This window comes from Scyliorhinus torazame, chromosome 17 (genome assembly GCF_047496885.1).
Source record: "Scyliorhinus torazame isolate Kashiwa2021f chromosome 17, sScyTor2.1, whole genome shotgun sequence".
In the NCBI taxonomy this organism is placed as follows: Eukaryota; Metazoa; Chordata; class Chondrichthyes; order Carcharhiniformes; family Scyliorhinidae; genus Scyliorhinus; species Scyliorhinus torazame.
In genome coordinates, this window is record NC_092723.1 from 30702463 (window position 1) to 31855895 (window position 1153433).

General features: G+C 46.9%; 1 protein-coding gene across 3 annotated transcripts; it reads right to left on the reverse strand.

The window, feature by feature from the left end:
• Positions 1 to 137358: 137358 nt before the first annotated feature.
• On the reverse strand, positions 137359 to 720345 carry LOC140393814 (plexin-A2-like). Of its 3 annotated transcripts, XM_072480282.1 has the most exons (33): positions 720162 to 720345; positions 660303 to 660399; positions 654644 to 655866; positions 650720 to 650902; positions 493257 to 493391; positions 382124 to 382224; positions 364625 to 364748; positions 362894 to 363047; positions 353051 to 353147; positions 348163 to 348277; positions 337901 to 338101; positions 326826 to 326922; positions 321838 to 322028; positions 287485 to 287636; positions 276422 to 276539; positions 274117 to 274253; positions 261218 to 261385; positions 251529 to 251622; positions 247964 to 248203; positions 241144 to 241287; positions 238547 to 238781; positions 236112 to 236254; positions 230553 to 230821; positions 193672 to 193738; positions 192437 to 192583; positions 189591 to 189750; positions 186240 to 186343; positions 173775 to 173874; positions 172691 to 172881; positions 171510 to 171679; positions 152978 to 153190; positions 150564 to 150714; positions 137359 to 142746 (listed from the first exon to the last, which is right to left on the reverse strand). In XM_072480282.1, exons 3-33 carry the CDS (start codon positions 655811 to 655813, stop codon positions 142651 to 142653), a joined length of 5667 nt encoding a protein of 1888 aa, XP_072336383.1. In that variant the 5' UTR covers positions 655814 to 655866; positions 660303 to 660399; positions 720162 to 720345; the 3' UTR covers positions 137359 to 142650. The 3 variants fall into 3 exon arrangements, with proteins under 3 accessions (XP_072336383.1, XP_072336385.1, XP_072336386.1); XM_072480284.1 differs by lacking the exon at positions 660303 to 660399; XM_072480285.1 differs by lacking the exon at positions 493257 to 493391.
• Between the last annotated feature and the right edge of the window lie 433088 nt (positions 720346 to 1153433).

The following is a 1153433-nucleotide window of genomic DNA, read 5'->3' on the forward strand; positions in this document are numbered from 1 at the left end:
AAAACCCAATGATGTTGCCGATTGCAATTCTGCAGGACACCAGGAACCCAACCCCAGGGATATATTCCTATGTATGTTACTCCATTATTTGGTAACTGGGTGCCAGAAAGTCTAGCTTTACCTGTGCAACCCAAAGCAATTGATCCATATAAATAGGATCGGTTTTCTCCTGATGGGCGATTGACAGAGCAGGTCTAGACATGTCTTGGCCATTTAACTGTGTTCAGTGTATTTGAACTTGGCCACGTTCGAGTTCTCATAAGGCCTGCCTGTGATTCTGACTGTGATTTGATTTAAAATGTCCAATTCTTAATTTAAAGTGTCCGATTTTATTGGGCCTAAAATACAGGCCGCTGTCCATTTTACCACAATGTAATACCAGAACAAAAGAGTTATACCTATTAAGAAATATGGAAGAGAGTATTTTCCCTACATAACAGGAGCCAGAGGTGAGCTGATAAAGGTTTTCAAAATTAGACCACAATTTGATAGGGTAGATGTGGAGAAGATGCTTCCACTTGCAGACAAAACCAGTGCTAGGGGCTATAAAGATCCGAATAAATCCAAATGAGAATTCAGGACTTCTTCATCTGGAGAGTGGTTGAAGTGTGAAAGTCACTACCACAGGGAGTGTTAAGGCAAATAGCTTGGCTGCATTCAAGGGTAAGCTAGGTGAACACACAAGGGAGAAAGGAATAGAAGAATATGTTGATAGGGTTCGATGAAGAGAGAGGAAGGAAGCTCATTAGGAGTGCAAACTGTGTCCTGGACCTGCTGGGGCAAGTGGCCTGATTTTGTGCTGAAAACGCTGCAATATTCTACAATAGAAAACTAATTATTTATTAGTGAATCCGATCAGATATATTTACAACATCTTAACAGTATGAGATAACACACAAAAAGGTTGGCGATAAAAATGCCAAAACATCTGAAGGTAAATTGTCTGAAGCAGTTTGCTTTATTGTCTATTGCTGGATCTAAAGGCCAAAGCTCCCTTATTCGAATAATAAGCCATGTCTTCAAGCTACAGTTTTATAACTAAATATAATGCTGCCATTTTAAGAGACTTTTATGGCTTTTATTACTTTGGTGATGCAGTTACTTCTGAAATGGAGCCTCAAGGAATCATTGTCTCGAATTAAAACTTTTCATTTTATCCTATCATGCACATCAAAACCCATCAACAGTTAAGCTTGCAGCCAATCAGACTCTGTGCAGGTGTGTGTCGGCTTTGGGGTCAAATTCAGCTCCAGGGTTTTTCTTCTGTTTCTGACAGGCTTTTAGTTTGCCCTGATATACATTTGCATGTATAAAACTTTCTGAGATCTACACTATTTTACTTCATATCCGATTTAGATTTATAGCACTCTTTAATCATCCAGCAACAAAGCTGGAGAAAGCAAAAGATCTTGCTCAATTTCTTGTGTATTTTGACAGCTATACGGTTGATAGACCACCTCATTACTGAAGTCTAAGGCTCAGAATAGGAACTCTATGATGAGGATAAGCAACCACTAAGTAATTGTGATAATTTACCTGAGTAGTTACAAGACATTCCCTTAGTAAATTACATCCAACTTGACGACTGCAATACAATCATGTCTTTCATAACTTCAGCAGATCAAACCCAGGCCAAAATGCTGTACCTACCATGAATTCAGCAGTTAATTCCACTAGGATTCTTTCTTTGTTTAACATGCCCAACATGTCAACGGCTATGAATCCTACGGCAAGTAACTCACCTCCTGACCCCCCACTCCCCCCCCCACCTCAAAGCCTGTCCACCATCTACCAGGCACAAGTCAAGAGTGTGATGGAATACTCACCACTTGCCTGGGTGAGTGCAGCTCCAGCAACACTCAAGAAACTCAACGCCATCCAGGACAAGGCAGCCCGCTTGATTGCTACCCTTTCCACAAGCATTCAATCCCTTCACCACTGATTGTGTGTGCCATCTACAAGATGCACTGCAGGAACTCACCATGGTTTCTTAGGTAGAACCTTCCAAACCCACAACCACCACTATCTAGGTGGACAAGAGCAGCAAATACCTGGGAACAGCACCACCTGGAGGGTCACTCATCACCCAACTTGGAAATATATCGCCGTTCCTTCACTGTCACCGGGGCATCATCCTAGAACCCGCTCCCTAACAGCAGTGTAGGAACTGCAGCAATTCAAGAAGGCACACCACCACCTTCTGAAGGGCAACTAAGATGGGCAATAAATGCTGGCCCAACCAGCAACGCTCACATCCCGTAAATGATTTTTTAAAAAAAAATGAAATTTTACCTGCAGCTTATAATCGTGCTATTGTCTTGACCTCTACTGAACAGAAATAGCAGTAGTATATTTAATTCCGGGCTGGGCTAAGCTCAGTTGATCGGACAGCTGGTTTGTGATGTGGAGCGACACCAACAGCGTGGGTTCATTTCCCGTACCAGCTGAGGTTATTCATGAAGGCCCCGCCTTCTCAAACTTGCCCCTAGCCTGAGGTGTGGTTACCCTTAGGTTGAATCACCACCAGTCTGCTCGCTCTTAAAAGGGCAGAGCAGCCGATAGTCCTTAAGGACTGTGGCAACTTCCATTTAATTGAACATTGCCAATTTTTATGGGGATGTGTACAAAGTGTGCCTGGATAAGGACAACACAATCTCAGTCTCAGCACCTATAAATAGCATAATTCTCTGGTTAGATGCTTCTAAAGTGACATTTCACTTACCACCTGCTTTTCATTAAGGTTATCAACAGGAACATTTCACTTGCTTTGCACTGGAATTGTGCTGCGCTATTGATCCAAAGCTAAAAGCTTCAGAAATGATCTGCAGTCAATAGACAGTAGAACATTACAGCGCAGTACAGGCCCTTTGGCCCTCGATGTTGCGCCGACCTGTAAACCAATCTAAAGCCCATCTACACTATTCCATTATCATCCATATGTTTATCCAATGACCATTTAAATGCCCTTAATATTGGCGAGTCCACTACTGTTGCAGGCAGGGCATTCCACGCCCTTACTACTCTCTGAGTAAAGAACCTAACTCTGACATCTGTCCGATACCTATCTTCCCTCAATTTAAAGCTATGTCCCCTCATACTAGCCATCACCATCCAAGGAAAAAGGCTCTCACTGTCCACCCTATCTAATCCTCTGATCATCTTGTATGCCTCTATTAAGTCACCTCTTAACCTTCTTCTCTCGAACGAAAACAGCCTCAAGTCCCTCAGCCTTTCCTCATAACATCTTCCCTCCAAACCAGGCAACATCCTGGTAAATCTCCTCTGCACCCTTTCCAATGCTTCCACATTCTTCCTGTCGTGTTCTTCACCCTGGGGTAACACGGATTGCAACACGATGCAGTTAAATGATCAAGCATACACCAAACTTGAACTTCAGTTACGAAGCACACAGCTGCCTGTGGGTTGACTCTCTACTACTCTAAGTAAACTAACATTAACTACCTAGACCAGGCTAGCTCTGATTCCCGTGTAGAAGGTGTTGAATGATGTGTACACCCTGACTGTCACTACAGTTGTCACCAGTGGAAAGAGGCAGAGTGCTGATGCCTCGTGTGCCTCACAGTTGGAAGCCCCCCTCTGGTTCTCGGTCTGGTGATTGGTCGTGTTCTATTCTGTATGTTGATTGGCTCACCTGGGTGTCTGTCACTGCCTGCTTCTACCTCATGATGTGCATGGGTGCACACCATGACACTTCCTTTAATGCGACGACCAGAACTGCACGCAATACTCCAAATGCGGCCGCACCAGAGTTTTGTACAGCTGTAGCTGTTTCTTGGACAAGCTCCACATTTCAATTGTGCCCATCCCCTGCAGTTTCCTTCCCCATCGTATGCATCCTAAGTCTTGCCTAATCACATCATAATTGCCTTTCCCCAGCTATAACTCTTGCCCTGCGGTATATACCTATCCCTTTCCATCGCTAAAGTAAACGTAACCAAATTGTGGTCACTATCACCAAAGTGCTCACCTACCTCCAAATCTAACACCTGGCCTGGTTCATTACCCAGTACCAAATCCAATGTGGCCTCGCCTCTTGTTGGCCTATCTACATACTGTGTCAGGAAACCCTCCTGCACACATTGGACAAAAACTGACCCATCTAAAGTACTCGAACTATAGCGTTTCCAGTCAATATTTGGAAAGTTAAAGTCCCCCATAACAACTACCCTGTTACTTTCGCTCCTATCCAGAATCATCTTTGCAATCCTTTCCTCTACATCTCTGGAACTTTTCGGAGGCCTATAGAAAACTCCCAACAGGGTGACCTCTCCTTTCCTGTTTCTAACCTCAGCCCATACTACCTCAATAGACGAGTCCTCATCAAATGTCCTTTCTGTCACCGTAATACTGTCCTTGACTAACAATACCACACCTACCCCTCTTTTATCACCTTCCCTGAGCTTACTGGAACATCTAAACCCCGGAACCTGCAACAACCATTCCTGTCCCTGCTCTATCCATGTCTTCGAAATGGCCACGACATCGAATTCCCAGGTACCAATCCATGCTGCAAGTTCACCCACCTTATTCCGGATGCTCCTGGCGTTGAAGTGAGTAAGAATTGTGCTGGTCAGTTGGAATCATATACTTAGGTACATGAACAGAGCTCTAATCTTGACCAGTAAACTTTGAATCTTCTGAACTTTGAAGAGAAATGCTCACTTTCCCAAAGCATTTTTTAAAATTTGAAGATTATCAAATACCCGCTGTTGTATAAGGGTGTAGCACAGAATGGATTAATGTGGAACTGGGTACAGTATGTCCACATGAACACATGACTTGATTGTTCTGGGCAGTCTTGTACTTGACAGAGATGTGTGTAGAGGCAAGCCTGGAGGCAGCTCCTAGCTTATACTGTATATATGTACATAGATGCCAGTAGTTAATAAGCACTTACTGTTAAACTATACTAGACTCAGAAATCTGCACGAAACCTAGCAAACTAAACATAACGCCTTACAATATGGTGGCAGTGGAGGGTGGACCCTGAAATCCTGAAAGTGTGAAAAAGTTAAAAAATGGCATTCTAACAAAGAACAAAGAACAGTACAGCACAGGAACAGGCCCTTTGGCCATCCAAGCCAGCACCAGTCATGATACCAATTGTAGGAATTTACCGTGCGGTTTAAGTGTAGTCTCGTATACACTTCAAAACTCAGTCGACTTTAAGTTACACTTCTCGGATGCAAAATAAGAATCTTTTATTGTGTGTATTGATTATTATTGAGAGACTGAAATCTTCTTGTGGTTACAAATCAAGTATTCTCAATAAGCCCTGCCAGCAGAAGACTTAGAGATATAATTGGCATAATGGTTTACAAACATTTTTAACTTTCAAAATACAGTAATGGTTTCTTTGCTCAAAGCAAAACAGCTCACGCAGGCTTTAAGAGTTAGAATGGAAATATGAAAATACGAAATAAGGATAGCGAGTAGTTAGGTAAAAGGTACAGAGTGATCCAGGATGGAAAATGGCTGCCCGGACCTCTATCTTTAAGGAACATATTATCAGTCTGACTCCATCTGTCCCTACCCCTGCAATGTGCTGATTGGCTTGGATGGGTCTTAAATGCATTTGGTTGGATGGTCAGTTGTCAATCATCAATAAGCAACATTTCTGAAGACATGTTGCTTTTTAGATGCTTGTCCTGTGTTGGAATGTGATATATTCTTTCGATCAATTCTAGCTTTCATTGCTTTTACTGCTGACTGCATTATTATCTGTATTCTGAACAATGGTGGGTTCATGTAGTCATGGTGACCTTAATCAGATTGTGGTACGGCTGTATACTGTTGCATACTGTTCATTAGAACAATGGACAGTTTATAATGTCAATTTAACTTCTCAGTAAAATGTTGCATAAGCTTTAGCTAGCTTTTAGATGGTTCAAATTCTGTGCTTTGCCACTGCAAATCCTGCAAGCTGTGTGTTTTTGTAATCTAAGGTTATGCTTGAAGTTTTATGATGAAATCCATTTTAAAATAGATTTTAAACTGGGTTTTAGTATTTACATTAAAATGGCTAAATTAATGACCATTTTGCCTATCAGAAATAGCCAGTTCCCTTCACCAACCTTTGCCAAAACCCTCAGCAGTTCCTTGTGCCTTATCCCTCTATACCCATCTTATCCATGTGTTTGTCAAGATGCCTTTTGAACCTGATGAAAAGCACCAGAAACGAAGACAAAGAAGGAGATCACCAGAAAAAAATCTCCAAAGCAGGATTGGAAGCAGAAAGCAGAAATAAAATTCTGCACTTCAACAGACGATTCCATTGAATTCCGCACAAGTCCAGCTTCAGTAGAGAGAGCACAGAGCCAGAAGGTCTAGTGGAGGTGAGCTAAAAGTTCTTGGCAAGGGCGACTTTTAAAAAGATTTTAAGTCAGCAGAAGTCAGAATTTCCATTTTAAACAGCTGTGGTTTCCAAGTCGGCACCTGACCCTGTGGCAGCTAAGTTCATTCCAAAGAAAAAAAATGAAACTAAATAACGAATATTCAGCATTTAAAAGACCCATCAAATGTCTGAAATTGACAGTTTCACGGACATGTAGGGGAAACCCAATAAAGGTTGATCCAGGGAGTCGCTGCTAAATATTTAAAACACACAAATTGCAATTAGCATTACTGTGGGATCCTGCCAAAACCAACAAGTATGGGAAATCTCGTTCAGGAAAAGCATTGAGCAGCACCATCTTAGATTTCTTCACAGCATTTAAATCTTTAAACTCTTTTAATATTAAATTATCATGCATCAAAAATCTACCTTTCCAGACCAGTTTGGACTCATACATGGGGCAAACGTAATGCAGAATTGGGCATCCTGGTGAAGAACATTTTTTAATTATTGGAGTATATTAAGACTAAGTCGGAAATGAGAAGACATCTGGATTAATGTGTTTTTATACTTGTCGAGTGAACATGCAGATGAAGTAATCATAATGTGATGAATCTTCAACCAGCTTTGATGAAATATTAAAAAGCCTTTGACAAATGCTTATAACCTTCAAGTTGTAGAGCTGTCAATTTCTAGCTGAACAGTTCAAAATCATTCATTAACAGGGGGATTGAGCTTAAGAGCTGCGGGATTTTGCTGCAGCTTCATAAAACCCTGGTTAAACCACACTTGGAATATTGTGCCCAGTTCTGGTTGCCTCATTACAGGGAGGATGTGGATGCTTTGGAGAGGGTGCAGACGAGATTTACCAGGCTGCTGCTTGGACTGGAGGGCATGTTTTATGAAGAAATGGTGAGGGAGCTAGGGCTTTTCTCACTGGAGCGAAGAAGGAAGAGAGGTGGCTTGATAGAGGTGTACAAGGTGATGGAGGCATGGATAGAGTGGATAGCCAGAGAAATTTCCCCAGAGCGGAAATGGCTGCCATGAGGGGACATAATTCTAAGGTGATTGGAGGAAGGTATAGGGGAAATGTCAGAGGTTGGTTCTTTACACAGAGAGTGGTGAATGCGTGGAATGCACTGCCAGCGGAGGTGGTGGAGTCAGAGACATTAGGGCCATTAAGCGACTCTTGGGCAGGCACGTGGACAGCAGTAAATTGAAGGGGTGTGGGTTAGGTTCAGCTTAGATTAGGATAAGTGGTGGGCACTACATCGTGGGACGAAGGGCCTGTACTGTTCTATGTTCTATGTAGTGTAAATATGATGGGTAAACAGGAATGCATTGTAAATATATTGGATAAAGTCTTGGGGGAGGCACTGTATAAGGGTCTGGCACAGAAAGCGTTAAGGTGGGACTGGGTAAAGTATTGTCCATGGTGTGATGTAAAGAAACACATGACATAATTCTTGAGGGCTGACTTGTACTGTACAGAGATGTGTGTTGAGGCAAGCATGGAGACAGCAACCTTATACTGTTTCTGTTTATAATTACAAGTAGTTAATAAAAACTCATTGTTAAACTATACAATACTTAGAACCACTTAATGAGACCGGTCAAACAACACACAACATCTTACAACATCCACTATGCCCTAATATAATAATAATCTTTATTGTCACAAGTAGACTTACATTGCAATGAAGTTACCGTGAAAAGCCCCTCGTCGCCTGTTCGGGTACACAGAGGGAGAATTGAGAATGTCCAAATTACCTAACCGCACGTCTTTTGGGACTAATGGGAGGAAACCGGAGCACCTGGAGAAAACTCACGGAGACACAGGGAGAATGTGCAGACTCCACACAGACAGTGACCCAAGCCGGGAATCAAACCTGGGACCCTGATGCTGTGAAGCCACAGTGCTAACCACTGTGCTACCATGCTGCAAAGGCCCTTAATTACCCTTTCTGAATACTTTTCAAACCTAGCTTATCATGCTAGAATTAAACTCCCATGTAATGTCAAACCAGAATGATATGTTATGACCAGGTGAGGAGAAACGGAATGACTTGCCTCTTTTCCAACTCTTCAGATAGTAATAACAAGAGGTTTAAATTTAAAAGGATGTGATATTGCCAATTCAGTGTCTATTTTAAAAAACATTTAAAATAAATTTAGAGTACCCAATTCATTTTTTTCCAATTAATGGGCAATTTTGCGTGGCCAATCCACCTACCCTGCACATCTTTGGGTTGTGGGGGCGAAACCCACACAAACATGGGGAGAACGTGCAAACTCCACACGGACAATGACCCAGAACCGGGATCGAACCTGGGACCTCGGCGTCATGAGGCAATAGGGCTAACCCACTGCGCCACCATGCTGCCCAATTCAGTGTCTTTTACAATGTGCACCTTTTGTAAGAAATAAGTCAGACAGATTTTTTTGAGTAAACACATAAGGATTTAGTCTTGTTGCTAAAACCCAAAGTATTAAAAACATATTAAAATGTACAAATACGTCCGACTTCCAATCATGCCGAAAAATACACCCACACTCAAACTCCCAAGCATGCAGAAATACAAATTGCTGAATGGAGAATCATATAACCCCCCAGAATGCCTGACTATAAACACAGAGAGGGAGAAGGGGGAGTAGAATTAATATAAATATGTTGCGTAAACAGGAATGCATTGTAAATACATTGGATAAAGGCTTGGGGGATGCATTGTACAAGGGTCCGTCACAGAAAGCCATATACAAATATAGCTAACTTCCAATAATGGCCCAAAACACAACTCCCACTCAAACACTCAAGCATTCAGAAATAGAAATTACACAATGGGGGAAGCATGTTCTTATCAGATTTAAAGTCAAGAGTGAGAGTCGTCAGTAATTGAGTGGCACTGCTGGTCAGATGCCTTCATGGCGATCCCTAATGTTTGGCAATGGAGGTAGAGCCCTGAATTCAGGTATTCTCCTGCAGACAGTGGTTGTATGTTGCAATCTTCCTATGCAGTTCTCTGCAACAGGTAGGCTTTGGGTTGGTTTCAAGCAGCAAGCAAGAAGAGCTCAAAATCTTTTTTTGAGGGGGGGGTGGTTTCAGAGAGTGTGGGGGGCGTGGACAAGGCAGTTACCTCGGAGGTAGCCCACCCTCAATCTGTCTGTTCAAGTTCAAATGCAGCAAGAGCTGGGCCACACAATCTCCCCCTGTTCCTCCCCCTACTTCCCTCTGTCACTCCCCCCTCTCTGGTTTGATCACAGCAGCTCACAGAAACTAATCGTGAATTCCAGGAAACTGTTGAACCCACATTTGGGGCCTACCTTTAGCCCTTTTTAGCCGAGGTGACTAATTATTAATGGTCCAGCCGTTAATTCCTGCTGCCGTTAATTCTTGATGAAATGTTACGGAACTGTCCACACCTGCACAGTGCTTTCATTTTGTCTGATTGCGATCTTCATACACCTGTCTCCAAGAGGTGGAATGTAACTTCACCAATCAGGACAAATTAGCAGCTTCGGGGAAATCACCTTTTTTAAAGAAAAATGACACAATATGTGAAAAACAGTCAGTGAATTAATGTTCCATACAGCACATCTTCATAATGGGTGAGATGTTCTCCTTCAGTGAGTCACAGGCTGCTGTATTCGCAACTCCTGACTTTGGAGCTATCACATTACTTTGCACGACAAAGTTGGCAGAATGTCACGCGGCCAACCTAAACCTTAGCTACTGTGAACCCACATTGGAAAATTGGATGGCCTCAGAATTTGATTTTCTGTTGACTTAAATGAACATCGTATACAACAAAAGACCCAAATTTCTAATAAATGCTAACAGTTTGCAAAGAGCCCTGAATGTGATAATATGCATAAAGCAATTCTGTACATAATGTTATGCACGGCCTCTGACCACAAGGTGGCACTGTAAACCCACCATGTGAACCTGTGGCTGGGGAGTTGGGAGTAGGTCCTGTTGGAGGGTAGACATATTTTGCAGTAGCTCTACAATAGTTTATTAGTGCTATTACTTTATTATTTTATTTATTTTAGTTATCTTTATCACGCAGTTGTTTCATAATAAATTATTTAAACTAAATGTTGTGTAGTTCATCATTCACTTTGGCCAGTCTACAGAACATGACACTACCAACAGCATAAAGTTAGACAATTAAGGCTCACTTGCTATGTTCCCATTATACTGCTGCTTTAATATGATCAATTACAACCATTCATATATATCCACCAACTGTGGTCATAAATTGCTCGAGGCCATCAAGATTTGCTTCAAAATGAATTTCACTGCATTTTGACTCTGATCAGATAGAAAGATAGATAGGCACACGAGACCAAGATCAAACAGCCACCTCTTTTCCTGCAGCACAGTAGTACTGTTACTTTCTGACTGATGTTTGATCTTGAAAAAACACATTTGAGACAGACTGGAACTTGATGTCAACTTTCCACATTTGTTACTGCCAAGTAGCGTGTATTCATAAAAGACTCGATGCTGAGTTTGTAGTGGCACTCCAGACAGCTCGGGAGATCATTAATAGCGGTGGTTAGATGACATCTAACCATGTTGACTCTAACATTAGAGTGACGAGTCCTGCTTGTTATCTGCAAGTTACTTGATTTTTTTTTAAATGTAAGAAAGCAGTACAGGGGTAGTGTCTCAGAACTGGCAACCTCAGGATTGAGGCCATGCCGGATTTCAAATTGGGTAGTTCAGGCCATGGGTCATTCAGATCAAGCTGGGTTGTGTGAAGTTAAGGGTCGCTCAGAGTGTGCGAGTAGTCTGACGTACAAGTGGCAAAGGGGATAACTAGCAGAATGCTAGGGGGGGGGCGATTCTCCAAAATGGAGACAAAGTGTTCGCGCCGTCGTGAACGCCGTCACGTTTCACGACGGCGAAGAAACGGGCACGTGGACGACCGATTCTGTTCCCCAGAGGGGGCCAGCACAGCGCTGGAGCGGTTCACGTCACTCCAGCCTCCCTTCCCGGCGCCAAACTGCGCATGCGTGGGGGACTTCTTCAGCGCGCCGGCCCCGACGCAACATGGCATGGGGATTCAGGGGCCGGCCGCGCAACAAAATAGGCCCGGGGGGGGGGGGGGGGAGAGAGAGGCCATCCCGCTGATCGGTGGGCCCTGATCACGGGCCAGACCCCACCTGGTGATGAATTTTCAGAAATTTTGGCTGGTGGCAGGGCAGATTTCTAAGGTGGTCAAGAAAGTGAATGGGACATCTGACTTTGTAATTGATGGCACTGAACAGAAAAAAGCATAGACATTTTTCACAAATCACTGATTAGGCTTCAACTGAAGTATAGTGTACAATTCTGGGACTCACACCTTAGCAGGCACTGTAGAAGGACCACAGGAGGTTTGCCAGAATGATGCCAGGAATGAAGGTCTTAGGTGGAGCAATTGGAGAAGCTGGAATTGTTCTCTTTAAAGCCAGGGAATAATGAGGAGCTTTGATAAAGTGATCAGAAAAAAATAAAAAGATATGCATTGCTACCGCACTTTTCATGACTATGGGACATCTAAAAGTGCTTTATCGCCAATTAGGTACTTTTGTGTTGTAGTCACTGTTGTAACGTAGGAGAAGTAGCAGCCAATTTGTGCACAGCAAGATTGAAGAATAAATATTAGCCAAGATACTAAGGATAACTCTTATTCTTGTCACAGACAGGAGAGGGGAGCAATTTAAACTGCCCTGATTTCCCCATCCTCTACCCATTCATAAAAAGAAGAGTGTTTTTAAAATTCTGATTTCTCCCTTTCTAAATATATTTTCCCCAACTCTTAAATTTGGAAATGTTCCAATCCTCTATTAATAACTTGTACAGTAAACTCAAGGTAAGGTGAAAGTAAAAGGTTTGGTTCATTTTCACATGCACACACACATACATGCACATACGCACATACATGCACACACACATACATACATGCACATACGCACATAAAAGGGGGTTCGCACCATCCACTCTTTTATACTCTCGCACAATAAATGGGGGATTAGGGAAAAGATGGAGTGCATGACCACACTAAAATACAAGTCTGGCTTTTCTATGTGTCCAGAATCAAAAGTCAACTGGAATGTTCTTCCGACAGGCAGTTGGCTGGTTGTAGAATGCTCCGTCTTCCCAGAGTGAGATTCCCATAACAGGAGAACGCGTGTAGTGAGTTAGTCGGGAGGCACAGGTTCCGAGGTTCCAGAAGTTGGCAGGTTTGATGAGGGTCAGAGTTCTTTCTGCTGTCACTAGTTTGATGGTAGGCGGCACAGGCTGTTGCCTGGGGTTCTAAGGTTGACGGTCAAACAGCAACTGCTGGAATTCAGTTCAACTGGATGATGAGAATGCAGCTTGGGAGATACTGCTTGATACTGGAGACAGGTGGTATCTTCCCATGGCTGGAATCTTGAGGTGTTTAATTGGAGTCAGGATTCCTTTGTTCTCTGAGACATTGGTTTCGGGTTGGTAAACAGGCTCTCTCTTGTTGAGAGGATTGTGTCAGAATTGCTAATGCTTAAACCATGAGCGCCATTCTGGGAGATTATGACCTGCGATGACCTTGTTCAAACGTAGCAGGAGCAGACTCAGTCCCTGTTGCCGTTGTTACTTTTGAAACTGCTGCAAGTCATCAGGTGATCGGCTGAATCATTTTGTCTGCTCGGCCATTGCGCATTTTGAAAAAGCACAAAAAATACCTTTATAAAATAGCCCAGCTGATGATTTATTATGTTTTATTCAATTTTCATGTATTGACCATGACACTCTCCTTCACAATAATGCCATGGGACCTTTTACACCACTTGAGGGCAGGTGGGCCCTCGGTTTAAAGTCTCATCCATATGGTTCCACCTCCAGCAGTGCAGCACTTGATCTTCGTTCTGAAGTCTTGGACCGAGACTTGAATTTGGAATCTTGTGACTCAGAGATGAGAGTGCCAGCAACTGAGCCATGACTGATAGGCATGATGTGGAGATGCCAATGTTGGACTGGGGTGGGCACAGTAAGAAGTCTTACAACACCAGGTTAAAGTCCAACAGGTTTATTTGGAATCACGAGCTTTCGGAGCACAGCTCCTTCCTCAGGTGAGTGAAGAGATAGGCAAAGAGGCTAATGGTCCTTTCTCTGTATTGTAAGATTATATGAACTAGGTTTAAAGGACACAGTAAGAAGTCTTACAACACCAGGTTAAAGTCCAACAGGTTTGTTTTGAATCACTAGCTTTCGGAGCGTAGCTCCTTCATCGGGTGACTTCTTACTGTGCCCACCCCAGTCCAACATCAGCATCCCCCATCATAGATATATATGTTATATATGTTATGGGGGAGTCTCTGGTGAGGGGCTCTGTTATGGGAGGGTCGCTGGTGGGAAGGCTCTGCTATGCAGGGGTGGGGGCTCTGCTGGCGAGTCAGGTCCTGTGGTGGGGAGGGTAAGAATTGCATTGCTGGGGGGTGGGGGTGGGGGGGGGGGTGGTAGGGTGCGGACCTCACTATCGGCCACCCACTCACAATGGCGGCCTGATAGAGGCATTACGGCTCAATCCCTTGCAATCCTTGTGATGCATAAAGTTTTATGGCAAGGGATAATGAATTAACACTGGCGCCGCTTCCAACGCGAGCGCAAATCAGAGACGATTCATCTCCGGCGGGAGAACATAGTCTACCAAAAGGAGAATTTAGTCCATTATGTGTCTCTTTGTACTCTTTAGTTTGAGAAAGCAAATAAACAAATGGTCACCCCATAATGGGGCACTTTCATGTTATTTAAAAGAAAAACAAACACTGCAGTCAATAAATTATTTAATTAAAATGTCGGTGCCTTGGATGATGTTGCACTCTAACCCCGTGGACCCCACTGGTCATGGAACACCTCAAGCTTACCAGGAAACACCATGTGCTCGCTCTGTCTGGGGGCACAATGGAGACAGTTAGGCAGTTGAGCGAAATTAACCCCCTCAACCACTCACTGTCTGGACATGTTAGTGGTCCATTCTGACCAAGCGCAGGAGTAGGATGACAAGGAGGTCTTCGATCATCCAGCATCTCTCCATACTGGCCAAAGATCAGGGACATGAGACTGAGTATCTCTTTATACCCTTTAGCGATCATTCTTGCGAACCTCCACTGACCGCCCTCCAAGGCCAGCACTTCCTTCCTTCGATAGGGGGCCCAAGATTGCTCACAATATTCCAAATGGGTCTCACCAGAGCCTTATACAGCCTCAGTATTACATCCCTGCTCTTGTATTCTAGCCCTCTTGAAATGAATGCTAAAATTGCATTTGCCTTCCTAACTGCCAACTGAAACTGTATATTAACATAATACTGAACTAGGACTCCTAAGTCCCCTTGTGCTTCAGATTTCTGAAGCCTTTCCCCGGAAATTAGTCTTTGCCTCTATTCTTCCTACAAAGTGCATAACCTCACACTTTTTCACATTGTATTCCATCTGCCACTTCTTTGCCCACTCTCCTAGCCTGTCCAAGTCCTTCTGTAGCCCTCCGCCCCACTTCCTCAACACTACCTGTTCCTCTACGTACCTTTGTACCATCTGCAAACTTAGCAACAATGCCCTCAGTCCCTTCTTCCAGATCGTTAATATATATTTATATATATATATATATATATATAGTGAACAGTTGTGGCCCCAACACTGACCCCTATAGAACACCACTAGTCACTGGCTGCCATCCTGAAAAAATACCCTATATCCTCACTCTCTGCCTTCTGTTAGTCAGACAATCCTATATCTATGTCAGTACTTTGCCCCGAACACCAAGGGCTCTTATATTATTTTGCGGCCTTCTTTACGGCACCTGGTCAAAGGCATTCTGGAAATCCACTGGCACTCCTTTGTCTAACTTCCTTGTTACTTCCTCAAAGAATTCGAAGTGATTTGTCAGGCATGCCCTCCCCTTGATGAAGCCGTGCTGATTGATATGCCATCAATGAACACATGACGAGTGGTGAACGTAACTGAGGCTTTAATACACTAACAGAAAGCCTCCTGGATGCTGATCCCGAACTGGATCAGAGGCGGGGACCAGCCAACTTTATACATGAGACCTAGGGGAGGAGCCACAGGCGGAGCCAGCAGGGACAAGCCCAGGCATGTAACAATACAATACAGTGGTTTACCACATTCACCCCCGTTAAAAAAAGAGTCCAGCGGGGGTGAAGTGGGCTTAAAGATCAAGTCTGCCGGGGGCCTTGACTTTCCGCCGTGATTGCCTCAGTCCCGGCTGTGGTGTGGGCACCTGTGTCGAGACCTGCACATCCAGGAGCGTGTTGTCCTCTTCTTCACCCAGTTGTTGAGACGGTGGGGGCGGTGGGGGGGGTGTATGGGCGGGGTTAATGGTGATGGTCGCTGGTGGGCCTGCGGGTGCCAGTTCTTGAGGTAGGTGGGTAGAGGTGGGGGAAGACAGTGTAGGGTCAGGGGTGGTGGTGATGGTCGCTGGGGAATCTGCAGGTGCCAAATCCCGAAGGGAGACTGTGTCCTGTCCCCCATCCTGATGTGCCACGTAGGCATATTGTGGATTGGCATGGAGGAGCAGGACCTTCTCGATGAGGGAATCTGATTTATGACTCGTTGCATGCTTCCGGAGGAGGACGAGCCCTGGAACTGTCAGCCAGGATGGGAGCAAGACCCCGGAGGTGGACTTCCTGGGGAAGGCAAACATACGCTCGTGAGGAGTCTCGTTGGTGGCAGTGCATAGGAGCAACCCGATGGAGTGGAGCGCATCGGAGAGGACCTCCTGTCAGCGTGAGACTGGGAGACTTCTAGACCATAGGGCCAGGACGACGGCCTTCCAGACCGTCACGTTCTCCCTCTCCACCTGTCCGTTGCCCCGGGGGCTTGTAGCCAGTTAAAATAGCTAACTCCCGATTTGAATGGCCAATCCCCGATTTAAAATGGCGAACGGAAAAGGCTGATGGGAAAATCAGCCAACAGGACTAAAAACAAGCAGTTGCAGGTAAAACTGTGTATTCGCCTCTGGGGAGGCCAGACAGAATCGATACCTGCAGCCATCAGCATAACAAAACACCAGCCATCTGAATACTAATTAGCAATCCCCGGGAACAATGTGCAACTAATTAGACACACAAAGCCAACCCAGATTTTTCGGCGCCAGCAGGAGCCTACACAAAGAGAGGTGAACGACCACCCCAAAACCGCCCATCGATCAAGGAATCGCTCCAGCATTGGAGAATATCGAACCAAGTGATTGGGACGAAGTCCAATCACTTGGAACCAGGTACAGGGTCCGCCCCGAAAGGCGGGAAGCCCCTGGGGACTATAAGAATAGAGTCCAAGTTCAAATCGACCCTTCTCCTCTCTCCACCCTTCTTCACCCTGCTGCAACCCCTGCTGCCTTCTGCTGACCTTCTGCAACAACCGCTCTAATCGTAAGTCTTACTTCAACGCTCGCTACGAGACAGGCGCTCCTAGCTGTCGAACTGTACCAGCTTCGAATCCCACAGGCTCAGAACCCAAACGAAAGGCCATTCGTTTCCCTGACCTGGTGGGCCATTTCCAAGTTAAGTATTGGCCTGTTAGTTGTAGGAGGTAGCTTAGAAGTAGAATTTATGTATGAGTATTGATTACTGTGTTAATAAATGTGCATTGATTTAACTCTTACTAAGCGGTGTGTTGGATTATTGATCATTACTCGGACTTGAACCACGTGGCGGTATCAGAAAGATACCTGGCAACCCAAGAGCAAAGGTGATAAAACAGAGCAATTAAACTAAGGCTAAAGTTAGCAGCAACATTTTGGCGACATCCTGACGGGACCCGATCTAGAAGTGGAAAACCACTCCGGGAGAACCCAAGAATTTGAATTAGAAATCTAATTGGAAACAGAAAACCACAAGTGTTCAAGCAGTTCTGATCAATAGTCATAATTCGAAAGTGTGTGTATGCATGCGTAACTAACAGGGATATAAGGTAAAACTGATCGATTTTTGTTGCATCAAAACTGTCGGAAGTTTGTATATCGGAAAGTAGCGAAAGCTGTACCCGTATTTACAACACCGCCTTAGCCCCCTGTTCCAAATTTAGAAGAAGCAGTCGGATAGGAAAGATGGCAATGCAGGCAATGCAGCACCTCATGAACCCTGAGGAATTTGCGGTCGCAGCGACCAGCAGCAGTAGAGTGGGACAGTGTCTCATTTGGGAGGAAGAAATCCAGAAATATCTCAAAGGGAAATGATGGCCCCTTTGGAATGATTTCTGTGATAATGAGGAATCAGATCCCGGGAGTATAGGACATACTTGGTGGGAGAACCTGAGCGAGATCCACAAAAAGAGCTCAGCGAAAGCTCGCAAGCCGATGGCAATCGTGTCCTGTTTGGCACAATTGTGAGGCACAGAGGAGGTCGTTAAGACACTCCGCAAAGAAGTTGAGGGCATACATCGGATGAGTAAGGTCGATGTAAGCGAAGTAGAAAAAGAGAATTTAGAATTGAGGAGGAAATTGGTAGCAAAAGATGGAGAGGTGGCTGACGCCAAACGGGCTCACCAGTCTTGTCTGGCGCATTTAAGCAGCTTCCAGTCTCAATATGAAAAGGCCTATCAGGACACGCAGCGTGCAGTCCTGGTACGAGAGGAGACAGAAAAACAGGTAGAGACATTACAGAAACAGTGTAGTGATCTCAAGGCAGCATTAAGAGCATTCCATGCTGCCACCACAGAACAAAGACAAAGCACCTTAGATCACGCAAAGTGCCGGAAGCAGATTGCAGAGCTGCAATCACTGCTTTCTGTTCAGAAAGGTTTTCAGGAAACCTTTGGGGAAAAGGTAGATCAGGAAGACGGCCCTGATTGGGAAGAGTTACACGAAACAGCGCAGAGATATGTTCAGGGAACATGTGCGCAGGGAAAGCCACAAAAGAGAAAAGCACCCCAACCCCCCACACAGCAGATAGTTCACGCTCCAATGAACCCTGTATCCACCCTCCGCACAGCCACACCGGACGATGCAGAATATCTATATTCCACCCCCTTAACAGTGACCCAATTACGGGACGCGTGCGAGAAGATCACACCGTTCCTCCCCACCTCAGACCCCCACCAGTTCTTTGCCACAGTTAGATGTCAGGCGAACATGTACGGCCTGGATGAGCGAGAGCATGTAAAGCTCATGGTTTTAAGTTTAGATCCGTCAGTAGCAGCAGCCCTTCCCGACCCACAGAATGTAGGAGGAGGCACCCTTGCAGAAATGCATACCGCGATTCTGGATGCGATCGGGTATAACCGGGGTGACCCCGTAGATGGCCTCAATAAGTGCAGGCAGGAAAAGACAGAACACCCCACAGCGTTTGCTGGACGCCTGTGGATTCATTTCACAGCAGTTTTCGGAAATTTAGAACGCGCCCATTTGTCCCAAGACGGTATGGCCAAATGGACCCGCACCCTTATCTCCCATGCCACAGAGGCAGGACAAAAAGCCTGTACGAATTATGACCCCGCAGAGGAAGCCCACAATGAGAAATGGGTTTTAAAAAGATTGTCCCGCACCTGGGAGCAGTCTGTACAAAGCAAACCCCTCAGTTAAAAATCCTGAAGAACAGCAGGCAGAAGCAGACAAACCCGCAGTTAGGGAACCCGAGGAAGAGCAGGCAGACATGCATCCAGTTAAAACGCACCAGAACCCCGCATGGGTAAACGAAGGAAGCAACAGCACCCCCCCCAGAAACAACCGGAATGTTATAATTGTAGACAATTAGGACATTACGCACGAGAATGTCAAGCCCCCCTGAAACTGCAACGGAATCAGCCCACAAATGCCCCCCGAACCAGCGAAGACACCAACAGCCCCAGCACCCCACCCAGGGAACCATACCCAAGGGAACAATGCACCAGAGAGCCTGCTCCACCTTATGTGCCCCAGGGGTCATGTTACAACTGTGGGCAGCCAAGACACTTCGTCCGAGATTGCAGGAGACCCCCACCAGCTAGACTAGCCCCCAGATATGAAAGAGAACACCACCCACAGCAGCTACACGGTCCCAGCTGTCCAATGCAAACTGTGAGCGCTTACACACCACTTCTCATGGCAGCATTACCTCAGCAAGGCCACTTCATTTTTGTTTCACTCCTCCTTCCTTTCTTCTTCGGTCACACTGCACTCCCTCCATATGCTAGTTACACCCCAGTCCAAATGTGATTTACGATGTCCCGTATTCTGATGGAACCTGCAGAATGTTTTATGTTGTTTGTACGCTTGTTAAATGTTGTATGTCCGACAGTAGAATTTTTCTCACTGCCACTCGCCTATTCAGCTGATATCTCTGAGGACTTGCCTTCAGAGACTAACCATTGCCAGACGCCAATTCACCTGAAACCTCTGAGGACTTGCCCACAGAGACTCACTGTTGCCAGACACTTGTTCAGAGGAACTAGCTTTTCGGCTGACACTTGTTCGGGTACCAGACGCCCGCTCGTAACTGCCCTTCCGGAGCACCCGGAGGAAACCCATGCACACACTGGGAGGATGTGCAGACTCCGCACAGACAGTGACCCAAGCCGGAATCGAACCTGGGACTGTGAAGCAATTGTGCTATCCACAATGCTACCGTGCTGCCCTTAAGAACAAATTAATCTACACTATATCATTCAACCCTAATCCATGTCCCTATCCAATAGCTGCTTGAAGTTCCCTAATGTTTCCGACTCAACTACTTCCACAGGCAGTGCATTCCATGCCCCCACTCCTCTCTGGGTAAAGAACCTACCTCTGACATCCCCCCTATATCTTCTACCATTCACCTTAAATTTATGTCCCCTTGTAATGGTTTGTTCCACCCTGGGAAAAAGTTTCTGACTGTCTACTATATCTATTCCCCTGATCATCTTATAAACCTCTATCAAGTCGCCCCTCATCCTTCTCCGTTATAATGAGAAAAGGCCTGGCCCCTTCAACCTTTCCTCAGAAGACCTACCCTCCATTCCAGGCAACATCCTGGTCAATCTCCTTTGCACCTTTTCCAAAGCTTCCACATCCTTCCTAAAATGAGGCGACCTGAACTGCACACTACTCCAAATGTGGCCTTACCAGGGTTTTGTACAGCTGCATCATCACCTCACGGCTCTTAAATTCAATCCCTCTGTTAATGAACGCGAGCACACCATAGGCCTTCTTCACAGCTCTATCCACTTGAGTGGCAACTTTCAAAGATGTATGTACATAGACCCCAAGATCTCTCTGCTCCTCCACATTGGCAAGAACCCTACCGTTAAACCTGTATTCCGCATTCATATTTGTCCTTCCAAAATGGACCTCACACTTTTCAGGGTTAAACTCCATCTGCCACTTCTCAGCCCAGCTCTGCATTCTATCTATGTCTCTTTGCAGCCGACAACAGCCCTCCTCACTAGCCACAACTCCACCAATCTTCGTGTCGTCTGCAAACTTACTGACCCACCCTTCAACTCCCTCATCCAAGTCATTAATGAAAATCACAAACAGCAGAGGACCCAGAACTGATCCCTGCGGTACGCCACTGGTAACAATACAATACAATACAGTGGTTTACCACACTGACTCAGTCCTATTTTACCATGCGCTTCAAAGTACTCCGCAATCTCATCTTTAATAATGGATTCTAAAATCTTAACAATGACCGAAGTCAGGCTAACAGGCCTATAATTTCCCATCTTCTGCCTCCCTCCCTTCTTAAACAGAGGTGTTACATTAACCATTTTCAAGTCCTCTGGGACCCTCCCGGCTCCAGTGATTCCTCCACAATCTCCTCAACTATCTCCTTTAGAACCCTGAGGTGTAGTCCATCCAGTCCAGGTGATTTATCCACCTTCAGACCTTTCAGCTTCTCCAGCATCTTCTCCTTAGTGATAGTCACTACGCTCACCTCTGCCCCAACTCTCTTGAAGTTCTGGTACGCCACTGGTGTCTTCCACAGTGAAGAGTGATGCAAAGTACCTATTCAGTTCCCCTGCCGTGCCTTTGTTCCCCATTACTACTTCTCCAGCCTAATTTTCAAGTGGGCCAATGCCCATTCTTGCCTCTCTCTTACCTTTTATATATCGACTAAACATCTTGCAATCTTCTTTTATATTACTAGCTAGTACACTCATATTTCATCTTCTCTCCCTTATTGCTTTTTTAGTTGTCCTCTGCTTGCTTTTAAAGGCTTCCCAATCCTTTGGCTTCCCACAAATCCTCACTACATTGTATGCTTTTTTCTTTTGTTTTTATGCTGACTTCCCTCATCAGAAATGGATGCCTTGTCCTCCCCTCAGCATGTTTCCTCCACCTGGGATGAACTTCTGTTGTGCCTGCCAAATAACCTCCAAAAACTTCTCCCATTGCTGTTGCACCATCTTCCCTGCTCGACTCCCCTTCCAATCAACTCTGGCCGGCTCGTCCCTCGTGTTTTTTGTAGTTACCTTTATTCAATTCTCTTTTTAAAAAAAATAAATTTTGAGTGCCCAATTCATTTTTTCCAATTAAGAGGCAATTTAGCATGGCCAATCCACTTAACTTGTACATTTTTGGGTTGTGGGGGTGAAACCCACGTAAACACGGGGAGAATGTGCAAACTCCACACGGACAGTGACCCAGAGCCGGGATCGAACCTGGGACCTCGGCGCCGTGAGGCAACAAGACTAACCCACTGCGCTACCGTGCTGCCCAACCTTTATTCAATTCTAATATTGTTACATCTGATTCCAGCTTCTCCCTCTCAAATTGCAGGGTAAGTTCTATCATATTGTGGTCACTGCCCCCTAAGGGTTCCTTTACCTTAAGTTCCCTAATCAAGTCTGCCTCATTACACATCACCAAATCCAGAATTGCCTGTTCAGTAGTGGGATCTACCACAAACTGCTCCAAAAGAACATCTCATAGACATTCCACAATTCCTTTTCTTGGGATCCGCTACCAACCTGATTTTCCCAGTCCACCTGTATATTGAAGTCTCCCATGATTATTGTAATATTGCCTTTCTTACCTGCCTTTTCTATCTTCTGATTTATTGTCTGTCCCACATCCTGACTACTGCTAGGGGGCCTGTACATAACTCCCATCAGGGTCTTCTTTCCTTTGCGATTCCTCAACACTATCCACTCAGATTTAACGCCTTCCACAGCGTCTATGCGCCTAATTGCCTAAACTTCCACTCTTACCTTAACTCGCGGCACTCAGAGAAAAATGGCACTCCATGCAAGACCTGAACAAGTTTGTTTGTATAGCCTCAGCTTCCCCTGTTTAATCCCCTGCTTAAAGAAGGCCTGAACCAGTTTACTAACTGCCCTAATTTACTCCCCAGGTAGTCCCACTGTGGGGCACTGTTTTTACCTTCTTCAAATCCAAAGGATTTTCAAATCTCCACCAACAATTTGTAATCTCGTAACTTTACCAGCAATTTGTGTTTGATTTAAAAATAATTAAAAAACGACTGAGGTAAATTAAGATTAAGGTTAATTCTCCAACACTCCCACTCTTACCTTAACTCCAAGCACTCAGAGCAAATTGGTACTCCATCCCCGATATAGTGCAAAGATGCAGTGCTCCCCATCACCCCCTGCCTACCACCCCCACCCCCCCCCCCCCCAATGTGGCAGCATAGGTCTCACAGCAAGTCAGCACACAATCCTCCCACACCCCAGATGGTTCCCTCTCCTCAGGTATCTTTTTATCAAAAATGCCTTAGTCACCTTGACCCTACTTGGAATATTCTCCCCAAACTCTTCCTGAATCCCAAACCACAATTCTTTGGCCAAACTTCAAATAACCTTTTCCAAAGCTCCTGTGCAGATTTGGGATCTATCTCTTTTATTCTCACAGATCTCCTTTGGAATGCTTTCCTATTTTATTTGGCGAGTGCAGTTAGGTTTCTGTTCAATGGTAGGGGGTATCAACATTATGGGGGTTACCAGTGACCAGAAATGTAACTGGATCAGCCATGTAAGTACTGTGGCTACAAGAACCGCTCAGCAGCCCTCAGCGAGTAACTCACCGCCTGATGGTCCAAAGCCTGTGCACAATCCACAAGTGTTATGACGATGGAGAACACAACCATGGAATTATGCATAGAAATATTAGACTGTAGAACGACCTGAGTTTTATATCTGGTTTAGCACACTGGGCTAAATCGCTGGCTTTTAAAGCAGACCAAGGCAGGCCAGCAGCACGGTTCAATTCCCATACCAGCCTCCCCGAACAGGTGCCGGAATGTGACGACTAGGGACTTTTCACAGTAACTTCATTTGAAGCCTACTTGTGCCAATAAGCGATTTTCATTTTTTTTTTCATTTCAAATGGACACAAATCCCCAAACTGGCTCAGAATGTACAGTTAGCCACTGACAGAAATGGCCACAAGTGTTTTCGTTCGGGAAAATGGAACCCCTCCCTAAGTTTCCAGACAAGGGACTTCTAAAAGAATCCACAGACCGATTAGCATCCCTGGAAAAAGCAATCTCGAAAACCCTGGGAGTAATTGCCTAGGCCGACGAGCATTTTCTGGTTTCCTCTTGAAATATACAAAGAAGACAGTTAGAAGCTAGTTGAGAGAGCTTCCCAGGGCGCGTATCCTTGTGCACCTGAGTGCATGTACGTACATGTACGTGTGCACGTATGCATGTACGTGTGTGCTGTGAGGAAAAGCAGCTGGACATTTTCCTCACTGAAGATGTACTGGAAGTGGTGCTCCTGCAGAAAGGAAACAACCATCTTTTGCAAGAGTATCTGAAACCCTCTTTCTGGCTGTAGAAGTAAACCAGTCAGCAAAAAGGAATCACAGCTGGAAAAAAGAACTGGAATACCTCTAACAAATCACAGAACACCTGAACCATATAATCGACCACTCTCCTGTAGAAGTCACCTGTACTGGAATCAATTTGTAATGGCCGCAACACGTCACCATCTACTCCTCACAACACAAGGATTGTTCCGTATAACATTTTATTTATATTTACTTACTGTTAGACTCCTAGGGTGGAATTCTCCGACTCCCCGCCGGGTCGGCAAATCGCTGGTGGGCCGCGGGAATCGCGCCACGCCGCCCCGATGCCGGGATGCGATTCTACGCTGGCGTGCACTGGGACGGCATGGTCGGTGCGGCACCGGTCGGGGTATGCGGCAACTCTCCGGCCCGGGCCGGCATGGGCCGGCCCGCCAATTCTCCGGCCCGGATGGGCCGAGCAGCTGTCACCAAAAAGCCGAGTCCCACCAGCGCCGTTCTAACATCCTCTGAGCCGGCGGGACCTCGGCGATGAAGGGTCCAGGGACGGCCTGTGGCGGGGGAGGGGGGGTCCGACCCCAGGGGATGCCTCCGTAGTGGCCTGGCCTGCGATCGGGGCCCACCATTCAGCGGGTTGGCCTCTCTGCCCCACGGCCTCCTTCCCTCCACGCCGGCTCCTGTAGCCCTGCGCCATTTGGCGTCGGGGCCAGCGCGGGGAAGGCCACCGCACATGCGCTAGTTGGTGCCGGGCCAACTGCGCATGCGCGGACCCCGTGCTACCTCACTGTGGGCCGCAGAATGGGGTCCCGGAACGTGCGCCGACGCCGGAGTAAAACACTCCCGTTTTTACGCCGGCGTCGGCACTTAGCCGCCCGATGGGAGAATCCCGCCCCTAATCTGTATGAATATAGATGCACATGTTTTACATCTTCTTACCTTTTTAGTAGTTAACATATTCACCCCATCGACTTCCGGTTGCGGTGAGGATGAGCTAGCCGCACGTTTCGGCGGCTCCAGCTCCGACGGACCTTCGGGCTCTTTTAAGAGCCCCAACGGGGATTTTTTCGGCCGAGTAACCCGGTGTGGGGTGTGTGGGAAGGGACTAGTCCCCCCCGAACGACGGAAGAAAAAACCGGCGGCGGCGGCTGCAGCCCGAAGAATCTTCGACTATAAGGTCAGAGGGAGAGGAAAACAAAATGGCGGCGGAGAAATCGCAGGCGACATGGGGGCCTGAGCAGGACGAGGTCGTGAGACGGTGCGTGGACCTGCTGAAGAAGGAGGTACTGACCCCGATGCTACAGGCAATTGAGGGGCTTAAGGAGACTTTAAAGACCCAGGAGACTGAGCTCCGCGTGGTGGAGCAGAAGGTGTCAGGTATTGAGGACGAGGTCCTGGGCCTGGCGGTTCAGACTCAGACGCACGAGGCACTTCATAAAAAGTGTGCTGAAAGGATCGAGGCCCTTGAAAACGGAGCGCGAAGGAAGAACCTTAGGATACTAGGTCTCCCTGAGAGTGTGGAAGGAGTGGACTGTGGAGCGTACGCAAGTAAGATGCTGAGCTCACTGATGGGTGCTGAGGCCCCTGCGGGCCCCATGGAGGTGGAGTGGGCAGGTCGGATCCCGACGAGAAGACCAAAAGCGGGAGAACCACCGAGGGCGATAATCGTGCGATTCTACCGCCTTAAGGACAGAGAAGAGGTCCTGAGATGGGCTAAAAAGGTGCGGAGTAGCAGATGGGAGAATGCGGTGGTACGGATATACCAGGATTGGAGTGCGGAGGTGGCGAGAAAGAGGGCGAGCTTCAACCGAGCCAAAGAGGTTTTGCACAAAAAGGTGAAGTTTGGGATGCTGCAGCCGGCAAGACTATGGGTCACGTATCAGGAGAGACACTATTACTTTGAGACGGCGGAGGAAACATGGACCTTTATTAAAGAAGAGAAACTGGACTGGAACTGAGGGACTGATGCTGCAGGGAATTGTTATTGTTATTGTTTTTGTTAATGTTATGGTGAAAGTTAATCGAGAAGTAAACAGGGAAGGGGGGAGACACTGGGAAAATGTGGGCGCCGGTGAGGGGGGAAAGACGGGACATAGACGGAGAATGGCGAGGACGTTCAATGAGGCCAGGGAAGGGGGGACTCTACCCCCGACGATGTTGGAGGCGACGATATCGCCAATTTTGAAGAGGGACAAAGATCCGTTGCAGTGCGGGTCCTATAGACCTATTTCACTATTGAACGTGGACGCCAAGTTGCTGGCAAAGGTACTGGCATCGAGGATAGAGGACTGTGTCCCGGGGGTGGTGCACGAAGACCAGACAGGGTTCGTAAAAGGGAGACAACTGAATGTTAACGTGCGACGACTATTAGGGGTGATAATGATGCCCCCAGTGGAGGGGGAGGCAGAGATAGTGGCGGCAATGGACGCAGAGAAGGCATTTGATAGGGTGGAGTGGGAGTATTTATGGGAAGTGTTAAGGAGGTTTGGGTTTGGGAACGGGTTTATTCGCTGGGTTAGACTTCTTTATGGGGCACCAACGGCAAGCGTAGTTACAGGTCGACATAGATCGGAGTATTTCCGATTATATAGGGGAACAAGACAGGGATGCCCGCTGTCTCCATTGTTGTTTGCGTTGGCAATTGAACCTCTGGCCATGGCGTTGAGAGACTCCAGGAAATGGAGAGGGGTGATTAGAGGGGGAGAAGAACATCGAGTCTCGTTATACGCGGATGACCTATTGTTATACGTGTCAGACCCAGCGGGGGGGATGATAGAGGTTATGCGAATTTTGAGGAGGTTCGGGGAATTCTCGGGGTATAGGCTAAACATGGGGAAGAGTGAATTATTTGTGATACATCCAGGGGACCAGAGTAGAGAGATAGAAGGCTTACCGCTAAGGAAAGTGGAAAGAAACTTCCGATATCTGGGGATTCAGATCGCTAGGAGCTGGGGAACCTTGCACAGACTTAATTTGACACGGCTGGTAGAACAAATGGAGGACTTCAAGAGGTGGGACATGCAGCCTTTATCGCTGGCGGGCAGGGTGCAAGCAATTAAGATGATGGTCCTCCCGAGGTTCTTATTTGTATTTCAATGTCTCCCTATATTAATCACCAGGACCTTTTTTAATAAAATAGATAGGAGCATCACGAGCTTTGTGTGGGCAGGGAAAGTTCCGAGAGTAAGGAGGGGGTTCCTTCAGTGTAGTAGGGATAGAGGAGGACTGGCACTACCGAACTTGGGAGATTATCATTGGGCCGCCAATGTGGCAATGATACGTAGATGGATGATGGAGGGCGAGGGAGCGGCGTGGAAAAGACTCGAGAGAAAGTCCTGTAAAGGGACGAGTTTAGAGGCGCTGGTGACGGCACCGCTACCGCTCTCACCTAAAAAGTATACCACGAACCCGGTGGTGGCGGCAACACTGAACATATGGGGACAGTGGAGGCGACAGAGAGGGGTGCGGGGAGCCCTGGTGGGGTCCCCTATCAGGAAAAACCATAGGTTCGCCCCAGGAAGAATGGATGGAGGATTTCAGAGCTGGTACCAGTTGGGAATTAGGAAGGTGGGAGATTTATTCATAGATGGGACTTTTGCGAGCTTGGGAGCATTGGAGGAAAAGTATAAGTTACCCCGGGGAAATTTCTTGAGATATATGCAGGTGAGGGCGTTTACTAGACAACAGGTGAGGGAATTTCCGTTGCTCCCGACACAGGGGATACAGGACAGGGTGCTTTCAGGGGTGTGGGTCGGAGAGGGCAAGGTGTCAGAGATTTACATAGAGATGAGGGAAGAGGGGGAGGAGTCGGTGGGAGAACTAAAGGGAAAGTGGGAAGAAGAATTAGGGGAGGACATAGAAGAGGGTATGTGGGCTGATGCCCTAAGCAGGGTAAATTCCTCTTCCTCATGCGCCAGGCTTAGCCTGATTCAATTTAAGGTGCTACATAGAGCACACATAACGGGAGCAAGATTGAGCAGGTTCTTTGGAGTGGAGAACAGATGTGGGAGGTGTGGCGGGAGCCCGGCAAACCACGCACATATGTTTTGGGCGTGCCCGGCACTGGAAGGATATTGGAAGGGAGTGACGGGAGTGATCTCGCAGGTGGTGAATGCCCGGGTCAAACCAAGCTGGGGGTTAGCTCTATTTGGAGTTGCGGAAGAGCCGGGAGTGCAGGAGGCGAAAGAGGCCGATGTCGTGGCCTTTGCGTCCCTAGTAGCCCGGCGCAGGATCCTACTTATGTGGAAGGAGGCGAAACCCCCCGGACTGGAGGCCTGGGTAAATGATATGGCAGGGTTTATTAAACTGGAGCAGATAAAGTTTGCCCTGAGAGGATCGGCTCAAGGGTTCACCAGGCGGTGGCAGCCATTTCTCGACTACCTAAGGGAACGTTAGAGGGAAGACAGATGACCAGCAGCAGCAACCCAGGGGGAAGGGGGGGGGGAAGGGGGGAGGGGTTTAGTTTAGTATAGGTCAATAGATAATGGGGTTTTGTTACTTGTGTATTGTTAAAAATTTCTATTTTGTTATCGTTCCGTTTGTTTTGTAAGAGGGAAAAATGTTGTTTCGAAAAAATTTTCAATAAAATATATTTAAAAAAAAAACATATTTACCCCATCTTAAATCAAGAAAGTCTGTTTAAATGAGTTCCTTTTTAATCATAAATATTGGGTCTGAAAAGGGTAACCAAGGGAAAGGGGACCTTTTTAGATTAAACCTTAATGTTATCAGCAGAGTGAATCATAGAATCATAGAATTTACAGTGCTGAAGGAGGCCGTTCGGCCCATCGAGTCTGCACCGGCCCCCAGAAAGAGAACCCTGCTCAAGCTCACGCCTCCACCCTATCCCGGTAACCCAGTAACCCCACTTAACCTTTTTGGCCACTAAGTGCAATTTAGCATGGCCAATCCACCTAACCCGCACATCTTTGGACTGTGGGAGGAAACCGGAGTACACAGAGGAAACCCACGCAGACACGGGGAGAACGTTAAGACTCTGCGCCGACAGTGACCCAAGCCGGGAATCGAACCTTGGACCCTGGAGCTGTGAAGCAACTGTGTTAACCACTGTGCTACTATACAGGTTAAATAAAGGCTTGGAGCCAGTCATCTGTTCTCACCTGGATTTGTAACAATTTCGGGCTATCCCAACCAGATGGTGACAAATCGAGGGGTCTCGCCCAATGTTTGGGGAACCTCAACTGGGGCTGGTCCTAAGACAAGGCACAAGTCAGGAGTATTATGGAATACTCTCCACCTACCTGGATGAATGCAGCCACAACAACACTCAAGAAGCTTGACATTTTGCAAGACAAAGCAAATCACTTGATTGGCATTCCTTCTACAACATTCACCCCCTCTGCCACTGATGCACAATAGCAGCCATGTGTACCATCTACAAGATGCACTGCAGGAACTCACCAAGGTCCCTTAGACAGCACTTTCCAAACCCATGACTGCTACCATCTAGAAAGGCAAGGACAGCAGACACATGGGAACAGCACCACCTGGATGTTCCCCTCAAAGGCAGTCACTAGCTTGACTTGGAAATATATCGCCATTCCTTCACTGATGCTGGTTCGGAATCCTGGAATTCCTTCCTTAACACCACAGGGATTGCTGCAATTCAAGAAGACAGCTCACCGCCACCTTCTCAACGGCAATTAGTGGTTATCAATGAATGCTGGCCTAACCAGCAAAGCCCACATCCCTTGAATGAATAAAGATAAATATCAACACTATATAAATCCCTTTCCAAGGGCTGGTGCAGACTCGATGGGCCAAAGTACCTCCTTCTGCACTGTAAAATCTATGATTCTATGAAATGCAAGTTGCTTTTGTACAAACCATTTTTACAGCGTCTTTGAAAGTGATCTCCTAATTTATGCAGAAATGCTGGTAGTTTTGTCAAGGCCCAACAGCAGCTAATTTAAGGTTGCCCAAAAGACCTCGGGAACAATCCTCACTCCCTTCAATCCTGTTCTTGCCATGTTTTTATTGAATTAGTTCTCGAACATGTGCATGTGCGTGCATTAGTTAAGGACCGGATCAGAGTTCTTCGTGATCCAACATTTGTCGACACCCATAGCCTCTGCTCTAGTATTATAAATACGGGGAATGTCCGGGAGGCAGCCAACTCTGCTGATGAGTTAGCGTGTTCAGAAGAAGGGAGAGAACTGGAGGGAAATTGAAAACAAAAATTGCACAAGATATTTCTGCTGAATATGAAGCAATTTATATGAATAAACAAAGGGTTCAAATTCAGTTATGAGAGCATCGCGGCTACCGTTAAGTCACCCTCTAGTTTCACACCATATGAATCCCAAACAGAACTCTTCATGAACAATATCAACACAGAAAAGCCATCAAACCTGGAGGTCGGTGTGGAAAATGTTAATAAGAAATGGTGTGTGTGTTTTGCGCTTCCTTCACACTCTCCTGTGAATTACTCGATTCTCTCGTCCCTGTCACCACTTTGCTTTGGCAGGTGTGAAATATTAATTGCATCACTGGAGAGTAGCTGACTCTGTCATGTCTGACCACAGCCACACTCCTTGGTAAATATAATTATGTGGGTTCTGTCCTTTAATCAGCACTCACGAGCTGATTAATTAGAAACAGAGGGTTCCTCTTTGCAAAGGTATTTCGCTAATTGCGAGAGAAAAAAGGAAGGAATTCATCATGTTTTTTGTTTTCGTTCCACCCCATCTCTTGCAGACATACAATCGCATCATGATGCATGTCCCAGCTGACAGCAGCAGATGCTCATAAAAGGGAGATGAAGTGATTCACTCAGGCTTCAAATGCAAAGTTTCAGCAACTTTTGAAGCCAGGCATTTTGAAGTTTTAATGGAATTATTAACAGTTTCCTTTGATTTGATTAATTCAAATTTTGTTTCAACATTCCTCATTTCCCCATCCTCACCTTGCTTCCAGGTTAATAATGCATTAAAATTGAATTTGGCTGCTCAATAAAGGGAATGGTGATGCTACATATTTTTAGAGCACTCTGTACTTGCTGAGAACTTAACCCAATCATTGTGTACCTTATTTAAAGGTACCAGCCTGTTCAAAGTAAATACATGTATTGAAAAAAGTGCGAAACAACAGCCCTGTTAGCTGCTTTTCTCGAAAAGGTTTTAACTCCCAATGCTATGCTGACTGAATCAAAGAATTTATAGAATGAGTGGAAGAAGCTGGAGAAGCGACAATTCAGACATAAATGCCGAGATGAAATATCACCGAATCATTTTGATTCCATGGTGGACTGGGAGTAAGGTACTGGGAACCAATACCATGGGACGCAATAGGTTCCAAGCCAGATGAAGCCGAAGCCGAATTGAGAGACTTTATCGGCAGCACGGTAACACAGTGGTTAGCTCTATTGCTTCACAGCGCCAGAGTCCCAGGTTCGATTCCCGGCCTGGGACACTGTCATGTGGAGTCTGCGCGTTCTCCATGTGTCTGTGTGGGTTTCCTCCGGGCGTTCCGGTTTCCTCCACAAGTCCTGAAAGACATGCTTGTTAGGTGAATTGGACATTCTGAATTCTCCCTCAGTGTACCCGAACAGGCGCCGGAGTGTGGTGACTCGGGGATTTTCACCGTAACTTCATTGCAATGTTAATGTAAGCCTACTTATAACCTTATAATAATCTTTATTGTCACATGTAGGCTTATATTAACACCACAATGAAGTTGCTGAGAAAAGCTCTTAGTCGCCACATTCCGGCGCCTGTTCGGGTACACAGAGGGAGAATTCAGAATGTCCAAATTACCTAACAGCACATCTTTCGGGACTTGTGGGAGGAAATCGAGCACCCGGAGGAAACCCACGCAGACAAGGGGAGAACGTGCAGACTCCACACAGTGAGCCAAGCCGGGAATCTAACCTGGGACCATGGATCTGTGAAGCAACAGTGCTGCGATTGTGCTACCGTGCTGTCCTGTGACACTAATAAAGATTATTATATTGACTTGTTCAGCCTCACAGGTCTCCTCTCAACCCAGTGTCCCAGCTATCCCCTATTTATATGTTTGAAGACAATTAATACCCATCATCGGTTTCTCTTAACGTTAACAATGTGAGTGACAAGACTTTAACATTAGAAACCATCAGCGGGATTCTCCCTTCCGGGGATTAAGTCCCCACACCGGCGGGAGAACCGGCGCCAACCACTCCGGCATCAACAGCCCCTTAAAGTGCTGAATTCTCTGCACATCTGGTGGTTAGGTGGACAGCGTAGGGCTTGGCGCCACGCCAGCTGGCACCGAAGGGACTACGCGAGTTCGGCATTGCGTCAAAGGGCCGTCGTCATCGCGTGCATGCGCGGAACCGCCGGCGTGGTTCCACGCATGCGCAGACCGGCTGGCGTATTTTGCCGCATGCGCAGGGGGTTCTCTTCTCCGCGCCGGCCACGGCGGAGCCCTACAAGTACTTTATCCAACCAGGTCAGGAAAGACCAGGTGAACACATTTACTTGAGGCCTACTGTGTGCAACATGCCACCTTCTCACTCTGCCTTGTTCAGCTAATACCAGCACGACATACTTCACACTGACTTAGCTTACAGAAATAACCTTCCCTGTCTTCCCTGTCTATTTCCCCACTGTTCCCTCTCCCCATAGCATTATGCAAAGCCATGTCTGTCCCTCATAGTCACCTCCATCAAATGCTTTCCACCCATCGAATGAAGAAGTGCCATTTTACTCATACATCCCTCCTTCCATCTTTTTAGAAGTGAGGAGACAACACCAGTGAGAGGGAGAGAGACAGACAACATCTTCCAAACATCTGACAAGTGAAGAGGACGTAGCACTTGAGATCAGTGGATATTCTGCATCCATGGCACTGGAGATGGGTGCTTCCAGCTAACAAATGACACAGTTAAAGCAGAAGCCACACAAAGGTCACACTGCACTCGGTTCTGTTGGCTTGGTGTTGACAGCAAGCCTCTGATTCTTTTGCCAATCATCTTAAATCTGTGCTGGGATTTACTTCAGGAGTCATCCTGATTGGCCAGTGTAACTTTGGCAGAAGACCAAACATGTCCCAGAAGGAAGAGTTGCAGGAGAGTTATCTTTGGCCAATATTAAACCTCCACCCAACTTTATGAAAAAGAAGATTGTCTGGTCATTATAACTTTACTCATTTGTGGGATCTTGCTCTGTGCAAACTCACTGCCGCGTTTCCTATATTATAACAGTAACTATGCTTGAAAAGTCCTTCATTTTGGCACTGGGTTGTCCCAACGTCATGAAAGACGTGAGGTAAACACAAGTCTTTCTTCTGTCAGTCCATTTTTCACAATTTGCTCATGTGTCGTGGGCCTTGGCACATGTGAAGGAACGAAACGTCCACTGCAAGAAATCTCAGTTTTCATGGTGGGCATTTTGGTGAAGAAAAAAAATGAAAATCGCTTATTGTCACAAGTAGACTTCAAATGAAGTTACTGTGAAAAGCCCCTAGTCGCCACATTCCGGTGCCTGTTCGGGGAGGCTGGTACGGGAATTGAACCGTGCTGCTGGCCAGCCTTGGTCTGCTTTAAAAGCCAGCGATTTAGCCCAGTGTGCTAAACCAGCCCCTTCATTTACATTGTGTACATTTACATGTTCTCTAATACTGCCCGCCAGCTAAAAAACAACAAATAAAACAAAACCCTGTCAACCTATGGAAAAATATGATAAATAACACAATGGAAAAAATGCTGGAAATACAAAACAAGTATGTCGGCACGTGATTCCAAATAAAAACCTGGCTTTTTCTCCCAGATGTTGATTGACCTGCTTTGTGTCGCCAATACTTACTATTTTTCTTTCTGATTTACGGATGATATATGTCTAAGGAATGAAGAGACATCCTTCAAAGAAGTGACAGCCCATCAGTTTCCTCAGTTGACAGTGGATGGTATTGATGTAATACTGATGGACATAAAGGTAGAGCCTGGATCTATTGCTTGATGTGCACAACAGTCTTCACTGGATTACAAAAATACAGAGGGTAATAAAAAATAACATTCAAATACAGACCGTTTTAATTCTCTCATTGCCCCTTCAATGCACCTGTGCAATCACCATTAAAGTTATGTAAATGCCCCTTCAATGCACCTGTGCAATCACCATTAAAGTTATGTAAAAGAAAAGTTAACTCGGAGAATACTTTTTCCATTACACAGGAATAATCCAACCGAGGTTTTAAATCAAAACAACATCTTTCATTGGTAAAATGAATTCCAAAGGTAGCTTTTGTAAAAGATATCCAATTTGATTGTCACCATAAATGACAGACAAATCCCCATGTACACATTTCAGGTTGCAATTATTTTGAAAGGCAGATTTTTGTTTCTTATATTGCCTGCAATAAGGCTGCAACAGTGACTCCTCTATCAAGTGATAGCTTTTCTGACACATGCAGTATTTTCGACAGACCTCGGGGAGATTTTCAACTGCTAATCTCACGCTGATCTTCAGGCTTCGAGAAAATGACTCTTCAGATATTACTGTATTAATGCAATACTTGCTGATAGCATTAACTGCTATATGGAAGTTTAGACTACCTTGTGACTGAAGAATGGGTTGTATGTATGCCATATGTTTTGGCTGCAGTTTATTCACATGCCAATACATTCTGATAATTTTGGGGAAGGAACCAGCACATCCACATTAACACACCGTATGCCCATCGCTAGCGCACATCCTCCCAAACTAACCCTAATAAATAGTCACCAGTCTCACCTTGGTTAGCAGTGCAAGTTAGTTGCTTGGCATCAAACAAGCAAGTACATCCAGGTAGGCAATGGGGAAATTTCCTACATTTGGTGCAATAGGAGTTGCTTCTCTTGAGTTTTCAATTGAGGCATATTGTTGGGATGGAGAGAAGAGTATGGGTGTGAAATTGGGCTTGATAGACCTGAACAAATCAATCCACAACTATGCTGTCAGTAGTTGACATTGGTGTGGGGTTTCCCCTGCAGCCAAATATGTGTTCAGCTATACAAGGTTAAGAGATAATGAGCACAATCTACCCGAATGGGAACAGAGTCCCGTAGCATGCGTGCGATTAGCCAGATGTTTCCCAGCGCTCAGAGTGCCAAAAACACCACACTATCGAATGGCCATTCAGGTAGATTGGGGGCCTCAGCAGGGAATGCGTGGCCAAGGCAATAGTCCCATTTCCTGCACTGAGGAGTTCCACTCATTGGAACACCTCAGTGCAGGATGAGATTGGGGCACCATTTAAATATGGAGTCTCAATCTCACAACGCCGTGATGCGACTCCCGAACCCACCCCCCCCACAAGCCCCAACTCACCGATAAGGGGGTCCTCAGGCCTCCCCCCCCCCCATCCCCCTGCAAGCGCATAGGGCACCCCCGGGCCTGATCAGCAGCATGGGAAAAATGCCGGCCTGGGCTGGCACCAGGTTGCAACTGCCAGGGTGCCAGGCTGGCAGTGCCAAGGTTCATGGGTGGCACCAGCAGTGCTAGGGTGCCATCCTGCCCAGAGGGCAAGCACCTGGTGGCCTCCAATCACCTGAGAGACCCCCATGAGTGCCATTCCATCTGGTCCCCGTTTGTGGAGACCAGCACTGAATAGCGCTTGCCCAGATCTCCAAGGAGGGGGGGTGGTTAGATACCACACCTTGAATAAAATGTGGGAGCAATATTAGAGTGAGACGAGCTATCTCATTATAATTTGCAGAATTGCTAAAAAGTGATGCCACCCACAATGGGCAGGATTCACATTGCGACATCTAACACGATCCCATGAGGCATGGTGAGCTGGGTAGATCGCGGAACAGCGATCACCCGGCATATGCCTGTTGAGTTGCACCACGCTGCCTGTCGAACGTAACGCGGCTGGTAGATCCCGTCCGACATTCACTAAAACATTGCGCAATTCACCCATCGGGAGTCTAAGTGCCGACGTCGGAGTGAAAACCGGTGACGTCGGGCCTTGGTGCCGCGTAAAAGCGCGCTGCGTAAATGACGCAGCCGGCGCCGCATAACTGACGTCACCCGCGCATGCACGGGTTGGCCAGCACCAACCCGCGCATGCGTGGTTGCCGTACTCCCCAAGGCCGCCTCGCAAGAAGATGTCGGATGGATCTTGCAGGGCGGCGGAGGAAAGGAGGCCCTCCTTCAGAGAGGCCGGCCCGCCGATCGGTGGCCGCCGATCGTGGGCCAGACCCCATTTGAGGCCCCACCCGGTGCAGGAACCCCCCTCCACCCCCCCAGCATTCCTGCGCTGTTCCAGCCTGCAGTGACCAGGTGTCGACGGCGCTGATGGGAACCCGTCGTATTGGGCAGGCCGCTCGGCCCATCCGGGCCAGAGAATCGCCGCTCGCCCGTTGCAAACGGCGAGCGCCGATTCTCCCAGCAGCCAGCCGTGATTCTCGCCGCGTCGGTTTGGGGCGGGTGGGGAATCGCGTGTGGGCGTCGGGACGACGTGGTGGGACACGCGCGGCGCCCCGGCGATTTTCTCACCCGGCGTGGGTAGGGGGGAGAATTCCGCCCATTGAGTTCCAAAATTACACTGCTGGCATAAAGTCCATGCTACACTCTGATTCATATCATTATCTGCCCCATTCTGCCACTCAGTCCATGCCGATGGTATCAAGACACCATCCAGCATGACTCAACCCGTAAGGTTTTTCTGGAGTTCTTGGAGCATTTAGAAAACCCCCCCCAAAAAATGGGTGCAAATGAAGCAATTTCTCACTCCTCTATGTTCAAATAGAAGTTATCCACCATGAATACAGATAAAGTGATGGCTACAGAACCAACAGAACTCAAGTTAATGAGTATTCCAGTTTTACTTCAAAATAGAGAGTGAGAGATTTGTATTATGCAGGTTGTACAGTGAGACATATCAGAGCTGGCTGTCATTGTACTCACATAATCCCCCCAAAAACATTTATCTTAATATACACTGGTTGTCCCAAAGTTGCAATAATCTTTCCTTACCTCCTAATTTTAGATTTCAGCTTCCTGCGAAACTGAATGTTTATTGATGACACTATTTTTCTACAACAAGACATGTTCTATGTACGCCTGCGCATTGATTACTCATACCCCTGAATCCTCTGGATTTCAGCTCAACATTAAAACAGAGAAGTAAATAATACATATGAAGTTTTCCATCGAGTGTTATAATGTTGAGAATATCAGTGTGACATTTTGTCATCGCCAGAGAATAGTTCCATCTGAAATATAAGTATTAATAAAAGGTAAGTTAAAGCCCTGACGCATGGATCTGACCGAGAACTCTGATCTAAAATCTACTTTACAGGACCTTCCTCATTAAAAAAAAAGAGAAAGCTATTCCTTCTTTTTATTTTCATGTTTTTTTATCTCTTTTTCTTTTTAGTCAAGGCCTGGATCTGAGGTGCCAAGTGCATTGCTTGCTGAGGCACAGGCATTGCAATTAGGTACCAGAAACTGTGTGTGGCTCTCTCTCTAATTACCTCATTAACACACCACATCACTATAGGATTTCTTCAAAATGAACATATGGGACTTGGTAAATGTTTGGACCACTTACATTTTCAAGAGCGAGTACTCCTTCCTTTCATCAGATTTTGTATACACGAATGAGCATCTAAGTCCAGGGGGGCGATTCTCCAAAATGGAGACAAAGTATTCACGCCGTCGTGAACGCCTTCGCGTTTCACCACGGCACGAAACGGGCACGGGGACGACCGATTCTGTCCCCCACAGGGGGCCAGCACGGCGCTGGAGCGGTTCACGCCTCTCCATCCTCCCTTCCCGGCGCCAAATGGGCACTGCGCCAACCCGCACATGCACAGTTGGGCTGCGCCAACCTGCGCATGCGCGGGGGATTTCCTCAGCGCGCCGGCCCCGACGCAACATGGCGCGGGGATTCAGAGACCGGCCGCGCAACAAAGTAGGCCCGGGATGGGAGAGGCCGGCCCGCTGATCGGTGGGCCCCGATCGCGGGCCAGACCCCGGTGAAGGAGCGCTTTTTCCTGCCCCACAGGCCGCCCCCCGACCCTTTGCGCAGAGTTCCCTCCGGCAGCGACCAGGGGTGAACGGCGCCGGTGGGACTCTGTTGTATCCGCGCGGCTGCTTGGCCCATCCGGGCCAGAGAATTGGCGGCCGGCGCCGCGTCAAACGCGCCAGCGCAAATGGCGATGATTCTGCGCACCTCGGAGAATCGCGCGCCGGCGTCGGGGCGTTGTGGTGCGGTTGCGGTGATTCTCCGGTCCGGCTCGGGACTCGGAGAATCGCCCCCCAGAGGTTTGGTTAGATATTTATGATGGCAGCCTATAAAGCATCAATGAAACTAACCAATTAGATATACTACAGTGAGTGCACTCATTTTTTCCCATTTTCTCCAATATAGGTCAATAGCCCTCTGCACGCCCCACCCTTGCTGATGAGCTTTCTTCATCCCACCACTGCAGCCCCAATGCCTTCGCCCCATCCCTCTCACGACAGTCCCAGTGCCTTTCCCACCATCCCAGTGCAAACCCCACTCCTCCAGAGCGCGATCCATGCAGCAGGGCCCCACCCCCACTACCCTCCTCTCCCCAGTGCCCTGCTCTTGGATTGGTCTCTGAGACCCCCAACTCCTCAATCCCCTTTCATGGCAGGATCCCCATTATATCACTGTTGGGGGCGGGGCCAACCTCTCCAGAAAATCTCACCAGCGCATATCATGTTTTTTGGCTCTTCTGCGAATTTGTGCCCCCATTGCTATTTACGCTTACAGCAAATGGGGTGCAAAGCCCCTCTAGTTTATCTCCTGGTTGAAGAGACAAAAGCTGGGATTTTTCGGGCTTGCCGCGGTGGGATCTATTGCGTGGGATGCAGCAGACCAGTCAAAAATCCTTTGACATTTGGTGGGATTGAAAGATTCTGATGATTGCCAGGGCCGGAAAATCCCAATCTAAGACTTGTGGACATAGCCGAAAAAGTAGAGTCAGGACTTTCAAGAGTGAAGCTTGCTGGGAAATGCATTCACATTGCAAGGAGTTGCAGAAGCTTGCACTCACACTGCAAATAACAATTGCTGCTTCAGTCAATTGTTCAATTAAATCTGAGATTGGCAAATTTTTAATTTACCAGAATTGTTAACATAGAAAATAGGAGCAGGAGTCAGACATTCAGCCCATCAAGCCTGCTCTGACATTCATTATGATTATGGCTGATCATCCAACTCGGTAACATATTCCCATTTTCCCCCACATATCGCTTGATCCCTTTAGCCCTGAGAACACTATCTAACTCCTTGAAAACATAAACAGTGGGAGTCTCCATTTGGGAGACTATGGGCGGGATTCATCGTTGCCCGATGCCGATATTGTAATCGGCGATCGGACGGAAAATCCCTTCCGATGCCAAAATAGGGGGTGGCGCCGGTTTCACGCTGGTTTTTTATCCTCCTTCGCCTCGAAATGGCGTCATCGCGTCGCACGCAGCACACCATTGGATTGCGTTAGCATTTCACCTGAAGGCCCTTCCCGGTGCTCTGCCCATGATGGGCCGAGTTCCCGACCGCTCAGTTGACGTGTAGTCTGAGCGGTCGGGAACCCAGCGTGGTGCTGCGTACTGCGTCCAGTGCCGCCACAATTGACCAGAAACCATGCTGCTGGATGGGGGGCGTGGCCAGGGGGGTAGTATCTGGCAGGTCGAGTCCGCGTACGGCTGACAGTATGTTTTGCGGCGCGACTAGTGCAGGTCGTCGCCATGCGCATGCGCGGCCATGGATCTGGCCATTCCCCAGCCATTTTTGTCGTGGGAGCCAGGAGTTGTACCCAGTGCGGCTGCTGGCCCCTCACCGGTCGCAGGATCGGTAAGGGTTCAGCGCCAATTTTGGCATCGTAAAACGTCACAGTTCCCACATCCGCATCGGCACTTAGCCTCCAAATCCATGAATCCAGCCCTATGTTCTCCCACATTAGCTGAATTGTACCAGTTTTACGATCCCTGACACCCCCCCCCCCCCACCCCCACCTCCCACCACCACACAGCAGCCCCCCATTCCCGAATTGTCTGGATGCCCTGCCTACCCCCAAGTACAGGGGTGACCCGACCCATCCCCTCCAGGGAACCCTGTAATAGGGGACCCCCCCTTTAATAAGGGGACCCGTATTTATAGTGACACTTTGTTTCCCATCTGCCAACACGTTTTCTATACATCTCAATACACTGCCTCAATCCCATTCACTTTAATTTTATATGCTAATCGCTTATGTGGGACTTTGTTGAAAGCCTTCTGAAAGTCCAAATAAACTACAGCCACTGGATCCCCCTCATAAGCTCTTTTAGTTGATTTGTTATGTAGTAGGTGTAACATAAGCGGCTTCCTTGTGGTGCACTTGTCAAAGGAAGGTTCAGACGTGGAGATAACAACACGTTTATTAAACTATTTACACGTCTATTACTCGGGTTCAACACTACTGCTAATCCTACTATAGCTTCTCAGACTGACTAACCAGTTGCTGCAATCCACGTGGTGGGTGTAATATTGAATCAACCCTGTGTCTGTACTCACTGACTGTCTCCACTAGAAAGAGGCAAATCATGTGTGTGGTGTCTTTATATATGGGTTGGTGTAATGCCCCGCTGTGGTCGTGCCACCTCCTTGTGTATCGTGAATGTCCATTGGTCACGTCCTATCTAACTGATCTATTGGTTGAGTGTGTGTGTGTGTGTGTGATGTTTCTGGTGCTCCCTCTAGAGTCGAGCTAGCCTACATGCATTTACATTGATGCACATCACCACATTAGTTACATCCTCAAAGTGTTCCAGTAGTTTTGTCAAACATGATTTCCCTTTCGTAGGTCCATGCTGACTCTGTAGGATCCTGCCATTGTTTTCCAAGTTCTCTGCTGGTAAATGGACTCTAGCATTTTCCCAACTACCGATGGCTTACTGATCTATAATTCCCTGTTTTCGCTCTCCCTCCCTTTTTAAATAGTGGGGTTGCATTAGTTACCCTCAAATCTGCAGGAATTGTTCCAGAGGTCTGGAATATGACCACCAAAGCATCCATTAATTCCAGAGCCACTTCCTTAGGTACTCTGGGATGTAGATTATCAGGCCATGGTGATTCATTGACCTCGAATCCCATCAATTTCCCCAACACCATTTCCCTACTAATACTGTTTTCCTTCAGTTCCTCCCTCTCACTAAACTCTGTGTTCCCACACATTTTTGGTATATTATTTGTGTCCTCCTTTGTAAAGACAGAACCAAAGTATGCACTTAGTTGGTCAGCCATTTCTTTGTTCCACATTATAAATTCCGCTGTTCCTGACTGAAAGGGACCTACATTTGTCTTCACCAATCTTTTTCTCTTCATATATCTACAGAAGATTTTACAGTTTTTATGCTCCCACAAGCTTACTCTCATACTCTATTTTACCCTTCTTAATCAATCCCTTTGACCTCCTTTGCTGAATTCTAACAACTCCCAATTTTCAAGATGCTGTTTTTTGCGGCCAATATGCACATCACTTCCTTGGATCTAATACTATTTCCAATTTCCGTTGTAAGCCACGGTTTATCCACCTTTCCCATCTTATGTTTGCACCAGGCAGAAATGAACAATTGTTGCAGTTCACCCACACTTTGAATGTTTGCCATTGCCTAGCCACCGTCATCCCTTTAAGTGACATTGCCCAATCCACCATAGCTAACTCATGCCTCATACCATCGAAGTCTCCTTTATTCAGATTCAGGACCCGAAGGCCAGGATCAATTACGTCACTCTCCATCTTGATGAAGAACTCCATCATATTATGGTTGCTCATTCCCTGGGGCTTCGCACAAGTAGACTGCCATTTATTCCTTTCTCATTACACAATACCCAGTATGGGATGGCCTGTTATCCAGTTGGTTATCAATGTATTGGTCCAGAAAGCCACCTCATATATGCTCCAGGAGTCCCTCCTCTATGGTATTCTTACTAATTTAATTTTCTCAATTTATATGAAAATTAAAGTCATCCATAAATACAGGTGCTTTTTTATCTCGTGTCTCCAGTTTCCTGATGTGGAGATGCCGGCGTTGGACTGGGGTGAGCACGGCAAGAGTCTTACAACTACAGGTTATAGTCCAACAGGTTTGTTTCAAATCACTAGCTTTCGGAGCACTGCTCCTTCCTCAGGTGAATGAAGAGGTATGTTCCAGAAACATATATATAGACAAAGTCAAAGATGCAAGACAATGCTTTGAATGCGAGCATTTGCAGGTAATTAACTCTTTACAGATCCAGAGTTAGGGGTAACCCCAGGTTAAAGAGGTGTGAATTGTCTCAAGCCAAGACAGTTGGTAGGATTTCGCAAGCCCAGGCCAGATGGTGGGGGATGAATGTAATGTGACATGAATCCAAGGTCCCAGTTGAGGCCGTATTCATGTGTGCAGAACTTGGCTATAAGCTTCTGCTCGGCGATTTTGCGCTGTCGCGCGTCCTGAAGGCCACCTTGGTGAACGCTTACCCGGAGAACAGAGGCTGAGTGCCCTTGACTGCCGAAGTGTTCCCCGACTGGAAGGGAACATTCCTGCCTGGCGATTGTCGCGCTATGTCCGTTCATCCGTTGTCGCGGCGTCTGCATGGTCTCACCAATGTACCACGCTTCGGGACATCCAATTTCCTGTTTAATGCCATTCCCAACATCACGACTACAGTTTGAAGGTCTATACACCACTCACACTAATGTTTTTTGCCCCTTGGTGTTTCTCAGCTCAACCCATAGAGATTCCACATTGTCGGAATAAATATCCTTCCTCACTATTATGTTAATTTTCTCTTTAATCAGCAATGAAAGCCCACCACCTTTTCTTTTTTGCCGAACTTCCTAAATACTGAGAATGCTCCTGGATGTCCAATTTCCACCGCCTGTCACCCTGCAGCCATATCTCCATAATCACGACTATGTCACACCCATACATCTATTTGTGTGATTAATTCATCCACTTCATTGCAAATATTTTGTGCATTAAGGCACAAAGCCTTAAGATTTGTCTTTTTAATATTCCTTATCTCATTCCCATTATTTTTCATTGTGACCCTGTATTATTCTGGCCCTTGATTTCTTTGCCTATCACTTTTTGTATTCCCCTTTCTGTCTTTTATTCTTGGCATGTTTCCCCTTCTCTGACTCCTTGGACAGGTTCCCATCTTCCTGCCATTTTAGTTTTAACTCTCCCCAACCACACTCGCAAATAGGGCATCTGTCCTGGTCTTGCCCATGTGCAACCTATCCAGTTTGTGTTGGTCGCACCTCCCCATGAACCATTTTCAGTGTCCTAGGAAACTGAAATCCCCCGCACCATCTCTTCAGCCATGTATTCATCTGGTATATCCTGATATTTTTGCCCTGACGAGCATGTGGCATTGGTAGTAATTCTGAGATCACTACCTTTGAGGTCCTACTTTTCAACTTACTTCGTAATTCCCAATGTTCTGATTTTAGGATCTCATCCCTTTTTTTTACCATTGTTGTTTGTACCAATGTGTACTACGACCACTGGCTGTTCATTCTCCATCTCCACCCGCCACCCCCAGAATGTCCTGTAGCCGCTCTGAGGCATCCTTGACCTTAGCACCAGGGAGGCAACATACCATCCTGGAGTCTTGTTTGCGCACACAGAAATGCCAATTGAATCCCCGATAACTATTGAATTCCACACTTTTTACCTCTTCCCTGTGCAGCAGAGCCAATCGTGCTGCATAAATTTGGCTTTTGCTGCTTTCCCCTGAGAGGCCATTCCCTTCAACAATATATAAAGTGGTATATCGGTGTTGCAGAGGAGTGGCACAGCAAATTCCTACACTCGCTGCCTAGTCCTCTTACTCTATCAGGTGGTCACTGATTCTCTTTCTGCCTGTGGAGTCTTAGCCTGTGTTGTGATCACCTCTCCATGTGTGCTATCCACGATACTCTCCACCTCATCGATCTCCACAGTGTCCCCAGCCACTGCTCCAACTCTGAAACCCGAGCTTCCAGAAGCTGCAGCTGGAGACACTTCCAGCACACATGCTGGCCCCAAGTACTGGAAAGGTTCCTGGCTTCCCACATACAGCAGCAAGAGCACACCATGGCTTTGAGTTCTCCTACCATGACTTATCCCTTTAAATTAAACTTTCTGAAAATGCTTAAAGCCAAATATCAATTACTTTCAGGACATTCTTCGCTGCTCCTCGTTACTACAGAATATAGTCCTTACAAAACATAGATGTTACACACTATAAGCAATAAAAGTAGGAAATATTTATGTGACTGCACTCATCCAATCAGCTGCTTCCACTTTCCCCACATCACTTTTGAATCCTTGTCACCTCAGGAGCTTCAAACTCCAAATTAGCACGCTGATCTCTGTCTTGTCCTTACTTGCGCTCTTTTATCTTCCCGGCTCCATTCTCAGTCGCGCTCTTTCCCATACTCTTTTATCTTCCCGGCTCCACTCTCAGTCGCGCTCTTTCCCATACTCTTTTATGTTTCCGGCTCCACTGACAGTCTCACTCTTTTATTCTCACGGTTTCACACTGTTAAAGTTCATGGGGCAAAGGCAGCGATATGGAGTTGTCACAGATCAATCATGATCTCATTGAATGGGGGAATCGGCAGGAGGGGTTAACTGATGGACATAATGCCTGATTGATGGCCAATGAGCAGTCACTATCAAGATCTACGTAAACTGGATATTGCAAAGTCTGCTTAATCTTGAGATCCCTGTAAGAGCGGAGATTTGTCTTGGGAAGGACTGTGTAGCAGGCTTGCAGACACTGGGATGAAGCCAAAACTCCACTTCAAAGAGACATTGCTTCAGAGGCTCAGGGTTGCAGCCAGGTGGAATTGTCATCCACGGACAAAGGGAAAAAGAGTCAGAAATGGAGAGGCCGACCATAGTGCCCACCCATTGGGGTTGTCACTGCGACTAGGGGATTTTCACAGTAACTTCATTGCAGTGTAAGGACAAGACAGAGATCAGCGTGCTAATTTGGAGTTTGAAGCTCCTGAGGTGACAAGTAAGCCTACTTGTGACAATAATAAAGATTATTATTATTAGCATTCTCCTTTCACTAAAGTTATCATTCTTCCTTTTTGTATATATTCTCTTCCTTAAATATTCTTTTTATATACATTATCAACTATAATTGCCACATTATTCCTATAATCAGTATTCAATATTCAGCGATATTGTTGTCTTAACACAATACTTGTAGTCATTCATTCCCGTTCCATCTAAAGTACTGTTCTGGACCTATGTGAAATTATTTACACAATGTTGCAATTGTTTTGGAATGAGAGTTTTTCTAACTTTCATTCCCAAAATTTTCAAAAGAGAATCCAAGTAATAGTGTAGCATTTACATTTTTTTAAGACTATATTAACTAATAAATAGCTGGCCATGAATGAGCGTGAATTTCAAATTTCAGTGCATCTCCTTAATATTTAGGTTAAGTAAAGGTGGTTCATTGCATCAAATCCAATTTTCCACTTACCATTAATGAATCTCTTCAATTCTATAAGCCTATGATAAACTCATGGTACATTTAATAAATTTTATGCAATCATTCTAATTTATAACCACCCTTGGTCATAGCACTACAGAGCAGCACTTACAGAATACCAAGCTAGCAGGAATCTCTACATGGTCTGGCCACATAAAAGCAGATATTATTGCGCACATCTAGAGGAGCTCCAGACTGATTTGAACACGGGATCAGACTGATCCTTCTTATTTATTTTTTCATCCAGGGTTCAAATTAAGGCAACCAGTTGTAAATGAGGAGCTGGTGGCGGAGTGATAATCATACTGGATTAGTAACCCTGAGGCCCAGACTAGTGCTCCAGGGGATAGTGGGTTCAAATCCCACTAGGCCAGTTGGTGGAACTCAAATCCAGTTAATAAATCTGGAATTGAAAGCTAGTCTCGGTAATGATGATTGTTTGTTGCAAAAATCTGGGAAGGAAATCTGCCATCTTTACCTGGTCTGGCCTACATGCAACTACAGACGCATAGCAATATGGCCGACTCTTAATTGCCTTCTGAAATTACTCACCAAGGGCAATTAGGGCATCAGTGCTGGCCTGGCTAGTGACACCCATATACCATGAAAAAACTACAAAAAATGGAGAGTTTTTATAAAAAAACATTATCCAAAATGGGAACTTCGAATGCAACTTTTCAAATGAACTGCTTATGCATTGAAAAATAAATTATTCCAGAGTAGAAACGCTCAAATGAATGGATAGCACATTGAATTAGAGTCCTACTATTTAGTTAGTACTGGGACAAGTGATTATTGTTGCTCAGGTCCTTAGGCGCTTTTGCGAACTTGAGGCATTCAGGCAGCAAACAGGACAACGCATGAGAAGAATAGAAAGTCGCATGATATGTCAGAGAATGGCTCACCCCAATAAATCACCTGTCCTTCTAATATTCATAATTACATATACCTGCTGCTGCGTTTGCTCAGTGCTCTTTAAACTGATTAGAATTTGCACTTTTCTCATGAATACTGAGCACAGGATTCAATAACTTCAGCTTCAAAATAGAAAGATGACGTTCTGCATGAGTCAAAGCAAAATGTAATTTCTGTTGATAAAATATCTGATGATATATTGAGGCTGGAACTATACGTTATTTTCTTCATTTTCATCAAGAAAGTTCAGTAACAACTGATCAATTTCCCAGCCTCGCTGAAAAGGCAATTTAATACGATGCTCCATATTCACCTGCTTCAGTGAATCTTTTAAAAATAGTCTCCATATACTGCAGCAAATGCCAAAATGATCAACTCCTTTTTTTGTGAGTCTTTAATTGTTTTTTATTGCTTTTTTCTCAAATCTTACCAGCAAAAACCATTGGAAAAATATATTCAGTGTTTGCCAAATAAATGGAACAGTAATAGCGTGCTCTGTAATACTTGACAGCAGAGATTACGACATATTTACAGGCATAGTAGAGAAGTTACTGTCATTACAATGCCATGGGATAGAAAGGACAGGAGGTGTTGAGATGGAGTACCTGAATATTTGTGCTGTTATGTGATGACTGAGTATAAGTGGGCGGCACGGTAGCACCCAGTGCTGAGCAATGTTGCTTTAGGGGCTGGTTTAGCACAGGGCTAAATCGCTGGCTTTTAAAGCAGACCAAGGCAGGCCAGCAGCAGGTTCAATTCCCGTACCGGCCTCCCCGAACAGGCGCTGGAATGTGGCGACTAGGGGCTTTTCACAGTAACTTCATTTGAAGCCTACTTGTGACAATAAGCGATTTTCATTTCACAGCACCAGAGACCCGGGTTTGAATCCCGGTTTGGATCTCTGTCTGTGCGGAATCTGCATGTTCTCCCCGTAACTGCATGGGTTTCCTCCGGGTGCTCTGGTTTCCTCCCGCAAAAGTCCAGAAAGATGTGCTTGTTTGGTGAATTGGACATTCTGAATTCTCCCTTGAGTGTACCCAAATAGACGCCATAGTGTGGCAACTAGGGTTTTTTCGCAGTAACTTCATTGCAGTGTTAATGTAAGCCTACTTGTGATTTTAATAATGATTATTATTATTAGAAAAGCCAACATCACAGTGGAAGCTTTAGGAAAGACAGTGCCAAGTTGTACAAATTATCTCCCTCCTGACAATGGGAGCTGTTAAATCCTTAAGGATGATAGCAGAAAAAGAGTGGCGGGGGAATCTTTTATTCCTAAGGTAAACAAGTACCTTTCTTAACTAATTATAAGACTAAGAAATTGGGATGCGCATTATCATTTATCTGGCACAAAATGGCCATTTAAAACTCCAGCATGATAGACAGGAAATATACACCGCGTGGAAGCTATGAGTGCAATGTCTGCCATATCGACACAGGCAATGGAATCAACATCCAGGTCTAATGCCGAAAGCAAGTGTTAGTCTTGATTAACTCACAACTCACCTAAGCCTGTCCGCTGTCTACAAGGCACAAGTCAGGAGTGTGATGGAATACTCTTTGTTTGGTTGGGTCCAGCTCCAACAACATTCAAGAAGCTCAACAGCATCCAGGACAAAACAGCCCCCACTTGTAAGACACCCCATCCACCACCTTAAGCATTCACTCCCTCCATTACCAATATACATTGGCAGCAGCATATATTATCTACAAGATGCACTGCAGGAACTTACCAAGGCTCCTTAGGCAGTAACCCCCAAACCCGCAACATATACGACCTAGAAGGAGAGATGCATGGCACATCTTTGCATAAAAGTTCCCCTCCAAGCCACACACCATCTTGACTTGGAGCTTTATTTCTTTTCCTTCACTGTCATTGGGTCAAAATTCTGGATCTCCCTCCCTAACAGCACTGTGGATGTACCTATGCTGAGGACACAGCAGCGGTTCAAGAGGGCAGCTCACCATCATCTTTTCAAGGGAAATATTAGGGATGGGCAATAAATGCTGGTATAGCCACCGAAGCCCTCCTGCCGTGAATGAGTACGTTTTAAAAAGTCTTCATTAAAGGAACATCTGTCAATCCACATAAAGTAGCATTTTAATATAGGAATGCTCCTCTCAATCCCATATTGAAAGTTTGCCGGTCATTGCCAGCCAACACGCATACCCAGGATCACCGTTTTTATCCCGTTTTATCCCGTTTGCTTGAACAAACCCTCTCCAGTACAATACTGACTCAGTGCTTTACACAAGGTGGATATTTTGACTGCCATTTCCAAATGTTCAGACTTTTTCCCATGAGCAACATCTCATTCAGCATCAGCATTATTAGTTCTTGAATTGTCTTAATAATCAGCACAGCCAAAAGAGGCTTCTTGCTATGTCTTATATTCCACCCAAGATTATTGCGATGTTTACTCATTCAACCCACCAATACCTTGCACACCAAAAACATATGAAGTATAATGATTAAGGGGTATCGGGAGGGGACCCTATAAGTCTAGGGCCTATAAGTTGATGGAGAAAACAAACGTGAATTTGCCCAAAAGGTCATAATTGGAGGAGCACAGAGATCTCAGAGGGTTGGAGGGTTGGAGGAGGCTACAGAGATATTGACGAGTAAGGTCATGGGAGTGTTTTGTAAACAAGGGTGAGATTTTACAGCACTTCCTGCCGGCGGTATCTTCCAATCCCACCAAACGTAACCCCCCACGATGGGCCATGCAAGATATCGCAGACATTGGTGAGACCGGAAGATCCCACTTCTGAGCCACATCCGCCACTGGAAAACATCCATCAGGGGTGCCAGAAAGTCTCAGCCTGCGACTTGGGGACAGAACCTAAAAATTAGAGCCGGATCCTTGAAGTTTGAAGCTAGGAAACACATTCACATTGCGAAAGATAGTTGAAGTGTGGAGGCTGTTTGGGCAGAAGGACTGTCACTGTGCTCCGGCACTTTGTTAAAGTTATTTAAAAAACGATTAAAGAGAAAAAAAATGTTCTCCAGTCCTAATCCCAACATAGATTCCCCATGAACCCTCATGCCCCACACCACCCTCTGCCACTCTACCCATGCCGCAATGGCTCCTCCTACCTCATATGCCAACTCTTCCCCCTGCACACCCACATGGCCCCTCATACCCTCTGCCACATTATGCCCCTCTGCTCATCCCCAATGGCCTCTCATACCCCCATGCCAACCCATGCTCCTCACTCATCTCAAAAGGTCTTTTGCAGCCTTCATGCCAACTTAGTGGTGGCTCATGCCAACCCATTTCCCCTTTGCACTTACCCCCTCCATGTCAACTCACTTAGAATCCACCATGTGCAAATCTTGGCAACCAAGCTGGCACAAAATAAAGTTATATGTATTTTGATGACATCCTCATTTGAAGAACATTCTCCTTGGTGATAAAAAGTCAACATGCTGAAATTCTCTCAAATAATCTCTTCTGAAAATAAATAGTGCACTTAATAACTTAATCACTTATAAAAAGTCATGCAGCACAAATCCTATAATGATAACTCAGGCTTATGGTAACTGATAGAGTGAAATAGCAGGCATTGATTTCTTTAAAACACCACACATTTTTAAAAAAATTAACACCCAGGCGACTTAAAAAGCCATGACAGCTTTAACAGTCCCAATGAGCTTTGACTGTTGCAATGAGCTTTTGACTGTTGCAATGATTTTCGACTGCTCTTTGACAGCTTGGCAGTTCCAATGAGCTTAAGCACTTTCGACATGCAATCATGTCTAATTTTAACAATCACATTGGGTGCTTTCCTTTTCCAAAGGGAGTTTCACCTCTCCCAAAGATGTCCATGCACCATATCCAAAGGTGTATCTTTCCATTCCAAAGCTGCTGATTTAAATGGACACCTCCTTCCATGAACTATGGACGAGCAATTACTAACCCACTCCCATTCTCCCCAGGTGAAAATGGTGGAGGCTAGGTTCAGGGGAAGAGACTTCTGGAATGGGGTCTCTGCTGGCATTTATGCACAGACATGAGGGGCATGAAAATTCAGGCCTGAATATTAGCTCCAAAAAATCAGTGGATTGGATTGGATTCACGACAGAGGTAGAAATGCAAATAAATCTACATCAGAAACTCAACCTATTTCAAACTCAACCAATTCCACTTTCAAGGAGCTAAGATAAGAGGTGAGTGATCAATCCACTCCTGGGAAGTGGAATGGCTATTTAAATATTAGAACAAGGCTACTTGCCTCCATTTTAACATTTAAATTTTTTAAAAATTCACTTCAGTTGATTTCCCCACACCGCACGGAAACCAGGCAGTAGCAGGGAGGTATGGGGATGAGAGGGAATGGTGGGAAATCCATGAGATAAGTGCTTTTACAGCACTGTTTGTGGGCCAGGAGGAGCTGGAGTGTTTCCTCCGGGCCCAACCAGCTACGTTGTAAATCTTCCCCTTCTGCACAATCTGTCTTCTACCCCAGATTTCAGCTGCCCCCAGAATTTGCTAGCTGTCACCCACCACCATTAGATTCTCCAATGACCAACATCTGTCCCCGATGCCAAGCACTATTGGACCCCCATGGCCACCTTCTGCTCTGTCGACCTCCATTAACTCCCCAGCTCTCATTGCTTCCTCCCACCCCATGGTTAGGCCACACTATGACCAGGAACTCTCCCAGCCCTGCACACTCTCTCTCACTCCTCCACTATATATGTCGGCCTACATCATTAGTATATCTCTGGGTATTGTGTTTGAGTTGTCCTATGGTTCATCCATATCTGCACATCCGCATTCTTGCACTACCAACACCACTAAATGCTAGGGAAATCATATTCTAAAACATTTTACATTCTAGTCATTAATTTGTTACGTTCATTATCATCTTTTTGCATTAATGGACAAAGAGAGAAGACTGCACGCATCAGAATAATGGAACAATTATAAATATTCATAGCACTCTATTAGTAAGCTGTTAAATATTTATAGTTTAATACATCAAGGGTCATGAAATCTATCCATGCACTGCGTCTTGGCACAGTCTGTATCTGCCACAACTGCTTCAGTTCCTTTTTATGAGTTTGTTATAATAAATAACATGCTGAAAATAATTTCTTCACAGTACATATTGGAGCAATCTAACTTGCAATAATTTTTAATAAAACATTCTCTTCCTGTCAGCTGAAACTATTATAACAGTTCCTGCAAAATTATTTCATTGCACTTGTTTCCAGGTCCCCTTGCTTTTCTGAGGGTACTGACTCCCTTGGGAATACAGTTCTTCAGGCTGTGGCAGTCCTCCAAAATCATGTCCCAGTTGCCACTATTCATAGGAATGCATTATCCTCAAACAATGTCCACATGCTTGGATTGTTGCAGTGCGGCTCACTGGAATGTGATCAGGAAGGGGAGACATGGCTGATTTTCCCCTTTCTCAATCCAGGGTCAGTGACACCAAATGTTGCTGCCTCGTTGCCATTTTAACCGAGATGTCAACATAAACCAGGGATTGAACTTGGCACCCACCAGCTAAATTCTACAATGGTGCACTTTATCTTTATTTAAAAAAGAAAATAATTTTTCCTGTCACATGATGCAACACAGCCAGGCATAACTGGGCGGATCTGTGGGCTCTCAAACACAAGTCAAATTTCAGCTTATACTTGATTGCTTTGTGGGCACTGGCCTCTGCCTTGGGAATATTGAGCCTTTAACTTCATTCTTCCAACCTCATGACACTTTCTATTGATTTGAGTGCTGCAGCTTTTGCAGATACTTTGTTCCCCTAGTTTTCTTCTTCTTCCCCTACTTCTGGGACCTTCTCTGCTCTGTTGCTCCAAGCTGCACCCACTCCATTCCACACCCCTCAACCTTTGCACCCAAGAATGTGCAACAGAGGGTAAACATATCACTGTGTTGCCCACAATGTGTTTGGAGAACTCAGTGAATTATATGTCGAATAACAGTCAGTCTAAGGTGATGCAAGGCACTGCTGGATTTTGAACAATTGAGACGAACATCGTGGGCAAAATTATGCAGATTAATAGAGAGCAGCTTATTAACAGCACGCAACCCCACTCCCCAGACCCTGGGCTTTGGAGCTTGAGCGACAGTTGGCTTCACTGATGTGCATCCGTAAGGCTGAGCTCCATATGGACAGCAGGTTTCGAGAGGTGGTCACCTCTTCGCTTAAAGGTATGCATGTGAATAGGGAATGGGTGACCACAAACAGTCAATGAGGACCAGGCAGGTAGTGCAAGCATCCAGAGTGGCATCTTGCTCTCTAACCGGTTTTCAACTTTGAATACTGATGGTTCCGCTGGGGACTGCAGACAAAGCCAAGACCACCACTCCACAGGTGGCTCAATTGCCCAATGGAACAGTAAAAAGATTAGGAAAAAAATAGTGAGAGGGGATTCTCTATTTACGAGGAATCAGCCGGTGTTTTTGCAGCCACAGACATGATTCCATGATTGCTTCCCTTGTGTCAGGGGTAAGAATGTCACTTAAATAAGCAAGACAGTCTAAAAACATGAGACTGTGACCTTCCTCCTCCATCTTAAATCCATTTATTAAAACATCCCATACATGTATTGCCTCAAGGCAAACCCACCCACCCCCCACCTCTCCCTCTCCCATGCCAGGCCCCCTTATTTTGTTCTGGAAATTGCTCCATGTTGCTGCAATCTCACACAGCTACAGTTTATAACCTAATGCATTTCTCCCTCTCTTTAGTTCTAATGAAGTGCCAAACAGACCTGAAACATGGCGCAGGATTCTCCGTCCCCCCGGCAGGTCGGAGAATCGCCGGGTGGCGGCATAAACACGCCCGGCCGCCCCACGATACTCTCCAGCTCCCCAAAAATTGCGGTGTTGTGAATCGCGCTGCCCGCCTCGGAGGATTTCGAGGACTGGCGCGACACAACGGGCCCCGGGTCCGCCCGAATTCTCCGGGCCGGAGGGGCCAAAGTCCTGCCGACGTGACCATGGATCACGCCTGCATAAATCGAACCACCTATTTAACGGCGTCAACCAGTCGTGATGGTTGACGCCGCCAGCGCGGAGGTAGGGGTCGGCGTGGGGCGGCTGCCGGAGAAGTGACGGCACGGCCGCAGGTGGTGGTGGGGGGGGGGGGGGGGGGGGAGGGGTCGCATGAGCCGTTGGAGTGTGCGTGCCGGGGGGGGGGGGGGGGGGGAGGGGGGGAAGAGTGGCTGGGGGGGGGGGAGGGAGAGAACAGGGGAGGGGCTGGGGGGAAGGTAGTGACTGGGGGGCTGTAGCTGGGGGGAGGGGCTGGGGGGAAGGGAAGGGGGTGGTTGGGGAGGGTGCGTGCCGGGGAGGGGAGGGTGTGTGCCGGGGAGGAGAGGGGGGGGTGGTTGGGGAGGGTGTGTGCCGAGGAGGAGGGGGGCGGAGGGGTTGGGGAGGGTGCGTGCCGGGGAGGGGACATGGGGGGTTGGGGAGGGTGCATGCCGGGCAGGGGAGGGGGGGGGGGTTGGGGAGGGTGCGTGCAGGGGAGGAGAGTGGGGGTGTTGGGGAGGGTGCGTGCTGGGGAGGGGAGGAGTGGGGGTGGGTTGGGGAGGGTGCGTGCTGGGGAGGAGAGTGAGGGGGCGTTGGGGAGGGTGTGTGCCGGGGAGGAGAGGGGGGGACCAGCGAGGGCGAGTGATGGCGAGGGTGCGTGCCGGGGAGGAGTAGGGCGGGGTGGTTGGGGAGGGCGGGTGATGGAGATGAGGGGGGGGGTGGTTGGGGAGGGTGCATGCCGAGGAGGAGGTGGGGGTTGGGGCGGGTGCGTGCCGGGGAGGGGGAGGGGGGCTGTTTGGGCAATGTTGATATGTCGTCTATCCCCCCCACCCCCCACAGGCCGTTATGTTTGGTCATCACCCAGCGATCTTGGCCACCGGGGCGGGAGCCGCACTTCTACATGTTGCCCTGGGGAGCTGGAGCAGGAGCGTGCCAGGGAGGCGGCGGAGGCTGCCGCAGAGGAACGTGCCGCAGGGAGGCAGGTGACAGTCGCCCAGGCTGGAGGGCAGCCCGCACGACAGGACAAGGAGGAGGTGGTGGTGGTGCCGTGGCGACAGAGATGCCCGATGAGGCCCCATGTGTACCGGCCCCGCTCGTCGTACCATAACCTCACGGACCGGGCATGCAGGAGGAGACTCCGGGTGAGCCAGGAAACTGTGGCACACATCCGCCACCTGATGGCACACCTGGCACCGCGTGGCACCGGGGGAGGCGTGGGGAGAGGGGGCGTCTTTAGTGCAGTGACGCCGCGCGCCGTCAGTGACGGGTGATGCCGTCGCGAATGGCGTCACGCCGCTACTAGCCCATTCTGGGCTGGAGAATTTGCGACGTTTATGGCACCGGGTTCGGGCCATCGCGCCGATTCACAGAGAATCCCGCCCATGAACTATGTTTCTCTCTCCCTACAGATGCTGCCAGACTGGCTGAATTTTTCCAGCAACCTCTGTCCTTGTACAAGAACGTCACTGACCAGCACAGAAAACTCTGTGAGGGAGGGGGAACAGCCATGGATTGTGGTCCATAGCGGCACCAACAAAAAAAGTGGAAATATGGATGAGTTTCTGCAGGTAGATTTTAGGGATTCTAGGCATGACGCAAGCAAAGGAGGAATCTCCAGCTTGCTTTGAGTGACAAGCATGGGTGAGTAGAGAAATAGGGAGGTTAGAACAGATGAAAGCATGCCTGGAAAGATGGTGCAGGAGCGAGGGCTTTAGATTATTAGAACACTGGTGGGACCTATGCAGACCGGACTGTTTGTACCAAAGCTGGGAATCAATGTTCTGTGGGATGGTTTGCTTGCGCTATTGGAGATATTCCAACTTTCTTGATCGGCAAAGGGAGCCAAGATGTAACATTTGAAAGGATGAAAAGATGCACACAAAATTGGAAGAGACAGATAGCACGAGGGAAGAACCAGTGAGGAATTTGATGGGTCAGAGTAAGAGAGAATGCAAAAGTTAGATTTACAGTGCATGTACATAAATGCACAAAGTATGGTGCACAAGGTTGTTGAGTTGCAGGTGCGCATACCCATATGCAAATATGATGTTGTGGCAATAATGCAGACAAAAAATAATGGCAGGGCTGGGTACTAAATATTTCAGGAAAGGAGGCAGGGTGGCAGTATTGATAAAGGAGAAGATTGGAGTGCTGGAGAGAGAAGATATTCTGGGGAGTGGGGGAGTGGGGCTGGGGTGTCAATGACAGAATCTATTTGGTTGGAGTTAAGAAACAAAATAGAATATAGAACATAGAACATACAGTGCAGAAGGAGGTCATTCGGCCCATCGAGTCTGCACCGACCCACTTAAGCCCTCACTTCCACCCTATCCCCAGAACCCAATAACCCCTCCTAGACTTTTTGATCACTAAGGGCAATTTATCATGGCAAATCCACCTAACCTGCACGTCTTGGACTGTGGGAGGAAACCGGAGCACCCGGAGGATACCCACGCAGACACGGGGAGAATGTGCAGACTCCGCACAGACAGTGACCCAGCGGGGAATCGAACCTGGCACCATGGCGCTGTGAAGCCACAGTGCTACCCCACTTGTGCTACCGTGCTGCCCTTAGGTGTCATTACATCACTGAGTGAATTCTGTTGCCCATCAACTAGTGGGAAAGATATTGAGGAGCAAGTATACAAGGAAATTACAGATTACAGAACCGCACACAAAAACAATAATGATTATATAGGACTTCAATCATCATAATACAAACTGGGATAGAATAGTGTCCAGTGCAGAGAGGGAGAAGTGTTTCTGAAGTGTTCTCAGGATAATTTTCTAGATTAGTATGTTTCTGACCCAATGAGAAAGGAAATATTACTAGATCTGGTTATGGGTAAGTGGTGAGTTGAGTGGACCAAGTGTCAGTGGGGGAACCTTTATAGGACAGTCATCGCAGTATCGTAACTTTTAGGTTAGCTAAGGAAAAGGACAAGGAGCAATCCAGAGTAACAGAGGACCAGTTTCAGTGGGGTGAGAATAATTGATCTGCTCCAGGTAAATTTGAATCACAAATTGGCATGCAAAAGTGATTTGATTTGATTTGATTTATTATTATCACATGTATTAGTATACAGTGAAAAGTATTGTTTCTTGCTGTACAAACAATGCATACCGTACATAAGGAAGGATGGAGAGACTGCAGACTGTAATGTTACAGTTCTAGCAAGGTGTAGAGAAAGGATCAACTTAATACGAGGTAGGTCCATTCAAAAATCTGATGGCAGTAGGGAAGAAGCTGTTCTTGAGTCGGTTGGTACGTGACCTCAAACTTTGGTATCTTTTTCCTGACGGAAGGAGATGGAAGAGAATATGTCCGGGGTGAGTAGGGTCCTTAATTATGCTGCTGCCTTTCTGAGGCAGGGAGAATTATGGATAGGGTCAATGGATGGGAGGCTGGTGTGCGTGATGGACTGGGCTACATTCACGACCTTTTGCAGTTTCCTGCGGTCTTGTATGGGAATAATGGAAAGACTTGAAAGACTTGATAGTATGGGTACAATTGAAGTATGTTCCTACAAGGGGGAATGGTCTGGCAAACAAAGCCAGAACTCTCTGGAACAAGAGATAGAGAGTAAGATGAAGCTGAAACAACTTCATACAATAAGGGTGAAGACCTGGCTGTTTGAGTGTTGATGCAACAACACCATGTCTGTTTGACACCTGTTTTGACAGGGAAGGGGTCTGTGATGGAGCGATTGCATGCTAATGTTATTTACACATTGCCACGTAGGAGACAGGTGATGTTTGTGAACTTAGGGCATCCCTATCACTGCAACACCTTCCAAAGGTTCATTGACTTAAAGGCTTTTCATAACAGCAACAAATGCCACCAGAGTTCACTGCAAGATGTAAACTACCCAACCTAACAGCACCCAAAATGATTCCTTTCCATTTCTGTTTATTGTGACAGTGTACACCAACCACATGATTTAATCAGTGTTAACACTGGGATTTTTATTCCTAACACAAAAGGAACATCATAGTTTTACTCAGCTTTTGTACACAAGTGGGTTCAGGAGCTTTGAACAGATTGTTTCCATCAGCCAATCTTAGAGCAACTTGAAACAGATCATCATGCATTGGAGAGATGACAGTTTTAAAACATCCCTGGTTGGGTGTGCTGCACATTTACTCGCAGAACAGCTGGAAATTGAGTAAAAATCTGCAACACCAAAGAAAAGACATATTGTAATTATTTAATTTGCAGCGCAGCAGAAGCTGCAAATCAGCGGGATACTGAGTCGCTTACGGTGTGGATCTGGGTGCAATGAAGCTGCTAAGCAAAATGAGTATGTGCCCCATTGTTGAGTCACATCACCAGTCTACAGCACAATGCATTACATTGTGACCTGTACATGTGTGGCCAATGTTGCCAGCAGTGGGGATAGGGGGGGTTTAGAAGAGACGTGAAGGAAACACAAAAGCATCGACTGCTCAAACACTCTACATTGTGTCCACTTATAATCCACCTAGAGAAACTGAGGATTGTTATCGTATTCATTTAGTTGCAAATCTTTTGTTACATGACCCTGTTCACACCTATTAGGCTACTTGTGATGACACTAATACAAGTGCTCCCAACTACAATTCCATTCCTAATGCAGTCAGAACCTTTTCCTGATTCTGGACACGTAAAAGTGGAGTATTAGAGACTCCAGTGTCTGCCAATTTAAGGGCTTCAGGCATTTCAACTCTGCCAGTGAAATTAAACTAGGTTGTCTCCAAGCATCAGCTGCACAAGCAGTCTTTGTTTACATTTAAAAAATAGCTCCGCAATATTGTAAAGTCTGCTGCATAAAATCCAAATACAACTCGGGCATTCAAAATATGTATGCAAAATGCATGCAACTGAAAACTTTTCCCTTTGTCTAAAAAACCCCAGCTACACTTAAGATTCTGGTCGATGTGATGAGTGCATCCATCCCTCTTTTTATTTCAGGTTAGAACACAAAAGGATTTGCTGGAAGGATTGGCAAAAGAATTCAACAAGGCAACTGCATGAATCAATCAAAATCATCATGTAATTGCTTTCCTTTCACGAGATTGCTGAAGGCACCAATCTATAATCAAGCCATCAAAGACATTGTATAGGAAGATATAAACTAAATTGTTTTATAGGCGCACTTTCCTGACGAACACAAGGACAGTGACAAGAGATAGCTATTTCAGCTGATATTACAATTATGCCCCATCATTTGGATTTATATGGACCAGATAATATTAATGCAGTTGATCACCTCAATCAAATCCATAAGTTGTGCTATTCTAATCTCCCATCAGTCCTTTCTGGATGAAGGCTTTAGTAACAATATTTGGTTTCCTTAGCCACGGGTTTTTAATCGAGGAACCAAGCTATGCAAGCAGACAATGCCTTCAAATGTCTTTTTGGAATGAAGGTCCACTATTCTGTTTATAGAGGAGTATGTATTGAAGGCTGAGGAGAAATTCAACATTTCTTTCTCCTGTTTCTTGGGGGTGAAGAATGGAAAGGGATTACATTTTGGCTTGAATTCTTTTGTGGGATCTGGAAGTCGCAGGAAAGGCCATCATTAGTTGCCCTTACTAATTGCCTTCGAACTGAGTGGCAATTTAAGAGTCAACTACATTGCTGTGAATCTGAAATCACATGTAGACCAGACCAGGTAAGGATGGTAAATTTCTTTCCTTGAAGGACATTAGAGAACCAGATGGGTTTTTATGACAATTGACAATGGCCGTCTTCGGACTTTTAATTCCAAATTTTTACTGAATTCAAATTTCACTATCTGTTGTGGCAGGATTTGAACCCAGGACCCCAGAGCATTACTCTGGGTGTCTAGATTACTAGTCCAGTGACAATACCACTACGCCACCACTTGTCATCTTGTGCATCTGATACCGTGGAAATGGATGTGCCATAAAACTGGAATACTGAGCATTAGTTGTATGTGCAAATCAGGATCAAATTACCAGTTATAGGTCTCTGATTGAAATGTGCCTACAAATTCCAAAGAGTACAGAAGTTGGCATTCTTCTCCTCGGAGCAGGGAAGGTTAAGGGGATATTTAATAATGGTGTTCAAAATTATGTAGAGTTTTGATAGAGTAGGAAAGGAGAAAATGTTGCCAATGACAGGAGGGCCAGGAACCGGAGAAGATTTAAGATGTTTGGCAAAAGAACCAGAGTAAAGATAGGAGATTATTTTGACTGGAGTAGTGTGTGGCGTCTGGTCACCACACTATAGGAAGGATGTGATTGCACTAGAGAGGGTGCAGAGGAGATTCACCAGGATGTTGCCTGGGCTGGAGCGTTTCAGTTATGAGGAGAGGCTAGTTAGGCTGGGGTTGTTTTCCTTCGAGCACAGAAGACTGAGGGGAGACCTGTTCCAGGTGTAGAAAATTGTGAAAGACATCGATAGGGGAGATAGGAAGACACTTTTCCCCTTAGTAGAGGGATCAATAACCAGGGGGCATAAATTTAAGGCAATGGGCAGGGGATTTACAGGGGATTTGGGGAAAAAGCTTTTCAGCCAGAGGGAGGCCGGAATCTGGAACTCGCTCTCTAAATGGGTGGTAGAGGCAGGAACGCTCACAACATTTATGAAGCACTTAGATGAGCACTTGAAATGCCATAGCAAACAAAGATATGTACCATGTACTGGAAAATGGGATGAGAGAAGTGATGCACAATCAATACTCTTGAGACCACGAGGAGTCATATCGATTCAGCTTTAATCAGATAGAACTGTACCCAGCAGCGATGTTACAGAAGTGAAGGCTGCTGGGATGGCACCGGTTCTTATACCCCGCCTCTCAGGGCGGAACTATGTACATTACCCAATGGTAGACCCCACGGTCTAGCCAATGGTCATTCACCACTCAGGTACTGCAATACCTGGTATTACCACAAGTAGATAGGTGCTTGATGGCCGGCACAGACAGGATGGGCTGAAGGGCCTCTTTCTTGGCTGTATGACTCTATGACACTGCTAGTGCTGACGACTCGGAATGAAAACAAAGAAGAAAAACTCACACTTAAATGGAGCTTTCCGTGATCACTAGACCTCTCAAAACATATTACAACCAATGATGTATTTTGAAATGTAGTCACTGTTGTAATGTAGAAAATGTGGCAGACACTTTTCGCTCAGAGAAAAACTCCCACAAACAGCAATGTGATAAATGATTTTTTGTGATGTTGATCGAGGGATAAATATTGGCGAGGACTACAGGGAAAACTCCCTTCATATTCTTCAAAATACTGCCAGGGCAGCACGGTAGCACACTTGCTTCACAGCTCCAGGGTCCCAGGTTCGATTCCCGGCGTGGGTCACTGTCTGTGTGGAATCTGCACGTTCCCTGTGTCTGTATGAATTTCCACCGGGTGCTCCGGTTTCCTCCCACAGTCCAAAAATGTGCAGGTTAGGTGGATTGACCATGATAAATTGCCCTTAATGTCCAAAAAGGTTGGGTGGGGTTACTGGGTTACGGGGATCGGGTGGAGGTGTGGGCTTGGTTAGGGTGCTCTTTCCAAGGGCTGGTGCAGACTCCATGGGTCGAATGGCCTCCTTCTGCATTGTAAATTGTATGATTCTATATACCCACCTGAGCGGGCAGCTGAGGCCTTGGATTATCTGAAAGCTGGCACCCTCGACAATGTTCCCAACGTGCTGTGCTCAGATTAACAGCCTTGATGTTTGTGCTAAATTCTTGAAACTGAAGCCTTGTGATTCAAAGATGAATATGCCACCAACTGAGCCATGGTTACCTAAAACAATGGTGGAAGCAGATTCAATCGTGACCGTCCAAAGGGAATTGGATATATACCTGAGAAGGGAAAAATTTCAGGGTTTTGCAGAGAGAACAGGAGAGTCAGACTAATTGGATAGATTTTTCAAAGAGTTGGTTTCTCAAGGGCAATTAGGGATGGGCCATGAAAGAATAGAAAACAACCAATGGGCCAAATGGTCTCCTTCTGTGCCTGTATGCAAATATATCGTTTCATCCCTGTATTTTGGGCTACTTCACATTACACTGTAGATTATAGAACATAGAACAGTACAGCACAGTACAGCACAGTACAGGACTTCGGCCCACGATGTTGTGCCGACCATTTATCCTAATCTAAGATCAACCTAACCTACACCCCTTCAATTTACCACTGTTCATGTGCCTGTCCAAGAGTCGTTTAAATGTCCCTGATGACTCTGACTCCACCACCTCCGCTGGCAGTGCATTCCACGCACACACCACTCTTGGTGTAAAAAACCTACCTCTGACATCTCTCCTATACCTTCCTCCAATCACCTTAAAATTATGTCCCCTCGTGACAGCCATTTCTGCCCTGGGGAAAAGTCTCTGGCGATCTATTCTATCCATGTCTCTTATCACCTTGTATACCTCCATCAAGTCACCTTTCTTTCTTCTTTGCCCCAGTGAGAAAACCCCAGCTCCCTCAATCTTTCTTCATAGGACATGCCCTCCAGTCCAGGCAGCATCCTGGTAAATCTCCTCTGCACTATCTCCAAAGCATCCACATCCTTCCTATAATGAGGCAACCAGAACTGTACACAATATTCCAAGTGTGGTCTAACCAGGGTTTTATAAAGGTGCAGCAAAACCTCGCGGCTCTTAAGCTCAATCCACCTGTTAATGAAAGCCAACACACCATACGCCTTCTTAACAACCCTATCAACCTCGATGGCACCTTTGAGGGATCTATGTACATAGAACATGGACCCCAAGATTCCTCTGGTCCTCCACACTTCCAAGAATCCTGTCTTTAACTCTGTATTCAGCACTCAAATTCGACATTCCAAAATTAATCACTTCACATTTATCTAGGTTGAACTCCATCTGACACTTCTCAGCCCAGCTCTGCATTCTGTCAATGTCCTGTTGTAACCTGCAACAGCCCTCGACACTATCTACAACTAATTAACCTTCGTGTCATCGGCAAACTTACTAACCCACCCTTCTACTTCCTCTTCCAAGTCATTTATGAAAACCACAAAGAGCAGATCCCAACGGGACACCATTGGTCACTGACCTCCAGGTGGAATACTTTCCATCCACTACCACTCACTGTCTTCTTTCAGCCAGCCAATTCTGTATCCAGACGGCCAAATTTCCCTGTATCCCATACCCCCTGAAATTCTGAATGAGCCTACCATGGGGAACTTTGTCAAATGCCTTATTGAAATCCATATACACCACATCCACTGCCCAACCTTCATCAATGTGTCTCCTCACATCCTCAAAGAATTCAATGCGGCTTGTGACGCATGACCTGCCCCTCAAAAAGCCATGCTGACTATGTTTAATCAAACTATGTCTTTCTAAATAATCATGAATCCTATCTTTCAGAATTCTTTCCAGTATTTTGCTCACCACAGGCAAAAAACTGACTGGTCTGTAATTCGCAGTGATTTCCCTATTCCCTTTCTTGAACAGGGAACAACATTCGCCTCCCTCCAATCATCCGGTACTACTCCAGTGGAGAGTGAGGACGCAAAAATCATCGCCAATGACGCAGCAATCTCCTCCCTTATTTCATCCTCCCTAAGATTATCCTTAGAAGGCTCTGCTAAAGCTGATGAAAACAGATTGTGCATTTGAATTAATTGTGATGTATCTCTTTCTCAATAAGTCTATCAAGACAGGACTGATTGTTCAGTTCTCCACAAATGTACGGGCTATTCCTTAACCAGTGAGCAATAAATACCTCCACAAATGAGAGTGCCTTGACAAGCCATGAGTAATGGTGATTACCATCCTCACAAATAGAGATAGTTATCAGAATTCATTGCCAGCCGTGCCATCATCCATTTCTAACATTTGGACTATGTTGTCAAGTGAAAAACAAACATCCATGCAATACATTTATGAGCCCTAGAACAAGAATATTTCTGGTGATGTTAGTTTATCGCACTCGTGCTGGTAGAATTTTTATTTCTCCTGTAATTTATACATATCAATCTGTTTATAACACATAGGACTATCTTGATTTTGTATGGAAATAAACCTTCACTCTTATTTCCTGTGCTTTGCACAATAATGACATTACATGTGAGAGTACCTTTAAGAAATGAGTGTTTAAGAAATGTACCTTTAAGAAATGAGTGTTTATCAGTGATGTCAGAGTGTGGGTGGAGCTGGGCTGTCTGTCAGCTTTTTACTTTTGTTTTAGGCTGTTTGCTGCAGGGTGTGCTTTAGTTTCGTTTTTCAGAGCTGGATAGCTGCAGTCACAGCCAGAAGGGTATTAGTCTCTCTCTCTCTGTAATCTAAAAACGGTAAAGCGATCCTTTGGTGATTTAAAACTAATAACTGCTCTCAGTAGTGAATTTAACCTGATGTGCTTCTGTTTAAAGGTTTTTTGTTGAAGTATTCTGGATGTTAAAAGGACAGCTTATGGATTACTTAGTGTTATATTCTTTGGGGGTTGTATTTGAATTAATGGTTGCCAAGATGTACACTGGTTGTTTTAAAAAGGTTAACTTGAGTTAATAGAATAAACATTGTTTTGCTTTAAAAAATACTTTTCCATTTCTGCTGTACCACTCCTGTAGAGTGGGCCATGTGCTCCCCATACCACAATCTATTAAAAGTTGTGGGTGACTTCCGGGTGCGGCTATGCAGAGCTAGGTCGCATATTCGGCAGCTCCTGCTTGGAACGGACTTTTGGGCTCTGTTACAGGGCCCCCACGGCATTTGTTTGACATTTCCCGGTGTGGGAAGAAGGCTGCAATATTCCCCCGACAGTGTCCCCCAGGAAGGGTATGTCTCTGGGTTGCCAGACACGACAGAAACAGTAAAAGATTTGGCTGCAACTGCAGGATAAACAGGGCCTCTTCCAGCATGCAGGCAGGGGAAGGGCAAGCTTAAAGCTGCAAGCTGACCTGAGGGCCTGTATCAAAGGTGAATTCTAGCAGCAGAGGGAACAATTGTGAAAAGACCTCATCAAGGCTACTGAAGGGACTTCCGGTTGCGGTGATGCCTAGCTAGCCGCACGCTTCGGCGGCTCCAGCTCCGACGGACCTTCGGGCTCTTTTAAGAGCCCCAACGGGGAATTTTTCAACGACGCAACCCGGTGTGGGGTGTGTGAGAAGGGAGTCCCCCCCAAACGAAGGAGGAAAAAACCGGCGGCGGCGGCTGCAGTGCGAGGAATCGTCGACCAAATGGTCAGAAAGAGAGAAGTACAAGATGGCGGCGGAGAAAGCGCAGGCGACATGGGGGCCTGAGCAGGATGAAATTGTGAGACGGTGCGTGGAGCTGCTGAAGAGGGAGGTGCTGACCCCGTTGCTACAGGCAATTGAGGGGCTCAAGGAGACATTAAAGACCCAGGAGACAGAGCTCCGCGTGGTGGAGCAGAAGGTGACAGATATTGAGGACGAGATCCTGGGCCTGGCGGTTAAGACACAGACGCACGAGGCACTTCATAAAAAATTGACTGAAAGGATCGAAGCCCTAGAAAATGGAGCGCGAAGGAAGAACCTTCGGATACTGGGTCTCCCTGAGGGTGTAGAAGGAGTGGACTGTGGAGCGTACGCAAGTACGATGCTGAGCTCACTGATGGGTGCTGAGGCCCCTACGGGCCCCTTGGAGGTTGGGTGGGCAAATCGGATTCCGGCGAGAAGACCAAAAGCGGGAGAACCACCCAGGGCGATAATCGTGCGATTTTACCGCCTTAAGGATAGAGAAGAGGTCCTGAGATGGGCTAAAAAGGTGCGGAGTAGCAGATGGGAGAATGCCGTGGTACGGGTATACCAGGATTGGAGTGTGGAGGTGGCGAGAAGGAGGGCGAGCTTCAACCGAGCCAAAGAGGTGTTGCATAAAAGGAAGGTGAAGTTCGGGATGCTGCAGCCGGCAAGACTATGGGTCACGTATCAGGAGAGACACCATTATTTCGAGACGGCGGAGGAAGCATGGACCTTCATCAAAGAAGAGAAATTGGATCGGAACTGAGGGACTGATGCTGCAGGAAATGTTATTGTTAATGTTATGGTTGAAGTTAATTGAGAAGTAAATTGGGAAGGGGGGAGACATTGGGGAAATGTGGACGCCGGTGAGGGGGGAAAGACGGGACATAGTTGGAAAATGGGGAAGGGGAGGGGGAGGGGAAAGGGAGCTGCGCCATAAGAGGCGGGTCAGGAAAAGGGATGTTCCCGCGCCAGAAAGAATAAGGCGGGAAGACAGGCGCAAGGCGGATGGGAGTTCCCCACACGGGGGGGTCGAGGAGTGAGCAGGAGTAGCCGGAGTCAGTTGAAGTCAGCTGACTTACGGAAGTAATATGGGGGGAGCAATCATGCTAGAAAGAGATCTAGCAGGGAGGGGGGGAGGGAGGGGGAGGGGGGGACAACTGGGTTGCTGCTGCGGAAATCCAAAAGGAAATGGCTAAAGAGTGGGTGGACGGGGATGGTGTGCGACGCTGGGGGAGCGAGCGGGAGCGCGGAGGCGGGATATGGGACTGGCCTAGAGAAGGTAATGGCTAGTCGACACGGGAGGGGGGCAGGTAGCCCCCTAGTGAGGCTGATCACGTGGAACGTGAGAGGCCTGAACGGACCGATAAAAAGGGCCCGAGTGCTCGCGCATTTGAAAGGACTAAGGGCAGACGTGGTTATGCTCCAAGAGACGCACCTAAAGGTGGCGGACCAAGTTAGGCTAAGGAAAGGATAGGTGGGACAGGTGTTCCACTCAGGACTGGACGCAAAGAATAGAGGGGTGGCCATTTTGGTGGGGAAACGGGTAGCATTTGAAGCAAAGAACATCGTAGCAGATAGCGGAGGTAGATATGTAATGGTGAGTGGCAGGCTGGAGGGAATGGAGGTCGTGTTGGTCAATGTGTATGCCCCAAACTGGGACGATGCGGGATTTATGAGACGGATGCTGGGGCGTATACCGGACCTGGAGGTAGGAAACTTGATTTTAGGAGGGGACTTTAATACGGTGCTGGACCCGGGGCTAGATAGATCCAGCTCAAGGACCGGAAGAAGGCCGGCAGCGGCCAAGGTACTTAAGGGGTTTATGGACCAAATGGGGGGAGTGGATCCATGGCGATTTCTTAGACCTAGGGCTAGGGAGTATTCCTTCTTCTCCCATGTCCATAAAGTGTACTCCCGGATAGATTTTTTTGTTTTGGGAAGGTCGTTGATCTCTAGGGTGGAAGAAGCTGAGTACTCAGCCATAGCGGTTTCGGATCATGCCCCACATTGGGTGGACCTGGAATTAGGAGAGGAAAGGGGGCAGAGAACACTCTGGCGATTAGATGTGGGACTGATGGCGGATGAGGGAGTGTGTGCAAGAGTGCGGGGGTGTATTGAGAGATACCTGGAGGTCAATGACGACGGCGAGGTCCCTGTGGGAGTGGTATGGGAAGCACTAAAAGCGGTGGTCAGAGGAGAGCTGATCTCCATTGGGGCCCACAAAAGGAAAACAGAGGCCAAGGAAAGGGAAAGATTACTGGGGGAGATTTTAAGGGTGGATAGGGAATTTGCAGAGACCCCGGAGGAGGAATTGTACAGGGAGAGGAGACGACTCCAGACGGAATTTGACCTTCTGACCACCAGAAAGGCGGAGGTACTGTGGAGGAAGGCACAGGGGAGGAGGTATGAATATGGGGAAAAGGCTAGTCGCCTGTTGGCTCATCAATTGCGAAAGAGGGCAGCAGCGAGGGAGATAGGAGGAATTAGAGACGAAAGGGGAGACACGGTGCGAAGGGCAGGAAAGATAAATGAGGTGTTCAAGACCTTCTATGAGGAACTGTATAGGTCTCAACCCCCAGAGGGAGAGGAGGGGATATGGCAGTTCCCGGACCAATTGAGGTTCCCAAAAGTGGAGGAGCGGGGGGTGGTAGGCCTGGGGGCACCGATTGGGGTGGACGAGGTTATTAAGGGACTGGGAAGCATGCAAGCAGGGAAGGCCCCAGGACCAGACGGGTTCCCGGTGGAGTATTACAGAAAATATGTGGACTTGTTGGCCCCGTTGATGGTGAGGACGTTCAATGAGGCCAGGAAAGGGGGGACTCTACCCCCGACGATGTCGGAGGCGACGATATCGTTAATTTTGAAGAGGGATAAAGATCTGTTGCAGTGCGGGTCCTATAGACCCATTTCATTATTGAACGTGGACGCCAAATTGTTGGCAAAGGTACTGGCATCGAGGATAGAGGACTGTGTCCCGGGGGTGGTGCACGAAGACCAGACAGGGTTCGTAAAAGGGAGACAACTGAATGTTAACGTGCGACGACTATTAGGGGTGATAATGATGCCCCCAGTGGAGGGGGAGGCAGAGATAGTGGCGGCAATGGACGCAGAGAAGGCATTTGATAGGGTGGAGTGGGAGTATTTATGGGAAGTGTTAAGGAGGTTTGGGTTTGGGAACGGGTTTATTAGCTGGGTTAGACTTCTTTATGGGGCTCCAACGGCAAGCGTAGTTACAGGTCGACATAGATCGGGGTATTTCCGACTATATAGGGGAACAAGACAGGGATGCCCGCTGTCTCCATTGTTGTTCGCGTTGGCAATTGAACCTCTGGCCATGGCGTTGAGAGACTCCAGGAAATGGAGAGGGGTGATTAGAGGGGGAGAAGAACACCGAGTCTCGTTATACGCGGATGACCTATTGTTATACGTGTCGGACCCAGCGGGGGGGATGATAGAGGTTATGCGAATTTTGAGGGGGTTCGGGGATTTCTCGGGGTATAGGCTAAACATGGGGAAGAGTGAATTATTTGTGATACATCCAGGGGACCAGAGTAGACAGATAGAAGGCTTGCCTCTAAGGAAGGTGGAAAGAAACTTCCGATACCTGGGGATTCAGATCGCTAGGAGCTGGGGATCCTTGCACAGATTTAATCTGACACGGTTGGTAGAACAAATGGAGGAGGACTTCAAGAGGTGGGACATGCAGCCTCTATCGCTGGCGGGCAGGGTGCAAGCAATTAAGATGATGGTCCTCCCGAGGTTCTTATTTGTATTTCAATGTCTCCCTATACTAATCACCAAGACCTTTTTTAATAAAATAGACAGGAGCATCGCGAGCTTCGTGTGGGCAGGGAGGGTTCCGAGAGTAAGGAGGGGGTTCCTTCAGCGTAGTAGGGACAGAGGAGGATTGGCACTACCGAACTTGGGCGATTACTATTGGGCCGCCAATGTGGCAATGATACGTAAATGGATGATGGAGGGTGAGGGAGCGGCGTGGGAAAGACTGGAGAGAAAGTCCTGTAAAGGGACGAGTTTAGGGGCGCTGGTGACGGCGCCGCTACCGATCTCACCGAAAAAGTTTACCACGAACCCGGTGGTGGCGGCAACATTGAATATCTGGGGACAGTGGAGGTGACAGAGAGGGGTGCGGGGAGCCCTGGTGGGGTCCCCAATCAGGAACAACCATAGGTTCGCCCCAGGAAGAATGGATGGAGGATTTCATAGCTGGTACCAGTTGGGAATTAGGAGGGTGGGAGATTTATTTATAGGTGGGACTTTTGTGAGCTTGGGAGCATTGGAGGAAAAGTATAAGTTGCCCCGGGGAAATTTCTTGAGATATATGCAGGTGAGGGCGTTTACTAGACAACAGGTGAGGGAATTTCCGTTGCTCCCGACACAGGGGATACAGGACAGGGTGCTTTCAGGGGTGTGGGTCGGAGAGGGCAAGGTGTCAGAGATTTACCGAGAGATGAGGGAAGAGGGGGAGGAGTCGGTGGGCGAACTAAAAGGAAAGTGGGAAGAAGAACTAGGGGAGGAGATAGAGGAGGGTATGTGGGCTGATGCCCTAAGCAGGGTAAATTCCTCTTCCTCATGCGCCAGGCTTAGCCTGATTCAATTTAAGGTGCTACATAGAGCACACATAATGGGAGCAAGATTGAGCAGGTTCTTTGGAGTGGAGGACAAATGTGGGAGGTGTGGGGGAGCCCGGCAAACCACACACATATGTTTTGGGCGTGCCCGGCACTGGAAGGGTATTGGAAGGGAGTGACGGGAGTGATTTCGCGGGTGGTGAAGGCCCGGGTCAAACCAGGCTGGGGGTTAGCTCTATTTGGAGTTGCGGAAGAGCCGGGAGTGCAGGAGGTGAAAGAGGCCGACGTTGTGGCCTTTGCGTCCCTAGTAGCCCGGCGCAGGATCCTACTCATGTGCAAGGAGGCGAAACCCCCCGGACTGGAGGCCTGGGTAAATGATATGGCGGGGTTCATTAAACTGGAGCAGATAAAGTTTGCCCTGAGAGGATCGGCTCAAGGGTTCACCAGGCGGTGGCAGCCATTTCTCGACTACCTAGGGGAACGTTAGAGGGAAGACAGATGACCAGCAGCAGCAACCCAGGGGGAAGGGAGGGGGGGAGGGGGGGGGGGGTTAGTTTAGTTTAGGTCAAAGATAAAGGGGTTTTGTTACTTGTGTATTGTTAAAAATGTCTGTATTGTTATTGTTGCGTTTGCTTTGTAAGAGGGGAAAAATTGTTGTTTGGGAAAAAAATTTCAATAAAACATATTTAAAAGTTGTGGGTCAGGTGAACTCCATGATACACTTTGGGGTTCTCTAAACCCTCGCCCATAACAAATAGGAGGTTTGAGGGGGATAAAAGTCTCTCTATTGGATTGGCTTAGTGAACTTAAAGACAGTGAGGGGTGAGCATATTGTGGTTGCTTTTCAGGTGTGGTATTTTAGTTTAAGTAGGGAGTTGTGGACAATAGCTCTTTCAGATGCTCAGATGTTTTTGGGAGTGGAGACGGTCACACACAGGACCTTACGGACAGAGACTAAAAGCAGACTGTTAGATTTGGCAAAAACATTGCAGTTAACATTACCTGACAAAATGCGAAAAGGTGAGGTAATTATGGCGTTGGCTTATCATTGAAAGTTGCCTGAGATACAGTTTGACACATTGGAAATGGCAAAATTTCAGTTACAAATTTAAAAAATGGAACATGAGAAAGAATTAAAGCAGCTTGAATACGAAAGAGATAGGGAGGAAAAAGAAAGAGAAAGGGAGATACAGATCAGGAAAAGAGATAAAGGGAGAGAGTTTGAACTTCAGAAAATGGCCATAAAACATGACAGTCAGTTAAAATTGGCAGGCGTAAAGGGAAACGTACAGTTGGAGGATAGTGAGGAGGATAGTGAGAAAGAGCAGCACAGTCGAAGGCTTGATGGGGATCTATTTAAATATGTCCAAGCATTGCCAAGGTTTGATGAGAAGGAAGTAGAAGCCTTTTTCATTTCATTTGAAAAGGTAGCTAAACAAATGAAATGGCCACAGGACATGTGGGTATTACTGATTCAAACAAAGCTAGTAGGTAGGGCTAGTGAAGTGTTTCCATCACTATCAGAGGAGATATCTGAGTCGTATGAGGAGATGCAAAAATCCATCTTAGGTGCATATGAACTAGTGCCTGAAGCCTAAAGACAAAGGTTTAGAAATGTAAGGAAAGAATTTGGTCAAACATACATGGAGTTTGAAAGGCTCAAACAGAGTAATTTTGATAGGTGGATAAGGGCTTTGAAAATAGACCAAGAGTATGAAGCTCTCAGAGAAATTATACTTTTGGAGGAGTATAAAAATTCAATTCCTGATGTAGTGAGAACTCATGTGGAAGAGCAGAGGTTTAAACTGCGAGATTAGCAGCAGAAATGGCAGATGATTATGAATTAGTTCATAAATCAAAGCTTGGTTTCCAACATCAGTTTCAGCCTGTGAGGGATAGAAACTGGGGACATGAGAAATACTCAAGTGGTGAAGGTAAAGGTGATCTGATGGGAGATAATAAGATGAGTGTACCTCAGATTTAAAAAGAAATCCAGGAGGGTGGAAAAGAAATGAAAAGTTTCAAATGTTTTCACTGTAATAAACTAGGCCATGTAAAGTCACAGTGTTGGTGGTTGAAGAAAAGCACTGGGAAGGCTGATGTGGTAAAACAGGATAAGACAGTGGGGTTTGTTAAAGTGGTGAAGGAAAACCCAAGTAAAGCGAAGGAGGGGCAAAAGATTGTACAGCCTGATCAAGAGGTGATTGATAAGAAGGTGCCAGATGCCTTTAAAGAATTTACTTGTGTGGGTAAAGTTTACTCATGTGTATCAGGAGGAGTAGGTAAAGAAGTCACAATTTTAAGAGATACGGGAGCTAGTCAATCTTTAATGGTAAAAGATGAGGAGTTCTGTAGTTTGGGAAGAATGTTGCCAGAAAAGGTGGTAATATGTGGAATTCCTGGTGAGAGGAGTAGTGTTCCATTATATAAGGTAAGGTTGGAAAGTCCAGTGAATAGTGGTGAAGTGGTAGTAGGAATAATAGAGAAACTATCTTGTCCAGGAATACAGTTTATCTTGGGGAATGATATAGCCGGATCGCAGGTGGGAGTGATGCCTACTGTGGTTGATTAGCCAGTGGAAAATCAGACAACTGAAGTGTTGAAGGACGAGTATCCTGGGATTTTTCCAGATTGTGTAGTAACAAGGTCGCAAAGTCACAAGGTAAGACAAGAGGAGAAATCAAAGAGTGAAGATAAAGTTGAAGTGCAATTATCAGAAACGATTTTTGATCAGATGGTTGAAAAAGAACAAGAACAGGTTGAGGATGAGGCGGATATTTTTAGTTCAGGAAAATTGGCGGAGTTACAACAGAAAGATGTAGAAATAAAACGGATGCATCAGAAAGCATATACGGAAGAGGAATCTGAGTGTATACCAGAGTGTTATTGCCGTAAAAGTAATGTCTTGATGAGAAAATGGAAACCTTTACATATGCAGGCGGATGAAAAGTGGGCAGAAGTTCATCAAGTGGTATTGCCGGTAGGGTATAGAAAGGAGGTGTTGCGAGTTGCACATGAGGTACCAGTGGGAGGTCATTTGGGAATAAGGAAAACTCACTCATCACATGTCAAGTGATAGGGAAACCTCAAGCAGTGATAAAACTAGCACCCTTAATACCCATTCCAGCATTTGAGGAACCTTTTACAAGGGTCCTAATTGATTGCGTAGGACCGCTTCCTAAAACAAAAAGTGGGAATCAATATCTTTTGACTATAATGGATGTGTCTACTAGGTTTCCAGAGGCCATTCCAGTACGTAATATTACAGCTAAAAAGATTGTGGAGGAGTTACTTCAATTCTTTACTAGATATGGACTACCCACAGAAATACAATCGGATCAAGGATCAAATTATACCTCGAGGTTATTCAAAGAAAGTTATGGATAGCTTAGGAATAAAACAATTTAAATCAACTGCGTACCATCCAGAATCGCAGGGAGCGTCAGAAAGGTGGCATCAGACATTAAAGACAATGTTGAGGGCTTATTATCAAGATTATCCAGAGGATTGGGATAAAGGAATTCCATTCGTACTGTTTGCAATTAGGGATGCACCTAATGAGTCAACCAAATTCAGTCCTTTTGAATTAATTTTTGGTCATGAGGTAAGAGGACCACTTAAATTGATTAAGGAAAAATTGGTGAGTGAGAAATCGGAAATTACTTTATTGGATTACGTGTCAAATTTTAGGGAACGATTAAATAGAGCAGGTGAATTGGCTAGACAACATTTGAAAGTTGCACAAAATGTGATGAAACGGGTCGCGGACAAGAAATCCAAAGTTCGTAGTTTTGCCAATGGAAATAAAGTTTTTGTGTTGTTACCAGTGGTAGGTGAGCCTTTAAAAGCTAGGTTTTGTGGACCTTATCAGATTGAAAGGAAATTAAGTGAGGTGAATTATGTGGTAAAAACACCAGATAGAAGGAAGATCACCGAGTGTGTCATGTGAATATGTTTAAAAGGCACTTTGAAAGGGAAGGAGAGAAAAAGGAGGAGATTTTAATGATTCTAACTCAAAGTGACGAACCAAATCCAGATGACTGTGAATTTGATATACCTCAAATTAAATTGGAAAACAAGGATGTTCTTAAAAATTGGGATACATTGTTGAGTTACCTTCCAGAGGAAAAACAAACTGACCTGAAAGAGTTATTGATATCACATGGGCAAGTTTGTAGAGATAAATTGGGAAGTACTAACATGGCTATACATGATGTAGATGTGGGAAATTCTGTTCCTATCAAACAACATCCATATAGACTTAATCCTTTAAAATTGGCACATATTAACAAAGAGATTGAGAGTATGCTTAAAAATGGCATAATTGAAGTGGGTTGCAGCCAATGGAGCTCACCCATAGTGATGGTGCCTAAACCAGACGGTACCCAACAGTTGTGTGGGGACTATAGAAAGGTTAATGCAGTTACAAGAACGGACTCTTACCCTATCCCACGTTTGGAGGATTGGATTGAGAAAGTGGGACAATCAGCTTTTATTTCCAAACTGGATTTACTTAAAGGTTACTGGCAGGTACGTTTATCCGAAAGGGCGAAGGAAATTTTAGCTTTTGTGACTCCAGATGGTATATACCAATTCAATGTTATGCCATTTGGCATGAAATCGCCCCAGCCACATTTCAATGGTTAACGAACAAAGTTGTTTCAGGATTACCCAATTGTGCGGTATACATCGCCGATCTGGTAATTTTCAGCCAGACATGGAAAGAACATTTAAAACATCTGATGGAGTTATTCGATCGACTTCAGGAGGCGGGTTTGGTGATAAACCTAGCCAAAAGTGAATTTGGAACAGCCCAAATCACTTTCCTTGAGGAGTTTCCGATACCCTCAAGACAAAGGGAAATAATGTGATTTCTTGGCATGAATGGATTTGATCGAACAGTGGTGGAAAGCTTTTGTCGCGTGGTTGCTCCACTGATGGACATGCTGAAGAAACATTGAAAATTTCAGTGGACAGTGGACTTTCAACAGGCATTTGACTGCCTGAAAGCTGTGATAACCAATGCTCCAGTGTTGGAGAATTACAAGGGTCTCTGATCAGATTGAACTAAAGTATCTGACTTTAAAGAGAAATGCTGAGGCGTAAAGAAATGGATGGATCATGCAGAGACCTTCTTGTTCAAAGAGACTGTCAATCAAGACTGACTCCAGTTGGAGGAAGAAGAAAAAAAAAAGAAATGGTCTATATTATTATACCTGTTCACGTGTGTTGTTTTTTTTTAAACAAAAAAGTATATTTACTGTGTACATTTCTTAAAGGATAGTAAAAAGGTGAAAAATAAAACCATCTTGAAGTTGATGGTTACATTTTTTTTCTTGGGGGGAGGTGTCATGTGAGAGTACCTTTAAGAAATGCGTGTTTAAGAAATGTACCTTTAAGAAATGGGTGTTTATCAGTGATGTCAGAGTGTGGGTGGAGCTGGGCTGTCTGTCAGCTTTTTACTTTCAAGAAAGGCTGTTTGCTGCAAGATGTGTTTTAGTTTTGTTTTTCAGAGCTGGATAGCTGCAGTCACAGCCAGAAGGTGTATTAGTCTCTCTCTCTGTAATCTAAAAACTGTAAATCGATCCTTTGGTGATTTCAAACTAATAACTGCTCTCAGTAGTGAATTTAACCTGATGTGCTTCGGTTTAAAGGATTTTTAAAAAGTCTTCTGGATGTTAAAAGGACAGCTTACGGATTACTTAGTGTTGTATTCTTTGGGGGTTGTATTTGAATTAATGCTTGCTAAGATGCTCACTGTTTGTTTTAAAAAGGTTAACTTGGGTTCATAGAATAAATATTGTTTTGCTTTAAAAAATACTTTTCCATTTCTGCTGTGCCACACCCATTGTGGGTCAGGTGAACTCCATGATACACTTTGGGGTTCTCTAAACCCTGGCCCATAACAGAAGTGCTTGAAGATACGATTAGGTGCAGAGTAAAAAACTCATCAATGTGCCTCTGCTCCAACCTCACAAAAGAAACATCGGACCAATACACTAACTGCGTTATGCTGACAACATTGGTCAGGCATAAACTGGCACCAACACAGTTAAAGAATGAGACAGGTTACTTTGTAATGAGAGAGCCTCATTAATATATACTGTACAAGTATATGTTGTGCAAGTATATATATATATATATATATATATTTGTCTAGTGCCACTTATCTATGTAAAAGCCATCAGACACCAAAGATAATTCATAGCATGAAGTGCTTTGAGACATTTCGGTGAAGTAATAAAGTAATACATTAATGTAAATACTTTCTCTGTGTGTCAGGTAGCCTCTATCTGATATAAAAAGACAAGACTTCTTTATTTTTCTCCATTACATGTGAAGAATCCATTTGCTGCTTATATGGATACATTGTGCACTAACTCACTCAGTGATTAAGGCTTTGCATTTGTTAAATAGATGATACTCAATTGTGCATTCACTGAATGCGGAATATAATCTCACATCTGAACTGTGTGATGCCTGTCATGATAAATTCAATGTCTTACCATAAAAGTCTTCAGATAATATCACAACCGTAACATAAAATGCAATGCAAATAGGTCATTTTATTATTGTATTGTGTTAACTGTATTTCAATCTGGTTTGATGTGAAGGCAGGAGTTTACCTTTTTATACAAAGGGGCTTTTAGTTCTTTGTAGAAGATTTCCACTCATTCCTTGAAAATCCTCTGAAAAACAATTAAAGTTTGAAATTATGGACAAGTACGGCACATTTTTGTTGTTAACTTGTTGGATGGCTGGTTTACACATCTAGTTTCTGGATCTTTTGAAGACTCTAAGTGTTAGACTCTAAATATTAGAGAACAAGAGAAAGGAACGTGTGCTGAATGTATACAAGACACTAGTTAGCCCTCAGTTGAGTATTGTGTTCAGTTATGGGTGCCACACTATAGGAAGGATGAGAATGCATTGGAGACAGAGTGCAGAAGAAGCTTACCAGAATGATTCCGGGGATGAGAAACTTCAGTTATGAGAATAGATTGGAGTAATTGGGACTGTTCTCCTTGGAGAGGAGAAGATTTGATGGAGACGTTCAAAATTATGATGGAGCTGGACCAAGTAGAGAGGGGAAAACTCCTGCTTGTAAAAGGGTAAAAAAAAAGGAGGGCACAGATTTAAAGTGATTTGCAAAAAAAGCAAATGTGATGTCAGAAAATACTTGCCCACAGCGAGTGGTTCGGGTTTGGAATGCACTGCCTGGCAGTGTGATGGAGACAAGTTCAATCGAGGTTTGCAATACAGCATTAGATGATTACTTGAATAGAAACAATGTGCAGGGTTACGGGGGAAAGGCAAGGAAATGGCACAAAGTCATGATGCTTGGTGGAAGAGCCGGTGCAGACATGATGGACCAAATCGCCTTCTTCCACACCATTATCAATTGTGTGATTATTGGAATGTATGTAAATCTACTGCTGAGCAACACACTGTACTTTGCACTTTGCCAAATTCTGTGATTTAAAAACAAAATTAAGTTGAGGTTTAGAAATCAAGACTAGTTGCATGAAAAACTTGCAAAATGGCAGCTTCATTAGCACTGCTGTCTCACGGTGCCTAGGTCTAAGGTTCGATCCCAGCCCTGGGTCACTGTTCGTGTGGAGTTTGCACATTATCCCCGTGTTTGCGTGGGTTTCGCCCCCACAATCCAAAGATGTACAGAGTAGGTGGATTGGCCACGATAAATTGCCCCTTAATTGGAAAAAATGAATTGGGCACTCTAAATATTTTTTTTTAAATGACAGCTTCAAAGCATTATCTTTGAACTTAAGTATAAAATTAGTTTCACTTTAATTGTTTGAATAAATTATGTAAAGGAGAACCATTGGTCGACAATAATATACTGAACATTCTATTCATGATTGGAACAGTTAGTGCTACATTGGATCAGGCGTAACCATAGCAAGACACATTGTTGGTTGTGATTGTTAAAATGTGAGTGACATGTCAGACCTCGAAATAGATCTATAAGCAAACTGATGAAACATTTTTACCTGATTTCTGGCTGCGATTCTCCTAGATTTTCATACACACAGCAAACATTTAACTGAGTTCCTGTTGCATCCCCGTGACAATTCCAGTGCAATGAATACTTATACTTCAGAACTGATGTGTAAAATGTTCAGGCACGTTTTGAATCTGGAGTAGTCAAGCACTGTCATAAATCTTCATATGGCTCTTTGCCACTGTGATTCTGGCTTAATCTTGAAATAAATTCACAAGGAGGCAGGAGACCTCATAGCGCAGCAGTGCCACCAGCTGTGACTGTTACCCGGTTCACCTTTAACATTGTACTTTGGGGGCAGCACGGTAGCATTGTGGATAGCACAATTGCTTCACAGCTCCAGGGTCCCAGGTTCGATTCCGGCTTGGGTCACTGTCTGTGCGGAGTCTGCACATCCTCCCCATGTGTGCGTGGGTTTCCTCCGGGTGCTCCGGTTTCCTCCCACAGTCCAAAGATGTGCAGGTTAGGTGGATTGGCTATGATAAATTGCCCTTAGTGTCCAAAATTGTCCTTAGTGTCCAAAATTGCCCTTAGTGTTGGGTGGGGTTACTGGGTTATGGGGATAGGGTGGCGGTGTGGACCTTGCGTAGGGTGCTCTTTCCAAGAGCCGGTGCAGACTCGATGGGCCGAATGGCCTCCTTCTGCACTGTAAATTCTATGAAATTCTATGAAATACTTTGCTTCTAAACTCAATCTTAGGTTTTTTTCATTTGAACTGAATTCTACTTCCCAAAAATCTAAAAACCTTGCTCGAACCCGTGCTTTTATTTTACTCTTCATTAAGGTTTTGTTTTTTCCAATTCATTCAATTGGCCCTTTGGCTCTCTGGCTGAGAGTGAGCAAGTATCTGATCTACGCTTTGTGTTTTGCCAGTATTGATCTGTAGGGAGGTCGGGTAGCTCAGTGGGCTGGACGGCTGCTTCGTAATGCAGAGATGCTAACATCGTGGGTGAAATTCCAGTACCGGCTGAAGTTACTATGAAGGCCTCGCCTTCTCAATTTTGTCCCTTGTCTGAGGTGTGGTGACCCTCAGATTAAATCACTACCAGTCAGGTCTCTCTCAAAAGCGCGAGCAGCCTATGGTCCTCGGGGACTATGGCGACTTTTCATTTAATTGATCCATAACTTGGTGTTAGAAGGCATTTGGTAGCAGGCCTCATGTGTCCTCTCCTTGGAAAGCGTATTGTCCCCACAACCCAACTGAGATCAGAGTATTAGCATGCCGGGGGGGAGGGGGGGGGCGGTGGTAGGGTCATGGAACAGCAATGGCAGGGGTTTTGGGGGGTTAATTGGGAGGCACAACAGAAATTCATCCCAAGGAGGAGGAAACATGCTAAGGGGAGGGCAAGGCATCCATGGCTGATGAGGGAAGTCAAGGACAGCATTAAAGCAAAATAAAAATAATGCAAAGTGGCGAGGATTAGTGGGAAACCAGAGGATTGGGCAGCCTTCAAAAGCGAGCAGAGGACAACTAAAAAAGCAATAAGGGGGAGAAGATGAACTATGAGTACAAGCTAGCTCGTAATATAAAGGAAGATAGGAAGAGTTTTTCAATATATAAAAGGTAAGAGAGAGGCAAAAATAGGCATTGGGTCACTGGAAAATGTGGCTGGAGAAGTAATAATAGGAAACAACAAAATGGCAGAGGAACTGAATAGTTGTTTTACATCAGTCTTCATGGTGGAAGACACCACTGGGATGCCAGCGCTCCAGGAGAATCAGGGGGCAGAGGTGAGTGCAGTGACCATCACCAACGAGAAGGTTCTGAGGAAACTGAAAGGTCTGAAGGTGGATAAATTACCTGGAACGGATGAACTACACCCCAGGGTCCTAAAAGAGATAGCTGAGGAGATTGTGGAGGCATTGGTGGTGACCTTCCAGGAATCACTGGAGGCTGGAAGGGTCCCAGAGGACTAGAAAGTGGTTAATGTAACACCGCTGTTTAAGAAGGGAGGGAGGCAGAAGACAGGAAATTATAAGCCAGTTAGCCTGACTTCGGTCATTGGTAAGGTTTTAGAGTCCATTATTAAAGATGAAATCGCGGAGTACTTGGAAGTGCATGATAAATTAGGACTGAGTCTGTACGGCTTTGTCAAGGGGAGGTCATGTCTGACAAATCTGTTAGAGTTCTTTGAGGAAGTAACAAGGAAGTTAGACAAAGGAGAACCAGTGGACGTGATTTATTTAGATTTCCAGAAGGCCTTTGACAAGGTGCTGCATAGGAGACTGTTAAATAAGTTAAGAGCTCATGGTGTTCAGGGTACGATCCTCACATGGATCGAGGATTGGCTGAGTGGCAGAAGGCAGAGAGTGGGGATAAAGGGGTCTTATTCACGATGGCAGCCGGTGTCTAGTGGTGTGCCTCAGGGGTCGATGCTGGGACCACAACTTTTCACAATATAATTAATGATCCGTAAGAAGGAACTGAAGGCACTTGTTGCTAAGTTTTCAGATGATACAAAGATCTGTAGAGGGTCAGGTAGTATTGAGGAAGCAGGCAGGCTGCAGAAGGACTTGGCCAGGCTGGGAGAGTGGGCAAAGAAGTGACAGAAGTGGAATACAATGTGGAAAAGTGTGAGGTTATGCACTTTAGAAGGAGAATCTAGATTTAAGAAATCAGAAGCACAAAGGAACTTGGGAGTCCTTGTTCACGATTCTCTTAAGGTTAACGTGTAGGTTCAGTCGACAGTTAGGAAGGCAAATACAATGTTAGCATTCATGTTGAGGGGGCTACAATACAAGACCAGGGATGTACTTCTGAGGCTATATAAGGCTCTGGTCAGACCCTATTTGGAGTATTGTGAGGAGTTTTGGGCCCCATATTAAGGAAGGATGTACTGGCCTTGGAAAGGGTCCAGAGAAGGTTCACAAGAATGATCCCTGTAATGAAGAACGTATCGTATGAGGAACGGTTGAGGACTCTGGGTCTGTACTCATTGGAGTTTTGAAGGATGAGGGGGGATCTTATTCAAACTACAGGATACTGCGAGGCCTGGATACAGTGGTCGTGGAGAGGATGTTTCCACTTGTAGGAAAAACTAGAACCAGAGGGCGCAATCTCAGACTAAAGGGCTGATCCTTTAAAACAGAGATGAGGAGGAATTTCTTCAGCCAGAGGGAGGTGAATCTGTGGAACTCGTTGCTGCAGAAGGCTGTGGAGGCCGAATCACTGAGTGTCTTTGTGACAGAGATAGATAGATTCTTGATTAATAAGGGGATCAGAGGTTATGGGGAGAAGGCAGGACAATGGGGATGAGAAAATATCAGCCATGATTGAATGGCGGAGCAGACTCGATGGGCCAAGCGGCCTAATTCTGCTCCTATGACTTATGGTCTTAAGTGAGCGCGGGAGCAGTTGCGTTTTCGCGAGCTCCGGCGCTGCTCGTCTTTTAATCCATCATTTCATCCTGATGCACATTTCATGCTTGTTTTTTTTCCTGGGCGACAGGGCTTGCGAAATGTCCCTGGAAATTCCCGATTGGTCTTTTTGTGATAAAGAGCCAAGACAAAATGTTAAAATTCACGTTTATTCTTGACAGTCGGAGTGGCCTGCAGTGGGGCCCAGCTGGTAGTGACACAGTTGCTGCTGCGTGGACACTTTCCTGAGCAGGACTGTATGCATTGGACGATGGCTGCCTTTAAAGATATTACTTTGGCTGAGAATTTTGGCTTTGGGATACAAGTCACTCGTGCTTATTTCTTGGGATTTCAGGGAACCTTTCGAAGAGCGATGGAGACACATGAGAACAGCATCCAAAAGAGCACTGACCCTGGTTAGGGACCGTCATAGTGATGTTGAAATCCTGCTGCATGGTGTGTTGCTATCCTGATGGGTTCGGAGGATATGGATCGGTTGGGATGTCTTCCTGCCTTGTCCCAGGCAAGAGGTGGGAGATAAATTCCCGATTCGGTTCGTAAATTGCCTGGTTATCTTGATTTTGAGGATATGCGTATCAGAATCGATGGAGCACAATGGAACCGGTGTGTGAAGCTAGTAGGGCCCATAGATCACTGGTTCTATATTGTCCTATTTTCAATGCTCGTCATGGGGATTTGGAGGTGGTCGAACAGGTCGAGTCATTCTCCCCAGCCGGGGTCTAGGTTGTGGACCACCTGGCATCGGAGAAACGGCATGGTAGAAATAATAGTGTTGCATGCTTCGATTGATGGAATCCCAGAGATATCCTTTTTTAAAAAAATATGTTTTTATTGAGAATTTTTCAACAATATTTTCCACCTTACAATCAAACCCTCCCGCCCTCGTAACAAAGAAAAGAAAGAGAACTCGCGTGGCAAGGCATGAACATGGCAAGTCAATAAGATACAGAACTTTGTACATTAGATTCTTCCCGTACATGTCAGTTTCCAGATCATTCATGTGTTTTCTTGCTCAAATGCCCCCCAGAGAAACCCCCCCTTCCCCCCCACTCCCTCCCCTCCTCCCCCCTCCCCCCCCCCCCCACCACGAACGATGTTTCCCCCCCCGGGTTGCTGCTGCTGTCCGACCTTCATCTAACGCTTCGCGAGATGATCTAGGAACGGTTGCCACCGCCTGTAGAACCCCTGCGCAGACCCTCTCAAGGCAAACTTTATCCTTTCCAACTTGATAAACCCAGCCATATCATTTATCCAGGCCTCCACGCTGGGGGGCTTTGCCTCCTTCCACATTAGCAAGATCCTTCGCCGGGCTACTAGGGACGCAAAGGCCAGAATGCCGGCCTCTTTCGCCTCCTGCACTCCCGGCTCGTCCACTACTCCAAATAGTGCTAGCCTCCAGCTTGGCTTGACCCAGACTTTCACCACCTTAGATATTGTTCCCGCCACTCCCCTCCAGAAGCCCTCCAGTGCCGGGCATGACCAAAACATATGGACATGGTTCGCCGGACTTCCTGAGCACCTCCCACATCTATCCTCCACCCCAAAGAACCTACTCAGCCTCGCCCCCGTCATATGCGCTCTATGAACCACCTTAAATTGTATCAGGCTAAGCCTGGCACACAGGGAAGAGGAATTAACCCTACTTAGGGCATCAGCCCATAGACCCTCCTCAATCTCCTCCCCCAACTCCTCCTCCCTTTTACCCTTCAGCTCCTCTACCAAAGCCTCCTCCCTCTTCTTTCATCTTCTGGTATATCGCCGACACCTTGCCCTCTCCGACCCATATGCCCGAAATCACCCTATCTTGAATCCCCTGTGCCGGAAGTAGCGGAAATTTCCTCACCTGCCGCCTCACAAACGCCCTCACTTGCATGTACCTGAAAGCGTTTCCCGGGGGTAGCCCAAACATCTCCTCCAGCGCAAACGTCCCGTCAATGAACAGGTCCCCCATTCTTCTGATCCCTGCCCGATGCCAGCTCTGAAACCCCCCGCCCATCCTTCCTGGGACAAACCGATGGTTGTCTCTGATTGGGGACACCAAGGCTCCCGTCGCACCCCTGTGCCGTCTCCACTGCCCCCAGATCTTTAGCATTGCCGCCACCACCGGGCTCGTGGTGTACCTTGTCGGCGAGAGCGGCAGCGGTGCCGTCACCAGCGCCCCCAAGCTCGTTCCCTTGCAGGACGCCATCTCCAACCTCTTCCACGCTACCCCCTCGCCCTCCATCACCCACTTACGGATCATTGCCACGTTGGCCGCCCAATAGTAACCAGTCAAATTCAGCAACGCCAACCCTCCTCTATCTCTGCTATGCTCCAAGAACCCCCTCCTTACCCGCGGGGTCTTGCTCGCCCACACAAATCCCATAATGCTCCTGCATACCCTCTTAAAGAAGGCCTTAGTAATCACAATTGGGAGGCATTGGAATACAAAAAGAAATCTCGGGAGGACCACCATTTTAACCGACTGTACCCTACCCGCCAACGAGAGTGGCAACATGTCCCACCTTTTAAAATCCTCCTCCATCTGTTCCACCAACCGCATCAAATTAAGTTTTTGCAGTGCCCCCCAGCTCCTAGCTACCTGAATCCCCAAGTATCGAAAGCTCCTTTCCGCCCTCCTCAATGGTAGGTCGTCTATCCCTCTTCCCTGGTCCCCCGGATGGATCACAAAGAGCTCACTCTTTCCCACATTGAGCTTATAGCCCGAAAAATCTCCAAACTCCCGTAGGATCTGCATTACCTCCACCATCCCCTCCACTGGATCCGTCACATACAGCAACAGGTCGTCTGCGTACAGCGACACTCGATGTTCCTCTCCCCCTCGAACTACCCCCTTCCATTTCCCCGACTCCCTTAACGCCATGGCCAAAAGTTCAATTGCTAATGCAAACAGCAGAGGGGACAGGGGGGCACCCCTGCCTCGTCCCGCGATACAGCCGGAAATACTTTGACCTCCGCCGGTTCGTGACCACACTCGCCACCGGGGCTTTATACAGGAGCTTAACCCAACTAATAAACCCTCCCCCAAACCCAAACCTCCTCAACACTTCCCAGAGATACTCCCACTCTATCCGATCAAAGGCCTTCTCTACGTCCATGGCTGTCACTGTCTCCACTTCTCCCTCCACCGATGGCATCATTATCACATTTAGACGCCTTCGCACACTGGTGTTTAGCTGCCTACCCTTTATGAATCCCGTCTGGTCCTCGTGAATCACCTCCGGGACACAGTCCTCAATCCTCATGGCCAACATTTTTGCCAGCAACTTAGCATCTACATTAAGGAGCGAGATCGGTCTATACGACCCACATTGAAGTGGGTCCTTATCCTGCTTCAAGATCAAAGAGATCGTCGACTCCGACATTGTCGGGGGCAGGGTCCCCCCTTCCTTGCTTCATTGAAGGTCCTTACCAGCAACGGGGCTAACAGGTCTACATACTTCCTATAAAACTCCACCGGGAACCCATCCGGCCCCGGGGCCTTCCCTGCCTGCATGCTCCCCAGTCCTTTAACAAGCTCCTCCTCCCCAATTGGTGCCCCCAAACCAGCCACCTCCTGCTTCTCCACCCTTGGGAACCTCAATTGGTCCAAGAATCGCCACATCCCCTCTTCTCCCCCTGGGGGCTGGGACCTATACAGTTCCTCGTAAAAGGCCTTAAAAGCCTCATTCACTTTCCCCGCACTCCGCACCGTAGTTCCCCTGCCATCTTTGACTCCGCCTATTTCCCTCGCTGCCATCCTCTTACGGAGCTGATGTGCCAGCATCCGGCTCACCTTCTCCCCATATTCATATATCGCCCCCTGTGCCTTCCTCCACTGTGCCTCTGCCTTCCCTGTGGTCAACAGGTCGAACTCCGTCTGGAGACGTTGTCTCTCCCTGAGTAGTCCCTCATCAGGAGCCTCTGCATAGCTCCTGTCCACCCTTAAAATCTCCCCCACTAACCTCTCCCTTTCCCTGCCCTCTCTCTTCACCCTATGAGCCCTGATGGAGATTATCTCTCCCCTGACCACCGCCTTCAGCGCCTCCCATACTACTCCCACCTGCACCTCCCTGTTGTCGTTGGCCTCCAGATACCTTTCAATACACCCCCGCACCCTCCCGCACGCTTCCTCGTCTGCCAGCAGTCCCACATCCAACCTCCACAACGGGCATTGGCCCCTCTCCTCCCCCAGCTCTAACTCCACCCAATGCGGGGCATGGTCTGAAATGGCTATGGCCGAATACTCCGTTCGCTCCACTTTCGGGATCAATGCCCTGCCCAGAACAAAAAAATCTATCCGGGAGTAGGCCTTATGTACGTGGGAGAAAAAAGAAAATTCTCTGGTCAAAGGCCTGGCAAATCTCCACGGATCTACTCCCCCATCTGGTCCATAAACCCCCTAAGCACCTTGGCCGCAGCCGGCCTCTTCCCCGTACTAGATCTGGAACGATCTAATGCTGGGTCCAGCACCGTGTTAAAATCCCCACCCATTATCAAGCTCCCTACCTCCAGGTCTGGAATACTCCCCAACATCCGTTTCATGAATCCAGCATCGTCCCAGTTCGGGGCATATACATTCACCAGTACCAGCTCCGTCCCCTGCAACCTACCACTCACCATCACGTATCGGCCTCCCTTATCCGCTACTATGTTCTTGGCCTCAAACGACACCCGCTTTCCCACCAGTATTGCCACCCCTCGATTCTTCGCATCCAGCACCGAATGGAACACCTATCCCACCCATCCCTTCCTTAACCTGACCTGGTCTGCCACCTTCAGATGTGTCTCCTGAAGCATGGCCACGTAAGACTTCAGTCCCTTTAGGTGCGCGAACACTCGGGCCCTCTTAACCGGCCCATTTAGGCCTCTCGCATTCCACGTGATCAGCCGGATTGGGGGGTTACCCATCGCCCCCCCCCTTCTTCTGCTGACCCCGGCTTTCCCCGCCTTCCCGTTGATCTCCCCGTGTGGGAGTCTCTCCTCCTCCTTGCCTTCCTCCATCTTCTCCCATGCTTTCCTGAACCAGCCCCACCCCCTGTGGCGCAGCTCCTGTTGCAGCCATTATCCCAGCTACCTCATCCCCGAGTCTCACCTCCCTCCAGCACCGACGCCCACAGTCCCCATCATCATCATCTCGTCTACAGAAAAGAAAAAAAGGGAAATTTTAGGAATTTGAACCAGGACTCTACCCACATCCCCATCCATCATCCCACCCATGAATTATTCTTTACCCATATTTACAACCCCATATACAACCAACATCTCCCCCCACAACCACATCCCCTCAGTTCGAGTCCAGCTTTTACGTCTGAATAAAGGTCCAAGCCTCTTCTGGCGTTTCAAAATAATGGTGTCGGTCCTGATAAGTGACCCACAGTCGCGCAGGCTGCAGCATGCCAAACCTGACTCTTTTTTTCTGCCGCACCGCCTTGGCCCGATTGAAGCCAGCTCTCCTCCTTGCCACCTCCGCGCTCCAATCCTGGTAAACTCGGATCACCGCGTTCTCCCATCTACTGCTCCGCACCTTCTTGGCCCATCTCAGCGCACTTTCTTTGTCCGCGAAGCGATGGAACCTTGCCACTATCGCCCTTGGCGGTTCATCAGCCTTGGGTCTCCTCGCCAGGACCCGGTGAGCCCCTTCCAGCTCCAGGGGGGTCGGAGAGGCCTCCGCTCCAATCAGCGAATGGAGCATCGTGCTCACATACGCCCCGGCATCAGCTCCCTCCACTCCTTCGGGAAGACCCAGAATCCGGAGGTTCTTCCTCCTCGACCTGTTCTCCAGGACCTCAATTCTCTCGGCCCACCTCCTGTGCACCGCCTAGTGCGCCTCCATTTTTACCACCAGGCCCAGGATCTCGTCCTCGTTGTCATTCATTTTATCTTTCACCTCACGAAGCTCCACCACCTGGGCCTTCTGGGTCTCCTTCAGACCCTCGATCGCCAACAGCTTTGGCGCCAGCACTTCCTTTTTCAGCTCCTCCACACAGCGCTTAAGGAACTCCTGCTGGTCCGGCCCCCATGCTGCTCGCTCTCCGCTCTCCGCCATCTTGCTTTTTCGCCCTCGATTTTGCCGCTGCTCCAGAGCCTCTTTTTTCGCCGCTCCACCGCTGATCTCGGCCATATACCGTAAGGGGGTACCTTACTGCACCTTCCCACACGGGATCAATTCAAAAAAGTTCCGTTGGGGCTCCTCTGGAGAGCCCGAAAGTCCGTTGTCGCGGGAGCTGCCGAAACGTGCGGCTTAGCTCCACATCGCCGCAACCGGAAGTCTCCCAGAGATATCCTGGAGAGTGCTCGCTGATCCTGTCTTATCCTTTGCATTCTCTTTGCATAGAAGACATCTTTATCCTGCAATCTACCCTGTGGTTCTTCAAGAATCCCTATCATTACTCCCCATTGATCATTTCATTCACTTTTATATTGGTGTCTTTTTTCATGTAGGGGTGTGCAAAATGTGTGTGATGGCCTGTGTCATCTAGGATCCGGCAGCGGGCAATGACAAATCTTTGGGGGCAGCGGAAATGGAGGAGGAGTTTCCATAATCCCTCGTGGTTGACAGTATTGAAGGCCTTTATGAGGTCAAAGGAGTTCATGGAGAAGGATTGGTGCTGTTCCTTGCATTTCTCTTGTAGTTGCCACATGCTGAAGATCATGCCCATTGTGCTCCTAGGTGGGTGGAATCCACATTGGCACTCTGAGAGGATCTCTTCAACCAGAGCTCTGTGGCTCCCTATTTAAATCTCTCCAATGTGACTTATTCCCCAGTGAAAGCGCCTGAAATAGTCCCAGCCAAAGTCACAAATGGTATTCTCTCTGACTAGGATTATGGAACCATTACACCTCTTCATTCTCCTTGACCTCTCTAAGGCTTTTGACACGATCGCTACACGAATGCTACTCCTCTATTGCCCATTTCTTTCACCACCTCACCAGTCGTAGCCAGACTGTCTCCATCAAAGATATCTCTTTATTTCTCTGAACTATTAACTCTGGCGTGCATGACTCGCTAGCTGGGGCACACTGCCACCTACGCTAGCGCAGGCCTCAATCTCGCTGATACCTGAGAAAGATAAAGACCCAGAGGAATGTGGGTCATACAGACCCATCTCACTGCTGAACGCAGATGCCAAAATATTGGCCAAAATCCTAGCCAAAAGGCTAGAAGACTGCGTACCAGAGGTGGTCGCAGAGGACCAGACGGGCTTTGTCAAAGGTAGACAGCTAACCTCGAACATCAGGTGCCTGCTAAACGTGATAATTACCCCATCTTGGGAGAGAATACCCATCACTCTTGGGAGTGATCGTCTCCCAAAACACAGAAAAGGGCTTCAACAGGGTCGAATGGAAATACCTTATAGAGGTACTTGAGCGGTTCAGGCATGGAACAGGGTTCACCTCCTGGGTAAAGCTCCTATACAACGCTCCCATGGCGAGTGTATGGACCAACAACACCAACTCCCAATACTTCCAGCTGCACAGGCGCACCACACAAGGGTGCCCACTGTCCCCGCTGCTGTTCGCTCTAGTGATCGAGCCATTAGCAATTGCTCTCAGAGCAGCAAAAAGCTGGAGGGGGATCCGAAGGGAAGGCAGAGAGCACAGAGTCTCACTCTATGCAGATGACCTGCTCCTCTACATTTCGGACCCACAAAGCAGCATGGACGGAATCATCGCGCTCCTGAAAAAGTTTGCCGCCTTCTCAGGTTACAAACTCAACATGAGCAAAAGCAAGATCTTGCTGGTCCATCCACACGTAGGGGGGCAGCACTAATGGGTCTGCCGTTTAAACAAGCCCGACACAAATTCCACTTCCTGGGGATCCAAACAGCCCATGACTGGAAAGGGATCCACAAATGGAACTTCACCAGTCTGACCGAGGAAGTAAAAGAGGACCTGCAAAGATGGAACACACTCCCACTCTCCCTCGTGGGGAGAGCCCAGATGATCAAAATGAACGTACTGCCCAGATATCTCTTCCTACTCAAATCCATCCCGATCTACATCCCGAAAGCCTTTTTCAAAGCACTAGTCAACCAGTCATGGCGTTCGTATGGGGGCGGGGGGGGTGGGGATTGCTAGGATACAAAGAAGGTCCTTCAAAAAACAAAATCCAGAGGGGGGCTAGCCCTCCCAAACCTACAATTCTACCACTGGGCGGCGACGGCCGAGCGAATAAGGGGATGGATCAAGGAGCCAGAAGCTGAATGGGTGCACACGGAGGAGGCCTCCTGCAAGGGGACCTCCCTCCCGGCCCTCGCCACGGTGGCACTCCCATCCCCACCCAAAAAGCACTCCAGCAGCCCAGTGGTGATAGCCACCCTCTGGTCCTGGAGCCAAGTACGGCAGCAATTTGGCCTGACCAAAATGTCGGACAAAGCTCCTATCTGCAACAACCATAGGTTCACACCAGCACTGACTGACGCCACCTTCAAATAGTGGGGACAGGACAGAAGGACACTGACAGTTAGGGACCTATATACGGACGGCTGGATCGCAACACTGGAGGAACTGACGGAGAAATTCCAGCTAGCCAGGGGGAACGAGCTAAGGTACCTGCAACTCAAATACATCCTACGAAACGAGACAAGGGCGTACCCACAACCGCCACGTCAGACATTACTGGAAGAGTTACTGGACGCAAGCATCCTAGCTAAAGGGAACTGTAGCGACATGAATGAGCGACTGGTAGAAAGGGCCAACATCGTATTGGACGCAACAAGAAAGAAATGGGAGGAAGACCTGGGGATTGAACTAGGGTGGGGACTCTGGAGCGAAGCACTGCATAGGGTCAACTCCACCTCCACGTGTGCACGGCTAAACCTGACGCAACTAAAAGTGGTACATGGAGCCCACTTAACAAGAACCCGTATGAGTAGGTTCTTCCCGGAGGTGGAGGATGGTTGTGAACGGTGCCAAGGAGGCCCGGCCAACCACGCTCACATTTTCTGGTCTTGGCCCAGACTTGCGGGGTACTGGACAGCCTTCTTTGAGGCAATGTCCAAAGTGGTGGGGATGAGGGTGGAGCCATGCCCGAAAGTGGCGGTCTTCGAGGTTTCGAAACAGCCAGATCTATTCCTGGGGAGGGCGGACGCCCTTGCCTTTGCCTCCCTGATCGCCCGCCGTAAAATCCTGTGCGGCTGGCGGTCAGCAGCACCACCCAAAGCGGCAGACTGGCTGTACGACCTCTCAGAATCTTTCCAAATGGAGAAAATCAAATTTGCCACCCGGGGGTCAGGCGATGGCTTCCACAGAACATGGGAGCCATTCACTCAATTGTTCCGGGACCTGTTTGTGGCCAACGAACAAGCAGAAGAATAGTCAGGTAGCCAAGAATCAGGGGAAAGTAGCCAAGGCGTGAGAGGGAGGGATAGACTGGGGGGGGGGGGGGGGGCAGCTAAACCTAAGAGTAAATAAAGGTGAAAGGAAGGGGGAAGGGGGGCAGAAGGGGGTGGGAGCGGGGGGGGGGGTGGGGAAAGAGGGAGGAGACAGGGAACAATAGAGGGGAACCAGAGAGAGGGGGGAGGGGGGGAGCAAGGGAATGATAGCCAGAAGGGAAGCAAGGGAAACAATAACAAACAATAACAAACTTGGCAAACACAGGAACAGAGAGCAAGGAAAATATGGGCGAAAGACGGAACGAACAGCCGAAGCAGAGGTGAACCCGAGACGACAACGGCAGCGAAAACCGTCCAGGAGAAACAAGTAACAACACCAACACCTGATCCATTTTCGTATTGCCCTCTCTGTGTTGGACATAACCAATGTAATTGTTTGTCCGGCACCCAAATGTACATGTACCTCCCCAGTTCTCCTCCTCACCCCACCCACCCCCCCACTCCCCGCCCACAAACAGGTGTCTACTTATGTGTTAAAAATAATATTGCTAACTGTACAGAGTTGCTGTTGTTGAGCAAATGCACAATATCCAACCAGTTTTTTTTTCTTTAGTTTTCTTCTCTTCTATATATATATATATTTTATTCTGCGTACATAACTGTAAATATACTTTGTTCAAAAACCCAATAAAAAACAGTTATTAAAACAAAACTCCCGTGTATTCACTCCAGATCCTGGACAACCCAGGTGAAACATCATGAGAGACCCACTCGGACTGAGTTAAACTTGCTGCCACCTTATGGAATACATACTACTGTCAATGAATAAATTCTTTGCTCGTACATTGGTTTCATAACGATTTGGTACCTGCTTGCAAAACTAAAAGAAAAGAAAAGTAAGCAGTAAGAAAAGAAAAGAAAGCAGTATATAGATGAGAAATGTTAAAGAGGAATTGCCATTCGGTTGTTCAACCTATTTATATCATAGAATCATAGAATCCCTACAGCGCAGAAGGCGGCCATTTGGCCCATCGAGTCTGCATCTACCCTCCGAAAGAGGTCTCTACCTAGGACCACACCCCTGCCTTACCCCCGTAACCCCATATAACCTTTGGACACTAAGAGGCAATTTAGCGTAGCCAATTCACCTAACCTGCACATCTTTGGACTCATTGAACTAAGGCATGAAAAATGCATGTAGTGTGGTTTGGAGCTTGGGTGTAAAATGCAATATATATGTAAAATACTCTGAGCAAAAACATCAGTGCTTTTTGTTTATTTTTACCTCCGGTTGAAAAATGTGAAGGACAATTCAATAGGAAGTCGATCCTTATTCAATTTCTCTCCAATTAAAATGCCTTGCGACAATAAATGTACAAACACCAAACTCCTCGGTTTAAATGTTATTGAAAAATCAATGCAGACATGAATCATTTATTGGTAATCAGCACAGCGTTAATACAAATTCCAAGCTGGTACAAGGCATTGCTGGAAAGGTGCATAATTACACTTGTATTTAAATGGATGAATCACGAGCTTCAAAGACCAATTCTTACCACTCTAATACCATCCAAATTTGAAATTCCCCATTAGCAAAAGAGAAGATATTTTAAGCCACTCACAGATTGAGTCAAATGAAAATAGGATTTACATCTTTAGAAGTGGGATGTTATATGTTGGTTGGATAGCTCCAGTTAACATGCAAATTAAAAATAATATAGCACCGTGACTGATGTCTGTGTCACCTACAATATGAGATAATTGTTTACTGTTCCTTTGATGGTTTAATCACAGATAACTGCCCTGCCCTGCATACTACTGAAGAACATGGACTAGGAAGGTCTAAAGCTTAATCTGTGCTCTATTAACCAATGTAATTTTTTTCTTTCCTGTATTTGTCACGGCTCTACTAAAGTTGGCAAGTGCAACACTTAACCTGAAGGTTAAGCACAGTGAATGGAGTTCTAGCCATGGTTTCACTGGTGCAGCGACAGCACCAAGTGTTTCATATTGAGAAATTGTATTGGAATAATAGTTCCCATGTTATGGCAATTGCATTGTGAGCAGTAAATAGGGAAACTCAGCTAAAAACATCCCAGGTACAAGCCCCCAAAATAGGATCAGGACCAGAAGCTGATATGATTCAAATTAACACAAATAGAGCTGAGGAACATGATTTGAGTTTGATTGTAGCACTTGAGTTCACATTGAGGCCAAGATATTCTAGTTTTCAACATATACACTGTGAGGAAAATAAAGGTAGTTTTAAATGATTATAGTTGTATTGGTAAACATAAATAACGTATGATTTTAAGTGGGTTTAATTCAATGTTTCTCTGCCAGGAAGGGTAAAACCTATGATTTGATTCATGCTGGACAAAGGTATGTATGGGGATTGGTTTCAATTCCAAATGATATTCTATTGTGCTTAGAGAGGGCCACGGCATGAAGAGTAAATAAACCAGCAGTGGTTGTTAGCAACTGGGGCCTTGTAAGGTGGAGAAACTTTTCATTTTTAGTTTAGCAAATTTGATTGCCATTGGAGATAGGTAATGAGAGAGAAGGCAACTCTCACCGCTCTGCTAGTAGCAGTTGGCTTTAGAAGGCTAAAGAGGAAACATCTCTCTCAGCCTTGCTAGAGGAAAAGCCATACAGTGGAGTAATGATTAAGAAAACAGATGCCGGAAATCAAAAGTACAGCTAACTATGGAAACTAAAAATATGAACAGTAATTCCAAGAAGTCTGGAGTTTACGGAATAGGAGAGACTGGGAACCAGACAGATCACTGTTCGGTAAAGTCACAAAAAGTTCAAAAGGCATTGGATTGTGAGAGGCCAGAAAGGCATCTGCTGTAGTGCTGAGGTTTGTGAGAAATTACTACAGTTTGGGAGATTATTTTAAATAATTGTGGAAATCAGTAGCTGAACCTAGGGGTTTGTAAAAACCTTGAGGACAAAGGACATCTAAAGGCGAGGTGTAAAACCTGAAAGTAAAACTTTGATAAAGGCAACAGAGGGAAAACATAATTGAAAAGATTTAAAATAAGATTTGAAAGTGTGACTTTCAAAAGCGGAATTTGAAATTACTCGTGTGCAAGCCGGGGTTCAGTGAGACAAGGTTGCTCAGGGTAGAAGAATTATCTGGGGGAAGTTTGCGCAGAAATCCTCAGATGTTCACTCATGTTCAGGAAGGGGTGTGTCTTACCACAATCATCTTGTGTGCTTAAAATAATAATAATCTTTATCAGTGTCACAAGTAGGCTTACATTAACACTGCAATGAAGCCACTGTGAAAATCCCTTCGTCGCCACATCACTGCCCCTGTTCGGGTACACTGAGGGAGAATACAGAATGTCCAATTCAAGCACACCTTTTGGGACTTATGGGAGGAAACCGGAGCACCCGGAGGAAACCCACGCAGACACGGAGAGAACGTGCAGACTCCGCACAGTCAGTGACCCAAGCCGGGAATAGAACCTGGGTCCCTGGAGCTGTGAAGCAACAGTGCTAACCATTGTGCTACCATGCCGCAAAGGGACTTTGTGTGTCAGTGAGACCACCGGAGATTAAAATGTGCCTTGCAATCCTCATTAATCTTAAAATCTGTGCGTAATTGTTAAGATAAAGGAGGAGGGGGTACAGGAGAATTGTATCATAAACCAATGTTTTCATACTCAATAAATTTGTTTTTTTCTTGTTGTTAAAACTAATCAGTGGTCCTGTGACTCTGCTCCTCCACGCTTTATTGGAATAAAGGAAAGGTTATGAACATTTGAGTCAAGGTTCTATTCTGGGCTCTTCCCATCCAGTTATAACATAAACCATGATCATAACAGCCACAGGTGTGTAAAAAGTATTGGCTATCACGAATCTCAGTAAAAGCAATGAACAAAATGCTGGATTCATTTACATTCTGATTGCCTGCGCTGCATCTCACAAAACTTTGCCTTGCGAGGTAGCCATGACATGGTGCAGGCAGGAGACGATAGGCAGCAGCAATCAGTGAAAGAAGACAATCCTAAGCACTAGAGAGATGTCTGGCCTGAACAAAGAACTAATGACGCAGCAAGAGTCACAGTGTTTAACAATCATCAAAACACGTCTTTGTCAAATCAAGCAGTGCCTTCATAGACTTCGGCCATATAGCAGAACTGTGAATAGCAGAACTACTTCAATCTGCCTCATACCAAGAAAATGGACACCTTACAATAGGACTAATCACAACTTATGTTACCTTTTATAGATAATGATGTAGATTTATGCAGCAATCTGCTTCTCTTTAGCGAAATTGTCTTGTATGTGCCTTCCACAACCTAACTGTTGGTTCCTTCTGAGAATGCTCCCAGTGGGAGCATGAAGCAGACTGGGACTTGTGCAGGAGTCAATCGCTGTGAAGTTACAAATTCTTTTTGGAGCCCTGCATTATCTGATTTCTTAATGTAATGAATGCAGGGAAGAAGATTGATGTAGATTGGAGTTCATGGTCTCTAGAGCCGTAATCATAGCATTTGTTTAAGAAGCAATGGTTGAGATGAGGACCTGAGCCATGGGAATATACTGGAGAGGTCCCTGGAGTAGCCATGCTCTCTGTACCATTACACAGGTGCAGACTGTGGATCACTCAGTGAATATTCCTATAAATTGGCCGAGTGATTGACAGTGAAGAAGAAAGCTGTAAACTGCACAGAGCATATCAATAGACAGATTGGGTGAGCAGAAAAGTGGCCAATGGAATTCAATCCAAAAAAGTGTAAGGCAAGGTGAGGGGATACACAATAAGCAGTAAGGTACTAAGAACTGCAGAGGAACAGGGGATCTTGGAGTACACATTCACTGATCCCTGAAGGCAGCACGGTAGCATTGTGGTTAACACAATTGCTTCACAGCTCCAGGGTCCCAGGTTCGATTCCCGGCTTGGGTCACTGTCTGTGCGGAGTCTGCATGTTATCCCCGTGTGTGCGTGGGTTTCCTCCGGGTGCTCCGGTTTCCTCCCACAGTCCAAAGATGTGCGGGTTAGGTGGATTGGCCATGCTAAATTGTCCTTAGTGTCCAAAATTGCCCTTAGTGTTGGGTGGGGTTAGTGGGTAATGGGGGATGGGGTGGAGGTGTGGGCTTGGGTAGGGTGCTCTTTCCAAGGGCCGGTGCAGACTCGATGGGCCAAACAAAGGGCCTCCTTCTGCATTGTAAATTCTATGAATGAGGTAGTTAAGACACATAGGCTGCGGGATTCTCCGTCGGAGGGATCCTCCGCTTCACCGGCCACGCACCCACGTCCGCTGGTTTCCTGGCGAATCCCGTCGCCAGCGAGGGCGGGCCGCGCCGGAAATGGGGCTGGTGGGATGGAGAATCCCACCCAGGATGTGTACTTTATTAGCCAAGGCAGGTAAAAGCAGAGACGTTATGCTAGAACTGTATGAAACACAAGTTAATCCATTGTTGAATACTGCTTACATTTCTGGTCACCACATCACAGGAAGGATGTCATTGCACTAGAGAGACAGGAAAGGTTGGAGAGGTTATTTCCAGTATTGAGAATTTAAGCTTAGAAGATTTTGGATGGCTGAGGTTGTTTTTTTTGGAACATCAGGGTGCGGAGGAGAGATTTAATTGAGGTGTATAAAATTATGAATGGTCTGGATAGAGTGGATAGGAAGGAAATATTTCCCTTTGGAGAGAGGTAAAAAAGTTTGTGGGGGAGGAGGGAGGGGTTGTGGAACCATAGGTTTAAGGTTAATGATGGAAGGATTGCAGAGAATTTGAGGACAAATTATTTAACTGGGAGGGTAGTGAGCATATGAACCCACTGCCTGAAACGGCGGTAGAGGCCGAAACCCTATTTATACTTAAGAACGCATTGAATGTACACTTGAAGTGCTAAACCTATAGGAGTCCAAGCAAGAGCAGGAAAGTGAAATTCAGCTAACTTTTTCTTTAACTGTCACTGGCATGTGGGTTAAATGATCTCCTTTGGACTGTAGATTTCTATGATTCTAACATAGAGACAGCTTTGGCATGCTCCAAAATGATTATGTGAACTGCTGGTGCCAAGCTCCTTTAACTGCATTTGTAGCCAGTTCAAATCTGTGGGCTCAGTATCGGTGGGAGCTCTCACGCTGACCCACTGGCCAGAATGCGCTTTCCCCAATTTCATCTCTACCTATCCTCTTCCCACATGTTCTGTGTTCCCTCCCAGAACCCACCAATGACCCCCCGGGAAGTATATATCTGTAAACAATGCAAATTGCCGTGGCGAGCTTGGCTGAAGCTGAATATTAGCTCTGCCACATCCTTCTCTCACCCACAAGAGCAAACAAGCAAAATAGTTTAGAATGTTGGATGCAAAATAACATTTGGGAAATAAGCTGTCTCAAGGACACATTGATTTCTTCCACATTTGGTAGGAACTTGACTATTTTGTTGAACATCCCAAGGAATCTTTGGTGCTCAGTTATGGTCTTGGGTTGTGGAAATGCTCTGTTTTTTTGTGGACCAACCATGGATCCATTGGCTTTATGACCTGTCCCCAGGTGAGGTTTCCCCATTCCGGGTGGGATAGTCCACAATTGTGTAGCCATCTGGGGTGGCCACTTCCAACTAGGTACAGAGAAACTCGCAAAGCCTAGCGGGTAAAATTGACAAGCCAAGATTCAGGCAGGCTCAGAGCCTGAAATGCATGTTTGTAAGCAAGAAGTCCAGATGGTATCGAAACTCCGTCCAATTAGCATTTTAATGGGGCCGATTAGCATTTGATGGCACATCTTCACCGAGACAAAGGACTGATACTCGAGCAACCGGGATAGTCCCAGACATTTTGGCGCCACTCCCTGTTCAAGGGAAACGCAAACAACGGTGTCAGTGACCACTTGGGACACGCCCAGCCATCCAGATCCCCGCCCACTTATTGGCTAGGAATCGAACGGAGTGATCAGGGATCACCCAATTAGTAGGGTCCAAACCGGACGACCGCCCAAAAGAGCGTGAAAAACCCCAAGTATAAGAAGACACGTTTGCCATATGTTCGCGCTCCCTTGGACCTGGTATCCCGGTCACGGCCATCTCCAAGTGCAGCAACACCAGAAGTACAAGTTCAACGCTCGCTACCAGACGGCTTAGCCTAGCTGAGCAGCAGTTACTCCTTCGGACCCGAGAAGATCCAGAAACGAACAGCGGCCACTGTTTTCTGACCTAAGACAAAGTTAAGTACAGGTTGTCTTAGTAGATCATAGATTATCATAGATTATCATAGAATTTACGGTGCAGAAGGAGGCCATTCGGCCCATCGAGTCTGCACCGGCTCTTAGAAAGAGCATCCTACCCAAGGTCAATACCTCCACCCTATCCCCATAACCCAGTAACCCCACCCAACACTAAGGGCAATTTTTGGACACTAACCTGCACATCTTTGGGTTGTGGGAGGAAACCGGAGCACCCGGAGGAAACCCACGCACACACGGGGAGGATGGGCAGACTCCGCACAGAAAGTGACTATCTACAATGCTACCGTGCTGCCCATTAGGTGTAGATAGGTGTAGTTAACTAGTAGTGTTTATGTTGCATGACTAATTGTGTGTAAATAAAGTACCCTTGACCTTGAACTAACTAACTGGTGTTTGACTCTTTGATCAATAGCCGGATGAAACTTGTGGTGATATCATTTGATACCTGGCGACTCTAAGCATTAGGACATAGATAACGTAGAAAGGGCAAATGCACTGATTGCCATAATTGGAACAGAGCCACAGTGTGATGAATGGTTACTGTACAACTGTACCCTTGTCATCATGTAAGGTGATGTCCCCTTTAAGACCGGGCTTGGAACCCTGAGTGACTCCGCTCCAGCTCCGCCCACCTGGGAGCCGTATACAAGGGGCCGCCTTGTGGGCGGCACCCAGTTAGCACCCGGCTCGGCACCAGGCTAGTTCTTAGCTTATTAAAGCCTTCCTTACCGTTTTACTTTCTAAGCGTCGTTATTGAGGGTACAACAATTTAATAAACTAAACTACATCAGGATGGACGCAGGCCTAAAACCAGAGAAGCTCAACCTGGAAGCACGGACACCGGAGGCAAAATAAATTTTTAAATACTGGCTCCGATGTTTCGAGGCCTACCTGGACTCCTCAGATACTCCCATCCTGGGGCCATGCAAGCTGCACCTACTCCACGCCTGGGGGAGTCACAGAATCTCCGCCACACTCAAAAAGGCGACTACTTATGAAGAGGCGGTCGAGTTACTTCGCAAGCGGTTCGTCAAACCCATCAACGAGGTACACGCCAGGCACCTGCTCTCTACCTGCCGGCAGCGCTCGGGGGAATTGCTAGATGAATTTGTTGAAAAACTGACCGCGCTTGCCAGGGACTGTGGACTGTGACCATCAGGATGTCACAGGGGAAACCCATATGAACCTGCACATCAGAGACGCGTTCGTGTCCGGCATCCGCTCGACCTACATCCGGCAGCGGCGACTCGAAAATGGGGCAAAAGACCTCCAGGACATGCTAACACTCGCCTCCTCGCTGGAGGTGGCCCGACATAATTTGGGTACGTGCCCCACGGACTCTGCGAGCCCCCCGCGGACTTCCTCAGACTCAGCCACGTTACGGGCCTGCGCCGCGCAGCGACCCGCTCATCCTGGGGGCACACCGTGCTACTTCTGTGGGCAGGGCCAACATCCACACCCATGTTGACCAGCCCGCTCCGCGATCTGCAGCGACTGCGGAAAGAAGGGGCGTTTTGCGAGGGTCTGCCTGGTCAGGTCTAGGGGCCAGAAAAACAAAGAACAGCCGTAAAATCAAGCTCTCAGGCCCGCAGGCCTCGCAATGCGGCTGCGCACCGACCCGACACGCCCCCTTCTGACGCGTCATCCGCCTTGTGCGAACCATGGGAGCGGCCACCTTGTCGGCGGCCATCTTCTCGACCCGACACGTGTGACCGACGGCAGCGGCCATTTTACGAGTCCAACGTGGCTGAGGACTCGGGCGACCCGCGAGTGGAAACAATCACCCTCGACCAAACTCGGCCAAAACATCTGCAGAACTCGATGATGAAGGTCCAAGTCAACGGCGCGACACTTCATGCCTCTTCGACTCCGGGAGCACAGAGAGCGTTATTCATCCAGAAACGGTAAGGCGCTGCTCCTTGTGCATCCATCCCACGTCCCAAATCATAGCCCTCGCATCCGGGTCCCACTCGGTACAAATCAAGGGGTACTGTATCGCGTATCTCACGATCCAGGACGCCAAATACACCCGTTTCAAACTTTATATCCTCTCCCACCTCTGCGCCCCCCCTGCTGCTCGGACTGGATTCCCAGTGCAGCCACCGAAGCTTGTCCCTGAAGTTCGGCGGACCCTTGCCCCCCCCTCACGGTATGCAGCCTTGCGACACTGAAAGTCGCACCCCCTTCGCTATTCGCGAACCTCACTCCCGACTGTAAGCCCGTCGCCACCAGGAGCCAGCGGTACAGTGCCCAAGACATGACTTTTATCAAGTCAGAGGTCCAGCGTTTACTGGGAGAGGGGGTCATCGAGGCTAGCAACCACCCTTGAAGTGCACAAGTGGTGGTAGTCCGGTCCGTGGATAAGAAACGGATGGTCGTGGATTATAGCCAGACCATAAACCGCTTCACGCAGCTTGCATAGCAGAAATGGAAAATCGGATCGCCCAATACTGAGTATTTTCCACGGTCGACCTCAAATCCGCCTACCACCAGCTTCCCATCCGACCAAAGGACCGCCCTGGTCTGTGCTCCGTGGTGGCAGCATGGAGTGCTCTTAACGCTGCTTTTAGATCGCTGCACTGCCTTTGCAATTTCTCTACCTGTTTCTCTGTCTCTTCTCTTACCAGGACTGCACGTTGCGTGTCCTGATAGGCCTTATCGTATTGCGTTTGGAAGCTGCTCAGATGCGCTGGACAAGATTGGTGTGCCCACTTGGTATCGTCCACCTCTCTGTCCTTTGCTGCCAACTTCCTTCTCAATTCTACATTCTCTCTGTCGATCTCACTAACATCAAACTTGCTCATTTGATGTCTCTCTTCTATCTCTTTGCGGAGCGTCCGAATGACCTCCTCTGTGCCTCGCAATTGTGCCAGCCAGGACACGATTGCCATCGGCTTGCGAGCTTTCCCTCAGCTCTTCTTATGGATTTCGCTCAGGTTCTCCCACCAAGGTTTAGCACACTGGGCTAAATCACTGGCTTTTAAAGCAGACCAAGGCAGGCCAGCAGCACGGTTCGATTCCCGTACCAGACCAGCCTCCCCGAACAGGTGCTGGAATGTGGATACTAGGGGCTTTTCACAGTAACTTCATTGAAGCCTACTCGTGACAATAAGCGATTTTCATTTTTCATTTCATTTCAAGTATGTCCTATACTCCCGGGACCTGTTTCCTCATTTGAACAAAAGTCACTCCAAAGGGGCCATCCCTTCCCTTTGAGGTACCTTCTAATCTCAACTTCCCAAACGGGACACTGACCTACTCTGCTGCTGGTCGCTGCGAACACGAATTCTTGAGGGTTCATGAGGCGTTCCATTGCCTTCATTGCCATTTTTCCTATCTGAATGCTCTCTTTTAAAATTTGGAACGGGGGGGTGTACTAAGGCAGTGCTGTAAACACGGGTACGGCGTTCGCTATTTTCCGGAATACAAACTCCCGACAGTTTTTCGCAACAAAATCTATCAGTTTTACCTTATAGCCCTGTTAGTTACGCATGCATCAACACGCTTCCGAATTATGAGGATTGATCAGAACTGCTTGAACACTTGTGAATGTTTCTGTTCCCAATTGGATTCTCAATTCAAATTTTGGGTTCTCTCGGAGTGGTTAGGCCACTTCTAAGTTGAGTCCCGTCAGATGCCGCCACTAAATATTGCTCGTTGTGTCTTTACTTAATTTGCTCTGTTTTATAACCTTTGCTCTAGAGTCGCCAGGTATCTTTATGATACCACCATGAGGTTCAAGTGCTGATCAATAACTCAATACACCAGTTTGTAAGTTTCAAATCAAAACACATTTATTAGACACGGTCAATCACTACTCATGTATAAAACTCTACTTACTAGACTATCTCTAACACTAAGAGGCTTATACATAGCTTTGGAACTGGCCCACCAGGTCAGGGGAACAAATGGGCTTTTGTTCGATTCTGAGTCCGCAGGCTTCAAAGCTGGTATAGACTGGTAGCTAGGAGCGCCTATCTCATAGCGTGCGTTGACTGGAGACTTACTTGGTTGTTGCAGCTACTAGGCAGGTCACGGTCAAGGGTTGTTTCGAGCTGCTGAGAGGCCCTGCCAAGAAGGACAATTTGAACTTGGGGACTCTATTTTATAGTCCCCAGGAGCTCGCGCCATTCGGGGCGGACCCCGTACCTGGTTCCAAGTGATTGGACTAAGTTCTGATCACTTGGATCGATTTCTCCAATACTGGAGCTGTTCCCTGATCACTGGGCGGTTCCTAAGTGTCCGTTGGCCTTCCTTTGTCTTGGCTCCTGCTGGCACCGAGGAGTCTGGCTTGGCCTTGTTTATCTTAACTGTTTCCAATTGTTCCCGGGGATCGCCCATCAGTATGTAGATGGTTGTTAGTTTCAGTGCTGTCTGGATTCCTGCAAGTTCTGATATACAGGAAACTTTGCACCTGCTTGTTTTTCCTGCGTTGGCTGAATTTCCCTGCATTCTTAGCAGATCTCCATTTTAAAGTCGGGAAGTGGCCAACCCAGGTGGCTACAGCAGGCAGACCAGTAGCGTTCTTCTCCCGGACCGTCACCGCCTCCGAGATTCGACACTCTGCAGTTGAGAAGCCATTGTGGAGGCTGTACGGCAGTGGAGGCACTACCTAGCCGGTAGGAGGTTCACCCTCGTCACCGACCAACGGTCGGTCGCCTTTATGTTCGATAATGCGCAATGGGGCAAAATAAAAAACGCTAACATTTTGAGGTGGAGGACTCTCCACCTACACGTTCGATATCAAGTATCGTCCAGGGGAGCTCAACGAGGCCCCAGATGCCCTGTCCCCAGGCATGTGCACCAACGCGCAGGAGGACCGCCTGCAAGCCATCCACAATGACCTCTGCCACCCGGGGGTTACCCGGCTCATCCACTTTATCAAGTCCCGCTACCTACCTTACTCAACCAAGGAGGTCAAGGCCACGACCAGGGCCTGCCAGATCGGTTCGTAGTGCAAACCGCACTTCTACCGGCCAGACAAGGCTTGGCTCGTGAAGGCCTCGGGCCCCTTTGAGCGACTAGGCATGTACTTCAATGGGCCCCAACCGTCCACCAACCGCAATGACTATTTCCTCACCGTTATAGATGAGTTCTCCCGCTTCCCATTCGCCATTCCCTGCCCCGACATGACCTCTGCCACCGTGATAAAGGTACTGCACAGCATCTTCACCCTGTTCGGTTTCCCCGCTTATATCCACAGCGACCGGGGTACATCGTTCATGAGCGATGAACTGCGTCAGTATCTGCTCAGCAAAGGCATCGCCTCGAGCGGAACGACCAGTTATAACCCGCGGGGAAATGGGCAGGTGGAGAGGGAGAACGCGACAGTGTGGAAGGCTGTCCTTTTGACCCTACGGTCGAGAAGTCTCCCAACTACCCGCTGGCAGGAGGTCCTGCCCGACGCCCTACACTCCATTAGGTCGCTCCTCTGCATGGCCACGAATGAGACCCCTCACTACCGATTGTTTGTCTTCCCCAGGAAGTCTACCTCTGAGGTCTCGCTTCCACCTTGGCTGACAGCCCTGGGACCTGTTCTTCTCCGGAGGCACACGAGGAGCCATAAAACGGACCCCCTGGTCGAGAAGGTCCGATTATTACACGCAAACCCCAGTTACGCCTACGTCGAGTACCCTGACGGCAGGCAAGATACGGTTTCCCGCCGGGATCTGGCACCCGCTGGTTCCCCCACTACAGACACCCCTACCCTTGCAGCTCCCCTGCAGGACCCAGCACCCACTACAACACACCCCCTCCCGGCCCCACTCCCCGTTGGTGGGCACCTACCGTGCGCGCCCCCTAGGGACCCCCCTCTACACACCCCGCCAGCGCCGGCAATGCTACCCCCCGCCCCACCTATTCCCCCTGTGCCCCGATCCACTACCCCGACCAAGGCTCCGACCACCGTGCTCCCGGACGTACCCTCAACTAAGACGTCCGTGTCCACCACACCACCACCCGAACTGAGGAGGTCGATAAGGATGATCAGGCCACCGAGACAGATGGACTTATGATGGCACTTCACCCCCGCCGGACTTTTTTAAAAACAGTGGGTGAATGTGATGAACGGTTACTGTACTACTGTCCCCTTGTCATCATGTAACGTGATGTCCCCTTTAAGACCGGGCTTGGAACCCTGGGGGACTCCGCCTCCGGCTCCACCCACCTGGGAGCCGTATATAAGGGGCCACCTTGTGGGCGGCACCCAGTTAGCACCCGTCTCGGCACCAGGCTAGTTCTTAGCTTATTAAAGCCTTCTTTACCGTTTTACTGTCTAAGCGTCGTTATTGAGGGTACAACACACAGAAAGGACAGAGAAAAGAGTATAGGAAAGAAAAGGCAACAGTTATTGGCGACATCTGACAGGATTCGACCCAGAAGTGACCGTGTCACTCCGAGAGAACCCACAAAAGCATTTGAATTAGAATCCAAATTGGCAAAGTAAAAGAAACCACAAGCGAAACCAGTATCGATCAAACCTCCAGAAATCGGAAGTGTGTAATTTGCACGCGTACTAACAAAGGGATATAACGTAAACTCGATAGATTTTGCTGCGTGAAACTTTCAGGAGCTGGGTAAACCGGAAAATAGCTTGAGCCGTACCCGTGTTTGCACCACCGCTTTATTTCCCCTTGTCCCAAATTTCCGGGAGACAGAAGTAATTGTAGGGATGGCAATGAAGGCAGTGGAACGCCTTATGCATCCACAAGAGCCCGAGGTCGCAGCGACCAATAGATCAGAACAGTGTCCCGTATGGGAAGAAGAGATTAGGAAGTACCTAAAGGGGAAAGGATGGCCCCTATGGTCGGAGTTTTGCGCAAATGAAGGAACAGGTCCTGGCAGCAGAGGACAGACTTGGTGGGACAGCCTGACCGAGATTCATAAGAGGAGTTTGACTAAGGTTCGTAAGCCAATGGCAATCGAGTCCTGTCTGGCACAATTGCGAGGCACAGAGGAGGTCGTGAGGACGCTCCGTAAGCAGCTTGAGGAGAAGTAGAGAGGGAGATATTAGTGAAAGCGAGAGATTAAATGTGCAGCTCCGGGAGCAGTTAGTGGTGAAGGACAAGGAAATGGATGATGTCAAGAGGGCACATCAATCCTGTCTCGCCCACCTTAGCAGATTCCAAATCCAGTATGATAAGGCCTACCAGGACACACAACGTTCTGTACTGGTAAGAGAAGAGACAGAGAATCAGGTACAACAGTTAAGGAAACAGTGCGATGATCTAAAGGCACCCTCCGAGCACTCCACAGTTCCACCACGGAACAGAGGCAGAGTTTGGTGGATCATGCCAAGTGCAGGCAGCAAATTGCAAAGCTGCATTCCCTGCTATCTGTTCAAAATGGGTTTAGAGACACCTTTGGCCCACAGCTAGACCAGGAAGACGGCCCCGATTGGCAGGAACTCAGTGAAACGGCCCAACGGTATGTAAGTGAGACCGAGAATCAAAATAGAGCCCCCCAGGCCCCAAAAAGAAAAGCACCCGCACCACCGAATGCACAGGCAGCACCCAACCCAATACACCCCATTACCATGCAGCACAGGGTCACCACGGAAGACCCACTTGATTTTGTGTACACCACCCCATAAACTATCACCCAGTTGAGAGATGCCCGCGAGAAGACAGAGGCTTTCCACCCCACATCAGACCCACATCACTTTTTCGAGTTAGTGAAACAACAGACCCTCACGTACGGTTTAAACGAGCCGGAAGAGGTAAAACTCATAGTAATGAGCCTGGGCCCGTCAGTTAGTTTAGCCCTTCCCGACCCACAAAATGTAGGAGGAGGTAGCCTCCAAGAAATGAAAATGGCCATTTTAGACGCCATAGGATATAATAGAGGAGACCCGGTAGAAGGACTCAACCGGTGCAGGCAGAAGGAGGGAGAGCATCCAACAGCGTTTGCTGGATGCCTCTGGATCCATTTTACTGCTGTATTTGTTGAGTTAGCCCGCGCCCATTAATCAGTAGACAATATGGCCAAATGGACCCGTACGTTAGTATCCCTAACCACAGAGGCAGGACAGAAGGCATGTGCCAGTCACGACCCCTCAGACCCAGCACACAATGAAGTGTGGGTTCTAAAACGCTTGTCCAGAGCTTGGGAACAGTCTGAACAGAAAAAGACAGAGCAGGAGCGAGTAGACACCACAATGAATCCAGTAAGAGCACACCAAGACTCCGCATGGGTAAATGAAGGCAGAGGTACAGCGCCGCACCCCAAGACACAAGAAAGTTACAATTGTGGACACGAGGGTCATTATGCCCGAGAATGCAATGTCCCCCCCGAAGCAGCAAAGAAATCAGCACCCAAACGCCCCCCCAGAAACAATACCAGACCCATCCACAGTATTAGCACCCGACCAGATAATTCGGCCATGAATGGCACCTATTGACGGTGTTCGGGCTCCCCAACTTGGGTCTGCGATACCCTTTGGGATAAGTCCGGAAGACCAGTAGTTGCAGGCACAGTCCGGGGACACCCCGTAGAGTTCCTTTGGGACACAGGAGGGTCCCGAACCACGTTAAACTCCTCCACCATGTACCAGAAAGAGATATGGTCCACTACGGACATCATGACCTGGCTTTACAGGTCATCTCCAGCAGGCACACATCACAGCCCCTGTGGACGTACAGCTCGGGAATATTAGAACAAAACACTTGGTTATTTTAGTAGATTTACCCCAGGCAGCAGAACACATCCTAGGCATAGATTTCATGAGTACGCACAATCTTTCATTCAACCCAGTCAACCGATGCATGTGGAAAATGGCTAGAGCAGTGCGAGCCCCCGCCACGCTCACAGTAGGAGATTATGCCCATAGAATCAGCTCAGTAGGAGAGTACTTGTTTGATCCACAAACCATTACCACAGACAAAGCGGGTAGAGAGGTCTTGAAAAGACATAAAGCAGCATTTGCCCAGCACAAGCATGACTGCGGCAAAAATCCCAGGAGTAGTAAACATTACAGGTCCGGATCCCAAGCCCCAGAAACAGTCCGGCTTCCCTCAGCCCTGGATCCACACTCCCCATACACGATAGAGGTAGCGATCACCGACCGAACCCTTTCGGCCTTATTCCTGCAGGAAAGGCACGATCATCTAGGACCCGTAGCCTATGCCTCGCGAGACTAAGATCCAGTGGAACAAGGATTTTCAGCCTGCGAAAGACACCTGTTAGCAGTTTTCTGGGCGGTACAGTACTTCTCGTACATAACCGAACCAGTAACCATTTTGACCGAGCACACCCCGACACAGCTTTTATTGGACGGCAGACTAAAGGACGGCACAGTAAGCCAAATTCGAGCAGCGCGATGGCTCTACTCCTACAGGGACCCGACATCACTGTAAAACGGACAAAAACGCACACGTTTCTGGCCGATAATTTTCACTACGCAGGAACCCCACATGAATGCGAGATCGTAGCCCCCACACACAGTACAAGCCTCTTTGTCCCCAAGTCGGTACCAAGAAAGACAGGTATCGGACAACAGACGACCCAGCCCACAGACAAAGCACTGAGAATTATGTAGATGGCTCCTCCACAGTCCTTGATGGAAAAAGGATAACAGGATGTGGGATTTATGTAGAGGACGCGCAGGGACGCGCTTTAGAAGAGATAGTTTTAAAATTGCCTGGACACTTAGGTTCGCGGGCAGCCGAGTTAGCAGCCATTGCTTACATTGTCCAGCACCCCAATTCGTTCCCGACCCCAGCATACATATAATCAGACAGTTTGTACGTCTGAAACAGCCGAACAGAATTCCTACCCCTGTGGGAATCGAGAGGATTTATTTCCTCCAACGGAAAACCTCTACCCTCAGCCCCACTGCTCAAACATATCCTTCAGACAGCTAAAGGCAGGAAATATGGCATCATTAAAGTAAGAAGTCACCATCGTTCCTCCCCACTCGGTAAAGTGAAAACTGACCCCCTGGCGAAGGCAAGCTCACGACATGGCCACTTTTGGCAACCCCCCTGAGAGTGCCCCAGTACACGCAGTTCAGGTCTCACAGACCAACATCCAAGACTTAGCCCAGGCACAAAAAGAAGACGAGGCATTAACGGAAATTTTAAAAGGAAACTTCCCAGCTCCCTACGAAAAGTTTAGGAATTCTTCGACGGTCCATGAGGGAATCGTTTTAAAAGATGGAATTTATGTAGTCCCCACCCAGGACAGGAATGAGATAATTTGTAAGTTTCATGATGGACATGGTCATCAAGGGATTGAATCCACCCTTTCCCACCTCAGACCCCTCTGCTGGTGGCCTGATTTGAAAACCGACGTATCCCATCACGTCGAGAACTGTTTAATTTGTGCACAAAACAACACGGACAGATATGCGAAAAAAGCCCAGCTACGCCCTGTAAATGGCCCGTGGACAAACCTTCAATTGGATTATATTGGTCCCCTCCCCCCCTGAAAAATGGATACAAATATGTGTTAGTGGTAATCGACACATTTACGAAATGGGTCGAAGCGTTCCCCTCGAGAACTAATACAGCCAAGGCCACGGCAAAGCTCTTCACAGAGCAAATTTTTACGAGATGGGGACGCCCCCGTAGTATTGGGTCGGACCAAGGTTCTCACTTTACGGGCAGGGTCATGAGAAATCTTATGACGATATTTGGGATTAAGCAAAAGTTCCACATTGCCTATCACCCGCAGTCCAGCGGCATAGTGGAGCGCATGAATCGGACACTAAAGGCCACACTTAGAAACATAGTACAGCAGCACAACATGACTTGGGACACAGTGCTCCCATTCGCACTGATGTTTATTAGGAACACAGTGTCGAGCTCAACAGGATATACCCCCCATACCCTCATGAACGTACGACCAATGAAAGGTACCGAATACTTATTCGGACTTGATTTGGCCAGCCCTGCAGTCACCGCCCTGACCCATGAGAAAGCAGTCCAGCACATGGTAGAAAATATTAAAGCAGCACAGTTCACTGCAGCTGTTCGACTAGGCGCTAAACGAAAGCAGAGTAAGGCCTGCTTTGATAAAACAGTACACCCGACAGAGTATATAGTCGGACAGCAAGTAATGATCACCTTATACAACCCCAGCTCATTCCTCTCCCCTAAATTTGCAGGACCCTATTCAATCTCAGGCAAAGTAAGCCCCGCAGTTTATAAAATCACATGTCCGAACGGAAAATCAGGATAGTTCCATGTAAATCAACTTAAGGTTTATGGAACGCAGTGCAGCCACTCGCACCACCTCTCATTGGCGATGGCAGACAATGAGGACCCGCCCACTGACAACCCAGTTTCCCCCACCCCCAGCAGCAGCAGCACGTCCACAGGCACGACCTTGACCACGCCGCCAGAATCAAATTTCACCCTGATGCTTGATTCGGCTGCTAGCGACAGCGACAGCACAACTGAAGCCCCTCAGAGACCCGAACAAAGCTCCCACGCACCAGCCCCAGTCACTACAGGCCCAGAGACCCCGACCACGATACGCTCAGCCGCTTTGAGACGATTTATTTGCCTACACCGGAACCTGACCCGCCACCCGATGATAGCGACGGCCCCCTTGCGACCTCCCTATGGAACATGAAACACTGGCACCATGATAATTCCTGTCGTCTGACACGGAATGACGAAATGGACCCACATCGGCACACGCCGCGTTAGCACGCAAACTCCATGAGCGCGTTTGGCACCCGGGAGACGGTGACAACTCCGAGTCTGACTCCCACCATGGTAACCCCTTTGAAAATCTTTTTGGAATGGAACCTTGAAGTGTCCAGATGATGAGAGTCAGGAACCGGTTGAGATTTACGGTGTCCGATACTCTGATGGAACCTGCCCGCTTTGATGTTTAGTCTGTTTTTAAATGTTGTTCATTCTCTCTTGTACGATTTTGGGTGTCATCCTCACGGACGCTTTCTTGATACAGTCACAACTACTCTTCTAACGCCACATGGCAGTTAGAGAAACAAGTTTGTTGGAGCCCATATATTTACAAACTCTTACCGCTCTTGGATGGTCACAACATTTTCCCTCTCCGGCAACCCTTCGGTTGCTAACCCCCACGTACTATTTACAAGTCAGAAATACTTGGTTGGAAAAACAAGTTTGCAGAGGACGGAGAAATTGTCCGCCCGCTCAGCCCATCGACCACAGGCTGCGAGAGTGCTCGCACTGTGGCACAGATTTTTCTTTGGATGTCTTGTCTCTGCAAATGGTTGTTTAAAAACAAAAATGAGGGAGTCACATGTGGTGATGATTCTAATGGGAAATTGACGTTAAGGAGACACAGACAGGCAAACGAGGTGTTAAGCGGCAAGATAATGACAGACACTATGCTTGCTCCCCTCGGAAGATACGAAGATTCTCAAAGACGAAGGAAAGCTTGAATAAGATGAAGATGACCCTGATGATCGGCGTCATGATCGGCGCTGGAACAGTACAGTTACGCGCGTTACCTACCTCCACCTCCCTCACCACACAAGCCCCGAACACGACTACCCAACACAACAACCCCAGCTCGGACACTATACCACATATAGACCCAGCCACTGATACCCCCACATGGTGTGAGAATTTTGTTAAATGGTATTCCCTGTCATACACAATGGAAGCCTTACTAGTGATAGCCATATTGTGCAGTGTCATTCAGACAATCAGATGGCGGAAATGGAGGAGGAGAGCCTCCCGCCCTCCAGTATACACCTTTAGAGCCCCTTTCCTCGGACTCCAGCAAACCCCACACTCTTTCTGAACCTTTCTCTTTCATAAATTCCGCGATTGTTGTTTTTGTTAATAAAGTTATTTTTCTGTGTGTGAATGTTAGTGATAAGAAGAAATGTGGTGCTGCTATCGAATTTTTGGGTTGTCAGATAAGTTCTTTGATTGTTAAGTAGCAGCATGAGTGTAGTCTAGTTAGAGGCAGTTAGAGGTTCCCTTTTTATTGAATGTTAAATGGCCACATAGGAATTTTTTTAGATATGTGTTGTTTTAAGGAAATTTAGGAAAATGTTTTTGACCCATAGGACAGAGTAGAGTAGAACCTGACCTTGGTTAAGGGTACCCGGCATTTCAGAGAACAAAGAAGTCCCAGTATTGTGATCCTTCACGCTTCGCATTGGGAATCAAGAGGATGGAGTGTAGCCATCTGGGATGGCCACTAGGTACAGAGAAACGCGCAAAGCCTAGCGGGTAAAATGGACAAGCCAAGACTCAGGCAGGCTCAGAGCCTGAAATGCATATTTGTAAGCAAGAAGTCCAGACGGTATCGAAACTCTGTCCAATTAGCATTTTAATGGGGCCGATTAGCATTTGATGGCACATCTTCACCGAGACAAAGGACTGGTACTCGAGCAACCGGGATCGTCCCAGACATTTCAGCGCCACTCCTTGTTCAAGGGAAACGCAAACAACGGTGTCAGTGACCACTTGGGACATGCCCAGCCATCCAGATCCCCACCCACTTATTGGTTAGGAATCGAACGGAGTGATCAGGGATCAATTAGCAGGGTCCAAACCGGACAACTGCCCAAAAGAGCGCGAAAATCCCCAAGTATAAGAAGACGAGTTCGCCATATGTTCACGCTCCCTTGGCCCTGGTACCCCGGTCACGGCCATCTCCAAGTGCAGCAACACCAGAAGTACAAGTTCAACGCTCGCTACCAGACGGATGAGCCTAGCTGAGCAGCAGTTACTCCTTCGGACCCAAAAAGATCCAGAATCGAACAGCGGCCACTGTTTTCTGACCTAAGCCGGGTGCCCGAAGTTAAGTACAGGTTGTCTTAGTAGATAGGTGTAGTTAACAAGTAGTGTTTATGTTGCATGATTAATTGTGTGTAAATAAAGTACCCTTGACCTTGAATTAACTAACTGGTGTTTGGCTCTTTGATCGATAGCCGGTTGAAACTTGTGGTGGTATCATTTGATACCTGGCGACTCTAAGCATTAGGACATAGATAACATAGAAAGAAGGGCAAATTCACTGATTGCCATAATTGGAACAAAGCCACAGAAAGGACAGAGAAAAGAGTATAGGAAAGAAAAGGCAATAATTGTTATGCTCCCAGGTGAGAAGGGATGAACAGGCTCCACTTCTTTATTCAACCCCATCAGTTGGTTGCAAGAGAGTTAATTTAACAAGGGTCACGTGCCTCATGGATATCTGTTCCCAATCCACATGCATTTATGTTTTAAAAGGAACCAGTTTAACCAGTCTTTCTTGAGTTTATTGTTTAAAAAAACACAAGGGGAAAAAGCAACACAGATAGAGATTAGCAATAAGAGGTGAGTCTAAATAAAAGTTTAAAATATAAATCAGTCTTTTGCTTGACTCGAGGAGTTGATGGTGAAACAATACAACCATTCAGTTGGATGATTCCAGTAGCATTGACTTTGATAGTTGAGCAGTTGGTTTGGAGATTATTAGTTCTGCAGGTGAGCTGAAAGTAGCTGTCCCATTCCCTTTTCGATGGTGGCTTTGCTGACTTATTACAATCAGCGAGAAAGGGACTTTTTTACCTGCAAAGGTAGGGATGCCCAGTGGATGTACTTCAGCTATGACCTTCACAGCAGACACTAGCACGGAGAAATAGAACACCAGACTAACACAGAGACCAGGGAGACCAGTTGGCTTTTAATCGCTTTTCTTGTGTATTCCTGCAAGGAAAAACAAACAAACAAACATGTCCTTCACCCAGAAACTGCTTTCTTTCAACTCCTATCATGCCCACTGTCTGGGATATAACGCACACGAGATGACTTCAGCTGAGATGGTAATCAACATCCATTATCTCTGCAACCACAGGAGATTACAGTTCAGGCTCGTCTCTTGAAGTGTTTCTGTCTGAAGTTCATTGATACTATCCAGGTGCAACATCCCGTAGTCTCTCTTGAGACCATGGGCATTGCAATCTACGGGCCTGCATGATCGACATGTTGCGCTCAAACGGGGTCGTGATGAGGCCGGTAGATGGCGGGAGAGGTCTCCCCTGGGCTCCCCGATAGCCGTTATGTCTCACGAGATCTAACCAGATCTCACGATCTGGATCCCCCACAAAATGGGCAGAACCAGTCCCACAGAGTGAAATTGGTTTAGAAACTGACTTACCTCTGCTGTCGCTGGATCAAATGGCCACCGGGCATCAACAATCCTCGCCTCGAAGATCCCGGCTGGGCACCATTCAGTGCTGATCCCACAAACCAGGACCAAGGGGACCAGTACATGGGGGAGTCTCACAGGCAATCGGAGGCTCCCAGGCGGTTGGCCTCCGGTCTGGGTGGCATCCTGGCACTGCTGGTGCCACTCAGGCACTTAGACACCACCAGACTGGCACTGTGACACGATGACAGTTCCAACTGGGTGCCAGCCTGGAATTGCCATAGTGCCTTGAAGGCACTGCCAGGGTTACAAGCTGGCAGTGCCAAAGTGCTAAGCTGGTAGTGTCCACACCGGGGGTGCCCTGCCAGTATGTCGTGGGGTCCGGGAGCCCTAAGAACCCCTGACAGGTGAGTTGGGGCATGGGGGGGGGGGGGGGGGGGTGCATCGGGTCGTTGTGGGATCGGTGCGCCATTTAAAATGGGTATCCCGATCCCTTCCTGCACTTGGGAGCTCCGCTCGTCGGAGCTCCTCTGCGGAAAATGCGGCGAAGTGTAGCCTCGGAGCGACCTTTCCCAGCGAGGCAATAAAACAAGACAGAATGCTGATACATAGCGGGCTCGTTCCCAACGCTTAATCCCACCCAGAATGACACTCATTTTATTTACATTGAAATTCCAACAAGTGAATTCCATGAGAGCCTCATTCGGGCTCCGTTCCGGGCCGATTGCGAATCAGCCGACTCGCTCCGCCTGGTGCAATCTGGATTTTGCCCTTGCTGGACGTCACCCAGTTCAGAATATTTAAATGAGTCCTGGGGGTACTGCCAGGGTGCCAAAGGCTCTGCTCAGGTGCCAGGATGGTGCTCTAGATCGGGGAGAGATCAGGGCTGCCGTTCAAAATAGCGCCCCGATCTATGAGAAAGTGTCGGTGAATAGCATGGTGTATCTCGGCACTGCAGCCGGCAGGAAACATCCCGCCAAACGTGCCTGAAAGCGGACATTGTTTTATGTCTGCTGAATTGCGCCCTTGGTCATTGGTTTTGTGAACTCACGTTTTCTATTTGAAGTCCTGAACTCTCAGGGACTGCTCTGACTTTGCAATCATATTCTTCATGTTTGCCGCCATGTATAAGTATGTCATCCATATGGCATATCACTCCTTCCATAACACAAAAAACAGCGGAGGCCCCATGCGGACCATTGGGGTAATGAGTATCGCCAACGTGACATTTTGTTGACCACACACAGGGTTGCCCGATTCCACAGGTTTTCCTCCTGGCATGACTTACCTGCCAATTGCACATAACATTGATCGAGTGCTGTCCGCCCCCTCTGCATCCAATCATAGCATACATCGTTTTATTTTAACCATTTGCCATTGATGACAGTTCTATTAATATATGATTGATTAAGCATTTTCTAAAAATGCCATTTTTGGCACGTATTAAATAATCTTATTCATACCGTCATGGTTAGTGAACAAGCGCCGATTTCAATCTTATAGCCCACTGAGATGAAGGAGGGCCACTCTTGCGGCCCACTCACTAGGTTGCCTATCACTGCTCTGGAGCGCGAGACATTGTTCTCTGGAAAACTTCAGCTATTCCAAACAGCAATGTTTTGAAACAATACTGACCAAGTTGACTTGTAAACATGGCCAGCAGTCTGGATCCTTTGTCCAGAGGCAACTGCCAAAGTCCACCGACCTCATCCAATTTGGGAAATAAAGTGTGCTTGGCTCGTTTGGCAAGGCTTTCATTCACCGAGGCGATCAGATGGACCTCCCGTTGCACTGATTTCTTTAAGGGAGTGAAATCCACGTAAATGTCCTTCTAATCTGTATGTATGAAGATGTATTTGTTTTGCCATTTCTCCTTCCCATTTTATGAATTAATAAACTTACTCAAGAAAGCTTGGGTAAATTGGCTCTTTTTTTAAACAAAGCTTTGAGTCTGGAAAAGATATCCAAGGGAAAAGGAACCTTGTTAGATTAAACCTTTGTTGCTACCAGCAGAGGACGGGTTGAATAAAAACACAGAGCCAGTCATCCCTCCTCACCCAGGTTTGTAACAATTTGGGGGTAGCCCACTTGAGGCGCCTCACCCAAATCAACACCTTTGGGGGAACGTATAGAATAGAATCCCTACAATGCAGAAGGAAGCCATTCGGCCCATCATCTTTCATTAACCTCCAAAAGAGCACTCTACCAAGGCTCACCTCCCCACCCTATCCCTGTAACCCCACTCGTTGATCAAGGCCAATCCACCTAACCTGCAAATCTTTGGATGGTGGGAGGAAACCCGAGCACCTGGAGGAAACCCATGTAGACACGGGGAGAACATGCAAACTTCACAGACAAGGCTGGAATGAAACCCAGGTTCCTGGCACTGTGAGGCAGCAGTGCTAACCACTGTGTCACCCTGCTGTCCCTCACTCTTCTAAACTCCAGTCTAAACAAGTCCAGACTGTCGAATCTTTCCTCATAAGACAACCCACTCTGTTCAAGCATTAATCTAGTTGAATCCCATCTAACATGCCTCCACGAAGCATTTACATCCTTCCTTAAATAGGGAGACCAAAACTGCACCGACTATTCGAGATGATATTTCACCGATGCCCTGTATAAGTGAAGCATAACATCTTTAGTTTCATGCAGCTGGGCCCTTCCAAGGAAAGGAAATGAAGGAAGGCATCAAGAAGGGGTAGAGCCAAGGTAAGGGAAAGACACAAATGAGGCAGGTTTTGAGAAGGCGGTTTTTCACAGAATTGTTACAGTGTAGAAGGCGGCCATTCGGTTCACCGTGTCTCCCTGGGTCTCAGAATAAGCTGATCCCTTAGTGCCATTGTCCTACCTTCTTCCAAAACATCGCAATTTACACTTTTCAGATAACTGTAATTCCCTTCGGAATGCCTCGATTGAATCTGCTTCCGGCACACACTCAGGCAGTGCATTCCAGACCTTAACCATCGGCTGGACCTCACCTGGAGCTGGTCATAACACTTGTGAGCCGCGAATATTACTTGCCACTTGTTAGCCCAGGCCTGGATATTGCTCAGGTCTTGCTACATTTGGACATGGACTGCTTCAGTATCTGAGACATCGTAAATGGTGCTCAACACTGCAATTAGCAGCAAACATCCCCAGTTTTGACCTTACGATGGAAAGAAGGTTATTGATGAAGCAACTGAAGATGGTTAAGCCTAGGAAGCTACCCTGAGGAACCTCTACAGTGATATCCTGGAACTGAGATGACTGACCTTCGACAAGCACAACCATCTTCCTTTGAGCCAGGTATGACTCCAAACAATGGAGAATTTCCCTCTGATTCCCATTGATTTCAGTTTTGCTAGGGCTCCTTGATGCCACACTGGGTCAACTGTGGTCTTGATATCCAGGGCCGTCACACTCACCTCTTCAGGTGAGTTGAGTTCTTCTCCAGTGAGTTGATGAATTTTCCATCACCATTCAGGGTTGAATGTGACAGGTCTGCAGAACGTAGATCTGATCAGTTGGTTGTGATATCGCTTAGTTCTATTACTTGCTGCTTATCATACAGGAAGTCCTAAGTTGTAGCTTCACCAGGTTGACACCTCATTTTTAGGTATGTTTGGTGCTGCTCCTGGCATGCACTCTTCACTCAACCAGGTTTGATCGTCTGGGTTGGTAGAATGGTAGAGTGCGGTCTGTGCAGGGCCTTGAGGTTCTGTAACTACATTTCCCCGACAGCCCATAGAGATAGTTGAGGAACGAATCAATGCTTTCGCCTGATCTTTGCTTTCTTTTATTTGATTTAACCCTCTCCATTTTTTAATTCTGATGGCCACTGAAATAAAAGTCAAAAGCTTGCAGGACTTCTTCATAAGAAGTTGAAGTCTCGATAACCGCTGCCTTGCAATCACATCATCAGTGATGGATCCTACAACATAGTGTACTGCAACTGGCCTTTTTGATCTTTTTTGTGTAATCCTGAAGCTTCTGTACCCGAAAATCCTTTTATCCCGTTGTCCCAGTTCTGGTCCCATTGCGTGTGTTCTGCACTCTGAAATGGTTCTGGGAGTGATAGTGTTGATCCACATTTCTGCTGAACCCTGGAATTGTTTGCTGCTTCCTTGCTACCTCGACCCAGTCTCCCGCACTGTGCCTCAGCTTGTTTCTGTTGCTCCTGCGATGATCTGATATCTTGGTGAGACTTAGTTGTTTTTCTTCTTACTTCCTTCAAGAATCTCTTTTTCACATTAGCCTTGTATCTTCTTTTTAAGGTTTGATGGGTCTTTTACTCGCTGCCACCATGCTCCATTTTATGGTCTGGGTTTAGGGGGTTATCTATTCTTCCAAAGCATGCTGCTCCAAACTGTAGTTTCTTAAAACTTTTACCATTACTCTTAATTTGCAGCACGCATTTACACTAGTGGACCTCTACCCAAGGTTGGAGATCCTCCTCCTTCCAGATCTCCCATACTGCTCTGACATCATTATTACATCAGTATCATGTATGCTTCTGATGTTAACGTTTACCACTCAGATATTCCAATATGTTACATTTCATTCTGTGTCTATGTGCGACAGAGTGATTAAGGAGCAAGAGATTGAAAAGCAAACAATGAAACTAACCATAACCCGAGAAAGACCTTTGCACCAATGGGGGACAAGGCCTCAGGCAGTTCTGCAGGCAATATGGTATTTAGAAAACCTGATCTAATACTCCTTTCAACAGTTTGAACCTGTGCAGATCCAGATTAAAAATTCTTGGTGACCTGAATATCAAGAATACTCAGGGCCCTTGTACAATCTGCACAAGCAGCCCACCTCACCCCAGCCCCAATCCATTAAAACGCAAAGCTGCAGTAAAGTGCATTATAATATAGCAAATCAGGGTGGCATGGTGGCACAGTGGTTAGCACTGCTGCCTCACGGCACCGAGGACCCGGGTTCGATCCCGGCCCCGGGTCACTGTCCACGTAGACTTTGCACATTCTCCCCGTGTCTGCTTGTGTCTCACCCCCACAACCCAAAAAGATGTGCAGCAGATGTGAATTGGCCATGCTAAATTGCCCCTTAATTGGAAAAAAACCCGAATATTCTAAATTTATTTAAAAAAAATAAAATATAGCAGATCATATTGCAATAAAGCAAAATATTCTGGCAATTGTGTATGTTTTTTTCCCGTTATGGGTGGTGATTTAGGATGACACCAACCTGTGGGTTCCTGTCAGTTTATACATTAATCTATCCATGAATCTGAGCTCCCATGTCCTAATTTTTACTTTCAGTTGTAATTTGTAGATTTACTTTTTGCAGACGGGAATCAACTCTCAGTCATCTTCTTTCAAAACTGAAAAGTCCAGATTTTCCAAGGAGGAAATTCCATGATGAAATACTCATTTACTGCGGGCGGAATTTGCCGAGCAACCTGTTTAGCAGCGGAGGAGGCGGTCCGCCAGCGGGATTTTCTGGATCCGCCGTTGTCAATGCAATTTCTTGTTGATTACACCCCTCGTCACCAGGAAACCCGTGCGCCTTCGGTGGGACCCGAATATCGCGCCGACGTGAACAGCCGCACAATTCCGCCTACGTACGTCTCTCGGGAAGGGGCTTGAGGAGAAAATGGACTGTCTTGATTGGGAATTTCCTTATCACCCAGTCTCAATACTGAGGATCAGTAGTGTGGCTGTCCCTTGCTTCTGAATCAATTGAAGCACAAAGAAATGATCACTAACTTCTGAATAAGTAGGATAAACTCACAACTTTGTTTTAAAAGGACAAAGCCCGACATCAACGAGGATTCTGACTTTTCTTCAGCTTGACCATATTTTTGCAATGCGCAATAACATTTTGCTTTCATTCTTAAAGGACTTACCTAAAAATGGCCTGAAAGAAGTGTTATGCACACATTAGGAGACTCTGAAGATGAATATAAAATCAATTTGCAAGCCTGAAATGTGCACAATATAACAGCACATTGCAAGTATAAATGTTTATTTCTTGTCCAGTAGAAGCCCAGCATGAGAGCATTTATCATCCAATACTGCATTTCCAGCTATAAGATACCTATAAAACCATACTAATGCTTATTGATATACAATGAAACTATATTTAGGTTTTAACAAATGCCTCCAGGACATAATTAACCTTTGTTTAAGACTGCACTACTATATTCCTCTGTACCTGAAATCAATACTAATTTCTTCTTGTGCGCTCATCTGTGAGTGAAGAGCACACGAGGATGAAAAAGGTGACAAAAGTATATTTTGTATATGTGGTGAACCACTCTAATTGGAGATGTAAGGTAGGACCTGCACTACAGGTTCGCCGGTAGCTCCTGCCGGCTGGCTCCGCCATCGGAGAACTGTATAAATATGCATGACCTCCAGTGCCCTGCCATTTCGCCAGCTGCAGCAGGAGGCCACGCACCTGATTGTAATAAAGCCACAGTTGTACCCAACTTTAGTCTTTGTGCAATTGATGGTGCATCAATTTATTACAGTCAGAGTTTCCACAGAATGGATATCCGAATTAAGCCCAATCGCCTGCAGCTGGATCCGCACCCGCCCGATGCCAGGAAAGACTTTACTCACTGGCTAGCATGTTTTGAGGCTTACATCAACGCAGCGGACTCCGCGCCAACGGAGGCTCAGAAGATAAACGTCCTGTACTCCAGACTGAGCTCCAGCGTGTTCCCGTTGATCCAAGACGCCACGACTTACACAAAAACACTGGAACTCCTCAAAGAACACTACGCGCAGAAGGCGAACACGCTCTTCGCCAGGCATGTACTTGCCACCCGCTCGCAACTACCTGGTGAGTCCATCGAAGACTTCTGGCGGGCCCTAATGCCACTCGTCCGGGACAGTGACTGTCAGGCCGTCACGGCCGCCGAACACGCGAATCTCCTCATGCGCGATGCCTTCGTGACGGGGATTACGTCGGACCGCATCCGAAAACGATTGCTGGAAGGGGCCACGCTCGAACTGGCGGAGACGGTCTCCATGACGGTCGCATCCTGTAACGTACAATCGTACCTCTCCCGCCGCGCTGCCCACCCTTCTACCCCTTCCTACCCCTCATGGACCCCGCCGACTACCTCCTCAGCCGGGATCCCCGCCTTCGCAACACGCCTGCGCCGCATGCCGATCCCTGGGGGTCCCCGCTGCTACTTCTGCGGTCAGCAGAAGCACCCCCGCCAACACTGCCCGGCCCACACTAAAGCCTGTAAAGCCTGCAGTAAAAAGGGCCACTTTGCGGCTGTGTGCCAGGCCCGCGCAGTCACAGCGGTCGTGCCTGCTATTGTCCCCTCCCCCATGCCAGACACACAATGGGAGCCGCCATCTTCTCCTCCCGGGTCCATGTGCGACCAATGGGCGCCGCCAGCTTGTCCCTCTTCGGCCACGTGCACCCCATGGGTGCCGCCATCTTGTCCCGACCCCGCAATATGCGCACCATGGGCGCCGCCATCTTGTCCCGACCCCGCAATGTGAGCACCATGGGCGCCGCCATCTTGTTCCCCACAGGGTCCCCGGACATCCCGACATCGGAACTGCACACACTCGCCACCCAAAGCATCCGATGGCTACCCGCAGCTCGCTTCGATGACGCTGGACCAATCTCGCCCGCACAACCTGGCCACCGCGTCGACGACGATTAAAATCAACGGCCACGCAACCACTTACCTGCTGGACTCCGGGAGCACCGAAAGCTTCGTTCACCTAGATACGGTAAGGCGCTGCTCCCTCGCGGTCCACCCTGCCAATCAAAGGATCTCCCTAGCATCCGGATCCCACTCCGTCCCGACCCAAGGCTTTTGTACAGTCACCCTCATGGTCCAGGGCGTAGAATTTAGTAACATCCGCCTAGATGTCCTTCCTAATCTCTGCGCTGCACTCCTGTTGGGCCTGGGCTTCCAGTGCAACCTCCAGAGCCTCACCCTCAAATTCGGCGGGCCCTTAACCCCCCTTACCATTTGCGGCCTCGCGACCCTCGAGGTCGATCCCCCCTCCCTTTTTGCCAATCTAACTGCGGACTGCAAGCCCGTTGCCATTAGGAGCAGACGGTACAGCACCCAGGACAAGACCTTCATTAGGTCCGAAGTCCAGCGGCTGCTTAAGGAGGGTATTATCGAGGCCAGCAACAGCCCCTGGAGAGCCAAGTGGTAGTGGTTAAAACTGGGGAGAAACACAGGATGGTCGTGGACTACAGCCAGACCATCAATCGGTACACGCAGCTCGACGCGTACCCCCTCCCATGCATATCTGATAAGGACAATCAGATTGCGCAGTACCGGGTCTTCTCAACAATTGACCTGAAATCCGCCTACCACCAGCTCCCCATCTGGAAGTCGGACCGGCCATACACTGCCTTCGAGGCAGACGGTCGCCTCTACCACTTCCTTAGGGTCCCTTTCGGTGTCACAAATGGGGTCTCGGTCTTCCAAAGAGAGATGGACCGAATGGTCGATCAGTACGGTTTGCGGGCCACCTTTCCGTACTTAGATAATGTCACCATCTGCGGCCATGACCAGCAGGACCACGATGCCAACCTCGATAAATTCCTCCGCACTGCCACTCTTCTCAACCTGACCTACAACAAAGAGAAGTGTGTGTTCAGCACGACCCGGTTATCCATTCTCGGCTATATAGTCCAAAACGGACTTCTTGGGCCCGACCCCGACCGCATGCGCCTCCTCATGGAACTTCCCCTCCCCCACTGCCCCAAGGCCCTCAAACGCTGCTTGGGGTTCTTTTTCCACTATGCTCAGTGAGTCCCAAACTATGCGGACAAGGCCTGCCCACTCATCCAGTCCACCCAATTCCCCCTCGCGGCCGAGGCTCAACACGCCTTCGCCCGCATCAGAGCAGACATCGCCAAGACCGGGATGCGCACAGTGGACGAGTCACTGCCTTTCCAAGTAGAAAGCGATGCTTCAGACGTCGCCCTTACCGCCACTCTAAACCAGGCAGGCAGACCCGTGGCATTCTTTTCCCGCACCCTTCATGCCTCTGAAATTCAACGCTCATCCGTCGAAAAGGAGGCCCAAGCTATCTAAAAAGCCGAGAATCGAGCTCTCCACCTATAATTACTAGATCTTGTATTGTCCCGGTAAACTCAACGAGCCCCCAGACGCCCTCTCCCGAGGTACATGTGCCAGCGCACAAGTGGACCAACTCCGGGCCCTACACGACAGACTTTGTCACCCAGGGGTCACTCGATTGTACCATCTGGTCAAAGCTCACAATCTTCCCTACTCCGTCGAGGAAATAAGGACAGTCATCAGGGACTGCCAGATCTGTGCGGAGTGCAAGCCACACTTCTACCGGCCAGACTGTGCGCGCCTGGTGAAGGTTTCCCGGCCCTTTGAACGCCTCAGCGTGGATTTCAAAGGGCCCCTCCACTCCACCGACCGTAACACGTACATTCTCAGTGTGGTCGATGAGTACTCCAGATTCCCCTTCGCCATCCCATGCCCCGATATGATGTCTGCCACCGTCATCGAGGCCCTCAGTACCATCTTCGCTCTGTTCGGTTTCCCCGCCTACATCCACAGTGACAGGGGATCCTCATTCATGAGCGATGAGCTGCGTCAGTTCCTGCTCAGCAGGGGTATAGCCTCCAGCAGGACGACCAGCTACAAACCCCGAGGAAACGGGAAAGTAGAACGGGAGAATGGGATGGTTTGGAGGGCCGTCCAGCTGGCCCTACGGTCCAGGAACCTCCCAGCTTCTCGCTGGCAGGAAGTCCTCCCTGACGCTCTACACTCCATCCAGTCACTATTGTGCACCGCCACTAATAACACACCCCATGAACGTGTTTTTACATTCCCCAGGAAGTCCACATCCGGGGTGTCGCTCCTGACTTGGCTCGCTGCTCCAGGACTGGTCCTTCCCCGTAGGCATGTCCGACTCCACAAGGCGGACCCCATGGTGGACAGGGTTCACCTGCTCCACGCCAACCCTCAATATGCCTACGTTGAGTTCCCCGACGGCCGCCGAGATACTGTCTCACTCAGGGACCTGGCACCGTCAGGTTCCACCCCAACACACACACCCACCAATGCGCCCCCCCACACCTCCCACCGCGCCGCCAATATTGACCCCACCAGAGCACCCCCCCCTCCCCTTTTCTGCACAAGAGGATGAAGAGGACTTCTGCATGCTCCCGGAGTTCCCCGTTGACTGGCCAGCATAAGCACCGCCACCATCGGTGCCACCTCCACCACTGCCAACACCGACTTCGCCGCCACCGTTACGCCGCTCCCAACGAAACACCAAAGCACCAGACCGGCTGAACCTTTGATGGACTCCGGACCGTCCACATGAACTTTTCTTTCCCTACCACTATACATAATTGCACTAATTGTATATAGTTTCACGTCACTCCCGCCGGACTCATTTTTAACAGGGGGTGAATGTGTGGTGAACCACTGAAATAGGAGATGTAAGGTAGGACCTGCACTGCAGGTTCGCCGGTAGCTCCCGCCGGCTGGCTCCGCCCCACGGAGAACTGTATAAATATGCATGACCTCCAGTGCCCTGCCATTTCACCAGCTGCAGCAGGAGGCCACACATCTGACTGTAATAAAGCCATAGTTGTACCCAACTTTAGTCTTTGTGCAATTGATCGTGCATCAGTATATAAATAGATCTTATGGTAATAAAAATGTAATTCAAATTAAACTTCCTGATAGTCCAACTCTCAGTGTCAAACACAACCATTTTTCAGGTAACTCAAAGGCAGAGGTTTGGGGGCTGAGCATTTTATAAGTGCAGAGGACTGAAGCGTTGCCTGTTTGATATATTCAATATTATCATCCCATTCTCTCCCTTGTCCTCATTCAAAGCAGTTCCTTATGCTAGGATACAGTTCTGTTGGTGGCAGCAGACTTTTGCCATATCTTCTAAGTGAGGTTTGACAGTAATTACTGTCTGCTCAGCATGGGATCAATTACATCACAGAGACCAAAGATTGAACCTAGCACCTCCCTGCATGAATCAGTACATAGAGCAGGGCATTCACCCACAATGCCAGTGCAGGAAACCCCTCTCTATGCAAATGAAAACAAAATCTGGAAATCAAATCTAAACCACACCTGAAAAGCTCACATGTTTACACATTTTATCCATTTTTCTTTTTGTTGAGCTAACAGAATATTACAAAGCATTTCCAGCACAGAAACAGACCATTTGGACAGGCAGGCCCATCCTGGAGCTCAGGCCCCACAAGATACCTTCCACTACTATTGTCTAATCTCATCAACATATTCTTCTATTTCTCACCTCTTCATGTGCTGATCTAACATTCTCTTGAAAGCGTACTCGCTCTTGGCCTCAACTCCTCTCTGTGTGAGTGAGTTGCACAATCTAACCACTCCCTGGGTAAAGATGCTTCGCCTGAATTCCCCGTTGGATCTTACTTTCAGGACTCAAAGGAAAACTGCCATTTAAGTTTAAAGAGCTTAATAATTGTAATTTCTGATAAACTGTACTTTAAGATTAGAAATCATTTCAAGAGAGCGGAATGCCAATTATCAGCACACACTCTATTATCTTGAAATCACAAGGGGGTTTCTGCCTATAATAGGGCATTCTGTAACTGAGGGTATAATGTAGATTGAAGATGCCTCACATATGAAGGTGAATTACAGCAGTCTTCATAACCATGAAAGACTCATAACTCACTGCACTGTAGAGATCAGCAAATTATGACTTTCTCCCACTCAAGTGAAAGAAATGTCCGGACCACCTTGTTACTGATGAGCCCACTCGGCATCTTCCACAGGAACATGACTCCTAGTCAAACCTGCAACGACCCTAGCCATAAATTCTGGAAATTGTACTTGATGCTGACCATTAAGCATAATTTCAGGCGTGTAAATTGTAATTGTATTTCCACACGTGAGATATCAAACCTGTTGATATTGAAATTACAAGGCGCAGAAAAAGAGAAAGCTACTGAGCCAGAATAAATGTCTTAGAAGTTTGAAGAAAATTGCATTTTTGAAATGTGTGTTTATAGGTGTACAGAACTATTAATACAGCCCTGGGATAGGAAATCCACAAAATAATGTACAACGCATATTTCATTAATACATTCACCATATTGAATATTATCAGGTTAGAGTAAAATTAACATTTCTTAGGGGCATCATAACAGAACATTAAATCTGCTTACTTGTCTTCCAATACAAGTATCATCTTCCCGTAACAGCCTCCCCGAACAGGCGCCGGAATGTGGCGACTAGGGGCTTTTCACAGTAACTTCATTTGAAGCCTACTTGTGACAATAAGCGATTTTCATTTTGATTTTCATTTTCATCTCTGCATCATATTAAATCCTCAATCCTTAAGAATGGTCCGACAGACAAAGATGACCAGAAACACAAAACAAAATAAAAAATTAAACAACATCTATCTAAAGATAGCAATTTATTGGTTCCTACTTAATTACTTGAAGATACTTGGATTTGTCATTGAGCAAAGCACCATCGGCAGGTCCCCGGTGTATTGGTGCAGCATGTTGTTATCAGGAGTACCTGTTATCCAAGGAAACACATTGTCTGAGCTCATTAACAGTGAAGCAGATGTATGCAGAAGCAAATGACTACAGACGGTGGCATAACTGAAAGCGCAGGGTGACGTCAAAAGCAACTATTTAAAATTTTACATTTGTGTAACTGGCTCAGGTATAAAACTTCCTGTCACTCACTTACTTCATGAGCACTTCCGATTTGAATTCCGGTTTGTGCACAAATTATCGCCATACACAAAATATTTGAAAATTTGGTTCAGAACATTCCTTTCTTGCTTGTACATATGGATGTTTTGTCACAATACATCGTTTCATTTCTTGTGCTGTTTGAAAAATATTCTAAAATGGAATGTTCACATAAAGGGTGACTTGCGGTGCTTTTGATGAAGTGGGTTGAAGAAATTATAATTTCAAGTCAGTAAAAGCAAAACCGCACACTCAGAGATTTCAATTTGTATGAACATCACTCCCTCCCTCCCCCCCCCCACCCCCCATGTGAGTCTGAACTGGTCTATTTGCAGCCTTGGCCTCCTAGTTGACCCGCAGCCGATCATCCGACTCCATAACCTCGCCCATCATAAGGACTGTTGATTCCCACCTCTGTAGATAACCATAGGGGAGATGGTGGCATAGTGGTACTGCCGTTGGACTAATAATTCAGATGGCCCAGGCTAACAGTCTAAGGCCATGGGTTCAAATCCCACCATAGCAGCTGGTGATGTTTTCATAAAATTGAACTATAAAATCAAGTCCCAGTTTTGGTGACCATGAAACTATCATTAATTGTTGTGAAAACCCATTTGGTTCACTAATATCCTTGAGGGAAAGAAATCTGCCGGCCTCAGTCAGGCCGACATGTGACTCCAGACCCACAGCAATGTGGTTGATTATTCACTGCCCTCTGAAATGGCCAGACAAACCATTCAATGCAAGGGTAGTTAGGGATGGACATCAAATGAAGACACAGCCAGTGACACCCACATCCCATGAAAGAATAAAGAAAAATCTCCACCTCTGCCTCAGCTTATTTTATTTTAATTCTTTCACGGTAGGTGCGAGGATCGTTGGCAAAGGCAACATTGGTGGCTCATTCCTGAATTTGCTCGAGAAGGTAGTGATGGGCTGCTGAAACCCTTATCCATGTCATTGTTACTTCCAGACTCGATGATTCCAGTGCTCTCATGTCCACCTTGCACTCTCTGTAAACTTAAATTCATCCAATACTCTGCCCCCATGTCCCAACTCGCACTGAGTCCCATCGTCCCTTTGTCTGCTGACTAATTGGCTCCTGAACCTGCAACCTATTGGATTTCAAATTACCAACCTGGTCTTCAACTTCCTCTCTGGCCTCCCCACCCCTTATGTCTGTAACCAGTTCCAGCCCTATAGCCCTCTGATTTACCTACACTCTTCAAATTCTGGCACATCCCGATTTTCATCACTCCACCATTGGCAGCCAAGCCTCGTTTCTAAGCTTTGGACCTCCCTCTCTAAATCGCTCTGCCCTCCTTAAAGAAGCCCCTTAACACCTAGATCCTGTTTTTGGTCACCTGCTGTCTTATCTCATGTGGTTTGTTTCATAATGCTCGTGAAACAACCTTGTGATGTTTTGCTATTTTAAAGGTACTGTATAATTGTATGCTATTATTGAACAGTTATCCAATATTTCATTAGTGGTGATAGTCAAATAATAACAATAATCTTTATTATTGTCACAAGTATGCTTACATTAACAGTGCAATGAAGTTACTGTGAAAATCCCCTAGTCGCCACACTCCTACGCCTGGAGTGCTGGAATTTAAAATGGATCCAGTTGCATAGGTCTCCACCGGTTACTTTATTAACAATTCCACTGATGAGACTGCTTTCTGTGTCCCTACTGCCGCCTCCATCCCCTCCGCCTTGCACCCCATATGATATCAGGGTTAAAAATGCTGACATAAAAAAATAAGTGATCAGAGATCCCTCCAGATCTGTCTCCTTTGCACAAATGATACAGGTGAGTAATTCACCTCTTGAATCTTCAAAGCATGCCCATCATCTCAAAGGTACAAGTTGAAAGTCTGGTGGAATAATTTTCTCTTACCTGGATAAGTGCAGCTCCTGGAACACTCAAGAAGCTTGATATCATGGAGCACAAAGTAGTCCACTTAACAAGAACCCTATCTACCATCTTAAACATTCATCCCCTCCAATAGTGGCACACCAGAGCAGCATGGTGCATCATATGCAAGGTGCACTGCAGCAACTTACCAAGCTTCCTTCAACAGTCTTCCAAACCCGTGATCCAGCATCTTCAACATTCACTCTGTTTACCATCGATGCACAGTGGCAGAAGCGTGAATCATCCAGCATGCACTGCAGCAACTCACCAAGGCTCCTTTGACTGCACCTTCCAAACCCGTGATTCTACCATCTAGAAAGACAAGGGCAGTTGATGCAGGAGGACACCACCACCAGCAAGTTCCCCTTCAAGTCACGCACCATCCTGACTTGGAAAAATCTCACTGTTCCTTCAGTGTTGCTGGGTCAAAATTCTGGAACTTCCTTCCTAAATGCATTGTGGATGTACCAATCCAACATGAACCACAGCTATCGTCATCATCTTCTCAAGAGCAATAGAGATGGACAATGAATGTTGGCCTTTCCAGCCATGCTTACATCCAAATAACAGCAAAAATTTAAAAAATGGTATATAATATCTGTGGTACCGTGGCCCTTTTAAGGGGTCGAGATTCACTGATCATGTGACCGGCTCGAGGCCAATCATGCAGGAGAGCGCGAACCCCTGCCTGTGGGGAGTTTGTGCATGGCCCTGGGCATGTGGACCAGGGAGCTCAAGAGTAAAGACCTGTTGTATAGTGTTCTGTCCCAGCTACTTAACTGCCTTTCATCAATAAACCCCTTTGTTTCCTTTTGAAGCCTCCAGTGAATGTCTGATTTCTTCCTGCAGTGGGGCCCACTGTATCAGGTTGCAAATACAAATACTGTTAATGAAATGGCCACTACAAAATGTGTGTGTTGTTTTGAGAACATCTCTGATCTTTGATGGAGTGGCCTTCAATCTGGATGGAGATTTCGGGTCTCCTGCAGAGCAGACACTCAGGGAGCATCTGGAATGGGATTTGTATCTACAACCTTTTGATTCAGGGGGAGAATGCTGCCAACTGACCCACTGCTGACACACGAAAACCAAGGGGAATTCCAGATGGAGCAGTCTTCCTCTTCCCCATTTACTCTGTATTTATGTTGCTTGTTGTTGGAAGAAATACTGAGACTAACTAAATTGGTTTCCATGATTGTGTGGCTTGGCCATATCAGTGTGAGGGAGTAGCCAATGCTGACACCAATGAAAGGCTGGAGGAGGTAACGTTTTCAGCCCACAAATACAGAGGTACTGAGGGAACGCATCTTTCCCTTGCCCCAGGGTGCATGTATTGTTGTGGAATCAGTTATCTGAAGCTCTTAGAGGAGCCAAGGAGGGTGGCCATTAAGTGACTTATGTAACCTCTTAAGAACAGGAGCTGCCGATGCACTTAACTATTAGAACTGCCGTTCCCCTCGAGAGCCAGAGTGCTGACAGTGCTGTTATCTGACAGAGTCTTTACAGTTCCAGGCAATATCTCTGGCTCGAGCAAACGGGGGGATGTGACACAAGTAAACACTTAGACACAATTCCCAGTACAGAAGCAGCAAGGCAACAGTAGATTTTGCATTTGTTCAATCAGCGTTTTCGCATTGTACAAGGTGCAATTGACAGGACCTACATTTTGTGTGTCCGTGGACATGTAGTGAAATATTCGGGAATAGAAAGATCTTACCTATGAACTTTCGAAATGATGTAAACAAATGAAAATCAAGCACTGAATGAAAGATCTGCAAATTCACATAACTCACTCATTCTGAGCCAATTATGTCTGATAAGAATTTTTAACGAGTGTTAGCTAAGATGAGCATGAGGTCAGGTGTAATGCCTGGATCTGATATGTCTCTCTTGTGGGGACCATGAATTGCATTCAATTTGAATTGGTTTTTGGAGCAGGCAAGGAGCTGGATTAGGGGTCTGCCCTGTCCACACTCTGAGCTCTGCCTTTGTAACTCTGATAAAGTAATTTTAAAAATATCTGTAAGGGTTTGGAAGGGGCTGGGGGTGATCTGTGCACCTGTTATAACACTGCCTATTCGCCACTAATCTCCAAAATCCAATCTGAATGAGCTACAATCAAGCACACACTAGGTCAAGGGGGATTATCGAGGAAATGTTTGGGCTGTCTGGGCAAAGATTTGATGTTTATATTGACCTGGGAATGGTTTTGCAGTACACTGTTGACAGAGCTGGCAAATTAATTGTGGTCCGTTCACAAAATCCCCCTCGCTACAGGCATCATAGTGGCTTTCTTTATGAGTGGAGCTCCACTAGACAGATGAAGTGCAGGATATATGTGATCAGTCAGTAAGTGAACTGCCACTACTGCAGCTGGGACTAATATGTTAGGCCCTCATTGATGGCTTTCTCAATGCAGAGCAGCAGGAGCATCTCCAACAGGCCAGCCTTACAATTACTGGAATTTGGCAATTAACTTGTCTTGACTGGCTGGCCAGCTCCCAGTGCAGATGAATATTCCCCTGTATGGATGTTGACACTGAACATGTAATCAGAAAATGAAACACACTCTGCAAGGGTTCAGGGAACTAATTAGTGTCCATTGTAAGTGTATCTCTAATATGTGCAATGCGCTGAACCTCTATGCGATTAGTTTTTGCAGCAGACGAACTACCATATTTACTATGCTAAAAATTACTTCTGAATACACGTCTAATGGAAGGGGCAAATGTGAGGTGATCCGTGCATGATCTTGGGATTCTGGTGTGACATGACCTCCCCATCTGATTCTGGAGCTAAATGCCCAGGACATGTGCCTGAATGTTTGGTGTTGCTTGTACAGGGACTGCTTTCAGGAACAATTTGTGACACAGAGACTGGACAGGACGGAGCATGAAGAATGAGATGGCTGTTTCTGTTCTGCTAATAATGGTACTGATCGGGTCCACAGCCCTATGGCAGCATGGTACAGTGCTCTAGCACAGGAGCGGAATCCTTGACTTAATGCTGTTGACAAACTGCCGCCAAGCTCACTGAAGACTGCTGCTGCAGTGTCCTAGATTTTGTCCCTCAGCACCTTGAAAGCAGCAAGTACATCATCCATGAGAGATGCATTTCTGCTCGATTTACCCACATGGGAAAGGTATCACCTACAGGCAGGCAATGTGACAGAACGCAGCCACCTTCTGAAGGTTTTAACTGAATCATTTGTGACAGCTCAGATCTGAACTGAGGAGGATTTTATGTAACTTTCCAAAATACTTTCGAAATAAATGTTGAGCGATTGAAGGGAAATAGAGACTGCATCCCTGTCCAAAAAAAGAGCAACAAAGCATAAAATTAAAGATCAATCACTTTTACCAGATTCTTTGGTTTTAAATGTGCAAGGCCTGAGTTAATGAATGTGCAGTGTGGTTCTGTGTCAGGGGGCGGGCTCCTTGCTCTCAGTTCAGCCGAGGCCCTTGAGGGACCCGTCTTAGGAGCTGTTGTTCATGTTGCTGCAGGGGCAGACTGACCCTGGTTACTTTCTGCCAATAAGGGCCTATTGTGGGTGTGACTATCCATGTGGTATGATTGCGAGGCAGTATGAGTACAGGGTGGGATGTCTTTTGGTACAGTGGGGAGTATTCCTACCACCTAGCCAGAAGTTCCACGTTCAACTCCCACCCCAGGACTTAATGGCCATTGGAAAATGTGTTCACAATGTGGCCACGCAGATTGATTATCAACCTGTACATCTTCCAATATAACGTTATGGCAGGTAGTAAGAGCAGGAAGGTCTCATGATCATCCACGCGTGATACAGAGCAGTACCCCATAAGCCATAACCTCTGGCGAAGGGCTAGCAACTGGTACAGGAAAAACTAGCTGCTGAACAAGATAGAGACATATACATCATCTTCCTCCTGGATCACTGGACATAGGACAGTCTGCAACTCTAAAATGGGAGGAAATATAGACCAAGTTACTAATGCTGGACCCGAGCTCCAGTTAGTCACAGTAATAAACAGTTGCAATGCAGCCGAGAGCACTGGCCAGCTTGGTGAAGTCCTGATCTGTATTTCTGTGCTGTTCACAAAAAAAGCATACAGACATATAAATTAGGAAAAGGAGTCGGCCATTCGGCCCTTGTGTCTGCTCCACCATTCAAGAAGTTATGGCTGATCTGATTGGACTTCAACTCCACAATCCACCTACCCCTGGAGCCCACGACAAGAGATATTCTCCCCCCCCCCTCCCCCCTCATTGTTTGGCACCAGTCATAGCTTCTACTCCAGAAGGGTGATGTCCATTAATTCCTTTGTTGTTGGTGCAGTGTGCGGGATAGAAAGTGAGAGAAGCCTGTGTTTAGCACAGGGCTAAATCGCTGGCTTTGAAAGCAGACCAAGGCAGGCCAGCAGCACGGTTCAATTCCCGTAACAGCCTCCCCGAACAGGCGCCGGAATGTGGCGACAAGGGGCTTTTCACAGTAACTTCATTTGAAGCCTACTTGTGACAATATGCGATTTTCATTTCATTTCATTTTGAGTGTTACTCAATACTTGCCCTATCATCTGAAGTAGGATAGTAATTTTTCTAAATTTGAATTGGGGGGGTGGTATCCAAGAATGTGGATCATGCTCCAGTCTGGTTCCTGCAACATCCATAGAATCTCCACAGTGGAGAAGGAGGCCATTCGGCCCATCGACTCTGCACTGACGCCTAGAAAGTGTATCTTTCCCTAGCCCATACCCTGAACCTATCCCTGTAACCCCACCTAACCTTTTTGGTCACGAAGGGGCAATTTAGCATGGCCAATCCACCTAACATGCACATCTTTGGACTGTGGGAGGAAAATGGAGCACCCGGAGGAAACCCACACAGAAACAGAAAGTGGAAACTCCACACAGTCACCCAAGGTCGGAATTGAACCTGGTTCTCTGGTGCTGTGAGGCAGCAGTGCTATCGAGGATTTGTTCAGTGGAGGGTTTCGGGATGGGTATGGAGCATCTACACTGCAGCCATAAAGCGCAAATTCTGTATAAATTAAAATCTCTAAAACCATTAGATGGAGGAGCAGAAGTGGGCCATTCAGCCTATTACATCTGCTCCGCCATTCAATGCGACCATGATAATCCTCAACTCCATTTTCAGCCTTATCCCATAACTCTCGATTCGCTCTTCCATTAAAAATCTCTCCGTCTCAGCCTTGAACATACTTAACAACCCAACTTCTACAGTTCTCTGCGGCAAAGAATTCAACAGATTCACTACCCTTGCAGAGAAAAAGCTCCTCCTCATCTCGGTCTTAAATGGGAGACCCCTTACTCTGAGATTATGCCCTCTGGTTCTAGACTCACCCACCAGAGTAAACAACCTCTCAGCATCTACCCTGTCAATCCCCCTGAGAATCCTATATGGCTCAGTAAGGTTGCTTCTCATTCTTCTAAACTCCAATGAGTACAGGCCCAGCTTACTCAAGCTCGCCTCATAAGCAAATCCCTCCACACTCAGGATCAACGCAGTGAACCTTCTCTGGACTGCCTCCAATGCCAGTATATTTTTTCTTAGATAAGGGTGGATAGCTGTTCATAGTATTCTAGATAAAGTCTAACTAATGTCTTGTATAGTTTCAGCAAGAATTCTCTATTCTTATACTTCATTCCCTTTTGAAATAAAGACCAACATTCCACTTGCCTTCCCTATTACCTGCTGAACCCATATGCTAGCTTTTCATAATTTATGCATGGGTCCGGCCCCCAATCCCTCGGTGTTGCAGCTTTCTGCAGTCTTTCTCCATTTAAGTAATATCGAGCCCATTTATTCTTCCTACCAAATTGCATAACTTCACGTTTTTCTTGTTATCTTCCATCTGCCAAGTTTTTGCCCATTCACTCAACCAGCCTATAATCTCTCTGCAGACTCTTTTGTGTCATCCTTACCACTTGTCTTCCTACCTAATTTTGTGTCATCCGCAAACTTGGCAAAAGTACATTCACTTCCCTCGTCCAAGTCATTAACATATATTGTAAATAATTGTGGCCCCAGCACTGATCCATGTGGTCCCAGGTTCGATCACTGGCTTGGGTCACTGTCTGTGCAGAGCCTGCATGTTTTCCCCATGTCTGCGTGCATTTCCTCTGGGTGCGCCAGTTTCCTCCCATAAGTCCCGAAGGACGTGCTGTTAGGTGAATTGGACATTCTGAATTCTCCGTCTGTGTACCCAAACAGGCGCCAGAATGTGAAGACTAGGGGCTTTTCACAGTAACTTCATTGCAGTGTTAATGTAAGCCCACTTGTGACAATAAAGATTATTATAAGATTATCTTAAATTGTTTACACAATTTGAAAGTATGAAAATGCTTTTCGTTTTTGTAAAACGTTCGTACATTTCTCATTAGTCAAAAACACTTATATTAAACCTGAACAGAGCAGAGAAACACACCTCGGTGTTTCTCAGGGCACGAACTACTGGGATTAAACAGATTAACAATTAGACGCATATAACAATTTCCTGACTATCGATTTAATCCTTTAATCTGGAGTTGTCTTAAATTATTGTCATTGTGGGCTACAGAAGAAAATCATAGAGACTTATGAAGTTTCAACCCACAATTATCTTAATGTTCCAAAGGGCAGCACGTTGGCACAGTAGTTAGCACGGCTACCTCACGGCGCCGAGGTCGCAGGTTCGATCCCGGCCCCGGGTCACTGTCCGTGTGGAGTTTGTACATTCTCCCCGTGTTTGTGTGGGTTTCACCCCCACAACCCAAAGATGTGCAGGGTAGGTGGATTGGCTATGCTAAATTGCCCCTTAATTGGAAAAAATGAATTGGGCACTCTAAATTTATTTAAATTAAAAAAAAAAAAAATCTTAATGTTCCAATTTAGTATCGATTCACGAGTTCAAACAGGAATAATTGATCAATCAGAAATATAAATGCAGATAGGACTGAAATGTTTGATCTGTGATGACCAAATTACAGGGGTTTGTAGATGGGAGGGGGTGTCGCATATATATCTCACAAATCCACGTCCTGATAATCTGATTGAATCTTTTGCAACTATGGCAACTATGTTTGCAAGTCTTTTGCCTGTCCCACTTTATTATACTTGCTTTTGTTCATCTACCTCTGTCCTCCTTTTGTATTTCTGCTTCAAAACACCCATTAAATGAAATACTTTAATATTGGAGGAGTGTTAAAATAAAGACTTGCATTTATATCGCGTTTCTCATTACTGTTAGATTCCCCACTTTACAGTCAAAGTGCTTTTGAAGTCTAGTCAATGTAGGAATTTGTAAACTGCAGACAATATGTGCACAGTAAACTCCTCCAAAAGCAGTGAGATAATGACCAGATAATATGTTTTTGTGATCTTGATCGTAGGATTATTAGCCAGGACATGGAAAGGACTGATTGTATTAATATAGCGCCTTTCATGGCTAGCAGACACCTCACAGCCAATGAAATACAATGAGGATACGTCTCCTGCTCTTTTCTGAAACACTGCTTTTTACATCCGCCAAGGCGGCTTTGGTTTGACGTCGCATCTGAAAGACACTCCCAAGAGTGCGGCACACCTTCAATAGCCTTGATTTTTGTGCTCAAGAGCTGGAGTGGGTCTTGAAACCAGAACTTTGTTCCCACTGCCTCCAGATTTGTCTGGACAGAATTGAAGTAGAAAGTGAAGTCGTAAATATCGGCCTGATCAAATACAACATCACTTTTGGTGGGTAATAAAGCAACAAACAATAAACTAATGGCATCTGAATCAGGTTTTGTTCCAATTACCTGAAAGGAGATGTGAATAGTTTGAGTAATTCATTCATCCTTCTCTGTTGCTTACTATCAAAGTTGGCCATTTTGTTTTATGTGACAATTAAAAGATGCTCCACCACATTTATAAAAAAAACAAGTCAATGAAACTCACTGCAAAATATAGTCCAAGGTGTTGATTTATGGTAAAATATAGCTTTTTGTATATGAGAAACGATAATCAAGATTTTAAGAAGGCACCATTTATTGAAGGTGGATTCACCATGTTTAAAAAAAAATCACAACTGGTCACACTTATGAAAGGTCCTATTTGAAAAATATCACATCCCAAAAATGTCCAATCTGTGATTTCTAAAGTCTGTCAGTTTGTTGTATAGATACATTGCAACTTCACTATTCTTATTATTCTAACTTTCCAAGGGCAGTGCTTTGTGGTAGTACATGTCAGGTCACTCTGACTGCTAATAGTCGCCCAAAATGTCAGACTATGAAATGAACTTAGGAACTGTTAAAATAAAACAGGGAATCTTTCAATGGCGAGGAATTCGAAAACTTTTTTGTAAAAATGGTACAAATTTAAAAGCTCATATTTTGCAGGCTATGTAGGGTATAATAAAGAAATTTCAAATTGAGATGCTAAACAGATGCATTGTGCATTATTGAGTGGTCTTTATTGGTTGCCAATGTGGAAGCACATATGTGGTTATTGTGCTAGCTGCAAAATGTACACCTATACTCCAGAATAAGTCAGTCACCTTCAGGTCAACAGAATATCAAACAGAGAAGGAAATAATAGCGTTTTTCAAACCGTTTTTTCCCTGGGACCCACTTTAGCCAACCGGCCGATCTTCGGGACCCGCGCCGGCTGACCTTCGTGATCCATGCCACTTTCGCTTGGCCAGTCTAGCGTGAGTCAAGAGAGTGTTTGGGTAAGTTTTCTTGCAAGGGAAGGAAATCATCTAGTTTTCCTGTTCTTAATCACTATCCAGTAGTCCCTGGTGCATTGAATGTGTTTCATGCTGAGTGAGGATAGAATCAGACATGGCTGTGATGGCCTTCCAATTTCACAGTCCAGGTTTACACATGAAGATTAGTTACTCATGAGAGATACTGGAGGGCCACCAATAATTGTGAACCTGCATTCATCGTGGGACACTGCCTCGAGGAAAAAAAATAAGCAAAGGAAGATGTCTGAGGAGAGGAGAACAAAGAGGAGATATTACCGGGCGAGAGACATGTGGTTCCTGTAAATAAACAGCCATAAAACTGAAGATAGATATTAAAATCTTGATTTAAAATTGGTTTAAATGCAATTCAATTACTCAATGCACGTTTATTCAACTTCAAAGTACAATATTAGAAACAAGTTAATCAATATTGATGAATGCTGACAACACTAAAATTGCTCCACAGACAACTGACAAGCTCCCTATTCTGGACCTGTGCACACGCATACACACCACAGGTGTAAGAAACTTGTTACTGAATGAGTACAAGCTGCATCGCGAGCATTGCGCTGACCCACACTAACAGAAATGGCCAAGACAGTTTGAGAGAGCTTGTCATCTGAAAACCAGCTATTTCTGATATTACTTATGCCAACAAAAGAGGTGTCAAAAAGGAATAAGAACTGTCACTTCATGTAAGCAACTCGAATTTTCACTGTCTGTAACTTGGATAAACATTTTGCAGGGATTCATTTTTTTAAAAAAAGTCATATCTATTTGATCAGGGGAATCTCAAATCATATCCAATCGCATTGCCCCAATGCCTGATTGGGTCGTCTCCACATTTATTTTTAATTCTAATCTAGATTGACGAAATTTACAAGTTTTGTTTCAACATATATTTACCTCTAAATTCTCCAGGTGTGTTTTTGAGTGATTATAAAGTTTGTCCAGGTTGATTTAATGTTTCTACTTGAGCTAAAGAGAGATCTCCCAGAGTATTCTTACTACTCCCTGAACCTGGGTTTGTGCTCTGACAATCTGACTCTCACATCTTCTGAGCTTGGCGTTGAGCTCTCTGATAGTCTCCTTCTGATTCACGAAAGTCTCATTCTGCTGCAGGATGGTCTCTCAGAGATTAAGTATGATCCCCTTGATGCCATTCACCAGACAATCGTTCTGAGTCAGGGAAGAGCACATGGGGTCCATGGCCAGGGGACGGAAGCACTGGGCGAACTCTTGGGTCACAGCTTTGGCCAAGATGAAGGAGAGGGCGGGACATGGTTTTTGAAGTGGAGCCGCCGTCGGGAAAGGGGTGGTGGTGGTGGGGGAGGGGGAAACTGCGAGGTTCACTGGAGCGACATTTTAAAATGCCCCCATACTATTATTAGTTTCATTGGCGACATAGCTCAGATGCCACGATGTTGAGCTGCAATCAGTTTCAAAAATTCTTGGGGGCTTCAAACTCTCCCATTATTGTGACTACAAGGAGACACTTAGAAACCTCCATCACACTGTTACCTTTTCTGCCAGATAATAATTCGCGTTGCTCATCCCTTTCCTCCGTCAAATAATTGCTCCCTCTAGAGGACCAAATTGATATTTTCCCTGTAGGCATCTGGATGTTGCCATTGGGAAACTTTGCGTTCGCGGCTGATGGGTGCAGCAAGAACCACCCTATCTTTCCGGGAACGCCGTGACCCTTCAGACACACACCCGCAGGTCACGACCCACACTTTGAAAAACCCCCAAATAATATATTCGGTAATGTTTTATCAAGTTACCTTTATTTATCTACAACAACAGTACAAAGTGATTCTGGCTTGCAAAATAGGAGTGATTCGTATTTACAATAGGTACACAATATAACAAACAGGACCAATTTTAAATAGTTGACTGTTTTTTTCTCTCACATATCTCTCTTTTCGTTTTGAGCTGACAAGACAATGAACTCTCTCCTTTGTGTAACACAGAACTCCAGTGTTTCATTGTGAGATAGGCAAAGGGTCAGAAATGGAGGTCAGACATTAAAGGTGAGGGATACTCTGAATACACAGATGCTGGAGATAACTCAGAAGATAAATCATTGATGAAACCAGTTAAAATCTATTGATGCCAGCTTTGTACAGCTCTATGTTCTCTCTTAATAATAAAGCTTGTCTGAAGTTGTCTTAGCTGCACTAATAAGGAAACACACGGATACAAAATGGTATGCTTTGCATCCATTTTCCTTGTGTAAACCTGCATTTAATCACTCACTTTTGTTTTGTTTTTATAAATTTTGTGTACCCAATTAATTTTTTCCAATTAAGGGACAATTTAGTGTGGCCAATCCACCTAACCTGCACATCTTTGGGTTGTGGGGGCGAAACCCACGCAAACACAGGGAGAATGTGCAAACTTCACATGCACAGAGCCGGGATCAAACCTGGGACCTCGGCGCCATGAGGCAGCAATGCTAACCACTGTGCCACCATGCTGCCCGTTAATTACTCACTTTTATCACTATACTGTCTTTTTTTTAAAAAAAAACTTTGTCAATCTTTTGAAAAGTGCTGTCTGGAATTGTCCTGCAAGAATTTGTTTTACGTTTTTCTTTACGTTACTTTTTAGAAACCTCTTCAATACTGTGTGTTCTGGGTTATCTAACAATGTCTGAATATCTGCAAGATGGAGATACGTTATATTTACTTGCTCTGTATTTATGTTAACATTGCAGTGTCCTGTTTCAAATTATCGGAATGTCAATTTCACATCAATTTCTGACACACTGAACCAACAAACTTGGGATATCATGTACTTGAGTGAATTTTCTTCGCTGTGCATCCTAAAGAATTTAAAATATTGTCTGAAGTTACAGAAATGTCAATAACCAATTTGTGATGAAGGATTCTAGAACAAATGCGTTTAAGGTATTATTGAATAGTAATCATGGATGAATGGTAGCTCAGTAGGTGGTAACTGAGAAGCAGCCTGACTGATTGCCCTTAATTGCAAGCTACTGTATCCAGGCTTCTCGATTATTGCTTAAATGAGGGCTATGATTAAACATTTCAGAATTTAACCAGAAACCAGTGTACAGTTGAGTGCACCTACTCAACATGCTAATGTGATACATTCAAATTTGTGACAAGGTCTTGACATTCACAGATTGTTATCAAGCTCCAAATTTCTAACCAAGCAATGATTTAGCTGTCCTGTTACTTGCAGATCTGATTCTATTCACCTCTTTAATCCACCCAATCAACTGCACGGGTATGGATTCCATTGTACATTTTATTTCGTTACATATTTCAACACAAGTTTTGCCAGTGCCTTACTTGGTAGATGCACTCGCAGGTGTGTTACTGAATAGAACACCCCAGACAGGTCCATGCTCCCGAATCAGCTAGGCATTGGCAGGATGATGTTGTGTTATTATGCTCGGTATCAGTTTCTATGGATTAACCCTCCATTCTTGGTCACTGTCTGGTGGATCATTGCTGGAAAGTTGGACGGTGGTTCAGAGTTGGATGACCCCACAATCAACAGACTACCCAAAAATCACAAGACTACCAACACCAAGGGTCTGCCTGTCAGCATTGAGCAACGCCATTAACACTGAAGTAGTAAATGCAGAAAAATGTGTTACAAAAGAAAGGAACTGAGACAATATGGTGCGAGAGTCACTGGTTCTGCAGCTGTGGGACAATTATGCTACTGTACTCAGTTCGGAACATGTTCAAGTTTTAGCAGAAGTGGAACAGGATTTCCTATTAATACTTTCAGGAGTGGCCAGTTGGTTTCTTACTTTGTGCTCAAAAATAGTTAGAACTGTTGTTATTCCCCTCCAAAGGTAGATGGTAGCACCAGAAGCACCATGATTTATTCTGCCAGCTAATAAGTGTAAGATAGACTTTGTGCAGCCCAATTTTAACTGTGCCGCAAGTGAATATATATATTATATATATATATATATATATAGAGAGAGAGTTAAAATCTTGCCTGTGATATTCATTCAAATGTCCATCATCAAACTTCCCTTTATTTTTGTTTCATCGTGTAATAGAATAAAAAGTAGCAAGGATGGAGCTAAGGTTGAATGGTTGAGGTGTTCGGAGAGGCAGATATAGCTGACTGGGCACGCCGCAGCGAAGTCAGTGATATCTTCATTGCGGATTTGTTTTTGCATCAGACTCAAGATGGCAATGGGAATTTAAGTGTGAAATTAGCAAACTTGTATCCAAAATTGGCTGATCTTGAAGTGACTGCGGTGGCCGGGAAAAGCGGGGGGTCCCTGTAAGCCATCTGATTGTTCACCAACCCAAAATTCCCCACTCAGGCTGCACACCCTCTCAACATTTCGAGCATGGCTGCCCAAAAGACTTTAAAGGGCTGCACATTTAAATTACACACATACTGTGTAAACAAAAAAAAAGGCTCGACACCTCCCTGGTTCCACTGCTGAAAGACAAACTATTCAGTGAAGGTAGTGTCCTTTATTCTTTGCATGAAGATATTGTCCTCATAACATGAACCGCACCCTGCAGTGCTGAATGGCACATAAAGGAATAGCATCTACATGTCTGCTTAATGACTCCTCAGCCTCATTTACAACCCCCCCCCCCCCCACTAAGAGCTGCATTATGTTGGGTTATGACTAATAACATGACAAACAAATGAAAAGAACAATTTTCCAAATGAAATTGTTGCATGTTATATGGGATCAAGTGCCGTCAATCCTCAAGACATTGACGCTCAATTTTTTTTGTTTTTGTTACTGATCCACGCTTTCGAAACATCAGGTTGAACCGTATCAAAACACCATTAACATCTTCTCACAAATGTGCAAATAACACTATCCACTTCTTTGTATAAGAATCGAATTACGAGAGAAACAAGCACAACAGCAATAAAAAGCAGTTGTGGGTTTTTGATCCCACACTGAGGTATGATCAATATTTACAACATCTATACACTTTGTGGCACTAGGACATGCACTTTTAAAACCTTTGGTTTATTCAATGCGAAATTGAAAAGACGACTGGTTGGGGAGAATTTTTCGGCAAACTGCTGTAGATATTTGATGTCAAGAGACAGTATCCATTTTGCAGATAGAGAATGAAATGTTTTTAAAATAAAGTCTTTGGTAGCAAAGCATTCATGATGCTTGCTTCGCACCATGTGTTGAAAGTCCAGGCCTTCCCTCTGAATAATAAATAGCCTGTGCCAGAACATCTGGCTGGGTACGTTTCCACTGTACTCACTCACATCTAAGCGGAAAGCAAAGCATCTCACATCTGAGGTACAAGCCCACTTTGCTTCCTAGCTGGAACTTCCTGCTAGGCTGACCAATAAGTGATGCTCAGACTGAATGGACTTAAGTACAGACATGTTTGTCTACTTTTCCAACTAAATAGGGAGATAAAGGCAGTAAGTGAGCAAGGCGAGATGGAAAGAAGACAATAGGAAAAGAACTAAAAAGGTTCATTGTATTCCCTTTGGAGAACTACTTTAATTCTCCTCAGATGACTTGTGGCAACTCTACAAACTCAAAGCATATTTCGTGCGACGACTTCCAAATATCATCAATAGTGCCACAAATCCACCAACGTGCACACGTAGAAACCAAGACAACAACACTGATACTCGGCAAACAGCATTGTTATCTTTCAAGCAGGCTTTAAATGATCAAGCGGGAGCAAGAGATGGCAATGTTTTGTGGTATGACACTCTCACTGAAGGCTACACAGCTGCTCACATAGATTGTCAGCTGTTTCACGTTCACCTTTTTCCACCTGATTCACTTTTTACTGATGCAGATTTCGACAACCGACCAACTTTAGATGGAGGATATTGCCTCTAGAACTGGGGTTTGACCAATACCTCCGTTAGCTCCTTCCTTGTGATTTGATGAAAGGACAAAAAAAAAAAAAGTGAATCCCCCGCTGAGGTGAGAAATTTCTCCAAATTCCTTTTCTTTATTTCACACCACAGTTTGGTAGAAAAACCCATTAAACATGTAATGCCTTGTAACAGTGAAATTAAGCACTGTGGTCGGGATCACGAAAATGACATGATTGTGATTTACAGGATTATTGAACAACGTGCGAAGGTGACAGATTTTCCTGTACAATTTCTTTGAGTCTTCAATGAGCCACAATGTTACATTCAGGAAGTTAGAATAAAGGAGAAAGCCCTGTATAAACCTTACATTGACCCTTACCGACTGCTTTTACAAGATGAAGTAGTTTGACTAAATAGCAGCACTGACGGAATTTGGATTTGTAAAAAATAAAAGGAAAATGTGTTCTTAAAAAATGACAAACCCATTGGGATGATTGTTTGTTCCCCCCCCCCCCCCCACCACCACCACCACACACACACACACACAAAGATGTGCATTCATGGTTTCTGTCTCGATGTAAAGTTCACGAATGCCCTTTAATACATTATGATACAGGGATGGCACGGATTTCAGAAAGGCAAAATTCTGGAGCCCAAAGAATACGTTTCAATTTGTGAAGTCTGCTGCTCTTCCTGGGGTGCGCTGGCCTCGAACCAATCCCATCTTGCTGGACGGGGCTTTGGTCATTCAACTGTGCGTGATGCTGCTCTGGTTGAAATTGACTCCTTCTGGTGGGTGGGGGCGGGCAAGGTAGAATTCTGCGGTATGGTGCTGACTTCGCATATCCTCTCTTGCTCGTGGCCACATAAGTTGCCTGTAATGCTCATTCGCATAAGGTCCTGTTCAAATTAGCAGTAACCTCACCACGAATATAGCTGTAGCTCCCAAAGGTCGTCCTTTGTAAACATAAACCATTGTACTCCAGGTTATCGCAGCCCTGGTTGCTAGTCGACTAAAGGTAGTGCACTGAAACACAGCCGTACTCACAGAAAAACAAAACAAAGAGGTATCCGACACCTTTCAAACAAAAAATGGCCATGCCAGCCACTTGATATTGTGCAACTTTGGACATAGCATTTAACCACATGATCCATGCTTTGCTCTCCCCCTCTGACGGCTTCTCTTTCTCCAATGAGTTCAATGTTCAGCCACAAGGTCCTGAAAATATAGCTCTCAACTCTCCAGTGACATGGCGACAATCAGTTGCTCTACTTTATATGCCAGCCGTTGCCTCCGCGCTTGTTCATCTTGCTCCAAAGCAGCAGTTATCTAATAAAAAGGAAAGAGAAAAGTGAGACTACAATACAGTCAAAACAGCATTTAATCAAAAGATACTTCATCAGTGGTAAACCTAGAAATTGACAGTTCAGCTCAAATCAGCATTGCAGAGACTGCAAACATGATTCGAGTGCATATTGGGTTTAACATTTCTCTCCAAAGCTGAGTGGCTATGGTTTAATGCCAGGAGAATTTGGTGCTTCTTCTCTTGGGTTGGCAGCTGGCACTGTGCATGAGGGAATGGTGACTCAGATATGCTGATGGATCAATCATGCAGTCCGGTGCTGTTGCCCGAGGCAGATGTTTCAAGAACCATGATTGGATTGGATTGGATTTGTTTATTGTCACGCATACTGAGGTACAGTGAAAAGTATTTTTCTGCGAGCAGCTCAACAGATCATTAAATACATGGGAAAAAAAGGGAATAAAAGAAAATACGCATTAGGGCAACACAACATATACAATGTAACTACATAAGCACTGGCATCGGATGAAGCATACAGGGTGTAGTGTTAATGAGGTCAGTCCATAAGAGGGTCATTTAGGAGTCTGGTGACAGTGGGGAAGAAGCTGTTTTTGAGTCTGTTTGTGCGTCTTCTCAGACTTCTGTATCTCCTGCCCGATGGAAGAAGTTGGAAGAGTAAGCCGGGTGGGAGGGATCTTTGATTATGCTGCCCACTTTCCCCAGGCAGTGGGAGGTGTAGATGGAGTCAATGGATGGGAGGCAGGTTGGTGTGATGGACTGGGCGGTGTTCACGACTCTCTGAAGTTTCTTGCGGTCCTGGGCCGAGCAGTTGCCATACCAGGCTGTGATGCAGCCAGACAGGATGCTTTCTATGGTGCATCTGTAAAGGTTGGTAAGGGTTAATGTGGACATGCTGAATTTCCTTAGTTTCCTGAGGACGTATAGGCACTGTTGTGCTTTCTTGGTGGTGGCGTCGACGTGGGTGGACCAGGACAGATTTTTGGACATGTGAACCCCTAGGAATTTGAAACTGCTAACCATCTCCACCTCGGCCCCGATGATGCTGACAGGGGTGTGTACAGTACTTTGCTTCCTGAAGTCAATGACCAGCTCTTTAGTTTTGCTGGCATTGAGGGAGAGATTGTTGTCGCTACACCACTCCACTAGGTTCTCTATCTCCCGCCTGTATTCTGACACGTCGTTATTCGAGATCCGACCCACTATGGTCGTATCGTCAGCAAACTTGTAGATGGAGTTGGCACCAAGTTTTGCCACGCAGTCGTGTGTGTACAGGGAGTAGAGTAGGGGGCTAAGTACGCAGCCTTGGGGGCCCCGGTGTTGAGGACTATTGTGGAGGAGGTGTTGTTGTTCATTCTTACTGATTGTGGTCTGTTGGTCAGAAAACCCAGGATCCAGTTGCAGTCCTAGGTTTTGGAGCTTTGATATGAGTTTAGCTGGGAAGCCAGGTAAGTGAGGAAAAGCAAAACAATGGAAGTTCAGAGCAACTTCAGGAACTTTTCATTATCCTTCAAGGAGGTTCCTGCATTCTGGCAGGTCCATTAAATTCCATTCCTCAACATTTCTCAATTTGTGACAATATTGTTCCAATTTATAGAAATACACATAAGTGACAACATAAACAGCTTGTTCAACCCAACCAATCTAGGTTAGCATCTACCCTAAATTCCAGCGAATGTACCTTTTTTAAAAAAATAAATGTTTTTACTCTCCATTTTCACATTTTCCTTCAAAATTTACACCCCACCCACAAACAGTAAAAGGTAACAAATACAAAATCAATCCCCTTAACAATACCAACAATCCCATTCTCCCACCACCCCAAACAACGGCCCACCTGTCAATATATGCATCCAATAAAACCCTCCCACGGTGGCAACAAAAAAACAAAGGAGAAAAAGAAAAAGGAGTCTGGGACCGCCCATGGTCACCAGTGACCTATAGAGTCCACTCCCCCTCCCTCCCCCTACACTCAACGCCTTCCAACCTCTGAAAGAGTACCGTACATGATACCCAAGAGTTGTACCCCCCCACCCCCCCCCCTCCTCCCCACACACACAGTCTCCAGCTCCTCCCGTCCACTGCCTCTTGTAAAACTCCTCCTCCCAACCTCGGTTCCTTCCCCCCAACTTTCCACTCCAACTAGGCCACTCGGACCCTGTTCTGCCAGGCTCCGATGGCCACAGCCCCTCCCCCACCTCACTCCAGTTCACTGGCCGGCTTAAACCGGCCAGCGTGGAGACCCCCGCCCGGGTCCCTTTCCCCCTTGCCCGGCCCCGGGAAAGCTCAGAAATCCCCTTTTAGCACACAAACCCCGCATATCCACCTACACCCCAAAGAGCCCTCATTTCGAGTGAAAGTCCCATCACTTCCCTTGTCCAAATATATACAACATTGGCTCCTTCAGCCCATACACCCGCACTCAGTGAAACAAAAAAGAATAAAATACAGTCATGAGGTTACATCGGCACATGGCCATTTCTCAATTTCTCAGTTCTGCCACAGTCCTTCTGCCTTCGCAAACTCCTCCACTGCTCCAAAATAAAAGTCCTGAGCTTGTAAGTCACCCTCAGCTTCGCTGGATATACAATGCCGCACTGCACCTTGCTAATGTACAGTGCCCTCTTCACCCGGTTGAAGGCAGCCCGCCTCCTTGCCAGCTCCACCGTAAAGTCCTGGTATACACGTATACCAGCTCCAGCCCATTGCACCACCCGCTTCTGCTTGGCCCAGCTCAGGACCTTCTCCTTCACACTGTACCTACGGAAGCACAGAGTCACTACCCTTGGCAGCTCACTCGCCTTTGGTACAGGCCTCCACGACCGATGAGCCCGATCCAGTTCATATCGGGAGGGATCGTCCCCCTCCCCCAATAGTTTCGCCAGCATCGCGGCAAAATACTCAGTCGGCCTCGGTCCTTCAACTCCTTCGGGCAGCCCCACAATCCTCAAATTCTGTCACCTGGATCTGTTTTCCAGGTCTTCCATTTTTTCTCGCAGATCCTTGTTAATGTCCATCACCTTCCGCATCTCCTTCCCCATCGAGGCAAGTTGATCACCGTGCTGCAATATCGTCTCCTCCACTTCCTTCAGCTCCTCCCCTTGCTCTCGCACCTCCGCCACTGTGCTCGCCACCGCCTTCGTCACCGGGGAAATCGCCTCCTCCACCAACACACTCAAAACCTCTCACATCTCCTTCCTCATTGTCTCCATGTATTTTGTAAACTGCCTTTCAAATTCCGCAGCCATCACCTTAGTTATTTCTTCAGCCGTAAGCAATGCGGCCTCCCCTGGTGCTCCAGCCTCCATTTTCCTTGGTGGCCCCGCGGTGACCTTTCCACTCCCTGACGGACCTTCAGCTGTTTTCCTTACGGACGTTCTTTTGCTCACCCTCGACATTTTTCTTCACTGTGCCTTCACTCTGCCGCCTCTGTGCCTTCTCCCTGCTTTTGCTGCCTCCCTGGACCCTGGGACCGGGCTTAAAGCCCCGAAAATGCTGTTCCCGAACGGGAGCCCTCCATTGTGCGGCCGCCTCCTGCCCGCCGTCACCGGAAGTCCTCAAGCGAATGTACCTAATCACATTTACACAAACTGCTCCATATGCCTTCATTTCCGATTAAAAGGACAAATGATAGAAATTGCAAATTAGAAACAAAGTACTCAAAATATACCTTATCCTGAAATGACAAAAGAAACCTGACAAGTCCCAAGGTGTTGACGTTCACCTGAAAAGGTGTCTATATCTCAAGTGCTGGAGATGTTGGCTCTGAAGACCAGACACTGACATGATCCAGTCACTTATCCCATCCTCATGCTTTGCTTTCTTTTGAAATGTTTCAAACGCTTATCCATTTCCCATCTAAACCACCATGGACTTTGCTTCTGCATTCTTGAGCGGGCATTTAACACCTTAACAGTCTCTGGGTGAGAACATTTCTCGCTGTTCTTTTGATGATAAGTTTATACCCTTTACATACTGACTTTGCTTTTCCCTTCATTACCTCTCATTATTTTGAATACCTCCATCAGATCTCGTCTTAACTTTCTCTGTACTCTAGTCTCTCCTGAAAAATACAAATTCCAGATTGCTGATTTTATCCAAGTAAATTTTCTCTGTATTCACTCCACAGGCTTCAGGTCATCCCTAAAGTTAGGTCCCCAAATTAACATCTAACATGTAGGGAGCATGTGGGGTCCTGGCCAATATTGGGGAAAGAGAGGGGATGAATGTGTGGTGCTTTGCTATGGTAGCAGGATGAACACTAGGCAGAGGGAAGCAAAAGATGTGCTTCACTGTGGGCATCACATTGTACGAATAACATTTGATCACGTGAATCTGGAAACAAAAAGTGAGAGGACTAAGGGAATCCCTGTCACTGAGAAGGGCAAGGGTCAGGAATGGAAGAATGAAGAAAAGGAGAGGACATTTCAGAATCTCTGGTGTGGAAAATGATCACTCTCAGAACTAGAGATCCAGGTACATTGATCAATAAAATGTCACGGACAAGAACAGGAAATAATCAAAAAGGCTAATGGAATGCTGGCCTTTGTTTATAGAATATAAGGGGGTAGAAATCATGCTTCAACTACACAAAGCCCTGGTCAGGCCGCACCTCGTGTATTCTGAGCAGTTCTGAGCAGGGCGATCACCTTAGAAGGATGTACTGGCCGTGCAAGAGATATTTAACAAACTAGGTTTATATTTCCAGAATTTCTAAGGTTAAGGGGTGATTTGATTGAAGTTTTCAATATATTAAGAGGAACAGATAGGTATAAGAAATTTCTGTCTAGCAAAATTATAACATCTCAAGAAATGCATTGAATATTTTAAACATCTTATGAATAAAGCTTCCACAACAGCTTGCTGCCTGAAAAATACAAGACAGGCCTGTTATCACCAAGGCCAGAGAAACCTGGTTATCGAAGGGAAGCTGATGAGGCTCTTCAATGAAAAACTGTTCAAGTCAAAAAGCAAGATTGAGAGTGACCTCTCCGGTCTCTTCAACGAGTGTAAAAGTCCACATCATGTGACTGCTGAAGCCAATCTGGCACGACTGTTTGAAAACCAGCTGTCCCAACCAGCAAAATAGCTGAATAGTAATTTAGCCTGTTATCGCTGCCAAGCACATATCTCCAGCACATGAATTTCTGATAAGGTTGGATCTCATGGTGGATACCTAAACCAAATGTCGAAGTAAATGGTTAAAAACAGGCTCTCGAGGAGAAGAGAAATTGCTTGAGAGGAAAGAGCTTGATGTATTGTAGGCTTAGAAGCACAGAGTAAGCATAGGTTGGGGGGAGAAGTGTTCCCAGAGCCTTAATTAGAAGACCACCTTCCTAAGCAAGACAGAATACTTTGCCCAGAATAATATACTCACCGAGACAATGATGGTCTGAACACATTCCAAATGAATGTTATCCCATCAGATTCCTGTGCAGCAGGCTTCAGATGAAGTAAAATATAATTTTGCTCTATTTGGAGCAAATTATACTCAAATGCTTAATATGCAACTAAAGAATTGTCATTGCAAAGCCAACGCTCCAGATAACGAGCATAAAATGTTGAGATTGGTGGTAATTTGTAATAATGAGAATTTTCTACATTGCTACCTGTTTGCGGTGAAATTACAGTTTTAGTTAGTGGATAGCATATTAAATGATGTTCATTAACACTTCTAATGAAGTACCGCAAGAACTATAATTTATTTGGGCAGAGAAATGATTTTATCTTTCTGCTGGCTTCTTAACCAGTGCAAATTTAAGGCCCAAGGAAGCTTCATGAGAATGACTTAAGAAATGATTCAGGGGCAAGATACTCTAATCCCGCGCCCCAATTGAGAAGATCCTTGTATTTAAATGATTTGCAGCAGTAAACCACATCAACTTTAAGGAAAATCCCTGCTTTATCAAATGCATTTGATAACGTGCTCTCCAATCATGGTAATTAATGACTGCTAAAGTTCAACCCAGCTTCAGTGTAACGTCAGACACTTTCCAACTTGGTCCGAAGGTGCTTTGAGTGTAAGTAAAGATGACGGGCGCTATTCTCCCCCCCCACCCCCACGTCGGAAACAGGCGGCGCGCGATTCGCACCGGGCCGCTCGGAGAACCGGCGAGTGGCGGTTCTCCGGCCCAGATGGGCCGAGCGGCCGCTACGACACGACAGGTTCCCGCCGGCGCCATCCACCCCTGGTCGCTGCCGGCGGGAATTCTGCGGGAACGCTGGGGGAGCGGCCTGTTTGGGGGGGGGGGGGGGGGGAGGGAGAAAAAGAGTAGGGGGGCTCCTTCACTGGGATGGCCTCCGATGGGGTCTGGCGCGCGATCGGGGCACACCGATCGGCAGGCCGGCCTCTCTCTCTCTCTCTCCCCCCACCCCACCCCGGGCCTACCTCCTTCCGTGTGCGGCCTCTTAACACCGGCTCCGTGTTGGTGAGGGGCCGGCTTACGTAAGGCGTTCTCCGCGCATGCCCAGGATGGTGCGGCCCAACTACGCATGCACAGGATTGGGCTGCCCCAACTGCGCATGCGCAGGTTGGCGCGGTGCCGCTGGAGTGGCATGAACCGCTCCAGCGCCGTGCTGGCCCCCTGTGGGGGCCAGAATAGGTCGTGTCCAGGCCCTGTTTGCGCCGTCATGAAACACGACAGCGTTCACGACGGCGCGAACACTTGGCCTCGATATCGGAGAATCGCCCATAACATATGATATTTTGGAAAGTTGGGAAAATTGACTTGAAAATTAGCTGCAATGTTATAATGCAGCCTTTTAAGTGGAGAAAAAGTCAACTATTTTGACATTTCCATGGAATGGATCAGATTTTCAATTGTTAATCAGGAATGAAACAATTCCATACATAAAAAAATTGACTAAAGGCAGGGGGCGGAATTCTCCCCCCTCCACGCCAGGTGGGAGAATCGCTGGGGCGCCGTGCGTGTCCCGCCATGCCACCTCGACACCCGCACGCGATTCTCCCACACCCCCCAAACCGGCGCGGTGAGAATCATGGCTGGCCGCTGGGAGAATCGCTGCTCGCTTGCCCGGATGGCCTGCCCAATACGACGGGTTCCCGCCGGCGGCGTCCACACCTGCTCGCTGCCGGAGGGAACAGCGTGGGAATGCTGGGGGGGGGGATTCCTGCACCGGGGGTGGCCTCAAATGGGGTCTGGCCCGCGATCTGTGCCCACCGATCGGCAGGCCGGCCTCTCTGAAGGAGGACCTCCTTTCCTCTGATGCCCCGCAAGATTCATCCGACATCTTCTTGCAGGGCGGCCTCGGGGAGGGCGGCAACCGCGCCTGCGCGGGTGATGTCATTTACGTGGCACTGTCGCGTCATTTATGCGGTGCCACTTTTACGCGGCGCCAAGGCCTGGTGCGCGTAAATGACGCGACACCACTCCTAGCCCCGCGGGGGCGGGAGAATATGGGGCTGGGAGCGGGCTCCGACGCCGGAGTGAAACACTCCGGTTTTCACTCCTGTGTTGGCACTTCGACTCCCGATGGGAGAATTGCGCCCAGGATTTTCCAGTCCCCCCACCTTGGCAGTGGAGAAGATTTGCCATCGGGTCAATGGATTTTGGCTGGAAAATTCCACCCAAAGTGTACTTTAAAAAGCAAAGATGCTTCTGTGGTAAAGTCTGCAAAAGCATTCAAAACTCAGAAAGTTCAGTATTTAGGATGAGCGTTGGCGGGGAAAATGACAGGGTCGATGATACAATTAATGGCATCAATGTACATTGACAATTGGAGGAACCATTAAACTTACACGAGGCCAGACCTCCTCACGCCAGTAGTGTGGCCAGAGTACAGTAGCAGTATTGTGTGCACTAACCTCTTCACTGTATTTAATAACGTAAGAGTAGATTTCGTTCAATGCACTCAGCATGTTAAATTCATTCACATGCAAACGGGACTGTTCCGCCAGGTAAGCGTTCATATCCTGGTCACTAATTGCAGACATTTTAGCAATATCAGCGTAGTACCTTTAAAACAAAAGATATGTGTTTCACCAGCAGCCTATTTGCACAATATAAGCAATAACATCCAGAATTAATTACCTGGCTCCCAATGTACATTCTCCGCATGGAAGGACAGCAGGTAAATGGCCAAAAGAATTGGGTGAAAATCAACTTTACTTTGATGCAGGGACAGACAAGTCAATATCTACTAATTACATGCCGATAATGGAATTTGAAGCCAAATTCTACCATGCGATTAGCAGCATCAAGTTCATTCCCATTTGTAGGACACACTGTAAAAAAAAAAACTTGGAAGTACCTGTACTGACAGTGAAATGTTGGTCTCCTACCCAAAGCCAATAAGAGATCTATTGCTGCACTGGAAAGGTTTTATTATATACAAATGTGATCACACACAGATAATACCTGGACTACCGACAGCCCAGAATCAAAAAATCAACTGCGGGCAAACAGGCCATTGACATAAACCCCATTAGAATTATATTTTACGGCATGCACACTGACGAATAGTGTAAGAGAAATCAGGCAGGGACTGCCTGCGGCCACATTTGCATGCAAATGGGGAAAAAAATATTGTGCAGTCGCAGACTGCAACTGTGATTAATGACAACAATGAAAACTGCCCCCAGACATCTGGAATGCCCTGCACTGTACGAGTGAAATCACACTGTCAGCAGATTTCAGAGCTCTGCCTTCCAGTTATTTGAATGGGGAATACAGAGCTACTTTCATTCATTAATTAATCCCCATTTCTGAATCTTTCACGTTCCTTACTCACTTTGAAATGTGGATTAATTGATCACAGGCGACCCACAGTTTACGAAGCTAATGCGCGTGATGAACGCGCGAGACACATTTAGGGCAAACCAAGACAAACGAGGAAGCAATTCATTCTTGAAGCAAGAAGCCCACCTACATGCACTTTCCCACTCAGGAAGGAAGCGGTTTGCAGCATTCCCGTGTATATCCTCGCCATTTAGGAACAAAGGAATGTGAATTTACAGTGACGGAAACATTGACAAAAGCAAACATTAACCAGCCCAAATCTACCGAAATGGTAATTCTGTGGCAATTGACCTCAACCTGCTTAGTCATTCACGTGGACCCCAAGGAACTAAAAATGAAACTTTGTCAAATGTGTCCTTTTCTAGAAAGTTATTAGTCCACCAGAAATGAAGAGAGCAACAATATCCCACTTCTCATCTTTCATTCTCACTCCACAGTATAAATATTTCCACTTTCTCTGTCTGTTAGCTTTGACAAAGGGTTATCTGGACTCGAAACGTTAGCTCTTTTCTCTCCCTACAGATGCTGCCAGACCTGCTGAGATTTTCCAGCATTTTCTCTTTCGTAACAATATCCAACTGTTGAGTCACGGAAATAAATAAGCCGGACTCATTTTATGCTTGAATTCGTATACATTTAAACGTTAATAAAAACAGAAAGTTCTGGAAATAGCAGAAGAATGAGACACCGCCGACTTAAAACGCTAATTCTGTTTTTCTCTCTCCACAGATGCTGTCTGATCTGCTGCCTATTCTCAGCACTTTCTATTTTTCATTTCCCAGCACTTTCTATTTTTATTTCCAATTGCTAGCATCCGCAGTATTTTACTTTTACATTTCCCAGAGATTGAATGCTGTAAAGTTGGACTGAAATCAGAAGCGATTACAATGGAGCACAATGCTGTAATAAGGTTAAAATAAAGAAGTTTGCAGTTTCACGCAATTACTGAATGGGGCATTCACATTAAAAATGTTTGATTTCCCATTCTATTAAATGACAGCAATATTGGCGTGCAAATGCATCGGGGCCTCAAGACACTACACCACAATGTGATGAGCAAAATGATAGTTTTGCAGCACATGTTGACCTAAAGTCAACTTAATTTAAACAGTTAAACCTGGTTACTGCAAACTCCCAGGGACTGTCAAAGCACTTTGTTTAAAAAAAATTGAATTAGTGGTTCATCACAGAGAGTTCTGAAACTGTTCTAATAAATATAATGGAACTTCAATAGGATCAGTCAAAACCATTTGCTCTAGTGGAAAGCTTGCAGCAATGGGGTTTAATGGCAGTGCTCCATTTCCTGCTGCAGTGAACAAAGCACGTCAGTTTCAATCTGTTAATGGCACCTAGCTAACGAACATGTTCCATTAAGCAGCACTCAATTCACATGTTATCAGTTATATCTCATGCCATGCTCTCTATTCATAAATGAAGCCTGATCAATACTGACCCAGGGTCGATGCCAGTATATACTAACCTCTCAACCCAGCTCTTATAGTTGGGGATATCCTTGGCATATAACAATTTGTTCGATGGAGAGTCCTTGCCGAGTCGGTGCTCAGATGTTGAGCAGGAGTCCATGAATGTCTGTGCCACCACGGATAGGCATGCGTCTGTAATACTGCTCTTGTGAATGTCAAAGACAAATTGCGGATTCTTAATCACATTGACCCAAAATCGTAATGGTAAACTGCAAAAGAGAAAAGGAACACTTGGGTTTGAGTGCAATCGCAGGATAATCACATCATTGAAACTGGGTCACGTGTCACTGTGTCAGCTGACAACATTCAAACACAGTAGCTGAATTCCGATCATATGTTTTTAATGCTGGCTGACCTTTCATAATGTTGCACAAGTTAACGATAAGTACCGCATTTGGACAAAACTGAGTTTATAACTGGAGTGGTGCACAGCACTGGGGTGAGGGGATGAGATAAAGGAATAGAGCAGCATATGGGAATTAGGGATAAGCAGCAAAGGCAGAAAACTATTTGTTGGGTTGGAGGCGGGTGGGTGGCTCTGGGAAGATAATCTCCCACTGCTGGGGCCAGAACATGATCTCGGTGAGAGTAGGCTTCAGTTAACATTTCTCTCTGCCAGATCGACAACTGGGGACACAGTGAGAGGGACAGGGGGGACCGGGGAGGGGGTGAATTACCAACAACAGGCTTCAAATTTAAATGAGCTCAATTGTTTAATTACAAAATTCCACATTTAGTTTCAACCACATAACAAGACTCTTCTCATGTCAACATTTAACAAACAAATAATCTGTACATCAACACCCCACTTGCATTTATTGGCTGATTCTAACATTGGGAAAATTGGTGAATGAAACACAAACTGGAGGAAAGAGGATAAGTGGAATGAAGTGTTGCCGGGATTTTGGGATGGAACCCTCTAGGGCAGGGTCACGATAAATGGAAGAGCAGCTGCAAATAACAAGGGAAAAAAGCAGTGAGTTTGTATGTGGGTAAAGGTGGAAACTGGCAAAAAATGCGAGTGCATTGGGAAACTGCCTCCAGCTTTGGTAAACTCATGTTTAACTCGCATCATTACGCTGGTTTCACACAACCTCCTTTTGCACAGGCAGCTTGCCTACTAACATACAACAGCTGCTCAGTTGGAATCTTACTTTGACACATATTTAAGCTTAATACAGCATCCAAAGCATCTTTTGTGTTATCATAGAATCATGGAATTTACAGTGCGGAAGGCGGCCATTTGGCTCATCGAGTCTGCATCGGCCCTTAGAAAGAGCACCCCATCCAAGCCCACCCTTCCACCCTATCCCCAAAACCCAGTAACCCCACCTAACCTTTTGGACACCAAGGGGCAATTCAACATGGCCAATCTACCTAACCTGCGCATCTTTGGACTGTGGGAGGAAACCCACGCAGACACGGGGAGAAAGTGCAAACTCCACACATACAGTCACCCGAGGCTGGAATTGAACCCGGGTCCCTGGAGCTGTGAGGCAGCAGTGGTAACCACGGTGCCACTGTGCTAGTTAGGACATTAAAGCGTATCCTGCATTGAATGCAATAGTGCAAGTACTTCTGGCTGTTGAATTCCTATAGTCTATCTTCAGTCACGCAGCAGCAGACGCAGGAAGGGACACCTGTCACTGGCGTCTCACAGGCTCCCGCAGTGTCCCAAGGAATGTATCACCAAAGCAAGTCACAACTTGCGTGTGTCGGAAATCCATCGCCATAGTCTGTCTTCCCTTGTTTCCAAACTATATTTTGGATTGGCTGGGATTGCCCGGCTGCTGCTAGGCAATTAATACCCAACATGGAAGGAATATGATAATATGGTGGCTGTGTTGAAATACCACTGACAAGATGCACTGAACTTTTGCGATATCAAAACCCTTTTGGGTTCTCATCAGGACTGAAGTATTGAACAACTGGAACTGCATATTTACCCTCCTCAGCTGCAATAACCCAACGTTGCAGAAATGATAGGAAAGGAGTAATTAGAAAAATAGAAAAAAAAACATAGCTTTAATTAGTTTTATTATCTGCTTCTTCCACATTTGTCGTGAAAGTAAGATCAATATTGGGATTGACCACTTGATTTATTTAAAATGGATTGTCAAGGCAGCCTGCTAATCATAACACAGATCTGAGAAGGAAACACACGTGTCAGGAAGTGGATGAATAAGAGGTGATAATATTCATAATCCCATGACCAACAAGAGCATTACTTGCAACAATTAAACGCAACAAGCATTGTATTAGACACAACATTTTGGAAAAAAAAGTGTATCGCTCTTAGGGTTAAAGCTACTTGACTTTACAGGAGAAGAACTGCCATGGAGCTTACTTTTTAAAGTACTCCCCATTTTAAATGAATAAATATTAGTCTCAGCAGAATTCTGATTGAATTTTTAAGGGTAAGTATTCATTTTTTTTAAGATCAGCAGAAGTGGAGTGTCCATTTCCTCAAAGCCTGAGCATCACCAACAAGGTACAAGTCAGGAGTGCGATGGAATACTCTCCATTTGCCTGGATGAGTGCAGGTCCAACAACACTCAAGAAGCTCGACACCATCCAGAATAAAGTAGCCTGCTTCCTGGCACCCCCTTCACCGTCCCCTCCACCACCGATGCACTGGGGCAACAGTGTGCACCACCTACAAGACGAACTGCGGCAACTCATCAAGGCTCATTCAGCAGCATCCTCCAAAACCGTGACATCTACCACCTAGAAGGGCAAGGGTAAAAGCCGCTTGGCGACAGCACCACCTGTACGTTTCCCTTCCTCCCAAGTCACACACACACCATCTTGACTTGGAACTATAATCGCCGTTCCTTCACTGTTGCTGGGTCAGAAATCTGGAACTCCCTTTTCAACAGCACTGTGGGTGTACCTACACCACATGGCCTGCAGCAGTTCAAGAAGGCAGCTCAACATCACCTTCTCAAGGGCAATTAGTGATGGGCAATAAACGCTGGCCTAGCCAGTGACTGCCATGAACTAATAAATAAAATGTCTAGTTGCGTTTGCTCTGGTACCACAGAAAAGCTTAAAAATCGAAGCTGCGGGCTGAGAAATGTATTATCCCTTCCCCCACCATTATGCAGCAGTTTTCTTTGCCACCCCAATTCCCCCAAATAGGCATTGGACTCAAGTTGCAGTGTGTTTTAAGTGCTGATATCTCACACATTAACCATTGTTCAGATGACACCCTGACAGCTGACAAACTATTAACTCAAGGCAAGGTGAGTGGCCGTAAGACACACAATGAATCACATTCTCATCTGACAATCACAATCCATGGTATATTGCTAGACAGTCATCAACACTGGCAATTATGGTTGACTTTTCCTTCACTCACACAAAAATGCCGAGGCCAACTGTAATAGCCTGATTGGAGATTGGGTAACTGCTCAGATTGGGCACCGAATCCGTGAGTCATTGAATAAACTTGTCATGGAGGGAGACAGGCTTTTATATCTATTTTAACGTTTTCTCTTGTAGCATCAATTAACAAGATAAATTAGAACCAATGCTCTTCCAGTAGGGTTACAATATAGTAAAATTGCTATTCTTAATGCACTACCTTCGGATAAACTAAATCATTGCTTAATGTATTTGGGGACGTTTTATTAGGCAGCATAACAAAAGAATAGAGGCAGCAGCTTCTCTGTCTATGCTTTGACACCGCTTTCTGGCTAATCACCATTCTACAACCCACCACCTCCACTTTTAACTCCAAACTGTGTAAATCTCAGCCACCTGAAACCCATTCTTCTTGAATTCCTACTCACCAGTATCCCACCCCTGTTGACACACATTGGCTGCCTTTTGCTTCACAGAAGCATAGAATGCCTATAGAGCAGAAGGAGGCCATGCCACAGAATCCCAACAATGCAGAAGACCCTCCGAAAGAGCAGTCTACCTGGGCCCATTGCCATGCCCTATCCCTGTAACCCCACCTAACCTGGACATATTTTGGACACTAAGAAACAATTTAGCATTCGGCCAATCCACCTCACCTGCGCCTGGACTGTGGGAGGAAACCAGAGCACCAGGAGGAAACACATGCAGACATGAGGAGTATGTGCAAACTCCACACAGACAGTCACCCAAGGTAGGAATCAAACCCGGGTCCCTGGTGCTGTGAGGCAGCAGTGCTAACCACTGTGCCACCCTCCAGTTCATGAATTCCAGAGTCATGAATGCCTATTAATATTACAGGAGTCATCAACTATTTACATGACTATTTGGACTGTGGGAGGAAACGGGGCATATTACTTAAAATGCACGCCAGGATCTCAATGGACCTTCAAAGGAATTGCCTAAGAAGTTTAAATTTCCAATAGGCAATTCGCCTACTCCCCAGGGCCCTCCACAAATGTCTCTGGCTCCAAGCTAGAGTCGGGGACTTTGGCCAGGTCTACAGTCCCTCCATAGTTATCCAGGAAATATTAAGACAGATTAAAACCGTGTCTTATACCTGTGAAACTGCGCAACTGATCTCCCAAACCCCGACCTCCTCAGCTGCTCCACTGACTCGATCTCATAAATCCCCATGACTCGCCCCTCATTATGACCCCCCACTCAACCTGACCCAACTACCCACTCGCCAACCTACCCATTCACTCACTCAGCCATTCATCCATTCACTAATAGTCCAAGATTGAACCTTTAAATTTACCATATGGCAGGTGTGCAAAAAAGGGGGTGCATCCTGTCTTACCCCGAATCTACTTCACTCTGACAGATTTTTCTGACGGATGCTGTACTGCACATTCTTGTAAAATCTGGGATTGGAGGACCCCAAATTAAATTCACAGCACCACAGAATTTGGGGAATTTACAAGCACAGCGAAAATCCCTTCATCATTGCTGCTGCTCCGCAAATCTGGGCCACATTTCCTTTATAAACCTTCTCAAAACCCATCTTTTTGACCAATTCTCTGACCATCTTTCCTCACTCTTCCATGTTGTCTCTGCCTTTATACATTTCACTTATATGCTTTTGCCTTCACATCCCCAAAATACTTTTGGGATGTTCCCTCCATCAATGTTGCATTTCCACAAGGTGCTATACAAATTCAAGTTGCGACTGTTGTAAAAGGACAAACACCTCATTAAGCGGATTAATTCCTCATGGTGGCTTAAAATGTAGGAAAAATTGAAGAGATTTTAACAGGCACCACAGCAAAGTCAAGGTCTTCCCTGCTGCCCTGCTGCCCAGAATGCACTGGTTTAACAAGTGGTGGAATTCTAGCCCAACTCTACCTCTTCAAACAAAGGACAAGGATCCTAGGTAACAATAAGAGATTTCCACTGGCAGAGGCAATATGCAACTTTTTTGCTGCTGGTATTCCATGGAGGCCTCTCAGACTGATTGAGGTACAGTCAATTGATGATCACTTAATGCAGTAACAGTCTGAGAAGATCAGACTGTTAGGAAAGGATGGGACTTAATTAAAGCAATATGTGACATTATCACTTCTTACCTCCTTACTGCATGAATAGAATGGCAATGAATTGGGTTTGAAAATTTACCTTTCATAGAATTCCTACAGTGTAGAAGGAGGTCATTCGACCCATTAAGTCTGCACCGACCGTCTGAAAGAGCACCCTACCGAGGCCCAATCTCCCAACCCAACCCCATCTAACCTGTACACTAAGGAGCAATTTAACATGACCAATCCATCCAACCTGCACTTCTTTGGACTGTGGGAGGAAACCGGAGTTCCCGGAGGAAACCCACGTAGGCACGGGGAGAATGTGCAAACTCCACACAGTCACCGGAGGCCAGAATTGAACCCGGGGCTCTGGTTATGTGAGGCAGCAGTGCTAACCACCGTGCTACCCCGTGAAGTTGCCGTGAAAGCAATTTCTTATGTTAACAAATGTGATCTTATCAGTTGATGCACGATCAATTACACTCAAGACGAAGTGATTTCATAACTGAAGGCTTTAATCGACTAGAACTTGTTCCCCAGCAGCTTTGGTACAGAAAGTGAAGGCTGCTGGGACGGCACCGGTTCTTATACTCCGCCTGTCAGGGCGGAGCTACGTATCAACAGCCAATGGTAAACTCCTAGGTTTAACCAATGGTCATCAGCCTCTTAGGTACCGCAATACCTGATAATACCACATCAGTTTAACAGTAGCCCCCAAAAGAAAACCATTTCCGAAGATATCTTTCTTTGACTGCATTAAAAAAATACAAAATATTACAAGAACCATTAAAACTGCTGCTTCTCAAAAGCAAAACATTCATAGAATCATAGAAGTTTACAGCATGGAAACAGGCCCTTCGGCCCAACCAGTCCATGCCGCCCAGTTTTTACCATTAAGCTAGTCCCAGTTGCCCGCACTTGGCCCATAACCCTCTATACCCATCTTACCCATGTAACTATCAAAATGTTTTTTTAAAAGACACAATTGTACCCGCCTCTACTACTACCTCTGGCAGCCCATTCCAGACACTCACTACCCTCTGAGTGAAGAAATTGCCCCTCTGTGCCCTTCTGAATCTCTCCCCTCTCACCTTAAACCTATGCCCTCTAGTTTTAGACTCCCCTACCTTTGGGAAAAGATGTTGACTATCTACCTTATCTATGCCCCTCATTATTTTATAGACCTCTATAAGATCACCCCTAAGCCTCCTACGCTCCAAGGAAAAAAGTCCCAGTCTATCCAGCCTCTCCTTATAACTCAAACCATCAAGTCCCGGCAACATCCTAGTAAATCTTTTCTGCACTCTTTCCAGTTTAGTAATATCCTTCCTATAATAGGGCGACCAGAACTGCACACAGTATTCCAAGTGTGGCCGTACCAATGTCTTGTACAACTTCTGACCAATGAAACCAAGCATGCCGAATGCCTTCTTCACCACCCTGTCCACCTGTGACTCCACCTTCAAGGAGCTATGAACCTGTACTCCTAGATCTCTTTGTTCTATAACTCTCCCCAACGCCATACCATTAACTGAGTAGGTCCTGGCCTGATTCGATCTGCCAAAATGCATCACCTCACATTTATCTAAATTAAACTCCATCTGCCATTCGTCGGCCCACTGGCGTAATTGATCAAGATCCCGTTGCAATCCTTGATAACCTTCTTCCCTATCCACTGTGCCACCAATCTTGGTGTCATCTGCAAACTTACTAACCATGCCTCCTAAATTCTCATCCAAATCATTAATATAAATCACAAATAACAGTGGACCCAGCACCGATCCCTGAGGCACACCACTGGTCACAGGTCTCCAGTTTGAAAAACAACCCTCTACAACCACCCTCTGTCTTCTGTCGTCCAGCCAATTTTGAATCCAATTGGCAACCTCACCCTGGATCCCGTGAGCTTTAACCTTCTGCAACAACCTACCATGCGGTACCTTGTCAAAGGCTTTGCTCAAGTCCATGTAGACAACGTCTACTGCACTGCCCTAATCTACCTTCTTGGTCACCCCCTCAAAAAACTCAATCAAATTTGTGAGACATGATTTTCCACGCACAAAGCCATGCTGACTGCCCCGAATCAGTCCTTGCCTCTCTAAATGCTTGTAGATCCTGTCTCTCAGAATACCTTCTAGCAACTTACCTACTACAGACGTTAGGCTCACCGGTCTGTAGTTCCCAGGCTTTTCCCTGCTGCCCTTCTTAAACAAGGGCACAACATTCGCCACTCTCCAATCTTCAGGCACCTCACCTGTGGCTGCCGATGATTCAAATATCTCTGTTAGGGGACCCGCAATTTCCTCCCTAGCCTCCCACAACACCCTGGGATACATTTCATCAGGTCCCGGGGATTTATCTACCTTGATGCGCTTTAAGACTTCCAGCACCTCCTCCTCTGTAATATGCACACTTCTCAAGACATCACTATTTATTTCCCTTAGTTTCCTAACATCCATGCCTTTCTCCACCGTGAATACCGATGAGAAATATTCATTCAGGATCTCACCCAACTCTTGTGGCTCTGCACACAGATGTCCTTGTTGATCCTTAAGAGGCCCTACTCTGTCCCTAGTTACTCTTCTCCCCTTTATGTATTTGTAGAATCTCTTTGGATTCTCCCTTGCATTATTTGCCAAAGCAATTTCCTGTCCCCTTTTTGCCCTCCTGATTTCCCTCTTAACTCTATTTCGACAATCTCTATACTCTTCAAGGGATCCACTTGATCCCAGTTGCTTATGTACGTCATATGCCTCCTTCTTCTTTTTGACCAGAGTCTCAATATCTCGAGTCATCCAGGGTTCCCTACTTCTACCAGCCTTACCCTTCACTCTAAAGGGAATGTGCTTACCCTGCACTCTGGTTAACACATTTTTAAAAGCCTCCCATTCACCAGCCGTCCCTTTGCCTGCCAACAGTCTCCCCCAATCTACCTCTGCAAGTTCCTGTCTGATACCATCAAAATTGGCCTTGCCCCAATTAAGAATTTTAACTCTTGGGCCAGACCTATCATTCTCCATAGCTATCTTAAAACTAATCATCACAGTGGAAACAAGGCCAAAACTCTGACCACTTCATTTTCCCCTCATAACAGAGCCATCTCTTTTTGGGGAAAAAAACCCAGAAGATCACTTCCATTCCAGCTTTTGCCATCACATGACCTCAATATATGATTCAGTTGGATGAATCATATCATGGGCAGCCACTGGTGAAGCAATGCTAGGCAGCACCTGGGTTCAAATCTCCAGCCACACAGTACGAGATTAGTTAGCCGTGTAATAAAATAAGCAGAGTGAACGCCAATATATTGCTCTTTTATTTCAAGTGTCTCCACAATCTCTAGGCACACCTGCCTTTAAATAAAACTGCTACTTCCTGAGGACATCTCACAGGAAAGAACATTTCTGATCACCTTGATGTCTTTGTCTTGTCATAACTTTCAAGATTACACTCCTATCTTCAGAAGAAAGATGCTCAATGCTCATTAGCATTTAAAGCAGGCATGAATTACTCCTCCATTCTACCTAGCTGTCAAGTTCACCGAATAAAATTTATGTCTACCCAGACAAAAGCAGCAATGAAGCACTTTAAGTATTTTTCTTTTAACTACAATGCTATTTTTTCTAGTACCAATATTCTCTCTTCACCTCCCCCACCCTCCCCTGCAGCTATTTTTGCAAGGAGCAAAGATCGAGACCATCCATTCAGCTGCTTCTTTATAATCACTGCATCTGCTTGCCCGCCAAGCCAAAGACTCCCTCTGCCCTCGCCCTGAACTCACATATTTCTGTAGTTTCTCTCCCATCATTTCACATCCTGTCTAATTTCATCTTGCCCATGAGATTCACCTCCTGCTCTTCCAATCCTATTCCCAGTAAACTACTGATCATGGAATTCCTCAGCCCAGCGTTCATGCTAGCTGTCGGTGACCTATCCTGATGTACAATCTCCTGCTCCTTCAAGACAGCCACCATCACTTTCTATTCCTCAAAAAAAAAAATTAACTTTGTCTTTGCAAACTACCGTCCATCTCCAACTCCCTAAATCCTCAAATGTGACAGCTTTGACAAAGAATCATCAGACTCGAAACATTAGCTCCCTTCTCTCTCCACAGATGCTGTCAGACCTGCTGAGATCGTCCAGCATTTTCTGTTTTTGTCCTTGAATGTGTTACTGTCTTCAAAACCTGTGCCATCTGTTCCACAGCTCAATGTCTCAACCTCTCCAATCAGCTTCCCATCCCTGCCCCAACTCTGAAACAACCCGAATCAAAGTCAGAAATGACATCCTGTGATGCAGTATGCCTCCTCATCCTTCTTGACCCACCTGCAGACACGGACACATTTGAGCACAACATTCTCCTCCAGCCTCGAGCTGAGCAGCTCCGTCCTGGCCTGGTTCTGCTGTTAACTATCCCGCCATACCCAGAGAAATTCATGCAGTGGCTATGCTTCTTGCTTTGGTAAGGTTTGTATTCCTCAAGGGTCTTTGGTCGCCTCCACACCCACCCCCCCCCCCCCAACTCTTGTCCACATGCCATCTCTTGATGACATCATCCAAAAATAGATCAGATTTCATAAACATGCTGCGAATACCAAGTTTTTCTTCATCACCACCTTTCCTCACCCCTCCATGGAGATGGTGTCGTCAGGCTGCTGGCCCTACCTCCTGTTTTGGATGAGACAAAATTTCCTTCAACTAAATATTGGGAGGACCAAAGCCATTGTTTTTGGTCCCCTCCACAGATTTTGCTCCTGGGCTATTCATTCCATCCTGCCTCCCCATGGCCAGAATCTCAAGCTGAACACAACCGTTCACAACCTTGTCAACCTAGATGACCCGGAGCTGAAAGCCCAACACCATATCCATTTCACTACAACGAATGCACTTTCCACCTCTGTAAGGGTTTGGCACATACATAGTTAATGTGGGACTGAGTATAATAATAATCTGTATTGTCACAAGTAGACTTACATTAACACTGCAATGAAATTACTGTGAAAACCCCTAGTCACCACATTCCGGGGCCTGTTCGGAGGGTGATTCAGAATGTCCAAATTACCCAACAGCACGTCTATCGGGACTTGTGGGAGGAAACCGGAGCACCCGGAGGAAACTCACGCAGACAACAATGCTAACCGCTGTGCTACCCTGGGGCCCGTACAGTACCATCCACAGTGATGTAAAAAGGCACATGACCCAGACCCAGGAGTCAGTGTGGCATTGAGCAGAGACATGCAAAGAGCTAACTATGGCGATAGCTCCTTGCTGTACACGTGTAAATAGTTCGATTTGCTAATAATAACTTTTAGCTAACCTACTGAACGCACTATTTTGTAACCAACACCCTCCCTACTCTATATAACATGGCCTGTCTCTGATCTTGACACAACCCATCTGTAGCTGAAACCTTTATCCATTTGTTACCTCCAACCTTGATTATTACAGCACTCTCTTAGACCGGCCCATGCTCCAAACTCCTTAAATGTTTTACTGTGTTCAAGCCACTACAGAAATGCATTTACTTGTTGTTTTACCTGGAATAATAATTTGTAGTGTATTCATTATCAGTACTCTTCAAACCATTCTGATGTTGTTATTTAGAAGCAAATCATATAGTCGGAGTGGATGAATAAAAGGGTTTGTGATTATGATTGTGGTTTGGTTAGCTTGTGGGCAGAAGGGGAGAAGTTTCAAATGTTGCACATTTTAAAAATTGATACTGGGATTTTGGCCGCGATTCTCGCGCCGGGCTGGAGAATCGCTACAACAGCACCACATCGACCGCGCGCGATTCTCCGAGGTGCGGAGAATCGGCACCATTTGCGCCGGCACGTTTGGCGCGGTGCGGGCTGCCGATTCTCCCGCTCGGATGGGCTGTCCAGCTGCGCGGAAACGGCAGAGTCCCGCCGGCGCCGTTCACTCCTGGTCGCTGCCAGCGGGAACTCTGCAAGGGTCGGGCTGGGGGGGGGGGGGGGGGTACGTCCCCGGGGGGGGGCTTCCGATAGGGTCTGGCCCACGATCGGGGCCCACCAATCGGCGGGCCGGCCTCTAGCCCCCGGGCCTACTTTGTTGCGTGGCCGGCCCCTGAACCCCCACGTCATGTTGCGTCGGGGCCGGTGCGCTGAAGAAGTCCCCTGCGAATGCGCGGTTTGGCGCGGCACCCATTTGCCGTCGGGAAGGGAGGCTGGAGCAGCGTGAACTGCTCCAGCGCCGTGCTGGCCCCCTGTGGGGGCCAGAATCGGTTGTCCCCGTGCCCGTTGTCCAGAAACGCGACGGTGTTCTCGACGGCTCGAACACTTATTCGCCATTTTGGAGAATCGCGGCCACTATATTTGGGTTTTTCATGTTGTTTTTAAAAACAATTACTACTTAAAACACAGAATCAGGAACAATAGAAAATAGTTTACAAATCAAAGCATAAAATCAGGACATGGCTCAAACACCATCTGCGTGAAGTGAGTGAACAAACTTAAAAGTTGTAGGTTCCTTTTTTTTTTCCTTTAAAAAATGTTTTTCCAATTAAGGGGAAATTTAGCGTGGCCAATCGACCGACCCTGCACATCTTTTTGTGTTGTGGGGGTAAAACCCACGCAGGCACGGTGAGAATGTGCAAACTCCACATGGACACTAACCCGGGGCCGGGATCGAACCCGGGTCCTCGGCGCCATGAGGCAGCAGTGCTAACCACTGCGCCACCCTAGGTTGTGTGTTTCTAACGGAAACACTGAGAACATACATGTTCAGAATTCCAAAGTAAGTGACCTCCATTGACAGAGATTTACAATAGACTTGTTAATCTTCACATTTCACATCAGTGGTATTGCAAAATTACATCTGAAAATACACTCATTTTAAAAGCTAAATTCATTGTAAAATGTAGTTTAAAGAACAAAGACTTGATTTGGATATGGTTGTGACGTTTTAAGGTTTGATTTACACGTGTTTCACCCTCCTCACCTGCCCCACACAAACATCTCCAGCTTGACTGACAGGGAAAATAGTGGAGGTCAATATTGCATGCACGGTTAGAAAATAAGTGGTCTTTGTGACAGGCATGCTGGGTGAAGTTAAAATCCAAGATGCTGCATTTCTGAAAATGTTCTCATCTATAAACCAGAGTGACAACGGAGGTTTAAAAGCACAGATACTGAAATTAAGATGGAAGTCTGAGGAAGTAGCTTCAATCTGTTCCACTTCACTGTAAATATAGCTTTTGCATATACATGTATGATACGTGCATAAAGAAAAGGAGCAGTTTCGAGGGAGAATTCCAGCGATTAGGGCTGAACAGCTGAAGGCATGATCATCAATCCTCGAGTGAAGGGAAGTGGGGATGCACAAGACACCAGAACTGGATGAACGCAGAGGTCGTGGGAGGTTTAACAATGCAGGAATAGCAGAGATAGGGAGGGGCAAGGTCATGAATGGATCTGAACAAAGGGTGAGTCCATTTTAAGGGTCTGGCACATAAAGGGTTAAAGTGTGACTAAATACAGTAAGGTAAAGGTAAAATCACCACAGTCCCAGATGACCATAGGGTGCTTTCCCCTTTGAGAACTGACTGGTGATGATTTAACCTTAGGATCACTGCACCTCAGGCGACGGGCAAGATTAAGAAGGCGGGCCTTTATGAATAACCTCAGCCGGTTCGGGCGATACTGAATACAGTGTCGCCCACACAGAGAACACAGTCCAAAGATGTGCAAGTTAGGTGGATTGGCCATGCTAAATTACCCCTTAAAGTCTGAGAAGGTAAGGTGGGGTTACTGGGTTACGGGGATAAGGTGGGGACGTGGGCCTAGGTATGGTGTTCTTCAGAGGATCAGTGCAGACTCTATGGGCCAACTGGCCTCATTCTGCACTGTCGTGACTCGATGACTCGCACCTAAAGTTGAGTAACGTGTTGGACAGGGCAGTGTGTAGAAGCAAGCATGGAGACAGCTGCTAGCTTGGACTTTTAGTGTACCTATGTATATAATTTCTAGTAGTTAATAAATACTTACTGTTGAACTACTCAAGACCATCAATACTATATTAAGATCTACCAAACTACGCACAACACCATACATTATTGTAACGACTCAAAACCTCATAGAAGAAAATTAAATCCTGGAAAATTGTAGGAAAAATCAAATCAGCATTCTGACCTGAAGAAAAGCTCAAAAAGCAAATGCACCAAAGGAAATCACCAGTGGAAAAAAAGTCAGGATTCGATACTTCCAAGATCAGAGAACATTGCGCTACTCTAACCAGTCGATTTAAATGTAAAGATCGCCCTTACTGTAGGAGCCCGCCAAAATTGGAAAGTGTGGAAAAGCCCTTTGTACATAACAGCACAGAGGAGCCTTCTTGGATTTTCAGAAACATCTTAAAGCTGAACCTGCGATTTAAACATTTTAGCGGTGGATCAGAAATCCATTCCCCTAGATCATTTTGGACATATCCAAGATCCAGATCAATTTCAAAATTGTGGAATTTGGAAAAAGTGATTCCTTAGATGCACGATTGCTTCAAGTCTGGCTAAAAGGTCAGAAGCTGAACAAGAAAACATTGCTTTACTAGGTAAATCCAATGGCCATCAATATAAATAGCAGGACGAGGAATCAACTATGTCAGCACTGTGGAGCAAAGCGCCCTAATAAGCACAATTAACGTCCAGCAATTTAACCCCAATGCTTTCAACGTTACTGAATAGGACACTTGGGAAGCTGTGAATAGCCATAACGTCAAAACGGACAGAAAGTCTCAAGCAGATTCACGCATGAGGCAGCAGACCAGGATGGCACACAACCATGCTGCTTAAAGTGAGGTCAAAGATCCTTGATTTTAGTTCTGGAGTGCGGACATATCGGTTAATGGCCATCTCACAAACTTTAAGTTGGAGACTGGAGTCAGTGTTACGATCTTGTCGCACAAGAACCGTGGGGGAAAGGTCTCTGGCTATGAGCAACAATACACCACTTTGTGGGTCAGGAGGAATCCGGCTCCCGATCACAGGCTCAGCGGTGAACAAATCTTCGAGTTGATGTTCGTCGGCCGTAACCAGTCTTTTTCTCCTGAGCAGAGACCTCGGTGTAGCCTTGGATCTCCCCAAATTGACAGAAGGTGTCAAAACAAACAATGTTGTAAACTAGATAAAATTGCAAGTTCCAGAGAGCGCCAGTAAGAAAGATCCGCTCGACTGGATTTGACAGTGTCCACATTTGTGACAAGTGCGGGGAGCCCCTCATTGATCAGACCAGCCAACCACTCAGATGGTTACCATGGCACTGAGTAAATGACAGTCAAGAGTGGAACCAGCAATGAGAAGAGCCTCAACCTCCAGCTCTGATGCCAGCTGGAGATGAAGTGGGACAATTAGGGTTGGTATTAAAATATATATACATTAACAGCCTTAGAGTAGACTCAGGGAGCATGGTGGGATACTTGACATTCTGCAACTGTTCACAGCCTGTGAAAACAATAAAGGGAATTCAATTCCAGACAGGGTGGAAGGGCTCAAGCTGAAAGACGTGAAAGCCCAAATGTGGCTCTGATTGGGCAAGGGCATAGGCCGGGATCAGTCTTGCAATGGAGATTCAAGGGCAATTGAGGTGTGAATGAGCGGTAGCCGCCAGAGAAGGTGTGGGACTGGCTGCTTCCAGGTCTGTGAGGCCAATTGGTCAGGGGAGGTACTGATGCTATCGGGCTGCGACACCAATCTGACACTCTGTCTCCCATCCCTCGCAGCTAACCGATACTGATATCAGTATTGAGCCAGTAGAGCTAGCTAAACAACTTATTACATCGCTGGAGGAGCACAGACTCCAGTAGCAACGCATGGTGGCACCCAGGGAAGACCCAGCGGCAGAAGATCAGGGGGCCACAGAGCAGTCTCAGAGGCCGCACCACCCATGCAGGGGTCACAAAGGTGCAGGAGATCGAGGGTGTGTCGTACCCAAATGTCCTTCATGGAGCTATCGGACACAAGTGCCGTAGAAGACTCTACTTCACCAGGGGGACTGTGTGGTACCTGTGCCACATCGTTGCCACCTTGGCGTAGCGGTGAACATCCGCTCCCTGTGGCTGTAAAGGTCAGGGCAGCCCGAAGTTTGTACGGGGTTGTTCCAGGGCTTCAAAGGTAACATCTATGGCATTTTGCAGGTATCCGGCTAGAGTCCATCCGTGAGGTCACCGATGCACTCTGTGCAAGAACTTTAGACTTTATCCATTTCAACCTGAACCTGACCCAGCAAGTCAAGAGGGCTAGTGCTTTGGCAACATAGCCGATCTGCTAGAGGTGGAGGGGCAATTGACTGCCCCATGTCGCACTTTGAGTCCCATGGCTTCAGGGTATGCCCTAATGAACAGGAAGAGGTTCCACCAAATCAATGGGAAACAGGTGTGCGACAACCAGGTGCGATTCATGCAGGGTGGAGTGCACTTACCCTGGCTGATGGGAGTAGGTCATTAATCTTTTTTCTGTATTGCACGCACGTCCTCTTGGTCAGGCTGCTGGCACTGACCAGTGCTCCCACCGTCCGAGTGGCATTTGTCTGCTGGCACTGACCAGTGCTGTCACTGTCCCCAGGTGGGATTTGTCAACTTGCGGGGTCGGGGCCTCCTGCCAGCCCGAGGGTATATTGTAACCTGCTTCTCCGCCGCAGCATCCAGCATACGGGTGAAAGCCTCTTCCCTAAATCGAGGAACTGGTTTCCTCGCTGCCAGCCTCCTGGCATGAATAAAAGCAAGTGCAGTGGAGCCGTTTGACAGCAGCGTCGCCTTCATTAAGGAGCTCAGATGGCCCATTGGGCGGGTGAGTCAGACTCTTGGTGCCTCAGGTGTGGCATTTTCCACGTGGGGGAAAAGAAAATTCTTCTAATTGCCTGTAAATTGCGGTAGACCGAGCCACCAGGGCCGGTGAGAACTGCACTGATTTTCTCGGCGAGAGTAACACTCTGCCATTTATTCAGAAAGTGCTGCCATGGACTCTGGATCACCCGTGATTTCTTATTAAAGTTCACTAAGTTTTTTCCCTTTTTCAGTTAGACTGTCAGGAATCTGGGGCGAGATTCTCCGACCCACCGCCGGGTCGGAGAATCGCCGGGGGCTGGCGTGAATCCCGCCCCCGACGGTTGCCGAATTCTCTGGCACCGGATATTCGGCGGGGGCGGGAATCGCGCCGGTTGGCGCCCCCCCCCCCCGCGATTCTCCGGCCCGGATGGGCCAAAGTCCCGCTGCTAGAATGCCTGTCCCGCCAGCATAGATTAAACCACCTACCTTACCGGCAGGACAAGGCGGCGCGGGCAGGCTCCGGGGTCCTGGGGGGGGGGGGATCTGGCCCCGGGGGGTGCCCCCCCGGTGGCCTGGCCCGCGATCGGGGCCCACCGATCCGTGGGCGGGCCTGTGCTGTGGGGGCACTCTTTTCCTTCACCACGGTCTCCACCATGGCGGAAGCGGAAGAGACTCCCTCCACGGCGCATGTGCGGGGATGCCGTGAGCGGCCGCTAACGCTCCCACGCATGCGCCGCCCGGAGATGTCATTTCCGCGCCAGCTGGCGGGGCACCAAAGACCTTTTCCACCAGCTGGCGGGGCGGAAATTAGTCCGGCGCGGGCCTAGCCCCTTAAGGTTGGGGCTCGGCCCCCCCAAGATGCGGAGGATTCCGCACCTTTGGGGCGGTGCGATACCCGACTGATTTGCGCCGTTTTGGGCACCGATCTGCGGACATTGCGCCGATACCGGAGAATGTCGCCCCAGTTCTCCAGTTTACTCTTTGCGCCCATGGAAATAGTTCAGGGATGAGAAACGTCAGTTAAGAGGATAGATTGGAGAAGCTGGGACTGTTGTTGGAGAGCTGAAGGCTAAGAAGAGATTTGATAGAGGTGTTCAAAATCATGAGGGGACCGGACAGGGTTGATCGGGAGAAACTGCTCCAGTTTGCAAAGGGATCAAAGACAAGAGGCCACAGATTTAAACTGATTTGCAAAAGCAGTAAACGCGATACAAGAAAAAAACCTTTTCACAAGAGTGGTTGGGGTCTGGAATGCACTGCCTGGCAGTGTGGTGGAGGCAGCTTCAAACTGTTGCAGGCACGATGGTTCACCGTAACAATTGAGTGATTCTATGAAACAAACCATTTCTGGCTCACTTCACTTACAAGCTAAATCACTGAACCACTCTGAAACCAACAATCTTTCCCTCCTGTCTGCAGGACGCAAGTGAGCAGACTACAGGCAAGTAAATAGAGACTCTCTAATTTCTGTGGAGGGTTATTCGGAATGTCAACCACAACTTTGGCAGACTTTCTGCAGAAGCTCCAGGAAAAGGCTTAAAATTTGTGTTGCTGAAGATCTACCACTGCTGTTGGAGTGGATGATCGGGACTTCTGCCCCCTGCTAAAATTCTGCAATGCATATGCAATAGAGCAAGTTCTCAGGCTGCGACCAAGCTTGCCGCTGCATTTTTGTGGAAGAGGAACGCGATGGGACTTGCTCTCCTCCTGTTGAAGGAAATATGGAGAGAAGACAAAATTGTGCAAACATTTGGAAAAAGATATAGGGGTGATATTGTGATTATAGACAACCTGTACCACAGAGGCCAAAGGTCAAGGATAGGCACCATCTGGCCCAATACAGCCAGCGATATAAGTGGAGCTATTTTAAAAACTGCGCTGCCTCACTCTGGCTGTAAAAATGTTTGCATTGTGGAATCTCCCCATAATTCACTTTAGGTGCCTGAACAGCATTTTACTCACTGTGTGCTCAACCATAAACGCACTTGTAGGGTGGTGTCTAGTCTTGCCTAAAGATCTGCCCAACCCGCTACCTTGAAAGCGCCTCAAAAGGTCAAAGTACACTACTGCCATTGTTGCCCTCCCATGTCCCATCGCAATAAAAACGGATTCCGGAACAGTTGGCTCCTGACACATAACCCCCAAGTCCCATTCCATCAGCAGCACCCCCCCAGTGCATCATGTACAGTTTAAAAAGGATAAACTCTGCTCATTCAATTCAAGGTCTGCGGCTGCTGCCCAGGGCCTGCATTACTGGTCCCAGCGAGTGTTACCATGATTAGATGAAGCAGCCAATCGCATCACTTACCAGTTACTTTTCCAGGTGTGCCTAACATCTGTGTCATGGATGACATGTCGGTCAGCCTGCTCATCCAGGAAATCGAACATGTACTTAATGGCAAGTGGTAAGGCACTACCACGGTGTACTGTGCTGAACAGTGTCTCAAACAGGTCGTCTACGAACTTCTGCAGTGTGCCCTGTGAAGAAAACAGGAGTGAAGAAGTATGCACTTAATTGTTAAGTTGTTCTCTTAGAACAATCTGATATATTATTAGCATGTAACAACCAGAACTTAATTTATATAGCACCTTTAGTTTAATGAAACTTGCCAAGGACTTCACAGGAGAACCATCAAGCAGAATTTGACACTGAATCACATGACAATGTGATGGGATAATTGGGCAAAAATGTAGTCAAATGGTTGGCCTGAAAGGAGAAGCTTAATAATATAATAATCGCTTATTGTCACAAGTAGGCTTCAATGAAGTTACTGTGAAAAGCCCCTAGTCGCCATATTCTGGCGGCTGTTCGGGGGGGCCGGTACGGGAATTGAACCCGCACTGCTGGCCTTGTTCTGCATTACAAGCCAGCTGTTTAGCCCACTGTGCTAACCAGCCCCTTAAAGGAAGACAGGGAGGTAGAGGGAGTCCTTTATGGAGGGAAATCAGGCAGCTGAAGCGACGGCCGCCAAAGCTAATGTCTTTCTATAATAAGACTTGAAAAAATGATGTTTATTGTGCAATGGTCTACATGGTGGACCTTCCATCTTAAAATTGGCACGATGCCTGCAATCATCTTGAGTTTCTGGATAGTGATAAACTTGCAGATCCCACCATAGTATAATAGGCAAAATAGAAACTACAACCGAGCTGAACAATGAATATCTGAAGATGTAGCGAGAATAAATGTAATTGACCATTTTAAATCCAACGCTGCTCCCCCCCCCCCCGCCCCCCCCCCCGCCCCCCCTTCAAAGCGTGCACATCGATGGGATCCTGCTGGCCTGAAGGACTGGAAAAGTCCAGCCTTAACCTGTGAAGTTAACATGTTGAACAGCATCTAAACTTTAAATGCCTTAGCCAGGCTTATTTTGCCCCAGTTGAGTTCGGGGTGTGCGCACCTGATGCATAATTTTGAACCTCTTCCCCACAACCACCCCAACTGTGTCCATGAGAACTGCCGTTAATCCAGGCATTTCTTTCTCGTACCTTTGTTGCTAACAGTCTTGTCAGGTAGATTTCAGATACCATCTTGCTGCCACGGTCACCCTCCTTCTGGTCGCCATGATCATGGTTCTTTACCAGATGCCACACTTTAACACCACTCTCTAAATCTGGAGTAATCATTGGGGCCCGAGAACGGAGGCTGTCAGGACTTCCAGTGTAGCGTAAAGTGGAGTCTGGAATGAAAGAAAGACAGAAGTTTTCCAATTCAAATCAAATAACCATTGTAAAAATAGAAACATGTAGCAATGAACCTCAAAGATAAAAGCTTGGCATCCTACCATTTTGTAACAGTGTGAAATTAGCAACAAATTAAAACCACGTGGGAGCATATTGTCCCACACAAGTTCAACTTGAGCTTACTTACTGCAGAGTACAAAGATTAATACAGTTTGTTCCTCTGAGCAGAGAAGTCACAATTTACTCCCCAATTATTCTCTCTCATGTTCTAAAGGTGCTGAATGGTAGTTGTAGAGGTAACCATTACATTGTTACATCCTTGCTTCCTGTACTGTACAATACATGATTCTGAGCTTGAAACACCAATCATTCTTTTCTCGTTTGCAATATAAACTATGTTCTAGCTCTTGAAAGAAAGTCATTCTTTATATTTCCAGATGATCAAGATTTATTGTAATAATGGTAGGGATATACAGGAAAGGCTGGAACAAACAGGTTTATATATCTGGGTCCCCGGTGTGCAAAAGGCTTAAATTCAACAGGAGTCAAAGAGACTTGTTGCAAACTCTTGATTCTTCAATTTGCTTTGCATACCTCATGAGTGGGAAGTTACGCTGATAACGAGTGGATTGTCCAGAGCCACAATCCCAAAAGGAACCAAAAAAACCATTATGCTGCTACAGTGAACAAAGGCCACGTCACGGTCAGTCACTGATGATACGGAGTGCACTGGGGAGAGTGGCTGCAAAAGCGTAGTTAGTCATTCCTTTGGATTTTATAACTAGCACCAATTATAGTTCATGCCAGTACCTCCAGAATAAACAAATATAATTTAGTGAACTCAATTATGTTACAAGAAGCTCAGAAACTTGCTAGGATCTTAACTTACCATAGCGGCTAATGGATGTCCGACACATATTGGTTGTGGTTGGAACATTGTAAGAAGATGTCTGTTTAGGAACCAGAGCAACAACGGAACGATCGGACACCTGCAGAGGAATTTAATACCATATTTAATAACAAGGTGGTCAAAACAAAGTGTCTCGGTGTCCACAAAATTTGCCTTCACAACAGTCAAATGCATATTCTCTGTGTCCGCCTAAACGTAGGTAGGCCCTGAATATTGGAGCAGTTGAATTTTTCAATCCATAATTCGCTCCTTCGGACATGGGAGTAATTTTATACCACCCCTACAAAAGTGCATTTCAAATTACTTTCCTAAATCCCAACATGAATAACCAAAATCAAACAATTGCAAAATCATAAAATGTACTTTAGCAGTATGAAAACAAATACAAGGACCATCTGTTTCAAAATGCCATGTTCACCTCGCGTTTACATACAAACATACTTAAAAGTTATTTTGCTTGGTTTTCACTAAAGATTTTCATTTGGACATGAGGGCAAATATCACTGAGCCAGAGGTCTAGCTGGAAGTGCTGATTGCAATACTTTCTTTTGATATTTAGGATGTGCAATTGGAATACATTCTAACCTCATTTGCTTGCTAAATGAGAACCAGAATATGGATAAACTTAAAATCGGACAGGGTGGCAGTGGTGCAGTGGTTAACATTGCTGCCTACTGCACTGAGGACCCGGGTTCACTGTCTGTGCGGAGTTTGCACATTCGCCCCATATCTACATGGGTCTCATCCCCACAACCCAAAGATGTGCAGGTTAGGTGGACTGGCCACGCTAAATTGCCCCTTAATTGGAAAAAAATAATTGAGTACTCTAAATTTATTTTTAAAAACTCAAAATCGGATTTGGGTGAGTCACACACTGGGTGAAATTCTCCGCCTCTTGCAGCCGGTAGCAGAGCTCCCGGTGAGGCTGAGAGTCCAGTGGTAGTGAATAAAACAGGATCGGCTGTCAAATTCCGAGCTGACCACTTCAAAAATTACTCAAGCGTGAAGGGAGGTGATTGGAATGCACTGAATTCTGTATGTGTGGTCCAAGACCTGTCCAGTAAAACTTGATGTTTATACACATTGCAGTTAGAGCTACTCAAACGTGTAGGGAGATGAATGGACCAAAGCTGACAGCTGGGAGCGTGTGGAAGCTGTCAGTCACAGCCTTGTAAAATCAATATCAAAGAGAAATGAATGAATGGCTTGCAGCTCAAAGATCTGGGGGGGGGGGGGGGGGGGGGGGGCGTTAAATCTAGCTGACTGGTTTTCTCCTTCCAGGAATTGGCAGGTGCTGCTTCCTCTATCTGAGCCAGCAGGGTATTGCCCAGGTGAGTGTTAATGTTCTACTGCCTCCATCTAGACTGCTCTCTAGCTTCCTGACAGGGGTCTCACTTCTGGGGGCTTACTGACAGGGGTCTTTCTTCTGGGAGGTCTCTTTACTTAGGAGATCTCTGGGGAGGGAGGGTGGTTCTCTTTATTTAGGGGACTCCGAGGAGGGTCTCTTTGGGGGTCACTTTATTTCGGAGATCTCTGGGGGTCCCTTTATCTAGGGAGTCTCGGAGGGACCTCTTTATTTAGGGGGTCTCCGTGGGGGGGTGGGGGGGGGGGGGAGAAGATCCATTTATTTAGAGGGTCTCTCGGGAGGGGGTCCTTTCTTTAGGGGGTCTCTGGGGAGGGGGTCCATTTATTTAGGCGTCTCTGCTGGGGGTACCAGGTCACCCCTGTACTGGAGGGGGATGGGGTGGCCCTGAAAATCTGGGTGTGTCACTGAATTTCACACAGAACATGGTGGGCCGGTGGGGTAGACAGCCGCAGGACCTCACTATCAGGTCGCTCGCTCCAAGGGAATCCCTTGCAACAAATGCAATTCAGATCCAGCGGGAGAACGTAGGGCTGGATTCTCCGATTTCGAGGCTATGACCGGAGACCCGTCTGGTTTTATGATGAAAAAAATGGGTGGGGCTAACAGCGAGCCAAGTAAAACCTCCAGCGTTCCCGATATAAACACCGGGAGAATTGCCAGGTCCATGGCTGCGCATGTGCACGGCGGCGACCTATACAGCGGTCGCGTCTTATAACATGGCGCCGGCCATGCGCGGACTTGGCCTGCCAGATAGTGACCCCCTGGACCCCCTCCTCGCCACACCTGGACCACCCCCAACCTCCCCGCCGCCCGTGGCGGTGCTGGACACAGTCTGCAGCCGCCATGCAAGGTTCACAAATAATAAAAGGATAAGTGTTCCACGCCGTCGGGAGCTCGGTCCATTGGGGGCGGAGCATCCAGGGAGGCCCTTTCCAATGACGTGCCAACGCTCTTGCAACTGCGTGTGGCGTGCGTTGACGCCGTTTTTGTGGGGGCGGAGCATCCGAAAAGTGGTGCTACCACCCGATTCGAGTGTAAAAACGATTTTGCCATCGGCAAGCAGAGAATCCCGCCCATAGTCTCTCAAACAGAGAATTTTGCCCACTGTCTCTAACAATGATGGGCCACCTAGGTAGTAAATGGGCCACACGAGTGGCACTCCTTCATCTTGGTGGGCGGCAAGTTTAAAATCAGGCTTGTTCACCAACCATGCACCATGAATATTATCAAATCCATTTAATACACGCTGAATGTTTCACGAGTGATGGATGCTTAACGATTTATATATTAATAGAACTATCAACTTCAAATGGTAAAACAGAAGAAATATTTGCATTTTGGACACAGAGGGAATGCGCTGCTTTCACAGTCAATGTTGTGAGCAATTAGTACACACTTCACTTCATTTGCCCTCGCTTTGTGTGCACATCACTTCAGTCATACTGATAGGAAAGAAGCTACGCGATGGAAACCAGAGGAATGTGGTAACCCTGCACGTGGATAGTGGTCAACATAATGTCTTCTGGGCCACACTCAGAACCCAGAACGTGTGTCTCCCAGGCCGCAAGTTGCCCACCACTGAATAACCATACATGGCTGGTGTAGAAAATAATAGATATCCACTGCCACATCAGAGGAATGATGAGGAGGCATTTTTGGCTTGTTCTATGAATATAGCATACATTCTTAAGCATATGGGGAGCATTGTCATGCTCTGTTCAATCTAAAGAGTGTCAAATGCAAATAAAGATTAGGAAAATTAGAAGAAAATCGAGAATCAGAATCGGGTAACAGAACAATACATTGGAAGACTGCAGACTGCAAGATGCCGCACATCGTTAAGCTCCATGTTTGAAGATTACAGGTCAAGTGTAAGCTGACATGGATCTTTTGACAAACATACAGCAGTAATGCTTTAATGAAAATTTATTTGGACAAATCAGTTTTGTTTGGGCAGGCAAAAATGCTGGAGCAAGCTCTGCATAATTATTGTCAGAACAATATCATGCAGTCACAGGCAAATACTATGGGCGCGATTTAACTGAAATGAAACGGAGTCCTGTGGCGAGCGCGATTAGCCGGTTGTTTCCTTGCGCTGGCAGTGTCGAGTACGACCCCGCTATTAAATGGGACTTTGCTTCATTTCTGGGTCTCGGCGAGTAACGTCCCGCTGAGGTTGCACTGAGTCCCGTTTCCTGCACTAATGAGCTCCGTTCGCCAGTGCAGGGAGTAATCGGGGAAGCATTTGTAAATGTTGCCCGATCTCTAAACACCCCCCCCCCCCCCCCTCCCCACTGTGGCTTCGGAACCTCCCAACGTCCCAACTCATCAATAAGGGGGTCGAGTCCCCCGCACCACACCTCATAAGAGCAGAGTCCCCCATGGGCCCAATCCCCGATACGGGCATGATGCCACCTGGACACGGGCATGATGACACCTGGGCACTGCCAGCCTGTAACATGCCACCTGGGTCTCTCGCAAAATTTACCCATGTCCCGAGGTCGATAGATGGCGCCCCATAGTTCAAGGTGAATAAATCAGTTAGATTTTGTTCTTGTTTGGAAAAAATGATTGCAAATTTTTTATCCCCCCCCAAAGATAGCCCTTAAAGATAAATGAGATTTTAAGTTTACTGAGCTTTGTAATTAATAGGATGAAGGACATGTGGAGATTGGTGCTGTCTGGCAGTGAGCTGTCTGCAATGGAAGGAAATCCATTGAAATATCCATCAACTCATTAAAGGAACATTCCTTCCTGCTGTGCTAGCTCACTAAAAAGTGAAAAATACTTGGCAATAACCAACTCCGAATCTGAACCAATTTTAGAAATGTCAAAAATACATATTTAGGGTAATACAAGTAAAGGAGCTCATTCATCAATATTTGTCACTGTTGCTTTACATGCATTTCCCACTGACACAAATCAGAAGTGGCTGAAACAGAACGGAGTAAAGATTCTGGCTTTCAACGTATACATTATGCCAGAATCCTTATATCGCATATTGGAATTAATCACATAATGAGCACATTCCCCATTTTACAAGAGTTGAAAAAGACTCTAGTTTAAATTGTTAATTTATTCTCAGAATTTGAACATCACAGAAAAGGGTAGTATACATTGCAAAGGGATGGTGGACTTTCATCTTCGGCAGTTTTAATGCAACCACATTACTCACCAGGCTGCTTCAGGGACTGCGCACAGAATTGGAGTCATATATTGACCAGACTGGGTAAGGACATCAAGTCTCCTCCTCTAAGGGACATGAAGGAACCAACTAGGTCTCTTATGAAAATGTCCCTGCTTTCATAGTCACTTTTACCATCCTTTATTATTCAACGGAAATGGCATTTTCAAACGGCCATGGTAAAACTTGAACTCATGTTCTCTGGATTACAAGTTTAACAGAGTAAAATGCCCCAGCACAGAAGTTGACATCACGCTTATGGGTGATGTTGCTGAGGAGCAGATTGTAGATGAGAAATATGCTTTGGCTAAGAACAGATCCTTGGGAAGCTCCAGAGGTTGTCGTGCAGGTCTAGGGTGAGAAGCCATTGCAGGAGATAATTGCAGCTTCTGTGAATCCACAAGTTAGCACGAGCAAATTCTTTTTTTGTTTTTTTAATTTAGAATACCCAATTCATTTTTCCAATTAAGGGGCAATTTAGCGTGACCAATCCACCTAACCTGAACATCTTTGGGTTGTGGGGGTGAAACCCAGGCAGACACGGGGAGAATGTGCAAACTCCACACGGACAGTGACCCAGAGCCGGGATCGAACCTGGGACCTCAGTGCTGTGAGGCAGCAGTGTTAACTACTGCGCCACCGTGCAGCACATGAGCAAAGGCATACTCATGAATGCATCATCCTTGGTGTTGATTGCAGACTGGGAGGGGAGACTGGGGAAAATGAGATGGAGGGAGTGAACAATGTAGTGGCAGACAGATGTCAAGGACAATCAGAGCAGAGAGCTATGTGCAGTAGGGATGGTGGAAGATTCCAGTGCGAGGCTAGTATGGAAGCAGCAAGCAATTCTATTGGACACAGGGCAAGGAACATGGCAGCCGGCATTACAAAGAAAAGTTATATCTAACTCCATGGATGGTGGCTCTGCTTGGGGGGGGGGGGGGGGGGGGTAATGCAATAGCGACAGAACGGAAGCTGACCAAAAATCCCAAGGACTGATTTATAAATTGCAATATGGAACACAGTCATAATGTTTAGTTACTAACCTTCTCTGTCCTTTTAAGGTCACTGCTGAGGTAATATCTTTAGGGAGGTGGCCCAAAATAAATGGGCCTCGAGATCAATTAGAGGCTAATTACAGTTCCTATCAGAAGGTTTTCTAGATTGGCAGCTGCCTTGGCTTCACTCCTGAGGGAGGAGCCAGGTTATTGTTTTTCACAGCAGAAACTGTAATCCAACAGAAAACTTGCACACTAGCCTGCACTGCACCAATCAGGAATTATGCGCAACAGACTGCTGGCAAAAATAAATGTAAGCAAATACAAATAATGTTCAACTGTCCCCACTTTATACAGCCACACAATAGCACTGATTCTTGAAGGGGAAGTCCCAGCACATGCTGCACTCACTTTTGCAGAGATAGAACACTCTGGCCGGGATTCTCAGGCCAAGCTTGCCCGGCGACTGAAGAATCTCGCCCGAGGTCAAAGGACTTTTCTATTATTCGCGTCTCACCCGTGGTGATTTTGCGGAGGGCGGGGAAGAATTCAGCCCTAAAACTTTAAATTACCAGAATACCACAACTATGCCCTGAAGGACGATGCGATTAACCACAAAGCACTTCCCCAAAGAAATATCAAAGAGTGAGAATTGGCCTGGTCCACGAATGGATGCAAAGCCACACCTTATTTTCCCAATATTTAATGCAGTTGGTAACAATTTTCCATAGATAATATGATAATAGACATGCGGCAAGAATTTAACAGGCGATGGGAGAAACGGCCATGGTTGACACATACGGCATCATTCAACTAAAAGGGAACACGGCACGATTCAACTAAAATGAAACAAGGTCCCATAGTGAGTGCATTTAGCCACATGTTTTCCGGTGCTCGCAGCAGCGAGTAACATGGCTATACAACGGCACTCACGTTATATAAGGGGCCTCAGTGGGAAACATGCAGCTGAGGGCGCGGTTTCTTCACCAAGGAGATCCTCTCACTAGAACTCTTCAGTGTAGTAAGAAGTCTTACAACACCAGGTTAAAGTCCAACAGGTTTGTTTGGAATCACTAGCTTTCGGAGCGCAGCTCCTTCCTCAGGTGAATGAAGAGGTACATAAAAACATAAGAACATAAGAACTAGGAACAGGAGTAGGCCATCTGGCCCTTCGAGCCTGCTCCGCCATTTAATGAGATCATGGCTGATCTTTGTGGACTCAGCTCCACTCTCCGGCCCGTACACCATATCCCCGAATCCCTTTATTCTTTAGAAAGGTATCTATCTTTTTCTTAAAAATGTTTAAAGAAGGAGCCTCAACTGCTTCACTGGGCAAGGCATTCCAGAGATTCACAACCCTTTGGGTGAAGAAGTTCCTCCTAAACTCGGTCCTAAATCTACTTCCCCTTATTTAGAGGCTATGCCCCCTAGTTCTGCTTTCCCCGACCAGTGGAATCAACATGCCCGCATCTATTCCCTTCATAATTTTATGTTTCAATAAGATCCCCCCCGCATCCTTCTAAACTCCAATGAGTACAGTCCCAGTCTACTCAACCTCTCGTCATAATCTAATCCCCTCAACTCTGGGATCAACCTAGTGAATCTCCTCTGCACTCCCTCCAGTGCCAATATGTCCTTTCTCAGGTAAGGAGACCAAAACTGAACACAATACTCCAGATGTGGCCTCACCAACACCCTATACAATTGCAGCATAACCTCCCTAGTCTTGAACTCCATCCCTCTAGCAATGAAAGACAAAACTCGATTAGCCTTCTTAATCACCTGTTGCACCTGCACACCAACTTTTTGCGACTCGTGCACCAGCACACCCAGGTCCCTCTGCACAGCAGCATGCTTTAACATCTTACCGTTTAAATAATAATCTATTCTGGTGTTATTCCTCCCAAAATGGATAGCCTCACACTTGGCAACATTGAATTCCATCTGCCAGACCCTAGCCCATTCACCTAACCTATCCAAATCCTTCTGCAGACTTCTGGTATCCTCTGCACTTTTTGATTTACCACTTATCTTAGTGTCGTCTGCAAACTTGGACACATTGCACTTGGTCCCCAACTCCAAATCATCTATGTAAATTGTGAACAACTGCGGGCCCAACACTGATCCTTGAGGGACCCCACTAGTTACAGGTTGCCAACCAGAGAAACACCCATTTATCCCCACTCTCTGCTTTCTGTTAGTTAACCAATCCTCTACCCATGCTACCACTTTACCCTCAATGCCATGCATCTTTAGTTTATGCAGCAACCTTTTGTGTGGCACCTTGTCAAAAGCTTTCTGGAAATCCAGATATACCACATCCATTGGTTCCCCGTTATCTACTGCACTGGTAACGTCCTCAAAAAATTCTACCAAATTAGTCAGACACGACCTACCCTTTGTGAACCCAGGCTGCATCTGCCCAATGGGACAATTTCCCTCCAGGTGCCCCGCTATTTCCTCTTTAATGATAGATTCCAGCATTTTCCCTACAACCGAAGTTAAGCTTACCGGCCTATAATTACCCGCTTTCTGCCAACCTCCTTTTTTAAACAGTGGTGTCACGTTTGCTACTTTCCAATCCTCTGGGACCACCCCAGAGTCTAGTGAATTTTGATAAACTATCACTAGTGCGTTTACCATTTCCCTAGCCATCTCTTTTAACACTCTGGGATGCATCCCATCAGGGCCAGGAGACTTGTCTACCTTTAGCCCCATTAGCTTGCCCAATACTGCCTCCTTAGTGATTATAATCATCTCAAGGTCCTCACCTATCATAGCCTCATTTCCATCAGTCACTGGCATGTTATTTGTGTCTTCCACTGTGAAGACTGACCCAAAAAACCTGTTCAGCTCCTCAGCCATTTCCCCGTCTCCAATTATTAAATCTCCCTTCTCATCTTCCAAAGGACCAATATTTACCTTAGCCACTCTTTTTTGTCTTATATATTTGTTGAAGCTTTTACTATCTGCTTTTATGTTCTGAGCCAGTTTACTTTCATAGTCTACCTTATTCTTCTTTATAGCTTTTTTAGTAGTTTGCTGTTGTCCCCTAAAGACTTCCCAGTCCTCTAGTCTCCCACTAATTTTTGCCACTTTGTATGTGTTTTCCTTCAATTTGATACTCTCCCTCACCTCCTTAGGTATCCACGGTCGATTTTTCACCTTTCTACCGTCTTTCTTTTTTGTCGGTATGAACCTTTTCTGAACACTGTGAAAGATCGCTCGGAAGGTTCTCCACTGTTCCTCAACTGCTTCACCATGAAGTCTTTGCTCCCAGTCAACTTTAGCTAGTTCTTCTCTCATCCCATTGTAATCGTCTTTGTTTAAGCACAAAACACTAGTGTTTGATTTTACCTTGTCATCCTCCAACTGTATTTTAAATTCCACCATATTGTGGTCGCTCCTTCCAAGAGGATCCCGAACTATGAGATCATTAATCAATCCTGCCTCATTACACAGGACCAGATCTAGGACCGCTTGTTCCCTTGTAGGTTCCATTACATACTGTTCCAGGAAATTATCCTGGACACATTCTATAAACTCCTCCTCAAGGCAGCCTTTACCAACCTGGTTAAACCAATCGATATGCAGATTAAAATCTCCCATGATAACCGCTGTACCATTTCTACATGCATCCGTTATTTCTTTGCTTATTGCCTGCCCTACCATCCTGTTACTATTTGGTGGCCTATAGACTACTCCTATCAGTGACCTTTTCGCCTTACTATTCCTGATTTCCACCCAAATTGATTCAACCTTGTCCTCCATAGCACCAATATCATCCCTTACTATTGCCCGGATGCCATCCTTAAACAACAAAGCTACACCACCGCCCTTACCGTCCATTCTATCCTTTCGTATAGTTTGATACCCTTGGATATTTAACTCCCAGTCATGACCATCTTTTAACCATGTTTCAGTAATGACCACTAAATCATAGTCATTCACGATGATTTGCGCCATCAACTCATTCACCTTATTCCGTATACTACGAGCATTCAGGTAAAGTACACTTATGCTGTTTTTTATGTCTTTGTTATGAATCAAAACACCTTGATCAGTAACTTTTCGCAAATTATTTTTCCTCTTACCCTTTCTCCTAATTTTCCTCATCTTTGAACCCATATTTCTACATAATAACCTGTCACGTAACCTGCTGCCTTGCTCTCCATTAACCATTATACTGTCCACAGCTTTACCCTTCCCTTCCCCCCAACTTGCTAGTTTAAAGTCCTTGTGACTTTGTAGATTCCAGAATCATATATATAGACAAAGTCAAAGATGCAAGACGATGCTTTGAATGCGAGTCTTTGCAGGTAATTAAGTCTTTACACATCCAGAGAGAGGGGTAATCCCAGGCTAAAGAGGTGTGAATTGTCTCAAGCCAGGACTGTTGGTAGGATTTCACAAACCCAGGCCAGATGGTGGTGGTGGTGGTGGTGGTTGTGGTGGGGGGGGGGGGGGGGTGAATGTGTAGTGAGAGAATCGCCGAGGCACCCAAAGTGACCCCACAACCAGGATGCCAGGTTGGCAATGACAGGGTGCCCAGGTGGACCAGCAGTATCAGGGTACCACCTTGCCCAAAAGGCATGCACCTGGGGGCCTCCGATCCATCTGGCCCCCATTTGTGGGGACCAGTGCTGAACGATGCTTGCCCGAGGTGAAGGGAATAGATCCCAATGCTTCGGGTACCTCGGGAATCTGCACATTAAAGTGAAACTAGCTGCCTCGGTCTAATATGCAGATTTGCTAAAAAGTGACCCTGCCCACAATGGGCGGGATTTGTATTGCGACGACTCGCGGGATCGTGTTAGAACTCGTGAGGCGTCGCGAGCTGGGTAGATCTCGGGAGTGGGGTCTCCCGGCTTTTATCGGCCATGCTGCGCCGCAGCGAACGGCCTTTCGGGTGCAGCGTGGGCATTGGATCGCGGCAAAGTCCACGAGGAAAGGAGCAAGAAGTGAAAATTAACAAGAAAATTGTTGCAGTCACAACCAGAAAATAAAACATGAGGCAAGACAGTTAACCAGGATTTTGTGTGCTTACTGCAAAGGGTATTGCAGACGGAAAATTCCTGACCTTGTTGTGTCTTCAAGTGTTATTTTCCAAATATTTAATGCAGCTTATAACAATTTTCCAGATCTAATGTGATAATAGACATGGATTATTTCAGAAGCTAAAACTTTTTCCAGTCTTCAAGAAATCAAGAAACCACAAACTGGATTTTTAAAAAGGTAACAGCACTTTCTATTATTGAAGGCGGCATCCAATAAATAACCTCCTCAACGTAACTAAACCTCCAGCTAGTGGGGATGAGCTGCTCAAACATGTCTTAGATACCATTTTGATTTGCACCATCAATATGTAATTGACTTTAAATGTATATTTTTCTGCCGTACAGCTGTATAATTCTATGTTTATCTGTGTCACTAGATTGAAAAAAAATATTTTCCTCACCAATTTTATTTTTTAGCAGCATAAACTATTAGCTTTGACATAATAAATGTAAAACGTTCCAGGTGAAATATTCTGATTGACTATTATAATGAATAATGTGTACAAAGAAGCCAGCACATCTATTATTTCTTTATTAATCCTGTTCTCTGAGGAAATAGAAAATGCTAATCCCATTCTATTCACTGACATGATTTGGGGCTGCTGCTGTCAAAGGCAAAGGGTTTAATTTTCTGTCAGTCCCCGTCAGCTTTTCGCTAATTTGAATTTGCTTCAAATCTCCTCTTCATTATCTGCCACCATTCAAAGCACATAATGACTGACAACTCATCAGCTCCTTATTTGACATTAACCTCTTCAGTACCAATTCCCACCCCACGTGCTTATTAATCTCGGTCTTATTTATACTTACAATGTTACCATATCTGAAATGGTGAACATTGCATAATGGTTTTCAACTTTCCATTGCATTGCAGACTCTACATGCTTAACAATTTGACAGCTGTCAGTTCTATAAGATTGGCACACTAGATTCTTCAGTCAATAACCTCCATTCTTCAAGTTTTCCTTATAATTTGGTAAAATAGAGTTCCTGAGACAAAGTAATTGCTTTATCACTGGTTCAGGAAATGAACTTCCTGCTTGGTGCTGTATCGAGCTGGAAAGCATTTCATATTGGGCCCTTGTCATTCAACTCAGCACTTGTTCCCCACTCTCCTCACATGACCAAGCATTTCTCAACCATAAACTCTGTTCTGCATGTCCAAGATGCATGCTTAACCAGATTGACTACCATGTGTTAATGCAGAACTGCTATATAATTTATCTTCTTTCCATCAAGCCACTGAGCTGTGGACAAGCAGCTCTCCTACAAAGTATAATGGAAAATTGGGCCTCGGCAAAGCTAGTAGCAACTCTCTGGTGGGCGATGAAGGGGCCGATTGGAAAAGTAGGGTGCAGGACAGGCAATGTGGTCAAGGGTAAAATGTCAGATGGATGGAGAGGTGGCTGAGGGAAAGCAAAGCATAACTTGGAGGTGGTATCATTGGGTGGGATGGGGTCTTGGTGGTGATTGGGGGATGGGGCCTGTAGTAGCAGAGATGATTTGGATTGTGGCACCCAGTAGCTGCCTGCATTCTTTGAATGCAGAGTGTGGACTATTCCTCAGATAAGATGCGAGGACATCTGAGCCAAGTCTAACATTATCGGCAGATATGTTGTTGCTGATCTCTCCAGATATTTCAACATTTCAAATAAAGGAAGCAACTATAATTTTGGTGGCAGGGCTATAAAAGTTATATTAAAAGTTGATTGTGCAAAATCTATTATGTTTGCTCTAAACCTTGATAAGGGCGAGGTGAGGTCAGAGTTTCAAAACCTTCTACTCGCGTTCCCTCTGGTGCTGAGTGACTCAGTTGTCAGATTGCTGTGTCTGCATTACCTGATAGTGCACCAAAGTGTTCAAGCGCTTCCAGTCATTTTCAATCTTTGTGGTGATATCTTCATCTTGAAGAACAACTCGAGCCATTCGTCCTTGACGCCATTCTGCACAGATATACTGCAGATTAGTACCTATCTACCACCATCTCTACGACAGAAATGCCAGTGGATTCATTTTTTAAAATTTGGATTTAAATAAAACGCTATCGAAATAATGAATTTTTCATTAAGTGGTGACAATGAAATTCATGTGAAACAACAGATATTGAAAGTTCAATTATAAAACCCTACTGCCGGCACCCACTTACTGTTGCACAAAAGCCCATAAAACTGCAGGAATAGTGGTGTTTCTTTTGGCATCATTAAAACAAAATTCTGATTCATCAGCTCCGTAATCAACACAGACATGGAGGCAATATGAAGATAGGAGAACATTTAGTGGCAGTGATCATAATATAATTAAATTTAAGCTCTGAATGAAGAGAGAAATGCATTAAAGCCCAAATTGTTGAACTGGAAAGCAGCAACCTTTGAAAAAGATACTTGTCCTTTCCGATTGGCAGGCAGTGACTAGTGGTGTACCGCAGGGATGTATGCTAGGACCCTAACTGTTCACATTATATATTAATGATTTGGACAAGGGAACTAATTATAGTAATTCCAAATTTGCAGATGATAGAAAGTTGGATGGGAGGGTGAGCTGTGAGGTGGATGCAAAGTTACTCCAGCGGGATCTGGACAGGCTGAGTGAGTGGACATATGCATGGTAAACGCAGTATAACATGAATAAATGTGAGCTTATCCACTTTGGTAGCAAAAATAGGAAGGCAGAATATGATTTGAATGGTGTAAATTGAGAGAGGTGGATACTCAATGAGACCTTGATGAACCTCGTGCATCAGTTGCTGAAAGTAAGCGTGGAGGTTCAGCAGGCAGAAAAGGTGGCAAATTGTATGTTAGCCTTCAGAGCGAAAGGATTTGAGAGTATAGGAACAGGGATGTTTTACTACAATTGTATAGGGCATTGGCGAGGCCATACCTGGAGTCTTTTGTGCGGTTTTGGTGTCCTTATCTAAGGAAGGATGTTCTTGCTATGGAGGGAGTGCAGCAAAGGCTGATTCCTGGGACGGCAGAACTGACATATGGGGGGAGACTAATCGGTTAGTATTATATTCATTGGAGTTTAGACGAGTGAGGGGGGATCTCACAGAAACTTATAAAATTCTAACAGGATCAGACAGGGTAGATACAGAAAGAATGTTCCCGATGGTGGCAGAGTCCAGAACTAGGGGTCATAGTTTGAGGATAAGGACTGAGGTGATGAGAAATTTCTTCATCCAGAGATGGTGAATCTGTGGAATTCACTACCACAAAAAGTAGCTAAGGCCAAAACACTGTGTAATTTCAAGGAGGAATTAGATATAGCTCTTGGGCTAAAGGGATCAAGGGAAATGGTGGGAAGGCAGGATCAGGGTATTGAACTTGATCAGCCATGATGATAATGAATGTCAGAGCAGCTCGAATGGCCGCCTCCTGCTTCTATTTTCTATGTATGTTTTTCTATGTATTCTATGTATTTCCTGAATTAACTGGAAGGAAACGTTGGTAGGTGAAAAACAGGCCAGAAACAGAAAGTACTTAGGTAGAAGACAGATAGAATGAAAAGTTGCATTGGTGCCTCGAATGTTTTCAGGACATTATGACACACTTTACGACCAATTACTTTCAAGGTGTAGCCACTGCTGTCATACTGACACTGTAGTTTGCACACAACATGGCCCCACAAACAACAATGCGAGGACTGGCCAGACAAAAAAAAAAGATTGTGGGGTTTAAGAAGAATATGAAAAAGCGTGACACACCAAGTCCTCCCCCATGATGATAAAGGAAATCTTACATATTTTCAAAAAGCTTTTGTCTTTTAAAAAAAAATGTTGGCTTATTTTTATTTTACCTTCCGTCTTAAATCAACCATAATAATCTATTTTGCTATACGATAATTTAAATTTAAAAAATCGATTCAAGGCTTCTAACTTGAAATGGGTGTTTATCAATGATGTCAGAGTGTGGGTGGAGCTGGGCTGTCTGTCAGCTTTTTACTTTCATTTTAGGCTGTTTGCTGCAGGGTGTGTTTTAGTTTCGTTTTCAGTGTTGGAGCTGAAGCCAGACAAAGCAGGTGTACTGTTGATCTCTCTGCCATGAAAAGACTATCTCTTGATCATTTGGTGAATTCAGAATTATAAATGTTTTCAGTAGTGAATGTAAACCTGATGTGCTTCTGTTAATAGGTGTTTTTTTTGTCTTCTGGATGTTGTTTGGGAAGTTATTAAGGATTACTTAGTGTTGTATTTTTTGGAGATTGTATTTGAATTAATGGTTGCTAAGATGTTCACTGTATGGTTTAAAAAGATTAACTTGAGTTCATTTTGTTTTTTAAAAAAGTTTCCATTTCTGCTCTACGACACCTGTAGAGTGGGCCGTGTACTCCCCATACCACAATCTATTAAAGGTAGTGGGTCAGGTGAACTCCATGATACACTTTGGGGTTCCCTAAACCCTGGCCCATAAAGAGTAAAGAGTGAACAAGAGGCATGGATTTCGCATATGTATCTGAAAGGGGAGGTACAAACAAATCTTTCCACGCAAAGGGGTTATTAGAGTGTTGACGTGATTGCAAATAATTAATGATTTGGGTTAGAATAACTATGGGCTGCAATTTGCAGCAATTCCCACCGGCAGTGGCCTCCCACTGCAGGTTTCCCATTGGCGCAGCCAGCAACAACGTAAAATGTCATTGACATCGGTGGGACTGGAAGATACTGCCAATGACAAGCCACATCCGCTGCTGAAAAACATGGCCGGGGAGAGGAGGAGAGGGGTGGGGGGGGGAAATCATAGTATTTACAGTGCAGAAGGAGGCAATTCAGCCCATCGAGTCTGCACTGGCCCTTAGTAACAGTATTCTACTTAAGCCCACACTGCCACCCTATCCACATAACCCAGTAACCACACTCAACCTTTTGTTTGGACACTAAGGGCCAACCCATCTAATCTGCACATCTTTGGACTGTGGGAAGAAACCGGAGCACCTGGAGGAAACCCACGCAGATACGGGGAGAACGTACAGACTCTGCACGGACAGTGACCCAAGCCAGGCATCGAACTTGGGATCCTGGAGCTCTGAAGCAACAGTGCTAACCACTGTGCTGCCCTATCCCACCCAATCAACACATTTTACGATTAAGGAAGAACAAGATGTGGCTCTGATCTGGATCTAGCACTGGCACAGGTATGAAGGGTGCAAAAGCTTTTTTCAGCATTTAAAATGATAATGATTTGACGTAATGCATACCCAGGTCCATATCAACTGCTCGTGGCCGCTGGGAATAAGGTACGTTTTTATAGCTGGAGTCAAGGATTTTCTCTTTAACTTGCGTGATTGTATCACAGTTCAGCACCTTCACTGGAATCTCAGGACTGTTCTCATTCTCCGGGTTCACACAGTTCAGAATCTATATAGATAAAAAAAAACACAGCTATGTTTAAGATAAAGATGAGCTTGGTATATCCAACCGAAAAGACTAAACAGATGCATGGATCCAAGGACAGATTCTACACTCTCCTACACCTCTAAATTTTCAGCACTTCTACCAAATCTCCTCTCAATCTTCGCTTAGCTAAGAAGGACAGATCAACCCTGGAACCATTCTTGTAAATCTTGTCTGCGCCCTCCCCAAAGCCTTTACATCCTTCTTGTGGTACACAGCATTGGAAACAATCCTCCAGCTGAGGCTGAACCAGTGTTTTATTAAGGTTCATCATAATATCCTTGCTTTTGTATTCTATGACTCCATCTATAAAGCCCAAGGTCTTGTCTTCTTCTTTGAACCACTTTCTCTGCCTTGTGGCCTTCAATCTTGAGTGCACAGGTTGCTCTGTTACTGCACCCCCTTTAGAATTGTGCACTTGATTTTATATCTCCTCGATCTTCCCACCAAAATGCGCACTTCTTTGCGTTAAATTTCATCTGCCGCTTGTCTGCCTGTCCCACCAGCCTGTTAATGTCCTCCTGAAGACTATTACCATCCTCCTCACAGTTCAAAATACTTCAACGTTTATAAAAATTTGAAATTGTGCACATGGCACATTCAATTTAAGGTCACTGATATATACAAAGAAAATCACCTCAAAATGCCATTGTGTTCCTTCCCCCCCATCTGAAATACAATCAATTATTCACTACTACTCTCTGTTTCCTGCCACTCCGTTAACTTTTGCAACCATTTTCTGCCGCTGGCCCCTTTTATTCCACTAGTTTCATCTTTGCCAGCAAGCCTATTGTGTGGCACTTTATCAAACACCTTTTTGAAATCCACATATACCACATCAACCAAGTTACCCTCATCACCCCTCCTCTACCTCATCAAAAAAACTCCATCAAGTTAGTTAAACCAATTTACCATTAACAAATCCATGCTGGCTTTCTTTAATCAATCCAGGCTTGTCAAGCGATTGTTAATTTTGTCCCAGTTTATCCAAAAGCGTTCCCACTGTAGAGGTTAAATTGATGGCCTGCAATTTCTGGCTTTATCATTTTATTCTTTTTTGAGAAAGTGTTAAAATTCCTGTCCTCTGGCACTTCTCCCCGATACACGGAGGATTGGAAGAATATGGCCAATACTTTCGCAGTTTGCACCCTTACTCCCTTCAGTATCTGGTCCTGCTAACTTAGCAAGCTTAAGTACAGGCAGTCTTCACAGTTCCTCCTCTTAATCAATTTTCAGCCCAGCTAGTGTTTCAACTACCCCCTCTTTCTCCTCAACTTCAGAAAGTTCTTCTTCCTTTGTAAAGACAGATGCAAACTACTCACTTACAAATTCAACCATGTCATCTGTGTCCACGTGTAAACCTGCTTTCTGATCCCTGCTCAGCTTCAGCCCTTCCTTTGTTAGCTTTTTTATTTGTCAATGAGTCACTTAACTAGGAAGTGGTGCATTTCCCCAGGATCAAGAACACCTGGGGGAGGGGGCACATGGATGGTGTGGGTGGGAGGAGGTGGAGGAAGCCCTGCTTGCTGAGAACTGCCAGACAATCAGAGGCCGAGGATCACCCGGGCACAGATCTGTAAAGATTTAATCACCTGCTAATGCTCGTATTCCAAGCATTGTCTGGTATCTTTGAATCTGTCTATATATATGTTTCTGGAACATACCTCTTCATTCACCTGAGGAAGGAGCAGCGCTCCGAAAGCTAGTGACATCGAAACAAACCTGTTGAACTTTAACCTGGTGTTGTAAGACTTCTTACTGTGCGCACCCCAGTCCAACGCCGGCATCTCCACATTATGTCCAAGGTGGTGGACGCCCGGGTCAAGCCAAGCTGGGGATTGGCATTATTTGAGGTATCAGACGAGCCGGGAGTGCAAGAGGCGAAAGAGGCCGGTATTCTGGCCTTTGCGTCCCTGGTAGCCGGCGGAGGATTTTGCTGCTATGGAAAGATGCGAAGCCCCCTAGTGTGGAAGCTTGGATCAATGACATGGCAGGGTTCATCAAGCTGGAGAGGATAAAGTTTGCCTTGCGAGGGTCTGTGCAAGGGTTCCTCAGGCGGTGGCAACTGTTCCTAAACTATCTCGCGGAGCGCTAGGAGGAGGTCAGCAGCGGCAGCAGCCCAAGGGCGGGGGGGTTCTGTTGGGGTGGCGTTTGGGTGAAGGTGTGTTTTTAAATGTTATATGAGGGGTTACTGTTTATGGGGGAAATCCAATGTATAATTTTGGATTGTTGTGTTCTTGTTTCTTTCTTTATGCTGGGGGCGGGGGGGGTTGTTGAAAAATTGTCCAAAAATATATATATTTTTTAAAGAATTCTCCAATGTGATTATCTAGGTAGATGCACATTTGCAATCCCTGTTTGCACATATTCCAGATCCACTGTACTGGGCACTGTGCTGAAATGAACTGCCAATCATCGCGAGTTTCAGAGCGAAAGCCTATATAAAGTCTGTGGGCATGTGCAAGTGTAATGAATAGTGGACAGCATTTGTTCAGCGTTGGCAACAAAATTGGGGCCTGACGTTCATTTAATGTGATTCATCAAAAAGTCTTTATATGTTAATGTAAATGAACATTTTGCTTCAAACACCAGTTTCGTAGTACACACATGCAATTTTAGTGCTCAACTGGAGCTTGACAGCTGAACTCACGAGAGTCTTGTATTCAGTTTGTTGTCGGATCAATTTATCCTCACTCAATGAGTAGCGTGCTTCGCCTGTGATTGCGTCAATTGGTCCCTTCTCCATCTGCTGTTTAATGGCGCAGTACAACATGAAGAGAGGCTCTCCTGCACACTCCTGAAAAATTGAATAGAACAATTTCCTTTGGATTCATCTTGTACCACAACGATTTAACACTTTAAAACGTCTATTCCCAATCTACAAGTGATTTTAAATGGCAGAAATGGCAATAGTCTTCTTTGTCTCAGGGACATGCAAATAATTTTGCAGCACTTTTGTCATAGCCGATAGACAAGAGTGTTGCCAGCTATTGAAATGTCAAGACTTGGGAGTGACAAACTGGTCTGTTCTCAACCAACAAAGTAAGTCCCCAGCACTATCAGAACATGATAGAAGAGATTCTCAGTGTGGTAAGTAACTACTTGACATGTTATCTTGAGCTTCATTGTGTGCATTTCCTTTTTAGCCAAGATGGAATCAATGTCAAAAGGTGCCTAATGGTGGCAACGGGAAATTGATGAAAAATCTGTGGAAAAGCTAGACAATAAACACACAAGGAGGATCATGACTTGTGCAAAAAGGTGGAAAGGTGATAAGCCAATACAACACTAACATGAACCTCACCTGCTGAGTTCTTACTGTTTCTACATGACACTATCTGATTTTAAACAAATCTGAACTGATTACTACTAAAAAGTCATTTTCTCAAACTAAGCATTAACTGCAAAAATGTGCAACATTAAACAAAATCTTGGACCTAAAGAGAAGATTCATTCTGAACATCCTGAATTTCATTAGCGACTCTCAATAAGGGCAATGATTTTTTTCTTTTTAAATCACTTTTTAAAATGTTTCCAATTAAGGAGCAATTTAGCATGGCCAATCTACCTCCCCCGCACATCTTTTGGGTTGTGGGCGAGACCCACATAGACACGGGGAGAATGTGCAAATTCCACACGGACAGTGACCCGGGGCCAGGATCGAACCCGGATCCTCGGCACCATGAGGCAACAGTGCTAACATTTACACCACCATGTCTCCCGAGGACAAGGATTTTAAAGCATTTTCCACTAGAAGTACATTTTTTGTTGTATTTTCAAGTTAAAAATGAACTTAAATATATCAAAGCAACATTTTAACAAGAATTGTGTGACAACGGTATTTTAAAACATTGACAAGTTTCCATAGGGATCATCAGAACTTACCTTCAGAAATTTATGGAGGAGGAACGCAAACCAATTTGTCAACATTTTCTCAGCCACAGATTCAGTCCTGAGAACAAAAAGGCAAGTGGAACGTTCAAGGAATTTACAACATGATTGTGTTTCCTGATTTCAGGTTAAAATTAATAAGTTCTCATTAAATCCCATTGATTAAGATCTAATAAACTCTATTGAATGCAACATTGTGAACTGTTTATTTGACAGAATTGATTTGAAAATGCACAAATTAAGGATGGGGAGGAAATTAGAAAATAAATCTGATGAATATTCTCATGAAGAAATCTCCTAAAGCCAAACAGCCTGATTCTTACAATGCTGTTTGCCTGCCTGTACCAAAAACAAGCTGTGCATTGTTCAGCCTAATTTAAGAAACAATATTTTAATAAATACCAGTCTCGTCTTTTCTGTAAACAGCAATAAAAAATGTGGTCTGACCATAGGAAAACGGCTATAAAAATAAATATATAATTCACCCAAAAATAAACAACAGGATCAAGAAAAGTACAACCAGTGAAAAACAGGAAACAAATGTCAATGCTGGAAACAAAAAATTGGTTGCAATTTGTGAGTTAATATATATTGATATCTTGTGCTGTGAACAATCTCGAGAGATAGTTCAAATACAATAGCAATGTCTTCTTTCATTCACTTCAAACAGGCAGAAATGTCCAAAATATGATTGAAATCAAAAAGTGAAACTGCCGTGAAACGAATGGCTATGAAGTGACAGTCGAGTAGGAGTGAGTTGCATGATTGGGGCAGCGGTGGTGCACATAATAGTCCATCTAATTATACACTGATCTAACTCGAGTGGCTTGCAACCCATATCAATAGTTGGCTGGAATGGGAAGAGAACAAATTTAGCAGCAGCTACTCCTGCAAGGACAGAGACAAATGCTGCAGTCATATTGCATAGTAATAGCTATTCTCACAGCAGTATTCTGCTCAAAAGACTCGTGTTTGGGAAGCAAAGAAAAGTTCAATGCTTCCATCTTCCATTGTTGGTGAAGGACAGGGTTTGGCTTCTCCTTCTCCTGACAACCATCAACTTAAGAAGCACCAATTACAACTCACCGATTCGTTCAAGTAACCAATCTTCATATTTATGAACCTGGACAGCTAAGTTAATGACAACCTGTTCAGACACAGGGGCCATCACAGTTTGAGCCAAATATTCTCCTAACCCAATATGTACACGTCACAGAATCCCTGAATTGTGGCCAGCTATGTGCAACTTGTCATTTTCCTCTCAGTGGTCAACCATACAGCCACAACTGCCAACAAAGACCAGCTAAATGAACACAGATTGTTGATTGAACCCAGGACTTTCATGGTTTGTGTGATTATTTTCCAGCCATTATCCATTGTGTTACAAGCATTGGACTCTGTAAGATGGTCATGTTTTAAACTGGCTTCTTTAAATCAAGATGAAATGGAATCACTTGGAGAGAGGAATGCCTGTGAGATTTGCCTGGAGGGAAGTCTATGTGGCCTTATTGTTACAAAGACAAAAACTCAAATTGAAACTTACAAAGTTTCAGGTGCAGGTCAGGTGCAAGTTTGGACACCTTGACACGAAGGACAAGGCAGCAGGACTTGCTGCTGTCCAGGCCCTCAGGCTCAGATTTTCCGACCTCTCCCGTCGGTGATATCTTTTGGTCCCACTGAAGTGAACGGACATTTGAATGCACCTCTGCGCTGGGGCTAGAGGATCCCAGCCCTGGAGAGTCAGTCAGAGCTAGAGATTTGGGGAAAGATGACCTACAAGAGGTGCTGCTATGACGAACAGGAAAAAAGGACAGATTTTGGATTAACCACCAGGTAGAGTGCTGGTGAGGATGGATTACCAGGTCTATGAAACAAAGCTGGTGAAGAGTTAAAGACCACGTGATCACCAGGAGCTACCTTGCTACGGGAGCATTTTCAATTACGCTCATCAGGGTGAGTGACAGGAAGATTCACCCCAGTGGAGCATGGAGACAAAATCCTGTTAAAGATGGGAGGAGCTTGGGGCTTTAAGCAGAAGACTACATTTCCACTGAGTGTGCCATGTAATGTATAAACTTGGGGCTGGATTCTCCAGCCTCCGATAGCGAAATCGCATTTGGCGATCGGCCGGAGAATCCACGTTAGGGCCGAAATTGGGGGTGGCGCCACTTTTGTGATGTTCCGCCCCCTCCAAAATGGCATACGCCAAATGGATGGCCGCAGGACGTTACCTGAGGCCCCCCCCACCCCCTGATACTCTGCCCCCGACTAGCCGAGTTCCCAATGGTGTGGGTTTCTCATGCTATTTTATTTCGGAAACTCGATGTGGCAGCTGTGGCCTGAGTCCAGCGCCGTCACAGTTGGGGGAGAGCCAATCCGCCATGCGCGGTCACGGATCTGCCAATTCTCCAGCCGTGTCGGTGGTGAGAGCTGGCATCTCTATGCTGCTCGCCTGCTAGCCCCCCACCAGTCGGAGGATCGGTGACCATTTTGCGTCTATATTTCGGTTGTAAAACACCACCGTTCCCACGCCAGCGTCAGGAGATAGGGGGCGATTCTCCGATCGCGGGACTAAGTGTCCGTGCGACCGTGAACGGCGTCGCGTTTCACAATGGCGCGAAACGGCCCCCGCCACGACCGATTCAGGGACAGAAAAGGGACCAGCAGCGACGCCGCGAGAAACGCAGTGGGCGTGGTGCCAGAGCAGCTGCGCCATCGCGCGACGCCAGGATGACGCTGCGCCGGGTCATAGGAAATGCGCGATCGGCACACAGGCACCAAGGTCTGGAGATGGCTGAGCCCCGCCGTGCTGCTCCCCGCTTCCGGGACAGCGACCTAGAGACACTGCTAGACGCAGTAGAGGACCGCAGGGCAATCCTTTTCCCCAGACGTGGCCATCGGCAGCCGTGCAGCACCGTGAGGCGGGGATGGCGCGAGGTTGGCATGGCGGTTAGCGCTTGTGGGGCACATACCCCGCTCGGGAGACCAGTGCAGGAAAAAACTGCACGACCTCACGAGGGCAGCAAGGGAAAGCACCCCGAGACTTCCCCTGGGCAACGCCCCACCCTGTTTCCCCCCCCCTGCCCACGCTTGCCCCACGTTGCACCCGAGTCACATGTGGGAACCCCCCCCCTGTGGGCAGGTACCATGGTGTGGGTCCGAGTGTCCCTGCCTAGTGATAATGGTGCTAACATGTGTGCGTCCTGCTGATGACGGCCTAACCCGGAGTTTCCTCCCAACCCCCTGCTCCCAAGGCAAGACTGCTCACAACTACAGGCAGCTTTCAGGAACCGGAGGGGGATCACCTGAGCTGCAGCCCCTTACCGTCTACGAGTAGAGGGCTCTGGACGTGCTGGGGGAGCCGCCAGCCGGGAGGTAGCGCCATGCCAGCTTGGGGCGCGCAGCACCAAGTGAGAATCCCCTGTCTGCATACAATCCCTCAGCCCATCATTACCACGACCCCCCTCGCGCTCCCACCCCCCCTCGCGCTCCCACCCCTCCTCGCGCTCCCACCCCTCCTCGCGCTCCATCCCCCCCTCGCGCTCCATCCCCCCCTCGCGCTCCATCCCCCCCTCGCGCTCCATCCCCCCCTCGCGCTCCACCCCCCCTCGCGCTCCACCCCCCCCTCGCGCTCCACCCCCCCCTCGCGCTCCACCCCCCCCTCGCGCTCCACCCCCCCTCGCGCTCCACCTCCCCTCGCGCTCCACCTCCACTCGCGCTCCACCTCCACTCGCGCTCCACCTCCACTCGCGCTCCACCTCCACTCGCGCTCCACCTCCACTCGCGCTCCACCTCCACTCGCGCTCCACCTCCACTCGCGCTCCACCTCCACTCGCGCTCCACCTCCACTCGCGCTCCACCTCCACTCGCGCTCCACCCCCCACCGCCTGACACTGCACCAGCCCCACAGTCCACACCCTCACACCCCACCTCCTGATACTGCACCACCCCCACAGTCCACACCCTCACACCCCACCGCCTGACTCTGCACCACTCCCACAGTCCACACCCTCACACTCCACCGCCTCACACTGCACCACCCCCATAGTCCACACCTTCACACAGCCCCCTCCACCCCCTCACAAACGACCCCGCGTATCTAACGATACGTGCCTTATTGTGTTCTCCAGGGCCAGAAGAGCGCCCTCGTGGAACTGCTCAGTCACCCCGCCGCCGTCCAGCTCCAACCTCTTCCGGCCACAGGGACGCACGGGACAGAGGGGAAGGATCGCGGGCAGGAGGGCCCTCTTCTGAGGCCGGGCCACCGAAGGGCGACGCACAGAGGACAGACAGAGACATCAGGACGGACAGTCATGACACAGATGACAGTGAGACGGACTAGGAGGGTACAGCAAGCCAGGACAGTGACAGGACAGCCCCTCAGGACAGTGACGCACAGAGGACGTGGCGACAGGGCCGTGGACTAAATGCACCGGGCTCATGTTCGAGCCAGGATACCCCAGACCTGGGGACAGACGAGGACCTAGCAGCTGCGTCACCGCAGTCACCCACCACTTCAACCATCACAGATACACTCACCTCGGTTGGGCAAGTAAGTGATGAGGCTTCTGGGTCACTGACTGGTGCGCACCACACAGCCGCTCCGGTACAGCAGGTGGAGGTAGGAGCAGCCGAGGGGCTGGACGGTCGGAGGGCAGCCCAGGCCCAGCACCTAGCTGCCGCCCAGACGATTCCCGGGTTCCTGGGCTTGCCGAGCCCACCCACGGACCCGATGCATTTGCTACCCCAGGGACAAGGCAACGGGATGACGGTTGTCTTCCGGCAACTGCAGACGCAGTTGGAGGAGTCCATCTGCGTCCACGAGCAGGGAGTGGTGCCAGTCATGGCTGCCACCCAGGCCGACACTGCACGAGTGGCGTCCGCGATGGAGGCAATGGGGGCAACGGTTTCGGTCATGGGTCAGGTACTTCAAGGCGTGGGGCTTAGTGTGCACGCGTCGTCCGTGGCCCAGGACAGGGCTGCCCTCTCACAGGCAACCATGTCCCAGAGCCAGCTGGACATTGCGCTGTGCTCCGGGGTCTGGCCCAGTCCCAGCAGGCCATGGCCCAGTCCCAGCAGGCCATGGTCCAGTCTCTGCAGGCCATGGCCCAGTCTCTGCAGGCCATGGCCCAGTCTCTGCAGGCCATGGCCCAGTCTCTGCAGGCCATGGCCCAGTCTCAGCAGGCCATGGCCCAGTCTCTGCAGGCCATGGCCCAGTCTCTGCAGGCCATGGCCCAGTCTCTGCAGGCCATGGCCCAGTCTCTGCAGGCCATGGCCCAGTCTCAGCAGGCCATGGCTCAGTCTCAGCAGGCCATGGCTCAGTCTCAGCAGGCCATGGCTCAGTCTCAGCAGGCCATCGCTGAGAGCATCGGCGACCTTGCCCATGTGATGGATGGCGTCGCACAATCCCAGCGGAAGGGAGCACAGTCCCTGACAGGGATGTCGCACTCCCTGAGCTCCATCGCTGGGAACGTTCAGACCCTGGTCGATTCCAAGGTGGGCCTCCAGGAATGGCAGCACCAGGTGTCGGTGGTGCAATGGCGCTTGTCTCCGCACGCACCACCGTCCCATAGAGAAGCCTGGGGGCCACCTGGCTCCCCGAGGGAGGTGGTGGTTCCGGTGCCCATCCCGGTTACACTAGCAAGGGAGGGACCGGAACACTCGAACCTCCCCCTCCCCCCCCCCCCCCGTTCTGTCCCTGGTGCATCTGGTGGGCAGCGGGCAGAGCAGGCTGGCACCACGCCACCAAGCACGCCCGCTGAGCAGCCCTGCCCATCCAGGCCAGACCGCCCCAGGAAACGCACGCCGCCGGGGAGCCACGTCGAAGGGCAGTATTCTCAGCCGTCCACCTTCACGCCTGCCGTACTGTCTGGGGAACACCTGGATGTAGTGGTCGGGCCGGTAAGGCCAAAAGGTTAGCCACGTAGTAAGTTGGCACAGGTGCAGGGCACAGATTAGTTATAGGGGCTAGGGCACCTGTTTTTCAATGTCACTATTTAATTTGTTACACCAAACCTAGATGCGTCTGTCCTATGTCCGGTGCCTGAGGGGGTCGTAAGGGGGACCGGGTGACGATGGTGTTCAAAGTTCATTACAACAGTGATGCTGCGTGTGCCCCCCCCCCCCCCGCCCCAAGCACGCCATCGTCCTCAGCACACCAACGCCCGCAGCCCCACATGGACATGTGATGGGAGTGTCCGTGACGCATAAAGGAAACACCGAGGTGGAGGGTTCAGATATGGCCATGAGTCAGACATTCTGGAGCGAACCGGAGCTCACAGCTCATCGCAGAGCGGGTTATCATCCAGCATGGCGCTGTTCACACCCGCTGACGGAAGTAGATGTGTTACTAGATTCACGATGTGTCGCAGGTGTAGGGTGCTGTGAGAATGGTGCTGTGGGTCATAGGGTTGTGCGATGGTGCAGGAGGTGGGGGGGGGCGGCGGGGTGCCTATGTGCGTGTTCCATGGTGCAAGTGCCCTGCACAACGATGCCCTCCCCCTAGTGTGTGAAATGTGCGGTGATCAATGCCTTGCGTGCTCGCTGTCCCAGCCGGTGGCGTTGTGCGGCCTCCCGGCCATGTCCCACACCCTGGTGTATGTGCTCCACTGCCCTCCCATCCTCCCCCTCCTCCTCCTCAGAGGCGTCGCCCTTATCGGGCTCACCTGGTGCATCCTCCTCCATGACATCGTCCCTTTGTTGGGCAATGTTGTGCAAAAAGCAGTGTGCGACAAAGATTCTTCCGACCCTGTCGGGGTCGTACTGCAGAGCCCCTCCAGAGCAGTCCAGGCACCGGAAACTCATTTTGAGGAGGCTGAAGCACCTCTGTACAGCACCCCTGGTTGCAGCATGGGCCTCATTATAGCGGGTCCCCGTGTTGATCTGTGGCTTCCGTATAGGTATCATCAGCACGGTCGCAATGGATGACCCCTGTCGCCCAGCAACCAGCCCCTCATCCGGGGGGGGGGGGGGGGGGGGGTGACTCTCGAAAATAGCGGGAATGAATGACTGCGCCAGTATGAAGGTGTCATGCATGCTGCCCGGGTATTGGGCGCACACGTGCATTATTTTCATTCGATGGTCGCAGACCACCTGGACATTCATAGAATAGTTCCCCTTCCTGTTCAGGAAAACGTCCGTTTTCCGAGGGTGCACACAGGTTGACGTGCACCCCATCAGGGGCTGTTTAGCACAGGGCTAAATCGCTGGCTTTGAAAGCAGACCAAGGCAGGCCAGCAGCACGGTTCGATTCCCAGCACGGTTCGTGCCCCAGCAGGATCTGAGTCGTCGACCTCTTCCTGCCCGACGACGTGGAGGTCATCGTCTCCGTCCATGTCCTCTTGGACTTGTCGGGCATGAGGGCCTGCAGCAGGAGCGCCTGGCACGTGACCCTCTGCAGCCAGTCCCTCTGCTGCATCTGCCTCTGCAGCAGCTTCACTGAGCCGCCTGGGTCGCCCGCGCCAAATGGCTATCTGCAGGGCAGCCGCTGTCGCCACGGCGGCAAACATTGGTGGCTGTTGTGCAAACATCACAAACTAGAAGGGGGGAGGGTTTGGGAGGGAGAGGCAACGACATTTGTAAGTAGGGCGCTTTGGCACGTAGGCAGCCATGGCCCTTTGGATGCACGGGTGCCCTGGCTGCCTGGTTACGGTTCATTCACGCAAGCACCAGTACACCTGCCCACAGTATCCGTCTCCCGCCCAGTTCACCCTGTCCCTCCTCATTGCAGTGCCAGCTGCCTCAGGCCATCGCCATGGCCTCAACTTGGAAGCGTGTCTTCGCCACCTTCCTGCCATGGCACTCCAGCTGGAGTGTCAGTCCTGCGGGTACCCTTGAAGCCCCCCCCCCCCCCGACAGAATGGTGGCATCATTTGCCCCACCCCCTTCCCCTTTCTCATTTCCCCCACCCCCCTCCCCTTCCCTCTACTCCTTGCCCAACCCCCCCTTCTCATTCCCCCACCCCCTCCCCTTCCCTCTACTCCTTCCCCCAACCCCCCCCCCTACTCCTTCCCCCATCCCCTCCTCCTTTCCCCACCCCTTCCCCCTTATCATTCCCCCAACCCCTCCCCCAACCCCTACTCCTTCCCCCAACCCCTCCTCCTGTCAGGAATAAACGAATGACTAGGGTAAGAGTAGGGCCAGTCAAGGACAGTAGTGGGAAGTTGTGCTTGGAGTCCGAGGAGATAGGAGAGGTGCTAAATGAATATTTTTTGTCAGTATTCACACAGGAAAAAGACAATGTTGTCGAGGAGAATACTGAGATTCAGGCTACTAGACTAGAAGGGCTTGAGGTTCATAAGGAGGAGGTGTTAGCAATTCTGGAAAGTGTGAAAATAGATAAGTCCCCTGGGCTGGATGGCATTTATCCTAGGATTCTCTGGGAAGCTAGGGAGGAGATTGCTGAGCCTTTGGCTTTGATCTTTAAGTCATCTTTGTCTACAGGAATAGTGCCAGAAGACTGGAGGATAGCAAATGTTGTCCCCTTGTTCAAGAAGGGAAGTAGAGACAACCCCGGTAACTATAGACCAGTGAGCCTTACTTCTGTTGTGGGCAAAATCTTGGAAAGGTTTATAAGAGATAGGATGTATAATCATCTGGAAAGGAATAATTTGATTAGAGATAGTCAACACGGTTTTGTGAAGGGTAGGTTGTGCCTCACAAACCTTATTGAGTTCTTTGAGAAAGTGACCAAACAGGTGGATGAGGGTAAAGCAGTTGATGTGGTGTATATGGATTTCAGTAAAGCGTTTGATAAGGTTCCCCACGGTAGGCTACTACAGAAAATACGGAGGCTTGGGATTCAGGGTGATTTAGCAGTTTGGATCAGAAATTGGCTAGCTGGAAGAAGACAAAGGGTGGTGGTTGATGGGAAATGTTCAGACTGGAGTCCAGTTTCTAGTGGTGTACCACAAGGATCTGTTTTGGAGCCACTGCTGTTTGTCATTTTTATAAATGACCTGGAGGAGGGCATAGAAGGATGGGTGAGTAAATTTGCACATGACACTAAAGTCAGTGGAGTTGTGGACAGTGCGGAAGGATGTTACAAGTTACAGAGGGACATAGATAAGCTGCAGTCCTGCGCTTAGAGGTGGCAAATGGAGTTTAATGCAGAAAAGTGTGAGGTGATTCATTTTGGAAGGAATAACAGGAAGACAGAGTACTGGGCTAATGGTAAGATTCTTGGCAGTGTGGATGAGCAGAGAGATCTCTGTGTCCATGTACATAGATCCCTGAAAGTTGCCACCCAGGTTGAGAGGGTTGTTAAGAAGGCGTACGGTGTGTTAGTTTTTATTGGTAGAGGGATTGAGTTTCGGAGCCATGAGGTCATGTTGCAGCTGTACAAAACTCAGGTGCGGCCGCATTTGGAGTATTGCGTGCAATTCTGGTCGCCACATTATAGGAAGGATGTGGAAGCATTGGAAAGGGTGCAGAGGAGAGTTACCAGAATGTTGCCTGGTATGGAGGGAAGATCTTTTGAGGAAAGGCTGAGGGACTTGAGGCTGTTTTCGTTGGAGAGAAGGTTAAGAGGTGACTTAATTGAGGCATACAAGATGATCAGAGGATTGGATAGGGTGGACCGTGAGATCTTCCTCCGATGGTGATGTTTAGCACGAGGGGAGCTTTAAATTGAGGGGAGATAGATAGAAGACAGATGTCAGAGGTAGGCTCTTTACTCAGAGAGTAGTAAGGGCATGGAATGCCCTGCCTGCAACAGTAGTGGATTCGCCAACACTAAGGGCATTCAAATGGTCATTGGATAGACATATGGACGATAAGGGAATAGTGTAGATGGGCTTTAGAGTGGTTTCACAGGTCGGCGCAACATCGAGGGCCGAAGGGCCTGTACTGCGCTGTAATGTTCTATGTTCCTTCCCCTTCTCATTCCCCCATTCCCTCCCCCCTCCTCCTTCCCCCAACTCCTTCCCACACCCCATCCTCCTTAGCCCTGTCCTTACCCCTCCCCTAACCACCCCCCCCCCCCATGGGGAATCGCGGCATACGCATCAGAAACCCCTCCCCTCCCCACCCCCTCTCCCACCCCCCACCCGCCATCACCAGCACGACTTGCTGACAAATTTATTTGGGAGGGGTGAACAGTGACGGCGTGACCTAGGGTCACGCTGTTGGGACTTCGGCCCATTCGGGCCGCAGATTAGCGGGGGGCTGGGAGAATTCCATCTATTGCTTGCTCGGGCGATTCTCCGGCATGCGCGGCGCCAACCTCGATGACGCCATTCTTGCCGGTTGGGAGAATGGCAGAATGGCATCGGACTGGCGCCACGGGAAAAAGTGGCGTGTGCAGCGATTCTCCCAAATGGCGCAGCATGGGAGAATCGCCCCGATAGTCTTCAAATGGGAGAATCCCGCCCATGGTATGGAGCTTTTGGTCATGTTAGAAGTTTAGAAGTTCAGGGGGAATGCCTTTTCTGTAGCTTAGTGTATTAGTTGCCTACTGAGGAATGTTTACTTCTGTGTATTTGTTACCATAAAAGTCTTAAAATCTGACTTCTTGACACCGATCCTTTTGAGTTGGTCACTGGGAAATCCATATTCTTTTTACAAGTTATCAGTCTCTACAGAGTAACAAATGTGGGGCTCAACATCACATTTTTCTATCGACGGTTTTGTGACACAACCAAATGTATTTAGATGCAACTATAAATGATGCAACTCACCCCACACCGAGGATGCCACGTGCATTATATTTTAATGCAATAAAATGTATATTGCCAGTCCAATTCAATGCCCAACCACAAATAAGAATGTGGTGAGCTGTGCTTTTGCTCAGTTGGCAACACTCTCATCTCTCAATCAGAAGGATGGAAGTTAAATTTCCACTCCAGAGACCCGAGAACAAAAATCTAGGCTGATAGTAACTGAGGGAGTGCTGCACTTTCAAGAGGTCCTATCCTGGGCCTAATGTGCTCATTCAGTTCGACAAAATATCCCACAGCACTGTTTTGAGAAGAGCAGGGGAGTTATCTCTGGTGTCCTGGCTAATATTTATCCTCAATCACATCTTTAAAACAATCAAACAGTTTGGTCATTATGACATTGCTCTTTTTGGAAGCTTGTGGTGCACTAAATTGGCTGCCATGTTTGCCACAGTATGACATTGACTGCATTTCAAAAGAACTTCATGGGCTGTAATGGTTTTGGGATGCCCTGTAGTTGTGAAACGCACAACATAAATGCAATTTTTTTTTTGAGCTGAAATCCCTTGGCTATTAGCTGTTGAACTCGATGTCAATAAGGTGGTTTTAGTTACTTCCAATAGGGGCGAATGTATGCATTAGAGAAGGTGGCAATGAGTCGTCAAATCACATGATTCCACAGGAATTGAAGGGGGCTGGACATGCGGTGGCAGCAAGTAACATTCTTAATTTAAACAAACCCAGTTCCAAACAGTAGCAAAAGTCGCAATGACAAAAGGTACATTATCTCAATTTTTCAAGCACTCAAAGGAGGTTTCAGCTCCAGCTCTCATCTAAAAAAACTAAAATCTTAATATCATATGTTGTGAAATATAAAAATGCTCCATAGTTCCGGAGATCATGGTTATTCAATTTATTGTTGCAGATTGTTTTGCAGAGCTCAAATCCGGGACAATAGGCAGTAGGTGCTCTGAGGATTAAATGCAAGAACTGCTTTGCACATATTTTGCCAGTCCCCTCGCTGTAGTTTAATGCCATTCTCCTTATATTATACCTTTTGTTGAAAACATTCCCCAAAAAACAGGATCTATGGCTGCAAGTAATAGATGGCAGAAGTGATGAAATGGTTTTGCAAGTAGTAGGGGCTGGTAATGGTGCCCCTTGACCTGAATATATACAATATGTGGGGAGATAATGATGCATAGTGTTAAAACTGTCACCTCTGGTTATTAACATCTGCAGGATATTCTGCAGACTGAAACTCCATTAAGATGTTAATCTCTGAAAACATCATTCTATTTCTGTGCGGAAGGTGTAGGTTTTCCCTTTTTAGAAATTCAAATATGCAAATGACTCATCCACAGGAAAAGATAGAATATGAGCAATATAAGGCTGTCACTTCATCACTTGACCTTATGGCAACATAGTCGGCAGATTCAGGTGTAGAAAATCACACCGTAATGCCTTGAATTTAACTTGAAGCTGAAACAGCCACTTACAATCAGGGAAAGCAAAATGCTGATTGAGAAAAAAAAAATTCGAGTCCTTCCAAGTTGTCGGCTCAAATACATTTAAATTGATTTTTATTCTCCAATTAATAATAGTTAACCAGTTGCTCTCACTTCAACGAACATCTTTCGAAGGAATATTAGCAGTGAAGACAAAGCTACTTAAAAATCTTAATCTTAATAATACTCCAGCCAGGTCTAATTCCTTTTTTGTTTTAGACTAACAGTCACGATTGGCTTGGTCTATGGTTAACACTGAAGGAAGAACAAAAGTTTTAAAACTACCATTTGGCATTTGTGATCATTGAATTAATCACACATTGAAATGCCATGCAAAAAAAAACCTTCTTCGGATGGATACAGAAAATTGATGGATATGCCTCAAAATGTCATACGTGTAAGAAACACATTTCAGATTTGATTTCATAATATTCTCTTTTCCGAAAAGTACCAGTTCAGCCCTTGATAATAAATCACTTTGCATCAGATGATTATGGGTTCAAGCCACAACCTAGAACATGAGCGCGTGTACTGTTCTTGTACTTCTGCGCTGCACAGAAAGAGTGCTACACTGTCAGAACTGTGGCTGTCGTGTTATTCACCCTGGGTAATACAGACTGCAAAATGATGCAGTTAAATGATCAAGCATACATACACCAAACGTAGGCGTTGGTTCAATTAGATTTATTGAACTGCAATTACGAAGCCGCAGCTGCCTGTGGCTTGACTCTCTACGACTCTAAGTAAACTAACATTAACTATCTAGACCAGGCTAGCTCTGATCCACGTGTAGAAGGTGTTGAATGATTTGTACACCCTGACTGTCACTACAGTTGTCACCAGTGGAAAGAGGCAGAGTGCTGATGCCTCGTGTGCCTCACAGTTGGAAGCCCCCCTCTGGTGCTCGGTCTGGTGATAGGTCGTGTTCTATTCTGTATGTTGATTGGATCACCTGGGTGTATGTCACTGCCTGCTTTTACCTCATGATGTGCATGGGTGAACATTATGACATCCCGCTTTAAAAAAAAAAATTGTCGGCTGCTTAGAGCATATACAACATATTTACAAAAGTAACTATATACAGCAATTGGTGAGTGAATGGATATGTACATGTAAGGTGTCTAGCGTGCAGAAACATAACAGTATATACACAAAGGAACTATTTATAAGTCCAGTCGTTGGGGCTGTCATCGGATTCTTGTGGACCGCCTGAGAGGTGGAGATGATGGTGTCTTGACAGGTTGGCATGCAGCCAGATTGGTGGCCTCGTGGAGCGAGGTGTCTGGATAACGACATCTGGGAGCGTGAGATCTGGTGGTGGGCAGGCAAGTTTGCGTAGTGCCCATCTGTTGCGCTGGACAATAGATCCATCAGCCATGCGAACCACAAACGACCTGGGAGCAGCCTGTCGAACAACAGCTGGAGCCGATCAGCCTCCACCAGGTAACTTGACCCGAACAGTGGCCTTTGGAGAGCGCACGGGCAGATCAGTAGCATGAGCATCATATGTCAGCTTTTGCCGGGTTCTGATCTGCTGCATCTTTTGCAGCACTGGAAGGTGATCCAGGTCAGGTACATGAATGGCCGGAACAGTCGTCCGCAGGTTACGATTCATAAGGAGCTGTGCCGGAGACATACCGTTGGACAGAGGGGTTGCCCTGTATGCCAGAAGAGCAAGATTAAGGTCCGAAGCTGAGTCCGCAGCCTTACAGAGCATTTGCTTCACCACATGGACCCCTTTTTCGATCTTCCCATTAGATTGCGGGTAATGCGGGCTCGAGGTGATGTGCTGGAAGTGGTATTGCTTTGTGAAGTTGGACCATTCTTGACTATAGAAACAGGGACCGTTGTCGCTCATAACCGTGAGCGGAATTCCATGCCTGGCAAATACCTCGTTGCAGGCCTTTATGACAGTCCTGGATGTTAGGTCAGACAGTTTCACTACCTCGGGGTAACTGGAGAAGTAATCAATTATCAGGACGTAGTCACGCCCGTTGGCATGAAAAGGTCAACTCCGAACATGGAGAGGTCACGATCTCGTGCTGCTGGAGCATTTCTTTGGGCTGAGCAGGCTGGAAGCGCTGGCAGGTCTCGCAATTGAGGGCCATGTTTGATATATCCTCATTGATGCCGGGCCAATAGACAGCCTGACGGGCCCTGCGCCTGCACTTCTCAATACCGAGGTGTCCCTCGTGTATCTGTGTGAGCACCAAGCTCTGGAGGGAATGACGATGGGATCCAATTTCAGGAGGATCCCCTCGACAACAGTTAGGTCATCCTTTACATTATAGTATTGGGGGCATTGCCCTTTCTGCCAGCCATTCGTGAGGTGATGTATGACCCGCTGCAGAAGAGGGTCCTTGGCGGTCTCTTCTCGAATGATGATGAGTTGTTCGTCGGATGTCGGGAGGGTGCTGGCACACAGTTGCATCTGTGCCTCAATGTCGTGTATGAAGTCTACCTGCTCACATGGCGAGGTGATGGCACGCGACAGGGCATCAGCGATGATTAGCTCCTTTCCAGTTGTGTAAACCAGTTCAAAATCATACCTGCGGAGTCGAAGGAGAATGCGTTGGAGCCTGCGCGTCATGTCATTTAAGTCCTTGTATCTAATGTGCACTAGGGGTCTGTGGTCCGTCTCTACTGTAAAGGTCGGGAGACCATAGACATAATCGTGGAATTTCACGATGCCAGTGAGCAGGCCCAGGCATTCTTTCTCTATTTGAGCATATTGTTGCTCAGTGGGGGTCATGGCCCTTGACGCGTAGGCTACTGGGGCCCAGGACGAGGTGTCGTCCTTCTGGAGGAGCACCGCCCAATGCCACCTTGGCTGGCATCTGTGGAGATTTTAGTCTCCCTCGCTGGGTCAAAGAAAGCTAGAACAGGAGCGGTTCTGCTTGATGTGCGGGTAGCCACTGGAAAGTGGTGGATTTCTTCACCAAGTGCCTGAGGGCCGTGGTGTGTGACATGAGGTTGGGAATGAACTACCCCCAAAAATTTACCATCCCCAGGAAGCGGAGAACTGCCTTCTTGTTCTCTGGGGTCTTCATTGCGTTGATGGCCTGGACTTTGTCCGAGTCTGGTTGCACGCCCTGCTGGGAGATCTGATCACCCAGAAACTTAATTGACGACATGCCAAAGGAGCATTTGGTTTTATTGAATTTCAGGCCGTTGGCATGTATACGCCTGAAGACTTGTTGCAGACTTGAAATATGTTCCTCCGGGGTTGTGGACCATATGATGACGTCGTCAACATAAACCCGCACACAGTCAATGCCCTCTAGCATTTGCTCCATTATTCGATGAAAGATTTTGGAGGTCGAAACAATACCAAACGGCATGCGGTTGTAGCAATATCTGCCGAAGGGTGTATTAAACGTGCAGAGCTTCCTGCTGGACTCGTCCAGTTGTATCTGCCAGAAGCCACGCGATGCATCCAGCTTTGTAAAGAATTTGGCATGTGCCATCTCACATGTCAGCTCCTCCCGCTTCGGGATCGGGTAGTGTTCCCTCATAATGTTGAGGTTCACATCCTTGGGATCGATACAAATGCGCAGTTCTCCAGAGGGCTTCTTGACACAGACCACCGAGCTGACCCAGTCAGTTGGTTCAGTCACCTTGGATATTATTCCTTGATTTTGGAGCTCCTGCAGCTGCGCCTTTAGACGGTCTTTTAGGGGCGCCGGCACCCGGCGTGGCACATGGATGACAGGCGTGGCATCAGGCCTGAGCAGAATTATATAGTGGTAGGGCAGCGTACCCATCCCACTAAACATATCCGGGTATTCCAATAGTAGATTGGCCAGAGCACCGGTGTCCAGCTTGAACCGTATGCTACAATCGTTGACTTGTACTGTGGCATGCCACGCGTCCGCATAATCCACATTGAGGATGGGTGTGTGTGTTGCGGAATGCGAGGAGGCCTTGTCATGCATGGCGATGATGCCCACTCGATATGGGAACTTTGGGCAGTCGTCATCTGGATCCGTGACGGGGTCAGGTTCCAAATAAGGCAGCCCTTGCTGCACACTTCGAACGCACCTGTGTTGGAACTGGGATCACTGACCTCCTATCGGAGGCGCAGACCTGCACAAAGCCGTATAATGGCCAAGCTTCTTGCAGTTGAGACATCGCCTGCCTCTTGCAGGGCATTGCCGCTTTAAATGTGCGGGTGCAGCAGTTGGGGCACGTCATCACTTCGACGTCGTGACACTTGGTGCACATGCGCAGTGCGGTCAGCCGCCGCTCGCACCTGCGCAGTGTAGTTTTCGGCCGCTTCGTTCTCCCGACCGTGGTGCGCATGCGTGGGACTCCTGGAATAGCGCGCAAAATGGCCTCCTTCATCGATGCTCAGGCGCCGCATTTGAGCGATGGCCTGTACACATACAGCTTCGTGGGAGGCAAGTTGGTCCTGCTCTGCCGACTTAAGGCGGGAATAGCGACTTTTCGTCTGTTCGTGGACTTTGCATGTCTCGATGGCCACTGGCAGGGTCATATTTTTTACTTTTAGGAGCTGCTCCCGCAGGGCGTCGGAGTGAATGCCAAACACGATCTGATCCCTGATGAGGGACTCAGCGGTGTCACCGTAGTTGCAGGATTGCGAAGATGAGTGAGTAAAGACTTGAAAGGCTCATCGTTACCCTGAAGGCGCTGCTGGAAGACATAACGCTGGAAGCTTTCGTTCGTCTCGACGTCGCAGTGACTGTCGAATTTGGCTAAGACGGTCTGGAACTTGGTCTTGTCCTCACCGTCGGCAAAAGAGAGCGAATTGAAGATTTGGATGGCCTGGTCCCCCACAGTCGACAGTAGCAGCACGATTTTTCCGGCATCGGACGCGCTTTCGAGGCCCGAGTCCTCCAGGTATAGACTGAATTTCTGCTTGAAGACCCGCCAGTTGGCGCCAAGGTTCCCGGAGATCCGGAGCTGTGGAGGTGCCTGGGTCTTTTCCACGCCGCTGGAAGGCAGTTGCTGGTCGTCAGTGAATTTTCGAAGGTAAATTACTTAGAAGCAGTAGCCACTCCTAGTATCATGTTGTGTTATTCACCCTGGGGTAACATGGACTGCAACACGATGCAGTTAAATGATCAAGCATACACCAAACGTAGGCGTTGGTTCAATTAGATTTATTGAACTACAGTTACGAAGCACGCGGCTGCCTGTGGGTTGACTCTCTACTACTCTAAGTAAACTAACATTAACTATCTAGACCAGGCTAGCTCTGGTCCACGTGTAGAAGGTGTTGAATGATTTGTGCACCCTGACTGTCACTACAGTTGTCACCAGTGGCAGAGTGCTGATGCCTCGTGTGTTTTATAGTTGGAAGCCCCCCTCTGGTGTTCTGTCTGGTGATTGGTCGTGTTCTGTATGTTGATTGGCTCACCTAGGTGTATGTCACTGCCTGCTTTTACCTCATGATGTGCATGGGTGAATATTATGACAGTGGCTTTGCGCACAAGACACCTTAATCTGAATTCACCTCTGCCTACTCAGGTGGATACAAAAGATCCTCCCAGAAGCACAAAATGAAAGAGTTTTCCAGGTTTTCTGGCCAATGACCGTTCTTAAATTAATATTACTAAAAAAAAACAGCTCAAGTGGCCATTTTTTCTCAGTACTTTAGCGGGATCTTATGTGCCAATTAGCTGCTGTCTTTGAATCCAGAAGAATACTGACTGCGCTTTAAGATCATTTAATTGACAGCAGAATTTGGAAGATACTCAGGATATAAATTTCTGCAAAGCCTTTGACAAGGTAGACTGATAAAGAAGATAAAAGCACGTGGGATCCAGGCTAAGCTGACAATTTGGATTCAAAATTGGCTGAGTGATAGGAGTCAGAGGGTGGTGGTAGGAGGAGGTTTGTGTGACTGGAGGCTGGTGTCTACAGGGATCAGTGCTGGGTCCCTTATCATTGGTGATATACATAAACAATATAGATGAGAGTGTGGAGGCGGGGGGCGGAAATGATACAAAGATTGGCCTGGTGGATGACAGTGAAGGTCTTGGGTTACAGGAGGATATAGATGGATTGACCAGATGGGGCGATCAGTGGCAGATGGGCTTTAACTCTGAAAAGTGAGAGGTGAAGCACTTTGGAAGGAGTAACATGACAAGGGAATGCTCAATGAAAGGCAGGACATTAAGAAGCTCAGAGGAACAGAGGGATCGTGGGGTGTATGTCCACAGATGCCTGAAGGCAGCAGGACAGGTTAACAGAGTAGTTAGGCATATGGGACACTTGCCTTTAACAGTCATGGCATAGGTTATAAGAGCAGGGAGGCTATGTTGAGGCTGTACAAAACTTTGGTGATGCCACAGTTGGAGTACTATGCTGAGTTCTGGTCACCACACTACAGGAAGGATGCAATTGTACTAGAAGTGGGTACAGAGGAGACTCACCAGGATGTTGCCTGGGATGGAACATTTGAGCGATGAAAAGAGGCTTGATGAGCTCGGGTTTTCTTCTTTGGAGCAGAGAAGGCCAAGAGGGAACCTGATTGAGGGGTATAGGATTAGGAGGGGCATGGACAGGGTGGACAGAAAGCAGCTGCTCCCCTTAGTTGAAGGGTCAATTACAAGGGGGCATCATTTTAAGGTGAAAGGCAGGAGGTTTAGAGAATATTTGAGGAAAAATTCCTTCACCCAGAGGGTGGTGGGAATCTTGAAATGCCATAACATTCAAGGCTATGGGAAGTGGGATTGCTGTAGGTTAGAGTAGTCTTTTGATGGTGCAGTCTCGATGGGCCGAAGAGCCTCTTCTGTACTGTGAGATTCCAGGATATGGTGTGGTACTATAGCAGGGCAATTTTTTTCTAATCCCCTTGCAGGTATTACATGCCATTTTAAGGGGCAAAGTCCAGTCGGGATGATGGATATTATTTTCACATACACATTCAAGGTCACTCCATGACTGAACATAGTGCCAGGAGCTGCATTTCATCAGCTCTGTTTTGGGTATCTGTGATTTCAGTCTTGGATGCCAGAATTACTTGTAAAGCACCACTCAGAATGACATGATAGAAACTACAAATCTTTACAATATTGCTAGTGGCATAATGCGAAGCTTGTGAAGATTTCACATTGGTTTCTCCTATTCAAGCAAGGAATCGTTTTCAATTTTAACCTCATGGTAAAATGATCTATCCCGCAACAGAGAAGTGGAACAATCAATTGAAGGACTTCAGCTATTCAACCTAACATTATAAAAGCATGTCTATTATTGCTTCGGTTACCAAATTAAATTCAATACTTGTTGCACTGTGCATGCTCTCGTTCGATTCAGAACACCTTTATCATTAAGTATGCATGAATGTGTGTGCGCGCGCATTGAGTGTGCACGTGCAAACAAATGTGTGTACATGCACGAGTGTGCACGTGTGTAGGACGGTGATGGTGAAGGGACAGGAAAACAATTAAACACTTCACTGATGTAATTCGGGTTGCAATAAAACAACCTTTCACCTTCTTGTCAGATGCACACTTTCTTAATGCTCTTTCCAAGGTATAGATTTGCAATTTTAAGTTAGCACTCTCGGAACGGAGCCTCTCAACAGATATTCATTACTGTATTCACCAGAGAACAATTTGAGAGGAATGAACATTGCATTGGTTTCTGGTCATCGGGAGGATCCACCTTAGGATGCTCAGTGCTGGTCAATCATTCAGATGAGCTATGTCACTTGGATTATACATGGTGGGAGAGAATGGTGTAATTTCATATGGAAAACATTTGAACCAGTGGCAAGCCCAGTTTACTAGCACATGGCGACAGTGACACTGTTGGGTGTTTGTGGGGGACAGGTCCAGTGGCTGCCAGGGAACAGTATCCTGGCAAAGGTGCAAGAAAGGACAGAATAAGGAGAAGAAAGAGATTGCAACCCAGGCGGGATTCTCAGTTCCCTGGCAGTAGGATTCTCTCCTCTCACCATTTGTCAATGGGATTTTCTATTGAAGCCACCCTACAGCAGCAGGAAACCCATGGGCGGTGCCAGCAGGAAAAGGAAATCCCAACGGTTGAAGAATTCGGCCCCCATTTCTGTAACACAAATTACAGAACCCTTCACTTCATATCACTTTTTCAGTTTTGACCTGATCAGCACAGGAATGTGGACTCATCCTGTCTTTGAGGTATGAGCAGCATAGTGGCACAATGGTTAGCACTGCTCTCTCATAACACCAGGGACCTGGGTTCAATTCAGGCCTTGGGTGACTGTGCGGAGTTTGCACTTGCTCCCCGGTCTGCATAGGTGCTCCGGTTTCTTCGCACAGTCCAAAGATGTACAGGTTAGGTGGACTGGGCATAGATAGAATCATAGAATTTACAGTTCAGAAGGAGGCCATTCAGCCCATCGAATCTACACTGGTCCTTAGAAAGAGCACCCTACCTAAGCCCACGCCTCCATCCTATCCCCATAAACCCAGTAACCCAACCAAATCTCTTTTGGACACTAAGGGGCAATTTAGCATGGCCAATCCACCTAACCTGCACGTCTTTCAACTGTGGGAGGAAACCCACGCAGTCAGGGGGAGAAAGTGCAAACTCCACACAGATAGTCACCCAAGGCCAGAATTGAACCCGGGACCCTGGATCTGTGAGGCAGCAGTGCTAACCACTGTGCCACCGGGCATGATAAATTGTCCTTAAGGGCAGGATTTACCGAGCAACCCGACGCACGTGTTTATCGACAGCGGAGGCGGCCCGCCAGCAGGATCTGTTGGTCCCGCTGTTGTCAAGGGGATTTCCCATTGACTGCACCCCTTGTTGCTGGAAATCTGTGCGTTGTCTGTGGGACCAAAATATCCCGCCAGCATAACAGCTGGTAAATTCTGCCCTTGTCGAAAAGGTTAGGTGACGTTACTTGGATATGCTGATAGGGTGGGGGCATCGGCCTCTTTGGGAGGGTCAGTGCAGACTAGATGGGCCAAATGGCCTCCTTCTGCACTGTGCTGATTGTATGATGATTTAATTAGTCCCAAATCCCTAAACTCACCACCACCACAATCACGAGTCTAGCAAATAGTTTCTTTTCAAGTAAATGTTCAGTTCCCTTTTACAAGTTATTGAAGGCAGACTGGGACTTAGGCACAACGCAGGAATGAAATATCCAGCTAGTTGAAATATAGGGCTGCCAGAATAATACAATAATAATAATCTTTATTGTCACAAGTAGGCTTACATTAATAATACAATGAAGTTACTGTGAAAAGCCCCTAGTCGCTACACTCCGGCGCCTGTTCGGGTACACAGAGAGAATTCACCTAACAACACGTCTTTCAGAACTTGTGGGAGGAAACCAGAGCACCCGGAGGAAACCCACGTAGACACTGGGAGAACGTGCAGTCTCCGCACAGTCAATGGCGGACGCAAGCCGGGAATTGAACCTGGGTCCCTGGCGCCGGGAAGCAACAGTGGCTGCCAGGGAACAGTATGCTGGCAAAGGTGCAAGAAAGGACAGAATAAGGAGAAGAAAGAGATTGCAAACAGCAAAAGGAGACAAAACCCAGGCGGGATTCCCAGTTCCCTGGCAGTGGGATTCACTACTCCCACCATTTGTCAAAACTTAATAAGAACAATGAACAGATAATGAGTTAACAAAACATTACATTTGAAGTAACACATTCAAGTCTTTCTCAAGTGATACCATATTTACTGTGACTACACTTGTATTTTGCATGCCACAGAAGCTTATATTACTGTGAAAGAATACGGCCTACACGTACAGTAGGTTTCATGCTGACATTACAGTATCTACAGCAGTATTCTTCGTATCCTTCTGTTTTTGTTCAACTGGAGTCAAAACATATTAGTGGAACTAAACTGTCCATTGTTATTTTAGTCTACCCCTCATTTGTTAAAATAAAACGTCTCCTCCAGGCCACAGGCAATCTTTTCCAGATGCTTCAAAATATTTTAAAAGCCAATTCACACACAAATGTCACTGCGTCTGCATGGGGCCATCTTCCTCAGTTATTTGGAATGTGATTTTCAGATGTTCTCTATTTAATTTCTGGATAAGATTTCCTCCTTAACATCCCAACAGGGAGTAATTGATATTTTTCTGACTCTATCAAGGTCCCAGAGACCCAAAACCCAACAACGAGGCAATTTCCTTTCAATAAAATGCAAACACTGGTCAAAACTTCATCTCAAATTATTGAGATCCGTATTTTAGTTGCAAAGAGGCCAAACTGTTTCTGGAAAGATAGAGTAGATAATATCCATTTTATGTAGGACAAAGAGGGAGGAATTTACAGATGTGTCCATTTAGCGCACTCTTTGAAGAAAAACTGTTGCAATCACGGAGCAAAATTGCATCTGTAGATTCTGAAGGTGGAATCTGATAAGTGCTTTCTCTCCTGTGAACAATTCCCAACATTCTTGTTGATTATCAGCAGTACCTAATGCTCTTTATCAGATCACATCAGTGCCCAAGGATAGCTTGCAGTTTAACACTACTGTTAGGGAAGATTTAACGGTAGGGTAGTTACATTAGATTTGATCTGTGTTGCATTGGTGTAGTATGTTTCTCTGCCTATTCTCAAACTGAAGGATTTGGTGCACGTACATGAAAGCTGGTTCATTTTCAGGATGTTACTAGAATCATAGAATTTACAGTGCAGGAGGCCGCCATTCGGCCCATCGAATCTGCACTGGCCCTTGGAAAGAGCACCCAACTTAAGCCCTACTTCATTGGTCCATCAAAGGCAGGGGGAAGGGAAAGTGGAGTTAATGGCATGCAACACCACCCTCATTGCTGACTTCACAGTGAACAAACTCTCAAACGTTGATTGCTAGCTGGTGATTTTTTTTAAAAAATCATTCATGGGATGTGGGCATCGCTGACTGGGCCAGCATTTGTTGCCCATAACTGCCCTTTAATGAAGTGGCTTTCTGGGCCATTCAGAGGGCATTTAAGAGTCAACCACATTGCTGTGGGTTGGGAGTCACATGTAGGTCAGACCTAAGGGACATTATAGTGAACAGATGGGTTTTTTACAACCAACAACAATGGTTTAATGGCTATTGGACTTTTAATTCCAGATTGTTTTTATGGATTGCAAATTTCACCATCTGCCGTGGCAGGATTCAAACACTGGCCCCCAGAGCATTAGCCCGAGTCTCGAGATTACTAGTCCAGTAACAATATCACCTATGCCACCGCCTCCCCAGATCCCTGATAGAAGTTGCCCGTACATAGATATACAAGGGCAGTCTCATGTAAAACACGCACTTGGGTGAGAGCAATCATCTTTCACAAACCCTAATTTTAACCTGGTGTCGGGGTTGGATTGTGGGATTGGAGAGGAAAGTGAGTGGTGTCCATTTGACTCCTACCACAGCATGAAACCTGGGAGATTTTATTTCCCAGACTCACTTGAATATCATGACACTGACTCCCACTTATGGGGTTATGGATGCACCGCCAGGGAGGAGACGACACCATCCAGGACAAAGCAGTTCAACACCATCCAGGACAAAACAGCCCGCTTGATTACTCCCCCTTCCACAAACATCTAACCCTCCAACACCAACGAAGAGTAGAGGCCGTGTGTACCATCTACAAGATGCACTGTAGTAACCCACCAAGGTTCCTTCGACTGCACCTTCCAAACCCACAACCACTACCATCTAGAAGGACAGGAGCGGCAGATACCTGGGAACCCCACCACCTGGAGTTCCCCTCCAAGTCACTCACTCACAAGTGACTTGGAATAATATCGCCGTTCCTTCACTGTCGCTGGGGCAACACCCTGGAACTCCCCCCACCCCCACCCCCCAACAGCACAGTGGGTGTACCAACACGTCAAGGACTGCAGCAGTTCAAGGTGGCAACTCACCACCACCTTCTGAAGGGCAGCGAGGGATGGGCAATAAATGCTGGCCTAACCAGCAACACCCACCCCCCGCAAATGAATTTAAAAAAAAAAAGAAAATTAACAGAGGATCAGACCCCTCACTGGCAGTAACGGTGCTTGAAGATAGAAATCTCTGGGGCCAGGGTTCCACCTGTCACTAACTTTAGTTGACAGGCCCGAGGCTGAGCAGCTTTCAGTTGGCCCAGTTACAAATTGGGTGTGACTCAATTTAAATTGGGCCCCCTAGTTCTTCACAGGTGGATTGCCTTTTGATGACCAATTTCTGGAGATTTCTTTGTAGGGATTGGGGATGTTGAAGTATGGCACAGATACAGCACTAGCCAGCGTGTGTGTGTGTGTGGGTGTGTGGGTGTGTGTGTGGGTGGGTGTGTGGGTGGGTGTGTGGGTGGGTGGTGATGCAGGGTGCTGTTGAGGGTGTTAAAATGCCCTCTGGAACAGGCAATGCCAAAGAAAGAAAGACGACTGGAAAAATAAAATTTTGAATAAGCCAAAAGGAAATCAGAGACGACCTTATGCACTTTCAACTGTTTTCTCAAACAAAAGTAGGTATCAGCTCAAGGAATGACTGCTTGACTGGCTTCTGGTTTGCAAAATTCTACACATCTTAGGTTCACATATTCATAAAGCTTGGTTTGTCTCCACATGCAATTAAATGAACAAATGTGAGCAGTGTGTGTTGTTACAAATCTAGCCAGTGTTCCATATAGGATAACACACTGAACCCTTAAATTCCTCAAAAAGGACTGTTCAAATTAATGGACAACAGTACATTCATAATGGAACCTACTGCGTCTAGTTTTGTTATGATTCGGCAACTTCGGAAGCCAGAATAGCAACCAAGATTGTGACAAAATAATTTCCTTTTCCTGGGCAAACTATTGCTCCAAAAAGAAACCCATTAATTTCAGGTGACTAACATGCCACATTTTTAGCAAAACGGCAAATCCACTGCTCAGTGGTCAGTCACTATGACAGCAGCTAATAGGTTAAGGCTCCTTATACGCGAACAAATCAAGCACGTAACAAATTGGGCAGCTGAAATGCAGTGCGCACTGCATCTGTGGGCAGCAAGGTAGTACAGTGGTTAGCACTACGGCTTCACAGCGCCCAGGGCCCCAGGTTCGATTCCTGACTTGGGTCACTGTCTGCGTGGAGTCTGCACGTTCTCCCCGCGTTTCCTCTGGGTGCTCCGGTTTCCTCCCACAAGTCCCGAAAGACTTGCTATTAGGTAATTTGGACAGTCTGAATTCTCCCTCTGTGTACCCGAACAGGAGCCGGAATGTGGCAACTCGGGGCTTTTCACAGTAACTTCATTACAGTGTTAATGTAAGCTGACTTGTGACAATAAAGATTATTATCATCGACGGCGGCACATTGGTACAGTGGTTAGCATTGCCGTCTCACAGCTCCAGGGACCCAGGTTCGATTCTGACCTCGGGTGATTGTGTGAAGTTTGTACATCCTCCCCGTGTCTGCATGAGTTTCCTCCGGTTTTCTCCCAGTGTCCAAAGATGTGTAGGTTAGGTGGATTGACCATAGAGTTATGGGAATAGAGTGGGGATTTGGGCCTAGGTAGTGGAGTGATATGCATTAACAAGTGCATGTGTAAATATGTATAGCCTCCGACCAATAGGTGTCAGGCAAATAATAGCACATGACACTGTAGCAGGGGAGGGAGGGGGGGGGATCTTTAGGAGAAACCATCGTGGTCAGTCAGGTGTGTATTAGTTCCAGTTTTAGAACAGTAGTTTCCGACCCACAGTTTATTATACTATAATAAAATTAACTAGTCTTGAACTAGATGTTCTTTACCATGCTGACTCAGCAACTGTCTCTGTACAAGAACATAATGGGTCGGTGCTCTTTCTTTTTAAAAAAAATTTTGAGTACCCAATTCATTTTTTCCAATTAAGGGGCAATTTAGCGTGTCCAATCCACCTACCCTGCACATCTTTGTGTTGTTGGGGCGAAACCCACACAAATGGGACCTCGGTGCTGTGAGACTGTAGTGCTAACCACTGTGCCGCCGTGCTGCCCAGGGTGCTCTTTCAAAGGGTCGGTGTAGACTCTAGGCTGAATGGCCTCCTTCTGCACTGCAGGGATTCTATTCCAAATCAGAATTCTGACAATATTTAGAAAGAAAAGCTACACATTTATTGTTCACGATATCACTAGAGCTCTTTGATTTTACTGTAGCTTTGAGACACTTTAAGAGTATCTAACATTATACACTTGCCCTGTGGTAAACAAAACAATAGTTCCCTAAAATGTAGCCTCACCATAATGAGAGGAATGACAAAGAATGCAGAATTTTAAATCACAAACATATTTTTCTAGGAAGCAGCTCAAGTCAATAGTTTTAAAATACACACAAACCTGTTTTCCATCAATTTTAACCATAAATCTAACCATAAGCATTTTGAAAATGTGAACTTCACACAATACAAGGAACTAAATATGAAAAAACATGATAAACCAGTCTGAGCTCTGGAATATCACAAATAAGAACATGAAAAAAACAAAAATATTCTTTTTTAACCCCACCCAAGTAAATAATGAAAAACAAAGATGGATTCAGCGTCTGAGTTTCATCAGTATCTGGTGGTTGAATGTTCTTGCAAAGTAAAGGGCATGTTGTGTTTTATAAATTGGATTGTGGTTGAGGCTCACATTGTATCCCAGCCCCCTCCAAAGGCCGCAGACAAGCTAAGTGACATAAGCTCATCTGAATCACGGCAATCTGTGCAGACTAATGTTAGTCCACAGCAACTGAAGGTCTCCCTGCTGATCTGAATCTGCAAGAACAAACGAGGCTCAAATCAAAACCTACTTGCGCATGCGATGGACCAATTGTAACTGTACAGATTCCAAATTAAAACTGATCGTTTTACTTTCTCTGCTGACTGAAACTGCCCCACAGTTGGCCCCAATTAAAGGGAATAATCTAAACTGCTCAACGAGAAATTAGGTTCGACTTGAAGACAAGGAGCAAAACATGGGATTGCTGTGTCAACTGGAATAGGCAGAAAAGCGATCACAAACTGCAGCCCTCCTCTTGCAATGCTGAGCATGCTTACATATGGCAAGATAATGATAATCTTTATTGTCACAAGTAGGATTACATCAACACTGCAATGAAGTTACTGTGAAAAGCCCCTGGTCGCCACACTTCGGTGCCTGTTCGGGTACACGGAGGGAGAATTCAGAACGTCCAATTCACCTAATAAGCATTTCTCTCAGGACTTGTGGGAGGAAACCGGAGCACCCAGAGGAAACCCACGCAGACACGGGGAGAACGTGCTACTCCTGTCAATGATGGTGACAATTGCATGTTGGCAGCTGAAATAAAGAGGTTTTAAATTTGAGATGACATCTTCTTAAAAAAAAAAAATAACGTCGGCCCTCCCAGTATCTCAGGAACATGGCACCAAGCAGGAAAGGCCAGGTGCAATCCCAGCTACAGCAGCTAAGAGGGAATTGTGCAAGTGCAACCAGGTTTTGAAAGGAAGAGAGTATCTTGGCGGCTTTGGTCAGATTGCTATGCAGCGGAAAATGTGTCCAGCAGATGCTGGAGTGGCTACGAGGCACTGTCAACATATTATTGCTGCTTAAACTGCTATGGGGAAAGAAGACTTGGCCCAAGGTACTGGAAGAGTAACCAGCAGCAGAAGAGGGGAGGCATTTGGGGAAAGAATAGCCAAGAAAATCGGCTAATTTGATATAGCTGGAAAGTATTTTATTTCTTATTTTATGGAAAGAATCTGTTGTATTCCCTCTGGCCTAAGGAAAACAGACATGTTGAAATGAATTAGAATTGAATGTTTCAGTAACTCAGCAACAAATATTATATTATTCTACCTACAAGTCCTCTCAGGTGACATACTAATTCATGCTTTAGTCATTCTCGATCACTGCTATTCCCTTGGTAAACGCAGGAAAACTGACACTGCAAAGAAGGAAAATCAAAGCTTTACCAAACCTACAGTATTGCCACTCTGCAGCAACAGCAGAAAGAGTGAGGGGATGGGTACATGAACCCGGCACAGATTGGGTACAAATGGAGGAGGCCTCATGTAAAGCAACGACCCTCCGGGCCCTGGCTACAGCAGCACTCCCATCCCCCTCAACAAGATACACAACAAGCCCAGTGGTGGCGGCCAAGCGGAGAACGTGGACCCAGCTGAGACAACGCTTCAGGATAACTAAAATGTCCCCATGGCACCCATCTGCGTAATCATAGTTTCCCCCCAGCCATGCTAGATACCACCTTCAAAAGATAGAGGCGGGGTGGGGGCACATTGACGGCCGAGGACTTCTACGTAGGGCACAGACTGGCGACACTAGATGAACTGACGAGGAAGTGGAGGCTAGCAAAAGGACAGGAAATGAGACCTCCAAATAAACACTTAACCCACAAAGAGGCAGTAGGGTACCCTGGGGCCCCAGAAACCACACTACTAGAGGAGCTGATCGGCACAAGCAGCAAGAAGGGGGGGTATGTGGGAAAATATACGGACAGTTACTGGTCAGAGCTCAAACACCACTGGACGAGACAGACACAAATGGGAGGATGAACTGCGGACAGATGCAGAGTGGGGACTCTGGAGCAAAGCACTGAGCAGGACTAACTCCACCTCCTCCTTCGCAAGGCTAAGCCTAATGCAGCTCAAGGTGGTGCGCAGAGCGCACCTGACCAGAACCCGAATGAGCAGGTTCTTCCCAGAGGTGGAGGACAAATGTGAGCGGTGCCAGAGGGCCCGGCCAACCACACCCACATGTTCTGGGCTTGGCTCAAACTTCCTGAGTTCTGGACAGCCTTCTCCAAGGCAATGTCCAATGTGTGGGGGTGAGGGTGAAGCCATGCCCAATAGTGTCAATCTGCGGAGTATCGGAGCAGCCAAAACTACACATGACGAAGGGGGCTAACGCCCTTGCTTTCGCTTCCATAAAGCACGCTGGAGAATCCTGCTCAACTGGCGATCGGCAGCACCACCCACAGCTGCAGATATGCTCGCTGACCTTTTGGAATTGATCCACCTGGAGAAGATTAAGTACGCCACCCGAGGGCCGGAGGAAGGCTTCCTGGATACTTGGGGGCAGTTTATCGGCCTGTTCCAAAACCTGTTCAAGGCCAGCAAGGCTGAGGAGTAAGTTAAGAATAGAAAACCAAGATAGATGAGGAACTAAAAAGACAAGCTAGATGAGGACTGCGCAACCCAGGGGTGGGGTGGAGATAGAAGGAAGGTGGGGAAACCACAGAAGAGGAGAAGTGGACGGAGGGGGCACCCCCCCCCCCTTTCCCTGAAAATAAAAGCAAAACACAGCTGAAGCCAAAGGGAGGGGGGCAAGGAGGAACTATAAACTGATCCAGAGGGCGACAAAATGTATATAGGGTCAATTAAACAAAAGACAAAATTAACCTCTCTGTACAATGAAGAAAAATTAACACGGGTAAGAAAAATGTGATGTATATATACAATTACTTCTAAATATGAGAAATGCCAATAAAAAGATGTTTTTAAAAAATATCTAACAATATCCTAAATCATTTTTACTTTTGTCAGTGATTTATATGTCAAACGAAGGATCAAATAGGGCTTAGGGAGCCTCTATCCTGTGTTGAACTGATGGAAAGTTATTCCACCTTAGATCAATCTAGAATTGAGTTGATCACAATTGATAATATTTAGTGGCCCTCAGCTATGAAATTGGTTTGAAATGGGTCAGCTGATAACTCTCGCAGTGTAGGCTCACTGAATGTTGCTCTTTTGGGGAGTTCTGTGGCAATTTATTGAGCTACTGAGCAGAGTGTTCAATGTTGGATGGGAACTGACATGGAAAAACCACCAGCCCCACTGAACACAAGAAATTTCTTCATCCAAGTCATACTGCGGAACCACGCTCCTTAGTACAGGAAATCTACATTTAAATTAAAAATCCACAAATTATGAATAAATGGCAAACTGCAATTTTGGCAATATTGCAGCTGCTTTTCAGGTGAAGTGTTAAATAAAGGCTCCAGGCTGCCCATTCAGGTAAACAGAGAAGATCTCACGGCACCATTCGAAGAATAGAGGGGAATTTTCCCATGATCCTGGCCAGCATTTATATTGAGGAATGTTTCAGGCATGCGCAAGGGTTTGTAATACTAATAAAATTAGAATGGAAAACATTTGTGTTAAAACTGACAGCATAAGCATTTTATAATCCTCATGCTGCAGACAAGGAATCTACATGAAGCAGAGCATTATAAACATTCTATAACTGTGAGCAGTCGACGAGTCCGGCGCTTCACTGTTCAAATCCTTTTATCCAGTTTCCTGCAGTGTGAGATCTTAATATAAAACTTCCCTCTTTTTATTGTTTACAGAGATTCTCACGTGGCAACGAGCTAGAAATTGCATACACAGAAAGGACTTCCATTTATACTGCACCTCGGGATATCCCAAAGCACTTCGCAGTCAATAAAAGACTTTTGAAGTGTAGTCACTGTTGTAACGTTGGGAAATCTAGCAGCCAACTCACACATACAAAGCAACGCCCCATAAAAAACACTGTAAAAATGACTCGGTCTTCTGTTTAGTGGTTGTGTAAGGGATAAGGTGTTGGCCAGGACAACCGGAGAATTTCTCCACTCGTCTACGAATAATGCCTTGGGATCTTTTACGTCGACCCAGGGCAGATGAGGCGTTAAGATTCCCTTTATTTGACGGGCACCACGGAGAGTATGGTACTCCCTCAGTCCTACGCAGGTACCAACTTGGATTGCATGCTGAAGTCTCAGGAGTGTGACTTGAATCTTTGACTTCAAGGTGAGTGTACCATAGCACCGAGCTTAAGGTCAACATGATGCGTGTTTTTGGCGCAGTATTTTTCAACAACATATTATTTTTCTTCTTCTGTTTGCTCAAGGAAATCCAATACCAAAGAAAATGTATAATTTTTATGTAGGTTTTACACAATTTTATTTTAACCACGTGGATCACAGCGCTCTCACAGCGGCCTCCCACTGACTCATTAGCCCTCGGGCAACTTCATTTTTGCAATTAATTGGGAACTCCATTTAAACACCTCCCCAGCACTTATACCAGATCCAATCAAGGAGGGGATGGCTGAGAGGAAGCCATGACCAGATGGGTCAGTGGGACAGTGGTCAGCACTGCTGCCTCACAGCGACAAGGCCCCGGGTTCATTTCCGGTCTTGAGTGACTGTCTGTGTGGAGTTTGCACTTTCTCCCGGTGTCTGCATGGGTTTCATCTGGGTGCTCTGGTTTCCTTCCATATGGTCTTCTCCAGTATCTACTCTGCTCCTCACTCCCCGCTCCCACTCGAGTCCCACGCAAGGCACATTGTCTGACCTGGCAGAATCCCCGCCTGCACTCTACACATCTGTCCCTTTGCAGGACAAACGAGCATAACAGGTGTGAGCGGGCACAGCCTGCCGGAGTCATGCTTGCACTCAGATGCCTCACACCCTTTTGGAAGAGAGTCCTTGAGCTGGCCGGGAGGAACAAGACTGTACCTGTGCAGAGGGCCAGGTGGGGTCTGCAGACAAAAATGAGAACCCTCAGGACACACAGTCATTGTCCAAGCCTCACGAGTCAACACTGTTCCATCATTTATCCCCAATATGTATCAATTTCATCCCCCTTGCCTTGCAGGGCAATCAGCCGACCAGCCTGGACCATCCTTCCACCCTTGGGAGACCATGGACACGAGCAGCTCAGAGGGAGATTTCTCGGACATCAGCATTGAAGAGGCTTCACATCTGTCACCCACACCCACCATTAGCACAGATATTCACAACACAGTGGGATTAACTAGCAAGCAGGCTTCTAGGTCACTCAATGATGAGCACCTCACAAATGAAGATCTACAGCAGGCAGAGGACGGAACGTCCCTGGGAACCAGAACTCAGAGGGGTGCCGGAGCCCAGGACTTTGCCGAGTCCCTGGCCGATGATGTGCCCAAGGGTCCGGGTATCCCAGAGCTGCTGAAACTACAAAGGCAGAGTCGTGAGCATCAAGACGCGAAGGCAGCATTTCGCCTCAGAGTGCAAGGCTGACTGGAGGAGTCACATCGTCTTCTGTCCGAGGACATGATGCCATCAGTCCTACACAATGAGGCCAACACTGCGAGAGTGGTGTCCACAGTGGAGAGCAGGTGGTGCACTGCATGGTGGGGGACGTCCACTCCATGCCTCACCTCAAAAGGTGCAAGGCTTCAACTGCATGGTGTAGGTGCTGATGGGAATCCACAAGTGTCTGTGCCAGAGGACGGCAGGGCTTCTGGATCTCACCCCAGCTGCCCCTATATTCCGTGGAGCAGCACAGGGGCCGTCGGGCACCCGAAGAGAAAGGTCAGCAGGAGCCTCTGGGGCCCTCCACCCAGGGGACACTATGGGGTGTCCAGGCCTTCCGACACTCCCCTCCCTGTGAGCAACACACCTCTTTCTAGCCCAGCAAACCAAGGAAGGTAGCACTACAAAACCCGTGCCCATCGGAAGTAGTCCTGGACTCTCGAGCTCCAGGTTCCCCAGGGGATGTACATTTGGCGCATCATCTAGGTGAGTGTAAGAATGACAGCGCTATGTCTCTGCCATACCGATAGCTCAGTAAAGACGTGTTGCTGCTGGCACAGATCCCCTTATCCCCTACCATCAACACTCAAGCTTCCAATTTCTGACACCCTTCTCCCAATGACGAGGAGGCCAGGGGCTGACAAAAGTGTAGAAATGTTGTCCACTACGGATGTTAGTTGAAGGAAAACACCAGGACCTCAGATCTCGGAGGAGGCTGGAGCAGTTGAGGGGTTATCCAGCATCTCAAGACCCCATGTTAAGCCTGTTCATTGACAGGATGCATTTAGCTACCTGTCAGGCAGGAGTCAGACATATCACTGAGGAAGGTGCGGAGCATCGCTCAGTCCTCAATGCAAGTCATCATCATGCGCCACAGCGTCCAGCCTATGGCTTTAGTGCCCTGCCCATGAGCTTGGGCACCATCACGAGAACCTATTGCTGGCACCACAGTACTAATGAGATGTCACACCCCACAGTGGGAGAGCTCTGTGCTCCCTAGCCTTGGTCGTCCTCCAACAGAGAGGCTATGGGCACATCCATAGCTCAACGACCCACGCAGGCCCTGGCCGTGGCCTCTGAGGTCTTTCCTCCTCCAAGGGTTTCCCCTCGCCACCCTTCTCCGCATCGGAGGAGGTGTCGCTTCCCCATCTCCTCCTAGTCCAGTTGGTCTTCCCTCTGCAGTGTCAAGTTGTGGAGAGTGCAGCAAACCACTATTATATGAGACACTGTTTGGGGATTGTACTCGAGGGCACACCCCGACCGGCCCAGGCACCGGAACCACATCTTCAACAGTCCTACTGCCTGCTTGAGCAGCACGTACGTTGATGCATGGCCTTGTAGCATGTATCCGCAGATGTTTCTAGCCTCCACACATCTCCTGAGTGGGTATCGCCTTATCCCCGAGGAGCCATCCCTCCAGATGCTGTTCTCCCTCAAAAATGTCCACTCCAACATGTAACTCTCATCCCCGGGAAACGGGCACACAACGGCATTGTGTACATCGCAGGGTCAGAAACGAGTTGGACGTTGAGGGAGTGGTATCCCTTGCGGTTTGTGAATTATGCTGCATAACGCCATGGAGACCGCAGGGCCACGTGGGTGAATTTGTTTACACCATATACCATGGGCAAAGCCCATGACCCTGGTGTCCTGATCCTGGTCCAAATTTCTATACATGTGGCCCTTGCATAAAAGGCAAGTGCTACCTCACTTATGCATCTGTTTGAGCTGCCCTGAAACGTGTTGCATGCATAGAAGTTCAGAGCAGCGGTAACTTTAAGAGCCATGGCCATGGGTGTCCTCCCATTCCAAGTGGGCTCAAACTCGCCCCCATATTCCTGAAAAACACATCACCCTTCGAGCTTGTAAGGGCAAGAGGAGTAAATATGCTTCTGAAGTTGAAGCACCAGGTTTGACATACTGCAGTTTAAGTGATATTCAGACTACGTTACTGGACACTGTTAAAATCATGGGGCGGAATTCTCCGACCCCCCCTCCGCAGCGCGGGGAATCGGTGCCGGTCGGGGTATGCGGCGACTCTCTGGCCCCGGGCCGAGCGGCCGTCGTCAAAAGGCCGAGTCCCGCAGGCACCATTCTAACATCCTCTGAGCCGGCGGGACCTCAGCCTTGAAGAGTCCGTGACGGCCTGTGAGGGGGGGGGGGGTCCGACCTGGGGGGGGGGGGGGGGGGCCTCCGTAGTGGGCCTGCCACGCGATCGGGGGGCCCACCAAATCGGCGGACCGGCCTCTGTGCCCCCCGGCCTCCTTTCCTCCGCGCCGGCTCCTGGAGCCCTACGCCATCTAGCGTTGGGGTCGCCGCGGGGAAGAGGGCCACTGCGCATGCGCTAGTTGGCGCCATCCCAACTGCGCATGTGCAGACCCCGCGGCGCCGAGTTCAGGCCGGGATCGGCAGCTGGGGTGGCAGAGGCTGCTCCAGTGCCGTCCTCACCCCCTGTGGGCGGCAGAATTGGGTCCTGGAACGGGCGCCGACGACGGAGTAAAACACACCCGTTTTTACTCCGACATTGGCACTTAGCCGCCCGTTGGGAGCATCCTGCCCATGGTATTTTAGGCACGGAATGTACAATAGTCAACTTGATCTATTAAACACTATTCCTTGTAACCAGAAGAGTGACACGCTTCTGCGGTGTGTCAAATATATGCCCTGCCCAAAGAAGGAAAGGGCGGCTGTAGTGTTTATCAGTCTATTGTACGAGTAGAATACTCACACATCTTCAATTATTTCAATTTGATTCACCAAACTACCATACAAGTTACAATCACTTGCACTTTAATTGGCCAGCAAAGTCCTTTACAGTATGTAGCACAGATAATGCACAGTTGAAGGCGCATCAAAGAATACATGACATGACATTATTTGTTGCAGAAGTCAATGGATAACTATGATGTATTGCGGTTACAGGAAATTATTTACTCACATAAAGCACATAAAAGTTTGATAATCACGGAGATAGAATAGCAGCCGTCATGAATCAAACTGACATTTTTCCTTGCATCTACATAGATTAATGTAGCATATCAGAGAATTAGCAAATTTACTACCGTCTCCAGATTTAATGATATCTATCCTTGACAGAAAGTGGCGCCAATAGGCCTATTGCCCTTTTGCGATGAAGTTGTACAGTTATTTCTTGTTTTGATGGCTAATGTTGATTATGCAGTTGTACTTTAATATCTTGTCAAATCATGAACTCCACTTCTTGAGCTAAATAACACATCGCGTTTGTCAGTTATTAGTCATTAGGTTTTCTGGACATTTGATTCAAATCGAGAAATTTAGTGATGCGTCAATATTTTGATGTTTACGAACAAGAATATATTAAAATTGCAATTCATTTAAAATAAATTGTTTCTCTATTTTTATCCCTTTTGCAACCTTAGAAACAACCCCATAATCTGCTCGAGCTATACTGAAGTTAAGCGGCTCAATCTGTTTTTGCCCTTTGAACACAGGGGGCGCGATTCTCCAACCCCCGGCAGAGTGTCCACGCCGCGGTAAACGCCGTCGCTTTTTACGACGGCGTGAACGGGCTGCTCCCACGACTAATTCTGGCCCCTACAGGGGGCCAGCATGGCGCTGGAGCGGTTTGTGCTGCTCCAGCTGCAGATCCCGGCGCGAACTGTGCGGCGCAGGATCCGGCAATGCGCAGTTGCGTTGGTGCCAACAAGGACATGCGCAGTGACGCCGGCGCCAACGCATGCATGCACAGTGTCTTCAACACGCCAGCCCGACGCAACAATGCACAGGACTACAGGGGCTGGCGCATAAGAAAGGAGGCCCCCAGCCATAGAGGCCGTCTCGCCGATCAGTGGGCCCTGATCACGGGTCAGGCCACATCGGAAGGGCCCCCCCAGGTTGGGCCCCCCCCCCTCCGGGTTGGCCCCCCCCACCCGGGTTAGGCCCCCCCCCCCCACCCCCCAGGCCGCCACTCGACCCTTCAACGCAGAGGTCCCGCCGGCTCAGAGCAGGTTAGAACGCCGCCGGCGGGACTCGGTTCTTTTCATACGGCCGCTCGACCCATCCGGGCTGGAGAATCGGCGGGCTGGCCACGCACAGCAGCCCGCGGCGCGCCAACCACGCCGGCACCAATTCTCCGCAATCGCGTGCTGGCGCCGGAACGGCATGGCCCAGTCGCGGGGATTCTCCGGTCCGGCCCAGGGCTGGGAGAATCCCGCCCAGGGTGCCTTAATGTTTAGTGACGAAAACAAGGACGGATTTAATTCACTGAAACCAAGTAGGTAGGATTGGAATGACAAGAAGCCCTTGCAACTAGGAAAGCAAACATATGCTTTGGTAATCCAATTTATAGTTGGGAATTTACAACAAAAAAAAAAATAAGTATGTATTGATTACATGAGGATTTGATTTTTGAAGCTAATGCAATATTTCCATTTTTGTTGAATTTTATCTTGCCCATTTTCTACACTCTAATTTTTTAGGTAGTCAGATGAGCAAGCTTGCATGTCTCACGCACTTAAAGACACTTCTGTTTAAAGGTTAATCAAGAGCAGTGCGTGTTACTAGATACTTACAATGTGTCAAAGTGCTTCTTACCCTCAAGCTGAGATACTGGCTGTCCAATTAATAGCTGTAAGAACTCATTTTGTGTCATGCAGCTTTTGAATTTGAGCTTAGAGACACAGGGGAATGAGTTTCTCTATCATTGTGTTAGCTGGCATAATACTGTCATTTACTTAACAACCTAACCATGGGACTTTTCTCTCTTTTCTCTCACCTGCGAAGCAACAGCTTGGGATGGTTCTTGCTCTCAAGGTTTTTCTCAATAAGATCAGAGAGTAGCCGCTTTAGAACATCCGTGGCATATTCTAGCTTGCCTTGCAGTGCCGTCATGATTAGGGATGCCACATTTCCACGGTCCCGCATCGAAAAGCTCCGCTGTAATTCCAGTGTTCGAATGAAAGTCAACAAGAAAACCTTGTTGTTAATGAGTTGCCCGAAGAGCTTCAGTGCTTTCTCCACATTCTGCTGCCCATTTCCTGGCACCTGGGACGCAATGGTTAAAGGAGCATAATTAGTGCCTTTTCACCCAATAACATTTCATTGCTACACCCATTCACGCTACCATCAGTCTCCAGAAACATTAATAATGCATTGTGTACATCAGACCATTTTCAGTCTTTGTCATATCTTTATACATACAAATTACTTTTGTTCCAATTTTAGAATCAATGGGGAACGATATTGTCTCCAGCTGTCTCCAGGTAGACAGTGGATATTCAGGGTCCAGTCTATATTGAGCGCTATATCACTATGATACTGATGAAATACACAGCCAGATTGAGCAGCCTGCTGCTACATTCAGGCCTCCACAACATTGTGGTTAGCCACAGTTAGCAGGCAGGTAGTACCATGGATGGGGTGGCCCATCAAGTGGTGAGTAAGCTTGTTCATCCTGCTCCACACAAAGTAATAATCGGCTCTGTCCAGTCATTCCTGTAAATTATATTAAAAGATCCTGATGTACTTAGAACCATAGAATCCGTATAGTGCAGAAGGTGGCCATTCAGCCCATCAAGTCTGCACCAACCCTCTGAAAGAGCACTCTACCTAGTACACTCCCCCCACTCTATCCCTATAACCCCACCTAACCTGAACATCTTTAGACACTGTGGGGCAGTACTTTAGCATGGCCAATCCATCTAACCTGCACATCTTTGGACTGTGAGGGGAAACTGGAAGAAACCAGATTCAAACAGGGCCACAGTGAAAAATGTTGGGAGCGGGGCAAGTAATGTTAAAAAGACAAGCTTAAAGACTTTGTGCCTCAGCGCACGGAACATTTGTAATAAAGCGGATGAACTAAATTGTGCAGATATAAACGGGTATGGCATAATCGGAATCAAGGAGACATGGCTGCAGGGTGACCAGGGATGGGAATTGAACAACCAGGGGTATTCAATATTTAGGAAGGACAGATTAACAGGAAAAGGCAGTGGAGTTGCACTGCTGGTTATAGAGGAAATTAACGCAATAGTGAGAAAGGATATTAGCTCCGACAATGTGGAATCTGTAATGAACGAGCTGAGAAACACCAAGGGGCAAAAAACATTAGTGGGCATCGTATACAGACCCCCAAACTGAAGTGGTGATGTTGGGAATGGCATTAAACAGGAAATTAGAGAGGAATGTGATAAAGGAACATCTGGAATTATGGGTGACTTTAATCTGCATATAGATTGGGCAAATCAATTAAGTCACAATACTGTAGAGGGGGAATTCTTGGAGTGTATACGGGATGGTTTTCTGGACTATTGTGTTTGAGGAACCAACTAGAGAACAGCCCTGGACTGGATATTGTGTAATGAGAGTGAAATCATTGGCAATCTAGTTGTGCGAGACCCTTTGGGATGAGCGACCATAATCAGATTAAGATGTAGAATGAAGTAGTTGATTCCAAGACGAGGGTGCTGAATCTTAATAGAGGAAACTACAATGATATGGGGCGTCATTCTCCAACCCCCCCCCCCCCCCCCCCGCCGGGTTGGAGAATCGGCGGGGGCTGCCGTGAATCCCGCCCCCGCCGGTTGCCGAAGTCTCCGGTACCGGACATTCGGCGGGGGCGGGAAACGGGCCGCGCCGGTTGGCGGGCCCCCCTGCTCGATTCTCCGGCCCGGATGGGCCGAAGTCCCGCCGATAAATTGCCTGTCCCGCCGGCGTGGATTAAACCACCTTTTGAACGGCGGGACAAGGCGGCGTGGGCGGGCTCCGGGGTCCTGGGGGGGGCGCGGGGCGATCTGGCCCCGGGGGGGGTGCCCCCACGGTGGCCTGGCCCGCGATCGGGGCCCACCGATCCGCGGGCGGGCCTGTGCCGTGGGGGCACTCTTTCCCTTCCGCCTCCGCCATGGTCTCCACCATGGCGGAGGCAGAAGAGACTCCCTCCACTGCGCATGCGTGGGAAACTGTCAGCGGCCGCTGACGCTCCCGCGCATGCGCCGCCCCGAGATGTCATTTCTGCGCCAGCTGGCGGGGCAACAAAGGCCGTTTCTGCCAGCTGGCGGGGCGGAAATTCCTCCGGCGTCGGCCTAGCCCCTCAATGTTGGGGCTCGGCCCCCAAAGATGCGGAGCATTCCGCACCTTTGGGGCGGCGCGATGCCCGTCTGATTGGCGCCGTTTTGGGCGCCAGTCGGCGGACATCGCGCCGTTTCGGGAGAATTCCGCCCCTGAGGCATGACTTGGCTATGATCAATAGGGAAACATTACTTAAAGGGATGAGAGTGGATACAATAAAGCAGGAAAGGTGGCCAATCCATGGCTTACAAGGTAAATTAGAGATAGTATTCGATCCATGGAAGAAGCATACAAATTGGCCAAGAAAAACTGGTCTGAGGATTGGGAGCAGTTTAGAATTCAGCAACGACGGACCAAGGGATTAATTAAGAAGGGGAAAATAGAGTTCATGAGTAAGCTTGCAAGTAACAGAAAAAAAAACTGACTGTAAAAGTTTCTATAGGCACGTGAAGAGAAAAAGATTGGTGAAGACAGGAACAGGGAAATTTATAATGGGGGACAAAGAATTGACTGAGCAAGTAAATTCATACTTTGGTTCTGTCTTCACAAATGAGGACACAAATAAGTTACCAGAAATGTTGGGGCAAACAGGGTTTAGTGAGAGGGAGGAACTGGAGATAAATATTAATAGAGAAATGGTGTTGGCAAAATTGATGGGATTGAAGGCTGATAAATCCCCAGGGCTTGATAATCTACATCCCAGACTACTTAAGGAAGTGGCTCTAGAAATAGTGGATGCATTGGCGGTCATCTTCCAGGGTTCTGTAGACTCAGTAACAGTTTCTACAGTTTAGAGGATAGCCAATGTAACTCCTCTATTTAAAAAGGCGGTAGAGAGAAAACAGGGGAATATGGACCAGCAAGCCTGATTTTATAGCAGAGCACTAAGAAAACAGTGGCAGAATTGCACAGTCAGCATGCATTTATTAAGGGAAAATCATACTTGACAAATCTATTCGAATTCTTCGAGCATGTAACTAGTAGTGTTACTAATTATATCTACTGGAATTCATCGAGTACATAACTAGTAGGGTTGATGATGAGGAGCCAGTGGATGTAGTTTATTTGGACTTTTAGAGGTTTTTTGACAAAATCCCGCTCAAGAGATCAGCGTGTAAAATTAAAGCGCATGTGATTAGGGGTAGTGTTTTGAGATGGATAGAAAACTGGTTGGCAGACAGTAAACAGAGTAGGAATTAACAGGTCTTTTTCAATTTGGTAGTCAGTGACTAGTGGGGTATCGCAGGGATTGGTGCTGGGACCCTAGCTATTCACAATATACATTAATGACTTAGGTGAGGGAACAAAATATCTCCAAATTTGCAAATGACACCAAGTTGGGTGGGAGGGTGAGCTGTGAGGAGGATGCAGAGATCCTTCTATGTGATTTGGCCAAGTTGAGTGAATGGGCAAATGAATGGCAGATGCAGTATAATTTGGATAAATGCGAGGTTCCCATTCTGGTAGCAAAAACGGGAAGACAGACTTTTATCTGAATGGCCATAAATTAGGAGAGAGGGATATACAACGAGATCTAGGTGTCCTCATACACCAGTCGCTGAAGGTAAGCATGGAGTACAGAAGGCTTTTGATATGCTAGCCTTCATTGTGAGAGGATTTAAGGGACAGGAGCAGGGATGTCTCGCTGCAATTATACAGGGCCATGGTCAGGCCACACTTGGAATATTGTGTACAGTTTTGGTCTCCTTATCCAAGGAAGGATGTTCTTGCTTTATAAAGGGAGTGGAGCGAAGGGTTTACCAGACTGATTCCTAGGATGGCAGGACAGACATATGGGGAGAGATTGATTCAGTTAGGATTGTATTTGCTGGAGTTCAGAATAATAAGGGGGTATCTTGTAGAAACTTAGAAAATTCTAACGGAAATAGACAGGGTAGATGCAAAAAAGATGATCCCAATGGTGGGGGTGTCCAGAAGCTGGGGTCACAGTCTGAGAATATGAGGTAGATTTTAGGACAGAGATGAGGAGAAATTTCTTCACCCAGAGAGTGGTGAGTCTGTGGAATTTGTCACCACAGGAAGTAGTTGAGGTCAAAACAAAACATGTTTTCAAAAAGCACTACGGGTGAAGGGGATCAAAGAATAAGAGAGGGGGGGGGGGAAAAGGTGGGATTAAGCTATTGAGTAGGTTGATCAGCCATGATCATAATGAATGTCGGAGCAGGCTCAAAGGCAAAATGGTCCCCTCCTGCTCCCATTTGCTATGGGGGCGATTCTCCGATATTGAGGCCAAGTGTTTGCGCCGTCGTGAACGTCGTCACGTTTCACGACGGCGCAAACAGGGCCTGGACACGACCTATTCTCCAGCACAGCGCTGGAGTGGTTCACGCCGCTCCAGCGTCCTTACGCGGCGCCAAATGGGCGCCGCGCCAACCCGCGCATGCGCAGTTGTGGCAGCCCAATCCTGCGCATGCGCAGTTGGGCCGTGCGATACTGCGCATGAGCGGGGAACGTCTTACACACGGCGGCCCCTCACCAACATGGAGCCAGTGTTCTGGGGCCGCGCGCGGAAGGAGGTAGGCCCGGGTGTGTGTGTGGTGGTGGTGGGGGGTGGGGGGGGAGAGGACGGCCTACCGATCGGTGGATCCCGATCAGGGGCCAGACCCCATCCACCCCACAAGCCGCCCCCGCCCCCCGCCCCCCGCCCCCCTCCCCCCCCCCCCCCCCCCCCTCCCCCCCCAGCGTTCCCGCAGAGTTCCCACCGGCAGCGATCAGGGGTGGACAGCGCCAGCGGGAACCTCCTGTGTCGTAGCAGCCGCTCGGCCCATCCAGCCGGAGAATCACCGCTCGCCAGTTCTCCGAGCGGCCTGGTGCGAATCGCGCGGCGCTGGTTTCCGGGGGGTGGGAGAATCGCGTGCGGGGGTCGGGGCGGCGGGGTCGGGCAGTGTGGTGCGATTCACGCGGCGCCCCGGCGATTCTCCCACCCGGCGTGGGAGGGGTGGGGGAGAATAGCGCCCTATGTTTCTATGTAAACCCACAGAGATATGGGGAAGTGCAAACTCCACACAGACAGTCACCCAAGGCTTAAATTGATCCCGGATCCCTGGCGCTGAGGCATCATTGCTAGCCACTGCACCACTGTGTGTATCCTACTTTATTTAAGCTTAGAGAAAGACTCCAATAAAGCTGGTCAGAGAGCAGAACCACAAGTGGTACAACACGAATATTTAACACCACTCCCATCCTCTTTTTGTGGCAGAGCTGGGTTATCACCAGCCATAACATATTTGAAGTTTGGCCATACCTCCAACTCGCGTAGGACAGGATGATCCTCAATTCCAGGGAACAAAACTCGCATTGCGTATGTCCTGTAGTCTAGATAGGGAATGCCAGCTCGATCCAAGTCACTGGTTAACTCATTAATATCTGTCTGAAGTTCTGCAAAAGCTATCAAACAAAACAGAGCAATGGTTTACACGATTTCCCCACTATTGCTTCAATATAAATAGCTGTTGAAAAAGTCAAGAACAGTTATGGAAAATTTCCTAGATGGAACAATGAAAACATTTTTAATGAAGCAGAAAATACCTCACTTGAGAGAATACACACTGAGGGCTGGATTTCCCATCCTCCTTGCCATGAGCTTTTCGGTAGCGCGCTATTCGCTAGCAGCGAGAATGCACACGGTTGAGGTGAATGTACCTCATTATAGGCAAAGTACAGCCTTTAGGATAGAAACCCACAATACAGCCTCTAAAACCAACAAGCCAAATCCAAAATACAGTAATAAAATTTAACAAATGGATACAAATGGCGACCTCTTAGTATTTTGGACTTGGACACAATCAAGACTGACACCCTGGAAATATAAGCGATAGCATCTCAACATTATATTTCCAATTCAGTAACTTTCCACTGACACAATGGAGTCTTGTCAGCAGTGATTGCTTGCCCAATATGGTGCATTTTGCAATAAGAAGCCAATCTTTGGCTATTCCGCTGATGATCGGGGCAAGCCTCACTCTAGCTGCAAACGTTATTTGTAAATCCAGCAGTAGATGTCGCACTTTTATTCTTATCGCTCACTAGTGTACCCTACTGCTCGCGAGATAAGGCTGACATCTTAGTTGCACAGCTAGATTTATTTGTGGCTTAGCTACATGTTCATTGGTGCATCGACTCTTGAGGTGCTTTTATCTAATTCTTTTGCACTGTAAAACTTTTATTGTCAACTCCGTTTCTCCATAAGTCTCTTGCTTCCAGTCTTTGAAGTGCAATGCTAAGATCCTGCAGCTTTCCTCGATTTGGAGGAAAGTGATCAGTTCTTCGAAGAGGACAGAAAGGCTGATCTTTCATGTGTATGTATGTTCCATAGAAGTGTGCGTTCTCAACTCTGTGTGGGGGTGGGAAGAATGGATAAGGGTCAGCATTTATTGGCTACCACTAGTTTCCCTTCTTGCATCAAATTACAACAAAGAACCCCCCCCACAATTAACTTCAGTACAACGGGTAGCTCATCACCACTTTCTTGAGGAAACTAGGGATGGCAAATAAATGCCAACCATGCCAGCAAAGGTTACAGATACCAGTGTGCGCTACCCAGGAAATACTGATGTTTCTGAGAATAACTGAGGCTCGGGTATTGTGATTGATCAGCAAGAACTAAAGTCCCAAATTAAATCTGAACTTGGGTTATTTTGTGAAGTAACCTCTAGATGTCATATTTTCACATTTTGAACATTGAGGAGTGTACCAAAGTTGCTGATTCTCTTAACATAAGGACATTAGTGTTTAGCTGTAATTTAGGGCCTAGTCTTCTACGATATCCCATTTTCAGCAAGTAAATTCCCTTTGAAGAAAACTACTTTTACAGTGCTGGTATTAAACGAATAATGCATCATTCGCAGTCCCAAGGCAAAGCAATTTTCCTTTCTCAGATTGGAATCTGAGCTGAACAGCTGCTACACAGTACACTCTTGCCCACAAAGAAGTATCAAAGTTAAACTACTAGCATCTTAATAGTTGGTATCAGACTGTGCAACTTTAGCTATCCCCTTTGAAATTACTCAAAAATGATGGTGTGTTGGTTGAAGTCTGTCCCCCTTCAGGAATTCAACCCTATTTAGAATGTTTTCAACATTTGCCACACATTTTGACTTCATGCAACTCCACTACCAAATATCTGATCCTCGAAAGGTTACTGGATAGGCACATGGAGCACACCAGAATGACAGGGGGTGGGATAGCTTGATCTTGGTTTCGGACAATGCTCGGCACAACCTGGAGGGCCGAAGGGCCTGTTCTGTGCTGTAGTGTTCAATGTTCTAAATGTCTGCACAAAAAAAAGCACTTTTAGCAGGAAGATATTTCACATTATTGGGTGCTTATGGTACAATCGAAAACATCTACTGGCTCTGTGCTGGAAGAGAGCATATTAGAGAACTGGTGATAAATGATTATAGTTCCACCTCCTGACACTCCCCTTAACTGCCACTTCCTGCAAGGAGTGTGGCAGAATTTACCCTTCGAATTGGCAATCTAAATATAGCTTCCCTCCTTCAGTCCCTTGGAATCAGTTTAACAAATTATAAGTATGTACAAGTGTCACTTCAAGTAGAAAATTCAACATTTAAGATCTCCAAAAGGGAATCCCTAAACTCCAGCCACTCTAGATACCAGCCCAAACCAATTTAGTAAACATATTGTTTGTTGTCAATAAAACCTTAGCCTGGTGTTTACCTTCTTTGCATTCCAAAGCGACACGTGATTCGAGGTTATCCATTTGCATCTGCAGGCGTTTCAGGGTCAGATCATTCTCCCTTGATTTCCGTTTGTAGGCGATCAGGACAATGATAACGATGACGAGCAGGAGACCGCCGCCTGCTGCGATACTGATGATGGCTGGGAGGGTGAGCAGGCTGTCAGATATGACATGGACCATACCAGGGGAGAACTGCAGTCCACCCACCTGGACCTGTTTAACAAGGCAAAATGCACGTCAAGAAACAAATGAAAGGTAATTTTTAACAGAAGTTAATGGGAAAGAAGATACAACTGAGTGTAAAAAGGCACGGCAAATTCAATAATCTCCTTCATGAAAATGTACCCGGTTGAGGAGTTTTTTTTGAATGTTTTGTCAGGGCAGTGATTTCTTGTGATGGGCTGAGGAACACTTTTCTACTTTGGTATTCAATGATGTGGAGATGCCGGCGTTGGACTGGGGTGAGCACAGTACGAAGTCTTACAACACCAGGTTAAAGTCCAACAGGTTTGTTTCGATGTCACGTGACATCGAAACAAACCTGTTGGACTTTAACCTGGTGTTGGTATTCAATGACAGCATCAAACAGTTCCTGTACATATACTGGCCAGGGGAAAGAGTGCAACCCTCTCTATTCTGTTTCAACAATGTATGCCAGCATTAGCCTCAGAAAAGAAAAAGTGCGAAGAGTGCAACTCATTTCTCCCTTTCCCAAACCTCCAATTATAATTTTTTTAATTGAAGGCACACGCAATTAGAGAATGGGGTGTGATCTTCATAACCCGAGAGGGGAGACCTTGATGAGCTCATTCTATTTTAAGAGAACATTAGGCTTCACAATAGGGAATTGGGGCAGCACGATGGCTAGCACTGCCGCCTCATAGTGCCAGGGACCGGGTTCAATTCCAGCCTTGGGTGACTGTCTGTGTGGAGTTTGCACTTTCCCCCCCTGTCTGCGTGGGTTTCCTCCGGGTGCTCTGGTTTCCTCCCACAGTCCAAAGATGTGCAGGTTAGGTGGATTGGCCATGATCAATGTGCCGGGTTACAGGGATAGGGCAGGGGAGTGGGCCTATGTAGGGTGCTCTTTCCAAGTGTCGCTGTGGACTCGATGGGCTGAATGTCCTCCTTCTGCACTGTAGGGATTCTATAATATTTCCAAACTTTGATTTTTCCCTTCAAATAATAGAAATTGCTTATGCAACTTTTTAAGATGGGTTAAAATGTGCTAATTTTTCTGATTTATAAGTCAACTGGCCAGAGAATTTGATGATCATATTGGAAATTGACAGATGATTTTTCTGCCATGTATACAGATTTCTGAGAAGAAAACAAAAATAAATTGCCAATGCATACAGAAAATCTTTAGCAAAAAAGGCTGCATAAAATTACCCACGTAGGTACTAAAGTGGGAAACTTTTAAGGATTTCAAAAAGAAAATATAAATTCTTGGCATTTGAAATTATTTCTAGCTATTAAGATTAATAAACAACGCAGAAAGATCTCAAAGGGAAGAAAGGGCAGACAGGCTGGCTGGCTGAAGTGTTTTCCCTGCCCAGAAGGCATCTTGTATTTGGCCCTTGTAAGACAGGAGCCCAGATGTTCATCAAGACGGGCTCTCCAGTTTCGCCCCCATATTCAGCATTTACCATCTTCATGGGGGTGGAGGGTTGTGGAGTGAGGCTGAGGTTCGCTAATACATGACTCACGGTGGCAACCGGCCAATTGAATGACTAGCTTCCTCCATTAAAGTGGAATTTTGGTAGACCAGAAGTGTGAAATCTGGAGTGTACAGATTAGGCCAGGTAAGTGGTTGTCTGAACTTGGTGGCTTCTTTCGGATAGCTAGGGCACTCCTTTGGGAGAGCCAATTCGCCATTTTGGATTGGTAAAAGTGAAAACCATGATGCATTTTTTATGTACAAACTCATTGGAATTATCCAACACTCACACAACTATCTAGCTGTCATTGTAGTGTCAAAGCTGTCAAGGAAGTGTCCAAGGATACAATGTGAGTTGGCATGCAAGGAATAAAGGCGAATAATGGGTGGGCACACGAGTTGGCACTAAGCTGGCTTAAGGCATATGAAGGGCTATGGGAGTTGGGTAGAGGGACTGCCGCTGTGCTTAAATAAATGTGTTGATATAGGGGATATGAGAACTATGTGGTTTGGCATTGGCTGGGATGGGTGAGGCATAGGAAGTGTTTGGGGGTGGGGCGTGGGAGTGGGGGAAGAGAGACATTTTTAAAGGTCGGGTTTGCCGATTGAAAATCTCCTGACTCTGCATACCTGACCGGGGGATGGAAGTCTGGGGCCCCTGTGAAAGTGAAGCCCAGTAATGCAATTCACTGTTCAGACCAAAATCTGCTGACTCATTTTACAGTTGAAATAAGCAGGTATGGAATCCAAGTTCACCATCTGGCTGCATCGTCCCTGTATATAACATTATGTTTGCTCTAAGGCTTTCACTTTCTTGTTGAAGGGGAGTTAGTTATGATTTTCAGCATGTTTAGGTAAGGTACAGAATTTGACTGGAAACCAAAAGACCATTATTGCGTATGACCTCCAATTACTCACCAGGACTCGAAGCTGTCCACTTAAATTTGGAGGCTCACAGAGTAACTGTGTTTCAGAAACGGTGACAGCACACGGTGTGTCACCGATCAATACAGTATAGTTCAGCTTTGCACCACCAGCAGCAGGAGGCAACAGGTTCCGGCCCTGTCAAAAGACAACAAAAAGCTTGATATTCTGTCTTTGAACAAAAAAGACTCACAATCAAGTCTAATTTAAATCAGAATACAGACAAGTATTTTATCAGAAGTGTTAGAAGTTTATTGCCAAAATAAATAGTCTTGGTTGAAGTTAAGCTTTCATACACAGTCACGAAGAAGGTCTTTCTCTTTTAAAATATGAATGGACACTTGGATAATGATTGATTGGGCATATTCAACATGGATTTATGATTGGGAAATCATATTTGATAAATCTGTTGGAAGCTTTTCGTGCAGTTGTTACCAACAGAATTGATAAAGGAGAATTGGTTGACATAGATTCTCAGAAAGCTTTTGATAAAGCCCCCAACAGGAGGTTGGTCAGCAAAATTCAAGCACATAGGATAGGAAGTAATTCACTGGCATGGATTAAGGATTGGCCAACGGGCAGAAAACACATGAGTATGAATAAAGGGGTCACACTCACATTGGCAGGCCATGACTACAATTGAATACTGCAAGGGTCAGCACTTGGGCCCAACTGTTCACAATATTTATCCATGATTTGGATGTGAGGGCCAAATGTAATATTACCAAGTTTGCAGAGGCCACAAACTAGGTGCGAATGTGTGTTGTGGGAAAGATGCAAAGTGGCTTCAAAAGGATTTGGGCAGACTTATTGAATGGGTAAGTTGGAATATCCATTTTGGTAGGAGAAACTGAGGTACAGGGTATTTTTTTTAAATGCTAAAAGAATAGAAAATGTAGATGTACAAAGGGGCCTGGGTGTCCTCATCAATACATCACTGAGTGCGAACTTGCAGGTGCATCAATTAGGAATGTAAATGGTATATTAGCCTTCATCACAAAAGGATTTGAGTGCAGGAATAGCATAGCAAAGTCCTGCATCAATTGTAAAGAACCCTGGTTAGACCACACCAAGAGTATGGTGTGCAATTTTGGTCTCCTTACCTCAGAAAGGACATTATTGCCAGAGAGGGGGGTGCAATGAAGGTTCACCCGACTTGTTTCCAGGACGGCAGGACTGTCCTATGAAAAGAGATTGGGGAAACTGGGCCTATATTCTCTAGAGTTTTGAAGAATGGAGGGGCGATCTCATTAAAACCTACAAATACTTAAACGGGACGACAGGGTATATGCACGTAAGAATTTGCCCTTCATTGGAGAGTCGAGAACTAGGGGACAATTTCAAATTAAGGGGGACGCCACTTAGGACCGAGATGAGGAGAATATCTTTTACTCAGGCGGTTGTGAATATTTGGAAATCTCTACCACAAAGGGCCGTGGAAGTTCAGTCATTGAACATGTTTAAAATAGAGATTGACAGATTTCTAACTACCAATGAGATAAAGGGATATGGGGGTGAGTCTGGGAAACAGGCATTGAAGTGGATGATCAGCCATGATGGTGTTGAAAGGTGGAGCAGGTTCGATAGGCTGAGTGGTCTACTTCTTTTCATGGTTAGCACACGTTAATTACTTTGCAAAACCTTTAAATAAACCTAATTTTATTCAAAATATAAATGGTTTCACTTTTATAAAACTATACTGCTCAAATGCTATTAACCTCTTGAATATTGAACGAGAATTACAGTTTCAAGTCATAAAATATAACTCAGTATGGAAAAGCCTTTCGTACTTTAAGATAAATCAACTCTTTTGTAAGTAAGATTTGACCTCCCATAGCTAATTATTAAAATGCAATAGTTTGTCAGTTTACAGGACAACATCCACATAATTACTCTATACTTAACTTAATACTACATTTTAATCAACGTAGCATTTCTCTACCTTGTAGTCCATGGATAGATTCCAGTTAATTGCGGTCATCTCTTTGGCTTAATCATAATTGGACCAATGATCAACCATTAAATTAATGTCAATGATACAAATCGGTTAATGATACAAAAGTAGTGTAAAAGTATATTTTAACATGCCTCTATCAAAAGGTTAGAAATATGATTCTAAACTAAGTTTGCTGCTATAGCCTGCAACCCTCTTTGACCTAGTTCTATGTTCCCTGTGAGCACTGGTTCGAGAATCTGCTGCTACCCTATTCATGAGCACAACTCATTGCCGGGCCACGGACAAGGATTACTTCTCACTTTATCCAACAGCTATAAGATTATGGAATGAAATTGTGCAACATTTCATACAAGGGCAAACTTTACAAAAAAACATTTTATGATAACTACTTTTCGATATCATCATTCTGTAATACTGAAGAAATTACATTTCATTACTCAGAGTATTCAAATATCATGTGGTGAGGTCCGCTGAAAGTTACAGAAAGATTACACCATAAAACATTATTGTTGCCACATTGCTATGCACCTTTTCAGTTCAGAACATGAAGACATCTTAAAAATCCAATCACTTCAATTTTAAGTTCTACAAAGCCCGAAGTGTGTGCAATGATTTAAATAAAACCGTAAATAAAATGTCTCTCCAGTTAGTTAAGTGGATACTTAAAAATAGACAGTGAGACACCTTGAAACTGGTAAGGCTCAGGTTCGAGTCTTTGGCAGCGCCAAGGAAGTTGATTCCATTTTGTAAATTAGGAAAGCAACAATATTAGGAAGTACCAATAAAATGACATTTGAAAAAAATCAAAGACTTTGTACAAACACATTTCTGCACACTATGTACCTGAATGCGATTTTCTCCAGAGCCAGCCAGCCTCAGGGAATGAGGGGAGGGGGCACAGTGAATGGGCTGGGGGTTAGGAAGGGCCATTATTTTTCAGCATTACGTTTGGCTGGTATAGCTATCATTTTTTCCAAAATCTCTCTTTCCTGACCTTTAACACTACTCCATTGTTCAATAATTGCTGCTCGGTTATTAGCCAAGAACGGAGGAGAATTGGAGCCAAAATTTACTGTCAACATCATGAAACTGGACAAGGTTAAATAGCATAGATTATAAGGTTAGATTAATCATCGAGTTTCATTAGATTATTTTGCTGATTTAAGGGGAAATTTCAGGGACCTGCGTCTTCTCGACAGTTTGACCTGTCGTTATTCACCTCCCTCGGAGGATTAATTAAATTGGGTAGCGATACTAATACACGGGTCTCATTTAAGAATCTTGCAATATAAGGAGTTTCTTTTAAATGCTCGATACTCATGCCGGATACTTAAGAGCTACCAGCCTTGAGCATTAGAAACAATTCAGTTAATCTTAGGACTTGCGAGTGAAGCTTGATGCTCCAATGCTGTTCAAAACAGTGCAAAGAACACCAGAGAATATTGGAAAGCTCAACATCACTCCAAAATGTTTCGTTCTTGCTCTACATTTTCATATCTGCTAAAGGATGATGGAATAAATTCTGCGACCCCCATGGATCTGGAGACAGGAACACAACATTTACTGACCTGCATTCACTATGAGAGAGACTGCATATTGGAAGCATGGATCACTGAATGTGCCAATCTCCGTTCTCTCGCTTTTGTTTTCTTATGTATTACATACTATGGCAACAAGCCAGAGCTTTCAATTTCACCCCAGGGTTTGAAGTGGTTGTGAACCACTAATAAGTTGTTTTTGTTTTATATCATGCAGAACGGTGGCACGGTGGTCAGCACTGCTGCCTCACAGCGCCAGGGTCCCATGTTCAATTCCAGCCTTGGGAGACTGTGTGGAGTTTGCACATCCTCCCAGTGTCTGCGCCAGTTTCCACCGGGTGCTCCGGTTTCCTATCACAAGTTCAAAGATGCGCAGTTTAGGTGGGGTTGCGGGGATAGGATGGGGGAGTGAGCTTAGGTGGGGTGATCTTTTGGAGGTTCGATGCAGACTAGATAGGCCGAATGGCCTCCTTCTGCGCTGTAGCGGTTCTATTCTATGTTTATGAATTCGGAGATGCTAAATTGACACAGATATAGCCCAATCTGTAGATTGGCCATAACCATTATTGAAGCCGATTTGTTAGATTTTAAAATATGGCATGTTTAGATCAGTGAACAGTTAAACATTAAAATTAAGTGCTCACACAGCATTTTCCATATACTCCAACAAGCCATAAATAAGGTGCAAAATGATCACTTGAATTCTGCCCAGGTATAGATTATTTTCAAGAATAACCAAGCAATGGGAAATTGGCCAAAAGGCAGGTTCCAGCATAATGCTTTATATCTGTCTTGCCAAGATTATGAAAGGATTAAAGGCACTGTGCACAAAAGTGTCGGCCTCAGCTCAGTCGACAGCACATCCACTTCTGTGGGTTCAGGATGCACCTCCAGGACTGGAGCACTCAACCTCGGCTGACACGCCAAGGCAGTACTGAGGGAATGCTGCAGCCTTGAAGGATGGGGCTCTAAACGAAGGCTCCGACTGTCCTCTCAGGCGTACATCAAAACATTCCACCTGCACTAGCTGAAGGGCGGGTGACTTCTTCCCAGGTCTTGGCCAAAATTGATCCCTTATCCAAGTCTTTTGCAGAGCAGGTGAGATGGAATACAAAGAGGAATTTTGTTTCGCAGCTGTGTGAGATTTGTTGCGGTCATGAAAAATCCTAATTTTAAATTAATTCTAACACAAGTTGTATTGATGCAGCACCTTTAATGTAAACATCCTAATGTGCAGCACAGGAGCCTCAGAAAATAAAATTATACCAAGCCACACAAGGAGATATTGGTTAGGTGACAAGGCTTGGTCACAGAAGCAGGTGTTAAAGAGAATCTTAAAGGGGCAATGCCAGTGAAAGAGAAATGGGGAGGCATCGGGAGGGGATTCCACCATTGTTGGGGCGGTTAAAACTAGGGGAACGCAGGTATCTGGGAGGCTTGAAAGACAGGAGAAAATGACAGAGATCGGGAGGGATGAGGACACGGTGGGATTTGATTTCAAGGACAAGATTTTTTACAATCAAGACGTCATTGGACCAGGAGCCGACGTAGGTCAGAGAATACAGGGGATGACAATAAATAATTCAAAGCGTGGAGAGCAATTTAATGCACCTCGCTCTCAGGTTCCTGATGCTTCAAAAGTAGTTTGTTGTCATGCTGCAAGAATGAAATATTAAATTATTAAATCTCTCCAAATATTGCTTTTAAGAGGGAGTTGCAGATCTATTTGGATTCTTTGGCTTTGAATCTCCTGAGAAAAACAAATGAAAATAAGAAACAGATGCTGGCAGGTTTGCCTGTGGCCACAAAAGAAAAACATTTCATTTTCAAAACTGCCCAACCAATCCAGCCTCCGTGTTGTTTGGAACCACTGGAACACGGTTTAAACAGCGGGAACCATTGAGGTGCCTCTTCATGATACTTTTAGGCCTGCCACACGATAACATCCATTTGCCTCAGTTAATTTATCTTAATATCAACGGTAAAAATAAACACTAGAACCTTCAAGCCATCAATTACAATTACAGTTAGGAAATATCACCACTGGAGTTAAAAGGTTGTAAAATGCTTTTAATAAACAAACCCTTAATATGTTTTAATCAAATATTTTCAATTAGTGTTCCCTTCCTTTTTGCAAAAGGGTGGGGGTTCCCCCCCCCCCCACCCACTGACTCATGAAAATTAAATGTTTTGAAAATAGCCTACAGTGCAGGACACGAGCCCCATTCAGTCCCTCACCCCTGTGCCAGTGCTGTCATTTCAACTGGGGCTATCTACTTTAATCCAATTTCCCTGCCTTATTCATTCGAGACATATTAATCCAAATCCCCTTTACATAATGTTATGATCTCTTTCTTGAATAGATTTAGTAAAGCATTGCATGTTCTAATAATTTGGGTTAAAAAAATCCCACAATCCTGAATTAATTCTCTTTTTTTTTTGAATTTGCCAAATAATATTTTTCACAATTTGTCCAGTCTCTTGCTCTTTTGAGCGAACTAATCAGGTTTAAGTCCTCTCTCATTGCATATTAATTAGACCATTTCCATGCCAACATTTTAATTTTTGACTTTTTTTCTTACAATATTTATCTATTTTGAAAGGTTATGGTTATTTCCTTCCAAAAATTCCTCATTGCTTTGGGTCTCCCCTCCACGAGCTAGTTTGACAAAAACTGTACTTTTTAACACCCAACATAATCATGTGTGACGGGGCACAAAGAACCTCCACATATACAAATGCAGCTTTGCAAATTTTGGATAAAATAGTTTGTAGTTTGGATCTATTATTAGGTATAGTAGCATAGTTATGTTACTGGACCAGTGACTAGAGGCCAGAGCGAATAGTCTGAAATTAAGTGGCATTTTGAATGCAGTCTTTAAGAAAGAAAACTGGCAATGAAACTCAGGAAAAGTGATCATGGAACCATTAGATTGTTCTAAACACTGTTCAGCAAAAAGAACCCTGCTGTCTTTACCCGACCCAGCTTATAAGCGACTTGAGTTCCAAATAATCACGGTGGACTCTCAGCTGCACACTTAAAGTTGTCCAGCAAACCAGTCGGTTGTATGAAGCCGCTAGTGGCAGTTCATGACAACCTACTGCCTTCTCAGGGCAACGAAGGATGGGTAATAAAGCGCTGGCCTGGACAGCAACATTGACATCTACGGGGGGGGGGGGTTACAGAAATGTCTAGATCAACCCATCATCATCAACGCCTGTCATTTGACCGCTGCAGCACCAATGAAAATCATGATCTGAAAATGTCAGCGGAGGGGTTTATAATACAGCACTCCAACTTACGGATCTTAGCACATACTTTCAGTATAATGGGGGAGCCCGGCTTCTGTTCCAGCATGCCTGTTGGACTCAGAGGTTCAAAGGTCGGGTTGGGGTAGAAAATGAAATTTGTATTATTGTAGATAAGCAGCGTCTGCACGTTGTCAAAGACAAAACCAAACTCATCTGGCCGCTCTACAGTATCTACCCCAGGTCGGTACTCGTGCGTAAGAGCTGGGGCACGGCATGTCATGGTGGTTGAATTCTGTGCTTCACACACCTGGTGGCAGAAGGGAAAGAAAAAACAAGTTTTAACTTTTAAAATGCTTTCAAAATCCAGAATATTTTATTTTATAACCTGGACTTTGCATAAATGTGGAAGTCTGATTGAGACTTACGGGAAATGCGCAGAAATGCTGCAAAAAATGCTGACACTTCATGCTTCTGGAATCATTTGCTAGCTCTTAGAAATATAGACCTGCACAAGCTTTATTCAGAGAGAATGTAATACTGAAAGTGTATTGAAACTAACAGTTAATAATTAACAGTACAGCAACAATTATGAAGTGTCACTACAAACCAGAGGATCAAGTGTCTTGGAGGGGGTCGCCTCTGCGGGCACCTCCTGCAAGTTTTCGTGCAGTACAAGGGTGTAAATGGCCACATCCAGAAGGAGTCACAATTACAGAGAAGATACAGCCCATTAAACTGTGAATCGGGGTAGGATTTTAAACACCCGCTATGGCCAGGATTGGTTGTGGACAGGTGCTCAAGCAGCGTCACCGGCTGACATGTGGGGTTTTCTGGTCCATCTGCCTCAGGGCCATTTTGCCAGAAGGGGGGAGGGGATAACCAGTGGCTTGTACTTGTTAGGTGAGTTAACAGCCACTGAAGGAGGCCCACAAGGATTTTCCAGTTGTCCTCCAGGGTAGCCAGCGGCCGGCATTCTAGACAGGCTTAAAGGCCCTCTCTGTACAGTGGTGGCCATATTGAAGAGAGATTTTGAAGACATTGGAATGGGGCTCCTCCATTTTGACATTCCCTCGCCCTCACTGACCTCCCATGACATTCTGCTGAAGCTTCTGAGCTGAAAGGCCTCCGATTGGCCCTCCAGCTTTGAGAGCCCACCTTCCATCTTTAATTAGACGGTGAGCTGGCTCTCTGGCCATTTATTGGGAAAATCACAATGAGTGACCATTTCCCTTACAGTGCGAGCTTCAGAACATCAGATGACCCTGACAGTGGGGTTCAGAAGCTCACAAGGAAAATTATTTCCCTGGTGTCCAAATAATGACCAATACTTTGTGCACAATGACACCTTAGAGGGAATTACAGGGTGGAATCTTGTGGAGGTGATGGGGTCTCAGCCGGAGAACTGTGAAACCCCACGTTGCTTCTTTTCAGGAAGGCCAGCCACAGCTTATGACACTCAGGCACTTGCTAGGCCAGCAGCAGGCCTTGGTCTGGGGTTAAGGACCCTGGAGACAGAAGTTCCAAGAGCTGCCAGCCAATCAGAGATTGCTTTCGACCATCTACCACCTGAGGCCTTGGATCAAGGAGGGAGACTTAGGCCACAGATGAATGATGGAGGGAAGGGGGGTCACGGGAAGGGTTTGCTTGTTATATTCCCTACATGGTGACCCCTGCCTGCCGCTGGCCTAATACGAATGGAGGCTATATGAGGCCCTTAAGAAGGTATTAATTTCCTACTTAGGGGCCTCAACTGGTGACAGGGTGGGAAGGTCGACCATGGGCCTTCCCACCCAGACTTACTCAGGGTGGAGGGATGCACACTCCCACTCGATTGATTGCTCCTCTGCCACCAAACCGAGGGGTGGGGGGGGGGGGGGGGAAACATAGTGGTTCCCATAATGATCGTGTTTTATTATTAAACCATAGGAACGAAACTGTCCCACAAATTACGTGAGCTTAAGGGTACTCTTTGGAACAACTCATGTTCCCTCTGGTCTTTTCAAACATTGCAGTGATACCTTTCTTTTATATATTAAAGAAAATCAATATCCTTACAGACTACAGGGATGTACCAGAGTATAGTTTGATGTACAGTAAGCTTTATTTTTCATTTCACTTTTCCTCCAGGGACAGTTAATTTGAACTAAATTTCCGAGCATGAATACACTCCACAAATGAGCTCCTGTGAGCTGAAGCAAAACTGAACATTCCAGATATTGAATTGAAATTCCATACGGTCAATTCACCCGAGTCAAGCAGACTCCCATGAGTTTTTCCCCAGTGAGGAAATGGCTAATTTACGTAATTAAAGAATGACCACAGATGAAATACAAAATTAAATCTATATAGATTTCTCTTTCTCTTGTTCTCCTTGTTTTGTTTCTCTTCGTGCTGACAAAGGCTCTTTTGTCTAAAGTTAATCTTCCATTAAACACCATTAAGGAGATTCAGAAATTCCATTAACCCTCTCTGTGTGACTTTAAAAGTGAAGAATTTTGCACAAATGCATTAACTTTTTTTGCATTACCACACGTTTGCACTGTATCATCCTGAAATTGTAGTTCATTGTTTTTGTTTTACTGGATTTAAAGATTATTGTGGCATAGAATATTTAAAATGCCGTTTCTGAATCCTTCTCTACATTTGTTTTATTCATAAGTGAAAATAATGATGATTTCATAAATCCACAATGCCTCATTATAAATTTATTGGAATAGGCAAAATGTTTAATATATATATATAATTATATATTACACAGTGTAATATAAAATATATTATATTGCTGGTTGTTTAGGCAAACACATGCTGTAGAGGTTCTAAATTGTTATTTTTTTGTTGAATATTGTACTTCTTCGCAATTGACTAATTTGGATTCTCACTCCCCATCCCAAATAGATAACAGCCGGGATTTTCAGTTTCCAGCCGCTGCGATAGGGAATCCTGATCGGGCGGAGAATGGAGCGTTATACGAAAAACCGCCATGTTCTACCCCCAGCGACCCATTGTACCCACATACTTTACCTTCTCCCTGACGTCTCAAAGTGGCTGCGGCATTTAAACCCACCTGCTTCAGGGCAGAGGGTGTCTTTAAAAGGCTTCATTGCCTCCAACGTGCCACCATGCACTGAAGAACCCAAGGAGCTGGTAGAGCCGGCACCTCTCTCACCAGGTTTGAGTCGGAAGATCGTGTGAGAAATGTGGAGCTCCCGGCTAGGGCAAGAAGAGTGGAATGGCATTGTGTTTGTGATTACCACTCTGTTATACCGTCAATTCACTGTGAGACCGTGAGAACGAGCAAACATTAGGCTTTAATATCCATGAACTTGCCTGCCAGAGTCGGCTGTACAAATGAGTGTCATCCACAGGTGGCCGGACTATATATGGCCCCGGTGAGGGCGGAGCCACAGGCGGAGCCCACCGGGGTTCCAGTACAGTACCTGGAAGTAGCCTGTATCATCACTTCCAGGTCATGGGTCACATCATTATACAGACAGTACTGACAGCTCATGCATTAGGTGAAATACATTCACCACACACTTCTCGGAACTTCTGCCTCAAATGTTCTTGTTCTACCCATGGAACACACAAATGTGTAATAGAAGAACTGCAATTGACACCAATCCAAGACTTACGTTAAGTGATTCTCGGCTGTTGTGCTTCACACGAATTCTGGGTTCCTGGATTATATCCAAGTTCGTTCCAAACACAGTTAGAGAAGTATTGCCACTGAAGCAAAAAAGAACAGAAGAATTTTGTATTCAAATACACTGAATATATTTGACTGTTAATAAATATTGTTTCCAATACATAATTTAGTTTTCAGAACTTCATACTAAATGTCATCAAAATAAAACAGGAATGTTTATTTGTTGTCTTCAAATCTTCATTAAAAAAAACCAATTTGTCATTTGACAGAAACGGATGCAAATCACATTAAAGGACATCATTCTCCCACTTGCACAGAACAAAAGCTGTTGCAGCCCTTCATTCTGTGTTGGCTAAAACCTCAATCGGAAGATAGTTGCTCCAACTAAAAGACTAGGATCTTTAAAATTATTTGTTTTCGTCCTTGGAATAATCTATGTTGTCAACACTGGAGAGTTCAGCAACATTGTATTCGGTTTGTCAATATTTTAAACTAAAGTAATCTTTATTGTCACAAGTAGGCTTACAGTAACACTGCAATGAATTTACTGTGAAAAGCACCTAGTCGCCACACTCCGTCACCTGTTCGGGTACACTGAGGGAGAATTCTGAATGTCCAAATTACCCAATAGCACATATTTCGGGACTTGTGGGAGGGAACCGGAGCACCCGGAGGAAATCCACACAGACAAAGCTCCAGAGTCCCAGGTTCCATTCCCAGCTTGGGTCACTGTCTGTGTGGAGTCTGCACGTTCTCCCCCGTGCTGCCCAAGGTCTGCCTTTTTGAGGTCTGCCTTAGATATTCTCTCAGACCCAGTGATCCTGACCACCCTCTTTAGTTGAAATGCCTGCACTGCCCAAAACGTAAATATACCAAAGCATAACCCAGAGTTATTACAAAAGGATCCTCTTATGATTTGATACTGCGTCTTACACACACTTGACTAATCTTTCTGAAGGTGGCTGAACCAAGATAGTGAGAAAGGCCAGATAGGAATAATTAAGTTGCTTAAATTTATAGAAGGAAGTGACGCAAATGGAATCATGGGCGGACATGTCAGAGATGGGTGAGCGCATAATATTGCACCAGGGGCCAGGATGGCGGTACCACCCCTTCATCAAGGTATGTTCCAGAGGCGGTATTAAAGATGGAAGGGCTATCCATCGTCATGGTAGCAGGTAGTCAATTAAAGTTAGTTAAGGTCAATTATCACTGGGCAACTGTAATTTTCCAATCAGCCTGCTGGCCCTACTCCCCGCAGTGAGGCAGTCTTCAACAATGGTGACCAAATCGCTGTGGCCATTTAAAAAATTCCAATATTTTTAAAATACAACCTTCACACCCCCCCCCCCCCCCCCCCCCACCCCCGCCCAACCTGCAAAGACAGCTTTCAGCTCATTTTGTGCCTCCTGGCCTTCCAGCTTAGAGTTCAGTTGCCAAATTTATTTGGGCAGCAAATGGGCCCTGTGGCCAATCATTGGTCAATTTGGGAAAAATCATTGCCTGGTGATTGATCTCCATGCGAGTGTGTGTGTGTGTGTGTGGGGGGTGGGGGGGTGGGAGGAGGAGGAGGAGGAGGAGTCAAGACCTCCATTTGACCCCAACGTCATGCATGGATGGGACCCAAAATGGAAAATCGTGCCCCAAATTTCACTTTAATTGGACAGCACCCCCAGCCCCACCTTGAGAAGAAAGTAATGTGAATGTAACTGCCCCTTGCCGGGGACTCAACCTTTCCTGGCCAGCTTTCCGGTTTTGCAAATTCCTCTTCACTCGGTTTTCTAGTTTGCTGCCAGCATACAAATGTCGCCCAGATTTGCAGGGAAAATTTTATTCCCTAAAACGCGTATGCCTTTGTAGTAAAGTCTTCAGTTTAAATTGAATGTGCCATTGGTGTAACAGGTCTTTCTGCCTAGATATTGCATGATAAATTATTAAGTAGTCTGAGGCACAAATATTACAAAAAAGCACAGCCTAATGAAATCCTCTTCCAAATATTGCAATGCTGATTGTGGCAGAATTTCCTTTCTTGGCAGACTGTTCATTATTTATTAGGAATCACCTGCTCTGTCAAAATGTTAATTAGATGCAAAGAGCTGAATTTCTCACATTACGGACCATGAGAAACGAAAAACAGACCCATGGAGTTTACAGACAGTAATGAAGAAACAGCTGCAGATTTAAAGAGAAGTTTGTTCCTCCAAAAAAACACAGCACCTCAGCAATTTCTTGGAAACTATTCTGCAAGTCAAACATCCCTAGGAATACTTGTCAAATGTCTTTGTTTTATGCTGTACGTTGAAGAGCTCGAAAACCATAATCACAGCAGTTTTTGTTTTAAAAAAGCAGTTTTAATGTGGCATTGCTAAATAAGTGCCGATCGTTTGAGAGGTGATAACAATTTGCACCACATCAAATTTTGACTGTAATGGGCAATGTTACACCGGTAATGCAGCACTGCTGGTTTTATGCTTCAGCATCTGTTCTGCTATTTGGAGTGCTTCCTCCTTGTGCTATTCTGCACAGAGCAATTATACTTTCTTCAGGAGTATGGATATGCAATTGCAGCATGTGGCAGGACCACGGAGTGATATTTTCGCATGTGCAATATTTCCTTTCTCAGTGTCATGAAATATCACCGATAGAAACTGTGAAAATAACATCAACATATGTTGAATAAAGAGCTTAATTTAGACGTCGGCAAGGTACACCCAAGAACCTTGGATCACGAGTGATATTGTAGGCCTCGTCAAAAAGAAAAAGGAGGCATTTGTCAGGGCTAAAAGGCTGGGAACAGACGAAGCCTGTGTGGCATATAAGGAAAGTAGGAAGGAACTTAAGCAAGGAGTCAGGAGGGCTAGAAGGGGTCATGAAAAGTCATTGGCAAATAGGGTTAAGGAAAATCCCAAGGCTTTTTACACGTACATAAAAAGCAAGAGGGTAGCCAGGGAAAGGGTTGGCCCACTGAAGGATAGGCAAGGGAATCTATGTGTGGAGCCAGAGGAAATGGGCGAGGTACTAAATGAATACTTTGCATCAGTATTCACCAAAGAGAAGGAATTGGTAGATGTTGAGTCTGGAGAAGGGGGTGTAGATAGCCTGGGTCACATTGTGATCCAAAAAGACGAGGTGTTGGGTGTCTTAAAAAATATTAAGGTAGATAAGTCCCCAGGGCCTGATGGGATCTACCCCAGAATACTGAAGGAGGCTGGAGAGGAAATTGCTGAGGCCTTGACAGAAATCTTTGGATCCTCGCTGTCTTCAGGGGATGTCCCGGAGGACTGGAGAATAGCCAATGTTGTTCCTCTGTTTAAGAAGGGTAGCAAGGATAATCCCGGGAACTACAGGCCGGTGAGCCTTACTTCAGTGGTAGGGAAATTACTGGAGAGAATTCTTCGAGACAGGATCTACTCCCATTTGGAAGCAAATGGACGTATTAGTGAGAGGCAGCACGGTTTTGTGAAGGGGAGGTCGTGTCTCACTAACTTGATAGAGTTTTTCGAGGAGGTCACTAAGATGATTGATGCAGGTAGGGCAGTAGATGTTGTCTATATGGACTTCAGTAAGGCCTTTGACAAGGTCCCTCATGGTAGACTAGTACAAAAGGTGAAGTCACACGGGATCAGGGGTGAACTGGCAAGGTGGATACAGAACTGGCTAGGCCATAGAAGGCAGAGGGTAGCAATGGAGGGATGCTTTTCTAATTGGAGGGCTGTGACCAGTGGTGTTCCACAGGGATCAGTGTTGGGACCTTTGCTGTTTGTAGTATATATAAATGATTTGGAGGAAAATGTAACTGGTCTGATTAGTAAGTTTGCAGACGACACAAAGGTTGGTGGAATTGCGGATAGCGATGAGGACTGTCAGAGGATACAGCAGGATTTAGATTGTCTGGAGACTTGGGCGGAGAGATGGCAGATGGAGTTTAATCCGGACAAATGTGAGGTAATGCATTTTGGAAGGGCTAATGCAGGTAGGGAATATACAGTGAATGGTAGAACCCTCAAGAGAATTGAAAGTCAAAGAGATCTAGGAGTACAGGTCCACAGGTCATTGAAAGGGGCAACACAGGTGGAGAAGGTAGTCAAGAAGGCATACGGCATGCTTGCCTTCATTGGCCGGGGCATTGAGTATAAGAATTGGCAAGTCATGTTGCAGCTGTATAGAACCTTAGTTAGGCCACACTTGGAGTATAGTGTTCAATTCTGGTCGCCACACTACCAGAAGGATGTGAAGGCTTCAGAGAGGGTGCAGAAGAGATTTACCAGAATGTTGCCTGGTATGGAGGGCATAAGCTATGAGGAGCGATTGAATAAACTCGGTTTGTTCTCACTGGAACGAAGGAGGTTGAGGGGCGACCTGATAGAGGTATACAAAATTATGAGGGGCATAGACAGAGTGGATAGTCAGAGGCTTTTCCCCAGGGTAGAGGGGTCAATTACTAGGGGGCATAGGTTTAAGGTGAGAGGGGCAAGGTTTAGAGTAGATGTACGAGGCAAGTTTTTTACGCAGAGGGTAGTGGGTGCCTGGAACTCACTACCGGAGGAGGTAGTGGAAGCAGGGACGATAGGGACATTTAAGGGGCATCTTGACAAATATATGAATAGGATGGGAATAGAAGGATACGGACCCAGGAAGTGTAGAAGATTGTAGTTTAGTCGGGCAGTATGGTTGGCACGGGCTTGGAGGGCCGAAGGGCCTGTTCCTGTGCTGTACATTTCTTTGTTCTTTGTTCTTTGAACTACACAGAAATCCAAAATGGAAGCATTCAAGAAGAACATTTTCAAACCAAAATTATCAGTGGAAATTCAACGGGATAGCAAAATGCATTATGTGCCTCAATAAATCCCAAGCATAAAAATAATGCTGACACAAAGGTCTGGCAGATCAAGAAGTAAAATCAACTTCAGCACCATGCCACTATGACCTAGGTTAGTGCTCACTTTACAGCCTGAGCTTACGATATTTGCCTACATTTCTCTCCTGAAAGAGTCATCTACCTTTGATTTATCGCAGGTGGCATGTTTCCACCATAACGTACTGGAACCAAGGATATACTGAAGTCTAGTCGTTGTCACTTTCGAGTACTGTGCTCCCTTGCAGCATTCTCCAAATACTGATGTGAAAATCCACAGATCTGCATCATTTGCAGGATGCACCTGGATAATCTGTGGCAACATCAACACAACACAAGGGAAAAGCCCTTCAGGAGAAAGGTGTTCAAGTTTGGTTCACAATGGGTCTCAACTCTTCCATTCTGTTGGGGCAACAAATAAACAGCTGCAAAATCTCCACACTTCCAGCACCAAATGCCTGTTGGCAGAGTCATCTTGCTAAAACTTCCCCCAAGTCCTGAAGACAATTCAGGCATCCAGCAAGGCATCATTCCCATTTACAAGATAGACGCCATTACGTATGGACAAATCTCTCAAGTGTTGAGAATAGTAATAAGCTTGAATCACCACACGTAGCACAGAGGCAGTAGCGGAGAGCAATTTTTCTTTTTAGGATTCATCTGGCCCTCTCTTCTTGATTCTCTTGAACCCAGGCATAAAATCTCCTCCATTTGAGTCTGATTACCCACCGAACAGGTCAAGCCACAAAAATTAAATTGAAGTGGGGATGGTGTGTGGTAACGTCACTGGACTAGTATCCAGAGGCCTAGACTAAGGATGTGATTTTTCCCTCCCACTGTTGGGATCTTCCTGTCAAACACATTGCAGTATTATCTGCTGCAGCTTTCTATTTTTGTTGTTTTGGCATTTAAAAAAATGACCCAGTAGTTTTGTTTTTCTGGCATTGGAGTGGTGAACTTCTTTCTAAGCATATTGTAGCCTGATAGGTATTCGCAAAGACGCCAGAAAAGTAAAGACACCAGCAATGCCTGATGGTTAAAAATGTAAACTCTGTATCAGCATAAACAGCGGGAGTCTGCAGTGAGAACAGGATGTGCCGTCAGGGAGTGAGAAAAGGAACTGGTAGGACATTGGTTGTTGTTACGCCTTGGGCAGATCGTAATTAAACACAGACCTCAGTGTGTCATACTCCTGCGATGAAACACGACCCTTGAATGAGGCACAACTCTTACACATTCGTGACCAGACATTGATTGATTGATTAGTGCTGTCCTGAGAGTATCTGACTGGAAGCACGAGATCAGTGCCAACGACATCAGTGTAAAAAGGAAAAACAAAGAGACTTCTGAAGCGATAGCCTGCAGGAATATCCATCACAAGAAGCCGTGCTTTGGGTCTGGTAACCAGAGAGGACATCGGGATGCACCAAGAGGGAGTCTGATCACCGCGTTTCTTAATGGGTGGTATTTTGGTCCAAGAGTGTGTTTTAACAGCTTTGTAGAACAGAGTTTTGATACTGTGTGTAACAGAGCTTTTGATATTGTGTGTAATGGAGTTTTGATACAGTGCATGATAGAACCTCATTTGTAGTAGTGATAAGCATTGGGATTTTTGTATTTTGTTTATAAAGAAGTGATGTGATTCAAAGTTAAAATTGTTGTGTCTACCAATCCCCTGGAGCAAGGATTTCAGTCAACAATATGAAGGGTGAAGAAATGAGAAAGAATCTTTCACTTGGAGCGGAGAATTTAAGAAGCTGTTTCTACTGTCTCAAAATATTTGAGTAATGATATTCTGCATTAATAACGACATCAGTAAAGTTTTTCTTATTGTCTTTTAATTGCTTTCTAATTAATGCACTGACAATTTGTTCGGATTTTGCAGGCATCGGCAAAGCAACAGAACTCACTGTTGGCCACGAAGGAAGCTCCCACAAAGCTGTAGCAATCTCTGGGGCAAAGCTTCCCCCTTTCCAGACAGTAGCTTAAAGTTGAGGGGCATGTAACAGCAGTCCTGTCAACAAGCAGGGTTGCAGCCAATTGCATTCGCACAGATAAGGAAACCAGGAATTAAAAAACACAGAATTATTCTACTTAAAAATTTCAGATATTCAGCTAGCACCGGCCGGCGGAGGCCCTTCGGCGCCAGTTGGCGTGCGCCAAGCCCCTTCCACGCCTGCCCATGCGGCGCAAACCACTTCACCGCCGGCCTAGCCCCTGAAGGTGCGGAGGATTCCGCACCTTCGGGGCAGCCCGACGCCGGAGTGGTTCACGCCACTCCTTCACGCCGGAGTTGCCCGCCCCGCCGGTTTTCGAAGAATCCCGCCCATGATATTCGCTTCTCAGGGCTAGTTGGTGGCTCACAATTATTAAGTTAGCATGGCATTAAAAACCCTGTTGCAGCTCGGTCAACAAGGTGCAATCTTTTCAAGGGTTTTTACAGTGAGATTAACATTGCAGAAGTGGCTATTCTTCTCAGTTCAAGATTTTCCAATGATTGTAGTCAGGGATTCTTCAATGGTGCACCTTCTGGAGAAGCACAGAGTCACCACAACATCTTCTGAGTTCCAGGGTATTCCGTACATGACAATGAACATGAACAGTTTTGCTGTTCTTAATGTAGTAGGATCTTGGCTTATAGATTTTGAAAAAGTTGACGAGTCTTTTATGGTCCCAAAGGATTGCAATATGATGCACCGTTAATTACCACAAGACGAGAATGGTGGAACAATCGAGGCTTTATTGAACAAGATGTTGTGCCTCCTGTAGCTGGAACCAGAATGGCTGCAGCATCGGAGAGCACACAGATTTATACGCCGCCTGCTGGGCGGAGCCAGCAGGCAGGGATTTACTATTTTACCCTTAATATACGGACAGTGCCGTAATACATATAATATGCCACTAGTGGTGACTACCACATTCACCCTCTGTTTAAAAAAAAAGAAGAGAGTCCGGCGGGGGTGGTGGAAAACATTACAAGTTAAGTCTGTCGGGGGCCTTGACCCTCCTCTGCGATCGCCTCAGTCATGGTGGTGATGTGGACGCCGACTTGGTCATCTGCGACTCAGGGAGCTTATTGTCCTTGCCTTCGTCACCCCTGAGTGGATCCAGTGGGAGGACAGATCCTGCTGGGATGGGGGCTGCGGTGAGGTTCGTTGGGAGGGAGGATGAGTGGCGCAGGGGTGAATGAGGCAACTGGGGGGGAGGGGGGGGGGGGCGATCCAGCGGGTGCCAGGTCCCAGAGGGAGACTGTGTCCTGACGCCCGTTGGGGTGTGCCACGTAGGCGTACTGCGGGTTTGCATGTAAGAGGTGGACCTTTTCAACCTAGGGGTCCGACTTATGGGTCCGCACATGCTTCCGGAGGAGGACGGGTCCAGGAACTGTCAGCCATGTTGGGAGCGAGACCCCGGAGGTGGACTTCCTGGGGAAGGCAAACACATGTACGTGAGGGGCCTCGTTAGTCACGGTGCAGAGGAGCGATCGGATGGAGTGGAGCGCGTCGGAGAGGACCTCCTGCCAGCGGGAGACCGGGAGATTTGTAGACCGCAGGGCCAGCAGGATGGCCTTCCAGACTGTCCCGTTCTCACTCTCCACCTGCCCGTTTCCCCGGGGGTTGCAGCTGGTCGTCCTGCTCGAGGCAATGCCCTTGTTGAGCAGGAACTGACGCAGCTCATCGCTCATGAAAGAGGATCCCCTATCGCTGTGGTCACGTTCAGAAAGTACGTATTGCAGTCGGAGGGGGGGGGCCTTTGAAGTCCATGCTGAGACGTTCAAAGGGGCAGGAGGCCTTCACCATAATATGCCACTAGTGGTGACTACCACACAATACAAGTAGGTCGTGAAATGTACATGTTGCCTATATGTCCAGTGTGCTGTACACGAGTATATCCTAGTCATTAGCATCTCCGCCAGTGTTTGGGATTTACGTACTAGCTGCTGCTTAAAAAGTCAGTTATGTGAAGTGTTTGTCACCCTGTGATAGATCAGTGCTTTAAATTAGCGATGCAATCAAAATCTTGATAAACTTGCAGTGAAAGGATGTGCGAAGAGGTGAAACATTGCACAGTAATTCTTATAGCTGTACATGATGCTTCTCCGGCATATCCCAGAGGAAAGCACTCTGTGGAAGTGAAAATCATATCGCAGAAAAGTCCTGCTGCTGCCACTTCCTACTGATTAGTCACGTTTTTGTGTGGCAAATTAAAGAAAACAAAAATAGCTTCACCGCACTTATTAATAAAAGTATATAAAACAGCATAATAGTTTTATACATAAAATGCATTTAAGAAATAGAACAATCACCATTGTTTGTCTGACTAACCTTAACTAGTACTATGTTAAATCCAAGCCATTTATAAACACGTTCTAGCTTCTTTGCTTTGAGTACTATTGTTTTACTTTGACATATATACCAGGTTCATATATTTAAGAAAAATGGACAGCTGCTTGAAGTTCTATATGTGGCAGCTGAAAGGAAATACCTCATGTTTTCAAAGCCTGCATTCAGGTTTCTACTCTACTTTGGTGTGAAATTGTTCTAGCTCCACTTTTACATTAAACTTGTGCAGGTTTATACCAGATATTAAGTCTCGACCTGACTGATGGGAAACAAAGAGAGTCCCTCCTCTGGAAGTCTCATTCTGCTTCACTCTGAGGTTAAGTCAGACCGATTCAGGCTGCACTGACAGTGTAACAATACTGTTGATACAAAGCAAAAATATTTTGTACTGACGATACAATTGTTTCAATTCACCCAGAGTAATACTATAGTTTTGAGCATCAATGCCATATGAAGTTTGGATGATAAAAGATCTAGTACCTGGCAATGCTCCACTCTGGTTCAATCCGTAGGACAGTGGGATCGTCAATAAATTCAAACTGCAGGCTATCCTCCATCTGAGCTCGATCGACACTCACCAAAACACGCACAATGCCAGTACCATGAAGGGATGGAGCAGAAACGCAAACAACCTCCGATCCAGACCTCCTTTGAAGAAAAAGGTGGAAAAAAGTTAATTAAAAAAAAGCAATGCAGTGTGTCTTTGGCGGCAGCCCTGCAAAAACAAAATGTGGCCATGATTTTTTTCAATACAGCTCCTCAAGTCTGACAGTGTTAACTATGCCAAGTAACCACACTGAGTATTACATACAGATTTTCTTTCACTATTGATAACCTGCATATTCTAACAGTCTCCGTCACTGTAATATTCCTATACTTTTAAGAGTTGAAAGTGGTGTTTTTTTGCTATTATTTTAGGACTGAGTTGTGCTTAACGTTTGATTGATGAATTAATACGATGCACATATATTGCAGTTCTGAATTAGGACAGCCTAAATCTGTACATATCCACAAATTTGCAACTAAAACATTTACATTTCAGAGTAACTTAATTTAAAAGGTAGCATTATTGTATTATGTATCGATTCTGAAATCCAACACTTAAGGCTAAATCTGTCTGCATGATTTCATCAATCTTAGCAGCTACAAATGCTAGAAGGAATTCTTGTGTAGCACATCTGCCATTAACAGTGGGCAATGGTCATGTTTTCACCCCTGCTTGTTAGTCTGTTTGTCTGGAAACAATATATCTCAGAAACGAATGGATGGTTTTCAACAAAACATAGCAGATAGGGTATGGCCCGAGGAAGAACTGATTCTTTTTGGCGAAGGTGTGGATTTGGATCCTGGAATTTTTAAAGGCTCGGTTAAGACTGAAAAGATAGGAACATCACAGCAGGAGAAGGTCATTCAGCCTCTTCGGGCCTGCTCCATCATTAAAATAGATCTTAGCTAATCATCTACCTTAATGCCATTTTCCTGCACTGAGCCCATATCGTAGAAATCATAGAATTTACAGTGCAGAAGGCCATTCGGCCCATTGTGTCTGCACCAGCCCCTGGAAAGAGAGCTCTACCTACCTCCACCTATCCCCGTAACCTCGCCTAACCATTTTTTTTGAACACCAAGGGTAATTTGGCATGGCTAATCCACCTAACCTGAACATCTTTGGACCATGGGAGGAAATTGGAGCACCCGGAGGAAACCCACGCAGACACGGGGAGAACGTGCAGACTCTGCATAGACTCAAGCTGGGAATAGAACCTGGGACCCTGGAGCTCTGAAGCAACAGTGCAACCACTGTGCTACCGTGCCACCCAATCCTTTGATGTTAACAGTATTCAGAAACCTATCGATCTCGGAGTTGCACATACTCACTGATTGGGCTTCCACAAACCTCTTGAGGTAGAGAATTCCAAAAAAATTCACCACCCAGAGTAAAGAAATTCCTCCTCATATCACGGCCTCCTGGGCTCGTGCACGGTCACTTCCAGCGCCACTTGGACGAGGCAGGAGTCGCAGTACAAGTAAAATTAAATGTTTTTTTAAAATACATGAGATTCTTGGTTGAGCCCAATAAACTGCAGTCATCAGGTTTGTAACTTTAACACAAGTAACCTTTTATTATGTACAGTATTATAATTAAATAGGGGGAAAAATACAACTGACTATCTAATACCCTTTCATAACTACAGCCCCTTTACTTACACACACATACAAAAAATTGGTTGAGAGAAAATATTAATAAAAATACAAGGATAAAGGATCTTTGATGCACTGGGAAGACTTTCTGACCGTTAGGCCTTCAGCTGGGTATTTGTAATGATCTTCACTGCAGACTCACGAAGACAGCAGGCAACCGACAGCAGAGAGGGAGAAAACTTAGCTTCTCTTTTTTCGAGGGTCTCGAGCCTTCTGGCAAGATTGTCTACTTTTTCTGGAGATTCAGGATCATTTAAAGATTACAGCAAGGATGTGCCAACCACTCACTGGTTTTAGAACAATAAAACAGTTCTTTACTTCTCCAGCGAGAGAGAGACTGTTTTGCCTCCTCATCTTCCCTCAGACTCTCCATAATGATGGGTGAAGCTATGAACCACACTCCTGCTAAATCATTCCCCAAAAGTAAGCCTACTCCATCTACTGGTAACTTCTTAACCTCACTGACAACTACTGGACCTGGGAATAACTCACTGCAGTTACACTTTATAAAATGAAACTGGGATATTATCTCCATTTACCTTATTCACCAACACAACACCGTAGCTTTCATTGAACTCTCCGGAAGGAAATCCAAATCCCTCTCTAGTAAGAAAACCTTTCATAGCACTTGTATCCCTTCAAATAGTTATGGATTTGGCTACATCATTTAAGACTGTAGTTTAGGAGGAACTTCTTCACCCAAAGGGTTGTGAATCTATGGAATACCTTGCCCGGTGAAGCAGTTGAGGCTCCTTCATTAAATGCTTTTAAGATAAAGATAGATAGTTAAGTGTTATGGTGTTTGGGCCGGAAAGTGGAGCCTAGTCCACAAAAGATCAGCCATGATTTCATTGAATGGAGGAGCAGGCTCGAGGGGTCAGATGACCTACTCCTGCTCCTAGTTCTTATTATCTCCCATCTACCTCATTTTCCACTCCTGCTCCCACAGTAGTGTTTACCTCAGTTCTCAAAGCTCTAGCTAGAGCTACAGTCTGCCCTGTAGCATTCAGAAATTTTGTTCCCTTTTCAGAATACTCCGTATGAACACCAACAAGTCCCATGGGCTTTCCTCGCAACTTCCAACAGGCTGAACGAATGTGTCCCACTTTACTGCAAACGGTGACACCTCAGCCTTCATGTCTCACCTCCACCCTTCCTGGTCTGAGGAGATCATCTCTGAGCATTCCCAGCTATCCATTCCACACCTTGGCTTCCCACCTTCCTATCACTCTCCCACTTCCTATCCTTTTCAAAATTATGGGGGTGAAGGAGCAAAGGTTTATATTTATGGATCAGCTCATAATCATCAGCCATTATCGCTGCTCGTCTCGTGGCCATAACCCTTTGGTCTTCAAATTGGGTTCTTGTCACAGAAGGTGATGAATTCTTAAATTCTTCTTATAAAATTGATTTCTCTCGGAGCTTCAGAAGTAGATTCAACTCCCAATGCTTGTACCCACCTATTTAAATTGTTCTGCTAAACCCTTTCAGGTCCCGGCTGTTTCCTTAATTTCCAAAACTTTCACCTATATGTCTCTGGAACCACGGGCGGTATGGTAGCACAGTGGTTAGCACTGTTGCTTCACAGTGCCAGGGTCCCAAGCTCGATTCCCAACTTGGGTCACCGTCTGTGCGGAGTCTGCACATTCTCCGTGTCTGTGTGGGCTTTCTCCGGGTGCTCCGGTTTCCACCCACAAGTCCCGAAAGATGTGCTGTTAGGTAATTTGGACATTTTGAATTCTCCCTCAGTGTACCCAAACAGGCACTTGAATTAGCCCCCACCCTTCATCCCCCGTTAATGGGGATGCTTCCCCTCAGGCCACAACCCTTCGCACCCAGGTTGGCGCTGCCAGGGTGCTGCTCTATCCTGTCCCAGACTAGCCAGGGGCCTCCAATGGCCTCATATACCCCCCACTGTGATCATCAAGCCTGGTCTCCGCTTGTGGGGACCAGTACTAATTAGCGCCCGGATAAGGCCTCACCGGTGTGGCCAGTGACCCCTGGGAGCCGAGAGAGCGCAGCCTCAATCCGATCGCGCATATTTAAATGAGCTATATGGATTATCTGGATCACGCCTAGCGGGGTCGGGTGACTTGCGAGCAGTTTCACACCTGTGCGAACCCCAATTTGTGCCTCTCCCACGATACCTCCGCCGCAACGAGATTGGCACCAGATGCAACGCAGTAGGAAAATCGCGGTCCTAATATAGGTTTGGAAATTTCATTATGGTTCATTGATTGTACATTTGTGCCAATCGTACAAGTGAACTTCTCTTCCCATATATTTAACCAAACTCTGAGAGATAGTGTCCAGTCTTTTATTCTCAATCAGCTACGTTATTTTATATTGTTTTCTTGAATCTCCCTGGGAATCGCTCATGGTGTTGGAGACTGCAGCATGTACATTGCTACCTTGGCTTGTCCCTTTAATGATACTGTTCAAGTTGTCTCGGGGGTGGGGGGGGGGCGGTGAGAATTTCAAATAATTACGGTAGCTTGTAGGTTGCTAAAGTCAATTTTGTGTCAATAAATCGCTTGAAACTTTCAGACTGTGGGTATTAAGAACCCAAGATGAAATATTGACATTCACCCTCTCTTTTAATGTTCATAAGAAAAACATTTCCCACTGCTTATAAATTGGACAGTTGCTTACATTCGCTTAAGTGCCACCGAATGAGATCAGTGGTGCATACTGATTGATGAGAATTGCAATTATTACATTCAACAAAAGCAGACCACAGCCATGAGCACCGTAAAGGGAATCATTAATGTAATGCAGCATCACAGTGATAGTTCTATTATGTTCCAAGGCTAGTACAGTGGTGCTGGGGTTTTCCACTGTAGCATATGAGAAAGAACATTTATATATTTGGAATGCACGGAACATACTCCAGCAGAAGAGCTAAGGTACCCTGCCAGCCTCAGGTGATCCATATGCAGCATTAGTCGGATGGGATATATAATAGACTGTATTCTGTGCTGGTAACACCCGTCCGAGCGATTCCGACTTCTCCAGTAATTAGCTATTCAGATTATTATTAGCCTGTCAGGACTATTTTCATGTAATTCTATTCTGTTCAACTCCATTCATCAGAGGAGATTGAAAATAGAAAGCTGTAATTAGTGTGGATCTCATTAAACTCTTCCAGCCTGTGGCACTCAGCCAGAAATCAAACCACATTATTTCTAATGGAATACAGATCGGTTCTATATTAAGAGCTTATTGACTAACATACTGTTCTGTGCCTGTGTACAGACTGAATCTTTCCTCAATATGCTGCTTTGGTCAATAGCTTCATAGTGTACACACAGTATTTCTTGTTCTGAATCAGCATTGGCCAAGGTAGACTGCATCTTGCAAACAAGTAAAACTCCCCTCACTTACTCTCTTCCACATTCAGGTTGCTTTTTTAATTGCTAAGCAATAAACACATCAGGTCCTGAATATCCTTGTAAGTTGGCTGGACGGCTAGTTCGTGATGTGGATGACAACAGCGCGGGTTCAATTCCCGTACCAGCTGAGTTTGAGGCCCTGCCTTCTCAACCTTGTGTCTTGCCTGAGGTGTGGCGACCCTCAGGTTAAATCATCACCAGTCTTCTCTCAAAGGGCTCCTCTGGACTGTGGTGACTTTTACATTTACATTCTTGTTAGTCATTTAAATCCTCAACTTTCTCAACATTTTCCACCCGCAAAATCGTTTTTTTTTTGCCATTTTCCATTGCTTGAAGTCCAAAGAGGGTGAGAATTTTTAAAACTATTTTTCTTTTATCTTTGTAATTGTGTACCGGCATATCGTACATGTAGAATTCCTGCAATCCCCAAAATGTAAATTTGTAGTAACGATGTCCAAAAAAGCGAGACCTTATTCCGATCAGCCATGATTTTATTGAATTGAGGAGCATCCTTCAGGGGCCGAATGGCTCCTAATTCATGTGCTTAATGGTCATCGTGCACTGAACTAACATTGGAACTCTTTCAAAGACAGCAGAGCTTTCAACCCAAGCACTGGCAAAGCTACAACCCTAACTGGGAATCAGGTAAAGGTTAAAATCGAATCACTGAGTTTAAATGACATCATGATCAACACAAGCTCTCCTCTAATGATATTTGATAGCACCAGAATAACATGGTTTGGTTACAGCCTTTTAACTTTCAAGTGCCCAATTTCAGTGTGTTGTTGCTGAAATATAGCTGCAATGCTGAAAGCTACCAAATTGAATATCTGAAAGCAATTTGTGTTTCAATACAATTAACAATAATGTGTCCAAACACAGCATGGATTTTACTTCACAGCAGTGCCAGAAATGTCTTAAAAATCCTGTGCCCATTGACATGCCTGCTGATGCAGCCATTCATAAAGCTTCAGCGCAGAACAGTATAGGCATGTTCGCCACCGAGAGCATGTTCCCCACCGGTCCCATGTTCAATAGCAATCGGGAGCTAAAATAAAAAGGTGCCTCACTTGCAATGTCATTGGCCAGCTTCACCAAGTCTGCCAAGTTCAGTGACTTCCACCTGCTCTTTCAGACACAGGATGGAAGATCAATTCCCTGTAGCTGGTGGGGATCTTTTGAACTTAGAACAAAGAAACAGCAGTTCCAAGATCAAGCAGCCCTGCCGACTGTAAGAAGTCATATGAAGATAAAGTCTTCCATACAAAATGGTGAAAATATGGTCCTCACCCGAAAAGATCAAAGCATTGGCTCTTTGAAGCCAGCAATCAGATGCACTCTGGACTCCCACTGGATTTTCTTCAAGGCAGCATACTTTATCTCAAATTTACAGGAAGATGCACCAGCTATTAAATGGTCAACTTGGAATACAATTTGTATTGAATTATACCGACAGGGGACTGGATTGAAATCAGCCTAACTCATTTTATTTCGGCTGTTGAACAGACAACAAATGGCCATTGGAGGAGCTTTTGTCCGTCTGTCTGCATTGGATCTGAATTTTGGACCCAGAAATAAACGGGCATTGTTGAAATTTATTACATTTAAAACTTAGAAATTAAAATATATTTAACTTCATGCAAAGCTTGTGTTTTGCCGAAATGCTTGTAGTACAGTGCTAAACTCTGATTGACAAGTTAAATTGACAATAGAACAAGAAGAACAATAGAATATTACAGCGCAGTACAGGCCCTTCGGCCCTCGATGTTGCGCCGACCTGTGAAACCAATCTAAAGCCCATCGACACTATTCCATTTTTGATAATCCTGTTCAAATTTTAACTCCATCGCATATATGCTTTGTGTGTTATTTCACACGAAAGGACAGCTAAGTCTGCTACAATGACACAAATTGTGGAGGCTAAAAGGATTAAATATGAACAAAACATGTGGGAACCACGGAGGACAGGCAGCATCTATGGAGAGTGAAATAGAGTGAATGGACACGATTGAACGGCCTTGTTGCCCTCGGCTCGGTGACTCAACAAGGCCGTTAAATCCCACTAGAGGCCTCTTGCGAGATTTGCGACGCTCAAAATGCATCGAATGAGATCTCGTGAGACGTCGTTATCTGGATCCCACTGGGCGAGATCCAGATTTACATATTTAAGTGAGCCGTTAGGTTCATTTAAATATGCAGATGCCTGATTCTCCCGAGGCCAGGAACTAATGCCTGCGCCGGAGAGATCTCACCATGACGCCGTTTAGCACTGGCCTAGGTAGTGCCAGAATGGCACCTTGTCACTGCCCAGATGGTACTGCCGAGGTGCCCAGGGTGGCACTGCCAAGGACCTAGTCCTGCGGGGTATCATGCCCATGAAAGATGGGGATAAAGGGTGGGGGGGTGAAGGGCAGGTATGGAAGGAACCTCTGGAAGGTTGGGGGGGGGGGGTGTGAAGCTAATGATCCTGAAAAGGTGGGGGGTTGCCCTTAGCGACCCCATAGCAGGTTGTCCTCAGCGCTGGAAGGGGGTTTGGGGTAATTGTGGTGTGTGTGGGGGGAAGGGGGGGGGCATTGCCCGTGAGTGGGGTATGTGGAGGTGGCCCAATCTCGGGTTGCTGATCTCACCAGCGAGATCAGCTTCCCATTGCTAAAAAGATTTCTTAGTGTGGGCTACACTGGGAGAAATCCCCTCAGCCCAAACATGCAGGTTAATACCAGTGTGGATCTCACTGAAAAAGCCAACGAGAAACTCCCGCCAAACTCACCAAAACGACACTTAGAAATGTTTTCGTTAAATCGAGCTAATGTATCATGACGATAACTTTTGGTAGATGATGTGGTGATATACATCACTGTAAGTACACAAAGGGTTAATGTACATACACTACACCTAGTTAGACACTAGAGGGAACATCAGAGACATGACACACAGACAGTCAACCAATAGGTCAGTAAGATAGGACACGACCAATGGGCAGTCACGATACACAGAGGTGACACTACCACAGGAGGGCATTACACCAACCCATATAAAAGGACACATCACACATGCTCAGTCTCGTTCCAGTGGAGACACTCAGTGAGTACAGACACAGGGTTGATTGAACATCACTCCCACCACGTGGATTGTAGCAGTCTGGTTAGGCAGTCTGAGTATCTATAGCAGGATTAACAGTAGCGTCGAATCCAAGTAGGAGAATTGTTAACAGTAATAACGTGTTAAAGTTATCTCCAAGTCTGAACCTTTCTTTGTCAGAGTGCACATCAGGGAAGCAGCTTATGCTACATGGGACTGGAGAATGGCACCACCCACTGAGATGTATGTAGGCACATGGGGCGGGATTCTCCCAGCCCTGGGCCGGGCCGGAGATCGGCGGCTGGCCTCTCTAGCTGGGGGCTTCCTTTCCTACGCGCTGGGCCCTGTAGCCCTGCGCCATGTTGCGTCGGGGTCGGCGCGTTGAAGGAGGCCACTGCGCATGCACTCATTGGCACCGGCACCACTGCACATGCACGGATCCCGCAGCGTGCGCCGTGCTGGCCTCCTGTAGGGGCTAGAATTAGTCTTGGCAGCGGCCCGTTCATGCAGTCGTAAAACGCAATGGAGTTTACGACAGCGTGGACACTCTGCCGCGGGATTAGAGAATCCCGCCCATGATCAGAGAACAGTCAGGAATAACACTAAGTTGCTAGGCTGCATGGTGGGAGGAACACCATGCACCATTCTTGGAACTTTAATTGGCCAAAGGCTACCAATAAAGGTGTTTGTGTTTAAACACAAAAGCCTCAAGATCTCATCAACGAGCCACCATCACCCATATTGAGTACATAACATGACTTGATACCAGAATGGGATACCGGCTGCTGATCGTTGGTGATCAACAGCGATAAGATGTCAACTAAATTAAGGAACACAGAATGGTACCGAAGGTATGGAACACTGAAGCCTAAATAGAGAGACACGCACCTAAGAAGAGATATTGCCAGAGCCCAAGTAATGTGGAATCAGAAAACATAGAGGGTTATGAGATAGGCGAGCAACAGAGAGACCACAGCAAGACACCTGGTCAGAATCCGCAAGGGTGAGCTGAATACAGAAAAGTACCTGTGCTTACATGTTAGACCAGGTGGAGGTCCCGGGAGGCTTAGTGGCTTGAAGAAACTGAAAGACAGGCACAGCAAAACTGTGAAGAAAGAAAGCTGGTAGAAAAGAAAAATCCCTGTAAAACCGACCAACTGAGTCAAAAGTTTAAAAATGAAACAGAGTAAAAAAAGCGAAACTAATCCTGGGCAGCAGGAAGCTAGATTTTTAGTTAAAAAAACGAAGGAGAGTTGCTGCAAAGTTCAAAAACCAGAGCACACAGAGAATGGTGCTACAGCTTTAAGCGTGGGAAAAAGGTAGTCCCGAACAGACAAACAAAATGGCTCGTTTGAAAAAATAAACAAGCCCTGCAAATGGCTGAAAAGAAAATAGCAGAGATTGCTGAAATGGCCTCCCTTTAGAAAAAGTATAAGTTTAAAAAAAGTTCAAAAAGAGCAGCCACATTCTGGCCAAAACACCAAAAGTGCAGAAAAACAGAGACACTGCCGGCAGCTCCAGATAGCTGCGTGAAAAATAAACAGTGACAGTCTTAAAGTGGCAATGCACTCAGCGGTAATATCTTTAAAGTGGAAACACACTTCAAAGTAGCAACCCAAAGAAGAAATGAACGGCTATGGTCATGAGGGAAGACCCTGGATAGAGGGCAACGCTCAAAAAAAGATCCATAGACAACTGAGTCTCCATGAGGAAGGCAACAAAAGACCCCACAAAGAGGGCAACGAAAGACCCCACAAGGGAAGAAGTATGTCGAAGAAACAAAGCAGTGCAGTTCTTATAAAACTGAAATAGAACAACTGAATTTGGAACTGTCAAGTCTCAACAAGGAAACAGAAGAAACCATTCACAGCCTTCAAAAGGAAGTTGCAGAAGGGAAGCTTGACAATGAGAAATTAACTGAAGAGGTAAAAAAAATATTGAAATTGGCAGGAGAATCAGCAATTCAGACACACAGAGAGAACCTGAGATGACGTGCCAGAACAAGATTGCTGAAATGGTCACTATAATGGAAAAGCACAAGCTTTTATGTGATAAAATGTTCAACGAAAAAGATGCCGATTTGAAATTCAGGAAATTCACTGTCAGGGCACCCGCCTAGGTGGTCTTCCTAGAGGTGGTCAATTAAATGGACGGTGAGGGGATGTTCCCGAGGCCGCAGGTCCAATTGGAAGGCCTGTAGCCTTAGAAAGATGTTAGTTCCCATAGCAGAAATGGGCATTGCCCCTGCATGAGGGGAAACATAAATCTCCATTTGAAAAAGTATTCAATTTGATAAAAAGAATAATAGCCCCAACTTCTAGGTCTTCTATGTGGAGTGGAATGGCATGGCTGGCAGCCGCTGTTGTGACCTGCTGATCGCTGCTTCTCTGGTGCTGTGTTCCGGGAAGGGAAATAAAAAAGTGCCACAGTCTTAAGGGGCCCCTTTTCCTTGGCCAGCCACTAGCAATGTCCCTCCAAGCACCAGCCAGGTTTGGACATCAAACCGGTCCACCACTGGGAAGATCGTGATAACCTCATAAATGGCCACGTTAGTTTTGCACCTGCCACTGCTGGACATGTAAAGTCTGCCAGTGGTGACCTGCCTCTGGAAGATGCTGCTGGGTGGGTAAACTCTGCCAGTGGTGACCTGCCTCTGGAAGATGCTGCTGGGTGGGTAAACTCTGCCAGTGGTGACCTGCCTCTGGAAGATGCTGCTGGGCGGGTAAACTCTGCCAGTGGTGACCTGCCTCTGGAAGATTACCCAATGCTGATATTTCTGACTTCCCTCCCAGTCCTGCCTTTAAGTCCGCCCGTGTTTCAACAGGAAAGAATGTGTTCAATTTTTTAGAACATCGTTTGCTCCGTTACCTTAAGCATATACTCCGGGTTATACCTGAATGCAGGGCCTCTCTGCATTGTTGCCTGAACATACAAAGGAACAGAAGTAGGTCATTCAGCCACTTGAGCTCGTTAGCCATTCAATTTGAGCATGTTTTATCTATGCCTCAACCTGATTTATCCATCTTTGCTCCATATTCCTCAATAACCTCAGCTAACAAAAATCAATCAATCTGACTCTTGAAAACCTCAACCGACCCACTATCCATAGACTTTTTTTTTTTAATTTAGAGTACCCAATTACTTTTTTTTTTCTAATTAAGGGGCAATTTAGCATGGCCAATCCACCTAACCTGCACATCTTTGGGTTGTGGGGGTGAAACCCATGCAGATACAGGGAGAATGTGCGAACTCCTCACACACAGTGACCCAGGGCCGGGATTCAAACCCAGGTCCTCAGTGCCACAGTCCCAGTGCTAACCACTGCACCACATGCCACCCCTCTATCCACAGACATTTGAGGACAATTCCAAATGTATTCTATCGAACGCGTGATCAAGCATTTCCTTATTTCATTTCTGAATGGCCTGGCTCCAATTTTAAGATTATGTCCCCTTTTACTTAAGCTCCCTATACAAGGAAAAAGCTTTCCTACTGTACCTTATCAAATACTTTTTATTATTTTAAACATCTCAATTTGATTATCCATCAATTTACTATTACTGGAGGGAATACAAACAGAATTTGTGCTCCATACAACTGAAGCATAGCTTTCTCTCTTTTCATTCCAGCCCTTTGGAGACGAAGGCCAACATTCCATTAGACGTTTTGATTGATTTTTGTAACCTGGCCACTGGCTTTTAGTGATTTGTGTACGTGGGCACCCAAATATCTTGCTCCCCCACAGATCTTAGTTCCTTACCATTTAGCAAATACTCTCATTTATCTTTTTTGATGCCAAATTGGATGACCTGACAATTCCTCTATTAGCTCCTTTTGCCATAGTTTAGCCCACTCACTTAATTGATCCATATGTTTCTTTGTGACTTCCTGCTTGCATCTATTCGCACAAGGCCTTCTTATCTGTCATTGGTTTGAATCCAATGCAGGCTTGAAAGGTTAATGCTTCCTTTATTTTTGCTAATTGAGGGCAGCACGGTGGTGTAGTGGTTAGCACTGCTGCATCATGGCGCTCAGGTCCCAGGTTCGGTCCCAGCCCTGGGTCACTGTCCATGTGGAGTATGCACATTCTCCCCGTGTTTGCGTGGGTTTCGCCCCCGCAACCCAAAGATGTGCAGGGTAGGTGGATTGGCCACGCTAAAATTGCCCCTTAATTGGAAAAATGAATTGGGGACTCTAAATTTTTAAAAAATAAAATAAAAACTTTTGCTCATTGCATATGTTTACATGATCAGTATAGCTGGGATATGTCTGGAAGTACCGACAGCTCCATTTTATATGATCCTAAGTTGATACAAATTATTCGAACGCATCATCATCTGGCTGCCATTGGTTGCAATAACAGAGTATTGGGCAAATTTTGTCCCTTTTAATTTATGACATTTGAAATTGCTATTTATGCGATGCATCAATTTAGTATTTTCCTACAGCCGATGATAAATTATAGCAGGAGATACTTGCCCTAATGATATCAACCATGCCAATTATTTTCAGTACAAAACAGATCTGGAATAGGCATAATAAAAAATAATGAATAACGGTAAAGTTCACACCTTATGATTGCGACTCAGTTCACTCAATAAATTAAATGCCTCCGCTAAGAGCGAAAGGACAGTTCCAACTCAATGCTGAATGATCTTCTAGCTTCTAGAATGTTGGGCATCGCATTTGCTTTTTTTTCCCCCTCACCTGTAAAACTCACAGGTTTGATTCCCAAACAGTACATTGACACTGCTGCCGGCTCCAAGATATTTTCCCGTAATCGTTACCATCGTCCCCCCAGACTCAGGACCTCGACTCGGGTTCAGTTCCTCCAGAGAAGGCTTCTGTCGAAAGGAAACGAGGAAACAAAGACATCATTTAAAGAGAAATAGAGACAAAGGGCTGATTAAAAAATAAAATTACTTCTCCAGTTTGTTCTGACTGATGCTATGAAAGAATTTTTTTTGCATGATGTATCGTTCTTATGATAGCATAGCCAAAGATCCTTGACTTACATTTATTTAACTCCCCTTCTTCTCCCTTCCCAAGGGCGCGCTGTAGAATCTACATATCTCTGAAGGCTGTCATCTTTGAAGGTTTGAAAAGAATACCTTCAATGACTGCCCCCCTTTTCATTCATTTAACTTTTACCGCCAGCACTATCAGCTTGAATTATACAGTTGGTTTTGCAATGCAGTATTTCAGAGACCACCTGAAAGGCGTTTGGAACTGCATTAACTTTTGGAATAACAAAAGGCAATAAACAAATTACCATAAATGCCTTGGGCAGTGGAGCCCATTCTTCAAATAAGTGAGCTTAGCCCCCCCCCCCCCCCCCCCCCCCCCCCCCCGCTGAATGGCTAACCAACAAAAATAAATAATAGCTTCTGATACATGTTGAGAAAAGGTGATTTTTAAAGGAATCTATTCACTTTGCTTTCGCTCTCACAACATGGTTCCAGATCTGGTGTACATTACCAAAGGCAGCCTGAATAATATTAGCTCAAACAGTGTCAGTCAAATTTGCTTCACGAGAATAGAATCAATCCCTCATTGTGATGCTAATCAAATAATCAGAATATTCTTTGATGGTTGGTGAAACACATTTTGTATGAAGGAAATAGAAAACTTGTGAAAATGTTTGGGGCACTGCGGTAAAAGAAGTTGGGAAAACGGGAGTCCAGCCTGTTTTTTGACAAATGTTAAGAGTATAAAATGCAAACAAATTACTTATTTAAAGCATCAAAAATTGTAATGATAATCTTTTTTTAATAAAAACTGAATTTAGGTGAGACAATTTGGTTATTTAGTAATTTGGTATTGTCCAAAAGTGATAGATTTCAGCTTTCACAGAAATTTCTGAAGGCAATATTCGGAAAAGAATGCCTTCAATGATCCTCAGGGAAATCAATATTGCGGTACATAGAGACATTGATGCATGTGCATACCCGCGCAGTGTGTTTATACATACCATACACCATTATATCTGCCAGCAATGAACTGCAGTACCTTAAATAAATTCAGTGAAACCTTCAGCTTTCAGACCAAATCATACAAATCTTTGTGCTGCAGGTACCCCAATACACAAATTGAAGTTCTCTTATTTTGAAAGGTTCGGTATTTTCCATGAAATTGTGCGCACGAGAACTTTATTAGGGCAAAATATTCCCAGCTCACTTGATCTACAAAATTCCCAGTGTTCATGGAAACTCAACTATTTCATGATGCTCAGAGAATCTTTGGAGTCATTTGAACAAACCATGGGTGCACTTCCCTTGAAGTTGGGATGACGAGAACATGAGACAAATAAATTAAGTAATTAGAGATGGGAAATGCAGGAGTGTAAACAAACAAGAATAATGCAGAGAAATAACAGACAGGTAGATAGAGAATAGGTAAGGATAGGGAGATACTAGCACACAGAGTCAAACAAGTGCCCCACGGAAGTACAGAAGACAAAGGCAACAACAGTAAAGACCGAGAGGGAAAGGAAGATATTGTCCTTGTTCGTGGCTGGGATTTTCCGCTGTCGCCGAAAGCGAATGGAGCTTTGCTGGAACACCAATGTTCAGAGTCCGAATTGGGTACTACAATTGTGTGATCGGAAAGTCAGAAATTAAGAACATTTTGAGTATATTAAATTCTTATGCCAGTTGGGAACATCAATAAAAAGTTGTAACTATGTCTCTTTTTCTCAGTGATTATGGTTAGATTTGATCCTGACTATTATGCGAGTAGAGTAACTGAAATGGAAATGTAACAGACAACTAAGAAACCTAGGTAGAAGGATTAAAGCCGGTCACTGAAGGAGAGAAGATAAATCAGGAAGCACTTATTAGGTAACGCCACATCATGGGGCGATTATAAGATAGAAGTGAATTCTAAAATATAAAGTAGATTGTACAAAAGTGACAAAAAAATCTTAATTTTTTTTTATACCCTGGGATGGATTTTGTGGCAGAATGACATTTCTCAGCTGGTCACTGAGCAACTCATTCTCAGATTAACTCACCACAAAGGTATACTGCTGTGAAGACTCGGTCATAAATTCAGGTTTACACTCCCCGACACAGAGCTGCACGGGACCAGATTCTTTGTGAGGCCTCGCCTCCCCCATTTCACACACAATTCTGGCAAAGAAAGCATGAAAGTAAGAACACAGAATTAGAACATATGTCACCTTCCAGCACTTATATGCGCATCTGCCGTTAAATGGCTGCGTTCTAATTTTACGCTGACATTTTCTACTGAAATAAATGAATGCTCCTTGGCAGAGAGCGGGACAGATTAAGCTGCTGTCACACTCCTGCACAACTAACAAATTGTCCCCTACAGCAAAGTAGCACATGGCGAATTTCAATTATACGGGGTAAAAAGAAAACATGAAAATATAATACTAAGATTAACTCCGGAAGAAAGAGAATGCCGTACAAAGCCATTTATTACAATTAACCATCACTTTGGCTCTCATTTTGTAATATTCCATCATTCCACACAACAAAGTAATGGCAGATTAGATGAGCAAACTGAACAACAGTAAAAGAGAACTCCATGTCTTTCACAACCACTCTAAAAGCAATTTTCCAGAACAAAATGCAAACATCATTGGGTGCAGATTTTTTTTAAAAAGTGTGATTCTAAGACAATTTTTTGTTAAAATGTTACTGCCTCTTTTAAGCTAGCACAGTAATTCCAGAATGATTAGCATTCAACCCCAGACAAAATGTAATACAAAGGAAAGAATAATATGCTTTAACAGCACACAATTTGTCAAAAATATAAGTGTTTTTAAATTAATGAAATAGAATTAATGATGTACAGACATTTCTTAATTTTCTCACTTTAGGTAGAACTAGATGCTGATGAATGACATAATATTTGCATGAATCAATATTAGCAATGATTCTTTATTGTCACAACATTGCTCCTTCCTCGTAAAATCCCACAAACATATTTTCAAGGGGTGATGCACTAAATTGGAACGGCCTTAAGCACGCAACTCGTTAACATGGAAATTAATCACCGCCGATGTGGCTTTGCACGAGCCATTGGTGCCATTTCTACTGCCATTAAGCAGCTAAATCAGATAACGTCTCCCCCCCCCCCCCACACCCCCACCTCCATTACAGAGCTGAGCTTTGACAACTGAAGAGGGTTTAATCTCTGCAAGCAATGACTTTGCTGATTTTAGTGCATAATTAATATTAAAAATAGAAAGCAGTCATTTAGCAACATCCCATTGTGGTATTTCTCCAAGTTTAAATCAGCTCCAACTAAAATTGACAAAACTGCAAGTTGTTGGCAGAGAAGGTCCTTTCTTTTGGAAAAACCAATGAAGCACATGAATGGTCCCTCCCTCTTGTTGTTGAGGTGAGGGGACCATTCAGACCATCTGCACAAAAAAGTTGATTATTAGAAGTGAAAGTTAGCCAAAAGAAACTTCAAAGATATGGATATATTCAGCAGGTCTGGCAGCATCTGTGGAGAGGGGAACAATGTTAATGATTCTCAGGCCTGAGATCCTTCAACAGAACTTAAATCAGAATCAATTCTGATGAAAGGTCGGTGACCTGAAGCGCCAGCTCTATTTCACTTTCCACAGATGCTGCTCGACCTGCTGAGTATTTCTAGCATTTTGTGTTTTCTTTTTATTTAGACTTCTGGCATCTGCATTATTTCACTTCAGTTTAACAGGATTTAAAGTAGTGGGTCTTACTGCAATTATACAGGACCTTGGCGAGACCACACCTGGAGTATTGCGTGCAGTTTTGGTCTCCTGACCTGAGAAAGGATATATTTGCCATTGAGGAGTGCAGCAGAGGTTCACTAGGCTGATGCTGGGGTTAGTGGGTCTGTCTCACGAGGAAAGATTGGTTTGACTGGACCCGAATTCACTAGATTTTAGAAGGATGAGAGGAGATCTGATGCAAATGTATATAATTTGAACAGGGCTGGACGGACTTTATGCATGGAGTATGTTTTTCCTTGTTGGGGAATCGAGAACCAGGGGACACAGTCAGAGGATCCGGAGTAGACAATGTGGGACTGAGTTGAGGAAAGGTTTCTTCACTCGAAGGGAAGTGAACCTATGGAATTCTTTACTTCAGAACGCTGTGGAGGCCAAGTTAGTGAATGTATTCAAGAGAGAGATGGATCATTTTTTTTTAGCTTTCAATAGGATCACGAGTTATGTGAAGAAAGCGGGAATATGGCATTGAGATTGAAGATCAGCCATGATCATATTAAATGGCGGAGTAGACCCAAAGGGCTGAATTGCCTACTTCTGGTTTCTATGATACTGGGCGAGATTTCCCAGCCATCCACAAGCCAATGTTGGGTTTGGGACTTCATGGTGATATCCTTGCTTTAAGTATCTGTGCAAATATTCTAAAATGTCCCCCGTGAATCTGCACAGGTCTTAGTGTTTTAATTCTGGCCCAATTGTGAAACCTACCATTAGTGCTACACTCCATACTGCCTCCTGAATCAATGTCCTCTTTTTGCCATTTCTTGTTCGTTCTATGTTTTGTTCATGTTATGTTTCAAACCAGCACATTCAACATCCGCATGGACTTGATGGGCCAACTGACTTTGTGCTATGCCATAATAACTCACCCCCACGGCAGTTAGGAGTACTGTTAATTGTTTTCAGGTGAAGTTTCCGCCCCTTTCTCTAGTGAGTCCAGAGAGCAGCTGACCAATCAGATGACGGGCGGTTCTGTAACCCCAACACACCGAGATGCCCAGGCTAGTCAGGAGTTAAGAATCCTGGCAAGGAAGGCAAGAGGGACGGTTTCAAGAGGCTCGGGGCAGAAGGTTAAATGGGGAATTACCTGGGAGAGGGAGGAGGCAGCTGCCTACAATTAGCCCAGAAAGCTGCTAAAGGAGATTTCCCACTTTGCCGAACAGTAGCCTCCACAGCTAAAAGTACCGAGCCTCCCAAAGACATGGGTCTCCCTCCACCAGTGGTAAATTACCATGGCTAGTGGTGGATTAGGCTCTTAAGTGGCTAGAAATTGGTTACTTGATCTCAATAAGTTGGCCAAAGGCAGGAACGACACCTCTCCTGCCACACCCCCTACCATGTACAATTTCAAAAAGTCGTGGAGCGGGTAGGTATCGGGAAGACCGCCTGTTGGATTTACTGTGCGTCCAATCATCCCTTTAAACACGCCGCCCTATGGATCTGTCAACAACTAAGATGGTGACACCCTGAAGGATAACAGCAATATCCATGAAGAGAGGCACCTACTGGTTGGATGGATGAAATGGCAATACTGGCAAACCTGGATGGTTTCTCTTCAACCTTAGCTCTGCTTGTCCATCAAAAAATGACTCTGTTACTTCAAATAGTAGTAGAATTAAGGGCAAACATGCATTAATCACAGCGAATGTTAAACTTATCCAGCAGAATTTTGCAGGAGCTATCAGACTGTATATATTGCACCAAGTGTTGGCAGACCAATCTGGTTCATTTCATTTATTACACAGCTTGAATGCTTCAGACAAAGGTCTGGCCAAGGACCAGCGCATTTCTAAAGGTCAATGTGTAAATGCACCAATTGAGTGTTCAGTCTGGCTGCTTCGTGACAGCTTTAATTTTGAACAATGGAGTCATAAATCTTGCAGGATAATTTACTTCAGCACATGAAATATTGGGAGAAAATTCAGATAAACGGGAGAGGAGAGTGAATCTATTGCTTTAAAAGATATATATTTCCTAACTAACAAGTTTTGAAGAACAGATTCTGAATTAACAAAGGTGTACAGAACATGGAATTTGAGACTATAAGAAGATATTGTGTGTGCACTGTTCAACAGAATTATAAACTGGCTTCTAAACACCACATTTCCAATTTCACCGTGCACCTCAAGAGTTCAAATCATCGCCAATAACCCTACGCTCAATTGAAAAATTAATTATAGAGCTAGAAGTCATACTGGCAAATGCTTAAAATGTTATGGATGATCTTTTGTCCTCTAACTTAACAAAGGATATATTTTAACCTGTAGGTTAAAATAATGAGCTGGGGAATATCGCATATGTACTTTTAAATGTTTCACTGACAACAGCAATTTCGAGCCAATAATGTTCATATTGATTTTGAAATCTTATCTCAGAATTCAAAGCGTTAATCGCTGGTTTTCATGAATACAAATGTTCAATTGGTTAAAATTTATTGAGATTAGTTCCCAAAGGACTAAGCAGGAAACTGGTCTAAAGATGGAAGTCTAAATAAATCACTTCCCTCATATAGAAATTATTTTTTTATGAGGGAGTTAACTCTTACAGAGCTCAATTTATTTTAAACATGTTAAATGTTCGATTTTTGGCACTTGTCTGTAAGATAGCTTATTAATACCCACATGTTTAACAGTCCAAGGCCAGAGAGTATTCACTGCAACTGGAGAAGAAACTGTGAGTATAGATCTCTTTCACCCTCTCTACATGTGATTCTTTTACATCTGTGGCATTCTAATAGACAGGAAAGTGTAACAGTCCACAGGGGAATGCCAGGGCACAAATACCACGCAAGATTCAAAACATTTTTTTGAAATTAAAAATTGTCTCCGCTTCGAATTATGTTGGTTTCTCATGGATTACAGTTTTACAGAGTACTGGATGAGCTAGATGGTCTTTAGTTAGTGGGTGTCTTCAGTATATTTGGTCAAGGCCAAGTCCAATGTTGTCCTTTGTCCACCATTGGGGCATTTCTGCTGTGGCCCTGATTAACTGGACGACTCATGGGTCCTGCTTGGCCCGTCTAACTCACCCATTCAGTCAATGACATCAATCAATCACAAAGGCAAGTGTTCAACTCTCATTTTGAAATTTAACTTTCTTGAGCAAATTTTATATCAATACTGACCCGTTTCCAAGACTGTATTATAAAATAAATTAAGTAGAAACAATAAAATGCTCTGATTTACATTAGTAACAAATAATCTAATTAAATGCTCCTACAGTTACCAGTGCCTTTGCTACCTGCAAAATTACCAGTGGTAATATGATCACTGTCCTGTGTTCCATTGTATATATTTATTTTAAAAAGAGTTGGGTGTTAAAAACTTTAGAGTTGCATTATCATAGTTGACAAGCATTAACATAGTATTAGAATAGTTCAGTTTTGCTCATTATTCGGACACGGAATGCAACTGAAAAAATAACACTTGGAACATTATATATTGATCTGGATGCTCTGTTCTGGTGGCTAAAGACTAAGTGCTCCCGCCAGCAGAAAATCGACTGGTCCCCACTGGCGCTAGAAGCGGGACCCAGGTGAGAGTCTCACTTGTTTACCATACAAATATATGCATGAAGGAGAGCTCACCTGAATCCTGGCATCAGGCCGCCACTTTGATCTGGCTGCAGGCACCCCCCCCCCCCACACACACAATACTAATTCCGCCCCCCCCCCCCCAAACCCCTGGTAAGTTGCGGCATCCTCTCCCACCTCAGCCCCCAACCACGGGAATAACGGGTCCCATCCCACAACACATCCAAGAGGGTGCCCCCCCCCAAACAATCAGGGACTCCTTGCCTTCATCAGGGACCCCCCCATCAGTCATGAATATCAGTCGCCCACATCAGCCACCCCTGCCTGAAAGCTGAAGAGCAGTCCAAGCAGCACAGTGAAAAATCACTGCATTTTTATTCACCCGTGCCTACCATCTGCTGCCTCAGACAAATGTGTTTAAAGCAGTAGCTGCTACAAATGTCAGAGGGTTCCTCAAAGGACAAGCACATCTGAAAAGCCTTCAAATCCCGAGCCTTTGAAATTTCACACATTGCGCTGGCCAGTAATTGACAGCTTTATTAGTCCAAAGACAGGTGCTTGGTGGATTGTTTATCCATCTTTCCCTTATCTTATCTCAGACGCTTGAATGCGTCTCAAGTACCCTGCTTTGATACTAACCACAGAGTGTTTATAAACACTCTTGCTATGATTGACAGCTCCTCACGACATCAAAAGGAACTAAGTGATTTCACTTCCTCTTGTATAATAATAATTGTTATAATTGTCACAAGTAGATTTACATTAACACCGTCATGAAGTTAAAGTGAAAATTCCCTAGTCGCCACACTCCAGCACCTGTTCAGGTACACTGAGAGAGAATTCAGAATGACCAATTCACCTAACAGCATATCTTTTGGGATTTGAGAGAGGAAACCGGAGCACCCGGAGGAAACCCATGCAGACAAGGGGCGAACGTGCAGACCCCGCACAGACAGTGACCAAGCCGTGAATTGAACCTGGGACCCTGGCCCATGCTAACCACTGGGCTACCATGCCACCCAAAATATTTTCACCGCAGATAGGACTCAAACCCACAATCCCTGGCTTAGGAGGCCAGTGCCTTATCCATTAGGCCACTGGGGCTCAGGTCATCCTCACATTTGACTCTTACTCCCAAGGTTGGGGCGGGCAGCCCCTACTTGTCAGCCGGGGGGAGGGGAGGGGGGCAGTCCTCAAATGCACTTTGGAGGGCAAATCCATTTTGTACTTATCCCCTTGACAAACCTTGTGGTCCACCGCGTCAGGGCCATGCTTGGGCAGTCTTGCACCAAAGCCCAGTGGGTGGTTTTCCTATTCTGGGGGTGGGGGGGGGCGGAAAGGACCAGCTTCCAGCCCATTAATTACATTGAAATCAACGCAAATCACCGATTTTAACTGATAAAATATTGAATAGAATATAGATTTTATCCAATTCATACCTGTTAGAGCCAGATGATGCGAAGTAATAATTGGTAGATTTACATACATTATGAGGTAAAACATGATAGACTATTCTGCTCATCAATCATACTAGCAGCAATGGGTTCAAACTGATTGTAATCGTAACACAACACAGCTTCGTAATGCATTCTCTTCCTCCATGATGTCCAGGAACTATACAATCAGATAAACACTGGGCCTCACACAACATCAATTTAGTCATGCTGAAAGATCGAAAATCAGTAAAATCTTTTTCATTTGTCTCCTTTTTCTTAAATTTACAGCAGATGTGTTCGGTTTCCAGCTCAAAATAGTTTACAAAAATTTTGGCAGGAAGGAACATTCTCTGATCTTACCAAATGACATAATAGTTCCTCAACTGGTGCCCAGATCTGGATTTGATTTTAATGTGAGTTAGGAGTTACTGCATTCTGAAGCCAGAGCACTATAGCAGAGTCTAGTTGTTCATTGCACAGATCGCTCAAAGGACACAGTGAGAGACCAGGATGGGAAAGATGCACAAATGATAGAATGCAGTAATCAGAACATCTTTTGTTCAATTTCAAAATAATTTGACCAATGACATTCTTGAATGTAGTAAATCTCAACGTTATTACCAGAAATGTAAGGCACGTTTAAAAGGCTTTAATGTAGTCTTTTGTTACCGACCAATCATAAGCATAATTTACACTATTATAATGTACTATAAATTAGGAGAACACAAAATAGTGGGTGTAACAGGGGTTTTAATCTCCAATCAGTTTTCTGCCCCTGCCAAGTCATGCAACGGCTATTGTCAAAATCACAAATTACATCCCATCAGAATGTGACAACCAATCCTTCCAGGTCCTTCTCGACCGGCCTACAGCTTGCCACACATTCCTCCTCCAATGTCCAGCTGGGAAATTCTGCACTCTCCTTCTTCCATCCTACATATCAGAGAATCATCTACAGCGGGACTTTTCTTGCCATCCTGTATCGCTGGCCATGAATTTGGGCCTGCGAGCGGGGAAACGGGAGCCAAATCTCACGAGAATCGGAAAATGAGATTCTCAGCCACAAGATGTCCTGTTCAGATATTCCCCGTCCGCCTTTCACTGGCGACATAGCGAGGTTTCCACCCTTTAAATACATTTAAATGTAATTAGCAGCTTCCGCTCCATATCGTCCGCCCCCCCAATCTTTAGAATGGGGATTTACAACTGCTTCTCGCAAACGTACAGCAGGTGAAGGGAATCCTCCAGGGGTGCAGCTGTAAGCATAGGCCCCAGGGCGGGGGTGGGGGAAGAGAGACATTCCCGGGTAGCTAGGGGGAAGGCCCCTCTGGAGAGCTCCATTGTGATGGTGATGGTTAGTTGTGATGGGGGGGGGGTCCCTTGTATGCTGGGGGAGGGGGGTTTCCTGTCTTTTTAATATTGGAGATCAGGGCACCCTTTTCACCCCACCCTGCTAGTGTGAAGCCGTGAGCTATGCTTTCAAACATTTTTCTCCTCCCAAACAATTTTCAAAGTATGGCAGCAAAAGCCAGCTGTGTAGCCGGCGAGCTACACACAGTCCCCATTACAAACTCCATTCCCTAGCCACTGATCAATCCCTCTGCTTACTAACCTGGTTTGATGAGGGTATTGCAGCTGATGTCATGTGCATGGACCTCCAAAAGGTCACATAACTCGTTTGTCAGCTAAGTTGAAGCCCGTGGGATAAAAGGATAGTGGCAGCATGGATACAAAGTTTGGCTGAACAACAGGAAGAGGTGTGGCGAACAGCTGCTTTTCCAGACTGGACAGGGGTGTATAGTGAGGTTCCCCACAGCTTGATATTAAGGCCACAGCATTTCTTGATTTATATCAATGACTTTGACTTGGCATGCTGGGATCGATTTCAACATCTGCGGACTACACAAACTTGAACATTTTGTGAATTGTCAGGAGGATAGTAATAGACTTTCACAGGATATAAACAGGGTGGTAGAATTGGTAGACACGTGATAGTATAAATTTTGATGCAGCAAAGTGTGAAATGATATATCTTGGTGGGAAGAATGAGGAGTCATAGAATTTACAGTGCAGGAGGCCATTTGGCCCATCCAGTCTGCACCGGCCCTTGGAAAGAGCACCCTACTTAAGCCCACACTTCCACCCTATCCCTGTAACCCAGTAACCCCAAATAACCATTTTGGACACTAAGGGCAATTTATCATGGCCAATCCAATACACATCGATGATACAATTGTAAAGGGAATGAAGTAGCAGTTGGACCGAGGGTTTATGCGCCCAAGTCACTGAAGGTGGCAGGATAGATTGAAAATGCCATCATTATGGCATATGGAATACTAGGTTTTATAAATATTTGGTAATATAAATATAAAAGCAAGGACGTTATGGCAAACCTTTATAAAACATGGGTTCGGTGTCAACTGAAGTAGTGTCCCCAATTCTGGAAAACACATGTTAAGAATGGGATGCAAGCTTTAGAGAGGGTGCAGAATAGATTCGAGAGATTGGTTCAAGGGATAAATTATCGAAGAGCTGGGGCTGCTCTCTTGGGAGAAGGGTTGGTTGAGCAGAGGTTTGTTAGAAGTGTTCAAAAAGACAAAGGGTCTAGACAGAAAAGGCAGAGAGGAACCGTTCCCATCGGCAGAAAGTTCAAGAATCTTTTTATGTTGTGAGTGACCAGGGCCTGGAGTACACGGCCAGAGTGTGGTGGGGGCAAGATTTCATTGTGGCTTTCAAAAGGGAATTGGGTCATTAGCTGAAAGGAAAAATAATTGCAGGGCTATAGAGAAAAGGCAGGGAGGTGGCACGAGGTGACTTGTTCCTGTGTACAGCGTTAGATGTGACCTACAGCTAAATGGCCGACAGTATTGCTGCTAGCATTCTATGGCTTTATATGACTTGGTGTGAATATTTTTTGAGTAACACTCCTGTGAAACATTGTGATGTTTCACTATGCTAAAGGCGCCAGATAATGCATGCTGCTGTTTAGATGCACAATAATCGCTGGTGGAAAGAATAAGAAATCGCAGGGCATAAGATCAAACGCTGCATCTATATTGAGGTAAACAATGAAAGAAATTTGCAGAGTTGACTTCTCTAAATCTGAGCGCGAGAGAATAGATATGCAAAAAAATATATATCACATACAATGACAGCCCTTGACCTGCAAGAACCTTATTTCAGCACTTGATTTAAAATCTCACATGCGGCTGGAGACATATTTACTGCACTGTACAATGCGATTGCCATTGATTTGATGTGAGCAAGTTCAGTCATGCTGCTGCCAAGCCTCAGGCGCCACAGCAGTGGCTCAAAGAATTGGAGAAGAAGTTTAAACGTACCACTAAATCAAATTCCAGAAATCTACAGCACAGACCCACTATTCCCCAGGGCTAAAGGCAATTGTCAATAAGAATGCACAAGTCCGAATTCATAAGCAGCTCATCGCAGGGAGAAATCAGAAAGTTCTGAACATCTTCTGACAAGCTCAATCCAGCTGTAGGCACATGTGGAGATTTTCATCCTCTTCCCCCGAGGTGGTTACTTGGCCCATTACCTCTGATGGAATTAAAATCGGGTGGCTTCAATAAAGGGTGGGTGGCCAACTCGACTACTGTGATTACTGTGCAGGTAACACTCTACTCTATGTTACCAAGATACAGACTCCATCCTCGCTTGTGGCCCAGTAACAGCCAAAGTTCTTATGTTTTTTTGTGTAAATTTAGAGTGCCCAATTAATTTTTTCCAATGAAGGGGCAATTTAGCGTGGCCAATTCACCTACCCTGCACATCTTTGGGTTGGGGGCGAAACCCACACAAACACAGGGAGAATGTGCAAACTCCACACGGACGGTGACCCAGAGCCGGGACCGAACCTGGGAACTCGGCCGAAGTTTTGTGTGAACACTTCAGGTGAAATTAAAAAGAACTATAACAAGGGTGGCCATTAAGACGGCAGAACACCATTAAAAATGAACAAGTCTCTACACAATTCAGTACTGTGCTTGACACAATGTCTAGGCCCAGTTGCTGTCTGGTGACAATTTCAAGCTCTGTAACACTATAAAACTCATCACAGGAACACGAGTGTTGACTGCAATAATGACAAGGTCACTCACTTGGAATGCAAGCATTTAAAATTAATAATTCAATCTCAAGTGCTGGCAGATATCAAGAGTAAAGAAGCATCAACTTTGGTTCAGCTGACGTGCTTTATAAATTCCTTTAATGTTAGCACAAAACTCTGCCAGGCTGGACCACTGGTTAATGAACCTGGGAAGGTTCTGATCAAAAGTCAAACCAGAAAAGAAGAAAGTTTGCTTATGAAACTCATTATTTCCTAAATTGCAGATTGAACTTACTGTTCAGCGATTATATACCCATCTAACAGTGGGATACATTGCACTCCTGCCACACGTACACTGTTGGCAATGTCCAGGAAATCCAGGCCCAGATTGACTCCATGAATGGTCACCTGTGTTCCCCCTTCCTGTGGGCCGGACACTGGAGTGACCTGAAAAAGGCAAATAAAGAAATAAATTCAGAGTAATCGATCCAAGTATTATTTACTTATTCTGTCAGCATCAGGCATTTGAATGGGATGCCTGATTGTGTTCAGCTTCAATGTAATTAAAAAAGATACTAAGATAAGCACACAGAAATGCAGGGAAAGAGAAATGCCTACAGATATTTGCTGAGGGTGCATTTACAGACTAGTTCTATTGGAAAGCTTGACTGAAGAATCAAACAGTTCTGACAGTTCTATGATAAATAGCGCGTAGATAACCTATTGTGCTTTAATTTGCCGCAAAGCCAGCATTCTGCTTATCCGCATTGTAGAACTAACAGTTGCCAAGCAACAATAACACACACGTGTACAAAATTACAACAGAGATCAGTGAATTAAAAATGCTGACAGTTCGTCCTCAGGATTACATAGAGCATTTCAGTAATTGGAAAGCTAAAAACAAAATGCTTTTGTTGTGGGGAAGAGGGCGCGGGGGTAGGGGAAAAAAAAGCTTTCTTCCAACATCGAAACAAAAGAACCTTATTAATAGAAGCCTCTGTTTACCTAGATGCTGTAATTAAGCCCAGTTGTATTGGAGAGATATTAGAGAGATATACAAATTAAATTAAGATTGTGTGAGAGCAGGGCAAGTTATCCAAATGGGAATGTGCTTGTTTATCTCTATTGTGCAGGCCACCTGGTTTGCAAAATTTGTTTTGAGACAAGCCAGCGATCATGTTGACTTGTTTTGTGTAACACTGTAATTGTACACAGAAATATTTTGACTAAGCACATGGAGGGAACATAAACTTCCAGTTGCAAATTATCCTTGTGCATTAGTGACTGGTAAAAAGAGAAAGCACCGATGGTTGATTTCTATTGAAAATTACTAAAATCACGTTTTCCCAATGAACAGCCACATCACACAGGACAGTTTACTTGTTCAGTGTCTGGGCCACCAAACTCAACATTCTCCCCCTCCATCACCAGTGCATTAGTGACTGTTGTATGTTATGCTTACACAATGCAGAAGCACTCTTGCCAGCATAATCCAAATTCGGACTGCAAATAAAAATGCATGGTGCAATATTATATACATATTTGAAGAGTTTAAAAAAAATTCTCTTCACGGGATGTGGACATTGCTGGCTAAGCCAGCATTCGTTGCTCATCCTTTACTGCTGGAGAAGTTGGTGGTGAGAAGCCTTCTTGATCCACGGCAGTCCATCTGGTGCGGGTATATCCACAGTGATGTCGGGAATGGAGCTTCAGGATTTTAACCCAGCGACAATTAACGAGCAGTGATAAGAGTTCCAAGTCAGGGTGGCGTATGGCTTGGAGGGGAACTTGAAGGTGGTGGTGTTCCCATGCGTTTGCAGCTCTTGTCCTTCTTGATGGTAGAGGTTGCGGGTTGGAATGTGGCATCAAAGGACGCTAGGGAGTTCCTGCAATACATCTTCTAGACGGTGCAACTGCTACCACTGTGCAACACTGGTGGAGGGAGTGAATGCTGAAGGTGGTGAATGGGGTACCAGTCAAATGGGTTGATTTGTGCTGGATGGTATTAAGGTTCTTGAGTGTTACTGGAGCTGCACTCATCCAGGCAAATGGAGAGTATTCCAGCACATTCCTGACTTGTGTGATGGACAGGCCTTTGGGAGTCGGAAGATAAATTCTAGTCTCAGAATTGCTGGCCTCTGACCTGCTCTGGTAGCCACAGTGTTTATACGGTTGGTCCAGTTCAGTTTCTGGTCAATGGCAACCCCCAGGATGTTGATAGTAGGGGATTAAACAATGCTAATGTCATTGAATGTCAAGGGAAGATGTTTAGATTCTCTCTTGTTTGAGATAATCATTGCCTGTGTCATGTGAGAGTACCTTTAAGAAATGGGTGTTTATCAAATAGCTGTAGCGGGTGTACCTTTAAGAAATGGGTGTTTATCAAATAGCTGCAGTGATTTCAGAGTGTAGGTGGAGCTGGGTTTTGGTTGGTGGCTTTTTACTTTCGCTTTGAGTAAAAAGCTGGCGTGTGTCTGTTTTAGTTTCGTTTTCAGAGTTGGAGCTGCATCCAGCCAAACAAGGTGTAATTTTGATCTCTCTCTTCATGAAACAGAATGTCTCCAGATCACTTGCTAATTTAAAAGCGATAACTGCTCTCAGTAGAGAATTTAAACCTGCTATCTTTGACAAAGAGGGTATTTGTCTTATGGATGTTAACTGGATTCATAGAATAAACATTGTTTTGTTTTAAAAGTACTTTAGATCTCTGTTGCATCACACATGTAGAGTGGGCCCTTGTGCTCCCCATAACCAGAATCTATTAAAAGCTGTGGGTCAGGTGAACTCCATGATACACTTTGGTGTCCTCGAAACCCTGGCCCATACCTGACATTTGCAAGGCACAAATGTCATTTGCCACTCATAATAATAATCTTTATAATCTTCATTAGTGTCACAAGTAGGCTTACATTAGCATTGCAATGAAGTTACGCTGCAGAAGCCTGAAATTTGAGTTACATTTAAGGTAAAGCTTCATCAAAATGACAGAGGAATTTCATAACATTGCACAGTGCAATGTCAATGCATGTGAACTTTTTACATCCATCTAAACTTGTTTTAACAAAGAGTTCCCTCCTTTGGAGCAGCTTGTTGATGCCATATTATTTTTCTGCATTTAACTTTACTTAATTCAACCTATAACACACTGAAACCTTCCCGTTTGAATTGCATACTTTAGATTTATTATACTTACAGGCATGCTGTGCGCAAATCAACATGTAGCGCAATTGTCTAGTATTAAATTCTGGGTTACAATCTGATTAGCAGTGCATTATCTGGTTTCTTATTAGTGTGCTTCAAATTTGCAAAAATTAGATGGATCCTTTTATTGGTAAACTGTCCTCTGCAAAATCAGTCTGTATCTTGAAAATAGAACAGCACATTTAGCTGTGCGCTGAAAGGAGAAAGGCCAAAAGATCTGGGATTAGAAAACACTGAAATGTATGAAAATCATGCTCTGGGGAATGGAACAAATGACACTTTCCATGTGCACTGCTACAAACTGGAATTCACTGCAATTCAACAGCCCACGGGTCACAACACTGGGGAGGTGACTGCATTGGCAAGTAAGGTGCTGAAATTTACTCAAGTTCTTTCTTAATTAGGATCATGCCTGACCTCTCCTTGAATTATAATAATTTCCAGTAAACCACTATTTTCAGCCTCGTCCAAATCCGTGGTATATCAGAAATGGAGCGATCTAATGCCAGTGCCGTTTGGGACTCGGTGTGCGACTGGTAAAACTCCTGAGAGGCGTCTCGCGAGATTTAATGGCTCGTCACAAACTGTCGGATCTAATAAGATCTTGCCTGTTCTACCTATAGTGGGCCTAAATTTGCACATTCAAGTGATCAGTTCTACCCAGCGCTCAGGATTGAATCCCCTCGCCTTGGAGACCCAGGCTGGACGTCTTTTAGCACTGGTCTCCACAAACGTGGACCAGGTGGAATGGTACTTGGGGGGGGGGGGGGATTGGTTCATTCAGGCAGTCTCGGGGGCAGCACGGTGGCGCAGTGGGCAGCACTTCTGCCTCACGACGCTGAGGTCCCAGGTTCAGTCCCGGCTCTGGGTCACTGTCCGTGTGGAGTTTGCACATTCTCCCAGTGTTTGCATGGGTTTCGCCCCCACAACCCAAAGATGTGCGGGGTAGGTGGATTGGCCACACTAAATTACCCCTTAATTGGAAAAGAAATTGGGTACTCTAAATTTATTTTTTTTAAATTCAGGCAGTCCTCTCTTCCAATTCATCGTCTAGTCTTATCTGTTTAAATGCTGATGTGGCCTTCTCACTTTGAATTGCTCTGCCTGACAAGTGCAGAGCAGATCAGGCAGATCATTGACGATTCTAGCCAAAAATACTTCCCTTTTCCTTACACCCGTTCCCTCAATGTTCTGATTGTAAAACTGCTGATTTTCGAGGTGTCAGAGCCTTCCTGGAAAGCTCACAGCACTACAAAAGCATGAAATCCCCAGAGATCCCCAGAAACAGGGGCTGGGTTCAATTCCCGTTCCAGCCTCCCCGAACAGGTGCCGGAATGTGGCGACTAGGTGCTTTTCACAGTAACTTCATTAAAGCCTACTTGTGACAATACGCAATTATTATTATCCTTTGAAATGGTAAGCGTTTGTTCAATTTCAGTTAGTACCTTTACCTACCTTTTGATTGACTGCTTAATGGTTTCAACACAATTGCCAGCAGGTTTGTTTATTTATCTTTCCCATCACATTTGAATGTTTCTGAAGTAACACCATTGATTCTAAGGTATGTTTATAAGTATTCTTGCTATGATTGACAGCGCCTAACCACTACAAAAACACTAAAAGCTTTCTGTGGTTACAAAAGAGGAAGCAAAACCAGTAAGCTGCTCTGAAGTGGTCAGGAGCTGTCATTCATTAGAACGGTGTTTATTTATTTTTATAAATTTAGAGTACCCACTTCATTTTTTCCAATTAAGGGGCAATTTAGCATGGCCAATCCACCTAGCCAGCACATCTTTGGGTTGTGGGGACAAAATCCATGCAAACATGCAGAGAATGTGAAAACTCCACACAGACAGTGACCCAGAGCCGGGATCGAACCTGGGACCTCGGCGCCGTGAGGCAGCAATGATAACCACTCTGCCACCGTGCTGTCCTCAGAAGAGTGTTTATAAACACTGTGGCTCAGATTGATGGGGGGGGGGGCAGCGTCGCAGTGGTTAGCACTGCTGTCTCACAGCACCGAGGACCCGGGTTCGATCCTGGCCCCAAGTCACTGTCCGTGTGGAGTCTGCACATTCTCCCAGTGTCTGCATGGGTCTCATGCCCACAACCCAAAAATATACAGGATAGGCAGATTGACCATACTAAATTGCCCTAATTTGGAAAAAAAAAGAATTGGGTACTCTAAATTAAAATTAAAATAAAGAAAAGATTGATGGAGGGTATTTGGGATGCTTTCAAGCATAAAGGGAAAGTTAAATAAACAAATCCCCTCGCAGCTGTGTCTGAACTAAACTGTCAATCACAGTGAAAGGTACTGCTCTGCGAAAATGAATGAATGCCTAGCATTTCAACAGAGCACAGGGGACATGAATCCTTTTAAAGTATTGAAGGCTTTCTAGGAAGGCTCTGACACTTCAAAAAGCTGCAATCTCAAGGACATAGGGCTCAGGGAGCAGATGTTAGGAAAGGGAAAGTGTTCATGTATTGTTTCTTCACTGGACTGCCTGGAAGGCTCATCAACTGTCAGGCAGAGCTGTTCAGGGGAAGGAGGCCACTTCAGAGTTTCAAAAGTCTGACCAGGGTGATGCTCTTGAGCAGAGGGCTGCCTGAGATCACCATGCCAAGGGTGATCTTCAGGTTTCCAGACACAGGACCCCCCCATCCCGGGAGAGGGTCCTGGAGTCAAGCCTCACCCCATAGCCCACATATACCCAATTCCCAGGGTCCTTGGGCTTCTACCCCATTAATTGCATGCAGATGTATGTGAATCAACACTCTGCATGTTCATGTCTGCCGCGAGGCAGGTAGCCCGCAATGGGCAGCGGTGTGGGAGCGAAGACTGGGACCAGGTGTACCACCCGACGCAATCCCATTTTTCTTTTGTTTAAAAAATATTTTATTGAAAATTTTTGGTCAACCATCACAGTATATTGTGTATCCTTTACACAATAATATAACAGTATAAATAACAATGACCTGTTTTATAAACAAAGAATAAATAATATATAACAAAAACGAAAACGAAAACTAAATGGCAACTGCCTTGTCTCAGATAAACACTCTCCAAAAATATGATTTAACAGTCCAATATACTTCTGGCTCTCCCCCCCCCCCCCCCCCGGGCTGCTGCTGCTGCCTTCTTCTCTTCCATTCCCTCTATCTTTCTGTGAGGTATTCGACGAACGGTTGCCACCGCCTGGTGGAACCCATGAGCCGAACCCCTTAGGACGAACTTAATCCGTTCCAGCTTTATAAACCCTGCCATGTCATTTATCCAGGTCTCCACCCCCGGGGGCTTGGCTTCCTTCCACATCAACAGTATCCTGCGCCGGGCTACTAGGGACGCAAAGGCCAAAACATCGGCCTCTCTCGCCTCCTGCACTCCCGGCTCTTGTGCAACCCCAAATATAGCCAACCCCCAGCTTGGTTCGACCTGGACCCCCACTACTTTCGAAAGCACCTTTGTCACCCCCACCCAGAACCCCTGTAGTGCCGGACATGACCAGAACATGTGGGTGTGATTCGCTGGGTTTCTCGAGCATCTCGCACACCTATCCTCTACCCCAAAAAATGTACTGAGCTGTGCTCCAGTCATATGCGCCCTGTGTAACACCTTAAATTGAATCAGGCTTAGCCTGGCACACGAGGACGATGAGTTTACCCTACTTAGGGCATCCGCCCACAGCCCCTCCTCAATCTCCTCCACCAGCTCTTCTTCCCATTCCCCTTTTAGCTCATCTACCATAATCTCCCCCTCGTCCCTCATTTTCCTATATATATCTGACACCTTACCGTCCCCCACCCATGTCTTTGAGATCACTCTGTCCTGCACCTCATGCGTCGGGAGCTGAGGGAATTCCCTCACCTGTTGCCTCGCAAAAGCCCTCAGTTACATATACCAGAATGCATTCCCTTGGGGCAACCCATATTTCTCGGTCAGCGCTCCCAGACTTGCGAACTTCCCATCCACAAACAGATCTTTCAGTTGCGTTACTCCTGCTCTTTGCAATATTCCAAATCCCCCATCCATTCTCCCCGGGGCAAACCTATGGTTATTTCTTATCGGGGACCCCACCAAGGCTCCAGTCTTTCCCCTATGCCGTCTCCACTGTCCCCAAATTTTCAAAGTCGCCACCACCACCGGGCTTGTGGTGTATTTCTTCGGTGAGAACGGCAATGGGGCCGTCACCATAGCTTGTAGGCTAGTCCCCCTACAGGACGCCCTCTCCAATCTCTTCCACGCTGCTCCCTCCTCTTCTCCCATCCACTTACTCACCATTGAGATATTGGCGACCCAGTAGTACTCACTTAGGCTCGGTAGTGCCAGCCCCCCCCTATCCCTACTACGCTGTAAGAATCCCTTCCTCACTCTCGGGGTCTTCCCGGCCCACACAAAACTCATGATACTCTTTTCGATCCTTTTGAAAAAAGCCTTCGTGATCACCACCGGGAGGCACTGAAACACAAAGAGGAATCTCGGGAGGACTACCATTTTAACCGCCTGCACCCTCCCTGCCAGTGACAGGGATACCATGTCACATCTCTTGAAGTCCTCCTCCATTTGTTCCACCAATCGCGTTAAATTTAACCTATGCAATGTACCCCAATTCTTGGCTATCTGGATCCCCAAGTAACAAAAGTCCCTTGTTACCTTCCTCAGCGGAAAGTCCTCTATTTCTCTGCTCTGCTCCCCTGGATGCACCACAAACAACTCACTTTTCCCCATGTTCAGTTTATATCCTGAGAATTCTCCAAACTCCCGAAGTGTCCGCATTATCTCTGGCATCACCTCCGCCGGGTCCGCTACATATAACAACAAATCGTCCGCATACAGAGATACCCGGTGTTCTTCTCCTCCTCTAAGTACTCCCCTCCACTTCTTGGAACCCCTCAATGCTATTGCCAGGGGCTCAATCGCCAGTGCAAGCAATAATGGGGACAGAGGGCATCCCTGCCTTGTCCCTCTATGGAGCCGAAAGTATGCAGATCCCCGTCCATTCGTGACCACACTCGCCACTGGGGCCCTATACAACAGCTGCACCCATCCAACATACTCATCTCCAAAACCAAATCTCCTCAGCACCTCCCACAGATAATCCCACTCCACTCTATCAAATGCTTTCTCGGCATCCATCGCCACCACTATCTCCGCTTCCCCCTCTGGTGGGGGGCATCATCATTACTCCTAGCAGCCTCCGTATATTCGTATTCAGCTGTCTCCCCTTCACAAACCCAGTTTGGTCCTCATGGACCACCCTCGGGACACAATCCTCTATCCTCATTGCCATTACCTTGGCCAGAATCTTAGCGTCTACATTTAGGAGGGAAATAGGTCCTTTTCCTTCTTTAGGAGAAGCGATATCGTTGCCTCAGACATAGTCGGGGGCAGCTATCCCCTTTCCTTTGCCTCATTAAAGGTCCTCATCAGTAGCGGGGCGAGCAAGTCCACATATTTCCTGTAAAATTCAACTGGGAATCCATCCGGTCCCGGAGCCTTCCCCGCCTGCATGCTCCTAATTCCTTTCACTACTTCCTCTATTTCAATCTGTGCTCCCAGTCCCACCCTTTCCTGCTCCTCCACCTTGGGAAATTCCAGCCGGTCCAGAAAGCCCATCATTCTCTCCCTCCCATCCGGGGGTTGAGCTTCGTATAATTTTTTATAAAATGCCTTGAACACTCCATTCACTCTCTCCGCTCCATCTCTCCTTCCTCATCCCTCACTCCCCCTATTTCCCTCGCTGCACCCCTTTTCCTCAATTGGTGGGCCAGCAACCTGCTCGCCTTCTCCCCATATTCGTACTGTACACCCTGTGCCTTCCTCCACTGTGCCTCTGCAGTACCCGTTGTCAGCAAGTCAAATTCTACGTGTAGCCTTTGCCTTTCCCTGTACAGTCCCTCCTCCGGTGCCTCCGCATATTGCCTGTCCACCCTCAGAAGTTCTTGCAGCAACCGCTCCTGTTCTCTACTCTCCTGCTTTCCTTTATGTGCCCTTATTGATATCAGCTCCCCTCTAACCACTGCCTTCAGCGCCTCCCAGACCACTCCCACCTGGACCTCCCCATTATCATTGAGTTCCAAGTACTTTTCAATGCACCCCCTCACCCTTAGACACCCCCCCTCATCTGCCATTAGTCCCATGTCCATTCTCCAGGGTGGGCGCCCTTCTGTTTCCTCCCCTATCTCCAAGTCCACCCAATGTGGAGCGTGATCCGAAATGGCTATAGCCGTATACTCCGTTCCCCTCACCTTCGGGATCAATGCCCTTCCCAAAACAAAAAAGTCTATTCGCGAATAGACTTTGTGGACATAGGAGAAAAACGAAAACTCCTTACTCCTGGGTCTGCTAAATCTCCATGGGTCTACTCCTCCCATCTGCTCCATAAAATCTTTTAGCACCTTGGCTGCTGCCGGCCTCCTTCCAGTCCTGGACCTCGACCTGTCCAGCCCTGGTTCCAACACTGTATTGAAATCTCCCCCCATTACCAACTTTCCCACCTCTAGGTCCGGGATGCGTCCTAGCATACGCCTCATAAAATTGGCATCATCCCAGTTCGGGGCATATACGTTTACCAAAACCACCGTCTCCCCCTGTAGTTTGCCACTCACCATCACGTATCTGCCCCCGCTATCCGCCACTAAAGTCTTTGCCTCAAACATTACCCGCTTCCCCACTAATATAGCCACCCCCCTGTTTTTCGCATCTAGCCCTGAATGGAACACCTGCCCCACCCAACCTTTGCGTAGTCTCACCTGGTCTATCAGTTTCAAGTGCGTTTCCTGTAACATAACCACGTCTGCCTTAAGTTTCTTAAGGTGTGCGAGTACCCGTGCCCTCTTTATCGGCCCATTCAGCCCTCTCACGTTCCACGTGATCAACCGGGTTGGGGGGCTTTTTACCCCCCCCCTTGTCGATTAGCCATCCCCTTTTTCCAGCCCCTCACCCGGTTCCCACGCAGCTGTGTCCCCCCCAGGCGGTGCCCCCCCCGCCCATCCCACCCCATGCCAGCTCCCCCCTCTCCCCAGCAGCAGCAGCCCAATAATTCCCCCCTCCCACCCCCCCCGCTAGATCCCCCACTAGCGTAGTTACACCCCCCATGTTGCTCCCAGAAGTCAGCAAACTCTGGCCGACCTCGGCTTCCCCCCCCGTGACCTCGGCTCGCACCGTGCAACGCCCCCTCCTTCCTGCTTCCCTATTCCCGCCATGATTATCATAGCGCGGGAACTGAGCCCGCTCTTCCCCCTTGGCCCCGCCCCCAATGGCCAACGCCCCATCTCCTCCACCTCCTTTCCTCCCCCCACCACCTCCTGTGGAAGAGAGAAAAGTTACCACATTGCAGGATTAATAACATAAAACTCCTCTTTCCCCCCTTTTTTACCCACCTCTTCGCCCCCCACACTCGCCCCACCACTTTGTTTCAAATGTTCTTTTGTTAATAACCCGCTCATTTCAATTTTTCTTCCACGATAAAAGTCCACGCCTCATCCGCCGTCTCAAAGTAGTGGTGCCTCCCTTTATATGTGACCCACAGTCTTGCCGGTTGCAGCATTCCAAATTTTATCTTCTTTTTGTGAAGCACCGCCTTGGCCCGATTAAAGCTCGCCCTCCTTCTCGCCACCTCCGCACTCCAGTCTTGGTATACGCGGATCACCGCATTCTCCCACTTACTGCTCCGAGTTTTCTTTGCCCATCTAAGGACCATCTCTCTATCCTTAAAACGGAGGAATCTCACCACTATGGCTCTAGGAATTTCTCCTGCTCTCGGTCCTCGCGCCATCACTCGGTATGCTCCCTCCACCTCCAGCGGACCCGCCGGGGCCTCCGCTCCCATTAACGAGTGCAGCATCGTGCTCACATATGCCCCAAAGTCCGCTCCCTCCGCACCTTCAGGAAGACCAAGAATCCTTAGGTTGTTCTCCAGCGCCTCCAGCCTTTCCACACATCGTTTATGGTGTGCCTCGTGCAACTCCGTCTTCACCACCAGGCCCTGTATGTCGTCCTCATTCTCGGCAGCCTTTGCCTTCACGACCCGAAGCTCCCGCTCCTGGGTCTTTTGCTCCTCCTTTAGCCCTTCGATCGCCTGTAATATCGGGGCCAACAGCTCCTTCTTCATTTCCTTTTTGAGTTCTTCCACGCAGCGTTTCAAAAACTCGTGTTGTTCAGGGCCCCATGTTAAACTGCCACCTTCCGACGCCATCTTGGTTTTTGCTTGCCTTCCTTGCCGCTGCTCTAAAGGATCCACCGCAATCCGGCCACCTTCCTCTCCTTTTTTCATCCGTATCCAGGGGGGATTCCCTTCTGGTTCACCGCACAGTACTTTTAGCCGTTAAAATTGCCGTTGGGGCTCTTATTAAGAGCCCAAAAGTCCGTTCCACCGGGAGCTGCCAAAACGTGCGACTCAGCTGGTCATCACCGCACCCGGAAGTCCGCAATCCCATTTTTCATCCGACACACTACTATCCGCCAGAGATAGTGGCAGAGAATGGATAATTCTGCCCTTGATGTATAAAACATGCAACAATACAGACAGGAGTCCAGTTCATTAGCAAGTATGAAGGTTGTGTGCTTCATCCAAAGAATGGTACTTGCACAAGGCAGGCTTAGAATAACAGATTTTACTCATTTCTTTCTAATGAAAAAGAAGGCAAGGGGCAATGGATTCACATTTAACACTGTATTTTACTATTCCGGTTTTTAAAAAATTCCTTTCCCTATAACATTACTGCTATCATTCAAACAATGACAATTTTTCCAAGCCAATTATTAAAATAGCTCGTCATGGCAACATCACCAGGAGCAACATATCCACTTCTGAGCAGCTCCATCAAATGTTTTAAAATGTGGACACATTCACACAATCATGGAGATGAATTGCTTTGTGGATGTCAAGTACCCATGTTGGGAAAAGCTTGAACAATTTTTCTTCCTCATGCCAAGGAAGCCCGTATTCTGGTTTAAAAGAAGTAATAAAGACAACATTTTTCTCAATGTGCTGCACCCATGAGGACTCATGGCAGGGTTGTGATAATAAGTGCTTTTCTTTGCTTAAAAGAATAAGAACAAAGAACAAAGAAATGTACAGCACAGGAACAGGCCCTTCGGCCCTCCAAGCCCGTGCCGACCATGCTGCCCGACTAAACTACAATCTTCTACACTTCCTGGGTCCGTATCCCTCTATTCCCATCCTATTCATGTATTTGTCAAGATGCCCCTTAAATGTCACTATCGTCCCTGCTTCCACCACCTCCTCCGGTAGCGAGTTCCAGGCACCCACTACCCTCTGCGTAAAAAACTTGCCTCGTACATCTACTCTAAACCTTGCCCCTCTCACCTTAAACCTATGCCCCCTAGTAATTGACCCCTCTACCCTGGGGAAAAGCCTCTGACTATCCACTCTGACTATGCCCCTCATAATTTTGTATACCTCTATCAGGTCTCCCCTCAACCTCCTTCGTTCCAGTGAGAACAAACCGAGTTTATTCAACCGCTCCTCATAGCTAATGCCCTCCATACCAGGCAACATTCTGGTAAATCTCTTCTGCACCCTCTCTAAAGCCTCCACGTCCTTCTGGTAGTGTGGCGACCAGAATTGAACACTATACTCCAAGTGTGGCCTAACTAAGGTTCTATACAGCTGCAACATGACTTGCCAATTCTTATACTCAATGCCCCGGCCAATGAAGGCAAGCATGCCATAGTGTGGAATCTTCACATAATGATGCCAAGGAAAAGCGATATGAAAATTCTCATGGTGTAGATAAAGTGGACGCTGATTATTACTTTCAAGTCAAAGCTGGGTCAGCGGAAATGCCCTGCCTGATTCTTCCCGGAAGAAATGGTCAGGATGGTGTACTAACCACAAAGATAAGTAAAATATTGTGGATGCTGGAAACTGAAACAAGAACAGAGGATCCTGGAAAAACCTCAGCAGGTCTGGCAGCATCTATTAGGAGAGAAACAGAGTTAACGTTTAGAGTCCTTAGACTCTTTGGTAGAACTGACGGGAGGGAGAATGTGTTGGAACTGTAGAAACTGCAACAAAAAGTGGCAACTTTAAGACCAAAGATACATAGCCTGGTGTGAGAGGTGGAGGGGGATTTACATTGAAGCAATACATGTGTGGGATACTTTAAAAAAAAAGGGCGGGGGGGAGAAAGAGTTTTAAGATGGAGGAGAAGGTCAAAATTTGAAGGTGCCAAACTCAACATCGAGTCTTGAGGCCTGCAATGTGCCCAACAGGAACTCACTGACCAGCATGGTCAAGGTGAGGAAATCTGTCTGTTGGCAAATCATAGTTACAAACTGTAAATTACTGACCTGCAGTTAGGCAATCCACTATATAGCAGAGAAATGTCTAGGTTAATTCTGACTTCATAGTTGCAGCAATTAGAATATTAACATTTTGTTTGGGCCGAGGGTGTTTTTTTTTGGGGGGGGGGGGGGGGTGGAGGAATGGGAAAAACAGAAGAAAGGCAAAATCTCAATTTAGCTTAAAATGTTAACTCGGGGAGCAAACTTTTAAAACCATATGAATTCATTAAAATGAATAATACTGCTGTTCAAATTCACAAAATTAAAGGTACAGGAGATATATTTTAATGGTTTCCCTTTTTCTGGGTAATACTTGAAGATGCCCCTCCCCTCTCCCCACCCTCCAAACCAGCTGAGTGAAAATTTAAGGAAGATAAAGGAGAGGATGAAGTTTCAGTCAAACTTGACATGTATCTTCTACTTAGTAACTGTGGGTAGTATATCATTCTGACAGATGACTTTAATGAGCTACAATTCTCAGTCAAATAAGCCAGAAGAATCTCCACAGGTTCATTTGTGCTTTTTATAGTATAACCCTCGGATGACATCGCTAATGGTTTAACGACACCAACGCTGAATTTATTCAGAGCTCTTTGAGCAATGTGCAAATTGCGACTGAACTCAGCAGGACTGTCAGCAGCCCATCATACCACACACTGCCTCTCTCAGCTGTCAGCAAGCTCTCACCATATTTGTTATTGCTGAAGAAACAACAAAACAGTTAGTCAGCACATACAGTTATTCATTATTGAACAAATACCTATCAGTCATGTAAACCAATAGTTGCAAAAATACCAAAGCCTTTCTTCCCATATCCACTGCTCTCACTTATCTCTTTGTAGCTAACATTTTCCTAGCTAAGATATGCCCATTTGTCCTGCCACCTGAAGTGGCACCTTGGTCAATGAAGTAAGGGGGCGACCTTGGCAAACACTTCCCCCTGACGAGGTGGCATGTGGTGTGAGCTACTGTGTAAATTTGACGAAACCTCCCAACTTTGTTTCTCCCATTGCGGAGGCAGATGTCTTAGCCTTTGCCTCGATGATTGCCCAAAGGCGGATTCTGTTGGGGTGGAGTTCAGCTTCTCCGCCCTGTGGGGGGGGGGGGGGGGGGGTGCCTGCTGGAGTTCCTAACAATTGAGAAAGTAAAGTTCAAGTTGAGGGGGATGGATGGAAGGGTTCTACAACTCATGGGCTTTGTTCATCATGCATTTTCACGAATTGGATGACATCAAACATTGGGGGGGGGAGTTGGAATGTATAAACAAATGGTGATTCTTTTTCATTGATGTTCTGTGTTCAAAATGTTGGGAGCTGTTGGGGGGGGGGGGGGTTGTTGAGGGGATTGTTGGCTACGGGATTGCCATTGTATTATTGTTAATTATTTGTTGTTGGAAGCATGATGAAAATGTGAAAAAGGAGAATAAAAATATTGATTACAAAAAAAGCTTTGTTTCTCCCGCAAACAAACCAGTGGCTTCCATTCAGAATCCAGCGGTTTGATGCAGCTTAAAACTGCAACAGAACGAGATATCAAAGCTGCCTCATGCCATTCCATGGCAAATAGCACTGAAACTCAAGTGCCACTTTGCTGACATTTCTGCATCTGAAAAGGGGACAGCCGAAGCACAGAGTAAAACCTCACACTTTTGCCAGTATCCTGAAGTTGAGGTTTCTAATATTTTCCCTTTCTGCCTCCAGCATAACCAACCAAGCTTTTAGTACCAACGTACTTTTCCTGTGTTGAGTTTTATTTCCTGAAAACTAACCGCCCCTCCCCCTACAGCTGTTAATAAATGGTTTCTACTTGGCAATTTTTCATGAAAGAGTTTAGTAACGGGCCTCGATCAAACCATGGAGGAAAAAGCAACTTAAATGTCAACTCAATACCACATATTCTTGCTGAATAAATACGATGGAAATTCATTTTTTTTTTTAATGGCACTCTAGATTTTATTCTTTTTTTTAAAAAAAATATGTTTTATTGAAATTTTTTTCCCAAACAACATTTTTTCCCCTCTTACAAAGCAAACGCACCAATAACAATACAGAAATTTTTAACAATACACAAGTAACAAAAACCCATTATCTTTGACCTAAACTAAACTAAACCCCCCTCCCCCCTGGGTTGCTGCTGCTGGTCATCTGTCTTCCCTCTAACGTTCCCCTAGGTAGTCGAGAAATGGCTGCCACCGCTTGGTGAACCCTTGAGCCGATCCTCTCAAGGCAAACTTTATCTGCTCCAGTTTAATGAACCCCGCCATATCATTTACCCAGGCCTCCAGTCCGGGGGGTTTCGCCTCCTTCCACATGAGTAGGATCCTGCGCCGGGCTACTAGGGACGCAAAGGCCACAACGTCGGCCTCTTTCGCCTCCTGCACTCCCGGCTCTTCCGCAACTCCAAATAGAGCTAATCCCCAGCCTGGTTTGACCCGGGCCTTCACCACCCGTGAAATCACTCCCGTCACTCCCTTCCAATACCCTTCCAGTGCCGGGCACGCCCAAAACATATGTGCGTGGTTTGCCGGGCTCCCGCCACACCTCCCACATTTGTCCTCCACGCCAAAGAACCTGCTCAATCTTGCTCCCGTTATGTGTGCTCTATGTAGCACCTTAAATTGAATCAGGCTAAGCCTGGCGCATGACAAAGAGGAATTTACCCTGCTTAGGGCATCAGCCCACATACCCTCCTCTATCTCCTCCCCTAGTTCTTCTTCCCACTTTCCTTTTAGTTCGCCCACCGACTCCTCCCCCTCTTCCCTCATCTCTCGGTAAATCTCTGACACCTTGCCCTCTCCGACCCACACCCCTGAAAGCACCCTTTCCTGTATCCCCTGTGTCGGGAGCAACGGAAATTCCCTCATCTGTTGTCTAGTAAACGCCCTCACCTGCATATATCTCAAGAAATTTCCCCGGGGCAACTTATACTTTTCCTCCAATGCTCCCAAGCTCGCAAAAGTCCCATCTATAAATAAATCTCCCACCTTCCTAATTCCCAACTGGTACCAGCTCTGAAATCCTCCATCCATTCTTCCTGGGGCGAACCTATGGTTGTTCCTGATTGGGGACCCCACCAGGGCTCCCCGCACCCCTCTCTGTCGCCTCCACTGTCCCCAGATATTCAATGTTGCCGCCACCACCGGGTTCGTGGTAAACTTTTTAGGTGAGATTGGTAGCGGCGCCGTCACCAGCGCCTCTAAACTCGTCCCTTTACAGGATTTTCTCTCCAGTCTTTTCCACGCCGCTCCCTCACCCTCCATCATCCATTTACGTATCATTGCCACATTGGCGGCCCATAGTAATCGCCCAAGTTCGGTTGTGCCAATCCTCCTCTGTCCCTACTACACTGAAGGAACCCCCTCCTTACTCTCGGAACTTTCCCTGCCCACACGAAGCTCGTGATGCTCCTGTCTATTTTATTAAAAAAGGTCTTGGTGATTAGTATAGGGAGACATTGAAATACAAATAAGAACCTCGGGAGGATCATCATCTTAATTGCTTGCACCCTGCCCGCCAGCGATAGAGGCTGCATGTCCCACCTCTTGAAGTCCTCCTCCATTTGTTCTACCAACCGTGTCAGATTAAGTCTGTGCAAGGTTCCCCAGCTCCTAGCGATCTGAATCCCCAGGTATCGGAAGTTTCTTTCCAATTTCCTTAGACACAAGCCTTCTATCTCTCTACTCTGGTCCCCTGGATGTATCACAAATAATTCACTCTTCCCCATGTTTAGCCTATACCCAGAGAAATCCCCGAACCCCCTCAAAATTCGCATAACCTCTATCATCCCCCCCGCTGGGTCCGACACGTATAACAATAGGTCATCCGCGTATAACGAGACTCGGTGTTCTTCTCCCCCTCTAATCACCCCTCTCCATTTCCTGGAGTCTCTCAACGCCATGGCCAGAGGTTCAATTGCCAACGCGAACAACAATGGAGACAGCGGGCATCCCTGTCTTGTTCCCCTATATAGTCGGAAATACTCCGATCTATGTCGACCTGTAACTACGCTTGCCGTTGGAGCCCCATAAAGAAGTCTAACCCAGCTAATAAACCCGTTCCCAAACCCAAACCTCCTTAACACTTCCCATAAATACTCCCACTCCACCCTATCAAATGCCTTCTCTGCGTCCATTACCGCCACTATCTCTGCCTCCCCCTCCACTGGGGGCATCATTATCACCCCTAATAGTCGTCGCACGTTAACATTCAGTTGTCTCCCTTTTACGAACCCTGTCTGGTCTTTGTGCACCACCCCCGGGACACAGTCCTCTATCCTCGATGCCAGTACCTTTGCCAACAATTTGGCGTCCACGTTCAATAATGAAATGGGTCTATAGGACCCGCACTGCAACAGATCTTTATCCCTCTTCAAAATTAACGATATCGTCGCCTCCGACATCGTCGGGGGTAGAGTCCCCCCTTCCCTGGCCTCATTGAACGTCCTCACCATCAACGGGGCCAACAAGTCCACATATTTTCTGTAATATTCCACCGGGAACCCGTCTGGTCACGGGGCCTTCCCTGCTTGCATGCTTCCCAGTCCCTTAATAACCTCGTCCACCCCAATCGGTGCCCCCAGGCCTACCACCCCACACTCCTCCACTTTCGGGAACCTCAATTGGTCCAGGAACTGCCGCATCCCCTCCTCTCCCTCTGGGGGTTGAGACCTATACAGTTCCTCATAGAAGGTCTTGAACACCTCATTTATCTTTCCTGCCCTTCGCACCGTGTCTCCCCTTTCGTCTCTAATTCCTCCTATCTCCCTCGCTGCTGCCCTCTTTCGCAATTGATGAGCCAACAGGCGACTAGCCTTTTCCCCATATTCATACCTACTCCCCTGTGCCTTCCTCCACAGTACCTCCGCCTTTCTGGTGGTCAGAAGGTCAAATTCCGTCTGGAGTCGTCTCCTCTCCCTGTACAATTCCTCCTCCGGGGTCTCTGCAAATTCCCTGTCCACCCTTAAAATCTCCCCCAGTAATCTTTCCCTTTCCTTGGCCTCTGTTTTCCTTTTGTGGGCCCCAATGGAGATCAGCTCTCCTCTGACCACCACTTTTAGTGCTTCCCATACCACTCCCACAGGGACCTCGCCGTCGTCATTGACCTCCAGGTATCTCTCAATACACCCCCGCACTCTTGCACACACTCCCTCATCCGCCATCAGTCCCACATCTAATCGCCAGAGTGTTCTCTGCTCCCTTTCCTCTCCTAATTCCAGGTCCACCCAATGTGGGGCATGATCCAAAACCGTTATGGCCGAGTACTCAGCTTCTTCCACCCGAGAGATCAACGACCTTCCCAAAACAAAAAATTCTATCCGGGAGTACACTTTATGGACATGGGAGAAGAAGGAAAACTCCCTAGCCCTAGGTCTAAGAAATCACCATGGGTCCACTCCCCCCATTTGGTCCATAAACCCCTTAAGTACCTTGGCCGCTGCCGGCCTTCTTCCGGTCCTTGAGCTGGATCTATCTAGCCCCGGGTCCAGCACCGTATTAAAGTCCCCTCCTAAAATCAAGTTTCCTACCTCCAGGTCCGGTATACGCCCCAGCATCCGTCTCATAAATCCTGCATCGTCCCAGTTTGGGGCATACACATTAACCAACACGACCTCCATTCCCTCCAGCCTGCCACTCATTACATATCTACCTCCACTATCTGCTACGATGTTCTTTGCTTCAAATGCTACCCGTTTCCCCACCACAATGGCCACCCCTCTATTCTTTGCGTCCAGTCCTGAGTGGAACACCTGTCCCACCCATCCTTTCCTTAACCTAACTTGGTCCGCCACCTTTAGGTGAGTCTCTTGGAGCATAACCACGTCTGCCCTTGGTCCTTTCAAATGCGCGAGCACCCGGGCCCTTTTTATCGGTCCGTTCAGGCCTCTCACGTTCCACGTGATCAGCCTCACTAGGGGGCTACCTGCCCCCCTCCCGTGTCGACTAGCCATTACCTTCTCTAGGCCAGTCCCATATCCCGCTTCCGCGCTCCCGCTCGCTCCCCCAGCGTCGCACACCATCCCCGCCCACCCACTCTTTAGCCATTTCCTTTTGGATTTCCGCAGCAGCAACCCAGTTGTCCCCCCCCCCCCCCCCCCCCGCTAGATCTCTTTCTAGCATGATTGCTCCCCCCATATTACTTCCATAAGTCAGCTGACTTCAACTGACCCCGGCTACTCCTGCTCACTCCTCGACCCCCCCCGTGTGGGGAACTCCCATCCGCCTTGCGCCAGAAAGAATAAGGCGGGAAGACAGGCGTGGGAACATCCCTTCACCTGACCCGCCTCTTATGGCGCAGCTCCCTTTCCCCTCCCCCTCCCCTTCCCCATTCTCCAACTATGTCCCGTCTTTCCCCCCTCACCGGCGCCCATATTTCCCCAATGTCTCCCCCCTTCCCAATTTACTTCTCAATTAACTTCAACCATAACATTAACAATAACATTTCCTGCAGCATCAGTCCCTCAGTTCCGATCCAATTTCTCTTCTTTGATGAAGGTCCATGCTTCCTCCACCGTCTCGAAATAATGGTGTCTCTCCTGATACGTGACCCATAGTCTTGCCGGCTGCAGCATCCCGAACTTCACCTTCCTTTTATGCAACACCTCTTTGGCTCGGTTGAAGCTCGCCCTCCTTCTCGCCACCTCCGCACTCCAATCCTGGTATACCCGTACCACTGCATTCTCCCATCTGCTACTCCGCACCTTTTTAGCCCATCTCAGGACCTCTTCTCTATCCTTAAGGCGGTAAAATCGCACGATTATCGCCCTGGGTGGTTCTCCCGCTTTTGGTCTTCTCGCCGGAATCCGATTTGCCCACTCCACCTCCAAGGGGCCCGTAGGGGCCTCAGCACCCATCAGTGAGCTCAGCATCGTACATGCGTACGCCCCACAGTCCACTCCTTCCTCACTCTCAGGGAGACCCAGTATCCGAAGGTTCTTCCTTCGCGCTCTGTTTTCTAGGGCCTCGATCCTTTCAGTACACTTTTTATGAAGTGCCTCGTGCGCCTGTGTCTTAACCGCCAGGCCCAGGATCTCGTCCTCAATATCTGTCACCTTCTGCTCCACCACGCGGAGCTCTGTCTCCTGGGTCTTTAGTGTCTCCTTGACCCCCTCAATTGCCTGTAGCATCGGAGTCAGCACCTCCCTCTTCAGCAGCTCCACGCACCGTCTCACAATTTCATCCTGCTCAGGCCCCCATGTCGCCTGCGCTTTCTCCGCCGCCATCTTGTACTTCGCTCTTTCTGACCCTTTGGTCGACGATTCCTCGCGCTGCAGCCGCCGCCGCCGGTTTTTTCCTCCTTCGTTTGGGGGGGGGACTCCCTTCTCACACACTCCACACCGGGTTGCGTTGTCGAAAAATTCCCCGTTGGGGCTCTTAAAAGAGCCCGAAGGTCCGTCGGAGCTGGAGCCGCCGAAACGTGCGGCTAGCTAGGCATCACCGCAACCGGAAGTCCCTTCAGTGGCCTTGATGAGATCTTTTCACAGTTGTTCCCTCTGCTGCTAGAATTCACCTTTGATACAGGCCCTCAGGTCAGCTTGCAGCTTCTAGATTTTATTCTTAATAGTGAACATATTGCTCAGAGCGAAAAGTTAAAACAACTGTTTCGTCCCCAATTTAACACAGGGAAATTGAAGATGGGGATTCTTTATTCCAAGTTCTGAAAACTGAATCAAGACTAGACAACATTTTTTTTTTTGCTCCCACTGAAAAACAGCCATTTTCCTGCAAGGTAGGATTCTCATCACGTGATATAGATTTCAAAGGACAGGTACAACAATAAGATTTCACTTGACATCGTGCAGCATCTAGTGAACTGAGGAGCCAGAATTTTCACTTGGTTTTACTATTGTCAGCATCCTGGTTACGGGATTGATCATCACATGATCAGCGAATAATATGGCAGGAGTGCAAATGAATTAAGACAAAGTATGCAGATTACTGCAGGCAGTGATAGACTGACAGAAAAAAAATCCAGTACGCTATGGACTTCACACTTCGAAAGAGACCCGCTGATAAGTTTGTACTTCCTCAGGGCGGCACGGTGGCGCAGTGGTTAGCACTGCTGCCTCACGGCACTGAGGTCCCAGGTTCGATCCTGGCTCTGGGTCACTGTCCGTGTGGAGCTTGCACATTCTCCCCGTGTTTGCGTGCGTTTCGCCCCCACAACCCAAAGATGTGCAGGTTAGGTGGATTGGCCACACTAAATTGCCCCTTAATTGGAAAAAAAATAATTGGATGCTCTAAATCTTTTTTAAAAGTTTGTACTTCCCTTGTTTATTGGTTCTTCCTTCACTGACTGGCGAACTGTAACTAGCGAGGTGTCGCAAGGGTCAGTCCTCGGACCTCAACTGTTTACAATCGATATAAATGATCTGCAAGGGACAGTGAAACGTAGCAGAATTTGCTGATGGTACTAAAATAGGTGGGAAAGCAGGCAATGAAGAGGAGCTAAAAAATTTACAGATGGATATAGATAGGCTCGGAGATTGGGCCAAAAAAACGATGTGGGGCATTTGAGGCTGTTGCTTCCCGTACCAGCCTCCCTGAACAGGTGCCGGAATGTGGCGACTAGGGGCGTTTCACAGTAACTTCATCTGAAGCCTACTTGTGACAATAAGCGATTTTCATTTTTTTCCAGAGGAGGTTCACCAGATTGATTCCAAGGATGGAAGGGTTGACATACGAGGAGAGATTAAACAGTTTGGGTCTATACTCTCTGGAATTTAGAAGGATGAGAGGGGATCTGACCTAGGTGTACAAAATACTAAAATAAATGTAGACCAAATGTTCCTTTGTGGGGTAATTAAGAATGAGAGGTCAAAGATATCGGTTGAAAGGCAGTAGATTTAGAACGGAGATGAGGAGGAACTACCTCTCGCAGAGTGTGGTGAATTTGTGGAATTCTTGCCCCATAGGGTGGCACGGTAGCTCAGTGGTAAGCACTGTTGCTTCACAGCACCAGGGTCCCAGGTTCGAACCCCACTTGGGTCACTGTCTGCGTGGAGTCTGCACGTTCGCCCCATGTCTGCGTGGGTTTCCTCCCACAAGTCTCGAAAGACGTGCCTGTTAGGTGAATTGGACATTCTGAACCCTTCCTGTGTGTACCCGAACAGGCGCTGGAATGTGGCAACTGGGGGATTTTCACAGTAACTTCATTGCAGTGTTAATGTAAGTCTACTTGTGACAGTAATAAAGATTATTATTATAGTGCGGTGGAATCAGAGTCACTAAATTGTTTCAAGGAGGAGATAGGTATATTTCTGATAAAAATGAACGGTAAAGAGATATGGGGAACAGTTGGGGAGGTAGGTTTGAGACCAAGAAGAGATCAGCCATGATCTGATTCAATGGCGGAGATGGCTCGAAGGGCTGAACTGCCTACTTCTGCTCCTAATTCTTATGTTCCTATGAATAAAGATTGTTTTATGTTCTGGTTCTTCACTGAGTGGCTTCAGTAGGCCACAGATTCAGGACAAGCATGGTCTTTGGTAGATTTAAATAATTTATTCATGTGTAAATATTCTTTCGAACACAGGAATAGGCATGCAGATGTGACCGGCAGGGCTCTATAAAATTTCAGTAAGTTTTACCTTTTATCATAACTCAGGAGAAAGCTCACTCTGTGAGCTGCAGGCAATGTCTATTGTGCCCCTTTCAATATAAAGGCTCTTATGTTCTGAGTGACTGGTGCTTTCTTCATTGGAGATCATCACTGACAAGTGTATCTGTGTGGAAACCTCCTGGAACATTCTTGGTGCAGAGTCCCTTATCCTGAATACCTTTCAACATAATTTTATTAAAATCATTCTTGTAGACGTTAGGTAATGAAAAAAAAAGTTTGTGCCGTGCAAAGTACAGGCAAATTCACAACTCAGTTAAAAGTCGGATTGAGCACGGAAGTGACAGGAACGTTACTTTATCTGTCAGTGCATCAGCTTGCCTTTCTGCATTTTGTCACGAGGGGAAGACAGGATTGGCAATATCCACATTTACACTGTTGGAATAACATTACCACTTGTCAACCCGAGATTGAGTGTCTGAGAGTGCAGAATAAAAACAGAAAACTACTAAAAGAAAATCTTAAAATAAGCAAAAATGGATGTGTTTGCAACCTGCTGCCAAGGGGAGGAAGGGTTAGACAACTGAAAGATGAGACCAAGTCTCCCACTCTTCCAACCTAGGCTCAACTTGACAACAGCAAGTACACCATCTATAACCCCGAGAAGACTTTCAATTATCAATTTATTTTTCATTGTTTAAAAACTCCAGATTTCTATCTTACTGCGCTATCTCATCAAAGTTGCATTCCTCAAAATAAATAAAGCTCAAGAAAATAAATTAAAGGGAAACATCACCGTAATCAGATCACACAAAGTGGGGTTGGCCAAGTTACATGCTAATTACAACTCCTATAATATTCTGTGCATTAAAAAAATGTTATCTTAACATTGAATAACAGAAGTAATAAATCCTGCAGTTCACAGACTATAGTAGTTCCCACAGTCTTCCTGAACAATAACCATCTTGGTGCATTAATGGAGAGTTCAGTTCTCTCGTGTTTTAGAGACTCGTGTTTTTGACCTTTTAACCTCCAATTTCCATCAGTACAAGAGGGGTCAGCACGATGTTTGGCATCTTTTATATATTTTTTATTATTCCCTCCAGTTTGATTTCACACATCGCTTACAAAAGAAGTGTACCTTTAATATTCGCAGCTGAAGTATCCTTTTGTTGGCCAATATATTGGCACTTCCAAAATCACTTGGTTGTGGCAATAAGTCCAAAACAAAACAACCCTCCTTTTATTTTAGGTCAATTAGCTTCAGGTTTTAGATTAGGATTTTTCAAAAGGGTGGGTCCCGGGCGGGTGTCGGAGCGATCGATCACGCCGTTCCCGCGGTGATCCTGATTGCGTGAGAAGCGCCCAACTGCTGCTACTGGCTTTTACATCAAGAAAGCTGGCCATTAGCACCTTTTAAATGAAAATAAATGAAGCTGTGTGCAGTCTTCCAGCCAGAAGTGGCAGCACGGTCCACTTGACGTCAAGCGCTCTCCATGCATATGCTTTTGGTGCCAAATCACGGAGCAGAGTTGCTTCCAATTTCCAACTGTTGGCATGAGGACTGTCAAGATGGAACATTTGCTTAAAAGTAAGAGCTGGCCAGAGGCTCAAATAGGCAGTGTACCTACTGGACAAGATCTCACAACAGGATTTGCTTAAGAGAGCTGCTCGAGAGTCCAGGGTAGGGCAGAGCAGTACTAATGTTAGCTCTGTACAGGGTCTCTGGTCAACAGTTTACAAAAAATAAATTTCTCGGGAACAAATCAGTATAAAGATGATTACTTGAGGTATGGTTTTGTCAATTCTGCCAATGCAAGTAATGATGCAAAGCATGTGTTATATGCAGGGGAGTACTGGCAAATAAGAAAAGTTTCATTTTTTCAAAGAGAAGTGGCGGGTGAAGAATTCCTTTTGTGGCTGAGACCCCAGAGTCAGTTTTTAAACTTACAGCTGATTTCAAATCTAAAAACAAGTCAAGAACCCAGGAGGCTGTCAGTATTCTGGAGTCGCATCTCCCAGGAGCATCTGGTGCGGAGTAAAACATGCATTTTGTTGCTATTGTCCTTCGTGATGACGTACATGTGCTAGGTTGGATTTTCACAAAGATGAAGAAGGCACAAAAGAACTGGCTGGAGTCTGCACCTGATATGCACGTTGCCCTCGCCTCCTTTGAAACTTTTTGGAGTGAGATTGTGAAGACCAAGCATGTTCCACTTTCACAATAAAGGTAAGCGAAGGAGGCGTGTCACGAAGGTCGGCTGGAGTGGATCCCGAATAGTAATAATAATCGCTTATTGTCACAAGTAGGAGTCAATGAAGTTATTGTGAAAAGCCCCTAGTCGCCACATTTCGGCGCCTGTTTGGGGAGGTCAGTAAGGGAATTGAACCTGCGCTACTGGCCTTGTTTTGCATTACAAGTCAGCTGTTTAGCCCACTGTGCTAAACCAGTCCCTAGATGATTGGCCGGTTGGCAAAAGCGAGTCCCAGGAAAAAAAAGTTTGAAAAACACTGTTCTAGATCGGAGTGAAAGTGGTGCCGAAAGGTTCTCTTCTTGCCCCAAAGTGCGAATTTTCAATGAACTGTGCACAATTTTACGAATGTGATAGAAAACTTGTTTTAACAATCATGGTGACCGTTCACCTCATAAAGCAGATAACTTGTCAAATGCTTCTGAAGTGAACACTAACATTTCAACTCTTCTCCACTAAGTACAGCATCTTGCTTTCTTTATTCTGGTTTAATTCTAGTGACCAGACTGACCAGTAATGGAAGCTGAGTAACCCCACTGTTCATGACGTATTCTATAATTAAATGGGATTTCTTACCCCAAGCACTTGAAATAGTTCTGCCCGGCCAGCAAACAAAAAATTGTTCTTAAAAGTCGTTATACAAACAAGGAGGGAGCAGAATATTACAAACGCATATGAAAAAAAAAATAGGAGATGGACAATATCAACTTTTTCCAGAAGTTTCATTACTTTCCAATTACCTGCTTCAAAGTCTGGATTGCAAGCAAATCAATGAAGTCAAATATGAAAGGAATTTCGAAGGAACACTAGCAGGAAGCACGCTGTGAACAATATAGGGTCAACTGTGCATTTTTTAATGGGCTGGACTTGCAGTTCCCATGGCGGCAAACCCAAGATGATCACTGTTATTGAGGACCATGACGGTACTGAATGTCCCAGTGAGCCCACTTTCATTCAAGCCAGAGTTTGCTGTATGATATTTTGGCCTCTGGGGGAGCCATTGGGGTCTGCATTGTGAAAAGCTGGGCTATTTTCATCGTATTTACCCTAGTTTGTACACCGACTTACTTAGGGCTGCTTCAAGCAGATGTGAAAGCCTTCTCAGGAGCGCAGCCCTTCAAATCAAAAGGACCATCAAAACATTGACGAACTCCCGGCACTGCTCACATCCACTATTCCCCCAGCCCGCTGGCTTTGTTCACTCTCACTTCCGGCTCGGCTCACCCTCACTTCTGGCTCTGCTCACCTCTGCCCCTCCGCCGCACCCTTCCCTGATGTTAGTGTGGAGCTCTTGGTGCCAAGGTGAGTGAGGACGGGGAGAATGACTAGAATTAAAAATGAATACAATTTAAGATCATAAACACTTATCTGTCATTCTTCCAGGGGCAGACTTCAAGGGGCATGGCTTTGTTGGAATCGTGGCATGCCAAGAGGCCTCCGCACTCACCTCAGTGAGAGACCAAAGCTGCACCACGAAGAGCAGGAAAGGATGCAGCCATGTCCCCCTCTAGTCTAACTCTAATTTTACACTTGGTCCTTCATTTATTCGAATGAGTTGATTGGCACAACTAGATCGTCAACTGTGAGCGCAGCAGAGCTTCAGAATTAGATTTAATCAGAATAAAGAACGCCTCCTGAGCACCGGCCAGGGTGGCAACATAATAAAACTAAGGATTTGCAAATGCCTCGTAGCTCCTGATCACTGCTTAACCTATGGCTTCCTGTCAAACATAATCCTGAAGAGTAGGGAGTTTTTGCTCGAGCAAAGAAGACTGACGGGCAACTTGATCGAGGTGTACAAGATTATGAGGGGTGGGGGTGGCACATGGCATAGTGGTTAGCACTGGGACTGCGGCGCTGAGGACCCGGGTTCGATTCCGGCCCAGGGTCACTGTCCGTGTGGAGTTTGCACATTCTTCCTGTGTCTGAGTGGGTTTCACCCCCACAACCCAAAGATGTGGTTAGGTGGATTGGCCACACTAAATTGTCCCTTAATTGGAAAAAAGAAAATAATTGGGTACTCTAACTTTATTAAAAAAGAGAGAGAAAAAAAAAAGGATTATGAGGGAGTGGCTAGGGATCAGTTGTTCCCCTTAGTTAAAGGGTCAGTTATAATAATAATCGCTTATTGTCACAAGTAGGCTTCAATGAAGTTACTGTGAAAAGCCCCTAATCGCCACATTCCAGCTCCTGTTCGGGAGGCTCGTACAGGAATTGAACCCACGCTGCTGGCATTGTTCTGCATTACAAGCCAGCTGTTAAGCCCACTGTGCTAAATCAGCCCCAGTTACAAGGGGACTCAAGATCAAGGTGAGGGGAAGGAGGTTTAGGGAGATTTGAGGAAAAGCTTTTTCTGCCCAGAGGGTGGCAACAGTCTGGAATGCACTGCCTAGGAGGGTGGTAGAGGCAGGTTGCCTCACCTGCCTTAAAAAGTACCTGGATGAGCACTTGGCCACGTCATAACATTGAAGGCTATGGGCCAAGTGCTGGCAAATGGGATGAGGTCGGCAGGTCAGGTGTTCTTCATGTGTCGGTGCAGACTGATGGACCGAAGGGTCTCTTCTGCGCTGTATTTTTCTGTGATTCCGATTAAAGCTATTCCAGCCTTGGGGTAATAGTATTTTGCTGCATAATGTATTATCCACTGCGGATTTATACATGCAAACACATTCCTTCTATACCATCTCCAGCCCTGTGACATTGAGACGTGATTCCCTTCACCTGGGAATGAATGCTCGCCTCCAGCAGGTTGACCTGGGGAAGAAGTGCTGGTAGCAGATTGTAAAATTTGGCATGGGACTCCTGTGATGACCAAGTTCGGCACATCAATGTTGTGTCTCATCAAAGCCTTCATTTTCTTTCAGGTAAACGTAAACACAACTGGTCAACTATCATGATCTGAAACAATATTTGGAATACTGACCCACACATAACACGAGTCAGATACAATAGTGGCAAACAGACAAGTAAAAAAAGCACCAACTCATCAAGTAAAGTGACAGGAGTTGGGGGGGGGGGGGGGGGGGGAGACTACAAAAGATGGGCTGTATAATGCTTGTAAATAAACTATAATCAATGGGCAGAGTATTATAATTTTTCAGCAGAGTGGCATAGCGAGAAGGAAATATGACTCTCCACCCCAACTGGGGCTTTCTCCGCCATATCGGTCAACTCATGGGTAAAGAAAATTGAAGGAGCGAGTGATGCACTCACCTGAACTTCTCTGGTGGATTCTGTTCGCCAGGTGCACGCCGTGCGAGACCTGTCATAATTCACGTTGGTGTGCCCTCACGATGAGGTGAATGGCTTGTGTTCTCCCCCAGTCTGTGTGGGTTTCCTCCAGGAGCTCTGGTTTCCTCCCACAAGACCCGAAAGACGCTCTTGCTAGGTGATTTGAACATTCTGAAATCTCCCTCAGCGTACCCGAACAGGCGCCGGAGTGTGGCGACTAGGGTAATTTCACAAGAACTTCATTGCAATGTAAGCCAACTTGCGATACTAATAAAGATGATTATTATAATAGTGGGGGGAGATGTAAATTTATTGTAATGGACTTCCCGTCGTTCAACATTGGGATTCCCGGTACGTCATTGGTGGGGGCAAGTGCAGCGGGAAGTCCCACCGGCGTAAAACATGATTTAGGCCCCTTGCGATATCATGATTTATTATAAATGTGCACAGGAGGAGAGGAAATACAGCACCTTGCCTTCTCTTTTAAAAACAAATTGCCTGAAGCAACTTGCGTCACACGAGAAGAGTTTTGATACTTTTGCTCAGCACCCCAAATTGAAAATTAAACTGTTTTCTGCCCACTGCAAAGATATGTTTCATTGCAATTTATATCTTGTTCACTGTCATCTATCCATTCTCTCCTCACTCAGTTACATACAAACTTGTCACTCACACAAAAAGAACCAGCAGTAAAAATGGATTGGTTTCTGTCTTTCTAAAGAGCTGTTGTTTCACAATTTAAATAAATGTCGATAGCAGGGTTGTTAGACAACCACTCCAATGGGTTTTAGAGTGTTTGGCTTATATTTTGTGAGCAAATTCTGTCACTGAATATTCAGTGCAGTGAATACAAATCTTATTTGATTTACAATTATTCTTCAAGTGATCAAACAGCCAACAGATTTCTTCTAATTTGGTCCTGAAAGACTGAGTAAATCTACTATTGAAACACAAGGTCGAATTTAATGCCTCCCCATGGTGAGTTCGGTGGGGGGCATTCACCACCTTCGCTCCTCGGTCCAGATTAAGCCCATGTTGGGAAGGCTAAACATAAAACAGATGAGCATACCAGCCTCCCCGAACAGGCGCCAGAATGTGGCGACTAGGGGCTTTTCACAGTAACTTCATTTGAAGCCTACTTGTGACAATAAGCGATTTTCATTTCATTTCATTAGCGTGTTACAAATGTTGGGGCCAGTTCGTTCATTTGGTGAGAATATGTTTCCAAATAATGCCAACAGCACGAGATCAGTTCTTATTCTGGCTAAGATAGACTTAGGATATGCCGCCACATCCTGCCCCCGAGAGAAGGCAATAGCAAACCGCCCTTGACAGAACCACCCATAAAAAGGCTCAGGGTGAAACATGAACAGTCAATGAGCCTTCTCTACCTTTAGGCAGAGCGCATATTACATGACAATTGTAAACGTAAATGATAATCCATTTTTTAATGAGTGTTTTATTGATAAAGAGTAAAGTGTTCCAAATGCTTCTACCTTGGTTATCTTTCACCAATTATATATGTGCTGTTTAGATAGCATAATAATTTGGGATTTGCAATAAAATGAGAAAAACGCTGACAGAGATAGACTGTCATGGCTTAACACAGACTCCCTTAATTAATCAAATATAAGTGATTAATTGATTTGTAGAGCGTGCCACACCATAGCAGCGAATTATTATTGTTCTTCCATAAGTATCAAAGTATAACTCAGGAGGGTCACAGGTGAAATTAAGTTAAAGCCGCCTTTCGCATGAGTGAACGAACAATTATACTTTACTGGTGAGTTTGCGTACCTTATTCTACAGGTGAATGCAATCCTATGCTCGTAGTACAGCTTTCTAAACTAATTTGGCACAATTTATGAGGCTAACTTGTAAACGTTAAAATTTCATGAGGGATGTTACACATCAATACATGTATGCAATAGGCGACAAGAATGTCAATCGCAAACACTGGCACACGAAAAGATGACAGGATGTCAAAAAACCTATTTTCTCATGGTGCCAGGGTCAGGGTAAAGGATGCTCTTAATCACAGGAAGATGCATAGTTGATAAACTTAATGAAAAATTATATATCATGGGGGGTTGTATTTGCCTTTTCACCTTCAGTATCTTAGCATGATGGCCACCAAAATTCTTTACAGCTATACGGAAGGGAAATAACAGCGAGGCATCCAAAACATTGGCCAAATATTTGCACAGTTGAATTACAAAGCACACTTGTGTCACACAATGATGTCATTGATGTAAAGTCATATCTGATTTGATTTGTAACCTGCATTAACTACGCTTATTATTTTTCTTCAAAATTTATTGAACCCGATTTCCACCGTCATCAAATTGATTATTTCAATCGTCCTTTCACATTGCGAAATCATTCAAAATTCTTGTCGCTCTGCATTATCTATTGCCTCTCCCACATTACCAAAAGTAAATAAGAAAAACACAAAGAAGACTCGATCCTGATTCCTGACCAATGAAATCTTGAAAATTCACCTTCATTGTCAGTCTCAGTTTGAACCTGCTGCGTGTACTCAGCAACTGGATTTTATTCCATTGTGCACTTAACGCAAGCAGAGACAAATGTTATTTCCAATTGTCATTACAGGTGTAAACCTTTTCAATCTTTGAGATAATGAGTCATGGGACAATAATTGAATCTTCGAACGTGGGGAAAAAATGTAGTTTAAGAATACTTCCCGTCACACCCAGTACTTCAAACTTTTAAGCCATATTTTTAAAAGTGGATAATGCAATAGCTGTTTAAGGTGGCTGCAGCATATCATGTGACTCCAGTATCCAACCCCAAGACAGTCCAGAGACTCAAGCAAATGCCAAATTCTCTCTCCCACCCAGGCATTGCCTTCTTCCAGACCCTTCCATCAGGCAGTAGGTACAGAAGTCTTAAGGCCCACACATCCAGACATAGGAACAGCTTCTTCCACACAGCTACATGACTCCTCAATGACTCCCCTTCGGACTGATCTGTTCCCTGTAAGAACACTATTCACGACGCACTATGCTGCTCTTGCTCATGTATTTGCTTTGTTTGGCCCCTTGTTCCACACTGTAACCAATCACTGTTTGTCGATGTACCATTTGTCAATGTTCTCTGTTGATTATTCTTTTTGTCTATGTACATACTGTGTACGTTCCCTCGGCCGCAGAAAAATACTTTTCACTGTACTTCGGTACATGTGACAATAAATCAAATCAATCAATCAATCAACTATGGGCAGTCACAGCCATTTGCAAAATTCACACATCCCCTTGTTAAGGATGCACCATCAACAAAGCGGACCATAACATAACAGCCGACTTATCTTCCTTCTTTATTGTGGACACATTGGGTGGGGTTTTCAAAATTCAGTGGATGTTACAGGAAGATGAAATGGATTTTCTCCATCTTTCATTGTAATGTGAAGGGTTCCTCATCCCAAACACAAAAACCGCGGCTGCCTGAAACTCTCAGGCTGTGAAAGGTCACAACTGAGAATATCTACTGCTCTACCAAACCACTTCCTTTGCAAAAGGACTGTGGAATTGTAACAGGTCACATGGGTAAGGCAGCCATGTTTATTACCTGCTTTTAAAAGATAATAGCAGAAGCTGTTGGAAGACAGAATCCAGAAACACAATCTAAGCCATCAAACCAGCTGCAAGACAATTATTCGGCCAAATCAATAAACATCAATACCTTGAAAGTGGGGAAAGACTCTCCCCAACATGTTCCAACTTCAAATTCACCTCAGTACAGATCTCCTGGCAATTCAAATACAAGAAGCCATGCAACGTACTGACAATCTGCTGTTTTTACAAGACCTCCACTGCAGCTCAGTTTGTCTAAGAGACTACAGGCCTGGCATGAAAGAGACCAAAATAATTCCAGATTATAATCTTATTGTTTTCCTTCATTTGTATCTAACCTTTCTGTGTATGACAGTGTGTTGGAGATGTCATGTTTAAACCTCTCGGGCAAATGTGTCATAATAAATTATCATCATCCGTTATTAAATTCACAAAAGCTTGCTGCTGGGCTCATTTGGGACAAACCACTAGAGGATAAGGAAACACACTAATCATATACATTAAACATTTTGATCATGGACAACAATAAAACACAAACATTGTCCCTGACATTCTCAACAATACCTTGGACATTTGGATGGCATTTGGGTAGTGAGATGCTCCAGTTAGTAGACCGATGACACATGGTACACTATATTATTTCCAACAAAATGTCATGGTGACACTGAAAGTAAATTCGAAGTTGTGGAATAAAGAAACTGTACATAACAGAAAAGTAAATGAACTGATCCCATGGTTGAGCTTCCTCATTTGGTTATGACATGCCATCATGCCTTCACTTTATCTGTTCAATTGGTCTCTGACATCTGGTGTTGTCTGGATGATATAAGCAGTGATTCATTGTTTGTGACACAATGGGATGGAAATCCACTGCAGGCAGTTGCACAAAATGGACAATATTGGTTTGGTTACAATGGAACCACGGGGGTTGTGTATAATGGTGACGGATCAGATGTCGCCCACTTTGCATCAACACCCATTGGTGTCTCTACCCCTACATGTCTGGCACATTTTGCTCTTGCTTTACTGTAGCACTGTATACATATCTTCCCCCTATATCGTAGTACTGCTCCAGGTTTTAATGAATGCAGAGCTCACACTGTTTTACACTTGAGCAATACGAATTAATTGTTGATGGACCACCATTTTGACTTGGCTTTGATGCCAAGAGAAATTAAATTCCTGCCTGGTTAGTTGACACCAACAGAACAGAAGCTGAGAATTTGGTGGTGAATGGATAATGGCTGATAATTTATCGACCATAGAATTTCTAGAATGTATTCTTATGATAACAACAGCATACAAACATGAGGGCCAATGGCAGTGCGGGATAACAAAGGTAGTCGCAGAAACATTTTACACAAATTTTAAAATCTGCACACAGCTTTGATGGCAAACGGTTACTAAATTGATCTCGAGGCTTTGTTGTTCAAAGTAAATGGTAATATTTGCGTGTGTGTTTTCAATGATGCTTTAAACTGATTTCCATATTAAGGATGCAGATTATGTATCACATCAACACAAGCAGTCACGCTACATCCACAAGATTGTGAATCCATTTGCAACAAAGCCTGGAAAGATTAGCGATTGTCTGGTAATCTAAACAACCCTGGTTTATTGCAGTGAAATCCTTAAAATGTTAGTTTTGCAAGGACCAGCAGAATGGAGTTTGACTAATTATCTGATCCATGGCTCAATTTAGAGATTAGGGACTAATAAATACAGAACACCACAATGAGCCAGCCCTTACGCCTCAGGAGAATAATGATAATTTGCAATGCCGTAGGTGCGGTAATGCGGAAGCCACAATAGAAATTATTTTGTTGACATTAATCGTTCAGGTAAACAAATAAGCAACCCATAGATAGGCTGGCTGAAAAAATGTAAGTGTTTTTGTGATGGGTCGATTAAAATGGCTGACCTGCATGTGATAGCTGAGTCACCTTGTGTAAGGTTCCGAATGTTACATTTATATAATGAGCCAATCAATTTGGACTAATTAGATTTTCCACTTTGAACAGAGTTTAATTAGAGTTTGTGCATCAGACCAGAATATATGGGACCAATGAATGCAAGAGTTCACAATTGGCTTAGCAGCCAAGGTTAGTGTTCATGCAAACCAATATGTGGCTAATACTGGTAGAGAATACTATGGTTGAATCTCTGCCTTATCAGGTTATAAGTGAGTGAGCAGCAGTCAACAAACTCACTACCCACTGCTTGACTGGAGAGTGCCATATTTTCTGATATCCTAGCCCCGGTCTTATTTGAACCATGATAAGCTTTTGGCAGCTAAATAGAGAAAAATAGTGGGAAAGAAACCTGCGCATTGTATCACAGGCTTCAAATCAAAATGCAGAATTGTCAAGAATGGACACGGAGAGGAAACTATTGCTCGTTGCACAGGTCATTCATCGTCTACTCATGCAGAAGTTTAAAAAAAGAACACTTTCCACACGAGACTACAGGACAGCACGGGATCGGAGAATATTATATTGTTCTTACTTTTGTAATGCGAGGATTGGTACACTTCACGTTTTTGCTGGACAGGTCCAACCACTGGGAGGACACAATGGGACAATGCTGCCTCAGGGTACATCTTCCTTCGCCACTGCACCAGCCACACTCAAACTTCTGGTTTGCTTTCAGACAAAGGCCACAGCTCTCTCTCAGCGCATCACACTTGTACAAATGAACTATAACCAGAGGAAATTAAAGAAAATAATCATTAATCGTTTTAAAAGTCAAATTAAAATTTCAGTGTCTAATACCCAAGCTATGTAAGAAATAAAGATTTTGAATCCGGCTAATGTGAACAAGATGTAGCGGTTCAATATTATGTTCGACATGCTTTGATGAAAACAAAATCTAATTGGAACTGGAGGTAACGGGTACCAGTCTCGTTTGCGGTATGGTGAACACTACCACAGACAAGGGTTGCATTAAGAGTTCTTGGGGCCCTGGGCACAAAGAGCATTCAAGGCCCTTCCACATGCCCTGTCCTCCATTATCCATTAAAACACAAAGGGCTGAATTCTCCACCGTCGGGATTCTCTGTTTTGCCGGCAGCCCGGGGTTCCCCAACGGCGTGGGGCTGCCCCACAATGGGAAATCCCATTGGCCAGCTGGCGAAACGGAGCACCCTGCTGGTGTGCTGAACCAGTAATCTGGCGCAGCGGGACGGAGAATCCCGCCCAGTGTGTCGGAAAAATTTCAAAAAGACAGAGGCGTGTAGAATGATGGCACACATTAACAATGAAGCAAATCACACCACATTAAAAAAAAATTAAATGAAACTAATCTAGAGGTTGCATGCCATTTTCCTGGCAAGTATTACCAGGGTCCCATATTTGCACCGGCTTCCGGGTATGGGACATACAGGCCCCATGCGTTAATCGACCTCACATATAGGATTTCCGCTAAATAGATCAGCATAAATATCAAGACAAGGGCTCACTTTATTTCAATGTTGGATTCTGAATAGGCAAGTTGAAACATCAGCAATCAAGAAATGCTGGTGCAGGGGCACTGTTCAGGTTGTGGGGCGGGCTTCATGCCGAGAAAGATGTTGTGACATGGGACAAGCATTACAAGAAAGCTGCTAAGATCATTACTCTTCCCCACACATACCAACTGTGCTGTAATTCTGAAGCTGTAGAAGTACTGCTAACTTTTAAGACCCACTTTGAACCTTAATATTCTTTCCTTCTCATTAATGAGGAAAAGCTTTTATTCAATCTGTAAAAGAATTATATTTACATTTAATGTCTCCTCAATAAACAAATACTGCAATGGAAACCTATGACTTGATAAAATTCTAAGCAGCATCCAGTGATAGGTTATGGAAGGTTATGGCATGTGGTGGCAGCAATGACTTACATTTATACATTGGCTCCAAGAAAAAATACCAAGGTACAACCAAAGGCAACAAAATGGGGGGAAACAATGACAGATATTAATCTAAAAGGAGAAAAAGTGACCAGAATGAGGAGGTAGATTTTAAGAGGAGTGGTAAAGGTGGGGGTGAGGCTGGCAGGGAAAGGATAAGGGGAGGCAATTCCAGACTCCGCTGGGTCACTGTCTGTGCGAAGTCGACACGTTCTCCCCGTGTCTGCGTGGGTTTCCTCCGAGTGCTCCAGTTTCCTCCCACAGTCCAAAGACCTGCAGGTTAGGTGGATTGGCCATGCTAAATTGCCCTGAGTGCCCCAAAAAGTTAGGCGGGGTTATTGGGTTACAGTAGAAGTGAGGGCTTTCGTGGGTCGGGCAGACTCGATGGGCCGAATGGCCTCCTTCTGCACTGTTGTTCTATGTACTATGTACAACGGAAGCATGGGCAGCTAGGCCACTGGAGGCACAACCACTAATCCTGGGGACAGAAGGGCATCACACAAGAAGCTATACTGAATGGAGAGCTGTGGGAAAGTACGATGTTTCATTGTAGCAGTGGTGGAGGTTTTAGAGATAGGGAGGGATGAAGCCCAGATGAAAATCAAATACATCAGGGCAGTCTTGTGATCAGCCAGGACAAGGGTGATTGTGGGTGCTCTTGCAGGATAGAGGTTGAGGTCAGCTAGGAGACCATTGGCAGAACTGAGTCTGAGGTAGCAAATATACCAAGAAGAAGTTAAGTGGGTATTGGGTTGAGATAGGAGTGGAAACAAGTGAGGTGGAAGCAGATGCGCTCTCTTCGTATGGAGAGGATATGATATCATGGTCAAACAGGATGAGGAGAGCAAAAGCCTTACTGTGGCCAGAGAGGGAGAATTGAGTCAGTTGTGAGGACAGTAAGTTTGTGATGGGGTGTCAAATACGATGGCTTCTGTCCTCTTCCCGGTCAGCTGGAGAAAGTTATGTTCATTCAAAACCGGATGCCACAGAAACCATGAAGGTGTCAGAAAATAGTGGAGAGTTAGATGTAGGTTAAACCCTTACATGTGGAAGACAGCTAATCAAAAGGGAAAGATGGTAAACAGCAGTGACAGATAAATAAATGATCAATAAGCTTCTCGCACTTTTCATTGAAGGAGACGCTGGAGAGAGGACAAGAGGTTAAAGGAGATGTTTGGTAGCAGAGAAAAAGAAACCCTAGGTGTATGTTTGCCCTTCAGAATGATTCTAGTGTAGTTGGTAGTTTTGTCTGAAGAGATTGGCAATACCTGACATGATCAAATCCGATCTGGGTAGCTGGTCAAGCAAGTTATGTACAGAGTATGGTCAAATTTACAATGCTTGGATGTTTGGACAGCAAAGTTGCGGCCAGAATTCGGGGAAACAACATGAATGGCAGATGGCTCATGGTGACCAAAGCAATGTGGCTGACTATTTAAGACCTCTCTCGTGACCACCAGACAACTCAACTGGAGCTATTTATTCTCAAGAAGTCAGTTTGAAACATAGGACTTCCAAGTCTTCATCTTCAGTGTCAACTGGTTGAACCTCACCACGAGCAATTTCTTTCACAGAATCAGAAAATACTGTTGCTCATCAATATGACATTTGAACCATCAAACCCTATCTCCGTGATATTGCACCCTTTTCCAAGTTACATCAATAGGTATTGGAATACTTGTTCAGAATACAGGTGTTATAATGTAGTAAAGCTAATTACTGAAGTTGACATTAAAGGGCATATTAGGGGACACTGTGAAGATGTCCAGAAGGAACATGTTTACAACATCAATTGTGCACATTGATGGCCTTCCAAGCATTAATGGGTTTGTGTATAAATCTTAGTGACATTACATAATGCTGTCTAAAAGAGGAATTATGTTCTTTGAAGCTAAGAGTACTTAAAACTCTTTCAACCAATTGCATTTCTCTAACAAAAACAATATTAATTTATTTCATCTGACGAACAGATTTTGTTATTGTGAAGCCAAATGTTTCTTTTGTATAAAAATGGATACTCTGCTGGTCTGTAATAAGATTAAAGCTTATCGGAGTACAGAGGGAAACCAGTTTGATGCGATGTTAAAAAGTGAGAGATGAGAGTTATACAAAGTCATGGGGAAACAGCAGGATTCTGTTAGTAGAGCAGTGTGAGGCCTGTTTAATAACTCAGAAATGTAAAACATCTGTAGAGATGTTATCAACACAGATCTCAAAACTTCACTTATCCGACCGAGGCTTTTATTTAAAACTTTACGAGCATTATGTTTTGCAAGATAAACACATGGCTTGTTACCCCTAACCGGTATTGTTAATACTCATCTCATTACAGCAACAACACAAAGGTAGATTTTCTCAGATATTGCCATGTTGTTACTTATGAAAGTCTAGTCTTCCTTCTATATTTCTATTCACAGTACTTGAACGCTAAGACATTATAAACTCAAATACTGCATTAGTTTACTTTGTCGTGAGTTGCAAACAGTGGAAAATGGAATAAAGGTATAGAAAGCTATTTAAGAGAGCAAATGAGAGGCATTGTACCAATTGTCACTATAACTTGACCAGAGATAAGCAAGGTTAGCAGAACAATCTGGGTTCACTTTTCTACAGATTCCATATTAAATTTCTTGATTTATACTTCACACTTGAACCCACAATCACATAAACATCATCATCAAATGAGGCCATAAATTCAGAATGATGTCGTCCCTTACTTAGTAGTGAGAGGCACTGTCCTAAAACACAAAGACTTTTACCAAAAAAAAGAGATAAGAAAAATTGGAAAGAGAAGTTTGGCAGCAAGACAGGCTGCAGTGGTCCTACATGCCTCCTGGTGCCCAGCATTGAATTCCAATGTCAGAAGCTTTAGGACAAGTCATCAATCTGCCTCGTTGATCACACAATGCACCACTGTGCACGAGGAAATGTAATTTAAAGAAAGCAAGAAGAATACAATTAGGACCGACGGTCCCAGTCAGATAAGAGCTGAAATCTAGGAAATTTGGGACACTTGTACTACGTAGGGTGTAAACCTCCTTAGGGGGGTGGGGTTAACGAGGGAAACAAAAGTCTTTGAATTGTGTTAAAGAGAGCACTTCATACAGAAAACGCTGTAATGTGCATCAGTCCACAACATAGTTAGCAACCCAATATTTGTTTTTTAAAACTGCCTTTTTTTTTTTTACTATGGGGCAAATTTTAAAAAGGGATGGGTTTGGATGAGGTGAGGGAGTAAGTAAATGTCTGAATCCTGACTCCATCCCATATACCTCCTGGCGGGCAACCTACTCATGATGTCATTTGCATGTACAGTTTGGAATTAAAAGTCCACAGCTCAATTACCTGCTGTGGGAAGCTCAATTACCAGGTTTACCATGGCCACCCCTCCCATCACTCCAAAACCACCACCACCAACCCATCCCAGCTCCGTCACCACTTCCAGCTGGTTAAGTTAAAACTCACCTGCGTGTCTTTATACCCACCCTCCAAGGATGGGTCAATCAGCTTGGCTTACAGCTTTACAAATTGCTTGTTAAAATGGATCTTTGATCCCCAAAACGTTAACTGCAGAACAGGGCCTGCGCTAATGGCTGCACTTTTACCTTTGATGTCTGCTGGGTTGTCAATGATGAAGTTACCATTCCACACCACAGAAAACTCGATGGGCAGGTCACTGATATCCATTGTGTCATAGTGGTACTGAAATGAGAGATGAGAAAAATGCACACTCCCATAAGTTAGATACCCTATTAACAACATTCCAATGTCAAATATATAGCCGGAATTTTCCGGCTGTTCCTGCTGACGGGGTCTTCTGGTTCCACCAACAGCAAAGCCCTACCATAGGTTTTCCGGCAGCGGGGGTGCATACAACAGGATATCCCGTTGACACCTTCCCACGGGAGGATGCCTCCGCAAGGAGGTGTGGAAATATCTGGCCATTATTTCAAATATTCTAAATTTCATTTTATACCACAACAGCCGTCGTGGAAAATATCAGATACCATTCTAGATCCAACTTATTACGCTGACCGACTTTCCTGTGCAAGGGAAACACCACATTTTTTCATTCCAATTACTCTGTTAGAAAGAGAACTTGTTAATGATAGCTCAGTCCCTATATTTAACATTTTTAACATAATCCACTTAATGCTCTCAGACAAAGCCAGTCTTTGCTTTAGCACCGATTCCAACTATAACTTTGCCTCTGGAGGTGTATTTGCACCAATTCCAGGCTGGCATTTACCCAAAGGTAACACAGTTGAACCCTATCCTATCAAACCAATAAGCAAGAGTCCTGTAAAAATAATCAGCATTTGATCAATTAGAAATCAACTTTATTGACAGTCATGATGATAAAAGCCTGTAGTCCAGTTTGTGGGCCCTTGCAGCTAACGAAAGAAGCATAGTGTACATGATCATGGGTTCTTACTTGGGGTAATTCTTTAAGTATGTACAATACACAATACAGGTTTGACAGTTCAGGAGGTTGTGGGTCACTAATATCAACAAGTTGAGCATTTTTTATGTTTTTAAATTAAAAGTACCCAATTATTTTCCCAATTAAGAGGCAATTTAGCATGGCCAATCAACCAATCCTGCACATCTTTGGGTGAAACCCATGCAGACACGGGGAGAATGTGCAAATTCCACATGGACAGTGACCAGGGGCTGGGATTGAACCCGGATCCCCGGAGCTGGGAGGCAGCAATGCTAACCATTGCGCCACCCACAAGTTGAGCACTTGAGTCCCAGGGAATATCTGTTCTTCAAAACTGGTCTCCTTTTGTATTGGAATTTGTCGTCATCACTTCATAAAAGTCATTTCATTTCCGGTACAGGGCTGGGCCATTTGGCCCATCGGGTCCGAGGCAGTTCTCGGTGAACAATTCAGTTGGTCCCACTGCCTCAGTCGCACACAGCCCTGCAACTTTATTTCCTTCCAGTGTTCTTCCAAATTCCTTTTGACATAATTCGCTCTCTTCCCCCCCCCACCCCTACTGTTGCCTCCAATTTTACAGCCTATTTCAAGTATTCTGCAGAAATCTGGCACTGACCTCTTCACAGTGTCGAGATCGCTTTCAATGTGATTATTCTTATGAAGCTATCAATGTGGTTTTATATTATGTATATTATGATAAATTGTGCCCGAGTCACTATATACTGAACCTGCGGCCATTTCCTTCCCCCTTATAACTAATGAACTTAAATACAAGAGTTGTATCATTATTGACTCTGCACCTGAGATTTATTGGCCCAGTACAAACCAGCCATCAAAACTGGAAACCCTCTGACATGCGCAGCTTAGACACTCTCAGTGAATTACTGGGGCAATTTGCTGACTTAATCTTTAATAGAATGCCACATAACAGAATAAAAATGCACAAAGATACAACTATTAACCTCTTTGTCAATTTGCCAAAGATTCCTCCAATTAGTTAATCATGTATGATTTGGATACTAACTTATGGACCATATTTAAATCAAGGTGGCAGCCTCAGCAGACTGATCTTAAGCCAGGCTTTACTCAAGTTTGTATGAGTATATGTGACTCATACTGAATTCAGTTCAGCTACAAGTCCTGAAAGCTGACAGTTGCTGATAACAGACTTTGGTTTCTCTTATTATTGCCTTCAGTGCCCCTGCCACCCTTTGAACGACACAGACAGATAGGGCACATCTAGTTAAATCCAAGATAAGGATTCTATTTCAGAAGCAGTCATGTCAGTGCCCCAATATAATTACACACCTCTCTGCCATTGTAATACCTGATGAAGTAGCCTTCTGTTCTTTGAAAACCTGCTTTGTACAAGAGTAAAGCTTTAGACCTTGCAGCCCTGGACTCGTCAAAGGATACTGCTTTGTCAGTCCAGGCCACCAGCTACTTGTAGTACATGCAGGTCAAAGACTACTTAACAGACTACGAAGCTCTCACAGGCTGCCACTTACAATCAGTTATCTAGAAAAAACCCACAAATTTCGATTCTATATACTCGCTTTTTTAGTGCACTCGACATTTTTCTGGCTAATTTTCAGGTACCTTACTGCTTTGTGCATGTGTTTCTGGGTGTACAGAATGTTTTTCTGAAACAGACTTTTTTTTAGCCACCTCTCCATCATGTCTTTCACCCCCACAACATCTCTATACTGTCAGACTGTTATTAGAAGAAACGTGGACAAATCCATGACACAAAAATTAGAAAAGAGAAAAGTAATGGATTTTTGTACATTCCATGGACTCTGTTTCCTCGCCGCACATTACGGGTGGAATTCTCCCAAGCTCCCACCAATGGGTTCAATGGCAGGCATGGGGGAGGGGATGGGGGGGGGGGGGGGGTGGTGATATGGTGGTAGGCCCAGAAATCAGTTTTCTGCCTGTGTGAATTTATAGCAGGTGCCAGGCATGGTGGGTTGGAAAACTGGCCAGAGGCTTGCATGAACCTCATTTGCATCTCGTTACTGGGTTGCAGATGAAGAACTAACCTTCGATCGCCAGATGCTCTGTGATACTGGCAGGAAAACATGCCGACGTGAAACACGTTTGGAACAACAAAGCGTGCAGATGTCGGGACTGACCTGAACAAGGCCTGGGGGGGCTCCCTCCGAAGCAACCCTGGATCCTGAATCGCCAGAGCAGTGGGTCAGGCAGCATTTGCAGGTGGATCTTCCAGATTCAGTATCCTGGAAGAGGTCCATCTTCCAGCCTCGGAATGTTCCCGGAGTTTCATCTTTCTCAGGCGGTCCATCTTCCAGTCTCACAGTACTCTCAGAGATCTCGTATAATTTTCAGGAGGTCCACCTTTTTCCTTCAATAGTGGGTCAGTGACAAATGGGGGTCTTTTCAATATGGCACCTGGGCATGACGGCAGACTGTGCGCTATCCAGGTCTGACCCAGCAACTGAATGCGGCGCAAGACACCCAGGTGTTTAATAATGAGGTTGGGGCGTTTTCCTGCCGCCGGCCTCCGCAGCGGGAAACGCTACACATCCCCTCCCCGTGACGACACTTAGTCTCAAAAAAGGAGAATTCTGCCTTATATCTCCTTTCACCAGCCAATTCCTTGCCAGACCAAACCAGGTAAACCTTTACCATCTGTCCACTAGGAACAGACCTGACATTCTATTCATCATTTCGGGTCATTCATTTTCACCTCTGCAACATTTCCTTTTGCCCTACTTCAAGCTTCATTGCTGCTGAAACTCATACCCACATCTCTAGATACAAATTCTCTGAAGATCCTGTCATGATATTCAAACACACACATCATGATAGACACACCAACAGACAAATCAGAACACACAACACCACAACCAATGACAGAAAGATATAAAAGCACAGACACGACCCCCGGTGGTCAGTATTAGCTGCAGAGGAGAACCAGGACACATCTATTGCCAAACACACTCAGGGAGACAGCACGTGCAGAGTATCCAGAACGAACTGTATTATAAGAGTTATAATAAAATAGAGTTGTACCACATACAACTGTGTTGGCTCATCTGTGCACCAGAGCACCCAACACCACATGGTACAGGAGTGGATCGATACCTGCCGGCATACCTCAGTGTACACAGACAACCAGCAGTGCCCAGGCATGATGTACGAGCTCCCGGTTCCGCAGGCGCTCCAGTGCCACGGCGACCTCCACGAAAACTGGCGGCGATTCCGGCAAAATTTCGAATTGTTCCTGGTGGCAGCTGAACTCAAAGACCTGGATGATAGGGAAAAAATTGAATTTCTCCTCACCGTCGCCGGTGCAAGGGCAAGAGAAATATTCAGAAGGTTCAGGTTCTTCAGGAGGCAGCAAAGGTACGATTACCAGGCAGTCCTGGGCAAATTCTCCAAGTACTGTGAAGAATACGCAATCCAATGGGCACATAAAGGAAAGAAAAGCTGCAGTACTCACCTCGTGGCTGGGATCCCGGAGCCCGAAATCCCGGGCCTGAGAGAAGGCTGGGTCGAGGTCGGCGGCCATCTTGCTAAAGGTATAACGCTAGCACAGTTGCGCGAGAAGTGCGCAGAACCGGAAGTTTCGTTTGCGCATGCGCGAGATGCTGCGCATGCGCAGTCAAGAAAACGGCCATCGGTAAAGGAACAGCGATCTGAGCATGCGCAGTCGCTTCCTACGTGCTACATACCGAGCGTCAGGATGTCAGAGGCCCCAGACTGCACCAATTTAAAAGGGAAATGTCCCAAATCCAATTTAAAAGGGAAACGTCCCAAATCAAAAAAACAAAAATCTGTTAAAGCTGTAAAACAACCTTCCCTCACCTGGAATGACAGCACAGTGCCGCAAATTGACCCAGGAGATGAATTTGACCTCCGAAGAACCCTCCGACAAGCAGTTACCTACGCACAAGCCGATGATTCCGACCTTGAATACTTCGATGACGATTTTTACAGTGTTTCCGGACCTCGCGAGCCCAATGATAGCTCCGTGGTCCTATATAACTATGACTCGGACGAACCTTTCGTGTTGCACATTGGCGGCCCCCACATTGAATCCGACGCAGATGCGGATTCATTTTTCGGATTTGAGGATCTTCAATCCAGCAGATATGACGTTCCAACTTATCAGTACCGGATGATGCTGCAGCCTGACATTAACAGACAGGGAGCGGTGCAAGCACACGGAGAGTGCCCTGCTGCCACACAGAGCGTGGTCCACGTCCCGCTCAACGTTCCCGACTCTATGAAAGAAGACATGCAAGACTCCAGAGTGCAGTCCTCGCATGAACCAGAAGTGACTCCAGTGTCACAAGCTTCCACAGCAAGCTCGTGGACAGACTCCACAATTGCAGAAATGCAAGACTCCAGAGCGCAGTCCTTGCACGGACAAGAAGTGACTCCAGTGTCACAAGCCTCCACAGAGAGCTCGTGGACAGCCTCCACGATAGAAGCAACGCAAGACTCCAGAGCGCAGTCCTTGCACGAACAAGAAGTGACTCCAGTGTCACAAGCCTCCACAGAGAGCTCGTGGACGGACTCCACGATGGAAGGAACGCAAGACTCCAGAGCGCAGTCCTTGCAGGAACAAGACCATGAGGGTCTAGCAACCTCTCCTGACCAACCAGCGGCAGACGATGCAAGTCTGCCATGCTCACGTGAACAGCAAGAAGGCTATAACAGCCTACCATGCTCCACTACACAGCAGCATGACCATGACGGTCTCTCATGCTACAATGAAGGGCACAGCGCTGAAGACTGTTCAAGCCCAACTGAAGACAAGCCAAAGGAATCGCCTCGTCCAAGCCCGAAGAAAAAAGGTTTATGCGCTGACCTTCAGGATCATTGTAGCCGAACAGAGATTAATAATGCTGCACGGCCACAGAAGGATGCTGAGGATTTGCTAACGAAATTAATTGAATGTTTAACTTGCAAGGAGCAGACTGAGAATTGCCAGTGTTTTAGTACGGATCGAAAAAATGGACAAGACATTGATCCTCAGGTAATGGAAATAACACAACCTGAATCATATCTACAGCAGGGACAAATGTCTCCCTTCAACACAATGCCGCAAAATCCCAACTTCGGAGACCAGCAGTTAGTCAGTAATGACTCTTCAAACCTTGAGGGGAACATTAATTGCATTGAACCTATACACACTCCACTGATTATTGAGCAGAACATTGGAGCAAGAATCCTGAGGACACCGACATCGAGTAGCCAGATAACGAATTTAAAACCCACAGCAGTTTCAAGTGAACCAAGTGTGCTTTCCACTAATGGTGAAGATGCAGATAAGGTCGACCCGATTATCCATTGTACCACACTAACCCCAGTGATTAAGCAGTTATGTATGGGGAGTATAATGTGGGCAATTGAGAACAGTAAAAGAGAGACTGTGACCATGCCAGTCCCAGCAAAATCAGACCCAGAGACCATGAAGGCATGTACATTAAACAAAGTTACATATGAGGTACCTGAGAAGAAAAGTGAAACGGAATGTTCTTTGGAAAATGGTACAATGTCGATAGAAACAGTGGATCCTATATTCGAGACCATACATATGGGAGAATTTGGGGGTAATAAACAAGGTTCTGCAATGTCTGGGGGAAGATTCAAAGTTCCAAAGAAGAAAAGCCCAAATGAAGGACAATGGCAAGACAATGACAGTCCACCGACATGGTGTGCACCACCAGATGAAAACTCTGACAATTTACCCAACCCTAGTGAACAGCAAGCTGCTAATGACGATCTATCCACGGGATGTGAGACGAGTGATGACAGCATCCCACTTCCCATGCAAAAGGTGCAAGGTGACAGACCTCGCCTAGTGCGTACCGAGGCACTCGACGATCACGGTGGGACCACTGACGACTGCGGTGGCGGCGCACCGCTTCCACCCTCGATGGCTCGAGCCTCTCCACTGGTTGGTGCATTCCTGCATGTTCCGACTCCAGAAGTGCAGCTTCAGGGAATCTCGGCTGCCTCCAGTGAACCTGTTGGGACTCCGGACGGGGGGCATCGACGGAAGGCAGACCGGACTCCAGATGGGGAGCAGCCAAGCGCCGACTCTGATTTGCGCACGCCAGACCTTGCTCCGGACGGGCGGTGTCGCGGCCTCGGTGATGGCACGCTCAGGGTGACGGCAGATGCCACGGCGACAGGGAATGGATCGCGTGGCAGTCCCACTGGGTCGGCAGTGGCAACCAGCACCGGCGGTCCAAGATGGACACACCAATTCGCGCCATCGCCAGACGTTGATGCGAGCAACAATTCTCTCTCCAAGGCGACATGCTTCGACGTTTCTCTGCGGAGTCGCCCTTCCGGCACAGCAGGTGGCCGGAACCAGCGTACACGGTCTCGGCCAACTTCCACATCTGGCACAGTCATCGCCTTGCATGATATTAGTGATGGTGCTACTTCGATGGCAACGACCCATCGGCTACAAGATGCCGTCCACCACAAACATAAAAAGAAAACAGACTCCACCTTGTTCCTGGCATGCAGGGCGGATGGATTGGTGCGTAGGCGCAATCAGCGGGCTTTGTGCCGCCTTCCACGCTCGCAACTGCACCGTACGCACACGCCGGATCCTCCACTGGTTCCCAAGGATGACTTCGTGGAGATGCCACGGATCATGCCCCTTCCATCGCCACCAGAACCAAACCACAGCCAGGGCACCACTAACAAAGATGTTGAATGTTATATTTGCACGAATGAAAAAACCAAGCACTGCACGAAGTACAACAAATGGTAAAGTAGAGACTTCGGCAACAGCATCACCTCCAACAGTCCAAGGTGAACCAGTGTGACCCCAAATCTCCACAGCTGAACCGGCTTGAGGACCAGCCCATTCTTGAGGCGGTCACCCATTAGACTGGACTTATAACGCTGTTCATACGTTCAAAAAGTCAAACACTTCTGTATTATAACCTGTTGTTGTTTATTGTTCCAGATATCGTCTGACCGGACCAATGTTCAAGTTTTTTTTTTTCTCTCGCATCCAAGTTTTGTTATGGTACAACCTTGTTAGTGTGACGCACCCGACATCGCCCCATGTAAATAGTTACGTCATAAACACACGCTGTACACAACACACACACACACTCTTAGATGCACTCACGACACAATTATATTTATAACCACGTAGGCACTTATCTTTGTAAAAAGGGGGGATGTCATGATATTCAAACACACACATCATGATAGACACACCAACAGACAAATCAGAACACACAACACCACAACCAATGACAGAAAGATATAAAAGCACAGACACGACCCCCGGTGGTCAGTATTAGCTGCAGAGGAGAACCAGGACACATCTATTGCCAAACACACTCAGGGAGACAGCACGTGCAGAGTATCCAGAACGAACTGTATTATAAGAGTTATAATAAAATAGAGTTGTACCACATACAACTGTGTTGGCTCATCTGTGCACCAGAGCACCCAACACCACAGATCCTATTTGCTGGCTTATGATCCAGCTTGTTGAACTCCAAATCCACAAAGTCAGCCTCCTACGCATTTCCCCATACGGAGTCCTCCTCACTCCCTACTTTTCTGGCATTTATTTCCTCCCAGCTACTTCAGTGCGTTGAAGCGAAAATCTTGTCCTCATCTTCAAATCCCTCCATGGCCTTGCCTCATCCTATCCCTGCATTCAACTTTGTCCTTGTATGCCCCACCCCCCTCCCTATTTCCTTTGATTCCACTTTCCTTCGTCTCACCCTTGTTAACAGAGCTTTGTGGGCTCAGTCCTACTTTAGAACACTCCTTTCGAAACTCCTCTGGTTTTCTACCTTTTCCCAAGTCTCAGCCACATCATTCTATTCTCCTACCAAGTTGTAATTTAAAAAAAAACCTATTGCTTGCCTCCCCCCCTCTCCTGCCCCATGCCCAGATTATTGTGATATAAAATGCAAGTTATTGTTGGTTGATCTGTCAGAAGTACAGCATCTGTGATCAGAAAAGCACAGGCCCAGAAAATAGCAATCATATCTACTGATCTCATTGTTGAAAAGACAAAACCCATGATAGAAAAAATAGACTGTGTCTAATCTCACATAGAAAAGCTTAAATGTCTCTTTGATATGCAAAATGGTCTTAACAGTGACTGACAGTCTATTCAACCAGACTTTAACATGTCAATCATGCATTTCTGTTTTGATTGATCACCAGCCACTGTCAATCACAGGACACCCTGACAGCTCTCAATTAACCCAATCTGACCGAGGCAATGAGTTACATTTGGAACAAACCACATCCGATTGTATAGATACAAAACATTCCCCAAATATCTCTTTGATTTTAGCATCAAACTGGAAGCATAGACAATCGATCAGCAACAATTAGGTAACACCAAATAATAAATGACTAGCTTGTGCAAAAAATAAACAAGAGCCTTGGAAAGTTAAAGGCCGGGATTCTCCGGTATCCGGTGGGGCGGGTCATACTGGCGGCAAAGAGTGGCGTGAACCACTCCGGCGTCGGGCCGCCCGGAAGGTGCGGAATCCTCCGCACCTTCGGGGGCTAGGCCGGCGCTGGAATGATTGGTGCTGCGACGAAGGGCCTCCACTGGCCGGCACGAGTTGGCGCATGCGCATGAGCACCAGTGTGTTCCCAGAACCGCTGTCGTGATTCCTGCGCATGCGCAGGGGGTTTCTTCTCCGCGCCGGCCATGACGGAGCTTTACACAGGCCGGCGCGGAGGGAAAGAGTGCCCCCACAGGCCCGCCCACAGAGGGGTGGGCCCTGATCGCGGGCCAGGCCACCGGGGGGTGCCCCTCCCGGCGCAGGATCCCCCAGTGCCCCCCCCCCCACCCCCCCAAGGACTCCGCAGGCTGCCCTCAGAGCCAGGTCCCGCCGATGTAGACCTTGTGTAATTCACGGTGGCGGGACTGGCCGAAAACGGGCGGCTGCTCGGGCATCGGGGACCGGAGAATCGCCGGGGGGGTGGAGGGGGCGCCACTGTCAACAGCCCCCGACCGCGCAGCACGATCCCCGCCCCCGCCAAAAAAAACGGCGCCGGGGAATTCGGCAGCCGGCGTTGGAGCGGCGGGGCGGGATTCACGCCGCCCCCCGGCGATTCTCCGACCCGGCCCGGGGGTGGGGGGTCGGAGAATCCCGCCGAAAGTGTTACAGTTTAAAAAAAATAATTTTCTGTAACCAAATAATTTTTTTCCAATTAAGGGGCAATTTAGCGTGGCCAATCCACCTAGCCTGCACATCTTTGAGTTGTGGGGGCGAAACCCACGCAAACACAGGGAGAATGTGCAAACTCCACACGGACAGTGACCCAGAGCCGGGACCGAACCTTGGACCTCAGCGCAGTGAGGCTGTAGGGCTAACCCACTGCGCCACTGTGCTGCCCCGTGTTGCACAGTTTTGACATCTCGCAAAAAATGCATCAGAATAGGAAACTGTGTGATGAAAGTTGTTGAAAGTAAGGGTGAGTGCAGTTGCTGACCAAAAGCTTCATGAGCCCATGGTGCAACTATTTGCCAAATGATCTTTTTGGCTTATGGAGATCATGGAAGCCCTGTTTTAAACATTCAGATATGGTGAACAAACTAGTTATTCTTTCACAGTATTCATCTGCAACTGCAAAACTAACTGACCAGTCAATGGTCTATTTTGTCACCGGTCATAAATTGAAATAAAACAATTTTATTTGAAGAAAAGTGAAAGATTTTCTGTAAAATTAATGATCAATATCATTACCCTTCAATCAAAGTCAAAACATCATCTCATCCATGTGGTGGAAAGAGTTTCAGATAGTATCGCCTACCCAATAAAATGACATTGGTAGCTTTATCTCGTCAATTGTTAGTAAAATCTGGTACAGCAGTTTTTGCTTCTCTAATAGATTATGTTTAATAAATGGTTCCTGAACTAGATTACACTTTTCAATCTACACGATTAGCATTTAATCAACACCGCAGATTCTTTATTGCTTTCTACATGACAGACACCTGGAAGCTCTCATTTATTCAAACTTTGTAGTGTCTTGTGATAAATCTAATTTACAAAGTCATTTCAAATTTTAAAGGATTCCAAATCTGTTCATCTCCTGCAGATAGTAATGGAACATAACCATCCCTTCAGAATGATCAATGTTTAACATGGTGTGGTGCAACAGAGTCCAGGCTAAATCTGACCTATACCTAACTTACACATGATTATAAATGGAATACATCAAGACGACAGAGACAAACTATCTACTTACCGAACTGTTTTGGCACTGAACACTAGAACTGTTGAAGCGGAGAGCTGGTACTCGCTGGGTTACACCCTGTACATTAAGTATACACTCGTATCCTCGTTGCCCAGACTGTGGCTGGGGCAGGTTCCGTGCTTTAAGTGTGATTGGCTTCACCTCTCCAACTGGGATAAGGATCTCATCTGAGGGCACCAGCTGTGGACAATCCTAAATTGGAAAGGATTGAAACAGAAATCATAAAGTCAGCCTGATAAATAGTTTGGTGCTCTTGACAAGGTACAGATGGGAATCGTGGTGATTGGATCCTATGACAAAGTTATATGGACAAACGTCAGTCACTTAGCTCAGCTCAGCTCAGTTTGTAGCAGTTTTACATCTGGCTCCCAGAGATTGTAGTTCAAGCCCTTCATGGACATGACCACAGCATCTCGGTTAATAGTTAGGTACTTAAGATGTATTAGCAGATGTACCACCTTTCAGATGAGACAAAGCTTCACCTATCAGCTCAGATGGATATTAGAAGATTTAACATCACTACTTAAAAAAGGCAATGAGCATTCTCCATGTGTCACCCCCACAACCCAAAGATGTGCATGGTAGGTGGATTGGCCATGCTAAAATGCCCGTTAATTGGAAAAAAAATAATTGGGTACTCAAAATTTTAAAACAAAAGCAATGAGTTCTTCCAATGTCCTGATCACCCTTCCCACATCAAGGAAAAAGTAGATTACTTGGCCATTCATTCTTATTATTGTTTACACATTAGCTGCCATGATCGTCTCTGTCAATGACTTTAACACCATCCATCAATAAGTATTTTCCATGTCCTGCAAATACAATAATGTGCATTATATATGCAAGTCCTATCATAATGCACAGATTTGGATTATTGTAGACATATGGGGCGGGATTCTCCCCTACCTGGTGGGGCAGGGGGGTCCCGGCGTGATGGAGTGGTGGGAACCACTCCGGCGTCGTGCCGCCCCAAAGGTGCAGAAGTCGCCGCACCTTTAGGGGCCAAACCTTCACCTCGAGGGGCGAGGCCCGCACCGGAGCGGTTTCCGCTCCACCAGCTGGCGGGAAAGGCCTTTGGCGCCATGCCAGCCGGGGCCGAAAGGTCTTCGCCGGGCGCCGTGGGTCCGCACATGCGCGGGAGCATCAGCGGCTGCTGACGTCATCCCCGCTGACGTCATCCCCGTGCATGCGCAGGAAAGGGGGTCTCTTCCGCCTCCGCCATAGTGAAGACCATGGCGAAGACGGAAGAAAAAGAGTGCCCCCATGGCACAGGCCTGCCCATGGATCGGTGGGCCCCAATCGCGGGCAAGGCCATCGTGCCACCCCGCCCCCCCCCCCCCCTGCCCGCGCCGCCTTGTCCCACCGTTCAAAAGATGGTTTAATCCACGCTGGCGGGTCAGGCATTCCAGCAGTGAGACTTCAGCCCATCGCGGGCCGGAGAATCGGCGGGGGTGGGCCCGCCTACCGGCGCGATTCCCGCCCCTGTCGAATCTCTGGTGGCAGAGACTTTGGGACACGGCGGGGGCGGGATTCACGCCAGCCCCCGGCGATTCCCCGACCCGTCCGGGGGGGGGGTCGGAGAATCCCGCAAACCAAAGAAATTATTGAAAAACAACATGTCCATAAAGAGCTAACCGGTCAAGGTGTTGTTAAATAATGTGCTAGCACTTTGTGTAGTCCCTTTGCTAGCACTGATATTTTTCAGTTCCCAATTTCTATTAGAATGAAGAAAGCGTGCATCAATTTACATTCTAGCCAACCTTGGAACACTTTTGACCAGTCTCTCAAAAATAAAGAAAATACATCAATACATCTGCTTGTACAAAGAATTGATGCGACTAATAGGGCATTACAACTTTACAATCAAAACACATGAAGAAATTTGAATCTATTTTGGGTTTCAGATCACACACCAGAGTAGAAAAAATCTAAATGAATTACTACATTAAAAAAAAATCAAATGAATTACTACATCTCTAAATCCTCATAACTAAATAATCTTTTCCAAGTGTGAACATGAGGTTATCACAGGTAACAAAACTCCCCTGCAGTCTCTACCCCCCTTGGTGTTTAACATGCCCTATAATCTGTGATTGAAAAGTCCAACCCCCCACATCACTTCATCTGTCTGCATTTAAGATAAGTGAATGGTTGAACCACTCACTCCAATTCAACAACAGCGAAACGGAAATAAGAGATTTCATGCAAGAGTGAGGGCTGATAAATCTACAGATAGCAACACTCGTCAGTGTACATACAGGATAAACTGTTTAATTGCACAGGGGCTTGTTGTATAGCCTAGAAAAATTGTATTAAAGATGAGAGAAACAGTTCTGTACACATCTGTTAAATATTACATTTCCGCCAACAATGTGCTCTTCCATTTTGTTCTTGCTTGTTCATGTTGGGTAAACGTCAATACTTCTGGCAATTCTAATATTTCCTTTTTGTTATAAAAGGAAGAGGATAAAACTCCTGAATAAATTAGACATTTTAGAGACAGGAATCAGTTGTCCTTCCTTTTGTAGTTGCCCTTATTTTCAAGTGGTTATTGTATGTACAGTAAGTAAGCATTTTCCCTACAACTTATAGAGCCAGCTGAAATTATGAGCAGTACCTTATTATCGACCGCAACAAATGCTAAGAAACCTCCTTTCTACACACCAGCTTTCAGCTCAATCCACTTAACAGTTTTGCACGCTAATTTCTTGTTTCATTACAAACCATTCCTACATGGAGCAGAGTGCAACTTCAACAATGAACTGTCCTTCTCAATTCCATTTATCACAAGTACAACAGTCACAAGAGAAAAGAAAAGGAGGCAATGTGCTGACAGGTTGTGTTAATGTAGTGAAGCTTCTAAAGACAATTCTTCAAATAGATTGAGAGCGGCGGGGGGATGAGAACACCATCGGTCACGTTATATTCAGGAAATTGCCGTTTTCTGTTTGAGCAGTGAGTTTGCAGGAAGGCGGATTGTTAGTTGGCACTCGCAGACCAGCCCCAGCACTCTGTAGACTGGCAGGGAGGCAGAAAAGAATGAGGCGGCCATCTACCTTAACTCTCCAAAGCCAAAGTTCCTCAAGGAAGCAGGCTCACCATCAGAAGGGAAGGGAAAGCTGTTGACAGTAAAGCCCAGGGGGATAGGAGCTGCTGCAAGAACGAATGGCCTTCTTCCGTGTTTGCATACTCTTTCCTTGATTTGGAAGGCTGGGGTGGTCAGTGGGTGCAGATCAGCACAAGATGGGAATGGATTTTGTGAAGTAAGCACCTTCTGTCGTATGGGTGTTTTAAAAAAAAAAAATCCAGAATCCATTTCAGCCCTGGAAGCATTCCATCCTAGAATTAGAACAGTTTCGCTGTCAGTTTAGACGCTGGGTAAAGAGTTCTCCATTGCGGAAAATCTCATTGTTGCCTTGCACTGACTGGTGCACAATGACCTCATGAAAGTGATGGGCCCAAGAGAATTTAGCAGCAGGAAGGATGCAAACTGAAAGCCATCGATTCTGACTCCGTAAATATCCCAGACACAGCACATTTGCAACAGGCTGTGAACGGTGTGTAGTTCAGAATTTACGATTGTCCACGGTGTCCGAGTGCTTCTTGTATATTTTAACAAGTCAGTTGGTCCATAAATGTGTTTTTCTTTGGGGAGTGTCTGTTTAGACTAGAGTCAGTTTACACAGGTTTCACTGTGATTTTTAGAGCACAGTCAAGCTATCATCAGCTGGAGTTCAGGGAAGAGTGATTGGACAAGATGTGAGAAAATGTGGTCACTTTTTCCTTGCCCAATTGCAACGTTTATTTTCCAGTCTCCGCTCTCACAAACATCTTTGTTGGGTTCCATGAGAAACATGCTTTTGATGGAAATTACACCTAAAGGGCAGCACGGTAGCATTGTGGATAGCTACCAGTTAGCTACAGTTGCTTCACAGCTCCAGGGTCCCAGGTGCGATTCCGGCTTGGGTCACCGTCTGTGCGGAGTCTGCACATCCTCCCAGTGTATGCGTGGGTTTCCTCCGGGTGCTCCGGTTTCCTCCCACAGTCCAAAGATGTGCAGGTTGGGTGGATTGGCCATGTTAAATTGCCCTTAGTGTCCAAAATTGCCCTTAAGTGTTGGGTGGGGTTACTTGGTTATGGGGATAGGGTGGAGGTGTGGACCTTGGGTAGGGTGCTCTTCCCAAGAGCCGGTGCAGACTCGATGGGCCGAATGGCCTCCTGCACTGTAAATTCTATGATAAAAACTCCTACCGCTTGCTATTTCTGAGACGTGGCTGATACGTTCATTATATTTAAATTCGCAGCTGCATGTGATAATCTCCTCGCATGTCTTAATGGGCTCAAATTCACCTTTGAAATGGAGCAGTCAAACGCACTCCCTTTCCTTGATATACAAGTTGAGAAATCTGCCAGGGGGGTTTCTCTACCATAGTCCATCGCAAGCCTGACTTCACTGGTCAATATACACGTTGGGATTCTTACAATTCCACACAGTATTGGATTTATCCTCTTGGCAATCTCCGACATATTGCCTGAGCCATTTGCTCACCAAGTGTGGCACATTTTGTGCACTGGAAGCTACATATATTAGTACACAGGGCCCCTGTACTTTGTGTCATGATATGCAGACATGCAAATAATGATATACAGACAGGCAGCTAATGAACACAGAGAACACGACATGACCAATGAGCAGGCAGGACACTCAGGGGTGGTATCTCACTATAAAAGGCACGAGGCACTCACACTCCGCCTCTTTCCACTGATGAACATCTACAGAGTGAGTCAGGGTGTATGTACAGTATCACACCTCCAGCACATGGCTAAGAGCTAGTCTGGTTCAGTCAGACAGAGTAACCACACTTAGGTTAGCAGAGAGTCGAACTCAGAGAACTGTGCTAACTGTGCTACTGGTTCAATGAATCAGATTGAACTAACTTCAAGGTCTGGAGTGTCTTTTGGTTAAAGCTGCATACAGTTGCAGCCTGTGTTATCCCAGAGTACATAACACATCACTTTGCAGACAGAAAGAACATATATACATATGTTTCAGCTAAACAAGATGAGTGACAAATCATTAGTTAGTTCATAATTCAGGGCCATGCCTTGACCAATCAGAATCAAGCTGCCTAGGGCGGCATGTGGTGCAGTGGTTAGCACTGGGATTGCGGTGCTGAGGACCCAGGTTCGAATCCCGGCCCTAGTTCACTGTCCATGTGGAGTTTGCACATTCTCACCATGTCTGCGTGGGTTTCACCCACACAACCCAAAGATGTGCAGGTTAGGTGGATTGGCCATGCTAAATTGCCCCTTAATTGGAAAACAAGAATCAAGCAGCCTGCTTTGCATATGAAACAGGGTTTTGCAGTTAACGGTCAGTTGCCATCAACTGATGCATTCTCCATGGCAACACCTCTATCAATCGAAGTCCACTTGCCAACAAATCAGCACTCTCTCTCGTACACAATAATTTGTTGTTCCCCTCTCATTTAGCATTCTTGCAAAATGTGATGAGTACAAGATGAAAAGCTTCGACAAAAACGTTCCTTTATTCAGCAATACGAAGTTCTGTATTACCAAAAGAAAATGTATTTAAAAAGATGTAGCAATGCAAACGCATTCTGCAACTTTTATTCCCAGTTTGCTTCTGAAATGGCATCAGTGACTGTATTGGACTGAGGCCTCTGCACTCTCAACATTTGGTAAAATATCACACACTGCTGTACACAGAGCAAGGGTAATGATAATCTTCCCCCTGTGCTCCAGCTTTAACAGTGTGGGAATCCAGTTTATGGTGGGAGGACCAAGGTAAGCAATTAAAATATGCAGTTATGTTTGTGCATTATGTGGTGCACCCACAATAAAATCTAATCTCAAGTTTTTAATAAAACCAAGAGGAACATCTGTTTGTTGATGAGGTAACATTTGTCTTGTATGCCAAAGGTGCATTTCTGCATTCAGCAACTAATTACAGTGAGATTAATAGATTTCCAGTGAAATATGATTAATCCTCTGAATGGCAAAAAGACTTTCAGCACTTAAGTTACCAAATGTTGCAACTCATAAATTTAGCAGCTTCTGGTTCTGATAGATTTCTAAGCTTTGAGAGACGTCAGTGTTGCGAGATAGAACCTATCCTGAAATTGGAGTACTGGAATAGATAATATGGCAAATTAGCCTGAAGATTTTTGCCTTGATATTATGTCCTCGCCCTCAACCATATTCAGTGGGATAAGGTTTCAAAGAAGCCTTTGGCCAGCCTCTCAACAATCATAGCCCCCCCACTCTAGCCACTACCACAATTGGCAGCCTCTCTACCAACCCCTGATGGCCTCTCTCTCTAGTCGAATGCAGCTGACAACCAGCCCCCGTTACATTCAACAAGATGGCAGCGTCCTTGGCTTTGCAGGGTTCATTCACCACTTTTGGCTTTACCTGTTCCCTCTTTGTGTTGCCCTAAATATTGGGACGTATGTTCATAACCATCATCTAATTACACGTTTGAGAGGCCATTCATGAAAATTCCTTCCCGTCTATTCCTCCCATAGAGTCTTGGAGAAGTCTTGCCGTGAATGTAATACGTGTTGAGGTGGAGTCGAACGAGGTTCAGAGTAAGCTGGTACGTGGCCAGGATTCTCCGGCTCGACACCAGTAGACATCGTCGAAGGCAAGATGGGAATGCTTGCAGAGCAGTTGACATTTAACACCGGAGGGCTGAAAATTCCACCCTTTATGTCGGACAAAGTCCCCTAGCGAGCACATTTAGTTGTGCGCATCCCGGTGCTGAGAAATACAAGGCTATTCAACCCGACTTGCGTTGTATAGGGGGCCTGAATGAGGAACGCTTGGTCGAGGCCACACACAGCCCCGTTTTATACCATGGTGAGCTCCGTCCACCGAAGTGTCCCAGTGTAGTGAGAGATTGGGACCTCCGAGGCGATCCACGACCTCCCCCCGACCCTGAATGCACTACGGGAGGGTTCCCCCATGCCCCCGAAAAACCCCCAACACCCACACAGGGCACCCTCGGCCTGATCACGCGCATGCAAAAAGTGCCAGCTTGGCACGTTGGCAATGCCACGTTGGCATCGAGGTGGTATTGTCAGCGGGATTTACATTGCAACATCTCGCGAGGTCTCGTTGGCCTTGCCGGTGAGTTCCCCACTGCTATCTAACGACAGTTAGGGCATGATCTTCCCAAAATGGGAACAAGGTTCCCAAGCCAGCACGTTTAGCCGCGTGTCTCCCGGCACTCTCAGTGCCGAGAAACACATGACTATTCAATGCGACCCACTTTGAACAGGGCTTGAAAAGGGAACGTGTGGCCGAGGCCACACATAGCCCTGTTTTTTACAATGGGGAGCTCCGCTCACTGGATCTCCACATTGAACGGAGGGATCGGGATGCCATTTTTAAATGGCATCCTGATCTCAGAGGCCCCAAAAAGATTTCCGACCACCCCCCAGCCCGAAAGCAATATGGGAAGATCCCCGGCCCCCCCACCCCCCGCAACGCGGGCAACCCTGACCTGATCGCAAGCGCACAGAAAATGGCAGTGCCAACCTGTCACATTGGCAGCCTGCAAGCTGGCAATACCACCTGGGCACCTTGAATGTGCCATGCTGGCACCCATGTGACACTGCCAGAATGCCAGGCTGGTATCAGAAGTGCCAGGGCACCACCCTGCCCAAAGAGCATAGAGCTGGGCTTCCGAACCTCTTGGAGACCCCCACAAGTGCCGTTCTGCCTGGTCCCCATTTGTGGGGCCCAGTACCAAATGGCGCTCACCCAGGGTGAAGCGATTGATCCCAAAGCCTTAGGATCCTTGGGAATCTGCACACTGCAGTATGCCTCGCTCTAAAATGCAGATTTGCTGAAAAGTGATCCCGCTCATTGTGGGTGGGATTCCCCTTGCAACATCTCGCGAGATTGTGTTGAATCTTGAGGCATTGCAAGCCGGATGGATCCCGGGAGAGGGGTCGACTGGCTTTCAACGGCCACCTTGCGCCATGGTGAGCCGCCTTTCCAGCACAGCGTGGTCGGAAGATCGCGCCCGTAGTCACTTTTTTAGGCCCTGGGGAGTTTCTCACCGGTTTAGTCCACACAATTTTTCATCATCACTTGGGAGCTAAATGCAGAGATCGGGCCACCATTTTGAAAGGGTGCACCAATCTCGAAGTGAGCTTGTGGGCCCCCTGGCTCCCCGCCCCCCCCAATGGGCAATGGTACCTTTCACACACATGGGCTTTACCCCATATCACCAAGTGAGGACACCCTGCTATGAGGGCCCTGGGGGCCCCCCTTTTCACGCCCCTTACAGACCCCCCTCCAGGACACCCACCCTTTACCCCCTCCAACCTCCCAGAGGTACCTACTTGCCCTGCATATCTCCAACCTTCAAAACCCCCGTTCCATCCTCCTTTTTGAGCATGGCCCCCTTCGGGCCCTGATTCTTGGCAGTGCCACCTGGGCACCCTTGCACTGCTACCCTATCAGTCCTCCTGCCTGCTTGGCAGTACCGCATGGGCATCTCGGCAGTGCCAGGTTGGCAGTGTCAAGGTTCCCACATTCCAGGGGGAGGTCCAGGGGGCCACCCTGCACTATACCTGGCCTCACAGAGGCTTCCATGGACCAGGGGCCCCCCGGGTGCCATTCTTTTTGTAATAATAATCTTTTCGTGTCACAAGTAGGCTTACATTACCACTGCAATGAAGTTGCTGTGAAAATCCCCTAGTTGTCACACATACCGGCACCTGTTTGGGTACATAGAGGGAGAATTCAGAATGTCCAATTCACCAAAAAAGCACATCTTTCGGGATTTGTGGGAGGAAACCAGAGTACCCAGAAAAACCCACAAGGCACGGGCCTACTAGCATTTCCTTGCCTCGGTTTTGTGTAATTGGAGAAATGGAGTAGAAACAACGCATCATCTGTTCAGTTAACATCTGCAGCTGGGGAGGCTATGAAAGGAAGCCCAGAGGTCCAGCGAGCAAAGAATCTGCCAAGGGTCACAGGTGAAGGGGAGTTTGGCCACCAATGACCCCCTGGGGCCAAATTGCAAGTACTATGAGTCTACACAGTCCTTCCAAAAGCATCTCAATTCTTACATAATTCGCAAGTTGTTTTTTACATTGCAAGAATAGAAATAGTGATCGAATCTGCATTGATATCAAGATCTCTTTAAGGTTTGACAAACAAATATTTGTGTGCCGATTCAATATTCCATATGGAATTTTCTGAAAGAAAATTCATAAGGGGTGAAGAAAGGCTAGTGACAATCGCATTGTTTTTGACAAAGCAGAATCCAATTTTAGCACAAATCTCCATAAATTAACATATTTCAAATATTTCTGACAAAGCCAACTAAACCTGTAATGGTTAACATTGGTATACATGCCAGCACTCTTACTTTGCATTCAATACTTCTATGCCCATATTTACAACTCCCACATGCTCATTAATGCTTTTTCCACTTTCTAAACAGCCCGAGATGATCAAGGGCTTAACGAGCCAATCTGCAAACACAGAAGATTCTCCTGAACAGAACAATTCCCAAAGCCCTAGATTATCATGGAAACTATAGCACACAAGACGAGCAACAGAGGGAAAAAAGTACAGTGACTGAAGATACGACAAAGTGTTCCTGCTTTCACTGCATTGTTTTCTTCAATTGTTTTCAAAAGCCGCTCCTCCTCTTTCAAAGTTCCCACAGTATTTGCCTAGAGCCGATTGAAGAGGCAGACTGGTGACCTTCTGAGACCTTTATCATCCCTGTTGTGTATCATACTACAACCAAGTTCACGGCAGTTGACTCACAATCAGAATATTACTTTCTTCCTGCGGAGGCTTTATCTAACCACTGGTTTGATGCCTTGGCGAAAGCATTCTTTCTATTTGTAGAGGATCACTGGCTCAGATCAAAACATGCCAAGATGCAGCCTGACAAATCATCAACAGATCTGCTATCTTTAAAATTGGGAGTTTCTATCTGGCCCAGTATTAGTCCCAGAATCAGTCAGATTCACTGACGCACACCCACACACCGACCGACACCTTTAGTTTAATGTGCAGACTCAAGCTTCAGGGTTTCCAACATAAAATACTGAGAGAGAAGTTGCCCAACACTTAGCACAACCGTATGCATTCTTGAAAATATTTTTGAACGAGTAGCCATATTCAACCATCTTTTAAAAGTTTAATTAATCAGCAGACAGTAAAAGCGTTCCGAACAATATGGGGTGAGAGCTCATTACCTCGGAAGCGTTAACCCGTCCCTCCTGGAAAGAGCAAATACTTGGATCGTGAGTGCAAAGGTTTCGATATTTACACCAATAACAACGGAACGCACTTGTCACGCAGGACAGACATCTGAGACAAAAAGATAAAAATTAAATAAACCCCATGTGGAGCAGTAGGAGATACAGATTCAAATGAAGCAAAAATCATCACAGTCATATCAAATTCTCTGGAAAGATAAAACACAGCAGTAGCATTTATTATAACCCAAAGCTCGCAAAACAAATCAGGGTGAGATTTCCTCTTTGTGCTATTAACAAATTGTACATCCATTTATTAAGAACTGGTTTACAATTTCATTACATATTGATAACAGTATTACTCAGAAAGGCGCAGGTATGGGTTTTACCCCCACAACCCAAAGATGTGCAGGTGGATTGGCCATGCTAAACTGCCCCTCAATTGGGAAAAAAATAAATAATTGGGTACTCTAAATTTTAAAAAAAAGGTGCAGGAATTGTACATATGACTAATGTATACATCTCTCATTGTCTGGACACAGTGGGCACGATCAAACGGAAAGGTTTTTAAGTGTCATTTGTCACGGGCTTTGCTGGAAGTTTCCCTCTGGCTCTGCCGGTGAGTTCCCCATGTTATCTAATGGCACTTAGTCACTTTTTGGGGCCCTAGAGAGTTTCTCACTGGTTTAACCCATGCTTCAAATTTTTCTCATCACTGGAGAGCTGAACTCAGAGATCAGACTGCCATTTTGAAAGGGTGCCACAATCTCTAAGTGAGCTTGTGGGTCGCCCACACCACCACCACCCCCCCTCCTCCCCCCCACACATGGGCATTAGCTCACACCCCTCCAAGTGAGGATACCCCACTATGGGGACCCCCGAGGGCCCCCCTCTTCACAGCCCCCACACCCCCTCATAGGCCTCCCCTTCCAGGACCCCCACCCATCACAACCTCCCAAAGACCCCTACTTACCTGCCCTTTAACTCCCCATCCTTCACATTTCCCCTCCACCCGCCTTTCAAGGGCATGGTCCACTTGGGCCCTGACCCTAGGCAGTGCCGCCCTGGTACCTGGGCACCGCCACCCAGGGAGTGCTCCTGCTGGCTTTGATGCCACCTGGGCACCTTGACAGGGGCAGGATGGCAATGCCTAGGTGCCAGCCTGGCAGTGCAAAGGTGCTCATGTTGCAGGGGGAAGGCCAGGGGGTCACCGTGCATTATCCCTGGCCACCCAGGGCCACGTTTGTGTGGACCAGTACTGAACAGCGCCCAGCTGAGACCTTTCTGGAGAGGCTGGTAGATCCCAGGAGGCTGATAAATCACAGGTAAGTACATTTACGTTGGTGTTTAAAACCGACTTAAGCGCACCTGGCCTGGCCCTGCCCATTGTGGGCGGGATTCTGGTCGCACCGCCTCACGGGACTTGGGTAGATCCCATGAGGTTGTAGAGGCTGCTGGGAAGCCCGCAGATTGCTTCACCTGGCATCTACCGGTCAGGAGATTAAATTAAACGTGATCTTAGTTATAGCTAGAATTGTTTATAAACCTAATTTGGCACTGAGACTATTACAATGCCAGCATTACATTGCTGCACTGTTCAAATCTCAATGCAGATAAATGTCACCAGATCCTAGCAGAGCACACACCAGGGGCGAAATTCTCCCCCAACGGCGCGATGTCCGCCAACTGGCGCCAAAAATGGCACCAATCAGACGGGCATCGCGCCGGCCCAAAGGTGCGGAATGCTCCGCATCTTTGGGGGCCGAGCCCCAACATTGAGGGGCTAGGCCGACGCCGGAGGGATTTCCGCCCCGCCAGCTGGCGGAAATGGCGTTTGTTGCCCTGCCAGCTGGCGGAAATGGCGTTTGGTGCCACGCCAGCTGGCGCAGAAATGCGGCGCATGCGCGGGAGTGTCAGCGGCCGCCGACAGTTTCCCGCGCATGCGCAGTGGGGAGAGTCTCTTCCGCCTCCGCCATGGTGGAGACCGTGGCGGAGGCGGAAGGGAAAGAGTGCCCCCACGACACAGGCCCGCCCGCGGATCGGTGGGCCCTGATCGCGGGCCAGGCCACCGTGGGGGCACCCCCCGGGGTCAGATCGCCCCGCGCCCCCCCCCCCCCAGGACCCCGGAGCCCGCCCACGCCGCCTGGTCCCGCCGGTAAATACCAGCTTTGATTTACGCCGGCGGGACAGGCCATTTCTGGGTGGGACTTCGGCCCATCCGGGCCGGAGAATTGAGCGGGGGGTCCCGCCAACCGGCGCGGCCCGATTCCCGCCCCCGCCCAATCTCCGGTACCGGAGACTTCGGCGGGGGCGGGATTCACGGCAGCCACCGGCCATTCTCCGACCCGGCGGGGGGGTCGGAGAATAACGCCCCTGAACACTCATCTGATTTCTGGCAAGGTTGGAAAGAAGCAACTGCAGCACGCACTTACATAAAACATATACTCTGTAGAATATCTATCCTATGCACAGCACAATGCCTGCTTAAAAACTGCATTAAAAAGCAACTTCCAATGTTCCTTGCACCCACTTGGAAGCACACAGTCAGGGACAATGTAACAAGAAATCAAAAGTAAAACCGTTCCATGTGGGGGTGGAACACGCAATCGGGCTTTTTATAAACGTTGAATATATCAGTCACTCTAATCAAAATCATCAGCCACTTGGAAACAGGGATGCCTCCAAGAATGACTGGGAGATCAATGTAGTTCTTTACTGATGATAATCCTTGGAATAATTACACAAAACACTTCATCTGTGATATTTAGCCAAATTTGAACTCTGGAATGTGCTATTTTTGAAGTACCGTCTCTTAAAACTCCTAAATGCTGGCAGAATCTACACATGTGAGGGAAGCTGCAGATGACTGGACTATCACACAAAGTCAGGGGCTTCAGCTGGTGATTTAATTAAAAGTATTAAAGAAAGTAAGGAACATATATTATTAAATACAGAACTGTAAGTCTGAGGTACAACTCATGGACTGATAAGTGACCTGTCACACTGCCTATCCTTTTCCTATTGCACTGACATTTAAGAGGTAATTGGTTTCCGCGCAAAGAGATCTAAATAAACAGTGTAAAATTAAATATGATGTTCTGGGGTACACAAAAGGGCATTTTATATGATAAGCACAAAAGACCATATGGCCTTGTGTACATCTGCTGAACATTCTTGGTGGAAGTATCGGAGAATGGCACGAGTCATTTTTTTTTTTTTTTTAAGTTCGGCGACGCACAAGAGGTAATTCTCTAACTTCACAAAACATTGCATTAATATCAGCAAGTCAGCAAATACACTGACACGATCATCGGAATTTGACAATACATAACATTCGCGTCTAAAATCATCACCTGTAGAGGGAGCTGTTGTTAGTCTCCTCCGCCTGCCACTGTCAAAGTTATTTAAACAGCTGACTACAACAAACTGAATTTAGATGATGACCGATTAGTAAATCACCTTGCGGGTGTTGTCACTGAGAATTCGCTCACACGTATCCATACATTTTTGGAGAAAATAGTTGGAAATCATGTAGCTGCAAATGTTTGGAATACAACAGTGCAAACACCAGCATCTTGCTGCATCATACAGGTAGCCATCAGAATGAACAATGATAGAAGCTTTGCAGAAGGTGCAGAAATCTAATACAAGCCAGAGCGTCAATCTAATGGATAGAATGATGACCGAAGGGCAGTTTGCGATGCAGACAGACGCCAGTTTTCTTCAGCTCTGGGATTTGGATCCAAATCCAGGCTGGACCGACGAGATGCAGGTCTCCTGGGCTCGGCCGGCTGCACAGGCCCAATGAAAATAAATTTGGACAGTTTCAGCCCAGCTCCTTGGCAGGCATGGCTCCACATTACAAAACCCTACCTGACATCAAGTTCCATAGGAAACAGGGGCCACCCAAACCTTCGAGCTGGTTCCTCCAATATATATTGAATTGATTCAATAAAAACATGGATGATCATTTCCTTGACCGTCTCACACTGCCTCCATATTCCTTAATTCCCTTAGTGCTCAAAATTATATCGATCTTGATTTTGAATATATTCGACAGCTGGGCATTCACATTATTGGCAGTAACTGGACATTGTCACAGGCAAAGTCAGAACAGAGCTGTGCAAAGTCTGCTCTGACAGACATTGTCCAAATGTATTTTAGGCAATAAATCAGAGCTCCTGCTGCTAACATCTTATTCTTAATACTGCTTATAATAGTACTACTAATCTAGAGCTCAAAGTGGTGGTGGCGCTGGGGAGGGGGTGAAGGGATATTTAAATTTATTCTGGAATTTCCTGTTTCGCATTGGGACGGCACATCAGACGAGAACTGAGGTTTTTAAACACGGAGCGGTCAGCTGGATGCACGCCACCAAAATTGTGGTTCATTTGTGAAATTGTGTTTACGGAGAGATTTCCATGCATTCTTGCTTGTAAAGCTGGGAGTCAGTTTGCAATATATGCCACGGCAGAGATTCATTGACCAGGAACTACTATAAATGTGTAACAGGCTCATTCCTCGGCACTGGTTTGCAATCAATAAGTAACAGGTTTGGATGGTGCATTTCTGGCTCAAAAGATATTTGCAAATTGCTGTTTACAAATGGAATTAGTTTAGTTTATTGCCATTTTCCAATATCACAAACAACTAGAAACATGATGATAATGTCGAGAATAGAACTATTGATTTGAACACACGGTTTACAAATCACTGAAGATCATAACATTACCACCTTGTGCATCAGGCAGATAAATGAGACTTTTTTGAATAGTTACTTAAAGTGATTTGCAGAGACTGAGCTGACTTCAGCTGATAGTTTAAAATGACAAGAATTTAGACATTTATAAAGCATGTTTTAAACAGTGATGGAAATTGAACTTACAGCTGATGAACGCTGCAGTTGAAGAACTTAAATTCCGTGCTTGCAAACCTCTTTCCTGTCTCTTTGGATTTCAGTTGGAGGATCACCCCAATCCAATCTAAAGAGAAGGACATTTAGTCAACACTTGTTCAAGAAGACATTACAATTTGCCGATTTGTTTGGTCAGTTTATTTTTTATATTAAATGAACACATAGAAATGATAATAATAATAATAATCTTTATTGTCACAAGTAGGCTTACATTAACACTGCAATGAAGTTACTGTGAAAAGCCCCTAGTTGCCACATTCCAGCGCCTGTTTGGGTACACGGAGGGAGAATTCAGAATGTCCAATTCACCTAATGTCCTTCTCTTTCGGGACTTGTGGGAGGGAACCGGAGCACCCGGAACCACGCGGACACGGGGAGAACATGCAGACTCCACACAGACAGTGACCCAAGCCGGGAATCGAACCTGGGATGGTGGCGGCTGTGAAACAACAGTGCTAAACACGGTGTTGCCCGATAGAGCCTTCTAGAGGCACTGGAAAGTCCCCATTCGCTGAAATTACAAGAGCTTAAATCTCACTGGCCTGTTCTAGAAAACGCAGTTCAAACCTCCACTGGCTGGGGGTTGCTGGACACCAGCGGTCAGAGTGTCCCTGAAGGTCACAACAGTGAACCCAGCTACTGCACTAGTTGCTGGAAAGTAGGGCTCTGTGAAACCATCAGGCCAGGTAGAAGTTTCTAGGCAAGTGGAGAAATTGGTTGGGGATTCGCCGAGGTAATGTCAAAGGTCTTAGGGGTGAAGGTGGTCCCGAGCCCGGAAGCAGCGATCTTTGGAGTGCCAGAAGACTCGGGAGTCCAGGGGTTCAGAGAAGACAAGGTTTGGGCCTTTGCCCCCCTGGTAGCCCGGAGACTGATCTTATTGGAATGGTGGTGATGTAGATGGCAGGTGTTCGCCAGCAAACTTGCAAAGCGTTGGGACATTTAACCAGAGCGATGAGGTGAGTGAACAAGTGGGTGGGTGAGTGGCAGGATGAGGGAAGTGGGTTAATGTGGAGGTGAGAAAGGTGGGTAGGGTGGTAGCTGGGAGGTGCGGCAGCTAGATGAGTTTTTTGGGGTGACGGGTTGGGGGGAGGAGGGGGAGGCTTTGTCAGGTTGGGGGCTAGTAAAGAACAGAGGATGATGAAAAAGCACAGCTGTTCTGGTAGCATCTATTCGGAGAGAAACAGAGTTAACACTTTGATTCCTTTGACTCTAGGACTGTAAACGTTATCTATACTTTCTGCCCTAATGGATGCTGCCAGACCGACTTGAGGTTTTTTTCAGCATCTTGTGTTCTTGTTTCAGATTCCAGCATCCGCAGCATTTTATTTACCTTAGGGGCTAGTCATGTTGGGTTGGGGGCGTCGTGGTGGAGGCTAGTCAGATTATAGCAGGTGGTCATGGGGAGTGAAGTGGCCAGGGAGGGTTATTGGGGGTGTTCAAGGGGAGAGGGGGGGGGGGGGGGAGCAGAAGATCTGGGCCTTTCAATATAGTTTCTCTCCCCATGGATGCTGCCTAGCCTGAGTATTTCCACAGCTTTGTGTGTTCATTTCAGATTTCCAGCATCTGCTAGATTTTGCTTTTGTACGAATAAGCATATGCAGGTGGAGGGTGGAGGGGAGGAGGGGGGGGGGGGGCAGGGGAGGTGCTGGACTGTGACTGTGGATTGAATTACAACTTTTAGCAGACAGTTCAATAATTATGGTTTAAGTCATGACTGAAAGATTTTGCCACATTTCGCGCACACGTATCCACCTGGAAATGCTATACCAGTCATACACTATGTTTACACTATTCAAACATCTTTTTTTATTAAGTGTTCAAACAAATTTTTCTCGAAATAATGTCTCACTGTATCACTCTGCTTAGTTCACGTTATCACAAAATTTGATCCTCTAGCTTACTGAAACATAAACATTTACACCCATCATGAAAGGCAAGGCAGGTTGGGTACTTTCCTCTTGAAAAGAAAAGGGTGACCAAATAGAGGTCTTTATAATGTTATGAAAGCTTTTGATGGAGCAGACAGAATGAGTGCATTTCGTTGATAAGAGAAAAACTAGAGGTCATCAATGCAAGGTGATCATCAGAAAATCCAAATAGGACAGTCAGAAGTGACTTATTTATCCAGAGAGTGGTGAGAAAGTAGAATGCTGGAGGGAAATGCTGTAAATGCATTTAAGGGAGAGCTAGATAAGCAAACGAGTGAAGCCAGGAATAGAGGGTTATAGGGCGTGATCCTCCGGCCATGCTGCTGTTGAATGCTGGGAGACACAGCTCCCAGGATCTACCTGGCTCGCAACCCTCGGGACACGTTGCAAAGTGAATCCCGCCCACAATGGATGTGATCACTTTTAGGCAAATCTGCATATTAGAGCGAGGCAGTAAGCCTTATTCTAATGTGCAGATTCCCAAGGTACCTGAGGCTTTGGGGATTCAATCCCTTCACCTCGGGTACTCGGGCAAGTGCCATTTGGTACTGGCCCCCACAAACAGGGACCAGGCGGAACGGCACTTGTGGGGGTCTGCAAGGAGATCTGACGCCCTCAGCTGTATGCCCTTTGAGCAGTGTGATGCCCTGGCAGTGCTGGTGCCATGCAGTGCAGCCTTCCACCCCAGCAGTGCCACCTGGGTGCCAGTCTGGCACTGCCAAGGTGCTCAGGTAGCACCAGCAGGGGGACTGCTAAGGTGCTCGGCTGGTACTGCAAAGGTGCCAAGCTAGCATTTTTTGCACAGGCGTGACTGGGCCCAGGTTGCCCGCCGTGGGTGTTTGGGGGGGGGGGGGGGGGGGGGGATGTTGGGGACCCTCCCATGTTGTGTTCAGGCAATGGGAGAGGTCGGGGATAGTTTTTGGGGCCTCGGGGATTGGGACGCCATCGATCTCTCGCTACAACGGGGAGTTCCGATGAGTTGGAGCTCCCCATTGTAAAAAACAAGGTTATGTGCGGCCTCAGTCACGTGTTCCCCATTTAGGCCACTTATTCAAAGTGTGTCGCGTTGAATAGCCATGTGTTTCTTGACAAGCGCTTGCTTTGTTCTCTTTTGGGAAGATCGCAACCATAGTAACATGAGGAAGGACAGTAGGGGTTTTGAATGAAGAATATACATCTTATTGAACGCTTTGAGCAACGTGACCAGTTTGTGCTGCATAATCCTCGTAATTTGTTGGAAAGCTGTTTGAACACAGGCTTTCAAGAAAAAAAAAATCCAAAAAACCTGAAAGTCCCCTTTTGCTGTGCAAACGGATGTTTTACAAACTACACAATTCTCTGCCTTTTCTGTTACTTGATGCCCTCAAGAGTGAGTTTGTTGGAAGCCGATGATCGAAAACCCCAACTCCACAAAGTGTCAACCTTCCGCCCTCAGTACTCCCTCACCAAACACCCCCTCCATCCCTCTGGAGACGCTCCCAAAATACGCTCCCTGCCACTTAGCTAGGTACTGGTGAGCGGCCAATAGGACCTCCCACATGCTGTGTCTGCTGGAACTGGCTCTAGAGTGGGCTGATGGTGTTTAAATCAAGCCCAGGAGTTAGAATTACTACGGGCCTGAGGCCTTCGAATACTTTTCACATTTGTCCCACTGCCCTCCCTTCTTCAGACCCTAAAATTGGCTCAGATTTAAAATAAACCCGTTTGATTTACTTGAAATTAAAACTTTGCCCAATTTTCTTTTCAGGAAGTAAGCTGGGCTCTGAGCTTCTGACTTAACATTTGTTTTTGTCCAAAACCATTAATTGTTTTCAGCTGTTGAAGCTTCACTACTTCCAGATTGTTGGGGAAAAGAGAAATAGCGAGAGGGTGAAAGTATCACGTGACAAAACTTCATGGGAAGTATTAAGCTGTCTATATATTCAATGGTTGACCTAGGAAAAAACGTAATTCTTTTCGGAAAAAGAAATACACATTTATTTTAACATTTGATTATCCCTATGTGTACGATGTATAACTTACTCAAGGGAGAGCAATTAACTATCCAGTCCATTCTACTTGAGAGAATCCTTTATAATGATAACTCCTTGTAAATCATCAGATTGTCTTCACTTGCAGAACAAGCGTGGATTCCCCGGTATGTTTTGTGCATTTTCTAAGACTTAGGTTTTCAAAGGGTGAGAGGTTTAGCCACAACATGAAATACTGATTGTTAACCCATGGAAGACGACCAAGAGCGTGATTCTCTGGCTGCATTGCGCTCAAGCGAGAGTACAATGTGGACGGAGAATCTAGGGAGAGCCCTCTCACGGGCTTCCCAGCAGCCTCCATGCCTCGTGGGATTCACCCAACTCCCGCGAGGCGTCGGAGTCAGAGCTCCGTCAAAAAGGGACGTGACCAAATGGTACTCCTGAAGACCTACTCACCCAGGATACACCGGTCTCCGTCGATTCTCTAGCCTCCCAAGGGAGGCTGTGGCCAGGTGCTGATCAGTGCTGGTCCACACAAACGTGGACCAGGTAGAATGGCACCCGATGGGTTTCCCGGGCCATCGGAAACCCCCTGGGTGATCAGGGTAAGTGCAGGGTAGCCCCTTGGCCCTCCCCCCTGGAAAGTGGGCACCTTAGCAAAGGCACCCTGGGTGGCACTGTCAAGCAGGCTGGAGAATTGCCTGGGTGCCAGTGCAAGGGTGCGTAGGTGCCATGGTGGCACTGCCAAGGATCAGGGCCCAAGGGATCATGCCCATGAAAGGAGGGTGGGGGGGGGGGGGGGTGATGGGTGGAGTTCCTGGAAGGGAGGGGGTGCTGTAAAAAGGGGGCTCAACAACTGAGAAATTTTCACAGTAACTTCACAGCAGTGTCAGTGTAAGTCTTCGTGTGACATTAATAAAGATCATTATTATTATAAATCTTTTGGGAGAATCGTGCCCAGAGTTACAGCATGGCAGAAATCAATAAACGGGGATGTAATACCATGATGATCAAAAACTATCTAATTGGTTACAAATATTTTTAGACTTTCCCATGTAAGTTTGTTCCCTTTCTAATTATCCACCAGCGTGTTCCTGATCTTAACCACACTGCGTTGGGGATGCACCAAGTGTATAAGTGTACACTTTCAGCAGTTCTCAATAATACAACAGCATTGGGGTTGGTAAATCTGGAGCATGTCTGATTAATTAGAAGCTACAATAATTTGACTTGCATTTGTTTCAACGTGATTACATTAAACACTCCAATGCCTCTTTCCCTTTGGTAATAGTTTAGAAATGTTATTTTGTCAACTGAAAAAATAAATTGTTGTGCCAATTTCCCATTTGTGGCACTGATCATTTGGACTGCAACTGTTGATGCTAAAAGATTGTGCTCAAGAAGAGCGGGGTGATCGAGGGGGGAGAGATGGAGGGACTCAAGAAAAGGGAAGACTGAAAGATAGGAAAGTGAGAAGAAACAGAAAAGATTGCAAGTCTTACTGATTATTGTTTATTGTTGATGGGTGTAAATGCGGGAGGAAATGATGAAAAAGGAGAACAAAAATATTTTTTTAAAAATGAAGCGAGTGGGAGAGAATGGGAACGGAAGCGAGCTGAAGAAAAAAAAAGACACACTCTTGGAAAATGACATTGCAAAAAAGAAATGAAAACAAGCTTATGTGGAGAGATCACAAAAACAAAACTGCTGGGAACTGCTGTGATATTAACTGGTGGGAACATTGGTTATTTGTTTAGCAAGCACGCCCAATGCAGAGGTCAAGAATCGGTTTTCACAGTTTCGCAAACTACAGGGATTTCGATTCTTCAGATTTCAGTGTTATCTTGTTTGCTTTACAATTGAATACTTGCAGGGTTGTGTGGTTTTGGTATTTGTACAAAATACGAATGTTCATCACAATGACAACAGTAAATTTTGCTTTTGGCAATATTCAAATCCTCTTGTATGTCAGCTGATGTTTCTGATGGGGGCGGGAAAACATTTTCTGAAAATAAAATGCATTGTCTGCAATCGGTCTGGTCTCTGTAGCATTGTTTCACGAAACAACTGTGAGCCATTCAATTTTCAACTCTTTCAACGACACTTCTGGCTAAGTTGTTAACGCTCTCACCGGATTTTAAACATGCAATCTAGGGCTGGTACCTCAATGTAATACTCTGGAGTGCTGTATTATTCGAGGTGCTTTAATTCACATGTGATAAACGCAGATGCCTACTCTGTTGGACATCAAAGATCCCATGGTAATGTTCAAAAGCAGGGCGTTGTCCTTGGGCAGCTAAGCAATATGAACATACTATCAGGGGCTGGAGTCGGCCACTCGAGCCTGCTCCACCATTCAATAAGATCACGGCTGATCTGACTGCAACCTCAACCCCACATTCCTGCCTACCCCAGATAACCTTTCACCTCCTTGCTCATCAAACATCTATCCAGCTCGGCCTTAGAAATATTCAAAGAATCTTCTTCCAACGCCTTTTGAGGGAGAGAATGCCAAAGACTCACGACCCTCGGAGAAAAATATTTTCCTCACCTCGGTCTTAAAATGAGTGTCCGACCCCTAGTTCTGGATTCTCCCACAAGAGTAAACATCCTCTCCACATCCACCCTGTCAAGACCCCTCAGCACCTTAAAAAGTTTCAATCAATTCACCTCTTACTCTTCTAACCTCCAGTGCATAAAAGCCTAAAATGTCCACCCTTTCTTCATAAACCGCCCCCCCCCCCCCCAACCAATCCCCACCCCCCAATCAGCAATTCCCTTCTCTGAACTCATTCCAAAACATTTACATCCTATGTTAAATAAGGAGGCCAACACTGAACAGAGCACTTAAGGGCAACATCGTGGCTCCGTGATTAGTACTGCTAGGGGCCCAATTCGATTCTGACCTTGGGTGACTATGTGGAGTTTGCACGTTCTCCGTGTCTGCGTGGGTTTCCTTCGGGTGCTCCGGTTTCCTCCCACAGTCCAAAGATATGCAGGTTAGGTGGATTGGCCATGATCAATATGCAGGGTTATAGGGATAGGGCGGATTGATGCTGGCTTGATGGGCCGAAAGGCCTCCTTCTGTTGTCATGCGCGAGTGCCTTTAAGAACTGGATGTTTAAGTAATATACCTTTAAGAAAACAGTAATGTCATAGAGTGGATGGAGCTCAGCTCAGTTCAGCCATTTTGCAGTTTTGGTTTTGCAGTTTGAAAAGTGCCTGGCTGGTTTTGCTGAGAGCAGTTTAAAAGTAGAAAGCCAGTTCTGACAGCAGCTTGAGAAGTTCTGGTTTGCTGTGATCTACTTGAAGGGAGAAAGCCAGGTTTGAGAAAGCAGCGTGGGTATGTCTATGGGTTTCCAGAGAACTGCATGAAGAAAGCAAGGTGCTGGAGCTGAAGTCACCCAAGCTAATATACCTCTGCCATAAAACAGAAATTATATATATCCTTTAACCTGATGTGATACTGTTTAAAGGTGTTAAGTCTCTTGGAAGTTTGAAGGAACATTTTAAGGAGTTATTTACTGTTGTAATATTTTCCGAGTTATCTTTGAAGTAAGGGGTGTTAAGAGATCAAATGTTTATTTAAGATCTTAAGTTGAGTTCATGGAATAAACAGTGTTTTGTGTTTAAAAACCCACGTGTCCATAATTGTAATCCCACACCTAGGGATAACGCCGCGTGCTCGGAAAAGCAACAAATCCATTAAAGGGAGAGGTTGGTTGAACTCCATGATACATTTTGGGGTTCTGGAAACGTCTCACCCGTAACACTGTACTGGAGGCATTCTATGGGAGGCAGTGGTACTATCATTTGACTAGTAATCCAGAGACTCAGGGAACGATCTGGAGATCCGTGTTCAAATCCCACAACGGCAGACAGTGAAATTTGAATTCAATAAAAATCTGCAATTAAAAGTTTAGTGTTGACCAGAAAACCATATTTACTTCTCATGCACTTCCAAAATGTAAAGTAGATTTCTGTTCCATTTGGTCATTTTATCTTTCCCCAGTCTCCCTTTGTTCACATTTAAATATTAATTTACTTATTGTCAGATCTTCCACGGTGCCCCCTCCCAAACCCCCCCCCCCTCCGCTCAATTAAATTACCTGTTCAGAATTTGCCTCTGACTGGGTGAATACGGGTTCTAAATGTTCGCTGTCAGCTTGGATCTGTTGGCAAAGCTCCCATCTGAGCCCCAAAAGGTTGTGGATTGACCGCCCGATTACTGAGCCAGCAATGAAGCTGACACTTTAGTGTAATGCTGAGGCAGCACCACATTGCTGGAGGTGACATATTAATCAACAACCAAACAGGACCTGGTGAAAGGCAACAGAGAAAGAAAGTTTAAAGAGCCTGGGATTGTGTACTCTGGAGAAGGGTCGGGGAAGATTCTTAAGGGAATTGGCAAGTTCAACCCTGTTACACTCAAGATTGTTTTGAAGGATAGAATGATTGAGCACAGGTTCAAGCTCAGAAGAGGAAAGGTGCGAAGGTAGTTTAGCTTTAACTGCTTTATACACAGGATAATGATGTGAACAGACTTCTCAGGAAGACCAGGGAAAGGAATGATTTGAGCATAATTGTTGAGACAGCCAGAGGTTAACCGACAGACTTTTCCAGTCCTGTGTGTTCCTTCGTCTTACCAAGGCCCCAGTTACCTGGTGAACACAAAAGTTCTAATGAACGACTCAAAAGATCTCCTGGTGGCCTGGTCAACATGCCTTCCTACACTTACACCGACAAACTGCTCATTTATCACATTTCCTGTCTGTGAGGCTTTGCCACATACAACTTGGTTTCATAGAAACAGAAATCATTTTAAAAGTGATTTATTAGCCGCAAAGTGCATTGGGATGTCCCAGGGATGTGATCCAACATGAGAAATGCCAACAAGGTGAATGAATGCCATCTGAGGGACACCTGGTCCTAAGGCCACCACCTGCCCTGAGCTATGCAATCTGCTCCAGCACCACAAGCCCTCCCACAATATTTGTACTCCTCTAATTCTGACCTCTTGTGCATTTCCTATTATTATTGCTCCACCAATGGCAATGTGCTTTCGGTTGCCTAGTCCTCAAGCTCTGGAATACCCTCCCTACACCTCTCTGCCTCTTCACCTCTCCTTCCTCCAAGACACATTAAAACCTACATCTTTGACCAAACTTTCCGAATATCTTCTTCCTACTTTGTCTTGCGTGGAGCACCTTGCCACATTTCATTATGTTAAGGGCGCTGATATACACATACACATTGTCGCTGTTATGGCTCTCAATTATATACCTTACAAGAAATACACCTATGATGTTCGGGTTCATTATATTCACTAATTTGATTGAGAAAATTAAGTGTGGTCACACAAAGACAGAATTTTTAAATTTTTAAAAATAATAAATCAGGGGAAGCGGGCATCGTTGGCTGGGCAGGTATTTATTTCCCATCCCTAATTGCCCTTGAACTGGGTGGTTTGCTCGGCCATTTCAGAGGGCATTTAAGAGTCAACCACATTGCTGTGGGTTTGGAGTCCCATGTTGGCCAGAAAAGGATGGCAGATTTCCTTCCTTAAAGGACATTAGTGAACCAGATGAGATTTCATGACAATCAACAATGGTTTCATTGTCATCATCAGACTTTTAATTCTAAGGTTTTATTGAATTCAAATTTTACCATCTGCCATGGTGGGAATCGAACCTGGGTCCCCTCGGGCATCATGCAAGGTTTCTGGATTACTAGTCCAGTGATAATACCACTACCTGCACTGCCTCCTCATTTGATTGAAAGTAACCTGCAAATTATTTTTGTTACTCAAGAGCAATAAATTAAAACTAGAAAATATGGAAAACTACATCCTCAGTTTCAAAAAGACTGGACTTGATCTAATGATGAAAAATTCTGCTCGGATTGAGTTTTGTTACCTTGATCTGCAAGAATAGGAGGCACATCTTTAGCAGCTGGTGAAATGCACATAATCTTGTCACCAATCGCCTGGCCATTCACCTCTGTCAATTCTCCAAAAGCACAGACGACACCAGCAGAAAGGTCTGGAACATCGCTAACTTTCAGAATAAGCTGCAGAAAATGAGCAGAATTCAGCAACCTCAAAATGAGAGATGACAGGATTGGAGGGAGGAAAACTTATTTCTGATGGTATTTCCAGTGCCAGGAAACTAAAGCACTCACATGTTTAATATTAAATAGGCTTAAATGCAGACTTCTGTTGCCCCAAACACTGTGCAGATCCTGCGACACGACAAAGAAGAATGATTTTACTGCCAATGTTCACTTTTGGGTTTCAAACAAAATTGTAATAGCAGCAAGGACATGATGGGCTGAATGGTTGTCTCCTGTGTTGTAACTGTTGTACGATTCTCCTGCCTACACTGTCCCATTGTTCAGTGTTGCTCAAGTGGGCACCAGAGGTGGGATTCTGTGATCCTGAGGCTAAGTGTTGACGCCGTTGGAAACGTCGCCACGTTTCTCGACGGCGTCAACTCGGCCTCAGGATCAGCAATTTTGGCTCCTACAGGGGGCCAGCACGCCACTGGAGCGATCCACGCCGCCCCAGCTGCTGATCCTGGCGTTAACTGGGCGCCGCGGTACGCGCATGCGCAGTGGCACTGGCGCCAACGCACACATGCGCAGTGGCTCCCTTTTCCGCTCCGGCCCCGACGCAACATGGCACAGGGCTACAGGGGTTGGCGCGGAAGAAAGGGGATCCCCAGCAGAGAGGCCGGCCTGCCGATCGGTGGGCCCCGATCGCGGGCCAGGCCACATCGGAGGACCCCCCTCCCTCTCTCTCTCCCTCCCACAGGCCGCCCCCGGATCCTTACATGTAATCTTTGAAAGAACCAATGTCAACATTAATGGCCATATTGCCTCTTTCTGCACTCTATGATATAGTGTTCTGAACGTTTACACACACTGAACTACTAACTATAGGAATAAAGAAGTCCCAAAATCAATTTTTCAACTGTTCTGGAGAGATTTATCCCTATGATTAACAGGCCAAAACTCGGTAGTCCAATACAAGCAACAAACCTGTTGACACATTTGCAAGAAATTTCACTGCACATTATTTTACTGAACCTACTTAACATAATCCTTCATTAAAATCACAACACAATCTCACATCAATGCTTTAATCCATTCTTTACTAAAATTGCACAACACAATTTCGCTCCATTAATGGCTTGCAAGGAGATTAAAAGTAGGAATTTGATCCATCCCGTCTTGGAAGCCAGCATGCGAGCTACCAATCTTTGAACTCTCAAATTAATTTATATATTACTTTCCATTAGTAACCAATTTAGTAAAGGAATCTCACGATCAGTGTCTTTGAAAAAACAATCAGCTAAAAGGAATTGTGATTAGTTTCTTCCTTCTAATGGTTTTTTGAATGCATAAATTGGGTACAAGTTGAGAGGGATTACAACAAAATTAAAAGATAAAATGGAATTAGAGTGAAACAATAGCAGGGTTTAAGGTAATTAAGATTCTTTGTAATCATTTAATTTCTGGAAGGTGATGGGAAGATTCCCTCATCACCATTAGCAAAAATGTTTCAAATTGCACTGGAACAACATTCTTTTCCTGCCTGCTACTAAATCAGAAATCAGAACAGCACTGGATTAGTGGTAAATACTGACCGGTACACTGTGTTCGGACACAGAGATACTGTTTGGCTGGATATTGAGTTTTACACACTGTTCAATATTAGCAGCAAATCGATACGGTTCTGTAGCTCGTTCACACTTGTCTTTTCTTGAGCACCTAACGAACAGAAAAGATCCAGGTTAATCTGGAGATATGGAACGGTAAAAAAAACCCTCAACATCCCTTGCCTGATCAAAGGATGTTGGTAGAAAGAATCCTCCCAGGTAATGATGCTGCATTACAAACCATATTAGTCAACCAATTCATTTCCGATCTGACCAACCCCAGAATCAAACTGTTTCCCACTTTCAGAGGGATGTCAGTACTCCCACAGCTCTGGGGTCTCATTTATTCTTCATCAAACTTGAGGCCACCTTCAGCCTGGGCCATCATGGCCCACAGTGCTTGCAGTCCCCCTCGGTTTGCAGCATGCCAGTGCACGAGCCAGGAGGTATTCATTTAAATTAAATTACCTGGCTGACACAAGTGCTGACTTGGAATTAATTGCTGAAATATGTAGATTGTTGAGAGATATTTTCAGTTGTCTGTGTTATATTCCTTGCCTTTTCCTCCAAGATAGCCAGATATGTAGCATTGATAAAGAATATGAAAATACAAAGTTTGAATCAAAACAAATGTATTTTACACGACTAACTTTGATTAGGTTCACACACTGTACTGAGTAACAGATACTAAACTAATAATACTGAATCTGTCGTACAGTGATCAATATTCTATCCAACTAATAAACTACTGGGGGCAGCATGGTGATGCAGTGGTTAGCATTGCTGCCTCACAGCACCGAGGTCCCAGGTTCGATCCTGGCCCTGGGTCACTGTCCATGTGGAGTTTGCACATTCTCCCCATGTTTGCGTGGGTTTCACCACCACAACCTAAAGATGTGCAGGGTAGGTGGATTGACCACGCTAAATTGCCCCTTCATTGGAAAAAATTAATTGGGTTCTCTAAATTATTAAAGAATAACTAATAAACTACACTATGACTTGACCTCGTGCTATATCTCTACAATCAATTCTCATTCTGTTCTCCTACGTTTCTCATCATGTTCTCTTCAGCTTCTCCCAGAATTCCTAGAGATGCTGTCTTATATACAATGAATTAGCAATGACATTTAGTGTTTGATTTACACAGTTTCAGATGTTAACCCTTTACTACACTGGCACTATGGGGGCGATTCTCCAAAATAGAGACGAAGTGTTCGTGTCGTCGCGAACTGCGTCGCGTTTCACGACGGCGCGAATTGGGCACGGGGATGACCAATTCTGTCCCCCACAGGGGGCCAGCACAGCGCTGGAGTGGTTGACGCTGCACCAGCCTCCCTTCCCGGCACCAAATGGGCACTGTCAACACGCGCATGCGGAGTTGGGCCGCGCCAACCTGCGCATCCACAGGGGACTTCTTCAGCGCGCCGGCCCCGACGCAACATGGCGTGGGGATTCAGGGGCTGGCCACGCAACAAAGTAGCCCGGGGGGGGGGGGGGGGGGGGGGGAGAGGAAGCCCGCCGATCGGTGAGCCCCGATCGCGGACCAGACCCCATCGGAGCCCCCCCCCCCCCCCGGTGAAGGAGCGCTTTTCCCCACCCCACAGGCCGCCCCCCGACCTTTCGCGCAGAGTTCCCGCCGGCAGATGAACGGCGGCGGCGGGACTCTGTCGTATCCGCGCGGCCACTTGGCCCATCCAGGCCGGAGAATCGGCGGCCCCGCCGATTACAGCAGCCGGCAGCGCGTCAAACGCGCCGGCGCAAATGGCGCCGATTCTCCACACCTCGGAGAATCGCGCGCCGGCGTCGGGGCGCGGTTGCGGCGATTCTCTGGCCCGGCGCGGGGCTCGGAGAATCGCCCCCACATACATATCATTACAGTCTGGTGAGAACTGCTTTGTTTGAGATACTGTACAAGGCAAAAGTGAACTTTTAAAAATAATTCTGCGGCTTTACTCAGCTTCCCTGTAATCACATGCGTCTCCTCGCAATGTTTCTGTATTTAAATTCACCACAATTCTAACTTCACCAGAATAAACAGAATATCAATAAATTTGATGCTGTAACTCCATTACCATGTGATACCTGGCGGTTTACATCTTGCATATAAATGGGGAAACTGGCAAATTTTTCCTCCACATTATTTATACAATGTCTTCTGATTAGAATACGCGGTAACAAATCAAGGTGTTGAATTTATAATTCTCATACTACCCAAGTTTTATTGCGCATTCACTTAACCTGACTGGGAGTGCTGGAAATTTCTGCATTATTTAATATTTTCTAAGCTCCAGATTCTTGACCCAGCTCGGATTTACACAGACAGGAGTTCTCTTGAATAGTGATGAATTGATTTTTAATTCTGAAAGCTGATTTGGTATTCCCACAGTACGCATTTAGTCAGTTCCAGAGTGTGTGCGTTACCTGTTCAACCCTCATGAATATTTATGTGACCTCCAACCCCAACCAAGGGAATAGGGAAGTGCAGCGTGCAATATTTAGTTGATCTTTAACCCGAGTCGACAACAGAGTGAGAAGAGAAACATGGTGAGAAAATAGCAATAGCGCTATAATGAACAAATTAGCCCAAGGTTGGCACACACTTTAGTTGCTCATTCTGCGCAGGCCTCACTTGAAATTAATTCAAGACTCAATCAGCAGAGCATCACATCCACATTTGAGAGTATTTTGTGAATAAATCGCACAGGGAACAAATGCAACTCAAGAGACAAAACTATAATCATTAAAATGACACTGTTTGCTTTCGGAATTCTTGTAACTATAACCATCTGTTCAAACATGATTTTGTCATACCATGATCTATTTACAAGATGAATCTGCCAACAGATACCCACACATAAAATGAGACCAGTGCCATCAGTGGCGGAGTCCATCATACTGACTGAAAAATGCACATCTTTTATAATCTCAGTCTCTACAGCATCTGCTAAAAGTAATTCACTAATGGGAAAGAAATGGTGCCATGCAATTATGGCATACAAATCTGCTTACGTGCCCAAATGCGACTGTCATACAACTTTACCCTTACGTTTCTATGGTAATTATAAAGCACTGGATAGACAGCAGTACTCCTTTGCAAATATTTTCCTGATGCACACCACTAAGTGACTTTTCACCCTATGACACTGCAGCAATGATCAAAGTAGCTTCAGCACTTCCATGAATACCACACTAAGCTCCAACCCGACTTCTGTTTCCCTAATAAACCGGGAAGGGAAAAAGAGAAAGAAAAATATACGGTGGATTTCTGGGATAATTCAGCTCAGCCATGGTCCAGTGCTAGGGTAGGGCATGGAAGGAAATGGAATGGAACAATTTCAAAGCATAACCAGGTGTCACTTCTGAATAGAATTGTGGCAAGAAGGAAGTAGTCAACTTCCAATTCTTAAAACGTATGATCTTTTACATTAAAGATGGAGAAACATACAGACATTCTAAGCTTACAGAGGCAATTAGCTTCAAAAATTCAATTTATGGATATTATCTTGACATTTAATGATCAACGCTAATGAACAAATACCTTAACAATAGTCGTTTGGTGGGACACAATTTGGGTATATTGCTGAGAAAATCAAACGTGCTCTCCAAGATTTGTGACTTGCACTCATCACGATAGCTTGCAAGAAATGTTCTCGGGGGTGTGTTTGCTAGTGCAGCTGGGGAGGGTTTAAACCAATGTGGCAGGGGGATGGGAACCGATGTAGGAAGTCAGTGGGGACGGAAACAAAAGGCAGGAAGGGAGAGTGTGTAAAGCATGACCAGAGAAAGCAGGGCAGAGAGCAAGGAAAGTCTACATTAAACTGCATTTATTTCAATGCAAGGGGCCTGACGGGCAAAGCGGATGAACTCAGGGCATGGATGGGCACATGGGACTGGGATATTATAGCTATGACTGAAACATGGCTAAGGGAGGGGCAGGACTGGCAGCTCAATGTTCCGGGGTACAGATGCTATAGAAAGGATAGAACAGGAGGTAAGAGAGGAGGGGGAGTGGTGTTTTTGATTAGGGAGAACATCACGGCAGTACTTAGAGGGGATATATCCGAGGGTTCGCCCACTGAGTCTATATGCGTGGAACTGAAAAATAAGAAGGGAGAGAACACCTTGATAGGACTGTACTACAGGCCCCCAAATAGTCAGCGGGAAATTGAGGAGCAAATATGTAAGGAGATTACAGATAGCTGCAAGAAAAATAGGGTGGTAATAGTAGGGGACTTTAACTTTCCCAACATTGACTGGGACAGCCATAGCATTAGGGGCTTGGATGGAGGGAAATTTGTTGAGTGTATTCAGGAGGAATTTCTCATTCAGTATGTGGATGGACTGACTAGAGAGGGGGCAAAACTTGACCTCGTCTTGGGAAATAAGGAAAGACAAGTGACAGAAGTGTTAGTGAGGGATCACTTTGGGACAAGTGACCATAACTCCATTAGTTTTAAGATAGCTATGGAGAATGATAGGTCTGGCCCAAGAGTTAAAATTCTTAATTGGGGCAAGGCCAATTTTGATGGTATCAGACAGGAACTTGCAGAGGTAGATTGGGGGAGACTGTTGGCAGGCAAAGGGACGGCTGGTAAATGGGAGGCTTTTAAAAATGTGTTAACTAGAGTTCAGGGTAAGCACATTCCCTTTAGAGTGAAGGGCAAGGCTGGTAGAAGTAGTGAACATTGGATGACTCGAGATATTGAGACTCTGGTCAAAAAGAAGGAGGTATATGACGTACATAAACAACTGGGATCAAGTGGATCCCTTGAAGAGTATAGAGATTGTCGAAATAGAGTTAAGAGGGAAATCAGGAGGGCAAAAAGGGGACATGAAATTGCTTTGGCAAATAATGCAAAGGAGAATCCAAAGAGCTTCTACAGATACATAAAGGGAAAAAGAGTAACTAGGGACAGAGTAGGGCCTCTTAAGGATCAACAAGGACATCTGTGTGCAGAGCCACAAGAGTTGGGTGAGATCCTGAATGAATATTTCTCATCGGTATTCACAGTGGAGAAAGGCATGGATGTTAGGAAACTAAGGGAAATAAATAGTGATGTCTTGAGAAGTGTGCATATTACAGAGGAGGAGGTGCTGCAAGTCTTAAAGCGCATCAAGGTAGATAAATCCCCGGGACCTGACAGGATCTACAAGCATTTAGAGAGGCAAGGACTGATTCGGGGCAGTCAGCATGGCTTTGTGCGTGGAAAATCATGTCTCACAAATTTGATTGAGTTTTTTGAGGGGGTGACCAAGAAGGTAGATTAGGGCAGTGCAGTAGACGTTGTCTACATGGACTTGAGCAAAGCCTTTGACAAGGTACCGCATGGTAGGTTGTTGCAGAAGGTTAAAGCTCACGGGATCCAGGGTGAGGTTGCCAATTGGATTCAAAATTGGCTGGACGACAGAAGACAGAGGGTGGTTGTAGAGGGTTGTTTTTCAAACTGGAGACCTGTGACCAGTGGTGTGCCTCAGGGATCGGTGCTGGGTCCACTGTTATTTGTGATTTATATTAATGATTTGGATGAGAATTTAGGAGGCATGGTTAGTAAGTTTGCAGATGACACCAAGATTGGTGGCACAGTGGATAGTGAAGAAGGTTATCTAGGATTGCAACGGGATCTTGATCAATTAGGCCAGTGGGCCGACGAATGGCAGATGGAGTTTAATTTAGATAAATGTGAGGTGATGCATTTTGGCAGATCGAATCAGGCCAGGACCTACTCAGTTAATGGTATGGCGTTGGGGAGAGTTATAGAACAAAGAGATCTAGGAGTGCAGGTTCATAGCTCCTTGAAGGTGGACAGGGTGGTGAAGAAGGCATTCGGCATGCTTGGTTTCATTGGTCAGAACATTGAATACAGGAGCTGGGACGTTTTGTTGAAGTTGTACAAGACATTGGTACGGCCACACTTGGAATACTGTGTGCAGTTCTGGTCACCCTATTATAGAAAGGATATTATTAAACTAGAAAGAGTGCAGAAAAGATTTACTAGGATGTTACCGGGACTTGATGGTTTGAGTTATAAGGAGAGGCTGGATAGACTGGGACTTTTTTCCCTGGAGCGTAGGAGGCTTAGGGGTGATCTTATAGAGGTCTATAAAATAATGAGGGGCATAGATAAGGTAGATAGTCAACATCTTTTCCCAAAGGTAGGGGAGTCTAAAACTAGAGGGCATAGGTTTAAGGTGAGAGGGGAGAGATTCAGAAGGGCCCAGAGGGGCAATTTCTTCACTCAGAGGGTAGTGAGTGTCTGGAATGGGCTGCCAGAGGTAGTAGTAGAGGCGGGTACAATTGTGTCTTTTAAAAAGCATTTAGATAGTTACATGGGTAAGATAGGTATAGAGGGTTATGGGCCAAGTGCGGGCAACTGGGACTAGCTTAATGGTAAAAACTGGGTGGCATGGACTGGTTGGGCCGAAGGGCCTGTTTCCATGCTGTAAACTTCTATGATTCTAAGGGGGGTTGTGATTCTGTTCAGTAAAAAGGTGGAATTTGGGGTAGCCAGGGAGGTGTGTCTGTGTGTGTGGGTGGAGGGGGCAGGTTGGTGATGGTGAGTGGGGTGTCAGAGGAGCACAGGTGAATGTATATGCACCCAATTGGGACATCACGGACTTGTGGACATGGCAGCTTTCAAGTGTCTGAAATGCCACTGCACACATCAGTATGACAACAGCTTAGCAAGCTGGTGCTAACAGATAAAATATTAGTCAATGGTTAGCTCTCGACTGTCTCAAGAGGGAGCAGCATCTGAAAATCACCATCTCGCCTGCTCTCATTGATGAATATTGCAGAGACATCATCTCCTACTGAGCTCCAATAGGCCTTCACACATCAGAACAGAGTGACCCATTAGTCTACATCGTACACTCAAAGCTCCATGTTCGTAATGTCCTCACAGAGAGTGGCTCAGTAGGATCAGCATTTGGTTATTTACAGGCACTCAAGATCCTGTATTCGCTGACAGATTGCCAAGTTTATGTCCTGCGTTACTATGGCGTTTGGGAGAAACGTGGCCCAGTCAGTATTGATACAGCAATGAATGACAACTTCTTCCCTTCATAGATCCTACTGAGGACTTGGAGATATACCAAATCATCACATTCGTAGCATCACAATCCTCAATGTTATCCAGCTCACAAAAGGCCAATCCTGTCTATATATCTGATGCATCTGCAGCAGACAGGGTTGGTGAAGATGAAAGCAAGTATGTTTTTCATTCTTGTATGTTCCCTCACCACCTTCTGCAACCCCAGTCCAGCAGCTATGTCCTTTAGAACTCAGCCAGCTCTGTATGTGGTGGTACTACTGAGCTACCCTTGGTGATGGACGTTGAAGGCCCCCACCCAGAGTATATTCTGTGCCCTTGCCACCTTCAGTGCTTCCTGCAAGTGGTGTTCAACATGGAGGAATACTGATTTATCAGCTGATGATGGACAGTACATGGAATTCAGCAGGGGGTTTCCATGCCAATGTTTAACCTGAAGCCATGAGGCTTGATGGGATCCAGAGTCAATGTTGAGGGCTCGCAGAGCAACTCCCAACTGTATAACACTGTGCTGCCACCTCTGCTGGGTCTGCCCTGTCTAAGAGAAAGGACATAGCCAGGAATGGTGATAGTGGAGTCTGGGACATTGTCTGTAAGGCATGATGCTGTAAGTCATGATGCTGTATGACTATATCAGGCTATTGCTTGACTAGCCTGTGAGACAGCTCTGCCAAATTTGGCACAAGCCTCCAGATGTTAGTAAGGAGGACTTTGCAGAGTCTTCAGGCCTGGGTTTGCCATTGTTGTTTCCAGGATCCAGATCAATGCTGGATGGCCCATCCGTTTTCATTCCTTTTAAAAAATAAAAAATGTTGATGCAGAAAGGGCGACACAAACGAATAATGCAATGGCAGAAAGTCTCCTTTCTGAGACACACTGGCCTCATACACACATTATCTGCTCTCATATCAGTGTAAAATAGGTCTTGCAATTTTTCAAAAGTTGAACTGTACCACAAACGCATTTTGAATTCCTTTGATGGTTTTCACTTGATAATATTCTGATTTATATAAACCCTATCACTCAGAAATAATCCAGACTATGACAGTCCCCATTACATATTTGCCTTCGAGGAGCAGAGAGAGGCTAGTGGTTGGTTTATATGGAGTTTATAAGAGAGAGCGAGACATAAATTTGACACGCTGAACACTGGGAAGGAGAAGCTGTGCCTCTAATTTATGAAATAGATCCAGTAACAAGCAGAACTGCTGAATAGGCAAAATTGATTCTTCCATAACAGAATTCGGAAAAAAAAGGTTTCATCAAATCGACTTCTGTCCCTTGTGTACTGACAACATTCCAGCGCACAGAGGCAGCCTCATAATGCCAGCAGTACCAATTTCATACCAGGAAATCAATGGTGAACTTTCCACAGCATTACGACAATGATGCACTCAGAAGGGATTCTGTAATTAAGCAGTATTGATTGAGATGATATGCATAGCCTGATGTCCAATCTAATAACACGGTGCATTATTCACCATTATTTCACCCTCATAGTTCAGAAGCGGTGTGCTGAGTGCAGGAACAGAAAACTGCCGCTGAGCATTGCATGTCATTGCGCGTGCCTGCTTCACAATAACATTGGGCAGGTTACAATGGCTTACCGCGTGGTAAACCCAGAACAGCTGAAAAATGAAGTACGATGCGATGCAATTGGGTAAAACTGGCTTGGAGAGTTGTGCAAGGCGGTGAATCGATTCCAGCGGAGGAGACCTGCCCCTGATCTGCATCCCATTTGAACACAGTCTTGATGGGATTGCTCATGCCTCTTAAGCGGCAGCAGGTGGATTCCCATGCTTTAGATATTTTACCCGGATGGATGAATTCCTTATATCTGATGAGATGGCGCACATGGGAATTGAATACGATTAGCAATTGGATGTATTGGTGCCAGATCTCAGATTGTTTGCTTCCCCCATTAAATTTCTGAGGCGACTTTTAATGGTTTCACTCACATTAATGTGCCAACCCACCAATAAAAATTCACCTCTACAACATTTATAGCCAAGCAGTAACTTTAATTTTTACCCCTACATTACTCATTTACTTATACATATTGATTCTCAATGGCTTCTCTTCCCACTTCCACACCGTTATCTCTGGAGAATCGGAGAAACACACCCCACTCAAATATCTACCCCAGGCTCTCTCCTTTTGCTGAGCGCTGGGAAGGAGACTTGAAGCAAAGTGGGCTCGAGCAAAACCTTGATGGTCCAAGAGGGCAACTGTAGGTTGGTGACTCTGTTCTGTGGGCCAGAAGGGTAAAGACACCCTTTGGAGCAGTGGTGTTCTGGTTGGCACAGCCAAAGATCTGAAATTGTGCTTGGAAGGTGAAGCGTTTGTGTGCATGGCGATCCAGGAGAAATGGGTCTTAGAAGGCAAGACTGAAACCCTGGAAGTAATCCTGGTGAGCTTTCCCAGTGAAAACGACATGTGGGAGAGAATTTCCAGGCAAGTTCTTCAAAAGTGTAAATTTGAAACCCTTGTGAGAAAGACAAAATTTAAGAGACTGGTCGGCTCATGGTGTGACAGGCATCTGGATGGGTTGTTGAGAGATCCATAGAATCTGCTGTGGTTGCATCTGTCATTTAAATTGTGGTGTGCCTGAGCACCAGTTGGTTCACATGTAATGAATACTTGCCTTTCTGAGATTGTACATGCCTGCAAAGATATAGCTGGGATGAAGGAATATCCATAGAACTTCTGCAGTGCAGAAGGAAGCCATTCGGCCCATTGAGTCTGCACCAACCCTCCGAAAGAGCACTGGTAGAGGAGAGGAACAAGACTCTGAGGGCAAAGGTGGATGACTTGGAGAACAGGTTGAGGAGACAGAACCTCAGAATCGTGGGGTTGCCAGAAGGAAGGTCAGAGGCCCACTTGAGTACTTTTTCCAGAAGTTCGGTAAGATTTTGGGGGAAGAGACGGGCGAATGTCCCTCCAGAGTTGGATCGGGCCTACGGACTACTTTGGTGGAGTACTTTTTGAACACAATTAGAGTACAATTTTGAACACTCCCGTTCCATAATAAATCCTCCTGCATTCACGTCGCCACTGTGGTACTGATGCGAGTCTCAACAATAGTTGGCTAGCCTGAGTTGCAATGGTGGTTGTAATTTGTTGTGTCTTCCATTGCAACCAGCAACAAAAGAAGCACAGGACACCCTCATGATTGGAAGCATTCACATAGCCCTCCTCCTTGGGCTGCACTTTGCTAACGTTATGAAGGAATGGGAGGTAGTGTTATCTCAACACATTAAAAATTCCAACCTAGGTTCAAATCGTACAAACAAAAAAAAACACTGGAAATATTCAGCAGCTCCATCAGCATCTGTCAGGTCAGAGAAATAGCAGCTTTAAATCTTCATTGGAACAGTTCTAAAACACAAATTGCATTTTTCCTTTACAGTGCCAAACTGGCTGGGCGTTTCCAGAGTTTTCTGTTCTCAGTTTACATTGCCCATAAAGTTTCAATTGAACACGTGGACACTTTGAAAGAGTTTGCACTGGACTGGATTTGCACTGAACTCAAGCATGGAGCTCAAAGGGTGTGAGATGAGCCACTCCAAATAGCCTTGCACCTCCAGGATTTGCTAGATTTCGGATTTAGGTTAGGTCAGGTAGCGGTTCCAGAGTTATCGCCCTTTTCCAGTCCACCTAGGTGTGAAACTATGTTGTATTGACAATGACAAGGGTGATTTCCACGTTTCAAAATCAGCCAGTCATTTTTCAAGTGAGAGTGGCTTTAATAAGTATTTTTTTATGAGACTACTTTGAGGCTCACTCCTACAGCTCCGCCTCACAGACCGAGAACTCCAAACCATTCAGAATTGAAAAGACAAACGGACGCCAGTAATAAAGCCATATGTCAAATTTTCCAACTTGTCAGAACTCTACTCTGCTGCAGTAATCCTTCATGCTGTAATGACCCTGCAGGGCTGAATGCTTTGTACTGAGGGAATATTTCTTTTGCAGAGGTAAGCAATTATATTGTCGCAAGAAGACATTATAATACCACGGTATTCATGAATTGTATTATATTAACTGACAAGTGCATCATGTTAGTCGCATAACTAGGATTCTTTAGAAAACGACTACTGATATATTCCTGCTTACTAAATTGAGAGTGGAATGTTATTTTCATCTCAAGAAATTATTAATGAAGGCTTCACCTTTCGAACCTGGTTTCTCTATCTAAGATTATAGGTCGTGGGCGAAAAACCCATGATGAACAGACTTAAAAACTCCGATTGCTAACCTTATGAAAGGTGGTTCAGACACAATTAACTGAATTAAAGGACTGTTTGCTTTGGCTGCTTAAGGCATTTATTGGCAACAGCGAGGTTACCGTATCTTCAAGCCCTAAAGCAGTCTGGTGTTACACTACATCTGCTAGGGGTTTAGTCTTCATGTCCTTTTAAATCAGCTCCCCCTTCAAACAATTGCTTCCTTCTGTGATCAAGAAACGTAAGCATTATTTCCCCCCAAATGGATATAATGTTGCAGTGGTGCCAGTCGGAAATCATTCAACAAACTAAACTGATCATCACTTCCCCCAAAGCCCAAAGATATTTGAACACGTTTATTCCCCCTGCACCTCTCCCCGCCCCCTAAGCTGAGAGCCTCATTTTTACCCTTCTTCATGACAGCGATGCTGCTCTTTTGGCTTCCCCCCACTCCCCGCTCTCCCACTCTGACCCATTTCTTGATGCTAACTCCCAATCCCACTGCTGTGCAATGCTGTGCTCTGCACAAAGGGGGCTGGATGCTCTGGTCGCCGACGCAGAAATCACGTTCAGCGATCAGCCCGGAGAATCGAAGTCCCTGACCAAATCGGGGGGCGGCGCCGCTTTCGCCATGCTCCGCTCCCTCCAAAGCACCGTATCGACGGCCTCAGGACATTGCTTGAGGCCCGCCCCTGATGCTCCGCCCCCGATCGGCCGTTATCCCGACGGCGTTGGTCTCTCATGGTCTCACACGTTGGGAACTCAGCGTGGCGGCTGCAGGCTCAGTCCAGCACTGCCACAGTCGGGGGAGGGCCGATCTGTGGGCAGGGAAGACTTTATCAGGGGCAGGGGGCACTGTTGGGGGTTGGTCTGGGACACGTAAGCCAGTCAAAGAGGGGGCACTATTTCGCAGGCCGGGTCTGCGAGCGGCCGGCGCCATGTTGCACGGCGCGGCAATTCTCCGGCCCGTGTCGGCAGCTGGAGCCGGGTGCTCTACCTGCCGGCATGCTAGCCCCCAGCTACACAGAGAATCGGTGGCCGTTTTGCACCAAATATTCGGGCGTTAAACGCCACTGTTCTAACCCCGGCATGAGGACATAGCCTCACATTCAGAGAATCCAGCCCAGGAACTCCCATTTGGGAAAAAGCTGTTTCGAAAGCTGGAAGTCAAGGTGCAGCGAATGGCACAAAACCCATGCCCAGAGCTAAGCAACAGCATCAAGAGCTTATGGCAAGTTATCTCAGGGCAGCAAACTCGTGACTGCAGCTCCACCTTTTATTGCAACAGCTGATCAGTCAAGAAGAACAAAAAAATGGCTTGTTCAAATAAAAGCTCTCACATCTGCGCATGCCGATGGTTTCACTCGACGGAAATAAGCAGCAAATTTAATTTCCTCACAAAGGTGGGCTTTGTCTATCCAAATGTGATTTTGTTTTGTGGTCGTTCAGGTCACCAATGAGGTTTTGAAATGTAAATGGCTTTCAATTCGAGTTTAAAGTTTATTTAGCAACAAAGAACCAAAATCCAGACAACCGACACAGCAAGCCGATTTATCTACGTCAATGCAGGGCAAAGGTCAACTATCACTGGTCTCACCTTTCCGATGAACAGCACCCAAATAAAGGAAAAGCAAAACAAGCAAATTCTGATCAGTGTTATTACAAATCTGACGATCTCCTGCGTGTTCAACCAGCAGCTTTTTGAAGCTACTGCCTGGAGACCAACATAAATCAAATATTGATGCTACCTGTTCCCTGCAACATTGCTTCAAAACTTTAGCTTCCCCTTGTCAAGCATACTGGCCAATACAAGAAAGTACTTAAAGACATGGAAGAACAAAGTTTATATGGTGCAAAGTGAAGCTTTGTTTTTAAAAGAATAGATAACTGCAGTGGATTTCGTATTCTTTCAGAGTTGATGAAATCAAGTGGGATATGTACATGATTAACAAGTAGTTTTTGCTGGATTTTACATGGCTGCATTAGTGCAAGCGATCAGTTAAACAAGGTGACTTAAATACATATTCGTCATCAGCACTACCAGCAGAAAGTTTGTCAGTTTAATGTTTATATAAATACCCTGCCACAAGATGTCATCAGTGTATTTTTACGACCACCACAGAACTCAATCTGACATCTTACCTTCAGGAATTGCAACTTGCATATATATCTGCCGGTAGAGTAAATGTGCATTTATGGCCAACTGTTTTGAATTTTTATACTGCTAAGTAAGATCGGCTTTATACACACATTTGAAAATATAGGTGATGTAAAGATCCTCCTGTTTAACTCCCGTTTGTCCCTGTGTATTCCCTCAATTTTCTTTTGTTTTGACTTTTATAATTTGTCAACCTGGACAATTAATGGGACCTATCCCATTAAGATAGACTTCATCTTTAATTTAAAAAAAGAATCCAGCAAGATGTGCTGACATTGGTGATGCCTCATCTTGATGGACTTGGCTGTTGACCAATGAGCTGTTTACTTTGCCGGGCTCTTAGCTGATAGTCTATGCTGATTGGTGCTGACCGTTCCGGAATGTTCTGCCAAGGACAGGAAGGCTTCATCTGGTTTATAGTTTTCATTTTGAACGCAGAGCTGAAGGAGGATTTTTTGAATTTCTGTCTCCCCAAAAGGGTAAATCCCTCTCAAAGACCCCAGTTGGAGGCTCTGTTTTCTCCTCAGCCAAGCTGGTAGATATTCCAGTAAGACTGGACACCAAGTAAGAATAAGACCGAAGCCGAGAGCTGGGTTTGAGGGGAGACAAAGAATCTTAAGGATCCAATCCAAACACGAGCTGGGAGCAGGGTCAGTTGTTAAAAAAGCCTTCTTGCATTCTCATGGGGAGAACTCTGTTCTTTCCTCAAAAAGGCTGCTGGTCATTCTGATGGGGCTGGAAACAAATCAGAATTAAACAGACCTGAAGCGGATCTTTCGAGTGAAGGCTTAAGTTAATAAGAGTTAAAGTGACTCTCCAGAGGGAATCCTACAGCCTGGGTATTCGGACTGAATGTTCCAGCCAGAAGATCCTCGTTAGCCATCCAACCGGTGGTTCTTAATCACTTCTGGGGGGCCATTACTCTAATATAATTATTGCATGTCACATCTTTATTGTTCTTATAAATTAACTGTTGTTGTGTTTCACTTACAAAGCTGGTGCCTATAAGTCATTGGAGCAGTTGAGGGCCAAAGATCTCAGAAACCTTATATGAATGACTGGTTAATTCATTCACTTGTGTTGGGACTCCGGGGCTTGTGGGGCTGGAATGGACCGCGCACTCTCCCAGGGTGTTGTAACAGTGATAACAATTCTTAAAGAAAAATAATTTAAATGACAAATGCTTATAAATCTATAATCCTAATTCTAAGGTGCGATTGTGTATTTGATATACTGGCAACATGGGTATTCAGTGACCCAAGTTCAACAACTGTTTCATTATCTTTCTTTTCAATGGCATCTTTGTCCCGCCTTCAATTAATTTTTTAAAAATCAATATTTTTGGGTCCATCAGAAATTGAAAAAAAACAATTCCATCTGTTCAATTATATACGCTTTGGGTTTTATTGCTGAGTGTAATAGTTGGCGTTATGGTTTCATAAATCATCAAGGAGCAGGAGAAAGACGTTTGATTTCCACAAAACACAAAATCCTTTCATTTATGAAAAGGCCAGAAAATGTATTTGTGGCAAGCATGGAAAAGAAAATGCCTTCAGAAAAATAGTGAATATAATGCCAAAAATCAAGTGTGCCGACTCGATTAACTTCAAAAATGCTTGATTTTCATTATGTTTTCATTCCCCAACTTGGGTATATGCCTTATTCATCACTTCACCGTTGCTATTTACTTGCAATGTTGGAGAATTTTTCAGGTTATTATGGAATGACCCTCAGGGCAGAACTAGTCAATCCTGTCCAGCTATAAATGAGTGCATAAATTTAGGTACCCAGTCTATCTTGCAATAATCTGACATGCTCAACACTTAAAAGGGATTTAGTTTGGGGAAAGAATTTTATAAGATATATCACTCATCACAAAGTGATTTTTTGGTTTTTGAACCGAGATATCATTTTTCTACCTTTTTCCCCCCTGTTCTGACCGAATCCACTGACTACAACTAAGCATATCCCAATGGTCGCACACTTTCAAATATTTCTGGACACTTAAAATTGAAGGGCAGGCCAAAGGATTAGGTGACCAATCAATGCTGCCCCACAGATGGGATCATCATTAGCTTCCAATCTCATCAAATAAAAGTGCAGCACATTATTTAATAATAATGATGTGGAGATGCCGGCGTTGGACTGGACTGGACAACCATAATAATAATAATCGCTTATTGTCACAAGTAGGCTTCAATGAAGTTACTGTGAAAAGCCCCTAGTCGCCACGTTCCGGCGTCTGTTCAGGGAGGCCGGTTCGATAGGCAAAGTGACATTATTTTCCTTTACATGCACAGATCCACCAACAGTTTGATTTGCCCACAGCCTTACCACTCCCTGTTTCAATAGCCTCATTCAGTTTGATAAGCCACTAAGAACTCTGCGCTCCCCCAACTCTGACCTTTTGTGAATCTTGCCGTTCGCCCCCAAATGGGATTTAGCCAAAAAGACCTCAAACTTGATTGAAGCATACATGATCCTAAGGGGTATTGACAGGGTGGGTGTGGAGAAGGTGGTTGCAATCTACTGGCTGTTCACGCCGGCAGGATATTCCGGTCCCATGCCGCTGCCCAGGTTTCCCGGCGATGAGGGGGTGCAGTCACTGGGAAATCCCCAGTTGACAACGGCGGGGCGGTAAATCCCGCTGGCGTTCCGCCTCCACCTCCGAAAAGCACGCGGCAGGTTGGTCGGTAAAACCCATCCGATGTTTTTGCCTGTGGAGGAATCTAGAACTAGAGGTCACTGTTTAAAGGGGGGGGGGGGGGAATTTTTAAAAAAATGGAGGTGAGGCCCAATTATCACTCAGAGGGTCGTGAATCTTTGGGCCTCTCCCCCTCAGACGGTGGTGGAAGCACAGTCTTTGAATATTTTTATGGCAGAGGTGGTTAGATTCTTGGTCAGCAAGAGGGTGATAGGTTATGGGGGGTATTTAAGATGATAGAGAAGGTTAGAGGGGCCGAATGGCCTGCTCCTGGTTCATATATTGGTTACTTCGGAATTTCCTTCCTGCATTTCGGCACCTCTCTTTCTTCCTTTAAGACCCTCAGAATCTGCGTGCCTACCTTAACCGAGCTTTAAGTCACCTAAATATCCCACTGTTTGGCTGGATGTCAAACTTTATCTGATTGTGCTCCTGTCAAAAGGCATGGGTCCTATATTAAATACACTACATGAATGTAAGTTGCGGTTGTTTCCTGCCCCTCTATGCATCTCTCAAAATGCTTCAAGTTAAATTATAAAATCCAATTAGCAAGGCAACAGACAAAAAGCGCCACACATGTAGTTAGCTTCAGGTTCATTTACTGCTGGAATCAAAATACATGAGGGCCACAGGTCCTATGGAGCCTGAAATGTTAAGATCATCGCAGAAAGGCTTAAATAAACTTTACCATCTAGAGCTGAGCACTTTCTCCACGCATAGCATCCTAAGCCACCTAGCAGACAACTTGTTTCCAGTCAGAAGGCAAGTTTTAAAATTGTTACAGGGAATCAGATAAAGTTAATTGTTAAAGAGCTGGGTAAAAATAGCATTGAACAGAGAAGTCACTTTTGCACATAGTGTGGCACAGAGCTGCTTAGACGGCGTTGTTCGAGTTTCACCAATCACAATCTGTGCATTTAATTTTGAATAAAAACAAACCACGCTCCCATGGCACTGAATCCTTCAGAACAAGCTACATTCCAGGTGGAATTACTGGTCTGTTTCGAGTTAGTTGCTCCCAGCAAGGGTGGCAGTGGAAGAGGTACCACAATTGGTCTCAATGGTGGCGGTCTAGAGAAAACAAAAAGCAAGCAACATTCTTGTCCAATTTCTGTGATCCTAGCTGGAAATCGTGCTCGACATTGATTGCCTCATGTTTCTGTATCCTGCCACCACTCAGTCCAAATTCACAGATAAATATCCACTGGAGTCTTGTTAGAGGGTTGAGTGATCTCCAGGGGGTTGAGGGAGAATAAAGGAATATGTTCGGAAAAAAGATCGTTAACCAAGTAAAGCATGTTTCCATTGTTAATAAATAAATGCACCAATGAGCAACTTTTTGATACCTACATGTTGTGAAGCACACACCAGCCGCAGTGAGGGTCTCCAGAACTTAGACATTTGCTGCATGTCTCGTACTGTTCACATGATTCTACCGGCACCCTCGAGAGCTAAAAAAAGAAAACCAAAACACACATCAGGATGAGGCACAGATAGAGTGCACTGGCTTGAAACTCTCTTGTGATATGTTAGCAACATATTCGTTAGAACATACGAAATAGGAACAATTTATACCAATAACCTAGATGAGGGGAGCGAAAGCTGCAAAGATACTTCGGAAAGTGAAGACAACATAAGGAGTTCGCAGATGGATATAGATATCCATGCATGTCCATACAGATGGAGTGAGGGGTAACAAATCTGGCAAATGGAATAAAGGGCTGGATTCTCCATTCCCAGTCGTGTGTTACTCGGCGGCGTGCCAGCCGGAGGAACACTTCGCTGGCAGTGGGTTTCTGTACCCCCCGCCACTTGTCCATGGGATTTCCCATTGAAGCCACCCCACGCCACCGGGAAACCCAATGGTGCGCTGCCGGCGGTAAAAGTGAATCGCAATGGCAGGAGAATTCCGGCCATAATGTGGGAAGATGTGTGTGTAGTTTTCCACTTTGGCAGGAAGAATAAAAAGGCAGAGTTTTACATAAACAGAAACGGCTGCAGAATTCCAAGGTGCAGAGGGATCGAGGCGTCCTAGTGCATGAATCACAAAATATTTGTATGCAGAAAATGGGGTTAGCTTCGATGAATTTTTAGTTGGCATGGACCAGTTTGGGCCAAAGGGCCCATCTCCTTGACTTAGATTCTACAGCAAAAGGAATTATATCCTTTACTATAAAAGAGGAATTAAACATAAAAGTAAGAATGTTATGCTTCAGTTATACAGGGCATAACACCCCATCTTGAATACTGTGAGCAGCTTTGGTCTCCTTCGTTAAAGGAACAATGTAAATGCATTGGAGGCGGTTCAGAGGAGGTTTACCAGATTGATACCTCGAATGAGCGGGTTGTCTTTTTTTTTTGAAGCAGGTGTAATGAGATATTTTAATCAGCGTCTCCAGCAGTATGAGGTCAAAAGGAAAAGTGACTATGCTAACATACCAACAGCCAAAATATTCCCCCAGTCTTCCTGCCATTTCCTTGCAAGGCTCTGACTCTGGGATAAATATTTACTGATGCCAGCAAGCCCTCTGGCACCAAAGCAGCCTTATCGAGCGAGTTGTCTTATTTGGAAAGGTTAGACAGGCTGTGCTCGTTTCCAATGGAGTTTGGAATAATGAGGGGTGACTTGATTGAAGCATACAAGATCCTGAACGGTCTTGATAAGGGGAATGTGGAAAGGATGTTTCCTCTTGTGGGTGAGTCTGGAACTAGAGGGCACCATTTAAAAACTAGGGGTCTCCATTTTGGGACTGAAGCACGATCAATTGCACAAAGACTAAAGTTGGGTACAACTGTGGCTTTATTAGTCAGATGCGTGGCCTCCTGCTGCAGCTGGCGAAATGGCAGGGCACTGGAGGTCATACATATTTATACAGTTCTCCGTGGGCGGAGCCAGCCGGCAGGAGCTACCGGCGAACCTGTAGTGCAGGTCCTACCTTGCATCTCCTATTACAGTGGTTCACCACATTCACCCCCTGTTAAAAGTGAGTCCGGCGGGGGTGACGTGAAACTACATACAATTAGTGCAATTATGTACAGTGGTAGGGAAAGAAAAGTCCATGTTGACGATCCGGAGTCCGTCAAAGGTTCAGCCGGTCCGGTGCTTTGGTGCTTCGTTGGGAACGGCGTAATGGTGGCGGTGAAGTTGGTGCTGGCGGTGGTGGAGGTGGCACTGATGGCGGCGCTGATGCTTGCCAGTCATCGGGGAACTCCGGGAGCGTGCCGAAGTCTTCTTCGTCCTCTTGGGCGCAAATGAAGAGGGGGCGGGGTGGTCAGGTGGGGTCAATATTGGCGGCGCGGTGGGAGGTGGGCGCATTGGTGTGGGGGTGGGGGGGGGGGGGTGTTGGGGTGGAACCTGATGGTGCCAGGTCCCTGAGTGAGACAGTATCTTGGCGGCCATCGGGGAACTCAACGTATGCATATTGAGGTTTGGCATGGAGCAGGTGAACCCTGTCCACCAAGGGGTCCGCCTTGTGGATTTGGACGTGCCTACAGAGAAGGACCGGTCCTGGGGCAGCAAGCCAAGTCGGGAGCGACACCCCGGATGTGGACTTCCTGGGGAAGGTAAAAACACGTTCGTGGGGTGTGTTATTAGTGGCAGTGCACAATAGTGACCAGATGGTGTGTAGAGCGTCAGGGGGGACCTCCTGCCAGCGAGAGGTTGGGAGGTTCCTGGACCGTAGGGCCAGCTGGACGGCCTTCCAAACCGTCCCATTCTCCCGTTCTACTTGCCCGTTTCCCCGGGGGTTGTAGCTGGTCGTCCTGCTGGAGGGTATACCCTTGCTGAGCAGGAACTGACGCAGCTCGTCGCTCATGAATGAGGATCCCCGGTCATTGTGGATGTAGGCGGGGAAACCGAACAGAGCAGGGATGGTGCGGAAGGCCTTGATGAGGGTGGCAGACGTCATATCGGGGCATGGGATGGCGAAGGGGAATCTGGAATACTCATCGACCACACTGAGAATGTACGTGTTACGGTCGGTGGAGGGGAAGGGCCCTTTGAAATCCACGCTGAGGCGTTCAAAGGGGCAGGAAGCCTTCACCAGGCGCGGACGGTCTGGCCGGTAGAAGTGTGGCTTGCACTCTGCACAGACCTGGCAGTCCCTGGTGACTGTCCTTACTTCCTCGATGGAGTAGGGCAGATTGCGAGCTTTGACCAGATGGTACAATCGAGTGACCCCCCGGGGGACAAAGGCTGTCGTGTAGGGCCCGGAGTTGGTCCACTTGTGTGCTGGCACAGGTATCTTGGGAGAGGGTGTCTGGAGGCTCGTTGAGCTTACCGGGGGCGATACAAGATCTCGTAATTATAGGTAGAGAGCTTGATTCCCCACCGCAAGATTTTATCATTTTTGATCTTGCCCCGCTGTGTGTTATTGAACATGAAGGCTACCGACCGTTGGTCCGTAAGGAGAGTGAATCTCTTACCGGCCAGGTAATGCCTCCAGTGCCGCACAGCTTTAACGATGGCTTGGGCCTCCTTTTCGACGGATGAGTGTCGAATTTCAGAGGTATGAAGGGTGCGGGAAAAGAATGCCATGGGTCTGCCTGCCTGGTTTAGAGTGGCGGCAAGGGCGACGTCTGAAGCGTCGCCTTCTACTTGGAAAGGAAGTGACTCGTCCACTGCGCGCATCCCGGCCTTGGCGATGTCTGCTCTGGTGCGGGTGAAAGCGTGTTGTGCCTCGGCCGCGAGAGGGAATTGGGTGGACTGAATGAGTGGGCGGGCCTTGTCCGCATAGTTTGGGACCCACTGAGCATAGTAGGAAAAGAACCCCAGGCAGCGTTTGAGGGCCTTGGGGCAGTGGGGGAGGGGAAGTTCCATGAGGGGGTGCATGCGCTCGGGGTCGGGCCCCGAGAAGTCAGTTTTGGGCTTTATAGCTGAGAATGGCTAACTGGGTCGTGCTGAACACACACTTCTCTTTGTTGTAGGTCAGGTTGAGAAGAGTGTCAGTGCTGAGGAATTTATCGAGGTTGGCATCGTGGTCCTGCTGGTCATGGCCGCAGATGGTGACATTATCTAAGTACGGAAAGGTGGCCCGCAAACCGTACTGGTCGACCATTCGTTCCATCTCTCTTTGGAAGACCGAGACCCCATTTGTGACACCGAAAGGGACCCTAAGGAAGTGGTAAAGGCGACCGTCCACCTCGAAGGCAGTGTATGGCCGGTCCGACTTCCGGACGGGGAACTGGTGGTAGGTGGATTTCAGGTCAATTGTTGAGAAGACCCGGTACTGCACAATCTGATTGACCAGATCAGGTATGCGTGGGAGGGGGTAAGCGTCGAGCTGCGTGTACCGATTGATGGTCTGGCTGTAGTCCATGACCATCCTGTGTTTCTCCCCAGTTTTAACCACTACCACTTGGGCTCTCCAGGGGCTGTTGCTGGCCTCGATAATACCCTTCTTAAGCAGCCATTGGACTTCGGACCTGATGAAGGTCTTGTCCTGGGTGCTGCACCGTCTGCTCCTAGTGGCAACGGGCTTGCAATCCGCAGTTAGATTGGCAAAAAGGGAGGGGGGATCGACATCGAGGGTCGCGAGGCCGCAAATGGTAAGGGGGGGTAAGGGCCTGCCGAATTTGAGGGTGAGGCTTTGGAGGTTGCCCTGGAAGTCCAGGCCCAACAAGAGTGCAGCGCAAAGATTAGGAAGGACATAGAGGCGGAAGTTACTAAATTCTACGCCCTGGACCGTGAGGGTGACTGTACAAAAGCCTCGGATCGGGACGGCGTGGGATCCGGAGGCTAGGGAGATCCTTTGATTGGCAGGGTGGACCGTGAGGGGGCAGCGCCTTACTGTATCTGGGTGAACGAAGCTTTCGGTGCTCCTGGTGTCCAGCAGGCACAAGGTCGCGTGGCCGTTGATTTTAACCGTCGTCGACGCGGTGGCCAGGTTGTGCGGGCGAGATTGGTCCAGTGTCATCGAAGCGAGTTGCGGGTAGCCATCGGATGCTTCGGGTGGCGAGCGTATGCGGTTCCGATGTCGGGATGTCCGGAGACCCTGTGGGGAACAGGATGGCGGCGCCCATTGCGGGGTCAGGACAAGATGGCGGCGCCCATTGGTCGCACATGGACCCGGGAGGAGAATATGGCGACCCCCATTGTGCGTCTGCCGTGGGGGAGGGGGCGATAGCAGGCGCGATCGCAGCGACTGCGCGTGTCTGGCACACAGCCGCGAATTGGCCCTTTTTACTGCAGGCTTTACAAACGGCAGTGCGGGCCGGGCAGTGTTTGCGGGGGTGCTTCTGCTGACTGCAGAAGTAGCAGTGGGGACCCCCAGGGTGCGCAGATCGGCGTGCGGTGCAGGCGTATTGGGAAGGCAGGGCCCCGGATGAGGAGGTAGTCGGCGGGGTCCAGGAGGGGTAGGAAGGAGTAGAAGGGTGAGCAACGCGGCGGGAGGGGTACGATTGTACGTTACGGGATGCAACCGTCATGGAGAGCGCCAAGGTTCTCGTCTCCGCCAGTTCGAGCACGGCCCCTTCCAGTAATCGTTCTCGGATGCGGTTCGACACAATCCCCGTCACAAAGGCATCGCGCATGAGGAGATTTGCGTGTTCGGCGGCTGTGACGGCCTGACAGTCACAGTCCCGGACAAGTGGAATTAGGGCCCGCCAGAAGTCTTCGATGGACTCACCCAGTAGTTGCGAGCGCGTGGCGAGTAAATGCCTGGCGAAGAGCGTGTTCGCCTTCTGCGCGTAGTGTTCCTTAAGGAGTTCCATTGCTTTTGTGTAATTCGTGGCGTCTTGGATCAACGGGAACACGCTGGAGCTCAGTCTGGAGTACAGGACGTTTATCTTCTGAGCCTCCTTTGGCGCGGGGTCTGCCGCATTGATGTAAGCTTCAAAACATGCCAGCCAGTGAGTAAAGTCTTTCCTGACGTCGGGTGAGTGCGGATCCAGCTGCAGGCAATCGGGCTTAATTCGGATATCCATTCTGTGGAAAAATCTGACTGTAATAAATTGATGCACGATCAATTGCACAAAGACTAAAGTTGGGTACAATTGTGGCTTTATTACAGTCAGATGTGTGGCCTCCTGCTGCAGCTGGCGAAATGGCAGGGCACTGGAGGTTATACATATTTATACAGTTCTCCGTGGACGGAGCCAGCCGGCAGGAGCTACCGGCGAACCTGTAGTGCAGGTCCTACCTTACATCTCCTGTTACAGTGGTTCACCACAGGGACAAAGGCGAGGTGAATTCTCAAAGGGTTGTGCGACGTTGGAACTCGACAAATGAAGGCAGTGGAAGCGGAGGTCATTGAATATTTTTAAAGGCAGAGGCAGATAGATTCTATTAGGTAAGGGAATGAAATGTGATCAGTGGTAGATGGGAATGTGAAGTTCAAAACACAAACAAATTAGCAAATTAGCAATGGTCTTATTGAATGGCACAGCAAGCTCGAGGGGCCAAATGAGGGGCTGGTTCAGCACAGTGGGCTAAGATAGCTTTCTTGTAATGCAGAACAAGACCAGCAGCGCCGGTTCAATTCCCGTTCCAGCCTCCCCGAACAGGCGCCGGAATGTGGCGACGAGGGGCTTTTCATAATAACTTCATTGAAGCCTACTTGTGACAATAAGAGATTATTATTATTAAATGGCCTACACTTGTTCCAATTCAGTATGTTTTAGTCGGTCATTTGCCACCTTGAGCCTGTTTCCTCATTGAAGAAGAGCACGGCTAATTATGCACATCAAATCCATTTTCCATTCTCTGCCTGTACACTTCGGTGTCCGAACGTTCTTTGATCTCATTCTTAAATCTACTCACTAAGAAGTCATAACCCTCTGGGGCAGAGAATGACAAAAAAAATCACAGCTCTTGTGTGAAGAAATTTCTCCTTGCTCTGAATGGTCAATCCTTATCCTGATACCAGCCTCTCAGCATCTATCCTTAATACCTGCCCATCCAACCCCTCTGTAATGTTCATGTCGGATGGCCTGATTTATATTACACAACACTTGTAGCTCAAGCTATAAATGATTCATTAACATTTACTGTGGGTTAAAAATACACAAAACAACAGGTGAATAACAGTATGAACATGCTCAAGCAACCTTTCTACCAGCTCCCTCGTCAATCTGAGGTCACCTGACTCTAACGTTCACTTCTATACTAATGATATTCCTAGCGGTGGTCAGTCGGTGAATTACGACTCAACCATGATATCACTACACCCTTTACTTATAATAATCCATAATCTTTATTATTGTCACAAGTAGGTTTACATTAACACTGCAATGAAGGTACTGTGAAAAGCCCCTAGTTGCCACATTCCGGCGCTTGTTCGGATCCACAGAGGGAGAATTCAGAATTTCCAATTCACATAACAGCCCATCTTTCAGGACGTGTGGGAGGAAACCGGAGCACCTGGAGAAAACCTACACAGACACGGGGAGAACGTGCAGACTCCGTGCACAGACAGTGGCCCAAGCCAGGAATCAAACCTGGGACCCTGGTGCAGTGAAGCGACAGTGCTAACCACTGTGCTACCGTGCCACCCTTTCAAAGACGCTAACCCATTTATTTTAAATATTAATAAACTAGCACATCCTAAACATGAAGAGAGTATGCTTTTAATTTAATTCATCAACTGATGGCAACTGGCCTGAAAGTCCAGCTGGATTTTCGTTTGGACATCAGTGATCATTAGTGATATTCATCAATGACTGCATTTTATAGCAACCTGAACATTACCTGGGGCAACTGAGCAACTTTGAAAGAGACTTCAAACAAGCACCTTAAAAAGCTGGCCTTTTCTGTTTGCACAAATTATTATTTGATGAAAGAGGTTTTGTCACAAATAGGACCATTCAACAGCGTTTTTTGTTTGCCTATTTGGTGAACCAGGGAGGAAATTATTCATCTTAAACCAGCTGATCAGGGATCTTAACAGAAAAATATTCAGCGCAGCTGAGATGTGTAGGCATTTATATTTCATATGCATATACCCGTGCCATTTTAAAATGCATGAATAGTGTTCTCATTATTTCCCATTAGAGTTTTCCTCATTCAGACAGCAGATATTCAGTTGCTTAAAATTAAGATTCTCTCGGATCTCCAGAGCACAATCCTGAAGAAACATTTCATGGAAGGAATTTTTTGAACAATGCTGGATGGAACCTACAGCTGAAAATGGATCTGGCCTTCGAAAACGCCTCTCAAATCAGGGTTTAAAACAGGATGAGCAGCAAGGTAAATCAGACAAGGAGGTGGGGGGAAGGGAGGGGCGGGGGATTGCATTTTAAAGAACTCTTTCGGTTTAAGCCGTAACAGCAACATATCAAAACGAGGATATTACTTAGTCCCTCGGGCTGGTTGGGTGGCCTGATGGCTTTCCTACATTGGGAAAAGGTTAAGTACACCGTTAAGGGGTCGGTGAAAGGTTCTAACTAAGATGGCAGCCATTAATTTCCCTTTTCAAAGAGTTAGTCACCGTCAGTTGTTAAGGGGGTTTTGGTTTAATGTGGGGGGGGGGGGTGATTAAGATTGGGTGTGTTCTTGATTGATGATGGTGTTCTTTTTATATTGTAACTTGAATCATCTATTTTATATTATGTTATTCAGTTTATAACAAAAAACATTTTCAATAAAGATATTTGGAAACAAAACATTAAAACATTTGGTGGCTCTTAACCTTTTCCACTACTTTAAAGCATTCAGCTTCAGATATTTACACAAAATCATTTAGTTGATGTTGTCTGACACAAAGCATAATCAAACTGTCAGTATAAAAGCCGTAGATAGTAAAGGTTAACCATTGGGCATTATCACAGAGTGATAAGCTGCGGATAAAATGCACATAAAAGGGAATCTAATTATAATATAACTGACTGATAGGAGTCACTTTTTAAAAGGCCGAAATAATTTGGGGTCCAGTCTACCTGATTAAAGATGAGTGGGGAGAGGAATGTGAAAAAGAAAGGAAGGGCTAGGATTCAGGCTGTTATCTATATGTATCAACAGAGCATCTGCAGAATATTCAGAGCCGTTCTTTATATATTTGCTGATTTTGCGAAGGAACACAGTGCAATATTCATATTAAGTTGCATGTCTAAATTTCAGTAGCATTCTTAATTATGGAAACCGGACAGGGAGACGCACGTAATAATCCATTCGTCAAAGGTCTTTTTCATGTCCAGCTGAATCTGTGGAGAGTGATGCTTCCACCTGTCTCAAATAAAGAACAACTGCAGCCTACTCTCTTAGCACAGCTATTGAAACCCTAGACAAATCCAACAGCTGAGGCTGGTCTGGCTCAATAGCACTAGTGTCCTTCCTCTACAATAGGCATTTTCACACTGTACAGCTAAAGGAGAGACAGACACATGCTGAAGAACCATGGTGTGGAAGAGTAAGCAAGTGGCCACCACTGCTCAACACTTGGCTACTACATCTGTTTCTATACCCACCCATATCATTACACTGAGCCTTTGGAACAAAGGATGCTCTTGATGGCTGCACTGCTGCCATGACTAATAAATGGGAACTATGCAAACAATTTGGGTTCAGCAATGTGTCATCTGGCTGTGAGAAGGATGTTTATTTTATTCCAACATCAAGCAACAGGTTATGATAATGTCACGGGATATGACAGTGCGTGAAATGGTATTTTAAAAGTGTCAGGCTGCAAACCAAACTCATCCTAAAAGGCATTTTTTCCTTTCTTTCCCCCAATTTTGCCTTTCATATTAATTCCTGCAAGTTGTGCCACCGTCACGTCAGTGATTCCTTCTCTTCTGAAGCTCCTTTTTTTTCTTTCCCAGTCGATGCCATTGCAGGTTTGCCATTGAGCTGTAACAGTATTTCCTTCCTTCCAGTTTTCAGTTTAAAATGAGATGGTGCGGCATTTTAAGAACTGCTAACTCGGTAAGATAATTTTTTTCACAATCCTATTATAAAAGGATAATTACGACATAGTCACCATATTTCCACATTCTCCCTTTCGCCTCTCTCCGTTATGTTAATAGGTCTTCTCAGTTTTGACGTAAATGTACCAGTAACTTGCGCCCGGGAAGAAATCTAGGTTCATGCATTAGTGATCTCCTAATTATAACTGGCCCATGCCTGCTAGTTACAGGATTAAAGCATTGTGCGGCATTATTACCCATTCAACAGCTTTGCAACTTCAAGTGGCACACAAACAGTTGAAGCACCGTTTTCCCCCTCGAATATTATTACTCTCTTGTAAAGAGGGTTCTACCAAGCTGGATAAAACTTTCCCTCCAGGAGATATTTCAGCTGACAGTTAATTGATGCTACAGTTCAAATTGTGCATCTCATACTTTCATGCAGCCAATTGGGGTACATCCATAAATCGTTCCATTTTCTTCTTTTTCCTTTTCTTTTCATGTACTTAATGATCTGTTGAGCTGCTCACAGAAAAATACTTTTCACTATACCTTGGTACACGTTACAATAAACAAATCCAATCCAATCCAATAAGGAGGACAACCTCCCCTTGCGAGAAAGGATCGACAGGGAACAAAAAAGACAATTCTTTGACTTTCTGCCCCCCTCAAATTATTTTAAATCCATCCAAAGACCACTGAAATACTTCCAAGAACATGTTCTGATAGCACGCCGCACTCGGTACAGGAAAGTCAACAAAGGAGACATTGCTGTAACTGACTACATATTAGAAAAGGTGATTGACAGCAGGATACAAACATTTTCCACCCACATCACAGGCCTAGCTAGACACACGGCTAGCTGGACCCAAATCTATTGCTCAAGCACAATATCTTGCCCAATGAAAACCTTTCATACATTATTATAAATCACGGAAACGATGATGGTACAGATGAATGGTAACCAAGAGAATAGCCAATGTCCTGTCATACTAGAACAGAAACCAAATATAAACATTGGCATGATACATGTTGGTTATTATTCCATACAAAATTCTGCATGGTATATTGGCGCACGTTTTCTCCTGCATTGGCTTATAGACATGGGCATTCTCCATTTCAAAGAAAAGCAGAAAAGTCTTCAAAGCCACAGTTCGACAGATAAACCAACACAAAACAGTGGGAGCATTTTCAAAGACAACTCTATTAAAGGGAATTTTCTAGCATTCAAAAGATAATATTCAGCATTTCAGAAGAAAGGCACACTCAAACATTTCATTCCTTATGGGGAGGAAGTGCGCGGAATTCAATAGTTGTGAAGGAATTCAGTGCCCTGGGGATTAGACATGTAGCGTGTTGTGTGTTACAGTAATGGGTAGAATATAACATTACCAAATAAAACACAACCAACAACTGACACTTTAGAAGCCATACACTGAACTACAATGGGAAATACGTTTACATTGTTTGTATCAATCATACACATGGCTGCCTGTATGTACCTCTAAATAATTAATTCCAGTGGTTGATGTTTTCATTAGTAAAGGACTGAAATACTTCATTTTAATGTAACTTCTGGGTGAAGTACATCAAGGCGACAATAATCTGAAGAGAGTGAAGGTCAAAATAATAAAAGATACTGGTCGTGTTGCTGGAAGATGAAGCAGGAATGCACTCGCTAGGAGATAAACCCCATTCTGGCCAACTCCCAGCCAAAGCGAGGGAAGAATGACTGCAGTAAAATGGGAAAGTACCAAGCAACATTGTGTCCTTCTTCTCTGGAGGGAAAAAAATAGTTTAAAAAATGACAAGGATTTTACAATGTAATTGCTTGCAATTGGCAGCACAATCGATCACATGGTTGCACTTTGAGTCGATTTAACGATCAATCTCTTGCTGTACCTCCACCAGAATCACTGATAAGTAGATCTGACTATTTGAAATGATTAGACGTGGGAAAGCTTCCCAGGTTAAATTAAAACTAGTAGTCCTAATTCTTCACATACGTACACACATGCACGCAAGTGGAAATGATTAGAAATCTCTCATCAAGTGAGAGTACAGCATATTAAAACTGTATGTGCCCTAGGTGAATGGTTATAATCTCTACAAAGTAAGCTGCATTGTATTGCACCTCATGCATTTTGTATTACAAAATAAATAAGCCAAGCTTTTGGAGATGTTAATGTGCTTCACTGCAGGCTATGACTGAAACTGAAATTCGTGACCAGGGAAATTATATTAGTTATAATCATCACTATAAGATCATACAAGTCTTACAGAAATATATTTACTGCCCAGGGCGGAATAGCTTTTTTCATGTGTTTTTTTTTTAAAACAAAAGAGCACAACCAGAATTTATTTGTCAAACAGGATTTTATATACATACCCACAATTGATAGGACAAAAATATTTCAGCAATTTTAACAGAACAGCAATTACATCTAAGGTTACTAAAATAAAATCTCAATTTGAAACACTTTTAAACTGGTGGTTGCCATGGCAACCGCTGAGCTCTTCCCACAGCAGCAATCCGAAGGGCAGCCCATAAAACAGCTAACTCCATTAGAAGTACTTGGGTCATACAGGTCAAATAGCGAATGTTTTTCTAACGCTTTCGGGTATCAAGAAGAAATTCAACTCATTTGCTTTTATAATTAGAGATATTCATCTCACTGACAATTTGGAGAGCAAATCAGAGTTTTGACTAAATATATTTTGGCCTTCAGGATCTGGAGTGGTTCAATCCAGAATGGCTAAATTCCATGGCAAATCTATTCGGAAATATATTGTTGGCTCTCCCTTCGTAGCCAGGATGCCTTCCAGGAGTCTGAAGATGGCTGACGAGGCACATTCAAGATTTGCAGACTTTATGGCGCATGGGGCATTTCTTGTCCTGTCTGGTTGTCTGTTCTGTGTTTAGGCCATGGAGTGTTCCGTTTACCGCTTTTCCTCCTCATTTGGTGGTTGTTGGGTCTCAAATTGCTGGATCCTTCCCACAGACTCTGCCACCACCTGGTTCACTCCAAGGCAATGTTCAATGCTGCCTTTCATGTTGGCTTTCAGCACATCCTCCCCTGGTGCATCTGCCTTGACTGAACCGGAAGAAAACCATCTGTTTTAGGAGCCTGGTGTCTGACATCCAAACTACATGGCCAACCAAACAAAGCTGTTGGTGAATAGTCATGGCCTTAATACTTGTGGTGTCTTTTTGCAAGAAGCCACTGATACTGGTAGATCTATCCTCCCACTTAATATACAAGACATTCTGCAGGCAACACTGACGGTACGACTATGCTGCTTTGGGGTGCCTCCTCTATGTTATCCATGTTTCAGCCCCATACATTTATTTTTGGAAACATATTTTCATGCAACATTTTAAAATTTTTACACCCGACGCTCCCCCCCCCCCCCCCCCATCACTGCGCACCCCCCATCCCCCCTTCTTGGTAGCAACTAAGTCTCCAGAATATCAAATAAACAACCCCCAATCTGTGGTGGAACCCCTCATCCGCCCCTCTCGGAGCAAACTTCACCAAAATCCCCCAGGCACACCGAACCTCTGGGGAAGAAGCTGACCTCCACCCTATCAAAGCTCGCCTGCGGATAGTCAACGAGGCGAAGGCTAAAACGTCTGCCCCCACTCCCGTCTGCAACTCAGGTAGGTCTGACAGCTCAAATATGGCCTCTGAGGGACCCAACTCCAATTTCATATGCAGGTCCTTGGATCTAGTGCTGAAAAACGACCCCCAACATTTCTCTACTTAGGGCAGGACCAGAGCACATGGACATAGTTGGCTGGGCTCCGCCCACACCGCTCGCAACTATCTTGCACCTGCTCAAACAGCTGGCTCATCCTTGCCTTCAATAAGTACGCCCTATACACCACTTTTAGTTGAATCAACCACAGGTTCGCACATGGATTCGAGGCATTGATCCTTTGCAGCATTTTGCACCATAATCCTTCTTCCAGCCTCGTCCTCAGCTCTTCTTCCCATTTGGTCTTAATCCCTTCCATAAACTCCTTGTCCTCCTCCATAATCCTACAATAGATGATTCCACTCTCCAACATCCCGACAGCACCTCCTTCAACAATGAAGAGGAAGACGGTGCCACCGGAAAACTCGGGAAAGCCTTTCATGCAAAATTTCACACCTGCATATACCCAAAGTCCTCTTCATGCTACAGCCCATAATTCACCCCCAGCTCCTCCAAACTTGTGAATCTTCCCTTTTCATCTCTTTTACCCCTTTCTGTTCCCATCCTCGGAACCTCACAACCATCCTCCCTGGCTCAAACCCATGATTCCCTTTTATCGGCATCACCCTTGACCCTGCCCTCAACTTGAAGTGCTTTCATAATTGCCCCCAAATCTTCAGCGTGGCTGCCACTACCGGATCCCCGGGGAAAGCGGCAGCAGCGCCGTTACTTGCGCCCGCATCCCTGACCCCTTACAGGTCCCTGCCTCCATCCGCATTCACAAAGCTTCAGTCTCCTTACTCCAACCCCGCACCTCGCTGCCCAGTAATAGTGCAACAAATTCGGAAGAGCCAAAACTTCTGACTGCCACCCTGTTTGGAGCACCGCATTCCTTATCCTCGCAACCTTCCCTGCCCAGGCAAATGACGAGACCAGCCTATCCACCGCTTGAAAAAATGCCTTCGGCAAAAAGACTGGTGGTCACTGGAATAAAAACAGAAACTGTAGCAAAATATTAATTTTGACTGCCTGCACCCGGCCATCCAACGACAAAGGGAGGCTACCCCACCATCCCAAATCCTCCTTCACGTTCCCCACCAGGCTCGCAAAATTTAGCGTAGGAGTCGTGCCCAGTCCCACGCTACCTCGCCCCCCCCACCCCCACCAGTACTTAAAGTGAGTTGTCGCTACCCTAAATGGCAAATCCTTCCACCCCGTCCCTACACCTGGAGGAGACACAACAAAATACTTGCTCTTCCCTTAATTCGATTTGAACCCCGATAAAAGTCCAAATTTCTCTAGCAACGCCATCATGTCCCTCACCGATGGGCCCGGATCTGAAATGTACTGCAGTAAGTCATCTGCGCATACAGACACCCTGTGCCCAACCTGCCTCTCGCTATCCCTCTCCATATGTCCGATCCCCTCAGCGCAATCGCTAAGGGCTCAATCGCCAATGTGAACAAGAGGGGGGACATGAGGCATTCCTGCCTCGTTCCCCGGAATAGTGGGAAGTACTCCGACTACGTCTCATTCATCCGCACGCAAGCTGTCGGATCATTGTATTGCAATTTTACTCAATCCACAAACTTCGACCCAATCCCAAACTTCTTCAGTACCGCAAACCGATAACTCCACTCCACTCTGTCAAATGCTTTCTACGCATCAAATGCTACCACCACCTCTAACCCCCTCCCTTCTGCCGGAGACAGCACCACATTCAGCAACCGCCTCGTGTTTGATGACAGCTGCCTGCCTTAACGAACCCCGTCTGAACGTCCCCCACTACCTTTGGGGAGACACTCCTCCAGCCACACCGCCAGCACCTTCGCCAACATCTTGGCATCTACATTCAGTAGAGAAATGGGCCTATACGACCCATACTCCAGATCCTTCTCCTTTTTCAGTGACAATGAAATAGATGCCTGCCTCATCATCTCCGGCAGCCCCACCTTTGCCATTGCATCCTTAAACATTTCCACCATCAGCAGCGCCAACTTGTCCTTAAACATTTATACAACGCCACTGGGAACCCATCCGGCACCAGTGCATTACCTGACTGCATCTTCCCTATTGCTACCTTCATTTCCCCGACACCTAAAGGTTCCTCTAACCCGGCCCTCTCCTCCTCTGGTCACTCCAGTTGCTCCTGAAACTCCCCTCATCTCCGACTCAACCTCCGGCAGCCCCAACATATATAACCTCCTATAAAAGTCCTCAAATACCCTATTCACCTGCTCCAGAACCACCACCCCTCTCGTTCCATCCCTAATCCACACAAACTCCCTCGTCACTGCCCATCAGCAATTGACTGGCCTTCTCACCATTCTCACCCCCCGCACTCGCCTCAACTGCCAAACTGTCCTGTAGACAGAAGGTCAAACTTCGCCTGCAACTCCTTCCTTCTCATCAACAGCCCCGACACCAGATCCTCTGCATAACTTCCACCCACCTACAAAATCTCCTCTTATCAGCTGCTGCTGGTCTGCCCGTGCCTCCCTATCCACCTTCGCCTTAGATGCAATGACCTCACCCCTCACTACTGCCTTCAATGCCTCCCAAACTACCGACGACAAGACCTCCCCATTTCGGTTGAACTCCACATACTCTTCAATCACCCTCCCCATCTTCAAGCAAAGATTCGGGTCCGCCAACGATCCCACATCTGGCCTCTGGGCTGGACCCTTCTCCAAGACCACATCTCCCCAGAGCGGTGCGCATGATCCGATATCACGATTGCCAAGTACTCCGCCTTCTTTACCCCAGCCAGCTGCACCTTCCCTACCACACAAAAGTCAATCCTGGAGTATAACTTGTGTACCAGAGAGAAGAACGAATGCTCCTTGTCCCGTGGGTGTAAATACCTCCACGAATCAGCCCCATACATTAAGGAAGGCATCACAACCACTTGGTAGACCATGCGCTTGGTTTCTTTTTGATGTTGCAGTTTTAAAACACTCGCTTCCTAAGGTGGTCAAAGGCTGCACAGGTCGATTTCAGGTAATGCTGGATTTCCTGGTCAATGTCAGCCTTCTGTGAAAGATAACCCAAGGTATTAGAAGTGTTCCATATTTTCCAGACACTCATAATCCTAATTAATGGGGCTGGGACGTGTTCATTTGGAGCTTGCTGATGAATGTTGAGTGTCAATCCCATCTTCTCGTATGCCTCAGAAACAGATATCCAGAGAATCATCGACGTATTTACTAAGACGGCACTTACTGCCGCATCATTAGCTTATTGGCGCTCAGTGACTTAGGTCAGGATGATCTTTGTTCACTGTCCATTCGATAAATAAGCTGTACTCACGCAGGGAGGTCCTATGTAGTCAGATGGAGCATGGCAGCATTGAAGATCGATAAACACATGCTTGTTTGACTTGTCTTAATCTCAAAGACGTTGTAATGGATCACCACTCACATATCAGCATGAAGATTTGTTCTTCATTTATGTGATGGCGTTTGCCACCTCCATAGGGAGGATTCCGAGATAGTCTCTAATTGGGTATTATGGGATGGAGTTGAAAGCACTCTGTCAACAATTCATACTTGATTGAAAAGGTTTCCAAAATGCTCCGGGTGTTGACAGCTTCCCTTTCGTTAATCAGATATCCCCGGTCCTTAAACCTCAGAAGAGCTGGTCCTTGAGTACTTGGGCCTTAAATGTTTTTTGTGGCAGTGAAGAAGCCACAGCTATCATTCAAGTCAGCAAAATATTGAATTTCCTTTGCCTCGTCTGCCCACCACATGTTCCCCATGTCACAGGTGCACCTCTGTATCTCGCTCTTTACTTCTTGGCAAAGAAAGTCTTGTACTTAGGATCAATCAGTTCATTAACATTCTGATCATTTTCATCACCCGAGTCCTGATATTTCCTGATAGAAAATCCCAAGTGCCTCTTCGCAGGCATTGATGATAGTGGACTCTAGGACATCCCAAACACTGTGGACATTCTTCTTTGATCTTGAAGATTTTCTCTAAGGCATTGCTGAAATTGGTCTCATTTGATTTGATTCTCCAGAACTTCGACGTTGAGCCGTGTTCACGACTCTCTGAAGTTTCTTACGGTGTTGGGCCGAGTAGTTGGCTGTAATGCAGCCAGATAGGATGCTTTCTATCATGCATCTGTAAAAGTTGCTAAGAGTTAATGTAGACATGCCAAATTTCCTTAGTTTCCTGAGAAAGTATAGGCGCTGTTGTGCTTTCTTGGTCGTAGCGTTGACATGGGTGGAGCAGGACGGATTGTTGCTGATGTGTACACGCAGGATTTTGAAGCTGTCAACCATCTCTACCTCAGCACCATTGATGCAGACAGGGGTGTGTACGATACTTTGCATCCTGAAGTTAATGACCAGCTCTTTAGTTTTGCTGACATTGAGGGAGAGATTTTTGTCATTACACCATGCCACTAGTTTCTCCATAGCAGTCCTGTACTCTGACTGATCGATGTCGAGATCCAACTCACTAAAGTTGTGTCATCAGCAAACTTGTAGATGGAGTTGGAGCCAAAGTTTGCCAGACGTGTGTGTATAGGGAGTACAGTAGGTGTTTGGAAGGTGCTGCCGAAGGAGCCTTGGTGCGTTGCTGTAGTTGGTACACACTGCTGCCACTATGTGTTGGTGGTGGAGCGAGTGAATACTGAAGGTAGTAGATGGGATGACAATCAAGCGGGCTGCTTTGTCCTGGACGGTGTCACGCTTCTAGTGCTGTTAGAGCTGCATTCACCCAGGCAAGTGGAGGATATTCCATCACACGTCTGACTTGTGATTTGTAGATGGTGGACATGTTTTGGGGAGTCAGGTGGTGAGTTACTCACCACAGAAATTCATCAGCAGCTGATGTTTGAATGTGGGTGTTGCTAGGACATTTTGTACTTGTTCTTCTGGTGGAACAAGGGCTAGGTGATGAGGAGCCCATATTCCGGGGATTTGGTAAGGAGGTGAATGCCGTTGGGAGTTGACATTTCCAATTCCTTCCTGACTAATAGTTACATTCCAGAGATTAGAATTTCTTCAAATGCTGGTGTTGAAGCCCGAGAAGAATAAGCCTGTCCTTCTTCGGAATATTTTTGTCAAGTTTAGAAATCTTCCTTGGTTTTGTCATCCATCTCCAGAATTGGGACATATGCACTGACTACCTTGGTGAATTGAGATAAAGAGTCACGAGGCATTGATTTTGTCCAAAAAGGAACTCATGAAGTTGCAAACAAATTCATTCTTGATGGAAATTCCAACTCAGCAAAGTCTATTTTTTTTTCTGATTTCCCTTTCCAGAAGAAAGTACAGCTGCCTCAGAGTTTCTTAAACTACTTCTCGCGAACTTGCCAGGTCTCACCCAGAGCGGCGATATCATATTGCCAGAGTTCTCAGGTGAAAAATCGCAGTGTGACGCTCTGGGTGTGTCCATGAGGGTCCTGATGTTCCAGGTCCCAAACTTTATTGTGCAGTAACCTATTGTGGCAGGTTATCAAATGCCTCTTAGAAATCCAAATGCATTACATTCACTGGTTTTCCTTTGTCCACTGTACTTGTTACATCCTCAAATAACTCTAAATGTGTCAAATAGGATTTCTGTTTCAGAAAACCATGTTGACTCTGCCGGTTGTATTATGATTTTCTAATTGTCCTGGAACTAACTTCTGAATGGATTCCAGCATTTTCCCTGTGACAGATGTTAGCCTCACGAACCTATAGTTTCCTGCTTTGTCTCCCTCCTTTCCTGAAAAATATGTACCTATCAGCATTTGGTCGTGGTAGTTTTCCTTCTACTTTTTCTTTCGTGATGCTACCGTTTCCTTTTTATATGGTTGAAAAAGCTTAACAATTCGTTTTTTTATTTCTTGCATTATCTCTCGTTCCACAATATCTCCTTCATTGGGTCATTAGGGGACAAAGAAATGGGAGTTAAGAATCAGTCATGATCTGATTGAATGGTGGCGCTGGTTCAAGGTTTTGAATGGCCTACTCTTGTTCATTTTCTCTGCAGTTAGCATAGTTTTGGCAATTGATAGTGTGGGAGTAGACCGACTGTCTACCTGCAATATGATGGTACCTTGCATAGATGCTCAGCATAGATGCTACCAGAACCCAACAACTCTGGAATAAATAAGCATTTTATTTCTGCTGACTCATGCAACATTGGCATAAACCAAGGTTTATCTGCTGTGCGCTGGTTGCAAATTTAAAGCTCTTAATGTCTCTCACTTTTCTCTGATATGAGTTTGTACACATCATCTACATGTAAGCAACAAGGCACATCGTAGCAGTGGAAAAACAGGGGTCTGCCCTCCAAACCAAAAATGTACTTGTTAAATAGTGCGGAGTCTGAATCAAACATCAATGCCAGGGATGGTCCAGGCAGTATATAAATGTAAGCTCAACGATAACAACTGCATCGCAATCGTTGTTTATGAAGGAATTATCAAGTACTTATCTACAGCTGATTGCCAAATGGGGTATCTACTAATATAGAACATGGAACAAAGTGCAGAAAGAGGCCATTCGGCCCATCGAGTCTGCACCGACCCACTTAAGCCTCACTTCCACCCTATCCCCGTAACACAATAACCCCTCCTAACTTTTTTGGACACCAAGGGCAATTTAGCATGTCCAATCCACCTAATCTGCACGTCTTTGGACTGTGGGAGGAACCCGGAGGAAACCCACGCAGACACGGGGAGAACGTGCAGACTCCGCAGACACAGTGACCCAATGGGAAATCGAACCTGGGACCCTGGTGCTGTGAAGCCACAGTGCTAACCACTGTGCTACCCTGCTGCCCTAAATGGGTACCTGGAGATGAAAATTGTGTGTTCCTTTTAATAGAGATGGCTGACCCATAAAGTCAGTTTTACACCTTCATTGCAAGTTGAGATCTACCCCAATATATTGTGTTCTAACTTTTTTTAAACCAAAATTGCCAATCAGCAAGCAATTATTCAAGGACAGGGGCCGGGATTCTCCGCCGGTGTGATTCTCCGTTATGCCGGCGCCCGGGGTTTCCCGACGGCGTGGGGCTGCCCCACAATGGGAAACCCCGTTGACCGGCTGGCGTAACGGAGAATCCCGCTGGCCAGTCGGGGCAGAAATGTGGCGGGGCGGAGAATCCTGCCCAGGACTTCCCCAACTTCAGATCTCCTTTACTTACAGTTTTCATGCACACTAAGACTTCCATGAAAGTTTGGCAACTGCAGAACAAACAAACTGACAAAACCCTACAGGAGCCCAGTGCATTTCCAAGAACGAGCTGGTCATAGATTTTACCTCTTTCACATGATAAAAGAACTGGTGTGATGGTTCAGAAAGCTGGACAGCAGGCCTTGTGCCTTGCTGCAGGTTTGATCATTAAGGGCTGGATTTTCGCCAAATTGGGATGACTCGGAAGTCCTTAGCAAATGCAGTTTGGACACAGCTCCAAGATTCCCGACCCCACTCCTGGTGTTTCCAATTTTTGGAAGGCCCGTTAAGGGTTTGGGCTAATTTGGGTCACCAGTCTGTACCAGGCACTCCTGACCTGGCAGGCCCTCTTGTCCCAGTCCTCTGCAATTTTCCGGAGTTGGGCCAGCTTTTCAAAAGGTCATGGGCAACAGCACCTCAGGTGCCACAAACCATAGTCTGCATGAGGGAACCTCTGAAAGGCAAGGTGAAAACGTCCTCTTCATGCCCGCCATGTAAAGGTATGACAATCCCCCCCAAACATCTCTTATGGTCCCTCATACCAAGCTATGCACAATGAACCCTCTCGTGACAGCAGCATTTGTTAAAAAAAAGCTTTCAAAAGTCATTAATAACTTTCTACCTTCTTTAAAAATATAACTCCTTTTTTCTACAGCCAATGCCAAGAAAAGGGTAGGAACATGGGACACTCCTGCCTCATTGCTCAGTGCAAGGAAAAATACCCTGAATTCGCCATTGGCTCCTTGTAGAGCAATTGCACCCATGCCACAAACTTCGACCCAATCCAAAATTTCTCCAACATTGCAATCAGATAACCCCACTCCACCTGATCAAACATCTTCTCCACATCTAGTGCCACTTTCCTTCCCTCTGCCGGCAAAAGTACCATATTCAGCAGCTGCCTCACATTCAATGGCAACTGTCTGCCCTTAACGAAACCTATCTGATGCTCCCCAATAACCCTCAGAAGGCACACCTCCAACCTTTGCCAATATCTTGGCATCCACATTCAGCAGAGATATGGGTCTTTATGACCCACACTCTACCGGGTCCTTATCCTTCTTAAGCAGCAAAGAGATGGAGGCCTGTCCCATCGTTTTCGGCAAACCCTCGCTGACCATCGCGTTCTCGACCATTTCCACCAGCAATGGCTATTTTTAATTTAGTTGAGACCATGTCCAACAGCAATGGGTGGGGGGGGGGGCCTTTAAACAGGCCATCCCCATGCCCAGTAACGGCTGCCGCAAAAGCCTTTGAGCTTATTCCCATCTCGGCTGGTCCGACCGCTGTCCGCACCTGTCTCTTCCCCCCCCCCCCCCTCTCCCCCACCCGCCCAATGAAAACCCCATCCTTGCCGGGGCTGGCTCCCAAGGCGGGTGGGCGGAGTCAACGCTTTTTCAGAATCCATCACCTGCCTCAAGGATGAAAATCCAGCCCTTTCATGTCTGAAATATCACAGAACTGAGGCTTAAGTAGGCTTTTGCTCCTCCACCAAATTGCCAGATGCGTAACTCTTGTATTCATGCAGTAATCCATGAATAAAAACAAGAAATTTGCTAGCTTTTCACAAATCAGCCAAACAAATGAATGGAAACAAACTTCAAAGATATCCCCCACAGCAGCTCAAACTTGGTGCCACATGAAGAACTTTGCTGCGTGCACAGAGAGCCAACTGAGTGCTTTGGAAAGCATGTGAAAAAAAAAGACAAAAGAAAAAAATTTGAAAAATAATACAATACATATTTTGTTGCAGCTACACTCTAGAATGCTCTAACTTCACTGGCGATCCCGAGCTAAACTGACTGAATTCAAAAGTATTTTCACTGACAGCTAACACAAATGTATAGCTAACCTCTATTTACGTACATTAATTCAAACAATGCAACGTAATGGGTGGCTTTAGTACATAAATGTTGGAGAAATTAAAAATTGCAAGTGTAAACATTGGTCCGTAGGAAAACTAATCAAACATCCAATGTTACAATACTTTGATCCCAGAGATTTTAAGGTTTGATGCCAATGGATATTCCATTAAAGGAAACACATAGTTAAGGCAAAATCTACTCTCTACAGATTTATGGAACACTCGAGGCCAGAGTTTCCATTCATGGGTGAGTTGCTTAAACACCACTGCAAATGATTGGACATTAGATTAGCAAATTTAAGTATCTAAAACAACAGGAGTTTCTTTTGCATGCAATGCAGCTTAAATCTTTGCAATAGGCACCAGTTATGATTACTACAAGGAAATTTAGTTTTATCAAGCATATGTGCCTGAGCAGATGTGGAGTAGGACTGCATGGAACCCAGTCAGCTCATTTTATATACAGATTATTTAATGCAAGGCTGCCTTTATGATAGCATCGAAAATTAAAGAACATTTATTTCCAATCTGGATCAATGCAGCTAAACTAAAATCAGACACGAAATAAAAACACAAAAGTTCACTAAGTCCTATATCGATTCCAAAGTCACTTTTGATGCAGTGAATGTTTATTTATATAGATTGACGTACAGCTGCACAAGTATCCTATTCAGGCTCTAAACATCTACATGGTTATGTGGAAATCAAAACTAGAAATCTCTCAATTGCCCATATACATGTAACAAAACCAGTGCTGTACAATATTTAGCTGCTCGAATTGCCAAATGTGCTTAATCATATTCCTGGAGGTTGCATCACATGACTTGCCCCCATGCTTTTGCCATTAGTCAGCCAACACATTCATCCTTGTGATGCACTGCTTTCCAGTGGCAATTGGAAAGCAAAAGGAATCATTACCCAACTGGATGATTTTTGACCGTCAGCCAAACAGCCTTCCTCACCCACCTTCCATTTTCAATATTTTTATATCTAGGAAAAAAAATGTTTCAAAGGAAGTGACAGAAAGAACAATAGCCGGAATTCTCTGGCCGTTCGCTGGCGGCGGATTCTTCTATCCCACCGGCAGCGCACCACTGCCTGCAGGTTCCCCAGTGGCATGGGCCAGCATCAAAGGGAATTCCCATCGGCAGTGGTGGGAACAAAGAATTACATTGCCGAAGAATGGTGGGCCGCCTCCCAGCTCCAAGGATCACGTGGCTGCGAGGTTGATAAATCCCGCCCAATACAATTAAAGATCGCCATGATTTTTCTCCAAGTTTGCACAGAATGGTGCCCTGGAGATTGATCTTCTTTTCGATCTGCGCGAAGCACTGTTCTGTGGGGGTCATGGCACATGACGCATATGCAATGGCGTCCCATGATGAGGCCTCATCGCATTGCAGGAGCACCGCCCCAATGCCGGATTGGCTGGCATCCGTTGAAATATTTGTTTCCTTCGTGGGATCAAAAAATGTCAATACCGGGGCGGTGGTAAGCTTGGTCTTAAGCTCCTCCCTTTCGCGCTCGTGGGCAGGAGGCCATTGGAAGTCTTTTGTCTTCTTGACCAGGTTCTGGAATGGGAGGTGAGGTTGGGGATGAACTTGCCCAGGAAGTTGAACGTGCCCAAAAATCGGAGGACCGCCTTCTCATCCGCTGGCTTCTGCATGGCCGTGATGGCTGCCACCTTGTTTGCATCCGGCCGCACACCCAACCGGGAGATGTGGCCCCCTAGGAACTGGAGTTCAGTCTGGCCGAAGGAACATTTGGCTCTGTTGAGGCGAAGGCCTTGGTCCCGTATTCGTTTGAAAACGCGCTGGAGGCGACTGATATGCTCCTACGGGGTGGTGGACCAAATGATGATGTCATCAACATAGATGCGCACACCCTCAATGCCCTCCATCATTTGCTCCATGACCCGGTGGAATACTTCGGATGCCGATATAATCCCAAACGGCATCCTGTTGTCGCAGTATCTGCCAAACGGGGTATTAAAGGTACACAGCATTCTGCTGGACCTGTCTCGTTGAATTTGCCAGAATCCTTTCGAGGCCTCAAGTTTGGTGAAGACTTTGGCCCAAGCCATCTCGCACATGATCTCCTCGCGCTTGGGGCTAGGGTAATGCTCCCTCATTATGTTGCGATTCAGATCCTTTGGGTCAATGCAGATCTGGAGCTCGCCGGAAGGCTTCTTTACGCACACCATGGAACTGACCCAGTCGGTTGGTTCCGTCACTCTGGTGAGCACTCCTTGGTCCTGGAGGTCTAGCAGCTGCTGCTTGAGGCGGTCCTTGAGGGGTGCTGGGACTCTGCGAGGTGCATTAACCACAGGCGTGGTGTCTTGTTTGATCAGGATTTTGTAAGTGTATGGAAGCATGCCCATGCCTTCGACAACCTTGCGGTGCTGGTCGATGATGGCATTGAGTTGCACCCTGAAGTCCGCATCCTGGAAGGCAGACGTGTCCTCTGGAGAGAGAGAGTGTCCTCGTTGAACGAGGTTTCGGAGTTTGCACGCCTGTGCGCCTAGCAGAGAGTCCTTCGAGGAGCCCACGATCTCGAAGGGAAGGATGGCTTTTCACGAGTTGTGCGTCACTTCGAGTTGGCATGAACCGGTAGCAGGAATGACGTTGCCATTGTAGTCCACTAGTTGGCAGGTCGACGGAAGAATGGTTGGTTTAACCCCACGGGTCTGAAAGTCTGACCACGCTAGGAGATTAGCGGAAGCACCAGTGTCCAGGCGGAAACGTATCTGGGATCGGTTGACCGTCAGGGTGGCACACCACTCGTTGTCTGGATCAATGCTGTGCACCGACAGTTGCTGGTGGTTTTGATTCGTGGGACAGCCTGTTCTTTGTTATAACAGCGACTCGAAAAGGCTCCCTCGGGTCCAGGTGTCACTGATCTGCAGGAAGTTGGAATCGGACTAGGTGAACGTGGGTTGAATTGCCCGAATGTTCCTGCGAGGCTGGCTGAAGCAATGCAAATTGGTAGGCTGAGCTGCTCAACAGCAGGCAGCATAATGGCCAACTCTGCCACATCGTAGGCATTGTCGCGATTTTGCAGGACAATGGTGCTTTAAATGGGCGGAGCCACAGTTGCCACACGTCGTGATGTCAGTACGCTCGTTGCACCACAGTGCATGCGCTGTGCGGTCCTGCGTGGTGCGCGCCTGCGCATCACGTTCCTCCACATCATCGTCCCCTCGTTTGGCGCGTACAAGCGCGGGAGGCCGCGAAAAGCGCGCGAAATGGCTGCCCACATCCAGGCTGCAGCCTTGGAGGTGTTCAATTGTTTGGAACCGTTCCGCTTCGTGGGGACCTTACCGCGCCGTTTCAGCCGCTTGTATATGGGAGTACCGGCTGGTGGCATTTTCATGCAGGACACAGGTCTCGATGGCAGTCGCTAGGGTGAGTTGCTTAATTTTGAGCTGCTGCTGACGCAGGGGGTCTGACAGAACACCAAATACGATCTGGTCGAGTATCATGGAGTCGGAGGTGGGTCCGTAGCCGCAGGACTACGCAAGGATGCGGAGGTGTGTTAAAAAGGATTGGAAAGGCTCGTCCTTACCCTGCAAGCGCTGCTGGAACAGGTATCTTTCAAAACTTTCATTGACCTCTGTGCTGAAGTGGGTGTCGAATTTGAGGAGAACCGTCTTGTACTTTGTCTTGTCCTTGTTGTCTGCGAATGTGAGGGAGTTGAAGATGTGGATGGCATGTTGCCCGGCCGTGGAGAGGAGCAGAGCAATCTTCCTGGTGTCCGAGGTGTTCTCCCTGTCCGTGGCTTCGAGGAAGAGCTGGAAGCGCTGTTTAAAAATCTTCCAATTGACCCCGAGATTGCCGGCGATGCGGAGCGGCGGCGGCGGGTTGATGTTCTCCATACTTCAGGATGCCGGAATGTTGATTAGTTGCAGGTGGGTCTCAGAATTGCTAGTATGCAACCATTCCTTGTACCATGATGTGTTGGGTGTTCTGGATCACAAACAGGTCACCAACACTGGAAGTGGTGGAACGCTATTTTATTATAAGGTTAACTATATTAACATACTTGAACTGTGGGTAAATGCAATACCAGCTTTAACTGTTGACCCTTGCCTAGTCCTAACCAGGTGATGCACTCAGCACATGGTGAATGTCTATGTAGCAGGCTGTGAGCTCTGTGCTCCGAGCTGGCTGCTACTAGAATCAGCGGGAACTCTCCTGTCCCCTGTCTTTACAGTGCGTGTGCTCTCACTGGTGATTGGCTGCGGTAATGTGTATGCTGATTGGTCCCACTGCATGTCCATCAGTGTGTATGTGTCTGCACCATAATATACTGATGTATATTATGACAAACCCTACAGTGCAGAACAAAGCCATTCAGCCCTTCGAGACTGCAACAACCCTCTGAAAATGCACCCCTACCCTCAGCCCACTACCCCTGCCCTATCCCCGTAACACCACCTCGGGGCAATTTAGCACAGCCAACCCATCTAACCTGCACATCTTTGGACTGCGGAGGAAACCAGAGGAGCCGGAGGAAACACATGCAGGCACGGGAAGAATGCGCAAACTCCACACAGTCACCAGAGGTCGGAATCGAACATGGGTCCTTGGCGCTGTGAGGCAGAAGTGCTGTCTAGTCTGTCATGGGAAGCATGATTGAAGTCATGTTCAATGCCTGGAAATATTATCCTGTTCAATAATGTATATCTCATGAACACTAATGTTAGGCGGGGCTGTCTGGCCTTCCCGCAGTGTGTTTCTTGGCACTGGGGTGCCCACCGTTGGCCGCCTGCGGGATCTTTGATCCCACCGCTGTCGATAGGATTTCCCATTGAATCAAACCCCACCTCTCTGGCAAACCCGTGGTAGGTGTGCACCGGCAGCAGGACCGGAAGAACCAGTCGGCGTGAACAGCTGGAAGATCTTGACATTTGTCTGGATTTTCCATGGACTTCATCTCATCAGAGTGATTATCAGTTCTGCCACCTACTGACAGATCAGGAATGTGCCAAGGCATGGTATCTAGTTTTTATTATAAGGAGGTACGTTGGAACATCCTGGGTTATTCAATTCTATCAACCGAGATTATGTTGAGTTAAGCAACAAATACAGAGCCACAAAGTTGGTTTATAAGGCTGACTTCTTCCTCTTAACTTCTTTCTCTGCAAATAGTCGATTTTGATTTCTATTATTTTTGCTACATGCAGAACTCCGATACAGGCCACGAGTCTGACCCAGCTGGAACGGAGATTGAACCCAGTACTGTTGGTGTTAATTTGATCCACACTCTAGCTAACTGCTCATCCCGCCTCCGGGCACTGACTAATTCCATTGAATATGAAAGACTGTTGAGGACTCAAAATTTATAACAGAGGACCATACAAACAACACACAAACAGCTATTGTCAACCACCTTCCCTTGAAAGCCTTTAGGTTTTTAAATGATGGATGTCACATACATTTTGTGAATAGGAGTTAGCTATGTTGCTGTTGACCAGATGGTCCATCAGGAAAGCAATGTGGTGCTTTGCTAAACCCTCCGATGTGCATATGCAGTGTGGACAGGTGCATATGGAAAACTTAAAAGGCAATGTCTGGTTTTGTGGCCCTCTCAGGACTAATAAATTAACAGCAGACAACGTTGCGATTTCAAAATGTCACACGATGAACATAGAGCACATATAATGCAGGGTAAACTGCACCACATCAGTCCCCTTTCTTCCCTCCCCATGATCATGGTGCTGTGTTGCTGTTAGTGACTGTTGTGTCCAGAAACATGTCAGAAAGCTGACAAAATTACACGTGTGCCTGGCAGATCCTCAATGTCAAACGATTCAGAACTCAGATTCGCAACCCAAGAACTGTGAAGCAAGCCTGTTAATTACCTTTTTTAATTAAGAGTCATGACAGTCAAAATGAGTTTCCTCAACCTCACTAAAATAGTGTCGTCAGGGCATTTTAAATGCATTTTTATTAAAGGGAGCTCTATTTGAATTGCCTTGTCAAGTCCCAAAACGAGAACAATAAATGGTTAACGGTGACCGTACTGTGATCTTAGCCTGTACACAGAGGGCTTGAATTACCACTCTTGTTTTAGTAAGAGGCACTTCCAACAGGAATTGCACTCCAAGACTGATTCCTTCAATGTCCAGACTCCCACTGGACCCAAAGAGATTTCTGTAGAACCGCAGCGGAGTTTTGTGTCCGATCCAGCTCTGGCTCCCTTCCCACTAATTCATTTTGCACAAACTGTCAAGGTTTGCAGTGACAGCCGTTAAGGCTCAATCTTAACCCTTCAATGTGCACTGTAACATTTTCCCTCAAAATAAATAGTTTTGGCACTGATTAAAAATAAAGTCCTCAGATAACCCAAGCGAGAAATGTTCTGTTGCTTGTGTATTTCAATTCTTGTATTAAATTCAAAAGAACCTGGTGCTAAATATTAGCTGAAAACTGAAGTGTTCTTTTTCAAAGTTGTTTAACTTTTACACTCTCAGCAGGTTGGACACCCCCCCCACTTCAAAAGCCAAGCAGAGATGCGTGTACAGAATTGAAGCAGTTGCCCTCATAATGTGGAGTGACACAGTGGTTCGCACTGCTGCCTCACAGCACCAGAGACCAGGATTCTTGGGTGACTGTGTGGAATTTGCACTTTCTCCTCCGGGTGCTCTGCTTTTCTCCCACAGTCCAAAGGTGTGCTGGTTAGGTGGATTGGACATGCTAAAATTGCCCCTTTGTGTCCAGCGATGTCCAGGTTAGGTGAGGTTACAGGGATAGGGCGGAGGAGTGGGCCGAGGTAGGGAGTTTTTCCAGAGGATCAGTACAGACTCAGTGGACCAAATGATCTCTTTCTGCACTGTACGGATTCTATGAATATTCTATAAATAGCTGGGTATGAGAAAAAAAAAATCACATTCTTATTGGGATTCATGACCAGTCAAGAACGATCGTTCATATTAAAAAAAGGAAGAACATTTCCGGCTCTACTTTCTCAAGAGCTATGCTGTTAAAATGTCTGCTCCCGAAATGGATGACCATAACATTTTACATCATTTAATCTTTATCTCTTTCCTTCCAAAACGCAAGACCAACTACAAAGTGCCCGGGGATGGGAAGGAGTTTCTTGGTGGGTGTGAGGCAGAACATCAGTTGCAATGCTGGAGTTTTAAGAGGGGAGGGAGATTTGAAGGAAAACGTCAACAAACAAAACCATAAAAGACGTACACCTCAACTCTTCTGCATCTCCATCACCACACACAATTTTTAATCATAATCTTTATTGTCACAAATAGGCTTACATTAACACTGCAATGAAGTTACTGTGAAAAGCCCCTAGTCGCCACATTCCGGCGCCTGTTTGGGTACACTGAGTGAGAATTCAGAATGCCCAATTCACCTAACAGCGTGTCTTTCAGGACTTGTGGGAGGAAACCGGAGCACCCGGAGGAAACCCAGGCAGACACAGGGAGAACGTGCAGACTCTGCACAGACAGTGACCCAAGCCGCGAATCGTACCTGGGACCCCGGTGCTGTGAAGCAACAGTGCTAACCACTGTGCTGCAGTGTCTTTCCATCCATGTTCCCTACTCTGGTTCCAGCTCACTCTGGAGTGCTTCCAAGGAGCATGGATTAACACAAAAGTGAGTGTCCATAAACTGTTCAACTATACAGGCCTTTTTCTCCTCACATTTTTTGCATCAATTTGAACTATTACAACACTGTTTAAAACAGCAGGTAACATAAAAGAAAGCTTGCAGGCAGAGTTCTGGAAAAAGACATAACAAAATAATCCCAAATGATTCAAATTCATTTTCAGGGACCACCAGCTCTGTTCAATTGAATGCACACATATTTAGCAAAACGAAAAGTGATCTTTTAGTGCGCCAAGCACGGTATTACCACAGTGTTGTGGAAGTAAGTGTAGAAACACTATCACTAGGTGTGACAAAGTAGCTTTTAAAGACTAAGTTGCGTCTGGGAAGAACAAGGTTGTACTTCAGTACGAGGAGTCTTGGATCTGGAATGGTTGATTCACTGCTCTGGCATTTATGCATCCAATTCAGTTCCTTTTGTCTCTTTGCCGAGTCTCGTAAAGTCTCTTGCTGACAGATTAAAGATCCCAGGAGACCGAGCTGAACACACAGTAATGAAAGGAGTGGTATAATGAGGAATTAATGGGCTCCAGCATCTATTCCCCCAAGACAGTGTAAAAATAAATCTCAAATTAAAAACAAATGAATTATTTGAAAATGAGAAAGAAGAAAGACCCAACGGGTATTTAAATTAAGCAATGTTTACTGATAGCAGGGGTGCAGGGAAGGTACTAGCCGATTTTAAGTCCAGTCATCTATTGCATCAATTCAAAGTGCAAACAATGGGTGAAAATGTTTTCTTCTCCATTCTTTGAGGAATAAAAGATTCCTTTTGCTTCTAGACAGACAGTGTACTTTGCATTACATTATTTATTTACAATCCTGGAAAGCGTATTGTTCAATATCAATCTAAGTCAAGTGCAGAATGCAAAGGACATGGTGTTGTTTCTGGTGTTGGAGTGAGGAGGATGTACATTCTAGAGTGGCTCAGAGGACTCAGAGAGAAATCAACTCTCGAGCAGTGAGATATGATTGTAGGGCCAGTTGGATGGAGGCACTTTTCACTGCCTCCGACAACAGTTTCGGGACACAGGGAAAACAATCAGTTCCTGGAGTACTTTAGGCGATCGGGTGTCATTGACAAGGTCCCATTCTCCAGCACGCCAACATAATAATGATAATCTTTATTATTGTCACAAGTAGGCTTACATTAACACTGCAATGACGTTACGGTGAAAAGCTCTGGTCGCCACATTCTGGTGCCTGCTCGGGTACACGGAGGGACAATTCAGAATGTCCAATTCACCTAACAGCACATCGTTCAGGACTTGTGGGAGGAAACCGGAGCACCCGGAGGAAACCCACGCAAACACAGGGAGAATGTGCAGACTCCACACAGACAGTCATCCAAGCCGGGAATCAAACCTGGGAGCACAGCAATTCCTCTCCACTTTTAAAATTATAAATTCATATCTTAAGTATAAAATGGAAAACCTTGACAGGCTGTAATCACACCCTCCTGTCAATAGTAGCACTGCAGTATCTCCCAACTGTTCAGTCTGTTCTATAAAAACTTCAGATGACATCACCAACTATATTCCATTCTTCTTAAGCTACTGTGGTAGCATGACCCCTTTAAGGAAGCAATATTTCACATACCATGTGACGGGCCCAGAGCCGATGGGGGCACAGTGCACGAACATAAGCTTATCAGGAGTTTTAGGCGTGGCTCTGACCATTGGGGCTTAGTCAGTTAGGCCGGGAGTTGTGGGAGTAAGACCCATGTATTAGTTGTGCTGTCTAGTGTATATAGTTTGCCTTAGTTCAATAAACATCTTTTATGTTTCAATATTGCCTCGTCGATCACCTCGCAACACAACAGCTACCATGCATTTTGATATTCAACTATAAATAATGCATTCTATTTAATATATCAGAAAGCCACATTCAAATGTATTGCTTATTATCCCTATCGCTTTAAACATTGTTTCAGCTGAAGATCACATCTAGTCTGGACTTTTCAAATTTACCTCTGGGGGGGGGGGGGGGGGGGGGGGGGGTTGGATTTGGGACGTTGGGGGAGAAGGGGGAACAGTATTTAGTGGGTCAGAGGGTGTGGTGTTGGGGCCCTCCACCTTGTCACCTCCACTCAATTAAGTCTGGGACAAGACTGTTTGCAATGGCCTCCCTGTGCAGATGCCAATTGAGATGACAGGCAATGGTATTGTCACACATGGAGCCTAAGAAGTAAAGGGAGAGAGGTTTCTCTCATTCAAAGGCATTCAATGCCTGATCTAGGGACCTAGCATCGGGAAGGTGAAGGGCTGCTGAGAGTCACGTCCATTTACTTTCTTCTGACCCCCTACCTACCCCCAGCCAACACTCTTCTTCCCCCCCCCCAACCCCACGGTGATTATGATCCCCTATCGCATCCTCCCTCCGTCCGTCTGGGCTGGGGTCTCTCGTTGATCCGGAGCTTCGAGTGGATGCACTGCCTCCAGCTGCTATCGTTTCTGGGAGCACTGATGGCAATGGATCCAACGGTCTTTGATTGGAAGGCAGATCTCACGGTGTGGATTTCCACCCTCAAAAGTCCTCAAACCCAGGGAAGCCCAAACGCTTACCACTTAAATACCTGATGGACAATAACTATCAGCAGGCTGACTGTAACTGAGATCATGTAGGGCACCTTGCCAGTTCTGCAGCTGGCAAGCAAGAGCTCGGAGCAAACATTAAATTCTGTCCCCCATGTGCAACCCCACTGGGAAACAGAGTGTGTCGAGAATGGACTCGCAAAACTTTGTACTTGGAGCTTTGAATCTGGAGCAGCACGAACGGAAACACGGCAAGAAATTTAACAATGAAAGTACATGAGACCAAAAGTGGTTTTTTGTTTGATTTTGAAAAATATCATGGTGCATTTTCTTTCATGGGAACTTCAAGATTTGTTGACCTTAATTTTCATTTTCTGTCTGTGTTGCACATAAATTCTGTTGATCTGACCCTCTGTGATCTGTTGGCATTTTAACCTCGGTGAGTCATGTTTTGGTCATCATATTTTTCAGAACCTTGCAATTAATTAATTTTACATCCATCACATTTCTCAACAAAACCCTCCCCCCCCCCCCCACAATAATTTATATTATGCACGTTCTACGCTTGATCATTCAAAATTGCCCATCGCGTTGAAGAATTAGATTTATCTAGCAATTCAAGGTAGGCAACAGAAAATAAACACAGCAAAGCGGGCAGGCAATTCTCTAAAATTAGATCATTTGAATTATGTGACTCGAAGTTAAGAATAGACTGTTATAAAGCATAAAATGTCAATGTTATATAGTCATAAAAAATACAGGTAATAGCTGACCGAGGGACGCAGCATCGGGAATGTGAGGGGCTGCGAAAGGTCAGACCCATGTACTTCCTTCCGAGCCCCTACCTGTGTCCCGTCAGCGACCCCCTCCCTGAGATTCACCATTCCACCCTCTCTCGCCTGTGCGTTGGGATCCATAGCTTCTGGTGAATGCATTCATCAGATTCTAAATCTAGAAAGTCCAGACAGAACGCCTTCTATGAACTGCAGTGAATTACTAACTACTATGAAAGAATATCCCACCAAGGGTATGTTTAATTCTCAATTGGTTTAGCTAACTTTCAAACCGCAAGAACAATTCTATAGCAAAACTCAAGTTGTAGAGCATGATGTGTGGTATTATCTGCATTCGCTGTTACTTCCAGCAAAGAGCTCTTCATGTGTAACCAGCATGAAATACACTTGGTCCCTTTAATGTGCTCATACTCCATGTAAACGTGTTCCAGCAACCACCGGTTCAAACATCCGTTTTATTTATCAGATTTTGAATTTTTTGTGCACAACATCTGCATAACATGAAGTTCAGTAAACATACTTGGAAACTGAGGTTCTGGAAAATACAATTCTCATCTATTTATACCTAGAAACAAACGCTTGAAGATCAACTCAAGTGATCTAATCAAACAAAAAAAAGTTAACAGTTCATTTAAGAAAATAAATCTTTACTTGAAAATATGGGACAGCTGTTAAAAAAGTTACTTGGCATTGCAAGGTGCGCCAGCACAATGTCTGTTGTTTCAAATCTGCAAACGTCATGACAACTGCAACAAGTGCATTTATACAGCGTGGCAAACACCACTAGTGATATATTGTATGTATTACGGCACTGCCCGTATATTACAGGTGCAACAGTAAATCCCCACCTGCTGGCTCCGCCCAGCAGGCGGCATATAAAAGTGTATGCTCTCCTGCGCTGCTCCCATTCTGGTTCCAGCATCTTGTGCAATAAAGCCTCGATTGTTTCACCATTCTCGACTCGTGGTAATTGACGGTACATCAATTTATTGCACAAGATTTTAAAAGAAGGATCGCCTAATCAAGCCTGATCGCCTGCAGCTGAGCCCTCTCGCAGCCAACGCCACGTCTACCTTCGACCACTGGCCAGCCTGCTTAGAATGATACCTCAGAGCAGCCACTGAAGAACCCTCGGACCCACAGAAGCTCCAAGTCCTCTACTCACGGGTGAGCCCTGAAACTTTCCCCCTCATCCGAGATTGCCCACCTACTCAGAAGCGATGACGCTACTAAGGGGACATTATGTTAAACCGGTGAATCAAGTGTACGCCAGGCACCTCCTGGCCACAAAACGGCAACTCCCCGGGGAGACTCTGGACGATTTCTTGCGGGCCCTACAGATCCTTGGTAGGAACTGTGACTGCCAGGCAATTTTGACAGTCCAACACACCGAACTATTAATTGGAGACACTTATGTCACGGGCATGAAGTCTACGTATGTCCGCCAGCGACTATTGGAAGGGGGTACGCTCGATCTTGCAGAGACTATGCAGCTTGCTAATTCACTAGAAGTGGCCTCCTGTAACCTGGAGTCCTACAACCCCGACCGTGCGGCACCCTCGTGGGCATCGTGGGCCCCACCAGCTGCCGACTCCAGCTCACCGCAAGCCTGCGCCGCGCAGCAGCCAGCCAACCCCCCCCCCCCCCCCAACCACCCCACCCAAGTGTTATTTTTGCGGACAAGGCAAACACCCAAGGCAGCGCTGCCCGGCGCAGAGCGCGACCTGCAACGGGTGTGGGAAGAAAGGACACTTTGTTTCTGTTTGTTAGGCCCGCTGTTTGTCGGTCGCCGCTGTTACCATGTTACCATGGGCGCCGCCATCTTCCCCACTGCAAGCCACATGCGGCCCGTGGGCGCCGCCATCTTTGATGCCACCCGCCATGTGCGCCCCGTGGGCCATTTTGGATCGCGCCTCAGAACCCCTGCTCGTCTGGCCATTTTGCCGCCTACTGCTATTGCCGCCACCGCTGACCAGCCCGGGACCTTTCAGCATCTTCCGCAGCTCGCCTCCATCACCCTGGATCAGTCTCGGCCCCGCAACCTCGCGACCGCTATACGACGGTGAAGATCAACGGGCACGAGACAACCTGCCTCTTTGACTCCGGGAGCACAGAGTTTCATCCACCCCACCACGGTAAGGCGCTGCTCCCTCTCAGTACACCCGTCACCTAGAAAATCGTCCTGGCCTCCGGATCCCATTCCGTATCGCAACCCTCACCGTCCAGGGTGTCGAGTTCAACAACTTCAGGCTCTACGTCCTCCCCCACCTCTGCGCTGCCCTGTTGCTCGGCCTGGATTTTCAATGCCATCTCCAAAGCCTTACTTTGAAATTCGGCGGAACGTTGCCCCCCCTCACCGTCTGCGGCCTCACAACCCTTAAGGTCGATCCACCTTCATTGTTTGCGAACCTCACCTCCGGACTGCAAACCCGTCGCCACTAGGAGCAGACGGTACAGTACCCAGGACAGGACCTTCATCGGGTCGAAGGTCCAACGGCTTCTGTGCGAGAGGATCATCGAGGCCAGCAACAGCCCCTGGAGAACTCAAGTAGTGGTAGTGAAGACTGGGGAGAAGCACAGGATGGTGATTGACTACAGTCAGACCATCAATCGGTACACGCAGCTCGACGCGTACCCCCTCCCACGCATATCTGACACGGTCAATCAGATTGCGCAGTATCGAGTCTGCTCCACAGTTGACTTGAAGACCGCCTATCACCAGCTCCCCATCCGCCCGGAGGACCGGCAACACACTGCGTTCGAAGCAGATGGCCGCCTCTATCACTTCCTCAGAGTTCCCTTCAGCGTCACCAATGGGATCTCGGTCTTCCAGCGAGAGATGGACCGAATGGTTGACCAGTACGGGCTGCGGGCCACCTTCCCGTACCTAGATAACGTCACCATCTGCGGCCACGGTCAGCAGGACCACGACGCAAACCTCCAAATATTCCTCCATGCCGCCAAACTCCTTAATCTCACATACAATAAGGAGAAATGCGTGTTCTGCACCAACCACTTAGCCATCCTTGGCTACGTAGTGGAAAATGGAGTCCTCGGGCCCAACCCCGACCGCATGCGCCCCCTCCTGGAACTCCCTCTCCCCCACTGCCCCAAGGCCCTGAAACGATGCCTGTGGTTTTTCTCGTATTACGCCCAGTGGGTCCCTAATTATGCAGACAAGGCCCGCCCACTCATCAAGTCCACAGTTTTTCCCCTGACGGCTGAGGCCCGCCAGGCCTTCAACTACATCAAGGTGGACATCGCCAAGGTCACGATGCGCGCAGTCGACGAGTCCCTCCCCTTTGAGGTGGAGAGCGATGCATCGGATATGGCTCTGGCCGTCACCCTCAACCAGGTGGGCAGACCCGTGGCCTTCTTTTCCCGCACCCTCCATGCCTCCGAAATTCGGCACTCCTCTGTCGAAAAGGAGGCCCAAGCCATTGCGGAAGCTGTGCGACATTGGAGGCATTACCTGGCCGGCAGGAGATTCACTCCCCTCACTGACCAACGGTCGGTTGCCTTCATGTTTAGTGATACACAGCGGGGCAAGATCAAAAATGACAAGATGTTGAGGTGGAGGATCGAGCTCTCCACCTATAATTATGAGATCTTGTATCACCCGGGGAAGTTCAACGAGCCCCCGATGCCCTATCCCGCGGTACACATGCCAGCGCACAAGTGGACCGACTCTGGGCTCTCCACTATGACCTCTGCCACCCGGGGGTGACCCGGTTCTTCCATTTTGTCAAGGCCCGCAACCTGCCCTGCACCATTGAGGAGGTCAGGACCGTCACCAGAGACTGCCAAGTCTGCGCAGAGTGCAAGCCGCACTACTACCGGCCAGATAGAGCGCACCTGGTGAAGGCCTCCCGCCCATTTGAGCAACTCAGCGTGGACTTCAAAGGGCCCCTCCCCTCCACCGACCTCAATGTGTACTTCCTCAACGTAATTGACGAGTACTCCAGGTTCCCTTTCGCCATCCCATGCCCCGACAGGACTTCTGCCACGGTATCTTCACTCTGTTCGGTTTCCCCACCTGCATCCACAGTGATCGGGGGTCCTCTTTCATTAGTGATGAGCTGCGTCAGTTCCTGCTTAGCAAGGGCATCGCCTCGAGCAGGACGACCAGCTACAACCCCCGGGGAAACGGGCAGGTGGAGAGGGAGAACGGGACAGTCTGGAAGGCCTTCTTGCTGGTCTAAAAATCTCCCGGTCTCCCGCTGGCAGGAGGTCCTCCCCGACGTGCTCCACTCCATCCGGTCCCTCCTCTGCACCGCCACTAATGAGATCCCTCACGAACATGTGTTTGTCTTCCCCAGGAAGTCCACCTCCGAGGTCTCGCTCCCAACATGGCTGACAGTTCCTGGACCCGTCCTCCTCCGGAAGCATGTGCGGAGCCATAAATTGGACCCCTTGGTCGAGAAAGTCCACCTCCTACATGCAAACCTGCAGTACGGATACGTGGTACACCCCGATGGGCGCCAAGACACAGTCGCCCTCCGGGACCAGGCACCCGCTGGGTCCCCACCCACAACCCCCTGACCTGACACCGCTCCGCTTCTTCTTGTATGTATTACGGCACTGCCCGTATATTACAGGTGCAACAGTAAATCCCAGCAGGCGGTGTATAAAAGTATCTACTCTCCTGCGCTGCTCCCATTCTGGTTCCAGTTGAGGGAGGCACAACATCTTATGCAATAAAGCTTTGATTGTTTCACCATTCTCGACTCGTGGTAATTGATGATACATCATATAGTACCTTTAATGTTGAAGCATGTTGAAAGGGGTGTCGACCAAGCCAAAATGACAGACTTTAGGAGGGGTGGGTTTTATGGAGAGGTTTAAAGGAGTGCAGGAATGGGCGGCACGGTGGCCCAGTGGTTAGCACTGCTGCCTCACAGCACCAGGGATCTGGGTTCGATTCAGACTTTGGGTAACTATCTGCGTGGAGTTCTCTCTGTGGTCTTGAGAGTTTCCTCCAGGTACTCTGGTTTGCTCCCACAGCCCAAAGATGTGCAGGTTAACCGGGGTTACGAGGATAGGGCAGGGAAGTGGGCCTCGGTGGGGTGCTTCTTCAGAGGGTCGGTGCAGATTCAATGGGCCGAATGGCCTCCTTCTGCACTGTCGAGATTCTGACAATCTAGGGTGGTAGAGTGACAGTGATTGACAAAGGGGATTCCAAAGCATGGGTCCTGCAGGTAGCTGCAAACATGGCTGTCTATGTGGGGGCAACGTTGTGGGATGTTGGGTGAGAGTCAGTGGATTGGAGAGATTGGAAAGGGGGCAAGGCAAGCATGGGGCAAGGTGTGGTTACAGAGAGGAAGGAGCAAGGCTGTGATGCATTTAAACACAAGGATAAGAATCTTAAATTGGAACTGTTGGGATTGTAAACCAAATGATAATCAGTGAGGACAGGGTTGATAGGTGAGTGAGACCTCGTGTGGTAAAATATACAAGTGGAAGAGTGTTACACCAAAAGTCTGAACTGTTGGCTTAATATCTCCACTTTTACGAACAATCATTTACAACAAATCCATTTGTTCACAGTTAAAAATCACCGATTGTGCAGCAGAGTAGTTTAGCTAAGTATAATCCTGTATCAAAGCATAATTCTATTTCCTTTGGGATCTTTATTCTCAGGCAGCCAAGAAATAAAATGAAGAATTTCACTCATTGTATGATAGCTATAAAAGTCAGAAGAGAAATAATTTCCAGTATTATTCGCCAATCCCAAGTGGGCTTGGAAATTCAACATTAACCAATCTAGAATGTAACACTTATTTTTCAGATTACATGCACAACATAATTGCACGATGAAAAATCCCATGTTAAAAACTAAATCAAAGTACATTTGTCACAAAGCTGGTTTAGATTTTCATTGGCACTGCCACCATAAGAAAAACATGTAATGAAATGGCAGTCTTATCATTCAGCTCTGGTGACAGAAAACTATCTTGGCTCAGGATTTATTTTGTGTCCTTATCTGACCTTCTCAGTGGGCAACTAGTCTTGGCTGTAAACACACAGTGGCTACATTGGACTCAGAACATTTATTTTTTGTCATGTTTTGGCATCATTTTGATAACTGCTAACTTCAGTATTCCCTCCCCCACCCCATTCCTCAATGTCACCAATCCCTTAAATAAAGGTTCTATAAATGGCGTTGTTTGCTCACATATGAACTCATACACAAACAAAAAGGTACTGATTTTTAAATGAATAGTTTGTCATATGTTATACAGCGTCTGCCTACCTCATTAACAAGCATTTTCCAATATAGTACCAGATTCATGAATGTTCACCAAGTGGCAAATTCAATTTCCTCATTGGTGGGTCAAAAATCCACAGAAAAAAAGGGAGCATATTGTTTCATTTCTTGTTGTATTTCGCACAAGTAGACTGAAGATGATTTTTTGGGGGGTCAGCTGGGTATCAAACCATTGCTGCGCTCAACAGTTCCAAAAACATGCTACTGAAAAATCCACACGCCTGTTTGAAACCACACTCTCTCTTTGTAGAGTCTCTCACTGTCGACCTCAATGGCAAGTTAAATTGACCCCAGCCAAGGCTGGGGAACTCAACACGTGCATAGCAGTGCTGATATTTCATCAGCTATGGTCATGCAATTCGCCCAAAACTCCCCAAGCTTCATCCATCATGCCATGCCACACTGCCTGGTTGGGTTGAAGAGACGGTTTCTTTGCTGCAATTTCTAGGTAAAACTGCTGCACGTGTTTCAGAATTATCTGGACCAGAGTGCAAAGAATGGCCGTCCCCAGTCCTATTACTCAACCAACTGGCCAATCATTAGCTATTCCCTAGTGCCTGGCTCAGGTACCATATTGCCGAATGCGCCACTAGTGTTGCACTTTAACCACCAATTGTTTCATCTCTGACCCAAGCTGACTCTGTAGAGCCCAATTGCCAAGGATTGTTGTCGGTTAGTGATGAGAAAACGGACTGGCTGAAATTTGGGCCTTTCCAGGTCGGCGTCAGGTACCAGAAACTCCTCACAAGAACACTGAGCAATGTGACTCAGTTTAAAATGCACAGTCCTTTTGCACATAGCATGACCCCACTAAACAGTGACTGCAAAGGTATCTTGAAGGAGTGACGCTCAAGAGTGATGGTAGGTGTCAAAGAAAATGCACAATGAGTATGCGCTCATACTGGGCCTCCAGATATCGTTATCTAACAGCTAATATCCCAAGCCTTTTAGTTTCTTCATCAGTTATATGACTAATATCTGCCTTCAGTACACTGGAAGGGGAGCTCCAAGATGAGTCAATGGTTCTTAACACGGATCTCAAAGACTTAACCAGTTGTGATATTTAGCTCCTTCGGTATCCTTAACAATATCCTTGAAGGGTACTGTTCAGTTGCTCTCGTTGCGAAAAAGGTCAAAATAAGCACACCTTAACATCAGCTAGAGGTTGGTTACAGTTGCTGAGCTAAGTTTTTATAGATTGGCTGGTGCCTGTAAATAACTTGCTCTTTCCCTGGTTCACATTGTGAAGGGTACAACAGGTCTGAAGAGAGTGACGGAATTATTTTCCACTTTGTAAATGTTTCTACCTCAAAGATTGCGGAGCTGATGGGTATGGCACATTTTCTGTCTATGATAGGATGATCCATAAATGATATTTACGTGTAAGATTTTGGATACTGTTTAATCAAATGGTTCTTCCATGGCACTTCCCACAGTAAATTAGAGGCTGCACTATTTAATTCCATGTAATACTCAGTGTATTAACTGGGTCAATGATTCATGAAGATTGAATAAGTCAAATTGTATTTTAATATAGAGAATTGTGGGAGTGTTAATGGCATTTTCAGAAATGAATTACTTGATTGCATGCACATAATGTGGGTGATAAAGAGAAGGGAATTATAATGGTGCAAGGAGAATATATTATTTGTTTTGATAGATCTTAGGAAAGTTCGTTGAACATCATAGGAAAAACTTATGGCCAGATTTTGGCTACCGAGGTGGGCAACCCACGTTGGGAAATTTCCAAACCCGCTGAAGCCAGCATCTGTAAAAAGTACGATACTCACCAGGAAGTGGGGGCAGACGAGTGCGGAGTCAGGTGGCTTAGAAGAGCTCACTTCTCTGGGATTTCATCACCGTTGTTTTAGAAGCTGTCAGTTCCTCCAACTCTCACTCCTCCCACCCCCATACCATCCATGCCAACTCATGCTCCCCTCCAACTCATCCAAGGTCCCAAATACCCTCCAAGTCAACTCACTCAGTATCCATCATGGGCAGACCTCAGGAGCCATGTGGAGATCAAAAAAATATAAACTTTTAACAATCTAATACAGCTTTCAAGCCTACATCATAATGGAAAACCCCTGTTCATCAATCCATTAAAAGCTATTAAATCTCAAGTGGCTAATCTCTGATAAAGAAACAAACTTCGATTCAGAGTCCAAATCAAAGACAGCTAATTCTTCGTAGCCACTTGAGGTGGTAAATCAAACTTTGATTTCCTACTGAGATCATTCAACTTTTGAAACTCAATCAAGCGCTAAGTGACATGATAAAAGCCCGTAGTATAATGTCGACAAAAAGAATTGTTGAAAGTGCACGACCAGATTCTACTTTTTCCCCGAAGCTTTTCTTGAGTCATGCCCCTCCCCCTTCCTCCAACCAACAAAACTTTGATAGTGGATCTGTTGCAAATGGGGGGGGGGGGGGGGGGGGGGGTGCGGGGGATGCTCAGACACTTCCATATCTAGGTCCAGCCTGACATTTTTAAAGTTTTGCAAAGTCAGGAAAAATAGCATTAACTGCTCGTTCCAATATGAGCAGAAGTCTGTTTTTTCTAAAATGCGGGATGAGATTCTTTATGTAACCAACATGCTATATTTGCTCTAGTCACCGGACACTCCACTTGACCAGGTTAACCTTCACTGACCTTTTACAACCTTAGCCCTGCCTCCATGAAGACTTTTGTTCAAACTCTATAGAGCTTTTTCCATGCTAAGATCCTATCTTATTTAATTTCAGTAAAGCAGTCAAAATTTGGGCACTTATTACAGGGGGGTTACCGAAAAGAACAAGTCCATGACAATCAAAGTGTAAACTGCTGGAACAGAAACTTGTGGTTAGGTATAGAAACTTGACTGCAGCTGACAAGAGCATTGAATATTTCCATGGTTAGGGTCAATTGTGGTTAAAATTGTAGAAATCCAAATGTTTAAGCAGATGCTTAAACAATGTATTTAGCTCATGGCTTCACAGTCAGTCTAGAAGCTCACCGAAGAAATAGTAAAAGTTAGCAGATTGCCCATGGTATTACTTATTATAGATAGGAGCATCATACCAACACAATATTGTTCTGATCCTTAAATGAAGCTGTGCCTAACCTTTAAGACTAAGGTGCAATTTCTGAGCCTTTTCCAGTAGAATTGCACAGTCTTCATTTTCAATCCAATTCCCTCTTGATTGTCTCAATTGAACCAACCTCCACCACATATTCAGGCAGTGCATTCTGGACCGAACTACTTTCTCCTTTTGCAAATCACTTTAAATGTGCGTCTGCTTGTTTTTGAACAGCTTCTCACTATCTACTCTGTCCAGACCCCCAAATCTCCTTTTAACCTTCTCTTCATGGGAAACAGTCGCTACTTGTCAATCTATGTCACTGTTGTTCTTTACCCTTGCACCATTCTTTTGAATCTTTTCTGAACCCTTTCTAATGCCTACGTCCTCGAAAAGTGTGGCGCCCTGAACTGGACATCACTTTCTTCACACTTCTCGGCCTTAAATTTCATCTGCCATTTATCCACACATTCCAACAGTCCCCTCCTGTCCACTTGAACATATAATAATCTTTATTGTCACAAGTAGGCTTATATCAACACTGCAATGAAGTTACTGTTGAAAAGCCTGTTCGGGTACACAGAGTATTCACAATATCCAATTCACCTAACACGCATGTCTTTCGGGCTTGTGGGAGAAAACCAGTGCACCCAGAGGAAACCCACGCAGACATGGGAGAACATGCAGACTCCGCACAGGCAGTGACCCAAGCCGGGAATTGCTCCCTGATCCCTGGCGCTGTGAAGCAACAGTGCTACCCACATACGGGTAGACAACCTTTCAGCCCCTTGAGCCTGTGTCGCCATTCAATAAGTTCATGGTTGATTTGATCAACTCCACATTCTGCCTAGACCTGATAACCTTTGACTCCCTTGTTAGTCAAGAATTTATCTGGTTCAGCCTTAAAATACTCGTTGACCCTGTCTTAGCTACTCTTTGTGGGGAGAGAGTTCCAAAGATTCACAACCTTCTCCACCTTACATGGGAGGTTCGTGTTTTTTTTTTTTTTTTTAAAAAAGTGTCCCCCAGGATATGGGCAGGACTCTCCAGTCCTGTCTGGTGTGGTGTGGGATTGGCAATTCCCACCCAAAGTCAACGGACATTTTGCTTATCCATCAAATTGTCTATCTGCTGTGATGATTCCCATGATGGACAGGAGCATATAATTTTGGCCTATATTTCTATCTAACTTTCTTTTGTACTCGAATTTCTCCCTCCTTATTAATCATAGTCATTTTTTGCCATTCTTTATATTCTGTTCAATCTTCTGACCGGCCGCTCATCCTTGTGGAATAATACTCTTTTTTTTCCCCAATTTGATATCCTTAACTTCTTCAGTTAACCACAGATTCTGAATCCTTCCCTTAAGAGCCTTTCGTTTTCACTGGGATGTATCTTTTCCGGGTACTCTGAAATATCTCGTTCAATGTCTGCCACTGCATCGCTACTAACCTATCCCAGTTCACTTCAGCCAGCTCTGTCTTCATGCCTTCACAATTGCCCTTATTTAAGTTTAAAATACTAGTCTTAGATCCACTCTTCTCTTCCCTCAAACAAAATGTGAAATTCGCTCAATTACAGTTGCCTCGGGTGCCTTCACTATGAGGTCATTAATTAATACTGTCATATTGCAAATGTAGCTTGCCCTCTGGCTGGTGCTAAAACATGCTGCTTCAAGAAACTATCCCGAAAATATTATGAACTAATCACCTAGGCTACCTTTGACAATCTGATTTTTCCAACTTGTATGTAGATTGAAATCACCCATGATTATCACCATACTTTTCTCACAAGTTCCCATTATTTCTTCCAGTATACCACGCCCCCATTATTTCTTCCAGTGTACCTCGTACTAATGTGGTTATTGTTAGGAGGCCTGTGAACCACTTACAAAAGTGAATTCTTACCCGTTACTATTTGTCATTTGACCAAAACAGATTCTGTTTCTATTTCTCCAGAACTAAACTCATCATTCTCTATTGTACCAATGTCATCCTTAATTAACAGAGCTGCTCCTCCACCTTTTCCTCATTCCTGACCTTCTTAAATATCATGTATCCTTGAATATTCAGGTCACAGTCTTGGAAGTTCTACACCACCGTCCTCACAGTCCACAATTCAAATCTACGTGCAGAGGATTGCATATTGGGACGGGAGAGGTTTGAGATGGAGGGTTATGAGAAATGGGAGGACTTAGTGGAGGGGAGTTCTGGATCAAAGAGTACATGTACTTTGAAATGTGTTGGAAGGGAGGATAGTGGGAAGGGATGGGGCATTGGGACATTGCAATGGTTGCAGTGTGGTATGAGCAACGAACTGGTAGAGATTGCTGAAGTGTGGGAGCATGCTGGATATTGTCATCAGCAATTTGTAATTGCCCAGTGCCAGATCAGGACAGGAATGGATAAGTTCCCTGCTAGCTGCCCCTTAGTTTCCACTGGGGAAGCCAACCTTATTGTTTCTAATACATTGATAATGAGATTGCCATGCCATTATTAATGGTGAGTTAAATGATCTACTAATTTATATAAAGCATACTATAACAATGAGATGAAGAATGGATTATTCGCTTATGACCATAAAATCAATTTATTAAGTTTTTAAAATCTACTCTGAAAAAATTTAAAATATTGATACTCAGGTACTCCGGGGTGAGACATTGTGGTTCCCTTGTGAAGTGACCGCTCCTGTTTCTTTACACCATTTTTTGAAGTATGATATGGAAAGCCATTGATGCCCAATTTAAGTGCAATACATGTTCTAGCAAGAGAGAGATAGATCTGTTTGTCTTAACTTGACTCGATCAATGATGGCCTGTTTTTAAATGTAATGATCTCTGTCCATTAATTACTGCGGTTATCAACTTTTCATCTCTGGGCTCAAACTCCATCACAAGAGAAGTAACCTATTGGATCCTAATATGGCCTTACTTAGTATTTTTTCAAAGTTTAAATAAAAGTCAATAACCTGAGGAGTCAGAATGCAACTGGCCATTGACACCGACATTTGTACTTTTTTGTTACTGTGTCAATAAAAATCAACGTCAGCAGAGCAAGGGCTCTCCTGAGAATGACAAATTAAAGATGAGGGATTACAATCTGCCTTTCCCCGCTAGTGGCTCCTACTGACTTGAAGATTAAGTAGAATTGAATTATTACTTTTCCATGTTAAGGATCTCTCTTTTGATTCCAACTTTTGCCACAAAATTAACCGGTAAGATAACAATATTCTTGAAAGCATCACACAAAATAAACGGACATTATGATTCATTTTAACTTGGAAAGCCTTTTCATTTTTTGTATTTGTAATTCTCCACCTCCATAACATGCTCTGCTTAACAATTGGCAGCGTGGCAATATAGCTCAAGCATCTACATAGGCACTGGCAACGATGTTTCATCATTGACCAGCCAAAATCAAATAAGAGTGCGACAGCATTGAAAGCAACGTCATCCTCTCTCATCCAGATTCAGCAACACTGCTGAGGCAAATAAACCTGTGCCTTAGTGCATGGAATGGCGAGGTAAGTGACTGGAAAAAGTGGACATAGCTAGAAAACAAACACAGGGCACCTGAAAACATGTCTAAGTCTTTAGGCACTGTTACTGGACTTGTTCTCGGGCACTAACTTCAACAAGTTGAGTGATGTGTTGGGTGTTCTGGATCCGTGGAACACATACAAGTCACCAACACTTGAAATAATGACTAACTGTTTAACATACTCGAACTGTGGGTTAACACGATACTAGCTTTAATTAAAGACCTTTGCCTTGTCCTAACTAGTCGATGCACTCAGCACATGGTGAATGTCTGTGTTATAGGCTGTGAGCTCTGTCCTCCGAGCTAGCTGGAACTCGAATGAGCGGGAACTCTGATGCCCCCTGTCTTTACAGTGCGTGTGCTCTAACTGGTGATTGGCTGCAGTGTTGTGTATGTTGATTGGTCCCATTGTGTCCACAAGTGTGTGTCTGCACCATGATATACTGGTGTATATTATGACATCCCCCCTTTTATAAAAAATGTACCTGTGTGGCAATAAATAGTGTGTGGTGAGAATGACCCTGACTACGTGTGTGCAAAATATTTACAGGACTATGTACATGAGAACTAAGCTGTTTACATGGGAAGGTGCCTGGTGCAGAAAAACAGTATATCACAAGAATAACGAGATGAACACTATATACAAACCACGTAAACAATTAAACGCAAGACCAGAACAAATCAGAAAGTCCATAAGTCCACAAAGTTCACAAATTAAGTCTCTGAGGTGGGCGACGAATTCTGGTTGACCGCCTCAAGGGTGGGTCGGGAGCCGCCGGCTGAGGAGTGGGCTGGGATCTCTGCATTGTCCATGGCAGGGTCAACAGGAGGGCGAGGCGACAGTGGAGGATCACGTAGCGAGCGCGGAATGAGATGAAGGGCACGTCGATTGCGTTGCAGAATGGAGTCATCCGGTAGACGAGCCAGGAATGAGCGGGGGGCCACCTGCCGAAGGACCACAGTGATTGCAGACCAGCCACCATCCGGAAATGGGATGCGGACGTTGTCATCTGGAGCCAGAGCAGGGAGATCAGCTGCACGGGAGTCATGAGCCGCCTTGTGCTGTGCACGAGACAGCTGCATCCGTTGAAGGATCGGAACGTGGTCGAAGTCTGGGACAGGAATGGGTGGCACCGTCGTCCTCAGGTTGTGACCCATGAGCAGCTGGGCTGGCGACAGGCCAGTGGACAGTGGGGCGGAGCGATAGGCCAGCAAGGCGAGGTAGAAATCGGACCCAGCATCGGCAGCCTTGCAGAGGAGCCGTTTGACTATGTGGACGCCCTTCTCCGCTTTGCCGTTGGATTGGGGGTACAGGGGACTGGATGTCACATGTGCAAAATTGTACCACCTGGCAAAGTCGGACCATTCCTGGCTTACGAAGCAGGGGCCATTGTCCGACATCACCGTGAGTGGGATGCCGTGTCGAGCAAAGGTGTCCTTACAGGCACGGATGACTCCAGACATTGTGATGTCGTGCAACCGTGTCACCTCTGGGTAATTCAAAAAGTAGTCCACAATCAGGACATAGTCTCTGCCCAGTGCGTGGAACAGGTCGATGTCCACCTTGGTCCACGGTGACGTGACCAACTAATGGGCTGCAGGGTCTCACGTGGTTGGGCCGGCTGGAAGTGCTGACAAGTGGGGCAGTTGAGCACTGTGTTGGCTATGTCGTCATTAATGCCGGGCCAATACACTGCCTCTCGGGCCCGTCGGCGGCACTTTTCCACGCCAAGGTGGCTCTCGGGTAGCTGTTCCAGGACGAGCTGGCACATGCTATGTGGGATGACAATGCGGTCCAGTTTCAGGAGAAACCGGTCTACTACCGCCAGATCATCTCTGACGTTATAGAACTGAGGGTATTGGCCCTTGAGCCACCCGTCTGTTAGGTGCCACATGACACGCAGTAGCAAAGGGCCTGCCGCCATCTCGCGGTGAATTTGGATGAGGCGTTCATCCGTGGCAGGAAGATTGGAGGCAACGAAGGCCACATGGGCATCAACCTGGCAGACGATTCCCGCTGGGTCTCACGGAGTGTTGACTGCCCTGGAGAGAACGTCGGCAATGATGAGGTCTTTGCCTGGAGTGTACACCAGCTGGAAGTCGTATCGCCGGAGCTTGAGAAGAATACGCTGGAGGCGAGGAGTCATGTCATTCAAGTCTTTCTGTATTATATTGACCAGCGGGCGATGGTCGGTCTCGACGGTGAATTGAGGAAGTCCGTACACATAATCGTGAAACTTAACCACACCGGTCAGAAGGCCCAGGCACTCCTTTTCTATCTGCGCGTAGCGCTGTTCCGTGGGGTCATGGCGCGTGACGCATATGCAACGGGGGCCCATGATGAGGCCTCATCGCGTTGCAAGGGCACTCCCCAATGCCGGATTGGCTGGCATCGATCGAAATTTGGGTCTCTTTTGCTGGATCAAAGAAAGCCAAGACTGGGGCTGTAGTGAGTTTGGTTTTGAGTTCTCTCCATTTGCGCTCGTGGGCAGGGAGCCATTGGAAGTCTGTTGTCTTCCTGACCAGGTTCTTGAGAGCCGTGGTATGAGAGGAGAGGTTAGGGATGAATTTCCCTAAAACGTTGACCATGCCCAGAAATCGGAGGACCGCCTTCTTGTCCTCTGGCATTTTCATGGCTGTGATAGCAGCCACCTTGTTCGCATCTGGCTGCACACCCAACTGGGAGATGTGGTCCCCAAGGAACTTGAGTTCCGTCTGACCAAAAGAGCATTTGGCCCTGTTGAGGCGTAGGCCCTGCTCCCGTATGCGTTTGAACACGCGCTGGAGGCGACTGATATGCTCCTGCGGGGTGGTGGACCAAATGATTATGTCGTCGACATTGACGCGAACACCTTCAATGCCCTCCATCATTTGTTCCATGATCCTATGGAACACGTCTGATGCAGATATGATCCCAAACGGCATCCTGTTGTAACAATATCTGCCAAAGGGGGTATTGACTGTACACAGTTTCCTGCTGGATTTGTCGAGCTGGATTTGCCAGAATCCTTTCGAGGCGTCGAGTTTGGTGAAGAGCTTGGCGCGACCCATCTCGCATGTGATCTCTTCGCGCTTGGGAATTGGATAATGCTCCCTCATGATATTGCGATTTAGATCCTTGGGATCAATGCAAATTCTCAACTCGCTGGAAGGCTTTTTTTACACATACCATGGAACTGACCCAGTCGGTTGGTTCCGTGACTCTGGAGATCACTCCTTGGTCCAGGAGGTCCTTCAGCTGCTGCTTGAGGCAGTTCTTAAGGGGTGCTGGGACCCTGCAAGGAGCATGCACCACAGGCATGGCATTCTGTTTCAATAAGATCTTGTAGGTATATGGGAGCGTGCCCATGCCTTCGAAGACGTTGTGGTGCTGGTCGATGATGGCGTCGAGTTGCGCCGTGTAGTCAGTGTCCTGAAAGGCAGATGTGTCATCAGGAGAGAGTGAACTCTCTGAACTAGGTTCAACAGCTTGCATGCCTGCACGCCAAGCAGGGAGTCTTTTGAGGAGCCCACGATTTCAAAGGGAAGGATGGCTTTGCGTGACCTGTGCGTCACTTCAAGTTGGCATGAGCCGCTTGCATCAATGGCATTGCCATTGTAATCTAATAGTTGGCAGGCTGATGGAAGGATGGCTGGTTTGACACGAAGGCTTTGGAAGTCAGACCGCGCCATGAGCTTGGCGGAGGCACCAGTGTCCAGGCGGAATCATATTTGGTACCGGTTGACCGTCAGGATGGCACACTACTCATCATCTGGATCGATGCTGTATACCGACAGCGGTTGGTGTCTTTGCTTCGGGGACAGCCAGTTTTTTGTCACGCGCCGACTCGAAAAGGCGCCTTCGGGTCCTCGGTGTCACTGCTGTGTGGGAGGTCCGCATCGTACTCGGTGACCATGGGTTGAGTTGCCCGGACATTCCTGCGAAGCTGGCTGAAGCTATATGAATTGGCAGGCTGAGCTGCTCGGCAGAAGGCAGCATAGTGGCCAAGTCTGCCACATCGTAGGCATTGTCGAGATTTGGCAAGGCATTGCTGTTTTAAATGGGCGGAGCCACAGTTGCCGCACGTCGTAGCGTCAGCACGTTCGCTGCGCCACCGTGCATGCGTGGTGCGGTCGTGCGTGGTGCGCGCCTGCGCATTAAGTTCTTCGACGCCGCTTTCCCCTCATTTGGTGCGCACAAGCGCGGGAGTCCGCGAAAAGCACGCAAAATGGCCGCCCTCATCCAGGCTGAGGCCCTGGAGTTGCTCAATCACTTGGACCCATTCCGCCTCGTGGGGACCTTGCCGCGCCGTTTCAGCCGCTTGGATGTGGGAATACCGACTCGTGGCGTTTACGTGTAAGACACAGGTCTCAATGGCAGTCGCTAAGGTGAGCTGCTTTACTTTGAGCTGCTGCTGTCGTAGGGGTTCCGACTGAACACCGAAAACGATCTGGTCGAGTATCATGGAGTCTGAGGTGGACCCGTAGCTGTAAGACTGTGCAAGGATGCTGAGGTGCGTAAGAAAGAATTGGAAAGGTTCATCCTTACTCTGCAAACGCTGTTGGAACACGGAGCGCTCAAAACTTTCATTCACCTCTATGCTGCAGTGAGTGTCAAACTTGAGGAGGACCGTCTTGAACTTTGTTTTATCTTCATCATCCGCAAAGATGAGAGAATTGAAAATGTGGATGGCATAGTCTCCAGCCGTGGATAGGAGGAGAGCAATCTTCCTGGTATCCGAGGCGTCCTCCCTATCTGTGACCTCAAGGAAGAGCTGGAAGCGCTGTTTGAATATCTTCCAGTTGGCCACTAGGTTGCCGGCGATGCGGAGCGGCGGCGGCGGACTGACGTTCTCCATGTTGCAGGATGACGGAATGCTGGCGGAAGGCAGATCGCTTGCAGGTAGGTCTCAGAAGTGCTAATATCCCTCAACTCCTGATGATGTGTTGGGTGTTCTGGATCCGTGGAACACATACAGGTCACCAACACTTGAAATAGTGCAACACTATTTTATTGAATCATTAACTATTTAACATACTCTGACTGTGGGTTAACACGATACCAGCTTTAACTAAAGACCTTTGCCTTGTCCTAACCAGTTGATGCACTCAGCACATGGTGAATGTCTGTGTTGCAGGCTGTGAGCTCTGTCCTCCTAGCTAGCTGCTACTCGAATGAGCGGGAACTCTGATGCCCCCTGTCTTTATAGTGCGTGTGCTCTAACTGGTGATTGGCTGCGGTGTTGTGTATGTTGATTGGTCCCACTGTGTGTCCATCAGTGTGTGTCTGCACCATGATATATTGGTGTATATTAGGACATGAGCAGAACTTTGATTCAGGTAATGCAAGGGATATGGAGCAACACACAATATTTGTACTACTGCCTTATGTTCGGCCAGTAGAGGCAGGTAGAAATTGGAGATAAATCATTCTCACAATTAACCAGGCTGAAACCTGAAATCAAGACAGCTCATTTTGGAAAGGAGTCAAATTAAGTGCGACTGTTAATTCACTTTGAAGTTTAGATATTGGTCTGAATCTAACAGCATTCTAGGCTGCACTAAAACAAGATTCCAAACCCAAGAGTTAAATAGTTTACAGTGCTTAATATTTCCATTCCAACAATTTCTCCATAAAAAGGGATTAGCAGACAAAGTAAGGTCCAATGAAATCAATATTACAGAATTACCAAGGCATTCATTTTCATAATTCTTTCTGAAGATGTCACACAGTATATACATTAGCTTCTTATGCAAGTACAACAATGCCGATGATAGAAATTTTCTGGGGATATACTTTTGATACAATGGACCGAGAAATCGGCCATCGAGATTCTACATTGATAAACAATTTGATATGATGACAGGGCCGAATAAAGAAGCCATGGGTTCTCAATTGACTATGATCAGCCTTTGGGGCAGACAAGTCATGATCTGCGACTTGCCTGGGCCCACTGCCTTAGGAGGCATCGGGCAAACTTGGTGCTACCCCCTATGCACCCGATTGTTGCACTGGTTTGAGTGGGGACCAAGTTGCTTGTTGCTTTAACACTCAGCAAGGGGATGAGCACGATCTGAAGATCACTCATGGTTCAGACTGCATGCTCCTCGTAAAAATGATCCGTGCCTCGGAAATGAAACTGCACTCAGTGGAAGGGAGATGCTGGCTGCGTGCATTGCCTGGTCTCAAATAGGAGAATCAGGGGGTAGAGAGAGAGGAGGCTCTTCAATTCCTGGATACGATATTGGAGCCTCTCCAAAAATTGTCTCATTTCTCCCAGATGCAAGAGGGTGATGATATCACAGCCGAGGGTGACCTCTGGCTACGCCAAAGACTAGTGGCGTGCATTTTGGGGATGGGACCCATGACTATAGGGTCAGGAAAATGTGCTTGTTGCTGCAAAATGCTGGTTTAGCTCAGTGGGCTAGACAGCTGGTTTGTGATACAGAACATGTCTAGCAGCGCGGGTTCAATTCCCGTACCAGCTGAGAATTCTGAATTCTCCCTCAGTGTACCCGAACAGGCGCCGGAATGTGGCGACTAGGGGCTTTTCACAGTAACTTCATTGCAGTGTTAATGTAAGCCTGCTTGTGACAATAAAGATTATTTATTATTTATTTTAAAATTCTCTTGTTGCAAAGCTATGGGCCATGTGCTGGCAAATGCGATTAGGTAAGCAGGTCAGGTGTATTTCATGTGCTGGTGCAGACTCAATGGGCTGAAGGGCCTCTTCTGCACTATATTATTCTGTGATTCTGTGAAATTCTCTGCGCACTACAACTCTAAAAATTGGAATTGAGCAATTTTTCTCATTTCTTTTTTTCAGGTTTTGACCAATATGGGTCCCTGTAGACTGTGCAAATACAGCCCCTGTTGAGCTAGCTGACAGCAAACTGATTTGCTTCACCGGTCTCCACAATCATTAGTGCATCTAAAGTGCTTGAAATGGATCTATATTAATGTTACATTAAAATGTTCACACATGAACACGTTTTGAAATTGGGAAATGCAAAATTCCCGTGCTGCAATCCATTTGCCGTTGATCAGTTCGGAGTCGACAAGGATTAAGCACCTTTAACCCTTGCTCCATCACAGCAATTTGCTTGAGGGTAGAGTATTGATATTAGCATGTGCTGCCATAGTGGGCAGCTATTATCTACAAATACGCAATTACATTACTCATTTTTCTGATAGTTATTAACCAAGATAATCTTGGAAACCAAAACTCTCTCAGAGACTAAACAGTTGAAGAAACACAATAATTCTGTAATTAGTCTTCTAACTTCAACCCCAATATAGCTGTGCGAACCCAGAAGGCTATTACAGCAATCAGATGACTGTCATGATATTCAAACACACACATCATGATGGACACACTAACAGGCAAATCAGAGTACACAACACCACAACCAATCACAGACAAGAACACCAACCACATAAAAAGCACGAGCACGACACCTGGTGGTCAGTAGGTCTGGGGAGAAGGGAACAAGAAAGAGCTGTTAAAACACCACAAGCAGGGAACCCCCCACGTGCAGAGTGCAAAGACCAAACTGTAAATAGTAAGTTTAAATAAAGAAGCGTTGTACCATATACAACTGTGTTGGCTCATCTGTGTGTCAGAACACCCAACACCACATGGTACAGGAGTGGATCGATACCTGCCCACTAACCTGCCATTCTGGACATGGACCACACCGGCAAACCGCAGCCGATGCAAGTCACGGGGAACCTAGGTACCAACTGGAAGCTCTACAGGCAGCGATTTGACCTGTACATCCGTGCCACCGAAAAACAGAATGTCTCGGATGACTCGAAGATTGCAATGCTCCTCTTCTATGCAGGTCCGCACGCAACCGACGTTTTCAACTCACTGGTGTTCGAAGAAGGCGAAAACCAAGCCAAATATGACACGGTCATCCTCAAACTGGACCAGCACTTTCAAGTTGAAGTAAATGAAAGTTTTGAAAGATACCTCTTTCAGCAACGCCTGCAAGGTAAGGAGGAGCTTTTTCAACCCTTTTTGACGCACCTCCGGATTCTAGCGCAGTCCTGCGGTTACGGCACCACCACAGAGTCCATGATCAGGGACCAGATTGTTTTTGGCGTTGCCTCTAGTGGCCTACGCCAGCAGCTTCTTAAAATGAAAAGCCTCACCTTAGCGTCTGCTGTGGAAGCCTGTGTCCTCCACGAAAATGCTACCTGCCGTTTTGCCCGATTTCAGGCGTCCGAGTTGGCACGGAGGGGGTCCCCAGCCGTCGAATCGGCAAGCCAGGCCGCCCACGACGTCGAACGCATCCAGGCCGTCAATTACTTCCCGACCCACGGCCCGGACGACAGCGGCCGCTTCCCGCGCTTTTCGCGGTCTCCCGCGCAGGTGCGCGCCAAAAATAACGGCCACAACGAGGGACGCACTGCGCAGGCGCGCCCACCGCAAGATCGCACTGCGCATGCGCAGTGGCGCAACGAACGCCGTCACGTCACGACGTGCGGCAATTGTGGAGCTCTACATTTAAAAGGGCAATGTCCTGCAAAAAACCGACAGTGCCACAGATGTGGCACGATGGACCACTACGCTGCCCACTGTCGTTCGGCTCAACCCATGGATCCGGCGCATCCTCGACAACCTCGCAGACGAGTCAGGACCGTCCAGCCCACGCATCAAGACTTCCAGTTAAGTGATGCAGATGACCAGGATGCCTTCCGAGTTTCCGTCATTGATGTCAACAAGGTCAATGCCATCAATCCAGCCGATGAGTGGTGTGCCACCCTGACGGTCAACCTGAACTCGTCGCAAGCCCATTAGACTGGACTTATAATACCGTTCATATGTTTAACAAGTTGCACAATTTTACATGATGACCTGTTGTTGTTTATCGTTCCAGATGTCGTCTGACTGGACAACTGTTCAAGTTTTTTTTTCTTCTTCTCTCGTTCGCATTTATGTTATGTTATGGTACAACTTGGTTCATGTGACGCACCCGACATCGCCCCATGTACATAGTTCCGTCATATGCACATGCTGCACACGACACACACACACTCCTAGATGCACTCACGACACGATCATATTTATCACCACGTAGGCACATATCTTTGTAAAAAGGGGGGATGTCATGATATTCAAACACACACATCATGATGGACACACTAACAGGCAAATCAGAGTACACAACACCACAACCAATCACAGACAAGAACACCAACCACATAAAAAGCACGAGCACGACACCTGGTGGTCAGTAGGTCTGGGGAGAAGGGAACAAGAAAGAGCTGTTAAAACACCACAAGCAGGGAACCCCCCACGTGCAGAGTGCAAAGACCAAACTGTAAATAGTAAGTTTAAATAAAGAAGCGTTGTACCATATACAACTGTGTTGGCTCATCTGTGTGTCAGAACACCCAACACCACAATGACTTCAGTAATTCAGACTTACTTATTAAAGAGATTTGATTTATACTTCCTATAATGAACTTAGAATCTGTGGTTTATTCCTGAACCTAACATTACATTTATCCAGGAACAAATACAGTCACAGTGCTTGGGTCATGACCACTGAATCATTCAAATCAGTGAGCTGAACAGATACAAGATGATTTGTTGCAGTGCTAAGGCTAAAGCCAAGATTACGCTCTTCCATTTGCCACTGTGAACGTCTCCATTTTCTGTACCCTGCGATCCCACCTGCCTCAAGTTCCTTCGCGTGTCATTTTCAGACTTCCCAATTTTCTTTCCCGCAGTTCTTGACTTTTACTTGATCTCTTTTGCTCCCTTGTTCCAGTAAAATACTTTCAGCAACTTGACCATGTGTAGCAACAACTTGCATTCATATAGCACCTGCAATATTGTGCAATGTTTCAAAGTGCTGCGCAGGAGTGTTAATCAAACAAAAAAATTACATCAAATCCAGGTAAGGAAATATGGGGTGCGATCTACCAGAATGTGGGCAGAGTTCCATAGCGCAAGATTAGCCGGGTGTGTCCCAGTGCTTGGAGTGCCAAGAAACACTCCCACTATCTAATGGCCATCCGGGTAGATCAGGGGCCTCAGGAGGCAACTAACCAATGAGGCTGCACTTAGCCCCGTTTTCTGCACTGAGGAGCTACGTTTGTCGGAACTCCTTAGTGTAGTGAGCGATTGGGACGCCATTTTTAAATGAGCGCCAATGGGCTAAGAGGGTGCAGCAGCATCTGTGCAATGTTCCTGGAGCAACACCAGAATGGTACGCATTACTGACAGAGCTCAAAATGGTCAAAATCTGCACCATGCAAGCAGGCCTTGATCAAGAGTAAGGCAGGGCCTGAACTGGGAAGGAGCAAAGAGGCTGGGCTGGGATAATCTAAAGAAGCTAAGGCCTGGAACTATGATCATCATCTCTCATTGGATATGTTCCTGGACGATACATCACATGACCTTCTGCTTTCAAAAATCATACATTTTCACCATTGGTCATGTCCATCCTCATGGTGCACTCATTCTCAGTCCAACCTGGAAGTAAATGGGCTCTTCATTACCCAACTCGATGATTCCTGTCAGCCAACAGCCTACTTTTCACCTCTGGTATTTTTTTCTTTTATAACTAATAAGCAAATGGTTAAAGAAGATAATTTAAAAAACACATTTTTCACATCTCTATGATCTTTCTCTCCCTGGAGACTCAGGTCAAGAGGTTGGCACCCGACCCACACGGAACTGAGGGACGAGAAGTGGGTCAGTGGAGGCAATATATTGTCTGCTGTGGCTCAATGTATTGACAAATGCATGATTGTTATGGGGTTCATCAAACGTGGCCATTTGGACTATACAACAATCAGCCGTCAAACACTCAACAGTTGTTTTTATTAACATGAATGCGCCAACATATGTGCTTCATATAGATTCACAAATAAGTGAGCAGAAAAATAATCAGTGTTTGTATTCAACAACACTTGGATGTTTCCTTTATGTTAAACTACTTTTGCAATACTCCGGAGTGCAATAAACGTATTCACATGAACATGGTATAGAAAGAAAATATGGGACTGGATTCCTGGTCCCACAGCTACGTGTTTCTCGACGGTGCGCTGTTCACCGGTGGAGGGATTCTATACTCCCGCAGCTTGTCAATGGGATTTCCAAATGAAGCCACGCCATACTGCCAGGAAACTCATGGGCGGGAATGCTCGGTCAGCAGGAAAAGTGAATTGCAACGGCTTGGCTGACCAGCTATTAGCCCATTACAGAGTCTGATGGCCACTTTGTCAGTCAATTGTAGAATTTACTGTGCAGGAGGCCATTCGGCCCATCAGGTCTGCACCAGCTCTTAGAGCACCCCACTTAAGCCCACACCTTCACCCCATCCCCATAACATATCAAAAGGAAGGTTCTGTTCTTTTGTATGAACAGGAGTGGGCAGTCAAGTAGCCAAGATGGCGATGATAGGTTCAAGTCTGGAATCCCCAGAGAACCTTTGTTTGCAGGGCTGGGCAGAGCTTAGAGAGAAAAGAGAGAGAAGGAATACTGTTTTGAATAGTTACAGGGAGAAGGCTTTGGAAATCGACCAAGAATGTCATGAAAGTTACCACAAGGTAGGCTTTGGAAAAAAGGTTCAGAATCAATGTCCCGACCAGAAGAAAAATTGCTTTGTAAATGAAAGAATTGCCTTTATCTGCCTGTAAAAGCGCCATGAAAGTTGCGTGTTCTGTATAGTGTTGCTTTTTCTTTTAAAATTTAGAGAGTGCCCAATTCATTTTTTCCAATTAAGGGGCAATTTAGCATGGCCAATCCACCTACCCTGCACATCTTTGGGTTGTGGGGGCGAGACCCACGCAAACACAGGGAGAATATGCAAACTCTACACAGCCAGTAACCCAGAGCCGTGATCGAACCTGGGACCTCGGCGCCATGAGGCTGCACTGCCACCCACTGCGCCACTGTGCTCCCTGTATAGTGTTGCTTAATGGGAACTAGTGTATTAAGGTTAAGAAACTGCATGTAATCTGTTATTGTTAGGGTTGAAATTTAAATATTGTTTTATTTTTTTAAATAAAGTTTGTTTCTAAAATAACCAAGCCCTAATTCGTATATTCCTTTTACATTTATAAATTTAGAGTACCCAATTTATTTTTTCCTATTAAGGGGAAATTTAGTGTGGCCAATCCACCTAACCTGCACACCTTTGGGTTATGGGGGCGAACCCACGCAAACACAGGGAGAAGGTGCAAACCCCACACAGACAGTGACCCAGGGCCGGGATCGAACCTGGGACCTTGATGATGTGCTAACCACTGTGCGGCCGTGCTGCCCGGTCTTATATTATCACTCCTGGAACAAATCGATCTTTTTGGATCGTCTTAATACTTAAAGTTATGGTCCTGGTTCAGTCCCTTAGCCACTGAGACATGACTAGGCATCCATAACATTGTTGTCACAGAGACCTGCATGCAGCTGGTCAACCTTTGAAAGTGGCCAGGAGCAATGGATCCAGACTTGAAAAAGGCAAGCAATGCTACCGTAATATTGTGAAAATGTCTGTAAAGACGTGCACCATGTCTAAACTGACAAAGCAGAGCAGAGAGTGCTATATTATTCAAAAAGAACTAGAAACTATATTGTAATAAGCATGTGCACAGAAGTATCCAAGATGCCACAGTGCTAACTGGAGGAGTCTGGGTTTCAAACTGATGACGCATCATTCCACAGCATATCGCAAGTGCTGAGAAATGAATTTCAAGTCCGCTCCAGCATGTGTCGAAAAGTGTGATTATTTCAAACTACTGGGGCATAACATAACGAGGCAGAAAATTAACCCCAAACTTCAGCTACCGACAACGATCACTTTTATTAAGATGAATTAATGTTGACTCAAAGATATGACCACATTAAATTTGCACAGAAATTAAATTTAAAGTAAACTCGATTGCAATGATTTGAAATATCCAAGTATAACATTACGAGAGTAAAGAATAGCAAAATTGAACCCAGCCAAAGTCCTATTGTTGAGAAGAATATCTTTTTACCCGGTGCTCCAGGTTGGACACTTTGGCTATTTCTTGTATTACTAGATTCTGCTTAAAAGCAGAAAATGGAGTAATTTAAAGATGGTATAAGCCAGCACTTAGCACGAGGAAAAACAAGCAGCGGCCAGCATTGACATCGAGGTTTGCCGACTATGCTAGACATTAACTTAGTTTAATATCTCCTTTTTATTTACTGGCAGCAGCGGTCAATTACAGGTAAATTACCTTAAATTACTTGTGTGCTGCTTTACTTAAAACCATATCAGAATTCGGTTAATAATTAAGGTGATATGACACTATTTTCTTTTTAAAATGTGAGAATTCTTTCCTGTGGCACAAAAAGATCTCAATGGTGTTGCAAACCCTAAAAATAGTAACTTATCGCATGGCAAATTTCCGTGGAGTACAGTTGATGAATGCAAACTACAAATAGCCCCATGACTCAATCCCATAATATACTGCTGTGAAACAGCCATCTTAATGGTTGCACTACTGGGCCTGTCACCATTAACACCATCTCAAAAGCCAAAACTGACATGCTGATGCAGCTGAATGACATTCTAAAAGATGCAATGACATGAAACACCCATTATCAGAATATGTACACATGACAGATGTGATAAGAGTTTGTGTTGCAGAGCTACATACATAGGTAACTAGACTGAAAGCATCCAAATACATTTCACTTAGTACTTGGATTGCCACGAGACTGAGAGATGCACACAGACAGGGAAAAAGGAGATAGAGCGAGGCAGAGACAGGTGAGGTGGGGGGGAGGGGGAGGCGGGGAGGGCAAGAGGGAGGAGCGGGGGAGGACAAGCGAGAGAGGCGGGGAGGGAGAGAGAGAGAGGCGGGGAGAGAGAGGTGGTGAGGAAGAGAGAGAGGCAGGGAGAGAGAGAGGTGGTGAGGAAGAGAGAGAGAGAGAGAGAGAGATGGTGAGGATGAGAGAGAGAGAGAGAGAGAGAGAGAGAGAGAGAGAGAGAGGGGTTGAGGAAGAGAGAGAGGGTGGGGAAGAGGGGTTGGAAGAGCAATGTAGGGAGAGGATGAGAGAGGGGGAGGGAGCCAGACTGCCGACGGAGGGAGGGAGCCAGACAGCCGAGGGAGGGAGACAGACGGCTGAGGGAGTGAGGGAAGGAGACAGACAGACGAGGGATGGAGGGAGACAGATGTCCGAGGGAGGGAGGGAGACAGACAGATGGCCGAGGGAGGGAGGGAGACAGACAGATGGCCGAGGGAGGGAGGGAGACAGACAGATGGCCGAGGGAGGGAGGGAGACAGACAGATGGCCGAGGGAGGGAGGGAGACAGACAGATGGCCGAGGGAGGGAGGGAGACAGACAGATGGCCGAGGGAGGGAGGGAGACAGACAGATGGCCTAGGGAGGGAGGGAGACAGACAGATGGCCGAGGGAGGGAGGGAGACAGACAGATGGCCGAGGGAGGGAGGGAGACAGACAGATGGCCGAGGGAGGGAGGGAGACAGACAGATGGCCGAGGGAGGGAGGGAGACAGACAGACGGCCGAGGGAGGGAGGGAGACAGACAGACGGCCGAGGGAGGGAGGGAGACAGACAGATGGCCGAGGGAGGGAGGGAGGGAGACAGACGGCCGAGGGAGGGAGGGAGGGAGACAGACAGCCGAGGGAGGGAGGGAGGGAGACAGACGGCCGAGGGAGGGAGGGAGGGAGACAGACGGCCGAGGGAGGGAGGGAGGGAGACCGACGGCCGAGGGAGGGAGGGAGACAGACGGCCGAGGGAGGGAGGGAGACAGACGGCCGAGGGAGGGAGGGAGACAGACGGCCGAGGGAGGGAGGGAGACGGCCGAGGGAGGGAGGGAGACGGCCGAGGGAAGGAGGGAGACGGCCGAGGGAAGGAGGGAGACGGCAGAAGGTGGGACGTGGGTGACCCCAATGGTGCCTGTCCTGCCAAACGGAATGACAGGAATCTCATTAATTATGATTGGGCAAGTTCTCCTCCATCTCTTCGAGCAGACTGGCAGCTGATTCATCCACATGCCCTCAGCTGGAGGATTTGAATATCGCCCCCACCCCCCTTTTGTTGTGCTGACTGCATGAGTCCCACAGCACAGTGGTGACCAGATGGACACTGCTGTGTGGCGCCAGGGAGTAGGAGAGCCCTGTGCTCCCCAACCCCAGGCGCTGTACTGAACCAACTCAGTGACACAAAAGGGTCCATGGGTCCAGCAGCATGGTGCTGTCCATAATGACCAGCTCGCCGTAGAGATGGAGGGCAGGAACCAGTATGCTCGGCAGAGTGGTGAACATCACATCAGAAGCAGTGCAGAAAGCTTTGCTGCGCTCACCTCAAAGTCTCTTGCCAACTGAGTATCGCCTTGTGTTCGTGACTCTTTAGCAATCAGGTTATAAGGTTTAACACCGGCGCAATTTCACGATGGCGTGACGCAGGATCGGAAGGCTTGACAGGTCACCGGTGGGCAGCTGCGTTAATGAGCATTCATGAGATGCAAATGAATGCAAATAGAATTCACGCCACCTTCCAGCAGGATGACCGACTCACCATTGAGAAAATTGTAACGTTATTTTATGCTGGCTGGTTTCGGATTCTCTTCCGATTCTCTGCGCCAGTCACCCAACCCGTCATGGGCAAGTTAGGGGAATTCCACGTATAAGATGTTGCATCCCAGAGTGTTAGTTTGTAAAATCCGATTCATCCCCTGGGAAAATGAGCATCATATTTCTGCATTAAAAAGATATGAACAACATTTTGTCTGTCTTCATTTTGGAGTACAGTGAATGAAAAGAAAAATAATATTGTTCACTGCGTTATGTTGTTAATATCAATGAAACTAAAAAGGAACAGTGGTACAAAGTGTTTTATGTCATAGAAAATGTACATATATGAAGATGTGTCAGGGTTGTATACCAACATTGCTGATGTGAGAGCAATGGGTTTGGCTGTAATGAAGCTGGTGTTCAGAGAGTCCTGCCCTGACCTCCCTGTAGTTAATTCAGCCCAATCGCTCACTGTTTGCTAAAGAATCACAGAGATGACGACTGGGGTCAGGTTGCCTCCTTGCTCCTTGGATTAAGCAGTGCTAGGGAATAAAATTTGAAGATGGACAGGAGCTAACTACCATGACTATTTTAAACTCGGGTCTTTTCCTCTCATACTCTTTCGTACTTTATGTGCAATGAGCAACTATTTGGTTGCCTTAAAATCCAAGCTATGTTTAACTTGTCAAAATATGGTCGTGGGGAAGAGGGGTTGGGAGAGCAATGTAGGGAGAGGATGAGAGAGAGGGAGGGAGCCAGACGGCCGTCGGAGGGAGGGAGCCCCACGGTCACGACTGGGAGTTAAATATCCGAGGGTATCAAAACTTTTTGGAAGGACAGAGTGGATGGTAAGGGAGGTGGTGTAGCTCTGTTATTTAAGGATGACATCCGGGCAACAGTAAGGGATGACATCGGTGCTATGGAGGATAAGGTTGAATCCATTTGGGTGGAAATCAGGAATAGTAAGGCGAAAAAGTCACTGATAGGAGTAATCTATAGGCCATCAAATAGTAACATGATGGAGGGGCAGGCAATAAACAAAGAAATAACTGAAGCATGTAGAAATGGTACAGCAGTTATCATGGGGGATTTTAATCTACATGTCGATTGGTTTAACCAGGTCGGTCAAGGCAGCCTTGAGGAGGAGTTTATAGAATGTATCCGCGATAGTTTCCTAGAACAGTATGTAATGGAACCTACAAGGGAACAAGCAGTCCTAGATCTGGTCCTGTGTAATGAGACAGGATTGATTCAGGATCTCATAGTTAGGGATCCTCTCGGAAGGAGCGATCACAATATGGTGGAATTTAAAATACAGATGGAGGGTGAGAAGGTAAAATCAAGCACTAGTGTTTTGTGCTTAAACAAAGGAGATTACAATGGCATGAGCGAAGAACTAGCTCAGGTAGACTGGGAGCAAAGACTTCATGGTGAAACAGTTCAGGAACAGTGGAGAACCTTCCAAGTGATTTTTCACAGTGCTCAGCAAAGGTTTATACCAACAAAAAGGAAGGACAGTAAAAAGAGGGAAAATCGACCGTGGATATCTAAGGAAATAAGGGAGAGTATCAAATTGAAGGAAAAAACATACAAAGTAGCAAAGATCAGTAGGAGACTAGAGGACTGGGAAATCTTTAGGGGGCAACAGAAAGCTACTAAAAAAGCTATAAAGAAGAGTAAGATAGATGATGAGAGTAAACTTGCTCAGAATCTAAAAACAGATAGTAAAAGTTTCTACAAATACATAAAACAAAAAAGAGTGGCTAAGGTAAATATTGGTCCTTTAGAGGATGAGAGGGGAGGTTTAATAATGGGAGATGAGGAAATGGTTGAGGAACTGAACAAGTATTTTGGGTCGGTCTTCACAGTGGTAGACACAAATAACATGCCAGTGACTGATGGAAATGAGGCTATGATAGGTGAGGACCTTGAGAGGATTTTTATCACCAAGGAGGTAGTGATGGGCAAGCTAATGGGGCTAAAGGTAGACAAGTCTCCTGGACCTGATGGAATGCATCCCAGAGTGCTAAAAGAGATGGCTAGGGAAATTGCAAATGCACTAGTGATAATTTACCAAAATTCACTAGACTCTGGGGTGGTCCCGGCGGATTGGAAATTAGCAAACGTGACACCACTGTTTAAAAAAGGAGGTAGGCAGAAAGCGGGTAATTATAGGCCAGTGAGCTTAACTTCGGTAGTAGGGAAGATGCTGGAATCTATCATCAAGGAAGAAATAGCGAGGCACCTGGATGGAAATTGTCCCATTGGGCAGACGCAGCATGGGTTCATAAAGGGCAGGTCATGCCTAACTAATTTAGTGGAATTTTTTGAGGACATTAACAGTGCGGTAGATAACGGGGAGCCAATGGATGTGGTATATCTGGATTTCCAGAAAGTCTTTGACAAGGTGCCACACAAAAGGTTGCTGCATAAGATAAAGATGCATGGCATTAAGGGGAAAGTAGTAGCATGGATAGAGGATTGGTTAATTAATAGAAAGCAAAGAGTGGGGATTAATGGGTGTTTCTCTGGTTGGCAATCAGTAGCTAGTGGTGTCCCTCAGGGATCAGTGTTGGGCCCACAACTGTTCACAATTTACATAGATGATTTGGAGTTGGGGACCAAGGGCAATGTGTCCAAGTTTGCAGACGACACTAAGATAAGTGGTAAAGCAAAAAGTGCAGAGGATACTGCAAGTCTGCAGAGAGATTTGGATAGGCTAAGTGAATGGGCTAGGGTCTGGCAAATGGAATACAATGTTGACAAATGTGAGGTTATCCATTTTGGTAGGAACAACAGCAAAAGGGATTATTATTTAAATGATAAAATATTAAAACATGCTGCTCTGCAGAGAGACCTGGGTGTGCTAGTGCATGAGTCGCAAAAAGTTGGTTTACAGGTGCAACAGGTGATTAAGGCAAATGGAATTTTGTCCTTCATTGCTAGAGGGATGGAGTTTAAGACTAGGGAGGTTCTGCTGCAATTGTAGAAGGTGTTAGTGAGGCCACACCTGGAGTAGTGTGTTCAGTTGTGGTCTCCTTACTTGAGAAAGGACGTACTGGCACTGGAGGGTGTGCAGAGGAGATTCACTAGGTTAATCCCAGAGCTGAAGGGGTTGGATTACGAGGAGAGGTTGAGTAGACTGGGACTATACTAGTTGGAATTTAGAAGGATGAGGGGGGATGTTATAGAAACATATAAGATTATGAAGGGAATAGACAGGATAGATGCGGGCAGGTTGTTTCCACTGGCAGGTGAAAGCAGAACTAGGGGGCATCGCCTCAAAATAAGGGGAAGTAGATTTAGGACTGAGTTTAGGAGAAACCTCTTCACCCAAAGGGTTGTGAATCTATGGAATTCCTTGCCCAGTGAAGCAGTAGAGGCTCCTTCATTGAATGTTTTTAAGATAAAGATAGATAGTTTTTTTGAAGAATAAAGGGATTAAGGGTTATGGTATTCGGGCCGGAAAGTGGAGCCGAGTCCACAAAAGATCAGCCATGATCTCATTGAATGGTGGAGCAGGCTCGAGTGGCCAGATGGCCTACTCCTGCTCCTAGTTCTTATGTTCTTATATTCTTTCTTCAGTGTCGTGTTGGGTGCTCTGCTACACAGATGAACCAACATGGTTGCAGATGAAAGAACTCTGTTTTATTACTATTATTAACAACATCTGTAAATTTGTTACTGTGATTCGTTCATTACCCTTTAACCTGTGGACCCAGCCCTAACACTAGCTTGGAGAGGCACTCAGCACATGGTGAATGTCTGAATGGCTTGCTGTGAGCTCTGTGCCTGAGCTGTCTCCTGCTGGAAAATGAGCGGGAACTGCGGTGTTCCCTGTTTTATAGTGCGTGTGCCTTTGCTTGTGATTGGCTGTGATGTTGCGTGTGTGTTGATTGGTCCGTTGGTCAGTCCATCAGTGTGTATGTGTGTTTGCACCATGATCTTTATCTGAATATCATGACATTCAGCAAGTGCAATTTTGAAGGGATATCAAGTTGAAATTGGGTGGGGGGAGGGGAAGAGGTAGAATTGGAAAGCGTTTGTTCCCAAAGAAAGCAAAGCTTTTCTCTTGTGATGCGCCCCCAGGGTCAGATAAATTTTGGCCTGCCTATGTACTGAACTTTCAGCTATTGCATTCTCGGAAAAAAAGAACTTGCATTTATATAGCGCCTTTCATGAGCTCAAGGATGTCCCAAAGATCATCATTGTATCCAAGAAGTGTAGTTATTGCTGTAGCATAGGCAAATGCATCACCAAGATCCCACAAACAGCAATCAGGTTAAGTCACCGAGCGATACGTTTTAGTGATGTTGCTCGAGGGATAAAATGTCGGCAAGGTTCGATGGAATCATGTCCAAGGGCAAAAACGTCTCATCCGAAAGATAGTACTTAAGAACAGAGCAGCACTCTCAATCCGGCATGGAAATGTCAGCCTGGATTTTGTGCTCAAATCTCTGGAGTGGGGCTTGATCCTTCGACCTTTTGACTCGGAGAGAACATTGCTGCTACTGCGCCAAGGCTGACAGTTTGGATGAAAAAACTGGCCTCCCCGTAGTAATTAAATAATATTTCATACTGTAGAGTCAACATGAGGAAGTTTCAGTGTCCACTTCTTCAGCCCTTCCTACTAAGAAATTAATATCCAGAGCTTTGGACAGCCCATTCCTAAACTCTTAAACTAAATTTACTTAGGGTACAAAAAGGGATGAAATTCACCCCTTTTGGTTCCAAGCAATTATTTTTAAATGTCTTGTGCTTTTAATTTGGATAGAAAAAATAAAGTCAATCCAGTAAACCAGAGGCAGTGACTAGACTAACCTTTCACAAATCTGGCATTTCTTCCATTGCCCTTTTCTTAAGTCTGAGACGGAGGTTCCTCACTTCTCCCAATACCAAAATTAAGTGTGCAACTCCAATTTTGGGCAAACACTTGCAGAGATTTGTTCATCCCTCCCGGAGCCATTTAGTCCACGCTTGCAGTCAGTTTGACAACATGAGAAATCTCTGGGTCATCATTTGACTTCTCTCTTTAGTGACTGCAGCATATTGCTATCATGCCATCTCCATAGACATGGCTTTTGTACTGCACTAATAGCCATTTTCTTTCATTTAGCTATTAATGTTCAATACAGCATTGTATGAGGAACATCTAATTCAGAGTTGGTACAAGGCTGGCAAAACACTGCAACCAATACACGCAATCATACTCATTTCCAGAAAACACAAGACGTGAATTCACAACAGTTCTATCGTCTCAAGGCCTTTATCGCGGCAAAATTGAAACCCACTTCATAACTACATAAGCGATAGAATTATTCGGCAAATGAATGTCAACCAAACAGCTTGATTGCATCCGCACATGAATAAAGAAATCCAACCATAATAAAAGGTTATTAGATCGAGAGAGTTATTTTCCTATCAATAAAAGCTCAAAAAATTAATAAGGGTTCAAAATCCACTTCACTGTCTAAAGCTTGTTGCCTCTGGCAGCAAGAGGAGAACTCCTGATGAGAGTTATATGCCCAAGTCACACAGAAACAACGGTCACAAAGGCCACCAGTGTAGAATTTGACATGATCTAATTTCGACAGCCCTGAACCACAATCAACTGAGATTTTTAGAAAGCTAGCTCAACCCAAAAACTGCATTATAATCTTAAAACCCAGGCACATGCCTCATGAAAATTGACCATCACTGGCTCTCGCAGCCCGACTTAGAATAAGAGACAAACTTTACCAAGAAATTAACAGCTATATATAAACTTTCTGAAGAAATCAAAGAGGAAACATGGAGAACCTACACTGGATTTTTAAATTTGCTGAATTCACGACAGCATCTGTCTTTGTAAAGGTATGACATTTGGGACTTGGTGATCATAATTCTCTTCCTAACTGGGACAGAGCCACCTCGCTAACTCTCTAATCTTCCCTCGGGGATTAAGGTAAATGCCACTTTTAAAATTGATGGATATTACCTAAAATAATTTACAGTAACAACAATCAAATTTGAAAGCTGGATTCTCTACTAGAAATAAGATTGTATTTTTCTCTCTTTTCAAAAAACCTTTTAACATTGTGATCGACTGTTTTCACCACATTGTGAATTGTCTGCTCGGTTCTTTAGTAAACATCTATATAGCTTAGAATTGATATTGCCTTACATAGCTTTCTATAACACTAGCTCACAAACCCAACTCCAGACCATTTTTGATGAGGAGGCGAGGACACTGGGGAGATACTTCCGGACCTAATAATGTCAGCGACATTACAATTTGACTGAAACCTATTAAAACGGCTGGATGGAAATACTCTTCGGGGACCCATTCAACATCTTTAAAGTCTAGAGGAGTCATGTGAGAAGTAGACGTAATCTTGGATTGTCCCAAAAAGGGGTGATGATTATAATCTGCCACATTCTATGGTTGCCACAACAGTGTCCTAACGTTTTCAACAATTGTTCAAATTCCCTTCGAAGGAGTCCATCTCCCAGAAACAACACTGTCACAGATTTCACAGACGTATTTTTTCCAATTCACAGTTGCCGTGCATATTAAGTAAACAACAATGGACAGCAAGACCGCTAAAGGGAAAATAGGAAGTAAAGGCAGTGGATGACCATAATTTGAACCCAGAAATTAGATAACCTACTAATCACACTTTTTTCTTATTAAATACCTATGCAGTATTGTACAGTTGATAAGAGGTTTACTCTCCACTGCCCCCCCCCCCCCCCCAAACATATTCCAGACTTGTTCTGATGGGCAGCAACAGCCAGAATACTTTTGCACAGTTGACAGATTTTGGTATCCTTACTGAGGGATTAATGACTGCAATTTGGCCATGGTGTCTACTGAAGAATACAATTTGTCTGCAAGGGCTATTAAACATGAGCTGCATGCTCAAGACTGGGGATATCGGAAAATCTAAATTTAGATTGTTTCCGTTATATAGAAGAAATTCACAATAATATACACAAGATATATACAATTCAGTAAACTCGTCGTCATGTGATTGGAAAAATAATTTCCTGCGTAATAAGTCCCATAATGAAAGGAATTCAAATGTGTTGTATGAACTCGGGACAGCTTCATCTCAACCAGAATTTCAAGTGGAGATATACATGGACCCAAGGGAAAGATGTACATATAGCATCGCGTTAAAAACTAGCAGAAAATTGTGATGGGGATATGCAGTCTGAACTAAATAGTAAAAATCCATGACATGAACAATTAAAGCTCAAAATTACAGAAGAGCGGTAGGGATAGATGACAGGAATCCAAGTGACAAAAGATAAGTTTCACTCGTCTCAGAAATCAAAAATCTCTCTAGAGAAATAAATCATGCAGAAATATTGACGATTTGGGTTTTCTATTTTAAAATGGACACAAACTCTGAAGATTGATGAGAATGTTCCGTTAGCCACTGACAGGAGTGGCTGTACGGTGCTTCTCGAAGGAACAATGGAACCCCGCCCTGTGCTTCCAGCCAAGGTACTTCTAAACGCATTTGAAGGCTGATTGCTATCCTGGTATAGACAAAGGAACGTAACAGCCACCTGATCTCAAAGATCGTGGGCGTAATTGCCTAGACGGACTGGGGTCTTCCGTTTCCTCTTGGAATACACAATTAAGGGGGTTAGAAGCCAAATAGAGAGAGCTGCCCAGTGCTCACTTGCCTACCCGCCTGGGACTTCCCTACTCGTCGGTGTGCGCATGCTGCGAGGAAAAGCAGCTGTAAGTTTTCCCACACTGAAGAAGTGCAATACAGTGCTGGAAGCAGTGCCTCTGGAAAAAGGAAATAACCACCGTTTGTAGGAATATCTAAAAACTCACTCTGAGTGTGAAAGTTAATCAGCCAGCAGAAAAAAACCCTATTATACCTAGAAAAGGGAATTAGAATACCTCTACCAACCCATGGAACACTTGAATCGAAGAAATCAACTACACTGGAATCAATATGCAACGTCCGCAACGCTTTATCACCTACTCCTTGCAATTCAAGGACTGTTCCAAATAACATTTTATTTCTATTTACTTACTATAGGACTCAATTCTTACTTGTAATCTGAATGAAATGTAGATGCATATATTTTATCATTTAGCCGTACCTTTTCAGTAGTTTATAAATGCACTCAAGAAACCCTGATTAAATTGGCTCCATTTTAGGGCAGCACAGTGGCGCAGTGGGTCAGCTCTGCTGTCTCACGGCACCAAGGTCCCAGGTTCGATCGCGGCTCTGGGTCATTGTCCGTGTGGAGTTTGCACATTCTCCCCATGTTTGCGTGGGTTTCGCCCCCACAACCCAACGATGTGCAGGCTAGGTGGATTGGCCACGCTAAATTGCCCCTTAATTGGAAAAAAATGAATTGGGTCCTCTAAATTAAAAAGAAAAATTGGCTCCATTTTAAACATGACTGTTGGGTCTGGAAAAGACATCCATGGGAAAGGGAATCTTGTTAGTTGAAACCTAACCAAGCAGAGGGTGGGTTGAATAAAGGCACGGAGCCAGTCATTCCTCCTCATCCAGATTTATAACAATGTAGACAAACAGAGAGGTCTCATCTGGAACAACAGCTTTTGGGGAACATAAAAAGCAATTAATAAAAATCTTAGAAAAGGGAGTAAAAGTACAAAATAACTGGAATGGCGGCTGTGTGAACTTTTTTTGCATGAATGCTATTGCATTCATTGATTGTTTAATGTTGGGATATCTCATGATTAAATATGATCTGTAATCATTAGCAATTGATGAAGCAATATTCTACTCATTCTACGAAACTAAACAGACAAATTTGTGAACGGAGATTATAATTTCTGTGCACTGACATGTTTATGTCTCAATTAAGTGAACTGCAGAAAAACTCCAGCGGTGAGTCCTGGAAAAGTTTGCACAACAGTAACTAAGGATGCAGCAAAGTCTGTGAAATATTAAAGAGGAACCTCACCGCTTGCTCAGAGGAAACAGTGCCAAATGTTCACACCAGTGCACTGTGCTGAATTTTTTAAAAACCCTGCTCATTAACACCAGCTTGTCACCACCAAGGGGATTCCAACCTACAGTTTTCAACAGTGCACACCAATGAGGATGGCATCACGGTAATCTGCTCAATGCACTTCACAGAATTTTTGCTTCGCACCTTTCATGATGGAGGGTTTATATGGAACAAATGTCACGCCTACCATGTGTAATTACAGCAACCCCATGCTGGCTTAGTGAGAGAAAGGAGTATTTCACAGTTAGCCTGAATTTTCTGTGGCAACATAAAATCAGCATGGTCCCATTCTACAAGCACAAGCAAATGGTTCTAAATGTGCATGGTACAATTTTCAACTTTAAATTGTACTATTCCGCCATGGTCCAGTGCTCCTTTGCAAGACAACATATCTGCTCATTAAACCAACAAAATATAACTACTTTGAGAGGTCCTCCTTCAGGCTGCTAAGAAAAAAATGTGTAGACACACTACAGAGTCAAGAAACAAAGGAAAAAGGTGTTATATTACAAATTGATGTTGGGCTCTCTTGATGATGATAACGGACCACATACTCACACCTTGTGCTGACTGACACACAAATGATTGATGCCGCCATATGATACAAACTGATAAACGGAGCATAATCCGATACGAGATCAGATTCGAGAATAGAATAAACTGTCAGTGTATAGGGAGCCCCATGTTCATTTATCCATCATTGCACAGCTTGTAATTGCGAATCTAAGATAGGTTTTAATTCCGGTTTCTGAATCCACTTGTACAGAATTGCTAAAGACATAACCTCCAAAAGTTATTAAAAGTTTCAAGATATACATGTGTAGCGGAACAATTATTCACATCTCTGCGTTCTAAGGTGCAACATCAGGGAAATGAACAAGCTTCCAATGCTGTACCTGGATTGATAATAAAGTACCGTATTGTAATGATTCCATTGACAAATTGAAAACGGTGTAGCATTTTCTGAACACTAGATCTCAGCACAAAAATTGAGGTGTGAACAGCACCATTAGACAGATATAGCAGCGTGATTTATGATGTGTATCTCCTGTACAAAGAATATAATTTCCATAAGATAGACCAACCGAAATGCAGTACGACGCTAGATTTTGCAAAGGCATCTTGGATCAGAGTACAAAAGACTATTTGTAAATTAAACGGCATTGCCAGGATTCATGTAAACAGCTGCATCCAGAACGACCTCAAATTAACTTCAAAAGGAGCCAAACGGAGAGCTATACAAAAGAGTTAATTCTAACGAAAGGCCGTGGTGTCCACTCTCGTTCGCTTCTGTCCCCACCACCCAACAGTGCATGAAGGGTTTCAATGACCATAAACTCACAAAAGACCGGCAATCCATCATGAATAATGGAAGCCAGGAGTCAGATGCGAGATTGTGCATGGTACAAGCTACCTTTCAAGACTGCACGGTTTCTGATGCAACACAGCTGTGGGTCATCATTAACCTTTCCCCAGCCTGCAGTCGCTAACACTGTTTGTGGATTCATACTATTGCAATTCTCGGATTTGCTTCCTTCCTGCAAAAGAAAACTTCCAAGCATTCAAGATTTTTCAGGCAGTTTTAACATTGTGTTTTCACCATAGTATAATTAAATCTGTCCAACAAGTAGCTATTATTTTATTTATAAGAATATAAATATTCTGAAATGTAACCATTTGCAACCTTTGTATTTATTCCAGGCAACTCAAGATAGTACAACTGACTTGGGCTGTGTTTATATTGGAGCAGAGTATGTTGCTCCTGAGGGGAGGGTGTGGCGCAGTGGGACGGGGAGGATTTGGCGCAGTGGGACGGGGAGGGGGTGGCGCAGTGGGACGGGGAGGGGGCGGCGCAGTGGGGCGGGGAGGGGGCGGCGCAGTGGGGCGGGGAGGGGGCGGCGCAGTGGGGCGGGGAGGGGGTGGCGCAGTGGGACGGGGAGGGGGCGGCGCAGTGGGACGGGGAGGGGGCGGCGCAGTGGGACGGGGAGACGCAGTGGGATGGGGAAGCACAGTGGGACGGGGAGGGGCTGACGGCGATGTACTGTCACTGGACTAGTAACCCAGAAACCCAGGGTAATGCTCTGGGGTCCTGGGATCGAATTCCATCCTGGTAAATGGTGAAATTTTAATTAAAAAAAAATAAATCCTGGATTATATGCTAATGAACATGAAACCATTGCCGATTGTCAAAAAACCCATCTGATTCACTAACATCCTTCAGGGAAGGAAATCTGCCATCCTTACTCAGTCTGGCCAACATGTGACTCCAAACCCAAACAGCGATGTGGTTGACTCGGCCCCCGCTGAAATGGCCTAACAAGCCACTCAGTTCAAGGGCAATTAGGGTTGGGCAACAATTTCTGGCCTAGCCAGCGACGCCCACATCCCAAGGACAAAAAATAAAATCATAGAATCCCCTACAGTGCAGGAGGAGGCCATTCAGCCCACTGAGTCTACACCGACCCTCTGAAAGAGCACCCTACCAACGCACATACCCCTGCCCTATCCCCAAAACCCTACCTAACCTACACAACGTTGGACACTAAGAGGCAATTTAGCATGGCCAATCCACCTAACTGGCACATCTTTGAACTGTGGGAGGCTACGGAGCTCCCAGAGGAAACCCACACAGACACGGGGAGAATGTACAAACTCCACTCAGTCACCCAAGGCTAGATTTGAACCCGGATTCCTGGTGCTGTGAGGCAGCAGTGCTAACCACTGAGTCAGGGCTTTTCCTTCGCTTGTTTTGAATTTGGAATGAGTCTATAAACCATTGTGTGGACTGTTATGTCAGGCTTTGTGCATAATGATCTCACGGTAAATGTCACAGTTAAATGTGCAAACCAGTAAAAAAGGTTTTCTAATTAATTTCCCTTCTGGACGTTCAGACGTTTTAAAAAAGGTTTAAGCTTTCAGTTCACCTGCCTTAGCGGCGACATTGCAGACTTGTACCTGAACCATCAAAGAATACAAAATGATGATCTTGGATCTTCAGCTCAGGGGTTACAGTTTGACAGCTCGATCTGCTTGGACATCACTTGCCTCGATCTCATTGTACACCAACTTCAGTATTACAGCACAAGGTGCCATTTTGCAGCAATATTGCAGTCAGTGTGGGAATGCAACCTTAAAAGTAAATTTAACTTCCATGAACAATATTGCCCTTCAACAATCCACTTGTATGCCAAATCATTGAGAATGGCCCATAACTTCCTGGTTCCCCAGTGTCCCATTTGGGGGGTACCCCAATGATGCAATGACAATTCCTCCAGGAAGTTCCCGTGTAAGGGTTTTCCTGCCAATTGCCCAGAAGTGCTGACTTCCTCTGGATAATTGCGCTGGGCTGGGAACCATCAGAGTAAATATTTTAAAAACCCAGGCCAAGCCTCACCCACACACATAAACCCCCACACCATCCCAACTGATCCTCACCCCGGTACCTGAACCACTTAACTTTTAATTGTCCCTTTAAACACGTCCTTTACAGCGGTTTGTGCTGTAAAAAGGGGCTGTTTCTTACCTCTCTGCCGCCCGGTTACTCCATGCTGGTACAGCCAGCTTCACTGCTCTGGTCTCTCACAGCCTGAGTGAGGAAGGTTGGGCAAGACAGATTTTATAATGATGCGTGGGCAAGTCTGTCGAGTGGCAATCCAATGGAGAGTGCCCCTCTGAGCAAGTGAAGGGCCATTTTGTTTGAAACAGAGAAATTCCGTTCTTGCTCCAGAACTCTGTTTTGTCATGTTTCATGACGAAATGACATCCATTTACACCTCGTGTTACTCGTGCCCCCTCCCCCCCTCACCGACACTGTGTTAGAGTGAAAAAACTGCCCTCATCTTCCAGTTTCTCAAGTGATAGTCTGCAGTCATGAGGGTTTTCCATCATTTACCCATAATTCACGAGGAAAGAAATGGTTCCAGTTAACACGACAATTGGGAAACAATCACTGCTGGTACCCTTTAATAACGTCCGCCCCTAACCGCCAATGTTTTTCCCCGGTTGAATGAGTGGACTCCTTACTGATCTACAGCTCACAGGTCGAAGTCATTTAATCATTGGGGCACTGACGCCAACCACCATTCCCTCCCGTCTCCATCAGATATCTGCACACATTTCCTTTCACATGGGTAACTGAACAACGATCAGTGACAGCCAACCTGGCTAGCCCAGCAGACTCCTGATTGAACGCGAGACCTTCCTTCCTGGCTCAGTTACACATTGCTGAGCCATTGGGGGAGATTTTCCCGTGCTGTTCGTTTACTTGCAAAGTAATGACAGCATTTTCCAAGCGCACATTGATATTCCTTTGAAGTCTGGAGCCTTGGGAATATGTTACCCATTATCTTATGGCAATATATGGGCAACGTTTTGAAAGAGAAAATTATCAGAGCTTTTTAATTAAATTTGTAGCTGAGTTTTCTTTAACTGCTGAATTGAGATTCTGTAGCGTCAGTACAGTCCTCAGTTCCTTTAAACCTTTTGTTTTTAATAATTGCCAGAAAGAACACTTTATATCTAATTGTTTTACTTTTCTTGCATTTCATTCGCAGGACACAAGTACATCTTGCAGTACGAAAGGATTAATGATGTTCGAAGTGGATTTTATTCATGCAGAATTGTTTTCAAGCTGATCAGTATTATTGTTCCTGGTGGAGCACACTTTTCTTTTTAGCTGCTCTAATTACCACTCGTCCTGTAACCATTAATATTCTGTATATTCTGCATCTTTTAAGATCTGAAAACCAGGAACTGTGATTTAATTGGATTGAAATGAATCTTTTTTTTTTGCACTGCATTTTGGAGACCAAATGTACAGTATAGAAATTCAATAAAACCCCCTGATTCTAGTCAAATTATTGTACGGGTGTTCTCAGCTTTTTCATAGAATTTACAGTGCAAGAGGCCATTCGGCCCATCGAGTCTGCACCGGCCCCTGGAAAGAGCATCTAAGTCCATACCTCTACCCTATCCCCGTAACCCCACCTAACCTTTTTTGGACACTACGGGCAATTCAGCATGGCCAATCCACCTAACCTACACATCTTTGGGCTGTGGGAGGAAACCGGAGCACGCGGAGGAACCCCACGCAGACATGGGGAGAGTGTGCAGACTCCTCATGGGCAGTGATCCAAGCCAGGAATCGAACCTGGGGTCCTGGAGCTGTGAAGCAACTGTGCTAACCACTGTGCTACCCCACATTTTGTAACATTCAAAACTAGCAAAGTGCTTCAGTTGATTGGATCAATTGACTGCTCCATTACTGAAACTCAGAGCATTAGTGTCTTTGCAATTAATTTATGAAAATAAATTCCCCTCATTTTTTTGCCAGGTGCTGTACTCACAGCCCTCTTCCCAAACAAAAAGCAGTCAGAGTTGATTCAGATTCAGATTTCTGATTCCGCGGGGATATACTTCAAGCACATTCAGCGCATTCCTATTCACCAGGTGAAACAGTGGATTTGCCACATGGAAAATTGACAGGGCTATCCTGTATTATCTCTCACGCTTTAAATGATCGTCTCTCAATACAGAAGTACTGTTTCCTCGTTCATGCAGTTTCTCTGCAGCAAAAACACAAATTCTTATGACTTATTCTTATTCAATTACGTATTCATTTGGACTGTGAGCAGCTTGTAAAATTACCCTTTACTGGGGATTGTTGTGTTCTGTGGCTCCTCTGATCATGAAGGCACACACAGAACATGACAATGTGGTTGTGATAAGTATTTATTCTTGACACGCATGATGGTAACCATGCAATTCTATGTGCAACCAATTATGTCTACATTACTATGAAGCCAAGGAGAGATGTGACTGTCCCAGTGTCTGTCCTACTACCAAGTGCCCCCGTTTCGTCCGTTCCCTATATATATATATATATATATATATATATATATATATATATATATAGAGGTCTGTATGGGTGTCTAGTTCCACCTACTGGCGGGAGGTCATGACTGTCATTACATGTATTGATAAGTGGCTGGTGCACTGGTGCTGTTATATATAAATATATACATTGGTGCAACTATGTGCAGTTATACATAGATATGACTATGTGCATAGCACCACAGGGGAAGCAAATGATGACAAGTTGCTCAGAACCAAGTGTCAGTTTCAACTGATGAGGATACAAAAGGTTAAGGCCATTAAGCTAATGAGGTCTTAACTTAAGAGTGTGAGACCACCACTATGTCTTGCAGCAACTTGTTAACGCTAACATTCACTGCCAGAAAACCTAAATCAAAAACATAGCCAATGCATTGACCAGTCAACCCGTGAAAGATATTTTACTGTTAGCACCCCTTCAGCAAAGTTGGGATGAGGTTAAGAAGATCTGTTCAAGGATTTATCAAAATAAAGGTTAATGTTTATGGTGGTGCTGGTGGGGCTGCCAATTATGGTTGAATTATATTCCTCTGGGTTTCGTCACATGACCCTCCAGTTGCCCCACTCCACTGCCACCCACCATTAGTTGCCCAACATGTTGATCCCCACGATGTACTGCCTTCCCACGCCAATTGGTAAACAGAAATACTCTTCATTACGCTACTTGATAATTATACTTCAAACAGGCTAATTTTTTCTTAATAAAATAATAAATTGAAATGCTGAAAGAAAATCAACAGCACAATCCCTTTCCATATCCCCACTGTGAATTTTCCCTCAGATTGCTTGCAACAGGCCCCTGGAGAATAATTTTCAATGCCTAGCAACTCCAAGCCAAGCTTGGAAGAGAGTGGGGGCTGTAAATTAGATAGAAGTCAGCACTTTAAATATGCTAACCACTTTCACAAAGCAGCACAGAATGGGACCGTTGACGAAGGAGCAGTGCTCCGAAAGCAAGTGATTCGAAACAAACCTGTTGACTTTAACCTGGTGTTGCAAGACTTCTTACTAAAACTTTTAGACTGTGTGAATTCAGAATGAACAATGAACGTGCTTAACAAACTTCTCACATTTGAATTTTATCTGTGTGTACAAAAGGAAAGTGGTACAAATGTACATCTGTGCAATAACATTCCAAAAGCTGGGATACCACCACATTTTAAGGTCAAGGCTTTGGGATGGAGGGATTTTGCACGTGTGATCGGGGTGAAAGAGGAACCTGCCTTCAGACACAGGACCGCACTGCCAGGGTTGGGCCCTCTGGGGAGCCCCATTGGGGTGTGGGGGTTCCCCTTATACATGTTGGAGGGGTGAGGGGAGGGGTGAGGGGGGGTGCTGGATTCATCCAGCGCAGGTATGGTCGCCATTCAATCTCTGCAGAACCGGCCTTGCCCACTCGATCAGGCCCCACCCCACCAGAGTGATGACAGAAACCACGTCTCTAGGTTTACTGGGCACCAGAAGGCTGAAAATTCGGCTGTGCATCTGGAGAGATTCACGCCGGTTTTCAGCCAGAACCCGACACTGACAAATTTTGATGAAATTCCACCCATCAACTTAAGCAGACTGGCATTTGTATCTCAAAATTACTAATTATCGTAACAATAATAAATAATTCTATCCTCTTTTACAAAACCACTCCACTGAAATATTTTGGTATTGAAATTCATTCAGCGCCACTACCATCATAACCATGGAGAGCGCTAACTGGCAAATTCTGAAAATCTTTGCACTGATTAGAAAACAATGAATTTGCTAGAAAAATGATAGCTCTACATTGTCAGTAGCAAGCTGTATTTCGACAATCGGTTTGATGCAGCTTTGTTCCAGTAGACCAAAACATTAGTTGGCCCAATTAAAAGGAGCTTTGAGCTGAAGTAATATAATATATTTGGATGCTATAGAGGATTAAAGACAGTCATGCCCAAATACAATCAGCATTTGATAATAACAATGTACTTTCATGAATTATCACACAAGAACTTTGGTTGAATTCCAGATCACGTTCTCTCTGCAACAGTGATCATACTTACAGCATTTTTAATAAACTATCGTTAGGCCTCAGCTGAAATAATGTGGCTAATTCGGAGCACCACATTCTCAGGAATAATGGCAAGGTCTTGGTTTGGGTGTGTGGGGATTGAGTAGAATGATACCAAGGACGAAGGGCTTTAATTACACGGATACACAAACTGGGATTATTCTATTTAGAGTAGAGAAGGTTAGGAAATTATTAAATAGATGTGTTCAAATTTCTTTGAAGATTTTGAAACAGCGAGTAAGGAAAAACTTTTCACTGGCAGGAGGATTGGTAACCTGATGACTCAAATTTAAGGTAATGGGCAAAAGGCCTGAGCAGAGATGGGGAGAAATCTTCTTAACAGTGTATTCCAGATCTCATCAACACACTACCTGAAATGATGGTGAAAGCAGATTTAATTGTAACTTTTCAAAAGGGAACTGAAATGGGGGAAAGAAATGCAGCACAATGAGAAAAAGGATGGGCAGGGAGAAAAGGGCACATGTAAAATGGCTTTATGTTCTTCCAGTAAAACGTACAGTTGTGCTTATTAAATGTGATATTTTGGACTTGCAAGTAATTGTGTCAGCACAACCGCTTAACGGCTGGATTCAGCTAATTGGGAGTAAAGTCCCATAGCGAGCACGGTTAGCTGCGTGTTCCTCAGCGCTCGCAGGGCCGAGGAAGACATGGCCAAACAATACTTGCCTCGGCGGGAAGTGCGCAGCCAAGGCCGCACATAGTCTGTTTTGAGCTCTCCAGCGTAGCAAGAGATCCGAATGCCATTTTTAAATGGTTTGCTGATATCAGAGGCGATCCTGACGCCACCCCACCAGCCTGAAGTATGGGAGGTTTGCTGCCACCCCCCCCAACGCCAACGCAGGGCACCTCTAGTCCAGTTGCACAAAAAATGCCAGCTTGGCACCTTAGCAGTGCCAACCTGGTGCCCTGACAGTGCCCATGCAGCTGGCAGTGCTACCTGGCACCTTGGCAGTGCCAGGCTGGCACCCAGGTGGCACTGCCAGGGTGACAGACAGCACTGTCAGTGCACCCATGTGGCACCAGCAATGCCAGGGCATGCAGCTGGGTGCCTCCGATTCCCTGGGAGACCCCCACAAGTGCAGTTCCGTCTGGTCCCTGTTTGTTGGGGCCAGTGCTGAGAGCGCTCGCCCAAGATCTCCGACACGAAGAGGGTGAATCTCAAAGCCTTAGGTACCTCAGAAATCTGCACATTAGAGTGAGGCTAGCAGATTTGCCAAAAGGTGATCCTGCCCACAATGGGCAGAATTTACATCACAACATCTTGTGAGGTCGCATTGGATCGAGCGAGGCGTTGCGAACTGTGTAGATCCCGGGAATTCGGAGGGGTTCGTCTGTCAGGTCGAAGTGCAGGTGGCCTTCACATCGGCAAATCTGCCAGCTGACGACTCCAGTCTGGCCCATATTCGCCGGGAAACTGCAGCTGACTCCCGTCTACAACGGGTTATGCGCCACATGATGGGAGGGTGGCTCAAAGGACAGTGCCCGCAGTTCTACAATGTCCGAGACGACTGGGCCATCATTGATGGTGTCCTCCTAAAGCTGGACCAGATTGCGATTCCGCACAGCATGCACAAGCTGGTTCTCAAACAACTACACAAAGGCCATCTGGGGGGCGAGAAGTGCAGACGGAGGGGCCGAGAGGCGGTATACTGGCCAAGTATCAGTGATGACATTGCCAATATGCTGCTCAACTGCCCCACCTGCCAAAGATTTCAGCCGGCGCAACTTCCTGAGACGCTTCAGCCCCATGAGCTAGTGACATCCCCCTAGGCGAAGGTGGGAGTGGACTTTTTTCACGCGCTCGGCAGGGACTATGTAATCGTCATGATTACTTTCCAAACTATCCAGAGGTTATATGCCTGCACGATTTGACATCGTCCGCTGTCATAAGGGCCTGCAAAGACACCTTCGCTCGCCACGGCATTCCGATTACGGTCATGTCGGACAATGGGCCCTGTTTTTCCAGCCAGGAATGGGCGTCCTTTGCTGCTTCGTATGGCTTCACACACGTGACATCCAGCCCTCTGCATCCCCAGTCCAATGGAAAGGCGGAGAAGGCCGTTCACATCGTCAAGCGGCTCCTCTGCAAGGCTGCTGCTGCCGGATCGGATTTCTGCCTAGCCCTGCTGGCCTATCACTCGGCCCCACTAGCCACAGGCCTCTCACCGGCCCAGCTGTTGATGGGTCGCGCCCTCAGGACCACTGTGCCATCCATTCTGGTACCCACAATGAACCATGCTCCGGTACTGCACAGGATGCAACAGCAGCGCGTTCGCCAGCAGATGGCATATGATACACGGGCAACTGATCTTCCTGCCCTGGCGCATGGAGACTACGTCCGAATCCACATACCAGAAGACGGCTGGTCAGCGCCTGCCGAAGGTCTCCGACGCATGGCTCCCCGCTCGTTCCTGGTTCGCATTCCTGATGGATCCATTCGCAGGCGCAATCGCCGGGCTCTTCGCCTACTTCCACGCTCGCTATGGGAACTTACACCGGTAACACGCCCTCCTGTTGTTCCTGATGTCGACTTAGTGGAGCTTCCTGCCACCATGCCCGTTCCGTCGTTGCCCGTGGCCAGGCCCATTCCTCAGCCGGTGGATCCTGACCCACCCTTGAGGCGGTCAACCCGAATTCGTCGCCCACCTACTAGACTGGACTTATGAGCCTGTTTGTACATTGAACTCATAATACCACGGTGTTAATATGTTTCTGTTCTTCCTTGTCATTACAGGAGTTCGTTTTGACGTTCAACATTTCCCCGTCCTTTCTTTATGGTACAACCTCGTTGCTATGTCGCACCCGACATCGCCCCTTGTATATAGTTTAGCCTCATGTACATGCTGTAGATATTGCACACACACACATTCAGCTGCACTCAGTACACATCTCTATTTATAACCACATAGGCATATGTTCTTGTAAAAAAAAAAAAGGGAGATGTCATGATATTCAGGTAAATATCATGGTGCAAACATACATACATACTGATGGACAGATCAACGGACCAATCAACACACACACAACACCACAGCCAATCACAGGCAAGAGCATACACATTACAAAACAGGGAACACGACACTTCCCACGCATTCCAGCAGGAGACAGCTCAGGCACAGAGCTCACAGTAAGCCACTCAGGCATCCACCATGTGCTGAGTGCCACTCCAAGATAGTGTTAGGAATAGGTCCACAGATTCTAGGGTCATGATCGAACCTCAGTAACCAGTTTACCACTGTAAATATATCTTAGTAATAAAACTGAGTTGTACCATTCGCAACAGTGTTGGTTCGTCTGTGTAGCAGAGCAACCAACACATCACACCGCATGCTTATAAATACATGTTCAACTTTCCACTAATGCTGGTCTGTATTCTAGTTCATTCCTGTGGTTTATAAACATTTATTTTTGCAAAAGGGTCATTCTTCTTAACTTTGTGAAAAGCAGAGTCAAGAGTTCAACTCAGCTCGATGTAACATGCAATACTGGGAGATTCAGCTTCTTGGCACAAATGTGGTTCATTATACAGTGCAAATGTCTGTTAATATCGGAAGATCAACTCAAGAGTCAAAGTTGAATGTACTTAATGGAAAGGCATATCATTTGTTAATTGAATAAGGATATAGACAGTATGCTCATTTTCATAATATGAAGCACAATTAAACTCCAGCTCAGATAACATAGAAAACATCATTTATTAATATAATCTTCCAATTTGATTATGAAATGTTTTTTCTACTGTTTCTCAAGGTACCTGACCCTGGGGGGGATAAAACTTTGCCGAAAAGTGCATAAAATGACTGAAAACTCCATTTCTGTATATATATTCTGGCTACAATACAGTCTGGATTTCATTGCAATGGTACGACATATGGGAGGACTGAGGGAACAGTAAGGAGAAAAAATAAACAAAAGAACAAAGCAAGATTTACATAACACTTTTTCATGTCCTCAGGGCAACCCAGTTTAATCTACTTCATTCTTTGAAGCGCAGTCGATGTTATATAGACCAACACAAAAGCCAACTTGCACAAAGCACGGTCTCACAAGAGCAGCAGCAGAAATGACTAGTTAGTCTGCTTTTGGTGGCATTGCTGAGGGATAAATGTCATTCAAGGAACCAGTACATCTAATATCCAGGGGGCATTTTAATCCACATGCACAAGCGCACGGAGCCTCAGTTTAACATGTCATCTGAAAGATAAAACCTTTGAAAATTGCAATGTACTGTCGTCCAGAGAGGAATTCAGCAGAGTATCAGACACAGCAAAAGACGATGAGAGCCGTAGCTTAAGAGTTGGCGGACGCTCGTGGCGCAGCGCCATTGGGAAAAATGCAGGATGGGCGACGTTTGTCGTCGGCTGCCACATTGCCTGGGCAGTTGATGGATTTTATTAAAGGAGAATTTTACCAACAATGATAGAAAATGCAGGGAGACTGGTCCAGTGTGATTGAGGGAGCAGGAGCCCTCTTCGCGGGACTTTGGGTCAGGTGGAGAAGAGGTTGCAGGTACAACGATCCAAGACGTGGAAAGGGCTGTGTTGGACCATAGTGACCGGATCATTTCATTGGAGGCAGAGATGGTGATGCTGGGGAAGGTCAGGTGTTGCATGCAAGGGTGGACAATCAGGAGAATTGGTCCAGACGGCAGAATCTGCAAATCCTGGGTTTGCTGGAGGGAGGTGAGGGAACAAGTGCCACGGACTATGTTGCGAGAATGTTTGAGAAGTTAATGGAGGAGAAGCTTTTCGACAAGGCTCAGAGGTGACTCATGCACACTGGTCCCAGAGACAGAGGCCGAGGGGTGGGGAGCTGCCACGGGTGGTGATTGTGCGTATGCACATATTTCAGGGTAAATATAAGATTCTGAGGTAGACAAGGAGAATCGGGATTGGAGCTGGGAGGGGAATTGGATTTGGATCTACCAGGACATTGCAGCTGACCTGGACGGACTGCTGGGGTTCGATCGGGCCAAGGTGGCGCTCTTTAGAAGCAAGGTTCGGTTTGGGGTGTTGTACCCGGCCAAACTTTGGGTAACTTTTTAAAGGCCGCAATCATTATTTTCTGACATCAGATGAGGCCAACAAATTCCTCAAGGAGCATGGGTTGGGCAGGCTAATGTTGGGACTTTTGTATGGTTTATGACCGGACATGTTTATGCCAGTTTTGTTTTTAATGGAATGTTTTGTTTTTGTATATCTGTACTTTTCACTGTTGTGGTTTTGCAGTTGTTAGTACCTTAAAAATGCAAAAGGTGCATATAACAGTGGGCTTGCGGTCAGTTGTTTTTTTGTGGGCATTGGGGTATCGAAGGGGGGACAGTGTGGAGCAAGTAGAGTGCGGGGATGGGTAATTGGGGTGGGATCCTTTGCTTGGACCTCCAGGTGGGAGTTGCCATGCTAGTGAATGGAAGTATTGGGGGGTGGGAGCTGCGGAGGGTAGACTGAGTGGGCGGGGGATGGGCTGGTGACGCACTTGTTTGTTTGGTTGGGACTAGGGGGGGCGATGCTCCGGGCCCCACGCCGGGCCGGAGAATCGCCGCAACCGCGCCCCGATGCGTGACTCTCCGAGGTGCGGAGAATTGGCGTCATTGCACCGGCAGTTTGACGCGGCGCCGGCCGCAGGAATCGGCGGGGCTGCCGATTCTCCGGCCCGGATGGGCCGAGCAGCCACACGGATACGACAGAGTCCCGCCGGCGCCATTCACCCCTGGTCGCTGCCGGTGGGAACTCTGCGTGAAGGGTCGGGGGGGCGGCCTGTGGGGCAGGGAAAAGCGCTCCTTCACCCGGGGGGGGGGGCTCCGATGGGATCTGGCCCGCGATCGGGGCCCACCAATCGGCGGGCCAGCCTCTCCCATCCCGGGCCTACTTTGTTGCGCGGCCGGCCCCTGAATCCCCACGCCATGTTGCATTGGGGCTGGCGCGCTGAAGAAATCCCCCGCGCATGCGTAGGTTCGCGCGGCCCAACTGTGCATGCGCGGGTTGACGTGGTGCCCATTTGGCGCCGGGAAGAGAGGCGGGAGCGGCGTGAACCTCTCCAGCGCCGTGCTGGCCCCTGTGGGGGACAGAATCAGTCATCCCCGTGCTGGTTTTGCGCCGTCGTAAAACGCGACGGCGTTCACGACGATGCGAACACTTCGTCTCCATTTTGAAGAATCACCCCCTAGGTGAGGGTGGAGGTGATGGCCATTTTGAATGGGCCAGGATGAGTGAAGGGAGGGATGGCAGGGCCAGGTTTGGGTTCAGTGATGATGGCAGATCGTAGCAGAGGGGAAGGTCAAAACCCCCCAGTGAGGATTGTAACGTGGAATGTGCGTGGGCTAAATGGTCCGATTAAACACTCTCGGGCTTTTTGCGCACCTAAATAATTTGAGAGCAAATGTGGTTTTCCTGCAGGATACATATCTACGGGTGAATGATCAGATACGGTTAAGGAAGAGATGGGTGGGCCAGAGGTTCCACTCGGGGTTTAAATCTAGATCAAGGGGGGTTGTGATTCTGTTCAGTAAAAAGGTGGAATTTGGGGTAGCCAGGGAGGTGTGTCTGTGTGTGTGGGTGGAGGGGGCAGGTTGGTGATGGTGAGTGGGGTGTCAGAGGAGCACAGGTGAATGTATATGCACCCAATTGGGACATCACGGACTTGTGGACATGGCAGCTTTCAAGTGTCTGAAATGCCACTGCACACATCAGTATGACAACAGCTTAGCAAGCTGGTGCTAACAGATAAAATATTAGTCAATGGTTAGCTCTCGACTGTCTCAAGAGGGAGCAGCATCTGAAAATCACCATCTCGCCTGCTCTCATTGATGAATATTGCAGAGACATCATCTCCTACTGAGCTCCAATAGGCCTTCACACATCAGAACAGAGTGACCCATTAGTCTACATCGTACACTCAAAGCTCCATGTTCGTAATGTCCTCACAGAGAGTGGCTCAGTAGGATCAGCATTTGGTTATTTACAGGCACTCAAGATCCTGTATTCGCTGACAGATTGCCAAGTTTATGTCCTGCGTTACTATGGCGTTTGGGAGAAACGTGGCCCAGTCAGTATTGATACAGCAATGAATGACAACTTCTTCCCTTCATAGATCCTACTGAGGACTTGGAGATATACCAAACCATCACATTCGTAGCATCACAATCCTCAATGTTATCCAGCTCACGAAAGGCTAATCCTTTCTATATATCCTTAGTCAATGAACGCACAGTCCTGCAACACATTCCATACCGAGTTGTGCACTGTGCCTTTACAGAAGAATCCTGTAAAGCACCAAGCGGCATCTGTTAAGGAACAAAGTAAAATTCTCACAGGCAAGTAGACAACTTCATCAGGATGAGCACACACCTCTGACATCACACACTCATTCCTTTCTTGAAGGCATGTCTTCTTTTTTTTTTTAATTTTAAAGTACCCAATTATTTTTCTTCCCCAATTTTGGGGCGATTTCGCGTGGCCAATCCACTTATTCTGCACATCTTTGGGTTGTGGGGGTGAGACCCACACAGATACTGGGAGAATGTGCAAACTCCACACGGACAGTGACCTAGGGCCGGGATCGAACCCGAGCCCTCAGCGCCGTGAGGCAGCAGTGCTAACCACTGTGCTACCATGCCACCCTCTTGCAGGCATTTCTAATGTCACCGAGGGAAACCAACTTCTATCGTTCAACAAGCAGGCACGGGAAGAGTGGGAACTAAAAAAGGAATTGTCCTGTTTAAAGAGAGGTGGATTGACTGCGACACTCTGGATGAAAGAGCAGAGCAGTTCACAAGCACGCATACCTGTTGTTTGTCCTGAGCCCTCTCCAGTAAGGGATTAGGATGCTATTAGTCTAGGATTTTGTATAAAATGGCTAGGTTAAATTGACTGACAGACATTCAGTGCTGATGACCGTCTGATGTTCATGTGTGGACTCTAACCCTCCCATTCCCGGGAGTGTGTGAACTGGAGTGAGTAGAAGTTTCACTTATCCTGGTTGAGCACTTCAGGTCATTCATTCCTTTCTGCACTGCAGGGCGGCAGCTTTTTCTTTTTGTCTCTCATAGTTGCTGACCGTCCCAGTAACCTTCTCCCAACCGGCAGAGTCAGGTGGGAGGACCTGCTGTTTCCAACCTGAGGAATGATGACCTCCTGCCTTTCCTGGATGGCCTGGAGGAGAATCCCCAGGAAGGCCTCACTTAACTGTAGAGCAGAGGGCTTGGTCTTTCAGAAGGCATGGAGAAACTGAACAACACAACCCCTTAAGCTGCAATGAGTGAATGTGTCCCCTGGTGCGTTTAAATATGGTGCCAGGACCTTCGACCATGCGGTAACAGTGGTGCGGATGAATCCCTGCCAACCCCACCATCAGATTTGCCGAGCTCCTTACTGATGCGTAATTAATGAGCTGAAAAGTGGATGATCGCCGGGGTTCATCAGACCAGCTGCTGAGCAGCAATCACGCCAACTCATTCACCCACCATGACACATCGTCTCCAGAATGGAAAATTCTGCCCTAAGTGCTTTACTAAATACATCTTGTAAATGATATTCCTGCATAGCCAGGTTATGACTGAGTGATGGGAGGAAGTAGAGAAGGAAGGGTCACTTTTGCATTTCAATTGTTTCATTGGCAAACTTACTGCAATTCATTTTCCCTGGTCCAGCATTGTAAATAATGTTGTGATTTTATCTCGCGTGCCACTGAAACTTGGAGCAGATATATTCCTGGCTTTGAATAATTAAAGATATAATTAAATATGCAAATTAATTGGGTTGGAATTATTGATTTAAAGGTACTAGTTTGTAGAAACATTTAGTTCAGCATTAGCACACAAGAATCTTCTTTTGAATAGGCATTTTGGATAAAGCTTAATTTTGCTGACACCTAATTTTGCATGCAGAGGAAAGGCATTCTTCTGTATTGTTGCATATTTTTAAATGTTGCAAAATGAGATGTCCATTCACTTCGGGGAAGGAGTGACTGAATATATTTGAGGAAATAGATAGATTTCTAGGCTCCAAACGGCATCAAGGGGAGTGTGGGAGTATGGCTTTGAGATAGAGAATCAGCCATGATCCAACTGTGATTTCCACTTAATGGCTGTCTTGCAGGCACTAAACCCATCTTTATGGGACTTATAAAAATATATATATTTTAAGGTGAGAGATAATACAGCAGATGTTTATCATCGAGTTTGATGTTGAACACTATTTAAACGTTGAGTCCAACATATACAGGAAGTGATATGGCATTTGAAATTTGCTCCTCAACAAACTATTCAAAGCCACAAAATTACTAGAGCAGGTTCAAGCGGCTGAATGACCTACTCCTCTTATTTTCTATTGCCATAATTTAATTTAAAAAATTCCAATTAAGGGGCAACTTAGCGTGGCCAATCCATCTACCCTGCACATCTTTGGGTTGTGGGGGTGAGTCCCACGCAGACACGGGGGGGGGGGGGGGGGGGAAATGTGCAAACTCCACGCGGACTGTGACCCGGGGCCTGGATCGAACTTGGGTCCTCGGCGCCATGATGCAGCCGTATCCGCTGCCATAACTTGATAAAGCATTTGGTTTTAGAATAGTAAAATAAAAACAGCAGTGTGGCCACCGGTCTCGGTCTGCATTATCACTCGAAAAGAAATTGATAATCAGATCAGAGAGATTTCCACACAAAATGCTCATTCCCAGACTATGGAGCAATTTTACATCAATTAACATGAAGACCATGAACAGAGGAACAATTAGGATCCAGGTACCCCATTTTCCAAAGTTTAGGGCTGCATAATGTTTTGGCTTTTAGAAGCAGCAAGTACAACTGTCCAGTATCAGAGCATTACTAATTTGTTTTGCCCTGAATGTTTCTTCTGTTAAAAGGGCTCCCGTTGTAATCTCACCCAGCTGCAGGGGAACCTGAAAATGCTATTTCATTCCACTGCCAGGCAGTTTCCAAAAGGGGTCGGGTCATTTTGCTGGCAGGCAGCTGGCACACATGAAAGACACTGTCAAGACATGCCTGCTCATGCACCACCCAACCCCATGGAGCCTTGTTCCAGGAAACCGAAAAGCTTTGAAATGTGCATCCCAAAAAAAGTTTCAAGTGTATTTCAGAAGAGGATTAGAGGTTGCTTGGAATAGTAGTAGGAATTCAAGAAACAACACTGGCTAACTTGGGACTGTTGATTTCACAATGTAGCACATGTCCACAAACTTCAGATTATATTAAGGCTGGGGCTTTGAAGAGTTTGTTGAGGAACAAATTGTCACTTCCTGTGTGATTACCTCTCATCTTAAAATCTTTTTTTTTTTTAAAAACAGTCTGGGTTCAGTGCCTGCAACGCAGCCAGTAAGTGGGGATTACATTTGGATTTTCTTATTATTTAAGAAAAAAAGGTTACATCATCCCAGACGGATGATTGAGAAATTGACTTCCAATTAAAATGTGGAATGCTTTTTCAATTAATTTTTTTCCCTGCGTTTTCCCCTGAAGATTTCATGTTTCCATAGATCCCGTTTTAGATTGAAAGGCAGACAAATGAGCCATGGGCATCTCCATTACCTTGACACCAAAGCAGTCTACATTCAGCTAACAGCATACTTGCTGGGCATTGATGTTATGAAGGGAATTTAACTAATTGTAAATGTGACTCTCAAAACATAGAGTCAGAAAGCCTTGATAAAGTACTTCAGTAGACGGATTACAGAGTTGAGAGGCCAGCATCTGACAGAAACCGAAATGTAAATGAGTACCTATAGATCTGAAGAGTATTTGTATGTCATAAGATAGATCAACTGGCAAAATCTGTTCAGTGTATCCATGTGCTAATGCAGTCAGAAGCAAGAGGACAGAACAGTAAATCTTCACATAGCAAGTCCCTACATTGATTATGTTGCTTCAAGGAGGACTTTAAAAATTTACCTGCTCCATCTCCGGTTTTGCATTACGAAGCACAAACAAGGCAAGTAGAAAAAATCAATACATATTAAACATATGGAAAAAATACATCTGGCAGCTATAGAATGGAGGGCTAAAGATTCCTCAAGCAATTCCACACCTGTGTTTGGCTGTGTGGAGGAGCATTTGCGGTCTTCTCTTGGACGCCCAGGTTTGGAGGCTCACAGAAAGATGCAAAGGGAGCTGGGAATTGATGCTGCGATGCTCAGGAAAAGACAATGCGTGAGGAATATATGTGGTGGAACACTAATTCACTCTGCTTCCGGTAGTCAGTAGTTTTCAATGTTAGTGAAAGAACACGTGGGCGTTGAAGCTGACAAAACGCGTCTTGCTTCAGGGCACAGTCTTACTGCTGAAGAGATCAAACCAACTGGCCACGCCTCCACTTTTTCTAGGTCCACCTGTGACCTCAGCTTCTTAGCTTGCCCCTATTTTAACTTTCCAAATATTGACTGGAAAAGATATAGTTCGAGTACATTAGATGGGTCGTTTTTTGTACAGTGTGTGCAGGAGGGTTTCCTGACACAATATGTTGACAGGCCAACAAGAGGCGAGGCCACGTTGGATTTGGTTTTGGGTAATGAACCAGGCCAGGTGTTGGATTTGGAGGTAGGAGAGCACTTTGGGGACAGTGACCACAATTCGGTGACGTTTACGTTAATGATGGAAAGGGATAAGTATACACCGCAGGGCAAGAGTTATAGCTGGGGGAAGGGCAATTATGATGCCATTAGACGTGACTTGGGGGGGATAAGGTGGAGAAGTAGGCTGCAAGTGTTGGGCACACTGGATAAGTGGAGCTTGTTCAAGGATCAGCTACTGTGTGTTCTTGATAAGTATGTACCGGTCAGGCAAGGAGGAAGGCGTCGAGCGAGGGAACCGTGGTTTACCAAAGAAGTGGAATCTCTTGTTAAGAGGAAGAAGGAGGCCCATGTGAAGATGAGGTGTGAAGTTTCAGTTGGGGCGATGGATAGTTACAAGGTAGCGAGGAAGGATCTAAAGAGAGAGCTAAGACGAGCAAGGAGGGGACATGAGAAGTATTTGGCAGGTAGGACCAAGGATAACCCAAAAGCTTTCTATAGGTATGTCAGGAATAAGCGAATGACTAGGGAAAGAGTAGGACCAGTCAAGGACAGGGATGGGAAGTTGTGTGTGGAGTCTGAAGAGATAGGCGAGATACTAAATGAATATTTTTCGTCAGTATTCACTCAGGAAAAAGATAATGTTGTGGAGGAGAATGCTGAGACCCAGGCTAATAGAATAGATGGCATTGAGGTACGTAGGGAAGAGGTGTTGTCAATTCTGGACAGGCTGAAAATAGATAAGTCCCCGGGTCCTGATGGGATTTATCCTAGGATTCTCTGGGAGGCCAGGGAAGAGATTGCTGGACCTTTGGCTTTGATTTTTATGTCATCATTGGCTACAGGAATAGTGCCAGAGGACTGGAGGATAGCAAATGTGGTCCCTTTGTTCAAAAAGGGGAGCAGAGACAACTCCGGCAACTATAGACCGGTGAGCCTCACGTCTGTAGTGGGTAAAGTCTTGGAGGGGATTATAAGAGACAAGATTTATAATCATCTAGATAGGAATAATATGATCAGGGATAGTCAGCATGGCTTTGTGAAGGGTAGATCATGCCTCACAAACCTTATCGAGTTCTTTGAGAAGGTGACTGAACAGGTAGACGAGGGTAGAACAGTTGATGTGGTGTATATGGATTACAGCAAAGCGTTTGATAAGGTTCCCCACGGTAGGCTATTGCAGAAAATACGGAGGCTGGGGATTGAGGGTGATTTAGAGATATAGATCAGAAATTGGCTAGCTGAAAGAAGACAGAGGGTGGTGGTTGATGGGAAATGTTCAGAATGGAGTTCAGTTACAAGTGGAGTACCACAAGGATCTGTTCTGGGGTCGTTGCTGTTTGTCATTTTTATCAATTACCTAAAGGAAGGCGCAGAAGGGTGGGTGAGTAAATTTGCAGACAATACTAAAGTCGGTGGTGTTGTCGATAGTGTGGAAGGATGTAGCAGGTTACAGAGGGATATAGATAAGCTGCAGAGCTGGGCTGAGAGGTGGCAAATGGAGTTTAATGTAGAGAAGTGTGAGGGGATTCACTTTGGGAGGAATAACAGGAATGCGGAATATTTGGCTAACGGTAAAGTTCTTGGAAGTGTGGATGAGCAGAGGGATCTAGGTGTCCATGTACATAGATCCCTGAAAGTTGCCACCCAGGTTGATAGGGTTGTGAAGAAGGCCTATGGAGTGTTGGCCTTTATTGGTAGAGGGATTGAGTTCCGGAGTCAGGAGGTCATGTTGCAGCTGTACAGAACTCTGGTATGGCCGCATTTGGAGTATTGCGTACAGTTCTGGTCACTGCATTATCGGAAGGACGTGGAGGCTTTGGAGCGGGTGCAGAGGAGATTTACCAGGAAGTTTCCTGGTATGGAGGGAAAATTTTATGAGGAAAGGCTGATGGACTTGAGGTTGTTTTCGTTGGAGAGAAGAAGGTTAAGAGGAGACTTAATAGAGGCATACAAAATGATCAGGGGGTTCGATAGGGTGGACAGTGAGAGCCTTCTCCCGCGGATGGAAATGGCTGGCACGAGGGGACATAGCTTTAAACTGAGGGGTAATAGATATAGGACAGAGATCAGAGGTAGGTTCTTTACGCAAAGAGTAGTGAGGCCGTGGAATGCCTTACCTGCTACAGTAGTGAACTCGCCAACATTGAGGGCATTTAAAAGTTTATTGGATAAACATATGGATGATAATGGCATAGTGTAGGTTAGATGGCTTTTGTTTCGGTGCAACATCGTGGGCCAAAGGGCCTGTACTGCGCTGTATCGTTCTATGTTCTATGTTCTATGTACTTGAGAGCTGGCCAGAAAACGCAACTGCATAGCCAATGGCAGCTCTTGAGAGACCAGTGCAATGGGGAATTGCTGGCGACAAATCTTCAGCACTTCTCACTATTGCCGTCGGTGGTTGGAGACATGTACATGGAGAGTTGTGAGCCAGAACAAATGGTGATTCAATGGTGCGGAGCAAACAAAGCTTGCCAGGAAAATAGCATCTAGAGAGGACCCAGTTTGAGAAGTGAAGATAGGGGCCACAAAGAGGACCTATTGAATTTGCCTTTTAAAAGGTCCCCTTACACAGACTAGGATTCCGAACTCCAGGGGTGGGGTTGCGAGGCCACAACCTTTTAAAAACCTGGCCCAACACTATGAAAATACAGAGGCGTAGGACCTGCCTATCTCCACAATGGAGCAAGTTAGGACAGGAGTGCCCGATGCAGGCTTCTAACAGGAAGCATCTTTTAAATGCACTCCCGAAAATCAGAGTTGAGAATGGGTCAGGCATCCCAGAAACAGGATCCATTTTTAAAGAGCTCCCCAGTTGTCCCAGGGCGATGAAAATCCAGGTCCCCACTTCCAAAAATGATTTTTTTTTTGGTCACCCGAATGTCCTGCAGTCCACAGCCTGACATGCTTCAAAAGTCGGATGGAATTGTAGGAAAGGCATCAGTTTGACATGTTAATGACAACTGCACAGTTCAGGTAGGGCACAGTAATTCTGATGGAGACTGTCTAATATATTCTCATACTTAAGAGCCTGAAGCTAGTTTGCCGACCATTTGATGCAAAGGAATTACTCAAATCAGCACAGTAAATTCCATCTGGGGAAAACTGCTATTCAGGCCACATGGTTCCAATTCACTTCATAATAAAACCAAGGAAAGTAGAATATACTTAAATATATATAAATTAATTCTAATCAAATTTATCAGAAACACGTGGCTAACAGCATTAGGGGTTACAGACTGAAGGTTCTCTATTTTAATGAAAAGCAAGCTTTAGGAGAAAAATAGAAGCAAATATGAGCTGGTTATAATCTGTAGCTAATGGATAATTGCGCATGTATAGTGCTAAATTGTGCAAAGCTGATGGTTACAGGTTTGAATCTCCGGCTGTGCTGAATTAGATGATTTCACGAAGGTGGTGACAGAGGCATTGCAGGTAACCTCAATGCACCCAAGGTAGGGCGAGGGTGATATTTAGCTCCGGCTTCCCACTTTCAATCACCCCCTAATAGAATATGCACATATTGGCATGCATAGAGGGAGAAGCTTGGCTATGATGCTTTCCATAATAAAACTGTCTGCTGGCACTGGTTATCCAGGGTGAAGCAAGAATGTGGGAACTTGAAAAAAAGTACAAGAGGGCTCCCAAATGTCAATGGAATGGTATCCCAGCAAGCAGTGCCACACTGAGTGGGAGAGTGCACGAAAGGGGAGAAAACAAAGAGCAACATTTTGCTGCAGGATGTCCTACTGAAGCAACAACATACATTGAGTCAACATGCAGGCATGTAATACAGGCATGGGTATCACTTAAATAGTAAATGCCTGAAGTAGGGGCCTGAATTCTCCTCCTCACGCCACCGGCAGTGGAGATGCCGTTGAGGTAGAGAATCCAGCATTGTGAAGATAATGGGATTGGCGCTTGTGAGGGCCACGAAGAATCCAGCAGGAGTTTGTGGAGTCAAACAGGAAGTAACTTTATTTACAACAATACATACACAGGGCCAGTAGTTCCCTCTCTAGCAGGTACCACAATGGCCAGCTCTATTTATACAGCTGCGCTGCTAAGATTGCCCCACCACCACCCTCATTGGGGGAGCTCATATTCCCCACTTAACATGGGGTAACAATTGTCCCAGCCAATAGGACAGGTTGTGACAGTGCCCATTTCCGATGCTCGTGGGATCGAGGTTCGTGCCCTGTGCTTCTTAATGGTCCATTTGCATCCACAATGGGGCAGGCATCATATTCTCCAGGCCTTCTTGATTCTCTGGTCCTCTGAGTTATGTGCTGTCAGTATTCTAGCTGACCACTTCAAAATGACTGAACCGTGAAAGGAGGTGATTGGGAAGCACTTAATTCTGTCTGAAGTGATCCAGGCACTGTCAATCAAAGCTTAAATGTCTATAAAGATTGGTCAGACCACTTCAGAGTTACTCAAGCGTGAAGGGTAATGAATGGAAAAATACTGACAACTGGGAGTATACGGAAGCTGTCAATCACATCCCAGTAAAATCAACATCAAACAGAAATGAATGAAAAGCTTGCAGATCTGAGGGGGTTAAACCCAGCTGACTGGTTTTCTCTTTCCAAGAATTGGCAGGTGCTGTTTCCTTTGCCTGAACCAGCAGGTGTATTGCCCAGGTGAGTGTTAAAGCAGAGATTTTTTTCTACTGCCTCAGTTTGGACTGCTCTCTAGCTTGCAGACAGCCAGACAGGGGTCTCTATTCTGGGGGGGCTTCCTGACGGGGATCACCTTTCGGTCTTCCCCATACTGGGGATGGGGAATGAATTGCGGGACCTCGCTATCGAATCACCCACCCAAACTGGCATGCCTAAGGATTGGGAAGGGAGGGTAAAACAAGTGCAATTCAGCTGCGGCAGACAAACATTGTCTCTCAAATGGAGAACTTAGCCCGGGATTTTCAAACTTTGCCACACTGTATATGTGCACATGGCTGTACTTGCTCTTCAGGGGGGTGGGGGGGGGGGGGGCGGAGAGACTTCAAAAGGGAGTTTCTCATTTTGCAGCAAACAGATGAAGTGAGGCATTAAACGGACAACCACCCACCAGAATGAAAGATTGCACTCATAAAATTCTAAATCTGCACAACACCTAACTACACAACAGACCCAAGGATCCTTGCAAAAACCAGAGCCGGTTTATAATACATCAGCGCCATCAATTTTATATCAAGCAAGGCTCGTTATTGTAATGGATTTCACAAAGGTTTATCAAAAAGCATTTACAGCAGATACAACTGGTAATTACTACACCCTTTAAAATTATTAACAGCTTTGTTCAATTTCACTGGAAATTGAACAGAACTCCAGTGAGAATAAGCATTATGGACTAGTCATGAGGAAATGCCTTTTTTTTTTAAAACAAAGACAATAAAAGCATCACAATTTGCTGTTCTTAAATGAACTAACTGGCACAATAACAGATAATTCCAAAAACACAGTCAGGCAGTCTGAACACAGAACTCTCTTTTCTCTATTCAGAGTCTGATGGATCGGTGTATATTTTCAACATTCTTCTATTCTTATTCCAAGAATTGGAGTTGTTTTTGTTGAAAATCTCTGGAGCGTCTGGCAACCCTAGATTAAGACCTTAAGGAGAAAGGGCATTGTACTGGAATGTCATAATTCAAAATTCTGCTCAGGGAGATATCTATATTATTAATGAGCTCTCATTTTTTCTAAGAAGAAAGAAGTCCAGGTGAAAGGCCCTTTGTGCAGAACACCACCGACATTGAAACGGGTGGGGTAGGGAAAAAGATGAATCTCAGCTGTGATCATGACAAGTTTGAATTTGAAACACCTGTAAATGAGAGGCTGGTTTAGCACAGTGGGCTAAATGGTTGGCTTGCACTGCAGAACAATGCCAGCAGCGCAGGTTCAATTCCCGTACCAGCCTCCCCGAACAGGTGCCAGAATGCATAGAACATACAAAATACAGCACAGAAAAGGCCCTTCGATCCACGATGTTGTGCCAAACTTTTGTCCTTGATTAAGAACAAATTAATCTACACCCCATCATTCCACCGTAATCCATGTACCTATCCAATAGCCGCTTGAAGGTCCCGAATGTTTCCGACTCAACTACTTCCACAGGCAGTGCATTCCATGCCCCCACTACTCTCTGGGGAAAGAACTTATTTCTGACATCCCCCATGTATCTTCCACCATTCACCTTAAATTTATGTCCCCTTGTAATGGTTTGTTCTACCCGGGGAGAAAGTCTCTGACTGTCTACTCTATCTGTTCCCCTGATCATCTTATAAACCTCTATCAAGTCTTCCCTCATCCTTCCCCGTTCTAATGAGAAAAGGCCTAGCACCCTCAACCTTTCCCCGTAAGACCTACTCCCCATTCCAGGCAACATCCTGGTAAATCTCCTTTGCACCTTTTCCAAAGCTTCCACATCCTTCCCAAAATGAGGCGACCAAAACTGCACACAGTACTCCAAATGCGGCCTTACCAATGTTTTGTACAGCTGCATCATCACCTCACGGCTCTTAATTTCAATCCCTCTGCTAATGAACGCTAGCACACCATAGGCCTTCTTCACAGCTCTATCCACTTGAGTGGCAACTTTCAAAGATCTATGAACATAGATCCCAAGATCTCTCTGCTCCTCCACATTGCAAAGAACTCTACCGTTAACCCTGTATTCCGCATTCATATTTGTCCTTCCAAAATGGACAACCTCACACTTTTCAGGGTTAAACTCCATCTGCCACTTCTCAGCCCAGCTCTGCATCCTATCGATGTCTCTTTGCAGCCGACAACAGCCCTCCTCACTATCCACAACTCCACCAATCTTTGTATCGTCCGCAAATTTACTGACCCACCCTTTAACTCCCTCATCCAAGTCCTTAATGAATATCACAAACAGCAGAGGACCCAGAACTGATCCCTGTGGTACGCCACTGGTAACTGGGCTCCAGGCTGAATATTTGCCATCCACCACCACTCTCTGACTTATATCGGTGAGCCAGTTCGTTAACCAACTGTCCAAATTTCCCACTATCACATGCCTCCTTAATTTCTGCATAAGCCTACCATGGGGAACCTTATCAAATGCATTACTAAAATTCATGTACACTACATCCACTGCTTTACCTTCATTCACGTGCTTGGTCACCTCCTCAAAGAATTCAATAAGACTTGCGAGGCAAGACCTACCCCTCACAAATCCGTGCTGACTATCCCTAATCAAGCAGTGTCTTTCCAGATGCTCAACAATCCTATCCCTCAGTACCCTTTCCAATACTTTGCCTACCACCGAAGAAAGACTAACTGGCCTGTAATTACCAGGGTTATCCCTATTCCCTTTTTTGAACAGGGGCACGACATTCGCCACTCTCCAATCCCCTGGTACCACCCCTGTTGACAGTGAGGACGAAAAGATCATTGCCAACGGCTCTGCAATTTCATCTCTTGCTTCCCATAGAATCCTTGGATATATCCAGTCAGGCCCGGGGGACTGGTCTATCCTCATGCCCAACACATCTTCCTTCCAAACAAGTATCTCCTCGAGCTTACCAGTCTGTTTCACACTGTCCTCTCCAACAATATGGCCCCTCTCATTCGTAAATACTGATGAAAAGTACTCATTCAAGACCTCTCCTATCTCTTCAGATTCAATACACAATCTCTCGCTACTGTCCTTGATCGGACCTACCCTCGCTCTAGTCATTCTCATATTTCTCACAAATGTGTAAAAGGCCTTGGGGTTTTCCTTGATTCTACTCGCCAAAGATTTTTCATGCCCTCTCTTAGATCCCCTAATCCCTTTCTTCAGTTCCCTCCTGGCTATCTTGTATCCCTCCAGCGCCCTGTCTGAACCTTGTTTCCTCAGCCTTATATAAGTCTCATTCTTCCTCTTAACAAGATATTCAACCTCTCGTCAACCATGGTTCCCTCACTTGACCATCTCTTCCCTGCCTGACAGGGACATACATATCAAGGACAAGGTTGTATCTGTTCCTTGAACAAGTTCCACATTCCAATTGTGTCCTTCCCTGCTAGCCTATGTTCCCAACTTATGCACTTCAGTTCTTGTCTCACAGCATCGTATTTACCCTTCCCCCAATTGTAAACCTTGCCCTGTTGCACGCACCTATCCCTCTCCATTACTAAAGTGGAAGTCACAGAATTGTGGTCACTATCTCCAAAATGCTCCCCCACTAACAAATCTATCACTTGTCCTGGTTCATTACCAAGTACCAAATCCAATATAGCCTCCCCTCTGGTCGGACAATCTACATACTGTGTTAGAAAAGCTTCCTGCAACACTGCACAAACACCACCCCATCCAAACTATTTGATCTAAAGAGTTTCCACTCAATATTTGGGAAATTGAAGTCACTCATGACTACTATCCTGTGACTTCTGCACCTTTCCAAAATCGGTTTCCCAATCTGTTCCTCCACATCTCTGCTGCTATTGGGGGCCCATAGAAAACTCCCAACAAGGTGACTGCTCCTTTCCTATTTCTGACTTCAACCCATACTACCTCAGTAGGCAGATACTCCTCGAACTGCCTTTTTGCAGCTGTTATACTATCTCTAATTAACAATGCCACCCCCCACCTCTTTTACCACCCTCCCTAATCCTATTGAAACATCTATAACGAGTAACCTCTCCACTGCCTCACTACACGCTTTGACGTCCTGAACATCGGCTACCTTAGTTGCTGGACTACAAATCCGGTTCCCATTCCCCTGCCAAATTAGTTTAAACCCTCCCGAAGAGTACTAGAAAACCTCCCTCCCAGGATATTGGTGCCCCTCTGGTTCAGATGCAACCTGTCCTGCTTGTACAGGTCCCACCTTCCCCAGAATGCGCTCCAATTATCCAAATACCTGAAGCCCTCCCTCCTACACCATTCCTGCAGCCACGTGTTCAACTGCACTCTCTCCCTATTCCTAGCCTCGCTATCACGTGGTACCGGCAACAAACCAGAGATGACAACTCGGTCTGTCCTGGCTTTTAACTTCCAGCCTGACTCCCTAAACTCGTTTATTACATCCACGCCCCTTCTCCTACCTACGTCGTTGGTACCAATGTGCACCACTACTTCTGGCTGCTCCCCCTCCCATTATGGATCCTGAAGACTCGACCCAAGATGGAATGTGGCGACTAGGGGCTTTTCACAGTAACTTCATTGAAGCCCACTTGTGGCAATAAGCAATTATTATTATATTGAAGATAGATGACGGAGAAGGTAAGGAATCCTTTAGAGAAACACAAGAAAGAGCTGCAGGGTTGGGCATTTGGCCTTTTCAAAGAACAAAGAACAAAGAAATGTACAGCACAGGAACAGGCCCTTCGGCCCTCCAAGCCCGTGCCGACCATGCTGCCCGACTAAACTACAATCTTCTCCACTTCCTGGGTCCGTATCCCTCTATTCCCATCCTATTCATATATTTGTCAAGATGCCCCTTAAATGTCCCTATCGTCCCTGCTTCGACTACCTCCTCCGGTAGCGAGTTCCAGGCACCCACTACCCTCTGCGTAAAAAACTTGCCTCGTACATCTACTCTAAACCTTGCCCCTCTCACCTTAAACCTATGCCCCCTAGTAATTGACCACTCTACCCTGGGGAAAAGCCTCTGACTATCCACTCTGTCTATGCCCCTCATAATTTTGTATACCTCTATCAGGTCGCCCCTCAACCTCCTTCGTTCCAGTGAGAACAAACCGAGTTTATTCAATCGCTCCTCATAGCTTATGCCCTCCATACCAGGCAACATTCTGGTAAATCTCTTCTGCACCCTCTCTAAAGCCTCCACATCCTTCTGGTAGTGTGGCGACCAGAATTGAACACTATACTCCAAGTGTGGCCTTACTAAGGTTCTATACAGCTGCAAACTAAGGTTCTATACAGCAGGCTTTTCAAGCCTGCTCCAGGAATCAGCATAGGATTATGATCCAGCAATCAACATAGGATTATGAATAATCTTCGACTTCAAATCACACCTCCCCATATCATTCCTTCAATTTGCTGACGAGAAATCCAGAGGCCTAAAAACCCATCAATCTCAGTCTCGAATATGTTCAGCAACTAAGAATCCATTTCCTTCTGTGAGAGAGAAGTCCAAAGATCCATTGTTAATTGTGGAAGTTCAGGTTAAATATATAGCGCCGGAGGGCACTGGTTGGATGATTGTTTGAGCATATGTAAAGAGATATGTGTTACCACTGATGGAGGAGTAGAGTTAAGAGCCAAGCACTTAGAATATCTGTGAATCAACTTAAAACCAAGTAAAAAGCGTTGTAAATCTGAGGAATTCCTTGCCCAGTGAAGCAGTTGAGGCTACCTCGTTGAATGCTTTTAAGGCAAAGACAGATAGATTTTTGAACAGTAAACAAATTAAGGTGAGCGGGTGGATAAGTGGAATTGAGTCCACGTAAAAATCAACCATGATCTTATTGAATGGCAGAGCAGGCTCGAGGTGCCAGGTGGCCAACTCCTGTTCCTGGTTCTCATCTTCTTATGAAAGCTGGCTTATGGTCTTTGATTACATCAATTGGCTGTCAGGAGTTTGACATCCGCCACCTTCCGAGCAAAGAAATTTCTTATCGCATCAGTCCAAAATCACTGACATTTGCACAGAAACATACATAAAAATAGAAGCAGGAGGCGGCCATTCGGCCCTTCAAGCCTTCTCCGCCATTCATTATGATCATGGCTGATCATCAATTTCAATACCCTCATCCAGCCTCCCCCCCCCCCCCCCCCGCCCTCAAATACCTTTAGCCCCAAGAGCTATATCTAATTCTTTCTTGAATTTACACAATGTTTTGGCGTCAACTACTTTCTATGGAAGTGAATTCCAGATTCACCATTCTCTGGGTAAAGAAATTTCTCCTCACCTCAGTTCATTCTTGCTTCATCCTCACTTAATTTTGAGATGGTGAACCCTTGTTCCAGACTCCCTATAAATCCCTTTTAAAATTTTGACTGCTTCAATGAGATTGCCTTGCATTCTTCAAAATGGCAGGTCAATCTATCTTTCCTCATAATCCCCCATCGATGAACCTTTGACACACTCCCTCTAAGGCAAATACGTCCTTGCTTAGGTCAGTTATATCCTCCTTTTAAGGTTGTGGTAATGACCCTGGACGAGTAATCCAGAGGCCCAAGCTAATGCTCTGCAGACACTGGTTCAAATCCCACTATGGCAGCCGGTGGAATTTAAATTCAATGCATAAATTTTGGAATTAAATGCTAATCTCAGTAATCGTGATCATGAAACCATCAATTTTTGTAAAAACCCATCTCATTCACAAATGTGCGTGAGGGAGTAAATCTGCCGCCCTGACCTGGTCTGGCCCACACATGACTTCAGATCCACAGTGATTTGGTTGACTCTCAACTACCTTCTGAAATAGCCAAGCAAGTCACTTTGTTCAGGGGCATTAGGGAGAGACAACAAATGTTGGTCTTGCCAGTGACGCTCACATACCATGGAAGATTTTTTTTTTTTTTTTTAAATGATAAGGAGACTAAAACAGTGTTATACTTTAAAATGACTCTGGTGCCTCCACAAGATGTCAGCAACAGCCCTCACCAATGGAAGTCAGTCAGAAACCTTTGAGGTCAAGACTGGAGTCAAGCAGGGACGTCTCATCGCCCCACCCTTTTCTCCATCTTCATCGCCACCACCCTTCACCTTGCCAAACCAAGTTTCCCAGTGGAGTCGACATCATCCATTGGATGGACAGAAAACATTTTAACCTCAACCGGTTGAAATCTAAGGGGAAATAACACTGACATCGCTTGCGAAACCTCAGTGCGCAGATGACATTGCCATCTCCACTCCCTCAAATGAGAATCCCCAAGTCATGCTTTAAACCTTCATGGACGCGTACCAAAGAACCGGTCCCCGTCTCAACCTCAATAAGATTCAAGCCGCCACAGGGTAAGATCTAGTCTCTTCCCCCATCAAAATCAACATAGAAACCCTCTCAAATGTGAAACTTTTCCCATAGCTGGGGAGCCACCTCTCCTTTAAAGCAGAGATCCAACATTGTATCCAATCTTGGACAATGGTGACAGCCATTCTGACACCAAGCTCCGAGTGTATAAGGCAGTCACCATTCCAGCTCTTCTGTACGGCTCAGAAGCCACCTCCAGGCCCTGGAAAGGTACCATCAGCCCTGTCTGAGACGGATTCTCTGCAACAGCTGGGAGCACAGGCGTACTAACATTAGCATCTTTGAAGGAGCCAAGAGTACTGGTACCACAGCCATAATCATCCAAAACCAACTCCGCTTAGAATACCAGAGTCCCGACTGTCAAAGCAAATCTTCTTTGCCCAGCTCAAGGAAGGCATCTGAACAAGAGGCCGACAAAGGAAGCTCTTCAAAGACACCCTGAAGGCTTACCTCAAGCAATCCAATATAGACTCCTTTGCTCAGAAGAGACCTACTTGGAGGAACCTCCTGATTAAAGGGACACAATTCTTCAAGGATACCCGACGGCAAAAGGAGGCCCGGGAAAGGAGCCCGAGAAAGGAATACACGTGACCGAGAGTCCAAGGATCGATCACACCTCCCGGAAACACCTGCTAAGTGTGCGGCCAAAGATGCGAGTCTAAGATCTGGCTCATCAGCCATGCAAGAACTCCGAACCCATGACCAGTATCACAGAGTTTCTCTAGTGGACAATCATACTCCTTAGCGAGTGATTGCCAATGACTGCTTAGCTTGGCTTCACTTGCCAAAGATTTGGTTAATTATTTGCGTCACTTATCTTGATCAACTCCTCATCTTTAATCGTTCCACAAAATGTCACTATAGTCATTGCAGTTGCACATTAAATGAAAGCTCTGTATGAAGCGTGCAATATACAAGAATTGTATATTGTATACAATATTGTACATTGTAGATTATGTGCACACTTTGAGGTTATTGGAGAAAATTTATCAACTGAACATTTTAACTACAAGAGAAATTGGGCAACAGAAAGAATATTTTTCAATTGAACAGCACCATAAATATTTATTCTCATCATATCTTACCCAGTTTTATTTCTCTTTGCATATTTTTCTATTCACCATTCGCCTGGGCATTAAAATGAAAGCATGGTTTGTTCTAGATTTGGTAAGCAAACGAGAGAAACAAACTCTCGTGTAGGAAGGATGGGTTAAACAGCTTGTTTCCGTGCTGCAAAATTGTATTTCATTCGATCCTTTTAAGAAGCATTTCTAGGAGTTTTTGCAGTTTTCATTGTTGCTCGTCATTTCACAGCACTCCTTTGATAGTTTGATCATAAAACCACAACAAGAAACTAACCAATAGTGGTCTATGATGTCATGATATGCACCCATGCACATCATGAGGTAAAAGCAGGCAGTGACAGGCACCCAGGTGAGCCAATCAACATACAGAACAGAACACGACCAATCACCAGACAGAACACCAGAGGGGGGCTTTCAACAATAAAACACACGAGGCATCAGCACTCTGCCTCTTTCCACTGGTGACAACTGTAGTGACAGTCAGGGTGTACAAATCATTCAACATCTTCTACACGTGGATCAGAGCTAGCCTGGTCTAGATAGTTAATGTTAGTTTACTTAGAGTAGTAGAGAGTCAACCCACAGGCAGCTGTGTGCTTTCTTAACTGTAGTTCAATAAATCTTATTGAACCAACGCCTTCGTTTTGGTCAACGATTGTAGCATCCGGTTCAAGCTGGACACCGGTGCTTTGGCCAATCTAATATCCCAAGCAGATCTTGCTCGTATCCAAAGGCAGCCAACAATTCTTCCGCCGGCCTGCCAGTTGCTTGACTACAATGGAAATGCCATCATTGCGTTAGGGTCCTGTCACCTGCATGTATCCAACAAGGCCATCAAGGCCACTTTGCGGGTTGAGATCGTCAAGCCCGGCAAGGCTTCTCTGCTTGGTGCCCATGCATGCAAGCTACTCCATCTCGCCCAGCGTGTACATGCCATGTCCTCTGCCAACAGCACTCTTCAGGCCAACATCGAGGAGCTACTATTGCAGTACCCAGATGTGTTCAGTGGAATGGGTACGCTGCCCTACCGCTATATAATTCTGCTCAGGCCTGATGTCGCACCTGTCATCCATGCGCCACGCCGGGTGCCGGCGCCCCTAAAAGACCGTCTAAAGGCGCAGCTGCAGGAGCTCCAAGATCAGGGAATAATATCCAAGGTGACGGAACCAACTGACTGGGTCAGCTCGATGGTCTGTGTCAAATACGCGAACTGCGCATTGTATCGATCCCAAGGATCTGAACCGCAACATTATGAGGGAACACTACCCGATCCCGAAGCGGGAGGAGCTGACGAGTGAGATGGCACATGCCAAATTCTTTGCAAAGCTGGATGCATCGCGTGGCTTCTGGCAGATACAGCTGGGCGAGTTCAGCAGGAAGCTCTGCACGTTTAATACATCCTTCGGAAGATATTGCTACAACCGCATGCCGTTTGGTATTGTTTCGACCGCCAAAATCTTTCATCGAATAATGGAGCAAATGCTAGAGGTCATCGACGGTGTGCGGGTTTATGTTGACGACGTCATCATATGGTCCACGACCCCAGAGGAACATATTTCTCGCCTGCAACAAGTCTTCAGGCGCACACATGCCAACGGCCTGAAATTCAATAAAACCAAATGCTGCTTTGGCATGTCGTCAATTAAGTTTATGGCTGATCAGATCTCCCAGCAGGGTGTTCAACCAGACTCAGACAAAGTCAAGGCCATCAACACAATGAAGACCCCAAGAGGAGAAGGTGGTGGTCCTCTGCTTCCTGGGGATGGTAAATATTTGGGGGAAGTTCATTCCCAACCTCGCGTCACACACCACAGCCCTCAGGCACCTGGCGAAGAAGTCCACCACTTTCCAGTGGCTACCTGCACATCAAGCAGAGTGGCTGGAGTTGAAAGCGAAGCTAACCAGCGCTCCTGTTCTAGCTTTTTTTGACCCAGCGAGGGAGACTAAAATTGCCACAGACCCCAGCCAGGACGGCATTGGGGCGGTGCTCCTCCAGAAGGACAACACCTCGTCCTGGGCTCCAGTGGCCTACGTGTCAAAGGCCATGACCCCCCACTGAGCAACGATATGCTCAAATAGAGAAAGAGTGCCTGGGCCTTCTCACTGGCATCGTGAAATTCCACGATTATGTCTATGGTCTCCCGACCTTTACAGTAGAGACGGACCACAGACCCCTAGTGCACATTATACACAAGGGCTTAAATGACATGACGCGCAGGCTCCAACGCATTCTCCTTCGGCTCCGCAGGTATGATTTTGAACTGGTTTACACACCTGGGAAGAAGCTAATCATCGCGGATGCCCTGTTGCGTGCCATCACCTCGCCATGTGAGCAGGTAAACTTCATACACGACATTGAGGCACAGGTGCAACTGTGTGCCAGCATCCTCCCGACATCCGACGAACAACTCGTCATCATTCGAGAAGAGACCGCCACGGACCCTCTTCTGCAGCGGGTCATACATCACCTCACGAATGGCTGGCAGAAAGGGCAATGCCCCCAATACTATAATGTAAAGGATGACCTAACTGTTGTCGAGGGGATCCTCCTGAAATTGGATCCCATCGTCATTCCCTCCAGAGCTTGGTGCTCACGCAGATACACGAGGGACACCTCGGTATTGAGAAGTCCAGGCGCAGGGCCCGGCAGGCTGTCTATTGGCCCGGCATCAATGAGGATATATCAAACATGGTCCTCAATTGCGCGACTGCCAGGCTTCCAGCCTGCTCAGCCCAAAGAAACGCTCCAGCAGCACGAGATCGTGACGTCTCCGTGGTGTAAGGTCGGCGTTGACCTTTTTCACGCCAACGGGCGTGACTACGTCCTGATGATTGACTACTTCTCCAGTTACCCCGAGGTAATGACGCTGTCTGACCTAACATCCAGGACTGTCATAAAAGCCTGCAAGGAGGCATTTGCGAGGCATGGAATCCCGCTCACAGTTATGAGCGACAACGGTCCCTATTTCTATAGACCAGAATGGTCCAACTTCGCAAAGCAATACCAGTTCCAGCACATCACCCCGAGCCCACATTACCTGCAATCTATGGAAAGGTCGAAAAAGGTGTCCATATCGTGAAAAAGGTGTCCATATCGTGAAACAGGTGCTCTGTAAGGCTGCGGACTCAGCTTCGGACTTTAATCTTGCCCTTCTGGCGTACGGGGCAACCCCAATGTCCAATGGTATGTCTCCGGCACAGCTCCTTATGAATTGTAACCTGCGGACGACTGTTCCGGCCATTCATGTACCTGACCTGGATCCCCTTCCAGTGCTGCAAAAGATGCAGCAGATCAGAACCTGGAAAAAGTTAACATATGATGCTCATGCTACTGATTTGCCCGTGCTCTCTCCGAAGGATGCTGTCCGCATCAAGTTGCCTGGTGGAGGCTGGTCAGCTCCAGCTGTTGTTCGACAGGCTGCTCCCAGGTCTTTTGTGGTTCGCATGGCTGATGGATCTATTGTCCGGCGCAGCAGAAGGGCACTACGCAAACTTGCCTGCCCACCACCGGATCTCACGTTCCCAGATGTCGTTACCCAGACACCTCGCTCCACAAGGCCACCAATCTGGCTGCATGCCAACCTGTCAAGACACCATCATCCCCGCCTCCACCTCTCAGGCAGTCCACAAGAATCCGACGACAGCCCCAACGACTGGACTTATAAATAGTTCCTTTGTGTATATACTGTTATGTTTCTGCACGCTAGACACCTTACATGTACATATCCATTCACTCACCAATTGCTGTATATAGTTACTTTTGTAAATGTCATATATGCTCTAAGCAGCCGACAATTTTTTTTTTTTTTTTTTAAAAAGGGAGATGTCATAATATGCACCCATGCACATCATGAGGTAAAAGCAGGTAGTGACAGACACCCAGGTGAGCCAATCAACATACAGAACAGAACACAACCAATCACCAGACAGAACACCAGAGGGGGCTTTCAACTATAAAACACACGAGGCATCAGCACTCTACCGCTTTCCACTGGTGACAACTGTAGTGACAGTCAGGGTGTGCAAATCATTCAACACCTTCTACACGTGGATCAGAGCTAGCCTGGTCTAGATAGCTAATGTTATTTACTTAGAGTAGTAGAGAATGAACCCACAGGCAGCTGTGTGCTCCGTTACTGAAGTTCAATAAATCTTATTGAACTAACGCCTACGTTTGGTGTATGCTTGATCATTTCACTGCATCGCGTTGCAGTCCGTGTTACCCCAGGGTGAATAACACAACATATGAGAGAGTTTGCAAGCTCATTTTAAACTGGGTTGGAATTCACCCACTGTAGTCACATTAGATGGGTACTGACTCCAGTGACGATGCCCTGTTCACACTGCACACTCGGATGCAGGAATGTGCTGTGTAGAACAAATGCTGAGAGGTGTGGCATATCAAACCGTGGAAAAATAGAATCATGTGAGATGAGGGTTACCCGCTCAGAGGTCAGACAAATTGTTTTAGCATGAAATCTACAAAGGGTAGACTCCTTTGTACGAGGCAATTGAAGAAGTGCAACATTTAAGTCAGTCATCTTTCTAATGCGTACAGATACGTACATCATTCCTATTCAAAGGCAGTGCAATAGCACAAGAGAAGGTGTGTACAGCTGGTTAAAAGGGGAACACGCAAAGGAGTGCTGAATCAATGTCGGACTGGTTGAAGTGCTTTGTTGCAGCCCTGGTACTGTACTTACATGGACAGTTAGAGCAGTAATCATGTCGGGAGTGACGCAAGGCAAGGGAAGTCTGGTTTATAGGATATAAGCAGATTAGTCCATTTCATTGACACCCGTGATTATAGAGCTGACACACAGCATGAGAATCCCTATGCTCTATGTCACTCTGTCAAATCCCATTTTTCTGAAAAGTAGAGCACAATGCCGAAGCCCTGAATTTCAGGTATTATAATAACCACAGGAACGTAAATTAATTAGCTGACACTTATCCTTGAATAGATATTTCACTCAGTCTTATACTAGAGCTTTTCCCAGTCGGTACATGAGGCATAGTAAAGTAAGTAAAGTTGCCATAGAATCATAGAATTTACAGTGCAGAAGGAGGCCATTCAGCCCATTGAGTGCACCCGCCCCAAGCCCACATCTACACCCTATCCCAGTAACCAGTAACCCCACTCAACATTTGTGGACAGAGGGCAATTTAACATGGTCAAACCACCTAACCTGCACAGCTTTGGACTGTGGGAGGAAACCGGAGCACCCGGAGGAACCCACACAGACACGGGAAGAACGTGCTGACTCCGCACAGACAGTGACCCAAGCCGGGAATCGAACCTGGGACCCTGGGGCGGTGAAGCGACAGTGCTAACCACTGTGCTACCATAGACCCAGATGGCCATAGGTTGCTTTCCCCTTTGAGGGGGAGAGCTGACTGGTGGAGATTTAACCTGAGGACCAACACACCACAGGCAAGGGGGCAAGGTTGAGAAGGCAGGGCCTTCATGAATAACCTCAGCCCAAATAGCTTTACTCACTACTCATTTCTGTCAAGAGATGGCCAAAATATTTCCACACAAATCTGAACTGGCTTCAGAGCACAAAGCTGAGTGAAAATAGATGACAGTGAAGAATAGAGGAAGGGAGTCTTGACAAGACAGTCACTTTCCCAGAAATATTAGAAACTGTTCATAACCATGAAGGGGCTGTTCTGCAACAAGTGCAACTAACTCTCTAGTTGCAAAGAGACAAGCTCAACCACGATGGGGGAGCAATTTATTTTGACCAATTGTTTGTTGGAATTACACCAGATCACGTGAGCGAGAGACATGAGCAAAGTTTGTGCTATGCGTCTCAGTTAATGGAAACAGGCCAGATGCTAGGAAATTCTTGGCCGCTCGCTGAATTGAAAGGTGGGGCATTGTACTTCAGGAATCACCGATTCCATTGAAGGGCAGCCTGTACCTCTCAAAAACGAGACATTCTTTGGCTGCAGATAATTCTGTTATGAACATCAGGAACAACTGGTGAAGCAAGAGCCTCCAGACTCACGGGTAGAATTTTAAGAAGGGCGAGCAATCAGCATTCGCCATCACAGGAGTCAGTGGCTAACACACAGCCACAGACTCCTCTGCAATTTAACGCTCACTTGAGCATCGATTGGCATTGGGCAGAACCTCCTTCCTCGGGTGGGCAGAGGTTCTGCCTGCGAGAGCGGTCGGCCAATCTCCAACCCAGCCAGACACAGCGCAGCAGTGGTCAGAAGCAGTACTGCAACACTCTGCCTGGGACTACGTCCCAGGACCTTCGAAAAGGATAAGTCCCGGGGGCAGGAGGGAATGGGGATGCCTGGGTGTGGTGGGGACTTCTGCAGCCAGAGATGGGGAAAAGTGAAAATATTACTTTCCCACCAGACTCCGCCCCCCCCCCCCCCCCCCCCGTCCCCCGAACCTGCTCCCACCCGCTATACATTGAGGCTTGGTGGGATACAGCCCTTAAGCAGTGATTTAAGGGTACGAATAGGTGATGGGTGGGTTTCTAGCCTGAGGCCCTACCCACCCAAGGGCAAAATCATGTCTGGGTTTGGGCAGGCAGGTTCCTGGGCGGGGGAAATCCCATCCAATTAATTTTACGTGCCCCCCAATCCCCCCCCCCCCCCATCACCCCCCTGCCACCCTCAGACCCCATCTTGGGGAGAGCGTAAAATTCTGCCCCATATATTTGACATCCTTATGTAGGGTATCAGTAGGAGTCAGTAGGTCATTTCCCAAGGCGAGTGCTTTTTTTTCCCCATTCGCTGGATGCGAGCATCCCTGGCTCGGCCAGCATTTATTCCCCATCGAGAAGGTGGAAGTGAGCCTCTTTCTTAACCAGCATAGACTGCAGCTGTTCAACTGAAGCAGCGTCATTGGAAAAATATGACTAGACAGGTCAATCCCTGCAGAATTCGATCAAGGTTCAAGCTGCATTCTGGGAAAAAGGTTAATGACCCGAGTAGAGCCATTGAGCCAAGACCCCTAGTGCTTACCTCCATTATACTCTTACTCCACCTGCAGCAACAATCCGCACACACCTTTCCTCCCCTGCTTCCCATCTTTTAGCTTCAAGTACAGTATTCACTTCACTGAACCCCTTCCACTGGCACTGGCTGTTGCTGCTACTGTCCTCACATTTGTTGCCCTCATCTCCCCAAGTCTTTGGAACCTTTTACACAACCGCTCTGCTTAAAACACCTCACTTCTTTCCTTCAGGAAAAGCTTGGTCCACAATACATGGGAGCAGGCGTGATGAATGGAATGATGATCTTATGCCCACATCCTGTCTGCCACAGGAGGAGGTGGTGCACAACACTATAGAAGAGAATGTGTCAATTGGGGAGATTGGAGGATATATCCCACAGGGTTTCTCCACATCTTACCCTCTCTTGCTTCCCCTTCTCACAACAATCTCACCCTACACAAGCATCACGTTTAGATGCATTTGAGCAGCCATTCATCTGCCTTGCCCCCAACTCGCACGCACTGCAGCAATAGATCATATAATTTACAGTGCAGAAGGAGGCCATTCAGCCCATCGAGTCTGCACTGGCTCTAGGAAAAAGCACCCGACCCAAGGTCCACACCTCCACCCTATCCCCATAACCCAGTAACCCCACCCAACACTAAGGGCAATTTTGGACACTAAGGGCAATTTATCATGGCCAATCCACCTAACCTGCACATCTTTGGACTGTGGGGGGAAACCGGAGCACCCGGAGGAAACCCATGCACACACGGGGAGGATGTGCAGACTCCGCACAGACAGTGACCCAAGCCAGAATCGAACCTGGGACCTTGGAGCTGTGAAGCAATTGTGCTAACCACAATGCTACCGTGCTGCCCTAATTAATATTCTGGGTTGACAGCCTCGTTCTGTAGTATTTCATTAGACCATTCTCAATAATTCCTTCATAAGTGTCTTTAATGTCAGGCCTGCTACCAGATACGCAATCAATAGCTGTCAGTCTCATATGATTATTGTGTGCAATTAGCAACTAGAAAACCACAGTGAAATCATTCCCAGATAATCTCTACATCAGGGAATACCAGTCCACCAATCACTTACTTGTCGTTCCGATATGACATACAAGTACTGTTGATCTGTAGAGAAACCCATGTCCCTGAGAATCATTCGTCCGTCCACCATCACATGGACCGTTTCATAGTGACCACCACCATTGGGTGGACCATCGACACGAATCTGTTTGAAAACAAGCAAGAAATTTTATTTATTATGCGCATGCATCGTCACAGCATATTCTTAGCAGGAATAATCTGATTAGACCATTCGAAAATCAAGTTTTCAAATTCACACATCTATTTAGACTTTCAAATTTATGGACCAAATTGAAGCGTTCTCTTCTCTGGAAACGTTCTGTCTATATACAATTTCCTCCCTTTACTTCTCCTTCCCCGAGGATGGTGACTAACTCCCAGAAATCCAAAAAATAAGCTAAAATAATTAATCCACAGTAATTAGCCCAAATTGCCATTCTTCATTTATAAACCTTGACCATGATTGTTGAAGAGCTATATAACCAAGAGGGGCACCACAGTCAAGTGCAGCCTTGTCAACATTCATGGGCTCATACAATAGAGCTACAGGGTCAGATTCCTGGCCCATTTTCCTCTTCCCTGTCGCAGGATTTTGATTTCAATTGTGCAGCACCCAAAATTAAACATTGATCAAATAGGAATGCCCTGAATGGGCTATCTATTTTAAGAGATAAATAGATGTGTGAATTTGAAAACTTACTTTTAAAAAAAGGCTAATCAGATTCGTTAAGAAAAGACTCTATAGCCAGGGACTTCCCACATCTGAAAGTTCAGAACCACATCCCATGATACATGTGCTCAGTGACTAAGGATCTATTCCTAGTTCATGAATTATTTTACTGAAATTATATTCTGGATCGTCAAGGTAAAGGCAGCAACAAATCTAGAGTTCAACTCTTGTTGTTCAAATTAACAGGAACAAAATAACTATCACTGTGAAAGTTCAGAAAATGATTTGGACTTCATATCCCTTGAAACTTAAATTCTAATAAAGAATCTATTATTGGCATAGGAGACGATCTGATAGCAGAATTTCATAGTCCGGAGACTGTTGCTGTCCCAGTATTGGCCATCGCTCCCGGTGGTGAGGCTAGCACTGAAGGGTTCCCAGCCCTCTGAATACCCGGTGGCTCTTGGAGGTGGGACATCCTCTCTTCGGGGCAGAAGCCATAACTTCAGGCAACTACATGATGTGGAGCATGCAGAATAAGTCGCGGCTTCCAGGGCAAGCGGAGGCAGTGACTTTATAGCTGGACATCTATAAGAGAGAGCGCAAGATCAAGAGCAGATGTCAAAATGCGGGGAAAGAGAGCGAGTAGGAGAGTGAGTGTGAGAGGGAGATCTCATTCTCATTCCTCTCTGAGCTACAGACAATGCTTCTTAAAAAAATAAAATAAAAGTTTTGCTTAGAGCTTGTACTTTGTTCTGGATTCATTCACAAAGGGAAACAGTGTGCTCACTATTAAACTCTAGCCGGTCTAACGTGGCCAGTCTGGAACAATCAATGTCCTTCATTTTGATCATCACAAGCAATACTTGGAATTAAAGTCATTAATATCTGCAATTGCCCAAAAAAGTTAAACCAAATTTACAAACCAAATTAAGTTTTATTTCAAGATGAGCAGAACTTTATTTCATAATCCACATCAAATAGAATGCAGAATATAAGCAGGTTATAACCTTAGTGCAGCAAAAGGATAGGTTGGATGCACTACAAAAATTAATGTTACATATGAGAGAACCTTTACGTGGGCAAATCATATTACACATACCGTAAATAAAATTGTTTTTTTCCAAATCTGTAATGAGATGCTAATTTGATGTATCCATTAAATAAGAATTTGCAGCTAAAGAGGTTAGAATTATCTGGAATGAATACAACGGGCCAGGTGAGCGCAATGTTTACCAAGCTGGTTGATGTATAATCACTCACTTATATTTACTGAATAGCTGTTGTCATGTGAGAGTACCTTTAAGAAATGGGTGTTTAAGAAATGTACCTTTAAGAAATGATTGTTTATCAGTGATGGCAGAGTGTGGGTGGAGCTGGGCTGTCTGTCAGCTTTTTACTTTTGTTTTAGGCTGTTTGCTGCAGAGGGGGTTTCAGTTTCGTTTTCAGTGTTGGAGCTGAAGCCAGACAGAGCAGGTGTACTGTTGATCTCTCTGCCATGAAAAGATCATCTCTTGATCATTTGGTGAATTCAGAATTATAAATGTTCTCAGTAGTGAATGTAAACCTAATGTGCTTCTGTTAAAAGGTGTTTCTTAAGTCTTCTGGATGTTAAAAGGACAGCTTACGGATTACATAGTGTTGTATTCTTTGGGGGTTGTATTTGAATTAATGGCTGCTAAGTTGTTCATTGTATGTTTTAAAACGGTTAACTTGAGTTAGAATAAACATTGTTTTGCTTAAAAAATAACTTTTCCATTTCTGCTGTACCATACCTGTAGAGTGGGCCGTATGCTCCCCATAACACAATCTATTAAAAGTTGTGGGTCAGGTGAACTCCATGATACACTTTGGGGTTCCCTAAACCCTGGCCCATAACACTGCCACGAAGACACCAATTGCTGTCTAACACAAAATGATGATTGAAGCTTTAAATATGTATTCCGCTGTTCTTCCAATGTTATAAACTTCTCGCATACTAAAATGTTTTGGTTTTATGGTTCTTTGTAGCAAAAGAGAATGGAAATGTACCGACTGTACTAACAGAAAGATTGCATTCTGGAAAATACTGGAATTCTAACCAGGTAAGTACTAACCAGTGTGTTTGCACGGTACAAGGCAAACACCTAAATTCACAAAGGATGTGACAGAAACAATCGCAAAGTTTGCATATAGCCACTTGTTACTGTCGAATGAATTCAATTACCTGAATAAACCATGTACTGCTCATTGATAGGCAATAAATGAAGGTACCTTGATGTGACTTAACACATCTTTACATGAGAAGCTACATTCATTATATATCAAGTATTAATGATGGCTTTCATAAAATCAAAAGAATCAAACAGTAATTTCTGTAGAACATTTCTTCAAAGAGGTAGGATCAATGGCAACTGCAAACCTGTGTGTACTGTGCTGGAGAATGGATCAGAAGATGAATCGAGGGACAAGGTGGCCTTTCTGCTATATCACCTTTCTACCAGGGAACATGGGGAGTTAGTTATGGTTAAATGTTTCTACATTAATCAATTAATTTCCCTCTGGCCACTTACACAATTAAAAAACTGTTTTGCCAGTGGATGATACTGACCTGATATAGCATTGCAATATATTTTCAGTCAATGAAGGTTTGCAACATGTTTCAAGCAGCAAATCACCCAACAATTTGTCACCATTGATAGTATTTTGAAAAAAGAAAATCATGTTACGTTAAACTATCGTTAATTACAGTTTTCTTGCACACTAATTATAAAATCCAAATCAACAATTCCATCTTGTCAAGTAATCACTTCTTAGCCTAGTGTGTGAACTTTAGTTGAACTGATGAATAATCCCCTGGAATCCGTGAATAATCACTGGCACTAAATGATTATACTCCTATTTTTAAAAAAATATAATTCAAATTAGCTACAGAATTTTACCTTCCTTTTGTGAATATATTCTCCAGAGCATTCTAGCAATATGCATGAGTCTTACAATTCGACTGTGTAATAAGAGGCTGAACAATCTGCTCACAAAAGCAAATTAAGATCTTACGTCAACCGTTTGAAACTGTTCACAAATTGATACTTTCTGCATAGGAAAAATTGCAATCACCTTTATCAATGCAATATTGATTGAGGAATAAAATGTGAAGTGAATGCTTTATTGGTATCTTCTATTCGCACTCACCCACAGCAGATTTATCTAGCAGGCTGACAGGAAAATCAACTACACAGGAAGATATAGCCACAGCTATTAACGGTGAGTTGCAAATGGAATTTATGGCACAAAGTCTGTATTAAGTTAAATTACCAATGCAAATATATTATGCTGCAAATAAATTCCACAACAAAATGGTCAAGAGTGACAGGAGTAATTTCTAAATGGCTATTGTAATTTAATTATTTTCTAGGATAATCAGGACGAGTGACAGACAATAGTTTTGAGTCTGTGCTACTGTGCCAAGTAATTTCAGGCTCAGTGAAGGAACATAAAATAGCTAAGGCCATGAATATACAGTCAACATGGCTCAGTGTTAGTACTCTCATCTCGGGGGCAGAAGATCAAGAGTTAAACGTTCCGTCCATGAGACTTTAGCACAAAATAATACGGGCACCTCAGTGAATTATTGAGGGAGTGTTACATGGTCAGTGACCACCCTCTTTTTGCTGTGGCATCATGAATTTTTTTGTTAATTAACCTACCCTGAGCACCACCCTAATACAGACCTTCACCGTTGTTCCTCCTGCCCCTTCCCTTCCACTCAGTTAAAACCATTTATGTTTCCTTGGAATTTAAGGAAGAAAGGAAGGTCTTCAATCTGAAACATTAACTCTTCCCACAAATGCTGCTCGACCTTAAGTTTCTCAGTAGAAACATAGAAAATAGGAGCAAGAGTAGGCCATTCGGCACTTTGAGCCTGCTCCGCCATTCATTATGATCATGGCTCAGTAACATGTTTCCCCCCATATCCTTTGATCCGTTTAGTCCAGGGGGCCAGCATGGCGCTGGAGTGGTTCACGCCGCTCCAGCCTCCTTACGCAGTGCCAAATGGGGCCCGCGCCAAACCGCGCACGCGCAGTTGGGGCAGCTCATCCAGCGCATGCTTAGGGAACTTCCTACGCGCGCCGGCCCCTCACCAACATGGCGCCGGGGTTCTGGGGCCGGCCGCGGAAGGAGGTAGGCCTGGGGGGGGGGGGGGGGGGGGGGGAGAAAGAGGCCAGCCGATCGCGGGCTAGGACCCATCGGAGGCCCCCCTCCCCGACCAGGGGTGAACGGCACCGGCGGGACCGTCATTTCTTTCCCGGGCCGGAGAATTGCCGTTCACCGTTTGAGGCGATTCTCCAAGCGGCCCGGTGCGATTCTCGCGATGTTGGTTTCCGGGGGGGGGGAGGGGGGGGGGGGGGGGGAGGAGAAATCGCGTACGGTTGTCGGGGCGGCATGGCGCGAGTGGCACAACGCCCCGGTGATTCTCCCACCCGGCGTGGCGGGAAGAGAATACCGCCCACAATGTTTTGACCTCAACTGTTTTCTGGACGTGTGAAATCCAGAGGCTCACCACTCTCAGGGTGAAGAGATCTACCCACACCTCGGTCTTAAATAGCTTACCCTGTATCCTTAGACTGTGGTCCCGGTTTCTGGACCCCCTACCATCGTGAACATCGTTCCTGCATCTACCCGGTCTCATCCTGTTATAATTTTATTGGTTTCTATGAAATCCCCACTTATTCTTCAAAACTCCAGAGAAGATAATCCTAACCGACTCAATCTCTCCTGATACGGCAGTCCCACCATTCCAGGAATCAGTCTGGTAAACCTTCGCTGCACTTCCTCCATAGCAAGATCATCTTTCTTCAGATACGGAGTCCAAAACTGCACACAAAGGACAAAATCAACCAGTCGTGTTGCACCTGAAAAGCAACACATCCGGTAGATGCCGGGTGATCTCACTTCCGGGTCTACCCGGCTTGTCACGTCTCGCGAGATCTCATGTGACCCCCCACCCCATGTGAATCCCCGCCCATAGTGGGCGGGATCACTTTCTGGCAAATCTGCACACTGGAGTGAGGCAATGCATACCCGAGATCTACCCAAGGTGGGGATCTACCTCCACCGCCTTGGGAGACCTCGGGCGAGCATCGTTCAGCACTGCTCTCTGCAGATGGGGCCCAGACAGAACGGCACTCTTGGGGGTCTTCCAGGGGATTGTCCCCTCTGGGAAGAGCGATACCCTGGAACTGCTGGTGCCACCTGGGCACCCTGGCACTGATGGCCTGGCACCACCAGCTGGGTGCCAGCTCGGAACTGCCCAGGTTACCCAATGGCACTGCCAGGGTGCCAATCTGGCATTTGCTTGGCCAGTGGTGATCGGGCTGAGGGAATGCCCTGCAAGGTGTGTGTATGTGTGGGGGGAGGTGTTTACCCCTTAGAGTGAGTTGGGGGTTTGGGGATCGTGCCAGGGCACAAGAGATCAGGACGGTGAGCGGAGCTCCTCAGTGCAGAAAACAGAATGAAGTGGGCCTTATCGGGGTGCACCCTACTGACGCCCCCGATCTACCCCGATGGGCATTAGATAGCGGGGTATTTCGCAGCGCTCCGAGCACTGGGAAACACCCGCCTAATCTCGCACACTACGGGCTCTGCCCTCATTCAGGTAGATCCCGCCCAAATTTCAATTTCAGATTTCCAGTCTCCACAGTATTTGAATTCTGCAAAGCAATTGCTGCAGTAACCGTGGCAATATTTAAGCCTCAATCTACACTACTAGAACATAGAACATTACTAGTTCTTATGTTCTTATTACAGCGCAGTACAGGCCCTTCGGCCCTCGATGTTGCGCCGACCTGTGAAACCACTCAAAAGCCCGTCTACAGTATTCCCTTATCATCCATATGTCTATCCAATGACCATTTGAATGCCCTTAATGTTTGCGAGTCCACTACTGTTGCAGGCAGGGCATTCCACGCACTTACTACTCTCTGAGTAAAGAACCTACCTCTGACATCTGTCTTATATCTATCTCCCCTCAATTTAAAGCTATGACCCCGCGTGCAAGACATCACCATATGATGAAAAAGGCTCTCACTGTCCACCCTATCCAATCCTCTGATCATCTTGTATGCCTCATTTAAGTCACCTCTTAACCTTCTTCTTTCTAACGAAAACAGCCTCAAGTCCTTCAGCCTTTCCTCAAAAGATCTTCCCTCCATACCAGGCAACATTCTGGTAAATCTCCTCTGCACCCTTTCCAATGCTTCCACATCCTTCCTATAATGCGGCAACCAGAATTGCACGCAATACTCCAAATGCGGCCGCACCAGAGTTTTGTACAGCTGCAACATGACCTCATGGCTCCGAAACTCAATCCCTCTGCCAATAAAAGCTAACACACCGTACGCCTTCTTAACAACCCTCTCAACCTGGGTGGCAACTTTCAGGGACCTATGTACTTGGACACCGAGATCTCTCTGCTCATCCACACTGTCAAGGATCTTACCATTAGCCCAGTACTCTGTCTTCCTGTTATTCCTTCCAAAATGAATCATCTCACACTTTTCTCCATTAAACTCCATTTGCCACCTCTCATCCCAGCGCTGCAGTTTATTTATGTCCCTCTGTAACTTGTAACATCCTTCCGCACTGTCCACAACTCCACCGACTGTAGTGTCATCTGCAAATTTACTCACCCATCCTTCTACGCACTCCTCCAGGTCATTTATTAAAATTACAAACAGCACTGGCCCCAAAACAGATCCTTGTGGTACACCACTAGAAACTGGACTCCAGTCTGAACATTTTCCATCAACCACCACCCTTTGTCTTCTTCCAGCTAGCTAATTTCTGATCCAAACTGCTAAATCACCCTGAATCCCATGCCTCCGTATTTTCTGCAGTAGCCTACCGTGGGGAACATTATCAAATGCTTTACTGAAATCCACATACACCACATCAACTGCTTTACCCTCATCCACCTGTTTGGTCACCTTCTCAAAGAACTCAATAAGGTTTGTGAGGCACAACCTACCCTTCACAAAACCGTGCTGACTATCTCTAATCAAATTATTCCTTTCCAGATGATTATACATCCTATCTCTTAAAAACCTTTCCAAGATTTTGCCCACAACAGAAGTAAGTCTCACTGGTCTATAGTTACCGGGGTTGTCTCTACTCCCCTTCTTGAACAAGGGGACAACATTTGCTATCCTCCAGTCTTCTGGCACTATTCCTGTAGACAAAGATGACTTAAAGATCAAAGCCAAAGACTCAGCAATCTCCTCCCTAGCTTCCCAGAGAATCCTAGGATAAATCTCATCCGGCGCAGGGGACTTATCTGTTTTCACACTTTCCAGAATTGCTAACACCTCCTCCTTAGGAACCTCAAGCCCTTCTAGTCTAGTAGCCTGAATCTCAGTATTCTCCTCGACAACATTATCTTTTTCCTGTGTGAATACTGATGAAAAATATTCATTTAGCACCTCTCCTATCTCCTCGGACTCCACGCACAACTTCCCGCTACTGTCCTTGACTGGCCCTACTCTTACCCTAGTCATTCTTTTATTCCTGACATATCTATAGAAAGCTTTAGGGTTATCCTTGATCCTACCTGCCAAAGACTTCTCATATCCCCTCCTGGCTCTTCTTAGCTCTCTCTTTAGGTCCTTCCTAGCTAACTTGTAACTCTCGAGCGCCCTAACTGAACCTTCATGTCTCATCTTTACATAAGCCTCCTTCTTATAGTAGCCTATAGTAATCTATAGGCCACCAAATAGTAACATTATGGTGGGGCAGGCAATAAACAAAGAAATAACAGATGCATGTAGAAATGGTACAGCAGTTATCATGGGGGATTTTAATCTACATGTTGATTGGTTTAACCAGGTCGGTCAAGGCAGCCTTGAGGAGGAGTTTATAGAATGTATCCGCGATAGTTTCCTCGAACAGTATGTAATGGAACCTACGAGGGAACAAGCGGTCCTAGATCTGGTCCTGTGTAATGAGACAGGATTGATTCAAGATCTCATAGCTAGGGATCCTCTCGGAAGGAGCGATCACAATATGGTGGAATTTAAAATACAGATGGAGGGTGAGAAGGTAAAATCAAGCACGAGTGTTTTGTGCTTAAACAAAGGAGATTACAATGGGATGAGAGAAGAACTAGCTAAGGTAGACTGGGAGCAAAGACTTTATGGTGAAACAGTTGAGGAACAGTGGAGAACCTTCCAAGTGATTTTTCACAGTGCCCAGCAAAGGTTTATACCAACAAAAAGGAAGGACGGTAAAAAGAGGGAAAATCGACCGTGGATATCTAAGGAAATAAGGGAGAGTATCAAATTGAAGGAAAAAACATACAAAGTAGCAAAGATCAGTGGGAGACTAGAGGACTGGGAAATCTTTAGGGGGCAACAGAAAGCTACTAAAAAAGTTATAAAGAAGAGTAAGATAGATTATGAGGGTAAACTTGCTCAGAATATAAAAACAGATAGTAAAAGTTTCTACAAATACATAAAACAAAAAAGAGTGGCTAAGGTAAATATTGGTCCTTTAGAGGATGAGAAGGGAGATTTAATAATGGGAGATGAGGAAATGGCTGAGGAACTGAACAGGTTTTTTGGGTCTGTCTTCACAGTGGAAGACACAAATAACATGCCAGTGACTGATGGAAATTAGGCTATGACAGGTGAGGACCTTGAGAGGATTGATATCACCAAGGAGGTAGTGATGGGCAAGCTAATGGGGCTAAAGGTAGATAAGTCTCCTGGCCCTGATGGAATGCATCCAAGAGTGCTAAAAGAGATGGCTAGGGAAATTGCAAATGCACTAGTGATAATTTACCAAAATTCACTAGACTCTGGGGTGGTCCCGGCGGATTGGAAATTAGCAAATGTGACACCACTGTTTAAAAAAGGAGGTAGGCAGAAAGTGGGCAATTATAGGCCAGTGAGCTTAACTTCGGTAGTAGGGAAGATGCTGGAATCGGTCATCAAGGATGAAATAGCGAGGCATCTGGATGGAAATTGTCCCATTGGACAGACGCAGCATGGGTTCATAAAGGGCAGGTCGTGCCTAACTAATTTAGTGGAATTTTTTGAGGACATTAACAGTGCGGTAGATAACGGGGAGCCAATGGATGTGGTATATCTGGATTTCCAGAAAGCCTTTGACAAGGTGCCACACAAAAGGTTGTTGCATAAGATAAAGATGCATGGCATTAAGGGGAAAGTAGTAGCATGGATCGAGGATTGGTTAATTAATAGAAAGCAAAGAGTGGGGATTAATGGGTGTTTCTCTGGTTGGCAATCAGTAGCTAGTGGTGTCCCTCAGGGATCAGTGTTGGGCCCACAACTGTTCACAATTTACATAGATGATTTGGAGTTGGGGACCAAGGGCAATGTGTCCAAGTTTGCAGACGACACTAAGATAAGTGGTAAAGCAAAAAGTGCAGAGGATACTGGAAGTCTGCAGAGGGATTTGGATAGGCTAAGTGAATGGGCTAGGGTCTGGCAGATGGAATACAATGTTGACAAATGTGAGGTTATCCATTTTTGGTAGGAATAACAGCAAAAGGGATTATTATTTAAATGATAAAATATTAAAACATGCTGCTGTGCAGAGAGACCTGGGTGTGCTAGTGCATGAGTCGCAGAAAGTTGGTTTTCAGGTGCAACAGGTGATTAAGAAGGCAAATGGAATTTTGTCCTTCATTGCTAGAGGGATGGAGTTTAAGACTAGGGAGGTTCTGCTGCAATTGTATAAGGTGTTAGTGAGGCCACACCTGGAGTATTGTGTTCAGTTTTGGTCTCCTTACTTGAGAAAGGACGTACTGGCACTGGAGGGTGTGCAGAGGAGATTCACTAGGTTAATCCCAGAGCTGAAGGGGTTGGATTACGAGGAGAGGTTGAGTAGACTGGGACTGTACTCGTTGGAATTTAGAAGGATGAGGGGGGATCTTATAGAAACATATAAGATTATGAAGGGAATAGATAGGATAGATGCGGGCAGGTTGTTTCCACTGGCGGATAAAAGCAGAACTAGGGGGCATAGCCTCAAAATAAGGGGAAGTAGATTTAGGACTGAGTTTAGGAGGAACTTCTTCACCCAAAGGGTTGTGAATCTATGGAATTCCTTGCCCAGTGAAGCAGTAGAGGCTCCTTCATTAAATGTTTTTAAGATAAAGATAGATAGTTTTTTGAAGAATAAAGGGATTAAGGGTTATGGTGTTCGGGCCGGAAAGTGGAGCTGAGTCCACAAAAGATCAGCCATGATCCCATTGAATGGTGGAGCAGGCTCGAGGGGCCAGATGGCCTACTCCTGCTCATAGTTCTTATGTTCTTATGTTCTTCCTCTTGACAAGTGTTTCGACTGCTTTAGTAAACCACGGTTCCCTTGCTCGACCACTTCCTCCCTGCCTGACAGGTACATACTTATCAAGGACACGCAGTCGCTGTTCCTTGAACAAGCTCCACATTTCCATTGTGCCCATCCCCTGCAGTTTTCCTTTCCATCCGATGCATCCCAAGTCATGCCTCATCGCATTATAATTGCCTTTCCCCCAGATATAACTCTTGCCCTGCGGTATATGCCTATCCCTTTCCATCACTAAAGTAAACGTAATCGAATTGTGGTCACCATCACCAAAGTACTCACCTACCTCCAAATCTAACACCTGTCCTGGTTCATTACCCAGTACCAAATCCAAAATGGCCTCGCCTCTCGTTGGCCTATCTACATACTGTGTCAGGAAACCCTCCTGCACACATTGGACAAAAACGGACCCATCTAAAGTACTCGAACTATAGCGTTTCCAGTCAATATTTGGAAAGTTAAAGTCCCCCATAACAACTACCCTGTTGCTTTCTCTCCTATCCAGAAGCATCTTTGCAATCCTTTCCTCTACATCTCTGGAACTTTTTGGAGGCCTATAGAAAACCCCTAACAGGGTGACCTCTCCTTTCCTGTTTTTAACCTCAGCCCATACTACCTCAGTAGACGAGTCCTCATCAAACGTCCTTTCTGCCACCGTAATACTGTCCTTGACTAACAATGCCACCCCTCCCCCTCTTTTACCACCTTCCCTGAGCTTACTGAAATATCTAAACCTCGGCACCTGCAACAACCATTCCTGTCCTTGCTCTACCAATGTCTCCGAAATGGCCACAACATCGAAGTCCCATGTACCAACCCATGCCGCAAGTTCACCCACCTTATTCCGGATGCTCCTGGCATTGAAGACACACTTTAAACCACCTTCCTGCCTGCACACTCCTGCAACTTTGAAACCTTACTCATGACCTCACTACTCTCAACCTCCTGTATACTGGAGCTACAATTCAGGTTCACAAGCCCCTGCTGAACTAGTTTAAACCCTCCCGAAGAGCATTAGCAAATTTCCCCCCCAGGATATTGCTACCCCTCTGGTCCAGGTGTAGACCATCCCATTTGTAGAGGTACCACCGACCCCAGAATGAGCCCCAATTATCCAGAAATCTGAAACCCTCCCTCATGTACCATCCCTGTAGCCACGTGTTCAACTCCTCTCTCTCCCTATTCCTCGTCTCGCTATCACGTGGCACGGGTAACAACCCAGAGATAATAACTCTGTTTGTCCTAGAACTAAGTTTCCACCCTAGCTCCCTGCCTTACATCCCTATCCCTTTTCCTTCCTATGTCGTTGGTACCTATGTGGACCACGACTTGGGGCTGCTCCCCCTCCCCCTTAAGGATCCCGTAAACACGATCCGAGATTGGATTGCCTGGTCATTCATTTCATTGCTGTTTGAAGGACTTCCCTGTGGGTATTTGTTGCCATATTTTCCTGCAAAACAACAGTGACGACATTTAATAAGTAATCTATTGGCTATGAAGACCTTTGGGACACTTTGTGTATGTGATTTGCCACATCAGATGCCTGTTGAATGAGCTATCCAATTAGTTGCACCCCTCTGTTCTTCCCCCAATACCTTGCAAAATGTTCCCTTTCAAGTATTGATTCAATTCCCTGTTGAAAGTCACACTCTTTTAAGTAAAGCACTTTCAAATTTATAAGAACTCACCACGTAAACGTACTCTCACTCATGTCGCCTCTTTTTTGTCAATTACCTGGAATCTGTGCCCTACGGTTACCAACCTTTCTGGAACTGTTTCACCGTATTTACGATTACAAAAATCCTTCATGATTCTGAATACCTCAGTCAGATCTCCTCTTAACCTTCTCTGCTCTTTAATCTCTCCACATAACTGATGTCCTAAACTTCTGTTATCTTTCTAGTAAACCTCCTCTGTAGCCTTTGCAAGGCTTTGATATTCTTGTTAAATGTTCTGCTGCCCAGATTTACCCTTAGGAGCATAGCTGGTGCCTAACCAGGCCCGTATAAAGGTTTAGCATTGCTTCTCATTTTTGTAATCCATGTAGCTATTTATTAAGAAGTCTTACAACACCAGGTTAAAGTCCAACAGGTTTGTTTCGATGTCAATAGCTTTCGGAGCGCTGCTCCTTCCTCAGGTGAATGAAGAGGCATGTTCATTCAACCTCAAACAAACCATTGTTTGCAGCAAACTACCCAGCCTTCAGAACAGTGACCATGACACCACACAACCCTGCCATGGCAATCTCTGCAAGACGTGCCAGATCATCGACATGGATACCACCATTACATGTGAGAACACCACCCATCAGGTACGCGGTACATACTCGTGCGACTCGGCCAACGTTGTCTACCTCATACGCTGCAGGGAAGGATGTCCCAAAGCGTGGTACATTGGCGAGACCATGCAGACGCTGCAACAACGAATGAACGGACATCGCGCGACAATCACCAGACAGGAATGTTCCCTTCCAGTCGGGGAACACTTCAGCAGTCAAGGGCATTCAGCCTCTGATCTCCGGGTAAGAGTTCTCCAAGGCGGCCTTCAGGACGTGCAACAACGCAGAATCGCCGAGCAGAAGCTTATATCCGCACACGAGTGCGGCCTCAACCGGGACCTGGGATTCATGTCGCATTACATTCATCCCCCACCATCTGGTCTGCGAAATCCTACCAACTGTTCTGGCTTGACTCAATTTACACCTCTTTAACCTGGGGTTACCCCATCTCTGGATCTGTAAAGATTTAATCACCTGCTAATGCTCGCATTCCAAGCATTGTCTGGCATCTTTGAATCTGTCCATATATGTGTTTCTGGAACATACCTCTTCATTCACCTGAGGAAGGAGCAGCGCTCCGAAAGCTAGTGACATCGAAACAAACCTGTTGGACTTGGTGTTGTAAGACTTCTTACTGTGCTCACCCCAGTCCAACTCCGGCATCTCCACATCATGGCTATTTATTAAGGGAGGGGCCTCGGATGCCATTTTTTAAAAAAAATGTTTTTATTCTCCATTTTCACATTTTCCTTCAAAATTTACACCCCACCCATAGACAGTAAATGGTAACAAATACAAAATCAATCCCCTAAAGCAATAACAACGATCCCATCCTCCCACCACCCCAAACAACGGCCCACCTGTCAATATATACATCCAATAAAACAAACCCTCCCACGGTGGAAACAAAAAACAAAGGAGAAAAAGAAAAAGGAGTCCGGGCCGCCCATGGCCACCATTAACCTATAGAGTCCACTCTCCCCCACCCCCGTACATCATACCCAAGAGTTGTAAACATCGCCCTCCCCACCCCCCCCTCTCCAATTCCTCCCATCCACTGCCTCCTGTAAAACTCCTCCCCCCAACCTCGGTTCCTTCCCCCCAACTTTCCACCCCGGCTGGACCACTCGGACCCTGTTCTGCCAGGCTCCGATGGCCGCAGCCCCTCCCCCACCTCACTCCCGTTCACTGGCCGGCTTAAACCGGCCAGTGTGGAGGCCCCCGCCCAGGTCACTTTCCCCCATGCCCGGCCCGAGGAAAGCCCAGAAATCCTCTTTTAGCACACAAACCCCACATATCCACCTACACCCCAAAGAGCCCTCATTTCGAGTGAAAGTCCCATCACTTCCCTTGTCCAAATATATACAACATTGGCACCTTTAGCCTATACACCCGCACGCATTGAAACAAAAAAAGAAGAAAATATAGTTCTGAGGTTACATCGACACATGGCTATTTCTCAATTTCTCAGTTCTGCCACAGTTCTTCTGCCTTCGCAAACTCCTCCGCTGCTTCCGCCGTTCCAAAATAAAAGCCCTTGAGCTTGTAAGTCACCCTCAGCTTCGCTGGATATACAATGCCGCACCGCACCTTGCTAATGTACAGTGCCCTCTTCACCCGGTTGAAGGCAGCCCGCCTCCTCGCCAGCTCACCGTAAAGTCCTGGTATACACGGATACCAGCTCCAGCCCACTGCACCACCCGCTTCTGCATGGCCCAGCACAGGACCTTCTCCTTCGCACTGTACCTCCGGAAGCACAGAGTCACTACCCTTGGCGGCTCACACGCCTTTGGTACAGGCCTCCATGACCGGTGAGCCCAATCCAGCGCATATCGGGAGGGATCCTCCCCCTCCCCCAATAGTTTCGCCAGCATCGCGGCAAAACACTCAGCCGGCCTCGGTCCTTCAACTCCTTCGGGCAGCCCCACAATCCTCAAATTCTGTCGCCTGGATCTGTTTTCCAGGTTTTCCATTTTTCCTCGCAGATCCTTGTTAATCTCCATCACCTTCCGCATCTCCTTCCCCATCGAGGTAAGTTGATCACCACGTTGCAATAATGTCTCCTCCACTTCCTTCAGCGCCTCCCCTTGCTCTCGCACCTCCGCCACTGCGCTCGCCACCTCGGTCCTCACCGGGGAAACTGCCTCCTCCACCAACACACTCAAAACCTCCCTCATCTCCTTCCTCATTGTCTCCATGTATTTTGTAAACTGCCTTTTGAATTCCGCAGCCATCACCTTAGTTATTTCTTTAGCCGTAAGCAATGCGGCCTCCCCTGGTGCTCCAGCCTCCATTTTCCTTGGCGATCCCGTGGTGACCTTTCCACTCCCCGACCGACCTTCAGCTGTTTTTTTTAACGGCCGTTTTTTTGCTTGCCCTCAACAGTTTTGTTTACTGTGCCTTCTCCCTGCTTTTGCCGCCTAGGTGGACCCTGGGACCGGGCTTAAAGCCCCGAAAATGCCGTTTCCAAACGGGAGCCCTCCATTATGCGGCTGCCTCCCGCCCACCGTCACCGCAAGTCCCCCTCGGATGCCTTTTTAAACGGCCTTCTCAACTTGTTCGGTCACCTTCGCAGATTTGTTTATGTACATCCGCAGGCCTCTGTTCACCTACCTCCTTTACAACAATTTAGCACAATATTGAAAACAATCCAGCAATGCAGCACAAAGGAGGATGCTTAGGGGTCTGTTAGAAAAAACATAAATGTACTCATCTGGCACCCAAACTTCGGCTGTAAACTACAGCCACTCGGAACAAAACCGAGTTTGACTTAATGGACTCACTTGCAAAGAATCGTGTGAGTCTTCTTCCAAATTTGCTTTACATGCACGGCCAGTGAAAGAGTACAATTCAGCACAAACCACCATACTGCTGAAAGATTCTGCACAAGCTCCAATTCAATTTTGCAGTTATGATAACACCAGTTCAATCTTTTGGAGGTCAGGAACCTTCTTCACACCGACCCAGATTGATCCCTCCCCCCCCCCCCCCCCCCCCAACCCACCCCCCACTTCCTGGCAAGCCTTCGCTGATCTATACTCTATATCAAACTGTGACTTATTACAGTTTTGCAGTGATGCACTATCAATTACGACGAGACGAGAGTAGAGAGTAATCGAGGCTTTATTACACAGAGATGTGTGGCCTCCTACAGCAGCTTACAAAATGGCTGCTGTTCGGAGAGCACACATTTATACTCCGCCTCCTGGGTGGAGCCAGCAGGCAGGGATCTACCCCCTGTGCCTATAGTACAGGGGCCTTACCATAATACCCATATATACAATATAATACAACAGTGGTGACTACCACATGCAGAAGCTGCAATCATAGTCTCAAAGTTCATCAAAGGTCAAGTACTCGAGATGTCTAACCACCTCCCATATGCAGAAACAAGCACAGCTGTTATGTGCAATTTAGGACGTTAAGAACAATTACATTACATGAAGAACGTCAATGGCCACGTGCATTTTAACTCAAACTGGAAACATCCACTAAAATAATACAAAACCACAGACCCAGTTCGGAACGGTTTCCCCAATTTGGGCAAAAAGATGCCGCTTCCCATTAAAATTTGAAGAGTGAAATTGTAAATCAAACATCAGACCCTCAAAAACAAGGGGCAACTTTGCATCCAGCCTTGAGGCAAGGTTCAAATTCACACTTCACAAGGTCTCAAAACCAATAATAGCAATCCTCCTTTGGGAGAAGGGGAGAAGGGGAGGTGGGGGGGGGGGGGGGGGGGGGTGGGGGGGGGCTGGAGGGAGAAGAAAAGAAGGACGATGGCAGAGTTTATATACGATTGAGCTTTTCCAAGCACATACATGCTCAGACATTGGAGCCAGGAGGATCCAAATGGGCACTAAGTAAGCTCATACTTAAGACATAATCGAATATTCGAAGCAGATCTGTCATATTCCAGGACACGGTTGATAATGGGCAAGCCTGTTTGGCTCATTAATGTGGTCCAGAGAGGTTGGCACATTGCTGAGGTTGTTTTTTTTTTCCTTCCAGGCCAACAAGTATGTTTTACCAACAAGATATTACACAAGAGAAAGGTACCAATATCAGCTTTAGCTTAAGTATCATTCATAATTAACATCTGCAATTACCTTCCCCCAGAATGGCTCAGTTTATCATTCTCAGTGTAGCATTGTCCTTTAAAACTTGGTATATTTACTTGTTTAACATAACAAATCTTAGCGAAATTAACTAGTTAGGTAATGTATTTTGCTGTAGGTAAATATTGGCTTCAGGATACACTTGGCACTCTGCAGGAGAAGAGATACATGGTGCAATGGAAGCTCCAAAAATAATCCTTTCCTGCATTTTAAAACACAATTTGGAATAAATATTGAAATGCTCCTTGAAAAAAGACATTTGAATCTCTTGTGTTGCAGGCCACTGCCTACCTGGCCAGAGTTTGAGTTGTCCAACATGAGAAATGGCATTGGTTAATTGGGGTGGCACAGTGGTAAGCACTGTTGTCTCACAGAGCCAGAGACCTGGGTTCAATTCCAGCCTTGTGGGTGACTGTTTGGTGTTTGCACATCCTCCCAGCGTCTGCTTGGGTTTCCTCCGGGTGCTCCGGTTTCCTCCCACAGTCCAAAGATGTGCAGGTTAGGTGGATTGGCCATGCTAAATTGCCCCTCAATGCCCAAAAGGTTAGGTGGGGTAACTGGGTTACGGGGATAGGTAGGGTGCTCTTTCAGAGGGCTGGTGCAGACTCGATGGCCGAATGGTTTCCTTCTGCACTGTAGGGATTCCATTCTATGAACTGCATTTTACACTTAATATTAACAGAGAAATCCTGATGTAATCATCATCAGACTTAAACCTTTTCCTGGCAATAACATCTGTGTCCTATCAATCAGCTGCTTTGAGAGGCCTGCGGACTATATTAAAAACCTCATGTCCCACCAGTTTGGACCCTGACATCACTGCAGTCAAGTACATCAACCACTTAGTTAAAATCAAAGCAATCAATAATTCAACAGGGGAGATACACAAAACACAAGGCTGGTCCGTCTACAGAAACAATAAAGTTGGCGAAAGTTAATGCCAAGCACAGAAGTGAATCGCATTCCAAACAATGCAGAGGACTGGAAGCGGCATGATCTGGCCTCGGCTGATGGTCGTGGATATCGAAATGGTTCAGGGCACAATTAATACCACACTACGGGCAGGCTAAATTAATCTTCTACCTTCTTTAATCCAGCACGCATTGTCTTCAATAATATATATTTGGATTTGTGTCATGGCCACCATCATCAATCTATATTTAAAAAAAAATGAATCCATCTATCACAGATCCTTCAATTTGATTTATCCATTAGCTGTAGCCAACAATGATGCCCTGAAGTCAATCATGAATCCCTGTTTTCTGTCATGTGATTGTGCACGAGTCAATTCCTGAGATCAGAACATAAGAACTATGAGCAGGAGTAGGCCATCTGGCCCCTCGAGCCTGCTCTGCCATTCAATGAGATCATGGCTGATCTTTTTTGGACTCAGCTCCACTTTCCCACCCGAACACCATAACCCTTAATCCCTTTATTCTTCAAAAAACTATCTTTATCTTAAAAACATTCAATGAAGGAGCCTCAACTGTTGCACTGGGCAAGGAATTCCATAGATTCACAACCCTTTGGGTCAAGTTGTTCCTGCTACGCTCAGTCCTAAATCTACTTCCCCTTATTTTGAAGCTATGCCCCCTAGTTCTGCTTTCACTCGCCAATGGAAACAACCTGCCCGCATCTATCCTATCTATTCCCTTCATAATTTTATATGTTTCTATAACATCCCCCCTCACCCTTCTAAATTTCAACGAGTACAGTCCCAGTCTACTCAACCTCTCCTCATAATCCAACCCCTTCAGCTCTGGGATTAACCTAGTGAATCTCCGCTGCACACCCTCCAGCGCTAGTATGTCCTTTCTCAGGTAAGGAGAACAAAACTGAACACAATACTCCAGGTGTCCCCTCACTAACACCGTATACAATTGGAGCATAACCTCCCTAGTCTTAAACTCCATCCCTCTAGCAATGAAGGACAAAACTCCACTTGCCTTCTTAATCACCTGTAAACCAAATTTTTGCAACTCCTGCACTAGCACACCCAGGTCTCTCTGCACAGCAGCATGTTTTATCATTTAAATAATAAGCCCTTTTTCTGTTATTCCCACCAAAATGGATAACCTCACATTTGTCAACATTGTATTCCATCTGCCAGACCCTAGCCCATTCACTTGACCGATCCAAATCCCTCTGCAGACTTCCGGTGTCCTCTGCACTTTTTGCTTTACGACTCATATTAGTGTCGTCTGCAAACTTGGACACATTGCACTTGGTCCCCAATTCCAAATCATCTATGTAAATTGTGAACAACTGTGGAACCAACTCTGATCCCTGAGGGACACCACTAGCTACTGATTGCCAACCAGAGAAACACCCATTAATCCCCACTCTTTGCTTTCTATTAATGAACCAATCCTCTATCCACTCTACTACTTTCCCCTTAATGCCATGCATCTTTAGCTTATGCAGCAACCTTTTACATGGCACCTTGTCAAAAGCTTTCTGGAAATCCAGATATACCACATCCATTGGCTCCCCGTTATCTACCGCACTGGTAATGTCCTCAGAAAATTCCACTAAATCAGTTAGGCACGATCTGCCCTTTATGAACCCATGCTGCTTCTGCCCAATGGGACAATTTCCATCCAGGTGCCTCGATATTTCTTCCAGGATGATAGATTCCAGCATCTTCCCTACTACCGAAGTTAAGCTAACTGGCCTATAATTACCCGCTTTCTGCCTACCTCCTTTTTTAAACAGTGGTGTCACATTTGCTAATTTCCAATATACCGGGACCACCCCAGAGTCTAGTGAATTTTGGTAAATTATCACGAGTGCATTTGCAATTTCCCTAACCATCTCTTTTAGCACTCTGGGATGCATTCCATCAGGGCCAGGAGACTTGTCTACCTTTAGCCCCATTAGCTTGCCCATCACTACCTCCTTAGTGATAACTATCATCTCAAGGTCCTCACCTGTCAGAGCCTCATTTCCATCAGTCACTGGCATGTTATTTGTGTATTCCACTGTGAAGACCGACCCAAAAAACTTGTTCAGTTCCTCAGCCATTTCCTCATCTCCCATTATTAAATCTCCCTTCTCATCCTCTAAAGGACCAATATTTACCAAAGACGCTCTTTTTTGTTTTATATATTTGTAGAAACTTTTACGATCTGTTTTTATATTCTGAGCAAGTTTATTCTCATTATCTATCTTACTCTTCTTCATAGCTTTTTTAGTAGCTTTCTGTTGCCCCCTTAAGATTTCCCAGTCCTCTAGTCTCCCACGAATCTTTGCCATGTTATATGATTTTCCTTCAATTTAATACTCTCCCTTATTTCCTTGGATATCCATGGTCGATTTTCCCTCTTTCTACCGTCCTTCCTTTTTGTTGGTATAAACCTTTGCTGAGCACTGTGAAAAATCACTTGGAAGGTTCTCCACTGTTCCTCAACTGTTTCACCATAAAGTCTTTGCTCCCAGTCTACCTTAGCTAGCTCTTCTCTCATCCCATTGTAATCTCCTTTGTTTAAGCACAAAACACTAGTGCTTGATTTTACCTTCTCACCCTCCATCTGTATTTTAAATTCCACCATATTGTGATCGCTCCTTCGGAGAGGATCCCCAACTATGAGATCATGAATCATTCCTGTCTCATTACACAGGACCAGATCTAGGACCGCTTGTTCCCTTGTAGGTTCCATTACATACTGTTCCAAGAAACTATCGCGGATACATTCTATAAACTGCTCCTCAAGGCTGCCTTGACCGACCTGGTTAAACAAATCAACATGTACCATTTCTAAATGTATCCGTTATTTCTTTGTTTATTGCCTGCCCCACCATAATATTACTATTTGGTGGCCTATAGACTACTCCTATCAGTGACTTTTTCGTCTTACTATTCCTGATTTCCACCCAAATGGATTCAATCTTATCCTCCATAGCACCAATGTCATCCCTTTCTATTGCCCGGATGTCATCCTTAAATAACAAAGCTACACCACCTCCCTTACCATCCACTCTGTCCTTCCGTATAGTTTGATATCCTTGGATATTTAACTCCCAGTCGTGACCATCCTTTAACCATGTTTCAGTAATGGCCACTAAATCATAGTCATTCACGATAATTTGCGCCATCAACTCATTTACCTTATTCCGAATACTACAAGCATTCTGGTAAAGTACACCTATGCTGGCTTTTATACCTCTGTTTTGACTCTAACACCTTGATCAGTAACCTCTCCCAAGTTATTTTTCCTCTTAACTTTTCTCCTACCTTTCCTTGTCCTTGAACCCATATCTTCATGTAACAACCTGCCGCGTCGCTTTCCATTTATGTTTTTACTTCCCGTTTTATTCCTTTTAGTATTACTGGGCCTATTCACTGAGCTCCCCTCAAGTCACTGTACCTTGTACTGTCACCCTTTTTGACTATGGCTTCTCTGCCTTACACTTTCCCCCTTACTGCCTTTTGTTTCTGTTCCTGTTTTACTACCTTCCGACTTCCTGCATCGGTTCCCATCCCCCTGCCACATTAGTTTAAACACTCCCCAACCGCTCTAGCAAATAGCCCCCCTAGGACATCAGTTCCAGTCCTGCCCAGATGTAACCCATCCAGCTTGTACAGGTCCCACCTCCTCTAGAACCGGTCCCAATGCCCCAGGAATCTGAACCCCTCCCCCTGACACCATCCCTTCAGCCACGTATTCATTCTATATATCCTGTCATTTCTACTCTGACTCGCACGTGGCACCGGTAGTAATCCTGAGATCACAACCTTCGAGGTCCAATTTCATAAATTCCTTCCTAGCTCACTGTATTCTGCATTTAGGACCTCATCCCTTTTTTTACCTATATCGTTTGTACCAATATGTACCACGACTGGCTGTTCACCCTCCCCCTCCAGAATGCCCTGTACCCGCTCCGAGACATCCTTAACCCTAGCACTAGGTAAGCAACATACCATCCTGGAGTCTCGTTTGCGGCCACAGAAACGCCTGTCTATTCCCCTTACATTTGAATCCCCTATAACTATTGCACTGTCACACTTATCACCCTTCCCCTCTGCAGCAGAACCAACCGTGGTGCCACGAGTTTGACTGTTGCTGTTTTCCCCCCAAGAGGCCATTCCCCTCAACAGTATCCAAAGCGCTATATCTGTTCTGCAGGGGAATGGTCACAGGAGTCTCTTGCTCCATCTGGTGGTCACCCATTCCCTTCCTGCCTGCAGAGTCTGAGCCTGCGGTGTGACCACCTCTCTATACGTGCTATCCACGATACTCTCCGACTCACGGCTGCTCCACAGTGTCCCCAGCCGCCGCTCCAGCTCTGAAACTCGAGCTTCCAGGAGCTGTAACCGGAGGCACTTCCTGCACACATGCTGACCCTGGGGACTGGAACTGTCCCCAGTCTGCCACATGGAGCAAGAGGAGCAGGCCATGCCTTGGAGCTGTCCTGCCATGATTTATTCCTTTAAATTAAACTTTTGAAATTAAACTTTAGAAAGATGTTTTTGTGTCGGATTATATCCAATCTCCTGTATACTATTTAATTAGCTTTATCCCTGAGTATTTATCTTGCTTGATCTAACAACAAATTAAATAGTTATTTGTTTGCTTTCAGCTGGGTCACTTAAAACCCCAAATCCTGCAGCGAATTAATTTCACCAACAGAAAGATCTAATTTCTTGTCCAGATTTTTTTTTCAAACTATAACTTGCTGTCAAAATAAGCTTCATGTTTCTTTTTGACAAACTAAAAGACTTTTCAGTCCTGTGGACATTAACACATTGCATCACTGAAACATGGATCAAATATCCTATCATGTCCCCTGATAAAACACAATAGGCAGCACATCACAGTGACCCCAATGGGTTTTTAAATAATTTTATGCAGATGGAAAAATTAATTGAATTGCCCTCTTATGTACCAACTCAAAGTTGGTCCCACCATCTAACAGCAAATTGTCATTGTTATTATGCAAGCAATTTGGTGGAAAATGCAAAACAATTTCAATAGAAATCCAGCAGAATAAGTGATTTAAGGTTCTGCCAGATCTGAAAATTTGGTTATTTCGGCCTCCAGTCAGAGGGCAACCATCATCAGTCTCCATATCTGGGAGAAATGATGGGAGGAGACAGGTAGACTGGAGGCGTTCTGGTCCAAGTTTAGAGAGTTAGAAAATGTGAGTTGCTGCTTTGATTTACCTCACTCTAGCTTGGTGATGATGCAGGATTATTATTAGACTTGATGCTTAACATGTCCAGTCACTGCAGACACCATGGGCGGGATTCTCCTTTCGCGGGACTAAGTCCCCATGCTGGCAGGAAAACAGGCACGAACTACTCTGGCACCAACAGCCCCTGAAAGTGCGGAATTCTCCGCACTTCCGGGGGCTAGGTGGACTCCGGAGTTAGCGCATGCACCAAAGGGCCGCCGTGGTCTAGCGCATGTGCGGAACCGCCGCCGTATTCAGGCGCATGCGCAGGGGGTTGACGTCTCCGCGCTCGGCATGGCGGAGCCCTACAGGGGCCGATGTGGAAGGAAGGAGTGCCCCCACGGCACAGGCCCTCCAGCAGATCGGTGGGCCCCGATCGCGTGCCAGGCCACTGTGGGGGGGGCCCCTCCGGGGTCAGATCCACCACCCCCCCTCCCGAGGACCGCCCCAGCCGACTTACCTGCCAGGTCCCGCCGTGTGGGACTATGTCTAATCCACGCCGGCAGGACTGGCCTAAAACGGACGGCTGCTCGGCCCATCGGGGCCCGGAGAATTGCTGGGGGTGCCGCTGCCAACGGCCCCGACCGGCGTTGCGTGAACCCCGCCCCCGCCCGAAAACCGGGCCGGAGAATACGGCAGCCGGCATCGGGGCGGGATTCGCGCTGCCCCCGGGGAATCTCCGACCCGGCGGGAGGGGGTCGGAGAATCCCGCTGCACATATCAGCAAAAGTAAAACAATGCTAAACCTTAGTACGAGTCACAGTATGCCAAACTAAAATTCTAATGGAATAATACCTCGAGTGTCACTGACAAAGTCAGGACTAAAGTCAGATATTCAACCTTTGAAGGCAGTTTAGAGAAGGACCATGAATTTGACCATCACCCACCTAATGCCTGAGCTGTGAAAGACTGGAGAAATGTGGAGTTGTTAGATTTTAGAACAAGGGACTGAAGAGCTCAAGTGGAAACTTCATGAAGATCTTAAGACAGTAGCTTCGGTAAATTTGAAACATTACATCGACATTAGGAAAGGTGGAGGTTGACGGGAGGCAAATTTAGGATGGATGTCACAGAATTCCTACAGTGCAGAAGGCAGCCATTTGGCCTATCGAGGCTTACTGCCCGCCCCCCACCCCCCCCTCACCCCCAAAACGGGCACCCCAACAAGGCCCATCCCCATTCCTGTAACCCCACCTAACCTTTTGGACACTACGGGCAATTTAGCATGACAAATCCACCCATCCTGCACATCTTTGGGCATCATGTCAAAAAGTTCAAGATCCTCATTTGAATGATCGAGAAGCATTTGTGTCGGGAAGTGAAGGCACGAAGAGGAATTATTTAACAGTTTGGTACTGTACAAGTATAAGTTTCTATTAGTTTTTTCATTCCAATTATGCCAAGTTGACAGATATAAAAATTGGTCTTTACGAAAAAGATATACTTGCAACACTTTAGCTGTCATGGAATAAAGAAGCGAAGTAAAAGAAAAATCAGTATAAACTTTAACTACTGAGAACACGACTCCTTCACTCCATTAGTATATATTTTCCCACAATAGACATTTCCACACACACACAACAGGCTTCACAAAATGACACACTTTGTCCTGAAGAGTTCCCCCCTGGATGAGCAGTAATTTTTGTTGCAATATCAGATCCACAGGGACTCTGCCGCCAGCTTATTTCACCTGTGACATACAACAGCCTTTGGTGACAACTGCTCCCACCTGGACTGGCTATCAACTCGTCTCGAGAGGAAACAGACCTGTTTCTCATCCACTCCATTCCCGTCATTAAATCAGCTATTAGAAGCTTATCGCCATGGCAACAATCTTTGAGGCACATCTATTAAACGTCTGGCTTCAATCTAATTAATCCTCCCAGGCCCATGGTAGCATTTTGGCACAAAGTCGATTGATATGACAGACATTCCGTATTCCAGTGAGTCCACACAGTGCTATTAACAGACATGTTTGCAGTATATTTCTTCGCTATTCATCCTTATAAATATATCTGTGGGAATGCCAAAGAAATGGTACTGCATGTCAAAATCATCGCAAAGTAGGAAAATAGGTGCACCATTCTTAAAGGTATGGTCGAGTATTTTGTTTTTGAAATCTGGATTATTATGTGGTGCCCTCTCACCGGAGATGGGACTGGCTTTTGGTCTCTCGGAGTCAACCAATATGGGGAGTGGGAAAGTGGAGCTGTAGCAGAGGGTCAGCCATGATCACATTGAATGGTGGAGGAGGTGGGAGAGAGTGGTTTACTGGAAATATCACTGGACTAGTAATGCAGAGGCCCAGGTTAAAAACCCTGGGGACAGCGGTTCAAATTCCACCACAACAGCAGGCGGAAATTCAATTCAATTAAAAATATCTGGAATTGAAAGCTCATCCTAGCGATGGTGGCCAAGAAACTATATTGGATTGTTGTTAAAAAAAAAAAAAATCTGGTTCAAAACTGATGTCTTTTAGGGAAGGATATCGGTCTTCCTTACCTAGTCTGGCCTTCACGAAACTCCAGATTCAGAGCAAGATGGTCGCCTCTGAACTTGACCGGCAAGCCACACCGTTCAACAGCAATTAGAGATGGGACTACAAATACTGGCCTTGCCAGTGATGCCACATCCAACAAAACAAGAAATAGGCTCAAGGATGCTATGTGGTTTACTCCTGGTCTTACTTCTTGTGTCCTGGCATAAATGGGGCTGTTGTAGTGGTTCAAAACTGGTTGGGGAGGGACCATAAAAGTATCTGGAGACCGCACCTAGAGTACAGTTTTGGTTTTCATACTTAAGGGGCACAATTGCATTGGAAACAGTTCAGAGAAGGCTCACCCGGCCGATTGCTGGGGATGAAGGCTTTGTGTAAGTAGGTTAGGCCTACACCTGTTGGGAGTTTAAAAAGTGATCTTGTTGGAACATAAAAGATTCCGAGGGGGCTGGACAAGGTACATGCTTGCGGATGTTTGCTCTTGTGGAGGAATCTAGAAGTAGAGGGTCACATTTAAAAATAAGGGATCGCCCATTTAAGATGGAGATGAGGAATTTCTTCTTTGCCGGTCGTTAGATCTTTGGCATTCTCTTCCCCAGGGAGCATTGGAGGCTGGATCACTGAATATATTTTAGGCCGAGTTGGACAGACCCTTAATCTGCAAAGGAGTCCAGGTTGAAAGGGGACAGGGAAAAGGAGGCCATTCAGCCTGTTGAGTCTGCACTGACCCTTCAAATGATCACTCTACCCATGCCCACTCTCTTCCTTCTCCCCCCCCCCCCCCCTCACCCCATAACCAAACCCACACATCCCTAGAAACTTAAGGGGCAAAATATCATGGCCAATCCACCTAACGAGCACATCTTTGGATTGTGGGAGGAAACCGAAGCACCTGAAGGAAACTAACGCAGACACGGGAGAATATGCATCCTCCACACAGTCACCCAAGGTCGGAATTGAACCCAGGCCTCTGGCGCAGTGAGGCAGCAGTGCATTTTTAAAATCAACATCCAATTATTTTTTCCAATTGAGGGACAATTTAGCGTGGCCAATCTACCTACCCTGCACATCTTTGGGTTGTGGGGGAGTGAAACCCACGCAGACAGGGGGAGGAAGCATCAGTGCTAACCAATGTGCCGTGGCCAATCAAATCAGCTGTGGTCTTTTTGAATGCCGAACGGCCTACTCTTCTTATTTCTTATGAAGTGGTCCTCTATGTTCACCCACTCACAGGACTGCAGGGCCCTGTGTGCGTTTTTGTGGAGCCCAATGGGCCGCTGTCCTACTCCTCATGGCCCCACTAAAAATGCAACAATACTTATTGATGGGTCCCCAGCTGGGTTCTAATGCATTGCACGCAGCCCTCCAAGTACTGCCCTCAAATGCTAAATATAAAGATAAAAGAGCAACACCCTTTACCCACCTGGCTTGTTACACCCTTTAACTAATCTGGCAAATACTATTTCCCTTTCACAAAATTATGTCGCTGCGTGATTGTATCAGGATTTTCTGAATACCGCATTAACAACGGAATCTAGCATTTTCTAATGTTAGTCTAATGCCTAGAGCTTCCAACCTCTGTCTCCCTCCTTCCTTGAATACAACGGTTTTCTTTATTGTTTTCCAATCTGCTGAGAGGTTTCCAGGATCTAGGGAACTTTAGATGATTACAACCAATAAATCCACTCTCTCTGCAGCTACTTCCTTTAAGATCCTAGGATGTTGGCCATCAGGTCCAGGGGACTAGTCAGCATTTAATCCTGCTCGTTTTCCCAGTACATTTTTGCTAGTGATTGTGGTCATTTTAAGTTGCTCCCTCCCTTTTATCTCTTGATTGTCCACTATTCTCGAGATGTATTTTGTGTATCTTACTGTGAAGACAGAAACAAAATATTTGTTCAAAGACTATGCCAACTGTCATCATACCCTTGCAATTGCCTTTATTCAACTTAACAGTCTGGTGTCTGGCAACCCAACCACCCACACAACTTCAAACCATCTGCCATTCTTTGTTTCTCATTGTTAATTCACCAATTTTACTCTCCAAGGGACAAATGCTTACGGGCAGCACGGTAGCACAGTGGTTAGCACTGTGGCTTTACAGCGCCAGGGTCCCAGGTTCGATTCCCTGCTTGGGTCACTGTCTGCGCGGAGTCTGCACGTTCTCCCCGTGTCTGCGTGGGTTTCCTCCGGGTGCTCCGGTTTCCTCCCACAGCCCAAAGACGTGCGGGTTAGGTGGATTGGCCATGATAAATTGCCCTTAGTGTCCAAAAAGGTTAGGAGGGGTTATTGGGTTACGGGGATAGGGTGGAAGTGAGGGTTTAAGTGGGTCGGTGCAGACTCGATGGGCCGAATGGCCTCCTTCTGCACTGTATGTTCCATGTTCTATGTTCCATGTTTAGCTATTCTCTTCATTGTAGAAGCCTTTCGGTTTTTGTATCTCTTTTTCCTCAAACTCTCATTTCTCCCTTTTTTGTTTTAGTAATCCTTTGCTGGTTTCTAAAAGGTTCTCAATCTTCTCACCTACCACTAGCCTTTGCTGCATTTTACACCTTTTCTTTCAATTTGATACCATCCTGAACTTCCTTACGTAGCCGTGGATGATGCATCCTTTTCACATTTTCTTTCTTTCTAAAGGGAATATACCTTTTTGAGAGTTACGAAGTATCTCCAACTGCTTCTCTACCATCTTAACTTTTAACCTGTTTTCCGGTCAACTTGAGCCAACTCGGTCTTCATCCCCTCGCAATTGCCTTTATTCAACTTGAACAGTTTGGTGTCCGGCAACCCCAAACATTCACCCAACCTCAAATGATTTACATTCCACTAGGTCAGTCAATATTGCAGCAGGTCAGGGCAGCTAGTCTGCCTCACGTTTTCTGCCCACTGACAGAAGGCTTAGGAGGCCTACCTGGGTCTCCAACTCAAAATATCTGTCTTGGCTGGTTGGCTACTGGAAATTAGCATTCATGACAAGGGGGGGAAAGAGAGAGAGAGAGAGTGGGGGGGGGGGGGGGGGGGGTAGTTCTCAAGGTAAAAATGCACCCTCAACATTTTTCTGTATTATGTTGAATCAGTTGGGTTGGTCCCTAACACAAGGATAAAACTCCATAAAATATAATAGTCACCAAGACTAATCATAGTTGTCCTCCTCCCCAATGCAAGCTACTTTAACATAGTGGCAATCATGTTGCAATCAAAAATAGATTACAGGGACTGCATCTAACAAGCAAACTTCTAAGTCAGCGAAAGGAGGAGAGAGAATGTGTCTTCAGCAAATCCAAGTTACTGGAATGGCAAGCTCAGAATTACTAATATGTTGCACGATAACCACCTTGAAATTAATGGGCTTGCAGCACAATGAAGTAGTTATTTACAGTAATAGCCTACTTAACATTTTCTGTATTAACAGTCCATGTTGACAAGAAGTAGTTGGTCAATATTGTAAAATATGCTGGGCTGAAAGGTTCAGGTTTAATTAATTAGAATTTATACGTATACCCTATCCCTCTACAAACAGGGGAATGAGCTATGAGGAGAGAATTGCACAGTATCTGAGCAAGGCCAAGGTAAAGCTGCCCGACAGGTTATAAGAATCAAAGGTCTGTTAGGTTTACATTAAAAAGGGTGGTTATGCCAAAGGTGCCACGTTTGAAGTTGCTCCTTGACCCTGGTATACCGTGAGTATTTACTGTACATCAGCTAGCTGACAACATAATGCATTGTAAGGTCAAGTACTCAAGAAATAATCTCCAACAGTGATTACAGATAGTTCCTGGTTGCAGAAGAGAGAACCTCTCATTTAAACGGTCTCTAACATGGTAAGAAGCAACTGTGCTTAATCGTTGCAAAATAAAAATTCCTGTTATAACTGCCAAATGATCAGTGAGTTTTGAAACCACCTAAAATACTACAGCTACATTCGCAACCAGTTGCATGAGATGGCTAGACAAAAGAAATAGCAGGAGTAAGCTTTAAGATCCTTTGATCTGCTCTGCGATTCAGTATGATCACGGTTAAACTTCTGCATTAACCCTACTTTCTTACCCTATCCCTAGGCACCAGCATTGCCCAAAAATCTTTCAATCGCAGCTTTGAATATACTGGTCGTCTAAGCATTCACAGTGCTCTGATGTAGAGAATGCCAAAGATTCACAACCCTCGAGTGAAGAAATCTCGCATCTCAGATTTAAACAGGCAATTCCTTATTCTGAGACTATCCTGAGCTTTAGACTCTCCAACCAAGGAAATAGCCTCTCTGTATCGACCCATCAAGTTCAGTTTTGATTAAAGGTCACCAATCTGAAACATTAGCTTAGTTTGTCCCCAATGCAGCCAACCTACCAAGCATTTCCTCATTTCATTGCAACCATCTTAGTCTAATCTATCTATAACTTTTCTAGTTCGCCATTATTGTACCACTATTCCAGTGGAATTTTTATTCTTCAAGGAAACAAACTCAGTGACAATTATAAATTATTTCTCAAAAGCTTTGCCATTGTTTATATTTTTTAAATTAATTTCTCAATCTACCTCCACCAACACGACCCTTGTACCTCCATAATTAACTAGACCCTGATTCTATACCTAGCCATATCACTCTCAAACTTGATAAGAATGTCCATCATATAATAATCATTCTTCCCTTGATTTTTCTTTATGATGAAGATTACTAATCAACCCATTACACAGCACTGGGCCTGACTGTCTCTTCCTCCGATTTCACGCTTCTAATTGACATATACTAACGTGAAATTCCGTTCACTCCATGATGGGATCTTGTTTCATGGTTAGTCACCTCCTCTTGCAGATGCTTCACAAAAGAGGCCACTCTTCACATGTGCACCATCGTAATGAATGTCACCCACGATTGCTACACAATGGTCAAGACGGGGAGGCCTGGCTGAATTTTACTCTTCCTAGCCCGAGGTGCTGTGGCAAAATATAGTGCCCCTGCTGTGCCAGCTAATTCAGCATAGAACGAGCATGCATAATGGTGCCATTATGTTACAGACACTTGCAGAAACTGTAGCCTGAAGTGATGGATGCCTGCTTCACTGGTAGCAATAGTTAGGAGCCTGCAGTCACCACTTTACTGCGCAGTTGCTGGACCCAAGACTGCTATAATAGTGCCATTAAAGGCAACTGTAGAATAAAATATCTGCTAAAATATATGCAACACTCATTCCATTGTAATTCTGAAACAGCAGGGCTTCCTGCATAAGAAACCAAATCCATTTTCTGTCATCAATTATAATTGGAGAAATGTACAAAGTAAGAAAATACACACATTGCGCTGAATACTAACACTAGGGGCTTTTCATAGTTTTTGTTTATAAAACAAAGCTGATGCCTCTATGAAAGTACATCACCCGAGGACTGAAAGTGTTCAGCAGCCTTATTTAGATAATTGTCTAAAACACCCACATATTTTTAAAAGGCAGTCGTGGAACATTTCCATCAGATACAACAAGCCCGTGCCAGGAGCACAGGGTACAACGTCCTGTTACACATACACACTTAACAGCACAAACTACACCACAGGCATGAGTACTGGTTACCAAAAGGTGACAAAACATACTGTAGCCAGTTTACTGAATAATACAGACATTGCTGGATACTCTTGGAACTTCAGGTATTTAACATGAACATTAAAAGAAAAATATTTCGCATTTATCTAGCACCATGCATATTCACAAGATGCTCCAAAATGCTAAAGAATCCATCTTTAGTCAATGTGCTGTCATTGTTTTCATGCACACCAAATACAGTAGCCAATTTTGTGCACAGCAGGATTCCACAAACATCAATGCAATTATGGGACCTTTTTACTATGACCCGAACAGGCAGCAAATGCCTGAGTTTTAACATGGCATCTCAAAGATGCCAACTCCTCTTGCGGGCACACTTTCAGTACTACTCTAGGCTAAATAATAATAATAATAATAGCTCGTCACAAGTAGGCTTCAATGAAGTTACTGTGAAGAGCCCCTAGTCACCACATTCCAGCGCCTGTTCAGGGAGGCCGGTACGAGAATTGAACCTGCGTTGCTTGCATTGTTCTGCATTACAAGCCAGTTGTTTAGCCCACTGTGCTAAACCAGCCCCTAATGTGCAAGTTTCAAGGCCGGCTTTAAGTCATTGGTAGAAAGTTCACAGGTTCAGTTAGCTCGATGGCTAGCTTGTGGGGGGTTTATAATAGGCACAGGTCCGATTCCAGCTCTGGCTGAGGTGGACTTGGGAACTGCCTCTGTACCTTGTTCCGTAAAATGGAAGGCAATGGAAAATCATCCCTGGCGTGAACTGCCGAGAAAATGGCACAGGATGAAGCATCGTCACAAAACGAGTAAGGACCAGCCTTCGAGCAGAGCACTAATGAATGAAACGAGCACAAACAATGACCCCCAAAGCTAACACAAAGGCTGGGGTCTTCCTGTCCCACAACAGTGGGCTCCCCCACAGCAGATCTGGCGAGCCAATCAACTGTCCAGCAAATCCCGCCGGCGGAAAACGCCGGAAAATTTGAGACAAAGAGTCAAAGAGCACAGACAAAGGCAGAGTTTGTGCTGGTAATTTTCTTTTTAAAAAACAGCTCTTCTCTTGGAATGAAGAATTACTCCTGCAGTTTCAAATTGACAATGACAGGCAGACTGTAAATAACTTGAAAAAAATACAAATTTTGAACGTTGATTAAATCAAAGTGAACCCTCAACACTCTTAACTCCGAATGTAATCTAACCAGCTCGGTGGAGTTGGGTTGAATCTCTTTTGTATTTCACTCTCCATTGAAATCAGTGGATATTAAAATAGAGCGGGAAGTGTAATGGGAATCCAGCCTTAACCCCCACCCCCTATTTTTGTCAGTCAGCATGGGTTCAGATTTGGGTTGGAGTTAATCCGGGTAAATAAATGAGCCACCCCTCAATCAGGATCCATTCTCCTCATTTCTGCTGCACCCTCTAACTGAACCAGTTTTTAAAACTTTGGTTCAAACAAATTTATTGCACCTGACAGTATTATTGGTCAGTCTCCAAAACCCTTTTTATATTGGTATCTGCAGCAGTTCTCTTCTATAACCACATTCATTTATTCCAGATTCTTATGAGGTTAGCATCATTGTAGCCTTCTTAATAGAACAGAAGCAGCAGAGGAGCTCTGAAGCACAGAAAAAGCCAGAGGACAAATTTTGTGCTGTGACGTACATTTATGTCCTGTCACAAAGCATCACCATTACCTTACTGGCTTTTATGTTGCCAGGCAACAGCAAGAGGTTAGTGGGATGTCAACAGTATGCAGAGCAAAACCAGCACAAATCCTGTGCCGCTTCAGGTGAATCAATTAATAAACTCCACACAAGCAAAATTATTTTTCCACAAAAGAATATGAATGATCCATTAATGAAGCCTTTTACAATGCGGTAAAACAATAGGAGGGTGGTGAGTGCAGAGTCATGCCGGGGTCGGGGGGGGGGGGGGGGGGGGGGGGGGGGGCGGAATCATTAGTCAAACATCCAAAATGAGGCAACATCCGAGTCACGGGGGTGTACTGTGACCTCCAACCAGGGAGAGGTTACAAGTCAAACTCTACTTTTAGGTTTCATTTTCCAACAGCTTTATCTCAAGTGCATTTGCAATACTAACAAGGTTATTGTCTCTGTCCCCAGGCTAAACAGTGCCAAAAGAGATGACAGACTAACTGTCAGTGCTGCCAACTACAGACAATTATTAGAATCAAGGTGCATAATTATAATTTGTTAGAATCTATTGCAGGCGTCCAATTATTCCACACAAATATTGTTGGCCATCATCCATTAATAAGTTCCAATTTGTTCAGCTCAGTGCAGTCGAGCAATGCAAAAGGTTCACTTTGGAAATATTCTGAAAGGCACTGTATAATTGCAAATTATTCCTCAACACTTCGGCAAAGGCAAGGAACGCAATTTATTGAGACACATGTTGCCCACAAGACTTGATTGAGAAGCTTGTGGAAGTGGTGGAGAAAGATCGGAATTCAAAGCATATCTGCTATTTGATGCGTCTGCACTAAGGAACTCGAGCTGGAGTTGGTCAAGATAGAGTTGGTCGAATGTGGACTCCTGCAAGTAACTAACGGTGGGTATATATAGAAGGAATAGTTTCAATTGTTCTCCCAGCCAACTATGTAACTGTGGAAATATTGGCTGTTCCAAATCACCGGATGGTATTAACAGCGAATGTACGGGGACTGGTTTCATTGGGAATTCCAGAACAGCACCATAATGGTTTGGGATAGAAACGGCCAAAACAAGTTCATTGAGAAGTTGTTGTTCCAAGTTTAGATACTCTGGCCGGTGAAACAGATCTACTGTCTGTTTGGTGGTGTGACTTTCTTCCCTCGAGAGCCTGACCCATAATTTCCAAAAATTAACAGTACGATAATGGGAACCCAACACAGAATGTGTCTCACGATTATCTGAACCAGATATTACAGTTCTTTTTAAAAAAAAAGGAGGCACCCACATTTTTCTAACCCTTTCGAAAGCGAACTGAGAATATATTTGGCAAAAATGGATTCACTAAATTCCTAAACATACAGATAAGCTTCTTTCAATCAATATAACTTTCCTTTGTGTATTGCAGCTTCCTGATATACCTACAATTATCAAAGGAGGACAAGGTTTTCATAACAGGTCATCAGAGTTGTATCAAAGCAAAGATACCTCCCATTTATTATTACGCAAATACTGTGGATGGAGGGTAGGAGTGAAGTATTTTATATTGCAAACATTCCAACTACAGACGTTATAGTAATTATTCAGGCTTGCTTTTAGAAATTGAAGAGTCACGCGCGGAGCAGGTGCCAAGGCAAATTGAGTGTATACATATTTCACCCTGTTGTCTTGTATTTGAGTTAAATGGATACTGTACTCAGTACTGGGATGAAGTGATTCAAACACAGACTGACAGCTTGGTGCAGAGTGCAGTTGAACAGCGAGTGCTGCTGCCTAGAATGATGTAATGCTCATATCTAGCAGGGGCAAAGATTAAATGCCAAATTAAATTAGAAATATTTCAAGTTTTGAACTCATATTGTAGAACCACTGCGTAGGCTCAGGCACGTATAATGGCTGCAAGATGAATTTGAAAATTATCCCTAAAGCTGGAAGAGTTATTTTAAAATGTAAATGTTATCTTATTGCAAGTCTCGCATAAAGTGACTCAAAAAGATTTTTACGTTTAATTAAAATGATGCGCTCACTAACTACTCGAGTCCTTCGAGGGCTGTGCTACGACAGTGCTTTTTCACCATCCAAACCTAGCTGCAGCAAGGCTTTGCCAATCCCACCTTGTAAATGGTCTTCATTGGCAGTGCGCATTCTTACATATTCAACACTCAAAACCTATTGAAAAATGATTGCTGATGTTCCATATAGAATATCTGCATAATTTGAAAACTACAAAGGAAATTCAGAACCAGAGAAAGGTTTAATGAGCAGTGAAGAAAAATGGTTTTCAATGGACCCTTTTGTCTTTGGTCTGCTGCAGAATGGGAGTCACAAAATTAAAGCTGCAACACCCATTTGTCAATTTCATAACCTACGATTTAACTAATCAGTGCTGCCTTTGTTCTGGGATAGAATTAGAAGTGGAACAATCAGTCGATAGATTGTTACAATCAAATTTATATTGGGGAGTGGAATTGCCAGGGTAGTCCAATTACAGAAACTCAAAACAGATGCCTTAGTGTAAAAAAAAAGATGAGGAGAGGAAGGTTATGCGGTGCTACTGGTCTGAGAGCAGTAGCTGTGAAGTTCAGCTTGCATGCAGCAAAGTGCTCGGGAATTGAACGTTGAATTGTATTCCCGGATACACCCAGATAGTAATTTTTGCAATATTTTGAGAGCACGGGTGGGGGCATCCACATTGCTGGCATAAAAAAAATAATGCTGGAGTTCACATAATGAATGCCCAAGAGATTCAACCACATTTGACAAGCTGGCTGGATAACCCAAAGTACTAAACCTCCTTTTGGTGTCAAGCTCAAATTTGTGTTGAGCTGGCCTTTCCAAGAGGGCTATTGCCTGTTGTTTGTGTTGCAGTTCTACATTTAACACTTGCCCAAATTCTTATTTTACAACAATATGCAGAGAGGCAGGGATGCTGTTATCTTTCAATTTTCAACATGTCTCAGATAAAGAACTGCAAGTTATACACCCACTGCATTTCAAAGTCTGATCTCATTTTACAAACATCGCTCAGGACACTTATATGCTTATTACGCTCATTTGCGACTGCATAAGACCATAAGACATAGGAGCAGAAGTAGGCCATTTGGCCCATCGAGTCTGCTCCACTATTCAGTCAGATCATGACTGTCCTGATGTGATAATTCTCAACTCCACTTTCTCGCCTTATCACTAAAACCCTCGATTCCCTTACTGATAAAAAATCTGTCCATCTCAGCCTTTGAACATCCGGTCCAGCTCTCTGCAGTAAAAAATTCCAGAATGACTACCCTTTATGAAAAGAAATTCCCCATCTCGGTCACACTCTGAGATTATGCACTCTGGTCCTAGATTGTCCCACAGAGGAAACAAACTCTCTGCATCTACCCTATCAAGCCCCTTGAGAATCCGATTGGGGCGATTCTCCAAAATGGAGACTAAGTGTTCGCACCGTCGTGAACGCCATCGTGTTTCACGCCATTGCGAAACGGGCCGGAGCCGACTGATTCTGTCCCTCACAGGGGGCCAGCACGGCGCTGGAGCGGTTCACGCCACTCCAGCCTCCCTTCCCCGCGCCAAATGCGCAGTTGGGCCACGCCAATCCACGTATGCGCGGGGGACTTCTTCAGCACACCGTCCCCTACGCAACATGGTGTGGGGGTTCAGGGGCCAGCCGTGCAACAAAGTAGGCCCGGGGGGCGGGGGAGGGGAAAAGAGGCTGGCCCGCCGATCACGGGCCAGACCCCATCGGAGGCCCCCCCCTGTGAAGGAGCGCTTTTCCCTGCCCCACAGGCTGCCCCCGACCCTTTGCGCAGAGTTCCCGCCGGCAACGACCAGGGGTGAACGGCGCCGGCGGGACACTGCTTTTTCCGCACGGCCGCTCGGCCCATACGGGCCGGAGAATCAGCGGCCCGCGCCGCGTCAAATGCACCAGCGCAAATGGGCCCGGCGCGGTGCTCGGAGAATCGTGCCCTATATGTCTCAATAAGGTCGTCTCTAATTCCTCTAAACTCCAATGAGTACAGGCCCAACCTACTCAACTTTCCTCATAGGAAAATCTCTCCAAGCCCAGGATCAACCTCGTGAACCTTCTCTGGACTGCCTCCAATCCCAGAATATCTTTCCTTAGATAAGTCCCATTAGCCAGTGTGAACAGGTGGGTGATTAAAAGAAAATTACTGTTGTCGCTGGAATTTGAAACAAAAACAGAAAATGCTGGAAAATCTCAGCAGGTCTGACAGCAACTGTGGAGAGGGAAGGGAGCTAATGTTTCGAGTCTGGATTACTCTTTGTCAGAACTCGATTTTGGTTGAGAGAATTCCCTAAATCTTATTATTTCTGAACAGTAGCATTACGATTACTCCAGAATACAAGTCTGGATTTTTAATTACTGTACACTATACATACCATCTTCATCACTGTGTATGTGCAATATGCTCTAGAGAGCCAACACACTGGCTAGGAAGTTACAGATCTATCCTAGTGATCAGAAGCTGTGAGGAACTAAATGTGTAACATCCTGTTGATATGGTGTAATACATCCACCAAACAGGGTGAATAAAATTAATGTTTACATACCTGTACACGCTTAACCTAATAGGTGACTTCGCACCTCTTTGTTCACTATTAGGTTTGCAGTCCATTGTCCAACAGGCCCAACACCTGAATGTGAAATGCCTTGAAGTTAAGTGTAGTGTAAATGCGACAAAGATCAGCTTTAGTTGCACACCTTCCCCCCCCCCCCCCCCCCCCCCCCGGCCCACCCAAGCCCATATTAATACCTTAGTCCCTGGAGCCGAACATTTTCCCAGATGCAACTTCAAGTTAGTTTCAACCTCCAGCAATGGCCTTGTTGAAAAGTTACAAAGAACAAAGAAAGGTACAGCACAGGAACAGGCCCTTTGGCCGTCCAAGCCTGCGCCGACCATGCTACCCGTCTAAACTAAAATCTTCTACACTTCCGAGGTCCATATCCCTCTATTCCCATCCTATTCATGTATTTGTCAAGATGCCCCTTAAACGTTACTATCGTCCCTGCTTCCCCACCTCCTCCAAAGCAACTGTGAAAATGTATTGGACAATAATTTTCTGTGGCAGGGGATCCAATAGCAACTCTGTTAGTAACAGGCATTTTTGTTTTTTTTACAAATTTTCACATGGTAGACTGATGAAAGTGCAGGATGATAATCTAGTAGTGAGGGAAATCAAGCAGTTGGGACCCGAGTAAACAGGGAAAGCAATTGGACAATGCATTGATCAATCATATTTAAGGATTAAGAAATAAACCACCTAAGGGCTGAAAATGAAGCGTAAATTAGTCTGCTTAAATTCAATGTCAACCCAGGCACAGAAAGAGAAAGAGAGTGTGAAAGAAAGATTAGATTAAATGAGAGAAGAGGCAAAAAGGAAAAGTTTTTACATTTTTAAAAACTCCAACAACAATTCATATCTTAAGAAATGACTCCACACTTGTAACAGCTAATTTTCAGTGTCAGAGAACTTGCTTTTCAATGGCTAACACTTATCAGATTGTTAAAAGGACAAGACCATGTTGAATTTAGTTTGCATCTACTATGAAACTACAGTAACTTCATGCCCTTCAATTTAATTGGCAAGGTGCACAGTGAGGTGCTGTTTTCATGAATCTATTAGCAGAACGGTACATCTGCATTTAATCTCACATCTGCCCTCGCCTGAATTTGCTGTAACATTTGCACAAAAATAATAAAAAGCGCCATCAGAATCATCTTTATTTAGACAGAAAAGGGTAGGTCATTAAACGTATAATGCAGCTATCAATCAGCCTTGCAATATGCAATTTGCTGAAAACCCCAGCCTCACATTAACCATTTAAAGAGAGACTGGTTCCACTGCAAAATAAATCCATTCTATATTTGCAGTAAAATCTGTAAGATCTGCCTTTCATTCAACAGTTACTCCAGACATTAATAGCCAGATGGTATGTTCACACTTCAGGTGTTAAAGCCCTTCCAGCTTTGCCCCAGAACAGCTTTGGACCTACTGAGGTACATAGAATACAGATACTTGTTCTCTTCAAATTCTCTTTAACCTGAAACTTGTGCCAAGTCTGAAATTAGCAATGCAGTTCAGATGTTATATCGTATATTCCTCAGCAGATGTTCTCAGTTGGACAGGACAAGTGGAAGATGGACCATAATTTACCATTGTTGATCCATGATTTTTTCCTACTTCTGTGGTTTCCTTCCTGAGGGATAGGACCAGCCAGATCTTTCTAGGTCAGGAGATTCATGTAAATAAAATTCACTCCCGATCCAAATGACCACCGACAAGACATCAAACTTAAATGAAAAAGCACTTGGTCCCAACTTTGAAAATGTGTAACAATTGTGAGGTTACAAGATTTTTCTGTTTAATTTTGGGAAGAATGAAGGGGATCATGTGACCTGAAGTCTACCTGACAACGAAGCCTGGCTGGTTTGATTGTTACCAATTAAGGAGGCCCAGGTCATTTTAATGGCAAGAAGGCACAAGAGATTTACAGTTGGAGACAATGGTAGCAGCCTGTGTGCTTACAGTTTTTAAAAATAATAATCTTTATTGTCACAAGTAGGCTTACATTAACACTGCAATGAATTTACTGTGAAAATCCCCTCGTCGCCTGTTCGGGCACACAGAGGGATAATTCAGAATGTCCAATTCACCTAACAAGCACACCCTTTGGGACTTGTGGGAGGAAACCAGAGCACCCGGAGGAAACCCACACAGGCACAGGGAGAACGTGCAGACTCCACACAGGCAGTGACCCAAACCGGGAATCAAACCTGGGACCCTGGTGCTGTGAAGCAACAGTGCTAACCACTGTGCTACCGTGCCGTCCATTGATTGACTGGGAGACTCCAAGTCCTAGTAAAATGTTGAGCATATCGGATTGTAAATAGTTGTACTTTCCATTTACTCCAAAAGGTAAAAGGGGGTTGGGGGTCTCAAGGATAGCTAATCAGCATTTCTACCTGGATGCAAGGCCCGTGTGGTTCATACTGCCACAGTCATGGGTTCAATGATGGGAAGGGCATAGAGGAAGCCACTGTGATGTTGGGCTACAGGCTTTCCTAAAATATCACTTGAATACCACTGGCAGGTTGGTTGGTCGGATCCGGGAAAAGGAGAGCGGTTATAAGCAGCAAGAAACAGTGTTTCGCCACACAGGATAAAGGTAGGAACATGCATTCAGAAAGACCAAATTTGTGGGGAGTTAAAAGACTGGAAGCTTTACCTGGCTTTAGCTAGAGGAAGAAGTCTCCAGAAAAACTGGCACCATGAAAAACAGTTCTGGAGTTTAAAGTTTTCAGGAGAGGAAAGTAAAAAAAATCAGAAGTAAAGCCTCAGGACAGGAGAATATTTGGATCGATTCTGAAAGAATTGAATGCCTACTTAAAATATAGCCGTTTAGTGGATTTATGCACGGTCGGCACGGACTTGGAGGGCCGAAGGGCCTGTTCCTGTGCTGTACATTTCTTTGTTCATTGTTTTGACTGCGCTGAAAGTTAAATGGGAGAAATTGTGTTCTGTGGTTTAAAGTAGAAGGTGCTACAAATATCAGTCAAGAGTGCTTTTAATTTGGTGTTACAGCAAAAGTTTTAAAAAGTGAAATATTGTCATGTTATCCATTCAGCCATTAACTGGAAGATCAATTTTCTTTTAATTATCGGTCTCTATGGGGATTGTAACAAATGGCAGAAACGCTTCATCTGCCAACAGATCAGAAATGAATTTAACAAACTAACCAGAAATAAACTGGCTTGGAGTTCAGTGTGGACTTACCCAAAGTTTATACATGCAACAACAAACACCATATTAGCATAATCTTCCAAACATCAACACAGATTTGCCTTTCTCCTCCATGTCACCGTTCCACCTGAGCTTGGCTGCTGGTGCATCAAATCAGATTTCTCTCTCTAATGGCTCTGATAGAGCACTAGGGAAAGAACGGTTAGGAATTCTCAGAAGAGGAAGTCCCATGAGAGTATTCAGAGGTTGCGTGGAGTGGGGGTTGGGATCAATTTATTTGGGTTGGAGGAAGAACGGTGCCATCTTGAAGTGGTGAGGGTAAAGGAAAACTCTCCAGTATGAGATTGAAATGTAGCAGAGTTGGACGTTCACATTAGCCCTGAACTAGTTTTGAGTGGCGTGTGTTCTGGTGTACTGATACATTGTCTGAGTAAAAGTGGACGGTAGGTATGGGAGAGTGACTGCCAACTCTGGGATTAAATGACAGTTTGTTGAAAGCAAAATGCTTCTTTGTTTTTCCTTCTTTATTGTCCATGTTAGGCATCAGCCCTTATGAGGTGGGGCGTGCGGGGCTCAATGACTCCCTTATAGGTGAGTTGGGACATTGGTGGTGGGGGGGGGGGGGGGGTCTGGAGGCCACGGCGGGGGTGTACTTTTAAATGCCACCCTGATGGGACTGAGTGCGGCCTCAGCGGAGGTTCCTCATCAAGGCCCTGAAATGAAGTGGAGACCCATTTAACCATGGGGTCATTCTCGGTGCTGCCAGTGCCGGGAAACACCCAGCTGAACACGCGCAACATAGGATTCTGGGCATGCACGATTCAACTCATTGGGAACAGAGTCCCACGGTGAGCGGTTTAGCTGCATGTTTCCCGGTGGTCACAGCATCAACGAACACATGACTTTACAACATTACTCCCATTGTATATGGGGTCTCAGCGGGGAACATGATGTACACGGAGGCGCTCCGCTCACGGAACTGCTCAGTGTAGCGAAAGATTGGAACGCCATTTTTAAATGGCGTCCTGATCTCGGAGGCCACTATCCAACTCCAACCACCCTCAAGACCAAACGCACTATGAGATGGTTCTCTCCCCAACCCCCACAACATCCAAGCAGGGCACCCCCCAGGCCGATCTCATGGACACAAAACATGCCAGCTTGGCATCTAGGCAGTGCCAACCTGGCACTCAAATGGCACTTTCAGGGTTCTAGGCTGGCACTTCCAGGGTGCCCTGGTGACACCAGAAGTGTCAGGGCACCAGTCTGCACAAAGGGCATGCAGCTGGTAGCCTCCAAGCCGCTGGGAGACCCCCATGAATGCCAGTTCCAAACGTCGCTCGTCCGAGGTCACCAAGCCCAAGGGGATAAATCCCAAAGCCTCAGGTAGATCGGAAATCTGCATTTTAAAGTGCGACTAGCTGTCACAGTGGGGGGGGGGGGATTTACATCGCAACGTCTCGCTAAATCGCATTAGATCTCGTGAGGCATTGCGAGTCGGGTAGATCTCCCGGTTTTTAATCGACCATGCTGCCCCGCGGTGAGCTGCCTTTCAGGCGCAGCATGGCAATTGGATCATGTCCTGTTTCATTTCCATTAAATCTCGCCCGTAATCATTCATAAGGGTACTGAAAATATATTGGATTGCATTTTTAATAAGCTTTCAATATTGTACAGTGAAATGTAAGTCCAGATCACTTAGAAATGTGGTGTTCTTTGTGTTGCTTATTTAGGATGGTTGGCGTAGTGTTCCACAAAGATCACTGTATAGCTTTTGCTTAAACAAAGCCATAATTTTATTTACACTACTAAACTGGGTTTCACTTAGTCCTTTTAGAATACAGAATTGATCAATGACATCTAACTACACTCACCTACTGCTAATCTCACTAACTGGTATAACTATAATCTAACCTTCTCACACTAGCTGCTCTGATGACCTTCACTAGCTGCCTCCTGCTTACAACTTCTCCCCCAAGGGCTAGCATCACTGCTTTATATAGTAGTATCTGCAGCTCCCTCTAGTGACTATTCATGGTACTACATTAACCCTTGTAATGCTGATAAGGAACTCCTCTGAAAATGCACCATGAAATTTGTGCCTTCAGAATGTTGGACAGCTTAAGTTAAACATCCTCGTTTCATTGTGGGTCCCCTTTGTCTGTTATTTCTGCAGCAATTTGCGTTCTATTGCAGGTTACAAACTTATATTCCCTATTGCTTGACTATTTTAATTCACATTTTCTCCTCTCTCCTTAATGTGTATGTAATTGGAATGCAGCACATGTTACTGAAATTCACTTAACGTAGTTGTAGAAACTGGAGCCATTCAATAAAGCCATGGGCTCGCAATAGCTGCATATTAACAAAAAAAATAATTGCCCATTATTCATTAAAATCCAATCGGCAGATGATTCCATTGCCATCTTTTTAAATCCTTTATAGATTTTTAAACGTTTCACTTCCCCTGCAATTCACCTCAGTGAATAGGTCCAAATATGCTTTCCCCAGTGTTATAAACCAGCTCTGGATGGTGGCAGGGCTGGGGGGCAAGCGGTGGATGATGAGCACTTTGAGCTGCCCTGAAGGGCACCTACAAGACAACCAGTCTGAACCTAAACAAAAAGCTTCATATCTCAATAATCGTAAGACATTGCGGTTTACAAATCTTTGCACTGCTAATGGAAAATTGCATCCAACAACGTGCCAGTGAAAATCTGCTTCCTAGTTTTTGCAAGTCAAAAGGCAAACATCCAAAGAGAAGGCGATAACAATAATGCATTGCATCATCTTGGTTTCACCCTGCCATTTCTACTGGCTGCAGTTACTTCCAGTCACCCTCGCTAAATACACTCTTCACCACCTATCCATTGTACGCACATTGCCTTTATATGATGAATTTTCTACTTGCTAAACTAAATTAATACAAAAGACTCAACATAAATAGTTATTCATATTAGGCTGTACCACAGTTTGCCATTACGTCCCATCATCTCAATGGCAAAATTTTACTTCCTAGTTACATAATTAAAGGCACACAATGTCAAAACCTCAAAAAAAATTAAAGTTCATTTTACTTTCATCTTACTTCTCCCAACCCATTCGTGGCAGGTTTGAAAATCCGGCCAAGAGCCAAAAAGTTAGAAACCCGCCGGTGTAAAATTATCCAGCGATTCACCATTCTCCATTGCTGCGATTGACATTTGCACTGCCGGGGGTGGGGCCTGGCACTGGAGTGTCAGTGACGGAGTAATTGTCGCTCTGCACGTATTTGCATGCCAAAAGATTGTGACTCACACCTGAGCACCACTCCTAGCACCAGCAGAGACCAGTCCGGAGTCTCCACTTACAGGACTAGACACCAGAATGGAGAATCCCAGCCTATGTTGCAATTCTCCCAATGTAAGGTCGATTATCCAGCTGGCAGGTGGCACGAATGCCGTCAGCATCTCATGAATGCTCATTAAAACATCTGCCCGCCATTGTGCTATTGGGTCTTCCAACGTTGCCAATGGGAAACCTAATTGCTACAGAGTGACATACACAAGGCGGGCCTCAGTTGGCAAGAGGCTTTGAGGTGAATGCAGTAAAGCTTTCTGCCACAGTGCTGCATTGCTCTTGACATTGTTCACCACTATACCGGGGCAGGCTGGTTCTTGCCCTCCATCTCCATACCGAGTTAGTCTTCATGGTCAGATCTGTGCTGCTGACCCATGTACCCTACTGTGTCACCATCTCAGTTCAGTACTGTGTCTGGAGATGGCGAGTACAGGGGGTTCTTTCCACCCCCCCCCCCTTGACATCACAGACCAGAGTCTATCTGGAAAGCACGATGCTGTGGAACTCATGCCGCCACTGCAACAAAGATCCAAAGTTCTACCAGGGGTGGAGTGTGTGGTGAGGGGTGGGGCAGCTGATGAAGATAATGGGAGCATTGTGGAGGAGGGCTGTGCAAGACGGGATGAGGGTTCATGATGGCAGATATCTAAATATCGTGCGGAGGCCTTCAAATCCATCAGCCGAGGGCGGGTGGGCGAATCAACTATGGCCCGCCAGAAAGGTTAGGAGGGACTCGCCTGTGCATAACTAATGAGGGTCCAAGCGCAGAATCTGGCATGGGATCCTGCCATTCTGGTTGGAGAGGACAGGCACTGGAGCCACCCACCACCACACTTAGTCTCAAAATGGGAGAATTCTGGGCACAGGATATAGGAGTGAGTGTAGGTCATATAGCCCATCAAGCTTTTTCCATCATTCACTAAGATCCTTGCTTATCTTCTCTCGCTCAACCACATTTTCTTGCCCCATCCCAAGATACCTTGGTCCTTCAGTTGGCAAAACAATCAACCACCACATTCTTGAACGCACAGTAAGTGAACATCCACAGATTTTTGGAGTAGAGAACTCCAAAGATTCACAACCCTCAGTGAAGACATTTCACTTCAATTCAGTCCTGAGATAGCTGACCCCTTATCCTGGCACCGGGGCACCTTAGTTCTATACTTGTCAACCAGGAAAAGCGGCCTTTCAATAGCTACCCTGTCAAGCTTGCTAAATATTTTATACGCTTCATTAAGGTGGCCTCCCTTTCTTCCAGAGAAGATAGGCCCACTCCATGCAATACCCCATTGCCTGACACCATCTCATCTCAGTTTACATTCCTGGAGTAACATAAGACTGTATAATTAAATAATCCCTGCTGAAATAAATTAGGTTGAGGGACGGGGTTTAAGACGGGGAGAAAAGGTAGCAGTCTGAAATGCTGCTATGATCAGCTCTTCAAAACATTTATAATTTTGCATTCCAGCTGCTGTCGTTAATGGATAAAAAAAGATTAGTGATCTAAATTTATTTTCTCAACACGTTTATTTCATAAAGCAACGTTTTCTACTTTCTTTTCGGAGCACGAGGTTACGATTGTTGCTAGTAAGAATACAAGAGTTGATTTACACAAATAAGCATGGCAAATCAATTTGACAGCTCATGATTTATGCAAATTGTTAGCTTATGCATTTTATTATAATAAGCAGGTTACATCTGTATTAAAAGTGGAAGAGAATAAAATGAAGACTTTTGGATAATTAAATGGGAGGCACTGCATTTCAGTCCTTCACATCAATTTGAAGTATTCATTTGACTGGGGAAAGGGAAAATACATCAAATGAGAATATATCAATTAAAAAACAGGGGCAATCCCAGGAAAAACAACAACAACAGTGTCAGAAACAGTTAATAAATGCTTGATAAACCAGCCTGCCAAATCACAACCTTTCTTCTGTCCCTTTGCTTTTTCAGAATTGATGGTCTTTTTCTCCTCCAAATAAACACACGGTAGCACAGTGGTTAGCACTGTTGCTCAACAGTGGCAGGAGCCCAAACTTCGATTCCCGCTTGGGTCACTGTCTGTGCGGAGTCTGCATGTTCTGCCAGTGCCTGCGTGGGTTTCCTCCGGGTGCTACGGTTTCCTCCCACAAGCCCTGAAAAACGTGCGTATTGGGTGAACTGGACATTCGGAATTCTCCCTCAGTGTACCCGAACAGGCGCCGGAATGTGGCGACTAGGGGATTTTCACAGTAACTTCATTGTAGTGTTAATGTAAACCTACCTGTGACACTAATAAAGATAATAAACAAACATTGTTTTCCAGGATAGTAATGCACGGAGAATGAGGAATGCTTCATGTGCCTGCAAATGCATTTTCAAATTAGTTGGTCATGTTAAATATGGAAATGATTTGGCAGAATATTTATTTACAAATATTTTAAAGGACATCTATTGGTATTTCTACCAGCTCTGCAGCGAGTAATTCGGAGGATTTTGCATTTTCAAAGGACAGGATTCACATATAGTACTAGCTATCCACAAACTTTCATTCTCGTGTCACAATTTTTCCTCACTCTTTTTAATATCAATATTTAAACTGGAAATACCAACATACATGCTTACAATAAAAAGCTTTACTGACAGGTGGAAACATTTCATCAGTATGCTGATGAACCAAATTATTCCAAATATTGTTCAACATAAAAGTACATGGAAACGACATCAGCGAAATAGGCCACTCAGCCCATATATGCTGGTGTTCATATTCCTCACAAGCCTCTCCACCCTACTTCCTACTAACTCTATAAGAATGACTTATTTTATTCTCCCTCATGAACTTATCTAACTTGGTTCAATGTATCTATACTATCTACCTCAATGCTCACCATTTCCCCTCAGTAACTTAGATATATAATGTTCCAACATAAGATTTTAAATAAAACTAAAATATAACTATTCATAATAGCATGGCGAACCTTCCCTATTAAGTTTGTGTTTTGTTTAAAGGTCTAAAAGTTTCTGAACACCATGGGTTTCAACTGAACAATCTCAACATTTGAAAAGAGCTTGGAGCCATTTTCCTGTTCTTGCCATTTGTAGAATTTCCCAGCATGCAATGTACACCAGCAGGAGTTTCTTTTTTAAATTTAGAATACCCAATTCATTTTTCCAATAAAGGGGCAATTAAGCGTGGCTCATCCACCTACCCTCCACATCTTTGGCTTGTGGGGCGCAACCCACGCAAGCACGGGGAGAATGTGCAAACACCACACGGACAGTGACCCAGTGCCGGGATTGAACCCGGGACCTCGGTGCCATGAGACAGCAGGCTAACCACTACTGCCCTAGCAGGAGTTGACGGGAAAACGGCTCCATCCCTTACTTTTACCAACCAAAGAAGGGCTGCTCCAGGTAAATAATGGATAGCAATATCTGATGAACAGCACCTTTGATTGTGCTTTTGTAAATGGCTAGAAAAGAAACAAAGATTAATTGTCGGAGTGCAGTGTTTTGTCACTGGCCTGTTTATTTCGGGTGAAAATTCATCAGAGAGAAAGAAAAGGGCCGCGATTTAACAGGGGAAAAAAAAGTCCCGTTTTAGATGTGTTTAGCAGGGTGTTTCTTGGCATCTGCAACGGCAGGAAAAACTATGCTATCAAACGGAACTCTGGGATTTCTTTTGGCTTCAGCAAGGGATGCCCCGTCATGGTCGCACTTACCACGCTTCCTGCAGTGGCGAGCTCATCTCGTCAGTGTAGGAAGAGATCGGAGTGCCATTTTTAAATGTCACCACAATCTCTCGACCCCCCCCCCTCGGACACCCCACCGCAGCTTCGGAGATCCCCCCCCACAACGCACCAACTTACCCGTCAGGAGATCCTCAAGCCCCAACCCCTCAACGGCAGGGAAACCGTCGGCCCCTTCCCAAAGCCCAACCACTTGGGGACCCCAATGGCCTGTACAGTCACTCCCCTCGCCCCAGGGGCCATTACGCCTGATGCAACCTTGTGTAGACCAGTTTTAAACGGCAACATGGTGCGATCTCCCAGGGTTGGACGTTCGTTCCCAAGCCTCGGGTGCATTAGGGTCCAACATATTTAAGTGAGCCTAACTGCTCACTTGAATATGTGAATCTGAATCTTGCCCAGCGAAGGCAAGATCCAGATCGTGGCATTTCATGAGGTCTCATTAGACCTTGCGAGGCATTCCAGCGTCGCAAATCCTGTGAGACGCCTCTCGCGAGATTTCACAGCTTCATCGCCTCACCAAGTCGGGTGTGGCGAGGCCGCGTTCGTTCGCGGCCAAAATCTTTCTCCAACAATTTGCATTTGTTAAAGTGCTTCTCATAGGGCCCATCTCCACATCACATCAGAGGGCAACATGATAGCAGTGGGTAGCACTGTAGCTTCACTGCGCCAGGGTCCCAGGTTCGATTCCCGGCTGGTTCACGGTCTGTGCGGAGTCTGCACATTCTCCCTGCGGCGCGTGGGTTTCCTCCGGGTGCTCCGGTTTCCTCCCACTGGTCCCGAAAGATGTGTTGTTAGGTAATTTGGACATTATGAATTCTCCCTCAGTGTACCCGAACAGGCGCCGGAACGTGGTGACTAGGGGCTTTTCACAATAACTTCATTGCAGTGTAAGCCTACTTGTAACAATAAAGATTATTATTATTATTAAGAGCCCGGGTAGATTAGCTAATGGTTGGTTCTGGGGCTCGCAAGATTTTAGTTAAAGTACTGAAGCTTCACAGCAGAGTATAGCAGCACTATTCTGTCAAGAACAAAACAGACAATGTCAAGCAAGTGAAGGCTCATTATAAACAATGCCAATTCATACCGGTGGACTATACTTCCTGTGCTTCATGTTTCAGACTAAACTTTCCCCAGATGTACATACACTTACTTTATTAGCAGTGTCAGTTTACAATCCTGGGGCAAGGTTGGGGTTAGACTGGTGCCAGTAATGAGATTCACCAGACTTCGTTCTTGTGATGTTGGCTCCAGCTGTTATAACGGAGCCAACGCAATATGAAAGTGCACTCAGTTGCTAGCCTTTGAGAAGAAGTGAAATTAAGCTACTGATTGAAGAGGAATTTGTTTTACCACAATTCTGATGGCAAATATACAGCAGGAATCTGGTGCCAAATTAATGGTGCAAAAGCGGCAGTAGTCACAGCACCTACCTACCTTATCATCTATTTATAATAACTGCTCTCAAGACTTAGAAATTCACTGTAAAACAGCATTGAGAACTCACACTGCCAACTCGGCAGTTGGATCAAAAATCAACATGCATTAACATATAGCAGCAGGTCCTGTAATCTTCCACCAAAACCCTGATCGTAAATTCATTAAGAATCTGGATGAAATCTGGTGAGCTCATTTAGTCAGTAGGAACACCGCTAATAAAGTAGATGTATGTACTTCGGGGGAAAGATTAATCTGAAACATTAAGGACAGGAAGTATATTCCACCGGTATGAATTGCCATTGTTTTAATGAGCCTTCACTTGCTTGACATTGTCTGTTTTGTTCTTGACAGAATAGTGCTGCTATACTGCTGTGAAGCTTCAGTACTTTCACTAAAATCTTGCGAGCCCCAGAACCAACCATTAGTAATCGACTCGGGCACTTGATAATAATCTTTATTGTCACAAGTAGGCTTACATTGCAATGAAGTTACTGTGAACAGGAGGTAAAATGTTGGGAACAGAGGAAACACAAACCAACTTTGCCATTACTTCCAGAAACACATTTCCAATCTCCTCTGAACTGTGAGGTTAGGTTGTCAACTGCTCATCTTATGCCGGCAGAGGAACCCTCAATGATCCTAATTAAGATTCCTATTAATTCGACTAGAGCATTCTGTCCCAGGCAGATTGTAATGGTGCCACAGCTTGGTTCACGAAGCAAACAAGAAATGAATTCCAAAAATGAATGTCACCGAATAAAATTCAAATGTCTGAAGCAGCCAATATTTCACATTACTGTAATAACACAAGTTGCTATGGCTGCAGTGAACTAGCCCTGTAGTCCTGGGCGGGGTACACATAACTACTAAATAAGACATGCATTTGTTAATAACACCGAACTGTTCAACAAGTTCATAAGAACATAAACATAAGAACATAAGAACTAGGAGCAGGAGTAGGCCATCTGGCCCCTCGAGCCTGCTCCATCATTCAATGAGATCATGGCTGATCTTTTGTGGACTCAGCTCCACTTTCCGGCCCGAACACCATAACCCTTAATCCCTTTATTCTTCAAAAAACTATCTATCTTTATCTTAAAAACATTTAATGAAGGAGCCTTTACTGCTTCACTGGGCAAGGAATTCCATAGATTCACAACCCCTTGGGTGAAGAAGTTCCTCCTAAACTCAGTCCTAAATCTACTTCCCCTTATTTTGAGGCTATGCCCCCTAGTTCTGCTTTCACCTGCCAGTGGAAACAACCTGCCCGCATCTATCCTATCTATTCCCTTCATAATCTTATATGTTTCTATAAGATCCCCCCTCATTCTTCTAAATTCCAACGAGTACAGCCCCAGTCTACTCAACCTCTCCTCGTCATCCAACCCCTTCAGCTCTGGGATTAACCTAGTGAATCTCCTCTGCACACCATCCAGTGCCAGTACGTCCTTTCTCAAGTAAGGAGACCAAAACTGAACACAATACTCCAGGTGTGGCCTCACTAATATCTTATACAATTGCAGCAGGACCTCCCTAGTCTTAAACTCCATCCCTCTAGCAATGAAGGACAACATTCCATTTGCCTTCTTAATCACCTGTTGCACCTGTAAACCAACTTTTTGCGACTCATGCACTAGCACACCCAGGTCTCTCTGCACAGCAGCATGTTTTAATATTTTATCATTTAAATAATAATCCCTTTTGCTGTTATTCCTACCAAAATGGATAACCTCACATTTGTCAACATTGTATTCCATGTGCCAGACCCTAGCCCAATCACTTAGCCTATCCAAAACCCTCTGCAGACTTCCAGTATCCTCTGCATTTTTTGCTTTACCACTTATCTTAGTGTCATCTGCAAACTTGGACACATTGCCCTTGGTCCCCAACTCCAAATCATCTATGTAAATTGTGAACAGTTGTGGGCCCAACACTGATCCCCGAGGTACACCACTAGCTACTGATTGCCAACCAGAGAAACACCCATTAATCCCCACTCTTTGCTTTCTATTAATTAACCAATCCTCTATCCATGCTACTACTTTCCCCTTAATGCCATGCATCTTTATCTTATGCAACAACCTTTTGTGTGGCACCTTGTCAAAGGTTTTCTGGAAATCCAGATATACCACATCCATTGGCTCCCCGTTATCTACCGCAGTTCAACCGTGGGCAACATGGTAGCACAATGGGTACCACTGTTGCTTCACACGCCAGGGTCCCAGGTTCGATTCCCGGCTTGGGTCACTGTCTGTGCGGAGTCTGCACGTTCTCCCATGTTTGCATGGGTTTCCTCCGGGTGCTCCGGTTTCCTCCCACCCGTCCCGTAAGACATGCTGTTAGGTGAATTGGACATTCTGAATTGTCCCTCAGTGTACCTGAACAGGCTCCGGAATGTGACGACCAGGGGTTTTTCACAGTAACTTCATTGCAGTGTTAATGTAAGCCTACTTGTGACAAAGATTATTATTATTAAGTCAAGCACACATTTAAGTGCTCAATGATCATAACCGGGCAAAATAAATCCGGAGGTTAATGTAGCCAACAGCACAAAATTTTATGGCCAACTATTTGCCAACCATCTATTGCATATCAGCAATTACCAAAGAAAATAGCCAAAACGTCGACATAATCTACCACAATCTACATCATTTTATAGGTAATGACAGATGATTTTGAGCTCACTGCACCTCTGACTCAATTCCAAAATTCACAAATAGGCACACACACACACACACACACACACACACACACACACACACACACACACACACACACACACACACACACACACACACACACACACACACACACACACACACACACACACACACACACACAAAGAAACTTGCTTTTTTATTTCAACAATGACTTCTGCTCCTACTGATGAAATTCAAATGAATAAATTGCTTTACTCTTCAGGAGATTTAATATTCGGCAACAACCAATGCCCCATACACAATAACGTCTTTTAAAACCAGTTCCAATTGCTGAAAATCCATAGAGTGACACAAATTGAAAGCAGCATTTCATAAAAGTCGCCTGCCTATCTTAACTGCTCAGAGTTTTGCTGAAAGGAAACACGGTGTAAAAAAAATGAAAATAATAACTTGCATTTACATGGCGGCATTCATAAACTCAGGACATTGCAACGCACGTTTTTACAGCCAGTAAAACACTTCTGAAGTGCATTAGCCAATTTGTGCTCAGCAAGAGTCTGAAAATAGCAATGAAATAATGACCTGCTTTAACTGTCAGTTCAGGGGTAAATGTTGGGCTCCGCGGACACTGGAAGAGCTTCCTCAGCTGTTGCTTGAATAGTGCCATGGGATTTTACTTAGGTCTACACAAACAGGCAGACAGGCCCTTGGCTTAACATCTCATCTGAAAGTCTGTACCTCCAATAATGCAGCACTCCCTCTGTGTTGCACTGAAGTGCAGGTCTAGATTACAAGTTGAAATCTCAAGATTAATTAAACCCACAATCTTCTCCCTCAGCAGGTGAGCCTACGACCATGGAGCCTAGGCTGACAGACTAAAAATACCCCTGTAATTGAAAAATTCCTTATCCACTCTCTGGAGCTTGCACACAGCAGTACTTAACTCAAAATCCCTGTTTCTTGAACAGGAGGATACTTGCTTCCGGGTTCGATTACTTGCAGTATGTCTGTGCACAGCAAGTACCTTTAGGACCATCATCATTCTCAGCAATGGTTAGGATTGCACTTGCGTGCAGGAGGTCCAGGAGTTTGTAGTTGATCTGATTAAAAGCACTACACCCATCCCCCGCTATGCACCTCAACCGAATAGACAACTTACAGTGAAGTTCTGGTTACATAAAGTCTTATTGAACTACGACAAAAAATAATGTATATTCTTACCTCTTTAAATATAAATCTACAATCACAGGCAATAGTGACTCAGAAATATCAACTGCTCAGAGATTCGGGGTCAAAATACAATTGTGCTAAGATGCAACGTAGCACAAGGATGTATGTAAAGTTACTGCTATCACTGGCCCTAATTTTAACTCTTGTGCCAGTGCATGTTGAGGGTAGATAGAATCTCACCCACTGTCCCCTCAAAAATCATAACTTTAACTCTCGGACCTCAATCAAATGCCGCCAGTCAACTCCCTGCCCTCAACAGGCAGGGTTCACATGCCCAGGGAGGTGAAAGAAGGCATTCGGAGACATTAAGCCTTAAAAACAAAATAGAGCCTGGAGGAGCACTCCCACTTCACCAGATACCACAATAAAATGTACTGACCCTCGTCAACCCCTCCACGGGCTGGTCATCTTCCATCCCGGGTTGTCAACAGAACCCAACTTGCAGATAAAGGGGCATTTCACAGTAACTTAATTGAAGCCTACTTGTGACAATAAGTCATTATTATTATTATTATAACCCCGGCAGCTTTGGGCAGTTGTCCTTGCTACCCATTCAGTCAGACAAAATTAAAGTAACAAATGGTGCCACTATGCGGGTAAGGAACTTTCCACCGGGCAAACTGGGATAAAATTGCCTCGCCTGATGTCTGTGCTCTCATACTGACATTTAAACAGAAATATTGGGTGTAATTTAAACACTCTCCCTCATGCCAAGTTTGGTGGCGGGGGCATTTAATCAAACAGGAAAATGGCGGTTGGGAACCTCGTGCCATCCTACCTCCACCCCCATTAAGTCACTGGTGGGAATGCTAGTGGACGACCTTCCCACACCACTGCCATGGTAGCACAGTGGTTAGCACTGTCACTTCACAGGGACCCGGGTTCGATTGCACGTTCACCTCCGGGTGCTTCGGTTTCCTCCCACAAGTCCCGGAAAATGTGCTTGTTAGGTGAATTGGACATTCTGAATTCTCCCGGTGTACCCGAACAGGCGCCGGAGTGTGGCGACTTGGGGATTTTCACAGCAACTTCATCGCAGTGTTAATGCAAGCCCACTTGTGACACTAATAAAGATTATTATAATTAAGGCTCTTAATAGAATTTACAGTGCAGAAGGAGGCTATTCAGCCCATCGAGTCTGCACCGGCCCTTGGAAAGAGCAGCCTACCTAAGCCCCACGCAGCCACCCTATCCCCTTTATCCCTGTAACCCAATAACCGCACCTAACCTTTTTGGACACAAAGGGCTATTTAGAATGGCCAATCCACCTAACCTGCACATCTCTGGGCTATGGGAGGAAACCGGAGCACCCGGAGGAAACCCACGCACACACAGAGAATGTGGGGACTCCACACAGACAGTGATCCAAGCCGGGAATCGAACCTGGGACCTTGGAGCTGTGAAGCAACAGCGCTACCCACTGTGCTGCCCGAGGGCACTAAGTGGGCACTAATGTACAGCAAACTACATTGCTGTGGATGCACAAGAAGTGTTGATTAGGTGCTATGCAGTTTTATTTCAGAGTGTCCAATGCAGGCATTCTTAATTGTGCAAGATTGGCTTCAAGTCAAGCTTTAACATACAAACTAATCAGAATGCTATACTATCCTACCAATATGGAAAATTTTGTTCGTCAATCAATCAGATTCTGGCAGTCACATCCAGACTGGTTTACTCTATTCCAGTATAGGCCTACAGCTCATCTTCCAACCATTTTAAAGTTTCAGCTCATTTGTAACTTTGCTATAACCTAGCCTGCACCAAGTTGCGTTCGACCATCATCCTTATCCTTGCTAACATACATTTAATTTCTGGCTCTCAACAGCTCAAGCGCAGAATTGTTATACACGTGTTTAAAATTGTTCACACCCTTCCCGGTCATTGAAACCTCCGCCATCCCTACAACATTCCAAAGTGAATGCTGCTGGCGAGGCACACTAACTGCAATTTTCTGCCCATCAATTTTCCCATATGCATTGGTGGCAGGTCACCACCCCCATCTCCAGTATGTATTTATAAACTCTCCAATCCAGAAATCCATTGTTTGGAAACACCAGACATCTGGAAATTTTCAAGTAGACCCAAGCAACTCCCAACACCATTTTAGGACAGTTCTTTGGGAGCGGAAACAATGAAAATACAATTTTTGGTTATGTAGAACACATATGTAGAACAGGCTTTAGAATCTTTTGTCACTGCGTTATGTTTCAGATAACTGTTGTTCTCCATGACATTTTCCAGTTGGGCGTTGTCATTCAGCAATCCGGAAAATTCCAAAATCCAGAAATGATTGGTCCTGAGCATTTCGAACAAGGGAAGTTACAATACATTAAGACAAGTTATTGGAAAACATTCAGATCTTTGGTTCACTTTGAATTCTAGATTTCGAAGAACATTTCTGTGGTGCTGGATGAGGCTCAGGTTGTTAAGATTACTGGTGGGATGACTGCACGTTAGTTGCTTCTCAAATACATTCCAGCATTTGTTGTTACCAAAGTGTCAGTTTCCGAAGAATGGATTGTAAATATCAAATCACACATTGTGATGAAAAATGGTTCTGTTGACAGTTTGAGAATTAATGATACCCATTATAAGCAATTTAAGCTGAACATCTTGCATTTAAACATAGAAATAGAAATATATAAAGTATCACCATCAACAACAATTCGATTTTAAACCTATTTTAGAAATCAAAATTCCTGATTGCAATGTATATTATGTTTTAAGTATATATAGTGCCAGTCAAAAGTGACAACTGCAAAAATGTTTATTTATAACAATAAATGTGCAAATTTCAGCTGGGTGGTTAGTAATAATCTTGTATGCAGCTCTCTTGGGATGAAGTGAAATTTCATGGAGCCTTCTTAGGACTGATGGTAAATATACTTAATCAGGTCTCCCGTGTTAGTTGGCCATGGCTGCCAATCCCATGTCCCCAACACTATAAAATACTCCTAATTCCATTTGAAAATGACCTGTTTCTACCCTACGGCACCCCATCTGCCATTGAAACCCTCATTCCAGTCTTTGGCATCTCCATTTATTATTTCCAATCATGTTCTGGCTTAAATTCCATCTTCCATCCTCGGCTAAATAAGCGTCAGGTCACTCAATACTCGGGTTACCCATAACCCAGCCAACACTAAGGTTTGTTTACCTACCGTTCTCGCCCTTGTGGACTTGCACTGATACCTGGCTCTCGACACTTCAAATTCTTAAATTCTCAGCTCTTCATGGCCTTGCCCTACCCAGTGCTGCAAAACACTAGCCTAAACATCTGACTCCATCCTCTTATACGTCTCCTAGTTCCTTCATACCACCATTAATAACTGTGTGCGTAGCCACCCAGTTCCTGTCTCTCCACCTTACCTCACCTCACTAACACCCCCCCCCCCCCCCCCCCACACACACACACACACACACACACACCACTGGATTCCTTTAATAACCTCGAAAATCCACCACAATAATATTGCCACCTTTGGCTTGGTGCCCATTTTCTTCTTCCCCGGATGTCTTTGAGTTTTCCTGGGAGGAAAGGTGCGTTATAATTTTCATGGATATCGCCGGAGATGGATAATAAACGTTCTTCACAGTAACTGCCTTTAATGGTCTTTTAGAGTCAATGATTTCACAGAACTCTCTTATGATGGACAATAAATATCTTTCACTGATCTCACCTGGGATGCATCGTAAATTTGGTAGAACACATCAAGAAGTTCAAACAACAAAATTCCTTGAAAGTACAAGCATAGGTAGAGAAAGCAATAAAAAGACAAAAGAATTTTAGTTCACGAACTGGAGCATTTGAGCAAAACGGTAATGATAAATATGTCACAGTTGGCATGCTGTGTGTAGTTTTGGATGACGCATTGTAGAAAGGGCTTTAATATCATAGGGAAAAGCAAGTGTAACTGCACCAATTGATAAGTTGTTTTTTTAATAAACAATTTTATTGAGGTATTTTTGGCATATAAAACAATGACATTGTATAGTACTGTACAAAAAGCAAATAACGCATAGTACAAACCACAACTCCATTCGCGCAAGGACCTGCCTAAACCACCCCCTACTCTACTTTTGCCTAGCGCGCGCGCCCCCCCCCCCCCCCCGGTGATGGTTAATTCTCCGCGAAGAAGTCAATGAATGGCTGCCACCTCCGGGCGAACCCAGATAGTGAACCTCTCAAGGCGAACTTAACTTTCTCTAGACCGAGAAAGCTCGCCATGTCCGATAGCCATACTTCGGTCTACGGGGGCCTTGAGTCCCTCCAAGCCAACAGTACTCAATCGCCGGGCTACCAGGGAAGCAAAGGACAGGACGTCGGCCTCCTTCTCCTCCTGGACCCTCGGGTCCTCCGACACCCCAAAGATTGCCACCTCAGGACTCATTACCAGCCCAGTTTTCAAAACCCGGGACATGATGTCCGCAAATTCCTGCCTGTACCCCCGAGGGGGCGACCAGAACATGTGCACATGGTTAGCTGGCCCACCGGCGCATCTGGCACACTTGTCCTCCAGCCCGAAGAATTCACTCATCCGGGCCACCGTCACGTGGGCCCGGTGCACAATCTTAAACTGGATCAGACTGAGCCCGGCGCATGTTGCAGTTGTGTTCACTCTACCCAGAGCTTCTGCCCAAATACCGTCCTTCATCTTCCCCCCCCCCCCCCCGAGCTCCTCTTCCCACTTAAGCTTCAGGTCCTCAGTCTGTGTATCCTCAGCTCTCGTTAGCTCTTTGTAAATATCGGAGACTCTACCCTCACCTACCTCTCCCCTCGATACTATCCAGTCCTGCCTCCCCTTTGGCGGGAGGTGTGGAAAGGACGGCACCAGCCTGTGCACGAAATCCTGCAGCTGCAAGTATCTAAAGTCATTCCCTCCTGCCAGCCCAAACTTCTGCTCCAACGCCTTCATGCTCTGGAAGCTCCCTTCCAAGAAAGATCACCCACCCTCGCAATCCCCGCCCTCCGCCACAGTCAGTACCCACCGTCCATCTTTCTCGGAGCAAATTGGTGGTTGCCACAGATTGGGGTCCACACCGATGCTCTCACTTCCCCTATATGCCTCCTCCACTGGCCCCAGATCCGAAGAGCCGCTACCACTATCGGGCTGGTGGAGTACCACGCCGGCGGGAGCGGCAGAGGCGCTGTAACCAGGGCTGCCAAACTGGTGTCCCTGCACGAAGCAGCCTCCATCATGCTCTCCCAAACCGGCCCCACCATCCATTTCCTTATCATCGCTATGTTGGCCGCCCAGTAGTAGTTGCTGAAGTTCGGCAACGCCAGCCCCCTTTCCACTCTGCTCCTTTCGAGCATCACCTTCCTCACCCGCGGGGACTTCCCCGCCCAGACAAATCCCAGGATAATTTTATTCAGCCTCTTAAAAGGAGGACCTCGGGATGAAAATGGGGAGATACTGAAATATGAATAAGAATCTCGGGAGAATCGTCATCTTAACAGTCTGCACCCTCCCCGCTAGTGACAGCAGGAGCGCATCCCAACTCCGAACCTCCTCCCTCACTAGTTCCACCAGTCAGGACAGGCTGAACTTATGCAACTTGCCCCAGTCCCGTGCCACCTGTTTTCCCAATTATCTGAAGCTGTCTCCTACCAGCCTGAACGGCAACCCCTTCAGCCTACTCTCCTGCCCCCTCTCCTGAATTACGAACAACTGGTTCTTACCATGTTCAGTTTATATCCTGAAAACCGGCCAAATTCCCTCAGGGTTTCCATGATACCGTCCATCCCCGCCATTGGGTCCGATACGTATAACAGCAGGTCATCCGCATATAACGAGACTTTATGTTCCACTCCCCCCTGAACCAGCCCTTTCCAGTCCCTTGAAGCTCTCAGAGCAATTGCCAGGGGCTCTATGGCCAGCGCGAACAGCAGTGGGGAGAGAGGGCAACCCTGTCTTGTCCCGCGGTGCAGTCTGAAATAATCTGTTGTCATCCTGTTCATCCTTACACTAGCCTCTGGGGCCTGATATAACAGCCTAACCCAGTCAATAAACCCCTCCCCAAACCCAAACCGTCCCAGCACCTCCCACAGATAGTCCCACTCGACCCGGTCAAAAGCCTTTTCCTCATCCATAGCTACCACTATCTCTGCCTTCCTGCTCTCCGGGGGCATCATAATCACATTAAGCAGCTTTCTTAGATTGGCCACCAGTTGCCTACCCTTTATGAACCCAGTTTGGTCCTCTGCAATTATGTCCGGTACACAGTCCTCAATTCTAGTCGTCAAGATCTTGGTCAGTAATTTAGCGTCTACGTTGATCAAAGAGATCGGGCTGTGCGACCCACAAGCCTCTGGGTGTTTATCCCATTTCAGAATAAGCGAAATAGTGGCCTGCGACATCGTCGGGGGTAGGACCCCTCTGTCTCTTGCCTCGTTAAAAACCCTGACTCCACCGGATACCCATCCTGCCCCGGGGCTTTACCCGATTGCATGACCTTCAGGCCCCCCAATACCTCTTCGATCCTAACCAGGGCCCCTAGTCCATCCACCAACCCCCTACCCACTCTTGGGAAGGTCAGTCTGTCCAGGAATCGCCCCATCACCTCCGGTCCCCTCGGGGGTTCCGAAGTGTACAGCTTACTATAAAAGTCCCTAAACACCTTGTTCAGCTCTGCCGGGTCCCCCACCAGATTTCCCTCCCCATCCGCTATCCTTCCCATCTCCCTAGCCGCTTCTCTCTTCCTTAGTTGTTGCGTGAGCATTCTACTGGCCTTCTCTCCATGCTCATATATCGCGCCTTTTGCCTTTCTAAGTTGCTCTACGGCCTTGCCTGTAGTCAGCACCCCGAACTCGGCCTGCAGCCTCTGTTTCTGCCCTATCTGTCCTGTCCCTACGAGCCCGGATTGAGATCAGCTCCCCTCTCACCACTGCCTTCAGCGCCTCCCAGAGCACCGCTGCTGAGACTTCTCCAGTATCATTTACCTGCAGGTAATTCTGCATGCATTTCCTCAGCCTCTCACTCACCGCCTCGTCCGCTAGCAATCCAACTTCCAGCTTCCATTGTGGGCGCTGAAAGCTATCCTTACAAATCTGTAGATCTACCCAGTGCGGAGCATGGTCCGATATGGTAATTGCTGAATATTCTGCCCGCACCACCCCGGCCAGCAAGTCCCTACTCATGACAAAGAAATCAATTCGGGAATACACCTCGTGTACATGGGAGTAGTAGGAAAATTCCCTTGCCGACGGCCGGCTAAATCCCCATGGATCAGCTCTCCCCATTTGCTCCATGAACCCTCTCAGTTCCTTTGCCATCGCTGGCAACTTGCCTGTTTTTGAACACAACCGATCCAGGCTCGGGTCCAGGACTGTGTTAAAGTCCCCACCCTTGATCAGTTTGCGCGAGTCCAAGTCGGGGATCGTCCATAGCAACCTCCTGATGAAATCCACATCATCCCAATTAGGGGCATACACACTGACCAAAACTATTCTCACTCCTTCGAGCTTACCCCTAACCATAACAAATCTGCCGCCCCCATCCGCAACTGTACCCTCCGCCTCAAACTGAATCCTTTTATTATCAGGATCGCAACTCCCCTTGTCTTAGTGTCAAAAGACCTGACTAACCCAGCCCTTCCTTAGCCTAACCTGGTCTGCCACTTTCAGGTGCGTCTCCTGCAGCATGACCACGTCCGCCTTCAGAACCCACAAATGCGCGAACACACGCATTTACTGGCCTGTTTAGCCCTCTAACATGCCAGGTGATCAACCTGGTTGGGGGGCACTTTGCCCCCCCCCCCCCCTTTGCCGATCAGCCATCCCCTTTCCTTGGCCAGCCCCCCAGCCATGTGTCGCGCAACCTCTGGCTCTCCTCCTGGCCGGCTCCACCCATGACCTCCCCAATGTCCAATTTCCATCCTCGTCAGCAGATCAACTTCACCCCCCCCCCCAGCAACACCATCCTACCACCTAACCCCTGCTCTAATCTAACTATATGAACACCCCCCACCTGGCTTCCGTTGACCAGCACACCCAGCCAGCCTGGTGGCTCCCATCTTCGGCGCCAGCGCGTCTCTCACCCATTGTTCCCTGGCTCCCCTCCCCCCGGCCGATCCATACCACTTCCCCAAACCAGCCCTGCTTAAACAAATACTCTATACAAGTCAGAAACATCCCCAATAGTACAATTTAAATCAAACAAATAGAGATAAGAAGCACCACGCACTCTCAGCCCTTCCCCTCCAAACACAGAAAAAGATTGCAAAAAATTCCCCCGAAACCCCCATCATAACCGCATCTTTTTAACTATTTTCTTTTTTGCATTTTCCCCCTACCAAAACTCCAACCAAACAAGTAACCCAAAAAGGAAAAGGAAACCACGAAAAAGAACAAGAAAAACACATCGCAACCAAAATACAACCACCTAAAAAGGTCGAACAAACGAAAAGAACAGACCCAAGCATGCAGGCATCTCTCACAGCGAGAGAGAAACAAAATAGACTTAAAAGTTCTACCATGAGTCCAAGAATCCTCAGCTCAGGGCCAGCCCTTGCTTCTTAACAAAGTCCATCGCCTCCTCGGGTTCCTCGAATTAGTGGTGCTGACTCTCATACATAACCCACAGTCACGCCGGAAAAATCAGCCCGAATTTCACCTTGTTCTTTTACAAAATCTCCTTCACCTGCCTGTAGCCTCCCCTCAACCTGGCCACCTCAGTACTCAGGTCTTGGTAAACACCCAGGGTGCTATTGTCCCAAGTACAGCTTTGTGTGCTCTTGGCCCATTGGAGAACACGCTCCTTTGTCCAGGTACCTGTGAAACCGGACCACCATCGCTCGTGCGGGACCCCCTCACCTGCACTCATTTGTGCTCTGTCCACCACTGGCGGGCGAGGGAACACCTTGTTCCCCAGCCGCTTCTGAAGCATACCCTCCATATACCCGGCAGCATCCAGCCCCTCAGTCCCCTCCGGGAGGCCAACGATTCTTACATTCTGCCGACGAGATCGGTTGTCCAGCTCCTCCAGTCTTTCCAGGAGCATTTTTTGCTGATCCCTCAACCTCCGAATCTCCACGTCTGCCACCGTTTGAAAGTCAGCCTGCTCCTCCACGGTCTTCTCCAGCTTCTGGAGCTTCTCAGCCTGATCATCCAGCCTTTTTCCAATCGGTCCATCGACTTCTGGAGCGGCTCCAAGTTATCGCGCTTCAGAGCTAAAAAGCCCTCGTGCATGGCCTGCAGCAGCTGCTCCATTGTAGGCTGGGCTGTCGGCGCCTTGCTCTGGACATCGGCCATATTGCTCTCTCTCACAGCCTCCACCGTGCCCTTGCTTGATCACTTCTTCTGCTGTTTACGGTCCCTCCGACTTCTTAAGTCCATACAACTCTGTATGGGTTCAGTGCCCGAGTACTATTGCTTTCCAGTTCCGCGCTCAAAAGCGCAAAAAGTCGGGGGAACAGGTCCAAAAGTCCGACCGAAACGGGAGCCACCAAATGTGCGACCTACTCCCTCATAGCCACCACCGGAAGTCCACCGGAAGTCCCCAATTGACAACAGAGTTATGGAATGATAGTTATGCAAAATTTGAAATCTAGGGTTACTTACACAGAAGCAAAAAAGATGATTTTTTAAATTATGAAGGGTATTCATAGAATTCACAGTGCAGGAGGCTGCTATTCGGCCCATCGAGTCTGCACCGGCTCTTGGAAAGAGCACCCTACCCAAGGTCAACACCTCCACCCTAACCCCATAACCCAGTAACCCCACCCAACACTAAGGGCAATTTTGGACACTAAGGGCAATTTAGCATGGCCAATCCACCTGACCTGCACATCTTTGGACTGTGGGAGGAAACTGGAGCACCCGGAGGAAACCCACGCACACACAGGGAGGACGTGCAGACTCCGCACAGACAGTGACCCAGCGGGGAATCGAACCTGGGACCCTGGCGCTGTGAAGCAATTGCGCTATCCACAATGCTACCGTGCTGCCCCGTTATTCATAGGCTAAATAGACAAAGACTGTTCTCTGGTTGGGGAGTCAGTAACTAGGGATTAAGTTTAAATGGTAAGAGCAGGACAAAGGTGTTGTGCTGCTCTGGCAAATACCTGGCAAAGACTCAATGGGCCAAATGGCCTCCTCGGTGTTGGAAATGCTTGCGGTTCTCTTTCCTTGGGCTCAACACCAGCTCTTTCCTGAATCACTCCTTGTTATATCATATGTACCAAATGTAACAAATAACATGAACTAATTCATACCAAAAGCTTCCAAAATGACTACTTCTTTTCCACATTACAACAATGGCCACACTTCAAGAAGTACTTTTATGGCTGTGACATATTGAGACTTCCGAGGTCCTCGGAAAGGTGATATGTTGATGCAAGTCTTCCTTTACTTGCCAATTCATTGAACAGTACCGGAACACCAAGACAGGCTCTCAAACAGAATTAACTTGACTTGCGAAAAGCCCACCTTCTATTTGATTGCCAAAACAAAAAAAAAAATGTTTCTGGGAGACATTATTATAACATTGCAAATCTCCTCACTTCGATGTGCCCTTCTCTCCAATTATGTTGGCTTAATTTCAGTTCAGAGGCGCATGTGACCATAATTAGCAGCTTTTGGATTTTAAAAAAAAAGTCATATCCCTTGGAAATATTGCTACTTGTAATTGATCAGTTGGAAATTGGCGAGAGACAACCAGTAGACATTCCTCACTTGTAATTTATGAGCAAGGAGGTGAGAATTTCATAATGCTGTGCTGTACTCTGGGGGTTTGGAGGTTACTTATAGATAATGAATGATTACTTGTCAGTCGCCTCAGGTTTACTTCCTCTAGCTATTCTCCGGCAATTATCTGGTGAGTGATTCGAGAATACCCAAGTCGTATTCTTGCTGATCTTATTTTAGAAAAGACATATGTCGCATAAGTTGACAGGAGAGGCAAAGTACATCTCCAAGGAGATTATTTTAAAATTGAGCTTTAAAACAATTTGTAATTACTTCGGCAGTAGATAAGAAGTTTTGCTGACTTGATAAAGCTTAGAGAACCGAAAAAGGAATTGAAAAGAACAGAATCAAGCACTGAAATTAACAAATACACGGCAACGCCGTGATGTTGGAGCTTTTTTTTGATTAATAAAGGGATCAGGGGTTATGGGGAGAAGAAAGGAGATTGGGAACGAGAAAGATGTCAGCCATAATTGAATAGCAGAGCAGACTCGATGGGCCAAGTGGCCTAATTCAACTCCAATGGCTTATGGTCTTATGGGGGCAACGGCAGACTGTGGGTGGGCAAATATTTACTGCAGAAAGGTAAAATAAATTCATTTTGCATTAGCTGGAATTCAATTTAATTTCAGCAGAGTCACAATGCAGCTTTGGAACTGTTTACATGTCTGAAGATGTTAATGGCTGGCATCAAGATATGTTGTTCAGAAACACACATCTCTTCAGTTCCCGGAGCTTTTGTTTTACAATTCAGAAATATATGGAGGAATAGAGACTTTTTTCCCCCCGACGAAAAGATCCATTCAGCTTACTGTAATTTAGCAATATCTAATCTGGAGTTGTGAAATTCCATATTAAAAAGAAATTCCATATTAATATGACAATAACTGGACAGACAGATTTACTGCAATATCTAAAACCCATGGTAATCATGTTATTCGCTCTCCAGTATTATAAAACTTTAACTGGGTACATCTGACGGATCAACACAAACTGGTTAAAAATCACAGCACAAGAGGTCAAGTTTAGAAAAAACACATGTCTCCAATATTTACCATGTGAAGATGCTGCCGTTGGACTGGGGTGACCACAGTAAGAAGTCTTACATCACCAGGTTAAAGTCCCAACAGGTTTGTTTCGAATCACTTAACTTTCGGAGCTAGTGATTCGAAACAAACCTGTTGGATTTTAACCTGGTGTTGCAAGACTTCTTACTGTCCAATATTTACAGTCAACAAAATAAAACCCACTGTGCTTTTTTCCCCCTCCCAATTGATTTTTTCCATGAAGGCAGTGACTGGTGCAGTTGTATGGGCACCATCAGATCTCTGGTACAGCTACAAGTTTTCCTTCATATCCAAACTAAGGACTTAGGCTTGGAGTGGAAAATCCCAGTCAATGGGCAGCAGGGAAAGGAGTGGCAGATATGGCTGTCCTCATCTTATGGCACCATAACCAGTTTTAGCCAGTGCTGCTCTTGACTCACTTTTTATAAATCAAACACCTGAAAATAAATGCATTTATTTATATTGGAACGGCGGCTTAAAATACTTGAATGTTAGTTTCCATCCCAAAGAAAATTTAGCATCGCGAGGAGGGGAAGGGGAAAGTTTGAGGTTTTAAAAATAAATTGCAAATTGAGGTTTGATTTGCAGCCATCCAGCAGAGGCCCAGATGAACAATGTTCTTCCACTCATCCATATTCCACCATACGAGCACCCAGATAAAAGAATGAGAATGTCCATCCAGCTCATGAGTGAGTTAGAGGGTGGGCTGGAAGCTGGTGGGCTAGCCAACCATAGATTTTAAGTCAACTCCGCCTAAAATACACCTGGCAGGGGCGCATAAAATCCAGCCCAAAGTTTCAGGTTTGTGACCTTTTCTCAGTCCCAGTGAAAACTCACCGTCACCTTTGAGCGGGAAAAGGAAATGCTAACTCTTTTTCCCTTCCAGGATGCTGCTGACCTGTTGCATATTTCCAGTACTTTCTGTTTTTATTTCAGATTTTCACAACTGGTAGTATTTTCCTCTTCAATTGGTGATGTTTGGTAACATGCAAACACCTGAAACTGCCCAGTTTAATTCTTTTTCACATTTTTCTCCCCCAAAGACTAACTGCTTACTTCTCATCAAGTCACTATTCACTGGAGAGGCTATTAATATGCATCATTATGCAAATTTGGATGTAATTAATTAAGTATTGTTCTTCAGAGAATGCTTCTATTATAATCTAATTAGGTTCAGCCGGTATTCTTGGCATCTAATTTACTCTGACACGTGCTATTTCCGAGTCAACATTCTGCACCATGTCCTCCAGCAGCCTCCGATTCATCATCAAGGCATCACAGTTCAGCATTTGGTCCCAAGTGCATTACACTGATCGGAAGCTACAGGGGCACCAAAACACATACGTGTTCTTCATTCACGACAAGGCCGGTAAAACTAGGTTTAAAAGAGAGTTGGAAAAACTGCTAATGAAATTAAATACTGCATGTCAAGTTGCACTCGAGTTAATTCAAACTAAACATTTCATTTCCTTACAAAATATTAATTGCAATAGAATGGCCTTCAAGAAACATAGAAAATAGGAGTAGACCATTCGGCCCTTCGAGACAGCTCCGCCATTCAACATGATTAAGGCTGGCCCTCTCAACACCATACTGCAGCACTCTGCCCTTTAGAGTCTAGAAATCTATCTGTACCCTTCTTAATATAGTCAGTGACTTGGCGTCCACAGCCTTCTCTGGGAGAGAATTCCACAGGTTCACCATCCCCGAGTAAGAAGATTTCTCCCCATCCCAGTACTAAATGGCAGAAGTGAGAGAGGCAAGGCTGCCTTTGCCTGGAGTACTGACTGATACAAAGGGACCATAATTTGGCACAGACTAAGTTTTGATTTATGGCAGAGACGCATGCTAAATGGAAGAAAATGCTGAGCTGAAGGCTCTTGAAATTGAAATTAATGCCATCGTCTGGAGCAGGACAATGTAAGTGAAAATCTCTGCCACACTTTTCAATAGTTTGGAAGTAGGATTTCATGGTTGGATTTCTGTCAGTTGGAAAATGCTTCTTCAAAAAAAAAAACACCGATGAGGAAAAATAAAGTACATCCACTACACAATCAGGTGTTAGGTAGTGTAGTGACAACGTTACTGGACTAGTAATTTAGGGAAATGAGTTCAAATCCCACCACTGCAGCAGATTGAGAATTCAAAGTCAGCAATAACCTGCTCGCGGACGCTCAGTTTGGGTTTCATCAGGGTCACTCACTCCTGAGCTCATTACAGCCTTGGTTCAAACACGGACAAAATAGCTGAAACTCCAGAGGTGAGGTATCAAGGCAGCACTTGACAGAGCATGGCATCGAGGAGCCCGAGAAAAACTAGAGTCAATGGGAATCTGGGAAAACTCGCCGCTGGTTGGAGTCATATCTGGCACAAAGGGCAGCACGGTGGCGCAGTGGGTTAGCCCTGCAGCCTCACAGCACCAAGTCCCAGGTTCGATCCCGGCTCTGGGTCACCGTCCGTGTGGAGTTTGCACATTCTCCCAGTGTTTGCGTGGGTTTCGCCCCCATCACCCAAAGATGTGCAGGATAGGTGGATTGGCCACGCTAAATTGGCCCTTAATTGGAAAAAATGAATTGGGTACACTAAATTTATTTTTAAAATAAATAAATCAATATCTGGCACAAAGGAAAATGGTTGCGATGGCTGGAGGTCAACCATCTCAGCTCCAAGACATATTACTGCACGAGTTCCTCAGGTTAGTGTCCTAGGCCCAACCATCTTCAATTGCTTCATCAATTACTTCCCTTCCATCACAAAGTCAGAAGTGCAGATGTTCACAGATGACTACAATGCTCAACACCATTCGCAACTCCTCAGATGTGAAGCAGTCCATGCCCAAATGTAGCAAGACCTAGAAGATATCCAGGCTTGGGCCAACAAGCCGCAAGTTACATTTGCATCTCACAAGTGCTAGGCAATGACCATCTCCTACAAGATCTAACCATCGCCCCTTGACATTAAATGGCATTACCATCGCTGAATCACCCATAAATCAACGACCTCGGGGGTTACCACTGATCAGAAACTGAACTGGACTAGCCATATTAATACTGTGGACACAAGTCAGGAGTGTGGTGGAGTATTCTCCATTTGCCTGGATGAGTGCAGCTTCAACAACACAAGAAGCTTGACACAATCCAGGCCAAAGCAGCTACTTCCTTTCCACTAACATTCAATCCCTCCACCACCTTCAAACAGTGCCAGCCATGTGTACCATCTACAAGATGCACTGCAGTAACTCGCCAACGTTCCTTAGGCAGCTCCTTCCAAACCCCACGACCACTACCATCTAGAAGGAAACAGCAGCAGACAACTGGGGGAAATCCACCACCTGGAGGTTTCGCTCCAAGTCACACACCACCCCGACTTGGAAATATATTGCCACTCTTTCACTGTTGCTGGGTCAAAATCCTGGAACTCCCTCCCTAACAGCACTGTAGGTGTAGCTACACTTCAGGAACTGCAGCGGCTCACCACCACCTTCTGAAGGGCAATTAGGAACGGGCAATAAATGCTGGCCTAACCAGCAATAACCCAATCTCGTAAATGAGTTTTTAAAAATGTGATCAAATGAAACGAGAATAAAGAGCTAGCATTAGTAATGGCAACCTTGTAACTACCAGATTATCATAAGAACCATCTGGTTCACCCACGTCCTTTACGAAAGGAAGCCTGTCGTCCTTTACCTGGTCTCGTCTACATTCGAGTCTGCACTGATAGCAATGTGATTAACTCTCAGCTTCCCTCTGTAATGGTACAGTTAGCGCCACACAGTTACAATCAATGAGGCAGTTCATCAGCACCTTCTCGAGCAATTAGGGATGACCAATAAATGCTGGATCTGGTCAATAATGATCACATCCATGAATTCCAAAAAGTTAACCACTAAAATAGGGCTGAATTTGAATAACATAGAACATACAGTGCAGAAGGAGGCCATTTGGCCCATCGAGTCGGCACCAACCCACTTAAGCCCTCACTTCCACCCTATCCCCGTAACCCAGTAACCCCTCCTAACCTTTTTGGTCACCAATGGCAATTTATCATGGCCAATCCACCTAACATGCACATCTTTGGACTGTGGGAGGAAACCGGAGCACCCGGACGGAACCCACGCCGACACAGGGAGAACGTGCAGTCTCCGAACAGACAGTGACCCAGCGGGGAATCGAACCTGGGACCCTGGCACTGTGAAGCCATAGTGCTATCCACTTGTGCTCCCGTGCTGCCCGTGATATATCCGTGCAATATCCATGATATTGCATTCACACTCTTTTTTTTCTCTCTCTCTCTCTCTCCCCCCCTCCCCCCCCCCCCATTAAAATGTCAGAGGGCCGCCAGCAAAGTAGATTCATGGCTGCCCCACAGCCATCAAACAGCCAACTAAACTCAAACTTTAGGGAGGGCTTCCACCCTTCTGGGTTACGAAGGCCCAAACCCAGAGAGCTGCTGGCTTATCAAAGGCTGGCAGCTCTCCACAACTTCAGAACAGTGGCATGGGGTTTGGATGGGGATTTGGGTAATTGAATGAGATCTCGCCTGGTGCAAGGCTGCTGTTGAGAGGCCATGGTGGAGGGGGAGGTGCTCTGCGATGGGCCACCCATTAAGAAGGGACTCCACTCTCCCACCACCAGCTCGTGCTGTTAAAACGGCTGGAATGGGCACTTTGCATTGGCCTCTCCCACAGTTGGTTAAATCCCAGTGGTGGCAGAATGAAGCCTTTCAGTGGGCAGCAGTTCCCCATCAAAGGCATCAGTTGCCTCACCTGCAGGCAGTCAACTTGACGCCACCCTCAAAGTTGATGCCACCCTCTAACCACAGTGGTGTCAGGGGTGGATGGGTAGACATTGGGCAGGCCATCTGCTAGATTTCTTCAACGTTGTCAGCGTGGGAGCATAAAAATTGTTCAACCCAAACTGAGTGTATATAGTTTAAACACCTTCGATATTAACCAAGCTCAACAGCTTAAAGGGGAATCAAGTCACAGAGCACCACGGAATGTTGAAATTTTAAAATGTTCATACAAAATAGAATATGGCTGCAAATTCTCCACATTAACAGAAGCACTTATGTTACTGACTCTTTAGCTTATGAAGAAACTATGTTTACCAGAATAGATCACAATAATTGGGCTGATTAACTAAAATACATATATATTATATAGCTTGCAGGATGCCATGTCATTTATTAGTACCCTAAACATGAATGTACATCTACCAACCTGACATATTAACAAGATTTCTGTTACGATAAATGGGAACAATCAGCAACGGATCATTTGGTAATGTCAAGCCCATAGACTAAAAGAATGAAGAGTGCATAACTCGCAGAGAGGAATGATTTGAATATGCTGATGCCCGTGCAGCATCCATAAAACAGGTCACTTGGTCTTTACATTTCATGTTGCAATTTGAACAGTAAGTGCGCTAACCACTGGATCCAAGTCACTTTTAATTGATTGGCGCAAGTGCTTAAAATAGGACTGGGGCTCTTTAAAAGTACAAATTAGGCTCCTACCCTGATTAGAAGTTTCCAAACATAGAATCTGCTATAGTTGGATGGAGCTTGCAGCACACTTGCCCCACACAGCTGTTTCGGGTATTGGGTAGCATGAAAGGCAGATTTTAAAGGGCTCAAAAAGAGTTCAGAGATTCCACGCTTCGTGTGTTCTCCTCTTGGTCCCACAGGAATGCACCAACCAGCACCATTACTGTCACAAATACACCAACCTGCACCATTACTGTCACAAATACACCAACCTGCACCATTACTGTCACAAATACACCAACCGGCACCATTACTGTCACAAATACACCAACCGGCACCATTACTGTCACAAATACACCAACCGGCACCATTACGGTCACAAATACACCAACCTGCACCATTACTGTCACAAATACACCAACCGGCACCATTACGGTCAAAAATACACCAACCGGCACCATTACTGTCACAAATACAACAACCGGCACCATTACTGTCACAAATACACCAACCTGCACCATTACTGACACAAATACACCAACCGGCACCATTACTGACACAAATACACCAACCTGCACCATTACTGTCACAAATACACCAACCTGCACCATTACTGTCACAAACACACCAACCGGCACCATTACTGTCACAAATACACCAACCTGCACCATTACTGACACAAATACACCAACCGGCACCATTACGGTCACAAATACACCAACCGGCACCATTACTGTCACAAATACACCAACCGGCATCATTACGTTCACAAATACACCGACCGGCACCATTACGTTCACAAATACACCAACCGGCACCATTACGTTCACAAATACACCAACCGGCACCATTACGGTCACAAATACACCAACCGGCACCATTACGGTCACAAATACACGAACCTGCAACATTACTGTCACAAATACACAAACCGGCACCATTACTGTAAGAAATACACCAACCAGCACCATTACTGTCACAAATACACCAACCTGCACCATTACCGTCACAAACACACCAACCGGCATCATTACCGTCACAAATACACCAACCTGCACCATTACTGTAACAAACACACCAACCTGCACCATTACGGTCACAAACACACCAACCTGCACCATTACTGTAACAAACACACCAACCGGCACCATTACTGTAACAAACACACCAACCGGCACCATTACTGTAACAAACACACCAACCGGCACCATTACCGTCACAAATACACCAACCGGCACCATTACCGTCACAAATGCACCAACCGGCACCATTACTGTCACAAATACACCAACCTGCACCATTACTGTCACAAATACACCAACCGGCACCATTACTGTCACAAATATTCCAACCTGCACCATTACTGTTAAAAGTACTCCAACCTGCACCATTAATGAGGATGCAAGGGAGCAGAATGCTGCGCAACCTTCAACAGGAGCCGGCAACACAAACTTGGCTCACTTTGTGAAAATGACCAGCTCTAAACCCGAATAAACATCCCGAATACTGCATGTGTTCAGGTTTCACAGATGTGTGTATTTAAGTAATGCACATCTAATAGTTTAATATCCTACATTACCTGAATAATCATTCAATCGCTTGAACTCTGATAAGTCCATTGCACAATATGGAAATGCTGACTCGCTGTTTGAAGCTCATCTCTTTCTGTGGCAACACTAGACCATTGAAATACACAGACGAAGAGAATCACCCTCTGCTATGTATGCCATATACAGTAAACACCCGTCTCAGTCATTATAAACTTCTGGAACATTTTACAAAGTAATTAAGCAGTTCACAGAGCTGACTAAAACAAAACATGAAACCAATTGCAGTCTTCAAATATTGGCAATGAGCCAATCGGAATATATTAAACATCTGTGACATTAAACATCAATAGAAGCCTGGCACATTTCACATGCCACTCCAAGCTCACTTATCACACATGCAGCTGGACAGCATCACTCAGCAGCTTTTTGCACAGGCAGCACACTTTCTGTAACCCTGTTCTTCAGGTGCACATCAGATGTAATCAAATGGCCCCCTCATCTGTCTCTTAAAATTTTCATACAAACCTACAATCTATGGCATTTAAGTTTCAATAAAGCAATTGCTGAGAATCACTTTTTCACCCAAATGGGCCAGACAGGAATCATCCACATCTTTCACTAATTCACAATTGATATAATTGAGCTCATAATTGAATGCTAGAAGGGTTCTAGCACCTTTGTTTTAAAGTAAATAAAACTCCGAAAGGTATTTCAATGGGGGCTTTGGCCCACCTTTCATTCTCGTTTCAGATTTTCCAAATAAGTTGCATTTTTTCGCTCCCTCAAAATGGCTGCTCACAAAATTAAGCTGGAAATTGTACAATTGCACGAGAAAGAAAAGAATAGGTCTAATTCTGAACATTTCATGAGTACCATCTTCATCACCAATCATCTCTGCACCAGACATCTCAGTTCAGCGCTAGGTGGTCACTTTTGCAAGCAGACTGCATTTCCACGATCAGCAATTTAGCTTCACTCCCATCATTAACTCCCACGGTCTAGTGTACTGAATATCGCAATCTCATCCTCACACCGCCCAGTGGACCATGAGTGCACCAGTGAGATAGCACTATTTGCAAACTAACAAAGGAATGATTTTACATTCAATATGGGATTGAACAGGGGTGAAAAGTTAGAGGTGAATTTCCGCCTACAATTCGGAATGGCCCTCATAACATTGTGAATGAAACAGGTGACATTAGCTGGAAGGCTAACCTTACTTTTCCGGTTATCAAATCTTTCAAGTTCATGAGTGCTAAATTCAAACTGAAGATCCATTCCATTCCAAGTTACTGAAGTTTGCGTTCTCCAAGTAAAGCAAGAAGCCAACCAATTTGAACATGGAGAGCCGAGGTCAGATCAAGGTTTTGGGACTGGCCAGTTGAACTTCCAATCAAAAGAACATCCTGCTGGGGAGGGCCTCACTCGCAGCTACCCACCTGTGAAGCTGGTCCAACATACTGCATCTAATTTACTCCCAGTGACGCCAGTAATCCTCGAGGTCTCATGCTGGTGCGGAGAAAAACACCAATCGCCTTGGGATTTTCATTCCTTGAAGATATGTTCTGAGGACCCATCATATAGGTTAAATCTAATTTAATTGCAACACCTTACAAACCATGAGAATACCCTCCCAGTCAAAAATCTCCGAAATTCTAACTCTTCATGATATAGGTTCTTTCGCAGCATCTCTTTCCAAATTTGATGCCCTGTATTTTTCCAAACTTTTTTTCCAGGGACCCATTTTTACCAAGCTGACAACCTTTGCGGCCCACACCAGCCGACCTTTGCAGCCCACCCCGGCAGACCTTTGCGGCCCACGCCGGCAGACCTTTGCGGCCCACCATTTTCTCTGACCTGGTTTGCTGCTGGCAAAATGGAGGAATCTCAATCGTGCCCAAAGCACGTGATGGCGACGTTCAGGGGTGGGGGGATGGGGGCGTGACTTGCTTTCTGCCTCCCTCAAGCAGGAAGATTCATGTTTAGGGAGTGTTAATTCTGGCGATACTCATCAACACCGACATGTGCCACTTCACAAACTTGCATGATAAAATAGACCAGTGTTTTTCAACTTCTTTCCCCCCGGGACTCATGCCGGCCAACCTCTGCAACACACTATTTTCATTTACCTTTAATGCAGCCGTCGAGCCTGCTTGATCTTCACGATCTCACTCCAATCAGGCTCACAGGAGGAGAGAGCAATGAGCATATCAGGTGCAGAGGTCAGCCAGTTCCTTTGTGCGGTCTTCATCTTTGGGAGGATGGAAAATCTAACCTCGCACATGTAGGTCATTGTGAAACACAACAGCAACAAAATGCTCATTTCACTCGAGCACTGGATGCTCCTCGGAGACACTACTCCAGAATGCTGACAGTCTCATGGACTTGGTGTGTTTTTAATGTGCTATAGGTGAAGTGCAGAAGTTCAGATCTCATTTGCCACTACTTTCCTACATACAACACACATGGGCTTTGCATCCTGATTTGCATGGACACATTGCATGGTGGCACAGTGGTTAGCACTGCTGCCTCACAGCGTCAGGGATCCGGGTTCAATTCCAACCTTGGGTGACTCTGTGTGGAGTTTGCACTTTCTCCCCGTGTCTGCGTGGGTTTCCTCCAGGTGCTCCGGTTTCCTCCCACCGTCCAAAGATGCGCAGGTTACGTGGATTGGCCATGCGAAGGTTAGGTGTGGTTATGGGCTTACTGGGATAGGATGGGGGAGTGGGCCTAGGTAGGGTGCTCTTTCAGAGGGTTAATACAGACCTGATGGGCTGAATGGCCTCCTTCTGCACTGTAGGGATTCTATGGTAATTAACAATGTTCCCACCAAAGAAATCATCTTATACTGCTTTGTGCCCAAGTTCAGTTTCTTCTTAGTAAATTGTTCACCAGAGGCGCTGTTGCTCACCTGGTGCTGATAAAACTCACACTAGCATTGCTTTGACGTGAGCTGCTCTCTCCAGCAGATTGAGTTGTGAAATCCTGGCCTGTTTATCTCTGGTCCTCTCTTCCTTATAAGAAAACAATCCATCTTCAGTTCTTCACAGTCCTGTTGCTGGTTTGCTTGCACGCAGCTAGAAAATGGAGGAATCGCTCCTTGCGATTTAATGCCAAAAGCACGGGTGTACAGTGTTAAGTAATGGGTTAAGAGACATTCCAATTAGTTGTCTCATTTATGTTAAGTATCCAATAATTGACACTGATATGTAAAGGGGCTTCAGGTGGCCTTTGTGTCAGGTGATGTGATGTTAGAGTTTTGTGCAGGGTCTGTTGAAGTAAATGAAAGGTGTTTGTGGAAAAGGAGCAGAACCTTTGACTCTTTATACAATAGCAGCTAAATGTATAACATACAGGGCACGTGATGTCAGTGTGTGTTCTGGGCACATGACCTGCTCTCTGCTGCCGCTTCTGGAAGGAAGGCTGCATCGTTCACATACAAGACCCTGTCGCAGCCACCATTCTTTAAAGCTACTCGCGGCTGTTGGGCATTCTCCCACAATCAGGAACGCCACGGCCAATCGCTCCCCGACCCTCATGCGATCCCCCCCCGCAGTTTGAAGAACCCTGCTATAGATAGTACACACTATTTATCTCCATCATCAACCCCAGGTTCCATTCAGCTCTTGATATTCAGAAATGGGTGAAAACTGATAAATGTTAGAAAAGCAGGTCCCTTTAAGAGTAAACCAGGACATGCGTCAGTGAGAATTGAGAGGTGATGCTTGTGGAAGCTTGTACCCAAGAGCTGGGATTTTCCTTAGTAGCAGGGCGCTTCTGGACATGGAGAGGACCCCGAAGAGAAGAATGGAAAGTATCATAATAAAACACTTGTGAATCATTAGAATGACTTCTGCTGCTTAATTTGGGAAATCGATATTCACCTATTAAACAAAACTGATACAACAACCAAGTTTGAGAATTCAATTTGGAAGATTGGTAGCTGAAAGTACGAAGAACATAGGTGAATATAAAGCTTTTCCAGCACTATTCAAAGAAGAGCAGTGTTTTGGCAAAATTAACCTTTTAACCAACATTATTAAAACAGAATATCTCAAACTTAATTTCATTGCTGTTGAGAGACTTTGTGGCGTCAAAGTTCCCTATAATTCCAAGTGATTACACTTCAAAACTTACTTAACCTATTGCAAAACACTTCCAAAACATCCTAGGCGGAATTCTCTGTTCCCGAGACAAAATGTTGACGCCGGGGCAGGATCCACAGACTTCCACAACAGCAAATCTGGCACCGCAACTGGAGCGATTCAGCGACTGTCAAGGGACAAGCACCTGCGCCACGTGGAACACAATCGATTGCAATGAGAAACGGTGCCAAAATTGCTGGGTCCGTGATTGGCACTTGGGAGGCTGACAAGCTGCAGCTGCATATACAAACTTCACTGCCCACATACACTCATCCCAGCCAACAAGATGACACTAGTTGTGCTGGAGCTTGCCCATCCCACTGATGGGTCGGCTGGGGCCAGAGGGCACCTAGGTGGGTGGTCTGGGGGGGAACACCCATACGACATGTGGTCCCAAGTTCACAGTGGGCAGTCAGCAGCATTCGCAGCTGCTTAGCTGCCTTGCAGGCCGCAGCGCAATGGTGTTCTGTACCCTTCCACCCCGACCCCTCAGCCCACCTCCTGGCCACCCACCGTTATTCCCCCCATCCCTGGCAGAAGCTCCCCCAGCCAGCGGCAGGACTGTCAGCACAGTATGGCAATGTTGGACACTTTCCGTACTCCCTCTCTCTCCCCCTCAGCAGCCATGGCGCCTGTTTCACGATTTTTAAAAGCGCAAATATACCTCGCCGTCAGGAATTCCACCCGGTGAAGGTGGAGAATCACGGAGGCCATGGAGAGTACTGGGTCAGGCTCACTAATGATATGCCAAGTGTGTTTACTGTACGTGCGCAATGGAACACATTGATACCGCTGTCGAGACACCGGAGACTTGTGAATTGCATGAAACCAACGCCCGCCATGATTTCGGCGTCAAAACCAATTCTCTGCCCAATCGCAGCCAACGGAGAATCCGGCTCCCTATGTTGTGAAAGGTGCTATATAAATGAGTCACATTCAGATCAGACCAGTTAAAGATGGCAAATTGCCTTCCCTAAAAGGACATTATGAACCAGATGGGTTTTTATGACAACTGACGAGAGTTCCTTGGTAACCATCACGGAGCCTAGCTTTCAATTCCAGATCTTATTAATTAAATTTAAATTCCACCAGCTGGGATGCATGTCGTTAAATGCACTTCCAGCTATCTTGGTTTTTAAAAAAAAAAAACTTACATTCATGTAGCACGTTTCACGATCACTGGATATCTCAAAGTGCTTTGCATTTACATGAAGTATCTTTTAAGTATTGCTACCGTAGTAATGCAGGAAATGTAGTAGCCAATCAGCACACACCAAACACCCACAACCAGCAATGTGATAAAGGCCAGTTAATCTGTTTTCATGATGTTAGTTGAAGTAACAATATTGGCCAGGTCCACAGGTATACGGCATGTCTGCATCCACTGACACAAACGTCTACAGATGTGCCGTAGAGAGCATCCTATCTGGCTGCATCACAACTTGGTATTGTCATGTGAGAGTACCTTTAAGAAATGGGTGTTTTTAATCGAATAACTGTAGTGGGTGTACCTTTAAGAAATGGGTATTTATGACTGCAGTGATGTCAGAGTGGGTGGTTCTGCGCTGTCGGTCTGCTTTACTTTCTTGTTGAGCTGCCTGCTATAGAGTGAGGTTTTGTTTTCAGAGAGAAGAGCTGCAGTGAAAGCCAGCACATGTGCATGGATCTCCCTACAAGCTAAAGAGTGTTAATTTGGGTGATTTCAAAGGGATAACTGCTCTCATTAGATAATTTAAACCTGATCTGTGTTAAACGGGTCTTTTGTCTTCTGGATGTTGTTTGGGAATTTATTAAGGATTACTTAGTGTTGTATTCTTTGGGGATTGTATTTGAATTGATGGTTGCCCAGATGTTCACTGTATGTTTTCAAAAGATTAACTCGAGTTCATAGAATAAACATTGTTTTGCTTTAAAAAATACATTTCCATTTCTGCTGTACCACATCTGTAGAGTGGGCCATGTGCTCCCCATACCACAATCTATTAAAAGTTGGGGGTCAGGTGAAGTCCATGATACACTCTGGGGTTCTCTAAACCCTGGCCCAGTATGGCAACTGTTCGGCCCAAGATCGCAAGAAACTGCAGAGTGTGGCAAACTCAGCTCAACACATCACACAAGCTTGCCACCCTCACATTGATTCTGTCTACACCTCCCGCTTCCTCAGGAAGGCAGACAGCATTATCAGAGACCCCTCAAACCCAGGCTTTGCCTTCTTCCAGACCTTTCCATTAGGCAGAAGGTACAGAAGTCTGAAGACTCGCACATCCAGACATAGGAACAGCTTCTTCCCCACAGCTACAAGACTCCTCAATAACTCTTCCTCTGACTGATCTGGTCCCCGTAAGGACACTATTCACGACACCCTATGCTGCTCTTGCTCATGTATTTGCTTTGTTTGGCCTTTTGTTCCGCACTATAAGTCGATGTACCATTTGTCAACATACTCTGCGATTATTCTTTTTTTGTCTACTATGTACGTACTGTGTACGTTCCCTTGGCCGCAATAAAATACTTTTTACTGTACTTCGGCTCCCATATGGTCCATGTCAAAATAGTATCATGGGATCTTCTATATACACATAAGATGAGGCCTCAGTTTAACTTCTCATTCAACAGTCAATACCTTCAACAGTATCATGCTCCCCCAGCCCTACTCTTGAACGTCAGCCCAAATTTAACTTACCCTAGCAATGGACTGCCACCAAAGCAGAATCAAACTGAATTCATCTTGCTTTCCAATATGTCATGTTCTTTCTTCGAGACTGGTACTGCACTCACCAAGAAATGTCACAGAAGCCTGTGAATTGTCAATTGGGATTATGATGGGCAAGAAAAATAATTGAAGGAAGGTTCAACTTAATTCAGTAGAGGGCGCTCTTCTTCAGCCAGGGCAACTTGCTAGTAGGGAAATTAATTCTCCCTTGCATAATAGAGCTTTACACCGAACAAGCCCCTCATGGGGCCACATGTAAATAGTGGAACAAAACTGTTGGGATAACCAACTACTGGGAGTTGAAGGCCAACGGTTACCCATGTATCTAGACCGGATCACCTCACCTCCCAGTCTCCGTTATGTTTTATACCAAGTGTTTTCTTTGAACTGTTTGTGCCCTTTTCTTGTATACTTCAAGTTAAATACAAAACAATAAAAATATGTTTAAAAAATAATTGGGCTTTACCTGATGCAGTGTTCCATGTTACACAAGCCTTTATCCTTCAACTCCCATTTGTTTTTCCCTTTGAAATTTAGGAATCAATATCACGTTTAAAAATTGGAAAAGATAGAAAATGTTTGGAGATTTAGATGGCTTGATAAAAAGAGTTAGGCGATTTACATTAGTGAAGGATTGTAAATGATAAGGTGTGAAGCCCTGTTTGCCTGTAATTGAACTTAACTTTTAAGTTATACAAAAGAAAAGCTGGTTGGGATTAATTATATTGGAGTTGGACGTGGCCATTTAGCAGGTCGATTAATGCAGCCCCGTTTCGATTTTAATTTTACGGCAGTAAGTTAACCATGCCAATGGCTGGCGGAGAAACAATCTTGAACTTTTCAGATTGAGTTTCTTTCTTTGGCAGTGGGAGGGAGGGTGGGAATGAAATGTTGTGGCTATTAAAATAGAGCTGAACAAATAAGCAAAGCAAAATACAGAGGGTGCTGGAAATCGGAAATTAAGACCAAAAGCGCTAGAAAAACACAGCAGGTCTGGCAGCATCTGTGCATCGAGAGAGAAACATTGCAACATTTCTCACGTCGAGTCCAATATGACTTTTCTTTCCCAACTGAAGGACTCAAAATATTAACTTTCTCCACAGAAGCTGTCAGACCTCCTGAGATTTTCCAGAACATCCTATTTTTATTTTGTGGTGGAGCTAAACAATAATTATAATAATAATAATAAAAGCTTATTGTCACAAGTAGGCTTCAATGAGGTTACTGCGAAAAGCCCCTAGTCGCCACATTCCGGCAATTGTTTGATGCAACACTTAATGTCAGACTGCAACACGCTCAAGTCAAGAGAAACAAATTTAACTTCCTTTAATTTGTTATATACAACATTGCATCTCGGAAATACATTTTCTAAGGCACTTGTATAGATGATTCCTTGGGCTAATGTTAGGGGGAACGTTGAGCTTTGAATGTATTCACAAGAAATAAGAGGACATTATGTAAACTGATCTAGAAACTTTTTCCAGAAGGAGGCAAAGGACTTTCTGGTCTTTGTAATTGTTCTTCAATGAAAACATGTCCCAAAAACAGATGACATAAAAGTTATTTATTTAAAGGTTTAGTTTTGCCAACTATCCATTAGCTGGGATAAATATGAATTGAATACAACACCTCTGGAGAAAATAGGGATAGACAATAGATGTTGGCCATCCCCCGGGCAACTATGGCCAAAATACAATTATTAAATAAATGAGGATTATAACCATATCAAATTAATTGCATTGTGAAAAATGCCTCTCATATTGGATACAGTGTTTACTCATGGGATTTAAAATGGTATATCGCGGCTCCCCCATATTCACTGGCATCGTTACCTTAAGTAAATCTGGAACACCGTCACATTCATGATTCTACTTGCATTTAAAATTCATAATAACAAACCAGATCCTTCGCAAATGCACCCTCAAACATTGGGTTCAACATTGTTCTACACTGGAGAAAAACCCCACTGAGAGCCTTTCACCAGTGCAACTATACAGTAGCTACCCTATAAGGCCGAAGCTTGCTTAGAAATGACAGCTAGCTGAGCTTTACTGCAGTTGTGCATCGTGTAGAGAATGGTGCTCTTGTTATCTGTGCTGCCCCCACTGTGACCGCACTGCAAGAGCACAGCACAGACTCTTGCCAGAGTGATACCTGGGGTGAACGGGACTGAAGTTGCTCTAAACACAAGTGTAAACCCAGGGTTGCGATCGTATATTTCAACAAAGAAATGAGCTGCTAAACTACAGCTGATACACTGAGACAAAAAAACATCATCCACTCAAAAGGGCTGCCCTTATCAAATCTACTCCTGCCTCTTGTCTGCCTTTCAGTTGGCTCACTCACGCATGCTGACCCCATTCCAGATCCTGAAGCCACTCTAATTGTAGCTTTGACACATTGCCCTGTATCAGAGTGACAGATGATTTTTAGAATGTAGCATTCCTCCATAAAGTCTTCGCCAAAGTGCTCCAAAGACAAGAACAGCAGGGGGATTTTCACAGTGCGACTCCTGTATTATAACAGCACTTTGCTGAATAGCCCATTAGAACCTTTAGTGTCAGTCCCTCATTTAGTCAGCAAGCAGGCTGCTCTGAAGAGATGTAAAATGCAAACAATTCCCTTCAATAGATGTTGCATGTGCAATGTAGACTTGCTAATTTGGCTACGTTCTTGTCTGCACATGCTGCTGATTTACTCAAAATGAGTGGCTTTGTGCCCAATACAATCATAAAATACTGTGCAGACCATCAAGACTTCATCACAGCTCACCACGGGCTTTCAAATCAAGGACCAAGTGATAGGTGAATTTTAAATAAACAACGAGCATCTTACTGTAGAAACTGACACAAAATGCAATACTTCAGCAATAACACGAGGTACAAAGGAGATTAAACAGTTCAGCAACACAAATCTGCATTTACACTGCTTCCCTTAGTTTGTATTCTTTCAGTTATGTTTCAATGGGCCCTTAAGAAGAGTGTTTGGCAAATGGAAAAGATGTAATCCACAGCGTTAAATCCACAGCTTTAAAACAAGAAAAAAAATGGAGCCTCATTCAAAAGAAAACTTGGCAGAACTAATTTACTCAGAGTAATTGTACACAACCCTTCCTACGTTACAACAGTTACTTTGTGTCAAAAGTACTTCATTGGTTTAAAAGTGTTTTGGCACGCAAGTTGTGAAATATGTTACATAGATGCAAATCCTTCCTTTAGCTTTTAATCGTTACTCAAAATTGTTGTACACCAGAAGACTACGGGAAGGTATATTTAATTCTAATTACAAGCTAGACCATCAAAAGTAAAAATAATTAGTATAATAGTTCGCGAGAATAATCATTTTTACTTTAACAAGTTCTTCAAATTTAAAAACATCCAGGAACTATTAAAACTAAAAGAGCAATATCAGAAGACTTTGCTCTGATACATTGCCAGAGGGTCCAGCAATTTAAATGAGGCAGATCAGGACAAGTTTGCATTTACAGATAAAGGGGGGGGGCGATTCTCCGAGCCCCACCCTGGGCCGGAGAATTGCCGCAACCGAGCCACGATGCCGGCCCGCGATTCTCCGAGGTGCGGAGAATCGGCGGCATTTGCGGCGGGCGTTTGACACGGCGCCGGCCACGGGCCGCTGGAATTGGCGGGGCCGCCGATTCTCCGGCCCGGATGGGCCGAGTGGCCGCGCGGATACGACAGAGTCCCGCCAGCTCCGTTCACCCCTGGTCGCTGCCGGCGGGAACTCTGCGCGAAGGGTCGGGGGCGCCTGTGGGGCGGGGAAAAGCGCTCCTTCACCCGGGGGGGGGGGGGGGACCTCCGATGGGGAATGGCCCACGATCGGGGCCCACCGATCGGCAGGCAGGCCGCCCCCCCCCCCCCCCCCCCCGCCCCGGGCCTACTTTGTTGCGCGGCCGGCCCCTAAATCCCCAAACCATGTTGCATCCCCGGGGCTGGCGCGCTGAAGCCCCCCACGCATGCGCAGGTTGGCACGGCCCAATTGCGCATGCGCGGGTTGGCGTGGTGGCCATTTGGCACCTGGAAGGGAGGCTGGTGTGGCGTCAACCGCTCCAGCGTGTGCTGGCTCCCTGTGAACACATCGTCTCCATTTTGGAGAATCGCCCCCAAAAGTCTGGGATCACACCGAAAACTCTGTTTGACCTTTGCATTTGAATTTGGGGCAAATCATTCAGACCAAGAAAGTCATCTGATTAATTGCGTAGGATCACACTGCATAGAAAACATTTATTTCATATTTAAAAGTGGCTCAGTGAACCCTCTCTAACCAAAGGTTCTTGCAGAAGATGACCGTTTCGACGTTGTTCATTTTGAGGAGAATCATGAGGTAATATACCTTAAAGCCCGACTGCGTAAATTTAACTTGTGCAATAACCCTTAAAATATGAAAATTGAAATGTCAATGAGTTAATCATGTGAATTTCTGATTCAAAGTTTCTGCTTTGTGGTTCACATGCATAGGGGTCTATAGAAAAATGTGAAATCCTGCATTTCCAACATTCTCACATTTCCTTATTAGGATTCTATACGGTTTCCCTCTTTGTTAATAGGGGATTCTACACCAACCACCCCCTACTGACAGAGCCTTGATTTTTCTCTTTGTGCTCTGCAACTCAATTCAATGCACAAAGTCATGAGCAATGTTTCACATGTGCACAGCTGCTATTCCCCACCCTGTGTGCAGTATTTTAAGAATACATTAAACAGATTTCAACAAGCATAGTGCACACTTGCCCCGGGTTGGTGTACATTTCATTGTCTGCACATGTGAGGAATGACCACAGGGAGCACAAATCACATTAAATGACCTTTCCTTCTGCTTTTTCAGAATTTTAAAAAAAATTAGCGACTGGCCTGCTGTTCTAGCACCAAAACAACACAATCAGGTCTGTTGTATAAAGTGGATGAATATGGATATTGATAATTGATTGATCTGGTAGGACCAGGAGTGAGTGTGACATCAATTAGGTTTAGGACACTATGGCTGATAGTAACCATGTTTCCTTTCAGGGCAGCACGGTGGCACAGTGGGTTAGCCCTGCTGCCTCACGACGCCGAGGTCCCAGGTTCGATCACGGCCCTGGGTCACTGTTCGTGTAGAGTTTGCACATTCTCCCCGTGTTTGTGTGGGTTTCGCCCCCACAACCCAAAGATGTGCAGTGTGGGTGGATTGGCCACATTAAATTGCCCCTTATTTGGAAAAAACGAATTGGGTACTCTAAATTATTATTATTTTTTTAATTTTAATGGAAAAAAAAAACATGTTTCCTTTCATTGGCATAAACTCTCTCCCACAGGGAGAAAGTGTAGACTCCGTACAGTGACCCAAGCTGGAATCGAACCTGGCACCCTGGCACTGTGAAGCAAAATGTTCTTCTAAAAAACAACGGACATAAGGCAAATAGATCTTCTTGAAACTAATTTCTAAGAGTGGGGGTGTGTGGAGAAGAGGGAACTTGCATCTGCGCAAATAAAAACATTTTGGGGGCGAACAAGCAGGAAGGAGTGTGTTAATTTGGAGACATTCTTAAGGTTCATCACACAATTACTGACCTGAAACCCAAATCCTTAGTTTCCCACCTCATCCTGACCCCACTCAGTGACATCAAATCTATCACTTTGTGTGTGTTCATTCCTGTGTTTACATGAAGTCAAATCTATTGGGCTGAAGGGCATGATACAGCATTCCAGTGCTTCAATTTGACGGTTAGACTATAAAAACAACACACATCACTGTGGGAACTCACACAGCAACCACTCAGATATAGAACATATTGAGGTTGAAATAATTTGGTAAAGTACTAAAATTATTGTCCCCTCTTCATCGTGTGTTACAATCCGCAAACACTAATTTCCCTCTAATTTTTTGTTGTTGCTCTTTATTTCATACACAAGTGTACAATTGACAAAATGTATTAATTTGGTACCAACAGTAAAACAAGAGGGGGGAAACAAATAATACTCCAAAGCATTTGAAAGTCGAGTAAGACCCCACTAAGAATTCTGTTGTTAAAAAGGTATAAACTCTGCATCTTAAATGGTCTAATCTGTGATCTTCTCTCCAAATAAAATCCCACTCATCACTGACTTTTCTGGCTAACTCACTAATTACAGATAGTATCATCTGGTCATTGAGGATGGGTAACGTTTTCCACACTGTGCCCCAACTTTCAACGTCAACCCGTTGCACTGCCTCCAACGTGTAACTTTCAAAACAATTCAAAGATGACAATTCAATTGTTCCATTGGGAAGCCAGCAGCCGTATGACAAAATTCAACAAGGAAAGCCCCGAGTTAAAGGTTTAATAATGTACCACAGGGACCAAGAGGAACTTGCTTTTCTTTTGAAGGGTCTCACCTGCACAATGCATTCCTGCCACTTACCAGTCTCGCTAACCAGTTTACTCATCTGCTTCTTTTCATCGACTTTAGCTTCAGACAAAGCTGGAGCTCCTTGAAAAACCACAAACGTTTATGTCTCGATGCACAATTGAAAAACCACATAAAACATTTTCTCTATGCAAATACTCCTTAGTCACAGCTTTATTCCAAGAATTCAGTGCATCATTAATTAAGAGTGCAGCTGCAAAACCCTTTTCTGAGGGTTTGGTAACAGTGCCATTTAATCTAAAATTATTTCCAGGCCATGGGCAATTGGCATCATTTTTCCAAAGTATTAAGAGCTGATCTCTTCTTTATACAAAATTGATCAATTTTCCACTTTTTTCTTTTCACGCATTCGTGTTTGAGTCCCCTTTGTACTCTTGTACTGGGGGGGGGGGGGAAATTATAGGTGGCCACTTTCTAAAACAGGAAAAATCTCAATTACTAAGGCTCTAGAATAGGTTTTTAACTACCATTAACAATACTGATGATAGTTAAAAGCCTATTCCACGGTTTTATTGATGCATTTAGTGTACCTCATGTCACAATGAAATGGTCTGCTTCAAGCTGTTAGCCTACAAAGTTATGCATTCAGCGCACACACACAGCTTCACACAGGAACTGTAAACCAGCCATTGTTTGCGTGTATACGTTGCTTACATATATAAACATAAAAAGTAGCTGGTGTACCACACTGTATTGATTTTATAACTCATTGGAGGTTAGGTTTGACCCCCCAAGAACTGGTAGGTTGGGTGCGGGCAAAAGGTAAAATTTGTGTAAACTCAATCCTGACTCCCAATTCAGTAATTGAAGGCTGTAACAGAGGTGGATCGGGGAGGGCAGTCAATCTACTCTCAGCAAACAGTCAGTCAGTGAAATCCTCAAAGGGCGGTGTAACTCTGTTGCTTCTTAAGCTGTGTTTTGAACTTTTTAACCCATTTCAGCGAAGTTTCTCAGCACTAGGCAAATATGGCACAAAAGCAGGAAAGTAGGGCAAGTTCCAATGATCCCACTCAACATTCTGTTGTGGACAACCTATTTATTTTAGCATGTTGCACTTTCAAATCTTAACAGCCATTAATAATAGAATCCCAACAGTGCCGAAGGAAACCATTCGGCCCATCAAGTCTGCACTGACCCTCTGAAAGAGCATCCTATCTTGGACCACCTAACTTTCAGACAAGGGTCAACTTAACATGATCAATCCACCTAACCTGCATGCCTTTGGGCATGTGGGAGGAAACCGGAACCCCCGGAGGAAACCCACGCAGACACGGGGAAAAGGTGCAAATGCAACAGTCACCCAAGGTTAGAATTGAATCCGGGTCCCTGATGCTGTGAGGCAGCGGTGCTAACCACCGTGCCACCGTTTAACTTAAAAGGAGACGACTTTGGAGGCCTGCACGATGCCTTTCTGATTGCCATGTGGCAGCTTAGAAGGAATATTAGTCAGGTTCATAAGGTGAACACGTTTGCTGCACTGCTTCCTCCAGATTCAACAAACTAACCTGCTTCCCACCCCATAACCAGCCTAGCCCTCACCTCCATGACTTCGAGTTTACCTCAACCCCAATGTCCCTGACCTCCAGAGAAATATTGAGGCCGTTGTGATAAGAGTATTGGGATTCAATTTGTCCCCATTTCTTCAATCTTAGGAGGCCTGAAGCAATGAATAGAAGATTTCTCCCAGGAGAAATGAAATAGCCGGGTTACCCCAGGGCACTCGTGGGTAACCAGACCCCAGTCATAATGCAAGAAGCCACAGAGCTGGCATGTATTCACTTTCCAGATTTTCTTCAGCTTGCTTTGAACTGGACTAGAGGTTGGATGAGCTTTTCTGAAAGAAAATCCAAGTACAAGCAAAATCAGAATTAAAAACTATTATTTCCACCACATAGGGGGATTAATTATTAAAGGAATACTGGCCTCCATTAGTCAGATAAGCTGCTTAATAAATTGGAGACATAGCCTCTTTTATAAGATGGAAGATGGCTGCGCCCTCTCCTGGGAGTAAATTGGTCACTGTCCCAGAGGCTGCCTTTATTAAATCCAGAAGTGAGTGGGTTGGAAGCAGGTTTTAGGTTTTGATATTTTCAAACTTTTCAGACCCATGTCTGGGAATCTGGATGATACCATAAAAGTGCTTTATTAAGTTATTCGAATCACCAGAGTCATTGCAATTGTTCCCATTGTTGTCCTTCCCCTCAACTCTCCTCACTCAATCCTATAGTTCCTGACTTTTGCTGTCATTCACCATTATCAGTCAAATTTTTCTTACCAGCCTTAATAATAATTGCAGTTGGCCTTGTCGATCCAGATGATTCTTTCATTGCACAGGGAAATGATTCAAATATAAAGACACGCAAGTTAGAATGACTAGGGTTGGGTAGAATTTTTCCCAGAGGACAACAAAGCTCTTGAATCGGTTATCAAAGGTGGTCAGTATTCAAGGGTTAAGAGCAATTAGGAATAATTATTAAATGACAAAGAACGAATAGGTGTCATTGGAAGGCAGGCAAGATATTAAAGAGGCTCAGATCTCTTTGTCCCATAGTCTTTTCCAATACTTAAAATCTCTCAGATCATTAACTGGACAACAAATCAGTAGCAATGTGAAAATCCACAGAGGACCTGGATTACATTGCTGCTGATGGTTGCTTTGGAAACAAAAAACAGCCTCATAATCTTGCTCATCCTCTCAAACCAAACATCAAGTAAGGATGGCTGAACTTGGTCTTCAAGGTCTTATAGTGAAGAACTACTTCTTTGGCTTCACTCCCTTCCTCCAAGTAAGAGGCGTTGCCATAGGAATCGGTATGGGTCCAAAATATGGCAATTTTCTCACAAGATATGTGCAGCACCCTTCATTCTAATCCAACTTGGGTCCCTTCCCTTCCTTCTTCTCTGTATGTTGATGACCATTTTGATGCTGTTTCCTGCTCTTGTGCAGCCTGAAAAATTGTCAACTTAGTTTCCAACTCCCACCCTTCCCTCATCTTTATATATTCCATCTCAGACTCCTGCTTTCCTTTCCCCAACTTCTCTATCCCCATTTATAGGCATAGTTTGTCAGCTAGAAGCTCCCCCCATAGTATTTTATTTTTGCATCCAAATGAAGAATTGAATCAACTCCAACAGACCTCCCTGTTGCTCGAGAATCGTGTCTAATGAAGAATCAGGGACACAAAGAAGCTGCCCTTTCAGTTTGTGAATGCTACTGCAGGGCATGGCTGTGGGTTAGGAACACGACCAATATTAATGGGGAAGCACTAACCTGCAAACTCATACTGAAGTTATCATGTGTTATTTTGGAAAAGAGGGGCAGAAGGGTTAATTCCTCTGACCTCATTCAGCTCTTATGTGCAAGATAAAGGATGTATTTGTATTCTTTTATTGCAAAACTTTTGGATACTTTAGTAAATGATTGATTTCTCAACATATTTAACAATTAGGGCAATTTACAACCTTTCTGCTTCAACAATGTATTCTCCGACCTCCATTAAAACAAAAGGAGAATACAACCCCAGCTAAAAATTAAGAATCGGAGCAACATTCATCAATTCACATAGTGTCTTTCGTACATTTGATTTATGATACTCGTAACAGATAGCTGTGTTAGGGTAGTCAAATGTGATAAAAATAAATTTATTTTTAAATTAAGTGTATAATTTATTTACTGCTGTTGTGCTGAGCACCTTCAACACACAGACAGGATTATAATTATGAATGAGTGCAGTCACTGCATCTAATGCGGTCATACTGTAATAGTTACAAGTCTGATTTACACAAAAAATCAATTGATCTGATCACATATCAATCAATCATCTTCTGTTCACAAGACACAATAATAAAATAAAATTTTATAGGGCAGGCCATGTGAGTGAGGTAAAAGGGAAGAGAGACGAGGGAAGCGAGAGCGCGCGCGCGATAACAAGAGAGTACAAGCAATAATCGAGATAGGTATCAAAAGAGAGAGAGAGAGAGGGAGAGAGAGGGAGAGAGAGACCAAAGGTAGAAAATTGAAATGTTACTTGCTGGCACTATTTTCTGGTCAACTTTACTAAACAGTAGGTTGCGCAGCCAATACTGATGTTGACTTGAAATAATATCAGCTTTGATACTGATTAATAATTTCAATAAAGGACAGTGCATTCCAGTGCAGAAATAAGCCGCTTTAAAACCCTTGTTCTACCACTACAGTCCAGGAATATACAATCAAGGAAGAACTCGGCAATTGGGATTGCTATACGCCATTGTCAAACATTTATTATTTTAAAACCGATTTGTTCAATACTTAAACATAAAGCACGTTACAATGCAGATCATCTTTATAAAACAAATAAAAACTTCATGTAAATAATTGAGCGTTCTTGTTATTGTGTGATCAGCGAAGTGTATCGTTGCACATGAATGGAGCATTTCTCATTTTACGTGCACCTCAGATCGAAAGAAAATACTCCCAAAGTATTTTGAGGAGCAGAGCAGTTATCCCTGTCCTGTGGTCGAGATTTATCCCTCAAACAACATCACAAAAACTAAATGTTGGGGTCATTATCATGCTATTGTTAGTGAACTGTAGTGTGTAAAGTTTGCTGCCGTGTTCGCTATACCACAACAGTGACTCCACATCAAAAGTACTTTGGGACATTCTGAAGTCATAAAGGGCGCTACACAAATGTAAATCTTCCTTTTTCAGATAAAAACGCTTCTTTTCATTTTACCCCAACAATAAATGTACATAGGTTTACGATACTTGAGGGTGTGATTTAATGGGACAGAAACAGAGTCCTGTTTTCGGCGCGCTTTGTGGGGTATTTCTTTGCACCTAGAAAGACACCACTATTGAACGGAACTTTGCCTTTTTTTTTGGCCTCGGCGAGGAATGCCCGTCGAGGTCACCTTTACGTCATTTCTTGCACCGAGCTCAGCTCACCAGTGCAGGAAGAGTATTCGTGGATCGTGGCACCATTTTTAAATGCCACCCCGATCTTTCGATCCCGCTCAACCACCCCATCATGGCCTCTGGACAACCCCCCTGGCCCCCCCACTGTACCCAATTTACCTCTTATGGGGTCCTCGAGCTCCCCCCCCCCCCCCCCCCATCCCATCTCTCAAGAGCAAGGCAATCCTTGGCATTGGCAACCTGGTACCCGGGCAGCTTGGAACTGCCAGCCTGGGACCCTGCCAGATGCCAGGGTGGGATTGCCAGGGTGGCAGTGCCAAGGTGCCCAGGTGGCACCGGTACCACCCTGCCCAGAGCCCGATCATCCACTAGTCTCGAATTGCCTGGGAGATCTCCCCAGGTGCCGTTACGCCTGCCGTTTGTGGATATCAGTGCTAAACGGCGGCGTGAGGTCTCCCAGGTGCAGCTGTTAGTTCCCGGGCCCTTGGAGAGTCTAGCGCAGACATATTTAAATGAGCCTAATCTTGATCTCGCCCAGCCAGGGCAGGGTCCAGATCGCGACGTCTCGTAAGATTCCGTTAAATCTACACAGTTATATCACGATCACACTGTCCGGCTGTTACCGAGTGTTGGGGTTTCCATATAGATGTGCATTGTTGGGCTGTAGATAGCATGAACCTTGGTGGCCAGACACAAAATCGTGGACAACCTTAGTTATATTACAGCCAGAATTTCAGCTGAAGTACCAGGTGGAATCCACGCTCAAGGAGGCCCCACAACACTCAAAAAAGAGGGAAAGAAAGAACACATCAGAGCTTTTATATTCTTCTAATACTGCTCCTGGCATTGGAGGCAACATTTTTAAAACAACGTTAATTTCTGAACCTACATGCTCCCCTATTCCACCGTAATTAGGAGGTTGACAACCATTCAGGTTAACTAGAGGCAGAACTGGAGGCTATTAAAACCAAATCTTTCATTCAAATAATTTGTTTATCTTCCCCAAATAGCTCCTAAAGCTAAAGTAAAATTTGTCCAAAATAGTTAAGTCACCACATCATCAATCTCAGTACTTTCAGCCTACCAATGGGCCACCATGGGGGGCTGGAATTAATAAAGATGTTTTAGTTAACAAGTCATGATGCACTTGAACTTAATTCCAAATGAAAAGACCTGAACGCTGCAAAGTTAGACTGAAGTTCCTGCAACGACTTTCATTATTATTGTTAAAATAGCAATATCTCAGGAAACAAATATTTTGGCACTGCAACATCATGCTATCAGCACTCATCATCCTCTAGTCATATAATATCATAAAATACACTGAAGAAGCCTGCTTGACAATCATCATCTAAGTGCACCACTGAGGCAAACCATACTTTTTGTATATCTTAGATTATTTATCGAGCGATGAATGTTATCAAATATTTGGGTGTATTTTATAATTTAATTTATGGCAAGTCTGGTCTTGATCTATCCTTACTTCAACTCCTTGACTTCATTTATAGGATGGTCTATGTTCAGGGTTCTTGAAGAGTCAGCTTTATGGGGGCTTTTTTTTGAAGCGGTGAGCCAGCTTTTGCTAACTTTTCAGATTGGTGTGTAATCTGTGTCTGCACACTTTCCCATCACAAACCGTATACCATGTGGTAAATTAATGATTCCAAACATACTTCTGCAAAATGTACCACCTTCTTTCTTACTTTGGCCCACAGAGTAAACAATCCAAATTAAGCTAAAAAATCCAACTTGCTCACTCCATCACCTTACATTTAGACTCACTTTGCCCCTTTTTGACTCTCTCGAGATATTTGATACACGAGGAGCCTGCCACACTTTCAATACTACATCCCCTAAAACATTATAATCTGTAAACTCCTGTCGTAATATGAGAAGGAGTACACAGAATCCATCAAAAACTTTGAATGACTGAGCAGCGGTTTTGGTAAAATACGATAGGAATTATATTGTGAGCCTTGAATGAACTTAAGAATCTCACAACGATTCTCCAATGATTCTCAAAAATGCTCATCACAACCTCTTTCATCAAGGCAATTTAATGAGTTTAAGTGGAGCGGTATCAGCAAGTAAAGCCTTTGTTTGAAGTAGTGCAAATCAAACATCAATACAGCCAGACATGTAATTAGAAAGCCCAAATGAAACAGTTTAAGTCAATGCAACCTTTAAATACAGTTAGTTGATGCCACTTTGGGGAAGAACAAAAGACTCCAAGTCTACAACATAAAAACATAACAGGAGAAGCAGATATAGGCCATTTGGCCCCTCAAGTCTGCTTTGCCAGGCAATATGATCACAGCTGAACTTCGACCTCAACTATATTTTCCCACTGTACCTTCATATCCCTCGAATCGCAAAGCGGCCAACTCTTTATTGACCTCAGTCTTGAACATATTGACTAAGTATTTACAACCCGTAGGTAGAGAATTCCAAAGAATCGCCACACTGAATGAAGAGATTTTCTCCTCATCTCAGTCCTAAATTGCCAACTCCTTAACTGGAGACAATGAATCCTAGTTCTAGGCTTTCCAGCTAGGGGGGGAAAAACATCCTTTCAACACGTACCCTCTCAAGTCCTCTGAGAATTTTATACCTTTCAATGTGATTATCTCTCATTCCTCTAAATTCAGTTCCATTCTACTCAATCGCTCCTCATGGGTCAGCCCTCTCATCCATGAATCAACCTAATAAACCTTTGTTGCAAGTACATTCTTACTTAGGTAAGGAGACCAATACTGTACACAGTACTCCAGCTGTGGTCCACCAATGTCCTTTCTAATTGCAGCAAGGCTCCCTTACTCTGAAATTCCAATCCACTTACAATAAAGACTAAGATGTGGAGATGCCAGTGTTGGATTGGGGTGAGCACAGTAAGGAGTCTTACAACACCAGGTTAAAGTTCAACAGGTTTGTTTCGAATCACGAGCTTTCGGAGCGCAGCTCCTTCCTCAGGTGAATGAAGAGATGGGTTCCAGAACCCTATATAGAGACAAATTCACTGATGCAAGATGATACTTTGAACGTGAGTCTTTGCATGTAATTAAGTCTTTACAGATCCAGACGGTGCGACTGGAGAGAGGGATAATCACAGGTTAAAGAGGTGTGAATTGTCTCAAGCCAGGAGAGTTAGTAGGATTTCGAAAGCCCAGGCCAGATGTTGGGGGGTGAATGTAATGCGACATGAATCCAAGGTCCCGGTTGAGGCCGTACTCATGTGTGCAGAACTTGGCTATCAGTTTCTGCTCGGCAATTTTGCATTGTCGTGCATCCTGAAGGCCGCCTTGGAGAACACTTACTCGAAGATCAGAGGCTGAATGCCCTTGACTGCTGAAGTGTTCCCCGACTGGAAGGGAACATTCCTGCCTGGCGATTATCACGCGATATCCGTTCATCCGTTTTTGCAGCATATGCATGGATCACGCCTCGGGACATCCTTTCCTGCAGCGTACGAGGTAGACAATGTTGGCAGAGTCGCACGAATATGTACTGCGTACCTGATGGATGCTGTTCTCACGTATAATGGTGGTACCCATGTTGATAATCTGTCGCGTCTTGCAGAGGTTGCCATGGCAGGATTATGTGGTGTCGTGTTTGCCATTCTTCTGAAGGCTGGGTTGTTTGCTGCAAACAATGGTCTGTTTGAGATTGCGCGGTTGTTTGAAGGCAAGTGGTGGGGGTGTGGGAATGGCCTTGGCAAGATGTTTGTCTTCATTGATGACGTGTTGAAGGTTGCAAAGAAAAATGTTGTAGTTTCTCTGCTCCGGGGAAGTAATGGACGACGAAGGCTAACGCACCATTTACCTTCCTAATTGCTTGCTGTACCTGCATGCTAGCATCGTGATTTGTGCACAAGGACTCCCAAATTCCTCCTGGTACTGACATTTGCTCATCTCTCACCTTTTTCTAAAAAAATAAAATAAAATCTGCTTTTCCATTCTGTCAACCATACCTTCCCACTTCCCCACATGATGCTCCATCCAACATCTTTTGTACTCCCTTCTAACAGTACCCAGTGAAGCATGCAACAGTTCTGTTCAAATCTTCAAAGCAGATCCCAAAAAGAGCAAGGCGCCAGGAAAGAAAACCTATTGTCAAACATAATTTGCAGCTAACTCCTTTAGTTTTATGAATGTTGTTAAGCAGTGCAAATGCCATGAAGCTAAAACAGCTTCCTGTTGTGAAAATAGCCCTCTGACATCTCCCTAAAATTCAGTCTCTGGCTATCTCTCTGCAGTTGAGATTTACATATTTAAGTTAACAAAAATATTTAGTTGTTCTAGGCTGTTAACTTCACGACTACATGTCAATAGGATGGAACAGGCCTTGATTTTGAATTTAGAATAACATTGAGGCTAATATAGGGCTCAATGTCATTATGAAAAAACAATTGGCCAGCAACATCTGGTAACTACTTTGAAAAATATTAGTTGAATTGGTGCACCGTAAACGGAGTAGACAAGAGTTAAATCCAATGTACAGTTTACTATTTGGAATCTTCAATTTTTCAGGCAGATTTCATGCATTCTGATGAAATAGTATTTAGGGAAGAAATGTCACACCACCACCTGGAGGTTCCCCACCCCAACTCGGAAATATATCGCTGTTCCTTCACTGTCGCAGGAGTCAAAATCCTGGAACTCCATCCCTAACAGCACTGTGGGTGTACCTACACATCAAGGACTGCAGCAGTTGAAGAAGACAGCTCACCACCACCTTCTGAAGGGAAACTAGGGATGGGCAATAAATGCTGGCCTAGCCAGCGACCAGCCCATAAATGAATAAAGGAAAAAAAAAGATATTCAGATGTTATAGTCAGGAGCCTTGCCGTCAGCAACGGACCTCAAGGATCCATATATTGTCTGAAAATCTTGAAAAGGCAACTGAAGTTTTTTATTTCAACTGATCTACAATACTTGCTGACTGGAGTTCATCACCTTGCCCCCAGCCCTGCAGTTTCAATCGTCACCAGCCCAAAGTTGAACTCTGTAAAGGTTACTGACTTCTAGAAGTTCTGGCTTGAGAATACTAATGCCTCACGAGTGTCAGTAAATGGGGAAATGTGCATATTTGGAAGCTGGATGTCAACAGAGTTCCACACTGATTGATTTTTTAAAAAAAGAACCATGTTTTCTTTTTCCCCAGACCGAAAATTAATCCCTATGCCCTTACACAATAAGTTCAATTTTAAATATTTCTACCAAAAATTAGTTCATGTATTCTGATGTTTTCCTGGGGTATTGACAATGCAATGAGCCATTGCTAATGAACAGTAAGGCAAGTCCAAAGGTCAATATTTGACCCACCAAACTCTTAAAAGCACAGCATCCAAGCCATTTCCCCCTCACATTTGGATGCCTGCCCATATATTTTTTATATAGAGACGGAATAAGAAAGGGACAAGGTTAATAATAAAAGATTAGTTGCACCAAACATTGTCAAAAACTGATGCACGCTGCCACAAGTCAATCCTGACATATTTTATGCTGATAATCTGACAAATAGAAGGCTTTCCCTTTCATCAAAGTGCCTCAACCTAAAGTTCAGATTCCTGCCATTTTCTCACTGCTGTGTGATGGAGGACAATTGGCATTTGGATAAAGTTCAAATGAAAATGATTTAAAAATGCAGCAATGCAATTTAACTAATGCAATCACTGTCGGTCAAAAGTAGAAACTTGTATAATGTCGAACTTTGCCATAATCAGAATTAATTGAATAGGTAAGGCATATTACATTTTTGATTTGAGCAAACCGAATGATACCCCAAAATACTGATTTCTGAAGTTAATAAGCACAATTCAGGTAGAATATCCTTTACTGGTAAATCTGAAAACCCAGCCTATCCAAAAACTGCACTTTTTAACTTCTCATCAGCCTTGAGCATAGGAAGTCTATTTGTCCATCTGCATCACTTCCCTTGCGATTGGTGTGGTGAACATGTCACAAAGAAATGTATTGCTGGCACCCTGTATTTATTATTCAGCGATACATCTTACTTCTATAGCCATTTTATTTATTTTAGACTGTAGCTGGCCTAGGCAGCATCCAAAGAACAAAATCCTCAATTACAACCGGCCCCAAGGGTGCTGGATAAAAGATACACGATCTGTGTCTACATAAAGATGAACTACTCCTTCGAACCTGTCAACAGGAAGATCTCAATCAACATCTCTTTTAACAATAGAAAATGGTCACAAAAAATTATTATCCGCCACTTTATTGTGCTTCATTGCTACTTATTATGATTTAAGTTTGGAAAGAGAAAAAGTGTTGAAACAGCACATTCTGTCAAGTGATCAGGGTACTGGGGCTTGATAAATTGAGACTGCAGGAACTAAATTAACGCCATTCATTAACCTGAGGTGGTTCAGCTTCAATGTGTGAAGGTGAATTCAACTCCCTCATCGCGCTAACTCCTCAAAACCAATTCTCCTGATAAGTGGATTAGTACTTACTGCTGAAAAGAGAATATTTAACCATCTTATCAGAGAAATTGATTTTTGTTAAGGTACCACACGAGACACGACAATTAAGGCGCACGTATTCAAATAAATACAAAAATGCCACAGAATACACATTTAGTTAGGAAATAAACAAATTATTTTTTTTCAAGATTGGCGTGATAGGTAGCCTTGTGCTTGGAATCAGTGCCAAGGCGTCATTTATTTTCTATTTATATCAATTATTTGGCCAAAAGTACAAGGGGAATGCTAGAAAGTTTGCTGATTAAAAAACAGGAAAGGAAAACTGAGACGGAATGCAAGAAGCATACAGATTGAAAGCAGACGGAGCATAAAGGTGTCAAGATGTAGTTCAATGTTAAGTTGTACCCTTTTAGAAAAGTGAAAGAAAGTGTACCCTAAATGGTAACAGACCGAAGGAAGAGAGGTACAGAAACACTAACATCTACAAAGTTGTGCACGGGTAAGTTGTCCAAAAAGGAATGAAATTGTGAATGTTACAATGAATGCAAATGCCAGACCATTTGAAGTATTAAATGCATGTCTGAATAATCCTTTGTAGCTAGGAAATTAACAAACAAGGTCGAGCAAAAATTCAGTGCATTGAATCATACCAGGATAAAGGTTCGTAGCTTCAAAGAAATGCTCAAATATCTTGGCTTATTCATTAGAATGGGACACATTAAAGTGGGTGGGGGTTCAAATATTGAATGCATTTTAGAATAAAAGATTGATTCCAGTAGTTGGCAAACTGATAAGTAGATTGAAGATCACTAGACAATTGAAAGAGAGACGAAGGAAAAGAATGTTTCAAAGAGGATCGTTTAGATCATGGGAATACATTACCACAGGTGGTTATTAATGCAGAGACTATATCTTTTCAAGTTAATTAGATAAGTATTTCAAAAAGAAGAACATGAAAGGAATCAGAATCAGTGTAGGTGGCTCGAGATGGAGGGGCTGTAGCAGGAGGGTGGGTTGAATATGCTGCCGTGCTGCGGTACTTATCAGCCCTCTCTAGTATCGCATCAAACAAAGCCTCAAACAGTTAGTTGAACATAATTCGCCTTCAACAAAATTCCTGTTGGCATGCCTTAATTAACCTGCATTTGTCCAAACGACTGCCAATTGTGTTCCAGGTTCCAATGCTTTCTAAAAGGTTCCCAATCACCAAGGGTAAACTGACTAGACCTTCCAAATTCATTCTTGCTCCCTTCTTTTGAAGAAAGCTAAAACATTTTCAATTTCCCAGTTCTCTGGCACCAGCCCCTTATTCCAGGAGGATGGGAAGATTACGGGCTGTTCCTCCACAATTTCCACCCTTGCTTCCCTCAGCATCCCTGGAGGCATCCCATCCTCCCTGGCGATTTATCGACTTTTGAGTACAATCAAGCATTTCTACTACCTCCTCTTTTATCAATTTGCAGCCCATCCAGTACCTCAACTCATTAAAAGCCAACTACTGAGAATGTTGGAGATCTGAAATAAAAACAGAAAGTGCCAGAAGTACTTAACAGGTTGGCAGCACCTGTAAAGAGAAAATTAGAATCGACATTTCAAGTCAAATATCACTTTGTTCCAAAGGAAGAGCACCTCTGCTTCTTGCTCCACAGGTGTGGGCAGTCCTGCTGAGTTTTTCCAGTGCTGTTTTTAATCTCTCTCAACTACCTCCTTTTTCATTGCAACATTACCAGCAACATCTTCCTTGGTAAGGCAGATTGGAAAGCACTCATTTAGCACCTCAGCCATGCCCTCTGCCTCCCATGTTTGGTCCCTAATCAGCCCATCGTTCCTTTTGCTACCCTTCTATTATTTATGTGCTTACAGAAAACTTGATTCTCTTTCATGGTAGTCATCAGTCTCTTTTCATACTCTCTCCTTGCCTCAATTTTAGTTCTCACTGCCTCCAATTTATCAGGGGCAGATCTATTCTCACTCATTGAAATTGCTATTTTCTCCTGGATTGCTGCTTACGAACAATCATGCAAACATACAAACAAGGAGCACGGGAAGACCATTCTACCCCTCGAGCCTGCTCCACCATTCAGGAAGGTCATAGTTGATCTGATACTAACCTCAAGTCTGCATCCCCCCCGATCCCTGATAGCCTATCACCTTGCTTAGCAAAAATCTACCCACGTCTGTTTCCTCATCATTTTTCAAGTTTAACTAGTTAAACTAAACCACATAATACTATGATCACTATTCTCCAAACAATCCCTTATTGCTCCACATGGCCAACCTCATTCCCCAGAACAAGAACCAGCAATGCATTTTTCCTCTTGTTTAGAAACATACCAATCAAAAAAATATTTCAGAAACTCTTCCCCTTCTCTGCATCTCTCCTCCCAGTCTAGGTAACAGTAAGAAGTCTTACAACACTAGGTTAAAGTCCAACAGATTTGTTTCGAATCACTAGCTTTTGGAGCACAGTTCCTTCCTCAGCTAGCTCAGAAAGCCAGTGATTCGAAACATACTTGTCCTTTAACCTGGCGTTGTAAGACTTCTTACTGTGCTCACCCAAGTCCAACGCCGGCATCTCCACATCAGTCTAGGTTAGGTTGACAGAAGCTCCCATTATTACTACTGTACATTCTTACAACTCTCTCGAATTTCCCTGCAAACCTCCTCCTCCTCTCCCCCCACAAGTTGGTGGATTTAAATGTTGTCACAATCCCCGAGGACTATAGGCTGCTTTCTCCTTTGAGAGCTGAATGGTGGTGATTTAACCGGAGGGTCTTCATACCACAGGCAAGGTGCAAAGTTGAGAAGGCAGGGACGGGAATCAAATCCATGCAATTGGCCTCGCTCCACATTGCAAACCAGCCAGCCAGACAACCGAGCTAATACACTCAGTAGTGCAAAGGCACTTCTCTTCACCTCTCGCTCAATTCAGTTCTCCTTTCTTGTAAAGTTACCGTTGTGAATCCAGGAGCCCTGACAATTATACCTGAAAATCATCAAGGGTTCCAACGACATGTGTTGAGGAACACTACCCACAGTTACAGCCGTAACTCGTAATCATGCAAAGCAACAGAAACAAGAGTAGGCCATTCGGGCCACTCTCATACCCCTTGACACCTCGCGAGTCAAGAAATCTATTTATTTCCTTTTTAAATATATCGTCAGTGATTTGGCCGCCACAACCTTTTGTGGCAGAAAACTCCACAGGCTCACCACCCTTAGTGAACAAATTTCTCCGCATTTCCTTTCTAAATGGTCTACCCTGTATCCTGCAACTGTGACCCTTTGTTCTACACCCTCCAGCCAAAGGAAACAATATCCCTGCATCCAGTTTGTCCCAGTCCTGTCAGCATGTTATATGATTCATTTCGAACATTCTAATAAAATCCTATAGAAAGGCATTCTTTTTCTTTCACTACCCATCTTATTTTTCTGGTATTTATTTTCTGGAATGTATGAAATGCGTGCAAAAGACAAGAATAGGTTACTAGCGTCGAAAATAGCCATATCTTTATTTTCATTAGCTAGGGGCAAAAAGGTTAGTTTTATGATTGATTTTTTTTCTAAACACGTGAGACTGCCTGTTTAAGTTAACAGCATAAATTTTAAGTATTTGCTTTCTTTAATAATGCGGGTGATTAAGCACCCGCTTCTGCCATCAGCACGAACAACAATGTGGGCGCAAAACCTCGGCGAAGTCCCGTTTCCTGATTTTCCATGTCCCTCGCCAGTGGCATAACGAGGTTCATGCCGACTAAGAGAGAGAACCTAATTTTAATGCATTTACATATGCACTGAATATTCAAACTTCATCAACCTAACAGCAGATTGTGAAAATTCTGTTGAGGGAACCCCCCTCTCCGGGACCAAACGTACAGCCCCCACCCCAGGGGAGTGGGACATGCCCGGACAATGCCCTAGCACTACACCTCTTGTACTGCCCCGCAACACAGGTTGGCACTGCCAGGTTGGGGGAGACCCCAATGCTGATGTTCGTGGGAGGGTTCTTTCTGTGCTGATCAGGGAGCCCTTTAAAGATGGCGCCCCAAACTCTTTGAAGCCGGCCTTGCCAGTTCTATCAGGCTTTGCCCGCCAGACTGACAGCATAAGCCATGCCCATTGCTCTTCTTTTCTCCCCAGGGAAGCTCAAAGTCTGGACTAATGACTCAGCTGTGCAGCTGGAGAATCACACTCCGGGTTTCAGTCAGAGACCGACACTCTCGGAAAAAAAGTGGGAAAATTCCACCCTAACGAAGTAAGGAATGTAAGAAAATTAAAGGCTTTGGCTTGCAAAAAATTCGCTTGGAGGGAAAACAAATCCCTTTTATGAACAGCTGCTGCAGTTAAGTTTTAAGTACACTGCATCAATTGAGAAACAACCTTCCCACCTGCAGCCTTTGAAGTAATACAGTGTAATGGCACATTCAACTCATGGAGACACTGAGGAGGCAGTGTGTGCACAGGCATTTATAACGTGACAACTATCTGTAGAAGTCACACTTTCTAGATGCGGGCTAGTACAAATCAGGCCAATTATCAGACTAATTTTAACTGCAAAAGCAATGAAGATGCACAGGCTGAATTGATGATTCCCTGAGAAACAGCCCATACAATGATGCCAGATAGGAGTGTAGCTGAGGTCCACCTCATGACTTGGCGCATTGTTTGACAAAATAGCCACGTGAAGTCATTTACCTGATTTACAGTACATACTTAATTGGCAAGGTACCGCTTACGATTGGTTTATTAATTCCGATAATGAAAATGTTGCCATTCTAATTGACTCATTTTTAATGGAACTGCTTAGATGATGCAGCAATAAATCATTACTTGTGGTGAAATGAGCTGTAGTGCTGCAAATTAGATACCCACTTCACATCTGGCTATTGCGCAGTTTATTGAGAGGAAAAGCTTGATGGGCACTTCGCTCGAATACATTTTCGAGGTTGTTATGTGCGAGTGCAGTGTTGCTGATCAATTGCCAGGATTGCAGATAAATAGATAACTCAAGAGTGGTTTTAACATGTAGCATTTATGCGTATCTAATCAGAGGACCAAATTTTGAATTGCAGACAATAAATGCCAGTCATGGACATTGCTTTCCCATCATCCGAATCCATAAAAATGGCACAGAATCTTACACAACAGTGCCAGGCCACTTGGCCCAACATTTTACATTCCTCCTTGCTTATTTGCCTAGTTTCCCCATAAATGCACCTAGCAGGCTCGAAGGCCCGAGTGGCCCACTCCTGATTCTCAGCATTGTATGCATTCAACTCAGCTACTCCTTGTGATTGCTCGTTCCTTATTCTTCAGTTGTGTCGCATGAATTCCTCATTGGGTTTAACTGATGGCTATTTTGTACATCTCTTCTCCTTCGTTTTGCTCTGTCCTTTTTTAATGCAAGGATGCCACCGACTTCCCCCTCCTCCTTTTAGGTGTCCTTACAAGACTCTCAGCTCTGCTCAGTTTCTGTTCTCCCCATGTAGTTTTAAACTATTTATTTTGTGTAAACAGCTTCGAAAACATATTCAATCAATTGACATTGCATAACAAAGATAACAATCATATCTACTGTTTATTCAGTTAGTTTGTAAACAAACCACCCTTCTGGGCCACATGTACCCCCAAGGTCCCTGACCTATACTATTCCCATTTGGTTTGTGGAAAATAACTCAGATTGTTAACTCTTCCACAAGCATGAATCCCTGCGGTAATCCATTAAATCCCTACAGTGCAGAATGGGTCTATTCGGCCCATCGAGTCTGTACCATCCCTCCGAAAAGCACCCTACCTAGGCCCGTTCCCTGCCCCATCCTCGTAACCCAACCTGACCTAGCCTTTGGACACGAAGGGGACGTTTAACATGTAATAGAGGCTTATGCAAATGCCATGCAGCATCGATAATCTGGCGAATAAGTTGTGTCCGTCTTTTCAGAACCAATGTTTGAAAAGATCCTTTCATACAATTCCAATGGTTGGGGTTTACCTGTATTGTCTGTATTCAGTTTCTGAATGATAACATTCAAGATTTGGTTTGCAAGAGGATAGCTTCCAGGACCACATACATCACCTATTCCCAACATTGGAGCTTTAACATTCCGTTAGGCATTAGTCGATCAGTAAATAACGAAGAGGGAGTGAAATAGTGTAAAATATCAAGCCCTTGTGACACCCACGGGTCCAGGCAACATTTCATATTGCTTGCACAGATTTAGCTGCACAAAACATTTGAGTGTTTTACGCTCACACGTTAAAGGGGGGAGGGGGAGAATTCAGAACGTTCAATTCACCTAATAAGCATATCTTTCGGGGCTTATGGGAGGAAACCGGAGCACCTGGAGGAAACCCACGCAGACACAGGGAGAACATGCAGACTCCGCACAGTGACCCAAGCTGGGAATCGAACCTAGGTCCTTGGACCTGTGAAGAACAGTGCTAACCACTCTGCTACTGCACTGCCATAAAGTATATTTTTACAAAAACAAAATCAGTTAGAAGTTGTTTATCAGTGTGAGGTCCTGCCCTTTGGTAGGAGGAATTAAAAAGAATATTATTTTCTAAATGAAGACAGGCTGCAGGTTGTGAAGTACAGAGGGATCTCGGTGTTGAATCACAATAGGCTAACAGGCAGGTCCAACAAATAGGTAATGATGTGTTGGGTACTCTGCTACACAGACGAACCAACACGGTTGCGAATGGTACAACTCAGTTTTATTGCTGACATTTATTTACAGTGGTAAACTGGTTACTGAGGTTCGATCATAACCCTAGAATCTGTGGACCTATTCCTAAACTATCTTGTAGTGGCACTCAGCACATGGTGGATGTCTGAGTGGCTTGCTATGAGCTCTGTGCCCTGAGCTGTCTCCTGCTGGAATGCTCAGGACGTGTCGTGTTCCCGGTTTTGTACTGTGTATGCTCTTGCCTGTGATTGGCTGTGGTGTTGTGCGTGTGTTGATTGGTCCGTTGATCTGTCCATCAGTATGTATGTTCTATGATGTTTACCTGAATATCATGACAGTTAAGAGGGCAAGCGGCATTTTGGCCTTTATTGCAATGGGGTTGGGAGGTTTTGGTGCAATTGTACAGGGCGTCAGTGATGCCTCACCTGGAGTACGGTGTATAGTTTTGGGCCCCTGACCTATAAAAGGACATAGTAGCATCGGAGGCAGTCCAAAGTAGATTCACCAGGCTAATTCCTGGGATGAGAGCGTTGTCCTATCAAGAGAGACTAAATAGGCTGGGTCTGTAATCCTTGGAGTTTAGAAGAGCGAAGGGTAGGGCAGCACGGTGGTGCAGTGGTTAGCATTGCTGCCTCACTGCGTCAAGATCCTAGTTCGACCCCGTCTCTGGGTCACTGTCCGTGTGGAGTTTGCACATTCTCCCTGTGTTTGCGTGGGTTTCGCTCCCACAACCCAAAGATGTGCAGGGTTGATGGATTGACCGCGCTAAATTGCCCCTTAATTGGAAAAAAGAATAGTGTACACGAAGTTATATCTTTTTTTAAAGAGTGAAGGGTGACCTTATTCAAACAGACAAGATCCTGAGAGGGCTTCACAGGATAGATGGTGAGATGTTTTCACTAGTCTCGAACAAGGGGACATAGCTACAAGATCAAACGCCGGTCATTTAAAATTGAGAAATAAATTTTTACTCGCAGAGGATGGTGAATCTTAGGAACTCCCTGGCCCACAGGGTGGTGGAGGCTGGATCGGTAGAAGCATTTAAAGTGGAGGTGAATAAATATTTGATAGATGGAGGAATAGGAAGGTCATGGGAAAATAGCACAGAAACACGTGGGTTCGTTGGTCTGAGAGTAGGACTCTCGCTTCCGGGCTGGGATACCGCAAATTTGTTAGAGGTCCCAGGTTCAAATCCCGGTGGAGCCCTTTGATGTTGGCCAAATCAGAGATTTATGGGCAGCATGGTAACACAGTGGTTAACACACTAGTTTCACAGCACCAGGGTCCCAGGTTCGATACCCGGCTTGGGTCACTGTCTGTGCAGAGTCTGCGCGTTCTCCCCGTGTCTGCGTGGGTGTCCTCCGGGTGCTCCGGTTTCCTCCCACAGTCCAAAGATGTGCAGGTTAGATGGATTGCCCACGCTAAATTGCTCTTAGTGGCCAAAGAGGTGGGGTTACGGGGATAGGGTGGAGGCGTGGGGTGCTCTTTCCAGGAGCCGGTGCAGACCCGATGGGCTGAATGACCTCCTTCTGCACAGTAAATTATATGATTCTATGAAAAGGAGTTGAGACCTGCATAGATCATATGAAATGGCAGGCTTGAAGGGCCTGGTAGCCCACTCCTGCTTCTAGTTTTTGTGTTTTAGGGATTTGGAGAAATACATGAAGACTCAGTAGGTTGTGACTTTGGTGCTTCCCATGGTTGAGCAGTGAAAATTACTGTAAAATTATTGATGCAAGTACATCATGGGCTGGTTTGTAGCGGAGTTTGCTTCAATATAGTGCCAGATAACGAGAGATGAGACCCATTTAGGAATGGCTCTCCTTTATTATCCTTAGCTCACACTACCATTTAAAATAGGTTTTTAGAAAGAAATATGGGCCAGAAATTTCCGGCCATTGGATTCTCTTTTCCCACTGGCAGCAGACCCCTGCCCGCGGGTTTCCCGGCAGCATGGGGTGGCTCTAATGGGAAATCCCACTGACAAGCGGCGGGGGTTAAGAATCCCACTGTCAGCAAATGACACGCCGCTGAGAAACACGTGGCTTGGTGAATCTGGAGAATCCAGCCCAGGGAGTCTTGATCATAAGGGATTCAAAGTCTACTTATGAAGCGGTCAATCAAGTTATACCCAAGAGAATATCCAGAACAAACGCTAAACATTATGCAAAAGCAAAATTATGCAGATGCCGCAAGTCTGAAATAAAAATAGAAAATGCTGGAAATACGCTTTCTCGCCAGAGTTGCCCGACCTTCCAAATATCTCCAGCATTTTTGGTTTTATCTCTAGTCAGTGTAACACTGGTCTGGGACTCTCCCATTGGGCATTTCCTTTCTCTCTCCCGATGGGAAGGCACCAGGGGCGGGATTCTCTAATCCCGCGGCAGAGTGTCCACACCGTCATAAACGGCATCGGCATTTACGACAGCGTGAACGGGCCGACCCCACTACTAATTCTGGCCCCTACAGGGGGCCAGCAAGGCACTGGGGCGGTTAACGGCGCTCCAGCTGCTGATCCCGGCGCGAACTGGGCAACATGGGATCCGCTCATGCACAATGGCACCAGCGCAACGCACACAGGCGCCAACGCGCGCGTGCACAGTGGCTTCCTTCAACGCACCGGCCCCGACGCGACATGGCGCAGGACTACAGTGGCCGGCGCGGAGGAAAGGAGGCCCCCAGCCAGAGAGGCCGGCCTGCCGATCAGTGGGCCCCAATAGCGGGCCAGGCCACATCGGAGGCCCCTCTGGGGTTGGACCCCCCCCCCCCCCCCCGGGGTCAGAGCCCCCTCCCCCCCCCCCACGCCGCCCTCCGACCCTTCCACGCCGATGTCCCGCCGTCTGAGTGCATGTGTGGACGCCGCCGGTGGGACTCGCCATTTTCACGACAGCCGCTTGCCCCATCCCAGGCAGAGAATCAGCGGGCCGGCCGTGTAGAGCGGCCCGCGAACAGCGCCACGCCAACCACGCCGGCGTCAATGGCGCTGATTCTCCGCTCTGCGGAGAATAGCGTGCCGGCGTCATGGAAGTGTGGCACAATTCGCGCCGGTCACGGGGATTCTCCAGCCTAACCCCGGGCTGAGAGAATCCCACCCCAAGTCTCTCCTTGGCACTTACTGACAGTGAAACAGGTCAGATCAGGGTTTAGCTCAGTCGGTAACATTCCCACCTCTTTGAGTCTGAAAGTGTAGGGTCAAAGTCACTCCAGAATTTGTGCACATAATCTAGGTTGGAATAAATGCCAACTTCCAGATAACACACTTTATCCATGTTCCCTGTTCAGATGAATCACGATAGGTAAGTATGCAAATAAAATAAGTGAATAGGAAGGCAAATGAAATGTTGCCGTTCATTGCAAGGGGAATCAAAAATAAAAGTTGGGAAGCTTTTCTACGGTTGTACGGGAATTGGATGTGGCCACATCTGTTGGACGGTGTATAGTTTTAGCCTCCTTATTTAGGATATAATTGAATTAGAAACTGTCCAGAGAAGGTTCACTTGACTGATTCCTAGAATGCAGGGGTTGTCTTATGAGAAAAGGTTACACCTGTATCCATTGTAGTTTAGAAGAATGAGAGGTGATCTTATTGAAACATACAAGATCTTGAGGGGGCTTGACAGGGTGCATACTGAAAGGATGCTTCCACTTGTGGGCGAGACTAAAACTACAGGACACAATGTAAAAATAAAGGGTCTCCCATTTTAAGAAGATGAGAAGAAATCTTGGCCGCTTACTCGGGCTGTTCACTGGTGGCGGATTCTTTGGTCCCACCAGCAGCACATCCCCACCTGTCGGTTTCCTGGTGGCAGGAACAGAGAATCCCGTTGCCAGCGAACGGCGCGCTGCCTCCCGCCACCGAGAAACACGTGGCTGGGAGGTTGGAGAATTCTGCACCTTTCTTCGAGGGTTATTAGTCTGTGGAATTCTCTTCCTCAGAGGGCAGTGGGGGTAGGGTCATTGAATAATTTTAAGGCAGAGTTAGTTCGATTCGGGTCGACAGGAAGATAGAGACCACAATCAGGTCAGTCCTGACCTTATCAAACGATGAAGCAGACCCTCGGAGCTGAATGGCCTACCTTTGCTCCTTCTTCAGATTTTTAAACAAAAAAGGACTACCTGAAAAGGTAAAAATAGCAGGGAGCTCGCTCAGGATCTTGGGATAACATTCTTCCTTCAACCACCAAGAATTGAACTTGTCTCCTCAACGCCATTTCTGGGACCTTGCTTTGTCTATGTGGCTGTCGCTATTACTTTCTTTACACCAATGACGACATTTACAAAATAACTCGTTGGTTTGAAAGTGTTGGAACAATTTTCCAAGGATATGAATGACACCACATATATTGCTGTGTGCGATTTCAAGCATGAGCAAAATTCTCCCACTCTCAGATGCAACAAGCTTAATAAGCATTAAATTGCTTTCCTTTCTTTTAATTTGGTATAAACACCACAGTCAGAATCAGGGCTTGGATAGATGGGAAGGATGAAAGAAAACACAACCTACATTACTTGGAACAGCAGAGACAGGAACGTTAAAAGGGAAGGCAGTTGAGACTTCCGGGTGCGGCGATGACCAGCTAAGTCGCACGTTTCGGCAGCTCCCGGTGGAACGGACTTTTGGGCTCTTGATAGGAGCCCCAACGGCAATTTTAACGGCTAAAAACACCATGCGGTAAACCAGAAGGGAATTCCCCCTGGACACGGATGGAAAAAGGAGAGGAAAGTGGCCGGATTGCAGCGGATCCTTTGGAACAGCGGCAAGGAAGGCAAGCTAAAACCAAGATGGCGTTGGAAGGTGGCAGTTTCATATGGGGCCCTGAACAACAAGAGTTCTTGAAATGCTGCGTGGAGGAGATAAAAAAGGAAATGAAGAAAGAGCTATTGGCCCCGATACTACAGGCGATCGAAGGGCTAAAGGAGGAACAAAAGACCCAGGAGCAGGAGCTTCGGGTCGTGAAGGCGAAGGCAGCCGAGAATGAGGACGATATACAGGGCCTGGTGGTGAAGACGGAGATACAGGAGGCACATCAGAAACGATGTGTGGAGAGGTTGGAGGCACTGGAAAACAACGCAAGGAGGAACAATCTGAGGATTCTTGGTCTTCCTGAAGGTGTGGAGGGGGCGGACGTCGGGGCATATGTGAGCACGATGCTGCACTCGTTAATGGGAGCGGAGGCCCCGGCGGGTCCGTTGGAGGTGGAGGGAGCGTACCGAGTTATGGCGCGAGGATCGAGAGCAGGAGAAACTCCCAGAGCCATAGTGGTGAGATTCCTCCGTTTCAAGGATAGAGAAATGGTCCTTAGATGGGCGAAGAAAACTCGGTGCAGTAAATGGGAGAACGCGGTGATCCGCGTTTATCAAGACTGGAGTGCGGAGGTGGCGAGAAGGAGGGCGAGCTTTAATCGGGCCAAGGCGGTGCTTCATAAAAGGAAGATAAAATTTGGAATGCTGCAACCGGCAAGACTGTGGGTCACATATCAAGGGAGGCACCACTACTTTGAGACGGCGGACGAAGCGTGGACTCTTATTGTAGAAGAAAAACTGGAATGAGTGGATTATTTAAAAAGAACGTTTGGACAAAGTGGTGGGGCGAATGTGGGGGGCGAAGAGGGGTTTTATGTTTTATGTTCTAATCCTGCGGTATGGTAACTTTTCTCTCTCCCACAGGTGGTGATGGGGGAAGGTGGGGAGGGAGAGGATATGGGGCGTTGGCCACGGGGGGCGGGGCCAAGGGAGAAGCGCGGGCTTGGTTCCCGCGCTATGATAATTATGGCGGGAATAGAGAAGCAGGAAGGAGGGGGCGTCGCACGGTGCGAGCCGTGGTCACGGGGGGGAAGCCGAGGTCAGCCAGAGTTTGCTGACTTCTGGGAGCAACATGGGGGGAGTAATTACGCTAGCGGGGGGGGTGGGAGGGGGGAATTACTGGGTTGCTGCTGCTGGGGAAAGGGGGGAGTGGGTACGGGAGAGGATGGGCGGGGGGGGGCACCGCCTGGGGGAGATACAGCTGCGTGGGAACTGGGTGAGAAGCTGGAAAAAGATGATGGCTAATCGGCAAGGGGGGGGTGGGGTGGGAAGCCCCCAAACTCGGCTGATCACGTGGAACGTGAGAGGGCTCAACGGGCCGATAAAGAGGGCACGGGTACTCGCACACCTTAAGAAACTTAAGGCAGATGTGGTTATGTTACAGGAAACGCACCTGAAACTGATAGACCAGGTTAGGCTGCGCAAAGGATGGGTGGGGCAGGTGTTCCATTCGGGGCTGGATGCGAAAAACAGGGAGGTGGCTATATTAGTGGGGAAGCGGGTAATGTTCGAGGCAAAGACTATAGTGGTGGATAACGGGGGCAGATACGTGATGGTGAGTGGCAAACTACAGGGAGAGATGGTGGTTTTGGTAAACGTGTATGCCCCGAACTGGGATGATGCCAATTTTATGAGGCGAATGCTAGGACGCATTCCGGACCTAGAGACGGGAAAGCTGATAATGGGGGGAGACTTTAACACGGTGTTGGAACCAGGGCTGGATAGGTCGAAGTCCAGGACTGGTAGGAGGCCGGCAGCAGCCAAGGTGCTTAAAGATTTTATGGAGCAGATGGGAGGCGTGGACCCGTGGAGATTCAGTAGACCTAGGAGTAAGGAGTTCTCGTTTTTCTCCTATGTCCATAAAGTCTATTCGCGCATAGACTTTTTTGTGCTGGGTAGGGCATTGATCCCGAAGGTGAGGGGAACGGAATATACGGCTATAGCCATTTCGGATCATGCCCCACACTGGGTGGACTTGGAGATAGGGGAGGAAGCAGGAGGGCGGCCACCCTGGAGAATGGACATGGGACTAATGGCGGATGAGGGGGTGTGTCTAAGGGTGAGGGGATGTATTGAAAAGTACTTGGAACTCAATGACAATGGGGAGGTCCAGGTGGGAGTGGTCTGGGAGGCGTTGAAGGCGGTGGTTAGGGGGGAGCTGATATCAATAAGGGCACATAAAGGGAAGCAGGAGAGTAAGGAACGGGAGCGGTTGTTGCAAGAACTTTTGAGGGTGGACAGACAATATGCGGAAGCACCGGAGGAGGGATTGTACAGGGAAAGGCAAAGGCTGCATGTGGAATTTGACTTGCTGACTACAGGCACTGCAGAGGCACAATGGAGGAAGGCGCAGGGTGTACAGTATGAATATGGGGAGAAGGCGAGCAGATTGCTGGCACACCAATTGAGGAAAAGGGGAGCAGCGAGGGAAATAGGGGGAGTGAGGGACGAGGAAGGAGAGATGGAGCGGGGAGCGGAGAGAGTGAATGAAGTGTTCAAGACATTTTATAAAAAATTATATGAAGCTCAACCCCCAGATGGGAGGGAGAGAATGATGGACTTTTTGGATCGGCTGGAAATTCCCAAGGTGAAAGAGCAGGAAAGGGTGGGACTGGGAGCACAGATCGAGGTAGAAGAAGTGGTGAAAGGAATTAGGAATATGCAGACGGGAAAGGCCCCGGGACCGGACGGATTCCCAGTTGAATTCTACAGAAAATATTTGGACTTGCTCGCCCCGGTACTGACGAGGACCTTTAACGAGGCAAAGGAAAGGGGACAACTGCCCCCGACTATGTCTGAAGCAACGATATCGCTTCTCTTAAAGAAGGAAAAGGACCCGCTACAATGCGGGTCCTACAGACCAATTTCCCTCCTAAATGTGGATGCCAAGGTCCTGGCCAAGGTAATGGCAACGAGAATAGAGGAATGCGTCCCGGGGATGGTTCACGAGGACCAAACTGGGTTTGTGAAGGGGAGACAGCTGAACACGAATATACGGAGGCTGTTAGGGGTAATGATGATGGCCCCACCAGAGGGTGAAACGGAGATAGTAGTGGCGATGGATGCCGAGAAAGCATTTGATAGAGTGGAATGGGATTATTTGTGGGAGGTGTTGAGGAGATTTGGTTTTGGAGAGGGGTATGTTAGATGGGTGCAGCTATTGTATAGGGCCCCAGTGGCGAGTGTGGTCACGAATGGACGGGGATCGGCATATTTTCGGCTCCATAGAGGGACAAGGCAGGGATGTCCTCTGTCCCCATTACTGTTTGCACTGGCGATTGAGCCCCTGGCGATAGCGCTGAGGGGTTCCAAGAGATGGAGGGGAGTACTTAGGGGAGGAGAAGAACACCGGGTATCTTTGTATGCGGATGACTTGCTACTATATGTGGCGGATCCGGCGGAGGGGATGCCAGAAATAATGCGGATACTTGGGGAGTTTGGGGATTTCTCAGGGTATAAATTGAACATGGGGAAGAGTGAGCTGTTTGTGGTGCATCCAGGGGAGCAGAGTAGAGAAATAGAGGACCTACCGTTGAGGAAGGTAACAAGAGACTTTTGTTACCTGGGGATCCAGATAGCTAAGAATTGGGGCACATTGCACAGGCTAAATTTAACGCGGTTGGTGGAACAGATGGAGGATGATTTTAAGAGATGGGATATGGTAGCCCTGTCAATGGCAGGGAGGGTGCAGGCGGTTAAGATGGTGGTCCTCCCGAGATTCCTCTTTGTGTTTCAGTGCCTCCCGGTGGTGATCACGAAGGCTTTTTTTATAAAGGATAGAAAAGAGCATCATGGGTTTTGTTTGGGCCGGGAAGACTCCGAGAGTGAGGAAGGGATTCTTACAGCGTAGTAGGGATAGGGGGGGGCTGGCGCTACCGAGCCTAAGTGAGTACTATTGGGCCGCTAATATTTCAATGGTGAGTAAGTGGATGGGAGAGGAAGAGGGAGCGGCGTGGAAGAGATTAGAGAGGGCGTCCTGTAGGGGGACTAGCCTGCAGGCTATGGTGACAGCCCCATTGCCGTTCTCACCGAGGAACTACACCACAAGCCCGGTGGTGGTAGCTACACTGAAGATTTGGGGACAGTGGAGACGACATAGGGGAAAGACTGGAGCATTGGGGGGGTCCCCGATAAGAAACAACCATAGGTTTGCCCCGGGGGGAATGGATGGGGGATATGGAATGTGGCAAAGAGCAGGAATAACGCAACTGAAAGATCTATTTGTGGATGGGAAGTTCGCGAGTCTGGGAGCGCTGACCGAGAAATATGGGTTGCCCCAAGGGAATGCATTCAGGTATATGCAATTGAGGGCTTTTGCGAGGCAACAGGTGAGGGAATTTCCGCAGCTCCCGGCACAAGATGTGCAGGACAGAGTGATCTCAAAGAAATGGGTGGGGGATGGTAAAGTGTCAGATATATATAGGGAAATGAGGGACGAAGGGGAGACTATGGTGGATGAACTAAAAGGGAAATGGGAAGAAGAGCTAGGGGAGGAGATCGAGGAGGGGCTGTGGGCAGATGCCCTAAGCAGGGTAAACTCGTCGTCCTCGTGTGCCAGGCTAAGCCTGATTCAGTTTAAGGTATTACACAGGGCGCATATGACTGGAGCACGGCTCAGTAAATTTTTTGGGGTGGAGGATAGGTGTGCGAGGTGCTCGAGAAGCCCAGCGAATCATACCCATATGTTTTGGTCATGCCCAGCACTACAGGGGTTTTGGATGGGGGTGACAAAGGCGCTTTCAAAAGTAGTAGGAGTCCGGGTCGAACCAAGCTGGGGGTTGGCTATATTTGGGGTTGCACAAGAGCCGGGAGTGCAGGAGGGGAGAGAGGCCGATGTTTTGGCCTTTGCGTCCCTGGTAGCCCGGCGCAGGATATTGTTAATGCGGAAAGAAGCCAAGCCCCCGGGGGTGGAGACCTGGATAAATGACATGGCGGGGTTCATAAAGCTAGAGCGGATTAAGTTCGTCCTAAGGGGGTCGGCTCAAGGGTTCACCAGGCGGTGGCAACCGTTCGTCGAATATCTTGCGGATAGATAGATGGGGGGAAAAAAAGAAGAAGGCAGCAGCAGCAGCCCAGGATTGGGGGGGGGGGGGGGGGGGGGTGTAGCTTGTGACAAGGCAGTTGCCAACTAGGGCTAGTTTTCATTTTTGTTATTTAATATTTATTTATTTTTTGTTTTTTGTTTATATAAAATAGGTCATTGTTATCTGTGTTGTTATAATGTTGTGTAAAGGATGCACAATGTACTGTGTTGGTTGACCAAAAATTTTCAATAAAATATTTATTAAAAAAAAAGGGAAGGCAGTTGACAAGACTGCGGATATAATGACACTGCAGATGGGATCAAGACCTGGGATCATTGAACCAAATTCGTGTGACCCATAATCTCCCTTGGATGTTGGCACTGTGAAATCAGCCAGTCACAGACAGCCACCAGCTATAACAGCTTGCCTTCAGTGTGGCAGTGTGTCTTTGCAACAAAACAGGATCTAAAATAATTTAACCGAGTGCACATTCGGCTAGGTTGAAACAATTTTCAGTTAATGCGGCCCATTTGGTAACAGGGGCTGTTTAGCACAGGGCTAAATCGCTGGCTTTGAAAGCAGACCAAGGCAGGCCACCAGCACGGTTCGATTCCCGTAACAGCCTCCCCGAACAGGCGTCGGAATGTGGCGACTAGGGGCTTTTCACAGTAACTTCATTTGAAGCCTACTTGTGACAATAAGCGATTTTCATTTTCATTTCATTGTCAACCCCAAGAATCAGTGTAACAGATATTAAATGAAACAAGAGTAAAGGTGGTTTTATTATACAACACACATTATCATCTACTACCAACATCGAAGACATTTCTGATGATGGAAATCAATTAGTAAAAGACCAATAAGGACTGGCAACATAACATTCTGCCAAAGCTTTTAAAATGAACTTTTGAATCCAGATTTTTAGAAAACCGCCTTTGCAACAGATATGATTCCCACCCTTACAGTGCAAGGCAGCCTCTTCCAAGTGGTTCTGTGCTAAATGTTTAAATTCCCCAATTCAAATTCTCCAGAACTGTGAAGGAGTCAAATTGCATCTTGCACTTACGCAGTGAAAAAACATCAAATAAGCAACAGAATTAGGTCTTTGACAAAGGGTCACCTGGATTCGAAACGTTAGCTCCTTTCTCTCCCTGGATATGCTGCCATATTTTCCAGCATTTTCTCTTTGGTTTCAGATTCCAGCATCCTCAGTAATTTGCTTTTATCACTTGGATACATGGCTGGACAGCTGGTTCGTGATGCAGAGCGAGGCCAGCAAAGCAGGTTCAATCCCCATACCTGCTGAGGTTAGTCATGAAGGCCCCGCCTTCTCCACTTGACCCTCTCTCGCCTTAACCCTCAGGTTAAACCACCACCAGTCATCTCTCCCCCTCAAAGGCAAAAGCAACCGATGGTCATCTGGGACTATGGCGAATTTATTTTTACTTACAGTACAGTGTTGTTTAATGTTCCTGGAATAACCCAAAGGGAACAGTCAGCCTTATCGTGAGATGCAGGGGAGAAAGCCGGGCTCGATGGGGGGTGCTAGGGTGATAGAGAGTATAAATGGGGCTCAGCACAGTTTAGGGAACAGGCTTGCTATCGCTCTTCTTGGGGGAATGGGACAAAAAGCAATGGGAAAAATTTGTTCCATCAACTTAATAATAAAGATACTTGTCACCCTAAAATTCAAGCCAGTCTATGAACCAATGGCATTGAACCAATGGCAGTAGTTTTAGAGTTTATGCAGTGGTGTAACAAATCAGCAGCCCATTTGACAACTCGTCAATTTTTATTCACATTGAAGCCAACAAAAATGAAAATAGGAAGTGGTGTAAAGCGAGCTGGCAATTCGCTGTTGTCATTTTATACTGTTACCCAAAGTCAAAATTACCACTAATTACACACTACAATCTTTTTTTATTATAAGTAAGCTTTTCTACAAGTTCAATATTAGCAGGAAAATGGATTTTTCCAGTTATTTTATATTGTTAGATGAGCATTCATGATGGTGCACTACAGATTGCATTGTTGCTGTTGAAATTATTGCTTATTTCCGTGGTTGTTCTTAGAACAGTTTAAAATTCAGCAAAGGCGGACCAAGGGATGATTAAGAAGGGGGAAATACAACATGAAAGTAAGCTAGCTGGATCATAAAAACTGACCTGTAAAAGTTTCTAGATGTATGTAAAGAGAAAAAGACTGATAAAAACTAATGTAGGCCCCTTACAGTCAGAAACGATGGAATTCATAATGGTGAACAAAGGAATGGCTGAGGAACTAAATTCGTACTTTGGTTGTCTTCTCAAAGGAAGACATGACTAATGAGCCAGATGTTCTGAGAAACACAAGTTTTAGTGAAGAGCTGAAGGAAATTATTAGTAAGGAAATTGTTTTGGGGAAATTAATGGGGTCGAAGACAGGAAATCTCCAGGGCCTGATAATCTCATCCCAGTGTATTTAAGTGGCCCGAGAAATAGAATATCCATTGGTGGTCGTTTTCCAAAATTCATTGGACTCTGAAATGGTTCCTACAGATTGGATGGTAGCTAATATAACCCCTCTATTCGTAAAGAGAGGTAGAGAGAAAACAGAGAACTATAGGGCAGTGAGCCTAATGTCAGTTAGTAGGGAAGTTGTTAGGGTCCACAATCAAGGATTTCATAGCACAACATTTGGAAAGCAGCGGTATAAACAGATAAAGTCAGAATGGATTTTCGCAAGGGAAATCATGCTCGACAAATCTACGGGAATTCTTTGAAGATGTAACTAGGAGAGTTAACCAGGGAGAACCAGTGGATATGGTTTATTGAGACTTTCAGAAGGTTTGCGACATGATCTCACATAGCAGATTACTAAAGTGCATGGGACTGTAGGTAATGTCTTCAAATGGATAGAAAGCTGGTTAGCATCCAGGAAGCAAAATGTTGGAATAAATGGGTCTTTTTCCGATTGGCAGGCAGTGAGTCATGGGGTACTACAAGGATCTGTGCTAGAACCTCAACTGTTCACATTATATATTAAATGATTTGGACAAAGGAGCTAAATGTATTATCTCCAAACATGCAGATGATACAAAGAGGATGGTAAGGTGAGCTGTGAGGAGGATGCAGAGATGCTTCAATGGGATTTGGACAGGCTGAGTGAGTGGCCATATGCATGATAGATGCAGCATAATGTGGATAAATATGAGGTGATCCACTTTGGTAGTAAAAGTACGAAGGCAGGCTATTATTTGAATGGGTATAAATTGAGGTGTGAATAGTCAGCAAGACCTTGGTGTCCTCGTGCAGGTACAGCAGGCAGTAAAGGTGGCAAATGGTATGTTGGCCTGCATAGCGAGAGGATTGGAGAAGAGGGATGTTTTACTGCAATTGTATAGGTTATTGGTGAGGCCACACCTGGAATATTGTGAGCAGTTATCGGAGGAAGGATGATCTAGCTGTGGAGGGAGTACAGTGAAGGTTTACTAGGCTGATTCCTGGGATGATGGGACTCTCATACGAGGAGAGGCTAAATCGGTTTGGATTATTTTCATTGGAGTTTAGAAGAGTGAGAGAGAATCTCATAGAAACTTCTAAAATTCTAACAGGATAAGACAGGGCAGATTCTGAAAGACTGTTCCTGATGGTGGGAGAGTCCAGAACTAGGGATCACAGTTTGAGGATGCGGGACTTATCAGGACTGAGGTAAGGAGAAATATCTTCACCCAGAGAGTGGTGAATCTGTGGAATTCACTATCACAGAAAGTAGTTGAGACCGAAAGAAGGAATTTGATATGGTTTGGGGGCTAACGGAATGAAGGGATATGGGGGTGGGAGCGGTGGGCGGGATCAGGGTATTGAACTTGGTAATCAGCCATGATCATAATGAATGGCGAAGCAGGTTAGCATGGCCGAATGGCCTCCTCCTGCTTCTGTTTTCATGTTTCTATGTTAGCAAAAATAAAACTGTAAAGCATCAAGAACGACCCCACCTCTTCATTCACCCGAGGAAGGAGCAGTGCTCCGAAAGCTAGTGATTCAAAACAATCCTGTTGGACTGGTGTTGTAAGACTTCTTATTGTGCTATTATATGGGACTCTGCTTCATATCTGGGCCTCGGCGAGGAATGTCCCACTGAGGCTGTACTTAGTCCCATTCCTGCACTAACTAGCTCCGCTTGCCAGTGCAGGCCATTTTTAATTTGTGCCTCGTTATCCAGACGCCCCACAATGCCCCAACTCACCTATAAGGGGGTCATCGAGTCCCCCCCACACCCCACCTCATAATGGTAGGGCACCTCTGGGCCCGATCCCCGGCATGTGCATGATGGTTAGATCCCAAGTTCTGATGAACTCCGGAAAAAGCTTATTTAAGTGAGCCGGACGACACAATTGAATGTGCAAATCTGGGTCTCGCCCACATCCAGATCACGAAGCCTCAAGATCTCGTTAGATCTATTGAGGCTTAACGAGCCCGGTAAATCTCGCGAGAGTCTGAATCTGGTGCAACCCGGCCATTAGATCGCCCCCCCCCACCCCGGAATTAGATTGCCCCCGTTAACTCAGCTTTCGGCTTCACAGAAGCTGCCTGACACGGTCACCATTTCTTGCATTCTCTGTTTTTATTCCATCATGGTTGCAGAGATCCTTTCCTCCATTTCTCCCAGCGATTTAGAATAAGAGCCTGCAATTCGACAGCAGATTGGTACCTGAACTGAAGTCCAGAGGCATTTATCTGCTCGGCCATTAAATTGCCTGCATGTCAATTTGCTCCCTGGGTGGGCAGGTAAAAACAGGCAAAACCCACCCGGTGGTAGCTTTGATCCACAATATGTTTCTGCAAACTTCCTTTACAAAAATCGGATTTAAAAAGCAGATGCTGACATGTAAAAGAATTTGTTTCCTTTTGCCATCCTATGGGAAGGATCTCAAAAAAAATACCAAAGAGAGAAAATTCAAACCTTTCAGTGCCTGGACATGGTAACTTTCTTAATCCACTGATGGATTAGGAAACTTATGCTCACATTATCGGCATAAAGTTAATGCAAAGGTCTGTTGATCTTAGCTGGAGGACAATTATAAAGATGAATATGAGTGTTGCATTATAAAGTAATTTCATTACAAACAGGAGGGAGGAATTTGAGGTGACAAGGTGCTTTACACTCAAAAAAGAGCATTTGTCAGATTTAGGAAATGCTAACACAGACAGAAGCCCTGATCTTCCAACTCCTTTGTATGAATCCAGACACCAAGCAGTGCTTTATCATGGATTTTATATTTACATGAGAATAGAAATTTAGGGATTAACTCTAATGAAGGTAGGTTTGAGGTTCTGATCAAACAATCATGGCAACAACTCTTGGGACAAACTCAATTTACAGCCGTTAGGTAATTGCCAAGAGACCTTAAATTGAATCTATTCTATTTGAACTTAAAATGTTTTTAAACCAGATTTTCCGGGCTCCCAAGACCCATCGAGTACCTTCATTTCACTGAAAAGGCATTTTCTTTGATCTTCCAAACCATCTATGGAAGCTCCTGAGAGGAAATGTGCCAGACTTAATCCTCTTTCTGGGGCAGTGAACCCAGCATGCAAGAAAAACCGAACGGTTCGAAAATCCAAATCTTTACAAAACAAAAAGCCAGAAGTATTAAAGATACCTTTGGAACCCAAAGACACTGAACCTATTAAAAAACATCTTCATATGACAACATTTTTTGAAACAAAATGCTTTAATTCTTTCCGCATAAAAGCCAGAGTTGAACATTTTGCACCAAGAACTGCTCATCTGGGTTAAGAAACAACAACCAACGGTTTAGAACTTAAGCTGTTTGACATCAAGTTCTGATCCCCAAGCTCTTATATTGGAGGGTTACTGTAAACAAAACAGTGGTCAGAGATCAGTTTCCAGAGTCGGACAGATCCAATGTTTTGTTTTTAAATTAAGAACTCCAGCATCTATAGCACTGTTTATTAGAACAAAGCTGGTAATTTGCTGTACACTAGTCTCTGTGTAATATACGTTACTCTTTGAACCAGCCAAGTTGATGAAATAAAGTCTTCTTTTAAAAATGAACTAATTTAATGAGTAATATAAATAATATTTGTGAGTCCTTTGAACTTAATACTCAACTAGTAAAATAAATAAAATACAGTAAAGGTAACTAACTAAACAATGTAATAACTTATAACTTCTCTCTCTAGCTATTCTACGTCTTGTCTGTTCATTCTCCTGCAGCACACTCTCAGAAAGAGTGGGAAATTCCTTCTTATACAATCTGATAGTGACACGTCTAGTGTTGAATTGACTGTACTACATTTACATACATTGATCATGTGAGATCACTACAGTCTCCAGTATTATGGAATGTATATTCTATATCTCTATATGAAAGACTGCATTCCTTTCTGGAGAAGTATTGTTTAATTAAACAGCACCACTTGCTTCAATGTCGGATTTGAAACATCCAACACACCTGGGATTGGATTGCAACTTTGACATTTTGAAAATTAGCGCTGGTAATAAAATTGCAGCCCTAATGTCAGATACCCCAGTGTTGGAAGTAGTTCTCTTAACCAAAATGTACAAACGAAAACAACTGTCTCATTTACATCTATTTTTCATCTTTTTTCCAGGGCAGCATTTAGGCAACTGTCACATTGTAGAACTGCCACATGATGAGATATGGAATCATCCCACTGAACAATGCAGCAGACTACAGCTGAATACAACACCCCAAGGACTTGATAAATGCCCTTTCTGATTTGAAATCACAAAACAGCCACGTTTTGAATGAGTCAAGCACTGAGTAACATTGCTTTTTGTAAGAGAAATGTCCCCTGCCAAGACTTGCAAAGTTTCCATACCCAATGTGAGACACATTGCCAGTGATTCTGAGCAAGCCCACACTATGTTCAGTGAACAAGAAATGAGGAGTTCGTTCTGCAGTAAAAACAGAAATTGCTGGAAATGCTCAGCTGGTCTGACAGTATCTGTGGAGAGAGAAAACCTCTAATGTTTCAGGCCTGTAGCCTTTGCTTAGAACTCTTTTCTGCAGCATTTGTACAGAGGGAAAGCAACATACCAGTAATTATTCTTCAAGCAAGATGACAGACCTACCATAAAGATGCAGACAACGAGAGAAAGTGTTTTAAATTAGGATTTCATTTGACTAACATGGTTTGTTTAAATTAAGGTCAATGGTCTGACTGTTAGCCTAATCTCACAAAAGGATTTTTCAGTCATGACATTGCACAGAAAGTAGCTCCCGTGTGTCAGACATACTGTATTGTCTGCATGACTAGATTTCCAGCACATAGGTCATTAAATTGAGCAGACTTCACTTGACACCTGCTTGGTTGTCGCAACAATGTAACATAAACAGACACAGAAGAACAGATCATGTTTGGCATAAGCAAATGTTATTCAGGTAAACAAGAGGTTATTTAGAGCGAGTATTCAAATCAGTCTAAGAGTTCATTTCACACATCACTGACCTGAACTGGGGAGACTCTCAATTCAACATTACTTAATTCATTCACAGGCTGCAATGCAGCTAAAAAAAAATACACATTCACACTTGCAGGTGGCCAAAGTCTGTTGTCTATTTGTATCAAAATTATTCAGCAAGGAAATCAAATGTGCTGAATTGTTCATTAGAAAGACGGAGGTTGAGGGGTGACCTGATCGAGGTCTACAGGATTATGAGCGGCACGGATAGAGTGAATGGGCCAGCACTCTTGCCCAGGGTGGAGGGGTCAGTCACCAGGGGGGCATAGATTTAAGATCCATGGAGCAAGGTTTAGAGGAGATGTTTTTAAACAGGGGGTGGGGAGTGCCTGGAATGCGTTGTCAGGGGAGGTTGTGGAAGCAGATGCCTTTTACATTAACGGTGTTCAAAAGACATCTTAACAATCACATGGATAGGATGGGTATAGAGGGATACGGCACAAGGAAGTGCTGAGGATTTTGGCAAAGGTTGGTATCATGACCGGTACAGGCTTGGAGAGCTGAAGGACCTGTTCCTGTGCTGTATTGTTCTTTGAAATAAACTGAAGTGAAGTGAATTAACCAAAGGGAAAATGGACACCAACATAAAAAAAATTGGGAAGGCCAAATTGAGCCGTTACACATGGAACTCCAATCAATGCGGAGGCTGCCAGCAGTGGAATGAACCAAGACAAGTTTACTGTGGAAAGGATGAATTTGACTTTGTGGCAGAATCTGCTCTGCGCTGAAAAAATGGATCACACGGTAATTCATGTGAAGAACAGAGACAGCATTGGCACAATTTCAATTGGAAACATAGGAAACAAAGTGACAGCATGAAAAGAGGAAACACCGCCATGCAGTACTTCATGACCCGCAATATTTTTAATTACACCATCAATGCTCAAACTTTTTTTTTAAATTACCTGGCCCATTGTGAACCAGCTAAGGCCTTAGCTGCAAGTACTAGTGGGAGAATTAAAGTGAACAAACTTAATCTGAATGGATGTCCTGCAACCAGTCAAGTGAATGCCTGAGGGGTGACTAGAGCATGCGAGCGAGGGCATTTCAATCCTTATAACAGCTCTGTTTGATTTCCCAATGTTTTGCAAATTACTCACGTGAGTAAAATGGAGAGAACATTTGGCTAATTTGAAATGTTGGTTCCTATCTGGAGTACATTAGTTTCCCCCTCCCCTTCCCCAAGGACTTATTGACTCGTGCTGTATTTCAACAGCACATATGGGTAGGACATTACAGCTGACTGATCAGCCAATCAGTCAACCATTACGTAATGACAGTGAAAAACTTCTGCACTGGTTCAAAGTGACGACTGCAACAGTTTAAAATAATCACATTTTGTTGGCACTCCAGATATCCTTTAAATCTTCAAAATTTCAAGCATTGCAACACGGTAACAAAAAAATGAGAAGAATGTTTAAGAGGATAAGCTGGCTAAGGCATTATGGTCTTTTGAAAACTGTTCTGTTCAAATGGGTTCAGCCTCCTGTCACAGACCTCTCCTTATACTATCAATGTCAGTGTAATCCACATTATCATAAATTTCAGCATGACAGCTGACGCTGTGTCAAATTGTGAATTATTTAATAGCTTCTATGAGATTACATCGCCTTTACATACTGTACAACACAACACAGCGTTGCCCCTTCCCCACACACACTTTAATACATGTTCCAAAATGTTTACAGGCGACGCAGTGTTACTAGAGCTAAAGTGTGTTTAATTTAATCAATTTTCTCAACATGAAACTAATTCCTGCTGCCAACCTTTTTCAATGTGAAAAGCATTATTTTGCTTAAAAGATAAATGGAAGGGCAAAGCTTTTGAGGTTTTCATTTTGTATCTTTTTTCTTAAATGTCTCGTTTTGAAAGTGTCAAATGTAATACCAGCATTTTTTTAAAAATGATCGCTGCAAGGTAAATGGATAAATTCAATGCGTTTACATTTTGCTCCTATTTGTCCAACTTCCCCAACTTTTCACCCAAGCTTCACACTATAATGCGAATCTGCCTTTTTCCAGCAAACATCCATCAACGCTCCAGAGTTACAATCATTTTTGCTTTGAAGTGCACTTAACCAGGAAAGCCACTTCTTAAACACACATTTATGTGGCACCCGTTAAGACAGGTTTACAGCTTTATTTGATGCATTGCAACAAAAGTAAATTCTGCACAAGCTACTAGGCAAATTATGGTTTTTGCACAGATGCAAAAGAAACCTGCTATTTGAGATCCACTTTATCTCCCCATTTAAGTGTATGTTACCCATCCCATTCATTTGCTTTAGGCCACACACTGAAGCTTTGAATATGGTTTGTTTCTGTCAATTTTATAAATTATTCAGATTACACTGAATTCAAGCAGACAATAGTATTAAAAAGGCAACCGTTCGGTCACATTCACCGATGGAAATTGCATAGTTCGAAAAGCACTGCAGCATATACTCTCTCATTTTAAGCTAAAATCAAACAGTATCAAGAAGTTGTGTTCCAAATCCAAATGCCTTAGCCACCCCTACTTTCCCACCCTCTCAACAGCAAATCAGGGAAGGGCCTTGCCAGTGACACTCACATCCCATGAACAAACAATAAAGTATCAGTGCGTTAAGGTGTCAGATCAGTACTTATTTTCACTTCCTCCAAAGTCCCTTCAATTAAACCCAAAAAGCAAAATAAAACACAAGAACTTCCACATCCATGCATTTAACAAAATGCTAAAGAGCAAACGTCATTGTTCCTTTCCAGTTTAAAAAAAACTTCAGAATGTCTCTCTTTATTCTTCTGCTGGAGGTTGTCATTTATGTAGGGTACAGCTAGCTCCATGGATGACAGCCTTCCTGAAGAACATCACATGAATGAACAACCATAATATTTTGACATCGACAGTCGATCAATGGGTTATTCAACCATGGCAAGCATCATCACAGCTAGTCCTGTCCTGCCCTCATCTTGAGGGGTTGGTTTAGCACAGTGGGCTAAACAGCTGGCTTGTAAAGCAGAACAAGGCCAGCAGCGCGGGTTCAATTCCCATACCAGCCTCCCCGAACAGGCGCCGGAATGTGGTGACTAGGGGCTTTTCACTAACTTCATTTGAAGCCCATTAAGCAATTTTCATTTAATTTCATACTTCGAACCGCAGTATGCGATATGCATGAAGCATCAACACTCATGATCTTTTGGACTCTGCTGCTTCAGCTACACTCAAAAACATGTCACTTACATAAATGAACAACTGCCGTTCACACCCAAGTAGTTCTTTTATTGCAAAGTTTCAGACATACACTCACTTCCTGTCATCCTGCAGAAGTGACAACAGTCTCAATACGGTGTTAATGACAAACTAATCACGTACAGATGGAGATCATAGGTACATAAAAGTATTCACAGCCGGAAACTTTCTCAAATAAAATATTTTTAGGCCGAGACAGAAGTGCAATCTACTTCACTGTGCAGTGTTTGCAGATCACGCCTCTGCAGTTCAGCAGCCCTCAATAATGCTCTGAACATGAACAGTGCTTTAAGACTGAATATTGGGATAAGTAATTATTTTTTAATCCTCGGCGCAAAGATGTTTAAACAGGACCATATGTAAGCAGTCGTGTTACATTAAACCCACAATCTCAGAACAATGGATAGCAACTTTGCAGCTTTCAAAATGGAATAGATGCTCTTTGGAAAGTTAGCAGGGGAAGTTACACATATTCAGCACACCAATGTCTGATAAACCGCCCCAATGTTTGATCCCTGATCGCGGGCTTGGGAAAAGAAGTGAAACTGGAATGTAGCTGTGTTCTACAAGGTAACCACGTATGGTCAGCATACAATCCCTACAGTGCAGAAGGAGGCCATGGAGTCCACCAACCCTTCAAAAGAGCACCCTACCCAGGCACAATTCCCCCACCCTATCTCCATAATCCCACCCAACCTTTGGACACTTGAGGGGCAATTTAGCATGGCCAATCCACCTAACCTGCACATCTTTGGACTGTGGGAGGAAACCCACACAGACACGGGAAAATGTGCAAACTCCACAGTCACCAGAGGTCAGAATCGAACCTGGCTCCCTGGTGCAGTGATGCAGCAGTGCTAACCACTGTGCCACCCTAAAAGTGCATGGTTCTCCTAGCAGGAGTTACAGCTGTCTCCTCCTCTACTTTGTTTCTGTTGCGATGGGTCAGTAAATCCGAGAGTGGCAAATACCTTTCCCCATTGTGCTAACAAATCATTTCACCTTTGCCCTCTGACACCTTCCATCACAAAGACAAATCAGGGTCCTCAGCGATAATGGCAATAACAGATGCGCACTCCACCACTCACCATACAATGCAATGCTGTGATAAGTTATATACTCAATGGGTGTCACAAGAAATCAAAGGACCGCTATTATCACCAGCATGCCACATTACATCAGGGTCTGCTTTAAACTGCTCCCCTGGGTACAATTTTCACCAAAGGTATACTGCCCTTAAAACAAACCATAAACAGAAGAGTTTGTACTGTTCCTCTTCCTCAAATCTATTTCCAGATAAATGCTGTTGAACTGCACAATCTTATTCTAGAACTCAAGCTCACTCATGTTGAAAACACCAACATTATAAATGTTATTGATAACAGATAACCAAGCGTCAGTGAAGAATGTGTTTTTTTACTTCACAATTTCAGCTATTAGGATGGGGAATAAGAGACACAAAATCTTAGCATACAAGTCCGGATTTGATTATTCTTAACTTTTCAAAAAACATCCTAGACTTCCTTCAGCAAACACATTAAATTTTTTTTAAAAAGAAAAAGATCAATAGAGTACCCAATTCATTTTTTCAAATTAGGGGGCAATTTAACGTGGCCAATCCACCTACCCTGCACATCTTTGGGTTGCGGGGGCGAAACCCATGCAAACACAGAATGTGCAAACTCCACACGGACAGTGACCCAGAGCCGGGATCGAACCTGGGACCAGGTTGCCGTGAGGTAGCAGTGCTAACCACTGCGCCACTGTGCTGCCCATAGATCTTTTTCTGAACAAAGAGAATAATACATGATATTTTGGAGGAAAGGAAGTTCTTTTTAAAGCATTGTTTAATCAGGGCAAACATTATTTTCATGTTTGCAACCATGGACGGCACTCAGTACAAGTTATATGATAAGTTGAAAATCTACCCCATTAAGGTCTGTATTCTAACAGGACATTGCATCCCCTCTGCTCAAAAATATAACCTCCGAATTCTCTCTCTTTGCTTTGTTGAAAAATGCATTTTGTGCCGTTATCAACTCACAACATGTCCAAGCAGGTCACCCTATTTACCTCATCTGAACTTCTTACAACTCTCAACCACCTTAAACGGACCTCCTTTTAACCTTATTTGGATGTTACTAGCGCTTGCAAAACAGTACTGGGTGAGCAGGATTGTTCACAATAGGATGGAATCAGATCGTTAGATGAGTTGAAATTTATCAAGGTTGTTCAGGAGAATTAAACAACGGAATTAGTTAGTTTTGTTGCGCTTAAAACAAATCAAATAGCCATTTTAAATATTTTTAAACGTCAGCATAACCTCAGAATTGTAGCATGCAAATTGCAAAGAAAGTTGAGAGAAATTACATTCGGGACTATACCCCTTGAAGTCCTTCAAGAGCCAAAGTTATGGTCCAAAATTGGCTATTGGCAGTAGAAAACAAAAAGCAGGACGGATGTTTTTTATGCATTGTACAATCTCAGAACAATATACAGTAATCAAGCATTGAACCAATGCGATACGAAAGTCAAAAGTAATAGTACAAACATTATAGAATAATCCAATTTTTGCAAACATGTTATTCTCATCGTTAGCAAATGGTTCAAAAGTTAAACTGCATGTTTAAGCTAATCATTTTAATATGTTCAACAACAAAAATATCTCTAAGCAGCATCAAAAATATACAATTGCCACTGAATGGGGTCATTTCTCATTCAGAGGAGTTGACTATAATGAGCAGAAACGTATCGGGCCTCCTTCATCCTTGCAAATTTTCATGACAATCTCCACATTATCCCCAGATGTTTTGACATTATTTGTATCTTCGAGAAATAAGTTTTCACATTCTCACCGCCAAATGAACCTCAACTATTTTGCCACTAGGATCTTTAATGGAGCGAATGACATTTTACACTAATTTGAGTAATGTGAAGAGACAGCATTTTGATCTACAAAACACGGAAGAAAGTATTGCTGGTTATAGGTCTTTAACTGACAGCAGGAGCTATTTGAGGTGATAAATTAAGTATATCCCACAGGAAATGTATTAAACATGAAAGCATTTTAACCAGAGTGCAATTTTGCTTATGGTGCACTTGTCCTGTTGCACTCTACATAACTGGAGAAAGCATTGCTGCAATCACGGACTGGAATCTGTAATAAAACAATTCAAGTTGTAGGAATGCTTAATCAGTTCTTAAATATAGAGACACCGAGTGAAAGATTTCCATTTTCAGAAGCTCAGCACAAGTTGAAAACAGTAATCTCTCTCCTGGGGGAACAGGTGCTTACCTGCTGTAATAAGTATTATCACAAACCATTAAAAACAAAACCCTCTGCAGAGATCAACAACAATTTGTGTGATCTCCCAAGAAATTATTTGTCTCCGATTCCACAGACATCAACATGTTCGCCTAGTTTTGTCTCATGTGTACTTTATAATACAGGGTTCAATTAAAATCTCACAGCTGTGCAGCGAGACTCAGCTCTGGTTTCCGGAGCTCTGTGTGGATGTCCCTCAGTGATATTAGGATGGCACTAATTGTGCTCACCTGGAATTAGTGATTGATTATATTAGCTGTGTAATTTCCTGCCTTCCACCATCCCTCAAGACACGATTAGTCTCTGCGCTTCCTGAATCCTCCAAATCCCCATCCCGGCATGCAGTTTGGCGTTTCAGACATCTTATTCGCTTTCCTTTCCTGTCGGGAAGGTCAAGTCCAAGCTGGAGGGCGGAATTTCTCCCAACTGCTCTTACAACTCTGCCAGAGAGTGGTTCTGAGGCTATTTCAGTAGAACACTACTCACAAGCCCAATTAACATGAACACAAGCTCAAGCTCGGACTGCTGTTGCAAATTTAGAGGTCTTTCTAGCTTGTCTGGACTGCTATGTGTAGGGGGAACGAAATGGGATTATCTGGATATATCCCAATTTTCATTGAAAACGGTCATAACTGTTGTAGCAGTACAGTTTGCCACGAAGTCCAATTAAAGTTGTACCAAATTTATACGACAGGAAAAGCAACACGAATATATATAGTCCAAAGCCAATCATTATTCACACCTAGAGTAGATGGAGAGAACTCTACAAATGTGATGGACTTTTTTCAAATATTAACACGCAATAACTAATTGTGTAAACAGGGCCATCAGAAATCAGCATGAAAATCTTTCCAATGTTGCAAAACTTCATGCCTATAAGCACTCCGACACTATTTCTTGCATTCTGACAGAATGCTTAGTCATCATGATGTAGAAGGGACTTTAGTTGGCGGATTAGTTGCCTTAAGACCCTATGTTCATTTTAACCAGCTGCTTGCCTATATTTCATGGAAATAGGCACTTGGCAAAACGTGATGGATATTTAGCCTTATTTCAGTCAAGAGTTCTGTATGAAATAGTCAGAAGGTCATACAATGTAAACAAGCATACAGCTGTACATTGTTTTGCTGACAGCATACAATTATTATTTTTCTTAGGCAAGGAACCCAAGGCCTGTTATTAAAATCTAACTCCGGCCTGCTTGGTTTTCTGTCTCTTGCTAATCTAAAGAATGCTTTCTGTCCTAGATATTGCTTACTGTATCATATAAATTGCCTGCCTTTACCTCTGTAAAGCGGGGACATTTGGAATGATTGTGATCTCTCCAACCCCCCCACGAACTTCGTGTTTAATTAAAGGACCTTTGGTGAACTGTGCTAACTGTCTGAATTTCAGACTTAATTTTTCAATCAGTGCAGTGCATCGCAATGGTCTGTGAGCTTTTCGTTTGATATCTGCTAAGGGATTGGGGGGCGGGGGGGGGGAATAATGCGTGCCATACTCAATTTTTCAGTAGCTACGCTCCATCAGTTTCTCTATTGTGCGCACACGGACGGGAAAGCAAGCTTCCCTATTGTGAAACAAAGTGGTAATGGTGGAGTACTGGATATATCACTTCCAAACTCAGTGTAAAAAGATTGTTATCCCATCAGGTTATGTAGCAGGGCTAGCAAAAACGTCAATGCTACCACCTCACTAAGCCAATAGGAAGCAACACTAAATTAAGGACAGGCAATATGGCATTTTTCTCTCGAGCCACCAAGTGTGAGCGGAATGTTCCATCAGCGTGAGGCATTTCTTCAAGCAGAAAAATTACATCAAGCTTCAGACCTGAACTACCATAGAGCCAAGGGACTGCCTACTGGGACACTCTGGACAACATTTAAGTTGATCTGTGTTAGGGTTTCATATTGGCTATGTTTAAAATTTCATGAGGAAGGACTCCAGCAATTCGGTACAACTGCAAATTTAAAAAAATCAAAAGGAAACTGGTTTTATACCTTGACAATGTCGGTAGAAAAAAAGTGCCGCACACAAAATTTGATCATTTTTTCCTGATTGCACTCGGCAGAACCCATGACAAAAGCCAAGTTTATCTTCGAAGGACATGGATGACAAACATGCTTTACAAAATTATTCTGAACTGTCTACAGGTATAATATTCCTTCACTGGGGCAAGACACTAAACCAGGAGGGCAGAAATCATGGGGCAGAATTCTAATCTGTACACCCAGCTTCTTTTCTAAAACCGCACAAAGGTTCAGTATTATCTGATCAATATAAACCTTCCAACGGCACATTTGTGTTTAAGGGACGCTCCAGTACATACATAGAACATAGTACAGAAGGAGGCCATTCGGCCAATTGAGTCTGCACCGACCCACTTACCTCATTTCCACCCTATCCCAGTAACCCAATAATCCCTCCTAACCTTTTTGGGCACTAAGCACAATTTAGCGTGGCCAATCTACCTAGCCTGCACATCTTTGGACTGTGGGATAAACCGGAGCACCGGGGAGGAAACCCACGCAGACACTGGGAGAATGTGCAAATTCCGCACAGACAGTGACGCAGCGGGGAATCAAAGCCACAGTGCTACCATGCTGCCCATTGAAGCTATAGTCCTCGGCCTTTGTTTAACCCGCAAAACAAATACATTGCCCTGCACTGAACAGGCATTTAACTAGAAAGGGACGAATATGTTAAATTAGTTGTCACTATTTGAAGCAAATCCTTTCACAGAACGACAGAATATCTGTTCACAACTGCAGGAAGTGCCTCAAAATACTTTCTAAATCCTGCATCATTTTAGAATGTATTATAGAAATACAACGGTAAATCTCCTGTTTCACAGGGGCACAGATCCCAAGTACCTGTTGATAATGTAAGGCAAAAAAAAATTAGTCAAGAGGAACAGATACAAGGGATTCGACAAAAGATGTGAGAGCCAGTTTCAAATATATCCTTAAAAATGAGCTGGTGTGAACAAGGAAGAAACTAGTTTGGAACTAGAGGAAAGTTGCACAAATGCAGACTTAATTTAAATTGCATTTTAAAGATATCCACAAAACAAAGGACAGATGACAAGCACAGACCTTGTAGGGCAGACCTCACAATGTCCGAAATTTTAATAAATTGCATGGGAGACTACAGAAGTACGTTAATGATACATTGGGCGCAAAATATTTCTAAGTGTAGTATCGAGTGGGAATTGCCGTGAGCTTCCCAGCTATTCAACGTTAATTGGTCCACTTAACGCGGCCTCACGGGCTTCATGCTGCAAATGAAGGCTCGCCAGCCGATTCGCTGGGATTCACGCTTGCACAACCAACCCCACTCAGCTCGTAGCATGGACGTCGAGACCATTAGCCCCAAGGTTTGGAGACGCGGACCTGGGGAGGCTGCGAGATGCCGTGGTGGCCAGGAGAATTGTCTCATTCCCCCGAGGGTTCCGGAGTGTGAACCAATACGATTGCCAATTTCCTATTCGCAAAGCCTTCAGCCAAACGGCCAGAGGCCTCCACGGTCAGTATGAGTTATGGGTGGTTGGTGGGGAAGACAGGCAGGGGCTAGGGTTGCCCCGGTACGGGAACACGCGGTCCAGGAATTGGCATGCCAGACCCACGGATGTCCGCCCCCCCCCCCCACCCCGCAGCGCCTGCCCAGTCCCGATAACCAGAGCTGCACCCATTGATTGCCCCTGCCACCCCGAGCACAGGGCAGCATGCTCACTGCCTGTGAGTGAAGATGGTTGCTCATCTCCTCCGCTCCCCACAGCAGCCCATCCGCCAGGTTCACGTTTTTAAAAAGGAGTGCTAATCGGAGCCAGCGCGTCCACTTGTTGGGTTGGATGTGGGGTGGCTCCTGTTAAATGTGTGGAAATAGGGCTTAAGTGGTGATTTTGGTTTATTGACACGCTACATCAGGATTCCGATTGCGCCTACTGGAGTGGGCCAGTTGTATCGCAAACTGTTTGGCGCCCGGCACGGTTCTTGTTTTCGGCCCCTCCCACTATTCACCGGCCTCATCTCGCTCAAGCAAGAGCGCAACGAGGCCGGAGAATTGCTCCCACTCTCAAAGATAATTGATGCTAGAGGTAATAAAAAGATTTTCTCTGCTTTAGGTTTAAATATAAAAGGGAGGTAAAGCATTTTGGTATTGTTCACTTTCCAAACAGGAAATATGATAATTTGTCAATGTCCATTGAAACTGCCCTGAGTAACCTCGAAAGACCCATTAAATAAAATGCAGGAAGCGTGTTAACACTTGCAAACAATCAAGTATAAAATGTCACATTAATTAAACAGGATATACTAGACTCCAAGAGCCACTGCACAACCCTAAAAGCAGTCTTCAAAAGACTTGCTAATGAAATCCTTAAAGGAAAGGGTTAAAAAGATCAAATATTATACAAGACCAGAGCAATGATATACTAGTTCATGACATGAGTAATATTCTGCAGCAGGAAGATACTCGTCTATCCCCTGAAGTCACAATTCCGGTAGTACTTCAATCGCAATGAACTTGAACAGGAAGTGATGAGCACAGTGAACTACAGCTCGGAACAACTTCAATTATACACAGACCACATGTACACACAAACACTCATGTGATATGCATTATGCGTACACGGAAGTACTGCCCATTTCTAATAATTACCCTGTTCTATTTCCATTTCAATAATTAACACATTCCCAAAGATCAGCTCTATTTTGTTTTACATATACATTTCAGTAGATTAATACCTAGGCGAGTCAAAATTAACTATTTCCTTAAAAAACTTAATTGACTTAATGAAGAAAGAATGTTAACCCAAACGAAGACATCAAAATAAAAAAGGGGCTCATTTGGAAAGATTGCGGTTTGGGTTTTGGCTAATTTAAAGGATTCAGGAGTGGCAGGAATGACGAGGAAAACAGTTTTTTCAGTTTGGGAAGTCGACACTCGAGGGTGGGGGGGGGGGGAAATTAGGTTTATGTTTTGGAGCAGATGTTTTACTCCACATTTTGTTCAGCTGAACAAACCAAAAGTTTCTCCGGTTATATTGGTTAAGCGGCTATTTAGGTACTAGAGATGAGACAAAGAGCATTATCAATATTGGGCATGATCAACCGATCACATCGTGCCTGATCAGGAATGCAAAATGGCTGGTAGATGCCGGGAGAGGCCTCCCTCTGGCTTCCCTACAGCCAGTACGCCTCGTGAAATATATCCACACCTTGCGATGTGTTGAGATCAAGATCCAGCCCACAATGGCCGGGACCAAACCTCACACGCCTAAGTCGGTTTTAAATCCACTTAGCCATACTCACCTGGGATCTACCGGGCTCTCGGCATCTAATGGTCTCCCTAGGGAATCCCCAGCTGGGCACCGTTCAATACTGGTCCACACAAACGTGGACCAGGCGGCACAGCACCCCGGGGGAGCAAGGGGGTTGGGGGGGGGGGGGGGGGGGGGGGCAGATGTCCAGGGCCATCGGAGACCCCTGGGTGGTCAGTGACAGGGGAGGGAACCTCCCCGGAATGTGGGTACCTTGGCACAGTCAAGCTGGCACCTTGGCATCACCACCGTGGCACTGCCAAGGTGCCCGGTTAGCACTGCAAAACCAACAGGAGCACTGCCAGGGCAAAGATGCTCAGGTGCAACTGCTAAGGGTCAGCGCCTGGGGGAGCCATGCCCATGAAAGGAGCGGGGGGAAGAAAACAGGGAGTGTGGGAAGGCCTGAAAATGAGGAGGCCCTCCGCAACCCCATAAGCAGGGTGTCATCACTTTGGGTGTGTGGGGTAATGCCTATGTGTGTTTGTGTGTGTGTGTGTGTGTGGGGCGGGGGGGGGGGGGGGGGTGACATTGCCCATAGGTGCGGAGCTGTGGGGGACTCACAAACCCTCTTAGAGGTCGGGGTACCCTTTCAAAATGGTGGCCCGGTCACTTTAGATGCCAGTCTGACCAGGGAGTTCAGCTCCCCAGTGGTGAAAATAATTCTAAATGTGGGCTTGACAAGAGTAGAAACTCCCCAAGGCGCAAAAGAGTGCCTAAGTGTGGGTAGATAGCGGTAGGGAACTCGCCGACAAGAGCCGACAGGAAACCCCCAGCAAACCCCGCCAATAATGACACTTTTCTGTTAGATCAAGCCCATTATTTACACACAAGGCTCAATTGCCCCAAAATGTTGTGCTCCAGCTGACTAAACTAGATTTTGCGAAATTGCCTGGAAGGAAAATTGCATCCAACTATCAATTTAATTGGGAGTCATTAAATTCTACAAAATTAGGCTCATTACAACTTAAAGTCACCAAAGAAATAATCAATCACGAAACTGTAACAAGACTAAATGTGCCAATGTTCAATATTTAAAGGCTCTAAATGACAAGTCAAAGTGTACTCATGTTTTTAAGACAGGTGAATTGAAAAGATAAATTCAGAATATGACACTAAATTAAACAAGAGACTAGATCAATGGATATGGATTCAAGGGAGTACAAGCTGTACTTCAGACTGATGCAAGGAAATGGAAAACGTTGTATTTATATCGTATCCTCAACATAGAAACAAGTTTCAGAGTGCATCACTCTCAGATTTATAATCAGGCAGAAAGAAAAAAAGGGAATAATACATGGAATAGATTTCCACAAACATTAGTGGGGGGGAACAACCCTAGAATGTTTTAAAAACAGTCAGATCTGAAAACTGGACAAGGGAATTCCGATCAGAGTAAATGGCCTTCCTTATTCTTACTCATCTTTTGATCGAGTAAACTTTTTGTTTTCCCTTTTCAAGGATGAGATACCTAGCTTTATCAGCATTTATTTTGTAGGCTACAGTAGCTGTGGTTATTAAGGAATGTATGAAAATATAGTTTTAAGCACTTTTCATCATGTAACCTGAGAGTGAACTCAAGACTGACAGAATGGAAGTCTCTTTTTGCCGTTGAATTTGAGCGGTGTTAATCCAGCTCCTAATCAGTACAAACCATGGGAACAGAACCAATCCAACCCATCAGTAATTTGGCAATTACATTCGGACAACTGATAAACAAGGACACTTTAAAAAAAATGCAAAGTGGGACAGAGGGCTTGTAACTTGGACATGCTGTTGGTGAAGAGAGATTTCGTAGAATCTATAGTGCAGAAGAGGCCATTTGGCCCATCGAGTCTGCACCGGCCCTTGGAAAGAGCAGCCTACCCAAGCCCACACCTCCACCCTATCCCCGTAACCCAGTAACCCACCCATTTACTCTGCATAAGAATCTGACCACTCCTTAAGAATGCTTAATGTCAGTAGTGGGTGCAAAGCGTGGAAATGCTCTATTCCGAGCATTGCCAACAGTCACCTCGGAAAATACAATATTCATCAAGTGAAAGAAAAGACAATAGACACAAGAGTTCAAGGTTGTCTGTGAATGATCCATGGCAGATTAATGCGTTCTTTGAACATGACTGAGCATTGAAACCTCTGGAGTCTTCACTAAGTTTACATTCGCAACTGAAATCTCATTTTCTTTTCACGTAATGCAACTCCTGGCACAGTTCACCATTGCCTTCCCACTCCAGAGCTTTCTCGGACAGTCTGCATACTTCTCTTGTGAACCTCTAATTTCTTCCGGCTTCCTCCTTTGGTTAAAATTCAAATCAGAAAAGTACTTAATTGCAATGGTTTTCTTTTCAACTGATTTTCATTCCCATCAAGAGCTAGCCCTAGAATTCCGAACTTTTAACAATTGCTATTCTTTGCATCCGAAAAAGGGCAACTTCTTTAAAAAAAAAACATACCAAGTTTTGGTGGGAAGGTTTTATTAAGACTGACAAGTATATTTAAATTGCAGCTTGCTGTTATTTGCATATTGTCATGTCGGAGACAGATGATGTTTGTGAACTTAAGTGGGCAGTCCAATTCACCGAGATCAAAGTAACCAATTGTGCTTTTCCTGAAGTTAGCGGTAATATTCAAAAATGAACAAAACTGTGGAAGGAAGGCAATTTAATAAAAACGATTCATCCCTGGTGAAAATCTTATGGACGGTATTGTTTTTTTGCACCATTGCTAAGCTGCTCTCATTTATCTGCCTCACTAGAGAAGAAGCACGAGTAGACCATGTTGCCCCTTGAGCCTAGTCCGCCATTCATTATCATGCTGATTAAGGACATTAACTCAATTTTTCCACCTGCTCCCCATATCGCCCAATTCCCTGAGACACCAAAAATCTGTCTCGGTCTTAAATTTTGTTAATGATGAAGCATCCACAAAATCTAGAAAATTCCCAAGATTCACCATCTTTTATTGAAATAATTCTCACCTCAGTCCTAAATTGCATTGCCCCTTATCCGGAGACTGTGCCCTTGGGTTTTAGATTCTCTGACCAGCAGAAACAATCTCTCAGTGTCGACCCTCTCGAGTCTCTTCAGAATCTTCCATTTTCGATGCGAATGCCTCTCATTCAAAACTCCAGAGAATATACCCAATTTACTCAGTCTCTCACCATTAGGAAACCCCTCTCATCCCAGGGACCAATCTACTGAACCTTCACTGTACTATTTTTTTTGTTGAAAATATTTTTATTCAAGCTTTTGATATTTTAAACACCCAACAGAGCAGAGAAAAAACAAAACAAATCCTCCTCAACCAAACACCCCACTTTGCCACGCCCCCTCTTAACAGTTGATGGTAACCAGCTCCTTGAAATGTAGCACAAACAAACCCCATCTCTTGTGGAACCTCTCAATTGTCCCCCTCAAAGCAAATTTCACCTTTTCCAGACACAACAACTCCATCACATCCCCCAGCCACACCCGAGGCACAGGGTGGAGCAACTGACCTTCACCTCAACAGGACCTGCCTGTGAGCAATCAGCAAGGTGAAGGCCAAAACATCTACCCCTGCTCTCATCTGTAGCTTCGGCAAGTCCGACACCCTAAATATGGCCCCCAGGGGACTAGGCTCCAAATCCACTTGCAAGATTTCCAACATGGTGCTCAAGATCGACCTCCAAAATTTCTCCAACTTGGGGGCAGGACCAGGTCATATGCGCATCATTGGCAGGCCCCTCCCACACCACTCGTATTATCCATGCATTCAAACAACCAGCTCATCCTCGACTTCCACTCTACCATTTCTAATGCAAGTATATCCTTCCTCAGCATGTAATTAAAAATGTAAATGGAATTTAGTATTTATTGCAAAAGGATTGGAGTATAAAAGTAAAGAAGTGTTGTTGCAATTGTATTTGTGAGGCCACATCTGGAGTAGTGTGTCCAGTTTTGGTCTCCTTTTAATATTAATAATCTTTATTAGTGTCACAAGTAGGCTTACATTAACACTGCAATGAAGTTACTGTGAAAATCCCCTTGTCGCCACACTCCAGCACCTGTTCAGGTACATGGACTGAGAATTCAGAATGTCCAATTCACCTAACAAGCACGTCTTTCGGGACTTATGGGAGGAAACCGGAGCGCCCGGAGGAAACCCACGCAGGCACGGGGAGAACGTGCAAACTCCATACAGACAGTCACCCCAAGGTCAGAGTCGAACCCGGGTCCCTGGAGCTGTGGGGCAGCAGTGCTAACCACTGTGCTCTCATGACCGAGTCAGAAGGTTGTGGATGCAAGTCCCACTCCAAAGTATCCTCTTTACATAGAAATTTGACATCCCACCAATATCAAATGAGCATTTCAAGGCCAGGCGCACATTAGCTACGCCTCATTCAACAATTGGCTTTAACCTTTTCAAGGGTATTCCAGCAAGATTAATGGTTTAAAAATTGAGACTTTTGCCAGCAAGTTCCAATTGATTACAGTCTGGGGTGGTACGTGTGGAGGTTGGGGCTTTAGCAGTCCTCCTTACAGCAGCAACGTGTGGTGAAATCTATAGTTTCAAAAGGTGTAATGTTCCGAGATAAACCCCAACTAAAAAGGGGAATCCAGAAAGGAAGAGAGAAAGAAAACTGACCCTCCCAGTTTGTAAGGAAACAAAGAAGGAGGCCCGGTGCTTAGAAAGGGGCCCACTGTCCCTTGAACAAGTGAGGAGGCTGCCAGGTGCGGAGGCCGGCTGGCACGTCGACCTGTGTGTAAATGATGGAGCAAAAAACAGAAAACATCACTCCAGTCCTCACCTTCCCACCCCCCCCCCCCCCCCCCCAACCCTCCACGCAGTACCCATGCACCATTCATTCAACTCCGTGCAATCTCACACCTCCACATCCAACTCATACCTTCTATATCGTCCTCTGCATCTCTAGCTATGTCCCTCTAGCGATGCCCATGGCCCCTCCTCCAACCTACGTCCCAACTCACCCCAATAGCCCTTTGCAGTCCTATGCCAATTTAAAACCTACTCATACCAAGCTGTGCCCCCACCCTCTACCCTTTGCCATTATCCCCTCCATGCCAACTCACCGACTAACCATCATGAGAAAATCTAGGGAGCCAAGTTGGCATAAATGAAACCAAAACAGAAAATGCTGGACAATGTCAGATGGTCTGACAGCAACTCTAGAGAGAACGCTGTCTGGCTGGCTCTTTGTCAACACCCATGAGGAAGACACGAGTTTTGAAGGACTTCTGTAACAGAGATTGATGACTTATATGTGGAATGGATTGCTGAGCCAATTCATAAAAATCTGTCTTGGTTGTATCTGCCATTTAATGTACAATTTATAGCTTATCAATCAACAAATTTTCCTGGTAATTTAGGTTGAACATATGTTGATTCTGGGTTTTAAAGCACGGTTGGGCAGATAAGATAGTGCTTAGTGTTTGCTTTGTTTGACTATTCTATGGTAAAAAAAAAATTCTCTTTAAACCACGGGATCTCACAGCTTTATTCTTTTGGTAAATAACTGGGATTTTGGATGTTTTCTTTTAAACTTTACTGAACTATCATAACACTCCAAAAAGTACATCATCAACTGCTTTGGGATATCCTGTGGCCATGAAAGAAAGATCCAAATGCAAGGTTCTCTTTTTAAACTTAAAAATGGTCCTTGAGCATATCTAACAATTAAAATGAACATTACAGTAGCTGAAACACAATAACCTTCCCGAATTCCAGCTGCTCTCAGCTGGGTCTTTACTGTATGTGAGACATTGAGAGATGTCCCACTAAGGGCAGCTTCTGACAGAAATGTTATGGAGCAATACGAGGCCAAGGAGAGACACCAGTCATTCTCCCACTTAGCTGTGAGCAGTAGCTCTGATGATGGTGGTGGAAGGTCAACAACATGTATTGTTATTAGGGCCAGAGTGGGCAAACAAGGTATCATGACAGAAAATACAGTACTTTTGGATGACAGGAGGTGCAAAAGGGGAAGTGAGGGTAGGAAAAGTAGGAAAAGCCAGTTAAGTTTCATGCAAAGAGCTTAATTTAGCGCTTGAAGAGAAATGAGGTCGCAGCACAATGCTGCTGACAGTTTTACATCCAGAGACGCTCCCATGACCTCCACCCCCACAATTAATTCCTGCTGGATTCCTGTGCTTTCGGGGCAAGCCAAGACAGCTTTAATCCATAATGAAAGAAACCAAATATCTTGCTGAAATCCGCAACACTGTCCAACAGAGGAAACCAGACTTTGTGCCACTTAAAAACTCGCCAGTAGACAATTATGGGCCTATAGTTGGTTTTGTCCTTTCTACAAAAATAAACTTGGCCATTAGCAGCTCGCCCAGAACCATCACGCTACAGGGTTGCATTCCATTGTGGTCATTAGCATCTCTCCAAAGCCAGAAACTCCCCACGCTTCAAAAAGCAAGCCAAGCATCCTCCAGCTTGTGGCACAGTTTGAAAACAAACTCCTTTTTCACCTTCCCCTTGATGTAATAAAGCTACGTGAATTGGAGGACAGGATGCATTTTCCTGAAGCTGCCATTTTATCCACTGAACTTCAGGTCTGAGACAGAGAATGTTTTGTGGGGCCTGGACGTGGCACTTTTACTTCTGATGCTTTCACTTAGTGGGAAAGTTACATCTGCTTTCCCATTCAGGTTTAAGAGTCAAGATAGCAGTCGGGGCCCAATAGCAACATCAGACCTGAATTGCACATTTAAAGTTGCACAGCTCAAATGGCAATAGAACATTTCCAAATGTAAGAATAAGTGCAAGTGAGTGAAAATCAATGCAAACAATTGGTGCCCAAGCAAAGTACCAAATGCACACCATCTATTCCTTCTTCCAGCAGGACAATTAAAGTTTTAACTCATTTCAGCATCATTCATGCACATTAAGCACAGCATATTTGGGCACCTGAAATTAGGGGAAGCTTTTCAATTTTTAAATACAGCAGAAAACACATTTAAAAGAAATAGAAAATGCAGTGCAAGTCTCATGCGAGAATACGTGAAGACAGAAAGCTCAGCACAGAAAATTGCAAAAGGATACTTGAAAAAGATTTGCTCCTCTTCGGTCTCCCCTGTCCCCCCTTCCCTTTCGCTCCCCCACCCTTCGGCAAACCCCCCCCCCCTTCTTCTGCCCTCCCTCCTTCCCTTCTTCTCTAACCCCACCCCCCCCCCCCCAACCAAAGGGAGCCTCTGGGCAAGTGAAATTACAGGGACTCTAGCCACAAGGTTCTGAACCCAAGGTAAAGCCATTACTACGAGTGCATCTGTGTTTGGACGGGGGAATCGATGGGTGCATTGCATCTCATTTACACTCGTGACTTTGTTCTGGCTCCTGGTTGAGTGTCTCTGCATGCAAACACACAGGAAACTGCAGGCCTATCTGTTTGTCATCACTTAGGCTAAATTAAGTACAAGTTTTACAATGCTAACTCAACGCAGGGGGCAGGTTTCTCCGTCCCACCGCACCAGATTTCTGGTTCAGCACACCGTCGGGACGGCTAGTCAATGGGGTTTCCCCTTGGGTTTCCCATGCCGCCGGGAAACCCCCGGGCTGCCGGCAAAACGGAGCATCCCGACGGTGGAGAATTCAGCCCCATGTATTTAAAACCAAAAAAATTATTGATATGAAAAATAACATCATACATTTGTAGTTTATCATCACGCTTCATAGAAATAGTTGTTTATTTGAAGTTGGTTTCTATTTTGAACATTACTCACAGGAATGACTATGTTTTTTATAGTATTTGCGCCATGGCTGAAAATATTTAAGGGGAAAAATGTGGTTCACTACCGCACAAATTAAATTTTTTTTTAAATTTAAAACAAAAAAATCGATAAGCTGTTTTCATGTTGCTCAAAGACAAGCTTCACCTCAGCACAAATATTTTGAAAATGAAGCCATATTACTGTTACTGTAACAGGATTGCAGCCGTTATCTAGACCCTCAACACTGGCGAGACCAGGGAGAAGATATGTTATCTAACGGAAGAACACTGTAACCCATGTTAGAACAGGGTCGGACATGTTATTTGGTTTTGATGTTATCAGAAACAGATCACATCTGCATCAGGTTTTTTAAAAATACATAACAGCTGGAATAAAGAACTCTGCTTACTGGCTTCCTAGCCAGTCTAACGTGCAAGGATTTTTATTTTGTCGTAACCAACTGAAAAATAGGGCTATGGTGACCTTTTGTAACTGGAATATTTTAAAATCCAGCCTTTCAAAGTCTCAAGGGCTCCTCTCGCTAGTGATGAAACAATTATCAATCAAATGGAGAATCATTTACAACTGTCAGATGGTAACTGGATAGTCATTGAAGATAACCTAAAAAGATTTTGAAAGCTGGTGATCTACGATTAAACATATCAGTCCAAAGAAAAGGCTAGTTTAGCACCATCTTAGAGCCCATTCCCTCCAGGGGAGTATGATCAATGCTTATAATTTCAACTCTGATACTCTGTTTCACGCATGTTCAGACTTCGCTTTCCCTCATCCTGCCCACTCAGATTGTCCCGCTCCCTCATCCTGCCCTCTTTCATTCCCCTGCTCCATGAAGAACTTTGTCTGAGACTGGTGTGCTTTATTAAAAGAAAATCAATGCCATGGTTACGCTGACATAATTGGGATCCCAGAAAGAAACAAAAAAACAGTACAGACCAGTATTCCTATTGGCCCGTTTTTACTGTTTCCGTCCACACTCTGTCCTCACCATTTCCCACCAGGCAAGGAGGGGTTAAAAATCAGCCCTTCCGAGTCCTCTCCCAAGTCGCACTGCAATGCAGGGCAGCCTTAAGCACAGCATGTGTTAATCCAATCATTCAAACAACTGTTCAATGAGTTTGTATCAATGCAGTTTTGGTCTCCAATCAATGAATGTTCGGTTAATCTCCGCAGAGGGGCTTTTCATTCTGCGAATGCTCAGTCGCTGAATGCAGATCCGCAGATCCATCCTTTGATAACATTCTATGGTGATCCTCACTGCTCAGAATTGGAACCAAATTATTTGCCAAACCCTCAAGAGTCCACGGCCCGTCCATGCAGGCTCAGATTACCAACGTGGTTATTACAGGACAATTCTGCAAGCTTCTTCTATATTAATGATTTCAGCAGCTTCCAAGGCCAACAAGCAGAGCTAACACTATTAAAAGATTTGCTTTCCCACCCTGCACCCCACAGCAACAGAATCCCAAATGGGAAAGTTACCAAGGTACTTTTATTATTGTTTGAGACATTTCATACTTGGTGCTGGAGAATGGGAACTTGTAGTAAATATATCTTTGGCTATCCAAGTGATAGCTTGAGTTATGGGGCTCACCCTGAATCTCAGGAAACCTACTAGAAATAGGAATGATCACTGACGGTGCAGCTGAATGGCTGAAGTATGTAAATGACCTAATCTAATTTGGGGTGATAATGCTATATTCCCAATACAGCTAACAGCAGTCTGGGGGTACCATTTTCAAGAAACTGCACTAGATTAGCCATGTAAAAACAGTCGCTACAAGGTAATGGTAAAGTCACCATAGTCCCAGATGACCGGAGGCTGCTTTTCCGTTTGAGAGGGAGAGCTGACTGGTGGTGGTTTAACACAATGGTCACCACACCTCAGGCGAGGGGCAAGGTTGAGAAGGCAGGGCCTTCATGAATCACCTCAGCTGGTATGGGAATTGAACACACGCTGCTGGCCTTGTTCAGCATCACAAACTAGCTGTCTAGCCCACTGAGCTAAACCGGCCCCTGGTAGTTACAAGAGCAGGTCAGAGGCCGAATATTCTGTAGCGAGCAACTCACCTGGTCTGCACAAACCTATAAGGCACAAGTCAGGGTTGCGGTAGAATACTTTCCACTTGCCTGGATGAGTGCACTCCCAACACTCAAGAAATTCAACCCCACCAGGACAAAGCAGCCCCCTCTTTATTGGCACCTCATCCACTGCCAACGCACAGTGGCAGCAGTGTGGGCTGTCTACAGGATGGACAGCAGCAACCCATCGTGATTCCTTCAACAGAACCTTCCAAACCAATGACCTCAACCACCTAGAAGGACAAGGGTTGCAGATGTATGGGAACATCATCACCCGAGCGTTCCCCTCAAAGCCACACACCATCCTGACTTGCAGCACTGCTGGGAGGTGCTCTCATTCAGATGAGATATTAAATTGTCACCTGTCTGCTTTCATTAGGTGGATATAAATGGATGCCACAAAACCACGGAGACCAGCAGGAAATTTTCACCATGCTCTGACTAACATCTCTCTGCTCATCTATTGCCTTACTCTTTGAGATTTTGCAGTGTGAAAATTGGTTGTGATGAGAAAGAACTTGGATGATGATGGGACACTCCAAAGACAACAAAATATTTTTTCAGTGTAGTGTCATTGATGTATTATTGGAAAGGTGGCAGCCAATATGCCACAGTCCCAGAGGAACATAGGCTGCTGTTCCCTTTGAGAGCCAATTGGTGGTGATATAACCCAAGGGTTACCACACCTCGGGCAAGGTCGAGAAAGTGGGATTTTCATGAATAACCTCAGCAGGTACGGGAGTTGAACCCACGCTGTTGGTGTCGCTCTGCATCAGAAATCAACTGTCCACTCAACTGAGCTAACCGATCCCCTATTTATGGGAAAGGTGGCAGCCAATTTATGCACAGCAAGATCCCACAATTAGCGGTGCAATACTGACCAGATAATCTGTTTGTTTGACGTTGGTGGGGTGATAAGTATTAGCCAGGATATTAGCCAGACACTCCCAGTGTTCGGATTTGAAATAATGCCACGGGGCTTTTTCGCCCCCACCCCACCCCCCATCATGTCCACTTGAGCGAACGAACAGTGCCTTGGTTAAATGTCTCATCCAAAGCACAGCACTTCGAACAGTGCAAAATTCCCTCAGCACTACACGAGTGCCAGCTTGAGTTTTTGTTGTGTTCAAGACCTGCAGTGATGGATGATACACGGTTAACACACAATGTTATATTTCTCCACATTACAACAACAACAACACTTCAAAAAGGTATTCCTAGAAGTGCTGAAATTGCTAAAAGCACGATACAAGTGCAAGTTCCTTTTGTTCTTTGAAAGTATCAATGGAAATGGAGAAAATCCCAGAACAGACGACTCTTGAGGCCAAGGGGCCAGAAGGCCAATTCCTCGACTAGAGTTCCTAACTGGTGTGTACCATTTCTCATGTCCAAAGCCTGGTCCAATTCAGAATGCCATCAAGGCATTATTGCATTGAACACACAGCTAAATCAGAGATATAAGCATTGAGTCATGTCATTTGTACTGGCAGAGAAACGTAATGCAGCGGTTAAAATAATAAAATGAAATGCTAAATATACACCTTTATGGTGATGCTATATTCTTGCAATCATCTCAGTTGAACAAAATGTTAATAACTAGGGTCAACGGTGTCCCTCAGAACACTGCTGATCATTATTATGTCTGATGTCATGATTCGCAAGTTAGTATTTTACAATTTGGCACCGCCCTACTGTCCAGTAAAAGCAATATAAATGCAACAGACCACCCCTGGATGGCACGGTGGCAGTGGTTAGTTGCTGCCTCACATTGCCAGGGACCAGTGTTCAATTCCAACCTTCGGCGACTATCCGTGTTGAGTTTGCACGTTCTCCCCATGTTTGCGCGGTTTTCCTCCAGGTGCTCTGGTTTCCTCCAACAGTCCAAAGATGTTCAAATTAGGTGGATTGGCCATTCTAAATTGTCCCTAGTGTCCAAAAGGTTAGGTGGGGTTATGGGGATAGGGCCTAGGGAGAGTACTCTTTCAGAGAGTCTGTATAGACTTAATGGGCCGAACGGCCTCCCGGTGCACAGGTGGGATTCAATGATTCTATGATTCAGCATTCTATCAAGTTGATGCCTGGGTGGGAAATAGTTAACCATTAGCTTCTTCATAAAATTGCATTTGCAGGAAGGCCAATTTTATAAGAGCTTTATTAAGAGGCAGAGAGCAGTATTAAAGATTTAGTCCTTGCATCACATCTTCTTTACAGCAGCACCACAATTCGGGCACAAAAACAGCTTGGACTCTCGCTGCCTACTCCCACCCCAAAGCAATGAAGCACAAATCTAACGGACTTGAAAACTGCCCGAAACCTTGAGCAGTATCCAAAAGGAAAATGAGTCAAGCCTACGTGAACTTGGAAACCAAAAAAAGTCTGCTGAAACAGAAATGCAGGCGGCTGATGGTTGCTCATTAAACCGTGCAAACCTTTGCTCCAGGAAATGTCAAAAACGTGAAGGAATTTGAAAACAATGTATTCACCTTTGGAAGATGGCCGTGCTGCATTACAAGAGACAAAGAGCATGGTCTTGAAACATAAAAGATTTTACAAGAGAATTTTTTAAAAATTGCTGTGTTACGTTGCTTGTTATGCACTGGTCATGTCAGGCCATTGAGCTGTTGCTCTGTTGCTGACCATCTCCTCTAAAGTCCAGCTCACAAATCCACAGGGACTCATTAAAAAAATGAGAAAACAAACATTAAATCTTCACAGTTACTCTGGGAATTAAGCCAAATTATAGGGCCAGATGATTGCCAAACCCAAAGTGCCTTCCACTCAATTCACATCAGGCTTTCAGTTAAGTCTGGTTTGTTCCTTCGGTCTTTTAATGCTCCCCCTTGTTCCCAAAGTAAGGGTTTTGGTGAATAGAGCTCTTAAGATATTTTAAAACCAACGTGACCTCAGCCTGGATCCAGTCAATTCAATTATTTTGAAGGTCGCAGAAGTATTTGAACATGCAAATAAAAAATCTGGCAGCCTGTTTAACCATGCTAAACATGCAAATAACCAATCGGCCCTTTTACATTTTTTTTTTAAAAAGCACGCAACTATTCACATTCAACTTACCCCGTAAGGCTGCCCGAGTAATTTGCATAGCTAATCTTAATACACTTATCTGGCACTGCTCAACATCAAGGTTTTAAGTCAATGCAAAGAGGAATTTCAGACGTTAGGGAAAATAAGTAATTGAGTCACTAGAACAGCACATTTCATTTGCCTGGTATCTTCTAACTTATCAAAGTCGATTAGAATGGAAGTTATTTCACATGGAGGCAGTAATCCATTGCTAGCTTTTATATGTATGTATTCCTCGTGTTGCTGGAGGCTTTTGCAAACCAGATTTCGAAAGCATGAAAACTTTTAAGTCTATCAAAGTCTGCACGCTGACATGCTGCACAGAAATAACCTCTCAATTCTACTGGACGGGCACATTCATTTGTCCAGCCTTGTGCTTCTGGCCGAATTTAAAAAACATGGTCCAAGAATGGCTCCTTGGAGTGATTCCATATGTTAGTGCACAATATTGCTTCTGACTGATGCTCTTTGCTGGCAAACAGAATGCTTACCTTATGCACTGTGTTGTGGCTGCCGTGCAGCAGACTCGGATGCCGTTTTTCTAATAAACAGATGACAATGGCACGAAGGAATGTGGCCCAAACACTTGGCCAATTTGCAATTTCTCAGGGGATTGCTCCATCCATGAATTCTAAAGCTTTGAAAAGCGTGTGAACCTATTGGAGGAAGTTGTGGTTTGTTAAAAGGACATGCTTTCTGGATTCCACTGGGGGCACTTCTAAAGGGTCGCTGAGATAATGTAAATTACCGTTGAGGCCAACTATTGCTTTAACCCTTTCATCTGCATCTCCTCCAAGGCGAACTAGGATGTTTCTGCCCTTACAAACAAGGTTATTCACAGTAAAAAGTTGACCCTTTCAGCACCAAGTTTACAAAATCAATGATCGAGAACAATTATTTTTGTTGATAAAATTCATTAATGAATAAAAGGGACCAATAGGACTATTCTAGTCTTAATCACGAGACACCAATTGAAAGATGAATTTCTCCAAATGTCAATCCTACCGACTTCCCATGCACGAGGTAGAGACGAATTTTAAAACTTTGTTACTTATTATTGCAACATATTCATCTCATGCTAATTTTTTTTTCTTGGCAGTAGTCTTTCTAATCTAGTGGTGATGCAACTCAGACTTGCATATGGTGCAATTAAAGAACAGGATAGAATAGATTTTTTTTAAAGTGACAATTGAATAGCAATTTACTAAACGTGACAATATTTGAGCAATGTTTTATACGCAATTGCAAAAGACCATATGGAATGCATCGGTACTATATAACTGTTTCTATGTAGAACTAACATCTGGATGGAAGGTGGAGATAGGATGCAAGGACAAAATGGTGGATAAGAAGCTCATTTGTGTGCAAAAAAGAAACAGTAAGAACCAGTATGCGATGCTCAATGCCTCAGATGCAAAATGCAAGTGGAACTTGGTAAGCACCAAAACATGGAGAGGTAAAAAATAAAAGGAAAGTGGAAAATATTGGAAGTCTTGGCACAGTATGGGAGAAACTGACAGACAAAAAAAAAAAAAAAACCTGTTCACCATAAAGAAAAAGAGATCAGAAGATTAACAAGACTAAAGATCCTTGAAGCATAGAATCCCTGCGGTGCAGAGGTTAGCCATTCATCCCATCGGGTCTGCATCAACCTTCTGAAAGAGCACACTACCTAGGCCCAATCCCCCCGCCCCATCCCCAGAGCCCTACTTAACCTGCACATCTTTGGACTGTGGGAGGAAACCGGAACACCCAGAGTGTGGTAAACCATTGTTGCACCTCTATTAGGTGATGTACGGTGTACTACAGGTACATTAGTCCCTGCCTGCTGGCTCCGCCCAGTAGGCAGGGTATAAATGTGTGTGTCCTCCATGCTGCAGCCATTTCGCCAGCTGCTGTGGGAGGCCACACATCTTAGAGCAATAACGCCTCAGTTGTACCCAACTCAAGTCTTTATGCAATTGATCGTGCCTCAATTTATTGCTCTAAGATTTTCAAAAGATGGACCTCCCTATCAAACCGGATCGCCTGCAGCTGGATACGCATTCAAGTGACGCCAAAAAAGGACTTTCAACACTGGCTAGCTTGCTTCGAGGCGTACATCAACTCGGCGTCCACCCCTGTCTCGGAGGCTCAGAAGATACAGATCCTGTACTCAAGGTTGAGCTCCAACGTGTTTCCGTTAATCGAGGACGCGCCGAACTACGCCGAAGCCATGACGCTTCTCAAGGAGAAACACTCTCTTCGCCAGGCACGTACTCGCCATTCGCTCACAACTCCCTGGTGAGTCCATAGAAGACTTCTGGCAGGCCCTAATCCCACTCGTCCGGAACTGTGACTGTCAGGCCGCTACGGCCACTGAACATTCAAATCTCCTTATGCGGGACGCGTTTGTTACGGGGATTGGATCGTACCTCATACGCCAGCGACTGTTAGAGGGGGCCACGCTCGACCTAGTGGAGATAAAGAAACTAGCGCTCTCCATGACGGTCGCCTCGCGCAACGTTCAGGCCTACACCCCAAGCCACGCGGCCCACCCCTCCTATGCATCGTGGACCCCACAGACGGCCGTCCCAGCGGGGGCCTTACCCAGACAATACACCTGCGCCACGCGCCAGACAGCAAACCCCAGGGGTCCCCGATGTTATTACTGCGGCCAGCAGAAGCACCCTGCCAACTCTGCCCAGCCTGCGGTGCACCCTTGTAAGGCTTGCAGCAAGGGGCACTTTGCCAGGCCCGTACAGTCGCCGCTATCGCCCCCACCCCCCTCATTTACGGACAATGGGCGCCGCCATCTTCACCTCTGCAGACCACGCGTGGCCAATGGGCGCCACCATCTTTCCCCCGGAGCAACACGTGCGGGCATGGGCGCCGCCATTGTGTACTACTCTAAATCTTACGCCACCATTTTGTACTCCGAGATCTTCAGGCGCCGCCATCTTGTCTCCCCCACGGCAGATGGGCACCACCAGCGTTCCAGGACCAGGGCCCCCCCGTCATCCTACACCAGCGACGACCGACCACGACGGCGCACACCCCCCCCAACACCACCCTCTCCTTCCCCGGCGGCGCTTACAGCTGCAACCCCTCCCCCGGGACCATCCAGCCTTCCCCTGCCCATGCTCGAGGATGAAGAGGATTACGCCACGCTCCTGAAGGCTCCAGACCAGCATCGGCATCGCCGCCACCACAACGTCGCTCCCAGCGGCACATCAAGGCCCCGGACCGGTTAAACCTCCAACTGGTCCACTGGACTTCAAAATACATTTTTCTTTCCCACAAATTGTAAATGTAACTGTAAAAAGAAAACCATTGTTGTATGTAGTTCTCCACCACCCCCACCAGACTCAATTTTAGCAGGGGTGAATGTGGTAACCACTGTTGCACCTCTATTAGGTGATGTACGGTAGGACCTGTACTACAGGTACATTGGTAGTCCCCGCCTGCTGGCTCCGCCCAGTAGGCGGAGTATAAATATGTGTGTCCTCCATGCTGCAGCCATTTCACCAGCTGCTGTGGGAGCCCACACATCTTAGAGCAATAAAGCCTCAGTTGTACCCAACTCAAATCTTTGTGCAATTGATCATGCCTCATAGAGGACACCCACGCAGACACAGCGAGAATGTGTGGACTCGACCCAGACACCCAAGACCGGTATCGAACCGGGATCCCTGGCGCTACGAGGCAGCAGTACTTACCGCTGAGCACACTTTAGCTATCATGGAAGATAAATTAACTGGAAACCTAGTTATAATCATTTTAGTGTTCATGGTGCAAACCTGGTTTCCATAGTTCAATCAAAAACCAGCATGAAAGCCTGGCATTTGAAAAATTTGTATTGACATTTTGTAAAAAGGACATCGCGTCGAATTATGCATCCGCACACCTCGATATTGGAGATTAAGCGAGGCTCTTATGGGAAGAGAAATAGAAACTGTGCTTCCATTAAGTAAACAGGAAAAGAAAGCTAAAGTGCCTCTGACACTGAAATAATAACTGACAACTTTTCACTGAGGTAAAAGATTATGTCCTATCCGGTTTAAAATACAGTCATAAAAGAACAGAGCACTCTCCATTTGATACCCAACATGCTTTTTACATTTCAGAGACCTGAATTGTCAGGCTTCAATGTGCTGACTGTTATTTCACAAGAACCTTTCAGCACTCACCACTCTTCAATTAACCAGTGTGGCTTCACTACTTCTTGGCTACAAAATATCTAAAGTGATACTAAATTAAGGAGGGGAGAGATGTCAGAAAGTCAAGATGTGACTAAATTTATGGGACAGAAATACAAAAAAAACGAAAGCAAAAAAGTCAAGCTTGCGAAACAGAAATTTGTAAGTCACAAGCCTCTACATAATATACTTCAATTATTTTTATATTGAGCCATAATTCAAACAAAAGATCCATGGATTTTCTTAAAACTATATGGTAGACACCACTAGTGATATATTGTATGTATTACGGCACTGCCCGTGTATTACAAGTACTATGGTAAATCCCTGCCAGCAGGCGGCGTATAAAAGTGTGTGCTCTCCTGCGCTGCTCCCATTCTGGTTCCAGCTACAGGAGGCACAACATCTTGTGCAATAAAAGCTTGATTGTTTCACCATTCTCGTCTAGTGGTAATTGAAGGCACATCAATATCAAGATTATTAGTCTGAGGTAATTTTTGCTGAAAGTATGTCAAACTAATAGAAACTGAACATTCAGCTTTTTTGGTCATTTTTCACTAGAATTAGACAAAGAATCGCTAGACATGACACTTTATACAACCAACAAATTATACCCACCTATCATTAAAGTTGGCATTTGAGTGGCAACAAAATTGTTCCACAACATTAGAGATTTTCTCACAGCTGCATTATATATATATACAATGCAGCAAAGTGCACACAGACGAGGGTTATTGTGAATTCAGTTGGCAACTGAAGGTATAACAGGATGGCTTTACCACTAAATACAAGGGGTGGCTTCCCCCAACTGAGACGACGTCCTTCGGCAGGAGCAGGGAATGTTTTCCACTGTGGAGGCCAACAGGAAATCCTGCATAATCTTTTGGCCCCAACTTAATTAATTGTGCTTCAACAGGTTGTGTGTCATTTTCTGTGGTGGGCCAGGCTTGGTGGCCTGCGTGCCACTGTCATATCCAGGTACCATATTTAAAAGGTGCCCGGGCCTCAACAACATCAGACCAAAAAGAGATGACTGCAAGGTCATTTGCTGGACCAACTTTGGAATTCAGTGGTGCCTCCCTGGAACATGTTGAGGTGTGCAAGAACATACTGTACACCCCTGATGAGAGGTGGTGGTCAAGCAGGGAGACCATCGTTGCATGAGCACCAGTGGCCAATACCATTAGTACCCAGGTGGTACAGAAGGTCAGCAACACCGTGCAAGAGATGAATGATCTTAATCGCTCCAGCAGGGTACGTCTCATCAGATGGTGTTTAAACCACAAAGGCTTAATTCAATATGTAAATGTCCAAGCCCCAATGACAATGGCATGTCCTGCCTCACAGTCCCACCTCCGTGCATCCACACTGTGGTGGAGTGACCACTGAGTCTCCTTCACCCTTCAGCACACATGGACACTGGAAGAGGAGTTGGGGGGAACCGGCTTAGATGCCGGGGGAAACCAGCAACCTCCATAAATCACATGCCTGTCTGAGCCTTTCCCTTGCACGCGATATGTGCAGCATTACGGAGGCAGCTGGTCCACAAGCCTCCTGTCCAATTCATACCAGTGATGGCCGACCACAAAGTTGGGCTACCTTCCGAAAGGTGATATGATGAATGAATCAATTTCCACTGCTCCAATCCATGCAACTCCTCTTTGAACAGGAAAGGTCAGACACAAGAGAGAGAGTGTGAAGCTGGGAGGGAGTCACCCATTGCTCAGTTCTCTCGGAGATTGAGGAGTGGGCCCCTAAGCTTGCAGAGTGGAGCAGGAAAGATCCATTGGACTTGGACATCCACCCAGTAAGTATTCATTCATTCAATGGAAACCAGAAGGTTGAATATGCCTCCATGTTGGATGCAGCTGATGTCATCACTTGCACTCTCCTCTTTCACTTACAAGTGAGGTGGTGGTGTAGTGGACTCACCATGGCAGATGGTGAAATTTGAATTTAATTTTAAAAAATCTTGAATTAAAAGTCTAATGATGACCATGAAACCGTTGCCGATTGTCGTAAAAACCCATTTGGTTCACTCCTTCAGGAAATCAGCCATCCTTACCTGGTCTGGCCTACATGTGACTCCAGACCCACAAAGTGATGTGGTTGGCTCTTAACTGCCCCACTGAAATATCCTAGCAAGCCACTCAGTTCAACAGCAATTAGGGATGGGCAACAAATGCTGGCCCAGCCAGCGACACCCACATCCCAAGAATGAATAAAGAAAAAGGTGCCTCCAGGAAGAGACCAAGGCCAGAGGATGACAACGACGACTATCTGATGAGCCAGGAGGGAGCGGAACAGCATACCTGTAGGGTCATCACAGCACTCACTTGCACCCTCTACCATCTCAGGAACACACACCTCAATGTCAGTGCTGCTTTAGGAACAGTCTCTAAATTTGAAGGTGACCACAAAGATATATGCCCGCAGAAGGTGGAAGCAAGTTCAGCCAAGTTCACCGGCTCTTGGAGGTCTGCTGCTGAAGAGAACTCTGCGATGTCCGAGTCAATGGTGAGCCAGTGCAATTGGACTTCCAACTAGTGCGGCACGGTAGTACAATTGTTAGCACTGTTGTTTCACAGCACCAGGGTCCCAGATTTGATTCTTGTTTGGGTCACTGTCTGTGCGGAGTCTGCACGTTCTCCCCATGTCTGTGTGGGTTTCCTCCGGGTGCTCCGGTTTCCTCCCACAAGTCCCAGAAACGTGCTTGTTAGGTGAATTGAACATTCTGAATTCTCCCTCGGTGTACCCGAACAGGCGCCGGAGTGTGGAGACTAGGGGATTTTCACAGTAACTTCATTGTAGTGTTAATGTAAGCCTACTTGTGACACTAATAAAAATCATTATCCACGACCAACCATGCCACTGATGGCAGACGATCTCTGCCTCATAATGGCGGGAGAATTAGAAAAGCACTGCCATAGTCTGGCGACAGATCTAACAAGATCAATTGATCAGGCTCTGGCCCACAGCAGTTCGAAGCTGAAAAGAATGTATAAAATCTTCGCGGCACGTGGGGTCACGCTGAAAGGCACTGAAATGACCCTCACGGATCATAGATCATTTCTTTGGAATCCTCCTTAACCTCAAGTGGTTGAGTGCAATAAAATCCTAAAGGCCAATAAGTAAGTGACCTTGAAAACTGTTCAAGGCGGGAAAATGTCCGAGCGGTGGGATTTCCTGCGGGGATAGACTCAAGTCTCATCAGTAATGTCAATGCGGATCTGCAGTGGTGGAGTAGCCTCCCTCTATCCCTGGTAAGTGCAATCCAAACAATCAAAATGAATGTGCTTCCCAGATTTCTGTTTTTCTTTCAATGGATCCCTATTGTTTTTTGCCCAAATCATTTTTTGCTCGGGTCAACAAATTGATTTCTGATTTTATTTGGACTGGTAAATGCCCCAGAGTCCACAGTGCTCTACTCCAGAGAGAGAGAGAGAGAGAGAGAGAGAGAGAGAGAGAGAGAGAGAGAGAGAGAGAGAGAGAGAGAGAGAGAGAGAGAGAGGATTGTCCGTCACAAATCTTTTGTTTTACTATTGGGCAGCCAACAAACAATCCTGCAGTGGCTCAACGACCCCGACTCAGTTTGGGGCACAATGGAGGCTCGCTCATGCATCACCTCCTCTCTCCGTACTAGAATTACTGCACCCATGCCTTTCTCCCCTACGGGACTCTCCTGTGGTGATTTTCTCTCTCAGGATTTTGAAACAGTTTCGGCGGCATTTGAAATTTCTCTCCCCATCTTCTTTAGCCCCTATTTGTAATAATCACCTTTTTGCTTTTGGGTTTGGACTCTTTGTTTAAGTCTTGGAGCCCTGTCCCCTCCTGACGGAGGATGGTTTTGTCCTTGATGCAGGCTGAGAAGGGGTGTATTTTAGATGTATATGGCCTCATCCTTTCGTCAGATCTCACCCCTTTAGGTGAGGTGAGGGAGAGGTGGGAGGGAGAACTGGGTCTGGTGCTTACTGATGAGGTTTGGAGGGAAGCCCTCTACAGGGTGAACTCCACATCTCCTGTGCCCGAAGGAGTCCAATTCAGTTTACGGTACACATAGAAGGCATTGGACCAAGGCGAGGATGAGTGGGGTTTTCCAGGATGTGGAAGACACGCATGATCTTTGCTTGCTAGCGCCAGCTAACCAAAGGTTTTGGTCTTGTCCCAAACTTGCTAGCTTTCAAGTTTCCTTTTTGAATACTATGTCGGAGATTATTCAGGAGGTTCTAAATCCATGTCCACTAGTAGTCATATTTGGGGTTTCAGACTCACCAGCCTTTCACTCCGCAGTACAGGCGGATGTCCTCGCCTTTGCCTCGTTGGTGGCCAGGAGACAAATATTGCTTAGTTGGAGGTCTCCCACACTTCCCAGCACATCTGCCTGGTTGGGCGATCTGATGTCATTTCTACACTTGGGGAAAATTAAGTATATCATCAGGGAGTCGGTGGGGAGATTCCGGCTGAGGTGGCAACCATTTATCTAATTTGTTAAAGATTTGGACACCGTCAGCTGTTGGGGAACTTAGTTTTATGCTACAATTTTGATGAAAGATTTGTCTAAATCGTTTTGACTTTGTACTTTTATCTCTTTGCTGTGAATACTTAATACGATTAACTTTATTTATAAAATTTCAATAAATATATTCATAAAAAAAGTGGGAGACCAAGAAAAATCAAGAAATTTTGATCAACACTGGTTGCATGGGTGAACAAAATATTGTCACTGGTTACTTTGAAAATATATTCACTTTCATTGCATAATACCTTTCAGGATTATTATATCGGCTTCACGAGGACAACCCCCTCCGCCACAGAAACGGCCCCAGAAAATCACGGCCATTGTCTTTCAGATCAGATGTTAATCTTAGGCCCATCTGCTGTCTCGACTACATGGGAAAAGATCTTGCGAAAACGGGTGCTGCACGATATTTATTTTGCAATCAGCATCACCTTCAGATTAGGTGGTCATTTATTTAACTGGTATCTGTGGGAGCTTGCCATGCTTGCATTGGCTACCACATTTCCCTACATAATAAGTTACTATACCTCGGGGCAGCATGGTGGCACTGTGGTTAGCATGCTGTCTCACGGCGCCGAGGACACGGGTTCAATCCCGGCCCCTGGTCACTGTTCGTGTGGGGTTTACACATTCTCTCCGTGCCTGCGTAGGTCTCACGCCCACAACCCAAAAAGATGTGCAGGGAGGTGAATCGGCCATGCTAAATTGCCCCTTAATTGGAAAAAAAAAGAATTGGGTACGCTAAATTTATAAAGAGAAAGAAAAAAAAAAGTTACTATACTTCAAAAGTAGTTTGTTGGGTCCGAAGCATTTCAGGACACTCCGAGGGAACGAAAGGCACAGGGAGAGTTCATTCTTCTTGAACCAGAGCCTGTTTACCACAATCAAAAATTTAGAACCAGGGCAGCACGGTGGCGCAGTGGTAGCACTGCAGTCTCACGGCGCTGAGGTCCCAGGTTCGATCCCGGCTCTGGGTCACTGTCTGTGTGGAGTTTGCACATTCTCCCAGTGTTTGCGTGGGTGTCGCCCCCACAACCCAAAGATGTGCAGGGTAGGTGGATTGAACACGCTAAATTGCCCCTTAATTGGAAACAATGAATTGGGTATTCTAAATTTATTTATTTTAAAAATTAGAACCAGAGAAATGGATATTGTCATAGACTAATCTTGTTTGTATTCGACCAAGTCTTATATGATGGTGTCTGCATTCAACTAGAAAATATGTTTAGTTCAGTGCTCCCCAAATAAAGAGATCCTGCTTGGAAGGTTCCGTTTTGAAACAGCCCGGGTTCTTCAAATGCTCTCCGACACCAGGCACTGCACATTGCATTAAAAACCATTGCTGGATCAACATACCTGGCTATGTTAATGCTATAAGATCATTCTTTAAAAAACAAACACATTGTTCCCTCTCAAAATATGCTATTTTATGACCAAATAAGTGCAGATTCTGGTAGATTATGATGGTGCCTTCAGGTGCAAGCAGAAACATACACTGGAGACTGGAGGCCCTATGCAACTATATGGTTATAGACACAATTATAATAATTATCGATATCATTATTGAAAAATGTTAATTCACCCAGCATCTGCAGTTTTTTGGAAGAGCAAGTTCCACATTTTCACTGCAAAGAATAAAGGACTGAACGCCAAAGGCAAGAGCCTTTATCACCCAGAGGAAGGTTCATCATTCTTAATGCAAATAGGGATGTACATTAATTATGTCTTCACGAGCATTGCCAGCATCACAAGGATACATTTTTAGAAACAGGCACATAATTTGCACTGATTTGGGTAAGAGAAAACATAGCCACGAAAAATAGAGCAAGATCTTTTAAGAGCTAAGTTAGGAAACACTTAATGTAGAGGGAACTATCCTCTATCAATGGCAGTTGAAGCTGGGCCACTTGTCACTTTTAAATCAACGATTGACGTGACATGGGCGAAGGTAGATATGTGAAATTAGGTTTCAGATCAGCCACAATTTGAATATTGGAACATGCTCAAGGGCACAAACAGCCTACCTCTGTTCCTGCAAACAGAACACGGCTTCAACTCTTAGCCATACTGTGTAACATTTCATGAGGAACTTTACCCAGAAACAAATTTACTGTCAATAACCACGAATATCACACGTTAGCTGGGTGTAAAACCACAAGTGTTCATCTTCATGCCAGCCGCAGCAGCTACTAACTAATTACCAAAGCTCCTTTGTTCCTCGTATAGAGAGGCTCGCACAGAATGGGCAGAATTTACTCTACAGAATTACAAATTTTACACTTCTGCTCATTGTATAACTCTAGAATAAAATACAGCAACAAATATAAGAATCCATAGACTGCGTTCCCTGTAAATTACTTCATTGTAAGTTGAAACATTCAAAGAAGAAAACGTCTAAACATCTTGCCCAGGTTTAAGAGAGTCAAAAATAAATTGAAGGTAACTCGATGGTGAACCACTATTATTAATAACTACCAAAAATGACATTAAAAAGAATTTTTGATCATTTATATTAATAAATGATACCACAGAAGGGAGTTAAGGAAACGCTTCCTTGGGGCCTATTTGTACAATGATGTACACGTATATATAGGGATCCTTCTGGAGACACTGTAAATGTGAACATTTCACATTTAATACTTGCGTGAAGAATTGGGAGAGAAAAAAAAGTAATCTACGGGGAAATATTTATTGATTCGCTGTGTCACAATAAGTCAACGGTGATTGCACCAGACTTCAGGAAGTGATGGAAAAGATGTTTTGATACTGAACACACAGCAAGTCAGGTAGTATCTGCAAAGAGAATAGATTTTGGGTGTTGAATACCTAATAAAAATCTCATTCCTATACTCAGCCATTTCGTCTCAGCTTTGGCAGGGTCATCGATGTACACACTCCTGAGATAATCACTGTTAACTTATTATGGTGCTGTATTGATCCCTGGCTGAGCTGTCTTTAATTAAATAGAAACTTGCTCACGAATATCAAATTACATTCTGCTCATTATGAAACAAGAAAAGTTCCAACATGATGAATTTTTTGACAGCTTGAGATAATCAAATTTTCTTTTGAGATTGTCTCGATATATGGAGGCACTTTTGATTTGACCCTGGTCAACGAGTAGCCCCATGGCATTTGAACATTCTATTTTACCTTTTTAAGTCTCCCACTCTTGGTTCCTATGAAAACGACAGAGTGATCATTGTAGACATAGGATGCCACAGATGTCATTCGGTCCCTATCTTCTGTGAAAACTGTAATGCCTTCCACAAGTACAGAGCCCCCAAGGGGTTGGTTTATATCCAATCCGCAAAAGTCATCATCAATTGGGACAGGCTGTAAGGAAGAAAACAAGGTCTCAGGTTGCAATAATTCATTCATGAGGCACCCACTAAATAGGAAACATCGAAGATTTGCTCTCAAATTGATTTTCTGTGAAAAATTCAGAGAAAGATATCCTTTGAGAGGTCAATGAAATGATGCAGTGCACGGATGTTACAGTGTGCTGTCTCATGAAGTGACAGGACATAACTTCACATTTGAAACACAAGTACTCAATCTCAGCAACCACTCAATCTCGACAATGCCAACTAGGGATGCACCAAGCAAGCTCCTCAAGAGAAGGAGCAAGTGTCGAGTTCATCACAGACCACTTTTCAGACCCAGCCTAGCAAGCGGATTCTGATAAGAGGGCTAAAAACAGTGATCAAGAGCATCAGCATATTAATTTTTTTTGTTGGTTTCCTATTTATATTTCGAGGTAGCTGCTCCTCTGATCATCATTACTGTTAGTGAGCATTTGTTTGAAGTACTGCATGCTGACATATAAGTACATGTTGGGGCGTACTGCATGCTGACATGGAAGTATATGTTGGGTCGTGAACAGTGAAGATGTGCATGATTGGTGGCGTTGCTGAGATAAGGCAGGGGAGTGGGCCCAGGGTAAGGTGCTCTTTCAGAGGGTCGGTTCAGACTCGATGCGCCGAATGGCCTCCTTCTGCATTGTAGGAATTCTATGGTTAAAGGCACACAGACCAATGCGTACAGAGAGACCTTTTAAAAACTGCACGTTTCTTCAATCACCACAGCATGCACAGTTAGCTGGGGACAGCATGGCTAGCCATATTTGGCTAAATAAAATTCAGGGATGAAACCAATATCTGCACACAGTGCAATCAGGAATGGGTGGAAATAGTTGGCCTCGTCAGTGACACCCAGGAAAGAAAAAATTAACCGGATAAATTCCAAGCCGATTCAGGGCTCAGAATAGAAACACATGCTGAGATTAAGTATTTAACTTTTCCAAAAGGATACCAGAGTAAATTAATTCTGGGATTTGCTAGTGTACTGGTTATGTTACTGGACAGGGAATTTAGACTCCTGGATTAATTGTTCAAATCTTACGAAGGCTGTTTGAGAATTTTTTTTTTTTTTAATTTAGAGTACCCAATTAATTTTTTCCAATTAAGGGGCAATTTAGTGCGGCCAAATCACCTACCCTGCACATCTTTGGGTTGTGGGGGCGAAATCCACGCAAACACAGGGAGAATGTGCAAACTCCACACAGACAGTGACCCAGAGCAGTGATTGAAACTGGGACCTTGGCGCCGTGAAGCAGCAATGCTAACCACTGTGCCACCGTGCTGCCCGGCTGTTTGAGAATTTGATTGAACTGCATTCCAAAGTATCTGGGGGAAGTGATCCCGGAACTACTGGGTGGTCATAAACACTCAACTAGTTCACAAATGTTTTTTGTCCATACCAGTTTGGTCTATATTTGACTCCACCCCCAAACCAAGATGGCTGACCATTAACTGCCCTCTAAAATGGCCAGACAATTGCACTAGAGCAACTGGGGATGGATAATAAATGTCAGCCTTTCCAGCAATGCCCATGTCCAAAACGAAAAACTCATCTCATGGCATCGCAGTTCCATAACTGAAGCATATAGTGGAAGCCATGATAGATGCTGGTGAAGCCAAGGGTTGTGAATCTGAAGCAAAATGACTTCCAGCTAAATAAATGCAACTTCTGTACAATAAATATGAATTGCATATATTTTTTTATATAAATTTAGAGTACCCAATTATTTTATGCAAATTAAGGGGCAATTTAGCGTGGCCAAACCACCTATCCTCCACATCTTTGGGTTGTGGGAGACACGAGGAGTGTGCAAACTCCACACAGACAGTGACCCAGGGCTGGGATTGAACCCGGGTCCTCGGCACCGTGAGGCAGCAGTGCTAACCACTGCATTCCGTGAACGGAATGTCTTGACCCAATACCAGCAGCTGGGATTTGCAGCATTTCTCAGTTTAAAGCATACAATTGAACTATTTGTGACACCGATTCAAGATTGGGCTAACTGCTTACTTTTGTAAAACCTGGTGTGTTCGTGAAAAATGCTATTTATTTCTATTGCAAAGATAAACGATATGAAGATATAGAGGTACAGTGTCTCAAATGCAGCAATCTCAGGATGGAGGCCGTGCCAGATTTTGGATCCTGCTGGCAGTTTAGGCTAAGCCAGGTTAGGTTGGGTCAAGAGTCACTCCGGCAACTCAGAACTTGGGAAAAGACGAGCGCACAAAGGTGATTACTGGTCCGCCACGCCGGCCCAACAAACTGCCAAGTCACTTCACTAATTTCATACGAATTAAAATTCATGCTTGTAAAAAAAAAAAAGAAATGTCTGGTTTTCAGACAGCTGCATTTGAAACACTTGTACATCAATAAAAATTATTTGACGACACTACTATCCCTTCTCCTTCCAGATAAGCACATACATGCTTTCACCCTTGCTAAAAAGACAGGTAGATGACTTATTGTCAAACCTTTGCCAGCTCACGCAGTCAGCCATAAAGATATGAAGATTTCCAATTTCTTATGAGGAAGCTTCGAACCTCAATTTAAATACAAACACCTCACCATGATAAGGCCTCAATGAGATTGAGAACTCACCATGTGTACATGAGCACAGTGATATCCTGCCACTGCATACCACAGTGCAGTGACACATCCGGAAAGCAGTCTGGCATTCGGAGATAGAGGACAGCCATATTAACATTAAAAACACTTACACACCAACACCTACTGATCAGGTCCATTCCCATGTTCTATAAGAATTGCACAGGTTGTTTATCCCATCACACTTGTACGTCTCCTGTCTTTTCCAAAATACACTTCCAATTTTGTTTCTAATATATGTAACCATTTTTCCTTTTCAAAATTATGATGGATTCTGCTTAATGTAGGATTTTCCCCCCCAGTAGAGTGTTCCATATCCTCACAAAAGCTTGTTAAATCTTTAAAAAAAAGCATTTTAATCTTTTGTTTCATTATTTTTTTATGTCCTCTAGTTACCAGCCCATCAAATATTGGAAATAGGTTTCCCTTCATATCTTGGCTTTCATCCTGAAGTAAAGCAATCAATATATATTTTTTTTTGTAGGTGCAGCAAGACATTTTCAATTCAATATTATTTCCATGATTTTTTTTTAAATAACGGTCCTATTTACACCATCTGCAGTCTATCTGGATTAGAAATATACTGGAGCACAAAATTTAGGCTAATACTCCAGTGCAGTGCGGAGGGAATGCTACACAATCACAGGTGTCATTTTTCAGATAAGACATTAAATCCCCCCGCCCCCCCCCCCCCCCCCCCCATTCTTCCTCTCGGGTGAATGTAGGAAGATCCCGTGATATGATTCAAGGAATCAAAGCCGGTGCAGACATGATCGACAAATGTGATTCAAGGTATATCAGGGATGGTCTCGGTGTCCTGGCCAATGTTTACCCTCAATCAACTTCACAAAAACAGATTATTTAGTGGCCATCATACTGCTGCTGTGGGACCTAGCTGTGTGCAAATTGGCCGCCACATTACTGTGGAAACTATACTTCAAAAGGGGTCTTATGCTACAAGTGCTTGGCGACATCCCGAGGTTGTGAAATATGTTGCAGGAATGCAAAACTTACTTTGCATGAGCGAAGGAAATAGATTTTCAGTGGCATATAAACAAAGTTTGAACACAGAAATCTTTCAACAGGGGGATGGATAATGGGGAGACCTACCGCATAGGTACAGCGGACATCCTTCCCTAGTAACCAGTTCAGTTCCAGATTCCCTTCGCCACGGTAACAGGACTGTAGTCTGTCCTTTATCTGCTGATTAATGTACTTCACAACAAATACACAGAGTGCCGACTCATCCGGTGGGTGCTTATACTGTTTCTGGCCTTTGGAGAATATGGTGAACAAAACATCATCGTCCGTTGAAATATTTAAGGACTTTGCCAAAACACTGCCAGGTTTAGCCAAATACGCAGCTTGCAAAAGCCGATATTCGATTCCATTCTTTACACAGCCTACAGGGAGCGAAACATATGAATGAAATTTGGGATCTTCTTTGCACAATCGCACAATTCTGGAGGTATAGAACTGATCATTTGTTGACCCAGTAACTCCTTCAGTTTCTGGCTGCACAGTTAAGAAATATACAAAATTTCCATTGCTAAAACCATATATGTAGAATATGTCAAAGTGAGACACCATAGCCAGGGTGTCTGAAGGAATTTTAATCAAGGAAGCAACAAAGTCACTGTGCAACACATAATCAAACATGGCAGAAGATTCAGGATCCTGTGGCAATTTCCGGCTCGAAATAGTTGGAAAATAGTCTTGTTTGCCATCCACCGCAGTTCCAATAAAGAGCTTGCTGTCTGATCCCTCTGATGATACAATTACACCATACATTGTCCCGGTTTCATTAACACTCGACAAGTAGTGCTCCTTCTTATGTGACGGCTCCACCAAAATGAAGAGGTCATCCAATCGCAAGAGCTTGCAGACTCCCTGAAAGAGACTCCCACAGGCCAGCAACCTGTTCTCAGAGTAATCAATAAGAAGCAATTTGTTTACATTGTTAGTCATTGTTAAGGGCTCATTACAAGGCTGAACAATCAACGGAGGATAGCAGGATTTGTTGTCCTCTTCTGGACCAGTTTCATGCTTCAATAACAATGTTAAGTTGCTTGATAATTTGTAAATCCAATTGACAGCTCCAACATAAACATTCCCTGTTATACTATGAACAGCCAAGTGGTTGAGTGTCCAATCCCGATTTTGGATGGGAAAGTTGACGTATTCCTTGCTGCTCCACGAGGACTGCGCAAATACAATGATGAGGATAGCGAGAGGAACCACACAGTTCGACATTTTGGGACACCCTTTCCTCGGCTTCATTGCAGAAAGTGCTCAATTCCAATCTCTACCAAAATGTAGATGCTTACATGGCTCTGAAAGGCAAGCCACATGATTAGTACATCTAAAAATGTCATAACATGCCAAATATATTGAATAGAAACATATTTTAGGGTATGAAAAGGTTGGACTACTGCTGTAAGTGCAGCCTGGACTTCCATCCACCACCCACTCGTAACCCATTTTTCCCTGAGGCAAAGCTAATTATCTTTACATAGGAGTGAGACTCCCGTCCCCCAAAATCTTCTGGTATTGCAGTAAGGTGATCGGCGAAAAGAAGATCAATGGTAATTAAAGGTGCCCAATGAAGATTTATGTAAAAGGTAATTAAAGTTGACATGATTGAGCCTGCAGTCCAACTATGGTTAGAGAGCAAGAGAGCAAGGGGACAGCAAGTGGCCACCATAGGGTAAAAGAAATCACCAGTAAAGACCATTACCACTAGTCTCTACTAACACAGCAACACTTTGCACAAATACATCCTCATTGCATGCATTAGCGACCAAGTCATCTTGTACAAGGATTGTGCTTTTAGCTCCATCAGGAAATCTAATTTGTCTTTAAAAGATCTTGGCAACAATGAAAATGGATTTACCTTGTTTCGTGAACTACAACCCATAGCCCCTTCTTCCACTCAACACGCAAGCATTTGTGTCTTATTTATGCTGAGAATGAACTCTTGTCTATATTGAAAGGCACCGGGCAGACATGGTATCAAATCATCCATCAAGTTTAAATATGCCAACAAACTATTTATTTTTCTTCCAGCCACCACACAGCTTGGGTCTTCTACAACTTACAAATCACTCCCTGAATCTTCATCCAGGTTTTTAAAATGACAATTATGAAAAGCAACAACTCCAAAATAGATTCTGTTGGAATCAATTAAATCGGTAACAAACTGGTGCAGAAAACATGCTGGGATCCCTTAATAGTTCTTTCTCTTTGATTATACACAGAGCACACCTCCAACCATCCCTTCAAACAATTTGCCCAAAGTTAAACTAACTATAGTTTCCTGGATTTGACATTGCCCTTTTTAAAATAGAGATGCACCATAGATTCTCTCCAGTTTCTGGCAACAATCCAAAACCTAAATGAGCTGCATAAGCATATGTGTAGTGGTTTGTATAACATGGCCCCCATTTCATTTAACACCATAGATTGATACAGTCAAGGCCTACAGCCCAATCTGCTTTTGGAGACCTGATTTTAAGTGAGTACTTTTTCTGCAGCCGCTCAGACATGCTGTATTTGAGTATCAAACCCATGTTTCCACGTTGATAACTCAGCAACATTCTCGGTAGTAAAGACTGATGGAAAGTAATCAGATAAATCTTTGGTCATATCTTGGCCCCACACAATCCCTCAATGGTCTTATGCAGTCCTTAATGACTACCTTATTGCCAACAATGGGAGATGGTGACACAAGGGGAAAATCACTAGAAGTAATCTGGAATTGAAAAGCCAGTCTCAATTTCGCAGTCACCATTAACATCACCAATTGTCATTAAAAATCCTTCTGGTTCACTAATGTCCTTTAGGGAAGGAAGTCTGCCCTCCTTATCTGGTCAACAATCGACTGCAGATCCACAGCGTGGTGGTTGACATCGCTGGCAACGGGATCCTCCTTTCCGGCAGCCAGCCAATGGGAATTCCCATTGGAATTCTGCTGCCTTTTCTTGCTGAACAGTGCAATGTTCAGGTCAATGTGAAATCTAACATTGCATAATGCTCTAAATCTGCAACCAGAAACTATTCCAAATGGTACACGATTAGTTTTCCGAGTAAAGAAAAAAGTGTTTGGCTGATTCACTGGGGTCAAGGTGAAGTTTGAAGTACGATCCGATGAGCTGGACAAATCTGACATTCATAGGGCGAACAATGCATACGGTGGCAGAGGAAGCCTTCCTTGCAGATGTGGACCAGTCTCAGTTCTGTCACTGCCACATTAATTTTCATTAGGAAGGTGTTGTGAAGTGTTGAAGTGCTGCCACTCTCCAGCCAGCCAACAGTGAAAGAAGCTTCCATCTGTTACAGTGGCCAGCTGGTCTTGCCGACTCAGTATGTGCCCAGCTCCATTCACTGGCGCTTGGATTCAGAATCAGATGTTAAACAGTTACCGTCAAGCAGAGGGTGTGAAGACTGTTGAACTAGCTGATTATTGTACCAGCTGTAAATATACTTTAATGGTAGCTGAGCAGCAAGAGACCAAAAAAATAAAAAATGGCATTTTAAACATCCTCCAGGTTAAAATTGAATTGCTGGAGAGAGGTTTTCAAGTTTATTAGTGGAATGTATAATCACCAAAGGAGCTGAAAATCTACTGCTCTGAGAAAAAAAATCAATACTTTCAGAAGCTCTGCAAGCAGCTACATAAAAGAGCTCGAACAAACCAAAACATTTCACCTCAATTCTGGTTTAGAATTCTAATATGACAGCCACAGAGCAAGTTCAAAGAGGAGCCTGCGTGAAGTTATTCTTTGGGTAGTCGAGACGGTTATTCTGCTGGATGAAAGGCCACATGTACGATATAAAAATGTTGCTAACTCTCACTTCGAAACACAGTCAACTTCGTGCAAGCTATTTTCCCAGTCCTTAGGAATTTCTTCGATTTGGATCTCATTTTAGCCTGATTCGGGGAGTTGATGGCTGATGCACTGCTGGGGAGTGTTGCATGGATGGAGTGTCTGTCATCTTTGGACGATATGGTACATACATACTCCCTCAAGCAAACCCAGAGACAGACGCACGCACGCACACACACACAGTCTCATTGCTGGTGGGCCTCCTATTCACCCTCTAGCCTCAGGAGCCTGTCCACCATCCTTAACTGCATGAGCCCACTAACAACTAATTGGCCAAAAGGCCTCTTCCTATCTTCTGTGTATCCATGTATCCCGACCCACGAGTTCAAATATCACCATTGAGATTTGTGAATTTGAGTTTGATTTATTTGATTAAATGGGAAATAGAACAAGGATAGACAGAAACAGTGTATGCGGTCAGATTGTACTCCCCAACTGGTTCTCAAGCATCCTCAGGCTTGGGAACTTGCCATCCTTGCCTGCCCTAGCTCACATGTGACGTGGAATTTCAGACCTCGTCTTAGCCCCTCTGCAATGGGGTTGAATTTTGGGGATTTTATCCCTGGTTTTAAGTTCACTGCAGCAGGGAGTTGCATATCCTTTTTGCCTGGCCAAAGACACAACTGTGATCTGTGTTTGTGGATTGCACAGACTGACTCACCCCTTTACTGGATGTCTGCAGTTCAGGTAGGAACTTCAATGTGGAGACCCAGCTGGTATAGAGTACTTGCACCCCTTGCACCTCCCTCAGCACATACCGTATACTACACCCACTGTCTATGTTTACGTATTTTCATTCATATATTTATGTTCTATGTTTCCATGTATAGAGCAATCTGCTTGGGACTGTACGCAGAAAAATACTTTTCACTGTACCTCGGTACACGTGACAAAAAAAAAATCTAAATCTAAAAGATCCAAACTAAATCCAATACCAGTGTACCTGGTACAGTGTACAAGTAAACATATATCAGGAATATAGAGATAGATATACAAGTGGATACTGGAAGTTGTCCGCAAGCAGCATAGTCTTGTTGGACTGACTAGATTATTTCGGTGTTGCATATTCTTTGAATAGAGAAACGAGATTAGCCAGGCTCTGTTTTGCAAATGCCAGGAATATCTTATTTTTTTTATTTTTTTATATATAATGGTGGTCGGTGTATTAAAGATTTTTAAAAGCTCAAAAAAAATTCAGGCTTTTTTCCCCCATCTGGTTGCTTTTTTTGTCATTCGCTCCATTCCCTTACAATTTGCCTCTTCTATATTTTAATAATCATAGCTTATGTTCGCCGTCAGAATATCGCACTCAGCTCTGCTACTGAGCCTTCAGGACACCAGAATCCTCAGGAGGTGGAACCCGCATCATTCAAAATTGGTTTCTAACTGGCTGCAAATAAACTGCAAACCCTGGTTCTCCCCCATTAATCAAGGCTCAGGAGTTGAAAGATTGACCAGGTCTCCTCACAGAACAGGATCAGGTCAAACTCTCGATGTCATCTTTATAAAACAAGTTTATAGGGTCATCAATCAGTAAATTACGTTGCCCTTGGCAAAAGCACACCACCGAGGCAAGAGGCTGTCAGTGCTCAGAGTTAAACCTAACATTTATGCTAAATACAACCATTTTGTTCTGGAACTGCTCTTGGAGAAGATATTTCATTTTAAATTGTTCTGCTGCGTTTCATGTTTTTCCAAACACTGCTTCAATAAAACTCCTGAAAGAATGATTAAATGAGTAGAGTACAATGATTGCCAATTGACAGCACTTTTGTTTAAATTGACTAGCCAGGATTACTTCCGCATTTAACTATATAGCACAGCCTGATCAAATATGGCTTGAAAGTAGGTTTGCACATTTTTTGATTGGATGCCATACTCACAGGAAACAAATGCTTTTAAACTTCAGGACGTCACGCGAAGATTCTTAATTTTCTATCATACTGCAAAGTGAACCAATGATCGATTCTCCCTAGTGTCCTAAAAGGCGAGAGAGAAAAAACAATCTCAGCTCACGTAAATATTTAACACCCTGGTTAGAGAAGTCAGCCGCAGTTAAATGTTGCAGTCAGTTCTACAAGTTTTATTTTCTTCTTGATCACCCGTTCAATCTGGTCATTAGTGCTGCGCCACGAGGCTGCACAGCCATAATCCTTAGATAGATGGATGTTTGCATCCTAATCAGAAGCATGTCAGGTCAACCGCAATGGTTGAATCTTGAATTGCCATTCCGATGTCACTAGGCTTGCCTGATTGTCTCTGACAACTCAATACCCTTCTTTCGTGCAGCCATTGTAATCATCACCATCAGCTGTGTGCTCAACTATCTACATCCCAAGCTTAAGAGTTCCCTCCCTGAACCTCCGTTTCTCTCTCCTTTAAGATTTTTCTTAAATCTACCGCTCTGACCAAGTTTTCGGTTACCTATCCTAAATTTTTTCTTACGTAAATCAGTCAAATTCCATTTGAAAAGCTCCTGTGAAGCGCTGTGGAAAATTCTATCATGTCAAAGGCACTATAAGCACTCACATTATTGCTTTCAGTGTGGGGATATATAGATTTTTGTTATATGGTTCAGTAAGCTGGTCATTTTGCATGAAAAAACTAACCAAACAATTTCAAAACGAGAACCATTTAAAGATTTTTAGTCATATTATCTCTGGTGCTCATTTGAAAATTCTTGTTCAGATCAAACTTAAATAAAAGAATTGCAATCTGTAAAGACTGTAAAGACCCATTCTGTGTTTTGGTGTCACCAAAGTATTTCCAAACTGTAGATTGCTCCTCTGTCAATGCTCAAGTGTCTATAAAATCCCTATTCTATTTGAAAACTGCAGTTATGGTGTATCAGTTAGTATACAACGTTAAAAGAGGCACTACTTGTTTTTCAGGTTAAAGCAGTAACAATTTGCTTTGTATAGCACCTTCAATATAGAGCAGCATCTGATAGTGGTTCATGGTAGGATCAATACAAAGCCAAGGAGGAGCCAAGCTGTGGTGGAATAGTTAAGAGGAAGTGAAAGCTTGATTGAAATGGTAGCTATATTCGGAGGTGAATGAAAAAATGAGTGCTGGTGAAGTTTCAGCAGAACTTCGAGAGAGTAGGACTGAGGCACTGAAAGCTCAGTCATCATTGGAGGAGCAAAAGAAAGGATGCACAGAAGGAACAGAATAGAATTGAATAATAGGGATAAATTGTTGGAGGAGACTGCAAATGGAAGACTGGCTTATGTTGGGAAGAGATTTAAGCAGAAGACCCAAAATAACCTATAAACCTAATACATTGGGTAGGATAGAAAGCTAAGCTTGAAGCATGAAAGATTACAGGCAACAAAGTCCGAGAAGTTGATAGGAATTCAAATGGTGAAGCATTTGGTGAATGGAGAAGTGTGTTCAGCACTCGGCCACCAAGAGGCACCAAGTAGATGAGAGGGCTTAAAAAAGTCTTGGGGAATGCCAATTATGGTTGCACAGGGGCAAGAAGACAATATATTTGCTGTTTTTGAACAGGGATCAGTAGAACCACAGTGGAGTACTCTAATGGAGAAAAGGGTTGGTTCAGTGGGGAGGATGGTACAGTTGGTCATGTCAAATACTGCAGCAAGATATGGGGTGGGCAGGGAGGGATAATGACAATAACAGTGTACATTGTACATTGTGTGTATGCATTGGCAAGCAAGAAAAATAATTAGGCGATTAGACTTGGGGAGAGGCGAAATCAAGGGAGCAAGCGATGGATAGGTTTTTTTTTAAATCCTGAAGTCCAATTGGTGATTCTGAGCAGTGCACAGCAGGGGGTGGCAAGGTTCAGGGCAGGTGTTGCACAGATCAGCTCAATCTTGCAGTAAAGGAAATCCACCAGTATTCGTACTTGGATGTTTGAGGCAATGGTTTGGGTCGTACACTGTGGAGCAATTGTGTTTGGAACTCTAACGATGGTCAATGAGTTTTGCAAGGTATTGAATGATAGGTGGGGTTAATGGGGTTTGTACTAACTTGGGATTGGAATGCATCAGCTAGTGGCAGTTCAAGGTCCAGTCTGTTTGAGGCAGTACCGACAACATTTCCCATGGAAACGTGAAGAATACCTACAGGAAAAGCATTTTTCTCTTCTCTCTCTCTCTTTCTCCCCCCCCCCCCCCCAAACCACCACCACTCCCCCCACTGGCCCCTGCCCCAGTGACAAAAGCTGGTTTCCTCTGGTCACCAGCAGCCAGCTTTGAAATTCAGCAGTGGTCTTTAAAATAAGATTTTCTTTTTGGAAAGCACTGAAGAAACATCAACATTGTATCCTACTACAACCCAGGGGAAATCAAGAGGCAGTAATTGAGTTGGCAATGTTAGCACAAACCAACTAGCACGTGGCCTGGCGATGAGTTAGGATGACACGCATTAGCACTGCAGTGCCACCTACCTTGGGAGAACAAAGCTGGAGGACTCGGGCAAAGGTTTAAAAAAAAAATTAATTCAGACAGGCTGAAATCTCCAGGTAAAATCATGGCTCAAAAGATTGCCTGAACAAATTTGACCGCAATGCAAAATATGCGTCAGTATGAATGCATTATACACCTTATTTCCATATCTGGAATCTGTTGGATGAAGAAAATGACAACTAAACAGAAATTGAATATTTTGACTGATGAAGTTTATTCCAAGTGTGAATAACCAGAGGTGTGCACGCGCTTGCCCTTTAATAATAGACTACAGTATAAAATAGTACAGTAAAACTAGTATCGGTCCTCAGGTGTTACTCATGGACAGTCAATAGATACACACAAGATAGCTGGAATGGTGCAACAGTGAGGTGGTTAGTGTGCCCAAAGGCACAGCATGTTGTGTGCAAGGTAGAAATAGGACTTTGCATGTCTGAGAGCATGTGTACTGTAATTTATTTATTTCAACCCTAGTTTACATACACACACACACACATGCACTTCTTTTTATAAATCCACCTACATTTGGTGTGATAAATGCTTACATTTCTGTCTCTAGGTTTTCTTCAATTAATTTTGTAAAACAAATGTATAATTTGGCGACTTAAAATACCACTGATACACGCTGAGACACTGTTGCACGATGCATCCCAAAGTCTCATTGATCTGTACTCAATCTAATGGGCAACATTATTGGCAAAAATATCAAATCCATGCCACATTTTCATTATGCTCAAACGTTATGTAGTTGGAGGATAAGTGAAAAAACGTTGCATGGAAATACGTTCAAAGTGATTCACCTTCTCTTTACAAAGAAATTTGTACGAGTTCAATATACTTAATACATTTGCACTGAGCCAATCAGATTGAAGAACTCTTGAGTTATGGAGGGACAAGTTTCAGAATTTAGAGACAGCTGGAGCAGCTAATAATAATCTTTATTAGTGTCACAAGTAGGCCTACATTAACAATGCAATAAAGTTAATGTGAAAAGCCCCAGTTCGCCACTCTACAGCACCTCTTCAGGTACACGGAGGGAGAATTCAGAATATCCAATTCACCTAACAATACGTCTTTCAGGACTTGTGGGAGGAAACAGGAGCACCCACGCAGATACGGGGAGAATGTGCAGACTCCGCGTAGACAGCCGGGAATCAAGTCCGGGTCCCTGGTGCTATGAAGCAACAGTGCTAACCACTGTGCTAGAGTGCCACTGATAGATATCAAGGAAACAAAAAGTGACCCAAATGAATTGGCTACGACCTGATTTCAGATGTCCCAAGGAACTGAACGGCATTATGTGAAAGGAAGGTCTTTCTTGATGTTAAGTGTTACAATTAAGCTTCAGAAAACAATATATAGGTGACAAAAACATGAAGTTATCGATTTCTAAATGCTGACACCCATATTCTAAGTCATAGTTTTGGCTCGTCAAGTTGCATTTTCACATTAAAACTATTTCAAAAGCTGTCATTTAAATTGGCTGAAGTTACAGCAGTCTGTGGTTATAATCCTGAGATACCCCACTCAGGAGAGGAGTTTGATAATACCAAGGCTTTAACAACCAGAAAACCAGGCAGCTGCCGAGAAGTGTGCTCACTGCACGCTGCCTACTGAACGTAACCTTATATACAGCTTCCTGGGGGCAGTGCCGGAGGCGGAGCCCCCCAGGGTTCCAAAACCGGTCTTAAAGGGGCCTACGCATTAAAGGTACTTGTATACAGATATCATTCATCACATTCACCTCCTGTTTAAAAACGCATAGTCTTTCGGGGGGGAAGTGGAATTACAAGTTCAGTCTTTTGGGCGGTCTGATTGCCCGTGTCGACCTTCTCAGCTCTGGCGGTGGTACGGCGGATACGGTCGTCCTCTGTGGCGGTATATCCGGGAGCACGGTTGTCTGAGCCTTTGTCCGCGTTGCAGCGGGGGGGGGGGCTATCCGGGGTGACTAGGGTGATTGGTGCCAGCGCTGGCTGGGGGGAGGGGGGCGCTATTGGGGGGGGGGGGGGGGGGCGCTGTCGGAGTCATCAGCCGGTGCGGGGAGGGGGGCGTCGGTGGAAGGGGGGCGCGGTGGGCGAGCCAGTGGGTGCCAGGTCTCGCAGGGAAACGGTGTCCTGCCTGCCGTCGGGGTGCTCGACATAGGCGTATTGAGGGTTGGTGTGTAGTAGTTGGACCCTCTCGACCAGTGGATCAGTCTTATGGCTCCTCACATGCCTCCGGAGTAGAACTGGTTCCGGAGTCATCAGCCAACATGGAAGCGAGACCCCAGAGGTGGACTTCCTGGGGAAGACAAACAAACGGTTGTGAGGGGTCTCGTTCGTGGCCGTACAGAGGAGCGACCTAATGGAGTGTCGGGCATCGGGTAGGACCTCCTGCCAGCGGGCGATTGGGAGAGGTCTTGACCGTAGGGCAAGAAGAACAGCCTTCCAAACGGTTGCGTTCTCCCTCTCCACCTGCCCATTTCCCCGGGGGTTATAGCTGGTCGTTCTGCTCGAGGCGATGGCCTTGTTGAGCAGACACTGACGCAGCTCATCGCTCATGAACGATGTGCCCCAGTCACTGTGGATATAAGCGGGGAAATCAAACAGGGTGAAGATGCTGTGCAGTGCCTTGATTACGGAGGCCGAGGTCATATCGGGGCAGGGGACAGCGAATGGGAAGCGGGAGAATTCGTCGATGACAGTGAGGAAGTAGGTGTTGCGGTTGGTGGATGGGAGGGGCCCTTTGAAGTCCACGCTTAGTCGCTCAAAGGGCCCAGAGGCCTTTACCAGTCGAGCCTTGTTGGGTCGATAGAAGTGCGGTTTGCACTCCGCACAGATCTGGCAAGCCTTTGTCATGGCCTTGACATCCTCGGTGGAGTAAGGTAGGTTGCGGGACTTGAGGAAATGGGCAAGCTGGGTGACCCCCGGGTGGCAGAGGTCATCGTGGATGGCCGGCAGACCATCTTTCTGCGCGTTGGTGCACGTGCCGCGGGACAGGGCATCTGGGGACTCGTTGAACTACCCCGGACGATATGTAATATCGTATGTGTAGGTGGAGAGTTTGATCCTCCACCTCAGAATTTTATCATTCTTTATTTTGCCCCGTTGTGCGTTATCGAACATAAAGGCGACCGACCGTTGGTCGGTGACGAGGGCGAACCTCTTACCGGCTAGGTAGTGCCTCCAGTGCCGCACAGCCTCCAGTATGGCTTGTGCCTCCTTCTCGACTGCAGAGTGTCGAATTTCCGAGGCAGTGAGTGTTCGGGAGAAGAACGCTACTGGTCTGCCCACCTGGTTGAGGGTAGCAGCCAGGGTGACGTCTGATGCGTCGCTTTCTACTGGAAGGGAATGATTTCGTCCACCGCGTGCATGGCGGCCTTGATGACATTGGCCTTGATACGACTGAAGGCCGACTGAGCCTCAGCCGTCAGGGGAAAGACCGTGGTCTTAATGAGTGGACAGGCTTTGTCCGCATATCTGGGGACCCACTGGGCATAATAGAAAAAGAGCCCCAGGCACCGTTTGTGTGCCTTGAGGCTACGGGGGAGGGGAAGTTCCTTAAGGGAGCGCATGCGGTTGGGGTCTGGCCCATGGACCTAGTTTTCCACAACGTAGCCAAGGATGGCTAGCCGGGTTATGTGGAACACGCATTTCTCTTTATTGTAGGTCAGATTGAGGGCCCGGGCGGTCTGGAGGAACTTCCTCAGGTTTTCGTAATGGTCCTGCTGGTCATGGCCGCAGATGGTGACGTTGTCCAAGTACGGGTATGTAGCCCGTAAGCCATACTGGTCCACCATTTGATCCATTGCCCTTTGAAAAACGGAGACTCCGTCTGTGACACCGAAAGGGTCCCTAAGGAAGTAGAAGAGCCGACCGGCTGCTTCGAAGGCTGTATAGGGGCGGTCTTCTGGGCGGATAGGGAGTTGATGGGCCGATTTCAGGTCGACCGTGGAGAAAACTCTATACTGGGCGATTTGATTCACCATTTCTGCTATGCGGGGGAGTGGGTACGCATAGAGTTGCGAAAAGCGGTTTATGGTCCACCACCATACGTTGTTTTTCCCCTGAGCGGACTACCAGTACTTGTGCCCTCCAAGAGATGTTGCTAGCCTCTATGACTCCTTCTTTAAGTAGCCGCTGAACCTCTGACTTGATGGAAGTCATGTCTTGGGCACTGTACCACCGACTCCTGGTGGCAACGGGTTTACAAATCGGGGGTGAGGTTCGCGAAGGGGGGGGGTGGGGGTGCATCTTTGAGTGTCGCCAGGCTACATACCGTGAGCGGAGGCAGGGGTCCACGGAACTTCAGTGTCAGGCTTCGGTGGCTGCACTGAAAGTCCAGACCGAGCATCAGGGGAGCGCAGAGGTGAGGGAGGACTTAAAGTTTAAAACGGACATATTTGGCGCCTTGGATAGCGAGGTTCGCAACACAATACCCCGTGATTTGGATCGAATGAGACCAAGATGCGAGGGCGATAGTTTGGGAGGCGGGATAGGTGCGCAGGGAGCAGCGTCTTCCCGGGTCTGGATGGATAAAACTCTCCATGCTCCCGGAGTCAAAAAGGCAGGAGGTGTCGCGGCCGTTGATTTAAACCTGCATCATTGAGTTTCGCAGGTGCTTCGGCCGAGATTGATCGAGCGTGATCGCTCCTAGTTGCGGGCTGTCAGAGTCCTCGGTTGAATCGGACTTGCAAAATGGCCGCCGCCGTCGATCGCATGTTTTGAGTTTTGAAGATAGCCACAGCCAAGATGGCCGCCCCCATGACTTGCACGAGGCCGATGACGCGTCGGAAGTAGACGTGTCCGGCCGCCGCGCGGCCGCATTGCAGGGCCCATCGTCCCAGGAGTTCAATTTCTGGGCCCGATGAGACTTTAGTTTCTGGTCTTTGGGTACAGCCAGGCAGACCTTCGCGAAGTGCCCCTTCTTTCCACATTCGCCGCAGATAGCGGAGCGGGCCGGGCAACGCTGGCGTGAATGCTGGCCTTGCCCACAGAAATAGCATTTGGGGCCCCTGGTGTGAGCGGGTCGCCGCACGGCGCTGGCCTGAAGCGTGGCCGAGTCTAGAGGGGATCAAGAGGGGATTGCAGGTCCGCGGAGTACGTGCGGAGATTATGGTGGGCCGCTTCCAGGGAAGAGTCGAGCGTTACCGTGCCTTGGAGGTCCTTCGCTCTGTCTTCTAGGAGCCGCTGCCGGATGTACATGGATCGGATACCGGACACGAAAGCATCACGAATATGTAAGTTCACGTGGACTTCTGCCGTCACCTCTTTATGGTCGCAGTTCCTGGCGAGCGCGATGTGTCTCTCCAAGTATTCATCTAGCGTTTCCCCGGAGCGCTGGCGGCAGGTCGAGAGCAAATGTCTGGCGTGTACCTCGTTTATCGGCTTTACGAAGCGCTTCTGTAGGATTCTGACCGCCGATTTGTACGTCGTAGCTTTCTCGATCACAGAGGATAGTCGGTGGCCCACCCGGGCATGTAGTAAGCTCAGCTTGCGACGTCCGTCAACTTCAGTCTCTGAGGAATTCAGATAGGCCTCAAAGCACCGGAGCCAGTATTTAAACATTTCAGTGGCTTCCGGCGACTGAGCGTCCAAATTGAGCTTCTCTGGCTTTAGACCGCTGTCCATCATAATGTAGTCTGGTTATTAAATTGAGATACGACTCAGGAGAGGAGTTTGATAATACAAAGGCTTTAATAACCAGAAAACCAGGTAGCTGCCGAGAAGTGTGCTCACTGCACGCTGCCTACTGAACGTAACCTTATATACAGCTTCCTGGGGGCGGTGCCGGAGGCGGAGTCCCCCAGGGTTCCAAACCCGGTCTTAAAGGGGCCTACACATTAAAAGGTACATGTGTATACAGATATCATTCATCACAAATCCTTTTCACAAATCCAGCAGCCAAAGCATAGCTTCAGTTTCTTCTTCATTTTGAAACCTACTTGACCATCTAATGATCACGTTTTCCTTTTATCCAGACAACAAAACACACTAGCACATGGAATAGTTGGGTGAACTGAGGAAACACCTTTAAGCAAAACCAGATAAGCACCAGATGGAGTAAGGAATAGAAGGATATGCTGCTAGGGTAGATAGAAATAGGTGGGAGAAATCTCGTGTGAAGCAAAAAACACCAGCATAAAAAACATCAGTGGAATGGCCGGTTTGTGCACTGTAGCTTCTATATAATTACTACCACCTCAGTGGGGAAATAACTGGAATCTCTCTACCTGCCAAACCTGGGAAAGTGAAAAATAATTATCCATTACATCTACTCTCAAAAATATCTCGGTGAACTTTTGAATTCCTTGTCCTACCGTTGCTCAATATTAACCATAAAGGTACAGTGCAATGTAAACCATTGAACCTCTTTCCTACAAGAAAACACACAGCCAATGGGAATAGTCAAAAAGGGCGATCACATCATCAGATTGAAGATCATTCAAGTCGCAGAATGGTCCGGCACTCTGAAGCGTCCTTCAGCAATTGATCAACAAAAAGACCAAGTAATAGAAACCAGAAATCATGATTAAAGATGGGTCTCAATGCAGAGGCACTGGAGAATAAGTCCCAATATCCTGGAGTACTAACTAGTTTTTCATCTTCATTCTCTGCAGCTCTCGACTGAACAGCCTGCTCCCAGCAGGTAGTACTCAAGGATTTTGATGCAGTCAAGTGTTAAAAAAATAAACAAAAGGAGGTACGAGAACACAGATTTGCCAAAATATGAAATCAAAACTAGCCAGAAATACTTTTAAACCAACGGCAAAAGCAACAAGTCCTTCTGTTCAGTTCTAAAAATACCTTTGTTCAGCTGAGAGTCCTGATGACACAGGAGAACCACTGAACCCCATAGGATTAGAGAGTCGAATTAACATTCACAGCTTGAACTGAAGCACCACAGCTTGCCGCTGCTGCTCTTAATTCAACTCTCTCTCATACATTTCAGGCTTAGGGCAGCCGGCATTTTCCAATGAGGTTATCAGTATTCAAGATTTTTTTGAACAATTTAAACATTAAATCACACTTTTCCAAATAAGGTACAAATGGAGAGTTGCTTTCATACTACCACTTTCAGAGAGAATGGAAATTGTCTGTTCTGGATGGTAAAGGCACACTTATATTCCAATATCAATGAATGAAGGCTCCAGTAACTAAGACAGTTAGGTTATTTCACATGTTTTTAACATGGGGAAGATTCCACAAACCTAGAAGTCAGAAACAACCATTTCAAATCTTGATTCACGACAGCTACTTGCATTGTATATACCACTTTCAATCTAGAAACAAAACTTCCCAAGGTGCTTCACTGGAGCATTAAAATCAGACAGAATTGAACAGGGAGGCACATGGAGATGTCAGTGTTCATCGAATATTCATAGGGCATGACCCAACAGCCACAATGCGTCCGAAAAGCAGCTCATAATGGAGCAACGCAGGCGATAGAAGTCGGGATCTATCCGGTTTGCAACGCCTCACGGGATCTAATGCAATCGTGTGAGATACTGCAATGTAAATCCTGCCCATTGTGGGCGGGATCACTTTTTAGCAAATCTGCATATTAAAGCAAGACGGCTCGTCTCACTTTACTTCAAGGTGCAGATTCCAGAGTTACCCGAGGCATGGTATCAATCACCCTCGTCTTGGGAGGCCTGAGCGCTATTCAGGTACCGGCCCCCACAAACGAGGAACAGACAGAATGGCACCCGGGCATCAGAGGTCCCCAGGTGCATGCCGTTTGGGCATGGTGGTACCCTGACACTGCTGGTGCCATCCTGGCACTGCCAGCCTAGGTTCCTGGCACTGCCACCTGGCTGCCAGCCTGGCACAGCCAATGCGCCAAGCTGGCATTTTTTGTGCACTGGCAAAAGGGCTGGAGGTGCCCTACGCGAGTATTGGGGATATGTGCGGAGAGGCGGGGGACAGTTCTTGCAACTCGAGGTGATCCGGTGAGCAAGGCTCCTCAGTGCACAAAACGGGGCCATGTGCGGCTTCGGCCATGAGCTCCCTGCTTAGGCCCCTTACCTAACACGGGTGGCACTTTATAGCCATGTTTCCTGGCAATGCGAATGTCGGGAAAGACATGGCTAAACGTGCTTGCAATGGGACCTTGTTCCCTTTTAGTTGAATCGTGGCCATTATGTCATTCTCAAAGTCTGAATAAAGATTGTATACTTCCAGTTAACACAAATACTTTATTCAATGGGTCCGTTCTGTTTCCAGAGCTTAACTAGATATAATAGTGAAGAGGTATGACAGTGAAGCTAAGGTAAACTGCCTATGCTGAGCTGTCTCTATCTGCTGCTGCTCACTAGCCCTGTGCTTCTGAAAGAGGCGAATCCTCCCTTGGGCTGAACCCTTTATACCAGTCTCTGATGCTGCCCTCTAGTGATGCTGTGGCTGTTACACCAGGCACTACAGCACAGATGTATGTGTAGATGTATGTACAGATCACTACACCCATTGCGTTTAAATTGTATGCAGATGGACATTTACTGGGGATTCACTTGTGCACCTACTAAGAGACTGAAACGGTGGTTGTTGGGTAAGGAGATATATGCATGCAATGTGCCACTCTAAATAAATGTTTATTGAACGTGTTTAAAGACTGGTTACAGTTCTATCCTTCAACTGCCTTTCTGGCATATAACAGTTAGAACAAGTGCACAAATATTTGGCCAAATATGTAAATGTTGAGGAGCAACCTAAAGGAGAAGAGAAAAGGGGAGAGGGGAGTGTGTGTATGTGTGTGTGTATGTGTGTGAATGGGGTTGCAAAAGAAGCTTAGAAAAGGCAAAATTCCAGGGTTTAGTTCTCAGAGCTTCTCCAATGGCTTGCGAGAGGCCAGCAAGTGAAAAAGTTTTAATGCTCGATCCAGGAAAGCAAAGTCAGATCAGGTCAATGATAGCAAGATTTATTTTTCTTGTCTGCAAAAAGTGAACATACCACATCCATAAGCAGTTTGCAAAAATCTCAACAGACAACGACACCTCATTAATAGGACGAAAGAGGGACTGGGGCAATTGGACCAGACTGCAAGCTAGATAGCAATGGACCAAAAATGACCCATTGCATTAGAGTTCCTTTCGATAATAAGACTGGCTCCAGACAGAAAGCGCTCTTCTTTACAATTTTAACAGGGTTTTCTGTCCACAATGCTTTCTGGTGAGATTTATCAATCTGAATGAAGGACAGAAGTTAATGAGGAGATTCCCTGACAAAAGAAAACATTCTGTTACCAGTTGATTATCAATATATTCAAATCAGTACAATGGCATTTTCTTGTATAAATAATCTAATAAACAATCCAATTATACTTTAATTGATCAACAGGCTTCAAATTAATTTAAGTAAGTTGATGCACTTGTGACCACTCATTAAAATGGCACCAATAACAGGAATATGGGGACAAGAATAACTCCATGTACCCCTCTTTTCCCAAATCCCTTAATAGCGGGTTAACCAAATAAAATCTCAGACTTAAAGATGAACACGGAGCACGAATAGTAACTTTCAGAAGGGAACGCTTAAAAGGTGTTTCCTAATGACACTTCTCAAAGGATAAAACTTAGAGCCAAATCTATGTTCCCTTCAGTTTCTCTCTAGCTAACCAATCAATTCCTCTTTATAGCTTGAAAATTTGATTACCTCACCATTTATACATCTAAATTCCTGGAATATGACCCCAAATTATTTAACCAATTTTCATAGCTTATCCCTCGGAGTCTAGGTATCAATCTAGTAAATCTAAGCTGCACTTTCTCCAAGGCCAATGTATCCTTCCTTAGATGTGGTGCACAGTACCCCTAGGTGTGGTCTAAAGGTCTTTTAGGGATAACTTCCTCAACAACATTTTGGAGATCACTAACTTTACTGGAAACCTTACAAACCTTCAAAGGACATTCCAACAGACAGGAAATACTTGGGAAAATGTCTAAAAGCAACGGTGAATGACATATGGCTTCCAGGCCATTAATGAAGAGCAATGATCTACGATTGGCAGACAGAATAAAACCATTCTGCACACTTACACGTCAAAGAATAAAAACACGTCAGAAGGAGGGACGTGTTTGCCTTTTGAAAACCTCAACCCTTCAACATGATCATTTCTGTAATGAAAATCGTACAAGCTTCCAAAACCTCAGCGGTTTTTTCTTCAGATGATAAACTAGTTAAAGGAAGAAACAGTCTTGACAGCTGCTTGATCACCACTTTATCACATGTAGAGAAGACCTTGGAGATTTTAAAATACCGGTCTGTTCTCAGAACTAGGTTAATCGGATATTATGTTACTTTATACCACACAGAAACGGAATGCCAATTGTTTATTTGTAGTGCTTTTCTAAAAAAAAACTATTTAATAAACACGCTCTCCAAAAGATTGACACAACTCGCACCCAATTGTAATTTTAACTGTTTTCCTTTGTCCTTTTCTGCCAGCCAAATTAATATTTTCAAGATTTGCAGTTGTAAACAAGTGGGTTGTTTTTTTTTTTTTTATAAATGAAAATTTTACGAAAGAGAATTTTGATGTTCTAAAATGTACAAAACAGCCAAGCCAAAGTGCGCCAAATGAAAAATGACATTTGACCTTAGAGTAAGGGGACATAAAATATCCTGAATTTCTGCTTATTAATTTGTGGCCTTTAAGGGGACCTACATTTGTGCTTGCTGAAGGAGGTCAAAGTTAAGCTTAGTTAGGGTTCAACATTGTCCACTGACCATAAATAATGCACTGTGTTACTATCTGTGAGCCCAAGACATCTTCTCAATTCACTACCTCCAGGGTGGCACAGTGGTTAGCACTGCTGCGTCACAGCACCAGGGACCTGGGTTCAATTCCGACCTTGGGTGACTGTCGATGGGGAGTTTGCATACTCCTTGTCGGCATGCATTTCCTATGGGTGCTCTGGTTTCCTCCCACAGTCCAAAGATGTGGTTAGGTGGATTGATCATGCTCAAATGCCCCTTAGTGTCCAGAGATGCGTAGGTTAGCTACTGGGGTTATGGGGATAGGGTAGGGAAGTGGGCATGGGGAGAGCACTTATTCGAATGGTTAGTGCAGACTCGATGGGTCAAAGAGCTTCCTTCTGCACTGTAGGGATTCTATGAAAGAAAAACAAGGAGGTGAAAAGTATTTTGTTTTAAACAACATGTGGTACAAATAAGAACATTGGGTCCCTGTATATAATAAATCATTAATGCATAATTGTCCTGTAGATTCAAAGTACCAGTAATATAAGCTACAGCATTTAAATTATAACGGTGTAAAGAACCCTCTCCAAGTACCTTTTTGGCTTATGCAAGTTCACATGCCCTTTAAACTACGCATTTATTTGTCACCTTTATTTGGCATTGAAGATGATAATAGTCAACCTGGGGGTGCATTTTATTTGGGAGGGCTAAACTAAACATGAATGTTAATGAGGAAAACACAATTTGGCCAGTGATTATGCACAATCTATTCTACAGCTTTATAAAATTACAACAGCATTTTTTTTTTTTTTAAATAAGAACTTGAACTATAGCAAAAATTCCAGAAGATTGATAGAAAAAGTCATAGAAATCGCTTAGTGGTCAAGCCTATAGTGTTTAGACATATGGTCCAACTCACTGAATGCTATTAGCGTAGTGTTCTCCACAAGTATTTCACAATGATATACAGTCATACAATGATGGATTGCACAACCCTTTTACGAGCCACCAGTGCTTTTTTTCCTTACAACCAGAAAGACATTTCTTACTGGAATGCCTCAATAGGCACTTTCAAAATGTCGAGGTAAAACATGAAAAACGCTAGGGTTGTATAAAAGCCTTCCGTAATGACTGCCAATGACTTGACTAACAACTTCAGCAGCTGGATCAGAAAGCCCAAAGTAATGGGATCAAGCAACAGCAGAAATATGAGACTGCACTGGTAATATCCCAACCGGGGAAGAGTTGAAGAACAACACAAGATCAGTTACAAAATTCTTCAATGGCTCATGTACTATAAAATCAAAATCTGCTCCAGGAAAAGTGTTAAGGAACCAAGTTAATTGAGGATAATTAAGAAGTTTATTTAAAGTTGGGGTTTGTCTGCTTACTCGAGCAATAAATATCTTTCCAGATGAACAGCACATTTCAAAATAGGCTATCAAAGCAGATTAACAACAGGCTTGCCCTCGAATTAATAGCACCTACCATTAACAACCATGGATCAGAAAACTGCATTTTCTACCTGCTTTTATATCAAGGCAACACGTTTTACCATTGATAGAGGAGAGGCACGTCACAACATCACCGTACAATACTTAACCATGAGGTAAGTGGTAGCGGTTGGTTCACAGCAAGGATGCAAAACAATGCAGGAGATCAATTAAAATATTTCCCATTAAAAGTTAAGTAACTTTCTCTTCAAACCACATCACTGTATGATAATAGACAAAAGGATAACTTGCTCTCTCCAGAACATTGTGTAAAATAACTAAGGTACATATGCACTGCACATATAGCGTTAGGGTTGTGCCAATCATTTTGCAATCAAAATACTATTGCAATGGTTCAATACACAGAGCTGTAACTCATTCTGCACAGTCAACACAGTACTTGCAAGGCAATGAAAACACGGCTACCTGAAAATATAACTTGTTGGAGATTCCATTTGTCAGCGAATACATATTTTAACTGTCGAGCCAAGAAATTCATTTGAGTCACTGCAGAAGAGTGCGATCTTCCCCAGAATTAAATCGGAAATAAAATAAGGCACACAAGCACCCATTTTGCTATATTTTTGATTAATTAAGTTCAATTACAGTGAAAATATGATATGAGAAAGAAGATAACTTATCTTCTCCAACTAACATAGTAGCATAGAGCAGTTGGGACAAATGGCCTGTTTCTATGCTGTAAATCCTGTATCTCATCAAATCAAAAGGCTGGATTAAAAAAAAAAAATCTGCACAATTTAGCAATCCAATTTCACCAAAGGTTGGATCAGGATGTTCAAACATCAAACCGCAGGCCACATGCGGTTACCAGGTTTGCCTCCAGGTCAGGAGATATTAGGGTGGTCATGATCCAGTGAGCTGCAGTTGGATGTTAAATTGGGATGTGCAAATTTCTGGCATTTCCATGGCTCACATTGGCAAAGCCTCCCACCAGCGGGATCAGGCAGCCAACCAGCCCTCAAGCTTGGCAGCCAGCTGCCCAATAGTTACCGCAGGAGTGCCAGTTCCTCCATACGAACACATTTCCCCTCTTCTCAAGGGGTCTTTCTGGGCCTCGAGCTCCATTGCAGATTCAGAGTTTGCAACATTACCTATTTTCTTTTCAGGATTGAACACCTTCTACCAGGTAGTTCATTACAAGCTTTACAAAGCTCTAGCATCATTGTGGACTACACATTTACTCCGCTGATGCGAGGAAGTAGGCATTCGCCTAGGCTCAAGGGGAAGCTAATTGGCCCATCCCCATAGGTCTCCTGCGGGTTTTAACAGGCGGAAATGCATTTGAGGTTGTTCAGAGAAGGTTCACTAGATTCATTCCAGGGATGAAGGACTTTTTTTTAATGAAGAGAGATTGAGCAGTTTAGGCCTATACTTGCTGGAGTTTACAAGAATGAGGGGAGATCTAATTGAGTTATACAAGATGCCAAAGGGGGTTGACAGGGTAGATGTAGAGTGGATGTTTCCCCTTGTTGAACATTCTTGAATGAGAGGGCATACATTTAGGCTAAGGGGTGACAGATTTTAAACAGAAATGAAGAGGAATTACTTCACAAATGTTGTGAATCTGTGGAACTCTCTACCGCAGAGTGCAGTGGACAGTGGAACGCTCAACAACTTTGGAGAAGGCAGATAGGTTTTAATTAGCGATGGGATGAAAGGTTATGGGGAGCAGGCAGGAAGGTGGAGATGAGGCCGAGATGAGATGAGCCATGACCGTTAAGAATGCTGGAGTAGGCTCGAGGGGCTGAATTACCTACTCCTAGTTTTTATGTTCTTCTGTGTTTCTGTCACTTTGGAGGATTACAACTTTCATGATGCAGTATAAGGCAGCCACTCACAATGAGTCTAATATTGTACAAGACTTAACTGGAAGTCAAGGCATACCTTATGGCATCTTCCAGCACTCTGAAAAGTATTGTTATAAAGTGTGAGGTTTATAGATAAGTTGGAGCTGTATCATTGAATGTAGGTTGAATTAAAAAAGTCATTTTGGAGTCTGACAATAAATGTGGGTGGCTCAGTTGTTAGTGTTACAACCCCTGGGCTAGTGAGCGGTTAATTCCAACCCCCTGTTGCAACACAATTGAAATTAATAAATATTTCTTAGAAAAGCACCCAAAGTCTTTCGCCCTTAACTGCCCAATAACTAGTCACCCGGTTTGTAAATTTAAACACAATTAAGTTTATTAATAACAGTAACTATAATTAAATATGGAACACACACTGGAGAAAAGGGGTGCAAATATAATGGGTAAAAAGGGATAAAGATAAGAATGTTTGTTTCAGATGGTTGTTTCTAGCAGAATACAGCCTTTAGACCAATTCATTGACCATCAGTCAACCAGTCAGAGTCCCAATCCATTTTTCGGGTGCCACAAAGTCTGGGTTTTGTTGTCCAAAGCTAGCAGCGTACCATGTTGTAACTTTCATGTTCCTAATTTCCCTGCTCGACTTAAAGATATATGCCTTTATATATCTTTATATAAAGATATAAGCAACCATGGATCAAAATGATAACAGCCAAAATAAAGGGGAAGAAAGGGAATTTACAGGAAAGAACCCTTATATTAAATCAAAAGAGTTACATTGTGTTATTGAAAGAGAGGTGCCAAATGCTTACACCTGGGGCCAATGGCAGTCGTTTCTAAGTCCACAATAAGATCCCAAGTCTCCTTAACCAGAAAAATATCATTGATATCGAGTTGCAAATAGTTGGACTGAAAACTGCACCTTGATTCTGACGTTAAAAAGCAATGGTAATTAGGAGGTCGCTGATTAATATTTCTACTTGGACACAGGACTAGTGTGTTCCCATTGCTCGGAAGAGGGCAGCAGTGCAAGTCATTGAGATCAGATTATTGGATTCGCTATTAACCTTGACCACCGTCCTGACCTCTGCCAACTACCCGGACTCGTCCTACCCCTCCTCCCCCTACCACCATCATCACCACCTCCCATCCCAAGCATATATTTTTCATTCTCAGACAGTTTTCAGATTGGAAACAGATTGGTTTGGATGGGATGGGGGTGAATCCCTGGTCACTGGACCCGACATGCCCTACATGCATTCAGATGTTTGTTGTATTGCTAGGAAAGTAGCAGTTTCCCTTAGCACGGATTCACAATTGTACACTTCTCAAAGTGCTTTTAAAACAGAGGAAGCTTTAAACTTATCTGGTTTATGGCAGCTACAGCTATAAAAAAGATTAAGTGGGGTTACTGGGATAGAGTGGAGGCACAGGGTTCTCTTTCCAAGGGCCTGTGCAGATGTGATGGGCCGAATGGCCTCCTTCAGCACTGCAAATTCTAAAAAAAAAAAAAAAATGATGTGGCTTCACTTTTCTCAACAGCTGCTGCCCTCCACGGAAGGCCTTATGAACCAGGCATGCTGCACATTTTTGCACCAGGGCCTAGCCAGAAGAGCGGGTGGATAAATGTGCAACACCAGACCTGGAAAAGTTAAAATGGAGTGGAGTGGCAATCAGACGGTGATTGTTATTCCTCTTAAATTCTGGCCATAGTTTTGTAAAACACGAAATTTTGATGTGCCACCCATTCAGCTAATAACTGGAAGTTCAATTGCTCTTTAAAAATTTGCTGATTTCTACAGATATCATAACAGGTTTCTGCTATTTTAATACATCCCGAATATCTGACCAAGCATATATTTTTCATTCTCAGACAGTTTTCAGATTGGAAACAGATTGGCTTGGATGGGGGTGAATCCCTGGTCTCTGGACCCTATATGCATTATGTGTGTTGTATAGCTTGGAAAGTAGCAGTTTCCCTCAGCACGGATTCACAATGACCATATCAAACTTTATATATAATCACTATTCCATACACAAACGAGTCTGGTGATGAAATAAATGGCAGAAATGTAATTTCCTTTCGTTAATACTTGCAGGCATACGTTGTTGCCCGTGTTTCTACTAGTCAGCTTATAAAATGTTAAATAGAACAATTCTTAAATAGCAGATTAACCAAATTCTAAAAGAGATAGTCAGAAATCTGAGCTCAAAGCACACGAGTACCTAATTTAAAATTACCTATTTTCGCCATAACACATTCAAATCTTAATCTCCTGCTGAAAATGTCGTAAATGTGACGTAAAATGCTGCTTCATTAATTCCCGAGGGGTTACCATCACCAACAAAGAGAATGGACTCTGCACCTGTGACACATCTCCAACAAGCCAGCAACTAGTGAATTACATCAAACTTACAATGCACAACACAACTAATTTGCAACCACAGCCCGCCCTTCTAATTCTCTTGCCTCCTTTCGAGAGATTGATTCTCGCTGAATGCACACTTTAAATGGCAGTCGGGAATGCACAATGCTCCCCACCTGGCTCCTAATGCTGGAGGCCTCAATGATGTAATTCTGGTCCTAATATCCAAATCCTTTCATGGTTTTGCCCATCACAATCTGGGCGACCTCATTTGGCCCTGTAACCCTAAGAGACTGCTCGAGTTCTTGTCCAACCCCCACTTCTTTCACTGCACTAATGGCACTTGTGCATTCCATCGCCTCAACCCCAAGCTCTGAAATTCCCCTCCTCAAAGCCCTTTGCTTCCATTTGTTTATTTAAGCTACTTAATTCCTAAATTTTTGACCAAACATTTGGTCATCTGTCATAATGTCTTCTTTGTCTCCGTAAGATCGTTGGCCGAGTACATATATACATACATACCTGTAAAACACCCTGGGATGCTTTGCTATGTTGCACATGTTACGTGGGTGCAAGTCATCATTAGAGCGGTTTGCATACATGCAGCATGGAAGGAACAGTCATTAAAATGCAGTCTGATACCTATTTAACCCAAAATCCACACGTCCCAGCAAATGTTACTGTGCGATAACAAGAAGCAGGAAGTCCAGCCTGAGTCAGAGTCTGAGGTGGAGACAGATTCAATCAAGGCATTCAAAGGGGAATTGACTTACAACCACCTTGGGCACGGCATTAAAAATGGTCCTACGGGGTAGCACGTGGCACAGTGGTTAGCATTGCTGCCTACAGCGCTGAGGATCCAGGTTCGAATCCTGGCTCTGGGTCACTGTCCATGCGGAGTTTGCACATTCTCCCCGTGTCTGCGTGGGTTTCACCCCCACAATCCAAAGATGTGCAGGGTAGGTGGATTTGCCACGCTAAATTGCTCCTTAATTGGAAAAAATAATTGGAAAAAAATAATTGGGTACTCTAAATTTATTTTATTTTTTTAAAAATGGTCCTACGTATTTTGAAGATAAAATCGATTTATAAAAGATTATATTTACATAGTCAAAACTCCCCATCACAATGTTATGACAATTTCTAAATTTTACAATTAACATTGAATTGCCATTACTTATCTGTTTATGTTATATGTATTTACTGCAATTTACTTTTATTAGTCACATGGTAATTTTATTTCTAATTGTAATTTACATGAACTAAATAATGAAATGTGCAAATACGTTTTGCAGTCTACTGTAATATTCTTGATGGATGGTCTGATTAATATTACAAGAACAATTGTAGAGAAATTTATATAGCACAGTTTATTAACATTAACTGTGGGTAAACTATGTACAAAACAACAGATGAATAACAGCAAGATCAAGCAACTTCTCCCTTCAACTTCCTCCAGCCAGTCTGAGTGGTCACCTGGCTCCAACATTCACTTATATACTAATGGGACTCCTAGAGTTCAGTCGGTGAATTACAACACAACCATGATATCACTACATCTACATGCTGACACAAATTAGGGGTGCATCCCTTTGACTTTGGAAGGCAAAGGTGTGAATTGATCCAAGTTTACAAGGTATTAAAAGAGAGCTGATGAGGTAGATAGAAATAAACTACTTCCACGGACTGAGGATAAGACGACGTCACCTGAATCAGACACAGGAAAACTGTGGTGCATGGGTCACATTTGACTCGGGGAGTTTCTAATCTGGCCCAAGGCTCTTCACAGGGGAAAGATTGCAAGGTGGACCAATAAACACTTCCCATGTATTCATGCCACAAGCAAAAAAATTCTGCAAAAAACTTGGATATTAGAAACTTTAAAGATCATAAAATACAGGAAGTTCTCATCTGGTCAGGCAGCAACTGTGGAGAGAGAATAAGAGCAATGCCGGAATTTGGCACAATTGTGAAGGGAGGTGGACAACTGTATTGTTCACATTAAAGAAGAACAACATGCAAATAAATGTTACTACAAAATTCACAAAATAAAAAAGGGTTTTGTCTATCTAAACCAAAATTCATCTGAATCACAATCGTTCATTTCTTCAGCATTTATGAACCCCTTCCCCCTTCCCAGATGTTGCCCTCTGGCCAAGATGTTCTCCTACCCCTGCCTTTCTGGAATGAGTAAGAAGTCTTACAGTACCAGGTTAAAGTCCAACAGGTTTGTTTCGAATGAATAGCTTTCGGAGCGCTGCTCCTTCATCATGTGAGTGGAATGAAGTTAGGAATCATTACCACATGCAAAAAGTGGTAGAGGTTTGGAACTCTCTTCCACAAAAGGCAGTTGGTGCGAGACCAATTGCTATTTTTAAAACTGATATTGATAACACAAGATTTTTTATTCTTTATTCTTCCATGGGACTAGCATACCTGCCAGGGCCAAAATTTTTGCCCATCCCTAATTTCCCTTGAGCTAAATACCTAGGTAAGCCAGAGGGCAGTTAAGGGTCATAACTGTGGGTCTGGAGTCACAGGTCATCCACACCAGATAAGGATGGCAGATTTCATTCCCGAAAGGACGTCAGTGAACCAGGTGGGTTTTACGACAATTGACAATGATTGCAACAATACTTATAATTCCAGATTTTTATTGAATTCACATTTCATCATCTGCAGTGTATTTGTATTCAATTCAAATTTCACCAGGATTTGAACCTGGATCCCCAGAGCATTACACTGGGTCTCTGGTTTACTAGTCCAGTGACAATACCAGTACGCCATTGAACCAGATGGGTACTTACAACAAATCAATTATAATTACATGGTCACCATTACCAAGGCTAGATTTCAATTCCAGATTGTATTAATTGACGTAAAATTCCATGAGTGCCATGGTGGGATTGAACCTATGCCCCCAGAGCATTAGCCTGGGCCTCTGGACTACCGGTGACATGATAATTTCGCCACCATCACTCCCGTTTTTGGCAAAGGTGGGTACATGGAGTCATCATATAGCAGCCATTATTTAATTGAATGACATTTAACAGGCTCGAGAGACAGAATGCCCTACACCTTTTCCTATGTCCCAGTTAGAATTAGTTGCAGTGCCGTTCCCCATGGTGAAATAAATGACTCACTACTCAAGCTTACAGAAGAAGGATGAATACCTACTATGAAACATGCGTTAGCATGCACCACTGACGTCAAGTGAAGCGAAATGGTGGGAAAATTTGGAGTCCAGAAAAAAAAACAAGGAGGTCAATAGCTCTATTAACCATAGGGAATCGTTAAAAATGCATTTAAAAAGCTCCACTTTTATATTTGGGGGAGTAACTCACGAAATCAATAAGACTTTTCATTTTAAAATTAAGTAGCCCTGTTCAAAACAGCTGTTCGAAAATTCTCTGTATAATGTGCAAGTGACATTCGAGACGGGTAAAATTCAGCTGCACTAAACTGCTTTCACATAGGAGGAGACTGGGAGGGACAACTTGTGCCAATATCAAGGCTCAAATGTACAGTACTGCAAACGATACTGTCAATCACTTGCGTGCTAGTACTAAAGACGTTGCTCAATAGTTGTTTGACTTCTTACTTTTTCCACTCTGCACCCCAATCGCCGACTTAGCAAGTATCATCGCTGCTACAATTACTACTCTGGGCAAAACATTAATGACAGATTTCACAAAATTGAAGACATTTGTTTTTGCCACTTAGGAGCAGAATTGCTAGTCCTAGCTAGTTATGTGGCCATGCAGAACTTTCCTGGAAATAAAATATTTTTCTTAATATTTTGTTGCTGCCACAGCCACTGAACCTGCAATACTTTGATACTTATTGATTTTGGATATCAAACATTTGCAATTCCGTGGTTAAAGCCTCAGGAATGCACTCTCAAACACTGAGTAAGTGCATTCTGCAATGTGTTGCAATTCCACAACCCCAGTACATCACTATGATTCATTGAACAATGTCCGTAACTAGACACACACAGCATAAGCTCTGTAATCCCTCACATATGCTACAGTCTTCAAAAGCGAATACACATTATTGTTTAAAAGTCTTAGCAAAGGATTCTGGCAAGAGCTCCTACTCCAAAACCTTGTAGGAGACAGCAGGAATCTGATCACTTCGAAGAAAATCCTTTAAAATTCTATTGTATTTTTTTCTCAGCAGGTTTTTACCAGATTCACATTAAACAAAGTGAAAATTCAACAGGATTGCCAAACAAGAAAAATGTCCACCCTGCTAAAAATGGACTAAAATGTCAGGATTTGTGAAAGCTATGACAAAATATCTCCCTGGTATACTTAAGGCATTCAACTCATTTGTAATCATGGTAAAAAGTAATCTCCACAACAGACCAAACCCCTGCAAAGCTAAACTTTAAAACTCATGCTTAAGAATTATTTCCTGTATGGTACATTATGGTCCAGAGATCCAGTGGAAAATGCAAGTCTTCTCTGAAGAGCAGGAAATATCAAATTGTTCAAGCTAAAATTAATAGATTCACCTACAAGTTGAATAATGCAACAGTAGAAACAATAGCACCTTGCATTTTTATAACACCGTTGACTTTGGAGAGTCAGTGCAGACTCGATGGGCCGAATGGCCTCCTTCTGCATTGTAGGGACTCTTGTGAACATGTCCAAGACTTCACCAGAGCATTATGAAGTAAAATTAGGCGTAAAGTGACATTCAGGTAGACAGTCAGAAGTTTGGTCAAGAGGAAGGTTTTAAGGAGCAGTTTATGGCAGTCAAGAGGGATTTCGGGAGGGAATTCCAGAACTTTGGACTGAGGCATCTGAAGGCACGGCAACCAACAGTAGAGCAATTAACATCAGGGTTGCTCAGGAGGCCAGAATTAGATGAATGCAGGTATGTTGAAGGGTTGTGGAGCTGGAGGAGATTATAGAGACAGGCCACACATTAAACCGCATAGTTGGTCAATAAGAAATTTGAATGTTCCTCTCAGAATGTATTCATCAAACAGTATCTGTGAAACTATTTCTCACGGATCTTCACAATGTATGTTATAGTTTACAGATATGAATTTACTATCCATGAGCTCACACCCCCAGTCAAAATTAAAACTAAATAACAAAATTCCGCATCGTCAGGGGAACCCTTTTCGTTTAAGCCAGGCTTTTGAAGTCAGGTAACCTGCGAGGTGCGTTATTGCCATTTTTCACGTCAATGGTTCAATTATTTTATTTGCCCATTCCAAAGTTCATTAGCCTTTTTAATAGTAACATTTGAAACTACTAGACAAAGCTTAGAAGCAGTCTTTTGACTCCGTTAAATTCCTAAGTAGTGATGCTTGCAAAACTAAAAAAAAAATCCATCCAGGATAAACATCTTGCATCTCCATGGTCCATTGTGCAGCCAGTTGAGCGAGTGCATTGGTCATAATGATCACAAAACAATGAGATGGTTAGCCGAAGCAACGATAACATTTTATTCATTCTTTCACGGGATGAGACTCACTGGCTCGGCCAGCATTTGTTGCGCCTCCCTAATTGCTCTTAAGGTGGCGACGAGGCACCTTCTTGAACTGCTGCAATCCGAGTGATGTGGATAACAACCATAGTGCTGATAGGGAGTGAGCTCCAGGGTTGTGACCCAGTGACAATGAAGGAACATCAATATGGTTTCAAGTCAGGATGGCGCGTAGCTGGGACGGGAGCTTGCAGCTGGTGCTGTTCGCATACATCTGCTGGCCTTGACCGTCTAGATGGCAGAGGCTATGGGTTTGGAAGATGCTGTTGCAACAGCCTTGGCAAGATGCTGCTGTGCATCTTGTAGATTGTAAACACTGCTGCCATTGTGTAGTGAAGGGAGTGAAGGTTTTAAGGTGGTGGATGGGGTTCTAATGAAGTGGGTCTCTTGGTCTTGGATGGTGTCATGTTTTGAGTATTGCGTTCATCCAGGCACGGGGGAGCATTCCATATTCTATGATATATCTATGACACATTGCTGACTTGTGCCTTATAGATGGTGGACAGTCAGGAGGTGAGTTACTCGCTGCAGAATTATAAAATCGCTACAGTGTAGAAGGAGGCCATTCGGCCCGTCGAGTCTGCACCAACCCTCTGAAAGAGCCACACCCCCACCCTATCCCCATAACCTTACCAAATCTTTTGGACACTAAGAGGCAATTTAGCATGGCCAATCCACCTAACCTGCACATTTTTGGACTGTGGGATGAAACCAACACAGACACAAGGAGTGTACAAACTCCACACAGACAATCACCCAAGGCCAGAATTGAACCCGGCTCACTGCCGCTATGAGGCAGCAGTGCCAACCACTGTGCCACCCTAATTTCTAGCCCCTAACTTGTTCTTGTACCCTCAGTATTTAGATGGCTGATCCAGTTTAGTTTCTGGTAATGCTAACCCCAGGAAGTTGGATGGTGAAGTAATTCTGTCTGATTATTCTCCAGAGTGCCATGTCAAGATCATTAACTGTCATACAAGGTACAATTATCCCCTTACACTTAACAGAAACCTTCTCACGCAACAGGCTATCAAGCACCAAAACTTCATGCTGCTAACTAGGACAGCACATCACGGCACAGCATTGCAGCGAATACTCAAAAGGCTGTTCGAGGAAACCACACAACGCAATGCCAACTTGGAAAGAGCCATTTCTGATTAGACAGGTAAATTTCTCTATTAGTGGTTACATAGAGGGGTCAGGTTGGAACGCCAGGCAAACATCGTTCGGTGCAATCATGCTAACCACCCAATGTTTTTGGCGTGATGCCCGAGCTTCATTTACATCTGATCAGTGAGCATTGAGCCAATGCTCATGGGCAGCTCACATTGTGATGGGCAAGAATCCAATGGCTTTTTACCAACTTGTGCTGGAGGTTTTATCTTCCGGGTAGAGGTGCTGTTGTGCATGCACATTTTTTATACCATTGGGCAGAACGCGCATGGCAAACTCATTACATCAGTGACTCAGTTTGCATTAAGATTCAAAGTATAAGAACACCGGTTAGCCTAACAGAATTAGACTCCAACTTGCCATCTGGCCTTGACCCTTCTCACAGAAGGCTCAAGAAAACGTCAGTGGCAGGAATGGGGCAATAACTGCATCTCTGTATTCTCACAGCGCTGCTACCCCCACATACCCTCTAGGCTGGAGGGGACACTTAAAAGTGATCCCAAAAAGAGTTCGACTGTACAAATGACTTTTATGTTGAAGCAATTCCTTCCGATATTCCCCTCCCCACCCCCACTCCTTCCAAGAGTGCCCAAATGTGAAATTAGCAAACAACAGGCATTTCAGGGTAATTGATACACAAGTGCCAACAGCAAATGCAGAGTATACACTCGGCTGCAGCCCACCTGTCCCACATTCCTGTTTCAGGAAAGACGCACAGTAATTAGAAAACCTTCAGTAACATAAAAATTCTGAGGCAGGTGGAGGAACAAAGAGGAGAGAAGAAAAACAGTAAACCGGAATATACGATTGCAAGCAACTTCTCACCAGGCCACAGATGGGTAACCCATTCCACATATTACAATCTGAAGTATGGAATGTGCTCGCGAGAGTATTCGGCAACAGCGCAGAACGGAAACAGTTTCCCCAGATATACTCGAGGGCTCAAACGTTTTGAGTGGCCATGTCAATTATACATAAAAATGATGGATTCTGTGGGTGTCGGTCGAAGCTGTTATGACTTCAAACTGAGAGAGAGTATGTTGCTCCAAGAACAAGCGATAGAAGAGCCCAGAGATCGAGTTGGAGTTACAGTCATTATAACCAATGGCTATTTACAATGCGATTTACCATTTTGGAGTACAATATTAAAATCGGCAACCAGTAGGGCAATACTACGATGCAATTAAAGAAAGGGCAGCTAGAAGCAGTGATGATGCTTATCAAACGGCTTATTAATTGATCAAATAAACCAGCACATGATCCACAGGAAAACACAAAAAGCCTTTTCATATAAACATTGTTCATTCAGACAATGCGCATAACATCCTGCTTGCTGTCACGGTCCTTGTAACATCTGATTGGAGTTTATAGAATCACTGCAGTGCAGAAGAAAGCCATTCAGCCCATTAAGTCGGCACGGGCACTCAGGATCATAGACTCCCACAGAAGGTGGTCATTCGGCCCATTGAGTCTGCACCAGCCCTTGAAAAGAGTACCCCATTTAAAGCCCACACCTCCATCCTATCCCGGTAACTCCAGCCAATTCCGAAAGAGTACCCCACCTAGGCCGATGCCGTCACTCTATCCCTATTCCCCCACCTAATCTTTGGACACTAAGGGGCAATTTAGCAAGGCTCCTAGTCGCCACCTAACCTGCACATCTTTGGACAATGGAAGGAAACTGAAGCACCCAGAGGAAATGATGGCACAGTGCTTAGCACTGCTGTCTTACAGCACCAGAGACCCGGGTTCAATTCCAGATTGGGTGACTGTGTGTGGAGTTTGCACTTTCTCCCAGTGGCTGCGTGGGTTTCCTCTGGGTGTTGTGGTTTCGTCCCACAGTCCAAGGATGTGAAGGTTAGGTGGATTGGCCAAGCTAATTTGCCCCTAAGTGACTCTTTCAGAGGGTCGGTGCCAACCTGATGGGCTGAATGGCCTCCTTCTGCACTGTAGAAATTCTATGGTTCTATTCCATGGTTTGAGAAAATTACAGGCACAGGGAGAATGTACAAACACCACACAGTCACCCAAGGTCCAAATTGAACACAGATTGTGATGTAGCAGTGCTAACAAATGTGCCACCATATTAAATATGTTTCTGCCTTGTTTACTTCAATTATCTTGTTCATTTATAATTAATTATCTCAATTAATTGTTGTGTTCTAATGTTTCAGCAAGGCATTCGTTGAAGCTCATCAATTGTAATGTAAAATATTTATTAACAAAAATAGTTATAAAGTACAAAACTTTGAAACCAGTTAATATTTAACATAAAGTTTAAATTCATCAACTGAACAATGACATAAAACTCCCTCAACTTTTACAAATTTATTGCAATAAATATATTTTCTCACTTAATACACTGGTCCCGTCTATTTGTAAACGGGGAGGGGGAAGGGTTTTGGCAATTGTTAATTGACAAGCTCAACATGCAAAAGCAGCAGCTGCTGAAGCGCAGTGTTCTGGCACACATCTCTGACATAATAATACTCTTTATTAGTGTCACAAGTAGGCTTACATTAACACTGCAATGAAGTTACTGTGAAAAGCTCCTAGTCGCCACATTCCGGCGCCTGCACAGAGGGGGAATTCAGAAAGCCAAATTCACCTAACCGCACGTCTTTCGGGACTTGTGGGAGGAAACCGGAGCACCCAGAGGAAACCCACGCAAACATGGGGAGAACGTGCAGACTCCACACAGACAAGTGACCCAAGCTGGGAATTGAACCTGGGATCCTGGAGCTGTGAAGCTACAGTTCTACCCACTGGAACTACGTCCTTTGCAGTACACTCGAGGGTTGGTGATTGATTCGCTGCAATACCAGTCAGACAGATAGATCACATGAACTCACAGGAGGCTTGCATATATCAACTAAGGCAATAAACTTTGTTAAAGCATTTGAAGTAATCACTGGGGCTTCTAAGGATGAACATTGCATCAGGGAAACTCATAAACAACTCAGCTTAAAATACATGCAAAATCCAAATGTACTTTATCTCTGAAGCAGCTGGGAAGACAGGCGTGCTAACATTGGTGTCCTCGAAGGAGTCAACAGGAGTAGTATCGAGGCCATGACCATCTGAAACCAACTCTGCAGAGTCCGAACTGCCAAAGCAAATCTTCTTCACGCAGCTCAAGGAAGGATCCCAAACAAGAGGAGGACAAAGAAAGCTCTTCAAAGGCACCTTGTAGGCTTACCTCAAGAAATGGAACAAAGACATCAATGCCTGGGAGACCTTTGTTCAGAAGAGACCCATTTGGAGGAACCGCCTGATTGAAAGGTCTCAATTCTTCGAGACCACCAAGAGGAGGCGGCCTAGAAAAGGAGCCCAAGAAAGGTACACCCATGACTTAGCGTCCAAGGACTGATGCCACTTTTTGGAAACTCGTGCCAAGAGAATGATTGAAGATGCGGCTCTAAAATCAGTCTCCTCAGGCACACAAGGACTCACAGAACCCGTGACCAGTAACATGTGGAGGTGGATGATCAGACCCTTTGGCAAGTAATCACCACATTCTATCCATTATAGTTCCTTTAATGGAATTCACATCCTCATGACAAACAGGGACCTAGGTTCAATTCCAGCCTTGGGTGATTTGTGGAGTTTGCACATTTTCCCAGCGTCTGCGAGGGTTCCCCAAGGGTGCTCCAGTTTCCTCCCATGGCCCAAAAAATGTGCAGGTCAGGTGGATTGGCCCTGATAAATTGCCCCTTAGGGTCTAGGGATGTACAGGTTAGGTCACGAGGATATGGTGGGTTAGGGTACTCTTTCAGAGAGTCTGTGCAGACTCGATGGGCCGAATGGCCTCATTCTGCACTCGGTTCTGTGATTCAAGGTTTGCATTGCAGTCTGAATATACCTCTAGCCACCGTCTTTCGTTCTGTATGAGATACCATCCCCTCACCTTTCCTCAAGTCTTCTACAGTTTTGAAACTAGCTTCTAAATTTGCTGATTCAACCAATATTTTTCTTACCATTTATAATTGATGCAGTAATGTTTTGTCTGGCTGTGGTGGAAACAAGGATCTGTTCGGCCTTATTTTAATATTTCTAATGTGGTATCCTTTTTATGTAAGTAATGATAAGACAGCATTTGGGATTTTATAAAAAAACAATGGAAAAGCATGGTCGCTGTTTCCCAGTTCTGTTTTTGCCCTTTCAGCTCGCTAGCCTGTCGACCAAAATTAAAAATATTTCTCCATTGGGGTGCATTACAGATTAATGATGAATTTAAACTCGCTTCTGTTGACTGCTTTCTGGAGGAGATTTTTCAGCTGCCTGGAGTTTATAGGCATTAGCTTGACAGGAGAGTTTACCTCTTGTTTATATTAATTGCTTACAGACAATCCTGATTAGGGCAAGCGGTTTGCTTAATGCCTCAATGTACGGCATAAATTATCTGTCACATCTGCTCTGCAGGGGGCATTATTTGCCAGTAAAGCAGTGGAGATCGCAAAGCTGGCACTGTTGACATGAAAGCCTTCTTTCCAAAAACAGAGGCCTTGAGATTGCTGCTCGTCAGCAGTTTAGACTGACAATAGTTACTGGTAACTACACGGAGATTGAACAAGAAGGACCCACACAACAACCATAAAAATCTAGTTGCTTTGCAATGTTAATCTCAGAATAAATTGAAAACAAGATTAGTATTACCATTTTGCCAGTTGATTCACTTTGCTCATCGATATCTATTTTTTGGCCCATTGATCGCCAGATAAAAAGGTGATCAAGGCCACGTAAGTAACGTTTTAAATGTGCTGTGGCCAGGTAGCCAAGCCATCGATTGAAGGGGTGAACTACGGTTGCTGGGAGAGGTGCCTCCCTGGGGCATGAAGCCCTCAGGAAAAATGGCTAGTACGGTCCTAGCGGCTCGCCAAATGTGTGATATTGCTGAGAATTAAGAAGCCCATCTTATTTCTCATTTAGGGTCAGCACAGGAGTTCTCAATACAACTGGATGAAAGTACAAATGTTTCAGATTGTGCAACCTTGCTAGTTTACGTTAGGTATGTTTGGCACAATGGATTTGTTCAGGATTTGCTGTGTTGCCCGACCAACCATCACGACTGACAGATTCTTGATGCATTGATTAGCTACATGGTTGGAAAATGTGGGCTTGACTGGGTTCAAATGGGGCAGCCAACATAACTGGGAAAAACATTGGAGTTAAAATAAAGATTAAGGAGGCAGCTGGTCAGGATATTGTTCGGATTCATTGGCATCAAAAAAAATTCCATCCGATGTTATATTCACTGTGAGGCATTGCATCAAAAGGAATTCCATCTGGGCAGCGCGGTGGCACAGTGATTAGCATTGCTGCCTCACGGTGCTGAGGTACCAGGTTCGATCCCGGCTCTGGGTCACTGTCAGTGTGGAGTTTGCACATTCTCCCCGTGATTGCGTGGATTTCGCCCCCACAGCCCAAAGATGTGCAGGGTAGGTGGATTGGCCATGCTAAATTGCCCTTAATTGGAAAAAATTAATTGGGTACTCTAAATTTTTTAAAAAAGGAATTCCATCTGATCTTGAAGTGGTGTTGAAAGGAATTGTGAAAGTTTTGAATTTCATTAAAGCTGCACACTCAGACCAGGCTTTTTGAGGCTCTGTGTTCCGATATTAGGGCCAAGCACACACATTTATTGTTCCACACGGAGGTACATTGGCTGTCAAAGGGTCGGGTGCTTGTCAGAGTTTACAAACTGAGGTATGAAATCCATGCTTTCCTCCTTGAGAAATCGCCCCTCTGGATGATTTGTTTGGCGATGAAACTTGGATGCTAACTATGTCTTGCGGACATCTTATCAATTCTAAACGAGCTGAGCCTCAAATTGCAAGGGAAGGATGATAATTGCATTTGACACTGAAGAAATAAATGCTTTGCAAAAGTCATTAAAAGTTTGGCGTGCGCGAGTACAAAGCCAAAACTATTACATGTTCCCCACACTGCTACAACACATCAAAGAAAACAATGTTAGTAAGAAAACTGTCAATAGACTGGCAAACCTCATTCAGTCGCATCTGGTTGCACTGATCAATGGTTTTGGCCACTACATTCCAGAGGAGAAGGTTCAGATTTTGAAAGAGAAGTGGGTGAAAAATCCTTTGGGTTTGTGATCCCAGAGTCAATTCTTAACTTCAGCTGACTCCAAATGAAAAGACTAAACTTTTGCGCCTCACCTGTGACAGCACATTAAAAACACACAAGTCCATGCGGCCCACGCCACAATTTATGAAACGGTCAGCATTCTAGAATAGTGTCTCCAAGGAGTATCCAGTGCTGAGAAAACAAGCATTTTGGTGCTATTCCCCTTCACAATGACCTACTTGTGCAAGGTTGGATTTTCCGTCCTCATAAAAAGGTGAAGATAGCACAAAGGAATCGGCTGAACTCTGCACCTAATACGCACATTGCCCGCCCTTCCTGATTGATCGAGCACAAGGGGGGGGGGGCCTCAAGGGCGGCCGAAGCAGCGATCGGGTGGCTCGGATCCACGGGCGCGCCATCTCGTGGGGGGGGGGGGGGGGGGGGGAGGGGGGGGGGGGGGGCTACATTTTCGATGTCAGTCCACCGGCTGAGTTTGCCATTACATTTGGCGCGGACGCTGCAAGCCACTGTCCTGCTCATGCTCGGACTCCCGACCGGAAGTGCGGGAGCCCGTATCCGCAACCAGAGCTGCAAGCAGCGCTCCGGGGCCCTACCAGCCCCCTGCAGGTAGGAGAATACCTCTCATCTTTTTTAAAAGGAAAAGTCAAGAGTGAAACGCCAGCGTTTTTACGCCAGCGTGGGGACATAGCCCCATTTTTGGAGAGTCCAGCCACTGTTCTTGATTACAGTGCTGTCACCTCTGTACATATCTGGAATCTTATGAACCACAGCATTGAAATTGGGAATATTGTCTACTAAGGTTCAATAGTGTTATTTAGGCATACACAGATGGTCAATGGCCCAGTTAGCTCTAGCAGGAGGCCACCTGGTACCTGTGAAACTTGATTCCAATGTGTAAACACTGTCAAGGGATAAGAAAGCGAGGGAAGGAGGAATAGGCAGAGGGGGAAATACATAAATCAGCATTGCAGAGCAGACAAAAGAGCAAAAAAATAAAATGGTGTGTGGCAGGATGAGAGTTTTATTGAAAAAACAATAAACTCTCCTTCCTGAGTTACAATATGCCTATATATAACGTGGCAGAACAATTGCAGCAGGCCACTTGCATGTGCAATAATTTACAAGCTATACAGAACCCAGATGTGTGAGATGAAGCATAATGACACACTAAAAATTGTGCAGCACCAATGGTAACCAAACACAAAGCCTCTTCACCACAAATCTCAACTGAATGGAGACCCATGCAGAATTAATTTCAATTTGCTGGATTCCCTTTCTTATGGATCACATAATCCACTATATGACCAGACAGCAAGTCAACTAGTCACTTCAATTATTTCTACTGTATTTGGTGGCTGCCCAGGAACAGAGCTCAATGTGAAGATTGTCCAGTTGCCTCAGGCCAACAGTAGGCAACTGCGGAGGGAAGCTTTGAAAACTACTGGGCAAGAGAGACAAGCTGAGCTGTTAGACCCTACAATCAATCTGGAAGAGTTAAAAGGATCAGACCAGCCGTCATGAATGCAATGTACATCCAAGGATTCCAGGCTGGTAACTGTGTGTGTCTGTGACAGATTAGTTAGGGCTGTGAAAGAGCAAGACTGGGGAAGTGTAGCCTACAGAATTAAGGCTTTGACACTCAGCATGAAATTAAATGACCTTTGGCTGCGAAGAGCTCAAAAAGGGATACTATAAGTAATTTGAAGGTCCACATGCACTTCACTTGTGTTAGTGTACACAAAAGGTAAATCCGTTTTGGATTTACAGGATTCTAAAAATGGGATAAGCAAAATTTTCACTGATGTAATTGATTAAAGCAGAGCTACACATGTTGTTATAATAAAGTAACACAACTCTTAAGTAATCTTGATCTGAGTAAGCATGGCTGTGTCCTTAGAAAGTAGTGCACTGTGCCGTACACAGCTAATTCCTCAAACACGCAGTGACTAAAAATTTATCTTATAAGTGCTGAATTTAGTTTGAACTATGCAGTACAGGAGCATGCATTACAGTAATTTATTGTGAAAATCTATTTTATAGCACTGCTGAGCTACCAAATGCCATGAATGATCACTATTTATAATGAGCATTTTCACACTACATGGTGTCATAGATAACATAGCACTTTATATAAAAATGGTTAGTATATTTCTTTCAGTTCTGTAAATTGCATTCCTCAGAAAGAGAGAATGAGAACGAATGCACACGTGCACATGCTGGTGGAGCTGGATATACTTTTACTTCAGCAACATTATCAAACAAATCACATCCAGCAACACAAGAGCATACAGTTCCCTTCCTCCACAAGATGCACCCATGCCGCAAAAATCATTATTTCCACAGATATACGTGACATTTTCATTCATATGCTTGCTTTGACAAATGAGCACTGGAGCAGGACAAACCTATAGACAATTCTGTTTTATGAGCTTGCGTCCACGGAGGACTGAAATCTACCAAAAATCATTTTCCAGTGGAAATCCGAAACATTTCGTTAACACCTCTGACCACTTCGACAAGAGACACTGATCACTTTTGGTCAGTTCTGGGAGGACTCACTATTCAGATTTCCTCGCTGTACTGCTGCCTCATATGCAAAACAGCTTACGTTATTTAATTAGCTAAAAAACACTTGGGGAGAACTTCTGGGTGCAGCTTGCAGAAGCAGTTGCCAAAATAAAATATTGCAGATGCTGGGAATCAGAAATAGAACAAAAAAAGCTGGGAATACTGAGCAGACCGGGCAGCATCTATGGAGAGAGAAAAACAGAGTTTAAGACTTCAGATTTGTGTTTACTTACTGGAACGGATGAATCTACAAGTCTCTAAAATATAAAGGTCACCTGCGGGTACACCCAGATCTTGCGATGGCAACCTTGTCTAAAGGGTTCTTTCATCGCTCAGTGATCTGTGGGATTATTCCCTCTTGGATGTTTTCCTTGTTGTATTTGAGATCTTGCCTCAGATGCAATAGGATTGAACGGTGGTTGAAGGGGTCTTATTTGTCCTTCGTATGCCTTACCATTGCACCTTCATACATAATATGGATCGGAACAAATCCTGTCACCTCAGCTAGTTGCCACATCCTCTTTTTAGGACCCTAGATGTGAACCTGTTGGCCCAATTGTAAACTTGGCAACTCTGTACCTGCACATCCAGTTTGTTTTTTAAGAGAGCAATATGGGTGAACATGAAGAATAAGAGTTTTGCCAGTGATGAAACTGTTGCACTTAAAAAGGTGTTGCTCTCAGATGTGTAGATCTTGCTTGGTCAGTCTTGCTTGGTCAGTCTACATTTGCAAATTAGGGATCTCACCATGCCAATCAGTCAACTAGGACGTTTGATCTAGAGTATGGAGAAGAAGTAGTACTGTGATCGCTATTCCACTTCTTACACATACCGTATCCTGAAATGGCTGACCAATTAGGGCAGCACGGTAGCACAGTTGCTTCACAGCTCCAGGATCCCAGGTTCGATTCTCAGCTTGGGTAACTGCCTGTGTAGAGTTTGCACGTTCGCCCAGTGTCTACGTGGGTTTCCCCCGGGTGCTCCGATTTCCTCCCACATTCCAAAGATGTGCAGGTTAGGTGGATTGGCCATGCTAAATTGCCCTTAGCGCCAAAAAAGGTTTGCCGGGGTTACGAGGATAGTGTGGGCTTCGATAGGATGCTCTTTCCAAGGGCCAGTGCAGTCTCGATGGGCCGAATGGCCTCTTTCTGCACTGTAAAATCTATGAATTGATTGCGGAAAATCATCGTTTCTGATCTCTCGAGGTATAGAAAATAAAATATGCCAAATTAGCAAAAAGCACCATTAATTCTGCATCAAGTCCCTACCTATCCTTGCTCTAAATTTGCATCTGTCTGACTTTCATGTCACATGTCATTAACGTCGTCACCATTGTCAACTGTATCCTGGAATTAATGCTTTGTGCTAATTTGCCACACGCTCAACACATCTTGGTGATAACGTCAATGTCATTGCTCATGCTGGCCAATGGGCTGCCTTCTCGGGAGTCTTCTCACCCGATTTCTGCTCAATGTGTTGAGTGATGAGTTCGTTGAAGACCATTGGGGGCAAATATTCTAGTCTGGTGACCTGCCTGCCTTTAAAAATGACTTCCTGGGAGATGTCTAGCTCAGCTTGATAAGGCCAAAATGGTCTCACATGTTTATGGGCTTGCTGAAATGAATCAGACCATCCTTTGATGCTAGTTTTCCACAGTTTCTGTTGTACAAAATCTTACTTGAAGCTGCTGGCATTTACATTGCTCAAAATGTACCTGATCAATTTGGAGAAATCTTCCAAGTTTAATGTCAGTGAAGTCAACTTGTAGATCCAAGGATACAGCTTTGGCTATTGCTGGATTAGGCAAAGTGTATCTGATGTGACCATCAAATTTTCTGGCTTGTACCTCATCCTACCTTCGTAATCATTAATTTTTTTTAAGAGATGATGCAATGTTTGTGGTGCACCAGTCAATAGCTTTTGTAAAATCATCTCCAGTGGCTTGCGGTCAGTCTCTGCCACAAATCCCAAGTCAAATAGACGCATCTGAAACGCATGATTCCAAACACCATGCTAATGTTTCCTGATCAACTTTGAAGTAGCTGGATTGTGCTGTTAGGGACACAGATTTTGAAAACAAATGCAAATCACTTTGCCTCTTTTTTGTATGCATGCTCCCAGATCTTTCTGTGAGGCATCTATCTCCAGGGTAGCTGTCTCCAGAAGATCTGAAAATTGTGATATCAATGCTTCTGCAGTGCCTCAAAAGGAGATATGGATGGTCTCCGTGCCACTGGAAAGACACATCCTTTGGCAACAATTCCTGTAGTGATGACCATTTTTGAGCGAAATCAGGAATGTATGGAGACAGGAAATCTAAAAGGTCGCGACATCTTCAAGAGTTGGCATGGCTTAATAACCCTTTGAATCAGCATAGCACAGTTGCTAGCACTGCTGCCTCACGGCACGAGAAACCCAGGTGACTATGTGTGTTGTTTGCACATTCTATCCATGTCTGCATGGATTTTCCCTTGGTGCTCTGGCTTTCTCCCACAGTCCAAAAGATCTGCAGGTTAGGTGGATTGGCCGTGCTAAAATGTGACCTCCAGGGATGTGCAGGAAGGTGGGGGAGTGGGCCTAGGTGGCATGCTCTTTCAGAGGGTTGGTTCAGACTTGATGGGCCAAATGGCCTCTTTCTGCACTGTAGGGATTCTATGATATGCCAGCACTGGAATGAAATTTAGCTTTTCTTCGGTTGATCCCGAAACGTTCGACCGGTGTGGACCTTCATTGCCAATTGCTAGGTAAATGTTTAGGGCTTGCCTATCTGGTTCAGACACACACAAATCAAATATAGCTCTATAAGCTGTTGGATCTGTCTGCTCACCAGCACTAGCTCCGGTGTTGCATCGCAAAATTTCACGGTCATGACGCCACACTGCATTTTCAACACATTCCGACACCGTATCTTTTGTTACGATCTGACAAAATGTCGAGGGTTGTCTCATGCCACATGACACAATCTAAGGCTGTTCAACATGTAGTACCTGTTTTTAATCTTGCTGCCATATGGCTCTTTACAGCTGTCCCCATTTTAGGATACAAAACCTTGGGTTTATTTGCAGTACAAAGGCACCAATCACTCATAAAGGGATTGGGTAAATACATTTTGATTCCTATATTGAGACTAGGCACAGGAATAGTTCGACACACACTATTCAAAGCAAAAGTGAAACTAATCACATTACATGATGCATTTCCCTTCTAATTTAAAAAATATATTTTTTATTCTCCTCCTTTTTCACATTTTCTCTCAAATTTACACCCACCAACAATAAACAATATTCAGTAACAAATATGTCAATCCCCATATCAATAGCAACGATCTCACCCTCCCACCAAACATTAGCCCGCATGTTCACATAAACAAATGACAAAAAGGAATCAGGAATCACCCATAGTCACCATCAACACACACAGCCCCTCTCCCCCCAACCCTCCCACCCCGCCAATTAACGTTCGATGTTATCCAGTTCTTGAAAGTGCATAATGAATTGTAGAACCCCTCCATCCTTCCCCTCAGTTCAAATTTAACCTTCTCAAGAGTCAAGAATTCCAACAGGTCCCACCGCCACGCCAGGACACAGGGTGGAGAGGTTGCTGTCCAACCCATCAGGATCCGCCTTCGGGCGATCAACGAGGCGAAGGCTACAACATCTGCCTCCGCACCAGTTTCCAACCCTGGCTGGTCCGACACCCCGAATATGGCCTCTCGGGGGCCCGGGCCCAGTTTCACGGGCACCACTTTAGAAATTATCCTAAAAACCTCCTTCCAGTAATCTTCCAGCTTTAGACAGGACCAAACATATGAACGTGATTAGCGGGGGGCCCCCCCACAACATTCACACACATCTTCTACTCCTTCAAAGAACCGGCTCATCCTCGCCCTCGTGAGGTGTGCTCTGCATACCACCTTCAGCTGTATCAGCCCCAACCTCGCACACGAGGTGGAGGCGTTCATTCTCCGGAGCACCTCACATCAGAACCCCTCCTCCATATCCTCTCCCAACTCTTCCTCCCACTTTGCTTTGATCCCTTCCAGTGGTGCCTTCTCCTCTTCCAAAATAGCTCCGTAAACAACCAACACTACCGCCTTCTCCAGTCCCCCCGTCGTCAGCACCTCCTCCAGCAATGTGGGGGCGGGCTCCACCGGGAAGCTCCGCATCTCCTATCTGGCAAAATCTCGAACCTGCATGTATCTAAACATTTCCCCCTGTTCCAGCCCATACTTCGCTTCCAGCTCCTTCAATCCTGCAAACCGATCCTGTAGCCATCTGGGATGGCCACTTTCAGCATATAAAATGGACACTCGCACAGCATACAGGGAAAAATGGACAATGCAAAGAAACAAGCAGGCACAGAGCCTGAATGTGTATTTAGAAGACAGACTGCAGACAGAACCAAAACTCTTGGCCGATTTGCATATTGATGTCCCATCGCCGATAAACAAAAGACTAGCGCTCAGGTAGCCGATACCGTCCCAGACTTTCCGGCGCCACTACCCCAGCAAGAAGATACAAACAAAGCAAGGCCAACGGCCACGCCCAGCCATCAAGGCACCAGCCCCTTTATTGGCTCAGATTGATGGCGGTGATCGAGAAGCTGTCCAATTGATTGGGACCAAGTTTATGGCCCGCCTAAAAGCGTGCAAAGCTCCCCAGAGTATAAGAAGGAACCGCGCCATGTGTCCCCTCTCTTGGAATCGGCTCTCAACTGGAGAGACCCTTTCACCTGCACCACCAGAAAAAAGTAAATTCAAGTTCAACGCTCGCTACCAGACGGACGACCATAGCTATCTTCTTCGAACCCAACAGCCTCAGATCTGAACAACGGCCACTGTTCCTCTGACCTAAGTGGGCACCCGAAGTTAAGTATAGGTGTTAGTGATAGACTAAGTTTAGCCTATAGTGTTATTATGCATGAGTAAATCATACTGTGTGTAAATAAAGTATCATTGACTTTGAACTAACTAACTGGTGTATTGGCTCTACGATCGGTATTCGGTTGAACCTGTGGCGGTATCAAGAGATATCTGGCGACTCTGAAAGCATATTCATAATTAAGATTAAGAAAGGCGACCTTATTAACCGCCATATTTATAGCCACAAAAGAGAGCTACAACCCCTGAGAAACAAATATTTTAGTGTCTTAATCCCCTTCTCCCATTTCCGAAAATTTCCATCCCACTTCCCTGGCTCAAATCGGTGGTTCCCCCGAATCAGCATTTTCCTTGACCCTGCCCCCAACCCGAAGGCGTTGGCGAAACTGCCTCCAAATTCTCAATGAAACTATTATTACCGGACTACCCGAGTAGCATTTCCCTTCTAATGATGTCATGCTGATGTGGCATATTACAAAATGAAAGGCAGGGGATGATCCGTTGAATATGGAGGTTGATACATTGGAAGGAGAGGACAAGGGGAACACTATGATTCTGAGAGGGAGGGGAAGGAATGAGAGATGGGTGTAAAATGGAAAGACGAGAATCGAAGGCCTTGTCAACCATAGTGGAAGGAAATCCTTGGTAGAAGACATGATGGACACCCTAGTATGGAAGGTTGCATTGTCAGAACAGATATGGAGAAACTGGGAGTATTGATTGATTATGGGAAGCAGGGTACAAGAAATCTCATTCAGGATTGCATGTGCACGTGTGACTGAGATTGAATATTGGTTGATAGCCTAGCCTTGCCCCACAAATGTGAAGAGGAAAGCCAATGGTGGACAGACCACATGAAGGGAGCGGAATGGTGGAAATTGGAAGCAAAGTTAATTAAATTGTCCAGTTCAAGGGTCCGGGCAGAAAATGGCACCGTAAAAGAGAGATGAGGGAGCAAGACTGGAGCAAAGAATGTTCCACATATCCCACACAAAGGCCTTTACCCGTAGGACTCAAGTGAGTACCAGGAGCAGCATAATTTATTACAATTTATCAATTAGTAAATGGAGTTAAAGCAGAAGTTATGACAAGTTCAGTCAGTTGGAAGAGGACAGTGGTGGTAGGAGATTGGATGAGTCTCAAATCAAGGAATAAGTGGAGCGGTTTCAGATTGCTCAAGTGGGGGACAGAAATGCAGAGGGATTGGACGTCCGTGGTGAAAACCAAACATTTAATTTCCAGACACTGAAACTAGTTCTATTTTACTGCCTTCTTCCTGATGAATATTGCCAGGATGGCAGGAGGAACATTAAACTCACTTCTGTTGGAAATGCAGGCTCTGCAAGGCAGTTCCAACAATTGAGGCTTTATCCTCGCAAAGAAATCGTGATCCTCAGTCCCGTTTTGATATTTGGCATATAATTTATTAATCCCGAGTCTTATCCTGCACTTGCAAGTGCTGTGTGAGCAAAGGCAGTTCAAAGAAAACATTAGGAATTGTCCAAGAAGCTTCACTACCATGCAGTCCAAGATAAATCACCCTTGAAAGAAAATCAGATAGCGCAGGGACTAGAGTACAGAGAATTATTTGAATTCAATTGGCATTGTCGAGCAGTGTAAAATCATAGAACTAATGGGTTGGGCACCTGTCCGACTAGGTAACAGTCATTCCAGCGACTTTTGGTTCTGAATTTTCGCCACTAAGTTGACTGCGTTGGGATCATTTCTAGGTCAAGAATCAGCTCATGTCAGCAATGTGCCTTTTGATGCAATTTTATGGGAGGTAGCCAATTAACAAGCCACCTCCACATCGCTATGCAGGAACGGCAGAAGGGAAGGCTAACCAGTAGCCCCACTAAGAACGGCATGCACTGCTCAGGAGAACAGAGGGGGAAAGGGGCACACTACTAATTTGAGAACCAGCAGACAACTCCTAATATCCAGAACTCAGGTGGATCTGTCCTCAGGAGAAATGCTTCCACTTTAAAGCATTTGTCTGCGGCTGCGTGGTGAGTATGAAACCAGTGTGTCCGTTTGAAGATATTACTATATATTCAATTCCTGGCAATCTCCCACTGTGCTCTTGCAAGGAGATAAGCTACAGACAAAGCAAGGACCTATACATCTCTGGCAAACTGCTATTACCTTGGGGAAATCGCTGGCGATTGGGTGCCAAAATGGCCTTATTGATTTCCTGTCACTGCCAAGCAAGTTGCTCTCTGGAACCAGTGGTTGGCCTCTGGGAAAAAACAGCCAGAGTTGGGAAATTCAACTCTTCAAATTTCCCTGACTCCCATTTCACAGCCTGCCTCTAAAAAGGGTGAGAAATTATCCCCAAAGGATGCAAAACAACAGAAGAGTCGTCTAATGCTGGGTAAAAGGCCAAAGGGAAATACTGGATGACTGTGAAAACATAACCTTTTTGCCGTCCCCGAGCCAACACTAACAGACTGACTTTTGAAGCATCGGTTTAGTTGATGTCAATATTCCAGATAAGAGTTCAGCAAATAACTTGTTTTGAAATTTTATGAAGAGAAGTAGAGTGCTTCACTGTAATCACATCTCCTCAATCTGAGAAATAAACTACCTGAAACAGTGGTTTTTCCACATGAAGAATTCTATTCTTTAAAAAAAAAAGAGAATATATAATGTTTTACTCAGTGTAGAGTTTAGCCATTGTTTATGTTCTAATAGGCCGGATACATTCACTCAGCACAGGCAGTTTTCGAAATAATCAGCTGTTCTCCCAAAGAAAACAGACCAGTGTTGTCTCATGGAGCCAACTAAATCCAAGGACCCTCCCAGTTCTTCTCAAAAAGCAGCATCTAGTATTTGGAAACAGTTCGATTAACTGAATGTACCTCTTGGTGTACACTCAATACTCTAATAAAGAGAACAATGAAGTCCATTTTTCGTTCACATGTTTTGTCAGACCAAAACATCAGCTTCCCCAAAAGTTGCTTTCCATCCATTATGGCAAAGTTATCTTAGGCTGCACAAAATCCAACATTTCCTGTCCAGACACCGTACTGGTCTGTGAGCACGAAACACAAAACACCCACTAAATGCTGAACAGTTTTTAAAAAAATGTTTCAGATACCAGTTACACTTGTTAATACATCTTCTAAGCAACGTATCAGCAAATTAATTGAATAAGTACACACTGGCAACATTGCAAAGCATTCTGGATGAAAACATATTGTAATCTGCTACTCTAATATATTGGAAACAATTTGAATAAGGAGATGCCGGCGTTGGACTAGGGTGAGCACAGCAAGAAGCCTTACAACACCAGGTTAAAGTCCAACAGGTTTGTTTCGATGTCACTAGCTTTCGGAGCACTGCTCCTTCGAAACAAGCCTGTTGGACTTTAACCTGGTGTTGTAAGACTTCTTAATTTGAATAAGAGCACTAAACTAGATAGATGCAAAAAAATGACGTAAAGGTTTGGATGAATCTTACTTGCACTGTAACAGATTACTTATGGCATATTTATCAATAAAATCTAATCCTCATTTCAAAATCTTTTTTTACATTCACTTCATAACATTATCCAATTATTTAATTTTCAATGTTTATAACACAGAAAAGTTGGAATTCAGTGCTTCAAAAAAAAAAAAAAAAAATGGAATTAAATTTTTCCAAGTAGTCTAATTTAAAATAAGAAATAAGGCTTCTTAACGATCAATATGAATTGACGTAAATTACACTACTTATAACCAGAATGTGTCCCATATTTCACCACCTATTAATTTCTTTCATACACACTTAATAGGTATCAACTCCATTCTGCAGTGCTGAAACCTGGATACCACTCGCTTTTATGTAACCCCTGCTCCTTACATTGAAACCGAGCTCTGCCTGCATGCAAAGGTCATGGCAAGATTGACCTTTTATCTACCTCTGGCTCATCTAGAAGTTGAGGGGTGGTGAAGTAATCAAGCTTTAGCCAGGTGTCGCGATCATACTGCACGTTTCAAATGACTGATGTTCTTCTTGGTAACACCAGGTCATTATTTTGCCTTCCTGTGGTCAAGCCCAGCAGGAATAGCACACTAAACACGAGCTGTAACAAACAGCAGACCTTCCGGATGCCTTGGGGCCGACTGCTTGAGAGCTACATATGTTAAGAACACCTGTCCACAATAAGAGCATTTTTTGGAAAAGGTTTCCATTCATTGAATACACACAGTTTAGGGTGTCAGATAGATAAAGCACTCCAACCCTACTAATTGGCACCCTTTGCTCCTCCTGGGCAGATGACCTTCCTCCAGTGCTCCATAACAAGGTTGGGTAAGCCCCAACCTTTCCCTTTCTAAAATGACTTACCACAGAAAGCTCCTTTCCCTTTCTACGATGACTTACCACAGAAAGCTTATGATGTAGGCTACTTCGCTTGGAACCGAAGAGTGGGATTTTCCATGTGCCCCCGCGGTGTGTTGTGGACCACCATTGGCCGGCGCTGGGATCTTCTGGTCCGGCTGCGGTCAATGGGTTGTCTCATTAGTCGCACCCTCCACTGCAGGGGAACCTGCGATTAAGGTGGGGGTGGGGGTACCGCCAGCACGACCTGAAGATCCCTCCAGCAAGAATAGCTGGAAAATTTTAGCCCGCAGTGTTTGGTAATCCATTCGGCTGCGGTTTCTAATGAAATCGAATAAACAATTTAGTATGGAATCATTTATATTATGTCATAGAATCTACAGTGCAGGAGGCCATTCGCCCCATCGAGTGTGCACCAGCCCTTGTGGAAAGAGCGCCCTACTTAAGACCACACCTCCACCCTATCCCCGTAGCCCCACCTGCCCTTTTTGGACATGAAAGGCAATTGATCATGGCCAATCCACCTAACCTGCCCATCTTACTGTGGGAGGAAACCGGAGCACACGGAGGAAACCCACGCAGCTAGGGGGATAACGTGCAGACTCCGCACAGTGGCACTAAGTCAGAATTGAACCCAGGTTCCTGGCACTGAGGCAGCGGTGCTAACCAATGTGCCACCATGCCTGCCTTTCTGGCAGAGCAGTGTAATGCCACCGGCTTAGGGCGATTCTGCTGGGGAACTTGTGCGCAGAAACGCTTAACCCGATATCTCCTGAGGGACTGGCAACTAGTCCTCTATCTGTTTCTGTAGTGACAGGTCACAGATGGACTCGGTACTTCACTATTTGGACAACCAGCATTTCCCGCTGGCAGTATGGTTTCAAGCTGTAGTACTGGCTGCTGGGACAATCTCATCTGGTGGCCCATCAGGTTTCCTGACAACTTTATCTTGAACATTCACTTTGTTCATCCCATCTTGGCTACAATAACTCCTGGGATCCATTTTGGTCCGGTTCCGAAATTTCTCGCATTGTTCATATATTGCAAACGACATTGCTGCTTTGTCCAAATTGTGGTTTTTCTTCTGACTGGCCTCTACCCTCCGCTTGAATTCAGAAATGCCAGACATGGTCTGGTCGAATATGCCAGCCTAACAATAATTACACTGGCGGCACGGTGGTAGAATGTGGCATTGTCCACTAACTTAGAAGAAATAGAGACCCATTTTGCACCCGACTGCTTTTTGAGATCTGCCTTAAAGGTTTGGACTACTCGTTCAGCCAGTCCATTGGATTCTGGGTGGTATAGCGCAATCTGGATGTGCTTTTATACCATTCATGGAAGTGAAATTAAGAACTTGTGAAGGCCGTTCCATTGTCCAACATGATTGCTTCAGTACCCCATGGGCTGCAAGACACTGACAATTTCTCAACTGTGGCAGACTTCATTTTGAACACTTCCATCCACTTCAAATGGGCATCCATCATGAGCAAAAACACTGTGCTCACAAATGGCCCCATATATCAACTTGGCACACACCCATGGCTGACCAGTCTACTCTCAAGGGTGCAAAGGGGTTGTAGCGAGACAACTTTTGTTGTAACTGGCACAGAGAGATTAGTGAAGCAATCAATGTTGGCATCTTCATTTTTGACAGACTCAGATGGGCACTATGTAATTCAGCCAAGAGTAACTCCCTTCCTGATACAAGGACAACTACGTTTGCTCCCCGAGCATGATGCAGGCTTCACAACTTTGATCAGTTTGTCTTTCCGAAAACAATAGGTCTTCATCTCTTCAGTAAGAAGTCTCACAACATCAGGTTAAAGTCCAACAGGTTTGTTTTGAATTACTAGCCTTCGGAGCACAGCTCCTTCCTCAGGTGAATCTCCTGAGGAAGGAGCTGTGCTCCTAAAGCTAGTGATTCGAAACAAACCTGTTGGACTTTAATCTGGTGTTGCAAGACTTCTTACTGTGCCCACCCCAGGAACTCCACATCTTATCTCTTCAGACACTGGTTGGTTGATCCATCCTGTTAATATTTGGTGCTTCATTTTTGGACAATAGTGGCTCTCTGCTGGTCCAATATTTGGTTTGCTGAGCTGATACTGGCAACGTATCCCAAGAGGTTTAGTGCGTCACAATTTCTCGTGGTACTGGGGTTGCCCTACATCAGACAATGGTAGGCAAATCAATGCATCCGCATTTACTATCTGCATTCCAGGCTGTTCTGGAATGTATACTCTTAGTATGCTGATAAGATTAATGCCCAACATGGAATCCATGCTGATGCAATAAGCAAAATAGCCCTGCCTTCCTTAAAAGATCCAGAAGTGGCTTTTGGTCTGTTGCAATGGTAAAATGCCTTCCATACACATACTGGTGAAATTTTATTACTGCATACACAACAGCCAACTCTTCTTTTTCAATCTGAGTGTATCCTTTTTTGACCTCAAGGAGATTCAGGAGACAAATCATATAGGTCTTTCAGATCCATCATATGGGACAAAATTGCATCAATGCTGTAAGGAGCGGCGTCAAGTTCACACCAATTGTCTGGCAGGTCGAAGTGCACCATATACAAGAACTGCTTTACCTCATTAAAAGCTTCTCTCAAAAGTGTCCTCCAAAAACAACGCTGATATTTCTTTAATGACACATTTATGGGGGGCCAACAGTATCAACAACTTCAGCATTCCAAAGAAGGACTTCAGCTCAGATGTGTTTCTGGAGGCCGGTACTTCCTTTATTGCTTGAACCTCATCTTCCATGGGGTGTAGCCCATGTGTATCTACCTAGCAATCCAGATAAGCCACTTCATTAGCCTGAAAAGTGCATTTCTATTTCTTGAAGTGAACCCCAGCCTCTTGAAATCATCTTAGCAGCTCTTTCAAGTTAGCTAGGTGCTTGGCTTCCATCGATCCAGTTATCAATCCATCATCCAGAGAAACTATTACACGTGGCAATTCTTGCAACCAACTTTCCACCATTCTCTGGAACATGGCACGAGCTGACAACACGCCGAAAGGCATGTGCATATACTGAAACAGACCCATGTGGGTGTGTTAATAGCAATAGAACTTCAGGCAGCATTGTCCAACTCAAGCTGCTAATGAGATGGCTCACATCTAACTTCATACAAGATTGGCCTTTGGCCAGCTCTCCGTACGAGTCTTCTATCTTTGGAATAGGGTACATCACCAACTTGGCAGCCTGATCCCATCAATTTGTAGTGCCCATACAGATGTGGATGATCTCATCTGGAACTATGGCGACTATCCCTTCTGCAACCTGCACTGGCTGGATGATTCCCAGTTCTTCTAACCTTTCCAATTCTGTCTCCACCTTTTCTAACAAGGCAAAGGGGATGGATCTGGTCCTGAAAAACCACAAGGTTGCACTGGGCGTACATGGATCGCCTAGCCCATCGCAAAATACATCCTTGTATTTCTTTATTAATTCAAGCAGGCCTCCTCCTTTTATTTGAAACATTTCTGTCCAATTTAATTTAATTTCTTTGAGCCAGTCACGGCCCAGTAGACTTGGTCCCCAGCCTGATACAACTATTAGTGGGAGTTGGGCAGATTACTGTTGATAACTCACGGGCATGGTGGTAATACTCATGATCTTGATGGCCGCTCCCATATAGGGGACCAATTCTGATGATATATTCCATAATCCCAAACTGAAAGATTGAAACCCTTCTCGCAATCTTAACATGTGCTCCCCTATTACGATAATGGACACTCCGGTGTCTACTTCTGTCTCTATAGGTTTGGCATGAAACAAAAGCACGACGGTGATGGGGGCTACCTTGCCAGCCTTCACGTTGTTCAGTGAATGAACACTCAAAATTGTTTGCAGGGAACCCTTCTACACTGTGTACTTGCGATGTGCTGCCTTTAGTGCTGAACAGGTTTGGCTCGCTTTTACACTGGGGCTTCAAGTGCCCCTGCCTGTGGCATGAATAACATTCTGCTTCCTTAAACTTGCAAGCTTCTGGGGCATGGTTACACCCGCACTGGTAATACTCTGCTTCGATCCTCGTTGCATTCACTTCAGACTCTGCTTGCTGCTGCATTGGTTTCCGGTTTAAAACTAGCATCTTCATTTTTGGCACCACTGCTGACTACAACTTCCATCTTAATTGATGAACCCTGCCACCATTTTGCATTGTCTGAAGTTCCTGTGCGCATTAGTTTCAGTGCCTTTTGAAAATTGATATTTTTCTCTGGATGGCCTCATTATTGACTCAGCAAATTAAGCAATCTCTTGGCGTAGCATTCAGGGTGACCCCGAAGTTGCAATGCTTTGCGATAGCTTCGTAATAGGTCACAATAGTCGCTCCTGTGGAATTAAACTTAAAACGCTGCAGGATGTCGGAGGATGAATGAATTAGAATTGGACATCTTCAGGGATGAAAGGGTATGGATTAGACTGCAGGCCTGAGTCCTACAAGTGCTTAAAAGGATTGCCTTCTTCCACTCCTTCCTTATTCCATTGGCCATAAAATAATAATGTAGATGTTCTAAATATTTTGTCCAATCCTCAACGAAGGCATCAAAGGGATCTAATCGACCGAATAGAGGCATTTTTCCTGCAGCACACTTCGGAGTTGCAACCTGACTGACCTCAGCAGGTTCTACATTCAGTCTTGGGACCAGACATCCTCTGCTTTATCCTCGTCGCCAATGTAATAACTTTGGATCTCCAGCTCGGTTTGAACCAACTAACGTTTATTTAGAAAACACTACCTTACCGAGTCTTGCAGTTTTGTGGCCGACAGTCAGCGTCTAGAGTCGATCGGAGGCAAAAACTCACTTCCTAGGGTGAACCCTCCCCCCCTACCTTGGTCCCCAAAACCAGCTAGAGTGAACCCACCCCCCAAGTCCCCAAAACCAGCTAGGGTGCACTTCCCCCCCATCCTGGTCCCCCAAACCAGCTAGGATGAACCCCCCACCCTCTCCCCACCCCACCCTGGTCCCTAAAACCAACTAGGGTGAATCTCCCCACCCTGGTCCCCAAAACCAGCCTGGGTGAATCCCCCACAGTGGTTCCTAAAACCAGCTAGGGTGAATCCCCCCACCCTGGTCCCCAAAACCAAGCCGATCACCCTTAAAAGGGACCAGACACCACAGGAACCTTTAACAAAAGCTAAAATAACTACGTCATAGTAAGTCTGTCCAAAGATTAACTGACCGCCATAGGGAAGGAAGCTTTAAGGTTCAAACAAGGAGTCAGCTTATTTGAGTTGGGACAGCGGCAGAAATCCACCAAGCCCACTAAATGGGTAGGGGAAGAGAATATTGATCAGAGATTTTGCACTTGGATTGCTATCGTGGACTGCTATCATGGATAAAAGGAAAAGATTTGTTTCAGGTGTGGTGTCCTACGCCCCACTTCCACATCCCAGAACCCATCATGCACAAGCACTGTCTGATTACACATGAATAATAGGACACCCAAGGAGATCCAAAAGGGCATCCAGGAAGCAATACCCCATCAGGGACTCCAGAACAGGAAGGAATAAAAATGAGAAATTTGCAGAAAGAACCAAGCCTTTAGTGCACATTTAAAATTTTAAGATCCATTTCATTTGTTAAGAAAGGAAAATAGGAGCAGCAAGTTGGAATGGTTTTGCAAAATACACCAGACTTTTCAGCAGCCAAGCGTGTTTCATCTGAAGGGCTCAGTGGTGGAGCCTCCATTATTTATTATCCTGTAGGAGGAGGTTTACCCTGATTGATAATCAAAATTGACAGGTAAGTAAGTCCACAAATCCTGTCCTTATACAAATAGCAGAAACTGCCCGAAGGCAATGGGGATGAAGACAAGTTTGATATAAAATCTAAAGTGAATTTATTGTGGTTTGAAACGGTGATTCAGGATAGACAGGAAGAGGCAGGTTTTTGCAGTGAGGTAATCCTTCGGTCAAGTCACGGTCGCAAGATAATGCTGGTGCCGAATCAAAAAGTAAGATAATTGGAATAATGATAATGGAGATCATACAACACCAAGATCTAACTACAACTATGAAATTTTACTTGAACACAATTGCTGTTCATTAAAAATGCTACAGTGAAACCCTGGCCCAGCAGTATCATTTTAATAATAAAATTGTTAATGAATAATTTATTATAAACTAGAGTACAAGGACTCAAACGCATGTTGACAAAATACCCTTCCTTTTGTCCTTTCAAATGAATCTCATGCATGCTCCTCACATTCCGCTTAACTTGTGAAGCCATCCACAAAAAGCAACATCAACTTTGATGCCATAGAGAACATAATTAAGGCTTCAAACATGGCATTCTTCAATGAATTTGCCATTTTTTGCTATGGAGATTTATTGAATCCCATCCGTTTTACTACATGTGGACTTAGTATGCTGCCGTGATCCCCCCCCCCCACCCCCCTCCCGCACCTCAGCATTCTGCAGTCACTAGTTTAATTATATTCTACTTTTCTATTCTTCCTGCCAAAGTGGACAGCCTCACATTTTCCCACATTGCACTCCATCTAAGTTTTTTGCCCACTCCCTTACCCTTTTCAGACTCTTCACATCCTCCTCACAATTTGTTTTCCTTCCTGTCTTTCTATCAGCAGCTAGTTTGGTTACAATACACAGTTGATCCCTTCATCCAATATAGATTACAAATGGATGAGGCTCCGGCACTGGTCCCTTGGCTACAGTTTGTCAACTTGAAAATGACCCATTTATTCTGACTCTGTTTACTGTTATTTAATCAATCCTCTATCTATGCTATAATATCACCCTCAATACCATTAGCTCATGCAGTAACCTTGTATGTGGCACCTTATCGAATGCCTTTTGGAAATCCAAATACACTACATCTACTGGTTCACCCTTATCCATCCTGTTCGTTACTTCCTCAACAAACTAATAAATTTGTCATGAATCGCATCAATGTTGATCAATTTGCACCACATGAATAATTACTGTTATTACTTTTTAAACTTGTTACAATTTTTTGATACATGACAGTTAATTTGGGCATCGCTGATTATGTTTGTGTAGTACAAGGCATTGGCTCATTTGAAAACAGATAATAGTATTAAAATCATAGAATCCCTATAGTGCAGGAGGTCATTCAGCCCATCAAGTCTGTACCAACCCTTTGAAAGAACACCCTATCCATGTTCACTTTCCTGACCACCCCACCCTATCCCCATAACCCAACTTGCACATCCATGCACACTCCTATCCATGGACATTGCAATTTAGCATGGCCAATCCACGTAACCCGCACATCTTTACTCTGTGGGAACTGAAGCACCCAGAGTACACCCGTGCAGACACGGGGAGAATGTACAAAATCCACACAGAAGTGAAACTGAACTCTGGCATCAGTGCTAATCATTGTGCCACCATAGCGTTCATAGAATCCCTACAGTGCGGAAGCGGAAGGAGGCCATTTGGCCCATCAAGTCTGCAGCAAACCTCTGAAAGAGCACCGCACCTAGGCCCACTCCCCTGCCGTCTCCCCGTAACCCCACCGAACCTTTGACACGAAGACTCAATTTTGCATGGCCAATCCACCTAACCTGCACATCTTTGGACCGTGGGAGGAAACCGGAGCATCCGCAGGAAGCCCACGCGGACACGGGGAGAAAGTGCAAACTCCACACCAGAGAGTCACCAGAGGTCGGCATCGAACCCGCGCCCTGGCACTCAGGCAGCAGTGTTAACCGCTGTGCCACCGTTCTACAAGAAACTTTCTTTTGAGTCCACCTGTAAACGTGGTCAGAATTTCCAATATCCATATGCTTCAGCTTCCCAATGGCTCAGCTACTTGATCGGATCAGCATAAAGATTAGGTTAATCAGTGGTACATTCCTGGGTTTCCTGTAGTTTTTTGTTAAGACGACAGTTGGACACTGTAGATGGTGAGCAAGCAATCACCAAAATGAAGGAAAGTCAAAAATATGTAAAAAGCCAAATAATGCGGTGACAAACAGCTTTTGTATTTATCCGAGGGATCGCTTAACATAGCCAAAGTTTATTTTGAAAACAATTAGCTTAAATGCCGATTGACAAATTGTCTGTGCCAGCAAATGATTTGTATCAACGTCTTTCACCTTTGCTACTGGTCTTGTGTTTAGGAGTATCACTGATAGTTTGATTTTCTTGTGTTAATAAGCTTAGGTTACATTTGATTTGTATTATCAAGAGGATGATAAAAGTTATCACAATGACAGTTTTCATGTTTTACATCAGCCGATCCTGAAAGCAGAAAAGCCAGAGACCCAGCTGAACACTTCACCTGCTCTGTGCATGAGATATTGCAGCTGTTAGTGGCCTACAGGCACATTGACATGGCAGGGTTATTGTACAGTAGTGGCAGGTCCTTTCAGGCCCTATGTGATTCAGAGTATCTTTTCATGCAGAAAGCGAAAAGAGAGACTCAGTGCCCAGATGGTTAAGTTCCACTGAAGGACTAGACACTGACATGCTGCCTCTCGGGCACCGGTACAAAGGTTCATTAAAAACAGAGCAATTGCAGCTGTTCGGCAAACACCATTAAACAAAGACAACTTCACCAAGAAAACCTTCACACTTTTGATCAAACCTGACATTTATCTGGGTTAAACTAATAAAGACTTCTCTTATGATCATTAAAGAGTTAAGCAAATAGTATACCCCAGGGAAAGATCAATGCACCGTTCTTCAAAGATGGAGATAATTGCCAAACCGTCATGATATTTCATTCAGGTACACTACTTCATTTTAGGTGAAAGCGGATTTACCCCTAAAGAAATGTCAAATGTTTCACTTGTCTAGCAGGCTCCAGAATCTACATTGAGACCAGTCTAGACAACGCACTATCAGGGGAGGTAGCACAGTTTGAAATTTCCAATGTTACAAACCCAACTACCTTTGGTGTTTCCGACTGCAAGTTAAACACCTCCAACTGCGAGGATTCTCTTTCAGCTTTAATTATAGGTACTACACACCATATTCATGAATCTCAGGGCTGGATATGCCGGATTTAGGGATTTGGGATCCTTGACTTTGCATTTTTGCATCGATTAAAGTTGGAAAAATAAAGAGAATAAATGGGTTTTATTCAAATTGCTACCTAGCTTCAAAAGTAGCCAGTTTTCAGGTCCTTCCAGATAGGATGCTGGCTAAAGGGTCTAGAACCTGTATATGTTTGTACAACTTCTGGTATGATTTTAGCCCAGTGCAAAGGCATCCAAAGGTGTAACCGCAGTAACTCGCCCAACACCAAATCCTCACCATCACTGCTCGGCTGCTCAGTGACAACACGTTGCAGTATACCTACCCACGACATGGTATTTTAAAAGAGTGCATATAAAAAGTGTTCTCTAATGGATTGATAAAATCAAGACAATCATATGGCTGACCATTTCGATCCATCGTGCTTGCACCAACCGTCTGAAAGAGCACCCCATCTAGGCCCACTCTCCCAACCTATCCCCATAACCTCCACCTAACCTTTTGGACACAAAGGGGCAACTTGGCGTGGCCAATCCATCTAACCTCCACATCTTTGAACTGCGGGAGGAAATCCATGCAGGCACAAAGAGAATGTATAAACTCCACACAGACATGTGCAAACTCCAGCCCAAGGTAGGACTCGAATATGGGTCCCTGGCGCAGTGAGGCAGCAGTGCTAACCACTGTGGCACCCATCGGGTATATCTCAGGATAAGGGAGCCAATCATTTATGACTGAGATGGGGAGATATTTCTTCATTCAAAGTGTTGTGAATCTTTGTAATCCTCTGCTCCAGAGGATTGTAGGTATTCTCTTGTGGAGTACATGTAAGACTGAAATGGACAGATATTTGGTCTCTCAGGGAATCGAAGGATTGGGGGGGGGGGGGGGGGGGGGTGTTAATTTAAACTCTTTATTTAAAAAAGTGAACAGTTTTGCCCAAGTTATTTAAAGATCCTAAAATTACCATAGCACATTCAGAGCCCATTGGGGTATTATGTACATAAGCACAGTTTGTTCTCATGCCAAGTTAAAAATGGCCTGGAGTGCAAAAAATAATTTGCATACACCATTATTCATTATGATTTTGAACCTGCACATGTTCAGATACCCTGAGGAAGTGGTGTTTTAAGTTAATGTCCCATTCACATAACAATTTGAATCAAATGACTTCAGCGTAATTTTCTGTATTAAATCTATAATAACAAGAAATAGTTATTGTTTCTTCAACCAAGAACATGCAAAAGCTTTGCAGGGCAGCCTTTAAAAGGAATGGGAAGCATCTGAAAGGGGAAAATTATATCCTTAAACTCATGCTTTGTCCGCAAGAACAAACTTGCATTTACATAGTAGCTATCACATCCTCAGGATGTCCCAGAGCAAGTTGGGGTAAATGTGTTTCTTTTGACACTATTGCTTTATAGGCAAACTCCAGCTATGTGGCACACACGGTAGCACAGTGGGGATCACTGTTACTTCACAGCGCCAGGGACCCGGGTTCGATTCCCATCTTGGGTCTGTGTGGCGTCTGTAAGTTCTCCTGTGTCTGCGTGGGTTTCCTCCGGGTGCTCCGGTTTCTTGCCACAAGTCCTGAAAGACGTGCTGTTGGTAATTTGGACATTCTGAATTCTCCTTCAGTGTACCCGAACAGGTGCCGTAGTGTGGCGACTAGGGGATTTTCACAGTAACTTCATTGCAGTGTTAACGTAAGCCTACTTATGACACTAATAAAAGAAGATTATTATTACTACAGTAGGTCACGCAAACAGCAAAAGATTAAAGAGTTTTAAAAACAAATTATTAAAGAGTTTACCAAATATTACACACAATTAAAATTTTTACAAAACCAAAACGAAAAAAATATTAAATAGAACACACACCCATGCACCTCAAACCCCACCTCCCACACCGCCCCCCCCCCCACAGCAACTGACAGTTAGTAATTCCTTAAAATAGGCAATGAAGGGCCGCCACATCCGGTAGAATCCCTCAACCAATCCCATCATGGTGTACTTGGTCTTCTCTAGGTACAGAAACTCCATTAGGTCTCCTAACCACGCTAAGTGGGGTTGGGGACATCCACCTCCACCCGTCTGCAGCCCTCGTGAATCCGACACCCCAAATAAACCCCAAACTGATAACAGGGCCCCAATTCACCAAAAATCGCCGGCATGGTGCTAAAGGAGGAGAACACAGCATACAGCCTCGTCAGCTCAAACAAGTGGTTGGTATAAATAGGGGCCAACTTCGACAGAGCTTAAAATGTTGCCTGAACTGTCTCCTTAGCCTCAAAGTGGATATGACCAACGGACTTGTAGAATACTTTGTCAGCGAAAACAGGAGCAAGCCGTCACCAGCGCACCCAACCCTGACCCCTACATGACCTCGCCTCTACCCACACCCAAGCAGCCTCTGGATCACTACACCAACCCAACACCTTTTCCACATTGGCTGCTCAATAATAAAAAAGCTAATTGGGCAATGCCAGTCCCCCCTATTGTCTGTCCCTCTGTAAAACTGTCCTATGAATTCTCAGAACCTTACTTGCCCAGATAAAAGTTGCTATCAATCTGCTCATCTTCCCAAAAAATGATTGCAGAATGCAAGACACTGAAAAGGAAACAAAAACCATGGGAGAATATTCATTTGGTAGACTAGACCCTGCCCGCCAAGGAGAGGGGAAGGTTATCCCACCTTTGCAGGTCAGACTGAACCTTACGCACCCCAGACTGGCGTAGTTCAATCGATGGAGCCGGGCTCAATCCCGAACTACTCGGCCACCCGGATACGTGAAGCTTGAAGGTTAAACAGATAACCCATTTTTGGAATTGGTAAAAAGGATAAATATTGGACTGGATACCAGAAGGACTTCCTTGCTCAAACAAGTGGCATGGCATCCTTTATGTACACCCAAGCAAACACACCTCAAATTAAACATCTGATCCAAAAATGGCACCTCGGGCAATGCAATACTCCCTCAGTGCTCCACTGAAGAATCAGGCCAGATTATGTTCTGAAGCCCTGCGGTGAGGTTGCACCCTATAACTAACTCAAAGGTGAGGCTGTTAATAGTGAGGCAAGGGTAAATCTTCTAAAGATGCAACCCAATATGAACGATAAATATTTTGGGTGCTCGTGTAAACACCCAAACTATTCATATTTAATAAACCTATTTTACCATGGTCATTGCAAATTTTCACTGAAACGTTTAAAATAAAAATTGGTATGCAGAGGCAGTTACATCGTCAAGAGCCCACCTTTCCAAGAGGCAGATAGCCTGTAGTTTTTCAGCTTGGGGAAGAATAATTAGCAAGAAATTCCAAACCAGTTGCTTTCTGAAGAATCGTTTTTACTGAACCATATTTTCAATGCAGTGAGATTCGCAAACTGTCCGGCACATCATAATTTTATCCCCAACTTCAAAAGGCATTGAAGTGGAGTTTGGGCTTTCTTAAAAATAAAAATAAATCACAGCTCTCCAATAGCACCCAGTAAGGTGAAAATGCTCACTCTGGCATGATGTTCACATTCTTCAATAAGAGAACTAGAGAAGGTGGATACAAAGAGACCATTGTCACCCAAAACCCCCAAAGGATTTCCTCATTTAACGAATGCAAAGACTGATTTTTAAAACATCCAATACTGTAATTCAAAACTCACTTTATTGTTCTTCCCATATTAATTACCGGTTTAGTTCTGCACTTGATACGGTTTACATTTTCCTCCATTGTACTTTGGATTTGTTAATTTATTCCCGTTTTTGCCCCATTGTTCAATTTTGGGGAAACAAGAGTAGTGGCACTAATCTCAAACGCTGATAGACAATCCAAAAATCTCAACCTCCTCCACCATCAAAATCGATACAAAGTTCAATCCAAGAGAAACCTATCCCACTTTTTCCTTTCCACCCCCTCAGTCAATGCATTACCCAGTGATTCACACATGACTGCAAAATCACCATTATGGAAGCTCAAGCGCAAATGTCAACAAAATATAGATTTTGTAATCCCTGTTCTCAATCAAGGCCAGCTCCAAACTCAGACTTCACAGCTCAAGATATGCACGCTGTGTTTAAACAGTGTTCCTTCTCAACACAACTGTGTGGTATGAATTACAACGTTGGATGCTGAATTTGCTTTTCAGCTTATAAAATATGCACTCTTTTCAAGCATAACTGCCAATAATGTAATGGAATCCGAACATAAGCTTCACAAGAGAATAGTCCCTCACTCGCAACATTATTTAAAGAACAATGGTCATTACGAGTTCCCATATCTTGTATACGCTCTGGTGCAAAATGATTGGTTCGAGAGCTCCCCCAATGGCTCAACTGGTTAAATGCTCTGTCCTAGTGTACTAATATACATCATTACCCTGGGGTTAGACCCAGATCTCCAATTTCTTACAGGATGGAACAATTTCCTCCCTATATCTCTCCACCTTCTCTTCCTCGCCTCACTTATTTAAGTCGCCCCCTAAAATCTACATATTTGACCATTTAGCCTGATATTTCCTTATTTGGCCCAGTACCATATTTTGTTCTATAACACTTCTGTGAAACACCTCCGGACCTTTATTACATTAAAAAGTTCTCCCTCAAATGAAAGTTGATGCTCTAACAGATCGCTGCAACTGGCCCCAACACCCTAGCTTAGGAATAGAGAAAGTAAACCAGCCCCCATTGATGGTTACTGCTCTAGAACTAGAACTTTGGGTATAGATTTCTGGGTCTTACTGCCTGCTGACAAATGAAGCATGCCCACCGAGATAAAGTGGAGTGGGTGGCACCCATTGAATTATACAGTAGCGCAAAGTTCCTTCAGAAGACAAGAATTGAGGAGACAGAAGGGTGAGACAGAAGGGTGAGATAGAAGGGTGGAGAGAGAGAGCAGTTTGCACATACAGCAGTGCTGCTTTAGGGGGATTTAGAGGTTTGCTCTCTTTACAGTTTTGTATATTAATATTTCTACAAATTGATTGGATATCTGTACAGATATTTAGTTTGCCCATATTTGACGGATTTGAAAAATTTAATGAGCTGATTCAACCATTTGAACAGCCCACAAACTTCACATCGCAAAGATTGCTAAACACACAAAAAATCCTACTGTAAATCATGGGTGATAGTGATACAACTCCCTCCCAAGTGTAACTCGCATCGATTATGACATTCAAATGCACCCACTCTCCTTGGAGTAGTTAACCCAGCGGAACACTAGATCACGCTGAGTGCCGTAGCACACAGATCACTGGGAGACAGTTTTGGAGGTGCAAAATTAGTGACATCTCCTGAAACACTGCTCCTCCCAACCAATATGAAAACCTGTACAGGGGGAAATACACCAACCTGGACCACTAATCTTCCATTCTGGCTGAATAAAGTTTACAATGCATTGACAACAACAAACAAAACTAGAACAAAAAAAAAGGGATCTAGACCCCAGCAAAGCAAGCAGGTATTCTTTCCAGGTAATTCTTCATGAGTGATCTTTCCCTCTACCTTCCCCCACCCTCTTCAATTTTTAATGGCTAGTATCTCGATCTCCACTTTTCAAACACATTTTTCTGGCTCCTTTGTGCACAAGATTCTTGGATGCCAGAAATTAAGCCACATAACAGATGATTATGCTTTTGGATTTGTTCAAATATTTTCCTATCAGATGCACAAACCATAAGTTACATTGCCTGAAAAAGACATTACCTGCTGCCTGTGATGATCATGTTATACATTTACCAATATACCCGTTAACGTGCAAAATTATATTCACAGCTTTTAGTATTTTCTTTTTTTTTTTTAAAGTACATTTTTGTGGGGGCTTCATTTTATTCCTAAGCCCCATTTATCCCCTTTGCCTTCCAGGTCCTGCATAAAAGTACCTCTGTGGCCATGGTCAGTGATGATCCCGGAGCCACTAGGAGGCACATTTGAGCAGTACAATTGTCCTCCACTTCCCCCTACTGCTCACAATTTCTTTCTTGGCAGAGCAACCTGACCCCCAAAGAGATGCCCAAGGGTGAATGGCAGTTTACGGAGAGAGAAAAAAATAGCACAAGCCAAAAACGAGAGAGAGAGAGAGCCTGGAAAGATATTGCCAGGAATAGGTTCTAAAATTGCTTTTGGATAGATACTAATTCAGGTCATTTGCAAAAAGAAATAATGCTTTGGGGCTTTTTCCTATTCCAGCATATTCTGTATTTTCCTGCTTAACTTGCTCCATAGCTTCAGCATATACAATGTAATTAAACAGATCCCTTTTGGCTATATCCATTAGTAGAGGAAACTAACAGAAACAGACATCTGTTACTGCTTGCATTGATCCAACATCCTCGATGTGCAGAGAACTGTACAACAGTATTTGCTGAACACTACAAAAGGGTTAGTAAATGCACTGTACAATAACTTCAAGATATACAGCACTCAATTGTATTCATAGAACCCCTCCCCATTCGAATCAATATATATTAAAAACTCCTCTCCTTATCCATGCTAACAACATTTCCTTACTTATATTTTCCCTTGCGCCCCTCTCATGTGGTTAACCGATTGTGACTCAGAACACCTTTACCTTGCCCGCAGATCCCGAGACACCCACACTCGCAATTGTCTCAGGATTAAATTGAAGTGGATTCACATTCGCACGAGGATTACACTTTTCCTGAAACAATTTCTTTCTAACATCGTACCCAACTGGAGCCAAAAATGTCAAACTGCAACAATCCACTAATGATTGTTTTTAAAAGAAAGGATTATTTTAAATAAAAATAGTAATGGGTCAGCACAAAGCTGCTGAGAAATGCTTAACCCGCCCTTGTTGAAAAAAAACTATTAGGAAGAAATTGACAGATTTATGACAATTTCATTCTAGTTGGAGCCTCCCATCTGCTCCTCTGTAATCTGCCCATCAGTCACTTTGCCTTTACTCAGTGCCAGTCTCACCATCCTCTGTATGGGCGGGGGGGGGGGGGGGGGGTGGAGAGAAGAGAGAGGGAGAGCAAACAGACCAGGAACACAATTGCTAACCTGCAGGAAAAGCTCTCCCTTCTCTAGCGTCTCCCCTGCTGCCAGTCTCCGCAGTTTGCAGGGCGAGCCGGCTGATAGTTGGTCATGTTTGTAAGAGCTGCGGCTCCCTGTCGCCCCCGGGACCATCTGTCTCACTCTCTGCATCCTCAGCTGTACCTCCGAAACAGGACAGCACTCTCACCCTCCCTCCAGCCGTGTGGCTGCAGCAACTTCTCTCCCTCCAGCTCGCCCACTCGCCCCCTTTCCCCAAGCCCACACTCCGACCAGAAATGTCCCACTCACACCAACATTTAAAAAATATCCTCTCTGCAATTTTTTCCTCCTCTTGTCTAATCCACTCTGCCCTCTCTCTCTCCACGTTAATAATTGAAAACATTTCACTCACTGTCTGTATGTTGTGTGCTTCTTTTCCCTCTTTAAATTTCCTCTTCGCTTGTGGCTGCATGCACTCCTCCTCCGGGAGTGTGTTCCCGGCTCCCAGTCCGGAACTGACTGCGCTCAGCTTCTCCTTTTAAATGTTGTTCCTCACAGGAGCTCCGTCCTTCTCTCTCTCTCCTAATCCCAGCGCAGACACAGCTCCGCCACTGGCTCATTAGCATAGTGCGCGTATTAACATACGCCTCATCAGCATATCACGCACTCATTAGCCTATGGCGCATATTAGCATATTGCGTGCTCATTAGCATACTCTTCCTCCCCCCCAACCCACCACCCAGACTCCCTCTTGTCTGACGGCAGGAGAAACCTGTCAATCCACTAACTCTTAGGTTTGAATTTGCTGTGAGAATTTTTTTTTCTCACCCTGAATGGAACTGATAAATGATTGACCATTGTTTCTCGGGGTGCACGCGGTTGGCAACAGGGAAGCCCCGCCCACGTTAAATGTTGCTGCTCATAGGTGAGATTGACCACATTTGAGACAGGCTGGGGCGTGAGGCGTTAACTCCCTTTCTCCCTCCACAGATGCTGCCCGAAGTGCTGAGCGTTTCCGGCATTTTCGTCAGCGTTACTAAGCCTTGTTCCTCTGCTCCTGAGCGGGTTGATGTATGTTTTTTTTTCATGTACTAAATGATCTGTTTGAGCTGCACACAGTAAAATACTTTTCACTGTACCTCGATACGCGTGACAATAAGCAAATCCAATCCAAGATAGGTTCAAGATAGGCAACACAGGTGGAGAAGGTAGTCAAGAAGGCATACGGCATGCTTGCCTTCATTGGCCGGGGCATTGAGTATAAGAATTGGCAAGTCATGTTGCAGCTGTATAGAACCTTAGTTAGGCCACACTTGGAGTATAGTGTTCAATTCTGGTCGCCACACTACCAGAAGGATGTGGAGGCTTTAGAGAGGGTGCAGAAGAGATTTACCAGAATGTTGCCTGGTATGGAGGGCATTAGCTATGAGGAGCGGTTGAATAAACTCGGTTTGTTCTCACTGGAACGAAGGAGGTTGAGGGGAGACCTGATAGAGGTGTACAAAATTATGAGGGGCATAGACAGAGTGGATAGTCAGAGGCTTTTCCCCAGGGTAGAGGGGTCAATTACTAGGGGGCATAGGTTTAAGGTGAGAGGGACAAGGTTTAGAGTAGATGTACGAGGCAAGTTTTTTACGCAGAGGGTAGTGGGTGCCTGGAACTCGCTACCGGAGGAGGTGGTGGAAGCAGGGACGATAGTGACATTTAAGGGGCATCTTGACAAATACATGAATAGGATGGGAATAAAGGGATACGGACCCAGGAAGTGTAGAAGATTGTAGTTTAGTCGGGCAGCATGGTCGGCACGGGCTTGGAGGGCCGAAGGGCCTGTTCCTGTGCTGTACATTTCTTTGTTCTTTGTTTGTTTGTTCGATTGCAGGAGTTCAAAAGCAGGGCACATCTTTTCGCGGGCACACAATCTCACCAGTGACGCTGCCATCTCGGGAGTCAATTGAAAGAAATTCAGAGATCTGCTGAATCTCACAAATGGGCCATCAGTCTCTCATAGTCAACATCACCACAAACTGTGTCACTCAGCTTATTAGCTGCGGGTGAGACTGAACTGCACACATTTGGCATAACATTTCCCTCCAACAATGAATACTTTTGAAATAAAGTTCATTGGTGGGTATTGTGTGAGAATCGAAATGCTTTATTTGAGTAATGCTGAGTAATGCTTTATTTGAGTAATAAGAGGAGCTGCTATGTAATTTAAAAAATGAAATTGAACCACCCACAACATAGATTATAAAATAGATATACAGGGGTTAATATCAAGTCTATTGTAGGCTTTTCATTCTCATGCACAACTCTATTTCTAACTCTGTACAGTACAAAACAGGCAGATGGAATAAATCTTGTATTAATGTAGTTGAACTATCACGTAACACATCTGGTTATAGACGCACACATGCTGAAAATGAAACAAAACTGGGACTGAATAACAAATATGCTTAAATCAGGAGTTAATTTCCTCTGAAACACACATTTTCTCCATTTACTGCAATTTTATTCAGACTAATTTTGAAATGCAGGACCAAATTTCCAGGCAACCCATTGATACCGCATAGGAGTAGCTATTCTCAATATGTGAGAATTACTTTTGCCAGGCTGTTGCACTGTGTGAGATGCTTCAGGTGCGCCTGTCTCACCCAATGCCCCTGTCTAATCACCACAGAGATTTCTTCAAATCCTTGCAGAACTTCCACCGAACATGGAGCAGTTAAATCACTGCAGAGCAAACGTTGAACTTTGGATCTTCTTACTTGCAATGGATAGGCAAAAATGCCAGCCATTTAGCCATATTTGGTTGCTAACACTCCTGTGAAGCACCTTGGGATTTTTGTCTGTTAAGGAGGCTATATAAATGCAAATTGTTATGTTGTCAAGTTTATTAACAGCATATTTATTACTCTGACCATTTAAGGTATTCGTCAATCACTGGAAGATTCCATTCTGCATCCAGTAATGATGGGCAAAGCTGGAGGGGGAAGTTATCTTAACAAACGAGGCTCATATCTTCACGCAGATGGAAAGCTGCATTACCATATTAACACACTAATATTTTTGAAATAAATCAGATCCCCACCCATCACCCTGCATCTCAAGTGTCAACACTTGGGTTTTGTCCGCCAGCTGGGATTTTCTGCTCCCGCTGAAGTTAATGGACTTTTGAATGACTCATCACATTTTACAGCCCCGCCCCCACCAAGACAGGACTATAAAATGTTGCTTTAAAATGTAAAGGGTCATGATCAACCTGAAACCTCTGTTTCTATCCACAGGTGATGCCTGACCTGCTGAGTATTCAGAAGTTGAGTTCAAATGTTTTGTGTTTTTATTTAAACAGCCTCGGGTCTTTTAAAAACACTTCTATGTCACGATGTTCCTCTTCACCTCCTTTGCATTGCCCTAACAGATCTCCTATAGGACTGCATATGGTAAGTCACAGAATATACTCTTTTGCAAGGACAAGAGCATTCTACCGTAGGAATTGGTATACATTATTTCGCTGCTAAAGTGCAGCTGTGTGTAATTAGACAGTCACTTTAAGACCACAGCATGTAATTGTTCTGCCTTCTTGAGGTATGTTAGAGAACATTATCCTGCAGCAGATCCTCAGGTCAATCAAAGGTCAGGTTGGCTTTCTTCTCTATCTTATGATTTATTTTAATATAATCTACGTCTCCTGAAATCAATTAGAAGCTACTTTTTGTAGTCCAAAATCTTTCACTGGGGATTGAAAATATTTGAATTTCTGTGCTCTCCAAAGCCAAGGAATTGCAATGGGCTGAATTTCTTCTTTGGGGACGGGAAACTGGGAGCAAGACCTTTTACAGGTCCCGAATGTGCACTTAGAGTAGCAATTCCTAACTTGGGTTTTACACAGAGGAACCCCCTTATTTAGCATGGAGATAGGTTACCTGCTCGGTAGGTGAGCTCTCGAAACTCAAAGGGCCAATCGGAGACTTTCTGGCTTGAGAAGGGCAGCAGGTTGCAGCAAAGGGTAAGTAAGAGAGAGGGTGCTTCAACATGGAAGTGTCCACTTACCAACTTTAAAAAAAAATTAAACAAAAAGGGTGGCACCCAGGCTACCCTTATGGGGTGAAATCCTCCTACATGGCAGCCTTTGGCTGCATCCTCAGCCAGGCCGGCAGGCACCCAGAGCCAGGGAGTCAAGCAAGGGCGGACTGCAGTGCACACCCCCCCCCCCCCCCACTCCCCCACAAACCTACTACTGCGGCAACCTCCAGGCAGATAAACTGCCCCCACTGCAACGGGAAACTGGAGGCCGACTGGAAAATCCAAGGTGGCTGCCTGTCAGCACCGTTAATGAACCTGCTTGACGAGCCACCTTCTGGGGTCAGGAAACCTGGCTAGGCCCCAGAATTGATTCCCGTAAAATGCTCGGTGCTGGGAACAATGTCGGGAAACAGACACCCCAGCCAAGGCCAATATTTTTCAACCACATCTGCCTGAAAATACTACCCAATGAAATGAAAAAAATGAAATGAAAATCGCTTATTGTCACAAGCAGGCTTCAATGAAGTTACTGTGAAAAGCCCCTAGTCGCCACATTCCGGCACCTGTTCAGGGAGGCTGGTATGGGAATTGAACCGTGCTGCTGGCCTGCCTTGGTCTGCTTTAAAAGCCAGCGATTTAGCCCAGTGTGCTAAACCAAACCATGGTCTTGAGTCAAAAATGACTCAAGTGTGATGAACGTGTGTTCGATGCAAGCGTGTAATGGAGGGATTTATCGGAGTTTTCACTAGGGTGCATTCGGTCACCTGGACACAACCCAAATATTATCTGAACACTATTTATTTTTATTTCTTTCTGCTGTATCTTAATGTTTTGATCAATATACTATAATTTTTATCAGACATGGAAGTGGTTATGACAGTAATGACCAAGAATTAAAATCATTTACTGTCATTGGGACATGTAATTAATGTCCTAATAAACTAGCCTCTATGCAGTTGGCCATTTGGGTAACTATTTGGAAGCGACCATATGAAAGCGTAAGGAAAAGCAAACAAGGTTTAATAAACACTTGCAAACTCTATACCTACCACCACCCAAAGGGACTCCCGTGTCCCGGCCAAATCCAGGTCGGGGTTATTATATCCGGATTGATCCCACTCATGAAGGAATCTCCGCCCCCTTAGCGGGCAGTTCATATTGTTTGAGAGTCACGGGGAATCTGATCGTCTGGTCCCATGTCTCTCGTATAAGTTATAACGCTCCGTCCACACACCCCCCGCTCCCAGTCCAAAAATGTGTCCACCAAGAGGGGGTGAAGGGGAAGACCCCTGTACCTTTTTGCCTGTGGGTGCACTCAGGTGTCGGCGGTACTGGAACAAGCAGCGAATAACAATCAGGGGATTGACACTGCCAATCAGCTTAGTGCCACTGCCTCCGGTGGCCATTCTCTCAGGCTGTCATTCCCAGCCCCTTCACGGTGGCTGTGTCTACACCTCACAGTCCGAGGCATCAGCCTCTGAAATCTTGGCGTCAAAATACTCAGGGGCATGCAGTGGGGGCGGCAGTACTGGCGGCGGCGGCATTGCCAAAGACTACATCGGGCCTTAATCGGGAGGTTGTGCAGTACCGGTGCGTGGCTGCAGAGATGTTCCAGCTGGCAGTTCGACTCCCGGTCCTGTATGCGGACTGTACACAATACTGGCCCTGTCCGCTGAATGACAATGCTCGGAACCCAAATAGCACCATCGCAAAGTTCTGCATGTGGATCGTGTCCCTAGGTGTGAAATGTCAGAGTAGCGTATGTCTGTCAGAGACATGCTCCAACCTTTCCTGTCCCCGGCAAACCTTCCTGCATTACATGGCTCCTTAGCCAATGCCCGATGAGCAACTCTATTGGTGACATGCCCGCGGTAGCGTGAGGTGTGGTCCGATAACAAAAAAGTAAACATGCCAACTGAGTATCGAGGGACCCTGTTGTCTGCTTACACATCCCACATTTGAATGTTTGGACCCCGCACGGCCAACCCATTTAACGCGGGGTGATACAGTGAGGTGTGGACGTGGCGTACCCCATTTGACCACATGAAAACCCCAAATTCCGCACTGGTAAAGGGTGTTCCGTGTTCCGAGGCTAAAATCTCTGGTTTCCGTGGATGCTGAAGGAGAGTTGGAGCTTCTCAATTATCACTTTGGAGGTCGTCGATAACACATGGTGCAGGTCCAGCCACTTCAAGTGGGCATCGATGAAGATAAGGAACATCAACCCTTGGAAAGGGCTAGCAAAGTCAGCATGGAGATAAGCCCCTGGGCACCCCAGCCAATCCCAAGGGTGGAGGGGTGCTGCTGGCAGGAGATTCTGCTACTCAAAGCACAGGCTGCAGCGCTGGGCGAGCCGTTCGATCTCCGACTCCATGCCCAGCTACCACACGTAGCTGTGGGCAAGCATTTTCATCTTTGACACCCCTGGGTGCCAATTATGGAAGTCCACCAGGATGGAATCATGCCCCTCCTTTGAAACCACGATGCGTGTATTCAACAAGAGGACCCCATCTTTGATGCTGAGTTCTGCGATATTGGTCGTAAACGGCTTCAGATCGCCTGGTGGTGCGCGATGCTGGGCCCCACACAGAACAATGTTTTTGGGCAGCACGGTAGCACAAGTGGCTAGCACTGTGGTTTCACAGCGCCAGGGTCCCAGGTTTGATTCCCCGCTGGGTCACTGTCTGTGCGGAGTTCTCCCCGTGTCTGCGTGGGTTTCCTCCTGGTGCTCCGGTTTCCTCCCACAGTCCAAAGACATGCAGGTTAGGTGGATTGGCCATGATAAATTGCTCTTAGTGACCAAAAAGGTTAGGAGGGATTATTGGGTTAGGCGGATAGGGTGGAAGTGAGGGCATAAGTGGGTCGGTGCAGACGCGATGGGCCGAATGGCCTCCTTCTGCACTGTATGTTCTATGATCTATGAACCTGGGCCAGTTGGGGTCTGTTTGGACCGCACTCATGCCTGGACTGTCATGACAGGCCAGGTGTCCATGAAGTGTAAGGTGGCGATGACCTCGCCGGCACTGGAGGGTGTTGGTAGCCTGGTCCGGGGTGAGAGCCGAGTCAAGGCGTCTGCGTGTGGGATCCTTGTTCCAGGGTAGTGTTCCAACATGCACTCGTAAGCTGCCAGAAGTAGGGCCCATCTTTAAATCCCAGCAGGCCCAATGGGCGGAATTGCCCTGTCCTCTTTAAACAACCTTGCCAGGGTTTTATGATTGGTTAGCACCGTAGAAATATTGATGGCATTTCTTAATGGCAAACACCACAGCCAAACCCTCCTCCTCAATTTGCGCATAATTACGTTTGGCTGCGGCGAGCATCTGGGATACAAAAGCTATCGGGCGCTCCTTCCCATTGTCCATTCAATGGGCTAGGATTGCCCTGATGCCGTAGGGCAAGGCATCAAAAGTGACCACGAGCCCACATCCAGGCTGGGGTTTTTATATCCGGTTGATTCCACTCATGAAGGAAACTCTGCCCCTTAGCGGGGCAGTTCTTATTCTTCAAGAGTCACAGAAAACTTGACCGGTCTGGTCCCGTGACTCTCGTATACGTTACAACAGATACATACAGATTAGTAGAATGACACTGATCCTCAGTGTGGATGACAGAAGATCCTGTTGTCTACTGCCTTAGAATTTTATTTTGCTTTTAAAGTTTGACATTCACAAAGAATGTTTGCATTTTGAAAAATTCTAATTTAGAAAGTTGTAATTGCATGACCAACTTCATGTCCTGTAACAGCAAATTGTGGTGGATGCTACACTTTCCATGTTATTGAGTATTTATACTCAAAGGCAAGATGGTAGCATAGTGATAAAGTCACTGAACCAGTAATGCAAAGGTCCAGTTCAATGCTCGAAGGACATAGTTTTAAATTCCACCATGGCAGCTGGCGGAATTTAAATTCTACAAATAAAAACTTACCCTGGTCTGACCGACTTGGGACTCCCAACCCATAGCACTGTGGTTGACTCTTAACTGTCCTCTGAAATGTTCAGTTCTAGGGCAATAGGAGATGGGCAACCAACCCTGGCTTTGCCAGTGACGCACACATCCCATAAAAGAATAAAGAAAAAAAACTACAGACTCAAGGTGAATGTTGTAGAATCAACCAAATCATTTTAAAAGGAAGAACCTGTGACTCGCAATGAACAATCTGTTACCTGGAGATATATTCTCCTCAGTTTGCTATATTTATTGAAGAACTTGAAATGAATTTATAATTTGCCTTTCCACAAAAAATACTAAACAGAGGAAAAGATTCCCTCTGCTCCAAACACCAAAACCCACAATTATGCTTCAAACTAAGGTTTTGAAGAGGAAGCATGAAGAAGAAGTTTTAACAAAAGCATGTAACCTACAGGCCACTTGACACCTTCCACCCACTTTGCACATCACCATGGGAACTTGTCAAGCTAAGGCCAGACACTGCTAAGGCCTAAACGTGAAACAAGAGAAAGAGCAACCGAGGATTGCTCTCACCCATTGATGCACGATCAATTGAACAAAGACTAGAGTTGGATACGACTGAGGCTTTATTGCTCTAAGATGTGTGGCCTCCCACAGCAGCTGGCGAAATGACTGCTGAATGGAGGACACGCATATTTATACTCCGCCTACTGGGCGAAGCCAGCAGGAAGGGACTACCAGCAACCCTTTCGTACAGGTCCTACCTTACATCACCTAATAAAGGTGTAAAAGTGGTTTACCACATTCACCCCCTGGTAAAATTGAGTCCGGCGGGGGTGGTGGAGAACGATATACAGCAATGAATCTATATTTACAGTATTTGAGCAGAACAAAAATGTCTTTTGAAGTCCGGTGGACCAGTTAGAGGTTTAACCGGTCCGGTGCCTTGATGTTCCGCTGGGAGCGACATAGTGGTGGCGGCGATGTCGATGCTGGCATGATGTTCGGTGACTCCGGGAGCATGCCGACATCCTCTTCATCCTCGGCGTGGGCAGGGAAAGGACGGATGGCCCTGGTGGGGTTAATGCTGGAGCGCCGGGGGAGGTGAGGGTGGCACCGGAGGGGTGTGTGTGTGTGGAACCTGCTGGTTCCGGGTCCCTGAGGGAGACAGTATCCATAAGACCATAAGACATAGGAGCAGAAGTAAGGCCATTCAGCCCATCGAATCCACCATTCAATCATGGCTGATTTCAACTCCATTTACCCGCTCTCTCTCTCCATAGCCCTTAATTCCTCGAGAAATCAAGAATTTATCAACTTCTGTCTTAAAGACACTCAACGTCCCGGCCTCCACCGCCCTTTGTGGCAATGAATTCCACAGACCCACCACTCTCTGGCTGAAGGAATTTCTCCTCATCTCTGTTCTAAAGTGACTCCGTTTTATTCTAAGGCTATGCCCCCGGGTCCTAATCTCCCCTGCTAATGGAAACAACTTCCCTACGTCCACCCTATCTAAGCCATTCATTAGAACAAAGAACAAAGAACAAAGAAATGTACAGCACAGGAACAGGCCCTTCGGCCCTCCAAGCCCCTGCCGACCATGCTGCCCGACTAAACTACAATCTTCTACACTTCCTGGGTCCGTATCCTTCTATTCCCATCCTATTCATATATTTGTCAAGATGCCCCTTAAATGTCCCTATCGTCCCTGCTTCCACTACCTCCTCCGGTAGCGAGTTCCAGGCACCCACTACCCTCTGCGTAAAAAACTTGCCTCGTACATCTACTCTAAACCTTGCCCCTCTCACCTTAAACCTATGCCCCCTAGTAATTGACCCCTCTACCCTGGGGAAAAGCCTCTGACTATCCACTCTGTCTATGCCCCTCATAATTTTGTATACCTCTATCAGGTCTCCCCTCAACCTCCTTCATTCCAGTGAGAACAAACCGAGTTTATTCAATCGCTCCTCATAGCTAATGCCCTCCATACCAGGCAACATTCTGGTAAATCTCTTCTGCACCCTCTCTAAAGCCTCCACATCCTTCTGGTAGTGTGGCGACCAGAATTGAACACTATACTTCAAGTGTGGCCTAACTAAGGTTCTATACAGCTGCAACATGACTTGCCAATTCTTATACTCAATGCCCCGGCCAATGAAGGCAAGCATGCCGTATGCCTTCTTGACTACCTTCTCCACCTGTGTTGCCCCTTTCAATGACCTGTGGACCTGTACTCCTAGATCTCTTTGACTTTCAATACTCTTGAGGGTTCTACCATTCACTGTATGTTCCCTACCTGCATTAGACCTTCCAAAATGCATTACCTCACATTTGTCCGGATTAAACTCCATCTGCCATCTCTCCGCCCAAGTCTCCAGACAATCTAAATCCTGCTGTATCCTCCGACAGTCCTCATCGCTATCCGCAATTCCACCAACCTTTGTGTCGTCTGCAAACTTACTAATCAGACCAGTTACATTTTCCTCCAAATCATTTATATATACTACAAAGAGCAAAGGTCCCAGCACTGATCCCTGTGGAACACCACTGGTCACAGCCCTCCAATTAGAAAAGCATCCCTCCATTGCTACTCTCTGCCTTCTATGGCCTAGCCAGTTCTGTATCCACCTTGCCAGCTCACCCCTGATCCCGTGTGACTTCACCTTTTGTACTAGTCTACCATGAGGGACCTTGTCAAAGGCCTTACTGAAGTCCATAGAGACAACATCTACTGCCCTACCTGCATCAATCATCTTAGTGACCTCCTCGAAAAACTCTATCAAGTTAGTGAGACACGACCTCCCCTTCACAAAACCGTGCTGCCTCTCACTAATACGTCCATTTGCTTCCAAATGGGAGTAGATGCTGTCTCGAAGAATTCTCTCCAGTAATTTCCCTACCACTGAAGTAAGGCTCACCGGCCTGTAGTTCCCGGGATTATCCTTGCTACCCTTCTTAAACAGAGGAACAACATTGGCTATTCTCCAGTCCTCCGGGACATCCCCTGAAGACAGCGAGGATCCAAAGATTTCTGTCAAGGCCTCAGCAATTTCCTCTCCAGCCTCCTTCAGTATTCTAGGGTAGATCCCATCAGGCCCTGGGGACTTATCTACCTTAATATTTTTTAAGACACCCAACACCTCGTCTTTTTGGATCACAATGTGACCCAGGCTATCTACACCCCCTTCTCCAGACTCAACATCTACCAATTCCTTCTCTTTGGTGAATACTGATGCAAAGTATTCATTTAGTACCTCGCCCATTTCCTCTGGCTCCACACATAGCTTCCCTTGCCTATCCTTCAGTGGGCCAACCCTTTCCCTGGCTACCCTCTTGCTTTTTATGTACGTGTAAAAAGCCTTGGGATTTTCCTTAACCCTATTTGCCAATGACTTTTCGTGACCCCTTCTAGCCCTCCTGACTCCTTGCTTAAGTTCCTTCCTACTTTCCTTATATTCCACGCAGGCTTCGTCTGTTCCCAGCCTTTTAGCCCTGACAAATGCCTCCTTTTTCTTTTTGACGAGGCCTACAATATCACTCGTCATCCAAGGTTCCCGAAAATTGCCGTATTTATCTTTCTTCCTCACAGGAACATGCCGGTCCTGTATTCCTTTCAACTGCCACTTGAAGGCCTCCCACATGTCAGATGTTGATTTACCCTCAAACATCCGCCCCCAATCTATGTTCTTCAGTTCCCGCCTAATATTGTTTTAATTAGCCTTCCCCCAATTTAGCACATTCATCCTCGGACCACTCTTATCCTTGTCCACCAGTACTTTAAAACTTACTGAATTGTGGTCACTGTTACCGAAATGCTCTCCTACTGAAACATCTACCACCTGGCCGGGCTCATTCCCCAATACCAGGTCCAGTACCGCCCCTTCCCTAGCTGGACTGTCTACATATTGTTTTAAGAAGCCCTCCTGGATGCTCCTTACAAACTCCGCCCCGTCTAAGCCCCTGGCACTCAGTGAATCCCAGTCAATATTGGGGAAGTTGAAGTCTCCCATCACCACAACCCTGTTGTTTTTACTCTTTTCCAAAATCTGTCTACCTATCTGCTCCTCTATCTCCCGCTGGCTGTTGGGAGGCCTGTAGTATACCCCCAACATTGTGACTGCACCCTTCTTATTCCTGATCTCTACCCATATAGCCTCACTGCCCTCTGAGGTGTCCTCTCGCAGTACAGCTGTGATATTCTCCCGAACAAGTAGCGCAACTCCGCCTCCCCTTTTACATCCCCCTCTATCCCGCCTGAAACATCTAAATCCTGGAACGTTTAGCTGCCAATCCTGCCCTTCCCTCAACCAGGTCTCTGTAATGGCAACAACATCATAGTTCCAAGTACTAATCCAAGCTCTAAGTTCATCTGCCTTACCCGTAATGCTCCTTGCATTAAAACATATGCACTTCAGGCCACCAGACCCGCTGTGTTCAGCAACTTCTCCCTGTCTGCTCTGCCTCAGAGCCACACTGTCCCTATTCCCTAGTTCTCCCTCAATGCTCTCACCTTCTGACCTATTGCTCGCGTGCCCACCCCCCTGCCATACTAGTTTAAACCCTCCCGTGTGACACTAGCAAACCTCGCGGCCAGGATATTTATGCCTCTCCGGTTTAGATGCAACCCGTCCTTCTTATACAGGTCACACCTGCCCCCGGAAGAGCTCCCAGTGGTCCAGATAATGGAAACCCTCCCTCCTACACCAGCTGTTTAGCCACGTGTTTATCTGCTCTATCTTCCTATTTCTAGCCTCACTGGCACGTGGCACAGGGAGTAATCCTGAGATTACAACCCTCAAGGTCCTGTCTTTTAACTTTCTGCCTAGCTCCCTGAACTCCTGCTGCAGGACCTCATGCCCCTTCCTGCCTATGTCGTTAGTACGAATATGTACAACGACCTCTGCCTGTTTGCCCTCCCCCTTCAGGATGCCCTCTACCCGTTCGGAGACATCCTGGACCCTGGCACCAGGGAGGCAACATACCATCCTGGAGTCTCTTTCACGTCCACAGAAGCGCCTATCTGTGCCCCTGACTATAGAGTCCCCTATTACTATTACTCTTCTGCGCTTTGACCCTCCCTTCTGAACATCAGAGCCAGCCGTGGTGCCACTGCTCTGGCTGCTGCTGTTTTCCCCTGATAGGCTATCCCCCCCGACAGTATCCAAAGGGGTATATCTGTTCGAGAGGGGGACAACCACAGGGGATTCCTGCACTGACTGCCTGCCCTTTCTGGTGGTCACCCATTTCTCTGCCTGCATCTTGGGTGTGACCACATTTACATAACTGCGATCTATGATGCTTTCCGCCACCTGCATGCTCCTAAGTGCATCCAATTGCTGCTCCAACCGAACCATGCGGTCTGTGAGGATCTCCAGTTGGGTGCACTTGGGTGCATTATCTTGTAAGTTTCTATTAGATCTCCCCTCAACCTCCTAAACTCCAATGAATATAATCCCAGGATCCTCAGACGTTCATCGTATGTTAGGCCTACCATTCCTGGGATCATCCGTGTGAATCTCCGCTGGACCCGCTCCAGTACCAGTATGTCCTTCCTGAGGTGTGGGGCCCAAAATTGCTCACAGTATTCTAAATGGGGCCTAATTAATGCTTTCTAAAGCTTCAGAAGTACATCCCTGCTTTTATATTCCAAGCCTCTTGAGATAAATGACAACATTGCATTTGCTTTCTTAATTACGGACTCAACCTGCAAGTTTACCTTTAGAGAATCCTGGACTAGGACTCCCAAGTCCCTTTGCACTTCAGCATTATGAATTTTGTCACCGTTTAGAAAATAGTCCATGCCTCTATTCTTTTTTCCGAAGTGCAAGACCTCGCACTTGCCCACGTTGAATTTCATCAGATATTTTCTTGGACCACTCTCCTAAACTGTCTAAATCTTTCTGAAGCCTCCCCACCTCCTCCATACTACCTGCCCCTCCACCTATCTTTGTATCATCGGCAAACTTAGCCAGAATGCCCCCAGTCCCGTCATCTAGATCGTTATATATAAAGAGAACAGCGGTGGCCCCAACACTGAACCCTGCGGGACACCACTCGTCACCAGTTGCCATTTCGAAAAAGAACCTTTTATCCCAACTCTCTGCCTTCTGCCTGACAGCCAATCCTCAATCCATGTTAGTACCTTGCCTCGAATACCATAGGCCCTTATTTTACTCAGCAGTCTCCCGTGAGGCACCTTTTCAAAAGGCCTTTTGGAAGTCAAGATAGATAACATCCATTGGCTCTCCTTGGTCTAACCTATTTGTTATCTCTTCAAAGAACTCGAACAGGTTTGTCAGGCACGACCTCCCCTTACTAAATCCATGCTGACTTGTCCTAATCCGACCCTGCACTTCCAAGAATTTAGAAATCTCATCCTTAACAATGGATTCTAGAATCTTGCCAACAACTGAGGTTAGGCTAATTGGCCTATAATTTTCCGTCTTTTTCCTTGTTCCCTTCTTGAACAGGGGGGTTAGAACAGCGATTTTCCAATCCTCTGGGACTTTTGCTGACTCCAGTGACTTTTGAAAGATCAAAACTAACGCCTCCACTATTTCTTCAGCTATCTCCTTTAGAACTCTAGGATGTAGCCCATCTGGGCCTGGAGATTTATAAATTTTTAGACCTCTTAGTTTCTCTAGCACTTTCTCCTTTGTGATGGCTACCATATTCAACTCTGCCCCCTGACTCTCCTGAATTGTTGGGATATTACTCATGTCTTCTACTGTGAAGACTGACGCAAAGTACTTATTTAGTTCCTCAGCTATTTCCTTGTCTCCCATCACTAGATTACCAGCGTCATTTTGGAACGGCCCAATGTCTACTTTTGCCTCCCGTTTGTTTTTAATGTATTTAAAGAAACTTTTACTATCATTCCTAATGTAACTGGCTAGCCTACCTTCATAGTTGATCCTCTCTTTCCTTATTTCTCTCTTTGTTATCCTCTGTTTGTTTTTGTAGCCTTCCCAATCTTCTGACTTCCCACTACTCTTTGCCACATTATAGGCTTTCTCTTTTGCTTTGATGCATTCCCTAACTTCCTTTGTCAGCCATGGCTGCCTAATCCCCCCTCTGATAACCTTTCTTTTCGTTGGGATGAACCTCTGTACTGTGTCCTCAATTACTCCTAGAAACTCCTGCCATTGCTGTTCTACTGTCTTTCCTACTGGGCTCTGCTCCCAGTCGATTTTCGTCAGTTCCTCCCTCATGCCCCTGTAGTTACCTTTATTTAACTGTCACACCTTTACATCTGATTCTACCTTCTTTCTTTCAAATTGGAGATTGAATTCTACCATATTATGATCACTGCCTCCTAAGTGTTCCCTTACTTTAAGATCTTTAATCAAGTCTGGCTCATTACATAACACTAAGTCCAGAATGGCCTGTCCCTACGTGGGCTCCATCACAAGCTGTTCCAAAAAGCCCTCCTGTAAATATTCAATGAATTCCCTTTCCTTGGGTCCACTGGCAGCATTATTTACCCAGTCCACCTGCATATTGAAGTCCCCCATGATCACTGTGACCTTGTCTTTCTGACATGCACTTTCTATTTCGTGGTGCATTTTGTGCCCCTGGTCCTGACCACTGTTAGGAGGCCTGTACATAACTCCCATTATGGTTTTTTTGCCTTTGTGGTTCCTCAACTCTACCCACACAGACTCCACATCATCTGACCCTATGTCGTTTAGTGCTATTGATTTAATTTCATTCCTAATTAACAAGGCAACCCCGCCCCCTCTGCCCACCTCTCTGTCTTTTCGATAGGTTGTGAATCCCTGGATGTTTAAATGCCAGTCCTGAACCCCCTGCAACCACGTCTCTGTGATGCCTACCACATCATACCTGCCAGTCACAATCTGGGCCACAAGCTCATCTACCTTGTTCCGTACACTGCGCGCATTTAAATATAGCACCTTTAAATCTCTATTGACCGTCCCTTTTTGTTTTCTTAGTGTGGTGGACCTTGGTTTACTGAGCCTTTCCATACACTGTGTCATATTTTGTGGGATGGGGACTATCCTAACCTCGCCTGAGTTCTGTATTTTCGTGCTTTTTTGTATTCCTAAGCAGCTACGCTTCCCACTGATTACTTCACCTCTTGGTTCCCTGACTTTCCCTTCCCCCCCAATCTCTAGTTTAAAGTCCTATTGACCACCCTATTTACTCTTTTCGCCAGAACACTGGTCCCAGCTCGGTTCAGGTGGAGACCATCCCAACGGTATAAGTCCCCCCTGTCCCAAAACTGATGCCAGTGTCCCATGAAAAGGAACCCCTCTTTCCCACACCACACGTTCAGCCACGTGTTAACTTCCCTTATTCTTGCCTCCCTATGCCAATTTGCACGTGGCTCGGGCAGTAATCCGGAGATTATGACCCTTGAGGACCTGTTTTTTTAATTTGAATCCTAGCTCTTTATAATCTCTAAACAGGTCTTCTTTTCTAGACTTGCCTATGTTGTTGGTACCGACATGGAACACAACAACAGGATCCTCCCCCTCCCTCTCCAGTATCCTTTCAAGCCGCTCCCTAGCACCGGGCAGGCAACATACCATGCGGGATTTTTATCCTGCTCACAAAGGATACTATCTATCCCCCTGATAATAGAATCCCCTACAACTACAACTTGCCTATTTACTCCCTCCCCTTGAATGGCCTGCTGAACCATGGTGCCTTGGTCAGCTGACTCATCGTTCCTGCAGCCCTGTTCGCCATCCACACAGGGAGCAAGTGCCTCATACCTGTTGGACAGGGTCAAGGGCTGAGGCTCCTGAGTTCCTGACTGCTGGTTCCCTTTACCTGCCTGACTTGCAGTCACACCCTGCTGTCCCTGACCACTGGTAGGATTTAAACTACTTACTCTGACAGGTGTGACTGCCTCCTGAAACACAGTGTCCAGGTAAGTCTCCCCCTCCCGGATGTGCCTCAGTGTTTGAAGCTCAGACTCCAGCTCATCAACTCTGAGCCGGAGCTCTTCGAGCAGCCAACACTTACTGCAGATGTGGTCGCTGCAGCTCGCAATTGGATCTGCCAGCTCCCACATCAAGCAGCTCCAGCACATCACCTGACCAGCCATCACTAATTAATTAATTAGTTTAATGTAAGTTTACGAGTTTAGCTGTGTTTTTTTTTTAAATTTGGGGCAGATTTGCTATCAACCAATCAGATCACAGCTTCCCTCAAACGTCACTTTTGGAGAAAAAAAAACTGGAAAACAGGAAGTTACCGTTAGGTTTTTATACTCACAGAGACTGCTCCTCCTCCTCCGAACGGCTCCCAAAATTAGGCCCGAAGAAAGAGAGAACAAAACAGTCGGGAAAAAGCACCTTCTCCCACTCTTCACCGAATTACCTCACTGCACCAAATTACCAAATTCTCACTCTGTCTGTGTCTCACTCACTCAGGCTGTGTCTCCTTGACCAGCGCAATGCTTACTCAGTGCGCTTTCTGTCTGTCTTTTATACAGACTTTCGGATGACTCACACTAAAACTTCAAAGAGAAGAATACAATGTGTACCTTTGTGCCCCTAAACAGGCCTCAGGTGACTGCAGATAACTGCCTCTCAGCAATTAAGGTGGGGGCAGCTTCAGCCAATCAGACACTAATCGGCACTGTACTTTTAACTGAAAAACAGCAGAATTAGATCACTTACCTTTCCTGGTTACCTCACTGCACTAAATTACCAAGTTTCAAATTCCCACTCTGGATGTTTCTTACTCACTCAGGCTGTGTCTCTTTGACCTGCGCAACGCTGCCGGCCGTCGGGGTACGCCACGTAGGCTTACTGGGGGTTTGCATGGAGCAATTGCATCCTCTCCATCAACGGGTCCGCCTTGTGGAGTCGGACGTGCCTACGGAGCAGGACTGGTCCTGGAGCTGCGAGCCAAGTCGGGAGCGACACCCTGGATGTGGACTTCCTGGGGAAGGCAAAAAGACGTTCATGGGGTGTGTTAGTGGTGGTGCACAGCAGTGACCGAATGGAGTGGAGTGCATGAGGGAGGACCTCCTGCCAGCGAGAGATTGGAGGTTCCTGGACTGTAGGGCCAGTTGGACGGCCCTCCATTCCATCCCGTTCTCCCGTTCTACTTGCCCGTTTCCCCGGGTGTTATAGCTGGTCGTCCTGCTGGAGGCGATATCCCTGCTGAGCAGGAACCGACGCAGCTCATCGCTCATGAATGAGGATCCCCTGTCACTGTGAATGTAGGCGGGGAAACCGAACAGAGCGAAGATAGTGTTTAGGGCTTTGATGACGGTGGCAGACGTCATATCAGGGCATGGGATGGCGAAGGGGAATCTGGAGTACTCATCGACCACACTAAGCATATACGCGTTTCGGTCAGTGGAGGGGAGGGGCCCTTTAAATCCACGCTGAGGCGTTCAAAGGGGCGGGAAGCCTTCACCAGGCGCGCAGGGTCCGGCCGGTAGAAGTGCGGCTTGCACTTCGCACAGACCTGGCAGTTCCTGATGACTGTCCATACTTCCTCAACGGAGGAGGGCAGATTGCGAGCCTTGACAAAATGGTATAACCATGTGACTCCCGGGTGACAAAGGCTGTCGTGGAGGGACCGGAGTCGGTCTACTTGTGCGCTGGCACATTTACCTCGGGATAGGGCATCTGAGGGCTCGTTGAGTTTGCCGCGGCGATACAAAATCTCGTAATTATAGGTGGAGAGTTCGATCCTCCACCTCAAGATTTTATCGCTTTTGATCTTGCCCCGCTGTGTGTTATTAAACATGGAAGCTACCGACCGTTGGTGAGTGAGGAGGGTGAATCTCCTGCCGGCCAGGTAATGCCTCCAATGCTGCACAGCTTCAACGATAGCTTGACCTCTTTTTCGACGGGTGAGTGCCGAATTTCTGAGGCATGAAGGGTGCGGGAAAAGAATGCCACGGGTCTGCCTGCCTGAGTGAGGGCGGCGGCTAGGGCGACGTCCGATGCGTCGCTCTCTACTTGAAAGGGCAGTGTTTCGTCTACTACGTGCATCCCAGCCTTGGCGATATCGGCTCTGATAAGGGCGAAGGCCTGTTGTGCCACGGCCGTCAGGGGAAAATGGGTGGACTGTATGAGTGGGCGGGCCTTGTCTGCATAGTTTGGGACCCACTGGGCGTAGTATGAGAAGAACCCCAGGCAGCGTTTGAGGGCCTTGGGGCAGTGGGGAATGGGGAGCTCCATGAGGGGGCGCATGCATTCGGGATCGGGCCCCAGAACTCCGTTCTGGACCACAGAGCCGAGTATGGCTAAGCGGGTCGTGTTAAACACGCATTTCTCCTTGTTGTAGGTGAGGGTGAGGAGAGTGGCGGTGTGGAGAAATTTGGCAAGGTTGGCATCGTGGTCCTGCTGGTCATGGCCACATATGGTGACGTAGTCTCGGCACGGGAAGGTGGCCCGCAAACCGTACCATTCAGTCCATTTCCCTTTGGAAGACCGAGACCCCATTAGTGATGCCGAATGGAACCCTGAGTAAGTGATAGAGATGATCGTCCGCCTCGAAAGCAGTGTATGGACGGTCCAATTTATGAATGGGTGGTAGGCGGATTTGAGGTCTACGCTGAGAAGACCAGGTACTGTGCAATCTGATTGACCATAACAGATATGCGTGGGAGGGGGTACGCTTCGAGCTGCGTGTACCGATTGATGGTCTGGCTGTAGTCCATGACCATTCTGTGTCTCCCAGTTTTAACGACTACCACTTGGGCTCTCCAGGGGCTGTTGCTGGCCTCGATGATGCCTTCCCGAAGCAGCCATTGGACCTCGGACCTGATGAAGGTCCTGTCCTGGGTGCTGTACCGTCTGTTCCTGGTGGCGACGGGTTTGCAATCCAGGGTTAGGTTTGCGAAGAGAGAAAGTTGATCAACCTTTAGGGTCGCGAGGCCGCACACAGTGATGGGTGTAGGGACCCGCCAAATTTGAAGGTTAGGCTCTGGAGATTGCACTGGAAGTCCAGGCCTAGTAGTAGAGCAGCGCAGAGGTTAGGGAGGACGTAGAGGCGGAGGCCGCTGAATTCTACGCCCTGACCGTGAGTGTGGCCGTACTGTACCCCCGGATCGCGATTGAATGGGATCCAGAGGCCAGGGAGATTCTTTGGTTGGTGGGGTGTACCCCGAGGGAGCAGCGCCTTACCGTATCCGGGTGTATGAAGCTTTCGGGGCTCCCAGAGTCCAGCAGGCAAGAGGTCACATGGCCGTTGATTTTCACACTGGTCGATGCGGTGGAAATGTTGTGCGGACGAGACTGGTCGATCGTCACGGAGACGAGTCGTGGTTGGTCATCGCTACTGTCGGATGATGGGGAGCCTGGGGGGCCCGGGTCCTGGAATGCTGTCGGTCTCCATGTCCCGTGGGGGAGACAAGATGGCGGTGCCTGAAGATCCTGCGGGAGACAAAATGGCGGCGCCCATGGGCCGCATGTTGCGGGGATTGGACAAGAAGGCCGCGCCCATGGGCTGCACGTGGACTGAAGGGGGGAAGATGGCGGCGCCCACTGGCCGCGCGTGGTCCGGGGAGATGAAGATGGCGGCGCCCATTGTGTGTAGACTAGGGGGGTGGGGGCGATAGCGGCGACTGCGCGGGCCTGGCACACCATGGCGAAGTGCCCCTTTTTGCTGCAAGCCTTGGAAAGGGCAGCGCGGGCCGGGCAGCGTTGGCGAGGGTGTTTCTGCTGGCCGCAGAAGTAACATCGGGGTCCCCAGGGTGCGCGGGCTGGTGCGTGGCGCAGGCGTACTGGCTGGATATGGCCCCCGCTGGGGCGGCCGTCCGTGGGGTCCACGATGTGTAGGAGGGGTGCGCCGCGCGACTGGGGGGGTAGGCCTGAATGTTACGCGAGGTGACCATCATAGAGAGCGCTAGCTTCTTTGTCTCAACTAGATCGAGCGTGACCCCTTCTAACAGTCTTTGGCGTATGAGGTCCGACCCAATCCCCGTAACGAACACATACCGCATAAGGAGGTTCGAATGTTCAGTGGCCGTAACAGCCCGACAGTCACAGTCTCGGACGAGTGGGATTAGGGCCCACCAGAAGTCTTCTATGGACTCACCAGGGAATTGAGAGCGAGTGGCGAGTACGTGCCTGGCAAAGAGCCTGTTCGTCTTTTGTGCGTAATTTTCTTTGAGAAGCGCCATGGCGTCGCCGTAGTTCAGCGCATCCTGGATCAGTGGAAACACGTTGGAGCTCAACCTTGAGTATAGGATCTGTATCTTCTGAGCCTCCCGAACAGGGGTGGTCGCTCTTAGTTGATGTACGCCTCGAAGCAAGCTAGCCAGTGATTAAAGTCCTTTTTGGCGTTGCTTGATTGCGGATCCAGCTGCAGGCGATCTGGCTTGATACGGAGATCCATCTTTTAGAAAATCTTAGAGCAATAAATTGATGAACGATCAATTGAACGAAGACTAGAGTTGGATACAACTGAGGCTTTATTGCTCTAAGATGTGTGGCTTCCCACAGCAGCTGGCGAAATGGCTGCTGAATGGTGGACACGCATATTTATACTCCGCCTACCGGGCGGAGCCAGCAGGCAGGGACTACCGGTTAACCTGTAGTACAGGTCCTACCTTACATCACCTAATAAAGGTGTAACAGTGGTTTACCACACCCATACTACTGGAACAAAGTAAAAATGTGTTGCTCTGCAACTACCACGGAGGTTAGCTGATGCTGATACAGGCTGAAAGTAGGACGGTGGTGTATTTCCTCACCACTCACCTTCCTCCTCTCATCTTTATGAAGGTAGAAATTCACCCCCACACGAACAAGGAATTAGAGTTCAACATAAAAACAAGGAATTATTACAAAGTGTTGGATCTGGCCCAGAATCACTGCAGCCCTATTGGAAAATCTATAATTGAAGAAAATTGAAAATACATCAAATGGGCTTCCAGTGAGATATCATTCTATAAGGTGCAGTAAATTTCTGGGTTCACGGCAATGATTTCTCACAACCTGTCAATCCTACTCTGAGAGTCCATAGAGATTCCAAGTGGTGAAGCAATACTTCCCCACAAAGCAGTCAATTGAACTTCTATATTGGCTACTTTAATTCTCATTTACCAGCACTGTTCACGTACTGGCATTCTGCCAGATGCAATGAAGCATCTCAGGAACATAGATTTACTCTAACAGTAGCACACCGATAATTTTAATGCTTTAAAAGAAATCAGTAAAAATGCAGAGAATGAAACACTACCTCAAGTCAATATGACCAATCTTCTTTTTCCTATAACCTCCTCCAGGTTGACAACCTGTTGTGAATTCTGTACTCCTTCAATACTGGGCCCTTTTAGAAACATGAAAATAGAAGCAGCAATAGGCTATATTCCCCTTCGAGCCTGCTCCGCCATTCAATTCGATCACCTCAGTGCCATACTGCTGTGTTCCCCATATCACTTGATGCCTTTAGAGTATAGAAATCTACTTCTTGGTTAAATAAATCCAATATTTTGCCGTTTCTTCTCACCTCAGTGCTAAATGGCCTACCTGTATCATGAGACAGTGAGTCAGTATCCGGTGGGGCACGGAGGGGTGCTCTGTGGAGGGGTGGGGGGGGGGGGTGGAGAGGGGGTTCGGTGGTAGGGGGAGAGTTGCGTGTGGGGGTGGGAGGAGTTCTATGGAGGAGGTGGTCGGAGGGGAAAGCTCCATGTTTGGAGGGGGGGGGGGGGGGGGGGGGTAGCTCCGTGAAAATGGTGGTTTCCATTTTTATTTTTTAAATTGGTCTTTTAAAAACCAAAGTTGTTGGAATTAGCCCACCCCACCAGCATGACTTTGTGACAAAGAGTCATCAGACTCGAAACGTTAGCTCTTTTCTCTCCCTTCAGATGCTGCCAGACCTGCTGAGATTTTCCAGCATTTTCTCTTTAGTTTCAGATTCCAGCATCCGCAGTAATTTGCTTTTATACTTTGTGGGTCCCGTCCCTTCACTTATTTTTGACGAAGCGTTTAAAAATACAGCAAGAAAAGCCGGCAATGCAACCGAAGGAGTGCCCTTTACTTTTCCCGCCTGAGATGACACTTTGCCAAAAAATGGCAAATTTCTGCCTTGATTGTCCTGTTATCGCATTCTTTATAATAGACACTCGCATTTTCCCTACTGTTCGACTAACAGGTCTGTACTTCTGTTTTCTTCCTCCCCTTTTTTAAATAGTGTAGTTACATTTGTCACCCTCCAGTCTGCTGGGACTATTCCAGAATTTATATAATTTTGGAAGATGACAGGCGATGCATCAATTATTTCTATGGCACCTCCTTTAGTACCCTGGGATGTAGATTATCAGGCCTTCAGGGTTTATCAGCTTTCAGTCCCATTAATTTATCCAGCACTATTTTTTTTGCGATAAACACTCCCTTCAATTCCTCCTTCTCACTAAATCCTTGGTTCCTATTTCCGGGAAGTTCTCTGAGTCTTCCTCTGTGAAGACAGAACCAAAGTAGTTGTTTAATTGCTCGGCTATTTCCTTGTTCTCAATTATAAATTCTCCTGTTTCAGACTGTAAGGGACCTATGTTTGCCTTGACTAATCTTTTTTTTACATACTTGTAGAAGTTTTTACGGTCCGCTTTTATGTTCCTTGCAAGTTTACTCTCATACATTAGTTGACCCCTCTTAACCAATCTCTTTGGTCCTTTGCAGAATTCTGAACTGCTCCCAGTCCTCAGGTTTGCTACTTTTCCCAGCAACTTTACCTGACTCCGCTTTGGATCTAATAGTACCTTTAATTAATTTTGTTAGCAATGGTTGGGCTGCTTTACCTGTTGCGTTTTGTGCCAGAAAGGAAAGTATCTAAGTCACTCCCTCCTACACCATCTGCCCAACCCACACATTCATCTGGTCTATTCTCCTATTCCTGATCTCGCTGGCATATGGCACTGGGAATAATCCTGAGATTACTACCTTTGAGGTCATGTTTTGAAAATTATTTCCTAGCTCCTTATATTCTGTTATCAGGATCTCATCTCACTTTTTACCTATGTCATTGGTCCTTATATGGACCACAACCTCTGGCTGTTCACCCACACCCTTCAGAATGTCCTGCAGCTGTTCAGTGACATCCTTGACCTTGGCAACAGGGAGTCAACATATCATCCTGGTATCTCATGTGCAGTTGCAGAAGTATCTGTTTATTCCCGGGGAAGATTTATAATGAAACACACCATGCCTAAGTACTGAGCCCCAAACAGGGGGCCCCAAAATGATGAGCGGGGTGCTCACAGCCATTCAAGGACAGAACTACTTTGAAAGCCCTTCCAGGATTTACATCAAACTGCTGAGCTAATCAAGCTGTCATGCGGACGGGGCAGGAATTGGAGGTACACACCTGTAAATCCCAGCCCCAGGTGGCAGGAACCAGGATCACAGTCATTTAATATTAATAATAATCTTTATTGTCACAAGTAGGCTTACATTAACACTGCAGTGAAGTTACTATGAAAATCCCCTAATCGCCACATTCCGGCACCAGTTCGGGTACACGGAGGGAGAAAGTAGAATATCCAATTCACCTAACAGCACGTCTTTTGGGACCACCGGCTCACTGGGAGAAAGACGCACATTCTGCAGATAAATTTCTATCCCTAGCACTGAAGTCCCCTTTCAGCCTGATTCCCTCCGAAAGAACAAAGTATTCTGCTTTTTTGATTAATGCCCTTTCAACCTTTGTGTTATTGCAAGCTCGAGTGAATCAAGGCAATGGCCCCTGTTATAGAATCTCAGTACCAGGGCTCTTTAGGCTTCCCAACCTAATAAACATTTTACAAGGATCAGGACTTGGGTTATGCAAAATTCTCTAGGAGTATAGAGGTTTCTTTAGGCCTGGGATGTTTTGTCAATCACTTAATTTATCTTATTTAAGCTTAACTACAATACCTAAAATTAATAATGTATATGATGAAACTATGACAATTGGTCAGAAATTAGGGTGTGTGACCTTACTCAACAGAAAGTATGGCAGGGAAAAGATAGTTGAGGGTGCAGGCGAGAATTTCCTTCCTTGCTCAACATGTTGGGAAGTAATGGATTTAATCAGTAGCAGTACTCCTGAGATGATATCCGATTTCCATGGGGAACCTGTAGAATTTCACAGCACAGAAACAAGCTACTTGACCTATCATCGCAACTGCACAGCTCTCAAAAAGAACGATCGAATACTTCTCTATTTGAAAAAAAGAATCAGATATTAAATGTATGACAAAGACTATTCCTGCCATATTTTCTGGTGGGAACATTCCATATCCTAACAATGACTCAATTCAGATCAATAGTCATTGTATCATCAAATTTCATTTGGATGAGAGAAATATTGCAACAGACAACTTGCTGTGCCTGCTGTAAGAATGGGTTCAATTCATAAATATAAAGAAAGGTTTCTAAAATGGAGATTGGAATGTGCTGGTTAATGGAAGTGATTGAGAAGAAAAATATAGGGCTGGATTCTCCGCAGCCCCGCGCTGAAATCACCGCCGGCGCGGGGGCGGAGAATCCACTGTCATGCCGTAATCCGCCGATTCGCCGGGCCCAGCAAATCAGCGTGACCGTGGAGTACGCTGCACAGCTGGGGGCCCATTGCCAGAGGCCCACCCAGCAATCCTCCGCTCCTGACCGCCCGAGTTCCCGACGGCGTGGAACTAACCATCTATTGCCGGTCGGGATACTGGCGGGGGGGTGGGATCGGAGGCCAGCCGGGCCCTATAGGCGGCCGGGGATTAGATCAGGCTCGGGCGTGCGGCCAATCGAGGGGGTCTCCTTTCTCTGTGTGGCTCCGCAGTCCGAGTACGCCATGGAGCTAGGCACGGCCGCTGGAGGCTGCCGTCCTGCGTATGCGCAGACTCTGAACCAGAAGTGCGGGGTGCCGTATCCACAGCAAAAACTGCGAGATTCACTCCGGGCCCCTGCTAGCCTCCTCAGGGCATTGAATAGGTTCAACTTTTTAATCGGAATTTTGGGAGTAAAACTCCACCATTTTTACGCCAGCATGGGGGACATAGAGTCATTTTGGGAGAATCCAGCATAATCTTTTCCATAAATAGTCAGAAAGTATCTTAAAAATATATTTCACAAAGCATGAAACATTGGCAAGAGTAGGTATCAGATATAGCTAAAGTTAACAAAAGCCACAATTAAAAGCCAAAGATACATTGGGGGAAAAAAAAACGATCAGGTGGTATTTCCTTGGCAAAGGTTTACAAGTTTTGTCAGTGATCAGAAAAACCACAAAGGTCCTTTGAAAGTTTAGCACGGTGGTTAGGATTGAGGAGTAAGATATGGTTGAAATGTAAATGTATATTGGGTGGGATTCTCCTACCCCCCGCCGGGTCGGAGAATCGGCAGGGGGCAGCGTGAATCCCGCCCAGCGCTGGCTGCCGAATTCTCCGGCGCCGGGGTTTTGGCGGGGGCGGGGATCGCGCCGCGCCGGTCGGTGGGGGCAGGCAGCAACCCCCCCCGCCGATTCTCCGCCCCGCGATGGGCCGAGCGGCCGCCCGTTTTCGCCCGGTCCCGCCGGCGTAAATCAAACCAGGTCTGTACCGGCAGGACCTGGCTCTGCGGGCGGCCTGCAGAGTCCTCGGGGGGGGGGGGGGGGGGGGGGGTGAGAGGAATCTGGCCCCGAGGGCTGCTCCCACGGTGGCCTGGCGAGCGATCGGGGCCCACCAAACCGCGGGCGGGCCTGTGCCGTGAGGGTACTCTTTCCCTCCGTGCCGGCAGCTGTCAACCTCCGCCATGGACGGCGTGGAGAAGAAACCCCCTGCGCATGCGCTGGGCTGACGCCAGCACACGAGAATTCCGCAGGAGAATTCCACACCTTCCGGGCGGCCCGAAGGCGGAGTGGTTCACGCCACTCCTCAGCGCCGGTAGGGCCCGCCCGCCGGGTAGAGGAGAATCCCGCTCATTCACTTTCACTATTGAAGATTATACAGCCGTAGACTCAAATGCTATAGATATTGACTCCTTGAATATAAATGCATAAATGGCCTTTGCTTCAATTGAGGCACTGAAGATTGATCAGGTTGCTGGACCTGATAGCATTTAATCTCGAATACTGGAGAAAATCAAAGAGATAGTAAGCGAGTCATTAATTTAGCGGACTAATAGCTCTTTGAGATCTGGATCAATTTGAATTGACTGAAGAAAAAACTTGATGCATTAATGCTTGTACATATGTGCCAAGCCACATTCATTAATATCTAGATAGGAACACAGGAGATAGGGTAGGCCATTCAGCCCTTTGAGCTTGTTCTGCCATTATAGCTGATCTGTAACTTAACGTTATTTACCCAGCTTTTTCCATACCCTGGAAGTAACGTTTTCTGTTATTCATGTTGTAACAGGTTTGAATTACAGAATTAAACTGTTGAATAACCAACAGTTCTAGCGATGCTAAAGACCAATCATTCAATGATTCATGATTCAACATAAAATGGCAAGCGGCACAAATAATTTTCACTCAGAAAGAGGAGTTTAACTGACGTTTGGGGTCACAAATGATTAATACATAGGAAAAGAACGTAATAGAATATTGAGAAATTATATGGCTAACACATTCTGTTAGAACTCCTGCACCTTGGAGGGGTGGGGGGAAGGCGGTGGTGGGACAGGGGAGGGGGTGTGAGGGAAGGTTGAGGGGAAGAGAAATTGTGCACGAGGGGTAGGGGCAAGAGAGAGTGTCTGCGAGGAGTGTGTATGAGAGGGATATGCTTTGTCCTTCAAATCCCAGGGGGGAGTGTCCAAACATGAAGCTGAACACAACTGCAAATTCACCTGGCTGCTCGCAAGATTTCGTGCTATTTGTGCCCACAGCGAACAGAGCCAGTAGATTGCGCGAAAGTGTCTGCAGTCGATAGCACTGTGGCTTCACAGCGCCAGGGTCCCAGGTTCGATTCCCCGCAGGGTCACTGTCTGTGCAGAGTCTGCATGTTCTCCCCGTGTCTGCGTGGGTTTCCTCCGGGTGCTCCGGTTTCCTCCCACAGTCCAAAGACGTGCAGGTTAGGTGGATTGGCCATGCTAAATTGCCCTTAGTGTCCAAAAAGGTTAGGAGGGATTATTAGGTTATGGGGATAGGGTGGAAGTGAGGGCTTAAGTGGGTCAGTGCAGACCCGATGGGCCGAATGGCCTCCTTCTGCACTGTATGTTCTATGTTCTGAAGGGATACAGTTCGGTTAAATGAGTGGGCAAAAAATTGGAGGATGGAGTATACTGTGGGAAATGTAAAGTTGCCTACACTGGCAGGAAAAATAGAAAAGCAGAATATTATTGAATGGAGACAGACTGCAGAATGCTGTAGCACAGAACAACATGGGATTCTTTGCATATGAATCACAGAGCATGTACTTTACAGCAAGCAATTAGGAAGTCAATTGGAATGTTGGCCTCTAATGCAAGGGGTGTAGATTATAAAATTAGGAAAGACGTACTACGACTGTATAAGGCCACAAGTAGAGTCACCTTACTTAAGGAGTGATATGATTGCATTGGAAGAAACTCAGTGAAGCTGATCCCTGGGATGAAGACGGTGTCTTATCAGGAAAGGTAGAGTAGGTTGCGCCCATACGCACTGGAATTTAAAACAATAAGAGGTGATCTTATTGAAGCATATTAAATTCTGAGGGTGCTTGAGAGGGTAGATACTGAGAAGATGTTATTCCTCCTTGGGGAGTCTAGAACTAGGGGGCACAGATTTAAAATAAGGGGGGGGATTCTCTGTCAGCGGGATTCCCTGTTCTGCCAGTAGCTTACCCAAGCCCGTGGGTTTCCTGGCGGAGTGAGGTGGCCACAATAGGAAAACCCATTGTCAGGTGGCCAAACGGAGAATCCCGCGGACGGTGAGGATGCTCCGCCGAGGAACACACAGCTGACTGACCAGAGAATCCCACAGCGGGTTTCCCATTTAAGATGGAGATGAGGAGGAATTAATTCTCTCAGAGGTTTGTGTATACTGGATCATTGAAAATAATCCAGGCCGAGTTAGACAGACTTTTGATCTGCAAGGGAGAGAAGGGTTATGTGGGGCTGGCAAGGAACTGGGGTTGCAGTGACATCAACCAATTGTGGAGCAGCTTCAAGGGACCACACAGCCTATTCCTGCTCCTATTTCTTATGATCTTGCAAACATTCTCATTAAATTGGAAAGTGGTAAGGAAGATAGTAACAGACCTCAGTAGGGCACAGAGAGGCTGACGGAATGGGTGGACACATAGCAGACAAAATGCAAAGAGTATGAGGTAATAACATGTTTAGAAGCGTAAGAAGCAACAATATAAGCTATAGTGCAGTTTTAAAGTGAGACCTGGGCACAAATCTTTGGTCATGAGATGGCATTTTAACAAAACAACTTTTAAGAATATGGGATTGTGAGCTTTACAAATAGAGGCGGAGAACACAAAACCCAGCAAGTTAGGCAAAATATATAAATTTCAGCACCAGCTGGAGTATTGTGTTCAATTCTGGGCATCACACATCAGGAAGGACGTGAAGGCTTTGGAGGGAATTTATTAGACTGGTTCCAAGGATGAGGGATTATAATTCTGTCGATAGACTGGAGAAGCTGGTATTGTTACCAAGAGCAGAAAGGGCTCAAAGAGATTTAACAAGGCTATCCAAAATCACAAAGGGTTTCGATAGAGTAAATAAAATCATTTCCAAATGGCTCAAGGGTCAATCATGAGAGGGCACAGATTTAAAGTTGTTGGCACAAGAACCATTTTGCCGGGGGTGGGGGGGGGATGTATTACATCATGAGTTGTTAAGATTTTGAATGCACTGCTTGATAGGTGCTGGATACAGATGCAATGGTAACTATTAAAATAGAATTTAATAAATACATGAAGGAGACAATGTTGCAGAGATATGGTGAAGGGTGAGGCAGAGGGACTAACAGAGGGACTGTGTTGAAAAACTGACGCAGATCTGAGGTTCTGAATGACCTTCTCCCTGCGCACATTATTCAATGATTCTATAAATGGATGCCCTGTAAATTTCTAAGAAAAAAATCTAATATTAAGAAAAACTTAATTTTTGCTGCAATCTCGAGAACTGCTTTTCTACTGGTGACTATGAATAAAGTTTATTCAATCAAGGCAGAGCGTGTTTCTCCTTTATATCTGAAACAGCAGTTATTTTGTTGGTTGCAATCAGACTGGAAACACCATTTTCATAAAGCTCAAAAAGAATAATATTAATCAACAAAACAGAGAAGCATTTCTGACATTGGTTAATGATACAAGTGTCATGGTATTCCTCTGTTGGTCCAACGATAGTTATACCAATAACTGTGTCTGAAGTGTGATGTTCTGTTGTTTGATATTGTCGGCACAGAAGACAGCACCACCTACAGTACATTCAGTGCAAACAACCTGTTATAACCTGCCTGCTTACCATTGGCTGGGGACTAATGACAATCCCACAATCCTGTGGGAGTATGAGCTTTCCCAATGAGGGGGGCAGAGAAATCATTAGCAGACTCCCTGTATAAATAAAGCTGGCCAGTTTGGAACCAGCAGGGAAGGAGTAAGCAGCAAGCGAGCTTACTGCTGTTGTGTATATGTATGTTATTGTAAATAAATGTTATTTCTTTATATCCTTGAAACTCGTGCTGGATTCTTTGTGGCCCTCACAAGACTGGCGACGAGGGTTAAAGTGAATAGCTGTCTACACTGCTGAAGCCACCTCCCTGGATTTTTTTGGATACAGGTTGGAAGTTGTTTTCTGTTACACCATGCCTCTGTACGGATGTTTGGATGTTTTTGATGCTGCGCTGGAAAGCTGGAACCAGTACGCACAACGGATGCGTTACTATTTCTGGGCAAACAATATCAGCGAAAATGAGCGTCAGGTGGTCATATTGCTCACCGCCTGCGGTCCGCATACGTTTGGGGTGATTAGGAGCCTTACGTACCCAGCTGTGCCGGACACCAAAACATTTGATGAACTTGTGAATTTACTGGGGCAGCATTTTAACCCAACTCTGTCCATGATCGTCCAACGTTACCGGTTTAATACCACTGAGAGGACCCCAGGAGAATCCCTTGCCGACTTTCTATCCAGGCTACGCAGGATTGCGGAGTACTGTGACTATGGTGAGACCTTGTCAGAAATGTTACGCGACCGTTTGGTTTGCGGTATTAACAATGCGGCCACCCAGAGAAAGCTGTTAGCTCAGCCAACATTGACTTTTCAACAGACCATTCAAATAGTATTGTCCCGAGAGAGCGCAGAATGAGGAGTGCAGGAGATACAGGGAATGGAAGTGCATGCCTTGGGGCGCAACCCCTTCCGTCTCCCAGGCACTCCTGCGGTACCTTGGGCGAGACGACGTCCGGATCGACGCCTGTGGCCGTCGGACATTCCTCCCCGAAGGGAGCCTTCTCCAGAGCCAATGGATGAGGAGCCATGTCCGTGTCAGACTTGTAGGTGCCGACCCCATCGCGGACGCCGGTCCTGGGGGCGCCAGAGGCGCCGTCATTCCGACCGAAACTGGGACCAGCCCAGGGGCCGTACCTTCCATGTGGCTGAACCTGCGGCGACTACTCCTGAGGATGTGGAGACGGAGGACGACTGCCTGCAGCTGCATTGTGTGGCAGCTCCCCGTGTGGCCCCCATTAAGGTGACAGTACGGGTCAATGGTCACCTGCTTGAGATGGAGTTGGACACTGGCGCAGCGGTCTCCGTGATCGCCCAGAGGACATTCGACCGCATCAAGCAGGGGATACAGACCCTTACATTAACCGACACACAGGCCAGGTTGGCCACCTACCCGGGGGAACCACTGGACATTGCAGGAACTACGATGACCCCTGTTGTTTATGGACGCCAGGATGGGCGTTTCCCACTTATCGTGGTGCGCGGCCCATGGGCCCAGCCTGTTGGGTCGGGACTGGTTGCGCCATTTGCGCTTGCAGTGGCAGCACATCCTCCAAACAGTTTCTGGAGGGTTGACTGAGGTGCTAGGACCCAGATGTATTCCAGCCCGGTTTGGGGAAAATAAAAGGGGCCGTCGCCCGTATCCAAGTCGAACCAGGAGCCACGCCGCGCTATTTCCGGGCGCGCCCGGTGCCTTACGCCTTGCTCGAGAAGGTAGAAGTGGAGCTCACTCATTTGGAAACTTTGGGTATTATCAGGCCCGTCCGTTTCGCTGACTGGGCAGCATCAATTGTACCTGTAATGAAGCCAGATGCCACAGTTCGCTTGTGCAGCGACTATAAACTTACTGTGAATACGGCTTCCCGGCTCGACCGATATCCAATGCCTCGCATAGAGGATCTCTACGCAAAGCTTGCAGGTGGACTCTCGTTCACAAAATTAGATAGGAGTCAAGCCTACCTGCAGTTGGAGCTGGACCCTGCCTCCCGACCAAATGTAACGATTAATACACACCGGGGCCTGTATGAATATACACGTTGGCCCTTTGGAGTATCCTCTGCCTGAGCTATTTTTCAATGCGTTATGGAGGGCATTTTGAGGAGGTTTACCGCATGTCGCTGTCTACTTCGATGACGTTTTGATGACAGGGACGTCGGAGCAGGAACATATGGAAAATCTGGAGGCTGTCCTTAGACGCTGTTCGGAGGCTGGAGTCCATTTACATCACACAAAGTGCGTCTTTCAGGCAAAGGAAGTAGTCCACCTGGGTTATCGGGTGGATCGCGAAGGTTTGCACCCCATCGCAGAGAAGGAGCGCGCGATTCAACAGGCCCACGCCCCGACTTACACTTCGTGGGCGAAATTCTCCGGAAACGGCGCGTGTCCGCCGACTGGCGCCCAAAACGGCGCAAATCAGGCGGGCATCGCGCCGCCCCAAAGGTGCAGAATGCTCTGCATCTTTGGGGGCCGAGCCCCAACATTGAGGGGCTAGGCCGGCGACGGACGAATTTCCGCCCCGCCAGCTGGCGGAAACGGCCTTTGGTGCCCCGCCAGCTGGTGTGGAAATGACATCTCCGGGCTGCGCATGCGCGGGAGCGTCAGCGGCCGCTGACGGCATTCCCGCGCATGCACAGTGGAGGGAGTCTCTTCTGCCTCCGCCATGGTGGAGACCGTGGCGGAGGCGGAAGGGAAAGAGTGCCCCCACGGCACAGGCCCGCCCGCGGATCAGTGGGCCCCGATCGCGGGCCAGGCCACCGTGGGGGCACCCCCCGGTGCCAGATCGCCCCGCGACCCCCCCAGGATCCCGGAGCCCGCCCGCGCCGCCTTGTCCCGCCGGTAAGGTAGGTGATTTAATTTACGCCGGCTTGACAGGCATTTTAGCGGCGGGACTTCGGCCCATCCGGGCCGGAGAATCGAGTGGGGGGGCCCGCCAACCGGCGCGGCGCGATTCCCGCCCCCACCGAATATCCGGTGCCGGAGACTTCGGCAACCGGCGGGGGCGGGATTCACGCCCCGTATCTTTGTTCTTTTATCGTAAACTATTACGGGAAGTTCCTCCCCAATCTGGCAACTACGCTGCATCTTCTGCTAAAGAAAAATCACACCTGGGTTTGGGGTCAGCCGCAAGAAACCGCTTTCCGGCGGGTAAAAGAACAATTGTCGTCGTCTGGGTTACTAACCCACTATGATCCTGGAAAGCCTTTGCTCGTCACATGTGATGCATCCCCGTATGTTATTGGGGCCGTCCTGTCCCACAAGATGGAGAACGGGGCCGAGCGGCCAATAGCTTTCGCCTCCCACACATTGACTGCAGCGGAAAAAAAGTACGCACAGATCGAGAAGGAGAGCCTGGCAGTGGTCTTTGCGGTGAAACGTTTCCACCAGTACGTGTATGGCCGCCACTTCACTATCATGACTGACCATGAGCCTCTGCTTGGACTTTTCAGAGAGGAAAAGCTTCCGCCGGCCGCGCCCCTACATCACTGGGAATGGCCAGGGCGGCCTTGGGCGCGCTGGCATGCGGATTTCGCCGGCCCTTTTCAAGGATCCATGTTCCTTTTATTAATCGATGCCCAGTCTAAATGGCTAGAGGTGCATAAGATGCTCGGCACAACGTCCTGCGCAACAATTGAGAAGATGCGTTTTGTCTTTTAGTACACATGGCCTCCCCGAGGTGCTGGTCACGGATAACGGCACTCCATTCACCAGTGAGGAGTTTGCGAGGTTCATGAAGATGAACGGCATACGCCATGTCTGCACTGCCCCTTACCACCCGGCTTCAAATGAGTTGGCGGAGCGCACAGTGCAGACATTCAAACGAGGCCTAAAGAAGCAGTCTTCCGGGTCAATGGACACGAGACTGGCTCGCTTTTTGTTTTCATATAGGACCACCCCCATGCGGTGACTGGGGTAGCTCCTGCAGAACTCCTAATGGGCCGGAGACTTCGCACCCGCCTTAGTATGATTTTCCTGGACATTGGCGCAAAAGTACGATGCACACAAGAACGGCAGGGACGGGGTTTTTCTCGGCATCGGCCGATTTGGCAGTTTGCACTCGGTGACCCAGTGTTCGTTCGCAATTTTCCTGGTGGTGCCCAGTGGGTCCCTGGCGTAATCTTTCGCCAAATGGGCCCTATATCTTACCAGGTGCAAGCCCAGGGTCGTCTCCAGCGCAAATATGTAGACAACGTTCGGTCCAGAAGACTATTCCTTTAAAAGATTCCCCGCCCCCGGAGCTCATTTCTACAGCTGCAGAGACCAGAGACAATGGAAAGTAGTCCTCACAATCTTCCTCTGGTGCCTCACTCAAAGCCTGCGCAGGTCGTTACAGAACCGCGTGGAGATAGAGACACCGAGATGACAGAGGCAGCAGACTCTGACTCCTAGATGGAGACACAGAACGCATCAGAGGGGGAATCCTCGGGCCCACGGGCCATGGATGTCCAACCGTTACGCCATTCATCACGGAAGCGCCGGTCTCCGTCTCGTTACACGCCGCCCGATCCAGCGCCTCGTGCAAATGGTGTCCGGCCTGCGGCAAAACGATTCCGCGCCCTCCTTCGCCAGGGTCTTCGGTGGATTCCTTGGAGACAAGGAATGTCTCCCTGCGGGGGGGGGGGGGGGGGGGGGGAGGGATGTTATAACTTGCCTGCTTACCATTGGCTGGGGACTAATGACAATCCCACAATCCTGTGGGAGTATGAGCTTCCCCAATGAGGGGGGCGGAGAAATCATTAGCAGACTCCCTGTATAAATAAAGCTGGCCAGTTTGGAACCAGCAGGGAAGGAGTAAGCAGCAACCAAGGGTGCTGCTGTTGTGTATATATATGTTATTGTAAATAAATGTTATTTCTTTATATCCTTGAAACTCGTGCTGGATTCTTCGTGGCCCTCACAAAACAATCTGAATTCAAAAATGATTTTGTTCTCATCCAGTTTGTCACCCGTTTCTGTCAGCGAGCACCTTAGTTTTATTTGCCTGTTTTCTATTCACCAGACCCCCATTAATTTTGGAACTGATTTGTTCATCGTTCACCCTTGCTTGGTTTCAACATGTACACTTATGGAGGTATTTGGCTAACAGGGTCGGTATCTTGAGTCAGGAATTTTCCCAGCTCATTGATAAACCTCAGCAAATAGTATTCAAATCGCAAGATTCTTACTCAAGAGTGAAGGGTGTGGGTGTGGGGTGAAGTTGGACCCATTGACCTCAGAAGCAGATAGCACAAGGAGACTGGGGCAGGCAAGTGCCGAGGTGCACGGCGAGAAAACCTGCCTCTGTTCTGGAAGATTTTAGGCCCCCTCTATCCCTCACCGCTCAACCCCCATCCACTCACATGATTCATCATACACTCCATGCCAACTCACCCAGTATTCACCGTGAAAAATCATCAGGAGCCATGTGGAAATGGAAAAAAAAACTTCAATCTGATACAGCTCTCACTATATCAATAGTGAAAAAAATTACATTAATGAAAGCATCAAAGCTTTTAAATCTCCTATGTGGTTCAACTCTTATAAAACAAAATCTGCCCATGCCCAAATCCTTTAATATCCTCTTTGGGATATCAAGCAAATAGTGAATACAGAACCCCCGGATGAGATAATCAGAGGATTTGAGATTTGAAACTCAGCCAAGCATTCACAATGAATGGGCCTTTGGCCAACTGTCAACAAATAACTCTGTTGAACCTGCTCAAAAAATGCTACACCAGTTCCATAAAATGCATAGAATCCATCCCTGCATGAGGAGGCTATGCAGGCCATTGAGTCTGCACCAACCCTCCAAAAGAGCATTCTACCACATTCGCCCCACCTTAACCCCATAACTCTACACATTGATCATCGTCAATCCCCCTTAACAGTGCATCTTTGGACACTATGGGGCAATTTAGCATGGCCAATCCACTTAACCTGAAAATCTTTGGAAAGTGGGAGGAAACTGGAGAATCCAGAGGAAATCCACATAGCCACAGGGGAAACGTGCAAACTCCACACATACAGTCACTCAAGGTCGGAATCAAACCCGCGTACCTGGCACTGTGAGGTAGCAGTGCTAACCCCTGTGCCACTGTGTCGGTCTGGCTGGCTTGTCCAACAGGACAATACAACAGAGTTTTTTTTTAAACAACCACTGACAGCTGCAGCCAGATTTTTATTTTACAGTTTAAAATGCAGGGGATTTAAAAAAAACTTAAGATCATGATAGTGAAACACACCTAATTCATCTTGTAAGAGCACTTACATCTACTCCATCAATGCTTGACTCCCTCACTGTGGATTAGGACCCTTACACCAGCCAAAATGAGGTCTGTTTGATCTCAGCACTAAGTTCAGATATCCCTGCCAAATTCAGATTTCCCTCCCCCCGCCCACGTTCCTCTGTCGGCAAAAATGGGATTGACTGGAAATGGAGTGAGACTTCCACATCCAAATCCCATCTACCATATATTTGCCGAATCTTCCCAACTCCATGAAAGTCCGGTCCTGAATGTTCATGCTTTTGTTCCAAGATGTTCAGCTGAGAAGAAAGTAGCGGCAAAGCATTCAGTCAAAGTTATTTTTTGCAACCCCCAGGTTAATGAATGTTAATAAACACATTGTTCTCAAATTAAAGTGCTTCATCAAACCAGGTATACAAATCAAAGCAGTATCAAATAGATCAACAACACATAATTCACTCTGAAAACGTTCCTCTATATTTGTTCAGTCAATTAATGTTTTTATGTCATTTATTAAGAAGTTAGCCTGTTTATAATTTGTTGTCCTTCAATTTAATCAGCCAGACAGCAAGGTACAGGCTTCGCTGTGAAAAATCAAGTCAATCTAAATCCACACAAAATTGCTGTGTTTCACTGAATGAAGTACCTGAGGTACTTCACACTGATTTTGCTGCAGAGGGCTTCATCTTCAATGTCAACTAGGAAAGATCATGCTAAAGTAAAACCCAATTGCTATTTCTTTTCATGGTAATGAACAAAAGGAATGTTTAGAAAGGCTTCATTGAGCTTTCAAAGTCTCAGAGTGACAATTGACAGGATACAATTACGTCTCAAGGTATTCTAAAATATAAACAACTTTCTTTCAAAATCCTTTGCACGGATCTAGTAACGTCATAAATCTGAAGAAAAGAAAAAATGTTTGATAGTTCTTTAAAAAACATTCCACTTCATTCTGCAGGGTGATAGATGAAGGCCTATTTGCTGTGGCACGGGATAGTGAGATATAGGAACATGAGCAGGTAAAGGACATTCAGCACAGCTACTTGTCTTGTCCACAGTCATGACACCATTTTCTTTTCTCTTACACTTGAGAGAAAACCCACATCCTTGCTGAGTTACCCAGAAGCGGAAAACAATAACGATGGTAAAATAAAACACTGGTCCCAAAAATGGCCTTGTATACCTTAAAATGGAACACCAGTAAAATGGGGAAATGAAAATACCGGGCTGAACTGGTCTTGTGCGCATTAAAGTGGAACACCAGTAAAAACTGGAGAGTAAGAATGTTGGTCTGAATTGGTCTTGAATCTGTTCAAATGGAACACCTGTAAAACTGGGAAATAAGAATACTGGTCTGAACTGTTTTTTCCTTGGCAGGAAATATGCATTTATTTCTAAATTACTCATTCGAGACTAGTTCATCCGGCTGTGAAGTATTCTGTAATGCAACAAAACAGCCATGGGCTTGAACCAAAGATCCTTAGATGAAGGGTTTCCAATTTTGTGCACTGTTGGGAACAGGTGCTATATGCAAATGGTGCGCTTTCTCATGAGAGACAAAGAGGGGAAGATGAGTACTATATATGTAACTTCCAGCAGTTGCTTCCAGAAAACCAACAGCAAAGAGCATTCTGCAATTTATCTTCACCTTTCAGCAATGTGGGACAGTGTAAAAAATACTTTTTTAAAGTTCTGCTTCCAAATGCAACTGCAGAAATTCAAGTGCTTAAGTTTAAGCGTCCATAAAGTAAACATACATTGGGATTTTCCAGCTCGGCCCATCGCCAGGATCTTTCATTCCCACCAAAAGTCAATAGAGTGCATAATTTAATACATTGGCCCAAGAATACACATACTAGGAAATAAAATATCTATCATCATGGACAGAATTTAAGTGTTCTCTTACAATCCACGATTAAAATGATATTTGTATATGAGGTGTCTGTATCTGAGTGTTTCTCCTAATTTAAATAATGGCAGCATCATGCTGTTTCGTGAGTTTTAAAATAAGGAAATTGTTTATTATCCCACACTTGCCCCAGACGTTTAAAAATGTGACTTCTCACTCATTCGACTCACACTTGCTATTGCTCACACAAAAAATTAGATACAGGTGAAGAAATAAACAATACAATTGCATTTTGGGATTATTTCAGTTTATTTTGTAGCAGGGCTGTAATTTATTAGATGAGGTGATGCTTTGACTGAAGCAACGGTCTTAAAAGAAGGGGATTCTCCAGAAGCTGTGAAGCATCTTGAATTGCTAAGAGGTTGGTTCTCAGGTGAATTTGTTGTTGGGAACAGATTGGAAAGAGCATTTCAAGGCATTTTGTTTATTGGCTGCTTAACTGGCTGTGGCTGGCTCCATTGCTTTCTGTTGGTCTCTCTGTCTCAGAACAGCTTCTGATGTTATTCTGAAAGCAGGCAGTTACATAACTATCTTATGCATGTGACCTGTTACAATTACAAAGTCCTTTTCCAAATAAGGTGATGTGTTAGGCCAATAAGCATTGTGTGTTGTGGCTTTTCAAACCTTGATAGTTTTAGACAGCTAAAGACTTTGTGTTTCGATGGGGGCTGTGAGGTGTGGGGGTGATCACCGTACAATAAAATGTCAAAGGGATCTATTTCACATTTGCCGAACACCCAATTTGTTTGGTGTCACTGTTTGGTGTCTCCAGTTTGGTGTCTCTTTGCCCCGGGCAAAACTTGGTGACATCCTCAAACAATGAGATGTGTGAATTTCAATTTTAAAAATCTTTATGCTCGTAATAGGAATGACACAATTGTGGCATATTCTGACAACCACAAACCTAGAATTACATCGTATTTACATTACAGAAATGGGGCATTTGGCCTCCTTTGTCTTTACTGGTGTTTATGCTCCACATGAGCCTCCAAACTCCTCCTACTTCAGCTAACCCTACTGGAAAGGCAGCGGTGAAGAGACGGCAATTAGCCTCAGTATCCATGGATGTAGGGAAAATTTGGATGCCATTTTGTGCGTCTCATTAAATGATCAGTGTACAGCTGGATTTTGGAGACAGACATAACAGATTGTACTATAATGTTCCCATTGTTGATGGCCTGCCAGTGTTGACTGTTTAAATATGAAGGATTGCCGCTTGGGCAAAGTACGAGGGATCTGTGGTGTTTATAATTGAGTCATCACCTTGAGCAAAAAATCTAAGAAAACTAGGGAGCAATTTGGAAAAATATAACATAGTCACTGACAAGTCAGTCTCCATTTCTCTGTAAGCATGTTAGGTTGACATAAACACATCTAATTTAAATGTAGAATTTGCACATGGCAGCATGTTTAAAACATAAATAGGCTATAACACATTTACCTCTTTTCCTAGTCTCCAAGCAGCTAAAAAACATGATTTTCTCCTGGAGTACAATCGAACAGCCACACTGCACCTGAAAGGCAGCTTGCTGTGGTGCAGCATGGCCGATAGAAGCAAGGAGACCTCGCGTCCCGAGATCTATCCAGCTTGCAATGCCTTATGGGATCTAACGCAATCTCAAGAAACTGCGATGCAATGTGCAGATTCCCGAGGAACCTGAGGTGTTGAGATCTATCTCCTTTGCCTTGAAGACCTTGGGTGGGGACCATTCAATTTTGGTTTCCACAAATGGGGACCAGATGGAACGGCACTTGTGGGGATAACTCAGGGGATCGAAGGCCCCCAGGTGCATGCTCTTTGTGCAGGGTGGTACCCTGGCACAGCTGGTGCCACATGGGCATCCTGGCACTGCTAGCCTGGCACCCTGTCAGTAGGAGCCTGCCACCCTGCTAGTGCCATCTGGGTGCCAGCCTGGAACTGCTAAGGTGTCCAGATGGCACTGCCAGCTGTGGCACTGCCGGGTTGGCACTGCCAAGGTGCCAAGCTGGCATTGTTTGTGCAGTGGTGATTGGGATGGGGGTCCACTGCATGGGTGTTGGGGCTGTGCGGGGAGCGCTCCATAGTGTGTTGGGGCTTGGGGTGGTCACTTCAGGGGCTCCAGAGATCGTGAAGCCATTTAAAAACGGAGTCTCGATCTCTCGCTACACTGAGGAGTTCCTCTGAGCGGAGATCCTCAGTGCACAAAACGGGGCTGTGTGGCCTCGCCCATGCATTCCCCGTTAAGGCCCCCTATCTAACCCAGGTGCCATTTTCTAGTGTTGTGTTTCTCAGCACGGTTAAAAGCGCTCGCTAATGGACTTTGTTCCCATTTACTTAAATCCCGCCCCTGACATCAGTGCTCTTTTAAAACTTAAAAAGAGGTTGCCAATATCACATATTTATCAGATGCATGCCAGCTGCCGAAATTTGTAGTATATAGCACATTTCTGGGCACACAGTGTCAAAGAAGACCATGAAAGTAGTGACAACATTAAAACTTTGCAAGTACTCATTGTATGTTTGGTTAAGTGTCCTTGACTGCATAAAATATCAAAAGGACAGAGGAATGCGATTGTCAAACACCGTTCAACAAGGACAGTGCTCCGAGATGGAAGGAAATTAGCGAGAGAGAGAGCAGGAAAGTGAAAGAAAGAAAAGAGAGTTTGAAATAGAGGTGAATAAAATATCAGATTTGAACCAAATTCACTTTTTATTAAAAGTACTTCTCATTGACTACAGGGGAAACATTTATTTGGCCAAGTTCAGTCCCATTTCAAGAAAGTGGACATTTGTATATCATTACAGCAAAATATTACATCGTAATGGTTATGGGGGCATGTATGATTCATTTTCTCTAAGGCAAGCAATTTACAGGCAATAAATTGAGTAGCAAAAGACTCACTACTGAATCCAATTTTCAACCAGCAATGCTCAGATCTTTGACTGAGATAATCTGTTTCTCCAACACACACTCAGACGTGGTTTGTATTAATTTTAGTTGCATCTGTAAGACACTTGTCTGCATGAACAAAAACAAGATCAATGATATGTTATATATATGTGGTGTAGGCTTATGAAAGGCATCCATGCTATGAGCAAGAGGTCCAGGTTTGCACATATAGGTTTGCAGGAATTCGAAATGAAACGGAGGGCACTGCAAAATATTGATCATTCTTTTTGAAAATCAAAAGCATTATTCATAACTGGTTCTTACCTCAATCACTAGGACTAAAACCGGTGCTGAAGAAATTATTCATATTTCATGGTTTCAAATCAAGTCTATAGAAGAGTGTTTTCCTATGTTGAGTGCGTAACGATCCATGACTGCACATAGAATACACTGCTGGTTTTGTGACTAGACTAATAATCTAAATTATGAGTTCCAACTCTGCCATGGCAGCTTGAGAATTTGAAAAATCCAGAAGTAAAATGCTGGTTATAATTATAAAGTGGCCACAAAGGTTATAAATATAAAGTGACCACAACGCCGTCACATTGTCGTATGAATCCTGTTGATTCACTCAGATTGTTTCGGGAAAGACACCTGCCATCCTCACGTGGTCTGTCCTTTTTGTGACTTCAGTCCTGTGCTGAAGTTGTTGGTTCATAGCTGCCATTCGAAGTGGCCTGGTTAGCCACTTAGTTGTATCAAATCATTGCAATTAAAAACTTCACGCAAATCACTCAGCTGTGATCCACGTATTGAATCAGGATGTGACGAATGCATACTCAGCCACGGGAACGCCATCACTTTCAGATCTCCTCCAAGTCACACCATTCTGTCTTGGACATACATGACTGTTGCTGGGTTATAACCTTGGAACTGCCTATCTGACCGAGCCTTTGAAGCACCTTCGCCATATGGACTGTAGCAGATCAAGACCTCGAACCATCCTCCCAATGGAACCAGGAATGGGCAATAAAAATGTTGGCCTTGCCAGTCTCACCCAAGTAACATCAAATCAAAGATCAGCATATGTTTTCTTAGGACATATGCCCAAGAGCCTATTTTATCCATCATAAATCAATGAGCCAACATTACCTACTATATTTCACTTAATTCTAATGATTCGGGGCGGCATGGTGGCACACTGGCTAGCACTGCTGCCTCACAGCACCGAGAATCTGGGTTCAATCCTGGCCCCAGGTCACTGTCCGTGTGGAGTTTGCACATTCTCCCTGTGTCTGCATGTGTCTCACCTCCACAGCCCAAAAGATGTGCAAGGTAGGTGGATTGGTCACGCTTAATTGCCCCTTAATTGGAATTTTTTTTAAAAATTCTAATGATTCATGCCAATGTCTTTTATGCTACAATCTGTGCAGTTGGACACTAACATTGAATTGTGCAGACTTGTCTCTTTTAACCATTCATGGAGTTTGGAACTCAGAAGGAAGCCTTTTGGCAAATTCTGGCTGTGCAATTGCCGGCTCTGCAGTGGAGCTATTGATTGTAATCCCTTTATTCTGTTCTATGCTCGGTCCCTTTGATATTTTTCTTCTTCAAGCATTTATCTAATTGTATTTTAACAGCTGTGATTGTTTGTGCTTCAAACATTCGTGATGATGCATTCCATATCTTAATGACCCCTTAAATGAAAAACAATTCTTGTAACTTCCGCTTTAAGATTCCAGTGCTAATCCTAAATCTGTGGCCCCTTTGTCACTGATTCGTCAACCATAACTACCCTTTCAAAACCTTTCGCCATTTCTAATAATCCCTCTTTACCCTTCTTTGTTCCGGGAAATATTGCCTTTGCTTTTCACACTCTCATTATAACCGTATCCTTTAATCCCTGGCATCATCCTACAAAATGGATGGTTAAAATTGTATCAACAATTCCAAATGTGGCTAAAAACTGCCTTGTGCAGATTCAAGATCACTTCTTTTCATTACTGTTCAATGCCGATGCTTTTGAAGATCTGTAAGTCTGCACTCCCAACACTCTGTGACCATACTTTACAGTGCGTTTTACAGGATAGGAGGTATTTCCATTTCCTGCCATATTTCCCCAAATGTCCTTTTAACTCATTTATGTTGAGCCACACCTGCCGAACATTATGGTTCATAAGAGGGCGTTATCATCCATTCTGGAATATAAATTGGGTGGGGGGTGTAAAAATGAAGGTGATTTCCGCTCGGGGCCACATGTCAGCGAGAATTTTCTGGCCATTCCCATCACCAGGGGTGGGGGGTAGCGCATACAATGGGAAACCCAATCTATAGCGGTGGGACCAGGAGATCCCACCGTCGGTCAACGGTGGGCCACCATGAAACAGCCGTGGCGGCAGGCGGAAAATCCCACCCGTAATCTCATGCTGTTCAGCTCATTACATATGCATGTGTCAGTAGAATGGCGAATCGTGTGGTGGGGATGGGCGGAATGTCATCCTCCCTCGCTACCTCATGGGTTGAATGTCCTGGCACCATACTTAACAGGCACCCCAATAGCCAGTCGTACACGTCTATTTATTGGGATTTACAATTTAGTGTTTTAGGCCTACATCACACCCTTAGCTACAAGACAGGATGACAGAAGAAGAAATCAATACCCAGAGAACCCCAGTGCTAAGAGGAAATCGACAAACTCTTACAGTGCAATTTATACTCTTCTCCCGATCTAAACAAGAACAGGCAGCCTACAGCTTCTAGGTGGCAAAATGACAAAACCAAAGACAAAGAGAGGCTGGGGGAAAAAACACACCTTAATATTCAGCCGAGGATCTCCTTTAGAAGTAAACAGAGAGCTAGAACAAGAGCAAGAATCTGAGCTTCCATAGTCCCATCTCTCAGCTCCAGGTCAAAGGACAAAACAGGTCACCGGACCACCAGAACCAGTATCACACTCAAGAGGACAGCAGGGTATCATGGGGCCAAGGACAAAAAGGAATATCAACTGGTCCCAACTGTAAAACAGTTGGGAAACCCACTCCAGGATGGGTGGGCTGTCAGAGAGACCCCCAAAGTGGGAACTTATCTGGGAACCGCACGCCTCCCCCCGAACCACAGGACCCCCATCTCCCAGCAACCAAGGCCATTCAAAGCAAGAAAGCATTAGGCCACCCAAAAGCCAACATAGGTCCGTACCTATGTCCATGACACCGAGGCTCTCTATCCAATACCACCATAGCCAGCCCTCACAGACACCAATAACAGTCAAAGAGGGAGGCCCACATGAGTAAAAATGACCGACACCTCCCTAAAGGGAACATCCCAGCCATTAAAAGGATAATGCACAGTTCACCTGGACCTGAAGAAGAAAAGGCGCCGTCTTTTGTTCCATAGAAGCCCTGCAGTACAGAAGGGAGCCAACAGGCCCATCGAGTCTGCACTGACCTTCCGAAAGTGCACCTCACCCAGGCCAATCCCCTACCCCCCAACCCCATAACCCAACCTAGCATTTTTGGGCACTAAGGAGCAATTTATCATGGCCAATCCACCTAACCTGCGCATCTTTAGACTGTGGAAGCAAACCAGAGCACCCGGAGGAAACCCACACAGACACCAGGAGAACGTGCAGACTCCACACAGGCACTTACTGAATGTTGGAATCAAACCCGGGTCCCTGGCGCTCTGAAGCAACAGTGCTAAGCACTGTGCCACCATGCCGCCCAGAACTAACCTAACCACCTACAGCCTCCACCCCTCCTCCCGCTCCTTCCAGGATAAAGCAGGATCTGAACGGAGATCACGCTTCAGTATCTTCCCAGGATTCCAAAGATCCGAGCACGAACCTCAATCATGCTTCAATCATGCCAGCACGACCAATCCCAGGGGCCAACTACTTAGGCTCCAAAGGGGGAAACGGCCTGGCCACCTGGAGCGACCCCGATCCTTCTCCACCGACAATAGGAAGGAAACCACACAGACCCAGAGGTTAAAAGGCCAACCTAACCCCATGCCTCAGAGATGGAATTAAATGTGCTTCATTGAATTTCAGCTGCCTGGCCTCCAGATTGAGATTTACGAAACTTCGCAGCCAGTTCACAAACTCAACTGGAAACCTCTCTGCCACCTCACTGAAGACACCAGGCATGATTGTATTCATAAGCTGTTCCCTTTAGGATGGACGAAAGGCAACAAGAACTCAACCGTGCAAACTTTGCAAATTGTCAATTTGAAAAGCACATTAACCCAATTCATGCTTATTTTATGGAGTTGGAAAATCAAACATTTTGCCGTTTAAACAATTGTACCAGGATTAATATTATACACAAGAATGAATCGGTTCTTTTAATTTGGAAATGTTTTTTCTGCTGATTCCAAGCCCAGATTTCCTGTGGTGCAACTGATGAACATATGCTACACATGGTCCACAGGGGCAAATATATCTCACGTTTTATAAAATCTGAAAACTGGAAAATTTCCCCTATTTGCAATATTGGTTTGGTTGCATAAAAGGGCATATAAGATTCAAGTCACCAGTGCAAAAATGCATCCTTATGGGCAAGATCTTCCAGTCCTGCTGATTACGCAGTCCCGCCGTGGGTTTCCCGGCAGCGTGGGCTGTGTTCCAATGGGAAATCCCATTGACCGTGGCGGGACCTGAAAATCCCACCTGTGGCCAATGGTGGGCCACCAAGAAACACGTCGTGGGTAGGCCAGAGAATCTCACCCGGTATCTTTCGAAAAGCTGTCATTTTAAAAGTGTTTATCAAAAATTAAAACTGATGATGCTCTGAGTTCATGATTCACTGCACTGTGTTATCGTGGAAGTGACAGCCTGAAGCCATGGGTCGCCTCCCACCACCCTCCCTGACCAGAGGAAAGAAGGGAAACATTTCAGCCTGCCGCTATGCATCCTTTACCTGAAGCCAAGGCCTGGGAAACCTGGGAGCAAACCACAAACTCCTCCTCTTTGGCAAAATATAAAATTAATAGGCAAATTTTACAAGGGGAAAATGAACATCGATTGGTTTGGTAATGAAAAGAAAGCCCTTTTTTTTTTTTTACACAAATTCAGCAATATTCCAAAGCACGTTCCATACAATAAATTTAAAGTGTTCTCCAGATAATTATGGATTCAAATCTGAGGGATTCCCATCACAACTTTGCGGAGTAGGGTTTCCAGAAGAAACAGTGTCACCTCTGCTACAAGAACCTCTTTGTGTGCCGCCACCACCTCCACAAAGCCACCTCGTAACTCTTGAAATTGGGCTTTCGTGCCCTGCACTGCAGAGCCAAAACTATCAGAAGGATCACCTTCGTTGATAGCAGCCACCATCCGTCAGTGTGCACCGTATCGTCAGGGCAGGAAACTCCTCAAAGACAGCTACGCCACCAAAGACTTCCCACCTCCACTCCCTCCAGCTGCCATGAATCAACGAGGATTAAAGTATATTGTCTCAGCTCAAAAGGAACCAATAAAGTGCTGAAACACTGAACATCGAGCCTCGGTACATAGTAAAAGCCATGTAAACCAAAACAAATATATAGAGATGTGCTCAAGGATAAAAACAAAGGTGGAAAGGTGAGCAAGTTGGAGCTCACAAAAACGCAGCTGCTCCCTTGCTGACATCAGGTTATTCCTGGCCATTCACTCACTGTAAGTCAGGAGCATCAGTCCAGCTGCCCTTCTAGAGGAGGACACCTGCTGCAGGAAACAGAATTTTGCAGAGTCGACAATGTGCAGCCCCAGTGAAGCCGCTCTGCAGATTCTCCTCCAGGCCGTCTATGAAAGGCAGCAGGAGGCCTCCCGTTTGATCACAGCAGCCTTGATGTGGAAGCATCCCCACACAGCTGTTGGACTTTAACCTGGTGTTGTAAGACTTCTTACTGTGCTCACCCCAGTCCAAGGCCGGCATCTCCACATACTGTTGGACTTTAACCTGGTGTTGTAAGACTTCTTACACAGCAGCCTGACAGAGGTCACAGTGGATGTTCGTGGCCAGGGGCCCAGAAGTGTTGAAAAATAATGAACGGTGTACTGTGCTCCGCCAGGATAAGTGGCACCATCTACTCACTACAAAATGACTCCCATAAGGGCATCAGGCAGTGTAGGTGTGTGAGTATACAGGTATGTCAGACAAGGGTTTGGGTTGCAGAACTCCGCAGCACATAAGACACAGACGTGCACTGAATGTCTGGCAGCCACCTCACGCTGTCAATATTCTACTGGTTGCCATATGTGAGAACACTCCCTCAGTCACTATTCAGCTTGCCTACATTACCCTCGAGACGATAGAGAAACCATTGCCTTGGTGTCATTTCACGTGAACCCTTGTCAGCCATGGCCATTTACCTGGGAGGATGAGGTTTGGTGTCGGGGGTTTGCTGCCGTCCACCACCCATGCCCCTGGAGGCATCCACTTCCCTCCCTCCCTCCCTTCATCTCTGCCTCTGACAGCAGCAGATGCCAATCGGTAAATAATGTAAGGCAGCTCCAGGCCTTGATGAGTGCTCACTGGAATGTGACCCATTGGGGGAGCAATGCTGGTTTATTGACCGTTGGAACCTTAAGACGTGAACGCAGCTGATCCTGGTTCTCCATGAAGTAGACTAATAAGTGATAGGATACCCCTTTGCTTGGCCCAAAAAACCAGGGCCTTAACTCCGCCCACTCAAAAAGTGACTCCTCTATTGAATGCTGAAGAGGTTTTCTGAACTGAGCAACAGCATTGAGAGCTTCAGCATGGTTTGTGAGAGGATTGCCAGCCTGTCAAGCACCTTTACACTCTCCCCGTTACCTACCAAGTTTCATCCATCCCCCTACCCAATCAGCACCTTGTCATTTCTCTTCATCCTGTAACCATTCAAACTTCCCCCATTACCCTGGACCCAATTATAATTTTTGCTGGCATCCCTATTATCCCCACTGTTCCCTACATTGTCGACAGGGCTATGCTCTTCCTGACCCCTCCTGTTCTCAAGACGCATTATACCCTGATCTTTGTAACTCCCCCATAGCATGAGGCCACCCACTACCCCCCTGCTATAACCCTTACGAGATCCACAGGGAAAACCCAATTAATCTCCCCATGAGCCTTGTAGAATATGAGCCCCCCCCACCCCCGCCCCCCTGCAAAGGGGCAGAGGCCCATCAGCAGGCTGGTTAAATCCACAGGACAAAACCCAGACCAGGTAGGAGCTACTTTCCGGAATAGTCCTGGCTGGGACTTGGACTGTTGCTCGTATATACGTTTCCTCAACCAACGGTTGAAAATAAACTATTTTTGACTCTCCTTTCTGGACTCCTCCTTGACTACCATGCCCCCCACCCCTTCACGAGCCTAGCATTTCCACGCTTTCAGATCCAACTTTCGCCTCTGACTGTGACTGTATCCTCAGAGTTCCAATGACCTTATTCAAATCCTGAGGACTAAATTCTTGAACTCACAGAGTGTCTTAGACTCATCTTCGACCATGTTCACTGCCCAGAGAGGCCTTACAATGGGACCAGGCATGTATGACATATTTACCCCTCTAAAATGCCCCTGAAAGTCTGGCTTCCTTCCTCGAACACTGTTGTAATATCGCTTTAAGGATTATGTCGCTTTAAGAAGGTCCACATTCAGTTGAGTCAGATACCAAGATGCACTGTGTGACAGAAACCATGGTTCCTCTCTCTGCATTGTAATATACTAGATATTAGGATGGGTTTGGAGATTGCTCTACAGCTTGTTCTAATTTAGCTGTAAATAAACCCCACCAGAAATCCACAACCAAATGGAACTCATGTACCTAATTTACATATAAATAGCATGAAGGTATCAATGCTGGCATCCTCATAAACAATCCCAGTCCAGCCTGGATTCCTTGACCAGGCACCCTCCTAAACAATCCCGGTACAGTCTGGCTTCCTTCACCAGGCATCCTCCGAAACAATCCCAGGTACAATCTGGCTGCCTTCACCAGACAACCTCCTGAACAATCCCGGTACAGTCTGGCTTTCTTCACCAGACACCCTCCTAAACAATCCCGGTACAGTCTGGCATCCTTCACCAGACACCCTCCTAAACAATCCCGGTACAGTCTGGCATCCTTCACCAGACACCCTCCTAAACAATCCCGGTACAGTCTGGCTTCCTTCACCAGACACCCTCCTAAATAACCCCAGGTACAATCTGGCTGCCTTCACCAGACACCCTGCTAAACAAACATGGTACAGTCTGGCTTCCTTCACCAGGCACCCTCCTAAATAATCCCAGGTACAGTCTGGCTTCGTTCACCAGACACCCTCCGAAACAATCCCGGTACAATCTGGCTTCGTTCACCAGACACCCTCCGAAACAATCCCGGTACAATCTGGCTTCGTTCACCAGACACCCTCCTGAACAATCCCGGTACAGTCTGGCTTCCTTCACCAGACACCCTCCTAAACAATCCCGGTACAGTCTGGCTTCCTTCACCAGACACCCTCCTAAACAATCCCAGTACAGTCTGGCTTCCTTCACCAGACACTCTCCTAAACAATCCCGGTACAGTCTGGCTGCCTTCACCAGACACCCTCCTAAACAATCCCAGTACAATCTGGCTTCCTTCACCAGACACCCTCCTAAACAATCCCGGTACAGTCTGGCTTCCTTCACCAGACACCCTCCTAAACAATCCCGGTACAGTCTGGCTTCCTTCACCAGACACCCTCCTAAACAATCCGGTACAGTCTGGCTGCCTTCACCAGACACCCTCCTAAACAATCCCAGTACAATCTGGCTTCCTTCACCAGACACCCTCCTAAACAATCCCGGTACAATCTGGCTTCCTTCACCAGACACCCTCCTAAACAATCCCAGGTACAATCTGGCTTCCTTCACCAGACACCCTCCTAAACAATCCCGGTACAGTCTGGCTTCGTTCACCAGACACCCTCCTAAACAATCCCGGTACAGTCTGGCTGCCTTCACCAGACACCCTCCTAAACAATCCCGGTACAGTCTGGCTTCGTTCACCAGACACCCTCCTAAACAATCCCGGTACAATCTGGCTTCCTTCACCAGACACCCTCCAAAACAATCCCGGTACAGTCTGGCTTCCTTCACCAGACACCCTCCTAAACAATCCCGGTACAGTCTGGCTTCCTTCACCAGACACCCTCCTAAATAATCCCAGGTACAATCTGGATTCCTTCACCAGACACCCTCCTGAACAATCCCGGTACAATCTGGTTGCCTTCACCAGACACCCTCCTAAATAACCCCAGGTACAATCTGGCTGCCTTCATCAGACACCCTCCTAAATAATCCCAGGTACAATCTGGCTGCCTTCACCAGACACCCTACTAAACAATCCCAGGTACAATCTGGTTGTCTTCACCAGACACCCTCCTGAATAACACCAGGTACAATCTGGCTTCCTTCACCAGACACCCTCCTGAACAATCCCGGTACAGACTGGCTTCCTTCACCAGACACCCTCCTAAACAATCACGGTACAATCTGGCTTCCTTCACCAGACACCCTCCTAAATAATCCCAGGTACAATCTGGCTTCCTTCACCAGACACCCTCCTAAATAATCCCAGGTACAATCTGGCTGCCTTCACCAGACACCCTCCTAAACAAACACGGTACAGTCTGGCTTCCTTCACCAGGCACCCTCCTAAACAATCCCGGTACAGTCTGGCTTCCTCCACCAGACACCCTCCTAAACAATCCCGGTACAGTCTGGCTTCCTTCACCAGACACTCTACTAAACAATCCCAGGTACAGTCTGGTTTCCTTCACCAGACACCCTACTGAATAATCCCAGGTACAATCTGGCTGCCTTCACCATACGCCCTCCTAAACAATCCCGGTACAGACGGGCTTCCTTCACCAGACACCCTCCAGAACAATCCCGGTACAGACTGGCTTCCTTCACCAGACACCCTCCTCAAAAATCCCGGTACAATCTGGCTGCCTTCACCAGACAACCTCCTAAACAATCCCGGTACAGTCTGGCATCCTTCACCAGACACCCTCCTAAACAATCCCGGTACAGTCTGGCTTCCTTCACCAGACACCCTCCTAAATAACCCCAGGTACAATCTGGCTGCCTTCACCAGACACCCTGCTAAACAAACATGGTACAGTCTGGCTTCCTTCACCAGGCACCCTCCTAAATAATCCCAGGTACAGTCTGGCTTCGTTCACCAGACACCCTCCGAAACAATCCCGGTACAATCTGGCTTCGTTCACCAGACACCCTCCGAAACAATCCCGGTACAATCTGGCTTCGTTCACCAGACACCCTCCTGAACAATCCCGGTACAGTCTGGCTTCCTTCACCAGACACCCTCCTAAACAATCCCGGTACAGTCTGGCTTCCTTCACCAGACACCCTCCTAAACAATCCCAGTACAGTCTGGCTTCCTTCACCAGACACTCTCCTAAACAATCCCGGTACAGTCTGGCTGCCTTCACCAGACACCCTCCTAAACAATCCCAGTACAATCTGGCTTCCTTCACCAGACACCCTCCTAAACAATCCCGGTACAGTCTGGCTTCCTTCACCAGACACCCTCCTAAACAATCCCGGTACAGTCTGGCTTCCTTCACCAGACACCCTCCTAAACAATCCGGTACAGTCTGGCTGCCTTCACCAGACACCCTCCTAAACAATCCCAGTACAATCTGGCTTCCTTCACCAGACACCCTCCTAAACAATCCCGGTACAATCTGGCTTCCTTCACCAGACACCCTCCTAAACAATCCCAGGTACAATCTGGCTTCCTTCACCAGACACCCTCCTAAACAATCCCGGTACAGTCTGGCTTCGTTCACCAGACACCCTCCTAAACAATCCCGGTACAGTCTGGCTGCCTTCACCAGACACCCTCCTAAACAATCCCGGTACAGTCTGGCTTCGTTCACCAGACACCCTCCTAAACAATCCCGGTACAATCTGGCTTCCTTCACCAGACACCCTCCAAAACAATCCCGGTACAGTCTGGCTTCCTTCACCAGACACCCTCCTAAACAATCCCGGTACAGTCTGGCTTCCTTCACCAGACACCCTCCTAAATAATCCCAGGTACAATCTGGATTCCTTCACCAGACACCCTCCTGAACAATCCCGGTACAATCTGGTTGCCTTCACCAGACACCCTCCTAAATAACCCCAGGTACAATCTGGCTGCCTTCATCAGACACCCTCCTAAATAATCCCAGGTACAATCTGGCTGCCTTCACCAGACACCCTACTAAACAATCCCAGGTACAATCTGGTTGTCTTCACCAGACACCCTCCTGAATAACACCAGGTACAATCTGGCTTCCTTCACCAGACACCCTCCTGAACAATCCCGGTACAGACTGGCTTCCTTCACCAGACACCCTCCTAAACAATCACGGTACAATCTGGCTTCCTTCACCAGACACCCTCCTAAATAATCCCAGGTACAATCTGGCTTCCTTCACCAGACACCCTCCTAAATAATCCCAGGTACAATCTGGCTGCCTTCACCAGACACCCTCCTAAACAAACACGGTACAGTCTGGCTTCCTTCACCAGGCACCCTCCTAAACAATCCCGGTACAGTCTGGCTTCCTCCACCAGACACCCTCCTAAACAATCCCGGTACAGTCTGGCTTCCTTCACCAGACACTCTACTAAACAATCCCAGGTACAGTCTGGTTTCCTTCACCAGACACCCTACTGAATAATCCCAGGTACAATCTGGCTGCCTTCACCATACGCCCTCCTAAACAATCCCGGTACAGACGGGCTTCCTTCACCAGACACCCTCCAGAACAATCCCGGTACAGACTGGCTTCCTTCACCAGACACCCTCCTCAAAAATCCCGGTACAATCTGGCTGCCTTCACCAGACAACCTCCTAAACAATCCCGGTACAGTCTGGCTTCCTTCACCAGACACCCTCCTAAATAATCCCAGGTACAATCTGGCTGCCTTCACCAGACACCCTCCTAAACAAACACGGTACAGTCTGGCTTCCTTCACCAGGCACCCTCCTAAACAATCCCGGTACAATCTGGCTGCCTTCACCAGACACCCTCCTAAACAATCCCGGTACAATCTGGCTGCCTTCACCAGACACCCTCCTAAACAATCCCAGTACAGTCTGGCTTCCTTCACCAGACACCCTCCTAAACAATGCCAGTACAGTCTGGCTTCCTTCACCAGGCACCTTCCTAAACAAACCCGGTACAGTCTGGCTGCCTTCACCAGACATCCTCCTAAACAATCCCGGTACAGTCTGGCTTCGTTCACCAGACACCCTCCTAAATAATCCGGGTACAATCTGACTTCCTTCACCAGACACCCTCCTAAACAATCCCGGTACAGTCTGGTTTCGTTCACCAGACACCCTCCTAAACAATCCCGGTACAATCTGACTTCCTTCACCAGACATCCTCCTAAACAATCCCGGTACAGTCTGGCTTCCTTCATCTGACACCCTCCTAAACAATCCCGGTACAATCTGGCTTCCTTCACCAGACACCCTCCTAAACAATCCCGGTACAGTCTGGCTTCCTTCACCAGACACTCTCCTAAACAATCCCGGTACAGTCTGGCTGCCTTTACCAGACACCCTCCTAAACAATCCCAGTACAATCTGGCTTCCTTCACCAGAAACCCTCCTAAACAATACCGCTACAGACTGGCTTCCTTTACCAGAAACCCTCCTAAACAATCCCGGTACAATCTGGCTTCCTTCACCAGACACCCTCCTAAATAATCCCGGTACAGACTGGCTTCCTTTACCAGAAACCCTCCTAAACAATCCCGGTACAATCTGGCTTCCTTCACCAGGCACCCTCCTAAACAATCCCGATACAGTCTGGCTTCCTTCACTAGGCACCCTCCTAAACAATCCCGGTACAGTCTGGCTTCCTTCACCAGACACCCTCCTAAACAATCCCGGTACAATCTGGCTTCCTTCACCAGACACCCTCCTAAACAATCCCGGTACAGTCTGGCTTCCTTCACCAAGCACCCTCCGAAACAATCCCGGTACAGACTGGCTTCCTTTACCAGAAACCCTCCTAAACAATCCCGGTACAATCTGGCTTCCTTCACCAGGCACCCTCCTAAACAATCCCGGTACAGTCTGGCTTCCTTCACCAGACACCCTCCTAAACAATCCCGGTGCAATTTGGCTTCCTTCACCAGACACCCTCCTAAACAATCCCGGTACAGTCTGGCTTCCTTCACCAAGCACCCTCCGAAACAATCCCGGTACAGTCTGGCTGCCTTTACCAGACACCCTCCTAAACAATCCCAGTACAATCTGGCTTCCTTCACCAGACACCCTCCTAAACAATCCCGCTACAGACTGGCTTCCTTTACCAGAAACCCTCCTAAACAATCCCGGTACAATCTGGCTTCCTTCACCAGACACCCTCCTAAATAATCCCGGTACTGACTGGCTTCCTTTACTAGAAACCCTCCTAAACAATCCCAGTACATTCTGGTGTCCATGACTAGACACCCTCCTAACCAAACCCCGGTACAGTCTCGTGTCCATCACCAGAAACCCTCCTAACCAAACCCTGGTACAGTCTGGCTTCCTTCACCAGAAATCCTCCTAAAGAAACTCCGGCACAGTCTGGTGTCCATCACCGGAAACCATCCTAAACAAACCCCGGTACAGTTTGGCTTCCTTCACCGGAAACCTTCCTAAATAATCCCAGCAACAGTCTGGCTTCCTCGTTGGGACATCTTCCTAACATGTGCTGGACAGACTGGCTTTCACCCCTGGATACCCTTAGCCTGACTCCCCTGTCCAGCCTCCACACAGCTTGACCTACTAGCTCCCAATGTCTATCAAGAGGCTGACATTTCTCCACGGTCCCCAATAGGTCCACAGTAGTGGCTACTCACTTCAAATGCCAGAGCGAAGTCTACATCGCCAGTCGCATCCCACTTATACGCAGTCATAAATATACAAGTTCTCATTTCTGTCTGGCAGAGAACTTAATTTGTAGGGGGCACTTAATAATGGTGAGATGACATTTAAAAAAAAAAAATTTTATTCTCCTCCTTCATCACATTTTCTTTAAAATTTACAACCACCAACAAACAATAAACAGGAACAAATACAATGTCAAACCCCTTATCAGCAACAACAATCCCGTCCTCCCACCAAACCCCAAGCAACAGCCCACGTGAACAAAAACATCAAATAAAAAAAAGGAATCTGGAATCACCCATAGTCATCATTAACATGTACAGTTCCCCCACCCCCAATGTCCGATGTCATCCAATTCCTGAAAGTACATAATGAATAACGCCCATGAATTGTAGAACCCCTCCATCCATCCCCTCAGTTCAAACTTAGCCGTCTCAAGAGTTAAGAATTCTAGCAGGTCCCCCCGCCATGCTAGGGCACAGGGTGGAGAGGTTGATCTCTACCCCAACAGGATCTGCCATCGGGCGATTAGCGAGGCAAAGGCTACATCTGCCTCCGCACCCGCTTCCAACCCCGGCTGGTCTGACACACCGAATATGGCCTCCCGAGGGCCCGGGTCATGTTTCACATGCACCACCTTAGAAATTACCCAAAAAAACTCCTTCCAGTAATCCTCCAGCTTTTGACAGGACCAAATATTATAAACGTGGTTTGCGAGCCCCCCCCCCCCCCCGCAATGTTCACACACATCCTCTACCCCCTCAAACAGCCAGATCATCCTTGCCCTTGTGAAGTGCGCTCTATATATCACCTTCAGCTGCATCAGCCCCAACCTCGCGCACAAGGTGCAGGCATTCACTCTCCGGAACCCCTCCTCCGTACCCTGTCCCAACTCTCCTCCCACTTTGCCTCGATCCCTTCCAGCAGTGCCTTTTCCTCTTCCAAAATAGCCCCATAAAACCGCCGACACTCCCCCATTCTCCAGTCCCCCTGTCGTCAGCACCTCCTCCAGCAATGTGGAGACCGGCTCTACTGGGAAGCTCTGTATCTCCACCTTGACAAAGTCGCAAACCTGCATGTATCTAAACATTTCCCGCTGCTCCAGCCCATACTTCGCTCCCAGCTCCTTCAATCCTGCAAACCGACTCCCAAGAAACAAATCTTTTAGTGTCTTAACTCCCTTCTCCGCCCAGCTCCGAAAATTTCCATCCCACTTCCCTGGCTCAAATCTGTGATTCCCCTCAATCGGCATTTCCCTTGACCCTGCCCCCAACCCGAAGTGCTGGCGAAACTGCCTCCAAATTTTCAACAATGTTATTACTACCGGACTCCATGAGTATTTCCCCGGGGCCATCGGGAGCGGCGCTGTTGCTAGCGCCTTCAATCCTGACCCCATACACAAACTCTCCTCCATTCTGACCCACTGGGAATCAACCCCTCTGACTCAGCTCCGCACCTTCTCCACATTCGCCGCCCAGGAATAATACATCAGATTCGGAAGCCCAACCTCCTCACTGCCTTCCCCTCTGTACAGCACCTTTCTAAACCTAGCCACTTCCCTCCCATATAAACGAGGTAATCATTGCTTGAATCACTCTTAAAAAAAAAAAGCCTTTGGCAGGAAGATCGGCAAGCATTGGAAAATAAACAGAAATTGCCTGTGCCCAACCCACCAGCGACAAAGAGAGAAGACCATCCCACCTTTCCAGATCAGCTTTTGCTCTCCCTACCAAGCTTGGAATGTTGTACCTACTGATGAGATGACCTTTTAATGAGCATGCACGACATGCAAATGGACTTTGTGATTCTTCTTAAAATGTCCCGAGAAGGGCAGCGCGGTGGGACAGTGGGACAGTGGGTTAGCCCTGCAGCCTCACGGCGCCGAGGTCCCAGGTTCGATCCCGGCTCTGGGTCACTGTCTGTGTGGAGTTTGCACATTCTCCTCGTGTTTGCGTGGGTTTCGCCCCCACAACCCAAAGATGTGCAGGCTAGGTGGATTGGCCACACTAAAGTTCCCCTTAATTGGAAAAAATGAATTGTGTACTCTAAATTTAAACAGCAAAAAAAATTATTGCACAAGTTCATCCCGCCTTTGATCGACTGATTTTTGGCCTCCTGTCGTATCAAGTTCCCCTACCCACCAAGCTTCCCACTGCAGTGGGGACCCGACTAACAAAGGTGCGGAAGGTTATCAGGGGTAGGCAGGTATGTCGGATTGAAGTTACAATCAGATCAACTATGATCCTATTGAATGGTGGAGCAGGCTCGAGCGGCTGAGTGGCCTAAGTCTAATTTGTATGTTCGTATATAAGATTTCGGCCACTCTTTCTCAATTTCCCTTGGTTTCAATTTCATCAGCAAATTTTGATATGAGACTTTTTAAATGTATGCCCAAATTTATTAATATGGAGGATTACAAGTTTCAACACAGATCATTGGCCATGCCACATGTTTAATCTATAATGCTGTTGGTTGTATTCTTAATCTGCCTCTTTACTAATCAGTTTTAGACATTTATATCATGTCTGCTAATTGTCTTTTGTTCATAAATTTTTTAAAATTGAACAAACAAGGGAATCCCTTTGCCAAATCATTGTTGAATATCTTTGGTTGAAGTAAACTACAGGAACTCACTGGAGAAGTTTGTAAAATGCTGCAATGGCCACTCTCTTAAATTGAACAAAAAACAAGGGCCGGGATTCTCCGACCCACCGCCGAGTCGGAGAATCCCGGGGGGGACGCAGGAATCGCGCCCCGCCACCACAACACCGGCTTCCCCATTCTCCAGAGCCGATTCTCAGACGCCCGCGGGATTCCCACCACACCGGTTGGGGGCCATTGACAGCGCCCCCCCCCCCCGGCGATTCTCTGGGCCCTGATGGGCCGAGTGGCCGACGAGTTTGGCCGAGTCCCGCCAGCGTGGGTCACTCAGATTCCACACGGCGGGACCTGGAAGGTGAGTGTGCCGGGGCCATCCTGGAGGGGGGGCAGGGGGATCGGACCCCGGGAGTGGACCCCAGCGTGGCCTGGCCTGCGATCGGGGCGTACCGATCGGCGGGCGGGCTGGCGGAAATACGTCAGCCTTCCGCGCATGCGCGAACCCGCGCGGGCCGTTCCGCACCGACAGGAGCTGCGAGGACCACTCCGGCGCCAACCGAACTCCCTAGGAAAGGGAGCATTCCCCATTATCGGAGACTGTTGATGCTGGAGTGGTTGGCGCCGCTTTTCACACCGGCGTGGCAACATAGCCCCATTATTGAAGAATCCCGCCCAAGATGAACGGACTAGTTATGGACTTTAGGAAATGACGGTTATGTATATTTCCCATGAAGTTTCATACTGTGAACATTGAAATAGTTACTAACTACAAATATCTAGGTATGAAAGGGATGATGAGTCAAATTCTAGGAAACAGTATACAGACGAGGCAGCCAAGGGACAAACATGATTAAACTACCTCAGAAAATGTAAACTTTTTTGAGTAGATGCAGCAATCATGAAAGTCTTCTACCTTGCTCCAGCTGAGAGTGCTTTCCTTTTTGGATGTCTCTCCTTTTCCTGCTCTCTTTGGAAAGTAGACTTTGTAAGGGTACAGAGATCATTAATCCAGGTCAGAAGGGCGTTTTGTGAGAAGATCTTTCTTGACAAAAACAGCTCTTGAAGAATTTTGATGAAAGTAAGAAGTGTCATGAATACGGAGAGTCACACCTTGACCGGAATTCTTCGGCCGTTCCCGCCAGTGGAATCATCCGATCCCACCAACGGCAACCCCCTGCCACGGGGTTCCCCGCAGCAGGGGGTGCATAAAACAGGAAACCCTGTTGACAGCGGCGGGACCAGAAGACCCTGCCACTGGCCAATGGCAGGCTGCCCCTGCTGCCATGAAACACCTGGCTGAAGACGTGGAAAATCTCATAGCTTGTCTCGGTATCACTGCTGGATGTATTAAAGGGAAAAGATTACAATCTCTCAGATGTAGGACAAATCAGTTCTTCAGCTCATTAGTGCCTATTTCCATAAGGACTTCCAACTGGAATTTGATGAATGGATGAGGATATGCAGTCATGATGGGACTCACTGACTGATTATTTTAATGCATTGGAACAGTTTTTAATACACTTTAATTAATGTTAGACCTCTGTGATGGAATTAGTTGTTTTCTTTTTATTGTTATTATTCATTTATATGTATTTTTTTAATGAATGAGCAATGTCCCTGAAATGAATTTCTGGAAGGACAATGAAGTGAGATGGCATTAAATTGAAATTAACGTGAATTACTAGTTTTGTTTATTCTTTCATGGGATGTGAGCATGGCTAGCTAGGCCAGCACTTATTGTGCATCCCTACCTGCACTTGAGAAGGCTGTGGTGAGCCAAATGGTTTATGTTATTCTGCTCTCTTTTAGCTCTGAATTTATAACAGATTATCATTCTTATCTAGATTTCACATTTCATTTCTGTACAATTACTTACTGTGAAATTGTTATGTTAAATCTCCACATATAGGGCGTCATTCTCCGACTCCCCGCCGGGTTGGAGAATCGCCGGGGGCTGCCGTGAATCCCGCCCCCGCTGGTTGCCGAAGTCTCCAGTACCGGATATTCGGCGGGGGCGGGAATCGGGCCGCGCCGGTTGGCGGCCCCCCCCCCGCTGGATTCTCCGGCCCGGATGGGCCGAAGTCCCGCCGATAAATTGCCTGTCCCGCCGGCGTGGATTAAACCACCTTTTGAACGGTGGGACAAGGCGGCGTGGGCGGGCTCCGGGGTCCTGGGGGGGGGGGGGGGGGGGGCGCGGGGCGATCTGGCCCCGGGGGTGCCCCCACGGTGGCCTGGCCCGTGATCGGGGCCCACCGATCCACAGGCGGGCCTGTGCCGTGGGGGCACTCTTTCCCTTCCGCCTACGCCACGGTCTCCACCATGGCGGAGGCGGAAGAGACTCCCTCCACTGCGCATGCGTGGGAAACTGTCAGCGGCCGCTGACGCTCCCGCGCATGCGCCGCCCGGGGATGTCATTTCCGCGCCAGCTGGCGGGGCAACAAAGGCCGTTTCCGCCAGCTGGCGGGGCGGAAATTCCTCCGGCGTCGGCCTAGCCCCGCAATGTTGGGGCTCGGCCCCCAAAGATGCGGAGCATTCCGCATCTTTGGGGTGGCGTGATGCCCGTCTGATTGGCGCCGTTTTGGGCGCCAGTCGGCGGACATCGCGCCGTTTCGGGAGAATTTCGCCCATAGTTATCATGATTTTTTGTCATGTCAGGATGTGGCACTGTAATAGTTAATATGATCAATGACCTTTCACGACTCTGTTATACCACCATATGAAGTTGTACAACAAGGTGAAGTCCCTTTGCTATTCTAGCTACCAAGAACCCTGCCCTCTCCATTGAGGATCTCCAGTTACAAATTTAATTACTTTTAATAAACATTTAATTACATACCTTAATTTAATTTGCTTCTAATAGATACACACCTGTGATTTCCTGTTTACTGCTGGCCCTTGCCCAAAGCTTTCTTTGTGTGCAGATATTGCTTTGGTCTCTTTTAAACCTATTCAAACTGTCATGAAAACAGACGTAATTTTCAGTGATCTATATTTGTATTGTTAAATATTAGAAATAAGATATAGATTTAACTAGGTTTAATTCAGTGTTTATGTGTAAGGAAAGGTAAACCACTAGTTTGAGTGATTTTAAGCAAAGTTGTTTGCATGTTCAGGGGTTTTGGTTTCAGTTCAAACTGTGGCTGGAATTTTCTGACCTTCCTGTCCCGCCGATGGTGAGCTCTCTCTGTGGGTTCCCTGGCTCTGGGAGGTACGTGCAATAGGACACACCATTGACAGCGGTGGGACTCGAAGATTCCATCGCCGCAAATGGCGGGCTGCCCCTGCTGCCGTGAAACATGCTATGTAAAATCTCGCCCTGTGTTTCTATTGTTCTATAATAGAGTTCAGGATGGAGAAAGTAAAGACGGGCTTGGGAAAGGGAGGAGATGTTGCTCAACAACCAGGAGTCACTTTGAGGGGAAATACATTTTTGCATTTAGTTTTAACTGGAAGCCAGTGTGGAAGGAGCTTTGCAGGGAAAGAGGGAATCTATCACAGCTTTGCTAGAAGAAAAGCCATAGAATGGAGTAAGGAAGTCTGAAATTATAGGAACAGAGAAAACTGGAATTGGAAGTCATAAACAAAGCTGAGAAGAAGTTGACTCGTGAGACACCAAAAATATCTAAAGTGATCCAAAGGTTTGTGATATTTTCTAAAGCTTGCAAAGTGATAGTTGACGCAATTAGTGGCTGGATCTCTGAGAGTCTATATAAAAACACAAAAGCATTCAAGCCAAAGGAACACTGAAAGGAGAGTTGGAAAATCCGGAGGCAAAGCCTTGCTAAAACAATGGAGATGAAGCCTTGTTTGAAAGGATAGTTGGAAAACCTGGAGGTGGAACCTTGATGAAAATAACCAATGGAAAGCAATGGCTGAAGTAAGTTTTGAAAGTGTGTATTTTTGAGAATGGAGTTTAGAAACACTCGTGTGACAAACATCTGGGGGAGTTGGTACTTGAAGAGAAATTCATAGAAGGTCGATTGAATGGCATTTAACTTGGTTTCAGAGTGGGCCGTTGTCTGACTACAGCTAGCCTATTGCATTGCAGGGACCATGTTTATTGAGAACATTACAGCTCAATGCATATTTTGTAACTTGTGGTATCCTTAAATCTGAAAACATTTGTGAAGCCAAATGGGAGTGAAGGAACATTATATTATAGTCAAACTTTTCATATTTAATAATTTTCATTGTTGTTAAAAGCTGGCATTATTGTGACTCTGTTTCTCCACATTTTCTAAAAAAATAAAAAGTTACGGTCTCTTGAACTATGTCCAAGTGACTTTGCCTCACTATGGAATACGGTGCAAAACACCCGGTTGCTTAACTAATGAAGTTGGGGGCATGCTTTCCCGCCAGCCATCGCAGCGAGAAACATACCACGTTCCCGCCCATGCCACAGGACTTAGTCCCCAGATGGGAGAATTCCACCTAATATCAGCTGGGACTGTGTGAAAAAAAGAGCTAACGTGAAGTGTTAAACAGACCTCACAGTAATTGTGCAAATATTATTTGGAGATTTGATTCTACAAATCACGAGGAACATGATCCTGGTTGTAAATTGTAATAATGTATGGTTAACATTTCTTAAGGAATCCTGCAAGCTTCAAGTAGGACTTTTCATCCGTGGAATCAATAGAAATTGTGCTAAATAAGTTCATGCTACGTCAATTAAAACACTTCAAAATGTAATGAGACAAATATTTTGTTCAAATGGAATTGATGTGCATGTCTAATATATGCACAGACAAAAACCTAATTAAATAATACAGCAGTGTCATTCAATGAAGGTAATGAGTGAAAATGGAGTAATTTAGATTTTGATAGATTGCCATCTTGAAGTTTATGTGCAGTTACCTTTGTGAATCATGAAGAAACATCATTGTTTTACTTCGTAAATCTTTCACCTGGTGATATTCACTGAGCCTCAGGACATTGGTCTGAATTACCATCATCCAGGTGGGTAGTGGGAGTGGGGAAGGTGCCTGGTTTTACATGCCCACCTCGAGACTTGATTTTGTTGTCATGTGAGTCCTTTACATGTTGGCCAACTAATTATTATTGCCCATTAAGAACCATCCATAGAAAACTTCAGATGTTGATGTCCACCTATGGCAAATGTGCAAGGAATGTCCACACAGTGACAGATGGAATGGTATGTGTCGGGACATGAAGAATCTGGAGATGGGGTCCTGATGCCAGCCCTAGAGGTTCCATGCTTATTTCACTTGCTGTGAAGTCTTGTAATCTCCTATAGCTGCAAAGGTGCTGACATCTCCATGGCTAAGTGTGGACACTGAAAATGCTTTGCCCATAACCATGACATTAGTATACTGTACTTGCAGGCATGTGTGACTCGAAGGGAGTATTCCAGCAGAGTCTTATAAGCTTCAGCCCACACCATGACATTCTGGGGCAGTCTCACATAACCGCTTTACACCCAACCCATGGACGGATGCCCCAACAACCTCGGCCTATGCACTACTCGAGAAGACGGTCCCAATAGATGGCTCCACATGGGTTAATCTATTGACACTAGGCACATAAGGACATTTTTACAAAGGTAGAAAGCTGAGCTGTGTGTGCTGTGTTCTGCTCACCGGGCAAAGTGAAACTGAGGCTGGATCACATGATAGGCCGCCCTTCTAGCGATGGCATGCTGTTATCCCTTCATGGCACATTACAAGAGCATAGATTAAATGCACTCATTCTGGAGAACCTGTTTTAGGTCAAAGGCCGGAGGGATCCCCTGCATCGAACAGGCAGAACTCTTCTGCCATCGCAAGAGAGTGTGACAGGCTATTCCCAGCTGCAGTGAGTGCATCAGGTGAATATGCCTGAATGTGGATTCAGTTCTGCAAGCAGTTCCATGACCTGCTGTGGTCAGGCAAGGTGAGCTGTTTGGCTGAAGCATACATTTGCCTTCGTTTTGGGTCTCTGAGACATTAGATGGGATGTAATTTCTATGTATGGTACCATCAAAAAGGATGCTCAAATGATCATGACACTTTTGATTTCCAAGCAGAAATAGGGCGGCATCTGTATCCCCACATTGAGACACAGCCACATAGACCATGCTCTTACACGGATGAAGAATTCAATATCCCTAAATGTGTCTTTATTGTTCACTTGCAGGAAGATTGAGTCCAAAATGCTAAGGCATGTACAATCCTGAGGGTGATTCATCCAGTAGAGGAGAGTGTCGTGTAGATTGCACGTGTGCCTTCTGAGGCTTGTGTACGAGATGAAAAATAGTTCATTGCAGGTGCCAAAGGCGGTGTTAAAGGCACATCGATCATAAGGTCACTGGTGTTGGTGGTGGTTTATCAGCATGGAGGAGGTGGACCGAATCACCCCGGTTACTGGGCAGAATACAGCCTTTTGGCCAATTCATTGGCCACCAGGTAACCAATCAAACAGATAGCCACCCCATTCCCTAGGTGTCGCTAAGCCTGGGTCTTGCTGTCCAAAGCTAGTAGCACCATATACTATGCTGCAACTTCTTGAATTCCTAATTCTCTCGGCTGCTTGACTTAAAGATACATGTTCATTAAGCATCCATGGATCTAAAATGATAACGGCAAAAACAAATGAAGGAGAAATAAGTGAATCAACAGAAAGGACCCTTACAATTAGGAAGAAGAGAGATGTCCAAGGAAGTAACATTCCTTGAGCAGCACGGTAGAACAAGTGGCTAGCACTGTAGCTTCACAGCGCCAGGGTCCCAGGTTCGATTCCCCGCTGGGTCACTGTCTGTGCGGAGTCTGCACGCTCTCCCCATGTCTGCATGGGTTTCCTCCGGGTGCTCCGGGTGCTCCGGTTTCCTCCCACAGTCTAAAGACATGCAGGTTAGGTGGATTGGCCATGCTAAATTGCCCTAAAGTGTCCAAAAAAAGTTAGGAAGGGTTATTGGGTTACGGGGATAGGGTGGAAGTGAGGGCTTAAGTAGGTCGGTGCAGACTCGATGGGCCGAATGGCCTCCTTCTGCACTGTATGTTCTATGTTCTATGTTCTATTCATCATTTTCCTGCAGTTTGTTTCCACATGTGAGGGCGGCACGATGACACAGTGGTTAACATTGCTGCCTCACAGCGCCAGAGACCCAGGTTAGATTCCGGCCTTGGGTGCTCCGGTTTCCTCCTACAATTCCAAGATGTGCAGGTTAGGTGGATTGGCCATGCCAAATTGTCCCATAGTGCCCAGTAATGTGCAGTTTAGGTTAGAGATACAAGGATACGGCGGGGTGAGCGGTGGAGTAGACCTGAGTAGAGTTCTCTTTCGGAGGGTCGGTGCAGACTCGATGGGTCAAATGGTCTCCTTTTGTACTGTAGGGATTCTATGATAAATGCTGGCCTCCCTGGTGACCGTCTCCCAGGTTGGCATAGTCACGTGGGAGGGCCTCCTGGTCCCATCCTGAGGTAAGAGAAACTGTTGCCTTTCCTGGAGTGCTTGTGGTAGAAACCCCATGGAGACCTCACTGAACAGTGGAGCAGAGGGTTCAGCGCCATGGGGAACCTGAATGGCACAACACCTGGCCTGCAGTAAGTGAATGTCTGTGCGGGGTGTCATTTAAATTTGGCACAAGTAATTTTGACCCCCCTCCCATGAGGTAACAGCAGGCAGATTGAATCACGGGCCGACCCTCAATGAGATTCAATGAGTTCCTCGCTGATTCATAATTATGAGCTGAAAAGTGGAAGATGGTTGTGGGTTCTTCTGATCTGTTGCCCAGTGGGAATCTTGCCAACTTCCTGCCCGCCACATCACCGAGCTTCCAAAAAGAGAATTCCGCCCTACGAGTTGATTTCCAAGCTGCCGGGACTCCAGGCACAACTTTGATATGGATCAGAAATTGGCTGACATTTAGAAAATGACAGTTATTGATTAGAGGCATATTCTCCAGTTGGGGAGGAAGAAATGAGCAGAGTGTTCATTGTTGGAACCATTAATGTATACTAATTACTTGGATTCGGAAACTGAAAGCGGTAAAATAGCAGTCGGCTGACATGAACTGATTTGATGGGGGGGACTGTGGCACTCATACCCTCAAAACAATTTCAGAGTTTGGGGATATTATTTAAAAAATTAACATCTTTGAAGCTGCCCCAAATTCTTCATTATAAAATGATTGTACACTAATGTCCTCCGGGTGCTCCGGTTTCCTCCCACAGTCCAAAGATGTGCAGGTTAAGTGGATTGGCCATGATAAATTGCCCTTAGTGTCCAAAATTGCCCTTAGTGTTGGGTGGGGTTACTGGGTTATGGGGATAGGGTGGAGGTGTTGACCTTGGGTAGGGTGCTCTTTCCAAGAGCCGGTGCAGACTCGATGGGCCGAATGGCCTCCTTCTGCACTGTAAATTCTATGATAATCTATGATCTATGACATCTCAATTAACATCTTCAAACATTTGTGATTATTTATATGACAAAATTGTCTTTAACTTAAAAATATTGATCTCCTTCTTTGAAAGTAGGTGGTCTCTTTTACTCTGCACCCAGATACCTATTTCCTGTTGCAAACCAGGACATAAGAACAAAACCTCTTCATTCCAGTGAAGAAATTGTGCTTTTCTTTCTCTTCAATTCTCATCCCTCACTTGCTTCTATCTCCTCCTTGTGACACTGTTAGATTAATTTTCTCCTGGGAGCTCAGAACAGGTTGCAACGCTGAAGCAATTTTCAATCGCTGTGAAATGACTAGCTTGCATTTCATTTATCACCCCCTATTGCTGGAAACTGATTCAGCCCACATTGAAATTCTGCTTCCCGTAACTGTAGAAGTTCACATGAGGAGGTGAGGACAGAGGATGCCCAAGGGGTTTTATGGCGAGCAAAGATGCGACTGTCACATCCAGCCACAGTGGTAATCAGAAAGTTCCCTTGGATACAGACAGAAACGTCCAGTGGTCAACTCCAGTTTACGAAAGAGAGTCCAAAATGAGCAAAATGTGTCACTCGATGAAAAACAATGATGGATCACATCATTCTCACCAGAATATTCCATGGGCTAAATTAACCAATGCTTCCAAGATTTCCTTATGAAACAGCTGGTTCTCTTACAATCCTAAATGGAGCACGAGAGATTTGCACAATAATTGTGCAATTACAATGGAAATGACAATAAAATTATGTTTAAGGTGATGATTCATCCATCATCGATTTCATGAACAAATTGGTGCTGCAATTCTTTGCATACTTGCATTTTATTAAGCATTAATCATAAGAAACAAACAGCTACTTATGCCTATCAAACATATTCTCTGGCGTATCAGCAAACAAACAGAATCAGTATTATATTGTTTATAGTTTCTCGTGTTTTCTGACAGGGCTCAGGAACCACAATAAAGCTGCCAACTTTTCAGAGCCACCCACTGGGCATGTTATCTCTAACTTTTCTGTATCATTAACATTCAAACTTTAAAACATTTTTAAAATAAATTTAGAGTACCCAATTCTTTTTTTCCCAATTAAGGGGCAATTTAACGTGGCCAATTAACCTACCCTGCACAACTTTGGGTTGCGGAGGTGAAACCCACGCAAACACAGGGAAAATGTGCAAACTCCACATGGACAGTGACCCAGAGCCGGGATTGAACCTCGGACCTCAGCATTCAAACTCAGCATTTCACCCCTTATCTCCTGAAGAAACTCAATCCTTGTTTGGGCAACAGAGCCACTGGAACCTGCAAATGTTGTCCATTTCACTCGATCGCCCATTTTCACCGGGAGGTTCCGATATTTCCGGAAAGGGAACCTGGATGGTGGAGGGACACAGCTCAGCAGTCGGGAAACCCAGAAGAAAAGCTTGCCTGGAGTCTGGCCAAATGTTATTATTGAGAGGCTGGTTGGTTGTCGGCTGGTTCCTCTGGGGCACCAGGCCGCAGCCAGGAGCAGAGAGCAAGAACAGAGCAATTTCTGGGCTGCGGGGGTGTACATCGTGGGTTCATCCAGAGAAATCACTGACCAGGCATAATATCAGGTTGGGAGAAGCAAATTCAAAAATAATACAATGGTCTTATGTATAATTAAAAAAAAGGTTGAAGTTCTACAAGAAATAGTGCAGTGGTAACATGCAGATTATTTTTTAAAATAGTTTTGCAGAAGCTCGTGGGGGTAAAGAGTGTGGAAAAAATGGCAGGCTGGGGATGACATGGTCCGGAAGATCACTGGCTGGAGAAAAAAAAGTAGGGTATCCCTTCTCTGGGAGGGTTAAGAAGTTAGCTTTTTGTCTTGGGAAGCACTCCTGTGTCCACAAGCAGAGGACGTGAGGGACAATCGCCCGCTCCATTCGGCGGTCCTCGCCTCCTGATGTACCATCAATACCGACAAAAGATGAGTTGAGAGTGAAACTGTGGCTTTAATTAGCTTAAAGATACCTGCTGGCAGCCAGCCCCTGACTGAAGGCAGGGCCAGAGGTTGGCCACCTTTTATACCCGAGCCCGAGGGGAGAAGCCACAGGCAGAGCCAGCAGGGGCAAGCCCGGGCATGTTACATACAGCAGGTATAATACAATACAGTGGTTTACCACATTCACACCCTGTTAAAAAGGATTCCGGCGGGGGTGAAGTGGACGGTTGAATTATATATCGAGTCTGTCGGGGACTTTGACTTTCCGCTGTGACCGCCCACAGTCCCGGCTGTGGTGTGGATACTGGTGTTGGATGAAGTGTTGAGGCCTGCGTGTCGTCTTCTGCGTCACCAAGTAGATGAGTGCCTGGCGACGGACCCGGAGGCTCTGGCGTGCCATGCACTGGGACAAGCGGAGTATGCCGTGGTCCTGGTGCACCATGGGTAGCAATGGAGGGAGAAGGTGTAGGGTCGGGGGTAGTGGTGATGGTCGCTGGGGAACCTGCGGGTGCCAAAACCCGAAGGGAGACTGTGTCCTCCCGCCCGTCATGGTGTGCCACATAGGCATATTGGAGGTTAGCATGGAGGAGATGGACCCTTTCGACCAGGGGATCCGACTTATGACTCCTTGCATGCTTCCGGAGGAAGACAGGCCCTGGGACCGTCAGCCAGGATGGTAGCGAAACCCCTGAAGTGGACTTCCTGGGGAAGAAAAACATTCTCTCGTGAGGGGTCACATTGGTGGCGGTACACAGGAGCGACCGGATGGAGTGGAGCGCATCGGGAAGGAACTCCTGCCAGCGGCAGACAGGGAGACCTCTAGACCGTAGGGCAAGAAGGACGACCTTCCAGACCGTCGCGTTCTCCCTCTCCACTGTCCGTTCCCCCGGGGGTTGTAGCTGGTAGTCCTGCTTCAGGCGATGCCCTTGATAAGCAGCTACTGACGCAGCTCATCACTCATGAAGGACGAACCCCGATCACTATGGATGGAGTTGGGGAAACCGAAAAAGGTGAAGAGGCCGTGCAGGGCCTTGATGACTGTGGCAGAGGTCATGTCAGGGCATGGGATGGCGAAACGGAAAGGTGAGTACTCATCAATGATGTTGAGGAAGTACACGTTACGGCCAGTGGAGGGGAGGGGCCCTTTGAAATCGAAGCTGAGGCGCTCAAAGGGGTGGAAGGCCTTTACCAGGTGTGCTCTGTCTGGCCGATAGAAGTGTGGTTTGCACTCCACGCACACCTGGCAGTCCCTGATGGTCCTGACCTCCTCGATGCTGTAAGGCAGGTTGCGGGCCTTGATAAAGTGGAAAAACCAGGTGACCCCCGGGTGACAGAGGTCATTGTGGAGTGCCCGAAGTCGGTTTACTTGTGCGCTGGCACATGTACCGCAGGATAGGGCATCTGAGGACTCATTGAGCTTCCCAGGTCGATACAAGATATCATAGTTATAGATGGAGAGTTCGATCCTCCACCTTCGGATCTTGTCATTCTTGGTCTTGCCCCGCTGTGTGTTATTGAACATGAAGGCCATCGACCGTTGGTCAGTGAGGAGAGTGAATCACCTGCCGGCCAGGTAATGCCTCCAATGTCACACAGCTTCCACAATGGCTTGGGCTTCTTTTTCGACGGAGGTGTGTCGAATTCCGGAGCTCTGGAGGGTACGGGAGAAGAAAGCCACGGGCCAGCCCGCCTGGTTGAGGGTAGCAGTCAGGGCAAAGTCGGACGCATCGCTCTCCACCTGGAACGGGATAGACTCGTCTACTGTGTACATTGCGGCCTTGGCAATATCCGCTTTGATGCGGTTAAAGGCCAGGCAGGCCTCAGCTGTCAGAGGAAAAAGGGTGGATTTAATGAGTGGACGGGCCTTGTCCGCATAATTGGGGACCCACTGGGCATAGTAGGAAAAGAACCCCAGGCATCTCTTCAGGGCCTTGAGGCAGTGGGGAAGAGGAAGTTCCAGAAGGGGGCGCATGCGGTCGGGGTCGGGCCTTAGGACTCCGTATTCCACAATGTAGCCAAGGATGGCTAGGCAGGTTGTGCGGAAAACACATTTCTCCTTATCGTCCGTGAGGTTAAGGAGCTTGGCGGTGTGGAGGAATTTTTGGAGGTTAGCGTCATGGTCCTGCTGGTCATGGCCGCAGATGTTGACATTATCCAGATACGGGAACGTGGCCCGCAGCTCGTACTGGTCAACCATTCGGTCCATCTCCTGTTGGAAAACAGAGCCCATTGGTGACGCCGAAGGGGACCCTGAGGAAGTGATAGAGGCCACCATCTGCCTCGATGGCAGTGTACTGACGGTCCTCCAGGCGGATAGGGAGCTGATGGTACGCGGACTTCAGGTCAATGGTGGAGAAGACTCGGTACTGCGTAATCTGATTGACCATGTCAGATATGCGGGGGAGGGGGTACGCATCGAGCTGAGTGTACCGGTTGATAGTCTGACTGTAGTCAATGACCAACCGGTGCTTCTCCCCAGTTTTGACGACCACCACTTGGGCTCTCCAGGGGCTAATACTGGCCTCTATGATCCCTTCCCACAGGAGTCGTTGGACCTCCAACCTAAAGGCCTTGTCCCGAGCACTCTAGCGTCTGCTCCTAGTGGCGACGGGCTTACAGTCCGGGGTGAGGTTAGCGAAGAGCGGGGTGGGGCGACCTTAAGGGTCAAGAGGCTGCAGACGGTGAGAGGGGGCAGGGGTCCATCGAACTCCAAGGTAAGACTTTTGATATGACACTGGAAATCGAGTCCCAGTAGCACGGCAGCGCAGAGTTGTGGGAGGACGTAGAGTTTGAGGTTTTTGTACTCAACGCCCCGTACTGTAAGGATTGCAACACAGTACCCACGGACTTCCACAGTATGCGATTCGGAAGCCAGGGAGATTTTCTGGATCGCGGGTAAGATTGGGAGGGCGCAGCGCCGTCCCGTATCTGGATGAACGAAACTCTGTGCTCCCAGAGTCGAAAAGGCAGGTCGTCTCGCGGCCGTTGATCCGGACGGAAATCATAGGGTTGGGGAGGTAATGTGGTCGAGACTGGTCGAGGGTGATGGAGCCGAGCTGCGGAAGGTGGGCGGGCTGATCGAGGCTAGCGGAGGCCAGCTAACGATCGGGTGAGCAGGGGTTCCGGGAGGCGGCGGGGTTGTTCAAATATGGCGGCCCCCAGGGGTCGCACGTGGCGAGTGGCGGTGAAGATGGCGGCCTCCATGGGCTACATGCAGCGCTGCTGGGTTTAAAAACAGGACGGGTCTGGCAGACTTTAGCAAAATGGCCCTTCTTTCTGCACCCGTTGCAGGTCGTGCTCCTCACTGGGCAGCATTGTCTGGGGTGCTTACCCTGGCCACAGAAGTAGCACTTTGGGGCTCCGGAATTGGCGGGTTGCTGCACGGCACAGGCTTGCGGCGTGCCCGGGTCGGCTGATGGCGGCGCCCACGACGTCCACGAGGGTGCCGCGTGGTCGGAGGTGTGGGCATCCATGTTGTGGAGGGCCACTTCTAACGAGTCCGAAAGCTGTACTGTCTCTTGGAGGTCGAGTGTACCTCTTTCTAGTAGGCGCTGGTGGGTGTAATTTGACTTTATGCCTGCGACATAGGCGTCCCGGATCAACAACTCTGTGTGCTCAACAACCAATACCGCCTTACAATTGCAGTTCCGGCCAAGTACCCGCAATGCACGCAGAAATTCAGCTTGTGATTCTCCGGGGCGCTGTGGCAAGGAGATGCCTAGCGTACACCTATTTGACTTTCCTGACATACTGTCCTTTCAACAGCGTTATCGCATCCACGTACGAGGCAGCGTCCCTGATAATAAGGTATACTTCCGGGCTCACCGGGAGTTGAGAATTCGCAGCTTGTGTGTCTCGGCGATGGCGGAGGATTCGATGTCGGATTCGAAGAATCATAGCCAGTGCTCGAACATGGTAGTGGCGTCGGCTACTTGGGGGGTCCAGCTCCAGGCGATCAGGTTTGAGTGATTGATCCATCTTAAAACTTTAAGCTAATTAAATTGATGTACCATTAATAATGACAGAAGATGAGTTGAGAGTGAAACTGTGGCTTTAATTGGCTTAAAGATACCTACTGGCAGCCGGCCCAGACTGAAGGCAGGGCCGGAGGTTGGCCACCTTTATACCTGAGCCCGAGGGGAGGAGCCACAGGTGGAGCCAGCAGGGGCAAGCTCGGGCATGTTACATACCGCACGTATAATACAATACAGTGGTTTACCTCCCTTCAGCTCCCAGGTATCCTAAGGCCTGTGGAGCCCAGTTGGCCAGTGAGAAGAGTGATAAAATCACAATTAACATATTTAAATCAGGGATCCGGCTACTGAGAATGGATTGGTGGCCCTCCCTCCATTGAAATTGAAAGTGAGTGTCTATGAACATACATATGAACACACAAACAAGGAGCAGGAATAGGCCATTCAGCCCCTCAACTCTGCTTCACCATTTAAGAAGATCATAGCTGATCTGATCGTGACCTCAAATCTGCATCCTGCCTATCCCTGATAACCTAGCTCCCCCTTGTTTACCAAGAATCTATCCATCACTGCCTTAAAAATATTCAAAGACTCTGCTTCCACTGCCTTCTCAGAAAGAGAGTTCCCGAGACTGTGAGAGAAAAATTCACTTCATCTCCATTTCAAATGGCCATCCCCTATTTTTAGACAGTGACCCCTTGTTCTAGGTTTGCCCACAAGAGGAAAGACCTTCTCCATGTCAAGACCCTCAGGACCTTGTATGTTTCAAACAAGGCACATTTAACTTTTCTAAATTCCAGTGGATTCAAACCGAGTCTGTCCAGCCTTTCCTCATAAGACAACCCACCCATTCCAGCCATTAGTCTGGAAAACCATCTCTGAACTGTTTCAAATGCATTCATATCCTTCCTTATATAAGGCAACCAATACTGTACACAGTACTCCAGGTATGGTCTCACGGATGCTCTGTACAACCCCCTACCTTTGCACTTAATTCCCATCGCGATAAATGGAATCTTTCCATTAGCTTTCCTAATTACTTGCTGTGCCTGCATACGACTTTTGTGATTCATGCACAAGGCTGGGATTCTCCTTTCTCTGCTGCTGCGAGCGGGAATGTTGATTGGACAGAGAATGGAGCGTCGGATTAAAAACGGGATCAGTGCCAGGCGGCAGAGCCGTTGCCCCTTGCTCCCCCGCTGCCGGCCTTAGCGTTCAACCTGCCCCACGCTGGCTCCAACATGCTGATTTGCATACATTTCGATGTGATTAATTGCATGGAAGCCCGATTCTCCACTCCCCTATTATACTCCATCCCTGTCAAACGGGGGTCACGCGGGCGTGATTTGGTGTGAGTATTTACAAGCGGAGCCCTGGCTGCATGGCCTGTGAGGGGGAGCAATGAGGTAAGAATACTTTTCACATCAATCAGGCTCGCTCAGAGGTATGTGCCAGGAGCTCTTGGACTAGTGGGGACTGACTTGGTGGCAAGTGAGTAGACTCGGGGTGGGGTGCCCTGCTAGAACCTCCCATAGCTGGTCCAAAAGCATTGCAGCCCACCTCTGAGGTATAACTTGCAGGTTCCTGAGAGACTGTTGTCTGTTGCCAGTATCCAGGAAATGCTCTGATGTCTCCTGATCATGTGGAAACCCATCCAGCCCACATACCTCGAGACTCTCATGTCTCAGCAATATAAACGTCTCTGTTCTTGGCTCATTCTAGAGCACGAGTGAGGACATATGCAGGATCTCGCGATCGTCCGCGCACAGATGCATCCGAGATGTCCTATGATCATGGCTGACGGCGCCGGTGTGGATGCCCAGACCAAAGCAGCAAGGCGTTATAACGATGTTCACTCAGAAACCATGTGTGTCATCAACCGGTGCATTGGGTTCCTAAAGATTCACTTCCGCTGCCTGGACTGCTCTGGTGAGGCTCTCCAGTACAGGACCCCAGAGGGCCTCGCACATTCTGGTGGCCTTCTGCATCCTGCACAATACAGTGCAGCAGCGGGTCGACATTCTGGAGGAGGGGGAAGGACGACAGGCTTTGTCGGATGAGAATTGAGTCCAGGAGGAGCCAAGTGAGGATCCAGAGCAGGCTTGACAGGCCACCGAAAGAGTCATTCAGGACCAGCGCACCAGGGAGAACCTGATCATCTCCCGATTTTCTGAATAGGAGGCCAAACACCAGCAGCTCTGCCTACCTTCTCCCCACCTCATGTCCCTACGCAACCAAATTAACTTTCACGCCACCATAGCCTTAGCCTTTTACCCCACCTTTCCACGACCATATTTCCCCCTCCCCATCCAAGGGTCATCACAATATCATAGCAGGGTGTTGGATCTGGGTTGGCAATATTAGCGGATTTATCTGTGGGATGGAGGACGATGACGACTCGCTCTGGGATGAGCTCCAGAGCTCCTCGTTGTCTGGCAAAGCCCGAGTCCTGTCTTATGGATAACATGGGTGGGATTCTCCGACCCCCCCGCCGGGTCGGAGAATCGCTGGAGGGGGAGGGGGGGTCGGCGTAAATCCCGCCCCGCCACTCCGCCGCCGGCTGCCGAATTCTCCGGCGCCGGTTTTCGGGTGGGGATCGCGGCTCGGCGGTCGGGGGCAGTTGGCAGCGGCCCCCCCAGCAATTCTCCGGGCCCCAGTGGGCCGAGCGGCCACCCATTTTCGGCCAGTCCCACCGGCGTGAAATAGACAGGGTCCATACCGGCGGGACCTGACTTGGAGGGCGGCTTGCAGAGTCTTCGGGGGGGGGGGGGGGGGGGGATTATCCCCCGGGGGGGGGGGGGCACAATGGCCTGGCTCACGATCAGTGCCCACCGATCTGTGGGCGAGCCTGTGCCGTGGGGGCACTCTTTCCCTCCGTGCCAGCCTCTGTAAGGCTCCGCGATGGCCGGCGCAGAGAAGAAACCAACTGTGCATGCGCAGGAAACACGGCAGTGATTCTGCGCATGTGCCAGAACACGCTGGCGCTTCTGCGCATGCGCCAACTCATGCCGGCCGGCGGAGGCCCTTTGGCACTGGTTGGCGTGGCGCCAACACCTCCAGCGTCGGCCTAGCCCCCGGACGTGCGTAGGTTTCCGACGCCGGAGTGGTTCACACCGCTCTTTGGCGCTGGCACGGGCCGCCCCTCTGATTCCGGGAGAATCCCGGCCCATACCTCTGTCCGTTCGGATGATCCCTTATTGTGCGATGGGGTGTCCTTCTCATTGGCCCCAGGATCCTGGAGGACAGGGTGGATTGGTGGGAGATGGTGAATGGTTTTTGACTCAATCACTGGGGAAGCTGTCATACTTGCCAGTCTCACACTGCGGCTCCCAAGGCCTGTCACATTAGGTGGCCATGTATACATGTGGAATGTTCATGTGCCTGAGACGTTCAGAACCCCTTCCTCCCTCCCCCGGCAACTAACCAACACCCAGCCTCAGTCGATCCTTCCCTCCAGTGGGGCGGAGATTGGCATCAGATTGGACTGGGGTGTAAAAGTGTTTAATGGTGCGTATTTCCAAATTGATTATGTTCAATCTACCATACCGGTGCCAACTTAGGAATCTTCATCTTCCTTATCTTTCATGCTCTGCCGCTCCTTCTGGGTGTTGCCCCAGACAGCACATAAAGAGTGAAGGCGGCCTGCTGCTTGTTCTGCCCTTTACCCTGTGATGCCCTTGGCAGGTGTCCGCTGGAGGGCCTGGGCCTGGATTGGTCAGACCAACTTACAGGTGTCACAGGTGATGACATGTCACTCTAATCTGCCTGATGCCCAGCGGATGTGCCAGTGTCAGGTGTGGGAGATGAAATGTTCCAGTGCCTTCCCTGCGGGAGATGCCAGGTTGGGCCGCCTCACTTCCTCCTCCCTCAGGGTGCTTGCTGGCCCCTGGGCTACTCCAAGGAATGGAGGGTAAGCCGGGGTGAGCTCCAGAACCCTCACCATCACCTGGCACTGTCATCCCTGGAGGCCCGACTCGGTCTGAACCATGGTGTCAATGCCCTCAGCCGTGGAGCTCTCTGATTGGGACACATCCCTCAGCGAGTGAGCCATGTCGCTCATTGCCTCTGTGATTTTGACATGTCCCTCTGACTGGCTTAAGTCAGTTAGCATCCAGTCAATGCTCATGATGCCCTCAGCCATGACCCTTTGTGAATGGGCCAAGCTCTGGAGCTCCAGAGCAATGTTCAATGCAGCCTGGGCATGTCTGTCAGTGGTTAGGCCCCATGTCCTGCACCTCAGACATGGATAGCACAGTGTGCCCCAAGCCTTGGATGTCCTGTCACATGACTCTTAATTCTTGCCCCAGGTCTTCAACGGCAGATGCCACCCTTTCAGGGATAGCCGGGGTGCCACACATTGTTGGCAATATCTCCTGTGCCTGAAGGCAATTGGACTCCTCCAGTTGTTCTTGCAAGCACTGGACTGTTGCTGTCACCGCGTCCTGTAGATTCTGACTCTGAAGCTGCATCTGAACCAGCGATGGGATATCTTTTCCAGAGACGTGACCTCTGTTTTGCCGGTAACTGTTCTCTGGGATCGGGCAGCCCTCTGGCGGTCCATTCCCTTGGGAGTCTCTGCCTCCCACCTGATGTGCTGCAGGGTGGTGCTCACAAGAGGGTGACCCAGGAGCCTGATCACTAACATTACCCTCCGAGGTGATAGTCTCAGCGATGGTAGGTGATGCAGACAAAAGCAGTGCAGAGGGGTCAGTTTCTACCCTGGAGTTGTGCTCCAGGGTGTTCTGAGGATTTGGATAGGAGGGCTACGACCCTAGATGGCTTGGCCTCATCTGATTGGAATCCTGGAGCACAAAATACATGGGGTCAGATCTCAGGAAGAACAGGTTTGTAGGAGAGGATGGACTCACTTGAGGTAGGGAGATCTGAGTTGAATTGGACTTTTCCTTCCTCACCGCAGACCAAACACCTTGTCAGCCATTGCCCTCTCCTTGGCCACCCTGCGAGTTCCATGCCCCTTTCTTCGAAGGGGGTTTGGACCCGAATCTCTGGGATGCCCCCACTGGTCTTGTGGCGCTCGCTCCGATTATGGCCAACCATATCCTTGGGGACACAGAAGGACCATAGTGAGATGCCAGCAGGTTAGTTTTTTTTTGTGGGGGGAGGTGGTTTCTAGCTCGTGGCATGTGTGGGCAAGGCATCTGGCCTCAGAGGGTAGGACATGTGTTGGGGTTTCCTGGAGGGTGGGTTCAGGGACATGCTGTCAAGTGGAGTGTTACTGGCTTATAGGGGATTGGGGAAAATGTGAGGGGTGAAGGATGGGGGTGATGCCAGGGACACCGAGCCGCTCGAAGAAGATTGTTTATCTTTTTCCTGCATTGCATGCCAGTTCTCTTGGTGAGGCTGCCAGAACCCACTGCCTCTGCCACATGCTCAAAGGCTTTGTTCATTAACGTTGGCTGCTGTCTCCACCCCACCCCTGGGAAGAGAGTGTCTCTCCTCTCCTCGACGGCATCCAGCATCCTGTTGATTTTGGCATCCAGAAACCTGGGAGCGGGTCTTTTAGGAGCCAATTGTTGACTGCAAGTGTGGGCTGCGTGGAAAACTTAAAAGCTGCTCCAGCTTGTCCGCCTCTCAATGGCTTTTCCGGCCCTAGTGAATCAGTTGCTTGCAGATTCGCGGATTCAGGTAGGATGCTCATTGCCAGCGTGCTGGCCTATTAGCAGACCATGAATTGCTGCTCGCCAGCGCTCCAATCCAATCCAATCCAATCCTAGTGGCAGCACAAACTTGTCGTAATTCTGTGCTAGTGGGAGCACTTAAGACTCCGGAATGGAGAATCCGCCCTAAGACGCCCAGATTTCTCTGTATCTCAGGGCTCTTTTTTGTTGCTGCCAAAATGGACAATTTCCCATTTTCCCATTTATACTCCAATTGCCAGATCTTTGCCCACTTACTGAATCTAACTATTTTTTTTTGTATGAGGCAGGTTAAATTTGGGTTGGGAGTTTTTCTTGACATCTTCGTTTCCAACCCAACTCAAATCTACATGTTTAGGGGGTTAAAATTATTATTAAATGTTGGATGCAATTAAATTCTGGATCAATTGGTTGAATGTTAAGGATGGAAAGCGTTTGGCCCTCACGATCCTGAGAGTCTGCACATTACCGCTGACTCTCAGAAGCCCACTGCCATTTATTGCTCACTAGAGTGTTGATTGGCAGTGGACAGGTCTTCCGGCTGCCCTTGGAAGATACTCCTCCAATGGATAATAAATAAGTGTGATTGCGGGATAAAGTACACACACTAAAACTTTCATAAAAGTCTACACAATGGATGTATTGACTTCAGTCTTAACACTTCCCAGCTGATAGAAACCAGGTAGGTGGGCATTAAATTGGAGCAATGGGCTCACTGTCTCCTTTCCTGTCCCGATCACTTCGGAGCACTTTCACCTTTGAGTTAGAAGGTTGTGAGTTCAATTCCCACACAGAGGGGCATGTCCCCCTGCAAACCCCCCCCCCCCCCCACTACCCCCACACTCCCCGCCCCACAACAATCCCACTGTCAGGTCAGAAAATTTCATCCCAGGACTTCAGCACAAAACAAAATCAAGCCGAAAACACTTCCATGCAGTACTGAAGGAGTGCTGAACTCTGGGACGTGCTGCCTTTCAAATGAAATAAACCAGAGTCCCATCTGTTCTGGCAGGTTTACGCGGAAGATCCAATGGCATTATTTCAAAGAGGAGCGGGGGCAATGTCCCTGGTATCTGGCCAATATCTATCCCTCAATCAACAACATACAACAAAGAGATAATCAGCTTATTCTCATGTTGGCTGCTGGATTTCCTACGTTACATCAACGACCACACTTCGAAATGTTCTTCACTGGCCAAAAACACTTTGGGACATTTTGTGCTCATGTATAAATGCAAGTCTTTTAATAGTCTTTTTTTCTTCCTTTTAATCTGATTGCTCCCAAGTCAGTGGGGTCCTCTTTAAATATGAAGATTGGCTCTGATGGCCCCAGCACAGGTAACAGGCTGTATGTATCATAGAACATAGAACATAGAACAATACAGCGCAGTACAGGCCCTTCGGCCCACGATGTTGCACCGAAACAAAAGCCATCCAACCTACACTATGCCATTATCATCCATATGTTTATCCAATAAACTTTTAAATGCCCTCAATGTTGGCGAGTTCACTACTGTAGCAGGTAGGGCATTCCACGGCCTCACTACTCTTTGCGTAAAGAACCTACCTCTGACCTCTGTCCTATATCTATTACCCCTCAGTTTAAAGTTATGTCCCCTCGTGCCAGCCATATCCATCCGCGGGAGAAGGCTCTCACTGTCCACCCTATCCAACCCCCTGATCATTTTGTATGCCTCTATTAAGTCTCCTCTTAACCTTCTTCTCTCCAACGAAAACAACCTCAAGTCCGTCAGCCTTTCCTCATAAGATTTTCCCTCCATACCAGGCAACATCCTGGTAAATCTCCTCTGCACCCGCTCCAAAGCCTCCACGTCCTTCCTATAATGCGGTGACCAGAACTGTACGCAATACTCCAAATGCGGCCGGACCAGAGTTCTGTACAGCTGCAACATGACCTCTCGACTCCGGAACTCAATCCCTCTACCAATAAAGGCCAACACTCCATAGGCCTTCTTCACAACCCTATCAACCTGGGTGGCAACTTTCAGGGATCTATGCACATGGACACCTAGATCCCTCTGCTCAGCCACACTTTCAAGAACTTTACCATTAGCCAAATATTCCGCATTCCTGTTATTCCTTCCAAAGTGAATCACCTCACACTTCTCTACATTAAACTCCATTTGCCACCTCTCAGCCCAGCTCTGCAGCTTATCTATATCCCTCTGTAACCTGCTACATCCTTCCACACTATCGACAACACCACCGACTTTAGTATCATCTGCAAATTTACTCACCCACCCTTCTGTGCCTTCCTCTAGGTCATTGATAAAAATGACAAACAGCAACGGCCCCAGAACAGATCCTTGTGGTACTCCACTTGTGACTGTACTCCATTCTGAACATTTCCCATCAACCACCACCCTCTGTCTTCTTTCAGCTAGCCAATTTCTGATCCACATCTCTAAATCACCCTCAATCCCCAGCCTCCGTATTTTTTGCAATAGCCTACCGTGGGGAACCTTATCAAACGCTTTGCTGAAATCCATATACACCACATCAACTGCTCTACCCTCGTCTACCTGTTCAGTCACCTTCTCAAAGAACTCAATAAGGTTTGTCAGGCATGACCTACCCTTCACAAAGCCATGCTGACTATCCCTGATCATATCATTCCTATCTAGATGATTATAAATCTTGTCCCTTATAATCCCCTCCAAGACTTTACCCACTACAGACGTGAGGCTCACCGGTCTATAGTTGCCGGGGTTGTCTCTGCTCCCCTTTTTGAACAAAGGGACCACATTTGCTGTCCTCCAGTCCTCTGGCACTATTCCTGTAGCCAATGATGACATAAAAATCAAAGCCAAAGGTCCAGCAATCTCTTCCCTGGCCTCCCAGAGAATCCTAGGATAAATCCCATCAGGTCCCGGGGACTTATCTATTTTCAGCCTGTCCAGAATTGCCAACACCTCTTCCCTACGTACCTCAATGCCATCTATTCTATTAGCCTGGGACTCAGCATTCTCCTCCACAACATTATCTTTTTCCTGAGTGAATACTGACGAAAAATATTCATTTAGTATCTCGCCTATCTCTTCAGACTCCACACACAATTTCCCATCCCTGTCCTTGACTGGTCCTACTCTTTCCCTAGTCATTCGCTTATTCCTGACATACCTATAGAAAGCTTTTGGGTTTTCCTTGATCCTTCCTGCCAAATACTTCTCATGTCCCCTCCTTGCTCGTCTTAGCTCTCTCTTTAGATCCTTCCTCGCTACCTTGTAACTATCCATCGCCCCAACCGAAACTTCACACTTCATCTTCACATAGGCCTCCTTCTTCCTCTTAACAAGAGATTCCACTTCCCTGGTAAACCACGGTTCCCTCGCTCGACGCCTTCCTCCCTGTCTGACCGGTACATACTTATCAAGAACACGCAGTAGCTGATCCTTGAACAAGCCCCACTTATCCAGTGTGCCCAACACTTGCAGCCTACTTCTCCACCTTATCCCCCCCAAGTCACGTCTAATGGCATCATAATTGCCCTTCCCCCAGCTATAACTCTTGCCCTGCGGTGTATACTTATCCCTTTCCATCATTAACGTAAACGTCACCGAATTGTGGTCACTGTCCCCAAAGTGCTCTCCTACCTCCAAATCCAACACCTGGCCTGGTTCATTACCCAAAACCAAATCCAACGTGGCCTCGCCTCTTGTTGGCCTGTCAACATATTGTTTCAGGAAACCCTCCTGCACACACTGTACAAAAAACGACCCATCTATTGTACTCAAACTATATCTTTTCCATTCAATATTTGGAAAGTTAAAGTCTCCCATAATAACTACCCTGTTACTTTCGCTCATATCCAGAATCATCTTCGCCATCCTTTCCTCTACATCCCTAGAACTATTAGGAGGCCTATAAAAAACTCCCAACAGGGTGACCTCTCCTTTCCTGTTTCTAACTTCAGCCAATACTACCTCGGAAGAAGAGTCCCCATCTAGCATCCTCTCCGCCACCGTAATACTGCTCTTGACTAGCAGCGCCACACCTCCCCCTCTTTTGCCTCCTTCTCTGAGCTTACTAAAACACCTAAACCCCGGAACCTGCAACATCCATTCCTGTCCCTGCTCTATCCATGTCTCCGAAATGGCCACAACATCGAAGTCCCAGGTACCAACCCACGCTGCCAGTTCCCCTACCTTGTTTCGTATACTCCTGGCATTGAAGTAGACACACTTCAAACCACCTACCTGAACGCTGGCCCCCTCCTGCGACGTCAAATCTGTGCTCCTGACCTCTATACTCTCATTCTCCCTTACCCTAAAACTACAATCCAGGTTCCCATGCCCCTGCTGCATTAGTTTAAACCCCCCCAAAGAGCACTAACAAATCTCCCCCCCAGGATATTTGTGCCCCTCAGGTTCAGATGTAGACCATCCTGTCTGTAGAGGTCCCACCTTCCCCAGAAAGAGCCCCAGTTATCCAAAAATCTGAAACCCTCCCGCCTGCACCATCCCTGTAGCCACGTGTTTAAATGCTCTCTCTCCCTATTCCTCATCTCACTATCACGTGGCACGGGCAACAACCCAGAGATAACAACTCTGTTTGTTCTAGTTCTGAGCTTCCATCCTAGCTCCCTGAAAGCCTGCCTGACATCCTTGTCCCCTTTCCTACCTATGTCGTTGGTGCCAATGTGGACCACGACTTGGGGCTGCTCCCCCTCCCCCTAAGGACCCGGAAAACACGATCCGAGACATCACGTACCCTTGCACCTGGGAGGCAACATACCAAACGTGAGTCTCTCACGCTCCCACAAAATCTCCTATCTGTGCCCCTGACTATAGAGTCCCCAATTACTAATGCTCTGCTCCTCTCCCCCCTTCCCTTCTGAGCAACAGGGACAGACTCCGTGCCAGAGGCCCGTACCCCATATCAGATGGTGTCAATGCATCCAAGAGGAAGCAGTTATCAAAAATGGCATCATCCAATGGGCTTGTTCAGAATTTAGGTCTAAGTTGTGGTGATTGGAAAAGGGGAGGTTGAGGAAATGTTTTATATGTGACTTGTAAATAAAACTTTGGCCGAATTGATTTACAATGTTTTCATTGGGAACTGTTAAGGCAATGTGAAGGCAGAATTATGACGTTAAAGGGAGGATAAATCTCACCTCTGATTATTGAAAACTGTTAACATGTGGACTGACAGACAGCGGAATTGACTATTCTAATCTTTGAATGCTGAGTTCCTGAGGGAAATACAGAGAGGATGTGACAATATTAGCACATTATCTAACAAAGATGTCAGGTCTGTGAAACTCAACCATTGTTTTCTCGCTCCATCATAAAATACACCCAAAGGTATGAAGCAGAGTTCCAGTTGCTCAGCTTTAGTCTGGCAAGCCTGAATACAATGGGAAAATACACTTAGTCACTTTCTTGGGGACTGGGGAGTTTCTCCCCAGTCAAGCTCACACTTAGAATTATTTTCATCACTAGAGAGCTGAACTTGCTGGCCAGATCTGCTCCTCAGAGATTGGGCCACCATTTTGAAATGTTGCCCCCATCTTTAAGTGAGCTTGAGGGTCCCCCACAATCCCCACTCATGGGCAATGTCACCCCCCACACACATGTGCATTATCCCCAAACCCCCCGAGTGAGTACACCCCACTTTGGGGTCGCTGAGGGCTTTCCCTTTTCAGGCCTCCCCACGCCTCCTTTTGCTGCAACTCTTCCAGGACCCCAACCCTTCACCTCCCCCAACATTCTGGAGGCTCCTTCATACCTGCTCTTCACCCCCGCCCAACCTTCATACTCCCCAACCCTCCTTTCAAGGACATGACCCCCCTTGGCACTGCCACCCTGGCACACCAGGTACCCTGGCACTGCCACCCTAGCACCTTGGCAGATCCAGGGTGGCAATGCCAAGATGCCTTGGTGCCAGACAGAGAGAGAGCCAGGGTGCCAACCTGCCTTGTGCCTGACCACCAGGAATCTCCAATGGCCTGGGAGACCCCCAGGTACCATGACGCCTGGTCCACATTTGTGTGGACCAAGACTAATTCGCCCTTGTGTGACCACCCACTGGGGAGCCAGTGAGATCACAGGAGGCCATTAGATAGAGGTATGTCCTGTTAACAATGTGGAGATTTGTCTTCATTGGTGATTTTGGTTTCTCGCCACGTTGTGGCAAGATCCGGATCTCGCCAATGGAAGCGAGCCAGTTAGATCGAAAACCGATTGGCACCCGGCGCCATTCCCAATTTAGGCCGCCCCGTGATCTAACCGGCTCACGCAGATTTGTGCCCGGCGCGATGCAGTCGTTAGATCGTGCCCATTGTTTCTTCCACACCCAACAATGCATCTCTGTGCTCTAATAAGAAGTGTAGTTGACTATGTCATCCCTAGGTCTCATTGTTTTCAAAAATTAAGACTGTCCACTCCTTGTACTGATATTTTGTCATGTCTTACTGCTTCTATATTTTTATTTAATGTGTAAATAATTTTTACCTAATAGTCTAACTGGTAAACATTGATCTGGGCTGAATGACTCAGGGTGTTTCTCGGCGTCATGCCGTTCACTGGCAACGGAATTCTATCTTCCCGATGCTTGCCAATGAGATTCCCATTGAAGCCACTCCATGCCACCGGGAAACCTGCGGGCTGCCAGCAGGAAAAGAGAATCCCAATGGCTGGAGAATTCCACCCCTGATCTTGTGAAAGATGTACTGGAATTAGGGAGATTATAAAAATATTTTTGGATGGGATGTGGGCATCATGGCAAGGCACATCCCTAATTTTCATTGACCTGTGTGGCACACTAGGCCATTTCAGAGGGAAGTTAAGAAACTGCTGTGAGTCTGGAGTCACATGTAGGCTAGACCAGGTTAATAACGTCAGATTTCCTTCCCTTAAGGCCTTAGTTAACTGGATGGGTTTTTATTGTTGCAATAATTAATGCCCACCATTACTCAGACTAAACTTCAAATTTAGAATTATTTCTTAAATTTAAATTCCACCAACTGCCATGTTGGGATTTAAACCCCTGTAATGTGAAGAGTACCTTTAAGAAATGGGTGTTTAAGAAATTGCAATCAAACAACATCCATATAGACTTAACCCTTTAAAATTGGCACAGGTTAAGAAAGAGATTGAGAGTATGCTTAATAATGGCATAATTGAAGTGGGTTGCAGCCAATGGAGCTCACCCATAGTGATGGTACCTAAACCAGACGGTACCCAACGGTTGTGCAAGGTTAATGCAGTTACAAGGACGGACTCTTATCCTATCCCACATTTGGAGGATTGAATTGAGAAAGTGGGACGATCAGTTTTTATTTCCAAACTGGATTTATTTAAAGGTTACTGGCAGGTACCTTTATCCGAAAGGGCGAAGGAGATTTCAGCTTTTGTGACTCCAGATGGTATATACCTATTCAAAGTTATGCCATTTGGCATGAAAAACGCACCTGCCACATTTCAACAGTTAACTAACAGTCATTTCAGGATTACCCAATTGTGCGGTATACATCGACAATCTGGTAATTTTCAGCCAGACATGGAAAGACCATTTAAAACATCTGATGGAGTTATTCGATCGACTTCAGGAGGCAGGTTTGGTGATAAACCTTGGAAAAGCCCAAGTCACTTTCCTTGAGGATTTTCCGATACCCTCAAGACAAAGGGAAATAATGCGATTTTTTTGGCATGAGTGGATTTGATCGAACATTTGTGCTAAGGTTTTGTGGCATGATTGCTCCACTGATGGACTTGCTGAAGAAACATTGAAAATTTCAATGGACAGTGGACTTTCAACAGGCATTTGAAAGCCTGAATGCTGTGATCACCAATGCTCCTGTGTTAGAGAATTACAAGGGACTCTGTGATCAGATTGAACTAAATTATCTGACTTTAAAGAGAAATGCTGAGGCGTAGAGAAATGGACAGATCGTGCAGAGACCTTTTTCAAAGAGATTGTCAATCATGAAGGATTTCAGTTGGAGGAAGAAGAATGAAAAAAAAAATGGACTATATTATTATACCTGTTTGCGTATTTTTTTGTTAAAACTAAAAAGTACATTTACTGTGTGCATTTCTTAAAGGATGGTGAAAAGTTGAAAAATGAAACCATCTTGAAGTTGATGGTTTTTTTTTCTTTCTTGGGAGTGAGGTGTCATGTGAGAGTACCTTTAAGAAATGGGTGTTTAAGATATGTACCTTTAAGAAATGAAGCTGCTCATGTTACTGCAGTGATGTCAGAGTGTGGGTGGAGCTGAGCTCTACTTCTGCTTTTTAGTTTCACTTTGAGAAAAGCTTGGGTGTGTCTGTGTTTTTCAGGGAGCTGCATCTGAAGTCTCCCATCCAAAGACTATCTTAATCATTTGGTGAATTCAGAAATGTAAAAGGTTTCAGTATTGAATGTTAACCCTGATGTGCTTCTGTTTAGAGGTTTGTTAAGTCTTTTGGATGTTAAAATAACAGCATACAGATTACTTAGTGTTGTATTCTTTGGGGAGCATACTTGAATTAATGGTTGCTAAGATATTCACTGTTTGCTTTGAAAAGGTTAACTTGAGTTAAAGTACTCGTCCATTTCTGCTGTACCATACCTGTAGAGTGAGCCGTGTGCCCCCTATACCATAACACCCATGTCCCCAGAACAGTACCCTATAGCTACTCATGTGACGTTGCCGCTTGGCATCATCATCCCAGACCTTTATCCCTCAAATGGTACATTTGAGGATGCAAGTTTTTGCTTCACAGGTGACAAGGTGTGGAACCCTCCCATCTGGGACGAAGTCCTGTGGTGATGGCATGAGGCTGGCTGATAACCCTGCCATGTCCTTTGGTCCTAAACTCATCAATTATGCACCTGTGAGTTCAGTGCTGTATACTGTGGAGGGGTGGGCATGATGGCATCGCCCCACCAGCATATCTGAGTGCCAAATTGAAAGGTCGCCCAACATCATTGACGCACAGTTGAAGAAAGAAGATGGAACACCTGAGAACTAAATAAAAAGATAAATTGGATAAACTCGACAGGTCTGGCAGCATCTGTAGAGAGAGAAAGAGATGGTGGGATTGAATGGCCTTGTTATGCCCGATCAGGTGACGCGGCGAGGCCATTGAATTTTGCAAGAGGCCTCTCAGGGGTTTTGCAATGCGCGAAACATCTCATGAGAATCAACTCAATCTTGTGAGACATCGTGATCTAGTCTTTCCCAGCGATTAGCATATTTAAATGAGCCGTTCGTCTCATTTAAATATGCCTACGCTGGATTCTCCCAGCCCTGAGACCTAACGGTCGCACCAGGGAGATCTTGCCAGGCCGCTGTTTAGCACTGGTTTCTACAAACGTGGACCAGGCGTAACGGCACCTGGGGTGGGCGTCCCAGGCCATTAGAAATCCCCCCCAGGTGATTGGGCTCTGGACAGGGTATTCTGGCACTCATGCTGGCACACGGGCACCTTAGCACTTTCAGGGTGGAAGAGGCACTGCCCGAGTGCCAGATTACCCCTGCCAGGAAGCGGGCACGCAGTGCCTTGCCCATAGGAGGGAGGGTGAGGGGGGGCTGGAGGAACCCCTAAGAGACTGGGTTGCTGAGGGGGGGCGAAAGAGGCCGCCCCAATCCGTGAGTACTCGGAATGATGTAACTGCGGCCTCGGCGGGACATTCTGCGCTGAGGCCAGAAAAAAGGCAAAGTGCCGTTAAATAGCGGGGTCTTTCTTGGCACTACAGGTGCCGAGAAACACCCCGCTAAACGTGCAGGAAATGGGACTCTGTTTTTGTCCTTTTACATTGCTCCCAGTTTCAATTCCAAGTAACCGTTCTACAGAACTGAAGAGAGGTGGAATTGTAGTTAATTATATTGTTGGAGAGATGGGTAGAATGGCCATATGGACTCGAAACACTAGCTCGAGTTTCTCTCTCCACTGGTGCTGCCGGCTTGTCTGGCATTTTCTGTTTCTACTTCAGATTTCCAGCATCTGCAATATTTTACTTTTATTCTCCTGATGAATCTCCAGCAACACTCTGAGATTGAAACATGGACGACCCTCGATGACAATGGGCTGGATCTTCCGTTGCCTGACGCCGATATCGTAATCGGTGATCGGGCAGAGAATCCATTTTTACGACCCAATCGGGGGCGGCACATGTTTCACGCAGGTATCACATGCTCCGCCCCCTTCAAACCAGTGTCACCGCGTTTGCGCCGTGCTCCTCGATGATGCCGCTTTGGAGGAGGCGGAAATCCAAAAGAAGGCGCCGCCCCCGATTCAGTCGTAAACGGGGATTCTCCACCCGATCGCCGATTGCGATATCGCCGTCGGGAACAGAGAATCCCGCCCCTGAATTTTGGACTCCGCTGTACTTCTTCCCCATCATTGAACCCACCAGCAGGGGCATGGGAGAGTCCACATATGGCCTCCTAACGGAACCCATCACCCAGCTATCAACACAGACAACCATCATCAGAAAAAAGCTCAAACTGCAATTTAGACTCAGATATTTTCTAAGTTGCTGACTACAAATTACGCACATTCCATATATATATACACATATAATATAAAAATACATATGTATATCACATTATAGATGTAAAACAATTTTAAGCTGCTGTGTATCATAAAATTAATGCAGCAAAACTCAAATTATAGTTTTAGCTGCTTGGAATAATTATAGTTTAATTAATTATACTTTATCCAACTTAGATCTTTTGAACCATGTTTTTTGGTTCTTCACATTCCCAATTTCATTTACAAAACAACATAAACTTAGTCATCCATGCCTGCAAAATATATTTAATGCTCATGCATTTAAGATTGCTTTCAATTTATTTTACAATACAGTATGATTGCTATAGTAAACAACAAGATTGGGAGAAACTGAAGTACCTGGGTTCCAACCATTGGCTCAAGAGCCTTCTATATTTGACTACTCACAGAGACATATTCAGTTGTAATCGGGGTAAAATGACCAACTTGGTTGTCAGTTCAAATGATCTCTACACCTGATCATTACAGGCAATTGACAATGTCTAACGCTATTCTGCTCAGTGCTTCAAATCAATGTTGCTCACTCACCACAATCATCATCGCACTTCTCTGTCTGGTACTGGTGGCTGTCAGGTACATTCAAACTCCATTACCGAGATAATATTCCACAGCCTTCCTCGTGGAAGTGTGCTTCTTTTCATTAACCAAACAAACTGAATCAACAAATGGTGGGATAAATTTTAAAAAACCAGTTCCTCAAAAGGAATACTGCATCAAAGAAACTTAAAATGTTTTTTAAAAATTAATTGCTTCCTGGGGTCGGGAATGCATCCTAGTCCCTGTGGTGCCCACCAGGCACGGAAGACTTTGACGGTGCTGGTGGACACCACGCGCTCACTTTTCAGGGATACCCGGCAGCGAACATAGCTGTGGAAGAGGGGCAGACAATCGGGATGGACGACCCCCTCGACATCCACTGCCTGGATCTATTAATGGCCAGCTTGGCTAGGCCCAGAAGCAGGCTCATCCTGCTTCCCCTCCCCCTCCGCACCAGGTGCTCTTGGAAGTGTGCGCGTACATCTTAGTCTGAATTTTGAGTCTTATTTGGTCGCGTCGTGCCTAAAAACGCTACCCACCTGTGATGATATATTTGGAACAATCCACTAATTTCCTCAAAGCTTGACCTGGTTCATGCTATACTTAATAGATTAGAAAGATTTCCTCCCCACCTCATTTATGTTTCCCGACACTTGGGGCGGGATTCTCCCATCACCGCGCTGGGACAGAGAATTCCCGCAACCGCGCCATGCCGCCCTGACACCGGCACGCGATTCTCCGCAAATCGGCGCCATTGGCGCCGGCGCGTTTGGCTCTACGCGGCCGGGCTGCCGATTCTCCAGCCAGGATGGGCCGAGCGGCCGCTCTAAAAAGGCAGAGTCCCGCCGGCGCCGTCCACACCTGGTCGCAGCCGGCGGGAACTCTGCGCGCAGGGTAGGAGGGCTGCCTGTGGGGGTTGGGGAGGGGGGCTCTGACCCCGGGGGGGGGGGGGGTCATCCGATGGGGCCTGGCCGCACGATCGGGGCCCACCGATCGGTGGGCCGGCCTCTTGCTCCCCGGGCCTATTTTCTTACGCGCCGGCCCCTGAACTCCCGTGCCATGTTGCGTCGGGGCCGGCGCGTTGAGGGAGGCCACTGTGCATGCATGGGGGGGCACCAGCGCCACTGGGCATGTCCTCGTTCACGCCCGTGCCACTGCGCTTGCTCGGATCCCGCGGCGCACAGTTCGTGCTGGGATGGGAGGCTGGGGCGGCGTGAACCACGCCAGCGCCATGCTGGCCCCCTGTAGGGGCCAGAATGGGTACTCCCAGCGGCCCGTTCACGCCGTTGTGACATGGGACATGCCGCACTAAAACACAATCGCATTTTTCACTGCCGAGTGGCTTGCTTTCATGAAGTGAGATAATACCGTTGTTAGTCCACTGTTGCTTCACCACCCTGAGATGAATTACTATTCTATGCGGAAGCATTCTATCTCGCTACATGGCTTACAAGCACTAAATCTTGCTAAGGTTAAAGCTTGAAGTGAGGTGTCTGAAAGTCAATCCGTGAACTTAGTGCTGGAGATACAGTGCAAATCTGACCGCCCCTTTTGTTGTCTATTGCTTTGCTGCTTTTCTTTTAATTATTTCTTTCTATTAAATTAAAATATCAGAATGTCCAATGTTTTCAGTACATATGCAAACTCTACTTAAACTTCGGACAAAGTTATCTTGAAGGATTTTTGTTTTTACTTTGCTGAAAGGGCAGCTGTTACACTCTTGCCGAAACCCAGATTTACCTCTCCCGTAACTGACCTACGAGACACTGTACCTGAGCAGTGAAGGGTCACTTACTGTTGAAGTAAGTTGAGAAGAATGAAGGGAGTCTCATAGAAACCTATAAAATTCTAACAGGACTAGACAGGGTAGATGCAAGAAGGATGTTCCCGATAGTGGGGGTGTCCAGAACCAGGGGTCACAGTCTGAGGATACGGGGTAGAACATTTAGGACTGAGATGAGGAGAAATTTCTTCACCCAGAGAGTGGTGAACCTGTGGGCGGATTCTCCTTTGGCTGACATCGAAATCGGGAAATACGATTGGGTGGAGAATAGGTTCCGACGCCAAAATTGCGGCGGGCGCTGATTTGATGCCAAATCGCAATTCTCCGTCACCTCGACAGCGCCGTCAAGGCGGTCCAGAACGCACGTACAATAAACACCCTTTGCATATCATTAGCGGGCCTGAACCGATATTCTCCAGGGCCTCCACCATTTTCCACGTCCGATAGGCCAAGTTCCCGACGGCACGGTTCACTTGTGCTTTTGAAAATCGTGAAACCGGCATCGTGGCTGCTGAGGGAGAGAGGGGGGGTATGGAAAGTGTCCAACATCACCATAGTTTGCTGACAGTTGTGCTGCTGGCCGGGGTGGGGGGGCTTCTGCCAGGGCCGGGAGGAGTAACAGGAGGTGGCCAGGAGGCCAGGAGGTGAGCTGTGGGGTTGGGGTGGATGGGCACGGAACACGGTTGCCGCAGCCGGAAAGGCAACCCTGCAGCTATGCACGTCGCTGACAGCCCGCTATCAACTTAGGGCCACAGATCAAATGGGTGTCCCCCAGGCCACCCCCCTAAATGCCCTCTGGCCCCAGCCGACCCATCAGCTGCATGGGCACGCTCCAGCACAACTGATGCCATCTTGTTGGCTGGGATGAGTGTGTGTGTGTGAATTGTAATGTGTACAATGGGCTGCAGCTTTCCGAGTGTCAATCACGGACCGGGTGAATCCTGCACCGTTTTTCATTGGAATAGATTGTGTTCCACGTGGCGCCAGTGCTAGCCCCTCCACCGTCACTGAATCGGTCCTGGTCCACTAATTCTGCTCTGGCGTCAACAGTATAATACAATGAACCAAGATGGCTGCACCCGTGAGGGAACACAGGCTCCCAGCCAGCAGAAGGAGATAACATATAGTGGGGTAGTGCAGGACTCACTGGGCCAAATTACCTCCTTCTTGCTGTATTATTTATGTTTTTAGTTCATCCATACATAAGCAATGTACATTCCTACAACAAATAGGGTAAAGTTTCCACGTTCCGAATAAAGGCTAGTGGAGTTTGGAGAATTAGCACTGCTTTGTTGTAGTCCTATGTACAACCAATTGCCTCTTCAAACACAGTTCCCGGGTGGGAGAACGGGTTCAGTTAACTGACTCAAATGCTTGATCCTGAAGATGCAAGAGGCATGCTTTCTGTTAGGTTTAGGAGTATATTGAAACAATATGAGAAAAGAAAGCACACCTATATTTAAATTACCAATGCCGGATAAATAATCATTTCATTTATGTATATATTTAAGCCCGACAAAATGTTGCAAATATTCTATATTATACTTTGCCTGGATCCTGTCAGTCAGCCAGTTCTGAAACTGAACTTCCCATGGGTGCTTATATCACATTTTACAAAGGTTCAGTTTGTTTTTAATCTCTTTCAAAGCCAATGCATTCATCTCAGCTCATATTTGTTAAATGGTTCATTGTATTTCATTGAACTATGAAATCCTAATGATAAACTGTAGGGTTCATTGTTTTGCCTTTAGAATGGAGCGTCTATTAAACCAGGATTAATAATAGTTTTTCACCAAGCACCTTGGACAGGGTCAACAGCAGTTGTTTATTCCTCAATCAATGATTGAATCCAAAGCATTTACTTCGCACAGTTCCAGTTACTTTGCACTTTGTGCAGAATAATCAATGAAGATATTTAACATTGCATAGTCCAGCTGAGGAAACTAGCATCAATATAAACTATAGAAAACCCATAGAGAATCAAAGGGAAAAAAGTGAACATTTTACCATTGAATGATCCAGGCCATTTGGCAGCAAGAAGCAGCGATTCCATCTGGCATGGATTTCTCATAGATGCAGATTTATCTATGAAACCTTATTTATGCAATAACGGTTTGTTCTGAGATGGACAATGATGTTTCTCTGAGAATAAAAACACTGAATTGATCAAGTCGGAAGATTTGGAATGATCAACATCGGGCAAATAGAAATGAATAGCTACCACCAGCTTTTGTCAAAGAATGTGCAGAGTAACCGATGGCAGGAACATTACTGTGCAACTGGAAGAGGAGGCAAACAGGATGATTCAGAAGTGAAAGAATATACAATGTATACACTGTGGTGAATGTATAATTACTGATAATTCACCAGTGCACTGTGTTATGTTATTAACCCTGTGGGCTCTGCCTATGGGTCATTGTGTGGCTTCACCCACAGGGGATATGTTGGGGCATGTACGGGCTCCGCCCATGGCTCCACCCCCTTTACAGGAAATATAAGAGCTGCTGACCTGCGGGGCCATCTTCAGTGTTGTACCGGTCACAGGCAGGCTCACTTCTATGCTGATTAAAACCACGGTTTACTTCTCCACGTGTCTTCCAGTGAATTGATGGTCGCATCAATTTAATCAGCTAAAATACTACTATAGAATCAGCCCTCAAACCTGACAGACTGGAACTCGATCCATAGGCCGCGGAGGCGAAAGAAATGTTTTCACATTGGCTTTGATGCTTCAAGGCCTATCTCGCCACGTCGTCTACGCCATCCGTCACTGACGAACAGAAGCTGAGCCTCCTCCACGCACGGGTGAGCAATCGCATTTCTGTCCAGCTCGACGAAGCCGCTTCCTATACAGAGGCCCTCGCACTACTCGAACGCCTCTATGTGCGGCCTGTGAACGAGGTATACGTGCGACAGTTCTTCACCACTCGCCGTCAGTGCTCTGGGGAGTCGCTAGATGATTACCTACGCAACCTCAAAGCCCTCGCGCACAACTGTAACTACCAGGCCATTACGGCCACTCAGCACATGGAGCTTGCCGTCCGAGACATTTAGGTGGCGGGGGTCCGATCGAACTATGTGAGACAGCGCCTGCTCGAAAAAGGGGCCCAGGACCTGGACGACACGGTAAAACTGGCTACCTCTCTGGAGGCCGCTTTTCAGAGCCTTACTGCATTCCCGGCCGATCACGCGACCCCCTCGTGGGCCCCCGACCCGAGACTACCCCAGCCCTGTGCCGCGCGGCCGCCCGCCCATCATGGGGGGCTACCCTGCTACTTTTGCGCCGAGTCCCAACACCCCCGACTGCACTGCCCGGCCCGCAACGCGAACTGCAGCAGCTGCGGGCGAAAAGGACACTTCGCCAAGGTCTGCCTGGCCAGGTCTAAGAACTCGAACTCACAGACCCGATCCACAGACTCACAGGCCCGCAGACCCCGCAAGGTGGCAGCGTGTCTGCCGACTCTGCCTCCGCATCACACGTGCGACTCATGGGGGCCGCCATCTTGGCAATCCTCCCCCACACGGCCGGCCATGTGCGATCCATGGGGGCCGCTATCTTGGACGCCATCTTCTTCACTGCCCGCCATGCTCGACCAATGGGGGCCGCCATCTGCTACGTCGCTCGACGCGTAAAACCTACACGGACAGCCATCGCGGGGCCGCCCCAGCCCCTCCGATCACGCCGTCGGCCACCCACACCTCAGCGCGGTCACCCTGGACCAGTTGCGACCTAAGCACCTCCGGAGTTCTATGATGGCCGTCCGGGTTAATGGGTACGAGACACCTTGCCTTTTCGACTCCGGGAGCACAGAGAGCTTCATTCACCTGGACGTGGTAAGACGCTGCTCGCTCCCAATATTCCCAACGCAACAAACCATATCTCTCACCTCTGGGTCGCACTCGGTGCAAATCCAAGGGTGCACTACTGCAACCCTAGCGATACAGGGCGCTAAGTACGCTAATTTTCAACTATATGTGCTCCCAGACCTCTGCGCTCCTCTCCTTTTGGGACTCTGGTTCCAGTGCAACCTCAGGAGCCTAACTCTTAAGTTTGGGGGGCCCCTGCCACCGCTCACCATATGCAGCCTCGCGACCCTAAAAATCGACCCCCCCCCCCCTTCGCAAACCTCACCACCAATTGCAAGCCAGTAGCCACCAGAAGAAGGTGGTTAGCATGCAGGACAGGACGTTCATTAGGTCCGAGGTCCAGCGTCTCTTGCGGGAGGCGGTCATAGAGGCCAGCAATAGCCCCTGGAGCGCTCAGGTGGTGGTCGTCAAGACCGGGGAAATGTTCCGGATGGTGGTTGATTACAGCCAGACCATTAACCGGTTTACGCAACTCGATGCGTACCCCCTTCCCCGGATTGCAAACGTGGTAAATCAGATCACGCACTACCGCGTGTTCTCCACGGTGGATCTGAAGTCTGCATACGACCAGCTTCCAATCCGCCCGGAGGACTGCCACTACACGGCGTTTGAGGCAGACGGCCGCCTTTGCCATTTCCTCTGGGTCCCCTTTGGCGTCACGAACGGGGTTTCGGTGTTCCAACGAGCGATGGACCGAATGGTGGACCAGTACGGGCTGCGAGCCACGTTTCCATACTTGGACAATGTCACCATCTGCGGCCATGATCAGCAGGACCACGACGCCAACCTCCACCGATTTCTCCAAACCGCCCAAAAACTCAATCTCACCTACAATAAGGAGAAATGCATTTTCCGCACAACCAGGCTAGCCATCCTCGGCTACGTCGTGGAAAACGGGGTCCTAGGGCCCGACGCTGACCGTACGCGCCCCCTCCTACAACTCCCTCTCCCTCACTGTCCCAATTCCCTGAAGAGGTGCCTTGGATTTTTCTCTATTCAATAGAAAGTAGCCGAAGCTCAAGGCATTAGTACGGACACCTGCCGTGGCGGCCCTATACAATAACCAAACCCACAAGATAAACCTTTGCCCCAGACCAATCCTCCTGAGGATCTCAAAAAGGTATCTACACTTCACCCTGTCAAATGCTTTCTTTGCATCCACGGATACAATCACTCTGGTTCGGGCAAGGGGGCGGGGGAAAGAACAACATTCAACAACCGCCGTATATTGGCTGACAATTGCCGACTCTTAACAAAGCCTTCCTCGTCTTCCACAACCACCTCCGGGAGACATGGCTCCAGCCACAATGCCAACACCTTGGCATCAACTTTCAATAGCGATATGGGTCGATATGACCTACATTCCATAGACCTTCATAGAATTATAGAATCCTTACAGTGCAGAAGGAGGCTATTCAGCCCATCAAGTCTGCACTGACCCTCGGAAAGCGCATCCTACCAAGGCCCCCACCCCCACCCTATCCCCGTAACCCAGTAACCCCACATAACCTTTTGGCCACTGAGGGAACCTTTTGGAAACTGAGGGGCAATTTAGCATGGCCAATCCGCCTAAACTCCACATTTTGGACTGTGGGAGGAAACCTGAGCACCCGGAGGAAAACCACACAGACACAGGGAAAATGTGCAAACTCCACAGTCACCCAAGGCTGGAATTGAACCCGGGTCCCTGGCTCTGTGAGGCAGCAGTGTTAATCACTGGGCTACCGTGCAACCCTGATCCTGATCCAAGTAAAATAGGTGATATTAAACCATGTCAACTTCTGAAGATGATGTATTGAAGATGTTTAGGTCTTTTTGATTTCTTGTCTCCATACATTCTTCAGTATAAGAGAGATAGAAGTCTGTGAAAGTGTAGCATGCCCAAGGAGTTATTGAACATGTTCACCATCAATTGAGTCAACTGACCCACAAACCTCCTATAAAACTCAATAGGAAATCCATCATCAGGGCCGGGAGCTTTATCTCTTTGCATCAATCCAATAGTTTGAGTATCTTCTCCCGACTCTCTCTCTCTCCACCACCAGAAAGGATAATCCATCTAAGAACATCAACAAGCCGTACTCCCCTGCTATCCCGCAGCAGACATGTGCCCGCAAAACCCTTTATCCGCTAAGAGCGCTGCATCTAGCCTCCATGGTGGGCGCTGGCGGAGCCCGACTCGAAAACCAAGTCCACCAAATGCAGAGCATGGTGCAAAATTATTATAGCCGAGTACTCCACCTTCCTCGCCCAGGGAAGAAGAGACCTACCTACCCACCAGAGAAAAGCCGATCCTAGAATAAACCTGGTGGACCTAGGAAAAGAACAGAAATTTCTTATCTCTTGGGTGTAAAAACCACCACGGGTCTGCCCTCCCATTGTTCTGTAAAAGCGAACAGCACCTTTGTTACCCCCGTTGGAGCCAATGACTTATGCCTAGAACGGTCCAAGTTAGGATCAAGTACACAGTTTAAATCTGCACCAAAACCAACACTTCCAGATCAGAAATAGAAGCCAACAGCTTCCTAATTAATGCTGCAATGTGGCAAATTAACATTGACCAATACCACCAATTTGCCTGCCAAAGACCTACTGACCATCAAGTATCTCCTGTAGGGATCCATCATGGTTTTGGTAGCAGAGAAAATAACCCATCTGTTAATCAAAATTGCCCCCCCCCGCCTCTGGCCCTATGTCAAAGCTCAAATGAAATACCTGATTCACCCACCCCTTCCGCAATCTGGTCTGATCCCTTACCTGCAAATGAGTCGCCTGCAGAAACATCACATCAGCACTCAGATTCTTTAGGTGAGCAAATACTCTCAAACCTTTCACTGGGCCTTCCAACCCCACACATTCCAGGTGACCAATCAAATCAGGGGCCGCCCACCACCCCTCATCTCAGAGCCAGTCATTTTCACCGAAAGGGATTATCAAGCACCTGCCCAGAGGGTACAGGCCCAAGGCCCACCCAAGATGGCCATCAAGCTCACTCACAAAATGAGGCAAAGAAAAGTCTGCAGTCACCCTCAGAACACTAACCCTTCCCCCTACCCCACCCCTCTCCCGAACAGCACCCCTCCGAAATGTACTTACTGATTACGCGAGAATTAACAATACCGCCTCCCAACAAACCCCAACAAAACAAAGAGGCGAGGCTCGTTGAACCAAGCAAAACTGATTCGATGAGCTGAAGCTCCTCCCTCCCACCTTGCTCCCATTAGCTAACTAAATTTACTGCTAACAGAGCAGCCCCAACCCAGGGTAAAGAAAGAAAAAGAGAACACTACTGCCCGACCCAGGTATAAAAAAGTAAAACATAATCCATCATCCCTATAAAGACCAAATTCCCACCGGGAGCTATATATTTCTAACAATATTACATAAAACAACAAGACAGTTAACCCCCATCAACAACCATAAAACATGTGAAAAAGCCTTCCCACGCAAGAACAAAGAATAGCCAACAGATATTTACAAGATACCCCAACACTCTTCCCCAACCACAACATTCAAAGTTCCCACAGAGCACAATTAACTCGAGCCAAAATCATGCTTTTCGACAAAGGTAACGTCCATAAGCAGTTACCCTTTCAGCCCACTGCGAGGTCCACAACATCACCACACTTGCACAAAGCCACAAAACCCACATTCTTCCCTCTTACGTTACACATCAGTCCTATGGTTCTGAATTGCATCCAGTGACGGCATCTCCTCTTGTTCCAATGACCAAAATTGGTCATAGCACTCTGTTTGTTTATATTTCTCTACGATTCTCTCCAATTTTACAAGTTTAATCTCTCTGCTTTCATGCAGAAGTTCTTTCTGGCAAAATGTTCAGTTCAGATAAATAACAACTAGCTTTTCAAACAGCCGCATAAATGTCAGCGTTACTGGTTTACTGAGTTGAAAGTCAACCACTTAAAGAATTAAGCTTCCTCTCCTGTAAGAATCCCTCTTTAGTTTCAAACACGTCGATGGAGGTGTGAAAATATGTGAAGGTGAAAATGGTAAATTGTGCTACAGGAACAGTTTAAGCAGCTGTGCACAAAAGATGCATCATGACTCAGAACGTATTTACTTTAAAGGAAGCAGGATTCACATTGCTGCTCCCGAGACCACTGTTGAAAATGTGTACCTCGACTGTTTCACTGTACAGGACAGCACTGTCGATGTGAAGGCAAGCAGCTGATGTGACAGTTTGATTCTTCACGAGTATGTGTGTACCGTGTTGGAATGTGCCAGCAATTGGGAAAGATCTTTGGTTATCTGTTCCCTGTCCACCTTTCCAAAAGGCAACTTTGTTGGGTCTCAGTCAGGGAATAAAAAAGTTAAAGTCGTCATAGTCCCAGATGACCATGAGCCATTTCCCCTTTGAGGGGGCGAGCTGACTGGTGGTGATTTAACCTGAGGGTCACCACACCTCAGCCGAGGGGCTAGGTTGAGAAGGCGGGGCCTTCATGAATAACCTCAGCAGGTACGGGAATTGAACCCACGTTGCTGGCCTTGCTCTGCATCACTAACCAGCCATCAAGCCAACTGAGCTCAGCTAACAGGATGCTATTCAGTGTACCCAAACTTGTTTGACTTGATTTTGCCAAAATGTTTGTGCCCACCCCTTGCTGAGATATTTCTAATATCCGTCTGCATTTGAGCATTATTTTCAAAACTTTGGGTGTTAATTTAAAAAAACATCTGTGAAGCAGCGGCAGAAAGAACAATTTGAAGTTCTCGAGTGTATTTTTACAGCTCAATCTTTCTGAGTCATTTTGACCTAGAACCAAAAGATGTGTACAGTACCCAATACGAGGAAGGATTAATAGCACAGTAATGCCCAGGGAATGTAATTATTCTTGTGTAAATCCATGAACTCTTGAAAAGCATCACTCAATAATTTATGCAATTGCCTTTTGATGCCAATGTTGCTAAGTCCTAATGTTTGCACTCTTTTACATTTTCATGCAAATCACAAGAATTGAAAGAGTAGGAGTCATGGTGAAGTGTCCACATGGAGGACCCAGATAGGTTAACCTTGGGGCTGGTGGGGGGGGGGGGGGGGGGTGGAGGTGTTCAGTGCCTGCAGTTCGGCCGGTGAAGTCACTCGCAGGCCTTAGCGGCCCTTCATGTCTATGAGACTCTAGGTTTAAAGGAGTCTGCTGGTTGGTTTGCAGGCAGTGCTTCCCATGTCCTCCTTGCTGGGCTTGTGGCGATGTAACCATTGACGGATTGCCCTTCCAGAGCAACAGCTGGAAAGTGGGTGGTAGCAGGTGAATCCATAGGGTCAGCGGGGGAGTCTGACAAGGGGTGTTTTCTAGCCTCATATGGCCTGAAGACCCTTACACAGGGGGCAGTGAGAATGAACCACCACACTCAGGCAGCATAGTGAAACCAGGGGCTCAAGCTGTATGGAAGTTCAAGGCCACTGGTTATGAAGGGCAGGCTGTCAGGGATTAGTTTCTGGGTGGCTGGCTGCTCCAGTTGGAAGACCTGTTTAATCTGCAGTCCACAAGAGCCGGGGGAATGAGGATGCCCTCTAAGGATAAAGTTGACCTGTTAATTGCAGTCTTCACATGAATCAGGTGTGCCTCGCCTAACACAAGGGAAAACCAGGGGTGGGATTCTCCAATAAGGGGGATATGTCCCCACACCAGTGACAAAATGGAGGTGTTTCATTCTGGACTTACGTTAAGAAAGTCCAGAGTGATTCTCCAATCTGCAGGGGGCTAACAGGACCTCGGAGTTATGGCTGCGGATACGGGGCACTGCACTTCCAGTCGGGAATCCGTGCACGTGCACGGCGGCAGCCGCCCCTTGGGGCATGGCGTACTCACAGTGCGGAGTAGCACCAGTAACGTAGGTCCCCCTCGAGATCGCGGTGCCCGCGGATCGGTGCCGCCCAATCGCTGCCCCGGCCGTCCATGAGGCCCTCCCCGTTGAAGGATCCACCCACCCCCCCCCGCCAAGGCGACCGCGGACTGAAGGAGAATGTGGAGGCATTGGTGGTGATCTTTCAGGAATCACTGGAGGCAGGAAGGGTCCCAGAGGACGAGAAAGTGGCGAATGTAACACCACTGTTTGAGAAGGCAGGAGATGGGAAATTATAGGCCGGGTAGCCTGACTTCGGTCATTGGTAAGATTTTAGAGTCCGTTATTAAGGATGAGTATTAAGCGGAGTACTTGGAAATGCATGGTAAAATAGGACTGAGTCAGCACGGCTTCGTCAAAGGGAGGTCATGTCTGACAAATCTGTTAGAGTTCTTTGAGTGGGTAACAAGGAAGTTAGACAAAGGAGAACCAGTGGATGTGATTTATTTAGATTTCCAGAAGGCCTTTGACAAGGTGCCACATGGGAGATTGTTAAATAAGTTAAGAGCCCATGGTGTTCGGGGTAAGATCCTGGCATGGATAGAGGATTGGCTGACTGGCAGAAGGCAGAGAGTGGGGATAAAGAGGTGTTTTTCACAATGACAGCCGGTGACTAGTGGTGTGCCTCAGGGGTCTGTGCTGGGACCACAACTTTTCACAATATACATTAATGATCTGGAAGAAGGAACTGAAGGCACTGTTGCTAAGTTTGCAGCTGATACAAAGATTTGTAGCGGGACAGGTAGTATTGAGGAAGCAAGGGGGCTGCAGAAGGACTTGGACAGGCTAGGAGAGTGGGCAATGAGGTGGCAGATGGAATACAATGTGGAAAAGTGTGAGATTATGCACTTTGGAAGGAGGAATTTAGGTATAGACTATTTTCGAAATGGGAAAATGCTTAGTAAATCAGAAGCACAAAGAGACTTTGGAGTCCTTGTTCATGATTCTTTTAAGGTTAATGTGCAGGTTCAGTCGGCAGTTAGGAAGGCAAATGCAATGTTAGCATTCATGTCAAGGGGGCTAGAATACAAGACCAGGGTTGTACTTCTGAGGCTGTATAAGGCTCTGGTCAGACCCCATTTGGAGTATTGTAAGCTGTTTTGAACCCTGTATCTAAGGAACGATGTGCTGGCCTTGGAAAGGGTCCAGAGGAGATTCACAAGAATGATCCCTGGAATGAAGAGCTTGTCGCATGAGGAACGGTTGAGGACTCTGTGTCTGTACTCGTTGGAGTTCAGAAGGATGACGGGGGATCTTATTGAAACTTACAGGATACTGCGAGGCCTGGATAGAGTGGACGTGGAGAGGATGTTTCCACTTGTAGGAAAAACTAGAACCAGAGAACAACATCTCAGACTAAAGGGATGATCCTTTAAAACAGAGATGAGGAGGAATGGTGAATCTGTGGAACACTTTGCCGCAGAAGGCTGTGGAGGCCAAATCACTGAGTGTCTTTAAGACAGAGATAGATAGGTTCTTGATTAATAAGGGGATCAGGGGTTATGGGGAGAATGAGGATGAGAAAAATATCAGCCATGATTGAATGGAGGAGCAGACTCGATGGGGCGAGTGGCCTAATTTTGCTTCTATGTTTTATGGTCTAATGGTCTTATGGAGCCAGTCAAGTTGGCAATTCTATTGATTGCGATCGACCAGCAGCAGTAACATCGATGTGCTACTGCACATGGCCAGGAACAGTGCCCTGCAGCAGAGGGGGAGACGGGTCCCATTGTTCTTCCGGGAGCAGGGACGCAGATGGCGGAGCCTCGGTAGAGACACAATCAACCAGGGGTATTCCAGTGTCAAACGTCCTACCTCCAGATGTCAGAGGTCCAGTGATGGAGAAGACTTTGCATTTCCAGAAACTCTGGGCTGACCGGACTCAGGGCACGTCATTGACCAGGGGCCCAGCAGTGCCCTGGGCTCCACGATACCTCGGAGTTCAGGTTCCCTCGGAAGCTCCTTCCTCTGCCTGCTGTGGATTACCAGCTGTGACGTGCTCACCAGTCAGTAACCAAGAAGCTCAAATACTATATCCCACCGAGGTGTGAGTGTCTCCACTGGGGCAAAGTGCAGGTGACAGCTGCAATGTCTCCATGATACTTGGCTCCGAGTGTCCCTTGGAGCTGATTAGGGCCGTGGTGTCCAGAGGGCGTGAGGGTGGTCTGGGCTGGTCGACTGATTGACCTGCAAGGGAATCGAGATGGCATTCGTACATGGCGGGGGACAACTGATGGGAGAAAGTGAGGCTTGCACCAGGCTGCATGTCTGCAGGGTTCTCACTTTAGTTTGCTGCTCCCACTTTACCTTCTGCACATGTCTGGACTTGCTCTTCACCTGCCCAAAGGGTGTTAGGTATCTCAGCTCGGGCATGTTCCGGCAGACTGTGCCCGCTCACATCGGTTGTGCTCGAGTTTGATCTGCAATGAGACAGCTTGGGAAAGTGCAGGTGGGATTCCTGCCGGGTCAGATAGCAATGGAGTCTAGCATGCGTGGGACATGAGTGGGAGCGGGGATGTTCTGAGCATATTATCTGCTGGGGGGACCATGGGGAGGTCTTGATAATCCATGAGGTGGCTGTGTGAGAGATCACGGTGGTGGTGTGATGGGTGTGTGAAGGGGTGCAGCAGTTCCCATCAGGAGGCAGACTTACCCTGGCTGTGTGAAGGTCATTCATGCTTTTGAAGGGTAATTGGACAGGGGTATGCAAGATCCAATCTAATTGATGTTTAAAGTCATATAATAATCATTATTAGTGTTACAAGTAGGCTTACATTAACATTGCAATGAAGTTACTGTGAAAATCCCCTAGTTGCCACACTCCGGCGTCTGTTCCAGTACACTGAGCAAGAATTCAGAGTCCAAATTACCTAACAAGTACGTCTTTCGGAAACCAGAGCACCCAGAGGAAAGCCACGCAGACACGGGGAGGAACGTGCAGACTCCACACAGACAGTGACCCAAGTCGGGAATCATTTCTACATAATACTTTGTATTCAACTTGTAGTTAATATTTGGTAGGTAATAAAGCCGTCCTAGTTTGAGATGGGAGATGTAGAACTGAGATGCTGTAATGCCCCAACTGGTAGGATGATGTAATTACAGTGAGACAAATTTACACATTCTTTCCATTACAACATGGGGTACGGAAATTTAAAATGGGGAAAAGTTCACAGAAAAATATCACATGAAGTATGGATTTGTAGATAGAAAGAGTGCATAATCGGAATAATTTTGATATCTGCATTGTTTGATACTACGTCAATAAAATAAGCTTCCTACTTTCAACATTTAACATTTTAAAAACCACATCATATATGTGTTAACATTGGAAGCTAAGCAAAAGAACATCATCTTCATGCTGCTAAAATCGTGTAGACATTCAAATGAAATTTAAATACAAATCTTTCACGCAATAAAATGTTAGAATTCCTCTTTCGTTTTCGAATGAGCAAAGCAATAAGCTAGCCGTGCTGGTTGGACCATAGTGATTTTTGTTTGAGGGCGATCTAAGCTATTCATGCGTTAGTTTGAATCAATGTTACACAATAATTGGACAATAATTTCATCAAGCTCTTTATTAAAATAGCATTGCTTTTAAGCCAAGTAACCTTCTGCAACTGCATTAGTATTTTTTAGCAGAGGATCATCCTTACATACCGTCTAAAGCAATTTTCTATCAGATTGCAAGACTGATACTGCAATAATTTTGTATCATTGCTCAATAGCAACTTGCAGTATTTGGGTAGAAGGCAGATTTGCATCAAATGAATAACAAGAATAAAGTAGATCATGGAAGACATTTGACGATACAATTTACTATTCCATACAAATCTACAATAGAACAAGCTCATGATCTTACACATGATCTCTATTAGCATAATGTGAATATAATAATTACATTCCACCAGTCAGCTCTCCCCCTCAGAGGGAAAAGCAGCTTATGGTCATCTGGGACTATGGTAACTTTTTTTTTTAAACAAACAATTTTATTGAGGTACTTTTTGGCATTGTAAACAGTTACAGATGACAGAAATATGCAAACATCAACGGAAAACCAACACTTCAACCAAACCATAATGCACATGCCCGCTCCTCTCCCATAGACACTACCCACCTATTTATCCCTCCTACTCTACTCTAATCTTCCCCCTGCCCCCCCCCCCCCCGCCCCCTGCTGACATTCACTCTCCCGCGAAGAAGTCGATGAATGGTTGCCACCTTCGGGCGAACCCCAATACAGATCCCCTCAAGGCGAACATGATTTTTTTTCCATACCCAGAAAACTTGTCATGTCCGAAAGCCATAGTTCGTTCTTCGAGGGTTTTGGGTCCCTCCATGCCAGCAGTATTCACTGCCGGGCTATCAGGGAAGCAAACACCAGAACATCAACCTCTTTCTCCCCCTGGACTCCCGGGTCTTCCGAAACCCTGAAAATTGCCACCTCTGGACTCATCACCACCCTTGTTTTCAGCACCCGGGATATGACCCCCGCAAATCCCTCCCAGTAGCCCTAAGCTTAGGACAAGCCCAAAACATGTGAACATGGTTCACTGGTCCTCCCGCGCATCTAGCGCACTTGTCCTCTACCCCAAAGAATTTGCTCATCCGAGCCATCGTCATGTGGGTGAACGACCTTACACTGAATCAGGCTGAGCCTGGCACATGTTGCGGTTGAGTTTACCCTACTCAGGGCTTCCGCCCATACCCCGTCCTCCATCTCCCCGCTGAGCTCCTCCTCCCATTTGAGTTTCAGTTCCTCCATCTGGGACTCTTCCCCCTTCATGAGCACCTTGTAAATATCCGAGACTCTACCCTCTCCTCCTTCTCCTCTAGAGGCTATTCTGTCCTGGATCCCTACTGGCGGGAGGCGTGGGAAGGATGGGACCTGTCTGTGTGCAAAGTCCCGCACCTGTAGGTACCTAAAGTCATTTCCCCTTTCCAGCCCAGCTTTCTCCTCTAGCTCCCCCAAACTTGCAAAGTTCCCCTCCATGAACATATCGCCCACCCTCCTCACCCCCGCCCGCCGCCATGCTCGAAACCCTCCATCCATGTTCCCGGGGGCGAATCGATGGTTATCACAAATTGGAGCCCAGACCGACGCCCCACCTCCCCTGCATGCTTTCTCCACTAGCCCCAAATCCGCAGGGCCGCCCCCACTACCGGGCTGGTGGAGTACCTGGCCGGCGCAAGCGGCAGGGGAGCCGTGACCAGGGCTGCCAAACTGGTGCCCCTGCATGAAGCCGCCTCCACCCACTCCCAGATAGACCCCGTCCCCACCATCCACTTCCTTATCATGGCTATGTTAGCCGTCCAGTAGTAGTTGATCAGATTCGGCAATGCCAGTCCCCCCTCGCTGCGGCTCCTTTCAAGCATCGCCTTCCTCATCCGCGGGGATTTTACCGCCCAGACAAAGCTCATGATGATTTTGCCGGTCCTTTTGAAGAAGGTGATGCTCGATCAATAACTCCAGAAGCGAGATTGGAAGACAATTGAAGGCTTTATTGGACTTGATGTTTCCCCCAGCAGCGCAGGTACAGAATGCAGCTGCAAGGGAGACACAGGCTCTTATACTCCGCCTTACTGGGCGGAACCAGCAGGCAGGCTTCACCAATGATATTGCTGTCTCAGGTACCTCCCACACCAATGGTCTTCCAGCATCAACCTGGGTACCGTAATACCCCTAATACCAACTACCACAGAAGGACTGTGGGATAAAGATCGGGAGGCACTGGAAGATGAACAGGAATCTAGAGAGGATTGTCATCTTTACCGTCTGCACCCTCCCCGCAAGTGACAGCGGGAGTGCATCCCATCTCCGAAACTCCCTCTTCATTTGTTCCATCACTCTAGTCAAATTAAACTTCTGCACCCTGCCCCAGTCTCATGCCACCTGTATACCCAAGTACCGGAAACTTTCCCCAACCAGCCTAAATGGCAGCTCCTTCAGCCTATTCTCCTAGCCCCTTGCCTGCACCACAAACATCTCACTCTTGGCCATATTTAATTTGTACCCTGAGAACCGGCCAAACCTCCTCAATGTTTCCAGTATTTTTTCCATCCCGGCCAGTGGGTCCGACACGTACAGGAGCAGTCGGCCGCATAGAGAGAGACCCTGTGCTCCACCCCCCCCCCCCCCCCCCCCCCAGTCATTCCCTACCATCCCTTTGCAGCTCTCAGCGCAATTGCTAACGGTTCTATGACCAGCACGCACAGCACGGGGAGAGTGGGCATCCCTGTCTGGTCCCGCGATGCAGTCTGAAGTATTCTGACATTATCCTGTTCGTTCTTAAGCTAGCTTTTGGGGCCTGGTACAATAGTCTGACCTAATTAACCAATCCCTCCCCGAACCCAAACCGTCAGAGTACCTCCCACAAATAGTTCCACTCCCCCCGGTTGAAGGCCTTCTCAGCGTCCATTGCCACCACTACCTCCACCTCCTTGCCCGTCGGGGGCATCATAATCACATTAAGCAATCTTCTCAAGTTGGCTGTCAGCTGCCTGCCTTTCACAAACCCTGTTTGGTCATCCCCAATCACCTCCAGTACGCAGTCCTCAATTCTAAATCGCCAGGACCTTGGCCAGGAGCTTGGCGTCCACATTGATCAGGGTGATTGGCCTGTATGACCCGCACGATTCAGGGTCCTTGTCCCACTTTAATATCAGCAAGATGGTGGCTTGCGACATCGTCGGAGGCCAACTAAGGATGGCCAATAAATGTTGGTTGAGCCAAAAATGCCCACATCCCATAAATGAATAAATAAATACAAGGGAATATAGCCAATCAATGCAGGTTGTTGGCTACTTAATAATACTGAGATATCCAACTTTTTGCTTCATTGCAAATTTCACTAAAACACTACGTTATAGTGAATCTCCAAAGAATAATGTAACACCTCAATTTGTTTAAATTCAGACTTGTGGCGGAGTTCTGCCATTTTGAGGCTGACCGTGGCATGGGCAGGAACGTGGATTGTTTCCCGTTGTGGAAGCTGGCGGGAAAACATCTACCAGTCCTTTCCTCATTAATTATGCACTTAGGTGTTATGTACTTAGGTGTTTTACGCTGTATTCTGTGGCGCAGTAGGCCTGAAAGGCATGTTGTCTGCCATTTTGCCTGGGGGCCACATCGAAAAGATGCCCAATGTCATGACCCACTTTTGAAAAAAAAAGGTGGACCATCTGAAAATGAAGCTGGATCTCTCTGAGAAAAGAAGATGGACATCTTGAGAACAAAGTTAGAACTCCAGGAACAAAGTTCGAACTCTGAGGCTGGAAGATGGACTCCCTCCATGACAAACAGGTTTCACACGTATTCTTGATGGCATGGTGGAGAGTCTGTTTTGGTGGAGGTGGGATTATTTGCACCCCATTAACGCCGGTTTCGGGGCGGGGTTCGGGGCAGGGTTCATCGACTGGGTTAGGCTATTGTACCAGGCCCCGGGGGCGAGTGTAAGGACGAACAGAACGACATTGGACTATTTTAGACTACACCGTGGGACAAGACAGGGCTGCCCTCTCTCCCCACTGCTGTTTGCGCTGGCCAAAGAGCCGCTGGCAATTGCACTAAGAGCTTCTAGGGGCTGGTCCGGTGGGGGAGTGGAACATAGAGTCTCGTTATACGCAGGCGATCTGCTGTTATATGTATTGGACCCAATGGTGGGGATGGGCGGTATTATGGCATCCCTGAGGGAATTTGGTCGGTTCTCCGGATACAAACTGAACATGGCTAAGAGGGAGTTGTTTGTGATTCAGGTGAGGGGGCAGGAGAGTAGGCTGAAGGGGTTGCCGTTCAGGGTAGGCTAGGGTAGAGTAGGGGGATATTGAGGCAGGTCCTTGGCTGTGGTTTGCACTATGTTCAATTTGTGTCTTGACTTTTTTTTTTGTACTGTACAATGTCACTTTTTCTATATGCCTAAAATACCTCAATAAAATTGTTTGTTTAAAAAAAAAGTATTCCTATCTTCCTGTCTTCTCTTGTGACCTCGTTCGGGGTGAAGAAATAGCAGCGCTGTTCGATGTACTGGCTCCAATATTCAGCCCCTTGGTCAAACAGGCCTAGTTTGCCGATAATAGGCATTTTCACTCATGTTTTGATAGTTCCCGACTCTTGTTGATCCTTCTTACTTTCCTACAGGGGGCCAGCACGGCACTGGAGCGGTCCGCGCCGCTCCAGCTGCCGATCCCGGCGTGAACTGTGTGCCACAGGATCCGCGCATGCGCAGTGGCGCCGGCCACGTAGAGCAGCCCGCGACCGGCACCAACCACTCCGGCGCCAATTCTCCGCAGCGTGCCGGCGTCGGGGCGGTGTGGCCCAGTCGCAGGATTCTCTGGCCCCTTGTGCCAAATATGAAAGCCATGTGATCCAACTTGGAACCTGACTCATTAGTCGGTTAAGTAATTGAAAGCAAAGGCAATGGTAACAACTTTGCTGGCGATATTCCTCCAGGCATCCACCTTGAGAGCCGGTTTATAATATTAATTAATGTTTCCTGTAGTTAATTCAATTGCAACTTGTGATAAAGCAGGATGTTCATGACATTTGTCAAATAGAAGTTAGATGACATTGCAATTTCAAGTTTAATACTTAAAATTACAAATATAAAATTATACAATGAAACGTTACAGTTGGATGTTAAACTTTATATATTTTAAAAATAAATTGAGAGCACTCAATCATATCTTTTTCCAATTAAGGGGCAATGTAGCGTGGCCAATCCACCTACCCTGCACATCTTTGGGTTGCGGGGGTGAGACCCACGCAGACACGGGGAGAATGTGCAAACTCCCGCCAACAGACAGTGACCCGGGGCCGGGATCGCACCTGGGTCCTCAACGTTGTTCGCAGCAGTGCTAACCACTGCGCCACCGTGCCGCCCGGATGTTAAACTTCATAATTGGGAGAGCAATACAATCCCTTTTAAATTAGAACACGCCTTGTTGAAAACAGTACCGCTAAATTTTGACTAAATCTGTTACTGCTTCTCCAAGAGATTTTGTCAAATATTGTAAAATAGGCATCAATCGCATCAGTGGTGGGATCATTTCTACATTTGAGTTTGGCCTTCATTTATCTGGATTCAGAAAGAAAGTACTCAGTTGAATTAAGTAGAATTGATATTAATATTATTGACCTATAATTAACACCATACTGAAAATAGAAATAAATACACGAAGCAACGATGAGAATGATGTGGTGTAGACGCACGCACTGAGGCATAGAGAGAGCTTCATTGTGCTTCACTGGTGACCCTCGCCTCCAGCTGTTGAGAATTTTTTAAAATTATCATCAAATGCAGTCAGTCACAGGGCAGAATGCCACAAAGACGTGTGTATTAAGAGTATTCTCTTAATAAACTGGAAAATGCTAACCCTGACAATAAACGATGCAAATGAAGATGTGAGGCCTTTGGGCCTCGGAGAGAGAGAGAGCCATTTCACTGCCGTTGTTGTCTGCTGACTCCATGTCCATCAGGCATTTTATCAAAAACTCTAACCCGTAACAGAGCAAGAGGGGAAAAAAAACCTTGAATTGTTCGGAGAATTAAAAGGGCTTCACAGCTCCGGTTTTCAGAATCTCCCTCGGAGTGCCAGCACATCGCTTTTGATGAGAAAAATGCCCCCAACAATTACTGCACAATGCCCTGAGGAATTCGAGGCACAATTTTCTCCTCATCTGTTAAAAAACCCGATCGGCAGTGGCTGAGGACTGAAGGTGGCTGGGAATAATCTTTTATTTTATGATGATGAGTGAAATAAAGGGTTTAGGAGCTCTGTCACTGCTTTGTGAAGCAATGAAATGTGAGTCTACATATTACCAGCAGGATTAGTTTTATACACTGAAATTAAACATGTCATATAACCCTTCAGTTTTGATTATCTTCTCGAGTTCATAAAGATGAGAGATGATATACTGTGTTAGATTCTGAAACGTGAGGTTGAACTATCATTGCTTAGCTCAGTAACACAGGTGGGTCCTGCTGCAGCTTCCAAGTTTCATCTCCTACACATTTAGCTCAACCATCTCAGAATGAGAGGCCATTAAAATCAGATGCTTCTCAATAAAAGTGTGAGTAATTACATTTGTGGCCCTTTCTACTCAAAGCTTAGTGCCAGTGCGACACCGATATTTTCTGCAGATGGACATGATATAAATGAAAATAGAAAATCATTGCTTCACAGAATTATTCCCTTGATAAAAATGCTAATCTGTTTCCTGTCAAAGCTTGCTGAAACATCTTGGGCGGGATTCTCCGACCCCCCGCCGGGTCGGAGAATCGCCGGGGGCTGGCGTGAATCCCGCCCCCGCCAGTTGCCGAATTCTCCGGCACCGGATACCGCCCCCGCCGGTTGGCGGGCCCCCCCCTGCGATTCTCCGGCCCGCGATGAGCCGAAGTCCCGCCGCTGTCAACCCACGCCAGCCGGCGTGGATTGAACCACCTTTGGGACGGCGGGACACGGCGGCGTGGGTGGGCTCCGGGGTCCTGGGGAGGGGCCGCGGGGCGATCTGGCACCGGGGGGGTGCCCCCATGGTGGCCTGGCCCGCGATCGGGGCCCACCGATCCGCGGGCGGGCCTGTGCCGTTGGGGCACTCTTTTCCTTCCGTCGTTTGCAACCCTTTGGGAGAAGTAATTTCGGAGGCGGAAGAGACCCCCTCCACTGCACATGCGCGGGGATGCCGTTAGTGGCCGCAGATGCTCCCGCGCATGCGCCGCCCGGCAAAGTCAGTTTCGCGCCAGCTGGCGGGGCACCAAAGGCCTTTCCCGCCAGCTGGCTGGGCGGAAATCAGTCCGGCACGGGCCTAGCCCCTCAAGGTGAGGGCTCGGCCGCTCAAGATGCGGAGACTTCCGCACCTTTGGGACGGCGCGATGCCAGACTGATTCGCGCCGTTTTTGGCGCCGGTCGGCGGACATCGCGCCGATATCGGAGAATCCCGCCCCTTGTGTCACAACCTGTCTTTGTTCCTGTATTACTTCTTAGGAAATCAGTACATCATACAACTAAAGATATATATGTTACATGCACAATATATATCTTAATATATAATCACATCATATTCATTAAAGTTTATCACTCTTTATGGATAAAGATCCTCTATAACTTTTTCTGGTGTTACATATAATAAAAAATTACATTTACACACACTCCTGTCTGCCTTCACCATTATAGGTTTCTATGTCTACAGTGATAATGAAAACCATGGGGGTGGGGGATCTTGTGCCCTCATTTGCCACAGGCGTAAATGGTGATGGAGGGGGGTGCAAAATCTCGTGAGAGCTGAAAAACGAGACTCGCGCCGATGGGTTCTCGCGATGCGATCATCCCCGATAGTGTTTAAAGTTTCTGTGCGAGTTCTCAGAAAAGTTTATAAATTGTACTCAATCTGAGGTCATTGAAATGACAAAAATGCTTTGTGCACCAACGCTGCATTCTCTGGAATATATAAAGACAAATGGATATAGATAGGTTAGGGGAGCGGGCCAACATGTGGCAATGGAGTTTAACGTGGATAAGCGTGAGGTCATCCATTTTGGTCGAAAAAAATGGAAAACCAACTTATTATGTAAATGGAGAGAGACTTGGGGCGCGCACCCGGTACAGAGGGATCTGGGTGTCCTCATGCAAGAATTACAGAAAGCTAGCATGCAGGTACAGCAGATAATAAAGAAAGTGAATGGAATGTTGGCATTTGTATCGAAAGGAAGAGAGTATAAAGGTAAGGAAGTGTTGTTGCAACTGTATAAGGCATTGGTGAGACTGCACCTGGAGAATTGGCTTATTATTTGAGGAAAGATGTAATGGTAGTGGGGGCAGCTCAGAGGAGGTTCACTCGATTGATTGCAAAGATGAGGGGTTTGTCTTATGAAGAGAGATTGAGCAGTTTAGGCCTATACTTTCTAGATTTAGAAGAATGGGGGGAGATCAAATCAATGTATACAAGATGTTAAAAGATGTGGATAAAGTAGACATGGAGTGGATGATTCCTAATGTGGGGCATCCTAGAACGAGAGCTCATAGTCTCAGGATAAGAGGTAGCAAATTTAAAACAGATGAGGAGAAATTACTTCTCCCAAAGGGTTGCAAATCTGTGGAATTCGCTACCTCAGAGTGTGGTGGATGCTGGGACAGTGAGTAACTTTAAGGAAGATTTAGACAGATTTTTAATTAGTAATGTGCTGAAGGTTTACGGAGAACGGACAGGATGGTGGAGATGAGGTGATGTGAGATCAGCCATGATCATATTGAACGGTGGAGCCTACTCCTGCTTCTAGTTCTTATGTTCTAGGAAAGAACTATTCTGTCTAATTCCACCTACCAGCTCTTGGTCTATAGCCCTGTGGGTGACAGCACCCCAAGAACAAATCTGGTGTCAGCCAGGATCGAATGGTGGAGCAGTCGATGGGATGAATTGCCTAATTCTGCTCCTATATCTTATGGTCTGTGCAACCCCATGTGATTTTCCTCATTGATATCACCCAAGTTGTAATGGCATTGTCTCTGGACTAGTAATTCAGAAGCCCAGGTTACTGCTCTGGAGACAGGCATTCAAATCCCACCATGGAATTTAAATTCAATTAATAAAATCTGGAATTAAAAGCTCATCTCAGTTATGGTAACCAGGATAAATCATCATAGAATTTACAGTGCAGAAATACCATCGATTGCTCTAAAAACCCACCTGGTCCGCTAAAGTCCTTTAGGGAAGGAAATCTACCATTCATACCTGGTCTGGCCTACAAGTGATTCCAGACCCACTGCAATGTGGTTGAATGGGCCTAACAAACCATTCAGTTCAACAGCAATTATGGATGAGCAAAAAATGGTAGCTAGCCTGGTCACTGATGCCACTTCTCACGAAGAATAAAGAAAATGTCACTGGAATGTGCAGCTGGTGACCTGCGTGCTTCCTGCCCCCTTGGAATAAATGTCGGGCAAAATTCTCCCAAAAATGATGAAGAGCATGATTTTCCTGATAGAAAACTAAGTGCTCCTGCCAGCGGGAAAACTGGAGTTATTTCTGCTAGCGCTAGGAACGAACCTGATTCAATGGCACTTAGAAAAGTTTTTACTCAGGATTGGGGTTTCATTGCCATTCAATGGCACATTGGGGTTCCCATTGAACCTGATGGTGGCGGGACCAAATCTCTGACAGGTCCAACTCCTCAGAGATCGGGAATCTCAGAATTCTGCTGCAGCCAACCACACACCCCCTTCCCCCCAACCAACATCACTACCTCACATCCCTGGCAAGCACAGTCATCCCTTTCAGCCCCCTAAATTCCCCCTTCAACCCTCCCTTTCATTTCCCCCCCCCCCCCCCCCCCATGTCCCTAAGTTCTCTGCTTTATCCTCCTCCCATGATTCACCCCCTTTTCAAGCTCCACACTTTGGAAGCTCTTGAGAATAAAGTGGCAGCCTCTTTTAAAAAACTGTGGTTGAAAAACAGCTGCTCCTCCGAGTTAATGGACCCCTGTGAAGCTACTGAAATAAACAACTTTAATCCTCCCTTTGAAACTGTCTGGAACTGTCGATCAAAAAGCTTGAAAAAGGCAATGGTCCATGAAATTGAATGTAGACAATGCAGCTCAACGTTTTTAGGCTTTTAGGCATACAAATAGGCTAGAAAAAGTTGAAGGCAATGAAATTGACAGTGGGGGAAAAAAAATTTCAAAGGTTTGCACCACATTAAAGGGAATACGTTTATCTTCATCTCACTCAACTTTCAGAATCATAGAATTTACAGTGCAGAAGGAGGCCATTTAGCCCATCAAGTCTGCACCAGCCCTTGGAAAGAACACCCTACTTCCAGCCCATGCCTCCACCCTATCCCTGTAACCCTACCTAACCTTTTTGGGCACTAAGGGCAAGTTAGCATGGCCAATCCACCTAACCTGCACATCTTTGGACTGTGGGAGGTAACTGGAGCACCCGGAGGAAATCCACGCAGACACGGGATGTACGTGCAGACTCTGTACAGACAGTGACCCAAGCCGGGAATGGAATCTGGGACCCTGGAGCTGTGAAGCAACTGTGCTGACCACTGTGCTACTGTGCTTGCCTTGGCATGCTGACAGCCAGTTGAAAGGGTTTAACGCTGCAAAGGGAAGGATTTTCACTTTCTTGTCAGAGAATTTTAATTTTGAGATACTGACAGACAGTTTAAAAGATTAAAGGCTATCGATAGGAAGACTAGGCAAACAACCCCCATCCCAGGGCCATTAGCCACTCCAGTCCAGCACAAGCTCCCTGAGGCCCATCTCCCCTAAACGACTCCTCTCGACACCCTAGAGACAATTGCAGGGAGAGTACACACTCACTTGACATCCCCCGGAGTGCAAGCCTCTAGGCCCATTTTTTAAGATTTGCACCAATGCATGCGAGTGGATCACCCAGCTGGAGGGACTGGAGCATCCTGGGAGGCTGTTGAATTTGGCAGCCTGTCTGTAAATGATATTCAAATTAGGCTGAATGATTTTGCATGCTCCTACCGGGTCTGACCAGGAACCTCGTTGGGGCCACCGGGAATATCATCAGGGTCAGCGGCGGGGGGCGAGGGGACTTGCTGCGGATTTCACTGAATCCGTTTTTTGGCTGACACCTGTGACTCACCAGGCCATAGGGACACCCGCCACTGACCGGTGGCCCCAGAGAATCCCAGCCTAAGTGTCACCTCGGGTGGGAAAACCGTTGCGAATCATGCCGGAATTCCCTTCGCAATTCTTTTGGAGCTAGGGATGAAACCCGCCGCAAAAGGGTTGTGTTGGAGCCAAGGATGATTGCGAGCCTGGCCACACAGACATCTCCAAGTGAGAGTGCAGCCCTGCACACCCTTCTGCAGAATCGCTGGCAATGGGGCCATCACGTCTGTTGATGGAGATGGATAGCGATCCCCATGGGTTTACCCTGCCCTGGTGGGGAGATTCTGGCTTGAAAGGGTCGGAGTATATTTCGAAACACCCAGCGAGGGCATGAATCAGACCACGTCAGGTACTGTAGGCCAGGAACATTACGTTCCGTTTGACGCCTGGCGCATACTCCATTTCGGGGCTCTCCTGCTATTCTCCTGGGATAGCGAGATGTGCGCCGTGCAATGTGGGCACAGAATCACCTCCAAAGTCTGTGTAGCGCCACTTAATGCAAGGCTATGTGAACAAGTTCCTCCCACATTCCCCTGCCCCACCCAGTTATTAAATAAGTAATCCCTTTCTCCCTCTAGTCAAAATTTGTGTTTAATTGTAACGACTGCTGGTGTTAGCTTTGACTCATTTGATACAATGTTTACCTCGGAGTCAGGAGACCATGGCAAACTTCACCCCAGTGATTTGAACATATAATCCAGCCTAACACTTCAGGGAAGCCTGCACTGATCACCAACATCTGCCTTCTCAGCCGGATGTAAAATATCCATGGCATTATCCAAAGAAGAGCAGGGGATTTCCCCTGATGTCCTGGCCAATATTTCTCCCTCAATCAACATCAGTAAAACAGATCATTTAATCATGTGTCTCATTGTTGTTTGCAGGGCCTTGCTGTGTGCGCAACAATGTTTCCCTGCACTGGTGTTATCGATAGGAAGACTAGGCAAACAACCCCCATCCCAGGGCCATTAGCCACTCCAGTCCAGCACAAACTTTTCAAGTTTAACAGTGATTAAACTTGAAAAGTACTTCATTAGCTGAAAAGCACTTTGGCCGTTCTGAAGTTTGTCATGATATCCACATTAGCATATCATGGTGCAATCACACACACTGATGGACAGGTAGTTGGACCAACCAGCACACACACAACGTCGCAGCCAATCACCAGTGAGAGCTCACGCACTAGAAAACAGGGAACACCACAGTTCCCGCTCATTCTACCAGGAGATAGCTCAGAGCACAGAGCTCACAGCGCGCCACTCAGACATACACCATATGCTGAGTGCCTCACTAAGGTAGTGAAAGGGCTGGGTCCACAGGTTAGCTGGTGAAGTACGAACCTCAGCCAGCAGTTATTAGTTATTATGGTACAGGACAATAAAACAGAGTTGTACCATCTACAACCGTGTTGATTCGTTTGTGTAACGGAACACCCAACACGACAAAGTTGTGAAAGAGGCTCTACAAATGTAGACCCGTACCAGTGGCACAGTGGTTCGTACTGCGGCCTGACAGCGCCGGGGCCCCGGGTTCAATTCCAGCCTCGAGCGACTGTGTGGAGTTTGCCCATTTGCCCCGTGTCTGTGGGGGTTTCCTCCGGGTGCTCCGATTTCCTCCCACTGCATGTTCGGTGGATTGGCCATGTTAGATATTGCCCCTTAGTGTCCAAAGATGTGCAGGTTAGCTGGGGTTATAGGATGGGGCAGTGGGTCTAGGTGAGGTGCTCTTTCGGACGGTCAGTGCAGACTCAATGGCCAAATGGCCTCATTCTGCACTGCAGTGTTTCTATGGATTTTTCACTCTGTTTTTTAGTCTTTCCTCGCCGATTGCTGAGTTACCTCACTTTCCCCTTTACATTTTGTCCACTTTGTTGCTGCCCTGCGCTGAGAGATTTGGCTCTCTGCTTTGGTTTCTCAATTAACAAAATTGCTATCGGATTCTCATTTTGTGGTGAGCGAGGATGGTCAGGGTGGTGAATCTTTGTGTGCATCCCCTTCTTGTCACCTGCTGCAAACTGGTGTGGACAAAAAGCAAATACCCTAATGCCTGTATTTCAAAAAGTACAAACTTGTCTCTGTATTTCGACACAATGGTCTGTTCAAACCCACTCCAGCTTTCCCTGGAACGAGAAAAAAAAGTTTTGCAGATGCTCAGGTAATTATCTTTTTATCGCCGATGGTTCACCTACACTTCAGTGCCAGCTTCAAACTAATTACCAGAAAAGACCAGAAGCATAACCATGTAATTTAATACATTAAAAACTTCAGCAGACACTGAAAGGGAGAACAGCTTAATGAAACTGCACTGCACTAGCAAGCAGCCTTCACACATTCGGTAATTCCGGTCATTGTATGGATACATGCACAGGGATAATGGATTATATTTTAATCTCAACTTGGTTCATGTTAAGTAACGATAAAGGTAACAAACATAAACAGGTTATTCAGGTCAGCTTGGATAACTATGTATATAATTCTAGATAGACTATAATATCTGTAAGGCACTAATGTTCTTATGTGTAACATGTACACAGTACATTTTTTACTCTATGCTGACTGGACAGTATAAATGCTTGCCGAGTAAAGATAACAGATTGTATATTTAAGTGCAGCAAGGATATACTGACATGAAGAATTAGCTCCATATCCTCTGTGTTCGCTTAATAATAGACTAAACAGCTACATTAATACCCTGTAGTGCCTCAGTAAGTAAATGTGAGCCAAAAGTGTGTCAGGGGAACAGTAGGAAGCATTGCTATTGTTTGAATAAAACACATGATAATACAGGGGATATTAATGACACAAAACTCCATACAATGCTTCTAATAAGAAAATCCACTGGAGTAAGCATTAGGAAACTTCAAATTCAATTTACAAACCTACTCTTGTCGGGGGAAACAAGAATAAAACAAGAATGTTTCAGTGGCAAGTGAATGGTGCTCGCCATATCCACACACTTCCCATGAGGGTGGGCAGAAATCCGAATCAGTGTGCTGTCCTCCACACAGGATCTGGGACTGCTGTGAACAGAGCCAGTAATAGTGTAGCTTCTTAACCAGTCAGCTTGAAGGGTCCCGATTGTGGCATTGTCTAAACCGGGGGTTTGATTTTTAGCCAGTTTTGTCATTAGATGCCCCAGTTCCTCAGATCCATCCTGCACCGGTGCTATTTTTATGGAGGTGGCAGGTTAATTAGTGTCATTAAAAACCTGTCAAGGTCTATTAAGACTGACATTTTCCAGTCAGTCTCCAGTCTCCCAGAGGCAGCAGAGGCCAGTTCACTGCCTGGAGGCGGCCTTCAGTTGGAATATTGAGGGTGTCAGCAGTCCAGGTGGCCTAGAGCCCCCTCTGTGTGCCCAGGTGCTTTTGCGGACTCTGGAAATTGCTGTTTGATTTATTCCCCAATAACAGTGAGCACTTATAGCCTTACTATTAGTCTTGTAGCAAAAACCTGAACTGTTAATAATAAAGTTAAGAAGTTCCTAATAAATCTCTGGCAATTGTGTAAAACGATTACAACATGTGACATTGATATCAAAAAGGGGGATTCAATTTAAACTGAGCGAGGAGTGCAGATGCGCTACACACCCACTATGAAGTCTCCAATTATCTACCCCAGCAAAAACTAAAGAGGCATTGGAATGAGAAATAAGGAACAATCTGATTGGCATCCATTTCAATTAGGGCAGTCACTAGTGAAAATGCTTCATAACCTCTGTCAGCTATCAGACGCACATATAAACCTGTCATGCCATGCTCGCATCCACAGGAACCAGCCTTATGCTTAATGATCACTGGATGTAAAAGAAAAACTTGCATTCAAATACCGCCTTTCACGACCTCATGTCATCCCAAAGCTTTCCAGCTATGCAAGTCATTTTTAAAGCCGCAAATGCAAAATGAAGTCCCTTCATGGTACCATTCTACTTAGAGTAATTATTTTACACATTTGTACATGATAAATTAACTCCATAGTGCAACTTTGTCTTTCTCCTTTTGTTTTCGCCGCAACTATTGCCATTATCTGTTACCCAATGCTTTAGGATGGAGGCCTTGTGGTGCAGTGGTAGTGTCCCCACCACTGGACCTGAAGCCCTGGGTTTGAGTCCAATCCCAGGGCTTGTGGGCCATGGAAGGAGGGTTCAATGTGGTTTAATTGGCTGACGATCAGCCTGGGAATCCTTCCATCACTGACCATTATTCCCCAAAGAATAAAAAAGTGGATTCAAAAAAACGCTAGAAAATACACTAACGCAGCCATTTAAAACCAAATTATTTTTTGCATTGGAAATGCACGTTCACCCTTTATAGTTTTCAGATATGATCCTCTCTGTCTTGCAGTTAATGGCAGTTTCTGGCTTGTAGGTTTTATCACATCATGTCAGATTATATAAGGGGTGGACCAGAGATTGATTTAGTTGCTGATGTCCTCTGAGCCCTTGCGGTGTAATGTGGAGTTGGGTATATGCATGAGCTGGGTATTACTGCCCTCCTAGCATAATAATTCCACTTCAATGAGGTCCTTAATGCAGCTATGTCACTACTTTCCACATGTTCCAAAGCACTTGACAGTGAAGACAGCCTCTCTTCAAGTGCGGCCATTCTTGCAATGGTCAATGAGGCACACAGCTAAATCCCACAAATGGCAGCATGACAATGACCAGATAATCTGTTTTAGTGATTGTAATAATCCACAGAAGGCAGGGGTTCCGTCACCACACCAGTATTTATTTGCAGTAACTTTATATACAAGAGCAGCTCCAAACAGTGATGCTAGCATTCCAGTCAACTTGACTGCCTCACAAAGCCTACACAGGTGCTTATACGGGCCCCCTCAATGAGCTATCATTGAGGGAGCTCATACTCCAATTGGCCAACCAATAATGCCAATTGGAGGTCATTACACCCCTCCCCCCAAGGTCCGAGGAATTCCTGCCAGCTGGCTTTCCTCGGAGCTTCTTCCTGCTCCTCCTGTCCGGGTCTGTCACCTCGGTGTCGTCCGCCGGGTCGTTCTCCGACATGGGTGGGGTGTACCTTATAGGTGCCCGTATTTTCCTTGACAACCTCCTTGGAAGTTGTTGTTCCTCCTCCTCGGCGAGAGGTGTCGTGGCAGCCTCGTCGAACGTGTCCATCACCGACTCTGACGACTGGATGACGGGGTCTGGAGAAATTGCTCGGGGCTGGGGATCTTTCCCGTCTGGGGTATCCCAGCTTGAGGCGGTCCTGCTTCGACTGCCTCCAGGTGTGATTCCGCTGCCCTTATTTGGTCCAGGTGTTTCTTCAGCACCTGACCTCCTATCGAAACTTTATATGATATGGGCCCTGTTTGGGACTCTACCGTGCCTTTGACCCACGTTGGTCCATTCCCATAATTCTTGATCCAAACCGGTGCCCCCACCTGGAAATGTCTCTGCTGCCGATTATTATCATGCCCCCTGCGTTGGACCTCCTGTTGTTTCTCCACTTTCCCCGTTAAATTTGGGAAAAGGAGACTCAGCCTCGTTTGCCGCCGCCTTCCCATTAAGAGTTCAGCTGGCGGTATGCCCGTTGTGGAATGCGGTGTGGTCCTGTAATCAAACAGCCAGCGGGAGAGCTTTGTGTCCATTGACGCTGCCAGCTGCTTCTTGAGTCCCGCTTTTAGTGTCTGGACCGCTCTCTCTGCCAGGCCGTTGGACGCTGGATGGTAAGCGGCCGTTTTGATGTGGCGGACTCCGTTTCCCTTTAGGAATTTTCCAAATTCCCCACTTGTGAATGCCGTTCCGTTGTCCGACACCAATACCTCCGGAAGTCCATGTGTTGCAAACGAGGCCCTGAGCTTTTCAATTGTCGATGCTGTGCTTGCCGCGTTTACCCGGTGGACGTCCAACCATTTGGAGTGGGCGTCCACTATCACCAAAAACATTGAGCCCATGAAAGGGCCGGCATGGTCAATATGCACGGTCTGCCTGGCCATTCCCATGGGTGCAATGGCGCAGCTGGTGGCACTCTTTGCCACTGTTGGCACTCCTGGCACCGACATACCAAGACTGCTAGATCTGTGTCCAATCCTGGCCACCAAACGTAGCTTCGAGGTGGCATCTTCATTTTAGACACCCCTGGGTGTCCATGATGTAACTCGGTTAAGATTGCCCGACGGCCCTGAGCTGGGACTATTACCCGGGCTCCCCATAATAGGATACCGTCTTCTACGGTTATTTGGTCCCTTCTGCTCCAGTATGGGTGCATCTGGGGCTCTGCTGGTCTCTCCAGTTCCCCTGTTAGCAGTAAATGCTTCATCTTGGCTAAAACTGGGTCTTTTTGCGTCCACAACCAAATATGTTGTGCGTCCACTGGTAGGGTGTCCAAAAAAATTTAGAGTAATTTCTGTCTCCTCTACTTTCAGTATTAGCGGCGGGGTGTCTGGGAGGGGACGTCTGCTCAAAGCATCTGCATTTGCTACTCGCGTTCCCGGTCTGTGCTCCAGAACGTATCTATACGCCGCCAGTAGCAACGCCCAGCGTTGGATTCTAGCTGATGCAATCGGGGGTATTGACTGGTCTTCTTTTAATAACCCTAATAACGGCTTATGGTCCGTCACTATGGTGAATTTCCGCCCGTACAGATACTGGTGAAATTTTTTTTACTGCAAATATCACCACCAGTCCTTCCTTCTCAATTTGGGCGTACTTTCTCTCAGCCATCGCCAAGGTCCTGGAAGCATAGGCTATTGGCCGTTCTTCCCCATTCCTTCCTCTATGGGCTAAGACGGCTCCTACCCCGTAAGGTGATGCGTCACACGTGACCACCAACTCCTTCCTTGGGTCATAATGCTCTAGGACATTTTCGGATGACAGCTGTTCCTTAATGTCCCTAAATGCTCGGTTTTGGCGGGCAGACCATTTCCATTCTTGTCCCTTTTTTAGTAGCTGGTGGAGGGGTTCTAGGATGGATGCCCTATTTTCAATAAATTTGCCATAATATGTTACTAATCCCAGAAATGATCGTAGCTCCTGGACCGTGGTGGGAGCTGGGGCTTCTTTTATTGCCCTTACTCGGTCTTCCAATGGGTGTAAGCCCGACTTGTCTACTTTATATCCCAGGTACGTCACTTGGGTGGGGCCAGAAAAATACATTTTTCTCTTTTCAGCCATACGCCTGCCTTTGCGAAACGCCTGAGCACTTCCTCCAGGTTCCTTAAGTGTTCCCTGTTTGTCCTACCCGTGATTAAGACATCGTCCAAATAAATCGCCACCTGCGGTAGTCCCTGCAGAATATTTTCCATCGTACGCTGGAATATAGCGCAGGCTGATGACACTCCGAAGGGTAGACACTCCGAAGGGTAGCCTAGTATAACGAAAATGTCCCTTCAGGGTGTTGATCGTAGCGAACTTAGTGGAGTCCTTGTCCAGTTTTAACTGCAGGTAGGCGTGGCGCATGTCCAGTTTCGTGAACAAAAGCCCACCTGCCAATTTGGCATATAGGTCGTCTATTTTCAGGATCGGGTATTTGTCCAGCAGTGCGTATTTGTTTACCGTCTGTGTGAAATCTCCACAGAGACGTATCGAGCCATCTGGCTTCAAAATTGGTACCACCGGCGCTGCCCATTCCGAGAACTGTACTGGTCTGATAATGCCGTCGCGCCGTAACCTTTCTATTTCTACATCTACTTTCTTCCTTAATGCAAAAGGTACCGGCCTGGCCGTACAAAATTTCAGAAGGGCTTCTGGGTCCACGTGCAAAGTTGCTTTGGCGCCTATAATTTCCCCCAAACCTTCTTGGAAGACCTCCCGTGTATTTTTGGAGTACTCCACTCAACTGCCCGCTTCCACTCTGGAAAATTTTCATCCAATCTAAGTTTAGGTCTTTCAGCCAGTTCCGTCCTATTAAGTTCGGTCCGGAGCCCTCTACTATCGTCAATGGTAATCTGAGCAATTGTTTGTCATATTCCACAGGTACATGAGTCGTGCCTCGAACTTCCAGGGGTTCCCCCGTGTAGGTTTTAAGTTTTGTCGATGTTTTTGTTAGTGTTAGTGGCTGGAGTCCATCTTTGATTTTTTAAAATGCTGCCACTCCTATTACTGATACGGCCGCAGCCGTGTCTATTTCCATTATTGTCGGCCGACTGTTCACCTGTGGCGTAATCTTAATAGGTTCTGCTTTCTTCGTCGCAATATTATATAACTGTTCCCCTTCGGAGGAGGATGGGGCATCTAGGTTGTGTACTTCCGTGCGTCCCCACCTGCTATTCCTCTTTTGCCACCTCCTTCTAGGGTTTCTGTCGCTGTTACCCCACTCTGTCTGGTGCCAGAAACGGTCCTTCTCTGTTGGGGGAGCCTCAGCCGTTGTTCCCTCTGTCTCCAGTTAGTCCTAGCAGACTTGGGGGCAGTTCTGGCATTTTCCTTTGGTCCTCTGTTCCTCAGGCTTTTCCTGAGGGCGGCTATCAGGTAGCTGGACCCATTATGGTAGTCCCTCTCCCAGGTATCAACCTCCATTGGCGTGCCCTGTAGTTCCTGCGCCCCACTTGCTGCCTTTTCTAGGGACAGTGCGAGCTGTAACGCCCGCCTGCAGTCTAGCTGCGTTTCCGCCAACAGGCTCTTCTGTATTTGGAGGTCATTTATGCCACACACTAACCGGTCCCAAAGCATTTCATTTAGCGTCGGGCCGAACTCACATTTTTCCGCCAGCCTTCTCAGGCGGGTCAAGAAATTTGTGACTATCTGTCTTCCCGCTTCCTTGTGTAGAATCTGTACCTACGCAAAATGAGGGGTGGTTTGGGGTCATAGTGCTCTTCCACCAATTTTGTTAATTCTTGGAAAGGTATCGTGTCCGGTGTATCGGGATAAGTTAGACTACCTATAATGGCGAAGGCTGAGGGTCCGCACTCCGACAGCAGTATAACCCATTTCCTTCTGTCCTCCGTTATCTCATTGACCTGGAAAAAGTAACATATTCTCTCCACATACTGGGACCAGTCCTCAATAGTCGGGTCGAATGCATCCAACTTCCCAAAAAGAGGCATTTTTGAAAGAGCAAGGCTTACCCTCCGAGTGCGGCAGCTGGTCTCCGCAAGGTTCTTTGTTTACCTCGTCGCCACTGTAATAATCCACAGGAGGCAGGGGTTCCGTCACCACACTATTTATTTATTTGCAGTAACTTTATATACAAGAGCAGCTCCAAACAGTGCTGCTAGCATTCCAGTCAACTTAAGACTGCCTCACAAAGCATACACAGGTGCTTATATGGGCCCCCTCAATGAGCTATCATTGAGGGAGCTCATACTCCAATTGGCCAACCAATAATGCCAATTGGATGTCATTACAGTGATGTTGGTTCAGGGCCCAGGGGACCAGGAGAAGTCCCTGTTATTTTTCAAATAGTACTGTGGGATCTTTCACTTCCAGTGGAGAGGGCAGACAGGATCTTGGGCAATGGTCTCTCTAGGTTGTATGGCTGGAAACCAAAGTTCCTGTGTGGCCACACATAAGGTGGCCCCTTTAAGTGACCGCTAATGTAAACCATGGAAAACATTTTTTTTAATGTTGCACCGGCAGATGGGCTGAAGGCTCTGAAATAGGTCTTGAATCCATTAACTTCTGACTAAGAGTCTAGGGTGTTACCAATTGGGCCATGGCTGACACCTTATATTGTACATTTATAAAAGGAACAAATTTGAATTTGCTGCACAGTAGGCAAAGAGGAAATCTTCTCGCTACATCTTCATTGGAGATTTTACATTTTTTGTAATAGGGAACGAAGAGGTTCGTTTATTGCTTGTTAAAGGAGCCAAATTGAATCCCAGCTCTGCGCTGACTAATTCATAAAATGCCATGAACAGCATGAATTTGACAGGCTGCTCAGATGAAATAGCACTACTCACATGTGTCCCTAATCAACTTATCATGCTGCAAGCCAGGTCTTGGGGATACAGCACAAGAGTACTGCTGTAAACTGCATATTAAGTTGCACTCTTCTTGTGAACTGGCACACAGAACATGGCCACAGAATCCCACAATCTTCTGCTCTCACCAACAGCGAGAATCCTGCGGGAGGGGGAGAAAAATTTGGCAGGAGGCCTAATAGCATATGCCGCTGGCGGGAAATTAGTTTGGAATCCTGTTCTCCCAACTTTCATGGCGATTAAAGATAGATTGAGTGATCCGCGGAGCTATGTTGAGAACCCCATTTCAATCTCATGAATGCTCATTAAAAGGCTATCACAGAGGAACCTTGTTCCCCCCCCCTCCAAATTAAACACCCCACCAGCGGCAATATAGTTCAGTTTCATTTCTTTCATGTTCTTGGGACCCACTCATAAACTTCACTCATATTGGCTTCTAGGAGCTAAAGCTGTGCCAAGATTGGAAAAGGGAGGCAGGCGAAGGATGCAAAGTGTGGTGGGGTGGGGGTGGTAGATGGTGGAAGGGGAGAGAGGAGGCTGGGCAGAGGAGATGGGCGAGGGTGCAAGGGTGGAGCGGAGGCTGTAAATGGGAGCCACACAAAGGTTCTGTGGGGGTGGATTGGGCAGACACTGTGCAGGGGTGGCAGGCTATGCAGGATACCAGGGTTGGGTGGGGGTGGGGGGTGGCAGGTGGTAGGGTGGAGAGTGTCTAGGGAAGGGTGGCTGGGGATGGTTGTTAAATATCAGTGGTATTGTCGATGGTGGGGTCCTTGAGGGAGAACTCAGGACACTGCTCGTAGTAGGGAATAATTGTAATCGGATAGGTAAGTGTGATGTGGCCGGGTCTCAGGTTTAGGCTCTGGCTCTGGCAGGTGGAGGTCGGTCAGTCTTACATCTTGAGTCACTCCGAGGTTCCACACATCTTTAAGGGGCCTTATGTTTAGAATGTTGGCTCTTCGGTGACAAAGCGTACCACCGTAAGGCATGGCTAATGTCGCTGATCCACCTACGGAGTGTAACTGAGGAGATGTACAATGCAACATAAGATCTCTGGAAGGCCCCTGACTGAACAAATCATTGGCCTTCTGAAGATGGGCCTCCGATGTTTGGACCAGTCAAGCAGGGCTCTCAAATAATGATCACAAAGGCTCTCATGTATCATTGTTGTCTGCTGCCCCTTGCAAAGCCATCCATTGCAAAGGGGTGTGATTTCCCAGAGGAAGACATGGAAGAGTGAGGCATCTCCTGAGTTGAGGAGGCAATGGATGGGGCTGACTCTGAAGAGTCCGAAGACTCAGAAGAGCCACGAGGATGCATTTCACTGCATAATGCTGACGTACCCGTGACAACTCCATTGCGACCAGGTGACAAGAGGAACACATTCTATTTTTAAAATAAATTTAGAGTACCCAATTCATTTTTTCCAATTAAGGGGCAGTTTAGTGTGGCCAATCCACCTACTCTGCACATCTTTGGGTTGTGGGGGCAAAACCCACGGAAACACGGGGAGAATGTGCAAACTCCACACGGACAGTGACCCAGAGCCGGGATCGAAACTGGGACCTCGGCGCCGTGAGGCAACAGGGCTAACCCACTGCACCACTGTGCTGTCCCGGTGGAACACATTCGTGACTGGTTTTCATAATGCCGACTCTCTTCAGCCTTTGAGACAAGGGACACTACAACACCATCATTCTCAGCATGATTATGTCAGGAGAAGGCAAGTCATGGCAAATGCGAGATGTGTTGCACTTTCCTCCCAGAGAGGACCTCCACAGGGTAATGGGCTTACTATCATTCAGTCGCCTGCATTTGATCACAGAATTAGCGTTAGTCATCTTCTTCCCTAACAATGAGGTTGTCCTTGGAATGCTGAGTAGCCTTGGCAACATGTGGCCACTGTGGAATGTGAATTGCGCTCCATCAGTGCACTTCCTGAAGCAGCTCCACATAGTGCGGCTCTTTCAACCATAGTATCACCAAGTTATGGGCAGAGCAGCTTTCGAGCAACTGCAAAGCTGATTTAACCATGGACGTAGCAATATGACGCCAGCTCAGTTATGCAGTCTGAACCAAAAAGACAATCTTAAACGCTTTGCGTTTGGATATTTCAAGAGGGTGCTGCATCCAGAGGCCTCCATATGTTCCATCGCCAGCCCTGATGGATACTTAATGGAGAGGCATCACCTGGTTACTAAGCCCTAACAGAATCCTCACACATCTGGACACAGTGAACCGCAACTCTACATCATGAACTCGAAGCTTTGAGTTGTGCTGCATTGTCCTTACACAGAGTGCCTCACCAGGACAATAGGTTTGCTTGTTTACTGACACTCAGGAGCCTGTATTTGTCAGAAGCCAGCCAAGCGTCTGCTCTGAATGAGCTTTGCATTATGGGGAAACGTGGCCCAGTCAGTATTGGCACAGCAGTCAATGACAACTCAATCCCTCACAAACTTTGATGGCAGCTTGGGGAGATGTTCATGGTTCTCAACATTGCCCAGCTCACACACAACCTGTCCTTTCCATAGAGCCAGGGTCAATGAGTGCACAGTCATTGTAATTAATTCTGTTTGAGTTGTGGACTGTGCCTTCACACAAAGATAGTGTGAAGCAGCGTTAAGCAGGCATCTAGGAGCAGTGCACAATTGTCACAGGTAAGGAGATGGCTTCATCAAGACGAGGACACACCTCTGATATCACACACTCAAACCCCTCTTGCAAACATTTGAGATTATTCCGTGTATTCCTTCCTGCCCTGGTCCAGTTTTATAGATGTGGCAAGTGGGGATGAAGTATGGATGGACATTCAGTCTTAAATGCAAAGATGGTCACAGGTTTCAGGGAGACATGGAAGCCTGAGGTGCTGGACATTTGAGACTACATTTTCCAAATACTCACTCTCATAAAGTAAACGCCATTGCAAGTTACGCACTGGGGAAACAATGGCATTGTTAGCAGCAACAAGCAATGTTGCCATGCACAGAAAGCAGAGGAAGCTGCGACAGCAGCAGAATAATCAATAGTCCTGATGAGCAATTCTTCTACACCCGAATGATGTTTATCTGGGATTTAAGGGTGACACATGTATTGGTCAGCCATCATGGTCACTTATTATGTGCCATCGTGGACGGCGGAGATGTGGAAATAAAGGATATCCCCTGAGCTGTGATTGTGTGGGAACCAATGCAACAGACATTCCAGATGGGAGTTATTTGGGGTATGCACACAGAATGTTGCATCACTTGACAATCTATTGGATCCATGAGACATGAAGAAAGAATAAAGCAGTGTATTTACAACAGTGAAAAGTATATACAATGAGTGCACCCATGCCAGCAGTGTGCATTCAATACTTCAAAGTTTTTCTTTCCCCATCACTACGTCTACGTGCATCCCCGCAGCAGAAATGGAGGCCGTCCACTGACTGCTACGTCCTCTTGTTGGATATGACTTTGGTGGGAATCATTTGGAGGCCCGAAGCCTTGAGGGTTTGAGCCTGCTAAAGGTATCCTGCTCGAGCGCAGGATAGCACTCCTCGGCCGAGCCTGCTGGACGCAGTGGGGTCACTTGCAGGGCAGCAGAGGATCCTTGGAGTGCCCTGGGTGATGCCCCCAGTGGGCCTGGCTGACGCTCATTTTCGCTGTGGGTGCCTGATAGACCCTCCCTGACTCCTTGACGAAGAGGGAACCAGGAGGAAGGCAAAGGTGCCCTGTTCTCCTCTAGCCTCGCCGCTGCTGGAAGGCACCCCTTACTCAAGCGAAGGAGTACAGGTCCGACTGCAATTCCGGAAGAAACTGTATGTTTTTCTGGACCCGGGTCTCCAAGGCGGCCGCCAGCTTTCCTGTAAAGACTTTGATGTCATAGATTATCATAGAATTTACAGTACAGAAGGAGGCCATTCGGCCCATCGAGTCTGCACCGGCTCTTGGAAAGAGCACCCTACCCAAGGTCAACACCTCCACCCTATCCCCATAACCCAGTAACCCCACCCAACAGTAAGGGCAATTTTGGACACTAAGGGCAATTTATCATGGCCAATCCACCTAACCTGCACATCTTTGGACTGTGGGAGGAAACCGGAGCACCCGGAGGAAACCCACGCACACAAGGGGAAGATGTGCAGACTCCGCACAGACAGTGACCCAAGCCAGAATCGATCCTGGGACCCTAGAGCTGTGAAGCAATTGTGTTATCTACAATGCTAACGTGCTGCCCACGTCTTTGCATGCTGGAGCCATGGCACCACGGAAAGTGTGGATGGACTCGTCCATCCTTCATCCCAATCTGCTGATGGTGTCTGCAGTGCTGCCTGTTGTTCCCCAGCTTCTATATGCATCTTCTTCATGTGTCCCAGGACTGATTCCAGAGGCTTGTCATCAGGCTTGGATTCAGCAGGGGCCTGGTCTTCAGCAGTCCTCAGAATGTCCGAGAACATGTCTTCCAATGCCTCCGCCTGCTGTGGACTCATGTCAGTGATGTGATCACCAGATTGTGAACCCAGCCTACTCCAGAACTAACTCCCACTGAGGTGTGTGTATCTGCGCTGGCGGAGGGTGCAAGTGAACACAGTGGCAGCTGTACAGGTACGGGAATTGTTTCTTCCACCCCTGAGGTGGCCTGGGGGCTGGAGCTTCCTCTTGTGGAGGATGATGTCCCTCTCCTCTTCTTGTTGGTTCCTAGAATGTATAGGAGAGAATTAGTGGTTGACTAGGCAGGCTGACATATTACAGCTCATTTGGTCATTGTCTGCATCTTGCCACTGTATAATGGATGCTTTCTCACTGGGTTGTTGGGCTAGGTGCATCTTACCTTCCACACAGGCATGGTTAATGTCCTTCCCTGCCTGTTCTAAGCTTGCTGCTCAAATGGGATGAGGATCCAGGCTGCCTCCTCCAAACCTGGCTCTCTCTGGCCTGTTTTCGGCATTCACCTGCATTACGACAGCTGGATTGAGCGTGAGCACTATGGATGAAAGAGTGGTTCAGAAAATTGGATGCCTCTTGTGCCTGCTGAGCTCTCCCGAGTGAGGGATCGAGACTCCAATTGTGTAGGGACTTAGATCTGTTGGTGAGCTTTAAGTGGTTATGGCACATTGAGTGCTGATGAACCATCTGCTGATGATGTGTGACATCCCTGTAAACTCCGTTCGACAGCCTGATGACCTTGTGAAAGTGTGAATTTACTGTGAATCAAGGTCTGGCTTACCCTGGCGGAATGCAGCAGATTGTTCACCCGTTTCCTGCACTGCAGGGTCCTTGTTTGGACGCCATGGGCGCTCACCTCACTGGCAACCTTCTATGAGGCTGGCGTGGTCAGACGGGAGGGCATCCTGCTCCCATCCCTCGGAAAGAGAACCTCTCATTTTTCCTTGATGGAATGGAGAATGTCCAGGGAGGCATCACTGAACCTTAAGGCTTCTGGACATTTTTAAAACATGATCTGGAGGTCTTGGCTTGCAGTGAGTGAATGGTTGGCCGCGCAGGTATCATTTAAGCATGGTGTCTGGACAGTGCAGCCGATAAGGTGTCTGCGGGTTGGGCGATTCCCTGTCCACCCCGCCAGAAGATTCAATATGTTCCTCACATCCTGCTCATCACTCTTTACTTCAACCAAGCTTAAAGATGCATCCATCCCTTTCTGCCTGTGTGCTCCCTGACATTCCCATCTTTCCACCCATCACTGACACTCCCCTTCAACATTATACATCATAGAATCATAGAATTTACAGTGCAGAAGGAGGCCATTTGGCCCATCGGGTCTGCACCGGCCCTTGGAAAGAGCACTCCACCCAAGCCTACACCTCCACGCTATTCCTATAACCCAGTAACCCCACTCCACCTTTTTGGACACTAAGGGTAATTTATCATGGCCTATCCATCTAACCCGCACATCTTTGGACTGTGGGAGGAAACTGGAGCACCCGGAGGAAACCCACGCAGACACGGGGAGAACGTGCAAACTCCGCACAGACAGTGCCCCAAGCCGGGAATCGAACCTGGGACCCTGGAGCTGCGAAGCAACTGTGCTAACCACTGTGCTACCGTGCTGCCCTTAAAAATGCTCTCCGCCCAACCATTCAACGCAGTCCATTTGTCTCACTCAAAGGTCTTTTCCCATCCTCACATCCTTGAGAGTAGAACATATAGCACACAAGGGACAGGCAGAGGTGGTCAGTCCTCAGAAATATCACAACTGGATTGAATTGAATTTGATTTATTGGCACGTGTGAATATAGATCGTTCCATACATGACAAAAACATAGGACATACATAAATACACTGACAGGTGAAGGCAAGGAAGCGCTGGGCATCAGTAGTGTCTGGCATTCAGAGATGGGACCTATCAGCTACCTCGTGCAGGAACTAAATATCACACATGCACCATGGCATATATGTCTCACATTGATTTGACGTAAACAGTGAGCAAAACGTGATAACATGTATGATGAGCGCTTAAAACATTCTTACCTCAGCAGTTGCAATTCACGTCTTTAGCCTCCCACGTGGCCTTCAGGTGTCCTGCAGGGGTTGCTGCAGAAGGACCGTGATGACTCCTCGAAGGAGGTCACTGGGTTCAAGAAAAGCACGCACCAGCTCAGATACTCACGATTCACTGGGACTGGAAAGGAAGATGGCTGGGTTTTCATCCGGTGCCTCACACAGCACAAGTGAGCACGAACAGATGGGGGAGACAGGAGCGGAGAGTCTGCATCAGAGGTTGTAGCACGCTCCAAGCTCTGCTCAGCTGGATGCAGATGCCGTACCCGGGGGCCGTTGACTAAGAAAACGCTTCTGGGGCAGCGGCAAGGAATTAACATGTACTGGCAGGCATTCCAGCTGCACTGTGCACACTTGCAAAGAGATTGGAGGAAGTCACCTCAAGCATGAGAGGCATAATGTCACAGGCAATGGACCTGCTATTTTTTTTTTGTTGAATTGCTCAGCTAAGTCATTTCAGTGCACAGGCCGTTGAAGTACTTTGGCATGGCTGCGCAAATCCTTATCAATGGCTCACACACCACAAAGAGCACCTAAAATTGGATTCACAAAACCCTGGCCTTGGCTGCGCATCACCCCACTGGTCTGCAGCAAAGTCCTCCCCAACACATTGCCAGCAATGATTTGCAGATGGTCCATGCGATAGATGATGATGAAAGGGAACATAGAAGTGGGGACTGGGCTCAAAGTAACTCTTCTCACTGTTGCCTCAAGGTAAATGATCCTTTCTCATTTTTCTCGACCCAAATTTCAATGGAGTTAACCACACCGCCTTGTGATACAGCCTCTCCTCCTTCATCAAGCTCCCCATGCGTCTCTGACTGCAAGATCTCACAAGTTTGTGCAATCATCTTTTCTGAATGATTGTGCCCCTAGCTAATGTGCTGCCAACACTGATCTCTTAACGCTGTTCTGCACACGACAGGGGCCCCAGCAGCGTTGATTGCTGATCACACGGTACGGGCAGCTGGCTCCTTCTTAAAGGCAGGCTGTCTCTTAAAGGGAAGCTGCATGAAAAGATTGCTGTAATGTAAATTCTTGGAAATTATCACCAGGGTGGACAGAGGGATCCAGTGCTGGAGGCATTAGCGGTGCAGGTGGTCAAGAGGAGATTGCCACAGTCCCACGAGGGGACCAGGAGATCCTCAAGGACCACCTTCAGCAGGGATTGGGAGACAGTCAGGGAGGTCAACTCCCAGAATCAGGACTCAGTGACACAGGGGCAGTTCTATGAGGAGTCAAATGATGTCATCACTGCTGTTCAAGATTGATCAATGCATCTTCTATCCACCTCTCACACCGCTCAAGTCACCACAGCCCCAGCACTCACACAGCAGGAGTCCCTAGAACTCAGGGCTCATAACTAATATCCAGATACTTCACCTCACCCTCACACACCTACTAATGCTGCAAGCCTCTCACCCACCTATACGCACCTCCAGCTATTCAATTGTTGTAGGCACTTTGCCCAAAGACAGTGCCACACATTCAATGGCATTCTGCCAATAGAAGGGAGCAGATTAGAAATGGTTCTCTGCGTCATGGTAAATAAGATGCAATGGAATCCGTAGCATCCGGCATTGGAAGAACATTAAGAATCACAACATGTTCCTGCCTTATGTTTCTTCTGAACTCCCAGCATATACTCATCCTGCTATCAGGGTTGATGAACAAGCTGCAGCTGGCATGACCATGGACACTTGCTCCGCCCTTCCAATCCCCTCCCTCACACCAAACATCCACTCCTGAGTTCCCACTTTCAGACACCCTGCTACCCATCCAAAATGTCCCCAGGAGCAAGAAAAAGAGTGACAACACAACACAAATGAAGAAACATTGGCACTGGATCAGACACTTACAGCCAGTAGGTCAGATTCTGGCACTGTGCGTGCTCTTCAAGCTAGTAAGAGTTAAGATCAGACTTTCCCCTCCCACTGTCAAGGAGCCTCAAGGATTTTGGCAGAGCGAATGGCTAGGGTGCTCTCTCTGTAGCCCCTGCTCCATCGCATGGTCATGCTGACAACCCTGTCACTGCTGCTCCCATTACCTGTTGAAATCTTTGTGTGCACAGATCACCTACTGCACTGCCATCCCTACCAGGATGAAACAACACTCTGGCAAATGTATGATTACACCGAAAAACCTTCAACAACTCTACAGATTAGCTTCAGACATGTTGCTATAGAAAATTTAACTTGCCCCCAATCAGGGTGCTTGGCCTTTTAAGTAATGTTACCAAAAGGTTCATCATAGCAGCCGGTGGTGCAACCTGTCCCTGGGAAAACCGCATTGGCTGCAATAACACAACGAAGAATTTCATGCCTTGTGCATCCCAGTGGGGATTACTCAGTCTGATAGCATTCTGCAATATTGCCCTGCTCCACCGATTCCCTGTAGAGGGCACCGCACAGGATCCAGCGCCAGATTAGAACAAATCTCCCTTAAAAGCCCAAGGAAACTTTGTGTGGAGCTGTCAGCAATGTGAGTGCTATTCCTTCACCGCTGGCTGCAAAGTCTACACCATTTTCATGTGTCGCCTCGTCAAATCTTTTTGAAAATCCACGTAGAGCAAAACCTCTACCATTCTTTTATGCCATGATGTGGAGATGCCGGCGTTGGACTGGGGCAAGCACAGTAAGAAGTTTTACAACACCAGGTTAAAGTCCAACAGGTTTGTTTCGATGTCACTAGCTTTCGGAGCGCTGCTCCTTCCTCAGGTGAATGAAGAGGTATGTTCCAGAAACATATATATAGACAGATTCAAAGATGCCAGACAATGCTTGGAATGCGAGTATTAGCAGGTGATTAAATCTTTACAGATCCAGAGATGGGGTAACCCCAGGTTAAAGAGGTGTGAATTGTGTCAAGCCAGGACAGTTGGTAGGATTTTGCAGGCCAGATGGTGGGGGATGAATGTAATGCGACATGAATCCCAGGTCCCGGTTGAGGCCGCACTCATGTGTGCGGAACTTGGCTATAAGCTTCTGCTCGGCGATTCTGCGTTGCCGCGCGTCCTGAAGGCCGCCTTGGAGAACGCTTACGCGGAGATCAGAGGCTGAATGCCCTTGACTGCTGAAGTGTTTCCCGACTGGAAGGGAACATTCCTGCCTGGTGATTGTCGCACGATGTCCGTTCATTCGTTGTCGTAGTGTCTGCATGGTCTCGCCAATGACCCACGCTTCGGGACATCCTTTCCTGCAGCGTATGAGGTAGATGACGTTGGCCGAGTCGCACGAGTATGTACCAATTGTTCAAATGATCCTCAACATTTATTTGAAACACTATGCCCATGCTCAATATTCCAAAGTGTTAAGTAATTTCACCTGGTATTATGGATTCTGGAAGGGGATTATTGGTAATGTTCCTGCCTCTGAGTCAGGAGGTTGACTCAGAACCAACCCGGACACCCCAGCAACCAGATACCAGAGGACTGGCTCTGAATATTGGATTGATACCCAGCACTTGCAAGCAGCTCCCCACCCTCCATTGTAAAGATAGGTGAGCTTCTTCAATCTTGGTGGCAGCACATCAAAGCAAAGTTAATGCAAAGATACAGCTGTGTAATACAGGGGGCCAGTCCCATTGCATTAGTTTCCCAAAAAGTGGTTTATCAGCAACTAAAGATTAACAACTGGAATTTCAACCGGAATTGCATTAGTTTCCCAACAGGTGGTTTATCAGCAACTAAAGATTAACAATCAGAATTGCTCGAATTTCTTGGATTATCGTAATTGTCTTTCTGAAGCCAGGGGTGACATTTATCACTCTCCAGCACTTTGGTACAATTTTCATTGCAGCAAAAATTGTACAATTACAGTCAGGACCTTTAATATTTCTTCCCTCGGTTTCCTCTGGATATTGTATGTAGTTTTTGGTAATTTGACAATAGAATCACAGTGCAGAAGGAGGCTATTCAGTCTAATGAGGCTGCGCCTACCTTCTGAAAGAGCACCTTATTTAGGCCCACTCCCCCACTACATCCCCAAACCCCACCCAACCAGCACATCCCTGGACACCAAGGGGCAATGCAGCATGGCCAATCCACCTAACCTGCACATCTTTGGATGGTGGGAAGAAACTGGTGAACCGGGAGGAAACCCACGCAGACACGGGGAGAATGTGCAAACTCCACACAGGCAGTCACCTGAGGCCAGAATTGAACTTGGGTCCCTGGTGATGTAGGGCAGCAGTGCTAATCACTATGGCACCGTGCCGTTAGTCTAGCTAACTTCTTTGGTACTATTTTTTGTTGAGTTCCAACCTCCACTATTGTAACTATCTGTTATAACCCGCACAAGACCTACAGGGATGGACTAATCAGCCTCTCTGTAAGTCTCGGGGAATACTAGCTTTCCTGCTGAGGGGCGTGGGCCCATCAGCGGAGTAAATGGATTCTAGCATAAAAGCCGCCCCAGATGGGAGCCGAGCACATAAAGTCCTGGTTGGAACCTGAAGTGTATTGTGTACATAGTTTACCTTGTAATAAAACTACTCTCTTCATGCCTCTCATTTGGACTGCTCTGTGCCAACTAAATTGGCGACAAGGGCAAAAGTGGGAGAACTTCAAGTTCCAGCCAAGAGTACACATGCTCAGCGCTGCTAACTGTTGGAAGAATGGTCATCTCCTAGTGTACCATAAGATTTGCACTGATTTCAAAATTTGGACATTCTGAGTTCTCCCTCTGTGTACCCGAACAGGTGCCAGAATGTGGAGACTAGGGGCTTTTCACAGTAACTTCATTGCAATGTTAATGCAAGCCTACTTGTGACACTAAAGATTATTATCATTAAAATACCCTTTTTGGAGTCTGGATGTGTTTGATGCTGGCATGGAGGATTGGATGTAATAAACAGATCATATTCAATACTTTTACAGGGCTAACGATGTAATTGCTGAAGATCGACAGACAGTAATACCCTTGACTGACTGTGGAGTTCCCACCTTCAGCATGATAAACAGCCTCACGTACCCTGCAGCCCCAGACTCCAAGACCTTTGAAGAGTTGGTGGCACAAGTGGCACAAGACCATTATGATCTCAAATTGTCGGTCATCATCATGCAACATTGCTGGTTTAACATGGCTGAGAGGACACCAGGGTAGTCTGTTACCAAGTTTGTAACGTGTTTGAGGAAACTAGCTGAATATTGTGATCATGGACATTCCCTTTCCGAGGCAACACTGTAGCACAGTCGTTAGCACAATTGCCTCACAACTCCAGGGTCCCAGGTTCGACTCCCGGCTTGGGTCACAGTCTGTGCGGAGTCTGCATGTTCTCCCCATGTCTGCGTGGGTTTCCTCTGGGTGCTCCGGTTTCCATCCCACAGTCCAAAGATGTGTACGTTAGGTGAATTGGCCATGATAAATTGCCCTTAGTGTCCAAAAAAGGTTAGCTGGGGTTACTGGGTTACGGGGATAGGGTGGAGGTGTGGGCTTAAGTAGGATGCTCTTCCCAAGAGCCGGTGCAGACTCGATGGGCCGAATGGCCTCCTTCTGTACTGTAAATTCTACGATATCGATGCTGTGGGACCGTTTAGCTTGTGGCGTGAACCTTATGGAGACCCTGCGAAAGTTACTGGCTGAGCCATTACTAGACCTTAAGGAGTCCGTAGAAATTTCCCTGTGAAGGGAAAGTGCTGAAAGGGAGTAAAGGAACTCCAAGGGATGGAAGTGAACAGTGTGGGGTGTACCCCCTTCCAGCGGTCAGTACCCCCCAGATTAGGAAACCCCAGATCCCCATCTTGGGGTGAACACCGCCAAGGCTAGGGGCGCGGATCTAGGGCTGCATTGACAAGGCGCATTGGTGAGGAGAACGCCACAGGAAGAGGTGTTTATGCAAGTAAAAACAAACAAACTGCATTCGGCCTGCTGACACACTACGATCCCTCCAAACCATTGGCAATTACATGCGATACCTTGCTGTATGGCATCGGCACAGTTGTTGAACTGCTTCGACATCGGTAGAGCTCAGCCGATTGCATATGCCTCCAGGACACGAGTCGCGGCAGAGAGAAACCACGCACAAATCGAGAAAGAAGGACTGGCCATAGTTGTCGCAGTCAAAGTGTTCCATCGATACGTGTATGGGCGCTGTTTTACAATACTGATGGACCACAACCCGTTGTCGGGACTCTTCAAGGAGGACAAGGATATCCCACCCATCGCATCAGCCCATATCCAACGATGGGCCTTTTTGTTGGCGGCGTATGAATACGCATTCAAACACCGACCGGGCACGCAAATTGCAAATGCAGATGCACTGAGTAGACGTCTGCTGGCGACACGACCACCGACTTCCCTAGAGCTGACAAATTTGTAGCCACGTTGAACTTAAAAGACCATAAGATAGGAGCAGCATTAGGCCACTCGGCCATCGAGTCTGCTCCACCATTCAATCATGGCAGATGTTTTTCTCATCCCCATTCTCCTGCCTTCTCCCGACAATCCCTGATCCCCTTATTAATCAAGAACATATCTCTCTGTGTCTTAAAGACAGTGATTGTCCTCCACAGCCTTCTACGGCAAAGAGTTCCACAGATTCACGACCCTCTGGCTAAAGAAATTCCTCCTCATCTCTGTTTTAAAGGATTGTCCCTTTAGTCTGAGGTTGTGTCCTCTGGTTATAGTTTTTCCTACAAGTGGAAACATCCTCTCCATGTCCACTCCATCCAAGTTTCGCAGTATCCTGTAAGTTTCAATAAGATCCCACTCATCCTTCTAAACTCCAATGAGTCCTCAACCATTCCTCATACGACAAGCTGTTCATTCCAGGGATCATTCTTCTGACCCTCCTCCGGACCCTTTCCAAGGCCTGCACATCTTTCCTTAGATACAGGGCCCAAAACTGCTCACAATACTCCAAATGGGGAGCCGACCAAAGCCTTATATAGCCTCAGAAGTACATCCCTGGTCTTGCATTCCAGCCCTCTTGACATGCATGCTAACATTGTATTTGCCTTCCTAACTGCTGACTGAACATTAACCTTAAGAGAATCATGAACAAGGACTCCCAAGTCTCTTTGTACTTCTGGTTTCTTAAGCATTTCCCCATTTTGAAAATAGTCTATGCCTAAATTCCTCCTTCCAAAGTGCATAACCTCACACTTTTCCACATTGTATTTCATCTGCCACTTCTTTGCCCACTCTCCTAGCCTGTCCAAATCCTTCTGCAGCCCCGTTGCTTCCTCAATACTACCTGTCCCTCTACAGATCTTTGTATCATCTGAAAACTTAGCAACATTGACCTTCAGTTCCTTCTTCCAGATCATTAATGTATATTTTGAAAAGTTGTGGTCCCAGCACAGACCCCTGAAGCACACCACTAGTCACCGCTGCCACCCTGAAAAAGACCCCTTTATCCCCTTTATTCCTTCTGCCAGTCTGCCAATCCTCTATCCATGCCAGGATATTACCCTTAACACCATGGGCTCTTAACTTATTTAACAATCTCCCATGCGGTACCTTGTCAAAGGCCTTCTAGAAATCTAAATAAATCACGTTCACTGGTTCTCGTTTGTCTAACCTCCTCAAAGAACTTGAACAGATTTGTCAGACATGACCTCCCTTTGACAAAACCGTGCTGACTCAGTCCTATTTTATCATGCACTTCCAAGTGCTCCGCGATCTCATCCTTCATAACGGACTCTAAAATCTTACCAATGATCAAAGTCAGGCTAACCAGCCTATAATGTCCCATGTCCTGCCTCCCTCCATTCTTAAACAGTGGTGTTACATTCGCCACTTTCCAGTCCTCTGGGACCCTTCCTGCCTCCAGTGATTCCTGAAAGATCACCACCAATGCCTCCACAATCTCCTCAGCTATCTCTTTTAGAATCCTGTGGTGTAGTCCATCCGGCCCAGGTGACTTATCCACCTTCAGACCTTTCAGTTTCCCCAGAACATTCTCCTTAGTGATGGCCACTGCAGTCACCTCTGCCCCCTGGTTCTCCTGGAGCTCTGGCATCCCAGTGGTGTCTTCCACCATGAAGACTGATGCAAAGTAACTATTCAGTTCATCTGCCATTTCTTTGTTTCCTATTATTACTTCTCCAGCCACGTTTTCAGTGGTCCGATGTCTATTTTTGCCTGTTTCTTACCTTTTATATATTCTAAAAAACTCTTCCTATCTTCTTTTATATTACTAGCTAGCTTGCACTCGTACTTCATCTTCTCTCCCCTTATTGCCTTTTTAGTTGTCCTCTGCTCGCTTTTAAAGGATTCCCAGTCCTCTGGCTTCCCACTAATCCTTCTTCTTTTATGCTGTCCTTGACTTCCCTCGTCAACCATGGATGCCTTGTCCTCCCCTTAGCATGTTTCTTCCTCCTTGGGATGAATTTCTGCTGTGCCTCCCTAATAACCCCCCAAAATTCCTGCCATGGCTGTTCCACTGACTTCCCTGCTAGGCTCCTTTTCCAATCAACTCTGGCCAGCTCCTCCCTCATGTTTTTGAAGTTACCCATATTTAATTGTAATACCGTTAGTTCTGATTGCAGCAGGGTAAATTCTATCATATTGTGGTCACTGCTCCCTAAGGGTTCCTTCACATTAAGATCCCGAATCAAGTCTACCTCATTACACATCACCAGATCCAGAATTACCTGTTCCCTAGTGGGCTCTACCACAAGCTCCTCCAAAAAAATATCTCGTAAACATTCACAAATTCCTTTTCTTGGGATCCACTACCAACCTGATTTTCCCAGTCTACCTGCATATTGAAGTCCCCCATGAATGTATTGTGACATTGCCTTTTTTACATGCTTTCTCTATCTCCTGATTTATTTTCTGCCCCACAGCCCCCATTTCATTTCAGTTTTCACATCCTGACTATTGCTAAGGGCCCTGTACATAACTCCCATCAGGGTCTTTTTACCTTTGCAATTCCTCAACTCTACCCACAGAGATTCTATGCCTTCTGATCTATATCGCCCCTTGCTATCAATTTAACTTCATTCATTTAACTTCATGCGGGCAGCACGGTAGCATTGTGGATAGCACAATTGCTTCACAGCTCCAGGGTCCCAGGTTCGATTCCGGCTTGGGTCACTGTCTGTGCGGAGTCTGTACATCCTCCCCGTGTGTGCGTGGGTTTCCTCCGGGTGCTCCGGTTTCCTCCCACAGTCCAAAGATGTGCAGGTTAGGTGGATTGGTCATGATAAATTGTCCTTAGTGTCCAAAATTGCCCTTAGTGTTGGGTGGGGGTTACTGGATTATGGGGATAGGGTGGAGGTGTTGACCTTGGGTAGGTGTTCTTTCCAAGAGCCGGTGCAGACTCGATGGGCCGAATGGCCTCCTTCTGCACTGTAAATTCTATGATCTATGATTCCTTACTAACTTCATGAATACATTGCCAGTTATGGCGGCCCAAATATGTGAGTGGACACAAACAGATCCTTTATTGTACAAAGTCCACCATATTGTGCTATACGGTGGGCAACACTGGAAACTGCCCAATGAGTTAAAGGCTTTTTGGACTAAAATATGATAGTTCAGCGGTGAAGACAGCATCCTTTTATGTGGCACTCTCATCATGGTCCCACACAAGGGTCAGGATTCTATACTGTGAGATCTGCGTAACGGGCACCCAGACATATCAAAAATGAAAATGCTCGCCCGACGTTACGTCTGGTGGGCAGGCCTGGCTGCAGAGATAGAGCTGGCTCAGCAGTGTGGCGCTTGCGAGTAACAGCAGATGCTCCCACCCTCCTCGCCTCTTCACCCAAGGGAAAGGCCGGGTCGGCCTTGGGTGTGGCTTCATGCCGACTTTACAGGTCCTTTCAGGGCTCCTTGTTTTAAGTTGTTGTGGATGACCATTCAAGGTGACCAGAGGTCCACAAGATGCTGTCCACTACTTTGAAGGCGACAACGAAAAACTACCACTCTCGATTAGCATACACGATATCCGGGAGGTGTTGGTCACTGACAAGGACACATCTTTTACTAGCGAAGAGTTCGGGAGTTTTGAGAAGGCAAATGGGGTGTGGTTCTGCATGGCCCCGTAACACCCGGTTTTGAATGGGCTGGCTGAAAGGATGGTGCAAAGGTTTAAAAGAGACTTAAAAGAAGCACACTTCAGGGTCTCTCAGCACACGACTGGTCAGGTTTTTATTTTGTTACCGTACCACCCCACATGCCATGACCGGCGTAGCACCGGTAGAGCTTTTAATGGGCCACAGACTACAGATCTGACTCAGCCTCCCATTCCCAGATATTGGCGGGAAAGTGTGTCACAGTCAGGAGCAGCAGGGGTGTTGCCCAGACAGGTGGATGCGGACGAGAGAATCCGGACCAGGTGACGCAGTTTACATTAGAAACTTCGGGGATAGCACCAAGTGGGTCCCAGGAACAGTAGTTTGACAGACAAGGCCAGTTTCGTACCAGGTTCGAGCTCAGGACCGCGTGATGAAAAAGCACGTAGACCACTCAGAAGCAGGAGACCAGCTCAATACGAAGCTCCCCCGGAGGTACCAGCTTCAAATCAGACAGCCACAGCACCAATGAATCCAAGGTTTGCCCGACCGAGATGTGAGAGGTCCAGCACTCGGACTCCGATATGGATACCCAGGCATTGGCGTTTCTGACGGTGAACCAGCTTGAGAACAGCCACCAGTGGTGTCCCCCCGCCCCCCTCAGCGGCTATCAGCAAGGAAATGACATTCACCATCCAGATGTACGCATCTTGATCCAGCCCCTCAAGCGCAGGAGGCACAACCACGCTGTCCTGCTCCATCTTCCTCCGACGGGTCTTCTGACTTTGCCATGAAAGGGATATTATAATCTGCACGAGACCCATGGGGACGGACCAATCTTCCTCCCAGTGGGCTTCATGGAATACGAGCTTCCCTGTTGGGTGTGGGGGCCCACAATGGAGTAAATGGAATCTAGCATAAAAAGCAGCCTAGATGGGAGCTGAGCTTGTGTAGTCCCGGTTGGAACCTGAAGTTAATGTGTATATAGTTTACTTTGTAATAAAACTACTTTCTTCACCCCTCTTGGTTGGAGTCCATTGTGACCACTAAACTATCTTTCTCTGATGAATCTATAACACCAAGATCCATCTCTTTACAAAATAAAGCAATATGCTTAATTCGTAGCTCTGTCATTCACTGCAGCTTCTTTAAAAGCTTCCCTCCTTAACCTTTCCCATCCCTTGGCCGTGCTCTTGCTACAGATGTATATATCAAAAACTTGTTTATCGATTTGCAAGCTTTTTTGTTAATTTTCTCTCAGCCTTTCTAACCTCCCCTTAGTTTTTGTTTTGTGTATTGTATGGGCCCGGGTTTAGTAAACTCCAAAGTATATTATGGAGTTCACCTGACCTACAGCTGTTTATTGAATTTGGCTAGGGTAGTACAGGAGTTTGCCTTTCAGGTGTTATTCAGCAGAGTTCTTTGGCGCTTTTAATCAAAAATCAAGCTTTAGTCTACGAATTTAGTGAACATTTTTATAAACACACACACAGTAAGAATTATTATTAATTACAAACATAAAGACCATACACAGCTACAGTAATCTATGTATAGCCCTTAATAAATCCCCCCTTAACTGTTCCAATTCAATAACAAGATGCCATAAGCCAAAAAAACCTTTTTGCCAAAACAGTAGGTAACTATAATAATTGGGTTTCTTCCTTGGAATAACTCAATAAAATTGAAAATAGAGAGACAGGCCAAAATACTTCTCTGTCTGAGTCTACAGCAACCAAATGTGAAAAAAACCCTCAGATCCACAAACCAGCTCCAAACCCAAAGCGAAGCCAAAACCAACTCAAAACAGTCCAGCTCCACCCACACAATGACATCACTGAAGCCATGGGATAAGACAAAAACATTTCTTAAAGGGACACTCCCATGACAGTATCTTCACACTCATCTCCTTTTTGGAGAACAGTGGGGAGTGTTGGATGGATTTTGCAGGCTGATTAACGACTGGCTTTGAGCCTCATGAATGCTCCTTCCATAAAATGAGACGTTAACCTGGGACCCCTGACTCAGAGGGAGATTGTCACCAACTGATTATAAGACACAGATGCCCTGACCTTTATTTCCCACTTTTCTGTCATCTAATCATTTGACGCCAAGCTTCAATATACTTCATTTTTTCCCATTCTAGAATACACTTGATTGATTGATGCCGCCTTATCTCCTATTTAACTGGTGATCTGTGCCTCTTTCGCATTTGTCCATTGAAACTGGGTAACACCCTTTTTTATCTCATTATAGTTTATTTTTCCCAGTCAAGTAAACTGTGTCTTGAATTTTCTTCTGTGTAAGAGAGGCGATGATATTTTACTCTTACATTGAACTTCATTAAATTGTGGTTACCATTTCCCAATGTTCTACTGCTTTTAGATCAGCCACTTTCTCTGCTTCATTAGCCAGAACCTGACAGAGTAGTGTTTTCTTTTTAGTTGGAACAGTAACGTATTGACTGAGGAATCAATGTGAACATACTGCCCTCACCTTCCTGACCACAAACATTTTCTTCATTCAGCTTCATTTGGAATAGTCAAAATCCTCCACAGCTATAATTATTGTTAATACATCCCTCCCTAATTTGTCTTTATTTCCTTTCCATGGTGTGGCTAGCTAAAATGTACACGCAGTGGCACGATCAATTAATGCTATTTCTTAAATTTATCTGGAAGGTTTCATTTTGGACCAGTTTTTAATTTACATCTGTCCAGTCTACCTCTACAATAGTCTCTAATTAATACCATTATCTGTCCTCTCATCCTTCTTTTTCTATTCTGCTTAAAAGGAATGGATGTATTTAATTGTCAGCCTTCACTTAGCTGGAGCTGCATTTCAGCTACCGATAATTACGTTTTGATTTTTAAAAATATTTTAATCAATATCTTCGTCCCCAATTTTGTGTTGAATTTAACAGTTTGTCAAATTGGTTTTGACCTTCAGGCTTTGCAGCGTGTTCCAAAGAGCTGCTGACTGTATCACGCTGAAACCAACCCATAGACTTTGCCGTTTGCTATTACGTGAAAGTTTAAGGGCAAATGTCGGAGCCCCAGTAATGATTTAACTGAACTGCCAACCCCTGTTGTATGTCCTGTGGTTGATGGTCCAAAGTGAACGGGATGTCTTCCTGAAAGTGTCACTGTTAATTCTGCCTTGAACACAACACTGGAGGAATACAGAAATCCAATTCAATTTTCTACATGAGGAACATAAATCTATACGATGCTGTGACTTATACTTTGGATTTTATATTCGATTCACTTGGACCTTGGTGTATTTCACATGTAATATTTCAACCCAGTGGGTGAAGCATGCTTTCCCTCAGTGCCTGCTCGAGATGATCGGAATCTTAACATCACATGTTGTACAAAAATCTTAAAGGTATATTTTGTTGTGCAAAGTAATGTCCAAATGTTTTTGAATAGATTGAGAAGTATTTTAAGGATTAGGGCCAATTGGGAGGTAAATGTTCACCACAGTCCCATAGGCTGCTCTCCCCTTTGAGAGCTGACCTAACCTGAGGGTCACCACACTCCAGGCGAGGGGCGAGCTGGAGATGGCTGGGTCTTCATGAATAAACCCACCGTTACAGGAATTGAACCCAGTCTGTTGGTGTTCTGCTGAATCAGCTGTCCAAGCAACTGAGCTAACCGACCAACAATCTGCATGCCAACTTTAAACCACGTGTGCGAAAGTCAAACTCACCCAAGCCTCACACTGAACAAGACAACCAGGAAACAGTTCACTGCAGTGAATTTAAATTTAACTGGAAAAGAAAACAGCATTGATGAGGTTATTACAAAAGCCCTTTTAAATAGATTGTAATACAGACTTAGAATACAGATGTAGAAGAAAAAGGAACAGTCTGCTTTACTTCAATGGGAAGTTCTGTTTATGAGATTGTATAAGGTCATAAAAGCCAATCATGCTCAACAAATGCTAAGGCTTCCGGTCAGAGCATCTGCAGAATATTGTAGTTCTTACGCCAATTGCACAACATAATATGTATGTATCAAATACATTATGGAAAAACTGAACTGAGAAAAATATTCAGATAATTCCTTATGGAGCTGCAATACACAATTCCAAAGTAATTGATATGATTGCTCCAAAATCTTTCTCAACATTTGACCAATTCAGATCTTTTCATTTTGCATATTTCTTTCTGGCTCCATGTACTAGCGACTGAAGGATATACAGAATCAACTTATAGCAGACAGTTTTTTAGAAATCCTTTTGCAGAATGTGTGTATTGTTACCCTTCCCTAATCGCCTTTGTGAAGGTGATGGTGAGCCGCCTTCTTGAACCGCTGCAGTCCATGTGGTGTAGGCACACCCAGAGTGCGGTTGGATGGGAGCCCCAGGATTTTGATCCAGCAATAGGGAAGAGACGGTGATATAATCCCAAGTCAGGACAGCTTGTGATTCGGAGGGGAATTTGAAGGTGGCAGTGTTCCCATGCTTCTGCGGCCTTTGTCCCTTTCGGTGGTAAAGGTTACGGATTTCAAAGGTGTCGCCAAAGGAGCCCTGGTGAGTGCTGCAGCACACAATGTGGATGGTACACACTGAAACCATTATGTGTTGGTGGTGGAGAGCGTGAATGTTTAAGATGTGGATGAGGTGCAATCAAGCAGGTTGTTGTGTCCTGAATGGTGTCAAGTTTCTTAAGTGTTAGTGGAGTTTCATTCTTCGAGACAAGTAGAGAGCATTCCATCATACTTCTGACTTGTGCCTTGTAGTTGGACAGGCTTTGGGGGGGTCAGGAGGTGAGTTCCTAGCTGTAGGATTCCTAGCCTTTGACTTGCTTTGGTAGCCACAGTATTAATATGGCTTGCCCATTTTAGATTTTGATCAATGGTAACCCCCAGGATGTTGATAAAGGGTGATTCAACAGTGGTAATGCTGTTGATGGTTAAATGTTTTTTGTTGTAGAGGTCCTATATCTCCCAGTGCCAGTCGCAATGTTCCAAGAAACGCCCTCCCGCCTGCATCATCTTTCCATCCAAGCATTCATCTGTTTTAACCTCCTAGTCCTATGCTCACTTGCACACAGTACTGGGGAAAATCCAGAGACTGCTACTTTTGAGGTCCTGCTTGCTAATTTCTTACCTGACTCCCTAAATTCTGACTGCAGGACCGCATCCCCCTTTCTATCGATGTTGTTCATACCAGTGTGTATGGTGACTGATGGCTGTCCACCCTACCCACTCAGGGTGCTGTGCAGTTGTTCAGTGACATATGACCATACAAATTCGGAGCATGAGTAGGTCCCTCAAACCTGATCTGCCTATAGTAAAGTTATGGCTGATCTGACTGTAAACCCAACTCCACAGTCCCGCCTACCCCAGTAACCTTTCACCCCCTTACTTAGTAAGAATATATCTACCTCTGCGTTAAAAATATTCAAAGTCTTTACTTGCACTGGCCTTTTGATGAGTTCAATTCCACCTATAGTTAGTCACAATGGACTACAAAACACCCTGGAACCTATGTATTTACTCAGTGATGGAAGTGCTATTTATTGTTATGTAAATTCTGAGATTCCTTTATTGGCTGATTGAGTTGCAATCATGATCAAACAGGACATGTCTTATTCATGATTCCACAAAAAGATATTGCATAAATTGATATAGTCAATAGATTGACATTAATGAATATATTTTTAAAATACCATTTATGGAGGAGAGTCTGTTTACTCATGAAATATTGGAACATAAAATTAATTCAGTGGGTGAACAGTTTAGTGGCTTTATGGATATTAGTTTTGCAGTCACATGTTCCTGTTGATTATTAATAGATTATACTGAGTAATGCATTTAGCTATAAATCTAACTTAAATGACCCCACTGATGGGAAGATCACAGAAGTGCAGCAAACAAAGTAGAGTGGCATAAATGAATAAACATATGGGAACATGCTGAACAAATAACATAAAAATTTGATTTACCCATGAGTTTACTGTCTTATATGTATAAATAAAAGAAAAACTCTTAAAACGCATGTGCATTTCGAGATAATGTTATGATAATTGGAACTGAGTGGCGTAATTTAGTACAGAAATGTTGAAGACTGATTTAGTAAAATTACTTAGAACTGCAGGAAGTCTGCAATTTGCATTAAAGAATGACCTTGCATTGCGCCGTGATGCCGATGATAAACCATGCAATTCTGGTAGATAAGCAAGATGGAGCAGCATTATTGAATCATCTGTACTGTTAAGTAAGAAGGCAGACTGAAAACAAGGGAGGTCATCTTCTAAATGTTTATTGGAGCCCTCAAAGTTAGCGGAGGAAAGCAATTCCTTCAGCAATGCCTTTTCCATTTCCAATCATATCCACTCGAGTGCAGCAAATGATCCTTTAAATAGGGTATATTTGTTCTAGATTACTATAAGTTTCCCTAAATTCTAATAATCATAAATTACTTCGACCAATCAATTATATTGCTGTTGGTTTTAATTATCTCTTGAAGCTACTGTTGACATACAAGAGGGGAAAGTCTTAAACTTCGCTAACATTTTCGACAACAGAGCACGGTTAAATATGACAGTCAGCTTCAAATTCTTTATAAATCCAAACCCAAATGGGAAACAAGTTAAAGCATTTCATCAGCTTTTAATTTTAACTCTAAACATTGACACTTTACTCTTCAGATAGCACCACAATTATTTTTTTAATTGAGAAGCAGAAGCGAGGAGCAGTGCTCATCCAGAATGACAAGCTTAGGTTTTAATAGCCTGATCACTGCAAGAGAAGGGAAAGATCGAGAGACAACAGTTCTTTAGGTTTGAGCTTCACAAAACAACAAATGGTGTCATGTCAGGGGAAGGAAACAGATCTGGTGAAGGAATAAGACAGGAACGTTCCGGGAGGATTGAGTCACAGAATTGTCGCAGTGCAGAAGGAGGGCATTTGGCTGCACCGGCTCTCCAAACAAGCCACTCGTCAGGCGAAAAATCTTCTCACATCACATTTGCTGACAAAGACCATAATTATATCGATAAAATGAATAAAAGGAGAAAGATAATGTTATATTACGTTTAGTAATATCTTGTTTACTCATTTGCTTACTGCCAGAATGTTCGTATGCTTGATGTCCAATAACACTCGAAATCTTCAAATAAAGCAAATTGTTTATTGAGTAACAATTATAAATTAACTATGACTTTGTTCACTCTTCTATAACTATGACTGTAGATTTGATAAATAAGATTAAGTATATATATATAATGATTAACTCCACCTGCACACTAAGCTATATCTCTCACACCCTGTTCACTAGTCACTCCTGATACGAAGAGGCGGGAACTCTCTCTGATTTTATCTTAAAAACATATATCTGGTGCTGCCATCTAGTGATTATCTAGCACTTACTTATGTTCACCCTTTACATACCTTCAGATATACAGGTCACTACAGATAAAGAAAACGTTGGTCAACAAAGTCAGGCGAGGAAGAGGAACGTGTTTCTGCATTTTTCGTTGGTATGTGAGAGGGGTGTTTGGAAAATATGTTACAGGTACTGGATCAGTCTTGGACAGAATTGCAATTTCTGGGCAACTAAGGGTCAGTGAGGGGGAAGGACATGTTTGACAATGAAGCTAAACCCGATATTGAAGGCAGCATCATTGACATGGTACAGTATTTGATGTGTTGGGTGTTCTGGATCACAAACAGGTCACCAACACTGTAAGTGGTGCAACTCTATTTTATTATAAGGTTAACTATATTAACATACTTGAACTGTGGGTAAATGCAATACCAGCTTTAACTGTTGACCCTTGCCTAGTCCTAACCAGGTGATGCACTCAGCACATGGTGAATGTCTGTGTTGCAGGCTGTGAGCTCTGTGCTCCGAGCTGGCTGCTACTAGAATGAGCGGGAACTCTCCTGTCCCCTGTCTTTATAGTGCATGTGCTCTCACTGGTGATTGGCTGCGGTGTTGTGTATGCTGATTGGTCTCACTGCATGTCCATCAGTGTGCGTTTGTGTGTCTGCACCATGATATACTGGTGTATATTATGACATCCCCCCTTTTACATAAAGAATATGTGCCTGCGTGACAATAAATATTGTGTCGTGAATGTACCTGACTGTGTGCATATTATTTACATGACTATGTACATGAGGCTAATCTATTTACACGGGAAGGTACCTGCTGCCGAGAAATAGGGTGTCACACCAACAACGAAATAAACATTATATACAAACTACTGGAACGATGAAACAGAATAACAGAACAGATCAAAGATTCCAACACCGTAAAACTCATAAGTAAAGTCTCTGAGGTGGGCGACGAATTCTGGTTGACCGCCTCAAGGGTGGGTCAGGAGCCACCGGCTGAGGAACGGGCTGGGCCACGGCAGAGTGAGGAGGATGCAGAGTATTCGGAATCTCCACATCGTCCAGGTTGGGGACAACAGGAGGGCGTGGCACCGGTGGAGGATCACGTAGTGAGCGTGGAACGAGACGCAGGGCACGCCGATTGCGGCGGCGAATGGAACCATCTGGCAGATGAACAAGGAACGAGCGGGGAGACACCTGCCGAAGAACCACAGCAGTCGCAGACCAGCCACCCTCCGGAAGATGGATGCGGACGTTGTCATCCGGCGCCAGAACAGGGTTTTCAGTCGCCCGAGCGTCATGCGCCGCCTTGTGTTGTGCACGAGACTGTTGCATCCGCTGAAGGAGCGGAACGTGGTCGAGGTCTGGGACGTGAATAGATGGCACCGTGGTCCTGAGGGTGCGGCCCATGAGCAGCTGGGCTGGCGTCAGGCCCGTGGAGAGTGGGGCCGAACGATAGGCCAGCAATGCGAGGTAGAAGTCGGATCCTGCATCGGCAGCCTTGCAGAGGAGCCGTTTGACGATGTGGATGCCCTTTTCCGCTTTGCCATTGGATTGGGGGTACAGGGGACTGGATGTCACATGCACAAGATTGCACCTCCTGGCAAAGTTGGACCATTCCTGGCTTGCAAAGCAGGGGCCATTGTCCGACATCACAGTGAGTGGGATGCCGTGACGAGCAAAGGTCTCCTTGCAGGCACGGATGACCGCCGATGATGTGATATCGTGCATGCGTACGACCTCCGGGTAGTTCGCAAAATAGTCTACAGTCAGAACATAGTCCCTGCCGAGTGCATGGAACAGGTCAACGCCTACCTTAGACCAAGGGGACGTGACCAACTCATGGGGCTGTAGGGTCTCACGTGGTTGGACCGGCTGGAACCGCTGACAGGTGGGGCAGTTGAGCACCATGTTGGCGATGCCGTCATTGATGCCGGGCCAGTACACAGCCTCTCGGGCCCTCCATCGGCACTTCTCCATGCTAAGGTGGCCCTTGTGTGGCTGTTCCAAAACGAGCTGGCGCATGCTGTGCGCGATCACGATGCGGTCCAGCTTCAGGAGGACACCATCGACTACTGCCAGATCGTCTCTGATATTGTAGAACTGCGGGCATTGGCCCTTCAGCCACCCGTCCATCAGGTGGTGCATGACACGCTGTAGTAGGGGGTCAGCCGCAGTCTCGCGGCGAATGTGGATAAGGCGTTCATCCGTGGCTGGCAGATTGGAGGCCGTGAAGGCCACATGGGCATCAACCTGGCAGACAAACCCCTCTGGGTCACACGGGGTGTTGACTGCCCTGGACAGAGCGTCGGCTATGATCAGGTCCTTGCCCGGGGTGTATAGGAGCTGGAAATCGTACCGCCGGAGTTTAAGCAGAATGCTCTGGAGGGGAGGGGTCATATCATTCAGGTCTTTTTGCATAATGTTGACCAGCGGGCGATGGCCGGTCTCGACAGTGAATTGGGGGAGGCCGTACAAATAATCATGAAATTTGTCGACCCCAGTCAACAGGCCCAGGCATCCCTTTTCGATCTGCGCGAAGCGCTGTTCCGTGACGCATATGCAACGGGGGCTCATGATGAGGGGCCTCATCCCATTGCAGGAGCACCGCCCCAATGCCGGATTGGCTGGCATCCGTTGAAATTTTTGTTTCCTTCGTGGGATCAAAAAATGCCAATACCGGGGCCGTGGTAAGCTTGGTCTTAAGCTCCTCCCATTTGCGCTCGTGGGCGGGAAGCCATTGGAAGTGTGTCGTCTTCCTGAGCAGGTTCCGGAGAGCTGTGGTATGGGAGGCGAGGTTGGGGATGAATTTCCCCAGGAAGTTGACCATGCCCAAAAATCGGAGGACCGCCTTCTTATCCGCTGTCTTCTGCATGGCCGTGATGGCTGCCACCTTGTCCGCATCCGGCCGCACACCCAACCGGGAGATGTGGTCCCCTAGGAACTTGAGTTCCGTCTGGCCGAAGGAACATTTGGCTCTGTTGAGGCGAAGGCCTTGGTCCCGTATTCATTTGAAAACGCGCTGGAGGCGACTGATATGCTCCTGCGGGGTGGTGGACCAAATGATGATGTCGTCAACATAGACGCGCACCCTCAATGCCCTCCATCATTTGCTCCATGATCCGGTGGAATACTTCTGATGCTGACAGTCCCAGGCATCCTGTTGGAGCAGTATCTGCCAAACGGGGTATTAAAGGTACACAGCTTTCTGCTGGACCTGTCTAGTTGAATTTGCCAGAATCTTTTCGAGGCTTCAAGTTTGGTGAAGATGTTGGCCCGAGCCATCTCGCACATGATCTCCTCGTGCTTGGGGATAGGGTAATGCTCCCTCATTATGTTGCGATTCAGATCCTTCGGCCCAATGCCGATCTCGGAGCTCGCCGGAGGACTTCTTTACGCACACCATGGAACTGACCCAGTCGGTTGGTTCCATCACTCTGGAGAGCACTCCTTGGTCCTGGAGGTCTTGCAGCTGCTGCTTGAGGCGGTCCTTGAGGGGTGCTGGAACTCTGCGAGGTGCAGGTCCCACATGCGTGGTGTCTTGTTTGAGCAGGATTTTGTAAGTGTATGGAAGCGTGCCCATGCCTTCGAAAACGTTGCGGTGCTGGTCGATGATGGCATTGAGTTGCGCCCTGAAGTCCGCATCCTGGAAGGCAGACGTGTCCTCTGGAGAGAGAGAGTGTCCTCGTTGAACGAGGTTTCGGAGTTTGCACGCCTGTGCGCCGAGCAGAGAATCCTTCAAGGAGCCCACGATCTCGAAGGGAAGGATGGCTTTTCGCGAGTTGTGCGTCACTTCGAGTTGGCATGAACCGGTAGCAGGAATGACGTTGCCATTGTAGTCCACTAGTTGGCAGGTCGACGGAAGAATGGTTGGTTTAACCCCAAGGGTCTGAAAGGCTGACCACGCTAGGAGATTAGCGGAAGCACCAGTGTCCAGGCGGAATCGTATCTGGGATCGGTTGACCATCAGGGTGGCACACCACTCGTCATCTGGATCAAAGCTGTGCACCGAAAGTGGCTGGTGGTTTTGAATCGGGGACAGCCTGTTATAACAGCGACTCGAAAAGACTCTCTCGGGTCCTCGGTGTCACTGGTCTGCGGAAAGTCAGAATCGGACTCGGTTTGGGGGTAGGTAACTGCTTGTTGCAGGGTTCTTCGGAGGTTTATTTCATTTCCTGGTTCAATTTGAGGCATTGTGCTGTCATGCCAGGTGAAGGAAGGTTGTTTTACAGCTTTAAAAGATTTTATCTTTGATTTGGGATGTTTCCCCTTTAAATGGGCGTGGTCCGGGGCCTCTGACATCATGACGCGCGTGACGTAGCACGTAGGAGGCGTTTGCACATGCGCAGATCGCGGTTCCTTTACTGATGGCCGTTTTCTTGATTGCGCATGCGCGGCATCGCGCAACTGCGCAAGTGCAGTCCCTTTAGAAAGATGGCCGCCGACCAAAATCGTTCTCTGCTCCGGGATTTCGGCCTCGAGGTAAGTACTGGTACTTCTCTTACCTTTCCTTGCTGGTTGGAGTGTGTTTTCCTCACAGTATTTGCCGAATTTGTCCAGAACTGCCTGGAAGTCGCTCCTGTTTTGCCCCTTGGAGAACTTGAATTTTTAAAAAGATTTATTTTTAAAGTGATGGTGAGGAGAAGCTCTGTTTTTTCAGGATCGGCCAGATCTTCTAGTTCGGCTGCCAGCAGGAAGATTCCTGCTGGCAGCCCTCCCGGAATGCCCGCCAGTTTTCGTGGAGATCGCCGTGGCACTGGAGCTGCTGCGGAACCTGGATCTTGATCATCTTGCCTGGGTATAGTTTCTGGTTGTCACTGTACGCTGAGGTGCCGGCAATGCGGAGCGGCGGTGCCGGGTTGATGTTCTCCATACTTCAGGATGCCGGAATGCTGATTAGTTGCAGATGGGTCTCAGAAGTGCTAGTATGCAACCGCTCCTTGTACCATGATGTGTTGAGTGTTCTGGATCACAAACAGGTCACCAACACTGTAAGTGGTGCAACTCTATTTTATTATAAGGTTAACTATATTAACATACTTGAACTGTGGGTAAATGCAATACCAGCTTTAACTGTTGACCCTTGCCTAGTCCTAACTAGGTGATGCACTCAGCACATGGTGAATGTCTGTGTTGCAGGCTGTGAGCTCTGTGCTCCGAGCTGGCTGCTACTAGAATGAGCGGGAACTCTCCTGTCCCCTGTCTTTATAGTGCGTGTGCTCTCACTGGTGATTGGCTGCGGTGTTGTGTATGCTGATTGGTCCCACTGCATGTCCATCAGTGTGTGTGTGTCTGCACTATGATATACTGGTGTATATTATGACAGTATTGAGATGAGAACCCTTTCGTTGTACATCATTTGTCACAAATACAATTAAACAGAAACTCGTGCAAGATTTTAGCATTTTTGAAATCCACGGATTACACTCCGTAACAAAACCTGTGTCTGCTATATAAAACTGAGAGGAATTCTCAGCCTCAGAAAGATTTTGGCAAGAGATGATTACACTCCACTTGTGTGGATGTTTTACAGGGCTTGATGGCTGGAAGTTGGAAGTAGCCAAATGTTGCAAAACAAAGCAAGATACTTGTGTGGCACTGAAAAACTGGGATGTAAAATAATGCAGCAAAGCACTAATGATGCACTTACACCAGGTCTGTCACAGCAACAGAGGAACAAATTGATACAGTACCAAGTTTCTGGAAAGGTGGAAAAGCCGATCTCAAGACAACACAGTGAGGAATGAAAATGTTTGTCACTTCATTTGGTTTATTCTTAACTGGAAGAATCCCAGGAAATCAAAGCAAAGACTAAATGATTATTGCATTATTATAAATAACCATACTTGTTAGCAATCATAGGTATGCCAGAGGAAATATATTCCAATCTCTGAAGCTGTCAACCATCACCATAATGAGCGAAAAAAGAGACCTTGATGCTGTGAAGTGCTACAGCCACAGTAGGACCCTGGATAATGATTTCTGATTCAGTGAGCTTCAGTTATTCGCTCATTGCTTTCTCTGCTTTGCAGCTAAAGTGCATTCAGCCACTGCCCTGAATATTAGCCCTGAATTTGTAATCTCCTCAGTTATACACCAGTCATCAATCAGGATTCATTTCACATTTCACTGACCCAAACATTTGTTTTCACCAATTACAGAGCCAGAGGAAGACGAGCGATTTACACACTGATTACAGTGATAAATTGGAGTCGCAGACGCTCATTAGAAATTTTACAGCGTGCCATCGGTATTTCAACATAAGATCTGAACATTTTAGAAAATCTGCCTGTGCTATATGGATACAAAGAATAAGCACAACTAAGTTATATTGTGTACATGAGATTGAGGAAAAGCACTACTTTTTCCAAATTAAGCTGAATGAAATAATTTTATTTGGTGTAATGTGTCTATGATCCCAAGGGTCGGACCTATTACATCAGCCAAAATACCCCCAGGAAGGTGAACGATGACACAATGTTCCCAGTCCCATGGAGGTGATGTCGAGTGGGACATGGAGTAAAATTTAAAGATAGCACATCGACTCAGCTGTCTGACCCATTCCTGCCTCAGTGACCTTCCTGGAGGTGGGTTCAATCTTGCCGTGCCTATTGTAGCCACCTAAAATGTCTGATTCCCTATTAATTTGGCCAAAACCCGATTTAAAATGGCTAACCGAAAAGGCTGATGGGAAAAGCAGCCAACAGGACACAAACGGACAGCTGCAGACAGAATAGCGTATTCGGCTCTGGGGAAGTCGGCCCAGATCGATACTCAAGACTATTAGCAGCACATCAACCCAGACATCTGCAGTTTAATCGGCTATCCCCGGGAACAATTGCAACATATTAGCAATTGAATGCCGGACCAGACCTGTCGGCGCCTGCAGTGGCCGAAACAAAGACAGGTGAACGACCACCCCCCCGATCGAGGAATCGTCCCGTTATTGGACATATCGAACCCAGTGATTGGGAACAAGTCCAATCACTTGGGACTCAGGGTCAAGGGCCGCCCCGAGAGGCGGGAAGCCCCTGGGCCCTATAAAGTGAGGGGCCAAGTTCAGAGCTCTCTCTCTCTCCCTTCTTCACCTGCTCGAGACCTTCCCAGAACATCGACCAGAAACAGTAAGCCTGACTCCAGCGATCGCTACCCGATAAAGACTCCTAGCCATTGACCCGTATCAGCCTTTTTGAATCCCGCGGGCCAGATCCGATTCGATAAGTCATTTGTTTCCCTGACCTGGTGGGCCCTTCCTAAAGTTAAGTATTGGCCAGTAGTGATAGGTTTCTATATAGATAGTAGGATTATTGTGTAAGCATTAATTGTTATATATAATAAATGACCGTTGATTTCAATCTTACTAAGCGGTGTGCTGACTTATTAATCATAACTCGAGCTTGAACCACGCGACGGTATCAGAAAGATACCTGGCGACTCTTGAGCAAAGGTGACATAATCAGAGGTAATAAAACTAAGGCTAAAAAGAGCAACACTATCTAGCTGCTGGGAAATTAGGCAACTTGGGCACAATATGCTGCCACTGCCAGGATCTTCCTGCCTTCAGGTGGTGCCCCTGCTGCTACCATAGCCCAGCAGGTATGGGGGGGCAGCTCCTCCTCCCACCCCACCAGCAGGCTAGAGGCCATCGATTCCTCATATCAATTCCACCATCATGGAACCATTATACTTGAAATAAAGGGGTGAACCTCACTCACATATGGACTACGTTGAGCTGGTTAGAGCACCAAAACGGTGGTAACAAGGAATCCTGTGGAGGGCCTCCTCATCTACAATGACAACCTGCAGCTGTGGCCATCCTTTATTTTTAAATTTACAGGAGTCTTCAGAGAGCGGCTCCAGCTTGGGGCACCCTCACTATCTCCTACCTGCCTCAGCCACACCAACCTCTCTAAGGGGGGCTGCGAGCAGCCCACAGCTTTGAGTCCTTTAATTGGGCTTCCCATCATAGGAACCCCACCACCCAGTACTTGGCTGCCTATTGGAAGATCGTGACGCCATGTGACCAGTTGACACCATTTGAGTTCAAATCCGCTTTTGGGCCCAATGACAGAAGAAATTCCTAGGTGGGAAGATTCAGCCCACAGAGCCAGCAACGAGCACATAAACCAGCAACAAAATGGCATGTCAAAGAGTACTGTAAATTCACCATGACAGTGAGAGTATGATATATATTCAATCTGAAGCAACCACTTGGGCTTTGAAGATATTTGCAAGATATTTGTATTTGTATTTATGTGGGTCTTGTGAAGTGTTACTTAAATGGAATTGCTCTTATTATATGTGAGGTAATGGAATTTTGGCACCAGGAAACTGGGGAATATAGTTCCTTTAATTATTCAACAAAAATATTGCTCACTAACTTTTATGGATGGGTGAATACTCTGGTTGATTTGAACTCTTCATGCACTGTGGAAAACAGGGCCCTTTAGGCCATTACAACAGCGAAGAAGGTTACTGACCCAGTCAAACCTGACCCTTTTGTACCATTTACCATGTTGACCTGCAAGGTTCTTCAAGCCAATGAGGTGCAGAATTCTAAAGCAGAAGTTATGCTAATGAGGGCCACATCAAAACAGACGTACAATGATATTTTAATATGTGCCCAAGGAGGGAAGTTGCCATTTCCTGCTGGGCTGATGCTGGCCTGTAGACAAAGGGGTGGAAACCTCCTAGTAATTCACTCTGCTGCTTGTAGGGAACTTTTCCTTGGTGCTGTTTGAGAGCTGTTTGTTGCCCGAACATTCAGACCATCCTGTTTGCTGACTGCCATCTTCATCCTAGCACAGACAAGACATGTAACTCACTGGCAAAATGTAAGTTAACCAAGGGGTTAAAATATCCCACCTCTTGAATTCAGGCCAATAAAAACCTTCCCCACTTGCCCCCTCGTCCTCCCAACCAGCACCCCGCACTGCAACCAAAACGTGCTTGGGGTTAAAATCAATCTCCTTATGTTTGGGCCATGTTGAAATTGCAGTAAAAGCCAGAATATCTGTGAGCAATGCAGAATCTACTCATCATTAAAAAAAAAACAAATATCTTCAAACTTCCAAGAATCTGAAATTTAGTCAGTTCTGTATCTGAAGGCATTTTTTCTGTATTACGACTAAAGAAACAAAGAAATATGTATTAAAAAAAATTGTTAGAGCCACCAACCTCCTGCTATCGTTGATTGTTTTATACATTCTTTGTTTCTTTCTTAATTAAAAGTATGGGCTATTCTAGCCTATAGACACCTCTATTGATGTTATCATTGCTGATCTCTGGGTCAGCTTGTCAGTCGATGTAATTGAGTTCAGGAAGCAGTCATTCTCCAGATAGATTTCCTCCTCCCATCTGTCATAATATCCACTCATGTATATAATGAGATGCAGACAGGCAGTGATTGACACATAGGATGACCAGTAAGCATACAGCACAGCACAGCCAATCACCAGACAGGACACTACCACTATAAAGCCAGAGGGCACTAGGTTTCCCGCTCTCTCGGGACCCAGCTACTGAGACAGTCAGAATCCATGAGCTAGCAAGCACAAACACCATGCGGTAGCTAGTAGGTCTGGTCAGGCTACTACAAGGTCACTCGTCAGATCAGTATAGTGTCGACCCACAGCTGAATATGTACAGCAGTTCATCTAGTTGAATAAAACAGTGTTGGATCTTCTCCTGTGTTAGACATCTGTTTCTAACTTCCCTGCATCGAGTGCAGTCCACATCGAACCAACCTGCCTAACACATCATTGTACCATAGTGATATTGATCTTGAGGACCTACCTCGAGTGAATCAGCATCGACCAGCAAGCAGCCATCCAGCGAAATGGAAAACATCCAACCTCCTCCGCAACTCCGCATCTCCGGCAACCTCGGCGCCAACTGGAAAATCTTCAAGCAAAAGTTCCTCTTGTACATCGGGGCCTCCGACCTCGAGGCAGCATCGGATGCTAGGAAGATCACGCTATTTCTCTCCACTGCGGGGGACCACGCCATCCATATATACAATTCGCTTACGTTCGCCGACGGCAAAGACGAAACGAAATTCAAAACAGTCCGCCTGAAGTTTGACAGCCACTGCGACATTGAGGTGAATGAGAGCTTTGAACGGTACATCTTCCAGCAGAGGCTTCAGGGTAAGGGTGAACCTTTTCAGTCCTTCTTGACCCATATCCGCATCCTAGCGCAGTCATGTAACTATGACTCGACGGCTGATTCCATGATCCGGGATCAGATCGTTTTCGGGGTCCACTCCGACTCCCTGCGGCAGCGGCTCCTTAAAATCAAACAGTTGACCCTCTCTGTCGCTATCGAGACGTGCGTTGTCCATGAGCATGCCAAGAATCGTTACTCCCACATCAGGGCGGCAGAAACTGCAAAGCTGGCCTCCCACGAGGCAGAAAGGATGCAGGCCATTGCACAGATGCAGGGCCTGAGCATCGAGGAGAGTGGCCGTTTTGCGCGCTTTTCTCGGATCCCTGCGCTTGCGCGCCACGACCGAGTGGACGACGAGACCGAAAACCCAACTGCGCAGGTGCGTGCATCGGCCGACCGCACTGCGCATGCGCGATGGCGCACGGATCGCACTGACGTCAGCATCATGATGTGCCTGAATTGTGGCTCCGCCCACTTAAAACGGCAATGTCCGGCAAGAGGACACCGATGTCTCCAGTGTGGCAAGTTTGGCCACTATGCAGCCCTCTGCAGATCCGCTCCACCGCTCAGCAGCCAGCAATCCCAGCTGCGGCACAGAAGTATCCGTTCAATACAACAAGGCATGCCAGATTCTGATCCCGACAGCCCAACGGACCCTGATGCTGACTGCCTCAAGTCTCCATATCGGGTGGGCATCATAACCACAAATGAGCTGGCCTCCACCACACCTGTGCAACGCCTCTCGATCCTCAGTGTGGATCCTGACGACGAGTGGTGTGCTGTCCTCACAGTTAACAAGGCTCGCATCCGATTTAAACTGGACACCGGCGTGTCTGCGAACGTCATCTCACAATCCGACCTCGACACCATCCAGGCCGGACCAAGCATTCTCCCACCGGCCTGCCTGCTCCTTCACTACAATGGCAATGCCATAACTGCCAGTGGCTCGTGTCAACTAGAGGTATCCAACAAGGCGATCAAGGCAACGTTACAATTTGAAATCGTCAGGCCTGACAGGGCGTCCCTGCTCGGTGCTCGCGTCTGCAAACTCCTGAACCTGGTTCAGCGAGTCCACACCATGTCATCGTCACCAGCGACGGCCTCACCCGATGGAAATTTGCAAGCCGGCATAGAAGACATTATCACGCAGTACCACAGTGTATTCGATGGAATGGGCACGCTACCGTGCCGATACCGATACCTCCCGTACCGATACAAAATACTGCTCAAGCCGAACGTCACCCCTGTAATCCTTGCACCGCGCTGGGTGCCAGCGCCCCTCAAGGATCGTCTGAAATGCAACTACAGGACCTCCAAGACCAGGGCATCATCTCGAAGGTCACGGAGCCAACAGACTGGGTCAGCTCCATGGTATGCGTAAAGAAGCCATCAGGGGAGCTCCGCATTTGCATTGATCCCAAGGATCTAAACCGCAACATCATGCGGGAGCACTACCCGCGTGAAGAGTTAACCAGTGAGGTGACTCATGCCAAATTCTTCACTAAGCTGGACGCCTCCCGGGGTTTTGGGCAAATACAGCTGGACGCGTCCAGTCGCAAGCTGTGCACGTTCAACACCCCGTTCGGCCGCTACTGTTACAACCGCATGCCTTTCGGTATCATATCTGCCTCCGAAGTGTTTCATCGCATCATGGAGCAGATGATGGAGGGCATCGAGGGGGTATGACTATACGTGGACGACGTGATCATCTGGTCCACAACGCCCCAGGAACACATCGCTCGCCTCAAGCAGGTCTTCCAGCGAATTCATGAATATGGTCTCCAGCTCAACAGGGCCAAGTGCTCATTTGGTCAATCTGATATAAAGTTTCTAGGCGACCACATCTCGCGGCAGGGTGTGCGGCCAGACGCTGACAAGGACAAGAAGGCGGTCCTCCACTTCCTCGGGATGGTCAATTTTCTTGGGAAATTCATTCACAATATGGCATCCCACACCACGGCCCTCCGCCATCGCATCAAGAAGTCAACGGAATTCCAGTGGCTGCCCACACATGAAGTGGAATGGCGTGAGCTGAAGGCAAAGCTCACCACAGCCCCAGTTCTAGCGTTCTTCGACCCAACTAAGGAAACCAAGATATCAACTGATGTAAGCCAGGACAGCATTGGGGCGGTGCTCCTCCAGCGAGATGACTCCTTGTCCTGGGCTCCAGTGGCATATGCCTCCAGGGCCATGACGCCCGCTGAGCAAAGGTATGCCCAGATCGAAAAGGAGCGTCTGGGTCTCCTGACAGGAATAGTCAAGTTTCATGATTACATTTACGGCCTGCTGAAATTCACGGTGGAAACAGACCACAGGCCTCTAGTCCACATAATCCAGAAGGATTTAAATGACACGACACCTTGGTTACAGCGAATTCTTCTTCGACTCCACCGCTATGACTTCGAACTTGTCTACACGCCCGGCAAAGAGCTGATTATTGCAGATGCCCTATCCCGGTCCATCACCACACCGTGTGAACAAGGTGACTTTATCTGCCACTTCGAAGTGCAAGTGCAATTATGTGCCACCCACCTCCCAGCCTCTGACGAACGGATGGTCCAAATTCATGAGGAAACGGCCAAGGGTCCTTTACTGCAGCGTGTGATGCAGCACCTTACCCATGGCTGGCAGAAGGGACATTGCCCCCAATTCTTTAATGTTAAAGACGAGCTGACGGTTCTGGAGGGAATCCTTCTGAAACTTGACAGGATCGTTATTCCTCAAAGCATGCAGGCTATGGTGCTGGGTCAACTCCATGAGGGTCACCTTGGAGTCGAGAAATGCCGACGCAGAGTTCGGGAGGGGGTTTACTGGCCGGGCATTAACCAGGATATTGACAACACGATCCTCAACTGCCCCACCTGTCAGAAGTTTCAACCGGCTCAACCCAAGGAAACACTGCAACAGCACGAGATCGTGACCTCTCCGTGGTCCAAAGTAGGTGTCGACCTTTTTCACGCCAAGGGGTGTGACTACGTACTCCTGGTCGACTACTTCTCCAGTTACCCAGAAGTGGTGAAACTGTCCAACCTCACGTCGAAGGCGGTCATCAAAGCCTGCAAAGAAACGTTCGCCAGGCACGGGATACCGCTCACGGTAATATGCGACAACGGTCCATGCTTTTACAGCCAAGAATGGTCTGATTTTGCACAGTCCTACAACTTCCATCATGTTACGTCCAGTCCCCACTACCCGCAATCAACCGGGAAGGCCGAGAAAGTGGTCCATATTGTCAAGCGGTTGCTGTGCAAAGCTGCAGACTCAGGCTCCGACTTCAACCTGGCAATGCTGGCATACAGGGCAACCCCACTGTCCACTGGGGTGTCTCCAGCGTAGATGCTCATGAATGGCACTCTGAGGCCCACAGTTCCAGCCATCCATGTTCCAGACCTTGACCACCTCACGGTGCTAGAAAAAGTGCAGCAGTCCCGGGCACATTAGAAGGCCACATATGATGCTCATGCCACGGGTTTACCTGAGCTGGCTCCAGCCAATCATGTTCGCTTCCAGTTCCCTGAGGGCGGTTGGTCAGCCACAGCTGTTGTTGTCAAACAAGTTGCCCCGAGGTCTTTCATTGTTCGCATGGCTGATGGCTCCCTGCTACGGCGTAACAGACGGGCATTGCGAAGAGTTCCACGCCCACCACCTGACCGCAGTGCTCCGCCGGCTATCATTCTTCCACCGGATGTCCCCTGACACGAGGCCACCGATCCTGCCGGCCCACGCGACCACCGCAATAGCAGCGATCCCACCTCTCCACGTGCAGGCAGCTCCTGATCGACCTCTGCGGCGATCAACAAGAATTCGTCGCCCGCCACAGAGACTGAATCTGTCGACTTAACTTTTGTAAATTTTGTGACTGAATCCATCGACTTAACTCTTGTAAATACTGCTTAGTTTGCCATGTATCTGCACTGTCGGCACCTTCCCATGTATATATGTTTGTTCAATCACCGTTTGTATATAGTCAGGCACATATATATATATATATACATACCTCAGTATTTATTTAACTCAAAAAAAGGGGGAGATGTCATAATATCCACTCATGTATATAATGAGATGCAGACAGGCAGTGATTGACACTAGGATGACCAGTAAGCATACAACACAGCACAGCCAATCACCAGACAGGCCACCAACCTCCTGCTATCATTGATTGTTTTATACATTCTTTATTTCTTTCTTAATTAAAAGTATGGGCTATTCTAGCCTATAGACACCTCTATTGATGTTATCATTGCTGATCTCTGGGTCAGCTTGTCAGTCGATGTAATTGAGTTCAGGAAGCAGTCATTCTCCAGATAGATTTCCTCCTCCCATCTGTCATAATATCCACTCATGTATATAATGAGATGCAGACAGGCAGTGATTGACACATAGGATGACCAGTAAGCATACAGCACAGCACAGCCAATCACCAGACAGGACACTACCACTATAAAGCCAGAGGGCACTAGGTTTCCCGCTCTCTCGGGACCCAGCTACTGAGACAGTCAGAGTCCACGAGCTAGCAAGCACAAACACCATGCGGTAGCTAGTAAGTCTGGTCAGGCTACTACAAGGTCACTAGTCAGATCAGTATAGTGTCGACCCACAGCTGAATATGTACAGCAGTTCATCTAGTGGAATAAAACAGTGTTGGATCTTCTCCTGTGTTAGACGTCTGTTTCTAACTTCCCTGCATCGAGTGCAGTCCACATCGAACTAACCTGCCTAACACATCACCATCCATTACAAAAGGCTCATCTCAACGGCAGTTCAAGTGTTAGCTGAGACGGGAGTGTGAATTTGAGGTTCCAGGAAGAAGAACAAACGTTTCAGCTATCTAGTTTATAAGATATGCATAAAGGTATATGACACATTGAGCGAGAATCATACCAAAAAATGGCAAAGTGCCAGTTCCAGTGAGAAAAACAGCGCAAATCCCACCATCTTTCTCATGGAGCTTTGAGCCCCTTAAAGAAATGTCTTTTGCCCACATGAATCACATGTGGCCCTTGTTGTGGCTCTTGGTGGCCTCTTGCTGGTTTGCAAATGCACTAGTGATAATTTACCAAAATTCACTAGACTCTGGGGTGGTCCCGGCGGATTGAAAATTAGCAAACGTGACACCACTGTTTAAAAAAGGAGGTAGGCAGAAAGCGGGTAATTATAGGCCAGTGAGCTTAACTTCGGTAGTAGGGAAGATGCTGGAATCTATCATCAAGGAAGAAATAGCGAGGCATCTGGATGAAAATTGTCCCATTGGGCAGACGCAGCATGGGTTCATAAAGGGCAGGTCGTGCCTAACTTATTTCGTGGAATTTTTTGAGGACATTAACAGTGCGGTAGATAACGGGGAGCCAGCACCATGTTTCTCCGAGGGAACCTTGACCAGAATCGTGGATGGTGTGCAGCAGAGGTGGGACAGCCTGTCGCAGTACTCCAGCGAGTGGCCCAACAGCAAGGTGACCAGCCCCGCCAGGGAGGGCATCTTTAGTTTGTGCCAGCTCCCTGCAGAAGAGGACGGGACAGCAGTGCCGTAAAAAAATGAATGACCTGCTTTGCGCGGCCTGGGTAAGTCTGCCACCTCCAGTCTCTCAATACACCCCCTCACCCACCTCTCAAACCTCCAAGGTGATCTCTCACCCATTCACCTCGCGAGTTGCCCAGCTGTCACGAGGCCTTCACCACCTACAGCCACCCGGAGACATGTGGACGTTCTATACCCTCACCCCCCATGAGGAAAGAGCCCTTGAGCTGGCCGGGGAGGAGCAGGACCTTGCCTGTGCTGATGGCAAAGTGGGGGCAGTGAGAAAAATTGAGAACCCGAAGAACACACAGTCATTTGTCAAATCTCACGTGAGTAAACATCTCACATCATTTATCCCCAATGAAGCACTAATGCCTTCTCCCTTCACTTGCAGGGCAATCAGGAGAGCAGCCCAGGTCACCCTCATACCCCTTGGAAACCACAGACCCAAGCAGCTCAGAAGGGGAATACTCCAACATAACCATCGAGTAGGGGACATCACAGAGATCTGGCACTTGGACACATTATGGAGCCCAGGACACTGCTGAGCCTCTGGCTGATGATGAGCCCCTGGGTCTGGTCATCTCCAGGCTGATGGAACTGTAAAGATAGAGTTGCAAGCACCAGGAAGGAATGATATCATCGCTCCTTGACTGCAAGGCCCTCTCTCAATCCCTAGTCCTGCTACCCTGCAAATCTAGAGGCTAGGAGGGCTTCCCCGGCCAAATGGCCCAAGTGAGCCTTGGCCATGACCCTCCTCGACCCACTCCTCATCCAAGGAGATGTGGCACTCCTCCCACTCCTCCTGTTCCACGTGATCTCCCCTCTGCAGAGCCAAGTTGAGGAGAGTGCAGTAGTCCACTATTATGCGAGACACCTTCTGGGGGCTGTATTGCAGGGTTGCCCCCCGGCTGGTCCAGGGACAGGAACTGCATCCTCAGCTGTCTAATCGCCTAGTTGACCAGCATGCACATTGAAGCTTGAGCTTTGTTGCAGTGAGTCTCCCCCTCAGCTTGTGGCCTCCACACAGGCATCAACAGCCACCTCTTTATTGGGTACACTTTGTCCCCAAGGAGCTAGCTCTCCACATTCACTCGACTCTGGGGTGGTCCCGGCGGATTGGAAATTAGCAAACGTGACACCACTGTTTAAAAAAGGAGGTAGGCAGAAAGCGGGTAATTATAGGCCAGTGAGCTTAACTTCGGTAGTAGGGAAGATGCTGGAATCTATCATCAAGAAAGAAATAGCGAGGCATCTGGATGGAAATTGTCCCATTGGGCAGACGCAGCATGGGTTCATAAAGGACAGGTTGTGCCTAACTAATTTAGTGGAATTTCTTGAGGACATTAACAGTGCGGTAGCTAACGGGAAGCAAATGGATGTGGTATATCTGGATTTCCAGAAAGCCTTTGACAAGGTGCCACACAAAAGGTTGTTGCATAAGATAAAGATGCATGGCATTAAGGGGAAAGTAGTAACATGGATAGAGGATTGGTTAATTAATAGAAAGCAAAGAGTGGGGATTAATGGGTGTTTCTCTGGTTGGCAATCAGTAGCTCGTGGTGTCCCTCAGGGATCAGTGTTGGGCCCACAATTGTTCACAATTTACATCGATGATTTGGAGTTGGGGACCAAGGGCAATGTGTCCAAGTTTGCAGACGACACTAAGATGAGTGGGCAAGCAAAAAGTGCAGAGGATACTGGAAGTCTGCAGAGGGATTTGGATAGGCTAAGTGAATGGGCTAGGGTCTGGCAGATGGAATACGATGTTGTCAAATGTGAGGTTACCCATTTTGGTAGGAACAAAAGGGATTATTATTTAAATGATAAAATATTAAAACATGCTGCTGTGCAGAGAGACCTGGGTGTGTTAGTGCATGAGTCGCAAAAAGTTGGTTTCCAGGTGCAATAGGTGATTAAGAAGGCAAATGGAATTTTGTCCTTCATTGCTAGAGGGATGGAGTTTAAGACTAGGGAGGTTATGCTGCAATTGTATAAGGTGTTAGTGAGGCCACACCTGAAGTATTGTGTTCAGTTTTGGTCTCCTTACTTGAGAAAGGACGTACTGGCACTGGAGGGTGTGCAGAGGAGATTCACTAGGTTAATCCCAGAGCTGAAGGGGTTGGATTATGAGGAGAGGTTGAGTAGACTGGGACTGTACTCGTTGGAATTTAGAAGGATGAGGGGGGATCTTCTCGAAACATATAGAATTACAAAGGGAATAGATAGGATAGATGCGGGCAGGTTGTTTCCACTGGCGGGTGAAAGCAGAATTAGGGGGCATAGCCTCAAAATAAGGGGAAGTAGATTTAGGACTGAGTTTAGGAGGAACATCTTCACCCAAAGGGTTGTGAATCTATGGAATTCCTTGCCCAGTGAAGCAGTAGAGGCTCCTTCATTAAATGTTTTTAAGATAAAAAGATAGATTGTTTTTTGAAGAATAAAGGGATTAAGGGTTATGGTGTTCGGGACGGAAAGTGGAGCTGAGGCCACAAAAGATGAGCCATGATCTCATTGAATGGCGGAGCAGGCTCGAGGGGCCAGATGGCATACTCCTGCTCCTAGTTCTTATGTTCTTATGCTGCTCTTCATCAAACAGTTTGAGACCTACAAGCGTCCCAAGATGTACCTACGATGGACACTGACTGGCAAACGGATCTGTATGATTTGCAATGCGTGGTAGTAGATGATCTGGACTTTGAGAGGGTGGAATCGCTTCAGCTTCATAAATGGTGCTGCATGATGCCATGGAGAGTGCAGGATCATGTGGGGGCAGTCTGTCACAACCTGCACCTGGGTGTACCAGCAAAGCCCATGGCCCTGGCATCCTAGATCTCCTGGTCCAGGCCCAGGTTGACTCACATGTGGGCCCTCACATAGACGACAGTTATAACATCCCTATTGCATTTGTATGTGGCTGACTGGGAGATGACACACAGATCACTGATGCTTGCCTGAAACAAGCCGCTCACACAGAGGTTCAGAGTGGCGGTGACTTTGAAGGCCATGTAGTGTCAGCTATGCAGGACATGGCAAAGATGGTCCACTGACTCCAGGACAGTTGGCGTCTTCTCCGGCACTGTGCCTCTGCTATCTGTGACTAGGAACTCCGATGTCAGAGGACCCTTTGCCAGTGCGGTATCAAACGGGGCTGTTCCCTCTTTTTTCAGCTTCCTGTTATGGGCCCAGCCTCCCCTTCCTCAGCCAGGAACTGGACCTGGCCGTGTGCAGCAACACGTCTCTGTCTCTGCTGCTGCTCCATCGCTTTGAGTAGAAATGCCAACTCGACAGGCTCCATGATTCTCCAGAATCATGCACTGAAAAGAGAAGAAAACCAAAGTGAATGGTGAGGATTTCTGAGAAAACCTTACCCTCCGCCGCCTACTCCTCTGTGACCTTCATCCATGTGCTTCCCCCTCAGTGAGTGCCTCTCCACTAACCCCCCCTCCCACATTGGCATGACCGTACCTGTCCCTCTCACCTCCAGCAGGATTATGCGTCTGGGCACTCGGGAATTTCACTGGCATATTTCCTCGGCCATTCCCCAACCTCCCCCCCCCACTCCCCATGTTAGGTGCCGTTAAGTGGACGCATGGAACCCGCTTTTGCTTCCTCACGGGCACCTCAAAGACGCCCTTGGTCATGACCTGTAACGGGAGAGTGACAATAGACTTCAACGGTTCACTGTGTGATGTAAACTCCTGTATGAGCGTTGGGGTTCAATGCTTGGGACTTCAATCAGTGACAGTGAACTTTAGCTCTATATATTTCATGGGCACAGTTGACTTTTCAATGCAGGGTGAAATTGCATATCCAGCAATCAAAAGTCACTTGTAACAGATGATGCACAGCTGATTAGAGTGAAGCCTGCAATTAGCATGACAAACACACGTCTAGAGGGCACCCTCATTCTCCCATTTCACAGCCCTCCACCCTTATTCTTGAGAGACAAACTTCCTAGGCAAGTGGAATTTATATTCAATAGAACTTAACCCCTTGGTCTTCAGAGTTCTGCCTGAATGTGGCATTCTCTCACAGTTCGATTGTGCTTTCTCCTGTGAGAGCATCTTCATTCCACATGAGGCAGTAATGGAACCCATTCCTGATAACCCCACTCTGCTCTTGCAGTCCGACCTCTCATGGGACCCCATGGGAGTTCACAATTGTCCCCAGTGCAGATCCTCAGTATTCATCTCCACCTATCCACTTTGCAGTTCCCACTCAGGACAGCCACTCCCTCAGCGGTGAGTTGGCCACAGGCCCACCAAGGAGGACACAGGATGCGATGCCTGCATGCCAGCCTCCAGACCCCCCCTTAAAGCAAGGGGCGTGTCAAAGTGATTGGAAGGTAAGGCCTGCTAACGACCCCTTCCCCCGAGATTGAGTTACTGAATCCCAGCCCGGGTCCCGAGTTGAAAGTATGTGTGTGTCCCCATGTCCTGTCCGGTGCACCCTGTGCACTGAAAACTGGAGAACCACGGCTGCCTGAGCGCTCACCTCCGACAACCCCCTCGGTGATGGGCTGCCAGGTAGACCCGTTGTAAATGACGTCAGTGGTGTGATGTCACGTCAGTGCGTTGTGAATATTTTGTGATGGGTGAAACCCTGGACAGAGTGCTTGCTCATGACAAACTAATGTATTAAAATGAGGTTCCTGGGCTCATGCCTTGCAATTCGCACTCTTCCATCGGAGGGGGGGCGGGGGTGACGCCGCCAAGAATCGCGTTTTTCGATTCTCTCTGGATTTTGAGCACGTGCCGAGTTTCTCACGAGCGGAGAGCGTGGGCTCAGAATTGCCCAGATTGAGTTATTTTTTCAAGGCATTGGCAACTAACAATATAAAAGTCATGGACTGAGAAAAAGTCACTTTGACCATGAAATCATCACCTTAAGTCAGAGACTGTATTTCAGAAATGTCGGATGAGAAACACAAACTTGTCTATTCTTATTCAATTGCAAACAGTTGCTTTTCACAAATGCCATTTTCCTGGTTCTGAGAAGCCAATATGTTTCACTCTCAGCATTTGCTCATCTCCAACAGCAGTTATCTTTTTAACCTTTAATTCCAAATCAAGATGGGGAGGATTATCTGGCTACATTCAAATAGAATACATGTATCTATTAAGTTAAAAACAATACACCTTGTGCCTTCTGTTAAAACACATCAGAATACGTCACACAATGGACGTTATTCTCCGGCCTCGTTGCGCTCTCGAGGCCAGCAAATAGCGGGAGAGGCCAGAAATGAGAAAACAATTATCATCACTTAAGCCCTATTTCCATCCAATTAAAGCGAGCCACCCCATATCCAACGGCCTCCCGGGATTCAGCGACCTCCCCAACAAGTGGTCAGGCTGGCACTGATTAATACTCCTTTAGAATGGCTAGTCCATCTAACCTGCACATCTTTGGACTGTGGGAGGAAACCGGAGCACCCGGAGGAAACCCTCACAGACACGGGGAGAAAGTGCAAAATCCACACAGACAGCCACCTGAGGCTAGAATTGAACCTGGGACCGTGGAGCTGTGAGGTAGCAGTGCTGACCACTGTGCCACATTGCCGCCCGCAATCGTGGTTAAGTGAGCTCTTCACACATCCCAAGTGGATCCCCATGGGTGGGCGGGCCATGTAGCAAGTGTGGCTCATTGCCTCGCATCCCAATCACACCGTGTTGCATGGACACTGTGCTTGAACGCTGCGGGTGGCAACACCATAGATGCAGTGTCCAACCTCCGAACACCCAGGGGACGGACCCCAGCCCCAAGCACATGTCTGCGGCCGGGTGTGCATGGGCAGGTGTGTCCGGTGGGGGGCATATCTGGGGGTGGGGCATGGGATTGGTGGTCAGCCTGCATCGTGGAACAAAGAGCCAGAGCGTCATACTAGTTGTGTTGAGGGTATTTTAATGTTCCTGGTACGAGTGTACACCAGTGTCCCACTATCCCGATGGTGCTGCCCCACTATCCCCACCCTCCCACCACCCAAACCCCCAACGCCCTGTCTCCCTCCCCACAAAGCACATTCCACTCCTTACCTCCACCTATCTTTAATGATCCTCACCAAGCATTGATCTTTGGGGAGTGCAAATGTGGCAAGGATTCTAGGTTCATAAATGATAAAGCACAAAAGGAGATCATCTCAACTATCATAGCTTTGTCAGCTCTGTTTGATCGCACCACCCTCTTTCCCCACAGTAGTCAGTTGCAGTTCAGTGGGTAGCACATTTGCCTCTGAACCTTGATCACACAAATCGGGTTTGACACCCCAGTGCAGTACTGAGGGAGCACTGGAGTGTTGGAGGTGCAGTCTTTTGGGTGAGGTGTTAAACTGAGGCCCCATCTGCTTGCTAGGGTGGATATAAAAGATCATCTGGCACTATTTTAATGAAGGGCAAGGAAGTTATCCCTGATGTATTGGCCAATATTTATCATTCAATCCACAAAACAAAAAAACAGACTATCTGGTCCGTATCACAGTGATGTTAGTGGGACTTCATGGGCGAAATTCTCCCCCAACGGCGGGATGCCCGCCGACTGGCGCCAAAGCCGGCGCCAATCAGACGGGCATCGCGCCGGCCCAAAGGTGCGGAAGGCTCCGCATCTTTGGCGGCCTAGCCCCAACATTAGGCCGACGCCGGAGGGATTTCCGCCCCGCCAGCTGGCGGAAATGGCGTTTGTTGCCCCGCCAGCTGGCGCGGAAATGCGGCGCATGCGCGGGAGCGTCAGCGGCCGCTGTCAGTTTCCCAGCGCATGCGCGGGAGCGTCAGCGGCCGCTGTCAGTTTCCCGTGCATGCGCAGTGGGGAGAGTCTCTTCCGCCTCCGCCATGGTGGAGGCCGTAGCGGAGGCGGAAGGGAAAGAGTGCCCCCACGGCACAGGCCCGCCCGCGGATCGGTGGGCCCCGATCGCGGGCCAGGCCACCGTGGGGGCACCCCCCGGGGTCAGATCGCCCCGCGCCCCCCCCAGGACCCCGGAGCCCGCCCACGCCGCCTGGTCCCGCCGGTAAATACCAGGTTTGATTTACGTCGGCGGGACAGGCAATTCCTGGGCGGGACTTCGGCCCATCCGGGCCGGAGAATCCAGCGGGGGGTCCCGCCAACCGGCGCGGCCGGATTCCCGCCCCCGCCCAATCTCCGGGAGCGGAGACTTCGGCGGGGGCGGGGGCGGGATTCACGGCGGCCAACGGCCATTCTCCGACCCGGCGGGGGGTCGGAGAATAACGCCCCATGTTTCTGTTCAGCATTTCTGCAGACACAGGGCGGGATTCTCCGGAACCGGCTGGCGGGCCGTACCGGCGCCAAAGAGTGGCTTGAACCGTACAGGCGCCAAAGAGTGGCGTGAACCGCTCCGGCGTTGGGCCGCCCGGAAGGTGCGGAATGCTCCGCACCTTCGGGGGCTAGGCCGGCGCTGGAATGATTGGTGCCACTCCAAACGGCGCCAAATGGCCTCCGCCAGCCGGCGTGATTTGGCGCATGCGCAGGAGCGCCAGCGTGTTCCCAGAACCGCTGCCGTGATTCCTGTGCATGCGCAGGGGTTTCTTCTCCGTGCCGGCCATGGCGGAGCTTTACAAAGGCTGGCGCGGAGGGAAAGAGTGCCCCCACGGCACAGGCCAGCCCGCAGATCGGTGGGCCGCGATCGCGGGCCAGGCCACCGTGGGGGCACCCCCCCGGGGCCGGATCCCCATGCGCCCCACCGAGGACTCCGCGGGCCGTCCTCAGAGCCAGGTCCCGCCAGTACAAACCTTGTGTAATTCACGCCGGCGGGACCGGCCGAAAACGGGCGGCCGCTCGGCCTATCGGTGACCAGAGAATCGCCGGGGGGGGGGGGGCCACCGGCAAAAAACCGGCGCCGGAGAATTCGGCAGCCGGCGTCGGAGCGGCGGGGGGGGGATTCACGCCGAATCGGCGGGGGGTCGGAGAATCCCGCCCACAGCGTCTCATGGATGAAGCAGGTAACATTGGCTTCATCCTGAAAATCAGGCAACTATGATGGAGGGGAAGAAGGTCCTGTCACCGCCAGCCTGGGCTAAGGGAAGAGTCTCACCCTGATGAACAAGGGCCAGCAGGGCCCGCTCAAGAGGCAGAAGCTGAGGCTGACAGAGCATCTGGTAAGACCAAGGGTGTCCAGGTGAAGCCTCTCGTTCCTCTAGCTGGAAGGGAGACAGTGCCGTCATATCTTTGCATGTCCAGGGATGTGGTAGTTCACATCTGACATACTGTGCAGGAGGAGTTGATGTCACAAAGATTGGAGGCCATCTATTGCCAGTAGTGCTAAAAGGGACAGCCGCTCTGAACTTCTTCATGAGTGGCTCATTCCAGGGCTTCACATGGGACCTTTGCAGCATTTCACAAGTATCTGCTCACAAATACATTTGAGAGCTCGTGGACACTCTATTGAGCAAGACACACAATCACATTCTGTTCTGCCCAGGTGGAGCCAGCCATACGACAGTGATCTCCAGATTCCCCTTACTAATTGCACCAACATTCGCACTACCCTACTCCGCAAGTTACATTCTGTGTGCTGCTTTCCCAAAGGGGGTAGGGGTGGTGGTGGTGGTGGTGGTGGCGGGGGGGGAGGGGGGTGGGGTGGCGGAGGAGTGTGATTCTGGCGGGCTGCCTTTTTAATGACCCTTCATGTTATTCAAATGCATGAAAATGGCTTTCCCAGAATGGCAAGGTGGGCTGCCTGACCCGCCATGAAAGACCGGAGTGGAAAATTGTAAACATTTTTTACGCTGGTGGAAAACTGACATTTTGCTGTTCTCTGTGGTTTCCTGTTCCGCCCACCAGGATGCCCATTTTGCTGATGGGACCAGAAAATCCCACCCATAGATTACCCAGTCATGATCACATTGCTGTTTGTGAGAGTTTGCTGGGTGCAAATTAGAGGCGGCGTTTCCTATATATTATAATTAACTAATATAAGTAAACGAAGTAGGGTAAGGGAAGTAAAGCTAGCGTAAGGGCGGTAAGTTAAGTGTATTCTTTTATAAGCATAATGTTTTGTTTAAAAAGGAGTAAATAAGGGGCTTAAGTGTAGTCATGGCAGGAGAGCTTCCACCCATGATATGCTCCTCCTTGTCATCATATGTAGACACGCACATAATGATGTACAGACAAGCAGCTAATTGACACAGAGAACAGGACATGACCAATAAGCAGGCAGGACACTCAGGGGTGGGATCTGACTATAAAAGACACGAGGCACTCACACTCCGCCTCTTTCCACTGATGAACATCTAGAGAGTCAGTCAAGGGTGTTGTTACAATCTCACACCTCCACCACGTGGCTAAGAGCTAGTCTGGTTCAGTCAGACACAGTAACCACACTTAAGTTAGCAGAGAGTCGAACTCACAGAGAACTGTGCTACTAGTTCAATAAACCTGATTGAACTAACTTCAAGGTCTGGAGTATCTTTTTGATCTATGCTGCATCCAGTTGCAGCCAGTGTTATACCAGTTCACCTAACACAACACTCCTGTGCTATGTGCAAAATCATGGAAGCTTCAGTTGTCCCTGGTGACCACATTTGCAGGAAGTGTGTCCAACCTGCAGCTACTGGCTAACTGCATTTTGGAGCTGGAACTGAGGCTGGATTCACTGTGGAGCATCCACAATGCTGAGCAAGTCATGGATAGCACGTTTAGAGAGGTGGTCACACTACGGTGAAGATTGAACAGGCAGGAAGAGCATGGGTGACCACCAGGCAGAATAGAGGAAGGAAGGTAGTACAGGATTTCTCTGTGGCCATTCGCTAAGATATACCACTTAGGTTGGAACTGTATAAAACCTTGGTTAGGCCACAGCTAGAATATCATGTGCAGTTCTGAAATCCTCATCATAGGAGGGATATGATAGTACTGGAATTGGTGCAGAGGAGATTTACCAGGATGTTGCTTGGGCTGGAGAGTTTTAGCGATGAAGAGTGATTGGATAGACTGGGGTTGTTTATCTTGGAGCAGAGGAGACTGAGGGGGGACACGATTGAGATGTATAAAATTGTGAGGGGTATATATAGAGTAGACAGGAAGAAACATTTCTCCTTGATGGAGGGATCAATGACTGGGGGCATAGATTAAAGGTAAGGGGCAGGACAATTAGAGGAGATGTGAGGAAAAACATTTTCACCCAGCGGGTGGAGGGAGAGGTGGAGACAGAGACCCTCATAACATTTAAGAAGTATTTAGATGTGCACATCTAACCCATAACCCGTATCTCTTCCCGTAACAGCCTCCCCGAACAGGCGCCGGAATGTGGCGACTAGGGGCTTTTCACAGTAACTTCATTTGAAGCCTACTTGTGACAATAAGCGATTTTCATTTTTCATTTCATTTCACATGCAATGCTGAGGCACACAAGGCTATGGGCCAAGTGCAGGAAAATGGGATTAGAATATTTAGGTGGTTGTTTTTGACCGGTGCAGATGCGAGGGGCTGAAGGGCTTTTTCTGTGCTGTAAACCTCTATATTATACCAGTGGGGCACACTTCAAACAGTACTTCGTTGGTTGTGTATTACTTTGATACACCTGAGGCTGATAAGGAGGTTAAATGGGCGCACGTCTTTTGTTTAATGGGCTTGCACCTCTGTTAAATTAGCTGGCAGAGGAATTTCAAATGAAAGGTGTGTTTCCGCAGAGAAATTTCAAAGCCAAGAAGAGAGACTGGGGAAATATTGAACACGGGTCGACTGCTTTACAAAGAGGAAATCTGCATGCTGCTGCAATTGTGATTATTTTCTAGGCACATCATTTAATGAAGAGTTTTTACAGTAGATTTGCAAAAAGAAACCTTCTAAGGCAAAGTAACACCGACAAAATAAAAGTCACACCAGCAAGTCAGATTATTGTTCCAGGGCATTGGCCAAAGCATTAAATTTAAATGGTTTATTGATCAGTCTGAGGATTCTGAGCAGTGTTCGCAAATTCCAGTCTGTATTCTTTTGCAATCCAAACAATCCTGGCTGACTGAACCGTGACTCGCTCTGTAATGTATTTCTAAAACCGGTAAGTGTATTTTTCATTTGGGCGTAATTTGCACTGATGATATTATTTCAACTTCAATCTTCTGGGATGTTCCAAGGTTGAAACCATCAGCACAGTTTTCACCTATTAAGCTGAACTCTTCTGTTGGCCGATTTTCTTTGTGAACAGCACAGTAATTACATCAGAGCTCTCTGCTTGTTGCAAAGGCTTTTTCGCAGCAGGAACTTCTTGCAGAAAAAACCCCAGTTGATGTTAAAGTTACAGTGTCCTATTCCATTGCTGCTCAACAGGGCTCATTATAAAAACTGCGCAGTCCCTTCCATTTTCTTACGCTTATCACAGGAAGGAGTAGCTGTGCTGGAAAGCGTAATTTTTTTTTCTATGTTGCACCAGATGGTGTCATTAACAAGTTATCTCATGTCAAGTGACGAAGGTCTTCCTATACCTTATCTGGCAGTGTAATGAATGCTAACTTGAGATGAATCCTCTCCAATGCTCTCTGTTGAGGCCAGTGTTATTTTGGTTTCTGAATACCCGAGTTTGTAACTGACCAGAATCTGAACTAGTTTTGATAAATAATGATGAGGGGTCTTCAGTTTCGTAGAATGAACATTGTTCTTATTGCCGCTCCACTTACAATGCTTCAAATTTCCTTTTTTCTCATCTGACCTTTTAGTTTGACTTGGGATTCTGACAGGGATCGTTACAGGCTCCTCGACAATCATCAGTGCACAGCATGCGAGCCTGAACAGTTTTTCCAGTACTCCTAATGTTGGAAGCATTTTGATTTCTCAAAGCGCTTGTGCTGGAAAGTAAGATCACTGAAACCCACCACTTATGCAGCTGAATTCAAGTGTCATGCAGAGATAGTGTGCATGAATGTATAATATATGTATAATATATATATAAAAAACATTTATTTTGTACTTCAAACACAGATTTTCTGGCAAGATTGACATCTATATTGATTTTGTCTTTGATTTAAACTGAGACTCACTTTGCACCCAAAAGCAAGTGAGCGAAGGATCCAGAGATCAATCCTCGTGCCTGAACAGGTAGGCCAGAGATGTATGTAATAGGCACCGTGATTCTCATTATCAAGATGGTTTCACAGTGCCCAGCAAAGTTTATACCAACAAAAAGGAAGGATGGTAGAAAGAGGGAAAATCGACCGTGGATATCTAAGGAAATAAGGGAGAGTATCAAATTGAAGGAAAAAACAAACAAAGTGGCAAAGATTAATGGGAGACTAGAGGAATGGGAAATGTTTAGGGGGCAACAGAAAGTTACTAAAAAAGCTATAAAGAAGAGTAAGATAGATTATGAGAGTAAACTTGCTCAGAATATAAAAACAGCGAGTAAAAGTTTTTACAAATATATAAAACAAAAAAGAGTGACTAAGGTAAATATTTGTCCTTTAGAGGATGGGAAGGGAGATTTAATAATGGGAGGTGAGGAAATGGCTTAGGAACTGAACAGGTTTTTTGGGTTGGTCTTCACAGTGGAAGACACAAATGACATTCCAGTGACTGATGTGAATGAGGCTATGACAGGTGAGGACCTTGAGACGATTGTTATCACTATGGAGGTAGTGATGGGCAAGCTAATGGGGCTAAAGGTAGACAAGGCTCCTGGCCCTGATGGAATGCAGCCCAGGGTACTAAAAGAGATGGCTAGGGATATTGTAAATGCACTCGTGATAATTTACCAAAATTCACTAGACTCTGGGGTGGTCCCGGCGGATTGGAAAATAGCAAACGTGACACCACTGTTTAAAAAAGGAGGTAGGCAGAAAGCGGGTAATTATAGGCCAGTTAGCTTAACTTTGGTAGTAGGGAAGATGCTGGAATCTATCATCAAGGATGAAATATCGAGGCATCTGGATGGAAATTGTCCCATTGGACTGACGCAGCATAGGTTCATAAAGGGCAGGTCGTGCCTAACTAATTTAGTGGAATTTTTTGAGGACATTACCAGTGCGGTAGATAATGGGTAGCCAATGGATGTGGTATATCTGGATTTCCAGAAAGCCTTTGACAAGGTGCCACACAAAAGGTTGCTGCATGAGATAAAGATGCATGGCATTAAGGGGAAAGTAGTAGCATGGATAGAGGATTGGTTAATTAATAGAAAGCAAAGAGTGGGGATTAATGGGTGTTCCTCCGGTTGGCAACCAGTAGCTAGTGGTGTCCCTCAGGGATCAGTGTTGGGCCCAATTTACATAGATGATTTGGAGTTGGGGACCAAGTACAAAGTGTCCAAATTTGCAGATGACACTAAGGTGAGTGGTAAAGCAAAAAGTGCAGAGGATACTGGAAGTCTGCAGAGGGATTTGGATAGTTTAAGTGAATGGGCTAGGGTCTGGCAGATGGAATACAATGTTGACAAATGTCAGGTTATTCATTTTGGTAGGAGTAACAACAAATGGGATTATCTAAATGATAAAATATTAAAACATGCTGCTGTGCAGAGGTACCTGGGTGTCCTCGTGCATGAGTCGCAAAAAGTTGGTTTCCAGGTGCAACAGGTGATTAAGAAGGTGAATGGAGTTTTGTCCTTCATTGCTAGAGGGATGGAGTTTAAGACTAGCGAGGTTATGCTACAACTGTATAAGATGTTAGTGAGGCCACACCTGGAGTATTGTGTTCAGTTTTGGTCTCCTTACCTGAGAAAGGATGTACTGGCGCTGGAGGGTGTGCAGAGGAGATTAACTAGGTTAATCCCGAGTTGAGGGGGTTGGATTACGAGGAGAGATTGAGTATGATGTATTGGGTGTTCTGGATCACATACAGGTCACCAACACTTGAAATAGTGCAACACTATTTTCTTGAATCATTAAATGTTTAAACATACTTAGACTGTGGATTGATACAATACTAGCTTTAATTAAAGACCTTTGCCTTGTCCTAACCAGTCAATGCACTCAGCACATGGTGAATGTCTGTGTTGCAGGCTGTGAGCTCTGTCCTCCTAGCTAGATGCAACCTGAATGAGCGGGAACTCTGATGCTCCCTGTCTTTATAGTGCGTGTGCTCTCACGGGTGATTGGCTGCGGTGTTGTGTATGTTGATTGGTCCCACTGTGTGTCCATCAGTGTGTGTCTGCACCATGATATACTGGTGTATATTATGACATCCCCCTTTTATAAAAAAATGTACCTGCGTGGCAATAAATGGTGTATAGTGATTGTTCCTGACTACGTGTGTGCGAAATATTTACAAGACTATGTACATAAAAACTAAGCTATTCACATGGGAAGGTGTCTGGTGCAGAAAAAAAACAGTGTGTCACACAAATAACGAGATGAACACTATATACAAACCACTTGAACGATTAAACGGAAGAACAGAACAGAACAGAAAATCCATAAGTCCACAAAGTTCACAAATTAAGTCTCTGAGGTGGGCAATGAATTCTGGTTGACCGCCTCAAGGGTGGGTCAGGAGCCACCAGCTGAGGAGCGGGCTGGACTGCGTCAGAGTGAGGAGGATGCAGAGTAACCGGAATCTCTGCATAGTCCAGGTCAGGGTCAACAGGAGGGCGTGGCACTGGCGGAGGATCACGTAGCGAGCGTGGAACGAGATGAAGGGCGTGCCGATTGCGTCGCAGAATGGAGCCATTCGATAGACGAACCAGGAACGAGTGGGGGGGTCACCTGCCGAAGAACCACAGCGGTTGCAGACCAGCCACCATCCGGAAGGTGGATGCGGACGTTGTCATCTGGAGCCAGAGCAGGGAGGTCAGCTGCACGGGAGTCATGAGCCGCCTTGTGCTGTGCACGAGACAGTTGCATTCGTTGAAGGACCGGAACATGGTCGAGGTCTGGGACATGAATGGACGGCACTGTCGTTCTCAGGGTGCGACCCATGAGCAGCTGGGCTGGCAACAGGCCAGTGGACAGTGGGGCCGAGCGATAGGTCAGCAGGGCGAGGTAGAAATTGGACCCAGCATCGGCAGCCTTGCAGAGGAGCCGTTTGACTATGTGGACGCTCTTCTCCGCTTTGCCATTGGATTGGGGGTACAGGGGACTGGATGTCACATGCACAAAGTTGTACCTCCTGGCAAAGTTGGACCATTCCTGGCTTGCGAAGCAGGGGCCATTGTCCGACATCACAGTGAGTAGGATGCCGTGTCGAGCAAAGGTGTCCTTACAGGCACGGATGACCACAGACGATGTGATGTCGTGTACACGTACTACCTCCGGGTAGTTTGAAAAGTAGTCTACAATCAGGACATAGTCCCTGCCCAGCGCGTGGAACAGGTCAATGCCGATCTTGGACCAAGGGGACGTGACCAACTCATGGGGCTGTAGGGTCTCACGTGGTTGTGCCGGCTGGAAGCGCTGACAAGTGGGCAGTTGAGCACTGTGTTGGCGATGTCGTCATTGATGCCGGGCCAGTACACTGACTCTCGCGCCCGTCGGCGGCATTTCTCCATGCCAAGATGGTCCTCGTGTAGCTGTTCCAAGACGAGCTGGCGCATGCTGTGTGGGATGACAATGCGGTCCAGTTTCAGGAGAACACCATCGACTACCGGCAGATCATCTCTGCTGTTGTAGAACTGCGGGCATTGGCCCTTGAGCCACCCGTCTGTTAGGTGGCGCATGACTTGCTGTAGTAAAGGGTCAGCCACTATCTTGCGGCGAATTTGGACGAGGCGTTCATCCGTGGCAGGTAGATTGGAGGCCACATGGGCGTCAACCTGGCAGACGAATCCCGCTGGGTCAGATGGAGTGTTGACTGCCATGGAGAGAGCGTCGGCAATGATTAGTTCTTTGCCCGGGGTGTATACCAGCTGGAAGTCATATCGCCAGAGATTGAGCAGAATACGCTGGAGGCGAGGCGTCATGTCGTTCAAGTCTTTCTGTATTATATTGACCAACGGGCGATGGTCGGTCTCGACGGTGAATTGGGGAAGGCCGTACACATAATCATGAAACTTGACGACACCGGTCAACAGGCCCAGGCACCCCTTTTCTATCTGCACGTAGCGCTGTTCCGTGGGAGTCATGGCGCGTGACGCATATGCAACGGGAGCCCATGATGAGGCGTTGCAGGAGCACTGCCCCAATGCCAGATTGGCTGGCGTCGGTTGAAATTTTTGTCTCTTTCGCTGGATCAAAAAAGGCTAAGACTGGGGCCGTGGTGAGTTTGGTTTTGAGTTCTCTCCATTCGCGCTCGTGTTCCTGACCAGGTTCCTGTGTCTTCCTGACCAGGTTCCTGTGAGCCGTGGTATGAGAGGCGAGGTTAGGGATGAACTTCCCTAGGAAGTTGACCATGCCCAGAAATCGGAGGACCGCCTCCTTGTCCTCTGGCGTTTTCATGGCTGTGATAGCCACCTTGTCCGCATCCAGCCGCACACCCAACTGTGGGATGTGGTCCCCTCGGAACTTGAGTTCCTTCTGACCAAAGGAGCATTTGGCTCTGTTGAGCCGTAGGCCCTGCTCTCGTATGCGTTTGAACCTGCACTGGAGGCGACTGACGTGCTCCTGCGGGGTGGTGGACCAAATGATTATGTCATCGACATAGACACGAACACCTTCAATGCCTTCCATCATTTGTTCCATGATCCTGTGGAACACTTCTGAAGCCGATATGATCCCAAACGGCATCCTGTTGTAACAATATCTGCCAAAGTGGGTGTTGAAGGTACACAGTTTCCTGCTGGATTTGTCGAGCTGGATTTGCCAGAATCCTTTCGAGGTGTCAAGTTTGGTGAAGAGCTTGGCGCGAGCCATCTCACATGTGATCTCTTCACGCTTGGGAATTGGATAATGCTCCTCATGATATTGCGATTCAGATCCTTGGGATCAATGCAAATTCTCAGCTCGCCGGAAGGCTTTTTTACGCACACCAATGAACTGACCCAGTCGGTTTGTTCCGTAACTCTTGAAATCACTCCTTGGTCTTGGAGGTCCTGCAGCTGCTGCTTGAGGCGGTCCTTGAGGGGTGCTGGGACTCTGCGAGGTGCATGCACCAGAGGTGTGGCGTTCTGTTTGAGTAGGATCTTGTAAGTAAATGGGAGCGTGCCCATGCCTTCGAAGACATCGCGGTGCTGCTCGATGATGGCGTTGAGTTGCGCCCTGAAGCCAGTGTCCTGGAAGGCAGGCGTGTCATCAGGAGAGAGAGAGTGAACTCTTTGAACGAGGTTCAACAGCTTGCACGCCTGTGCGCCAAGCAGGGAGTCCTTCGAGGAGCCCACAATCTCGAAAGGAAGGATGGCTTTCCATGACTTGTGCATCACTTCAAGTTGGCACAAGCCAGTAGCAGGAATGATGTTGCCATTGTAGTCCAATAGCTGGCAGGCCAATGGAAGGATAGCTGGTTTGACACGAAGGCTTTGGAAAGCAGACCACGCCATGAGATTGGTGGAGGCACTAGTGTCCAGGCGGAATCGTATTTGGTACTGGTTGACCGTCAGGGTGTCACACCACTCATCGTCTGGATCGATGCTGTATACCGACAGTGGCTGGTGTCTTTCCTTCGGGGACAGCCTGTTTTTCGTTACGACATCGACTCGGAAAGGCGCCTTCGGGTCCTCGGTGTCACTACTGTGTGGGAGGTCCACATCGGACTAAGTGACCGTGGGTTGAATTGCCCGAACATTCCTGGAGGTTGGCTGAAGCGATGGGAGTTGGCAGGCTGAGCTGCTCGACTGAAGGCAGCATTGTGGCCAAGTCTTCCACATCGTAGACATTGTCGAGATTTTGCGGGGCATTGCCACTTTAAATGGGCGGAGCCACAGTTGCCGCACGTCGTGACGTCAGCACGTTCGCTGCGCTACCGCGCATGCGCGGTGCGGTCGTGCGTGGTGCGGGCCTGCGCATTACGTTCCTCAACGTCGCCGTGTCCTCGTTTGGTGCGTACAAGCGCGGGAGCCTGCGAAAAGCGGGCGAAATGGCCGCCCTCATCCAGGCTGAGGCCCTGGAGTTGCTCAATCACTTGGACCCATTCCGCCTTGTGGGGACCTTGCCGTGCTGTTTCAGCCGCTTGTATATGGGAGTACCGACTCGTGGCATTTTCATGTAAGACACAGGTCCCGATGGCAGTCGCTAGGGTGAGTTGCTTTACTTTGAGGAGCTGCTGACGTAGGGGGTCCGACTGAACACCAAAAACGATTCGGTCGCGTATAATGGAGTCGGAGGTGGGCCCGTAGCTGCAAGATTGCGCAAGGATGCGGAGGTGCGTGAGAAGGGATTGGAAAGGTTCATCCTTACCCTGTAAACGCTGCTGGAACACGTAGCTTTCGAAACTTTCATTCACCTCTACGCTGCAGTGAGTGTCAAACTTGAGGATGACCGTCCTGAACTTCGTCTTATCTTCATCATCTGCGAAGGTGAGAGAGTTGAAAATGTGGATGGCATGGTCCCCGACCGTGGAGAGGAGAAGAGCAATCTTTCTAGTGTCCGAGGCGCCCTCCCTGTCCGTGGCTTCGAGGAAGAGCTGGAAGCGCTGTTTGAAAATCTTCCAGTTGGCCCCGAGCTTGCCGGCGATGCGGAGCGACGGCGGCGGGCTGATGTTGTCCATGTTGCAGGATGACGGAATGCTGGCGGAAGGCAGATCACTTGCAGGTAGGTCTAAGAAGTGCTAGTATCCCACCACTCCTGGTATCATGATGTGTTGGGTGTTCTGGATCACATACAGGTCACCAACACTAGAAATAGTGCAACACTATTTTATTGAATCATTAACTGTGTAAACATACTTAGACTGTGGGTTGATACAATATTAGCTGAAACTGAAAACCTCTGCCTTGTCCTAACCAGTCGATGCACTCAGCACATGGTGAATGTCTGTGTTGCAGGCTGTGAGCTCTGACCTCCTAGCTAGCTGCAACTCGAATGAGCGGGAACTCTGATGCTCCCTGTCTTTATTGTGCATGTGCTCTCACTGGTGATTGGCTGCGGTGTTGTGTATGTTGATTGGTCCCACTGTGTGTCCATCAGTGTGTGTCTGTACCATGATATACTGGTGTATATTATGACTGAGTAGACTGGGACTGTACTCGTTGGAATTTAGAAGGATGCGGGGGGGATCTTACAGAAACATATAAAATTACAAAGGGAATAGACAGGATAGATGCGGGGAGGTTGTTTCTACTGGCGGGCGAAAGCAGAACTAAGCGGCATAGCCTCAAAATAAGGGGAAGTAGATTGAGGACTGAGCTCAGGAGGAACTTCTTCACTCAAAGGGTTGTGAATCTATGGAATTCCTTGCCCAGTGAAGCAGTTGAGGCTCCTTCATTAAATGTTTTCAAGATAAAGATAGATTGTTTTTGAAGAATAAAGGAATAAAGGGTTATGGTGTTCAGGTGGGAAAGTGGAGCTGAGTCCACAAAAGATCAGCCATGATCTCATTGAATGGTGGAGCAGGCTCGAAGGGCCAGATGGCCTACTCCTGCTCCTAGTTCTTATGTTCTCATGTTCTTATCAACTACATCCCAAAGCAGCTTGCTGGCAGAGGCCTTCCAGTATCTCCTCAAATATTTCCTCACTACATAATTTTACTGTCCTTTGTTTTATTTGTTCCTTGGATATGGGCGTTGCTGGGCCAGCATTTATAGCTCATCCCTAATTGCCCTTGAGGGGGCAGTTAAGAGTCAAACACATTGCTGTGGGTCAAGAGTCACATGTAGGCCAGACCAGGTAAGGATGACAGATTTCCTTCCCTAAAAGGACATTCGTGACCAGATGGGTTTTTACAACAATCGACAATTCCAAGCTTTTATTGAATTCAAATTTCACCATCTGCAGTGGCGGGGAATTGAACCTGTGTCCCCAGAGCATTACCATGGGTCTTGGGATTACTAGTCCAGTGACAATACCACTATGTCACTGCCTCCCACCCCCAACCTAATCAATAATATATCTAATCTTTCAGTCATTTCTCAATCCGAATCTGATTGGGCTCCAAATTACATCTGTTTCTGGTTCTTTCTCAATCATAGAATCATAGAATCATAGAACTTACAGTGCAGAAGGAGGCCATTCTGCCCATCGGGTCGGCACAGCCCTTGGTCAGAGCACTCTACTTAAGCCCATGCCTCCACCCTATCCCTGTAACCCAGTAACCCCACCTAACCGTTTTGACATTAAGGCCAATTTTACATGGCCAATCCATCTAAACTGCAAAACTTTGGACTGAGGGAGGAAACCGGAGCACCTGAGGAAACCCACGCAGACACAGGGAGAAAGTGCAAAATCCGCACAGACAGTCACCCGAGGCCGGAATTGAACCCTGGACCCTGGAGCTGTGAGCCTTTTGTCTCATTGTTTAAAGAGATGTTGTTCCAGCCACAGAATGAGACCTTAATTTCACCATTGCCAATGTCCAAGCCATTATCAACTGGCAATTTCAGGAAGTTAGGACGCAAAACATTTTCAAACTGGAGGGTGCAGAAAGAGGTCCAACTAATGTTGAGTGCTGTGAAATGCCCAACCCCCTTCCAAGTATATTCCAGCTCATTGAGATTTAATGTAACCACCCTGTGGATGAGTCGTCAGCTGAGAATGCAATGCAGTTACATAAGCGGTCATGTGGTGGGGAGCCCAGGATTCTGGAAGTGCACAAGTACTTTTTGTAGCTGTGAGTTTAGAAATATGCTACCTTTGTTGAAAGTCCTGGATGTCGCTTATTTAAGTGGCCCACAACTTTTCACACCACTGTTGAAATGGGGCTTTAATAATAAGATATGTACAATAATCCAGAGGGTAGAAATGAAATTGTAGCTAAATAATTTTGGGAAAATTATTGGCTCCCATGTATAAATATAGAAGCATTTGAACAAAAAAAAATTAAATAAACATTATTCTATTGATTACTCTGCAGTTGCTTAATCTGGTTGACATTTAGAAATCAATGTTTCATTTCAGTTTTTTTAGAGTGAGCGATGGCATGAATAACCTTCAAATGCTTTTTTCTGATAAAAATGGTGGTGCCAATAATATCACTCCTGACCTTTATCGACCACTCGCTCAATAAGTACAGGCTCGCCAATAACTTGAAACCCAAAGCCCCAAATAACCACATTTTTAAATCTTTAATGAAGGCTAAAGTTAGCAGGATTCTGCAGTACTTGCAGCTGATTGTGAGCTCAATAAAATGGCAGCTAACCTGGTTGATGCCCAAGACGACAATCCCCAGCGATGGAAAAGTGTTGTGGTTTCTCCCTCTGTTTCCCGTCCCTCCAGGCCCACCAACATCATCCTATTCCTCCTCTGAAGATACAAAGTCTGCCTTGGATATGGTGCTGCAGGCAACTGTTGTTCTCTGGTACCTCACCCAGCAGTTCCCTGAGCACTTGTAGGTTATCCCGTTGTCTGGAAAATCACAACTAAGCCCGATCATCATTCTTACTGAATTGCCACACAATAACATCAGGGATCATTGGCCACAATTTAGGAATGGGAACTCGGGAATTATGCCCCTTCCTCTCCCTAACCCAGGGGCATTACACCTGGGAATTTCTTTTTTACTAGATTTTGTTTTAGCTTGTGGTTAATTTGTGTTCAGTGCCTGGCATGATATTTAATTCCCTTCCCAGGAGAATTTAGTCATCAGTAATTCACAGTGAAATAGTATTACAAATTTTCAATTGCTCAATTTATTGCATACTTTTAATTGAAATGTAAACTGTTTCATACCGTTATTACTTTCAACTTGTTGCCGGCTGGCAGGCTGATGGAGTAACATGATGCAACAAGTTCTGCAGAATCTGTCAGTGTAATCTACGTGTAAACAAGGCAGGTTGTATTACCTTGGTTACAATAAAAGAGATAATGGTAGGAATAAATGCATTGAGAGCAGTTAGAAAAATTGCTTGGTGTACCTCTTATCGAAACAGACCTATTTACTTGTTATGTATTCATTGCTGATCATATTACAGGTGTAACCACACCCTGGGCTAGTGTGCAGTTGATTCCAACCCCACAGGCCCCAGTGTCCCAACACACGTGCATAAATCAATAACTTGTATAAAACTCCCAAACTCTTTGGCCCTTGGCTGCCCAATAATTTGCAGTCACCAAGTTGGAACGTTGAAACACAATTGCTCTTTATTTAAACAGAAATAAAGATGAAATATCGCGTAATTACACCAGAATAATGGCAAACTAATCAACCACTTCCCCCTTAACTGTCCCACCCTCTATCCACACACACACAGGACAAACAAACACAGAGGGGTGGAAAGGGATTAAGAAACATGGGGATTAAGATAAATATGGATGTGTCCTTGCTTTCGATGTTGAATTCTTTACAGTAAGCTGTCCTCCCACAATGCTGATTGATCAAAGTCACCGGTGTACAGTTGGTGATGGTCTTCAGGCAGGAACATTCATTCAGCGCTCACAGGCAGTAGGATTTCTTCTGGAGAGACATTTTAGCCTTTATTAAACTAGGCCTTCAATTCAAAGGTCCAAGCTCTCATAAGACTTTTTGTCGTGTATCAAACCCAGCTTCCACCTTGAGTTTTGATCTCAATCCTTTGCAGTTTCACTAAAATGACATCCAGCCATACTGGGGAGAGAAAAGAGTACTTCCACTCCTTCAGAGAGACTTCACCAGATCTTTGAGAGAGAAAATCAGCGAGGCTTCTTCCAGCATCTGAACTGAAAACAAAACTAAAACATTGGAGCCTTACTGGGGTGAGAGACATTCCAGAGAAATCAGAACCAATCGTCACTGGCTTTCAGCAAAGCCCAGCATTTAAGTCAGTTCATTGGCCATCAGCCAAGTCAGTCAATTCGAATCATCAGTGCTATTAATCGAAAACAGCACAGCTTTCTGAGATCTGCTTGTTTGAATTAAAGGCATAGGCCATGGCTTCCTGAAAGTCACATGTCCATTAAACATCCATGAATTAAAATACTAATAAAATAAAGGGAAGGTTTATACAGGGGGCAAACTGTGTTTTAGCAGGAGGATCCATACATATCTCCCCCTCTAAAAGAATTAAACTTTAGGGCATGGACTTTTTATTATGAGGTATGCAAGACATACAACACAAACACATACCCATCCAAATCAGCCCCATTATACAGTCCCCTTCCCAGTCCCTACATTAGTAATGAGTCAGCCTTTAACCGCATGGCAAATCATCCACAAACACATGATCTTCTCCGCGAATATGTACAATTTTAACATTAAATGGCTCTCATGATAAACTCCAATGTAATAATCTTGCATTCCAGGTTTTAAACCTTTCTATAAACACAATTGGATTATGATCTGGAAATGTCAAGGGCGGCCAGCACCGGATCGTCCTCCAACATAGCTGTCCATCTCCCAAACTTTACTTGATTTACCATGGACCATAGCGGCTTCGCCTTTTTCTGCAACTAATCCAATATGCATTGTTCTTCAGTCTCTAACTGAACCAATCTCTGGGGTTTTAGGTGAGATGGATGTGGCTTTAGTGTTTCAAAGTTTCTTGTGACTATGTCATGATTAGTTAATGGAGTTCCCCCTGGTGTTTCCCGACAACTCCGCCTGTACTCTTTCATTATCTTTACTGTATCTGTCTCTTTTTGCCTCTTGGTTAATGCAGTCTTTCCTGAATGTCCAATGAAAGTTTAACCAAATTCGAGAATTTCCTGCAACGTAACTGCAAGAAGTGTTTGTCAACGATGAGGGAAATATTTGGTTCATTTTTAACCAAAAAAATCTTTTTAATACCTCCATCTTAACATTTTCTCTTGTCCTGCACATGGCCACCTTCAGCTATAAGTGCAGCTAAGGGTTCAATCTTCTCAGAGTTGGTTGACGTCACATGCACCATTCCTTGCATGACAACTTTGACCTCCCCATCATAGTTTTGATAATCACAACCTTTATTTTCAATTAGTAATACGGACTGACCTGATTTGTGCCTTCCAGATTTCAATGGTTCATCTCCACTTTCAGGATCAGGGGATGGCACATTATTGGCTTTATAGATTTTTTGGTTTTTCCAACATATGTGTTTGCAGAACTACAGCAGGGTTCTCCATCCACTTTCACCTTAATTCCAAAAAAGAATTGATTACTGATGACTTCACCTCCCTTGCTATCTGCTTCTTTTATCTCGACGAGGCACTGTGGACCTTTACAAGGATGTGGCTTATCCAGCTCTTCGCTTGATATCATTTCACAATCCTTACTGTTCTTGTCCTGACTAACTAATGCCATGTTATTATGTATACTCTCCTTCAAAGCAAGCCTGCTCTGGGAAATTCTTTCACCTGAAGGGAATGGCAATGGGTTTACTGCAAGAGGCTGGAACAAGTTACTTTTACAAAAGTCCAAGTCATTTTCTTCATCCGGTTTGCTATCGTCTTTGCTAGCTTTGGAAGAATTACTTGCCAATTGTTCAAGATCAATTAGTGGTGGGTATATTCGGTAACGACCGTTTATCATTACTTCACAATCAGAACTGAAATCAAAGTCAAAACTCTCGTCTGACTCTTCGTCACTGTCACTCTTAAATTCAGACTCCTCTTTCCGATGGTCACCTTCGGTCTGAGAATTCTCAGAATCTGGTTCACTACCACTGCCCTCTGGTACGTGATCCATATATTTCAACATTTCTTTCTTTGAGTCATTTATTGCCCAATCAGTTTTCCTAACTCTCACATGCCCTACTTTCAGCATCTCGTGTGCTATGTGCAATACTTCCTCCGAACACTCTGTAATCATGAGTGAAGCTACAACCTTCACTCCTGTTAAATCATTACCCAAATTAAGTCTACTTATTCCACTGGGAATTCCTTAACCGCTCCAAAAACTACTGAATCTACATTAAATCGCATTCTAATTGCACTTTATACAATGGAACTGGGATACAATTTCCACCTATCCCATTCACTAAAGCACAACTTTCACTGTGCTCTCTGGAGGAAAAACCAAATTCTTCCCCAATACGAGAGTTTTAGTAGCCCCTGTGTCCCTTAAAATTGTTGTGGATTTGGCTACATCAGTTGAGGAAAATGGGGTGACCTAACCCTTCAACAAAAAACAATATATCTCTCACCTCCCTCATTCCTCACACCTGCACCTCAGGTCTCCAGCCAATGCTACTGTCTGCCCTGTAGTATTCTCCACTTCTGTTCCCTTTTCAAAACCGTCCTTATGAGATCCCATAAGTCCCATTGGCTTTCCTTGCAACTTCCAACATGCTGAATAGACATGAACCACCTTATTATAACAGTGACACCTAGGGTTCCAATTCTCACTTCCAACCCAATACCTTCCTTCCTAACTCTCACATGCCCTACTTTCGGAGGTGAAAATTTCGGAACATTCCCAGCGACCCATTCCTTACCTTGGCTACCTGCCTTCCTTTCACTCTCCCATTTCTTACCCTTTTCAAAATTATGGGGGTGATGGAACAAAGGTTTACATTCATGGATTAGCTCATAATAGACAGCCAAAATTGCTGGTGGTCTAGTAGTTTACACCCTCTGGTCTTCGACATGGGTTCTTGTTACAGAAGGTAGGGAATTCTTAAATTCCTCTCTAGTTTTAACTCCCAATGCTCGTACCCACCTATCAAAATTGTTTTTCTTAACCCTTTCAAAGTCTGCATAAGTCTGTCCCTACTGTCTCCTCAAATTCTGAAACTTCTACCGATATGCTTTGGGAATCAATTCATATGTATCCAGAATAGCCCTTCTTACCATGTTATAATCCTTAGACTCCCGCTCTGACAGTGAAGCATAAACTTCCTGTGTCCGCCCTGTCGGTTTACTATGCATGGGTAATGTCCACTTTTCTCTTGGCCACTCCATTTGGGTTATTTTCTCAAAAGCCTGAAAAAAATCTCTACTTCCTTGTGATCAAATTTCAGGAGGGCCTGTATACATTTTAACATATCACCACTGGGTTCCATTCTAGGATTAAACAGCTCTTTACTTCCTGGCAGCTTCCCACACATTTGTAGGACCTTAAGCTGGACGTCTCTTTCTTTTTCTTCGTCCTATCTCTTTCTCTCTTTCTTTTTCATTTTCTCTTTTCTCTCTCACTTTTCGTTTTCCTCCCTCCTCATTTCCAGCTTCATTTCTTTTTGCGTCATCTCCATTTCTTTTTGTTTCATCTCCATTCCTATTCTTTTTAATTCCCTTTTATGCTCTAACTGCAACAAATTCTTTCCAGCTCAATTTCCCCATCAGAAAACGTGTCTGATGCTACGCTATTGTGGACTCCCCTGTGCTCCGAGCATCTCCAGCAAAGTCAAATGTTGAGCAATTGCTTCAATTATCTCAATCTTCTGAGCTCCAGCTGGTACATCTATTTTTAATTCACCTACCAATTCGACTAGGGTGTCTTTGCAAAGCTGTTTTCAATAAACCAGAGATATGTCTTGCACCTTAAGAAAATGCTTAGCAGCTTCCAAAGCCATCCTGTTATATCACTGCAAACCTGTTGCCTTTATTTTAAGTTATACCATATTGGGAATGGTCGGATTTCCTGCTGGTGGGTGGAAGGTTTCATGGAGACGCAAGATTCCGGCCTGTAGCCCCATTAATCAGAATTCATGACATGCAAATTACAATCCTGATGTTCACTAATGGGAAAGGCATCCCAAGTACTGAGGGGTAGATTGTAGCATGTTTTCCCGTCAGCGGATTTTCAACTTTTGGCCTCACTCCAAATTTTCCAGTCCCACCCTCCACAATTCCCACTGTTGGATTGAACAGAAAATTCCACCTATCGCCTCTTCCATTTATTCCAGCAATCTCACTCGACACATCCTGAGGCATTCACCAACTGCTTTTCTCTCCCTTGTCTCCATTCACACTAAAGGTTAACCCCTTGTCCTTCTCTCTCATTTCAGTTTCTTAAAATGTGGATTCTCATCTTCCCATCAGGAAAAAGAGAAAGTCGGCACAGCTCCAGGGACTCGGGTTCAATTACGCCCTCACGTGAATGTCTGTATGGAGTTTGCACTTTCTCCCCGTGTCTGTGTGGATTTCCTCCGGGTTCTCCTGTTTCCTCCCACAGTCCAAAGGTGTGATGTTTAGGTGGATTGGCCATGTTAAATTGCCCCTTAGTGTCTAAGGGGTTAGGTCGGGTTGCTGGGTTTGCGGGGATAGGATGGGAGGCATGGGTTTGATTCGGGTGCTCTCTCCGGGGGCTGGTGCAGACTCGATGGGTCAAGTGGCCTCATTCTGCACTGCAAATTCTATGATTCTATGGTAACCCAAATTTGCCATCAAATGTTCCAAACATTCCAGGTGAGCCTTCAATTTATGTTACGACATCTTGGGCTACTGTGCAGTCTATTCCTGCCCCACAGGCCCCAGAGTCCCAACACAAGTCAGTGAACCAATAATTCATATAAAATTCCCAAAATCATTGGCCCTTGGCTGCCCAATAATTTACAGTTGCCATGTTTGTATGTTGAAACAAAATGACTGTTTATTTATATCAGAAATAAAGATGAAATCTGCAGTAATTACAACAGAATAATGACACACACATAGGAAAAATAAACACAGAGGGGTGGAATAGGTAAATCGAGGGATAAAGGTAAAAATGAATGAGTCCTTGCTTTTGATGTTGAATTCTTTGCAGTAGGAAATCCTCCCAGCATGCTGATTGCCCGAAGCCACCTGTGTACAGTTGGTGATGGTCTTCTGGTAGTTACATTCATTCAGTGCTCACAGACAGTAGGACATATTCTGGAGAGAAATTTTGGCCTTTATTGAACTAGGCCTTCAACTCAAAAGGTGAACCTTTGAGATTACATCTCTCATAAGATGTTTTGTCTCGCAACAAACCCAGCTTCTAGCCCGAGCTTTAATCTCAGTCCTTTGCAGTTGCACTAAAATGATATCCAGCCTTACTGGGGAAAGAAAAGAACTCTTACACTGGATTCTTCAGAGAGAATTTATCAGGGCGGGATTTCCTGTCCCGGGATGCCCGGATCGCATTCCACAATGGGACAGAGAATCGAGTGTCAGGGTAAAGTTGGCATCAACACCAGGCGCCCATTCGATCGTGATGCTCTCACCCCTCCCCCACTGATGGCGGGAATGAGGTCCAGTGGGAGCCAGTGGGAGCATGTAAATAAATGCAAATGAGTCTTAGTGACTCAGTTGCATCTAATTAGCGGGCCTAGAGACCAATGCTCCAGCCCTCTGTATCTCTGGTCCCCATGGCCAAAAATCACGTGGGATTGGATCACTTGTGGTCTCTACCAGTGTCGCCCTGGTGTCGTTAACCTCGCGGTGGTTCAAGGGGGCAACCATTGCGCACCTGGCTCACCGCAATGTCCACCAAGCCAGGGCTATGCTAGTAGAGACCATTCGAGTCCATCCGAGAGTCAATCCCCCCCCCCAAGAATTCACTGACTGCCCATGCCTCCTCCAATAGACCCCCACCCCACATCCCCACAGAGACCCCTGTAATATAGTGATCACCCACAGAGACCCCTGTAATAGGGAGACCCCCACAGAGACTCCTATAATAGGGAGGACTCCCCACAGGACCCCTCTAATAGGCAGACCCCTCACAGGGTCCCTGTAACAGCGAGACACCCCAAAGGGACACCTGTAACAGGAAGTCCCCCACAGAGAAACCTGTAAAAAAAAATTATTCATTTATTGCCCATCCTTAGTTGCCCTTCAAAAGGTGGTGATAAGTTGGCTTCTTGAATTGCTGCAGTCCTTGTGTTATTAGGGAGGGAGTTCCAGGATGTTGCCCAGCAACAGTGAAGGAACGGCGATAGATTTAGAACATAGAACATTACAGCGCAGTACAGGCCCTTCGGCCCTCGATGTTGCGCCGACCTGTGAAACCACTCTAAAGCCCATCTACACTATTCCCTTATTGTCCATATGTCTATCCAATGACCATTTGAATGCCCTTAGTGTTGGCGAGTCCACTACTGTTGCAGGCAGGGCATTCCATGCCCTTACTACTCGCTGAGTAAAGAACCTACCTCTGACATCTGTCCTATATCATAGAATTTACAGTGCAGAAGGAGGCCATTCGGCCCATCAAGTCTGCACCGGCTCTTGGAAAGAGCACCCTACCCAAGGTCAACACCTCCACCCGATCCCCATAACCCAGTAGCTCCACCCAACACTAAGGGCAATTTTGGACACTAAGGGCAATTTATCATGGCCAATCCACCTAACCTGCAAATCTTTGGACTGTGGGAGGAAACCGGAGCACCCGGAGGAAACCCACGCACACACGGGGAGGATGTGCAGACTCCGCACAGACAGTGACCCAAGCCGGGAATCGAACCTGGGACCCTGGAGCTGTGAAGCAATTGTGCTATCCACAAGGCTACCGTGCTGCCCTATCTCCCCTCAATTTGCATCTATCTCCCCTCAATTTAAAGCTATGACCCCTCGTGCTAGACATCACCATCCGAGGAGAAAGGCTCTCACTGTCCACCCTATCCAATCCTCTGATCATCTTGTCTGCCTCAATTAAGTCACCCCTTAACCTTCTTCTCTCTAACGAAAACAGCCTCAAGTCCCTCAGCCTTTCCTAATAAGATCTTCGCTCCATACCAGGCAACATTCTGGTAAATCCCTCTGCACCCTTTCCAAAGCTTTCACATCCTTCCTATAATGCGGCGACCAGAATTGCACGCAATACTCCAAATGCGGCCGCACCAGAGTTTTGTACAGCTGCAACATGACCTCATGGCTCCGAAACCCAATCCCTCTACCAATAAAAGCTAACACAGGTTTTTTACGCAGAGCGTAGTGGGTGCCTGGAAATCGCTACCAGAAGAGGTGGTGGAAGCAGGGACGACAGTGACATTTAAGGGGCATCTTGACAAATACATGAATAGGATGGGAATAGAGGGATACGGACCCAGGAAGTGTAGAAGATTGTAGTTTAGTCGGGCAGCATGGTTGGCAAGGGCTTGGAGGGCCGAAGGGCCTGTTCCTGTGCTGTACATTTCTTTGTTCTTTGTTCACCGTACGCCTTCTTAACAACCCTCTCAACCTGGGTGGCAACTTTCAGGGATCTATGTACATGGACACCGAGATCTCTCTGCTCATCCACACTGCCAAGAATCTTACCATTAGCCCAGTATTCTGTCTTCCTGTTATTCCTTCCAAAATGAATCACCTCACACTTTGCTGCATTAAACTCCATTTGCCACCTCTCAGCCCAGCGCTGCAGCTTATCTATGTCCCTCTGTAACTTGCAACATCCGTCCGCACTGTCCACAACTCCACCGACTTTAGTGTCATCTGCAAATTTACTCATCCATCCTTCTACGCCCTCCTCCAGGTCATTTATAAAAATGACAAACAGCAGTGGCCCCAAAACAGATCCTTGTGGTACACCACTAGTAACTGGACTCCAATCTGAACATTTCCCATCAACCACCACCCTTTGTCTTCTTCCAGCTAGCCAATTTCTGATCCAAACTGCTAAATCACCCTGAATCCCATGCCTCCGTATATTCTGCAGTAGCCTACCATAGGGAACCTTACCAAACGCTTTACTGAAATCCATATACACCACCTCAACTGCTTTACCCTCATCCACCTGTTTGGTCACCTTCTCAAAGAACTCAATAAGGTTTGTGAGGCACGACCTACCCTTCACAAAACCGTGTTGACTATCTCTAATCAAATTATTCCTTTCCAGATGATTATACATCCTATCTCTTATAAACCTTTCCAAGATTTTGCCCACAACAGAGGTAAGGCTCACTGGTCTATAGTTACCGGGGTTATCTCTACTCCCCATCTTGAACAAGGGGACAACATTTGCTATCCTCCAGTCTTCTGGCACCATTCCTGTAGACAAAGATGACTTAAAGATCAAAGCCAAAGGCTCAGCAATCTCCTCCCTAGCTTCCCAGCGAATCCTAGGATAAATCCCATCCGGCCCAGGGGACTTATCTATTTTCACACTTTCCAGAATTGCTAACACCTCCTTCTTATGAACCTCAAGCTCTTCTAGTCTAGTAGCCTGAATCTCAGTATTCTCCTCGACAACATTGTCTTTTTCCTGTGTGAAAACTGACGAAAAATAATCATTTAGCACCTCTCCTATCTCCTCGGACTCCAAGCTTCCCGCTACTGTTATTGACTGGCCCTACTCTTACCCCAGTCATTTGTTTATTCCTGATATATCTATAGAAAGCTTTAGGGTTATCCTTGATCCTACCTGCCAAAGACTTCTCATGTCCCCTCCTGGCTTGTCTTAGCTCTCTCTTTAGGTCCTTCCTAGCTAACTTGTAACTATCGAGCACCCTAACTGAATCTTCATGTCTCATCTTTACATAAGCCTCCTTCTTCCTCTTGACAAGTGTTTCGACTGCTTTAGTAAACCACGGTTCCCTTGCTCGAACACTTCCTCCCTGCCTGACAGGTACATACTTATCAAGAACACGCAGTAGCTGTTCCTTGAACAAGCTCCACATTTCCATTGTGCCCATCCCCTGCAGTTTTCCTCTCCATCCGATGCATCCTAAGTCTTGCCTCATCGCATCACAATTGCCTTTCCCCCAGATATACCTCTTGCCCTGCGGTATATACCTATCCCTTTCCATCATTAAAGTAAACGTAATCGAATTGTGGTCACTATCACCAAAGTGCTCACGTACCTCCAAATCTAACACCTGTCCTGGTTCATTGCCCAGTACCAAATCCAATATGGCCTCGTCTCTTGTTGGCCTATCTACATACTGTGTCAGGAAACCCTCCTGCACACATTGGACAAAAACGGACCCATCTAAAGTACTCGAACTATAGCGTTTCCAGTCAATATTTGGAAAGTTAAAGTCCCCCATAACAACTACCCTGTTGCTTTCGCTCCTATCCAGATTCATCTTTGCAATCCTTTCCTCTGCATATCTGGAACTTTTCGGAGGCCTATAGAAAACCCCTAACAGAAGTCCGGGTGGTGAGTGACTTGGAGGGGAACATCCAGGTGATGGTGTTCCCAGGTATCTGCTGCTCTTGTCCTTCTAGATGGTAGCGGTCGTGGGTTTGGAAGGTGTTGTCTAAGGAATCTTGGTGAATTACTGTAGTGCATCTTGTAGATGGGACACACGGCTGCCACTGTCCTTCGGTGGTAAAGGGTTTGTATGTTTGTGGTAGGGGAAGCAATAAAGCGGGCTGCTTTCTCCTGGATGGTGTTGAGCTTCTTGAGTGTTGATGGAGCTTCCCTCATCAAGGCAAGTGGAGAGTATTCCATGACACTCCTGACTTATGCCTTGTAGATGGTGGACAGGCTTTGGGGGTCAGGAGGTGAGTTGCTCGCCATAGGATTCCTAGCCTTTGACCTGCCCTGGGAGCCACAGTATTAATGTGGCTAGACCAGTTTCTGAACAAACTAACCCCAGGATGTTGCTTGAGGGGGATTCAGCGATGGTAATGCCATTGAATGTCAAGGCGCGGTGGTTAGACCCTCTCTCGTAGGAGATGGTCATTGCTTGGCACTTGTGTGGCGCGAAGGTAACTTGTCACTTGTCACTTGTCAGCCCAAGCCTGGATATTGTCCAGGTCTTGCTGCATTTGGACATGGACTGCTTCATTATCTGAGGAGTCACGAATGGTGCTGAACATTGTGCAGTCATCCACAAACATCCCCACTTCTAACATTATGATGGCAGATACGTCATTGATGAAGCAGCTGAATATGGTTGGGCCTAGGACACTACCCTGAGTGATGTTGTGGAGTTGAGATGATTGACCTCCAACCAGCACAACCATCTTCCTTTGTGCCAAGTGTGACTCCAACCAGCAGAGATTCCCATTGACTACAGTTTAGTTAGGGCGCCTTGATGCCATATTCGGTCAAATGCGGCCTTGATGTCAAGGGCAGTCACTTTCACCTCACTTCAGGCATTCATCTCTTTTGTCCATGTTTGAACAAAGGCTGTAATGAGGTCAGGAGCTGAGTGCCCCTGGCGGAAATCAAACTGAGCGTCCATGAGCCAGTTATTGCTGACGAAGTGCCGCTTGACAGCACTGTTGATGATTCCTTCCATCACTTTGCTGATGATGGAGAGTAGACTGATAGGGTAATTGGCTGGGTTGGATTTGTCCTGTTTCTTGTGTACAGGACACACCTGGGCAACTTTCCACATTGCCAGCTAGATGCCAGTGTTGTAGCTGTACTGGAACAGCTTGGCTAGGGGTGCGGCATATTCCAGAGCACAAGCCTTCAGTACTATTGCGGGGATATTGCCAGGGCTTACAGCCTTTGCAGAGAAATTTGGCATGTCTGCACGACTCTCACCAACTTCTACAGATGTGCCATGGAGAGCATCCTATCCGGCTGCAATACAGCTTGGTATGGCAACTGTTCGGCCCAAGATTGCAAAAAACTGCAGAGTGTGGTGAACTCAGCTCAACGCATCACACAAGCTTGCCACCCGCACATTGATTCTGTCTACACCTCCCGCTACCTCAGGAAGGCAGGCACCATTATCAGAGACCCCTCCCACCCAGACTTTGCCTTCTTCCAGACCCTTCCATCAGGGAGAAGATACAGAAGCCTGAAGAGCCGCACATCCAGTCATAGGAACAGCTTCTTCCCCACAGCTACTGGACTCCTCAATGACTCTCCCTCAAACTAATCAGTTCTCTGTAAGAACACTATTCACGACACCCTATGCTGCTCTTGCTCATGTATTTGCTTTGTTTGGCCCCTTGTTCTGCACTGTAACCAATCACTGTTTGTCGATGTACCATTTGTCAATGTACTCTGTCGATTATTCTTTATTTGTCTACTTTTTGTGTACGTTCCCTTGGCTGCAGAAAAATACTTTCCACTGTACTTTGGTACATGTGAGAATAAATCAAATCAAATCAAATCCAGTATCTTCAGCCGTTTCTTGATATTATGTAGAATGAATCGTATTGGCTGAAGACTGACACCTGTGATGCTGGGGTCCTCCGCAGGAGACTGAGATGGATCATCCACTCGGCACTTCTGGCTGGAGATTGTTGCAAATGCCTCAGCCTTGTCTTTTGCACATACATGCTGGGCTCCTCCATCATTGAGGATGGGGATATGTGTGGAGCCTCCTCCTTCAGTGAGTTGTTTAATTGTCCACCACCACTCACAGCTGGATGTGGTAGGACTACAGAGCTTAAACCAGATGCGTTTGTTGTGGACTCGCTTAGTTCTGTCAATTACTTGCTGTTTATGCTGTTTGGCACACAGGTAGTCCTGTATCATAGCTTCACCAGGTTGACACCTCATCTTTCAGTATGGCGGATGTTGCTCCCGGCATGCTGTCCTGCACTTTTCATTGAACCAGGGTTTATCCCCTGGCTTGGTGGTAATGGTAGAGTCGGGATATGCTGTAGCCATGTAAAATGGCTGCGTTCCGATTAATCTGGCCAAAACCCAGTTTAAAATGGCTAACCCGAAAGACTGCTGGGAAAAGCTGCTAAGAAGACACAAGCAGGCAGCTGCAGACAGTATTGCATATTCGGCTCTGGGAAGTTAGCCCAGATCGATACTCAGGGCTATCAACAGCCCATCAACCCAGGTATTTGCAGTTGCATTCAGGACTGTTTGCAGCCCATCTATTCAGACATCCACAGTTAAATCGGCTATCCCCGGGATCAATTGCAACATATTAGCAATTGAATACCGGGCCAGACCTGTCGACGCCTGCAGAGGCCGAAACAAAGACAGGTGAGCGACCACCCCCTGATCGAGGAATCGCCTCACCATTGGACGCATCGACCCCAGAGATTGGGGACAGATCCAATCACTTGGGACTCAGGGTCAAGGGCCGCCCCGGGAGGCGGGAAGCCCCTGGGCCCTATAAAAGTGAGGGTCCAAGTTCAGATCTCTCTCTTTCGCCTCTTCGCCTGCTCGAGACCTTCGCAAGACCAGCCACCGGCAATAGTAAGTTTGAATCCAGCGATCGCTATCCGGTAGAGACACCTAGCCACCGACCTGTAGCAGCCTTTTGAATCCCGCGGGCCAGATTTGATTGGACAAACCATTCGTCTCCCTGACCTGGTGGGCTCTTCCTAAGTTAAGTATTGGCCAGTAGTGATAGGTTTGTTATATAGAAAGTAGTATTAGGGTATTAATATTGCTTGTTGTATATAATAAATGACCATTGTTTTAATCCTTACTAAGCGGTGTGCTGTATTATTAATCATAACCTGAACTTGAACCACGTGGCGGTATCATGGCGACTCATGAGCAAAGGTGACGTAAACAGAGCAAATAGACGAAGGTTAAAAAGAGCAACAATGCCAGGCCATGAGGTTGCAGATTATGGTTGAATACAATTTTGCTGCTGCTGATGGCCCACAGCGCCTCATGCATGCCCAGCCTTGAGTTTCTAGATCTGTTCGAGGTCTATCCCATTTAGCATGGTGGAAGTGCAACACAACACAATGAAGGGTATCCTCAATGTGAAGACGGGACTTTGTCTCCACAAGGAATGTGTGGTGGTCACTTCTACCGATACTGTCATGGACAGATGCATCTGCAGCAGGCAGATTGGTGGCGATGAGGTCAAGTATGTTTTTCCCTCTTATTGACTCCCTCACCACCTGCTGCAGCCCCAGTCTAGCAGCTATGTCCTTTGGAACCTGGTCAGCTCGGTCTGTTATGGTACTACTGAGCCACTCTTGAAGATGGATATTGAAGTCCCTCACCCGCAGCATATTCTGCGTCCTTGCCACCCTCAGTGTTGTCTCCAAGTGGTGTTCAACATGGAGGAGTACTGATTCATCAGCTGATGGTGACCAGTAAGTGGTAATCAGCAGGAGGTTTCCTTGTCCATGTTTAACTTGAAGCCATGAAACTTCAAGGGGTCCAGAGTCAATGTTGAGGACTCCAAGGGAAACTTTCTCCCGACTGTATATCCCTCTGCCGCCGCCTCTGCTGGGTCTATCCTGCTGGTGAGACAGGACATACCCAAGAATGGTGACAGTGGTGTCTGGGAGACATCCCACCAGGAGCCCTGTAATAGGGAGACCCCCCACAAGGGGCACTGTAATAGAGGTCAAACCAGCACCAAAAGGAGGTAAGTGCAGAGAAATCACATGCTTGAGTGATTGGAATGCACCTAGTGTTTGGAATGCACTTACCTCTCTTTGCTGCGGTCAATGTTTACACACATTGGGATTTCACCACTTAGACCACTTAACTGTGAAGGAGATGAATGAACCAAAGCTGAAGGTGGTTTGTAGAAGTTGTGAATCACAGACCACGACTAGAAAACTATAAATTGTTTGCAGCTAATGGATCTGTGGGAACCAGCTGCAGGTCACAGCAGCTCTCCTTCGCGGAATGGACATGTGGAGATGCAAGGTAAGTTATAGCTGTAATTCGCCTCACTACCCCTGTCTGGACTGCTCTTTAGCTTCCAGACAGGGGTCTCTTTTCTTGGGGGAGAGCTCTGTGTTTGGGGGGTGGTATGTGAGGGGAGTTGATTTAGGCTGGGGGTCCCCCTATTACAGGGATCCCTGTGGCAGCCTCCCTATTATAGGAGTCCCTGTGTGGGGACTCTATTACATAGGTCCAAGTGGGTGGGTCTCCCTATTACAGGGGTCCCGGGGTGAAGGCAGGTCTGTTAGCCCGGTATTTGGGGTAGGATCTGATATCGGTGAAGGCTGATGTCGGCCGGGGAAAGTGGTGTTGACGCCACAGACGGCAATGGGGGCTTTCTCCGCTACATTGTGTGGAGCTTTGAGAAGAAATTTCAAGTCACGGGTTCCATAATGTAACGCTGGTGGGGCCAGGGGGTTCTCCTGTTATACTATGCGCAACATTCTTTCAACCAGCACCAACCAAATCCAGATTAACTGGTCAATCATTCCATTGCTGGTTTTGAATCTTGCTGTGCACAATATGGCCTTTATTTCTGGTGACGTGGCAGTTACTGCACTTCAAGAGCAGTGGTTAGGTCACAAAATAGGATCGTCAAGAGAATCGCTCATCACCAACACTTTATGAACAAAAATCAGTTAGTAAGCCTAATGATCAAATTTAACATATTTTGAATATTTTTGCTTAAACAGAAAATGCTGATTATATAATTGAGGGAAATGGCTTGAAAGATGTCAAGCGAGTTGAATTAGCATACACAGTTGAATTGACAATGATTACTGAAGCATTCTGTGTTAATGACTGTATTTACTGATTTGAATTCATTTTCTTCACATGGTTAGTTAGATAACACTTCTTTGCCAATTCCCACAATGAAGCCATGTGAATTCTTTTTTTATATAAGTGCATTTTATTTTAATAGTTTATCCTTTCCTTACTGTAGGCCTCATCACACCACACTCCTGTCTGAAACAAAGAGGGCTGGCACTGAAAGCCAGCTTCTCGTTATTCAGCATTTTCTGTTACTGGCCCTCTGCACTTGACTGATCTTACAAATGCTACTCCTGGATGGCCCCCACTCACAGGGCAGCTGAAACTGAGGGATCCCAAGCCTATATCCTCGCAGGTCCACAGCACAATATATTGAAGCTCCAAAATGACTCATTGTTTACATGAAAATGGTCGAAAAGATAAACATACAATCTAATTAATTGATGTTGCTGCTAACTATAATTCATTTAAACAATGGGAAGATTTATCAATGAACACTTAATATCTATTTCCATAGAATATATTGCACAAAATGCAGAACATGTGCCTGGCTGTTTTCAGTGGTAACCCAAAGTGTCATAAAGAGGTTGTTCATCGTCACTGCTGCACTGAGACTGATAGGAAACACTAGGGTTTCAATGCGGAAATTGAAATGGAAATCCAGAGGTTGCAGTCAGTGATTCTACGTTGCTCTGGAGGTTGCACTGTTGAGGCAAACAAGCCCTCCCCCGCAGACTGCAATGAAGGAGAAATGTTATGCATTGACATTCACTGTCAGACCGCTAGAAAAAGTTACCACCTTTTTAAATGAAGTGTTCCTGGGTTTTTAACAACATACTATGTCAACAATGACTTTATCTTCTAGATGAAGTCATGCCCAGCACATTGGCTGCTGAAGCTTCCTCTGGAGTCATTTTCATAGAACTCCTACAGTGGAGGAGGAGGCCATTTGGCCCATTGAGACAGCACTGGCCCTCCGAAAGAGCACCTGACCTAGGCCCACTCCCCTGTCCCATCCCTGTAACCTAACCTGTGTAGTGCTTTGTATATATAGAGACATGTAAAGGGCTAATGATTACATCTTAGTGTAACACAACTAGATTCCACTATATATATATATATATATATATATGAGAACTCAAAGGATATTGGGTCTCTTCCAACCAGGAGTGACTAGACAGCAGAGTGTTAGAGAGATAGATCACAGCATAGTTAGCATGTGTAGTTTAAATTAGTTAATACTTTAATATAGATTACTTTATTACTAGTTATAGTTCTGTAGAGTGTGCAAACTCAATATTAATCAATTCGTTATTCAATAAATCTGTTTTGCTTTAGGGTGAAGATTTGTGGTTTGTTAAGAATCACACCATCAGACCATTCTGGATATATAAAGCAAAGAGTAATGATATATTACCAAAGAGTAAGATAACAACCTATATACCCCTGGACACTAAGGTGCAATTTCAATTTAGCATGGCACAAGTGGGCCGACTCCGGACCCTGCACGACTATCTCTGTCACCCAGGGGTCACCCCCGTTTATCACTTCATAAAGGCCCGCAATCTGCCCTACTCCATCGAGGAATCAGGGCTATCACCAGAGACTGCCAGGTCTGCGCGGAGTGTAAACCACACTTCTACAGGCAAGATTGAGCGCATCTGGTGAAGGCCTCCCGCCCCTTTGAACGCCTCAGCGTGGATGTCAAAGGGCCCCTCCCCTTCACCGACCGAAACACGTACTTTCTTAATGTGGTCGACGAATATTCCAGATTTCCTTCGCCGTCCATGCTCCTATATGACGTCTGCCACCGTCATCAAAGCCCTCAACACCATCTTCGCTCTGTTCGGTTTCCCCGCCTACGTCCATGGCGACCGTGGATGCTCATTTATGAGCGATGGCTGCGCCAGTACCTGCTCAACAGGGGCATTGCCTCGAGCAGGACGACCAGCTACAACCCCCGGGGAAACGGGCAGGTGGAGCGGGAGAATGGGATGGTCTGGTAGGCCGTCCAGCTGGCCCTACGGTCCAGACATCTCCCAGCCTCCCGCTGGCAGGAGGTCCTCCCCGACGCCCTTCACTCCATTTGGTCGCTCCTTTGCACTGTGACTAACGAAACTCCCCATGAACGTCTCTTGGCCTTCCCCAGGAAGTCCACATCCGGGGTTTTGCTCCCAACATGGTTGGCAGCTCCAGGACCCGTCCTCCTCCGCAAGCACGTGCGGCTACACAAGGCGGATCCGTTGGTTGAGAGGGTACAGCTACTTCACGCGAACCCACAGTACACCTACGTAGCGTACCCCGACGGCTGCCAAGACACAGTCTCCCTCAGGGACCTGGCATCGGCTGGGTCCCCACCCCCCACACCCCCTGCCCCTGCACCACCCTCCCTCCCCCCAGCGCACCTCACCACAGTCCCCGCTCCAGGATGATCCGTCCTCCCATTAGTCCCACCTGGGGATGAAGATGAGGTCGACATGCTCCCGGAGTCACCGACGACCGAACCGACGGCGAAATCGCCACCAGAACTGCGGCGCTCGCAACGACAGATCAAGGCGCCCGATCGTCTGAATTTGTAAACTTTTCCTTAAAATGTTAAACACCTGAATGTAAAAGTTTTCCACCACCCCCGCTGGACTCTTTTTTAACAGGGGGTGAATGTGATAGTCACCACTGTTGTATTGTATATACCGCATATGAGGGTATTACGGTAAGGTCCCTGTACTACAGGTACGGGGGTAGATCCCTGCCTGGTGGCTCCGCCCAGTAGGCGGAGTATAAATGTGTGTGCTCTCCGAACTGCAGCCATTTCAGCAGCAGCTGCGGGAGGCTACACATCTCTGCGTAATAAAGCCTCAATTACACTCTACTCTCGTCTCGTCGTAATTGATAGTGCATCAGAGCTTAAATGGATCTAATTTGTCTGAGGTTACACCTCACTGTTGCACCTTTGGAAGTAATTACTTCAAAGGGCTTTGGTTCCAAACAAATCCTTGTCATCTCCGCTGGTTGCCAAGCACCTTCTATGGGATCCTGGATGCAAACTTGTTATCCCAACTGTAAAGATAGCAACTCTTTACCCACATTTGTATTGTGCACGTTAGCCATCTTCTCTTGTAGTTTCAAAAGTTACTCTCTTGTTTCTGAGAGAGTAGAATGGTTAAGATTAGGTAAATTGGTACACATTGCGATAGACATCAATTCAGACGAGACGCTGAGAAGCGGTGAACCGATGCTTTAATAAACTAAATATGTGCCGACCTGTAGCTCCTCCCGCACTACAGGGCTGACCCAGGTCAACAGGCTTTATACCTCCACAGCTGGGCGGAGCCACGGGTGGAGCAGCACCAATAATAACATTCCAACAGTACAACAGCAACAACCAATAACAGAACAGCAATAACAATAAGTATATACAACAGTGGAGATAACAATACTAGTAGAACATATATACAACAGCCTTACGGAGCTCACCACACACTGGTCTGCCAAACATGAGCTCTGCTAGTGATGAAATAGTTGGTCTCAGATTAGCACACAAATGCATAGATTTTGCTAGCTCTGTCTCCAATTTATAATGAGGGATTTCACAGTGCGAATAATTCTGTAATGTACAATCTTTCACAATTTCTTCTTCTAGCTTCTGGCACTTGTGCTGCAAAAAATGTAGCAGATACATTTGGAGAATATCTTCAAGTTTGATGACAATGAAGTTAACTTGTAGATCTAAGAATTTATCTTCTGTTTTTGCTGGGTTAGGCAATCTGCTACATGTATCTGATCTGATCATCAAGTTGCCTGACTTGTACCTAATAGCCTGGTCTTAAACTTTAATCTTTATCAAGAGACATTGCAATCTTGGTGATACACTGGCCAATGGTTTTCACAAATCATCTCCAGTGGATTAATGGTTGGTGTCTATCAAACATCTTCTGCCAAATAGATAGGTATGAAAACGCACGATTCCAAACACTAAAGCTAATTTCCTGCTTGATGTCTGAGTAGTTGTGCTATAGACTACGATTTTGGAGCAAATGCAACCAATTTTTACAGTATTCATGTTCCCAGAACCTTCTGCATGGGATCTATCACCAACATAGCTTTGTCACTAGGATCGTAAAGTTGTAATGTTGATGCTTCTGATAATGATTGTTTTTGTGCTTTGAAGAGATATTGGCGGTTTTCCTGCCACAGGAAAGGTACATTCTTTCTCAGCTTACCTTAGCCTGGACAATTTTTGAGCCAAATTAGGAATGCAAGGAGACAGGAAATTAAAGAGACCTGGTCATCTCCGAAGGTCATTCTTACTTTGAGGAGTTGACATGGCCTTAATATCCTCTATTCTACTTGAATTGGGACATATGTCAACACTGGAATAAATAGAACTGAAAAAACTGATCTGCACATTAATGGCATATTTCAGACTGTTGCACAGCAATTCTTCATTGCATGCCACTTGCATTCTCTTGCAACTGCACTGTTGTTGCTCTCTTGAATTTACTAGTTTTGTCAAAATATTGTCGATAATTTTGATCGTGGACCACAGGTTCTGAGGTTGATCAGACGCTCAAGGTCCGACTGATTCCATGCATTGTCACTAGTGCAAGGTCATGATATGCTGGTAGACCTACAATTGCTGGACCTTTAGTTTCTATGAAGTAGAACATCTGTGTCATCCAGGAGGATTGATTGTACTTGTGCTCCAGGACTATGGAACCTGTGCATGAAGTCAGTGAACTGTTGTACACTGAGAGTTGCACAACAGTACGTTTTGCCATGTCCTTCCATATCTGTCTATGTTTTTTAGAATCCACAGGGGTAGAACGTTGGCACTTGTCCCTGTGTCAATCTTGGCAAATAATGAAAAATTACCAACTTTTTTAGGACAGATAACTTGAATTTTGACAAACACTTCAGATGGAATGATGGTTTCTATGTTTTCTGTGTGTCGACAGTGCGTAACATGTGTTCACCACCCTTTATCTCATTGTGCAAATCATTGTCATTTTCTGGCTTGTCAGTCACTTAATGTATATGTTTCTGGTGGGATACTGGCTGGTCGTTCTTATTGCTTAAATGCACCTGCTGTGTGCAGTCTGTTTGGATGAGTGCACGGCTCTGTGGCTGCATCAACCTTTGTTCTGGTGCTCCACTGCTGACAATGGCTTTTTCTGCCACATGCCTTGAAGAATTGCTGGAAACCTGGGCATTTCCTTGGTGCTTGCAGAAGGCCACATGTCTTGCTTAGTTTGGGCGCTCTAGTTTGTCAGCAATTGGGATTGTTCTTAGGATCTGTAAGCTTTGTTGACTTGCGAGGATCGCTTCTTTTTTACCTCCATCCTTGCGTAAGTCTTCAATGCTATACATTTTGGGCTTGTCAAGCAGCTTTTTCTGGAATGCTTCCATGGGAGGGGGATGGGATTACCAATTCAACAACTCTCTCTGCTAGCTCTGTTTTTGAAAAATCGCAACATGTACCTTTTTCTCTGCATCTGCTGATGAAGTGGTCTTTGGAGTCTATGGGCGAAATTCTCCGTTATCGGCGGAAAGTCCGCCGATCGGCGCAAAAAACGGCGCAAATCCGACTTGCGTCACGTCGGAAAAATGGGTCGATAGTCTCCGGCCCGAAATGGGCTAGCAGCGACGTAACGGGATCCGCGCTTGCCCAGTGGTTCACGCCATGCAGCGTCATACGCTCATAAGGCCGCGCTGCTCCTCCCCACCCGACCGGAACACCCGACCGCAACACCCGACTGGATGGCTGGCCGTCGCTCAGCCCCGAGGTTCGAGTCACGCGATGTGGAGGCGCTCCTGGACACGGTGGAGCAGAAGAGGGACGCCCTGTATCCCGGGCACGGCCGCAGAGTTGCCCCACGCCACAGCCGGCGTCTGTGGAGGGAAGTGGCAGAGGCTGTCACCGCTGTGGCCCTGACACCACGGACAGGCCCCAGTGCCACAAGAAGGTGAACGACCTCGTCAGAGCAGGCAGGGTGAGCCTCCCCCATATCCCCCCCTCCCCATATCCCCCCTCCCCCATATCCCCCATATCCCCCCTCCCCCATATCCCCCTCCCCATATCCCCCCTCCCCATATCCCCCATATCCCCCCTCCCCCATATCCCCCCTCCCCCATATCCCCCCTCCCCCATATCCCCCCTCCCCCATATCCCCCCCTCCCCATATCCCCCCTCCCCATATCCCCCCTCCCCCATATCCCCCCTCCCCCATATCCCCCCTCCCCATATCCCCCTTATCCCCCCTCCCCCATATACACCCTCCCCCCATATACCCCCTCCCCCATATCCCCCCTCCCCCATATTCCCCCTCCCCATATCCCCATACACCCACTCCCCCATATCCCCCCTCCCCCATATCCCCCTCCCCATATCCCCCCTCCCCCATATCCCCCCTCCCCCATATCCCCCTCCACCATATCCCCCATACCCCCCTCCCCCATATCCCCCCTCCCCATAACCCCCCTCCCCCATATCCCCCATATCCCCCCTCCCCCATATACCCCCTCCCCATATCCCCATTTCCCCCCTCCCCCATATCCCCCCTCCCCATATCCCCCCTCCCCATATCCCCCCTCCCCATATCCCCACTCCCCCATATCCCCCCTCCCCATATCCCCCTTTCTCCATATCCCCCATATCCCCCTCCCCCATATCCCCCCTCCCCCATATCCCCCCTCCCCCATATCCCCCCTCCCCATATCCCCCCTCCCCCATATCCCCATATCTCCCCTCCCCCATATTCCCCCTCCCCCATATCCCCCTCCCCCATATCCCCCCTCCCCATATCCCCCCTCCCCATATCCCCCCTCCCTCATATCCCCCCTCCCCATATCCCCCCTCCCCATATCCCCCCTCCCCATATCCCCCCTCCCCCATATCCCCCCTCCCCCATATCCCCCCATATCCCCCATATCCCCCCCTCCCCCATATCCCCCCTCCCCCATATCCCCCTGCCCCATATCCCCCTCCCATATCCCCCATATCCCCCCTCCCCCATATCCCCCCTCCCCATCCCCCATATCCCCCCTCCCCCATCCCCCCCATATCCCCCCTCCCCCATACCCCATATCCCCCCTCCCCCATCCCCCCCATATCCCCCCCTCCCCCATACCCCATATCCCCCCTCCCCCATCCCCCCCATATCCCCCCTCCCCCATATCCCCCATATCCCCCCTCCCCCATATCCCATATATCCCTCATATCCCATATCCCCCATATCCCCCCCATATCCCCCCTCCCCCATATCCCCCCTCCCCCATATCCCCCCTCCCCCATATCCCCCCTCCCCCATATCCCCCATATCCCCCCCTCCCACATATCTCCCCCTCCCCATATCCCCCCTCCCCCATATCCCCCATATCCCCCTCCCCATATCCCCCCTCCCCCATATCCCCCATATCCCCCCTCCCCATATCCCCCTCTCCCCATATCCCCCTCTCCCCCATATCCCCCCTCCCCCATATCCCCCTCCCCCATATTCCCCCCTCCCCCATATCCCCCTACTCCATATCCCCCCTCCCCCATATCCCCCCTCCCCCATATCCCCCATATCTCCAAGTGAATCCAGCCCTAACCTTAACCTCTGCAATGCACGCGCAACCGATGGCGTGCATTCATATACCTGCCTAACAGTGTTGCCTTTTACCCCTGCCACCCCCCCCCCCCACAGGAGAAGCGCGCACACAACAATAGGGAGCATGTGAGGACTGGAGGAGGGCCCGCTGATGAGAGGCCACTGACCGTACACGAGGAAAGGGCCCTGGAACTGGCTGGCGGACCTGAGGACCGGGAGGTTGCTGATGCAGAGGTCGGGGGCGTACTAGCGAGTGAGCCACCGACAGCCCGTCCCCATATCCCCCCTCCCCTATATCCCCCTCCCCGTATCACCTGATCACTGCCTGATGTCTAACCATGCATGCTTCATTGTGTATCGCAGGACCAAACGTCCAGGCACCCATCCCCGCAGATGCAGACCGCCCGCAGGATGCCCCTCGGAGACCACGGGAGACGGAGAGACCCGCACCCTCCAGCATGCGACACCCGCAGGATGCCCCTCGCACACCACGGGAGACGGAGAGACCTGGAGCAACAGGGAGACGACACCCCCGTCACGTGCGGGAGCGACCACCCAGCGATGAGGGGGGCAGCCACAGGCCCCCGTCACATCCGAGCCAGGACACCACTACCCAGGACACCACTACCCAGGACACTACTACCCAGGACACCACTACCTAGGACACCCCTACCCGGGACAGCACTACCCAGGACACCCCTACCCGGGACAGCACTACCCGGGACAGCACTACCCAGGAAGACGAAATACCGGACAGTGACTCAGAGTGGATGGGTGGAGACGAACCCCCACCCCAAAGTGCCATGGACTCAGAGTGGGACGAAGAGCACGACACAACGCCACTGCTGTCACCAACACCCTCCACCATCGCAGAAACACTCACCACGGTTCGGCACTTTAGTGATGAGGCGTCTGGTACACTCACTGGTGCGCACAACACAGCCGTCCCGGTACAGCTGGTGGAGGTAGGAGCAGCAGAGGGACCGGGCGGTCGGAGGGCAGCCCAGGCCAAGCGAACATCTGCCGCCCAGATGGATCCCGGGTTCCTGCAGTTACCACACCCACACATAGATCCGATGCAACCACCGACCCGGAGACGAACGAAGAGGGTGACGGGCGGCTTGCGGCGGCTGCGGTCGCAGGTGGAGGAGTCCACCTGCGTCCAGGAGCTGGGAGTGGTGCCGGTCATGCGTGCCACCCAGGCTGACACCGCACGGGTGGCGTCCGCGGTGGAGGCAATGGGTGCGACGGTGTCAGACATGGGGAACGGTTTGCGAGGCCTGGGGCCTTCCGTGCAGGCGGCGTCTGTGGCCCAGGAAATGGCTGCCCTCTCACAGGAGGCCATGAGCCAGTGCCAGCGCCAGATGGCAGAGGCGCTCAACGCCATAGCCCAGTCTCTGCAGGCCATGGCCCAGTCTCAGCAGGCCATGGCCCAGTCTCAGCAGGCCATGGCCCAGTCTCTGCAGGCCATCGCTGAGGGCATCGGCGCCAGTGGCCATGTGCGAGCCGGCGTCGCACTGTCACAGACAGGGTTTGCCAACACCCTGGGCTCCATGGCTGCAAACCTGCAAACCCCTGTTGATACCAGCACGGGCCTCCAGGACTGGCAGCGCCAGATGACGGGGTGGGCGTCGGATGGCCAGTCCGTTCGCATCCCCCACCCATGTAGAGGCCTGGGGGCCATCGGGCACCCCGCGGGAGGAGGAGGTGGTGTGGTCCGTCCCGGCTCCCTCTGTAGGGGAGGTCCCGGTACACCGCGACATCTCGGACTCCCCCCCTTCCGTCCCAGGTGCATCGGGTGGGCAACGGGCAGGACAGGCTGGCAGCTCGCCATCCCAGTCGCCCGGGCCGCAGCCTGGCCCATCTAGGCCAGGACGCCCCAGGAAACGGCCGCCAAAGGGATCCAGTGTCAGAGGGCAGGAATCACAGGAGTCCACCTCCAGTTCTGCTGTACCGTCTGGGGAACCACACAGACATAGTCAAAGGGCCCGTAAGGCCAAACAATTAGACACTGAGTAAGTTGGCACGGGTGCAGGGCACAGATGAGTTTTAGGGGCTAGGGCACGTGCATGAACTCCTTTGGTTATTAAAGTCAATGTTACACCTACCGAAGCTGCCTTTGTGCTCTGTCCAAAGTGTGCGGGGGTGTCATGTACGTTGAGCGCAAGTGTGTGTGTGAGGGGTGGTCTTACCTCAGCCCCAGGTGAGTCTGCCCCCTTCCCCCTGGGCCGCCATCAACATCCCCCGGGCAGAGGACGGGACCGTGCGCTGCAGTGTCACAGCCGCATGCAGGGATGGTCCGGGTGGATGGTGGTACTGTGGCCATGGGTCAGACATAGTCCAACGATGTAGAGCCAGGAGCTCATCGCAGGGCGGGTTGTCATCATCCTCCATGGCCTGCGATAGACACGCGTCCACCCGCAACTGTGTGAGCCCGGCCCGTTGTGCCGCAGGTGGATCGGCAATGGGGGGGGTGGTGTGCATGCGGGTGGGGTGGGTGGGGTTGGGGAGGGGGGTGAGGGTGCTGGGTGGGTGGATGGGTGGGGGGTGTGGGTGGTCGGCTGTTGCCATGGTGTGCGGTCTGTGGCCATACTACCCGATTCCCACGCCCATCTAGTCAGTGAAGCGGGCGTCTATCAGTCTGTCCCGTGCCCGCTGGGCCAGCCGGTAATGGTGGACAGCCACCCGCCTGTGTCTACCCCGTCTGCCCTGACCATTGCCCCCATCCCCCTCATCTGGGGAGGACTGCGCCTCTTCCTGCTGCTCCTCCACTCCGCCCTCCTGTGCCTGCGGCACATCGCCCCTCTGCTGGGCTATGTTGTGCAGGACGCAGCACACCACAATGATGCGGCCGACCCTATCTGACCGATACTGGAGGGCACCCCCAGAGAGGTCCAGGCACCTGAAACGCATCTTCAGCACGCCAAAGCACCTCTCGATCACTCCCCTTGTCGCTACATGGGCATCATTGTAGCGGTTCTCCGCCTCATTGCGTGGCCTCCGTATAGGCGTCATCAGCCACGATCGCAATGGGTAGCCCCTATCGCCCAGCAACCAGCCCCTCAGCCGGGGATGGCGTCCCTCGTACATGCCGGGGATGGATGACCGCGACAACACGAATGAGTCGTGTACACTGCCTGCGTGACGGGCGCAGACGTGCAGGATCATCATGCGGTGGTCGCAGACCACCTGTACGTTCATCGAATAGGTCCCCTTCCCATTAGTGAACACGGCCCTGTTATCTGCAGGTGGCCGCACGGCGACGTGCATCCCATCGATCGCGCCCTGGACCATGGGGAACCCGGCAACGGTAGAGAAGCCCACGGCCCGAGCATCTTGGCTGGCCCGGTCCACGGGGAAGCGGATGTAGCGGTGCGCCATGGCATATAGGGCACCTGTCACTGCCCGGATGCACCGATGCACCGATGTCTGCGATATGCCGGACAGGTCCCCACTCGGTGCCTGGAATGACCCCGTTGCATAAAAGTTCAGGGCCACCGTAACCTTGACGGACACGGGGAGAGGGTGTCCCCCGCCAGTGCCACGCGGTGACAGGTGTGCCAGCAGGTGGCAGATGTGTGCCACGGTTTCCCGGCTCATCCGGAGTCTCCTCCTGCATTCCCGGTCCGTGAGGTCCTGGTATGACTGCCGGGGCCGGTACACATGGGGCGCCTTCGGGTGCCTCCGTTGCCGTGGGGCCGCGACGTCCTCCTCCCCCTCCTCGTCCTGTCGGTCAGGTGTCCCTCCAGCCTGGGCGGCTGCCGCCTGCCCCTCTGCGGCAGCCTGCGCCGCCTCTCTGGCACGCTCCTCCTCCTCCTCCTCCTCATCCAGGGCAACATAGACATGAGCAGCTGCCACCACGGCGGCCAACATCGCTGGATGATCTGAAAACATGACGGCCTGGTGGGAGGGAGGGGAACGACGACATGTCATCATTGCCCATATCCCCTCCTCCCCCCAGCCAGGTGGCATGGACCGCATGGGTCCAACTGTTGGAGGCTGGCACCTGGCCAGGTGGACCAACTCACTTGCCCTCCCATCCCCCTCCTCGGCACGGACCCCCCCCAACCTCCACCCCAGCACGGACCCCCCCCAACCTCCACCCCAGCACGGACCCCCCCCCAACCTCCACCCCGGCACGGACACCCCCAACCTCCACCCCAGCACGGACCCCCCCCCAACCTCCACCCCAGCACGGACACCCCCCCAACCTCCACCCCAGCACGGACCCCCCCCCCCAACCTCCACCCCGGCACGGACCCCCCCCAACCTCCACCCCAGCACGGACCCCCCCCCCAACCTCCACCCCAGCACGGACCCCCCCCCCAACCTCCACCCCGGCACGGACCCCCCCAACCACCACCCCAGCAAGGACCCCCCCCCAACCTCCACCCCGGCACGGACCCCCCCCCAACCTCCACCCCAGCACGGACCCCCCCCAACCTCCACCCCAGCACGGACCCCCCCCAACCTCCACCCCAGCACGGACCCCCCCCCAACCCCCAACCTCCAACCCGGCACGGACCCCCCCCCCAACCTCCACCCCAGCACGGACCCCCCCCAACCTCCACCCCAGCACGGACCCCCCCCCCAACCTCCACCCCAGCACGGACCCCCCCCCCAACCTCCACCCCGGCACGGACCCCCCCAACCTCCACCCCAGCACGGACCCCCCCCCAACCCCCAACCTCCACCCCGGCATGGACCCCCCCAACCTCCAGCCCAGCACGGACCCCCCCAACCCCCAACCTCCACCCCAGCACGGACCCCCCCCAACCTCCACCCCAGCACGGACCCCCCCCCAACCTCCACCCCAGCACGGACCCCCCCCAACCTCCACCCCAGCACGGACCCCCCCCAACCTCCACCCCAGCACGGACCCCCCACCCCAACCTCCATCCCAGCACGGACCCCCCCCCAACCCCCAACCTCCACCCCGGCACGGACCCCCCACAACCTCCACCCCAGCACGGACCCCCCCCACCTCCACCCCGGCACGGACCCCCCCCCAACCTCCACCCCAGCACGGACCCCCCCCAACCCCCAACCTCCACCCCAGCACGGACCCCCCCCCTACCTCCACCCCGGCACAGACCCCCTCCCGGCACTCCCCCGGAGCCCAGCCTACTCTAACCACCCCACCCCCGCCGCACACACACACACACAACCCGAGACACACCTCTCCTCACGCAATCAGACTGCGGCCACGCCATTTCCTGCCCAGAGCCAACCCCCCCAGGCCGTCACTCACCTCCACGCTGGTCGGCGTGAGCCTGGAGCACCGGGTCACGCCGATGAAAAGGAGGTTTGATTCACGTCGACGTGAACGGTCATCACGTCGACGGGACTTCGGCCCATCCGGAAGGGAGAATATCGGCAGGCCGAAAATTGGCTGCCTTGCGCAGACCCGTGACATTCTCCGCGGCAGCGGTGCCATTAATGCCCCGCCGACTTTTCTCCCTTCGGAGACTTCGGCGGGGGCGGGGGCGGGATTCACGGCGGCCAACGGCCATTCTCCGACCCTCTGGGGGGTCGGAGAATGACGCCCTATAGGTTATTGTTGAATTGACTCTAGTCGATGAATATAAAAGCTATAGAGAAGGAATGCCTGGGTCTTCTCACTGGCATTCTCAAGTTTCACGACTATGTCTATGGCCTGCCGACATTCACTGTCGAGATAGATCATAGGCCTCTGGTCCACATTATCCACAAGGACCTGAACGAAATGACGCCTCGGTTGCAGCGCATCCTCCTCAAACTCAGAAGGTACGACTTTGACTTAGTGTACACGCCTGGCAAGGAGCGCATCATCGCTGATGCATGGTCCCGCTCCATCACATTGCCGAGTGAACCGCTAGAAATCATCCGGCAGATTGAATCACAGGTACAGCTGTGTGCTAGCACCCTCCCGGCATCTGATGAGAAGGTGGTTCGTGTCCGCGAGGAGACAGCCAAAGACCCCCTCTTGCAGTGTGTCATGCACCACCTCGCCAATGGCTGGCAGAAAGGGCAGTGCCCTCAATTTTACAATGTAAAGGACGACCTGACGGTGATTGATGGAATCCTCCTCAAGCTGGACTGGATTGTTATTCCACTCAGTCTCCAGAGCTTGATGCTCCACCAAATCCATGAGGGACACCTGGGCGTCGAGAAGTGCAGACGCAGAGCCAGGCAGGCTGTCTACTGGTCCGGTATTAGCCAGGACATCTTGAACATGGTCCTCAACTGTGCGACCTGTCAACGCTTCCCTCCAGCAGCATGAAATAGAGACCTCCCCATGGTCCAAGGTTGGCATCGACCTCTTTTGTGCGAATGGTCGTGACTACGTGTTGATTATTGACTATTTCTCCAATTACCCTGAAGTCGTGAAGCTCTCAGACTTCACATCTCGGACCCTCATCAAGGCCTGTGATCCAGGCATGGTATTCCACTTACTGTCATGAGTGACAATGGCCGTGCTTCAACAGCCACGAGTGGTCTATGTTTGCCAAGTCATACCATTTCAAACATGTCACTTCCAGCCCACACTATCCGCAGTCCAATGGGAAGGTTGAAAAAGGGGTGCACATTGTGAAACAGCTCATCTGCAAGGCTGCGGATTCTGCTTCTGACAACCAACCTCACGCTGCTTGCGTACAGGGCGACCCCACTGTCCACTGGCATGTCGCCGGCTCAACTCCTGATGAACAGGGACTTGCGGATGACACTTCCAGCCAAAGACTTGCCCAACCTGGATCACCTCCCCGTGCTGCAGAAGGTGCAGCAGCTCCGAAACCAGCAAAAGCAGGGCTATGATGCTCATGCCACCGATTTGCCCGTGTTATCCTCGGCAGACACTGTCAGGATCAAGATACCGGATGGTGGCTGGTCTGCTCCAGCTGTCGTTGTTCGACAGGCTGCGCCCCGCTCGTATGTTGTACGTATGGCTGATGGTCCTGTTGTGCGACGAAACAGACGGGCACTGCGCAAAGTTGCCTGCCCGCAACCGCTTTCTTCTCCGTTTCTGTCCATTGTTTTGCCACCTACTTATATCTTGAACTATGAGGCCACCAGTCAGGCGTCCCCGCCTGTCAAGGCGCCGTTGTCCCCACCACCATCTCTCCGGCGGTCGACAAGGATCAGACGCAAGCCCCAGAGGCTGGACTTATGAACATTTGTTTTGTTTGCTATGTTCTGTTTTCTCACATTTCAGCTATCTTCACATGTAAATACGTTCACATATGCCACCGCTTGTAAATATGTTAATACATGCCACCACATGTAAGTACGTTCCCATGTGCCAACAAAACATTTTTAAAAAGGGGAGAAGTCATGATATGCAGACATGCAGATAATGATACACAGACAGGCACAGAGAAGCAGCTGATGAACACAGAGAACAGGACATGACCAATGAGCAGGCAGGACACTCAGGGGTGGGATCTCACTATAAAAGGCACGAGGCACTCACACTCCGCCTCTTTCCACTGATGAACATCTACAGAGTGAGTCAGGGTGTATGTACAGTATCACACCTCCAGCACGTGGCTAAGAGCTAGTCTGGTTCAGTCAGACAGAGTAGCCACACTTAGGTTAGCAGAGAGTCGAACTCATAGAGGACTGTGCTACTGGTTCAATAAATCAGATTGAACTAACTTCAAGGTCTGGAGTACCTTTTGGTTAAAACTGCATCCAGTTGCAGCCTGTGTTATCCCAGAGTACAAAACACAGCAGTTCTGATGCTCACCCTGGTCACTGGGCTTTCCAGATTGAGCTAACCCATTGCTGGTCCTCTCAAAACATTGCCCCACTCACTGAACTGATAGGGTGTGCGTTTAAATTTCACCTGGCTATTTCTCGGCTCTTTACTTGAATACTACAGCTGCACTGCATCTTCAGTCAGCATGCTGCGTCTGCAACACTCACTGATGCTGTAACTTCATTGAGGTCTGACCGTAGTGCCAAGGGTTACTTCATGACAAGTAACATGATCTAAGGCTGTTCACCATGTTGTACTTGTATTTAATCTTGCTCCCAGGCTGTTCCACCACCACTGAACATCATGTTTATTTTCATAATGACTGAGGCAGTACGATACCATAGTGGGGGTAGCATGGCTGCATAGTGATTAGCACTGTTGCTTCACAGCGCTAGGATCCCAGGTTCGATTCCCGGCTCCTATGCACCCTCTCAAGGACCTTCATATCCTTTCCAAAGTGGGGTGATCGGAACTGGATTTAATACAGTGGTGGTAGCCTAACCAGAACTTCATAAAACATTCAGCAAATGTCCCTACTTTTGTACTTATACCTCTACTTATGAGGCCCAAAAATTACTTTGTTTTATAATGCACCTGTGAAGTGGTTGGGGCTATTTTATGATGTTAAAGGTGCTATGTAGATATATGATTTTATTTCTCCTGCTATCCAATTTCTATTAACGACTGTCTTGAACATATTCAATGACTAAGCATTCATAACTCGATGGGGTAGAGAATCCTAAATCTTTACAACAAGAAATGAAGACATTTCTCATCGGCCCGTAGCTTCTGAGCTCTGGGGCATCATAACTGTGGGGTACCCCAAAGACACGCTTCGGAAGCCCGTCCCAGAAATCCCCAGGTAAGGACCGCATGGCAAATGCCTGGGAAGTTCAAACTTCCATTGGGAAATTGCCCTGCCCTGAGAACCACCCGGACATACGATATAAACTGGAAACTTTGGATGGTTCCAACTATCTTACCAGAATAGTTGTATTGAAAAAGTTAGAAAAATTTGAACCAATTATATCTCTTGGATAACTGTAGTTGACTCCCCAACCTCGACCTCCCATAGGACTCCCTCCACCCCACCCCACCCCCCATCCAGGGTAACTCTGACCAACTGACCCCTGCACTGATTCCCCCACTGACAACCAACACAACCCCCCTTCAGAGCACTAAAGCCATCCCTCGATCATCTGAACCGCTCCCCGGCCACCCCCCCCCCCCCCCCCACCCCCCCGGCCACAGACCACCCGAACCTTCACTCCCCCCCACCAACTGCCCAACCCCTATCCCGTCACTGACTATTGGAATCCACCAGGCTCTGATAACCACTCTGTGGATGTACAGGCCTATCATCTCAGTTCTGAATAGCTGAACCCTAATAATGAGGCCTTGATCTCCAATTTTAGACTAACCAGGGGCAGCATCCTCTCAGCATCTACTCTGCAAAGCTCCTGAAGAATTTTCTACATTTAAATGAGATCACTTCTTATTCTTTTAAATTCCAGCGAGTAGAGGTTTAATTTACTTAATATCTCCTCAAAGGATAATCCCCTCAACCAAAGAATTAGTCTAATGAATTCTTGGTGTGCATTCTCGAAGGCAATTGTATCCTTCCTTAAGTAAGGAGGGCAAAAATTGTACAGGCCATAGCTCTAGTTCATTGTAGTAAGACTTCTTTACATATACACTCCAAACAGTTAGAAAAAAAGGCAAACACACCATTTGCTTTGCTAAATGATTGTTGTACCTGCATGGAATGCTAACTACAGAGAGTAAAACTCTGGAGTTGAGGCAAGTGTGGGTGTTTAAGGAAGTGGGCGAGAGAGGTATTGCTGTGTCATGATTCACGTACTACATCCACAGTTGAGTGGGAGCAGGAACAGACCAAGGCCAGATGGAAGATGAGCTGCAGCAGTCCTGCAACATCGAATGAGCACACCGTGTGATATCACAGGTAACTGTTCAGCGTGTGAGTGTTTCAGTCTTCTACCTTATCAGACTTGCTTTGAGAATGAAGGTTAGGTAGAAAAAAGGTATTGTGAAAACTAAAGATCAGTTGTAAAATTTAAAGCAAATTGAAAATCAAATTAAAAATAAAATAGGGATGCAGGGCCTGGTGATGTATTGAAGCTGCAGCATGTGGGAATTAATGGACCCCATTGTGGTTCATAGTGACCACATCTGCAGCAAATGTTGGTTGCTCGAGGAACTTCAGGTCAGAGTTAATGAGCTGAAGTCCGGGTTTCAGACATTGCGACACATCAGGGAGGGAGACAGTTACTTTGATGCTGTGTTTCAAAAAGCAGTCACATCCCTCAGGTTAACGAATTTGAATTTGGTCAATGGTCAGGGACAGGAGAGTGTGACTACAAGTGAGGCAGGTAGAGGGATCCAAGAGGGAGCAGGACCTGTTACCCATGTCCAACAGGTTTGAGATTGATTGAGAGAAATGCAGTTGTAGTTGGGGACAGTATAGTTAGGAGAATAGATACTATTCTCTGTAGCCAGGATCAAGAGTACAGAAGGCTGTGTTGCCTGTTCAGTGCGAGGGTTCAGGTCATCTGCTCCGGGCAGTGGGAGGGAGAGGATCCCGTTGTAATGGTCCATGTATGTACCAACGATATGGGTAGAATGTGGAACAAGGTTCTGCCCAGAGAGCTTGATGATCTACGCACTAAATTGGACAACAGAACCTCCAAATTTATAATCTATGGACTATTATCTGAGCCACACGCAAATTGGCATAGGTACATAATAGTAAAGAGATGAATATGTGACTCAAAGACTGGTGTGGGAGAAGTGGGTTTAAGTTTGTGGGGTACTACCATCAGTACTGGGGAAAGTGGAAGCTGTATCATTGGGACAGCCTGCATCAGAAGCATGCTGGGACCAGTGTTCTTGCAACTGCATAGGGAAGTAAAGAGACTTTAAACTAAATAGAGAAGGGGCTGATTCTGTAGAGGGGATATGTAGGCTTACAAAGCATAACAATAAGACAGCATTACAAGGCAACAATTTAGGTAATGATACCTAGAGTGTGACAGGAAGATACAAAGTGTACAAAAAAACCAGCAAGAAATAGGGTCAAAAAGGGAAAAAAATGGTATCAAGGCAAAATTAGTGGCTATTTACCTAAATACACGTAGTATTCGGCACAAAATAAATGAATTTATGGTATTAATTGAGGATAATGTGCATAATCTTATAGCCATTACAGAGATGTGCTTACAAGGAGATCAAAGCTGGGAGCTAAACATTCAGGTGTACATAACCTTTCATAAGGATAAGCAAGATGGAAAGGGTGGTGGGGTCGCTTTGTTAATATGAGATGGAATAAGTATGATAGCAAGAAACGAAGATGTTGAATCCATATGGGTGAAGGTAAGAAATATCAACCTTAAGGAGATACTGGTAGCAGTAGTCTGTAGGCCACCAAACAATAGATATACTACAAGATGGAAAATCAATTGAGAGATAATAAGGCCATGTAAAAAAGGCAGTACTTTTATCATGGGTGACTTTAATCTTCAGATAGAGTGGGAAAATCAAATTGGCAGAGGTAGCCATGAGTAACAATTCACAAAATTTTAGTAGGAAAAGTTTAGTAGGAAAGATAACTGATTAGAGATGGCTGACGTTTCTGAAAATACTTCATGACTCACAACAAAGATATATCCCAGTGAGAAAGAAGGATTTTAGGAAGGGGATAAATCAACCATGTTTAGCCAAGGAAGTGAAGGATAGTGCTGAATTGAAAGAGAAAAAAAAATGTGGCTAAGGTTAAAGATGAGCCAGAGGATTGGGAAAGTTTTAAAAACTAACAAAAGATGTCCAAAAAAAGAGGGAGAAGATAAACTATGAGGATAAACTATCAAGTAATATAAAAATGGACAGCAAGAGCTTCTTTAAATATATAAAATGAAAGAGAGGCCAAAGTGAACACAGGCCCCTTAGTGAATGAGACTGGGGAATAATAATGGGGAACCAAGGAATGGCAGAGGAGTTAAACAAATACTTTGCAGCATTCTTCACGGTGGAAAATACTAATGATATTCCAAAAATACTAACTAATCAAGGGGCAGAAGGATGTGGAAGGGGGAAGGGGCGGAAATAAATACAATAACAATCATTGGAGAAAAAGTATGAGGAAACTAATGGAGCTAAAGGCCGCTAAGTCCCCTGGACCTGATGGGTTGCATCTCAGGATATTAAAGAAAGTAACGACGGAGATAATGGGTGCACTGGTAGTAATCTTCCAAGTATCCTCAAATTCCGGAAAGTCCCAGAGGTTTGGAAAACTGTCAATGAACCTTTATTCAAAAAGTGAAGGAGACAGAAAGCAAGTAACTATAGACCAGTTAGCTTAACTTCTGTCATTGGGAAAATGTTAGAGTTCTTTAGAAAGGATGTAATAGCAGAGCATTTAGAAATACATAATATAACCAAGCAGAGTCAACATGGTGTCATCAAAGGGAAATCATGCCTGACAAATTAATTAGAATTCTTTGAGGTGATAACATGCAGGATAGATGAAGGGGAACCAGTAGTTGTAATATACTTGGATTTTCAAAAAGTGTTTGATAAGATACCACACAAAAGGCTACTTAATAAAATAAGAACCTACAGTGTTGGGGATAGTATATTAGCATGGATAGAGAGTTGGGATAAGGTGGGCATTTTCAGGGTGGAAACCTGTAACTATTGGAGTGCCACAATTATTTGCAATATATACTAATGACTTGGATGAGGGGAGTGAACATACTATTGCCAAGTTTGCAGATGACACAAAAATAGGTGAGAAAGCAACTGGTGAGGATGACACGAAGAGTCTACAGAGGGATATAGACAGGTTAGGTGAGTTGGCAAAAACTAGGCCGATGGAATATAATGTCAGAAAATGTGAAGTTATACACATTGGTAGGAAGAATAAAGGAGCTGAATATTATTTAAATAGAGAAAGACTGCAGAAAACCGCAGCACACAGAAATTTGGGGAACCTTATGCATAAATCACAAAATGCTAGCATGCAAGTTCAGCAGGTGATTGGGAAGACAAATGGAATGTTGGCCTTTATTTCAAAGGGAATGAAGTATAAAATAGGGAAGTCCTGTTAAAACTATACAAGACACTAGTTAGGCCAATGTGGAATACTGTTGAAGTGGTAAATAACTTATTCACACCAAAGAGTTGAGTGAAGTCAATTTATTGGCAAAAGCTTTTGGGAGAAAGCCAGGCACTTCGCAGTGCTTGTGGTCACCATCTCAATTGTACAACGGCAGTTAGCCTCTTTTATACATGCAAATACTTGGTTAGTTCCTCATTAGCTTGGGGGGTTACATACACGACCAATTAGGCCCCCTAGCAACAATTAGCTTCCAATCACATTCCTCTGAGACCATCCGTTAACTAACGTCCACAACTCCTTGTCCACAATTACAAGGATAACAGGTATCTCAATATTAACAGTCAGTTTGTCAGAAACAGAATGGCTCAGCAATTAATCGGAACGTGGCAGATGTCAGTAGGTCAGTTAGAGAATGTCTCGCCAGTGACAGTACTTATCAGATCATTGCAGAATTAGATTGCCGTGGTGAGTAAGCTGGTATAGAATAACTCAGCAGTCCACACTATTGCAGGCATAAGCTAATAATTAAGCATAATAAAATAGAGAGATTCCTAATGAATAAATGAATAACCTCTAATGTCCCCTGGGCCAGATGGGATTTATCCTAGGATTCTCTGGGAAGCTAGGGAGGAGATTGCTGAGCCTTTGGCTTTGATCTTTAAGTCATCTTTGTCTACAGGAATAGTGCCAGAAGACTGGATGATAGCAAATGTTGTCCCCTTGTTCAAGAAGGGGAGCAGAGACAACCCCAGTAACTATAGACCAGTGAGCCTTACTTCTGTTGTGGGCAAAGTCTTGGAAAGGTTTATAAGAGATAGGATGTATAATCATCTGGAAAGGAATACTTTGATTAGAGATAGTCAACACGGTTTTGTGAAGGGTAGGTCGTGCCTCACAAACCTTATTGAGTTCTTTGAGAAGGTGACCAAACAGGTGGATGAGGGTGAAGCAGTTGATGTTGTGTATATGGATTTCAGTAAAGCGTTTGATAAGGTTCCCCATGGTAGGCTACTGCAGAAAATATGGAGGCATGGGATTCAGGGTGATTTAGCAGTTTGGATCAGAAATTGGCTAGCTGGAAGAAGACAATGGGTGGCGGTTGATGGGAAATGTTCAGATTGGAGTCCAGTTACTAGTGGTGTACCACAAGGATCTGTTTTGGGGCCACTGCTGTTTGTCATTTTTATAAATGACCTGGAGGAGGGCATAGAAGGATGGGTGAGTAAATTTGCAGATGACACTAAAGTCGGTGGAGTTGTGGACAGTGCAGAAGGATGTTACAAGTTACAGAGGGACATAGATAAGCTGCAGCGCTGGGCTGAGAGGTGGCAAATAGAGTTTAATGCAGAAAAGTGTGAGCTGATTCATTTTGGAAGGAATAACAGGAAGACAGAGTACTGGGCTAATAGTAAGATTCTTGGCAGTGTGGATGAGCAGAGAGATCTCGGTGTCCATGTACATAGATCCCTGAAAGTTGCCACCCAGGTTGAGAGGGTTGTTAAGAAGGCGTACGGTGTATTCGCTTTTATTGGCAGAGGGATTGAGTTTCGGAGCCATGAGTTCATGTTGCAGCTGTACAAAACTCTGGTGAGGCCGCATTTGGAGTATTGCGTGCAATTCTGGTCGCCGCATTATAGGAAGGATGTGGAAGCATTGGAAGGGTTGCAGAGGTGATTTACCAGAATGTTGCCTGGTATGGAGGGAAGATCTTATGAGGGAAGGCTGAGGGACTTGAGGCTGTTTTCGTCAGAGAGAAGAAGGTTAAGAGGTGACTTAATTGAGGCAGACAAGATGATCAGAGGATTGGATAGGGTGGACAGTGAGAGCCTTCTTCCTCGAATGGTGATGTCTAGCATGAGGGGACATAGCTTTAAATTGAGGGGAGATAGATATAGGACAGATGTCAGAGGTAGGTTCTTTACTCAGAGAGTAGTAAGGGCGTGGAATGCCCTGCCTGTAACAGTAGTGGACTCGCCAACACTAAGGGCATTCACATATTCATTGGATAGACATATTGATGATAAGGGAATAGTGTAGAGTGGTTTCACAGGTCGGCGCAACATCGAAGGCCGAAGGGCCTGTACTGCGCTGTAATGTTCTATGTTCTAAATTTCCCTTAACACTGTGACCAGTTTTGATCCTCTTTATCAAAGTAAGGATATACTGAATTCGAGGAAGTCCAGAGAAGGTTCACTCGGTTGATCCCGGGTGTGGAGGGATTTCCTTGTGAGGGGACGTTGAGTAGGTTGGGCCTGTACTCATTGGAGTTTAGAATAAGGAGAGGCGACCTTATTGAGACATATAGGATTCTCAGGGCTTGACAGGGTAGATGCTGAGAGGTTGTTTACTCTTCTGGGACAGCATAGGACCAGAGGGCATAATCTCAGAGTAAGGGTTTGCCCCTTTAAGACAGAGGCGAGTGAGAATTTCTTTGCTCAGATGGTAGTGAATCTGTGGAATTCTTTACTGCAAAGAGCTGTAGAGGCCGGATCATTAAGTATATTCAAGGCTGAGATGTACAGATGTTTAATCAGTAAGGGAATCAGGGGTTATGGGTGAAGGTGGGAAAGTGGAGTGGAGTTGAATGGTGGTGCAGATTCGTTGTGTCAAATGGCCTACTCCTGCTCATACGTCTTACATCCTTATGCTCACAATTGTACATGCCAAGGCTCTAGTTAACTGTAGTAAGACTTCTTTACTTATATACGCCTACCACATAGTAATAAAGGGCACACATCATTTGCTTTGCTAATTGCTTACTGTACCTGTATAATAATGTTTTTGTGTAGGACTCCCAAATCCTCCAAATGTCAACAATCTCCTGCCTCTCAGCATTTAAGAACTTGTGCATGCCGGGCATGGAGGAATGAGTGTGAGTGCCGGGGATGGGGGTGGGGAGGGTGCATTCTGGGGGTGGGGGGGTGGGGGGGGGGCGGAGGGTGCGTTCCGGGGAAGGGGGGGGGGGAGGGTGTGTGCCGGGGATGGGGGGAGGGAGAGTGCGTGCCGGGGATTGGGGGGGGGGGGGGGGGGGGAGGGGGAGGTGCCGGGGATGGGAGGGGGAGGGGGAGTGCCGGGGATAGGGGGGGAGTGCCGGGGATGGGGGGGGGGGTGAGTGTGAGTGCCGGGGATGGGGGGGGGGGTGAAAGTGAGTGCGGGGGATGGGGGGGGTGCGTTCCAAGGACGGGGGATGGGAGGGTCAGTGCCGGGGACGGGGGAGTGAATGTGAGTGCCGGGGATGGGGGGGTGAGTGTGAGTGCCGGGCACGGGGGAGTGAGTGTGAGTGCGGGGGACGGGGAGGATGAGTGTCGGGCATGGGGGGAATGAGTGCCGGAGATGGGGGGTTGAGTGTGAGTGCCGGGGATGGGGAGTGAATGTGAGTGCCGGGGATGGGGGGAGTGAGTGTGAGTGCCGGGGATGGTGGGGGGTGAGTGTGAGTGCCGGGGATGGGGTGGGTCAGTGTGAGTGCCGGGGATGGGGGGTGAGTGTGAGTGCCGGGGATGGTGGGGGGTGAGTGTGAGTGCCGGGGATGGGGGGAGTGAGTGTGAGTGCCGGGGATGGTGGGGGGTGAGTGTGAGTGACGGGGATGGGGGGTGAGTGTGAGTGACGGGGATGGGGGGTGAGTGTGAGTGACGGGGATGGGGTGGGTCAGTGTGAGTGCCGGGAATGGGGGGTGAGTGTGAGTGCCGGGGATGGGGGGTGAGTGTGAGTGCCGGGGATGGGGGGTGAGTGTGAGTGCCAGGGATGGGGGGGGGGTAAGTGTGAGTGCCGGGGATGGGGGGGGGGTGAGTATGAGTGCCGGGGATGGGGGGGGGGGGGTGAGTGTGAGTGCCGTGGATGGGGGTGTGTGAGTGTGAGTGCCAGGGATGGGGTGGGTGAGTGAGTGTGCCGGGGATGGGGTGATGGGGGGTGAGTGTGAGTGCCGGGGATGAGGGGGGTGAGTGTGAGTGCCAGGGATGGGGGGGTGGGGTGAGTGTGAGTGCCAGGGATGGGAGGGGGTGAGTGTGAGTGCCAGGGATGGGGGGGGGGTGGGGATGAGTGCCGGGGATGGGTGGGGGAGGGTGAGTGCCGGGGATGGGGGGGGGTGAGTGTGAGTGCCGGGGATGGGGGAGGGTTTGCCTGCCCAGGTGCCAGTTGGCAACAGCCGTGACCATGCAGCCCATGGCACCTGGCTGCAGAGGGGGGTATGGGCAATGATGACATGTCATCTATTCCCCACCCCCCACCCCCCGAAGGCCGTTATGTTTGGTGATCAGCCAGCGATGTTGGCTGCCGTGGTGGTAGCCGCACGTCTACATGTTGCTATGAGGGAGCATGAGCAGGAGCGTGCCAGGGAGGTGGCGAAGGCTGCCGCAGTGGAGTGTGCCGCAGAGAGGCAGGTGGCAGCCACCCAGGCTCGAGGCAACCAGCCCAACACGACTTGGAGAAGGAGGAAGGGGAGGAGGAGGAGGTGGTGTCACGGTGACAGAGACGCCCGATGAGGCCACCTGTGTACCTGCGCCGCAAATCTTACCAGGACTTCACGGACCGGGCATTCAGGAGGAGGCTCCGGATGAGCAGGGAAACCGTCGCCCATATCTGCCATCTCATGACACACCTGGCACCGCGTGGCACTGGGGGAGGACACCCTCTCCCGGTGGCCGTCAAGGTTATGGTGGCCCTGAACTTGTATGCCACGGGGTTATTCCAGTCGCCGAGTGGGGACCTGTCCGGCATCTCGCAGTCATCGGTGCACTGGTGCATCCGGGCAGTGATGGACTCCCGATGTGCCACCGCGGACCGCTACATCCAGTTCCCTGTGGATCGGACCAGCCAGGATGCCTGGGCAGCGGGCTTTGCTGCTGCCGTGGCCAGGATGCCCATGGTCCAGGGGGCGATCGATGGGATGCATGTCGCCTTCCGGCCACCAGCTGATAACATGGCCGTGTTCACGAATAGGAAGGGGACCTACTCCATGTACATTCAGGTGGTCTGTGACCACTGCATGATGATCCTGGACGTCTGCGCCCGGTACCCGGGCAGTGTACATGACTCGTTCGTATTGGCGCAGTCGTTCATCCCCGGAATGTTCGAGGGAGGCCACCCCCGGCTGAGAGGCTGGTTGCTGGGCAACAGGGGTTACCCGTTGCGGTCATGGCTGATGGCGCCTATACAGAGGCCACAGACTGACGGGGAGAACCGCTACAATGATGCCCATGCAGCGACCAGGGGTGTGGTCGAGAGGTGCTTTGGGCTGCTGAAGATGCGCTTCAGGTGCCTGGACCGCTCTGGAGGGGCCCTCCAGTACCCATCGGATCAGGTCGGCTGCATCGTTGTGGTCTGCTGCATCCTCCACAATATAGCCCAGCAGAGGGGCGATGTGCAGGAGGCAGAGGAGAGGGAGGGGGAGGAGCAGAACGAAGAAGGGCAGGCCTCCCCAGATGAGGAGGATGGGGGCAATGTACAGGACAGAGGTGCTGGACATGGACGGGTGGCTGCCCATCATTACCGGCTGGGCCAGCGGGCATGGGATGGTTTGATAGCCGCCCAGTTCACAGACTCGGAGGGGGGGGTATGAATCACCGGGTATGGGCACAGAGGGCGCAATGTGGCACTATCCTACCACCTGCACCCCACCCACTCACTGTCATGATATGCAGACACACACATAATGATATACAGACAAGCAGCTAATTGACACAGAGAACAGGACATGACCAATAAGCAGACAGGACGCTCAGGGATGGGATCTTACTATAAAAGACATGTGGGAACTCACACTCCTCCTCTTTCCACTGATGAACAGCTAGAGAATCAGTCAAGGGTGTTGTTACAATCTCACACCTCCACCACGTGGCTAAGAGCTCGTCTGGTTCAGTCAGACAGAGTAACCACACTTAAGTTAGCAGAGAGTCGAACTCACAGAGAACTGTGCTAACTGTGCTATTAGTTCAATAAACCTGATTGAACTAACTTCAAGGTCTGGAGCATCTTTCTGATCTGAGCTGCATCCAGTTGCAGCCAGTGTTAGACCAGTGTACCTAACACAACATGATACCAGGAGTCTACTAATTTAAGGTGGCTTACCTCAGTCCGTTCCGTGACGACCAGCAAATGTATCCCGGCACCATGGATAAGACTCAGTGCCAACTGGCGGATATTCAAGCAAAAGTTTCTGCTGTACATCAAAGTCTCAGACCTCGAGGGTGCGTCTGATGCAAGAAAGATCGCGCTTCTCCTCTCAACAGCGGGTGATCAAGCCATCAAACTCTTCAACTCATTTAATTTCACCGAAGGCCAGGACAAGACAAAGTTTCAGACCATCCTGGACAAGTTCGATAGTCACTGTGAAGTGGACACCAATGAAATCTTTGAGCGCGACATATTCAAACAACGCCTTCAAGGTAAAGATGAATCTTTCAATGCCTTCTTAACCAGCCTCCACCTGCTAGCGCTGTCCTGCAACTTTGGTGATATTGCTGACTCCATGATCAGAGACCAAATTGTGTTTGGAGTTCACTCTACTCCTCTGAGAGAGCAGCTCTTAATAATCAAGCATATGACTCTGCCAGTCGCGACTGAAACATCTACAGTGCATGGGCACACAAAAAAATCGGTATGCCCAATACAAATCGGCTGCAAATGAGAAACTTGCCTCCCACGAGGCAGTGAGTGTGCAGGCCATCTCCCGGATGCAGTGCCTCAACATTGAAGACAGCGGCCATCTCGCGCACATTTCCTGGAGTCCAACGCATGTGCGATGCGAACGGGATAACGAAGCGGCCGGCACCCACACTGCGCAGGTGCAGACGTCTGCTGAGTGCACTGCGCATGTGTGATGACGTACACCGCGTCACGACGCCGATGTCATGACGTGCCCGAACTGTGGCAACGCCCACTTAAAGGGACACTGCCCTGCAAGAGGGGCTGGTTTAGCACACTGGGCTAAATCGCCGGCTTTGAAAACAGACCAAGGCAGGCCAGCAGCACGTTTCAATTCCCGTACCAGCCTCCCCGAACAGGCGCCGGAATGTGGCGACTAGGGGCTTTTCACAGTAACTTCATTTGAAGCCTACTTGTGACAATAAGCAATTTTCATTTCAAGAGGCAGGCGATGTTTAAACTGCGGGAAGCCTGGACACTATGCAGCCTTGTGCAGGTCTGCACCACCAGTCAGAGGCCAGCGCTCCCAATTCCGACGACGGTGTGTCCAGAATGTGCAACGGCGATTACAGGGTTCTGATCCTGGCAGCACAACGGATCCAGAGGACGAGTGCCTGGAGTCCTCCTACCGAGTGGGCAACATTACCACACGTGAACATGCCACACCTAACTCATCTCGCATTCAGTCCATCCTCACTGTGGATTCAGAGGACGAATGGCGTGCAGTGATGCAGGTCAACCGCTTCTCCATCCAGTTCAAGCTGGACACAGGTGCTTCTGCCAACCTCCTCTCACAGGCAGACTTCAAACGCATCAAGAAGCCCCCTAAGGTCCTTCCAGCAGCCTGCCAGCTCCTGGACTATAACGGTAATGCCATCACGGCACTGGGGTCCTGCCATCTACTCGTCTCCAACCGGAGAACCCATGCACGGCTAAGGTTTGAAATTGTCAAGCCGGACAGGGCATCCCTACTGGGCACGCATGCCTGCAAAAAGCTAAACCTGGTGCAGCGGGTTTATTCAACGACATCCTCCAACGTGGATCTTCAAGCTGGCATTGACAACATCCTCGCACAGTCTCCAGATGTGTTTGACGGGATGGGCACTTTGCCATATCAGTACAAGATCCTAATGTGACCTGATGCCAAGCCAGTGGTCCATGCACCACGCCGGGTCCCGGCTCCGCTGAAGGAGCGCCTGAAGGAACAGCTCAAGGAGCTGCAGCAGCAGGGGATCATTTCCAGGGTAAACAAACCGACTGACTGGGTCAGCTCTCTGGTGGTGGTTAAATAACCCTCTGGGGACCTGCACATCTGCATTGATCCCAAGGAACTCAACCAGAATATAATGCCTGAACACTACCCCATCCCGAAGCGGGAGGAACTCACCAGTGAGATGCACATGCACGGTTTTTCACGAAGTTAGATGCGTCACATGGATTCTGGCAAATCCAGCTGGATGAGTCCAGCAGAAGGCTCTTCACCTTCAACACACCGTTTGGCAGATTCTGCTATAATCGTATGCCGTTCGGCATCGTCTCGGCATCGGAGATATTTCATCACATCATGGAGCAGATGATGGAGGGCATCGAAGGGGTTCGTGTGTACGTGGACGACGCCATCATATGGTCCACGACCCCTGAGGAGCATGTTTCCTGTCTCCAGCAGGTATTCCACCGAGTCCACGCTAATGGCCTGAAGCTGAACAGGGCCAAATGTTGCTTTGGCATGCCGACACTCAAGTTCCTAGGAGACCAGATCTCTCAGCAGGGCGTGTGCCCCAACACAGACAAGGTCAAGGCCATCGCAGCCATGAAGGTCCCGGAAGACAAGAAGGCGGTATTGCGCTTCTTGGGCATGGTGAATTTTCTGGGCAAGTTCATCCCAAACATGGCCTCACACACCACGGCCCTACGACACCTAGTGAAGAAGTCCACTGCCTTTGAGTGGAAGACGGCCCATCAGGCAGAGTGGTTAGAGCTGAAAGCCAAGCTCACCACTGTAAACGTATTGGCATTTTTTGACCCAGACAGGGAAACGAAAATCTCGACAGATGTGAGCCAGGATGGCATCGGTGCGGTCCTGCTGCAACGCGATGACACTTCATCCTAGGCACCGGTAGCCTACGCATCAAGGGCAATGATGCCCACCGAACAAAGGTATGCACAAATCGAGAAGGAATGCCTGGGTCTTCTCACTGGCATTCTCAATTTTCACGACTATGTCTACGGCCTGCCGACATTCACAATCGAGAAGGATCACAGGCCCCTGGTCCACATTATCCACAAGGACCTTAATGACATGACGCCTTGGTTGCAGCGCATCCTCCTCAAACTCAGAAGGTACGACTTTGACCTGGTCTAGACGCCTGGCAAAGAGCTCACCATTGCCGATACACTGTTCCGCTCCATCACCCTGCCCAGTGAACCACTGAATGTCAACTGGCAAATTGAGTCATAGGTTGAGTCTCAGGTGCAGGTGTGTGCTAGCACCCTCCCGGCACCTGATGAGAAGGTGATTCATATCCGTGAGGAGATAGCCAAAGACCCCCTCTTGCAGTGTGTTATGCAACACCTAGCCAATGGCTGGCAAAAAGGGCAGTGCCTCAATTTTTCAATGTAAAGGACGACCTGATGGTGGTTGATGGCATCCTCCTCAAACTGGACCGGATTGTAATTCCACACAGTCTCCAGAGCTTGGTGCTCTGTCAAATCCATGAGGGCCACCTGGGTGTGGAAAAGCACAGACGCAGAGCCAGGCAGGCTGTCTACTGGCCCAGGATCAGGCAGGACATCGCGAACATGGTCCTTAACTGTGCGACCTGTCGACGCTTTCAGCCAGCGCAGAGTAAGGAAACACTTCAGCAGCATGAAATCGAAACCTCTCCGTGGTCCAAGGTTGGCATCGACCTCTTTCATGCAAATGGTCGTGATTACGTGTTAATCATTGATTACTTTTCCAATTACCCTGACGTCGTGAAGCTGTCAGACCTCACATCTCGGACCGTCAACAAGACCTGTAAGGAGACGTTCTCCAGGCATGGTATCCCACTCACTGTCATGAGTGACAATGGCAGTGCTTCAGCAGCCATGAATGGTCTCTGTTTGCCCAGTCGTATCAGTTCAAACACGTCACTTCCAGCCCACACTATCCGCAGTCAAACGGAAAAATTGAGAAAGGGGTGCACATAGTGAAGCAGCTCACCTGGAAGGATTCTGCGTCTGACATTCACCTTGCGCTGCTTGCGTACAGGGCGACCCCACTGTCCACTGGCATGTCGCCGGCTCAACTCCTGATGAATAGGGACCTGCAATACCATGTATGGCCATTCCAGCCATACACGTGCCCAACCTGGATCACCTCCCGCTGCTGCAGAAGGTGCTGCAACTCCGAGACTGGCAAAAACAAGGCTAATGATGCTCATGCCACCGATTTGCCCCTGTTATCCCTGTCAGACGCTGTTCAGGTCAAGATCCCTGAAGGAGGCTTGTCAGCTCCAGCTGTCGTTGTTCGACAGGCTGCCCCCCGCTCGTATGTTGTGCGTCTGGCTGATGGTTCTGTTGTGCGATGAAACAGACGGGCACTGCGCAAAGTTGCCTGCCCGCAACCACATTCTCCTCCATTTCCTTCTGTTGTTTTGCCACCTTTGATACCTTGACTCACGAGGCCACCAGTCAGGCTTCAATCCCGCCCATCATTGCGCTGTGGTCCCCACCACCACCTCTCCGGCGGTCGACCAGGATCAGACGCAAGTCACAGAGACTGGACTTATGAACATTTGTTCTGTTTGCTATGTTCTGTGTTCTCGCATTAGACAGCTGTTTTCACATGTACATATGTTCACATCCACTGCATGTATTTCTGTTAATATTGGCCTATTCTTTTAAATACGTTCACATATGTCATCCAAACATAATGATACATAATGATATACAGACAAGCAGCTAATGGACACAGAGAACAGGACATGACCAATAAGCAGGCAGGACACTCAGGGGTGGTATCTCACTATAAAAGACACGAGGCACTCACACTCCGCCTCTTTCCACTGATGAACATCTAGAGAGTCAGTCAAGGGTGTTGTTACAATCTCACACCTCCACCACGTGGCTAAGAGCTAGTCTGGTTCAGTCAGACAGAGTAACCACACTTAAGTTAGCAGAGAGTCGAACTCACAGAGAACTGTGCTAACTGTGCTATTAGTTCAATAAACCTGATTGAACTAACTTCAAGGTCTGGAGTATCTTTCTGATCTAAGCTGCACCCAGTTGCAGCCAGTTTTAGACCAGTGTACCTAACACGACATCCACCACTAACCATCCTCACCCCACCCACCCACCACCAATCACCCTCACCCCACCCACCCACCACCAACCACCCTCACCCCACCCGCATGCACACCATCCCTCCATTGCACAATGGGCAGGGCTCACACGGTCGACGGTGGAAGCGTATCTATTGCATGCCATGGAGGATGATGACAACCTGTTCTGTGATGAGCTCCAGGCTCTACATCGTTAGACAATGTCTGACCCATGGCCACAGTACCACCCTCCACGCGGACCGTCCCTGCATGCGGCCTTGACACTGCAACGCACGGTCCCATCGTCTGCCCGGGGGGATGGTGAGGGCAACCCAGGGGGGAGGAACACTCACCTGATGCCGACGTCCTATCACCCCTCACACACCCAATGGCGCTCACCTCACACCACACCCCCGCACACAACGGACAGAGCACAGAGGCAGCTTCTGTAGGTGTGAAAGTGATTTTAATTACAAGCGGTCCATACACGTGCCCTAGCCCCTATAACTAGTCTGTGCCCTGCATCCGTGCCAACTTACTCAGTGTCCAACATTTTGGCCTTACGAGCCCTATGACCACGTCTAGGTGGTTCCCCAGACGGTACAGCAGAACTGGAGGTGGACTTCTGTGATTCCTGCCCTTTGACTAGGGACCCCTATGGCAGCCGTTTCCTGGGGCGGCCCAGCCTGGATGGGGCATGCCGCGGCTCGGGTGACTGGGATGGCGTGGTGCCAGCCTGTTTGCCCGCTGCCCACCAGATTCACCTGGGACGGAGTGGGGGGGGGGGGGGGTCCGAGGTGTAGGTGTGTTCCGGGACCTCCCCTACAGGAGGACCCGGAGCGGGCCCCAGCACCTCCTCCTCCCTCGGTGCCCAATGGCCCCGGGCCTCTCCATGGGTCGGTGCGGATCCAGCATCCGACGCCCCCCCCGGCACCTGGCGCTGCCAGTCCTGGAGGCCCGCCCTGGTTCAACAAGGGTCTGCAAGTTTGCAGCTATGGAGCTCAGGGAGTTGGCCATCCCTGTCTGTGTCTGGGCGACGGCCACCAGCACCTGGACAATGGCGCCGATGCCCTCAATGATGGCCTGCAGAGACTGGGCCATTGGCTGCTGAGACTGGGCCATGGCCTGCAGAGAGTGGCCCAAGGCCTGCAGGGACTGTGCGATGGCCTGCTGTGGCTGGCCCATGGCCTGCAGAGACTGGGCCATGGCCTGCTGAGACTGGGCCATGGCCTGCAGAGAGTGGCCCATGGCCTGCAGGGACTGCGCCATGGCCTGCTGTGGCTGGCCCATGGCGTTGAGCACCTCTGCGATCCGCTGCTGGCTCTGGCTCAAGGCTTCCTGTGAGAGGGAAGCCATATCCTGGGCCATAGACGCTGCCTGCACGGACAGCCCCAGGCCTTGCATACTTCTCCCCATGTCTGACACTGTCGCACCCATTGCCTCCACCGCGGACGGCACCCGTGCGGTGTCGTCCTGGGTGGCACGCATGACCGGCACCACTCCCTGCTCCTGCACGCAGGTGGACTCCTCCACCTGCGTCTGCATCTGCCGCAAGCCGGCCGTCACCCCCTTCGATCATCCCTGTGTCCGTGACTGCATCGGGTCTATGGATGGGCGTGGTAACTCCAGGAACCCGGGACCCGTCTGGGCGGCAGATGGTTGCTTGCGCCGGGCTGCCCTCCGACCACCCGGCCCCTCAGCTGCTCCTACCTCCATCTGCTGTACCGGGACGGCTGTGTTGTGCGCACCAGGTAGTGTACCAGAGGCCTCATCGCTAAAGTGCCCAACCGAGCTGAGTGTCTCTGCGATGGTGGAGGGTGTAGGAGATAGCAGTGGTGTCCCGAAGTCCGGGGTCCCCTGGGGTGGTGTTTCCAGTCCATCAGTCCCCTGTGTGTGGGTGTCCTGTGTGTCAGTGTCCTGTGTGGGTGTGTCCTGGGTGGGTGTGTCCTGGGTGGGTGTGTCGTGTGTGTCAGTGTCCCGGGTCGACTGGGACGGGGGCCTGTTGATGTTGCTGCCCTCCTCATCGCTGGGTGTGGCCTCCGGCGTCGCCGCATTGTTACAGGGTGCGGGCATCATATGTCTGCCGCTCTGGGCCTGTCCCTGTCTCGTGGGCAGACTGACACAGGGTGGGGGCGTTGTATGCCTGATGGGCCGGGTCTATCCCTGTCTCGTGGGAACCCTGGCATGCCCTGGGGGCGGTTGGCATCCGCAGGGAAGGGTGGGTCGATGTTTGGTCCTGCAAAACACAATACAGCATGCATGGTTAGACATGCAGACGGGGATGGGGGAAAGGGGGGGAATGGGGAAGGGGGAAAAGGGAAAGGGGGAGGGGGAAAGGAAGTATGGGGGGGAAGGGGAGAGGGGGGCAGGCAGTTGGGGGTCTCACTTGGTGGTGCGCCCCCGACCTCTGCATCCGCAACTTCCCAGTCCTCGGGTCTGCCTGCATAGTCCAGAGCTCTCTCTTCATGAACGGTGAGGGGGGTGCAATTCAGGTGGACCCCCTCCGGTCCTCTCACGCTCCCGGTTGTTATGTGCGCGCTTCTCCTGCAGGGGGGGGGGGGGGGGTGATGAAGGGCAACAGTGTTAGGCAGAAATATACATGCGGACCAGCGGTTGTGTGTATGTTGGCATAGGTGCACACCCCATCCTGCCAATGCAGCCTGCATGGGTGGGTGCAGCCATGTCGGTTTCAGGTACGGCTATCCCGCCCATCGGGGGTGGGGGTTACTCACCCTGGCTGCCCTGACTAGGTCATTGACCGTCTTGTGGCACTGGATGTCTGTCCTGGCTGTTACGGCCACGGCGCTGACGGCCTCTGCCGCCTCCCTCCACAGGCGCCGGCTGAGCTGTGGTGTGACCCTGCGGCCGTGTTCGGGGTACAGGGCCTCCCTCCTCTGCTCCACTGCGTCCAGGAGCACCTCGATGTCGTGCTCCTGGAACCTCGGAGCTGCGCGGAGGGCGGCCATTTTGCCGTGTCTCCGGCGTTGGCGTCTTTTGTGCTGCCATGCCGCGCAGCGTCAATGACGGGGTGACGCCGTCGCGAATGGCGTCATGCCGCTGCTAGCCCCTTCTGGGTCGGAGGTTTTGCGACGTTCCGGTCGGCCCGATGCCGGAGTGGTTCGCGTTGTTTCTGACGCCGGCGTCGGGCCGTCACGTCGATTGCGGAGAACCCCGCCCGTGGTGTCTGGTGCTGCTTAGTGCTAGGTCAATACACTTCTTGGGTCTATACCCACATTGATACATCGTACAACAATTTGAGCAAGATAGATGGATGAGATACACATGGCATTGTCCAGAGTTACATCTCCATCTATCCAGCTGATGCTTGACATCTTTTCAGCATATCCAGAGACTTGTGTGAGAACACATCATGAGCAGCATTGAATTGTAAAAGCCTCAAGACTTTTTTTAATATACCTCTCCATCAGAACGAATGCAGTCAAGATCAAGTGCTGTAAAGCTCAACACGTTCAGGGCACCAGACAACTATGTCTGTGCTTAGGATCTCAGCCAAGGGAGACGTTGGATCACACGGCCTTGATATGTCCACAATCTCTAAGGTGCGTTCCATCTCAATTACATGATCATACATCACCAGACAGATTGTGAACATCTCTATCGTAGTCCTTCAAGCAGTTTTTAGGAAATACCAATACTAAGTTTGCAGGCAGGCCTGAATCCTTGGGCTTTGCCCATGGAAAGAACATGAGCTGGTCACAAGTTGTGAATTTTGCATTTGCTCCTTTTCTAAGTTCAATAATTCACCAGGTTCTCTCTCCTGCATTGCATTAACTGAACCCTCTGGAATGAACAATTCTATAGTCGCATCATTCATTTCCACAGTATTAAATACCGAGTGACGTGGGATGTGGTAGAGACAATGACCTTTGCCACTTCCTCCATTTGGATAGTAATAACACCAGATATGCAGAGCATTTTGGATTGCATTTGGAACATAGTTTCTATAATGTACGCAGAATATTTATGAGACTCAAATGTCTTAACTACACAGAACCCCAATCTGCTGCCACCTGTTACATGAAACCACCTCTAAAGATAAAAAAGACAACAGATATGTGTTGGGCTGAAGGTGATGAGAGAAGGTCAGTGGCACCAAGAGCCCAAACTATCAGTTATCTTATTCTGGTGCTCAGGAATGTACAACATTCAGGCAATGTGCAAGATTTATTGGCAACGGTGCCAATGTATTGTTTCAGCAAACGTATAGTGTGCCCTGCAGAAACACTGAGCAAATCTGTGCATTTGGAAAGCTGGTGCACAGTTGCTAGTGTGTCAACATGCTGCATAGTTTTCTCTGTGATCTTCATAGTGAAGTGGTGCTGACAGTCATTGAAAAGCGAGATTGTAAAATTTATGCATAGTGGGAGCACACTTACCTTGACAGCCTTTCAAAAAGCAGCAAACCCATTCCTTATATCTTCACATGAGACACGGCATTTATCTTTTCTGCAAGTTCAATTCTGACTGCTCAGATTGCATATCCCTCCATTTCAAAAAGCAGTGTCAATTGATGGAAGGAGGGGCGGCACGGTGGCACAGTGGCTAGCACTGCTGCCTCACAGCGCCAGCGGCCCAGGTTCAATTCCAGCGTTAGGTGACTGTGTGGAGTTTGCATGTTCACCCTGTGTCTGCGTGGGTTTCCTCTAGATGCTCTGCTTTCCTCCTACAGTCCAAAGGTGTGCAGGTTAGGTGGATTGGCCACATTAAATTGTCCTTTAGTGTCCAGGGATGTGCCGGTTAGGTAGGGTTACCGGAATAGGGCAATAGGGCAGGGGAGTGGGCCTAGGTTGTGGGCTCTCTCAGCGGGTCGGTACGGCCTTGATAGGCCGAATGGCCTCTTTCAGCATTGTAGGAATTCTATGATCCTATAGCTGACAGTTGCAAACGCTGCAGTTTCTCTGAAGAGCCATTTTCCCTCGTCAGAAGCAAGAGTAAGGGTGACTGCAGCCTGTTAAGAGATGCAGGCATTCAACAACTTACCCATTGACCTTGGTATGCTCCCAGCACATTGTATAATACATGTCAGAAGCCGTGCAGGATTGAGATAATGAAACAACCTGATTTATATTCAGTGTTACAGGTGAGTTTCTCAAATACCATCAGCCCTACTGCCACAGAACAGCAAAGTGAGCCCCAATAGTATTGCAGAATATTTTGAGTTATTTTGTTGTCTTTTTTCATTGTCGCAGTTTCTCAATCTGCAGCATGCTTCCATTTAAATCCATAAACTCCATGTTCTGCGTGTACATTTAGCCTAACTGCTCTGTGACCATTTATAAAGATATAGGCCGGAATTCCCCGTCGATTTGCTGATGCAGGCTTCTCTGGTCCCACCGGCAGCGCACCCTCGCCCACGGGTTTCCCAGCGGCATGTGGTCCCTGTCATAATATCCACTCATGTATATAATGAGATGCAGACAGGCAGTGATTGACACAGAATGCCCAGTAAGCATACAACACAGCACAGCCAATCACCAGACAGGACATTACCACTATAAAGCCAGAGGGCTCTAGGCTTCCCGTTCTCTCGGGACCCAGCTACTGAGACAACACGGGGCAACACGGTAGCATTGTGGTTAGCACAATTGCTTCAAAGCTCCAGGGTCCCAGGTTCGATTCCGGCTTGGGTCACTGTCTGTGCGGAGTCTGCACATCCTCCCCGTGTGTGCGTGGGTTTCCTCCGGGTGCTCCGGTTTCCTCCCACAGCCCAAAGATGTGCAGGTTAGGTGGATTGGCCATTCTAAATTGCCCTTAGTTTCCAAAATTGCCCTTAGTGTTGGGTGGGGTTACTGGGTTATGGGGATAGGGTGGAGGTGTTGACCTTGGGTAGGGTGCTCTTTCCAAGAGCCGGTGCAGACTCGATGGGCCGAATGGCCTCCTTCTGCACTGTAAATTCTATGATTCTATGAGACAGTCAGAGTCCATGAGCTAGCAAGCACAAACACCATGCGGTAGCTAGTTAGTCTGGTCAGGCTACTACAAGGTCACTAGTCAGATCAGTATAGTGTATACCCACAGCTGAATATGTACAGCAGTTCATCTAGTTGAATAAAACAGTGTTGGATCTTCTCCTGTGTTAGACGTCTGTTTCTAACTTCCCTGTATCGAGTGCAGTCCACATCGAACCAACCTGCCTAACACATCAGTCCCTTCAATGGTAATCCCCATTGACAGCGGTGGGAGCAGATAATCCCACCACCAGCGAATGGCACATCACCTCCCGCCGCCAAGAAACATGTGGCTGGGAAGCCGGAGAGTCCTGCCCATATAGAATAGTTCTAGTTATATGCACAACGTTCAAAATTCCTTCACACATTTTTCTCTTCATACTCGCTTTGATTCATCAAAAAGGGGCAAGGATGTTCATTTCGCAACATGTTTTACCGAGCGCTTTCAGTTTATCGCTGCTTTAAGCTGTTTTGAAAGTACCTGAGTTGAAGTACCTGAGTTGTGTCAGAAAAGATTGTGTCGACACTGAATAAACGAGTTCCCCACTGACTTAGTCATTGAAAATGAATGAATACAGTTGGAAGCTCAATGAAGAGCTTTAACATTGGGTAATGAGAGTTAGGAAGACAGAACATAAAAAATAGTTAATGGTATCATTAGTAGCAGTCAGAATTCCATTTGGATCCGCAATGCCAGCACATTAGAACTTACAGGCCCATTAATTCGAAATAAACTAATCTTGGTCTCAATCCACAGTGTACCATTATGAAGGACAGGTATTTATGTCTTTCAGCATATAATTAGAGTTGCCTGAACAAAAACGGTATTGTTGATACATTTTGTTGGGCAACGTTTGGATTTTTGTCCAAGAAATCAATATTTGGCTTTATTTACAGTCTTCCAAACCATGACCATCAATCTGAGTGATGTGAACTTTTCTGATAAGAATACATTTTCAGCCCCAGTTTTAAAGGGAGACAGTGGGCGACTGTGTTTGTAACTCAGAAACCAGCTGAGGCCTTGCTAAATTTAATGGCAGAGCCTAATCACTTTTTAATTCAATTTCCAGGCTGGCTCTTGGCCAAGTTAACAGCCTGAATGCTGGTCGTAGGAGGCTGCCGCCTATAACTGACCCCAGCGTTAATATTGGAAAGATTGGGCTCTGTAGGGGAAGGGCTCAGGGTCTCAGTGCAAGACCTGGCGAGGAGAGGGAACTTACCAGGTGGGGCAGAGGGCGGACGGTTGGAGGAGGGGGGTGGGGGCAGGTAGGCTGATTGTGACAGGGATAAGGAGATAGGTGGGTTATTAGCTTATTGCCCCTTTGCACTCTCTAGCCAATATAGGGAGTTTTCAACACTCCTCATCTTTCTTTCAGTCCTTGTGCAAGATCTTGTGGTTAGTTACTCAAAATGGAAGAACAGCCTCTTTAAGTGAGGTAACAATCTGACATTCCACCATCGTAAAATTCAATGGATATTCTGGCATCTCTGACATAAATTTAAGATTTTTTACAATGGATTAATCTGCTTCCCATTTGAAAGGAACAGCATGTAAACTAGAATAGCTTGGTACTGTGCTGATACAGCAATGTGTTGCCACCATGTTAGTGTCCCAGAAACTACATATTGCTAACAGCACAGTCATAACAAGCCTTACTTCTAAGCATATAAGATTATTCTCAGACACGACACAAATAGGGAGAAGGTAAATGATTAACTCATTTTTCTAATCAGGCATTTCAACTCTCATTCATTTGATTGACAAAGAAGATTGTCGAAATACCAAAATACGTGACATTGTCATTTCACCACAGGCATTACAATCTTAACCTGAACAGACTGTGAAGAGCTGAAGGCTGCCGGTAAATCCACAATTCTGCAGGCAAGTCGTTTTCTTTGCTGATACACTGTTCGCGAGATCATTCATAGAAGTGATTAGTAAAGAAGCTTCAGAGAACTGAGCCTTACATTTCACAAGCACTCAACTAATTAGTATCTTTATGCGGAAACAAGTCACTAAATGAGCAGACCAGCATCTGAACCAACAAAAAGAGTTATAAGTGCAGTGTGAACATTGACAAGAATGAACATCTGTTTGAGAGCTGTATATTATGTACTGAGACAGAGCTATGGCAAAGTTAGTGAATTGCAAGTATGAGTATGTTGTAGGGTGTTGGATACTGTTTGGTGGGCCTTAATGAAGTCTTTGTCATCTTAAGAGGTTAACTGTACCTATTTCTTAACGACAAGAATTATGTACTCATATATTGTAAATTATTCAAGCTAGGAGCTTGTTTGTGCACACAACTCTGTTCAACACGGCTGGCCCTAGGGTCATGTGTTTTCTTACATCATTGTGTGTGTGTACATATGAAATGAAATGAAATGAAAATCGCTTATTGTCACGAGTAGGCTTCAATGAAGTTACTGTGAAAAGCCCCTAGTCGCCACATTCCGGCGCCTGTTCAGGGAGGCTGGAACGGGAATTGAAACGTGCTGCTGGCCTGCCTTGGTCTGCTTTAAAAGCCAGCGATTAGCCCAGTGAGCTAAACCGGCCCCTATGTGGGTGGTTACTGTACTTAGTCCATAATAACTCTATATATGCCAGACCCTTACATTACAGAGTACTGGTAATGTGTGTGTATGTCTCATTTGTAAAACTATTTATTTCTTTTTAACAGTAGACAACTGTACGTACTTTGCATCCATCACACTTGTGGTATTACATTTCCTGAATTTTTCACAACTCAGATGCAACACGTAATTCAGAGTACACAGAAGATAAATTTAAAGCAATTTTCTTTCACACTTGCCACTGATTGGCTGACATGCAAATATATTTGTTTCAAAGCAAATTTCCACCAGCTGAGGTGAATCCATGAATTGTGATTTGCCCAAATGCAAATTCCTTAGCAATGGAAAAACAGCCAAGCCCAATTGCTCGAGGTATCTTTGCATCTGGTACATTGTTTCTCCTTAGCCAGCCAAGTCTCAGACTCACATATATTATTTTTCTTCTAATGCATCAAGACCTTTGTACATCTATTGGCCAAAACTGCACCAGTATTCCAAAACATGATGGGCCAGATTTTGCACAAGTAATGAGAATGAAACTGGAAGCACACATTGTTATAAAGTTGTGGAATCTGCATTTGTCAGTTAACGTGACAGTCCAGAAATTGCTGTCAGTGATTCAGCACTTCTCCAGTGAGAGTATAGTTTAGGTCCTGCAGTATATAATCAAACGAGAATCACTCAACTGGTGTAAATGTATCCTTTTGTGCCATTATTCTTTGTGCAAAAACCCTTGTTTAAGGATATGTAACTGTTTTTAATGGCATATTAACTTCATAATTATTGTAAGACATCCTCACTGTCCCTCAGTAAACTGATTTCATATTTGTGGAATGCCGAGTTTCTCTATAGGTTCATAAAGTCATAAGATATAGGAGCAGCATTAGACCATTTGGCCCATCGAGTCTGCTTTGCCATTCAATCATGGCTGATCACATTGTGGCCTTAACTCCACCGTCCTGCCCACTCTCCATCACTCTTCAACCCTTTACCAATTAAAGATCCTCCTTAAATTTACTCGCTGTCCCAGCATTCAACACACTCTGGGGTAGTGAATTCCACAGTTTCACAACCGTTTGGGAGAAGTAGTTTCTCCTCAACTCTGTTTTAAATTTGCTACCTCTTATTCTGCAACTATAACCTCTCGTTCTAGAATGACCCATAAGAGGAAGCAATCGCTCCATGTCCACTTTATCCATACCTTTTATCATCTTGTATACCTCAATTTGATCTCCCCTCATTCCTCTGAACTCAAGAGAGTATAGATTTAAATTGTTCAATCTCTCTTCGTACGATAAACAAATTATATTTCAGGATCTACCTTAATCCTAAATCCATGTCCCAATAATTTATTTTCTGCTCAGTAAAATTTCATCAAAAGTGAAGGATATTCGGGGCATCTTTTTTCTTTCATGAGATGTGGGCTTCACTGACTAGGCCAGCATTATTGCCCATTCCTAATTGCACTTGAGAAGGTTGCGGTGAGCTGCCATCTTGAACCGCTGTAATCCCTGTGCTGTAGGTATACCCAGAGTGCTGTTAAGAAAGAAAATCCAGAATTTAAATGCAGCGACAGTGAAGAAACGGCAAAATAGTTCCGTCAGGATGGTGAATGGCTTGAAGAGGAAGTTCCAAGTGGTGATCTTCCCATGCGTCTGCAGCTCTTGTTCTTCTAGATAGTAGAGATTGTGGGTTTAGAAGGTGCTGTCAAAGGAGCATTGATGAGTTGCTGTGGTGCATCTTGCAATTGATACATGCCGCTACCTCTGTGCATCGGTTATGGAGGGAGTGAATGTTTGTGGAAGAAGTACAAATCAAGTGGGTTGCTTTATCCTGTATGGTGTTGAGCTTCTTGAATGTTGTTGGAGCTGCACTCATCAAGGCAAGTGGAGAATATTTCATCACACTCCTGACTTGTGACTTGTAAATGGTGGACAGGCTTTGGGGACTCAGAAGCTAATTTAATCTCTGCAGAATTCCTAGCCTCTGGCCTACTCATGTAGCCACAGTATTTATGTTGCTGGTCCAATTCATCTTCTGGTCAATGGCATCACACAACATCCTGGGCCAGGCCCTCTTGACCTGGAGTCGCAACACAAGTGAAATTAGATGTTATTTTAAAATACTCGAGGACTTTGGCGGAGCCCAATAATCTGCAGTCACCAGGTTTGTAACTTTAACACAAATAACCTTTTATTATTTCACAGTAATATAATTAAACTGAAAATGTTTTAACTGACTACCTAATACCCCTTTCCAAACCCCGTTTCCCTTTCAAGTGTGCCGCACTCTACAGACACACAGTCAGGCAGACATACAACACAGAGGGAAGGGGAAGAAAACAATGATGTAAGAATAAAGGATCTTTGATGCACTAGAATGGCTTCCAATTAAAGTCTATAGGGGCTGGTTTAGCTGGCTTGTAAGGCAGAACAATGCAAGCAACGCGGGTTCAATTCCCTGTACTGGCCTCCCCGAACAGGCGTCAGAATGTGGCGGCTAGGGGCTTTTCACAGTAACTTGATTGAAGCCTACTTGTGACAATAAGTAATTATTAGTTTACTATTCAGGAGTTTAAGCTTTTAGTTTGATAATTATTCCTTCTAGACTTGAGCTGGTTTTCTCTGGCAAGGCCATCCACTTTCTCTGTAGATTTAGGATCATTTCAAACATATAGTCAAGACGTGCCAGGTTCTCACTGGTTTTAGAACAAAAAAAACAGTTCTTTACTTCAGTAATAAGAGAGAGAGTGCCTTCTCCTTTCAGAGTCCAATCACTTCTGCCCATCTCTTTCAGAAGCATCACACAGGAACCAATCACTGACTGTTGTCAGGCAGAACACTGTCCCTGGCCAACCCATAGGTTGCCAGTCAGCCAATTGACCTAACTTCGTCCAAAGCTGCTTCTTAAGATTCACCCAGCACCGATGAGTCTGTTTTCTTCTCTTCAAAGGCAAAACTTGGAACACAATGTCCTGACTAGCAGGTTGCTTCAGCTTAAGTCCACTGTTTAAAGGCATATTACGATTATGGCTCCACGGACCAAACACAACAAAATAAAAGAAATGGGCACAAAGGGAAATCAGAAAGAAGGATTCTAACAGGTGACCCCGGATGCTGATAGTGGGGTCTTCAGTGATGGTAATGCCATTGAATGTCCAGGGGAGATGGCTGAATTCTCTCTTGTTGGGGATGGCCATTGCCTGGCACTTTTGTGGACCGAATTCTACTTGCTATTTATCAGCCCACGCCTGAATGTTGTACAGGTATTTCTGCAAATGGGTACAGACTACTTCAGTATTTGAGGAGTCACGAATGGTGCTGAACATGGTTCTATCATTAGCTAACATCCGCACTTCCGACTTTACGATGGAGGGAAGGTCATTGTTGAAGAAGTTGAAGATGGTTGGGCCAAGGATAACACCCAGAGGAACCCCTGCAGCAATGATCTGGAACTGAGATGATTGACTTGCCACAATGACAACCATCTTCCTTTGTGCTAGGTATGGCTCCAACCAGTGGGGAGTTTGCCTCTTGACTCCAATTGACTCCAATTTTGCTAGGGCCCCTTCATTCCAAATGTGGTAAAATGCTCCATTGATATCAAGGACAGTCACTTTAACCTCACCTCTGGAGTTCAGCTCTTTTGTCCATGTTTGAGGTTTGTAATGATGTCCAGCAGCTGAGTGGTCCAGGCGGAACCCAAACTGAGCATCAGTGAGCAGGTTATTGCAAGTGCCACTTGATAGCCCTGTTGATGACCCTTTCCATCACTTTCCTGACGACCGAGAGGAGACTGAAGGAGCAGTAATTGGTCAGTTTGGATTTGTCCTGCTTTGTGCGGACAGGACATACTTGGGAAAATTTTCATATTACCGGGTAGATTCTAACATTGGAGCTGTTTAGGAGAAGATTGGTTTGGGTGTGGCTAGTTCTGGAATACAAGTCTTCAGTACAATTTCTGGACTGTTGTCAGGGCCCACAGCCTTTTCAGTATTTTACTGACTATTTTGCTGTGTGTGTGTGTGGGAGTACTTCATTGTGATTGGCTGCTTACCCTGCCTGATGACATCACAGTTGCTGAATGCCTGAAGATACCCTTGCTGGAGTGCCAGATTAAAAATGACACTGAGATTGCAAGATCATTGTGGCCACAGCTTTCTTCAAGAGCAACAATGAGCAACTGAACCCAGAAAATGCTCAGCAGGTCAGACAGCATCCACAGAGGAAAGCAGAGTTAACATGTCCATTAATCCTGTTTCTCTCCACAGATGCTCTGCTGAGATTTTCCAGCATGTTATGTTCTTACTTCAGATTTCTAGCATCTGCGGTATTTTGCTTTTGCTGTCACTGCATTGCTGCCTGTATAATCCGGGGCATGAATCACAGCAGAAACCTTTTTATTTTTCGACTTCTTCTGAATGAGAATGTTGCACAAGTGTACAATGGTTTTGCTGCTTTAGGGAATCCAATACTTAAGTCTAAAATAATCCATCTGCTTATCCATATCAGTGAAGATACTGCAAAGAGTTACCATATTCTTTTTGGCACTCAACGTTTTCCAGAGGAGACAGGGACACATTTTCATCAGGAGATCATTACTCTGATGTTTTTAAAAAAGAATTATGGGATGTGGGTGTTGCTGGCTAGGCCAGTATGTGTTGCCCTTCCCTAATTACCATTGAGAAGGCGGCAGCGAGCTGTCTTCTTGAACCGCTGCAGTCCATATGATGTAGGTACATCCATTGTGCTGTCAGGGAGGGTGTTCCAGGATTTTGAACTGGTGACAGTGAAGGAACGGCGGTATATTTCAAAGTCAGGATGTTCAGTGACTTGAAGGGTGTAGCCACCTAAATTGGCCAACTCCCGATTTAAAATGGCGAACGGCAAAGGCTGATGGGAAAGTCAGCCAACATAGATGGAAACCAGCACCTCAAGACCGCCCATCGATCAGGGAACCGCTCCAGTATTGGAGAAAATCGAACCAAGCGATTGGGACAAAGTCCAATCACTTGGGGCCAGGTACAGGGTCCGCCCCGAAAGGCGGGAAGCCCCTGGGGACTATAAGAGTTGAGCCCCAAGTTCAAATCGCCCTCTCCTCACGCTCTCTCTTCACTCATCACCTCTTCTTTCTGCCTGGGTCACCCAGCAACACGAAGCAACATTGACCGTGACCGGTGCAGTGATCGCCGAAAGCCCGTAAGTCTTAATTCAACGCTCGCTACGAGATAGGCGCTCCTAGCTACCAATCTGTACCAACTTCGAATCCCGCAGACTCAGAACCCGAACGAAATGCCATTTGTTCCCCTGACCTGGTGGGCCAGTCCGAAGTTAAGTATAGGCCTGTTAGTTGTAGAAGTAGCTTAGACGTAGAATTTGTGCATGAGTAGCGATTACTGTGTATAATAAATGTGCTTTGATTTAAATCTTACTAATCGGTGTATTGGGTTATTGATCATTACTCGGACTTGAACCTCGTGACGGTATCATAAAGATACCTGGCGACTCGAGAGCAAAGGTAATAAAACAGAGCAATTGAACCAAGAAGAAAATCAGCAACATTATTTGGCGACATCTGATGGGACCCGATCTAGAAGTGGCAAAACCACTCCGGGAGAACCCAAGAATTTGATTTAGAGATCCAATTGGGAACAGAAAATCACAAGCGTTCAAGCAGTTCTGATCAATACTCATAATTCGGAAGTGTGTGTATGCATGCGTAACTAACAGGGCGATAAGGTAAAACTGATAGATTTCTTGTTGCGACAAAACTGTCGGAAGTTTGTATATCGGAAAGTAGCGAAAGCCGTACCCGTATTTACAGCACCGCCTTAATACCCCTGTCCCAAATTTGAAGAGTAGCATTCGGATAGGAAAGATGGCAATGCAGGCAATGCAGCACCTCATGAACCCAGAGGAATTTGCGGTCACAGCGACCAGCAGCAGTAGAGTGGGACAATGTCCCATTTGGGAGGAAGAGATCAGGAAACATCTCAAAGGGAAGGGATGGCCCCTTTGGAATGAATTCTGTGACAATGAGGAATCAGGCCCCGGGTGTATAGGACATGCTTGGTGGGAGAACCTGTGCGAGATCCACAAAAAGAGCTTAGGGAAAGCTCGCAAGCCGATGGCAATCGTGTCCTGCTTGGCACAATTGCGAGGCACAGAGGAGGTCGTTAGGACGCTCTGGAAAGAAGTAGAGGGCATACATCGAATGAGTAAGGTTGATGTATGCGAGGTAGAAAAGGAGAATTTAGAATTGATGAGGAAGTTGGCAGCAAAAGACGGAGAGGTGGAGGATGCCAAAAGGGCACACCAGTCTTGTCTGGCGCACTTAAGCAGCTTCCAGTCTCAATATGAAAAGGCCTATCAGGACACGCAACGTGCAGTCCTGGTACGTGAAGAAACAGAAAAGCAGGTAGAAGCATTGCAGAGACAGTGCAGCGACCTAAAGGCAGCATTAAGAGCACTCCATGCTGCCACCACAGAACAAAGACAAAGCACGCTAGATCACGCAAAGTGCCGGAAGCAGATTGCAGAGCTGCAATTGCTGCTTTCAGTTCAGAAAGGCTTCCAGGAAGCATTTGGAGCAAAGTTAGATCAGGAAGACGGCCCTGATTGGGAAGAATTGAATGAAACAGCGCAGAGATATGTTCAGGGAACATGTGCGCAGGAAAAGCCACAAAAGAGGAAAGCGCCCCAACCCCCACAGAGCAGATAGTTCAGGCACCAATGAACCCAGTAACCACCCACCGCACAGCCACATTGAATGATGCGGAATTTCTCTACTCCACCCCCTTAACAGTGACCCAATTACGGGACGTGTGCGATAAGATCACACCGTTCCTCCCCACCTCAGACCCCACCATTTCTTTGCCACAGTAAAGCATCAGGCGACCATGTACGGCCTGGATGAGCGAGAGCATGTAAAGCTCACAGTTTTAAGTTTAGATCCTTCAGTCGCAGCAGCCCTTCCCGACCCACAGAATGTAGGAGGATGCACCCTTGCAGAAATGCATACCGCGATCCTGGATGCGATCGGGTATAACCGGGGTGACCCCGTAGATGGCCTCAACAAATGCAGGCAAAAGAAATCCGAGCACCCCACGGCGTTTGCTGGACGCCTGTGGATCCACTTTGCAGCAGTCATTGGAGACTTAGACCACGCCCATTTGTCCCCCGACAACATGGCCAAATGGACCCGCACCCTTATCTCCCATGCCACAGAAACAGGACAGAATGCTTGCGCGAGTTATGATCCCTCAGAGGAGGCCCATAACGAGAAGTGGGTAGTGAAAAGATTGTCCCGCACTTGGGAGCAATCTATACAAAGCAAACCCACAGCCAAGAATCCCGAGGAAAAGCAGGCCGGCGCAGATATACAGGCAGTTACAACACACCAGAACCCCGCATGGGTGAATGAAGGAAAGAACAGCCCCCCACCCAAGTCACAGAAGTGTTACAACTGTGGACAGTTGGGACACTTCGCAAGAGAGTGCAATGCCCCTAGAAAGCCACAGAGAGCCCAGCAGAGTAAGAAGAAGACAGAGCCCATTCATAGTGTTAGCGCCCGTTCAGATCAGACGGACTTGACCGGAACAGACTGACGGTGTTCGGGCTCCCCCAGTTGGGTCTGCGACACCCTTTGGGATAGGTCCCGATGACCGGTAGTTGCAGCGAAAATTCGGGGACAGCCCATCGAATTTCTATGGGACACAGGAGGGTCCCGCACCACAATAAATTCCTCCACCATGTTCCAAAAGGACACGTGGCCCACTACAGCCACTATCACCCTCAGCGGCTTTACAGGCCACTCACAGCAGGGACACATCACAGCCCCTGTACCCATTCAAATCGGTACCATTACCACCAAGCACCCCGTGGTTTTGGTTGACCTGCCCCACACAGCAGAACACATTCTGGGAATCGACTTCATGAATTCCCACAATCTTTCATTTGATCCAGTCAACCAGTGTGGCTGGAAGATGGCAAAATCCGCAAGAGCCCCCGCAACGCTCAACATAGGAGAATACGCAAACAAAATTAGCGCCGTAGGCGAATTTTGGTTCAACCCGACCACGCTTAGTCTGGACTAGCAGGTTAGGGCAGTTCTGCAAAAGAACAGGGCAGCATTCGCGACCCACAAGCACGACTGTGGACGGATGACTGGCTCCTTCCAAATATCAGGACCTGACCCTAGACCCCCAAAACAGTATGGATTTCCCCAAGAGGCAGAGGGAGATATCTCAAAGGTAATAGAAAGCTTATTATTATAGCAGGGCATACTTAGATCAGTAGCCTCCACTAATAATGCCCCGATTTGGCCAGTGAGAAAGCCCGATGGATCATGGCGACTGACCATCGATTACCGGTAACTCAACAAAGTCACCCCCGCAGCAGCCCCCACAGTAGCAACAAGTCCCGAGACCATGCTCAAGCAGGGACTCAATTCCCGATACTTCACGGTTTTGGATGTCAGTAATGGATTCTGGTCCATTCCATTGGCAAAGGCGTGCCAGTACAAATTTGCCTTCACCTTTAAAAATCAGCAGTACACGTGGACATGCCTGCCACAAGGATTCCACAACTCCCCCTCCATTTTCCACCGACAGCTGGCAAATGGTTCAGCCAAATTCTCTTGCCCCGAATGTCTGGTCCAGTATGTAGACGACCTACTACTGCAGACAGACACTAAGGAAGAGCACATTGAGCTTCTGTCCGAATCCCTGGAACTCTTACACTCAATCGGTTGTGAAGTCAACCCCAAAATGGCCCAGATTTTGGAAGATAAGGTGATATATTTGGGAACAATTATCACACATGGTAAACGCGAGATCGAGCATAAAAGGATTGACTCGATTGCTAAATTGCCCCTTCCCCAGAACGTTTCAGCCCTCCGGTCGTTCTTAGGACTGGTTGGCTACTGCCGAAACCACATTGACGGTTTCACCAGCAAGGCAGCACCCCTCTCAGACCTCCTAAAGAAAGGAGCCCCCTGGGAATCGCTTCCGCAGCATACGGATGCTGTGGACTCTTTAAAACAGGCACTCATAGCAGCCACTACAAGTTCCAGACCCGCTTTCTCCTTACGCTATAGAGGTAGCAACCACAGACCGCACCCTTTCGACCGTGCTCCTTCAGGAACGGCACGAACAGTTCACGCCCGTAGCTTACGCCTCCAGAATTTTAGATGCTGTGGAGCAGGGATTTTCAACCTGTGAGAGGCACCTGCTCGCAGTTTTTTGGGCAGTTCAGTATTTTTCGTACATTACCGGACTGGACCCCATCACAATTCTGACCGAACACACCCCCACCCAACTTTTACTGGACAGACGACTCAAGGACGGTACAGTAAGCCAGATTAAAGCAGTTAGATGGACCCTTCTCTTGCAGAGACGGGACATCACTGTTAAACGGACAAAGACGCACACTTTTTTAGCCGACCACTTACAGTACCCCGGAACCCCCCATGAATGTGAAACTATCTCTCCACACCACAACACAGGCCCCTTTATCGCAAAACCACCCCCCCCAGAAAGATAGGTAGTTCAACCCACAGCCCCCAGCACATGGACACGTGTGAGCCCATAAAGATCTATGTGGATGGATCTTCCACAGTCTTGGATGGGAAGCGCATAACAGGTTGTGGTTTTTATGTCGAGGACGCGCAGGGACGCGCCCTCGAGGAAATATCATTAAAACGTCCAGGCCACTTAGGCGCGCAGGCAACAGAGCTTGCGGCCATCGCATATATAGTGGAACACCCAGATTCCTTCCCCAGCCCAGCAGACATATACTCGGACAGCCTCTATGTCTGCAACAGCCTTACGGAATTCCTGCCCCTGTGGAAAGCAAGAGGATTTGTTTCCGCAGACGGAAAACCCCTCCCCTCAGCCCCATTGCTCCGTCACATTTTAGAGAGAGCACAGAACAGGACCTTTGGGATAGTTAAGTTTCGTAGTCACCATCGTTCCTCCCTCCCTGGAAATGTGAAAGGCGACGCACTGGCTAAAGCAGGTTCCAGGCACGGATATTTTTGGACACCTCCCGAAGGCGCACCAATGAATGCAGTTCAGGTCTCGCAGACAAAGAGCGAGGATCTAGTGAAATGAAATGAATGAAATGAAATGAAATGAAATGAAAATTGCGTATTGTCACAAGTAGGCTTCAAATGAAGTTACTGTGAAAAGCCCCTAGTCGCCACATTCCGGCGCCTATTTGGGGAGGCTGTTACGGGAATCGAACCGTGCTGCTGGCCTGCTTTCAAAACCAGCGATTTAGCCCTGTGCTAAACAGCCCCAGTGGAGGCCCAGAAGCAGGACAGCAATCTCAAGGAGATTGTGAAAGGAAAATATCCAGCACCCTACGAGAGATTTAAAAATGCTCTGATCGCACATGACGGTGTGGTGTTAAAAGACACCCTTTATGTGGTTCCTGAACAGGACAGGAATCAACTGATTTATTTGTTCCATGACGGTCATGGACATCAGGGAATCGATCCCATTACAGCCCACCTCAAGCAGCTTTGTTGGTGGCCGAATTTAAAGGACGATGTTAATCACGACATCGAGAATTGTCTTATCTGCGCCCAGAATAATCCGGACAGATATGCCAAAAAGGCTGAGCTCAGTCACACCCGACCCGTTAATGGCCCCTGGACTAACCTCCAGATTGATTTTATAGGACCATTGCCCCCTTGCAGGAATGGCTATAAATATGTACTCGTGGTGATAGACACCTTTACGAAATGGGTGGAAGCATTCCCAGCCCGAACAAACACCGCAAAAACCACAGCCAAGATTTTGACCCACCGCATCTTTACAAGATGGGGACTCCCCCGCAGCATTGAATCCGACCAAGGTTCCCATTTTACGGGACGTGTCATGCAGAACATCCTCACGATATTTGGCATCACCCAGAAATTCCACTTAGCATACCACCCACAGTTGAGTGGTATCGTGGAGCGCATGAATCAGCCCCTAAAATCCACCCTCAGAAAAATGGTCCAACAAAACAACACCACTTGGGACCCTTTTGCGCTGATGTTTTTGCGAAATACAATTTCAACTTCCACAGGTTACACCCCACACACCCTCATGACCGGTCGCCCCATGAAAGGCACAGAATTTTTATTAGGTTTAGACTTGACCAGCCCCGAGGTGACGGCCCTCACACACGAGAAAGCAGTAGAGCAATTAGTGGAAAATGTTAAAACGGCTCAGCTAGCAGCCGCAGTAAAATTGGGCACAAGAAAGAAACAGAGCAAAGCCTGTTTCGACAAGACAGTGCATGCGACTGAGTACAGTATAGGACAGCAAGTCATGCTCTCCGTATACAACCCCAGCACATTCCTGACACCTAAGTACTCGGGTCCGTACTCCATTGCGGACAAAGTAAGCCCTTCCGTATACAAGTTAAAGTATCCCAACGGTAAGACTGCGTGGTTCCATATCAACCAGCTGAAGGCATATGGAACACAGTCTAACGATTCTCACCATGTCATGCTCGACGCAGCACACCACACCCCGCCCACAGCCAACGTAACCCTACCATCCCCTAACACGTCCAGCCCACCCACGGACTCGACCTCGACTCCACCCCCAAAATATACACTCCGCCCCGGAACACCCACAGACTGCAGCAGCAGAGACAGCGACTGTGACTCGGACGATAACCACAGCACGCCTCCCTACTATCCCCATGCAACAGGACCCACACCCAGCGATTCCGACTACGATTGGAGTGATCCCTTCATGATCACTTTCCTAAACAAACCCCACTACCGACCACCGAACTACCATGACGACCCCGATTCCGTCCCCACACAACTAGACACCAACTATTGGCACAGACGCAACTCATACAGACTCATCCGAAACGACGAGAGCGACCCCAAATCACACCATGCAGCCCTAGCAACCTTAATACATTCAAGAGTTTGGCACCCGGGAGAAGATGACGACCTTGAGTCTGACTCCCAGAACGAGAACCCCTTTGCGACCCTGTTCGCAACCGATAACTGAGGTGTCCAGATGATGTTTTAAAAGGAACCACTTGGGAGAAGTGGTGTCCTTTCTGATGGAACCTGCAGCATGTTTTACGTTGTTTGTAAGTTTGTTAAATGTTGTTTGTCAGACCGCAAACATTTTTTCACGGCCCCATGCCTTTTCAGCAGAAACCTCTGAGGACTTGCCCACAGAGACTTGTAAAGGTCCCAGACGCCAGTTCAGCGGAACTAGCCTGTCGACAGATACCACACGCCCGTTCGTAACTGCCCTTCTGGTTCAAGGAAGGAACCAATACGGCAGCCCCACCACGATGACTACATTTCTTGCCCGTTCTTGTCGGTTGCTCAGGCAGTGGAGAAACGGCTTGGGACACGTCCTGCCTGAAAACCCCCCTCTGGTCAGCTACGCTCAGGTCGGGGAGACACGGCATTGGTAGCCGTCCTACCCGGGGACTCCATCCAACTCTTACCCGTCGCGGCCCATACGTACCTCATTTTGGAAATTTTAGTTCAAAAAGTTTTAGTTTGTTTCAGGTAACCCTTAGGTTGCCAACCACATGCTATTTACATCCTGAAACATTTGGATGGTAGATCGCACAGTCTGCGAGACGGCTCGCACTGGTTCATTATTTGAAAGTGTGTCTTGTCCTAAAATTCGGTTTTTGAAAAAAAAATGAGGGAGTCACATATAGTGACCAATTATAAAGGGAGTATTTGTCACTAAAGGACAGAGAGACTATCGTACGAGATGTTAAACCAAGATAGTGACAGACACTATGCTTGTTTCCACAGAACGCCAGAAGCTCCTGGACCGGAGAAGAAAAGAAAAGAGAAGAGTCATGAGGACTTCCTTCACATGGTTCATCATCATGATAATGGACATTTGGTTGCAAGTGAACGCGAACCCCATGATCTCAAGCCCCCCAACTGTGAATGTTTCACTTCCCCACAGTACCCAGAGCCCAGTAACCAGCGACACTGCACCATCTTGGTGTGCCAGGTTTATAACCTGATGTCCCATGTAATAGAATCCTTACTGGTATTGGTGATACTCTGCTGCATTGTGCAGACTATGCGTCTAAGAAAATGGAGACGGAGAGCCTATCGCGCTTGCACCCCGATATATAGGATCAGATCCCCTATTTTCGGATACGACCAGACCCCCGACCCCTGCGATCTATAATAAAGATCATTCATTTGCGGTTTTATTGTCAATAAAGAAATGTTCAGAATGGTCATGAGCAATTGTACGATCCTGAGCTTGACTGCCAAGCCAGGAAAAATGTGTATAAAATGCTATGATTTTGTTTGTATGGTTGAGTAAGTTAGAGTGATGAAATGTTTAAGTGAGTGTAGTGTATTAAGAATACTTAGAGGTTCCCATTGTTTTTGTTTTGTAATGCATGTCCCTGTTTGACATAGCGCCCCTTAGAATTGTCAGTTAAAATTTTTTGCATGGCTATGGTCAGTGTAGAGGCCATTAAAGAAGTGCTCCCAGGTCAGGGAATGGAAAGCAACATAGTTGCTTCGCATTAGGATCACAAGGAGGGTGTGTAACCACCTAAATTGGCCAACTCCCGATCTAAAATGGCGAACGGCAAAGGCTGATGGGAAAGTCAGCCAACATAGACAGAAACCAGCAGCTGCAGGTTTGCTGTGTATTTACCTCTGCAAAGGCCAGACAACATTGATACCAGCGACCATCAGCATAACAAAGTAGCAGCCATCTGCATACTGATGAGCAATCCCTGGGAACAATAAGTAACATTTTGGACACACAAAGCAAAGCCAGACTCCTTGGCGCCAGCAGGAGCCAACACAAAGGAGGTGAACGAGCACCTCAAGACCGCCCATCGATCAGGGAACCGCTCCAGTATTGGAGAAAATCGAACCAAGCGATTGGGACAAAGTCCAATCACTTGGGACCAGGTACAGGGTCCGCCCCGAAAGGCGGGAAGCCCCTGGGGACTATAAGAGTTGAGCCCCAAGTTCAAATCGCCCTCTCTTCACGCTCTCTCTTCACTCGTCACCTCTTCTTCCTGCCCGGGTCACCCAGCAACACGAACCAACATTGACCGTGACCGGTGCAGTGATCGCCGAAAGCCCGTAAGTCTTAATTCAACGCTCGCTACGAGATAGGCACTCCTAGCTACCAATCCGTACCAACTTCGAATCCCGCAGACTCAGAACCCGAATGAAAGGCCATTTGTTCCCCTGACCTGGTGGGCCGGTCCGAAGTTAAGTATAGGCCTGTTAGTTGTAGAAGTAGCTTAGACGTAGAATTTGTGCATGAGTAGCGATTACTGTGTATAATAAATGTGCTTTGATTTAAATCTTACTAATCGGTGTATTGGATTATTGATCATTACTCGGACTTGAACCTCGTGGCAGTATCATAAAGATACCTGGCGACTCGAGAGCAAAGGTAATAAAACAGAGCAATTGAACCAAGGAGAAAATCAGCAACAAGGGTAAACTCCAGGTGGCGTTTTTTTCTCAGGTGCCTGCTGCCCTTGTCCTTCATGATGGTACTGGTCATGGGTTTGGAAGGTGCTGTTTAAGGAGCCTTGGGGAGTTCCTGCAGTGCATCTTTTAAATGGTACTGTGCAGCAGTGGTGGAGGGAGTGAATGATTGTGGAAGGAATGCCAATCAATCGAGCCGCTTTGTCCTGGATGGTGTCAAACTTCTTGGTTGTTGTTGGAGCAGCACTTATCCAGGCAAGTGGGGAATATTACATCATACTCCTAACTTGTGCTTTGTAAGTGGCGGACAGGCTATGGGGAGTCAGGAGGTGAGTGACTCACCAGAGGATTCCTAGCCTATGATTGTTCTTGTAGCCACCATATTTATATGGCTAGTCCAGTGCAGTTTCTGGTCAATGGTAATCCCAGGATGTTGATGATGGGGGATTCAGTGATGGTAATGCCAGTGAATGTCCAGGGGCGATGGTTTGATTCTCTCTTATTGGAGATGGTCATTGCCTGGCACTTGTGTGGTGCAAATGTTACTTGCCACTTGTCAGACCAAGCCTGGATATTTTCCAGGTCTTGCTGCATTTGCATGTGAACTGCTTCAGTCTCTGAGGAGTCGCGAATGGTGCTGAACATTGTGCAATCATCAGTGAACATCCCCACCTCTTATGTTGGAAAGAAGACCATTGAGAAAGCTGCTGAAGATGGTTGGGTCTTGGACACTACCCTTTGGAACTCCTGCAGTGAAGTCCCGGGATGGAGATGTGTGACCTCACAACCGTGTTCCTTTGTGCCAGGTGTGACTCCAATCAGTGGAGAGTTTACCCCATGATTCCCATTGACTCCAGTTTAGTTAGGGCTCCTTGATGCCATACTCGATCAAATGCTGCCTTTATGTCAAGGGCAGTCACTCTCCCCTCACCTCTGGAGTTCAGCTCTTTTGTCCATGTTTGAACGAAGGCTGTGATGATTTGTAACTGATCTAAAAAGAGCGAGTAGTCCCAGTGGTGATGTTTCTTCACGTTTATCACCTATAATTCATTGTACAAATTTGAATATACATGGTTAGCTAATAGCTATACTGTGCAAATTTGATACTCTGATTTATAGATGGTGCTTTTTGTCTTGCATAGACCGCACTTTCAAAAGTCTCAACACCTATATAACAAGCCAAATAGCATATAATAATAATCTATATTTGTAAATTAACATAAAACATAAAAAGCTCTGACAGCTCCATTTATAGTAGTCTCAAAAGGAAGTACCAGGAATAAAATACAGAGAATAAATACAATGACAAATGGTGAATGAATTTGGATCCAAAAGGAAAGCATTATGCTCTGTGCAGCAGTCTTGCTTGATAATTGTTTGCTCAAACCCTTTTCACAAAACTTGTAGAGTCAAATGCTAAATGTCCCATCCAACCAGGTTTTTGGGTCCACCACACCCAAACAACTTGTAGAATGTAATTTTAGACTTTGATGTTACTGTGACAAAGGTAAATTTCCCCTTCTTGTCCTCTCTGCAGCCTTTGTCGCTGGCTCCAATGTCACTTCACTGTTCCCCAGCTGGGTGGGACTGCCCTGACCTCATCCCATTCTTATCCATAGAATCCCAAAACTGCAGAAGGAGGCCATATTGCCCATCGAGTCTGCACTGACCCTCCAAAAGAGCACTCTGCCAAGTCCCACTCACTTGCCCTATTCCCGTAACTCCTGCACCTTATCTATCTAATCATGTCCCAAGTGTCACTTGCAATGGCTACACTTTCTGCTGCTTCACTGTTAATTCAGGAGCTGCCAAGGAATCAACCTTGACCTCCTCCTAATTCTCATCAACATGTTGCCACATCACATGAAAGCATGGCATTAAAAACCACATGTACGCTGTCCAGCTGTGTCCCACCACCATCTCCCTCAACCCTTCCACTGTTGTGAAATTTTGAGCCTGCTTATCCAACATCCATTGCCAGATGAGCAGTAATTTCATCCCATTAAATATTGAGAAGACTGAAACTACTATTTTCAGTGCCTGCTGAAAATGCCATTGCCTAGCTATCAACTGCAATCCTCTCACTGGCAACAGTCCAGGATTAAGTCAGTCTATTCACAACCCTGGCGCCATATTGAACTCCGGGACAATGTTCTGACTACATATTTGTGCCATCTCTAAGACCACCTCCATATCATGGTCTGCCCTCTCCCTGTCTCAGTTTATCTGCTGCTGAAACCCCATCCCTACTTTTGTTACCTCTAGACTTGACTACTCCAATGCACTTCTGGCTGATCTCCCACATTCTCTGTAAACTCAGCTGCCCGCATCTTAATTCTCTTCAACTCGCATTCACTGTTCACCCTGTGCTCCCTGACCTACATCGACTCCTGGCCAAGCAATGTCTTGCTCTTAAAATGCTCATCCTTGTTATAAAATCCCTCCATGGCCTCATCTTTCCCTATCTTTATAACCTCGTCCGGCCCTGCAACCCTCCAACTTAACTGCTCTTCTCTATTCTGGTCCCTTTACCATTCCTGATTTTAATCGCCCGTCGATTGGTGGCTCCCCTATCCCAGCTCTCTGCCTCTCTAACTTGCTTTCCTTGATTAAATCGCTTTGACCATGCGTTTGGTCATCTGATCTAATATCTCCTAATCTGGCTTTCTGTCATTCTGTTTTCTAATGCTCCTGTGACGTGCCTTAGGAAATGTTATTACATTAAAGGTACTGTAGAAATATAATTGTTATTGCGGGCTTCCAGTTTCTTGCACTGCCTCTGGGAATACCGATTTGTTCAATCTCGTCATGTAATAAAATAATGGCAGATCAATGGACTGTTTCAGTTGAATAATGAACTATGAGCCATGACTGGCAAGGTATCTTGTTGTGAAGCAGAACACAAGTTGTATAAATAAAATTCGTACAATAAGGAACCAGAGATTTATGAAAAGATATAGCTTTCAGGATGTTGGGTGGCATATCTGGCAGTCATGAGTTATGTGGCCTTATGTCACTTGATCGTTTATTTTTTATAATTAATTGATTCTCCCCTTCAAGGAACAAATATACTTGTCAAGGTAAAGATTCTGCACTTGTTACTAATGCTACATCACTCACACTGGCCGTGCTACTATTCAGCAAAGGGCACGCTGGCAGCTTCTGGCTCAGCTAATGTGAGGGACGCTGCTCTCGTCAAGCAATTTTACATGACTTTTTTTTAAAAAATGTTTTATTCTCCTCCTTTTTCACATTTTCTCCCACATTTACATCCATCAACAATAAACAATAATCAGTAAGATATGTCAGTCCCCATAATAACAACGATCCCATCTACCCACCAACCCCCAAACCTCAACCCGCATGTTTATATAAACAAATGACGAAAAGGAATCAGGGATTACCCGTAGTCACCCTTAATCTTACACAGCCCCCCCCAACCCCAGGTCTCCAGCTACTCCCGTCCACTGCCTCTTGTAAAACTCCTCCTCCCAACCTCGGTTCCTTCCCCCCAACTTTCCACCCCGGCTAGACCACTCGGACCCTGTTCTGCCAGGCTCCGATGGCCGCAGCCCCTCCCCCCACCTCACTCCCGTTCACTGGCCGGCTTAAACTGGCCAGCATGGAGGCCCACGCCCGGGTCCCTTTCCCACTTGCCCGGCCCTAGGAAAGCCCAAAGATCCCCTTTTAGCACACAAACCCCGCATATCCACCTACACCCCAAAGAACCCTCATTTCGAGTGAAAGTCCCGTCCCTTCCCTTGTCCAAATATATACCACATTGGCTCCTTTAATCTCTACACCCGCACGCAGTGATACAAAAAAGAAGAAAATACAGTCATGAGGTTACATCGGCACATGGCCATTCCTCAATTTGTCAGTTCTGCCACAGTCCTTCTGCTTTCGCAAACTCCTCCGCTGCTTCCGCCGTTCCAAAATAAAAGTCCCTGAGCTTGTATATCAGCTTCGCTGGATATACAATGCCGCACCGCACCTTGCTAATGTACAGTGCCCTCTTCACCCGGTTGAAGGCAGCCCGCCTCCTTGCCAGCTCCACCGTAAAGTCCTGGTATAAACGTATACCAGCTCCAGCCCACTGCACCACCCGCTTCTGCTTGGCCCAGCTCAGGACCTTCTCCTTCACACTGTACCTACGGAAGCACAGAGTCACTGCCCTTGGCGGCTCACTCGCCTTTGGTACAGGCCTCTACGACCGATGAGCCCGATCCAGTCCATATCGGGAGGGATCCTCCCCCTCCCCCAATAGTGGCAAAATACTCAGTCGGCTTCGGTCCTTCAACTCCTTCGGGCAGCCCCACAATCCTCAAATTCTGTCGCCTGGATCTGTTTTCCAGGTCTTCCATTTTTCCTCGCAGATCCTTGTTAGTGTCCATCACCTTCCGCATCTCTTTCCCCATCGAGGCAAGTTGATCACCGTGCTGCAATAACGTCTCCTCCACTTCCTTCAGCGCCTCCCCTTGCTCTCGCACCTCCGCCACTGCGCTCGCCACCTCCGTCCTCACCGGGGAAACCGCATCCTCCACCAGCACACTCAAAACCTCCCTCATCTCCTTCCTCACCGTCTCCATGCATTTCGCAATCTGCGCCAACTGCTTTTCAAATTCCGCAGCCATCGCCTTAGTTATTTCTTCAGCCGTAAGCAGTGCAGCCTTCCCTGGTGCTCCAGCCTCCATTTTCCTTGGTGACCCCGCGGTGACCCTTCCACTCCCCGACGGACCTTCAGCTGTTTTTTTTTTGGCCGTTTTCTTGCTCACCCTCGACATTTTTCTTTGGGTTTTTTTCCTCCTGTGTCTTCACTGTGCCTCCTCCGTGCCTTCTCCCTGCTTCTGCCGCCTCCGTGGACCTGGGACCGGGCTTAAAGCCCCGAAAATGCCGTTCCCGAACGGGAGCCCTCCATTGTGCGGCCGCCTCCCGCCCGCCGTCACCGGAAGTCAATTTTACATGACTTTAAGCAATATGTTTCAAACAATGAGATACCCATTCAGCAAATCCTGAATATAATCAAAGCCCCCAACGCTTGAACACGTCCAGAAAGCACTTACAATCTAGCATTGTTATGATAGATAAACAGTTATATGGAGATGTAGATTGATATATAAATGCTATGAGGGAGAATGAGGGGGTCCTCCAAATTTCCGACCCTGACTACAACAGCTGATCAGTAGAAACCACTTGCCGCAAAGTGTGAAGGGACATTTTTACCCCAGACGCCACTTCTCCTGGGGCCTTTCGATCTTCAACCGGTTAAGGCTGAGGAGAGTCCAGATGCATGTTCTCAGGGAAGGAAGCAGATGCTTCAAATAACGTGTGAGATAAGTCAGCTGAGAGTTATTTAAACAAGCTACAAACTTTACACGCTGTCAGAACTGAGAGAGGAATGGAAGGGTCAATAGCGCCCACACTCCATTCCTATAGTTGGAAAACATGGAAACAATGTTTTCAATTGTCCGCAACGGCAATGGGATTTCAAGAAAAATCCGTTCAGGCTAATGTTTTACATTGGTGACAAAGAGAAAAAGGTCCACATGGCGATGGAGAGAATGAGCAGAAATGGCAGGTATGAGTGGCCAGGTTTAAGGTTTATTTCACACTTTGAAGAATATTACAAATTAAAGAATTGTGTTCAGGGACTGAATTTTCACCATGAAGGGAGGAACAGGAGCCAGGTCTGTTACCAGGTCAGCAACCCACCTCTGGTGAGAATATGAGTAAATTGCAGATTTTCACATTGAGAAGTCCTTGATTGATATAGAGATGGGAGAGCCAATGGAGGCGAGAACGATAAAGTTCTCACTGCCGCACGGTAGCATAGTGGTTAGCACAGTTGCTTCACAGCTCCAGGGTCCCAGGTTCGATTCCCGGCTTGGGTCACTGTCTGTGTGGAGTCTGCACGTTCTCCCCGTGTGTGCGTGGGTTTCCTCCAGGTGCTCAGGTTTCCTCCCACAGTCCAAAGATGTGTGGGTTAGGCGGATTGGCCATGATAAATTGCCCTTGGTGTCCAAAAAGGTTAAGTGGGGTTACTGGGTTACGGGGATAGGGTGGAGGTGCGGGCTTGGGTTGGGTGCTCTTTCCAAGGGCCGGTGAAGACTTGATGGGCCGAATGGCCTCCTTCAGCAATTGATTTCTATGATTCTATAAGTGTGCAATTCATTTGGAGATGCCAAGGCACCTATCACTGAGGCTATTGATTGTGCCTAAGCTTTCTACAGCACCAGAGGGACGCGAGATCATACCTGGGGCCCTGGTACTCTGGGGAGGACGACCATTGTGTCATCGATGCCAACCTGCGTCTAATGCTGGAGGCTGTGAGGGAGAGGAGAGAGCTCCTTTTCCTTTTCAGAAGGAGGTCAATTCATTGGGCAAGGAGCAGGCCACTTATGTAGGAGATCATCACATTGGGTAGGAGGGGACCACCTCCTCAGGCAGAAGGGGACCACACTATTGTGCAGGAGAGCACCTCATTGGGCAGGAGGGGATCACCTCATTGGGCAGGAGGGGACCACTTCATTGTGCAGGAGGGGACCACCTCATTGGGCAGGAAGAGACCACTTCATTAGGCAGGAGGAGAACACCTCATTGTGCAGGAGGAAACCACCTCATTGTGCAGGATGGGAACATCTCATTGTGCAGGGGGGGACCACCTCATTGTGTAGGAGGGGACCACCTCATTGGGCAGGAAGAGACCACTTCATTAGGCAGGAGGGGACCACCTCATTGTGCAGGAGGGGACCACCTCATTGTGCAGGATGGGACCACCTCATTGGGCAGGAAGAGACCGCTTCATTAGGCAGGAGGAGAACACCTCATTGTGCAGGAGGAAACCACCTCATTGTGCAGGATGGGACCATCTCATTGGGCAGGAGGGGACCACCTCATTGTGCAGGATGGGACCATCTCATTGGGCAGGAAGAGACCGCTTCATTAGGCAGGAGGGGACCACCTCATTGTGCAGGAGGAAACCACCTCATTGTGCAGGATGGGACCATCTCATTGGGCAGGAGGGGACCACCTCATTGTGCAGGATGGGACCATCTCATTGTGCAGGATGGGACCACCTCATTGGGCAGGAGGGGACCACCTCATTGTGCAGGAAGGGACCATCTCATTGGGCAGGAGGGGACCACCTCATTGTGCAGGATGGGACAACTTCATTGGGCAGGAGGGGATCACCTCATTGTGCAGGAGGGGACCACCTCATTGTGCAGGAAGGGACCATCTCATTGGGCAGGAGGGGACCACCTCATTCTGCAGGATGGGACCACCTCATTGGGCAGGAGGGGACCACCTCATTGGGCAGGAAGAGACCACTTCATTAGGCAGGAGGAGAACACCTCATTGTGCAGGAGGAAACCACCTCATTGTGCAGGATGGGAACATCTCATTGTGCAGGGGGGGACCACCTCATTGTGTAGGAGGGGACCACCTCATTGGGCAGGAAGAGACCACCTCATTGTGCAGGATGGGACCATCTCATTGGGCAGGAGGGGACCACCTCATTGTGCAGGATGGGACCATCTCATTGTGCAGGATGGGACCACCTCATTGGGCAGGAGGGGACCACCTCATTGTGCAGGAAGGGACCATCTCATTGGGCAGGAGGGGACCACCTCATTGTGCAGGATGGGACAACTTCATTGGGCAGGAGGGGACCACCTCATTGTGCAGGAGGGGACCACCTCATTGTGCAGGAAGGGACCATCTCATTGGGCAGGAGGGGACCACCTCATTCTGCAGGATGGGACCACCTCATTGGGCAGGAGGGGACCACCTCATTGGGCAGGAAGAGACCACTTCATTAGGCAGGAGGAGAACACCTCATTGTGCAGGAGGAAACCATCTCATTGTGCAGGATGGGACCATCTCATTGTGCAGGATGGGACCATCTCATTGGGCAGGAGGGGACCACCTCATTGTGCAGGATGGGACCACCTCATTGGGCAGGAGGGGACCACCTCATTGTGCAGGAAGGGACCATCTCATTGGGCAGGAGGGGACCACCTCATTGGGCAGGAGGGGACCACCTCATTGGGCAGGAGGGGACCACCTCATTGGGCAGGATGGGACCATCTCATTGGGCAGGAGGGGACCACCTCATTGTGAGGATGGGACCATCTCATTGGGCAGGAGGGGACCACCTCATTGTGCAGGATGGGACCATCTCATTGGGCAGGAGGGGGCCACCTCATTGTGCAGGATGGGACCATCTCATTGGGCAGGAGGGGACCACCTCATTGTGCAGGATGGGACCATCTCATTGGGCAGGAGCGGACCACCTCATTGTGCAGGAGGAGACCACCTCATTGGGCAGGAGGTGACCACCTCAGTGTGCAGGAGGAGACCACCTCATTGGGCAGGAGGGGACCACCTCATCATGCTGGAGGAGACCACCTTGTTGTACAGCAGGGGCACTCTCTGTTCACAGTGTTATCACTCCTGCCTCAGATTCCTCTCCTGTTGCCTCCTTTTCCTCGCTCTGATGAGCTTTCTGCTTTCCAAAGCTCACCATCCTCAAGGTCTCTGACCATCTGCGTGGAGAGCCATAATTTTCTGGATTTCAGTCATCTCCAAGTAACTCTGTCTTTGTAATCCCTGTGTTGTGGTTTTGTCCTCCGTTCTCTATTGACCTTCGTTCCCGTCCCGGGAGTTTTAGCCTTCCTTTGAAGGGAGTTGCCCCACAGCGCCAGGGGACCCAAAATCTGATCGTCAGTTGCACACATTGTCAGTATGGAGCCTTCCTTCTGGGCAGGTGGCTGCCAATTTTTAATGACGACCTTGCCCCCTGCTATTCTGTCCCTGATGCCAGGTGATGCGGTCCACATTCAAAGCCTGAATGTTGCCTGCCAGCTGTACAGCACAAAAGGTATGCCCTCACCAAGGGCCCAGCCTCCATTGCCCTGCTAACATTCTTATGGGGCCAGGGTGATGTCCTGGGGCAGCCTCGGCTCGCTCCTCATCATGTAGCCGTCTCCCGCAGCTGTTCCTAAACTGACAACTTCCAAAACCTGTTGCCCCTTTCTGCAATGTGAACCTAACAAGTATAATTGGCTGTATGGGGAAGAGATTGGGATTTCCTATCCGCCCTCCCTCCATGCTGCTCGTTATGGTTGGCGATAGGTTTGGCACCACAAAATTAGCACGTTGCTCCGTATTTTTGGTTTGCCTCCCCACCAAACCCCTGGTTTCAGACTGAAGCAGAAAGCATCGCTCAAGATATAATGGATTAGTAAAAATAAAGACCAGCTCCGAGTAGGAATATCTCAAAATTAGCCTCAGTGAAATAACAGAATTTATACCCTCAGGAAGCAGTAGATATTTGCAGAACAGCCAAAGTATGCAAAACCAAAGCTGGAACACCTACGCAATGTCGGCAATGCTGTAAATAATGGGAGTGAAGCAGAGATGTCAGTTTATAAAATGAAAAATAAATCTAGCTAATCAACATTTTCTCATGGATTATTATTATTGAGGTAATTTTCATGAGAGAAAAAGATGTCCAGCATGAAACAACATGGTACAATAGACACTCAAATTGTTAAATGTGCAAAGTCACAGCAAAACAATCAGATATGCGAAGAATAAAACAATATGTAGACACTGGGAGGGAGCCTGAGTGAGACTGAGAATAATGCAAGAGATGGGCATTGGAAATCCACGCAGCCAAAATATCTGCATTAGATATAAAGGTAAGACTGCTGTCTGATAATTCTCCCTTGTGTTATGAGAATGTGGGGCGGGATTCTTCGACCCCTCGCCGGGTCGGAGAATCGGCGGTGGGGGGGCGCGAATCACACAACACCACTCCATTGCCAGTCCACCAATTCTCCGGCGACCGGAGAGTCGGTGCCAATGGCACCGCCGCAGTTGCCGCGGTTGCCGCGGCGCCGGTCGGGGACCACGCAACGTGGCCCCCCCCCCACGAATGCCCGCCGAGTTCAGCCGAGTCCCACCGGCATTGTTCGCGTGTAGTCCTACCCGGTGGGACCTCAGTGTTCATGCTGCAGGGGCCGTCCTGGTGTGTGGGTGGGGGGATCCGCCTCCATGGTGGCCAGGCCCGCAATCGGGGCCTACTGATCGGCGGGCCGGTTTATCCCGGGGGGGTGCCTATGTTTCTCCACGCCGGGCCCCTGTAGGGCTCCGCCATGTTGCCCGGGGGCCGGCGCGGAGAAGGCAACCCACGCGCATGCGCAAATTCGCGGCGGCCGTGGCACGCATGCGCAAACCCACGCCGGCCGTGCTGCCACCCGTATCGTCAGCTGGAGCTGCGTGAAGCGCTCCAGTGCTGTGCTGGCCCCCTGTGCGGTGCAGGATCTCTGCTCCGAGGGATCAGATGACGCCATCGTAAGTCGTTCTGGCTTTTACGACGGCGTCACCACTTAGCCCCATTATAGGAGAATCCCGCCCGTGGTATATGAAATATTAACATGATAACTCATCATTAGATTTCACATGTTTGAAACAAAGATATTGGGCATGTTCTAGCGGCTCCCTTAGCCTTGGTCGCAAATTGTGTAATGGCCGTTAAATCTCGCAAGAGGTGAAAAACAGGATTTGCGCTAGTATTTTTCCCAGCCCCCCCTCTGAAAATGTGATCAGGTTCCTGCCAAGGAAGGGCATGGACATAATTTGCATGAATTTGAAACCATTATAATATATTTAGTGGGGATAATGTCACATCCTCTGCCCTCAATTAATCTTGCCACCCATCAGCCGTGACGTCAGGGTGGCGTACATCACTACTGCTCTTTAAAAATGGGAACCAGGCGCCATGACCTCCGAGAGGGAGGGAGGAGCTTATCTCCACTGTCTCCACTGAGCACCAGGGAGTCCAAGGGGTGGGAGGCAACTGGGAAGCCCCAGATGGAGAAGTCCGGGAGGGGGAGGGGAGGCAGGAGAAAGGGAGGGCAGCTGGCTGTGTGGGGGGGAGAGGGGGAGTCACTATGTCTGCTGCTGTAGGTGGGATATGAATGTGTTAGTGGTCAGAGAGTCTGCTTTCTGGGTATAGGAGTCCAGGACGGGGGTGTCTGTCACTGGGGAAGGTGCGAGGCCTGTGATCATTGCCATGCAGCCGGGCCAGATGGATAAGGTAGATGAGACCGCACTAGACAATGCAACTCGGAGCCCACTCCGGGAGTGGGTTGGAGTGGAATTTGGGTTTACTTGAGTGCCATAACCCGCACTGGACTTAAGAGGTGGCAATGATTAAACTCCCAGCCTGCTGAATATGAGCTCCCCCATTAAAGGGGGAAAGGAATCCTAAACCATGTATAGTTATTTCTGTCTAATGTCAGCCAATTTAATTGGCCCTCAGGTGTTAACCTTTAGCACCATCAGCTCCCCTCAGTTTCAAATACAAGGCCGAGACTCAGCTTCAGGTGGCAGTGCTGTCAGCTGTTGGGCTCGGGACAAGTGCTAAAACCATAAAACATAGAAGCAGAATTAAGCCACTCGACCCATCGAGTCTGCTCCGCCATTCAATCATGGCTGATATTTTTCTCATCCCCATTCTCCTGCCTTCTCCCCATAACCCCTGATCCCCTTATTAATCAAGAAGCTATCTATCTCTGTCTTAAAGACACTCAGTGATTTGGCCTCCACAGCCTTCTGCGGCAAAGAGTTCCATAGATTCACCACCCTCTGGCTGAAGAAATTCCTCCTCGTCTCTGTTTTAAAGGATCATCCCTTTGGTCTGAGATTGTGTCCTCTGCTTCTAGTTTTTCCTACAAGTGGAAACATCTGCTCCACGTCCATTCTATCCAGACCTTGCAGTATCCTGTAAGTTTCAATAAGATCCCCCTGATCCTTCTAAACGCCAACGAGGATAGACCCGGAGTCCTCAACCGTTCCTCATATGACAAGCTCTTCATTCCAGGCATCATTCTTGTGAACCTCCTCTGGACCATTTCCAAGACCAGCACATCCTTCCTTAGATACGGGGCCCAGAACTGCTCCCAATACTCCAAATGGGGTCTGACCAGAGCCGAGATAACCTCATAAGTACAACCCTGGTCTTGTATTCTAGACCTCTCAACATGAATGCTAACATTGCATTTGCCTTCCTAACTGCTGACAGAACTTGCACGTTAACCTCAAGAGAACAAGGAGTCCAACGTGCCTTTGTGCTTCTGATTTCGGAAGCATTTCCCCATTTAGAAAATAGTCTATGCCTCCATTTCTCCTTCCAACGTTCATAACCTCACACTTTCCACACTGTATTTCATCTGCCACTTCATTGCCCATTCTCCTAGCCTGTCCAAATCGTTCTGCAGCCCTCCTGCTTCCTCAATACTACCTGTCCCTCTACAGATATTTGTATCATCTGCAAACTTAGCAACAGGGCCTTCAGTACCTTCTTCCAGATCATTAATGTATATTATGAAAAGCTGTGGTCCCAATACAGACCCCTGAGGCACACCACTAGTCACCGACTGCCATCCTGAAAAAGACCCCTTTATCCCCACTCACAGCCTTCTGCCAGTCAGCCAATCCTTTATCCATGCCAGGATCGCACCCTTGACACCATGGGCTCTTAACTTATTTAACAGTCTCCTGTGCGGCACCTTGTCAAAGGCCTTCTGGAAGTCTAAATAAATCACGTCCACTGGTTCTCCTTTGTCTAACTTCCTTGTTCACTCCTCAAAGAACTCCAAAAGATTTGTCAGACATGACCTCCCTTTGAAAAGCCGTGATGACTCATTCCTATTTCATCATGAACTTCCAAGTATTCCGTGATCTCGGGCGAAATTCTCCGTTATCGGCGGAAAGTCTGCCGATCGGCGCAAAAAACGGCGCAAATCCGACTTGCGTCACGTCGGAAAAATGGGTCGATAGTCTCCGGCCCGAAATGGGCTAGCAGCGACGTTACGGGATCCGCGCTTGCGCAGTGGTTCACGCCGTGCAGCGTCATACGCGCTGCACGGCGTGACGGCTCATAAGGCCGCGCTGCTCCCCCCCACCCGACCGGAACACCCGACCGCAACACCCGACTGGATGGCTGGCCGTCGCTCAGCCCCGAGGTTCGAGTCACGCGATGTGGAGGCGCTCCTGGACGCAGTGGAGCAGAGGAGGGACGCCCTGTATCCCGGGCATGGCCGCAGAGTTGCCCCACGCCACAGCCGGCGTCTGTGGAGGGATGTGGCAGAGGCCGTCACCGCTGTGGCCCTGACACCACGGACAAGCACACAGTGCCACAAGAAGGTGAACGACCTCGTCAGAGCATGCAGGGTGAGCCTCCCCCATATCCCCCCTCCCCCATATCCCCCCTCCCCCATATCCCCCCTCCCCCATATCCCCCCTTCCCCATATCCCCCCTTCCCCATATCCCCCCTCCCCCCTATCCCCCCTCCCCCTATCCCCCCTCCCCCATATCCCCCCTCCCCATATCCCCCCTCCCCCATATCCCCCCTCCCCATATCCCCCATTTCCCCCCCTCCCCCATATCCCCCCTCCCCCATATCCCCCATTTCCCCCCCTCCCCCATATCCCCCCTCCCCCATATCCCCCATATCCCCCTCCCCATATCCCCCATATCCCCCCTCCCCCATATCCCCCATATCCCCCCTCCCCCATATCCCCCATATCCCCCCTCCCCCATATCCCCCATATCACTCCTCCCTCCTATCCCCCCTCCCCCATATCCCCCCTCCCCCATATCCCCCCTCCCCCATATCCCCCCCTCCCCCATATCCCCCCTCCCCCAAGTGAATCCAGCCCTAACCTTAACCTCTGCAATGCACACGCAACCGATGGCGTGCATTCATATACCTGCCTAACACTGTTGCCTTTTACCCCTGCCCCCCCCCCCACAGGAGAAGCGCGCACACAACAATAGGGAGCATGTGAGGACTGGAGGAGGGCCCGCTGATGAGAGGCCACTGACCGTACACGAGGAAAGGGCCCTGGAACTGGCTGGCGGACCTGAGGACCGGGAGGTTGCTGATGCAGAGGTCGGGGGCGTACTAGCGAGTGAGCCACCGACAGCCCGTCCCCATATCCCCCCTCCCCTATATCCCCCTCCCCCGTATCACCTGATCACTGCCTGATGTCGAACCATGCATGCTTCATTGTGTATCGCAGGACCAAACGTCCAGGCACCCATCCCCGCAGATGCAGACCGCCCGCAGGATGTCCCTCGGAGACCACGGGAGATGGAGTGACCCGGACCCTCCAGCATGCGACGCCCGCAGGATGCCCCTCGGAGACCACGGGAGACGGAGAGACACGGACCCTTCAGCATGCGACGCCCGCAGGATGCCCCTCGCACACCACGGGAGACGGAGAGACCTGGAGCAACAGGGAGATGACACCCCCGTCACGTGCGGGAGCGACCACCCAGCGACGAGGGGGGCAGCCACAGGCCCCCGTCACATCCGAGCCAGGACACCACTACCCAGGACACCACTACCCAGGACACCACTACCCAGGACACCACTACCCAGGACACCCCTACCCGGGACAGCACTACCCAGGAAGACGAAATACCGGACAGTTACTCAGAGTGGATGGGTGGAGACGAACCCCCACCCCAAAGTGCCATGGACTCAGAGTGGGACGAAGAGCACGACACAACGCCACTGCTGTCACCAACACCCTCCACCATCGCAGAAACACTCACCACGGTTGGGCACTTTAGTGATGAGGCGTCTGGTACACTCACTGGTGCGCACAACACAGCCGTCCCGGTACAGCAGGTGGAGGTAGGAGCAGCAGAGGGACCGGGCGGTCGGAGGGCAGCCCAGCCCAAGCGAACATCTGCCGCCCAGATGGATCCCGGGTTCCTGCAGTTACCACACCCACACATAGATCCGATGCAACCACCAACCTGGAGACGAGCGAAGAGGGTGACGGGCGGCTTGCGGCCGCAGGTGGAGGAGTCCACCCGCGTCCAGGAGCTGGGAGTGGTGCCGGTCATGTGTGCCACCCAGGCCGACACTGCACGGGTGGCGTCCGCGGTGGAGGCAATGGGTGTGACGGTGTCAGACATGGGGAACGGTTTGCGAGGCCTGGGGCCTTCCGTGCAGGCGGCGTCTGTGGCCCAGAAAATGGCTGCCCTCTCACAGGAGGCCATGAGCCAGTGCCAGCGCCAGATGGCAGAGGTGCTCAACGCCATAGCCCAGTCTCTGCAGGCCATGGCCCAGTCTCAGCAGGCCATGGCCCAGTCTCTGCAGGCTATCGCTGAGGGCATCGGCGCCAGTGGCCATGTGCGAGCCGGCATCGCACTGTCACAGACAGGGTTTGCCATCCCCTTGGGCTCCATGGCTGCAAACCTGCAGACCCCTGTTGATACCAGCACGGGCCTCCAGGACTGGCAGCGCCAGATGTCGGGGGGGCGTCGGATGGCCAGTCCGTTCGCATCCCCCACCCATGTAGAGGCCTGGGGGCCATCGGGCACCCCGAGGGAGGAGGAGGTGGTGTGGTCCGTCCCGGCTCCCTCTGTAGGGGAGGTCCCAGTACACCGCGACACCTCGGACTCCCCCCCTTCCGTCCCAGGTGCATCGGGTGGGCAACGGGCAGGACAGGCTGGCAGCTCGCCATCCCAGTCGCCCGGGCCGCAGCCTGGCCCATCTAGGCCAGGACGCCCCAGGAAACGGCCGCCAAAGGGATCCAGTGTCAGAGGGCAGGAATCACAGGTGTCCACCTCCAGTTCTGCTGTACCGTCTGGGGAACCACGTAGACGTAGTCAAAGGGCCCGTAAGGCCAAACAATTAGACACTGAGTAAGTTGGCAAGGGTGCAGGGCACAGATGAGTTTTAGGGGCTAGGGCACGTGCATGAACTCCTTTGGTTATTAAAGTCAATGTTACACCGACCGAAGCTGCCTTTGTGCTCTGTCCAAAGTATGCGGGGGTGTCATGTACGTTGAGCGCAAGTGTGTGTGTGAGGGGTGGTCTTACCTCAGACCCAGGTGAGTCTGCCCCCTTCCCCCTGGGCCGCCATCAACATCCCCCGGGCAGAGGACGGGACCGTGCACTGCAGTGTCACAGCCGCATGCAGGGATGGTCCTGGTGGATGATGGTACTGTGGCCATGGGTCAGACATAGTCCAACGATGTAGAGCCAGGAGCTCATCGCAGGGTGGGTTGTCATCATCCTCCATGGCCTGCGATAGACACGCGACCACCCGCAACTGTGTGAGCCTGGCCCGTTGTGCCGCAGGTGGATCGGCAATGGGGGGGGGGGGGGGGGTGCATGCGGGTGGGGTGGGGGGTGAGGGTGCTGGGTGGGTGGATGGGTGGGGGGTGTGAGTGGTCGGCTGTTGCCATGGTGTGCGGTCTGTGGCCATACTACCCTATTCCCACGCCCATCTAGTCAGTGAAGCGGGCGTCTATCAGTCTGTCCCGTGCCCGCTGGGCCAGCCGGTAACGGTGGACAGCCACCCGCCTGTGTCTACCCCGTCTGCCCTGACCATTGCCCCCATCCCCCTCATCTGGGGAGGACTGGGCCTCTTCCTGCTGCTCCTCCACTCCGCCCTCCGCTGCCTGTGGCACATCGCCCCTCTGCTGGGCTATGTTGTGCAGGACGCAGCACACCACAATGATGCGGCCGACCCTATCTGACCGATACTGAAGGGCGCCCCCAGAGAGGTCCAGGCACCTGAAACGCATCTTCAGCACGTCAAAGCACCTCTCGATCACTCCCCTTGTCGCTACATGGGCATCATTGTAGCGGTTCTCCGCCTCATTGCGTGGCCTCCGTATAGGCGTCATCAGCCACGATCGCAATGGGTAGCCCCTGTCGCCCAGCAACCAGCCCCTCAGCCGGGGATGGCGTCCCTCGTACATGCCGGGGATGGATGACCGCGACAACACAAATGAGTCATGTACACTGCCTGGGGAACAGGCGCAGATGTGCAGGATCATCATGCGGTGGTCGCAGACCACCTGTACGTTCATCGAATAGGTCCCCTTCCTATTAGTGAACACGGCCCTGTTATCTGCAGGTGGCCGCACGGCGACGTGCATCCCATCGATCGCGCCCTGGACCATGGGGAACCCGGCCACGGCAGAGAAGCCCAGGGCCCGGGCATCTTGGCTGGCCCGGTCCACGGGGAAGCGGATGTAGCGGTGCGCCATGGCATATAGGGCATCTGTCACTGCCCGGATGCACCGGTGCACCGATGTCTGCGATATGCCGGACAGGTCCCCACTCGGTGCCTGGAATGACCCCGTTGCATAAAAGTTCAGGGCCACCGTAACCTTGACGGACACGGGGAGAGGGTGTCCCCCGCCAGTGCCACGCGGTGACAGGTGTGCCAGCAAGTGGCAGATGTGTGCCACGGTTTCCCGGCTCATCCGGAGTCTCCTCCTGCATTCCCGGTCTGTGAGGTCTTGGTATGACTGGCGGGGCCGGTACACACGGGGCGCCCTCGGGTGCCTCCGTTACCGTGGGGCCGCGACGTCCTCCTCCCCCTCCTCGTCCTGTCGGTCAGGTGTCCCTCCAGCCTGGGCGGCTGCCGCCTGCCCCTCTGCGGCAGCCTGCGCCGCCTCTCTGGCACGCTCCTCCTCCTCCTCCTCCTCCTCCTCATCCAGGGCAACATAGACATGAGCGGCTGCCACCACGGCGGCCAACATCGCTGGATGATCTGAAAACATGACGGCCTGGTGGGGGGGAGGGGAACGACGACATGTCATCATTGCCCATATCCCCTCCTCCCCCCAGCCAGGTGGCATGGACCGCATGGGTCCAACTGTTGGAGGCTGGCACCTGGCCAGGTGGACCAACTCACTTGCCCTCCCATCCCCCTCCTCGGCACGGTTCCCCCCCCCCCCCAACCTCCACCCCAGCACGGACCCCCCCCCAACCTCCACCCCGGCACGGACCCCACCCCCAACCTCCACCCCGGCACGGACCCCCCCCCAACCTCCACCCCGGCACGGACCCCCCCCCAACCTCCACCCCAGCACGGACCCCCCCCCCAACCTCCACCCCAGCACGGACCCCCCCCCCAACCTCCACCCTGGCACGGCACGGACCCCCCCCCGCAACCTCCACCCCAGCACGGACCCCCCCCCCAACCTCCACCCCGGCACGGACCCCCTCCCGGCACTCCCCCGGAGCCCAGCCTACTCTAACCACCCCCCCCCCCGCCGCACACACACACACACAACCCGAGACACACCTCTCCTCACGCATTCAGACTGCGGCCACGCCATTGCCTGCCCAGAGCCAACCCCCCAGGCCGTCACTCACCTCCACTCTGGTCGGCGTGAGCCTGGAGCACCGGGTCACGCCGATGAAAAGGAGGTTTAATTTACGTCGACGTGAACGGTCATCACGTCGACGGGACTTCGGCCCATCCGGAAGGGAGAATATCGGCAGGCCGAAAATCGGCTGCCTTGCGCAGACCCGTGATATTCTCCGCGGCAGCGGCGCCATTAACGCCCCACCGACTTTTCTCCCTTCGGAGACTTCGGCAACCGGCGGGGGCGGAATTCACGGCGGCCAACGGCCATTCTCCGACCCTCTGGGAGGTCGGAGAATGACGTCCCTCATCTTTAATAACAGACTCTAAAATCTTACCAATGACCGAAGTCAGGCTAACCGGCCTATAATTTCCTGGCTTCTGCCTCCCTACCTTCTTAAACAGTGGTGTTACATTAGCCACTTTCCAGTACTCTGGGACCCTTCCTGCCTCCAGTGAAAGATCACCACTAGTGCCTCCACAATCTCCTCAGCTACCTCTTTTAGAACCCTGGGGTGTAGTCCATCTGTTTCAAGGGTATTTATCCACCTTCAGACCTTTCAGTTTCCCCAGAACCTTCTCCTTCGTGATGGCCACTCCACTCATCTCTGCCCCCTGATTCTCCTGGAGCTCTGGCATCCCACTGGTGCCTTCCACCGTGAAGTGACTATTCAGTTCCTCTGCCATTTCTTTGTTTCACATTTTCCAGTGGTCCAATGTCTATTTTTGCCTCTCTCTTACCTTTTATATATTGAAAAATATATAAGGGGTTCACATCTCCCCAGGGACCCCAACTCTGCAGGTAAGATTTTACCAAGCCCTCCAGGCAAGGCATACCTCACCACCTAGACATCCGTGACCAATTGCAATGACTGAATCCTCCTTTGAGATTCCCCATTGGTCTTTAGTGTGAGGGGCGGGGTAGTCAGATTGATGTCCAGCTGCTAGCCAAAGGCAAATGCAAGGCACAGCCCTGTTCTGGAGATGGGGGCGTGGGAAGTCATTTGATATGCAAGTGTGACAGCACTGCAGGTGATGTTCCTGGACTGGCTGCTCCCAGATCTGGATGGACAATAGGTCAGGGGCAATTAGTGTCGGTTAGTGGAAAGCCAATCTCTCTCTCTATACAGCTCCACCTACATAAGTCCATTAAGAAGTAACTTAAGCTAATGAAGCATTAAAGTAGTGAGCATCAATAATATTTAATACAGTGATAGACCAAACTTCGACAGGTGACAGTGTTCCAGAGTTTATAGTGCCTAAATTCACATATGCCCACTTTATGCACCTACACTTCATAACTTTACGTAATCTCCCACTACATCTATGTGTGCCCCCAAGATGCACACCTGAGATGGGGCAAGCCTGCTGCCTACCACACCCTGGTGCCTGAGATGCCCTTGGCAGGCACTCTCTAGTGGGCCAAGATCTGGAGTGCCCTGGCCTACTTTTGTTTGGCACTGGAGTTGTAGTATCACCCTGTTCTGTCCACTGAATCTGAGGTGTCTTGGTCGTTGGAAGGCGGGGGGGTGGGGGGTGTCAGATAGGCAGAGCAGTCCCAGGGTCTCCTGGGTGGAAGTCCCAGGCTGTGCATGAGCAGATCCTTCTCCCTCTGGGTCCCTCGAAGCGATAGAAGGACAGAAGCCCCGCCATTCTCTACCGCTGGCACTCCTGGATGCCGATAATGTACCATGCAGTTGATGCCCTCACCCATGGACCTCATGGACTGAGCCATGCTTCGGACATTTCCCACCATGAATCTGATTTCAAGCCCCAGGCTCTCCACTCTGGTTGCCACCCTTGCTGTGTTGGTCTGGGTGTCTCGTATTGCCGGCACAATCACAAGAAAAGGCTTTGGGACTCCTCCATGCAGCCTTGCAGTCGCAGGAATGTCGCTCACAACTCCTGCTGGTATTCCCGTCTCTCAAGCAGCTGAGTGATGAATGATGCTAGAGGCACAGAACCTGGATGGGCATGGCTGAGTCCTGGAATCTAGCAGAACTCCCACTGGCTGATCCCTGGAATCTCCCTCCCTCTTCCTGATGTACATCAGCAGAGGTGTGGTGCTCAACAGATAGTAACCCCGTAGCCTGCCAACAATTCTCACCAATGTGCGTGTCTCTGTGTTGGTGGACATTGCGGGTGACAGCCGTGACACATCTTATGTGTCCTTCTCTGACATATCCTCCGAACTGGTGAAGAGGGTTGGCAGTGGAACCCTGTTTGTGGAAGGGCCAGGTTTCGCGGGTGATTTTCTTGCAAGGAAAGGGACATGGGATTAGTGCCTGGCCAGGGCAAAGGTCTGGGACACACACAACACACGTGAGTTGGGGCAGCTGGATGAAAATGTGGGGGCTCCTAATTTTTCTCTCTCGGGCCCACCTCTCTCTCTGCACTGGCCTGCTCCTGTGAGCTCCAGTGCTCTGTCCTCAAAAGGAGTCAATCATACGGATGAGGGTCCCCTCTGTGAAGTGGGCAGCCAGCTTCTTTACTGTCATCCTCCTGGCTTGACTGAGACCAAGTGCTGCGGAGCTGTTTGAATGCAACCTCCCCTTGATAGAACCGCTCAGGTGATTCCCAGGGTGAGTAAATCAGGCGGTTCTTCATGTCGGGAAGTGTCTCTAGTGCGGACCAGATCTAACCAACGGGGCTGACATGAATAGCACCGGTCTTCGCGTCGAAAATGACGCAGCTTAACTTTTGGACAATTCTGCCCACTAACTTTAAATTGGCTGCTAAATTGCACCTATGAAGTCACATTTTACTTCATGGGGACAACGGGACTATGAAGATCTCAAACACACAATGGCATCTGTGAAGATGTGAGCAGCTCCTTCTGTAGCCATCTGGGATGGCCACTTACAACTAGGCACAGAGAAACTCGCAAAGCCTAGCGGATAAAATGGACAAGCTAAGACTCAGGCAGGCTTAGAGCCTGAAATGCATATTTGCAAGCAAGAAGTCCAGACGGTATCGAAACCCCGACCAATTTGCATATTAATTGGGCCGATTAGCATTTGATGGCACATCTTCACCAAAACAAAGGACTGGTACTCGAGCGACCGGTACAGCCCCAGACATTTCAGCGCCACTCCCTGTTCAAGGGAAACGCAAACAATGGGGTCATGGACCGCTTGGGACATGCCCAGCCATCCAGATCCCCGCCCACTTATTGGTTAGGAATCGAACGGAGTGATCAGGGATCACCCAATTAGTGGGGTCCAAACTGAAGGACCGCCCAAAAGAGCGTGAAAACCCCCAAGTATAAGAAGAAGAGTTTGCCATATGTTCGTCCTCTCTTGGACCTGGTACCCTGGTCACGGCCATCTCCAATTGCAGCAACACCAGAAACAAATCCAAGTTCACCACTCGCTACCAGATGGATGAGCCTAGCTGAGCAGCAGTTACTCCTTCGGACTCAATAGATCCAGAATCGAACAGCGGCCACTGTTTCTCTGACCTAAGCTGGGTGCCCGAAGTTAAGTACAGGTTGTCTCAGTCGATAAGTGTAGTTAACTAGTAGTGTTTATGTTGCACAACTAATTGTGTGTAAATAAAGTACCCTTGACCTTGAACTAACTAACTGGTGTTTGGCTCTTTGATCGATAGCTGGTTGAACCTTGTGGTGGTATCATTTGATACCTGGCGACTCTGAGCACTAGAACATAGATATCAAAAGAAATGAGGGCAAACTCACTGATTGCCATAATTGGAACAGAGCCACAGAAAAGACAGTAAAAGAAAAAGGCAACACTTCCCATCTCATCAAAATGGAGGATGGATAATTCAGGGGTTAATGGTTGGAATGTTTATAAATAAGTACCTCGGCTAAAAGAAACAGTGACTAGAGATAAACCACAGACAAGGTGGGTAAACAGGCGTTTTTCTCTCTCTAAAGGTGCCGCCAGACCTGCTGAAACACTCCAGCATTTTATGTTTTGATTTCTGGAATTCACCATTGGTTTCTGTGAACTGCTGTGATCAAGCCAGAGAGAGATCATGTAACCCAGCTTGTGTGTGTGTGTGTGTGTGAATGCTGAATTTGAACTTGAACAGGCAGACTGAGGCTCCAGCAAGGGTGACTGCCTTGAACGCCACCCCTCCCTCCCAACTCCCGGCACTCTCTGAAACTTCGTAAGAAAGCTTGGAGCCCTGTTTTCAGCTTGAGAACCAGCTTGAAAACATCCTGTAAACCGAGAATTTTAAAAGGAAGATTCCAAGCCAGTAACAGTGATTCCAGGAGATTGACCAGACACTGCGACGGAGTAATTGTTTCAGTGAAGGAGCAAGTCCAGACAATCAGTCAATTTTTATTGACTTTACTTCTTTCAGCTTTTTTACTTGGCCACATTAATAATTTGTATCATTTCAATTCTTTTTGCATGCATGTGCCTGTTTTTAGCAGCAGGGGAGAAGGACATATTTACATATCTTTTTTAATGTTCTTAATGTTTTACCTTTGTGGATTTTAGCAATAAAACTAACTCCTCAAATGTTTTATTCAAGAATACCTACATTCAGGGCAGCATGGTAGCGCAGTGGTTAGCACTGAGATTACAGCGCCGAGGACCCGGGTTCGAATCCCGGCCCCGGGTCACTGTCCGTGTGGAGTTTGCACATTCTCCCGTGTCTTCGTGGGTTTCGCCCCCACAATCCAAAGATGTGCTGGTTAGGTGGATTGGCCACACTAAATTGCCCCCTTTATTGGAAAATAAATAATTGGGTGCTCTAAATTTCTTTTTAAAAATTCATATGTGCCTGCTTATTCCCTACAACAGCACACCATCAAATGCTCATTGAATTGCCAATGTCACATCCTTTTAAAATTCAAACTCTGTGACAAACCAACCTGGGGAGTGATTGAAGAGCAAGGAGTCAGTTCACACCTTATGACTTGGTCGTAACACTAGTATTTCCCCCCCCCCCCCCCCCCCCACACACCATAAATTGTGAAATTGACTCTTCGTCATACCCTCTGGCATTTCATTCATGGTCTAGAATCTGACAGTCTTCTGAAAAAGCTATTGTTCAGCTCACAGATTACAGTGATAAGGGAGTCACCTGGTACGCTAGTCGTGCAAGGTATATGTCGGAGGCGGAGGCCGAGGCCTTGTGGATGAGTTGCTTGACGATGTGCACCCCCTTTTCGACTTTGCCATTGGACTGCGGGTAATGCGGACTGGAGGTGACGTGTCTGAAGTTGCAGCTGTTAGCAAACGTGGACCATTCTCGACTGTGGAAACACTGGCCATTGTCGCTCATGACGGTATTCGGGATGCCATGCCGCAAGAATGTCTCTTTGAACACTTTGATGACGGTCCTGGAGGTGAGGTCGGACAGCTTCCGCACCTCCGGATAGTTCAAAAAGTAATCAATGAGTAGGATGTAGTCGAGGCCATTCGCATGGAATAGGTCAATGCCGACCTTGGACCATGGAGAGGTTTCCAGGTTGTGTTGTTGGAGCATCTCCTTGCTCTGTGCTGGTCGGAACCTCTGACAGGTTTCGCAGTCCAGGACTATGTCCGTGATGTCCTGGTTGATGCCGGGCCAGTAGACGGCTTGTCAGGCCCTGCGTCTGCACTTTTCTATGCCCAGGTGTCCCTCATGAATCTGCCACAGCACCATGCGCTGGAGACGCAGCGGGATCACTATTCTGTCCATCTTCAGCAGGATGCCGTTGATCAGCGTTAGGTCATCCTGGAATTGAGGGCATTGCCCTTTCGGCCACCCATTGTTGAGGTTGTGGGTGACTAGCTGCAACAGGAGCGTCTCTTTGGCCGTCTCTTCTCTGATGAGAAGGAGCTTTTCGTTTGTTGCAGGAAGGGTATTTGCGCACATTTGCACCTGCGATTCAATGTGCTGGATGATCTCCAATGGCTCACTCGGTTAGGTGACGGAGCGGGACAATGCATCGGCAATGATGAGCTCCTTGCCAGGCATGTACACCAGATTGAAATCGTACCTCCGGAGTTTGAGCAGAATCCTCTGCAATCAGGGCGTCATGTCGTTCAGGTCCTTTTGGATGATGTGGACCAGAGGTCTGTGATCCGCCTCAACGATAAATGTCGGCAGGCCGTAGACGTAGTCATGGAATATGAGGATGCCGGTGAGAAGACCTAAACACTCCTTTTCAATCTGCGCGTACCTGGTCTCAGTCGGTGTCATTGCCCGTGACGCGTATGCTACTGGGACCCATGATGATGTGTCATTATTTTGTAGCAGCACCGCCCCAATGCCATCCTGACTCGCATCGGTCAATATCTTAGTTTCCTGGTCTGGGTCAAAGAATGCAAGGATGGGTGCAGTGTGAGCTTGGCCTTCAGCTCCAACCACGCTGTCTGGTGTTCTGTCATCCACATGAAGGCGGTTCATTTCTTGGTCAGTTTTTGGAAGGCCGTTGTGTGTGTGGCCAATTTCGGGATGAATTTGCCTAGGATGTTTACCACTCCAAGGAAGCGCAGCACTGCTTTCTTGTCCTCGGGGACTTTCATTGCCTCGATGGCTTTTATTTTGTCCGTGTCCGGGTGTACACTGTGTTTCGATATCTGATCACCCAGGAACTTCAGTGTGGATGTCCCAAAACAGCACTTGGCTTTGTTTAGTTTGAAGCCATGTTCATGTATGCGTCGGAATACCCTCTTTAGTCGCGACACATGTCCCTCCGGAGTTGAAGACCAGATTATGATATCGTCAACGTAGACATGAACCCCGTCTATTCCTTCCATCATCTGTTCCATGATGCGATGGAATATCTCTGATGCCGAGATGGTGCCAAATGGCATTCGGTTGTAGCAGAATCTGCCAAAAGGTATGTTGAAGGTGCAGAGTCTTCTGCTGGATTCTTCAAGTTGAATTTGCCAAAATCCTTGGGATGCGTCCAGTTTTGTGAAGAAGCACGAGTGTGCCATCTCGCTCGTGATTTCTTCCCTTTTTGGGATTGGGTAATGTTCCCGCATAATGTTTTTGTTTAGATCTTTGGGGTCGATGCAGATGCCTAGGTCCCCCGAAGGCTTTTTTACGCACACCATCGAGCTGACCTAGTTGGTTGGTTCAGTGACCTTAGAGATGATGCCTTTCTTTTGTAGGCTTGTGAGCTCTGCTTTCAGTCGCTCCCTCAGTGGAGCAGGGACTCTTTGTGGTGTGTGGACCACTGGTTTGGCGTCAGGACACAGTAGAATCTTGTAGTCGTACGGAGGTGTGCCCATCCCGCTGAAGACATCTGGGTACTGGGTCAGGATGTCGTCGATGCTGGCCTGAAGATCCGGATGAGACAGTGTCATGATGTAGACCCTTTGGATGAGGTTCAGTTGCTTGCAGGCGTGCGCACCTGGTTGAACAATCTCGAAGCGTAGGCTTGTCTCTATGTGTCGGTTTGACACTGTCAGATGACAGCACCCCAGTGCCTTAATTGCGTTGCCATTGTAGTCCTGGAGTGCGCAGGCAGCTGGAAGGATTTTGGGAGCATTCTTGATTCTCGTGAAGTCCAACTGCGAGATCAGGTTGGCGTAGGCACCTGTGTCCAGTTTGAACTGGATGGGGCATTGGTTGACATCCATCACTGCGTTTCATTCGTTCTCGGAATCCACGGTAAGGATTGACCGGACTTCTGATGTGCCCGGTGTGGCGTATTCGCACTTCGTGATGATGCCTACCCGGTATGTGTTATCCAGGTAGTCATTGTCTCGATCTGGAGCACTACCTTGATCAGAGTCATGCATTCGTTGTTGCACAGTTCTGATGCGCTCCTGTCTGAATTGTGGTCGCTGACTCCTGACTTGACGTGCAGATCTGCACAGGGCTGCATAGTGGTTACGTTTCCCACAGTGTAAACAGTGTTTGCATCTTGCAGGGCATTTTTTTCTAAAGTGGGCGGTGTCACAGTTTGCACATGTCATGACGCTCAGTGCGTCGGTGCACATGTGTGGTGCGGTTCTCGGCCATTTGCACCTGCGCAGTGCGGTTCTCGGCCGCTTCGTATTTCCAGTCGTATTGCGCATGCGCCGGGCCCCGGGAGGAGCGCGCAAAATAGCTGCCGTCGGAGATGTCGCCTCGCTGCATCCAGGAGATGGCCTGAACACTCTCCACCTAGTGGGAGGCTTGTTTTTCACTCTCAGCATTTTTGTATTGTGGGTAGCGATTTTTTGAATGCTCATTAACAGTGCACGTTTCAATAGCGACTTTTAAGGGCATGTGCTTGATTTTCAGCAATTGCTCTCGCAGAAGATCAGAGTGGACTCCAAAAACAATTTGGTCTCTGATCATGGAGTCAGTTATGTCACCGAAGTTGCAGAATTGCGCTAGCAGTCTAAGGTTAGTTAGATAAATATTGAAGGATTCATCTTTACCTTGCATCGTCTGCTTAAAAATGTAGCACTCAAATATTTTGTTCGTGTCAACCACGCAGTGGCTGTCGAATTTTTCCAGGATGGTTTTGTATTTTGTTTTGTCCTGCCCTTCTGTGTATTGACACGAGGTGAAGATCTCAATCGCATCGTCACCCATAGTGGTCAGTAGAAGAGCTATCTTCCGAGCATCAGTCGCGCTATTTAGGTTGGATACTCCCACGTATAGTTGGAATTTTTGTTTGAACAAACGCCAGTTAGCACTAAGATTACCAGTGGTCCTGAGTTGATGAGGAGCCTGAATCTTGTCCATCGTGCCTGGATTCGGTAGCTGGTTGTCTCTGACCTTACTGAGTTGAACTAGGGAGATTGAGCAGTCACTCCTGTACCATGTTGTGTAGCTGCTACTTGATGTAGGCTTTGCTGAAGGATGCTCCAGATGCTGAGATAAGTTCAACGTATTTATTGAGCGATTAACAATGCTCCTAAATGAGGTCGACACTCTGCTAATCTGACTCTAGTAACTCAGTCTACTCTGCTAACTATTCAAGCTTGCTCTAGACCATGTGCTAGGGTGTGATGTTGCTGTTAATCAACCCTGTCTTGCTCTCGAGGTTTCTGCCGGTGGAAAAGGCAGAGCCTGTGTGCCTTGTCCTTTTTATAGTGTTCGTGTAGTGTCCCCTTATGGTAATGCCACTTATGGGTGTCCTGATTACCCATTGGTTGTGTCCTGTTCTGATGACCCATTGGTTGCGTGTCTACATATCATGACACAGGGAACCCAAGGACAGCTGAGAAGGGAGGATTGAGCTTAGCATCCAATGTTAGTTGTGGGATTTTGTCCAGCCAACATGGGCTGTGTAACATAAGAACATAAGTACTAGGAGCAGGAGTAGGTCATATGGCCCTTCGAGCTTGCTCCGCCATTCAATGAGATCATGGCTGATCTTTTGTGGACTTACCTCCACACTCCCGCCCGAACACCATGGCCCTTTATTCTTCAAAAAACTATCTATCTTTATCTTGAAAACATTTAATGAAAGAGCCTCAACTGCTTCGCTGGACAGGGAATTCCATAGATTCACAACCCTCTGGGTGAAGTAGTTCCTCCTAAGCTCAGTCCTAAATCTACTTCCCTTTATTGTGAGGCTATGCCCCCTAGTTCTGCTTTCACCCGCCAGTGGAAACAACCTCCCCGCATCAATCCTATCTATTCCCTTCATAATTTTATATATTTCTATAAGATCCCCCCGCATCCTTCTAAATTCCAACAATTACAGTCCCAGTCTACTCAACCTCTCCTCGTAATCCAACCCCCTCAACTCTGGGATTAACCTAGTGAATCTCCTCTGCACACCATCCAGCAGCAGTACGTCCTTTCCCAGGTAAGGAGACCAAAACTAAACACAATACTCCAGGTGTAGCCTCACTAACACCTTACAGAGTTGCAGCATAACCTCCCTAATCTTAAACACCATCCCTCTAGCAATGATGGACAAAACTCCATTTGCCTTCTTAATCACCTGTTGCATCTGTAAACCAACTTTTTGCGACTCATGGACTAGGACACCCAGGTACCTCTGCACAGCAGCATGTTTTAATATTTTATCATTTAAATAATAATCCCTTTTGCTGTTATTCCTACCAAAATGGTTAACCTCACATTTGTCAACATTGTATTTCATCTGCCAGACCCTAGCCCATTCATTCAAACTATCCAAATCCCTCTGCAGATTTCCAGTGTCCTCTGCACGTTTTGCTTTACCACTTATCTTAGTGTCATCTGCAAACTTGAACACATTGCACTTGGTCCCCAACTCCAAATCATCTATGTAAATTGTGAACAATTGTGGGCACAACACTGATCCCTGAGGGACACCGATTTCCAACCAGAGAAACACCCGTTAATCCCACTCTCTGCTTTCTATTACTTAATCAATCCTCTATCTATGCTACTACTTTACCCTTAATGTCGTGCATCATTATCTTATGCAGCAACATTTTGTGTGGCACCTTGTCAAAAGTTTTCTGGAAATCCAGATTTACCACATTCATTGGCTCCCCGTTGTCTACCGCACTGGTAATGTCCTCAAAGAATTCCACCATATTAGTTAGGCACGACCTGCCCTTTATGAACCCATGCTGCTTCTGTCCAATGGGACAATTTCCATCCAGGTGCCTTGCTATTTCTTCCTTGATGATAGATTCCAGCATCTTCCCTACTACCGAAGTTAAGCTAACTGGCCTATAATTACCCGCTTTCTACCTACCTCCTTCTTGAAACAGTGGTGTCACGTTTGCTAATTTCCAATCCGCCGGGACCACCCCAGAGTCTAGTGAATTTTGGTAAATTATCACTAGTGCATTTGCAATTTCCCGAGCCATCTCTTTTAGTACCCTGGGATGCATTTCATCAGGGCCAGGAGACTTGTCTACCTTTAGCCCCATTAGCTTGCCCATCACTATCTCCTTAGTGATAACAATTGTCTTAAGGTCCTCACTTGTCAGAGCCTCATTTCCATCAGTCACTGGCATGCTATTTGTGTCTTCCACTGTGAAGACTGTCCCAAAAAACCTGTTCAGTTCCTCAGCCATTTCCTCATCTCCCATTATTAAATCTCCCTTCTCATCCTCTAAAGGACCAATATTTACCTTAGCCACTCTTTTTTGTTTTATATATTTGTAGAAACTTTTACTATCTGTTTTTATATTCTAAGCAAGTTTACTCTCAAAATCTATCTTTCTCTTCTTTGTAGCTTTTTGAGTAGCTTTCTGTTGCCCCTAATGATTTCCCAATCCTCTAGTCGCCCACTAATTTTGCCAATTTGAAAGCTTTATCTTTCAATTTGATACTCTCTCTTATTTCCTTAGATATCCATGGTCGATTTTCCCTCTTTCTACCATCCTTCCTTTTTGTTGGTATAAACTTTTGCTGAGCACTGTAAAAAATTGCTGTTCATGGAACATAGACCATTAGACCATAGAACATTACAGCGCAGTTCAGGCCCTTCGGCCCTCAATGTTGCGCCGACCTGTGAAACCACTCTAAAGCCCATCTACACTATTCCCTTATCGTCCATATGTCTATCCAATGACCATTTGAATGCCCTTAGTGTTGGCGAGTCCACTACTGTTGCAGGCAGGGCATTCCACGCCCTTACTACTCTCTGAGTAAAGAACCTACCTCTGACATCTGTCTTATATCTATCTCCCCTCAATTTAAAGCTATGTTCCCTCGTGCTAGACATCACCATCCGAGGAAAAAGGCTCTCACTGTCCACCCTATTCAATCCTCTGATCATCTTGTATGCCTCAATTAAGTCACCTCTTCACCTTCTTCTCTCTAACGAAAACAGCTACAAGTCCCTCAGCCTTTCCTCATAAGATCTTCCCTCCATACCAGGCAGCATTCTGGTAAATCTCCTCTGCACCCTTTCCAATGCTCCCACATCCTTCCTATAATGCGGCGACCAGAATTGCACGCAATACTCCAAATGCGGCCGCTCCAGAGTTTTGTACAGCTGCAACATGACCTCATGGCTCCGAAACTCAATCCCTCTACCAATAAAAGCTAACACACCGTACGCCTTCTTAACAACCCTCTCAACCTGGGTGGCAACTTTCAGGGATCTATGTATGGACACCGAGATCTCTCTGCTCATCCACACTGCCAAGAATCTTACCATTAGCCCAGTACCTCTGTCTTCCTGTTATTCCTTCCAAAATGAATCACCTAACACTTTTCTGCATTAAACTCCATTTGCCACCTCTCAGCCCAGCTCTGCAGCTTATCTATGGCCCTCTGTAACTTATAACATCCTTCTGCACTGTCCACAACACCACCGACTTTAGTGTCATCTGTAAATTTACTCACCCATCCTTCTACACCCTCCTCCAGGTCATTTATAAAAATGACAAACAGCAGTGGCCTCAAGACAGATCCTTGTGGTACACCACTAGTAACTGGACTCCAGTCTGAACATTTCCCATCAACCACCACCCTTTGTCTTCTTCCAGCTAGCCAATTTCTGATCCAAACTGCTAAATGACCCGGAATCCCATGCCTCTGTATTTTCTGCAGTAGCCTACCGTGGGGAACCTTATCAAACGCTTTACTGAAATCCATATACACCACATCAACTGCTTTACCCTCATCCACCTGTTTGGTCACCTTCTCAAAGAACTCAAAAAGGTTTGTGAGGCACGACCTACCCTTCACAAAACCGTGTTGACTATCTCTAATCAAATTATTCCTTTCCAGATGATTATACATCCTATCTCTTATAAACCTTTCCAAGATTTTGCCCACAACAGAAGTAAGGCTCACTGGTCTATAGTTACCGGGGTTGGCTCTACTCCCCTTCTTGAGCAAGGGGACAACATTTGCTATCCTCCAGTCTTCTGGCACTATTCCTGACGACAAAGGTGACTTAAAGATCAAAACCAAAGGCTCAGCAATTTCCTCCCTAGCTTCCCAGAGAATCCTAGGATAAATCCCATCCGGCCCAGGGGACTTATCTATTTTCACACTTTCCAGAATTGCTAACACCTCCTCCTTATGAACCTCAAGCCCTTCTAGTCTAGTAGCCTGAATCTCAGTATTCTCCTCGACAACATTGTCTTTTTCCTGTGTGAACACTGACGAAAAATAATAATTTAGCACCTCTCCTATCTCCTCGGACTCCAAGCTTCCCGCTACTGTTATTGACTGGCCCTACCCTTACCCTAGTCATTCATTTATTCCTGATATATCTGTAGAAAGCTTTAGGGTTATCCTTGATCCTACCTGCCAAAGACTTCTGATGTCCCCTCCTGGCTTGTCTTAGCTCTCTCTTTAGGTCCTTCCTAGCTAACTTGTAACTGTCGAGCGCCCTAACTGAATCTTCATGTCTCATCTTTACATAAGCCTCCTTCTCCCTCTTGACAAGTGTTTCGACTGCTTTAATAAACCACCGTTCCCTTGCTCGACCACTTCCTCCCTGCCTGACAGGTACATACTTATCAAGAACACGCAGTAGCTGTTCCTTGAACAAGCTCCACATTCCCATTGTGCCCATCCCCTGCAGTTTTCCTTTCCATCCGATGCATCCCAAGTCATGCCTCATCGCATCATAATTGCCTTTCCCCCAGATATAACTCTTGCCCTGCGGAATATACCTATCCCTTTCCATCACTAAAGTAAACGTAATCGAATTGTGGTCACTATCACCAAAGTGCTCACCTACCTCCAAATCTAACACCTGTCCTGGTTCATTACCTAGTACCAAATCCAATATGTCCTTGCCTCTCGTTGGCCTATCTACATACTGTGTCAGGAAACCCTCCTGCACACATTGGACAAAAACAGACCCATCTAAAGTACTCGAACTATAGCGTTTCCAGTCAATATTTGGAAAGTTAAAGTCCCCCATACAACAACCCTGTTGCTTTCGCTCCTATCCAGAATCATCTTTGCAATCCTTTCCTCTACATCTCTGGAACTTTTCGGAGGCCTACAGAAAACCCCCAACAGGCTGACCTCTCCTTTCCTGTTTCTAACCTCAGCCCATACTACCTCAGTAGACGAGTCCTCATCAAACGTCCTTTCTGCCAACATAATACTGTCCTTGACGAACAATGCCACCCCTCCCCCTCTTTTACCACCTTCCCTGAGCTTACTGTAATATCTAAACCCCGGCACCTGCAACAACCATTCCTGTCCTTGCTCTATCCATGTCTCCAAAATGGCCACAACATCGAAGTCCCAGGTACCAACCCATGCCGCAAGTTCACCCACCTTATTCCGGATGCTCCTGGCATTGAAGAAGACACACTTTCAACCATCTTCCTGCCTGCCGGTACACTCCTGCAACTTTGAAACGTTACTCATGACCTCACTACTCTCAACCACCTGTACACTGGAGCTACAATTCAGGTTCCCAAACGCCTGCTGAACTAGTTTAAACCATCCCGAAGAGCATTAGCAAATTTCCCCCCCCCCAGGATATTGGTACCCCTCTGATCCAGGTGTAGACCATCCCGTTTGTAGAGGTCCCACCGACCCCAGAATGAGCCCCAATTATCCAGAAATCTGAAACCCTCCCTCCTGCACCATCCCTGTAGCCACGTGTTAAACTCCTGTCTCTCTCTATTCCTCGTCTCGCTATCACGTGGCACGGGTAACATTCCAGAGATAATAACTCTGTTTGTCCTAGATCCACGTTTCCACCCTAACTCCCTGAATTCCTGCCTTACATCCCTATCCCTTTTCCTACCTATGTCGTTGGTACCTATGTGGACCAGGACTTGGGGCTGCTCCCCCTCCCCCTTAAGGATCCTAAAAACACGATCCGAGACATCACCCACCCTGGCACCTGGGAGGCAATACACCAACCGCGAGTCTCTCTCGTTCCCACAGAATCTCCTATCTATCCCCCGAACTATGGCGTCTCCAATGACTAATGCTCTACTCCTCTCCCCCTTTCCCTTCTGAGCAACAGGGCCAGACTTCGTGCCAGAGACCTGTACCCCATGGCTTACCCCTGGTAAGCCCCCCCCCCCCCCCCCCCCCCATCAACAGTATCCAAAGCGATATACTTGTTACTAAGGGGAACGACCAAAGGGGATCCCAGTACTGACTGCTTCCTCCCAGCCCCTCTCACCGTCACCCATCTATCTTTATTCTTCAGGGTAACTACATCCCTGAAGCTTCTATCTATGACTACCTCTGCCTCCCGAATGATCGAAAGTTCATCCAGCTCCAGCTCCAGTTCCCTAACGCGGTTTCTGAGGAGCTGGAGATGGGTGCACCTCCCACAGATGAAATCAGCAGGGACACTGACGGCGTCCCTCACCTCAAACATTCTGCCGGAGGAACATTGCACTACCTTCCCTGCCATCCCCGCTAGATAGAAAAACAAAAAGAAAGAAAGAGCTTACCCTGTTATTCACTCCCCTTCTCAGCAAGCACTTACTCAGCAACCTGTGTGCCCTGCACGATAACACCATCAAATGAACTTATTGTTTTGCTGTAATGTCACTCCTGAATTGTTTTTTAATTTCAGCCTGCTGTCCAGAGGTGTCCCTCTCAGCTCCCGCTCTTTTTAAATCTCCGCGACTCTCAGCTCCCGCTCTTTTTAAATCTCTACTCCGACTCTCAGCTCCCGCTCTTTTCAAATCTCCGCTCCAACTCGCAGCTCCCGCGCTTTTTAAATCTCCGCGACTCTCAGCTCCCGCTCTTTTTAAATCTCCGCTCCGACTCGCAGCTCCCGCGCTTTTTAAATCTCTGCTCCGACTCGCAGCACCCTCTCTTTTCAAATCTCCGCTCCGACTCGCAGCTCCTGCGCTCTTTAAATCTCTGCTCCGACTCGCAGCTCCCGCGCTTTTTAAATCTCTGCTCCGACTCGCAGCTCCTGCTCTTTTCAAATCTCCGCTCTGACTCGCAGCTCCCACGCTTTTTAAATCTCCGCTCCGACTCGCAGCTCCCGCGCTTTTTAAACCTCTGCTCCGACTCGCAGCTCCCGCACTTTTTTAATCTGTGCTCTGACTCGCAGCTCCCGCTCTTTTCAAATCTCCTCAACTGTTTCACCGTAAAGTCTTTGCTCCCAGTCTACCTTAGCCAGCTCTTCTCTCATCCCATTGTAATCTCCTTTGTTTAAGCACAAAACACTAGTGTTTGATTTTACCTTCTCACCCGCCATCTGTATTTTAAATTCCACCATTTTATGATCGCTCCTTCCAAGAGGATCCCTAACTGTGAGATCATTAATCAATCCTGTCTCATTTCTGTCTGTATGAAATGTTTATGATTTCTCATGTCCAGCAGACAGACGCTTGCTATTTCCAGTGGACTGCTCTCTGCTAGTGTAATAAACTGATTGAGATTGAAGCATACCCGAGTGTTGAGTGATTCTGCTAGATTCTTTCCCGCTAACACTCCTCCCATTACTTACATCATCTTTATCCTACTCAAATCGCATGACCTACTTACTTACTCTTTCCCATCAGCCCCATTTTCCGGTGCAGCGTGCCCCCACCTGTAGCGTGATTCACCATTCGCACAGCTGACCACAGCCACCTCATGCTATCAGGAAATGCGGGTGCGCGCTGAGAGCGCGGAGGATCCCACCAATAGAGAATCCCTCAGAATGTGTCTAATTATCTACTCCCAGGGAATCCCAGATATCATAACAAAATCCCATTCGGCCTCTCTTTATAAACATAAACATGGCCTGAAAGAATGATGATCTCACTTTCACAGCATCTTAATTGCACCTTTTGCAACCTCAAAGCCTGTCTGCCTTTTAAACCAGGATTTAAAAAAAAATATTACTGTTATAGATATATGCACGCCCTAACCCAGGCTTTTAAAACAATACTACAACAAATAAATATAATACAATATATATACCAATTTCTTACATTCATCACTGCATGGGTGGTGGCGGTGGTGGGGGGTATTCAATCCTGAGTCTGATTCCGATGGAGGTGGGTGTAAAGTGGGTTATAACTGTAGCTCTAAATATAGACTACCCTAGATCGGGAGCACTCCCTCGCCAATCACCCTCACCTGATTTCAAGGCAGCCACTTCACACAAACACTTATTTTGGGTTTGAGAAAGTGAACCAACTTAAGAATATCCATCAGTATTCAAAGTAAAGTGTTACCTGAATTCTGAGTGAACCAGTTGTTGGGGAGGTTAGGTAGAAACATCGTCTGCTTTATGATAGCCAACTCCTCAACAACTTAAGAAACATCTCTCTTCTACAATTTTTCTGAAAGGAAAATGGAACAATTACAGCCTTCTAAACTAGATTACATCATTACTTAGCAGCAATGGGTGTTATCTATTTAATTGATTCTTCTCCTCTGATGTGTCCTTATAATTCTCTATGATTTAATTGTTAAAATGGTTTTATTATTCACATTGTGAGCCAGATATCTAGTCATCATGCTCAAACATGTGCCCTTAATATTTTTCCTGTTTACCACCAATTGCTTCCATTTCTGCAGAAGTAATTTTAAACCTTATGGAAAATAGGGTTTTAAAGCCTCTTTTGCTAATCTGCTGAAGTAAAATTTAAGAATGTCTTTTAAATGGATAAGGAAGGACAATACTATCATAAAAGATTTTAAAGTTCCTTAGAAAATGACTTTAAACCTTTTTCCTCTCGGTGCTTAGTGTGAAGAGAACTTGAAAGGCCCTGGGGGGTAGTTTGTGTGTCGGAGAGACGAGACCTGTTTAACACTGGTTGAGACCAAAGCTGTCAGTTCGTGCTGCCCATGTATATGTTTTAAATCTCCTGAGTCAAAATGGCTGTGCTTGAGGTGTCCACTTTCTCAATTCTAAAGTATAATATCCTGAACACGAATTGGCCGGGATTCTCAGTTCCCCAGCCATGTGTTTCTCGGCAGCTTACCATTTGCTGGTGGTGAGATTCTCTACTCCCACCGCTTGTCAATGGATGGGATGCGCTTCTCACAGGAACAGAGAACCCCAAAGGTTGGAGAATTCTGGCCATTAATTCTACCTATTTATTAATATATTTTGTTCACAGGTGGTGTGGGTGGGAGGGAAGGTGATTGCGAGGGCAGCATGGTAGCATTGTGGATGGCACAATAGCTTCACAGCTCCAGGGTCCCAGGTTCGATTCCGGCTTGGGTCACTGTCTGTGCGGAGTCTGCACATCCTCCCCGTGTGTGCCTGGGTTTCCTCCGGGTGCTCCGGTTTCCTCCCACAGTCCAAAGATGTGCAGGTTAGGTGGATTGGCCATGATAAATTGCCCTTAGTGTCCAAAATTGCCCTTAGTGTTGGGTGGGGTTGCTGTGTTGTGGGGATAGGGTGGAGGTGTGGTCCTTGGGTGGGGTGCTCTTTCCAAGAGCCGGTGCAGACTCGATGGGCCGAATGGCCTCCTTCTGCACTGTAAATTCTATGAAATTACTTATCCTGGTGAAGGAAGGCCTGATAGATTACAGGGTTCTGGTAGTTAGGGGGGGTAGGGGAAAAGCAGAGCATTGGTGTGGGGGGTAGAATTCAGAAGATTTGAAGGGTTGGGGGTGTGGGGGGGGTGTCTGGTCATGAGTGGGAGAATTGGCAGGCTCGCTGGCAGTAGATGAGTGGCAAATGGGTTTAGCTGTATAGTATTACAATTCAAATAACAAATAAACACAAGGCACGCAGCTTCATTCTCATGGTTAAGGTGGTAACCCATCACCTTAGAGCAGATAAGGTTGCCTGTCCCCCTCTGATAAAGCTGTCAGTGAATGGGTTAGGGACAGGATTCAGGTTTATAAATCATGTTAGGATCCCAGTTGATGTTATAACTGGATGGGAAGATCCCAGAATGGAACCCTGTCTCAAAAGACCGTAACTTTTACATTTTTATATAAAATGTGGAGGAAGAGTCACAAGACCACTAATTAGTTTTGACAAAAGGAAAAAACATTTCTTAAACATGGAAAAATTGGATTATGATACAATACTCCTTTACTCCCACCTCATTTTAACAAACGTAAACAGATTTTAACGTTAGCACGGATTACAAAGTAAACTGTAATCTTCTTTTTTTTAATAAATATTTTATTGAAAATTTTTGGTCAACCAACACAGTACATTGTGCATCCTTTACACAACATTATAACAATACAGATAACAATGACCTTTTTTATATAAACAAAAAACAAAAAATAAATAGATATTAAATAACAAAAATGAAAACTAGCCCTAATTGGCAACTGCCTTGTCACAGGCTACACCCCCCCCGCCCACCCCCCCATCCCTCCCCCTCCCCCCCCCAAATCCTGGGCTGCTGCTGCTGCCTTCTTTTTCCCCCCACTATCTTTCCGCAAGATATTCGACGAACGGTTGCCACCGCCTGGTGAACCCTTGAACCGACCCCCTTAGGACGAACTTAATCCGCTCTAGCTTTATGAACCCCGCCATGTCATTTATCCAGGTCTCTACCCCTGGGGGCTTGGCTTCTTTCCACATTAGCAATATCCTGCGCCGGGCTACTAGGGACGCAAAGGCCAAAACATCGGCCTCTCTCGCCTCCTGCACTCCCGGCTCTTGTGCAACCCCAAATATAGCCAACCCCCAGCTTGGTTCGACCCGGACTCCTACTACTTTTGAAAGCGCCTTTGTCACCCCCACCCAAAACCCCTGTAGTACCGGGCATGACCAAAACATATGGGTATGATTCGCTGGGCTTCTCGAGCACCTCGCACACCTATCCTCCACCCCAAAAAATTTACTGAGCCGTGTTCCAGTCATATGTGCCCTGTGTAATACCTTAAACTGAATCAGGCTTAGCCTGGCACATGAGGACGACGAGTTTACCCTGTTTAGGGCATCTGCCCACAGCCCCTCCTCGATCTCCTCCCCTAACTCTTCTTCCCATTTCCCTTTTAGTTCATCCACCATAGTCTCCCCTTCGTCCCTCATTTCCCTATATATATCCGACACCTTACCATCCCCCACCCATTTCTTTGAGATGACTCTGTCCTGTACCTCTTGTGTCGGGAGCTGCGGGAATTCCCTCACCTGTTGCCTCGCAAAAGCCCTCAATTGCATGTACCTGAATGCATTCCCTTGGGGCAACCCATATTTCTCGGTCAGCGCTCCCAGACTTGCGAACTTCCCATCCACAAATAGATCTTTCAGTTGCGTTATTCCTGCTCTTTGCCACATTCCATATCCCCCATCCATTCCCCCCGGGGCAAACCTATGGTTGTTTCTTATCGGGGACCCCCCCAATGCTCCGTCTTTCCCCTATGTCGTCTCCACTGCCCCCAAATCTTCAGTGTAGCTACCACCACCGGGCTCGTGGTGTAGTTCCTCGGTGAGAACGGCAATGGGGCTGTCACCATAGCCTGCAGGCTGGTCCCCCTACAGGACGCCCTCTCTAATCTCTTCCACGCCGCTCCCTCCTCCTCTCCCATCCACTTACTCACCATTGAAATATTAGCGGCCCAATAGTACTCACTTAGGCTCGGTAGTGCCAGCCCCCCCCTATCCCTACTACGCTGTAAGAGTCCCTTCCTCACTCTCGGAGTCTTCCCGGCCCAAACAAAACCCATGATGCTCTTTTCTATCCTTTTAAAAAAAGCCTTCGTGATCACCACCGGGAGGCACTGAAACACAAAGAGGAATCTCGGGAGGACCACCATCTTAACTGCCTGCACCCTCCCTGCCATTGACAGTGCTACCATATCCCATCTCTTGAAATCTTCCTCCATCTGTTCCACCAACCGCGTTAAATTTAGCCTGTGCAATGTGCCCCAATTCTTAGCTATCTGGATCCCCAGGTAACGAAAGTCTCTTGTTACCTTCCTCAACGGTAGGTCTTCTATTTCTCTACTCTGCTCCCCTGGATGCACCACAAACAGCTCACTCTTCCCCATGTTCAATTTATACCCTGAAAAATCCCCAAACTCCCCAAGTATCTGCATTATTTCTGGCATCCCCTCCGCCGGATCCGCCACATATAGTAGCAAATCATCCGCATATAAAGATACCCGGTGTTCTTCTCCTCCCCTAAGTATTCCCCTCCATCTCTTGGAACCCCTCAGCGCTATCGCCAGGGGCTCAATCACCAGTGCAAACAGTAATGGGGACAGAGGACATCCCTGCCTTGTCCCTCTATGGAGCCGAAAATATGCCGATCCCCGTCCATTCGTGACCACACTCGCCACTGGGGCCCTATACAATAGCTGCACCCATCTAACATACCCCTCTCCAAAACCAAATCTCCTCAACACCTCCCACAAATACTCCCATTCCACTCTATCAAATGCTTTCTCGGCATCCATCGCCACTACTATCTCCGTTTCACCCTCTGGTGGGGCCATCATCATTACCCCTAACAGCCTCCGTATATTCGTGTTCAGCTGTCTCCCCTTCACAAACCCAGTTTGGTCCTCGTGAACCACCCCCGGGACACATTCCTCTATTCTCATTGCCATTACCTTGGCCAGGACCTTGGCATCCACATTTAGGAGGGAAATTGGTCTGTAGGACCCGCATTGTAGAGAAGCGATATCGTTGCTTCAGACATAGTCGGGGGCAGTTGTCCCCTTTCCTTTGCCTCGTTGAAGGTCCTCGTCAGTACCGGGGCGAGCAAGTCCAAATATTTTCTGTAAAATTCAACTGGGAATCCGTCCAGTCCCGGGGCCTTTCCCGTCTGCATGTTCCTAATTCCTTTCACCACTTCTTCTACCTTGATCTGTGCTCCCAGTCCCACCCTTTCCTGCTCTTTCACCTTGGGAATTTCCAGCCGATCCAAAAAGTCCATCATTCTCTCCCTCCCATCCGGGGGTTGAGCTTCATATAATTTTTTATAAAATGTCTTGAACACTTCATTCACTCTCTCCGCTCCCCGCTCCATCTCTCCTTCCTCATCCCTCACTCCCCCTATTTCCCTCGCTGCTCCCCTTTTCCTCAATTGGTGTGCCAGCAATCTGCTCGCCTTCTCCCCATATTCATATTGTACACCCTGCGCCTTCCTCCATTGTGCCTCTGAAGAGCCTGTAGTCAGCAAGTCAAATTCCACATGCAGCCTTTGCCTTTCCCTATACAATCCCTCCTCCGGTGCTTCCGCATATTGTCTGTCCACCCTCAAAAGTTCTTGCAGCAACCGCTCCCGTTCCTTACTCTCCTGCTTCCCTTTATGTGCCCTTATTGATATCAGCTCCCCCCTAACCACCGCCTTCAACGCCTCCCAGACCACTCCCACCTGAACCTCCCCATTGTCATTGAGTTCCAAGTACTTTTCAATACATCCCCTCACCCTTAGGCACACCCCCTCATCCGCCATTAGTCCCATGTCCATTCTCCAGGGTGGGCGCCCTCCTGTTTCCTCCCCTATCTCCAAGTCTACCCAGTGTGGGGCATGATCCGAAATGGCTATAGTCGTATATTCCGTTCCCCTCACCTTCGGGATCAATGCCCTACCCAACACAAAAAAGTCTATGCGCGAATAGACTTTATGGACATAGGAGAAAAACGAGAACTCGTTACTCCTAGGTCTACTGAATCTCCACGGGTCCACACCACCCATCTGCTCCATAAAATCCTTAAGCACCTTGGCTGCGGCCGGCCTCCTACCAGTCCTGGACTTCGACCTATCCAGCCCTGGTTCCAACACCGTGTTAAAGTCTCCCCCCATTATCAGCTTTCCCGTCTCTAGGTCCGGGATTCGCCTCATAAAGTTGGCATCATCCCAGTTCGGGGCATACACGTTTACCAAAACCACCATCTCTCCCTGTAATTTGCCACTCACCATCACGTATCTGCCCCCGTTATCCGCCACTATAGTCTTTACCTCGAACATTACCCGCTTCCCCACTAATATAGCCACCCCCCTGTTTTTCGCATCCAGCCCCGAATGGAACACCTGCCCCACCCATCCTTTGCGCAGCCTAACCTGGTCTATCAGTTTCAGGTACGTTTCCTGTAACATAACCACATCTGCTTTAAGTTTCTTAAGGTGTGCGAGTACTCGTGCCCTCTTTATCGGCCCGTTGAGCCCTCTCACGTTCCACGTGATTAGCCGAGTTGGGGGGCTTCCCACCCCCCCCCCCCCCCTTGCCGGTTAGCCATCATCTTTTTCCAGCTTCTCCCCCAGTTCCCACGCAGCTGTATCTCCCCCAGGCGGTGCCCCCCCGCCCATCCTCTCCCGTACCCACTCCCCCCTTTCCCCAGCAGCAGCAACCCAGTAATTCCCCCCTCCCACCCCCCCCCGCTAGACCCCCCGCTAGCGTAATTACTCCCCCCATGTTGCTCCCAGAAGTCAGCAAACTCTGGCTGACCTCGGCTTCCCCCCGTGACCACGGCTCGCACCGTGCGATGCCCCCTCCTTCCTGCTTCTCTATTCCCGCCATAATTATCATAGCGCGGGAACCAAGCCCGCGCTTCTCCCTCGGCCCCGCCTCCCATGGCCAACGCCCCATCTCCTCTCCCTCCCCACCTCCCCCCATCACCACCTGTGGGAGAAAGAAAAGTTACCATACCGCAGGATTAGAACATAAAACCCCTCTTCGCCCCCCACATTCGCCCCACCACTTTGTCCAAACTTTCTTTTTCATAATCCACTCATTCCAGTTTTTCTTCTACAATAAAAGTCCACGCTTCATCCGCCGTCTCAAAGTAGTGGTGCCTCCCTTGATATGTGACCCACAGTCTTGCCGGTTGCAGCATTCCGAATTTTATCTTCCTTTTATGAAGTACCGCCTTGGCCCGATTAAAGCTCGCCCTCCTTCTCGCCACCTCCGCACTCCAGTCTTGATAAACGCGGATCACCGCGTTCTCCCATTTACTGCACCGAGTTTTCTTCGCCCATCTAAGGACCATTTCTCTATCCTTAAAACGGAGGAATCTCACCACTATGGCTCTGGGAGTTTCTCCTGCTCTCGATCCTCGCATCATAACTCGGTACGCTCCCTCCACCTCCAACGGACCCGTCGGGGCCTCCGCTCCCATTAACGAGTGCAGCATCGTGCTCACATATGCCCCGACGTCCGCCCCCTCCACACCTTCAGGAAGGCCAAGAATCCTCAGGTTGTTCCTCCTTGCGTTGTTTTCCAGTGCCTCCAACCTCTCCGCACATCGTTTCTGATGTGCCTCCTGTATCTCCGACTTCACTACCAGGCCCTGTATATCGTTCTCATTCTCGGCTGCTTTCGCCTTCATGACCCGAAGCTCCTGCTCCTGGGTCTTTTGTTCCTCCTTTAGCCCTTCGATCGCCTGTAGTATCGGGGCCAACAACTCTTTCTTCATTTCCTTTTTTATCTCCTCCACGCAGCATTTCAAGAACTCTTGTTGTTCAGGGCCCCATATGAAACTGCCACCTTCCGACGCCATCTTGGTTTTTGCTTGCCTTCCTTGCCGTTGTTCCAAAGGATCCGCTGCAATCCGGCCACTTTCCTCTCCTTTTTCCATCCGTGTCCAGGGGGAACACCCTTCTGGTTTACCGCACGGTGTTTTTAGCCGTTAAAATTGCCGTTGGGGCTCCTATCAAGAGCCCAAAAGTCCGTTCCACCGGGAGCTGCCGAAACGTGCGACTTAGCTGGTCATCGCCGCACCCGGAAGTCGTAAACTGTAATCTTCAATAGTCAATTAACACACAAAGTCCCTTTTAAGCACTCAAATGACTGTGGTAAGATGTACTCTTCTCTGAACCCATGTCAATGTCTGTCGATTTCTCCTTAGAATCCAGTCACATAATTATCGTGTGAAAGTTTCCAAACTCCACTCTCAAAAACACACTTAAAAATCTTCTCTCACATTGCTTTCCCTGAGCAGTTTGCATTCTAAAATCCAAACCTGGTTTTCCAATTGACACATTTGAATGAAGCTTCCACTCTACTTTTAACAGCGAATCCAGTCCAAGATTTCACACCAAATCCTTTAGGATTCTTTATCTTAACTGCTTTGTAAACTGTTCTCAATTACTTTAACTCTAAATTACTTTAACTCTAATTAAAATGACACCAAACATTTCACCTACCACTGAAGTCTTCTGACCCACTTTAAATTTCGTTACTGCAAATATATTTTTAACTCAGAACATTTTGTTTACTCTTCCTTGAATTCTTCTAAGCAATACTTTGGTCTCTGTTTACTTAGCTTCAGTCATTTTAAACATTCTTTCTGTTCCAATTCCCTGTTTATCTTCACTTATCTTGTTCATTAGGAAACTCGCATCTCTATAACTTCCTTGTTCTGTCCAGCTTCTCCTGGCAGAGTTGAGAGCTGTTCACCCCTCAGCACCCTGTCTCTAATTGCTTTCAAAGTAGCTCAACTAAAATTTTAAAGTTTTTTTACCTGACAAGGACCTCCAGTTGTCAAGTAACAGCCAGATGCTTATAATTATAGAATTATAGAATCTATACAGTGCAGAAGGAGGCCATTCATTCCATCAGGTCTGCACCGACCATCTGAAAGAGCACCGTACCTCGGGCCACTAACTCACCTATCCCTGTAACCCCATCTAACCTGCACATCCCTGGACACTAAGGACCAATTTTATAATGGCCAATCCAATTAACCAGCACATCTTTGGACTGTGGAAGGAAACCGGAACACACTGAAATGGCAAACTCCACAAAGGCAGCCACCCAAGACTGGAATTGAACCCTGATCCCTGGCGCTATGCCTTGTTTATTTTTCACACGTGGCCCACTCTAAGCACAATAGAAACATTGTTGGTACTTAACCAACCCCCACATACAAGCACTTTGTCCTTAATGAATCTAACTGAATCTGACCTCAGGGCCGGGATTCTCCCCTACCCGGCGGGGCGGGGGACCCTGGTGTGATAGAGTGGTGGGCCGCCCCAAAGGTGCGGATTTCTCCGCACCTTTAGGGGCCAAGCCCTCACCTTGAGGGGCTAGGCCCGCGCCGGAGTGGTTGGAGAACCGGCAATCGGCGGGAAAGGCCTTTGGCGCCACGCCAGCCGGGGCCGAAGGCACTGCGCTGGGCGGTGGAAGTCCACGCATGCGCAGGAGCTTCAGCGGCTGCTGACATAATCCCTGTGCATGCGCAGGGGGTGTTGTCAGTTCCGCATCGGCCATCGCGGAGGCTGTGGCGGAGGCAGAAGGAAAAGAGTGCCCCCACGACACAGGCCTGCCCGTGGATCGGTGGGCCCCGATCGCGGGCCAGTCCACCGTGGGGGCACTCCCCGGGGCCAGATCGTCCCGCGCCCCCCCAGAACCCCGGAGCCCGCCCGCACTGCCAGTCGCGCCGGGAAGGTCGGTGGTTTGATTCACGCCGGTGGGACTGGTATGAGAGCAGCGGGACTTCGGCCCATCGCGAGAATCCCGCCGCAGGTTTCACCCCTCCAGGCACAGAAAAGTTAAATTAAACACATTTAAAATTATTTCTAATGTTTACCCATACAAATATAAATCTCATAAAGCTACCTTTATTTTCTGAACAACAACCAACACCACCAGCCCCCAAGCCCACCCACCCCATCAATATCTGCTAGTTTCTGCAGTCTAAATTCCCCCCTAAGAACACAGCTATAAAAATGTTTGCTGAAAGCTACAGCGACAGGTAAGTAGAAAGTAGTAAATTGACTGTCGGGTGAATTAAATTCAAGGCCTACACATTTCCCAGAGCCAGGGGTCAGTCACTTGCATATTGATTCTCTCAACCCCAAAGAAACTGTAGGATGTATAGATAGGGGAAGGAATTAGGTAGGAATGCCTCAGACCCTTATGTTTCTCATACAATTTAAATGCTGACACCAGCTGTATATTTTTACCTAGTTTATAAATATTTATCTGTTATTTATATATATTACCTTCGAACTCAAAAAAACATAATTCAATTTCTGGAAGGATTGTATCATTATTCAAATTTGAAAGGTTCTGAAGAGAAGTAATGAGTTTAAACATATGTTTATGAGCAGAACATTTTGTTAACACTATGTGTTGTTGCAGAGATATTGGAAAAGATGCCAATTAAAAATGCTTTATGTATTTCTCAAAGTTCAACCTTTCCAAAGTAGATAAGTAGTCATGGTAAAAATCTGCTGCCCTTAGTTATTGATTTACGTAGGTGTGTGGCACGTGAGTGGAACCAATTTATTTTAGTGTGCTCCCCGATCACCCAGTCTAACATTGATAGAAGATTAGCAAAATCCCAGGAGTAAAGGCACTTCTTGCAGTCTTCCCAAGATTTCCAGCAAAGTTCTGAGGCAGAGAAATTGGGGAACATCAAAAAAGGTTTTATCAGACTAATAGGGGAACAATAGCGTCATGGAAATATTATTGGGTTTAGCAATCCCCAGATGCCTGGGCTAATTCTCCAAAGAAGTGAATCCCACAAGGTGCCGCACAAAAGGCTGCTGCATAAGATAAAGCGTTACAGGTAATGTATTAGCATGGATAGAGGATTGGTTAACAAACAGAAAGCAAAGAGTGGGGTTAAATGGGTGTTTTTCTGCTTGGCGATCAGTGGCTAGTGGTGTACCTCAGGTATCAGTGTAGGGGCCGCAATTGTTTCCAATTTACATTGATGATTTCGAGTTGGGGACCACCATGACAGCCAAAGGAATTTAAATTCATTTGATTTATAAATCTGGAATAAAATAATAAAAATATTAATCATGAAGTTACAGAATTATTGTAAAAACCCATCTGGTTCATAGAATCTTAGCATCTCTACTGTCCCTGGCACAGCAGAAGCAATGCTGCAGTAGATCTGCAAGTTTTATGTAAGGAGATGACAATTGCATGTCATTTTAATTGACATGATCTGGTCCACATTTTCCACATGGTGCACACTCGCATTATCATTAAGGTTGGGCAAGATAGTGGGGCTAAAGGTAAACAAGTCTCCTGGCCCTGATGCATCCTAGGGTACTAAAAGAAATGGCGGGGGAAATAGAAAATACGTCCTTGGTACTTTTCCAAAACTCGCTGGGTTCTGGAGCAGTTCCGGCAGACTGGAAAATAGTTTAAACAAGGAGGTAAACAAAAAGCGTGCAACTATAGGCTGGTTAGCTTAACTTCTGTAATGTGGACAATGCTTGAACCTATTATTAAGGAAGGAATAGCAAGACATCTGGATAAAAATTGTCCCATTGGGCAGATGCAGCATGGGTTCATGAAAAACAGGTCATGTTTAACTAATTTATTGGACTTCTTTGAGGCTATTACGAGAGTGGTGGGCAATGGGGAACCAGTGGATGTGGTGTATCTGGATTTCCAGAAGGCATTCGACAAGGTGCCGCACAAAAGGCTGCTGCATAAGATAAAGCATTACGGGTAATGTATTAGCATGGATAGAGGATTGGTTAACAAACAGAAAGCAAAGAGTGGGGATAAATGGGTGTTTTTCTGGTTGGCGATCAGTGGCTAGTGGTGTGCCTCAGGTATCAGTGTAGGGGCCGCAATTGTTTCCAATTTACATTGATGATTTTGAGTTGGGGACCAAGTGTAATGTGTCAAAGTTTGCAGATGACACTAAGAGAGTGGTATAGCCAAGTGTGCAGAGGACACTGAAAGTCTGCAGAGGGATATAGATAGTTTAAGTGAGTGGGCAAGGGTCTGGCAGATGGAGTTCAATGTTGAGAATTGTGAAGCTATCCATTTTGGTAAGAATAACAGCAAAATGGACTATTATTTCAGTGGTAAACAAATTGCAGCATGCTACTGTGCAGAGGGTCCTGGGTATTCTTGTGCATGAATCGCAAAATGTTGGTTTTCAGGTCCAGCAGGTAATTAAGAAGGAAAATTAAATGTTGTCCTTCATTACTAGGGGGATGGAGTTTAAAAACAGGGAGGTTATGTTGCAGCTGTATAGGGAGCTGGTGACCCGACAACTGGAGAACTGTGTTCAGTTTTTGTATCCTTACTTGAGAAAGGATGTACTGGCACTGGAGGGGATGCAGAGGAGATTCATTAGGTTGATTCTGGAGTTGAGAAGATTGCTTTATGAGGGGAGACTGAGTAGACTAGGACTATACTCACTGGAATTTAGAAGAATGAGGCGCAATCTTAGAGAAACAGATAAGATTACGAAGGGAATGGATAAGATAGAAACAGGGAGGTTGTTTCCACTGGCGAGTGAAACTAGAACTAACGGACAAAGGCTCAAAATATGGGGGAGCAGATTTAGGACTGAGTTGAGGAGGAACTTCTTCAACCAAAGGGTCATGAATCTGTGGAATTCCCTGCCCAATGAAGCAGTTGAGGCTACCTCGTTAAATGTTTTTAAGGCAAAGATAGATAGATTTTTGAACAGTAAAGGAATTAAAGGTTTTGGTGAGTGGGCGGGTAAGTGGAGTTGAGTCCACGATAAGATCAGCCATGTGCTTTTTGAATGGCAGAGCAGACTCGAGGGGCCGGATGGCTTACTCCTGATCCTAGTTCTTATGTTTTGATAAATGCTAATGCACAATAACTTCCCTTTGAGATTTATTTAGCTTACGTGAAAAAAAACAGAAATGCCATTTTGATAATCATTATAAAATAATGGTTTTAATTTGCATGTGTAAGATTATGGAGATTAACAATACAAGCTAACATGATTAAAACTACTGACAACTTTGAATGAAAGTCACATCAGATTTTTGTAAAAATGTTCATTGACTAACCGGTTTCACACAACACGGTTTTGATTATTTAATGAACAACCTCTGGCTGCTCTTGCACCCAGGCAGGCACAGAGGGACTCTGTGCCTGCCTAAGCTGACCCCCATGAACCTGGATACCAAGCATCCCTGAACCACCCCCATTCTGCCATTCTGGGCAGGATTAGCGGGGTCGCTACCAGCACGACAAACGCTGGAACGATTCTGCTATCTAACGGCACTCTGTCTTGTTTTCATGCCCCGGCGGGGAAAGCCAGGCTACAGCCACACTTAGGTGCATTTCCGACACTGAGGAGCTCCTATGAGCGGAGCCCTCAGTGCAGGAAGGGATTGGGACGCCATTTTTAAATGCTGCCCCGATCTGCCGACCCCCGACACAACCCCTGGACCCTACCCCAGTGTCCTAACTCACCTGTCGCTGGTCCTCGGGTCCCCACATCCCACCACATACGGGAAGGGCACCTCCATGCCTGATTTCTGGATCGGGTACATTGCCAGCTTAGCACCTTGGCACTATCAGCCTGGTATTCTGGCAGTACTCCTGCCAGCCTGGAAGCACCCTGGCACTGGCAGGTTGAAACCGGATGGCACTGCCAGGGAGCCCAAGCGGTAATGCCAGAGTGCCAGGTTGGCAGTGGCTGGCCACCCGGGGCCCTCCGGTCGTCTGGGAGACCCCCTCAGGTAAGGTTTCTCCTGGTCCCCATTTGTAGGGACCAGCTGGGGTCTCCTGAGCAAGGCCGGTAGATGCCGGGTTGCCTTTCAATCTGGCAAAGGCAGAGGTAAGCCAGTTTCTAAACCAATTTCGCTGTGCGAGACCGGATCCCGTTCATTGTGGACGGGATCCAGATCGCGGTGTTAAGTGAAATCTGGTTAGATCTCGCGAGGGGTGATGGCTGTCGGGAAGCCTGGGGAGGCCTCTCTCAGCATCTACCGACGCACCCATTGAGACAATGTGGCCGGTACATGCCCTTAGTCTCAAAAATTGGGAATTCCACCCTCTGGATCTGTTCGACATTTAATTTTTTTTAAATAGCCCCATATCCTGTTAATTATAAAATCAAAACCAACTACAACTGCCATTTGGAGAGAGCATGAAATAGCGCATGTAATCATTATACATTTTATTGTTGCCTACTAAGGAAGAGCTTAAAAGCAAGCTACACATTACCAAAGATAACTCAAGTAAATTTTGACAAAATAAATCAGAGCTTCGAGTAAGGCTTAAAGAATTCTAAAAGATATTTCTTGAAATGGATGCTATTTATCGCAGAATGTTGAGTTACAGTATCAAATTTGAAAAGTGTTGCCTGTCATCTGAGAAAATCAATGAATACTGGGAAGGTTCTGCTGGATTGGAAACATGTTCATGTAGCAATAAAAAAAAAATGACAGAACATACCTGAGCAACTACAAACCCATGGAGGACAAAGTGAACGATAATAATTCTCTATAAAGGGCAGCACTTGCTAATTCAGACGTGCCAGACCACAATTTTTGATTTTCAGAAAGCTTTTCATTTAGTTCCACGCAAGAGGCTGTTACATAAGCTTAAAGTAGTGGGAATTCAATATGAAATTTGCTATGGATATGAGCTCGGCTGAAAGAAAGGAAACGGTTCCAAGTTACTAAAGGGGTGCTGTTGGTTGGTGTGGGATGGGTGGTACTAAAGGTGGGCCATCCCAGGAGTTGATGCTTTCAATTAGTAACTTAGATTCAGAAGTTTAATGCAAGTTGATGCAACTCATAAATTACCTGAAATTAGATGTGGCAATTAGTGTGATAAAGTTGCATAAGATTTGTAAATTGGATGCAGATGAGGCTCAGCGTGAATTAGTCCAGGTTACCATCAAGTAGGAGAAGTATGGATGAAGCTGTTCTCTCTGAATAATGCTGAAAAATGATGCATGAAATTGGGATTTTAATGGAATTAATACTTAATGGAGAAGGTGTGATTAACTGAAGTGAAAATAACTCTGGACTCACGGAATCGTAGAGGGCTACAGCACAGAAAAGGCCCTTCGGCCCTTTGCGTCTGTTCCAGGATGCTATATTATTTGATGAATAGATAGCAAAGCCACGTGCAAACAGAAAGAGGATACAATCGGACGATTTTAACAAACCATGGGCTGGATTCTCCATTCCCCAGTTGTGTGTTTCTTGTGGTGAGTGGCTCGCTGGTGGCAGGATTCTTTACTCCCGCCGCTTGTCAATACGATTTCCCATTTAAGCAACCCTACGCCGATTGAAAGGGTGATAGAAGAGGAACGCTCAGAACATTTAAGAAGCATTTAGATAAGCACTTGAAACGCCATCACAAACAAGGCTACAGACCAAATGCTGGAAAATGGGATTGGAATAGATTGGGGTTTGATGGCTGGCACAGACACGGTGGGCCGAAGGGCCTCTTTCTATGCTGTAAGGCTCTATGAATCTATGACTAATAAATCCAATTAAGAATTTGGCTATCTCTATATCCATTGAGTAGTTTGAATCTAGAACATGTTACCACATGCTACCAGGTGAATAGCACAGATGTGTTTAAGCTACAAGAACATGGGGAAGAAAAATACAAGGTGGCTGAGTGGCTTAGATGAAAATGGGATGAGGCTTGTGCGGAGCATGAATACCAGCATGGATCAGTTGGGCTGAATGGGCTGTTAATTTTATGCTAATCAATTGTTTTCTCTCACTTCCTTTCCAATCATTTTCCTTGTTTCAGTGAACTCTGTTACCATCATAGATCAGCTATCTTTGTTGGCCCCAGTAACATGCCTTCAATATTTTAAAACCTTTTACTCCTCTTTCAGTCCCCATTTTGTGTTTTCTTGCTTCAATCTTTCCTGCTCCATTCTACTTGCTTCCACTGAATCTCCTCAGCATCAACACATTGCATATTCATTTCTGCTTTCATGAGGAACAGCCATCATTATTAGATTATTTGTTTTGTGAGGGCCACAACGAGTCCAGCATGGGATCGTACTGTCAAACAGAAAGTAACTTTTATTTACAGCAATATTTACACAGCACCAGCAGTTCACCACTGGTTCTCTCTCTCTCCAGCCACAATACCACACTGACCAGCTCTATTTATACAGCTGAAAGGTTAATGATTGCCCCCCCCCCCCCCCCCCCCCCTACCCCCCACCCCCCACCCCGGCTGCTCCTTGTGGGATCTCATATTCCTCAATAGTCATGCTGTAACCAATTGTCCCCAACTAATAGGATCCGGGCAGGTTATAACAATTTGATTGCTGCTGTTACTATTATCTGTGATGATCATAGATTGCTCTGCTATATTTCATGTTGTCTTGCGTTTGTGCTGTAAATGTGGAGGACACTTTAATATTTCCTCTGTTTTTTTGCAAGCATTTTGTACAGTCTGTAAAAAATACTTTCAGTGATCATTTACTGAAGTGTATTATTGGCTTCAGAGATGCAGTTGACCCTCTGGTAAAGACATCAGGGATAGAATTTAGCATTGGCAACAGGGTCTCAACCATTGGTGAGAGAAGCAGTGGGAACTCACAGCACCACAGAACCATAGAATCCCTACAGTGCAGAAGGAGGCCATTCTGCCTATCGAGTCTGCACTGACCCTCTGAAAGAGTACTTTACCTAAGCCCACTCCCCATCCCCATCCCCGTAACCCCACCTAACCTGCACATCTCTGGACACTAAGGGGCAATTTTATCATGGCCAATCCACCTAACCTGCACATCTTTGGACTGTGGGAGGAAACCAGTTTATGGGGATATGGTGGGGGAGTCAGCCTAGGTCTTCAGAAGGTCGGTGGAGGATCAATGGGCCGAATGGCCTCCTTCTGCACTGTAGGAATTCTATTGTCCGGAAGGTATGATTCCATGTGTATGACTATGCTAGGCCGTTGCTTGGCTAGTCAGCTCCTCATTCCAAAACTTTCTCCAAAAACTGTCTCTCTGAAGCTTTGTAAAAATGTCTCTCTGCGTTCCTTGACTCCACCCAGCAATGATGTCATCTCCCCAAGCTAAAAAACAAATTATCTTGGTAGGCTGAAGAGCACATTAACTCCCCAGGGACTTTCCCAGTCAACCCACAGTCTATTAGTCCAGACTGAATGACACATTCCTTTGTCAATTTCACCTTCTGGCTGCTAAAAGCACCCAAGCCCTGCAAAACAGAGTTATGTTAAAAAAAACATGACCACTGCAGTCAAGCACACTCTAACCCCAGGCTTCTAACCCTTAAGTTGCCCAATACTTAGAGTCCAATATTCCTAAAGTCTTCTAGTAATCACAGCCCAGATATTAGTAAGGATGATTTTGCAGGTCGACAGGGCTGGGACTTCCGTTGTCCTTTCTGGTGCCTAGGTCAATTTCATTCCTTTTTCATTGACTTTGTTGAGGCTTGACACAATTGGGTTACTTGTTAGGCTACTTCAGAGGGCATTTAAGAGCCAACCGCATTGATGTTGATCTGGAGCCACAGGTAGGCCAGACCAGGTGAGGATTACAGATTTTCCTCCCTAAAGGACATTGGGTCTGATTCAATGGACTCAAGAAAAAGTCCGCTGGACAGCATGTTTAGCAGGGTGTTTCTTGGCGCCTGAAGTGCCGGGAAAGACCCCGCTATTCAACGGCACTTTGCCAATTTCCTTTGGCCTCGGCAAGGAACTTCCTGTTGAAACCACTCTTTTAAGTCATTTCCTGCTCTGGAGAATTCAGCTCGCCAATGCCGGATGACAACTTGCAGATCGGGGTGCAATTTTTAAAGGCAGCCCCAATCTTTTTACCCCCCTCCCACCGTGGCCTCAAGACCCCACCACCTCACCCAAATGACCTCTTCTGGGGTCCTCAGGCACCTCCTCCCACCACCTCTAATGGGCACGGCCCTCCCCCGGCCCAGTCCCGGCCCATAGCATGGGAAACCTGTGCATCTTGGCACTGCTAACCTGGCAGTGCCCTTGCTCACCTCACAATGCCATCCAGGCACTTTGGCAGTGCCAAGATACCCAGGTGCCAGGGGAGTGCCAGGGTACCACACTGCCCATTATCCCACCACCCAGGTGTCTCAACTCCCCAGCGGAGGCCCCAAACGTGCCAGCACAACTAGATCACAACTTTGTGAACCAGTACCAAATGGTGCTCAGTTGTGGCCTCGCTGAAGAGGCCGGTGAATTCTGGGCCCTGGGTGAATTGGGCGAGCGCATATTTAAATGAGTCCAGTGAGATCCAGATCGCGTGTCTCACGAGATTCAATGGCCTCCTCCCAACATCAAGTCAGGCGTGATGAGGCCGTTGCATCGCACCCATTAGTGAACCAGATGGGTCTTCATTGCAATCAATTCCAGATTTTTATTGAATTTGAATTCGAACCCGGGTCACCAGAGCAGTACCCTGGGTCTCTGGATTCCGAGTCCAGTGACAAAACCACTATACATAATTCATTGAAGGTGGCAGGACAGATTGAGCGAGGGACTAAAAAAACAGACAGTATCCTAGGCTTTATTTACAGAGGCAAGAAGTATAAGAGCAAGGGGGTTAAATGAACGTGTATAAGTCACTTGCTTGGCCTCAACTGGAACTTTGCATTCAGCTTTGATACCACACTTTATGAAGAATGGGAAGGCATTCGAGAGGGTGGAGAAAAGGAATGAGGAACTTCAGTTGTAAAGATAGACTGGAGAAGTTGGGATATTTTCCTTGGAGAAGAAAAGGCTGAGAGGAAATCTGAAAGAAGTATTCAAAATCATGAGGAATCTGGACTGAAGAGTTGAGGAGAACCTGTTTCCATTCGTGAAACGATCGATAATGAGAGGGCACAGATTTAAAGTAATGGGCAACAGAAACAAAAGCGAGAAGGGAAAAAAATGTTTTCACACAGTGAGTTAAGGTCTGGAATGTGCTGCTTGAGAGTGCGGTGGAGGCAGGTCAATCAAGGCGTTCAAAAGGGAATTAGACTGCTACTTGATAAAGAAAAATGAGCATGGTTACGCCGAGAGGCAGGAGAATGGCATGAGGGGGGCTTGCTCATTCGGAGTGGCAGTGTTGACGGGATGGGCCGAATACTCTTCTTCTGTGGTGTAACTCTATGACTCTGTGAATACATGAATGTAATCATGACTTGTGTACAATTTTAACATCTGATACAAGCCCATCCATTTCTTCCTAAACTGATCATTTGTTTTTGCAATCACCAATGAATTGGAGGGAGGTTATGTGGTACAATGGGTTGCACCCCTGCCTCTAAGCCAGAAGCTCTGTGTTTGAGTCAGGTCTTAATGGCCAAGGGAGGTGTGTTCATAACATGGCCAAGCAGGTTGATTATTAAGCTATAAATCCTTCCAATATGGAGGCAGTAAGGGTGGGTGAGTATCCTGACCAGTCAGGCTCAATGTGGATTGGTACCTCTCAAGCTATGGTCTCTGGTGACTGGCTGGTAACCTGTTTGCAGAAAAGCTAGCTATGAAAACAGCCATAAGCATGAGGCACGATTTAATGGCCGCATCGCTTTTGAGCTAGAGGGCAATGCGGCCATTAGAACATGGGAGGGGCCAAAATTGAGAGCCGCGCTGGGCGGCGATAGGTTTGGGATCTAACCTGTCCTCTCCAGTCGGAGAAATCAGGATACCGCCATGATGTGGCAAGAAACCAATAATCACCACTTAAAGCCAATCTCCGTACAATTAACGGGAACGGCCCCCTATCCAACGGCCTCCTGTGAGCCAGCAAGTGGTCACGCGGGTGCCGATTGGTACACCTTTTTAAAAACGTGAAGCTGGTGTCATAGCTGCTAAGGGGACCAGAGGAGGTGAGTAGCCATCTTTTCTCAGCCACCGGGGTTGCTGCCCCCAGTGCTCGAGAGCAGGGGTAGGATGCCATCGGTGGGGAGGGCACCCATGGGCTAGGGGGGCTGAGTGTCTCAGTGCCTGAGGATCAGCCACGCCACCCCCTGGCTAGTGAGTACCCATTACGGGGGCAACTCCAGCCCCTGCCTGTCTGTCCTACCGACCACCCATAGACCCATAGCACCCACTGACCATGGAGGCCTCTGGCCGCGTGGTGAAGCCTATTGATAATAGAGAATTGGCAAGCGTAGTTAAATGAGCACTTTACAGGTCCCAAGTAGATTCCCGTGGAGAGGCGAGCCATGTAGCATGTGGGAGTTATTGCCTAGCGTCCCAATCAGAACATGATGCCAGGACACTGTGGCAGAGCACTGCAGGAAGCAACACCACAGATGCAGCGGCCAACATCCGAACACCCATGGTCTGGGCCCCAGCACCGGGGACATTTCTGTGACCAGAGGATGGCACCAGTGAGGGGACCAGCACCCAGTACAGGTAATATTATGTAAAAGTACAAGATGCGGAGTCCGGTGACTAGGGGCTCGCACTGCGGCCGGGGTGCGTGACCTGGGCGTGTTGGATGGCAGGGGATGTGAGGGGGAAGGGGGCAGCAATGTGGGAATGGAGGGTCCTGGGGTGGAAGACACTGCTGGTTGTCAGTCTCACATCCTCTCCAATTCCTTACAGACATTACACAAAATGGATGATACCTTGAGCCCCACAGAAGCTGCTATCGTGGTATTGCTGACAGCACAGGCAGCCAGGTGCCAGAGAAGGCAGCCGCAGCAGCGTCGGCAGAGACTAAAGTCGGTGGCCCATGTGCAGGGCCACGTCCCACAACCTGAGGACTCGGCCACCCATCAGGCCTGGGAGGGACCCAGAGGGGAAGGCCGATGATGACCCAACGTATACAGGTGTCGCTGGTCGTTTGAACAGATGATGGACAGCTTGGGCCGCAGGACGCTCCGTCTCAAGAAGGGGACTGAGCGGCACTGTGACATGTCCTTGCGGAGGAGGAGGGTACCCACTCCCGGTGGCCGTCAAGGTCACCGCAGCCCTGAACTTCTACATCTCAGGATCATTCCAGGGCTCGAGCGATGACTTCATAGATCATAGATCATAGAATTTACAGTGCAGAAGGAGGCCATTCGGCCCATCGAGTCTGCACCGGCTCTTGGAAAGAGCACCCTACCCAAGGTCAACACTTCCACCCTATCCCCATAACCCAGTAACCCCACCCAACACTAAGGGCAATTTTGGACACTAAGGGCAATTTTATCATGGCCAATCCACCTAACCTGCACATCTTTGGACTGTGGGAGGAAACCGGAGCACCCGGAGGAAACCCACGCACACACGGGGAGGATGTGCAGACTCCGCACAATGACCCAAGCCGGAATCGAACCTGGGACCCTGGAGCTGTGAAGCAATTGTGCCATCCACAATGCTACCGTGCTGCCCAATGACTTGTGTGGCATCTCATAAACTACAACCCACAGGTGTATCCGTGAGGTCAGTGGGAGGGATGGGTCAGTCTGTATGGCATTAGGAACTCACGTGTGACAGGTCATCGGTGTTGGGGGTGCTGGATCCTCACCTCTGCACCATATGCCAACCTCCATGCCAGTGACCGATCTATCCTTGGCCATCCCCTCCAGGGTCTGTTCCTCATAGGGGTGAAGACTCTGATATCCAGGACCCAGCCACCCATCTGGGCCCTCTCCCGTCTGTTGTAGGCCAACCTTTCCTGCGGGTACACAGAGGGGCATCATGAGCCACAGGTTTCATTCATCGTGGGGATGGGGGGAGGATACGGTGGGGCGGCATAGGGAATCTGGGGCGATGGGGGGGGCGGCGGCATGGGTGGCATTGCTGGATATGGGTAGGCCGGGACATGGTACGGTACTGGATGGGGGCAGAAGCAGGCACATGCTCATGGGGAGGAATGGCAGGCGGGAGTGATACCAGGAGTCCAGTGCCAACCCACTAGTGCGGCCCGGCAGAGGTCATTGATATTCTTATGGCACTGGCTGCCGATCTTCCTGGTGACACTCCCTGAGCTAACGGACGCTGCCACTTCATACCAGATGGCACTGGCTGCCCTGTGGTTGACCCTCCAAGCCCCTCGAGGGAACAAGACTTCCTGTCTGGTCTCGACCATGTCCAACAATCTGGCTTAGTCGGCATCCCCGAATCGTGGGGCTGGTCTCCTCGGTGGTGTGGCTGCAAGATGTGGGGTTTGCTCTGCAGGATTGGATTAAATTTCGCTCCCACTTGTCAGGGAGTAGCTGGCGGGAGGGATCCCGGCGAATCAGTCGGTGGGACCATCATTTGCGGTGCAAAGCCATGGGGCCCCGTGCAGTGAACAAATGAACATTTAGATTTTGTTTACTGTCACGTGTACCAAGGTACAGTGAAAAGTATTTTTCTGCGAGCAGCTCAACAGATCAACAGATCATTAAGTACATGAAAAGAAAAGGAAATAAAAGAAAATACATAATAGGGCAAAACAAGGTAGATAAAAGAGAGAGGTTAGTAATAATGTCTTAGAATTAAATTTTAAAAGTTTAGAACGATGTAAGATAAGTAAAAAGGGAATCTGTTAGGGAAAGCTCCCAGAGAGTCGCCATGCTCTGGCACCAATAATGCTGGTGATGACCTCACCGGCTCAAGCGTCAGTAAGCTGACGGCAGTTTCCGCTCGCTACCGCACTTAGAAACCTTTCCATTAAATCGCGCCCATGCCCTCAAGGTGCAGGAGGAGAATGAAGAAGAAAGAACTGGACATGGAAATTCAAACCTCTAACCTGACCTGTTTAGATTGGTTGGGAACAAGGCATTCTGGATCTCTGAATTTTCTGAATAATGGGATATTCTTACAATTCTCAACCACAAGTGAGTGAACTGGATTTAAATATGCATCTGAAATATTATAAATCAACAGAATCCCCACAGTGCAGAAGTAGGCTATTTGGCCCATCGAGTCTGCAGCGACCCTCCAGAAGGGCACTCTATCTAGGCTCACTCCCCCGCCCTATCCACGTAACCCAGTGCATTGATCCTGGCCAATCCACCTAACCTGCACATCTTTGGACTGCGGGAGGAAATGGAGCACCCGGAGGAAACCCACGGAGATGCAGGGAGAAGATGCAAACTCCACACAGACAGTAACTCAAGGTTGGAATTGAACCTGGGTCCCTAGCACTGTGAGACAGCAGTACAAACCACAGTGCCACCGTGCAACCTTAGAAAGCGCCAATAACTTTTTTAAAAATATGCTTTTTTAAAATAATCTTTATTGTCACAAGCATGCTTACATTAACACTGCAATGAAGTTACTGTGAAAAGCCTCTAGTCGCCACACTCCGGCACCTGTTCGGGTACACAGAGGGAGAATTCAGAATGTCCAAATTACCTAACAGCACGTCTTTCGGGACTTATGGGAGGAAACCAGAGCACCCGGAGGAAACCCACGCAGACACGGGGAGAACGTGCAAACTCCGCACAGACAGTGACCCAAGCCAGGAATCGAACCTGGGACCGTGGCGCTGTGAAGCAACAGTGCTAACCACTGTACTACCGTGCTTTTTGCACATTTCTTAGATGCCATGGTTTAAAATGCCAAACTCTACTCTGGGTTTGTTCAAAATCACTGCGGCAATTGGACTGAAGATGAACAATGGCTGGTAATGGGTCTGGTGACTGCAATGTGGGCATACAGAGGCTGAGGTCACAGTGCAAACAGTGCCATATAAAGTGTTAACAGATGGGGTGAGTCGATGTATATGATGTAATTGATGATGTACCACTGATACCAATCAGTCATGTGTTAAACTCTCGAGTGGCAGAGGTTAGAATCATGCCTCGGAGCTACGAGTTCATTCTGCCACTTGTTTAGATGGCGCTCCAAAAACAAGGGTTAAGCAGATACCAGTGTGCGTCTACAGTCTGTCAAAGAACCCAGTCCCACGCCTAAAGTCCAAGAAAGAAGGACCCAAACTCAGAACAGACAGGATCTAGAATGAGCACCATCAACAAGCCCAGGCTGGGGAAATTATTGAAAATATTGAGAAAAATTTACTTCCCCAGTAAGATTGCCCATGTACTCCTTTCTACCTTTTGAAAGGCTTTGATTTATTAATTCCTATTTAATTTGCTGTCCATCTTGTCTCGCTCCTGCGGACTTCCCACTAAAACAGCCAAAGGCTCTTACTCGTATCTGCAGCAGAACTGGGACCATTCGGATAACCACAAAGACTGCCACGTTCACTGTTGTGTCATTTGCTGCAGCACCGTGGCTGAAGTGTCTGAGAATTGGGGGGATCTGTCCGAAGAAATTCCCGGACGGATTTCAGCTTTCCGGATATCACTGTGTTATATAGGCCGGAATTCTCCAGCCGGTGGGATTCTCTGCTCCCGCTGGCAGTGCACTCCCACCCATGGGTTTCCCGCCAGCGTGGTCAGTGGGAAATTCCAAGCGGTGGGAACGGGGAATCCTGCCGCCAGAGAGTGGCGAGCCGTCAGGAAACAAACGGCTAGGAGACCGGAACATCCAACTCACAAATTACTCTTTTTGGAGCAATTGCTGAGATCAAAAGTTCCCAATTGCCTGTGCTAGCTCCTGTTCAATTTCCCTATTTCACTTCACACTCTTTTTCCCCTTTTCCCATTTAATTTTATCTTTTTTTTCTATTTCTACTTAATATTTTGTTTATGGTTTCCCATTTCTCCCGTTAATTCCTTTTCTGTATTTCATTCCACAACTCTGTCCTCTGTTGTTCTAACTTCACTTTTTTCCAGTCTTTATAAGCTGTTGACATTCAGCTCTCCCATTCCTCCTGTTGAATGACTGGAGAGTTATGAATCTTTCCAATACTGTTCCATTATGGTTGTCCCTTTCAAACCGTCGGTAAATTCTTTCAGTCTCCTGAATCACAGAGACACTGGGGGTTGATTTTGAGCCCGTACTCTCCGCCCGCGAGAAACTCGGGGCAGTCTCAAAATCTGGGGAGAATCGAAAAACGCAATTCTTTCCGGCGTGATTGGGTTTTGGATTTTTCTCCCCCCTCTCCGGTGGAGTAGTGCCAATTGCGCAAAGGGAGCCCAGGAACCTCGTTTTAATACATCAACATGCCATTAGTGAGCACTCTCTTCAGACCTTCCCCCCCCCCCCCCACGGAGTAGTCGCTGGGTGCCGACATGGCGTCACTGTGTCAATCACAAAATTGCGACATAAACGCAAACTTGGCGGACTCACCTCCGACGGGGATATCGGAGATTAGTGTGCAGGCAGCCATGATTCTCCAAGCTCTTCACTATTCAGCGTGCACTGGAGAGGACGTAAGGGACACAGATGAGTTTAACTTGGGGCTGGGGATGGGGTCCAATCACACAATCTCGGGGGGCGGGGGGGGGGCACACGAAGGCCTTAGCTTCCATTCACTTTGGAGTTCCCCTTGCTTCAAGCGAGCCTACAGGCTGGCATGCAAGCGTTGTTTCCTGTGTCCTCCTTGCTGGGCTTGTGGTCAAATCATCACTGAAGGAGTGCCCTTCTTCAGTGGGAGCTGGAAAGTGGGTGGGAGGAGGTGAATTACTGAGGGTTAGCACTGGGGTGACTGTAAGGTTACTTGGTGGGGTGCCATAAGAGGCCAGAGGAGGAGGCTGGACCCATAGAGGAAGTTGAACGAGAGAGGGAGCAGCCTGTTTGAGACTGTACTGGCAAAAACGTCTTCCGAGGTTGGGCTACCTGATGCGCAATCAATTACACTCAAGACAAAGTGATTTCATAACTGAAGGCTTTAATCTAGTAGAACCTGTTCCCCAGCAGCTTCGATACAGAAAGTGAAGGCTGCTGGGATGGCACCATCTCAGGGCGGAGCTACGTAATACAGCCAATGGTAGACTCCTGGGTCTAACCAATGGTCATCAGCCTCTCAGGTACCGCAATACCTGGTACTACCACACTACCTATTTCCAGATGTCAGAGCCACAGTGCCAGAGATGACTGCGCTGTCCCAGGGGATGGTGGACAACCATTGCCATGTCCTGCAAGAGCTGGCACCACATGGAATGGGAGGGCACCCACAGCCTGTGGCTCTCAAAATCACCGCCGCTCTGAAACTCTATGTGAGCGGTTCATTTCAGAGCAACACCATTGATCTGTGTGGCATCTGCCAGTCAGCTGCACACAAATACATCACAGAGGTTACAGAGGTCCTTTATATGAGGGTCCACACATATATCAATTTGGACCGGGACCAGAAGAGCTAAGACGCCAGGGCCCTGGGCTTTGCCCGCTTAGCTGGCATGCCCAGATGTAGAGTGTGATAGACTGCACTAACATGGCCCTGCACTCTATATGTGATCATGCAGAGTCATTTATGTAATAGAAGGGATTCTACTTCTTCAATATCCCGATCGTCTGTGAACACATGATGCAAATCAGCCAAGTGTTTATCGTGGACTTGTTTAAAAGCAAATTACTGCGGATGCTGGAATCTGAAACCAAAAAAGAAAATGCTGGAAAATCTCAGCAGGTCTGGTAGCATCTGTAAGGAGAGAAAAGAACTAATGTTTCGAGTCCAGATGACCCTTTGTCAAAGCTCATTTATCAAAGCTTTGAACCCTGGCCGCGCTGAGCAGGCTGTGCAGTTTCGTCCTGGACTGCAGGTTGGTCCGGATGGTGTTGCTCGTGGCGCTGTCTGCCTCTGCCACCTGCGCCCAGGCACGGCGAATGGCGGTGGCTGGCAGCCTCCTTCCCAGACCCAGATACAGGGTGGCTTGCCTCTCCTCGAGCTCGGCATCTGTGAATCTTGGCGCTGCGCGTCTTGCTGCCATCTTGTTGGCTGGGATTGCGCGTGTGGGGAGTGTATAAGTGCTTGTCAGCCTCCTGAGTGTCAATCGCAAAACTGTCAAATCCCACACCATTTCTCATTGAAATCTATTGTGTTCCACTTGGGGCCGGTGCTAGCCCCTTAACAGTCTCTGAATCAGTCCAGGTGTGGCACCAGGTTTGCTGTCGTGGAAGTCCACAAATCCTATCCTGGCATCAACACTTAGTCTGAGGAACGGAGAATCCAGCCAATTGCATTATACTTTTCTCAGAAAGACACCATTCCTTTAACTCAGAATAATACTAATACCCACTCTTTTCATTTGTATTGATTTTTAGGTTTGCGGTGGTTTAGAACAAGAACAAAGAAATGTACAGCACAGGAAGAGGCCCTTCGGCCCTCCAAGCCCATGCCGACCATGCTGTCCGACTAAACTACAATCTTCTACACTTCCTGGGTCTGTATCCCTCTAATCCCATCCTATTCATGTATTTGTCAAGATGCCCCTTAAATGTCACTCTCGTCCCTGCTTCCACCACCTCCTCCGGCAGCGTGTTCCAGGCACACACTACCCTCTGTGTAAAAAACTTGCCTCGTACATCTACTCTAAACCTTGCCCCTCACAACTTAAATCTATGCCCCCTAGTAATTGACCCCTCTACCCTGGGAAAAGCCTCTGACTATCCACTCTGTCTATGCCCCTCATAATTTTGAAGACCACTATCAGGTCGCCCCTCAACCTCCGTCGTTCCAGTGAGAACAAACTGAGTTTATTGAACCGCTCCTCATAGCTAATGCCCTCCATACTAGGCAACATCCTGGTAAATCTCTTCTGCACCCTCTCTAAAGCCTCCACATCCTTCTGGTATACTCCAAGTGTGGCCTAACTAGTGGGGCTGATTAGCACAGGGCTAAATCGCTGGCTTTGAAAGCAAATCAAGGCAGGCCAGCAGCACGGTTCGATTCCCGTATCAGCCTCCCTGAACATGTGCCGGAATGTGGCGACTATGGGCTTTTCACAGTAACTTCATTTGAAGCCTACTTGTGACAATAAGCGATTTTCATTTCATTTTCACTAAGGTTCTATACAGCTGCAACATGACTTGCCAATTCTTACACTCAATGCCCCGGCCAATGAAGGCAAGCATGCCATATGCCTTCTTGACTACCTTCTCCACCTATGTTGCCCCTTTCAGTGACCTGTGGACCTGTACACCTAGATCTCTCTGACTTTCAATACTCTTGAGGGTTCTACCATTCACTGTATATTCCCTACCTGCATTAGACCTTCCAAAATGCATTACCTCACATTTGTCCGGATTAAGCTCCATCTGCCATCTCTCCGCCCAAGTCTCCAAACAATCTAAATCCTGCTGTATCCTCTGATAGTCCTCATTGCTATCCGCAATTCCACGAACCTTTGTGTCGTCTGCAAACTTACTAATCAGACCAGTTACATTTTCCTCCAAATCAGTTATATAGACTACGAACAGCAAAGGTCCCAGCACTGATCCCTGTGGAACACCACTAGTCACAGCCCTCCAATTAGAAGAGCACCCTTCCATTGCTACTCTCTGCCTTCTATGACCTAGCCCCAGTTCTGTATCCTCCTTGCCAGCTCACCCCTGATCCCGTGTGACTTCCCCTTTTGTACCAGTCTACCATGAGGGACCTTGTCAAAGGCCTTACTGAAGTCCATATAGACAACATCCACTGCCCTACCTGCATCAATCATCTTTGTGACCTCTTCAAAAAACTCTATCAAGTTAGTGAGACATGACCTCCCCTTCACAAAATGATGCTGCCTCCCACGAATACGTCCATTTGCTTCCAAATGGGAGTAGGTCCTGTCTTGAAGAATTCTCTCCAGTAATTTCCCTACCACTGACGTTAGGCTCACCGGCTTGAGGTTCCCTGGATTATCCTTGCAGAGATCTGCCTCATAATAAATGAAAGAAAAGACTGCAGAGGATATTTTTCTCCATGGGCAACTGCTGAGGTCACCTGACTTACACTGAGAGGAAAAAACTGCCTCTATTTTTATTCCTCCATATTCACTTCGCCTTGGGTGATTTTTCTTCTCATTCTTTCATGGGCCGTGACAATCATTTGTTGGCCAACCCGAAACACCCTTGATAATATCCTCAGACGAATGTTGCCCTGATGTCAAGGGCAGCCACTCTCACCTCTGGAGTTCAACTCTTTTGAGCGTGTTTCGGCCAAGGCTGTCATGATGTCAGGAACCAAATGGCCCTTGTGGAACCCAAACTGAGTGCCAGTGAGCATTGCTGAGAAATTGATGTTTGGTAGCACTGTCCATGATGTCTTCTGCCATGCTGCTGATGAATGAGGCAAGACTCCTGGGGCCTTCACTGACCAAATTAGATGTGACTGTGTTTTGTGAACAGGACATACCTCGGCAATTTTTCACATTATTGCCAGTGTTGTAGTTGTACTGGAACAGGTAGGCCTTGGAACATTGGGAGCATAAATTTTCGGCACAACATCTGGGAATGTGTCAGCATCGACGGCCATTGCTGTATCCAGTGCCTTCAGCCGTTTCCTGATGTCACATGGAGTGAGTCAAATTGGTTGAAGATTGTCATTTGCAGTGGTGGATCCCCAGGAGGAGGCTAAGGTGCTTCATCGAGGCAACACTTCTGTCTGAAGATGTTTCCAAAGGTGAAGACCCTTTGCTGTCTGCTCCCCACCCCCACCTCCAACAATCCACCATTCGACGCCCCCCCCCCCCCCAACCCCTGGACATAGCTGTGTACCTAAATATCTGTCAAAAAATCAGAAAGCAGCAGCCTGAAATTTGTGACAAATTCTGATCTACCCGGGATGGTGGTGTGATGCCGCAGACTCTCCTGTCTATGTCAGCCCAGAATCAGGACCTTGCAATGGATATTTGTAGGTGGATGTACATTGGACCATCCAAAAAGCAGCCTCAGGATATGAGGGTGAAGGCCCTGACTAGGCACACACACCTCTTTTGAATGGAGCTGGGTTTGCACCTCCTCCAGGTTCTGGCCCAGTCCCATTGGTTGGTGAAACCCATAAAAATTATGGGATGCAGCAATGGACACAGGGACCCAGCACAGTTCTGTCCATTTTTCCCCTGCCTTTCCAGAACGTAGATCCCTCAGGGTAATGTGAAATCGCCCTTTATAATTATATCATTGCTTTCTGGGAGTTTATGTATGTATGAGTTTATGTGCAGTAACCAATTTAAGGTGATCATAATACACTGTGTATTATGCATTGCGATTACTTTCAATTGGTTATTGCACAGCTGGAAGCAGCCTGTTCAATGGAGTACACATATTCACCTAGCAGCCTTTCCCTGATTGTTATGCCAACAGCAAGCTTCAAACTCCTGTTTTGAAAATGTTTTCAACTAGAATTGAGCAAAATTTACATGACCAGCAGAGAAGATGTTTTGTGCCTTTTTGCAGAAAAATATAGTCGTCCATAAGAACAAACTGTTTAATCAGGCGATTAGTTGGCAATTTTAACTCGCAGGAGGGATTGGGTTTGGGAATGGGGGTGAAGGGGTTATAAGCATGAAACCTATCAGCATGTCAGAAAGCTGGTTCCAATCTGCCAACTTTTGCACATAAGTGCAAAGTGTTTGGCTGCACCGCGCGGCCCCCTCAGGATAGATGAACTGTTATTTCCATTATGTTAAAATTCCATTATAAATGATTTTGACATGGAATTTGGGGTCCAGACATACTGCTTCCTGGGAGTGCCAGTTTGATCTGAGCACTGGGAGTTAAGATAAGAGTGGGAATTTAGGGAAGTGGGCGAGCGGGGATTTAAAAAGTCCATAGTGGGCCGGATCTCGATTAACGACGAGTCAGAATACAGGAAGGAGATAGAGAACCTAGTGGAGTGGTGCAGCGATAACAATCTCTCCCTCAATTCCAGCAAAACTAAAGAGCTGGTCATTGACTCCAGGAAGCAATGTATCGTACACACTCCTGTCAGCATCAACGGGGCCGAGGTGGAGATGGTTAGCAGTTTCAAATTCCTAGGGGTGCACATCTCCAAAAATCTGTCCTGGTCCACCCACGTCGACGCTACCACCAAGGAAGCACAACAGCGCCTATACTTCCTCAGGAAACTAAGGAAATTCGGCATGCCCACATTAACCCTTACCAACGTTTACAGATGCACCATAGAAAGCATCCTATCTGGCTGCATCACAGCCTGGTATGGCAACTGCTAGACCCAGGACGGCAAGAAACTTCAGAGTCGTGAACACCGCCCAGTCCGTCACACGAACCTGCCTCCCATCCATTCAATCCATTTACACCTCTCGCTGCCTGGCGAAAGAGGTCTGCATAATCAAAGACCCCTCCCACCCGGCTTACTCATTCTTCCAACTTCTTCCATCGGGCAGGAGACACAGAAGTCTGAGAAGATGCACGAACAGACTCAAAAACAGCTTCTTTCCCGCTGTTCCCAGACTCCTAATGACCCTCTTATGGACTGACCTCATTAACCCGGTATGCTTCATCCAATGCCGGTGCTTATGTAGTTACATTGTATACCTTGTGTTGCCCTATTATGTATTTTCATTTATTCCCTTTTCTTCCCATCATAGAATTTACAGTGCAGAAGGAGGCCATTTGGCCCATCGTGTCTGCACCGGCTCTTGGAAAGAGCACCTACCCAAAGTCAACACCTCCACCCTATCCCCATAACCCAGTAACCCCACCCAACATTAAGGGCAATTTTGGACACTAAGGGCAATTTAGCATGGCCAATCCACCTAACCTGCACATCTTTGGATTGTGGTAGGAAACCGGAGCACCCGGAGGAAACCCACGCACACACGGGGAGGATGACGCACACACGGGGAGGATGCCCGTGTACTTAATGATCTGTTGAGCTGCTCGCAGAAAAATACTTTTCACTGTACCTCGGTACACGTGACAATAAACAAATCCAATTCAATCCAATCCAATCCAAAAGAACGGGAGCTGAGAGGGACGCCTCTGTGCAGCGGGCTGAGTTTGAAAATCAATCCAGGAGAGACATCATAGGCAAACAATAAAGTCATTGGCTGGTAAGTAACTGCTAATTTGCATTACCTATTCTAGATTGCTTTCAGATTAAACGTAAAAAGGGAAATATTTTACAGATTAAAAAGGCTGGAAATTTAATAAAATAATTAAAAACTGATGAACTAAAATAGAGATGCAGGACCAGGTGATGTGTTGTACCTGCATGATGTGAGAGCTGGTGGACCTTATTGTGGTTCCTGGTGAACATATCTGTAGCAAGTGTTGGTTGCTTGAGGAATTTTGGCTCACATTGATCAGCTGGAGTCTGAGTTTTGGATGCTGTGCCACATTAGGGTGTAGTTTAGTACGGGTCCACACAAACATGGATCAGTCTTAATGGCACCTGGAGGGTCACCCAGGCCATTGGAGACCCCCAGTTGGTCGGGGACAGAGCAGGCACTCTGGCACTTCCTATGGCACCTGTGAACCTTGGCACTTCCAGGCTGGCATGTTGGCATAGCCACATGGGTACCCTGGAAGTGCCACCCTTGGTGCCCTGGTGTTACTTCCAGGCTAGCAGGGACACTACCAGGATTCTAGGCTGGCAGTGCCAGGGTGCCTTTGCCAGGGGACAGGCCCAGGGTCCTTGTCCATAAGAGAGGGGTGGGGCTCGAGGACCCTGTAAGAAGTACATTGGGTGAAGTGGGGGGGAATCCATAAGGGTGCTGAGGGGCGGTGTCCCTAATCTGCGGGTTGTCTTCCTGCATTGGTGAGCTGAGCTTGCCAGAGCAGGAAATGACTTAAAGTACCGCCTCGATGGGGAGTTCCTTGCCAAGGTCCAAAAAAAACCAAGCCATTGAATAACAGGGTCTTTCTCAGCACTGCATGCACTGAGAAATACCCAGCTAAATGTGCCATTCAGCAGACTTTAACTCATGCCTCTGAATCATGCCCTAAAGCTGAAGACAAGGTTAATGCAGATTGTGAACTGGACAATTACACTGTTGTGTTACAGCACAATCTGTAAGAGGTGGCCAGATTGTTTAATGAGGTATATTAAAGGAATCAGATAAAGGAATCTCTGGGGAATCTGTGTTATCAAGACTGTTGTGAACCTAGCTAAAGAGGTTCAGCCAGAGCCTGGGTATTTGGGTGATGGATATTTCCAGGGAACTTGAAAAGAGTGTAGTTCCTCCAGCAAGCGACTCAAGGGTCAAACCAATTGAGTGAGATAAGTGAGAGATCCAATGTACCAATGTCCAAAGATGTGCAGATCAGGAGAATTGGCCACTTTAAAATAGCCCTTAGTGTCCAAAGATGTGCAGGTTAGGACTGGTTACAGGGATAGGGTGGGGGGGGGGGAGTGGATCATGGCAGTGTGCTCTTTCAGAGGGTCGGTGCAGACTCAATGGGCTGAATGACCTTCTGAAAATGAAAAATGAAAATCGCTTATTGTCACGAGTAGGCTTCAATGAAGTTACTGTGAAAAGCCCCTAGTCGCCACATTCCGGCACCTGTTCAGGGAGGCCGGTACGGGAATCGAACAGTGCTGCTGGCCTGCCTTGGTCTGCTTTAAACGCCAGCGATTTAGCCCAGTGTGCTAAACCAGCCCCTTCTTCTGCATTGTAGGGATTCTGTAGTAACGGAGGCCATGATGGAAGGATGTGAGATTACATGTGGTGTAATATCTGTGCAGGGGGTGATGCAAATGTTCATAATCTCATGATATAATCTTTGTTGTATCTACTATTCTAATGTATAGTTTATACTGAGCTTGATTTGGCTGTTAATTCATATTTAATTCACATTGGTTCTGATTCCTGTTAAAGTAAATTCCAAAAATTGAAATCTTGTTGGCTTCCTCGAGTTAAAGAGAGAGTGAGTTTATTAACTGTTAAAGGCAAGACAATGATAAAACACATGCGTACACATTCATACAGATTAGAAGTGAAAATTGAGTCCAAAGTAAGGAATAAAAAATATACGAAAAAGTCCTTGACTCGCGAGGAATAGTAGATTGAGCACTGAGGCCTTTGCGATTTGAGATTCCTGTAGCGCTGATTTCAGCAGGTGAATAGACAGTTTTGACATTCCAACATTCTGCAATTTAGTGGAGAACCTATGTGTTTCTGTTTCAGCTGTGGTCTTTTCTGACTTGGATTACTGCAATCTTACCAGCAGCTTTTGCAAGAGTGCTGCTGGCTGGCTTTTTGTTTCTATGTGACACACACACCCATGCACACCCGTACACTCACACACACTTTGCAGCTGGCTTTTATTCCAGACTTTGTACATTCCTGGAAGGCAAAATCCACAAATCTGTCTGGACATTCTGCACAGGATATCTCTTCATGAGATGATACTCATCTCTCATTATGTCCCATTGTCTCCACCGGAGATAGCAATTAGTTTCTGTATGCTTTAGAAGTATCTTTGTCTGGAAACAGGGTGGTTCAATTGTCACTCAGAGAATTATCCAAGCAATTCAACCAGTGATTGACTTTACATCCTCAGTCATCTTTGGCTTATATTCCATTTTTTAAAACTCTTAGGCCTTATTCAAAGTTCAATATTACTAGACATAATACAATCTTTTTCCTTCATTATTATGACAAAAGGCATCGATGAACATGCTTCTCTTACTTCCATGTTCCCCACCTGCTACTGTAATCCCCTTCCTCCTGCAGTATGCCATGATCTGATCCGCATGGTGGTCTTCCAAAAAAAGATAAATTACCAGCAAATGTCAGAAAGGAGAATATTCCATGTTTTAACACTGTTACTATAACAAGCAAACTGAAATCAATTTGATGAAACATAAATTGACAGGCGACTAATACATTAAGCTAAGGAAAAAGGTAAGTTTCACATTCAGAAAGTAACATAACTGAAATATGCTTTCTGAAACAATCTTATACAATGCTACATATCTGGCAGATATGTCGTATTATAGGAACAGTCTCACTATCTCTCCCAGCTCCTCAGTAGAGGTTTACTCTCTCCTGCCATGCAAGGTCAAAACTTCCAGTGTCCTTCGATAATCATTCCCCTCAGCTTGTTTTTTGCCAGATATGATTACCACCAGCAAGGTACACTTTGGTGACCCTTCATTTCTTAAATCTTTACATGCCCCATATCTGTTCTGTTCCTGTTGGCTAAAAGAGAAACCCCAGCATCCTGCTTGGTCACTGAAACAAAATAGTTTCCCTTGCTTCTCCTTAGTTGTCTCAAACAGCAATGTCCTTTTCTTTCTGAGATACTGTGCAAAGGTGTTAATAACCACCACCTCTACCTCAAAGGGCTTCTGTTTGAGTTTCACTCCCCGTGGAAACCGAATCACATGGGCATGTCTCCAAGCTGAGATGTTTATCCGGAACTCTTTGTTTTACTTTGAGTTAAAGGTACATTTCTAAACATGACTGTCTTTGAAAGTTCAGCATTCATGATAGTCATTAAGTAAAAATTCCTGCTGTAATCAGTGAAGGTAAAGAAGACTAACCAAAAAACAATCATACTCTCCCTGCTTAGAAAGATACAATTATTTAAAAACCTACACCGGGAATGTTTTGCTGGGTTTTCTGATCTTCTGCCACAAACTTAGTAGAATATCAGCAGAAAACATGGAGAAATGACGCAAACAGCAAGCACAGATTCAGAGAGAGTTGGTCTACAAAGCTGGAGGCTAGCGTTGGCTGTGTTATTAATAAAGACACATCAAGTCAGAAAGGACTCAAAATGAAGGCAAGGTTTTAGATCAAGGACTTATGAAGAATAAATGTGTGAGGGAAATAAAGGCATTACGAGTAGGATAACAGTCTATATTGTGTACTTTGGTTTTGCCAAAGGAGAAAGTGACCATTTCTGGAGCTTATAGTAATGTTAAAATTAGATTTTTGGGGGGCAGCATGGTGGTGCAGTGGTTAGCACTGCTGCCTCACAGTGCCACGTTCCCAGGTTCAATCCCGGCTCTGAGTCACTGTCCGTGTGGAGTATGCACATTCTCCCCGAGTTTGAGTGGGCTTCACCCCCACAACCCAAAGATGTGCAGAGTAGGTAGATTGGCTATGCTAAATTGCCCCTTAATTGGAAAAAATGAATTGGGCACTCTAAATTTAAAAAGAAAAAATTAGATTTCTTTTGGGAGGGGGTGTAATTAAAATGAGACTAGATTCCATTGAAAATTACTGCCATGTCATCCTGTTATTTAAGTAAATTATAGAGATGGGTTAGGTAAAGATGACCTTCTGGGGTTTACAGATGTTATTATCTATGACTAATTTCTCACCCATGGCATTATATTTGGCAGATCTTGGCTGATCTAAATCTGTTGATCAAGGTAACGTAAAATATTTCACCATTAAGCAGGGAAGAGAGGTTTTACTTAAAGGTTATATCCCTCATTGGCCAAACATCAAAGGCCATAGGTCCTTCAGTGTGATCTTTGTGGAGTTAGCTAGCAGCAGTAGTTCAGTTGGCTTTATTCCAATCGGTTAGATGAAGTTCAGAGTGGGTGAAAATTAAGTTGGATTCGCACTAGCGATTCCTAATGGAGGACGTGCATACGTGTGTGTGGGTGTTGAATAAAAACATGCTCAGTAAGTTGTGACATTTCCTATGTTGAATTGTCTCGAGTAACTGAGCTCCCAAAGTACTGATTTCTGTGTAAATCATACCCCAACAAGAGTCAGTGCCTGAGAGGGGCAGAGGAGAGGACATTTGGAAAAGGTTACAAGTCTAATTTAATGCTTTAATGGTATGTAAAAATAATGGCCCGGATCTTCAAATGAAGGTGTCATGATATGCAGACATGCAGATAATGATATACAGACAGGCACAGACAGGCAGCTAATGAACACAGAGAACAGGACATGACCAATGACCAGGCAGTACACTCAGGGGTGGTATCTCACTATAAAAGGCACGAGGCACTCACACTCCACCTCTTTCCACTGATGAACATCTACAGGGTGAGTCAGGGTGTATGTACAGTATCACACCTCCAGCACGTGGCTGAGAACTAGTCTGGTTCAGTCAGTCAGAGTAACCACACTTAGGTTAGCAGAGAGTCGAACTCATAGAGAACTGTGCTAACTGTGCTACTGGTTCAATAAATCAGATTGAACTAACTTCAAGGTCTGGAGTATCTTTTGGTTAAAGCTGCATCCAATTGCAACCTGTGTTATCCCAGAGTACATTACACAACATGCTACCAGGAGACTGCTTAATCTAGGTGGTTTACCTCAGTCCGTTCCGTGACGACCAGCGAATGTATCCCGGCACCATGGAGACGATTCATGCTCCTCACCAGCTCAGGACCTCTGGCAATCTCAGTGCCAACTGGCGGACATTCAAGCAAACGTTTCTGCTGTACATCAAAGCTTCAGACCTCGTGGGTGCGTCTGATGCAAGGAAGATCGCGCTTCTCCTCTCAACAGCGGGTGATCAAGCCATTGAACTCGTCAACTCTTTTCACTTCACCGAAGGCCAGGACAAGACAAAGTTTCAGGCCATCCTGGACAAGTTTGACAGTCACTGTGAAGTGGACACCAATTAAATCTTTGTGCGCTACATATTCAAACAGCGTCTACAAGGTAAAGATGAATCTTTCACCTCCTTCTTAACTAACCTCCGCCTGCTGGCGCTGTCCTGCAACTTTGGTGATATTGCTGACTCCATGATCAGAGACCAAATTGTTTTTGGAGTTCACTCTGATCCTCTGAGGGAGCAGCTACTGAAAATCAAGCATATGACCCTGCCAGTCGCGATTGAAACATGCACAGTGCATGAGCATGCCAAAAATCGCTATGCCCAGTACAAATCGGCTGAAAATAAGAAACTTGCCTCCTACGAGGCAGAGAGTGAGCAGACCATCTCCCGGATGCAGCGCCTCAGCATTGATGATCGTGGCCATGTTGCGCGCTTTACCCAGGGCCCCACGCATGCGCGATGGGATAATGAAGCGGCCAACACCCTCACTGCGCAGGTGCAATGATGCGCGGAGCGTCAGGACGCCGGCGTCACAATGTGCTCGAACTGCGGCAATGCCCACTTAAAGAAACACTGCCCTGCAAGAGGCAGGCGATGTTTAAACTGTGGGAAGCCTGGACACCATGCAGCCTTGTGCAGGTCTGCATCACCAGTCAGCGGGCCAGCGCTCCCAATTCTGACAACGGCACGTTCAGAGTGGGCAACAACGATTACAGGATTCTGATCCTGGCAGCACAACGGAACCAGAGGAAGAATGCCTGGACTCCGCCTTCTGTGTGGGCATCATTACCAAATGTGAATATGCCACATCCAACTCATCACAAATTCAATCCATCCTCGCTGTGGATTCTGCGGACGAATGGCGTGCGGTGATGCAGGTCAACCACTGCTCCATCCAGTTTAAGCTGGACACAGGTGCTTCTGCCAACCTCCTCGCACAGGCAGATTTCAAACGCATCAAGAAGCCCCCCAAGGTCCTTCCAGCAGCAACGGAAATGCCATCACGGCACTGGGATCCTGCCATCTACTCATCTCCAACTGGAGCACCCATGCACGGTTACGTTTTGAAATTGTCAAGCCAGACAGGGCATCCCTACTTGGCGCGTATGCCTGCAAGCAGCTGAACCTCGTGCAGCGGGTTTACACAACGACATCCTCCAATGTGGATCTTGAGGCCGGCATTGACGACATCTTAGCTCAGTATCTGGATGTGTTCGACGGGATGGGCATGCTGCCATATCGATACAAGATTCTGCTACGACCTGATGCCAAGCCAGTGGTCCACGCACCACACCGGGTCCCGGGTCCCGGCTCCACTGAGGAAGCGCCTGAAGGCACAGCTCAAGGAACTTCAGCAACAGGGCATCACTTCCAAGGTAACCGAACCAACTGACTGGGTCAGCTCGATGGTGTGTTAGAAAGCCTTTGGGAGACTTGCGCATCTGCACTGATCCCAAGGATCTCAATAAGAATATAATGCGTGAACACTACCCCATCCCGAAGCGGGAGGAACTCACCAGTGAGATGGCACAGGCACGCTTTTTCACCAAGTTAGTTGCGTCACATGGATTTTGGAAAATCCAGCTGGATGAGTCCAGCAGAAGGCTCTGCACCTTCAACACACCGTTTGGCAGATACTGCTATAATCGCATGCTGTTTGGCATTGTCTCGGCATCGGAGATCTTCCATCACATCATGGAGCTGATGATGAAGGGCATTGATGGGGTTCGTGTGTACATGGACAACATCATCGTATGGTCCACGACCCCTGAAGAGCCATCTCCAGCAGGTATTCTGCCGTGTCCATGCCAATGGCCTGAAGCTGAACAGGTCCAAATGTTGCTTTGGCATGTCGACACTCAAGTTCCTAGGTGACCAGATCTCTCAGCAGGGCGTGCGCCCAGACACAGACAAGGTCAAGGCCATCGAAGCCATAAAGGTCCCTGAAGACAAGAAGGCGGTGTTGCGCTTCCTGGGCATGGTCAATTTTCTGGGCAAGTTCATCCCAAACCTGGCCTCACACACCACGGCCCTACGAAACCTGGTGAAAAAGTCCACTGCCTTTGAGTGGAAGGCAGCACATCAGGCAGAGTGGTTGGAGCTGGAAGCCAAGCTCACCACTGAACCCGTCTTGGCATTTTTGACCCAGACAGGGAGACGAAGATCTCGACAGATGCGAGCCAGAATGGCATCGGTGCGGTGCTGCTTCAATGCGAAGACGCTTCCTCCTGGGCACCGGTAGCCTACTGTAGCCATCTGGGATGGCCATGTCCCGATTACAAAATGGACACCCGCAAAGAATGCAGGGAAAATTGGACAATGATAAGAAACAAGCAGGTGGAAGCTCTGTCTGTTGATTAGAACCTTAAACGCTCAGACAGGACAGAAACTGCGTAATGATCTACATACTAATGAGCTATCTCCGGGGACAAAAGGGAGACATTTAGATACACAATGTTAGGACAGACTCCCCGGCGCCAGAAGAAGCTAAGACAAAGCAGACTGACAGTCACCAGGACACGCCCAGCGATCAGGGGACCACCCCTCTATTGGAGGAAAATCGATATAACTGATTGATAAAGACCCAATTAGTTGAGGCCAAGTTCAAGGCCCGCCCAAAAGAGCGCATAGCCCTTTTCAGTACAAGAGGCATCACCCAAGGGAGAATCTTCCTTCTTTGGCTTTGGCTTTCAGTGAAGAGAGAGACCTGCCTAGCAGCTGCATCAGACCAAGTAAGTCCCAAGTCAACGCACGCTACGAGATAAACGCTCCTAGTTGCTACCCTTTAAACAGCTCAACCCAGCAGCCTCAGAACCGAGCAACGGCCATTGTTTCTCTGACTGAGTGGGCGCCCAAAGCTAAGTATAGGCTTTAGTAATAGTGGTAGTTTAGTTTGTAGAGTTTATGCATGAGTAGATTCAACTGTGTGTAAATAAATGAGCATTGCTTTTGAACTTACTAACTGGTGTATCGAGTCATTGATCAGTATTCGGTTCTGAACCTTGTGGCGGTATTGAAAGATACCTGGCGACTCTTGAACAAACGTTATTAAATAGAGCCAAATTAAGAACCAACCAAAAGTTAGCAACACTATGCATCGAGGGCCATGACGCCCACCGAAACAAGGTATGCGCAAATAGAGAAGGAATGCCTGGGTCTTCTCACTGGCATTCTCAAGTTTCACGACTATGTCTATGGCCTGCCGACATTCACTGTCGAGACAGATCATAGGCCTCTGGTCCACATTATCCACAAGGACCTGAACAACATGATGCCTCGGTTGCAGTGCATCCTCCTCAAACTCAGACGGTACGACTTTGACTTAGTGTACACGCCTGGCAAGGAGCTCATCATCGCTGTTACATTGTCCCGCTCCATCACATTGCCTAGTGAACCGCTGGAAATCATCCGGCAGATTGAATCACAGGTACAGCTGTGTGCTAGCACCCTCCCGGCGCCTGATGAGAAGGTGGTTCGTGTCCAAAGACCCCCTCTTGCAGTGTGTCATGCACCACCTCGCAAATGGCTGGCAGAAAGGGCAGTGCTCTCAATTTTACAATGTAAAGGACGACCTGACGGTGATTGATGGAATCCTCCTCAAGCAGGACTGGATTGTCATTCCACTCAGTCTCCAGAGCTTGGTGCTCCGCCAAATCCATGAGGGACACCTGGGCGTCGAGAAGTGCAGACGCAGAGCCAGGCAGGCTGTCTACTGGCCCGGTATTAGCCAGGACATCTCAAACATGGTCCACAACTGTGCGACCTGTCAACGCTTCCAGCCAGCGCAGAGCAAGGAGATACTCCAGCAGCATGAAATCGAGACCTCCTCATGGTCCAAGTTTGGCATCGACCTCTTTTGTGCGAATGGTCGTGACTACGTGTTGATTATTGACTATTTCTCCAATTACCCTGAAGTCGTGAAGCTCTCAGACCTCACATCTCGGACCGTCATCAAGGCCTGTAAGGAGACGTTTTCCAGGCATGGTATTCCACTTATTGTCATGAGTGACAACGGCCCATGCTTCAACACCACAAGTGGTCTATGTTTGCCAAGTCATACCATTTCAAACATGTCACTTCCAGCCCACACTAACCGCAGTCCAATGGGAAGGTTGAAAAAGGGGTGCACATTGTGAAACAGCTCATCTGCAAGGCCACGGATTCTGCTTCTGACACCTACCTCGCGCTGCTTGCATACAGGGCGACCCCATTGTCCTGCCGGCTCAACTCCTGATGAACAGGGACCTGCGGACGACACCTCCAGCCATACACTTGCCCAACCTGGGTCACCTCCCGATGCTGCAGAAGGTGCAGCAGCTCCGAAACCAGCAAAAGCAGGGCTATGATGCTCATGCCACTGATTTGCCCGTGTTATCCCCGGCAGACACGGTCAGGATCAAGATACCGGATGGTGGCTGGTCTGCTCCAGCTGTCGTTGTTCGACAGGCTGCGCCCCGCTCGTATGTTGTACGTATGGCTGATGGTCCTGTTGTGCAGCGAAACAGACGGGCACTGCGCAAAGTTGCCTGCCCGCAACCACATTCTGCTCCGTTTCCGTCCATTGTTTTCCCCCTCCTGATACCTTGAACTACGAAGCCACCAGTCAGGCATCCATCCCGCCTGACAAGGCGCCGTCGTCCCCACCACCTCCTCTCCGGCGGTCGACGAGGATCAGACACAAGTTCAGGAGACCGGACTTATGAACATTTGTTTTGTTTGCTATGTTCTGTTTTCTCACATGAGACAGCTGTCTTCACATGTAAATACGTTCACATATGTCACCACTTGTAAATATGTTAATATATGCCGCAACATGTAAGTACGTTCCCATGTGCCAACAAAACATTAAAAAAAGGCGAATGTTATGATATGCAGACATGCAGATAATGATACACAGACAGGCAGCTAATGAACAAAGAGAACAGGACATGACCAATGAGCAGGCAGGACACTCAGGGGTGGGATCTCACTATAAAAGGCACGAGGCACTCACATTCCGCCTCTTTCCACTGATGAACATCTACAGAGTGAGTCAGGGTGTATGTACAGTATCACACCTCCAGCACGTGGCTAAGAGCGAGTTTGGTTCAGTCAGAATAACCACACTTAGGTTAGCAGAGAGTCGAACTCATAGAGAACTGTGCTAACTGTGCTACTGGTTCAATAAATCAGATTGAACTAACTTCAAGGTCTGGAGTATCTTTTGGTTAAAGCTGCATCCAGTTGCAGCCTGTGTTATCCCAGAGTCCATAACACGACAGAAGGAGTGACAATCATCTTTGGGTTTCCACTCCTCTTGAATATTCCCCTGTCACAACGCACATGCACACCTTGCCAGGTCTACCAAATCCGGCTTTCCCGGAAATGCAGAACGTGTTAAAACGGCTGTTTTTGAAGTGAGTTCCGCATTTTGCCTGATGTGATCCTTTCCCTGCAACAAAAATTGGGTATTATGTTTTTACAACTTGATCAAATGTGGCGAAACTGTGCTCTACATGGACGAGTCTAACATTTTGTAATAAATAGGGGGCGCGATTCTCCACTTCCACGCCGGTTGGAAGAATCGCCTGGGCCGCCAAAATTTCCAGGGACACCGGTCCGACGCCCTCCCGCGATTCACCCAAGCGGCGGGAACGGCCTGGTCGAGTTTCACGGGCCGCAGGCCGGAGAATCGCCGGAGACACCGAAAATTGCGATTCTCCGGCACCCCCGCGATTCTGAGGCCCGGATGGGCCGAGCGGCCAGGCCAAAACGGCGGGTTCCCCCCGGCGCCGTCCACACCTGGGGCGAAATTCTCCGTTATCGGCGGAAACTCCGCCGATCGGCGCAAAAAACGGCGCAAATCCCACTTGCGTCACGTCATAAAAATGGGCCGATAGTCTGCGGCCCGAAATGGGCTAGCAGCGACGTAACGGGATCCGCGCTTACGCAGTGGTTCACGCCGTGCAGCGTCATACGCGCTGCACGGAGTGACGGCTCATAAGGCCGCGCAGCTCCCCCCCACCCGACCGGAACAGCCGACCGCAACACCGGACTTGATGGCTGGCCGTCGCTCACCCCCGAGGTTCGAGTCACGCGATGTGGAGGCGCTCCTGGATGCGGTGGAGCAGAGGAGGGACGCCCTGTATCCCGGGCACGGCCGCAGAGTTGCCCCACGCCACAGCCGGCGTCTGTGGAGGGAGGTGGCAGAAGCCGTCACCGCTGTGGCCCTAACACCACGGACAGGCACCCAGTGCCACAAGAAGGTGAACGACCTCGTCAGAGCAGGCAGGGTGAGCGTCCCCCATATCCCCCATATCCCCTCTCCCCCAAATCCCCCCCTCCCCCATATCCCCCCCTCCCCCATATCCCCCCTCCCCCATATCCCCCCTCCCCCATATCCCCCATATTCCCCCTCCCCCATATCCCCCCCTCCCCCATATCCCCCTCCCCCATATCCCCCATATTCCCCCCTCCCCCATACCCCCCCTCCCCCATATCCCCCATATCCCCCCTCCCCCATATTCCCCATATCCCCCCTCCCCCATATCCCCCCTCCCACATATCCCCCCTCCCCCATATCCCCCCTCCCCCATATCCCCCATATTCCCCCCTCCCCCATATCCCCCATATTCCCCCCTCCCCCATATCCCCCCTCCCCCATATCCCCCCTCCCCCATATTCCCCCTCCCCCATATTCCCCCCTCCCCCATATCCCCCCTCCCCCATATTCCCCATATCCCCCCCTCCCCATATCCCCCTCCCACATATCCCCCCTCCCCTATATCCCCCCTCCCCCATATCCCCCATATCCCCCCTCCCCCATATCCCCCCTCCACCATATCCCCCATATTACCCCCTCCCCCATATCCCCCCCTCCCCCATATCCCCCATATCCCCCCCATATCCCCCTCCCCCATATCCCCCCTCCCCCATATTCCCCCCACCCCCATATCCCCCTCCCCCATATACCCCATATCCCCCCTCCCCCATATCCCCCCTCCCCCATATCCCCCCTCCCACATATCCCCCATATCCCCCCTCCCCCATATCCCCCCTCCCCCATATCCCCCATATTCCCCCCTCTCCCATATCCCCCCTCCCCCATATCCCCCATATTGCCCCTCCCCCATATACCCCCTCCCCCATATTCCCCATATCCCCCCCTCCCCATATCCCCCCTCCCACATATCCCCCCTCCCCCATATCCCCCCTCCCCCATATCCCTCCTCCCCCATATCCCCCATATCCCCCTCCCCATATCCCCCCTCCACCATATCCCCCATATTCCCCCCTCCCCCATATCCCCCATATCCCCCCTCCCCCATATCCCCCTCCCCATATCCCCCCTCCCCCATATCCCCCCTCCCCCATATCCCCCATATTCCCCCCTCCCCCATATCCCCCCTCCCCCATATCCTCCATCCCCCCTCCCCCATATCCCATATCCCCCATGTCCCCCCTCCCCCATATCCCCCCATCCCCCCTCCCCAATATCCCCCCTCCCCCATATCCCCCCTCCCCCATATCCCCCATATTCCCCCTCCCCATATCCCCCCTCCCCCATATCCCCCATATCCCCCCTCCCCATATTCCCCATATCCCCCCTCCCCCATATCCCCCCTCCCCCATATCCCCCCTCCCCCATATTCCCCCCTCCCCCATATCCCCCCTCCCCCATATCCCCCATATTCCCCCCTCCCCCATATCCCCCCTCCCCCATATTCCCCATATCCCCCCTCCCCATATCCCCCCTCCCACATATCCCCCTCCCCCATATCCCCCCTCCCCCATATCCCCCCTCCCCCATATCCCCCTCCACCATATCCCCCAAATTCCCCCCTCCCCCATATCCCATCCCTCCCCATATCCCCTATATCCCCCCTCCCCCATATCCCCCTCCCCATATCCCCCCTCCCCCATATCCCCCATATTCCCCCCTCCCCATATCCCCCATATCCCCCCTCCCCCATATTCCCCATAACCCCCCCTCCCCCATATCCCCCCTCCCACATATCCCCCTCCCCCATATCCCCCATATCCCCCCTCCCCATATCCCCCATATTCCCCCCTCCCCCATATCCCCTTCCCCCATATCCCCCCTCCCCCATATCCCCCATATTTCCCCCTCCCCCATATCCCCCCTCCCCCATATCCCCCCTCCCCATATCCCCCCTCCCACATATCCCCCCTCCCCCATATCCCCCCTACCCCATATCCCCCCTCCCCCATATCCCCCATATCCCCCCTCCACCATATCCCCCATATTCCCCCCTCCCCCGTATCCCCCCTCCCCATATCCCCCATATCCCCCCTCCCCCATATCCCCAAGTGAGTCCAGCCCTAACCTTAACCTCTGCAATGCACGCGCAACCGATGGCGTGCATTCATATACCTGCCTAACACTGTTGCCTTTTACCCCTGCCACCACCCCCCCCCCCCCCCCAGGAGAAGCGCGCACACAACAATAGGGAGCATGTGAGGACTGGAGGAGGGCCCGCTGATGAGAGGCCACTGACCGTACACGAGGAAAGGGCCCTGGAACTGGCTGGCGGACCTGAGGACCGGGAGGTTGCTGATGCAGAGGTCGGGGCCCCACGAGCAAGTGAGCCACCAACAGCCCGTCCCCATATCCCCCCTACCCTATATCCCCCTCTCCCGTATCACCTGATCACTGCCTGATGTCTAACCATGCATGCTTCATTGTGTATCGCAGGACCAAACGTCCAGGCACCCATCCCCGCAGATGCAGACCGCCCGCAGGATGCCCCTCGGAGACCACGGGAGACGGAGAGACCCGAACCCTCCAGCATGCGACGCCCGCAGGATGCCCCTCGGAGACCACGGGAGACGGAGAGACCCGAACCCTCCAGCATGCGACGCCCGCAGGATGCCCCTCGGAGACCACGGGAGACGGAGAGACCCGAACCCTCCAGCATGCGACGCCCGCAGGATGCCCCTCGGAGACCACGGGAGACGGAGAGACCTGGAGCAACAGGGAGACGACACCCCCGTCACGTGCGGGAGCGACCACCCAGCGATGAGGGGGGCAGCCACAGGCCCCCGTCACATCCGAGCCAGGACACCACTACCCAGGACACCACTATCCAGGACACCCCTACCCGGGACACCACTACCCAGGACACCCCTACCCGGGACACCACTACCCGGGACAGCACTACCCGGGGCAGCACTACCCGGGGCAGCACTACCCGGGACAGCACTACCCAGGACACCCCTACCCGGGAAGACGAAATACCGGACAGTGACTCAGAGTGGATGGGTGGAGACGAACCCCCACCCCAAAGTGCCATGGACTCAGAGTGGGACGAAGAGCACGACACAACGCCACTGCTGTCACCAACACCCTCCACCATCGCAGAAACACTCACCACGGTTGGGCACTTTAGTGATGAGGCGTCTGGTACACTCACTGGTGCGCACAACACAGCCGTCCCGGTACAGCAGGTGGAGGTAGGAGCAGCAGAGGGACCGGGCGGTCGGAGGGCAGCCCAGGCCAAGCGAACATCTGCCGCCCAGATGGATCCCGGGTTCCTGCAGTTACCACACCCACACATAGATCCGATGCAACCACCGACACGGAGACGAGCGAATAGGGTGACGGGTGGCTTGCGGCGGCTGCGGTCGCAGGTGGAGGAGTCCACCCGCGTCCAGGAGCTGGGAGTGGTCCCGGTCATGCGTGCCACCCAGGCTGACACCGCACGGGTGGCGTCCGTGGTGGAGGCAATGGGTGCGACGGTGTCAGACATGGGGAACGGTTTGCGAGGCCTGGGGCCTTCCGTGCAGGCGGCGTCTGTGGCCCAGGAAATGGCTGCCGTCTCACAGGAGGCCATGAGCCAGTGCCAGCGCCAGATGGCAGAGGCGCTCAACGCCATAGCCCAGTCTCAGCAGGCCATGGCCCAGTCTCAGCAGGCCATAGCCCAGTCTCTGCAGGCCATGGCCCAGTCTCTGCAGGCCATGGCCCAGTCTCAGCAGGCCATCGCTGAGGGCATCGGCGCCAGTGGCCATGTGCGAGCTGGCGTCGCACTGTCGCAGACAGGGTTCGACAACCCCCTGGGCTCCATGGCTGCAAACCTGCAGACCCCTGTCGATACCAGCACGGGCCTCCAGGACTGGCAGCGCCAGATGTCGGGGGCGCGTCGGATGGCCAGTCCGTTCGCATCCCCCACCCATGTAGAGGCCTGGGGGCCATCCGGCACCCCGAGGGAGGAGGAGGTGGTGTGGTCCGTCCCGGCTCCCTCTGTAGGGGAGGTCCCGGTACACCGCGACACCTCGGACTCCCCCCCTTCCGTCCCAGGTGCATCGGGTGGGCAACGGGCAGGACAGGCTGGCAGCTCGCCATCCCAGTCGCCCGGGCCGCAGCCTGGCCCATCTAGGCCAGGACGCCCCAGGAAACGGCCGCCAAAGGGATCCAGTGTCAGAGGGCAGGAATCACAGGAGTCCACCTCCAGTTCTGCTGTACCGTCTGGGGAACCACGTAGACGTAGTCAAAGGGCCCATAAGGCCAAACAATTAGACACTGAGTAAGTTGGCACGGGTGCAGGGCACAGATGAGTTTTAGGCGCTAGGGCACGTGCATGAACTCCTTTGGTTATTAAAGTCAATGTTACACCTACCGAAGCTGCCTTTGTGCTCTGTCCAAAGTGTGCGGGGGTGTCATGTACGTTGAGCGCAAGTGTGTGTGTGAGGGGTGGTCTTACCTCAGCCCCAGGTGAGTCTGCCCCCTTCCCCCTGGGCCGCCATCAACATCCCCCGGGCAGAGGACGGGACCGTGCGCTGCAGTGTCACAGCCGCATGCAGGGATGGTCCGGGTGGATGGTGGTACTGTGGCCATGGGTCAGACATAGTCCAACGATGTAGAGCCAGGAGCTCATCGGAGGCAGGTTGTCATCATTCTCCATGGCCTGCGATAGACACGCGTCCACCCGCAACTGGGTGAGCCCGGCCCGTTGTGCCGCCGGTGGATCGGCAATTGGGAGTGGGGGGGTGGTGTGCGTGCGGGTGGGGTGTGTGGGGTTGGGGAGGGGGGTGAGGGTGCTGGGTGGGTGGATGGGTGGGGGGTGTGGGTGGTCGGCTGTTGTCATGGTGTGTGGTCTGTGGCCATACTACCCGATTCCCACGCCCATCTAGTCAGTGAAGCGGGCGTCTATCAGTCTGTCCCGTGCCCGCTGGGCCAGCCGGTAACGGTGGACAGCCACCCGTCTGTGTCTACCCCGTCTGCCCTGACCATTGCCCCCATCTCCCTCATCTGGGGAGGACTGGGCCTCTTCCTGCTGCTCCTCCACTCCGCCCTCCTCTGCCTGCGGCACATCGCCCCTCTGCTGGGCTATGTTGTGCAGGACGCAGCACACCACAATGATGCGGCCGACCCTATCTGACCGATACTGGAGGGCGCCCCCAGAGAGGTCCAGGCACCTGAAACGCATCTTCAGCACGCCAAAGCACCTCTCGATCACTCCCCTTGTCGCTACATGGGCATCATTGTAGCGGTTCTCCGCCTCATTGCGTGGCCTCCGTATAGGCGTCATCAGCCACGATCGCAATAGTTAGCCCCTGTCGCCCAGCAACCAGCCCCTCAGCCGGGGATGGCGTCCCTCGTACATGCCGGGGATGGATGACCGCGACAACACGAATGAGTCGTGTACACTGCCTGGGTGACGGGCGCAGACGTGCAGGATCATCATGCGGTGGTCGCAGACCACCTGTACGTTCATCGAATAGGTCCCCTTCCTATTAGTGAACACGGCCCTGTTATCTGCAGGTGGCCGCACGGCGACGTGCATCCCATCGATCGCGCCCTGGACCATGGGGAACCCGGCAACGGCAGAGAAGCCCACGGCCCGGGCATCTTGGCTGGCCCGGTCCACGGGGAAGCGGATGTAGCGGTGCGCCATGGCATAAAGGGCATCTGTCACTGCCCGGATGCACCGATGCACCGATGTCTGCGATATGCCGGACAGGTCCCCACTCGGTGCCTGGAATGACCCCGTTGCATAAACGTTCAGGGCCACCGTAACCTTGACGGACACGGGGAGAGGGTGTCCCCCGCCAGTGCCACGCGGTGACAGGTGTGCCAGCAGGTGGCAGATGTGTGCCACGGTTTCCTGGCTCATCCGGAGTCTCCTCCTGCATTCCTGGTCCGTGAGGTCCTGGTATGACTGCCGGGGCCGGTACACACGGGGCGCCCTCGGGTGCCTCCGTTGCCGTGGGGCCGCGACGTCCTCCTCCTCCTCCTCCTCCTCCTCCTCATCCAGGGCAACATAGACATGAGCGGCTGCCACCACGGCGGCCAACATCGCTGGTTGGTCTGAAAACATGACGGCCTGGTGGGGGGGAGGGGAACGACGACATGTCATCATTGCCCATATCCCCTCCTCCCCCCAGCCAGGTGGCATGGACCGCATGGGTCCAACTGTTGGAGGCTGGCACCTGGCCAGGTGGACCAACTCATTTGCCCTCCCATCACCCACCCCGGCACGGACCCCCCCCCCAACCTCCACCCCGGCACGGACCCCCTCCCCAACCTCCACCCCGGCACGGACCCCCTCCCCAACCCCCAACCTCCACCCCGGCACGGACCCCCTCCCCAACCCACAACCTCCACCCCAGCACGGACCCCCCCCCAACCTCCACCCCGGCACGGACCCCCTCCACAACCCCCAACCTCCACCCCGGCACGGACCCCCTCCCCAACCTCCACCCCGGCACGGACCCCCTCCCCAACCTCCACCCCAGCACGGACCCCCCCCCAGCCTCCACCCCGGCACGGACCCCCTCCACAACCCCCAACCTCCACCCCGGCACGGACCCCCTCCCCAACCTCCACCCCGGCACGGACCCCCTCCCCAACCTCCACCCCGGCACGGACCCCCTCCCCAACCCCCAACCTCCACCCCAGCACGGACCCCCCCCCAACCTCCACCCCGGCACGGACCCCCTCCACAACCCCCAACCTCCACCCCGGCACGGACCCCCTCCCGGCACTCCCCCGGAGCCCAGCCTACTCTAACCACCCCCCCCCCCCCCCGCCGCACACACACACAAGCCGAGACACACCTCTCCTCAGGCAATCAGTCTGCGGCCACGCCATTTCCTGCCCAGAGCCAACCCCCCAGGCCGTCACTCACCTCCTCGCTGGTCGGCGTGAGCCTGGAGCACCGGGTCACGCCGATGAAAAGGAGGTTTGATTCACGTCGACGTGAACGGTCATCACGTCGACGGGACTTCGGCCCATCCGGAAGGGAGAATATCGGCAGGCCGAAAATCGGCTGCCTTGCGCAGACCCGTGACATTCTCCGCCGCAGCGGCGCCATTAACGCCCCGCCGACTTTTCTCCCTTCGGAGACTTCGGCGGGGGCGGGGGCGGGATTCACGGCGGCCAACGGCCATTCTCCGACCCGGCGGGGGGTCGGAGAATGACGCCCCTGGTCGCTACAGTCGTGGGCGGTGCGTGAACGCTGGGGGGGGGGGGGGGCGGCCTGTGGGGGGGCGAGGGGGGAATCCTGCACCGGGGGGTACCTTAAATGTGGGGTGGCCCGCGATCGGTGCCCACCGATCGTCGGGCCGTCCTCTCTGAAGGAGGACCTCCTTCCTTCCGCCGCCCTGCAAGATCCGTTCCCCATCTTCTTGCCAACCCACGCATGCGCGGATGACATCCGTTATGCGGCGCCGGCCGCGTCAACTATGCAGCGCCAGTTTTATGCGGGCGACAAGGCCTGGCGCGGGTAGATGACGCGGCCCCGATACTGGCCCATTGTCAGGGCCTGAATCGGTCGGGACCGGGGCCGTTCCACGCCGTCGTGAACCTCGACGGCGTTCACGACAGCGCGGCCACTTCGGCGTGGGGGTGGAGAATTCCGCCCAGGATGTTTAGAAATTTCAGAAAAATAACAATTTTAAGTATTTTTTATTGAAAAAACTTACTTATGTCTAGTTGAAAATATCCAAGTAGTCCAATTTGCTTGATGCAGTTTAACAAAATGTCAACAACGGAGATAAATGGAATATTCCATTACTTGCAGCTTTTTTACAGTTCCACAGAGGTCATTATTGATTCGGTGTCGAAGGTCAGGCCCCTCTCTACTAGTACCTCTCTACTTCCACCACTCAAAGAGCGCCCGATGGCCAATTTTCGACACAGGAAAATGCAGACCAATCTATTTCTGTTAGCCAGTGTTGACCAGCCCAATGCGTGTACTGCTGTCTTGGAATCAATTGAGAAATTTGAAAGTATAAGTGCCATTTGCGTTTAAGTTCAGATTTTCCGGTGGCTCATAAAATAGGTCCGCCGCCCAGGCTTCGTGAACCAGTATTCTTTGGAGAACTCCATCAGATCATGGTAGATTTGGGGGAAGACAGGACAGAGCCCCTTTTACAGAACTTGCTGCTGTATGGTAGGTTTGAAGGTCCTGTGCGAATCTTAGTGAATGGGTGAGTGGAGGAACATGGTGAAGGGGTGAGTGGATGAATGAGTGAATATGTAGGGTGGTAGGGTGGGTACGTGAGTTAGCAAGTGGGTTATTGAATAAGGTGGTGTTGAGCAGGTCGGTTGGTGAGGTGATAGGTCGGTAGGGTGTCAGGTGAGTGAGGTGGCAGGGTTTCAGGTGGGTATGGCAGGTGGGTAAGTGGGTAGGTGGGTCAGGGTAGTCAATGTTGGTCAAACTGGGTAGTCAGGTGGGGGGGGCAGTAGTCAGGTGTAGTCGGGAGGTCATATTGTTGGGGCTGTGATCAGGTCAGGTTTGTGGAGGGGTGGGGGGGGGAGTATTTTGGTCAGGCCGTGTCGACAGATAGTTGGGGGATCAGGGAGATAATCAAGTGGTCGGAAGTGGTGGTTGGGGGGTTGGGTGTTTGAGTACCAGTGTGAGCGATTGGGGGCTCAGTTGTGTCGTTACCCATGTGTTAGAGTAGGTCTTAGACTGTTTAGCATTTCCTGGATAACTATCCAGGCAAGTACATCAGAACTCTCAGAAGTCTCCGACTCTGACTCAGAGTTGGAGACGTTTGCACAGGGTCCCCGGGAGCAGGGGAATTGCCCACTGAAAGGTAAAACTTCCCTCACAATTCCTACAGTAGTCTGAACATCAGAGGGTCCCACCATGCATCTTTGGTCATACTCTCTGATGATCTGGAGATTGGGAGATCTGGGCCAATAATTCCCATGTCTCACCAAGGAAATTGAAAACAGTGACTACTCTCCCAGTGAGGATCAGCCCTTTGTTTTCACTCTACATTTATGCATCCCACACTGGAGTGCCTTCATATTCTTTCTGGATATTTTCCACTTGGTCTGGGATTTTGTAACAGTGATAGATATGCCCACAGATGCTATGCATGCTGGTGATATTGGCTACCGAGGTCTACCTCTCTGGAGAATTAAACACAGCAACTTTTAATGTCAGGTTGCTGAGATGTAGCCACTCATCCAAAAAGAATGATGAAAAATTAAGATCATGACAGCTGCGTCTTCATTCCCCAATGTGCCAATCCAGAGTAAGTCACTGCTGGCGCACATTGTGGTGTGGCTGAGAAACATTTCAAACATTCATTCCCCACTTTGTGCAATCAGTCCACATCGTAATCATTGTTGGAATATAGCTTATTTCAAATTGGAAAATATTAGTAACTGCTTAGGAAAAAAAACAACATTGTTTTTTTTTTTCACTGAAAAATGTTCCAGTTAAGGGGCGCGATTCTCCGACCCCCCAACGGGTCGGAGAATCGCCAGGGGCTGGAGTGAATCCCGCCCCCGCCGTGTCCCAAATTCTCTGCCACCAGAGAATCGGCGGGGGCGGGAATCGCGCCGCGCCAGTCGGCGGGCTTCCCCCGCCGATTCTCCGGCCCGCAATGGGCCGAAGTCCCGCCGCTGTCAACCCTCGCCGGCCGGCGTGGATTGAACCAACTACCGTACCGGTGGTAGCAGATGATGCGGGCGGGCTCCTGGGTCGTGGGGGGGGGGAGGCGCGGGATGATCTGGCCCCGGGGGGGTGCCCCCACGGTGGCCTGGCCCGCGATCGGGGCCCACCGATTGGCGGGCGGGCCTCTGCCGTGGGGCACTCTTTTTCTTCCGCCTTCGCCATGGTCACCACTATGGCGGAGGCGGAAGAGACCCCCTCCACTGCGCATGCACAGGATGTCGTGAGCGTCCGCTGACGCTCCCACGCATGCGTCGCCCGGCGAAGTCCTTTTGGCGCCGGCTGGCATGGCACCAAAGGCCTTTCCCGTTAGCCAGCGGGACGGAAATCACTCCGGCGCGGGCCTAGCCCCTCAAGGTAAGGGCTTGGCCCCTAAAGGTGCAGAGAATTCCGCACCTTTGGGGCGGCGCGACGCCGGAGTGGTTTCCTTCACTCCATTACGCCGGATTCCCCCGCCCCGCCGGGTAGGGGAGAATCCCAGCCAAGGTCTGAGTTGTAAGACTAAAGGGGGAACCATGGGTTTCTTGACGATCACTGTCCATTTGCCAAAATGCCTCAAAACCTCCTCTGGAAAGTACCCTTTGTAATGATTGTACACTTGCTGAGGTGCTGGAAATCATGGGCAGGATTCTTCCATTCGGTGGCAGAGTATCCACGCCGTCGGAAACAACGTCACATTTCATGACGGCGTGAACGGGCTGCTGGGAGTACCAATTCTGGCCCCTACAGGGGGCCAGCATGCCGCTGGAGCGGTTCACGCCGCTCCAGCCTCCCAGCCCGGCGCGAACTGTGCAAAGCGCCAACACGTGCATGCGCAGTGGCGCCGGCGAGGACATGCGCAGTGGCGTCGGCACCAACCCACGCATGCGCGATGGCCTCCCTCAACGTGCCTGCCCCGATGCAACATGGCCCGGGAGTTCAGGGGCCGGCGTGTAAGAAAATAAGCCCGGGGAGCGATAGGCCGGCCCGCCAATCGGTGGGCCCCAATCGCGGGCCAGGCCCCATCGGAGGCCCCCCCCCCCAGGGTCGGAGCCCCCCTCCCACCCCCACAGGACGCCCCCTGACCCTGTGCACAGATTTCCCGCCGGCTGTGACCAGGTGTGGACGACGCCGGTGGGACTCTGCCTTTTCAGAGCGGCCGCTCGGCCCATCCGGGCCGGAGAATTGGCGGCCCGGCGCCTAGAGCGGCCCACAACCGGCACCGCGCCAAACACGCCCGCGCCAAGGGCGCCGATTCTCCGCTCTGCAGAGAATCCCGTGCCGGCGCTGGGGCGGCGTGGCACGGTTGCGGGGATTCTCCGGCCCAGCGCGGGGCTGGGAGAATTCCGACCCATATCTCAGGCTGGTAATACCTGTAGCAATCAGTCTTGGGAGAAGGGGAGAAGGGTGTTCCAGATGAATAGCACTGTAGCGAGAATTACAGGGAATATTAATGTCAGCTCGTTTGCAAAATTACCCTGCATTAAGTGCACTCTATTTTTCAAGTCCTGCATTGTAACACGTAATATAATACTAATATAAAGTGTCACAATGTGTAAATATTAGTGCGCTTTTATAGCCATTATTAACCACACACCCATATATCTGTGCGTGGATCATACACCTGAACCATTTTGTACTCTGGTAAAATCTTGAGGCAAGTGACTTTCCTAGTTGAAATTCAGAAGCAACATTGCATTGACATTCTCGGCAGTGCAGCCTCTGTTGTTGGAGTTCAAAAGGTGGAACTTTTTGCAATCAGCCTTCTGATTGCAATAGGCTAAAACAGAAACTGTTTGGCCTTGGACTTTGTAGATTGCAGGGTGGGCCGTTACCCTCCAGAGTGTCCTTCAGGCCAAGGTGAAATTGTAAATATAAGAACAACAGTGAAAGCCAGTAAAGTATTTCTGATCCCGAGTTCGACCCTCTACAACTACTAATTGAGCTCAGAAGAGCTTCACGACAGGTGACAACAAAACCCCATTACACATCGTCGCCGGGAAAATGCAAATCAGATTTGTGAAACATTTCCCAATACCTTACTGCCAATGCAGAAATGTTAAAGTCTAAGATTAACCACGGATTCATCCCATTTCATGTTAGCTGTGTTTAAGAAAAGGGTCAAAGCTATTGATTTCCTGCTGGTTTTTCCCCAAAACGTGCTAAATTGCTCTTTCTTCAAGGGCAGGAGCAAAGGATTTGATAGCTGCACATTTATGGATACCGTCCAGTGCTTATTTATACCACTTTGCCAACAGGAAGAGCTGAGCAATTATCATGTTAAACAGCTTCACCTTACCACAAAACATATGCTCTGGAGTTTAGAGAGAGTGAGCAACACTGGAGCTCCATGACTATTGTAAATTTACACTAGCTTTTGGGAGGAAATCAGTTTCCTTACCAAAGTATTGATGTGCAACGCAACTGTTAAATCCCTAAACAAGGTAAGTTCAGTTTTGCTCAGTTACAAAGAGACTGCGCAAAATTAAGTGCACTGCAATTTCCAACCGAGGTTTGGCTCAACCTTATGTAAATGTTGTATTATTGTGACCCCGTGTTGATGAACAGGGTCTGGGAAATGGCATCCAATCCATTTCATTTTTAAGTAAAATGCAACCGGTGCTCTGTACCCTGCCTGCAGCACTGCCACTGAGAAATATCACGCAATGGATAGTCAGAGGGAAGAGAGCGGGATCTATTTGGGGCAGAATCTCATGTTAGTCCTTTCCTCAAGTGGGTGAGTGGAGCAAGTCTGCTGCCTACCAAGTGGTTCCACAGAGATCTGAGCTATTTCTGTGATTAGGCTTCAAGTAAGAAACGTCGAGGTGCCAATGTGAAATGAGTGTTGACAATCAACGTGCAAACGGCTTTTAAACAATTTCTTCATACACAGGCTTCAGCCATCGCTGGAAAGGCCAGCATTTATTGCCCATCCCTAATTGACCAAGAAGATGGTGTTAGGCCACCTTCTGGACCCATTACAGTCTCAGGTGGTTGATTGAGTGCCAGTCAAACTGGGTATAGTGGGTTGTGGTCGTAGGTAAACAGTGGTTCCTTCATGAGGCAGAGCTGCCAATTGAAATTTAAGAGGGGGTTCCTCTTAAGGGATGATTGTTGGGGGACACTGAAGGTCTGGCAGCAGGTGGTAAAATGAATGCTATTCCTGGCCCCTCAGAACAGTCATTAATTCGACACAGCCATGAGCCTCCAGTTTGCAATTCAAAATTGTATCAGGGTCCTGTGTACATCATAGGATTCTGATTCTGATTTGCTCACTCTCTCTAAACTCCAGAACATATGTTTTGTGGTAAGGTGAAGCTGTTTAACATGATAATTGCTCAGCTCTTCCTGTTGGCAAAGTGGTATAAATAAGCACTGGACGGTATCCTTCATTCACCGGAGGCCTGAAAGCCCATTATTAAAATTCACAGTGGCGAGCTGCCCCCTTGAACTGCTGCTGTCCGAATGGTGAAAGTAGAGAGAGCTGTCGTCCTGTAAGGTGTCACCAGATTGTGACCCAGTGTTGATGAGATAAACGACAATGAAGAAATCTCCAAGCTAGTTCCAAGAACATGGACAGGTGTGATTTTGACAGGAGTGGTGACACTTCTGGTCTGGTGCTGCCCATTCCTGCCAAAAACAGAGTGGCAGAGGGAGCAACATCAGCCTCATCATCTATATCCCACAGTGCGATACCGCTTTTAAACACATACCCACACATAGAAAATTTAATATGACATACTTACCCATGCACACACCTGCACCAAACATCTATCCCAACTTTTATTCGGGTCAATTTTCTTATTTTAATGAAATTCTCTTGCAGGGGTTGCAGGTGATGCGTGAGCAGGCATCTACCTAATAGGCAGTAGCGGATAGTATCCATAATACTTGATCATGTTGGATCGAATTGTGACATCCTAACTGAAGAGACACAAGGTCACCTGACTCATACCAGAGGCATTTAGAATATTTGGGATTTATTCTGAATAATTCAATATCTTGTACGTATTCAAAGACAAATGGATATAATCATTACTGTTGTGTCGGACCAGGGAAGATTCTGCATTGCTTTTTGTAAAATGCCTGTGTCACTATAACCAGCCCCCCCTTCCCCCCTTAGAGCCATCTGGGATGGTCACTTACAAAGGATCCCAGGAAATATGGCCACCTGCAAAGGACCATGGAAAATATGGTCAACCCAGGACCCAGACGCTCAGAGCTTATGTATATTGGCAACTCAGATAACTAGACTCTATCGAAACTCCCAGCTACTTTGCATTCTAATGGCCCATTTCCCCAGAACAAAAGACCTGTACTCAGGTAACAGATACAGAAACAGACTCATCGGCGCCACTCCCTTTGCTCAGGGAGCCCAAACAGCCAAGGTCAATGACCGCTCAGGACACACCCCGCCATCAAGGCACCCGCCCCTTTATTGGCCAAAATCGAAGGCTGTAATCAAAGCCTGCCGAATTATTGGGTCCAAAGCTAAGGACCGCCAAAAAGAGCGCGAAACCCCAGAAGGATAAAGAGAGACACTGCCAAGTGTTCGGTCTCTCTTAGCCCCGGTGCCCGGTCTCTCTTGGCCCCGACCTACGCCTAAAACCAAGTGCAGCATCACGACCAAAAGACAAGTTCAAGACCAACGATCACTACCAGATGGATGAGCCCAGCAGAAACGAAGTCACTTCTCCAGACCCAGCCACGCAAGATCCGAACAAAGACCTTGTTCCTCTGCATAAAGCCGGGTGCCTGAAGTTAAGTACAGGTTGTTGTAGTGTTAGGTGTAATTTAGCTTGTAGTGTTTTATGTTGCATGTCAAAGTAATTCTTATGTGTAAATAAAATATCATTGAACTTGAACTAACTAACTGGTTGTTTGGTCTTTGATCGATATCTGGTAAAACTTTGTGGTGGTATCATTTGATACCTGGTGACTCGGAAAAGCAATATCAGGGGGAGCGGTGCACAAGTGATTTCTGGGAGGTAAGTTTTTCCTTTAAAAACACTTACCTTCACAGGAGCAGGCCAGTCGATTTCAGCGGGAGCGGTGCGCAAGTGATTTCTGGGAGGTAAGTTTCTCCTTTAAAAACACTTACCTTCACAGGAGCAGGCCAGTCGATTTCAGCAGGAGCGGTGCGCAAGTGATTTCTGGGAGGTAAGTTTCTCCTTTAAAAACACTTACCTTCACAGGAGCAGGCCAGTCGATTTCAGCGGGAGCGGTGCGCAAGTGATTTCTGGGAGGTAAGTTTCTCCTTTAAAAAAAAAACACTTTTCTGTTTTATTTTTTTCGACCTGCGGACTTCTGGGAAGACCCCCCCCCCCCAACCAATAAATTCTGGTGGAGAGGAAATCCGAGACACTACACGTGTAGTGTCTCCCAACCGCCCTCCTCCTCTAACCTAATAATAAGATCCATTGGTGTGAGGTAAGTGCCATATTATATTATTATTAGCATTATTATATTATATTATTAGCATTGTGCAGGTCAAGGAGACACAGCCGGAGTGAGAGAGATACAGACAGTGAGAATTTGCTAGTTTTGTGCAGTAAGGAAACCAGGAAAGATAAGTGGTTAATCTCATTGTGCTGTTTTTCAGTTAAAAGTGCAGGGGAGTGTCTGATTGGCTGAAGCTGCCCCCACCATAAACTTAAATTAAACTAATTAATTAATTAGTGATGGCTGGTCAGGTGATGTGCTTGAGCTGCTTGATGTGGGAGCTGGCAGATCCCATTGCGAGCTGCAGCGACCACATCTGCAGTAAGTGTTGGCTGCTCGAAGAGCTCCGGCTCAGAGTTGATGAGCTGGAGTCTGAGCTTCAAACACTGAGGCACATCCAGGAGGGGGAGACTTACCTGGACACTGTGTTTCAGGAGGCAGTCACACCTGTCAGTGTAAGTAGTTTAAATCCTGCTAGAGGCCAGGGACAGCAGGGTGTGACTGCAAGTCAGGCAGGTAAAGGGAACCAGCAGTCAGGAACTCAGGAGCCTCAGCCCTTGACTCTGTCCAACAGGTATGAGGCACTTGCTCCCTGTGTGGATGGCGAACAGGGTTGCAGGAAGGATGAGTCAGCTGACCAAGGCACCAAGGTTCAGCAGGCCATTCAAGGGGAGGGAGTAAATAGGCAAGTTGTAGTTGTAGGGGATTCTATTATCAGGGGGATAGATAGTATCCTTTGTGAGCAGGATAAAGAGTCCCGCATGGTATGTTGCCTGCCCAGTGCTAGGGTGCGGGACATCTCTGACCGGCTTGAAAGGATACTGGAGGGGGAGGGGGAGGATCCAGTTGTTGTGGTCCATGTTGGTACCAACAACATAGGCAAGTCTAGGAAAGAGGACCTGTTTAGAGATTATAAAGAGCTAGGATTCAAATTAAAAAAAGGTCCTCAAGGGTCATAATCTCCGGATTACTGCCCGAGCCACGTGCAAATTGGCATAGGGAGGCAAGAATAAGGGAAGTTAACACGTGGCTGAAAGAGTGGTGTGGGAATGAGGGGTTCCTTTTCATGGGACACTGGCACCAGTTTTGGGACAGGGGGGGCCTATACCGTTGGGATGGTCTCCACCTGAACCGAGCTGGGACCAGTGTTCTGGCGAAAAGAGTAAATAGGGTGGTCAATAGAACTTTAAACTAGATTTTGGGGGGGGAAGGGAAAGTCAGGGAACCAAGAGGTGAAGTAATCAGTGGGAAGCGTAGCTGCTCAGGAATACAAAAAAGCACGAAAAGACAGAACTCAGGAGAGGTTACAATAGTCCCCATCCCACAAAATATGACACAGTGTATGGAAGGCTCAGTAAACCAAGGTCCACCACACTCAGAAAACAAAAAGGGACGGTCAATAGAGAATTAAAGGTGCTATATTTAAATGCGCGCAGTGTACGGAACAAGGTAGATGAGCTTGTGGCCCAGATTGTGACTGGCAGGTATGATGTGGTCGGCATCACAGAGACATGGTTGCAGGGGATTCAGGACTGGCATTTAAACATCCAGGGATTCACAACCTATCGAAAAGACAGAGAGGTGGGCAGAGGGGGCGGGGTTGCCTTGTTAATTAGGAATGAAATTAAATCAATAGCACTAAACGACATGGGGGCGGATGATGTGGAGTCTGTGTGGGTAGAGTTGAGGAACCACAAAGGCAAAAAAACCATAATGGGAGTTATGTACAGGCCTCCTAACAGTGGTCAGGACCAGGGGCACAAGATGCACCACGAAATAGAAAATGCATGTCAGAAAGGCAAGGTCACAGTGATCATGGGGGACTTTAATATGCAGGTGGACTGGGTAAATAATACTGCCAGTGGACCCAAGGATAGGGAATTCATTGAATGTTTACAGGAGGGCTTTTTGGAACAGCTGGTGATGGAGCCCACGAGAGAACAGGCCATTCTGGACTTAGTGTTATGTAATGAGCCAGACTTGATTAAAGATCTTAAAGTAAGGGAGCACTTAGGAGGCAGTGATCATAATATGGTCGAATTCAATCTCCAATTTGAAAGAAAGAAGGTAGAATCAGATGTAAAGGTGTTACAGTTAAATAAAGGTAACTACAGGGGCATGAGGGAGGTACTGACAAAAATCGAGTGGGAGGAGAGCCTAGTGGGAAAGACAGTAGAACAGCAATGGCAGGAGTTTCTGGGAGTAATTGAGGACACAGTACAGAGGTTCATCCCAAAGAAAAGAAAGGTTATCAGAGGGGGGATTAGGCAGCCATGGCTGACAAAGGAAGTTAGGGAATGCATCAAAGCAAAAGAGAAAGCCTATAATGTGGCAAAGAGTAGTGGGAAGTCAGAAGATTGGGAAGGCTACAAAAACAAACCGAGGATAACAAAGAGAGAGATAAGGAAAGAGAGGATCAAATTTGAAGGTAGGCTAGCCAGTAACATTAGGAATGATAGTAAAAGTTTCTTTAAATACATTAAAAACAAACGGGAGGCAAAAGTTGACATTGGGCCGCTCCAAAATGACGCTGGTAATTTTGTGATGGGAGACAAGGAAATAGCCGAGGAACTGAATAAGTACTTTGCGTCAGTCTTCACAGTGGAAGACATGAGTAATATCCCAACAATTCCAGAGAGTCAGGGGACAGAGTTGAATATGGTAGCCATCACAAAGGAGAAAGTGCTAGAGAAACTAAGAGGTCTAAAAATTGATAAATCTCCGGGCCCAGATGGGCTACATCCTAGAGTTCTAAAGGAGATAGCTGAAGAAATAGTGGAGGCGTTGGTGGTGATGTTTCAAAAGTCACTGGAGTCAGGGGAAGTACCAGAGGATTGGGAAATCGCTGTTGTAACCCCCCTGTTCAAGAAGGGAACAAGGAAAAATATGGAAAATTATAGGCCAATTAGCCTAACCTCGGTTGTTGGCAAGATTCTAGAATCCATTGTTAAGGATGAGATTTCTAAATTCTTGGAAGTGCAGGGTCGGATTAGGACAAGTCAGCATGGATTTATTAAGGGGAGGTCGTGCCTGACAAACCTGTTAGAGTTCTTTGAAGAGATAACAAATAGGTTAGACCAAGGAAAGCCAATGGATGTTATCTATCTTGACTTCCAAAAGGCCTTTGATAAGGTGCCTCACGGGAGACGGCTGAGTAAAATAAGGGCCCATGGTATTCGAGGCAAGGTACTAACATGGATTGACGATTGGCTGTCAGGCAGAAGGCAGAGAGTTGGGATAAAAGGTTCTTTTTCGGAATGGCAACCGGTGACGAGTGGTGTCCTGCAGGGTTCAGTGTTGGGGCCACAGCTGTTCTCTTTATATATTAACGATCTAGATGACGGGACTGAGGGCATTCTGGCTAAGTTTGCCGATGATACAAAGATAGGTGGAGGGGCAGGTAGTATGGAGGAGGTGGGGAGGCTTCAGAAAGATTTAGACAGTTTAGGAGAGTGGTCCAAGAAATGGCTGATGAAATTCAACGTGGGCAAGTGCAAGGTCTTGCACTTTGGAAAAAAGAATAGAGGCGTGGACTATTTTCTAAACGGTGACAAAATTCATAATGCTAAAGTGCAAAGGGACTTGGGAGTCCTAGTCCAGGATTCTCTAAAGGTAAACTTGCAGGTTGAGTCCGTAATTAAGAAAGCAAATGCAATGTTGTCATTCATCTCAAGAGGCTTGGAATATAAAAGCAGGGATGTACTTCTGAAGCTTTATAAAGCATTAGTTAGGCCCCATTTAGAATACTGTGAGCAATTTTGGGCCCCACACCTCAGGAAGGACATACTGGCACTGGAGCGTGTCCAGCGGAGATTCACACGGATGATCCCAGGAATGGTAGGCCTACCATACGATGAACGTCTGAGGATCCTGGGATTATATTCATTGGAGTTTAGGAGGTTGAGGGGAGATCTAATGGAAACTTACAAGATAATGAATGGCTTAGATAGGGTGGATGTAGGGAAGTCTTTTCCATTAACAGGGGAGACTAGGACCCGGGGGCACAGCCTTAGAATAAAAGGGAGTCACTTTAGAACAGAGATGAGGAGAAATTTCTTCAGCCAGAGAGTGGTGGGTCTGTGGAATTCATTGCCACAGAGGGCGGTGGAGGCCGGGACGTTGAGTGTCTTTAAGACAGAAGTTGATAAATTCTTGATTTCTCGAGGAATTAAGGGCTATGGAGAGAGAGCGGGTAAATGGAGTTGAAATCAGCCATGATTGAATGGTGGAGTGGACTCGATGGGCCGAATGGCCTTACTTCCACTCCTATGTCTTATGGTCTTATATCATCATTAATAACTGTCATATCAGTATCCTGTTAAAAAGAACAACATTATTGGCGTCTCCGGTGCAAATTGGCAACACCCTCACGCCCAGGGGAACTCTCCCAGAACAGGAACATAAATGGGATATGGCATCCAAATTGGTTTCCCTAGCTAAATATTGACAAATAAATGATTATTCCCATTCTTGCCTTGCCATTCAACACTAGTAGTATGGTGCAGTTATTTGCTTTCCAGTCAAAAATATGTACAATTTAGCTTGTCTGAAATATTTCAGAATTTAATATTTTTGCGGAACGTATATGAAAGGAGTATTGACTCGGTGTTAACAAGTGACTGAACTGCAAAGGAGATTTTGCTGCTTTAATAGGGTTCGTGGGAAGGAGCAAAACATTCTAATCATGTTCTGTTTTATGAAATGGCAAGAAATAGTGTCCTTGGAGGGTTAACATTACAAAATTAAACCGTTTGTTTTCTCACAGAAAATCGAATCTTGCCGGTGCCACCTCACTAAGCTTTATTGCATTGGGAACAATAAACCACTCGCAAGTCTCAATAGAGTCCAATTTGTATTTTATCAGCGCAGCAAATTTGTTCCCAATGTATAGGGTGGGAAATAAACTGCTGCACTATTTATGAAGTCTGTCTGCAGTTGCCCACTCGGCTGGAAAAGAGCTGTGACAGTCTGTGTGCTTGAGGGAAATTTTGAGAACAATTTTTTTTTTACAGTTTTGAATATTATACATTCACATACATAAATAATACATTGTCAATGAGATAACAACATATGGCGCAGTGGAAAGATTTCTATTACAATATTATGCACTGCACTATATATTTCACTGATGGTCCATCGAGATGGTGCCTTTCGGCTCCAAGATGCTTGATTCACTACTGAAGCATCATTTTGTTGCAGTGTTAAGCTTTGTGTTATCATTGTCTCACTGATGTCTCTGAAGTACAATCCCATTAGGGTTTCTATTTTCTACAATTGCCATATCTTTGGTAGCATTTGTCAACATTGTTGCTGACCAAAATGTTTATTGATAATGAAAAGTTGTTTTCCTCATGTAGCCCTGTAAGGTTTAAATAACTGAAGATGTTTCCTTGCTCTTTGTGACCAAACACGTAGTCTCGCAGGTAACAATAAGAAGAGATTTGAAGAGTTTTCTGTCAACATTTAACTTCTATTTTCTTTGGACTTGGATATGTTTCAGTCGTTTGAATACTTTTCTGTATCCTTGGAAGCCACGTGGATACACTCTGGAAATAAAAACAGGAAGTGTCGGTAAAATGCAGCAGGTCTGGCAGCATCCATGCAGAGAGAAACAGCGTTAACATTTCAAGTTCAACGTGGACCCGAAGAAGAGGCATTTGGACTCGAAACGTTAACTCCATTTCTCTCTCCTCAGATACTGCTAGGCCTACTGAATCTTTCCAGCACTTTCTGTTTTTATTTCAAATGGGCGACACAGTGCCCTTAGTATCCAAAATGATTAGGTGGATAGGGTGGAGGTGTGAGTTTAAATAGGGTGCTCTTTCCAAGGGCCGGTCCAGACTCGATTGGCCAAATGACCTCCTCCTACACTGTAGATTTTATGATTCTATGATCGCCAGCTTCTGCAGTAATTTACTTTTATTTTAGTGAAAGCAACTTCTGGTTTGGTCTTATTCCTGCGTTATCTTTTCCATGAGGGATGTCCAGGAGCACAAGGTTTCATTGGTCTTTGGTGGTTTTGAGAGATGTGAGATGGTGAATGCCCCATTTTCTTTTCCATCAAGGCCAACTGACTTTCCAATTCGCTTCCACTCACTTTGGAAAACTGCAGACGAGCAATTTTATGCCCTCAATCCAGCAAAATTCTTACCAATAGGTGAAGAAATTCAGCATCAGGGGATCGGTGATCATAAAACAAGTGTAATCATGACGAATTTAGCAGTGATATGGCCTTGGATGAAATGTGTGTATTTTGGCCATTTTGTCATGGTCTCTCTTTAGGCACCCTTTCAACTGCCTTGAACAGGTCCAGTCCTCATTTCTACAGTATAATGAGGAGTCAGTGCTCAAACTAAACATCTGTTTGTGGAACTCATTAATATTTGCCACAGCATGCTGATTACAGTTTTGCAGTAGCCTAACCACAATGATTCTTAGAGGAGGCAGCTAGTGCAGAAAGGAAAATGCAATTTAAAAAAAAATCTTCATCTGTAGCCAGGAGTTGGGGATCAGGAGTGCTTCTCTCACTCCTCATAATTAATGTGGGTCACTGCTGGCCCACTATTGCTCCCTCTAATGTTCTCCATCCTCACTTTTGAAGGACTGATTCAAGAGCTGCCATTGGTGAGACAAGAGACCTATGTTTGGTCTTGCCACTTGGGCGAGCTACTTCTGAAGTCACGGTGGAGGTGGGGTAGCTCACCCTGATTATTACAGTAAGCCAAAACCCAACTTCTGCTGTGGTTTGCTCTGCCCAGTTCAGGTGACTTTTATGTGTTTTTAAAAAAAGATCCATGATTAATTTATTCCTTGTGTTGGCGGTGAAATTGTTCTTGGGCAGTAATGCAAAGCGGTTGATAGCAAAATGACTTTGAGGTTCATGGAACAGAACAAATGGCAGGATGTAAAAACCGGTTGCCAATTTGCACTTCATTTTTTGTGGGAGAATATCTGCTCCCGAGTGCTTTGCATCCTTCGTAAATGGTTTCTCCATGATGAAACGTTGCATAATATTTATGAATTAGGACAACTACATTTAGGAATCAAATTTTCTCCACATCAGGTTTACATCGACTGCTAATACTGACACTTCACTGCACAATGGCTAGTGTACAGATGGTATAGATTTTCTGCCAGAGGTAGCTTTTTTGTTTGTCAGGTCTATAGAAATAATGACAGGCTTGCGTGGTTAGGCCAGACCTTGTGCGTTTATGTGATGACCCTTGCTCTCTGCAGTCAATTTAATATTAATAACTAGGAGTATATTTCTGCATTCAGTAATATTTCTTCAAAGAAATGTTATCTGTTGGCTTTGCTCAGTTCGAGAAAACTAAAGGTGAACTTGTGCCTTTCTAGGACTTTGAAAATATTAAATAAGATGTAGAAGACAATTTCAAAGCTGAGTGTTAGGAACAAGTTCAAAAACCCATTGCAATCATATATATTTCTTCCATTTAAAAAAAAACACCAATAGAACTAAAGTTGTTTAGGCAAGAAATCCATTCGTATTAAGTATTGCTATAAAAAAGGTTTAAAATCATCAATCGAAAATGGTTTATAAAGGGGTGAGAACATTTTTTTTGTATAAACTCCTGTAATTTTCTCTTGGCTATAACTTGTGTTATATTATGGATTGGCAATTATTTATTAATAGTCATTTGAACAAGCGTGAGGAGTTACATTTTAAAATATTACGTGCCAAAGTGTAAAGAAAAGTGTAGTTAATATCTGTTCCAGACTAAATGTCTCGCAAATTAATTTTCTTGAAAATACCAAATGTGAAACATGAGAATTTAAGTGAATAAACTGTGATATCAGGTGAGTCATCCGTTATTTTGTTACTTCGTCTCCAGGAATGGTCATGCTCCATTCTAAGTATTTCTCTGTGCTCCTTGAGCATTTCAGAATGTATTTAGAATAATTTATCTTTGAGGATGATTCTGTGCAAGATCAGCATGCAAATTTTTTATGTGTTTGCTTGAAATCCCTGTATTCATAATTTCAAACTGAAATGTATTTGTTCGCGAATGACATCAGTTCCATACATAGAAACATACATAGAAAATAGAAGAAGGAGGAGGCCAATCGGCCTTATGAGCCTGCTCCACCATTCATAATGATCATGATGTGGAGATGCCGGCGTTGGACTGAGGTGGGCACAGTAAGAAGTCTTACAGCACCAGGTTAAAGTCCAACAGGTTTATTTGGAGTCACTAGCTTTCGGAGTGCAGCTCCTTCATCAGGTGAGTGAAGTGGTGGGTTCCACAAACTCATATATGGACAAAGTCAATGATGCAAGATGATACTTTGAATGCGAGTCTTCGCAGGTAATTAAGTCTTTACAAGCCCAGATGGTACGACTGCAGAGAGGGATAATCACAGGTTGAAGAGGTGTGAATTGTCTCAAAAAAGGACAGTTGGGTAGGATTTATAAGCACAGGCCAGATGGTGGGGGGGGGGGTGAATGTAATGAGGCATGAATCCAAGGTCCCGGTTGAGGCCACACTCGTGTGTGCGGAACTTGGCTATCAGTTTCTGCTTGGCTATTCTGCGTTGTCGTGCATCCTGAAGGCCGCCTTGGAGAACGCTTACCCGAAGATCAGAGGCTGAATGCCCTTGACTGCTGAAGTGTTCCCCGACTGGAAGGGAAAATTCCTACCAGGCGATTGTCGCGCGATGTTCGTTCATCTGTTGTCGCAGCGTCTGCATGGTCTCACCAATGTACCACGCCTTGGGACATCCTTTCCTGCAGCGTATGAGGTAGACAACATCAGCCGAGTCACAGGAGTATGTACCGCGTACCTGGTGGGTGGTGTTCTCACGTATAATGGTGGTATCCATGTCGATGATCTGACACATCTTGCAGAGGTTGCCATGGCAGGGTTGTGTGGTGTCATGGTCGTTGTTCTCCTGAAGGCTGGGTAGTTTGCTGCAAACATTGGTCTGTTTGAGGTTGCGTGGTTGTTTGAAGGCAAGTAGTGGGGGTATGGGAATGGCTTTGGCAAGATGTTCGTCTTCATCGATGATGTGTTGAAGGCTACAAAGAAGATGTCGGAGTTTCCCTGCTCTGGGGAAGTACTGGACGACGAAGGGTACTCTGTAGGTTTGTGGAACCCACCTCTTCACTCACTTGATGAAGGAGCTGCGCTCCGACAGTTAGTGACTCCAGACAAACCTGTTGGACTTTAACTTGGTGTTGTAAGACTTCTTTATGATTATGGCTGATAATAAAATTCAATATCCTGATCCTGCCTTCCCACCATATCCCTTGATCCATTAGCCCTAAGTGCTACATCTAATTCCTTTTTGAAATCTCAGAGATTTTTGCCTCAACCACTTTCCATGGTAGTGAATGCCACAGATTCACCACTCTCCAGGTGAACAAATTAATCCTCACCTTAGTCCTAAAAGGTTTACCCCTTATCCTCAAACTATGACCCATAGTTCTGGACTTCCCCACCATTGGGAACTTTGTTGGCAATTTAACAGAAACAGTTCTAAGTTTTGTGAGGGGCACGAAGAATCCAGCACGAGTTTGGAGTGTCGAACAGAAAGTAACTTTATTTACAATAAGTACACAACAGCTGTAGTTTACCACTGCTTCTTTATCCAGCTGGTACCAGAATGGCCAGCTCTATTTGTACGGCTGCAACTACTCGTGATTGTCCTCCCCGCCACCTCATTGGCGGAGCTCATATTCCCCAAGAAGCATGGTGTAACCAATTGTCCCCAGCCAATAGGATTCAGGCAGGTTATAACACAAAGTGTCATTTTGGTGTGGTTGGTAGGCCATTTGTTGATGGCCCCGTTGGTGAGATCGCAGACCGTATTTAACGGCATTTACTGTCAGAAATGGTTGTCTCGCCGTCTGATTCGCCAGACTCGCACCTCAGCATCTCCCTGCTAACAAGGAGGAACTTCTTTGAAGCACTCTCTCTCACCTCACGCCAGTTAACACAGAAGGATGGCAGCGCGCAGACCTGCTCCTCGCTTTTGAGGTGTCGACCCCACATGGCTTCTCGACACAGTGATGTGAGACAGATCATAAGACCATAAAACATAGGAGCAGAATTAGGCGACTCGGCCCATTGAGTTGCTCCGCCATTCAATAATGGCTGATATTTTTATCACCCCCATTCTCCTGCCTACTCCTCATAACCCTTGATCCCCTTATTAATCAAGAACCTATCTATCTCTGTCTGAAAGGCACTCAGTGATTTGGCTTCTACAGCCTTCTGCAGCAAAGCGTTCCACAGATTCACCACCCTCTGGTTAAAGAAACTCCTTCTAATCTCTGTTTTAAAGGATCGCCCCTTTAGTCTGAGATTGTGCCCTCTGCATTTAGTTTTTCCTACAAGTGGAAACATCCTCTCATGTCCACTCTATCCAGGCCTTGCAGTATCCTGTAAGTTCCAATAAGATCCCCCCTCATCTTTCTAAACTCCAACAAGTACAGACCTAGAGTCCTCAACCGTTCCTCATACAACAAGCTGTTCATTCCAGGGATCATTCTTGTGAACCTCCTCTGGACCCTTTCCAAGGCCAGCATTTCCTTCCTTTGATACAGGGCCCAAAACTGCTCCAAATGAGGTCTGACCAGAGCCTTATACGGCCTCAGCAGTACATCCCTGCTCTTGTATTCTAGCCCACTCCGCATGAATGCTAACATTGAATTTGCCTTCCTAACTGCCAACTGAACCTGCACGTTAGCCTAAGAGAATCTCAAACAAGGACTCCCAAGTCCCTTTGTGTTTCTGATTTCCGAAGGATTTCCCCATTTAGAAAATAGTCTTTGCCTCCATTCCTCTTTCCAAAGTGCATAACCTCACACTTTTCCACATTGTATTCGATCTGCCACTTCTTTGCCCACTCTCCTAGCCTGTCCAAATCCTTCCGCAGCCCCCCTGCTTCCTCAATACTACCTGTCCCTCTACATATCTTTGTATCATTATAAAACTTAGCTACAGAGCATTCAGTTCCTTCTTCCAAATCGTTAATGTATATGGAGAAAAGTTATGGTCCCAGGACCGACCCCTGAGGGACACCACTAATCACCGGCTGCCATCCTGAAAAAGACCACTTTATCCCCACTCTCTGCCTTCTGCCAGTCAGCCAATCCTCTATCCATGCCAGGATCTTATCCTTAACACCATGGGCTCTTAACTTATTTAACAGTCTCTTATGCGCCACCTTGTCAACGGCCTTATGGAAATCTAAATAAATCACGTCTACTGGTTCTCCTTTGTCTAACTTCCTTGTTAACTCCTCAATGAACACTAACAAATTTGTCAAACATGACCCCCTCTTGACGAAGCCATGCTAACTCAGACCTATTTTAACATGCACATCCAAGTACTCTCATCTTTAATAATGGACTCTAAAATCTTACCAATAACCTGACAGGACATCATGGGCTGGATTCTCCGTCGGCGGGATGCTCCGTTTTTCCAGCAGCCCGGGGGGCTTCCCAACGGCGTGGAGCAGCCCCACAATGGGAAACCCCATTGACCGCTGGCGTATTGGAGCACCCTGCTGGCGGGGTGAGACAGAAATGTGGCGCAGCGGGGCGGAGAATCCAGCCCCATGTTTCGCCGAGAGGATCAGAGGACCAACGGCAGGGTCACAAATACCGCCTGGATGGCAGTGGCGGCTGTCAGTGCAGGCAATATGACACGGAGGACCGCCGTACAGTCAGAAGAAGACCAACCATCTCCACCAAGCTGCAAGGATAAGTTACCACCACTTTCCTGGCATCAGTTCCGCCTGCCACCTCTCAAATTCCCAATCCCCCCCCCTGCCACAGATCACTGGCTGACACCTCACACCCTCCCCACATCCAACCTGCATGCTTATTCCCCTGAGCCGCCTGCCACCCACCAGCACAACCTCTTCATGTCCATTTGCGATGCCCACACATGCCACCTGCTATAGACCCCCTGATCCATTAATTGTGTGGTTCACAAAACCCTCTCTTTGTTCCTGCAGCAGAAGTTAGCCCAAAATAAGCAAGACAGCACCAAGACAGAATACCAGCGATCCAAGCCCTCATCCCCTATGAGGGGTGGGCCCTGAAGATTGCGGGCTGACTGAGGGGCGAGGGGTCACCGAGATTGGCCTATACCAGAGAGGTGAGGATCCACTGCCCTTTCACCCAGATGACCTGTCACAAATGAGTTGTTCACATCAGACAAAATGACTTCCCTCTCACTGACCACGTGTCCATTCTCTCGCAGGATTTCCACCTGATGGGGCCGAGCCATCTGGACTCATCCACCCACTGCTGAAGGGACCACATCGAAGGAGAACTCCGAGGAGACTACTATCGAGACATCACAGCTACCACCGCACTTTCCACCAGCACAGAGACACACACCTCAGTGAGCATCATTCGTGGACTGGCTTCTGGGGCACAATCTGGTGAGCACCACATTGTTGCTGTTGCATATCAGGTGGAAGTAGAAACATTCAAGGGAATCAGCAGTCGGAGGTCTGCTGGATCCCAGAACTCAGATGAGTGCCAGTCAGATGCCAAGCCTCTGGACAAGGTTATCCCAGAGCTGATGCAATTGCTAGGACACAACCGTAAGATTCAGGAGGGGATGGTAGTAACATTCCAGTGAGTGCATATCTGATTGGAGGAGTCCCAAAGGCCACGGGTGCAGGAGATGATGCTGACAATGCATGGCACTGAGGCCTACGCTGCTAAGGTTGCGGCCACAGTGGAAAGCCTGAAGCATGAGGTCAGCATCTTTTTAAAAAAAAATTTGAATACCCAATTCATTTTTTCCAATTAAGGGGCAATTTTGCGTGGTGATGCTCGATCAATAACTCCAGAAGCGAGATTGGATGACAATGGAAGGCTTTATTGGACTAGATGTTTCCACCAGCAGCGCAGGTACAGAATGCAGCTGCTGGGGAGACACAGACTCTTATACTCCGCCTTGCTGGGCGGTACCAGCAGGCAGGCTTCACCAATGATCTTCATGCCTCAGGTACCTCCCACACCAATGGTCTTACAGCCTCAACCTAGATACCATAATACCCCTAATATAGACTACCACATTCATCCCCTGTTAAAAAAGAGTCCGATGGGGGTGGTGGTCTCGCGTCATACAGTTGTAGTGTTTTGCCTTATTACATTACACAACTATTTACAATATTCATTTTACATGTCCATGTCAGAATGAAGCAATTAGTCAATCGGGGGCCCTGATCGTCCTCTGTGATCGTCGCAGTTTTGGCGGTGATGCAGGTGCCGACTCGGGCGTCCGTGACTCCGGGAGCGTGACTTTGGCTTCTTCAGTAGCTTCATCACCCCTGGATGGGACCAGTGGAAGAACCGATCCACCTGAAAAGGGGGCAGCCGTGAAGTGCAGCGGTGGGAGGGAGGGTGGTGGTGGGGGGGGCGTGGGTGGGGATCCAGCGGGCGCCAGGTCCCTTAGGGAGACCGTAACCTGCCGGCTGTCGAGGTACGCCACGTAGGCGTACTGAGGGTTAGCGTGAAGGAGGTGGACCCTCTCTACCAATGGGTCCGACTTGTGCGCCCGCACGTGTTTGCGGAGCAGAATGAGTCCAGGAGCTGCCAGCCCTGTTGGGAGCGAGGTCCTGGAGGAGGACTTCCTAGGGAAGACAAGGAGACGTTCATGAGGTGTTTCATTTGTCGTGGTACACAACAGTGATCGGATGGAGTGGAGAGCATCGGGAAGGACCTCCTGCCAGCAGGAGACTGGGAGATTCGTGGACCGCAGGGCCAGTAGGACGGTCTTCCAGATCGTTCTGTTCTCCCTCTCTACCTGTCCATTTTCCCGGGGGTTATAACTGCTCGTCCTGCTCGAGGCGATGCCCTTGCTGAGCAGGAATTGACGCAGTTCGTCGTTCATGAAGGAGGACCCCCTGTCGCTGTGTATGTAGGCGGGGAAACCGAACAGGGTAAAGATACTGTGGAGTGCTTTTATGACGGTGGCTGCGGTCATGTCGGGGCAGGGGATGGCGAATGGGAACCGGGAGTATTCGTCAATCACGTCAGGAAGTACGTGTTGCGGTCGATGGAGTGGAGGGGCCCTTTGAAGTCCATACTGAGGCGTTCAAAGGGACGGGAAGCCGAAATCAGGTGCGCTTTCTCTGGCCTGTAGAAGTGCGGTTTGCACTCTGCGCAGATTTGGCAGTTCCTGCTGGCGGTCCTGACCTCCTCGAGGGAGTAGGGCAGGTTGCGGGTCTTGATAAAATGGAAGAATCGAGTGACCCCCGGGTGGTAGAGGTCCTCATGGAGGGCCCGGAGTCGGTCCACTTGTGCGTTGGCACATGTGCCGCGGGATAGGCGTCAGGAGGCTCTTTTAGCTTCGCGGGACCATACAGGATCTCATAGTTGTAGGTGGAGAGCTCAATCCTCCACCGTAAGATCTTATTGTTCTTTATCTTGACCCGCTGTGCATTATCAAACATGAAAGCTACCGACCGTTGGTCAGTGAGGAGCGTGAATCTCCTGCCAGCCAGGTAATGCCTCCAGTGCCGCACAGCTTCTACTATGGCCTGGGCCTCCTTTTCCACAGAGGAATGACGGATTTCTGAAGCATGAAGGGTGCATGAGAAGAAGGCCACGGGTCTGCCCGCTTGGTTGAGGGTGGCCGCCAGAGCTACGTCGGACGCGTCGCTCTCGACTTGGAAGGGAAGGGATTCATCGATTGCGTGCGTCATGGCCTTTGCGATGTCCGCCTTTATGTGGCTGAAGGCCTGGCATTCCTCTGCCGACGGGGGGAAAACTGAGCATTGGATTGGTGGGCGGGCCTTGTCCGCATAATTGGGGACCCACTGGGCGTAATATGAAAAAAATCCCAGGCAGCGTTTCATGGCCTTGGAGCAGTGGGGGAGGGGAAGCTCCAGGAGGGGGCGCATGCGTTCAGGATCTGGGCCTATGACCCCATCATGCACTACGTAGCCGAGGATGGCTAGACGGCCGGTGCTGAACACGCATTTGTCCTTGTTGTAGGTCAGGTTAAGGGTTTTTATGGTATGGAGGAATTTGCGGAGGTTGCTGTCGTGGTCCTGCTGGTCGTGGCTGCAGATGGTGACATTGTCGAGGTAGGGAAACGTGGCCCGCAAACTGTACCGGTCAACCATTCGGTCCATCTCCCGTTGGAAGACCGAGACTCAATTTTTGACACCGAAGGGAACCCTTAGGAAGTGGTAGAGCCGCCCATCTGATTCGAATGCAGTGTACTTGCGGTCGTCCAGGCAGATGGGGAGCTGGTGGGAGGCGGATTAGAGGTCCACCGTGGAAAAGACCTTGTATTGTGCAATCTGATTGAACAAACCAGATATGCGGGGGAGAGGGTACGCGTCGAGCTGCGTATACCTGTTGATTGTCTGACTATAATCGCTGACCATCCTGTGCTTCTCCCCAGTCTTTGCAACCACTACTTGAGCTCTCCAGGGGCTGTTGCTAGCCTCGATATCACTTTCCTTCAGTAGCCGCTGATCTTCCGACCTAATGAAGGTCCGGTCCTGGGCACTGTACCATCTGCTCCTGGTGGCGACGGGTTTGCAATCCGGGGTGAGGTTCGCAAAAAGGGAAGGCGGGTCGACCTTGAAGGTCGCGAGGCTGCAGACAGTGAGGAGGGGTATAGGGCCGCTGAATTTAAAAGTTAAGCTCTGGAGGTTGCATTGGAATTACAACCCCAGGAGCGTGGCAGTGCAGAGGTGAGGGAGGACGTAAAGTCAGAAATTTTTTAATTCCCTTCCTTGGACCGCGAGGTTCGCTACGCAGAACGCCTTGATCTCTCCAGAGTGAGACCTGGAGGCCAGGGCGCTTTTTTGGTAAACTGGGTGAATGGGAAGAGAACAGCGCCTTACCGTGTTGGGGTGTATGAAGCTCTTTGTGTTCCCGGAGTCGATCAGGCAGGATGTTTTGCGCCCGTTGATGAGTGCAGTCGTCGTCGCGGTCGAGAGTGTTCGGGGTCGAGACTGGTCCAGGGTCACCGAGGCGAGTCGTGGTACAAATTGGAGATTTTCCTCGGGCGGTGTGTGGTCATCCGAATCGGGGTCCTGAGACTCCAGCCAAGATGGCAGCACCCACGGGTCGCACATGGCTGGGGGTGGGCAAGATGGCGGCACCCACGCTTCGCGCGTGGTCCCTGGGGAACAAGATGGAGGCGCCCGGGGCCCGCACATGGCTGGGGAAAAAGAAGATGGCGGTGCCCGCACATGGCCCATGGAGAGACTTGTGGTGGCGGCCCCGGTTCGCCCCCGGAGACAGCGGCGACCGCCCGGGCCTGGCATACTGCCACAAAATGACCCTTTTTGCCACAACCTTTGCAGGTGGAGGAGCGGGCCGGGCAGCGCTGCCGGGGGTGCTTGGCCTTCCCGCAAAAATAACAGCGAGGCCTCCCGGGGTTGCCTGGTAGCCGCACAGCACAAGCTTGTGGGGGGATGGGGGATGCATCGGGGTCGGCCACGGCTGGGTTCCACGCTGCCCAAGGGGCTGTCGCGCAGTCGGGAACGTCCGGGGCGTTTCGGGAGGCCAAGTCCAGTGAGCTAGCAAGGGCCCGTGCCTCCTTGAGGCCTAGTGTCTCTTTCTCCAGCAGCCGCTGACGGATTTGGGAAGACAGCATACCTGCAACGAATGCATCCCGGATTAAAAATTCTGTGTGGTCGCTGGCTGAAACTTGCAGGCAGTCACAGTTCCAACCCAGTACCAGAAGCGCGTGGTAGAATTCATCCAGCGATTCCACTGGCATTTGTCGCCTTGTCGCGAGCAGATGCCGGGCGTAAACCTGGTTTACTAGGCAAATGTAGTGTCCTTTCAACAGGGCCATCGCGGCCTCAAAATCATCCGCATCCTCGAGGATGTAGATCTCTGGGCTCACCCTCGAGTGGAGAACTTGCAGTTTCTGGTCCTCCGTAGGTGCAGTCGTGGCCGTCCTGAGGTATCCTTTGAAGCACGCCAGCCAGTGCTTGAAGGTTGCCGCTGAGTTTGCCGCATGGGGGCTGAGTTGCAGACACTCTGGCTTGATTCGGAGCTCCATTCTTTAAAATCTAGTCCAATAAATTGATGCTCGATCAATAACTCCAGAAGCAAGATTGGATGACAATTGAAGGCTTTATTGTACTAGATGTTTCCCCCAGCAGCGCAGGTACAGAATGCAGCTGCTGGGGAGACACAGACTCTTATACTCCACCTTGCTGAGCGGAACCAGCAGGCAGGCTTCACCAATGATCTTCCTGTCTCAGGTACCTCCCTCACCAATGGTCTTACAGCCTCAATCAAGGTACCATAATACCCCTAATACAGACTACCACATGTGGCCAATCCACCTATCCTGCACATCTTTGGGTTGTGGGGGCGAATCCCACGCAAACACGGGGAAAATGTGCAAACTCCACACGGACAGTGACCCAGAGCTGGGATCGAACCCGGGACCTCAGCACTGTGAGACTGCAGGACTAACCCATTGTGCCGCCGTACTGCCCGAGGTCAGCATCCTGAGTGGTAGTGTCCAAGGCATGGCTCAATCTGTGACGACCATGGCTGAGGGCTGCGACATAATGTCCCAGTCGCTGAGGGAGGGACACACCTAGACATAGCAGTAGACTGCGGACTGCGGAAGATCAAGAAGATTGAGGAGCACTGAGAGGGCACTGGGGCGGGGAGGGGTGGGGGGATTGCGGTGACAATCTGTAGCTGGGGTGAATGGAATTGTCCAATGTTCACTATTAAAACACGTGCAGCCTCTGCCACGTTAATCTTCACTAGGGGCTTGCCTGCAGCCCCACCTCCTGTTTCCCTCCGCTCTCCCCACCCCACACGCCCCTAGGTTCAGTGGTCAAAGATCAAATGCCCCCGACGCAGACCCGGACAGGGAATGGGTGTGAGCGTGCTGTCAGCAGGAAGACAGGAGTCAGACGTTGGCATAAACTGATGAGCACCAGAGCTTACCTCACTGCAGGTGATCATCACTCTCCTGCCTTGTACATTGAGCCGCTGACAGTGCCGACGCAGACCCATCACCCTGGGGTGTTGTTACATAGATACTGTGAGGATGGAACGGGGTAGTCAGGGGGAGGATGGTAAGAACGGAATGGGGGGAGGAGGGGAAGGAGGGGAGAGGAGGGTCAGGAGTGTGCTGACAGACAATGTCTTGTCCTATGAGAAGCAAGCGATGATGAGGGCCTCCCCGGTCCTTCAGGCATGCCAGACCCTAGCCCCCATCTGTCCTCCAGCCTCAGGCTCCATCTGAGGCCTCTCCCTGGGCTTGTCCACCATCCCCTCCTGCTCTGGCTCCTCCTTCTTCTCCTCAGACAAGGCCGTATGTTCCTCCTCCTCCTCCTCCTCCTCCATATCACCCCACTGCTATGCCAAGTTGTGGAGGGCACAGCATACCACCACAAAGCAGGAGAACCTCTGGATGGTGTACTGCAATGCACCACCAGTTTAGTCCAGGCATCGGACCTGCATTTTGAACAGTCCGGTGCACTGCTCACTGACAGCACGGGTGGCAACATGGATCTCGTTATATCGGGTCTCCGCCTCAGTCTCCACCCTCCGTATTGGTGTTAACATGCAAGACTTCAGTGAGTATCCCTTATCCCCCAGGAGCCAACCCATCATCTTGGGATGGTCCTCGAAGATGCCGGGGATCTCCGTGTGTCCCAGGATGTAGCTATCGTGCATGCGACCTGGGAAACGTGCACACACATGCATGATCCGGAGGTGGTGGTAGCACACGAGTTGAACATTCAGGGAGTGGAACCCTTTCCTGTCAATGAATGGCACTCTCTGATGTCCTGCTGTGTGCAAGGCAACATAGTTAAGAGACTGTATAGAAATGCAAAAGTTACTGTCCTCTACTCAGATCTTTCATTTCATTTCTGGTTCTATATATAGTCAGCTAAGGCTGACAGCTAAAACATCGTTCAAAATAGCTAGTTTGTAAAAAAAAGTCACCTCTTCATATTGATGGGGAAGGCCTCAAGGATCCATTTTACCTTTTTAATCTGTGTAGCATGCAGAACTAATCAATTAGACCCCAGGGTTTTTATGACCTTTGTTGTTCTAAAATATGTCAATTCTCCCACAGCTAAGATTAATTCTGATACTTCTCAGCTGGTTCGCTGGGCGTGATATCTCACAGTAGCTCCGTGTTTCACCGCAGGCTGAAGAACAGTGACACAAGTCACCTCACCCCCACGAGCACCAATGACATTGAGGGGTGAGAAGAGTACATTCCTCACTCACTTGTCAACACGGATTGTGCAAAATCTGATTGCTTCTTGTGGGCATGTTAAAAAAAATCAGAGAAATATTAGGGCACAGAATTGGGCAGCTATTTGTCCTCCCATTGAGTCAATGTTATTTCCATGTATAATAAAAAATAGACCCAGTCTCAACGTATTCCGAGAGCTCACTTCACTGAATTGAGTTTGTAGGCCTGAGCGCCCAATTCAAGGCATTAAACTTTGCAATTTAAAATATACTGATATCTTCAAGGTAATGCGCGGAGCATTGACGAGACTTATTGAACAAAATAATTGGGGATAATCGTCTTGTCCCAAAATGAAAAGAATCTTTTTCACCGGCTCACTCTTCCAGCACACCTGGCCATTTACATTGAGCCCTTAGATTACCTGCACTAGAACTTTTTTTTAATGACCAGGAAGCCAGCAATAGGAAGAACAAGATTTTATTTAAGGTAGCATAAAGTCTGCCCATGACAGGAACTACTTACACGACACAGACTCCACTGGGACAACCAACATGCAGGTCCCTCCTTGGGCTCGCTTTTATGCTCGGTCTTATGAACCCCAGCTGGGTGGGAAAGCTGGTATTCCACGAGCCCCACGGAGAGATCAATTACGGATTCCCCGTGGGCCTCGTGGGGCTTATTACACACACCCCCACCTCCAGGTCTGAAAGTTCCCCCTTCGCAACACCTGAGGAGGCCTTCTGTGCTGCTACGCACATGGCTGTGCTTCCACCAGAGGTGGGTCTGGGTCAGGGTGTGTGTGACGATTGGTGGACCGCCTTTTTCCAAACGATTTAGACCGACGGTTACTGCCGTGACTTCGGCCCCGTATGTGGCATCGTCCATCTGCGTGGACGCCTCAGTATCCATCTCTGAGCCAGAGTCGTCTTTGTTTTCATCTTGACCGTCCGGGCGGTGGGCCATGTTGAATTGCATGCCTTCCCTAAGGAGAGATTGGCAGGTTGTAGCGCACAAAGACTCCGTGAGACGAATAGAGTGAAGTCGATGAGGCTTTATTAAGCGTGTCTGACGCCACGAGTCGGTCGGGCGGTCTGGTCGTCCGTGTCGATCGCCTCGGCCCCAGCGGTGGTGGTGGTGCTTGTACCAGTGTTGTCGCCTCCGGGAGCCGCACGGTTTCAGCTGTCAGTGCAAAGGGGAGGGGGACTGATCCTCCTGGGAAGGGGGCGGTCGCGGGGTGCGGCGGTGGCAGGAAGGGGGGGCGGTTGGGTTGATGGTGTCGGGGGGGTGTGCGTGGTGCCGGCGGGCGCCAGATCCCGCAGGGAGACCGTGTCCTGTCGGCCGTCGGGGTACTCCACGTAGGCGTATTGGGGGTTTGCGTGGAGGAGATGAACCCTTTCGACCAACGGGTCCGCCTTATGTGCCCGCACGTGCTTTCGGAGCAGGATGGGTCCTGGGGCCGCCAGCCAGGTAGGCAGCGACGTTCCAGAGGAGGACCTCCTAGGGAAGACAAGGAGACGCTCGTGAGGTGTTTGATTAGTGCTTGTACATAATAACGACCGGATGGAATGGAGAGCGTCCGGGAGGACCTCCTGCCACCGTGAAACTGGGAGATCCCTGGACCGTAGGGCCAGTAGGACGGCCTTCCAGACCGTGCCGTTCTCCCTTTCTACTTGCCCGTTCCCCCGGGGGTTGTAGCTGGTCGTCCTGCTTGAAGCTATGCCCTTGCTGAGCAGGAACTGGCGCAGCTCGTCACTCATGAAAGAGGACCCCCTGTCGCTGTGGACGTATGCGGGGTAACCGAACAGCGTGAAGATGCTGTTCAGGGCTTTAGTGACTGTGGCCGCGGTCATGTCGGAGCAGGGAATGGCAAAAGGGAAGCGGTAGTATTCGTCCACTTTATTAAGGAAATACGCGTTGCGGTCGGTGGATGGGAGGGGCCCTTTGAAATCGAGACTGAGGCGTTCAAAGGGGCGGGAAGCCTTAATCAGGTGCGCTCCATCTGGCCTGAAAAAATGCGGTTTGCATTCTGCGCAGATGTGGCAGTCCCTTGTGACTGTACGGACCTCCTCTAAAGAGTATGGGAGATTGCGGGACTTGATGAAGTGGTAAAACCGAGTGACCACCGGGTGGCAGAGGTCCTCGTGGAGGGCTTGGAGGCGGTCAATTTGTGCGTTGGCACATGTGCCGCGGGATAGGGCATCGGACGGCTCGTTCAGCTTTCCGGGCCGGTACAAGATCTCATAGTTGAAGGTGGAGAGCTCGATCCTCCACCTTAAGATCTTGTCATTTTTAATCTTGCCCCGCTGTGCATTATCGAACATGAAGGCTACCGACCGTTGGTCAGTGAGGAGAGTGAATCTCCTGCCGGCCAGGTAATGCCTCCAATGTCACACAGCTTCCACTATGGCTTGGGCTTCCTTTTCCACTGAGGAGTGGCGGATTTCTGAGGCGTGGAGGGTTCGGGAGAAGAAGGCCACGGGTCTGCCCGCTTGGTTAAGGGTAGCCGCTAGAGCTACGTCAGAGGCGTCGCTCTCGACCTGGAAGGGGAGGGACTCGTCGATGGCGCGCATCGTGGCCTTTGCGATGTCCGCTTTGATGCGGTTGAAGGCCTGGCAAGCCTCTGTCGACAGAGGGAAAGTCGTGGTCTGTATTAGGGGGCGGGCCTTGTCTGCGTACTGGGGGACCCACTGGGCGTAGTACGAAAAGAACCCCAGGCAGCGTTTCAGGGCTTTTGGGCAGTGCGGGAGGGGAAATTCCATGAGTGCGCGCATTCGTTCGGGGTCGGGGCCTATTATCCCATTGCGCACTATGTAGCCCAGAATGGCTAGCCGATCGGTGCTAAAAACGCACTTGTCCTCGTTGTACGTGATGTTCAACGCTTTGGCGGTCTGGAGGAATTTTTGGAGATTGGCGTCGTGGTCCTGCTGATCGTGGCCGCAGATGGTTACATTGTCGAGGTACGGGAACGTGGCCCGTAACCCATGTTGATCAACCATTCGGTCCATCTCCCGTTGGAAGACCGAGACCCCGTTTGTGACGCCAAAAGGGACCCGTAGGAAATGGTAAAATCGCCCGTCTGCCTCGAAGGCTGTGTACTTGCGGTCACTTGGGCGGATGGGGAGCTGATGGTAGGCGGACTTGAGGTCCACGGTGGAGAAGACTTTATACTGGGCAATCCGATTGACCATGTCGGATATGCGGGGGAGAGGGTACGCGTCTAGTTGTGTGTACCTGTTGATGGTCTGGCTATAGTCAATGACCATCCTTTGTTTCTCCCCTGTCTTCACTACTACCACCTGCGCTCTCCAGGGACTATTGCTGGCCTGGATTATGCCCTCCTTTAGTAGCCGCTGGACTTCGGAGCGAATGAAGGTCCGGTCCTGGGCGCTGTACCGTCTGCTCCTAGTGGCGACGGGTTTGCAATCCGGGGTGAGGTTCGCAAACAAGGACGGGGGTTGCACCTTGAGGGTGGCGAGGCCGCAGATAGTGAGTGGGGGTATGGGGCCGCTGAATTTAAACGTAAGGCTCTGTAGGTTACATTGAAAATCTAAGCCCAGCAAGGTGGGGGCACAGAGTTGGGGAAGGACGTTAAGTTTGTAGTTTTTGAATTCCCTCCCCTGTACCATTAGGGTAACAATGCTGAATCCCTGGATCTGTACGGAGTGGGATCCTGCAGCTAGGCAAATCTTTTGTGCGCTGGGGTAGGTAGTTAAGGAACAGCGTTTTACCGTGTCGGGATGTATAAAACTTTCCGTGCTCCCGGAGTCGACTAGGCATGGCGTCTCGTGGCCGTTAATTAGGACCGTTGTCGTCGTCGTCTGGAGAGTCCGGGGCCGAGCCTGATCGAGCGTAACCGAAGCGAGCCGTTGTTGTAGTAGTGGGGTGGGGTCCGTTGTTGCCGTCCAAGATGGCGTCGGGGATGGACAAAATGGCCGCCCCCATACATCGCACATGGCTGAGGGTTCACAAGATGGCGTCGGGGGTGGACAAAATGGCCGCCCCAATGCGCCGTACAGGTCGGGGGCGGTCCAAGATGGCGGCGCCCCTCCTCCCCTCGTGGTGGTCGGGACCCAAAATGGCGGCGTCTGCGGGTCGCACATGGTGTGCTGGGGGGTCTGGGGAGCGCTAGGACCGCGCGGAGTTCCTGCACTGCGAGCGCCAGGGCCGCGGGCGCTAGGACCGCGCAGAGTTCCTTCACTGCGAGCGCCAGGGCCGCGGGCGCTAGGACCGCGCGGAGCTCCCTCGCCGGGGACAGCGGTGGTCGGGGCCCAGGTCGGCTGCGCCGGCGGGTCAGTCGTGGGGCCGCGAGCGCTGAGACCGTGCGGAGCTCCCTCGCCGGGGACAGCGGTGGTCGGGGTCCAGGTAGGTTGCGCCGGCGGGTCAGTCATGGGGCCGCGAGCGCTGGGACCGCGCGGAGCTCCCTCGCCGGGGACAGCGGTGGTCGGGGCCCAGGCCGGCGGCGCCGGCGGGTCAGTCGTGGGGCCGCGAGCGCTGGGACCGTGCGGAGCTCCCTCGCCGGGGACAGCGGTGGTCGGGGTCCAGGTAGGTTGCGCCGGGGGGTCAGGCGTGGGGCGCGGGACGGGGGTGAGGGTGGCGTTCGGGACGCGAAAAACCCCTTCCTCTCCATGGAGAGTGTTGGCCGGCACCCAAATCGGGAGCGCCGGCGGCGGGTCGTACATGGACTGCGGGGAGGGGGGTTGGGAGCGTAGGCAGCGTGCAGGGCTCCCAGTTCTCCCGGGACCGCGGTGGTCGGGACCCAAAATGGCGGCGTCTGCGGGTCGCACATAGCATGCTGGGGGGGTTGGGAGGCATAGACTGCCTGTAGGGCTCCCTGTGGCCCCGGGACGGCGGCGACTTCGCGGGATCGGCACACCACCGCATAGTGGCCCTTTTTCCCGCAGCTTTTGCAGATGGCTGCGTGGGCTGGACAGCGTTGTCGGGGGTGCTTCGCCTGGCCGCAGAAATAACAGCGGGCGCCCCCGGTGCGACTCGGCGTTTCGACTGCGTAAGCCTGTGGGGTGTCCGGGGGGGGGGTAGGGGTTTGCCGCGACGGGTACGTACGGGGCCCAATGGCCTGCCGCGCGGTCGGGGCCGTAGGCGCGGGTATTACGCGCGGCTACGTCCAGGGAGGCTGCCAGGGCCCGTGCCTCTGAGAGTCCTAGCGACTCTTTTTCTAGAAGTCTTTGGCGGGTTTGGGAGGATTGCATACCTGCCACAAAAGTGTCGCGCATTAACATGTCCGTATGTTCGTTTGCATTCACCGACGGGCAGCTGCAGGCTCGTCCCAAAATCAGCAGCGCGGCGTAGAACTCGTCCATCGATTCTCCGGGAGCTTGCCGTCTTGGTAGATTTGGTTAACTGGGCGAACGTAGAGACTTCTCAGTGCTGTGAACGCCGTCTGGAAATCGTCGGTGTCTTCAATGAGGGTGAAAATCTCCGTGCTCACCCTCGAGTGCAGGACCTGCAGTTTTTGTTCGTCTGAGACTCGGCCTGTGGTCGATCTGATGTAGGCCTCGAAGCAAGTCTGCCAGTGTTTGAAGGCTGCTGCCGCATTCACTGCGTGGGGACTGATCCTCAGGCATTCTGGAATGATCCTGAGCTCCATAGTCCTTTTTAGGCACGCTTAATAAATTGTAGCGCACAAAGACTCCGTGAGACGAATAGAGTGAAGTCGATGAGGTTTTATTAAGCGTGTCTGTTCCCCAGCAACCCGATAGCAAACTGGACTGCGGGGGAAGGTACCGGCTTCTTATACTTCGCCTTCAGGGCGGAGCATGAGGTCAACGGCCAACCAGGACCCGGGATCTGTCAGCCAATGACATTAGGGCTTCCAGTCCCACATGACCCCCAATACATACTACCACACAGGTAGGTGGAGATATCAATGTCCCCGGTCGGGCGTCCTCTAGTGCAGACCCTCAGCTGGTCCCTGTGTTTGTGTAAGGTCTTCCCATGGACCTTAACCCTGCACAATACAGGCCCTGTTTTCTCCAATACGACCCCTGGGAGCCAGAGTGCACCATCTCCGAAGTTATCGGCATAAACCGGTTGAAAATGCTGCGCTGGGGTCATGTGGTCATGATAGTAATGCATCGAGTCTTTTTGCAGCTCTACCTTCCTGCTCAGGTTGGGAAAGTCAGGCTTAATCGTGTTCTGATGCATTGATGCATTAGGAGCTCCCCTGGTTCCTCCCCTGTTGTAACATGCGGAGTGGTCCTATAGATTTAAAAAAACCTCGCCAGTCCCATGTTCAAGGAGCCGGTGGTCTGCTTCCGCATCCTTCCCTTAAACATTTGGACTGCCTATTCGGTCAGGTCATTGGATGATGGGTGGTATTGGATGGTTCGAATGTGTCTGATTACATTCAGATGTGCGAATGTGGAGAATTCCTCGATCATGAACGGAGTCCCGTTATCGGTGACCAATACTTCAGAAATCCCGTGGATGCTGATTGAGCCCCTGAATTTCTCAATGGTGGCCATCGATGTGGTGAAGGCCACCCGATATACCTTGAGTTATTTAGTATGGGCGTCCACAAGGATTAGAAACATGGACCCCATAAAAGGCCCAGCGAAGTCTGCATGCAGCCTTACCAAGGATGCCCTGGCCATTCCCAGGGAGGTCGCAGGTGGGAACTTCTGATGCTCCTGACATGCTGGGTAACTTGGCACAACGTGCTCGATGTCCCCATTGATCTCTGCCTACCAGACATAACTTTGTCCCGGCATTTTTGAAGCTCACGGGTGACCATGTGTAAGTCCAGGATTAATTCCTGGCCTGGCGGGATAATCACGCGAGCTCCCCACAGGAGAATGCCGTCTTCCATACTCAGTTCCTGCTGATTTGAGGTATAGGGCTGTAGGGCTGCTGGAGGATTCCCCTGAAATCCGCCATGCTGTAACATATGGTGGACCTTCGCCAATTTGGGATCGTTCTGCGTTTTCGTGCATTTCTGTATGGCTGTAACCTGCAGTGTTCATAATATTTAAAGTCGCCACGACGTGGTCCACCATTGGTGGAGATGGGGTCTCACAAGCAACGGAAGACAACTGAGGTTGTTAGCGAGGGCTAGCTGGACCCTTGGGCAATGTTGAAATGTATATTTACACACTGCCAGAAAAAGTGTCCAATGCTGAATTCGGCTGAGGCTGTGGCAGAATCCCCTTGTCCTCCTTAAAGAGGCACAGAAGTGGCTTGTGGTCGATGATTGTGAAGAGTGTCACCTATAGGGCAGCATGGTAGCACAAGTGGATAGCCCTGTGGCTTCACAGCTCCAGGATCCCAGGTTCGATTCCCCGCTGGGTCACTGTCTATGCGGAGTCTGCACGTTCTCCCCGTGTCTGCGTGGGTTTCCTCCGGGTGCTCCGGTTTCCTCCCACAGTCCAAAGACGTGCAGGTTAGGTAGATTAGCCATGATAAATTGCCCTCAGTGACCAAAAAGGTTAGGGGGTTATGGGGATAGGGTGGAAGTGAGGGTGGGTCGGTGCAGACTCGATGGGCCAAATGGCCTCCTTCTGTGCTGCATGTTCTACGTTCAATGTTCTATAAACGTACTCACAATATTTTTTCTTGGCAAATATGCGGCACTGCACGTCTGCCAGAGTTCTGGATGTGAACGCTATAGAGCGCTCCGTGCCATCATTTCATCTGTGGGACAGCATCACCCCGTTGCCGTGATGGGAGGCATCAGAAGTGAGAACAATCAGCCGGGCTGGATCATGATGAGCAGGCAGCTGGAAGGATGACAACTTTCTCTTCACTCCTGTGAATGCCTCCTCCTATGGAGTTCCCCAGGCCCACTTCTGGTTCTTCCTCAACAAGATGTGAAGGGGTGCCAACAGAGTGGCCAAGTTTGGAATGAAATTTCCGTAATAATTTACGAGGTCCAATGTGGTGAACGTATTGCAGTAATCATTTACCATATATATAACTGTATCACGCTGTTGCCCATATGGGCTCCACCTACGGACCATTGTCAGGTATTACCTGTAATGTATCATGTTGGTGCCTTGTGGGCTCCGCCCCTGGCTCCACCCCTTGAGGGGAGGGATAAAGAGCAGTAGCCCTGTAGGCGGCTCTCACTAGCAGACCAGTCGCAGGCAGGCACTGTTCTTGTTGATTAAAGTCACAGTTTACTTCTACTCTTGGTTTCGCGTGAATTGATGGTCGCATCAATTTAATCAACTACAACACCACAATGGAATCGGCCCTCAAACCTGACTGACTGGAACTCGACCCGCAGGCCGCGGAGGCCAAAGGGATTTTTTTGCACTGGCTCCGCTGTTTCAAGGCCTACCTCACCGCCTCCTCCTCGCCCTCCGTCTCTGACACTCAGAAGCAGAGCCTCCTCCATGCCCAGGTGAGCCATCGAATCTCTGTGCAACTCGAGGAAGCCTCCACTTACGCAGACGCACTCGCGATGCTAGAGCGCCTCTACGTAAGGCCCGCGAATGAGTTATACGCGCGGCATCTTCTCACTGCTCGCCGCCAACGCCCCGGGGAATCGCTGGAAGATTACCTACGCGACCTCAAAGTCCTTGCGCGAAGTTGCAACTAGCAGGCCGATACGGCCACTCAACATATGGACCTCGCCGTCTGGGACGCCTACGTGGCTGGAGTCAGGTCCAACCACGTGAGACAGCGCCTACTCGAGGAAGGTGCCCTAGACCATGATGCGCAATCAATTACTCTCGAGACAAGGTGAGTCATAACTAATAGGCTTTAATCTGCTAGAACTGTTCCCCAGCAGCTTCGATACAGAAAGCGAAGGCTGCTGGGACGGCATTGGTTCTTATACTCTGCCTTTCAGGGCAGAGCTATGTACATCAGCCAATGGTAGACTCCTGGGTCTAGCCAATGGTCATCCACCTCTCAGGTACCGTAATACCTGGTATTACCACAGGCCTGGAAGAGATGGTAAATTAGCCTCCTCTCTAGAAGTAGTGTTCCAAAGCCTCAACACGTTCCCGTCTGATCTCGCGACCCCCCCGTGGACCCCCGGCCAAAGAGTACCCCAGGCCTGTGCCGCACGGTTGCCCGCCCACCATGGGGGGCTACACTGCTATTTCTGGGGCCAGCACCAGCACCCCAGGCAGCGCTGACTGGCCCGGAACACGAACTGCAGCGATTGTGGAAGAAAAGGACATTTCGCTAAGGTTTGCCTAGCCAGGTCCAAACCCTCACAATCGCAGGCCCGACCCTCAGACTCACAGGCCCGCAGATCCTGCAGTGTAGCAGCTTGCCTGCCGGCTCCGCCCCACCTGGACACGTCATCGGCCTCATGTTGTCCGTGGGGGCAGCCATCTTCAACCCTGCACAATGTGGGCGACTCATGGGGGCCGCCATCTTGGCCATCCTCTCCCACGAGGGCCGCCACGTGCGACTCATGGGGGACGCCATTTTGGACGCCATCTTCCTCACCGCCCGACACGTGCGACCGACGGGGGCCGCCTTCTTGGCCGACATCTGCAACACCACCCAACACGTGCAACCGACGGGGGCAGCCATCTTGTGACCACCCCAGCACCAGCAACCACGCCGGCTACCCGCAACTCAGCGTGGTCACACTTGACCAGTCGCGACCCAAACACCACCGAGCTCCATGATGACCGTCCGGGTAAATGTACATGACACGCCCTGCCTGTTCGACTCCAGGAGCACAGAGAGCTTCATTCATCCAGACATGGTAAGACGCTGCTCGCTCCCAATCTTCCCAGCACATCAAACCATCTCCCTCGCTTCTGGGTCGCACTCGGTGCAGATCCGGCGGTGCACTACCGCAACCCTCGCAATACAGGGCGCCGAGTACGCCAATTTTAAGTTATATGTGCTCCCAGACCTCTGCACTCCTCTCTTGTTGGGACTGGATTTCCAGTGTAACCTCAGGAGCCTAACTCTGAAGTTTGGCGGGCCCTTACCCCCACTCACTGTATGTAGCCTCACGACCCTAAAAGCTGACCCTTCCCCACTCTTCGCAAATCTCACCGCCGACTGTAAACCAGTCGCCAGCAGAAGCAGGCAGTACAGCATCCAGGACAGGACTTTTGTCAGGTCCGAGGTCCAGTGACTCTTGCGGGAGGGAATCATCGAGGCCAGCAATGGCCGCTGGAAAGCTCAGGTGGTGGTCATCAGGACCGGGGAAGAGAACCGGATGGTTGTAGATTGCAGCCAAACCATAAACCGATACACGCACCTCGATGCGTACCCCCTGATTTGTTATGTTGTAGGTGTAACATAAACGGTTTCCTTGTGGTGCACTTGAAAAAGGAAGGTTCAGACGTGGAGATAACTTCAACACGTTTATTAAACTATTTACACTTCTATTACTCGGGTTCAACACAACTGCTAATTCTACTATAGCTACCCAGACTGACTAACCAGCTGCTGCAATCCACGTGGTGGGTGTTAAATTGAATCAACCCTGTGTCTCTGCTCACTGACTGTCTCCACTGGAAAGAGGCAGATCCTGTGTGTGGTGTCCTTTATATATGGGTTGGTGTAATGCCCCCCCTGTGGTGGTGTCACCACCTTGTGTATCGTGAATGTCCATTGGTCCTGTCCTATCTAACTGATCTAATGGTTGAGTGTGTGTGTGTGATGTCTTTGGTGCTCCCTCTAGTGTCTAGCTAGCCTACATGTATTTACATTGATGCACATCACCACATCCCCCTTTTTTATATGTTACATATTTTCTGTACACTTTAAGAAAATTGAACAAAACACAGGTAGATACGTTAAGGTGTATACAAGTCATGGGAACAGTGATTTAAACAATAAGTCGAAATCATTCGTGTGAGTCCAAAAACCATCAATCATCATGGTCAAATGTCTCTCTTGGTTATGAACGCCATCAACGTCCCTGTGCCACAGGAACCAAGAAGTGGTCAAATCACTTCGCTGTCTGATTTGGAGTCCCTTTCTTTTTTTTAAATGTTTGTGATGGTGCTGTCAGATGGCATCTTGTAGCTGATAAGGTGTTGACGTTGAAGAGGTACCATCAACAGTATCACTCGAGGTCATGGATGTGCCATATGTTGAAGTCGGATGAGACTGTACATACTGGTTCTGGCCACATGCTGTGCTGGAAGGGTGATCCTGCTGAGAACCGTTGAAGCTTGTCAACTTGGAAACAGAATTGCTGCTCCCATAAATTCCTGGTGATGATGTGAAACTAGAACCTTGCATCTGATAGGAATATGCCGTCTGGCCAGGCTGGGGTGCAGCAAATCCTGGGCTGTAACTAAGACATCCAGTCTGTAGTGCAGATTGCGCTTGCAGTAGTCCTCCTTTGGTCTTGATTCCATTAGTGGGCAATCCGTAGTGCTGTCCTGTTTGAGAATATGCTGCATAGACTGCTGGCTGCTGCATGGCTGAATACTGGGTTTGTCCAGGATGAGCTGTCATTGGCTGCACTGCTGGTGTGGAAGAAATGTGTGGATATAGCTGTGGTGAATATTGGTGTATTCCTCTTGGACTGTAGCCGCTGCTTGTTATTACTGACCCAGTGTAATTGTTAAGTAATCCATCTCCTGTCATTGTGGCATCTGCTGTCACCCTGAGCGTGCCATCACTGAGGTTGCGGCACTCCCTGTCTGGAGTAAAGTCCGGCTTACGTGAATCAGAGTCGGCGTTTGCTTGCTCCCCATCTGGAGTCTGGCCTATTTTAACTGAGTCAGTGTTGGTTTGTTGATGCTCCCCATCCGGGGTCTTAGCAGGTTCACTGGAGTCAGCTGAGGTTTCTTGAAGCTGCACGTCTGGAGTCGGAACATCCAGGAATACATTGACTTGTGGAGAGGTTCGAGCGAATGAGGGTGGAAGTATCGTGGTGTCACCGGAGTCACCAGTGGTCTCACAGTGATCGTCGAGTGCCTCTGTACACACTAGCTGAGGTCTGTCACTTTGCACATCTTGCATGGGAAGTGGAATGCTGTCGTCACTCGTCTCACATACCGTGGGTAGAGCCTCAGTAGCTGCTTGTTGTGCACTTGGGTTGGGTAAATTGTCAGAGTCTTCATCTGGTGGCGCAAACAATGTGGGTGGACTGTCATTGTCTTGCTGTTGTCCTTCATTTGGGATTGGACTGTCATTGTCGCTTTGTTCTTCACTGTAGCATGGTCATCTTGCTGTGCACTGGAGGGTGGTAGACTGTCTTCTTGCTGTGTACTTGAGCATGGCAGAATCGCATCGTCTGCCGCTAGTTGGTCAGAGGAGGTTGCTAGACCCTCATGGTCTTGTTCCTGCAAGGACTGCGCTCTGGAGTCTTGCGTTTCTTCTATCGTGGAGTCTGTCCACAAGCTCGCTGTGGAGACTTGTGACACTGGAGTCACTTCTTGTTCGTGCAAGGACTGCGATGTAGAGTCTTGCGTGTCTTCCTTCTTAGAGTCGGGAACCCTGAGTGGTGCGTGGACCATGCTCTGTGTGGTCCACGCTCTGTGTGGCAGCAGGCCGCTCTCTGTGGGCGTGTACTGCCTCTTAATTTCAGGCTGCAGCATCATCCTGCACTCACGAGTTGGGATGTCATATCTGCTGGGTTGAAGATCCTCACATCCGAAGAACGAATCCGCGTCTGCGTCGGATTCAATATGGGGGTCGCCAATGTGCAACACGTCTAGTTGCGGTTCAGATTTGGTACTGGGGTAGCCTCCCAAGGTGAAAGGTTCGTCCGAATCGTAGTCTTCTAGGACCATACCATCACTGTTTGCGTCGGAGCTGGCATTGGGCTCGCGAGGTCCAGAGAAAATGTAACGGTTGGTGTCAAAGTATTCACGGTCGGAATCATCGGTTTGGGCGTAGGTAACTGCTTGTTGCAGGGTTCTTCGGAGGTTAATTTCATTTCCTGGTTCAATTTGAGGCATTGTGCCGTCATTCTAGGTGAAGGAAGGTTTGTTTACGGCTTTAAAAGATTTTTTCTTTGATTTGGGACGTTTCCCCTTTAAATGGGCGTGGTCCGGGGCCTCTGACATCATGATGCATGTGACATAGCGCGTAGGAAGCGATTGCGCATGCGCAGATTGCTGTTCCTTTACCGATGGCTGTTTTCGTGATTGCGCATGTGCGGCGTCTCGCGCATGCGCAAACGAACCTTCCCGTTCTGTGCGCTTCTCGTGCAGTTGCGCAAGTGTAGTCCCTGTAGAAAGATGGCCGCCGACAAAAATCGTTCTCTGCTCTGGGATCTCAGCATCGAGGTGAGTACTGGCGCTTCTCTTACCTTTTCTTGCTGGTTGGAGTGTGTTTTCCTCACAGTATTTGCCGAATTTGTCCAGGACTGCCCGGAAGTCGCTCCTGTTTTGCCGCTTGGAGAACTTGAATTTTTAAAAGATTTTTTCTGCTCTGGCACCGGCGATGATGAGGAGAAGCTCTGTTGTTTTCAGGATCGGCCACTTCTTCTAGTTCAGCTGCCACCAGGAAGATTTCAAACTTTTGCTGGAATGCCCGCCAGCTTCCGCGGAGATCTCCGTGGCACTGGAGCTGCTGCAGAACCCGGATCTCGAACATCTTGCCTGGGTATTGTTGCTGGTTGTCACTGTAAGCTGAGGTATGGCTATCTGGATTGAACAGTTCACTCCTGGTATCATGATTTGTTATGTTGTAGGTGTAACATAAACGGCTTCCTTGTGGTGCACTTGACAAAGGAAGGTTCAGACATGGCGATAATTTCAACACGTTTATTAAACTATTTACACTTTATCACTCGGGTTCGACACTACTGCTAATCCTACTATAGCTACCCAGACTGACTAACCAGCTGCTGCAATCCACGTGGTGGGTGTAATATTGAATCAACCCTGTGTCCCTGCTCACTGACTGTCTCCACTGGAAAGAGGCAGATCATGTGTGTGGTGTCCTTTATATATGGTTTGGTGTAATGCCCCCCTGTGGTCGTGTCACCTCCTTGTGTATCGTGAATGACCATTGGTCCTGTCCTATCCAACTGATCTATTGGTTGAGTGTGTGTGTGTGATGTCTTTGGTGCTTGCTCGCCTACATGTATTTACATTGATGCACATCACCACACCCCCTTCCCCGGATCGCAGACATGATTAACCAGATCTCACACTACCGGGTGTTCTCCACGGTGGATCTGAGGTCTGCATACCACCAGCTCCCAATCCGCCCGGGGGACCGCCACTCCACGGCCTTTGAGGCAGATGGCCGCCTCTTCCACTTCCTCCGGGTCCCCTTCGGCGTCACAAACGGGGTCTCGGTCTTCCAAAGAACGATGGGCCGAATGGTGGACCAGTACGGGCTGCGGGCCACACTTCCGTACTTGGGCAATGTCACCATCTGCGGCCATGATCAGCAGGACCACGACGCCAACCTCCACAGATTTCTCCAAACCGCCCGAACCCTTAACCTCACTTACAACAAGGAGAAATGCGTTTTCCGCACAACCAGACTGGCCATCCTCGGCATTGGAAAACGTGATTCTAGGACCTGACCTTGACCGTATGCACCCCCTCCTGCAACTCCCCCTTCCCCACTGCCCCAAGGCCCTGAAAAGGTGCCTCGGGTTCTTTTCCTATTACGCCCAGTGGGTCCCCAACTATGCGTACAAAACCCGCCCACTAATCAAGGCCACCATCTTCCCACTGGCGGCTGACGCCTGCCAGGCCTTCAGCTGCATAAGGCAGATATCGCCAAAGCCGCGATGCGCGCGGTGGACGAGTCTGTCCCCTTCCAGGTGGAGAGCGACGCATCAGAGGTCGCCCTCGCCGCTACCCTCAACCAGGCAGGCAGGCCCGTAGCATTTTCTTCACGAACCCTCACCACCTCCGAAATTTGGTTGAAAAAGAAGCCCAAGCCATCGTGGAAGCCGTGCAGCACTGGAGGCACTACCTCGCTGGTAGGAGGTTTACCCTCGTCACCGACCAACGATCAGTAGCCTTCCTGTTCGATAATACGCAGCGGGGCAAGATCAAGAATGATAAGATCTTGAGGTGGAGGATCGAACTCTCCACGTTTAATTACGATATAGTATATCGCCCTGGGAAGCTTAACAAGCCCCCAGACGCCCTGTCCCGCTGCACCTGCGCCAGCGCGCAAGATGACCGACTACGGGCTATCCACGATGACCACTGCCACCCGGGGGTCACCCGGCTTCTCCACTACATCAAGGCCAGCAACCTGCCCTACTCAACTGAGGTGGTCAGAGCTAGGACCAGGGACTGCCCGATCTGCGCGGAGTGCAAGCTGCACTTCTATCGACCGGATAAGGCCCACCTGGTAAAGGCATCCCGGCCCTTTGAGCGCCTCAGTATCGATTTCAAAGGGCCACTCCCCTCCACCAACCGCAACACATATTTCCTCAACATCACTGACGAGTTCTCCCGCTTCCCCTTTGCAATCCCTTGCCCCGACATGACCGCGGCCACAGTCATTAAAGCCCTACATAGTGTCTTCACCCCGTTTGGTTTCCCCACGTACGTTCACAATGACTGGGCTCGTTCATGAGCGACGAACTGCGTCAGTACCTGCTCGATAAAGGCATCGCCTCGAGCAGGACTACCAGTTATAAGCCCCGGGGAAACGGGCAGGTGGAGAGGGAGTACGCGACGGTCTGGAAGACCGTCCTCCTGGCCCTCCCAGTTCCCCACTGGTAGGAGGTCCTCCCCGACGCACTCCACTCTATTAGGTCCCTCCTTTGCACGGCCACAAACGAGACCCCTCATGACCGCCTGTTTGTTTTCCCCAGGAAATCCACCTCCGGGGCCTCGCTTCCATCCTGGCTGAAGACACCGGGGCCCGTCCTGCTCCACAAACACGTCAGGAGCCATAAGTCCGACCCCCTGGTCGAAAGGGTCCAGCTCCTACACACGAACCCCCAGTACGCATACATAGAACACCCCGACGGCCGACAGGATACGGTTTCCCTCTGGGACCTGGCACCCGCAGGTTCCACCACCACCGTCACCCCACCTTACCCCGCCCAACCTACGCTGACCAGCGCCCCCGTCCCTACATGGCACCAGCATCCCCTCCCGCTCTCCATTCCCCCTTCACCGACCCACAGGAATGAAGCTCCAGAAGACACGCTCCCGGAGTCCACGTCTGTGCCCGCACCGGCGACTTCACTACCCATGCCCGCATGGATGAGTTCGACACCCGGGCCAGCTGCAATACCAGAGCTTCGGCGATCACAGCGCACGATCCGTGTGCCAGACAGGTTGAACTTATGAACCCTTTACACCCGCCGGACTTCATTTTTTTAACAGGGGGTGAATGTGGTGAACGTATTGCAGCAACCATTCACCATGTATATAACTGTATCATGCTGTTGCCCATGTGGGCTCCACCTATGGACCATTGTAAGGTATTACCTGTAATGTATCATGTTGGTGCCTTGTGGGCTCCGCCCCTGGCTCCACCCCTTGAGGGGAGGGATAAAGAGCAGTAGCCCTGTAGGCGGCTCTCACTAGCAGACCAGTCACAGGCAGGCATTGTTCTAGTTGATTAAAGTCACAGTTTACTTCTACTCTTGGTTTCGCGTGAATTGATGGTCACATCATCCAATAAAGATTGTAGTTCAATAGCATTCTGTGGAGTTGGGCCCCCTTTTATGCCCTGAATCTTCTCCTCTACAGGGTGAAAGTCACCATTATCCACCCTATACCCTAAGCAGGTTACAGCCTTTGCTCGGTAAACACACTTGCTTCTCTTCAGGCAGGTGCCTACCTGGGAGAATGGTCTAAGGACCACCTCTAGATTATCCATGTGCCACTTTTTAGTGGCCCCATAATGAGCACATTGTCTAAATACATCGCCACCTTGAGTAGTCCCTGGAGTATGCCTTCCTACACACTTTGAAAGATTTTAAGGGCCGAAAAGGCCCCAAAAGTGAGGGAGGGTGTTTATAGTTGCATATTTCCACGATGTATTGTCGAGTTCTAACTGCAGATATGCGTGGCTCATATCTAGTTTGGCAAATGAGCATCTTCCAGCCAGTTTTGCACACAGGTCCTTCACGAGAGGCATAGGGCAATGCTCCAGGTGAGATGCCCTTTTTCGCCCTTATTTTGCTGTCCCCACAGAGGCGAATAGACTTGTCTGGCTTCATCACCGGAACCACGGGTTCGGCCCACTCTGCAAATCGCACAGGGTGTATGACGCCCAAACTTTCCAGGTGCTGCAACTCAACGGTCAGCTTGGTGAGCCAGACATAAGGAACAGGCCCCAAAATAGGGGGCTGAGCCTCTAGGCCCATAATAATGCGGGTCTTGGCTCCCTTTATCTTGCCCAGGACCTCCTGGAGTACCCTTGAAATTTACTGAGGACCTCATACAGGTTTCCAGTGTCCATCCGGAAAATCTGCTCCCAATTGAAACGAAGGACCCTTAGCCACTCACGTCACAGCAGGGTAGGTCCTGGCGCTTGTACCATGACCTAAGGTAGCCTGACAGTTTGTTGCCCGTGGTTTACCGGGGTCATGGCGGTTCCTATGATGTTCAGTGTTTCACCAGTGTAAGTCGCCAATCTGGCCTTGGTGTCGTGCATGCTTAGTGGCAAGATTCCTGTGCAGAGTCAACGGAAGGGCTGCTGATCAACGATGGAGATGGCAGCCCCTGTGTTCATCTCTATCGTTGAGGGTGCCCGTTCATCTGCAATGTGACCTGAATTGGCACCACCGTCGGGGCCGTGATGCATCTCAGTTGCATCAGGTTGTCCTCCTCGGGTGGGGCCACTGGCAAGGCCCTGCCTTGGGGGTGACCTCATCATCTGTCCAGGGCGCACCCTCTCCACCAATTCTGGCATCCTTTATTACCATGTGTTCCATCCCCACATGCCTGGCAATGTTGCCCCAATTCTCCCTCGCCTTATGGGAGGTGTCCCGCTCGTCTCTGGTGGCTCCAGAATATTGAGCCTGACTGCGGTGTTTTACCTTTTGTTGTCGCTTTGGAAGTGACTTGGCCAATTGGGGCACTGCCCTGGGATGTGGCCGTGTTATTGAAGACAGGTATGGAGGTCGAGCAACATGAGGGACACTACAGTTCATGGGACCTTGGAGTTCCTACACCCCTTTCTCCACGTTTCGCAGGGCAGCAGTAGCTCAAAGGCCCTATTTAAAACCAATGGAGGGTCCACCACCAACTTGCTCTGTGTGGCCATTTTATTGATACCACACAGCATCTCTCAGCATCTCGGTTAAGGATGGACCGAGTGCTCAGCCAGTCGCTGACGGTGGGTTAAGAATTCAGTCACTGACTCTCTGGGTGTTCGTGTAACCTTGTTGAACCAGTACCATTGCATAATAATTGATGGTTTTGGGTCATAATGGTTAGACATCGGTACAACCTAATTCATCAAATGGTTTTGAATCCGGAGCAGCCGGATACAAGTGGCTTCTTATAATACTGAAGGGTGGGGCCCCGCAAGCTGCCAAGAGAATTATCTTTTATTGGTCCTCTCCCAAGATCCCATTTACCTGGAAAAAGTACCTCACCCACTCTACGTACTGAGCCCAATGTTCCAGGCCTGCATCAAAGGCCTCCAGTTTCCCAAAGCAACGTTTTTGAAAGCTAACTCCACACGTTGCTGCACGACAACCTACCGGAGCGGCTGGGGCATTCTGAAGTAGAGTTCAGATTTTTCTTTTTCCTTGTTGCCAGTTTAAGGACCAGGAGGCCAGCGGAAAGAAGAACAGAGATTTTAATTAAGGTATAATAAAGTTTGTCCACGGCAGTAACTGTTTACACTTCACAGTTCCCGTTGGGACAACCAACATGCTGGTCCCTGCTCGTGCCGTTTTGTATGCTCGATCTTACGAGCCCCAGCTGTGTGGACCTCCTCCCACCAGTGGAGAAGCTTCTATTCCAAGTGCCCCACAGGCAGATTAATTAGTACTTCCCTGTGGGCCTTCTGGGGTTATTACAGTTCTTAAAAGATAGGGCAGCACGGTAGCACAGTGGGTAACACTGTTGCTTCACAGCGCCAGGGTCCCAGGTTCGGCCGGCTTGGGTCACTGTCTGTGCGGAGTGTGCACGTTCTCCCCGTGTCTGCAGCGGTTTCCTCCAGATGCTCCGATTTCCTCCCACAAGTCCCGAAAGACGTGCTTGTTAGGTGAATTGGACATTCTGAATTCTCCCTCTGTGTACCCGAACAGGCACCGGAATGTGGCGACTACGGGATTTTCACAGTAACTTCATTGCAGTGTTAATGTAAGCCTATTTGTGACAATTAAGATTATGATTATTATAAGATGTGATCAATATTTTACAACAATTTTTAAAACTGCTTTGTTTTTTGCGCTGTCCTGCCCACAGTAGCTTTGGTGTACAAGTTTTGTAACAGGCCTGGGTTCTCCTCCCAAAGGCGCCAGAAACGCGGATTATAACAGCCGGAGAATCGGGTGTCCAGTCGAAGTTCGTGCCAGGCGCTGAACCAACCATTATGCTCCTTTCCCCCGCTGGCGGATCGGGATTCCTGCCCGCTTGCCAACGGGAGGATGCTAATGGATGCAAATGTCTCCTGATGACCCATTTGCATCCACTTAGCGGGTCTGGCACCAGAATCTCTGGATCTTTGTGATTCTCTGGTCCTCTGGGCCGTGTATCATGTGAGTGGTATTCACGTCAAGTATTACCAAACGTATTGCTGATGTGGTGGACCTCACCATGGGTCAAGGGTGTAACCCCTTAAGGGAGTTGGCTCCAAAGTCCACCCAGGGCCACCCCCCCCCCACAATACACAAACTATCCACCCCTCCTTAACCGAGCACCCTCCACCCGCTCCAGAGATCCCCTAAAACTGGAGACATCCCCAGAGCCCCCCTAGATATAAATACTCCCCCACGACCCCCTGGATAGGGGGACCCCCAGAGATCTTCTACCAAAGGGATGCCCAGAGATCCTCTAACTAAAGGGACACCCCACAGAAACCCCCTAATGAAAGGACCCCCCCCCCCCCACAAGCCCCTCAGAACAGAGACACATGTCTGGAAGCGAGAGAGCAGTCCAGACAGGGGTAGTGAATAAAAACTACTCTTGTAACACTCACCAGGCATACACCTGCTGGCTCAGATAGAGAAAGCACCATGTGTCGATTCCTGGAAAGAAAAAAGCAGTGACCTGTGTTTAAACCCCTCAGATCCTGGAGCTGTAAGCCATTCATTCATTTCTCTTAGTGGGCTGTGACTGACAGCTTCCATAAACACAGCTGTTAGCCTTGCTTCATTCATCCCTCTTCATGGATGAGTAACTATGAAGTGTGGTAACCACGATGTTTACAAACATCAACCACTTCGAAGAGAGTTAAGTGCATTCTAATCATCCCCCTTCGTGCTTGAGTGATTTTGGAGTGCTGAGCTGGAAATCGAGTGCACTTAACTGAGCGGGCAGCCAGGTAGTGGGATTCCTCATGCATTTCTCACCATGTATCAATTTGCATGGTGAGTGATACTGATATTCTTCCTGATTTCTGCTCCCAGCGGGTGTGCAAACAGTTCCAATTCACCTCCAGCAGGACAAAACTCCCAAACGGAGAATCCCGGCCTACAACGGTACTTTTACACACAGGCATCTTTTCCCACTGCACTGCTGAAGACAGTAGCTTATTCTTTAGCACCAATCATAGCAAAAATAACACAGGAATTCTATTAGGAATTCCAAAGCCAGTGACGGATTTGGAAGAGGGGATCAGGCAAGGGGAATATTTGAAGACTAAACTGCGCTTCAAGCACTAGGTTCCTATCTGGCCTCAATTTAAAGTGAATCCAGCATGGACACACCTATCTGGGAACATCCAAGTCTTCACTGTAAGAAATACAAGCTGGAATCTTCCATTGTGGTGGTGGCAAAGGTAGGAGTGAATTCCATTCTGGGGGCAGCATGGCTGCCCATGTGTAATCTTACTGCTTCATACAGTGGGGGCAGGCAGGAAGTCATCATTCCTCCCGTAGCCTCATGGGGTCAAAGGTTCAGGTGCCATGTTTAAGGGACACCCGTGTAGCCTGCACTATTTGCTTCCAACTTTGTCCCTGCCACGGCCTCCACCCTTCTCTGCTAACTCTTCCTTGGTCATCCCCCACACAACCTGCATTGTCACCACCCAGCCTCAAGCACAGACTGGTATTTACAGACAATCCCTCAAGGAGAAAATGCAGTGGCAACTCACTGCTAGTCATAGAAAAAAAAATCCACCTCGCCAGGTGTAGGCCATTTATGTGCAGTCGTAAAAGGGAATGTTATAATTTCTCACAGGCGATGAGCTTCATTTGGAGGAGAAAATTAATTCCAGTGAGCTGGCCTTTTAATGAGCATGCATGACATACTAATTCATGCAAAAGGGTTTCCCGACATTTTTCGTCGGGAAGCTCGGTCTGCCTTTAACCCACATTTAAAATGCTGAGATCTTAATTAGAAGAATTAATTTCGCCATTCAGAAACTGATTTTTACCCTACTGCCAATTTAACTTCCCCTGCCTTCCAAGCAGAGTCAAGGTGGCACGGCGGCACAGTGGTTAGCACAGCTGCCTCACAGTGCCAGAGACCTAGGTTCAGTTCCAGCCTTGTGTGACTTTCTATGTGGAGTTTGCACGTTCTTCGCATGTCGGTGCAGGTTTCCTCTGGGTGCTCCAGTTTCCTCCCACAGTCCAAAGATGTGCAAGTTAGGTGGATAGGTTAGATGTGCAAGGTTACGGGGATAGGGCGAGGAGTGGACCTTGATGGAGTGCTCTTTCGCAGGGCCTTTTTCTGCACTGGAGGAATTCTATGCAGCTTCCCGGAGAGATCAGAAGATTCCGTCCACAGTTACAGAATTATGCCATTTTTGAAAGTCACTTTTAGATAAAACCTAACATACAGATGGTGATACCTATGGCTATGATGCTTATCACAATTACATTTTTTATGCCACAGGCTCCTTCCAAGACATTTGACACAATAATCAATTTTCAGTCCACTCGTGAACAAAACAAGTCACAGAAACAGAGTGAATCGGTAGTACAGAAGTTGAATATTACTGAAAAGAGAAACATGCCGCTGCAGCTTTTCACATTGCACTCATCAGGATAAATGCGAGAATGTCAAATTTCATAAAATCTCGACAATTCATACTGCAGGAACAAAAGGTGCTGATTGGTTCGCACGTTGACTCTGATTGGCCGAGGCATTGCCATGGAGAAACCAAAAGGTTCTTGAAACCAAAAGGAAGGAGAAGTGACCATACTTTCCTACTCAGGGACCCATTCTCTCCAAACAAAAAGAATATTGTGGTGGCTTCAGACAATACGCTGGAGTAACAACTGAAAGGAGTTTATTAATAATAGGCAGAGCCAACTATATTCAGGAAAAGAACAACGTTGGATAGGTCTTGATTCTCCGAGGTCCATACTGTCCAAGCCCCTGCTCCCAGGTCCCCGACTTTTCTCTCTATTGGTCAGGGTTCATGCACTCCCGTGCGATTGGTCCTGAGCCAGTCAAGTGGACCGCAGAGCCTGTCACCTTAAAGGGGACATGCTACCACATCTCTCACCCCTCATTACATTTTACAAACTAAGCTGTATACAAGTGCGAGATACAAGGTCAAGAGGCAGAAGGGAAAAGAGTTAGTCACAGAGTCAGTCTGTCTGGGGATCGTTATTGTGTTTTTTCCCCCCCCTGAAATAACCAGAGGGGTCTCAGGCACTGAATGATCCTTTATTGATCAACATGTTGCGGGAACAGAAAGGCCTCCGGAATGGCCTCTGCCCATCGTAAGAAATTAGGTAACATTTATACAGTGCCAGTTACGTAGGCAAGAATATTTACATTTACATTTGATCACATCTGTTTTAAATGTTACATTAAGTAAGTTGCAAAGGTGCACCCCAGCAGAGTGAATGTTATCTACTTTTATCAATTCTTCACATTTCTATGGATTCCTCCTCAACCACCTCCTTCTGCACTGTAAATTCTATGTTCTATGTTCTATGTACTTGGTGCCAGACCCAATAGATGTGTCCGGTTCTTAGGTCGAGTTAAGGAAATATGTTGTTGATCTTTATCCTGGCTACTTGTAGATTGTGTCTTAAGAACAAGCTGTTAAGGTCACTAAGAACTAGTTAAACTGCAAGCATGTTACTTGATACTTATGCTGTAGCCATCTGGGATGACCACGTCCCAATTACAAAATGGACACTTGCAAAGAATGCAGGGAAAATTGGACAACACCGAAAAAGCAAGCAGGTGCAAGGTCTGTCTGTTGATTAGAGCTGTAGCTCTCAGACAGGACCGGTACTGCAGAACCACCTACATACTAATGAGCCATCCCCAGGAACAAAAGGCAACATTTAGGTAAACAATGCTAAGATAGACATCCCGGCGCCAGAGGAGACTAAAACAAAGCAGACCAATGGCCACCTAGGACAAGCCCAGCAACCAGGGAACCCACCCCTCTATTGGAAGAAAATCGATAAGGACAATTGGGAAACAGCCCAATTAATTGGGGCCAAGTTCAAGGCCCACCCAAAAGCGCGTGAAGCCCTTTTGGGGTATAAAATGGACTCCCCAAGAGAGGATCTCTCTCTTGGCCTTGGCTCTCAGCGAGTAGAGACCCACCAAAGCTACACCAGACCAAGTAAGTTCCAAGTCAGTGCACGCGACGCTTCTAGTTGCTATCCTGTAAACAGCTCAACCCAGCAGCCTCAGAACCGAGCAACGGCCATTGTTCCTCTGACTGAGTGGGCGGCCGAAGCTGAGTATAGGCCTTAGTAATAGTGGCAGTTTAGTTTGTAGAGTTTTATGCATGAGTAGATTTGGCTGTGTGTAAATAAATTAGCATTGCTTTTGAACTTACTAACTGGTGTATCGAGTCTTTGATCAGTATTCGGTTTTGAACCTTGTGGCAGTGACGAAAGATACCTGGCGACTCTTGAGCAAACGTAAATAAACAGCCAAATTAAGAGACAACAGCAAGTTAGCAACAATGCTGACTGTTGCAGTTGGCGCCACATCAGCGTTTAATCGACATCTTTGTAAAATTGTCCTTTACTGATTAGTATCCGATTCTACACTACGTAAATTCAACCACCCCTAAGTATAATTGTTAATTGCCCGAATCGATTTCTGTTGATAATTCCTGATCATTTGCCTCCGCACAACACCTTTGAGTCCTTGTGGACCTCCTTAGTCCTCCAGCTGGCTCCATGGTCTGCGAGGTAGTCTTATTCATTTGCAGAAGATGACGGTTAAGGAGACTCCACCTCCTATGTAGCGCTACTCACCTCACCAGTTCACACCTGGACTGCTGACGGGGCTGACTCTGAAATTTCCGGCCTCCTCCACTCTGGAACAGTCACGGAAACTCCAGCGGCATTAGTTGGACACATCTGATCTGGAGTGGGGGTTCCCGCACCCCCCCCCCCCCCCCCCCCCCAGCTCCCAACATGGTCAACATGCCCTACCACTGACATTTACAAGATTGATATGGGTCCAGATTGGTACAAGATCCATCAGGCTAATCAGAGTGAAGAGGAATCCATAGACTGAGACCCCTCTAGTTATTATGGAGGTGAAATTTTGAACTAGAACTGGGTCACCCACCTGGATTGAACTGTCACCCTTTTGTGAAGTACATTGATTTTTCTGGGAGGACTGACGTATCGCCACTCTCCCCGACAAATTTGGAAATATCAAGCCCAGCTGAGTTCTGAGGCGACAGCCCATAAGCAATTCAGCCGACGTGACCCCCGTGGTGGCATGGCGGGATGTGTTGTAGGACAATAGGAAGTTGGCCATTCGTTGGTGTTCAGTCTGATTGCTACCTCATCGCATTTTTAAAAGTCTGCACAGCCCTTTCTGCCAAACAATCGGATGCAGGGTGATATAGGGTGAGATAGGGTGAATTCTGTTTGCCTGAATGAAGTGTTGGAAAGCGTCTCCTGTAAAAGGGGTGCCATTATTGGACGCAATGGCTTCTGGTGGGCCATGTATGGCAAATACCCAGCGTAAGGTTGTCCACGGTAAGTCATAGCTCCCATCTCTTGGACAGATAGCCATTTGGAATGAGTGTCTACCAAAACAAGGAACATCCTCCCCAAGAAAGGTACTGCATAGTCTATGAGCACTCTGCTCCATGGGTAACCCGGGGTGGAGATTAGTCAAGGGATGTAACTATTATTGAGTCTGGCATTGGGTTACATTGCCTTACCCCTTCTTCAATAGCTTTATCGATTCCCAGTCACCAGATATAACTGCAAACCAGCATCTTCATTTTTGTTTGGCTGTGGTGCTATGTCGTTCTTGCAAGAGGGGCTCCCTCGCTGAGTGCGGAAGAACAATGCGAGAGCCCCAACGTATCACTCCATCTTCACAGAGGAGTTCATCTCTGTGGGATAAATAGGGCCTCAACTGTTCAGAACTCTGATGGTGCCACCCTGTTTGTATCAGCTCTTTCATCTTGGCTAATACCGGATCTCACCGGATCCAATTTCATATGTGTCTCGACAACATTGGCAAAATGTCCAAGACATTCAGTGCCAAGATGTTTTCTTTGGTACTGGTGGTGGCGCCAAATTGTTTGGGAAGGGACGTCGACTCAATGGGTCCACATTGGAGATTTGTGTGCCAGGCCTGTGTTGGAAAGTATAGTTGTAGGCCGCTAGCAGAAAGGCCCAACGTTGCACCCTGGCAGATGCAATTGTGGGTATTGGCTTGTCCTCTCTCAAAAATAGAGGCTTGTGGACAGTTATTATTACCAACCATGAATTGCTAACCATAAACACATTGGCGGAACATTTAACACCATAGATGATGGCTAGTCCCTCCTTTTCGATTTGGGCGTAATTTCGCTCAGCTTCTGGGAGAGTCCTTGAGGCAAAAACAATTGGACATTCCAATCCATCCTCCGCCTTATGGGATCGATTGACCCCTATCCCATATGGTGATGAGTTGCATGCGAGGAAAATTGGCTTCCCCGAGTCGAAATGAACTAAAAGGTTCAATGATTGCAGAGCGTATTTTACCAAATCTTCCTTTTGCTGTTCCTTCCATTGCCAATATTGTTGTTTCCTTAGTAACTGCTGTAATGGCACCACTGACATGGTCAGGCTTGAATGAACCTGCCATAATAGTTCACCATTCCCAGGAAGGATATCAGCTTGGCTACATTCCTGGGGTGCTGGGACATAGAACATAGAGAACATAGAAAAATACAGCACAGAACAGGCCCTTCGGCCCATGATGTTGTGCCGAACCTTTGTCCTAGATTAATCATAGATTATCATAGAATTTACAGTGCAGAAAGACGCCACCCGGCCCATCAGGTCTGCACCGGCTCTTGGAAAGAGCACCCTACCCAAGGTCAACACCTCCACCTTATCCCCACAACCCAGCAACCCCACCCAACACTAAGGGCAATTTTGGACACTAAGGGCAATTTATCACGGCCAACCCACCTAACCTGCACATCTTTGGACCTCTCGTATGACTTTGGCGTTTTCTTTGAGCAGGTGTAGAACTGTGGCATCCACTTGGAACCCCAAGTACTTGACTTCTGTAGCCAGGAGGGTACATTGCTCATGTTTAAGGTGGGCTCCTGCATCTCTGAATCGCTTTAATACCCCTTCCAAACTTGACATGATCTTTGTGTGGGACCCCAGTGACTAAAACATCATCTGGGTAAACCATTGCTTTTGGGATACCCTGAAGGAGGTTTTCCATGGTACGCTGGAAAATAGTGCAGGCCGAGAAAATTCCAAAAGGTCCCCTCGTGTACTCAAATCAGCCCTTATGTGTATTGATCGTAGCGAACATTTGGGACTCTTCATCTATTTCCTACTGCAGGTATACATGGCTAAGGTCCACTTGGAGAAGGCGAGACCTTCCTCCAGCTTGGCCTCGAGGTCCAAGATTCAGGTGTTCGGGTAGTTATCCATCTGGGAAGCCAGTTGATTGTTAGCTGATAGTCACCACATATTCTTATGGCTTGGTCTGGCTTCAGCTCGGGGACTATGGAGGCTTTTCACTCGGTAAATTGTACTGGTTGAATTATTCCCAGTTCCTCTAATCACTTTAGCTCAGTTTCGACCATTTGATGCAGGGCATAGGGGCTTGGTCTAAAAGATTTTGGCATTGAGTCTGGATTGACATAAATTTTGGCCTTCACGCCCTTGATCCGGCTTAGATCATTGTAGAACACATCCTCGTATCGTCTTGAAAAGTAACCAGTCCCTTCCCAGCAAGCTTGGTGTGTGGCCCTCAACAACAACCAAAGGCAGCTGGGCAACTTATTCTTTGTAAGCTACTGGGGAACTGGAAGTCCCAAGAATTTTCACTGTTTCCCCATGTAGGTTGACAGCTTGGCTGTGGTGCTACCCAAATTCCGGGTCTGAACCCCTTCTTGAATGTAATCAAACGTCTGCTCCCCCACAACCGTAATCAATGTCCCAGTATCGACCTCCATCTTCAAATGTCTTCCATTTACTTGCAGAATTACTTTGATTGGGGCTGTCCTATTTACTTTGAGACAATCAGATGGCATAATTCGTGCACCTCCTTCTAACTCTTCTCCACTTGGTTCAGTCATGTTGTGGACTGCTGCTGCCGCTGATCATTTTTCACTGCTGCACTCTGACTCGCATGGCAACGTGCCTGGATATGGCCTCTTTGCTTGCAACAAAAACGGACAAACTCACGATGATGGCAAGTTTCCTGGGGGTGGTCTCCCACACATCAATAGCAATCCACCTCTGTCTTGGGCTGACGACCCATTCTTTTCCCAGTTTGCTGACTTTGGTTCTCTTCTGTACCTCGCTGCGTGCTCGCAGCCAAACCAACTCACAACTGTTCACTTCCCCTTTTGACACGCTAGAGATCTCAGATCCGCCCTCTTTGGTGCACACTATCACCTGAGCTATCTCGATTGCTTTGTCTAACGTGATTTTAGTTTCAGCCAGCTGAGTGCTGAGGTTGTTAATTCCGCACACTAAATAGTCGCACAGCATATCGCTGAGCGATGCACTGGACTGACAATGCTCGGCCATTTTGTGGGGTCTGACTACAAAGGCGGAGATGGACTCTTATGGGTCCGAACCGCAGAGTTGAATTCGTACCACTGTAGGATCATCGAGGACATGAGGTTAAAATGTTCCTTGACCAATGTGACTAACTAGTCGAAAGTATTTGAGTGGGGATCCTCTGGGGATGTAAGATTTCTTATCAGGTTGTTGGATTGAGGCCCACAAACTATCAAAAGTATCTCTCACCTTCTTCTTGTCTTCCCCTGCTATTTCATTCACTGTGAAGAAATAGCAGAACCGTTCAATGTACTGGCTCCAGTCTTTGATCCCCTGGTCAAACGAGTCTAACTTTCCAATCATTGGCATTTTCACTCCCTTTTCGGATACTATCCGTCGTTGGTTCCCGATTCTCGTTTGTCTTTGGAGATCTCTTCCTCCCCCCCCTCAAATCCCGAACTGCTGAAGACCAACAATCAAATCTTTTACCTTGTCACCAATGTATACACTGGACACTTCCAGTAACGGCAATGGAGGTTTATCAACAGTAGGCAAAGGTAACTATATACATGCACAAAGCAATGCTGGATTGGTCTTGACTCTCCAGCTCCAGGGTCCACAGTGCCTAGGCCCCTGCTCCCAGGGTTCTGTGCCTCCTCTCCTGCATGTTTGTTCCTGAGCCAGTCATGTGGTTCTCAAAGCCCACCTCCTTAAAGAAGCCTGTAGCCACCTGGGTTGGCCACTTCCTGACTTAAAATGGAGATCTGCTAAGAATGCAGGGAAATTCAGTCAATGCAGGAAAAACAGCAGTTGCAAAGTTTCCTGTATATCAGAACTTGCAGGAACCCAGACAGCACTGAAACTAACAACCATCTGCATATTAATGAGCGATCCCCGGGAACAATTGGAAACAGTTAAGGTAACAAGGCCAAGCCAGACTCCTCGGCGCCAGCAGGAGCCAAGACAAAGGAAGGCCAACGGACACTTAGGAACCGCTCAGCGATCAGGGAACAGCTCCAGTATTGGAGAAATCGATCCAAGTGATCAGAACTTAGTCCAGTCACTTGGAACCAGGTACGGGGTCCGCCCCGAATGGCGCGAAGCCCCTGGGGACTATAAAATAGAGTCCCCAAGTTCAATTCGTCCTTCTTGGCAGGGTTTCTCAGCAGCTTGAAACACCCTTGACAGTGACCTGCCTAGTCACTGCACCAACCAAGTAAGTCTCCAGTCAATGCACGCTACGAGATAGGCGCTCCTAGCTACCAGTCCATACCAGCTTTGAATCCTGCAGACTCAGAATCGAACGAAAGGCCATTTGTTCCCCTGACCTGGTGGGCCAGTTCCAAAGCTAAGTATAGGCCTTTTAGTGCTAGAGATAGTCTAGTAAGTAGAGTTTTATGCATGAGTAGTAATTGACTGTGTATAATAAATGTGTTTTGATTCGAAACGTACTAACTGGTGTATTGAGTTATTGATCAGCACTTGAACTTGAACCTCGTGGTGGTATCATAAAGATACCTGGCGACTCTAGAGCAAAGGTTATAGAAACAGAGCAAATTAAGTAAAGGCACAACAAGCAACATTTAAGAAGCCAACCAAAAGTTAGCAACAAGCCACACCACCACAAATAGATTCAAACCTGACACCTTTTTTGAATTGCCCAGCAGCTCAGAGAGCCTATAATTCCCTATTGCTTTCTCCATGGAAATGCCTCTCCAGAGCCGACTTGCCAACTAATGAGAACGCTTTTCTCCTGCAGTACAAATTCTTGTGATCGTTTGCCATTCTTGTGTTTGCCCTGATGGGCGCAAGGTGAAAATGTTTGGCAAAATGTCTCTCTTTTCAGCAATATTCAAGTTACAGAAATGTTGTTTTGCCAGGGGAAACAGCATCACTTTCCCTATGGAATGGGAACATTAGCTTGAGCGAGCCCAGAACCTTTTCTGATATGATATGCATATCAGTCCCCCTCTAAACACCACAACGACACATATTAATGGCAAAAAAGCTTTCTTTCCATTAATGTACAGATGGTGTCAGACCACAGGAACAGATGAATACAGGTAATGTTCAACATCTTGGCAGCAGACATTGAGCTTTCAATTTGTGGCACAGCCCTATCGTTGCTTAGAAAAAAGCAAAGCAAACTGCACTGCAGCGCTAGCTTGAAGTTTCAATTGACAAAGCCATGAATAGCGGCTAAACTAAACAATTAGGCCGATTCATCCACCAGAATTCTGGTGGCACATATACTTGTCATGCTCAGACATTCCAATGTTTCGGACATATCAGGGGAATGTTTTCATCTATAGCGCTGACAAGCTGTCCAAAACTATCTGTGTCTGATGTGTTTTGTCCTTTTAAGCATACAAAGAAGGAGAACCATGTATTAAGAGTATCAAGAGGGGATAGGCTAGTAATGTTCTGAGAAGGTGGTGGAGTTGAGGGGGAGGGGGGAATTAAATCGTAGAATCGTGGAATCTTTGACAGTGCAGAAGGAGGCCAATTAGACCAATGAGTCTGCACCAGCCCTCTGAAAGAGCACTCTATCCAGGCCCACTCCCCCACCATAACCCGCCACCCCGTTTAACCTGCACATCTTTGGACACTAAAGGGCAATTTAGCATGACCAATCCACCTAACCTAGTCTTTGAATTGTGGGAGGAAACCAGAGCACCCAGAGGAAACCCATGCAGATACACGGAGAACTTGGTCATGCTACATTGCCCTCAGTGTCCAAAAGGGTTGGGTGGGGTTACTGGGTTACGGGGATAGGGTGGAGGCGTGGGCTTGAGTTTGGTGCTCTTTCCAGGTACAAGTGCAGACTTGATGGGCCGAGTAGCCTCCTTCCGCATTGTAAATTCTATGATGGTGAAATGAAGCCGTCAGTACCAGCTATCCAACATGGTTTTGAATGACGTCCATGTTAACATTCTGAAATCTAAGTGCTTGAATTATTTTATCCGTCCTGCGCGCAAGATCCTGATTTTCTGAACAGGCCCGGTTATCTATAACTCTATTCCATAAGTTACAAATGAAGCCTGCTGTTTTTGCCGGTCGACACAGACATGAATGGCTGCAGGCAGAAAAAGCAGCTTCTCAATTGTAGTAATATAACTAATAGGTGCAGGCATGCACAGCCAGTCACTGATGAATGTCTTCTTTTGTCCCTCACTGGTTGAACTGTTTGTTTACTGACTTTGCATTCGGCTAATTTTAGTTTGTCTAAATTTTGGGAAAAGGTCGCAACATCATTAAATTAGGAAAACGAAACCAACCTTTGTATATCAGAATAGCTGACAACAATTTCCAGTTACAACACATTCTATTGTTTTTACACAGCATTGGCACCACATACCCTTCCTTTGTAACTCCAAACACCCAAAGCTGGGGAATTATTTGGTTAAACACGATGGGATATTATAAAGCGTATAATTCATAAATTACACAAAATTTAAGGAGAATAATTTTGTAAATTTAGGAAACAAAAAGAATTTCCCTTTAACTCAGAAAAAGAAACATCTTGCTCGCAGGAAAATTGAAAGATGGAGCAGTACAACATGCAGTGAGGGAGCAGATGGCCTTTCACATCCAAGCCTGGGGCTTGAACTCAGTCCAGGCTGTTGAATGCATGTCTCCTTTTCTCTGCTGGCTGTGTCCTAACAAGAAATGAATTTGGGCAGTTTTAACCCAGTTCATTGGAGGCACAGCAGAAGTCTCATCACATTTAAATACAAATTGGAAGACTCACTCAAGAGAGGTCACAATGACTCATGTGGGAAATGAAAGAATAATGCACAATGATGGTGTTGGATTTCTCTCAGAATTGGTATTAAAGTACTTTATTTTTGCACCACAAAAGGGTTTCAGTTTGGATCTACGGCGCACTGTACAAAAGCTACTGCTCAAAAGGCTACAAAGATTTATAAAGAAGTGTGCAGAGATTCATATAACCTCGTCCTGGATGACAGCAACGATGTCAATTGGATTAATTTTAAATATAATGGACATCTTAGTGTTCCTGATTCACGAGGCACAGATCACGAGGACTTTAAACTTCAATGCACAAATAACTGTATGAAGAATGCCATGTGTTGGCTCTGGATGCTCATAATTATGAACCGTTTTCCAACATTGGTACTCCTCACCTGATTAAAAAATTACACCAGGGTGTTTGTTAATATATTTTCTAATCAAATTTATGCAAGATTGTTAGTGTCAGCAGTTACCTATTTCTTGAGTAGTTGAAAATATAAATCTTTTACAAACCTTGAAATATCGTTGATTTGTTACAAGAATGGAGATAACCAATAATTTACGATTTAATCCCTGCTGTAATTTTGTGATGAACGGTTACTGCCTTATCATCATGTAAGGTGATGTCCCCTTTAAGACCGGGCTTGGAACCCTGTGGACTCCGCCTCTGGCTCCGCCCATCTGGGAGCCATACATAAAGGCCTGCCTCATGGTCTGTGTAACAGTCAGCTCTCGTCTCTAGCTGTAGTATAGTTATTAGTCTAATAAAGCCTTCTTTACAGTTTAATCTCTAAGCGTCATTATTGAGGGTACCTCAATTTATTAGCCTAAACTAGATTCAGGATGGACGCAGGCCTAAAACCAGAGAAGCTCAATCTGGAAGCACGAACGCCGGAGGCAAAGGAAAATTTTAAATACTGGCTGCGGTGCTTCGAGGCCTTCCTGGACTCCGCAGAGATTCCCATCCTAGGGCCACGCAAGCTGCGTCTACTCCACGCCCGGGTGAGTCACAGAATCTCCCCCACGCTCAAAAAGGCGACGACTTATGAGGAAGCGATTGAGTTGCTCCGCAAGCGGTTTGTCAAACCCGTCAACATAGAACATAGAACATAGAACAATACAGCGCGGTACAGGCCCTTCGGCCCACGATGTTGCACCGAAACAAAAGCCATCTAACCTACACTATACCATTATCATCCATATGTTTATCCAATAAACTTTTAAATGCCCTCAATGTTGGCGAGTTCACTACTGTAGCAGGTAGGGCATTCCACGGCCTCACTACTCTTTGCGTAAAGTACCTACCTCTGACCTCTGTCCTATATCTATTACCCCTCAGTTTAAAGTTATGTCCCCTCGTGCCAGCCATTTCCATCCGCGGGAGAAGGCTCTCACTGTCCACCCTATCCAACCCCCTAATCATTTTGTATGCCTCTATTAAGTCTCCTCTCAACCTTCTTCTCTCCAACGAAAACAACCTCGAGTCCATCAGCCTTTCCTCATAAGATTTTCCATCCATACCAGGCAACATCCTGGTAAATCTCCTCTGCACCCGCTCCAAAGCCTCCACGTCCTTCCTATAATGCGGTGACCAGAACTGTACACAATACTCCAAATGCGGCCGTACCAGAGTTCTGTACAGCTGCAACATGACCTCCTGACTCCGGAACTCAATCCCTCTACCAATAAAGGCCAACACTCCATAGGCCTTCTTCACCACCCTATCAACCTGGGTGGCAACTTTCAGGGATCTATGTACATGGACACCTAGATCCCTCTGCTCATCCACACTTTCAAGAACTTTTCCATTAGCCAAATATTCCACATTCCTGTTATTCCTTCCAAAGTGAATCACCTCACACTTCTCTACATTAAACTCCATTTGCCACCTCTCAGCCCAGCTCTGCAGCTTATCTATATCCCTCTGTAACCTGCTACTTCCTTCCACACTATCGACAACACCACCGACTTTAGTATCGTCTGCAAATTTACTCACTCACCCTTCTGCGCCTTCCTCTAGGTCATTGATAAAAATGACAAACAGCAACGGCCCCAGAACAGATCCTTGTGGTACTCCACTTGTGACTGAACTCCATTCTGAACATTTCCCATCAACCACCACCCTCTGTCTTCTTTCAGCTAGCCAATTTCTGATCCACATCTCTAAATCACCCTCAATCCTCAGCCTCCGTATTTTCTGCAATAGCCTACCGTGGGGAACCTTATCAAACGCTTTGCTGAAATCCATATACACCACATCAACTGCTCTACCCTCGTCTACCTGTTCAGTCACCTTCTCAAAGAACTCAATAAGGTTTGTGAGGCATGACCTACCCTTCACAAAGCCATGCTGACTATCCCTGATCATATTATTCCTATCTACATGATTATAAATCTTGTCTCTTATAATCCCCTCCAAGACTTTACCCACTACAGCCGTGAGGCTCACCGGTCTATAGTTGCCGGGGTTGTCTCTGCTCCCCTTTTTGAACAAAGGGACCACATTTGCTATCCTCCAGTCCTCTGGCAGTATACCTGTAGCCAATGATGACATAAAAATCAAAGCCAATGGTCCAGCAATCTCTTCCCTGGCCTCCCAGAGAATCCTAGGGTAAATCCCATCAGGTCCTGGGGACTTATCGATTTTCAGCCTGTCCAGAATTGCCAACACCTCTTCCCTACGTACCTCAATGCCATCTAATCTATTTACCTGGAGCTCAGCATTCTCCTCCACAACATTATCTTTTTCCTGAGTGAATACTGACGAAAAATATTCATTTAGTATCTCGCCTATCTCTTCAGACTCTACACACAACTTCCCATCCCTGTCCTTGACTGGTCCTACTCTTTCCCTAGTCATTCGCTTATTCCTGACATACCTATAGAAAGCTTTTGGGTTTTCCTTGATCCTTCCTGCCAAATACTTCTCATGTCCCCACCTTGCTCGTCTTAGCTCTCTCTTTAGATCCTTCCTCGCTACCTTGTAACTATCCATCGCCCCAACTGAAACTTCACACCTCAGCTTCACATAGGCCTCCTTCTTCCTCTTAACAAGAGATTCCACTTCTTTGGTAAACCATGGTTCCCTCGCTCGGCACCTTCCTCCCTGCCTGACCGGTACATACTTATCAAGAACACGCAGTAGCTGATCCTTGAACAAGCTCCATTTTGGAAGGGCTAATGCAGGTAGGGAATATACACGTACATAAAAAGCAAGAGGGTAGCCAGGGAAAGGGTTGGCCCACTGAAGGATAGGCAAGGCAATCTATGTGTGGAGCCAGAGGAAATGGGCGAGGTACTAAATGAATACTTTGCATCAGTATTCACCAAAGAGAAGGAATTGGTAGATGTTGAGTCTGGAGAAGGGGGTAGAATGGTAGAACCCTCAAGAGTATTGAAAGTCAAAGAGATCTAGGAGTACAGGGCCACAGGTCATTGAAAGGGGCAACACAGGTGGAGAAGGTAGTCAAGAAGGCATACGGCATGCTTGCCTTCATTGGCCGGGGCATTGAGTATAAGAATTGGCAAGTCATGTTGCAGCTGTATAGAACCTTAGTTAGGCCACACTTGGAGTATAGTGTTCAATTCTGGTCGCCACACTACCAGAAGGATGTGGAGGCTTTAGAGAGGGTGCAGAAGAGATTTACCAGAATGTTGCCTGGTATGGAGGGCATAAGCTATGAGGAGCGATTGAATAAACTCGGTTTGTTCTCACTGGAACGAAGGAGGTTGAGGGGCGACCTGATAGAGGTATACAAAATTATGAAGGGCATAGACAGAGTGGATAGTCAGAGGCTTTTCCCCAGGGTAGAGGGGTCAATTACTAGGGGGCATAGGTTTAAGGTGAGAGGGGCAAGGTTTAGTGTAGATGTACGAGGCAAGTTTTTTACGCAGAGGGTAGTGGGTGCCTGGAACTCACTACCGGAGGAGGTAGTGGAAGCAGGGACGATAGGGACATTCAAGGGGCATCTTGACAAATATATGAATAGGATGGGAATAGAAGGATACGGACCCAGGAAGTGTAGAAGATTGTAGTTTAGTCGGGCAGTATGGTCGGCACGGGCTTGGAGGGCCGAAGGGCCTGTTCCTGTGCTGTACATTTCTTTGTTTTTTGTTATCCAGTGTGTCCAACACTTGCAGCCTACTTCTCCACCTTATCCCCCCCAAGTCATGTCTAATGGCATCATAATTTCCCTTCCCCCAGCTATAACTCTTGCCCTGTGGTGTATACTTATCCCTTTCCATCCTTAACGTAAACGTCACCGAATTGTGGTCACTGTCCCCAAAGTGCTCACCTACCTCCAAATCCAACACCTGGCCTGGTTCATTACCCAAAACCAAATCCAATGTGGCCTCGCCTCTTGTTGGCCTGTGTTATAACCTGCCTACTGACGATTGGCTGGGGACTAATGATTATCCCACAATCCTATGGGAGTATGAACTTCCCCAATGAGGGGGGCGGAGAAACTCCTACTATAAATAAGCTGGCCAGTCCAGGAACCAGGAGGAAGGAGAAGGTAGCAAGGGAAGTTACTGCTACTGCTATGTATATGTTGTCATAGTAAATAAACTTTATTATTTTGTATCCTTAAAACTCGTGCTGGATTCTTCGGGGCCCTGACAAAAGCCTGTCAACAAACTGTGTCAGGAAACCCTCCTGCACACACTGTACAAAAAACGACCCATCTAATGTACTCGAACTATATCTTTTCCAGTCAATATTTGGAAAGTTAAAGTCTCCCATAATAACTACCCTGTTACTTTCGCTCTTATCCAGGATCACCCTCGCCATACTTTCCTCTACATCCCTAGAACTATTTGGAGGCCTATAGAAGACTCCCAACAGTGTGACCTCTCCTTTCATGTTTCTAACCTCAGCCCATACTACCTCGGAAGATGAGTCCCCATCTAGCATCCTCTCCGCCACCGTAATACTGCTCTTGACTAGCAGCGCCACACCTCCCCCTCTTTTGCCTCCTTCTCTGAGCTTACTAAAACACCTAAACCCCGGAACCTGCAACATCCATTCCTGTCCCTGCTCTATCCATGTCTCCGAAATGGCCACAACGTCGAAGTCCCAGGTACCAACCCATGCTGCCAGTTCCCCTACCTTATTTCGTATACTCCTGGCATTGAAGTAGACACACTTCAAACCACCTACCTGAACACTGGCCCCCTCCTGCGACATCAAATCTGAGCTCCTGACCTCTATACTCTCATTCTCCCTTACCCTAAAACTACAATCCAGGTTCCCATGCCCCTGCTGCATTAGTTTTAACCCCCCCAAAGAGCACTAACAAATCTCCCCCCCAGGATATTTGTGCCCCGCAGGTTCAGATGTAGACCATCCTGTCTGTAGAGGTCCCACCTTCCCCAGAAAGAGCCCCAGTTATCCAGAAATCTGAATCCCTCCCGCCTGCACCATCCCTGTAGCCACGTGTTTAATTGCTCTCTCTCCCTATTCCTCATCTCACTATCACGTGGCACGGGCAACAACCCAGAGAAAACAACTCTGTTTGTTCTAGTTCTGAGCTTCCATCCTAGCTCCCTGAAAGCCTGCCTGACATCCTTATCCCCTTTCCTACCTATGTCGTTAGTGCCAATGTGGACCACGACTTGGGGCTGCTCCCCCTCCCCCTTAAGGACCCAGAAAACACGATCCGAGACATCACGTACCCTTGCACCTGGGAGGCAACATACCAAACGTGAGTCTCTCACGCTCCCACAAAATCTCCTATCTGTGCCCCTGACTATCGAGTCCCCAATTACTAATGCTCTGCTCCTCTCCCCCCTTCCCTTCTGAGCAACAGGGACAGACTCCGTGCCAGAGGCCCGTACCCCATGGCTTACCCCTGGTAAGTCCCCCCCCCCCACAAGTATCCAAAGCGGTATACTTGTTTCTCAGGGGAACGACCGCAGGGGATCCCTGCACTGACTTTTTTTTCACAGTCCCTCTTACAGTTACCCATCTATCTCCAATCTTTGGTGTAACTAATTCCCTGAAGCTGCTATCTATGACCCCCTCTGCCTCCCGAATGATCCGAAGTTCTTCCAACTCCAGCTCCAGTTCCCTAACTCGGTCTTGGAGGAGCTGGAGATGGCAGCACTTCCTGCAGGTAAAATCAGCAGGGACACTAACGGCATCCCTCACCTCAAACATCCTGCAGGAGGAACATTGCACTCCCTTCCCTGCCATCCCTCTAACTTTCTACCAAGATCTGGCTAACAACTAAATTAAATTTTTTATATAAAAAAAAATATTAATAACAATAATAAAATATGGTACTTACCTCACACCAATGGGTTTTATTATTAGGTTAGAGGAGGAGGGCGGGTGGGAGACACTACACGTGTACTGTCTCGGGTTTCCTCTCCACCAGAATTTATTGGTGAGGGTCTTCCCAGAAGCCCGCGGGTCGACTTCCTGTTCCCACCTTAAACACTAAAATTAAAAAAAAAAAATTTAAAGGAGAGACTTACCTCCCAGAAATGACTTCCGCACTGCCCCCGCTGAAATGGACTAGCCTGCTCCGCTCCTGCTGAAATCGACTTGGCCTGCAAGGTAAGTAAGTTGTTAATTAGTACTTACCTCACCCCAGGCAGCGACCTTTTAAACGGTCCCCTCTGCCTCGCAGCTCCCGCGCTTTTTCAAATTCCCGCGCTGATTCTAAGGTCCCAGCTCTCACTCCCGAACTAAACAGCTGACCTGCAAGGTAAGTAAGTTAATCAGTAAGTTAACAATGAGGTGCACGCCTGGCATCTGCTCTCTAACTGCCGGCAGCGCTCGGGGGAATCGCTCGACGAGTTTGTTGAAAAACTCACCGCGCTTGCCAGGGACTGTGACCATCAGATGTGACAGGGGAAGTCCATATGAACCTGCATATCAGAGATGCTTTCGTGTCCGGCATCTGCTCGACCTACATCCGGCAGCGGCTGCTCGAAAACGGGGCAAAAGACCTCCAGGAGATGCTAACGCTCGCCTCCTCGCTGGAGGTGGCCCGACATAACTTGGGTACGTACCCCGCGGACTCTGCCAGCCCCCCCCAGACTTCCTCAGACTCAACCGTATTACAGGCCTGCGCCACGCGGCGACCCGCTCACCATGGGGGCACACCATGCTACTTCTGCAGGCAGGGCCAGCACCCACGCCCACGCTGCCCAGCCCGCTCCGCGATCTGCAGCGACTGCGGGAAGAAAGGGCACTTTGCGAGGGTCTGCCTGGCCAGACCCAGGGGCCAGAAAACAGAGAACAGCCTGCCCGAAAATCAGGCTCTCAGGCCCGCAGGCCTCGCAATGCTGCTGCGCACTGACCCGACACGCCCTCTTCTAACGCGTCATCAGCCTCGTGCGAATCATGGGAGCGGCCATCTGGTCGGCGGCCATTTTCTCGACCCGACACGTGCGACCGACGGCAGCTGCCATTTTACGAGTCCGACTCGGCTGACGACTCCGACTACCCGCAACTGGGTGCGATCACCCTCGATCAAACTCGGCCAAAACACCTGCAGAACTCCATGATGCAGGTCCAGGTCAACGGGCACGACACTGCATGCCTCTTCGACTCCGGGAGCACGGAGAGCTTTATCCACCCTGAAACGGTAAGGCGCTGCTCCCTACGCACCCATCCCACATCCCAAACCATAGCCCTCGCATCTGGGTCCCACTCGGTACAAATCACGGGGTACTGTATTGCGGATCTCTCGATCCAGGGTGCCAAATACACCCGTTTCAAATTTTATATCATCCCTCACCTCTGTGCCCCCCTGCTGCTCGGACTGGATTTCCAGTGCAGCCATCGAAGCCTGACACTGAAGTTCGGCGGACCCTTGCCCCCCTCACGGTGTGCTGCCTTGCGACACTGAAAGTCGCACCCCCCTCGCTATTCGCTAACCTCACTCCTGACTGTCAGCCCGTCGCCACCAGGAGCCGGCGCTACCGTGCCCATGATATGGCTTTTATCAAGTCAGAGGTCCAGCATTTACTGGGAGAGGGGGTCATCGAGGCTAGCAACAGCCCTTGGAGAGCGCAAGTGGTGGTAGTCCGGTCCGGGGAGAAGAAACGGATGGTCGTGGTTTATAGCCAGACCATAAACCGATTCACGCAGCTTGATGCGTACCCTCTTCCTCGCATCGCGGAAATGGTAAATCGGATCGCCCAATACCGAGTCTTTTCCACGGTCGACCTCAATTCTGCCTACCACCAGCTCCCCATCCGACTAAAAGACCGCCCCTATACTGCCTTCGAAGCAGCCGGCTGGCTCTTCCACTTCCTCAGGGTCCCCTTTGGTGTCACAAATGGGGTCTCCGTCTTTCAAAGGGCGATGGACCAAATGGTGGATCAGTACGGTTTGCGGGCTACATACCCGTACTTGGACAATGTCACCATCTGCGGCCATGATCAGCAGGACTATGACGCTAACCTCAAAGTTCCTCCAGACCGCCCGAGCCCTTAACCTGACCTATAACAAGGGCAAATGTGTTTTCCACACCACCCGGCTGGCCATCCTCGGCTATGTCATGGAAGACGGGGTCCTAGGTCCCGACCCTGACCGCATGCGCCCCCTTAAGGAATTCCCTCTCCCCCGCAGCCTCAAGGCCCTCAAACGGTGCTTGGGGCTTTTCTCCTATTACGCCCAGTGGGTCACCAAGTATGCGGACAAAGCCCGCCCACTCCTAAAGACCACCACTTTTCCCCTCTCGGCTGAAGCTCAATTGGCCTTCAACCGCATCAAGGCTGACATCATCAAGGCCGCCATGCACGCGGTGGACGAAACCATCCCTTTCCAGGTAGAGAGCGATGCATCAGACATCGCCCTGGCTGCTACCCTCAATCAAGGAGGCAGACCAGTAGCGTTCTTCTCCCAAACCCTCACCGCCTCCGAGGTTCGACACTCTGCAGTCGAAAAGGAGGCACAAGCCATTGTGGAGGCTGTGCGGTGCTGGAGACACTACCTCACCGGTAGGAGGTTTACCCTCGGCACCGACCAATGGTCGGTCGCCTATATGTTCGATAACACGCAACGGGGCAAAATAATAAACGATAATATTTTGAGGTGGAGGATCGAACTCTCCACCTACTCGTACGATATCAAGTATCGTCCAGGGGAGCTCAACGAGCCCCCAGATGCCCTGTCCCGCGGCACATGCGCCAACGCGCAAGAGGACCGCCTGCAAGCCATCCACAATGACCTGTGCCACCCGGGGGTTACCCGGCTCGTCCATTTCATCAAGTCCCGCAACCTACCTTACTCAACCAAGGAGGTCAAGGCCATGGTCAGGACCTGCCAAGTCTGTGCGGAGTGCAAACCGCACTTCTATCGGCCAGACAAGGTTCGGCTCGTGAAGGCTTGGGCCCCTTTGAGCGACTGAGCGTGGACTTCAAGTGGCCCCTCCCATCCACCAACCGTTATGCCTATTTCCTCACCGTGATCGCTGAGTTCTCCCGTTTCCCATTCGCCATTCCCTGCACCGACATGACCTCAGCCACGGTGATTAAGGCACTGCACAGCATCTTCACCCTGTTCGGTTTCCCTAATTTTTTGAGAATACACCGTGTTAATGTATTTTTATGGGGCAAGATTTCCCATGCATGCGAGGCACACCAAAGTGGTGAGCTTGTTGTTTATTAAAGCATCTAAGATGTCTGGACCCACAGCATACTAGGAAAAGTGCATCCTTGTGTTTTCCTTGACTGCAGTCACCACTTAAATGGTTAAGCGCAGACATTGAGCAGATACCTTCTTCCTTACAAATTCACAAAAAACATTTTGTTACGGTCAGTGACAAAGTGGAAAATAAATCATTTTTTAACCCTTTCTCACACACCCTTAATGAATTTTAGAAATATTTTTGTGAGGAATGAAGGCAATTGTGTGGGTAATTCAATTTTACCTCAATCTTGTGTTTCTGTTTTGGCAAAGTATTAATACACTTAAGCAAGGATGGTGAAAGTACAGAATGGACTGAACATGGGGGAGCATGAGGACTGGAGGTGACACCGTGTTCATTGTAAACAATAGGAAGATCCTATTTCAACTTCTGGCTTTCACATGCGGCACGGTGGCACAGTGGTTAGCCCTGCTGCCTCACGCCGCTGAGGACCCGGGTTCGATCCCAGCCCCGGGGTCACTGTCCGTGTGGAGTTTGCACATTCTCCCTGGGCCTGCGTGGCTCTCACCCCCGTACCCCAAAGATGTGCAGGGTAGGTGGATTGGCCAAGCTAAATTGCCCCTTAATTGGAAAACAAAAAACTATCTGGCTTTCACAGATACTCAAACTCAGAAGCACTGCTGTAAGAAAAAACAATTGAAAATAACTTGTACATTTTTCACTATGATTGACTTTGCTCAACATTTGGAACCACTTTTGAGATAGAGTCGTAGCTGACGGTTAAAACGTCCAAGCCAATAAATCACAGAAAACTATACATCATTGTATAGTTGGTGGGTTTGGAACTTCAGGATAACAATTGAACTCGGCATTGTATTATTCAATGCCAATCGATTGTATACGACATGTTGCTTGTCACTAATGTCAATATTGTTGGTATCAATTAGTATCAATATTTTTCCATTTCTAAATAGTTATATGTAAATGTTTGTATTAATGGTTAATCTATACATTATCATACAGTTCATTTTAAAACAGCATTGTACCAAAACAGTAAAATATGGAATAACGTTAAGTCACTAAAGAGACCGATAATTTTTTTAAAAAGTAAAATATCCCCACGATGCAAGCAAAAAGAAAACTACTGAACAAGATTTTATTTTTGAAAACTTTTACTGTAACATACCAATTAAAAACAACACAATTAAAACATTACTTTCATTTTAAATAGTTGTCATGTGAGAGTACCTTTAAGAAATGGGTGTTTATAAATGGGTGTGTACATAAATATCTGTAGTGAGAGTACCTTTAAGAAATGGGTGTTTATTACTGCAGTGATGTCAGAGAGGGGCTGGAGCTGGGCTGTCTGTCAGCTTTTTACTTTCGTTTTAGGCTGTTTGCTGCAGGGTGTGTTTTAGTTTCGTTTTCAGAGCTGGGTAGCTGCAGTCACAGCCAGAAGGTGTATTAGAGTCTCTGTAACCTAAAGACTGTAAATCGATCCTGGTGATTTAAAACTAATAACAGTAGTGCTTCTGGTAAAAGGTGTTTTAAGTCTTATGGATATTAAAAGGAAAGCTTAAAGGATTACTTAGTGTTGTATTCTTAGGGGGTTGTATTTGAAGTGATGGTTGCTAAGATGTTCACTGTATGTTTTAAAAAGGTTAACTTGAGTTCATAGAATAAACATTGTTTTGTTTTAAAAAATACTTTTCCATTTCTGCTGTACCACACCTGTAGAGTGGGCCGTGTGCTCCCCATACCACAATCTATTAAAAGTTGTGGGTCAGGTGAATTCCATGATACACTTTGGGGTTCTCTAAACCCTGGGCCATAACATAGTAGACACAAGTTACTCCTCAGCACTCACATTACTTCCTGCACAAATGTGGCATCACGTATAATCTCATAGACACTAAACTCAGCCTACAATTTAAATGATCTCTCATTTTCCACATAATCATTTAATTACCCTTGAGTTGCATTCACCAGCAGCTTTAATCTGAACCCCCAGACATGGTTACTATAGACAAGGTGCATGTCTACGAACCCTCTCTCTCATGGGTCACAAGTTAGACATTATGGAACAGAATTAGCAGAAACTCCCTTCTCTCACTCCTTTAAATGGTTCGGAGTGCTGTGGCACACCTTCAACAGCATTGGGTATTGGCCAATCCACAATCCGTCACTCTTTGTCTTCATTCAGTAACCTGTCCTTTCCAACTGCAAACACAAGCATTCACACAGCCCCTTCTGTATTCTCAAAGAACTCCTGAAACTCCAGGATCTTTTCCAAAACAGAAAACTATTCCATCCCAAGAAATCCGTGTTTGTTTTCCCTTTGCACCAAATTCCCAGTGTTCTGAAATCCACCCAGCAGACTGAAACACAACCCAAGTGCAATTAGCTTTCTATTTACCCTTTGCTTCCTAGCTGTTCATCCCCATGGATGAACATTTGAAACCTAATTATGTCACAATCAGAAAACTAATTAACCTTCTTGAAAAATACTCCTCAGTCCAATTTGTTCTGAAAGGAACATCGCACAAAATAAAAATATAGGGCACAATGCAGCAACGGGTGAATGACGTGAGAGCCCTAAATCGGACTCCGCCCAGACCAATTGCAAGTCACCCAACTTGCCCCATCAATCACGATTAATATGCAGTTTTGGATCTCGGCCATTGAATCATAAAATTTACAACACCCGGTTAAAGTCCAACAGGTTTGTTTCGATGTCACTAGCTTTCGGAGCGCTGCTCCTTCCTCAGGTGGGACCTGAGGAAGGAGCAGCGCTCCGAAAGCTAGTGACATCGAAACAAACCTGTTGGACTTTAACCTGGTGTTGTAAGACTTCGTATTGTGCTCACCCCAGTCCAACGCCGGCATCTCCACATCATAAAATTTATAGTGCAGAAGGAGGCCATTCCGTCCATTGAGTCTACACAGGCCCTTTGAAAGAGCACCCTACTTAAGCCCATGCCTCCAGCCTATCCCCGTAACCTAGTAACCCCACCTAATCTTTTGGACACTAAGGGGCAATTTAGCATGGCCAATCCACCTAATCTTCATAGCTTTGGACTGTGGGAGGAAACCGGAGCACCTGGAGGAAACCCATACAGACACAGGGAGAAAGTGCAAACTCCATACAGACAGTCACCCGAGGCCGGAAGTGAACTTGGGACCCTGGAGCTATGATACAACAGTGCTAACCACTGTGCCACCATGCCGCCTAATGAGGCATAATTAAATAAGCCTAAAGGCAACACGGTGGCACAGTGGATAGCACTGCTGCCTCACAATGCCAGCGACTCAGGTTCAATTCCAGCCTTGGGTGACTGTCTGTGTGGAGTTTGCATTTTCTCCCTGTGTCTGCGTGGGTTTCCACCGAGTGCTCCGGTTTCCTTCCACAGTCCAAAGATGTGTGGGTTAGGTAGATTGGCCACACACTCTGCCCGCCAGGTGGCACTGCCAGGATGCAAGGTGCACTGCCAAGTTGGCAGTGCCAGGGTGCCCAGGTGCCACGTTGGTACTGTCAGTGATCGGGCTCGGGGGTGGGCCTTGAAACTTAGAAGGGGTGGGGGGGTTTCCCAGGGGCCTCAACAAGGTTAGGGTGGCATGTGGGGGGGGGGGGGGTGTTAACAAAGTGGGGAACACCTGAAAGGGGGGAAGAAGGTCAGAGCTGCTGATGAAAATGGCCTCGGCGGGGAGAAGCTATCCAAGGCCAAAAAAATAATGATGAAGTGTTGTAGGGCTAAAGCAGTAGGATGAAGTTAAGTTATAGACTCGCTGCGATCTAATTGCATGGGGAACCAGACCAGAGGGGTCGAATGGCTCCCTCCAGTTCCTACGATCCTTCCGATGATTCACATGTTTTTCCAACTGCAAAAACTTTGCTTTGGGAGTGGGTGGAACTGGATTGCACCGCATTTTCTTGTCCCCATCCAGTAGTTTCACCCTGTCCCATAATTAATTTAGCCCCCCTCCCCCCCCCCCCCAATGATTTAATCCTGCTGGATATCTTAAAGAAGACCAATCACGTCAAAACATCCATTTCCAGCAGGAATCACTGGATGGTGGCAGGAACAGAAATGACCAAAGACACAAGCAATTTGACTGTTGTAGCTCTTATTGTTGTACTGATTCAAACTCAGTCTTGTTGCCCCTGCAAAGTGGGTGTACTTGCACAACAGGGCCTGCAGGGGTCCAGGAATCCAGTTCACCACACCACCTTCTGAAGAGCCATTGGCGACGATCAATAAATGCTGACCCAACCAGCAACGCCCACTTGCCATGAATGAATTTTTTAAAATTTGAGGTATAGAGCGAAGATTGAATTTTGATCCTTCCCAAGCCTTATGTTTCAGCTTTGCAGTGAGTAAAACTACTGAAAGAAATAGTTTCTATTTATATGGTACCTCAAAGTGTTTTACAGTCAGTGAAATACTTTTGAAGCATCGTCACTGCTATAATACATGAAAACGCAACAGCCAGGTTGCACACAACAACCTCCTACAAACAGCAACGAGATAACAACCAGATAATCTCAATTTTACTGATGTTGGCTGAGGTAAAATTAGCAAAGGCACCAGGAAATCTCCCCTGCCTTTCTTTGAAGAGTGTCATAGGATCTTTTACATCCACCTGAGACAACAGATGGGGCCATAGTTTGATGACTCATCCAAAAGAGGCATCTCCCAGAGTGCAGCATTCCCTGAGGACTGAGCCAAGAGGAAGCCCTTGTCTCACTCATTCAGTGCCATGTAAGAGCAACAGAAAAGTCAGGGGCAGTACGGTAGCACAAGTGGCTAGCACTGTGGCTTCACGGCGCCAGGGTCCCATGTTCGATTCTCCGCTGGGTCACTGTCTGTGAGGAGTCTGCACGTTCTTCCTGTGTCTGCGTGGGTTTCCTCCGGGTGCTCCGATTTCCTCCCACAGCCCAAAGATGTGCAGGTTAGGTGGATTGGCCATGTTAAATTGCCCTTAGTGTCCAAAACGGTTAGGAGGGCTTATTGGGTTACGGGGATAGGGTGGAAGTGGGTCGGTGCAGACTCGATGGGCCGAATGGCTTCCTTCTGCACTGTATATTCTATGTTCTATGTATGTTCTATGAACTGAACAAGCCATTTAACCCACTGAACCTCACCGCTTGATCATGGACACCCACCGTAATTGCTTCTGTATGACCCAGATGTTTTTTGCAGCAATTACCGCGATGGATTGTTCAGTAAACAAGTATGGATATCACCGATGGTGCCAGCTGTTAGTGAAGGTGCAAAAAAAAAGGTTAGAAGTGTTGCTAACTTGTCACATAACTGGACCACTGAAGAAATAATTGAAAATAAAAGCTATTAACTTATTCTGAAAAAAAACGGCAGCCACCTAGAAACACCCCGCTGAACGTGCCCAAAAGTGGACTTTAACACTTGTCCGCTAAGTCGCGCCCATTCTCCTTTCTCAGCACATGGTGATTACAGTAGCAAAGGGCATCTTACTCTTCACCTGGCTTGGTAGAAGTGCAATGCTATGTACCTGTGAATAAGCAGACATTTTCTTAGTCCTTTGTCAGGTCTTGCAAAATTTTATTTTGGGACGGGTGGTTGCAAAGGAGATTGTTTAATGGCCTTTAAGTAGCAAAGAGGCAGGGCAGTACGGTGGCACAGTGGATTGCACTGCTGCCTCATGGCGCAATCCCGGCTCTGGGTCACTGTCCATGTGGAGTTTGCACATTTGCCCCGTGTTTGCGTGGGTTTCGCCCGCACAACCCAAAGATGTGCAGGCTAGGCGGATTGGCCACATAAAATTGTCCCTTAATTGGAAAAAATGAATTGGGTACTCTAAATTTATTTTTAAAAGTAGCAAAGATTAATAATATAATAATCTCTCTTAACTGTTGCCCCTTTCCACACTTCAGCAAGTGACCAGAGGCATGACATTTGCAATAATTTCATGTGTCTATATGTTTCTGTAGGATATGTAAACAACACGATTAAAAAGAGGACTCTTTCGGTCATTAAGTTGTTCCAAGGTCTGGGAAATGAGGGGCTGAATGTAAACAATTGAAACACGTTGCCATAAATATTGAACATTGATTGAACAGTGGAAATGATATTTGTCATAATATACACCAGTATATTATGGTGCAGACACACACACACACACTGATGGACATGCAGTGGGACCAATCAGCATACACAACACCGCAGCCAATCACCAGTGAGAGCACACGCACTATAAAGACAGGGGACAGGAGAGTTCCCGCTCATTCTAGTAGCAACCAGCTCGAAGCACAGAGCTCACAGCCTGCAACACAGACATTCACCATGTGCTGAGTGCATCACCTGGTTAGGACTAGGCAAGGGTCAACAGTTAAAGCTGGTATTGAATTTACCCACAGTTCAAGTATGTCAATATAGTTAACCTTATAATAAAATAGAGTTGCACCACTTCAAGTGTTGGTGACCTGTTTGTGATCCAGAACACCCAACACATCAATATTCAAGAAGGTTGTGAGGGTAACAATATTAATCATGTTGGAGATTACATGGGATCTTGCTCGGATTACGTGTCACTCAGTCTGATTGCATCTTTATTAAAGAAAAACGCTGTCTAGCCAGCTGGTGATTGACAGTGGTTACAGCCTGATACATTGGTCATGGCCTTCTACTATATCTCAGTAATCCTATCAAACATCAGACACTCTGCTCTATATAATGTCCTTGAATGGATCTTTGTATGGCTAAAAATACAGTTCAGATGTCTGGACCACTCCAGAGGCTTACTGCAATACGTTGCTCGTAGGATTTGCCAACATTTCTTGGCAATCCCTGCACTCACAATATTGGCATGTACAGAGGATGTCTGGTAGGCCTTCCTGAGGAGATAAAGGTGGCTTTTAAACAGCAGGTGGTGGCATTGCCTGTTTCTATTCTTGTGGAGGCTGAGTATATGGGAGCCAGGAATACATGTAGGGAGTTCATCCAATAATATTTCAACAGATGGTAGTCAGTTGGGAACCGGAGAACGTCACTATGTATTTCATTGTTGGCTACAGAAGAAGGGCAGAATTGAAACCCAGCATCTTTAGTCGATGTTATCTCTCTGGATTATTTCTGTGAAAACAGGTGTATATATTTCAGTTTACCCATCAATTTTTGTTGATCGTTAATGCTGTATTGAAATTATTCAGTTTAAGCTATGTAAAGCGAGTTCAAAATCATGAGGGGACTGGACAGAGTAGATAGGGAGAAACTGCTCCCGCTGGTAAAAGGATTAAGAAGGAGAGGACCCATTTTTTAAAGTGTTTTAATAAAGAAGCAAATGTGATGTGAGAAAAAACGTTTTCACACAACGAGTAGTTAGGGTCTGGAATGCAGTGCCTGGAAGTGTGTTGTAGGTAGGTTCAATGGATGCATTCAGGAGGGCATTAGATGATTAGAACAAAGAACAAAGAAAAGTACAGCACGAGAACAGGCCCTTCGGCCCTCCAAGCCTGCGCCAACCATGCTGCCCGTCTAAACTAAAATCTTCTACACTTCCGGGGTCCGTATCCCTCTATTCCCATCCTATTCATGTATTTGTCAAGATGCCCCTTAAACATCACTATTGTCCCTGCTTCCACCACCTTCTCTGGCAGCGAGTTCCAGGCACCCACTACCCTCTGTGTAAAAGACTTGCCTCACACATATCCTCTAAACCTTGCCCCTCGCACCTTAAACCTATGCCCCCCTAGTAATTGACCCCTCTGCCCTGGTAAAACATCTCTGACTATCCACTCTGTCTATGCCCCTCATAATTTTGTATACCTCTATCAGGTCGCCCCTCAACCTTCTTCGTTCCAGTGAGAACAAATCAAGTTTATTCAACCTCTCCTCATAGCTAATGCCCTCCATACCAGGCAACATCCTGGTAAATCTCTTCTGCACCCTCTCTAAAGCCTCCACATTCTTCTGGTAGTGTGGCGACCAGAATTGAACACTATACTAACCTAACTAAGGTTCTATACAGCTGCAACAGGACTTGCCAATTTTTATACTCAATGCCCCGGCCAATGAAGGCAAGAATGCAGTATGCCTTCTTGACTATCTTCTCCACCTGTGTTGCCCTTTTCAGTGACCTGTGGACCTGTACAGCAAGATCTCTCTGACTGTCATTACTCTTGAAGGTTCTACCATTAACTGTATATTCCCTACCTGTATTAGACCTTCCAAAATGCATCACCTCACATTTGTCCGAATTAAAACTCCATCTGCCATTTCGCCGCCCAAGTCTCCAAACGATCTAAATCCTGCTGTATCCTCTGACAGCCCTCATCGCTATCCGCAATTCCACCAACCTTTGTGTCGTCCGCAAACCTACTAATCAGACCAGTTACATTTTCCTCCAAATCATTTATATATACTATGAACAGCAAAGGTCCCAACACTGATCCCTGCGGAACACCACTAGTCACAGCCCTCCAATCAGAAAAGCACCCTTCCATTGCTACTCTCTGCCTTCTATGACCCAGCCAGTTCTGTATCCATCTTGCCAGCTCACCCCTGATCCCGTGTGACTTCACCTTTTGTACCAGTCCACCATGAGGGACCTTGTCAAAGGCCTTGCTGAAGTCCATGTAGACAACATCCACTGCCCTACCTGCATCAATCATCTTAGTGACCTCCTCGAAAAACTCTATCAAGTTAGTGAGACACGACCTCCCCTTCACAAAACTGAGCTGCCTCTCGCTAATACGAACCATTGCTTCAAAGTGGGAGTAAATCCTGTCTCGAAGAATTCTCTCCAGTAATTTCCCTACCTCTGACGTAAGGGACACCAGCCTGTAGTTCCCTGGATTATCCTTGCGACACTTCTTAAACAAAGGAACAACATTGGCTATTCTCCAGTCCCCCGGGACATCACCTGATGACAGTGAGGATCCAAAGATTTTTGTCACAACCTCAGCAATTTCCTCTCTTGCCTCCTTCAGTATTCTGGGGTAGATCCCATCAGGCCCTGGGGACTTATCCACTTTAATATTTTTCAAGACGCCCAATACCTCATCTTTTTGGATCTCAATGTGACCCAGGCTATCTACACACCCTTCGCTAGACTCAACATCCACCAATTTCTTCTCTTTAATCAAATAGAAACAAGGTGCAAGGGTACGGGGGAAAGGCAGGGGAATGGCACTGAGCCAAAATGCTCATTTGGAGAGTCGTTACAGACATGATGGGTCAAATGGTCTCCCTCTGTGTCATAGCAATTCTGTTTATCTCTCTACTGTGATGCTATGGACAGCACAGTAGCACAGTGGTTAGCACTGTTGCTTCACAGCGCCAGTGTCGATTCCCGGCTTGGGTCACTGTCTGTGCGGAGTCTGCACATTCTCCCTGTCTCTGTGTGGGTTTCCTCCGGGTGCTCAGGTTTCCTTCCACAAGTCCCGAAAGATGTGTTCTTTTTTTAAAATATAAATTTAGAGTACCCAATTCATTGTTCCAATTAAGGGTCAGTTTAGCATGGCCAAGCCACCTACCCTGCACATCTTTCGGTTGTGAGGGTGAAACCCACGCAAACACAGGGAGAATGTGCAAACTCCACACGGACAGTGACCCAGAGCTGGGGTCGAACCTGGGACCTCGGCATCATGAGGCTGCAGTGCTACCCACTGCGCCACCCTGAACGATGTGCTCTTAGGTGATTTGAACATTCTGAATTCTCCCTCCGTGTACCCGAACAGTCTAGGTGCTTTTCACAGTAACAGTAAGAAGTCTTACAACGTCTTAAAGTCCAACAGGTTTGTTTCGAATCATTGTCCCGTCCCCACAGGTGAGTCACCTTAGGAAGGAGCTCTGCTCCGAAAGCCAGTGATTTGAAACAAACCTGTTGGACTTTAACCTGGTGTTGTAAGACTACTAACTGTGTTCACCCCAGTCCAATGCCGGCATCTCCATATCATTTCACAGTAACTTCATAGCAGTTTTAATATAAGCCTACTTGTGACAATAAATATTATTTTTATTATTACTATCGCAAAAGATATCCTAATTGGTGAGACATTCCTGGAATCTTTACCTCTCCTGGCCACAGAACTATTTGACATGTTTTCACATCATTAAACCTCAACCAATTATTGCCTCGGATCATCGATTCTCCAGAATGCAGAAGGAGGCCATTCGGCCCAGTAAGTCTGAACCGACCCTCCGAAGGTGCGCCTCGGCTCAGCCCCCTCCCTATTCCTGTAACCCCACCTAAACGTTGGACACTTAGGGGCAATTTAACATGGCTAAGCCACCTAATTAGCACATCTTTGGACTGTGGGAGGAAACCGGAGCACCCGGAGAAACCCGCACAGACACGGGGACAATGTGCAGACTCCACACAGTCACCCAAGGTTGGAAAAGCACCCAGGTACCTGGTGCTGTGAGGCAGCAGTGCTAACCACTGTGTCACTGTGCCGTCAACGCTCCCAAATTGACCATCCCAAAACCTGATCTCATTAACTAGGATGAAAATTCAATGCTGCAGAGCCAGACATACCTTTCAGGTGAGAGGCTAAACTGAACCCTCAGCTTCCTGTTGAGGTGGACACTAAAATGATCACATGATGCTCCAAAGGAAAGGGACTGGATTCTCCGATCCCCGACGGCGAAATCGTGTTCGGCGACGGGGGGAATCCGTTTTGACGGCAATATCGGGAGTGGCGCCGGTTTTTGTATTCTCCGCCCCCTGAAAAGCGGTGTATTCTCGGCGGGTAGTCCGGGGCGCGCGAGCGTCCGAAAGGTGGCACTACTTTTGCGGTCTGGCTCCGCGGGCTGAGTCTGCCATGGAGCACGGCGCAGTCGCTGCAGGCCGCCGCCATGTGCATTCAGGGCCACGGAACCGGAAGTGCTCAGGGCCATATCGACAGCTAGAACTGCAAGCTCTACGTTGACTCCCTGCTAGCCCCAGCAAAACGGGGAATCGGTGGCTGTTTTGCACCAGTTTTCCTGGTGCAATAGACCACCATTTTCACGCCTGCGTGGGGACTTAATCTCCAAAACGGAGAATGCATCCCAAGGTGTTCGTAGCAGCAATGTCCTTTGATCATAATTACCACAATTAGACCTACCTGTGCATCCAATTGATTGCTGTTTGTGAATCTTGTTGTGCATTTGGGTATGTTTATCAGTCCCTGCAGCCATTGCTTCTTTAATGGGTACAATCTCCGAAGGGCCGAAAAACATTTCAATGGTAATTAATTGGTTTTGAAGCATTTTGGGATATCTTGCTTTAGTAATCCTCCAGCGTGCAGGCCCAAAAGAGAAGACTGGAGCCCTTGAATCACTCTCACTCTCAGTAATTAAGCATGTTGCCACCTTGGTCTTATCCCCTACATTATTTAATTTGATATAAGAATTACGTATGCTGCACACAGAATCCATCTGCTTCTGGACCAATTTATTAATGTAACTGTGATATGGAAGTACAACAAATTTATTAACATTATTTCCATGTAATGGACCAGGTAAACATCACAAAACAGATGTGCAAAAGTTAATACTTAACAGTGAATTAATTTTAAAATATACAGACAATGGCTGAAACTCTCCGACCGTTCGTTGGCGGCGGGATTCTCTGGTCCTGCTGACAGCGCACCCACGCCCGTGGGTTTCCTAGCGGCATCCAGTGGCTTCAATGGGAAATCCCATTGACAGTGATGGGAGCAGAGAATCCAGCCGCCAGCGAACGGCACGCCGCCTTCCGCTGTCGAGAAACACGCGGCTGGGAGACAGGAGAATCCCAGTTGTGATTTAGAAACTGAAAGGGGATAGTGCAGGACACTCGTCACAATGGAAAACTAAAAGCACATTACAGTGTATGACCATTCCAATGCAAGGCTCAGAAGTGCTGTCAGAGGTTAATAGTCTTTATTCTACTCAACAAGACGTAGCAGCAGAAAGAGGAGGACTTCATGTGCACTTCAAGTGCAAAAGACTAATAGTGTGTCTCAGAGTGGTACCAAGAGAGCAAATACAATTCAGCAAAAATCTCTATTTTGTGTGGAGAGAGGCATTGCTGGTTTAAATGTCTGAGATCTGTTTATTCCTTGGATGCAACTGTGTGTCTATATGACAAGTCAACTTTGCTTTATTTTTCTCTTTTTATGTCTCAAGTGGCGCATGCATTTCAAGCAGCCCTCCCTTTCAATTCTTGACTTTTATCGTCTCTAACCTTCGCTTCTCGGAATAGGCAGCTATCGTCATTTTGTTCAAATCTGCACTAAGAGTAGAGAAAATTGTCATCTTTTATACAGCAGCCAGGAGCCCAACTTATTCACAGATAATTTTAGTGTTATACACATCTCAGCAACCGGTCAACCACACAAATATAATCCCTGACTCACTGTGATTATGGATAGAAAAAGAATAATACAGTCTAATAATGCCTGGAGTTGGTTCAAGAATCTTCAAAAGACCTAGCATGGGTTCAATGGCCAATATCTTTAGTGATGCAGATATTCATATCCTGCCAGACCGGGGACCACCAGGTAGGTTAACAAATGAACGGTTTGTTAAAGTAAGAAACTATATACATAGATAAAAGCGACCATGTTCCAAGACTTCAAATTTCGAAGTAACTGGAAAACCTTCCGCCCCCGGTATTCGCACGCTCTGGCCCCATGACTGATTGAGTCACATGACCCTCTGGAACCCACCCCCCCCCCCCCATTAAAGTGGTATGCTACCACATCCCTTCCCCTTTAAGTTCCTGATTAACATTCTTCAATTAACAAAGGAACTATTTACAAAAATATACAACATGTATCTCTCAAAATAGTCTCTTATAAGATACTTCTGTCAGGGGACTTCTTAATCCTTTGAGAGCGACGCAATTCACTAATGGGTGCTTCTTCAGTCGAGGGAACTGGGTTGAACCTCAACAGGTTGACACTCGATTTGCAAAGGTTCATCTCCGTTTCCTCTCTTCCCTCCCGGAAAATTACTGGATTTGCTGCGGCATTGCTTTCATCTCTTGCCGTATCACTGACAAGCCGATTAGGGCCAGGTTGTCCCATTGTTTGTGTGTGCCGTTCTTTTCTCCTCACATGGTCCAGATGTTTCTTTCACCTTCTCCCTTGAACACCTACTTTGAACAATACTGGAACTGTTTTTGGCACGACTGTTCCCGGAATCCAATTTGAGCAACACTGAGATTCTTCACACATACCAACCATTCATTTCAAACGTTCTTTCAGTTTTCTTCGAGTTGTGGTGTTTTTACTGTGCTTCTGTTTAGCCTCCACCCTCCCCGTCAAGTTCGGATATATAAAATCCAGCCGTGTTCTAATGCGACTTCCTATTAACGACTCGGCGGTTGGAACACCTGTGTTGACATGAGGTGTAGTTCGATAGATGAGCAGGAACCGGGCCAGTCTGGATTGTAAAGGGGCTGATGACTGTTTCTTCGTGGCAGCCTTGAGTGTTTGGATGGCTCTCGCAGCCAATCCATTGATGCAGGGAGCAGTTCAAATATGTTGAACGCCATTCTCATAAAATGTTGTAATTCTTCACGAGTCAAAGCAGTCCCATTATCTGAAACCAGAACCCTGGACAACCCTTGGATGGCGAATGTCTGTCACAATTTCTCTACCGCATTTATAGTAAGCAAGACCATGGAGCCCATAAATGGGCCTGCGGAGTTGACTTGTAGACTAACCCAGGGTCGACTTGGCCAGTGTGCATGAGGGCCATGGATGGCAAGTGTTGCTGCATTTGATACTGGTCACATTCTTTATGCCGATATCTATCCTGGGCCACCATACATAACCCTGTGTGAGCATTTTATCTTTGTCATCCCAGGATGAGAAGAATGTAAATCCTGTAACACTAGCTTCCTAATGGGGAATAGGAACAACCACCCTTGTTCCACGTAATAATACACCGTCTTCACAACTTAACTTGTCTTTTCTTATCTGAAAGGGTCGTAGCTCTCAGACCTATTATCATAATGCCAACTGCGAAGGACCATGTGCTTGCCTCGAGTTAATAGGGCATCCTTTTGGGTCCAAAGCTTGACCTGGCATGCCAGCACTGGCAATGTATCAACAAAGCACAAAGCATGAACGATCTCCTGTGGTACTGGTGGAGACGTTATACTCTGAGGTAGGGGAAGGCGGCTCAAATGTCTGCATTCGAAATGTGGGTGCCCAGCCTATGTTGAAACATGTACTCGTAGGCTGCTAACACTAGAGCCAAGCATTGGATCCAAGCTGAAGTTTTGAGGGAATGGCTTAATCCTCCCTAAATAACCCCAACAGGCGTTTGTGGTCAGTAATAACTATGAAATGTTGTCCAAAGAGTTTTTTTAAAAAATGTATTTTATTACAAACATGTATCAAAACAGGTTACAGCAAATAAACACCCCATGAAACATACTTCCAAGCAATCAACTATACAGTGTGTATAGATTTTTTCCCTTTTCCACCCCCCTCCCCCCCTTCCCCCTCCGACAAACAACTTCTCAAACACGGTCACAAACATCCCCCACCTTTTCTCATCCCCCCCTGCAGTGTCCCTTAACTCATACTTTATCTTCTCTCACTGCAGGAGGTCGTACAGGTCACCCAACCAAGCCGCTACCCCCGGTGGCGATGCCGACCGCCACTCCAGCAAAATTCGCCGCCGTGCAATCTGAGAGGCGAAGGCCACGGCATCGACCTTCCTCCTCTCCATGAGCTCCGGCTTCTCTGAAACCCCAAATATCACCACCAAAGGGTCCAGGTCCACCTCCTCCTTCACTACCCTGGCTAAGACCGCAAACACTCCCACCCAGAATCTTCCCAATTTTTCGCAACCCCAAAACCTGTGCGCGTGATTTGCTGGCTACCGCCCCCACCTCTCACACTGATCTGCTACCCTCTGGAAGAACCCACTCATTCTCGCCCGAGTCATATGCACCCTGTGCACCACCTTAAACTGTATCAGGCTCATCCTTGCACAAGAGGAGGTCTCGTTTACCCTACGCAGTGCCTTACTCCATACTCCCCAATTGATCTCCCCTCCCAACTCTGCTTCCCTTTTCTCCTTGATCTTTAACACCTGCTCACCTCCCTGCTCCCCCAGCCACTTGTATATATCCCCAATTCTTCCCTCCCCTTCCATATTCAGAAGCAGCAGTCGCAGGGTGTATCCCGGCAACCTAGGGAACACACTCCAGATCTTTCGCACAAAGTCCCTAACCTGCAGATACCTGAACTCACTCCCTCTCGGAGCTCTACCCTCTCCCTTAGCTCCTCCACACTGACGAACCCTTCCTCCAAATACAGATCCCTCACCTTGACCAGCCCCTATCCATCCCCCTTGGCTTAAACCCATGATTCTCGCACTGCGGCATTAACACCGACATCACTCCCACCCTAAAATGTCTCCTCATCTGATTCTATATCATCACTGTGGACTGCACCACCGGGCTCCCTGAATACCTACTCGGAGCCATTGGCAACGCTGCCGACACCATAACCCTCAATCTAGACCCTTACAAGATTCCCACCACCACCACACCTTGTCCACATTCGCCTCCCAATAATGATGAAGCAGGTTCCGCAAGCCAACCCCTCCTGCTGCCTCTGCCTCTGTAGCAGGGTCCTCCCCACCCTCGGCACCTTCCCCCCCATACAAAGTCCGAAATTATCATGTGCACTTTCCGAAAAAAGGCCTTTGGGATAAAGATCAGGAGAGTCTGAAAAATAAACAAAAACCTCAGCAGAATATTCATTTTCACCACTTGGAACCCCCTCCCCTGCCAACGTTAAGTGCTCTGCATCCCACTTTTTAATATCCTCCCTGGCCTCCTCCACCAGCTTTGTTAAGTTCCACTTATGGAGCCCTGTCCATTCCCTCGCTACCTGAATTCCCAAATACCTAAACCTATCCCTCGTTACCATAAATGGCATCCCCCAAAATTAGACCTCTACCCAGCTCATCCACCGGGAAAACTTTGCTTTTCCTTACATTCAGTTTGTACCCCGAGAACGCTCCAAACCTCTGCAGCAGGCCCATAATCCTTCCCATACTCTCCAATGGATCGGAAACATACAGCAAGAGGTCATCATTATAGAGTGACACCCAATGCACCCTCCGTCCCCTCATAATCCCCCGCCACTCCGCTGATCCCCTAAGAGCCAACGCCAATGGCTCTATGGCTAGCGCAAACAGCAACGGCGACAGCGGGCACCCCTGCCTCGTACCCCTGTGTAAGTCAAAGCTTTGTCAGCTCATATCATTCATCCTCACCCTTGCCCTTAGTGCCACGTACAGCAACCACACCCAAGCCACAAATCTCAGCACAAACCCAAATCTTCCCAAAATCTTGAACAAGTACAGCCACTCCACCCGGTCAAATGCCTTCTCCACATCCAGTCCAAAGAGATATTGATGGAATGTTTTGACTCCATATATTACGGCTAGTCTCTCCTCTTCAATTTGGAGCAAGCTTGTTCAGCACTGGTCAATGTCCTTGAGGCATAGGCGATAGGCCTTCTGTACCATCTTCCATCTCAAGGGCCAAAACCACCCCCATTCCATAAACGGGCACGTCACAGGTAAGGATTATTTCTTTTGACGGGTCAAAATGGACCAAGAGACTAGATGATTGTAAACCTGTTCAAATACTTCTTTGTGATATTCTTTCCAATAGTACCTCTGGTGCTTCTTGAGTAGTGTATATAAGAGTGCCAACGTTGTGGAAAGATTAAGAAAACATCTGCCATTATAGTTCACCTTTCCTAAAAAGGATTTCAGTTCCAATGTATTTTATGGGGTCGGTGCTCCTGAATTGCCTTGATCTTCTTCTCCATAAGGTGCATGCAATGTTTTTGGGTCTGCCCTGAATCCTATGTACCTCACTTCATGAGTCTGGAACGTACATTTTTCTCTTTTCAGCCTTACTCTGGCCTTCTCAAATCTTTTAAAGAGTTTTTGAGATTTGCTAGGTGCTCTTCTTTGGATGCTCCTGCAATCAGTACCTCATCTAGATAGACAATCACCTTGGGTAGGTCCTGTAGTGAACTTTTCATTGTGCGCTGGAATATCACACAGGCAACTGAGACTCTGAAGGACAACTGGGTACACTGGCTAACATGTAGTTTCCCTGAATTTACACCACTCCTGAGTTGGTGTTTATGGTAACAAATTCTCTGGAAGTTTTGTCTAACTCTAATTGTTGGTATGCATTACTCATATCAAGCTGGTGTATGTTAGAGCTCCTGCTAATTTAGCATATAAATCTTCAATTCTTGCTATTGGGTACCGGTCCAATTTGGCTGCTTTATTCATAGTTAGTTTATAGTCCCCGCATATTGTGATATTTCCATCTGACTTCACCACTGGCATGATTGGTGTTCGGATGGGGGGGGTGGGGGGGGGGGGGGGGGGGGGCTGGAGTTGAGGGGGTAGTGATTGTGGGGGGGGAGCGGGGAGATCAGGGGTGGTGATCGGCAGGGCTATTCAGGGGGAGTTCAGGGGGTGGACTTTTGGGGATGAGTTCAGGAGGTGGTATTTGGGGGGGCATTCAGGGGGTGGTGTTTGTTGGGGAGTTCAGGGGGTGGAGTTTGTGGGGGTGTTCACGGGGTGGTGTTTGTGGGGGAGTTCAGGGGGTGGAGTTTGTGGGGGTGTTCACGGGGTGGTGTTTGTGTGGGAGTTCAGGGGGTGGTGCCTGTGGGGGAGTTCACAGGGTGGTGTTCGGGGAGAGTTTAGAACAACACAGAACATATATTGCAGAAGGAGGCCATTCGGCCCATTGATTCTGCACCGACCTAATAAAACCCTCACTTCCACCCTATCCCCGTAACCCAATAACCCCTCCACCCATTAGGGAGCGGTGTTTGGTGGGCATTCAGGGGTGGTGTTTGTGGAGGAGTTCAGGGGTGGTGTTCAGAGGAGTTCAGGGGGTGGGGTTCAGGGGAGTTCAGGGAGTGGGGTTCAGGGGAGTTCAGGGGAGTTCAGGGGGTGGGGTTCAGAGGAGTTCAGGGGGTGGGGTTCAGGGGAGTTCAGGGAGTGGTGTTCAGGGGAGTTCAGGGAGTGGGGTTCAGGGGAGTTCAGGGGAGTTCAGGGGGTGGGGTTCAGAGGAGTTCAGGGAGTGGTGTTCAGGGGAGTTCAGGGGAGTTCAGGGGGTGGGGTTCAGAGGAGTTCAGGGAGTGGTGTTCAGGGGAGTTCAGGGGGTGGTGTTCAGGGGAGTTCAGGGAGTGGGGTTCAGGGGAGTTCAGGGGAGTTCAGGGGGTGGGGTTCAGAGGAGTTCAGGGAGTGGTGTTCAGGGGAGTTCAGGGGGTGGTGATAAGCGGAATTCAGGGGGTGGTGTTCAGGGGAGTTCAGGGAGTGGGGTTCAGGGGAGTTCAGGGGAGTTCAGGGGGTGGGGTTCAGAGGAGTTCAGGGGGTGGGGTTCAGGGGAGTTCAGGGAGTGGGGTTCAGGGGAGTTCAGGGGGTGGTGTACAGGGGAGTTCAGGGGGTGGTGTTCAGGGGAGTTCAGGGGGTGGTGTTCGGGGGAGTTCAGGGGGTGGGGTTCAGGGGAGTGCAGGGGGTGGTGATAAGCGGAAATTTAGGGTTTGGTGTTCTGGGGGAGGTCAGAGGATGATGTTCGGGGGAGTTCAGTGATTGGTGTTCGGGGAGTTTAGGTGTCGGTGTTTGGGGGAGTTTTGGGATTGGTGTTCGGTGGGGTTGAGGGGGTGATGTTTGGAGGTGTTCAGGGGGTGGTGTTCTGGGGGGAGTTTGGGTGTTGGTGTTTGGGGGAGTTTCGGGGTTGGTGTTTGGGGGGAGTTTAGGTGTTGATGTTTGGGGGAGTTTTGGGGTTGGTGTTCGGGGGAGTTTTGGGGTTGGTGTTCGGGGGTGTTCAGGGATTGGTGTTCAGTGGTGTTCAGGGGGTGGTGATAAGCAGAGTTCAGGGGGTGGTGTTCAGAGGAGTTCAGGGGGTGGGGTTCAGAGGAGTTCAGGGGGTGGGGTTCAGAGGAGTTCAGGGGGTGGTGTTCAGGGGAGTTCAGGGGGTGGGGTTCAGGGGAGTTCAGCGGGTGGTGATAAGCGGAGTTCGGGGGTAGTGTTCAGAGGAGTTCAGGGGGTGGGGTCCAGGGGAGTTCAGGGGGTGGTGTTCAGGGGAGTTCAGGAGGTGGTGTTCAGGGGAGTTCAGGTGGTGTTGTTCAGGGGGTGGGGTTCAGAGGAGTTCAGTGGGTGGAGTTCAGAGAAGTTCAGGGGGTGGGGTTCAGAGGAGTTCAGGGGGTGGTGTTCAGGGGAGTTCAGGGCGTGGTGTTCAGGGGAGTTCAGGGGGTGGTGTTCATGGGAGTTCAGGGGTGGTGCTCAGGGGAGTTCAGGGGGTGGGGTTCAGAGGAGTTCAGGGGGTGGGGTTCAGGGGAGTTCAGGGAGTGGGGTTCAGGGGAGTTCAGGGGGTGGGGTTCAGGGGAGTTCAGGGGGTGGTGTTCAGGGGAGTTCAGGGGGTGGTGATAAGCGGAGTTCAGGGGGTGGGGTTCAGGGGAGTTCAGGAGGTGGTGATAAGCGGAGTTCAGGAGGTGGTGTTCAGGGGGTGGTGATAAGCGGAAATTTAGGGGTTGGTGTTCTGGGGGGAGGCCAGAGGATGATGTTCGGGGGAGTTCAGGGGTTGGTGTTCGGGGGGAGTTTAGGTGTCGGTGTTTGGGGGAGTTTCGGGGTTGGTGTTCGGTGGGGTCGAGGGGGTGATGTTTGGGGGTGGTGTTCTGGGGGGAGTTTAGGTGTTGGTGTTTGGGGGAGTTTCGGGGTTGGTGTTTGGGGGGAGTTTGGGGGTTGGTGTTCGGGGGAGGTCATGTTTGGGGGTGTTCAGGGGGTGGTGTTCTGGGGGGAGTTTAGGGGTTGGTGTTCTGCGGGGGAGTTTAGGTGTTGGTGTTTGGGGGGAGTTCAGGGATTGGTGTTCGGTGGTGTTCAGGGGGTGGTGTTCTGGGTGGAGTTTAGATGTCGGTGTTTGGGGGAGTTCAGGGATTGATGTTTGGAGGGGGTCGAGGGGGTGATGTTCGGGGGTGTTCAGGGGGTGGTGTTCTGGGAAGTTCCGGGATTGGTGTTCGGGGGGGGGGGGGGTTCGAGGGGGTGATGTTTGCGGGTGTTCAGGGTGTGGTGTTCGGGGGGTCGAGGGGGTGTTCTGCGGGGAGTTTAGGTGTTGGTGTTTGGGGGGGTTGAGGGATTGGTGTTCGGGGGGGGTCGAGGGGGTGATGTTTTGGGGTGTTCAGGGGGTGGTGTTCGGGGGGGGTTGAGGAGGTGATGTTTGGGGGTGTTGAGGGGGGAGTTTCGGGGTTGGTGTTCGGGGGAGGTCAGGAGTGGTGTTCATGGGTTTTGGGGAGGTGGTGTTCGAGGGAAATTCAGCAGGACTGATATTCTGACAGTGTGCTATTTTTGATTTTTGTGTGGGGCATCGGACCCACCCCTTATTTTTTTTTTCTTTGCTGCTTGCAATATGGTGAAGGAAGCTGCTGTTGGGGCATCGATTTCCACTGAGTTTTCCCACCAGCTGCCTCATTCTGCAAAAGAAAGGAGAAAATTCTGCCCAATTGTGTTTTCTTTAATGAAATGATGATTTCTTAATTCAGATTCAAGTCTACATCAGTAGACTTTGAAGCAATCAGCGAAAGGCCATTATGAGAAGTGATTGCTCATTTTCAGTTTAATGACTGTTTAAAAACATTTTTGGTGAAATTGAGTTTTAACCTTTGCACTTAGCGAAAAATTTAGAAGAGTCGTGTGTTAATCAGATAATAAATTATCCAGAATTATTCAAATTTATCAGTCTCAATAACTAAAAATGAGCCACTTGACCTATGCAAATGAGCCAGGCTAACAGCCTTCCAGAGCTGGTGGGGGAGGAGGAGAAAGGGGTGGTAGGCTGGGCTGGGGTGGGGGGAGGGGGGAGGGCAGAGGTGCAGTGGGAAGGAGAAAATGGAGAAATAAGTGGCTCTAATTAACATTAAAGAATCTAGATTGGTTAATAGGAGCTATAACATTTTGTTCAAAGATTTACAATATAAATATCTAATATCGGCTTTCGTGTTGAGCTTGTTGTCGACAACATGTCTGAGCACCTGATGGCTCCTTTGGTGTGATAGTCTGTTTCCAGGTTAACAAAGACGCCGTAACTAAGCAAATGTGAAATCATCATGTGTTGAACCTTTCTATTCCTGGATTGTTTTGTAAGAACATTTTTCTCCTAGGTCCTAATTTCATTTAATACACTGATCCTAAAATACCTTGAACTGTCTGATCCAACTGTATCTCAAACTATCATGTGGTCACATTTGAAAATATCGATTTGAGATCACGTTAAAATTAGAAGCTAATGAAAATGCATTCCTGAACTTAATCATAATGTATTTGTTAGATGTCAAAATTAAAACCCAGTTACAAAATATTGGAGTAAGTCTTATTGCATTTTGTCAATAACATTTAATGTTTCCTAATAAGCAATTACAAAGTGGCACAGTGAGATTCTGGGAGCATGTCAGATGAGGAATGGGACATGGATTGGAGAAGAAAATGATGGACGTGCATAAATTGCAAGAAAATAAAAAAGATAATTTACAAAGTGCAATTAGAACTGAAATTATTTTTGTGGCAGTGCGGGGTGACTGGCGACCAAGGACATACAACAACAATACTTATTCAGTAGTCTGAACAGCTCGTACACACTTCCACTCTACCCGTGCTGCGGGGAGAACTCCTGCGCATCCATCACATGACCCTTTAAGTAGCCACATCACCTCATAATCACATGACCATCCGGTCTACATCTTCCTAATTTAAGTTGGGACAATCAGTGTTATTGAGATGTAACCTTGTGCGCGAACAGTAACTACATGCAAACCATTTTATAATACATATTGAACACACATTGTTAAAAATTCATTTACAGGATGTGAGCGCACTGGCTAGGGTAGCATTTTTGCCCATCATGAGGTTCCCTTTGGAAGGTCGTGGTGAGCTGCCTTCTGGAACCGCTGAAGTCCCTGTGGTGTAGGTACGCCCACAGTGCTAACAATACTTAACTACTAAATTAGGGTGACATATGGATTAGGATTTTGCAGCTGGTGCATAGCCCATCGCGTCTCCTACCCACCCCCCCCCCCACCCCCGGTTTTATTGTTTAAAGAAGAAAGATAAAAGCCAGTTGTGGATTACTTTGTTACGTAGTCCTGGAACCTTGTACTTGGTTTGACCATTCACCCTGAACATGTGATTGTGTCAGCCGGAGGTGCTGTAGATGTTCCCATGTTGATGTCCTCAGAGTTCACAACTTGGGACGTGTCTGCGGTGTGCCCAGTGGGTACAGGGCTTGCTGTGTAGGCCTCTGGAGCAGCCTCCATTTCCACTGGTGTCGGGGGCCTGTTTTGTAGGCTGAATAGCTGGGGTACGTTGGCATTTACTGGTGCTGGTTCCGATACCTGTAAGAAGAGAAGGCAGTTTTGTATATAGTGGGATCTATCAAGGCTACCACGTAAATGTTCGGCTGCAGGGCATGGCTGTGTGCCACCGCCAACATGTCATGGCCGCATGTGATCTGGATCCTGACCATTTGACTATGTATTAGAGGGTCAGGTCTGTGAGCATTGTGTTCATAGCACATTTTCCTTCTGAATCAACATTCCATAAGGGCATTACTCACATTGGTTTTGAATTTGGACGGCAAAAGAGCCTTGGCAGTAGGAATTGTAGTCTTGCTGTGTCTGGAGAATAGTCACTGGTGGTGATGAGGGCAGTTGCAGTTGTGCCATGTTCCGCTGAGGAGGGCAGCATTGTAATCTGTGTGATCCTGGGCACATTTCTCCAGCTGATGCTTGGCTGGATGTACTGCCCATTCTGCCAAGCCATTGGACTGTGGATAGCGGCGGCTGCTCGTGATATGCTTAAAGTCCTAGGCGTGTGCAAAGTTTCATAATTCAGTGGAGATGAAATGGCAAGCGTTGTGTGTCATGAGTTTCTGAGGGATGCCATGTGTGGCGAAATGTCTCTTGAGTTTGAAGATGACTGGGTTACTTGTCATGTTTGGCAAGTAGTCGAGTTCAAATCACCTAGAACAGAACACGTGTCAACTAAGATCAAATGCTATTTACCATTCCATTTGAAGATGTCAACCATTGTGTATGACCGTAGTAAGGACCTCATACAGGTGCAGCGGTTCTTTTGCTCGAATGCACTGCATAATGCACATCTGGAGACTGCCCGCTCCAAGTTGGTGTACATGGGGAGCTAGTATAGTGATTTCTTAGCCCTGTATCTGATTTTTTTCTCACCCTGGGTTAGTTCTGAACAGAAGTAAGGATGATGAATCGCTGGTCACACATTATCAGTCCATCCTGTTTGGTTAGTTCACCTCTGATGGCGAAGAATGTGCTGAGCTCCTGGGGAAGCTCCCTTGATGATTCTGGCCAGTCCCTCATGATGATGTTGTGAAGTTGTCTGCATATGATATCTGTCTGCTGTAGGGCATCTTGATTTCCTGGATTCTGCGAGAGGACAGCACCTCCAAGGTCATGATGTCTATGTTGTCATGATATTCAGGTAAACATCATAGCACATACATACTGATGGACAGATCAACGGACCAATCAACACACACACAACACCACAGCCAATCACAGGCAAGAGCATACACAGTACAAAAAAGGGAGCACAACACTTCCTGAGCATTCCAGCAGGAGACAGCTCAGGGCACAGAGCTCATAGCAAGCCACTCAGACATCCACCATGTGAGTGCCACTACAAGATAGTATTAGGAATAGGTCCACAGATTCTAGGGTTATGATCGAACTTCAGTAACCAGTTTACCACTGTAAATAAATGTCAGCAATAAAACTGAGTTGTACCATTTGCAACCATGTTGGTTCCTCTGTGTAGCAGAGTACCCAACACATCATAGTACCAGGAGTAACTGTGGGACCTACCTACGGATCCTCCGGAATCTGCCATCCTGCGCCATGGACACCGTCAGCACACCACAGCTGCTACAGGTCGCTGGAAACCTCGGCGTTAATTGGAAGCTGTTCAAACAGCGCTTCCAGCTCTTCCTGGAAGCCAACGAAAAGGAGAGCGCTTCGGACACCAGAAAGATCGCCATCCTCCTCTCTACGGCAGGTCAACACGCCATCCATGTCTGCAACTCCCTGGTGTTCGCGGAAGGTGAGGACAAGACCAAGTACAAGACAGTCCTTCACAAACTCGACCAACACTTCAACGTCGAGGTCAACGAGAGTTTCGAGAGGTATCTCTTCTCCAGCAACGCCTGCAGGGTAAGGATGAGTCCTTTCAATCCTTCCTTACGCATCTCCGTATCCTCACGCAGTCCTGCGGTTACGACACCACCTCCAA

What these genes read in the sequence shown, in the direction of transcription:
- LOC140393814 (XM_072480284.1), bottom strand. Translation starts at nt 655,813, where the DNA reads ATGAAGCCGAGGAAAGGGTGTCCCAAAATGTCGAACTGTGTGGTTCCT. An exon ending in ATGTCATATCGGAACGACAA is followed by an intron (nt 382,225 to 493,256) that starts GTAAGTGATTGG and finishes TTCTTTTTTTAG; the next exon opens with CTCTCGAGGGTGCCGGTAGA. An exon ending in GTGGACAGCTTCGAGTCCTG is followed by an intron (nt 238,782 to 241,143) that starts GTGAGTAATTGG and finishes CTTGTTAAACAG; the next exon opens with GTCCAGGTGGGTGGACTGCA.